Genomic DNA, 1,153,433 nt, shown 5'->3' with positions numbered 1-1,153,433 from the left:
TAAAACTAAATCTGAATATCACACCCAAATAATTAAAGAGGCCTCCAATGCCCCCAGAGAACTCTTTAAGGTTATTAATGCACTGACTTCTCCCCCGCCTCTGTTAGAGTTGGAGAATTCACAGGAATTTTGTAATAAAGTGGCCTTACATTTTGAAAGTAACATTTTACAAATTTATGCTAGTTTTAATCATCCTGAGGAGAGGGATGGCTGCCCTTATGTAGTCAATATTGAATCAAATACTAACTACCCCACACTAACTAATTTTCAACCCGTATTTCCTGAAAGAATAAAAAAAGTTTATTTCAGAAATCAAATCAGGCTCCCCCTCCGATCCTTGCCCTTCTTTTATTCTTCAATTAGCCCTTGATCCTATTTCGACAGCCTTAGCTCCAATTTTTCGTGAGGTCCTCACTTCTGGAGTCTATCCTACTTCTTGGAAGGATGTTACAGTAATTCCTTTTAAAAAGAAACGAGATGGAATCAGTCATGACCTGAATAATCTGCGACCCATTTCCTTACTTCCTTTTCTGGCCAAGATCTTGGAGAAGCATATTAATATGGAATTAGCCAATTTTTTTATGGGTTCAGGAGCACAAGATGCCTCTCAACATGGTTTTAGGAAGGCACATAGCACAGAATCAGCCCACATTACCTCATCGGATTAGATCCGGAGAATGGTGGATGAAGGACAAGGGGCTATATTAGTCCTACTGGACCTATCCGCCGCATTTTACACTATTGCTCCTGAGATTATGATATACCACTTATATCAAGCAGGGATTAGAGATGAGGCTCTTAAGTTGCTGGAATCTTTTCTGAAAGATAGATGGACCACGGTGAGCTGTGGCGACATTAAGTCCCCTGCATACCTCTTACCTTGTGGTGTCCCCCAAGGATCATCACTTAGCCCCACTTTATTTAATTTGTATGTTGCTCCTCTAGCCAAACTGATTCGTTCTTTTGGCTTTAGGCCAACCTCCTATGCTGACAATACCCAATTGATCATCGCAGTCAATAAAAATTGGGAGGAAGTGGCAGATCACTTTAACGAATGTATGCGTGAAGTCAATGGATGGATGAACTCAATTTGGCTCAAATTAAATGGTGATAAAACTGAAATATTATGCTTTAGATCAGGACAGGAATTGTGGAACTCTCGCTGGTGGCCGATAAGAGCTGGGAGAGTGCCACAGTCTATTCCTGCTACAAAAAATTTGGGTGTCATTTTTTACAATTGCCTCTCCTTTAGATCGCATGACAATCACATTGTTAAAACTAGTTTTTGGACATTGAAGATGCTAAAGAAAGTTTTCCCTTTCCTACAAAGGGAATGGAGAATTACAGTGACTTTAGAATTTAGTATCCAAATTGGACTAATGCAATGCTTTGATACTTAATTTGGATAAAACATCTCTAAAGAAACTTCAGTTGATTCAAAATACTGCTGCTCGGGCTATTTTGAACCTCCCATGTTCGGCATCGGCCAGTAGCAGTTTAAAACAACTGCACTGGCTTCAAGTGGGCCAGCGTATTATTTTTAAGACCTAATGTCTGACTTACAAAGCAGTACACGGAAATGGTTCTAAATATTTGACTTCCAGGCTACGTTGGTATAAACCCGATCGACAACTCCGCTCCGTAGGGGCTTTCAGAATTCAGGTCCCCCGCACCTATAAAGCGAAATGGGGAGACAAAGCTTCTACGGTGGCTGCATCTAGATGTTGGAACTCTCTTCCCCTGGTTATCAGGAAGGAACAACATTTCTTAGCTTTAAGAGGTTGGTCAAAACATGTATTTTTCCACGCTAGTGTTCTCCTTTGAATTGCTCTTTACTCTGTTGGCTCTTCTCCTTACCTTCTTAGCGCTTCGATGCTTCGGCCGGAATGCGCTTTATAAATACAAAATACAAATACAAATTTCTGTACACATAAGATTTTGTTTCCATCATGTCTTGCTAAGAAATCAATGAAGACAGCCTTACTTGAAGAAACACATTTCACACAAGAAATAAAAGAAAATAAAGGTGGGGAGGGTGGTATACTCCGCAGGTTCAACACTCATAAATGATTCTCCCACTACAGGTTTTTGCAGTAAAACAAAGCTGGATGAAGATCTTTTTCGGTAAGGCTTTCCCCAGTCAGTTTACTACAAACACGGACATGCAGAAAAGAGGTTCAACAGAGATGTTTAAATCGCACAACAACGCCCTAGTAGTGCGATAAATTTTTGCCACTAACAGCCAAAAATCAAATGTCTTTGCATCACCGAACAGACCGTTTAAAGAATTTGGCAACTCCTAAATTATAATTAGCAAAGTCTGGAGCGCACTTAGTAATGCCATACAGGATAGGTCTGGAAAGCCTGATTGAAGAGACAAATACTAAACAACCTCATGTCTATTCACACTTTCGAGGACCTATGGAGAACTAAACACAGAGGCTGAATATATTTTTTTTTCATGTGTCCACGGATCAAGCATAAGGACAGATTTTTTTTTACTGCAATCAGGTTTTTATTCTGCCGATTCTATCAAACAGAGTGATTCAAGAGAGTACCATCTGTGATCCCTCCATAGACATGGGTCTCATGGTCATTCCAACATAGGACCTCAAGCTGCCCGATTTTGATAAGCCCCAGAAACAGTCTTGGGGTGCTTCTGTTCCCAATCGGGGGGCATGTCTGGCAGTTTGGGCTGGACTGCTGCTATAGGAGCAGAACCAAGACTAATATAGGATATGTAGCACAATAAAGACTGGACTGAATTGCAGCCCAGGGTAATTGCCAATGGCTGAAAATAAGTCAAGCAATCCATGTCACTTTTTTCCCCTCATTGCCTTCTATGGCAAGCCTGCAAGGATCTTGACAAATAAATCTAGTTCTACGCTGAGAAGCCACTCATCAGGGGTAAATGGAATTATATCTATAATATTTAACATTCCTTCTGGGGCAACTACTGGATCAAACTTCATTGATGGAAAGATGGCCAACAGCTAGGGTACCCTATGGTAGATTTATGTTGAATGTCATTCATGTCAAAATAGGTGCACAGTAAGGCTGCCCTCTGTCACTTCCCATGGTCACCCTAGAATTAGCACCTTTTGCAGAAGACATCAAGAAATCAAAACAGATGAAATCATACAATTTCCAAGCACAGGCGATCAAACTACTATAGTCTAGTAACCCTCCTAAATTCAGAAGAAGGTATTATATCTCTGATGACTGTTTTTAAATTGTCTAGAGAGGGTACAAGATAAATTGGTCGAAAAGTGAAGCCCTACCTATGTCTTTACATAATATCAAAACCTATAACACAATATCTAATAAATTTGGTTACAAAAAAAAAAAAAAACGTTTAACTACCTGGCAAAGCTAAATTCCTGACAAGGTACAAACAATTTAACCTCTATGACTGCTAAAACATTGGCAGACTTAACCAAAATGGAAACCACTGAAAACCTCCTTATGGGCAAGAGTGCAATAAGTCAGTCTGACGATCTGATTAAAAATAAAATTTTAAAAAACATTTTGCCAGAGATTACTCACAACCTTGACTACAAATGATTTTAAGTAAATAGAGATACATAATTATGTGGAATAAGATGACCACATATACAGTCAAATTGCTAACTTTTCTGGCTGTCCACAAGTTGGAGAGTGCTATTACTTCTCACACACCAAGTCAAGTCCCAATATATACTGGTAGGGGGGCCCGGCTCAACAATTGATTATATTTTATCTCTAGAAAAGTGCAATCATTAGTCTCCAACACGGATGTCCTACCAGTCAAGTCAAGTCAAATCATACTTTATTTTGACCATGGTTCATAAAAGTTTGCACATAAAACAGTAAAAAAGAAAGTGCATTCATTATAGTCGTGCTTTACAAAGCACTACACTGAATTAAAAAAGATTTTAAAATAAAAATAGCTGTTCTGAGGCCATGGTCACTGGAAGTAAAAAGTCAATCATAGGCCGTGGCCTACTATAATCCACCATTATTTCCGGTACATAACTTTAAATTTGGGTGCCAAGGTTCCTAAAACATCTGCATTACAATGTTAAAATAGTACAAGTGTTTAAAAGCCGACAAGACAAAAATTTATTGCAGATTGAAATTTTCCCGGCTAATGCCATCATCAAAGTAAATGCATATAGTCCGAACCAGGATTTAAGCACAATCTAATCATTAGGAGCACATACACAGTATGACAAAAAACATATATCATAACTTAAAACAGCTATCAAATCATGTTAAAATGACACAGATACGAAACTAGTACACAGAAGTAACATTTTACAGCTAACACTGGTAGAAAGAAATGGCAGAAACACAGAATAATTACCCATATACTGTCTAAAAGAAACCTGTTCCAGAGCCCTGTCCAGACCACAAAATTAAATAGTTATTTGCCCGTGATACAGGCTAAACATTATGACCTGGTACTGTGATAACCCTATGGCGAATGGACCAAACTGCTGACAAGTATTTAGTGACTGCATTTACTACCAGTGTGGATGGGTCGTATTTGCAAATTCTGTGGGCATTAGTACGGTCATGTAAAAACAAAGCCTTGCACATCAGAATAATCAATTTTCCCTGGGACTTCTGTATGGGGGACAGAAAAAGAGCAAATGTTCAGTTGACTCCACACATAAATTGCGCTTTTTACATTTATCAGCCTCAGAGCGCTTCTGCGACCACCAGGCAGTAAAATTATTAACTGGTAAAATACTGTATCTAAACTGCAGGAATAAAGCGCAGGCACATGCAGTTATTGGCAGGTCTAGGAATTGCTCGGGCCATGGCTCCTGTTTAACGAGCAACAATTCTGATGTTAGACGTCCCACCCAGTTACTATGAAGGATCTGCTCGTTGGCCTTCTCCTAATATCTCAGTTTGACTAGTGGGATAGCATGAGCTGGGATCCACTCGGGCCTCTCCCAAAATTGGAGGAAACTCAAGACATCCCAAGCTGATTTCATCATCTTCAGCCAACTGACCTTTTCCCAGCTACTTTGATTCCTTGTAAGGTCTTTAATTGCCTTACAAAAAGGTTCCAATTCTTCTGTCCTCCAAAGACGGATCCAATATAAGAGGGGCCTCAGATACGCTACATCTTGAATGCTGTTCATCCCGAGATCTAGTTTAAGGGGGTGGGGGGGGGGGGAAATCATCGGGATACCCTTCCCCATCATGGTTATATATCTGATAAAATTGCTCTCTTTAATTTGTAGGACATCTAGCTGTCTTTGAAAACCCCACAGCTCTGCACCATACAGTGCAGTGCCCCAGATCTGAACTTTTTAGATTTCTACAACAGGGTTTAGTGGGGGGCTAGCTACAGCTCTAGCTTTGCGTCCCAAAACCCCTCCTCTTTGGCATATACTGTGCACTCCTTTTCTTATATGTGCATCCCATCTACCTGAGTCCATCAGCCTGATCCCCAAATAATCAAATTCTTTGACCCTTTCCAATGGAATAGAATTCATTAATACACTAGCATTCACTTTCTTCTTCCGCGAACTACAGACCATGAACTTAGTTTTCCCAACATTGACCTTCAAACCGAAGTCTTAGCAAAATAAGCAGAATTGGTCAACTAGATTTTGCAATCCCAAAGGTGATTTTGCCAAGATGATAGTATCATCCACATAAAGCAACCCTGGGATTTTCTGGCCTGCCAACCTAGGTGAATCATTATTGCAGTTTGTTAAATACTTAATACAGTTATTTATATATAGAAGAAAGAGGGTGAGAGTAGGGGCAAGGACACAGCCTTGCCTTACTCCTCTCTCAGTGATAACTGGGTCTGTTAATTCGCCATCTTTGCCACTCCTAATTTGGGCAAAAGTGCCTTCATGAAGTCGGACAATAAGGTTCTGAAGGCTTTTAGGGACTCCCATGTTGGCCAGTGTCAGCCATAATTTATTTCTGGGTACCAGATCAAAGGCTGCTCGAAGATCAATGAAGGCCACATATAAATTTCCACACCCGATATCCAGTCCTCCATTTAGTTGACAAAAACCTCAGGACTTGATCTACTGTACAAACCGCAGGTCTAAAACCTGCCTGTAAATCAGAGATGGCCCCACTCTCTTTGATCCAGTCTTATAAATGAAACAAAATCTGCTTTGCAAAACGTTTTTGGAAGTTATCAAGTAAGCTTACTGTACGATAGTTAAAAGGATCACACGGACTACCCTTCTTGAAAAGGGGGACTATCTCAGCTCCCCTCCATGTACAAGGAATGGGTGCTCCCGCAGCAACTGCATTGCAAACCTTATTCAGATAAGGGGCCCAGATATCGGGATTTGATTTATATAGATCGCCAGGTATTTTAAAATCGAGGCCAGGGGCCTTTCCCCACTTGAGGGATGCTATTGCTGCCTTGGTTTCGGCTAGGGAAAACTTAAGTGGAGGAGCACCAATTTCCATAATGCTGGTCAGCTCCATAAAATTAGGTTCATTTGCCCCTGATTAAAGTGACCCAAAATGTTTTACCCACACTACTGGGAGGATCGAAGTACCAGGCACGGGCCGGGCGAGCACCACTGTTATTTGAAATCAGCTTCCAGAACTTGGAGGCATCCCTGGCTCTTGCAGCCTCTAAAAGAGCAGCCCATTGTTTCTCTTACCAACTCCTTTGTGCCTTGAAAAGTTCCCGCCTATAACTCTCTCTGGACTGTCTTATTGGCTCTCTTATCCTCCTTCTCAGGTCCATCAGTAATTTGTGCTTGGCTTCCCTACATAAATGGTTGAACCACCTCTCACTACACCCGTTTCTTGTTTTAGCAGCGGCTTCTTTAGTAAAAAGTTATTTTAAGGAGTTAAATAATTCCACATGAACAGCCAGGAGCCTGTTATCGCCCTCACGTAGATGGAGCATGTGCTCCATTTGATCTGCCAGTAGGCTATATATTGTTGAAAGGGAACCTATGGGGGAATTGACATCTTCACATGGTCCCTAGAAAAAGGGGGCCCTATTATGGGCAGCAAACCCCTAATAGATAGAATCAACAGGTCATGGTCGCTTTCTTCATGTTCTTTTACCACCATATCGACCATATGCCCCCACAAACGAATGTCTAGTAGAAGGTAATCAATATGACTCCTAAAAGTTCCACGTCTGAAAGTGGGAAAAGGATTAACGTCCGAGCAGGAGCGACCGTTACAAGCATGGAGACCATATGCAAGTGTAGTATCAACAATTTGATAATCAGTTCTGCTATTCTGGGACTTTTGTTCATTACTAATTGCGGGATACCCCAGAGAATGTTCTCCTCTTGGTAAACCTCTTGGGCCAAAGAATACGGCTCAGAAGTGACATTGAAATCCCCTGCAATTAAAATGTAATTAGTAGTGGATTTACTGGATAAGATTTTATCAAGAACAGTTAAAGCATCAGACTCACAATTACTGCCCACGCTTCTGCTATATATATTCACCAAAAAGTAGGGGTTTTCCTCTTTGAGTAAATAATATTAAACCTTGTAGGTCGGCACAACCCATGTCCACTTCCTTAGCCTGACACTTGAGGGAACTTCTAACCCATATAAGTAGACCACCCGAGGGTCTTCCAGAAGTCACATTATGTGCTGGAACAAAAAAAGCCAAATCTATGCTTGGACTCCAGTGCCCATGTCTCTTGGAACAGGCAGATCTTGTGCTCATCTATAAAAAGGCCCCAATCTGGAATTCACATTTTGGACTCAAGCCCAGCTATATTCCAACTAAGAACAGTGGCCGGCGCTTCATCCTGGGCTTGTGGTACTATCCGTGTGGGGCTCACAGAGTTCGGATGGCCCATTAAATCTACCACTAAACTACCCGCTCTAGGTCCCCCAACTTCTTTATCTCCAATACTATTGCACGCCCGATAGATTCAAAACCGGGTATGGTCCGACCAAGAACAATGGCCAGTGTATCATTCTGAGCTGGTGGCCCAATGTGTGTAAGACTCGCAGAATTCACATTTACAATCCATTCTTCTTTTAAGCTGCTTGCTCTGAATTTCCCCAATTCCTTATCTCTAAAAGTGTTGCACTCCTCAGAGGTTAATCTCAGCCCTCTTGCCCCAGAGATTCCCTGTGTTACTTTGACTTTATGTCAATCTGCATCTAATAGGGAGGATGGAGGTTGCCTGCATTCAGACTGTAACACATGCTGCACATGGGAACAAGGGGGACCTCTGGAACCAAGTGTCAAACCACTTAGGGCGAGTTTGGATACTAGGGGATAGAAAGTTGAGAGCTTACACAAGGAGACCCCTCCTACTAAGGGGCTAACTCGAAGTTTAAGAAAATCTGTTGGACCAAGGCAGGTGAGTCAAAGTTTATGACAATGCAATCTCCCGCTCCAAACTTATTCAGCGGGCCCACCCATCCTACCCTCCTCACCATTAATATTGAAGGTACCATAAAAAAAAGCAAATTTAGCATTGGCATGTAACCAATGAATTACCTTATGTTTCAACTCTATATAAAAGTCTCCACAGTATTTGCTCGGAGCCTAGGAACATTTGTAATTACAAGCACTTATGGGCAAGATTCCGGGGGTAGATTAAAACTTCTAACTGAGCTCCATGGTTAACAGGTCTAGCTCTACTAGACTCTAAGTCCGTCACTAAATGACTTGCTAGTTGATACTCATGGACACTGGAAACTTTAGGCATCTTAGAAACAAAATTGATTGTCAGAGCAACACCACAAACTCCCCTATTAGTAGTAACTACATCATTAGAACAGCCTTCCACTGGATTACGGCCCGGCATTCAGGCCCACCTCAAACTGACAAGAGTGAGTACAACAACCCTTAGGTGGTGTTGGGCCCTCGACAGGGTGTGAGGGAACCTTTCCACCAATGCCAGAGGATTGTTCCAAAATTGAGGACTGACAGTAGGGTTGTAAATTAGCTCGAGGGATAGTGTCAGGCACACAGAGCTGAGTAAACCCCCCTAATTTCTCTTCTATAGCTTTTAGACGGAGTTCAATGGGACACAACCTCTTGGTAAGCTCCTACATTATGTACTCAAGAGCCAGTGGACCAGTAGTACTCTACTGTGGTTTTACGAACCCATCATTGCCGGTTTCATGTCCAGAGCTAATGATTCCAATAGTGCATGCACGTTTATTTCTTAGGTTAATGTCACCACGCTTTCTTTTTCCTTTTGGCTCTGGGACTGGCACACCAGCCAAGGGGCCCGGTGATGGTGATGCAAGTTCAATTGCAGTAACCTCATCCAAAGCCACAGAGGAGATCTCCTGGTGTTGTCTAACTGGTTAGCTGGTGAAAAAGCCAGATTTAACTGTGTGTACTGGGGCGGCAGAGGCTGTAAAAGCTATAGGGATAATTGTGGAGGGGGTGGAGATAAAGAGATATGAGTCCGTGATACTGGGGTAGATAGACAACGCTCAGCCATCTCAATCTCTTTATCTAAGGCTCCAACAGCCTTTTGTACAAAGCCGTCAAGAGTTTTGTTAATTTTTTTATTGTCTTGGGGGCCCCCCCTTCTGTCTACCCATCTTTCACCCCCTTACACTCTCCCCTTTGTGCTCTCTGAACCCTACCTCCTCCTCCCGCAAAGGGTGCAGCACTTGTTTTTACCTCCAACTGTCCACTCACTCATGAAAATATTGAGTGTTTAAGTTGCAGGGCTCCGGGAGACCAACAGGTTGCAACCTGAGACACAGGGGGCACAAAAGGCACAGGAGGCGCAGGGAGCGCAAGAAACGCTGCATAGGCCAGTGGAGCACTCGGCTTATCAAATCTAGCTACAACCCCCACAACAACAACGCATGAACTCTTGCCGGACACAGGGCAGACAGGACGTAGGACGCTTGAACCAATGCAGGGGGCAGAAGGACAAAGAAACAGTGGGACGATGCTCCCAGAGTTACTGCTGCACTCTCCAGCTTCACCCTTCCTGCCAGTTGCAAAACAGGACAGGTTGCCGCTTGCAGTCTGTCGCAGTGGCAGTCACGATCTATTACCATTTGCCACTGCTTACCACTGGTTACCGTCGTTTTCTGCCATCTCTGTGCTGGGGACACTAGTACGGGTTTTGCCAGCTTTCACCGTAACCAGCTCCCAGGCCTGTTGCCACTGTAGCAGCCACCACGCAGCTTCTTCTGTTACTCTTCTCTGCAGCTCCATGCTGCCGCTTCCCCACTGGCACCAGCACCTTACACCTTACTCCTGGGTGCCAGGTCGCACTCAGGGACAAGAAGCAAGAAAAGCCTTCGAGCTTCAAGCACCTGAGCGCTTTTGGAGCCTTCAAACCACCATGCTCCAAAGTGAGTCCTCCGTGACCTCCTCTGGCCTCACCGTCTGGTTGCCGGATCCACTCAAGAGCAGGGAGCACAAGAAAGCCTCTGGACCGCTGCACTCTGAACCGCGATCTCTAAGCAGCCATGCTCCAAAACACTTCCTCACCCACTGCCTCCCGCGGGGACTTGGGAGGCAGGAGCACAGGCCGTATGCACAGGGAACCAGGGAGGCCACTCTTCAAGCCTCCACCCTCCACTACCTTCGCCTCCTGCCTGTCATATATAGTGATCACAATCCTATTATGCTTGCATTGAACATTCCTGTAACAGAGTTGCAGGAAAAAACTGGATAAAAGCAGCTTATCTCAACAAAAGATGCAGGATGTAGATTAATATGGCATTCTGCAAACCTGATGAGGATTATGTGTAAATTTGTTGAGGGATGTGGGGGGACTGAAAAATCTCTGCTTAGCTGAGGATGCAGGTCCCAAGGTAAAGTTGGTCAGCTTTCCAGAATTAAATTCTTATATACTGGAGCTGCTCATGAATCCCATAGGAAATAAAAAGGAACTGTAACAAGTCCAGGTTTGAAAAGGCATGTAGAGAAGCCAACAATCGGCTGAGAAAGGAACTGGAAAATACCCCCAGGGACCAGGAGGCAATACATGCTTGTAGGAAGGCTTATACACAGGCACTTAGGAAGAGAAAGGCAGACATGAAGGTGGAGAAATGGGAAGCCCTGGTGCATGCCTGCCAAGTGAGAGATTTGCTGGTTTTTTTGGAAGGCCGTACGTGCTGGCATCTCCCCAGGCTCTGCTTTAAACAAAGGTATTAATCATATCGACCCTATGCATAAAAGTGGTCCTGATGTTTGTAGGTTTCCTTTGAACATTCAATTTTCTCATGAGGACATGTTCGATGCCATTGTTAACAGTCCCTCTAAACAAACATTCTTTCTCAAACCCACTATGGCTTTAAAAAAAGGTCTGGGAACTATTGAACAAAGTTTAAATCTACACCTTCAAGTACCTAAGTACAAGTATGCTAAATCTAGTCCCCTATATTTGGCATTCATGGATCTCTCATGCACATTTAACTGCGTTAACAGATTCAAGCTCTGGAATACTTTAAGTACCCTGGGCTTGGAGAAGGATCTAGCGACCTTTTTGCAGTGCCTTCACATGGATCTGGTTGCATCCCTGAAGTGCGGGGATGGAGGTAAGTGCTCAGCCTCTTTTTCAGTAAAACGTGGGGTTTGCCAGGGATGTGTGATGGCCCTCATTTTGTTTTTACTTTATATTAACAGGTTGGAAGCCGCTTTAAAGAACACTGAGGCTGATGTTCCACTGGTTAACAAAAAATGTGTTCCAGCGCTCTTAGACGCAGATGAAGCTGTCTTGATTGCCAGGAAGGTGAACAGTCTAAAGATTTTTATTTCTTCCTTTGTACTGTTTATAAAGCATTTAGAGCTAGGAACCAATTTAACAGAAAGCCTTTATTATGGTATGTGGCCCTAAAAACGCTAAATCTTGCCGCATACGTATTGGGAGATGGTTACTGAGAAATTGACCCAGTTCCCATATCTAGGTATATTGTTCGATAGTGGGTTCACTGGAGCCCGTTTGTCAACAATAGGAAAAATAGTTTTTTGAACACGGTTGGTACAATGTACTGCCTCATCTCTAATTGGCAACAAGCTCATTCTTCCTTTGCTCATAGTCTACAGGAGACAACGTCTGCCCATTTTGACCTATGGTGCAGGAGTAGTGGGTTATAGGGAGTAGAGTAGTGTCGATCATGAGGAGCACAGGGTCTGTCGCTGTCTCCTGGGGGTCCCTTTTTCATCATCCCATTTTGCTATCCATCTGGAACTAGGTCTGGAGTATGGGGACCAGGTCAACCTTGCCCCCTGTTGTTGTGGTGTTCAATTTGGCACAAGGATCAAGCAAGTCTGAACAGGGAAATCATCTAGGACTTCCTCACATGTGATGGGAACAAGAAACCTTGGCTTAAATATATTCGGGTGACAACTCTGGCCCTTAGCTGTCTACCAATTTATGAGAACCTTCAGACATTTCCAAAAGTGATAGAGGGGGATTAGGGAGTGTTTTCTCTCCAACATAAGGGTCCAGAGAGAGGGAAGAGAACAAAGCCCTCAGTGAGGGATTACTGCCTTATATAAACTATGTTAGGGTTGGTGCCCTACTTGTGCCTGGTACGGGATTCTGGGGAGCATATGTTACTATCCAGTTTTATGCTAGGCTCACTTAGGTGGCTACACTGTTTCCCACAAGGCCAATTTGCCCCCTTTGATATTTGCACATACCCTTGTGATGAGTTGTCACCTCAGGTCCTGTAGCACTTTCTTTTTTGTAGGTTTTACCTTCCTTTGGCTGTATGTTACTTATTGCCTGTTTTAAGGAAGCACCATTTAAATAAGAGTAAAGTAGTGTTGCTATATTTGTTGCAACTGTACTGTACTGATGTTTGTTCTGCACTAGGCTCTTTCTTGAAAATGCACTTTGCCTGCAAAACTCTATGATGTTTCAATGTCATTTTTTTTTAAGCTCTGCCAGTTTATTTTTTCATGTTTTTATTTTTCTATGGGGCCCCTTTTACCTTGTGTTTTTCTAACTATTTATAAATGTTTGTATGTATTTTGTGTCTTAAGATTTACTTTGCAAGTGACCGAATAAAGAATGAATTGAACTCAACAATTCATGATTATTTTCAAACAGGAGTATTCTGCTATATTCATGAAAACAATCTAGGAATGTCATTCCAAATCAAATGAAAAAGGCGTTAGTCGGGCACGGCAAAAAAAGACTACAAAAGACTGCAAAAAAGACTACAAAAAACTCTCTCGCTCTCCCTCACTTCCTCTCTCTCCCTTTCTCTCCCTTTCCCTCCCTTTCCCTCCCTCTCCCCCTCTCTCCCTCCCACAGAAGATGATTTGTCAAAAATGTTATCACTTCATGACTGCAAGCTGAGAGAACTCAGTCTAAAACGTAATGTCTTCAGTGATCCAAGGCTAGCACTGGTCATCACAACATTTATACAAGGCGGGTCTAAGCCTAAGCACCTCCTGCAAGAGATGTCAGTTAGGCACTGTACATACCTTGTGATCTTGTACAGCCCTTAATGTATACAGGAGTAACACCTTTTGATATCCTCACATGATCTTCACTGCACAATTTAGTGTCAAATATTTTCAAGGCTCAGATCATGCACAGACTCCTTGCTCAGTTCTGGTTCAACAGTCGTCGTTATTTTGTGGCTCACCTCTAATGCTAGCAATACTTGGGTGTAGTTCTGCACATACAGTTACGACTGTCACAAACCTATATGGCACCATATTTAACAATAATATCTCTGAATTTACCAAAAATGTCTCCGTCTAAATTGCACCAAAATCAATCATGATTGATTTTCTACTGACAAATATTTAAAGGGCAGTGATTACATGCAAATCTAGCACAACGCTCACAACAGCTAACTTTACAGGATCCTGAGGGGTATTATAATCACAGGTCTCAATGTCACAGTAGATGGATCTCTGACAAAAGGTTAGACTGGTCCTATAAATATTCTTGCTATACCACAAAAACTGCCTCAATTCCGACCATGACCATGTCACACACTCATCATACCTTTACAATGTGGTTGACATCAGGCTCCATGAATAGCCTGAATTGTCTCCGATGATGCGTACCCACACAGATGGGTGGATATTGGGCCTGCATTCATGCAAACACAAATTCAGTTTTTATTGTACATGGACATAGTCACTGGCAGAAAACGGAATGTGCGATTCAATACACTATGCACCAAGTATACTACCTTAAGGTGACTTTCTAAATCAGAGAGATTAGACAATTTTGAATCGAAGACTCAGAAAAACAATACAATTTGGAGTCTATCACTCAGAAAAAATTGGCACCATAATTAAAAAGTGCAGAATTCGGAAAGTAATTGTAGGGAATCCATCATTTATACATGATCCCCTGGATTTTTCACCTTTTTCTGGACCCTATGTTTTTGCTGGCTTTAGAACTCTGTGCACTTGATATCCAGTAGGAAAGTGCCTTTCCCTCCATCTTTTAGCATGGTCTATTTGGTATACTTCTAATTGGTATATTTAACTTGACTTTAAATCCTTAGTATAAAGTTAAAAAAAAGTGTATCCAGGGCAGGTACAAAGTGTACCCACGAAAGTTAAATGCCACTAATTGACTTAAGCACCTACTTGCCATTCAATACATTGGCACTGCAAACATGGCTTCTGGCCTGCCCTTGTAGCCTGACTGTAGTAGTGTAAAAACTGCAATTCGACCTGTCAAAATAAAGACAGATCAAAACCTTACTTTTAAATATTAAAAGGTCACCCCTATATAGGCCTTGTGACCCACAAGGGAGTGTGTATGGGATTTAAAAGTAGGCAAGAAGAAATGTAATCGTAACATGTCCTTACAGTAACTAGCACCCAAAATCTATTTTCTCTATGGCAAGCCTAGCTGTCCTGTGTAGAAAACCAGAGCAGAGATTAAAATACTAATACTGTATCTTTGGAAATGGGCCAGCTAGAAAAATAACTAAACAACAATTTTTAATAGTTATAACAAATCCAATTCAATAGTGAAGTTGGATTTTTAATACATTTTAAGGAAAAGTTATTTTTAGAAAGTTACTTTTTCCTGCCTCATGTTGCGGGTGTCTAATTTGCACTGGCGCTTCAGGATCTCCCAGTCAGTAATCAGCCTGCAATAGATGTGAAAGTCCTGTCAAGAGCAAACAAAAGGCTAACCTAAATGAGCACGGGTTACTACTCTGAACTCTCCAGGATATATACAGGATGGGTCTCTGTGTGTTCTTTTTGACACTACGGTATCAAATCCTCCATAAGTGTCAAATACTACTTGATAGGTCCGCTGGATTTACATATAGTCCTAGGAGCACACTTTAAAAGAAAGAACAATATGCCAAGGCAATTCTTGAGGAGTTGATGTCTAGTTGTTGAAGATGCCTGTGCTTGTCCTTCTGCCTCTGGGTTTATAGTGGGTACAGTGGCTGCTTCAAAGTGAATTTTTGTGTTAGATGTGGTGGGACCTAGGATTACCATTGTGCACTCGCTACACACAGATACACCCTGTCGTCGGAGCCCAAGTTTAACGTTGCTTAAGACTTTCGCAATCTTGAAAATGCCCCAAGGAGATAGGATCGCCCTCAGGATCTTTTGCCCCCTAGGTAAGGGTGTGCCCAGGAGCGTGCATAAATGTGGCACCTCCAAGAACTCACTTAAGAACGCTTGATGGAAAATCAGAAGAGGACTAGACGTGCGTCAGTTGCCTAACAGGAGTCCTAAGGACGGAGAAAGAAGTGGATTCTGAGGGTCATTAGGCTGACCTCACGTTCAAGGTACAGGGATACAACAAGCTACAAGAGGCCTTTTCCAGGAAGAAAAGAGTTAGCCAGTGGCAACTGGATCTGAATTGGACCCTGATGTTGTTTTTTTCCAAACATCCTGCAAGTCTGAGTGCCCATTCTGATGCTTTGGGATCTTTAGAAAAGTACTACAGTGGTAGACTGGACTTAAAGGTAAAATATTTGATGAGGACAACCCCGGTTGGTGTATCTGCTGTGCACTCCATCAGGGTTAGCCTCAGACTATGCCTAGGTCCCGGTCTAAAGCAATCAATTACTATTATTGGCGCTATTTTCCCTTAAATCTGTAAAACCTCATATTTGCAGCTCCCCTTAATGGATTTTGGTCAATTTGGTGTAATATTATTAAATGTTACTCTATTTTTGGTAATTTGGTTTGACATTTTTATTGTTCATCCAAACCTGCACCTTTTAGCTCTAATCACACATATTAAGCTCTACAATAGAGCATCTTATTTTCTTTAATGCTAACATGACACACATGGGGTTTGCCTGATCACTTCATCTACACCCTACATTGGGAATTCTGCCACAGATATATCCCTCTGCAAACCATTACCCTTAAATGGATTGGATAACTGAAGCAAATGAAGATCTTGAGAAGCATAGATTTGTTAAATGAACGCAAAAGACCATAAACATGGACCAAGCCAGCTAAATATTTACTTATTTTCATTTTTCAGTGAATCCATGCAATAATTGATCATAACATTTACATACTGCAAATTCCCAAGCTACATGTAATACATTAAAACAATACAAAACTCCACATGGTACAAAATTGTAAAAAGACGTTCCCATCGTTATACACATTTGTTTATAACATGCATCCCTTCTACACATCCTTGGTAATAAATTACTGTCTAAATAATTAGTACACCTCAGTAGGCCTACAGTTAAACTACGTATCTTTCCAAAATGACAGAATATCTTTCCAAAATGACAGAGAGCGAATTCAAGAATTTATTATGGCTAGCGTCCTCTACATCAATTGTTGGTAAAGCGCAGTATTTCTAGCCAGGAGGCACCCAATAACAACTAGCAGCAAAGTTACATTTGGATCAATACTTTATCTCCTGAGCAGAAAAGAGCTATATGAATATAGCCTCTTCTAAAATGATAAAGGATATTACCTTATTGTGCAAAAATTGTAAGGGGTAAAAACAGCCACTAATTGGTATCGTAAACTGTGCAAAGAGCAAATAAAGTGTTAATTATGCTAATTATATAGAGCAACTCTAATCTTGGTGATTTAAAAAATATCAATCCATCGCTATGATTTTATCTGTACAAATAGCTACTAAAGTTTTTCCATCTAAGGCAAGGCCTAGGATAAAATATGCCTATACCAAAAATGAACCTTTACTGCCATTGGGCAGTTATAAATGTTGGTCAACCACTCACTTGTACAACTAAAACCTATGCAGACTTAAATAATCACACTACAACCTAAGTCTGTGCTATTGCAAGCTGAAGTGCAAATTAGACAATTAGCAGCCATGGTTCAAGACATGCATTGATATGGTTCCAAAATAAGAAAGAAATTCCAGCCTTAAAGTTGACTGTCGTCCAACACACGGATTCTGCCAGAACCAGTGAAAAGCTAAGGAAAGCAACTGGCAATTAAATTAACATGTCAGAAAGGACAGCATCATTCCTTAGCCATGACGTTTCAGACCCTCACTCTCAAAAACACCAAAGCAATTTTACAGTCGAACGAACCTCCCTGCCCATTTTTAGGACTGAGTTTGGATGGCCAGCTGTCAATATGCCATATTACTAACAATAAACAAAGTGTGCTTGGGCCCCCCTTTTAACCAATGACTTTCTTCACCCATACTCTTTAAGCCATTGGTTTGAGACTCTGGCAATAGCAGCTCAGCCAGTGGAGTAGTCATCTTTTGCCTCAAGCTACTTGATGTATGCCCCAGCCTCCAATTGAGTGCTGCACTGAACTGCATCAGGGTCTAATCTGCGACTATTTCCCTTCGTTTTCTTGAGCTGGTGTCCTCGTGTGGTTCTCGCTCGGATGTGCTAATGCTGCATGTGTTAGCAGAATCAACTCAGATCTACTGGCTTTAGCAATGCTTGCTTTATATTGTATTCAATATCTCGGTACGAACGGCCTAAGTACAATAACTCAAGAGTAAACAAAACAGTAAACATAGCTTTAACCGGATAGTCGTGAAACACAGCTCCTAAACAGTGAAAACACAGCAAAAACGAAAATACTTGTTCAGATTCAAGCTGCTCGCGATAAAATGAAGTAATGCGGCATTTTAGACTGGCAGGGATCCTCCTGCCACCACGATCATAACGTGCAAATTCGATCTAATTGCTCCATTTACCAACCGTTGTCCAATAAGTGTGCCACCTCAAAATCGGTTCCCCAGCCATCAAAAACATCTCCCCTAATAGAAATGTTAAGAAGTGTGTTTAATATGAATGCTGTGAAGGAGGGGTGCTAAGTGAGACACTACCAATACTTCCTGAGCCACATGGTACCTTCTCTCTATTCCAGTTATTGTTTTGTTGTTGGTGATTGCCTATATTCCCCTTCCTTCTAACTTTCGTTTCTAGTAGCTGTGTATCTTTACTCACACTGGCATGCTCAAAAGCAGAACTGCTGCAGGGTTGTACGACTCAGGTGAGGGCCTCAAGGAAAAAGCACGGAAGGATACGGTGAAAAAATGCCAATTATGGGTCTGACAGAGCCTACCTCCCGTTGCATTCGAGTATGTTAATTTACACCTATAGCTGAGTGCAGCTTCCCGCCTGTGTTTGAACCCACAAAATAGCAGCCAAGTCCGACCCTGAAGTTGTGAAGAGTGTACTTCATTGGCAGCGCTAGAGTAACAATTTTTTACTCGCGTACACAGTCCTCACGCATTTAACTTAATAGGCCTGGGTCTGAAATGCTGAGTGCAATGCCACGCAGACGCAGATACCTACGCCCTTATAAACCAAAACAAAAAGGAAGACACATACTTGCACACATATGTTGTTGGGACGAATGGCCCGAAATAAGGAAAGAGGGATGCATGGTTTCATGTCCACTTGATCTTTATACCCTTTACTGACAAAATAAAATCTGAGGTATTTATTTCCCTTGGGTTCACTTCAGAGCTGGGCTAAAGGCTTCTCTAATCCAGCTGCAGCAGATTTAGTCTCCTTGCGCGCGGTTTCTGTCAGAGTGGCGATAATGTGCCACTTACCAAACACAACTTATATGCACGGAAGGGATGGAACCCACGTGCGTAGCTAGGTATAAGCAAACTGTAAACCCTACAATACAAACAACTATGCATGGCCTCTTATTCTCGCAAGACAGCTCAGAATAGCTCAAATAGCCAGTACTCCACCAAGAGTAGATGATATTCTTCATATTGTGAACCAAGAAAACCTTTATTCCAAACCACTGGTCAACTATCAATGCCTGACGCCTACACTAAACCTAACGTAATGATATGATTACTTTTATAACTGGCGCACTTAGTGAAGTTTAAGTTTAATCACTGACAATTCAAGTAAAGTTATCCTCAGTGTGCTGAGCAGGTATTCTAGTGTCGTTCGGTTTAATATCAGTAAACAAAGAACTTGAGTATGCACTGGTAATCATTAGTAAATATTAGTGTTCAGCACATGAGATTCCTTTCCCAAGCATACTAAATGGACTGGCGAGAAGCAGGATTTTAGTTGCATCTAAAGGTTTTGGCGACCAAGCTGGAACATAGTCAAGAACCAGACCTGCCAGACGTGAACTACATTTAGTATCACCCACTACCGGATCACAGGGTAGAGGGAGAGAAGAAAGCGTTAGGGGTTAAAAGCGCAGCACCTTAGATAGCTCTGTCTATACATGCCAACATTTAGGAATATTCAAAATGGAAATGATGGGGCAGAGATAGGTAAACACGTATTTACCCTATAACAAACGATGCCACAGAGTTCAAGACCAAAATCGAAAACACTCTGGGCTCAAAATTCAGGACTTCATCCTACATAAGGCGAACTGACATTGTTCTGTTCTGTTTTCGAGCCACCACTGATCACCCTATGTATATGTCATATCTCCGTTTCACTGAGCAGCAGGGGACAGACGGCCGATAGACAAGTTACAAATGGTAAGATAACCGAACTTTAGTTTTTGAAAACAAACTCTTAGTGAGGTTGGACATCATCAAATATCCTAACTCAATATTGAGACCAACGAACAAAATACAACAAGTAACAGAAAGATCGCACAGTAATAAATGTTCTATAAACGTTGAGACAGAACATAAGCATGAGCCGATGCATTTATTCCAATAAGACGCGGCCACAAACCTAGAGATCCATCTTTTTTTGATCATATGGAATCGTTAGAACTATCATGGACTATTTTTTTCTATACTGAGCGTGGAAATCGGTAACTGTCAAATTGCCTATATTAATGTTTGCACTGATTAGGACTACCTATTGAGCTGAAAATGAGCATGTTGCGTATGTGATGGGGCCATGCTGCAATGAGGAATGGGTTCGTAGCTCTGAACAGAAGTGGCCTTGGGACTCTTATGATGGGGGCCATGGAACCCTTGAGGCACGGGAGTCCCAGGACATTAGGAGGGGTGGGGAAGGGTCCCAGCATTCTGCGAGACAGGTGACGATAGCGCAGAAGGAAAGTTTAGATACACTACCCTTCCCTTACACCATGACTCACAGAAAGTTCTCCATGCGGATTCTGATGATAGATCCCTCCACAAATCCCTGGGCGTGCGCGGGGTTCTTGCCCAGTACGATGGTTTCTCGACCATTGGATGTTCTCTTGCACCGGCTTTTGACACCACTAGTGCTGGGAACCAGGCCGGGAAGCGGCGCATCCTTAGTATGAGAAGCTAGTCTCTTTGCCGGGGTTGCCATTTCGCGTTGTCTGTGCCTGGTGCGGCACCAGGTGAAACCAATGTATCCGTTTACCGGGACAGGAACAGAACAGCGGAGCAGTCGCCCAGCACGAGCTGCGAGGGGGCGGAACCCAGCAATAGCTTTCAGTTTCAATAGTACAGCCTCTCAAAACAGGAAGTGTACGCATTCGTAACTCCCGCCTTCGAGCAAGTGTCTGACTGCGTTGCAAACCTCGATCCAGATTCTGTAGCGAGCATTGAAAATGAGCCCTACAATGGTAGACCACACCGCTTAAATGGAAAATCGTCAGCCATATTGAGTGAGGTTACGACACGAGCTCCATATAGGGATTCTACCTTTCCCAGAGAAAAGTACCAATCTGTTCACATTTTAACGTTCTGCGAAGGTCCGTACCTTAGTCTTAATTAGAAATTTACATCACATCTTCTGTATTAATTTTGAACATGCCCTTTCTATCTTTATTTACGTTAACTATCAGCCAGGGATCATGAGTACAGCTGTAGAACACATTTTAAAGTGTTCAATATTTACTGTTTAAAGTATGTACTTATAAGGAGAAAATACCAAATTTAGGTGATTTTTCAAATTTTTGTACATGCAGGAACAGTAAAATAAAGGTCGTGCAGGTATTAAACCGGCCAGGTGGCAACCCTACCTCTGTATCATCGTCATTTTTTTAACATGAATGGCGGGTGCAAGGAAGAATGCAGTGGGAGATTACAGTAGTTCAAATGTAAGTTTAATTAATAACTAGGGAGTTCACAATCAGTGCAGACTCTTCCGTCTGATGTTCAGGCTCCTCTGGCCAAGAAGAACAATTCACCCAAACAGCAGACAGAGACTTGAACTTGAATGTGGAACCTAGGACAAGAGTAAACGATTAAGTTCAGGCAAGTGCATGTGCATTGCAAATGCGCAAGACATTACATTAATACAAATATAAATAAATAACATATAAAGTTAACAACACAATCACTTAGTATTACATGACTGCAAAGATGGGCTCCAGAGACACCTAGGTAGTTTTCAACATTTATTCGCATTATCACACCGACAACCAGAAGCGTCAGGCATCTGCAAGGTGTGTCCAGCAAGTGACTCAATATTGAAAACAACCTTGCAGATACCATTTGACTCCCGAATACAGAATGCATCTCAAACACAAACATTGTAAGTGGAGGGAGGGAGTGCAGGGAGTTGCACAAGGATGCTCAATATAACAATCATCTGACCCCTTTAACCGTCTAAGAAAAAGGGATTAATGCAAATAAAAATCCTTAAACCTCACAAGCATAGAGGGATTGTGAGTAGAGAAAGAAGAAGACATCTGTACAGCACAGCAGGAAAGGGAGAAGAAGATTGTGAACGTGTCTGACCTTATTTGGTTTCTTATCTTTAATTTATAAGGGGACGCGTTAGAGGTTCAAAAGACCTTTTGAGTGCGCTTAGAGTAAATCCCACCATAGGACTCACTTTCAATACCAATCAATAACAATATCATTCATTCATTCATTCATTAGCTTTATTTCGGTAAGTAAAAATACCATAAAAGCACATCACATTTAAAAAAAAAAAAAAGCAACAAGCTACATAAAAGACAATTTTAGTTATAGAAAGTTAAAAAAAGAATAGAAAGGGTAAAAGAGGTGTTTGGACATAAACATTTCCCTACTATAAAATCACACCTTATTATAGATTTACGTAAAAGCGCATAGTGCGTATATAAAAAAAAAAAAAAAAAATCGGATACACACCTGTCAAAACATATCAGATAAAAAAGGCAATTCTATTTAAAAGTATAAAAATATCTAAACAAAGCAGAATAAAACCAGCGGAGAGGAGATACGTCTAGGCCAGTTAAAATAGTAAGTGCATGCAAAGATAGATTCATCAGTGACTGCTCCCCACATTTATTGTTGGTTTTCACTCTATTTTTTTGAGCGTGTTCAGTCTAATATGCCAGATTGAATCTAAATATTTTGCTAAACAGCAAACCACTAAAACAGATGAGTCAGATTAAAAAATTCTCAGAGCTAGCGAACAATTTTTAAAACCCATTGTCCTGCATAGAGGAATGATCCAACGGGCTCTTTGTTTGTGGTATGCGGGGCATTGAAAGAGGATGTGAGTTATAGATTCTTCTCTGGCACAGCCCATCGGACACATCTTAGAAGAGCAACTAGAATTAGACCATTTATATGTGAGGGTGCGCAAAGGAAGAGAGCCCACCCTAAATCTAGTATATAATGCACGAGCGAACGGAGAAGAGACCATGTCCATATATTGTGCAAATTCGTAATGGCATTTGAAATGTAGAAAATTGCCCATCATGGATAATGGCGAGACAGCAGACAGTTGTGAAAGTTGGACATGGAGCCAAAATGCATCCTTTAACAATATCAATCAATAGAATCAATAATCTGGGAGTCAGTAATCTCCACGCACCATGACCCCTTTGGCCATGAATAACCACACCTTTATGTAAAAGTTAGAATGTTTATTTCTCTATATTAACAATGCTAATATCACATAACTTAATCTCAGAATCAAATGATACACATACGCAAACAACACTGGTTGATCAAATCTCCTAAAGAATCTCAATTTAATCAAAGCATGTATGGTAGTGCATTCCAGAAATTAAAGTACAACTCACTAGAAAGAATAACTGCACAATGGAAATAACATACATTTAGATTCAGCAAAGAGAGGACATCAACTGTTGTTAATAATTAGCAAACATCTTCTGTGAGTCTCCTAGCTAACCTTCTGATTAGAATAGCATGTTTGGGCTTCATGCAAAACAATTTAGTAAATTTTGATAGAGCTATGGCTCTATCAAAATTAGCGGTTGGTACTTGGAGGCAAAATACAAATTACATCAATCAATATAAGTGGCTAGTACCTCTCCTCAATATGGATCAGCAATCTGCAACAATCTTCGTCAATTGGACATCTGTTTGGTCAGCATCAGCATCGGACCATGGAAGGGAATGGTTCAGAACGGGGGACTCTAAGCTACCTAAACCATTTGTAAAGTATAGTCTATACATCAGCATTCAGCATCAAAAGTCTAAGCAATAAAGTTCAAGATAGAATTAAAAGTTCTCAGGAACTGTTTAGCTCCTCAGACAGAATAAACAAGCTCCTTTAGGAGGATGTCAAAATGGGAAAAAGCCTCTCTCTTCTCAGTGCAGTCGGGCTAAGTTAAAACCATCCAGAACTCTTTCCATATTGCCATTGGTCAAAGAATCATATGTTTACATTTAGTCCAATGAAAGTAGAACTTCAAATCTAGGATATAACTAAACTGTCTTTCACATGTCGATGATTGGCTCCTCTTCTCCTGTTCCCATCATTGGGCTCATCAGGTAACAATTTCGTATCTCTCTGTCCTTCAGTTAGTACATCCATTGTTAGCTCCTCGGAACATTGCTTTCACACACACTAAACTCTACAATATATCTATAGCTCATACAGCATATTCTAGCAAGCAGTTCTCATGGGAAAGAAAATCATTTACTAGTGTTTGGTCAACACAGTGGTAAAATACCAGTCCATTTCTCTACACAGCCATTTTTATGTGAATTATCTAAGCAGTGAAACTTAACATGAGGCTGTGCAACTAGGCCCAAGACCTCGCTAACTTAATACCTACAATTACTAAAGCAAATACATAATACATAATCATCAATATAACACACTACTACATTAATCTAAACATGAGCACATCATTTTATATTAATAAGCAATTAATAAGAACACTTTGTGATTACTGATGGGCACTCAAGTAGGCACATATTCCAAGTCGTATATTATTTTCTATATTAATTCATTTTCTATGCAGATTCATAATTCGGAATACATGAATATTTATTAGTAAAAATTTAGCGTGAACAAGATTTCTGTACAGGTGGAGAACCAAGCGTCACATGTGGAAGTGTATAAACTAGGAAGCACCAAAGAAGTATCATTGGATGCAAGCAAACTTGACACAGAGGCTGAAGAAGAAGGGGTATATTTACTAAGATTTTGCACTGTGTAGGCAGCAAAAAATGACAAATTAACGGAAAATCTTTTTTTTTTTTCAATTTACTTTCCAGCTGGAAATTCACCTGAAAGTAACACAAAGCAGCGCAGAACACTGGTTTCCATTACTTAGCACCAAGAGGACGTTGAATGGGTGGTACGTGGGTGTTCCCATGCAATGTCTCATGGTTTTTGATGCAAAACCCTATCTACAAAAAAAAAGTAGGTAGGGATTTGCAACAAATAACACCATTTCAAATAGGTGCTATCAAGGAGAAATGCTTTAATTTCTCCTTTCAATTCTTACTTTGCATGTGTGCTGCACTGCACAGCAGACATATAAAGCGGGAAACAATTTAAAGTTAGTCTAGGCACAGTATTTTGTTCTAGAAGTGTATCCTTCCGTTGTAAAACTAGGAGTGGGTGGAATATTCCGTTCTGCCCATGAAATTGGTGGGATTGTGGTGACTCTGCATTACTCTAGTAATGCAGAATTTCAGCCAAATTCCGCTAATCATCGCGTGGCAGAATTTTTTCTTGTGGGCGACTCCAGAAAAGTAAGTTGGTTAGAGCAAAATAGATATGGCATCCCCTAGTGCGATTTCCAGTCTCCAGATTTTTCTAACGCCAGCGATCACAACTGTTTGCGGTCTCAGAGCCGTATGAAAGGTAACATCTCAAATGGGCCAGCAAAGTCTAGAACAACTTTCACACAAGCATCATTGGGCAAGGGAACCATATGTAGGGGTTTATCATGTTTATCAAGTTTTCCAATGCTTATCCAACAAGACACACATTGCATAAAAAAATCTATTTAGAAACCTGCAGTTCCAAAGGTGGCCACCAATAGTATTGCTTAATGCTCTTACATGTGGCATTCACCCCAAGATGCCCTTCATGTGCTAGCTCGCTCAATTGATCCCTAATGGAATCAGTAGATCACAAAGATCATGTCTCAACAAGACACACATTACTACTGATAAAACATTAGAAAATAGAGCAAATGGCCCAATGCAGCTTCCAAATTCCTTTCTTTGAACCACCTAAACTTGACAAAGTTCAAAATGTTTTGTAAAATAGCATCATCATTTGAAGCATCAGGCTATTGCTGAGACAAAATCACTCCTTTAGTTTCCAAAATATCTTCCAACTGTTTTACCACACACTCCACATCCTTATCCTCTCAAACCAATACATCAGCAACATGCATCCTAGATCAACAATCCTCTTTCAAAACTTTGCTTCCAGGTATACATTTCAAAAGAAATTGTATTATTCAAGAATTGATAACAAGATGATAAGTTTGCTGCACTTCTTCCCTGAACCACTGCCATTGAGCATGTAAACTAAAGGTTTTTGTTCTGTGTACAAATCAAAATGCGAGAACCACAAAAAAGTTAGAAACTTTTCAACAGTCAGTGCTTCTCTTTAAATTGTACTGTAATTGTTTTCTAAGATGCTTAACTGTAAGAAAGACCTCTTCGACAACATCAGTCCAGACAAACCTTTCACCTTTCTTAAGTAAGTTCCACATAGGTTGCAATATAAAGGCATAGCTCTGCATATAATGTAAATAGTATTCACTTAGACCCAAGAAAGAGCAAAGTGGATCCTTGTCGCTGGGAGCAGGAGCATTGTGAATTGCTTTTATTAGAGAAAATATTGACTTAATACCCAGGGACTAATTATTGGATTCCTGTATTTTTCAGAGCCTTGAAACTGGTCCTTGATGATTAATGTACCCTACTTTACTGAGTTGTCCTACCTGATCAGGGTATTCCATTGAAGAATTTCTTACTGAAAATGCTGTAAAGCCCTTAGAACTGTCATCAGCGCTCGCCAATTTGATGGTGTTTATCTCTCTTTTACATATATTTGGCCTGGACTATGGGGGAATGCAATGTAGCTTCCTATCCTAGATAATTGGTATTTGTTGTTGTCACCTTTTAGGTATCCGGGTGCATCACTATTCCTCTGTAAAAAAATCATCATCTCCACCCCCCCTTGCAGCTGCTATGCTATCGCTATAAGTACTGTACTCAGCAACTCAATGGACTGAGAAGCTAGGGACTGATCCTTGTGCAGGTGTTGGTGACGAGGATGGAGTACCACCCATTGTACCATTAAGACCCACAGCACCATGTGTCCTTGAACTGTCATGCAATTCCCTGCTGTTGCTTTGTTAAGTGATAGAAGAGAAAGCAGAGACCAACATAGAGAAATTTGACTTCACTCATGTAAAAACACTTTCCCCACATCTGTCATTCACATGACTGCAAAAAAGATTGCGCCTTTTGATGGAATGAGCTGGCATTTTGGAACATTCATCAGAAAGCCACCATTATTCAGAAAATATTTGTTAATTTGAGGGACTAAAGAACCTAGCATTACTCCTTGCAATTGGTATGTGAAGAAACACATCCATTGTCTATTGTCATCAATTTAGGATCCATTGAAATTATGGCAATGATCCTTTGAAGAACTTCTGTTTTGAAATGAACATTCATTACATATTCAGTCACTTTTTTGAGGACTATTACTACACAAAAAGTTCCTGACAGTTTTGGAACTAGAAATACAACATAGACAGCATTTTTGGCACTGGTATGATCACTTATTTCAATAAAGCAGGCACACTCACCTCCATTGTTTCGTTGTGGATGGACGTTAAAGCCAAGGCCTAGGTATGGGCCCAGAGTCCTGGGGAATGAATGTTCAATACCCACTCATCTGAAGTAGATGTCTGCCATTTGCCCTTGAATTGATGAATTTCACCAACAACCCAAAAGGTTCAGTCATTTTTTACAGAAAATTAGCTTTGCTAGGAACGCAGCTCAGTTGTGTAATCCTGCTTCGGTTTCACAGACACCTAAGAAATTAAAGTCTTCCCTTAAAACCTATAATCTTGATTCAAAGATAGCTGTATTCTCCAAAGCTGCCTGAAAGTAGATGCCTGTCTATAAGAGCCTAAAAGTTTATTTTGCTGTTTCTTGGAATAAATAAAAATGTGTCCCCTCCTTGGGGAGGCAGTTCAATTTGTCTTTTAACTTTTATCCAAATAGTTTGGTGCCAACAAAATGCACCCAAATGGCTGTGGATCTTTGAGCAGCATCAGTGTTCCAGTCTTTTAAAAATACGCCCCTTCGTACTGCAATAGAAGAACTGCTGAATGAGCTGAGGTGTGCACCACACCAAAGGAAATATTGGATACAAACTCTACTTCGCACTCCATCCTTCCAAATGCTCTGAACACCCATGCCCTTCTTGTACTGCTTTTTAACTTTAACAAAGCCTTCAAGTCTGAAATTAGTGACTCCAACCAGAAGCGTAACGAAACATTAGCCCCACCTGCAAAGTACATATATGCCCCTCCCCTCCAGACTCACTCATGAGCTCTCAGGCCAGAATACTGTGCTGATGGGGACCCTGTCCCCCCACTGCAGGGGGCTGCAGGGGCCTTTGTTACACCACTGATTGTGGCATGTGTCCTCCATAAATCCAAGCATGTAATGCTAAGTGGGTACTCCAGCATACACTTTCTTCAGGGATAGGTTCACTTTCATTTCTAATGGATCCTTCAGAATATTTTTCTCTGCCATAGATGGTCTTCCTATCAGAATGGCAACCACCAAATCCACATGGATCATAACAGGTAGTTTACTCCTAATTTCTTGTAACAAATATGGTTCCTTTAACCTAGATAAATTAAGCCTACCCTAGTCCTTCCATTCATCCAAATCATACACATACACACTGATGGACAGTAAGTCTTGGGCTAGTAGTCTTTTTAAATTGTCACAAAAGATAGGTTCAGGGGCTTTCAGAAGAACGAAAACACATGTATTCCTGACACAGGATAACAGCTCAGAGTATATGTACTTTGTAAAGTATTTTCCGTTTTGGTCCACTGAAGGTACTGCTTTCTCGGTGGTTGTAGAGTCCAACATATCTGACTAAACAACCTCCTGTTCTGGGGATGCTTTTGTGGCTGCACCTACGTTCTTATTATGAGGGGCAACCAACATCTAAATCACATTTCTTTTTATACTTTCCCATCGTCTTCCCCTCTACACATTCTAGAACGTTTGGGTGAAGGGGAGTTGGTGGATCCAGGTCAAAAAAGTATCCATATGTTTCCTCATGGTTATGTTTTTCCCAATCTGAATTCCAATAGTAATGAGTTAGACTGATCCACTGAAAGCACAAAGATATTGCTCCAAATGGTATACATATGTTCCTTCGAACTCACAACAAATTACAGAAAATGCTAGGCGAAATCGAAAACCCATGCATGCAAGGAATTCCGAACGACAGCATAAGCAACCAAGATGTTGCCAAGAAGTCATGTTAAGCAAATTCAGCACATTTATCAGGAACTGTTTACCACTCTCCCCAGTGCCGTGGGCTGGGGATGAATTTCAAAATTCCTATTGCCAGCTGATTCCTTTTTGGATTCCACGGACACCCTAGCAGAGCAGGGGAAGAAAGCATGGAATCAACATTGGAAATCTGAGCCATGCAGTGTCCTTCTCACTCCCTAAACCTTGTCCCAACAAAACAGGAAACAAACAGGAATCTTGAAATGCCAGCCCTATTACAGTGCCAAGCTAAAGGGGGGAGAGGCTTGCATTTAGGACTCCTGTTTGACCCTATCTTGAGAAGTGAGGCTTATCTCATAAAGTAATGACTGGGACCAGGTTGAGGCACATGGTGGTACTGCAATGGAAGAACAGAGGATTCTAAATTAAAAAAAATACTTTGCACCTCTTAAATACTCATGAGGAGATCTTGGGTATGGGTTGGAAACATAAAGCTGCATTTACAATACATCAAATATATTACCAGGAGTCAATAAGTAGAGTTTTCATTATAGTTCAGGAGCTTTATTGGTCATAAGTATAAAATCTCTTCATTAGTCAAATAAGGTTTACAGAACACTGCATAAAGTGTGCCCTGACATCTGTCCCTAGTCTAGTATTCTAAATCAGTAAATCATTTTAGTCAGAAAATATCAAAATGAACAATATTTAAAGAAGCAGTCTAGTCAGTGAAGCTACCAGTACTCAAAATAATACTGTAACAGACCCTGAAAGAGAGTAGTCTTGGCAAAGAGTAAAGTCTGTCAGTGTCTTGCAGAGAGAATACATCTGAATCTGAGAGCAAGCAATCTATCTTTCTGTGTCTGCGTGCCCTTCTAATAGAGTCACTCCTGTGTTTCTGTGAGACACTTTTTATATTATTAACACAAATAATACTTTTTAGCAAACCTGTTTCAGCCAAGATATTAGACAGCCAATCAGGAGCTAGTAATTCTATGGGAGTGGAGCAGTTTCTGTCAAGATGGTAGATTCTAACAAAGAGTAGTCTAAACACGTAATACATTTTATTCCATTTAACATTAGTCTGGTAACATTGGGATATTTCCCCATGTGCTTTGCTCTCTGGAAAAGAAAACACTTGCATACATTTTATGCTAATTCCCATTCCTTCATTTCCACTCTCACACAACTTCCCACTAGTAGACTCTTCCTAAAGAAGTAAGTCTCAGATTAGTTTAGCAGGTTTTGAGATTCCAGTACATTGCAAGCAGTTATAAAGATTAAAATAATATAGCTTTTTGTAAGCATTTGAAGTTTGTGTCATGCAAAGGTTATGATAGTGTTCTGCTTTCCCACTTATCTCCTATCGGAGCTTACAGAACCTCTCTGGAATGCACTTCTGAGTTTAAAGAAGACCTCTATTGTTGTTAATTCTCCCCCACCCACAAGTTCCCGAGAGATTAAATTAGTAGATTGGAAGCACACGTTTAAAAGTAGTCGCAGCAATGAAAGCAAAATATATCACAGTACTTCTCAGTTGCAATGTACACAGCAAATATATAACATAACTGCAAAGCAAAGCATAAAAGTCAAATTCATCACCGTATGGGCAAGGCGGTAGGGCCTAAACTAAGCTTCATCTTTCTGGGGTCTGCAAGTTGATGACTCCGGTCAACTGCGAGAAAGAGATTCTCTACCCAAACGGGAGACTGGCAACTGACGTCTAGCTCCAGCCTGAAGTCAAGCAGATTCAAATCTAACTCTCTGTAACCCAGAGTCATCCTTAAAAGCAAACTCAGTGTGAGAGCCGAATAACCTTGGACAGGGGCCAGTTCTCCTGAGCAAATTCGATCTCAGACTGGATTGCGAGGTAAACACAAAATCTACGTGCTCTTATCAGCTAAGGTCTGGTGTGAAGAAAACAGCTTGGTCCATCTTGTGGAAAAACACAGCTTGGAGAAACACAGCTCCTCTGTAATGTCTCAACTGCAATGTCTAACTCCACGTTAAAGCCAATAGGCAGCTAACCTAAATATCAAATGTAATGTCTAATGTCATGTCATAGCCAATAGGCAGCTAAGCTGAATACAGAATGTAATGGCTAATGCCATGTCAAAGCCAATAGGCAGCTAAACTGAGTATCAAAAGTAATGTCTAATGTCATGTCAAAGCCAATAGGCAGCTAAACTGAATACAGAATGTAATGGCTAATGCCATGTCAAAACCAATAGGCAGCTGAACTGAATACAAAATATAATGGCTAATGCCATGTCAAAGCCAATAGGCGGCTAAACTGAACAAAACATATAGGGGGTCATTACAAACCTGGCGGACGGTGTTAAAGCTGCGGTAATACCGCAAACAGTCCGGCTGACAAAAAAACGGAATTATGACCCTGGCGGAAACCGCCAACAAAGACAGCCACTTTAACACACCGACCGCCACGGCGGTGCAAACAAGCAGCGCGGCGGTCACCGCCAACAGACAGGCAGAAGACAATGTACCGCCACAGTATTACAACCCGCCACTCCGCCACCTTTTCCGGGGCAGATTCACCGTGGATAAAAACACGGCGGAAACAGCTTTTGCTATGGGAAAACGCTCACCTGAACACATCCCACGAGGAACGACGACTCCATGGAGCCAGAACTCCAAATACTCCCTGCCCTTGGGTTTCTGCTCCTCTACGAGCAACAGCTACGTAGACGCCAAAGACAACGGTGAGTACTGCACCTACGACACAGGGAGGCAAAAGTTAGGGGGACACCCACCAAACACCCCCACCCTCGCATATTACAACATACACAACAATGCATTCACAAAAATCACAGTAACAACCCACAATCCCCCCGGAAGAATGAAAAGACAATGCGGAATTCGGTCAAACCTTGTAATGTGGCAATATACATGTCATACAAAAATATTCAGATATATCTTTGAAAATCAGTCATAAATATATACAATACGAGAAGTGGTGCAGATATGTAAATCTCAATGTCCGTGCACCAACAGTCCAAAAATGCATGGGCGAGGCCCACAAAGGATACCTGACCAAAATCGGAGAGAACACTGCCGGGGCATCAGATTGAAATACTACAGGCACCTCAGGGGGAAGGGAAGGGGCGGCACCTCAGCCGGATGACTGCAAAGCCAGATCCACAACGGGGCTCCATGCCCATTGATGTATCCTGGGGAGTGCAAAGCTACAGTCTCACAAGTCTCTACAGTGGGTGGCTTGCCCACTGTGCCATCCTGGGGAGTGCAAAGCCACAGTCTCACAAGTCTCTACAGTGGGTGGCTTGCCCACTGTGCCATCCTGGGGAGTGCAAAGCCACAGTCTCACAAGTCTCTACAGTGGGTGGCTTGCCCACTGTGCCATCCTGGGGAGTGCAAAGCCACAGTTTCACAAGTCTCTACAGTGGGTGGCTTGCCCACTGTGCCATCCTGGGGAGTGCAAAGCCACAGTCTCACAAGTCTCTACAGTGGGTGGCTTGCCCACTGTTCAATCCTGGGGAGTGCAAAGCCACAGTCTCTCAAGTAGATGCAGGTCTCTACTGGTACTGGGGGGGACTGGTGCCCAGACTGGATGAGTCTCCCCGTGAAAGTTCCTGTCCTGTCACTGTCCCAGCTGCACATGGGATAAGGATGCCTGATGTGGCGGGCCATTCATTCCTACCCGGTGCTTGCCCTGTTCAGCGGTGCCTTGCCATGGCGGTCTTTGCCCTGTTCAGCGGTGCCTTGACATGGCGGCTCTGGACTGTTCAGCGGTGCCTTGCCATGGCGGTCTTTGCCCTGTTCAGCGGTGCTTTGCCATGGCGGTCTTTGCCCTGTTCAGCGGTGCATTACCATGGTGGTCTTTGCCCTGTTCAGCGGTGCTTTGCCATGGCGGTCTTTGCCCTGTTCAGCGGTGCTTTGACATGGCGGTTCTGATACGGACATTGGTGTGTGGCATGACGTTCTCTACGCTGGGCATTGGTGTGTGGCATGACGTTCTCTACACTGAGCATTGGTGTGTGGCATAACGTTCCATCATTGCCCAGCGGGGCTGTGGCAGCCAGGGCCCCCCAAGGCACTGACTCCGGCGGTGGCGGTGGTCTCCTGACCAGTGACGATACTTGGGCCCTCCTGCGCTGTGACTCCGGCGGTGGTCTCCTGACCAGTGACGATACTTGGGCCCTCCTGGGCTGTGACTCCGGTGGTGGTCTCTGGACCAGTGACGAGACTTGGGCCCTCCTGGGCTGTGACTCCGGTGGTGGTCTCCTGACCAGTGACGATACTCGGGCCCTCCTGGGCTGTGACTCCGGCGGTGGCGGTGGTCTCCTGTCCATTGACGATACTTGGGCCCTCCTGGGCTGTGACTCCGGCGGTGGTCTCTGGACCAGTGACGATACTTGGGCCCTCCTGGGCTGTGACTCCGGCGGTGGTCTCCTGACCAGTGACGATACTCAGGCCCTCCTGGGCTGTGACTCCGGCGGTGGTCTCCTGACCAGTGACGATACTTGGGTCCTCCTGGGCTGTGACTCCGGCGGTGGTCTCCTGACCAGTGACGATACTTGGGCCCTACTGGGCACTGACTCCGACGGTGGTCTCCTGACCAGTGACGATACTCGGGCCCTCCTGGGCTGTGACTCTGGCGGTGGTCTCTGGACCAGTGACGACGGTGCTGGCGGTTGTGTGTCGACCGCCGGAAATGATGGCGCACTTCTCCGCAGTGACACTCACAACAGGCTGGGCAGACTTCCTCAGGCCCTTCCCCACCTTTGGTGGAGTCACAGCTGACTCTCCAATCCCCTTGGAACCCATGTCAGTTGTTTTCCCACCAGGAGTCTTAACACGGTCCCGTCGCCACTCTCCAATTTCAGAGCCTTTACATGGGGTGGGCTGCCAGTGCCTTGGCTCCGGGTCCTACTGCCTGCCCTGGTGTCCGGTGCACTCTACAAACCTTGAACAGGCACCACTGGTATTGGAGGCTTTTTGGCTGAGGCGCTACGACGGGACTGATGAATTGGAGGGGGTGGGGTGGGGGCAAAAAGGTCAACGTTACAGAGGGACAGTTTCTGACGAACACTGGAATGGGTAGCTGGAGGGGGTCTGGGAGTGGAGGAAGAGGAGGTGGTTGTAGGAGGTGTCACTTTAGGTGTTTTGGGTGTAGGTGCAGGTACTTGAGGCTGTCGTGAGGTGGATGGATGTTGGGTGAGTGATTGCCAGCGTTTGTGTACTTTGGGAGGGGGCGTCACAGACACACTGGGAGAGGACACAGCGGACGTGTACATGGCAGTGGGGGTGGTGAGTGCAGGTGAGCAGCGTGTGGTGCTGGGTGTCCTTGTGCGATTCATGGTGCCTGTAGATGTGGTGCATGCAGGTGTGTGTGTAGACGAGACTGGGAGGGAGGAGAGAGAAGAGGAGGAGGGGGACACAGTGGAGGCAGTGGATGTTGCTGTGTCTGTACGTGGGTGAGGCTTGCGTGAGTGCCTGTGGTGTGTGTGGTGCCTATGTTTGCTTGAGCTACTTGGGTGTGTTGACTTGTGTGCATGCTGGTCTGTAGCTGTGCTTGGGATGGGCTGGGGTACAGGAGATTGGGTCTAGGTGGAGGAAGTTGGAGGGGGGAGGCTAGACACAGGGACAATGGCTGCCATCAGTGCTGAGGCCAGAGATTGCAGGGTTCGCTGAAGGACAGCCTGACCAGAATGAATGCCCTCCAGGAATGCATTACCGTGTTACAACTCTCCTTCTACACCCTGGATGGCATTCACAATGGTAGACTGCCCAACAGTGAGTGACCTGAGGAGGTAAATGGCTTCCTCACTGAGGGCAGCAGGGGTGACTGGGGCAGGGCCTGAGGTGCCTGGGGCGAAGGTGATGCCCACCCTCCTGGGTGAGCAGGCACGGGGCGAACGCTGAGGGGCTGCTGGGAGGGAGGTGCTGGTAGGGGAAGTGGCGGCTGTACCTGTAGAGGTGGGGGGCACAGATGGTGCGCCACCACAAGGAAGCTCCCATCGGCGGACGAGTCCGTGTCGCTGCTTGGTGATCCGGTGGCCGACGTGAAGCGCCCCTCGCCCTCCGTCCCACTGGTGCATTCAGAGTCCGTGGTGTGGCCCTCCATGGCCATGTGGGATGCAGCTCCCTCGTGCTCCGGTGCCACTGTACCTCCGCCTGTTGATGCTGATGTACAAAAGGACAGGGAGAGCAGAAAAAGGGGGGGAGACAGAAGAAAGAGAGTTTTAGTGCATGGATTACCGCTACCATTGGCGGACAAGACAGACGCAGCAGCCCCCTGCATTACGCCGTGCTCCTGCCCTCTGCACATGCAATTTCTGGGATATGGCCTACATGGCAATGGTGGACATCTGCGCACATGTATGCCACAGGGACAACTGTACCTCGACTTGGCACTCTGCTGAGGTGGGGTAGAGTGCCACATGGCCTACATTACGGAGGGGCCTTGCCTACCTAACTCGCCCTGGCCTAGGGACACCCACAGCCCACCTCCCCCACCCAGACACCTCCACTGCACGCAAAGTCAGCAGAATGATGTTGTACTCACCCCCTTGTGTCTGCTGTGATGTCCTCAAGCGCCCATCCAACTCCGGGTAGGCCACCGCCAGGATCCGGAACATCAGGGGGGTCATGGTGCGACGGGCACCCCTCCCACGTTAGGAGGCCATCCCCAGCTGAGCCTCTGCCGTCTTCTTGCTGCAGCGGCGAATGTCCTCCATCTCTTACGGCAGTGGGTGCCCCGTCTCTGGTGGGCCCCCAGGGTCCGGACCTCCTTGGCGATGGCACACCATATGTCCCTCTTCTGGTGGGCGCTGACCTACATGACATGCACAAGGGAAGAGGAACAGTCATTACCAACTGCACCGTCGTTGTGAGTGGCCCCCTCCCTACTCTGGCCATGTGGCCCTTTCATTCCCATGCATTGTTGTTCTATGAACTCTGCCCCCTTCCCTCTTACAACCAGCCCTCTCCACCCAGGCCTAGCCCATACAACGTGCTCCCTGTGTACTAACCTGTTGGTCTGGAGGACCGTAGAGTAGCGTGTACTGGGGGAGGACCCAGTCTACCAGTTTCTCCAACTCCTGTGCAGTGAAGGCAGGGGCCCTTTCCCCAGACGCAGCAGCCATCGTTGTTTCCAGACCGAGGTCACAGCAGCACTAGCAGTATAGGTCCTCTCCTGTCGAAGGTCAGGTATCTAGTGAATGAACAGATAGAAAATGGCAGTCACGTCCGCGGCGGTGACGTCCGCGGCGGTGCTCATCATCACCGCCAGCGCACCTGTTCATTGGCTCCTTGGACCCATAGGGTCCAATGTTAACCAATGCAGAATTGCGCCGCGGTCTACGACCGCCTACCGCGACGGTGTGCAACGCCAGCGCAGTTACCCCACAATCCCATTGTCCCAGAGGTCAGGCAGCTGCCATTTCAGGGGCCCACATGGCTTCAGTTACCTCTGCGTCACACATAGCTAGGCCTACACTCAACACACATACAGGAAGGGTTTTGTGAGTAGTGTAGTCTTGTGTGTAACTGTGGGTACATACCTGGAGGAATTATGACTGGTTCTTCGCTGTTGTCCTTCGTAGACACCGTCAGCTGGGACATATGAGAAGATGGCGGAATCCTCCGGTGTACCGACCGCTGGTGGACCTGTTGACAATGGAAGAGAGACATGTCATCGTCACCTACCGGTTTGACCGTGCCACAATCCAGGTACTATGTACCCAGTTGGAGCCTGACCTGATGTCACCAATCCGCCATCCGACTGGAATCCCCCCTGACGTGCAGGTGCTGTCAGTGCTCCATTTCCTTGCAAGTGGGTCTTTTCAGACAACAGTGGCCATGGCATCAGGGATGTCCCAGCCTATGTTTCCCAACGTGTTGTCCAGAGTGTTGTCTGCCCTGCTGAAACACGTAAGGAGATACATCATTTTCCCGGAGGTGGAGGATTTGCCTACAGTGAAAGGTGACTTCTATGCCCTTGGACATATCTCCAACGTCATAGGTACCATTGATGGGACCCATGTAGCTCTGGTCCCCCCCCACAGGAGTGAACAGGTGTACAGGAACAGGAAGAGTTATCATTCAATGAATGCCCAGATGGTCTGTTTGGCAGACCAGTACATCTCGCAGGTAACTGCTATGTTCCCTGGCTCAGTGCATGACGCCTACATCCTGCGGAATAGCAGCATCCCTGATATGATGGGTCAACTCCATAGGCACCGTGTATGGCTATTGGGGGACTCTGGTTACCCCAACCTTTCCTGGCTATTGACCCCAGTGAGGAATCCCACAATGAGGCCCATGGGCGGACTAGGAGGGTGATTGAACGCACCTTCGGCCTCCTGAAGGCCAGGTTCAGGTGCCTCCATATGACAGGTGGATCCCTATTCTACTCACCGAAGAAGGTGTGCGAGATCATCATCGCCTGCTCCATGCTCCATAATTTGGCTTTGCAACGCCAGGTGCCTTTTCTGCAGGAGGATGATCCAGATGACGGTGTTGTAGCAGCTGTGGAGTATGTGGAGCCTGTGGACAGTGATGAGGATGAAGCTGAGGAAGAAGACAATGACAACAGGGAGTCAGTCATACAGCAATATTTCCAGAGACACAGGTGAGAAAATTTAAATTTTTAGCATTACCTTAACTTTCACACGTCTACCTCTGTCCAGTTTCTCGATTTAAATCACTATTTGGTAACTGAGTTGTACCCTTCCATTACGGTTTCACAGGTGTGGTTACCTACGTGTCAACTGCTTGCATCCTTCAAGGGCTTGTGATGTGTGACATAGGTATGTTAGCCTTACAATGGTAAACCCATTATGACACTGTCATTGATAATACATATTTTCTAAATCACAGACTGACTCCAGATTGTTTTGTTTTTCAAGGGTGTTTATTGAAGTGCTCTGAAATGTGAGGGGTTTGTAAAATGGTGAGGGGTGATGGCGGAGGAATGTCCATGGCAGAGTCCAGTCTATTAGTCTCACAGGTGCACTGCCCATCTGGGCATAGGAAGTGGAGCTGGGGCAGTTTAAGTATGGACAGGGTAACAAAGTGGGACAGTGGGATGACAATCAGGGTGGTCTCATTTCCTGGCGGGGGTCTTGCCATCTTGCTCTGTCCTGTTCCTGGATCTCAGGGACCGCTTGCGTGGTGGTTGTCCGTCTGCAGGGGGTGGGGTGCTGGTGTGTTGGTCCTGTGGCGGGGCGTCCTGTCCACTAGCGCCGGCGGAGGTGGTGGGCATTTCATCGTCCATGCTAGTGTCAGGGGCCCCTTGGAGTGCCACGGTGTCCCTCAAGGTCTGCTGTATGTCCTTCAGCACCCCTACGATGGTGCCCAGGGTGGAGCTGATGGTCCTGAGCTCCTCCCTGAACCCCAAATACAGTTCTTCCTGTAGGCGCAGGGTCTCCTGCAACTTGTCCAGGACCGTGGCCATCGTCTCCTGGGAGTGGTGGTATGCTCCTATGATGGAGGATAGGGCCTCGTGGAGAGTGGGTTCCCTTGGCCTGTCCGCCCCCTGTCGCACAGCAGCCCTCCCAGTTCCCCTGTGTTCCTGTGCCTCCGTCTCCTGGACCGTGTGCCCATTACCACTGCCCCAGGTCCCTGTTGTTGTTGGGGTGGCGGGTTAGCCTGGGTTCCCTGTAGTGGTGGACACACCGCTGATTGACCTGTCCTGGGTAGGGAGGTTTGGGCCCGCTGGGTGGGTGCTGTGCTGGTGTTACCAGAGGGTGGAAGGTCGGTGTTGGGCTGTGCCTGTGCAAGGGAAACCGACAGTCCCGAGGCCCACGATGGTCTGGGCTGGTCATCAGGATCCAGTAGGGCAGAGCTGCTCTCGTCACTGTGGGCCTCTTCTGGGGGTGGAGTGCTGTTGTCTGGTCCCTCTGGTGTGGTGACGGTCCTTTGTGTTCCTGCAGGGGCATAAGAGCATGATTATTGCAGGTGTGTGTGTAATGGTGTGCAATGGGTAGGTGTTTGTGTACCCCAGTGCAAGCATTCCTGTGTGTGGGTTTGTGTGATGATGGTTGGGGGGGTGTTCTGGGTATGTGCAGTGGGCATGCTTTAGTGAGGGGTGTCCATGCTTAGTTGTGTCATGCAAGGGTTGGTGTGTGGATGTGTGGTTTGTGTTATGGGTAGATTAGTGAGGATTTGGAGTGATAGGGGAGGGTGTGAGGGTGGGGGTGTGTGATAGCATGCAGGTAGGGTGGGGGATATGACAGTTATGATGTGACTTACCAGTGTCCCATCCTCCACTGACTCCTCCGAGGCCCTCTGGATGCATGATGGTCAAGACTTGCTCCTCCCATGTTGTTAGTTGTGGGGGAGGAGGTGGGGGTCCGCCGCCAGTCCGCTGTACCGCGATGTTGTGCCTGGAGACCGTTGAACGCACCTTCCCCCGTAGGTCGTTCCACCTCTTCCTGATGTCCTCCCTATTTCTTGGGTGCTGTCCGACAGCGTTGACCCTGTCCACTATTCTGCGCCATAGCTCCATCTTCCTGGCTATTGATGTGTGCTGTACCTGTGAGCCAAATAGCTGTGGCTCTACCCATACGATTTCCTCCACCATGACCCTGAGCTCCTCCTCGGAGAAGCGGGGGTGTCTTTGGCGTGCCATGGGGTGGTGTAGGTGATGTGTGGGGTGGTATATGTGGTGATGAGTGTGGTGAGTGTAGTGGAGTGTGGTGTTTTGTGCGTGGATGTTGTGTGGGTGATGGTGTTGTGTGCCTCTGTGTGATGGAGTTGTCTATTCTGTGCTCTCTCTCTGGCCTTCTTTCTGAATTTGTTGTCGTAGGGGTTTGTGGGTGATGTAGGTGTGTGTTTTATATTGTGTTAGGTGTGTGGGAGTGGTGTTTGTATGTGTATCAGGTGTGTGTATTTGGAATTGTCCAATGTGGCGGTGTTTTGTAGATGTGTGTGTATTTTGAGCGCGGCGGTGTGTACCGCCAATGGAATACCACGGTTGAAAGACCGCTGCGTGGATTCGTGTGTCATAATAGCATGGGTGTGTTTCTGTTGGCCTGGAGGTGGAGGATTTGTTTTCGCCAGTTTATCACTGACCTCTGGTGTGGCGGTGTTGTGTGGGTGTCTGAATTTCGGCGGATTCCAAGATGTGGGTCACAATAGCTGTGGCGGAATACCGCGGCGGCGGCGGTGTATTGGCGGTCTTCTGCACGGCGGTAAGCGCCTTTTACCGCCAATGTTGTAATGACCCCCATAATGTGCTACTGGTGAACATTGAGCAAATAATATGTGAAGTGGTGAAACACAAAGTCATTGGTCAAACACAATTAATAGCATCACATTCCACCCTATGACCAATGAATTTTTGTTTCAAATACCTCTTATTTCAAACAAAAAAACAAAAAACATCAACACAAAAAACGTTATCAGCAAATCAGATTTGAATGATCAAAGCAATCACTGTAAAGCAATGAAAGTGGATTAACATATTGATCTCATAACCTTTCCCATCAGATACATCTACACAGAACAGTGTCTCTAAAATAGCAATTTGATGTAGCATGAGTTCTACTCATGTAAAGGTGCACGGTCCACCTGAAAGGTTTGCTGGCGAAAGTCAGAGTTCCACACGAAAAAACACAGACAGTTAACTGTTAAGGTTGCTTAGTTCCAGTGGAAGAATGTAATCAAACAAGTTGAACTTGAACTGAAGGCACCATTTGCGCAAGATGGATCCATGGTGCTTGTACTTTACTCAGTCAGGTTCAGGTTGGGGGTTCGGTAGCTCCCCCGACCCCACACACACACACACCCGAAGGGAGACGACACAGCACACTCAGGGTCAGTGGCGAAACATGGTAGGATCTGCAAAAGAAAAAAGTATGACTTTTCTTGCAAATAACATTTGTCATCTGAAATGTGCCCTTCCTCTTCCTTTCCCTGTTTTATAATCAGCAGGACGTTTTTGGGGCCCTTTGTTGTGATTTCTGCAGGTTCTGGAGGGTCACTTGGGGCTTCAACCCACACCTCAGCACTGAGGTTTTTATCTGCTGCACCACAGCTTCCATTTCTTTGCACTGTCAGAAGGGCTGGGGCAGACTCCTTCTTTACCAAACCTCCATTCACTGCATTTTTTACAAGTTGGGCCATTCTGTCTCCAATTTGTATGAATGAATCAGATTATTTTCTAGTTATCAGCATAATTTTGGTTTCTCCTTGGTAATCTGCAGCAATCACTCCCCCTAAAACCTGATCAATTTGCCATATCTGTCCTATTAACTTTCCTCTCCCCAACTGCTCTGTGACTGCTTGTGGGACAAATTGCTCTTGTGCGTGCTGCACAGTTTTTATCAAATCTAGGGGAATGTGAATCCCTCTCATCTCTGCCCACCTTTAAGTGGCTTTTTCTCCCAGCTGTCCACATTTCTGGTTCACCCACTTAGCTATCCCCACTAAGTCAGAATTCTGGGTGGACACTTCAGAGTCTGAATTTTTCTCTTTAACATCTGCAAGGGAATTGAACCAGTTATGTACAAGCCATGTGGAAAACCAAACGGCTAAACCATTGGCAGTGAACCAAGAATCAGTGTAAAAATGACACATCTCAAGCAGCTCTTGCTTTAAAGTCTGACACACATTGTACAACGCTGTTCCTTCTCCTGTGCTAGAAAACAACTTTTCAGTCAATGAATCATTAGTCAAACAAACATGCTTTTTATCCCCAGGGGACACGAATTCAAATGGTGCACTCAATTTCACTGGTGACTCTTTTACCTGTGGTACTCCCTGCACCCTTTCCACATCCTGAAAAGGGGATTGTGGCACCTGTTCATGTAGGGCTGCAGTGACTCTAGCCCTGTCTTGCAGGGGCACTCTTTTCTTCCCCTGTTCCTGATTTACATGTAAATCAGTGTTTCCCTCTTGCACTGCGCAGACACCTAAAGTCTGAATTATTTCATTTGCCAAATCACAAGCGCGCAGCTGCTTAAATTTTTTCCTAGCGACTTTATACCAAAGTGTTAGGATTTCACTCAGATGAGGGCTATACTGTTTCCAAAAATCAAACAAGCTAATGAAACTCGGTGTCTCTTGCTTAGTGCAAACAGTAAGAAACTCTAAAATCTTTTGTTTTACTTGTGCATCTGCCATGTAATAAAAATTGTTTTGCAGAAGCGGTCCGTAAATTACATTCTGAGCTCTGTCAATAACATTCTGAGCTCTGTTCTCGGTGTTATCAGTTAAGGAATGCACTTCAACTGCCAAAAAGCCCGGCACACACGGAGGCTCAGACTGGCTCACAGCTGTCTTAACCCCCTCATTACTGGAATGGGAAAAGCCAGATTCTTCTAAAACAGCAGTTTTATAGATTTCAGCATTATCTTGCATTAATGTGTTCTGGCTAATTTGCTCACGTAAATTCTTATTTTCATGTTCTAACTGCCTACATCTGTCCTGCATTTTTCTGTAAGCAGATAAAAGTATCCAAACCCTTCTGTCAAGAACAAAAGGAACATCATTGCTTTCAAAAGGCACATTTTCTAAATATGCTTTATCACAGCAAGAAAACATGTTTCTCACAGCACCATCAGGCATTTTCAAACATGGTCTGCCGTGCTTCTGTAATTCTCTAAACAACAAAAAACAATTACACTTTTAAATTGTGCACTAAGAAATCTATAATTTGACTCCCAAAACTGACGACTAAGCCATAATGTTCTGCTTTCCCACTTATCTCCTATCAGAGCTTACAGAACCTCTCTGGAATGCACTTCTGAGTTTAAAGAAGACCTTTATTGTTGTTAATTCTCCCCCACCCACAAGTTCCTGAGAGACAAAATTAGTAGATTGGAAGCACACGTTTAAAAGTAGTCACAGCAATGAAAGCAAAAAATATCACAGTACTTCTCAGTTGCAATGTACACAGCAAATATATAACATAACTGCAAAGCAAAACATAAAAGTTGAATTCATCACCGTATGGGCAAGGCGGTAGGGCCTAAACTCAGCTTCATCTTTCTGGGGTCTGCAAGTTGATGACTCCGGTCAACTGTGAGAAAGAGATTCTTTACCCAAACGGGAGACTGGCAACTGACGTCTAGCTCCAGCCTGAAGTTAAGTAGATTCAAATCTAACTCTCTGTTGCCCAGTGTCATCCTTAAAAGCATACTCAGTGTGAGAGCCGAATAACTTTGGAGAGGGGCCAGTTCTCCTGAGCAAATTTGCTCTCAGACTGGATTGCGAGGTAAACACAAAATCTACGTGCTCTTATCAGCTAAGGTCTGGTGTGAAGAAAACAGCTTGGTCCATCTTGTAGAAAATCACAGCTTGGAAAAACACAGCTCCTCTGTAATGTCTCAACTGCAATGTCTGACTCCACGTTAAAGCCAATAGGCAGCTAACCTAAATATCAAATGTAATGTCTAATGTCATATCAAATCCAATAGGCAGCTAAGCTGAATACAGAATGTAATGGCTAATGCCATGTCAAAGCCAATAGGCAGCTAAACTGAAAATCAAAAGTAATGTCTAATGTCATGTCAAAGCCAATAGGCAGCTAAACTAAATACAGAATGTAATGGCTAATGCCATGTCAAAGCCAATAGGCAGCTGAACTGAATACAAAATATAATGGCTAATGCCATGTCAAAGCCAATAGGTGGATAAACTGAACAAAACATATAGGCCCTCATTCCAACCCTGGCGGTCTCTGACCGCCAGGGCAGAGGGCAGCGGAAGCACCGCCAACAGGCTGGCGGTGCTTCCAGGGCTATTCTGACCGCGGCGGTAAAGCCACGGTCAGAAAAGGGGAACCGGCGGTTTCCCCGACGGTTTTCCCCTGGCCCAGGGAATCCTCCAGCGCCGCCATGGGGATTCCGACCCCCTTCCCGCCAGCCTGTTTCTGGCGTTTTTCACCGCCAGAACCAGGATGGCGGGAACGGGTGTCGTGGGGCCCCTGGGGGCCCCTGCACTGCCCATGCCACTGGCATGGGCAGTGCAGGGGCCCCCTAACAGGGCCCCATACAGATTTTCACTGTCTGCTTTGCAGACAGTGAAAATCGTGACGGGTGCCACTGCACCCGTCGCACCCCTGCAACTCCGCCGGCTCCATTTGGAGCCGGCTTCCTCGTTGCAGGGGCTTTCCCGCTGGGCCGGCGGGCGGCCTTTTGGTGGTCGCCCGCCGGCCCAGCGGGAAAGCCAGAATGGCATCCGCGGTCTTCTGACCGCGGAGCGGCCATTCGGCGGTGACCGCTTGGCGGGCGGCGACCGCCGCCCGCCGCGGTCAGAATGACCGCCATAATGTGCTACTGGTGAACATTGAGCAAATAATATGCGCAGTGGTGAAACACAAAGTCATTGGTCAAACACAATTAATAGCATCACAGATAGAGACATTTATTCTGATTTAAAGCTGGTTTGTAATTTGTTAAAGTTTGCAATCAAGCAAGTCAGGCAAACAAGGGTCATGCAAAGTTTAGAAAGGAAAGTGTACGTTTAAAATTCAACTTTTGGTTAGGCCTAGTTTTCACTCAAATGGGTCATTAATTAATGAATTTTATTTTAATAAGATCTCTAACAACTTCCCCCATCTGATGGTTTGTAAGCATCACAACTTTATTTGTCACAGTTCTCTTTTATCTTCATCTTGAGTCTCATGTCTTTTCCTTTTAAGACTTTTTGTTTCTTTCTTTCAATTTCTCATATTCTTCATTCACTCTTTCACTTAGTTCCAAATCTTTCTTAGTTCTTTTATTCATGTCTCTAGTTTTTTTCTTTACCAACATCATTTTATTGCCTTAAATATTCCTAATGTAATAAGGAAGCAAGCTACTACTATTAACACAAGAACTAAATATTGTTTTAGGATTCCTTCTCCTATTGTCTTAAGCCAGCTAGCTACTGCAGTGAATCCTTTAGTAAAACGTTGAACTATACTAGTAGTTGCTACAGCTTCAAGATCAAGTTTTAGGTAAGAAACATTCTTTGCACACTCTATCTTTGTACTCTCGTCTGGCCCATGAGTACAACAATTATCAATTTTTAGCATCTTGCAGATGCCGCCTGTCTCAGCTAAGATATCTAATGCATAGCGGTTCTCCAAAACCATAGACCTAATTGCTACAAGCTCAGTGTTTTCTACCAATAAAGCTCCAGAGGTACTAGTTGCTAATCTATCAAACACTGTTGAACGTTTTCTAATTTTCTCATCATTCAGGACCACTCCTAAAGCAAGTATAATTGCTCCAAATATATCTGCAACTAACTGGTTCCTTCATTCACACTGCATGTATACCTTTTCTGTTCTGGTGTCACTGTTAATGCATCTAAGCTCTGTATATGTACATTTTTGGAAAGGTAACCCTAAATATCAAATACTCCCCCCCCAATAAGAAGGCAATCTAAAGTATGCATTCCCTCCACATATAAAGTATACTCCCGGTATCGTAGTATCATCCTCTTGCAGAATTTGCCATGTTCCTCCTGACAACTCAAACATATGCTTAAAATTGCTATTTCCCACTACTGTATTTTTTCCAGTAATTCTCCTTTTAAACACACACACTTTCCCTTTATGTCTTTTATCTAGTTTTAGTTTAGGAACAGACATTTTTCTTCTAAATTCATCTTCTTCTTTTCTCCACACATTCTTCTGAACATCCTCTTTCTTAAAAGCGCTCCTTGCAAGTTGCTCATTTCTGTCTCCTAATGTTAGAATAAAGGATTTTTCTTGTGAGTTCCTTGAGCATGTCCGGTTATTTTCCTGTGCCTTAAAAGTGTTCACAGGAAGAACCGGCCTAAAGTAATGCAATGCAGTCTCCAACTCTGAAACTTGTGGGTGTAAATTCATGCTTTTCATTAATGGAACTTTCAAAATAATTATGTCAAAGGTTTAGTAATAATATTCAAAGTGTTATTGTCCATACACTAAACTAAGAACTATACTACATGAGATAGCATAGGAAAGTGGAATATGATTATAGGAAACTTGCTATTCTGCAGAGAAAGGCATGTGTGTACAAACCTAACAATTCTCAACAGCTTTTATATATTCTTGAATTAGTCTAGTGTAAACATTCATTGAGTAATCTTCATTCATGCAATCTACAAATGATGCTTTCAATTCATCTACATCTATTGTTGGCCTAGATGTTGCACTTACGAATTTTACTACAGATGTCTCTATATCAGGTGTGAAGTGTATAACGTGGACTATTGCTACCCCTACCAAAAATATGAGTTTAAATAAAGTCTCTAAAATATCTTACATCCAGCTCTATAAATGCTACACATGTGTCTACAATCAGACCTACTACCAATACATTGTATGCGACAGTAAATATTTGTATTGTTTTAATGAAAGTATAAGAACAATATTATCTTTTTTATGTTAGTTTCTTCTTGAGATAGTCTTTTCTTTGTTTGTCTTCTTTTCATTTTAGTCTTTCAGTCTTTGTTATTGATAATATCTTCATATAGACAATCCTTAATCCTACTCCATGTTTTTCTTGAATGTTATCCCTGTTCTTCAGCTGCTCCCTCAGGCCTCAGTACTCTTCTTTTCTTCTTAAAAAATGATTAGTCCTTTTCTGTCATATCATTTATTGGTTTTATTTTTCAGTTTTTGAATTTGCAAATCAATAGTTCTTTATAATCAATGATTTTCAAGGAGTTTGTCGCAGTGTTTTGCTCCAGTCAAGCTAGTCAGAAATTGGAACATTCAAAACTTGGATTAAATAATATATCCATTCAGGTGATAAATATCTTCGACAAGGTACTCTAGATCTTTTTAATCTTCTTAGTGTGTTTGGTTCTAATTCGGTGTCATTTATACACTTCATTCAGCTTCTTTTATTGTCGGTGGTATTGATTCAGCTGGCACTGACACCTTCATTCCTAATTTCTTTTAATTGTAAGCTTTTGGCCATCTTTCATTATGTGGATCACTTCTTATTTTTATTCCAGAACTCATTCCTTCTCCTGGATCATCAGGTTTCTCAGTTTGTTCTGAAACTGTTTCAGAAGTCACTTCATCAGATTATATTAGCAGTTCTTCTCCAGTGCCACTCTGTGAGATGTCTGGCAGTTGGACTTCTTCACCTGTCAGAGATTCTTCACTCCTTACTCCTTCTTCCTGTCTCTGATCACAGCCTTTTCTCTCTTGAATCTGCTCTCATACAAAGTGTGGTGGCATGTACACCAGTGCTCTTGGTTCCGGCTCATAGAAAAATATTTCTTCATAAGAATCTCTTGGTCTCTGGGTATGCCAATTTGGAATTCTAGCACATTTGACTGCTCTATTCGTGATCAGTTAGACTAGATAGGGGCCTTTCCAATTTGGCTCTAGACAGGACTTTTTCACATGTTTCTTGACAAAGACCCAATCACCAGGACTAAGGTTGTGACACTGCTCCTGGTTTTGATTTGCTGTAACTGCTTCAACCTGCAGAGAGACAGAATGCACCACATCAGCCAATCCCTTACAGTAATCAAGTACCATGTCATCTGTAATATTTACCAGTGCATTTGCTGGAACTGCAGGTGATCTCATTGCTTTGCCCATAATGATGTCAGGGGGTGAAAAACAGTCTTCCTGTCAGGTGTACGTCGAAGACTCATAAACACTAAGGGGGTGATTCTCACCCTGGCGGGCGGCGAAGGCCGCCCGCCAGAGTTACCCCCTCCAGAATACCGCACCGCGGTCATTAGACCGCTGCGGGTATTCTGGGTTTTACACTGGGCTGGCGGGCGACCGCCAAAAGGCCGCCCGCCAGCCCAGTGTAAAACAACCTTCCCACGAGAACGCCGGCTCTGAATGGAGCCGGCGGAGTGGGAAGGTGCGACGGGTGCAGTGGCACCCGTCGCGAATTTCACTGTCTGCAATGCAGACAGTGAAATTCATTGTGGGGCCCTCTTACGGGGGCCCCTGCAGTGCCCATGCCATTGGCATGGGCACTGCAGGGGCCCCCAGGGGCCCCACGACACCCCATACCGCCATCCTGTTCCTGGCGGGCGAACCGCCAGGAACAGGATGGCGGTATGGGGTGTCTGAATCCCCATGGCGGCGCAGCGAGCTGCGCCGCCATGGAGGATTCAGAAGGGTAGCGGAAAACCGGCGGGAGACCGCCGGTTTTCCACTTCTGACCGCGGCCGAACCGCTGCGGTCAGAATGCCCTCGGGGCACCGCCAGCCTGTTGGCGGTGCCCCCGTCATTTTAGCCCTGGCGGTCGACGACCGCCAGGGTTAGAATGACCCCCTAAATGTAAAGCATCAGGTCATTTGAGAGTCATGGGAGCACAGACTTTCACCAATCTTGATTTAATTGTTTCATATAGCTGTTCTGCAATGCCGGAAACCTCCGGACAATAGCTGTAATGGAGCTTCTGTTCAACTTGCAATGCTGCACACAACATCTTAATAATCTCACTGTTAAAGTGAGTACCTCAATCTGACTCTAGAGTGACAGGCATGCCATACCTAGGTACTAACTCCCTCAATAGTAATTTCGCTACAGTGAGACTATCATTTCTCCTGGTTGGATAAGCTTCCACCCATTGGGAGAAGATTCAGACAATCACCAGGACATATTGTAACCCATTGCACATGGGCATTTAGATGATCACAAATCGAGATCACAATTGGCCATAATCATGGACAACACCAAATCCATATTGACTGTGTGTAAATATAGTCACCCTCATTTGTGCTGTCAAGCTGCAAGCTCTCGTAAGGGCAATTAGTTCTGCAACTTGCAACAAAGAAATTCCTTGAAGCCATTAAGCTTCTATTATTTCTTGAATCATGCAGACTGCATAAGCTGCTCTCAAAGAACCTTCATTTGTTCTCAAGCATGAGCCATACACAAATATGACATAATTTGGACATATTGGCCCTCATTGTGACCCTGGCGGTGAGTGATAAAGTGGCAGTAATACTGCCAACAGGCTGGTGGTAAGTATTGCCAGATTATGGCCATGGCGGTGATAACTCCCATAGACAGCCAATGTACCACACAAACCGCCAGGGTGGATAAAACACTCACCACGGCGGTAGCCCACAACAGCCAGGCGGAAGACAAAGTACTGCCCACCATATGAAGACACATCACTCCGCCACCTTTTCCGGGGTGGTATCAACGCCATCAAAAGTCTGGCAGAAATGCATCACTTGAGAGAAAGGACTCACCATCGGAGACACAGGGAAGAACAACACCGCCATAGAACCTGAACTGCAAGTCTTCCCGATGATCTTCTATGTTATGCTCCACCTGGAACACCAGCGCCGATGAAGACGACGACCGTGAGTACAGCTGCCTAGCACACAAGGGAGGGTGGGAGGAAAACGAGAGTGACACACACGCACTCACAACACACACACACCATACAGACAACCAGCTGCACACGAAAAACAATTTGTCCCCGAAAAACGGCAGAATAGTGCAAAGACAACAGAAATGGACAAACATTATTGTAATCAGATCAAAATCAAAATTAATAATTTGATTTGTCAATGAAACAGATATGTATACATGTACAGAAAGGGACACTGCCCAGTCCAATGTTCAAAGGGCCCACATGCCCACAGGGCACAGTCTAAGGCCCAACTTGAATCCTGACCACATTCGGATAGTACACTGCAGGGGCATCAGTTTGCAAATAGGCAGGCACCTCAGGGGGTGGGGCTCCTCAGCCGAATGGGGGAATAAGCCAACTGGTTCTGGAGGGGGCAACATGCCCATTTCTCTGTGCTGGGGAGTGCAAGGCCACAGTCTCTGGAGTGGGTGACTTTCCCACTGGTTCTGGAGAGGGCAATATGCCCATTTCTCTGTGCTGGGGAGTGCAAGACCACAGTCTCTGGAGTGGGTGAACTGCCCACTTGTTCTGGAGGGGGCAACATGCCTATTGCTCTGTCCTGGTGAGTGCAAGGCCACAGTCTCTGGAGTGGGTGACTTTCCTACTGGTTGTGGAGGGGGCAATATGCCCATTGCTCTGTCCTGGGGAGTGCAAGGACACATTCTCTCAGGTGGGTGACTTTCCTACTGGTTCTGGAGGGGGCAACTCACAAAGCAGCCCTTGGAGTGTGACCTACATGGCATCCACTGGCGGTGATAGCTGCACTGTGGTGGTGGATGGAGGAGCCTCGTGGGCCACCTCTGCACTTTCTACTGGCTGCAGTGTGGTGGTGGATGGAGGAGCCTCCTGGGCCGCCTCTTCACTTTCTGATGGCTGCAGTGTGGTGGTGGATGGAGGAGCCTCCTGGGCAGCCTCTGCACTTTCTGATGGCTACAATTCATCAGCTGGCGGTGGGGGCCCGGTGGTGGTGGTGGAGGTGTCACCCTGACAGCCTCCGCAGGAGTAGAGGGCTTTATCTCCTCCAGTAAATGGGGCGTGGATCCCCAACCATTCCAAGCAGGGGTGGATGGGCTCTTCCCCTTCCTGCCTGGTGGTGCAGGCTCCTTCCCGTTCCTGCCTGATGGTGCAGGCTCCTTCCCCTTTTTGCCTGGTGGTGCAGGCTGCTTCCTCTTCTTGCCTGGTGGTGCAGGCTCCTTCCCCTTCTTCGATGGAGGTGTGGTATCCTTACCACCACGAGTAGGTGGTGCTACCACTGTCCCCGTGGACTGTTTGGCTGAGGTGCTAGGTTGTGTCCTTTGTACCCTGCTCATACGTTCAGGACGAGGGGGGAAAGGGGGATGGAAGAGGTCAAGTTGGTAAAGCAAAAGCTTTTTAGGGACGTTGGGGCGGAGGAGTAATGGGAGTGGAGGTTGAGGGAGTGGTTGTTGGAGGTTTATGTCTGCTGGATTTGGGTGCAGGTGCATGGGCTGTATGCTGATGTGAGGTGGATGGCTGTTGGGTGTGTGAGTGCTTGTATATGTGTCCTTTAGGAGGGGGGAACAGACAGGGTGGAAGAGGACAGAGGGGAAGCGTGCATGGGCTGTTGTGAAGGTGTCTGCCAGTGAGGTGTGTGTTCTACTTGGTATGGTGATGCTGGTAGTGGATGTTGATGTAGTGCATGCAGGTGTGAGTGTGGACGTGACTGGGAGGGAGGTGGAGGAGGAGAAGGAGGAGGGGGAGACAGTGAAGGCAGTGGATGTTTTTGTGTCTGCAACTGTATGGTGTTTGCGTGAGTGCTTGTGGGATGAAGTGTGGGGACTGGGAATTGGGAGCTGTAGGGGGACGGTAGAAACAGGGACAATGGCTGCCATCAGAGACGAGGCCAGAGGCTGAATCAATCTCAGTTGGGCTGCAAATCCACTGTGAATGCCCTCCAGGAATGCATTGCATTGCTGCATCTGGGAGGCCAGCCCCTGGATTGTATTCACAATGGTTGACTGCGCTACAGAGATGGATCTCAGGAGGTCAATAGCCTCCTCACTCAGGGCAGCAGGGCTCACTTAGGCAGGGCCTGAGGTTCCTGGAGCGAAGGAGATGCACACCCTCCTGGGTGAGCGGACAAGGGAAACGTGCTAAGGGGCTGCTGGGATGGCGGTGCTGGTATAGGCGGTGGCGGCTGTACCTGCAGCTGGGGTGGTCACAGAGGTATCCGCCACCACCAGGGAGCTCCCATTGGAGGAAGTATCTGAGTCTGTGTTGTCTCCTCCAGTCCCCGCCGTGGTGCGCCCCTTGCCCTCCGTCCCACTTGTTCCCTCAGCGTTGGTGGTTTCTGCCTCCTGGGTCATGTGGGATGCAGCTCCCTCTGTCACGGGTGCCTCTGCTCCTCCGCCAGATGATGCTAATGCACACTAGGACAGGATGACAAAACAAGAAAGGGGGAGAGAGAGAGACAAAGGATACACTAGGTCAATGACTGCATCAACACCACATTTGGCATACACGTCACCATCACACACAGGGAACAGGTCTAAGCACTATGCATTGCACTACCAGGGATATGTCTAGTCACTAAGGCAAGACGAGGAACACACCCCGCCAACTGCAGCACTCCTGGGACCCACGATGCCCTGCCTGAAATGGACTGCTCACAAGCTAGGTCACCTGTATTTGCCATACACTCATTACCCTTCAGATGACCCATGCTGCAATGTCTGGCCTGGCCTTAGGGCAGTGGTCTCCAAACTCTTTAATGCCGCGCACCCCCCAGTTGAAAAATAAAAATCATTGGGCCCCCCTCAGAATTTTCACAATTATTTTTTAAAGCTGGCAATGTTTAAATATGTCTAGACTTATTTAAACATTGAAGTTAAATACTGTTACCTTTTTAAAAATGCAATAACATGTTTCTGCTAAAAACAAAGCCCTGTTATCTCTATAATACTTCTTTAGGTCAGAGCCTGGTGCCCCCACAGGGATCACCTGAGGCCCAGGGGGGCCTGACCCCCAGTTTGAAGACCCCTGCCTTAGGGGCATCCACTAACACACATCCACCACCCGGATACCACCCCCCCAGCCAAAATATGTATTAATACCCACTGTACTAACCCCCTTGTGGCTGCTGTGATGCCCTCAATTGCCCATCCGGCTCAGGGTAGGCCACCGCCAGTATGCGGCCATCAGGGGGGTCAGGGTCCGACAGACACCCCTTCCTCATTGGGAGGCCATCCCCAGCTGGGCCTCCGCTGTCTTCCGTGCCCAGCGTCTCAGATCCTCCCACCGTTTCCAACAGTGGGTGCTCCACCTGCCATAGATGCCCAGGGTCCACACGTCCTTGGTGATGGCATTCCATAATCCCTTCTTTTGATGGGTGCTGACCCGCAGAGGCAATACAGACGGGAGAACACCATTAAACAAACAGTCCAGCCTGTCACACAAATGGCCCACCATACCCGTTTCCATCACCATTGGCACACACATAGCACAGTGCACAACATATACACCGCCAACAGACAATCCCCCCACCCCCCACCCACCACCCACCCTTACATGATGCTTGCACACACATCTCCATGCATCCTTGACACATGCATTGTGGCCAAAGTGTACTCACCTGTTGGTCTGGAGGCCCATACAGCTGTCCATACTGGGACCCCATCCACCAGTCGCTCCAACTTCTCTGATGTGAAGGCAGGGGCCCTTTCCCCGGTCACACTGGCCATGGTAGGTTCCAGACACAGATCACAGCAGCACACAAAGTGTAGGTGTTCTCCTGTTGAAGGTCAGGAAACAAGTGGGGATTGAGATAGCAAATGACGGTCATGTCCACTGCGGTGATCTCATCTATTTGTCATCCAACCGGGATCCCCCCTCTTGTGCAAGTGCTATCAGTGCTCCATTTCCTTGCGACAGGTTCTTTCCAAGTGACAGTGGGCTTGGCAGCAGGAATGTCACAGCCAATGTTCTCATTCGTGCTGGCAAGAGTGTTGTCTGCCCTGGTAAAACACATGTTCAGCTACATAGCTTTCCCCCAGGTGGAAGTTTTGGCCACTGTGAAGGCCTGATTCTATGCAATGGGACATATCCCCAAAATTAATGGGCCGATTGATGGGACACATATTGCGTTTGTCCCCCTCGCCAGAATGAACAGGTGTACAGGAATCGTAAGAGTTTCGACTTACTGAACTTGCACATGGTGTGCCTGGCAGACCAGTACATCTTCCATGTCAATGCCAAGTATCCTGGGTCGGTGCATGATGCCTTTGTCCTGAGGAGTAGCAGCATCCTAAATGTGATGGGCCAACTACAGAGGCAATAGGTGAGCCTTGGTCCCCACCCAGTGTATGTTAGTGTATGCCTCTGGTGTTAACCTCAAAGGATAGTGTGTCTAAATGTTGTCCTTCAATACCTGCAGATGACTCTGGCCACCCAAACCTATCGTGGCTGATGACCCCTGTGAGGAATGCCAGGACAAGGGTTGAAGAACGTTATAATGAGGCACATGGGCGAGCCAGATGGATCATCGAAAGAACCTTTGGCCTCCTAAAGGCCAGGTTCGGGTGCCTCCATCTGACAGGAGGATCCCTGTGCTACTCATCCAAGAAGGTCTGCAAGATATTCATGGCATGCTGCATGTTGCACAACCTGGCCCTCATTTTCTGCAGGAGGAGAAGGAGACTGGAGATGCCCCTGTGGCTGCAGTAGACCCCGATGACAGTGAGGATGAAGAGGCTGAAGATGAGGATAAGGACAACAGAACATCAGTTATCTGTCAGTACTTCCAATGACACACAGGTGAGACAGTGCACCTTAACATTTCTATGACTATTGATGTATTCTGAATGGCTGTGGCATGATGGCATTAACTACCTTTTACCTCTACTTACTGTCACCTATGGTTTATCATTTTACAGATGTTGGTGCTATGACAACTGTGTACTGATGTGCTGACTACAGCCAGCTACAGGTCATTATTTCTATGCTCTCACAATGTACAGTTCATTTGCAATGGACGTATCTGTTTCCATAAATACACTTTTTCAACACATGACATACAAGTATTCGAGTTGGGTTCAAGGGTGTTTATTTTAGTGATAACAAATTGAGGGAAATGTGCAATGGAATGGGGTGATGATGAAGGAAAGTCCAGGGTATTGTTCCAGTCTGTTTGTAGCACAGGTGCAGTGTCTAAGTGGCCATAGGAAGGGGAGCAACAGCAGTTCAAGGTGGACAAGGTGAATGAGTGGGACACAAGGGGGACAATCAGGAGAGTCTCATTTCCTGGCGGTGGTCTTGGCAAGTGTCTCTGGCTTTTGTCTGGGTCGCAGGGAACGTTTGCGGGGTGGTTCACCTTCTGCAGGGGGAAGGATGCTGGTGGCCTGTGGGTCCTGTGGCAGGGCCTCCTGCCCACTAGCGGCAGCGAAAGTTGAGGACTGGTCAATGGACTGGCTAGTGGTATGGGCCCACTGGTGTGCTGTGTGCTCCCTCATGATGTTGACCATGTCTACCAGCACCCCTGTTATGGAGATCAGGGTGGTGTTAATGGCCTGCAAGTCCTCCCTGATACTGTCCCTTCTGCAGCCGCCTGTTCTCCTGTACGTTGTCAAGGATCTGGTCCATCGTGTCCTGGGAATGTTGGTAGGCTCTCAGGATCTCGGAGAGTGCCTCCTGGAGAGTTGGTTCCCTGGTCCTGTCCTCTTCCTGGCACACAGCAGTTCTCTCTGTGCCCTTTTTGGCATGTGCCTCTGTCCCCTGAATGGTGTGCCCACTGCCACTGACCCCAGGTCCCTGATTGTCTTGGGGGAGGGGTGTGGCCTGGGGTCCCTGTACAGTTGGGCACCCTGCTGATTGATGTGTCCTGGGGACAGAGGTGTGGGTACGCTGGGTGGGTGCTGTGGTGGGTGTGCTCCTGATGGGGGAGGCTCTGTGGTGGTCTGTGAGTGGGCTTGGGTAACCAGCTGCCCAGTGGTCCCTGATGGGCCAGGTAGGTCATCCAAATCCAGAAGTCTAGAGTTACTGTCATCACTGGGGACATCTTCTGTTGGGGGACTGGATAGTCATGGCACTTCCCCTCCACTGACATTGGCTAGGGTACCTGTAGGGATGTAAGTGATGTATTATGCTTCATGTGTATGACATTTGTACATCCCTGGCTTTCCCTCTTTCATTGGTGTTGCCCTGCCACCTTTTGCTTGTGTATGGTGATGTATTGTGGGAATGTTAATTTCCCTATGCTGTGCATGCTTTACTGATGGGTGTCCATGCAGGACTGGGAGGGGTGTCCATGCATTGGTATAGCATGCAGGACTTGGCATTGTGGTTAGTCATATGTGTAGGTGCAGTGTGTGGGACGGAGTGGAGTGATGGTGTGAGGGTGAGGGTGTGAGATGGCATGAGGTATGGAGGATGAGAAGTAGAACATATTGACTTGCCAGTGTCCAGTCCTCCGGCTACTCCAGTGAGTCCCTCAGGATGCAGTGTTGCCAAGACATGCTCCTCCCATGCTGTGAGCTGTGGGGGAGGAGGTAGGGGTCCACCGCCAGTCCTCTGTATGGCGAGCTGGTGCCTTGCTGCAATGGAACATACCTTCCCCCGTAGGTCGTTCCACCTCTTCCTGATGCCGTCCCTTGTTCTTGGGTGCTGTCCCACGGCGTTCACCCTGCCCACGATTCTCCGCCATAGCTCCATCTTCCTTGCAATGGATATCTGCTGTACCTGTGCTCCAGACATTGTGGCTCTACCCTGACAATGTCCTCCACCATGACCCTTAACTCCTCCTCAGCGAAACGGGGGTGCCTGTGTGGTGCCATGGGTGTTGTGTGATGTGTGTTTGTGAGAGTGTGTCAAGTAATGTGGTGGGGTGTGTAATGTGGGGTGGGTGAGGGATGTATTGGTGTAAGTGGTGTGTTTAGTTGTCTAAGTGGCCTTGGTGTCAGTCTGGTGGCTATGATTTGTAATCGTAAAGAGTTATGGGTAATGTGGGTGGGTGTTTTATAGTGCTGTGGGTGGGTGGGTGTGGTGTGTGTATGGGTGTCAGGTGTGTGTTTTTGGTATTGGCCAATGTGGTGTTGTTTTATATATGGGTGTCCATTCTGAGCGCAGCGGTATGTACCGCCAATGGTTTGCCGCTGTTGAATGTCCGCCGTGGTGATTCGTGGGTCATAATGTGGTGAGCATTGTTTTGTTGGCGTAATGATATAGGTTTTGGGACCACCACTTTATCACTGACCTTTGGTCTGGCAGATTTATGTATGTGGCTGTATTCTTCGGATTGGTGTGTGAGTGTGTCATAATATGGTGAACGGATATTCGCCACCACGATGATATGTTGGTGGCCGTCAGCGTGGCGGTAGGTGGCCAATGTCATAATGAGAGCCATTATCTCTTATGTCTGGTCTAGTTTTGGTGCATAAGTCCGTGACATCAATCCAATCATGTTCAATCTGATCAGATCTATTTCCCTCAAAGATGTGTAACAATGTGCTAGAATTCACTACTGGACATCTTCTCAGCACAAAACTTACACCAAAATGTGTTGTTCATATCGAGTTAGTCTTGAATTAGTAAGATGCTGTGTTTTAGTACTTGTGAGTAATACCTCAGTTGAGTGAGGGACCATGACTATTAACCCCTTCTACACGTCAGATGGCCGATGCCATCCGACGCTCCAGTGCTCATGTGCCTCAGACAGCCAGCCCGTCCGCGCACTTGGCACTGGAAATCCCTATGGTGCAGGCTCCAGAGGGATTCCCTTTCTGCCAAAACAGCCTCGGGAGCTGGGAAATAGTTTCTCTAGCTCCAGAGGCTGTTTTGGGTTTTCAGTGAAATGATCGATCACCGCACGCGGCGCGGACGTAATTTTACTGAAAACAAAAGTAAAATGAACCTATCGGCTCATTACATTTTCACTGTCTCAGTGCTCAGGCGGCTATCTCAGCCCCGCAAGCACTGAGACATATAGAAGAGGTATCATTGGAAAAGGGGACAATACCCCCTTTCCTATGGTTTCGGTCGCTAGGGGATTGCCGCAGGAGGGCTATCCCCAAGCAGTGATCCACTCACTAGACACCCGAGGGGGAGTGTGGCCCCCTGGGCAAGGGCTTTTGCTTCCCCTTAATAATTTGGCCCATATTTCAGTCTTTCTGCCCCCAATGAGGGGCAGATTGGGGCAGTAGCCCCAAATCTGCCCCCCGGTGGAGCAAAAAGCCCGCTAAAAACCATGGGCTGATCTCAAATGTACATCTAGGAGTGGGGGTTGCCCTGAATGGGCCATTGTAATGCTCCTACCCCTCCCAAAAATCGGCATAGTCTTTCTGCCCCACTGGGGGAGCAGAAAGATCACTAGGCACTGTAATGCCCTCTCCCCTCCCAAAAATCAGCATAGTGTTTCTGCCTTCCCCGGTGGGGGTCAGAGGAGGAGAAGATGGAGGCAAAAGCACCCGAGCTGCCCCGGGGGGCATAAAGACCACTAGGAACCTGGGATTTTTTTATTCATCTAGGGGTGGGGACTGCCCATAATGGGCATTGCAATACCCACCCCCTTCCGTCCCCAAAAAGCAGCACAGTCTTTCTGCCCCTCTACGGGGGTGCAAATGAGACAATAGGCACCAGAGATTTTTTTTATTCATCTAGGGGTGAGAACTGACCAGAATGGGTATCACAATACCCCCACCACTCCCCAGTAAAAACTCTGTAGTCTTTTCTGCCCCCTGGGAGTAGATGGGGGGCAACAATCCCCAATCTGCACCCTGAGGGGGGAGAAAGCCCCAGGGATTTGTTTTTTGGTTGTGTAGGGGTAAGACCTGCCCAGGATGGGCGTGGCAATGACCCCACCCCCTCCAAAATAAATGGGCACAGTCTTTCTACCCCAGGATTATAAATGGGGATTAGTACCCACTATCTGCCCCCCCCCCCCACAGTGGTCAGAAAGCCACTAGCCACCAAGGAAGCATTTTTTTTTAGAGGGGTGGGGGCTGCTCACCACCATTGCCATGGTTATGCTCCCACCCCAAATGATGGGGGAAACAGTCTTTCTGCCCCTTTGTGGACTAAAGAATCTCATCCCAATTGCAAGCAAGAGGACATTTGACTCTTGTGGGGTTTCATTTTAAATATAGGCTGAGAAAGCCTGGCTAACTCCCAATATCATCCCACTTGCAATGGTGAGCAGCTGTAATTTTTGAACCCGGGTACACTGCCACCTAGAAGAACCTACCAGACCCAGACATTTCTGAAAACAAAACATCTTGGGGAGTCCAGAGTGGTTTGCTTCACATGCACCCCACACCATTTTCTTACCCATAATGCCCTGCAAACCTCCAACTTTGCCTGAAATCACACATTCCTTACATTTCTGTGATGGAATCTTCAGGAATCCACAAAATTGGCCCTTCTACACAGAGAAAAACTCCCAAAGCAGTGTCAGCCTAAAAACATATGAAAAAAAATGCTCTTTCGGACCTGCTTTGGTTCCCCCTTAATTTCTACACATTTTTGGACCTTACCTGTAACAGGCCCTTAGCCCACATACTCAAGTGGTATCATTGTTATCGGAAGATCAAGGGGAGCGCTGGGTGGTAGGAAACCTGTGCGGGTGTGGTGATCCCACAGAGAAATGTGAGGAAAGTGAGATTTTTCTTTAGCTAAATTTGAGGTTTGCAAGGGATTCCAGGTAAGAAAACTTTGGGAGATCCATGCATGCCACACCTCCCTGGACTCCTGCGTGTATCTAGTTTTCTGAAATGTCTGGGTTTGGTGGATTTCCCCAGATGGCTGCCGAGCACGGGACCAAACACTCAGGGGCCTCCCTTGCAAAAATAGGTTGTTTTATGATAGATAATTTTGATGTGTCCACAATAAGCTTTGGGCTCTTCCCTGTTGTGGGAACTCGGTCCACCCACACAAGTGAAGTAGCATTTCTATAGGAAGACCTGGGGAAGCATTGGGTAGTAGAACATTTCTGGATCTCTTCAGACCCCAGAACTTTCTATTACAGAGATGTGAGGTAAATGTGTTTCTTTAGACAATTTTTTTAGATTTGCACAAGATTCTCGGTAACGGAACCTGGTAAAAAATGCTTTGCAATGGTTTGCTAGGTTTGCCTAGATCCCAGCTGAAGTAGGGCCCAAAAACCACAACTACCCACTTTGCAAAAATGGGTCAGTTTTGCGTGGAAAAATTAGATGTATCCATGTCGGGTTTTGGCCCATTTCCTGTTGTAGGCACTAAGCCTACCTTCACAGGTTAGATACCATTTTCATCAGAAGACTTAGGAGAATGCTAGGTGGAAAGAAGCTTGGGGCTCCTCTGGGCAGATTCCAGAACTTTCCATCACAGAAATGTGAGGAGAATGTGTATTTTTAGTCACAGTTTAAGGTTTGCAAGGGATTCTGTGTAAAACAACCTGGTGAGAGTCACTCAAGTACCCCAATGTGGATTCGCAGGCGTCTAGTTTTAAAAAATGTATAGGTTTGCTAGGTTTCCCTATGTGCCAGCTGAGGTAGGGCCCAAAAACCACAGTACGTTTTGTGTGGAAAAATTTGATGTATCCATGTTGCGTTTTGGGCCAATTCCTGTCACAGACACAAGCACTAGGTCTACCCACACAAGTGAGGTGCCATTTTTATTGAGAGACGTCGGGGAACACAGAATAGTAGAATAATTGTTATTACAATTGTCTTTCTCCGCATTTGTGCCTTTCAAATGTAAAACAGTGTGTAAGAAAGAGGTTATTTTGAGAAATGCCCTCTAATTCACATGGTAGTATGGGTCACCCTAAATTCAGAGATGTGCAAATAGCCACTGCTTCTAAACTCCAAATCTTGTGCCCATTTTGAAAATACATTTTTCTGGCTTTGGGCCAGATGCATCAAACATTTTTGCGATCACAAAAATGCATTTTGGTATGTAACAAGTCCAATTTGCGATTTGATAACTTGTTACCGAATCGCAAATTGGATTTGCAACTACATACCGATTCAGTATTAGGAAGGGGCATGTCAAGGGTGTCTCTTCCCAATACCAAATCTCAGACGAATGTATGATTGATTGTTTTGTGACCGTGAATGCGGTCGCAAAACAATCGCAGTTACCACCAATTGCAAATTGGTGGTAACCCATTCGCAAAGGGGAAGGGATCTCCAAGGGACCCCTTCTCTTTTGTGAATGCATGCGAAAACATTTTTTAAGAACAGGCAGTGGTCCCACGGACCACTGCTTGCTCTTAAAAAACTGAAAGGAAAACGTTTCATTTTTAAAAAATACGCATCCAGTTTTCCTTTAAAGAAAACTGGCTGCATTTAAAAAAAAAAAGATTGCTTAATTTAAAAGCAATCACAGACATGGTGGTCTGCTGAGCCCAGCAGTCCACCATCCCTGTGATTGTAGCCATTTGCAATGGGTCGCAATTGCAGCAGCGGTGGGGAGCAATCGCAGGAAAAAAAAAAAAGAGTGGAAAAAACAAAAAGGCCAAAAAAGAGGAGAAGAATAAAGAAAGGCAGAAGAAAATCAGGAAAAAGCAGAGAGAGGCATACAGGCAGCAGAGACAGACAGTTGGCCACCACTGGCCACCTAAGATGAGGCGCAAGCGAGTGCCTGCAGGTGGAGAAGGGCTTTGAACTAGGAGCCAAACAAGTTCACTCTTGCAGGGCATCAGCAGCAACAGGTGCTGCTGCACGGGGGGCACAAATGCTGACCAAGGTCAGACTTGTTATCTGACTCTGTATAATCTTGTCTAAAGTTACCTTTGACCTATATTTTCAAAGTCACGTCTCTATTGACAAGGAGAATGAAATACGTACTTGTGATCATAAACTCTTCAAGGATTGTTAAAAATGTTTTCCCATCTAACAGAAACTTGCTGAGTTTATATTCTGCTTTCTGGTGAACTCTCATCTACTTTGTGTCCTTGCAGCTCTGGCCTGTACTGCTGTTTAACTACGTATAGTTCTGCAACGCTCTTTCCTGATGTTTGTGGTGGTAAGATTTCCTCTCATTTTATTCTTTCCTTAACCTCCCCCCTCTAGTTGATATATCAACTACTTGCTTTAATAGTGGATATGCACTTGGTATCAAATGATATGTATTACCCTGATCATCTACTACTTGTGTAAGTCGCCTGACTGTGAACATCCCTCCCACCTTTACACTCATCCTTTTACAGCTATAGCTAATTGAATAACACAACATATGAAAAACAATAGCACTATAAGCGGTAATAAATGTTTAAACAGTCCCGACATCCAGAATGGTAACCAGTCGATCCAACCCTTAAACCTTTCATCTGGGGCACCTACTTCATCCACCATTTTATTTTGTAAGTTGTGCCAAGCCTATATGGCCTCTGACAATGTTCCATTGTCCGCATTGTTTGCAGAGATGTAAGTATAAAAAGCAGATCCTATCATGACACATACTCCTTCTTTCATGACCGTCTTAAGATCAAGTACGTAACGGTGCTACATGATCATCATTCTCATGGCATGCCGCTCTTCCTTTAAGGCATTGAATTCATTATTTGTGGCATTGATCACATTCATTAGTACCCATCTTGTTATTTGCAACCACTGAGCAGTCGCTTTTGTCTGAATGAACAGTAAAAGACAGGTGGGCGTCATTGAAAAACCTGTGCTGTTGGGAACATCTTTCAAGGTAGCAATGCCATAATATTCTGCAGCTCTTCTCCTCCAGTGATGGTGCAACAAGGTGGTTGGACAGCTCATGGGGTGGTCATGTACAAATGAAACATATATTCCCAAAATGACCAAGACTGTTGTGTGCAAAGTAATCAAAGAAAAGAGACTGCTCCAGTTGGGTGGCAACTGTGTGTATAGCAGTTCTTGGCACTGGCAATAATAGTCCATGAGGCTGAAGGTGCCCCCCCCTGCATGTCAGTGTTACCTATTGTGATATTGCAGTTCATATATCCCTATATTAAGCTCATGACTGTCAGGGGCATCCAAGTATATTGCTCATTATTATTGTTCGGTATACACGCACACTTTCCTAGTGCATCCTGATTATTATCAGTGCCATTCCAAAGGGGCATGGCCCTACAGGAAATCTCAATATTGGAATGCCATTGGTCATGAGGATGAACTTATCCAGTTACTTTGAGTCCTGGCCTATGGATACAATCCAGAGGTAAAGGGTTTACTAAGTAATTATTAGATCCAGAGGGTGGGTGTGCCACCTCTAAAAAATCTAAGTCTAGAACCATTTCTATCCATTCTGTAGTCTTGTGATGACCTATTTACTGCATTCATGCTATTTTGTCCTTAATACCCTGGCTATCTGTGAGGGTATGTAATATTCTTATTAAGGAGTTGTGTTTTCTGGCATTAACTATAAACTATGCTACCCTGACATGTGTTGTCTGCATTTGGTTTTTAATCCTACAAAACTAGATGTGTAAAAGGCATAAAGCTGCTCCCGGGAGTACTTCTTTAGTTGAGTGTAATCTATGTAATCCTGTGGCATAGGGTATCAATGAGCAACCAAAGCATGAGTCATTGGTGCTTTCTAATCCTATTTCTGAAATGTAGTGATGCCACATGTTATCTAACAAGTAACATGAATATTATGAGACACATTGGTATATAAAGACATTTCTCTTTGCAGGTGTGTGACAAAGTGGTTAGAGCTTTGTCCTGAGATAGAGGAAAAGGACTTACCAAATTGCTTCTCTGGGACCAACAACAACACAACCTGCACCCTTCTTTTACTGCAGGCCATGACCCCCAGAAGAAGAGCAAACAGGAAGTCAGGCATCATGAAGCAGGACTGGAGTAATAACAGAGCAGCACCTGAAAGGAAGAGGAGGAGCCCACAGATGGGGAAGAAAAAGACCTGAAGGAGTATGAGTGGCTGCTCGTTTTGCCTGAAGACTACGAGAAAGCTGACAGCCTCCAGCTATCTGAAAAGTGGAGATGTGCAGCTGGCAGCCCACAGCAACCCGAGGAGCTGAGATGTGCAGTCAAGGGCCTCCAGCACCCCGAGGAGTGCAGACGTGCAGCTGAGAGCCTCCATCAGTCCAAAGGACACCGGCAAGATACTTCTTCCCTTCGCACTCCTGGAGCAGCATGTCTGCGTCAGGTATGTGACCGTCTCCTAAACCAGGCGGAAAAGTGGGTGTCAGGTTCTCACTTGGATGTTTTCGCTGGAGTTAACGGGACCACACCGAGAGTTCCTAATTTCCTTGAAGGCCAAGGGGACCCAACACAGTCAAAGTCTAAATTGGCCTACCGGAAGGAGAGGACGAAGTTGCTGATGTCATCACTGAGGTGCTAGCAGTTCATGCCCCCAAACATTTACATAAATCAAGAATTACAGTACATGGTTCTTGCTTTAAGGTTCAAATAAGCATTCAATTTAAACAAGCCTTTCGTCTTTCAGGTCTCAACACATGCCATATGGTTCAGAAAATGGAGTCAAAAGAAAGAAAATCAGGTAAGTAATATTGCAGATTGTTTAGCAGTTTATATTAGCGCAACTAGCACGTTACCACACAATTTCCAGAGTCTGTCTTAATGTGTGTCTTTATCCTTTTTTCGTTGAAGGTTGTCAAGGGGAAGAAGGCCGGAAGTGCGCGATGAGTCTCCGACGAACAACATGACCTGACACCAGCAATGGACAAACACGGAGAGATATAGGAGTCTATGACATTGAGAAACAGGAAATCAGGTAAGGAACTGCAACAGGAAGAGCTAACGATGAGCTGCTTCCTGTGATGTGGCACACAGATTTAAAGGCTATGTACACTTAAATGAAACCGCACGCCCACAGTCTCAAGTCGAGCAATCCTGACAGTGGGAGGGTGTACCAGAGAGGGAGACAATTAGGAGGAAAGCTTAAGAAAGGGGCTTTTGAGGTCTATACCTTAGAGGGTAAAAACAAGAGTTCCTACACAAGCTGGAGAGAGATTACTATGCCAGCAGTGTTTAGAGTTGAATGTATTATTTTTCATTTGAGTCTGTTTTTTTTCTCTTATATTTTCTTTTTTCTTTTGGGATGACTTCTTTCAGATGGGATTTCCTGCCTTCTTAAAAATCCCCATAACTTGAAGAGACAAACCCTGGTATACTGTTTTTCTATGGATCGATTCACCTCTTTTTCTTTTCATAACAACATTAAAACACCTCTAGCATAAGTGGAACCATATGCCTCATCATACTGACCTCACAAAAAGAGTGACAGATTGTTGTACTTCAGAAAGCTTATCTAAACTCTCCTTTCTGTTGAGGGTGCAGGTGGACAGGAACTCCAGAGGAACTAAAGAAGGGGGAAGAAGGAGACATTTTGAGACTATCTGTGATAAACCACTTATACAGTTTATACTAAATAGAAACATTTCACTAAAAGCATTGGCTATAGTGTCTAAATCCCCATTCCAAGCGACACGCTTAAGCGTACGTCACTATAGAAATGCAACAACAGAAATAGCAACATAAAAAGACAAAAAATAAAAAATAAAACAAAAATGCTAAACTTTCCTTATGTTACTGAGAAGGGGTCATGGAACTTGGGATCCTTCCATTTCTGGACAAAGTTATTTATGAACACTCAGGCCCTCATTTTGACAATGGCAGTAAAAACCACCTACTGCCGCGTCGAAGGCCGTCAAAAGACCATTGCCACAGCTACCATCCATCCGCCATGTTATGACCACAGCCGGATTACCGCCACAAGAAGGGCGGAAATCCGTCTGTGGCCATACTGGCGGATGGTGGTAAGGTGGCACTGCTACCACCAGCAGCGCCATGCCAGTAGACCGCCACCAGTCGTATTATGTCAAATAATACGTCCTGGCGATGTTCTGCAGGCGGGCACTGCTGGCGGTAGCAGCGCCCCGTCCCATCCCCTGCCGGAAGACCCCTTGGATTCAGGTAAGTTGGGTTTCCGATAGGGGAGGGGTTGGGGGGTGTTGTGTGTGTGTGGGGGTATGTGCATGTATGTGTGAGTGTATGCATGAATGCGAGTGTGTGTGTAGTATTGTTTGCATGTGTCTATGAATGTGTGTAAGTGCATGTATGAATGTGTGTGAGTGCGTGTATGTATAGATATGTGAATGCGTGTCTGCGTGTATGTTTTGATGTGTGTGCGGATGTGTGCGTGAATGGATGAATGCATGCATGTTTGTATGTGTGGATGAGTGTGTGTCTGCGTGTTTGTGTGTGTGAAGGGAGTGTGGATGTAGGGAGGAGTTGGGGTGTTTGAAGAGGTTTGGGGTGGGAGGGGGCCTGCTTTCAGTGACAGGGAAATGATTCCCTACCGGCATGGTTTTCATGAAAACCATGGAGGTAGGCAGGGTCATAACACCCCCAGTGGCACAATGCGGCCGCCGGGCTGGAGATTCTTTTGTCCAGCCCGGCGGCTGCTATCGCCATGGCGGTTGGAGTGGTACATTGGTGGGTTGGCTTCAGCCAACCCGCCAATGTCATAATGTGGCGGTAAGTACCGCCAGCCTGTTGGCGGTAATACCGCCACATTAACTCTGACTACTGGGGTCATAATGACCCCCTCAGTCTCCTATTTGCACTGCTGGAAGGTTGTCCCCACAGTGGCACACTTCTCCTTTCCTCTGGTTGCCTGTTTTGAAATAAACTTCGCAGCCTTTGTTAATTCAGAGAGATACACACGCCTGCACCTTACATCTAGCGGCAGATATTTGCATGTTCATAAGCCTTTCTGTCACTATCTGATGGAGAATCAATTGGTGGTTGGAATTGAGTGTGTTCCTAAGAGAAAATAGTGCTAGTGGTAAAAATACAACAATTGTTTGTGCAATGTGGTGCATAATTTGCTTACCTTACTTTTTTAGCAAGCCACTAAACCGCTCAACTGTACTATTACTTTGGGAGTGCTGAACAGAAGATAGTTTATGTCTTATCCCCAGCATTGTTGAGAGATGTGTGAAAATGGAATTGACAAAGTGTATGCCGTTATCGGATTTTGACCCTTTGGGAACTCCCCAGTGGGGAACCACCTCACGAATTAGAAAAGTAGCTGCTGACTTTGCATCACAGTGGACACAGGGTTCTTGCATCAACCCACCAGAAAAAAGGACAAACCACAACTATGAGGTAGTGATAGTTGTCACATCGATCAATCATATCAATAAAATCAATATGAAGAACCTTAATGGGATCTTGTGATATGGTGGAATTTATTACCTTGGATATGGGGTTTGGAGAGAATTTTTGGCAAATGGAACAATTATGAATAGTAAGCATATGATGCAAGTTGGGAAGAAACCAATCTTGTTGTATCTGCATAGACAAGTGATCTCTCGAGATGTGAGCTGGTAAGTGCAATTGATCAAGGGCTAATATGAGTAAGGCCTGTTGCTTCACTGGTTTACCTGTGGATATATGACTGGGAGCACCCTCTAGCCTCTGATTATTGTTTCTCATGCAGTGGAGCAGATTCCTGTAGTTCTCGAAGATTTCAAAGTACTGTCTCAGCATAATGAGGTGTAATAATATCTGTGGTAGTGTTTGACTTGGGCTCATGCGGCAAGGCGGCCTGGGCTACTAAGACTGGGTTGTATTGTGAACCTGATGGTATGGACGAGGTGTGCACCTAGCTGCATCTTTAGCTGCCGAATCTGTTAATACATTCCTCTGTGACACAAAGTCCTGTCCATTTGTGTGAGCTGCACACCTCATAACTCCCACTGCTTGTGTTAGGGCAAGTGCCTCTATTAAGGCCTCTAAGAGATTCCTGTGCATGACAGGGCTCCCATGTGACTTAGGGAAGTTACTTCTGTTCCATCTGATGATGCTTGAATGTACTGTAGTAGTTACAGAAACCGAATCTGACTAGCTTGTGATAACAGTTCCTATTCCTTGCTTAAGGGCCACTATCAGGGCTATCAATTCTGTTGCTTGTGCAAAGTAATGTGCTGTCAGTGTTAGTTGCTCAACTATGTGAAGTGTGTCTTACTCCTATGTCCTGGTTGATAGTGGAGAATCCATTAAAAAAATATACAATACTGCCAGGAACCGGATCCTCAGTTGCTTGGCTGGATTACTTAGGAGCATCCCTTGTACAACCGTATGCATCATCCTCAGAGTCCAATATAGGGTGAGCAAAAAATGTTGTGGGGTTCACCGTATGGCATATTACAACTTTCAAGGATGGGAGTGACAGTATTACCTTACAACCTGATACTCTCTGTATAGTTAGGGTAATCTTAGCCTTTTGAATGATGGTAAACACTGCATGTTCCACATAGATCATCAGTGTTGCCCCCATGACAAATGAGGGTGCTTTTCTATCCGCAAAGCTGCAGTGGTGAGAGCTTGTTTATAGGGGTAATGATCTTTTATTACTGAGTCCAACCGACCACTGAAGTATGCAATGGGTTTGTGTCCTAAAGGACATTTTTGTGTGACAACATCCATCATCATTTGACCATTGCAGTGGCAGAAGAGGTAAAACTCTTTGGTGTTCCCAGGGGTCCCCAAAAATAGGGTGCTTGTCATCTCGGTTTTCGATCTTTGGAAATTTTCCCACATTTCTTTTGTCCATGTTACTGTATCTGTCTTTTGCTTGCTAAATAGAGGTCAGAGAGGGGTGCTATTGAAGTGCTGTAGTCAAAGACCCACTGCCTCGAATAGTTGCAGAGGCCAAGGAACTTCTGCATTCCCTTAACAGTCTCTAGTTCAGTCCTTTGGAGAAAAGATGTTGCCCTCTCAGGGTTCACTCACCGGCCAGAAGCTGACAGTAGTTGCCCTAGATAGTGGACCTCCTCCTAACAGTACTGAACTTTGTCTTTCTCTACTTTATATCCTCTCTGTGCGAGAGTAAACAGAAGGGACATGGTATATTTTCTACACTGTTGCTCTGTGAGGCAGCAGACTAATATAGCATCAACATATTGCAACAGTGTACTGTCACACTGAAAGTTTGACAGATCATTTTTCACCACCCTGTTGAAAATACTTGGGGAATCACAATACACTTGAGGCAAATAAAAATACAAATACTGAGTCCCATGATAGGAGAACACTGTCAAATAATGTCTGCCTGGATGAAGAGGGATGCTAAAGAAGGCGTTCTTTTGATCTATGACAGAGAAAAATTTGCCATCCTGAGAGATGTTTGTCAAAATAAGGGAAGGGTCAGGGACAATTGAGAATTCTGGTACCACTACATCATTCAGGGGGCACAAGTCTTGACTATACGCCAAGTAATTACCCTTAGATTTCTTAACTGGGTACATTGGAGTATTAGAAGTAGACACTCCAGGGTATATTACTCCTTGCTCTAGTAATGCCTGTATGGTAGGGGTGATGCCCTCATCTGCTTCTTTGGTTTGGAGGGGGGATGCTGCTTTACCATAGGTAGGAGAGCCCCTTCCTTTAATGTTATTCTGAATGGGGTGAAGGTGTGGATAAGGCCTACATCATTTGGTCCCTTGGACCACGGAGTATCTGGTACTTGGGAAAAATCTGCATCCGTGACAGAATCAAAGGCTCTACCTGGTGTGGGTGTCCTTACTTCCAATACTTTCCTTAGCGGTATGTCATCCTAAAAACTATAATAATTTTTAGGCTCATCATCAAATAGCTGGTCATCCAATATTTCCTTTACCTTTTTACCTAGATCAATAAATATAATGAATGCCCATAGGGCATGGTTATGATCAGAGACTATCAGAGGGCCATAGGTCAGTGTTGTTTGTAAGGTCTCTATTTGTAATGCCAATTTACTGTCAGGTATCCAGGAATCCTGCCATTGAAAAAGTAATTCTTTGGGTAGCTGAACCTCCCTTCCCAATAGCTCTAGCATTTCTGCTTCTATTGTGAATATCACTGTGGTAAATTCCTCTATATCAGTGGGTCATGTTCTGATTTGGTGTCTAGTGGAAGAATCTACTATTACAGCCATGATCCTAGAAAAAGGGACTCCAAGGGTATAACAAATCACAGTACCGTCAGGCTCAAAATGGATAGTCATGTTTAGTTTAGCCATAAGAGCTCTCGCCAATAAATTGGCTCGGTTGGCCAGAGACAATAGTAAGCGGCCATCAACATACATCCCTCCTGTCTCCATCTCTACCTGCTTAGTGAATGGAACCCTTATTACCGCCCCAGAGAGCCCTTGTATGTCCATTGATCTTTTAGAAATTGGGAAATCTCCCTTTCGAATACAAGATTGGGTTACTCCCATATTTATGAGGAATACATACCTCCTGTTATTGATAGCTACCATCAAAATGGGTTCCCTTTTTGGCTTATACGTCACTGATAATACTGGACACATTAGACTACTCTATAGGCACCTTTATTGCATATACCCTCCCATGTAATTTGTTTGGAAGGAGTTTCCTCCTCTCACAATAACACATACTTGCCCACCTTGGGGTTGAGTGGCCATTGGGGATGCTTGGCACTTTACTGGGGTGGCATTTGTTGCATCTGAGGCATTACTGGGTGCTGTGTATTTTGTTGTGGTGGCTGCGGTACAAATATTATTTGCGGGGTTGCTTGTGGTTGCATTTTTGCATTCCCCGACTGGTTATAAACCCCTATCCTTCCACCTTGTTCATCTGGTATCCTCATCCTGCATTCTTTAATATAGCCTTAGAACCCGCTGTAGCGGGCTCTACCGGCTATTAAAGGCCCGCTCTCCGCGTTAAATGCCCGAGCCGAAGGCGAGGGCATTTAACAAGGGAGAGGGACTTTAATAGCCGGTAGAGCCCGCTACGGCAGGTTCTAAGGCTATTAGAACATTCTGCCACTCAGGGCAGAATGTTCTATTAAAAAAAAAAAATGTTCACGGAGCCCGAGGGGATTAAAATCCCCTCTGGCTCCGTGAGGCTTTGTTCACAGCTGCTGCTGTGAACAAAGCCAACATTGGAATGTTGGCGCTGCGGGCTTTTACCGGCCAGTAAAAGCCCGCAGCACTCCATTGTTTTCAATGGAGCCCCCAGCATTCCATTGTTCTAATAAAATGTCCACATCTGCAATAATAATGATAGGTCTGATCCATCCTCTGGGGGGCCTATTCTGCCCCTTTCTACACCTCCTTGTCCACCTGCTACTTCCTTGTGCCCTTGCATTATTTTGCTCTTGCGGGTGTTGTTGTTGGGCAGTATCTGGACCCAGTCCCACAGACATTGCAATCTTCTGAGTGGTGGCTGCTATTACAGCCCCTTCCGTTGCTCCCTTCTTTGCCATTTTTTGCAGCACTAACTTTGTGCTGCTTTCTCCTTTACCTCCTGCTTGTTCCTCTCTCTCTTGTTTCTTTTTCCAAAAGTGTAATGTGTGTGCCTTTATCTCCATCCAGGGTTTGCCCTCTCATGCCACTATATTGTCAAGATTATCCTGCAAATTGCAGGGTAAACCCTTCTTTACTACATTATAGAACGACACAGGATTTCTCAATGTTATTTCCCACCCTGGCCTACTTCTTGAATCCACTTCTCGTGCATCCTGCTGATGAATTGGACGGGTTCCTCATTGGGCTGCTTTGATTCAGTCATGAGAGATCCAATGTCTGTTCTATTGGGATACATTTTCCTCAGCTGGTCCCACACTACTGTCCAAACCAAGTTAAATGGGAATCCATCATACCCGGTTTCAGTTAGGGTGAAATTTCTCACTCCAGCCTTATGGAAGACAGTGTCTGTCTCATCTTTAACCCCTTCGCTGCCAGGCCTTTTCCCCCTCCTGTGCCGAGCCTTTTTTTAGCTATTTGGGGCAGTTTGCGCTTAGGCCCTCATAACTTTTTGTTCAAATAAGCTACCTACGCCAAATTTGCATCCTTTTTTTTTCCAACATCCTAGGGATTCTAGAGGTACCCAGACTTTGTGGGTTCCCCTGAAGGAGACCAAGAAATTTGCCAAAATACAGTGACATTTTTTGTTTTTTTCAAAAAAATGGGAAAAAAGGGCTGCAGAAGGCAGCTCGTGGATTTTTACCTGAAAATGTCATCAATAAAGGGTTTGCGGTGACAAGATCACCATCTTCCCAGCTTTCAGGAACAGGCAGACCTGAATTGGAAAACCCAATTTTTCAATACAATTTTGACATTTTACTGGGACATACCCCATTTTTACTATTTTTACTATTTTTTGTGCTTTCAGCCTCCTTCCAGTTAGTGACCAAAATGGGTGAGAAACCAATGCTGGATCGCAGAACGCTAAACATTTCTGAAAAGTAGACAAAAATTCTGAATTCAGCAAGGGGTCATTTGTATACATCCTACAAGTGTTTCCTACAGAAAATAACAGCTGAAATAAAAAAATATTGAAATTGAGGTGAAAAAAACAGCCATTTTTCACCATGTTTTACTCTGTAACTTTTTCCTGCGATGTCAGATTTTTAAGAGCAATATACTGTTACATCAGCTGGACTCTTCCGGTTGCAGGGATATATATGGCCTGTAGGTTCATCAAGAACTCTAGGTACCCAGAGCCAATAAATGAGCTGCACCTTGCAATGGGTTTGTACTCTATACCGGGTATTTGCTGAAATATAAAAAGTGAAAAATAGGTATCAAGAAAACCTTTGTATTTCCAAAATGGCCACAAGATAAGGTGTTGAGAAGCAGTGCACATCTCTGAATTCTGGGGTGCCCATACTAGCATGTGAATTACTGGGCATTTCTAAAATAGACGTCTTTTTTACACACTGCCTTACATTTGGAAGGAAAAAATGTAGAGAAAGACAAGGGGCAATAACACTTGTTTTGCTATTCTGTGTTTCCCCTAAGTCTCCCGATAAAAATGCTACCTCACCTGTGTGGGTAGGCCTAGCGCCCACAAAAGGAAATGGCCCAAAACACAACGTGGACACATCACATTTTTTCACAGAAAACAGAGGTGTTTTTTGCAAAGTGCCTACCTGTGGATTTTGGCCTCTAGCTCAGCCTGCCCCGGGGGGGGGCAGAAATGGACAAAAATAAATTTGCCTTCCCCCCCCCGGGGAGCGACCCTTGCCTATGGGGTCGTTCCCCTTGCGTGACGTTGGCGCAAAAAAAAAAGATCCCCGGTGCCTAGTGGTTTCTGCCCCCCCCCTTGGGGGCAGATTGACCTAAAATCGGCAGAAATGGCCTAAATACAATTTGCCCCTCCAGGGGAGCGACCCTTGCCTAAGGGGTCGCTCCCATCTGTAAAACAACAACAAAAACAAAAGTCCCCGGTGCCTAATGGTTCGGCCTAATTAAAATAGGCTGATAACCCTTGCCTAAGGAGTCGCGCCCCTTGCGTGAAATTCGCGGAAAAAAAAACTCCCTGGTGTCTAGTGGTTTCTCTCCCCCTTGGGGGCAGATTGGCCTCATAAAAATAGGCCAATCTTCCCCCAAGGGGGGCAGAAATGGCCTAAATATAATTTACCCCCTAGGGGAGCGACCCTTGCCTAAGGCCTTTTTGCCTACAAAAAAAAAAAAAAAAGCTCCCTGGTGCCTAGAGGTTTCTGCCCCACCCTGGGGCAGATCGGCCTAATTATAGGCCGGCAGAAAAGGCCTTTAAAAAAAATGCCACCCCTGGGAGCGAGCCTTGCCCAAGGGGTCGCTCCCTCATGCCAATTTCATTAAAAAAAAAAACCCTGGTGTCTAGTGGGCGTTTTAGCAGCCGGATTGCTTGCACTCCGGCTGCTAAAACGCTGAGAGAGACTTCAAAGGGAAGGAAATAACTTTCCTTCCCTTTGAAGTCTCTTGGCCTCCTCCACGTGATCGGAAGAGAAATGCTTTTGCATTTCTCAGCTTCCAGCGCGATGGGAGGAGGCCTTGTGACAATCAGCGCGCAATCGCGCGCTGACGTCACAGGGAGGGTCGAGGGGGTTGGGGGGGTCGGGGGTGGAAGGGGAAGGGCTTCCCCTTCCATCCCTGCCTTGGAGGGCTGGGGGGGAACCCCCTCAGAGGGAGCGCTAGCGCTCCCTCTGGGCTCTGTGCCCAGGACGTAATGGTTACGTCCTGGGCAAACGAGCACTGTGCCTCAGGACGAAACCATTATGTCCTCGGCACCGAAGGGGATAAGTGAGCTAAGTAAAGTCTTTGTGTTCCCCATTGTCAGAGTGACACCTGCAGTTCGTTTTTCAAAGGTCATGATCCATTTACTTGTTCCATCTGTAAGTGGTGGTAACAACTTTTTGAGATTTTCCTTATCCATTTGTGGCCAGGGAACATAATGAGGTTCCCCAGGTCTCTTAAGTATCAGGGGCATCTGGTGTATGGGGGTGAAGCGATGTTGGAGATTATACTGCCTGGCATACTTTTGCCACAAATAAAGACTCTTCCACATATAGGGACAGTCCCAATCTGGATCCCCCTCATCGGGGAGGATACAGTCCTCAGTGTTTGCAATGTCATGTGGATCGAAAGACCCTTCTCTTTGCTATGGGCTCATCTGCGGGGCTAAACCTTCAGTCCACTCTGCTAAATTGTCTGTTGAGGGTATGACGTTATACAAACTGTTTTCCTCTTGTGCGACTATCTCATTGAGGGTGAAATCATTGCCACATGGAGCCGATTGACCACACTTCTGTTGCTTCAGTGTATCATGTAGTGTTAATTCCCTGGTAACCTCATAAGGTCCCCTTCTGGGATATGGCTGACCATGTGTTCCCTGGAACCAAAACTGCTCAAGCTCTGTCACTTGGGACCCCCTAGTATTAGAGAAAGTGCCCTGCGATCCTTATTTGGTGTTTTTTATAAACATATTAGTGATCCATCCATATGGTCACGGTCGATTAGGGGCCTCTCTCGAGTACTATTTTTGTAAGTAGGGCGTCTAGCCTCCTGAGATTGGAGTATTTGGCCCATGTCATCTACGTGCCTATGTGTTGATTCTATTCTGTCTGCCATCCTCCCGAAACTTCCCTGAATTAATTGTGATATATTTTTGCGATGTCCTTCTCTCCCTGCATCCCTCACATCTCTTCTGTCTTCACTTTGTGACAGCCATTGCTGAATACTTTCTGGTGGAACTATAATGCTTCCCTTCTTGTTCTGCCAAGGTGGCAAGTTATCTTCAATCTTTTTAGGGTCCTCATTTTTTCCTCAAGGTGCTGGCCATTAGACCATACTAACAGCCTTATTTCCATAATCATTCCACTTTGCATCATCTGCATCTCTCCATTGTGGATGGGGGAACTTGTTCCTTGACTACCCTCCCTGTTTTGTCTCTCTTTTGTAACAGGTGCAACATTGCTGATGAGAGATGAGATAAGTGACTGGTCTTCATTGTCCTCAGAACCTTGCCCTTCATCTTTACCCTCTTGGGGAGAGACCCGATCTAAATGTAACGTAAACTGTGCTTCCAATTTTTCTGAAAGCAGAGAATCACCCACCCTTGTTTGTTGTTTGGGAGTGCTTGTGTGTTTTGGATTTGGTATTTGTAGGGCAACACTAGAGGATCCCTTCAGAGATAGTAGAAGGGTCTCAACCATGGGATTCTCAAATCCCACTGCTGCTTCCTGTAACTGCACTAGTGGATAAATGTTGGATTACTTGGGAGAGATACTTGCAGGGTCGTATGGTGGTGGGAGAGCAGATGAGATACAAGATGTGTCAATATTTGAAGAATCTTTAGATTTCTCACAAAAGACTCACCAAAGGGCTAAGGAGGCCTCTCGCTTCTGCAACCTAGCTTCTTTATCTTTGCTTTTGAGGTACGTGGCAGTATGGGCTAATATAGGAGCATCAAATGTCCCTTCATGTGACGAGGGTTATGTGTGTCTCGGGGTAGCATTAAACCATTTTTTACAGTGTTTCTGTAACCTTTGCTGATCACTAGGAAAGGCTTTCTGCATGCGTTGTAGGAGAGTCTCCATAATCTCCTGTGTTTCTGATAACTTTTGTAATTTGGCTTTTTATCTGTTCATTCAATGTTTGACCTATTTAAAACTTCATTTCCTGAATGTTTACACTATCCCTCACAAGATAAGGAACCCATCAATTTGTTTCCTAGTTATATGTTGTGTATCATAAAATGACATCATGTGGACATATTTCTGTTACATTGTGCCTACATATATTTATGGCCAGTATGTTTTTCACTTAAATATAAATGCTTCTCTAACTATTTTAAATCTGTTGCAATCCCTTGCTCTAAACAACACACTAGGTTGGTAGTTTTTGGTCACTTCCCTCTGTACTCAGGAAGGGATAACTTCATTCCATGGACCTCATAGTCCAAAGAATGACTTCCAGATGTAAGATCCATGGTCAGTTGATTTAAGTGTTCTGTTCTTACTCGAGGTAAAGTTTAATGACATTGACCTTTCAGCCGACCATTGTGTCAACATATCACAATTCACATTGAATCGCCTATACTGTCTTGACCACTTCCAAAGTTGTGTTGGATTAACTGTCTACCAATTATACCTTGCACTTAACTAATATTGTGCAATATTACATACACAATCTTGTTTGCGATTACACATTACATTTCATCCACGTTTACTATTGCAAAAGAGAAAAGGCATATAATATACAAACATGGAATGGAGTCTACATAGGCCTCACCTCAAAGACAGCAACTCTGGGTCCTCCCACACCTGTGGCAGCAGTCGGTTGAGGACAAATGGGACTCCTGGCTGACTCACCAAATGTTGGTGGAAAACTAGAACAAGGTAAAAGTAGGTTTAATCAGAACGTCCGGGAGAACAGACACCTCTGTAGAGCTGAAAAGCTGGTCTCAAATGACTGCTTGCAAGCGGCTTTTTATATTGTCATAAAAATGCTGACTTAATATGTATTATCTTAAAATCCAATAACAAGTCACAGAATAAAAAAATAATATATTTTCACCTAAACACCATATCGCCTCTGTTCATAAACTTGTGAACTCTTCTCTAGGTTCTCCTTATCGTAATCCTAACAGAGCTCTGATAAAACATTAACCTTCCTTCCCCAAGTGTGTAAATGTTTATTGCTCTGTTCCCAAGACTTCGTATCTGACTCTGTATACTCTTGACTTAAGTTACCTTTGACCAATATTTTCTAAGTCACTCCTCTACTGACAATGAGAATGAAATACATACTTGTGCTCTGTGATCATAAACTCTTCAAGGCTTGTTAAACATGTTTTCCCATTTAACTGAAACTTGATGATTTTATGTTGTGCTTCCTGGTGAACTCTCACTTACTTTGTATCCTTGCAGCTGGGGCCTGTACTGCTCTTTAATTACATATAGTTCTATAACACTCTCTACTGATATCTGTAGTGGTGAGATTTCCTCACTTTCTATTCTTTCTTTAACAAAACATTTCTTCTGAGTTAAAGCTGGTTTGAAAATTAACACTAGCAATCAAGTCAGGCAAACACGGGCCATGCAAAGTTTAGAGAGGAAAGTGCACATTTAAAATGCAGCTTTGGCTAGGCCTAGTTTTCACTCATACCGGTCTTTAGTTAACTGATTTTATTTTTAATAAGATCTTTAACAGCAGCTTACTTTACTATAATACTTGAATATTGGCAGCAAGCAACTACTATTCCACTGGTTCTACGAGGAAAAAACTAAAAATATGCTTTGAATGAACAGTTGCCATAGCCCACAAGACACACTTTTGCAGCAATCAATGTAAAAAGATTTTAATCCATCCAAAACAAGAACAGTGTCACCAGATCCAGGATGAAAAGGGATTAATGGAAATTCCAAAGGTGGCTTTAAATGCTAGATCAAAAACATTGTTATTGACCTAAACAATGTGGGGATTTTATTTGTGAGCATGGGGGCTTATTTTTTTACTAATACATATATGACAACATTTAGAGACCACAAAGAGGGAGAGTCACAGAAAAAATGTCCTCATTAACTTGTGTTGGACTAGGCTTTCCCCCACCCCCGCCCCAGTGTTGCTTCCCCTATCTGTATTTCTTCCTTCAACCTGCTAATGCTGTTTTTTTTATTTTTGTTTTATGATTCAACTCAGAGCATTAAGGAAAAAAAATGATTGCATCATTTTGTAGGAGCGTGTCTGCTTGGTGCGTGTCCTTACAAAATGACACGTCTATCTTTTTTTTTAAACCATGCTGCACAGCAGCGGGTTGTTGTATAGCATGGCTGAAACCATTGGCAAAACCAATAGGTTCCATAGAAGAAACTATTGGCTTTGACAATGCTTGTTTTATTAATGTTGACCATTGTGCTTTATGTTATGGTTGCTATCCTAATACAATAAATTAGTTTGACAATTGCCCATGTACGTTACATGGCTGCGATCTTCATCTTTAGGTTAGGAAATCCTTTAAGAAAAAAAAGAGCTAAATAGTACTTAACAATTTCCACCCAAGTTGCACGCAACAAAGATAAGAGGTGATCGGTTTCCTCGCTGTTAGTACCGGGAGATGATGAGTGCTTCAAAATAACATACTGCGGTCTAGTCAGAATGCGCTATTACTGTAATTAACCTCAAGATGGCAGCATCATCTCAGAGAAAGAGAGACTTGCAGCTTAGCTGCCTCAGACTTCTGAGAATGTTGATCTTATTAAACCGTCCTAAACCACGAACACTGCATTTGTTTCACAGTGTTGAGGTTTCGTTAATCTCCTGAGAAAATGAATTACGATGATTCTATAACATCACATCATGGTTTACTTTGCTGGTGGCGCAACACATGTACTTATTTTTTCAGTGTGGGACATTCTAGGTTCTTGTCGCATTGCTTATATTCAGAGACGTGGAAGTAATCAAATCATGGCCTGTACTTTTAGTGTAATGCTTCTGCTGTCCAAAACTGTATGGCATTTGTAGCCACAGCAACAACACTTCCCTATGAGCCAGTAAAATCTATCTGTAAACTACAGATCACGAGCTCCTCGTCGGTTTTTGACCGCCATCTCTACTTCTCTTTCCTCCTTGTTACTGTGTTCTCGCAATCCATTCGCCTTCACTTCCTCCTCCCCTTGTCTCCTGTCTCCTCTCCTAGTTCTTGCTCCTTCCACCATTCTCCTAACCTGTCCCTTCATACCGCTTTCCTTCTCTTCTCCCCCGTCCTCTCATCCCTTCCATTCTTCCCCCTCCACACCCCAGTTCCTCCTTTCCGTGCCTTCCTTGCCCTTGCTTCTTTTTGACCTTCTTCCAGTCTCTCCTTTGTTTGCCACACTCTAGCTCTCCTCCCCAGCAGTCTTCTCACCGCTCCCTCCATTTGTTCTAAACCTGTTAAATAAATGGTGGCTTAAAGCAGAGGGTGAGGTGGTGATGCCAAGAGTCAGTTCAGTATTAGATGCTGATTTTAATGTTTGGGTGTAACTAGGATTTTGTTACCTTCCAATCAGGATGCCTGTATTTTATTTGCATTTGCCTTCTACCAATCATTCAATAATCATTTGACTCATGTCGTCACCATCATGTCTCGGTAAAAGGAGCTAATACAAAGTTAGATACATTCTGAACCTTCGAAGAAAGACCATCCATTTGAAGAAATAGTAAAGTGTGCGAGTTACAGGTTCTTGCAAACCTAGTAAATGGAAAAGAGATGGTGATATAAATCCAGAATAGACATTACTCCTTAACTAATTGAAAACGTAACCAATTCTCGACTTGTTCTCTGTTGGCCAGGTTCATGCAGACAGGTATAAACAGGAATGTGTTTGTGATATGATTGTTGGCAGTACTGTCAGCTGGCATGGATAAATAGCCTCCCACGTGTTCGGAAATTTCCTGACTGTATTACACAAACCTACAGGCTTTCTTGTCTGGGATATTGTTACCAAGAGATAGGAAATACGTTTATTAACATTACGTTTTATATTTAGTGGACTAACTAGGTACACATTTTTTTATCTACCAATACATCTTCAAATGCAGTGTCTTGGTAACTTAGAGTGCAGAAAATAAAATAATTAAAAAAGTATTGTAGAAGTTTACACATCCTTTGAACAGTCTGCTGTTCCTAAGGCAGGAGGAACACATGCCAGCATTTTGAGAAAGGCATCTTACCAATGAATTGGTGGTATATAACTCTCATGATAGAATAACAATCAAATCAAACACTATAGCATGCCTGAGAAAACTGAAAAGTTCACAATTCAGTGCACAGTATGTAATACATATGTGAGACTATGACCTCCTTTGTGTTAATTACCAAGCTTTAATGCTTCGCTCTGTGAGGAGCATTTGAATCCTGACAGCATGTTAAATATAGAAACAGGCGAGTGAACCATGGACACTTAAATTAGTGCGCCTAGCCTCTTTGTTAAGAGTACAACAAAACTAGGACATGTACACATTTTGAGACAAAGTGCAGGGAGTTTAACTTTAGAACGAAACAGAGTGCTATAAGCAGACTGTGGTGTTCTCCCTCCGTGTAGTACATGCCGTTCGATGTGGTATTTCATATCCTGAAACATGTTATTGCTTCCTCCAGCCACTGAACCCACTGCTTCACTCCCTTCCGCCACTTTATATGAAAGAGCCTGGTCCCTAAACTGATGGGACTTCACTTTCTCTCCTCTTGCAATTCGCACCATTCTATAGCAAACACTGACAAAGACAACAGGTTTCACCTTCGTTTTTTCTTTTTATCTAACTGGTTCCAAAATATTAGACAAATGCTATAATAATGTTAAGTTTAATATTGATAAACAGTTAATAGTTGTTCATAGTATGAACAACTATTAACTGTTTATCAAACTTAAATCAAAATTTATGATAACATTTTTCTAATATTTTGTAATCCAGTTAGAAAGAAAAAAGAAAGGCGAAGCTATTGGCATGACGTCATGTGGTGAAGAAGAATGAAGACGGCAGTGAAGAAAGAAGACAGAAGACAGCATGCAGTGAAGAAGAAAGAAGACAACAGTGAAGAAAGAGGACAGAGAGGACAGCATGCAGTGAGGAAGAAAGAAGACAACAGTGAAGAAAGAAGACAGAGAAGACAGCATGCAGCAAAGAAGAAGGAAGACATCAGTGAAGAAGAGAGAAGACCGCATGCAGTGAAAAAGAAAGAAGAGGGCATGCTGTGAAGAAGAAAGATGACAGAGAAGAAAGAAGACAAGACGGGATGCGGTGAAGTGGACAGAAGATGGCATGCGATGAAGAAGAAAGAAGCCGGCATGCATTGAAGAAGAAAGAAGATGGCATGCAGCGAAGAAGAAAGGAGACAGCAGTGAAGAAAGAATACAGAAGACGGCATGAGGTGAAGAAGACAGCATGTGGTGAAGAAGAAAGAAGATGGCAGTGAAGAAAGAAGACAAAAATGTGCATGCAGTGGAAAAAGAAAGAAGACGTCATGTAGTGAAAAAGAAAGAAGACAGCAGGGAAGAAAGAAGATATAAGACGGCATGCGGTGGAGGAGAAAGAATATGGCATTGAAGAAAGAAGACAAAAGACAGAGGCGGTCATTCTGACCGCGGCGGTCGCCGCCCGCCAAGCGGTTCCCGCCGAAAGACCGCTCCGCGGTCAAAAGACCGTGGCGGCCATTCCGGCTTTCCCGCTGGGCTGGCGGGCGACCGCCAGAAGACCGCTGGCCGGCCCAGCGGGAAAGCCCCTTCAACAATGAAGCCGGCTCGGAATGGAGCCGGCGGAGTTGCAGGGGTGCGACGGGTGCAGTGGCACCCGTCGCGATTTTCACTGTCTGCACAGCAGACAGTGAAAATCCTGCTGGGGCCCTGTTAGGGGGCCCCTGCACTGCCCATGCCAGTGGCATGGGCAGTGCAGGGGCCCCCAGGGGCCCCACGGCTCCCTTTCCCGCCATCCTGGTTCTGGCAGTGGACACCGCCAGAAACAGGCTGGCGGGAAGGCGGTCGGAATCCCCATGGCGGTGCTGCAAGCAGCGCCGCCATGGCGGATTCCCTGGGCCAGCGGGAAACCGGCGGGAAACCGCCGGGTCCCCTTTTCTGACTGCGGCTTTACCGCCGCGGTCAGAATCGCCCAGGAAGCACCGCCAGCCTGTTGGCGGTGCTTCCGCCGCCCTCCGCCATGGCGGTCATGGACCGCCAGGGTCAGAATGACCCCCAGAGTGTGGTGAAGAAGAAAGAAGATGGCAGTGAAGAAAGAAGAGAGCATGTGGTGAAGAAGAATGATGACGGCATGTGGTGAAGAAGAAAGAAGACAGTGAAGAAAGAAGACAGAAGACAGCATGCATCGAGGAAGAAAGAAGACAGCAGCAAAGAAATAAGACAGAAGATGGCATGTGGTGAAGAAGAAATAAGACTGCATGGAAGAAAGAAGACAGAGAAGACGGCATGCAGTGAAGAAGAAAGAAGACGGCAGCAAAGAAAGAAGATGTAATCAAAGGCTATTTAAGCGGAAAGGAAAAAGACCCCTTTTCCAAAACTTTCGGTGATTCCCTCCTCACAACATCTCAATACTCTGCTGACACATTTATCCCACCTCTTGTGCCATTTCACGCTATTTCTCTTCATCCTTAGCGCTGTCCTCCGTTCTTAGCTGATCTGGTCTGTGCAGTCTCATTAGGCCACACAGCTCTTTTACACCTATCATCCACCCAGGGCTTTAAGTGGGGTAGGTCCTAAAATTGACTTTGAAATTGGTCTCTATTAGGCCCTAATGTCACGTTCTGAGCTTTAAAGGCAAACGCTTTGAGCAATTTCTCACCATTGAGTATAAAAACCCTACAGTCATCCATATCCTCAAAGAAGTCCATGCTTACACTTCAAATGTGTTGCTTCATAATTTATTCCCTAAGAGTACTTGCTTTTTTCCGGATGTTGTGATTATGTAGTTTTATTTTCATGCAGTGACAGCATATGACTATTATACAGTACAGATATGTCACCTGATTCACCTCAAGATGTCCGAGTGAGTTCAGTTTTTGGGTGGCTGGGGATGGGCCACGATTGAGAGTCCAGAAGCTGATGGCAGGACAAGCTTCTCACAGCACGAGCTGGTTGTTATTAAGGTGTTCAGACTGCACGCGTAGAGTGATGACTATTGTTATGTCAACTGAAGATTAAAGCAGCACAATACATGCTGGACCACAGCCAGTTTTGAAAGTCTATCTGGGCGAGGTGAGGCCAGGACTGCAGGGCCATTTTTCTTCAGACATCTCTTATAAATTCTCCATCTGCACATTACATATCATCCCTTTCCACTTTAGCACCAGCTTTCCAATCTGTCCTTCTGTAGTTCTTTACTTTCATCAGTGCAGGGAATGAGGGATATCTAGCCAGATTCTGGGTTCTGCAGCTATTGTTGAGACGGATGTGGCTATCGGGGCCAGCATCAGTGAAGTACGCTGACTTTACCCTGAAGTAAGTTGCTGGCGCTAGGATTCATTTAGCAGTGTCCACTCGTCTTCTGCTTTCCTTTCAGTACAGCAACCTGAAAGGAATGAGGGGGAGATTCATATTCTCACTTTCAGCAAGGCCACACTAGAAGTGCCACCAGGTCTTCTTTTGCTGGAGTCTTGATCTGCCTGAGAGCAACATGGAGCCTAACACTCAGATGCCAATGTAATTAAAGGAAACAAAGACACTCAGCTTGTTCTCCTATATCAAGAGCGTAAGAGAAATATTGATTCCTAGTCAGGTTTTAGACTTTGTCCAAACCCTGTTTTTAATAGATATGCATGCACTGTAAGGATGTCAGATGTATCTGTCTGTATGAGTAATTACACTAATAATTATTTCAATAGCACAAACTAATTTATTTTTAATTCGGTTTCTTTGATAGTACTACTCATTCGTGTTTCAATGTAGAGTGTCAAAGTGATTTACAACACACTGATATTATACAGAGACAATGAATCATACAAAAGTGTGTTACAATCTCCAGGGAATGTTACTTAAAACAATGAAGATTATAAGTTGTAGGATTCACATATCATCCATACTGGTAGGCATAATATGTTAGCCTGCTAGTCTGGAGAATCACAAAGTCATTTTTTAAATCATAAAACAGTGGTTGGGGTTGTGTATACCAGTAACTACTACCCAAAGGAACCCTATTGTGCAACTATAGAACAACAGAAGTGTGGGAAAACATTATAAGGTTCAAAATATGATATGTGCCTCGCAGGTTGCTTGCAGCTCCTTGATGCCAGTTCATAGCTCACTGTGCTGTACTAGGATTGTAACTAATTAACTATAGGTAACAATAGGATCTCTGTGATAAAAGCAGTAACCCACAGAGTAAGTTACATAAAAATACAAATGTTTGATCTGCAGGTTATTTGTTGTGCTTTTCAGCAGGCAAATTAACTCTATTTACTACTTTATAATGAGTCAAAACTATAACTAGAGAAAACACAGATATCCCCAGCAAGAGTATTAACCACCAGAGTTATTTTATCACTATTATTATCCCATGACAATTGCTGGCCATGAGCAGACTCATGCCCAACAGCAGGAGTTTGGATGTATGAATTGGCTAAGCTTAACTCTACCCCTCCCAAAGATAGCTGAGGACAAGACGGTGAGTGCTTCTCTAGTCACAGAAAATAAAAATATTGGTGGAAGGTCAGCTTCTCTTTTCCTCAATGGTCAAGTCACTCTGGGGGCAAGACAGCCACATGCCCAGGGGCCTGCCTGAATATACTGTAAGTGGTGGGTGGCACTCCATCTACAAATGTCATGCACAAGGGCCCAAATAAATCCCAAATTACATATTTTCAACTTGCCAGAAGAGTTTTTTTTGCAGGAATGGGAAAAGTAGCACCCATTTATGGCCCAATCTTACTGGTTAGGCTAGAAACGGCCTATATCTAAAACCACTGAGCATTCTCACCCTTTCATGTTCTAGCCCTTACCCATGCTCTGATTTTCTTAAACCAACTGTAGTCCCTCACAGAGGATTTGTAACTGCCATTGACTTCCATCTCATTTAAACACTATGGCCCTCATTACGACCCTGGCGGTGGGTGATAAAGTGGCTGTAATACCGCCAACAGGCTCGCAATAAGTACCGCCAAATTATGAACATGGCGGTGATATTTCTGATAGACAGCCAACATACCACACCAACCGCCAGGGCGGAAACAATAGCCACCATGGCGGTAGCCGCATACAGCCAGGAGGAAGTCAAAGTTCTGCCCACCATATTAAGACCCTGCAAACCACCACCTTTTCTGGGGCGGTACCAACACCAACAAAAGCCTGGCGGAAACAGAGCACAAAAGTCAAAGGACTCACCATTGGAGATGCAGGGAAGAACTACACCGCCATGGAACCCGAACTGCAAGTTTTCCAGATGATAGTCTACGTTATACTCCACCTGGAACACCAACACCGACGAAGACAACAATGGTGAGTACAGCTGCTTACCACACAAGGGATGGTGGGAGGAAAAAAGAGAGTGACACACATATGCATAACACACACCATTCATACACACACCACACACAACCAGCTCAATACAAAAACAATTTCACCCCGAAAATCAGCAGAATAGTGCAAGGACAACAGGAATTGATGAAAGTGATTGTAATCATTTCAATATCAAAATTAATAATCTGATTTGGCCATGAAACAGATATGTACAATTGTATAAAAAGGGACACTGTCCAGTCCAAAGTTCAAAGGACCCACATGGACACAGGGCACAGTCCGAGGGCCAACTCAACACCTGAGCACATCTGGATAGAACACTGCAGGGGCATCAGTTGGCAAATAGGCAGACACCTTGGGGGGGAGGGGCACCTCAGTCGGATGCAGGAACAAGCCCACTGGTTCTGGAGGGGGCAACATGCCCATTGCTTTGTCCTGGGGAGTGCAAGGCCACAGTCTCTCAGGTGGGTGAATACCCCACTGGTTCTGGAGGGGGCAGCCCTCACAGTAGCCCCTGGAGGGTTGACTACATGGCGTTCGCCGGTGGTGATGGCTGCATGCTGGTGGTGGTTGGGGGAGGCTCCTGGGCAGCCCCTGCACTCTGTGATGGCTGCATGCTGGTGGTGTTTGGGGGAGGCTCCTTGGCAGCCCCTACACTCTGTAATGGCTGCATGCTGGTGGTGGTTGGGGGAGGCTCCTGGGCAGCCCCTGCACTCTGTGATGGCTGCATGCTGGTGGTGGTTGGGGGAGGCTCCTGGGCAGCCCCTGCACTCTGTGATGGCTGCATGCCGGTGGTGGTTAAGGGAGGCTCCTGGGCAGCCCCTGCACTCTCTGATGCCAGCACATCCACAGCTGGCGGTGGGGGCCCTGTGACAGCTGGTGGTGGTGGCTGCGTTTGCCTGACACCTTCTGCTGGCGTACAGTGCCTCTTCTCCTCCTGGTCATGGGTTGGTGATCGCTCACCCATCCTGGCGGGGTTGGATGGGCACTTCACCTCTCTGCCTGGTGGTGCAGGCTCTTTCCCCTTCTTCCCAGCTGGTACAGGCTCCTTTCCCTTCTCCCCATCTGGTGCAGGCTCCTTTCCCTTCTTCCCAGCTGGTGCAGGCTCCTTCCCTTTCTTCACAGCTGGTGCAGGCTCCTTCCCCTTCTTCCCATCTGGTGCAGGCTCCTTCCCCTTCTTCCCATCTGGTGCAGGCTCCTTCCCCTTCTTCTTCTCACCTGGTGCAGGCTCCTTCCCCTTCTTGACAGCTGGTGCCGGACTCTTCCCTTTCATCCCAGGTGGTGCTGCCTCCTTCCCCTTCAGTGTTGTTGTTCTGGTATCCCTACCACCATGAGTAAGTGGTGCTACCACTGTCCCCGTGGACTGTTTGGCTGAGGTGCTGGGCTGTGTCCTTGCTACCCTGCCCATACATGAAGGACGGAGGGGGAGGGGTAGGGAAGAGGTCAATCTGGGAAAAGAAAAGCTTTTTAGGGACGTTGGGGCGGGAGGAGGGAGGAGTAATGGGAGTGGAGGATGATGGAGTGGCCGTCAAAGGTGTATGTCAGCTGGATTTGGGTGCAGGTGCATGGGCTGTATGCTGTTGTGAGGTGGATGGCTGTTGGGTGTCTGAGTGCTTGCGTTTGTGTCCTTTAGGAGGGGGTGGACAGACACGGTGGGAGAGGCCACAGGGGACGCATGCATGGATGTTGTGGAGGTGTCTGCCGGTGAGGTGTGTGTTCTGCTTGGTGTGGTGAGGATGCTGGTAGTGGATATTGATGTAGTGCATGCAGGTGTGAGTGTGGACGTAACTTTGTGAGAGGTTGAGGAGGAGGAGGGGGAGACAGTGGAGACAGTGGATGTTGTCGTGTCTGTAACTGAATGGTGTTTGTGTGATTGCCTGTGGGATGAAGTGTTGTGCTTTTGTTTGCCCGTGCCACTCTTTTCTGTTGTCTTGTGTGCATGCTCGTCTGTCTGTGTGCTTGGGATGGGTTGGTGTTGAGGAGACTGGGACTGGGAAGTGGAAGTTGGAGGGCGGACGGTAGAAACAGGGACAATGGCTGCCATCAGAGAGAAAGCCAGAGGCTGAATCGATCTCTGTTTCCCCAATCCACTGTGAATGCCCTCCAGGAATGCATTTGATTGCTGCATCTGGGCTGCCAGCCCCTGAATGGCATTCACAATGGTTGATTGCCCTACAGAGATGGATCTCAGGAGGTCAATAGCCACCCCACTCAGGGCAGCAGGGCTCACTGGGGCAGGGCCTGAGGTGTCTGGAGCGAAGGAGATGCCCACCATCCTGGGTGAGCGGGCACGGGCAACTTGCTGAGGGGCTACTGGGAGGGCGGTGCTGGTACGGGGGTTGCGGCTGTACCTGCAGCTGGGGTGGTCACAGAGGTGTCTGCCACCACCAGGATGCTCCCATCGGAGGAGGTATGTGTTGTCCCCTCCAGTCTCCGCCATGGTGCTCCTCTCGCCCTCCATCCCACTGGTTCCCTCAGTGTCGGTGGACTCCGCCTCCAGGGTCCTGTGGGATGCAGCTCCCTCTGTGGCTGGTGCCTCTGCTCCTCCGCCAGATGATGCTAATGCACATAAGGACAGAATGACAAAACAAGAAAGGGGGGGAGAGAGACAAAGAATACACTGGGTCAATGACTGCACCAACACCACAGTTGGCGTACACAGTTTCCTCACACACAGAGAACAGGCCTACGCACTATGGATTGCACTACCAGTGAAATGGCTCGTCACCAGGGCATGAGGAGGGGCACACACCGCCAACTGAAGCACACCTAGGACCCATGCAGCCCTGCCCAGAAGTGAATACTAACAAGCTAGGTAAGCAGTATTTTCCATTCAAACCCTTAGCCTCCAGAGGACCTACGCTGCTATATCTGACCTGGCCTGACACACAACCACCATCCGGATACCACCCCACCAGCCGTAAGTTGTAAAGATAGCCACTGTACTCACCCCCTTGTGGCTGCTGTGATGCCCTCAAGCGCCCATCCTGCTCAGGGTAGGCCACTGCCAGCATGCAGGCCATCAGGGAGGTCAAGGTCCGACGGGCAATCCCCCCCTTGTTGGGAGGCCATCCCCAGCTGGGCCTCTGCATTCTTTCATGCCCAGCGCCTCAGGTCCTCCCACTGTTTCTGACAGTGGGTGCTCCACCTGCCATAAACCCCCAGGGTCCGCAACTCCTTGGCAATGGCACACCATATTCCTTTTTTTGGGGGGGCGCTGACCTGCAGAGGCAATACAGACAGGAGAACAGCATTAGACAAACAGTCCAGCCTGTCACACAAATAGCCCACCATACCTGTTTGCATCTCCATTGGCACACACATAGCCCAGCGCACAACATGTACACCGCCAAGCGGACATCCACCCTCCCCCCTTACACGATGCCTTCACACACAACTCCATGCTTTCATGCCACATGCATGGTGCCCACAGTGTACTCACCTGTTGGTCTGGAGGCCCATACAGCAGTCCGTACTGGGGTTGGATCCAATCCACCAGTCGCTCCAACTCTTTAGAAGTGAAGGCTGGGGCCCCTTCCCCAGTCACACAGGCCATGGTAGGTTTCAGACACAGGTCACAGCAGCACATGCAGTGTATGTCCTCTTCTATGGAAGGTCAGGAAACAAGAGAAGAATGTGAAATAAAATGGCGGTCACGACCACGGTGGTGCATACTGTCACCGCTGGCATAGATCCCAATTGGCCACGGTACCCCATAGGGCCCAATATGAACCAATGAGGAATTGCACAGCGGTTCACGACCACCTACTGCCACGACGCCCAACATCAGCGGCATTACCTCACTCACCTGTCCCTCCACAAAGGACAGGCGGATTTCAGGGGGAGTGAACAGGCCTATCGATAATTGCTGCGCCGCAGGATAAATAGACACATACTTTTAAATTACACTGTCCCAAAACATGATTGCACGATGTGGACTGCTGTTGTGGAATAGTTGTTAAATTTGTGACAGCCTCCTCACTCTTGTGTCCCTTAGCTACCTACCACTGCGGATGCAAAGGAGATGGAGACATACCCCTCTGTACAGACCCCTGGTGGACTTGACTACACTGGAGGACAGACACAGTATACTCACCTATAGACTGGACAGGGCCATAATCACAGAGCTGTGTGCCCAGTTGGAACCTGACCTGATCTCAGCTATCCGTCATCCCACTAGGATCCCCCCTCTTGTGCAGGCTCTATCCGTGCCCCATTTCCTGGCTACTGCTTTTTTCCAAGTGACAGTGGGCTTGGCAGCAGGAATGTCACAGTCAATGTTCTCAATAGTGCTGCAAGAGTCTTGTCTGCCCTGATAAAACACATGTGCAGCTACATTGCTTTCCCCCAGGTGTAGTATTTGGCCACTGTCAAGGCTGGGTTTTATGCAATGGGACATATCACCAATATAATTGGAGCGATTGATGGAATACATATTGCATTTGTCCTCCCCCCGGCAAAATGAACAGGTGTTCAGGAATCGTAAGAGTTTCCACACCATGAATGTGCAGATGGTGTGCCTGGCGGACCAGTACATCTCCCATGTCAATGCTAAGTATCCTAGGTCGGTGCATGATGCCTTTGTACTAAGGAATAGCAGCATCCCACATGTGATGTCCCACCCACCGAGGCACAGGGTGTGGCTAATAGGTGAGCCCTGGTTCCCACCAAGTATATGTTGGTGTATGCCTATGCTGTTGGCCATATAGGATAGGGTGTGGCTAAATGTTGTCCCTCAATATTTGCAAGTGACTCTGGTTACCCAAACCTATCATGGCTGCTGACCCCTGTGACGAATGCCAGGACAAGGGCAGAAGAACGTCATAATGAGGCACATGGACGAACCAGAAGGATCATTGAGAGGACCTTTGGCCTCCTGAAGGCCAGGTTCAGGTGCCTCCATCTGACAGGTGGATCCCAGTGCTACTCATCTAAGAAGGTCTGCCAGATAGTAGAGGCATGCTGCATGTTGCACAACATGGCCCTCAGATGGCATGTACCTTTTCTGCAGGAGGAGGAGGAGACTGGAGATGCCCCTGTGGCAGCAGTGGACCCTGAGGACAGTGAGGATGAGGAGGCAGAGGATGAGGATGTGGACAACAGAACATTGATGATACGTCAGTACTTTCAATGACACACAAGTGAGACAGTGCTACTTCACATTTCTATGACTATTGTATTCTGTGTGGCATTGGCATGCTCGCATTACCCACTTCTTTCCCCTACTTACTGTTACCTATGGATATTAATTCTACAGATGTTGGTGATATGACAACATTCTCCTGATGTGATCACAACCACCAGCCACAGGTCATTAATGATATGCTCATATTATTTACAGTTAATTTGCAATGGTTTTAGCTGTTTCAATCAATACAAATTTGCAATACATGAAATACTAGTAGTCGGGTTTTATCTAAGGGTGTTTATTGTAGTGCTAAAATATACAAGGGAAAGTGCAATGGAATGGGGTGATGATGGAGGAAAGTCCAGGGTATTGTTCCAGTCTGTTTGTAGCACAGGTGCATTGTCCATGGGGACATAGGAAGGGGAGCAATGGCAGTTCAAGGTGGACAAGGTGACTGAGTGGGACACAAGGGGGACAATCAGGTGAGTCTCGTTCCTGGCGGTGGTCTTGGCAGGTGTCTCTGGCTTCTGTCTGGGTCGCAGGGAACATTTGCGGGGTGGTTCACCTTCTGCACGGGGAGGGGTGCTGGTGACCTGTTGGTCCTTTGGCGGGGCCTACTGGCCACTAGCGCCAGTGGAAGAGGAGGGCTGTTCAGATGACTGGCTAGTGGCAGGGGCCCTTTGGTGTGCTGTTTCCTCCCTAATGATGTTGGCCATGTTTGCCAGCACCCCTGCTATGGAGATCAGGGTGTTGTTAATGGCCTGCAAGTCCTCCCTGATCCCATGATACTGTCCCTCCTGTAGCCGCCTGTTCTCCTGCACGTGGTATAGGATCTGGCCCATCATGTCCTGGGAATGTTGGTAGGCTCCCAGGATCTCAGAGACTGCCTCCTGGAGAGTCGGTTCCTTGCTCCTGTCCTCTCCCTGGTGCACAGCAGTCCTCCCAGCGTCCCTGTTGTCCTGTGCCTCTGTCCTCTGAACGGTGTGCCCACTGCCAATGACCCCAGGTCCCTGATTGTCTTGTGGGCTAGGTGTGGCCTGGGGTCCCTGTACAGGTGGGCGCAGTGCTGATTGACGTGTCCTGGGGACAGATGTGTGGGTACGCTGGGTGGGTGCTGTGGTGTTGGTTCCTGATGGGGGAGGCTCTGTGGTGGTCTGTGAGTGGGTTTGGGTGACCGGCTTTCCAGTGGTCCCTCATGGGCCAGGTAGGTCATCCAGATCCAGAAGTCCAGAGTTACTGTCATCACTGTGGGCCTCTTCTGTTGGGGTACTGGATAGTGGTGGCACCACCTCTCCAGTGACATTGGCTGGAGTACCTGTGGGGATGTAAATGATGTATTATGCTTCAATTGTATGACATTTGTACTTCTGTAGCTTCCCCTCGATGGTTGTTGTTCCCCTGCCAACTTTTGCTTGTGTATGTTGGTGTATTGTGGGATTGTTAGTTTCCCTATGCTGTGCATGCTTTAGTGATGAGTGTCCATGCAGGGCTGGGAGGGGTGTCCATGCATTGGAACAGCATGCAGGGCCTGGCATTGGGATTAGTGAGATGTGTTGGTGGACTGTGTGGGATGTGGTGGAGTGATGGGAGTGATGATGTGTGATGGCATGCAGGTATGGGGGTGTGATTGCTGTTAAAAGTTGACTTACCAGTGTCCAGTCATCTGCCAAATCCTGCGAGACCCTCAGGATGCAGTATTGCCAATACCTGCTCCTCCCATGCTGTGAGTTGTGGGGGAGGAGGTGTCTTGCTGCATTGGAACATACCTTCCCCCGTAGGTCGTTCCACCTCTTCCTGATGTCATCCCTTGTTCTTGGGTGCTGTCCCATGGTGTTTACTCTGTCCACAATTTTCTGCCATAGCTCCATCTTCCTTGCTATAGATATTTGCTGCACCTGTGCTCCAAAGAGCTGTGGCTCTACCCTGACTATTTCCTCCTCAGTGAAACAGGGGTGCCTTTCTGGTGCCATGGGTGTTGTGTGATGTGAGTTGGTGAGGGTGGGTTAGGTAATGCGGTGGGGTGTGTGATGTGGAGTGCGTGAGGGGTGTATGGGTGTATGGTGTGTGTGTGTCTAGGTGTCTCTGTGCTCTTCTTCTCAGTCTCCTGGTGGCAATAGTTGTTTGTAAAGGGTTGTGGGTAATGTGGGTGTGTGTTTTATAGTGGTGTGGGTGTGGTGTGTGTATGGTTGTCAGGTGTGTGTTTTTGATATAGGCCAATGTAGTGTTGTTTGGTATATGGGTGTCCATTCTGAGTGTGGCGGTATGTACAGCCAATGGTTTACCGCTGTTGAATGTCTGCTGTGGTGATTCGTGGGTCATAATGTGATGGGTGTTTTTTTGTTGGCGTAACGGTGTGGGTTTTGGGACCGGCATTTTATCACTGACCTTTGGTCTGGCGGATTTGTGCATGTGGCTGTATTCTGTCAGATTGGTGTGTGTGTCATAATATGGTGAACGGATATTCGCCAGCACAGCGGTAAGGTGGCACCCGTAAGTGCGGCGGTAAGTGGGATTTACCGCCAATGCCATAATGAGGGCCTATTTCTGTGAACAAAATTACGATCCCTGCTAGGTGGACCCAGAAACCAGAAATTTAGCGGGTGATATTCCACTCATCAAATTTAGAGATGCCAATATGGTTGTCTGCAACGTGCAAAAGGTTTGGTGGATTGCTGCTGTCAGTCTTGATGACTGTCTCATGACCGCCATACTTTGGGAGTTTCGTCCCAGTGTGTGGGGAGTCACTATAGTTTTTTTTCTCCCTCATCACCAAGTTTTTCTGGCGATGATAGAGAAAAAAGGACACTAAGGCCCTTTATAGCTGGGCAGTGTAATCATCTTCCTCCAACAGCCCCTTCTCCATCAGAGGAAATTTTAAGTTGACAGAGCTAATGGGGACCCATTAAGCTGGCAGTCCACAGCCTCTAAATGATGTGGTTGAACTGAGGCCTTGGCCATTTTTAAGCAACCACTTTACAAAGTATATCGTTTTCACTCTGGAGAGACAGAGGGCTTGATTTACAGTTTGGCAGGCATAGTACTGCATCACAAATGCCATGGTGTATTCTGCTTCCCAAGGCAATTCTTTATACCCAAGAGTTGTGACATTGTTTGTACATACGTTTGCAGTTTAATCAAAAGTGGGTCACTGTGCTCTTGGATTCAGGGTGCAGACAATCTGTAGTCCAAGGGGAACTTATTCAACCCTCCAAAATCCTTCCAGGTTGAGCTGTAAGCATCAGGTGTGTCCACAGGGATGTCAAGACCTATCCTGTAGCATGCCTCGCAGTGACAACTCTTAAGGGAAAAGTACTGGATGTGGAAGTTGACATCCTACATAACCTCCCTAAGGATCCATTCCTAGGCTCAAACATTCTGGAATTTTTAGATATGTTCTTGGCAATGTAGAGAAATGGAGGCAAGATGAATAACCCCCTTTACCTTAGGGTTGCTACCCATACCTTATACCATACCAGCTGAACAAAGATTTAATTACTAAATAAATACCCTTCAACCTTTTGCATCCCTATTTTCAGATACCCCAGGAAAACACAGTTGACGGAGCATACGATTCCCAACCAAGAGGGAGTAGTCATTAAACAGAAACCATATAGAATCCCAGCAGTAGAAAGAGAGGCCATCCAAAAAGAAGTAGAGCTCATGTTACAGAAGGGGATAATAGAACTGTCCCAGAGCAATTGGTCTTTTCTCATTGTATTGGTTCCAAAACCCGATGGTGCCATATATACGCACTTAATCCAGCGTGCTCGACTGCACCAGAACGCTGGGGGTGATGAGCATGACGCGCGCCACCGCGTCTCAAATCCTCACTTGCCTTCGATTATCCAAGAAGGTAAAAGGCACTCCAAGAGCACTGTGAAATACTTTTATGATTATTAATGGCGCATAGCGGGACACATTTCGGCGTTAGACTGCCTTTGTCAACCTCACGGTCGCCATATTGACTTTTACATTTATACCTCAAATGTGATCACGTGATTTCAAAATTATAATCTACACTTGATACAAACTTGATCCAATATAACAATCTTATCAATATAGTTGCTAACCAACATATAATGATGGAAAATTACGAAAATGCTTCTCATTCATCATTTAGCCACTTATAAATAAACAAATGCTAAAATAAACACCAAATATAGAACGATGCTCGACGATTACACAATCAAAAATACTAATGTTAAATCACTTCTCAATTCACAAATGTGTAACATGGAATCGAATAGAGCAGTAAATCACAAAAATTAATTATAATAGCTTAATAGCCTCACACACAATTGTAACACGTACTTCAATGGCCTAATATCACCTCTACTGTATATGTACTGCTAATTCTTCATGTATGTACAATCCATTAGGTTCCTTAGCATCTAATTTAATTATGTATTAGGATTCCAACATTCACAATTTTAATTCTCTATTTCCTCCTCTAATATCATTAGGAATGCCATCAATGATACTAAATTTAATATTGTTAATGTTGTCTGTATGACATAAATGCATATGTCGTGCGATAGGATATGTTTCATCATTATTTTGTATAGCTCTTAGATGCTGTAAAATTCGTTTATACGCCTGCAACTTGGTACTACCCACATACATTTTTGAGCAACTACATCTCAAAATATATATAACATATTCACTTTTACATGTATAATGTCCCTTGATGGTATGTAGAATTTTCTTTCCTTGCTTTATGAATTTCATATTATCCCCATTTTTACACACTTTACATTTGAAACATTTAAAAAATCCATCTTGTTGTTTCAACCAACTTTGTTGCATATGATCAGTCCTAATATCACATTTGACTAAAATGTTACGCATGGACCTGCTTCTCTTATACATTATCAGCGGAGTATTAGATAACATTTTGCCTATGACTGGATCACTCTGTAATTTATGCCAGTGCTTGCGTAGTGAATTTATAATCTGATAATGTGCTGTTTTACATGTGGTGATAAATCTAACCACACTAGACCTTGTTTCTTTCTTTTTTGTCATTTTTTCACTAGAGCTAAACAGAAGTGAATCTCTAGAAATGCCATAAATTTTCTTTGTGGCGCCTGTAAGTGTTCTATCTGTATACCCTCGTTCTTTCAATCTTGTTTTTTTCTCACTGTGAGTATTATCAAAAAACTCTTGAGTACTGCAAATTCTTTTGGCTTGTAAAAATTCACCAAATTAAATGCTTTCCTTCAGCGGAATGGGATGGGAACTAGTCGCATGTAATTTGCTGTTACCTGCGGTTGGTTTGCGATACATGGTTGTTTGTAACTTATCATTAAGGATATCAATCTTGACATCCAAAAATTCAATTTCACGTGTGTGAATATTCCCAACAAAATGCAGATTTAGATCATTGGTATTGATCTGTTGAATAAATGATCTAGCACCGTCCTCGTTGCCTTGCCATATAACAAAAATGTTGTCTATATAAGGCAACCACAGGGCAATATGTTGATTCCATCGATCTAAAGGAGGATTGTTCAGTACATGTTCTTCCCACCAACCCATGTAAAGATTCGCATAACTTGGAGCGAAGCATTGTTGCTCAAAAATCTCATTATTAAAAAAGAAAATGTTATGATTCAAGCACCAAATAATCATTTCAATCAACATCTTACTATGCTTGTAGAATTTAACAGGTCTTGCTCTTAGAGAGTATTCAACTGATCTAACTCCCTCGTTATGAGGGATACTGGTATAGAGGGCAAAGACGTCCAAAGTCATGAGGAGCATATTGGGTTCCCAGCTTACATCAAATATCCTTTGTAAAAATTCCGTAGTATCTTTGAGATACGAAGGTAAATTTGTCACAAGGGGTTGTAAAAATACTTCAATATATTGAGAAACAAACTCAAACAGGCTACCTTGTATAGCTACAATTGGTCTTCCTGGAGGTTTTTGGGCATTCTTGTGAATTTTGGGAATCAAATAAAAGACATGGAGTCTAGGAAGCATTTTTGTAATTTTCCATCATAATATGTAGGTTAGTAACTATATTGATAAGATCGTTAAATTGGATCAAGTTTGTATCAAGTTATAATTTTGAAAACACATGATTACATTCGATGTATAAATGTAAAATTCAATATGGCGACTGCGAGGTTGACAAAGGCGATCTAACGCCGAAACGCATCCAGCTATGCGCCATTAATAATAATAATAAATATTTCATAGTGCTCTTGGAGTGGCTTTTTACCTTCTTGGATAATCAAAGGCAAGTAAGGATATATATATATATATATCCAAAACAAACAATTGCCAAGCAATTGACTTGTTGCATTCCAGGAGGGTACTACATACGACACCACCAACGCGTTTCGACCTCTCGGTCTTGTTCACATAAACTGTCCTGGAGTGCAACGAGTCAATTGCTTGGCAATTGTTTGTTTTGGAGATTGCAGAGGAATGGTCCTTTCCTCACGTGTGCACCCATGAATTTGCGGTCCACAAGGTGGACTGTTTGCTGGTTTATATATATATATATATATATATCAAAAACAAAGTTGTCCTCATGTGAAAGCGCACTCCCAACAGGTTATATAAACGGGAAGAAAAAGCAAAGCCAGCAACTCACAGTGAATTCTTTAAGCAGTTTCATTATTCCAGGCCTTAAGTTATAAAATCATCTCTGGACACGTGTTTCTAGGTCAATCCTTTCTTCAGCAGAGAAAAATATAAAAGTGTTTCACCCTCATAGGTGCAGCCAGTGCTGGAATTGTTCCAGGCATTTCTTTCTTACTGAAAAGACCGGCATGGCTTCAGCTTGTCTAATTACAGGCACCTGATTAGTCTCTTTAATTACCAGTCCACCCCAGTGGGCCTCTCAAGTGAGCAGTGCATGCTGGTTGTGGTGGTCCTGCAATATTTTCATTTTGCCCCAAGTGGGTTGCTGGAGCCAAACGAAATAATGAACCAAAGTGCAAAACCTTTGTAGGCGAATCCAAAGTAAAATTGTCAGATTTGCTGTGAACATCCCAACCTGACTGCTCTTATGTGACAATCCATTTTTAGTCACACAGACCTGCTACGATGTGCAGTGGTGCTGCTTTCCCAACTGGACAGGCCGGTTAAATATCAAAAACGAAGTTGTCCTCATGTGAAAGCGCACTCCAAACAGGTTATATAAACGGGAAGAAAAAGCAAAGCCAGCAACTCACAGTGAATTCTTTAAGCAGTTTCATTATTCCAGGCCTTAAGTTATAAAATCATCTCTGGACACGTGTTTCTAGGTCAATCCTTTCTTCAGCAGAGAAAAATATAAAAGTGTTTCACCCTCATAGGTGCAGCCAGTGCTGGAAGTGTTCCAGGCATTTCTTTCTTACTGAAAAGACCAGCATGGCTTCAGCTTGTCTAATTACAGGCACCTGATTAGTCTCTTTAATTACCAGTCCACCCCAGTGGGCCTCTCAAGTGAGCAGTGCGTGCTGGTTGTGGTGGTCCTGCAATTTTTTCATTTTGCCCCAAGTGGGTTGCTGGAGCCAAACGAAATAATGAACCAAAGTGCAAAACCTTTGTAGGCGAATCCAAAGTAAAATTGTCAGATTTGCTGTGAATATCCCAACCTGACTGCTCTTATGTGACAATCCATTTTTAGTCACACAGACCTGCTACGATGGGCAGTGATGCTGCTTTCCCGACTGGACAGGCCGGTTAAATATAAAAAACGAAGTTGTCCTCATGTGAAAGCGCACTCCCAACAGGTTATATAAACGGGAAGAAAAAGCAAAGCCAGCAACTCACAGTGAATTCTTTAAGCAGTTTCATTATTCCAGGCCTTAAGTTAGAAAATCATCTCTGGACACGTGTTTCTAGGTCAATCCTTTCTTATATATATATATATATATTCACATATACCTTTTCTATGTCACGGTGTACCAGAAATTTCTGAAGAGGGCCGCCTTGTAGCAAAAAGTACATGTGGGGGAGTATGGTGTGACACAAATAGAAGCTCCTTGACTGCTTGGAAGAAATTTGACAATGACAGCAGTGAATTTAAATTCTACATAACAAACTAACAAAATAACAAAATGTGAATCATCCTTTTTGACATGTGAGTCCTCCTTGTATGTGAAGGTCATTTTTTAATGAAGCAACAAGCTATCTCATCAGCTAGTAGATACCCTTTCCTGTCGACTGTGTGGGTATAGTAAAGAGTCATATTTTTTGTGTGTGCCCAGCCTTGCAAAACCACAGGACATTTTATCTGCAAAACATTTGTAAGACACTGAACTTACGCTCATGTAGACCGGCCATTATTAGCTGGCTTAGCGGACTTTCAATCCCGTTTTCTTGTTTAGGAACCAAATTCATGGTACAGGCCCAGAAAGAATTAGTGAACAAACTTGAAGCCGAGTGTGCAAGGGCCATCATTTTATGATTAGTAAAGCTCCGAAAGCTTTGTTCCAGCCAGGAAACAGCCCTAGGCACTATTTAAGATGCTCGCTCAGCTTCACTCATCTACTATTATAGTGTTCGCAAGGGAGCAAGAAAGTCCTAAAGTTAAGTTTAAGACCAAGTTTTGGAATCAGTGGAGAACATTTTAGTTATGCACAACTCTTTATCATGCCATTTTTAGTTTTAAGCTTTTATGTTTTTACGGGTCTCCATTAACATAATGAGAAGGCAAAGTTTTATGTCATGTATTTTGGAATTGGGATGGTTTTAATTAACCGTGTCAATAAAAAATAAACTTTCAAACTTTCCTGTTATTTAGGGCCCGTGATGACTCATGCTAACTATATTTCTGGTTTTTACTTTCTGACACATTTCAGTTTTCACCTACATTGTTTATTTTAGGCATTCTCTTTGAAAGGTCTGAGATTGTGCTTTCTTCGATTATGATACGATCTAATTAAAAGGCATTACAGGGTAGAAAAAAAATCTTTATCTTGACAGGCTGTGTGTGGATTGAAGACCAAGAGCAGGACATAAATCTCCAGCAGTGGAAGCCACATTTCTAGCTGTAAATGAAAGAAATACGCATTGCTGTGAATTGTTACTGAAAAAACACATGGGAAATAAGAGTGCAATTTAGATCCTTGAGTGTGTTTTTGAAAGAGGTCAAGCCTTACAAATTTTTACACTACTTGGCTGGTAGCATGACATTTTATATATTTATGTGTATGCAAGTATAATGTTCCAAAAACAATATATATATTAGCTTTATTTTTCTAACTTGTTATAGGAACAAGTTTAGAGTATTACAAATGCCAAATGCTATTTTCATTTTCAACTACCACTTCAGAAATCTTTTCATTAAGTAGAGAATTATCTTTTCATTTGTGCTTGGTGACAAATATCTTCTTGCATGTAAATGGCACAGCCTTAGTGAGAGCTTTTAATACAAACGTTTTTAGACATTACTCTTCAGAATACTTTAGTTTCAGCTGAGCTGCCTTTTGTTATTAGCAGCTAGTGTTCCCTCTAATTCTTTCTATTATTTCACCAAGCTGTCTTCTGCGTGGACAAAACAAGTGGATTAAAATTAATTAACACTACTTGTTCTTCTCAGTCTACTGGAATCTTGTCCTGAAACCATTGAAGAACCTCATACTATTAAGCAAAATGTAAATGTCTTATCATTGTTACCAAAATTGACTCCAGCAGTAAACTCTTCCAGCTCCTTTATACCAAAAGTGTCTCTAAACCCTAGGAGCTATACATATAAATGTACTAAAAATAACCCTCCTTTATCCAGACAAAACACCTTCATCCAAATCACTGGAATTAATTTTAGAAGAATTCAGAGAGATGTAACTGTGTATTGATGGAACTAATCAGAGATTACATACACTAAATAATAAATGGATTCACTTGGAAATTAGAATGGTTGATGTTGAACAAAGGGTGAGTGACCTAGAAGACTCTAATGTAAAGATTAAAACATCCAGTCACAAATAACTCTTCTTAAAAAACAAGGGGAAGATTTGGAAAATCACAACAGGAGGAATAATCTTAGGGCCTGATCACGATCTCTGCAACATTGACGCTGAGACTCCTAATAGGCGGTGGTGAGGCGGCCATCTAGCCTGCAACCTCACCACTGTTGTATTATGATATTTCCACCAGGCTGACCAGTGGAAACCATCGCATTATGACGTTTCTGCCGGTCAGCCCGGTGGAAACAGTGTGGCGGCATGGGCCTCGGCTCCCTTAGGGAAGCACAGCAGAAAGTGCGCATTCCAAGGGTGCTGGCAAGGGGGCCCCTGCACTGCCCAGGACTTGGTTGTGGGCAGTGCAGGGACCCCCCTGTGGCCTCCAGCACTGCCTTTCCACCAACCTTTTCATGGGGGGACCCAACCATGGAAAGGCTGTTGAAAGAGAAGTAGTGATCAGCACAGTCGTACTGACCACGACTTTGACCGTGGGCAACCCATTGGGATCTGTGATCCCAGCAGAGGAGGTGGTCTTCTGGTAGTCCGACTGCCAGGATCGTAATCTGGCAGTCAAATCGCCAGGATTGTGGCGGTCCGTGGACCGCTAGACTTGCAATCAGACCCTCAGACTTTATGCCATCTCAGAAGCTTATGGATCTTATTCAGTCTTTATTCCTAACATGCTAGACTTGCCGTTATCAGTTTCTTTAAATATTCAAAGAACACATAGGATGGGACACAAACCAATTTTGCTCCTTCATTTAACAGACCCAGAGATGATATCCTTTTTATTGAATATACTGATTTACTCATGATGGCCGCATTGGCGAAGAAACAAGTTTCCTGGTCTAGCCATAACTTATTTTTCTCTCAAGATATTGCAAACACTACTGCCAATAGATGCAACTCAGAGCTCTTAATGTTGTCTTTTTTAGCCATGCCTTTCCAAAGTTATAAAAGATTGAGGAGCTCTATGGATGACTATAAAATGGAAAGTAGATATATTTCTAAAGTTTTTCATTGACTGGAAGCTATTTATTGATAGTTGTATGACTTCTGGTCACATACATGCTGATGCAATTATTTATTTTCACCTTTCTTCTTGGACGTTTTTCAAATCTAACCTAATTGCACTTCTCTGATGCATTTTTGTGTCTATGTTTTTTTATGTCATTTCTTTGAGGTGTAGCCTTGTAGGTTTCAACTTATTTTTTCTGCATAGTAGTTAGAGTATTTCATGATATGTGGACGAAGTAAGCTCTCCACTTAAAAAATAAATATGTTTAGCTCATCTTGTCAATCCAAGAGCAACCGTTGCATAACAGGCAGTACATCTGATTGAAAAATACATATTTACGTTTAAAAAGTGCTGGACAGGTTGTGTTTTTCCCTGTTCAGTTTGGGGAAAAAGAAACCGTGAGATCATTTTATATGATAAAGATCTTAATATTCAACTTGTCTATCAAGAGAATTATGATGGGGGCTGGTAAGTTATTCATTAAGAATGTTGCTTTAATTATTTTTACATATATGGTCTGGCCCAAATTGACAATTCTTTTTGGTGTAAGATTTCTCTATTCTGATGCCAGTTTATTACTTGGTGGAGACTATAACCAGGTTACTGTTCTTTCTTGGACAGACATTCTAAATATATGTTTCTCCAAAATAAAATGCATAAGTAACTTCTTAGTGCAATAAGTCAGAGGTCACTTATTGATGCATTGCAACTGTGTAATCCTACTTTAAGGGAGTGCACATTTTTCTATCCAGGCTATCATTCCCACTCCAGAATTGTTCATATATTTTGTATCTGAGCATATATCACAAACTTTAAACAATGCTGAGATTGCCACAATTCTAATATTTGATCATGGCCCTATCACCATTGACCTTGATTTTTAGGTAGTCCAAATGCAAATAAATTATGGGGATTTAACAATGCTCTTTTAATGGATGAAGCCTTGACTTGTGCTTTTAAGGAATTTGCTCTTGAGTTCTCCAGTCTTAACAGAAACATCATTGGCAAACGGTTTAGGACTCCTTCAAGGTGGCAGCTAAGAATTTCATTATTGCACACTTAAAGAAAGAATGATCAGAGAACTACATACTATTATGCAGCATATTAAAAAATTAGGACATCAATATTCTTTTTTAAAAGTTTGCTTATTGCATTTATACATGACAAGACAACTATGCATCAACTTTGTGCGTCTTCAAACCTCATGTCCCTCAATCCTTCCCCCTGAACACACTCGCCCATCTATCAATGAATCCGTTGTATTACAGAGACATAAACATATGTACATCCCGGCTATGTTCTTATCAGCCACTCCACAGTTAATTCTCACAAACAGTTGGGCCAAATCTGGTGGCGCTATCTGAACCATTCACAGAGATCCCTGGCCCCAGTTGCCCAGATTTTGTCAAATTTCTGTTGCTAACCTTGGGCCAGATGTACAAAGGATTTTGTCCATTCTGTGTCTATGGGAAAATGTGTTCATACATATGACCCCTTGTCCCTTATATACCTCCCATTCAACAAGCATTCAATGGTCCATGCCTGCATTCCAATTCCGGTGCATGAGGGGACTCCCGCTACCCCACTTCCGAGCAATGTCCCTCTTCACCACCAAGCAGCCTAGATTTACTAGAAGCTTCTGGTACCATGACATATCTGTCGGCCCCCATATGCTCAGGATCACCAGTTTGGGTTGTAAATCCAAGGGCAAAACTATGGCTTCCTCCTACGAACTCCATGTCCTATGCCAAAAGGCCCTCAGACGTGGACAGTTCCACAATGTGTGTAGCAGTGTGCCATCCATACCACATCCCCTAAGACAGTTTGCACTCCCTGCCCTACCAATTTTGTGCAGTAAGGATCTTGTGTAAATGTGAGGTGTAGGAGTTTGAGCTGGATCAGACGGTAGCTTGCCTTTATTGCCACCTCTGTGGGTCCTGTTCCCACCTTTCTTGCAGTTTTAGGAAGGGGACTTGTGTATTCCGCATTATTGTGCCACATGTCCACAAAATACGTTTTCTGTCCACTTTTCCATCTAATAGCGTCCCTTCCAGTGGGGAGTCCTCCTGGCTCTCCTCTAGGGACACGCAGGTACTGAGGGCATGTTGCAGCTGGCATAAGATAGCCATTGTGACTCTGGCATCTGGTGTTCCTTCCTCAAATATTCAAATGGTACCATCCTATTGGCATCCCAGAAATCTGCCCATGTGGAGAACCCGATGCTGTCCCATACCCAGAAGACCATCAGTGGCACTAACGACCTCAATCTGGTTCCCTCCCACAGAGGCATTTTTAGGGTTATTCTGGTGCCCCAGCCAATTTCCTTCATCATCCTTTCCCATATTTCTTTTACTGTATTAGTTGCAGGGCCCACCCTGGGAGCCACTTCTCCCCTGAGCAGTTTGTGCAGTTAGCTCCATCTGCCGATTCCTATTCTATCCAAACAATATTCGGGGTCCTTCTGGTCCAGTTAGCTCCAATCGTTGACCACTCCTACCTGTGCTGCCTCATAATATTTTCGGATGCATGGTAGGGCAATGCCTCCATCGCAATTGGACCTCTGAAGAACTTTTAAGGCAATACGGGGTTGTCCTCCTGCCCAGAGGAGTGTTCTTCCTAGTTTATCTATTTTCACAAACAGCATGTCCGGGAGCTTATTTGGACTCTTTTGGAGAGTATACAGGATTCTAAGAAGAGCCACCATCTTGAACTTCAATGCATTCTGGCTTTGTAAAGGCAGTTTTATCCCTCATAATACAGAATATTTCTTAATATTTAAGCAAGTCCAATATTCATAGGTTTTTTTAGCAGCTGGTGCACTTGATGCTGAAAAGGCTTTTGTTTATAAGAATTGGCATTTTAGTTTTCAAGTCTTGAATTGGTTTGGCTTTGATCCCACAATAATCAGTTTAATATCTCTTTTTGTTCTCCTGTCCACAAGCTTCTATGTCTGTTAATGGTGTATTATCCCCACCTCTTAAGTTAAACAGACCAGTTATACAAATGTATCCTTTACCTTATATATTATTTATATTGGCCCTTGAACTTTTCTTTATCTAAAATAAGGCAAAATTGTATACAAGATTTAATTTAGGGTTAAAATCAAATAAAATTATCTGTGTATAAAGATTGCATTCAGGAAAACCACTTATATTTTTTACTTAAGGTAAAGGAGGATAAACAGTACAGTGAGTTCATTTTCCAGATTTTCAAATTTATCAGAATACCTTTTGTTTAAAACAATCTACTTTTTAGTTATTAGATAAGACCAATGATGGTTGCCCTCTGTGGGCTCAGGTAAAATAAATACAAAATATTCTCATTTTTTGTTTAAAGAATATTTGTTGTTTTCCCAGCTACCCTCATTTATGGTGTTAACCATCCTTAAAAACACATGCAAATTAATGTACTGTGCGCTATTTCTGAATGTCAGTAATAGAGATAATTTCCTAAATTGATCTATCTGGCATAATAAACTTAATACAATTAAAAACAGATGGATTTGGGCACCACTGGAGAGAGAGAGAGGGTTAATATGAGCTTGTCAACTATTTAAGGACAATACAATATTATCTTTCTCTGATGCACAATATTGTTAAATTTTCAAATTCACTTACGTACAAATTTAACACTTTAGCACAAATAATATCTGCTATATATGATGGAATTCCAACCAATATTGTAGTCAGAGAATCAGCTTTTAGAAACTCTTGTTTCATCATCAGCCTCCACTCTTTATACAATTATTACATATTCTGATACTGAGAGACAAAAATGACAGCTGGAACTGAAGTGGGAATAGGATCTTAATCTTAAATGAACTGTTACTTTTTGGAATAGTATTTGTCTCAGGATTCAAAAATCCTCAGGAGCAGCAAATGCACCCCAATACTTGTTTTTCATATATAATAAACTTCTCATAACTCCACAACTTTTGTCTAAGATAACTCCTAAAACACTCACCATATACTGGTAATGTAAAAAATGTAACACAGGCTACAAGCATCTAATATTCATGTGTCACGATAATCAACCGTTTTAGATCAAGGTTTGGGAACATATAAATTGTGTGTTTGAATCAAATGTTTATTTTTCATACGACAGTTTGTTCCTAGGCAGCTTATCAGAGGGCTGGAATGATTGAATATTAAATGTTAAAATAATTGCACTTAGGTTAGCAGTTGGATTGCAACTAATTATGAAAGTGTTGAAAAAAACAATTCTTACAAACTTGGTGGTATAAAATAAGTTACAACCCTAGACTTGATGGAGCTTATATTGTATGCTTCTCATTTCCCATGAAAAGGGAAGTGCTATAGTCGTCTGCTACCATTCATCTAAACAATACTGCTGTTCTAAATGGTGCATGTGAGCCTTTCGTTGAAGATGTTCCTAAAACATTCAATACTTTAGCATATTTATCTGCTCTCTCTGTGTGTGTCTCTCTCTCTCTCTCTCTCTCTCTCTCTCTCTCTATATATATATATATATATATATTTCGTACACAAGTCCCGGAATGCAGGTGCACAACACAGCGGTCCCGGGTGGGCTCCGAGAGGCCCTAATATAACGTTCAACACTCCCTCCAATACCAGGAGAACCAGGACACCTCCATTGTGAAAATTCTGTTTATTTCAGCACAAAAATCCAACGCGTTTCGGCAACAGCCTTACTCATGGATACAACATTACTAAAGTGCTCCACATAAATAACCCAAGTAAATCATAGACATAAACAACAGACAAGGCCTAATTCATTCAACATAGGCACATATTGTAGCGGCCATCTTTAAAGTGCACATTCAATTGCAGTACATAGTAATTAGCAACTTGTTGGTCCCAAAGTTCGTTAAAAATCTCCCGTAAAAATTCTTTATATCAAAATTTAGTCAAAAGGATTAATCTTGATGTTACTGTCCACCAGATAAAAGCTTATTACAAAATTCTAAAGTTGTAAAATTATTAAATTATAAATTATTCATTGTGACATTGGGATAAAATATCTGTATATATTATCAAGTTAAAATCCAATATACTTAATATAAACATTAATAATTACACCCACGTCAAAATTACTACCATTAGGTGTTATAACACCCGAAGGGCAAACATACTCGTAAATGGCTTCTCTGGAGGAAATCCTATCATGTTAATGGTATCATTTCAGAATTTATTGACAACTCACTATATCCTACTTGTTTACTGAGACTTCTTTACCCAAGTGGGTAGACGTACCAACTCCGTTGTTATAAACAAACTACTACTGAAAGCCCACCCCTAATACCTTCACAAATGAATATCCCAGTAAATCCAAGGCTAAACCATGTTTGTTGTACTAAACAATCGCCACATTCCAAAGTATTTTAAAATATGTCAGTTACCCTAGATGGATACTTAACTCTTCACTCGAGTTCAGCCCTAATGGTTCCAATGACTCAAACTCTATTATATATTTGGATTCCAAGATGCGCAGCAACCTCTCTCTGTTGCCACCCCTTTTGTTGATCCTAACTTGGTCAATCACTACAAACTTCAACAAATTTTAATTGCCAAAATGTTGAATAAAGAAATGTCTAGCTACCGGGTAGTTTTTATCATAATTCTTAATAGCTCGTCTATGTTCCAGAACTCTTTTCTTCGCACTGTGTATCGTGCTCCCAACGTATAGTTTGTCACATGGGCAAATCAGACAGTAAACACAATAAGTTGTGTTACAATCGTAATTACCTCTAATTACAAAACTATCTATTCTTCCTGGAACATTCAATGTCTTACAATTATTGCTAGTTCTACAGGCTTTGCATTTCATGCAGCAGGCAAAACCCCCTACTCTGGTACTCATGACTTGTCCCTTCAATGTTACATCATTGCGACATAGATTATCCTTGAGGGATCTATTCCTCCTAAAAGTTATTTGGGGATTGTCACCAATCCAATTATTCAGAATAGGGTCGGTCTGTAAAATATGCCATCTCTTGCTGAGAATGGAACGTATTTTGTAAGACTGATTGCTGAACGTTGTAATGAATCTGATCGAGTCATTGTCCTCCCTTTGACTCTTATTCGTCCCATATAGGACATCATCTCTTTTCAAAGTCTCAACTTTCCGTTTGGCTTGATCAATAACCTTAACCCCATACCCTCTACTCCTGAACCTATTGCACATTACTTCACACTCCTGTTGAAAGTCAGATGTTTCACTACAGTTTCTCCGGGCTCTTAACAGCTCACCAAACGGGATGCTTCGAATTAAAGCCCCCGGGTGTGCACTATGGGCGCAAAGCAGGCTGTTGCCGGCCGTCGCTTTCCTAAACAATTTGGACACCAATCTATTGCCCCTAACAGAAATTTCTACATCAAGGATATGCTACATACAGCAATGGACCTTTGTGAGGGGGTGGATGCTCATGATGACCCTATTTTGAACTTCTTGGAATCCAAATATATAATAGAGTTTGAGTCATTGGAACCATTAGGGCTGAACTCGAGTGAAGAGTTAAGTATCCATCTAGGGTAACTGACATATTTTAAAATACTTTGGAATGTGGTGATTGTTTAGTACAACAAACATGGTTTAGCATTGGATTTACTGGGATATTCATTTGTGAAGGTATTAGGGGTGGGCTTTCAGTAGTAGTTTGTTTATAACAACGGAGTTGATTCCGTCTACCCACTTGGGTAAAGAAGTCTCAGTAAACAAGTAGGATATAGTGAGTTGTCAATAAATTCTGAAATGATACCATTAACATGATAGGATTTCCTCCAGAGAAGCCATTTACGAGTATGTTTGCCCTTCGGGTGTTATAACACCTAATGGTAGTAATTTTTACGTGGGTATAATTATTAATGTTTATATTAAATATATTGGATTTTAACTTGATAATATATACAGATATTTTATCCCAATGTCACAATGAATAATTTATAATTTCATAATTTTACAACTTTAGAATTTTGTAATAAGCTTTTATCTGGTGGACAGTAACATCAAGATTAATCCTTTTGACTAAATTTTGATATAAAGAATTTTACGTGAGATTTTTAACGAACTTTGGGACCAACAAGTTGCTAATTACTATGTACTGTAATTGAATGTGCACTTTAAAGATGGCCGCTACAATATGTGCCTATGTTGAATGAATTAGGCCTTGTCTGTTGTTTATGTCTATGATTTACTTGGGTTATTTATGTGGAGCACTTTAGTAATGTTGTATCCATGAGTAAGGCTGTTGCCGAAACGCGTTGGATTTTTGTGCTGAAATAAACTGAATTTTCACAATGGAGGTGTCCTGGTTCTCCTGGTATTGAAGGGAGTGTTGAACGTTATATACTGTATATATATATATATATATATATATATATATATATTTCAAACATGAAGATTCAAACATATCTTTATATACCACATGATGTTTTTAACTGAATTATCAGAATTATATGTAGGTAATGCTCCATATTCACTATTGTTAGACCTGTCGGCTCTTGGTGTGGTGTGGTTTGCCCTGTACTTTTCACTTCTGATCTCCTGTTTTTGATCCTGTGCTGAATTTCGTTTTTTGCTGGTTTTAGAATTTTGGGCACTTTACTACTGCTGACCAGAGCTAAAGCGCAAGGGCACCCTGTGTAAATTGTATTGGTTTCTCCATGATTGGCACATCTGGGCCCATATTTATACTTTTTTAGTGCCGCATTTGCGTCATTTTTTGACGCAAAAGCATCGCAGACTTACAAAATACGATTGTATTTTGTAAGTTTGCGCCGCTTTTGTGTCAAAAAGCAGCGCAAATGCGGCGCTAAAAAAGTATAAATATGGGCCTGATTTATTAGTAAGTCCCTAGTAAAGTGCACTCTGTATGCCCAGGACATGTAAATCAAATGCTACTAGTAGGCCTGCAGCACTGATTGTGCCACCCACACGAGTAGCCCTGTAAACATGTCTCAGACCTTCCACTGCAGTGTCAGTGTGTGCAGTTTTGACTGCCAGTTCGACCTGGAAAGTACACCCGCTTGCCAAGCCCAAAACCTTCCCTTTTACTACATGTAAGTCACCCCTAAGGTAGCTCCAAAGCAGCCCCCTTGGCCAGGTGCAGTGTATTTAAAAGGTAGGACACTTACTGGTTACATGTCATGATAGTGAAATGCTGCTAAATTCGGTTTTCACTATTACAAGGCCTGTCTCTCCCATAGGTTAACATGGGATTGCCTTGTAATTTCCCATTGGGAGCAGATAGAGATATGGAGTTTGGGGTGTCTGGACTCACAATTTAAAAGCACATCTGCTAGTAAAGTTGGTTTTTAGATTGTAAGTTTGAAAATGCCACTTTTAGAAAGTGCAAAAACAACAGATGATAGACGGAATGCAGAACAACTCAAACATTCACCCCAGTCACAGATCTGGGTTTCATCCATCAATTTTGTTGCTTGCCATGCTATTCCAGTTTGGATACAGCCACATGCAAATCCATCTGGACCCTGTTCCACATGTGAACAGTCCAGCCCGAACTGCCAGGCCAGGCCCTCTCTAGACCAGAAACAAGCATCCTGGGACCGGTTTCAGGGTATTACCCTTCATCAGCCAGGCTAGCTTGAATCTGGTGGAATAGCAAGCACAGGACCCACGTCTGGGAATACCCTTCCCACTTGGGGCGACAAATGCAAATACAACAGATGATGGACAGAATGCAGAGCAAATCAAATATTCACCCCCAGCCACAGATCAGGGTTTAATCCATCAGTTATTTTGCTTGCCATGACATTCCAGTTTGGACCCAGCCATATGCAAATCAGTCTTGACCCCAGCCCGAACTGCCAGGCCAGGTCCTCCCTGGGCCAGAAACAAGCATCCTGGGACCGGTTTCAGGGTATCACACTTCATCAGCCAGGCTAGCTTGAATCTAGTGGCATAGCAAGCACAGGACCCACATCTGGGCATACCCTTCCCACTTGGGGCGACAAATACAAAAACAACAGGTGATGGACATTTTCTTTCTCAACCATTCTGTGCCTCTGCCTGGCTGCTGAATACACATTTGGGTCAGACTGACAGTTGGGCTGGTTGTGAATTCACTCTACAAAGTCACAGAAAGGGAGCTGAGGTGTGTCCAGCATATCCTGATGGGTTTTCCTAGGCTAAAATGGTGGGAGCAGCTGACACCTGCACCTGAGTAGGGCTATGTCTGTCCTCACACAATACAGTCTCCAACCCCCTAGAGTGTGTCTGGGGCCAGGACAGAAAGAGGCAAGGTCTTGTGCACTACAAAGCTTTTCCTCTGAAGTTTGCCTACTTCAAAGGCAGAAATTAATATAAGTATTGGACTGCTGACCCCACAATTTCAGAACACTTCTAGACTGAGGACATTCTGCCAGGGAGAGGAGCTGGATGCTTGAGAAGGACCTGCCACTCTGCCTGTTGATTTGCTGTGCTGGCCTGATGTTGCTACTTCTGCCCTGTGAGTGAAAGGAATGGACTTTGTTTTCTGCCTTCTGCTTTCCAAGGTTTTCTAAGGGCTTGAAATAAGCTTGCCTCCTGTTGTGAAGTCTTAGGGAAATTAAAGACTTCATCTACCAGTGCCTGGGCTCCTCTGCTGAAAGTCCTGTCTTGCCAGGTGGTGCCAAATCCAATTCCTGGGCCCCTGGAAGTGGAATCTGGTAACCCTGAAGAAATATCCATGCACCAGGCCATTGCAGCAGAAAAGTTGACGCAGCGCCTGCACCACAGCTGAAAAATTGGCACAGTTCCTATTAAATTGATGCCTCACTTCAGCATAGATCCATTGTTGCCATGTGTCTGGATTTTTCATGCGTCATTCCTGTGTGTCAAATCTGCAACATCACAGTGAGTAACCGAGGCATCATTCTCCTGCAGGAAAAAGAATCAAGTCATATTTATATTTTGATGCTAGACCAGTCTAGCGTCAAAATATTGGAGTTAGCGTCATGTTGAGGATGCGGCAAACCACCTTGCGCTAATGAGATGCAAGGTAGGCATTTCTGTCCTCAACATGATGCCAACCCCATAGTGCCATATCTATCCTCAGGCACAGAAACGACGCATGTGTAGGAGGCGGACCCAAATAATGGTGCTAAGCCTGCTTAGTGCCATTATTTAATGTCAGACCAGGCATTAGGGAACCTGTAGGGCCATTTCCATGGCCAAACGCCCTGGAATGGGCCCACAGATGCCCACCCCAAGCCCCAGCAACACCACCACCCACACTACAGGAACACTACAGGATGGGGCACCCCATCCTGGGTAGGTATTTTAAATTGTTTTGTTCTATGTCATTGTGGGCCTCTGACGTGGGCCCCCCTGCCTGGCACTGGGTATTATGGCCTTGCCCAGGGGACACTGGTCCCCTGTGGTGGGCACTGGGGTGTAGGGCATGACACCTGTCTACACCTCGACAGGAGTCATTGTTTGAGTGCTTGTGCGTCAGGAAATGACGCTAGGGTGGTCAGGGGCATATTTGTTGCCGCTACCCAGCCTAGCGATATGTCTGACCCACTAGCACATTTTTCCCTTACGTCATCCCCCCCCAGGCTAGCGTCTTTTTTTTTTTACGCTAGCCCTTCCTTAACGCCATTGTGTGTCATTCCATAGATATGAGGCATGGCTGGCGCTATGGAATGGCATTAGCTTGCGCCAAAATAAATGACGCACAACTGCTTTAGCACATTTGTGTGTTATTTACTATAAATATGGGCCTTAATTCTCAGTATTCCAATGTTTAATTCGGTTTATTATAGCAATGATCAATAAAGTCTTTGTAAAATTTAAAGGAAAGTACTTGATGCATTTTAGACTTTAAATCTTGTGGATTGAGAAGTTTGCGTTATATTCTCTATATATTTAAAGCTTGTATAAAGATTAAAGATGTTTTTTACAGTAAATATATATAAACAAGCCTTCTGAGATAATAAGCAATGCAATGAATTCATGAAGTTTATTTAACTGTTGGACACTGTCTCTAGTGGAGTATATTTGATTGTGAATACTAAGGGAATTATTGGGAATTTAAGTACAATATGGTGCCCCTACTGTAGCACAAGCACCATCTTTTGCTGCTAGACTACATCCAAAGCCATTCTAGTTTGCAAATTGACAGTTCGTTGAGACTCGGATTGACCAGAAAGTAATCTCAATGCAACAGCTTATGCATTTGCTACTTGTTCCATTCCCTGGGTGATCACCTTGAATTCACGGATTGCCTGTCCAACCCATGAATTGGGAAGAGAATAGAGAAGAAGAATAAATGATTCACTGAAAAAATAGCATGGGGTAGCCTTATTAATAGGGACATCTGTTAGAGGTTTGTCAAATTGTAGGAACTGCATGTGCAATGTAACAGGTGCTTCTCCAGTCTCTAGGAAGCCAGAGGTATGCTTTCTTGTCATACACAAACTATATACCACATTTGGCATCTGGACCATAGTGGATCTGAAGAACGTGGTCGGTAGTCTAAAACCGAGTGGGGGAACACAATCAGGTATCACATTGAGGATGAGGTCACACTCACTTTACCCAGCAGAGATGTTGCCATTGTATTTTACAGGAAACAGTCCATGGACAGAGTAAATAAGGGCTATGGCCAAGAGACGCTCATCAGGATTGCAGAAGCACAGCGTTGCCTGTAAATATGCTTGGGCACTCCTCTATGTGGTACCCATGAAAATGCAAATCTAAGCAAGTTTCTTATTTTCTAAAGGGTACAGGATTTATTACTAGTCCCCTTGTGAGTGGGTTGATAAATGAGTAAAAATTCAGCAAGAATAGAGGTTCAAAATGCTGCATGTAATCTTCCAACAGGTGTAGGCAGGCGTTCTTCTGGTACATGAAATGGCAGATTCTGGGGTGGACAATGGGCATTGGGCAGTATTCCACACCAATACCACTCTCAGCTTCAAGGATGTACCACAGAGAGATCCAAAGCAGGAGGGTTGCAGTAAACATGGATGGCCCAGTACACAGTTAGAGCTGGTAGCAAGTGGGCAATCAATCACCTTGGACAGAGGTTGCAGTGATGAGAAGTGGTGACTTCATTCTGCAGTTGAACATTTACAGGGGGTAAACTTATTACTTAGGACACTGGAGGTTTTGTGGGTGATCTAGGCTAGCAGGTTCTGAGCCAGGCAATGTCTGGTAGAGGGGATATACAGGCCAAACCTGATGGCTGCATGCTTGCAGTGACTAGTGTAGATCCGGTCTGAAAGCCCTCTGCACTTCTCTGCATCGTTTGTGATCAGTAGGACCTAAAAGGAACTTTTGTCGAGAGACCTATTGCAGAGTTTGCCTAGTGGACTTTTATATACACGCTGCAACCCAGATTTAGGTTGTAGCAGACATCTGTTGGACACTTAGGCAGGACACTTGTGACATGAGAACAGAAACTATAGAGCCAAAGAATCAATTGTTTGAAATATTCTAGAACCATATTGTCATACATTTGCAGACTCAAAGAGGCAGATGACACAGGTGAGTTAAAAGCAGCATCATGGTTCTTCCCATGACTGTTTTAAAGGATCTAATTTGTGTGCTCTGGGAAGGAAAGGCTCAGATGGGCAGTAGAACCAGGGGCAGGACATCAGGCCAGTTTAATTTTGGAGCAAACTTTGACTCCCCAGTTTCTATGCTCTTTCTTTCTTGTTGACTTGGGGTGATACAAATAATGGAAATGTTGCTGTATCCTTGAAGACTTGCATATTTCATGAACTACAGAAGAAACAAACTGGGTATTGTGGTCTCTGTAAAGGCAGAGGTGTACTCTGAAGCTGAGAGTACACAGGAATATGAACAACACCTGGGCGTCTCGATAAAGCCTATTTGTAGATAGATGAATGGGGCCCCAAGTAGGAGATAGGCTGCCGGGGTGGTCTTGATCCCTTACCCAATGTTGTGAGATTGGCAGTTCAGACAGAATTGGCAGCAATTCTGGTCACCTGAAGGAAAGAAGGGAAGTGGGTTGCTGTCATGGGCCACAAATGTTTGAGAGCGACCACTGTTCTAGCTCTGTCCCTCCACACTTCATCAGGGTCCCTTATACATTTCTGTTAGATCCATGCTTGTTTCTCCATATCGATGCTCACTTCTAGAATACAGACAGATCTTTGAGAGTAGGTACAGGAATACATCAGTTTACAATATGTACAAAGCACCTTCACTGATGGGGGACAATGCAGCCTTTTTCGCTATCTGGTCTGCCACCACATTTCATTGCGACCCTTCATCTGAGGTAGATTGACGAGCAACACCTTTTACAATAGTGGTTTTCAAAGGAAGCGTGAGATCATTTAATTAACTGTGTATATGCTACCCTTTCTACAGAGGGGGTCCCTGCTGAGGTGCAGAACATCCTCTACTTTCACAGAAGCCCAAAATCATGACCAATTCCAAAAGCACAGATGGAGTATGTGAATATAGTTACAATTGGTTTAGTAATCAAAAGCATGCAAAAGTCAGAGCAACAAGTTTGGTGATCTGGACTGAATGCATTTGAGACTAATGACAGCTTTCATCAATTTCATGTGAAGGTAATTTCTGAGGAATGAATAACCCACAAAATAAAGAAGATCAATGATGGACATTGGTGCATTGGATATTTTGATCTAGGGCTTTGTTAGATGTTATGTAACCAGACAGCAGTCAAGGTACTCGTCTTCTTCAGAGGTGGGCATTTGCAAGGCTGGATTCAGGGTGGGACAGTGAAATAAGTTAATATGAAATGCAGAAAGAAAGAAGATTTCATAACAGGACAGTCTTGCGGTGGAGAGATGCTGTGTTTTTGTGGTGAGCAAAAGAGTGCCAACTGAAAGAGGGATAGCCATATCCAGGGCGAACTCAAGCAAAATATTTTCTGATGTCTCTATGAGGTGCACAGCTGCTACATCAGCATGCAGACACGGAGGACGGCCGGTAGCTATGTGATCAAGAGCAGAGGAGTAATATTATGAGCTTTTCCTGATCCCCATAGTGTTGCACCAATCTCCAAATGCATTGTGTTCGTGACAAAACAGGGTAAAGGGTTTGTCATATATGGGAAGCCCTAATACAGGTGCAGAGGTTAATGCCTGCTTCACTTGCAAGTACGCTTGCTCCACCTCTGCAGTCCACTGCAAGGGGCCAGGGGTGTCCTTAACATAAACTTGAAGCTTTAATATCTCTTTGGTAGCTTTGTGTGCTGCCTTAGCTAATTACATGGGTAGCTATAGAGACTCTACCTTGCATTGGTCTGAAGTGGCAGAGGCAACTATAAGGTACGCAACATACTGAACCAACATAGGTTTTTCAGGGAAGAATGAGATGTCCATATCTCATTTCATGGTTTGCAAAAGTTTGGAATTGGACTCGGGTGTAGCTTCAGGAGGGGTGTTTGGGGTGTTACACCCCATAAAAAATTAATTCTGTAGTAAATAGTTGAGTATAGATGCTTTTAGTCGGAAACGGTGTAGGATCTTTTGGATTTCACCCTGGATTTTTACACGGCCACACTGACAAGAACACACACACAAACACACACACACAGACACACAGACACACACACATGCTTTCTCTCGTCTCTGCTTTAAAACTTGGTTAGTTTGAAAACTAATGTATTTTAAGTACCCTTAACACTCTGTACTCCTCTCTCTTTCCACTGCCTCCTAAACCTCCCTCATGCCCTGCTTCTAACATAATATATTTTAATATGATATGCCAGCATGATTGTTAGGAAATCTGAATCTTGCACCCAACAATCTTGCTGACTAAGCTATGCCCCTGAGGGGACTCTGTAAACACCTGAGGGTGTCTTCACCAAGTTTACTGGCTCCTCCAAATCGAAAGGTGAAGAGGTACTGACTTTTTTAATTTATGGGGATAGAAAACAAGGCAGAACACAGATCCACTACTGTGTACGAATGGGCAGCTTGAATGCTGGATAGGATGGTTGCAGAGCTAGGCACTGCTGGAAATCTGGGGATAACATGCTCTTATGTAGGGGTCCTGCACAACATACTGCAATTTGGCCTTTCCCGTATTTTCATGGGTAGAAATACTGAAAGTAGGCACTAAAACACCTTGTTTTTATTAAATCAGCAATTACAAGTATAATCCCCTCAAAGGCCTCCGGACATAAAGGATACTGTGGGATGCACAGCAACATTTTCATTGGATTTACTTTAACCCTAACTGGGTCTATGGATGAAATTCGAACAATGTTGTTAGGGTGGGTAGACCACAAAACAAAGAGAACTTCTTCACGTAATCCCATTAAATCTTCAGACATTTTAGAATTACATAATACAAACTACAGTCTTGTGATGGGGGTGCAGCATATTCACACATTAAAGAATACACAGGGGGGGTGTGGTTGTCATCAGACCATTCAAAGATAAATCAGATTGACCATGTCTGCATTATCAAGAAGTTCCGAAGATCCCTGTAGAATGTGAGTAATGAGAGGAATGAATGTGGTGTTAGACTATCATCTTGTCATAGCCAGGCTGAAGCTAAAGCTGAAGAAAGCATGGATGGAACTGACAAACTAATGCCAGCAATATTAAACCATCCTCCTCAAGGATGCACAGAAATGCCACCCTCAGCAACAAGTTTTAAATACTGCAAGAACTAGAGTACGACAAAGACCCAGTAGAAAGTCAGTGGGAAAAGATCAAAGAAACAGTGACATCAACCTGCTAGAAGGTACTGGGTCCCAAGAAACACCAGCATAAAGAAAGGAGCTCCACTGAGACTCTTCATAAAATCCAAGAGAGAAAGGAAAAGAAAGCAGCAGTTAACACCAGCGAAACAAGAGCAGAAAAAGTGAAAGCCTCCAAACCTACCAGCAGATGCAAGATCAGACTGACAATGTGGCATTCACATCGGCACAACTAGGCCTCAACATCCACGGGGAACAAAACAAGATCCTGAAGGCTAACATTGCCAATGCAGCTGCAGTCATTCTTGCAGGAGATGCACTGGAAGAGGTTAAGGCCTTCATCTACCTAAGCAATATTATATACAAGCAGGTTGGCACAGACGCCTATGCCAAGGCAAAACAAGGGCTGCCTTCTTCCATTTAATGAAGATGTGGAGCGCCAACGATCTCAAGCTGCAAACCAAGGTCAGGCTTTTAAACACCAATCTAAATTTAGTCCTTTTGCATGGAGCAGGAACTTTGAGGACAACAGTGACCTCCACCAATAAAGCCCAGACCTTCATAAACACCTGTCTGAGGAAAATTCTCAGATCTGTTGGCCAAACACCATCAGCAACAACAACCTAACGCAGCAGACTTCCCAACTTGTTGCCCATGAAAAAATCAAGAAAAGATGCTGGGGCTGGAGAGGTCACATCCTCCAAAAGCCTGTGTCAAATACCACCATGCAAGCCCTGGCCTGGAAACCTCAAGGAAAAAGGAAAAGAGGAAGGTTAAGAAACAACTGTTGCAGAGGCCTGAAGGCTTTCTGCTAGGAGATGGGATAGATCTGGATTCAGATGAGAGAAAGGCCCAAGACAGAGATGGCTGGAGTGTCCTGATTGAACACCTATCCCCTGGGAAGGGTAGTAGGCATAAGTAAGTATGTAATTAACGTTAACCATGACTGGATCTATGGATGAAATGCAACCAGTGTCATTAGGGGGGGTAGACCACAAAACAGAGGGGACGTCTTAAAGTAATCCCATTAAATCTTCAGATATTTGAGAATCACACAATACATTTTGATGATTTGGCTCACAAAGTACAGATATCACCTCATTCTCGTGGTATTGTGGAACATTCATTAAGACTTTGTTGTCAATGTAGAAAACTGTACAGTTGAGCTTGCAGAGGACGTCTCTTCCTAGCAAGTTTACTGATGAAGTAGGACTCAACAAGACAGGATGCTTATCAGTAACAAGACCCAAAGTAACAGAAATAGGACCAGTAATGGTATCAGGAACTCTTTGGTTAGATATGTTGGTAGTATCTATGGACAAGCGTGAGGGAGCTAATGAGGGATATTCCGAGGTCCTGAGGGCAGATTGGCTTGTGCTGGTAACAATCAAACATGTGGTGGTTTTACCATTTATCAAACACTTAACACAAGGACTGTTTTGAACTACTGGAATGAGGGTGTTTACAATGCAGTCAGCATCTCTCAGACTCTCCTAGTAGTCAGGATACTGGTTGTGGACAAATTAAGTAAATTCAGAAGGTTAAAGTGTGAGTTGATAGCTGAAGTTAGATTAAGGTCATCCATCTTCCAGTGTTTCAACTGACCACAACTGACGCACAACCTTTCAGAAGGATTTTACTCATTTCTCCCCCTTTCATTTTGTTGACCTGTCTGCCCCCCTCCTGTCCCTGGTCCTCTCTCTCCTCCCCTTACCTTTCCATTTATCATTTGATGGACATATTACATTTGTTAAGACTTTAATTTCGATTAATTCGATTATTTTCTTATTTGTTACTTGGCCACTCTGTGGTTAGCTACTGTGACCTGCTAAACCAAAACCTTAGTTTGTCATTTAACTAAAAGAGTGCATAATTGGTTATGAACATTTCGTAACACCCCCTGTATGAAAGCCCCACCCTTCCACAACCTACTGGGCAGAGTCGGTACATTGCCTGGTTCTGGACCTGTTAGTCTGGATCAGCCCTCCCCACCAGTGTCCTATGTGGCGAATTTCCCTCCGTACCTGTTCAACTGCAAGAGGAAGTCACTCCTTCTCATCACTGCCACTTCTGTGAGAGATGATCTGAGCTTCATTCAAATACCTCTTTAAACCTGTTAAAAGAACATGCCAGCAATTCTCCCTTATTTTGGTTTGCAATTGGTGACGTTTTCTATTCTGTCTCGACCGAACAGACGTCTCTCCCAGCATTTAACAACCTTTTCCTTCACTGCTGCTAAAACACCTGTAGGAAAGTACCATCTTGCCTGGCATGTTACCCCAATATTTCACTGTATATATGTTGTTTTAGTCTATGTGTCACTGGGACCCTGCCAGGCAGGGCCCCAGTGCTCATAAGTATGTGCCCTGTATGTGTTCCCTATGTGATGCCTAACTGTCTCACTGAGGCTCTGCTAACCAGAACCTCAGTGGTTATGCTCTCTCTGCTTTCCAAATTTGTCACTAACAGGCTAGTGACTAAATTTACCAATTCACATTGGCATACTGGTGCACCCATATAATTCCCCAGTATATGGTACTGAGATACCCAGGGTATTGGGGTTCCAGGAGATCCTTATGGGCTGCAGCATTTCTTTTGCCACCCATAGGGAGCTCTGACAATTCTTACACAGGCCTGCCAGTGCATCCTGAGTGAAATAACGTCCATGTTATTTCACAGCCATTTACCACTGTACTTAAGTAACTTATAAGTCACCTATATGTCTAACCTTCACCTGGTGAAGGTTGGGTGCAAAGTTACTTGGTGTGTGTGCACCCTGGCACTAGCCAAGGTGCCCCCACATAGTTCAGGGCAAAGTCCCCGGACTTTGTGAGTGCGGGGACACCATTACACGCATGCACTATACATAGGTCACTACCTATGTATAGCGTCACAATGGTAACTCCGAACATGGCCATGTAACATGTCTAAGATCATGGAATTGTCACCCCAATACCATCCTGGTATTGGGGGGACAATTCCAAGATCCCCAGGGTCTCTAGCACAGTACCCGGGTACTGCCAAACTGCCTTTCCGGGGTCTCCACTGCAGCTGCTGCTGCCAACCCCTCAGAGAGGTTTCTGCCCTCCTGGGGTCCAGGCAGCCTTGGCCCAGGAAGGCAGAACAGGATTTCCGTTGAGAGAGGGTGTTACACCCTCTCCCTTTGGAAATAGGTGTGAAGGCTGGGGAGGAGTAGCCTCCCCCAGCCTCTGGAAATGCTTTGATGGGCACAGATGGTGCCCATCTCTGCATAAGCCAGTCTACAGCCCTGCTCTGGCGCAAAACTGGACAAAGGAAAGGGGAGTGAGAACTTCCCTGACCTGCACCTCCCAGGAGAGGTGCCCAGAGCTCCTCCAGTGTGTCCCAGACCTCTGCCATCTTGGATTTAGAGGTGCTGGGGGCACACTGGACTGCTCTGAGTGGCCAGTGCCAGCAGGTGACGTCAGAGACTCCTTCTGATAGGCTCTTACCTGTCTTGGTAGCCAATCCTCCTTTGTTGGTAGCCAAACCTCCTTTTCTGGCTATTTAGGGTCTCTGCTTTGGGGAATTCTTCAGATAACGAATGCAAGAGCTCATCAGAGTTCCTCTGCATCTCCCTCTTCACCTTCTACCAAAGGATCGACCGCTGACTGCTCAGGACGCCTGCAAAACCGCAACAAAGTAGCAAGACGACTACTAGCAACATTGTAGCGCCTCATCCTGCCGGCTTTCTCGACTGTTTCCAGGTGGTGCATGCTCTGGGGGTAGCCTGCCTTCACCCTGCACCAGAAGCTCTGAAGAAATCTCCTGTGGGTCGACGGAATCTTCCCCCTGCTAACGCAGGCACCAAAAGACTGCAACACTGGTCCTCTGGGTCCCCTCTCATCCTGACAAGCGTGGGCCCTGGAACTCAGCAAGTCTGTCCAAGTGACTCCCACAGTCCAGTGACTCTTCAGTCCACGTTTGGTGGAGGTAAGTCCTTGCCTCCCCACACTAGACTGCATTGCTGGGTATCGCGTGATTTGCAGCTGCTCCGGCTCCTGTGCACTCTTCCACGATTTCCTTTGTGCACAACCAAGCCTGGGTCCCCGGCACTCCTTCTTGCAGTGCACAACCTTCTGAGTTTTCCTCCGGCGTCGTGGGACTCCCTTTTGTGACTTCGGGTGGACTCCGGTTCACTTTCCTTCCAAGTGCCTCTTCAGGTACTTTTGCGTGTGCTGCCTGCTTCTGTGAGGGATCCCTGAGTTGCTGGGGGCCCCCTTTGTCTCCTCCTCTAAGTAGCGACATTCTGGTCCCCCCTGGGCCACAGCAGCACCCAAAAACCTCTACCACAACCCTTGCAGCTAGCAAGGCTTGTTTGCAGTCTTTCTGCGTGGGAACACTTCTACAAGCTTCATCGTGACGTGGGACATCCGTCTTCCAAAGGAGAATTCCCTAGCTCTCTTCTTTCTTGCAGAACTCTAAGCTTCTTCCATCCAGTGGCAGCTTCCTTGCACCCTCAGCTGGCATTTCCTGGGCTCCTGCCCACTCTCAACACTGTCGCGACTATTGGACTTGGTCCCCTTGTCTTACAGGTATTTAGGCCCGGAAATACACTGTTGTTGCATTGCTGGTGTTTTTTCTTCCTGCAGAATCCCCCTATCATGACTTCTGTGCTCTCTGGGGGTAGTAGGTGCACTTTACACCTACCTTTCAGGGTCTTGGGGTGGGCTATTTTTCTAACCCTCACTGGTTTCTTACAGTCCCAGCGACCCTCTACAAGCTCACATAGGTTTGGGGTCCATTCGTGGTTCGCATTCCACTTTTGGAGTATATGGTTTGTGTTGCCCCTATACCTATGTGCTCCTATTGCAATCTATTCTAATTCTACGCTGTTTGTATTACTTTTCTTGCTATTCATTACCTAATTTTAGTTTGTGTATATATATCTTGTGTATATAACTTATCCTCTTACTGAGGGTACTCACTCAGATACATTTGGCATATTGTCATAAAAATAAAGTACCTTTATTTTTAGTAACTCTGTGTATTGTGTTTTCTTATGATATTGTGCATGACACCAGTGGTATAGTAGCTTTACATGTCTCCTAGTTCAGCCTAAACTGCTTTGCCACAGCTAGCTTCTATCAGTCTAAGCTGCTAGAAACACCTCTTCTACACTAATAATGGATAACTGGACCTGACACAAGGTGTAAGTACCTCTGTTACCCACTACACGCCAGGCCAGCCTCCTACAACACCATCTTCCACTAGACCCGTGTGAGGGCAATGCTTTTATCCACCAACTGATCTCTCCCATCACTCAGCACCACCAATCTCAACAACTGATTCACATCAGAGTAATCCAACTTTCGCAACAACAACAAAAAACACACTTGCAGCTTTTCACAGAACTTTGCAGAGCTCCAGGAATATTGGGAACGGTTTCCTGATGATGTTTATTAAGTCAGCAGGGGACCAAAAACATGTACAGTGAGTATTCCTGTCGAGCCAGGACAGTTTCTTAAGGGAAGAAAAGGAAGAAAACGAGGGAGTTGTTTCTCATCCTCAGTGTCGCTAGAAGGTGGGGTGTGCCAATTATCTCGGTAGTTTTGATTTCTATCCCTAGCCCTATGATCTGCAGTTTGTCTCAAAATCTCCCAGGCAATAATGGGGCTACTGTCACAGTCTGCCTGCCACCTCTCAAGGACGGAAAAAACACAGGGCCGCGAGGGAGGATGATGAGCTGGGGACTCAGCATCTTGTGGCTTGGGCAGCACTGCTTCCTCTAACACTTTACTGCTGATTACTGCTGATTACGGGCCTCGTTCTGCTCACTGCACTAGCCAGAGCGTTGACGTCTTATACCGTCAGGGTCACAAACACTGCCTCATTTCCGGATGCTGGCGCAGGTGCCCCCACGTCTCCTCTATTTCTTCTGATGTTTTGTCTCATGCTTCAGTAATTTGGGAACATAAGTAGGACGGAGGTGGCACAGGGCGTCCTAACCCTGTCCATGATATGATTGATATGATATTGGAGTTTCTTCTGAGTCTGCGTCATCAGGTGGATTTGCAATTTATTCTAGGGCTTATTCGCTTCCTCATCCCAATTAAGAAACAATTGTTCTACATCTATCTTATTTTTTAGTGTCCTTCTGTTGCTTTCAAAAAATTAGCTAAGTGTTCTACATCAAAGGTAACTCCTTCTGGAAAGCTCATCTTTCCATACTCATTAGTGTCACCCACTTTGTAAATATTTGCAAGTGCTTTCTCTATATTGGTCCTGCGTAAATAGCATGTCAAGGAGTACGTTTTGCCAGGGGCTCTTCTTTGACCTTAGATTCCTTACCCCCACTATTATTGCATATTTACTCACAGGGATATAAGGAGGTGTCTGCCAGCCTTGTGCTGCAGCTCATCATGTGGCGGGAGGGATGGAAATGGGAAGACAGGGGGTGTAGGGAACTTTCAATTATTTCTTTAAGTGACTTCCTGGAGACAGGAAGGAAGATATCCTTTGCTCAAGCACACAGGCACCCTTGCATTTGGCTGAACTCCTGTTGATTGGACAAGGCTAGCAGAAGAGTAAGCTGGATCAGGGAATTTCTTTTACACATACATTCACCCTTTTTGTGCTTGGGTCTTAGTACTCCTGCTTGTCTTCTGCTTTCTGCACCTTTTTTGAGCCCGCTTGTGTTATCCTATGGAATAAACTCACACACTGACGTTTCTATCATTCTACTTACCCAACAATCTTAAGTCTGTTGCCTCCTACCTGGACTACTGTGCAGCTTTTAAAATTGACAATTTTACGCGAATTTAGCAACAAACAAATAAGCATGTTTAGACTTCACCTTGTAATTCGCTTGTGTTGACAGTGTCCAACCTTGTAAGTGTGTTAAGCTCTGGGCTGCTTTCGAACCCGTTCCTCGGGAGAAAGTTCTCCCTTATCTTTGGTGCCATGAGTAGTTGTGTGGAGTCCAGTCCAGCTCTTTTCCCTCCTTAGGCAGAGAGCAGGCAGTTCTCCGCCCACGACACCATTTTCTGTGGAACACCATCTTAATGCCCACTTGAAGTCTAAAACACATTTGTTAAATCAAAAATATAGAAATAAGCACTCAGTTAGACAATGCTTCACCTCCCAAGATAATGAGCAGCACTGCTGACTCATCCACAATACAGCAATGTGTATGCATTCTTACCTCATAGACAGTAATAGAAGGGGTACACGTGACAGACATAAAATCTCTGACTGTGGAAGTCTCGGCAGGTGTCGGACTTTCTCATGAGAAGGAACAAAAGGACCTTGAAAAGATAAAATACAAATCTTAGACACTGAGCTAGTGGTTTGTGAATTCTTGTTTACAAGTGCCAATGAGAAAGAGAGGCTGATTACGTCAGAAAAGCAGGTATAGTACGTGCCTAAGCGTAGCATGGGTGTACACAATGGCTACAACCAGATAACATGTTTTTTTGGGTGAAAAGCAATATAAATCCGGAAAACCAGCAAAAAGGATGAAGCGAGTTCACAAGGGGAAGACAAAGGGGAAAATAAAGAACATTACTTTAAAAGCAGCAAAAAATAAACTCTGATGTTTTGGGTTGTGGAGATGTCACATGGAAGGTGCCTAGTTCTAGCTGTAATCTGCAGTTCATGGGTAGCATTCCTTGTGAACAGTTCAGTTGGTAAATAACTGACTGCAAAGATATAGGGGCTTATTTACAAGCCCCTTGTGCCACCGTTGTGAAATGTTTTTTTAAGCAGCGGTGGCGCTAAGCAGCCCCCTACAGTGTGCCAAATTAACAAACTGGTGCAATAGGACCATTGTGCTAGTTTGTAAAGCCTTGCGCCTTGTTGTTCCCATCCAAAAAGTCAGGTAGAACTGAGGCAGTGAAATTTACATTTCACTGCATTGTTCTGCACCTTCACTGCGTCAGACTTTTAACACCTGCTCAGAGCAGGCGTTAAACTGCCGCAGGTCTTTTTAACATGGGAGCCTTCCTTGCATTGCTAGAGTAGCATTGTTTTTTACGCTAGTCCAGCAATGCGTGCCTTTAGCGCCACAGATGCATCAGAATGTCTGACACATCTGTGAAAACATGCACCATAGAGCTCTGTATTGTAAATACAGTGCAGCCACGGCATTGTTAGTGGGGGCGCAGGGCAGCACAAAAAATCTGACGCATCGGAGCTGATGTATCAGATCCTTGTAAATGAGGCACATAGTTTTAAACTGCAGGTCAATGACTCATATGAGGAACTGTGGACCAATTCAGAGATCTATCTGCACACCTGCAGGTTACATATTCTAATCCCAGTAAGAAAGCTATATGGGTTAATGCAACCAATGAAGAGATTGTGTGCAGTTTATTGGTCACAGGTTCCAATCATTGTTTTAAGTAAATGAGCTAATGAACCTGCTGTACAGATATGCATGTGATATCGGATGTATTTCATAGGTTTCTAGTCTAGCCCCACCCCAGTAGTGAACTGACAGTAAGATGTCTATGTCAGCACACTCCTAATATATTTAATGAGGAAAATAACAAAAAACTAATTGAAACATTTACTTTCAAAATGCACAAATGTTGCCCTCAAGAACACTTAAATCTCCCCATTCAATGGGCACGTATTTGTAGTAAAAAATAAAATATGCCTTAGTTTAGTGCAGTTGCAAAGCATTCATTGTGTTAGGTAATTTCAACAATATTAAAAAAATGTTTTATCTGTTCCTGTCATCTGTTTGATTTAGTCATTTGCAGGGACAAATGTTTTTTTTTTTTATTGCGCAAGTAGATTTCCATAGCATTTTGCCCCTTGGATAAGTAGACTGTAAAACATATTTCACACTCACGGTTAACTGCTCAATCTAGTGCTTCCGAGTATTTGCTATAATCCAAAACCAAGGGGGTCATTCCGACCCTGGCGGTAAAATCCGCCAGGGCCAACGACCGCGGGAGCACCGCCAACAGGCTGGCGGTGCTCCCATGGGCATTCTGACCGCGGCGGTACAGCCGCGGTCAGAATCGGAAAACCGGCGGTGTACCGCCGGTTTCCCGCTGCCCTGGGGAATCCTCCATGGCGGCGCAGCTTGCTGCGCCGCCATTGGGATTCCAACCCCCATACCGCCATCCTGTTCCTGGCGGTTTTGGCCGCTAGGAACAGGATGGCGGTATGGGGTGTCGTGGGGCCCCTGCAGTGCCCATGCCAAAGGCATGGGCACTGCAGGGGCCCCCTTAACAGGGCCCCACAAAGATTTTCAGTGTCTGCCATGCAGACACTGAAAATCGCGACGGGTGCAACTGCACCTGTCGCACCCCTTCCACTCCGCCGGCTCCATTCGGAGCCAGCATCCTCATGGAAGGGTGTTTCCCGCTGGGCTGGCAGGTGGCCTTCTGGCGGTCGCCCGCCAGCCCAGCGGGAAACCCAGAATACCCGCGGCGGTCTTCTGACCACGCAGCGGTATTCTGGCGGTCCCAGCCAGGCCGGCGGCTTCCGCCGCCGGCCGGGGTCAGAATGACCTCCCGAGTCTCTTGGATATGGGGGCATAAAGGAAGGAACTGTCAATGCACCCCACTGTCAAATAACTTAGGTCACTAGAATCGCTTTCTATCGGCCTGGAGCTTTTTTTTAAATAAACGGCTATAAAGTAATTTTCACTGATTTTGTACCATCTATCTCATTTAATTGAAGGTACACCTAGAAACTGAAAAAGTGCTTGGCAAATTTACAAAAACAACAAGGGCTGGTTAAGTAGATTACACCGAGATTAAAACTTCTTGGATAAAATACACACAAATATGAATGAGATCAAGAAAAAATAACTTACCACATTTTCAATAAAACTATGTCACTCAAATGGTACTTGATGGTGTCTACTTTTGGTTGACTTTGCACCACACAGTTTGGTGCACCAGTAGACACACTGATACAGACACATTGATCGTCTGCTGCAATGGTTTTCGAACTGTGGGCTGTTTACCACTGGGGGGCTCTAATTACCCCCGTTGGGGATGTTAGATCCAAAATAGAAAACCCAAAATATGCATGTTGGAAGAACCGCCTTTTGTTGTGACAGTTGCAACAAAACAGGGGTTAAAGGATACTCAGTTATTACGTTCATTCCTGTCTACATCTAAATTCAGCTGTTCTTCAGGAAAACCAAGTATGACAACATACCACAATCAGACTAGATTGGTTTTAGTACTTCATGAAGGTAATACCCATCTCAATCACATTCACTTTATCACTCTTCTAAGTAAAAGTGAAGTCTGATTTTCCATTTAGTGCTGTGCAGAATACAAATTAATACTGATACAAACAGAAAGACTGCTGTAACAATTTGCAAGCAAAAACTCTGTGTACTGAGTGATATATGTGTGTGTGTGTTTAAAATCTTTTTGTTAGATACTTATAAACTCACAGTTACAGCATGTCTAGTAGTCTGCGAGTAACACAATCATTTAGCAACACCAACATAAAGTACATTCCCATGAAGCACAGACCATGTGATACAGTGGTGCGTAGTGTAGTAGCTAGCAGAGGTGTGTAGACTACAAAGGTCGATTGTAGAGAGTCTGAGATTGCCAGAGTAATAAAAAGATAGAAGACAATTCAAACTCAAATTGAATGAGGTAGCTCATCCCTACACCAGACACAGGGACAATGGATACAATACTAGAGTACGGATACATCCCTTATGTGAGATAGAAGGGCAAGTTATGTCACTCAAAAAGCAGAGGTGCCATTCGTGGGATTTGAGAACCATAGTTGGGTAGGAGATGCAGTGTAGTCAGGGAAGGAGTTTGTCATCACTCAGGAAAGCCCGTAGCTCAGACAGCAGGGTGTCCCAACCGGCTGGGATAGGGTATTTATGCAAGCCCCTGCAGAAGTGTTCTCACTAACTAAAACTTAACATAATTAACCTCTATGATATGTAATGTAGGCCTCAACCAAACACTACCTTCCGACACAGCTGTGCCCATTGAGTTTTCATGGAAATGTGTATTTAGCTTAAAACAAATGCATTTTTGTCTTCCTTTACTTTCTTTTTTGTTTTGCTCTGACCTCTGTCATGGTTTTGTCAGTAGAAGAGTATGAGAACGTGAGTGATCTCACAGAGTATTGTGCTGTACTTACCCTGACTTGCCTTGTTTTGTTTCATAGAAAGAAACAATGGGACAATGACCTGAATTTAAAATCGTGTTACAAAATGTAGTTAGTTGTATCTTATGTTTAGGATGTTCTTTGCTAGGCTTGCTAAATGGATGAAAGCTGTCCTGTTCTTGTGAAAACATTACTTTCCTATTGGTCCAGACAACTGGTTATCACCACAAGTTGCCACAAATTGTTGAATTTTGCTGATACATACTGCTGTATAAATGTGTATTCTCAGACTGGAGAGAGAAATCTTCTTCCTAGACTTGCTTGAGAGTCCCTTTTTCAGACTTCCTTGAGAGCCCTTCTACTCAGCTACATTCTGACTCAGACTCTTTGCTGATGCATCTCAAATTTATTCTGTGAGATACTTTTCATTCTCTACTTGAATTAATGCTGCTTTGAGACTCTACCGAGTTTCTTGAACCTCTCTTTATAGGAATTTCTGCTAAAGACTTTATGCGTTCACCTCTTGAATATAGAGCTCTTTCTGGGTTCTGTTGATGCTTCTCTCCATTCTCCTTAACTTAGAATTGAGATAAACTTTATGGAATGCATTTCATGCTTTGTTCTGTATTTGTCTTAATATACATATTGAAAATGTAATGGTATGCCAATAAAGTATTCAATTACTAAAAGACATTACATTTAAGAAAACTTTGGCACAAACAAAATCTCATTATTGAATAAAATGTAATGATAACTTGTTGATTTGCATTTCTTTATGAATCACACTTACCCCAAAGATCATGCCTCTTGGGCCCAGTAGAGGGCATGTACTTAATTTCCCCTATCGAGAGAAAGTTTGAATACTAACGATTGAGGTTCCCATTAGAATCCAGTGTTTCTTCGCAAAAAGTTGGTAGCAGAGGTCGGTTTCTCGTAATCCGAAAAAGAGACTGCAAAACTAATAGCAATTAACCAGTTATTGCGCAATGTGAAAAAGGAGCTGTTAAAATTTAAAAGTGCCCTCAGATAGATAAATGCCCATGTCCCAATGCCCAAAGCTTGGAACATGGAAACAGGAGTGTGTTTTTTTCTGAGGCAGTTAAAGATCTGGAGGTGCGAGTATCAATAGGGTTATGCACCGATTATTGATCATTATGGCTTTCCTCAAAGGAGCTGTATTATGAGGTATGCTTATTGAATGTATTCAATCAATCATAGCAATTGTAAAGTGCAGCACTATCACCCCAAAGGGTATCTGGGCGCTGATGGTGCCATGTCTCTGTCAAAAGGCCATGTCTTGAGCCTCCTTCTGAAGTCCGCCAGAGAGGGAGCTGTTTGGAGGTGGATGGGCTTTGCTGCTGTGCAGGAGAAGGAGCGGCCTTCACTGTTGCTCGATGGATGCAGGATGTGTGTGCAAAGTTTAGCGAGGCAGAGCATAGTTGTCTTGCTGGGAAGTACAAGCTTAGTTGATGGTTGATGTAGGATGGCCCTTGGTTGTGGAGAGCCTTGTATGCAAGTGAGGATTTTGAATAGGCATCTCTTCTGGACGGGGAGCCAGTGGAGATTGCAGGGGTGTGGGGTGATGCTTGAGCGCTTGGGGAGGTTGAGGATGAGTCTGGCTGCTACACTCCGTAGTGTCTGGAATATTTTAAGTAGCTGGGAGGACACTCTGGTGCAGAAAGCATTGCCACAGTCGAGGCGGCTGGTGACCAGGGCATGCATGACTTTCTTCCAGGTGCCGGTAGGGATCCATTTGAAGATTCGGCAGAGCATACAGAGGATGTAGAAAAGGAGGAGGCAACTGAGTCTACTTGTTGATTCATGGATATTTGCTAGTCAAGGATGATGCAGAGGTTTGGTCTGAAGGAGAGAGCGTTGGTCCAAGTTCTGCTGGCCACCAACTGTGGTCCCATATGGAGTTGTTCTTCCTGAAGATCTGGACTTCCGTTTTGCCAGTGCTTAGTTTGAGGCAGCTGTTTTTCATCCATGTTGCTAAGTTGGTCATGGCGTTGTGGAGGTTGGCTTTGGCGTTGCGGGGTCTTCGGTGAGTGAGAGGATTAGTTGAGTGACATCAACGTAGGAGACTATGTTGAGTCCATAGGATCTGACAATGTCTGTGAGGGGAGGTCATGTAGATGTTGAACAGGTTTGAACTGAGGGAGGATCCTTGGGGTACACTACAGGTGATGTTCTTGGGTGTAGAAGTGAAGGGAGGAATCCGGATGCTCTTCGTGTGGCCTTAAAGGAAAGAAGCAACCCACTTAAGGGCATTTTTTTGAATGCCTATGTTGTGGAGTCTGTTGAGGAGAGGGTGGTGGGAGACTGTATCAAACGCTGCTGAGAGTTCCAGGAGGATCAGAACTGCCAACTCTCATCTCTCGAGGAGGGTCCTGATGTCATCCGTGGCGGCGATCAGTGCAGTCTCTGTGCTGTGGTCGGCCCAGAATCCTGACTGTGAGGTGCTGAGAAGGTAGTTTCATCCGAGGTAATCAGTGAGCTGTTGGTTGATGTATTTCTCTCACACTTTGGCCAGGAAGGGGAGCAGAGAGATTGGTCTGCAGTTTTTGAGGTCGCTGGTGTCAGCAAAGGGTTTCTTTAGGAGTGGTCTGTCCTCTGTGTGCTTCCAATCGTCCGGGAAGGTTGCTGTGGAGATGGAGGTGTTGAGGATGAGGGTTAGTTCTGTGATAATAGTGTTGGCTCCAAGGTTGAAAGGCCAGTGGGGGAGGGGTCAGTGGGTGCTCTGGAATGGATGGATGACATGATGACTGTTGTGGTCTGTGTGGTATGATATGATGTTATTGGGTGACTAATGTTCACTGCTTGAGAGATGTTGTCTAGGCTGGAGGTGGAGGGTTGGGGGTTGAAATTGTTGTATATGGTGGTGATCTTGCTGTGGAAATAATCTGAGAGGGTGTCCCAGAGTTGCTAGGATGGGTGGATGGTGGTCTCTGTGGCTTTCGGGTTAGAGAATTCCTTGATGATTCTGAAGAGTTTTTTCATGTGGTTGGCTGCAATGCCGAAGCGGGCAGTAATTGTTGCTCTTTTTGCTGCCTTGATGTGGAAGTGGTAGTTGTGAAGGGCAGCCTCGTAGACGGCTCTGTCGAAGGGGTCCTTGGTTACACGCCATTGTTTCTCAAGTCAGTGGTTGTCGCGTTTGGAGTTTCTGAACTTCGGAGTGTACCAGCTCACTGGCTTGTAGGTATTGTTCATTGCTGCGGGCGACTCTGTCCGCGGATTTGGTGATCCAGGTGGTGAAGGTTTGAATGTCCTGGTTGAAGTATGCTGCAGGGTCAGGTTGTGCTCTGCCTAAGACATGTACCCATAGGGCCTCGGTTACCGTGCCCTGCTTCGGGGGGTATGCTGAGGTGCTTGGAGGTGGTGTGCTGGGAAGTGGAGATGGTAAAGTGGACAGTGACGTGGTTGGTCCAGGTGAATTCAGCCACGTGGGTAAAACTGATTCTGTCGCTAAAAGTGGAGATGGCGTCCAGTGTGTGTCTAGCTTTGTGTGTGGGTTTGGTGACCATTTGGGTGAGGCCGATGTTGCTGAGGTTCTCAAAGAGGAAAGTGGAGTTGGTGTCGTTGGGGTTGTTAAGATGGAAATTGAGATTGCCGAGTAGGACATAGTAGAAAGAGTCGATGGTGAGGAGGGAGAGGAGGTTGGCAATGGTGTCTCAGAAGGCTGGGTGTGGTCCCCGGGGTCTGTATGCGAGGGTGCCTCGCATCATGGTGGTCTGGAGTCAGAAGTTGAAGTGCTCCATGAGGGGTGTTGGGTGGTCATCGGTGATGGGGCATTGGATGGTTTCCTTGAAGATGATGGGGATGTCCCCACTATGTTTGTTGGTACGGTCTTGGTGTATCATCTTGTAGCCATTAGGGGTGGTGGTGGCGATGTTAGGGTTTGAGGAGGGTGTTAACCATGTTTCAGTGATGAATGTAACATCCAGGTCGTGGGTGGTGATGGTGTCCCAGATTTCCGTCGCATGTTTGCATAAGAAGAAGGCGTTTAGCAGGATGCACTGGAGTGGTACTTGTTTGTTCATAATCTTCTGTGTGGGAGCAGTGTAGGTGTCAGTGTGCGCAGGTGGGCCTGTGTTGCAGGAGAAACGGCAGTGTAGGCAGGTGAAGGGTTCTTTGGTTGAGTGTGGGGAGGCCGCTAAGAAGCTGCTGATGGGGTGTCCGACGTTCGGGGCCAGGAGCTCCTTGGTGTTGTAGCAGTGGAGGGGGAGGACCAGGGGTCCTGGCGCTGGGCACTGACCAGCTTGCCTTTTGTGTGAGTTAGGATTGCCAATGGCACGCCTGCTGTGTACATTTGCTGTGCACCCATGCTCTGACCTCCATTATGTGTCCTGGGAGGTAATAGGGCCAGGGTGGGAGGCAGGAAAGCAGTAGGGCAGGAGTGGCAGTGATACGAAGGAGGTGTCGGCAGAGGCGTCAGCAGGTGCAATCAGGCTCAATAATGTGGGCTGAGCTGTCGCAATCAGGCTCAGGAATGCCGGCGGAGCTGTGGCAGTCAGGCTTAGGAATGTGGGTGGAGCCGTCACAATCAGACTCAGGAATGCTGGCGGAGCTGTCGCAATCAGGCCCAGGAATGTTGACGAAGCTGTCAGCGGCAGGTAAGAGGGCTGTGGAGCAGCTGGGGAGCTGTGACTGGCCCAATGGGTCATCATTGGGAGTATTATTAAAGCTCATAACATTTTGTTTAAGATCGCGGATACTTGTGCACTTTTGCCAAAAAAGATAAAAAGGTTATCGGACTAAGAAGTAGTCCAAGATCCCAAGATAGATAATAAGTGTTAATTTATAGGATTCTTGTCTGCCAATGATTTGTTGTGTAGGTCGTGAGAAGCCATTGACAGCACTTTTGAGATAGGGCAGTAACAAATTGTTGTGACTGTTCTAATATTTGTCAATGTTGTGAAACCTGATGTTCAAAGGTGACACTTCATTGAGTAGATGATTTCCTGCTGGTTGTGATTTCAATGGTATACTTCAACTTCTTTTCGATTGAAAGGTCAAAGGGTATAAGAACCTGTAAATTCCCGTAGCTGAGTAACTCTTTCTTTAGAAAAGGCAGACAAAGATTGTTATTTCATGCTGCTTAGTTTATTAGAATTTATGCTTATGTTAATACACAGAAATTGTAAAGGAGTGTGAGTCGCCGCAGGAACAGGTTGTTGCATCATATTGTGCTGCACTGGCATTGGTCGGTTAGTGTGAAACAGCACACTAAGATTGGTTGGGCTGTATGGAGAGTTGGGCAACACAAAAGGATGATGGACAGAGTGCTGAACAATGCAAACACTCACCCCCAGGCACAGATCTGGATTTAATCCATTGTTCTTTTGCTCATCATGCCACCCCAGTTTGGAGAGTTGCCCAGTGATTAGTTGTTGATACACTGAGTTGTGCTGAGACTGGAAGACTGCGTTACTGAAATCTGACATATAGGTAACAGAAACAAAACATTTAAGACTCGTATATCATGTGTTTACCTTTGTTAAATTGAGTTAAAAATCATGAAACTTTTTAAAGCTATTAGGAGTTTGAGGAGGGGTGATGTTACTATTTCTGTTCGAAAAGGTGAGGAGGAAGCTCCTGAGGGTACACCAACTTACCATATGATGACTGAAGAAGGGTTACACACATGTTTATTGCTTCATCTTTGATGCAAGATCACTGAGAAAGAGGGTCCACTAAGCTTCCTACATGGGGTACATTTAACTTGAGAATGTTTGACAAATTACGAGAAACACTTTATGAAATGAGACCAACTCAACTTGAAGCACTTAGTGCATGGGAGAAGATGGCTTGTAATAGGGAGGTAGAGACATATTAAAGATGAACAAAAACAACAATGAGAAACTATGCAGATCCCATTTGGGATAATTAAGAGTAGAGATGTTCTGTAGGGAGTTAGACTGTACCCTGCAATTACAACTTAGAAAAATAAGCAATCTGAAAAGCAATAAAAACCTAAATAGAAAAAGATTAACAGAAAAAAAGAAACAAAAGTCTAAACAAAATCAGAATCTGACATTGATTCTGGAGATGATATTTTAGATGAGTTAGTAGCTACACATCCACCACCTTATGTGGGTTCTGGAACAGATGTTGCTAGGCAAGCACTGATGGGATGACAGCTGATAATGTGACCGTGGGTACAGCTCCTGTCGATCCAAATGCATATCAAATTGAGACACCACCACCAACCACCCAGTCTATTGTAACACAGCCTGTTGTAACTGAACCTACTGTAGCACAGCCTGTAATAGCACAGTCTTTTATGACATAACCTGCTGCTCAACCTGTTGTACCAAATAATGTGCCTGTTCTAGTTGAAACTGTACAAGCAGTGATGCCTGCTAATATGACTGCCTCTATTGTGACTCTACCAACACCTGTTGCTAGGGTTGTAGCCGGTAGAGGTGTGAGCTTCTATTGTCCCAAATGCAGTAATTCAAGAACTCACGCAGCCTCTGAAGAGCGACAGCGGACGGATTTGTTCCAACTTCACAAAATTCTCAGGCCCATATTTATACTTTTTTTGCGCCACATTTGCATCATTTTTTGACGCAAAGGCAGCGCAAACTTACAAAATACAATTGTATTTTGTAAGTTTGTGCCGATTTTGCTTCAAAAGACGACGCAAATGCGGCGCTAAAAAAGTATAAATATGGGCCTCAGATTGTTGAATGGACACCACCACAAACTATTCAGGTGCTCAGGGAAGGAGGGAGAATTGTCTTTATGAAAAAGACAATGGCAGGTGAGACAAACTTAATCGAAGGTGGGATTGTATCACCAGAACTTGACGAAACTGCCAGAGGAAATGCCAAGATTGAAAGCAAAGAGAGTCCAGGTACTAGTCAGAATACAGAAAAGGAGAAACTCCTAAATATTACAAAACTAAAAATGGAATTGGAAGAAATAATTAGAGGGTGTTTGGATTTGGATCATGTGAATCAGTATCAAGAAAAATAATGTATTTGTGCAAAGAAATTACAAGGTGAACTGCATCTATCCATGATAGATTGACTGTATTGGCAAAACAAATATGATGTTGACATTTCAAGAAGCATCCCATTGCAGAAACGTTTCAGGACACAGGTAGATGATGAATCAATGAAAATGATGTGTACTCCAGATAAGCGATTACACACTATTGAATTGGTAAAATGTGTTGCAGGTGGAGTGATTTTGAAAAATTAGAAAGCGAATGGGAAAAGAAACATGAAAAGAAAAAGAAATCAGAAGAGGTGGCTGAATCAAAGAAAAAGCTACCTTTAGTGACCCTAGGTGATCAACAAGCTTTGGCTTCTCAATTGAGGGAAATATCAGATGGAGGGTGTGTTCATGTGCCTTGAAGCAGGAGAGATCTTGCATCATTTACAAACAATTTCCTAAACTGTGCAAAAATCCTATGCAGTGGTACACCCAAGTCTAAACGTTTGTTAAGATTTCAAAGATGTTGTGGATTGATTTAAGTGCATTCTTTGACATTGTGGTTCCAAATGATTTGTGCTCTGATTAAAGAATTGCTGTTTATTGGCCAGATACAGAACCACCAAGAACTTCTCACACTGGTGCACCCTCACCAGCTGTAATGGAGAAATACAATGAGGTGATTACAATGAGATGATTACTTTCTTGAAAGACAGAGTTCCTCCCAATGATTTGGATTATGGATTATGTTAGGCTGAACAGGATCCAGCAAGAGGTGAAAGAACCTGTGCTTGAATATTATGAGAAGAGCTTGAAAGCATTTCAGCAGCCTACAGGTCAAACACATCTTGAGCCAAATTATATCGGAATTTTCATTTTGCAGTTTTTTCTTGGTTTGAGACCTGAGATTAGTCAGCATAAACAGCAGAATGTGATTTGTTGGCAAACAAAGTTGTTGGATGAGATTTCGAAATACGTCAAGTATTGTAGTGATAAACAGGAGAGGAAGCAGAAAAGGTTCAAGAAAAAGTTTATGCAGGCGCAGAAAAAGATGGCTCAGAGACAGTTTCAGAAGCAGTTGTTTGCAGGAAATGGTGGTGCAGTGCACAGTGTTGGTTTTCAAAATGCTATGCAAGGTGTTCAAGGAGGCATAATTACCTCATAGGGTTCAGGTTGAGGAGTTTGGATTGATTTGAGTAAATGTGTTGATGTTGCAATGTTGAAGAAAATGACTCCCTGTCATCTGTGCAACAAGGTGGGCCATTGAAAATAGAGTGTAGGCTTAATCCGGACAGGATATAAAAACATACCCAGATCAAGGCAGGAAATCAAATCCAAGTGCAAAACGTACCTGTACAACAGATGCAGGTTAAAACCAAGTTCAAATAAAGCCAGCCACACAAGTCCCTATGGTTCAACAGAATGAGGGTAATCTTAAATGAAACCAGAATCAGAAGTCCCAAGTAAATAAAAATGCAATGCAGGTTCAGAATCAAAATGTGATTTAATAGTTTTCTTTTTTGATAACAAGAGCTTGGACTCAGACATGTCACAATGACAGTGCCTGAGAGGGGAGGCGGATTGCGTGCTTGGCTCAGTTTTAGAGGTAAACCAGAATGGACCTTCTGTAGAAGATGAGGTAAAAGGCCACCAAATGTAATTTCTTATTGACACCAGTGCTACCCGTTCCACTGTTTGAAAAGCGGAATTCCCAATTCTCCCCCTCTACAGTAAGATGATCTAAGTTGTAGGTGTTTCTAATAAACAGATTACAAATCCAGTTTCAAAAGAAGCACCCATAAAAATAAGTTCCTTTGAAGAAAATCACCTGTTTTTTATGTGACTTGAGTCCTGTAAATCTTTTAGGATGCGACCTATTGTGCAAATTAAATAACACAATTTATTGGGCCCCTAATGGAGTAGAATTTCAAACCCATGATGAAGATGTTGAGTTCAAGTTAGCTAAACAAGATGCAGTAGGGCATTACCCAATGAGAACACTAGAGGAATTATCCATAGATTTAAAAGAGATTGTCAACCCAGAAGTATGAGACTTCAAAAAAAAGAATATCAGACTAATAAAAGGTGGCAAATCAGTCCAAATCACAGTTAAACCTAACACAATTTTTCCATGAACACCACCTCATCACATGACCCCAGAGATAATAGCAGGAATAACACCAACAATTGAAGATATGTTACAAAAAGGCAATTCTGAGAGAAATAATCAGGAGTCCATGCAACTCACTGATTATGGGATTGCACAAAGATTGCAAAAGATTTACGAAAGGTAAATGATATTGTAATCCTATGTTTTCCTGTGGTCCCGAATCCAGCCACCATTCTGCATCAAATTCCGTACACAGCAGAATGGTTCACTGTTGTGGATTTTGAGAAAAGGTCTTAGCATGATGTTGAATCTCACAAAGGTATACTCAGAGTCATGTGATCTTCAATCAGATCTTGAAGACAAATCTGGAGACATTTACCATGCCTTGTAATTCAGTCCTTGTGCAGTACATTGATGACCTAATTGTAGCATCAAGCACAAGAGAATCCTGTAAACAAGACTCAATTTGAATTCTAATAAATCATTTGGCTGAGAATGGACATTAACTATCCCCAAGCATGTTGCAGTACTGTCAAAATATTTACTGTCCAATATTTGGGACATATCCTTGAAAATAGAACAAGAAAAGTGTCACGAGAAAAGGTTGAGGCCATTCTACGAATGTGTCCTCTGAAAACGCAAAGAAGTCAGAATGTTTGGTTGGCTACTGTAAATTGTGGATACCCAACTTTTCCTTGGTGGCAAAGCCTTTCACTGAGGCTGGCACACAAAGATTTGCCTGATCTGATTCCATGGGACAATAAATGCTTTCCTAAAGCTGAAAGAAAGTCTCTGTTATGCCCCAGCTATGGGAATACATGATTATACCATATAAATTATTTTACAGTGCGAGTGAGGGCTGCACTCTCTCACTGCTTACCCAGTTACACTGAGATACAAGAAGGCCTCTAGCCTACTTTTCAATTACCCTAAATCCTGTTGCCACCGGGCTGCCTGGTTGTCTAAAATCGGTAGCTGCGGTCAGTGTGAGTTTTGAGAGATGTTAAAGTGTAGTGATAGGACACCCTTTAACTGTTACGGTCCCTCACTCAGTTGAGGTTGTACTTACCAAAACCATAACCCAGTATATGACAAATTTACAGCTTACTAAGTATGAGCAGCAAATATTGCTGTCTGACAACGTGACACTCAAAAGGTGCCAAGTTCTGAATCCCAGTACCTAACTCCCATTACCTGAAAGTGATGTATCAGTTAGATTTGAACATTAGACTTGACTGTCTTGATGTTATGGATTTATGCACCAAGACCTGATATAAAGGATAAGTCGTTGATAAGTCCTGATGATGTCCTTTTTGTGGATGGCTTATGCTTAAGAACCAAGGATGGTTACCTGAGAGCAGCTTATGCTGTTTGTACAATGTAAGGAATTGTTGAAGCTTCATGGCTTCAAGGAGTTTCCTCAGCACAAGTTGCAGAATTAATTGCTCTTACTAGTGCATGCAGCTTGACAGCCCAGATGAGAGTGACTATTTTTAAATATAGCCAAATTGCCTTGGTGTGGTCCATGACTTCGGTCAGTTATGTTTACAAAGAGGATTCATGGCCACGTCTGGCGCTCCAAGTTGAAATGGTAAGCATGTGAGAAAATTGTTAGAGACTTTGCAACTCCAGACTGAAATTGCTGTTGTAAAATGTTCAGCCCACACGAGCGACAGTGGTTTTGTCACAGTCAACAATAGATATGCAGACTAAGTGGCACACTATTGGGCAATTGTGGTCTGTACGTTTAATGATATTCAAGATGACTCTCAAAAGTACACTGTCTTTTGAATGTTGATGTTTATACTGACACATGGGAAGAACTAAAAGCTTTGCAGGAAAAAGTTATAGAAGTAGAACAGCAGAGTTGGTTCAGAGCAGGATGTGGAAAGGATACTAATGACATTTGTGGCCACAAACATTTTCATGACCTTACACATTTAGGTAGAGTCTCAATGGTCAGGTCATTTAGCCAGAATTGGTTCAATTCCAAATTTAAGGCTCAGGCAGAATAATTGTGTCACTGTTGTGTCATATGTCAGCATAAGAATGTAGGAAAACTAACACCAGTCACATTGAGCAATGTAGGGAGATCAGGTGGTACCTTCAACAAAATGCAGATGGATTTTACTGAGATGCCTGTTTGTAAAAGATTGAGATATGTCCTTCTCTCTTGCTGGGTGGACGCATACTCAACAAGGAGAAATGACAGTTTCACTGTAGCTAGCTAGGGAACTAGTGCTGAGGTACCGCATACCTGTAGTCAGACCGAGGAAGTCACTTTAACAGTGAAATCATGTAGATGTTGTGTGCAGCAATACAAGTGGCGCAGAAGTCACATTGTAGCTACTGACCTGACACTTCTGGCGTTGTGGAGCAAATCAATAGCACAAGAAAGTCCTGATTGGCAAAAGTCTGTGCATAAACTTCATTGAAATAGCCTGATGCTTTGCCCTTGGTAATAATGAGTCTTCGAAGTACACCTGACAGGAAGACAGGTTTAACAGTATACTCCTTTAAAAAATCTGCCATAGATAGAAGAATTTACAGATGAAAAAGTAGACACAAATGGCTGTTTTTTCAACTCAATTTCAATATGTTTTTATTTCAACTATTACTTTCCGTAGGAAAAGGAAGGATCTACACAAATTACCTCTTGCTGAATTCAGAATAGTATCTACTTTTCAGAAATATATAGCTTTCTGGGATCCACCATTTGTTTCATACCCACTTTTACTGCTAACTAGAAGGAGGTTGAAAGCACAAAAAAAAGGAAAAAGTGGGCTATGTCCCAGTAAAATGACAACACTATTTGCAGGGAAAAAAACAGATGCTTTCTTCTGCAGCACTTTTTCCCATTTTTCCCCAAAAACCCAAAAGGTGGCTGTATTTTGGCAAATTTCTCGGTCCCCTCCAAAGGAATCCTCAAATCCTGGGTACCTTCACAATCCCCAGGACATTGCATTGATAGCTTATGTGGACAAAAAAATATGGGGGCCTAAGTGCAAAGTACCCCAAATAACCCAAAAAAAGACTTAGCGCAGGAGGGGGAAATGGCTGTTCTTTCTCTAGCCCTCCCCTCCTTTGAGAGACATTGTGCCAGTGAATAAAGTAAAAATTAAGTATGACTCCTGTCCTGTTCAAGGACTTAGCTGCACCCCATGGTTTCTTTCTGCACCCCATGGTTTCTTTCTCCCTAGTTAGTGCAGTGGGATGGCCCATCCAAATGACTAGTTATGTCGAATGGGACCATCAGCTGAACCATAGTGCACATGTTGAGTTGGACAGGTCTCTGACTGTGGCCAACCTGACATGTAAACTTCAGGATTTGACCTAGCCCTCTGTTAGGGAGCCAGGGGGAACACAGCACAGTCCCCCTGGTCTTCTATAGAACGCTGGCTTGACCTGTCCTCACCAATCCTTGCTTTGCTCTCATGTAACTTTAATTATAAAAAGCATGAGAGAAACTCTTGGGTTGGTTTTGGCCAGGGTAGCCTGTCCTTGCACCAGCCCATGCATCCAAGGCAGTACAGGGGAGGGCTTTACTTAAAAGCCACACAGTGATTGGCCATGTGAAAAGATGGGCACGCTTCTGCCCCTCATGCACAGCGCCTGTGACACCATTGTGCTCGAGGAGAATGGAGAAAGCAGTCACCTTCTAGAGTTACACGTCTAGGCCGGGAGGCCAAAAAGAGCACATGGTTGACAGAGTCTGGTTTGGCCAGGCCTCAGACAGGTACATTAATGCTTATTTTTGTACTTATCTAGTGCTTGGTAGCCTCCTTTTGGACTGTATGTCCACATTTTGAGTGATACACCCACCTTAAACAGCTTTCTCAAATGTGACTCTAAACAGTTTAGGCTTTTTTATTTTAAGAGTACGACCACAATTCTCTAGCCAGCCCAGTAATTCAGACAGGTTGCGGGCAAAACATTTTAACTCTTGTATTGCAAGCTGGAACAAGGGCTGATGTTTCTAATATTTTACTACAAATGTCTGCATGTCCGCAGTTGATACTGGCCAGGCTGCGCCTGGATGAGCAGGATGGCTTTGGTGAGTGCAACGTCTTCTTCAAGGAGCTGAGCCCACCGGGAGGCTTCGCTGATCCCTCCTTGTCAAAATCGGCCAGAAATGTAATGAGAAATTACGCTTTGCCACACTGTACAGCACCGAGCACAAGATACCTTATTTTGCTCCCTCTCGTAGTCATGTGTAGGTGTTAGTAATACTTTGTTAAATATTATTTTATTTGTTGACCACAGAGGGATTTAAGTTTGAGTCAACATCATCTGAGTTTCAACAAGTAACAAACGTGCTTCATAAATGTTTGTAGCATGTGTATTTGTAAGAACTCCAATTCACCAGTGGTAAGGTAATAAGATACATGTAGTTTTATTCCGGATAAACACGAATGCCTTCCTCTTCCTTTGGTCTCCAATACCAGAATGCCCCGTCACCAGAATCCACCCCACATTCTTAGGCCCACGACATTCCATCACAACGTTTTGGTCCAATAATATTACCTAGTTTTAACACTTTTCCCTTCCTAAAACAGCACAAAATAAAATGAGAGGAAAACAATAATTAAAATTGCATAAGTCGCAAATGTACAGGAAATCAAATAATGTAAACAACAAAAACAAATAAAAGAAGAATAGAGTATACAAAACAATTTCTATACAACATTAAAACTAAATTTCCAATTAAACAAAATCTCTAAGTTTGAATGGTGGACAACGTTTCCTTGCATTGAATTTCATTCTTGAAGCAACAGAATCCCTGTTCATGACATTGTCACCATAATTCCTTCGATTCCCAGCCACCCCTACTTCCTCAGAGGTTTCTTCAGAGGCTTCAACAGGGACAGACTGCCCATAATCCCTATCGCTTCCCACACACTCAACAGGCCGTGCAATTTCCTCACCAAAACCACTCCAACCTGCAACCAGGTGATCAACACACTCCCCTTCATTAAAGTCATCACGGTTACCACAGCACTTCGTCACTCTTCTCCACGCTTCCACACTTTGCCATCCTGCGTAACCACACTATTCCTTAACACCTTGACCACATTGAGAGCCCTTCCAAATTTGCTTTCAGTCGTTCTTACGAACCCAGGCTTACGTATCTTAACCCAATCACCAACTGCAAAGTTAGGTGCCTTCACATTCCACTTTCTGTCATAGATTTCCTTAATCTTCATCTGTTTGCCCTTGGCCCTTTCCCTGACTTCTTCCAGAGACACATTTTCCCATTCTTTGCCATGCTTCCTCTTGAACCACCACAGACATAATTTCGACACAGGATGCCTTCCCCTCAACAATCTGAAAGGACTTACACCTGTCGTGGATTGTGGAGTAATATGATAAAGCCATAATCTTTCTCTTAACTTTTCCTTCCACAATCCTCCAAATCCACGTGCCCAAATAATGCTATCTTTAAGAACACAGTTAAATCTTTCCACCTGTCTGCTGCCTTGTGGTTCATACAACGGAGTAGTAACATGTTTAGGGGCATATTTATACTCCGTTTGCGCCGGATTTGCGTCATTTTTTTTAACGCAAATTCGACGCAAAACTAACTCCATATTTATATTCTAGCGTTAGACGCGTCTAGCGCCAAAGTCCATGGAGTTTGCATCACTTTTTAGCGTGGACACCTACTTTGCGTTAATGATATGCAAGGTAGGCGTTCCCGTCTAAAAAATTGACTCCGAGGCATGTGCGCCGTATTTACACTCCCGGGCAAAAATCACGCCCGGGAGTGGGCGGGTCCAAATAAATGACGTCCAGCCGCTTTTACGTCGTTTTTTAGTGCCTGGTCAGGGCAGGCGTTAAGGGACCCCGCCTGTCACCCTTGCCCACCCCAGGAGGACGCCTAAGGATGGAGGGACCCATCCCAGGGAACATAAGGTAAGTTCAGGTAAGTAATTTAAAAAATTTTTTATTGTGGCATAGGGGGGCCTGATTTGTGCCCCCCTACATGCCACTATGCCCAATGACCATGGACAGAAGTCCCCTGGGCATGGCCATTGGGCAAGGGGGCATGACTCCTGTCTTTGCTAAGACAGGAGTCATTTCAATGGGGGTTGGGAGTTAAAAAAAATGGCGCAAATCGGGTTGAGGCGAAAATTTTGCCTCAGCCTGACTTGCCCCATTTTTTTGCACCCAAGCTCCATATTCCCCTACCCCGGCGCTGCCTGGTGTACGTCATTTTTTTTCACGCACACCAGGCAGCTCCGCCGGCTAACGCCGGCTAACGTCATTGAATAAATACGGCGCCCGCATGGCGCTTCAGAATGGCGTTAGCCGGCGTTAGATTTTTTGACGCACAACTGCGTTGGCGCAGTTGTGCGTCGAAAAGTATAAATATGGCCCTTAATGTTGCTGTACTTAAAAAACTCTGTGTTTCACCAGCACTCAATTGGACCCCATTATCAGAAATCAAAACTTCTGGATAACCTTCCCTAGCAAAAATTTCCTTGAAAAATTCTATGATAACACCCGCTGATACACACGGAACCATTTTTACCTCTGGCCACTTGGAGTAGTCGATAAGCACTAAAGCGTAACGCGCATCAGCTGGAAGAGAATGGAATGGACCGGTAATTTCAAATCCCAATTTCTGCCAGGGAGAGGTCGGCCAGGAGACAGGTACCAGAGGTGCAGGCACAGTTCTTAACATTTTTTCTGCATTCACACAAACATCACACTCTCTGACCACTCTGTCTATCATTTTATCTAATCCCAGCCACCAGAAACACGTGCGTACCAAACGTTTCATAGATGACATACCCGGGTGCCCCTCATAGGCTATACTCAAAATGGTCTGTATCAAGCCTCTGGGAGGAATGCACTTCCCTTTCTTGAACAACATCTCGTTTTCCACCTCCAGTTCATCCCTAACCTTAGCAAACGGTTCTAATTCTGCCGCAACCTTACCTCTAACAGGCCAACCATCTCTCACATACCTTTTTACCTCTTGTAATACACAATCATTTTTCTCACAATCCATCCATTCTTCTTCTTTGATGCCCCCAAACTTTACAGTCATGTATCCTGACACAGTGGAAATTACTTCATTCTCCAGCAGCTCACGGAATGCATTATCCTTCTTTGTCTCATTCTGTGGAAGTCTCGACAGATAATCTGCCACTGCATTACTCCTCCCCGGCACATATTCAACCTTGAAACAACACTCTTAGAATCTTGACACAAGTCTGGCAATACGAGCTGTGGCATTCTAACCCCCCGCCTGGAGAAAGAATACCCACTAAGGGTTTATGATCAATTTGAAGGATGAAATTCGCACCCCAAATATAATTCCTAAAATGTTCAACAGCCCAGGTACATGCTAACAACTCCTTCTCAATCACAGCGTATTTTCTCTCTGTGTCATTGAGCGTACGTGAGGCAAACGAGGCATTCCACCTATCCTTACCACATCTTTGAGATAACTTGCCTCCAATTCCATACATGCTCGCATCCACCGTCACCACACATTGCGCACCCACACTGAAGGGTCTCAAAGTTGGAGCCCCCACAATTTCCCTTTTAATTCTCCCAAAGGCTTCACTTTGTCTTTCCGACCACCTGTACTGGACTCCTTTCTGTATGAGTTCCCTCAAAGGCTCCATTTTTGTGGCAAAGTTTTTTATAAACTTACTATAGTACTCACATAATCCAGTAAATGGCAGTAGTTTTTCCAGATTATCAGGAGCAGGAGCATTTACAATAGCATCCACCAAAGACTGTTTTGGAACTACACCATCACCAGATGTGGTATGACCCAAATATTCAACAGATTCGGCAAAAAACTTGCACTTTTTTTCCTTTAGAGTCAACCCATTCTCCCTCAAAACATTACAAACATTTACCACATCTTCCTTGTGACCTTTTTCATCCCTGGAAAATATTAAGATGTCATCTTGGAAGCATTTGACATATCTGTCCATGTCCTTGAACAAGTGAAACATTGCTCTTTGAAAAACTGATGCCGCAGAGGCTAAACCAAAAGGCATCTTCTTGAATTGGAATAAGCCCCGTGGGGGATAAAAGCAGTAAGATGTCCTGAGTCCTCTGTCAACTCTATTTGATGATACACTGATCTTAAGTCCAAGGTGGTGAAAATGTTCGCCCCTTCTAGCAGACTAATCACATCGTTGATTTTAGACAGTGGGTGACAATTCACAATAATGTTCGCATTCACCGCCCTCAAATCCACGAATAACCTCAAAGATTTGTCAGGTTTACGGGCCAAAACAATTGGAGATACCCATTCAGAGGATTCAATTTCTTCTATGACATTGTCTTCTATCATCTCTGTCAAGATGTGTTTTCATTCTTCTCTACTTATGGGCACATTCCGGAGTTTTTGCACAACAGGTTTAACATTAGCCTTAACCTTTATCTTGTGGCTGTAATTCTCCAATTTACCTAACTTATTGGTGAAGACTCTCACATCACCCTTCCGTCCATCCTCTTCACATTTCCTAATATTCACACACGCCATTTTTCCTCTCGACATGCTACTATTTTTTTAAAAATCTCTGCATACTCTAGCAAAATGCCCCACTCTACCACATTTCTTACACTCCTTTCCAATAGCAGGACACTGAGATGACGACGACGCTAAGTGATTCATCTACCACACCGAAAACAAGCACATTTATCCAACTTGTCGTACCTTTCTTTTCTCCCTACAACACTGTTACTGGCACCTAAATTACAATTAGGATTCCCTCTCACAGCACCCACAACATCCAATTCCATATTACCAGCCTTATCAGACTCTCATATTGTATTGCAAAAATCGCTCTTTGCGACGTGCAAAAAGCTTGGTACATCTGGCCTTAAGGGCCTAACTTGGATATCGCTGGACGGGTTCTTCAGTCACAACAGTGATAGATATCCTGTTTGCCAAAATATAAATCTCATTATTTCCTTTAGGATTTATATTTCGGCAATGGGATATCCATCACCTTTGTGATGGAGTAACCCATCTGCCAAAATCTAAATCAGGCCCTTAGTTACTAGAAGAAAAAAACTTAAACAAAATCTTAATATTGACTCCTATATAATGCAATGATGTTTGAAATTATGAATTGTTGATTTGCAGTTCTTTATTAATTGCACTTACCCCACAATCTTGCCTCTGTATCCCAGTGGAGTTGAGGGGGAGTAGGCGATTCTCATCTAGAAGTAATCAGACTCTTATCTAACAAAAGAGCCACCCTGTTACTTTGTTCTTTTTGTCAGTCTCAGTGGCCATGCAATCATGTCTAACTCTGATGTATGTGTGTTAGTGCGCTCACACTCATATGTATACTTTCTTTCTACATGCACTTTGTTAGCACAGTCTCCTAATTTGTTAGCAACATAAGTATGTTTTCTTCATAGTGAAATGGGCCTAACACTTTCCTGAAGGCAGACTTTAAAGTCCAGGCTTTCTTGAAGGAAAGGTGACATAGTATCCTAGTATCGGTAGTTTAGTTAAGACAAGGTTATTGTCAGACTCAAAGTGAGAGACTGAGGGCTAGCACAGGGCCTCTCAGGTTCTTCGAGGTCAGGGGAGAGGGCCAGCGAGTGACCTATAGTGATCTACTGGCTGTGTGATATGTTCTAAGAGTCAGCAGACGTGTTTTCTGGACTATGAAGACTGACAGACTGTGGTTAAGGATTTGTGAGGGCTAGTTGAGGGTCTGTGAGGGCCACATCAAGGAATGTGAGGACTTGCTGTGTCTTCTGAGAGTTAGGCAAGTCAACATGAGACTGTCTGAGGGTTTCCTGGGTCGTCTGAGGTCAGGCTGAGGCTCAGTAGAAGGCGATTATAGACAGGCTGTAAGGCATAGTGGGTCTGATTGCTGTGTCAGGACTAATTGAAAGTATTGAGAGACAGTGGAGGACCTGAGTGCTGACTAACTGAAAGTAACCAAGGGACAGTGGAGGACCTGAGTGAAGACTAATAGTTTCTGAAGGTCGAATTGTGTAGCCCCAAGACATAATGGAGCAACAGCTGAAGATTTGTCCGGACTGGACTTTGGAGATGCAGAAGGGCAAGCTTTTGTTTACCTGGAACATAACTTGAGAGCTCTTAGAGTTGAAAGGGAGTCAGCTGATGATCTGTGATGGTAGGCAATGGGACCTCTTTCCAACTAGCATGCAGTCCTCAAGCAGACCTGTGCCATCTTCAGTATTCCCTATCCCGTGTTTGCCTTCCTGCGGCCCCTGTTATTTTAGATCTGTATTTGAGGACTGGCTTGCACATCATCTGCAATGCCGTACCTGACTTGTATGAGTTAAGGAAGCCTGCACCGCTTCTGACTGCCTTTTCCCTCTGTTTGAAGCCCGCTTGCGCTGCCTTGACTATATATACTGTTGGGAAAATTTTACCTTTAATGCTCAGAGAGCAGGTTTACGTTCTTTCACCAGAGAACCTTATGTGTATTCTCCTTTCTTTGAGTTTACCTCCAACTATCCCTTATCATTTAACATACGATGTCTGTAGTAATAAATGTTCACACTAAACATTACTGCGCTGGACTTATTCAGTTACACTTGGGCCTGCTTTGATGGGTTTTTCGTTCCGTTTCTACATGTTTGTTAAATTTTTGGTTAATATTTTGGCTATTAAAATCTGTGTATGTAAAATATACAAAAATACAGTTATAGAAACCAGTCTATCAGAACCTGAATGATCAGGACCCATTCAGTGGAAAATAAATCAGTAGAAATATAGTTTGGTAAAACAAAAACTAAGAAAATACTGTAAGAACAGTTCTAAAACAATACATACAAAAAATCTGCTTTAAAATTAAAAATAGTTGTCGACCCAATAGCAGACCACTGCTATGGAAGGTAGCTTTATTATTATCAAAACATAGGCGCATACTTCTACATTTCCTGAACAAAATAGAAAATGTGCAGATTTTTTTTATTTCTTTTTTTTTAAAGAGAAGTTATATAAAGGCATAAAATGCGTAGGGTCACGTTAGCCTTTTTTTCTATTTCCTACTGTGGCTTTGAACAGAAAGAAGGGTGGAAGAAAATGTGAATAAGGAAGAGGAGGAGCCAGAAAGAAGTTTAGGAGGCAAGGATAGAGGGAGGCAGCGTGAGAATGTAATAAAAGGAAGGGTGAAGATATGGTAGGGGCTTACACGAAATGTACAAAGAGGAGCACAAGGCAGGGAAAAAAAGAAACAATGTAAAAATCAGTGAAGATCAAGGTGTGGGGGGTATCCTCCTGAAGGAAAAGTAAACAATAATGAGGGGTGTGTTGAAGGAGGAGGAGATGAGAAGGAACAAAAGTGAAAAAACTTGTGAACAAACTGTAGAGGATCAGGAGATAGCTTCCACACCATCAATTTAAACAAAACTTGAAACAGCACACAGTAATAGCATGTGGAGCAGGAAGGAGTTTAATGGGAAATTGGAGTGATGCAATCCTTGTAAAAAAACAACATAAAGAACCAATTTTTGGGACTAATATCATTCACACCTTAAAAAACGTCTTTAACAGACAAGTTTGAAAAAAATATTTATATACATTGATTTCTATCAAATGGTGTGTGTATGAATTTGTATACTTATTTGACCATATACAGCCATGGAAGTTAACTATGTCCTGAAGTGCGTAGGATTGGAAACCTGACATGGCACAGGGGCTTATTTACAAACTGCTTGCACTGCTGGTGCGTCACTTTTTGTGATGCACCAGTGGTGCAGGCCCATATCCACAAGGCCACGCAAAGCCACTTTGCCTGGCTTTTCATGTTATTGAAGATATGGAGTAAGGCAAGACAGTGGAAGTCTCTGCGTTGCTATACTTCTATTATAAAAGTTGCCTTTACTTAGAAATGTTATGAAGTTGCTATTTAGATGAGTACTTTGTAAGTGTTTTCATATCTTGCCTACGGGCAACTTTTAGCTGTCTGCAGACAAATGTATTTAGTTGACCATACCACAGTGGACTTACCCATTGTTTACCGTGAGTTGGCTTTCTTGTCACTAATAATTGCTTGTTGACTGGCTGATTGGCTAGTTGATTGTCTGATTTGCATCCTTCCACTAATCCCATTCAAGGAACTTCTTTTTTCTTTTACCACTGTATGAGAGTGCATGTGTTTTCTAGCTCTCTTCCTCGTGAGCTGCTTCTGCCCACAAACACTGCTCCCTCCCCACCCCTGCTCCTAGTTTCTCCCTTATTCCTCTCCCCAAGCTCGTCAATTGCTCTCTGGACTTTATTTATTTAAAGACTTCTAAGGGCTAAGCCTCAAGCTGTTGTTTATCCCCTATCCCCTGCCCACTCCCAGCTGTTTCCCCTCCCTCGTTACACCTATACAGTCCTATGTTGCTTCCCCTTGTTGTCTGCGTTGCTTTTATACATTTCAGGCCTGATTTAGAGTTTGGCACAAACCATTCCTCGCTCTAATGGCGATGGAGTACCCTCTCTGCCTTACTCACGATCCATCCACCTGATAAGGAGGATATCAGATTGCCAGGTTTCACTGATAGAATAAAATTTACTTCTGCAGAGTAAACCTTCCTTCAATGGCCAGAGGGAGTAAAAGCCATTGGAGGTAAGCCATCCCGTAGTGGATCCTGTTTACTTTTAATGGGTCTCAGGAGTTTAGCTTAGCCTTCTGGCTTGCAGGCCTGTGCCCCCGTCACCTAGTGACTTTCAACCTACTTAGCTGCTCTGTCTTAGCCTATTTATTTTATTATTTATTTTAAGATGGCTGCCTCTGTTTAGAGCTAGAGCAATGTTTTGACTTACTTTATCAGTGCCACTCTGTAAAGACATCACTATCAGCATCAAAATTTTGATGCACGTAGGCATTCACATTATATCCCTTTCCCACTTACATGTGACAGGAACATAATGTACTTTTGGTGGAAATTGTTTGCCTCAAGTCTGCCCCCCTATCTATTGTTTGAGAACATACCTGCGTCAGGGGTTCTCCAAGATCTGTATAAATACATCTCACATAGACAAGGTGATCAGAGGGATTCCTACCAGATGCTATCAACGCCATCTATGCTGCACGTCGCCTTGATGCAGACCTAGCCTTCGTGTCACCACGGAGTCTGATCTAGACCTCATTCCAAGGTAACGAGGGTTGGGGGTGCCTCTCATGGACATGGTACTAGCAGATTAGGTTTATCAAACCTAGCTCTCGTTAGGTCAGGGGTTAGGTTCTCCAGGCTAGGGATTTTACATTTTATGTTTATTGCAAAATGGTGGAGATCTTTGTATTCATGACTCTCACCTTTACAATCATGCTTCTTTTATTATGCATTATCCTAATTATTGCAACTCATGCATTTTATTGTAGATTGCATCATTTAAAAAAAATATATTGAAAACTCCCCCGCATCTCCTTTATTGCCTATCTGTGACTGAGACGTATTGCTAACATGAAAAAAGGATAACTTCAGTTTCATTACGAGTCCCCTGAGACGTCACACTCTAGAGCCCATGCATAAGATTGCCAGAAATCACCTTTTACTATTTGGGTTTTTGGTGAGGTACTGCTTAGGAGCCGGGAGGGTTGGGTCGACAGTTTCGACATGTTGTAGGAATGGCCTAGTCACCAACAAATAAAAGTGCTGTCATCCCTAAACCAGCAGTCTCGACTAGGAGCGAGAGTCCAACTACCACAATCCCACCACCCACCCTATTTTGAATGGGTATTTGTGTGGCTGGTTTTACTATCCATCACCACCTGATACACCCTGGCAATAAGGGAAGTAAAAATGACCCCACAGCGTGGGAGAAAATTACCATGGTGTGGGGAGTCATTAACTGTTTATTTTTCACAACAAACTCCTGCATTGTGAGTTTGTTCTTGAAGAATAAAAAACTTTGGAAAAGTGTGATGCCCAGGGTCATGTTTGAAGGAGACATCCATCACACTTTTCCTGCATTGACACAAACTGCCATGACAGTAGTTCCTGTCAATGTTTAGAGATGGTTCTTCTGACATCTCTAAATTTGGTAGGTGGAGTAAAGACGAGATGGCAAATTTAAAGTGCTCCACAGCCCTATATCTCTTCACCCCATCTGCCTAACCGTACATCAGGTCCCATATTTTTCTTTTTCTTTTGGAGGGCCAGGGCTGTCATTGGATGCAGGGCCGCCCTGAAGTGCTAAAAGCAGTTTTTCACCACTAAATAAACATTATTTTAATTTACCAATCCAAGTGGCACATGCCATCTTTGATCCGTAAATAAGAAAATAGCGCGCTTTCCCTAGAGGTCATTGCCGAAGCACACACATATGTGTAGTGATGCAAGAGCATGCGTACATCCTCAAGCATGCGAGCATCTTGGGAATTACAAAGCTGCCATATCCGCATGCATTATTCTTCATTTTTTTGTTGATTATACAAAGTGTAGTTAAAAAGCAGTTTATCTGACTATGGTTCTATGACTTTGATTTCATTACTGCTTAAGGTAATAGAACCATGTTTGTCACCACCTCTTCATGCTTTTAGTGTGAAAAGTGGAGTAGCACAATTAAGACTCCATCCTTTACACGTCACAAATGCACAATCAAATACTCATATCTGACATTATACTCACTGTGTGCCTTAAACATATTAACATGTGTAAAGCATTTAAACATATTAATCAAATGGAATCACTGCAGAAACTTAAATGTTATATACGTGCGCACTAATGTTCAGTTGTAAATATTTACTTGCATTTATTGTTCACGTTTTACATTCACACTTCAAGTTATATTTACCTATGTAAATATGTACTCTTTTTTTCACTTTTGGCATTATTTTGAAAGTTACACACGTGCTTGTATACTCGTATTTGAAATGCATATTAAATGCGTAGTTAAAGTTAGCCTGACTAGAGGCCTAGATTGAAACACAATTTTTCGCTATCAGCAAGTACTTTTGTTGCAGGAGCGTCCTCATGATTTTGTATTAGACTGTTGATAGTGAGGCTTGAGAAGGAAAAACCCTTCAAGGAGCGTGGAAACTTAATGGGCAGATGAAGCCTTCTATTCATCATGTTCCAGGAACGGAAGATGTTCGAGGTTGCAGTAACTGTCTAAGGGCCTGATTTAAATGTTGGCATTAACGTCCATCCTTCAACTTTTTGACTGCAAACCTTCCCACTGCCGCGATGGTCTGCCTGCCGTATTTAGGACTGCATTTGAACTGCCGTCTCTGCCTAAAAACACTGACCACGTCAATGGTGAAAAGGGAAAAGGGGATGCCGGCGGGACCCAAGCCTGCCTTCCCGCTGTGCAGATTTAGTTGTGCCATACCGCACAAGAAGTGGCGGTCTGACCTCCACTCTATAGTTGCCGGTTTGGGGGAGTACCGCTCCCCCCGTCTTCGACTGGACATGACTGGACAACACCAGCCATTGTTGCTGCCACCAACTCATGGAGAAAATATGACCCCCCCTCCCCATTGATGGAGTGCAAGGTAGGGATGGCGCATTTCCAGAGTACTTGGGTGGGCACAGCACTGGAGACATATACATGTCACAGTAATTTTTTTTATCACTGTGACATGCATATGTCGGAGACACTAGTGGGTCAGACACATATAGAGGAACACTGATACACAACATATATTGCACACATACATAACTGTCATTATGGTGCCAGTATTCATTGCCAAATTAATGCTGGCACCATAATGACAATGATGGTACGTTCACACCTGTCAACTGTGTCCATGAGGGCACATGCCAGGGAACCTGTACCTGCCATGTTGTGGAGCGAGTTGTGTGTGTGAGCCAGTAGGTGCATGTGTATGCGATGTGATTGGCTGGATAAGGTGCAGGTGTGTGTGAGTGTTTGTGTAGCTGAGTGTGTCGTTGTGTTGTTTGTTGTGGTTCTGTGGTGTGTCGGTGCAGTTTAAATGGTGTGTGTATGTTGTGTAATGGATGTGTGTCAATGTGTGTTTTTGGGATTTACGGGTTGTGGTGTGTTGAACTGGTAATGGGTAATTGTGTGTATGTGTTGTTTTGTGTAGTGTGGGGTCAATGTATGGCTAAGGGACAGTGTGTGTGTCACTTACTTCCCTTACATAGAGGCTGCCATTGTATGAAGTCTATTGAGTCCCGGTCTCCCGCCATCAGTGAACCACTGCCGGTACACTGCCTGCAGGACTGTTGCATCTAAATATGGTGGGTGGAACACTGTCAACTTGACAGTCTTCTCAGGCTTGCCTCCGACGCAGATTTTCAGTAACACCACTAAGATCTAAATCTGGCCCTAAGTTTGGAAGCATGGGAAACCTAAGTGATGTTTCAAATGCACATCACGAGAAATTAATTGATTGGTTCTCTGTGGTGTGTGAGGAGATAGGAATGTTGCTGAAGCATTTTTTTGCCTTTAACTGATGTTCACACAGTCAGTAGATAGGACAGATTCCCGTAGGCTTAGAGGGGCTCAGAGCGTTCTGCTTCCCTTTACAGTATTCTTGCAAGTGTGAGGCATCATGCAAAACATGTATTCCTTTTCTTAGAGACTTCTACAGAAGCCTCTGCTTTGCTGACACCTTCCTAAATTTTCAAAACTTTCCCAAATTTACCTGATTCTTTAATTAGTGCCCTGATGAGATGATTCTATAAGTATCCTGTGTTGAGGAGAGAGAAGAGAAGGTTCTTTATAGGACGCCTATCACCTAATCTTAGTTTCTGTATTACAGTGGCAGTTATGATTCTGTATCTTATTTTGCTATGGCTGAACCTATTGAGATATTTCTGCTTGCCAGCAGTAGTACTGTATCTTTCTAATATATGTCTGCCATGTTCGTGTACTGGATTCATCAATAATAATGAAATAAATCTTTGTTTATGACAGTCACTGGTTCCTGGTTCTTATTGTGGAGTCACTTTGGCTTTAAAAGAATTGAAATGTATTATTGATGTCAACTCCTTTTCGATGCTTCATGTCAACTAATAAAGGTCCATACGACCAATGGGGAAAGATATTTGAAGACTTTACTAAGAGATTGCAGTTTACTTCCCTGTACACTCTCAACAGGATACTGTAAAGCGTTGATGACGCTGTCAGTGCTGTACCTTTATGACATCGGTAAAGCAAGATATGCTGCAAATTAAAAAGAATTATGTTTAGAAATGTTCTGATAGAATGTACAGTTGTTTTCATTATTGCTTTCTGTGTTTAGTGCTCCTCTATTGTTTGTTCTGGAACTAAATTTCCAGTGCTAGTTTGAGAAGAATGTTTGGGGGATCATAGAAGTCAGAAAGGTTTGGGAGTCAGAGAGAGGTGGGATGGTACAGAGGTTTAAAGGAGGATTTTATATAAAAAATGAAATTACTTTATGCATACACGCATGACACTTGGTAAGTTTATATTGGCTGGAAAAAGACCCTTCTATATAAATACTGTGATGTGCATAGAAGTATTCTTAATTAGATAGTCTGCTGTGCACATTTATTTTGTGGTGAAATCTTCCCTTTCAAATCCATTTCCATCATTCTGTCCCCACTCTACACTCTTCTAAACACACAAAAAATCAAGAGCACAAACCTAACACAATTAAGGCACAATGAAAAGAAAAAAATGACTAATCAACTAACTAATAACCTCTAATTTGGGGTTCTGGAGTAGCGTGCTACTCGTCGCAAAGTACTCCAATGCCTTGTCAAGCGCTACATGAATACAATTTATAATTACATTTATTATGTGTCATGTGGGGAAGGGCTGACATTTTGTTTTTTTAAAGACTGGCCCACGCCCTTACGCTTGCTAACATGAGTTTTTATAGAAGAGAAGGTGTTGGATAGATAGTAGGTTTGCTGAAGCCCTTTATGTTATTGTTATTTACCCACAGCCACTTCTGATTTGTGTGGAGCACCTTGTAGACATTTCCTCATTATAGGAAGGACCATAGACACTTCTGGATTTTTAATGAATATGTGCCGAATTTGCACCACTGTACATCTGTATATTCATGGGAGAATTAGAAAATACATTGGCATTGGGGTGCCAAGTTTTCATAATTTACACCACATATAGACTAGTGGGATTATTTTTGATGATGACATCCTATTTATACAGCAAAGACAGTAATCTCTGTTAGATAGATAACCTAAGAATATTACAAATCAAAAGAGGATTCCACCTTGCATGCCAGTAGCTGCCATTTGTCACACACTATTAGAAACATCATATTTGTATACAAATGTACTTCATATGTAGAGGTGCCACAAGATTAATTTCACACTATTTTTTATTTGAGAGGTACATAAAATAAAAGTTAGTAAATTAATACTTGTAAATGGTTTGATATGGTATATGGGCCCTCATTCTGACCCTGGCGGTCGGCGGAGAGGCGGCGGTCGGACCGCGAACAGACCGGCGGTCAGAAAAATGGCATTCTGACCGCGGCGGTCACCGCCGCGATCGCCCGCCACTTCCCCACTCCGACCGCCACGGCGGTCATGACCGCCGGGCTGGAGTTTGCGCACTCCGGCCCGGCGGTCGTCCCAAGACCGCCAACGGTATCATGACCCTGCCTACCGCCGCGGTTTCTTGCGGTCGGGAACCGCCATGCGAACCATGGCGGTAAGCACTATCGGGGCCAGGGAATTCCTTCCCTGGCACTGATAGGGGTCTCCCCCACCCCCCACTACCCACCCGAGTCCTCCCCCCACACCCTCCACCCCCCTGGCACCCCCCAGAGGTGGTACGAACCCCCTCCCCACCCCCACCCCGACATGCACATACATGCACCCCGACATGCACACACCCCCAACATGCACATATACACACCCCCTACACACACATACACAACGGGGACACATACCCGCACACATACATGCAGACATGCGCACCTGCCGAACAGCACACATTACCCATAGACACAGCAGCACCCCCCGCCCGCATACACGCACTCACACACCCCCTCTACACACTCACACGCACACCCCCATGCACGCCCACATCACACAACACCCCCCCTCCCCCTCCCCTCACGGACGGTCAACTTACCTTGTGCGTTGGTCCTCCGGGAGGCGACGGGAGCCATGGGGAGGTGACCGCCAACAGAACACCGCCAACAGAAGACCGCCACACAGATATGTGGGTCGTAATTCTGTGGGCGGTGTTCTGCTGGCGTGGCGGTGGAGGTTGACCAGTCTCCACTTTTCCGCCGACCGCCAGTGTGGCTGCTGGCGGTTTCCCGGCGGAACGCTCCCAGCGGTCGGAATGCGCACAGCGGCATACCGCCGCGGTCGGCGGTCTTCACCGCGGCGGTAACTCGGCGGTCTCGCGAAAAGACCGCCAAGGTCAGAATGAGGGCCATGGTTCCTAGTCATACAATAAGACTGCGTATTTAGGACGGCAGAACTTCAGAATGTTGGCGACCGAGTCTGTCCACACCATCAGTAGCTGTAGGCTCAACTCCTGGCTAGCTCACAGTGCCTCACCCAAACCCCCAAACCTACCAGGGTGTAAGGTGACTATGGCAACCTGAACATGACACTATGGCCCTCATTCTGACCTTGGCGGTCTTTTCGCGAGACCGCCGAGTTACCGCTGCGGTGAAGACCGCCGACCGCGGCGGTATGCCGCTGTGCGCATTCCGACCGCTGGGAGCGTTCCGCCGGGAAACCGCCAGCAGCCACACTGGCGGTCGGCGGAAAAGTGGAGACTGGTCAACCTCCACCGCCATGCCAGCAGAACACCGCCCACAGAATTACGACCCACATATCTGTGTGGCGGTCTTCTGTTGGCGGTGTTCTGTTGGCGGTCACCTCCCCATGGCTCCCGTCGCCTCCCGGAGGACCAACGCACAAGGTAAGTTGACCGTCCGTGAGGGGAGGGGGAGGGGGGGTGTTGTGTGATGTGGGCGTGCATGGGGGTGTGCGTGTGAGTGTGTAGAGGGGGTGTGTGAGTGCGTGTATGCGGGCGGGGGGTGCTGCTGTGTCTATGGGTAATGTGTGCTGTTCGGCAGGTGCGCATGTCTGCATGTATGTGTGCGGGTATGTGTCCCCGTTGTGTATGTGTGTGTAGGGGGTGTGTATATGTGCATGTTGGGGGTGTGTGCATGTCGGGGTGCATGTATGTGCATGTCGGGGTGGGGGTGGGGAGGGGGTTCGTACCACCTCTGGGGGGTGCCAGGGGGGTGGAGGGTGTGGGGGGAGGACTCGGGTGGGTAGTGGGGGGTGGGGGAGACCCCTATCAGTGCCAGGGAAGGAATTCCCTGGCCCCGATAGTGCTTACCGCCATGGTTCGCATGGCGGTTCCCGCCCGCAAGAAACCGCGGCGGTAGGCAGGGTCATGATACCGTTGGCGGTCTTGGGACGACCGCCGGGCCGGAGTGTGCAAACTCCAGCCCGGCGGTCATGACCGCCGTGGCGGTCGGAGTGGGGAAGTGGCGGGCGGAGTGGGGAAGTGGCGGGCGATCGCCGCGGTGACCGCCGCGGTCAGAATGCCATTTTTCTGACCGCCGGTCTGTTCGCGGTCCGACCGCCGCCTCTCCGCCGACCGCCAGGGTCAGAATGAGGGCATATGACTCCCCAGGGAAGTCGTGCAAAAAGATCTTACCATTTCATGGTATTACCCATGCACTCCAAGGCAGAACACAAAGAGATGCAAGATAAGTTTTCAATACATTTATAGCAGCAATCACAATCTGGCATAAACAGAATGAGCTGCAATAATTAGGCAGATGAAACAAAGCATTACAAACATGTTAAAGAAGATAAAGAATCCAACCATGATGAATGTGGTTCTAGATGTTCTAGGGGTTCTGGAGGTTCCTACCAAACCCTAAGACTACGCTGAGAACATAGTAGGTGTACCCTTCTGCCTGTCAAATATAAGGGGTTAGCCCCAACCCCATACCTGAAGATAGTGTCAGGAGTCGATCTGTGGTGTAGATGGCAATCTTCTTAGGAGGCTGGTAGATTTGCGCAAACAAAACTCGAACACAGCATTCAACCCAGGATGATGGTGGCTGGAATGCCCTCTGTCATTTCTGGGCCAGTGCACTGTTTGTATAATAAATCCATATTGTTTTGGAAGCACAGCTCTGATGAAATTATGTGTCTAGATGTTAGAAGCAATCTCCTGAATGGGCAACATAAGAATTAGGATATTGTGAACAGTGTACGTAGCCTTGAATAGAAAGTACTGATTACATGTAGTGCAAAGGTCATTGCTAAAAGTAGTCTTGCTGAAACGAATAAAATATGAAATATAGAATGAAGCTAAAAACAGGGAGAGTTGACTCGGGTCCAAGATGTCCATACGACAGATGCTGATGTCAGACTGAGTAATTTTCAACTTTGTATCAAGGAGAGTTTGATTTCTTTAATGAAAGTGCTTATATTTTAATTATAAGTAATATAGGCTTGGCAGTTGTAGTGTGATAAATGTATTCTCATCTTGAACATAGTCCTACCTTTATATTACTTTATATTTACCTGTTATACCATGTTTTCATTTGTAATCCATTCTAAATTCCAGTCTTCTTTCTCGCTGAGTTCCTTCTTTCTCACTGGGTTCCAACTCAAATAAGATATCAGTTGCAGTTGGAGCTCGGAGGAGGAGGCGCTGCTTGATGTAGGCTCCTACTTTGTGAAGAAAATTGGCTCATAACTTACCTGTCTTTAGAGTGATACCTTCTCTTGACAGTGGTATACATGTCTTGTCCTGATGACGTTCTTTTGGATGGATGACGTGTAGAGGCCTTTGCCCAGTAAATTTATGTGTGAATTATGAAAGTCTTAGTTAATTCTGTATACTCTCCATGTTGATTGTACAATCTTTTTCTGTGTTTCTGTGTTTCTTTTTTTGTGTAACTTTTGTCCTATTGTGAGATTTAACTCTTTCCTCATTTTTATATTGATAATAATGTCTAATGAGTAACTTTTAGCTATTTCTTGTATTTAACTAAAATATAATACATTTGTGTGAGTTCTGTTTTCTCAGATTCCTATTTTTATTTATTAAACTTCAAGTAGTTGTATGGTACTTTATTTTAAATACATTCAATCTATTTGTTAAAGCAATAATTACAGAGGTCGGGTTACTGTTTGGGTCTGTCCCTTGCTCAAATTACTCCTCTGGTTTTCTCTTCCGTTTTGCTTTAGGGAGATTTTCAGGCATGGTACTTTTGAATTGAAAACGTTTAGGGTGGCAAAATATACTTGGTAAATATTAGTAAACCAATGATGGACAAGGTGGTTATACAGTTTTAACATTCACTAACTTTGAGCAAAATACATTCGTCCAGCATGCTCATTTATATAATGGTAAATAATTAATGAACCATTTTGTCAACCAAATTTTCATGAAGCAGAGTCAGAGTTCAAAATCTTTGACAGGTAACCCTAAATGTTTCTTGGTAGGAGTCTTCTAAGAATCAATGGCGCAGGTAATTATAATTCCATATGAGTTCTCAGCTCATTTGTTTAATGGCGCGTCATCTTTGGTCTTGCTTTGACCAGATTGCCATGGCGTTTAAGGATCCTTAAAACATCTAAAGCACTTGTGTGTCAGTGATTCAAGTATTGATGAAAACTTCATGCTTAGGGACTTCTCTCTTGAAGGGTGCCTGCAAGGTCAAGGAGGTACTCCATTTATTCCTGGTTTTAGCCATATTGATATTGCACAAACATGGTGATTTACACTGAATATTAAGAGATGTTTGACTTGTGTTTTTTGACACTATCCCAGCCAATGGAAATCTTTGTAACCTTAATACTTAGGGGGTCATTCTGAACACGGAAGTCCAGACCGCGATGCCGGCGGTGGCGGAAATCACCGCCACTGCCATGGCGGTCTGGACCGGCATATTATGAACACAGGGGGGACCGCCACAGGTGGCCCTCCGCCACCGCCACCTGACAGCCTGAGGATGGCGGAGTACTCTATCGGACAGTACAGTGCTCTCTGGATAAAGAACCTGTGTTCCTCCAGCCTTTCCCAGGGGGTTTTCCCCACCAGGGAAAGGCTGACAGAAGGGGTGCTCCGGGGTCCCTCTGGGACATGGGCAGTGCAAGGGCCCCCGTGCACAGCCCCGTCTCGCAGGTCACTGCATATGCGCGACATGTGCTGCTGCACCCGCTGCACTGTGGCATTGACGACGGCTTCATGTGAAGCCGTCAGCAATGCCCAGGCCCAGCATTCCGCTGGGCCAGCTGGTGGAAACATTGTTTTCACCTGCCGGCCCAGCGGAATGTTGGTAATACGGCTGGTGGGGTCTTCAACGGGCTAGCGGTCTGTGTTCAGACCGCCATCATGAACACGGTGTGTTCATAATGACCACCTTAATCTCCCTTTCTGTTAGGGCTGGGCCCACAGGCACTTAGCCTGGGTAAGATCATTGAGGCCTTAGGATTCTTTCCTACTATGTACACTACCTCTATGCTGCAACAATCCCTGTGAATCTCAGCTTCTTTGGATTCCTGCCACATGTTGGTGATAGGGAAACCTAGGAGGCAGGGTGCCCTTATTTGGGGGACTAAGGGCCATATTTATAGTTTTTTACGCTGCATTTGCGTAATTTTTTTTACGCAAATGTGATACAAAATGAACTCCATATTTATATTTGGACGTTAGACACGTCTAACGTCAAAATATTGTAGTTTGCACCATTTTTTAGATGTGTGAACCTACCTTGCGCCAATGAGATGCTAGGTAGGTGTTCCCATCTAAAAAATGATCCTATCCCCATAGCCCCATATTTATTCCCCATGCTAAAAGGACGCACGGGTGGGAGAATGGGCCAAATAATGGGTCAGAACAGGCGTTAGGGGACCTGTGGACCCATTTCCATGGTCAGACACCATGGAATGGGTCCACAGGTGCCCCTCCCCCAAGCCCCAGCAACACCCCACCCCCACAGAAGGACACTGGAGGATGGGGACCCCATCCCAGGTAAGTAGGGTAAGTAGAGCTAAGTATTTTTGAAACTTTTTTGAAGTGCCATTGGGGGGCCCTGAAATGGGTACCCCTACATGGCACTGGGTGCAAAGGACATGCCCAGGGGGACCCTTGTCCCCTGTGCTGGCCATTGGGGTGGTGGGCATGACTCCTGTCTTTTATAAGACAGGAGTTATGTGTTATGGATCGTTTTGCATCAGAAAGATATGCTAGACTGGTTAAAGGCATTTTTTTTTTTTGCCTTTTTTTGGTGCAAAACCCCCTTCTCCCGTACCTCCACCCCCACCCGGCTAACATATATATTTTTTCACACTAGCCCACCCTTTGCGCCGACTTGAGGGATTCCATAAATTTGGCGCCCGGCTGGCGCTCTGAAATGACGCAAGCTGGCGCTATACTTTTTGACGCAAAACTACGTTTGTGCAGTTTTGCGTCAAAAGTATAAATATGGGCCTAAGGGTGTGCAAAAGCAAAGGCTATGCCCTCCCACAACATTACTTAGCTCCTTGCCAGTTTAACTGGATTAAGTACAGATTCCTACTTTTTTTATGGCAGGGTTTGCTCAATCCATTGGTACACAGAGGTTCAATCACTCTATCCTTTGGAAAAGCATGACCTTTCAGAGTATGTGTGCACTTATTGAATGAATGATGTACTTAAAGCTTATGTTAACTGATGTGCAATTTGGTGTTTGGACTAGATTAGTAGAGCTGAGTGTAAAATTACAGGATGGAACCAGTGCTTAATTTGTAAATAAAAAGGTGCTGGTGCTCTAAGCCCTCCTCTTAAACCCGCGCCCGCTGCAATTAAATGTGTGAACACGGAATACTGAGGCAGCGTAATCCTGAAGCCATCTCGGGTCTCTTTAATCCATATAAAGCCACTCCCCGCCCCTTCAGCTCACTCTTGCAGCGTTCTACTTTCTCCCTTTTTGACGCTTTTTCGTTTTCCCCTTCCTCCATCTTTCCCATATGTGTCTTCTGCTCGCAGCAAATGCTTGAGGCAGAAGAGCAAGCCCCGGCCCTCAGAAATGCCGGTGCTGAGCACCGGACACAACAAGCACAAATTAAGCACTGGATGGAACTAATAAAAATGATAGGTTTTCAGAGCTTTTTGGGTTGCAATATTGTTTATGATGCAGCAGAGGTATGTTGGCAAGCATTTCTACAATTTAGGAGACAACTGAAAAAGCTCTGTTTTATAGACGGACTTCCCTAAAATGAGGGACTACTACTCTAAAGTGGAAGGCTGAGCAAAATGAACATAAAGGCAAGAACTATGGCATTTGGGCTTGGATACCAGGAGCACTAGTTGTATGTGGGGCCCAGTGTGGCAAGACTTTTCTCTGCCCCCCTAACAGCCAGCTTAACTTGCGGTGGGCCTGAGTCAGATGAACAAACCTAGGCAGCCCAATGACCAGTCTTGCAGCTACATTCTGAAGAAGTTGTAGTTTGGCCGTGGTGTAGCAGAGGGCCCCAGATGGAATAGTGAAATCTAGATAGGATGATGGCACCCACCACAATGGTTCTCAATCTCTGAGGAATGACAGGGAGCATCTTTTGCACAGGTTTTAAATTGAATAAACACAGACAACTGAATTGACTTGATTTTTAAAAAGGAAAGCCTTGTTGAACTGGAAGCCCATGTTCTTGTTCATATTGATGACACATGCAGGAACAACCATATGACTTGTCCATAACCTTGCAGTCCACAGGCTATCTGGGCCACAAATTAACATCCCAGGTGTGTCTGCATTCAATGTTAGTAGGCTAATGCTCACCCACATTTGGATTACTAACAAGCAGGACTGAAAAGTGTCCTTGACCTCTCCTAGAGGGCGATCAAGCCTAAAAATGAGCTGTTAGTTGTCAACAGAGGAAGTATAGGATATAGGGCCAGATGTAGCAAAGGGTTTTACTGTGTCTATGGGAAAATTTGTTGGTACATATGGCCCATACAGTCCAGGACAGGCAGGGTTATTAACGACACATGTTGCAAAGAGAAATAACCTCAAGTGCCATGGGTTTCTGGACATGTCTTCTGTTTACCACTCTGCCATAGCCACATCACAGGAAACCTCTCCCTGCTGTCATTAGACAAGTTATCAAGCCTAGACGTGACTCCACACCCAATCCAGAGGCTGGAACTACAGCCAAAGATGGCGTTCTCAGACTTTGTTTTTGTTTTTATTTAAAGCAATATGGCAATCTGACTCTAGATTGCCAAACACTGTATCTACTTGAATCCTCTTTTTTCTGGGCCCTCAGTTAGGTATAGAGCTCTGCCGTACCTGAGGTCTAAAGTGGTCCCCTGCAGTGGTGTAACAAAGGCCCCGACAGACCCCATGGTGCAGAAAGGCCAGAGCTCCAGTGGACACCCTCAGCATGGTACCCTGGCCTAAGAGCTCCTGAGTAAGCCTGGAGAGGGGCTCTTCCACGTACTGTGTAGGGAGGTCTCCTCAAGTTTCGTTAATCCACTGGTTCTCTGCCTTCTTGTGATATCACCCTTTCGACCAGTGTACTTGAGTTTAGGACAAGGCAGTTTCACCACTCACCAGGTGCTGCAGCCTCTCCTGCAGCCAACCTTCTGTTCTGCTTGCCACAGGGAACAAATGTTATAGGCCTGCATGCCACCAAGACCATCCATCCAGCATTTCGTACTTCGGTCTACTCACACCACGTTTACTCCCTACCATACCCAATCTCTAGTGACCTCCTGCTGCAAGACTGAGTTGAGAACTATATTTGTGCTTGCTGACTGCACAGCACTGTGTGTAGTTGTTTGTTGACTAACCTATTTGTCTAGATACAGGGAAGAAATGTGTCCTCTAGTAATTTTCTGTGATTGTTTATTACAACTGAATACTACATAATCTACTGGTGTACTGCTTGAAAGCAAGGCACAATACTCCACAGCACAGTCCCAGATCCGTTTATCTACCTTCACTGCTTCTTCTAAGCATCGAGGATCTGGAACAAAATCCCAGTGTCCATCAGGACGACTCAACACTATTCTAATTTAGGAAAGGTTTGAAAACTAACCTCTTTTGAGAACAGTACATCACAATGCATTGACAGTCCACAACCCAGCTTCCTCTCCAATTACTGTTAGACTTTATGATTGTCTTTGACCATGTATAGTGCTCCCCTGCCTCTTGGCTACGTTCACACTATAGAAATGCCATATACATACATAATACGTACTGCTCAGGTTCTTTTTTTCTCCCAGTTTGGCCAACTTGATTTTATTTATTCACACATGGGGGTGCAGGGCTCACTTTACATTTGACACCTTCATCTCATCCAAACAGAGGACACCTGGTCCTTCTTTGGGACAGTGAAACAAAAAAGAGGGCACAAAAATGTACAACATACAGTAGATATTAATTTAGGGCCAGATTTATCAAGGTTTTTGTGTCGCTCTTGTGTCATGCATGGGGGCTAAGGGCAATGTAAAACCTAAGTGAGATTTATCTAGCCACTCAAGGCAACCTTGCGTGGCCCTGCATGGCTTGATAAATGTAGAATAACACAAGGAACGCAAATTGCTAACTTGCGTTACTCTGTGGCAGGAAGGCATTCCATGGGTGAAGCGTGGCTATTCCCATGCATCCACCCATGGATTTTGGTGCATTCCCAGATTTACCTTTAGTGGTAGACCTGGAAACGCGTCAAAATGCTACGCCTCCCCAGGTGAGAGGTAACAGGGACAAATATCTTTATTTCTTGGTTTTATCTCTTTCTGCAGCACACATAGAAAGAGTAGATCCCTCTCAGGGTTGTTTTTGTGCAGGAAGCTCTGCCTTCCTGCACAAAAACAATCCTACCTACAACGTAGGCACCCTTGCAACATAACGCAAGTGTGCCTGAGTTGGTGCTAGGTGGCCAAAAGTACAGCCGATCAAGGAAAGGACAGGAACGCGCTGTATAATGTTAAGTATGGTGTATTCCTGCTCTTTCCTTTTCATGCAGCACAGCAAGGAGGCCAGCTATGTTGCATTGCATGAAAACTTGATAAATATGGGCCTTAGGATCACTGTATCCACAGAGAGTGGCTAAAGTGGTGATGAAGGGGTAGGCAGTCATGAATTTGAGCAAGTGATGTTCACAGAGGAAGGGTATTTCTGCTGATTTTGGCAGAGAATCACACATAAGATATTGACATATATTTAGATCAAAGGATCGGAGTAATATCAGGAGCTAAGGGAGTTAGGAAATACGCCCACTTGGTTATTAGGATGGCTTGAATGCAGGCAGAATGATTGCAGTTTGGAAGAAAACAAAAATTTGGTTACAATAATTTCTGAATTCTATAGTCAGGCAAAAGAGAAATGGACCCCTGCCCACCCCATGCTACTAATGTAAACTAGTGGTTTTAACTGTGGACCCAGTAATTAGCAGGCGTTTTACCATCAGACTGATAAAAAGTACGTCTTGCCCCTTTTAAAGGAAATGAATGCTGATCTGGCTAATTTTAAACCGATTTAACTGCTTCCGTCATTAGGCGAAATGATGGAAAAATTGGTAAATATACAGCTCTCAGACTTTACTGAAAATAATAACATCAGTGCTTAATTTGAGCTGGTGGTTGCCGGTGGGGGGGGGGCACATGCACTTATTTTGCAGGGCCGGTACTAGGGTGACCATCTGGCATCAAGGCAAATTCTAGACAGGACTGTAAAAAATCAGGACTTACGATCAACAATTAGGCCAAAATTTCAGGACGAGGGGTCAAAATTGAGGACAAAAATTCAAGAATAAACATCAGTTTTACAGACTCACTCAAGAGAGGCCATACCCCATTACATTGTCAATGCATTTATTTACTCTTTTTTAACATAGCACTATTTATTCACTGTGATCTTTTTGTGATTGCCTCCTGGTATGCTACATTCAGGTGTCATATTACGTCCTTGTCCAGTAGTAACTGAATGCCCTACAGCACTGTATCAAGGCAGTCACCCCTACTCAAATCTACCCAATCTTTCTTGGAAAGAAAATAACAGCACATTTTTTATCATGTTTTCTAACAGTTTGGGAAACATTAAAGTACGTAACCTTATGCTAGTATAGGTTCACCTCAACCTCCAATGGACTTTCAACCCAAAAAAAATTAAAGAGACAGAGCAGATGGTGTGGGCGACAATCTCACACCTAATGTCAGGATGTGAGGTACCCACAACCTGTCTGTAGTCTCACAACACTAGAGTGTATGTCCGGGACTCTACATTTATCTCAGAAGTGGGAGCCTGGACTACCAATCAAAGATAATAAAAGAGATCAAATGGGAGATCCACGGCAACTGATTCAAAGGGTTGTTGCTAAGAACTGGATAAATAAGGAAGAGAAGAACAAGGTGGGACAATTTCTAAAATCAGACAAGGTGGGTTCACCCAAACTATCGGAAGGTATTGCGTACCTGAGGAGTTGTCTCTGCAGACAGGAGAAACAGAAGATGTACTGTCAAGTAGTTGAATAAGCAGCACCAACCCACCCTGGCAAGCTCTTCTGGTGCAATGGTCCACTGTTCGTGCTTGTGAAGGATGAGCAGGGACCAGACCCCTTGCTAGGTTGTGCAAGGCAATTGCCCACTCTGTCCGTGTCTTAAAATGGTTTTGCATTTGAGCAAAAGCCAAACCAGTGACCTGGGTTATCCCTAAGTGTCAAGTACACGGGGCGGAGCTAGCCTGCCGGCAAGATGGCCTTCACAGAGTGAGGCTCTACCGGACTTAGGGCTATTTTGACCAATTATCCTGATGGAGCGGCGTTAGTAGCGCTCCCCCCGGCCAGGAGACTTACAGATTGGGACAGTGACTTTTCCCACCCCGAAATTACAGCTGCCTGCGGGCTCGTGGCCGGCGACGCGGAGGAGAGCTCGGCCGGTGCCTTGCTTGCTGGAGGAGGTGCGCTCGGCTCAGGAGGGCTGAGGTGCGAGGTGAGTGCTGCTGGGGGGCCTACGGCGGTCTGATCGGGCCGCAGCCCCGTGTCTTATAGCCCCGTCCAGCCCTGGGGGTGGCGGAGTCAGCGGCGGTGTTGCACCGGCTTGGTGGCGGCCGGCGGGGGCCCTCTGGGCGGCGGTGCCGTCGGAGTGTGGGGGCCTCCGGGATTTGGTGGCTGGCAGGCCCTCCTGCGTGGCGGGGGTGCCGGCCTTGGGTCCTGTGGTCGGGCAGACTCGCCCTGGGCCTCCTAGCATTGGGCCCCTGCTGGGGGGGCCTGATGGTATTAGTCGCCGGCCGGGTCGGGCCTGGGGGAGCCTTTTGAGACTTTTGGGCCTTTTGGAGAAACTAGGCCCTTTTTTGGACCGCCACCATAGCTAGCTGGTCTGCTGGTGGTGACAGAAGGCGTCTTGGTGGTGGTGGAGGACTGAGGGAGATTCTGGTTTGCATTTGGGGTCTCCTGGGAGAAGACTGACTGGCCTTGAGGATATCCAGTACTTACCTCTGGGAGAGTGCGGCTGGTGGATCTCGCCCAGCTGCTGGGAGTTCCTTTGCAGGTCGCTGCCTGGGCCCAATACTATCTGGGTGGTCCGCCTGCCTTTTGGTGATTGGAGGTGCATCCACGGCTGGGCTCATAGTGGAGGACGCTACTGGCAAGGCAGAGCAGCGCGAGGCCAAGCTTGTCTTCGATGGTGGCAAGCGGGGGGGGGTACCCCCGCGCCGCAGCCTAGAGAGGTGCAGATGGACGATGAGCCATCACATGCCTCCGTTGAGTCCATGTTTTTGGATCTCAAGAGCAGCTTGGCGATGCCAAGCTGGACCATTTGACGGAGCAGATGGAACGCATCAGGGCCCGGGTGGATGAGCATGATGCTCGCTTTGAGCAACTTGAGTCGTGCACCTCGGAAATGGAGGACCAGCGGCATGGTGAGAGAGAACGTTTGTTGCAGATGGAGTGGGTGCTGGAGGTAATAAGGAATAAAACTGAAGATTTGGAGGCGCAGTCCCGGCGCAACAACGTCAGGATGATTGGTCTTCCCAAGTCCACGGACATGGGCAGGATGGAAGACTTCATGGAGAAAATGCTTGCCGACCTGTTTCCTGGTGAGCTTTCTCGAATGGTTGTGGTGGAGAGGGCTCATCAATCATTGGGCCCTAGGCCCTCTCCCGGGACTCCGCCGCGACCTGTTATTTTTCGCCTCTTGAATTATCGTGACCGCGACGCGGTGCTGCGGCTGGCTAGAGAACAACATCCGGTGATCTATAGAAACACAGAGCTGCATTTTTTTCCAGATTATACTCCGAGTGTGCAGGCGGCGCGCAAGGCATTCCTGCTGATCAAGCGCTCTTTAAACCTGACTGCAGCTTGTTTTTCTCTTATCTATCCGGCAAAACTTCGGATACAGCATGGCGGCACACTACATTTCTTTACGGATCCAAAGCTGGCGGCCAAGTTTGTCAAGATGCTTCTTCGGCGCTCTGCGGCTGAGGAATCGGGAGATCCTGGCTCAGAGCAGGCAAACCTTGGTGACACTGATTGACTGTCTTTGGAGCCGAGTCGCTGTTGGGCCCTGATTCCTGTTGGGCGTTATTGTTGTGATGCCTTTGATTCCCTCTTTAAGAGTTGCTGTGTCGATATACCTGTTTCTCTAGCCCTTTGTCCTTTCCAGCCTGTCTGCACTGCGGATGGGCTGGATGGCTAGGCTTACGACCCCTGGATGAGTCCTTTTACTATGCTGTGGGTTCCTGATCTCCTTTGTTGGGGGATGGGGGGAGCTCTCTGCTTTGACCCGATTGGGGGGTCTGCGTGGGTGGGGGTGGGTCTGTGTTCTGGTTCGTTGTTTCGGTGCTGCTGGATTTCTTGCTACTGTCTATTTGTGACAAATGGGTCTGGTAGGCGGTGACAAGTGGCTCTGTGGCGGGACGAATGGAAGTGCTGCTGTGACGAGGCTGGGGACGATGTCGGCGGTTAGCTGCCTTACCTGGAATGTGCGTGGCTTGAATGATCAGCGTAAGGTGTGGCTCATGTCTGCTTATATCCAGCGCCATCACATAGATGTGTGTATGCTCCAGGAGACTCATTTGGAGGCTTCCACGTTGAATCGGCTGAAGGCTGGGTGGATTTGTGAGTGTCATGGAGCGGTGTACTCGTGATACGCTAGAGGGGTGGCGATTTTGTTGCATAAGGGGCTGCAATGGCGAATGCACCGTGCGATAGTGGATCCGAATGGGCGCTACGTTTTGTTGAGTGGGACCCTGCTAGACAGGCCCTGTCGGCTGGTGTCGGTTTATGGCCCTAATGTCGATCACCCTGGATTTTTTTGTGAGGTGTGGCGCCTGGTTGACTCAATGGAGGGTGGGGCTGTGATTTGGGGGGAAGACTTCAACGAGGTTTGAGATCCGGAGAGGGATCGAGAGAGTACGACTAGGCCTCAACATTCTGCGCTGCTGCTGCCTTAATGACTGTAATGAGCGATGGCGCCTTAATTGACCTATGGAGGACAAAGCATGGAGATCAGAGAGAGGGCACGTGTGTCAACTATGTGCATAAGAGCTGGTCTCGCACAGACCGATGGCTGGGAACTAGGGATGTGGAGATGTGGACGCAATCGGTGGAGCATCTGGCCCGGACCCTCTAGGACCACTCCCCAGTTAAGCTGCAGCTGTCAATACCTGGGATCCGGAGTGCTGCGTTTGCTTGGCGCTTGCCGCAGGGGGCTGTTCGGGATGCGGTGTTTCGCGAGGAGATTCTTGAGGCCATCTTGCATTTCTTCGCTGAAAATTGTGGGTCGGTTGGCTCGGCCGGAACCCTTGGGGAGGTCTTCAAGGTGGTTATTCGAGGAGTGTGCCTCTCTAAACAGCATGGTGTGCTTCGCGCTTTGCGTCTAGAGTTAGCCAAGCTGGAATCGCAGATATCGGAGCAGTAGGCGAAATTGGTGGTGGACTGGGCTGGTGAGACGCTGGCGGCTTCACAGGATGCGGTCTCTCGATATGAGGAGGCCTCCCAGTGGTAAGTCTGTTTTTTGGGGAAATATGCCAGGGCCCGGCGCTAGGGGGAGGGAGACAGAGCAGGTCGAACACTGGTGAACATGTTGTGCAAACCTTGGGCAAGTGGCTATGTCACTGAAATAGACGGGAAGGGGGGTGAGCGGGTGGCGGGTATGGAGGGTGTCATGAAGGTCTTTACGTGATATTTTGAAGATCTATACTCGGCCCCTGCCGAGCAGAATCTTGATGTGGCGCAGGTTTATTTTTCAGACATTAGGCTGCTTTGGTTCGATAATGCACATAGAGCTTACTTTGATGAGCCCTTCTCGGTGGAAGAGATCAAGGCAGTAATTAGCAGACTGCCCGGTGACAAGTCCCCAGGATTGGACGGCTTAACCCCTGCTTTTTACAAAGAGTACTTTGATATTTTGGCTCTTTATCTGCTGGAGGTTTATGCCGAGGCGCTGGAGACTGGGTCTCTCCCTGCTTCCCTGCGGGAGGCGTTGATCGTTATGATACTTAAGTCAGGAAAGGATCCCTGTAGCTGTGATTCATACTGCCCGCTCTCCATGTTCAATGTAGACAATAAAATTCTGGCTAAGCTGATAGTGCTATGTCTGCAGCCATTGATGTCGTGACTGGTGCTCCCAGGCCAGTCTGGTTTCGTGCCAGAGCAGTCAACGAACATAATTTGCGCGCGTTCTTTGCGGTGCTGGGTGGCCTTACGGCGGAAGATGCGGCTGCTGCAGTGTTTTTAGACGCAACAAAGGCATTTGATTCTTTGGCCTGGCCATACCTATTAGAGCTGCTGGGCAGGGTGGGCATGAGTGCCCGATTTATAAAGCTGAATCATTTGCTGTATACGGATCCGGTTGCGAGGCTGCGGCTGAATGGCTGCGTCTCGGGCCCCTTTCTGGTGGCCCGGGGGACTCGTCAGGGGTGCCTTTTATCCACGCTGCCTTTTGCTATTGCGATGGAACCACTGGCTGCCCATTTGCGGCAACCTCATAATCACAGAGGACTGCAGTTCAGGCAACGTCCGATTTTAATTTCGATGTATGCGGGTGATATCGCGCTGTATGTGCGGGAGCCAGGTAGGAACCTTGATGTTTTGCTCACTGTGGTTGTCCGTTTCGGTGCCTTTTCTGGCCTAATGATGAACTGGTGTAAATCGGTTGTGCTTCCCCTCACTTGTGGCACTGCGCACTTCTCGTTGCATTATCCTATTGAATGGGCGGATGGCCCGGTTCGCTATCTGGGAGTTTGGCTGAGTTGCGATGCAGATTCCCTTTGGCTTGCCAATTATGGCAAGTTAGTAGCTTGGTTGGAAGACAGGCTCAAGGTGTGGCGTTCGCTGCCGCTTTCGCTTATTGGGCGCATCGGCATTGCCAAGATGGTCGTGCTGCCAAAATTTCTGTATCTTTTTGTTAACCTCCCGGTGGTGCTAACTGTAAGTTTCCTGCGGAGGCTTAGATCAGCTTTGGTGCGGCTGGTGTGGGCGGGCAGGCAGCCCAGGTTCTCCTGGGAGAAGCTGACGCTGCCATTCGAGATGGGAGGCCTTGTCGCCCCTGACCTGGAGCTTTATTATTCTTGTGCGCAGGCTCATTTTGCGTATTTGTGGATTCGCCCTATATGGTATCTACCTCATCTTGCGCATGAGAGCGATGCGGTGGGGGGGACCAGCTGACGAGGGTTCTTGGATGCATGTCCCGGAGTCGCTCCAGAGGAGTGGATACTGTTGCGTGCACTTCTGGGGCTTGGGCTGCTTTGGTGTGCCGGTCGGGGACGGGTGAACCCTTTGCCCCTGCGATGCCGGTGCTGGACGTTGCAGATGAGAGGATGTCCCACGATGCACGATTGCGAGAGTTTCTGGCTGCTTTTGAGTTGTCATCGAGTGCTTGCTTACGCCGGAGGAGGCACTGAGGGCTGGAGCTGATAATGTGCTACACAGGCTATATTTGCTGCGTATATATGCGATGCTCCATGCACGATTTACTGGTCTCCTGTCAATGCCTAAGACCTGTCAGGCGCTTGATTTGCTGTGGTGTGCGCAGTCGCCGCGTAGGCTTATCACCAGATTGTACGGGTGTCTGCAGGAGCAGCGGAAGGCGGTGGTGGAGGCTGCAAAGGCTAAATGGGACATGGATGTTGGGGAGGCTATTACTGAGGCTATGTGGAGAAGCTGTTGCGCACACATGAGAACAGTGTCGCCTAATTACAGACTGCGGCTCATACACTTTAAATTCTTACAACGCTTATATTATACTCCTCGCGGTTTGTGTGATATGGGGCTGTGTGATGATGCACGCTGCGAACAATGCCATGCGCCGGACGCAGATTTTTTGCATGTGGCGTCGAATTGTGGAGAGGTGCATGCCTTTTGGGGAGAGGTGATGCATGCAATAGCTGGAATGACTGGCTTGGATCTGCCTTTCTCCCATGTGCTGGCGTCGCTTGGGCTGCTAGATGGGGTGCCGTTGGAGTGGAGGCATCTGGTAGGTATGCTGCTTTTGCTGGCAAAGAGAAGAGTGGCGATGTGCTAGGGGCGGGGCAGGGCTCCGCGGAGGTCTGATTGGCTATGTGATGCTGCGTTCTGCCAGGAGCAGCTGTCAATCATTTGGGACCTGGCCCCTGCGTGTTCTTGCAATAGAGACATCTGGGCACCCTTCCGCTCCTTTTTGGAGTCTCATGGCTGAATTGAGATGGCCTTGGCTACATGTGAATGGTCATGCACATGGTTGACTGGATTGGACGTTGTTCCCCGCAAGCGTAGTACGTGCTGTTTGGTGGACAATCCTGTTACATGAGTCTGCTCTGCCGCCTTCATTCTTATGTTGTTGTGGCTGTTGTTGAGTTTTGTACCCTGGAGAGCTCTAGCATTCAGATTATCTCCTGGCGATGTGCTTCATGCTGTTGCTCTTGTTAGGCATATGGTATGCTGCTTGAATTTGTTGATCTGGACATGCTGGGAACCTTGTTTCATTGTACTATACTTTTGGTTGTCCCTAGCGATACTATGTGCACACTGATGGACTCCTTATGTTGTATTCACCAGCTCCTGGGGCTATTGTTGCTGTTTTTATTGTAAATTTGTATAAATAAATAAATAAATAAAAAAGTGTCAAGTACACATAGAATCTTCAAAATATTTGGGATGTAAATTGCACAAACAAAATGTAAGAACATGAGAAAGATTTTAAAATATAATTGCTGTTTCTTTAACATACAGTACTGTTTTCACCTCTATATACAATTAGACCTCAGACTGAACTGGAAACCAGTTACCTTTCATTACCTAGTGATTAATATCTACCATTTCCCCACTGATTTTCAGGATGGAAATCTCAGTACAGCGTTATGGTCCCTCTTAGCCCAGTTTGCTTTTTGGTCTTCTCTTCTGATTTCTGTAGTGGGCCACGTGGCACTAGTGAAGATGGTGTGCTACCCTGATGATAGTATTATTCTGCAAACCTTCCCCTGCTCATCCTTCATTCCTTTTTCAAACACGCCACACATCTGATTTGGTCGCTGGGGCGCCGTCGTGTAGCAATTTCCACTCTAAAGCTACCCGTGACTGCGGGTGGATTAGGCCTTTTGGACCTAGAACGCCATTATTTAGCTGCACAGGACCAATGGGTGTCTCACTGGCTGTCTGCCTGCCCCCTGCATGAGGTGGGGTTTATCTGTAAAGACGTTTAAGGAGGGCTTACTGCACTGCTCGTTGTTTCCTACTGACCGTTCTACAGAACACCATCTGGGGTCATTATGCACAGCTTTCACTTGCCTTGCCAGAACCTGTAAACTCACTGACACGAAGAAACCCTGTAACCAGCACTACCTTAGATAGGCATTCCAACTCGCACAGGACAGCTGTGCTCAGAGCAACTCCGTCAGTGGCATGCTGCAGGTGTCATAAAATTGGGGGTTTGTTTCTGGATGGTGAGCGACTAAATTTACAAACCCTTATGGCAGGCTACCATCTTCACCCCGGTCGACTCCTTACTTACAACCATATTAGCCAATCATTAAATGCCCTATTTCATTTCCGCCACCTAGCACCTAACCGTAGATGAGGTGTGCCAGAAGCTCTACACCATAGGGACTGGCAGCAAATTGGTAAGATGGGTGTGCAGATCTTTCCTGCAACATGGAGACCACTCCAGGTCTTCTCATCGTACTACCTGTGTGATTGATGTGGCCAAAACTCAGCATGAAACGGACTGGACTAAAATACTGGATTTTCCCCACAAAGTATCCCAGGGCTATCACTTTAAGTACATTCATAGAGCTTCCTTGGGAATGCATTCCACCGTTGCTTACCATTGGCTTTGTGGTTTGTAACTCACATTTCGTTGCTTTCAATTTGCTGGCTTTATTTGTTTTAGGCTATCTAGCTTGAGTTTGTCCCTTCCCTTGCCCAAACTTTATTTACAGTATCTTTCCGAGTTCACCCTTTCGGTTAACATCTGCTGTGCATTTAAAGAACATGGTCAAATGTCAGGCTCTGTCTTCTGTGGGAACTTAGTATTTACTTTTCTTTCTCTAGGAAGGAATGGACAGAGTTTTTTCTATACCATGACAACATTTAAATAAAATATGCAAGGATTTCAGAATATATCAGAATTAGAAGTACAAATGAAGCACATTTGTGTTAATTCTGAACTGTGCTGGAACCAAATACCTTTATATGATTAAAAAAAATCATTACATTAGTTCATGCAATTTCCAAACATCATTGTCTGTACACTGTATAGTTTTATTTGAAAAACTGTATGTCTGTGCAAATGTAATGGTCATTTCAATCAAAAACGTGTTGTTACCACACCATGCATACTCCACTCTGCTCTACCTTGCACCACTCCACACCACTGCACCCCATTCTGCACCACTCCACTTTAGACCACTCCATGCCACTGCACTCTTCTCCACTCTGAACCACTCCACTCTATGCCACTGCATTCTATGCTGCTTCACACTATGCCTCTCTACTCTACTCTGTACCACCCTACTCTATGCCAATGCACTTTACGCCTCTCTACAACATTGCGCTCTGCACCTCTGCACGCTATACCAGCCTAGGCAACACTATCTGCTCTGCACAACTCTGCTTTACCCCACTCTGCAACACTGCACTCTATGCCACTGCACTCTATGCCAATACACTCTATGCTAGTGCACTTCACTCTGTACCACTCAACTTTAAGCCGCTGTACTCTACATCAATACATGGGATGGCCACTTCTCCATTTAAACAGCGTCTAGCCCTATATAATAAAAGAACCAGATTTATATAATATGAAAAAATATGAAAGAAAATGTGTAAATTATCCCCTATATTTGGAAAAAACAACCATTTCATTAGAATTAGTATTTCAAGGTAACTCAAGAGTAACTAATCAGAAGGCTAAAGTCATAATTTGTAGCCAAACGCACGTCTGCGTCATGATTCCCACCCCACAATTCAGGATGTGATGGTGACATAGTCCATTTAGCTAGGCAATAGAGATAATATATATAAAATTTGAAAAATGGACATGTTGGGAATAATACCTTATACATACACAAATAAAGAACAAAAGTAATGATTACCACAAGAGTTTCAATACAGAAAAGAGTTCACAAATAATACGACAAATACAATTACAAAGTATAACGGATGGAATGAAATCACCATCAAGGTGAAGGTCTCAACATCAGTAATTATTATTTATACAACTAAACAACCATATATCATTGATATGTATCAAGAATAATATTAGAAAAAAACAGCATAAAGAGTATATTATTACATACTGCACACTAGTTCACTACCTATTACAAAAGGTTTATTCCTAATCAAAAATTAAATTCTAATGATACAACACAAAAAACATTACACTGGATACCTTAGTCCAAAAAATATTCCATTTCGTAATTGGAGTTGAGTCCTGTTTCTACAGCTCTAAGTTTAAGAATCCATAGGCACTCCTTCTTTCTTAATTGTAACTCTCTATTTCCACCACGTGGGTTTGCATGGACCAAATCGAAACCAAAGAATTCGAAATTACATCCATTAGTCTGTCTAACACAATGACTCATGTGTGTGACAATGGGATAACGTTCATCACGATGTTTCAAAGCCCTATAATGCTCATTGATTCTAGCTTTGAGAGATCTAATTGTACTACCAATATAGTATAGACCACATTTGCATATGATCATATAGATCACATAGCAGCTATCGCATGTGATGTGGGCATTGATGTAAAATTTGTCACCTGTCAAACTTTCAAAAGACGAAATCCCCGATCTGCTCCACTTGCACATCCCACATCGACCACACTTGAAAAACCCCTTGTTATGGGTAGTAAGCCAGTTATCCTTTTGCAATTTTATAGGATAGCTAGGACACAAAATATTTTTACGAGTTCTACCCCTTCGGTAAGTAAACATTGGTGATTCAGATAATAAACCCTTCAGAGAGGTATCTGCCTGTAATATATGCCAATATTTCTTCATACTTTTGAGAAGAGCTGTTGAAGCCGGAGTATAGTCAACTACACACCTAATATTATTGTCGGATACTTTATCCCTATGTCTCAAAGTGTCGGCCCGAGACAAACAACCAACTCTAATACGTGCTTTCGTCACAGTATTCATAGGGTAACCCCGAAACTCAAATCTAGAGGACATATCCTGAATATTATTAAGAAAATCGGTATCCATACTGCAATTCCTTCTAGCACGTACCATTTCACCATAGGGAATGGAGTAAATTTGGTGTTTCGGATGTGCACTGCTAGCGTGCAGAATGGAATTGCAGGCTGTACTCTTTCTATATAGACGACTTTCGATCTTGTTTTTGCAGATAAAAAGTTCAACATCCAAAAAGGATATACACGTCTCACTATGATCCCAGGTGAACCTTATATTAAAATGATTTGAGTTTAGAAAGTTAACAAACTCATTTAGTTGCCTGAGGTCCCCTGTCCATATCATGAGACAGTCGTCGATATATCGACCCCAGAAAAGTATATTAGAATTCCAGGTTTTAGCATCAGGCCCCCATATCCATTTGTGTTTGAGGTAACCCATGAAAAGATTCGCATACGATGGTGAAAAACGAGATCCCATTGCGACACCCCTTTTTTGTCGAAACCATTTACTCTTGAAGAGAAAGAAATTGTTGTCCAGAATTAACCTTATCATATCTAGAATCATCGTGGTATGTCCATAAAGGCTAGCTGATTGGTTGTATAAAAAATAACGTAAAGCTGTCATGCCCAAATCGTGATCAATACTAGTATATAATGAGGTCACATCCAGAGTTACTAGCTTCATACCCTGTTCCCAATTAATATCACTGAGTATACCAAGAATATGTTTGGTATCCTTTATATAAGAGGGAAGATTGGTAACAAAAGGCTGTAAAAAAATATCTACATACTCAGATAATTTTTCGGTAGGGCCACCTATTCCAGATACAATGGGTCTACCCGGCGGTGAACGAGAGTCCTTATGGATTTTGGGCAAAGTGTAAAGACAAGGATATCTGGGTCTAAACACCCGCAAGTACATATACTCATCATCCTTGAGCAAACGTTGATCAAGACAAAGTTTCAAATATTTATTAATTTTGTTGGAAAGACCAGGTATGGGATTAGTTTCAATCCGCTCATAGCATTCAAAGTCACTGAGCTGTCTGATAATTTCTGATTCATAGTCCGAACTATTCATGACTACAATATTACCGCCCTTGTCGGCCTCTCTAATTATAATATCCTTGTTAGAGCGTAAACTTTTAAGACACTCAAGTTCACCAACCGACAAATTGTCATACCGATGATGATAATAAGACTTGTTCCTTTTCTCAGCTATTAACAAATCCTGCCAAACTAGTTTGAAAAAAGTGTCCACGCAATTCCCACCACTAAGGACAGGCGTCCATCTAGATTTTAGTTTCAAACCACTTGCCATAGTATCGGGCATTACATCCAAATCCTCCAAAATGTTAAGAATTGTCGAGGGATCCTGTTCAAAATCTGTAATAGAAAGCAGTACCGATGTATCTTGTATATCCCGTATGGAGAGAGGGTGATAATCTTTAGTGCAAGAGGAAAGAATATCCCTTTTAGAAGTGCTAGTAGACGTACCAAAATATTTCTTAAGTTTAAGTCTCCTCACACACTTGAAAAAATCTATTTTGGTTTTTTGAAAATCTTACTCTCCTTATTTTCCGGGGTCTTCTGTACGTCTGTTTACCTCCCTCTGTCCTTGTCTGATTCTTTGTACTTTGGCTAAAAAAGAAACTGTACCCTGTTTAATTGGTGCATTCTGATCTGAAACATTAGACACGTCACTCGAATCGCTGCTAGTAGCTGAGATATTACTAAGTGATGACTGAGCACTTATTTGTAGAGACTGCTTACCCTGTGTGTCCTGTATTAAGTGATCATATCTCCGAGAAAATGTAAAGACTCTCCCTCTACTATAGTCAAGCTCATCGCGCTTCAGTTTACGAGACTTTCTCCTAGTAACTTCCAACTGGTGTTGACTCACGATTTCATTTAGAATCGCATAGTTTTTAGAGGTTGCCTCTTCCATATTCATAGCCTTAATCTCAGTTTCTAGACATTCAATATCTTTCTGTAATTGATTCACTTTCCTCTCAGAGTTCTCAATTAAAATGTTCATAAGTCTCATAGAACTGGAGATCAATTCTTGTTCCCAACAGTCCAAAAGGTCAGAGTCCAAATCATCAAATGTGGGAAATAAATGAGACCTCAAACCCCTAGGTATTCTATTCAGTTTGATATAATGTTTGAGCGTAGCTCCATCCCACCACTTGGAAACCTCCTGCTTTTTTAATCTCTCTAATTTGATAAATCTTTCCCTTAGTCCAACTTTTTTGGTTACACTGCTAGCAGAGTTAGACGTGTGCGTATTAATAGTAGCATGGCATAGAGTACAGTGGAGTAGAGTGCCATACAATAGATTGGCAGAGAGTACAGTAGTGTAGAGTGGTGCAGTGAAACAGAGTGCAGAGTAGACTCGAGTGGCATAGAGTGCAGTGGTGAAGAGTGGTGCAGAGTGGAGTAGTGTAGAGTGGTGCAGTACAGAGTAGAGTATAGTGCTGTAGACGTCAGTGGCATAGAGTGCAGTGATGCAGAGTAAAGTGGCATAGAGTGCAGTGGTATAGAGTGTATTGTTGTAGAATGCAGTATTAAAGATTAGAGTGGTGTAGAGTATAGTGGTGGAGAGTGCAATGTTGCAGCATAGAGTGTCAGTGAGGTGGTGTGAAGTAGAGTGGCATAGAGAGCAGTGCTAGAGATTACAGTGGTGCAGAGTAGAGTGCAGTGGTGTACAGTGCAGTTGTTTAGAGTGTATTGGTGTAGAGAGCAGTGGTTTAGAGTGCAGTGGCATAGAGTGCCATGGGGCAGAGTAGAGAAGCATAGAGTGCAGTGGAGTAGAGTGGCATACAATAAAGTGGCAGAGAGTGCAGGAGTGCAGAGTGGTGCAGTGGCATAGACTGCAAAGTAGACTTGAGTGGCATAGAGTGGTGCAGAGTGGAGTAGTGTAGAGTGCTGCAGTGCAGAGCAGAGTATAGTCCTGTAAAGTGCAATGGCGTAGAGTGGAGCTATGCAGAGTAGAGTGGTATAAAGTGCAGTAGCATGGAATGTATTGGTTAGAATGCAGTAGTACAGAGTACAGTGGTGTAGAGCATAGTGGCAATGAGTGCAGTGTTACAGAGTAGAGTGTCAGAGTGTGGTGGTGTATAGTGCAGTAGAGTGGCATAGAGAGCAGTGACATAGAGTACAGTGGTGCAAAGTAGAGTGCAGTGGCGTATAGTGCACTTGTTTAGAGTGCACTGGCATAGAATGCATTGAAGTAGAGTGTAGTGGTTTAGAGTGCAGTAGGGCAAAGTGGCATAGAGTGCAGTAGCATAGAGTAGATGGTTTCAGAGTAGAGTGCAGTGGTATAGAGTGGAGGGGTGCAGTGTAGAGTGCAATGGCATAAAATGCAGTGGTGCAGAGTGCAGTGACTTAAAGTAGATCGTTTCACAGTAGAGTGAAGTGCCGTGGAGTGGAGAGGTGCAGGGTACTATGGTGTTGGAAGAGTGGCATAGAGTGTGATGGCATAGAGTAAAGTAGTGTAGAGTGCAGTGGCATAGAGTGCAGTGTTGCAGAGTAGATGGGAGTGACGTCCCGTGTATTGATGTAGAGTACAGCGGCATAGAGTTGAGTGGTACAGAGTGAAGTGCACTAGCATAGAGTGTATTGGCATAGAGTGCAGTGGCATAGAGTGCAGTGTTGCAGAGTGGGGTAAAGCAGAGTTGGGCAGAGCAGATAGTGTTGCCTAGGCTGGTACTCTATGCCATGCTACTCTGCCCCACACCACTCCATGCCACTGTACTCTAAACCACTGCACTCTAAACAACTGCACTGTACCCTACTGAACTCTGCTCTGCACCACTGCACTCTACACCACTGCTCCTATGCCACTCTACTTCACTCTACACCACTGCACTGACACTCTACTCTGCAACATTGTACTCTCCGCCACTGTACTCTAAACCACTCTACTCTGTACTACAGCATTCTATGCCAATACTCTCTACAGCACTATACTCTACTCTGCACTGCACTACTCTACGCTATTCTACTGTGCACCACTCTACACTACTGCACTCTATGCCACTTGAGCCTATGCTGCACTCTACGCTACTGCACTATACACCATGCTACACTACTGCACACTCTGCCACTCTATTGTACGCGACTCTACGCTACGCCGCTGCACTGTATGCCACTCTGCTCTGCACCACCCCACTCTGCACCCCTACACTCCACTGGGCACCACTCAAATCTATGCCTCTGCATTCTATGACACTACCTTGTACGCCACTGAATTCTATGTTGCTGCATTCAATGCCTCTTCACTCTAAACCACTATATTCTGCAACACTCTACACAAATGCAATCTATATCAGTCAACTCCAATGCATACCACCCCACTATATGCCACTCTGCGCGACTCCACAGTATGGCACTCCTGAAAACGACACTCTCTGCCACTCTACAACACTCTACTCCACTATTTGCCATTCCACTCTGTGGCACTTTGCAACACTCTCCTTTATGCCACTAACTTTTAGCCATGCTGAACAGCAGCCACTGTGGTGTATAACATGGCTAAAACACATTGGCAAAGTCAATAACTCTTGCGTAGACACAACCTATTGAGTTTGCCAATGTTTGTTAGTACTATGAGGTGCTGAGGTCCCTGAAAGCACTGTGAATTTGTAAGTCCTTATTTTAAACATGCATTACACACATCATAACATAGGGCCAGATGTATAAAACTTTTTTGCACTCGCAAACGGTGCGAATCGAAAAATCGGCCGTTTGCGAGTGCAAAAAGTGGTCTGCGATGCATGAAAGGCATTCGCAGACCAAAAATAAGAAATCGGAAAAATTGCGATTTTTTGCGTTGCGACCTGGTTTTGCGAATCGCAATTTGCGATTCGCAAAATCCAAATCGCAAGGAGATGCAGCAAAAAATCACAAATTGCGATTTTATGCAGAATGGCATTTTGCACATGCAAAATACCATTAAAAGAAACCAGGTGGTAACCAGGTGCAAAATTTAAAAATGCATTTAAAATGCATTTTTAAATTGTACATGTGAAGCACATGTCCGCCAAACATTTTTTGGGGTACAGCAGAGGGGGCCTTAGGCCCCCAGCACCCTGGGGTTTTGCTTTTCCAAAATTGCGATTTCTGGTTCAGAAATCACAATTTTGGAAATGCAAAAACTTCGCACATATGGGCCAACAGGACCATAGCTGCGAATGGGGCCGGTATCGCAATTTGCGATTCGGTAATAGCATTTGCGATTTTTAAGAAATCGCTATTACCGAATCGCAAATGTGATACATGGCACTTTGCGAGTCGGAAATAGCGATTTCTTCAAAATCGCTATTTCCGAATCGCAAAGGGCCGTGATGATACATCTGGCCCATAGTCTGCTACAAAATGTGCAAATACATTTAGGATAAAAAAATAATTCCTTCTAAAATATAAATTTCATATACCTAGGGCAAACTTTTTTATAACGATCCATTAAAAGCACACACTCCACAGCTCACCTTGGACCACTCTTACAGTACCTCTCTAAAAGAAAATATCTTTGACATCAGAAAGCTACAAGAGGCCTTGTCAGGGTGAGTAAGTTAAAGTGACTCCTTTCATAAAAGTCAATGCAGGTTTCCAAGCCCCTTTGTATTTGCAGATTTACCAGTTGTGCACATTTGCATTTCTTTAGGGAAAGAGACCCCCTGGGAAGAAGGCCCAGTTCTGATGTGTCTGCCGGTCCCTCCCTCAGAGCACAGGAGACTCCTTGCCTTTAAGTCCAGCTGGGGAAACTGATCTATCCTAATGACATTTTGTCCTTTAGGAGAAAGACTAAAAATAGGGACAAATGCTGCCCGTTAAGCCTTTCATCACAGACTACGGATGGAAGGGTTAAATTATGGGCAGTTCATGAAAATTACGACAGGTGGTCTCCCTAGCCGACACTTATTGTTTTGTATCAGGCATTTACTGCGAGCAAAAGACACATTTGGGAAACATAGAAAAAGAGAAAGATGGAAAGGCGTCACTAAGGGAGAAAGCAAAAAGCTGCAAGGATAAGATGAAGGAGCAGGGAGTGGCTGTGAATGGATTAAAGAGGACAGAGATGGCTTTAGGATTGCGCTGCCTAAAATATTCGGTGCTCGCACATTTAAATGCTGTAGCCGAATGTTTCAGAGGAGAGCTTTGAGCACCGGCACATTATTTACAAATTTACCAATTAATAACATTCTGCACACCGCTCAATCGGGCTTTTGCCCTAGATACAGTACAGAGACAGCCCTATTGGAGGTTTTAGAGATTATCAAAGTTAACTTCGATCAAGGGAAGGAAGCTGTTGTGTTACTTTTAGATCTCTCTTCGGTTTTTGACAGTGTTTACCATTACATCTTGCTAGTAGGACTTGAGTCAGCAGGTATATCTGGCAAAGCCAATCAGTGGCTTCAATCCTCCTTCCCCTTTTTAATTCAAGTTACAAACCACTGAACATTGGGTACCTCAAAGCTCAGCTCTTAACCCAACACTATTTAATCTCTACTTGAGCTCGTTGGCCAAAGTATTTGAGCACAACGGTTTTAACTTAGTGCCTTATGCATATAACACTAAATTAATGCTTTCCTTTGAGCAGATTGAAGTGGACCTGGCTGACAAGTTTTATTCAGGTCTGCATTTCTGATGTGGCAAACTGGATAAAAGATACTTGTGTAAAGCTTAACTCCAGTAAAACAGACGTTTTTTTGTTGTGGGTTTACGAACTTTTTGACCTTTTGTGATGGTGGCCAACGGAACTTGGTGAAACGTCTACACTATCCAAAGTGGTAAGAAATCTAGTTGTAAAGTTCGAACAAGAGCTATCTCTCAATCCACACATTAGAGCTGTGACAGGGGCCTGTTTTGGCATATTAAAATCTTTAAAAAAGATTCTGAACGTTTTACTCGTCCAGACCCGGAAGCCAATTAGTCTAGCTCTAGTTACTTCTCGACTAGATTATCCCCACTCCCTTTCTCTAACAGCTCCCTCGGATTTAATCAAGAAACTAAAGCTGTTCCAAAGTGGAGCAGCAAGGTCAATTCTCAGCTGCCCTGAGACACCAAATTTAAAATTACTTCATTGGCTATTAATGAATGAAAATCAAATATAAAGCTTTGTTAATTATGTTCAATTAATAAGAAAGCAAGTAGAATGGAGATCTGTTCTTATAGGTTCTGCTTAATCGGCACCCAATGTAGTGCCAAGTGTAGAAGGACCGCTGTTGTCGGTTATGGTGAAACTGCAACTATTGCATGCTAATTTGCATTTTCCCACTACAAAGCTTAATTCAGTCAGGTTACCTAAAATATCTTTGCCTGATTTATTAAAAGAGAGAAGGTCCTCTTATGGGGTGACATCTCAAGAGCAGCTGAGAGGCTGCCCGACCAGGGGTTCTGGCGCTGGGTGCTGTCCCGGCACAGGCAGGATTGCCTTTGGTGTGTCTTCCGCTGCATGTGTCAGCTCTCAGGCTGCTTAAAAAGCTCCCCATCCAAGAGGCGTGGCTGGTCATGTGACTAAGTCTGAGTACGGGTCAGCGTGTTCACAATAAAAGCAAGTGGAGGAAGTAAAATCGCAAACTGGAGTCCAGCGACTCCTACATCTCACACTGGCTCCCCAATGAGACAGAGTATACTGGAACCTATAATAAAAATAAAATAAATGTGAAAAACTTAAACTCCTAAACTAAAAATAACAGGGATTCCATCCTTTCAATATGGTGCCCAAGATTGAAGTAGGAGCCAGTCACCTCCTAAAAAGTGACATCAAGGTGTCTTCAAGGAAAGTAGCATGCACTGGGTGGTTAGTGTCATCCGATTTAAAGCTAAGCGGATGCGCTCTCAGGCTCTAAGGGGCATGACTGGGGTCATGAGTGAGTCCGACCACAGCTCACGAGTCAGCAATAAAAACAAGTAGAGAAAATAAAAACACAAACTGGAGTCCAGTGACTCCTACTAAGCACAAAGGCTCCCCGGTAAGACAGAGTATAATGGAACCTAAAATAAAATGTAAATAAACATGAGAAAATCAAACCCATTAACTAAAAATAACAGAGATTCCACCCTTGAAAGATGGCACCTGAGTTTGAAATAGGAAACAGGCACCTCCTAAGAAATTACACCAAGGTGTCTACAAGGAAAGTGACATGCGCTGGGTGGTTGGTGTCCATCCAATTTCGAACGCTCAGGCTGTTTAAAAAACCTGCCATCCAGGGGCATGGCTGGGGGCATGACTGAGTCTGAGTGCGGCTCAACTAGTCTGCAATAAAAGCAAATGGAGAAAGTAAAAACACGAACTGGAATCAAGTGATTCCTACTGCTCACACCGGCTCCCTTATGAGACAGACTATAATGAAACCTAAAATAAAAATAAAATCAAGAGAAAATGAAACCCACAAACCATAAAAATAACAGGGATTCCACCCTTAAATTATCCCACACGAGGTCGAAGTAGGCGGAAGCAGGCACCTCGTAAAAAATGACAGTAAGGTGAAGGAAGGAAAGTACAAGGAAAGTAACATGCGCCGGGTTGGTCAGTGTCCATTCGATTTAGAGATGAGAGAGTAGAGTGCCATATCTCTGTACATATTGTACTTTCCTCCTCTTTCCTTGTCACGCAGCGCAGCAGCTCTGGGTGCTGTCCTGCATTGTTTGACAGGGTTTCAAATTTGGTCCGCCATGTTGGGTTTGATCGGGCATTTAAAATCAGAGATTATGGGCAAGATGTACCAAGATTGGATTCTTAAAAATCATTGTAAATTGTGCCTGGGCTTTTTGTGAATACAGTCTTATTTTGCTAACCAACATATGAACTTTTAGGTTAGTTTGAAAATAGGGAATCACAGGGGGTCACAGAACGTACTGTCAAATTAATATTCGTTAATCAGGCACAGTGAGTACCCTGTGATCGGCTACAATGACAGAGATAGTGGCCTGCAATGGACAAATGACTTCTCTCCCTGAGACTGCATTTCAAAATGGAAAGTTTCAGTAAGAGATGGCAGCAGTTCCTTGGACCACTGCGTACCCCCATCCCTGAACTTTCCTTTCAGCTTCCCTAAAAGGAAAAGGGAAGGTGTCCAAAAGGCAATCGATTACCACACAAGCTTAGGGTAAATGATCGATGTTTTGCGGCTGGAATTTCTGTTGCAAATTATTGATACATATGTTAGGGACTTAGGGCCAGATGTAGCAAAACGCCAATTTGCGACTTGCAAATTGCGAGTCCCTGCGACTCGCAATTTGCAACTCGCAAATTGGTATGCAGTACGGTGTCTCAGACACCGACTGCGACTCGCTATGGGGTCGCAATGACCCACCTCATTAATATTCATGAGGTGGGTCGCTAATTGCGGCCCCATAGCGAGTCTAGGCACTCGCAAACATGGAGGCCTGCTGTCGTCAGCAGACCTCCATGTTCGTGACTGCTTTAAATAAAGCAGTTTTTTTTTTTTAAGTGTAGCCCGTTTTCCTTAAAGGAAAACGAGCTGCACTTAAAAAAAAAAACGAAACCTTTAGTTTCGGTATTTTTTCAGGGCAGGGAGTGATCCCTTGGACCACTCCCTGCCCTGAAAAAATATTTGTGGGTCCATTCACAAAGTGGAAGGGGTCCTATGGGGACCCCTTCCAATTTGCGAGTGGGTTACCATCCACTTCAAGTGGATGGTAACTGCGACTCCATTTGCGACCGCATATGCGGTCGCAAATGGAATTGCATTCCACTCCGAATCGCAAATAGGAAGGGAACACCCCTTCCTATTTGCGATTCTGAAATGCATATTGCGAGTCGGTCCCGACTCGCAATATGCATTTCTGAATAGCAAAGAGTCTTTTGCGCCTCGCAAACAGCGATTTTCGCCGTTTGCGAGGCGCAAACCCTTTGCTACATCTGGCCCTTATTTTTCTAAATGAAAGCCCCTAAATTGGGGAGTAGTTTAAGGGTTATTGCTATTGCCTTTATTATTCAACCTCCAGATGGCACTCTTGTTCCAGCTTCTATAATTTAGTGGACTCCTTGTCCTCATGTATGCAGATGATATCCAGATCCTTTTTGTGGTGGATGGTGAGTCAGGAAGGAAGCTGCGGTTCTGGAGAACTGCTTCGCCAAGGTTCATCAATGGATGGGACAAAATCATATAACGCTTATTGGTTAAAAACCAGAGATCTATGCTGCCTTTTGCCATTCTATTGCTTGGAGCCAGGTTTCCTAGTCTTCTACTTTGGGCCAAAAAACAATCTTCGTCGATTGTGTAAAAAAATCTAGGGGTCAAAATGGATGCTGCATTTACATTGACTGAACAAACAGACTAAATTACCTAAAAGTGTTTTTTTCCACAGAGGCATTTAGAAGATAATCTCTCATATGTTTTCAGTTCAACAAATGGGGTCTAATTGTCAGTGCATTTATTTCTTCAAGATAGGACTATTAGGACTTCCAACCAAAGCTGTTAAGATTTACAAAATGCATCTGCCAGACTGTTATTAAATATTAGAAAATTGAATTCCATCTAAGGAGTACAACCTAAGCTCCAATGGCTGTAAATTAAGCAGTTAGCAGAATTAGTTCTGAATGCCCTTTACGGAGCAAAACAGAGCCTTCTAACAAGGCAGTTATCTTTTCACTCCCCGAAACGCAATCTGAGATCAAAACAGGCGTTTCTGTAAATGTACCTAGATTTCGAAGCTCAACTGTGGGGGGCAGATCTTTCTCAGTAGTTGCTGTAAACCGATGTAACACCATTCCATTTCAAATGATGACCAAAATGTCATTATTGAAATTTAGAAAACTGATCCGGACTTGGCTGTTCGTTGAATAGGATTTGGCTTATTTGTGCATTTTCAGCTGTTAAATTCACATCTGTGGATTTCTCCAGCTCTAAGGGACCTGCAGGTGTTTAATAAAGCTTCTCGAAAACCATAAATAAATGCTGCCTATTCGCAATTTGGAAGGAAGGCTTAAAACATGTCCCTTCCAATTGATAATTGTTATTTTGAAAACCATTTTGCAACTCAAAAAAGCTTTTCCGAACCGCAAAATGGATCTAGTAAATAGGTAAAAGAGATTTAGCAGTTGCAAACCCTGAAATGCAGCCATCAAAGGATTTGCGACTGCTAAATCATTCAAGAACACTGGAATGCTCAGAGCTCCATTGAAGAAAATGGAGCAGCGGTGGCCTATGTAAACTGTTATAGACCCGCTGCTCTCAACATCTTGGTGTTCTAATCCACAGACTCTGCCTTTCTCTTTCCCCTGCCTCTGCAAATATGTGGAGTGGTCAAGGGAAAGCAAAAGGCGAAGGCTGTGCTGTAAACCACATCAGGGCCTCCCCCCTCCTCCTATATCTCACAGAATCACCTGAGGCTTGGAAGGAAGGAGGGGAATGCTGCTCGGCTCCTAGATCTCCCTAGCTAAGCTGAGCCGGGGGGGACCGGGGGCTGACTTCAGCCTTGTTTCACAGCTCTTGCTGTGTATGTCCAACAGCTAACAGCCCTGGCCCTGCACGTGGCTGTTAGCAGTTCAACAATCACAGCAACAGCTGTGAATCAAAGTCTTTGGAGTCTCGGGGATTTCAACCCCTTCGAGCTCCGAGGGACCCATGTTTTTATAATTAGGACATTCTGCGCTCAATGGGCGGAATGTTCTAATAGTCATATAGCCCACCGTAGCAGGCTACACTGGCCACTAAATGGCTGCTCCTTTGTTAAAGGCCCTCGGCTCGGGCCTCTAATGCTGGAGAGGGCATTTACTGGCCAGTATAGCCCACTACAGAGGGCTATAAGCTATATAGTACACCTGGGCAAGATGTCTAAATGAATTTCTTCCCAATTTTACCCGTAAAATGGCCACTCCCTTGCTGCTTTGACATTCTATGTTGTGCCATTACACTTTACCACAGAGCAGAAATTGAACAATTCGGTAAAGCTTGTCTAAAGAAATGTTTTTGCTGGTGGTGGCAGAGCCCTTCTATATATATTATGAACATCTGAGCTATAAGAATCAATGGTTGTTGATAAAGAACAAATGAATGTGGAAAAGAGGAATGAGGTGCCAGAAGATGAGGCAAACAAGTCCTCTAAATCATTATAGGTTTTACACAACCGAGTGGTGTGTCGGAGGCATACTAAATCTGTCAATCCCATCCCATATAGTGTTTTTGGGAGAAAAAAAATCAATTTCTAAAGGATAATTTACTCATTTTTAACGACCTTGCTTACTTTGTGGCTAGAACGTTCATTTCCAATTACCTTAGTTGCTTTGTCCTAGAGTGCAGAAATACATATCTAACAATATAGATTGAACAGATCAAGAAAAAAATGTTTATCCAGAATACAACTAATCTTGGTACATGTTGATCTGAAAATGTCCCGGACGGGACTTACTAATGTTATGTTATGAGGACTTATAGAGCGCATGGCTACCCAAATGCCTCCCAGCGCTAATGGCACTGGCATGATAAATTAACACAATATTTGTATCTAACAGAAGTTCCATACATCCCACAAGAAAATCATCAACCTTGATAATTCCTCCTGAATGTCAGATTAACACATATATGTTAAGATATGGAATTAAATAGCTAAAACTCAATGTTGTGTTCTACAGAAAACTCACTCTGATCAAGAGAATTAAAATCACATTTAGAAGTTTCATGTTACAATGATGAAATATTCACAGAAACGAGGTTTTCATAATGATGAATTTAGAAATGGTGAAAATGTGAAAAAATGAGATGTGTTTGCACCACTAACTCCATTCCATTTATTCTAAAAACTGTTTCTCCCTTTTCAATTTTTTTAATAATTTGATATCATGACTTTTATCATGAAAGTTCACAGTAGAAGTGTAGTTGCACTTGCATACTTGCTGAACACATGGGATTAATATTAATTTTAATACTACACAACACATTACCCCAACACAAAACATTAATTGAATGCAGTATGAGCTAAAAATCAACCCTAAAGCAATTTTTCAGTTCCTATTGTTTGACCTTATTGATCAGGAATTTTAAAATAAAACAATTCATCATATTTAAAAAATCTATTTTATTTTAATACAAGATCTTTCAAAATGGTGTTTACATATAGCAACCAATACCATATGTATCATAAAATCATATCACTGAAACCTAAAAAAGCCCTGAGTTAGTAATCTTGTAGCCAAGTCGACGAACGAGAGTGCTCTGAGTTTTTCCTATGAAGCTGTGAAATACTTAAAACAGTTCAGTACTATATACAAACATTGTTTGTGCAGCGCTGGATGTAAGGAACATCTTTGCTGCTTCGTTGAATTCAGAATATATTGTTCAATATTCAATTTCATTGAAGTCCTCTGAATATCCCGATGAAATGTACGTCACAGATTCTCTCATTTCTGTGAAAGAAAGATGAAACAATAGAGGACAAATAGTTTATTGCTCAAGAAATAAACGTGTTGCAAATAATCCGTTCTGGAAAGCTCATTAAGCATTTCTCATCAATAGTGATATAGCTACATATACGTTAATAGCCCACCTTCCCAAATACATAGTGTTGCATGTAAACATGCACCTACCTTCACAGGGGCCATTTCGAAACACGACGTCATCTATAGCAATATCACTTCTTATTGACACTCCCCGAATAGCTTCAAAAATAATCTGCAAAACGAGGTTCATATCTATTAGTAGGATTTACAGAGAGTTGTGTTAAGGCAAACTAGAAAGCAAATGGTTGAAAGAAATAAAACATACTGGCAGCTGTAGAAATAACGCAATAGTAAAACAAGAGATACATCGTTGGCGCGTGAATGTCCCCTGTATGGTGTGCCCTGAGTGCCCAACTGTGAGTATCTGATATTCTGTTTTTTTATTTTTGTCCGTAGCCTCATGCTAACTTAATGTGTACACAGAGGCCTAGGACTGTCCCTTGACTTGGATGAGGTCGTGGGTCTGTCCTGTAAGTTGGATGGATGCCCCAAGTGTGCCTTCATTACATTGCCAGTGGTCATTCTCTGTCATGTAGAGCTGTGGTGGCAGAATACTGTGTTTTATGAATCCATAGTTGTAGCCAGAATGTTTTGTCTATGTCACCAGAGTGGACGTTTACTGTCTCAGTCATATAAAATTCAGCTCCTATGCCCTAACCCAGACCCTGGTGCTAACATCCCAAACCTATGTTGTGCATGTTTGTTTATGTGGCCTGTATGGTGGCTGCATAGTGTGTATGAGTAACACAGAGCAAAGAGGGGCATATGGGATCTATTTTAGATGTCCCTGGCCTGGTCTTCTGCACAAGATGATGGTGAGCTTGTTTTCAAAGACAGTGGAAGTGTATTCTGACACTCCTGAAGCTGGATGAAGGAGACGTAGACAATTACGTGAGAAGAGAGGCCCCTCTAATAAATAAATGTAGCATTTGCTGAGAGAAGCTGCTGTCTTTCCCCTGACTAATTTTCAGTATGGTTGAACCAGTTGAAGAAAGATCACGATGCTTGCTTCTAATATGGGTGCCTAAGGATGGAGACTACCCTGCTGTAAGAAGCATTACTATATAAGAGGGCTGAATCAGGAGAGCAGGCTGGAAAGAACACTTGAAAGGAAAACCATCATAATAGTGCAGGGAGTGGATCAACACATCCTGCCTGCTTTGACTATATCATGTGGGACCCACTAACCCACTTGTTCCTGTTCCAAGTCGTCTGTGATCAACAAAATAAGTGCTCCACAGAGTATTCACAGGATGTTTGTGCAACCAGAGATGGTGTCTGCCTGACAGCCAACTTCCCAGGGGTGAGGGGCATCATCTGAAGTCTTGCCTTGCTGGATGTAGTTGCAAATCTGAGGAGGGGAAATCTAAGGGGGGAAGGTAGGGTCACATACTGAGGCATAATAGCCCCAGCATCACTTCCATGGACTGCACTCATTTGATATTGTGAGTGTTGTGCTTAGTTTGCAATAAAGAGCTTTTTTTTTATAAAGTAAAGCACCATTGTTCCGCTGTTGACTTCTGAGCTTGAGCTCTCCCATGCTTCCTCACTGAGAAGCCTGTGGCTGCTTGCCATCGCTAACACTGAGACTCAAGTGCTTTAGGGTTATACTTTGCACAGTTTACAGAGCCATACAGGGATAAAAGCCAGGACATCAGAGGTAAATTACCCCAGCCCCATGGAGGAAGTCCAGCAGAAACTGCCTGCTCTGTGGCTCACTGAATAGGGCATGACATACATTCCTTACATAAGAGGATTTTTGTGATATTTGTGCTTAGGTACTGTAAGCCTAGTAGCGATGGATGCATACTGAGAGGTAGTGGTTGTTATCCAGTATTAGGAATGTTGCCCTGTGAGCTAAAGGGACAATTACTTTCTAGTATTTGCTATGATGCGAAAGAAGATTATTGCCTCTTGTCCTTGTACCTAGATCGGGATATGCATGCTGATCTTGAGTTGTTTGATTTACAAAACTTCAAGAACTTCAACCATGGTGTGAACCATGGTATCTTTCAAAAAAGGATTAACAGCAGCAAGAGGCAACTGTTAATGTTCCTCACGGTTCTTCACTTAGGTGTCTTGTGTCAAACAAATGCACATTTCCTAATGTTACTACTTATGTGGATCAAAATAAGAATATAGGGCCAGATGTAGGAAAGGAATTGCAACTCGCAAACGGCAAAAACTGCAGTTTGCGAGTTGCAAATCACATTTTCCTATGCAGAAATGCATTCTGCGAGTCGGACCGACTCGCAAAATGCATTTCAGAATCGCAAATAGGAAGGGGTGTTCCCTTCCTATTTGCGATTCCTAGTGGTATGCAATACCATTTGCGACCGCATATGCGGTCGCAAATGGTGTTGCAGTTACCATCCACTTCAAGTGGATGGTAACCCACTCGCAAATTGGAAGGGGTCCCCATGGGACCCCTTCCAGTTTGTGACTGGACCCAAAAACATTTTTTCAGGGCAGGGAGTGGTCCAAGAGACCACTCCCTGCCCTGAAAAAATACCGAAACTAAAGGTTTCGGTTTTCTTTTTAAGTGCAGCTCGTTTTCCTTTAAGGAAAACGGGCTACACTTAAAAAAAAAAAAACTGCTTTATTTAAAGCAGTCACGAACACGGAGGTCTGCTGACTACAGCAGGCCTCCATGTTTGCGAGTGCCCATAGTCGGTATGGGGCCGCAATTTGCGACCCACCTCATGAATATTCATGAGGTGGGTCATTGCGACCCCATACCGACTTGCAGACGGTGTCTGAGACACCGTTCTGCATAACATTTTGCGACTTGCAAACAGCGAGTCGCAATGACTCGCTATTTGCAAGTCGCAAAATGTTATTTTGCTACATCTGGCCCATAATCTTGGAGGATGGTTGGCATGGCAGGCCATTCTTCAAAGACTATTGCTACAATAAATATCCCTTAAATTCCTCCCTGTGGATCCATCTGTAGATTTTCACTGTTTGAGTAGAATGCTGAACTATTCCACAGAAAAAGAGTTAAGAGATGAGCCCACATACTGCTGGTCAAAGAGATATTATTACATGGTCTTTATTTAATGGATGTCAGCATGTCTAAACAGAATGTATTAAACATGAACCTTTATAACATTACATTTCTCAAATATGGTTTTTGTCAGTAAATTTCTGTTTTAGTAGCCATGTCCATATCACCCTTAAGTCTTACTACCAATTCATTATGCTCAATCAAATTTAAGAAATAGAAGTTGTGGAGCCAGGCATCCGTTCTGTCCCTTCTTTTTGACTGACATTAGCTAATTACTTCCCATAGCTTTCACACAATAAGTCTATGATGCTCTTTTTCAGCAAGTACATTTGGATATTGTAAACATATCGACACACATGTCTGTTGCATAATATCAGCCAATGTGATAAACGGTCCTTCCATTGACTCCTTTAAGTTTCCGCTATTCAAGGCGGTCACTATCCCCATAACATCCTTCATCTGTGCTGTTTCTACCGTTTACCCAAGAAATGCCTCACCACCTTTCCCAATGATCTTCTTGCCCTACCCAGCACATACTTTGTATCTCAAAACATGCCTTATTAGAAGGGGATGTGAACAATTGGACCAATGATTGCTCTGACATTTATAGCCAAAGAATAATTAAAAAAATGGATAACCTTGACTTTTCCCAATTGGTTAATGGTCAAACATATTCTGGTAGTCATTGTCTTGATCTGCTCTTCTCTACTTTCCCTAAGCTGCTCATGTGGGAAGGGCACTCCAGATCTCCTGTTCTAGCTATAGCTTAATCAGGTTTTCATGGAAAACAAGTTCTTCAGTTAACAAAACAGAACTGTTGTCTGGGTATCCGTGACCTCGTGGAGGATCCTGAACAATACGTGATCTTCCAATTTCTCTCAATAGCTTCTGAACATCTGAGATCCCCACTCAGATTCAACCAATGCGTCCTATCCCACCTACAGAAGAAGGAACCCCCCACCCCCATTTCCAAATGACAGAGCAGCAAATGGTTCACTAAGAACCTGAGCCATCAGCAATGCTGGTGCAGTGCACAAGAGAGATGTTGGAACAAATCAAGACTGACTTCTGATTGTACTGCATGCAGAGTACATTCCAGAGGCTACAAAATAACCTTGTCTGAAAGTATTTCCAGGTCTACATCTCAGATGCCGACAAATTGACTAAAGTACCTTTCTGTGTTTTCAGAGAACTGGTGACCCCTTAACCATAGCTCAAGCCCTCATGAGCCCTTAAAAACCGTGTGACCTTCTTCAATGGCAATATCAAATATCATTAGGGGTGCATTTCTTCTTCCTTGCTGCAGCCTGAGGATTCATTCCCTTCAGAACCTTCCTGTCCCACCCCTATTCTTGTAGAGTTCAACCAAACCAGCAAAAATGAAGTTTGAATGCTGGTTAAAATCGTTAAGAAATCATTCCCATTCTAAGTTGCTTGTAACAGTAACAGCAAAAAAGTCAACATGGACCCCTGTGAATTGCTTCCACGAATCACCAAGCCAATGTATACCTCCCATACCAGTGGACACTTTCCTCAGACCCTTATCTTCTCTCCAGCTATAGGTCTATCTACAACCAACCCTGTATTGTCAAGGCCCTTCAAACTGTGGTTCTCTCATCTGAAAGCACAGAACCTCAGTGAGTTTTAGTCAGTCTTCATATCTCAGAAACTATCCTACTAAATGTCATTTAAGAACAACTCAACTCCTGGGACCTAGGTGTACCCTCTGTATTAATTCTTGTGAACCTTTCTGAGACATTCAATACCATTATCCACCATATACTCATTGATGGGTTTATCTGACAGCTGGCATCAATAGAAATGAATATATCTTGGGTCCCCCATCCTTCGAAACTATTCTCATAGGGTTAAATTGAGCCTATTCTATTCCAGATTCACAGAAATTACTTGGGCAGTCCCACGAGGCTCAGCACTATCTTCATGCTATTTAACTTCTATGTCGCCCCTCTCACTATGATCCTTAACTCCTGTGACCCAGGATGTCATACATACGCTGATGATACCCAGCTTCATATTGAGCTTGATGACAACTCTGGCAACTCTCTGAAGTTTTGCACTGCTTATCGCAGGCTCTAAAATGGATGCAGAAAATACTGGTTATGGCTGAATGTTGAGAAAATCAAAATACTGCCACTCGGTCTGTTACAACGACCCATCTGCCATTTCTTGGCATAGGTGCTTGGGAATTGTCTCCAAGCTAGTGGAAAATGCCCACAGCTTGTGTGTTTTGTTTGACAGCAGATTTAACTTCCTACCTCTAGTAAATGCTGTCTCAAAATCTGCCTTCTACTATCCACTCCTACACATCACCTAGAAAATCTCCATCATGCAGTGGAGATCACCTTTCTGATTATCAACTTCTTCTACACTGGCCACTCGACAAATCTATTTCTAAGCTGTAATGGGTCCAAAGACTCACTAGCCATATTTTGGTTGGTCTGAATCGCTACTATTGCATCTCACCTGAGAGAGATCCTCCACTGCTCCCATTGAAGGAATTAACTCATTTCAAGTCCCTGTGGTTCGTCCAGAAAGCAGGATGCAGCTGACCTAAGCTGTTCCTCCTTTTTCTTCCTTCCAGAAACCTAAGAACTGCCAACAACAAATTACTGTCCATTTGATCGTACTGATACAAGATGTTTGGCAGTAGGAACCTTCATGTGCATGGAACATCCCTATGTAATTTTATCCCAATGCGTTAAAGATTGGGTCCTGACATCATCAGATTCGGAAGACTGAAAAAACCCTATTATTCAGGAATTTGTATGATTAGTCTTCTGTATTGCCTCTTTCTGTACCAGACATGGACTGTTTAGATAACTAAAACCAGACATCGCCACCTTCTATGGTCACCTTTCTGACTTTTATATGCCTATAAGCCTTTACCATCTATTATCATTAGTTTTCAATTTATTTGGTTTAGGATTATTGGCAGCCATCACGTTGGCACACTCAGTTTCTAACCGCTGTACCTAAAGCAAAGCGCTATGTGCTACCTTCGGTGGGCAGCAGCACTTAACTAAAACCTGAAATATATAAATACATAAATAAAATCATCGATATTTTTTTTTTTTAAAGAAGATTCAGGTTCTGTTTTACGTACAAGGTAAAAATTAAGTCTGAGGTCCACTTCAATCTTCAAGAAACTCTGCCCACAATCTCACATCAGTAGCTACTTTAAAAAGTGGATAGGCTGTTTAACATCACGGTGACACACCTTTGGCAAAAAGGATTGGGCCATTTTCTGTCTGCTTTCTTTTCTGATATTTGCCTCTACACCTCCTTTTTGCCAAGGAACGTCCAGCTTCTATAATATCTATACAATAGCCCTTGCTCTAGTAGTTACTGTGTCCTATTGGAGCACTCAAAAGGGACTACAGAGAATTGAAAGCATTTTGACGTTCTTCACCCCTCACCAGCCTCATCATGAACTTGTGTAACCTCGATGTAGGTACACATTTTTATCTCTGTGCCTATGTCCAGATCTGTCACAGTCTGTAATATTAATCACCCCATGTGCCTTGGCACTGCCTTAATCCAGCCCTCAGTTATTTTCTCCCACTTATACAAAGAGGTAAAAGTGGAGTTTGTCTTCAGTAACTGTTTTTCTGAGATTGCACGTAAAGGATGTAGTCACTGTGATTAGCATGTGTTGCTTATGAACAACTGCTTTACCTGAGGAACAACAAAATAGTTCTGAAGTGTGAATGCATAACAGAGACCGAAGCAAGTGCCTAGTCATAGGACCAGAAAAGTACAATTTACCCTATGACCCTTGACCTTTCAAAGCGTATTCTTGGACAAGAGCTGGCTGAAGGTCAACGGATGTTCACCGAGTGTGTTCACAAATCCCGAAAGTAACTCAAGGTGCACACTAGGACCATGGTGTGAGGCGTAAGTGGCTGCCTTTACCTGGTGATGCTTATCACACTCGTACTCTATAAGTCCTCGCAGCCACGTAATGCTCTGCTCTCCTCTCCGTCGCCACAGCAGGGTCTCCTTATTATCTCCACCCTCCTTTCTCAAATACACGTTCAGCAGTCCGGTCCCAGTTCCATACATGTGGTAGAAAAATGACAAGCACTGCTTGCCAGTGATGGCGCGGAGGGATTTTGAAACGAGGCGTGACTTGTGTCCATACACCATGTTTGAGGCCTCTATGTACATGTAGTACCCTGAGGGAAACAGATGAAATGAAAAGTATTTAAAATAAGTATACCTTGGTTTTCAAAAATTAAAAACCATAATGGGTGAACGATACAAAATGACTGAAACCATTGCTAATTATACTGCTCAGTGCACACATAGGACAATTTTTGACTTATTGGAGCATGTATAGAGCAGCTTCCCATCAAATGCAGTTGTAGGGTGGTCAACAGCACCGAAAAGTAGCTGAAAAAACCGATATACAAGAACTGCGCTTCAAAAATAACTACAATTTGAGTAAAAAGATATTACCATGCACATCGAATTTGCGTTTGCACACTTTATTTTACATTTTTCCAAGAGGGCTCAGGTTTTACTTTAAAAAATGAATGCTCTTCACCACTGCATGTCCCCGAAATGATACGATACAGTTGCTACAAATGTGCCCATTTTAATCTCAATACATTAAATAACGGAAGTGCTGAAAAACATTGGACATTCTTCTAAAAAAAAGTTGGACCCGTGGGTTTATATCTTTATTCGGAAATAACAGAAGATACCAGCACTACTCACACGAGGCAAAGACACAAGAAGTTTCCCAGCAGTAGTTCAGTAATTATTCTGTGAATACTAAGGCCCTCATTCTGACCTTGGCGGTCGGCGGAGAGGCGGCGGTCGGACCGCGAACAGACCGGCGGTATTAAAAATGGCATTCTGACCCTGGCGGGAACCGCCAACACAGCCCGCCAACTTAACACTCCGACCGCCACAGCGGTACAAACAAACAGCGCGGCGGTTCCCGCCAACAGCCCGGCGGCAGACAAAGTACCGCCCACCCTATTACGACCCACCAATCTGCCACCTTTTCCGGGGCGGGAGCACCGCCGATAAGAACACGGCGGAAACAGACTACGAACGGGAAAACGCTCACCTCTACGCACTCCACGCGAGATTCCGGCAGTATGGAGCCAGAGTTGCAGGTCATCCCCGCACTCCTATTCCTGCTCATATACCAGGAGCACGCCCGGCGGCGCGGAAGACATCGGTGAGTACTGCACCTACGACACAGGGGAGGGAAAAGATTACCGGCACACACCCACCCACCCACACCCACTACAACACACACATCAATGCATTCCCACAGATCACTGTCACAACCCACAAACCACCCCCCTCCGAAATAATGCAAAGACCAAAAGAAGAGATCATAAACGGGCAGATATATTGAAATATGGACACCAGTAATCAAAATAAATTAATAAACTATGTACAAAATATATACAGCTACTAAATGTAGTCCAACCACTGTCCGTGGATCACAGGGGTCCTGTGCAAAGGGGCAAGGCCCAGTCCCACGACAAGAACTCCACGGAGAGAACACTGCAGGGGCATCAGAAAGAAAATAGGACAGGCACCTCAGGGGGAAGGGAAGGGGGGGCACCTCAGCCACTTGAGTACACGACGCCAGATCCACCAGGGGACTCCATGACCACTGGCCCATCCTGGGGAGTGCAAAGCCACAGTCCATACAGTCCATACAGTGGGTGGCCTGCCCACTGGGCCATCCTGGGGAGAGCAAAGCCACAGTCCATACAGTCCATACAGTGGGTGGCCTGCCCACTGGGCCATCCTGGGGAGAGCAAAGCCACAGTCCATACAGTCCATACAGTGGGTGGCCTGCCCACTGGGCCATCCTGGGGAGAGCAAAGCCACAGTCCATACAGTCCATACAGTGGGTGGCCTGCCCACTGGGCCATCCTGGGGAGAGCAAAGCCACAGTCCATACAGTCCATACAGTGGGTGGCCTGCCCACTGGGCCATCCTGGGGAGAGCAAAGCCACAGTCCATACAGTCCATACAGTGGGTGGCCTGCCCACTGGGCCATCCTGGGGAGAGCAAAGCCACAGTCCATACAGTCCATACAGTGGGTGGCCTGCCCACTGGGCCATCCTGGGGAGAGCAAAGCCACAGTCCATACAGTCCATACAGTGGGTGGCCTGCCCACTGGGCCATCCTGGGGAGAGCAAAGCCACAGTCCATACAGTCCATAACAGACCCCACTGCCACTGGAGGGGGCAAGTTGGCCAGAGGACATCCTGCAGCCCTGCCCGAGATAGATCCTGCCCTGCCACGTCTGCCAAAGGGCCAGCGGTTCTTGCCCTGAAGGGCCCAGTTCAGCGGTTCTGGAGACAGCGGGGCCCAGTTCAGCGGTTCTTGCCTTGAAGGGCCCAGTTCAGCGGTTCTTGAGACGGCGGGGCCCAGTTCAGCCGTTCTTGAGACGGCGGGGCCCAGTTCAGCGGTTCTTGCCTTGAAGGGCCCAGTTCAGCGGTTCTTGAGACGGCGGGGCCCAGTTCAGCGGTTCTTGCCTTGAAGGGCCCAGTTCAGCGGTTCTTGAGACGGCGGGGCCCAGTTCAGCGATCCTTGCCCTGAAGGGCCCAGTTCAGCGGTTCTTGAGACGGCGGGGCCCAGTTCAGCCGTTCTTGAGACGGCGGGGCCCAGTTCAGCGGTTCTTGCCTTGAAGGGCCCAGTTCAGCGGTTCTTGAGACGGCGGGGCCCAGTTCAGCGGTTCTTGCCTTGAAGGGCCCAGTTCAGCGGTTCTTGAGACGGCGGGGCCCAGTTCAGCGGTTCTTGAGACGGCGGGGCCCAGTTCAGCGGTTCTTGCCTTGAAGGGCCCAGTTCAGCGGTTCTTGAGACGGCGGGGCCCAGTTCAGCGGTTCTTGAGACGGCGGGGCCCAGTTCAGCGGTTCTTGAGACGGCGGGGCCCAGTTCAGCGGTTCTTGAGACGGCGGGGCCCAGTTCAGCGGTTCTTGAGACGGCGGGGCCCAGTTCAGCGGTTCTTGCCTTGAAGGGCCCAGTTCAGCGGTTCTTGAGACGGCGGGGCCCAGTTCAGCGGTTCTTGCCTTGAAGGGCCCAGTTCAGCGGTTCTTGAGACGGCGGGGCCCAGTTCAGCGGTTCTTGCCTTGAAGGGCCCAGTTCAGCGGGTCTTGAGACGGCGGACGGTCTATGGCCAACTGCTAATTGCCTGGTGGTGCCCTCCTGGGCAGCGGGGATGGTGCTCCTTCACTGCCCACCTGGGCTGTGGGTGGTGGGGCCCTCCTGGCCAGCTGGGCTGGGTCCTCCCTGGGCAGCGGCTATGGGGGTTGTGGGCTCCTCCTGGGCAGCAGGCCTGCTGCCTGACCTCTCCAACTTGCTGCCCTTGCCCTCCTTAGTCGTCGGCCTGTGGCCCTTGCCTCCCTTTGGAGCTGTGGCTGGTGACTGTCTCTGGGTGGTGTCCGGGGGGGATGTAGAAGGCGGGCTCCTGCGGCGCCCCTTCCGCCTTCTGCTCCTCTTCCCAGGGGGTGGGCTGGCTGTCCCCTTGCTGCTGGGCGAAGACCCAGACATGCGGGCTGGCGGGCTCCAATACCCCTGCACCCTTGTCAAGGGGGCTGCAGGGCTGGTGGTGGCTGAGGTGCTCTTCTTACCCCGACGAGAAGGAGGGGGGGGCTCAGGGTCAGGAAAGAAGTTAGTAGTGGCGAGGAAGAGCTTCTTGGGACAATGGAGAGTGGTAGGTACAGTGGGAATGGGAGTGGAGGGAGAGGATGTGGTTGTAGGTGAGTCACGTTTGCTGTCTTTGGGTGCAGGTGCAGGAGGGATAGGCTGTCGTGAGGTGGATGGCTGTTGGGTGGGTGGGTGGCTGCGTTTGTGTGGTGTGGAAGAGGGGGTGACAGACACAGTGGGAGAGGACACAGGGGACGTGTAAATGGCAGTGGGGGTGGTGACTGCACGTGTGCGGACTGGAGTGGAGGGTGTGCTGGTGATGGAAACACTGGCTGATGGTGAGGTGAATGGAGGTGTGAGTGTAGACGTCACAGGGAGGGAGGAGGGAGACGAGGAGGTGGGGGTCACAGAGGTGGTAGTGACTGTTGGCATGTCTGCATCGGAATGTTGCGTGTGTGAATGTCTGCGTGATCTGTGGTGCTTATGTTTGGATGAGCTTCTCTTGGGTGTTGAGGTGTGTGCAGGCTGGTCTGATGGTGTGGGTGGGACAGGCAGAGGAACAGGAGACTGGGAGGAGGGAGTTAGTAGAGGCAGGCAGGAGACAGGGACAATGGCTGCCGTCAGTGCTGAGGCCAGAGCCTGGAACGATCGCTGATGGGCAGCCTGACCCGAATGAATGCCCTCCAGGTACGCATTGCTGCGATGAACCTCCCTCTCCACCCCCTGGATGGCATTCAAAAGGGTAGTCTGCCCAACAATGAGCGTTCGGAGGAGGTCAATGACCTCCTCACTGAGGGCAGCGGGGGTAACAGGGGCAGGGCCTGAGGTGCCTGGGGCGAAGGAGATGCCCGGCTTCCTGGCAGAGCGGGCACGGGGCGAACGCGGAGGGGCTGCTGGGAGGGCGGAGATGGTGCGCTGGGTGGCGGCTGTACCTGTAATGGCGGGGGGCACGGATGGTGCCACCCCCGCAAGGGAGCCCCCTTCCGAGGACGTGTCCGTGTCGCTGCAGGCTCCAGTCGTCCCCGTCGTGGAGCTCCCCTCGCCCTCCGTCTCACTGGTCCAGTCTGACTCTGTGGCATGGCCCTCCTGGGCCATGTGAGATGCAGCTCCCTCCTGCCCCGATGCCACTTCTCCTCCGCCTGATGATGCTGATGCACACAAGCACAGAAAGACAAACAAAAAGGGGGGGGGAGAGAGAAATAAAGGGATATTGAGTACATGGATCTCCGGTACAGTTAGCGGACATGACAGACACAGATGCCCCCTGCACTAAGTTGCGCACTTGGGGTACGCTACGCATTCCGTGGAACATGCCCTACATGCCTAGAGTTGACAACTGCACCCATGGATGACACGGCCCAGGGATGGCTGTACTGACAAACTACTGAGGGTGGTGGCTGGGGACACAGGGGCTTACGGGGGTGCCCAGCCTACAGATATCGCCCTGGCCTAGGGGGACCCCCAGCCCTCCTCCCCCACCCAGACACCTCCACTGCGCGACAACAGAGTAGATAATGCTTGTACTCACCCCCTTGTGTCTGCTGTGCTGCCCTCACGCGCCCATCCAAATCAGGGTAGGCCACCGCCAGGATCCGGAACATCAGGGGGCTCAGTTGACGGCAGGCACCCCGCCTACGTTGGGAGGCCATCCCCAGCAGAGACTCGGCGGTCTTCTTGGTCCCGCGGCGGATGTCCTCCCACCTCTTGCGGCAGTGGGTGCCCCGTCGATGGTGGACCCCCAGGCCCCGGACTTCCTTGGCGATGGCACGCCAAATCCCGATCTTCTCATGGGCGCGGACCTATGTGACACGTACAGGGAGGGAGAAATACCACGTTCAAGTTTGTCAGCATTTTCCTTTCCAGTGGCCCAATGCCCCCCATCCCCGCCAGGCCCCCCGCCAGCCCCAACATGCCCCCCATCCCCGCCAGGCCCCCCGCCATGCCCAACATGCCCCCCATCCCCGCCAGGCCCCCCGCCAGGCCCCCCGCCAGCCCCAACATGCCCCCCATCCCCGCAAGGCCCCCCGCCAGGCCCCCCGCCATGCCCAACATGCCCCCCATCCCCGCCAGGCCCCCCGCCAGGCCCCCCGCCAGCCCCAACATGCCCCCCATCCCCGCCAGGCCCCCCAGCCAGCCAGTGGCCCCAAATCCAGATAGAATTAAACTCACTTGTTGGTCTGGAGGACCGTAGAGTAGCGCATACTGGGGGAGGACCCCATCCACAAGTTTCTCCAACTCCTCTCCAGTGAAGGCAGGGGCCCTTTCCCCAGTCGCAGCAGCCATTGTCCCTTCCAGACCGAGGTCACAGCAACACTTGCAGTATAGGTCCTCTCCTGTGAAAGTTCAAGTCGCAAGTGGATAAGTAGATAGAAAATGGCGGTCACGTCCGCGGCGGTGCGTACCGCGGCGGTGCGTCCCGCCACCGCCGGCGCCCTTCGCCATTGGCTCCTGAAACCCATAGGCTTCAATGTTAACCAATGCGGCTTCGCGCCGCGGTCTTCGCCCGCCGCCCGCCGCGGTGTGCCACGCCAGCGCATTGACCTCACATCCCATTGTCACACTTCACAGGTCAGGCAGCCGCCATTTCCAGGGCCCACATGGCTCAATTTCAACTGCGTCACACAGGCCTAGGCCTTGCATAGCCACTCAGACACGCCATTCACTGCATAGAGAATCGTATACTGTGCTAGCTGTGAGTACGTACCTGTGGGTTGCCTGACTGTGTGCTCCATGTTGTCCTTCCTAGGCACCGTCCGCTGGGTTTGGCGAGGAGACGGATGAATCCTCCCGTGTACCGACCGCTGGTGGACCTGTCGACAATGGAAGAACGCCACATTATCCTGACCTACCGTCTTAACCGTGCCACTATCCATGAACTGTGTGCCCGGCTGGAGCCCGACCTGATGTCCCCCATCCGCCAACCCACAGGGATTCCCCCTCTGGTGCAGGTCATGTCAGTACTCCATTTCTTGGCAAGTGGGTCATTTCAGACAACCGTGGGAATTGCTTCTGGGATGTCTCAGCCCATGTTTTCAAAGGTGTTATCCAGAGTGTTGTCTGCCCTGATGAAATCCGTGAGGAACTATATCTTTTTCCCTGAGGTGGGCGAACTGGCTACAGTGAAGGGTGATTTCTACGCCCTTGGACATATTCCCAACGTAATTGGTGCCATTGATGGGACCCATGTGGCTTTGGTTCCCCCAAGAGACAGGGAGCAGGTGTACAGGAACAGAAAAAGTTACCATTCAATGAACATCCAGGTGGTGTGTTTGGCTGACCAGTACATCTCGCATGTAAATGCCAAATTCCCAGGGTCAGTGCATGACGCCTACATCCTCAGGAATAGCAGCATCCCTTACGTGATGGAACAGCTACAGAGACACCGTGTATGGCTAGTGGGGGACGCTGGGTACCCCAACCTGTCGTGGCTACTGACCCCAGTAAGGAATCCCCGGACCAGGGCAGAGGAACGGTACAATGAGGCCCATGGGCGTACTAGGAGGGTGATCGAACGCACCTTTGGCCTCCTAAAGGCCAGGTTTCGCTGCCTGCATATGACCGGTGGATCCCTAATGTACTCACCTAAGAAGGTGTGTCACATCATCGTGGCCTGCTGCATGCTTCACAACCTGGCTTTGCGCCGCCAGGTGCCTTTCCTGCAGGAGGATGGTCGAGACGGTGGTGTTGTGGCAGCGGTGGAACCTGAGGAGAGTGACGAGGAGGAAGACGACGGGGCTGAAACAGACAACAGGGACAGAATCATTGAACAGTACTTCCAATAGGACACAGGTAACATTTCAAAGATAATTTAGTAAAAGTTAACTACTCTGCAGCATCTCTGCTGCCTGTCTATTTGCCCCAGTGTATGATGACTGAGTTGTGGCTTTTCCCTCCCTATTTCAGATCTGGGGTCCCCACTACGAGTCCTGTGCTTCGTTTCCCCATGGACTACAGCTTTGTGGCAGCTGTTTGTTGACTTCACCATGTACAAGGACATATTTGCACTGTCATGTCAATTACAATCTATTGAAATCACAGCCAGACTCCTGATATTTTGGTGCAAAATAGGTGTTTATTGAAGTGCTCAAAATGGGATGGGTGGTTTCAAGTGGGTGGGGGCTATGGTGAAGGAATGTCCATGGCAGAGTCCAGAGTAACAGTCACACAGGTGCATTGTCCAGAGGCCTGTGGAGAGATGGAGCATGGGCAGTTCGAGGATGGACAGGGTGACAATGTGGGACAGTGGGATGACATCAGGTGGTATCCATTGCTGGCGGGGGTCTTGACATCCTACTCTGTCTTGCGAGATCTCAGGGCCCTCTTGCGGGGTGGTTCTTCTCCTGCAGGAGGTGGGGGTCTGGTGGGCTGCTGCTGTGCGGGGGCCTCCTGTCCACTAGCGCCGGCGGAGGTGGATGGCTGTTCTTGGTCCCGGCTAGTGGCAGGGGCCCTTGGGTGTTGTTCAGTGTCCGCCCTGCTGTTTACGAGGTCCTGCAGCAGCCCTACCATGGTAACCAGGGTGGTGTTGATGGCTCGGATGTCCTCCCTGTACCCCCGATAGTGTTCCTCCTGCAGTGCCTGGATCTCCTGGAACCGGGCCAGTACCGTCGCCATCGTCTCCTGGGAGCGGTTGTATGCTCCCATGATGGTGGTGAGGACCTCGTGGAGAGTGGGTTCCCTGGGCCTCTCCTCCCCCCCCTGTCGCACAGCTGCCCGCCGAGTTGCCCTGTTTCCCTGGGCCTCTGCCCCCTGGCCGGTGTGCCCACTACCACTGCCCCCAGGTTCCTGTTGTTGTTGGGGTGGTGGGTTATCCTGGGTGCCCTGTAGTGGTAGACACACCGCAGATTGACGCGCCCTGGAGACAGAGGCATGGGCCCGCTGGGTGGGAGCTGTGCTGGTGTTCCCAGAGGGGTTAGGGTCTATAGTGGCCTGTGCCTGTGTGAGGGGAACCGACTGTCCAGAGGTCCCCGATGGTCCGGGCTGGTCATCGGTGTCCAGATCGACAGAGCTGCTGTCATCGCTGACGGCCTCTTGGGTGGGGGTGTGGATAATTCTGGCCCCTCCGCCGCGGTGTGTTGACGGTCGGGTCCTGCAGGGGTATAGAGGTATGGTTATAGTTTCAATGTGTGGCATATGGGTGTATCTGTGGGTTCCCGTGTCCCCAAGTGCTGGCATTCGTGTGTGGGGGCTTTGGTGAGGGTGGCTTGTGGGGGGGATGTGTATATGCATTGGGCATGCTTTGGTGATGGGTGTCCATGCTTAGTGGACGCATGCAGGCCTAGGTTTTGGGATGTGTGGGTTGTGATGGTGAGACATTGGCGGGGAATAGGTGTGCTGGGGGTGGAGGTGAGGATGGTGGTGGGGGTGAGGATGGTGGTGGGGGTGAGGGTGGGGGTGAGGATGGTGGTGGGGGTGAGGGTGGGGGTGAGGGTGGGGGTGAGGATGGTGGTGGGGGTGAGGGTGGGGGTGAGGGTGGGGGTGAGGATGGGGGTGGGGGTGAGGGTGGGGTTCGAGGATGGGGGTGAGGGTTGGGGTCTGATTTGGCATGCAGGTGGGGGGGAAGCAGTATTGAAGCTTCAACTTACCAGTATCCATTCCTCCGCCGACTCCTGCGAGGCCGTCAGGATGCAGGATGTTCAAGACTTCCTCCTCCCATGATGTGAATTGTGGGGGTTGAGGTGGGGGTCCTCCGCCAGTCTTCTGCACGGCGATGTTGTGCCTGGATACCATGGAACGCACCTTCCCCCGTAGGTCGTTCCATCGCTTCCTGATGTCTTCCCGATTTCTGGGGTGCTGTCCCACTGCGTTCACCCTGTCGACAATCCTCTGCCATAGCTCCGTCCTCCGGGCAATGCTGGTGTATTGGACCTGTGTGCCGAACAGCTGGGGCTCTACACGAACGATTTCCTCCACCATAACCCTGAGTTCTTCGTCTGTGAAGCGGGGTTGTCTTTGGGGTGCCATGGGGTGGTGTGTATGATGTGTGGGGTGGAGTATGTGTATTTAAGTGAGTTGAGTGTGGTGGTGTGTGTTGTTTTGTGTGTGGATAGTGTGTGGGTGATGGTGTTGAGTGGCTGTGGCTGTTATGTTTTGGATGCTGGTGTCTCGCTCTTGCCTTCTTTACGATTTTGTAAGCGTAGGGGTTTGTGGGTGATGTGGGTGGGTGTTTTATATTGTATTGTGTGTGTGGGAGTGGTGTGTGTATGTGTATCAGGTGTGTGGGATTCAAATCGTCCAATGTGGGTGAGTTTTGTTCGTTGGTGGGTATTCTGACCGCGCCGGTGTGTCCCGCCAATGGAATACCGCGTTTGAATGACCGCCGCGTGGATTCGTGGGTCGTAATGGGATGGGCGTATTTCTGTTGGCGTGGCGGTGGAGGTTTTGTCACCTCCACCTTTCCGCCGACCGCTGGTCTGGCGGTCTGTTGTGGCGGTCGGATTTTCGGAGGTTTGCCTTCTGCGGGTCAGAATGACCGTGGCGGGTTTCCGCGACCGCGGCGGGATTATGGAGGATTTCTGACCGGCGGTAGGCGCCTTTTACCGCCGAGGTCAGAATGACCACCTAAGTCTTCGAACATACTATTTGTTCAAGCAAAGAGACTTTGTACTTTTCTCCAAGACTCCCACCAGTTTTGGGTGGTTTCTCTGCTTGCTCCCACCTTTGAAACGGATTTACTTCTCCCCTTGACAGGAGTAAATCTCTAACCAGAGCCAAGTAGGGAATGTTCTATTACTTACCGGTAATTTTCATTACTCCCGTTGTCCTTGTCCCATTCACCACTAATTGGAGATAACTACCTCCACAACAGAAAAAAAGAACATGAGGAGTGCTGGGATATCCCGTCCCCATCCTCTCCCTTTGGTAGTACATAAGATGTACATACCCAGTATCCCACCTGCTCTACCAAGCCCCAACAGAAGGCTGGGGGCACAGGAGGATGGGAGGAGCGTGATGAATGGGACAAGGACAACAGGACCAGGAGTAATGAAGATTACCAGTAAGTAATAGAACATTACCCTCAGGTCCCTCTAGACCTCGTCCCATTCATCACTGATTGGAGAATACCAAAGCCGGCAAAAGCCGGCTTTCTGAGAATCGTACAGACCCAACAAAATAACCGCAAGAATGGATACTAACAAACAACATAGTACCCCAAACAAGTAGAGAGGGAGAAACAAAAACACAAACAGACCCAACTGCGACGACCCAGGCGAATCCAAGGCAGAGCGCAAACCAGAATGGAAGCAACAGTGCCAGACTATAGGAGCAGAGAAAGCCCCGCCAGCAGTGCAGCAAAGCACAAGAAAGGGAACAGACAACACAAATCCCAGAAGAAAATACAACAAAAGCCAATGAACAGACAACGAGATAGACTGGCCCAAAATAGGAACACCCATGAATGAAACCCCTCCGGGGCACGGTCCAACCACGCAAAAGACCCAGGCACAGCCTGAAAAGAAGAGGCCAACCTGAGACCCCCAGAACATGAGGACCTAAGGCAAGGAAAAGTGCTGTGCCCCCAATGAAACCAAAAAGAATCCACAGGAACAAGGAAGAGCTGAAAAACAAAAAACATGCCCTAGGCCAAAAAAGACCAGAAGGGCACCCCAGCCCTACAGGCGTGCAGGACCCCGAGATGCCCAACCAAAGAGAGGGCCAACCAAGAGATGACCGAATAGTAGAAAAGTGGAACAGCAGCTGTTGGTTTCACACAGGAGCTAAAACCAACGGCACGCAGACCAAAACTCCGCACAGGCACCGCCAGAAACCAGGGAACCCCCCCACATTGCAGCCCATCCCATTCAAGTACCAGTCAGAAAGCTGCCACAGAACCAGAGTAGAAAGAAAAGGGAAGCAACCAAGGCAGCACCACAGGCAACCCGTAGGGAAGGCGAAACCACGACAACAGGAGTGAACCGGAACAAGCAGGCACCAACAGTAGCTCGACCCAGAAGTAAAGCAGAAACAGGGCAACAATGGCACTGTAGGCAAGAAGCACAACAGATACCAGGGCCAGGGGACCGACAGGGCCATCACACCCAAAGAACCACCATGTACAACCGGCACAAGAGGGGAAGCAGACCCTGGAAACAGGAAACAACAGCAACCTCCCCTCCGCTCCAATGAACAGAGGAAAAGAACAGGTGAGGGACCAGGAAATGAACAGCTCCAGGATTACCAAAAAAAGCACCGATATCCGGTAGGCCGAGTGCACTACCAAGGCCGCACTACCCAAGGGAACCCACCACAGCGGGACAAAACCTGCCCGATGCCATGAGCAGCGGCACAAACAGCATCCAAGAGAAGGAAAAAGCCCTGCATTATACCTCTCAAGACAAAGGAAGAGGCAACTGTAGCGAGAAACAAGCAAACCCCTGCAACAGAAAAAGCCCAAAGAGACACAACAAGACCTGCAAAGTCGCCGGACACACCAGGAACAACAATGCAAAAGGCCCTAAGCTGAGACAACCGAAGAACCCACAAGGGGCGAGGAGAAAACTTGCCAACAGCTGAAAAAAACTGTGACAGGAACAGGGCCCTGGCCAAGAAACTCCCGAGCTAGAGCCCAAAAAAGAAGCACAAACCCTGTGTGGGGAACCATGGGACCGACGGGCCCAACCAAAGGCAGAGCCGGAAACAGAGACCAACAGGCACCAGGCCAAGGGGCCACATCTAGAAAGGAACCAAGGGACCAAAGAAAGATTCAAAAGACACTCCAGAAAAGGCAGGGCACCACCAGTGGAGCCACCACCCCCAAAAACAAATGTGGCAGAGACCCGACTGACACAGTGATATCCAATAAAATGCATTCTGCCAATCCGCTGCACCTGGAAGAGCCCCACAGCACCCAGAGAAGAACAAGTGGAAGACACCCATCCCGAAATGGAGACAGCCAAAAAACAAGCCCAAAGCCGTTAAACTGCACATCAGGCAAAATAAAACAGAATGGCCAAGCCACCAGAAGAACGAAGCTGAACACCACACCCCAAACCAAAGCTGGTAACACCCATACAGCAGGAGACCACTGAACGGACGTATACCACACGAAGGGGCCAGCAAATGACCCCTGAAGGACAGGCAAGGAATATGATGCACCCTAGATGCGGTGGAAGGCCACAGGACCCCCACAACCAAAAAAGAACATGGCCATGCTGGGGAATCACCCAGGACAACCCCCCCCCCACGCATGCATCCCAACATCAGTTTAGGACCCCGTACCGGGGGTGGACACTCGAGCGACAAAAACCCCACCCCAGAGAACAGGACACAGACCCAGAGCACACCTCCAGTGCCACATGGGAAGCAGAGAGAGGGCAGAGACACCAAAGACAATGGGCGGCACCCCCAGAAGACTCAGAAGAATGCCACACCAGACTGGCTACAACAGAGCAGGCCAGAAAAGGAAATACAAGTGGGAGCACACCATACCCATCTAGCCCACTGCGCCAGGAGAAGAGATGGGCAAAAGAAAGAAACAGAGCAATGACCCAAAAAAGACAAATGCCCAAAGATACACCTGGGGAGAACCCACAACACACAGCAGAAAAGGCTGGGACAGTGACCAGCAGGCAACAGGAACATCCCTAAAAATCGTCGTAGAAACCAACTGCCCAAGGCAAGCACAGGAGGCGACCCAAGCCCGCACAATCCAGGCATGACCCTCGCAATTCGCTCAGCACAAACAGCACCCAGAGCTGCCTGGGAGGCCCAGCTGAAGGTGCCAGCAAGAGCCCCTGCACCATTTAAAAGCACCAAAAAAGGAGGGAGACTAAGAGACTGAACTGGAACTAGGGTCAGAAACGGAGACTGCCACATCTGGAGGAGACCCCACCCCCATGCATGAGAGGCAGAGACCATGACCACGTATCGACACCCAGAAAATAATTTTCACCACAACGAGCAAGGAGCAGTGGCCCCGAGCATGACGCCACAGGGAACCCCCAAAGACCCAAGGAAACAAAAAGGAGACAAAGACGTGCAGAGACTGGCTGAACAGAACCCCCCTCAGCACTGTGAGGGACCAAGAAAACACAACTATAACCTGAAGAAAACAGCACTGGGGACTGTAGATACAGGCAATGCCACACATGCCCGAAAGGGAAAGGCAGTGGCCTGCAAAGCACAAGAGGGGAACAGCCACATACAAACATGGAACCAAACCCATTTACAGCAGCAGGAGGGCCTGAAAATGTGACCACACGAGGTTCACCACCCCAAATTACAAGGAAGCAAAACCCTGACACACCAGCATCTGACAACCGGGCACAGAAAAGAGAAACAGTGCCTGAACAACCGGAGGGAAAGGAGAGCACACACACACTGAGACACCTGGACCCTCTACAGAGTGCCGTGCAGCAAAATGGGAGGAACAGGTACCACGACCAACAAAAAGGAGGGGAGCAACCCCAGTAACCATCGCAGGAATGTGAAAGGGACAAGAGCACGCAGCGCAGACCAACATGACCACCCTACCTGCAAAAGCACCCGAACAGTCATACACAAAGCGAAATCCCGGTGCGTCACGGAGCGCGACCCTGAAAGAAAGAAAAGGTAGGACATTACAACAGCCACCCCCCACTGAGAACCTCTGCCACCCAGCCCAAAAGCCTGGGACCGGAGCCACACACCATGGAGAAGGCAGCCTGAAGCAGTACCCAGGAGTCAAGGAAAACGATCAGGGAAAGAGGGTCTGCCACCACTCGGGGACAAAAGAGGGGGAACAGAAGCAGACACACCTGGAACAGACCCTGACTCTGCAGCGTGAGGGACAGGGATCAGGACCCATATGCCACCGGGTACGCCATCAGTGAAACAAGCCGAGCCCATGACCCGACGTCACCAGACACCAGGCCGTGACTACCAACCAAGCTGCAGCACGGCTCCAGGACTTTTGTTTTTGTATTACTATTTTTATTTTTCTTGTTTTTTTGTATACAGGAAAAAAAACCAGAAAAAAACACAGAGCGACACTTACCCCAGGAACAGCCAGCCAGGAAGCGGGAAAGCGCACCTCTCATGCATGCTCGGCAACCATAGCAACTAAAGGAGGAAGTCAGGCAAGCCCCTTGCTTCCTGCTCCATCCGCATGGCTCCTGGCTGTCCAACTGTTCTGGAGACGGAAAACACCAAACTGCTACCGGTGACCGCTGAAACTGAACCAGCAGCCACCAAGGGAGAGCCCATTAACAGGACTATGCCGGCCCGGGGACTTCTGCCCTGTAAAGGAGCCCCACGCCACAGCAGGAGGAACTCGGACCGCACCAGGGAGCCACAAGGGAACACCATACCTGCCAACAAAGGCCCGCCCTGTGGCCACTGTGAGACAAACTGCGCCCCTACCCCAGTAAGCCGAGCAGACTGGAGGGTAGCGCACCAGGACCAACCATCGCCCAAGCCCAACAGGGGTGACATCCTCACGTCCACACTCCGTCGGAAGACCGAAAAAAGAACAGGCGGAATGCTGGATAAGTACAGCTTAAATACTACCAAACGGAAGGGGTGAGGAGAGGATATCCCGGCATTACTCATGTTATTTTTTCTGTCATGGAGATAGTTATCGACAATTAGTGATGAATGGGACGAGGACTAGAGGGATCTAGGGATAACGTGCTTTAGAAAACGTTTGGATGTACCTAAAAATACATACTTTTTTGGATGTTTACCTACTTTGCAACACATTCCTGTTCAGTATCCCCACACCCCACCCTGTGAACATATTTTCTCGTGTGTAATATAAACCATTCATCTTTTATGACAGCAAAAATTTGAATTTACAAGAGTAAAGACAAGATTCTTATCCAACTAAATCCAACTTTTATGCATGGATGTTGATTCACCAAAATGCCAGGGGTGCAGCTGTCATCACACACCCTTTGGTTTAATCCATCAAAGGAAGTTTCAAACTATGACATTTAACCTTGAATCTTCCTAGTAAGTGATATTACATGACCTTTACTTTGATGAAAGCACAATAACTGACATCACTGAAGTTTCACAATAATGTTCAATACAACAGAGGCAAATGTCTGTTTTAGATAACATCCATATTAGGGTACCTACATAATATGCCAGGCTCAAGGTTATACAGAGTCAAAAAACACACAGACAACATCAGAAATCTAATTTAGTTATACCATCTGTCACAATTTAATTATTCTCCTAGTGTATACCACAGCAAGAAATATTCCAATAATCCATAGAGAGAGGAAGAATGTGATTTTTTAAAAACACATAATAGTTGTTACGTCCACATGATAAAAATGATATAGACCATGATGTGTATAAGCATGATGTGTCTTCCACCAATGGGAGTGCAGTTTCACTCCATGAGGGTATGCCAACGTACAATCTCCTTTCCCCAAAGACCTTGGTGGTTGATGATGAGTGGTGTTGAGCCACCTCCTACATCAATGTGCTGTTTAGTTCTGCTGCAGAAGGCTAACATTCATTTTGTTTTGTATTCTTAGTATTGTAGACTTATGGAACTGCCTGCTTATGAGACAGTCTCCAGTTGTTTTAGTGCATGCATCCAACAGGAGGCTGGTCTTTTTGCACTAGATAAATGTGATTCTGTTGCCCAAGGGAATATGTATCCAACTGTTCCAGCCACTTAGAGACCCAGGAAGGCTTTTATTTGTCTCATATTCAATATTGCCATCAGTTCTGTCAGAGCAGATCCGGTAGGCTAACATTGCCATCTTACTTCCTGTCTTTTCTTTTCAATAACTTTAGATGTAAATTAGTTTGGCTCCTAACGTGACTCTCTACATCCTTTCATCACCCGTGCCTGAACACTTCAAATGACAGCATTTGTTAAATTGTACTGTATTCCACCCTTCAGGCTATTTTTTTCTGCAGTGGGAGTGATATTGACACCTATGACACTGTAAGAAGTTATGTCATTTTGGAATGCTGATTCCCATTTTCTCATAATAGAAACATTTATAATTATATTTTATGTATGCATCTAGATATGTGTATTTCTTTGTACACATGTGCATAATAAATATGGTTTTAAACTATATATTCTTTAGATCTGCTCAGCAAATGTATATATTACTTATTTTTAAATATATATATATATATATTTGTGTATATATATATATATATATATATATATATATATATATATATATATATATATATATATAGTGTTATCTATGCTTAGCATGTATATAGGTTTTTGCATAATTTTTATATCCCTCCTTGGGTCATCCCAAACCTCATTTTACTTCTATGATTTTCCAAACAACACTTTCTAAAATGTTCCCACATGTATTCCTCCTTTGACTCATAACAATCTTTATTTTACTACTATGATCTCCCTAGTCCATTTACCCAGACACTTCCCTCCTCCACCTTTCCTTTTACTCATCCTAAACCTCATCTTACTTCTATGACCTCTCAAATAAACCTTTCTAGACTCTTCCCTCTTCCATCCCTCAATCAATCGCTCCATTATGCTATTAAATATAACTAACAGACTCTTGTGTGCACCGCTCAAATTTACTCCTATTTCCCTATAGTAATCCACCACTAATTCTTTTTGGGTTCTGGAGTAGCATGCTACTCACCAAAAAGCGATTCGACAACTTGTCAGGGGTAGTAAGCACCATATAAATACAATTAGATTTGGAATGTGATGAATATGAACTATGTTACTGGCTTATATTATTCCTTATTGGTAATACATTTTGATTTCTGATCATTTTCAACACTGAGATGAGGGTTTTATTCAAACACATATTTTGCATGTATCCACAATAATTTAACTTGTCAACATCTTGTTTAAAATGTTTGTTATGTAGTTTTTTTATTTAATAAGAACAATGTGCATTGTTCTGGTGAATTTTCTTATTTTACACAATCTGAAGCAGTAATATCCAGATCTCGGTGGAAGCTGCAGAAAGTAAAGTGTTCCCTGAGACCTTCTTTAACTTCTGTTCTTGAAGATGTGACTGGTTATCACTGAAAATGGTGTAACATAATACATCCTGTGATTGTAGCTAAACCTCTTCTAAGGAGGATTCAAGGATGTTTTTTTCCACATTTTGTTCTTTTTTAATAAATAGAGTCAAGCAGTGCATTTTAAATCACAATGTTCACATAAATGTGCTACAGCCATAGGCTCTGAAAGTGCCACACAATAGGGCAACCCAATAATCTCACAAGGGGGTGAGTACAATTACTTGTAAAAACAAAGTGCCCCCTGAAGCAGAAAAAGGTTTTTGTAGAATATGGACTGCGACGGACTGCGATGTGGTGTGGGTATTTGTGGCAATTCTGATCCATGCAGAAGCGGCAATGCATCAGTTCTGCTTGGGTTTGAGCCACACAGCAAAGGAGATGCATCGGTTTCACTGGATCCACTGGCTGGCAGAGCACGTTAAGCGCATTTCCAAATGTCCAGTACTGAGGTGGCACCACTTGACAGGATAGACTCACAGCTGGCAGAGTCTAGGTCCAAGAGCAAGGTTGTTAGAGGCCTGAGGGTTCAGATCAATGGGCCAGTCAACTAGCACTTGGAGTCACTCTGGGGATCTGGGTCCAGTCTTTGTAGGAGGCTGGCCCTCTATGTAGTGTGCAAAGCTGCGCACACCATGCAAGGGGTCCAGGCAACCACACGTTGGTTTACAAAGGTAAAAACTAGATTACCTAATGCTCTAATTTTTATGGCAGCTTGGTCGAGCAGTTAGGTCAATCTTGGAGAGGTGCAAAGCGTTTGTTGTACTCATAGTATCAATCATGCAACTCACACATTCGAAAAAATACATTGAGACTAATTTAATAAAATACTTCAATTTTTTATATAAATTTTAAGACCAAGATTATCAAAATTGGTTAAGTACTTTTGGAGAAATTATTTTTTTAAAGTTTAAAGAAGATAGTCTTTCTGTGCGTAATTACACATCATAGGAATCAATGGAAAGTCACCTTTTAAAATACATATAAAATCGTACAGTTGAGTTACAAGTTCTCATTTTTCAGGTTGGTTGAGGTTGTTGGTGGCACACTGTGCCAGCTAGAGACGTTTAGGTGGCCCTGGTTCCGACAGGAGCACCTGGATAAAGTCTCTAGAGCTGGTGCAGGGCCACTACGGGGGAACACTTACAAAAGCACTGCACAGGTAAGTTTAGAGGTGGTTCCTTGGGGTCCCCTTGGAGTGTCGAGGTTGCAAGGGGTGAAGGAACCCTTAGGGCACAGCAGGGCACAGGGGGGCCGGGTGCAGAGCAAATTGGTGATCCAGGTGCTGTGTGCAAAGATGCCCTTTGGATCTGGGGTTAAGTCTATCTAGGGGGTGCTTGCAGGACAACAGGAGCACTCTGGTGGGTGGTCCAGGGTGTTCCTGAAGTCCTTTGACTGGTGCTTCCTCCTGGTCCTTTTTCAGCTTCAGGTGAGCTGGTTTTCCTGGTGTCTGATGTCAGCTTATCAATACCTGAGGGTTTTGGTACGGTACAGCCACCGGAGAGCGCAGTACCACCAAACTTGGCGCACTTACAGGGTTTGTCCTTGTGGTCATTGATGTGTTGTCAGGTCCAGCTGTGACTTCCAGTTTGGGGTTTTGCCGGGGTTTTTTCGGGTCCTGGGTGCAGCAAGAAGGGTTTGTCGCCTTTTCTTTGTGCAGCAGGTCCATAGTTCTCTTGCCTTGGATCTTCTTTGTGCTGGTCGTCCTTGTGACCTTCAAATCTATCTTCTTGGTCCAGGGATACCCACTAAATACTGAATTTAGTGGGCGTTTTAGGGGTACCTGGTAGTATCCAATGAGGCACTTACCTTTGGTTGGCTACATCCACTATAGTGACCACTTCCTGTGGGAAGAGTCACTTCCCTAAACCTGATTGGCTATTTTCCTTCCATGTAAGATGGAGGAAAATTAAATGGAGTGTCTGCCTTGCAGACAACACCTTAGGAGTGGTGCATGCCAGGTGGGGCCACTCCTCCTATCCTTGTGTAGTATCCCGCCTTTGCTCCTGCCAAAAGTGGGGGTTTGCAAAGCGGCGGACCATCTGCTGCTAGCAGCATGCCTGGGGGTTGAGTTTCAAAGGCGTTAAGCCCTTTGAAGCTCACCACCAGGGCAGTGCACATTCCTGAGGGAGGAGGTGTTAGCTCCTCCACCCAGGAAGGACATTGTTTTACAAACCGGAGATACAGGGCTCTCCCCCAAGGTTTGTATATTGGGTGTCTGGAGGTGGCAGGCTAGATAAAACCATCCAGCAACCATGCCAGGGTAGTTAGCTTTTGCAGGGGGCACCTCTAAGGTGACCCTTGGGTACATTTAGGGATAAATCCATTACCAGTTTGGATTTATCATTCTGAGTTGTTTGATACCAAACAACCCAGGGTTCAGAGTGGCCATCATGTAGCCGGGAAACTCGTGTTGGCCAGTGTCTAGCACATATTAAAACGGCTGCTCTGTTCACTCACTATGTCCCAGGTTTGGTAAGGATACACTGGGGGCATATTGTTCATGCAGCTATGCCCTGAAATATAATATGGAGCACCCTGCTTTAGGGCTGTAATGCCTGCCAGAGGGATGTCTTACCCATTGTAAATGCAGTGTATGGTGGACAGGGCAGTGTGCCATGTTGGGTTTGTGTTTTAGGTTTGCACCAGAACACTCAGCCTGCAATGGCACTGCTGGGGGCATCTAGATGCATGGTCCTAAAGGGTGGCACAATCAGTGCTGCTGCCCTCAGGAGCCTACCCATAGTACCCCAGGCCCTGAGTACCTAGGTACCCATTTACTAGGGACTTATAGTGGTAGTTAAGGGTGTATCCAATTATGCCAATGCATCACACCAGTTTTAGAGAAAGAGCCCTGGCCCAGGGAACCTGGTTATCAAGGGCCATGGGCACTACAACTACTAGGCTACATCAAACATCAGGCAAAAAGTGGGGGCTAACATGTCAAGAAGAGGCCTATTCTCACAGTCTTCACCCAGGCAAAATGGCAGCAGGTCAGCACTGCAGGGCAGTAATCCTTCTGAGCAGCCATCCAGCAGAGTGGCAGTCCTTTCAGTAGCACAGTGGTCCTTCTTTCAGGCAGAGTATACACAGATCCAGAAGTGTATTGAGGAGTTGGTGTCTGAGGGCCAATATTTATTCCCAGTTCAGTGGGGGAGAAGCTTCTAGAAGCTTTCCTTTGAAGTGCACAGGTGCCCTGCCTCCCATGCCCTGGCTTTAGACTAACTACATGAGGTATGCAGCCCGTTGTGTGGAGTCAAGACAGAGTCTATTCAAGGGAAAGTAGAGCTGTGCCCTGCACCTCCCTCCCATCCTGCCAGTGGTGGCCCATCCAGGCACTCCTAAGCTCTCTGTGTATTCCTCCTGGACAGCCGCATACAATAAAGCTCAACTGTCAACTATATCCACTCATGTGACCCAGAGACAAGCTACAGGCACTAAATGGCTAAGGCAGGAAAATACTAACTTTCTAAAAGTGGCATTTTCAAACTCGTAATTAAAAATATGACTTCACCATAAATTAGGATTTCTCGTTACAATTCCAAAGACACCAAACATGTACTGATTACCTGTTCTCATTTGGAAATTACACTTATGAAATGTGATAACTTAACTCCAATGTTATCCTTTAGGAGAGGTAGGTCTTGCAGTAGTGAAAAACAAATCTAAGAATTTTTCAATATCAGGACATGAAGGCACCTGTCCTGTCTTTTAAGTACAAGTGCGCCCTGCCCTCTGGGATCTTCAGGGCCTACCCTAGGGGTAACTTACATGTATTAAACAAGGACGTTTGGGCCTGGCAATAGGTTTAATTAAGTTTGAAACTGCACATACACAGGCTGCAATGGCAGGCTTAAGATATGTTTCAAGTGCTAATTAAGTGGATGGCATAATCAGTGCTGCAGGTCCACTAGCAGCATTTAATTTACAAGCTCTGGACACATGGAGTGCACCTGTACTAGGGACTTACAAGGAAATTAAATTTGCCAACTGGGGACAAGCCAATGATGCCATGTTTTAAGGAATGAGCACATGCACTTTAGCACTGGTTACCAGTGGTAAGATGCCCAGAGTCTTAAGGCCAACAAAAGAGCCTAAGGATTGATTCTGGATATATATATATATATATATATATATATATATTTATATATATATATATATATATATATATATATATATATATATATATATATATATATATATATATATATATAACAGTTTTTCCAAGGTATGTGTTTCTTCTTGTGACCAGCCACCCCAGGTGTCTCTCCACATTAACCATAGGATTGAGTTCCTTTATTTTTCACAAACACCATCATGGCGCATTTCAGCAAACACCTTTAATCGTGCCAACTTGTTTCCATTACACATTGCATCTTATACAGAGTTTCTTTCATTGCAAATTCACTTTAAGTCAATCATTAAACTACTAACCTATTTGTGTATATGTCGCAGAATATCCACCATGACACCCCTCATAGCCTTATAATTAATGGTCTATCAAAATCATTATATTCAATATGCACAATGACTCCTACTGCATAAAGCTTAATAGATTTCTTCTGTATACTCCTTCTTTCTTCTTTCTTGTAATGTGCACTTATTTAATATACAGGATTATTTTACAGAGAGTTTCTTCTTCATTGGTAAGGTCATTTCTACACATTCAACATATAAAGTATCTAAGTGCAGTAAGGTCTACGTCACTATTTATAATATGTAAGCCAAGATGAAATGATATAAAACTTATATCACTCTTTTCACAGCATAACACATAAAATGCTGTATTCGCAAAACTCATGACAAAGCTTTAATCCAGACATCCAACTATCTCAAGAAGATAAAGTACATGTAATTCAGCATCCAAATTGTGGCCCGAGGCCTTTCTGTGCCTAATGCAAAATCAGGCTTGCTTTCTTTTTATCTAATGTATTGTGGATTACCTCTAACTCCATTGGTTAAGGCTTTTTTTTACACTAAAATTGCTCCTAGTATATTGCATGGGCTGTATGACCTTGTCGTAGAAGACGAATTTGATTAAAAAAAAAGTGAGTTTAGACTATCAGCGAATAAGCAAAAGATTTGCGATCCAAATCAACAAGAATAATCTAATAATCAAACGTATTTGGCTACTATTAGGTCGTACACGGAGGATAAATCCTCCATAGTATTACAAAGATATTGACCTTTTTTATTATTTATTTTAAAAAAAACTCACTGTGAAAAGCTGATTATCTAGTATTTGATCTCAGTTCAAAACTTCTGACCCACCTGTCAAGGCTTTGCCTAGGAGTTTATCAGAGCTGCTACAATGCAAGATTTTCGAGAAGAATTTTCCCTTGCTAGTGTGAAATACGCCGCTCACACAGTTTAGCTCATTTGTTGGACCTTTGCTCATTTGTCCTTCGGAAGAACTATCTTAAACGGATACTGTACGAAGCAGGAATGAGAACTGTTCAAGGGGCGTTGGAATATGTGTTAGATCTGTGTTCAGAAGAATTGTACTTGTAGTAGCTTTATTTCCTTAATACAATAAAAAAATGGACAGTGATTTTAACAGTGGGCATATTATTGTCCAGATTGCTCGTGTTTTAATTTGTCCGTGTTTTCACTGTCTCTGCTTTAACAATAATTTTTTATGGACAAGAAACCTAATAAATAATATATATATATACGTTTAGTAATACTTTCATAGGAGGTGTGATTCCTGACTTTTTAGCTTTGATGTTGACCCAAAGTCACGTTTTTCCTAAGTCAAAGTCTTGATGCAGCCCATGTTTAACAGACTCAGCGGTCGACCAGGTTAAACAAGAACACATCACTTGCAGATGTTTTTGAAGCAGCAGGCATCTTTAAAACATTTGCTGCTCCTCTGCACAGCGTGCCCCTTGGCGACCCCTTGACCATCTGGTGATCTTGCAGGTCAAAACTAGGTCAACACTTTGTATATTTATAACATATATAAGGCAAGTTACAAATATACATACCCACACAAGACATTCACATATGGAGTGTTACATATATCTACACATGTTATTTTCTATGAATCCCGCACACATACACTTTTCACATTTTTTCATGTCCATGTAAATGCTTTAAACGTGTGATTCCAAATAGATAATGCGCTTAAACTATAACTGATTCAAATTATGCTATAGTTAGACTTGATTTGTTAGTACCAGAGATGGTCTTTCTTTGATATTTTTACAATAGAATTTTAATATTCAGAGGAAGATACCCCTCTCTTTAGAGCAATAGGTTAATGGAGTGGACCAAAAAAGCAAAACAGAAAAACTATTAAGTTTCCAGCTGCCAGCAGTACATAAGTAGCTTTACCTTGAATGTCAATGTTTTTAGGAGAAATTTACAGGATGAATAAGAGGATAATGAGAGAGGGGAAATCTGTCGACACATCTTAAAGAGCAATGTCTTAATATTTCTTGCTGTATTTATTGTGTGATATGTATTGACAGTTTCTACTCACCTCTGAAAGTCTGCAGGGCCAAAAGCACATTTTCCATTCATTGTCAATACAGCTGGCCAGTTACAACCTTGTATAGATTTGAGGGGTGACAGAGAAGTCTCCAATCTCTGAAGAAAGTGCTAGATCTGATCAGGAATCCTGCTGCAGAATTTCTTGAAAGAGTGCAAATGGATTCTCCACAAGATGATGCAACAGAAACCCAAATCTCATACTGCCACATGTTTTGCTGTCCATGTTTCACACAATCTGTACAAAGTCTTCTTAGATACATTCCTATCGATTTGACATATTTTATGTACTATTTGCATTGATAAACACAGAGTGCTCTCCAGCTAGGTTCACTCTGTACAAGCACCTAACATAAAGTTATCACTTGGTGGTACTTAAAACTTTAGAGGGAAATTCACATTGGGCCCAATTCACTAAAGTATTTATGTATATGGGAAGTTGTATTAGGAGTACTCTTTTTACCTATTCTTATGTCCCTTTGTGAATTGGCATGGAGACGCCAAACTCCCTGTTACTAAAAGTGAAAAGAGAGCACAGTTGTTTATTTTGTACTAAATGTATAAGAATATTCTTATTTTATTCCAATTTTTTTCATTTCAGTTTTCTTTGCTCTAGTTCTCAAAGGCAAGCATGAGTATGGAAAAGAGCACTACAGGAGTACTCTTTTATGTACTCTTACATCCTTTTGTGAACCAGTCCCACTGTGCACTCCAGTGAAAGTTGAGTGCTTCCCGGCTACCTTTGAGGACCCGCTATTTAAGACTAAAATGGGCCAAAATCTTGTAGTGATAATGCAGGTATACTTGCTCTGATTTTGGCAGGGCAGAATAAACTTTAACACCCGCTCTTGGCTGAAGGTAATCAAACAGTTAAAATGGAGCAACATGTCCATTTCAAAATTAAATTAATAGTGTAAATTTGTTACTAGTAACTTTTCAGTAGGCAGTGCTTATTTGTTAAAGAAGAAGTGCTGGGCCTAAACTTTTGTTCAGAAGTCAGTGGCTGGAGCTATTGAAGGTTTTGTTGTGGCTGTGTAGTTTTTAATCCACCTCATGCTTCTTCAGTCCACCAGTAGACACTCTCTGCCTCTTCATTTTGTTCTTTCAAGTCCTTTTTCACCCCTGCTTTTTCCTTTTGCTACTGTTTTTCCTTTTTTTTCTTCCACCTTTCTTCACCCTTTTTATTTTGTTCTCTCTCTTGCTCTGGATCAAATTTTGCTGTGGTCACCTAAAATGAATGCCGGTGGACCCCACCTGCAAACACAGGCTCAAATTAAGCATGTAGACAAAGGTTCGCACTGCCACTGTAAAAATATCCCTATGGTAAAGTACAGGGAGGATGTAAAAATGCTAATGAACTTAAAAAAAAATAGTACAAATATTTTTAGGCTCGATATTAATTTAAATCATTTTTAAATATCTATTTTAAATGTAGAACAACATAAAAAGTGCTGCTGGACTATTAACCTAATTTTGAATTGAATATTTAATTAATTCATGTATATTAAATTGAAATATATTTTTTAAGATATATTTAAAAAATTCCACCTAAAGTAAAATGTTTACATTTATTTATTATGCATTAATATTTACAAGACGATCTGTATACAATTACTTTAAATTATATTTTTAAATATACTTACATTTATTTTAAAATTATTTAAAAAAGGTTATTAAATTAAAATATGTTATCATTAAATGGATATTTATATGTATTTTTTTATATTAAATTAACGTTTTATATTCTATTTAAAAGTCAGTTATTTCAACCTTATTTCCTATGGAGTGCTATTTTTTTAATTACTTTATGTATGTAATTTTAGCATTAAACAAGTGCAGAAAAACAACACAACACAATACAACAACCGTACACTCACCAATGCCCCTTCATGTGTAATAGTTATATCCACCCTAAAATTCCAAATTAATATCATACATTTTGATATCTTACATAGCATTCTACCCGGTGTGTGAAATTGTCTTCAACTATGGCCCTTCTGAGATTGTAAGGAGGTACGTTGTTAAAGGACTCCAAATGTCTTTAGGCCGCGAAGCCTTGGGTAGCTGTTAGAGTTCTACAGTGTGCCATATCCAGTAGTCAGTTCTTTGTGGTTGGACTTATACGGCCACCCCAATGGAGCTCTATTCTTCTTATAGCCAGGACCAGTGAGACAAATTTTCGATTGGTAGGTTGTAGATTGTTTACCCATCCCAATAGACACACTTTACAATGACAATCCACTCGGTCGAGCACCATGTCAGTTACTGTGTCGTGATTTGGATCCAGTATCGTCTAACAGAGTCACATTGCCAGGCTAAATGGAAAAAGTCTGTCTATTGTACCCCGCATCGTATGCACCTTGCATCTGTCCTCAGCCCAAATTTATGTAATTTAGCAGGTATCTTCCTTGGAAAACAATATTGCAGGATGTTAGTGCAAGAGACGCGCCAATGCTTATAGGGGGTGTTTTCCTGGCTGGGTCACTTAGTGTGCACCAGGTTGTTGTTGTGGAATATACTGTGTTAATTTCAGAGCTTGCCATATCCTCTCTCCTGTAGGACGGTAGGACCCAAGGTGGAGTGGGATATGCATCATCATGTTCCACTGCGGCATGGAGCATATGTTCAGGTGGTGCTTACCAATAATGCTCAAAGTGTGCTTGCACGCATAGGTAATAAAGGTGTAAATCAGGTGCATTAAATCTGCTGTACTCATATGGCATTGTGAGAATTCCCAACTTATTTTTGGCTGTTTCCCGGCCCATAACAGCTTCAACAAGTGTGTCTTGAGTGTCTTGAAGAAGTATAGCTACAACATTATGGGTATACTGATAAATAGATACAAAAGTTTAAGCAAAACCACAATTTTTAGAATTGTGATCCTATCTGCCAGTAATAGTGGCATCTTCATCGACCTTCTGACCTGTACTTCTAGTGTTGTGCCCTGTCGTAAGTGTACCGGACCACCTGCTTAGGCTCCCTGTGAATCCATATGCCAAAGTATTTGACTGGGTCTGCACTCCACACTAACAGCAACTCCAGAGGGCTCTCCCAGTTCAAGGTGTTAAAGGAAATATGACTGATTTAGGTCAGTTTATACTCAGGTCAGAGAAGCGCTCAAATTGCATGTGCTCCTGAATTACAGTTCTGTGCAGCTGGATCTCTGATATATAATACCATATGAACCGCTCATAATGATATGCCAAGGGGTCGCAATTTGAAGGTTAATGCTGCTGCAGCATGTCTTTGACTTACAACCTGGCCAAGGGCTCCGCCATGAGGGCAAATAAGAGAGGTGACAGCAGGCACAGAAAGCCCTCTGGAAACCCCATCCTTTCCATGACCGAAACATGTACCCCATTCAATGGAGTTGAATGCCTTTGCGGTGTCTAATAAAACTGCTGTTGCGGGAGGGGACGGGCTCACTTCGTGTAGTAAAGCAAATAAGGTGTGCAGGTTATTTCCAGTCAATCTGGATGGGATGAACCCTGACTGGTCGGGCAAAACCAGGTTAGGTATCGGAGGCTGGAGCCTGGTCACTATTATCTTGGCCAAAATCTTTGTATCTATATTAATGAGGGAAAGCAGTCTATATGACTCGCAGTGTTCTATTTTTTTGTCTGGTTTTAACAGGGTTACTACCATTGCAGTGCACATCGAGGGGGGTATGTCTCTTCATATACAGCGTGTAGCTGAGGGGCCAGAAATTCTGCATTCTCTTTATAGAACTCCCCAGGTAGGGCATCCATACCCAGAGCTTGCGTATCATGTCTTTGATTTCTTCAACCATTGTGGGCTGCAATAAATATACTCGCTGCCCATTGGATAGCTATGCTAGAGCTATATCGTCTAGATAAGACATAGGGCCAGATGTAGAATTAATTTCAATAGCGATTACCAAATTGCGTTGTTTTGTGAATCGCAATTAAGTAAACGCTATTGGAATGCATGAAACTCCAAGAGTTTCTTGTAGCAATTTACAAGGGCTCGCACATGGACCTACCTCATTAATATTCATGAGGTAGGTCGCAATTTGCAAGCCATTGCTGGGCAAAGCAGACCACCATGTCTGTGATTGCTTTTAAATAAAACAATCTATTTTTTAAAAATGCAGCCCGTTTTCCTTAACCCCTTGGCCACCATAGATGAAATGGTTACATCCTGTGGCGCGGCAATGAGGCGCCACGCACGTAACCATTACGTCCTGGGACTGGGCCTCGGGGGAAGCGCTAGTGCTCCTAACGAGGGACTCCCACTCATCCCCCCCAGGGCAGGGCTGGAAGGGGAATCGCTGTTCCTTCCACACTCAACCCACCTTCTAATGACATCAATGTGTGATCGCAAGCTGACATCATCAGAGGGCGCCAGATGCTCTGGAAGCCATTTGCTTCCAGCGCATCGACAGAGGAGGAGGTAAGTTTCTCCTCTGGCCGGGGGGGGGGGATTGCAGAGAAAGAGGCATCGGGGGGAAAGGCTTTTCCTTTGCCTCAATGTCTCTTTTAGCATTCCTGCGATTGGGCAGGCGGAATGCCCACTAGGCACCAGGGATTTTATTTTTGTGTGTGTGTGTTTATGTGTCGGGGAGCGGCCCCTTGGGCAAGTGTCGCTCCCCTAAGGTGGCATAATATTTTTCACTGTTTCTGCCTCTTATTATTAGGCTGATCTGCCCCCAGAAACCAGGGATTTTTTTTGTGTGGTAGCAGCCCCTTGGGCAAGGGTCGCCCCCCAAAGGGGACAAAGCACTATTTTGCAGTTTTGCCTCACTTGGGGGCATATCAGCCTATTTTATTTAGGCCCATCTGCCACAAGGGGGCCAGAAGCCACTTAGTGCCAGGGATCTTAGTGCCTGGGATCGTGTGTCTGTGTGTGTGTGGGGGGTGCTTTGTGTGTGTGGGAGGGTGCCCTTGGGCAAGGGTCGCTCCCCAAGGGGGGGCAATATTATTTGCACCACTTCTACCCCCAAGATCGGCCTATTATTTACAGGTCCATCTGCCCTGAGGGGCAGAAGTCACTAAGGCGCCAGGGAAAATTTCTAAATGTTTGGTGGTGGGGTGTTTGTCAACTGGTGAAGTGTTTGCATTTGTGATTATAACAGTTTATATCTCCTTTTTGTTCTAGTTCAAAGCTTTTGCTTCCTTTGCTGTGACTCGTTGCGGTTTTGGCAGTGGTTAACCGGTGGTTTGCGTAGTTGCATGTTTTAGGTAAGTAAAAACAATTTACTCCAAATAACTATTGTTGCCATGAATGAATGACATTTTGTAAGTGGTGTAAATGCAGGCTTGTGTGTGAAATTGTCATTAGATTAGTGCACAATGGTATTTGTGTTGTTTTATGTTTATTTTTTATTTTTTTGTGGGATATCATTGGTGATTGCTGTGGCTGTGCAGAGTAGTTGCTGGTGAGTCTAGCTTTTTCAGGCAATTGAGTGGTATAGTTTTTGCGTTTATAACTCTTAGTGATAAAGCCACACTTTGTTTATTAATTATCTTACACAGTGCTGGTTGTTGGTGGTGCATTTGTCCAGTTACTTTTCATAGGAAGGACCATGGCTGGCCGTAGGGTGGCCGCTTGTTAGGTTGTTGGTGTGCTTTTTAAGTTATCTTCTGACCATGATTATGAAACTGACTCTGCGTCTGAGGCAGAGGAGGAAGTGCAAGATTCTGGAAGTTAATTTTCTGTCAGAGAGGAATTGTCAGATGATGAAGCCACTCTCAGTGATGATGAAGTGTCTGTTTTAGAGGAGGACACTGATGTGCCAATGGTACAGCAGCCAGCGGCTGAAAGGTTTCCCATTGGAAAACCTGAACTGTGGATTGCCCCAAACATGGAGCAGCCACAGTTGCCTGCCTTCACTGGTCTCCCAGGGTGTAGAGTGAATACAGAAAACATTTTGCCTGTCAATTTCTTTCAGTTGTTGATGGATGATGTATTTGTGGAAGTGATTGAGCAGACTAATTTGCATGCAGAGCAGTATCTGAGTGACAACACTGCCAGACTTAGGCCACACTCTAGAGCTAACCGGTGGATTCCCACAAATCTGGAAGAGTTGAAAAAGTTCTTGGGTTTAATTTTTTGATGGGGCTGATAAGGAAGCCATCACTGTCTTCATATTGGTCTACTAGTCCCTTGATGGCAACTTCTATATTTCTTGCAACCATGAGTCATAACTGGTATGAGTTTCTTCTTCGGATGCTGCATTTTGTTGATAATGCTTTAGCCTTGCTACGAGATCACCCTAATTCTGACCATCTTTTTAAAATTAGACCTGTCCTTGATCATTTTGTAGATCAGTTTTCAGAGGTCTATGTTCCAGGCAAAGAAATATCTGCAGATGAGTCTTTGGTCCTGTTCAAGGGTTGTTTGGTTTTTAGGTAGTACATTCCTAGCACGAGGGCATGGTATGGAATTAAATTGTATATGCTGTATGAAAATAGTACAGGATATGTTTATAATTTTCGGGTAGGAATTCCAGTATTGACCCACCTGGTTGTCCACCCACTTTTGGAGGTAGCAAGAAAATTGTGTTGGAACTTGGTAGATGACTGTTTAACAAAGGGCCCCATTTGTATGTAGATAATTTCTACACTGGAGTGCAGTTGTTCAAGGAATTGTTCAGAGTGGACGCTGTTGCTTGTGGCACAATCCGCTCTAACCGGAAAGGCTATCCAAGAGGGCTTGTCTGTAAAAAACTTGAGAAGGGACAGTGCAGTGCCTTGCAGAATGATGAGCTGCTAGCTCTGAAATTTGCAGACAGGAGAGCTGTCTACATGCTAACTACCATCCATGATGAGAGTACTTCACCTGTGGCTGTTTGGGGTCAAATTGCTGGAGTGCGCAAACCTGTGTGCATTTTAGACTACAATAAGCACATTGGTAGTGTTGATAGAGTAGATCAGAGGTTGGAACCTTACACTGCTGCTCGTAAGGCTTATGTTTATTTTAAGAAATTAGTGGTTCACCTGTTCCACTTGGCAACTTTTAATGCTTTTGTTGTGTTCATGAATAGCTCTCCAGAGTCAAGGATGATATTTGTGAAATTTCAGGAGTCTGTCATAGCGAGCATTGTGCTGCAACAGGCAAGAGTTCCTAGAGACGCAGTGGTGGAGGATGTGGCTAGATTGAAAGATTGGCACTTTGCTGAGCACATTCCTCCAACGGCCAAAAAAGACTTTCCTGCTAAGAGATGTAGAGTCTGTGCTCGAAAAGTTATCCAGAAGGAGATTAGGATGTACTGCCCTGATTGTCCTTCAAAGCCTGGGCTGTGTGTGGATGGAAGTTTCATTAGTTACTACACTCAAAAATATTATTGGGAACTACCGTGAGCGTAAACTGCCTTTTTTATATTTTCACATGTTCAGTTTCACGGTTGGCACTACTGTCATGTATTTAGTTAGAGCTTTTGTGTTTGTAGTTTTATACTTATTTCTAATTAGTTAATGGTTTCTTTGTTGTTTAAAAAAAAGTGATGCAGTGTGCATGGAGTGGTGCTTGGCTGGTGGCGTGCGTGGAGTGGCGCTTGGCTGGTGGTGTAAATAGTGACTTGCTGTTGGCCACTGCAACACACTGCTAACCAAACCCAAGTCCACACACTCTCATCTGCTGGTGTGATTGCTGTGTCAGGCATGTGGGCACATAAAAGTGATGGGCCCTTGAATGGCGCTGTCTGTTGATGCAAGTGTTGTAATGTGCTGGGCCCGTGGCTGGTGGCATGAATGGTCTTGTGCATGTCATGTATGAAAGGTGTGTGAATGGACAGTAAAGCGGTTGGTGCCTTGTCGCGGCTTTACAGCTCACGAGCTGTGAGTCATTGGTTCAGTTTTTTTGCCTTTCAGTTATTAACAGTGCATTTAATTTTTTTGAAATCTCTTGTTAATAAAATTTGATCTACTGAACCATTGCTCACCCTCGTGCCAAATCCAACCAGTATGTGTGGTAAAAATGAAAAAACCTGCTCCGCTGTAATCAGGTGAAGCAGCACACCTGTGACATGCTAGGTGTCTCGGGTGGGACCCCAATGATGAAGCATGCTCCCAACTCAACTTGGTTGGTGGGTGGGTCTTTGTAACATAACCTTAGTGTGTTTCTTTTCACAATTTTAGTGTATGGAACATCACAGAAGGACGTGGACAAATCAAAATGATCTATTACAAAACTACCTGTGTTTCTGGGAGGGGGGAGGCTGCGTTTTTGTCACGGGTGTGGCCTTCATCTAGGAAAACCTACCAAACCCACACATTTTTGAAAACTAGGCACCCGGAGGAGTCCCGGGAGGTGTGGCTTAAGTGGATCCCTCAACATGTTCTTAATCAGAATCCTCTGCAAACCTCAAAATTTGTTTAAAAAAGCATTTTTTCCACACTTTTCTTTGCAGGCTCACCAGGCAGCCACACATTTCCTACCACCCAGCATTCCCCCCAGTCTCCCGAGTAAAATGGTACCTCACTTGTGTGGATCCCCAAAGCAGAGTCGGCCTAAAAATGTCTAAAACAAAAGATTGTGCTTATCAACTCGCTGTGCTATCCCATCAATCTCTACACCTTTTTGGCCTTTTCCTGTTGCAGGCACCTGTGCCACCCTCACAAGTGAGGTACCATTTTTACCGAGAGACTTGGAGGAACGCTGGGTTAAAAGAAATTTGTGGCTCCTCTCAGATTCCAGAACCTTCTGTCACCAAAATGTGGGGAAAAGTGGTTTGTTTGCCAATTTTTGAGGTTTGCAAAGGATTCTGGGTAACAGAACCTGGTGAGAGCCCAACAAGTCACCCCATCCTGGGTTCCCCTAGGTGTCTAGTTTTTAAAAATGCACAAGTTTGGTAGGTTTTCCTAGGTGCTGGCTGAGCTAGAGGCCAAAATCCACAGCTAGGCACTTTGCAAAAAACAGGTCTATTTTCTTTGGGAAAATGTGATGTGTCCATGTTGTGTTTTGGGGCATTTCTTGTTGCGGGCACTAGGCCTACCCACACAAGTGAGGTACCATTTGTATCGGGAGTATTGGGGGAACGCTGGGTGGAAGGACATTTGTGGCTCTTCTCAGATTCCAGAACTTTCTGTGATTGAAATGTGAGGAAAAAGTGTTTTTTTTGCCAAATTTTGAGGTTTGCAATGATTCTGGGTAACAGAACCTGGTGAGAGCCCCACAAGTCACCCCATCTTGTAAGCCCCTAGTCTATTTGAGAAATGGCCTGTAATTCACATGCTAGTATGGGGACTCCGGAATTCAGATGATGTGCAAATCCCATTTTGGAAATACGGAGGTATCCTTGATACTTTTTTTTACTCTTTATATTTCATGTCTTTTAGATAAATAGTGTACTTCTTTTGCTGCTAGATCATGAAATTCAGTGAGGCAAACTCTGATGTGGGCCAGAGTGGCATGTCTAGGCGTGAACTCATACTCCCTCTTGAATTCCCTCTTGGTGTCTTCGACTTTTGTCAATCGTGTGCAAATGCACTTTAGGACCCAAGCCTGCATGTTAATGCATATTCCCCTAACAGTTACTTTAAATGTTTCCCACTTTGCCCCCTTCTATCTTCTGACCCCGTGTTAGTCGCAATATAGTCTAATATGGCCGGCTTAATCTTTTCTTTGGATACTGTGTCAAGCAGGGCTGATGCATGGAGTCTCCATGTGGATGAGGCACTACTTATCGTTGGGAGCAATAGCCGAAGCATTACTGTTGCATGGCCTGAGAGTGTCTTAGGCATGTGCGTGATCTCCTCCCACATGTACAGATGTCCCGGGATAGCAGTCAATAACCAAGTTTAGACCACGATCTGTTCACCGATGAGGTGACTGTGCTCTCATGCAAATGGGTGGCATAGCTTCCAAATATCCTTTATCCCATATTCCACCAGTCCCACCCTCACAATGCCTGCTGCTTGTTTACCATGCCATCTTGTTGCAGCCGATCTATCCAATTCAGGGTCTCGGTAAGTTTTGAGGTATCCTTCCCATTCAATATTTATGGGTGACAGTGTATGTATCTGGAGACAAACGTTTGTGAAGAACTCTGGGCCATCCATGATAGGGACAAGGGTAGGTGATTAGGGTCAAGGGGATACCCAGATGCTACCCTGCACTATCGCTAGTCGGCCCTGGTCGTCTTCTACGGAATGAGTTATTGTGAACGGCACTCCTCTCTTCACTAGTATTAGCACCCCTCTGGAGTACGACGAGTAAGAGGATGCCAGTCTGTTAATGGCTCAACTCTGACATATGGCGCATTCTGACAGGTGTGTCTCCTGCAGGAGAGAGATCTGGATTTTGTGACTATCTAAGTATGAGGGTACCAATCGGGTATTTTGTGGGATGAAGTGTCCCCTAACATACCACTACACTAATGTTATTTGTCACTCTTGTCTGGCCATAGCATCATCATCTAATAATCTATACTAGCATGTAACCTGGGAGTTGTCACATAGGATTGAGTACTAAGGATATGCGAGTCAATACACTGGTGACATTGAAAACAAGTCATGTTAAGCGCTCCCTCACCCACTTCAGCATCCCAATCATGCTAAAGACACATCCCCTAATAAACAATTGCAACATAAACAAACAACAACACAACATAATACTGCTGCGAGCATCATACTTATCAAAGTAATTTGGGCTGCAACCTCTGGAGGGCCATCAGGTTCCCAGTTCCCCTCCGATAGTATGGCCCTGCAGTCCGGTCTCCTCCATCCAGCTACAATTATATCGACAGTTGGATAAAGCATTTGCTGCTGCAGTTGCACTCGGCTATAACCCTCTGTGCTTTGTGGTGCAAGTCCACTTATTGTTTAAGGAGGCTTTATTCCAGCGTAGTTTTACATGTCCTCTTCTGCACTGTCCAATGCCAGTTGGTCTCGCTTCTGTGATTTGAGGTTTTCAGGTATTCTTTAGTGGTCTTCCGGTTTGCACAAATATTTTGTCCTCCGCCGTAGTCGATGGGGAGGCGTACTGAATAAAGCATGGCGCTCAAGATGCCCACTTTTTGTAATTGACTCTTGATTGGTAGGTATTCTCTCTGTGCTGCTTGTACTGAGCCCGTGAAGTCCGGGTAGAACGCGATGTAGTTACCTTGTTAGTTTAGGCTCTTCTTTCCCAGCACCAGTCTAAGTACAGCATCTCAGTCTCGACAGTTGAGAAGTTTTGTGATGATTGGTCTTGGGGTTGCCAAGGGCGACGGACGTGCCATCTGGATCTGTGGGCTCTCTCCACCACTAGCATGCCAGAAACATTCTCCCGGCCAAACAAGGTGGTGATCATCTGTTCTACAAAGTCCTCCATTTTCCCCGTATTGGTTGATTCTAGAATGCCAGAGGTATGCAAATTGTTTCGCCTTGAGTGGGCCTCCAAATCTTCATATTTTGCTTGGGTCTCCGCAAGTATTTCCTCCACGTCCAAACGTTTTGCCCTCACTGTATGGATGTTATCCTCTGCTGTAGATATCCGCTGTCCAGCCTCCATGAGTCACGACAACTGCTTGTCTAATTTGTCAGACTTGTGGTCCATTCGTATAAATAAAGAGTCAATCTTCTCATATATCCCATGTCTGCAATCTTGCGGTTGGCTTCTCCACATTTAGGCACTGCGTAATTTAGATTTGGGCTCCTCCCAGTTCATAATGGGCAAGGCCTACCTCATGGGGCCTGGTGGTGATGGCTAGGATAGCCTTTTGTTCTCCCTTGTCTAATGTGTAGGTGCCCATCCAGCACAGCACAACCCCTTTGAGAACCTAATGCGTGAACAGGCAGTCAGCACACCTCTGCAGCATCCTCCTGTTGCAGTTATCTGCACAGTGTACCTTGTGCGCCCACTAGTCACTCTTCCCTAAGCCGTGGCATCCAACAGCAGGGCAGGGGAGGGGGAAGCGCTACACTCAAGCCTAGCATCTTGGGCAATCGGACTACTTAATAATGCCTATCCTCTGTCGAGCCCAGGCCTAGAGTGTGCATTCCAATGAGCACCTGCTCCCGCACCTAGTTTAATAGTGTCTTCCAACTGGTGTCCATACTCTGTAGCGGAGATCAGTTATGCCTAGCTGTGGGACTCCACGGGCTGCCGGGCCTGGTTCACCAGGATTGCAATGGTCATCCCACCCTCTACACGCCTGTCCTCTGTAGGCCACTCACTCTCTGTTTAGTTCACCACAGTGCTCACTTCCAAGGGGCCTGGCTGCACCCGAATCCATCGTCTTGCCTCCATGCATGTTTTTTTTGGCCTGCTGCCCTTCACCAGTTACTTAGAGGTGCATATTGTTTGTAGGCCTCATAGCCTATTTCTGTGCAGCTGGGTTGCCTTCTCAGAGCGCGCTGCGCCCTTGCTCTCTGCAACTGCAGGGGGCTTCCCTGCCTCACCAGCTTGAAGTCAGGCGGCACGGTTGCTGTGTCGCCTCAACGCTCACTGGTCAATCCTCCTGGAGCACCACTGGGGTCTCCGACGCACTGACTTCTTCTCAGTCTCCCCACTCTTATCTACTATGTGGTGCAGCCTGTTCACTCCTCTCCCCGTATGGCCTGAATGCTCAACAGATGCAAGTCGTTGTTGATGTACCTATAGGCTTATGCCTTCTGTCAAAACAGGGGTATACACGTTGTCCTCACTGCCTTAGCTCATTCGGCGGCACTGCACAACTTACAGGATGGCAGATGGCAGGAATAAAGATGGATTATTATGCCTGGCTGTCAGAGCTACACTAAAGTGCAGGCTTCGTGCCATGGGCTCTCTGGTGCCCCCATAGACTTCTATTTTAAGTTCCTGCATCCTTTTTTCTGTGGAAGGGTGTTTCCATACCAGTGGTTGGCCATGTGTGGTGCTGGACGTACTCCAGGACTGAGCTGGAGTTCATTTATTACTATTTTGGTTCTTTTTTGGCTGTAGAAACTTTATTAAAGCATTTTGTGAATAGTAATGGGCTTACTCTATAGTAGGTAGATGTCTGTTCCTTCCTAAAACCCTCCTTAGCTCTCCCTAAACCCTCCTATTTAATAGGAAGTATTCCCCATGTTTTCTTAGCCTTCCCTAAACACTCCCATTTAGTAGTACGCATTCCCCATTTTCTATCCACTACCCCTGGTTCCTTCCAAATCTACTACTAAGTAGTAAACTTACATATGTGAAGATCTCTCTATAGAAAAGATAGGAGATGTGGAGGGGGTGATTCCAACTTGTAGGTTTGTGAATTGCATTTTGTAGTAAGTAAGTAGGTCTACTGTAGTACTACTTTACATACTACAAAATGCAGTTTGTGAATCAGTCTCATAGTGCTTTGGTTATATTCAGAAATGCATGTCCCACTACGTTTGGACATTGTGGCAAAGGTGAACTTTAGAACATTCTAGTGAATGCCTTTCATTTGCATAATGCCAGACAGTTTGCCGCAGTACTCATTCTCCGAATATTTTCGGTCTGGTGACAGTGACAAGTCCTCCATAATCTGTGGAATGACATTTTATGAGAATATAGACTAAATACCAGCAATAGTTCAGACGATCAGCTACATACTTGCTACATATCAGAATTATAGGTTACATTTTTGTTAGAAAGTATTGCAGATGAGCATAAATAAATTATAGTAGAACAACATATACCAATGGAATAGTACAAACCTAATGGAAAGAAGTGTGCAAAGCACACCTGTGAGACAACTACTTATTGGTGCTAGCTATCCCCTTATCTTCAGAGCTTATCACAAGGACTAGCAATGGAGTGTAAGGTCATTATGGGACAAAACAGATTTTCACTGTCTCCTAAATTTGTAAGAAGGTCGTTAGCAAAATGTTGTTGTAGAGGCACAGCGCTTAAACTTCTTTCTACCACAGAACAGATCTTAACAATTAGACATTGGTGGCCAAGAAGGCTGGAAGTGAGGAAAAGTTCAGAATGCTTCTATTACCCCCAGCAGGAGCAATTTGATATGCTTCGGTTGGGTTTCTGATACCTATGTGACATCCAGGTTCTTAAAGAATGCATTTAGATTTTCACATATCAAGGCTCATCTGAGAAGCCAGAGAGGCAAATTTCCATCTTTATATTAAAGTAAAAATTGCTTTCTAGGATTTAAGAGGGCAACAACCCACTGACCCTGCATGACATCCACCAAGACAGTAACTATCTTATGAATATATATGAATGTACAAAGGTAGCATAGAAGGGGGACAGTATTTTGCAATAGTTGACTAAGCAATTATACAGAATGCCTTTTTTTAAATAAACCAATTGTTGAGAATACATTAATTTGGAAAAAGTTGTTTGTAATTTAATCTATATGAGAGCTATCTATAGTTCACGTGAGACCTGAAAGTATATAAAATATTTGCTTCAATATCAAAAACAGCAACAGAAGACTTGAATAAAAATGTCCGTAGGAAATAACTGATTAAAAAGTTAGCAAGTGCTGAATCAACTTCAGGGTAACCTCGATCCATTACATTTCTCTTTTTCTGGTATATGTCAGCCTGCCAAATTACAGGGATCAAGGATACTCTGAATTATACTCTGAAGTATTCAGCTATTGTAAGAAGGCATTCTGCTTTCTTTAGCACCCCTGTTGTATCTGCATATCCCATTTGTGTAAGATCAGCATAAAGGGGTATTGCACAGTGTTAGAAATTAGGTCTCTAATCTGCAGAGGTATGTAGCATGTCCAAACAGGAGCCACAATCATAGTCAGGGTAAATCATAACACAACCTAAATTATCCTGTGCTCACACTCTGGTAGCTTGGCACACAGCAGGCAGCCTTAACTTAGAAGACAATGTTAACCTATTTGTGCAAACTCATACAGTAACGTAGTGAAAACACCACAAAAAGTACTCCACACCAGGAAAACAAATATCATTTATCTAAATAAAATAAGACCAAAACAACAAAAATCGAACATGCCAAGTCAAGATATCACTTTTTAGAGGTTTAAGTAGTCTTAATCCATAGGAATTAATGGATGTATCTCTTTAGCACAAAGTACCTGGGATGAGTCCAAAATAACGATGCTATGGGGCCGCAGAGGGAGTGAGGCATCGGAAAATAAAGTGATGCATCAATTTTTCTGGTGCGGCGGAGATGATTAGTAGATTATTTCCTTGCAGGAAGGGTGATGCATCGATTTCCAGTCACGCAGCCTTGGTTCCTTACTACAGTGCGGGGTTTGATGACAAACTGAAGCCCAGGAACGATGTGTGGAAAGGCGCTATATGTCAATTCTGTAGACACTGCAGCGAGTTTTCAGCCGGGAGACAGGTGCTGTGTCGATTCTGCAGGCGTTGCATACATTTTTCCAGCGCAGTGGATTTTCTCCCCTAGGTGAAGTCTTTAATGACCCTCAGACTTCTTAACAGGAGGCAAGCTGACAAGCCCTTGGACATCACTTGTTGGGGGGGAAGGCAAAGTCCTTCTAGCAGAGTCAGGGAGCAGCAGACATTAGGGCAACAAGCGGGAGTGCAGTCCTTCCAGAAAAGCAGTCCAAATGAGTCCCTTGGTCAGCACTGCAGTCCTTCTGACAGAGTCCTGTTGTAGGTCCAGAAGTGTCTGATTTTTGGGTGCCACAGACCCAATATATATATATATATATATATATATATATATATATATATATATATATATATATATGTGTGTGTGTGTGTATAAATATATATATATACATATATATATATATATACAAATGTGCCTTTGAAGGCAATGAGACTTCAAAGAGTGGTTTTGAAGTGCAGCTGTCCCCTTTCAACCCAGTCCTTTCTGCCTGTCTGCCATGAGATCTGTGGGAGGTTAGCAGTCTTTTGTGTGGGGTCAGGTCACTAGCCTTTCAAGTGTAAGTAAGAACCCCATTCACCCTTCCTGCCATGGAAGATCCATCAGTATGCAAATGCTGCTGGGTGTCCTGTGTTATGGCTTTCTGGGTGGAATGCACAAGGGGAGCTATCAACCAGCACAGACCAGACGTGGGTTGGAAACAAGCTGTGAGGCACAGAGAGCAGTAAGTGCAGTGAAATTCCTACTTTCTAAAAGTGCCATTTCTAATATAGTAATGTTAAATCCAACTTCGCCAGTGTGAGAAACTAGGGCTGATTGCAGAGGCCCCATAACTTTTTGCCCCCATTTTCCACTTTATGCTGGTGTTTTCCTGACTCTGATGGTGCCCTGGGTACTGCTAACCAGTCCCAGGGCCTGTGCTCTGTGTAAAATGGATATGCAAATTAGGCTAATTATAATTGCCTAAGTTAACCTACCTATAAGTCCCTAGTATGTGGTAGGGCATGTAGGTTTAGGGACCACAGCATAGGTGGTGCACACCTAGGTGCATTGCTGAGGTGCCCAGTGTCATTTTAAAAGCAAGCCTGCCTTGCTGGCTGCTTTTAAATTAAAGTTATATGCAAATTTGACTTTGGAATTAAAGGTACTTCCAAAATCTTAAACTACCTTATTTTTACATATAAGTCACCCCTAAGGTGTGCCCTATGTGCCCCTAGGGCTGGGTGCCATGTAACTATAAGCAGGGACTTTATAAAAATAGATTTATAAGCCCTGGTGAGGTAAAAACAGCCAAATTCGTTTTTCCCTCATTGAAGTAAATGGCCTTCATAGGCTAGAATGGGCAGACTTTATTTTAAATTTTAAAGTCTCCTTAAATGTTACATACCAAGAATTTGGTATCAAATTGATTGTTGTAATAAATCCCACAACTTCCAGTTGTGGGATTTAATATAACTTGTCCAGGTAAAAAGTTTAGACTTTACCTAAAAAGTTGCCAATTTCAGCTCTGCATTGTTTTTGCTGCTGTGCTCTGATTGGCCAGCCTGCAGCAGCTTCTGCCAGGCTGCCTTGATGAGGTGTGAAGTGGCCAGACTTCACACAAAGGAATGTGCTTGGGGGAGAGAATCTCCCCTCAGCAGATGGTGAGGCAGGAAGGGGGAGGGCTGCCAAACTGGTCTTCAAAGGCAGAGAAGGACATTTGCAGCACCCAGCAACACCCCCACATCCTGCAACCCCAGACAACTAGGTGCCCCCTTGATTAGATTAGGAGAGGGCAGGAGAGGGGTGTGTTTATGATTTTTAGCCACACCAGTGGGTGGGCTCAGCCAGATGTAACCTCCAAAAATCAGATTCAGCCATGTTGGATTTTTGGAGACTGTTGCCTTTTGGGATGGATTTTTGCCACACTTCCCAGGAAGTGGTCATCACAGGGGGACGACCCTGTACCTGATTGGAGGACCAGGACCCCCCTGCTTTTCACCCAGGAGCAAGGATAAAACTGGCAGACCTGCACCCACGCCTCAGATCCCCTCCAGAATTCAACAAGAAAGGAACTAAAGAAGAAGAAGGACTGCCCTGCTGGACCCCTGGCCTGCACCTGGACCCTGCACTCAGAAGGACTGCACCAGCTGCACACTTGGGCTTCACCACAAGAAGGACTTTGCCTGGCTTCAACTGGTTCAAGGAGGGACTCCCTGTTTGCTACAGGTGAAAAATTGCTAAACCAGAGTCCCCTGCACCAACTCCTGAAGAAAGCGACCAGCTGACCACTGTCCAGTGGCCAAAAAGGAGTTTGCGCCAGGTGCATTCTGGGAGTTGAAGTCCGCACCCCCCAAGGACCATCACAGAACTTCTGGACCCTTGGGGTGAGCTGTGGACCCCAAAAGAACCTTAAAAGAACATCTGGGTGAAGCCCCAGAAGTTTGGAAAAGATTTGAGAATTTTTTGAAAAAAGCTCCAGAGAGGGACCGACCCGCCGCGGAAATTCTAGCCGGCTTGCCTCAACCGCGACCCGGCCTGACTTCGTGGTTCGTCCCGGTAAAGAAAAACATCCAAAAAAGAGACTAAGTCCGAACGTAAAAAGTTGACCGGGACCTCCCAGCCATCGTATCCGAGAAGGGCTACATGGACGTCGGATCAAGATCCAGGTTTACCCCGGTCGAAGGATTTTCATCTCGAAAAAATGACTAAGTCCGAAGGTAAAAGTCTCCACCGAGGAAACCCACATCGCGTATCCGGACAAGGGCTCCAGGAGGTCGGATTCAACTGGCAGGTTCGTCCCGGTGAAGAAAAACTTCAAAATAAAGACTAAGTCAGAAGGTAACTTTTTAACCGAGGCCTCCCGCGACTTGTAGCCGAGCAGGGCTCCATCGCGGTCGGCCTGAAAGTTGGACTTTGCCCCGGTCCTGGTGCAACCAGATGACCCGATTGGCGCTTTTTGTTTCTAAGCGCTAGAAAATAATAATACTTTCAAAATTCATATCTCCGGTTCCCCTGAACCGATTTTAATCGTTTTTGGGTCATTTTAAAGATAAAAATATAAGCTATTTTTATAAATTGGTTTTGGATTTTTAAACTGTTTCCTGTGTTTTATTTAATTACTGTTTTGTGATATTTGAATGCTTTACACTTTGTCTCCTAAGTTAAGCCTTAACGCTCGTTGCCAAGCTACCAAGGGTTGAGCTGGGATTAATTTACTGAGACCTAACTGTACCTATGTGGAGGTTAGTGGCTTGTTGCTAGGTGTAGGTACCTACCTGCCCTACCAATAACCCATTTTCCAACAGCCAGTAAGCAGGATTTCTCACTACTATTTCAATCATACCAAACATGACAATGGCACGCATTTTAGATCATGCAACACAAAAAGACGATGGACGGAATGCTGAACATTGTCAAACATTTACCCCCATTCACAGATCTGGGTTTAATCCATTGTTATTTTGCTCACCGCGCCAATCCAGTTTGGACCCAGCCATATGCAAATCAACCTTGACCCTGCTCCCCATTGAAACAGTCCAGCCCGACCAGGACCGGAAAACAAGCATCCTGGGACCGGTTTTGGGGTATCACCTTCAGCAGCCAGGCAGCTTGAAACCGGAGGCAAAGCAAGCACAGGACCCACGTCTGGGCATACCCTTCCCACTGTGGGCAAAACTGCAACACAAAAAGATGACGGACAGAATGCTGAACAAATTCAAACATTCACCCCCAGTCACAGATCTGGGTTTCATCCATCAGTATTTGGCTTGCCACAACATTCCTTTCAGATCAGACATTACCACATAAAAGTATATAAGGGAATTTTCAATGCTGGCATATGAGAGGAGCAGGCTTCATAATAATGAGAAATGACTTTGGGTGTTTTTCACTACCAGGACATATAATGCTTACAAACCTACAAGTACATGTGCTGCCTTTTACTTACATAGCACCCTGCCCTATGGGCTACCTAGTGCCCACCTTAGGGGAGACCTATACGTAATAAAAGGGGACTTTAAGGCTTGGCAAGTCATTTTAAATGACTGTAATGACCCACAAAGTTAAAAGGCGTCCTTATTTCCCTCAAAGCCTGAGAGCAATCCACTGCTCCATTGATACTGGAAGGAGGTAAAGCAATAATAGTTTTTCACAAGAATTATGCCACGTTCTGTCCTTGAGGATAGAGGTGTTATTAGTATATTAACGGAGGGGACTAAAAGATCTGCATTTTCTTTCATAGCAATTATCCAGGGAGAATTACAAGACAGAGAAACTGAAAGAGTAGGGACTTGGTATATGCTATTAACTAAGACAAAAAGCCCATGCCTTAGTTTTGCAATTTTTCTATTATTTTAATTTTTTCAACAAAGAAAATTGTCAGAACGTTTTTCAGTAGCAGATCTTTCATAAAGCAAGCAGGTTTGTTCAATACACCCTGCAAGAAACATAGCTTTTAGCAATGTGAAGACATTTAGAGATTGGATTACCCTAAAAAGTCTATTTAGCCTTGACTGACGGGCCATCTAAGGGCCCGATGTAAGGTTAGCAAACGGATAGTCTGTCGCACACGAATTATTACAAGTGCGTTAGGGCAGAATAATTCGTGTACTAAGGCAGATGGGATATTCGTTGTGTTTGTGAAAGAGTAACCATCCGCCAAACTCTAAACCAAGGCCTAAGTACAGTATATATTGTGCTCCACTGTACTGTTGTCTCCATACCTGGGTGAATATACTCTGCAGTAAAAAGGTGTACTTAAAGCAGGCATTTGATGGAACGATTATAAAGTGGCAGACCATTCCAAGTGAAAGCTGCCTGAGTCGAGGATTGTTCTTGACTTAAAAAGACAGCTTATGAACGATGACCAAGTGATTACCAGAACTCCTCAGTGAAGGGATTGGGCTATTCTACTGAGTATAGCGGTTATCTTCTGACAGGGCTGGCTCTCCGACATACCAGTGGTTTGACGGCCTGTCCAGAATAGCCAGAATGACCCGGTTGATGACACAATTATATTCAGCAGAAAATACGAGGGGGAAGTCTAAGAGATGTAGAAAATATGCTTTTACTTACACTTTGTATCTTTTGAAAAAGTACAATAAACATTCTAAAAATAGCTGCATCACAGGCCACCTAGAGTTTAATCGGGAGAAGGTAGGTATCTCTCCAGATGCACTCTGGATGCAGGAAACGCGAAAACAACAGAGGTGAGTTCAGATCATAGCGCGGACTTCAGCCCCTTTACAAAGATATCTTCCCAAAAGGTCAACGTGTGCCTATGATTCTTACACGGGCAAAATACTGTCTTCTAGCATTCTGCCAAACACATCCTGGCCACATGAAAAAGGGTAATTTAGGGAAGATCAGACACGCGGTGGAGCAAAGACACGCAAGTCCTAGCACAAGGATGCTCCTCCTTTAGCCCATGTAGTTGAAAGAGGATGGGTTCAAGTCGTCTCTCCCTTGCATAGCAAAACAATGTTTCTACATTATTGATTTCATGCTTTGCTGTGCGGATGTTTGGCTAAAACCTTGTATCAGTGTGTTAAAATATCAGTGCTTAATCCAGCTCCTCCTCTGGTTTCCTTAGCACATTTTATGAACAGTTCTGTTTGCTCTGCCATATCAGACAGCTGATATGGCAAAAAGATGAATTTACAACAGGTGTGAAAAATCCTTTCGGATTAGGGTGCTTAATCCTTGTCGCTTCTGCCTTGTGTTGTGGTTTGCAGATGTTAGTTTATATAATGGGCAGCTGGGGCCAAGTACTGATCTAGACGAACTCAGATTATGCACGTGTTTTGAACTTTAAATAAGTTATTTTTTCGGTAAGCAGAGAAAATAAATTCCTGGGGTAAACCTTTCTATATTGTATGTAACTGCAATATAGGTTGGAACACAGCCATTTGTGCTACACAGTCCTGTGCATGGGGTGGAGGGAGTTGAAAAGTTGAAATAATTTTCCGGCAAATTCTGCAAGATAATATTATTACGATATATAGTAAAAACATAGATGCAAAAATAAAATCTAGTACCGGCAGACGACAGTAACTGCCCTTCTAGCGGTTTGAAACCATTGTTCGAACCCTTGCAGTGCATCACCCAGTATGGACAAAGGGGAATAATGTTGCAGTGAGTCTCTTTTGAGTTGTTTTGAATCATCATCACCTTGCAGCCTATGAGTGCAAAGAGGAGGGGCGGGATGTGGTAGGTGGTGCATTCACATACTGTTCTCAGGGGAGTAGCTTTATCAGTGAGATTCGGAGGATGACGGGGGAGGGGGTCCAGCGTGAACCTCAAATTTCTAACTAAAAAAGCTGCAGCCTGCAGGGTTGAGGGGTAAGATGACTAAGTTTGGGATAGGCTATTTCCAAGAAGAATAGGGTAAGTAATGATTTTATTAGGTGGGCCTCCATCTAGAGTGGCACAGTGGGTGAAAAGCGATGGGATAGAATGCTACCCCAACAGTTGCCAGTGGTTAGACTAGTTGCAAACATTCATCTCATCACCTTTTGGATGTTTAATTGACAGCAGTATTCCTGGAAACCTGAGATCAGTGCAGCTTTCCAAGCCTACTACTGTTTGTGTTTGTGAATCCCAAAAAGAAGTGCATTTACACCAAATCATGGATTACTTTTGTGAATGCCGATGTACTACTTTTTTGGTAAACTGGTCACTATATATATATTTTGGTTCCTGGTCCAAATAGTGACCAAGTTCAAAATTCTAAATCAAATGAGAATGGTGAAAAAAACCAACACAGGCGTAGCAGATCCAACTCAGGGTCCTCGGACTCAACTACCAAGCCATAAATGCATTTATTTGAAGGTTGACACATCCCAAGCACCCCCTACTGAAGCTACACCCTTGGATGTCCAATGCTTCAAAAATGCTTTTCTTCAGTTTTTGGTACATGGGGTGGGGTTGTCCTTGTGTCCCCATCATGGGCAAAAAGCATTTTCTATGGATGGGGCAGATCATAGCAGTTTCTGCTACAAGTGTAAGTGTGGGACCTATGAAAGTTCCATACTTTTACATGAGTTTTGCTTGACCTTGGGTGTTGCCAAGCCCATTGAAAGACCCATTGAAAAGGCAGGAGATAGCACAGCAGTGTGTGTAGACTTAAGTAGCGTTGGATATCCTTTGCTTCTGTTCAATGCTCAACTAAAATACTGGGAAACAGCTTTACCCACACAGAGAATTGCTACGCTGCTTTTCACACACAGCACAGCACCTACAATAAGGACTCAAGTCTGACAGAATTCTGGGAGTACTGAAGGCGTAAACCAGGGACAGTTCATGGAATAATGGGTGTGCGTTTTAGAAGTAATCATGTGACAAGTTTGGGATCTCTGTGTGTGGTATCGACACACATCACTGAGAGGAACCACTAACATCGCCTTTCATAAGGTAGGATTAAGGAACCCTTATAACCCCATGTCTTCATAAATTCATCTCTGTCCTGGACTCCTGTTCTGCCAAGAGTCTGGTTGCATGGGTTCCTGTTAGGCTGTAGTGTCTTGTCCATCTGGACGAGAGAGTTCATTTAGTGGTGTGCAACTTTAAATGGACATCTCCCTGGCACTGTACAAGTTGAGGGCTCCTGGAAGATAAATTGAGGGCCTCTAACTGCAGGGAAAAGGACCTAGGGGCAATATTAAATGTCAGAGAATACCCTTAAGATTGCTGTTACAGGGCAGTGCTATTGCACGGGTTAGAGGCAGCCTACAGTTAGCTGTGTCTCAGTGGTGAACCTTTGGGATATGTGATGACAAGGTACAGGTTGAAGAAGTATCAATGGAGCAGTGGATTGCTCTCAGGCTTTGAGGGAAATAAGGACGCCTTTTAACTTTGTGGGTCATTACAGGTTCTTCCCCCACAGCCTGCACAGTGAAGGTGGGAGAGCCTCAAAGGGGCCAAATCCTGAAGCACTGGGTGCTCTGCTTAAGCATATTGATATGTAAATGTCCTCAGCGCAAACCCAGAAAAAATGTCACATTGAAAGCCCTGTCAGAGGTCAGCAGAACTGAGTCTATGTGCTTTCTAAAACCAGATATTACAGGCCAGGCCATCCATTGAACAACTGTTGAAACAGTTCCTGATACCACCACAGATCAGTCAAGTGTAAGGTTTATGAAGGGTCCCATTTGGTATTAGGTGCTAGTAGTTATGCTACATGCATGGCACAGAGGTCTCAGACTTCGAAGACCTAGTAAATATAGTGCAAGACTACTAAGAATATTGCATGCTGCATAAAGGCGTGGAAAGACAGTATGAGTTCCTGTCCAAGCTTATATTCAACAGCATCTGGGAATCTGCATTGGCAACAAAAGTAGCAGCAGAACATCATTCTCCAGTGTATGAGTGAAATACTGATGAAGATTAGAGGAGAGAATATACATACCTTCTCTGGCCTGAAACTATTTGGTGACCAGAAGAGTAAATTCCCATGCTCTTTAAAGAGAAGGAACATACAAGAGCTTTTGAGGGGAAGTCAAGAGCATCAGCTTCATGTGCCACAGCCACTGAACTAAAGCAGTTTTTTAAAATCACCCTGCCTTGACAAGACCGAACTGGCCAGTTTACGGGCCAAGCAAAGTCATTAAAAGAATCACAGTGGTTTTGACAAAACAAATGCGGGGTGTAGGGGTGGTTGTTGACTGGTTGGAGGTTGCCTACAAATCTTCAAACCAACATGATAAAAGGACACTTGTCTCATTTCCTCTAAAATTGGGGGCACAACCCACTTATTGACTGTAGGGCAAAGAGGGAAGTACTCATAGAAGGGGTTATACGTTTTCCAGATAAGAGTGCCACCATTTGGTTCCACCAAACGAACGAGGCCATGGGGCCTCCACAATTATGATTGCAGTATTAAAGTTTACAAGGGATGTAGGTAGTTCAATTGTCATATTCAAACCATCCCTTTCAAGATCGCGGTTTCCAGTGCAAACTAAACATTCAATTTGGTGAAGCAGATATCTGACAATATATTGAACGCATATTTTAATTGGATGAAAGAGCATATACACATACCCTGACACACACCTGGGTATGAGGATGAGCAATAATAACCTTTTCTAATGCCAACTTGTGGCACTGGTGTATTTATTTCTTCTGTTTGTGATGTTCCTCATAGCACCACAGGGCTAAGGCATTCTCTAGCAAGGGGGTCAAAATCAGAAATCTGTCAACTCCCCTCCTCAACCTAACTACCCAGTAAAGCTATGCAATTTTTTGGGAACATAGGGGAAGGAGGTAGCCTGAGATAGAAAGGGTAGAATCACTGGGTGAACTGACTCCTGTTCTACCATGGATTGAGCTATGATCAAAGTCAACTTATCTTTAAATGCTGTTGCTGCAGACATCCACAAGAGACCTTTGGCCACCGTGAACTATAAAATTTCAGAAGCAAAAATTGACAGTAGGCTAGTTTTTGCTGTTGGGCACACTGCTCACCTCATTCATATCCACATGCTTCCAAGTTGAAAAACAAAACAGACACCTGCCCCCACCCAACAGAACTGAGCCAGACTATGTCTGTCTTCTTTCCATTGTGTACACTATCTAAGGGCATGCCTGGGATGTGCTCAACGCATTTATAAGAAAGTCAATAATACAATTAGTCCATAGAAGGAAAAATAGGAAGAAAGCTATTGAATAAGAACAACTGCAGAAATTGGGGAGGCTTAAAATTCTGCATGCCACATTAGGGAAGTAATCCACATAAGAGTAGAAGGATTTCTTCTGCCATATGCTAGCCTTTACAGCACAAATAGGCAGTGAGATATGAGAGAGAGACTGCATGTGCCTATATGCTGCAAAAGAGAAGGGGTTAGAGCATGGCAAATCAGTTGCTTGGTTGCTTGGAGATTATATCAAATGTAGAGCCTCTAAAATTATAGCAATAAAAAATTATACAAGTGGGTTAATAAAAGATCTAAAGAGTCTCCTGGCTCAGTTTAAGAGTTTCTACAAGAAACTTCATACTGGAGATACCAACTGCAAAGATTATAAAATGAATAAATATATTGGGAACATTACTCTGTCTAGGTTAGATGCAAGCCAGGTGGCAGTCTTAGATGTAGAGAATTCATTAGATGAGATTCTTACAGTCAACAGCTCCTGCAATCAGGTAAAGTGGCTGGAGTAGATTGCATGCATATAGAATTTTATACAACTTCTGCATACATTCTTGCTCCCTTATTAGCTATTATCTCGGGGGGCTATAGACAGGGGTGCCTACTTCATGGACTGTGGTCAGTATTAGAGCCTTTTTTTAAAACAAAACAAGCCTACAGAAGAATATAGACCATACCTACCTATATCCTTAATCAACGCAGATGCTACGATTTATCCCACAGCCCTAAGATTATTATGTATCATAACAAAAGTGTACCAGTAATGAGCAAAATGGCTTTGTTCCCAGCAAGGAAACTACAATATACACTAATACAGCCTTTGCAATGCTTGATGCCACTAATGTTTGGAATGTAAGACAATATGATCCTATTGGACTCTAAGAAGGTATTTGATTGTGTTTTATGGAAATTTCTGTTTGCCGTTGTGGACAAAATGATGTTTTCTAAGAAATGCATGGGAAAATATATTCCCTCTGAACTAGTTCTAGAGCTAGAATTGTATCTATGGAGGTGTCATCCAATAGTATAAAAATTACTTGTGTGTACTCGGCAAAGGTGTCACATCTTTCCTTTACTATTTGTAATTTATTTAGAACCCTATCTTCGTCAATTGATTCAACACCGTATTATGGAACCCTTTGAATTTAATAATACATTGCTCAGGGTTTCAGCATTTGTTAATGACTTGCAGTTTACACCTCTAAAATTAATCAAACTCTTACCAAAATAGATGAAGAGGCTGGCAAAGGCGTCTGGCAACAAACTCAATGTAGACAAAAATCAAATACTTACTAATGATGCTATTTCCAGGCCAGGAGCTCACGTTGTCTAAGAGGCAACTTGTATTATATTATATTATATTATATTATATTATATTACATTATATTATATTATATTATATTATATTATATTAGCAGCTAAGTTGGCCAAATAGTTAGACCTAATTACAAACCTCTAGTAAAGACATGCATCTGCCTGTGCAAGTGGCACTGATCACTCATTTACTTAGTAGGATGATGCAATACATTGAAAATGAATATACTCACAATGGTCCTTCATTTATTTACATTGCTTTCCTTGTACATTCCCCCCTTGTACATTCATCATTTATGTTTTAAAGATAAGAGTCAGCATTTGGAAATACTTTGTGGAGCTGTCAAAGAGCATAAAAAGCTATTCGCATTCGTAAACTTCCAGGGCCAGATTCACAATGGTAAACGTATACTTTTGTGTAAGTTTACATTTTTTTGATATTTACAAACTCCGAGTTAATAGTAAGTTTATGACTGCAGAGACTCCACAGTCAAGGAAGGCAGAGAACTACGCACATAAAAATGTAGGACAGACCTATCTTTTTATGTGTGGAGCAGTCTCCACAGTCATCAACTTAATATTAAATCGGAGTTTGTCAGTAGTAAAAAAAATAGTAAACTTACACAAAAGTTCATCAGGCCCCAAGTGTTGAAAGGTGGGTGTGTTGTACCGGACTTTAAGCTCTATTATTGGTCAACAATGTCTCAAAGACAACGGTCAACAATACTATGGGATCCTGTTTGTCGATTCGTTAAGATGTATCAGCCGTGTTTGGAGTCTCATACTGGTGGAGGTCTCTAGACATATTTTGACTCCAGCTATTTTAAAAGGGTCAGGTTCAAGCTCATTCAGGCAGCTCACAGAATATGACAGGTTTGGTATCATAATTTCATTATTTTACCTGTTAACACACACTTCATTGTGAGGGAAATATTATTTTCCTAAGGTTTTTCAACAACAGCCTCAGCTGTTCTCCTTTTTAAAAAACTGGTCTTAAAAGTAGTTTTTTTGGTGGAAGTACGTTTTCCCAGACACATAGCATTTAAGATAGACATTATGTGGCACTTTTAACTAATCAGCAGGTGTGTTCCATTTTCGCTAGATAGTCTGCCATAGCAGTAGTCCCTAAGGGGAATCAGCCTAAATCTTGATCATATTAGCTCTCTAGACAGTAGGGGGTCCAGATCTTTTCCTATTTCTGATGTCTCTTAAGATTTTGACACCATTCATATGTGGTCTTTCTTTCCAAAAATCAACCATATCTCTGACTGCAGACAACAGTTTCAGTTTTTTTTTTTTACCATCATGGGTGGTTGTTTTCTGGGAGTCTCTTTTCCTGTGTTTCCATATGGTGTAGGTCACCAGTGCTTTTTCGGGGGTCTGGGGTGAGGGCACACCTCAGTTTCAATCACTAGGCCGTATATTGGAATTAGTTGATTATTGTGACCGTTACCATTGAGATGTTAATTGTGCTCGGATGTAGCTGGCTACATGTAGTACAGTGGTACAATCTAAGTTTCTGTTATATGTTCAGGGTATATCTATTTAGTGGGTGAATGGCTATTTTTTGACAAAAGTTGATTTGTATTTATAAGAGAATATTCTATGTAGTAGGTGTTCTTATTTCACATTTCTTTCTTTTGGAGCCATGTGATGGTTCTATTATTTGTTTGAAGCCTTTTGAATAGCATGGTGGTTTTGGAAGGCACTCATCTGCAGTTTTGTTGGTATTTACTTGTGCTGATGTACTTTCTGATACCATGGCTATCACAGCAATGTTTAATAAAGCCAAAGGCTGTGAACACTCACTGGGTAGTTGTTAGCTGTGCTTATCATATATCCTGCCCTTCAACGTAAACACATTCATTGGTTAATTTCTTGAGAAAGGTAGCACAATAGGTGGATTATACCTGATAGTCATTCTGTTCTGAAACTGCAATGATAGAGACAACAACATTCTATGACTGGAAATCAGGCACTGTTTTACAGTGGCTTTGCGGAGCTCATCCTCCTTTTAATATTTTCTGCATCCATCCATAATTGTACAATGATGAACGTACAGTAACAGACTGCTTGATCACAGCACTCATCTCCTCGGACAGTGATTCATAGACCCAACCACCAAGCAGGAATGTCAGAGCCATGGAGATGTGGAATCATGTTGTAGTTCTGTATCCAAGATTGATCTAGTGGCTGGACAGTTTCCTACTTAAAGCCATAAAAGAATAATGCCCTCCAGCATGCAGCAGGCTCTGAAGGGACGCTTTCCAGCAATAGTAGGTTCCTACTCAGAATTGTGGTGGTCTTCAGGAAGTTGATGGTTGGTGAAGAAGTGATCCATGATTTAAGCTTGTCACCAGAAGGTGAAAAATGTTTTCTGTCAAAGGGCCTTTCGGATGTATCCTAATGAATCACCGGCAAAAGAATATTCAGTGACATAATTGGAGGTAAATATGTTGTTATAGGGAGCTTGCAGCATTTGTAAGGGTGCTGAAAAGATGGGACAGGCTTGCCAGTCAGTCTGTGACCCCAAGCCAATGAACCTTCATATAAGTTCCCGCTCATTAGGGAGCTGGTGATGGTTGTCTGAGCCAGAGGTAACTCACTGCATGAACTAAAGCAGCACACCACGTTCCTCCCTACATAGAGACTGACCCCTTCTTATGAGTATCAAAAGTATGGAACATGCATGTGTCAAGGGATCTACAGCACCTGATTTGAAAGAGGCAAACATGCCTTTGGTGAGTGAACGGACTGATTTCACTACACTTACCACGATGTGTCTTGGAGGACAGGGAGTGGCTTGACAGGTAGTATGCCACCCCAATCCCCACAGACATTAGATACAAATATTGGTTGAACACTCACTAGGTAAGGACTTGCTTCACACACCAATGTTTTTTATTCCAAAAACACACTTATCAACCAACAAGACGGAGGAATGTGAGGGGCAATTACATTGACCAGAAAAAGTCGACGACTGCTTCCTCCCAAAATAAACACAGTCATAAAATAAAAACATATTGAAAAAAATGGACGGAAATGTGGCACGGCCTGAGTTTATAAGAGCGAAGACTATAGGGAGGAAATGTTAATTGTCTTTAATGTCAGGTAAGGCTAGTAATACTTCTTGAAAAAGAATATCGATGATTAAATATCTACAGCACTTATTTCTCTATGCATTGGTAAATATTAGCACAAATGGGAACAAGATGTTCTAGTGACTTTGAATGCACATTTATATTGTGCTAAATTAACACCTTTGCTGGAATTAAATCCTCCTGCGCAAAGGCTGTTGGGGAATTCGGAAGAGAACTTAAACTAAAACTGCACTGAATAAAACCTTTTCCATTGATTTTATCCATTCCTCTTCATGTTTACGATTATGAGCTGGACGTCCAGATGAGATTAAATCCTGTCAGTTTGAAGGCCCGCTTCCATCCAAAGTTTATAGAGGGCTCACTGGGACTCGACTCCGCCGTGCAGGAAAAGTGTGAGCTCATTGCCTTGGCACCACATTGTCAGATCACTGTCTAAGTGAGCGCGCGAGCCCAAAAAAGGAAGCGCCCTGAGTGCCTTCGCTTGAAGTTGAGCTGTTCAGGATTGAAGAGTCTATTCTGCAGCACGCACGTGCCGTGGATCACTGTGGGGTGCAATAAACAATGTGCCTGTTCCCGTTCTGAGTCGATTCAGAACTGAGCATTAAACGATGGAAAATGAAAATATTTGAGATTTTACCAAATATTAGGAAAATGAGGGGCAAATTTAAGAGCCCTTGTGACACTTTAATGCCGCCTTAGCGCCATTTTTTTGACACTAAGGTGGCGCTAAGTTGACCTTTTCCCCACGCCATAATTACAAAGTAGTGCAATGCACTTTGTAACCCCGAGTGCCACGTTGTGCCTGCGCCAGGCATAATGTATGTAAGGGGGTCGTTCTCCCGTTACGAAGCCTGAAAAAATTACACAGTGAAATTTAAAAGACTTCACTGCAACATTTTTACTGTCACCTTAAACGCCTGCTCTGAGTAAGCATTAAAATGACGGACCCATTCAAATCAATATGCTGTCTTGCACTTTGCTACACTAACGTCAACATTTTTTACGCTAGTGGAGGTTTTTGATAGGTATAGTTGTAAGGGAAATGTAAGGATAAAAGTTTTAAAGATTTTCAAAAGCTTAATTGATGTAAGGTTATAACTGTAACAGTTCTTTACTGCACTGCCTTCTTGCAAGCGGGCGCGCACTCAGAATTCATACAATGCAGCTTACGCCTAGTTTGTAGCAGCTCGGTGAGGTGCAGCACGCGAACTGAGACGACAGGTTGGAGCATGCTGCGCTCTTGCAGCAGCGGCAGTATAGACCATGCGGTACGCTTGTTCAGTGTGTGCGGGCACGTACAAACAATAGAGTGTTTGAGTCTATTTTCATAGGGAAATAGAGCTCATTTCATCGATGGGTGACGCTAGCGGGTCACATTGTGTTCGTTGCTCAGCAGCGTCCTGGAAGCATATTGGAAAGGATGTTGGGAGGAACGAACATGTTTAATTTTGACCAAAAAAAAGTGGACAATAGGGAATTTTGAAAGAGAATAGGAGTAAAGGAAATAGGATAATTTATAAGTTTTTGGTAAAGGAATTTAAATTTGAAAATGACTTAAGAAATTGATGTATCAGACAAGGATACTCAGGAGGAGCAGATAAGGAAATTAATTGCAGAGGAAGTTTGGGAGACAGTTAAAACAACATTAAAACAGTTTTTGAAGGAATGTAATAAGAAAGGTACGACAGTTGAGGAGGATCAATACTGGTCTCTTTCAGATGAGGAAGAAAAAGAGAAGAGAGGGACAGGCGGTAAATATTTAATTGAGGGAAAGCATTTATGAGAAGAGGAATATGAAGGGGAATGTCCGGAATTGACATAGAAGTTGGTTTCAGCTGTCCTAAGCGGAACAATGGAAAGGCAGGACAACCCTGCAAAGGAAATGGCTGGTAAATCAGGCTGGGATGATAAGGATTATTCAGATGAGTTGGATGAATACATTCTGGATATGAGTAATGATAATGAAATGGATGAGTTTAATATACTAGATAAAACTGAGACAGAACAGAGAAAGGAGGTGAAGGATCCTTTGGGTCATGCTCTATTTGAGCCATCTGATGTGAAGCATCCGGGTTGTGCGGAATGTTGCAGAGTACATAAGGCGAAAAATAATGAAACCTTTGAAGAGGAATGAGAGAAATGTTATGAGGGCTGAATGTTCACGCCTAGTAATTGGGGAAAATTATTCTATGACTCCAAACTTGGATCCGGATTTGATTGCATACTTGTTTAAACTCAGCCGAGATCCAAGGAAGGGTTTAGAAAGATCATTAAAGCAGTGTGAGGATAGACTCTTTGATGTATGGGGGCCGTTAGCCAGAATTTTTGATATAATAGAGGAGTCTTATGTGAAAGGAACAGATCTAGATATTAATTTATTGAGGGGATGGAGCCAAAGAGCAATTTGTTTTTTGGGAAATGCTATTGCAGAGCTCATTGTTGAGAGAAGATGGGCTATATTGTTAAGGATAAGCCCCAAATTGGGATAATTAGCAAGGAAAGAAACATCTGAGGAGACAAAAGGTCTTATTTTTGGAGAAGGAATGATAAAGGCTTTAAGGAAGTATGTACATACTTTTACAGCCGTGGATAAGGCACATTCATCAATGGGTAAAGTGTTTGAAGATAGAAATTTATATGGTTCAGTCAGAAGAAGGGGCTGAGAGGATTTGGAAGAGGTTCCTATCGGGGAAGTTTTACATCAAATTCATTCTACCCATAAAAAGGAAGAGGGGGTAGAGGCATAACAGGTCATGGACTCAGCCAAATTTCCAGCTCAGGATCACAACCAGGACAGGGTGAGTATGAAGATTGGAATTGGTTCTTTCCTGGGAGGAGTTGCAGGAAGATTAAAAAGTGTTTGTAGACAATTGGAGGAAAATAACACAGGATGGTTGGGTTCTAGAGACAGTGAAAGGATACATAATAGAGTTTCAGGAGACTCCGCATCAGGATTTAGAACCCAGAGAAATATGTTTTCAAAAGGAGGTAAGAGGGGTTGTGAGAAAGGAAATTTATAGTATGTTGGAAAAAAGTGCAATGGTAAAAATTGGAGAAAAGGAAAGAGTGTTTTCAGGAACAAGATTGGTTAGTGAAAATACATCTGAAGGATGCATATTTTATGATTCCCATGAGAAGACAGAGTCAGAAGTTTTTACAGTTCAGGTGGGAAGGTCAGCTGTTCCAATTCACTTGTCTTCCTTTTGGTTGTCTTCGGCACCTTGGTGTTTTACAAAGGTGATGAGATCAGTAGTAGGTTTTTTGAGAGAAAGGGTAGTGAGATTGATTATCTATTTGGACGACATTTTAATTATGAGTCAGGAGAGTTCTTTACCATTGGATCATTTGAGGATGATCTTGAGTATTCTAAATGAGTTAGGTTTTATAATAAATCCGGAGAAGTCAGTTCTAACACTGTCTCAAAAGATGGAATTTTGGGGGTTTGTGATAGATACAGAGAAAGATCAATTACAGTTGCCAGAGAGAAAGATTTCTCTAATAAAAAGGGAGATAAGGAATGTTTTGAGGAACAAGAAGATTACTTTGAGGGAATTGGCAAGGACGATTGGTTTACTTTCATCTTCAGTTCAGGCAATTTTCCCAGGGCCATTGAATTACATAGCACTCCAAAGAGTCAAGCATCTTGCATTAGGGCAAGGTTTATGGTATGGGGATATAATACAGGCTTCAGAGGATGCAGTGAGAGAATTGGAATGGTGGATAGAAAATCTGCAAGCATGCAATGGGAGAGCGGTATTTGGTTCAATGCCAGATTTTGTTCTGGAAACAGATGCAAGTACATTAGGTTGGGGTGCGGTAAAGGGAGGCCATTTGACGGGAGGAAAATGGAACATCGAAGAGAGGGAGGATCACATAAATTGTTTGGAACTGAAAGCTGGAGAGTTGGCAATTCGCAGTTTCAGGGATCAACTGAGAGGATGTTCAATCCTTCTGAAAATGGACAATATTTCAGCGGTAACCTACATAAACAAGTTAGGTGGCAGCGGGTCACAGAGACTGTCGGAAATGGTGAAAGATTTTGGGGAGTTTTGCATGGAACAAAAAATACAGGTAACAGCACAATATTTACCAGGGAAAGTGAATACAAGAGCAGACTGGGGTTCCCGCTATATATAGGATTACAGCGAATGGAAGATCAAGCCTCAAGTTTTTCAAGAGATAGAGAGGATCTGGGGGCCACTAGAGATAGATCTCTTTGCTTCTTGGTTAACAAATCAGTTAGAGAATTATGAGTTGGCGTCCAGATCTGGGGCTCAAGTAGTGGATGCATTCAGTCTGGATTGGATCAAGTTTCTAGGTTATGCTATTCCACCTTTCTGTATGATTCAGAGAGTAGCTATGCTGGTCAGGAGACAGAAGTGTCAGTTAGTGTTAGTGACTCCATTTTGGAAAAGTCAGGTGTGGTTTCCTTCGGTTATGGAACTGGCAGTAGAGGATCCAATTTTAATAGAAGCATACGAGGGTCTTTTGAAGGACGTCAACAATTAAGAACATCCTTTGGTAGAATCAGGGCTGCTCAACCTCTATTTTGGAAGATTTCAGGAGAGATGAACATTTCAGAGAACTATCTGGAGAGGCTTCAGAGTTATTATATGAGTCATGGGCTCCAGGAACAAGGAGGAGGTATAGGAGTGAATGGAAGGTATGGGTGTGTTGGTGCGCTGAGAGGAGTTTGGATCCCATGGAAGCGGATGAAGTTATGGTAGCTAATTTCTTAGCGAAATTGTTCAAGAAGAGTTTAGGTTATAGAACAATAAATTGTTGCAGATCAGCAATTGCTTCAGGACATTGTTTGGTTGATGGTTCTTCTATAGGGAGGAAAACATTGATTTGTAGAATTATGAAAGGGATGAGATTGAAAAGACCTCAGAAGAATAAATATACTACTTTATGGCATGGTAGGCTGATATTTGATTTGTTTAGAAAATGGCCATTGCATTAATAATTGAATAAACAGTTGACATGGAAAGTTGCAACTTTATTGTGTATGATTTCTTTTAGGAGGGTTTCTGATGTAAAAGCTCTAGAGTTAACAAGTAGATTTTATCAGGGAGTTTTATTTGAGGTGTGAAATAGAACAAAAACAATGTCAGAAGAAATATTTAATCCAAGGTTTGATGAACATCCAGATTTGTGCGTAGTAAGGTGTATAAAAGAGTATGAGAATAGTATGAGTAAGTTTAGATCGGAAGGAACAAATCAGCTTTTGTTTTTGTATGTAAGACCATACCGAGCGGAACCTACAAGTACAATTGCTAGATGGGTGAAGAATGTGATGTATGAGGCTGGTATTAATTTGAAAATGTTTACAGCTCATTCTGTAAGGGAAGCTATGGCTTTGAAAGCCTTCTTGAGAGGTGGAAGGATAGAAGAATTTATGAAGGCAGCTGATTGGTCCAGAGAGATGTTTAGGAAGTTCTATTTCAAGCAAATAGAACATGTAGCAGTTTTAGCAGTTTAAGCTTTAAACATGCATAATGCTAGCCTCCTGTCCTGACGTAAAATGGCGATTCTCAGAGGTTTACTGTTTAGAGAATCAGGATTTTATTAAGGACAAGGAGGATACCATTATCCCTCTGCTACCACCCTTGGGAGATTTTAAGGATTCACTAGTATTGGAATATTAGAGAATTGTAAAATAATATGGGAAGTGTCCGGGTTAGCACTTTTATGTTGAGTTCGTATATATATTGTTTTTATTTTCTTCTAGGAACGTAGGAACAAGGCTTTGGTTCTTTGCATTACAATGGGCTCAATTTGTATCAGATCACATTTTTACACATACATCTGAAAACCTTGCTCAGACCTACTCTATTCTCACAAGATGGCCCAAAGCAAATAGTGTCACTAGCAGGAGTTGAGAAACTGATCATCAAAAAGGCAGTGATCCTGCCTCATCAACAGAGGGAGGGTTTCTATTTGATGCTCTTCTTAGTCATATAGGCAGACGGATCCTTCCAACCAGTATTGGACATGAAATCCCGAAAACACAATTGTCAAAGTGGAAACTTTCTGGATGGTTGGACTCCAGATGATAATTCCATTAATAAAAAAAAATTACTTCCTAGCCACACTGTACTTAGAAGACTCCTATTTTCATGTCCTAAATTATCACAAAAGCCAGCAGTTTCTAAGGTTTTTTTCTAGAATGAAAGCATTACCAGTTTCAAGCACTACTGTTCTGCTTATCAACGTCACTGAGAACTTTCACTAAGGTTCTGGCACCACTTGTTACTGTTTTGCAGCTTAGAGGTTTCTCTTTTATTCCATACTTGGATGATTGGCTAATTTGTGCCTCTTCTCTTCTTAAGGTGCACTGTGGCATCCAATCTCCTACTACATATAGGTTTCAAACTGAATCTTCAAATGTCCAATTTGGAACCACCCAAAGAGAGGCAATTAATTGGAGCTCTTCGACACACTAGCCCCCTCAGAAAACACATCGCCACCCGCAACATCAAGAATGCCCCATGGTTCACCCCCGAACTCCAAGACTCCAAGCGCAAATGCCGCCAAGCGGAGAAAATATGGCAACAAGAACCCTCTACAAACAACTTCTCCACCCTCAAAGCCACCATTCGCACCCATCACCAACTTATTCGCACCACCAAAAGAGATCACTAAAAGACACGCCTTGACAACAGCTCTCAAAACAGCAAAGAACTCTTCACCATAATTAATAAACTAGCCAAACCCAAAGCCAGCAACATACACCCCTCACACACACAGCCCCTATGTGATGCCCTCTCCAACCACTTCCACCACAAAATCCTGGACATCGACAACAGCTTCATACCACACACACCCACCACACACACCCCTCACCCACCCAACTCAACCCCCTCTCATGACGCCCCCCACCACACTCACCACCAGGGCCCCCACCACACACAAAGAAACCGAAAAAAACATGAACTCCATCCACTCCAGATCCCCCTCCGACCCCTGCCCACATCGCATCTACAACAAAGCCAGCCCAACCATCGCCCGCATATTCCGTGACATAATCAACTCGTCTTTTGACTCTGCAACCTACCCAGACCCCTGGAAGCACGCGGAAATCACCGCTCTCCTAAAAAAAAACAAAGCTGACCAAGAGACCCTCTCAAACTATCGCCCCATCTCCCTCCTCCCTTTCCCCGCCAAGGTTGCCGAGAAACTAGTCAACGCCCGCCTATCCCACTTCCTCGACGAAAACAACACTCTTGACCCCTCGCAATCCGGGTTCCGCAAGAACCACAGCACGGAAACCGCCCTCATCGCATGCACTGACGACATCAGGACCAAAGGCGACAAAGGCGAGACCGTCGCACTCATCCTCCTAGACCTCTCCGCAGCCTTTGACACTGTCTGCCACCGCACACTCCACACACGCCTCCACAACATAGGAATTCGCCACAAAGCCTTAGACTGGCTAACCTCCTTCCTCACCGACCGGACCCAGAGAGTCCGCCTTCCACCTTTCCACTCCACCGCTACCAAGATCATCTGCGGAGTCCCCCAAGGGTCCTCCCTCAGCCCCACACTCTTCAACATTTACATGATCCCCCTAGCCAACATCCTCCGATCACACAGAATCACTATCCTCTCCTACGCAGATGACACCCAACTCATCCTCTCCCTCACCCGCAACCCCACCCCGCCAAAACCAACCTACACGCTGCTCTCCTCGACACCGCCAACTGGATAACAACTAACCACCTCAAGCTTAACTTCAACAAAACCGAGATAATCATCTTCGGCCTCAATAAAACCATATGGGATGACTCCTGGTGGCCCACCGCCCTAGGCCCCGCACCCACCCCCGCAAACCACGCACGCAACCTCAGCATCATCCTGGACCCCTGCCTCTCCATGACACAGAAAATCAATGCTCTAACCTCCTCCTTCCACACACTCCGCACTCTAAAAAAATCCTTCAAATGGATTCCCCCAGAGACCAGGAAGACAGTCACCCATGCACTCATCAGCAGCAGACTAGACTACGGTAACGCCCTCTACGCCGGCACCACACTCAAACTCAAAAGCAAACTCCAGAGAATCCAGAACACAGCCTCACGCCTCGTCCTTGGCCTCCCCCACCACGAACGAATCTCACCACACCTCAAATACCTTCATTGCCTCCCCATAGACAAGAGAATCACATTCAAGATCCTCATCCACGCACACAAATCCCTCCACAACACCGGCCCAACCTACCTCAACGACAGAGGGAAGTTCCACAATCCCACCCGCAACCTCTGATCAGCCGACCTCGCCCTAGCCACAGACCCCCGCATCCAACACACCACCACAGGAGGCAGGTCCTTCTCCTACCTCGCCCCCAAAACCTGGAACTCCCTCCCCATCAACCTCTGCAAAACCAAAGACCTTCTGCTCTTCAGAAAGAACCTCAAGACATGGTTGTTTGAACAGTGACCATCCTTGCCCTCCGCAACCCCCCCCCCCAAGCGCCTTGAGACCCTCACGGGTGAGTAGCGCGCTCTATAATTTTTTTTTGATTGATTGATTGATTGATTCGATGCAAAGAGGGGTCGAGTGTTCCTCCCTCAGACCCGAGTAGATATGCTACAGTTCAATATATAATACCCTTGTTCTCTCAACTCAGCAATTACCAGGTTTTGTTTAAAGATTTAAGGACTAATGTCTGCAATGACAAAAGCAGTCCCCTGGGCACAATTTCACCTCAAAGCTGTGGTGAATCACATCTTGCACCATTGGAACTCATCCTTGGGTAGTTCGAATCCCAGATTCCACATTAACTGGGGATAATCCAAGATCTGAGTTGATGGCTTCACAGACCAAATCTAGCAAAGTGGATCCCCTTTTAACTTCTTTCTCCTACATTTAACACCAGATATCAGTCTTTGGGGTTGGGAGCAGTCGTGGGAGACTTGGAATGCAAGGATCATAGGTATCAGGAGGAAAAGGAACATTCCTCAAATTGGAAAGAAATGACATCGGTAAAGAATGAACTTTCATGGTTCCAACCTCACCCACAGGACACAAACCTGTTAGTGTGAACAGAGAATCAGGTGGTGAGATGCTATCTGAATCGTCAATGGAGAACAAAAAGTTCTCAGTTAAATCTGTTGACAGTTCAGATTTGTAACTGGGCAGAGAATCATCTCATATCCTATAGGGTGGGTACAGAAAGAGGGACCACAATTACGGAGCAGGCAGTTTGGGACGCAACCTTCCTTCATCAGTTCTTTATCATCTAGCCCATTTAGTGTTCAAACAGATATGTAAGCTGTTCGGAATCCCGTGGATTGAAATGTTTGTGTCCCCATAGAATGCAAGGAGTCCAACGTTTTGCTAGAAACTGAAATGTCGGGAAGTTTAGGCAGTCAGTGCCCTGTCGATCCCATTGCCTAAGAGTCTACTGTATGCTCCTCTCTAATTCCTCTCTTCCTGAGGGAGCTTCAAAAGTGTATCAGTAATCCTAGTAACCCGGTTCTTGCCAAGATGTCCTTGGTTTCCCAGGTTGATGAGTCTATCCAGGGTAACTTTTCAGACTCCATCTGATTCATTCACCTCTCTAGTTTCCAATATTGCCAATTAATAAAATTCAAACTGTCCACCTAATGGCTTGGAACTTTAAAGGTTAGACTTGCAATATCTAGGCTGTTCCAGTAAAGTGACTAATGGTATTCAGTTACCCAGGAAAATATCAACTTTGTTCTCTTATAAAAATAAATGGGCATCCATTTCCACTGGGTGTTCTTTCAAAGGTTTAAATCCAATAACTTAGGATCCATTCCAAATCCTAGAGTTCCTTAGAGACGGTTTTATGAAAACTCTACCTCCTTTATCCTTGGTGGCACAATGGGTTGCGATTAAAGCCTTTAAAGGGGCAAATGGAGAATAATCCACTCTTGTCCTTTAGTGGCTGAGTTACTTAAACGTTTTAATCTAAGAAAGCTAGTAGCCTAATTAGCGGTTCCTACTTGGAACCTAGCTACAGTGTTAGGAGGCCTGCAGGAACACCCATTCGAGACAGCAGTGATGAATTGGTTATCAGCCATCTGCTAGGTGGTTTAGTGAGTTAGGGTCACTGGTTTTTGCATATCCTTATTTGAAAATTCTACTAGATAAAGTGATTTTTAAACCAGAGCCTAAGTTCATTCCTAACGTTCACACAAAATTCCATTTACAACAGGAAATAGCTCTTCCAGTCTTTTAGGAGGATTGTTACCAGGGAATTCCTTCATCCCTGGATGTTAAAAGAACCTTACTAGCGTACTACATGCACAATTTAGTCCAGATAGTTAAACTCATTGTTTGCTTCTTTTGGGACAGTGAAAAGGGCAAGAAAGTCACTTCTCCCACAATAAGCTAGTGGTTTCGCCAGGCGATTTGTCAATCATATAAGTCAGTGAATGAGGTTCCTCCAACAAGTGTTCAAGGTCAATCAACCAGATGAGTCTCTCCATCTTGAGCAGAGATAGGGAGAATCTCTATACCACAGATATGTAGGGCAGCCACATGGACTTCACACCATATGTTTGTTAACCACTATAAACTGGATACAATGGACTCCAGTAACATGTGGTTCTATTGCAGCCAGAACAAGCAATGAAGAAATTGTTGTCTATAATAAACATAATTTAAAGCCTAAAAATGGTGCAAAACCTCTTGAATTGCTGCTTGTGAGTTCCTCAATGATACAATGAATGGGATGAGGAGGTCCTGATGGGGTAATGAAACTATTACTTACCAGTAAAATTCATTACGCCGAATAAGGTCCTCCTGGTTCTAGTTAATGAAGGTTAATAGTAAGTAAGGGTTTAATTTTGCTGCACTTGACCATTGCGCCTCATTTGGCGATCCGGATAGAAAAAAAAACTCAGTGGCAGAAACCCACCATTTTCTTTAAATGTTTTTTTTACAACTTTATTTTGATTTTGCAAAGTAAAAGGACATGTGTGGAAATACAAGCCAACTTAAAAAAGACTGCAAGATTAAACATTTTCATCAACTTTACTGACAATGCAGCGTAGTCAACACACCTTTTCACACACAAAGCCTGCAAGTCTTCTATGAAGCATACACAGTGTGTTTAACTTTGTGATAATGTCAACGCTCTAGCAATTTAATGTTCTACACATGCATTAGTCATAGCATTAGTATATGTTTGTTGATGGCTATTGCATTGATAGTACAGAGAGGAGAAGATCAATTTCAATCACATTGGTTTCCCCATTTATATCAGGAGTTAATTCTCACTTTTTTGCTATTTCACGTATTGTCTAAGCAGTTCCCATATATCTTAGGTTCTGGCCTGTGCTGTTTGGAGTCAGACGCCATAAACTCGCTGCAGCAGCATCTTTCAACTAGTCCTGAGTTTTAGGTGCTGGATCCCTCGTCCACGTCCACAGCAATCTGTGTGTTGCCAACAAAATCAAAATTGAAGACAGCCTTCTAGCCGTCTGTGGGATATGATTATGGTGTCCCAAGAGCATTCAATGTGGGGTTCTTCCTACAGGGCTCTCTACTATCTCTTCAATAATCCCTGCCATATCCCTCCAGTATAGTGCAATTGGGGGGCTAGATGGAAGATATCTGTCGGGTCGTATTCACACCTATAGCAATTAGCAGGTTGTTCTGGGTTGATTTTGTATAGGAAATTGGGAGAACAATATAGTCTCTTGAGAAATTTGAAGTGTATTAATTTACACATATAGTTAATAGACACAATCTTAGTTCAGAAGCCTCACATTTTCCACATCTCCGATTCTATCAGTCCTCCTATTGTTGCTTCCCACTGCTCTAGTGTTCCGTTCATGGGTATAATAATGTTATCAGTGTATAAAATTCAGCTATTAATCCATCTGAACCAGATGATTTATCCCCTTTCAGTCCCTCAATAGCAAGGATTATTTATTGTGCGTCGATCAGCTCTAGGAGAAAGGTTCTGGATCCTCCCTCAAAGCAAACCAGAGTTATTTTGTCTGAGTATTCTTCTATTTTTTCAGGGTCAGCCCTCAATCTATTAATATAGAGTTGTTCATAATAAGTGCAAAAATTGGCCAATATACTCTCTCTTCTCTCCACCATTTCCTTAGAGGACTGGCTAATGGAATTATTTTCATTATGTGGTTGGACCGTTTTTTTTTTAAATCATGAGAACATCTTGCTGGCTCCCAATATGCCATCAAGGCCTTATTGCTATCTGCCAGGGTTACAGGACAGTGGTCAGCTTTGTATTTTGCTTCCAGACTCAAAAGAGCCTTTTCAGTCATCTCCAAGTGAGTACGGATGTAAAGGAGCACTCCAGCCTATCTGCTCATCGTGAATCCCTGAATGTACACCTTAAAGCCTTCCACACTTGGAGAAGGTATTGATCAATCCTATGTCAAAGAACTATATGATGGCTTTTTGTAAATCACTTCAGAGTGCACTGTCGTACAGGGCCTTGGATGGAAAGCGCCAGGTACACTGTCGAAAAGGGGTATCTGGGATCTCTAATTTTAACAGTCCTGGGGAGTGGTCAGAGAGTGTATGCAGGGGATAGTAAGCAAACGTAACCCACAACAGTATTTCTATCGAGGTTAACCAATAGTCAGTTCTGGAGTGGGTGTTGTGGACAGAGGAGTGGTAAGAAACACACTATCCTCCTCTCGTATCTCTCTCCAAACATCACACAATCTGCCTATCTCCAGCATCTTTTTAACTTTGTTTCTGACATGTGGGTCATCAATTCCAGTTGGGTTATTACTATCAAAGTTTGGGCGCAGGGTCAGGTTAAAGTCATCACCCCAAATAATATTTCTTGCCAAAGGTTGCATGCACAGTGCCATGATTTCCTAAAAAATAAAGGGTCAACATTTGGAGTGTATATATTCACAAAGGTAACCAGGGAATCAATTAGAACAGTGGTTCCCAACCTGTGGGCCGGGGACCCCTGGGGGTCCGCGAAGACTCCTCAGGGGGTCCGTGACTGCTCAGAAAATGTAATAATATTAGGTTCCAACTATCAGTAATGACTCAGTGGGGGTCCCCTGATTCCAATAATGATCCAGTGGGGGTCCTCGGGCTCCAGTATTGATAAAATGGGGGTCCACAGAAGTCAAAAGGTTGGGAACCACTGAATTAGAACATCCATCACAAGGAGGAAGTGGCCATGGGAATCGGTGTGTATGCTTATAGAGTTTAAGCATCAGCACTGTCCTGAGTAGGTGCTATATAAGTCAAAATAACGACAATGTCCACAGCCAAATGCAAACGAACTAACCTGGCCGGGTCCAAGTGTGTCTCCTGCAGCATTGCCACCTCTACACTATGTCTCTCCAAGTATGCCATTATCAGCTGTTGTTTCTTAGGGTTGCCTAGGCCCCATATAATCCATGTAAGTGTTTTATTGCTCTTATGTTGAAAGGAGTAGAGTGTATTCAACTAGAACTGCAAGCGGGTCAATGGTTGATGTTGTGTGTGGCATTACTTTAAAATGGCTTACCATATTACAGCTGTTCTTGGTCCTGTACTTGAAACAATTAAAAAGTAATCTGGCCTCCTCCCACCCACACTAATGCACATTGCATAGGACGGGGCCATCCAAATCCATCCCCTCGCTCCGTGCCCAGTGATTGATAAAGTTCACCTTGACAAACAATGATTGAAAAGATTGTATTACTCATTCCTGAAACTTGTGACCATAATCTATGCATATCATTATACGCAATGTATACAGTGTGGTCCAATAGAGATGCTTAGCCATTGATCTACACCCCTGTGCGGTTTCATATGACCCCATAGTCTTGTATGAGTTAAAAGTATCAAAGTATACAGTCTTTTCAGATCAATCACAGTACTTTAGTTTCTTCTTTAGTTTCTTTCATCCAGTGGTTCTTGTTGATCGTCCATTTGAGAGCATTTCTTTTCCTTCGTGTTCTTCGCAGTTACTTTGGAAAATTTAAGGGCCCACTTGGGACTCACAAAGACGCACGCGCTGTCATGATGCTGGATCCCTAGTCTGGCAGGATATAACTTGGCATTTTAATGTTTTGCTCCCCGAGGATGTTTTTAGTTTCAGCAAATCGTCTTCTGGCATTCTGCAGAGTGACAGGAATAGGGGTATGCTGTTTCCTTTGCAGCAAAGGGCTCATTTTCTTGTGCAAGTTGAAGTGCTGCATCCAGTTGTCAGTAGGATAAAGACTTGGCAACAAGGAGGGGTGGTGGAGCATGGAGAGGCAGTCTGGAGCCAAATGATTTCTGCACACGTTCCACTACCATCACTTCCGATAAACTGGATCAGCAGAGTAATTCCGTCAGCTGCGTTTTTACACAGGTTTCAGGTCTACAACAATGGTCGCCTCGGGAAGGTGTTATGTCGTCGTCTCTGCTTCACGAGGTTTCTATTCGAGAGTCTTGGTGAAGGAGAAACGACAGCTAGGAGCGGAGCTCATCCCGGGCGCCTGGAGAAATCTTACCGGCACACTTCTGAATAAACACAAGGAAATCTTCTTCTGCCTCCGCATATTCTTCACTGGCCAGGCGGATGGGATAGTGAAGAATACGCGGAGTCAGAAGGAGATTTCCTTGTGTTTATTCAGAAATGTGCTGGGAAGATGTCCTAACTGTCATTTCTCCTTCACCAAGACTCTCGAATAGAATCCTCGTGAAGCAGAGACGACAAAAACATCTTCTCCCATGCAGAAATACAGAGCAATAACAAATAGGAATTAGCATTTCATACTGTAATATTTAATGAATGTCAGTAAAAACAATTAAAATGTAATAATAAGCATAGAGACTTGTACAAACAGCCCTTCTCCTAAACTTCAAATTACACAACTTTTACATAATGAACAGCCAATTCATAACATAATCCCAATATCTGATAGGTATTTTAGCGTCTCTGGATTCACGTAACAAGTTATCTTTGTTGTCTTTCCTTCTGCACTTTCTTGTGCGTCTACATTTGTTAATCCTTCTCTCTTCTTCATGCAAACTGATGATTTCACAGCTTTACTTTTGTTCCACACATTTCCATAATTTAACAATAGGAATGTTTGTTTACATTCCTCACCGCCAAAGGTTCCGAACATTTTGACTCACACTTGGTTACTCTCTGTCCTTTCAAAACTCTTACCCACTCCATAATTTGATATTAATAATTTTTCTTTCCACTTCCTTGAGCACCATGTTTTTTCTCTCCACATCCTTTATATAATAAGGATCTGGTGCTATGACCTCACATCAGCTCAAACGGAGTTTTATGAGTCACACTGTGTGGAGTTGTACTGTATGACCGAAACAAATTATGCACCACTGTGCGCCATTCCGACCCACTTGCAAGGGCTAATTGCAAATCCTCCTTAAGTGTTCTATTCGACCCATTTACCTAACAACTGTTCTGGGGATAATACACACCGGAACGCATATGCTCAAAGTCAAACTTTTCCAAAAATATGTTCATGGTTTCAGACAAAAAATTGCACACCATTGTTGGTCACAATGATGTCTGGCACTCCTTCCCTTTCCCATAACTCATTTAAAAATTCCACCAACACCTCTGCCATTATACAGTCAGTGAATTTAACTTCTGGCCAACGAGAATAATAGTCTACCACCACTATGGCAAACCTGGGGCGAGAACCTAATGAACTCAGTGGACCATTACAGTATATAGCTACTTTCTTCCACAGCTCATCAGACTTGTCAGACATCACTGGAGAACATTTTTCTAGTTTTTGTGACTTGTCTCTCCCAGCACATGGAACACAGTCTCTAATGAAATGTTCTACATCCCGGTCAAGACCAGGCCACCAGTATTCCTCTCGAATGCGCCTGTTGGTGGCACTCATTCCGATATGCCCTTCTTGTGCTAAATTTAAGATTTTATTCTTAAGTGTTGCTGGTGCCACCAAACTGATTTCCTTGGACTAATATCCCATTTATCACAGAAAGTTCACTGCTTACTTGATGAAAACCCTCCGCACCCCAAGACTTTTTTTTTCCACTGGCCAACCCTCCACCATGTATGTCATCACTTCAAACAACACTTCATCTTCCTCCACACTTTTTGGACCATTCTTCATGCTAAATCCTCCCATCTGTAATCTTCATGACTACAGCAACCATGTCGTCATCATCTTGTTCAACTTTGTGTATTCTTCAGAAGGCCCATAAGATGTATGTAGTTTCTACGAGACCACACTTCAAGAGTTTCACTTTTAGCAGCAACTCCACTTAGTTCTTTTTCCATTTGCTGCAGAGAAGTCTGTATATTTGGAGCCTCATCCACCATTTAAGAGATCCTTCATTACTCTTTGTCCAAACAAAGCAGTCACGGTGTTTGTTCAGCCTGCATTTCCTTAAATATATTCCTGCTACTAGATGATCAAATTTAGCATCTATTGCACGTACACTAGAATTCATGTCAGGGGCATTGCGCCCCCCGCTTTAGTAGCTAAAGCGGCACTGGAGTTCTTGATTGGCCTCTTCTGTCTGCAGTTCAGTAGAAAAAAGGCTCTAATTAACATGAAAGGGTAGGTGGTTGGTTGGTTGAGAGAGTGAAAGGACTGATGGATAGGGGTGTGAGAGAAAGGGTGGAGAGTGAGTGAAAGGCTGGATGGTTGAATGGATGGATGAATGAATGAGTGAAAAGATGGATGTAAGGATGGATGATTGAAAGAATGAATGGAAGAGTGAAAGGGGAAATGGATGGACAAAAGTATGGTTTGATGGATGAGTGAGAGAACAGATGAATGAAAGAAAGGGAGGGTGGATGGATGAAAGGGTGAATGGATGGATGGGGTAAAAGGGTGGATGGAACGTGAAAGGACGGATGCATTAATGGATGGGCTGAGTGAAAGGGAGGATGGACAGATGGATGGAGTGAAAGCGTGGATGGATTAGCAAGATGATGGATGAGTCAAAGAATGGATGGATGAGAGAATGGATGAACACATGAAAGAATGGATGGATGAGTGAAAGAATGGATGGATGAGAGAAAGGATAAATGGATGAAAGAATGGATGGATGAGTGAAAGAGATGGTAGATGGAAGGATGAAAGGACAGTGGATGGATGAGTTAAAGAATGGATGAGTGAAAGAGAGGGTGGATAGATGGAAGGGTAGATGAATGGATGAGTGAAAGAAAGTGATGGATGAACGAAAGGGAGAGTATATGGATGAATGAGTGAAAGCATGAATGGGGGAGTGAGTGGCTGAATGGATGGATGAGTGAAAGGATAAATGGATGTAAGGGTGGATGTATGAATGGATTAGTAGTGGGGTGGAAGGATGAGTGAAAGGATGGATTCATGGATGGCTGAGTGAAAGGCAAGATGGATGAATGATTCTCTGAAGGTCTCGTCCTCTTTGTTGGGAAAAATTGGGAATATTGAAGGCATTAGCTTCAAACTAAGCCCCACACTTTCCTTCTCTGGCCTGCTAATCTATAGGTCCCTGGATTGTATTAATAGATGTCTTCGGCTGCTGTGTGACACCATTGCCCAATTATCACTACAGTACTCCAATTTCACCATTTTTGGAGACTTTAACATCCATGCGGATGTCCCTAACTGCTCCCAGGCTTCTCAGCTGATTCAGACCTTGGCTGGTATTAACCTGCTTCAACATGTTACCGACCCCACCTACAAGGCTGGTCATATATTGGACTTATATTTTTCCAATGTGACTGGTCTTCAAACGAGGGCCCCTATTTTCCTTGTGTAGTCTGATTGTTTCTTCGTCCCATTTATCTTGTATGGTCCTTGAAATCAGGTGGAGACTGGGACTTTGCTCGAAATGAAGAGAAACTGGTGGAAGGTGTTGAAAGAGTCAATTGAGTCCTTTTTTAATCCTCGGACAGAATATAAAGGTAAACTTGTGGATATCAGCAGGTGGATGGGAGGATGAATGGATAAATGCTTGAGTAGAAGAGACAAGAGAACTCTTTTGGAGAGGGTTGAGATTACTTGTTTGGTTTGCTTGCTGCCATAAGAGCTTTAGTTTGAAGTGGGAGGTACTTTAGTTTTCTGGCTACTCCCTAGCTTCATGATCGTTCTGATGTCAGCATATGATTGCTTTGATGCGCTGATATTTTCTAGAAAACTGGGAGGACAGCCCTGACAAGAGAGGCTGCTCATTGACCTCTTGTGAACAAACATAAGTTTGCTCTATTTGAAAATTGTTTTTCCCATTGCGTCGAATTCCCGAGGGGCTTCACAGTTATAGCAGTCCAATAGTTACTGTTGCACATCCATCCATAGGACTTTCCTTGAAGCTTGGACTGCCTTGTGCCTCAGTCATGCATAATCAATGATGCTCTCAAATAAATGCACAGTGTGGAACCTTGGTAAGATACTATGGTTGCTTTCAAACACCACATCGGTGCTTGCAAATGGTTTCAGCTCAAACCATACCACTGATTTTCAGAAGGGCACCTGTTCCTATGCAGAAAGCAAGCCAACAAGCATTGGTAAAGACAGTACCTACAAAGTGCCTAGAAGTAGGGCCCAGTGGTGAATATCATGCTAATCAGGAATGGGCCTCAAGCATTGGAAACAAAATCAAGTGTGATGTTGAGGTCCCCCCACAGCCTCAACATCAATGTTGACACGGCACGGTCACTTTCAGTGAGGCCGGGCAGGAACAGACAGGACATGAAGAGTTTTCAGCAGTGAGGTAGCAAGCCCTATACTGGGCAGATGCAGGTCTCTGCAGCAACAGGGAGAGAGTTCATGCTGGTAATGGTGCATCCCTCATATCCACCACTTTGGTTCTGCCCTTATACGGCTGCCTGCAGGGAGGTCAGCACAGGAGGGCTAGGGCTACAATAGTGGTGTCGTTGCTGACATGATGTACCTCTCAACTCTGCACAGCCCAAGTTGCACATTCATGGCAGTGCCACTTCATGCAGCGAGGCTGCAGTTGTGAGCTTTGCAGGGGATCCAGGGCCACCTCGGGCCCTCCCACTCACCTCGCACCCTCTGCAGGCTCAGCCTGTATGGAACTTTGTGGTCTCCTCTACCTCTTGTGCTGGCTGCCTTTTGAGCTGAACAGCTTCATCTCTCCATGTCAGTGCATGGAGAGTGTCTAGAAGGCAGGATGTCAGCCAAAGAGCAGTAATCAGGACCTGAGAAACGAGGGCTCCGCAAGCAAGAGGTCATCTTGAATGGTGGCTAGTCACGCCCCCCAAAAACCCCAACATTAATGGGACTGACTTTCGGATGATGGAGTAGTTCAGGCTCCACTGTTAGAAACAGTGGTTCCCCTACCTTAAAATGACCGTAAGACTGTGGATTAAGTAGGAGGGAGGCCCACTGATCGGGGATCCCCATCAGCCAAACTCTTATTGTATTCTAACATTGTTCAGTAGGGAATAATTCTTATTTTCTATTTTCTTGCATGGGAATGGGAAGAATTAGAGCTGTCTTACACGATCTACATAAAAACCTGCAAGTTCAATGTTTGTATAGGAGTTAAGTCTGACATTTTCATACTGATGACAAATGCCTAAAACAATTACACAGCTGTTGGAAGGTAGGTGTCTTCTTAGAAAGAATAGCATCTTGTCTCCACCGTCGCCCTTGATAGGGAAATAGAAAGGAACCACTCTGCTTACCTGCAAAAATTGTCACCTCATTATCCTTTCCAACTCCCAGCCGGACCTCTTTGATCAACATCAATAAATTGTATCAACCAAAGATTTTTCAAGATCATTGGGCGCAGAAGTTCCTAGGCCAGTGGTTCCCAACCTGTGGTCCGGGAACCCCTGGGGGTCCGCGAAGCCTCCTCAGGGGGTCCGTGACTGCTTAGAAAATGTAATAACATTAACAGATTAGGTCCCCAGCTTTCAGTAATGACTCATTAGGGGGTCCACAGATTACAATAATGATTCAGTGGTGTTCCCCGGGTTCCAGTACTGATAAAAAGTGGGGGTCCACAGAAGTCAAAAGGTTGGGAGCCACTCTCCTAGACTTTCAAAAACCTTCAACTGGAAACTGAGACTGGAACCCAAGTGCACGCAGTTCAGAAAACGTTTGAACATGGAACTATTCAGACATGCCTTTAAACTGAACTCAATTCAGCCCTGCTGGACTCTGACCTTCCCACCACCCATTTGATAAATTTCTTCTCCTCCCTCAGTCAGGGTGCTAAAATAATGCTACAGAGGCACATAGTGCTTTAGAAAACGTTTTAATAGATGAAAGATAAATTGATGTAGACCAACACTTGTACACGTAGGAAGTTTTCCTGGATAAATCTCGGACAGGGAGTATGCCGTGCCCGGCATGAGGAAAAGTCTCTGCATTTCATATGTTGGAATATATGAATAATTATGAAGGTTTGATTATAAGTAACAAGTGTGCTAAATATTTTCTACAGACAATAAATCTTAAGCATCTGATGGAAAAAACCTACATATGAGCCATAGATTTCAGTATATGAACACAGCTCCATGCATTTCATTGATATGTTTCACTACACCCAAACATCTGAGGGATCTTTTAAAATAATTATTTTGGATTTCAGTGCAACAAAGGGATACAACTGATAAATGAAGTCACAGTCACCTCCTCTCATATTACAGCTTTTAAAGCATTACAGTTAGCTATATATTCATCTTGATTTTATCATCGCCTCCCCCTTAGTTTTACGTACAATGTGAGCCCAAGCCCCATGAAGGGGGATGAAAGCGGCCTCCGTAACACCATCACTCCCAGACTTCAATCCCTACATTTCATTCCCAGGCTGTGACATTTGTGGAGTGCGTGAAGTGTGAGTTCTGTGGCTTCCATAAACACTTTCATGTGTCTGCCCATATCACCAGGTCGTCTACGACCTTCGCATCCTTCCTGGGTGTTCTGACATGTGCCTCCTTACCCTTGCTATTCTTGCAACTACGTCTAGATGCGGGATGGTTGAATCCAAAGGATGAGAGCTAGCAGGTAGCAAGATTGTCAAAATTTATAAGAATCCAAATCAGTTTGGGGCCCTACCACCTCAAAGGGAAAGAGGAGCCAAGCTGTGGTCAAGGATACTCTTAAGCAGAAAATATCACCAGTGGCAAGAGAAGGCTGCCATGAGCGTGCACAATTGCACTGTGGTTAGTAGACGTCTTAATAACAGTACTCATGTGGTGACCCTACTTGGATGGCAGGTAAAACTACGAATGTAATCATCAGGCTCCAGTCATTTATTAAATCAATTCCATGTAATTGTTAATATCAGAAAATGCCACCTAGAAAACCCCAATGTATAAAAATCCTTCATAGGCACAGTAATGAAATGCCTTGACATGACAAATGTGACATTATTAATGCAATGCAGGAAGTAAAACAGTTTCTAGATACAAAGCAATGCTTTTATAACAGCCTACTTAAATCATGGCAGTGAAAAGCAAGAAAAACGTGACCTCTTCACTGCATGCCCCAGCAGCACAAACACAATGATTGCTGTGTTCCTAAACAATTATAGTAGCCAGTAAGTAATTAATTTAAAGAACATGGCAAGCCTCTGATTGACCAACTTTGCGCCAAGAGCCCCAGTTACACTTTCTAACTGACTCTTCAACTGTCTTCTTTAACTTTTGTTTTTACTTACTAACAGTCCATAGTAAATATAAAGTAGCTTAAATACACTTCTGTGAATGAACTACAATTTGACATGCAATACAACAGCCTTCTACCATAACACAAGGGTATCCCAAATCAGAAAACACTTCCGCCTGTCTCTGTCCCAGTGCTGTTTGGTGCGTATACAATGGAAAGAACTGATTACTGGGCAGGGCTGTTTTTAGGGTCGAGCCTGCGTCGCATGCGCTCGCGCATGCGTATCGCAGCAAGACTCTTTAGTTATGAGAAAAGGGCTCGGAGCCCCGTCCACGTCACGTCAGTGTCTGTCATTGGTTCGTGGGCTTGCCTATTCAAATCTGTTTGCTTTCATTAGTGGAAGGCATGCACACAATGCCTTTTCCGGTGGCTAGCCCTCCTCGAGCGCATAGACCAAGTACAGAAAACATGCGACGCTCGCTGTTTTCTGTCCGGCTCGTGGACTACTTTTTCTCTATTTTTCCTAGCGCGATTTCGCTTGGCAGAAGTCGAGCGCTTCACACAGTAAATTGCACTTTTTATCTATTGTTTGCAGCGCGATCTCGCTTGGTATCTGTGGTTCGCAGCGCGATCTCGCTTGTTTTAAATAAGTCACCATGATAAAATAAGCCATTAGCATTCATGTGTGTGGGGGCATGGCTCAATCAGAAATTCTTATCTTATCAACATCATTTCGGGGATAGATGCTTCTGTTTTCTTTGCTATCACTGTCTCCCTGAATAAACAATTGTCCTCGGCTGTCACTGTAACCCCTATCGTTAAGTGCTTCCTGTTAATACATATCCCGCATGTATTACTGCCTAAATGCGACTTTGGACTGAGCAGTAGTTCCCAAAAATGAGTTCACATGACTATAAAAGTTTAACAAAGAATCATGGTTGCGACGAGAGTGTGGTCTAGATCAGTGCTTTAAATGGGCCGGTACTCTCCGGTACTGAGTACCGGCACTTTTTTATTTTGAGAGGGAGAGTACCGGCATATCTCAAGATAAACGTAATACTTTTAATTGGAGAGTACCGGCACTTCTCGGAAACAAGCAGGTACTCTATCACAGAGTACCTGCACTTCTATTTTTCCATTTAAAGCACTGGTCTAGATGAAGAGAGACAACGCCTTTCCCATTCCCACTTCACGAAAGTGACAATTCAGTGTAAACGCCTGGGAGTGCATCGTTTAACATTTTTCCAGAATAAATATTAAGCCCAGAGAGGCTTTGATATGAAAATCATTTACTGCAAATTGCCTTATTCTGATTCACAGCCGGGCTCAGTCTAGTGTGCGGCGCTGCCGCTAATTGGTGGCTGCAGGACTGAAGCAAAGGACACGTAAACGTTTCACGGAAGAGATTAGTGTCTTGCCTTAGATCACGGCCACTTTGCGGGGATCAATGGGCAACCTACATGCTGCAGGCCCCGCCCCCAGCGCGAGGCTCCTGACGGCCAGATGGCCCGCTACCTGCACCCATGTTGCGGTGCATTATCCAGCTGCCGGTCTCCGCCACGCAGTTCTGTGTGTTCTCCATGTGACGGCACAGTGGCAGGCCCTGGTGAGGAGCCCAGAGAGTCCAGCCAGCTTTACGTTCTCTATTGCGTGCGCACATGCTGTTTGTCGTGAAGGCTGTAGGTTCTGAACCGCGTTACTTTGTTTTTCTTTGTTTGGGACATGTGGAATGGTGTCTGAGCTGCATGATTGCCTTTTCAATCACAGCTGCACAAGACAAAGTCATGCCCTGCCAGTCAAAGATTTTTTTTAACTCGCACGCCATGTTTATAGAATACAAAGTGAATCTAACTGGCCACCTGGTTTCACCTGCCTTTATTTCACAGAATGCTGGCACTTTGTTTTATTATTTCTAAAATGACGTTTCTCAAAACGTTTCCTTTGTCAATTCCAGCTACCATTATTCGTAATTGTGAACAGGTATCCAGCAACGTTACATCTTCACACCTGTTGCTTTGAATGAATATACCAGGTGTATACATAATTTATGATGGAAATAAATTCTGATGGGGATCCTCTGTTACTTCTTAATAAATGGTTTGGGTGAAAGTGTCCGTAATTGCATTCAGTTAAAATACAGAGCTGCTCACTTCAACTCATAGCTATTGTGCTATGTGCCCAATTTAAACCTGCACTGCACAGCTGCCAAGGTCTGAGAGCTGCAAGGACAGAGGAACCTCCTTCCTTCAGTAGAAGCCACTTCCATTTATAAGGGTCAAGCCCGCAAAGCCCTTTGTCCCTGTTGTAATCTCTCTATGGGCTTTTAACCACGACCATGTCATGCCCATCAGTTTAGTTGGTTCATGGGCTTGCCTTTTAAAATTTGCTTGATTTCATTAGTGAAAGGCATGCATACATCATGCCTTTTCCGGCGATTAGCCCTCCTTGAGAGCACCGGCCAACTACTGAAAACATAAGAGGCGCCATGCTTTCTGTATGGTTTCTAAACTACTTTTTCTCTTTATTTCGTAGGCAGTGCGATCTCGCAGGGCAGTAGTCGAACACTTTGCATGACATGGACCCTGTTAAATGTATAATTGCACTTTTGCCGGGTCGATGGATAATTGCACTTTTGCCGGTTACATGGTTAATTTCACTTTTGCCGATAAGTTTCCCTGGGAGCGAACTTCTTTTTCCCTTTGTGTGTCTGCTTTGCCCTCATGGCGGCCGTTGGCTCGCTTACGTGAAACTGGTTTACTTTTCATTTTCCATTTATGTGGCAAGAAAAGTCCGGTTAGGAGTTTACAATGCTAATAGCTCTAACTCGAGCAAACGCGAGACCCATTGCATTGCAAATGCTTGTTTAAATATTGTTTATGTTTTTCATTCCCCACAATTGCAGTGCCGCTGCCACTCAGCGCAAGATTCAGGAGTAAAAAATAGTCATAGTAGGGACAGATAGAGATTGGTTTCGCAGAAGGGCACGAACAATCTGTGCATACTTGCGTATGCTTGTGTTTGCATGAATTAGCATATTGAAGCATTAAGTCTGCCTAAAATAAACATTGTGTGGCAATATGACCTGACATCTTTAATGAGGCAAAACCAACTTCAATCTATTTACAAATGTAAAACACTGTGGCGGTCTTTTTAAAGAGACTTGTAATGTTATCTATTTCAGTGTTTGTGACTAGTTTCTGAACACCAAGGAAGCAGCAGCCTGTGGACTGGTTTATGTTTTCAGACAAAGCCTTGTCTTTCTGTTTTTGTGTGTTTGTTATCTTAGTACAGCTATCAAAACCCAAATCTTGAGGCAAAGTTAAACTCAGCAATTGAGAGCAAATGCACAGCTAGTCTCAAAACAGATAACCAGTATCTAACCCACATTGGCAAAGACTATAGGTCTCGCCTTTGAAACATATTGGATTTGTCAGAGTAAGAAGGAAAAAACAATGATACCGCTAGCCGGCGTCATTTTGTAGGTGCGCCCACCAAACATGCATACAATATGCCAGAATAATAGGCCACTTTTTTAGGGTGGAGCACGCAAGCGCTGTAGCCTGCTGTAATCTCTCTGTGGGCTTTTAACCACTCCCACTGCATGCCCATCAGTTTCGTTGGTTCGTGGGCTTGCCATTTAAAAATTGCTTGCTTTCATTTGTGAAAGGCATGCATACCTCATGCCAGGGAGGCAGTTGACTGAGCTGCGGGTGGTACTGCGATCCGCGGCATGACAAAAGTGGGTGGGTTAAATGCATAGGATGAGGAGAAGTACACAGACAAGATAGAGGAATACAGAGAGAGGCGGGCAGCTTGAGAAGCACACAAGAGGGAGAGGGCAATGTGGGTGTAAGTCAGGGAGAAGGGAGTGCATGGGCAAGAGTATATGGAGTCCAGTAACACAAGTGGGGTGCAAAGAAGCATACCATGCTTGACAGCGACACAGAGTGAAGGGGGAGAGAATCCTTCAAGGGTGACCTCTGAAAAACACACAAACTTACTCATGGAATGTTTCAGGAAAAGTAAAAGAGCTCTGGAAAAGCGAGCACACGTGGATGAAGAGAAGGAGCCAATCAGAGAGGTGGTAAACAGGCAATATTTCTTGGGAGGGACAAAGACATGCTGGACATGCTAAAACAAATAAAGCCAGTGAACAGAATGCAAGCAAATGTGAGTGACAAAACAGAAAGCCAATGGTAAGAAATGGGCAGAATGCATTCCTAAGTAAGCCTTCAGCATGTCCCCCATTGGTTTTTGAAACCATACAGCTCAGCTGTCATGTAGATTTCGACATAAAAGTGGTAGCAATGAGTAACTGCAAACATAGTAGAATGTAATAATGGTAAAAATTACAATGTCTTTATTTTATTAGTATTGTTCTGTATTTAGCAACTAGAAATTCACACAAAGCTCCGTGGAATCATGGGTTTAAAAAGAGAGACGATTTAAACCCAACATCTTAGCAGTTCCGATAGGCGTATGGACCAGAAAGAAGACAAGGCAAAAACAGAGTCTGCCAGTGCTGGTGATCATGTAAGGTGAGGTAAGAAGTAAGGCAGCAGCATTGGGATTTCACCTAGTGTTGGCACAACATTCGTTCAAAAGGCCTGGAAATTGTGCTTAGGAACAAATGCAGCTGGTGCATTTCTCTTCGTGCACCGTTTCTGGACCGCAGCACAGACATGCAAGTGCAATGTCTTTTTACATACACGTTCTGCTGTGCTCCTCATCATGAAGACAAACTATCTTGTGGAAGGTTGCAGACAAAAATGTAAATGTGAAACAGCACTCTAAAAGATGTATGCTAAAAAGTATTTGCATTGTAGTAAAAAGAAAATGACAGTTTATCTTTCCGAAAGAGGAAACAAAAACATGTTTCTATAGGACTCTTTTTGTTTAATGTAGGGGTTGATTTAATTCCGGGGAAGGTCCTCAACATCTTGGACTGTGGAAGGAATCATACAAGATAGGAAGAGTAGATCACTACACTTGGATGTCTGCGTAAGCTGCATGTCTGCCACAACTTAGAACGTTCTCACAAAGCCGGAACTTGCTTGCTTCATCGCAGAAAAGGCTGTTTGAGCCCAGGTAGGCCAAAGTTCATTAAACATCATGAAAAATAGCCAAAAATATGAAACGGGGATGAGAAACACAGACTACAACAGCTAAAATGAACAATGGCAACGAAATGGATGAAATATTCAAATCTGCATTTCCCTATTTAAATATTAATAAAGCACGCTATCACAAGGCTGTAGTTGGCGCTACTGAGCTATTGAAATGAGGTAGTTTAATACAGGTAGAGCTATGTCTTTAAGGTATGCTAACATTTTAGATAATCTGGGAGGTTACCAGGGTGTCTATTCAAAAGAGAAGCTGCTCGAATTGAAAAGCTTTTGTACACAGAGATTTTTTTGAGTTTTAGTATGTATAAGAAATGGGGATGGTGGAGCGGTGGGTATGGACAGAATAATATAGTGAAATCAAAAATCTGCAAAGGCTTCTACGGCCTGGTAGAGGGGCCTATCCATTAAGACTAATCCTTTATGGGTAATGTTCTTGGGGATAAAAAGCCACTGGGCTGGGATGAGGTTACTGAAGGAATTATGTTGTCACATTCATTCAGGTCAAGTAGATTGCAAACAGTAGCACTGTGAATATCCAAAGTTATGGGTTTTGGGGAAGCTGACTTTATTTACAATGGCAGCAGTGGAAACTGTTAACTGCACACCTCCAAAAAAATTGCAGTCACATTTGCATCAACAAGGGTGTAATGGAAAACAATACTTGTACCCATGGGTTCTGTATCAGACTGTACTTGGCTACCAAGGGGAGTCACTGCTTCGCACTGACACTACAGACATATGATCCCTCTATTCCTTCCACCATCCTCCAATTATGTTCACGGCCTTCAAATCTCCAATTTGACTCCAATTTTGTTAATTTATGCTTATTGCCACATAATTTCTCCACAGCCTTGAAAACATCCCTGTGACAAAACACGTGTCGGCTGCTGTTGATGCCTCTTTACTTGTCTTGAACAAATAACTGGAAACTATTCATACCCTCGTTATTTTTGATGCAACCAATACCATTGATCATACATCTATGTCTTGATTGACCACATTCTAATTAAGAGACTGTATCACTATGTTGTATTTGAATATTTGCTTCAATGAAAATAACAGTACTTTCTGTTGCATCATTCAACATTTTCTGACAAATGCTAAAATTCAACTTCATACACAATGTTAATGTTTGCCGTGCTCCTGAAGAACGTTATTTTAGGGAAACTAATATATACAACATTACAGTAATCTAACCAAGAAGATATGTAAATGTATACAACAGTGACTTTAGACGAGAAGGTAAAGAATATAATATATGCCAAGTAATATACACCTGGAAAAGCAAGATTGTGAAACAAAGTGTGTCTGAGTCTTCAAAGAAATTTTTATTTTGAATTTGAATCCTAGAATCTAGTCCCTCGAAGGTTGTGGTGTCCAAACTTGAGGCACCGTGGAAACATTAGATTGTATGTAAGCAGAATCTCTGTTTTTCAATGCCTGGTTGTCATTATTGTATACGAAATAGCCTAAAGATTCAAACAAGGGAGACAGAGATGTCACACAGCTATTCAAAGAAATCAGTAGTAAAGCTGATCTATTGAGAACCACATAAGACAGAAGTTTGTTAGATAAATCAGAAGGCATTTGGCATCACAAAATTAGGTAGTATCCCTAATCCTAGAGAGGCTCATTCTAGCAAAAAGCTATTCATAGATGATTCTGTTGAATACAGGAGATAGACTGAATAGTACAGACAAATTACACTTCTACCACCAAAGTGCAATCTGTAGATGTCGAAGGCAGTGACTACCAATGACTCACTTCGTTTCGTGGTTGAAACCCAACTTGGATCTATATACAGTTTTGTTGTCTTTGACAAAGATCTACCATTGCCCCATCACCAAGAATTCCAGGAACTTTGAAACAAATGCCAGCTATAAAATTATGTGATAATTTGGTAGTAAAGATGCACACAAGAATGATTTGAAGAGGGGACTAAGAGCCACCCCCTTTTCAGCTTTTTGGGACGGATCATGAATCAAGTTAAACAGTGTAAGAGCCAGACGATGGACACATTTTGACTGTAGAGCCAGAACGTCGATAAAACATTTTGGGAAAGCCCCCTGCTTTGAGTGAGGTACAATTACTTAACATCAGGAATGTAGAAGTTGGTCTGGGGCAGGTTTGTGTGAAGGAAGAAAGTATTGTTCATAAGTTGTCACTGAGGCACAAAGAGGCTCGAACCTGAAATGAGAACAAGGACTAATGATTTACATACTCCTCAGATGGTATAATATCCCTGATGCACTGGTCGGTTGGTGCTCAGCAGTAGATGTCAAATAAAAACTGGAAAAATACCTGTTGAGGCTGAGTTTAGGTGTGGGTTTAAATGAACGGAAATTAGATTTTTTCGAACTGACTGGATTTTAGGATGAATTTAGTGCTAACAACCTCACCAACCCTTTTTGTGGATTGGGTTTATGGTGGTTTGACCACAAAATCTGCCTTTCCAACTATGCATAAAACAACCATTTCAAATTCCACTTTGAGGAGGCATATTTACCATCCTTAAGTCACTTGGTTTGTCGGAATTGCAAATCCCTCTAATCTCACTGAGACACATTAGGCTCTCGTTTTGAAGCTAAAAAAACACTGCAGAGTCATATAATAATGTTAACAGTTTTAATGTGGGGATGTATGGACTCCTGTGCTAAACATTTCATTTTTCCCAAAGCTATCTAAATCTTGAAACCAGCATCGGAGGGGCTAACTGATCTTTCCTTTAAAAAGGTCCTAAGGGAAAGGCTCTACACATAAAGGCCTTAGTTTTGTACTTAGGCTATGTAATCAGGCTATGTAACCAGGGGTTAGTGACTCAGACCAATTTTAAGTGTACCTTAAAAGTCAAATATTTTAGCCATGGAAAATTGTTTGGTCAAAGGTTGTCTGTGTTTGACCATTGTTGTACAATGAATCAGAAAGGTCCTTGTTATGAGTGGCTACTTAAATTCTGGGATGTGTGTTAACTCCTGTTACTGTGTATACCGGAGTAGTGAGTTTTGCAGCTATCACCACACTCCTGCAGTTTTTACTCAGGTAAATTTCAGGTGGTCAAACATACTGAAATGTACTGGGGGTGAAAACGCCTGATAAATACCAGAACATGCAGATTTTGGTGCAATAGGCACTGAAATTTGTATGTTAGTCTCCAAAAATTTGGAACAGGGGCTACTTATCAGACTCAGTAAATTCCGACCAGTCACTAAGACAGATTTTATTGGGTGCCATACGTGTTACACTTAACACCAGGCCACAAAGAGGACCTTAGTGCTTGAAGGTGAAAATTACTTCTTCATATGTTTCTCATATGATCTCGCTTACTTACCTCTGGGGTTGAAAAGGACATTGAATGACCAAAGCATAATTTGTAAACAAACAACATCATCAAAACTAAGAAAAATAAACAAAGCAGATAATGTCATGATTACGCCACTCAAGCTCAGACAATTGAAAGAAAATCTAGTTCAAAGTATTGTGAAGCTCAACTCACCTACCCCAGTGGTGTGGTCCCCTTTCGGTCCAGTGTATGAAGTTGGTGTGTCACCCCTTCTCCGATGCCAGCTGGTTTTACTTATCTTTTCTTGGCTGAATTCACATTCATTTCTGTCAAAATCACACTCTCCAGGAGGAGAGGATAACCAGCCTGTAAACACAATAATATTGGGTTCTATGTGAGCCTAATTAGCTCCAATACATGTATGGTTAATTTGCTTGCTCTTTAGTGCAACACGAGCACCCTCTTCATTTTCATGTTCCACCACACTCGTGTGTATTTGATCTTTTATTTCTATGACCCCTCTCTTTCAAATAGGTTGGGATTGCTTGAGATGTGTATTCCCTCTTTTAAAACCAACTGAATTCATAGCATGGCCCCTTGCTTCATCGTGTGCGCTTTTTCTGCTTCTGTTTTATTTATATAAATATTGTGAAGCACAATACAAAAATGCTGGAATATTTAATGCTGAAAATGCTGAAAATTGATTCCTTCAAGATACATGCTCTGAGGGACTATACAGATGAAGGGTGAGGGAGACGGGGATTTGAAGCAAGAGAGGGCCATGAATGGAGAAGAAAGATTAAGTGAACATAATTTTATTGCTTAGGTCCTCATAGGTTAATCAGAAATCACAGCATTTTCAGAAGTACACCTTCTAGAGATTCTCCCTCCATCTTCCTCCATTCTTAATAGCCTGATACATCTTAAGTGGAAGAGAGGCACATGCTACTTTGTAACTTAATGCTTAAGGCATCCTCATAAAGCTCCAAATGTGCCAGAGAGTCATGACGCCTGCACCCACCCTCCTCAAGTGTATTTGTTGTCTGATCAGTCTCACTCTCTGCTGACTCAGCTCACCAGGCACCAATACTTTGCTTTTACTTTCACTCATTACCTTTGGTCCCCGCCAGCGCTGCTCCACTGACCGCCACACATTGCTGCAAACACCTGACCAAGCTCTCTAAACCTGAAGGGCTTCTTTCCCCCTGCCCAGCTGTGTTCCGGCAGCCGCTGGCTTTAATGTAAGCCCAGTTTTTAAGGGGTAGGCCCAAGGAGGCATCAAATGGACACTGACTTTTCAGAAATAACAGACCTCAAGTGATCCCTCTTTCACAGATTGGATGATTCTTTGGTTGACTTTATCTATCAGCTACCCAGGGCAGTCAAGTACGAAGGATTCCATGGGCCCTGGTGAAAGCAAGGAAAATAGCTCCTTTGCCTGCTGTTGGGGTATTAAGATTGAACAATTATCAGGGTTCGATGGGGCCCTCATGGCCCTGGGCACTGGTGCCACTGCACCTACTGCACCAACGCAACATTGAAAGGGAAAACCCTGCTTTCTAGCTTTTGCACATTCCCTATGGACAGCTTCTGAAATACCAACACAGAACCAATTTAAAAATATGGCCTCCTTTTTGTGACCTTCTGATGCAAATACTAAAAAGAACAAAGATCCTGCGTAAATTACACAATACTTGTCCGTATTATTCACATGTAAACTAGATAGTTTCACGTTTCTATACACAGAATGTAGACATTTCTATTTTTTTAATAGGATACAAGTTAGCAATTAATAACTTTTTTAGAGACGTAGGCCTCACTTATGTTAGGATATAGGTGTGTGATTCGACCACATATAGTGAGGGCCAATGGAATTATGTGATTCTGCATCTGCAGTGTTGCCTGCTCAATTTTGACTTTGACACATTTGCCACATTATCCAAAAATTGCTGCATAACCTGAAGATTTTAACAAAAAAGTATTTCTAGCCTAAACAGATCAAAAGTTACTAAAATGCAGTAACCTGTTGCCATGCAGTAAAAAGCCCTTTGCTAACGTTATGTGGTCACCTTTCAGTAGCTTATTGCTGTATTTGAGAGTTAAATTGGCAGTAATGAGGCAAAATCTTTAGCAGACACTGGTAACATGGGTACAAATCTCAAAATATTGAAGCAAAACTACAAAAAAGTGCAGCATTATGCTGCATAATTTACTTTTCTTGTGGCATAATTTAGTCAACCGCAATGCATAAATTGGTCTTCCTTATAAGCTAGTGGACCTGCACATAATTCATCACACATGTCCCTTTCAGTGCAATTGATCTTAATCAAAAATGCATATTTTATCTGGATGTTACATTTGTTGCATGCATTGTCATGTACAAATTTGGTTTAACAGTAGGTAATAGAAACTATGTTAAATTAAAGATTTTACATACTCAAAAAACTTACCAACAACGTGGCAGTCTCCAAGTCTGACGGTAACATCATCTAGTGCTACGAGTCCACAATCCCACAGGCTTTTACACATGCTCACAAATACAACCTACAATGTATCGAGTAAAATATTTGGTAAGGAGGCCTTAAAAAGTGATTTGATATTTTAACAGTGCGCAAGCATTCTGAAAGTTATTTGCCATAAAAAGATTATTTGTCATTTTCACACACACATTCAAGGCACTACATAAGTTAGGCCCCATCTGCCTGAACAATCACATCTCCTTCCACCAATCATCCAGGCGCATCCGGCCAGCAGGGCTCCTACTCGCAAAATGACATTGCAGTCCACAGCAGAGCCTCTTCCTCTCATGAATTCTGCAAAAAGCTGAAGAAATGACTTTTCAATTAATTAACCTACTCTAGCCAGGCTAGTCAAACGCATTTGCTCAGAGCCAGGATACCCTCGCGAGTGAAAGTGCTCTTTACATTATCCACATTACATGTTCGCGATAGTTAAAAAGATTTTCATTTTTTTGTCCCAATCTAAACGTGGTCTCATGAAAAATCACATTTCCTATTGACTGAACAAATATAGAGTGTGCTTGTGAACATAGACATCACAGGTAGGGTGACCACCGGTCCGTAAATTTCACGGACTGCCCGTAATTTTGCCCTGCCGTCCGTTAATTAGGGGCAGCTTAGTTTCCCCAGCCGAAGTGGAAGGCAGGAAGTGTCCTGTGCTCAGAGGGATTGAGAGGTAGACAGATAAGAAAAGGCCTTCTTACCAGGGTGTCTCCTTCCCTAAAGAAATGCAAATGTGCACAACTGGTAAATCTGCAAATGCAAAGGGGCTTGAAAACCTGCATCCACTTTAACCAAAGGAGTCACTTGAAGCTTTCTGATGGCAACGATATTTTCTTTTAGAGAGGTACTGAGGTGTTCCAAGGTGAGCTGTGGAGTGTGTGGTTTTAATGGAGTGTTATAAAAAATGTTAGTACTAGGTATAAAATGTAGATTGTTCAAATCTGTATTTGAGAAGCACTTTTTTTTATTTAACAAAAATGTGTTTGCGCATTTTGTAGCAGCCTATATATGATGTAATTGTATTTATATAGCGCTTACTATCCCTGACGAGGCATCGAATGCATGTGTAAAATAGGGACTTACACATTCTCAGTTCTTTCAGGGGACTCAGTGCTTCATAGTACTAACAAACATTGCAAAGCCAATGTGTTTTAGCCATGTTAAACAACAGAGTGGCTGCTGCTCATGGCTAAAGGTTAGTGGCATAGTGGTGTGGGGTGGAGTAGAGGGGCACAGGAGCAGTGGCGTAGAGCCCAGTGGTGCAGGGTACAGTGCAGTTGTTTATGGTGCACTGGCATAGAGTGCAGTGGTTTAGATTGCAGTGGCAGCGAGAGGCGTGGGGCAGAGTAGAGTGGCATAGAGTGCAATGGACTAGAGTGGCATGCAATAGAGTGGCAGAGAGTGCAGTAGTGTAGAGTGGTGCAGTGGCATAGAGTGCAGAGCAGACTCGTGTGGCAGGGTGCAGTGGCGTAGTGTAGAGTGGTGCAGTGCAGAGTAGAGTATAGTGCTGTAGAGTGCAGTTATGTAGTGTGGAGTGCTGCAGAGTAGAGTGGCATTGAGTGCAGTGGCATAGAGTGTAGTGGCATAGAATGCAGTAGTACATAGTAGATTAGTGTACAGTCAGTGGCGGAGAGTGCAATGTTGCAGAGTAGAGTGTCAGTGCAGTGATGTAGAGTGGAGTAGAGTGGCACAGAGAGCAGTGGCGTAGAGTACAGTGGTGCAGAGTAGAGGGCAGTGGCGTACAATGCAGTTGGTTAGAGTGCATTGGCGCAGAGTGCAGTGGCATAGAGTGGCATGGGGAAGAGTAGCATATAGTGCAGTGGAGTAGAGTGGCATACAATAGAGTAGCAGAGAGTGCAGTAATGCAGAGCGGTGCAGTGTCATAGAGTGCAGAATAGACTTGTGAGATACATGTAGAGTCCCAGACATACACTCTAGTACTGTGAGACTAAAGACAAGTTGTGGGTACCTCACATCCTGACATTAGGTGTGAGATTTTCACCCACTCCATCTGCCCTGCCTCTTTATTTTATTTTTAGGTTGAAATTCCATGGGCGGTTGCGGTAAGCCAGATGTTTTTGTTCAATATGTTTAAACTAGCAATAGGATAATTACCTTACTGTTTCCCAAACTGTTTGCCAGGGGTTTTAAAATGTTCAGAAACATAATAAAACATTTGCTGTTACTTTCTCTTCAAGAAAGATTGGGTAGATTTGGGTAGGGGTGATGGTCTTGCTGCAGTACTGAAGAGCATTAATTTACTACTGAACAAGGACGTAATGTGACACCTGAATGTAGCATACCAGGAGGCAATCACAAAAGACCACAGTGAATAAATGGTGCTACGTTAAAAAAGAGTAAATAAATGCACTGACAACATAGTGAGACATGGCCTCTCTTGCGTGTGTCTGTAAAACTGACGTTTGTTCTTGAATTTTTGTCCTGAATTTTGACCCTTTGTCTTGAATTTTTGTCCTGAATGTTGACCCTTTGTCCTGAATTGTTTAAAGTCCTGTCCAGAATTTGCATCAATGCCAGGTTGTCACCCTAATCACAGGTCTGATGGTAGGCAGTACTGTGCCATTTCATATGACCTGTCATTTTTTATTTTTTTTATTTTATAGTCCAAGAGTGTGCACCCCTGCCACTCCCAGGGTAAGGCAGAAAGGTACCACCTACCTGCCCAGAGATGACATTTTCTTTATCTCTCAGACTTTCAGCCATGTACAAAACAGCACCAGGCATTTTGCCGTCTTCACTGCAACATTGCTTTACACAAGCAGATGTTGGAGGGGAGGAGCAGCAGAGCAGGAATATCATCGCAGTGGCGTTACAAACACAGATTGGTGATTCCTTTGGTGAAAATTTCTACAACCATTTTCTAAGTCATATTTATTGTATGCATGGTTTAGTCAAGCGAGGGCCACAGACAGGCTGCCACAGTGCCATGATCACGCTCCTGCAGCCTTATCAGGCATGGAACTGAAATGCAGGTCAGCTCAGTTCACTGCTTCATTTGAGCCCATGGTTGCAGGTTGGTCCACCAGCACCTATGTTGGGGGACCAGCACTTATTATTCCTTATTAGTCTTTCACCCAGAGGAAAAGAGAGAAAAGCACACAAGAAAAGAAAGAAGAAGGAAAGGAATTAAGAAAAACAGAGATAAGGGGAAAAAACATGGATTAAAAGGAACCTGACAGAGTGAGATAAAGATCGAAGCAGTGCCCGGTGGTGGATTTAAGAGGAAGGCGGGAGTAATCAAGACGATGCAACCTTGGCATTTGGCACCCCGGCCTTATATAGCACAGGCCATGGGGCTTCTAAGAAAGGTTTGCTCACCGGAAATTATTATATTACAAATTAAGCAGTGACTGGGTTGCAGTGCACGTAACTACAACCAAGACATACAGCTAGACGGGGAAAACAGCAAAATAAAAGTCTTAGAGGCAGAGCAGTGGCTTTGAATACTCGAGCAACATTCAGGGTGATTATTGAATCATGTATAATTCTGTAGGAGCAGCCCCTCTTGTTGTAGTTTCAGTCAGTTATTCCTCTACAGGATGTAATAGAAGCACATTCAGTTCTGAGAATGCCTCATAGCTAGAAAGGGGCAGAGAGGGGCATGTCAAAACAGAATTATTGAAATGGCGAGGAAACAACATGGAGCAGTTGTGACACGAGGTGAAGGTAGCACCTTAACTCTGCATTTCATGAGTTTTTTGTGTTTTCATAACAAAACCATGGTTAATAGAGAATTCCATCTTAACTCTCCTTCACCTTTAGTGGTTAGGGCATTTTTAAAAATCCTTTTGTATATTTGCATATGATAATATGTTGTTTGGGCATATGATGTGGGTATCCTGTGTGGATCCACCCACAGGGGATCCATGGATCCTGGACAAAAATGAAGGCCTTGATTGGTGGTCCACAACCTGAAAGAAAAGCTGTGGCTGCCATATTCTTTCTTGCTTTGACCAAGGGATGGAAGAAAACAGAGGAAAACATATAAGAGATGAGCATAGACGTATCTTGACCTGACTGGACACATGGACCCCTCGTGGGCAAAAAATTACCCAATTTATTTGGGCCGAACTGCTGATCCACTGTGGGACTCAGTGTAAATCCGTGATGCATCCGCAGATCCAAAGCAGATTAAAAAAAAATACATCCATTTACACACACAAAACCCCTGCCGTGCAGTGCAGAGCACGGCATTGGGTGCATGCTGAGGGGTTGGACGTAGGCTTGTGTGGCGGTGGTTGTATTGCCGTACTGTATGTATGGATTACTTACATTAAGAAAGCATAGAAATTCACTGACAAAACCATAGGCTACAGGGTCGTTATAGTGAGGTTGATGTTTTGTTCATACAAAACCATATAGGAATTCAGCAGTTACAACTATACTTATAGCTATACTTATCTGAAGAAACTATAAATTGTGCTGTGAAGTAATTTTAGGCCGCAAGTTATGATTTCTTAATATAAGTATACCTATAAGTATAACTATAACTGCTGAATTTCTATGGTTTTGTATGGGTAAACCATCAACCTAACTATTACGTCCCTGTAACCTTTGGTTTTCTGAGTGAATATACATATATAAAACCTACTGGCTGTCGCCAGTAGGTAGCTATAGTTAGCATCTAGTTTTAACTTAGGCGCCACTTGATGAATCTTCATAACATTTTCAAAACTAATACGACCATCTTGAAAGTTTCAGGGTGATCTGTCAAGTGGGGGCTGAAAAAAAGGGGGTCTCAAAACACATTTTCCCCATTCATTTTTCTATACGGTCTTAAGATCTAAATTGCTGAAAGGAATTCCACCAAATTTGGGAGGAAGCTAGATTATGGTGCACAGATTGTGCCTTTTTTAAAATTTGGTGTAAATCCATTCTGTAGTTTTGGAGATATTAAACGCTAAAAAATATAGCTATATAGGAACACAGATCCTCTGCCGAGCCACACCCGGTGCATCAGTGCAAGAATCTCATTGGCTGGCTGCAACCTGACAGGGAAATTGCGATGGCCATTTTCTTTTATTGGGAAATGGTCCCTGGGGCCCAAAAGGTGGCTGCAATTTAGATGAAGGGGTCAGGGTAGAGGCTCCCTGCCCCCTTGGGGTTGATATAAATGGAGTAAAAGCATAAATTATGATGTTAAAATGCGCGAAAATAATTTTTTTGATGGTTTTCGAGGTCCATGGATCCTCTCACACCCACTCTCACATCCAGAGAGACACTTTCACACCTACTCGCACACCCAGGCACACACACTCAGAGACACTCACATCCATTAACACACCCAGCGAGACACTCTTACATCCACTCTCACACCCAGGCCCACCCTTTCATACCCACTCTCACACCCGGACATACACTCTCACATCTTTTCTCACACTCATCCTTACAGCCACTCTCAGATCTAGGCACACCTTCTCACACTCACTTTCACACCTAGACAGACACTCTTACAGTCACTCTCACATCCAGACAGACGCTGTTACACCCACTGTGACACCCATACAAACCATTTCACATCCACTCTCATACCCAGACAGACACTCTCACACATACTGTCACACCCAGACACACGCTCTCACACCCAGAGGCACAGGGGGTCATTATGATCAGGGTGGTCACCAGAGTGCCAGGGTCACGGTGGCGGTCGGACCGCCGCGGTCGTAGCAGTCCGACCACCTCATTATGACACTGCCAGGCTGCCGCCAGCCTGCAGCCTGGTAGTCCCGGCAGTTGTAATCCGCCAGCCTTTCCATGACTGTTTACACCGCCATGGAAAGGCTGTTGGAATGGTGGATTTGGGGGTGCCCCCCATGCACAGCCCCATCACGCATTCCACTGCTCGAATTACGAAGAGTGGAATGCGCGACGGGTGCTGCTGCACCCACTTCACTGCCACATTGCCACCGGCTCCACTAGGAGCCGGCTGCAATGTTAAGGCCCTGTTCCCCACTGGGGGCCCAGTGGGGAACTCAAATTAGGTCCGGCGGGGTTCAGGCCACCTGTGTGGCCTTATGGTAGGATGACTTTGGCGTGCGGCAGAGGCCACCTGCCAAAATCATAATGGGGGCCACAGTCTCACAGACACTCTCACACCCAGAGAGACACCCTCACACCTCCTCTCACAGCCAGAGACACACTCTTACATCAGCTCTCATACCCAGACCCACCCTCTCACACCCACTCTCGTACCCAAACGCTCTCACATCTTCTCTCGCCCAGAGACACAAGGTGAGGGAAAATGCCACTGTTGGCATGGTCACCCCACACTTTGTGCCTAGTGTTGATGCCAGCTTTGATTGGAAGTGTGGTGGGGCCCTGCTAACCAGGCCCCAGCACCAGTGTTCTTTCCCTAAAACTGTACTTTTGTTTTCACAATTGGAACAGCCCTGGCACACAGTTAAGTCCCTTGTAAAAGGTACCCCAGGTACCAAGAGTCCTGTGGCCAGAGAAGGTCCCTAAGGGCTGCAGCATGTCTTATGCCACCTTCAGGGACCCCTCACTCAGTACATGCACACTGCCATGCAGCTTGTGTGTGCTAGTGGGGAGAAAAGACAAAGTCGACATGGCACTCCCCTCAGAGTGCCATGCCCACAAACCACTGCCTGTGGCATAGGTAAGTCACCCCTCTAGCAGGCCTTACATCACTAAGGCAGGGTGCACTATACCACAGGTGAGGGCATAGATGCATGAGCATTATGCCCCTACAATGTCTAACTCAATTCTTAGACATTGTAAGTGCAGGGTAGCCATCCTTAGTATATGGTCTGGGAGTCTGTCATTACAAACTCCACAGAACCAAAATGGCTACACTAAATAGTGGGAAGTTTGGTATCAAACTTCTCAGCTCAATAAACCCACACTGATGCCAGTGTGGGATTTATTGAAAAATAACCCCCTGTATGTTAGCCCAACTGCTAGTGCAAGGCTGACCGTTCTGTGCTAGCCTACCACTTCCTGGTGAGTTTCTGACCACATGGTGTGAGTGCCTCTGTGCACTCTTTGGTCAGAAACAAAGCCTGTCTTGGGTGGAGGTGCCTCACACCTCCCCCTGCAGGAACTGTAACACCTGGCGGTGAGTCTCAAAGGCTCAAGCATGGTGTTACCGTGCCCCGAGGCACTCCAGCTAGTGGAGATGCCCGCCCCCCGGACGAGCCCCCACTGTAGGCGGCAAGTCCAGAAGGATAATGAGAAAAACAAGGAGGAGTCACCCCCTCAGGCAGGTCCACCCCTAAGGTGACCAGAGATGAAGTGACCCCCTCCAAGTGAAATCCTCCATCTTTCTTTAGAGGATTAGGACCAATAGGGATAGAGATGTGCCCCCTCCCCAGAGGGATTGGGCACAAGGAGTGTGTAGCCACCCCCGGGGTCAGTAGCCATTGGCTACTACACTCTGACTCTAACACACCCCTAAATTTAGTATTTAGGTGCAACCCTGAACCCAGCTCTTCAGATTCCTGATGATCTCAAGAAAAAAGAAGGACTGCTGAGCTGAAAACCCTGCAGAGAAGAGAAGGAGACACCAACTGACTGGGCCCCAGCCCTACCGACCCGTCTCCTGCTTCAAAAAGCTGCAAGAAAAGAAACAAGCATTCTGCAGGACCAGCGACCCCTGAAAAGCCTCCAGGGGACTGTCTGCATCACTGAGGACCAAGAAACGCCCGTGGACAGAGGATCTGCCCAAAGAAAAGACCAAGAAACCAACTTTAAAGGGACTCTCACCTCACTCCACAAGCATGAGTCCAACTACTCTGCACCCAACGCCCCCGGCTCGTGTACAGAGAAACCAGCTATCCAAAGAGGACCCCCAGGCGACTCCGATGACATGTCCACCCTGGGATGACCCCCCTGTGCCCCCATGACGACGCCTGCTGAGGGAATCCCGAGGACACCCCTGACCGCGACTGCCTGCCTGGGACGAAGATATCGGAAGCCTGGAGAGGCACTCAACCCGCAGCCCCCAGGCCCGTGAGAAACCGACCACCAGTGCAGCAACGACCAGCAGGCGGCCCTCACCCTTGCCCAGTCGGTGGCTTGCCCGAGAGGCCCGCCTATGCCCTCCCTGCAGCGCCTAAGTGACCTCCGGGTCCCTCCATAGAGTTCTATTGAGAACCCAACACCCTGTTTGCACACTGCACCTGGCCGCCCTGTGCTACTGAGGGTGTGTTTTTTTGTGTCTACTTGGGGCCCCTCCAGTTCTCCTCCAAACCCCCCTGGTCTGCCCTCCGACTACGCGGGTACTTACCTGCAAGCAGACTGGAACCAGAGTACCCCCTGTCTCCATAGGCACCCATGTAATTTTGGCTCCTGTTTGACCTCTGTACCTGACCGGTCCTGTGTTGCTGGTGCTGGGTGTTTGGGGTTGCCTTGAACCCCCAACGGTGGGCTACCTATGTCCCGGAGACTGAACACGTAAGTGTGGTACTTACCTCAAAAACTGTACTTTACTTACCTCCCCAGGAACTTTTGAAAATTGCAGTGACCACTTTTAAAATAGCTTTTTGCCATTTTAAAGAAAATTGTGTAAAATATTGAATCTATTCAAAGTCCTAAGTATTGCTATGCAAAGTAACTTTCATTTGATGTACTTACCTACTAAATAAATCTTGTGGTTCTAAAAATAAATTAACAAAATAATATTTTTCTATATGAAAACCTATTGGCCTGGAGTTAAGCCACTGAGTGTGTGTTTTCACTTATTGCTTGTGTGTGCACAACAAATGCTTAACACCACACTCTGATAAGCCTAACTGCTCGACCACACCATCACAAATAGAGCATTCGTATTATCTACTATTGCCGCTATCAAGCCTCTCGGGGAACCCCTGGACTCTGTACACACTATGGTCCTCATTACAACATCAGAAGTATTGACCGCCTACCGCCACGGCGATGGCTGCCAACATACCGTTGCGGTGGCTTCCAGCCGCCCACCCGCATTATGACTGTCGAAAGAATTCCGCCAGAATGCTGGTGGAATTCCGTCAACGGTCATGGCGGCGGACGGCGGTAAGGTTGCGCTGCTGCCAGCAGCAGCACTACAACAGCAAAACACCGCCTACCGTATCATATTCCATGATACGGCCTGGCAGTGTTCTGCTGGTGGACGCTGCTGCTGGTAGCAGTACTGCGTCCCGTCTCCTGCTGGAGGATTCCCTGTAAGCAGGTAAGTCGGGTTCTTCAACAGGAGAGTGGTGTGGGGGTGGTGTGTGCGTGTGTGGGGGTGTTGTGTGTGTGTGGGGGGCTGTGTGTCTGTTATTGTATGCGTGCATGTGGGTGTACGTGTATGTTGTGTGTTGTGAATGCGTGTGTGCGACAATGTATGTTAGTGTTGCGGTGTGTGGGTATGTATATGTGTATGCGTGGGTGTGTGCATGCGTGGATTGTGTGCAAATGACCTACCAATTAATTTGTAACCTTAGTAATATGCTGTCTACATCATTTTTCAATGGTTACTTGGGGGCGTACCAAGTGGAGTAGGACAATCTATGCTACCCTTGGCCTAGCTGATTTGTCCACTCAGTTGAGGATTAGGTATTGCATCACTTATGTGTTCATGAAGTAATAGTCTTGTTGTACCACTATTTCGAAACAGGTATTTGTTGTAATGGAAAATGTGTTTAATGCACTGGCAGTCGTGCAGGTCCATGCGTTAATCATATTTATATTTCATTTCCGTTTGACATTTGTGTAGTCTGGATTTAGGTATGGTGTCAGTGATGTTGGTTTACTCATGTTGTCAAGTCCTGGAACTGTAACAGCATGTCAGGTGGAATGGTAGGTGGCCTATGATGTCAATAGTGGCTGCCTCTAGTGTAGTTGTTGTGACACTGCACTCAGTGATTGCCTGTGGGTGTGTAATGGGTGCTATGTAGGCTATTATAGCTGCACATGCAATAATGAAGTGATGGGGTGTATCTGTGTTTAGTGTGTGCAGATTTTCCTCTGTGATTGTGTGACTGTCAAACATATATTCTACACATCAGTTGTCACCTGTATGGGAGTGCCACTTGTTTTGGCTTCATCAGTTCAGGTACCCATGTTAGCATATATGTATAGGGGGTCAGACAGCAATGTGATATGTATGCCACATACTGTGTGGTCTATGAATTGGGTAGTCTACACTTTCAAGGGACATTAGTAATTGAGATGGACTGGTCAGGTGTTGTTTGAGGACATGTATGATGTGTTGTGATCACTCACCTGCTCTTCCAATAGGTGACAGGAGTATGGAGAGATATGATCCGGAATATGCATGATATATCTACTTCTGCCAGGGCATGAGTAGCAGGCTGGCATGACTTTACAGGTGTCCAGGTGGATTACTCCAGCCATGCAAACTTACTCAGAATGTGATGTGGGTGTGAGGGATGACATGAAAGGGTGGATAGTAGTAACGTGGTGTGACATGATGTAGGAAATGTGTAATGCCAATGGAGATAGCCTTGCCTGGACATGTTTACTTGCAATTGTGCAAGTAAACATGTGTGTATGTAAGGAATGTGACATTCCTTTCGCTCCCTCTCCCTCTCTGTCTCTCACTCCCTCTCTCTCTATTTATGTGCATCAGCATCGTCAGGTGACGGTGATGAGCACAGGCGAGAGGGGATGTTGCCGGCTACGGGACCAGGAGTGCTGCGACCACTAACAGCGAGAGACCCATTAGCCCAGAGGGTGAGGGGAGTGCCACAGGGGAGATCGGATCTTCAGTTTCATCATCTTCAGAATTCTCCTTCAGTGGACACTCTCTGGCAGTGGCGGACCCATCTGGAACTACCCCAGCACTATCTTTGTCTTCCACCCCCCTTACTACCACCACCCACCCTGTAGCTCCCCACCCAGTTGTCTGTGCCCCCTCACCCAGGAGGGTGGGCATTTTTTTCACAGCAGGCACCTCTGCCCTTGCCCCAGTCAGCCCTGCTGCCCTCAGTGAGGAGGCTATTGACCTCCTGAGGTCAACCTAACCTCTTTGGGTCAGTGGACCATCGTGAATGCCATCCAGGGACTTGCATCTCAAGTCCAACAGAACAATGTGTTCCTGGAGGGCATTCACAGTGCACTGGCTGGCCTACAGAGATCCTTTCAAGCTCTGGTCTCTGCACCAATGGCAGCCAGTCACCCTTTGTCTTCCTTCCACCCTCCATTGTCCTCTACCCAATCCCACAACCCTGTCCCCGTCCCAGACAGAGCACTCAGACAGACAAGCACGCAGCCACCTCAACAGTCAAGGGTACCTGAGTCAAACACAAGCACCACAAGGCCCACCACCAGCATACACACAGACAACACCCACCTGCAGACACACCAACACCCACTACCTGTACAGACTCCCCCACCACCCTCACTTTCACAGACACTACACCTGACACACCAGCAGACACAACACCAACATTCACTGATCCAGTCACAACTCCAATCCTACCCACAGTCAACACAATAGCAGAACTGCAGACATCCACCCCAGTCACCACATTTGCAGCCACCACAACCAAAGGCACACCCACATGCAGCACATCCACCATACCTGCAGTCACCACCCCAACAGACACTCACACATCCAGCACTGCATCTCCCAGCTACTCCCCCCTCCTCCCAAGACACATAAACGCCCACACTCACCCACCAAACAGACACCTAGCACACACAAGCCTTCCTCACACACACCTGCACCCAAAACATCCACCAGGACACCTCCTACAATCACTCCCTCTCCCTCCGCTCTCAAACCTGTTTACCAAGTCAAACCAAGATCAGTTTCCATCCTAAAGTCTAGCACTGCCACCTCCAAGTCCTCCACTGCCCCCCCTGCAAGTACCCATGCCCCTACCCGCCACAAAGTCGACCCCTCCAAAGTGATCCCAGCCCTCCCCTAAGCCACGTTCGAAGACCCCATTTCCCAAGCCCAAAGACCCCCTTCCCAGACCTAGGCCCAAACCTCCACCTCTGCTCCTCCCCCCTAATCTGTGAGGTGCCTGCCTGCCCCCTTTGTGCCCCTACCCGTGGAGGTAATTTAGCAGTCAGGAGTCAAGTAGGGGCAGTCGGATATGCTAGCTGTGCATGTTGCACTTTTGGTTTTGGGACTTGCCTAAGGCCTTTTATTATTATGAATACTGATATCTAATCCGTTCTTTGAATTATTTTTTGACATACATCTGGGCCAACCAGTTGTTGGTTCCAGCGTTACATCTTTGTCCTGCCTTTCATTCCTCATGGCTGTTATGGTCTTGCCTGCTTTATATTGTGTGTGAGTGTGTTATGTGTATATTGTGGTTGTGCTACCTGTTGTGTTTGAGCTGCTTGTGTGGGTGTGTGCTTTGCATTTCTCCCGCAGTGATGGCTGGGTATGGTGTGTTGGGCATGTATGTGTGAGGGACATATATTTAGGTTGATATTGTGTGCATTTATTGTGTTGGCTTTTTTTATTTGGAGTGTGGTGTGCCCATGTGTGGTTGTACTGTGTGCGTGTATGGTGATTGGCATGTCTGAAACGCTGTGTGGTGTGTTTGCGTGGTGTGACTTATGCCTCTTATGGCTGTGTGATTGTATGTCTTGGTACAATAATGTTGTTACATTGCGTTGTATATATGTATTGTCAAGAGAGGGTCTGTGTTGTGGAGTCTTAGCAGTGCGTTTGAGGTGTTGCAGTTGTGTAGTTGTTTACTCTGCTGGTATTGTGTGTTGTTGTGTTTGACAGTGCAGGAGCTGTGTGTCTGCGGCACGGTTTTGGTAGTGTGTATGGGCAGTTTTGTGTGTCCTGAGTCTGTGCATGTGTGTATATTGCTGTCTGTGAATGTGTGTATCAGTGTAGGAGTACATGTATGAGTCGACCTCACCACCCCTTCCGGATGTGTTTGTTGTATGTGAGTCGCGACCTTGGCATTATGCAACAGTGACAGATAAGTGTGTGTACTCACGGTTGCTGCCGTCGTTGTTGGTTCCGGAGTCGTTGGGAGAGCAGGAGCAGCGGGAAGACATGTAGTTCAGGTTCCATGGCAGCACCAGACAGGTATGACTTCCTGAAGGTGGGTTTCTCCTTTTATAAAGTTGGTTTCCACCAGGGTTTCTGTGGTGGTGCGACCGCAGCAGAAACCTTGGCGGTGTGCAACTTCGTAATCTGTCCGGCGGTAACATGGTCTCCGCCGGCCTGAAGGTGCCTTCCGCTATCTGTGGCAGTCTGACCGCACTGGCAGTGTCATTGGTGGATTGGCTGTATTCTGTTGTGAATACCGCCATGGTCATAACTTGGTGCTCTTCTCCACTAGCCTATTGGCGGTATGACCACCACCGCCAACATGGCGGTCATGGAACCACCAACATCGTGCTGACCCCCACAGTCTTACATCCACACTTACACCCAGAGACACCCTCTCACACCCAGTCTCACACCCAGGCAGACACTCTCACACTCACTTTCATACACAGACACTCACTCGTACACCCACGGATCCATGTGCCACAGGAAGAATCTTATAGGCACGAGCTTGAGTGGTTATAGGAGGTAGGCCTCCAGCCAGGCCCTGTGGCCAATTCCTGTCACCCATGGCCAAAGGCTGTGCGAGAGGTGGGGTTAGGCGGTTATAGGGGGTTGGCCACAAGCCCTGCAGCCAACTCCCTCCATACACGGCCAAGGGCCGTGCGCGGCGGTGTTTGAATTAACATATAGGAATTAAAATTACTTCACGTTACAAAAACCATAGATATTTACTTAAAAAAACAAAGCCTACAGGGACGTTATAGTTAAGCTCACATCTTAAACGTAGACAACCATAGAAATTCACCAGTTATAGTTAGAGTAATCTCAAGTAACTATAACTCGTGCCCTAAGGTAATTATACTTTGCGCCCTCACTATGCATTGCTAATTACCCCACAAATTACAGCACACATGACATCTTTAATAACATTATTGATAATATCAATCTAATATTTGCAGTTACATTTCTGACAAAAAAACTGTGCATGGTGGGGCCACGAGCTATAATTACATGCAGGCCCCTCCCCAGGTTGATTTTGGCATCAGGCACCCCATTCACTTGGAGCCCTAGCATCTTATTCAAGAGGGAGAGGGCATGCAGCCCTCGCTCCCCAGTCTATTTTTGGCCCTGCAGACCCATCCCTTGGGGCACAACACCATTTTTATAGGTAGAGGTCACAGCCTTCATTTCAGGGGCGATTTCTGCCCGAGGACCCCATCTCCTGGGGCCCAGCACTTTTTCCCTGAGGTTGGGCTCCTCAGGACCTTCAGAGACTCAGGGAGAGAGGGCGGCAAGCCCCCCCTCTGCATAAAAATCTATTTTGGACCAAGGGATGTACTCCCTGGGTCCTCCAATCGCTCAGGGAGGCGGACCACGTATCACCCCAAGACCCCCCCAAAAATTTTTGACCAGAAGGGGTGTGCTTAAAAGGCCATCTAATGGATCGGTGAGGGGGCCACACACCCCTCTCCCCTTCATATTCAATGCCCCAAAGGTGGGCTTCCAATGGGCAGTATACCTTAAATGCAGCCCAGCTGCCATTTTTTTAATCCCAAAAGAGTCTCATGGAATCGCGGCATTTTTTGCCTTATTTTTCTTTTTTAGCCCCAGGATATCTCTACTTTGCCCCATATATCTTTTTTTTTAGAACTCCAGGACACTCGTTTTGATGGTCAGCCCGCCGCAACTTTGGCGGTTCAACCACCCAATTACAACCCTGACAGACTGATCCGCCAGGGGACCGCCATCCCCGCCAGGAACCTGGTTCCCAGTGTCATGACAGCAGTTGGGCTTGTAACCAGCCAGGATGGTGCTGAACTCAGCACCGCCTGGCTGATTACAAACCCTTCTTCCACCAGCCTTCACATGGCGGGGACCCCTGCCATGAAAAGGTTGGTGGAAAGCCAGGACTAGAGGACGCAGGGGGGTCCTGCACTGCCCATACCGATGGCATGGGCAGTGCTGGGTCCCCCTGCGCAGCACAGTCGGAATGCGCATTTTGAGGGTTGCTGGGGTGTTAGAATATTGCCCCGGCTCCCTCAAAGTAGCCCAGACCAATATCCTAACACTGTTCCCACTGGTCAGAACGGCAGGAACATTTATTATAATGTTCCCGCCTGTCAGCCCGGTAGGAACATTTCAATATGCTCGGGGGGACGTCACTGCTATGGTGGTGGCCTCCTCCCTGTGAGTTTGGCGGTCCCATAGTGGGACCGCCAACTCATAATGAGGCCCTAAATTCTCTAATAGCTGCCAGCAACATTTTTCTCATGTTGCTGGCAGCCATTCAGAGAGCTTGCTCTCGCTGGAGTCTGACTTCCATGGGAGCAAGATGGCTTAAAGGATAAAGCTCCCTGGGCCAATCAGAACGCTCTATTTGTTAATTGGCACTCCCAAAAGAGTCTCTGAGACTCTCCAGAGCTCAACTACCAAAATATTGAATTATTTTTTACCCTTAATTTCTAGAAAACTACTGAACGGATTTACACCAAATCCCAAAAGGCACAATCTGCGGACCAAGCTCTAGCTTCCTGTCAAATTTGGTGCCGAATTTATTGTAATTCTATTCAGTGGTTTTTGCTGTAGACCGCCCTAATGAAGTCTATGAAAGAGGCATGGGGATTTTGTGTTTTGGGACCCCCTTTTTATTTTGGGGCAGGTGCCCGCTTGAAGGGTCTCCCCGAAACTTGATATGTGCAAACTTGGCAAAAAGTAGCACCTTCTTGGAAAGCTTTGTGGAGATTCTTTAAACAGTGCCAAAGTTATTAGCAGCAGACTAAATGCTTTTGATATAGAAAAGCAGGCCTAACTATAAGTACCTAGTCTAATATAATTAGTAAACATATTAATTGTACATAATTTTAATATTTATTATTTTACATTACTACAAATATACATACAGATATATTTTCATATTAGTGCATATAAAGTATTAAAATGTTAATATAATAATGTGAAATAAATATTTGTTTTATGTTACACTATAGAGAGATATAAAATATTTGTGTGTTCATATAAGTATATATATATATATATATATATATATAGTATTAAATATTAGTGAAATATATTCACTGTACATTATATTAAATTTATTTATTAAAATATTTAACATTTACTACTTTAAACTCTATATTTAAAAATGTATATTTGTGTCTATTTTTAGACAGTATTAGTGTCAATTATATTTTTTACTTACCATTATAAGCATACGAGCAGAATATTGTAGTGAACAATATTTTTGACACAATATTTTTGTCAACTATATTGTTTACCACGATATAGTGCCAGAGATCACACAGTTTTAGCTACTGGCTTTTTCTGAAACCTTAGAGCTTTGCTAGTTTTTATTGGCGGTGCTCCTGAGAGATTTTTAGGAAGAGATTACTGCTCGAAGTATTAGATGGAGGAAATATTATGAAGGAGAAACATGCAGGCTCAATACTTAGAATTACCCCAAAAATAGAAAAGGTCCCTCGAACATTCCAATTTGTGATTTTACAAACTTAAGAGAAGCAAGTTCTGCTGAAAGAAAACTTCTCTACGATATTTCAAGACATTTTCAGTGATTTATTTCGAAATGAGAAAAGCCCCATCCTCCATAAGTCAAAAGTACTGAGCTGTTGAAGTAAACAGGCTAGAAATAAATGCATAGCCCTTACCCCCTTTGAAATTCATGAACTTAGTTATGACTTTTTAATATTCAGATAGTCAATAGTAGTTTTGTTTCAGTAGCCTTCTGCAGCTCAAGTATGTTGTTGCAGCAACCCACCAAATCGTTATTAGCGGCGTTCAGATCGAACTCTGTTATGGTAAATTTACTTTGAAGTGCTTTACAGGGAGTCCCTCATGGTAAATGTACTTTGAAGTGCTTTACAGGCTAGATCCTTGCTATTAACGCCCTGTTTGAGGTCCTGTCCTATTAAATAAAGACAAGTGTATTGAAGTGTTTTTTATAGTACGTTCAGTCTGGACTTCTGCAGGTATTTGTTTGTATTAGCTCTTTGAACTCCCTGCTCCAATGAAGAAAGCTACCACCAAAACATGATGCAGTATTTATTTGGGATACCACCACAGTCGCTTCAGTAAAACTGATTTGAGGTCTTGTCTGGCGAAGAATCTCATGAAATATTTTTTCCTTAAAGAAATTTACACTGGCACTAACATTACTTTTTATAGAATTCTCTCTGGAAGAACATACATGTCTGTCTTTCTTAAAATGTAAACTGTTTTGCATGTTTTGTAATCCATTTTTTGCAGTCGGTAACAAGTCAATGTTGTGTCACCAGAAGCAAACAGCTTCTAGAGCTTGGTGTGAAGCGCATGTTATGCTACATAGTGCAGCTAATAGGTAAAGCATAATAGATACAGTGAAAGAATGAATTCATGAATGAATAAGATTTTGTATTTTGTAAGATTCGAAAACCACATATAATACATTAAACAAAATCAGTATATAAAACAAGTGACAAATACGGAGCTATATGATGGAGCATTGTTTTTGTAACAATACATTCAATTTTTTTTACTTTCCCACTACATGGAGCCAACTGAAAGTATCTCTAACATGAGTGACATGTTTTGAAGTGGCACCCTTAAAGCAAAAGAGAGTTCCCTCGGATATTGTTCTTATCCTTTCAGTCTTCAAAATAGTTTTTGGGTATTTGCTGCGATACTCGAGTAGCTCTGGACATAAACAGAGGATATGTTCCAAACATTCTACACAAAGTTTCAAATTTGACATACATTTGTAGTATTGCTAGGGGTTCTCGTGGTCCACCAAACTGTCTAAAAGGTAAATATAGTAGTCTAAAATGTAGGTACGATTTTTTATTTCAGCATTCATATTGGTGAAATGGATGTCGTTGCATAGTAAACCTATCTATGGTACTTTCAATTTTTTTTATAATGGATTGGCATTGCTGTGTCAGCTAATCAGCAGGATATTTATATTTTGTTTTTTAGTAACCACGTTCATGCAGCTCTTGTCATTTTTACTAGTTTTTTTTATTGCGGGCAGCTTATACTTAATCATGAGATCTCTTATGTGGCATCCTGTTAGCGATGCCTTTAAATGTTGATATGTCACGTTTCTTAAAACGTTTTGTCCGCCAAATGACAGTCAATAAAGTAACTCATTGGGTCATAATGCCCAAAGTTTCAAAAGACATTAGACCTAATCATATTCTTAATCAGGGTTGTGGTATCAGGGTTGCGGCATAGAGTTCCTTAAATTAAGTAATTTCCTGATGCAAGTCAAGAATATTGGTACCAACCGAGTGCAACACACAACAGGGCTGCTGCTAATGTAGCTTGAGCTACCTTCAGGGTAAGGCCAATGGCACTGTAGAAGTATTTCACTGCAAATGATGCAATCATTTCTTCCTGCAATATTCAATGCTTTGCAGTGCAGTTATTCTAAAGGTCGGCTCCACTTCAGGATGTTGTTGATTATGTCCCCTAGATCAGCATATTTTAATATGTAATCAATTTTCTTCTAGCCAGTGTGCCAGGCAAATTTTTGCAGCATCCAAAAGACATGAACTTAGTTTTATTGATGTTAAACTCCTAGTTGTGATTGATGATGAACTCGTTCACTCTGGTAAGCAGACGCTGGAGCCCGATTTGGGATGTAAACAGAATGACAAGATCATCCACATATGCCAAATATCTCACGTCAGTGCATCACCCATGATCTGCTGCAGGGCCTCTTAAAGGACTGAAATATACTGATTGAAGAATAGTGGGGCCATACTTTATTTTGATATTTTCTTCTCAGATCTTGCTCACCATTTCAGATTCTATAAATGTGGTACACCACAACGTATACATGTATGTAACCATATAAATATTTATAAAGACATATAGCGCCATGGTCAAAACCAGGATGTACCATTCCTGTAGTCATACATTAGTCAGAAGATGGTGTGCCTCTTACATCTAATCAAGTCCTCTGTATCCTGGTGCTACATATTGTCCCAGAATAGGGAACAAAACAAGACAGTTATCACAGCCTTATGTCTCATTTTTTTCATGGAGTGCATGCAACAGAGAGGCAGGGAATCGATAGGTCCTGAAGAAGACGGTGGATCCTTTGGGCTTGTACATTCAGTTGAAAAATGTTGGTGAATGGACTGATGAACCATTATACCTCATCTTGAATCCTTTTGTAACTTTCTTTAAACCATATCAGGGGTACTCTCTAAAAAAAGGAATCCTTGAGTTTGCTCTTAGATATTTTTGTGACTGAATCCCTGCTTATGTCCAGAACAATAAATATATAAGAACTCCAAGCTTGGTTGAGTCCTCCTAGGTGGTATTTACCTACTCTGGTGCGGTGAGGATGCTGATGATGAAGCATGCCATAATAAGTAGTGGGTGAGGTGTCTTCTCCAATATCATTTGGTTACCTCCATTTGATAATACATATTAAATAGATTTGTTTAGATCTAGCCCCACAGATTCAAGCCTCTATTATGAAATTATGTTTAGTATAGCAGGCTGTGCTTGAAGCCAAATCCTCTTCCTCTCCTTTTCTGAATATATACTGTTTCATGAATCAGCATGAAATTTGGAAGACACTTAGAGTTTCAATAAGAGTTTGGCAGTCCCACCACGGTACCGCCAAACTCACGGGGAGGACGCTACCACCATGAAGGTGATGTTCCCCCCAAGCGTATTACACTGTTCCCGCTGGGTTGCCTGGTGGGAACATTGCAATACGCATTCCCACTGGGCTGCCGGCTGGAACAGTGTTAGGTTATTGGCATCAGCTTCCTTAAGTGACTGCTAAAATTGTAATGAGGCCCATAGTAAAGTAAGCCTAGTGCAATGTGTAGAACGCTCTGCGAGCAACTTTTGTTGCACACAGCTAAAAGGAATTGGGTACAGAGCCTGGTAAAATGCCATGCACAGCACAGAACGGGGCTATGGCAAGTGAATACAGTACATGGTTAAAAAAACATAAAATCCACTGAAAAACACAGTTAAAAGTTAGCTATGGTTCAGTGAACACAAGACCGAAAAAGCACTGAAATTTGCTGATTATGGTGTACAATGCACAATCTACAAAACATTTCAGCCTCCCCAAAATCCCCCACCCCCACACCCCGCCATGCTCTGTATATGTGTAACTGATGGCATGGTTTTAACCTTTTTAACAGCGCTTTTTTCTTAAACATAAAATTATTTCATAATGCACTGTAGCGATCTGAAACTTTGAGATCATGCGCATCGATTTGTATTTCTTAGGTTACATTTGTTTCATGCTGTGCAATGCATTTTGTGTGTTTGTGTCTATACGTGCCATGCACAGTACTTGGTAAACCACTTGTGCAACAAACCACCATTTTTTTTATCCTCTCCACCCTTATTGCACACAAATAAACAAACTACACTGACAGTGCGCACCTAGTCATATCAGTAGTTGATCCATGCAACGCTCTAGTACATAAGCTGCTCTGGGCACCGAATATTGGCTGTTACCTGGCATGGCATTGGTTTCTGTATGGTGACTTCAGCTTGAATCCAGACCCCCTGTGGGGAGTTAAGGACGGACCAGACTTTCTCCTGAACGACGTGATTCTCTTCAAAGACATAAACAGCGAGAGAGTCGCTCATTTGTGAAAATCCATATAAGGCATAATAAAACCGCAGACAATACTGCATGTTTCCTGGCAAAGACGGGCCATATAGACGACCAAAGTAGCCTGGCTGTGATGAAAATCTAGTGTTAGCCAGCATGAAGTAGCCTGAAAAAGACAGAAAGATAATTCACAAATGTAGAAAAACCCATAAGTAAATATTTGCATGTTGAAAGTCAGACCTACTCCAACGTTTCTAGCAGTCAGCCAACAAATTAATTCCCACCAGCGTTTATGAGAGTACTATTTTTAGAGCTCTCAGTTTAAGCCTGTTAAGAGAAGCAAGCTGTAGTATGGAAAAATAGAGTAAAGTGATGGCTGCAGGGCTGCAGCTACAAATAATTTCCCCCACCTATTTAGCATGAGGGCATGGTCTAGCATGGTCTATATCAGAGCAGAATTAGTTTTGCAGTTCGCCAGTTTGGCAAGGGCAAGACAGAAAAAAACATGAAAAGTCAATAGAAGCAAACATTTCCGGTTATCAATTTGTGTTAAGTTGGTGTTTATACTTTTGACCAGTAACACACTCATCGACTTGGAAAGCCATGATTATATTATGAGTTGCTCCCTCCACAATAGTCACAATCTTGTAACCATCAAGGTCTTCTTTACAGTACATTTACTAACTGGGGAGGGGGGTGGTAAATGTTTGCATGTGTTGGGAAGTCCGGGATGGAGAAGGATGCCTTATATACCTCTCTGCCTTTTCAGTCAGCCACAACGTTAAGAATACAATTTTATCACCTATCCGACCACACTGAGTGGAAATGTGCCTGCCGAACTGACGATCGGGGTTCCTGAAGGAACTCCCTGAACATCCTGTAATAGTGTTCACAATATGACCCACAAGAGGCTATACTTATTCTGGACAATTAAATCCCTCCCTCCACTGGCACAGGAATACAGAAAGACAAGAAAAAGAAAAAAAGATGGACAGGAGGCATGTTTTAAGGTAAATAATACCAAGGAAAAGTAAAACTCCAACCAGAAATCACCGTTCGCGTTTGGCTGGAACCTAGTTGCAATTTCAGACTCATCTCTAAGGAGCAAAGGTTGGATAAAGAAAGTTAAGTTGTCCCAGTCAAAGTATTTACGTTTTGACTTAGGGCCTCATTATGAGTGTGGCGGTCTGACCACTTCACTCCAGGCGGTCTGACTGCCACATTACAACCCTGGCAGGCAGGCCTGCCTAAAGGCGGCCGTGCCCTCCAGGAACATGGTTCCCAAAATGGTGACAGTGGCCTGAGTTGTACTCAGCCAGGGCGGCGCTGAACTCAGGGCTGCCTGGCTGATTACAACTCAGCTGACCCCGCCATGGTAAGGCTAGCAGAAAGCCAGTGCCATGGACCACTGGGGGGCCCGCCCTGCCCATGCCAATGGCATGGGCAGTGCAGGGCCCCTCCCACACAGCACCCTTGGAATGCGCACTGTCTGCTTTGCAGACAGTGCGCATTCCAAGGGTGCTGGAGCGCTACAATATTGGCCTCAGCTCCCTTAAAGGAGCTGAGACCAATAGCGTAGCACTGTTCCTGCTGGGCAACTGGGCAGGAACTGTGTACTACAATGTTGCTGCAGGTTAGACCGGTGGGAACATTGGAATACGCTCGGGAGAGATGTCACTGTCATGGCAGTGGCGCCCTCCCCACGAGTTTGGCAGTCCCACAGTAGGACCGCCAAACTAATAATGAGGCCATTAGTTTGCTTCATGGAAGTCAAAATACTTCAGAGGGCAAATGTTGAAGGCTGTACCTGATGAAGTCTACATGAATTCGGATAGCCATTGGATGAGGTCCCTCGGAAGTTGCTGGTTTTGGCAGGAAAAGCTCAGCCTGGGAAAAATAAAATTTTGCAATCGCTGAAGTCCTATTGTTGGGCAGATACTTTCACTCTTTCACCCACTCAAGATTTCTACCTATGGACTTAGTTTTTTCTTTTTAGGAACTCAAAATCTTCCAGTGGGGCAAGCCTGAAGCTGTATTCTACAAAGTCCCAACAAAATCAGATGCCTTTGCCACCAGGTCCTCATGAGCTCTAGACCAAACATTGTCTAAGTCCCAATTTTCAGACTTTTTGGGTCAGTTTTTCTTTTACTCTTCTAAGGCTCCGTGGGCCCCATATACCCTACTCCAGCAGAGGCCTCAGCAAGGTCCAGTCTAGTTCCAGTTGTATGTGATCAACTCACACTCCAAGAAAAAGGCCTTTTTCAGCTTTTGATGTCCCTATAGCAACGTCCGCCCATCTTGGAGCCCACGTACCATTGGGTACAAATGGAAGCAGGTCCAACCCATCACGTCTCTACACAGATTACAGACAGCAAGCCAGTCCTTTTCTTTTCTCACGAAGGTCCATAAAGTGTACTTAGGGTAGGCTGCGGCTTTTCTTCAATTCACGAACCAGGGAGTTGGGGTGGCACCTGGACTCTCCCTGACTGTTAGCAAAAAGTTCCTAAGGGCAAACCTTTCCACATTTGCAGCACATCATGTTTGTCGCACTACAAACTCTTCCTCAGTGCACCTTTCTCAGTACAAAATCCAACTTGGCAAAATGTTTTCCCCTTGGAGGGAGTTTGTGGCACACTAAGTGGGTATTTAAAATGATAAGCAGTCCCCTCTACTCAACCACTGAAAACTGGTGCTGAAGCCAGTTCCCACCTCCAATCAGACTAAAGGCATGGGACTGAGGTATAGTTAGGATAAAGAACCTAGGGCCAGATGTATGAAACATTTTTGCACTCGCAAACGGTGCGAGTGCAAAAACGTGGTCTGCGATGCATGAAAGGCATCCGCAGACCAAAATTAAGAAATCGCAAAAATAGCAATTTTTTGCGTTGCGACCTGATTTTGCGAGTCGCAGTTTACGATTCGGTATTTACAGTAGGAAATTGCGAGGCGCAAATTGCAATTCGCAAAATCCAAGTCGCAAATCGATGCATCAAAAAATCGCAAATTGCGATTTTTCGCTGAATGGCATTTTGCACATGCAAAATACCACTAAGTGAAACCAGGTGGTAACCAGGTGCAACCTATATAAAGAGGCCCAGAATGCCTCAGACTCTTTTCCACAATGGCTGCACTCTACGTCATGGTGAGGAGGATGAGGATCTTGGCAGGTTTGAGGAGAGGGAGGAGGAGACAGGAGCACATTTTCAGAGTGCGCATTACACTTTTTAGCCTGACAGAGGAGGAAATATATGAGAGGTATAGGTTGAACTCAGCCATGATACTTGATCTAATAGCTGAGCTACAACCCATACTGCAGCGCAGAAGACTAAGGACTCACAGCATACCCACCCATGTGCAGGTATTATGCTCCCTCCACCTACTCGTCTCAGGGAGCTATCAAGGGGTCATAGCAGCAGCTGGAGGGGTATCACAGAGTACCCTCTCCAGATTTTTCAATGCATTTATCAACGCCATGCTGAGCCAACTACACCAGTACATCAGATTCCCCCACGCCCCACAGGAAATACAGCAGACAAAAATTTAATTTTACCAGATAGCACAGTTCTCCCATTCTCCCACGTCCTAGATGCCATAGATGGGACACATGTGGCAATCTGAAACCATCAGCCACAGAGTATGTGTACCGCAACCGGAAATACCAACATTCAATGAATATACAGGTGACATGCAATGCTTCCTACATCGTAACTGATCTCGTGGCCAGGTACCCAGGGAGCACACATGATTCGTACATCTTTCGCCATAGCGGCATACACTCAAGACTGCTAGCCGGGGAGTTTGGAGAAGGATATCTACTAGGTATTGTCCCTCTATACAATGGCGCATTGATGGCGTGCTGATGTCAGATGGCTCACTTACTCATCATACCCTCTGTCCCTTCCAGGAGACAGTGCCTACGTAGTGCACACCTACATAATGACGCCCTACCTCAATCCTGCAACACCTGCTGAATGGAAATACAATGCAGCACACAGGGCGACCCGCAATGTGGTGGAGCGCACATTTGGACTGCTGAAGAGTCGCTTCCGGTGCCTACACAAAAGTGGAGGGGCACTACAGTACAGTCCAGAGACCACATGTAGAATAGTGGCTATTTGTGCAATCTTGCACAATATAGCTACCACCAAGGGCATACCTGCAGAAATATGCGAATTTGAATCTGATGAGGATGATGATCCCATACCACCCCTACAGCCAGCAGACAGGACCAGTGCAGCAGAGTGAAGGCAAAGGCGTGCTGACATCACACACAACCATTTCAGACGTAAGTATGAATAACAAAAATCCACTGACAACTGTACCTGTCGTGAAATAAATGTATTACCTTAAGTCAGGGAATGTTTGTTCGACGAATTGCAAATAAATATTAAGTGATAAACTAGAAACAATGAAGGACCTGAGTAATGCACTATTACGTGATAGTGAAAATATAACTCCACTGGCAGCTACAGTCATTTTTTGCGGCCACGCACACCACTCGGGTGCCCAGTTACGACACTGGCACCTCTATTGTCCGCCTCAGTGGCAGTGCTGTGCCTGGCACTGCGCCGTCTGGTGTCCAATGCTGGTACAGCTACACTGCTGAGGCTGGAACTGTCCTCTGTGTCCCCCAGTGCAAGCTCACTAGGTGTGGCTGACCTCTGTCCCATTATGTGATCGATAACATTGGTGATCTGTACCAGTCCGTTCGCAACATCCCTGCTGCTGTGTGCTGCCCCCACTTGTGCAGCCTCTGCACGACGTGCAATCAGTGACGTTGCATTTGCCACCCTGTTCACAGAACGACAGAAGACGCCAAACATGTTCATAAATCTGCGCTCCTGTCTGCGGTGGCTCACCCTCTCATGGCGCAGCTCCTGGCATAGTTCACGCACAGCACATGTTAGCTCTCTGGTGTCCTGTGATGCCTGCACCTGTCCCTCATGCAGCAGTTCTATGTTAGAATTGAGGGACTCAAGCTGGCGATGCAGGCCCCCCATGTTGGTGTTGTGTTGAAGCAAATTATTTTGTAATCCTAGGATCCTTTTATTTTGTAGGTGCTGCTGCTGCAACATAGCAGCTTCCAGCCCACCAAAGAAGGAGGGAGCCTCACCTGCCTCATGCTGCTGTGCACCAGAATTTGTCGCCATCCTGCGGGATGCTGTGTTCTGCTGACAACTGGCCTCCTGCATCTGGCTGCGCCTGCCTGTTGGTGATGGGGAAATTGGCCCTTCCTGCTGCTCATCTGAGTCTTGGCTGAGGTCTGGCAGTGGCAGTGCCCTGGGCCTGCGTCGGGCAGGTGCAATGGTGAGAGACCCGCTGGTGTTGGAATCAGAGGCTGGATGGGTGTCAGTCTCGCCTACACTTGCTGATGCTGTGGCTGCTGGGCCTGGCCCACCTGCAACGACAATATGCAGCATGTCAGTTATGTTTGTTACAATTACGGTCACACAGTGGTAATAAAGGTACAGGTACTTCTCTTCACTGTGTTGTGGGTGTTGTGTTCCTCTGGGTGTCGCTCTACTTAAATACATTGTATGTGCTACTTTCAGCTATGGGTTGTGGACTGCCACTCCCATAATGCATTGTTGTGCTGCTTCTAATATGGGGACTGGACTATTTCTCACAATGTTTAACATTACTTGCTAATTCCTAAGGGGCTTTTGGGCATACACATATTGGGTTACAATTCAATAATGCACTTACCTTGGCTGGTACTTGGTGTGCCGGAGGTGTCTATCTCTGTGAGCCCTGTCACAGCTTCAGGGAGGAGTGTGGACTCCACTAGGTCCTCTAATGGGGTGGATGGTGCCTCTGTGGGTGGACCGCCTCCTGTGCCCCTGGCCTCCTGCAGTCTTCTGGCCACCCTCTCCTTCGCACAGGACCGCAGGTCATACCACCTCTTCTTAATTTCTTCTACGGAGAGCTGTGCCACTCCAACTGCGCAGATCTTTGTTTGTATGTCTGCCCAGAGTCTCCTTTTCTCACTCTCAGACACCTGGAGTGAGCTTTTGCCAAAAAGACGGTCATGGCTCCTGACCACCTCCTCTGTCAGCACCTCAAGCTCTTGCTCGCTGAATTTGAGCTTCCTCTTTCTCTCTCCCTTCTCCTTTCCTTGGACTGAGGTGTCCATCCTTGCCCAGGTGTGCTGCCTCTTTCAGAGTGCTGCTCTGTGTGGCTGGGCTGCTCTCTCTCAGGATGCTGGTTTGGGTGTGGCACCTGAAACTGCCTGGGATGACTCACTTGCTGCTTGTGATGTCATCAGGTTCTTCCAGGTGTGCTTTCTCGAAATTTCTCGCAATTTGCGATTTTTTACCGAATCGATAAAAATTTGCAATTTGCGAAAATGCAAATTGCGATTTGGTAAATGGGCCTCGCAAACCATAATTTGCAATTTGTAAGAAATCACTAATTCCGAATCGCAATTTTGTTACATGGCCAGTTGCGACTCGGAAATAGCGATTTCTTAAAAATCCCTATTTGCGATTGGCAAGGCCATGTTTTCATACATATGGTCCCTAATTCCACTAATTTCACTTATCACTAAACCCTAGAAGTACAGGTCTCCACCTGTCTCTTTTAACTAAGTTTTTGGACACTCCTAAATTGCTCTACTAGGGTTAAACAGGGTCATATTTCTCCTCATGCCAACCTGCCAGACTGCCAGACTCAGGCCATTGTTTCTGTGCTGAGAGAAGCATTTCACACCTGTTCAAAGCAGGACCAAAAAGCCAGAAGGCAGGCTAAAGCTAATTATACGAGGGGCTTCAGGCAAGAAATAATTTTTAATGTTTCCTTTTTGTATATTAAAAAAGATCCGGCTTTTCCATTGAATTAGATTTCCATCAATATTAAAGAAGTGGTTGAACCATATCAGTAGCTTATTCCACCCCAAAGATTCAGAATTAACACATTAATCATACTTTACCTTTTCTTCATAGAACCAGCTACAGCTCTTTCACTGAGGATAGCTTTGGGGGACTTTATCCTGGAGCAACACTTGAAACATTAAATTCTTATGTAGTCCACATTAAAACATCAGACACCCTATCTTGTGCAGTCCTAAACCACATCCAAGATCTAAAGGAAAAACTGTGTTTTCATTGTGTTTTAATAGAACATTAAGGGCCAGATGTACAAACCGGTTTGCATGGTGCAAACTGCGAAATTCGCAGTTTGTGCCATGCGAAACGGCCATCGCGATGCACATTCCCATTTTGCGAGTCGGTACCGACTCGGAAAATGGGAATGCGACTCGCAAATAGGAAGGGGTGTTCCCTTCCTATTTGCGATGCGCACCGCGATACAGAATTGCTTTGTGACCGCGAACGCGGTCGCAAAGCAATTTGCAGTTTGCACCCATGTCAAGTGGGTGCTAACTCATTCGCAAAAGGGAAGGGGTCCCCATGGAACCCCTTCCCCTTTGTGAATGTTGCGCTAAATATTTTTTCCGGACAGGCAGTGGACCACTGCCTACTCTGAAAAAACGAAACCAAAAGGAAAACGGGCTGCATTAAAAAAAAAAAAACTGCTTTATTGAAAAAGCAGTCACAGACATGGAGGTCTGCTGTCTCCAGCAGGCCACCATCCCTGTGAGTGCAGGGAATCGCAAGGGGGTCGCAAATTGCGACCCACCTCATTAATATTATTGAGGTGGGTCTTTGCGACCCCCTTGCGATTCGCAGAAGGTGTCTGAGACACCATTCTGCATATGCTTTTGCGACTCGGAAGTTGCGAGTCGAACCGACTCGCAATTTCCGAGTTGCAAAAGAATATCTTGCTACATCTGGCCTTAAGTTCTAATCACTGGCCTCCGATGTACACCTTACCAAAAAGTAAACAGTCTAGGGCCTTCCCATAAAGTTTGGTATATCCTTCTATTCAGTCCACATTGTCTCAGAAACTTTCGGTCAGGGATCCTCCCTATGGTGTGCAGATGTGAGCGGGTATAGTAAACTCTGCCCAATATTTTGAGCTGTATTAATTTGTTTGTTTGCCCAGTCCGCTTCCTTTATTTCACCCATGCCTTCTTGCCATTGATGCCTCAGTGTAGCTAGTTCCGTCTTAGTATTTCTCATTAGTGTCTGGTATGTTTGCTAAATCAGTTTTGCAGTTTCGCTGTGATGGGGGTGTCCAATAGTCTATATTCCAGTGGAGTGGACTCCATAATGTCCTTGTCCTCTGCTATTTGTGCCTGCAATGTGTGTCAAAGTTGTAGATACCTATAGAGTTGTGACGCATGCATATTATACTCCATTTGGAGATGGGAAAATGGAGCCATGCCATTGGCATCCCCCAATTCAACTAGTGTGCTAATGCCTATGAGGTCCCAATGATGAAATCCCACCTGTGTTACCACTTCTGGAAGTCTTGTGCGTACTCACAGGGGAGTTTCCGGCATCAGTCTACCCTTCCATACTATACTTCTGTACAGTTTTTGCCACATTTCCATTGGTAGCCTTGTGGCTGGAGGGGTGTCCTTTCTCATTTTCCCTTAGTAGAGCACGTGCAGATATCCCTTTGTCCCTATTACCTCATTATCCACCCTGAGAACCAGTTGTTTCAGCAAACGCCCATTCATTAATTATGGATAGGTGTGCAGCCTCATAGTATATACACACGTTGGGCAGGGCTATTCCTCCCTCATACACTGATTGTTAGAGGTGTGAAAGTGCTATTCTCTGTGCCCCTCTCTGCCACGCATCTATGTTCTTGAAGAGTCTGTTGGGCAAATTATATGGCGCGTTCTGCAATATATAAAGAAATTGTGGGAGTGCAACCATCTTGAAGACCACCGCCTTCCCTATTAGGGATAGAGGTAATTTCTCCCATTGTTTAATGTCCTCTCTCAATCTACGCACCAGCAGCGTAGGTGCTTGTCAGGCGACTGTGATATCCTGAGGCCCAAGTATTTAAAGTGTGTCCTCTCAATTGTAAGTGGCATAAGGAGGGGTTGCTCCTTCTTCCAATTTCCCACTGGGTATAGAAGGATTTGTCCCAGTTAATTGTAAGTCTGGTGTGCTCCCCATAGATCTCAAATATTTCCTGTACCCTGGAGAGGAAGGTATCTGGGTCTGTTAAAGAAATCTGAATATCATCAACATATGCGGTCTTCTTGTGACGTGCCCCACCTACAGCCCACTAACTGTGCGTTTTTCCGTATCCATTCAGCTAAAGGTTCAACATCTAGGGCAAAGAGTAGCAGCAAGATGGGGCAACCCTGTCGCGTCCCCCTTCCTATTGAGAAGGTCTGCGACAATACCCTATTTACCTTCATCCTCACCAATGGCTTGGTGTATAATAACCAGATCCACTTTAGGAATTTTGGGCCAAAACCCATTTTTTCCAGGGCAGTGAAAATATATGGCCATTCCACCGAGTCGAATGCCTTGTGGGCCTCCAAGGAGACCACCGCCAACAGCATCTGTAGCCAGGATGCCATCGCTAGTTTATTGAAGAGGCTCCAAAGGTTGAAGCTTGTGGATCGATGTGGAAGAAAAAGCCAATTTTCTCTGGATGTAATAAGTCTGTTCTCACTCAATGAAAATAATTTGTCAGGAGCTTAGCAGGTACCTTCGCCTCCATGTTAAGCATTGACAGCGGCATGTAGGAGTCCCAGGTATCTGCCTGTTTCCCAGGCTTCAGAACCAGTATTACTGTTGCTGTCCATACGCCCTCTGGGAATTCTCCATCTCTAAACACTGATAGATTTTATGTAGGGGGGATGACTTTTTCTGCCATACAGCGGAAGACTTCTGCCAGGAGCCTTTGGGACCCAGCGTTTTCCCAGTTTGCAGCTGCACCAGTGCCAGGCCTATCCCCCCCTTTGATACCTCTTCCTCCAGTGTCATGGCCACCTTCTTATCTAGTTTCCTATGGGGACAGTCTCTTACAAATTCCTGAATGTTCTTTTAGTTGCCTTCTCTCCCTCTACATAGTTCTCTCAGATAGTGAGCCATTGTTTCTGCTATGTTAGTACTGGTATATTGCTTAACTCCCTGAGGGTCAACCATTTAAGCAATGCAGGTCCTGGCATTCTCCCTACATGTGAGCCATGCCATTAGTTTCCCAGCTTTGTCTCCACTGTCATGTAACCAACGTTGTTGGGCCTGATATGTCAATTTCACCACATTGGTGATCGCATCCCTGTCTGCCGCTCTAGCTGTCTCTAACCATCTGCCCGTATTCGCTTGTGGCGATTGCGCATATTACATCTCTAAGGCAATTATTCGTCTTTCTAATTCACTACATTCTCGATCCCTCTTTCTCTTGTCTGCTACCTCACCCGCTATGATTTCTCCCCTTAACGTCACTTTATATGCTTCCCACAGTGTTATCTCCTCCACTTCCTCTGCCCTGTTTTCTATGAAATAGTTATCTGTGACTTGGGTCAGTCTTTCTATTTCCTGTGGGGAAGTACAGTATGTCTCCAAGTTGCAGTTCACCAGGTGTTCATTCGCACTTAGTGTGTATCTGTATTGTGAGTTCTAATGGGAGTGGTCTGATATTCCACGTGCCCAGTACTGTGCATCTGCACATCTATGTAATGGTGTTACCGGGGTGACTAGGTAGTCTACTCAGGTTTGTATATTATGTTGTGCCAAATAGTGTGAGTATGCTTTTTTTGCAGGTGGAGTGCTCTCCATATGTAAACCACACTCATTGCTCAGGCAAACCTGATATGTTTCTCTTCATGTGGTACTCGCACATGTTTTGTTGTAGGTCCTATCTATGGTAAGGTCAATAAGCATGTTGAAGTCCCCTTTAATGATTGTCAGCACTTGTTGGATCTCTGTTACTACTTTACTGATTGCTTGTAGCATGCCGGCCTGGAGGTACAAAGACACTGATAAGCTGCAGTAACTCTCCCTCCCATCTGCCCACCACAGCTACGTATCTAACCATGAGATCTCTCCAGATTTTGGTGACTTCTAAGGGGACGAATTTCCGCACTAGTATTGCTACCCCAGAGAAGCCTGTAGTATAACCTGCGAGGCCCAGTAATTTATATCTTCCTCTAGTTAGTGCTGACGCACTTGACCCACACATGAAAGACTCTTGCAGGAATATCAAATCGGTCACATATCGCGCCAGTGGCTTGTACACAAGTCCCCTCTTGATCTTATGTCCCATTCCGTTGATGTTCCACATCAATACAGTTGTATTATTCATTTGTATATCTATCTGTGTTGCCCTCGATACTTCGTCTGATGGATTCCTCCAATGTTTCTCAGAGTACATTCCACCTGGTGGCGCCCAGTGTTTCTCTTTGCCGCTGCACTGCCTTCACAACCTCTGCTGGTTCCACTGCCTTTTGTTCTCTGGTAGGTTTCTGTAACACCGGGGAAGCCTGTCTCTGCCATCTGTGCTTCCATTTTGTTTCATGCCAACCATCCTCAGGATCAGGTTTTCGCCTGTACTGTGGCGTGGGGAATCTCCGTCTTTCCAATTAGCTCCAGACCTCTTTTGGGCTGTTAAAGAAATGTGTCTCGCCATCCACTATGAGTCGAAGTCTCGCTGGGTAGAATAGTGTATATTGTATTTCTAGAGTTCTGAGGTGGAGCTTAACTGTCTGGTAGGTAGCTCTCTGTTTTTGTACCACTCTGGTAAAGTCTGGATATATGGCTATGCTTGCCCTTTTCACTTGCCAAGGACTATGGGCTCTTGTTGCCTTCAATACCGGGCCTCTGTCTATGTAATTTAGGAGCCTCATGATGGCTACTCTGCGGGGGAGCCCGGGGCCAGCCCCCTCATGAGCACCCTATGAGCTCTCAACACTGCAAATAATTTGGACTGTTTCCCTTCCATCACAGTAATTGCCAGCCACTCTTCCATATATGACTCCATTGAGCTTCCCTCGATTTTCTCTGGGAGTCCCACCACTCACACATTGTTCCTCCTAGAGCGTGCCTCCACATCCTCCATATGCTTCGGGAGTACTTTGACCTCTTTCTCTAGGTTGGTTAGTTTATCATCGTGAGATAAAACCGTGGGCCTAGTTTGTGCAATGGTAGATTCCACCTCAGCAACTCTATTGGCCAGTTTATGATCTCAGAGGAGATTGACGTCAATTGCCATTGTTTAAATTTTCCATTCTAAAGGTCCCTTAGTGTCTCTGATGGTTGCTAAGATTGTCGCTCTATGCAGGTAGAGTGCCCTATCGTCTTTACGTGGGAGGGTCTGGAGGGTCAGTGTTGCTTCTGGGTGGCTCTCTCCAAGCTTGCTGTGCAAATTTGGGTCCCCCCATGTCTTGCACAGTTTTCTGATGGTGCTTGGTGCCTGGGTTCTCTTGTGGTACACCTCTGCTGCACAGGAAGTTCTGCTGTCGGTTTGTGCCCTTCGTCGTGAGATTCGTGACTGTATTAAGTTGTCAGCGTTTCTCCTCAGCCACTATCTCACAGCTGCTTGTCTTCTTGTGTCTTAGGCCTCTCTTTCCCCCCTCAAGCATGACAGCGCTGCTCCTCTACCAGCGCTCTCCAGAGGAGTAGCACTCGCTTAGTGGGGGCCCAAAGTTTCTCGCGCTGTGAGACCAGGTCGCTGTGTGGTTCGTTACCACTTTTCTACTTGCGTTCCGAGCCGGGCACTGATCTTTTCCCTCACGTCTGTTCACATCGGCATCTTTTCTGCAAGAGCAGAGGTATCGCTACCGGTTTCTGTCTAGTGCCCTCCTGGGTTTGAAGGTGCTCCGTAGTGCCCATCCGGGGTTGCGCTACATTCTCCCACAGTCTGGGTCGGGAATGCTGCACCCCTTCTCAGGCTATCTGCATTCCCAGCAGGAGGCTAGCGTGGAGCTTCACCGCTCTGCTGTCACCGCCATGCTCGGCAAGCCACACACCCCCATCCCGGGTTACTATTTTTAATCAAGGGATCAGCAGTAGCTCTTTCAAGCTGGAGTTGTGATTTTCAGGCCATGTTGAAACAAGAGGTTCTTTGGTAACATAAGTGTAGGCGATCACAAATGTACATGCCTTGGACACCATCTGTAGAAAAAATCCTACTTCACTCTCCTCCATGGATGACAGATGACACAGGAGAACATTTGCAACTATTCTGACAACAGAATGCAGTTTCTGAAGGCTACCCTCTTCCAAAACAGGATTAGCTACATGAGCTAACCTCGTTCCTATTATTCCTTGTGCAAAAGTATCTCAGTGTTCTCACACATCAAGTGTTGTCGCCTCTGGAGCAGCTTTCAACAGTAGTAACTCTCAGGCATAGCCATAGCTCTCAGACACAGTGGGTATGTGATGTTCCATAAACAAATTCTGATTCACCAAAACATCCAGAGTGTTGACATTTGGATCATGAAAATCTGGCACCACATTCAAAGGAGACACAGTAAAGAAGAGGAATCAATATTTCTTATTGCTATTAAAGGCTGTCCAGTTGGAATGCACCTTATGCAATGCTATTTATGGTTGCAATGTTTTTTGTATAATCTCAGACAACCAAAAATGCAAGTTGGTGATGTCACAGCATATGATCATGTAGATATTTGCATGAACATTTAAAAAAGTTAGCAGAGCAAAGGGCAACCTTAAGGCACCATAACATTAAAAGTCAGAGGGCAGCTTTAAAAGAATTCACCCAAATGGTGTTAAGATCTGATAATGTCATTTGATACTCTTGCCACAGGTTTCAGTCTTTCCAATAAAACAACATACACAAAATCAAAATTCTCCTGACATTTTGAGTATCACAACTAGTGATATACCCCAGGCAGCTTCAAATATCAGCTGTTTCTCACACCAGTGCTATTCCAATGCCCTGCACAGGCAGAATCCCAATTTATATTCTATCATTTAAAGTTAATTTCCCATTTCAAGCTCTGACTGTGTAGTCACTACTTTGTCAATAACAGTCTGAGAAACAAATTTGGCTTTTGGGTGGTAGTTAGCAGAAAGGGATGGTTCCAAAGATATTCCAAATTTGTTGCAATGACTTCTGTAATTTCCTTGGACAAAGGACCCATTACTGATTTTCAGAATTCTAGGAGCAAGCAGCTTAGTGTTTTCATATGCTTTCCTTGTCATAGTCCCTGTACATCCTTATAGAGTAAGGACTGTGATAAGGGAATCTCGGACAGAGAGGAATTAATATTTCCGGTATGAAACAAGGCAATTATAACTTGGTGGCTTAAATTCGCTAGGAAACATGGCTGTATTCTTCATGGATATAAGCAGGAAATCAAGACCTGCTGGATTGAAGGAGCTGCTTTAGACGCAACTACTTTCAACACAATTGACCAACTGAGGCTCATAGAAAGACTCTCATGGGATTCGTTGGCACAGCTGTACGCTTGTTCATTCCCTAGCCCCGCAACTGCAAACAGCTGTGGAAAATGGGAAATACCTGCCATTACCCAGCCAGTCATGTGTGGAATCCCCCAAGATCCATACTGATCTTTTTAACTTGTATATCGACCAGCTGCAAATCTTGATGGAGAAGTCAGATCTTTTCATATACCCAAATGTCAATTTTTCACAAATTTATATGAAATCACCTCATTTACTGACATCACCATGCCATAACTGCAAAAAACATCCTAAATCGGATGCTAGCATGCTTTCTCAAATTAAATCCAGAAAATACATTATCTATTAATCTACCTGAGAACACCAGACTAAATTCAACATGGGTCGAGACTGGGAAACTAAAATTAGAAGGTCTTTTTTCCAAAACGAGTCCAAGAAGTTAAATTCTGTGACTACTGGAAACAATCAAACCTTACACTCAGAATGCACATTGAGCCCACAGTGAAATCAGCCAGAGCACTACAGTTCTCAGTAAAAAGACAAAGGGCCTCATTACAAGGCTGGCGGTCCTAGGACTACCAGTCTCGCAGTGATGGTTGGACCGCAGCAACTGTGGTGGTCTGACTGCCACGTTACAACCATGGCGGGTGGACCCACCAGGGGAGCACCATCCCAGTCGGGAGCATGGTTCCCAACGTGGTGACTGCAGTTGGAGTTGTAACCAGCCAGGACGGCAGTGAACTCAGTCCCATCTGGCTGACTACAACCCCACTTTCCTCCAGCCTTTTCGTGGAGGGGCCCTTCTATGAAAAGGCTGGCGTAAAGCCAGTGCCAGAAGCCACAGAGAGATCCCTGAACTGCCCATAGCCATGGCAGGTTGGTCCACAATGCAGCATTAGCTACATACTACACTCCTATCGCTCTCTTGCTGAATGCATCTTCTACATGTGTTCTTTGTGTGACTCTTGGAGTTTTCACAATCCCCATGACCTCAGTGATGTAACATTGAAGGTAACACCCTCACTCTGAAAACTGATTCAGCACCACTGATCTCTGCTCTTAATGAACCATTTCAGGAGAGACCAAAAGTCCCTTCGTTCAAATCAAAAGCTCAAAACCACCTCAGCCATGTCACAATATGTCCTCTGGAGCTGCCCCGACTTTGTGGAACTTACTCCCCAAATACCTGAGATGCTAGGAAAAACTGTTCCATTTCTAAAAATAATTACAAAACTAGTTTTTGTTCTTTAATTGGCTGTTTAACAACACTCTGGTCACTCTAACACTATGAACAGATGAAACATCTTTCCATCTACCATCTAATAATTGGCATCTTTCCATCTATTAATTAACTCTCTCCTTTTATTGCCTACTCCCTGTTTTGTCTCTGAGTGCTCTCAGTTACTCCTTATCACTGATCACCTTTTCACCCCCTAGACACTAGAAAAGCTCTTTGATATATAAAACTTACATCTTGCATTCAAGTGGCGTAGTACTTTTTTATATTGAGTATTTCTGTCAATAGGCACCTCTTATATCCCTCTGCAGGATGTTAATAAGGTAGTCATTAGTTTTTAACCATTGTTAGCTAGCTGGTAATAATGGCTTTTAAGATAAGACAATCCGTTGTAAATAGTTTTTTTTTCATTTTTCATGGTGTAAATACCTTGCTCTCATTTTCTCACGAAGTGGGGAGTTGAGATTTTTATAATGTTTTCTTTTCACTATTAAAGTAACATAAGGGTGCCAAAACATCAATGGTTTCTGATAACTGCTTATTAGTGAAAAGTAGCCAAACAGGGTGTAAAATTGCATTTGAGATTAACACAAGTCAGAGCAGGAGAGTTAATGATTACGGAGAAAGTAAGAGCCTCATAGCGAGTTTGGCAGTCAGACAGGCAGACTGCCGCGGTGGAGGCCACTAAAGACCAATATGTTGGCGGTCATACAGACCACCATATTATGGGTTACACAGCCAGGCCTGCCAGAAGACAGCCACAATCCCAACACCGCTAGGACTCAGGAGGATGGGAAAGAGTCGATCTGACCACCGGCACCACCAGCCCGTCAACCAACCACCGAACCTATTACAAGTCAAAAATTGCCATAGCAGCCATGGTGGTCTTCCAATGATGGTGGGAACCTCGGTGGTCCCCACACCAATACACTACACCACATTGGCTGCATTTGAAAACAACACAGCTGACACACATTCACACACTCAATACACCTACCAACCACACTATAAAACACATGCCTACATTCCCCACAATCCTTTGCATCTCCCACACCAAACACAGAAGCCAGAGCAACTACAGAGCAAACCAAACCATAGATTAGGCACCTCACCATCTCTCACAAAGCATATATATCACATCCTCACAACATCCCCAACACACAGATTTATACCCTATCACACTAGTTGCTCCCCGTCACCCCACATCACACAGCACCTACAAAATATTCATTTGCATCACTTCTTTACCACCATCATTTCACCACAAAAACATACCCGTTACACAGACGACAAATTAAGGCCCTCATTCTGACCAAAATCAGGCCGCCGAAAGACCGCTCCGCGGTCAAAAGCCCGCAGCGGCCATTCTGGCTTTCCCGCTGGGCCGGCGGGCGCCCGCCAAAGGAGCGCCTGCCGGCCCAGCGGGAAAGGCCCTGCAACAATGAAGCCGGCTCCGAATGGAGCCGGCGGAGTTGCAGGGGTGCGACGGGTGCAGTTGCACCCGTCGCGATTTTCACTGTCTGCAATGCAGACAGTGAAAATCTTTATGGGGCCCCTGCACTGCCCATGCCAGTGGCATGGGCAGTGCAGGGGCCCCCAGGGGCCCCACAACACCCGTTCCCGCCATCCTGTTCCTGGCGGTAAAAACCGCCAGAAACAGGGTGGCGGGAAGGGGGTCGGAATCTCCATGGCGGCGCTGCTTACAGCGCCGCCATGGAGATTCAGCCCATGCAGGGGAAATCTGGCGGGAAACCGCCGGATTCCTTTTTCTGACCGCGGCTTTACCGCCGCGGTCAGAATGGGCTGGGAAGCACCGCCAGCCTGTTGGCGGTGCTTCCGTGGTCCCCGGCCCTGGCGGTCTTGGACCGCCAGGGTCGGAATGACCCCCTAAGTGTCATAGTGGATGAAATCCTGAGAGTAGAGCCACATCTATTTAGAGCCTAAGTCCAGCAGACTACTATTGCAAGAAAAATGGAAACTTGAGAAAGAATAGTTGACAGAGTGAATTCTGAAGGCAGCTACCCGCGCACAAGGGACAACATCAGGAAGAGGTGGAATGACCTCAGAGGGAAGGTAAGTTCCATGGCATCCCGGCACCAGCTGGCGGTCCACAAGTCTGGCAGTCATCCCCCACCTCCTCACAGTCCACATCATGGGAAGAGAAGGTCTTGGCCTTCTTTCATCCTGAGGGCCTGACAGGAATGCCTGGGGGAGTCGAGTCGGGTAAGCCACAGCAACAAATTTAGCTCACAAAAATGTATTGGCATGCATGCTCACTGAGCACCCTTTCCCACCTACAATGTCACCCCACTCAGCTGTCCAGTGCCCACCTGTCCATAAACCCCTGTCTGGCCTCCAAATTGCCAATCAAACACACGAGGGGGAACAACAACTCTGTATTTTGGGTGTAGCACAAGGATTGACAGCAGTACACATCCCAGCAGGCACTGTCCTACAATCACCAATACCAGAACTGTGTAGGCCAATCCAAATTACCTCCTTTGTCAACCCTACGTTAGAGTGTACCCACCTGAGGGGATTTAAACTGCACAGTGTGTGGGCGGGACAGGCAAAGACAGCAATGCCAAGGTCAGCAGGCTCTGGGAATGTCACTACAAACAGCCAATACTATGTCCGTTGCTACTAGGACCATTCTCCCTCTACTCAGCTTTTGCCATGTACTCACCTATGGGGATATCAACTGTATTGTGTGTGGGTGGGACAGGCAAAGACAGCAATGTTAAGGTCTGCAGGCACTGACTACTCAAAGCAAAACACCTGCATACGGTGCATCTGTCCTAACATCCTTGTACATCAACTCTCTATGAAAGTCTACTCAGTTAACAGGATGACTTATGTATGCTGTGTGTAGTACTTGCTATAACATCACTATAACTCCCTGGAGGAACTTTCCCTCCAAATCCAGTGACCAGGACACTGGCCACACTTGGATTGTGATGCTGTCTGTTATATTACAAATGCAGGTCACCTTTCTGAGAGGGATCAACATACAGGTCATAGTACACTCTATGATGTGCCTCATCAACTGGCTCCATCTTGAGCAGATAAGCCAAGACGAAAGTAATGTTGACAGGAAGGACGGCTCAACCTATGTGTCCAATGAATGAAGGACAGCTCAAAGGTACCAAGATGCTTCAGCTAAATGCTTGTGGCAGAACACATATAGACAGTGCACTTACCACATGATGGCAGCTAACATATACAATAACAAAGATTTGTGTCTGCCCGCATAACAGTCTACTAGGTCTTAAGATGACCTAAGCCACAGCATACCCAGCCACTGTTTGGAAAGCACTGCTGGAAAGATAGGAGTCTATGAACAGACATCCAAGATTCTCAGACAGCCTGTAGCAAGCTGGTTTGAAATGGAATTGGTCTGTTCTCCAAATGTCAGGTCTATATAGTAGTTAGCAGGTATGCCTCTCACATAAGTGAAAAAATGCAAAGCCAATGTGTACATGGCCTTCATCAAATGTCACTGTAAACTGTTGGAGGTAAATGTCACAATTCAACCTGTAACATTCTGTCTCTCACTTCAACAGGTCTACTAGCCACTGGGTACACAGACACCAATCAAGAGACTGCCACTCCCCCCTTAGATGAAGCCCTCAGTGAGGATATCACTCCTGGAAGTGTGGACATTGAGGATGGCACTGGCCCATCTAGGGAACCTGATCAGATGTCACATGTCAGCCTTACCCTGACCACATTGATTCCTCCCAGCCCTGTTGCATCAACATCTCTGGCAACCAGTTACCCCAAACCTGTGTCCCAAGGACAGATTCAACAAACGTGTGCCCCCCAGTCCAGGTACCTGAGTCACATCTAGACACCTCTGAAAATGATGGACCTGGACCCAGTGGTTGGGGCCAAACTGTGCCAAGGGTACAGCCACATGGGGGAAGGGTACGTGGGAGGGATGGTGTAGGCCAGCGGCATGAGGCTGCTGGGGATGGGTCTGGCCAGGACAGCATCACCCAAGTCTTGGGAGCCTACTAACAATCCCAAGGCGTGATAGGCCAGGTACTCATTGAACTCAGGGAGATCAAGCAGCTGCAAAGGGATTGTCACCATTAAATATTGCAACAGTGGGAGGCCCACAATGCCGAGGGACATCAACACCACCCTCAGCAGGGATGGAGAACAACACCAGACCACTTCTATTGGCCTTGTAACATCAATCCCTTCTACCTCTGTGTCAGCCAGTGGAAAGGGAGGTCCTGCCAGGGGAAGGGCCTACCTCAGACACCCCTGGCTCTGTAGCCGAAGAATGACGCCCACCCCACTGCAAGCAGGGACATCCACCCAAACTTCCAGGAGGTGCCAATGCCAAGACCTCAACCACTGCTAGGAAGTGACCTCTTCAAGATGGAGCCCCTTTGTGTGCCACAAATTCAAACACTAACCATTTCCACGATAGTAGGACACTGGACTTTTGACTTCGAATGTTGTGGCAGCTACTCTAATGATTACATCCACCATGACTGATCCCCTCACTGTTTGACTTCTCTTTTTGACTTAACTTCCACCTTTATGTTCTGAGCACATGTGAATGAACACAACTAGCACACAATCAATGCCTAATTTTGATTACTCATCACTGGGGGATGTACAATGTGAAAATCATGTGATGTAAATAAGGTACTGCTAAGACGGTAATGTAAGGGTGGATAGGTCACAGGCAGTGTCAGGCTGAGGATTACTAGCAACACAACATATGTGGTCACTTACAATAACATTTTTATTTACAGTGTGCAGCTCATAGGCAGCAACAATGACTGGACTGTCATTGCCAAGAATGAGAAAACATTGGCTCAGATTTTTTTTAAAGTGTCGCTTCATTGCGCACCCCCTAACGCCACCATGTGTGCTCTGTAATAATGTTATATGGCGCACCATGGCACACGTTAGGATCAATAGCGGCAATATTGGTGCTAATCCTGCAAAGTACATTGACGCACATTATAAACAAAGGTGTGCCTCAATTTCACACCTGCACTGAGCAGGCGTTAAAAATGACGAGAAAAATGGTGCAGTGAAATCTCGTAGATTTCACGCTACCATTTATCTGGGCCTCCTAACGGAGGAATACCCGGCTTGCATACATTATGCCTGGCACAAGGCATAATGTAGCAAAAGGGTTTACTAAGTTGCGCAATGCGTGCATTGCACCACTTTGTAAATTTGGCACCGTGTTTTTGCCAACCTAATGCCACATTAGCATAAAAAAAGACACTAATGTGGCACCAGGTGGCGCTAAGCCCTTCTTAAATTTTGGCTATTGACGCTTATGGCTAGATATCCCAAAGTACCATCACCGTGGCCACAGGAGAAAGGGCTAAGGCAGACCCTGTTCCATAGTATAGGCAAACAGATTGGTGTATGTTGTCACCAGCTTGACCTTTAGCACATACAAAAACCAGGTCCATCCAGGTTTACATACCCCATGACACAGACTAAGTACAGTACAAAAGTCCCTAGACAGAGGCCCATCCTATCACAATGGTTAGGCATCTAGAGCCATGTTACACACCTATGTCAGAGTTGTGGCACAGGCACTATGGCCTGCAATGAGGAAACACATTGACAGCTACAAATAGGGCATACAGGATCATTATCAACACAATGTGAAGGGAGAATGGATGGATTGCACAGGATGACATGTTGCAAAGCCACATGATCACGCACATGAAACCATTGGACCAACATACCTGGGCAAACAGCTCTAACCTGTAGCTCAGATTACTGCCCTCCCACTGTCCAGGCAGCCTGGGCATTGACCTCACGCAACCACATTTGTGACAAACAGTAAGTACCTGGATCAATTCCATGTCTCCTTCACATGTCAGACCAGCTACATCAACCTGCCAATGACAAAACTCTGAAATGCCCACATGAGGATGGGATGGTGTAAAGACCTGGAAGGAAAAAGTGACGTACAAGGAAATTAGGCAGGCAAAGGCATACATGAGACACTAAACTCACTTTAAACTTCTGTTGTTTCTCTGACAGTGCAATGTGAGTGCCCCAGACAAAGGAAATCCTCAAGAGACTCACATCTTCAAGACCGATGTAGCCAGCAAACCTTGGCTGTATGATGTATCGAATGAGAATCCCTGTCTCATGGTGATCGTGATACCCTTCTCCACATATACTGGCCTCTACAGTACCCCATGCAGTGACAGTAATCACAGAACATCACATACTTAGACTCAAGTGAAATACTGATTGATGAGATCTGCCCGCAGGTCTCAACCTTCATCTTCATCACTGTCATCCTCACTTGGCATTTCAGGAGGCTTACCCGTTGGCACTGCCAGCTCCCTCTTATCAGGAATGTATGGGATGTTTCTCCTTGAAAGAATGTGGAGCATGCCGCAGGCCACAAAGATCTTACTCACTTCTGTGGGTGAATAGAGGTGGGCTCTATCTGATTTGTCTATGCTCTGGAATCTTGCTTACAGGAGCCTAAAAGCCCGCTCAACATCACAGGATGTTCTTCCATGTGACTCGTTGAAGCGGACTTTCCCTGGTGTAGCTGGGTTCCTCACTGGTGTCAACAACAAGGGATGATTTGAGTAGGCAGAATCCTCTGTAAGGAAAAGTAACATGTGTGCAACCATCAGTCCAGAGCAATGTCTCACTAGCAACAGACATGGCATACAAACACACATGACATATGTGACTTACCAAACAGCAGGCCCTCTCTGGGTACATTTGTTTTATCAACTGGGGAATAACGCTGTTCCGCATGATGAAGGCATCATGGGCTGAACCCAGATATCAAGCACAAACCTGGGAAATGTAGAGATGCGCCAAACACCCTATTTGGGCATTGATGGAATGGAAATTCTTTCTGTTCTGATAGACATGTTTATTGCCATGGGGAGGAACCACAGAACTCTGCTTTCACATGGGCAAAATCATCATGTTGAGGAAAACTAATGTAGCTGTCCGGGTGTTTCAACAGTGCTGAGAGAACATCCTTCAAAACCAAACTGAACATAGGCTGGGACGTCCCAGCAGCCAGGGCCACTGCGTTTTGGAAGGACCCTGTGGCCAGGAAGTGCAAAACTGACATAACTTATACTATGGGTGGTATGCTATTTGGATGATGTGTAGCTGGCATCAGATCTGGCTCCAGCTGACAACATAGATCCATGATTGTCTGCCTATCCAAGTGGTAGATCTGAATGACATGTTGGTTCTCCATGCCCTGCAAGTCTGAAATTGGACAGTACACCGGAGGGGGTCTCATCTATCTCCTCCCAGGATAACTACGTGGCCCAAAACAAAGGCAGTCACTCAACGTGTCCCAAGCAATTTACATTCTACATATCAATTATGATATGTGGCATATCATGTGAGTTACTGGTAACATGATACACAACACACACCAGGGCTAACACATGCACATTTGTGAAAGGTTAGTGCATTGATTATTTACATATGTGTACAAAACCTCTATTTAGACAGCAAGCTCATGTCCAGTTAACTCCACATACTGCATGTGAATCAATGGCCTAAATCCTGATTAGACGTGGGGGGAAAGGGTAGTGGCTGTATCCCTAGTAATGTTGTCACATCTGTGTGGAATGCAGGCCATTGGGGGGGTCATGGTCCGGCAGGCACCCCATCCTTATTAGGAGGACATCCCCAACTGGGCCTCTGCGGTCTTCAGAACCCAGCATCTCAGGTCCTCCCACCTCTTCTAATAGTGGCTGACAGTGGGTCCTCTGCCAGCTGTGGACCCCAAGTGTGCACACCTTTGTGGCAATAGCTCTCCAAATCCCCTTCTTCTGATGTGCTTTCACCTGCATGGATGAAAATGACAAGACAGATTGTTATGTCCACAAGTCCCATGCAAAATGGCTGAGTCACATACATGTCAATTCACCTAGCTAATGACATCCTGTCTTGACCATCCTATCCACCTGTGGCACAAAGGATACATTGGACAGAGGGACATGACTGCAAACACTCCCCATTAGGGTGCACTACACACCCCCTAGCTCAGGCCCTGCACAGACCAGGTAGAAAAGCAGTAACTTTGGTGGGACATCAGCCAATCCAATGACATTGACCAGGAACATGATGGCACACATCTCACAAAGTGGCAGGTGACAGGTAAAGCACACCGCATACAATGGACAGAAACAGCCAACCACCTCTAAATGCAACCCACTTTATACAGTCCTGACATGTCACAGCAAGCCCACATACAGACCCATTGTGCTTGAACCACATTGAAGGGAGTGACATGTTGAGCACACAAAGAGGCAAGCCTGTCCATGTGTGGACAAGTGCAGATACAGATTCCGATACCTGCTACATCTGGTGGTGGTGGTCTGTGTGTCACATCAACATTAAGGTACACATATTCACACATGTGTTCACTAAACCTGTAGTACTGAAAGAGAAACCTGGCCATGCATTGTACACCTTCAGCTTCATAACTATAAGCACTGAGATCAAACCCATGGCACATCACTCAATAGCACACTGCCTGCAGATGAGCAATGTCAAAATTAAAAGGCACCTGCACTGGAAACATCAGAGCTGGATGGTGTTCCAAGGTTGGGCCTACCCAACCTTGGATGGGCATTTAAAGTCAGCACAGCAGCCACAAGGGGATAAGTACATGGCAAAATCATGATTGAACCTTGAGCAGGTGATTGAGAGGGGGCAGGAATACTCCTCCTGACAATGTGGCATGTGTCATCTCTCACATATCTTCTGGGATCAAATTAGTATGGACAGGCCATGTGTTTCCAACTGGTGTGCTTATCCATTTGGAGGTGAGACTTAGGACTAAACTAAGGTCACTCCTGACAAATGTTACACTCCAAAGGTAAGTAGGATGTGGGCACTGTCCTCTATCATGTCTCTGTGGATACATGTAGGTTGATGTCTGCAAACCAGGTGCACATTTTCTCCAGTTTTCTCCATTGTGTTGTAGGTGCTGGTGCCTCGCAGCAGTCTGTGGTGCATGGGTGTCCATCATACATGTGACATGACTTACATGGATAAATCGTGGCAGCTGTAGCATACTACTTTCCCTTGTTAAGTGGGAAATGTGCATTGTCATGGGTGATGTGTCATCAGAGTAGCAAACATACCTTGTGCCAACTTGTCTGCATGTGGTCCATTTCCACTAGGATATGTATCTATGCAGTAGATGTAGACCTGTGCTAGCCATGCAGATGGGATGATGTGGAGAAGCTCTTACATATATGGTCATATGGTCCTGTTGTTGTCATGATACATCTGCAATGGTTGTCCAGTTACTGTGATGACCCAGACAGGACTGTGTCACCATCATATGTAGTCAGACAGAAATATTCATGTCCCATAGTATGTCATTAGTCATGTGTAACTGCAGTAGCTATGATGAAAATGACAGGTAGGAACAGGGTATTGATCCACTTGATGGTGATTTGTACCCTTGATGTGGTATGATGGTTGTAGGTCTACAGCACCTGTGTGTTGTTTGGGAATGGTGCCCTGACTGCATGGATGCATCATGGATTGACTTGCAGTGATGGTTGCATCACAGGTGTTTGGGGTCAGGGATTCATCTATAGACAGATGCCATGCTTGTCATGTCTGAAATGTGGGTAGAGATGTTGTTTTTTACTGTGCCGCAATTTGGTATCCTCCTGATAGTTATAGCAAGGTCAGTGTTCCTCCTTCCTGCATGGTGCAGCTGTCTACTACAACCACACTCACAAGTAAACATGGAAATGGGTGTGAGACATTGGTGGGGGATATACTGGGCCTAATAGGACCATTCATGTGTGTAATCTGGATACATCTCTCCAAGAGCTTTGGGACCTGACTTCATTGTAGTTCCATGCATAACCACATGTGGTGCACATCTGGGTAACCGTGCTACTACCTCCTTGATTCATTTTGGAAATGTGTGACTTGCGGACCTGTACATTGTTGTGAGGTGTCCATAGTGACATGGATGTTTCCATGTCACCTAATCTAGGTATGGCATGTTTGAACCAGTGTTGTCTGCCTTTCCTTACCAACATCACTTGTTTTTGAGACATTATATTGGTGCAAGTTAGATGTGTGGCTGGGCTTGTGTCAGTGTAATTGGTAGGGTACCTTACAAACAGATCCAATTGTTTGGTATTCGTTTACTTGGGCTTGCTGTATGTGGCACAGTTTTGGGGTGGAGAGGTCACCTAGTTGTGTTCTGCTTAGTGTGACTTCATCCATGCTATTGAAGTTATCTGAGGGCAAGATTTGCTCATGTATTACCTTTGTGATTCCAGGTGGCATGCATTGTTTTGGGTTGGCACATGATGGTGCCACTTTGCTGACAGCTCATGCAGTGGGCCACTTGACATGTTGGTAAGAGTTGTGATTAATGTATCATCATGTACATGTTATGACCTTACTCCCCTTTCTTTTCGCAGCATCAGCACTGGCAGGTGAAGAAAATGGGCTGAGCCAAGTGACGAAGCATCTGTCCATTGTACCTCAGGTCATAAGACCACCGACAGCGAGGGACTCAGAGGGTGAGGGGAGTGCCACGGGTGATACCGGATCTGGCTCTACATCATCGGATTCCTCCTCCAGTGGCCACTCCTTAGTGGTGGCGGACCCATTGGGGACCCCCCAGTACCATCTTTGTCTGCCACCCCCCATTCCATTCCAGGGATTGACAACCCAAGTTCGGCAAAGCAATGCGTTCCTAGAGGGCATTCACGATGGAATCTCTGGCCTACAGAGATCAATTCGGGCTCTGGCCTCCCCACTGATGGCAGCCAGTCACCCCTTGTCTTCCGTCCCTCCTCCATCTTCCTCTTCCCAGTCCAAATCCACACTTCCCCGACCAACCCAAAGCACTCAGACAGACTTGCATGCATCCACCTCAACAGAAAAGGCTAGCGCACACAAACATAGTCACCACAAGACACACCACTGGCAAGCACACAAACAACATCCACCTGCAGACACAAAAACAGTCACAACTTCCCCTGACACCTCCCCCACTAGCATCACACACATGACATCTGGCACATCTACAGACACCGCATCAACAGTCACTGATCCAGCCACCACACCCATCTTTCCCATAGAAACCACCGCAGCACACCATCAGACATCCACTCCAGTAACCACACCCACAGACAACACAACCACAGACACACCTACATGCAGCACATCCACCATACCTTCAGTCACACCCCAACAGACACCCACCCACACACCACAGCATCACCCCGCAGCTTCATCCCCAGCCCAAAACAGATAAACGCCCTCATTCACCCACCCAGCAGACACCCACCACACACAAGCACACCTCCCACAAATACGCACCCAAGATATCCTCACCTACATGGCATACAACCACTACTTCAACCTCCAAATCTCGACCCCCCTTCTGATGACCGTCCCTGTGTGTCAAAAAAAGTTTTCCTTTGGGCCCTTGACCTTACCCCTGTTCTCTAGACCCCCATGCCACCCCCAAAAGGATCAGTTTCCCTTCCTAGGGCCATCCTTTCCACCTCTAAGGCCTCCCCTGCACCCCTTGCAAGCACCCATGCCCCTCCCCCACCAAGAAGCTGATCTCTCCTAAGAAGGTCCCCCTGCCCAAAACCCCCCTTCCAAGCCCTCACCTCCTCCCCTACCCCCATTTCATCCCTGAGGTGCCTGCCTGTCCCCTTGATGCCCCTATCTGTGGAAGTTACTTGGCAGTCAGGAGTTACGTTTGGAGCCCTGGACTGTGCCTTTAGGCCCTTGGATTGTAAGGACTGACCTATAGCCTTGGGCTTTGCATTTCTGCACATGTTGTGTAGATTTATTAAAACCCAACCTGTTTTTGGTATTTTGGATACACCTTTGTCCTGCATTTCCTTCCCTAGGTTTCTGTTCTTCCTGGCAGTATGTGAGTTTGTGTGCAGTGCGGGTGTGCCCAAAGGGTAGGGTGAGTGTTGTGTGATGGGTATGTGTATATAGATTGAATGTTGGTGTCTTTGTGTTGTGTTTGTAATGGCATGTGTTTCTTTTTCTGTGGTGTGATGTGGGCATGTACGGTGTTTGACTTGTCCCCTGATATTTCTATTGGCTACATGTGGTGTGTGTTTTCTTGAGTTTTGTCAGTGCAGACCTGAAGTGTGGTGAATTGTGGTAGTTTACTTAGCATTTGAGTGCCCATGTGTCCATTTAGGTGAGTGTCCCTAACAGCTGGTTGAAAGGGTTATGTCCCCTGGAGTGTGAGTTGTGTGTGCTTGGTTGCCTTGCCCTTCCCCCCTTGTATGCCTGTGCATGACAATTGATATTGGTAATCATTGCCCCTGACGATCAATTGTGGTCAACTGCTTTGGGCATGTTGTTTAGGGCACAGTTCAACATGATATGTGTCCTAATGCAGTCTCCTTCCAAGTATGGTCCAGCTGCGTCCATCACAACTGTGCAAGTGTTGTTGTAGTGGTGTGCTTTGTGTCTTTTGTCTCTGTGTGCATTGGCATGGCATTGTTGGTCCATTGTGCTGTGACTGTGTGTGATGTGTGTTGACTGCAGTGTTGTTTGTTGGTGGTGGTGTGTGTGTGGCAGGCAGATGAACATATTTGTGTGTTGTATGTGTGGGCAGTCCCTGGCCAATGTTGGATGTGAGATTGTGGAATGTATTTGTATATGTGCAGTAGTTATGTTGTTGTTGCTGTGGTATGTATGTTGTGTGGCCATCAGTGTCCCTGATCCTGTGTTGTGTAGCCGGGCGCATATGCCCGTGTATGACCGCAGTAGTCTGTGCTGCCTGGCGGCGGCAGTGGACTGCTGGCGGTCTTCTATTTCCTCACCTGCCAAACTCATAATGCGGCGGTCTGCTCCATCAAACTGTTGGCGGTCGGACCACCACTGCCAACATGGAGGTCATAGGACCACCAAACTCATAATCAGCCCCTAAGTGTATGCACAGATAATGAATATTCATTAGTAAGCTGCTGGTACACAAGTGAGGTGCTCTGTAAGCCCAACCCAAAAAGGCACAGGGTGCTGGTGCAAAACAGGGATATGTGCATTGAGTGGTTTGCAACAACATTGGGTTTTCATGGTATGAAATAATAGAGAGTAGGTCCAAGTGGTGTCTTGGAAGGCACGTTTCTAGTGATTCTGATAAGAATGTACAAACTAAATCTCAATACTTGGACACGATTCAAGTAAGGAGTTCCTTAATCAGAACACTTTAACTAAGCGTCTCCATCCTTGGAAAACGGCAAATTACACTAGTGTCACTCTTTGACTACAAATCCTTGGTCTAAATACCTAGCAGAGAAAATAGTTGTTTTATAATTTACAGCTTCTGATTTTTGGAGTTACTCCATTCTTGCCACTACCGACTATCTAGAGCCCAAGGATGGAAACGTACAACATCATCTCATGTACACCAGTGCATGAAAATCAAAGATTTCCATGCAAATGTCTAACCCTAGTCTAGTGGATTTTCTTCTTGGTGAAGAAGGTGTATTTACGCTGAACGTGAAGGAACAAATCATTTAACTTTTTTAACCTATTTTCTAGAGAGAAAAGCCTCTACTATGCCCCTAGATAAAGTCGGAGTATTTGGGCGTTTTTCTAAAAGCACCTGGAAACTAAATCACGGTGTCATCACTGGGTGTTCAACCTATGGAGATGTTTGTGAATATCACAGAGTTAGGACTGCGTGGTTGTTCACTACCTTCCGAATGGCTACCTGTCCACCATTTCCTTACTTTCAACTCATGACTGCAGCTATCATATTCTTCGCAGATTTCCTTGATCATACATCTCACCTGAGAGCATAACTGTAAATCCTGAATCTGTGACTCAGGATCTGACATTTTGAAATCCTTTGTGGACAACTCAGTACTTGGAAAGACTTTTGTGTCAGACCCTTACTCCTGATTGGTTGGCTTTCTTGTCTATTTCACTTCAGTCCTCCTAAATTGTTGTACCTCTGCAACGGCCATCTTTGAATTGATATTCTTCATGCATAAGAAAATCCATTCACAGATGGAAGCTGGCGAGACAGGAGTATCTGTATTGGCCATTTTTGCAAATTCATTCAGAGATGCATGCACATTCGCGGCAGTCATTTTTTAATGTAATTTTGTGAAGCCTAAGAAAATGCATTCAAATATGCACGCACATTTGTGGCAGCCTTATTTAAATGTTTTTTCTTAAAGGGTAATAAAATGAATTCACAGATGGCCACAGCACATGCTCATGCATAGAAGTCATATGGGACAAATAACAAGCATTAGAAAAATACAATGAGTTGTGCTTGGCGAGACGTAGTGGCTAGATAATGCTTTTTAAGAACGTAAGAACACACTAAGTGCACAGAAACCTTTCAGAGTAGATTCTGATAGAAAATACAGTGCACATTATACTGTCAAAGGGTATAATATGAGGCAACTCGAAAAGCAAACACATATGGGTGTACCTAATCCAGTGGTGTGATCCCCTGTCCTGTATGCATTAGGTTTTACTTTTACTCGACTCCAGCCAGAGCCAGCCCTACGGTCCTGGTGAAATTTACACATATCCTCTTCAAAATCGCAACTTTCCTCTTCAGCATCGAAAGCAAAACCTGAAAGAATAGACAGTTGACCAGTTACCCTCAACAGTGCATCATTCACACATGTGATAAACAAGTACAGCTAGGCACAAACAGATGTTACAATTTTAATCGTAGTGGATAAAACTGAATGACTGTAAAGTATAACATCCAAGGTCCATGACACTGTAAAAGCAGCAAGCACAGGCAGAAGGGTGTTTGGGTAAAATATCAGTCTAAAAATATTGTTGGTTACTGTAAGGAAATGCATCTTTTTGCATGATCATCCCCAAAGTTTTGGATTGATGCTGTTGGCTTTTTTGACTCTGAGAGTACTCTGAGGCCTGCAGTTCACATCTCTGTGCCAGTTATCTGATTCTTAAAAGTGTAATGTTTGAATGGCTTAAATCCAATTGACCTAACTTTACTTACCAATAATTCCTTAGTAAGTGATACCAGGGGTGCCCCTAAGCCTGTAAGCTAAATTGGCCTTCATGGCTACAGCACTTATTGTGCTACAATGGGAGTGAAATGTCTCCCAGCCTTCCAAGGCAGACTGGTAGAGCAGTTTTGAACTGCTAAATCGGTTTTGCCATTTAAAGTAATGGCAAAGCTCAGACCTCCCTTTTTAATATATATAAGTCACTCCTACAGCAGTCCTATTGAGTTCTAAGGCAAAGTGCTGTATATTAAAAAGCAAGGCATATACTTTTATATGTTTTAACAGTAAAAATCTCAAATTGTCTCTCCATAGCACAGAGGGTGTGGGAGGGAACCGGTATAGGCATCAGTTATTGTTTCTGAGACTCACAGTAGCTAATAGAGATATTGCCAAAATGTGGACTGCAGATTCTCCTCCTCTGTTGTGGTCTAGAAGAAGGAAATGGGTCATTGTATGGGCCTGGAAGTTGCAGTGTTTAAGCCAGAGGCTGCCCTCAAAAGCACTAAAATCCAACAGCTCTGGGCTGACTATAGGACTATGGTCCTGGCTCCGGTCCACACCCCTACCTCTCTGCTAGATGCTAAGGTACAGAGTTATGGACACACAGCGCGGGTGATTGCAATACGCTGACAACTAAGATGTGCTTGCTACTGAAAGAGACTACAAACTTGATACTTCAAGGTATCAAAATAATCCTTACATTAAACTAAATGTCGAAGTCAAATTTAATGTCACTTCCAAGAACATGCAATTCGCAGATACTGGCCACAAGACAGTCTTCTCCTCTTCTGGGGAGAAGTGTGAATGACTGCCAGGAAAGGAAATAATAGAGGCTTGCTACTGAGAGAGGTGTTACCTCTCCCTGGCAGGAAGCCACGCAGGGTGTGAGCCCAAAATGCGAGCTTCTAAGCGGAAATTCCCATTGAAGGGTAAATGGAGGGCACACATGAGAGGGGATGATGGGTTTTCATTTGGGACAGAGAGGGGGAACCAGTTGCCAAACTGGTTGTCCTCTGGGTGGCTTGCCTTCAGGTATCCACATCTCTATGGTGGCTACCAAGCTTCACACACAGGGAGAGGAGTCCTGCGGTTGTCGTGGGTCAATTGTAGTTAGTCGCTTGGGCACAGTGGTACCTTAGCCTAGGCCTGCGGCCTGTGGGCTTTTACCCAGTTATTATGCTCTTTTGTTTTTATTCATTTTATTTTCTTTGAACTTTTAGTGGTATTGTTTTAATTCCAATATCAGCTGTTTTCTTTTGCAAAAGTGCAAATTTCTATGCTATGGATGACATACTTTGCATCATGTTCTTTCCCTCGGAATCACAAGAACTGAATGCGAGGCATACAGAATAATATTTTGTATTGCCCGCCCCAAGCCTGCGTAAACAGTCCAGCACTTAGGTACATACCTGCATCAGGTTTCTGTGCATGAACATAAAGATGTCTCCTATAAAAACATCTTGTAGCACAAAAGGCATTAGAGGTGGTTCCAGCCAGAATTTCCATCTACGCTGCATGCTGGTTTTCTGGCCAACCTCAGCCTTTGTGTCTCCACAGATCCTGATTTGGAGACTGGCCACCTGACCATGTACCAAGGTAATGGGGGTGGGGTGTGCTTCTCATTGACACTGTATGGACAGATTTGGCTTACATCGCCATGCTCTCGCTTAGGGGCTATAGATTAGGCTTGCAGGTAGGAATTGTATATTCATGTTGTGACAATGTGTTGGGGTTGTTCATATTCACATCTATAATTTTCACAATCCTGATTTTGTTATTCCACATTATCCTGATTATTGCAGCTCATGCGTTTTATCATACATTGTAGTCTTTTCAGTAAACGTAATAAAAACTGTCCTGTATCTCTTTTTCTTGTCTATGTGTGTGTAAGAGACTTGTATGTGGAGAAAAAAGGGTAAGACTTGTTTCCACCATGATCTTCCTGTGGGATTTTCAGAGTCCATGCAAGGCTGCCACACCTTAACCGGTTAGGTTTTGGTGAGTTGCTGTTAGTGAGCCGGGAGGGTTGACCCGACAGCTGCCAACTGGTGTGGGAGTGACTCAGTGGCATACAATGCAGAGGTGCTGCTGCCCCAAATCCAGCAGACTTGTTACTGTACGAGAGCCCTTATGACACCGTCTTGGAAGTAGACAGAAGGTTTCACTTTGGTATAGCTATATGCCACACATTGCAGGATTTCATCATCAGGTGCAAAAGGATCTGGCAACCCATTAGCAAGTAACCGCTAAATCCCTGAAGGCACATTCTGGGTATAAATATGGTACCCCGGGCCCCCAGACCTAAGATCACTTCTGGACAGGAGAGAGAAACAACGAAGGACTGCCCGGCTGTTCCCTGAACCTAACAAGAGAGGCTGCATCTACCTCTGGATTGCACTGCTGATCCTTGTGTTAAAAAAGAAAGGACTGTGCCTGTGGTGCCAAGCTAGATGAAGAGTCACTCTGGAGCATGCTTTAGTGAAAAAGTAACTGTCTCACAACTCCTTACTGGTCCAACCGACCCACACTATGCTAGAGTTGGTCTCCTAAAGTGGGACAGCGTGCGCAAACACAAATCTTGCAAAGTTTTACAAAGTTTTGTCTAACCACGGTAGTTACCAATGCCTGTTTGCATTTTCAGTGGTAAGCTGTGATTTATGTTTTACTTAAAAGTCGGTATCTCTGAAATCCTCTAGCCGATTTAATTCATATTGGTATCTGAAAATGAATAAAAATAAGACCTATTTAAGTAAATCAGTGTCAGAATTCTTTCATGTTGTGTGACTTTCTTATTTCATTGTTTGGGTACTTTTAAATGCTTTACACCTGTTCCTTTGTTTAAGTTTGACTGCTTGAATCCACAGCTGCCCAGGGTTGAGTTAAGGTTTAATAAATGAACCTGACTGGACCTACGTCAGTATTATGGGTGTGTTGTGAGTGGTGCCACAACCACACCATACATAATATCACTTTCCTCACAGTCACAAGTATTGTGGCAAAAAAATGTGATCTGAAAAATATTATGAGATTCAATATCAAAGTTAAGCATGTTGTTTTCTTTTTTATAGGTATTTAATATAGTTTATTTAATTGTAGCTGTCTATAGTATTGCTTTATTCCACATAGTTGTAAAAATAACATTTTTTAATTCGTTTGATAAATAGTTTTTCAGTGTTGTCAGATATTAGTATTGTGATAATATTTGTGTTTAACACTTTATACGTTTTTTAATGAAATGCCATTTTTGTATTTTAATTAGAAATTATCAATTAAGTAGATGTTTGCTGGGTTTGTAGGGGATTAAGGTGGGGAGATTTTTAAAATGTCTTGTTTTTTTAATTTATAATTGATTTTTGTGTAATGTAATTTTTTAATTGATAAATAATTTTGTACAGTAATTGATTTGTTGAATTATTTATTGCTTATTAGTAAATTGTTAATTGATTGACCAGTTAAATTATTAAAATGTGTTATTTAATTTTATGATTATTAATTGTGCTAACATTCATTATTTTATTTAAAAATGCTAATTTTTGCATTTGTATTAACTTATTTATTTTAAATTAATTTGAATTGCTTGCTGGTATTTCTTTTTATCATATTAGAGATGGAAGTGTTTTAATTTAAAATATCTTTAATACTTTCATTTGTTTTTAAATTTGTCATATCATTTTTGTTTTTTAATATATCTGTTTTGGACTTATTGAATAAATGAATTCTGCTCAATATGATTTAAATTTGGATTTGTTGGTATACAACTTCATGTTTTAACACATAGAAGAGGGAATAAAAAATCTGACCCCTCTAAGGTCCAACAGTTCCTCTAATATTTTTTTAGAGGAAATAGTAAATGTGACCCTCTCCCAAGTCCAACACTTTTCAAAAGTTTGCTAGTAATGGAGTGAGAATAATAAAGCTTCCAAATCCAACACTTTCCCCGCTGTTGCTCAGACTGGAGTGGGAATAGTAAATCTTGACCTATCCAATGCCCAACACTTTCTCTACTGTTGCTTAACTTGAAGTGGTAATAGTAAATATGTCCCATCCAAAGTCCAACACTTTCACAATTTTGCTAATTTTAAAGTAGGACAAGTAAATTGAATTCCTCCAAAGTCCAACACTTTCCCTACCGTTGCTTAGAATGGGGAGGAAATAATAACTCCGGCCCTCCAAAGTACAACATTTCCCTCCATTTTTTACAGTTGGTGCGATTTGAAAAGCCAACCCTTCCAAAGTCCAACACTTTCTCTACAGTTGCTTATGTTTAAGTACAAATAGAATATTTGACCTATCCAAAGTGCAATTTGTTTACGTTGCAGTTGGAATAGTAAACCTCACACCTCCAAAGAAAAACACTTTCAATACTCCTGCTTAGTTTGAATTGATAATATTGATTTAATACTATGTTTTAAATTACATATAAAATTAAATACTATGTAATTGATTAGTTTAGATTTGCATGTTTTGAAATATGTCATTTAAATTTAATTTGCTATACATTTTTGCTATATGTATGTTCACTATTATTATCTTGCTATTAATATGTAAAATATTTAATATAACTGTGGGACTTTTCTCTTTATGCAGGGTCATCCCCAGTCTTTTTGCCTCCTGCCTCTTATTTTTTTCTGACCTGTCGCTGTTGGCTCTAGGACTCTTAGCACTTTATCACTGCTGAACAGTGCTAAAGTGCAGGTGTTCTCCCATCTAAAGTTGGTATGATTGGCTTATACCTAATTAACATGTTTAATTTACCTGTAAGTCCCTTATACAGTGGTAACTCTATACCCAGGGCCTGTAAATTAAATACTACTAGTGGGCCTGCAGCGCTGCTTGCGCCACCCACTGAAGTAGACTTTCAAACCTGTCTCAGGCCTGCAAGCGCAGTGCCTGTGTGAGCAGTTTTCTGCCACAGGGACCTGGCATCTAAACTTACTTGCCAGGCCCAGAACTCCCCTTTTACTACATGTATGTCACCCCTAAGGTACGCCCTAGCTAGCCCTATGGGCAGGGTGCCATGTATGTGGAAGGCAGGAAATGTGCCAGGTTGCGTGGCCTGTCCTGGTAGTGAGAAACAGCCTAACTTGGTGTCTCACTGCTTTGAGTGCTGCCTTCTCATAGGATTGCATTAGAAATGTCCCACCTTATGTGTAAGGGGTATTGTCTGATTTATGAGGGGTAGCGTAGGCGTGTTTGGTATGGTTGTGATGGTGATGATAAATGCTGCTTACTGGTGTAGGTGTATTTTTTATTACTATGACAGAAATACCACTTCTAGAAAGTGCACATTTCTCTGTACTTATGACTGGTGTTTTGCAGCTTGACTCCAATCCACGTCTGGGCAGAGGGACAGTTGGGGCTTTGTGCATACTTTTCAGACAGCCTGTACACAGGGAGGGTGGAGGCGTCACTTGCATCTGCATACTGAATAGTCTTCCTGGGCTGAGAGAAGGGAGAGGCAGGGCACACCTACATTTGTAAAGGCTGTGCACTGGCCTCACACAATAGGGTCGTTTACCCCCCACTGGTGTTTGGAGCCTGTGCTGAAGGAGAGAGGGGGCACTCCCAGAACCAGTTGTAACTGGCTGGAACCTCCTCTCCCTACCATTGCAAAACATTGTAAGGACTGAGTATAAGTACAGGGAAATTTTCCCCACAATTGGGAGATACTTTGAATCATCTTGGAACTGGACACAGAAATGCTAGAAGGACTCACAAGGAACCGCCATGGACTGCTGCTACTGTGCTGACCTGTGACCTGCATGGTCACTGTAAAGGACTTGCCACTTGCTGCATCCTCTTTGTGCAGGCCCGTTGCTGGGCCCCTCCACCTGTGAGCCCTTTTCCTGGAATGTTGTCCCCCAGGGGCAGGGTGCTGTGGCCCCTGACCCCTGCATCCACTTTGAAGCACGAGGGGTGCTTCACCTTTTTGCTGAAATTAAGCACTCAGGAAAGTGCTTGCTGGGGGATTTCTTTAGCGCTTGAAAGCGCTTCCCCTTTCTGGTGCTTAGCGCCTTAAAAAGCGCTTATTCATTTTGGCCTAAAGAAATCACCGCCGCAGTCCGGGCTGCGTGGTCTTCAGCGCCTGAGTCGCGCTGTCCTTCGTGCCCCCAGGGCACCAGAAGATCCATCTAAGAGCAAAATTGGAGTAAGGGCGCTCCTGTCATGCCCCTAGGGTGAAGCACGCTCCGTGGAGCACCCCCGGGGCACAGGCAGGCACCTACATTGGTGCCTGCCCTTTCCGATGGCCAGACGGGCCGCTGAGTGCTGCAGGAGCCGCTGGGAAGAGAAGCAAGCCTCATCGGAGACTCCATTGCACCACCAGGCCCCTTTTGGATTCTTCTGCCAGGCAGGGGAAAGGGAAACCTCACCAGATGCTCCCCCTGCTCCCCCGACACTCCGGACTTGTGTGTGGAGGCCGTCGGTGGGGCAGGAACCCCACTGGAGGTCCCCCCGCGCAGCCGGCTTCCTCGTGTGGCCCTGTGCGGGCCAGTCTCAGTTTTTGTGGTCTCCCCCACAACGGAGGGCCAGTGCAGGCGGGGGGGACCCCAGGAGATCGTGGGCCCCAGGAGGGGCCTGTTACCAGTAGCGCCCCCTCCCCCTACGTTATCCAGAGGACAGTGGCCCCCCTCGTGAAAAACGGTTGAGGCCTGGGGGAGCCCCCAGTGTTCACGGGTCCCCAGAGGGGCCTGTTCACAGTAGAGAGGAGGTGCGTGCCGCACTCCTCCAGCCAAAGGATAAGAGAGGCCCCCGTTTTGCACAGAGGAGCGCCGGGGGCCCCATATTCCATCTTTCAGGCACTAGAGGTGCCTTCACCATTAAAGCCAGGTATTTCCAAAAGGAATATTAGATATACTAAAAGTTCTTTCTACAGACTTGAATATATCTATTGCCTACCTGTGTTTGATGTATTGATATATGTATGAGCATGTTTCTGTCATGGATATAACATACTAATAGGTTTTGATAACTTGCCATGTGCTTTCTAATGTTCCTACTATGGGCGTTCATGATATTCTTATGACAAGAGCTTTGGTGTAATAACCTGCTTCCTGACTACTGCTTATGTTGCAGAATACTGAGTAACCTGTGTGTTATATGTGACTACTGCTAGTTTGCAAAGTAACTAATGTGTAACGTTCTTACTACTGCTAAGGTAGCAGGATACTACTGATATGTGATGTTTGGTCTAATAATGGTGTTGGGTACAATACAGTATATTTTCATTTAATCTGGTGTTGTGTTTCCTTTGTGGTGGGGATATTGCGTCACGTGTATTGTGTGTGTTTTGCAAACGCTTTACACATTGCCTCTGATATAGGCCTGACTGCTCGTGCCAAGGTACCAAGGGGGTGAGCAGGGGTTATCTTGTACGTGTAACTCCCTTGCCCTGACTAGATTAGGTGGGTTCTGCCTGGCTGAGGCGCATACCCTAGCCAACCAGAAACCCCATTTCTAACATTGGTCGTCAGCGGCGAGGATAGGACATGCGCTTGCACAATACCATTGTGACTCATTATTTCACTACAAAGTTTGCGTTTAGATCATCACATGTTTTGCTTCTCTTAACTTTCTATCTAAGTCATTTTTCCTGTTTTCAGTTCTCACGCTTGGGTATTTTGGTGGTCACTCTTGTTTTTTTGTACCTTTTTAAGATGTGGCTGACCTCCAGATGCTCACAGAACTGGCAGCAGGTTGAACAGAATGAATGAGAATAAAAACGTTGGTGACTGTTTTCTCTTACAGATAGAAGAGTTACTACCAGAGTATATGAACCAGAAGAATAATATTCAGTCCCATTCATGCCTAAGGGAAACATTGTGCATTCAAAAGGATAAGGTGCAATCAGTAAGAGGCTATCATCCATAGAATGGTCTCTCATTTGTTCTCATGAATGCTGATAGAAAATACAGTTTGATTATAGTTTATATTAACACATCTGAAGTGACTCCTAATCGAATACTTTTTCACAGCTTTCCTTATAGAAGGTAGATTACATAAATTTCAGAAATGAAATTATAAACCTGGTCAAGGATACTATTTTACTTAAAAACTGACCAAATCATCGAGGTGTTAATGAACCAAGTTCTATCAGGGGACTGATTTGCTTGTACTAAGCTGGAGAAATGTTTCATATCAAAAGGTGTTGTGTATGATCTTCTCTACAAATCTAAAGTGCAGTTTCTCCTGAAATAATGTTGTCTCTTGGGGTGGCGGTTGGAATTGTGGTTCTGAGCTGTATCAGCCAGAAGGAGGCAGTTTTCATTAGGTTACACATGTGAGGTACCATTTATATTTTCGTCAATGATGCATCCTAACAATTTGGCTTTGTATAGGAAGCCAGTGACTTTCTATCCTGATAGAAGTGATGTGTTCTAATTTCTTAATTGCCTTGACAATGTGTTCTGATTCTTGGTGAATGACTTTGTGAGGTGCTGATGCATTTTTGAGGAGGCATTGTCACTGTCTATGTGTGAGAGAACTAGGTTATCACAGAGGTTCTGATGTCTCATGGAGAAACAGTAAGCTTGAGTTCTTTAAGTTAGAGCAATTTGAAGGAGGCACTTTTTGTTATGTTGGAAAAATGGGGTAATAGTGATATTGTGGTAAATCTCAGAAACTTGCAAAGGAGGACTCAACTGTGAGAGATGCCTGTATCTGAAAGTTGTTCTAGCCAGTTTTGAACTAAAGTTGGGAATTCTCTGTCAGGTATTCTCTGACGTATATGTGAAAATATTCTGTTTCTGCTGGATTCCGGTACAGGGAACATTATTCCATCCAGCATTTAGGTTTTTAAGATTTGTTATGTCGGATAGACTTGCAACTCCTATGTAAAAGTGGCTACTGTAGCTAGTGTATCTTAGGAGAATATGGACTTGTTTCTTTGTGTTGACATTGAAATGATGAGGAGAGAGATATCACTAAGATTTGCGGTACTCCACATTTTAGAGGGAGGGCAGGCAGTCTGACTTGATAACATTTCATGAATTATAACCTTGACAGCGGGACGGATGAGCACCATTTCATGGCTCATTTTACTATCCCCAACCTACTGCAAAGGATGGTGCTTTGAGTATCATGGTTGATTGCTTAAAATGATTAGCTAAGCAAAAAATGGCATAAGTCACCCTAATCTAGTATTTGTAGAATGTAATTCAGTGGTTGGAAAGTTGCTGCTTCCGTGCTACATTTCGGATGAAATCCAGATAGGGAAGTGTTCAGGCACTCATAGTTGGACATCTGGGATAGAAGCTGCACTGAAACTGCATATGTTATTATTTTTCAGAGAAAGCTTACCCTAGAGCTCATTGGTAAATTTCACAGAATAATAAAGATTTACTAGAAAAGTACTTGAGAGGTCTGCACAGATGTGATTTACAGCCTTACTCAGTTCCTAGGAGATAATATTGTGAGGCCTCTAAGAAACGGAAGGTGACTTGTTTTCCTAGGAAGTGTATGTAGGATCCATCAAAGAAGTGAACCTATATTTCATTGAGACTCTCCTGGAAACAGAATTAAATATCTACACAATTTATATGCAATCCAATAGGTGTGATGTTAAGAGAAATTCATTATGATAGTAATAATCATCTCATTCACTGCTTGTCCATCACTAGCATTGATAGTATGGTTCTTCAATGGTTTTGATCTATTCTCTCTACCTCATTATAGATTTTCTCACTCCGTCCTTTTTGCTTCAAGCCCTGCCACATCACTTGTGGTGTTCCCCAAAATCACCTCTTTCTGCAATTTCGTTCAACATCTATATCTCCTTCTATTGGCTCACCTTATTCACTGCCTTAGTTTCAAATTATATTTCTTTGCAGATAATACTCAAATCCATTCTGCCTCCACTATGACGTAGCTTGATTAGGCGATATTCTGCCACCTGCAAGTTCTTTAATGCTTGACAATATTCTCAAACTCAATGCAGAAAAGGTTGGGATCTTGTTGGCGGGAGGTGGTGAGAAGCTCTATGATTCTATGGCAGGTTAGTAAAACTTGACAAGCATTCCAATCTCGTCTAAATAGTTAAAAACCTCGAAGTTCGATTTGACCATAATCATGCATGACATTCTCAAATCAACTCAGTAGTCTCAACTTAGTTTTTTCATCTTCAGTTTATGAAATGTTATGTTGTCTACATCTTGTCTAAGCCCCAATGAACATATTTGTGTTTTTAGTGCTTTTCAGCCTCTCTTTCACCCCATGTCACTCTCTTCATTCATAGTGTGGCAGAAAGCACATTCTGTGTAGTTCTCTAGATGAATGAAAGTAATTTTTCAATAACAAATAAACACCCTCAGTGTTTGTGATCTTATTTATGTGTTTTCTATATTTACTAAGAATTGTCATGCTTTCCTTTCTTGTTCTGGGTAACAAGTAAGTGATGTATAATACGATCAGAGAGATACATTTCTTTGGCAGTTAGAGGCCCATCACACTCTTCAACGTTACTTTGACTGTCACCAATAATTTCATACTAAGAACACACACGAAAAGTGTGAAAAAAGGAAATGAAATACTGATAAAATAACATACCTGTGTTCGTGTGACAGTATTCAGGAGAAAAAGAGATGTCATCAATTGCAATATACCCTGCTTGAGCACCATTAAAGGCAACTTCAAAAACGACCTAAAAATCAATCAAATGAAATCAAACTAGATTGTCTAATTTTCATTTTATTTATCATATCGTAGATAAATCAATACAATTCTGAAAGATGACTGAAATATTTCATATAATAATGCAACTACACTCCTGTTACATTGTAAATCTTGAAATATTAAGATTTAGGGCCTGATTTAGAGTTTGACAGATGCATTACTCCACCCATGCTGCCGTATTATGATCTCCGTAGGCTATCATGGGAGCTTAATACGGGGGATGGGATATCTGTCACTCTTGCGATGGAGTAACCCCCTCCGCTGAACCCTAAATCAGGTGCTTAATTTTTAAAGTAATTTAGGGGCCAAACTGTCAGTGTAGTATTATAACGTTCGAATTTTAATATTTCAAAAACCTGTATAAGTGTATGGGGGTGTTCTGTTCCTAAACCTTTCAGGGAAGCTCTGTCCTGTAATCCTGATTCCCCATCCGTTAAGTGGGATTTACATTTGTTCAATGTTACAGCATCATGGAGCGATATCATGCACGGGCGAAAGTATTTATAGCTGCAGAGTCGCCTTTTCTGAATTCAATGCATTAGTAAATCAAGACTGTTAGACAGCTCAACTCTCGTCATGGTTTCCTTTGTCTTTTTTTGGCTTCCGACCTCCTGTTTTGATCCTGTGCTGATCTTTTTTTTCCTGGCTTTAGGACTCTGCGCACTTAACCACTACTGACCAGTGCTAAAGTGCAAGTGCTCTCTGTCTAAATTGGATTGGTAATTGGTTTATCCATGATTGGCATATTAGAATTTACTAGTAAGTCCCTAGTAAAGTGCACTAGAGGTGCCAAGGGTCTGTAAAATGTTGCTACTGGGCATGCACCACTGATTGCGCCACCCACTTGAGTAGCAATGTAAACATATCTCATACCTGCCACCACAGTGTCTGTGTGTGTAGTTTGGAGCTGCCAGTTCTACCTGGCAAGTGTACCCACTTGCCAGGCCCACAATTTTCCCTTTTACTACATGTAAGGCACCCCTAAGGTAGACCTAGGCAATTACATGGGCAGGGAGCAGTGTATTTAAAAGGTAGGAGATTTTACATGTCCTGATATTGAAATACTGCTGATACAGAGATTGGGATCTCTGAACTCACAATTTAAAAATACATCTTTTGGTGAGGGTGGTATTTAAATTGTAAGTTTGAAAATGCCACTTTTAGAAAGGGGGCATTTTCTTGCTTAACCATTCTGTGCCTCTGCCTGGCTGTGAAATATACATCTGAGCCAGGATGACAGTTAGGCTGTTTGTGAATTCACTATAGACAGTCAAACAAAGGGAGCTGAAGTGTGTCCTGCATATCCTAATGGGTCTTCCTTAGTTAGAGTGGAGGGAGGAGCAGGCACTTGCACCTGAATAGGGCTATGCCTGTCCTTACACAAAGCAGTCTATAACCCCCTGGAGTGTGTCTGGGACCAGGGCAAGAAAGGCAGGGTCTTGTGCACTACAAAGACTTTCCTTTGAAGTTTGCCTACTCCAAAGGCCGAACTGATTATAAGTATTGGGCTTCTGAGACCACAACTTCAGAACTCTTCTAGACTGAGGACATTCTGCCAGGAAGAAGAGCTAGATGTTGTAGGAGGGACTGCCACTCTCCCTGTTGCTTTGCTGTATTGGCCTGCTGATTGTGTCATAGGAGTGAAAGGACTGGACTTTGCTTTCTACACCCTGCTTTCCAAGGTACTGCAATGGCTTGAACTGAGCTTGCCTTCTGTTAGAAATAACATAGACATCAAAGACTTCATCTGCCAGACCCTGGGCTCTCTTGCTGAGAGTGGTGACTCGCCAAGTGGTGGCAAATTCAGACGTCCCTTTGAATTTTGCCTACTTCAAAGGCAGAAATGAGTATAAGTATTGGGCCTCTGAGACCACAACTTCAGAACACTTCTGGACTGAGGACATTCTGCTAGAAAGAAGAGCTAAGTGTTGTAGGAGTGACTGCCACTCTGCCTGTTGTTTTGCTGTGCTGGCCTGCTGCTTGCTGCTTCTGTCCTCAGGCCTTGGGACTGAGTTCTGGTGTAACTAAGAAGAAACCAAGTGCCTCCACTCCAGAGCCACTTTGGAAATGACGCAGCTGTCTGACTCCATGCCGCAGCCTGCACCAGGAGCCATGGTCCCCTCTGAATAAAAGGACAGCAACAGATGCTGCAAGCCTGATGCCATTGCAGCACCTCCTAAGTTCCTTCACAGTGTGAGTCCTGAGTGCTGTGTCCCTGATGTCCAGGACACCTAACTCTGGCACCGCTGCAGCACTTGTGGCCCTATGCTGTGATCGTGACAAAGCAAATTCGACGCCTCGCGTTTTGATCTGCTGGATTCATCGACCTCACCGCATCATAAGGAACCAACGCCTCCTCACTGATGCCGCATCACCTCAACTGCTTCTGTAAGAAACCAATGCCTCACCTCCCCTGCCTGGCAGTAAGGAATCGGTGCCTCACCTCCCCGGTAGCAGTAAGGAACTGACGCGCACCGATTCCAGCGACGCCTCACCTCCCTGACTTAGTTCAACGTCTTTGTTTCATCATTCACGTACTGTGCCTGGGGTCTGTGCGACTCCATGACCAGCCCGCACTCCACTGCAAGTAGTGCTGGACTGTTGGGAACGACTGGGTCAATGATGTTGTGATAGCCCCAGTAGGAGCTTTTGTGTTTCTAAGCGCTTTATTGACATTTAACTTTTAATGTGTATCTTTGCTTGTGTATGTTGGATTTTTGTTGTTTTGGTCTTGTTTCATTCAGATGAATATTGATTGTTTTTCCAAACTGGCGTGGAATCCTTTTGTACTGTTTTCACTGTGTTACAGTGTGTGTGTGTGTGTGTGTGTGTGTTTGTGTATGCTGTATGTGTGCGCACACAAATACTTTACACATTGCCTCTGGGATAATCCTGAATGCTCGTGCCAAGCTACTAAGGGTGTAAGCAGGGATTATTTTAGCTGTGTGACTCACCTACCTAGTGAGGGTCCCTATTTGGACAGGGTGCAAACCACTGGCAACTAGAGACCCCATTTCTAACAAAGACATTTGCATGTTCACCTCTGACTTACACACACACAAGACTCTGGTTGTGGCAAGTTATGCATTGTATGTAAATAGTGTGGGGAAGATCACATTTCAGGTGCTAAGTATGAAAATTTGCAGTTATAAGGAAATCGTGTATTTCCAAAGATCTTTCAAGACACAAAATATTGGAAACATTGAACATCTAGAAATGTTCAAAGAAAATGGGACATTGTTGGCCTAAGTGGATGCTAGAACATTATTACTATACATTACTTTGTTTCACTATTTTCAAGTGTCTCACTATGAGGCTCTTTAGGATTCAAGTTGTCAGAACTTAAAAAAGATTCACCACATTTGTGATTTTAAACTTTGAGTGCGTTCCTGAATATCTGAGAACAAAGCTTGTGTTACAGTGTTTTCATAGTTTATATTTTCTGCGATAAATAATATTGAGTATAGATGATTTCAATGTTGGATCCCATATTGCCGGAAAGTGATATATTATTAGTGATAAGGAGGGACCTACCACTAGTGATAAGGCCACGATCACAATGTAAAATTAAGTCAGGGTATCAATAAATTAATCCCTTGCTCAACCTCTGGTAGCTGGCAACAATCAAGCAGGATTAACTTAGGAGACAGGTGTGTAAAGCATTTAAAAACACCAATACATGAAATAAGACACAACACATATTAAAAATAGAATACCAATTTATATAAATAAAAAATATTTTTATCTTTAAAATGACACCTAAATGAAGAAGATCCAATGTAGGGATCTGGAGATATGAATTTTTATAGAATAAATAAAAAAAATTGCTTTCTAGTGCTTAAAAACCATTAGTGCCAACCAGGGACATCTCGTCGCCCTTGACCAGAACCAAGTCACCATTTAAGGCCAACTGCGATGGAGCCCTGCTCAGATATGCTGAGTGGGAGGTTCCGGTCATAATTTAACCTTCAGACTTAGTCGTTTCTCTAGAGTTTTTCTCTCTTTGTCGGGCGAGGCTCCTTGCCAGGCTGGGCTTCGATGCAACGTCGGCTTGGCTCAGAGTGAGCTCCCGCTCAACTCCTGAAAGTCTCGTCAATGGGAAAAGGCTCCAGAGCTTCAGCACGATGAACCTTAAATTCAGGCCGGGCCAGGGCTGGACGCCCGCTGCTTGACTCTTGGTGACAGGTCCGTCACCTCATGGGGCTTATTTCCAAAAGTTCTCAAATCTTCTCCAAACTTCTGGATCTCTTTCCAGAAGTCCTCCTTTGGGTCTCCAGTGGTCCACAATACCAATACAAAGGTCTAGAAGCTCTGAGATGGTCCTTGAAATGTTGGGACTATGTTTCCCAGAATGCACTTGGTAAATCCTCAAAAAGTCCAGCTTGGTCTTCCTTCGAAGGAATGTTGCAGGTGAAGCTCTTTTAACCTGTTGCTGTCAGGGAGTCAACCCCTTCCCTCTCTTGAAGCCAGGCAAAATCCTTAGAGCTGTAGTTCCTCAGTGTGCAGCTGGAGCAGTCATGCAGAGTGCAGTCCTTTGGGGTGCAGACCAGGATTCCAGCAGGGCAGACATTCAGCTCCTTGTAGTTCAGACAGTGTTGTGAATTGCTGGGCAACTCTCCCACATTTCTTCAGTGTTCCTCAGCTGGCAAGCAGGGGGCACACCTGACCAATGGAGTGCAGGGTACCACCCTCTATGGTGACCGCTTCCTGCAAAGTTTAGCAAATATCAATCCCAGTAAGCACTATTCTTCCAAAATCCAAGATGGAAGAAATTTCTCCTTGAGGTCAGGAATTGGCTAAGCCATCCCACTGGTGTGGCTTATTTCCCTAAACACTCCCCTTCCATTCCTTCTGCTAGTTTCATAACTAGGGCTCCTATCTGCTGCTCTGTTGCTCTACAGCTTGCAGATCTTCAACCACCAGATGTCCCATTGTCTCAATACAGGCCACTTCACACCTCATTAAAGCAGCTTCGCACAACCTGGCAGAGGCTTGCCAATTAGAGAAGAGCAGCTGGAGAGCTTACAGAAAATAAAGTTCTATTGCTTCTTTTCCGTGATAGTTATAACAAATCTAACAGTGGCAAATTGTTGTATTTATTCCAACTATCATTTTGAGTCCATGAATGAAAATTGCAGCCCATTTCTAGCCAAAGTTATACTTTAATAGAGTTTCCCAAAGCCTATGGAGCTACTATCCTACAATGGGGAAAATTAAATTGGCGGGTTTTTCCCTCACAAGGGCATAGTACTTTCAATTCCAAAGTCGAATTTGCATATAATGTACTTTTAAAAGCAGCCTGCAGAGCAGGGCTGCCTTTGAAATGACAGCAGGCACTACAGCAGCGCACACTGAAGTGAATTAGATCCACTGAGCCTCTTATCCTCCTTGCCCTATCATATTTGGACTTAAAGGTAGGATGTCAAAGCCGATTATAATTATGCCTAATTTGTATATTCCTTTTAAAGAGAGCACTGAGCCTAGGTCTGGTTAGCAGAGCTCAGGGCACAGACAGAGTCAGAAATCACCAGTATTAGTCCCAAAATGGGGGTGACCATGGCAAAAGGATGACTTTCTGACATGTATGCAAATAAATAGTATGTATGGAGTTAAAACAAGTTTATTATGAGGTATGAAAGAGTGTTTATTAACATGATTTATTTATGCTACATTTTGGTGAAAACACCATGTTGGATAAAATGTATGCTGCTTCTGTCTCTGTTTTTCATTCCTGTTTCATCCCTCCCATCATGTTCCTCTGTGCATTTTCTTTCCCCACAGGATCTGCAAAAGCGAAGACAGCTGAAGAAATGTTTTTCTAACACTTATGAATACAAATGCTTATTAGTAAAACTTTTAGTGTATTAGATAGGATGCAGCATTCAAGGTTTCTTTTGCTGTGTTTCTGTAGCTTAGTTCAGTTATGCACGTTCATGAATTGCCTCTGTTAAATGTTGCATTTTTCGTTCAAAACATCTCTGGACTAAAGACCGCCACACTCGTGGTGACGGTCCGACCTCCACATTTTCGTCACGGTCGGACCGCCGGCATCACCACTTTTAGGCCGGCCGACGGCCTGGCGGTGCCGACAGCCTTAATCCTCCAGGACAGCACTGCTAGCAGCACTGCCCTTGGGCTTACGACCCCTGTGTCCACCAGCTTTTGCATGGTTATTCCACTGCCATGCAAAGGATGGTGGACACGTGGTGCCGGGGGCGTGGGCAGTGCAGGGGCCCCCTTGGACAGCCCCGTCCACTCCAGTGAAAAGCGCGACGGGTGCTGTCACACCAGACGTAGCGCAACATTGCCACCGGCTTAATTATGAGCCGTCTCAATGTTGTGGTGAGTTTCCTGCTGGGCCAGCGGGTGAAAAACAGGAGTGGCGGTCTTCCGGTCTCCACCGCCCGCCAAACTCATAATGAGGCCCACAATGTTGATGAATGGAGATATTTAAAGAAGCAGCCGGATGTGAAAATGAGGCACATGAGACATTTGAAGACCTAGCTGATGAATGTGAAGTGGGCATCAGTAAAATGAAAAATGTGAAACAAAATTATAAAATTAATTTGACTCAAAATGAAATTAAAGAAATGGGTTTGATTACTTTGAGATCTTATAATAAAGATTTGATTGTGGAAACAAGGGACTGGAGTGACTTGAAGAAATACAGAGTAGGATGAAGGAAAGGGACAGTGGTAAAAAGAAAATGAATGGAGCACAGGGTAGAGTAAGGGGAATGGAAAGTGATTCGGAAGAGGGGACAGGGATTGTTTTGGGGTTTCCTTTGAGGGAAGTACATGGAGGGAATCTTGGGTATGTGCCATGGATAAAACTGATCTTTATGCTTTCATTACAAATTTCCCTAAATTGCAAGATGAACCTGAGAGACAGTATCAAGAGGTGCATACGTTGACACACACATCACAGGTGCTGTGGACTGATTTGCATTTGTTATTTGAAAACGTGATTCCAAGTGACTTGTGGGCAGAATGTAAGTCAGCGGTTGCCTGGCTAATTGGAAAACCATCTAGGGTTGCTCCTAATAATGCTCCTTATGAGGAGATGGCTAATAAATACAGGCAGGTGACTGAGTACTAGTAGAACAGAGTACCAGAAAACAATGCCAATTGAGAAAAGATTTTGAGAACCTCACAGTAGCCGAAAGAATTAGCACATGTCATTTATGAAAGGCTCATGCACATCTTTATGAAACAGTGGAGTCGATGACCCTGAGAAGTTGATGTTAGTGGTTTCATTTCTGCTTTTGTAATGGGTTTGCAACCAGAGCTTAGTAATCATATATGGGCAAGTGAACTGTGCTGGCAGACATTGAATATTGATTTTGAAACTGGCTAAGCACAGTAATGATTATCTTGATGCAAAGCAGAAGATGATCAAGGAAAAGCTGATAATTGTTCAGAAAAAACAATTTGAAAACAGATCTCTAAACCAATTGGGTTCTAATGTGAACTTTTTTCAGTCTGTAATGAATGGGATGAATCAAATGAATCAAATGAAGGGTGGAGCAGTGGGAAATGGAATGATGCAAATGTGAGGTGGTAGCAGAGGATTGGTGAGCAATGATGGAATTAATGTACATGTTAAATGGTGAAAAGAAACACTGCTTATCACTTTTATGAGACAATTGGACACTGGAAACGCAAGTGTCTTCAGAATCCAAACCGAACTCATGGTGATAGTGTGTCCCAGATGCAGATGCAGAAAAACATGATGGTCCCATCTGTGTCACATTCTGAGCAGCTTATGCAGAATCAGAAATCATTTTAAATGCTGATACCTTCAGCTCCAGTGATGCACCAAAACATCAGAAACAAATTTCCATATAGTGCAAGGTACCAACAGAATCCATTGATTGTGAATGAGGTTTCCACAGAAAGCCGCTCAGAATGATGGTGTCTGACGGGGAGGTGGATTGCTTACTTGGAGCAATCCTAGAGGTAGACCAAAGTGGCCCGTATGTTGACAGAGAAGTCAATGGCATATCAAGCCAATGGCCACCCCATTCCATGTTTTTATGGATATAGGGGCAACTCTGTTGAAGTCCCAAACCTACTATTCTCGGGAAAAGAAGTCCAAGTTGTAAGGATTACTAATAAACATATTGTTAATCTGGTTACAGCAGATGTCCCAGTTAGAATTGGTCAAATGGAAAATAAACAGCAGTTAATTTTGTGTGGCTCAAGTCCTGTGAATTGTTGAGTAGAGACTTGTGCAAAATAAATTGTGTGATTTATTGCACATTGGATGGTGTTTCAATCGAAACACAAGATTCGGGGCTTGATTTGGAGTTTGGCCAATGGACTATTTGCAGCCCTATATCACTAATATGGACAATAACTTGGCTCTATTGTCCCGGTTGAACGCTGAAGACCAATCCATAAATCCTGCATATAGCCACTCCTTTTTTGGCCACAGTATATTTACACACTAACAGATGCAAGTTCAGGACTTGATCAAGGGCCCTTCCCCTGCCTAAACCCCTACTGAAAGCAGAAAACCTCATTCTTTTGCTCTAACTACTGTTAGACTGGCCAAGATCACCCTACCCAAGACCTTAACTGACAAATCAATGAGTGAAATCAGTCTAAAACATCCAGGATAGCACCTTGCCCCCTTTTTAAAGATAGGGATAATAAATGACAATCGCCAAGAAGGGAGAGGGCTCTTTCTCCAAGCTGTGTTAAATAACTGGGTTAGAATCTTAGATCAAAACCGAGTGTCAAAGAGAAATAAGTTGGCAAGTACCCCATCAGGCCCAGGTGCCTTATTCTTAGAAGAACAAAAACTAAAGTGGCCTCCATCTCCTCCTCTGTAAACCAAGTGGCCTCTACTTTCCCTATACCCTCACCATCTGCTGGGGTTAAGCACTCCAATGAGTTACCATAAATTCCTGAGAAGTGTGTTACCCACTCCTCTGCTGGAATAGTACACTCTGTGGCCTTGTTTATCATTCCTGTAAAATATGGTTTGGCAGGTCTGCCCAAGCTTGTTCCCTGATTTCTTTCTTGTGGGCTTTGACAGATAACTTATACTCCTTTTGCCTTCTAGCAATTTGTGCAGTCATTGGCTCTGTTCTTTAATACTGATTTCAAGTTATGAAGGGCTTTGATACAATTGGAATCAAACCAGCTCTCTCCAAAGGATTGACACTGTTTTCTCCTAATCCTAAAATTACAATTAACCTTGTTACAAATGTTACTAAAGGCTTCCAGAAGCCGGCCATCATTCTCTGGGGGGGTTCAAACACTGATCAAAATCTTGTTCACAACCCTTATGCAGAGCCTATAAAAATGAGTCACGAACGACAGAGCTTCATTTTAATTTTCGACCCTGATCACATAGCTTAATCTCTAAATTAGAAGGGCCCCTCTCTGCTACTTTAACATTACAGTGTCCCCAATCCAGATAAAGGTCCAACAGGTTATGTTCACTAAAAGCAGACCACTGTACCTCAAACCCACAAACTGCTCCAAAAAAGCCAAGACAAATACATAGTCAATAGTAGTATTTGCCCCTTGACCTTTAAAAGTAGGTACTATAGGCCCTTCAGGGTTCGCCCTGGTATGTAGCAAATTAAAATCTGGCACGATATTATCCAGAGCTCTACCTTCAGCGCTCAAAATGAAAGCCCTGAACAGTGTCAGCACCCGACTGACTATCAAGGCCAAAACAGTTCAAAGGGTAAAAATGTAAATTAAAATCTCCCAGCAGAATAATAAAGTAAGTACCATCTGATATTCCTTCCTGGGTCTAGAAAACAAAATGTAGGATGCTTAAATGCTCAGAAGGGAAGTCCTGCTCAAACTAATTATAAACATTTACCAAAACAATACTTGAAAGACCCTCAAATTCTAATCTAACCACTAATAAGGGCCTAACATCAAGCACTATCTGAGACAGTTTACATTTTAAACTAAGGGATATCAATAAAAGCAGATATCCCCCAGCTCTACCTGTGTCTGCACTGCCCCTACTGCAAAGGCAGTAATACAGTTGAAACAAAAGTGAGATTCCACTTCCCAGGTTTCGAGCAAACCCACGATATCAAACTCTTTCAATTCCCCTAGCCACGCTGGTTCTCATATTTATTGCTCATCCCAGCCACATTCCAGCTACAAATGTTCATGTGGGGAGTATTCCCGTTTTGGGCCACAGTTTTGTAATTAACCCCGCAACCCTGACGACCTGTGCCAGCCACCCTCTGTCAATCAATACTTTCCAGGTCCCCCAGAGGCTGGAACCCATTCCTGAGTTCCAGCAGCACTACACATCCCCTACTCACCTGAAACTCTCCTTCCTCAGAGTGGCATTAAAGGTACTTGTGAGGCCTTAACGTATGCCCCAGGGTAGGAGGATAGAAAAAACCTAAAGGAATCACTTTAATGTCTGATCCCTTCACCCATTCCGCTGGCAAGCGCGAAAACAAGGACATCACTGTTATCTGAAATTCATGACTATACCGTTCCTGTCCAACAGTTTTTCCCCTCAAACCTACCCAGCCCATTATCCTTGCCATAATGATATCATCAGAGTCATAAGCAGACATACCCTCCTTTCTACAACACCAATTTCTAGCTTTCCCGATCAAAGCAGAAGTAGTCTCTACCACCCCTAGACTCAAGGGAGGTGCGTTTGCCAAAATAGCCACTAATGAGGTGGAGGCCAGGGGGAGATGCAATCTAAACTGTAATGCCAAACAAGGCCAATTAAGGGCATTTGCAAGGGATCCATTCCTAAAACCACCAAGACCAAAAGGCTTAACTGAGGAGGCTGCTACTCGAGGTTAGTGCTCTCGCTGGGTGCTAACACAATGGCTATCACCCTGCTTGGGCCATCCTGTCTTTTATCTACTACCCGCTTTAGCCCCTTCCACCTGAGCAGGATTCATATACCCAGTCAACTGAGAACGGCCCTCACTCAATTGAGATCTTGTTAATGAGGACAAGAACACATCATTTGACAAACAGCAGACCAACTCATTATGAGCAATTCATTCTTGCATCTGAGAATATTTCAATCAGAAGGTGAAATTCACTGAACCCAGCAACACTGCTTCCTATTTCAGAAAGGCACTGGGAAGACAAGTAGGGTGATGAAATTGATGGTGAACCTGAGCATGATTGTATTGCAGTTACTGATCTATGTACCACACCAAGACCAGACATCAAAGAAACTCCCTCTGAAATGGTGGATCTGACATTACTTTTTGATGGTTCTTGTTTAAGAGATCAATATGGAACACTAAGAGCTGCCTATACAGTATGTTTCAGTACTGAGACCCTGGAAGCATATTATCTGTGGAATATAACCTCAGCACAGATGGAAGAGTTGGTGGCATTGACAAGTTCTTGCTGCTTGTCTGAAGATTTGAAAGTGGCAATCTATATAGAAAGCCAATATGGGTTTGGAGTGGTGCATTACTTTGGTCAACTGTGGTCGCAGAGGGGCTTTATGACATGGAAAATAGTGCTTACATATTGGATTTGTTGAAAACAATAAAACAACCAGAAGAAACTGTGGTGGCCAAGTGTACTGTCCATTAGGCTAGCAAAGATTTAGTTACACTTGACAACAGGTATGCAAACCAGGTGGCATTATACTGTGCATTATAAGAGGAGACAGTGGTACAAGAACATGAAGATGATGAATTAAGAATAACTAATTTTGTTTTCTGATATTGCCTTATGCGCCCTAAGTGGCTATGGTATGCCCAGACGTTGGTCCCTTGCTTGCTGCGCCACTGGATTCAAGCTAGCCTGGCTGATAAATGGTGAGACCCTGAAACCGGTCCCAGGATGCTTGAATCCTGTCCAGGGAGGACCTGGCTTGGCAGTTCGGGATGGACTGGTCCCATAGGGAGCAGGGTCAACTCTAATTTGCATATAGCTGGGTCTGAACTGGGGTGACATGGCAAGCAAAATAAAGATGGATTAAACCCAGATCTGTCACTGGGGATGAGTGTTTAAAAAGTTTCAACACTCCGTCCATCATTTTATTTTGTGATATTGCCTTGTGCGGCCTAAGTGGCTAGGGTATTCCCAGAGCTGGATCCCTTGCTTGCTGCACCACTGGATACAAGCTAGCCTGGCTGATGAAGGGTGATACCCTGAAACCAGTCCCAGGATGCTTGAATCCTGTACAGGGAGGACCTGGCTTGGCAGTTCGGCTGGACTGCTCCCACAGGGAGCAGGATCAAGTCTGATTTGCATATAGCTGGGTCTGAACTGGGGTGATGTGGCAAGCAAAATAACAATGGATTAAATCCAGATCTGTGGCTGGGAGTGAGTGTTTGAAAGGTTTCAACACTCCATTCATCATTTTATTTTGTGATATTGCCTTGTGCGCCCTAAGTGGCTAAAGTACGCCCAGACGTGGGTCACTTGCTTGCTGAGCCACTGGATTCAAGCTAGCCTGGCTGATGAAGGGTAATACCCTGAAACCGGTCTCAGGATGCTTGAATCCTGACCAGGGAGGACCTGGCTTGGCAGTTCGGGCTGGACTGTTCCCATAAGGAGCAGGGTCAAGACCGATTTGCATTTAGCTGGGTCTGAACTGGGGTGACGTGGCAAGCAAAATAACAATGGATTAAACCTAGATCTGTGATTGGGGATGAGTGTTTGAAAAGTTTCAACACTCTGTCCATCATTTTATTTTGTGATATTGTCAAGAATAACTATCACACAAAATGCCGAATATGTGAATGGTTTCTTCATTAATTCAATTAAGATGTCTTAGATTGAGCTCAGGGATTTGGAGGAGGGTGTTTCAGAAGAGGAGAAAAGCAAATGGGAAAAATGGGTTAAAAGACAAATTGCCAGATCTGTGTGTGAATCCCCCTGAATAAAATATTGTATTCAATGGGTAAATGTTTGCATAATCAAAGCCATGCAGGGATGGATAGTATGTTGCATACAGTTAGAAAATGGAAAAACACATGGGGTATATTTATTCTCATATAATATATGTTTTGCGCAGAATATGCGTCATTTTTTTAACGCAAATTCGGTGCAAAACTAACTCCATATATTATACTTTGGCGCTAGACCCTCCCACCCACCCCCACCCACACTCACACCAGAGGGACAGCGGAGAATGGGAGACCCTATCCCAGGTAAGTATAGGTAAGTACAGGTAAGTATTTTGTAAATGGGCCCACCTGTATGACACTGGGTGCAATTGCCATGCCCTGGGGACACTGGTCCCCTGTGCTGGCCTTTTTATGGGGGTGGGCATGACTCCTGTCTTTTTTAACACAGGAGTCATGTGGTATGGATGGTTTTGCATCAGAAAATGACGCTAAGCTGGTCAGAGCCTCTAACCTGCCTAACATAATATTTTGGTGCAAAACCCCCTTCTTCTATACCGCCAGCCCCACCCGGCTAACATCATTTTTTTTACGTTAGCCTAACCTTTGCAAGCGGGTGCTAAACTTTTTGGTGCAAAACTGCGTTAGTGCAGTTTTTAACCAAAACGTATAAATCAGGGCCTATATTCAGAAGTGCAGCTGAGGACACATGCACTCAGGTTTAGTGTGCCAGTGTAATAATCAGGGAAGAAAACCCCTATCAGTGATGAATCATATTGGCAAATCAGAAAACCATTTACCAGCCTCCAGGCAGACTTTGAGGAGATGTCACAATATGTTGGTTTAGAGTACATCTTAGTCATTGTCTGCTTGTGATCAAAATGGGTGGAAGTTTATCCAACTCGGAGATCAGATACCCTTACAGTTGCCAAACTTTTGTTGTCGAAGTTAATACGCAGAAATGGCCTTCCAACTTCTATTGAGACAGATCATTGTACTCATTTTAAGAATGACGTTTTTTTTATCATTCCTACCGCATTTCAGGTAAAGCTAAATTTCCATTATAGTTAAAGACCTCTCTCTTCAGGAGCAGTTGAGAGGGCTAACGGTACTCTAAAAAAAAAAAATTAGCACAAGTGTGTACTTCAACTGCTTTGAATTGTCCTGATGCACTTCTGATGTTCTGATGAGCATGAGATGTACTCCTGATGAAAAGACTGGTTTATCGCCACATGAGACGATCATGGACAGGGTAATAAGCTTGCATACGCTCCTTCAGCTGCACTAGGTTCAATAATTGATGATATAGTACCAGATCATTTTAAAGGTATGGCTGATATGGTGAAATATGTTTCTCACCATGTGAATGTGGCAACAGAGGAAACAAAAGACATTATTTGTTATATCCTCAGCTCCGGAGATTAGATAGTGGTCCATAAACACGCCAGGAAGAATTGTCTGGACGAAAGGTGGAGCGGGTCCTTCCAGGTGATACTGATGACCAGTACTGTGGTGAAATGTGTAGGAGTGCTGCAGTGGATTTGGGCTTCACATGCAATGAGAGTAAGGCAGCAGAAGAAGTAGCAGAGACAACCACTGAATCAGTTCAGGTTTGTAGTGTAGATCCAGAGGAGAGTGAAAACTCTGGAATTGGTAAAGAAAGAAACGAAGAGAGACCTGGAATCATAAAGTCTCAGGTCCATAAAAGTGCTGAGGAAGAACTTGACCAGCCTAAAGTCCCGTTTCCAAACAGTGATCATAGTGAAATGCTATTGCCATGCAAAAGCCAAAAGCATGAGTGGCAGCACAAAGAAGTTATCTCTGATCCAAAACATGAGAAATTGCAGTTGAAAATCCAAGTCACTCAAACCCCCAGAAGAAGTATGCAGTAAATTTGACCTAACACGACTGAACAAAGTCCAAGTTCAAGCTCAAGCTCAGGTTCTACAGAGAGAAAAGGAACTCTAACAAAGACTGTTGGTGAACAAAATAAAGCTGAAGACATCCCAAGTGAGAGCACCTGCAAAAGGAAGCATTGTGAACCAGAAAGATTTGCAAGACCAATTGATGCAGATGCTAGTCGGAGTGAATCACCTGTTGCCAAAAGATCAACTAGGAACATGGTCCCAAAACAGAAAATATGCTTCATTTGAGTGGATATATCTAGCTACTGTCTCAGAAAAAGAAAAAGATGAAACAGAGTTGGAAAATTACCAAACAGTGAACTAATGCCAGTACAAGTTTGAGCGTGAATCGGAGAGTGAAATTGAAACAGATGAGGAACCACTTTGAACTAGTGAAAAGAGACTGTTACATTAGAAAAAGTCCCAAGACAGATGTTGAACAAAGAATAAAAGGATGAAACCCAGAATTGGAAGAACTTTTGAAAAATAACCTGAGATTCTTTTGATTTTTTTCTTGTATTTTTCCCCTTTATTATTTTAAATAAATAAGGAGAAAAAAAGAAGAACTCTAGTATTGTACTAAAGAAAACCTTTTGTTGCCTTTAAATGTTTTGAAGTGTTACATTTTGTTCTCAGCTAGACAATGGAGTACAGCAAATGCTGTAACACTGTATGGTTAGTGATAATATTAACAATGTTAATTGTCTTAGTAGGACTGTTTTTGTGTTTTCTTACCTGGTGGGATACGATTCTAGTCATATTGAATTTACGTTTGTTAGAAATTAATTAAAACATAATGTACCAGTGAATAAGGAGTGAGTGGCTTCCAGGATAATATTTATAGTTCATTATTCATGATAAAAAGTTATAGGAAGATTAGGGGATGTTTCATTTGTGCTTTCCTTCCAGTTCTTCTGGGGAGGGCACAACATATGTACAACTTCAGATTTTGTATGTTCTTTCTTGTAATGTCTATGTTGCTGTATTTAACAAAGATACATATCTTTCTCCCTACCTGACTGCTTTAGTGTGTCTCTAGAGGATTTATCTACACAAGAAGATAACAAGGCTATTAACCCCTTCGCTGCCAGGCCTTTTCCCCCTCCTGTGCCAGGCCTTTTTTTGCCTATTTGGGGCAGTTCGCGCTTAGGCCCTCATAACTTTTTGTTCACATAAGCTAACCAAGCCAAATTTGCGTCCTTTTTTTCCAACATCCTAGGGATTCTAGAGGTACCCAGACTTTGTGGGTTCCCTTGAAGGAGGCCAAGAAATTGGCCAAAATACAGTGAAAATTTCGTTTTTTTAAAAAAAAATGGAAAAAGTGGCTGCAGAAGAAGGCTTGTGGATTTCCCCCCGAAAATGGCATCAACAAAGGGTTTGTAGTGCTAAACTCAGCAGCTTCCTAGCTTTCAGGAACAGGCAGACTTGAATCAGAAAACCCAATTTTTCAACACAATTTTGGCATTTTACTGGGGCATACCCCATTTTTGCAATTTTTTGTGCTTTTAGCCTCCTTCCAGTCAGTGACAGGAATGGGCATGAAACCAATGCTGGATCCCAGAAACCTAACCATTTCTGAAAAGTAGACAAAATTCTGAATTCAGCGAGGGGTCATTTGTGTAGATCCTACAAGGGTTTCCTACAGAAAATAACAGCTGAAAAAGAAAAATATTGAAATTGAGGTAAAAAAACATCAATTTTTCTCTATGTTTTACTCTGTAACTTTTCCCTGCAATGTCAGATTATGGAAAGCAATATACCGTTACGTCTGCTGGACTCCTCTGGTTGCAGGGATATATAGGGCTTGTAGGTTCATCAAGAACCCGAGGAACCCAGAGCCAATAAATGAGCTGCACCCTGCAGTGCGTTTTCATTCTATACCGGGTACACAGCAATTCATTTGCTGAAATATAAAGAGTAAAAAATTGCTATCAAGAAAACCTTTGCATTTCCAAAAAGGGCACAAGATAAGGTGCTGAGGAGCAGTGGTTATTTGCACATCTCTGAATTCCGGGGTGACCATACAAGCATGTGAATTATAGGGAATTTCTCAAATAGATGTCTTTTTTACACACTCTCCTATATTTGGAAGGAAAAAATGTAGAGAAAGACAAGGGGCAATAGCACTTGTTTTGCTAATCTATGTTCCCCCAAGTCTCCCGATAAAAATGATACCTCACTTGCGTGGGTAGGCCTAGCGCCCGCGACAGGAAATACCCCAAAGCGCAACGTGGACACATCGACAATTTTGGGAGAAAACAGAGGTGTTTTTTGCGAAGTGCCTACCTGTAGATTTTGGCCTCTAGCTCAGCCGGCACCTAGGGAAACCTACCAAACCTGTGCATTTCTGAAAACTAGAGACCCAGGGGAATCCAAGGAGGGGTGACTTGCGGGGCTCGGACAAGGTTCTGTTACCCAGAATCCTTTGCAAACCTCAACATTTGGCTAAAAAAACACATGTCCCTCACATTTCTGTGGCAGAAAGTTCTGGAATCTGAGAGGAGCTACAAATTTCCTTCCACCCAGCGTTCCCCCAAGTCTCCCGATAAAAATGATACCTCACTTGCGTGGGTAGGCCTAGCGCCGGCGACAGGAAACACCCCAAAGCGCAACGTGGACACATCCTAAATTTTGGAAAAAAACAGAGGTGTTTTTTGCGAAGTGCCTACCTGTAGATTTTGGCCTCTAGCTCAGCCGGCACCTAGGGAAACCTACCAAACCTGTGCATTTCTGAAAACTAGAGACCTAGGGGAATCCAAGGAGGGGTGACTTGCGGGGCTCGGACCAGGTTCTGTTACCCAGAATCCTTTGCAAACCTCAAAATTTGGCTAAAAAAACACATGTCCCTCACATTTCTGTGGCAGAAAGTTATGGAATCTGAGAGGAGCTACAAATTTCCTTCCACCCAGCGTTCCCCCAAGTCTCCCGATAAAAATGATACCTCACTTGTGTGGGTAGGACTAGCGCCCACGAAAGGAAAGGGCCCAAAACACAACATGGACACATCACATTTTTTTATAAAAAGCAGTGCCTACCTGTAGATTTTGGCCTGTAGCTCAGCCGACACCTGAGGAAACCTAGCAAACCAGTGCATTTTTGAAAACTAGAAACCCAGGGGAATCCAAGATGGGGTGACTTGCGGGGCTCTGACCAGGTTATGTTACCCAGAATCCTTTGCAAACATCAAAATTTTGCCCAAAAAACACTTTTTCCTCTCATTTCGGTGACAGAAAGTTCTGGAATCTGAGAGGAGCCACAAATTTCCTTCCACCCAGCGTTCCCCTAAGTCTCTCTATAAAAATGGTACATCACTTCTGTGGGTAGGCCTAGCGCCCACAAAAGGAAATGGCCCAAAACACAACGTGGACACAACATATTTTTTCACAGAAAACAGAGGTGTTTTTTGCAAGGTGCCTACCTGTGGTGTTTGGCCTGTAGCTCAGCCGGCCCCAGGGGGGGGGGGCAGAAATGCCCTAAAATAAATTTGCCCCCCCAACCCCCACCCTCCCCCGCCGGGAGCGACCCTTGCCTACGGGGTCGCTCCCCCTGCGTGACATTGGCACCAAAAAACAAATCCCCGGTGCCAAGTGGTTTCTGCCCCCTTGGGGGCAGGTTGACCTAAACTCAGCAGAAATGGCCTAAATACAATTTGTCCCCCAGGGGAGCGACTTTTGCCTGATGGGTCGCTCCCCATCTCTAAAAAAAAAAACAAAGAAAAAAAAGAAAAATTCCCCTGGCGCCTAGAGGTTTCTGCCCCCCCCCCGGGGGCAGATCGGCCTAATAATAGGCCGATCTGCCCCCCAGGGGGGCAGAAATGGCCTAAAATAAATTTGCCCCCACAACCCCCCCCCCACACCCCCCCCCCGGGAGCGACCCTTGCCTACGGGGTCGCTCCCCCTGCGTGACATTGGCGCCAAAAAACAAATCCCCGGTGCCTAGTGGTTTCTGCCCCCTTGGGGGCAGATTGACCTAAAATTGGCCAATCTGCCCCCAGGGGGGCAGAAATGGTCTAAATACAATTTGCCCCCCCCAGGGGAGCGACCCTTGCCTGATGGGTCGCTCCCCATCTCTAAAAAAAGAAACAACAAAAAAAAAAAACACAAAAAAAAAATTGCCCTGGCGCCTAGAGTGTTCTGCCCCCCCCGGGGGCAGTTCGGCCTAATAATAGGCCGATCTGTCCCCCGGGGGGGCAGAAATGGCCTAAAATAAATTTGCCCCCCCAACCCCCCCCCCCCCCCGGGAGCGACCCTTGCCTACGGGGTCGCTCCCCCTGCGTGACATTGGCGCCAAAAAACAAATCCCCGGTGCCTAGTGGTTTCTGCCCCCTTGGGGGCAGATTGACCTAAAATTGGCCAATCTGCCCCCAGGGGGGCAGAAATGGTCTAAATACAATTTGCCCCCCCAGGGGAGCGACCCTTGCCTGATGGGTCGCTCCCCATCTCTAAAAAAAGAAACAACAACAAAAAAAAACACGAAAAAAAAATTGACCTGGCGCCTAGAGTGTTCTGCCCCCCCCCCCCCCCGGGGGCAGTTCGGCCTAATAATAGGCCGATCTGTCCCCCGGGGGGGCAGAAATGGCCTAAAATAAATTTGCCCCCCCAACCCCCCCCGCCCCGGGAGCGACCCTTGCCTACGGGGTCGCTCCCCCTGCGTGACATTGGCGCCAAAAAACAAATCCCCGGTGCATAGTGGTTTCTGCCCCCTTGGGGGCAGATTGACCTAAAATTGGCCAATCTGCCCCCAGGGGGGCAGAAATGGTCTAAATACAATTTGCCCCCCCAGGGGAGCGACCCTTGCCTGATGGGTCGCTCCCCATCTCTAAAAAAAGAAACAAAAAAAAAAAAAAACACAAAAAAAAAAAATTGCCCTGGCGCCTTGAGTGTTCTGCCCCCCCCAGGGGGCAGTTCGGCCTAATAATAGGCCGATCTGTCCCCCGGGGGGGCAGAAATGGCCTAAAATAAATTTGCCCCCCCAACCCCCACCCCGGGAGCGACCCTTGCCTACGGGGTCGCTCCCCCTGCGTGACATTGGCGCCAAAAAACAAATCCCCCGTGCCTAGTGGTTTCTGCCCCCTTGGGGGCAGATTGACCTAAAATTGGCCAATCTGCCCCCAGGGGGGCAGAAATGGTCTAAATACAATTTGCCCCCCCCAGGGGAGCGACCCTTGCCTGATGGGTCGCTCCCCATCTCTAAAAAAAGAAACAAAAAAAAAAAAAAAAACACAAAAAAAAAATTGCCCTGGTGCCTTGAGTGTTCTGCCCCCCCCCCCGGGGGCAGTTCGGCCTAATAATAGGCCGATCTGTCCCCCGGGGGGGCAGAAATGGCCTAAAATAAATTTGCCCCCCCAACCCCCACCCCCCCCCCCGGGAGCGACCCTTGCCTACGGGGTCGCTCCCCCTGCGTGACATTGGCGCCAAAAAACAAATCCCCCGTGCCTAGTGGTTTCTGCCCCCTTGGGGGCAGATTGACCTAAAATTGGCCAATCTGCCCCCAGGGGGGCAGAAATGGTCTAAATACAATTTGCCCCCCCAGGGGAGCGACCCTTGCCTGATGGGTCGCTCCCCATCTCTAAAAAAAGAAACAACAAAAAAAAAACACAACAAAAAAATTTGCCCTGGCGCCTAGAGGTTTCTTCCCCCCCTGGGGGCAGAAATGGCCTAAAATAAATTGCCCTTCCCCCCAGGGAGCGACCCTTGCCTAAGGGGTCGCTCCCTTTGCGTGAAATTCACGCAAAGAAAAAACTCCCTGGTGTCTAGTGGTTTCTACCCCCCTTGGGGGCAGATTGGCCTAATCAAAATAGGCCAATCTGCCCCCAAGGGGGACAGAAATGGGCAAAATATAATTTTCCCCCAAGGGGAGCGACCCTTGCCTAAGGGGTCGCTCCCCACCAAAAAAAAAAAAAATGAAACATAAAAAAAAGAACAAAAAAAAAAAAGTCCCTGGTGCCTAGAGGTTTCTGCCCCCCGTGGGGGCAGATCGGCCTAATAGTAGGCCGATCTGCCCCCAGGGGGGGCAGAAAAGGCCTTTTCAAAAAAATGCCCCCCCTGGGAGCGACCCTTGCCCAAGGGGTCGCTCCCTTTTGTCAATTTCAATGAAAAAAAAAAAAATCCCTGGTGTCTAGTGGGGTTTCAAAAGCCGGATTGCAAGCAATCCGGCTTTTGAAACCCTCGGAGGGACTTCAAAGGGAAGGAAATACTTTTCCTTCCCTTTGAAGCCCCTCCGGGCCTCCCAAGTGATTGAAAAAGAAATGCTTTTGCATTTCTTTTTCAATCGCGCTGGAAGCAGAGCTTCCAGCGCGACGAGGGAGGCCCCTGTGACACATCAGCGCGCGCGCGCGCGCTGACATCACAGGGGGGGTGGGGGGGGTCGGGGGTGGAAGGGGAATGTCTTCCCCTTCCATCCCCGACTTGGGGGGGGAGGGGGGTGCACGGGGGGCGCGCTAGCGCGCCCCCAAGTTCCCCTGTGCCATGGACGAGATGATCTCGTCCAAGGCACAGGGGAACTGTAGCCTTGGATGAGATCATCTCGTCCAAGGCACAGAAGCGGTTAAATATAACACATTTCTAAGGGTGATTGAACAAAACAAGTATGAAACTAAATTTACTAATCAGGGTCATGTATGTATTTTAAGTTGTGAAAGGCATAATTTTATTAGAGAATACAATGAGATAGGAGTAATGATTTTGAAGAATTTAGAAGAAGGAAAGGCTGTGGTAGGGCAAAGGAATAGCAAGAATTTAGATTGTCAAATTTGCATCCTGGGTTAAGGGTGGAGTAGGAATGAAAGAGTTAGTTATGTATGGTAAGGCATAGTCCTTTAAAGGGAAGAAAGTCTTAGGGGCATATTTATACTTTTTGGTGCAAAACTGTATTAACGCAGTTTTGCCTCAAAAAGTTTTGCACTGGCTTGCACCATTCCTGACCGGCAGCTGGGCACCATATTTATGGAATGGTGCAAGCCGGTGCAAAGGGTAGGCTAGCGTAATTTTGCCTAAGGGGTCGCTCCCCACCAAAAAAAAAAAAATGAAGAAAAAAAAAAAAAAAAGGTCCCTGGTGCCTAGAGGTTTCTGCCCCCCCTTGGGGCAGATCGGCCTAATAGTAGGCCGATCTGCCCCCATGGGGGGCAGAAAAGGCCTTCCCGAAAATATGCCCCCCCTGGGAGCGACCCTTGCCCAAGGGGTCGCTCCCTTTTGTCAATAACAATAAAAAATAAAAAAAATCCCTGGTGTCTAGTGGTTTCTACCCCCCTTGGGGGCAGATTGGCCTCATCAAAATAGGCCAATCTGCCCCCAAGGGGGGCAGAAATGGCCAAAATATAATTTTCCCCCAAGGGGAGCGACCCTTGCCTAAGGGGTCGCTCCCCACCTCAATAAAAAAAAATGAAACAAAAAAAACAATGGTCCCTGGTGCCTAGAGGTTTCTGCCCCCAGGGGGGGCAGAAAAGGCCTTTTCAAAAAAATGCCCCCCCTGGGAGCGACCCTTGCCCAAGGGGTCGCTCCCTTTTGTCAATTTCAATGAAAAAAAAAAAATCCCTGGTGTCTAGTGGGGTTTCAAAAGCCGGATTGCAAGCAATCCGGCTTTTGAAACCCTCGGAGGGACTTCAAAGGGAAGGAAATACTTTTCCTTCCCTTTGAAGCCCCTCCGGGCCTCCCAAGTGATTGAAAAAGAAATGCTTTTGCATTTCTTTTTCAATCGCGCTGGAAGCAGAGCTTCCAGCGCGACGAGGGAGGCCCCTGTGACACATCAGCGCGCGCGCGCGCGCTGACGTCACAGGGGAGGGTGGGGGGGGGGTCGGGGGTGGAAGGGGAATGTCTTCCGCTTCCATCCCCGACTTGGGGGGGGAGGGGGGTGCACGGGGGGCGCGCTAGCGCGCCACCAAGTTCCCCTGTGCCATGGACGAGATGATCTCGTCCAAGGCACAGGGGAACTGTAGCCTTGGACGAGATCATCTCATCCAAGGCACAGAAGCGGTTAAATATAACACATTTCTAAGGGTGATTGAAAAAAACAAGTATGAAACTAAATTTACTAATCAGGGTCATGTATGTATTTTAAGTTGTGAAAGGCATAATTTTATTAGAGAATACAATGAGATAGGAGTAATGATTTTGAAGAATTTAGAAGAAGGAAAGGCTGTGGTAGGGCAAAGGAATAGCAAGAATTTAGATTGTCAAATTTGCATCCTGGGTTAAGGGTGGAGTAGGAATGAAAGAGTTAGTTATGTATGGTAAGGCATAGTCCTTTAAAGGGAAGAAAGTCTTAGGGGCATATTTATACTTTTTGGTGCAAAACTGTATTAACGCAGTTTTGCCTCAAAAGGTTTTGCACTGGCTTGCACCATTCCTGACCGGCAGCTGGGCACCATATTTATGGAATGGTGCAAGCCGGTGCAAAGGGTAGGCTAGCGTAATTTTTTTTTACGTTAGCCGGGTGGGGGGTGGCGGTATGGGAGAAGGGGTTTTGCACCAAAAAATGACGTTAGGCAGGTTAGAGTAAAAAAAAATGACTGTAACCAGCCTAGTGCCATTTTCTGACGCAAAACCATCCATACCACATGACTCCTGTCTTATGAAAGACAGGAGTCATGTCCACCACCCCAATGGCCAGCACAGGGGACCAGTGTCCCCTGGGCATGGCCATTGCACCCAGTGCCATGTAGGAGGGCCCATTTCAGGGCCCTAAATGGCACTTTAAAAAATCAAATAAAATACTTACCTGTACTTACCTATACTTACCTGGGATGGGGTCTCCCAGAGGTGGGGTGGGTGGGGGTGTCCCTGGGGCCTGAGGAGGGCCCCTATGGCACTTATTCCACGGTGTTCCACCATGGAAATAGGCCCACAGGTCCCCTAGCGGCTGCCCTGAGCCAGGCGTTAAATAATGGTGCAAAGCAAGTTTTGACCCCTCCTCCCCCGGTGCGTGATTTTAGCAAGGGGGAGATAAATATGGCGCTAAGGCCAAAGAGTCATTTTTTGCACAGGAACGCCTACCTTGCATCTCTTTGACACAAGGTAGGTTTCCATGTCCAAAAAATGACTTTAACTCCATAACGTTGGCGCTGGACGGGTATAGCGCCAAAGTATAATAAATATGGAGTTAGTTTTGCACCGAATTGGCGTTAAAATAAATTATTCAAATTTGGCGCAAAACAAGTATAAATATGCCCCTATGTACTATGTGGAGTGGCAATTCTATGACAAAGTTACTATGTTTATAGGCAGACTGCTCAATTCAATTTTAGTTGGGTCTTATTATTTAGCTTTAATGTTTTAATGTTTCACTTAACCATATGAGTGAAATTGATAGTGAAATTGGTATGAGAAGGGTAAAACAAAACTTTGGACAACTAGTTTAGATACATTAAGTGCTATAATTCCTTCTGTGTACGTAGCAATTAATGATGTGAAGATTAGACATTGTAAAAAAACCTTGTAAAAAAACTGGCAGCAAATACAGCAGGATCATTAAAGTAAGTGAATGTAGAGATAATGGCTATTAGAGCCATTGTAATGCAGAATCGTTTAGCATAAAATATCCTCCTGACAAAAGAGGGCGGTGTGGGTAAGGTAATAAAGTCCAAGAGGTGTTGCATGTACATACCTGATAATAGTAGGGTTATTGATTCTTTTTACTAATCTAACTAAACGTTTGCATGAAGTTCAATCATTTAAAGAGCATGGGTTATGGGAAACTCTAGGCTCCTCATTTAGTGGGTTGGGAAGGGGTTTTAATAAAATTAGTGAATGGATAGATAGTGTGGGAAGAAGTACTTGATGACTAATCCTAATCCTTGTAGTATTTATAGTGATTTCTGCAATTGTCCTGTTTCTTTTCCTAAAATGTTGCATTTTTAAAAAGTGTGAAAAGAAAGGGAGTCATTTGAAGAAGAGGAGACTGAAGAAGCAAGAGATGGAGAACCTCAAAGATTATGGGGGTCATTCTGACCCTGGCGGTCACCGACCGCCAGGGCCAACGACCGCGGAAGCACCACCAACAGGCTGGCGGTGCTTCCTGGGCCATTCTGACCGCGGCGGTAAAGCCGCGGTCAGAAAAGGGGAACCGGCTGTTTCCCGCCGGTTTTCCCCTGGCCCAGGGAATCCTCCAGCGCCGCCATGGGGATTCCGACCCCCTTCCCGCCACCCTGTTCCTGGTGGTTGTTACCGCCAGGAACAGGATGGCGGGAACGGGTGTCGTGGGGCCCTAACAGGGCCCCATAATGATTTTCAGTGTCTGCTTTGCAGACACTGAAAATCGCGACGGGTGCCACTGCACCCGTCGCACACCAGCAACTCCGCCGGCTCCATTCGCAGCCGGCTTCATCGTTGCTGGGTCTTTCCCGCTGGGACGGCGGTCGGCCTTTTGGCGGTCGCCCGCCGGCCCAGCGGGAAAGCCAGAATGGCCGCTGCGGTCTTTTGAATGCCCGCCAATGTCTACAACCAGTTAAAGATATTGAAGGCGGGTTCCATAATGAAGCAAAGAGTAATGCAATATTAGTGACTGATAGATTTCCTGAATAATAAATGTATTAATGGGTTTTAGTGATCATAACATAACCAGAGTGGGACCATGCTTTGTGCAGCAAATAATACTGAGGATTATTGATTTCTACATTGGGTTCAATACACAATTATCAAATTAGTATGCATGCAGTAAAAATGTGTTTAATATGGGGTTTAAAAGTGTTCTTGTTAATGTAATTTAGTTATGCCACATTTTGGTGAAAACACAATATTGGAGAAAATGGATGTTGTTTCTGTCTCTGTTTTCTACTCCTATATTGACCCCCTCATTCCTCTGTGAATTATCGCTCCCAACAATCTCTGCGAAAGCAGTGACTTTTGATGTAATGTTTTTATAACAGTTATTAATACAAAGGCTTATTAATGAAACTTTAGTGTACTAAATAAGTTGCAAAATTCAAGGTTTCTTCCGCTGTGTAGCTCAGGTCAGTTTTGCACATTCATGGATCTCCTTTGTTAAATATTGCACATTTTGTTCAAAACACCTCTGGATGTCGGTAACATGGGAAAGCAGGATGCTTTCTTAGAAATGGGATATTTCTAACAAATAATACCATTTATGTGAATTATTCTGACCCGCCAAATAAATGTTACATGTGATCATGCCATGGTGAATCTGTGCTTGACAAGCCTTGGCCTCTATAACCACAGACGTTCCAACCAGCTCCATTACCACACCATGTTTTTCTGGGGATCCCAATAAGTTGAAAGAATTCCTTGATTCCTTGACTGTCTTCTTTTTGCATTTTGTCCATCTCAATTTACTCAGGATAAGACCATGGTGGGATCCCTGATCAGCGCCTTGTCTGGTCCAGCTCTGGCTTGGGCGATTCCTTTGGCAGCAACGGATGATCCCAGGTTGTCAAAACTTTGTTGCTGCCTTCAAAAAATGTTTGAGCGACCCGGACTGGATTCCTTTGCAGAAGAGGTGTTGTGCGACATCCAGCAAGGCAACCAAGACATCTTATAATATATAACATGGTTCAGACAACTGGAATCAGAAACCACTTGGCTAGAACGCACCCTCATCACTCTTTTTTGTAGAGGGTTGTAAGAAGAAGTAAAAGATGAATTCTCCTCGAGTAGATGACATGAAGGGTCTTATTGACTTAGCGTTATCCATAGAATATTGTTTTTGTGAGCATCGATTGGAGAAGCGTAAAGGCATGGGTTCAATCACATATGGGGACTTCACGTACATTTGTTCGTCATCAAGAGGAAACCCGATCTGATGATCCAACCACCTCTAGAGATGAACCTATGCAAATACATATGACCCGTGGACCATTATCTGAGACCGAACGTGAATACAGACGAAAAAAACGGACTGTCTCTCTATTGTGGCAATTCAGGTCATCTGATTCATGCATGTCCTACTCATCCTAATAAGTTGGAGGGAAACGCCAAACACCTTCCTCTAAAACAGTGGTCTTCAAACTTTTTAATTCCGCGCCCCCCCCAGTTGAAAAATAAAAATCATTGGGCCCCCCCCTCAGAATTTTTCACAAGTATTTTAGAAAGATGGCAATGTTTAAATAGGTCTAAACCTATTTAATCATTGCAGTTAAGTACTGTTACCTTTTTAAAACTGCAATAACATGCTTCTGCTTAAAAGAAAGGCATATTATCTGTATATTATTTCTTTTGCCCAGAGTTTGGCGCCCCCCCCGGGATCACTTGAGGCCCCCCAAGGGGGGCCCGCCCTCCCAGTTTGAAGACCTCTGCTCTAAAAGAAGGAAGGGGACTGGACAATCTGAAATTCCTTCTATATGTTCTTCCAAAGAAAACACATTGTCTCTTTTCCTTTGCCCATGTTGTTACAATTAACTGACGGAAGAGAAGAAAAAGTATTTGCCTTCTTAGATTGTGGTGGAAGTGGAATATATGTTGACGAAGAATGGGCGAAGGAAAAAAAGATACCTTGAATACAGAAGGAAACATCAGAATAAATCCATACAGTAGATGGTACTCCTCTTGTTTCAGGACCTGTTACAAACACAACACCATCCTAGTATTTGAAATTTGGGAAACATCAAGAAAATATCTCCTTTGATCTGATTGCTTCACCTAGTCACATGATAATATTGGGTATACCCTGGCTGACACAGCATAATCCCTATATTAATTGGGAAACCATAACCATCTATTTGTCCTCACACTTTTGTCAACATATTTACTACCCTTCAGAAACGTATTGGTCACCTAGAAGTATACCCCTTGTGGATAAGGAAGTGAGTTGTTCCATCAGCGCTGTTCAAGGGGTACTAAGTCATTACTTAGAGTATGCAATATTTTCAAAAAACCAAAACGACCAATCTTGCCACTGCATAGAGAATATGGCTGTGCCATTCCTCTGGAGCCCGGAGCTGTAGTTCCCTTTGGGAGAATGTATTCTCTTACTGAACCAGAAAAGGCGACGCTTAGAGAGTATCTAGAAGAAGACTCATGAAGTGGGCTAGTTACACACTCCTCCTCACCTGCCGTGGCTCCTCTTTTCTTCGAACCAAAGAAAACTAAGGATTTACATCCTTCCATAGACTTTCGTGGGTTGAATGAGATCACTATAAAGGACAGGTATACTTTACTTCACATCAAAGATCTTTTGGAATCAGTTAGAGGAGCACAGATGTTCACTGAGTTGGATCTGAGGGGAGCCTTTCACCTCCTATGAATCAAGGAGGGGGGTGAATGGAAAACTGCTTTTCGGACTCCTTTACATCATTTTGAATACCGGGTAATGCCCTTTGGCCTAACAAATGCTCTATTTATTTTTCAAAGATTCATGGACTACGTGTTTTCGGATCTCCTAACTGAAACTGTTGTAATATACTTAGATGGTATCCTGGTGTGCTCTACTCATCCGGATCAACACACAACACATGTTGCTCAAGTTCTGGAAAGACTTCAACAACACTTATTGTTTTGTATGCCAGAAAAATTAGAATTTCCCAAGACCGAGGTGGAATATCTTGGCTACTGTATTAACAAGACCAGTATTGCTATGGATCCCGAGAAAGTCCAAGCTATTCTGGATTGGCCATCTCCTACAACTATAAAAGAGACTCAATGTTTCTCAGGCTTGGCCAATTTTTATTGGCAGTTCACAGAGAACTTTTCTCAGCAGATAAGTTATATCACTTAGATCCTAAAGAAAGAAAGTCTTTGCGGTGGATTCTGCTGGACAAAGATCGGCGAGACAGCCTTCCAAAACCTTAAACAAGCTTTCACACAAGCACCTATCCTACGGCATCCAGACACCACAAGAAAGTTTAAAGTAGAAACTGATGCTTCAGATAGAGCAATAGGAGCTGTTCTTCTTCAAAGAATGTCGGAACAGTCAACAAGTCCGATGGGCCTTCTTCTTTAGTCAATTTGACTTCATCATTGCATATATACCGGAATCGCAGAATATCATGGCGGATGTCATTATCCAGAAGGTGTTGTTCTTCCTTCACAGCATATCATAGAACCACATTGGATCACTGGCAAAGTATAATCCTTCCTTGACAGAGTATTTTCGGACTATGTCTCCCTTACTACAGAAGAATGGAATACATTAAACCCTCAACTACAAAAGACCAAGGGATACTACTATCATGGAAATGTGTTATTCTTTCCTACCAAGCAAGTCCAAATAGAAGCATTACAGATGTGTCATGATTAATCCATTTCTGGTCATTGTGGAGTCAAGGCAACTCAAGAATTAATTCTCCGTTCTTTATGGTGGCCCACTATCAAAGACCACATACTAAACTGGTAGGGCTACCTCAACCCTTACCCATTCCCCCAGCCCTGTGCCACACTGTGTCTACCGATTTCCATCTGAAGAGGAGTTACAGGTTAGAATTCGAGCCTAAGGATTTTGATCACATGAGATCTACTGGGATAAAGGCACACCTTAAAGAAATACTGCAGAGTGCACAGGTTTGGGGAGCATTAGAGAAGTGGGAAGGCAGATGGGCAAAGAAAAGAGATAAAAGGAAAAGTGACTGCTCGGAACAGCAGCAGGCGAAAGCCGTGCCAGACACGGGTACAATAAAGATGTTGCCAAGGAGAGAGACAGCTGGAGGGGTTCTAGTCCATGTACCGTGGTCTAGGGGTGATATTTTGTCTTTCACAAATGACTTCCCCAGGCTGAGGGAGAAGCCGATAGAGTGGTATCAGCAGACAGATAGGTTTGTGAAGCTTGCGAAGTGTCTTTGGGCAGACTTGAACACGCTGTTTGAGATCATAGTTCCAGCTGACTTGTGGCTTGAATGCAAAAGAAGTGTGGATTGGCCGACAGCACAACCGGCAAGGGACAGAGTCACCGGCACACCGTCTCCTGATGTATTGAGGTATTACTATAAGGTGATTGAGTTTTTGAAGCAGAAAGTGTTGCCGCAAAATATTGATTGGCAAAAGATTGATCAAACGGCACAGGAGGCCAAAGAGTTGATACATGCCTACTATGAGAGGTTGTTTAAGGCGTTCAAACACTACAGTGGTACAGAGATTATAGAGCCGAAGGACATGAATCACCTAGTGTTCAGGTTTGTTGAGGGGCTTAGACCTGAGATTAGTCAGATGATTAAGAATCATTTGATCTGTTGGCAAACGAAGCCGATTGATGAGGTGTCGCAGTATGCGAAATACTGTAGTGACGACATTGAGTTCAAGCAGAGAAAGTTGAAGGAGAAAGTGACGGTTATGCAAATTAAGACAGCACAAGCAGGGAGGCAGGGAAATGGTTTGCAGCAGATAGTGCAACAGCCACAGGGAAACGGGATGGTTCAGGCACAAGTGAGAGGCCGAGGTTGAGGAGGTTTTGTGAACCGTGGTCCAGATTTGAATACAGTACTGGTTCAAAATGATGTGCAGGGGATGAAGAAGGTGTTACCATGTCATGCTTGCAGGGACGTTAGACACTGGAAGCGGGAATGTCCGATGATGGTGCAGGAAGGTGTTGTTCAACAAAGCAATGATGTTAGTACATTCCAAAATGTTAAAGGACCAAGAATGAGGGGTCGAATCCGAACTTTCAGAATAACATGGTTCAGATGCAGGGTCTTCAACCCATGCAAAAAGTGCAGATGCCACGTGTACAACCAGTGCAGATGCAACAAGTGCAACAGCAGATTTCTGTGGTACCTAGACAGCAAATGCAGTTGCCCTTAGCACCAATGGGACAGCAACAGGTGATGCTTCCTCAACAGGTCACAGGTCAAGGAATGAGTCAAAATAGTGCAGTACAACAGTTCCCATTGCATGGTGAGAATGGAATAAATGATGAATGGTTGGATGAGAGCTCAGACAGTGAGGAGTGCAGGCTTGCAGCGTCCCTAGAAGTAGATCAGAGGGGACCTTACTTGCAAGGGAAAGTGATGGGTCACAAAGTCTCATTCTTGGTTGACACAGGAGCTACTCGCTCTACAGTCAGAAGTGCAGAGGTTCCGAAGTTGCCTCTTTCGGGGCGTACAATAAAGGTAGTAGAGGTGACAAACCGGCTCCTGACTAACCCGATCACAGATCCAGTTCAGGTTGAGATTGGTACTTTTCAAGGATTGCACAGGTTTGTAGTTTGCGATTCAAATCCTGTGTCCCTACTGGGAAGAGACTTACTGTGCAAGACGAGGTGTTCAATCACCTGTTCTAATGAAGGCATTGCGGTGCAGACAAACAGTGATGATGAAGGGGATGACGGTCAGATCTCAGAGCCAGAAATGGAGAACCCCTTGATAAGATTCTTCCCGATGTTCACAGTGACTGATCTGCCAGCAGATTTGCAGGGGACGGCCAAGGAGAAAGTGTGGGACTTGACAGGGAAGGAAGTGGGTCTGATAAAAGAGTAGATCCAGTCAAAGTCAGTGTGAAGCCTAATGCTGTGTTTCCCCAGGTACCACAGTACCATATGACACAGGATGTTCTTATTCAGGTAACACAGATAATTGCTGACTTCGTGAAGCAAGGGGTCCTGAAGGAAGTGATGAGCAGTCCATGTAATTCACCAATAATGGGACTGAGAAAGCCTTGTGGGAAAGTTTGAATTGTCCAAGACTTGAGAAAGATTAATGACATAGTGGTGAAATGTTGTCCAGTGGTGCCAAATCCAGCTGTGATTATGTTCCAGGTCCCATGTGATGCAGAGTGGTTCACAGTTGTAGACTTGTCCCAAGCATTCTTTTCTGTGCCTCTTCATGAGGACAGCCAATTTCTTTTCAGTTTAAAATTCCTGGACAAAGTTTACAGTTGGTGTCGAATTCCTCAAGGGTTTTTGGAATCACCTTCCATCTTTAATCAGATATTGAAGAAAGATTTGGAGTCATTTGAACTGCCTTTTAATTCGACTCTCATACAGTACATTGACTATTTGTTAATTGCATCTAAAACGAGAGATGACTGCAAGTATGATACTATTGCTTAACTAGACCACTTGGGAAAGAGTGGGCATAAAGTGTCCCCAAAGAAGCTGCAATACTGTCAGTAAGAGGTAAAATATCTAGGCCATCTAATTGAGAAAGGGTTGAGGAAAATATCCAAGGAAAGAGTGACTGCCATATTGCAGATGAATCCCCCGACATCTAGGAGAGACGTTAGGATGTTTCTGGGAATGGTGGGCTACTGTCGTCAGTGGATCCCAAATTTCTCAGTCATCTCCCAGCCATTGGTGAGACTGACTGTCAAGGAGGTTAAAGATGGGCCAGATGTTCTAACTTTGTCCGAGAAAGAAATGAAAGTATTCAATGAGCTGAGAGAATGTATGTGCAGGGCTCCAGCCTTACGTACGCCTGATTACACTAAGGGGGTCATTACAACATTGGCGGTAAAAGTCGCTTACCGCTGTGCAGAAGACCGCCAATACACCGCCGCGGCAGACCGCCACAACTATTATGACACACATCTCGGAATCCGCCGAAATTCAGACACCCACACAACACCGCCACACCAAAGGTCAGTGATAAACATGCGGAAACAAATCCTCCACCTCCACGCCAACAGAAACATGCCCATGCTATTACGACCCACGAATCCACGCGGCGGTCTTTCAACCGCGGTATTCCATTGGCGGTACACACCGCCGCGCTCAAAATACACACACATCTACAAAACACCGCCACATTGGACAATTTGAAATATACATACCTGATACACATACAAACAACACTCCCACACACCCAATACTATATAAAACACACACCCACATCACCCACAAACCCCTACGACCACAAATTCTGAAAGAAGGCCAGAGAGACAGCACAGCAATTGACAACCCCATCACACAGAGGCACACAACACCATCACCCACACAACTTCCACGCACAAAACACCACACACCACTAAACTCACCACACTCATCAACACATACACCACCCCACACATCACACAGACCACCCCATGGCACGCCAAAGACACCCCCGCTTCTCCGAGGAGGAGGTCAGGGTCATGGTGGAGGAAATCGTACGGGTAGAGCCACAGCTATTTGGCTCACAAGTACAGCACACATCAATAGCCAGGAAGATGGAGTTATAGCGCAGAATAGTTGACAGGGTCAACGCTGTGGGACAGCACCCAAGAAATAGGGAGGACATCAGGAAGAGGTGGAACGACCTACGGGGGAAGGTGCGTTCCACGGTCTCCAGGCACAACATCGCGGTACAGCGGACTGGCGGCGGACCCCCACCTCCTCCCCCACAACTAACAACATGGGAGGAGCAAGTCTTGACCATCCTGCATCCTGAGGGCCTCGGAGGAGTCGGTGGAGGATGGGACACTGGTAAGTCAAATCTCAACTATCAGATCCCCCACCCTACCTGCATGCTATCACACACCCCCACCCTCACCCCCTCCCCTATCACTACAACTCATCACTAATGTACCCATAACACAAACCACACATCCCAACACCAAGCCCTGCATGACACAACTAAGCATGGTCACCCCTCACCAAAGCGTGCTCACTGCACATACCCAGAACACCCCCCCAACCATCATCACACAAGCCCCCACACAGGAATGCTTGCACTGGGGTTCACGCACAGCCACCCATTGCACACCATTACACACACACATGCAATAATCATGCTCTTATGCCCCTGCAGGAACCAGAAGGACCGTCACCACACCAGAGGGTCCAGACAACACCACTCCACCCCCAGAAGAGGCCCACAGTGACGAGAGCAGCTCTGCCCTACTGGATCTTGATGACCAGCCTGGACCATCGTGGGCCTCAGGACAGTCGGTTCCCCTTGCACAGGCACAGCCCAACACCGACCTTCCACCCTCTGGTAGCACCAGCACAGCACCCACCCAGCGGGCCCAAACCTCCCTACCCAGGACAGGTCAATCAGCGGTGTGTCCACCACTACAGGGCACCCAGGGTAACCCACCCTCCCAACAACAACAGGGACCTGGGGGCAGTGGTAGTGGGCACATGGTCCAGGGGACGGAGGCACAGGAACATAGGGGAACTGGGAGGGCTGCTGTGCGACAGAGGGAGGACAGGCCAAGGGAACCCACTCTCCACAAGGCTCTCTCCTCCATCATGGGTGCGTACCACCACTCACAGGAGACGATGGCGACGGTCCTGGACAAGTTGCAGGAGACCCTGCGGCTGCAGGAGGAGCAGTATTTGGGGTTCAGGGAGGAGCTCAGAACCATCAGCTCCGCCCTGGGCACCATCGTAGGGGTGCTGAAGGACATACAGCAGACCTTGAGGGACACCGTGGCACTCCAAGGGGCCCCTGACACTAGCCAGGACGATGTACTGCCCACCACCTCCGCTGGCGCTAGTGGACAGGACGCCCCGCCACAGGACCACCACACCAGCACCCCACCCCCTGCAGACGGACAACCACCACGCAAGCGGTCCCTGAGATCCAGGAACAGGACAGAGCAAGATGGCAAGACCCCTGCCAGGAAATGAGACCACCCTGATTGTCCTCCCACTGTCCCACTTTGTTACCATGTCCATATTCGAACTGCCCCAGCTCCACTTCCTATGCCCAGATGGGCAGTGCACCTGTGAGACTAATAGACTGGACTCTGCCATGGACATTCCTCCACCATCACCCCTCTCCATTTTACCACCCCCTCCAATAATTAGCACTTAAATAAACACCCTTGAAACACAAAACAATCTGCAGTCAGTCTATGATTTTGTACTTTGTATTATCAATGACAGTGTCATAATGGCTGTACCATTGTAAGGCTAACATACCTATGTCACACATCACAAGCCCTTGAAGGATGCAAGCAGTTGACACGTAGGTTACCACACCTGTGAAACCGTAATGGAAGGTTACAACTCAGTTAACAAATTGTGATTGAAATAGACAAACAGGATAGAGGTAGACGTGTGACAGTGAATGTAATGTAAAGTCTGAAAATGTTCTCACCTGTGTGTCACTGGAAATATTGCTGTATGACTGACTCCCTGTTGTCGTTTTCTTCTTCCTCAGCTTCATCCTCATCACTGTCCACAGGCTCCACAGACTCCACAGCTGATACAACACCGTCATCTGGATCATCCTCCTGCAGAAAAGGCACCTGGCGTCGCAAAGCCAAATTATGGAGCATGGAGCAGGCGATGATGATGTCGCACACCTTCTTCGGTGAGTAGAATAGGGATCCACCTGTCATATGGAGGCACCTGAACCTGGCCTCCAGGAGTCCGAAGGTGCGTTCGATCACCCTCCTAGTCCGCCCATGGGCATCATTGTACCGTTCCTCTGCCCTGGTCCTGGGATTCCTCACTGGGGTCAATAGCCACGAAAGGTTGGGGTAACCAGAGTCCCCCAATAGCCATACCCGGTGCCTCTGGAGTTGACCCATCATATCAGGGATGCTACTATTCAGCAGGATGTAGGCATCATGCACTGAGCCAGGGAACATAGCATTTACCTGCGAGATGTACTGGTCTGCCAAACAGAGCATCTGGACATTTATGGAATGATAACTCTTCCTGTTCCTGTACACCTGTTCACTCCTGTGGGGGGGGACCAGAGCTACATGGGTCCCATCAAAGGCACCTATGACGTTGGGGATATGTCCAAGGGCATAGAAGTCACCCTTCACTGTAGGCAAATCCTCCACCTGAGGGAAAATGATGTATCTCCTTACGTGTTTCAGCAGGGCAGACAACACTCTGGACAGCACGTTGGAAAACATAGGCTGGGACATCCCTGATGACATGGCCACTGTTGTCTGAAAAGACCCACTTGCAAGGAAATGGAGCACTGACAGCACCTGCACGTCAGCGGGGATTCCAGTCGGATGGCGGATCGGTGACATCAGGTCTGGCTCCAACTGGGTACATAGTTCCTGGATAGTGGCACGGTCAAACCGGTAGGTGACGATGATATGTCTTTCTTCCATTGTCAACAGGTCCACCAGCGGTCGGTACACCAGAGGATTCCGCCATCTTCTCATATGTCCCAGCTGACGGTGCCTACGAAGGACAACAGCGAAGAACCAGTCACTATTCCTCCAGGTATGTACCCACAGTTACACACAAGACTACACCACTCACAAAACCCTTCCTGTATGTGTGTTGAGTGTAGGCCTAGCTATGTGTGACGCAGTAGTAAATGAAGGCATGTGGGCCCCTGAAATGGCGGCTGCCTGACCTCTAAACTGGGACAATGGGATTGTGGGGTAACTGCGCTGGCGTTGCACACCGTTGAGGTAGGCGGTCGTAGACCGCGGCACAATGCTGCATTGGTTAACAGTGGACCCTATGGGTCCCAGGAGCCAATGAACAGGTGCGCCGGCGGTGATGATGCGCACCGCCGCGGACGTCACCGCCGCGGACGTCACCGCCATTTTCTATCTGTTCAATCACTAGATACTTGACCTTCGACAGGAGAGGACCTACATTGCTAGTGCTGCTGTGACCTCGGTCTGGAAGCGACGATGGCTGCTGCGTCTGGGGAAAGGGCCCCTGCCTTCACTGCACAGGAGTTGGAGAAACTTGTGGATGGGGTCCTCCCCCAGTACACGCTACTCTACGGTCCTCCAGACCAACAGGTTAGAACACAGGGAGCACGTTGTATGGGCTAGGCCTGGGTGGAGAGGGCTGGGTGGAAGAGGGAAGTGGGCAGAGTTGATTGAACATTAATGCATGCAAATGAATGGGCAACATGGCCAGAGTAGGGAGGGGGCCACTCACAACGAAGGAGCAGTTGGTAATGACTGTTCCTCTTCCCTTGTGCATGTCATGTAGGTCAGCGCCCACCAGAAGAGGGACATCTGGTGTGCCATCGCCAAGGAGGTCTGGACCCTGGGGGCCCACCACAGACGGGGCACCCACTGCGGGAAGAGATGGGAGGACATTCGCCGCCGCAGCAAGAAGACAGCGGAAGCTCAGCTGGGGATGGCCTCCCAACGTGGGAGGGGTGCCCGTCGCACCATGACCCCCCTGATGTTCCGGATCCTGGCGGTGGCCTACCCGGAGTTGGATGGGCGCTTGAGGACATCACAGCAGACACAAGGGGGTGAGTACAACCTCATTCTGCGGACTTTGCGTGCAGTGGAGGTGTCTGGGTGGGGGAGGTGGGCTGTAGGTGTCCCTAGGCCAGGGCGAGTTAGGTAGGCACGGCCCCTCCGTAATGTAGGCCATGTGGCACTCAACCCCACCTCAGCAGAGTGCCAAGTCGAGGTATATATGCCCCTGTGGCATCCATGTGCGCAGATGTCCACCATTGCCATGTAGGCCATAACCCAGAAATTGCGTGTGCAGAGTGCAGGAGCACGGCGTAATGCAGGGAGCTGCTGCGTCTGTCTTGTCCGCCAACGGTTGCGGAATACCATGCACTAAAACTCTTGTTCTTCTGTCTCCCCCCCTTTTCCTGCTCTCCCTGTCCTTTTGTACATCAGCATCAACAGGCGGAGGTACAGTGGCACCGGAGCACAAGGGAGCTGCATCCTACATGGCCATGGAGGGCCACACCACGGACTCTGAATGCACCAGTGGGACGGAGGGCGAGGGGAGCTTCACGTCGGCCACCGGATCACCAACCAGCGACACGGACTCGTCCGCCGATGGGAGCTCCCCTGTGGTGGCGGCGCCATCTGTGCGCACCACTTCTACAGGTACAGCCGCCACCTCCCCTACCAGCACCACCCTCCCAGCAGCCCCTCAGCGTTCGGCCCGTGCCCGCTCACCCAGGAGGGTGGGCATCACCTTCGCCCCAGGCACCTCAGGCCCTGCCCCAGTCACCCCTGCTGCCCTCAGTGAGGAGGCCATTGACCTCCTCAGGTCACTCACTGTTGGGCAGTCTACCATTGTGAATGCCATCCAGGGTGTAGAACGAGAGTTACAACACGGTAATGCATTCCTGGAGGGCATTCATTCTGGTCAGGTTGTCCTTCAGCGAACCCTGCAATCTCTGGCCTCAGCACTGATGGCAGCCATTGTCCCTGTGTCGAGCCTCCCCCTCCAACTTCCTCCACCCAGACCCAATCCCCTGTACCCCAGCCCATCTCAAGCACACCTACAGACCAGCATGCACACAAGTCAACACCCAAAAGTAGCTCAAGCAAACATAGGCACCACACATCCCACAGGCACTCACACAAGCATCACACCCATACAGACACAGCAACATCCACTGTCTCCACTGTGTCCCCCTCCTCCTCTTCTCCCTCCTCCCTCCCAGTCTCGTCTACACACACACCTGCATGCACCACATCTACAGGCACCAGGAATCGCACCAGGACACCCAGCACCACAAGCCACTCACCTGCACTCACCACCTCCACTGCCATTTACACGTCCCCTGTGTCCTCTCCCAGTGTGTCTGTGACGCCCCCTCCCAAAGTACACAAACGCCGGCAATCACTCACCCAACATCCATCCACCTCACGACAGCCTCCTGTACCTGCACCTGCACCCAAAACAGCTAAAGTAACACCTCCTACAACCACCTCCTCTTCCTCCACTCCCAGACCCCCTCCAGCTACCCATCCCAGTGTTCGTCAGAAACTGTCCCTGTGTAAAATTGACCTTTTTTCCCCCACCCCCCTCCAATTCATCAGTCCCGTCGTAGCCCCTCAGCCAAAAAGCCTCCAATACCAGTGGTGCATGTTCAGGGATTGTGGAGTGCACCGGCCACTAGGGCAGGCAGTAGGACCCGGAGCCAAGGCACTGGCAGCCTACCGCCTGTAAAGGCTCTAAAATTGGAGAGTGGACGACGGGACCGTGTTAAGACTCCTGGTGGGACAACAACCTACCTGGGTTCGAAGGGGATTGGAGAGTCAGGTGTGACTCCACCAAAGGTGGGGAAGGTCCAGAGGAAGTCTTGCCAGCCTGTTGTGAGTGTCACGGCGGAGAAGTGCGCCATCATTTCCGGCGGTCCAGACACAACCGCCAGCACCGTCTTCACTGGTCCAGAGTCACAGCCTGGAGGGCCCAAGTATCGTCACTGGTCCAGAGACCACCTCCAGAGTCACAGCCCAGGAGGGCCCAAGTATCGTCACTGGTCCAGAGACCACCGCCGGAGTCACAGCCCAGGAGGGCCCAAGTATCGTCACTGGTCCAAAGTCCACCGCCGGAGTCACAGCCCAGGAGGGCCCAAGTATCGTAACTGGTCCTGAGTCCACCGCCAGAGTCACAGCCCAGGAGGGCCCAAGTATCGTCACTGGTCCAGAGACCACCGCCGGAGTCACAGCCCAGGAGGGCCCAAGTATCGTCACTGGTCCAGAGTCCACCGCCAGAGTCACAGCCCAGGAGGGCCCAAGTATCGTCACTGGTCCAGGGACCACCGCCAGAGTCACAGCCCAGGAGGGCCCAAGTATGGTCACTGGTCCAGAGACCACCTCCAGAGTCACAGCCCAGGAGGGCCCAAGTATCGTCACTGGTCCAGAGACCACCGCCGGAGTCACAGCCCAGGAGGGCCCAAGTATCGTCACTGGTCCTGAGTCCACCGCCGGAGTCACAGCCCAGGAGGGCCCAAGTATCGTCACTGGTCCAGAGTCCACCGCCAGAGTCACAGCCCAGGAGGGCCCAAGTATCATCACTGGTCCTGAGTCCACCGCCAGAGTCACAGCCCAGGAGGGCCCCGGCTGCCACAGCCCCGCTGGGCAATGATGGAACGTCATGCCACACACCAATGCCCAGTGTAGAGATCGTCATGCCACACACCAATGCCCAGTGTAGGGAAAGTCATGCCACACACCAATGTCCGTACCAGAACCGCCATGGCAAAGCACCGCTGAACAGGGCAAAGACCGCCATGGTGAAGACCGCTGAACAGGGCAAAGACCGCCATGGCAAAGCACCGCTGAACAGGGCAAAGACCGCCATGGCAAAGCACCGCTGAACAGGGCCAAGACCGCCATGGTGAAGACCGCTGAACAGGGCAAAGACCGCCATGGCAAAGCACCGCTGAACAGGGCAAAGACCGCCATGGCAAAGCACCGCTGAACAGGGCAAAGACCGCCATGGTGAAGACCGCTGAACAGGGCAAAGACCGCCATGGCAAAGCACCGCTGAACAGGGCAAAGACCGCCATGGCAAAGCACCACTGGACAGGGCAAAGACCGCCATGGCAAAGCACCGCTGAACAGGGCAGGCACCGTGTAGGAATGAATGGACCACCACATCAGGCATCCTTATCCCATGTACAGCTGGGACAGTGACAGGACAGGAACTTTCACATGGAGACTCATCCAGGATGGGCACCAGTCCCGCCCAGTACCAGTAGAGAACTGCATCTACTTGAGAGACTGTAGCTTTGCACTCCCCAGGATGGCACAGTGGGCAAGCCACCCACTGTATAGACTTGAGAGACTGTGGCTTTGCACTCCCCAGGATGGCACAGTGGGCAAACCACCCACTGTAGAGACTTGAGAGACTGTGGCTTTGCACTCCCCAGGATACATCAATGGGCTTGGTTCCCAGTCGTGGATCTGGCTTCGCATTCATCTGGCTGAGGTGCCCCCCCTTCCCTTCCCCCTGAGGTGCCTGTAGTATTTCTACCTGATGCCCCGGCAGTGTTCTCTCCGATTGTGGTCAGGTGTTGTTTGTGGGCCTCGCCCATGCATTTTTGGACTGTTGGTGCACGGACATTGTTGTGTACATATCTGCACTACTTCTCGTATTGTATATAATTATGAGTGATTTTCTAATATATATCAGTATATTTTTGTATGACATGTATATTGGCACATTATAATGTTTGACCGAATTTCGCATTGTGTTTTCATTCTTCCGGGGGGATTGTGGGTTGTTCTTGTGATTTTTGTGAATGCATTGGTGTGTATGTTGTGATATGCAAGGGTGGGGGTGTTTGGTGGGTGTCCCCCTAACTTTTGCCTCCCCGTGTCGTAGGTGCAGTACTCACCGGTGTCTTCTGCGCCTACGTAGCTGTTGTTCGTAGAGGAGCAGAAAGAAAAGGGCAGGGAGTATTTGTAATTCCTGGTCCATGGAGTCGTTGTTCCTCGTGGGATGTGTTCAGGTGAGCGTTTTCCCATAGCAAAAGCTGTTTCCGCCGTGTTTTTATCCACAGTGAATCCGCCCCGGAAAAGGTGTCGGATTAGCGGGTTGTAATAGTGTGGGCGGGACATTGTCTCCCGCCTGTCTGTTGGTGGTAACCGCCGCGCTGTTTGTCTGTACCACCGTGGCGGTCGGAGTGTTAAAGTGGCTGTCTTTGTTGGCGGTTTCCGCCAGGGTCATAATTCCCTTCTTTTGTCCGCCGGCCTGTTTGTGGTATTTCCGCAGCTTTAACACCGTCCGTCAGGGTTGTAATGACCCCCTAAGTCTTTTGTTCTGTTTTGTCATGACCGTGATGCTTGTTCCTTGTCTGTCCTGGCGGAGGTTCATGGAGGTGCAAACCGACCAGTAGCATATTTTTCAGCTACTTTGGATCCTGTTGCAGCAGCCTTACCGGGTTGTCTGCGTGCAGTAGCAGCAGTTGGTCAAAGCCTTACACAGTGTGAAGGCATAGTGATGGGACATCCTTTAACAGTAATGGTCCCACATTCAGTAGAAATTTTGTTAACCCGCACCAAGACACAGCATATGACAAATGCAAGATTGACGAAATATGAAACTATTATATTGGGGTGACCTAATGTAATTTTAAAAAGATGTACAGTGCTGAACCCGGCAACTTTGCTTCAAAATTAGAATACAGAGGTTGATGATGCTGAGGAGGTAGAACATGATTGTCTTGAGGTAACAGAACTGTGCACCAAACCAAGACCTGATATTAAAGATACCCAATTGAAAGAAAATGACTACATTATCTTTGTTGATTGTTCATGCCTGAGAGACTCAGTAGGAGTATTGAGAGCCGTATACGCGGTGTGTACAATCACTGGTATCTTAGAAGCATCTTGGCTTGAAAGAGTATACTCTGCTCAAGTGGCTGAATTGGTTGCTCTTACTAGGGCATGCCATGCCGCTGACAAACTGAAGGTAACTATACTGACAGCAGGTACGGATTTGGAATTGTCCATGATTTTGGCCAGCTATGGTCCCAGAGGGGTTTCCTGACTTCTTCTGGTTCTCCAGTGAAAAATGGTGAAAGAATTAAGGAGTTGTTGCACACGATTCAATTACCTCATGAAATTGCCGTGGTGAAATGCAGCGCCCATGTGAAATCACAAGACTTTGTTTCAATGGGAAATGGATATGCGGATCAAGTCGCAAGGTTTTGCGCATTGAAATGTATACCATTCAAGGATCAGTGGGAATTGTTACCTGAAACAGAAAATGAGACAGGCACAGGTTACGCTTTGAGGGTGGTTGACACATTGGAAGAATTGAAATTGTTGCAGGGACGTGCCAGAAGGGATGAGAAGCGTTCTTGGGTTAAGATGCAATGTGTACAAAGACCAGATGATTTGTGGGTTTCAGACGAGGGGAAAATGGTTTTGCCGAACAGTCTTTTGTCCCAGTTTGCAAGGTTGTATCATGGTCAAGCACATATTGGGAGAGATGCCGTGATTAGGTTGTTCAAAATTGACTGGTTTAACCCGAAATTCAGACAAGCTGCAGAAGTGATTTGTCACAGGTGCATCATCTTTCAACAGATGAATGTGGGGAAAGGGACAGTGGTAAATTTGAGCCACATTGGGAGAGCAGGAGGTCCATTTTGCAGAATGCAATTGGATTTTATCGAGATGCCTGTGTGTGGAGGTCTGAGATACGTGTTGGTGATTGTGTGTATCTTTAGTCACTGGATTGAAGCTTACCCTACACGTAGAAATGACAGTCTCACAGTAGCGAAGGTGCTGCTTAGGGAATTGATACCACGTTTCGGGTTTCCGATCTCTTTAGAATCAGATAGAGGAAGTCACTTCAACAATGAGGTGGTTAAGCTATTGCGCGCAGCATTGAACATTGAACAGAAGCTGCATTGTAGTTACTCTGAAGCCTCTGGATTAGTGGAGCGAATGAATGGTACCTTGAAGTCGAGAATGGCAAAGATGTGTGCAGCTACAAATTTGAAATGGCCTGATGCATTGCCTTTGGTGCTAATGTCAATGAGAAATACGCCCAACAACAAGACAGGACTGTCTCCTCATGAAATTATCATGGGCTGAGCTATGAGATTGCCCGCAGTGCCTGCAAATGCTCTTGTGAATATCACGGATGATATGGTGTTGGACTACTGCAAGGGTCTGGCTGACGTGGTCCGCTCTTTCTCTCACCAGGTGGAAGCAACCACACTGACACCGATAAATGATCCAGGTCACAACCTGAAAGCTGGTGACTGGGTTGTTGTCAAGAAACATGTGAGGAAGTCGTGTTTGGAGCCACGTTGGAAGAGGCCATATCAAGTAATACTGACGACTACCACTGCTGTGAATTGTGCGGGAATTCCAAACTGGATCCATGCCAGTCACACAAAGAAGGTGACGTGTCCAACTGATGAGGAAATTGAATTGTCAAAAATAACATCTGCAGAAAAGGAAGTCTCAGAGTAATCAAAGGGGAACTGAGACAGAAGGAGAGCCTGTTGAGGGCAGCTTGGTCACTCAAACAATAAACAAGACCCAGAGGGGTGACGGGGAGCCTATCTCAACTGAGACACCAGGAGGTCCGAATCAGAGAGAGGTCCTCCCAGAAGCAGACAGATGCGGTATTGAAGTTGAGCCCCTGACAGACCCAGAAGGTGAAGGAGTTGAGGCGGAAGAGAGTCAGAGTGTCCAGACTCCTCCTGAGCCAAGTACAGGTCCATCAAGAGAGAACACCATAGAGTCAGAGGAGGGCAACGAGTTGCCACAAGGAAGATCAAAGGCCAGAGAGACACTGAAAGGAGATAAATGGCCAGAATCGCAAGTGACAAAAGGGAAGGTGGTTGTTGATGATACAATAGAGGAAGAGGTCGATATAACAAGGAAATAAGACCTGAGCGAAGGAGAACTGCAAGGTGATCGCAAGTGGAAACGAAAGAGAGTAGCAAACAGACGGTACGCAGGTCCCGAATGGGCATATGCAACGTCAGCTGAGTGGCAACAAGAGTTCTTGGCGTTCTGTTTTGATCGAGAAGTTCCAGGTCAGTACTTTGGAACCTGAGTCCGACTGGAGGAAGAGACTGCGTTAATGCGAATATTGATTTAAAGAAAATTGTGAAAGGAGACTGATAAATTACACTGTTAACCTGAAGTGACTTTTGAGAACTGATTTTGACAGAGCTGCTAACCTGAATTGACAAGGATCCTGGGAGTGAATGAGGAAGCTGTAAATATTTGTTAGAGAGACTTTGCTTAGCTTTGCTGAAGAGAAAAAAGAAATAAAAAAAAGGAGGAAAAGAAAAAGCTTTAACCATCCTCAGTTGGTTGTTGTTTACACTTATAGCACTCTACTTTCTGATTCTTTACAGATTATAGCTAACACTAGAAATGATAATAAGGGGAGTAGACGTTGCAAATGTTTGGGGGTTGCGTTGGTTGTCGTGTGTGTGGTATTCATTGTAGTTTTGATTGTGTGAATGCCTTTGGTGGATAAGAATGATACTAACAATGCTACATTTTCTGAGACCACTGCTACACTAGCAGCTTGGGAGAGGTTTGAGCAAGATACAAAATACTTGCATGAGGGAACTACCACAAAAGGGGAACTATCTACTAATGTTTTCTACCGCTTTCTGAGTGAGTATGTTGATACTATGGATGCAAAGGCTTATTATGTGTGTATGCAAATTCCTGTTTCGGTACAAGCGGGGGTTACCTATCATAGTCTGTCCCTAACTTATGGGATAAGCTGTAGTCTGTTACTAACGCGTTTCTATAACCAGGAAGAGGTTCAGTATTTCTATTCTAACCACGATCTTGTGTTTTCTTATGTACCTATCATAGAGGATTTGAATAGTGTAGCTAAGTACTATAGCATAAAACTAGTTAAGGGGTTCTTTTAAGCAACACTAACAATTAGTACATCATATGCACACCGCAATAGCTTGACATGTTGGCTTACACCTGTCGAAAAAAACTTTCTAGATCACACGGAAGATAGAAGAAGGGCTTTGAAGGGGAAATTGGAGAAAGGCTTGCAACAACGATCTTTTATTAGTACTGAGAGTTATAGTGCAGTTAGAGAGTAGGGGAAATTAGCTTTAGACGCATTACACGTAGGTAAGCTTTGCATAACGCGACCAAAGTCATATTATGACAATGTGCTTGTGGGAACGAGTGAATAGAAGCATGTGCTTTTGTTTCAGAGTAAGTGGACGTTCATGTTAAATGGACAGGATCCAACGATCCCTGGGATCTATTATATATGTGGACTTAATGCTTATTACCGTCGTCCAAAGGGATGGTATGGGACGTGTTATTTGGGGATAGTTTTCCCAAAGATATATCAGTTAGAGGACTTGAAGAAGTTTCCGAAACTGTCTGAATTACATCGTACTAGACAAAGGAGAGAGAGTGCTGCTGGGGTAGTAGGAGACTTATTTGGAGCGATAATTCCTTCAGTGGGAGTTATCTTAAATTCGATAAAGATTCAAAAGTTGTCTACTATTGTGGATAACATGCTGACAAATTTTACGGGAGCTACACTCCTGATGGATACTGAACTTGCTGTGGAGAGGGCTATGGCTCTTCAAAACAGGCCTGCTTTAGACATTCTTTTAGCGAAAAATGGCAGGGTCTGTAAGATGCTTAATGAGCGACATTGTTGTGCCTATATTCCGGACAATAATAATGAGATTGAAGTATGCTTACTAACCTAACAAGAGATAGTCCACATTTGAAGGAACTGAAAGAATCAGGTGTTTGGGAAAGGGTTGGAAAGGGAATTGCTAAAGTGGGAGGTTGGTTTAGTAATATTTGGCATGGAATATTGGGAAAAATATTATAGGGAATTTTGACTGTTTTTGGCTTGTTTATTTGGATTGTGGTTGGCATGCAAAATTAGCAAAAGAATCAAATTGAAAAGGGCGAGAAATAATCAGAGGAGGGAAGAAAAGAAAAGGGAGAAATTGTTTAGAGAAAAATTTGATGTGACCAAAATGGGGGAAGAGATAGAGATGAAAGAATTCAGAAGGTGAATGAACTATGAAGAAAAGATTTGTGTGATGACAAGAGTCATCAGAGGAGGGATTGTTGCAGTGTAACTTTTATAATCAATATTAACATGAAAAGCTTGCAAAATAATGTATAATGAAGCTGCATAGAAAACATGATAGAATAATATTAATGCGCAGGTTTGAAATGTGCCTATGGGGAGTGGCCACCACTGTATACGATGATTAATGAAATTGACTAATAATGAATTAATAATGTACTAATGTATGGTTTTATAGTAACATTAAGTGTTATGTGTTAAGGTTTTGCTAAATTAATCACTAGGCCTTAGTTAGCAAGGGTCTGGGCCTAGCTGCCTGGTCTCATATTAAAGGTGTTTTTCTAACGTGCAATGCGCTGTCTTCCTGAAGGACATGAAGCTGTACTTTTCCAGAAGCTAAAGATGTGTGTGTAACCGTACTAAATTCTTTCTCATGAGATCCGACTTGCTCAAGGAGACATTCTTGCTGAATGCAACAGTGTAATTCGCAACAGGTGCAAGGTCGCCTGTACTGGGAGAAGACAATAGAACTACTGACTGGAGCGACAAGTGTAACTTTTCTTACCTGACATTCTACCCGATGAAGACGTCAATCACAGGAGCCAATAAACTGCGTGGGAACTGTCTTAGGTGAAAATTCTAGTAAGGTGTGTGATGGATCATTGGACAGAGATAACAATGCACCAAATATTTCCCAATTGGGAATTAGAGGCTTGTTCGACAAGATTTAATATAACGACGTGACACAAGGAGAAATCAGCCATTATAGGGATACTCTTGCTGGTACTCTGATATTCTGCCTTAAGACTTTGCTGTTCTGATACTTCAAACCATCCTCTTTGCCTGACAATTTCTTCTCCTCCTTATGAGGGAAGAGTTCCTTCTTACTCTGCCCTGCTGAGACTTTGCTGCTTATCCTGGCTGATGGCGAATCGACTGATGTCCTGAGGACGAAGTCTGACACTGTATGCCGCCCCATTTGGATGGGTAAATATATGATAATACATTGTAAACTGTCTGTTTGCCTTTTCTTTCTAGGTACCAACTGCTCTTTTGATAGCGGCCATAGTTAGATGTTTTCCAAATTTGTGTTGGTAAATTGTTTTTGCATGAAGCCCAACATGCTGATGCTAATTAGAGGTTAGTTAAGGAGGTCACTAATACTGGGTGCAAATAGACAAATGACTTAGGCCCTCATTCTGACCTTGGCGGGCGGCGGAGGCCGCCCGCCAAAGTCCCGCCGTCAAGTTACCGTTCCGCGGTCGAAAGACCGCGGTGGTAATTCTGACTTTCCCGCTGGGCTGGCGGGCGGTCGCCTTCAGACCGCCAGCCAGCCCAGCGGGAAAGAGGCTTCCACGATGAAGCCGGCTCGGAATCGAGCCGGCGGAGTGGAAGCTGTGCGACGGGTGCAGTTGCACCCGTCGCGTATTTCACTGTCTGCGCAGCAGACAGTGAAATACATGTAGGGGCCCTCTTACGGGGGCCCCTGCAATGCCCATGCCAGTGGCATGGGCACTGCAGGGGCCCCCAGGGGCCCCGCGACCCCCCCTACCGCCATCCGGATCTCGGCGGTCCGACCGCCGGGATCTGGATGGCGGTAGGGGGGGTCGGAATCCCCGCGGCGGTGCAGCAAGCTGCGCCGCCGCGGAGGATTCAATGGGGCCGCGGTACACTGGCGGGACCCCGCCAGTGGTGCCGGTCCGACCGCGGCTTTACCGCCGCGGTCGGAATCCCCATTGGAGCACCGCCGGCCTGTCGGCGGTGCTCCCGCGGTCCTCCGCCCTGGCGGTCAAAGACCGCCAGGGTCAGAATGACCCCCTTAATCTTTGCTTTATTGAATAACGTGCTAATGATACTCTGCTAAAAATTCATTCATGTTGACGTCGTGCTTTGTTCTAATGTTCATGATCTTTGCTTTGATAAAGTCCTATTCAAGTTGCCATATTGTAGTGTTGTTGATGGGGCCCGTGGAAAAATCATTGTACCTTTTGGTGAATCCTGTAAATACTGTAAATACTGAGGGTCAGGCTGCGTGTGCTGAAACTGCTCCGACTGCACCAACCTCTTCAATGAGGACAGAGAGGTCGGCCAATATGTTTAGCTGCAGTAGGCAGCCTGATACGAATTCTGTGGCAGCTGGGGGGGGTGGCCAACTGCTGTCTGGAAATGACAATCTGAACCAACCAATGGCCAGGCCTTCCCCGGCTTGTTTGGATCTCCCCCCTGCGTGTGCCCCTTATGTGGTAGTACTGACGAATGTGCCTGCTCTTGTTTATGGGGCAACTGAGTCTACAAATCAACTCATAAATAAGGTTGGACATTGGCTGAGCAACAATTGTGATTTTTCATGTAAGGACCTCAAGGATATCCTGTTTGCCAGAAGAATTGGGTGGGTCGGCCATAAAAATAAGATGGGTAAGGACGACTGTATTATTATAAATGTCAGATATCCCGCCCTGACTAAAAGGCTTCTCTCTACCCATCGCTCTCCTGTCCCTAGTGCAGGTTCTATGGCTATGGGTATGGTCCCCTTGGGCTATTTTTATGATCACATGCGAGTGTGTACTGGGGGCTCTTCTGGATCTGGTAGGAATCTCCCCATGGGACAATTCAGCCTACAGACATATAGTCGAAGATCCAATAGCAACCTATACCTGGAAGGGGTGGATTGACAATGCGCTAAGGCACTGGCTATACAAGAAGAGGTGCCCCCACAGTGTAATCTTATCTCGTGGAATATTGCGGGCTATGACGCTAAGCTATCTGATCAAGCATGGGTTGGGTGTGTGGCTAACTATGATGTTATCATGCTTCAGGAAACTTGGTCGGCGGGACTGGCTGTGTGGGATGGGTATGACAGATATGCAATTTCAGCTGTACAGTCTCTTGGGGGTCGCTCGAAAGGTGGCCTGGTTACTCTAATTCGCCTCTCTAAGATAGTGGGTGCTTTCCAAATTAACTGTAACCATCAAGGTATATTGCTGGTATGGGTACTCTTCTCCAATCATTTTAAAGTATTATTGGTCAACTTTTATAATGCTGTGTGGAGTTTGGGGTGCCAAATTGGGGCCCTGTTCTCCATTCTTAAGATTATGAAAGATAGAATGGAGAAGGTGGGATTGGAATTTCGTGCCATCATCGCCGGGGACTTTAATGCCAAGTTGGGCCGGTCCAGTACTGTGGTTAATCCCTTCATCCGGGACGGCGAGGTCTTTTCAGCGCAGGGTCCGCAGGACTCCAGAGGTAGAGATCTACTAAAGGAACTCGGGGAGATGGGCCTCCTGAATTTCTATGATATTGAAGCAGTAGGCACTCACCATCTTCCAACTTATGTTGGAAGAGGGTCTGGATCCACCATTGACTATATTTTTGTGTCCCCTCCTATGAGAAACTTGGTGATTGGGGGTAAAGTGTTATTCGAGTGCTTTAGCGATCATAATCCCCTTATATTGTTCTTTAAACTCCCTGGGGCCTTACGCTTACTAGGACGAGGTAGGCCTGCAATGGTGGTGACAAAGGATCAGGGTAGGCGGCTTGGGTGGAAGCAAGTAGACCCCCAAAAAGTTGTGGGAAGGGGTGTGGGGGATAACCTACATCTATTTATGGAAATACTCCTGACAGAAGCACCAAATCCCACGACTGTTATAGATGCGATAACAGTAGTATATGCAGCAGTCAGAGACTGTCTCTTTGTAGTAGGCAACCACCCTAATAAACGTAAATGTGGTTGGTACGACAAAGCCTGCTATGATGCAAGGGCAAATTTTAAGATGGCTACCAAGACTCACCCTAGAGATTGGGTTCTTGTAAAAGAAGCCAGAATAAGGTATAAAAGGACCCTGAGGGATAGTAAGCTAAAATATAAAGATAAAGCCTGGGAAGAGTTAGAGTGTGCTACAGCTTTGAAAGACCCCGGCCTGTTTTGGAAGGTGGTGAATAGAGGTTCCTTTGAAACAGAAACCTCTGAGGGCCTTGGATGTAACATAGCCCCGGAGGCCTGGGTAACTCATTTCTGTAGTATATTTGAGGGTACCCCCCTAAGAAATATGCGGGAGAGTGTGTCTGATGAGGCTCCTAACCTAGCAATCAGATTCTCACTACAGGAGGTTATTGATGCGATACAGAGTTGTGCGCATAATAAAGCTCCGGGCCCGGACTCAATCCCGATGGATCTGTATAAAGCTAACCCTCAGTTATGGGCACCCATTCTCCTAAATGTTCTTAATGCAGCCGTTACTGTGGGCATTCCTGCCTCTTGGAGATTGGCATGTATAGTCCCAGTGTTTAAAAAGGGTGATCAAAATGATCCTAAGTCTTATCGCCCTATTTCACTGCTGGATTCCTCTGTGAAGATTCTGGGACGGATTATCCTAGGTCGTCTGGAGGCCTGGATGATAGGAAATGTTATTTTAAGTCGGGAACAGTATGGCTTCAGGGAAGGCCTCGGCACGCAAGAACAGTGTCTTAATCTACTGATGATAATCAAAAAAATACACGAAGGCCAGGAAAGGTACCCTTTATCTTGCTTTTATGGACCTTAGCTGTGCTTTTGATAAAGTAAACCAGTCTTTATTATGGGAGAGGCTAATTCAGTCAGGGTTGGACCCTAATATTGTAGAGCTTCTCCGATATCTCCATTCAGGGACAGTTGCAAACGTGAGGGTGGGCCCAAATGGGGAATGCTCGGAGGCTTTCAAGCTTTCTAGGGGTGTGCGCCAGGGGTGTGTCTTGGCCCCTACCTTGTTCCTTCTATACACAATTGGACTGTCAGATTTTCTGATGGAACACTGCAGGGATGTCCCGAAGGTGAAGGGTATTGATATCCCTGTCCTGACGTATGCGGATGACGCGGTCCTTATGGCCCGCACGATGAATGGTCTCCGAGAATTAGTTAGAGCTTATGTTGTCTTTATGTCAGCTTTGGGAATGGAGGTCAATTTTAAGAAGTCGCACTTTATGGTTTGTGGTAAACCAATGAGTAGGGTGGGGGAGCTAAGGGTGGAGGATCAAGCTATTAGCAGAGTCCATGAGTTCCCATAATTAGGGGTCATTTTTGATGAGAAAGGATCTTGGAAACCCTGTATTGCTAGAAGGATTGTGCTTTTTCATGCAACAGTTGGTGCAACCTTTGACTTTGCGTCTAGGGTAGGTAGCAAACCTATCAAACCCCTGCTTGAAATCTTTAGGCGGAAATGCCTACCTGTCCTTCTGTATGGTTCAGCACTGTGGGGTTTTAGGGATACCCGAGCCCTTATGGTGGAAGAAAATCGTTTCTGTAGAAGGCTTCTGGGTGTTGGTCAAAATATTCCTGGATTTTGCCTTCACCTGGAACTGGACCTTGAGTATGTACAGGACACTACCCAACTGGCTCCCCTTTTGTTATGGATTTCAGTTTGGAGTAACGAACATGCCTCTCTTAACAGGGATATACTAAGGGATTGTTTGGCCTGCGACAATGTAAAGCATATTCCCTGGGTGTCGCACATAAGGAAGATGGCACATGACCTGGGGCGGCCTGAATTGTTTGATTATCCCGAGGACCTGACTAGCTATGATAAGAAATGGGTTAAGGATAACTTTCAGAGAATCCAGGAGAACAAGAGGGAGGGGGAGGCTCTAAGGAAAAAATGGATCAGGGAATTTACTATGCTAAAGATGTGGGTGGGTCCTGAGCGATATCTTTCAGAAATCAAGGATGTGAGGAAAAGGTCTCTCATAACTCGATTTCGCTTGGGGATCATTAGAAGTAATTTGTGCTTCCCCCTAGGTCAGTATGGGGAGAAAGGTATTAGACCCTGCCCCTGTGATGGGGTGTCCCATCAGACCTTGATCCATTTTACACTGTTTTGTGCCTTTTATGCACCATTTAGAACCCGATTTCTACTACCGCTCCTTAGGCCCAAGGGTTTTGTGCAATACCGTCCTGCTTTCATGTGGCTGCAAATGGCCTCAGATGTACTGGTATGGAAGGGCCTGGGATCATTCCTGAAGGGAGCTACTACTTGGCGCAAAAATGTAGAATTTTTTGAATTATTTTATTTATTTGTTTTCAGTTTTTATGAATGAGGTTTTTATCTTTGTCTGTTTTTTATTTTTATATATATATGTCTATATATATATTTATATGTACATGTTTTTATGATGGGTGCTTTTATTATACATGGTTTTTATTGGTATTTTTATAATGTTTTGGTGATTATGTGTTGTAATGGATGAATTTTTTCATACCGAATAAAGCTTCTTCTTCTGATGTGTTTACTGGTATTGAGACTAATAATCTTGCTAGTAGAGTGTAACAAATAGGGAATAAACATCCTAAACCTTACTAGACTTGTGTGGTTATTCATGGGTGAAAGGTTGTGATGTGTTTCAATCTTGTTAAATGTTATTAACTAATTAGATTAATTTGTTATTGTGAATATTGATGAGGTTATTGATCGATTGATTGAAATGCTGAATAGATATCTCGTCCTAAGGAGTCTCCAATCAGGATCAAAAGGTTCATTTGCCTAAAACGAGTCCCTGTGTAAGTTAAATTATTAAAGGTGGGACGAGTTAACATTGTCTACCCCTAAACAGGTTCAAGCCCCATTTTTATGGTCTTTTTACAATCACGCAAGTGATGAATGCAGCATCCCTTTGCCTACAATTATCTCAGGCATAGAAAATACATCTAGTATTTCATGTATCCAAGTTGAAACCTTATGTTTCTGATTCTTTCTGGAGAAGTTTTTCTTGTCCCCTTCCCTTTTGGGTAGTGAACCTGAATATGAGGTACAAGAAATATGTGATTCCCGGTTCTTTCAGAACTGCCTCCAGTTCCTCATCAACTGGAAAGGTTATCCTTCTAGTGAATGTTGGGAAAATGCTTCTTCTGTTCATGCTCTCATTCATGTCCTGCGGTTTTTCCACCTTTTTATGGACAAGCCTGGGGCTTCAATGGGGGGGGGGGCTACTGTCACGCAGCCGGCAGTTTCCAGACCTGCAGCATTACATGTCCGGCTTGTGCTGACATCCACGGTCCGCTTCTCGGGCTGTCGGACCCACTGTGGACCGCTCACTCAGCTGTGGTGTCTCCCTTTTAGCCTGTGGCAAGGTCGGGGGACCCTGAATCGGGCTGCAGATCTTGCCGCAATCAACACACAGCATAATGTTGCGCTGTGGGTGCCCCCCGCAACGCTCATTTAAATACTTCCCTGCCATCTAGAGTCCTTGGGGCCCTGTTCTTGTTTTCTTTTTCTTCTTTTTTCTTTTTCTTCTTCATGGGCATTGGGACCATATTCCGTCTTCCCACTGTACCATTTACCTCTCAGCATGCATTGGTATCTTTTATTTTTCCTTTCCAAAGAGGTTGTCCTTTCCAGTTTTCTCTATGGTATGATCTCCCAATACAAGACGGCGTTTTTCCTTTTTTCTGTTTGTCACTACCTGGTATCAGTATGTAAGGAACCTGCGTTCTTTTCTCCCTTGCGTTGCAACACTTCCTGTTTGGTGCTGGATCTTGCTCCTGCTAGCTATCCCTGTGGAGTACCTTTTGTTGTTTCTTCTATGGTTTCCAGTGGTTCCATTCCTTGAAGTCCTGGGATCCTAACACACTATCTATCCTGCTTCTTTGAGTTCCTGAGCAAGAAGTTTTTTTCACGTGGGTTTTTTCATTGGGACTCGTTCTGGAGGGCACGGACTGCCTTGACATCTACCTTGTCAGCAGCACTGTGGCTACCGGAAAGGGGCACCCCTATCTCGGCCAGACCAGAACCTGCAAGATTCGAAGTCACACTCCAGCTCCATCCGACAACGGCGGTAAGAGAAGAGCATTACGTGACAGTGCTTTAGCTAATTTTCTATGCAATAATTGTGTATACGAACCCCTAACCCTTTTAGGGATGTGGTCCATCCTGTTCTTGATTGTGCTGCTCATTTGGGAGTGCGAGCATGTCTGATCTTATTGGTTTCTTTATGACAATTGATAAGGGGACGCGTTCATGGGTTGATTGACCTTTTAACTCGCTCAAGATGTTCACACCCTAAGTCCATACATATAAAAATCATTAAACAAAAACAATATAAATCTTTGTAGTCAGTAAATTTCACACTATGGCCCATTAGGACATGAGGAACCACACCTTTAGTATCAGTTAGAACATTTATTTCCCTAGATTAACAATGCTAGTATCACGTAAATTAGTCTCAAATGCAGATGATATATGTATAAAAACAACACTGGTTGACCGAATCTGCTAAAGAATCTCAACTTAACTAAAGCTTTATTAACTAATCCTTCTAAAGCCAAAGCACAAATCTACAATAAAAGTAATTACGCAATGGAAAAAAATACATTTGAATTCAGCAATTGAGTAACATCAAAAAGAAATTTAGTTGCGTGGGGGAGATCTCTCTAACATCAGATTAGCATCAGCATGTTTGGGCTTCATGCAAAAAGATTTAGTCAACATAAATTTGGAAAACATCTAACTATGGCTCTACTAAAAAAAAAAAAGCAGCGGTTGGCACCTAGGAACAAAAGACAAAAACAACAATAAAGACATTAGCAATTTAATATACCTTTCCTTATGGATCAGCAAGCTGTGATAATCTACGTCAGGTGGACATCAGTTCAAGCAGCATCAGCAACGGAACTTGAAAGGGGTAATAGTTCAGAATCGGGGACTCTAACCTCTCGGAACCATTTGAAAGAAATATCTAGAGTAGGCAGCAAATGTGCTACAAGCTCTGAGCATTGAGCGCAAAAGTAAGCACCAGCATTTACGCATGGGGCACGAGAAAACTGAGGTAAAGTGTGGAGTGGATCTCTGCTGAGTGACAACAAGAGCTCTTAGTGCAGTGCGGTTAAGTTAAAATTGTCTCACATTGTCACTGGTCAAAGCATCATCTGATAGCCATTACATAAACACTCTTTCACACGTTGATGATTGGCTCTTTTTCTTCTGCGCACATCGTTCTACTCGTCACGAAGCAACTTTAACATCCTTCCATCAGTACATCCATTGTGAGTTCCTGGGAACATCGCTTTCTCACATGTTTCAAGTTAACTTTTGTAACAGTTTTACAACATTCAGGTTTCTACACACATTTCCTCATGAGAAAAACATTTTGCTACTACTATGACTTGGTCAACTTTCAGTTAGCACAATACATCTTTATCATTCAGTAAGCATGTGATCAGATTTTATTCTGACATGGCATTTTTTAAATGAGGCAGTGCATTACTAAGGCCTAGACCTCGCTAACTTCAGGCCTACAGTTAATTTAAGCAAATACATAGCATTTAATCGTAAGTATAACATACTATTTCAGATTTCACATTCATATAAGTTCTGAAATACATTAATACGCTCTTAATAAAACATTTCATAGTAGTTAGCGGCCATTGAAGTGGGCACATTTTCGAGTTGCACGTTATTTTCTATTTTAAATCGTTTTCTACGCAAATTCAAAATACAGAATACATGAAATATTTATTAGTAATAATTTCAGTGCTCACAGGAATTAGAATGATTTCAGATTTTTGACTACTCCTTGTGAACTTTGCACTTTGAGCCTTCGTGGCATTTATCCTGTACTACATGATTATGCGATTTCTTTAACTTTAGCTCTGATCTACAACTCACTTATTGAGTAGCCCTAGTTACTTATTTTGACACCCTGCTAAATTGTTGTTGGGTGGGGTGCCTTTTTACACATGCATTACCAGTGGAAGAACTGTAGGAAGACAAATTTCAGGATTTCTACTTTTTGGGGAGTCCTAAACTATTGGGGTACAGTTTTATTCCCACACCTGAGATATAAACATGAATTTACATGAATAGTAAAATAAAGCACATATTACTAATGAAAGAAACATTTTCCTACTCAAACCTGTTTTAATTATATTTAAGTATTTCAGTATTGTTTTCCAGCTAAACTGTCACCAAGAACGTGAATGCAACCATCAACTGCTGAATGGCATCTAGTTTTCTTTAGTTAAATATCTAGCGTAGCACTGCACCCTGTATTTGTCTTTTTATGGACTGTCAGCAGAAAAGTTTTTTTATATAAAAATTTTCAAATTTTGCAATAGTTGGTAGAATAAGTGGCAGGGATCTTTATATCCGATATGAAACTACTATTGTTTCAACTGGAAAACCCTTGCTAATTTGGATGTATGTGACAAAGTGTCCATTTGCGGGTATGTAATTTATGGTTGCTCTTACCTCAAGTGGATAAAGCGCAGTGATGTCAACCTCGGCTAAATTCCAGTTATTAGTCATTCCATGCTCCATTTTCCAGATCTCTTCATAGAAGCCGTTAGTATCTCTGGTGTACAGTGAGAATACATGACCGTCCATCCGCTCTGGTTGGTAGTAGAAAGACAAGCAGCCAGACATGGGGGTATTTGTCAGGGGTGAGACCAGCTGAGCTACTTCTTGAAAGTGTTTAACATATACAGAGTCCACATACATGTAGTGTCCTACAAAACAGAAAAAGATATTCAGACATAAAAGAAATGCTGGAGTTACCAGTCACGTTTGTATTTGTTGGAAACAGGGAGCTAATACTAGAAAAATAGGAATATATTTAAAATATGTCAAATAAAACTTGATTTGAAAGAATTTTCTTACATATTATTTAGCATTTTAATGAAAACAGTGTGTCAACAGTACAATCATTTCAGAAGGTTGTATTGTGGAGTTGAATCCCATTCTGTGTTATAAAAAGCATGATTTCAATTCAATTCAATTCATTTGTTTTTATACAGCGCATTGCTACCCGACAGGGCCTTCTAGGGCTAGTTGCAACAACCTCTCCAGAATACCTGAATGAACCATTTGGCTAAAGCCTACACTTCAGAAAAGTTGAGTTTTGAGACATTGTCTGAAGCAGACTTCTGGGTGCTGACTTCTGAGGGAGGCGGGAAGGGTATTCCAAAGCTTGTGAACAAGATAAGCAAAGGAGCGGCCACTGCTTCTTGCTCTTTTGATCCTGGGAACCGCAGGGAGTGTTTGACTGCTTGATCGAAGAGGCCTCCCCATAAGAGGGAAGTAGGTTCTGGATGATGAGTGGGCCTGTCCCATGGATGTCAGTAAAGGGATACCTGGGCTGAATTAGCTGATTGGTGCTTAGGTATTTTGTGAAGGACTTTAGCTGCAGGATTCTGGATCACTAGGAGCCTTTTTACCATACATGTTGGACTCTCCAAGTAGAGAGAGTAATCATAGTCTAGACCAGTGGTCCTAAAACGTTTTAATTCTGTGCCCCCCATCCCTGTGGAAAAAGAAATCATTTGGGCCCCTTACCAAACCTTTCACAATTCCATTAAATTGCCAAAGTTTAAATACACCTACACATATTTAAGGATTACAGTTAAGTTCTGATACTGTTTTAAAAACCCAATCAAATACACAATGACATACATATTATTCTGGTCAGGCAAGCCTTACTATCGTGGAAAGGTATCCACAGTGTGATTATTAGAAGTGGGGTGGGGGTTTTGGAGTCCCTTCCCTTTTGACACATACTTCCATCTTGGATATAAATGACAAAACATGTTAGTGATGGCCCACTTCAGAGTGGTTTTATGCTGCTCATTATTTCAACTTAAAACAAAGCCCTTTTATTAGCATAATGCTTTTTTGGCCAGAGCCTGCCGCCCCTCTGGGATCACTTGAGGCCCCCCAGTTTGAAGACCCTTGGTCTAGACATGAGTTTATTAGACCCTTTACCACTATCCTCATAGTGGATTGTGGTGACATATATAAGAACTTTCTGAGGGATCTCAGGATCTCAAAATAGGATGCCACCAGTTTTCAGGCCCGTGTTTCCATTGTAAGTTTGTCACCTATCCAGAAACCCAGATTTTTACTGCTGGTCAGGCTCAAGTGATTCTTCTAGTTGTTCTGGCCATGGCAGTTCCAGCCATCTTGACCTCTTTTTCGGGCCACAAGTACCTCCGTTTTGTCGCCGTTGAGTTTCAGACTGCTTGCAGACATTCGGTTTGTGACTTCCTTAAGGCATGAATTAAGTTGAGTGCAGGTTTGGCTGACATCGGGTGTAGGGGCCTTGATGATTTGTGTGTCATCTGCATGGGACACTAAGGCAAGACCGTGTGACCGTACAATTTCTGCTAGGGGAAGTACGTACAGATTAAAAAGTGTGTGGCTCATTGAGGAGCCCTCAGGGATTCCACAATGCAGAGGATGAACGACTGAGCAAAGTGAACCTGTGAAGTTGACTGATAAAGGCACTGAAGCAGTTGCTGTGGTTAACATGGTTCAGAACCCTGTAACTAGATACCACAGAACCTTCACACACCTGGAAGTTCTTGTTTCACAGGAAGGCTTTCAGCCACTTAATGGCATCCCCAGTGGTTCTGACTTTCTTCGTAGACATATCTTGTCTACTTTAATCTCTGAACTAGCTCTCCCACCTGCATTTTATTCTTATGTTGAAAGAGAAAAAGAACTCTATGATTCTATTGCTTTCTATCCTTTCATTTTCTTGTGCAATGTTTTACTTGTAACCACAGTTAAAAGAGTAGCAGTGTGGGACACAACTTGCCTCATCCTATGGACGCATTCTATTGAATCTCTAGGACAGCCCCTGTCTCCGGCCGGTAAAGTACCACAGAGAAATGGAGGTGAGCCTCATTGCTGGTGGGGTTTGGAACCAAAATGTTGCCTCCTAATTATCATGCTATGAAAATTGTAGCAAAAATATAGACCACAGAAGTATCATTAATGCAGGTATATACAGGTAAGAACGCATTCACTCTACTTACTATATATCATCAAGGGACACAAATATGGAGTTAAGAACAATAAATCTGTATTTATCAATATATCTGTGTTTACCCTGACAATATTAGAAATATATTATCAAGGTACATAGATATGGATTCAAGAATAGTAAGTGTACAATTACCTATACATGCTTACCTTCACTATATTTTGGCAGTTAATATTTTATCTACAATAGTTTTGCACAACAATATTTTTGCACTAAATACTCTGGCATACAAGCACTGGTGGGTGTATGGTGAGAGCAGCAGTGTATGAAGCTGGGATCCTACAAACTGCCAAACCACGTTGGAGACCCACAGCTTTCCTGAGATTCGGGCATTCACCATCTGTAAGATGGTGATGACTGCTTGATGGGCATTATGGGCCTCAATACAACCCTGGCGGTCAAAGACAGCCAGGGTCGTTTTGGCGATTGTACCGCCAACAGGCTGGAGGTATAATTTGCCGTATTATGACTGCGGCGGTAGCGCCGCAGTCGCACCACCGGGACCGGCGGTTTCCCGCCATCGTTGTCTCGGCGGTTATAATCTGCCAGGGCAGCGCTTCTTGCAGCGCTGCCCTGGGGATTATGACTCCCCTTCCCTCCAGCCTGTCCATGGCGGTAGAGACCACCATGGAAATGCTGGCGGGAAGGGGAGTTGCGGGCCCCTAGGGGCCCCTGCACTGCCCATGCACTTGGCATGGGCAGTGCAGGGGCCCCCAGGCACAGCCCACCATGCTTTTCACTGTCTGCACAGCAGACAGTGAAAAGCGCGGCGGGTGCAGCTGCACCCATTGCACAGCTGCAACACCACCGGCTCCATTAGGAGCTGGCTCCAATGTTACAGTCGACATCCCCGCCGGCCCAGCGGGGATGTTGTAATGCGACCGGTGGGATTGCGGCCGCATAGGCGGGCGCTCGGCAGTCCAACCTTGGCAGGCGGCCTCTGCCGCCTGCCAAGGTTGTAATGAGGGCCTATATACCTAAAACAGAATTTCAGTTTCTCTTGAGCTTTCCTTTTCTGTTCCTCTTTCCCTTCAAAGAAATGTATCTATGCCAACTCTTTGTGTTTGGTCTAACTGGTCTAATTCTTAGGAGCTCCCTGATGTAGCCCTTAATATCTTGACCCTCCACTCATTTGGCAGACCTCTGTTTTAAATGCTGTTGTACTTTTTATATATGTTTATTCTATCAAATGTTGCGTCAGGGTGTGCCTTCTAAGATCTCTTGTTTTAGCTGCAATTCCAAATTCTGTTTCTGCAGGTTTTGTTTAATTAACTATAATTTATATATTTGATGTTGTCCTTTGGACTTTTTATCCATCATCTTTTCCAGATTGTCTAATCATGATTCATTTGTTTTTATGTCATTTATGATTTCCTGGAAGCATGATTTATATCTGCCCTAATCGTACTCACCTACATTTTCACATCCTTGAGGAACTGTTGCATAACGTCTGGGGTGAAGTCCACTGTTTTGCTGTCTCCAATTGCTTTCCCAGTTAGGGCTTTGATGCTGTTGCTTTTTGAGGTTCTCTTTCCTTCTTCACCTCTTTCCTTGCAAGTAGGTCTTTCACAAATGGTTCTCACGTGCTGGTGCCAGTTGGCATGTTACTGCACGGCAGATCTCAGCCTGCTTACATCCAGTGGAAGATCACCTGGGATTTCCAAAATTGCTCTTTCATGCAGTGAGGTAATAAATGCCTCTTGCAGGAATCACAGACTTTACTTTCGAAGTTAGCAAGCCAGCCAGGGCTATTTGTCCACATGGAAATGCAAACATTCTAGCTACATTAGGGCAGTCAAACTACAAGATCGGTTGATGTCTCTAGCAATTCCTTTGTTTTATATTTATGTTTCTCACCTACCTATGCTGACGCATTTCGCGCCATGCATGTGCATGTGCCTTGACAGCCCACAGGCCAGTGTCAGCAAGCACTGGCAAATACAATACCTTGGCCTTTAGAAACCAAGAAGTACTGGCTATGCCAATGTTTTTTTTATAGGTATGACATTGCTATCATCTGGGGCAAGCAGACTTTAATTTGTTGTTAAATTATACTCTTTAATGGGTCCATATATATGTTTGTTTATGTTTTGTCCCGTGAAAATTCTAGGGTTCTGGAAGTCACTACAGGTAAGTGACACTGTTACCCAAGCAGTCACCACAGAACACTGACTAGTTTATAAGTATCTAGTAATCTAGTCGAAAAGCGACTTTTTCTTTTAATGAAAATGTAGAATGTCCAAAAACACTGAAACATGTTGACTTTACTTAACGTGGTATGCTAATTTTTCTGTTATATTAGTCATAGTGAGACATACTGAATAAATGATATGAGGGTAGTCATTGACATATTTTTTAGCACAGTCTAGATATTGTTCTAGTACCCCATGCGCTAATGAGCTACCTGATACTATCCCCTTGATAGGGAAAATTCTGTTATGATTGACAGTATTGAGGTGATGGATCACTGAAATTCGAAAGGGAGGCACAGCAATAGGGGATAAAAAGAATAGATATTATGGCCCTCATTATGACATTGGCGGTAAATCTCACAGCAATGGTGACTGCCGCAAACATACCGCCACGGATATCCGTTCACCATATTGTGACACACACACACCAATCCGTCACTATTCAGCCACAGACACAAGTCCGCCACACCAAAGGTCAGTGATAAACTGGCGGTATCAAAACCCACACCGTTATGCCAACAAAACTACGCCCACCACATTATGACCCACAAACCACCACAGTGGACATTCAATGGCGGTAAACCATTGGCGGTACATACTGCTGTGCTCAAAATACATACACACAAACAAAACAACACTACATTGGACAATTTAAATAACACACACCTGACATCCATACACACACCACACCCATACACCCACAGTACCCAAAACTCTTTACGAATACAAACCATTGGCACGAGACAGACACCACGACTACAGACAAAACCAGAGCCACACACCACCTCCACCTATACACCACCAACGCATCCCACATCACACACCCCAACACATCACTCTAAACACCCACACCTAAACCACTCACACAACACCCATGGCACCACAAAGACACCCCAGATTCTCAGAGGAGGAGCTAAGGGTCATGGTGGAGGAAATCATCTGGGTAGAGCCTAAGCTATTTGGAGCACAGGTGCAGCAGATATCCATTGCTAGGAAGATGGAGCTATGGCAGAGGATCGTGGACAGGGTCAATGCCGTGGGACAGCACCCAAGAACAAGGGATGACATCAGGAAGAGGTGGAACGACCTACAGGGGAAGGTGCGTTCCATTGCAGCAAGACACCAACTTGCTGTACAGAGGACTGGCGGTGGACATCAACCTCCTCCCCCACAACTAACAACAAGGGAGGAGCAAGCCTTGGGAATCATGCATCCTGAGGGCCTGGCCTGAGTAGCAGGACGACTGGACTCTGGTAAGTAAACTCTTTATTACTATAACCCCACTATCTGCATGCCATCACATACTCCCACCCTCGCCCTCACTCCCATCACTCCATCACCTCCCATACCCCCCACCATCACATCTCACTCATCCCAATGCCAAGCCCTGCATGCCATAACAATGCATGGACACCACTCACAGCCCTGTATGGACACCCATCACTAAAGCATGCACACTAGAGAGAACTAATCATCCCACCATACACCAACTTACAGAAGTGAAAGCTGCCAGGGCAAATATAAACAAAGAGGGCAACACACCAATGCACAATATGTCACACAAAGAAACAATAACACTGTATTTACATCCCCACAGGTATCCCAGCCAATGTCAGTGGCGAAGAGGTGCCAGCAATATCCAGTCCCACAACTGAAGAGGCCCACAGTGATGACAGCAACTCTGGTCACCTGGATCTGGATGACCAACCTGGCCCATCAGGGACCTCTGGACAGTCGGTTACCCAGGCACAGTCCCAGACAACCACAAAGCCTCCCCCATCTGGAAACACCACAACAGCACCCACCCAGCGTACCCATGCCTCTGTCCCCAGGACACGTCAATTAGCAGTGTGTCCACCACTTCAGGAATCCCAGGGCACAACTCATTCCCAAGACAATCAGGGACCTGGGGTCAGTGGGCACACGGTTCAGGGCACAGAGGCACAGGACAACAGGGAAACTGGGTGAATTGCTGTACGCCAGGGGGAGGACAGGCCCAGGGAACCGACTCTCCAGGAGGCACTTGCAGAGATCCTGGGAGCATACCAACATTCCCACGATAGACTGGGCCAGATCCTGGACAACGTGCAGTAGAACAGGCAGCTGCAGGAGGAACAGTACCAGGGGATCAGGGAGGACTTGCAGGCCATCAACACCACCCTGGTCTCCACAGCAGGGGTGCTGGCAGACATGGCCAACAATATGAGGGAGGCAGTCTCACAACAGCGGGCCCCTGCCACTATCCAGACATCTGAACTGCCTTCCACCTCTGCTGACGCTAGTGGACAGGAGGCACCGCCATAGGACCAACAGGCCACCAGCACCCCTCCCCCTGCAGAAGGAGAACCACCCGCAAGCGTTCACTGAGATCCAGGCATGAGCCAGAGACTATTGCCAAGACCCCCTCCAGGAAATGAGACTCTCCTGATTGTTACTCTTGTGTCCCACAAAGCCACCCTGTCCACCTTGAACTATTGCTCCCCTTCCTATGTCCCCATGGACAATGCACCTGTGCTACAAATAGACTGGAACTATACCCTGGACTTCCCTCCATCATCACCCCATCCCAATGCACTTGCCCCTTTACTTCTTAGCACTTAAATAAACACCCTTTGAAAAAATACAAGTATGGAGTATGTCAAACTTATTTTAGTATGTATTTGTTTAACCAGGTTCAAACATTGCAATTCAAATGTACAGTAATGTTCAAATAGGACCTGTAGTTGGCTGCAGTGATCACACCAGGAGTGATAGGGGAGCACCAACATCTGTAAAATGAGATGCCAAACGGTACAGTGAGTGGGCTTAGAAGTGGGAAATAACAGCATGCCAGTGCCAAAGATAATCTAAATAATGACAATGAAATGTGAAGTAACACTGTCTTACCTGTGTGTCATTGGAAGTACTGTTGAATCACTGCTGTTCTGTTGTCCTCATCCTCATCCTCTGCCTCCTCATATTCACTGTTCACAGGGTCCACTGCTGCCACATGATCATCTCCAGTCTCCTCCTCCTGCAGAAAAGGCACATAGCGCCTCAAGGCAAGGATGTGCAACATGTAGCATGCCATGATTATCTGGCAGGCCTTCTTGGGTGAGTAGCACAGGGATCACCCAGTTAGATGGAGGCACCTCAACCTGGCCTTCAAGAAGCCAAAGGTCCGTTCGATTATCCTTCTTGTTCACCCATGTGCCTCATTGTAATGTTCTTCTGCCCTTGTCCTGGCATTCCTCACAGGGGTCAGTAGCCATGATAGGTTGGGGTAACATGAGTCACCAGAAAATATCGATGGACAACATTTAGCCACACACTATCCTATATGGCCCACACCATACCCATACACCAACATCTAGTGGGTGGGAACCAGGGCTCACCTATTAGCCACACACGGTGCCTCTGTAGTTAGGCCATCACATTTCGGATGCTGCTATTCCTCAGGATAAAGGCATCATGCACTGACCCAGTATACTTAGCATTGACATGGGAGATGTACTGGTCTGCCAAGCACATCATCTGTACATTCATGGAGTAGAAACTCTTCCGATTTCTGTACACCTGTTCATTTTGCTGGGGGGGACAAATGCAATATGTGTTCCATCAATTGCCCCAGTTATGTTGGGGATATGTCCCATTGCATAGAAGTGAGCCCTTACTGTGGCCAAATCCTCCACCTGGGGGAATACAATGTAGCTGCACATGTGTTTAATCAGGGCAGACAACACTCTTGTTAGCACTCTTGAGAACATTGGCTGTGACATTCCTGCTGCCAAGCCCACTGTCACTTGGAAAGAACCAGTTGCCAAAAAATGGAGCACAGATAGGACTTGCACAAGAGGGGAGATCCCAGTGGGGTGACGGATAGCAGATATCAGGTCAGGCTCCAGTTGGGCACACAGCTCTGTGATTGTGGCCTGTCCAGTCTATAGGTGAGGATAATGTGCCTGTCCTCCATTGTTGCCAAGTCCACCAGGGGTCTGAACACGGAGGTATGTCTCCATCTCCTATTCATCCACAGCGGTTGCAGTCTAAGGGACAAAAGAGTGAGGAGCTGGTCACAAACTGAACATCAGAGCCACAACAGTACAATGGATGATGTTAATTTGTAATGGGTAAGTGGTATTTGTCTTGTATGTCCAATTTTTAACTGTGACGCAATTATTATCGAGGGCCTGCCCCCCCCTGAAATGGCATCCGCCTGTCCTGTGTGGAGGGACAGGTGGAAGTGAGGTAATTTCGCTGGCGTTGTGCGCCGTTGCGGGAGGCGGTCGGGAACTCCTCATTGGTTAACATTGGGCCCTATTGGGTACAGTGGCCAATGGAGATGTACGCCGGCGGTGACGGTATGCACCACCATAGACGTGACCGCCATTTTGTATCTGATCACTCACTTGCTACCTGACCTTCCATAGGAGAGGACCTACACTGCATGTGCTGCTGTGACCTGTGTCTGGAACCTACCATAACTCGTGTGACTGGGGAAAGGGCCCACACCCCTACACGAGGCCTTCACCTCAGTAGAGTTGGAGCGACTGGTGGATGGGGTCCTACCCCAGTACGGACTGCTGTATGGGCCTCCAGACCAACAGGTGAGTACACTGTGAGCACGATGCATGTGGCATGAATGCATGGAGTGGTGTGTATGAAGGCCTCGTGTAGGGGGGTGGGTGGATGTCCCCTGGGCGGCGTACAGCTTGTGTGCTGGGCCATGTGTGTGTAAATGGCGATGTGAAGGGGTATGGTGGGTCATAAGTGTAACAGGCAGGACAGTCTGACTGATACCATTTCCTGTGTGTATTTCTCTGGAGGTCAGCGCCCAACAAAAGAAGGGTATATGGCGTGCCATCTCCAAGGATGTGCGGACCCTGGGTCCTAAGGCAGGCGGAGCACCCACTGTTGGAAACGGTGGGAGCCCCTGAGACGCTGGCACGGAAGACGGCAGAGGCCCAGCTGGGGATGGCCTCCCAACGAGGAAGGTGTACCCGTCGAACCCGGAACCCCATGATGGCCCACATACCGGTGGCCTATCCGGAGCTGGATGGGCGCTTGTGGGCATCACAGCAGCCGCAAGGGGGTGAGTACAGTGCCCATTCTTACAACTTACGTATGGTAGGGTGGTATCCGGATGAGGGATGTTTTGTCAGTGGTTGCCGCCAGGCCTGACATTGCAGAGTAATGCAGGGCAGGGTTCTGAAGTGATAATCCTGCTACCTAGCTCGTAGGCATCCACAACTGGGCAGGGCTGTGTGGGTCCCAGGTGTGCTGCATTTGGCGGTATGTGCCCCTCCCCAAGCCTTGGTAGCTAGCATTATAACTGGTAGTGCAATGCATAGTGCGTAGGGCTGTTCCCTGTGTGTGACGGTGGTGTGCACGCCAATGGTGGTGTTGGTGCAGCCATTGACCAAGTGTATCTTTTGTCTCTTCCCCCTCCTTTTTGTTTTGTCACCCTGCCCTTATGTGTATTAGCATTATCTGGCAGAGGAGCATAGGCACCGGCGACGGAGGGAGCAGCATCCCACAGGACCCAGGAGATAGAGTCCACCGACGCTGAGGGCACCAGTGGGACAGAGGGTGAGGTTAGCACCACGGCAGAGACAGGAGGGGACTGTTCGGACACAGATTCCTCCTCCGATGGAAGCTCCCTGGTGGTGGCGGACACCTCTGTGGCCACCCCAGCTACAGGTACATCTGCCACCCCTATACCAGCACTGCCCTCCCAACAGCCCCTCAGCGAGTTGCCCGTGCCCGCTCACCCAGGAGGGTGGGCATCTCATTCGCCCCAGGCACTTCAGGCCCTGCCCCATTGAGCCCTGCTGCCCTGAGTGAGGAGGCTATTGACCTCCTGAGATCCATCTCTTTTGCGCAGTCAACCATTGTGAATGCCATCCAGCGGCTGGCAGCCCAAATGCAACAGACTAATGCATTCCTGGAGGGCATTCACACTGGCTTGGCGGCCCAACAGAGATCAATCCAGGCTCTGGCCTCCTCTCTGATAGCAGCCATTGTCCCTGTTTCCACCCTCCCCGTCCAACTTTCTTTTCCCAATCCCATTCCCCTCAACCCCAACCTATCCCAAGCACACAGGCAGATGAGCATACACACAAGACAACACACAAGAGTGGCACAGGCAAACACAAGTACCACACATCATCCCACAGGCACTCACACAAATACCATCCAGATGCAGACATACAAACATCCACAATTTCCACTGTCTCCCCTCCTCCACCTCCCTCCCATTTCCGTCTACACTCACACCTGCGTGCACTACATCCTCATCCACTACCAGCATCACCACCACACCTAGCAGAACACGCACCTCACTGGCTTGTTTGAAATGGAGACAACACTTAGCAGACAAACACAACACTTTAGCACCAGACTGCCACAGTTTCCCAATATGAAGGTAGGGCTTGTCCGGCCCTTAGCAAGATTGAAGCATAGTTCAAATGGGGGAAAACGATAGGTACACTTTGTTGTCCTGGAATGTTAATGGCCTGGTCAGCAAAATTAAGAGGAGGCTAGTAATTACATATATTAAAAAGTGTAGACCTGACGTAGTTCTTCTTCAGGAGACTCACCTCATGGGGCCCCATTGTCATTTCCTAGGTAGAGGTCTACTCACCGTCACTACACACGCAGGATTCACCAGAGGGTCTAGAGGGGTAGCAATCCTATTTAAGAAGTCCCCACCATTCTGAACCACTAAAATCTGGAGAGACCCCACAGGCACATTTGTGGCAGCACAGGGATACTGGGGTACACGAGATGATGCTGGTGAGCGTCTATGCCCCACCCAGATTCCAACAAACAACATATGCAAAACTTGCTGAAGTCCTATTTGAGTCAAGCTCAGCACTTCATCTAATAGGAGGGACATTAACAACTTCATTTGTCCTAGTATGGATAGGTCGCAACATGCAACATCTCCTTCATGGGGAACTCCTCTGGCTGATATGGTATCCTCTCTGGGCCTGACCAACCTCTGGCCTCGTCAGCATCCAGGGGCCAAGCGCTTTTCCTACTTTTTGGGGGCCCATAGAGTTTTTCCCAGATTAGACTATATTCTGGCACTGGCAGGAGAGATGGCGGTGGTGGGAGAGGCATAATATCTAGCAAGAGGGCTGTTGGATCATTCTCCCCTTTGGCTCACAATTGGGACCCAGGTCTCGAAAAGCAGGAACTGCTGTGGGCTGAATGCAGGGGACCAAAAGGATGCAGAAATAGCACAGGAATTGAGAGTAGAGACCGAACTGTACTTCAAGGAAAACAAGGGCTCCATGATGTCAGTGATCAAACTTTGGGAAGCCTATAAACCGGTCCTCCGGGATTGAGCTCAAAACATTATTGCCCAGAAACATAGAAGGGAACGGGAGGACCTAGACTCAACAGAGAGCCGATTGCTGGAATTAGGGTGAGACCCCTGTGCTGTGACCGATCCCCACACTCAGCACAAACTGTTGATCTTGCAAAAGAAATACAAGGCACTTGCGCAGCATGAGGCGAGAAACCTAGATCTAGCCCTACAACACCGCATATATGAAGCAGGGGATAGGGCAGGCAAATGCTGTGCCTGGCTAGGGTGCAGAGAGAGAGAAGCAAGATGGGTACATTCCATAGTGGGGGACAATGGGACTGTACATAGCACTGAATCAGAGATTGCTAATGCATTCGTACAATACTATCAGCACCTTTACCTCAAGCACACAAATGTGAGCCCTTCCCGCATTGGGAACTACCAGGTGCAGATCCCCCTGCGGTGCCTGACCACAGAGGATATAGAACCCGAAGAAATCAAAACAGCTATTGCTGTGATGTCCTCAAGGAAGACCCCCGGCCCAACGGCCTCCCGATAGATCTCTTCAAGGGAAACTCCGACATTCTCACCCCCTATCTCCTGCAGTTATTTTGTGAAGCCTAAGAGGTGGACGAGCTCCCACAAGACTTGCGGAGGGCCACAACAGTGGTGATTCCCAAGGAGGGGAAACCTCCAGACGAGTCCAATTCCTACCGACCTATTTCACTCCTGAATATAGAAGTGAAAATCATTGTTAAGATACTGCCCACACGGCTTGCTACAGTCATACACTCATTGATCCACTCGGACCAAACAGGCTTTATGCCCAAGAGGTCCACGGGATTCAATCTGTGTCGTATCCACTCTTGGATTGACGCTATTAAGGATCGTGAGGATCCACACTTTCTGTTAAGACTCGACATCCAGAAAGCATTTGATACAGTCCACTAGCTGTTTATGACACTGGTATTGGAGAAGTTTAGGTTTGGCCCAAGATTCTGGGAGTGGGTTAAGCTACTGTAGACCAACCCAACGGCAGTTGTCTGGGTCAATAATTGGGGATCTACATCACGACAGACTGCACCAAAAGAAGAGCGCAAAATCTAAGAGCAGTTATCGCAGAGCTCCACAAGGACATGGAGCACTGGGGGAAACTCCCCTTAACAGTGCTTAGGAGGACAGCCCTGTTTGAAATAATCTCTCAACCCAAATTACTGGATGCCTTCCAAAACACCTATGTGAAACTGTTGGATGACACCTTAGCCAAAGTAGATGAAGTGGTTTGTACATGCCTTTGGGGCGGGAAACACCCCAGGATCTCACTGCAGACACTCAAGCGAAACTCATACAATGGTGGGATAGCTCGATCGGACCTCAGGGCATACTACTGGGCAGCACACTTGACAGCAATAAATGACTGGGGACCCTCACCAGGGGACCACCCTACATATCTGCTTGAGAGAAGTCAATTCACACAAATCTCACTTACACTACTTATACGGGGGAAAGGGTACGCAAGCCCTTCTGTTACCCACACAACTTACAATAGAGGCTTGGCATAAGGCTGGATGCAAGATAGGGTGGCACGCAACACTCACTAGGGAAAGCTCCGTTATGGGAGGGCTCCTATTTGTGGGAACTAGGGAGCCTGCAGGACTTTCGGCGATGGGCCACCATCTGTATTTCTAAATTGGGCCACCTTATAAAGGAGGGTGCACTGAAGACGTTCTCTGACCTAAAAGAGAAATACCTTCTTTCCTGATCTCAATACTATCATTATATTCAATTAGCACATGTTTGGCGAGCTGAAAACGTAGATGTATTGGACCTCCCAGATTACGCCCCGTTAGAGGGCCGTCTCCTCCTGGGTCAACTGGAAGAGATAGTGATCTCCTGGATATACAAAACCTTAATCAATAATATGCCAGACACTCAGATGGCTCAGGGAGACCTTGGGCCAATAGATGATACTGACTGGGAGACTGCCCTAATGCACCCCCGCACAGTGGCCATACAAATCCGACTAAGACTCATTCAGTTTAAAATCCAGCACAGGATTTATTAAGATAGGGTGAGACTGCACACAATGGGAAGGACCCCAGCTCCGACCTGCCTCTGCTGTGGGTCCTCATATTCTGTGGACATGTCCGAGTAAACAGAAATATTGGTCAAATATTATAAGCGAATTGGGGCAGGTGCTCGAAGCACAGATACCAGCCGAACTCCGCTACACACTACTTGGCATCCACACAGATGTAGATCTGCCACACGCCAAATTCCTCTTTAGAGACCTGAGACTAGCAGTACCAGAGAGAGGCATTGCCAAGTAGAAAATTAGTTACTTACCTGTAACTGTAGTTCTCCAGTATTGGAATCTTTCATAGATTCACATGCTTGAATCATTCCCCGTCGTCGAGATGGGAGCCTCCGGTACAATTACACAAGTAATGATGAAACATATCAACACAAGGGCCTTAGGCCTCTTTCATTTAATAGTCTATCACAGTCATTTTAAGAAAAGGACCAAACTTGAGCATCCACCAATCAGACGACACCACCCTCTAGAAGCCTCCTGAGAGAAGCTCCAGCACCTCAGATTTTCCAAGCAGAAGTGCATCAAGGATAGGAACAGGAAGAGAGAGATAGAGAGAGAGAAGTGAAAGTGAGCTTCTCCGGGGAGGCGGGTGGGTCGCATGTGAATCTATGAAAGATTAAAATACTGGAGAACTACAGTTACACGTACGTAACTAATTTTCTTACTCCAGTATTGGAACTTTCATAGATTCACATGCTTGAATCAGAGTAATGAGCAGTTCTTATGCACATTGGAATATTGCAGCTGTGTACGTCACAAAACATCTGCATATATAATACATACATATATATATAGATCTATATATAAAGCAATACTCTAAAAAACATATCCCCATCTTTACTTCTGTCCCTTTATTCTTCTTTTCCTTTTTTTTTTTTTTTTTTAAATGCATAGCATCCGTATTTAAAAGTAACAGGATATAAACAATGTGCATACCTTATCTAGGATAGAGGGATGAAAGAGATGGCTCACCTGCCCCTGAAGAGGTTCCTGAGGACTGCTTGACCCACTGCTACCTCTCCTTGCGATTGCTTCCAGGCAGTAATGTTGTGTAAATGTATGGCAGATTTTCCATCTCGCTGCACTACAGATGTCTTGCAGAGGAACCCTCGCAAACAGTGCTGCTGCGGAAGAAACTGCCCTTGTAGAGTGAGCACGGACTGATGAATGCAGTGGTTTGCCCGCTGCTTGATGGCAGAAACAAATGGCTGAGGATATCCATCTGGCTATACTCTGTTTGGAGAGTGGTTGACCTCGCGTGGGTGCACTGTAAGCTACGAACAATTGATTGGAGCGGCGGAAGGACTTAGTGCTATCCAGGTAGAATTTGACACATCTCTTAATGTCTAAGGAGTGTAACGCTCTTTCCGCAGGAGTAGATGGATGTGGAAAAAAAGTTTTACTAAGGGCTCGTTCATGTGAAAATCCGAAGGGACCTTCGGCATGAAATGCGGGTTTGTGCGAAGTAGTCGTTTGTCTTGTGTGATCTGCAAAAACGGCTCCTGTATGGAGAGGGCCTGAATCTCACTGACCCGTCTGGCTGATGTGAAAGCCTCCAGTAAAGCAACTTTCCAAGAAAGGTATTTGATCGAAGCACGATGGATTGGTTCGAATGGATGCTTCATTAACTGTGCTAGAACAATATTCAGGTTCCACGAGGGGGGGGGAGGTCTGAATGGAGGAAAAACCCTGAAAAGTCCTTTTAAAAACCGTTTGATTAGTCTAGACGAATACAGTGAAGGTGAAGAGTCTGAACGTCTATATCAAGCTATTGCTGCCATATGCATCTTTATGGATGAATGTGCCAGGCCTGATTGCGCTAAATGTAATAAGTAAGCAATAATTGTTCCGGTGGTGAGGACAGTGGATCAATTTGTCGCTGGTGGCACCAGAAACAAAACCTTCGCCACTTGCAAGAATAAGCCTTATTAGTGCTATCTGCTCTAGCTCTGGACAAAATGTCCCTACATTCCTGTGGGATATTCAGATGTGCAAACTCTCTGTGTTCAGGAGCCATGCTGACAATCGCATCGACTGAGGATCTGGATGCGATATTTGCCCTTTGTTCATTGTTAGCAAGTGTAGAGACGGTTTGAGCGGAATGTGAGGTTTCATTGATAGAAGAAGAAGCTCTGTGAACCAGTGTTGGCGAGGCCAGTACGGAGAAATCAATATTAGGGTGAACGGCTCTGTTTTCATTTTCGTGAGGACTCTTGGGATAAGTCGAATTGGAGGAAAGGTGTAAGCAAAGATGCCTGACCAAGCTATGGAAAACGCATCCCCTCAAGATCCCTTTTGGAGATGCCAGCTTGAGAAGTACCGGCATTTGGCGTTCCATTTGCTGGCGAGCAGGTCGTTTTTGGGCGTTCCCCACTGGTAAAAGATGTAATCCACTGCGGACTGGTCTAGCTCCCATTCGTGGCAGCTCTATCTTTGTCTGCTGAGTGAGTCCGCTATTTTGTTCTCTATCCCCGGCAGATGCACCGCTGTGAGTCTGATGCCTTGCTGCGAGGCCCAATTCCAAATCTTTTGGGCTTCCCTGGAAAGGGTGAGAGACCTAGTGCCTCCTTGTTTGTTGAGGTAAATGCATCGTAGTGGTGTTGTCTGTTCTTATAACTACGTCTGACCCCGCTATCTTCGGAAGAAAAGCCTGCAAAGCGAGATAGACTGCTCTGAGCTCTAGCAGGTTGATGTGCATCACCCTCAACTCTAATGGCCACTTGCCACTTATTTGAAGATCTTGCAAAACAGCTCCCCAGCCCTCCAGAGAGGCGTCGGTCATGATAGTCCACGGAGCTGGACGATGTAGGAAGGAAAGGCCCACAGACAGATGATGCTTTTGAGACCACCATGTAAGAGCTTTGACCATTGCTGAGGTTATGTTTATCCGATCTTTGAAGCTTCCCGAAACCTGGAGCCATTCAAGATTGAGTTGCTCCTGTAGCGGTCGCATTTTCAGTCTGCAGAAGGGAACCAGAGGTATGCATGATGACATCATGCCCAACAGGGATTTGAAAAGGAGAACTGAAACAGAGTTTTTTCCCTGTTTTGACTTTGCTAGCGTCAGTAACTTCTGTTGTCTCTCTACTGTGGGGCACGCCATGGTGGATTTAGTGTCCAGGTTTGCCCCTAAAAAGGTGATACTGCGTGATGGTAGAGGTTTGGACTTCTCCCAGTTGATGGTGAGGCCTAGACTGTTGAGTAGGGAAACGCACCTTTTTTTTGATCTGCGCGCTCCTGCGTAGGTGTTTGCTTTTATCAGCCAATCATCGAGGTATGGAAATATCTGGTGTTTTCTCCTCCGGAGGAAAGCTGCGATTGGTGCTAGACATTTGGTAAATATCCTGGGAGCTGACTTTAGGCCAAAATGAAGGACACGAAATTGAAAATGGCTTCCGACTACCATGAATCTCAGGTACTGTCTGTGGGCAGGGTGGATGAGAATGTGGAAATATGCGTCTTTTAGGTCTAGTGTAGACATGAAATCTCCCTGGTTCAGTCGCAGAAGGACATCCTGTAGGCTTATCATGCGGAACAACTGCTTTTTTAAGTAGATGTTTAATTCCCTTAGGTTGACGATCGGCCTCCAATCTTTCCACTTCTTGCGAATGGGGAAGAACCTGGAATAAAAACCCCTTCCTCGCTATGACAGAGGTACTTTCTCTATAGCTCCTTTGAGGAGCATCTTGCCGATCTCCCTCTTGACTTGTTCTGGATACCTTGATGGAAGCCTGTGAGGAGGATTGGAGGGAGGTATTTGGATAAACTCCAGAGTGTGGCCCTGTTTCACTAATTGGAGGACCCACTTGTCTGAGGTGATGACTTGCCATTACTACAGAAACAGGGATATCTTTCCGCCTAGAACCAGTGGAGGAGGTTTGGATGTAGCTGGCGCCTTGGATGTATCAGGCTCTACGAGCCGAGTCTTTAGCAGGGCGAGTTCAGCGTCCCCTATTGCCAGATCTACCATAAGCTGCTTGTGGTGGTTGCCTTTGTGGGTAGTATTGACGAAACTGCTGGGAGGAAGAAGGATAGGTTGAATATCTATATTGCTGATAGCCTCCTCTATATGACGCCAGTCCACTTCCTCTAGCCCGAAAGGATGGCTTCCGAATCTGGAGAGCTCCTAGCGATCTTGCAGTATCCGTGTCGGATTTGATAGATTGTAAGGACTCATCAACATGTTTACCAAATAATGCTTGGCCATCAAAAGGTAGGTCTAAAATCTTATTCTGTACCTCAGGCCAGAATGATGTAGCCTTTAGCCAGCCTTGCCTCCTAAGTACAGCCCCACCTGCGAGCTGGCGAAATGCAGTTGTGGCTATGTCCATTGCACAGTCTATGAGCTCAGCTGAGGTGCGCTGACCTTCCTGTAATGTCTTCCTTGCCTCTGATCATCCATACTTTGGCAACTGGACAATATGCGGGGTGATGTCTGCCCATAGCGGTCTGTCATACCTAGCTAACACCGCTATCGAGTTAGCAGCTCTTATAACTAAGCTAGCCATCGAGGAGAACCTCTTTCCAATATTGTCCAGCCGTCTACCCTCTCTGTCTGTAGGTTCAGAAATAGGAGCAGACTGATTCTTGGACTTTCTCTATGCCACCTGGGCCACCACCGAGTCCGGATGAGGATGACCAATTAGACATGCTGGGGCATCGTCTGGTGCCTTGTATTTTTTATCTAGCCGTGGTAGTACTGCTGTGACAGTAGCAGGGTTATGCATCACTTTTAGCCCTTCTTCCCATAAGTAGCTGACCATTGGAAAAGAGCACACAGATTTCTGGAACGGCTCTTTAAAATAATGTAGGAAGCAATCTGTTTGCTTGGACGGCATTGGCAAGGCGAAACGTTTAGCTGCTCTCTCCAGGAGACTATGAAATCCCCTGATGTCGTCTGGCGGGGATTCTACCTTTGACTGTGAAGGAGGAGGAGCAGGAATAATGTATTCATCCCACTCGGAATGAGTGTCAAGGAGCTCTCCTTCTTCCTGATCCCCTTCCGACATATCAGTGTCCTGAGGTAAGGTCACATCTGGCGTGGCAACATTTGTCAGTGGTAATGAGGTCAGTCTCTGACGTGGAGTAGTAACCCCAGAGACTGGCGACGGCGAAGGTTGCTCCCCTTGAGGAGGAAAACGTCTGCTATAATCAGCCAACATCGCCCGGAGGTCAGAGAGCAAAGAGGTTGGAATGTATGCTCCTTCCTGATATTGCTGATCTCCTCCATAGTACTGAGGGTCATAAGTTTCCTCAAATTCGTCTTCGTCCTGATATTTGATGTTTAATTGAGAGTGGCTATGGGCTGGTCCAAATGGACCCTCATCATCAGACTCTTCATCCCCCTCTAACAAGTGAACCGGTATGAGGGGTGTCACCTTACTAGGTGAGGTGTGCTTTGGAGTAAGTCTTTCTTGTTTTTTAGATTGTTTTTCCCTCGTCGACGGTGTTGTCGACGGCGCGGATATAGTCTTCGTCGTTGGTGGAACGCATGGAGATCTTGATCGTAGACAGCCTTACTGAGGAGTCTACCGTCGACGATGGTAAAGCAGACACCGTCGTTGATGATGATGAAGTGTAGATCTTCTTCGACAATGACGTCGTCGACGCTGCTCTCGTCGACGGTGGGGCGCTCGTCGACGATGATGTCGTCGTCATAACCGTCGTCGATGGTGGAACAGTGAAAGTAGTCGTCGACTGTGAGGAACCACTCACCGACGGTCTTGTCGACACTGAGTTCGTCGTCGAACGGCACATTCTTAGCTGCCGAAGTAGATGAAGGCCTTTTAAACGGCAAAGATGGTGGTACAAAGGATAATTTCTTATGTCTCTCAGAACTGCTGGCATGACCTCTCTCCCCTTTCCTGGAAGATTTATGAGGTGAAGTAGATGGGCTGTGGCCCTTGTAAGACCCTGTGGTAGTCTTTTTGTTGGCTTTTCTTGGTTGTTGGGAAGGAGATCTTGTTTCTGATCTCGCCCTTTTTGATGACTTTTTGGATGTTGAAGAGTCATCACTATCCGAATCAGAGACTGGATTATCTCTGTACTTAAGCTTCTGCAGCCAAATTAATAATCTGCCTTCTCTATCCTTAAGAGTCTTAGAGGAAAAGGTACGACAAACCTTACAGTCCTTGGCTGAGTGGTCTGGATACAGCAAGTATATGCAATCCTGATGAGGGTCTTCAGAATGTAGTTTTTTCTTACCACAAGTTTTACAATTTCTGAATAAACCCTTCTTCTCCTTGTCAGACATGTTGTAGGTGTTAACCCCAATCAGTCAAAACAAGGTTTAGTAGAGAAGAATGGCTTCAAGGCAATCCAAAGGTGTGAAGAAAGAGCAGAGCTCTGAGGAGACTCCCTAGCACGACGTGCGGTAGAAAATCTGAGGTGCTGAAGCTTCTCTCAGGAGGATTCTAGAGGGTGGTGTTGTCTGATTGGTGGATGCTCAAGTTTGGTCCTTTTCTTAAAATGACTGCGATAGACTATTAAATTAAAGAGGCCTAAGGCCCTTGTGTTGATATGTTTCATCATTACTTATGTAATTGTACCGGAGGCTCCCATCTCGACGACGGGGAATGATTCAAGCATGTGAATCTATGAAAGTTCCAATACTGGAGTAACTGGGGCTCCACCGAGTCCCCCACAATTATAGAGTGGAGGCGAGGGATGGATCAGTATATGATGGCTGAGAGGGTGACTTACCAAACCTGTGGATGCCCCCAAAAATGTAATAAGGTGTGGGGTGCATGGAAGTCTTACCATGACCTGCAGGACACGCTAGCCCACTCGCAAGTTCAACACTACACCTGAACGTAGACACACAGCCTTATTGATGTTCATCATTGAAAGAATATCAGAAGCCCTTCTTTGCGCAAACAGATGGGGTTAACTGTATTGGTAGATCTGGTACCAATCCTAATGTATTTTGTTAATGTGATTATTGTCTTTTTGCTTATTTGGAAGTAATGTGTTCTGGTCAACTTAAAATGTCAATAAAAATAGTTTAAAAGAAATAATGTATTTCGAGAGCAAATTCATCAAATTGCTAAACAATTGTCAACGTTCTCTTACAGTTGTAATGCCACTCTTACCCAGCTTGCTGTTCAGAGTGTGATCTCTCGGGAGTACTGACTGGGAGTTTCGGATGTTGCCTCCACCTACAAACCAGTTAACATTAGGGTTCCAGCGGTTCATGTAGCCACACAGATGGTTCTCTTCAAAGTCACACTCTGTAATGAGACGTTCATAGGGTGTCATGGAGTGCATCACTGTTCCACACAAAATAAAAGGGAGCACTACCCTGCAGACCCCAAGAAAGAAAACAAGTCCACAAAGTTAGAAATTGGTGAAGACCTAGAAAACAAACCCCTGTGGACTAATAAGAATAGCATTAACCATCAACACAAGAGAAAGTTTATATTTAGAGATATAGGATATGATTCCAAATGCAACAAAGTATGTCCCAGATTTTTGCATGCTATGTTTTATGAAGTTCAGAAAAAGTATGCTAAGTACCTGCTGAAATGTAATTGCCTCCCTTACACCTGATCGAATGTCCATTTGATAAATTCATAGCATGAAACTGACTACAAAAGTGGAGAGTTTAGGCCAGATCAAACCTAGAATAGTGTCCCCTGGACACCGAGTCTTTCAAGTTCTTTAGAACTACCACAGTTGGACTCTCACCTCAGTGTACCAGAGGAGTATTCCATGGCTTAATAAATTCAGCTTTCAAAAACCTGGTTGTAAAATGCTCATGCTGGAAAGGGTTTAAGAATTTGACTTGAGGTGATCAGATACATGATGATGGCAGAAGATGTTCCACCAGTAAAAAGGACTTTTACCCATCAGTGCTTTAAGTAGAGTGCTTAGCCCTTCGTGTTGATCTCTATCACAAGAAACAGAAGAAGCATATTGTAGAACAAGACAGATACAGCCTGCCATTACCACACATTAAGGATACTGTAGCTCAAAGCAGGACTGTTGAACATTCATTCAAGCTAGAAATGTGCAACTTTAACCACTTCAGCAAGTTGTTTGTTCTTGGGAAGAGCTTGATCTCTCAAAACTCCACATCTCTTTGCTGCTAACGAGGATGTACAATCAAGACAGATATATTCTGCCCAGGCAATTGACATCCGGTGAGAACAACACTATGACCACTAGTGTGTCTCTTCTTTGCCCTGTTTAATGACAACATACTTTTGCAGCATTTAAACTTGGCCTCATGACAGAGTAGCACTATCAATGGTAAATTACAGCTCTGAGAAGATGTTGTCAATTACATGGCAATATCTGTTGTAATATGTATGATTTATAACCAAAGGTAAAGACACCTGGTAGTAATTATCACAGGTGGCAATTACAGAGTTTACAGAATAACCAAAGACATGAAAGAATGCAGATTTCAGAAGCACAGAAGAGGATTCTGCTTCACCAAATGTATCTGAGTGTGTGGTTCCCTCATTTAACATTTGTTTCAAGAAACGGTAGTTATCATAATTTTGGCTCCATTTAAAGGTGGAAAGCTTTTTACTTGTGATAGCCACCATTTTCAGATGATATTTCTCTGTAACAACAATACCACATTAATGCTATTACTTTCAGTGATTATGAATTTACCATCTGTGATATATTTACCACCACTAAAAATCCAGAGCAGTGGTGATAATTGCCTCTTCTTTATTATGTGGTATTTTTCCAGCAGATGTAAATTTAACTCATCAATGACAGAATTGATAATGCCATTTCCATAGCAGCACCAACAGTTAATGCTGAACTTAATGCTCCTGGTGAAAACTAACATTGTTATGCAAGTCTCTAGCAATAATCAGTGTTTACCTCCATCGAACACTACATTTTACAATGCCTCTCTCTATACCACATATTCCTTACATCTGCTGTAACATGCAAAGGTTTCTCTGACTCCACTGATTTAATAGAGATGAATTTTATAGTAATTTTCAATGTTCAAACTTATTTATTAAACATACAGGTGTCGTGATCCTCAGTTATTTGTCATACTATTTTTTAAATATCTGCTCTACCTTTGAAATGTAACGTGAGGTAAAAGTAAGTCAAGTCAAGAAAAATTAACATTTAAACAGGTGAGGTGTAAACACTTGTCCAAAATACAGAGGCCAAATAAAAGGTGTGAGCGTGTCACTCCCTAATTTCCTGGCAGTCCTTCCTGTTCTGGTACATGTTGAACAGGATTGTGTCAGATAGCACATTGAGGCCCTTATTAAGAGTTTGGTGGACGGCGGAGGCCGCCCGCCAAACTCTTTTGGTCGGAAAACTGCCACTACGGTTTTCTGCCCACTGGCCGTATTATACGTTTTCCGCTGGCCCAGGGGGAAACTCACCACAACATTGATGCCGACTCTTTGCACTTTTCACTGCCCATAATTCGGGCATTGAAAAGCAAGACGGTGCTGCCCATGGGGGCCCCTGCACTGCCCATGTCAACTGCATCCCCATCTCTGCCAGCCTTTGCATGGCGGTGAGACCGCCATGAAAAAGCTGGCGAAGAGGAGACTCGTAATCCCTAGGGCAGCGCTGCTTGCAAGACAGATCAAGACAGCCGGCACCACCAGGCTGTCCACAGGCAGCAACCTGGCAGTGTCAGCTGTCGGACCATGGCGGCTCTGCCAGGGTCATAATGTGGAGGCAGGACCGCTGCTTTGGTGGCCTCCAGGACCCCCAGAAATGTAATGTGGGGCTTCGGGCCATATGTACGAAAGCTTTTTCCCATAGACACAGAATGGGTAAAATCCTTTGGTACATCTGGCCCTTAATGTCTTAAAGGCAATTCTAAAAGGCAATCTTGGACTAGTTTGTAATCATTAGTGTGGTGCAGCTTGAGTTCAACGGCACAATAAGCATTGTACTCAGGTCTGCGCACATAAGGTATCTTAGATAGACAAACAAACAACAATTTGCAGAATGCTTGAATTAATCTCAGACATTAGTGATTACTTGGTTGCAGAAAAGTCCTTTGTTTGCACACTGTTCAACTCCAGACAGAGGCCAGCCACATGCAAATCAGACCTAGTCCTACTCCAATAGGAACAGTCCAGTGCAAACTGCTTGGCCAGGTCCATTTCAGATGAGCAACACACTGAACCCCAGAGCATTTTAGCCATACTTGGGCATTTTCTTTGAAGAGCAGCTTTAGTCCAATGAAAAAGTGGATGCGTGGTGAGAACATAGGGGATATCCAATTTAAACACTTCAAACTCTGTTCTCACATGTGGTCATGCCTTATAGCAAACATGCAAGAGTGCAACATTTGTCCGGCACAGAAAACAAATTCGCCACACCTAAGATTAAACTTGGATGGTCTCAAACTTCTAAAAAGTGTATGCAATTTTATCATCTAAGCTAAAAATGTAGGGCCTGATTTAGATATTGGGGATGGGTTAATTTGTCACAGCAATGATAAATATCCCTTCTGCTGATATCTAAATCCCATTTTTACCTATGGGGTTTAGATTTCAGCAGCTGGTATAGCTGTCACCTTTGTGACAGAGTAACCCTTCTGCCAGTATCTAAATCAGCCGCTTAGTTTTCTCTCTCAGCCGTGTCAACAACCATATTTTGAACACTACAATTGCAAAGTTACACCATCCGGTGTTCAGGACATCAGTACTTCTAAACTTTGCAAAAACACTGGTATTGAGTATGTGGAATTTGAGTGTACTCATCTATGTAAACATGCACTAAAATTGCAATCATACAACACCCATCTCCGGTTTGTTTAAAAAAAAACTAAAATATACTTTTCCCACTAGCAAAAATGTATCAAATGTAATTCCAATGACTCCTCACCCAATCTGATAAAATAAATAAAATTCACATGAGAAGCAAATTTACATGCTCGAAAAGTAACACTAGTACTATGAAAAATGATCTTGACACCAATTTGAAAATTCCTTTTTTACCAAAGCTCTAGCTACAGACACAGAGACTGATCTCCGACAAACCTACGCTGATATTACTGTTTTCTGCTGATTAGGAAAAGGTTAAGCAAGAGATCTAACAAAGTCATAAAATTAGTACATACGTTTTAAAATACATTAAAAAAAAACGTTGAAGAACATTTCACAAATTTAGGGAAAAGTTGAAAGAGCTAAATGACTGTTTAGGAGCTGTGGGACGGCCTGAGCAATTTCCTTTCAGTCCAAATACAGAAGAATTATACTATCTGAGAAGAAAACATGAGCTGAAGTTTCCCCAAACCAGTTAAACACATTCCAGCTCAGACCAATCCAGCCCATTCTAGTGACATTTATTAAAGTACTTAGGAACCAAAGGCATCTAAGCACTAGGAAACAGGCCATAGGGGGTTCATTTCCCTAAAAAAGGAAAAGCTTAACTTGTCTGAAGAAGATAATATAGTCCTTGATTTTTTTTGTTTGAGTATAGGTTGTTTTGGAAGCAACTGATCACATGATTGGGCAATGTGAACAAAAAGGCTTGATAGAGATTGAATTTTACTAATACATTAGTGACATAGAAGTTAGCATATGGTGACTTACAAACCTTCATTTAAAAGCCTAACAGGGAAATTAACCTGGAAATGTAACATGTACACGTTTAAATTATAGTGGACAGTGTGGCCTCCATTCGTATTTGACATCACGTTTTAAACATGAACGATATTGTGCACTTATATTTGAGTGGATTATTGATAAGAACTAACATTGAAAGTATTATCTTTAAGAGAAACAGTTGAAATGAAGTATGAATATCAAATGTTCGTGAAATAATTTTACTTATATTGAATTAAATGAATTTATTAACGTGAGTTACATGTGTACAAAAAATAAATGCACCTTTAAAATTGTGTTAAAAAACTTAAATAATCTTTATGGTAAAATAATTTGCTTTGCATAAAGGATTTCGATTGTAACGTGAGCAATAGGATTTATGCCTATTAATTGTATTAATGTGCATTTAGGCTTTCTTAGCTGGACATTCCTGAAGATTCATTTTGGCAGCAGTAAAGGAAAATTACTTACTTATTCTGTTCCCTCTGACCTGAAATCTTTCCCTAGGTTGCTGACGTGATGTTGAATGTACTATTGTATTGAAGACGAAGAACATGTTTCAATGTTAACTAAGTGGCAATATTTGTTCTAGCTGTCCAACAAGACAGGAAATCTTATTGAGTTTTCTGTGAGAATTGTTTAGCTCATCCCATGTACGGTGAGAAAGGATCCCGAAGTAACAAACAACAAGAAAATTTAATATTTTGTCAGAACTGTATGAATTCATAGAGGCAATTAAATGTATTTTCTCTGAGAGGATCTGGAATAGTTGCAAACTTGATGGTGTCAGCAGCTACCATTGGATGCTGAATCTTGTACGCAAGATGAGCCCACCTGAATGACCAATCGAAAGGAGCATGGACATTTCCAATTAGTGAGAGACTTTTGAAAGTAGTCAGTCTATTTCCTGCTTTGTGGCTCCTGCTGTCTGCCGAACCCAGAAAGTTTTTCTTGGGTGTTTATGCTGTCACCGCTTGTCCCTTCTTAAGTCTTCTGCCATATTTAATCTTTATGTTATGAGTTTCCTTTTAGTCCTAATTGCCCTATTTGCTTATGCAGTTCAGCATTTATATGCCCAACTAATTATGAACTGCTGGCCCGTCCAATGTGCAGCCCTTGTTCTGCACTGTCCTGATGTTGCTGTCTACTGATGTCGCAAGAAGGTGAACACTCTTATGATGAAACTCTCCTGTCTCCTGTCCCATGAGGAGAGGTATAACTAAATGCAGTTTCTTGTTTCCTTTTCAGCTTAGATAATTACACCAGCATATTTTTTTATAATGAGTTACCCTAGTTAGATGATTTTTCCAAATTAGTTTTGTCTTTTCCTCTTTGCTTTTGCTCACATGTGTTAGTCCGTTCCCACAAATGCAAGTCCAAATTTGTGTTACAAATAAGGATGGCCCAACCCTGAAACTGATTATTAAAAATAGTATTTTGATGATTTACTGATGTCAACATCATCTGCTTTGAAATATGAAATTAATGTACATATTGTGATTTTGCTGATTTATGTTATTCTTTTGGAGTGCTAATATTATTGATGTTTGGTAGGCTTAATCTCTTTAGACTTTTTGTATGCTTAAAACTTAGTTTTGCACACAATATACATTGATTTTGAGATTGTAATAAAGCTTTGAAACTTTATTCAATTTGGAGTTTGATTTAGTGTTTAAATTGCTCATGGTGTTTAGAATTGTTTATGGTTCTTATGTTATTCATCTGTGTTGAATGAGTCTGACTACTATAATTCTCAATGAGTCCAAAGATCCAGTCGACGTCTAGCGCTGGGATAAGGTATGGTGTCTCACCAGAGCGCTTGTGGTTTCTGAACCCGAGGCGGGAAGAAGACCTTCATGCGCCCATCAGGGGGCTACAACCTCTAGATATAGCTCTATACAACCTAGTGCATAGATCTTTAACTTAGATCTTAAGGAAGCAAAGGGAGAATTATAAGCACTACAGTGATTAATAGACAATATTTCGATGTTGATACCATGCTTATTAGTACTAATGCAACACATTCAGGATCATCCCTCCTGCAAAAAAAAAAAAAACACATCAAGGACACATCACTGTCACACACGTCACCAGGAAGGACCACTCCATCTGAATATATTTTTACAAATAACAGAAAAAAAACCTCACACCCCACCCTTTTGCCTAAAATACTGGTAAACAGTTTGAACGAAAGAAGCAAAGTGGAGAGAAAAGAATCTGTAGAGCAATAGATTTCAATACAGGCCCTACTCCTGATGAAATACAAGGCTGGGTGCTAGGGATGTTAAACAAAAGTTCAAGTCTGGGTTCAAGGCAGCGCAAGTAAAAAAAAAACCACATCTTGGCATTTTAATTTGATGTACAGGTATTGTTCGGCTCTGAGGGTTTAATATAGGAAAATCTTTTGCAGTCACACAGCCCAATAATAACAAAATTACAGGCTTTGGGCAAAAGAGGATGTTGCAGTGTTCAAAAGTCACTTTGATTTGCAAGTGGGAGCATGTGTGAATGGGGCCTCACCCTCATTCTCACTCATAATTGTGATTCAGAGTGCAATCTATCAATGTTTTTTTACCACAGTTGTAGTAACAAGCCATTAACCAGTTATAAACATCCAACTTGGTGTCGTAACTAATTACTGACTTGAAAATAATTGTGGCTTCAGGAAAAAAGTGGCATTGGTACAAGGAATGCTGCATGCTCTTCTTAGTCATTTCCTAGAAGGCAACTTTTTGAGTCTTACAAGCTGTTGAGAGAGAGTAGTTTGGCTGTGCCACTGTGTTTCTTAAACATTAAGGCCCTCATTACAACCCTGGCGGTTTAAGACCGCCAAGATTGAAGTGGCGATCGTACCGCCAACAGGCTGTCAGTACAATTCACCATATTTTGACCGCAGAGGTAGCGCCGCGGTCACACCGCCGGGACCGGCGGTTTTTCCGCCATGGTTGTCCCGGCGGTTTGAATCCACCCAGGGGATTTTGACTCCCCTTCCTGCCAGCCTGTCCATGGTGGTTGAGACCGCCATGGACAGGCTGGCAGGAAGGAGAGTTGCGGGGCCCTGGGGGCCCCTGCACTGCCCATGCACTTATGTGAGAAAGTAGCCTCTTTCTAGCCTTGTTACCCCCACTTTTGGCCTGTTTTGTGAGTGTATGCCAGGGTGTTTTCACTGTCTCACTGGGATCCTGCTAGCCAGGGCCCAGTGCTCATAGTGAAAACCCTATGTTTTCAGTATGTTTGTTATGTGTCACTGGGACCCTGCTAGTCAGGACCCCAGTGCTCATAAGTTTGTGGCCTATATGTGTGTGTTCCCTGTGTAGTGCCTAACTGTCTCACTGAGGCTCTGCTAACCAGAACCTCAGTGGTTATGCTCTCTCATTTCTTTCCAAATTGTCACTAACAGGCTAGTGACCATTTTACCAATTTACATTGGCTTACTGGAACACCCTTATAATTCCCTAGTATATGGTACTGAGGTACCCAGGGTATTGGGGTTCCAGGAGATCCCTATGGGCTGCAGCATTTCTTTTGCCACCCATAGGGAGCTCTGACAATTCTTACACAGGCCTGCCACTGCAGCCTGAGTGAAATAACGTCCACGTTATTTCACAGCCATTTTACACTGCACTTAAGTAACTTATAAGTCACCTATATGTCTAACCTTTACCTGGTAACGGTTAGGTGCAAAGTTACTTAGTGTGAGGGCACCCTGGCACTAGCCAAGGTGCCCCCACATTGTTCAGAGCCAATTCCCTGAACTTTGTGAGTGCGGGGACACCATTACACGCGTGCACTACATATAGGTCACTACATATATGTAGCTTCACAATGGTAACTCCGAATATGGCCATGTAACATGTCTAAGATCATGGAATTGCCCCCTCTATGCCATCCTGGCATTGTTGGCACAATTCCATGATCCCAGTGGTCTGTAGCACAGACACTGGTACTGCCAAACTGCCCTTCCTGGGGTTTCACTGCAGCTGCTGCTGCTGCCAACCCCTCAGACAGGCATCTGCCCTCCTGGGGTCCAGCCAGGCCTGGCCCAGGATGGCAGAACAAAGAACTTCCTCTGAGAGAGGGTGTGACACCCTCTCCCTTTGGAAAATGGTGTGAAGGCAGGGGAGGAGTAGCCTCCCCCAGCCTCTGGAAATGCTTTCTGCATAAGCCAGTCTACACCGGTTCAGGGGACCCCTTAGCCCTGCTCTGGCGCGAAACTGGACAAAGGAAAGGGGAGTGACCACTCCCCTGACCTGCACCTCCCCTGGGAGGTGTCCAGAGCTCCTCCAGTGTGCTCCAGACCTCTGCCATCTTGGAAACAGAGGTGCTGCTGGCACACTGGACTGCTCTGAGTGGCCAGTGCCACCAGGTGACGTCAGAGACTCCTGCTGATAGGCTCCTTCAGGTGTTAGTAGCCTATCCTCTCTCCTAGGTAGCCAAACCCTCTTTTCTGGCTATTTAGGGTCTCTGTCTCTGGGGAAACTTTAGATAACGAATGCAAGAGCTCATCAGAGTTCCTCTGCATCTCTCTCTTCACCTTCTGCCAAGGAATCGACTGCTGACCGCGCTGGAAGCCTGCAAAACTGCAACATAGTAGCTAAGACGACTACTGCAACTCTGTAACGCTGATCCTGCCGCCTTCTCGACTGTTTTCCTGCTTGTGCATGCTGTGGGGGTAGTCTGCCTCCTCTCTGCACCAGAAGCTCCGAAGAAATCTACCGTGGGTCGACGGAATCTTCCCCCTGCAACCGCAGGCACCAAAAAGCTGCATTACCGGTCCCTTGGGTCTCCTCTCAGCACGACGAGCGAGGTCCCTCGAATCCGGCAACTCTGTCCAAGTGACTCCCACAGTCCAGTGACTCTTCAGTCCAAGTTTGGTGGAGGTAAGTCCTTGCCTCACCTCGCTAGACTGCATTGCTGGGAACTGCGACTTTTGCAACTACTCCGGCCCCTGTGCACTTCCGGCGGAAATCCTTCGTGCACAGCCAAGCCTGGGTCCACGGCACTCTAACCTGCATTGCACGACTTTCTAAGTTGGTCTCCGGCGACGTGGGACTCCTTTGTGCAACTTTGGCGAGCACCGTTTCACACATCCTTGTAGTGCCTGTTTCTGGCACTTCTCCGGGTGCTACCTGCTTCAGAGAGGGCTCCTTGTCTTGCTCGACGTCCCCTCTCTCTCCAGGTCCAATTTGCGACCTCCTGGTCCCTCCTGGGCCTCAGCAGCGTCCAAAAACGCTAACCGCACGATTTGCAGCTAGCAAGGCTTGTTGGCGTCCTTTCGGCGGGAAAACACTTCTGCACGACTCTCCAAGGCGAGAGGGATCCGTCCACCAAAGGGGAAGTCTCTAGCCCTTTTTGTTCCTGCAGAAACCTTTGCTTCTTCTGTCCAGTCGAAGCTTCTTTGCACCCGCAGCTGGCATTTCCTGGGCATTTGCCCATCTCCGACTTGCTTGTGACTTTTGGACTTGGTCCCCTTGTTCCACAGGTACCCTAGATTGGAAATCCACAGTTGTTGCATTGCTGGTTTGTGTCTTTCCTGCATTATTCCTCTAACACGACTTCTTTGACCTTAGGGGAACTTTAGTGCACTTTGCACTCACTTTTCAGGGTCTTGGGGAGGGTTATTTTTCTAACTCTCACTATTTTCTAATAGTCCCAGCGACCCTCTACAAGGTCACATAGGTTTGGGGTCCATTCGTGGTTCGCATTCCACTTTTGGAGTATATGGTTTGTGTTGCCCCTATCCCTATGTTTCCCCATTGCATCCTATTGTAACTATACATTGTTTGCACTGTTTTCTAAGACTATACTGCATATTTTTGCTATTGTGTATATATATCTTGTGTATATTTCCTATCCTCTCACTGAGGGTACACTCTAAGATACTTTGGCATATTGTCATAAAAATAAAGTACCTTTATTTTTAGTATAACTGTGTATTGTGTTTTCTTATGATATTGTGCATATGACACTAAGTGGTACTGTAGTAGCTTCACACGTCTCCTAGTTCAGCCTAAGCTGCTCTGCTAAGCTACCATTATCTATCAGCCTAAGCTGCTAGACACCCTATACACTAATAAGGGATAACTGGGCCTGGTGCAAGGTGCAAGTACCCCTTGGTACTCACTACAAGCCAGTCCAGCCTCCTACATTGGTTGTGCAGCGGTGGGATAAGTGCTTTGAGACTACTTACCACTCTTGTCATTGTACTTTTCATAAGAGAAAAATATACAAAACAAGGTCAGTGTATATACACATAGCCAAAAAGTTTTGCATTTCCTCTTTTCACTCTTTTCTAAGTGCTGAAAAGTACTTCTAACTTTCTAAAAAGTTCTAAAAAGTTTTAAAAGTTTTTTTCTCTGTCTTTCTAAAAGCTCTGACAAACTTTTTATCTTTTACTATCACTTTAACTCTCTCTAAAAAATGTCTGGCACAGGCCAAAATGTTGATCTGTCCAAACTTGCATATGATCACCTTAGCTGGAAAGGAGCAAGGAATCTCTGCATAGAGAGAGGTTTGAGTGTAGGGAAGAATCCTTCCTTAGAACTGTTAATTAACATGCTTAGAGTACAGGATAAGGCCATAAGTGCCCCATCTGTTGAAAAAGTAGCTAATGGTTCTCAATCTGATCCAGGGACTCCCCCAGGAAAAGATTCAGGAAAGAAACTTCCTAGCCTGCCCATTACTAGACAGTCTAGCATAGTTGGTAATGATGATGAGCCACACCATATAAATAGTGTTGTCTCACATCATAGCAAAAGCATTTATTCTCACCATACTGGTAGTGATGTTTCTGTTAGCCAAGCTGTTAGGGTGGCTTCTGTAAGGGACAGGTCTCCTTCTGTCCATTCTCACCATACTTCTGTTTCAAGGCATGTCCCTCCCACCCACCCTGATGACAGATTGTTAGAAAGGGAGCTCAATAGATTGAGAGTGGAACAAACCAGACTGAAGCTCAAGAAGCAACAGCTGGATTTGGATAGACAGACTTTAGAAGTAGAGAAGGAGAGACAGAAACTGGGTTTAGAAACCCATGGTGGCAGCACCAGTATTCCCCATAGTCATCCTGCAAAAGAGCATGATTCCAGGAATCTGCACAAGATAGTTCCCCCTTACAAGGAGGGGGATGACATTAACAAGTGGTTTGCTGCACTTGAGAGGGCCTGTGTTGTACAGGATGTCCCTCAAAGGCAGTGGGCTGCTATCCTATGGCTATCATTTAGTGGAAAGGGTAGGGATAGACTCCTTACTGTGAAAGAAAGTGATGCCAATAATTTTACAGTTCTTAAGAATGCACTCCTGGATGGTTATGGCTTAACCACTGAACAGTACAGGATAAAGTTCAGAGAGACCAAAAAGGAGTCTTCACAAGACTGGGTTGATTTCATTGACCATTCAGTGAAGGCCTTGGAGGGGTGGTTACATGGCAGTAAAGTTACTGATTATGAAAGCCTGTATAACACAATCCTGAGAGAGCATATACTTAATAATTGTGTGTCTGATTTGTTGCACCAGTACCTGGTAGACTCTGATCTGACCTCTCCCCAAGAATTGGGAAAGAAGGCAGACAAATGGGTCAGAACAAGGGTGAACAGAAAAGTTCATACAGGGGGTGACAAAGATGGCAATAAGAAGAAAGATGGTGAAAAATCTCAAGATAAGCATGGGGACAAGGGTAAAACCAAAGATCCCACTTCAAATCTTAAACACTCTTCAGAGGGTGGGGATAAAACAAATTCTTCCTCTTCTTCCCAACCTGCACACATTAAAAAGCCTTGGTGCTTTGTGTGTAAAAACAGAGGCCATAGGCCAGGGGATAAGTCCTGTCCAGGTAAACCCCCTGAGCCTACCACCACTAATACATCAAGCTCTAGTGCCCCTAGCAGTAGTGGTACTAGTGGTGGGACTGCTGGCAACAGTCAAGCAAAGGGTGTAGTTGGGTTCACTTATGGGTCCATCATAGAAACTGGGGTAGTCAGTCCCAAGACAGTTTCTGTCACACCTAGTGGCATTGGCCTTGCCACACTGGCTGCTTGTCCCCTTACAATGGATAAGTACAGGCAGACAGTTTCAATAAATGGTGTTGAGGCCTTGGCCTACAGGGACACAGGTGCCAGTATCACTTTGGTGACTGAAAACCTAGTGCACCCTGATCAACACATCATTGGACAACAGTATAAGATTATTGATGTCCATAACTCCACTAAGTTTCTTCCCTTAGCTATAATTCAGTTTAGTTGGGGTGGAGTTACTGGCCCTAAGCAGGTGGTGGTATCACCTAGCTTACCTGTAGACTGTCTCTTAGGTAATGACCTAGAGGCCTCAGGTTGGGCTGATGTAGAGTTTTATGCCCATGCAGCCATGCTGGGCATCCCTGAGGAATTGTTCCCTCTCATTTCTACTGAAATGAAAAAGCAAAGGAGAGAAGGCCTAAAAACTCAGGATCCCTCTCCATCAACAGGTAAAAAGGGTATCACAGTATCCCCTAACCACCCTGCCATTCAGGATAGCATTCCTGTGGTGGGAGAAACCTCTCCTGGGGTGGCACCTGTTCCAAGGGAATCATCAGCTGGCAAAGCTGTACTCCCTGAGGTAGAAGTACCTCTCTGTGGGATAACTAACATTGGTGAGAAAAAGAGCACCATTTTAGTTAACATGGAGCATCCCTCCAACCCTCCCAGAGAAACTTTAGTGCAGAAACCATGCACTGCCTCACAACACTTAGGACAGCATCCCTGCCCTAGTGTGGAGCTCATAGGACAGCATCCCTGCCCTGCTCCAACTCAAGAGAAACAGCATCCCTGTTCTCTCTTCCAGCCATATGGACAAAGTTTTTGCCCAGCTATGGCTTTTCTGAGACAGCATCCCTGTCTGGCATTTCCATCACTACAAATAGGTTCAGTGGACAATTCCCACTGCTCTAAACTAAAACATATTGATAGAAACTCTGAAAATACATCTTCACATTGTTGCTTAGCTAAAAAACTTCAAACAGGGTGGTTTACATCCCCACAGGGAAGTAACCATATAGTGGATGATAAAGGGAGTAACCAGTCTATTGCAGAGCTACTCTCTACTTATCACCACTTAGACAATAAAGTCTCAACTGGCCAAGGTTAGCCTTATTGTCCTTCGTTTGGGGGGGGGTTGTGTGAGAAAGTAGCCTCTTTCTAGCCTTGTTACCCCCACTTTTGGCCTGTTTTGTGAGTGTATGCCAGGGTGTTTTCACTGTCTCACTGGAATCCTGCTAGCCAGGGCCCAGTGCTCATAGTGAAAACCCTATGTTTTCAGTATGTTTGTTATGTGTCACTGGGACCCTGCTAGTCAGGACCCCAGTGCTCATAAGTTTGTGGCCTATATGTGTGTGTTCCCTGTGTAGTGCCTAACTGTCTCACTGAGGCTCTGCTAACCAGAACCTCAGTGGTTATGCTCTCTCATTTCTTTCCAAATTGTCACTAACAGGCTAGTGACCATTTTACCAATTTACATTGGCTTACTGGAACACCCTTATAATTCCCTAGTATATGGTACTGAGGTACCCAGGGTATTGGGGTTCCAGGAGATCCCTATGGGCTGCAGCATTTCTTTTGCCACCCATAGGGAGCTCTGATAATTCTTACAGAGGCCTGCCACTGCAGCCTGAGTGAAATAACGTCCACGTTATTTCACAGCCATTTTACACTGCACTTAAGTAACTTATAAGTCACCTATATGTCTAACCTTTACCTGGTAAAGGTTAGGTGCAAAGTTACTTAGTGTGAGGGCACCCTGGCACTAGCCAAGGTGCCCCCACATTGTTCAGAGCCAATTCCCTGAACTTTGTGAGTGCGGGGACACCATTACACGCGTGCACTACATATAGGTCACTACCTATATGTAGCTTCACAATGGTAACTCCGAATATGGCCATGTAACATGTCTAAGATCATGGAATTGCCCCCTCTATGCCATCCTGGCATTGTTGGCACAATTCCATGATCCCAGTGGTCTGTAGCACAGACACTGGTACTGCCAAACTGCCCTTCCTGGGGTTTCACTGCAGCTGCTGCTGCTGCCAACCCCTCAGACAGGCATCTGCCCTCCTGGGGTCCAGCCAGGCCTGGCCCAGGATGGCAGAACAAAGAACTTCCTCTGAGAGAGGGTGTGACACCCTCTCCCTTTGGAAAATGGTGTGAAGGCAGGGGAGGAGTAGCCTCCCCCAGCCTCTGGAAATGCTTTGTTGGGCACAGATGTGCCCAATTCTGCATAAGCCAGTCTACACCGGTTCAGGGGACCCCTTAGCCCTGCTCTGGCGCGAAACTGGACAAAGGAAAGGGGAGTGACCACTCCCCTGACCTGCACCTCCCCTGGGAGGTGTCCAGAGCTCCTCCAGTGTGCTCCAGACCTCTGCCATCTTGGAAACAGAGGTGCTGCTGGCACACTGGACTGCTCTGAGTGGCCAGTGCCACCAGGTGACGTCAGAGACTCCTGCTGATAGGCTCCTTCAGGTGTTAGTAGCCTATCCTCTCTCCTAGGTAGCCAAACCCTCTTTTCTGGCTATTTAGGGTCTCTGTCTCTGGGGAAACTTTAGATAACGAATGCAAGAGCTCATCAGAGTTCCTCTGCATCTCTCTCTTCACCTTCTGCCAAGGAATCGACTGCTGACCGCGCTGGAAGCCTGCAAAACTGCAACATAGTAGCTAAGACGACTACTGCAACTCTGTAACGCTGATCCTGCCGCCTTCTCAACTGTTTTCCTGCTTGTGCATGCTGTGGGGGTAGTCTGCCTCCTCTCTGCACCAGAAGCTCCGAAGAAATCTCCCGTGGGTCGACGGAATCTTCCCCCTGCAACCGCAGGCACCAAAAAGCTGCATTACCGGTCCCTTGGGTCTCCTCTCAGCACGACGAGCGAGGTCCCTCGAATCCGGCAACTCTGTCCAAGTGACTCCCACAGTCCAGTGACTCTTCAGTCCAAGTTTGGTGGAGGTAAGTCCTTGCCTCACCTCGCTAGACTGCATTGCTGGGAACCGCGACTTTTGCAACTACTCCGGCCCCTGTGCACTTCCGGCGGAAATCCTTCGTGCACAGCCAAGCCTGGGTCCACGGCACTCTAACCTGCATTGCACGACTTTCTAAGTTGGTCTCCGGCGACGTGGGACTCCTTTGTGCAACTTTGGCGAGCACCGTTTCACGCATCCTTGTAGTGCCTGTTTCTGGCACTTCTCCGGGTGCTACCTGCTTCAGAGAGGGCTCCTTGTCTTGCTCGACGTCCCCTCTCTCTCCAGGTCCAATTTGCGACCTCCTGGTCCCTCCTGGGCCTCAGCAGCGTCCAAAAACGCTAACCGCACGATTTGCAGCTAGCAAGGCTTGTTGGCGTCCTTTCGGCGGGAAAACACTTCTGCACGACTCTCCAAGGCGAGAGGGATCCGTCTACCAAAGGGGAAGTCTCTAGCCCTTTTCGTTCCTGCAGAAACCTTTGCTTCTTCTGTCCAGTCAAAGCTTCTTTGCACCCGCAGCTGGCATTTCCTGGGCATTTGCCCATCTCCGACTGGCTTGTGACTTTTGGACTTGGTCCCCTTGTTCCACAGGTACCCTAGATTGGAAATCCACAGTTGTTGCATTGCTGGTTTGTGTCTTTCCTGCATTATTCCTCTAACACGACTTCTTTGTCCTTAGGGGAACTTTAGTGCACTTTGCACTCACTTTTCAGGGTCTTGGGGAGGGTTATTTTTCTAACTCTCACTATTTTCTAATAGTCCCAGCGACCCTCTACAAGGTCACATAGGTTTGGGGTCCATTCGTGGTTCGCATTCCACTTTTGGAGTATATGGTTTGTGTGGCCCCTATCCCTATGTTTCCCCATTGCATCCTATTGTAACTATACATTGTTTGCACTGTTTTCTAAGACTATACTGCATATTTTTGCTATTGTGTATATATATCTTGTGTATATTTCCTATCCTCTCACTGAGGGTACACTCTAAGATACTTTGGCATATTGTCATAAAAATAAAGTACCTTTATTTTTAGTATAACTGTGTATTGTGTTTTCTTATGATATTGTGCATATGACACTAAGTGGTACTGTAGTAGCTTCACACGTCTCCTAGTTCAGCCTAAGCTGCTCTGCTAAGCTACCATTATCTATCAGCCTAAGCTGCTAGACACCCTATACACTAATAAGGGATAACTGGGCCTGGTGCAAGGTGCAAGTACCCCTTGGTACTCACTACAAGCCAGTCCAGCCTCCTACAACTTAGCCTGGGCAGTGCAGGGGCCCCCAGGCACAGCCCCATCAAGATTTTCACTCTCTGCCTGTCTGACAGTGAAAAGCGTGACGGGTGCTGCTGCACCTGCCGGACCGCCACATTGCCGCCGGCTCCATTTGGAGCCGGCTGCAATGTTACAGCCGACATCACTGCTGGGCCGGCAGGCGGAAACTCTGTTTCTGCCCGCCGGCCCAGCGGTGATGTCCAAATGCGGCCAGTGGGTTTCCGGCCGCATGGGCGGCCATCTGTAGGTACAACCTTGGCAGTCGGCCTCGACCGACCGTCAAGGTTGTAATGAGGGCCTAAATATGAAAGGGTGGTCGCTTTTCTGGCAGTTACTTTTCTGCATAATGTGAAAAGATGGTTTCCTTTGAATGTGCACTGCAATACATATGAATAAAGTGCACAGTGGATGTAATGTTTTAAGTAAGCTACATATAATCATCATCTTGAAAGCATGTTATGTTATAGTGTTTTAGAAGTATTAGCCTATGTAGTTATTTTGAGTTTCACCATAAACAACAGAATTCATTTAACTGAAAGTATATTTGTGTTTTCATTAACTTAGCTGGTGTGAAGTCACAATTATTTTTCTTTGCCTAACCTTCAACGTGAAGTTTCTTTTGCTCAAGAGATAAGAAGATTTGCGGAAGGCCTCACAAGCAACAAAGGAGTAACCTGGAATGATGGCTGTAACTTTTCTGAAGTTCCTTAGAAAGGACAATGCAGAATGCTTCAGAAGTTAAATTGTCAATTAATTTAGATTTAGAAGACTTGTTTTTCAGTGAGGATGTTTTTACAATGCCGTAAGCCTTTTGAAGGACTGGGAGTTAAAGTGTGGTTTAGCTAGTGAAAGAGCCAGATTTCCTTTGACTTTTGCTGCTCGAGGACCATGCTGAGCCATATCCCTTAGACTTAAATTCTCATGTGGCTTCTTGCTGCTGCACCTATCTTAACTGAAACTTCGACAGACGTTCTGTTCATTGACCTTTTTCTCTGAAATCTTTAGTATTAGAATAGTTAATAACTTAGATTCCATGGTCAGGCAGAAGAATTTAATTTTAGAATTTAAACATCAGTCCTTGTTTATGATCTTCTGCATTATTGCTATTGAGATGCTTGTCTTTCATACGCTTGTGAAGTTTAACATTGTGTGACATTTAACTCTCCTTTGGTGATTGTGTACATCTTTACTATGGTATTGAGACTCATTTATGTAAGTTTGACTTTGAGTCTGTAATAAAAGCTCTTTGAAACTTAAAGATGGTCTCTGAGATTTAGGCCCTCATTATGGGTTTGGCGGGCGGAAAAGGCCACCCGCCAAACTCCTGCGGGCAGGTCACCACCTGTGTGGTGACCTTCCAGCTGCCCCTATTATGAGTTTCCTGCTGGGTCAGCGGGCGGAAACAGAGAGGGATACAGCCCACAACATTGACGCCGGCTCGTAATCAAGCCGGCGGCAATGTTACAGTGCGTATGGTGCAACAGCAGCAGTTGCGCTTTTCACTGACTGCAAAGCAGACAGTGAAAAGCGCGATGGGGCTGTCCTTGGGGTTGCTGCAATGTCCATGCCAAGTGCATGGGCAGTGCAGGGGGCCCTATTCGTCTCTGCCAGCTTTTACATGGCAGTGCTACCGCCATGCAAAAGTTGGCTGAGAGGGGACTCATAATCACCAGTGCAGCGCTGCATGCAGTGCTGCCCTGGCAGATTAGGACCCCTGGCACCACCATCCCCTACTGTGGAGGGAAAATGGTGGTGTCGACGGGCCGACCGTGGCGCTTTCACCATGGTCATAATGTGGTAGTCTGGCCACCGCCAAGGCAGTCGGACCACCGCTTTGGCGACGGTCAGACCACCACCACGAGTCTGGCAGTCTTGGACCAACAGACTCATAATGAGGGCCTTAGTTTGCGGCTCACTGAGTTACACTGTAATAGCGCGGAATAATTTGATGCAGGTTCTCGTCATCCCTTGGAACTGAGAAGAAAAGATTAATCTGACCCTGATTTAAAGATAGGGCCTATTAGAAATGGGGTCTTTGGGTGGCAGTCAAGTTACCCCCTGTCCAAGCAAGGACCCTCACTCTAATCAGGGTAAGTAACACACAATTCAAATTATCCTGTGCCCACCCTCTGGTAGCTTGGCACTGAGCAGTCAGACTTAACTTAGAAGGCAAGGTGTAAAGTATTTGTGCAATAAATCATGCAATAACACAGTAGAACACCACAAAAGTACACCACACAGTGTTTAGAAAAATATATAATATTTATGTGATAAGATGCAGGTCAAAACGATTAAAATGCAATAAGTATACATTGCGATATCACTGTAAAAGTGATATAAAGTGTCTTAAGTCTTTTAAAGGCAATAAATGTCTCTTTCGAGCACAAAGTACCTGGTTTGTGTGCAAAATGTCCGCAAAGAACCACAGAGGAGGAGATGCGTGGAAACAAAGGGGTTTGCGTGATTTCTTGGGTCCACACGGGGATGCGTCATTTAGTTTTCACTCAGGGACGGCTGTGCATCGATTTCCGGCGCTCAGTCGTGGATCCTCTTCGGGTTGCAGGGTTTTCAGATGCCCCGGGGATGATGCATGGATTTCCTGCACTGGCAGGACGAAGTCACAGGAGGTGCATCGATTCGATGGGCGTTGTGTCTAAATTTCTACTGCATGGCAGGCGCTGCATTGAATCCTCTCTGGAAGTCGGGATGCATCGTTACGGCTCGGCTGTGCATCAATCCAGTGGGCCATGCGTCGAACTTCCGGTCGCTACGCTGGCCCTGCGTCGATCTTCTTGATTCGAAGTCGGGCTGTGTCGTTCTGGTTCGCCACGCGATTCATTTTTCAACGCGGCGCAGGCTGTGCTACATTTCTGGCAGGCTGTGCGTCGAATTTTGTGGCACAAGGAGTCCTTCTTGCTGAGATAAAGTCTTTTCGATCCTGAGACTTCAGGGAACGGGAGGCAAGCTCTATCCAAGCCCTTGGAGAACACTTCTTCAACACACATAGAGAGCAGCAAGGCAGCAAGGCAACAGCAAGGCAGCAGTCCTTCACAGAAAGCAGTCAGGTGAGTCCTTTGGGCAGCCAGGCAGTTCTTCTTGGCAGGATGCAGGTTCTGGTTCAGGTTTCTTCTCCAGGAAGTGTCTGAGTTGGTAGGGGCAGAGGCCCTGTTTAAATACCCAAATGTGCCTTTGAAGTGGGGGAGACTTCAAAGAGTGGCTCAGAAGTGCACAAGGTCACCTTTCAGTTCAATCCGGTCTGCCAGAGTCCCAGCAGGAGGTGTGGCAGTCCTTTGTGTGAGGGCAGGCTACTGTCCTTTGACATGCAAGTGTCAGGCCCTCCACCCTCCCAGCCCAGGAAGACCCATTCAAAATGCAGATGTCTGCAAGTGAGGCTGAGTATCCTATGTTTGGGGTGTGTATGAGTGAATGCACAAGGGAGCTGTAAACTAAACCGAGCCAGACGTGGATTGTAAGACACAGAAGGATTTAAGGGCCAGATGTACGAACCATTTTGCATGGCGCAAACTGCGAAAATCGCAGTTTGTGCCATGCAAAACGGCCTTTGCGATGCACATTCCCATTTTGCGAGTTGGTACTGACTCGCAAAATGGGAATGCGACTCGCAAATAGGAAGGGGTGTTCCCTTCCTATTTGCAACTCGCACTGCGATGCAGAATTGCTTTGCGACCGCAAAAGCGGTCGCAAAGCAATTCGCAGTTAGCACCCACTTGAAGTGGGTGCTAAATCATTCGCAAAAGGAATGGGACCCCTTCCCCTTTCTGAATGTAGCACAAAATGTTTTTTCAGAGCAGGCATTGGTCCAATGGACCACTGCCTACTCTGAAAAAACGAAACCAAATGGTTTCATTTTTTATTTTGTATTGCAACTCGTTTTCCTTTAAGGAAAACGGGCTGCAATACAAAAAAACTGCTTTATTGAAAAAGCAATCACAGACATGGAGGTCTGCTGTTTCCAGCAGGCCACCATCCCTCTGAGTGCAGGGAATCGCAAGGGGGTGGCAAATTGCGAACCACCTCATTAATATTAATGAAGTGGGTCTTTGCGACCCCCTTGCGATTCGCAGAAGGTGTCTGAGACACCATTCTGCATACGAATTTGCGAATCGGAAATTGCGAGTCACACCGGCTCGCAATTTCCGATTCGCAAATTCGATTCTTGCTACATCTGGCCCTTAGTGCAGAGAAATGCTCACTTTCTAAAAGTGGCATTTCTAAAATAGTAATATTAAATCCAACTTCACCAGTCAGCAGGATTTTGTATCACCATTCTGGCCATACTAAATATGACCGTCCTACTCCTTTCAGATCAGCAGCTACCACTCAAACAATATATGAGGGCAGCCCGAATGTTAGCCTATGAAGGGAGCAGGCCTCACAGCAGTGTAAAAACGAATTTAGGAGTTTTACACTACCAGGACATGTAAACTACACAGGTACATGTCCTGCCTTTTGTCTACACAGCACCCTGCCGTATGGGTTACCTAGGGCATACTTTAGGGGTGACTTATATGTAGAAAAAGTGGACTTTTAGGCATGGCAAGTACTTTTAAATGCCAAGTCGAATTGGCAGTGAAACTGCACACACATGCCTTGCAATGGCAGGCCTGGGACAAGGTTAAGGAGCTACTTAAGTGGGTGGCTCAATCACTGCTGCAGGCCGACTAGTATCATTTAATCTACAAGCCCTGGGCACATATAGTGCACTTTACTAGGGACTCACAGCCATTTGGAGGAGATCTAAAATGCCTTTTGTCACATTAGTATGAATGAGACAAAATGTTTTGTGATCTGCAAATATACATATTATGGTGCAACCGATAAGTACATTAAGCAAAATTAAGCCCCTTTTCCATTCAGTCGGCGTACAATTAGCATGTACTCTTTTGCGAAGTGGACTTAGTACAGCAGGTCTTTAGATCTATTCATATCACTCAGAAAGCCCCAAGAAGGTTCCTCTTAAGTAAACACATGCATCTTTCCCTCATGTTTCATATTGAGTTGTGTGGGGTGGCTCCCTATTGGAGACATCAACAACTTCTGCAGCTGTTCCCTAATCCCTGCAGGGCATGCTTCTTCCACAAAGTTGCAAGTCAAATGAGAATAAGTAAACCCAATGATCAGCAAATATCTGGTCTTTTGGCTTTTCTGTCCACCTTTGAAGTCTGTAGCTGTCCCCAGAATATTTTAAAATCAGTATGTTGGTGCCAACACCTTTCGATTTACTCACTAGGGTGTTTGTGGACAGTCTGAAAATTTGATCAGTGTTACTACAGAATGTCACTAGAATTTTAATAACCATGTTGGACGCCATATCACAGACACTTTCAGGGGGAGAACAAATAATTGCTCCTTTGACCGTCTTTGGGATATTTAAAGTTTTACAATTGCAGTCACAGTTAACCAGGACATCTTCTGCACATTATTCCATATCTGACATCCCTCTCAAAAAGGACTCCATCATGGTGTGTGAGCACCCCAGATCATTCGCTCACTTTTCTACCTTACAGACATTCTGCTCCACCAACCCTGCTGGTTATTATCTCCACTTTTGACTCCATTGTCTTAATCTGTAAGCTGATTTAGCTGGGTATAGAGTGAAGGTCAGTTTGGAACTAGTTAATTGAGCACAAAACTGACCGCTCACCCTTGGTTAGCTCTTGCTTGTCTGCAGAATCTCCATACATTGGGCTTTGAGCCTGATTGGCTGTGGGAGATCTAGGGTTGTATATGGGCTGAGATTCTACTGCTGACAGTCCTTGGCCTCCTTTCTTCAACATTATGTCTGTGCCTTGCTGGAATAAGTTGCAACCTTCCATGGTCCTGGTGTGCCACAATCTCCATCAGCCGACACAGTGCTCCTCCCCCCTTTTCAGTGCCACCTTGAGATCTGCATCACTCAGTGTATTAAATGTGCTGGTCGGATCACGCCAAACCACTGTTGGCATTGTGGTATCTCCATGGTGTCAGAGGAGAAAGGGGAGGTAATGGAGGTCCCATTAGGAATGTGCAATGGGCTACACCACCCTGTCAGAATAGTAATAACTGGTCTGCAAAGGTGCCACCATCTAAGGTCCTGTTCCCCCGCCTTCCGAATCTCCCACACGGCCAGACACCACAATGGAGGAGTCATCTCACAAAGCCAACATGAGTGTGGTCCTCTTTGAGCCCCATAAAAAAGCTTCTTAGAGTTTTCAGCCGAGACAGGTAACTAATGCAGATTGGTTTCAGTACTGTATATCCTGACCCTGTGTGCTGGTCCTAAGTGATCCCCTGATGTGGGGCCCCCTGCCCCCTTGCCTGCCCCACCTTTCCTTCCTCCTTAACTAGTGGTCTCCCTCTCACCGTTTCCCACTCTGTGTCCGCCCATCTCCCAACAAGAACACTCCTTTCTAGATCTCCCTTCTTTCCCTCCCTGTCGCAATCTGTGGGGCTTCTCTACCCCAGTTCGAGCCTCTTACCCTTGATTTTCCTCCTGTCAACCCCCCCCAGATCCTTGGCCCCCTTCCTGATCCCTCCCACCTTATCCCCCTCTCCCCTTTCCACCCTATCTTGAGTCCCTTTTAACCCCCCTACGAGCAACAGCCTCATCTCGTCCACTTGATGTTGTTCCCCACAGGATACACCTCCTCACCCATTTCCCCCTTCCTTAAACCCCATGGGCCCAACTCCTTCTCCATTTCTCCCCCTAATCACCTGTCCCCCTCTGCGCTGAAAAACTTCAAACGCAAACTTACCAGGCAACATCCGGAGCTACTTCTTGTGGACACTTACTTCAATGCCCATTAAGCCCCGAAAAAGACTGATCTCATCTTCTTCACTAAACGCCCGGCTAAATGGAACGCCCTCCTCACTACCCACCTCCACCCCTCCAAGACTACTAATTTCCCTCACGGTTGCAAACTCTCTATCTCCAGAGTTCCCCGGCTTTCCAGGGAAATGTCATCATCTCCATCTTCAGAAATGGAACCATCATGATTCAAGCTAAAGACTCCAACCTCCGTGCCTTTGAATCCTTATTCCCCTCCCTTAAGTCTGCACTCCCTCCCCCCCTATCCACCCACAGCCCATTGACACCCCACCCCCATTATCCCCCCCATCACCACCCCCTGCCCCCCTGGTTCCCAGTGTTGACAACCCCATCCTGTCTGACCCACTCATCCCCATTTTCCCCTCTCACCCTAACCATGCCCCTTACTTCCTTAACCTCAATACCCCCTGTCACTACTCCTACTCTGTCTCCTCTTCCCAAACTCCCTTGATCTTCCCCCATAACACCTCTCCTTTCTCCGAACCCCCCTTCGACTCCCCCTCCTCCATCGCCCCTCACACCCCCCTTCTCCCCGGCTCTCCTCTAGACCTAACTTGTTGACCTGTAGAGATACTCATATCAAGCCTGCCCCCCCTTTCACCCCTAACCCTTAATCTGACTCTAACCCCTCCCACCCCTCGACAGCCTCCTTTAACCTTTTGCCCAGTGATCCTATATCCCATCTGAATCAACCACCCCAGCCCCTACCTGAGAAGAACTTTATCTCCCACTCCTTCACCCCTAATTCCTCTCCCTCCACAAATATCAATGAACGGCTCTCCAACCTTGAATCCCAACTAGAACTCATCATTCAAGGCATCAACAATTTAGCGAGAAGCCTCGACTCACTGTTTCTCCCAGTGCCGACCCAGACACTCACGCTTCCGTCGGTGAACAACTCTTCACAGAGTATCCACTGGCCCTCTAGACCCTTTCTTCGTAACACCTCGAGACCAAGAAGAACAATCCCTCCTTTATCCCACAAGGAAGCCACCATACTCGCTCTCTCCTATAACCCGTCCCTCCCCACCCCAACCCCCCCTTCGAACATACAAGTCATCACTGGCTTCAGGAGACAACATATACAACCTCCCTCTCCCAGACCCTGCCCACCTCGTTAATATCCCCCCTCTCCCTCCCAAACCTGAACCTAAGATCCATCCTCGCACCAACTGCATGCTCATAAACTGTAGATCAGCAGTCAAACACGCTACGGATCTTGCTGACGCTATCCTCAACCATAACACTGACATTGCCTTCATCACAGAGACCTCGCTAACCGAACTCTCGCAACCAATCTTGGACACCCTTGTCCCTCCCGGCTACTCTATCCACAACAAAGAGAGAAAGAACTGACCGGGGGGAGGTATTGCCATCATCCACAAAAATACCATAGAAATAGATTTCAAAGAAGCTCTCATTTTCAATTCCTGTGAACACTTGAACGCCTCCTATAAGACCAGCGACAACTCTAAGGTGACCTTCCACCTTCTCTACCACCCCCTGGTAGTACCCAACCTTTTGCGGATCACCTAGCTGACCTAATAACTCACTGCTCCCTCTCTGACCCCAACTTTATCATCTTGGGCGATCTCAACCTTCACTGGAATGATGAGAACAATGCACTCATCCAATCCCTAAATGACCTCCTTCACAGCAACAACCTTTCCCAACACTGCAAGGGCCAAACCCACAGCAAAGGCGCTACACTAGATGCGATTATAGCGCATAAAGAGTCCCTCAAGGTCGAAGATATCCTTCCTGTCGACTGGTCAGATCATCATATCATCCTCTTCCATCTCAACTATATCCCCCAACTCACTCCCCATCCCCAAAAATCCTTTAGTTGGAAAAGAAATGTCAGCCAAATCCTCCTATCTACCCTTGAAGAAAAAATCACCTCTCTTCTTCCCCCCCCCTTCGACCATCCTCTCCACGACGGATTTAACCACCCACTACAACTCGACTATAACTACCATACTTGATCAGCTTGCCCCTCTAAAACTGAAAAGGCTGCGAAACATCCCATCTAGAGCTTGGTTCAACAATGACCTCAACTCAGAGAGAAGACAACTCAGAGCCACTGAAAGACTTTGGAGATCTGACCCCTCCTCTACCCACTTAGATCAGCTCAGAAGTGCACGAAGAAGTTACAAAAACACATATATAATGAAAAAAGATCCTTCTTCCAGAATACCCTTGACAGAGCCATAAACTGCCCGAAAGAGCTCTTTAACATCATTAAACAACAAACGACCAAACCTGCTCCCAACCCCTTACCCACTACCGAGGCCACCTGCGTTAACTTTGCCAATTTCTTCAACGATAAAATCACTGAGATTGAACGTTCCTTAGCAAGGGACTCCCCCCCCAACATTGTGCCCCGCCTCCCATCCACTATCAATCTTATCCCTGCTCTATACCTCTCCGACAACCCGTCCCCCTTAACTGAAATCACTCTCCCCATCCGGACCCAGCTGCCGGCCCCCGCTAACTGGAGTTCTTTCCAACCCCTCCTGGTATCGGACATCTCCAAACTCATGTCCTCCTCCAAAACCTCCTCCCACCTAGCTGACACCCTCCCTTCCTCCTTGGCAAAAAAACTCCACCAGTCCCTCTCCCCTACTTGGACAATGATCATCAATAGCTCCCTCCAGACGGGCGTATTCCCAGACTGCCTAAAACTAGGCCAAATCACGCCAATTTTAAAGAAACCAGGAGCAGACCCGAACAACCTCCACAACTACAGACCTGTCGCCAACCTTCCCTTCCTGGCCAAAGTTCTTGAAAAATGTGCTCTCCAACAATTAACCCAACATATTGATTCCAACAGCCTCCTAAACCCTCTTCAATCTGGCTTCCGGAAAGGCTGCAGCACTGAATCAGCCATCCTTAACATTGTAGATGACCTCCTCATCTCTCTTGACTCTGACAGACCCTGCCTACTCATTCTCCTTGATCTTACAGCAGCCTTTGACACTGTCGACCACAAACTCCTTCTCGACTCCCTCCAAAAGAGAGTAGGCATTGAAGGTACTGTCCTCCGCTGGTTTTCCTCCCTCTTACAAAACCGAACACAACAAGTAAAACTTCTTAACTCGACCTCACCCACCTCCCTTATCACCAGAGGGGTCCCCCAGGGTTCTGTCCTCTCTCCAACTCTCTTCAACATTTACATGGACCCTCTTACCACTATCCTCACTCGAGCCAATATCCCCTTCCACCTCTATGCTGATGACACGCAACTCTATATTGAACTATCTACCTTAGACGACATCCACCATCTGAACAATACCCTTAAAGAAGCCCTATGCTGGCTCTCACATAACCACCTCAAACGTAATCACGACAAGACGGAAATACTCCTACTCTCGAAATCTAACCAGCTTCCTCAACTGCAAGAATGGCTAAAATCTATTGACGCCCTCAAATGCACTCTCTCCCCGTCTACCACGGTCAAATCCCTGGGAATCTCTCTGGACTCCAACCTGACCATGCAGGACCACATCAAGTCAAACGCTAATAATGCCTTCCTCAGCCTTAAACTTCTTCACAAAATCAAATCCTTCATTCCCCAAGATGACCTCAAACAGGCCACTCAAGCACTGGCACTCTCAAGACAAGACTATGGGATCTCTATCCTCACTGGCACAGCCAAATCCCAACTCGCCCCTATGAGGTCCACTCTTCATGCAGCTGCTAGACTAGTGACGGGAACTAAAAAATTTGACCACATCTCCCCAGCCTTGAGGAGTCTGAAATGGCTCTCGATTGAGGCCCTTTACCTGTTCCGCACTGCATGCCTGACACACAAAGCCCTTCACACTGGGAAACCTGAATACCTCGCTAACAAGCTAGTGAAAGCTGGTCAAACCAGATCTTTGAGAAGCACAAACTCTCTCCTCCTCCTCCTACCGAAACCTAACAAGCAAAAAACTCGATCATGCTCCTTCTCAAAGAACACTCCGAGAATATGGAACTCCTTACCCATTCACATCAGATCTAACCCCTCCCACATGACCTTCAAGAAACTACTGAAAGAATTCCTCCTAAACCAACCCTCACATCAATAAGGGTCTCTCTTTCACCACCCCTCCTTCCTCGAATTGCCACCCTTCTTTTCATGACAACCCCTATGTATCCTCATTCTACAAAGTGACTCTTGACTCGTGTGTTTCTTATGTTTATTTTCTGTTCTGTTGTAAAGCGCTCTGTTACCCTCTCGGTCTTGCTAGCGCTATAGAAAACTCTTAAAATAAATAAATAAATAAAAATATGAATCATAAATAAGGATGTTTCTAAACACATACTTGTATTTACATTTTCTTTTGATGTAAACTATTTTTGAAGAGTAGTCTTCGCTTCCAAGAGGACATTACTGGAGAACTTTTCCATGCTTTCTGCACCACTTACGCCTGGAACATTCACGTGCAACTATAAAAGTGCAGGTGCGTGTCAGAAATACATTGTAGGTGTGTGCAAATCACCATCTTGTTATGAACTCATGAGTGTTCTGTGTTTGCATTGTATTTCCCTGACATCTACTTTGACACTCTCCTTGAAATGTCCAACTTACCCATGGTAAATTTGAAGACAAGTTCTTATGAAAATGAAGCATAACTTTGGCACATAACCCTTGCATGCTGCACTAAGACATTTCTGGCTTTATGAATCTCATACTGACATATGGAAAAAACTTTGGTTGTGCAAGAGACACAACGATGTATACATATTTGACTAATAACGTATGACAAACCTTTCCTATATAGAGGGAGAAGGGTTTCACTGCTCCAGTACCATCAAACCATCATGTCACACACCTGATCAAGGTAAATTTAGGCAGATGGAAAAATTGGAAAATAGGTGGCATTATGCAAAGAGGTGTAGGTAAGAATAACCCTAAAGCAAACAAAGAATACGAGCCCCTCTTTGCTGGAGTAGGGTAGCAAAAGACAACCTTAATTGGGATGCAATTGGCCCCGTCCACCACTGAGCGCAAGGTCTACTGAGCCTGCCGCTTTGTTGACAGTTATGCCCCTCCAAGAAAGCTTGAAGAAGCCTGGTAGGAAGAATGCTCACAGGCAGCTGTTTTAAACAATGCCAAGCAGGAGAGGGTGACAATTGTGGGGCTCTTCCAACCAGATGAAATGGTGAAAGATGACATAATGTGCTGCACTGCTTGAACACTTTTCACTGTGTTAACATGTCAGGCCCCCAGTGCAAATTCCAGAGCAAACATGCCACAAGCAACATTGCAAATGTATATAATTTAGCCCATGGATATATATGGATCACAGTGGTTTTAATGTGCCGAAGATACGTTTTTATTGACCCACATAATATATTTCAATCAAGTTTTATCTCAAAAACCTAGCCTGGTAACAATTTGTATTCACTGGAGACCACTATTAAAGAATTATTTGGTCCTCTTTAAAAAGTGAAAATAGGTTATACTCACGTATGCAATATCCAGTAGTTAGCTTTATTTCAAAAATTGCAATGCTAGCAATCGAGCCATCACCAAGAACACCTTCCAAAAGAATCTGCAAAAATAAATAAAACAATGAAGGTAAATTATTCTTGGTAACTGCAGGAAAGCACAAGAATGAAGGACTCTGCGGAGACCAACAGGCACAGCCTAGTCCCTCCACTGGACTCTGCGTGATGTGGAAGAGCGTCGGAGGGGCAGGATAGGTGAGGGGGAAGGTAGGGGAGGGTCTATGGTGGGAGTATCATTCATTCATTCATTAGTTTATTTCGGTAAATATAAATACCATAAAAGCGCATCACACAAAAAAGGAACGGCAAGCTACATGATAAACAATTTAAGTCATAAAAGATTGAAAAGGAAAAAAAAGAAAAGAGAAATATTTACACATAAGCAGTTCCCTCATGGAAAATCGCACCTTATAGTTATGTAAAAACGCATTATAGGTAAAAGAATAAGATACAAGCCTGGCAAACCATATCAGATAAAAAGAACATTTCGATTTAAAAAATATCTAAGAAAAATAAAAACAGCGGGTAGGGGATGCATCTGAAGCAATAGAAGTGATATGTGCATGCAATGATAAATCCATCAATTGTTGTTTACCACATTCATTGTTAAATTTCCCTCTGCTTTTTTAAGCGTGTTCAATCTGATACGCCAGATTGAGTCTAAATATTTTGACAAACAACAAACCACTAAAACCGATGAATCAGATTTAAAAATTCTCAAAGCTAGCAAGCAGTTTTTAAAACCCTTACTTCTGCACAGAGGAATGATCCAACGGGCTCTTTGTTTGGAGTATGCGGGGCATTGGAAGAGGATATGGGTTACTGATTCTTCTCTAGCACAGCCCATCGGACACATCTTAGAAGAACAACTAAAATTAGGCCATTTATAAGTGAGGGAACGCAAAGGAAGAGAGCCCACCCTGAATCTAATGTATAATGAACGAGCAAACGGGGAAGATACTATATCCATATATTGTGCAAATTCATAATGACATTTAAAATATAAAAAGTTTCCCGTCATGGATGATGACGAGACAGCGGACAGTTGGGAAAGTTGAACATGGAGCCAGAAAGCATCCTTTAGAGTCTGGGTTGCGTTCTTAGGGATAGATAATGGTTCCTTCCAATAGGACCCCAAACCAAGAAGCGAGAGGGTCCTTTCTACATATGCACACCACTTGATTTTGGAGCTAGTGTTGTTGGCCATCAAGTTAGCTAGCGCACATCTATAATGGACAAGAGAATCTGATGACCATAGGCGAATCCAGTACAACAGGGGCTTGAGTGCAACAATCTGGCTGATAGAAGGGAGATTTAGGTCCATGCGTATTGGGAGCATTGGGGTACTGGAAGGAACTCTTAGCAATGACCTTAAGAAAGAGTTCTCCACTTTTATCAAATCATCCAGGCAACAGTGGCCCCACAGTTCAGCTCCATAGATTGCTCCCCCTCTTGCTTGTAGTTTGTAAATTTCTACTGCGGGCGTCATGGCAAAGCTAGGAGATCTAGCTGCAAATCTTGCAATGCCACTCGCTCGCTGTTGCAATCGTAAAGTTGCCTTCTGGATGTGGCGCTGCCACTTGTGCGAGTCTTCAAGTTTCAGGCCTAAATAATCAAAATCGCTGACTCTTTCCAGCGCGGCACCCTCTAAATAGATAGGTCGTCTCATTCTGCCTTTCCTATCGCCAAACACCATGCACTTGGTTTTTAATCGGTTGATTTCGAGCCCATAATCATTGCAATAGTCAATGAATCTTGAAAGCAGGGTTGATAGGCCTGTGGCTGTTTGAGAAACCAGCAGGGTGTCATCGGCAAAAAGAAGGCAGGGGATCTTCTGCCCTCCTATTTTAGGCGAGTCGTTAGAGCACTCCATAAGATAAGGGATGCATGCGTTTATGAAGAGAAGGAATAAGGTAGGGGCAAGAACACAACCTTGTCTTACACCTCGGGCAGTAAGGAATTTTTCTGTTAATTCACCTTGTGGGCCCCATCTAATTCTGCCATAGTTGCCAGTGTAAAGATCCCTGATAATATTTAAAATAGAACACGGGACTCCTATTTTAGACAGAACTTCCCACAGTTTGTGACGGGGTACTAGATCAAAGGCCGATTTTAGATCTACAAATGCTACATATAGATGGCCTAAGTCAACATCGACAACTTTCCATTTAATAGAAGTAAAACGAAATATCTGATCTAATGTGCTAGTTTTTTCTCTGAAGCCCGCTTGTAGATGATTTAAGATTTGATTTTCAACTAGCCACTTGTTCAGCCTGCTCAACAACTGATAACAGAAAATTTTTTGAAGGTTGTCGAGGAGGCTAATGGGTCTATAATTACCCGGGTTGTTCCTCTCTCCTTTCTTATGGATGGGCACTATAATCGCCTCTTTCCATGAGTCAGGATAAATTCTGCTAGTCAAGATGGCATTAGAAAGTCTGTTAATATATGGGCCCCAGGTGTTCTGGTCCACTTTAAACATATCAGAGGGGATCCCGTCCATCCCAGGGGCTTTTGCTGCTTTCTGGGCTGCAATGGCCGACACAGTTTCGTTCAGTGTAAAAGGGGGCAAGAAAGCCAAAGGCTCGTCAAAAGTTGTTGGCTCCTCCGAAATTATGTCAGAAGTATGACTTGCCGACAATGGTCCATACAATTCCTTAAAGTAGGAAAGCCAGATGTCAGGAGAAATATAAGACTCCAGGTGAGATGCGCGGTTCTGATCACCACAGGAAACTAGGAGCCAGAACCGTTTTGAATCATGGACGGTAGCTGCCTCGAGTAAATTGCTCCATAGCCCCTCTTCGTACTCGAATTTACTTTTGTTGCAAATGGAAGCATAATGACGTCTAGCAGTGATGATGCCTGATCTGTCTTTGGTCTTTAGCGCGATGGCCAAAGTATTTTTGGCCTCCCTACACCTCTTGTTGAACCATTTAGTATGTGGTCGAATACAGGAAATAGTCAGTGGCCTTGGACGTTTAGTAAACAGCTCTTTCAGAGTAGAAAAAAGGTCCAAATGAAGAGGCAATATTTCTAATGGAGCCAAAATAAAGTTGGTATCAAATAACTGGTGAGAAGAGGTTAGGGCACGCAATTTTCCTTGAAGCTTGTTTGATTGCACAAAGGAGTCCCACCTTACTGTACGCTTATTACTGGACAGCTCCATAGCAGTAGAGGAGACAGGGGGAAGTGCGACCCCTACTAGGAGAGAACTCTTGTATGTGATCTGGAGGGGAGCATGATCACTAGTATGGGGAAGACCCACCTCTAAGTCTAGAATATGGTGCCATAGTCTTAAATCAAAAAGGATATAATCCAATTTGTTGCTATATGAGCCCCTGAAGAAGGTTGGTCTGGCCGGAGTGTCCGCTGGAAAGCGGCCATTACCCAAACGAAGGCCATGGGATATCATGAGGTCCACTATCTGTGAGGCCCTAGCGCTTGGTTTATATAAATTTTGCTGGGTAGAATGAAAAGTCACAGGAGGAGGGATATTCCATACACTATCTTCAGACTGCATGACCTCTATGTGATCTGCATTAAGTTCAAGTAGAACGTTAAAGTCACCAGCTATTATGATATGATATTTGAGGCGAAGGTCTGGGATTAAAATATTCAATAGCTCGACAATGGGAGATCGGTGATTTGAGGGTCCCGGTCTGCTATAAATATTTAGACAAAGGACAGGAGTGCCTGAGGCTGGGTAGATAGCAACGGCCAAAATATCATGAGAATCCACATATAACTCCTTTGCACCACTCCCCTCTATAGATTTTACCCATGTGATTAAACCCCCTGCCGCCCTGCCAGCTAAAGATGGCTTAGCAGGCTTGAAAAAGGAACTATACCCTTGTTTGTATGTACAATGCGTTGCCCATGTTTCCTGGAACATGCAGACGTTAAAATTTCCAACGAGTGCTCCCCACTCAGTGTCAACAAGTTTGCTGTTAATACCAGCCACATTCCAGGATAAAAGTTTTGAGTATCAATAGGGAAAGTGAGGTGGGGTTGACCTCTTCTTCGCTGCTTGCTTCTCACTCTGCGGGAAGTTTGGCCACCCAGCCACCCTACATTGCCTTGTGGGATTGATGTGTGGATGAAGAGTTGGGGGGTTTGCTGTGTGCCAGCTTAGGGCACATTTGCGCAAGAGGTGGCATTAGCTGGGGGGAGTGGAGAGTCAGATGCGGGCCTGTCCACCCCTTCTCAGAATAGAGAAGCAGCAAGCTAAACATTAAATTTGTTTAGATGTTAACGCACATCCATTCACAACACTCATCAAATATTCAAACATACATGCACGCACCAGGCATTCATTTAAAAAACACACACACACACACACTTACCTTCAGCTCGGAGGTCCTAGAAGGGTTGGGACTGGTACCTTCCCTCTCTGGCTGACCAGAGAGCGAAGGCAGCAGTCCCAGCCTCGTCTCAGAGTGGGATGGGGTCAGTGAGAATGCTGACCCCTTCCCACACTGTGACGAGGTGTCACTGATTGACACTCGCCCTGGGCGCTTCAGGGCTTAAACCTGAAGCGCCCAGGTCGAAGTTAATGGGTGACGCTTCCCCTCATCCCCAAAGGGAAGGACCTTGAGGCACCTTAGTTTAGCTGAGGAGGTCACGCGCATAGGCGCTGTGCCCTCTTCAGCCCAGCAAAGTTCAGCTCAGGCAGCTAGGAGTCTGTGTAAATTGCACATGTCTAACTCCTGGCTGCCTGATCTGAAAATGAAGAGTGTCTGTCAGGCTGACCTTTGCTCAGCCTGACAGGCACTCTTCAGGAGGGGCAAAAGGTGGGGGGGGCGTGGCCCTTTCGCCCTAAAGGAAAGTGTCAGCTGTTGCAATCCTGTCTTAATCAATGGCTTTTTACACTGTATTGGACTGCAGTGATGATTGTGTCACGATGCAGCCCTTTCCCGCTTTGAAACTCTTCGCGGAGCACTACGGTTGCGTGAGAAATGTTTTGAATGGCAGTCTCTGTCTACCATTAATGAAAGCCTGCACTGTTCAGACGGCGCTCGCCTTTGCAGCCCATGTATATATGAGGCCGGACGTTGGCTCGACTAATGCATATTTGTATTTCTTAAAGTCGTGGTTTTATCGCTGAAGTAAGACAGCTGGCGAAGTGCCAATGTACATTAACAACAGAGGCGACCCGACACTTTGTTAGATGAAAATCCATTCATCAAATGCATCCTCCAGACCATTGACACCATTTCTATGACTGATTTCTTGAGTCCGCTGCTCATGTTTAACCATCACAAAACAGGCACCTTGTTAAATGTGCGTGGCTCGTGCCAGTATTTAGAGAAGCAGCAGGCCATAGCAACAGCTACACATTGAAAAGTCTCCAGTTTGCAAAATAAATGTTCCAAATAATTCGCTTTAGTAATAGTGTTAGTACACGGAGTCTAGTGGGGGAGGAAGGCTAGCCACTGAATATAAAAATGACCTCCAGTGTATTGAGTATAAATGTGTCTTTTGCAGGTATCCTGAAATGAGTTACGATTGAATCCTTTAACTACGTTGGTCACCCCTGTCTTTAGCATGGTAAACTTTAATGACAATAACACCCTAGCAATTTTCACCATCAGAAACTAATAAACTGCTAACCACGCCACCCGCCGACCTCTCCACGTTCCCCTTTTTTTAGCGCAGATTTCAATTAAGCGGGCATTAATCGACTCAAGTAAATATTTGAAAACTCTTTTGGGAAGAAAGCCTGAGTGGTGCAGCCATACTGCTTGCTGCTTTGGGGAATGGAGAAATCTGGGCGACTGGGTTGAATAGGGAAACTGGGTAAATTTCAGAGGAAGGTCACAATGTACGGTGTAGGTGATGCCTTCAATAGAACTCTCCTCTGCACTCAGTGTGAAATATATAAATGGTGTGGAGGTCAATGACAGAAAAGTCAAGCAATACAGACTACAAAACAGATACATTCAAAACATTATTTTTTTTTAAATAGCAAACTATCTTCACAAGAACGACCTGGTAGCCAGCAATATGAACTGGGGGAAACCTAACACAGGTAGGTTGCCCCCAGTTCACACTGACACATTTTTAAAGCAACGTTATGGAAACAAGACATAGTTAAGAGTTAGTATTTAAAAAAAACATAAAGAAATAACAATAATTACTTAGACCAATATCAGAATGATGCAAACGAACGTTGAGAGTTACATACTATCTAGCCTTTCAATACATGAGCATAATCTTGCAGATGCCTTCCTTGATGAAATGAATATTCTTCTTTTGTCCATTTTGAAGGACAGCCAAGTCATATTTCTTTACCTCACCTTCCCACCTGATACCTTTGTCCATTCTGCAGATCTAGAACATTCTGTAGATCCAGAACATTACTGAAGAAATTCTGTTCAGATTCCAAATCTTTCTGTCTTCCAAACTGACCTCACTGTGAAGCAGTTTGACAACATTCAAAGCGTTGGTAAACGTACAGCATGCAAAAGTATCTGTAGCACTGTCACTTTGACTAAATCACGTACTTTAACATCCACTTAGAGGTAGCCATGTTCAAGACAAAGCCATCTTCAAGACAAATTAGTTCTTTCTCTTCTGCTGTTCATCACACACTCACCCAGATGGTTTCAATGTCACATGGCAACACCCAGCCTCATACCAACTCATCCAGCCCTGACCAACTTGTTGCCTGATTTTCTCCCTCAAAATAGCTCAAACCAAGGTAACCTGACTTCCTACCAGTAAGAGAAGGCAATTACTTTTTCACTTGGCAACTCGTAAATTGTAAAACCACGGGGGGCCCTTTTGATCAGAAGGGGCTATAACTGTTTGATCAGATGAAAAAGATTATGATATACACTATGCGCATGAGATATCTACAACTCTGTCACTGGTCACACATCCAGTGATCGGGAAACATATAGCACAGCCTCACACTGCCTTTGAGAAGTGGCTCATTCCCAGAGCCGATCATAAACATCTAGTTTCTGACATAAGTTTTTCCTGAAGGTGATTCCCTTGCCCCGTATGTCAGCACACAAACAATGGGAACAGGAGTTTGGTCACACACTAGGGAGTAAGGAGAGATTTTCCAGTGCACACATCCAACGACAACCAATGCAGCTGGTAGAGTCACAATGACCAAAATCACATATTACTGGTAGTACACACCCGCCAGAGTCCACTTGTGGGCTCCGACTAGATTCCCTGACTGCTGGAGGGGCTGCGGTTATCAGGGTACCCTGGTGCATCTATTGTGGCACTGTTCCAAACTGAAACCCTATTGGGAAAGACTACTGACAGATTTGAACAAAATGTTTTTCACATTCCCACTGTGTACACACCAGGGAAGAGCAATAGCTTAGGCTTTATGTGCAGCCAAACAAGCCATACTAGCGCTCTGGGGTACGGAGGTGCTTCCGGATAATGACATGTGACTGCATTGCCTATGGACTCTGATGGGGATGGAATAAATCTCACTTGAGGCAATGGAAGTAACCTTTGAGAAAACCTGCCCGCAAAAGACTAGAGATATATGCCTGACACCCTGTATGGTAGTGGATCTGTATAATATCCATGAATCATTGTATGGACTCCCTCTGAAGTGGGTGTGGACGGCTGAGATGAGTATGGTTGTGTATGGATGATGTGGGTGAGTTTCCCAGGGGAAGGGCAGTGACATTTAGTTGGGAGATGGGGTTGTTTTTCCTGCATTTTGTTCCTGTTCATAATTTCCTACATTACGACTATTAGCCTATGGGTGTAGGTGGTTTATTTTGTAATCAATAAACAGATTTAAACATACATAACTCAAAATGAGCTTTTGAGCCAACTATGCCACCACTCTATTCATCACTTCCTTCCTCAAGTCCAAACTTTTCACTTTCACCAACTGAATATGTTCGTGTAAGGTTTTATCGAAACACTCCACTTCCCCAGTTGTTTTTAGATGAGGCAAAGCACACTTTTTGAGATAGCTGACCATCTCAAGTAAAGTTCTACTAAATACCAGCACATATAGAGAATGCACCTGTACTCTCAAAATATCCCATTACATTAACAGCCACTTCCTTGCAGGTTCACTCAAGTAACTTGCACAAACCCATGGCTAATGCACACTTTTTCAAGAGTTTACAGCTTTCACAATACCTCCAGCACTGTCAGATCGTTCTTTCGACCTCCATATCCAGGCATGGCCACCAAAAATCCATTCACCAAAACTCTTTTTTTCTTTCTTCACCACTCCATGGTTCCTTCGTTGTTCCAAATCGATTAATCTCTGGCTCAGAGATGCCAGAGGAACCAACATAGAACATGTGAACAGCAAATTATCTTTTATTGCTAATTTGTTTTGCACTTGTCAAAACGGTTTGAGTCTACCTGCTGACTGACTTCAACTGGGCCATCTTCCTCATACCAATTTACAACACTCAACGGAGCATCTCGTCCTTCTTTACCTCCATTCTCCACGTCACTCCACGTCTCCACGTGCATTTCTGATTGCATACAGCAGTTCCTTTTTCGGATAGTGCCTCCAGCACCAATCATGTGTTCTAAGGATGTTACCTCTTGTCTCCCAAAAATGCATTTCCCCACCTTCAGTGTCCAAGACCAACCTCTTCAAACTTCTCCAGATCGATCCTCACTCTCCTGTTTATGTTCCTTCTATGTTACTCTGTTAGACCTGACATCCTTGTTGTGGTTTTTGCCTCTGTTTCCTGTGTTTTGACTGTGTGCTGGACCTCGTTTTTGCTGGTTTTGGTTCTCTGGGCTCTTTACCACTGCTCACCGGTGCTAAAGTGCAAGTGCTCTCTCTGTAAACTGTATTTGTAATTGGCTTTTCCATGACTTGCATATTGATATACTAATAAGTCCCTAGTAAAGTGCACTAGAGGTGCCCAGGGCCTGTAAATCAAATTCTACTAGTGGGCCTAAAGCACTGATTGTGCCTTTACATGACTAGCCCTGTAACCATGTCTCAGACCTGCCACTGCAGTGTCTGTGTGTGTGTGCAGCCCACTTGCCAGACTCAAACCTTCCCTTTTACAACATGTGAGGCATCCCTAATGTAGGCCCTACGTAGCCCCATGGGCATGGTGCAGTGTATTTAAAAGGTATGTACTGGTGTATTTTACATGTCCTGATAGTGTAATACTACTAAATTCGTTTTTAACTATTGCAAGGCCTATCTCTCCCATAGGTTAACATGGGGACTGCAGTTAACTATCTTTTATGTGCAGTTTCCCATTGGGAACAGATAGAGGTATGGAGTTTTGGGTCTCTGAACTCACAATTCAAAAATACATCTTTTGGTAAAGTTGTTTTTAGATTGTCAGTTTGAAAATGCCACTTTTAGAAAGTGGGCATTTTCTTGCTTAACCATTCTGTGCCTCTGCCTGCCTGTGGAATCCACATCTGGGTCTGACTGACAGTTGAGCTGTTTGTGAATTCCCTTTAGACAGTGACACAAAGGAACCTGAGGAGTGTCCTGCATATCCTGATGAGTCTCCTGGGCTAGAAAGGGGAGGGAGGAGCTGACACTTACACCTGGAAGGGCTGTGCCTGTCCTCACACAATGCAGTCTCCAACCACCTGGTGTGTGTCTGTGGCCAAGCCTGGGCAAGGCAGGCTCTTGTAAACAACAGAGACTTTCCTTTGAAGTTTGCCTACTTCAAAGGCAGAAATGGGTATAAGTAGTGGACCAAAAACCCCAGACCTTTAGATTACTTCTGGATCAAGAGGAACCTCAGCCAAGGAGAAGAGCTGGAGGAGGAGTACTGCCCCTTCGCGTGTGAGTGTGCTTAGCTGGGTTTCCCTGCAGTTAATGCTTCTACTTTAGAAAGGACAAACGCTGGACTTTGCTTGTGAAGTGTCTCCAAGGGCTTGGACTGAGCTTGCCCCTTATTCTGTAGGGCCATCAAAGACTTCCTCTGCCAGCACCTGGACTCTCTTGCTGAAACTCCTACCCTGCCAAGTGGTGCCCCATAAAGTCCCAGAGCATTTGAAAGGAGAAGCTGGTGAACCAAGTCTGGGATCCACGCACCAGAGCCGCGCAGGAGAAAAATTGACGCAGTACCTCCATTGCGGCTGAAAAATTGACTCACCACCTGCATCCCGGCTGGAAAATCGACCCAACACCCACTTGCGGCTGCTGAAATCGATGCTCTTTGCCATTGTACATCATGCTGGGCGTCAAAACTACAGTGAACCTGCACGGGCATGAGGCTGCTCGTCTAGAAATCGACACATCGCTTTTCTGTGGGAGAGAAAAACGATGCATCGCCTACCCGACCGGAGGAGAATCTACGCAAGGCCTCACTTGCGAGTCAGAAATCAACGCATCGCTTACTTTTCCGACGCACGCTTGCCCGTGCGGCTTTATTTTTTATGCTGACCAGGTACTCTGTGTATAAACAATGCATCCATTGATTGCTATGGATAAAGACTCTTTTTAATTTAAAAAAATCTTATCTTGGCTTGTGTATGTTAGATGTTTGTTGTTTTGGTCTTATTTTAATCAGATAACTATTGGCTATTTGTCTAAACTGCTGTTGAGTTCTTTTGTGGTGTTTTCACTGTGTTACTGTGTGTGATTGTACAAATACTTTACACATTGCCTCTGAGATAAACCTGACTGCTTGTGCCAAGCTACTTGAGGGGGTGAGCAGGGGCTATCCTAGGTGTGAATCTTCCTTACCTTGACTAGAGTAAGGGTCTCTGCTTGGACAGAGTGCAAACTGACTGCCAACCAGAGACCCCATTTCAAACATATTCCATATATCAATACTGCCAACAGAGCACTGAGAACAGAAGACTGTAGAAAGCATATGGATAGAAATGCTCTCATACATTTGCAGAGTTTCCATCCAATCTTCCTTAGGGAGAACTTCTGGTAGGACAATTTCTCTCCCCAAGGGGGAACTGATCAGGCCTTCAGACATTTGAAACTCATTCATAAGAACCAACTAAAAACACAGAGGTTATCCCTCCAAAATCAAAGCAAGAAAACAAGCAAAAATCAACTGCTCTGCCCTATTAGAAGACAGAACGAAACAACAGTCCAATCAGATTGCATACATCTGCACATATGATGGTTTATCCAACTACATAAAACAGCCAAATAACAGAAACTGGCACATTCTCAATACAGGCAGTCTAACTTTACAAAAACCTCTTTTTGCTTTCACAGGAAACCGCAATACTATACACACAAGACCTAGATTTATGAGACCATAGGATGACCCATCCCAGATGTCTTTTTGGCTAGGTTCAATTTCATAAGACTCCACCCTGGGGGATGTGTAATGTGCGCCCTTTTACTGAAAAGAGAACCCACCTTGATGTCGGCCTCTGTATTGCTGGACACCACGCAATTTTATTCAATGTACTGGCACATGAGTCACTTACCTCATTAAATACATAGGTATGACCACTTATAAGACTAAGGGGGTAATTCTGACCCTGGCGGTCGATCACGACCACGGAAGCACCGCCAACAGGCTGGCGGTGCTTCCTTTTGTATTCCGACCGTGGCTGTGAAGCCGCGCTCGCCCAGCCGGGTCCGGCGGTTTCCCACCAGATTACCCCCGGCTGGGAGAATCCTCCATGGCGGCGCTGCTTGGAGCGCTGCCATGGGGATTCCGACCCCCTTCCCGCCAGCCTGTTTCTGGTGGTTTTCACCGCCAGAACCAGGATGGCGTGAACGGGTGTCGTGGGGCCCCTGGGGGCCCCTGCACTGCCCATGCCACTGGCATGGGCAGTGCAGGGGCCCCCTAACAGGGCCCCAGAAAGATTTTCACTGTCTGCATTGCAGACAGTGAAAATCGCGATGGGTGCAACTGCACCCGTCGCACCCCTGCAACTCCGTCGGCTCCATTCGGAGCCGGCTTCATTGTTGCAGGGCCTTTCCCGCTGGGCCGGCGAGCGCTCCTTTGGCGGGTGCCCGCCGGCCCAGCGGGAAAGCCAGAATGGCCTCTGCGGTCTTTTGACCGCGGAGCGGCCAAGTGGCAGTTCCCGTTTGGCTGCCGGCTACCGCCGCCAGCCAAACTCGGAATGAGGGCCTAAGACTCACATCTTGGAACATCACAGCAATATTAGATGCAAGTGGTCCACAACCTAACTTCATTTCCACCTCCTGATAGCTGGTCACCATGAAAATTACATTAAATGGACAATTATTGAGAAACCTTTGATAAACAAGAACCCAACAGCACATAATATATTAAAAAAGGAAAACAATGTTTTTTCTAAAATAAAAACCAACACTGTGAGCCTGGCTGATGACATACTTTGCGTGCTGTTAAAACAATAATTTGATTTTAGGCTATTGTCACACCCTCAAAGTAAATTTGTATTTGAATCAGCACCTGCACATACCAAGAACTGGAGCTTCATACCTACATGACAATGTACAATGCCAGTATATATCCCAGTATCACATCACCCCCTGAGAACTAATATCATGATGTTACATCTATTTTAAATTGACTGATACACATTTACGTGACAATGTGATTCTAAATAAGAGGATGCCACAGAATTATTGTGATCCCTCAGTTCATAACACTTTATCTCTGGATTTGCCAGTGCAGCTGATGCTGCTAATTACCATGATTCACACAACATTTACCCTATCGTTATTTTATCAATCAAATGCATCATTTAGTCATAAATACATAAATATATACATATTTATCTGACCACTATTTTCTAAGCAAGAGAATATCCTCAGGTCAAGGTGATCCCTAATTGTCTAATACTTTTAGTATACATGCCCCATCATCTGTAAAACCAAGCACTCCTTTGAGCCGAGGTCAACAATTCCCACAAACAATATGATTTACCCCTTTCCTATGTAACTCACTGAGGGTTGATATTGAAATATGCTATGCTGTTCCCAATCAATAAGATAGCTTTGAATAAAGGTGATCCCTAAACTCTTTCAAATGTAGTCTAACATGTCCTATAATACTGGACCCATGATGCATGCCCTCCAGCTTTCAATTCCTGTGAGTGCAGAGGCAATGGCATTTAAGGTACAGTTTTCCCTTCCTCAAACCCTATCAACCGCTGATGGTCTCTGGTTTTCCAACTCACCTGTATTACATACATACGACTCTATTGTGTATTGAGGTTCAATTTTCACAATTCTGTACTGAAGCTTTATTAATACCTTTATCTTTTCACAAATTGTTCCCATGTGACATAGATACCTCAGTCTCTCAACTCATTCTGAATCAGTGCCTCAGTTTTATGTGTTAACGCCCTACTAAAGAAACCATGGTCAGACCCCAGCAAACTTAACAACTACTGACCGATCTCCCTGCTCCCGTTCCAGGACAAAGTATTAGAGAACGCCATCAGTCAACAAACCTCCTCACATCTGGAACGGAACCTCCTACTCTACTCTTCCCAATCCGGATTCTGCAGCAACCACAGCACCAAGACAACCCTCATCGCAGCTACTGATGTAATCTAAGCCCTACTCGACTGAGGAGAGACTGCTGCTTTTATCCTCCTGGACCTTTGGCAGCCTTTGATACGATTTCCCATCATGCACTCATCACAAGGCTGCAAAACTTAGGCATCCAAGGAGCCTCTCTCAGATAGATCGCCTCTTTCCTTACCGGAAATATGCAAAAAGTCTGCATTGCCCACCTTCACCTCCCAACTCAAGAAAATCTGTGGAGTAACCCAAGGATCCTCACACATCCCCACCCTCTTCAACACTTATATGACATCTCTGCCCAGCATCGTGAATGGCTACCCCAAAGCTCAAGACCCACCATCACCCAGATCTCCAGCTGACTGGACTATGGTAGCGTTCTCTATGCAGGGATCGCAGCTCACCTCCTCCGACAACTACCGACCATACAGAACACATCAGCTGGACTCGTCCTGGATCTCGCTAGACAAACCCACATCACCCCCTCCCCCAGGGAACTCTAATGGCTCCCTGTGCTGAAAAGATGCCACTTCAAGCTCCTGACCAGTGCATACAAGGCTGCCTACTTGAACCACCCCCTTAAGTTCCATCAGCCCATCAGACACCTCTGTTCCGCTTCTCTCTCTCTAACTCACACCCCCACATTCGACGTAGCAGATGTGGAGGTCACTCCTTCTCCTACCGAGCAGCAAAGACATGGAAGAGCTAACCTTTCGTCTCCGGACATCCCCATCTCTTCCAGAGTTCTTAAAGTCCCTGATGACCGGGCTATATGGCTAATCAACTGGACCCAGCCAGTGCCTGGATACCCTCACCGGTGATAAGAAGCGCTCTACAAATCTACTGATTGAGTGATTGATGTGTGTAAGTCCCGATTTACAACACATGCCACAGAGCTCCATTTCAGTGGGGTGAGAAAACAACACATGTTTCTCTCAGTTAACAGTGAGTTCAAGCACGAATCAAACATCATTAGTTTCATACCTGATTCAAGACCACTCAGTCTGAAGGATTCCTTTCATCTTTCTCTCCGAGTTGCAGCACTATCTATTAACTCAGGGCCTTCACATCTTGTTTCTTCTTGAATGACTTTGCATTATGACAGCCCTTTATGATCTGATTTTTTTGCATTTACTGCAAGTAGCCTTGCGTACAGTACACTCGCTGCACTAGCTATGTACTACACCAATCCACTTCTATAGTTCTGGTCTTTGAATCCTGAATTCTTACCAGCAGACATTTCTTGCTCGAAAACCGTAACAGCACATTCAACTTCCAGCTTTTCACCATCTTTTTTTATTTGACTGACACATCTTGTCAAATGCTCTATCCTCTTTGTAACCATAGCTTCATTCTCACTGTCTCACTACTGCAGTGAGGTAAAAACTGACCCCTTGTTCTTTCTTCTGTAATATTGCCAATTTTGCAAGTAGCAGCTAACATTCTCAAAGAAGTCTCAATCTTTTGTAATTCCCACCTTCTCAGTTTGCATCTTCCAAAATGGAGTCTTTCTTGGGAGATGGTGTTGATCCAACTTTTCACGCATATGTCATACTCATTCAACAGTCAAGCAACATCTTTGTCCAGGTCTGGCATATTATCGTCCCTCCACACATATTCAGTCCACACACACTTGCATAGGTTTCATATACCTTTCTCCATTTGTTCCACCACATATGTGACTCCCCAGGGTGGTTTAAGAAAAAAGAAGGCAGAGTGATGATCTATAGTACACAAAGTCACCTTTTAAAGTGATCCGACACATGAGGATCAAGAAGTTCAAAAAGCTAAACCAACACTGACCAACAGAGGACCAAAAAGCATGGTATTGCATTTAACTTACATATAGGTAATCTTTTTGTTTCCGCATTTAACTTAGATATAGGTAATCTTTTTGTTTCCTAATTGAGCAAAATGTGATTTATATATATATATATATATATATATATATATATATATATATATATATATATATATATATATATATATATATTAAAAAAACAGAGACACTCATCCCCCAATGTCTGCGCGATGTTTCCACCCTTGAGACACACTGTTTGGCAGTTGGCACACACACACACACACACACACACATTTCTTACATCTCTACTATGATGCACTTTCACTGTGTCTGTCACCGACAAGAACTGCTTGATTATCTGTACAGTGGTGTGTCGTCACTGACAAAGAACAAATGATCTCTTAGCTGCTTACGTGTGTATATGTTTACTGCAAGCACGTAGGATTTCTTTCGGTTGAGAAATCAGTCGACGGTGATTTTTCAAGGTGCATGCAATGCATCCAGCTGCCTCTGATGCTCAGATAGGCATATCAGAAAAAGAGCACTATTGACTCTCCATGAATGTCTGTGCTCCGGCATCCATATAGTTCCTTGTCACTGCTTGATACCTGTGATATCGACATGCTGTTCCTAGAACACAATGCATGGACTCACTCCTGCGTATGTTTGTATGCGACATAATCTTGACATCAGCGAAATATGAACATCTCTGTAACACAGCTCGAAAGGTAGCTTTAGGCAAATAAAGTGGTTACTGTGTTTATCACACATATTCCAACATTATGTGCCAGCGTGATTGTTGGGAAATCTGAAGCTCACACCCCCCAATCTTACAGACTAAGCTGCGCCCCTCCTTCTAGTGGCCCATTCACCAATGAACCCCCATGGAGCCAAGTCTTCACTGTTACACAAGCCAGGTTCAGTCATCACCATTTTGAAATCCAAAGCTGGTGGCATGCAACCCTCATGAGATGAGGCCTTCAAAAGAATACCCAGTAGTCATTCTTGGACATAATGAAGTTAGGTTTATTCATGGCACCTCAGCCATGGTCACTAACTGTTGCCCCAGAACTGTCCCTTAGTTCATATTGAACACTCCAGAATGGAACCCTGATGGTTCAGTGCAGTAGACACCACGCCTGACTTACTGTTTGCACGACTGAAGTTGTTAATCATTTGACTCAAATGAGAGTCAAGAGGGCTTCTTCGGTTCAGGACTGTCTTCATGTAACTATGCCTGCTGGAATTCAGCCCCATACCAGCTGTTTATCACAAAACTATCGATAGGTTCCTCTCTAATGCAGGCCAGGGCTGAGTGGGTTTGGAAGGGTGACATTACTTACTTCCATCTTGAATCCTTTGGGGCAGATTTGAGGAAAGGGGTGCTGCACCCAGCGCAGTGCAAATTTCCTTGCGCCCCTTAGCGCCCCCCTACCGCCACCCAGTGTGTGCCGTATATAAAACACCATGGCGCAGGGTAGGGGGCAATAGCATCATTTTTTTAATGCTATTGATGTACTCTGCAGGAGTAGTGCCAACATTTTGATGCTACTACTGCGGAGTACATAGGGGCCCATTATAAATACTGGTATGCCCCCTTTCAACACCTGCTCTTAGCAGACGCGAAAAGTGCTGAAAAAAATGGCGCAAGGAAATCTTGTGCCAATTTTTTCAGCCCCCCTAATGGGGGGAACGGCCCCTTTGCATACATTATATCTGGCGCAGACATAATGTGGTGCAAGGGTTTACAAAGTGGCAGAATGCATGCATTGCGCCACTTTGTAAATATGGTGCGGGGATTTTGGCCTTCTAACGCCATATTAGAGTGCACAGAAGGAAACCAAATACCAACAGGAGGCTCAGTTACAGAGCAGAACCGACGTTGATGTTCTTAGCCACTTAGCTTAACTAAAATTTAATATTTGCTCTGGATATTGGTCTAAAATGTATTCCTAATATATAGAACTTTCGTTCTAAGTGATTATGTTCCACAGTAAAGCGCAATAATATTCCCGAAATTGAAACAAAAAATAATGTATGCTGTTTGGGATGCCACATATGTTTTTAGCATCCCTGACATTTTAATGTGCTGTAAACCACATGTGTAAGGACTATCTTTGAACCTTACAATAGAGCATGTAAAAATAATTTACTCACCATGCGAGAGGAGCATGGAAATCCACTTTATGATTTGACTACAAACACTAAAATTGCTAAATAAAAGATAGGATAAAGTTACGCTTGTCACGGTGTGCTGTTGGCATCCATAATATTGAAAACCACATCAACAGGTCTAAAACAGGCCAACTGAGTGAACTGGTGAGTCCGGTGTCTTGTCCCCTCTTTGGAGGCAGGAGTAGGTGTTAATGCTGTAGCTAAAATGTCTGTCAAAAACCTAGCTTTGTATAGAGTAAATGAATATCACAATTTTTCATTCGTAGAGAGAGATCTGCTTGCATTAATTCCTCTAACCATCGTGGTCGTGTGCATGTTACTGGCAAGAATTCTGAAAGCTTCTTATGGATAGTAGCTTCTAACTGCAGGTAGGGATATTTAGTTGTTCGTACTAGGGATAAAGCAGGGCATCATAATACTGGTACATAGCTTCAGCAGAGATGCAAGCATGCTGCTTCAGGCAGGTGTATTCAAGTATCAGTACTCCAACGAGAGGAGCTGTTGAGACAGTGATGAGGAGGGGTCAGATGTCATCCAGTGCTAGAATGAGAGACCAACGATGCCTGGCCTTTTTCACCAGCGGCATCCCCTCTCCTGCTTAGGTGTATTGCAAAGAGTGAGAATGAATTGAAGAACATAATCCTAAAGTTGCATAGATCAAACCACAGAGGGATGACAATAAAATCTTGTGTGTTTACATAGTACTTCCTGCAGTAGTTAATGACGTTTCTAGTGTTAGCATGTCTGACCTTAATAAATAAACTTACAAGGGGACGCGAATAGGTCGATGAACATTTTGACTCGCATTTAAGATGCTCCCATCACACCATAACTCCGGTACACGTAGATCAATAATCAATAATCAATCAATAACAATAATAATCTATGATATTCAATAACACTAGTAATCAATGGGAGTCAGTAATTGTTGCACACCATGACTTTTCAATCATGAATAACCACACCTTTAGTAAAGTTACAATATTTATTTACCTATATTAACAAAGCTGATATCATGAAGATAATCTCAACTCAAATAATACACATACGGAAACATCACTAGCTGTCCAAAGCAGCGAAAGAAGCGTAATTTAATCAAAGCTTGAGCCACTTTACATTCTAAAGTTACAGTGCAATTTGATTAACAAGAACTATGCGCAAACAATATCACATACATTTATATTCAGCAAAGAAAAGACATCAAAAGTTACTCCATATAGTGAACTTCATTAGTGAGGAATCCTTATCTAACACCAGATTAGCATCAGCATGTTGGGCTACATTCAAAACAATTTAGTAAATACAAATTTGGAAAACACCTAACTATGGCTCAATCAAAATAGTGCGTTGGCACCTAGAAAGAAAAAGCAAATAGTCTTAAGAAACACATCAGCAGTAATATACTTCTCAAATGGATCGGCAAGCTAAGATAGTCTTCGTCATCTGGACATCATTTCGGTCAGCAAGGCATCAGGATTCAGCATTAAAGTTCAGAAAACACAAAGGCCCTCATTACAACCCTGGCGGTAAATGCAGCCTACCGCCGTGCTGACGGCCGCCAACATACCGTGACCGCGGCGGTAATCCGCCACGGGCATTATGACCCACACATAGAATTCCGCCACAATACAGACACCCACACAAGTCCGTCAGACCAAAGGTCAGTGATAAACTGGTGATAGCAAAACCCACACCGTTACGCCCACAGTATCACGACCCACGAATCAGCGAGGTGGTCTTTTAACCATGGTAAACCATTGGTGGTACACACTGCCGTGCTCGAAATACCCACACACTTACAAAACACCACCACGTTGGACAATTCAAAATACACACACATACACACACCACACCCACAAACCCAAACCAATATAAAACACACCCCCACAATACCCACAACCCCTTACAACGAAAAAAAAGATAACTAACTGAGAGACACAAGCCAGGAGCACCCACTCTATCAGAGCCTCAAAACACCATCACCCATACACCATTCACGCCCATCACAGCATACCTAAAAACACATCACCCCACACATCACTCCACACATCCTCACACATATCACTCACACCACATCCATGGCACCCCAAAGACACCATAGGTTTTCTGAGGAGGAGCTAAGGGTCATGGTGGAGGAAATCATCCGGGTAGAGCCACAGCTATTCGGATCACAAGTGCAGCAGACGTCCATTGCAAGGAAGATGGAGCTATGGCGGAGAATCGTGGCCAGGATCAATGCCGTGGGACAGCACCCAAGAACCAGGGATGACATCAGGAAGAGGTGGAACGACCTACGGGGGAAGGTGCGCTCCGTGGTATCAAGACACCAGATTGCTGTACAGAGGACTGGCGGTGGACCCCCACCTCCTCCCCCACAACTAACAACATGGAAGGAGCAAGTCTTGGCGATCATGCATCCTGAGGGCCTCGCAGGAGTAGCAGGAGGACTGGATTCTGGTAAGTGAAATCTTAACTACTTTATCCCGCCAACCCTACCTGCATGCCATCACAAACTCCTACCCCTACCCTCACCCCATCACTCCACCACCTCACATATACCCCACAAACACAACCCACCCATCCCAATACCAAGCCCTGCATGCAACAACAATGCATGGACACCCATCACAGACGTCCATGGACACCCATCACCACAGCATGCCCAATAGAGAGACTCACCAAGCCCACAAAATCACCACTCACACAAGGCCAAGCCGACAGGGAAATCGAAATCATAGAGGAAAACGCACCCATGCACAAGGTGGCACACACAGATACATTAACAATGCATATGCATCCCAACAGGACCCCTACCCAACGTCACCGGAGAGGAGGTGCCAGCTACATCCAGTGCCCCCCCAGAACAGGCCTACAGTGATGACAGCAGCTCTGCACGCCTCGATCAGGATGACCAACCTGGCCCATCAGGGACCTCTGGACAGTTGGTTACCCTGCCACAGTCCCAACCCACCACAGAGCCTCCCTCCTCAGAAAACACCAGCACAGCACCCACCCAGCGGGCCAATGCCACTGTCCCCAGGACACGTCAATCAGCAGTGTGTCCACCACTAAAGGGACCCCAGGCAACCCCACAAACCCAGGACGATCAGGGACCTGGGGTTAGTGGCAGTGGGCACACAGTTCAGGGGGCAGAGGCACAGGACAAGGAAGCTGGGAGAACTGCTGTGCGACAGGGGCAGGACAGGCCCAGGGAACCCACTGTCCACGAGGCACTTGCAGGGATCCTGGGAGCATGCCACCATTCCCAGGAGACTATGGCCCAGGTACTGGCCAAGTTGCAGGAGACCCAGTGGCTGCAGGAGGGACAGTACCAGGGGATAAGGGAGGACCTAACAAAAATATACACCATCCTGGTCACCATTGCAGGGGTGCTGGCTGACATGGGCAAGACCATGAGGGAGGCAGTGGCACAACAAAGGGCGTGTGACACTAGCCAAACCGAGGAACAGCCTTCCACCTCTCCTGGCGCTAGTGGACAGGAGGCCAGCCACAGGAACAACAGGCCACCAGCACCTCACCCCCTGCAGAAGGAGAACATCCCGCAAACGGTCCCTGCGATCCAGGCAAAAGACAGAGAACACTGTCAAGACCCCTGCCAGGAAATAGGACTCTCCTGATTGTCACCCTTCTGTCCCACTCTGTTACCCAGTCCACCTTGAACTGCTATTGCTCCCCTTCCTATGCCCCATTGGACAAGGCACCTGTGATACCAAGAGACTGGACTCTAACTGGACAGTCCCTCACCATCACCCCAGCCCCTTGCACATACCCCTATACTTATTGGCACCAAAATAAACACCATTGAAAAAAATTACCATACTGGAGTCAGTGTAATGAATCTCAAATGTATTAGTACAACATTATCAAAGCATTGCAATGTATATGTTCGGTGATATATACTACAGGGTGGCCTTTGGTGGGCAGCAGTACATATAGCAGGAGCCAGAATGGGGCACACAGATCTGAAAATAGAGAATCCAAAGGGAACAGTAAGTGGACATAGACATAGGGTAAGAGGCTGCCATGTACAATGTCCAAAAGATTACAGAAATGTCAATTAAAGTTACAGTCTCTTACCTGTGTGTCACTGGAAGTACTGCTGTATAATGTTTGTTCTGTTGTCAACATCTTCTTCCACTGCCTTCTCTTCCTCACTGTCCACAGGCTCCATTGCTGCCACAAGACCATCTCCAGGCTCATTCTCCTGCAGAAAAGGCACTGACGTCTCAAGGCCAGGTTGTGCAACATACAGCATGCCACGATGATCTGGCACACCTTCTAGGGTGAGTAGTAGAGGGATCCACCAGTCAGAGGGAGGCACCTGAACCCGGCCTTTAGGAAGCCAAAGTTTCTCTCAATTATCCTCCTTGTACGCCCATGTGCTTCATTGTAACGTTCCTCTTCCCTTGTCATGGCATTCCTCACTGGGGTCAGTAGCCATGAGAGGTTGGGGTAACCAGAGTCACCTGTAAATATTGAGGGACAACTGTTAGACACACACTAACCCTTGGGGACAACCCCATACCCAGACACCTACTTATACTGGGTGGGGACCTTGGGCTCACCTATTAGCCACACCCGGTGCCTCTGGAGTTGGCCCATCACATATGGGATGCTGCTATTCCTCAAGATATATGCGTCATGCACTGAGCCAGGATATTTGGCATTCATATGGGAGATGTACTGGTCCGCCAAACACACCAGCTGCACATTCATCGAGTGATAGCTTTTTCTATTCCTGTAAACCTGTTCATTTCTCCGGGGGTGAGGGTCAAATGCCACATGTGTACCATCAATGGCACCAATGATGTTGGGGATATGTCCCAGGGCATAAAAGTCAGCTTTCACTGTGGCCAATTCATTCACCTGGGGGAACACGATGTAGCTGCGCATGTGTTTCAGCAGGGCAGACAACACTCTGGCCAACACGTTAGAGAACATTGGCTGAGACATCCCTGATGCCATGGCCACTGTAGTTTGAAAGGAACCACTTGCTAGGAAATGGAGCACTGACAGGACCTGCAGTAGAAGGGGGATTCCTGTGGCTGGCGGATAGCTGACATCAGGTCTGGCTCCAATTGGGCACACAGTTCTTGGATTGTGGCACGATCAAGTCTGTATGTGATGATAATGTGTCTGTCCTCCATTGTCGACAGGTCCACCAGGGGTCTGTACACCGGAGGATGCCGCCATCTCATAATCTGCCTCAGCGGTTGTAGCCTATGGAGGAGAACAGTGAGCAGAGGGTCATATTTCCACATAGATTGCATCACCGTTGCTGAATGTATGTCACAGAAGCAGTGTAGTCGAGAGTCAGTTGATGTGCCAATGTCTGCTGTGCCCCCCTGAAATGGCGGCTGCCTGACCTGTGAGGAGAGACAAGTGGAAATGAGGTAAGTGCGCTGGCGTTGTGCGCCGTTGCCGTAGGCGGACGATGACCGCTGTGCAACTTCGCATTGGTTGACATTGGGCCCTATGGGTTCCAGGAGCTAATGGCGATGTACATCACCACCATTTTCGAACTAGTCACACACTTGCTACCTGACTGTCAACAGGAGAGGACCTACACTGCAAGTGCTGCTATGACCTGAGTCTGGAAGCGAGGATGACTAGAGTGCCTGGGGAAAGGGCCCCTGCCTTCACTGCGGAGGAATTGGAGAAACTGGTGGATGGGGTCCTACCCCAGTACTTATTACTCTATGGTCCTCCAGACAAACAGGCGAGTACACTGTGAGCATGATGTGTGGGCAATGCATGTTTGGAGTGGTGTGGATGTCAGCCACATGTTGGGGGGTGCTGAGGCATCCTGGCCTGAGTGCTGCATGAGAGGTGGTCAGTGTATGTGCGTCAGGTTATGAGTGGGAACTGGTGGGCAATGAGTATGCCAGTCTGGACGTGTGAGTGATTTCCTTTTCTGCTGACCTTTCCCTCCTGGCCAGCGCCCATCAGAAAAAGGGTATTTGGCGTGCCATCACCAAGGAGGTGCGGACCCTGGGAGTCTATCACAGGCGGAGCACCCACTGCCGCAAGAGATGGGAGGACCTGTGCCGCTGGACCACGGAAACAGAAGAGGCCCAGCTGGGGCTGGCCCCCCAACGTGGAAGGGGTGCCCGTCGCATCATGACCGCCCTGATGTTCTGCATCCTGGCGGTGACCTATCTGGAGTTGGATGGGCGCTTGAGGGCATCACAGCAGCCACAAGGGGATGAGTACAGGTTCAGAAAGCTGACTTTGCGTGCTTTAGGAGGTTGCTGGGTGGGGGATGTGGGCTGTGGGTGCCCCTAGGCCAGAGCGATCATGGCAGGAAAGGTCCCTTGTGTGTAGGCACTGGTGCACTCCTAACTCAATGGTGCAAGTGGCCATCTACTACTGGGCAGGGTCTTGTGGGTGTCAGGTGTGCGGATGCTGGCGTTAGGCATTGTACCCCATGGGCTGGTGACTATCTTAGTGACTGGTTGGGCATGGCCTAGTGATAGGGCAACTCAATGTGTGTTGTGTACTCCAACGGTAGTGTTGTTGCTGGCATTGACCAAATGTATCCTCTGTCTCTCCCCCCCCCTTTTTGTTTTATCGCCCTGTCCTTGTGTGCATTAGCATTATCTGGTGGAGGAGCAGAGGCACTGGCGACGGTGGGAGCTGCATCCCACATGGGCCTGGAGGCTGAATCCACTGAGGGTGAAGGCACCAGTGGGACAGAGGGCGAGGGGAGCACCACGATGGGGATAGGAGGGGAGACCACAGACAGCGACTCCTCCTCCGATGGAAGCTCCCTGTGGGACAGCCGCCACCCCCCCTACCAGCACCGCCCTCCCAGCAGCCCCTCAGCGTGTTTCCCGTGCCCACTCTCCCAGGAGGGTGGGCATCTCCTTCGCCCCAGGCAGCTCAGGCCCTGCCCCAGTCAGCCCTGCTGCCCTCAGTGAGGAGGCTATTGACCTCCTGAGATCCTTCTCTGTTGGGCAGTGAACCATACTGAATGCCATCCAGGGTGTCGAGAGGCATTTGCAACAAACAAATGCATACCTGGAGGGCATTCACTCTGGCGTGGTGGCCCAAAAGAGAGCATTTCAGGCTCTGGCCTCAGCACTGATGGCAGCCATTGTCCCTGTGTCCAGCCTCCCCCCTCCAACTTCCACTACCCAAACCCGATCCCCTCTACTTCAGCCTATCCCAAGCACACCTTCAGGCCAGCATGCTCCCAAATCACCACACAAGAGTGGCTCAGGCAAGCATAAGCACCACACTTCATCTCACAGGCTCTCACACAAGCACCATGCCCATGCAAACACACCAACATCCACTGCCTCCACCATGTCCCCCTCCTACTCCTCCTCCACCTCCCTCCCAGTAGTGTCTACACTCACACCTGCATGCACTACATCTTCATCCACTACCACCATCACCAGCACGCCCATCAATACATGCCCCTCACTGGCAGTCACCACCCCCACAACCATGCACACATCCCCTGTGTCCTCTCCCAGTGTGTCTGTGACCCCTCCTCTCAAAGTACACAAACGCTAGCACCCACCCAACAGCCATCCACCTCACAACAGCATCCAGCCCATGAACCTTCACCCAAACTCAGCAGACAAACACCTCCTACAACCACTGCCTCTACTCCCAAACCCTGTCCATAGTCCCGTCCCAGTGTCTCTAAAAAATGTTTCCTGGCAAACATTGACCTCTTCCCTACGCCTCCTGCACCCGTCAGGGCAGCCAGTGTGCCACTGACCCCTGCAAAGGACCAACCCATTCCGCCAACTGCCAAGGTGAAGAAGTGGCCAACATGCAGCACAGCCAAGAAGCACGACCCACCCAGCAAGGCCTCCTCCACAACTCAAGCTGCCAGTGCCAAGGTCCCAGCAGCGTCTGCCAAGGTGGGGAAGGGGAAGAAAACCCAAGGCAAGGTACTACAGGCCTCAGAGGCTCCAGGTGAGGGACTGGTGCCCACCATTGGTACCGACGGCCCCGTAACCTGTACCGCGGAAAGCACTGTGGCAGGCACCGCCACCTGCACCACCATCTGCCCCGCCACCTGCATTGCCACCTGCACCGCCCCTGCAACAACAACTGTCAGCAGCATCATCCCCAGTGGGCAGCCGTCCAAGGCTGCAGGAGATGGCTTGGTGTCTCCATCCACCACTACCAGCACCTGCACCATGGCCATCACCGGCAGCATCCCCGCCGCAGACACCGCCGCAAGCACCGCCACCTGCACCGCCATCTGCACCGCCACATGCTCAGCAACTATCAGCGGCAGCATCCCCAGTGGGCAGCCGTCCTGGGCTGCAGGAGACGGCCTGGAGCCTCCCACCAGCACTTGAAGCACCCCCACCAGCCCCAGCACTACCACCAGTTTGCAGCCTTGGCTGCCGCAGGCTGGAATCTAGTCCTGCCTCCATGGACTATCATGCAACCTGGTCCCTGCAAATCTCGTGCCTCAGGCACCCTAGGTGAGGGAATGTGAACTGCCACACCCCTAGTGCAGCATCACTGGGCACAAAGCCCCTTCCAGAACCAGTGGAGAAATGCATCCACTATCACTATCCTTGGCAGGATGAAGCAAACTGGGCACAATGCCCCCTCCAGAACCAGAGGAGAAATGCATCCACTATCACTATCCTTGGCAAGATGAAGCAGATCCACCAGAGAGAATGTGGCTTTGCACTTCCCAGGACCTAGCAGTGGGCAAACCACCCACTTGAGAGACTGTGGCTTTGCACTCCCCAGGACATCGCTGTGGGCATGTTGCCCCCTCAAGATACACCAGCATGGGGAACACCTGCAGCTCTGGCTACATGGCGTCCTGGTTCTTCGTTGAGTGTCGAGAGGTCAGTGGTTTCCCTACTGTGTTCTGTTTCCGCTGCGCTTTTGATGGCATTGGTACTGCCCCGGAAAAGCTGGCGGATTGGCGGGTTATAATGGGGTGGGCAGCACATTGTCTTCTGCCTGTCTGTTGGCGGTGACCGCCGCAGTGTTTGTTGCTACTGCCATGGCGGTTGGAGTGTTAAAGTGGTTGTCTATGTTGGCGGTTTCCACCGTGGTCGTGATCCCATTTTTTTACCACCGGCCTGTTGGCAGTATTACTGCCACTTTAACACCGACCGCCAGGGTTGTAATGAGGGCCAAAGTCTTTAAGCAATTCGGAAGAATAGAGGTAAACCCTCAAGAAGAATGGGGAGAAATGGCGCAACTCCTCTTGGTCCAGTCCGGCTAAGTTAGATTTCCTAAAACTACTTCCCAATTCCCTTTTGGTCAAGTGATCGCATGTTCACACTTTCTCCAATAAAACTAAAACAATAAATCTATACTTTCTACTAGTACTTGGTTCACATGTCGCTAATTGGTTTCTCTTGTAATGTCCTCCTTATCCAGCTCGTCAGGTAACAATATTGTTGCAGCTTATACTCCAGTCAGTGTCTCCATTGTTCTCCTCCTGAGAAAGTCAGTCTTACACACATTACACTCATATTATCACATTTAGCAAGAAAAGCATCTTCTAGCAATCGGTTCTCATGAGAAAAGACTTTTAGCTGTTGGCACATTTAGTCAGTACAGTGGAAAATCACAATTGAATTCCCTAAGCAGAAATTTTATTAATCGGTTTAGAAATACAGCTTGACACGAGGCCATGCAACTAGGTCAAGACCTCCGCTAAGTTAAAGCCTACAATTAATAATGCTTAACCCTCAATATGATGCATTACTACTTTGATCAAACATAAGCTCCATATTTCATATTAATAAGCTGTTAATAGGTGTACTTCGTGAACATTTGCGGCCACTCATGTGGACACATTTTTAAATTCGTGCATTTTCTCTATATTATTACATTTTCTACGCAAATCCATTACTCAGAATACGTGAATATTCATTAATATTTTTATTAAAACACCTGCTTTAGCACTAGCACAGCATGTGACAGGGGCTATTATAACCCACATTAGCACTACTCAATTTAACAGTCGAGAACTGTTTGAAGCAGGGCTTTTATAGTGTAAGGTGGAGACTGGGGCTGTTTGTCCCATTCCTCTTTTCAGGCCTCACGCTTTCACTGTTAAATCAAAGTATAACACAAAAGAAGGCTTTGTCTTCCTAAAAGCACTAGTTTAAGCACTCCAAGGCCTGTCTCTAGAAAACCAAAACTGACGCTATTATGAGATGACATATAAGCAGCCAACTCATGAATATTGATTCATCAAAATGCTGGGGGTGGTGGAAGTTACATCATGCATCCTTTAACGTCAGTGACATCCCAGGAAGTGACAACACTGAAGTGATACCATATGACCTTGATCCTCACGACATCACACTCATTGATGCCACTGAATTCTAGTGTATAACTCTAACCAAAACGTATTGATGAACCACAGGGAGATTCACAAAAAAGAGATTAAACAAAACAGCAGTGATCATACCAGCTGCTATTAATCCATATGGACCATATATTGAATATGGACTGTTATTGGTTTGATTTACTGCTTATCATTGGTAACACATTTTGATTTATGATCAACTCTAAGAAACTATCACACTTTCAAAGCATAGAGATGAGGCAAAGCATTAGGTATTGCCAACAGACATCTTTAGCTGTTCCACCAAATATATGTATGTTAGACCTGGCATCTTTTGGCGCAGTTTCCCCTGACTTTTTGCTTTCTGACCTCCTGTTTTGAGTGTGTGCTGAACTTTGTTTCTGGTGACTTTGGGACTCTGTGCACTCTACCACTGTTAGCCAGTGCTAAAGTACAAGTGCTCTGTGTCTAAAACATGGTAACATTGGCTTCTTCATGATTGGCATATTAGATTTACTAGTAAGTCCCAAGTAAAGTGCACTATGTGGGTCCAGGGCCGGTAAGTCAAATACTACTATTAGTGGGCATGCAGCACTGGTTGTGCCACCTAGTATGGTAGCCTTTCAAACATGTCTCAGGCCTGCCATTGCAGACCCTGTGTGTGCAGTTAAACTGAAATTTTGACCTGGCAAGTGTATCCACTTGCCAGGGCCAAACCTTCCTTTTTATTACATGCAAGGCACACCTAAGGTATGAGCAAGGTGCAGTGTATTTAAGAAGTTGTACATGTACTTTTAAGTTTAACATGTCAAGGTAGTGAAAAACCCTTAAATTCGTGTTTACCTCTTTCAAGGACTATCTCTCCCATGACTAATGTTACGGTTATGTTGGAACATCTTCTAAGTGTAATTTCCGATTGGGAAAAGGTAGATATAAGGAGTTTGGTATCTCTGGTCTCGCAATTTAAAAATACATTTTTTGGTAAAGTTGTTTTTTAAATAGCAGATCTGAAAATGCCACTTTTAGAAAGATGGCACTTTCTTGCTTTAACCATTCTATGCCTTATCCTGTCTCTGAATTCACATCTGGGTTTAGGTGGCAGCTACATTTGTGCATTCTCTCCAGCAGCCACAAACAGGAAGGGGTGGGTGTGACATGAGATACAGCTGCATTCATATTCATAGTGATAGTCGTCGTGGGCAGGGAGAGGCATTTAACACTTATATCTGAATAGGCTGTGTCCTGCACTCACACAAAGGGCTGATTACTCCATAATGGTAGTCTGGAGCCAAGGCTGGGTTGAAAGGGAACCTTGTGCACTTCAGAAAATTACTTTGAAGTTACCCCTGTATCAAAGTTCATTTTGGGTACACAGACTGGGCCTCTGACATCATATACTCAGAACACTTCTGGATTGAGGACATTCTACCAGGAAGTAGGGCTGCTGTGCTGTCAGGAGGGACTGCTAATTTGCTTTTTGCTCTGCTGTGTTGACCTGATGCCTGCTACTTCTTGCCTGGGAGTGAGAGGACTGGCTCTAACTCTCTACATCCTGCAATCTAACGTTTTTCCAAGGGCATGACTGAGCCTGCCTCATGTTTCCGAAGTTACAGAGATATCAAAGACTTCAACTGCATCCTGATGTGCATCTTGCTACCAGCACCTCGGCTTCTCTGCTGTGAGTCCTGCTCTGGCAAGTGGTGCCAAATCAAGACACTTGCCCTGACTAGGATTGTGGTCCCTACTTGGTGGTCCCTTCCTGGACGGAGTGTAAACCTCTGCCAACTAGCGAACCTATTTCTAACAAAGTAATAGAAAAAAAACATAAATTAAAAATCCATAAATGTGTACATACGTAGAGGGACTTTGGATCAGGCTTCTTTAGTCATTGGTCTGTTTAACAGCCATTCACATTTGTTTCCGCCCACTGCATAGTACAGTATGGATCAATAGGTCAACCTACTTCATCCAATGGCTTCCTTGCTCTGAGTGTATTTCAGTGCCAGGGACAGTGGGGGTGTTTTTTGTTTCTATTCTTATGTTTCTTTTTTTCAAATTTTTAATCATCCTTGTGTGTTTAATCTATGTCTTCTGGTTACAGTAATTCAGAGCCAATAGCAAGAATCATATTTTCCTGTGATGTGCATTGAAATAAAAAGGGTTTGTACACTTCCCTGCTTGGAGGAACCCACCTGTTCTATTCAAACTACATGCAACTGTTATGTTTAAAAACAAAATACAATTTTTATTGCAACTGAGTGGTGTCACTTCTAGGTGGCATGTTTTAGATCTTTTTATTTTCGGGACAAATCCTTGCAATAGTAAAATGTAACCATCTCACCAGTTTGCCACAGCCAGTACCATTGGCTTTGCCAATACATGCTCACAATAATGAAGCATTGCACCAATTAAAAAAATATATATATATTTTCTAATTTGTTTTATTTTCTGGTGTTTTCTAGAGAATGATTGTGCTGAAGGCATTTATTGTACACAACAAGTGATATCCCAGTGTGAGCTGTAGAAAGCAAACAGTGCTTGTCAGGGCACTGTTCACCTTCTGTTCTTGATACAGCTTTTGCCACTTCTGAGACAGGTGCTCACAAAGGCAGCATTGGGGCACGCCAGGAGCCACAACTGCATCCTACAGTCCTAGGGAACCTTTTTTGATAGAGAAGAATTTTGCTTCTCTGCCTGGCTTAAGTTCAGTGGCAGCTTCCTCTTATTCTTTCTGTACAATTTTCAATTTTTATCTCTTACAAAATGTGACATTAATGAATGCCTATGCCTTTTCAGCAGCCTATTGCTGCTTTGATTTCAGTACCCTTACTATTCTCTAAGACGTGCATGCCTACTATCAGTAAAGCTGAACTATTTGTCTCATTCTGGCACTCAATCAGGCTCCCATAGTGATGCCTGCATGCCCGTCTTTGAGTGTTAACATCTGTGCCAAGATGAGAACAGAGAGCTTACCAGAGAATACATGCATTCAGGAGAGAAGGGACATTACTTGTGCTATAAAGCAGAATTTAGTAAGACGCCGCACTAAGCACATGGTTGAGCATCCTCACCACCTAGATGATTCTGGAATCTTCACTTGGAATGTTGTTCTGCATGGGCAGTAACAACAGTGTGGGATTCAGCATTGGGTGAAGACTATCAAACTTGGCTTCTTCTTTGTTTGCCAAATGAGCACCAGTAGTTTCATAAAAGGGTGGTGGACAAGCCTGCTAAACAGCCCTTTGTCACAGAGTTGGTATTGGGAGCATGATGGTGTCTAAGTTGATCCCTCTTTCGCCCCATAAAGATTGACTTATCCCCTTTTTTTTAAGTCAAGGATGGTAGCGAGCACCAAGGCTAGGAGTAAAACAGGGTGAGGGACTGGAGAGGTAGAGACACTCATACAGGTTGGTAGTTGGAAAATCCAGACTAAATTACTAGACACAGCGTCTTGAGTAAGACTTATCAAGGGTAGGTTTCCACCCATGGGTAAGAGAACAAAACAAACAGGAAGTCTACACATACTGTATAAGGGAAGCATGCAGTATAAATATGACAAACTGGAGATTACCCAGTTCAATCAGATGATACGCTAGTATGGTGCATTATGAAACCAGATCAAGAGGTCAAGATGAAGACCACTACAGCAGCGAGAAAGAGGGTGGCTAGATGAGAAGTACTAACTCGACAAAAGGTTCAGAAGGAGAATAACAAGGCTCAACAGATGAAGAAAGAAGGGAAATGAGGTACTGAATAGGTGAAAAAAACAAAGGGAAGAAACAAGTCAAGCCGGTGCAAACAAATGTGAGTAGCAAAGAGTCACCACAGCGTGTGTTGGGAGACAAGTGAGCTCAGTGTGAGTGAGGCCAAAATAATTGAACTGCCACTATTGACCTGAAAGTGCATTGGCATGTGCTGGTCCTCTAGGGGCTGGGGTTGCAACTCTGACTGAAGTGTAGTTTCAGATGTCAAACAGTGTAATTTCCATTTTCCTGTGTGCAGTCTCTTCAATTTTTGCCTATTGTTATACCTCACTATGTCCTAAGAGCTGACACCCTTTAAAAACTTATGGTCTGTTTATAGCATGCTTCTGAGCTTCCCAATAAAAGATGAAATAAAGTATTTTTTCTTTGATATCAGTTCCTGTTTGAATTAATCATGTATAAGGGTGCATTTCCAAATGATTGATTTGACACAAAGATTTTGCTCCCTTATTTTGTGTTGTTATCGTCTCCCTACTTTTTTGTCCATAATTTTTGCATCAATCAGTTGGGACATCTATTAGATTCTAATTCTGGATATTCTTAATTGGTTGTTTTGTTTACCTTAATGTCAGTTTAGTATTTTGCAAATCACTTCTGTATTAATCTTTATCATCAATCAAGATTAGCAAGGAGTTTGCATGCTCTTTATGATACTTTCTTTATAACCTGGGCCCTTCTAATGAGACATTTGGCACCTTTCACACCTACTATTCTTTTCAGGGTGGCATTATAGCTACTGGGAGGAGTCTTCGTTTTCTCAAGCAGCCAAGAGGAGGGCTCAGTCTTTGGCATGTTGCAGTTATTGGCTCTTGCAGTGAGTCGTGTATTTTCGTTTGTGACTTTCTCCAAGCTAAAAAGTGTATTGGTTATCCTGTTGTTCAAACAATACAATCACATGTACTAGATTAATGCAGCTATTCTCCCATCACTTTGTTCTTGACGATTGCTACATTTCCTAACACTATTTGGAAACCATGGATTGTCTTGACTAATAGCTGGTGGGCTTCCTTCCTGGGAGAAATATTGACACTTCTATTTGAAATTGGTAATAACTGCAATTGTTTTGTGACCACATTCACAGTCATAAAACAATCATATATCGCACTGTGACTCACAATTAGGAAGGGAAAGCCCTTTCCTAATTGAGACTTGCAAACCTATTTTGCAATTCGATAAATAGATTACCGAATCTCAAAATAGGGTTTGTACATACCAAAATGCTTTTTTCTTGTTGCAAATGGCCCGATTCTGCTTATCTGGCCATTTGCGACCAGAAAAAAGCTACTTACATCTGGCCCTAAGTTCTAAAAGCTCAAGTTAAGCAACACACAAGGCACTATGAACTCATCATTTTTAGGTTGAGCGTAAGCGTTCAACCTCATGTATACTTTTAGTATACTTCTTATGGCTTAAAGCGATTTAATTTGCTGGTTGCAGTGTCCTTTAAAAATTCTTGCTCGCTAGTGGTCAGTTCTGCCTTTTTCTCCCTCCTTTTCTGTTTCAGAGCAGTAACCAACTATTGTATTATTCCACTTTGGTTTCTTTATCTGTTGCTGTGACTGGTTATTTTTGTTATTTCTTTGGTGCTCCCCTTTCATTGTGGGTATTTTAGGCTGGTAGCTGCCTGCGTCTTATTGCAGCATTCCGTTCCTCCCATCTCCTCCGAAGTAGCTGACATTTATTTTGGCTTTATTCCAGTGCTGTCCTCATTTACCTTTGGCTCCTTAAACAGGCTTATTTTACAAAAGAAACACCCGGTTGTTTAGCTCACTGATCACAAAAGCCACAATATGCCCTTTCTGGTAGAATGTAGCTAAACCTAGAAGCAATGATGTGAAACTTTCTTAGACTCGCATCGCATCTCGAGTCTCTCTCTCTTCAGAGCCCCTCCCTCCTAGCACTCATGACATCACACATAGGGCATTGCTTATCTCCTTTCCTGGGGCCATAAATCTTCTCAGGCTGCTCTGCTCCTTAAAATGTGAGGCAAGAATGCTTGCAAGACTTTTCATTCTGTTAAAATAAAAATAAAATACTTTTCCAGACTTATTTTCCAATTTCTGTTCAGACGTTTACACGACAGGAGGTAGTGCAGTCATCTTCTCATTTCTCCTCTAGGGATTGTGATTTCTGATGTCAGGAGCTGCCAGTGACCACCAAAACATGGCAGGAAAAGACTATATTATGAGACAGGATTGACCAATTTATGTGGCAAGAAAAGTCCAATTCTGAATAGCTCTAACTCAAGAAAATGCTTGTTACTAATGTGGACAAGTCTGCCTCACAAAAATTCTTCATTCTCTTTACCAGTCCAGCATGTTCTCTTTAGTGCAGGTTCTAGAACCAAGAAGCCTCATGTTACTGGTATGTATTAGAAACTCCTTCATTTGTTTACTAATGTAGTAATTCACATGACAATTCTATTCCAAATTTCAGTGACAGGCATGATCTCTTGCAGATTGACCCATATTGTGGCAAATATTGTTTGTAGTTTGGTGGCAGCCCAAACTATTTTACTGAACAGCTTGGCATTTTCCATGGAACAATGAAACTTTTTTTGTCATACATTTCTAGCCACATTTTGTTGGCACAGTGTCATATATTTCAAAAGCACTGTACAATCTTTGTGTGCTTGCTCCAAACTCCAGGGGGAAGTAACTGAGATTTAAGAAGTCAGTGGGACATCCACCATGTGGGACTTGTTCAGTTTACCCATTCACCAAAACCATTGGTTTGGCCTTAATGAGGAAATAGAGTTCCAAATTTAGGCCTTCTAATAAAGAACATACCACTACAGTGGAACTACAATGTAGCAAACAGAATCAATTATGTTTTCCTAAGTTGTTTTTAAATATGCAGCACAAAGATACATAGTGCACCAACGAGATCATGCTGGTTTGAAATATATGCCAATATTTTTTTTGAAATGGACACATCTGTAAAATGATCCTACTTGCAAATAAATATTTGATGCCAACACGCACTGGGTAACTGCATGTATACAATCTTTTCCTTCTTTCACATGTAACATATTTCAAGAGCAATAATTCATCAGTAGAATAAAAATCGACCTTTCAGTTGACTGCTAAAAGAATGGATGAAAGGAAGAAGAGACCATTCCCAGACACGGCTATCTTTACCTTTATGTTTTCTTCGTGATACTGGGAAGAGGTAAAGTAAAGAAAGTAATGGAAAAGAAAAAACGACATATGTCAGGACTGAACTTGGACGTGAATAATTATTAGGGAATTGAAATTAATAATGATATGAAGGGAAGGATTATGTTACAGGTCATGCTGGCGACAATTGTCAGAGAAATAACCATATTTCTCCGCTTGCCCAAGCATCTATCACCAGCATCAGACCTTAGGAGAGAGGTTTGGGATAACATCGGATTCCAGTGCTACAAACCTGTGACTGACAGAACCTAACTAAAATATTATTTCCTTAAAGTGAAGGGGTGTGAAAAAAGTAGTGGCATACAAATGAAGCCAACAAATCAATTGTCTACTTGTGCACAGACATATATTTGACAGCTGAAGCCCACACTTTATAGCAACAATAGAAGTAGTGAAACAAATGCAATTAGTTCCTATACCTTAACATAATTTGCGAAAATGTAAAAGGCTCAATTGATTTTGAATAGTGCATACTACAGGACGTGAATAGGTGTGCACAGGCACAATGGTTTTCAGCATCAATGTGATTTTCTAAATGTTGTGTGTACGTGGGAGCTTTAATCAATCAATCAGGATTTATGGAGCACTGCTATTCGCCTGAGAAGGTATCCAGACGCTTGCAGGTCCCCTAGGCTTATTTGAACAGCCAGGTCTTGAGGGCTACTTGGAATGCTAGAAGTGAGGTGATACTCCGGGGATGTGTGGGGAGGCTGTTCCAGGTTTTTGCTGCAATTTGAGAGAAAGAGCATCCTCCCCTTCTGCTTCAGTAGATGAGGGGAGTATGGGCAAGTGAAAGGGAGACAGAGCGTAGTTTTCTAGATGGCTGGTTGAAGTTCAGGTGGTAGTTAATGTACGGGGGTCATTGGTTGGGTAGAGCCTTGCGAGCGAGGGTCAGCAACTTGAATTGGCATCTTGTCTGTACAGGGAGCCAGTGGAGTTGCCTGAGGTGGGGGTGTGATGTGGGTTTGTCGGGAAAGACCAAGGATGAGTCTGGCTGTGGCGTTCTGTGTGGTCTGAAGTCTCTGTAGGAGGTGTGCAGCGATTCCTACGTAGAGGGCTTTACCATAGTCCAGTCCGCTGGTGATGAGGGCCTGTGTCATGGTGCATCCCGTATCGAGGGGTAGCCACTTGAAGATCCTACGTAGCATGCACAAAGTGAGGAAGCAGGAGGAGGAGACGGTGTTTATATGTGATATCATGGTGAGCTTGTTGTCAAAGATGATTTTGAGCTTTCTGGCGTGGTTGGAGTGAGTCGGTGCGGGTCCTCGGTCTGATGGCCACCAGGAAGTCATTCCATGTGTTGCAGCTATTGTCAAAGATCTGTACTTCCATCTTGTCTGTGCTCAGCTGCAGGCAGTTGTTCTTCATCCAGTCAGCGACACTTGTCATGCATCTGTGGAAGTTGGTTTTGCTGGTGGAGGGGTCATTGGTGAGTGAGAGAATGAGTTGGGTGTTGTCTGCATAGGAACTTATGTTGAGACTGTGGGATCCGATGATGTTGGACAGCGGGGTCACATATGCGTTGAAGGGTTTGGGGCAGGTGGATGAGCCCTGGTGGGACACCTCAGGTGATCTCCTTGGGTTCAGAGTTGAAAGGTGGGAGGTGGATCCTCTGGGTTCTTCCAGTGAGGAAGGAGGTGATCCATCTGGGTGAGTCCCGTTGGATGCCGATGTGGTGGAGTCTTTCGATCAGCATGTGATACGGATTCAAAGACTGCTGATAGGTTTAGGAGGATCAAAGCTTCTGTTTCTCCTCAGTCGAGAAGGGTTTGGATGTCGTAAGTGGCTGCGATCAGGGCAGTTACAGTGTTGTGATTGCTGCAGAAGCCAGGTTGGGGGGCATTGAGTAGCTGGTTCTGTTCTAGGTGTGTCATGAGTTGCTTGTTGAGGATCTTTTCCAGTACCTTTGCTGGAAAAGGGAGCAGGGAGATTGGCTAGGTTTGCTGGGGTCAGCAGAGGGTTTTTTGAGTAGTGGTTTGACTTTGGCGTGTTTTCAGGCAACAGGAAATGTTGCGGTGGTGGTAGAGGTATGGTGAGTTCCTGGCCGATCTTTTGGTTTCCAAGTTTGAAGATGTGGTGCAGATGGATGTCATGGTGGAGAGGATTTTTCCAGTTGGTCAGTGGGTGGTTCGTGTCAGTTACGGTGGTGGCGTATCTGTTGAGGATGTCCGTAGGTATGGGTTGGGGTTCAAAGCTTCTGTATTGTTGTGATCTTGTCATGGTAGAAGTGGCCAAAGTTGTCACACAGCTCCTGTGAGGGTGTGATATTGTTTTCGATGTCAGCCGGGTTGGAGAATTCCTTAACGATGTTGAAAAGTTCCTTGGTGTTGTTGGTGCTGGCTTCAATGTGTGCAGCAAGGGCTGTCTTCTTTGTTGCCCTCAGCAGGTGGTGGTACAGGCTGAGGGAGGTTTTGAAGGCTGCTCTGTCAGAGGTGCCCTTGCTGGCGCACCATCTCCTCTACAGCTGTTTGCTGTCTTGTTTTACTGTTCAGAATTCTTGGGTGTACCAGCTGGCCTTTTTGGAGGATTTTGGTCTTGATGGAGATGATGCTGTTGCGGTATTGGTGATCCAGGCATTGAAGTTGTTCATTCCCTGTTCCAGCTTGGTGGAGGTAGCGGGGTTGGAGGTGAAAAAGCTTATCATGCTTAGCATGAAGAAGTGATTTATGACCACCAGTGTTAGAAATGGGGTTTCTGGTTGGCAGAGGTATGTACCGTGTCCAAGCAGGAATCACAGTCCTAATCAGGCTAAGTCACAAACACACCCTTAGTTAACCTGAGCTCAACCCCTGGTAGCTTGGCACAGAGCAGGAAGGCTTAACATAAGAGGCAATGTGTAAAGTATGTGTGAAAAACTTCAAACAGTAAAATAGTGAAAATACCACAAAAAGATACCACATCTGCTTATAAATACAGAGGGAAATTTAATAAATAAAACAAGACCTAAATGACAAAAATCCAATAAGTAGAACTTGAGTTATGAAATTTTAAAGAATAAACTGTAGAAAAGTGCTTCGCAGCAAAAAGCAACAACCGGGGCTATAAGGTTGTGCCCGATCGGAAAAAGTCAAACGTTCAGGTTGACTGTGATGGAACACAGGCCGGCTCCAGGGACCCAGTTTAGCCCGCAGAACCAAAGTACCTTAAAATCCTAGTGATGGAGTGTTGCAGTGGTTCCAAACCACCCCATCAAGGAGGTGCGCTGAATTTCTCCACAGTGGTAGCGATGCATCAGAGCTTGATGCGATGGAGTTTGAGTGCGGGAGCCAGCAGCATCAGCATCAAAGCAATGGGCTGACTCCCGAGGGCACAGGGGCGATTTGGAGTTCAGCATCGTCATTGAGGTTGCCATTGACGGGGAAGCAGGAGCCTTGCATCAAAGGAAATGCATCAGTTCTGGTTCCGAAAGAGATGTACTGTATTATCCACGTGAAGGCAGAGATGCTTAGGTTCTGTCCACGTAACTGTGGGGATGCTGTGATACTACTTGAGCAGCACCTAAAGATTTACCTCCAAGGGTCCTGGACTGGCACCACTTGCCAGGTTAGACTCCTGTCTGGCAGAGTCCAGTTGGGTTTGTTTGCAAGTCTTTTATGTCCTGAAAAAGTCAGAAAACAGGAGACCAGTCAGCTGGCCCTTGGAATCACTCTGGGTGTTGGGTTCAAGTAATGTGGGTCCAGTCCTTATCACACAGGCAAGGATTGCAGCAGGTGGCAGGTCAGCCCTGCAAGAAAGCAGTTCTTCCAGAGTAGCAGTCCGGCAGAGTGGTAGTCCATCTGCAGCACAGCAGTCCTTTTTCCTGGCAGAGAATCCACAGGTCCAGAAATGTACTGAACTGGGAGGGTCTAAAGTGGGGGGAGACTTCAAAGGAGTCTTTCAAAGTGCACAGGAGACCTCCCTTCCAGTCCTGGCTCTGGACACACTACACGGGAGTATACAGGTCTTTGTGTAGGGACAGGACACAGCCTATTCTGGTGTAAGTGTGAGGCTGTGGTCAGCACATCCCACCCATCCTGTCCTAATGGCCCATCATCATGTCGCACCTAAAATCCCATTGCGTGTGGCTGTCTGGAGGGAGTCCACAAAGCCCAGCTGTCATCCACCCCAGACAAGTGATCAGAGAAAGGTTGCAGGCACACAGGGCTGAGAGCAGGAAAATGCCAACTTTTTTCAAAAGTGGCATTCTCAAAATTGTAACAGTAAATCTGATTTTACCATTAAAGAGGATTTATCATTACAATTCCATAGGTACTAAACATGACAGGTTCACCTCTTCTTGATCAGGAACTACTGCTTATTAAATGTAATAGGGAATCCTCAATGTTATCCTACGAGAGGGGTAGGTCTCACAGTAGTGAAAAACAAATTTGGGATTTTTTTTACCTCAGGGACATGTAAAACATTAAAGTACATGCCCTACCTCTTAATTACACAACACTCTTCTGTATGGGCTACCTTAAGGGAAACTTACATGCAAAACAAAGGGGAGTTTAAGGCTTGGCAAGTGGTTTTAAATGGCAAGTTAGAATTGCATTAAGGCTGTACTGGCAGGACTGGAACATGACTAAAGGGCACCTTAAAGAGTGTCACAATCAGTGCTGCAGGCCCACTAATAGCATTTAATTTACAGACCCTGGGCACATGAAGGGCACTCTATATACCACTATATACACTGTATATACCAATCAAACCATGTTTAGGGGAGTGAGCACATGCACCTTAGTGCTGGTTAGCTGTGGTAAAGTACACTGAGTCCTAAGGCCAACAAAAACAAATTCAGCAAAATTGGAGGCAAGCAGGTAAAAAGTTTGGAGGAAGACCTCCCTAAAGCAGACAGGTCTAACGGCTAGAAACCACAGCTCCTTAGGAATTGCTATCATGTACAGATCCAAATGAATGCCTGAAAGGCAAAGCATTTTTAAAACATGCAGGGCACGTAATGTCCGTTTTCACCGGAAGAGTGTGCTGAGTGATATGAGTAAAGATGAAATAAAAAATCAATATTTTGCTTTTGACTTTTTTCCTGACGCTATGCTTTAGTTTCCACTGTGTCTATTGTCGCTGCGGACATTCCCTAGGAGATCTTTTTTAACACATAGGCCCTCATTACAACCTTGGCGGGCAGCGGAGGCCGCCCACCAAGGTTGAACCGCCAAGCGGCCGCCTATGCGGCCGCAAACCCGCCACCCGCATTTCAACATCCCCGCTGGGCCGGCAGGCGGAAACAGAGTTTCCGCCTGCCGGCCCAGCGGATGTCTGCCGTAACATTGCAGCTGGCTCCTAATGGAGTCGGCGGTGTTGCGGCCGTGCGACGGGTGCAGCTGCACCTGTCGCGCTTTTCACTGTCTGTTGTGCATACAGTGAAAAGCAGGGTGGGGCTGTGCCTGGGGGCCCCTGCACTGCCCATGCTAAGTGCATGGTCAGTGCAGGTGCCCCCAGGGGCCCCACGACTCCCCTTCCCGCCAGCCTTTCCATGGCGGTCTCTACCACCATGGACAGGCTGGCGGGAAGGGGAGTCATAATCCCCAGGGAAGCGCTGCAAGCAGCGCAGCCCTGGCGGATTATAACTGCCGGGACAACAATGACGGAAAGCCGCCGGTCCCGGGGTGGTCAAAATATGGCAAATTGTACCGCCAGCCTGCTGGCGGTACGATCGTCAATACAACCCTGGCGGTCTTTGACCGCCAGGGTTGTAATGAGGGCCATAGTTTGCATAGGGCCTTTCACTATGCGGTAATACAAGGCACCTCAGTTTTACTAACTTTTGATCTGTTTGAGCTAGAACAATTTTTTTAAACCTGCCATTTATGCTACAAATTAGGAATTATTTTCCAAATGTGTCAAATCTATATGTATGTGGCAAATCTGTAGTTGCAGTATCACATAATCAGAATGCCCCTAAATATTAGGCAGCAGGATAACCTGCTATCCATGTACGAAGCTATAATAGTGCATTTTCTTCTGCGTACGCAAAATTGTACATGATTTACCAGCACAGGTGATCCCATTTCCTATATGAAGATTCTTGGAGCATAAGGAAAATAATACTCAAAATGGCGCCAGACAGCAGGTTAGTCTCAGGGCAGATGATGTACCCCCAGAAAGTTGATTTAAGGAGTTTGTGTTCAAACTAATTATTCCTAGAAAACCTTTGCTTTTGACAATACTGTTTAAGTAGATAGGCAGTTAAATTGGCAGGTCAACAATTTGTAAAAATCGAGGTAAACTTCTTCCCTTATTGAATCACGGTACTCCGTTTCCCTCGTTTCAAGAGCCCGCTAGAAATCACACAAACACAATCCAATGTGCCACTCATTGTAAAACATTCAGAGTTCTCTAAACTGAAAACTACATGATTTTGCATTTAACGGTCGGTGGAAAGCAGTAACCTCGCTTCAAGTAGTCACTTGAATTGGTGAATTAAAATGATAGGGTAGCCTTGCCTTTCTATATCCCTGGTAAATCACAAAAGTTATAAAGACCTACCCAGACCAAAACATGAAGGGGCTTATTTATATGGAATTGGCGTAGGGCAGCGCCGCATGTCTTCTTGCTGCTCAGCTCCTAGGCCAACGTGAAAGGGCAGGAATGCACAGTATTTATGCAATATGGTGCATTCCTGTCCTTTCCCCCTGCGCTGGCGCACAATTGGCTGACTAGAGCCAACACACACTCTTTCACCCTGGTGCAAGGGTGCCTGCGGTGCATGCAAGATTGGTTTTGTGCAGGATGGCATACCTTCCTGCACAAAAACAAACCAGAGAGGCATTTACCTCCTTCCATGTGTGCTGCAGAATGCAGAATATATGGAAAGAGGAAAAAAACAAGGAGAAATACAAATATTTTGCCTCGTTAGGTTTTGGCGCTGCCCCAGGTTTAAGTGATTAAGTAAATCTGGGGCAGCATCAAAATCTATGAGTGGTGCATGGGAACACCCACCGTAATGCCCATGGACGCCTTCCTGGTGCAGAGTAAAGAAATGCAGCGACTTGCGCTCCTTTGTCTTACTCCATATCTATGAGGTCATTCAAAACCACGCAAAGTGGCTATGCGTGGCCTCATAGATATGGTTGAGAGGTTTGTCCCGCCAAAGCATCTGCAAAAGTGATGGTCCGGCAGTGCAAGCCTCTCATAAATAAGCTGCAAAGTTTTTAGATCCCAAAGCAGAGGTCACATCTCAAATTACCTCAAGCGTGATGCCATATTGTATGCAGTGAGCACATTGCTGCACCACTCAAACCCGTAATATGCTTGGTAGTTATGTATATGATGTTAGGATGTGTACATTAAAGGCATGAGTCACACAAAAACAACCCCAAAATTCTACCCCCATTAATTTACTTCAACGTTTGGAGTAGATTAATATTTTTTTAAGATTCACAAATGTTTCCAATAATACTGCTGCACAGCTGGACTGTGACATTTATCCCAGGTGTATTTAAATCCTATTTCCATCAAGTTCTCAGCTGTTGAAAAGCATGGCTTTAGACATGTATGGCACAATAGAGTGCATGTTTCTTCCATTCAGTGATGGCACAGCTTTTGAACAGCTGAGAACTTGATGGAAATACTCCAGTAGTATGTACTTACTGGGGTGACACACAAGGATGTTTCATGATGTCTAGTCAAACTATGCATGCATTTTACTATTCAGTGTAATGTTGGTTTTCAATGAAAAAAACAAAGGTTAAAGCTTAGTTTTAGTTAGGAAAACTATTTCCCTGTACAAACCAAGCTTAAGCTATACAAACTTAAAAAATTCTAAAATATAGTTATAGCTTTAACTTACACTGTATCCACCACCTTAAAATAAAATATTGTAAGTAGCACACCTGGTTACACACTCCTTTCAGCCCACTAAGCAGACAACACTAACTATAACTCGCCGCTCTACCATGCACTATGTTCTCACAAATTATGATACTGCACTGTACAAAAGTACACTATACAAGATGTCCACAACTCTACTGCACTAAACTCTACAACACTCAGCTACACTCTATGCTACTCTACAACACTCTACTCTATCGATTTTTTAAAGTTTGTGTAGCTTAAGCTTGGTTTGCATAGTAGGATGGCGGGAACGGGTGTCGTGGGGCCCCTGGGGGCCCCTGCACTGCCCATGCCACTGGCATGGGCAGTGCAGGGGCCCCCTAACAGGGCCCCATAATGATTTTCAGTGTCTGCTTTGCAGACACTGAAAATCGCGACGGGTGCCACTGCACCCATCGCACACCAGCAACTCCGCCGGCTCCATTCGGAGCCGGCTTCATCGTTGCTGGGTCTTTCCCGCTGGGCCGGCGGGCGGCCTTTTGGCGGTCGCCCGCCGGCCCAGCGGGAAAGCCAGAATGGCCGTTGCGGTCTTTTGACCGCGGTGCGGTCATTCGGCGGTTCCCGCCGCGGTTGGAATGACTGCCATAGTGAAGTAGCAAACAGTGGAGTGGCATACAGTAAAGTGGTGTAGACTGGAGTGTTGTATTGTGTGGTGGGGTAGGATGTAATAGCATACAGTGGAGTGGAGTACAGTGGAATGGGGTAGAGTGGGGTGGCATACCATGGAATAGCGTAGAGTGAAGTACAGTGAAGTGGCATAGAGTAGAGTAGCATAGAGTGGAATAGCGTAGAGTGGAGTGGTGTACAGTAGAGTGGTGTGCACTCGAGTGGCATACAGTGGAGTGGGGTAGAGTGGAATAGCTAACAGTGGAGTGGAGTAGAGTGCAGTGGCGTCCAATGGACTAGCGTAGAATGGAGTGGTGTAAACTGGAGTGGCATAGAGTGGAGTAGCATATAGTGGAGTGGCATAGAGTGGAATAGCGTAGAGTCGAGTGGTGCACAGTGGAGTGGCATAGAGTGGAACAGTGTAAAGTGGAGCATTGTACAGTGCAGTGGGGTCCAGTGAAGTTGTGTAGGCTGGAGTGGCATACACTGGAGTGGAGTAGAGTGTAATAGCATACAGTGGAGTGGCGTACAGTGGGGTGTCATCCAATGGAATAGCATAGAATGGAGCAGTATACAGTGGAATGGTGTACACTGAAGTGGCATAGAGTGGAGTTGCATATAGTATAATAGCATAGAGTGTACTGGTGTAGGGTAAGGTGGTGTACAGTGCAATAGTGTAGAGTGGAGTGCTGAACAGTGGAGTGGTGTAGAGTGTAATAGTGTATAATGGAGTAGAATACAGTGGAGCGGTGTAAAGTGTGATAGCATACAGTGAAGTGGTGCAGATGCAAGTGTTGTCCAATGGAATAGCATAGAATTAAGTGGTGTAAAATGGAGTGTTATACACTGGGATGGTGTAGAGTGGAGTAGCTTACAGTGGAGTAGCATACAGTGGAATAGAATACAGTGGAGTGTTGCAGAGTGGGGTGGCTTAGAGCGGAATAACATATAATATGTAGACTTGAGTTGCTTTTAGTGGATGTGCATAAAGTGTAAGAGTGTAGAGTGTAGGGATGTACAGTGGAGTTACACACAGTGTAATAGCATAAAGTAGAGTGGAACAGTGTTTATAGGGTGTGACATACAGTGGCGTATGGATGTGTGTGAAATTTAGCAGCAGTGTAGATTATGTTGTGCTGAGTAAGGCAAAACAGAGAATTACGCTACATTGCCTTTCTCCAGATTTACATAGTCTAATGTACATTGCTGTAAAATGTCATTACAATCCATTTAGCCGCTTTGCCCCTACATGAAATACAAAAGCCTATGTAAAATGCATTTGACTGGAAGTGCATTTTGGGACACTCTTTTTCCTTGCACCCCCTTGACCATGCACTGCCAAACTTTTGACCCTTTACCAATGTAACAGGTGCAATAGGGCTGCAAAGTTTGTGAAAATTAATCAAATGGGTACAACGTTATAAAGGGACAAAAAATCTAAGGAATTCCTATCTCTGGCAACCCTAACTGGAACTACAGAGTGACTATGGCCTCTCGGTAATCTATCTATCTATCTATCTATCTATCTATCTATCTATCTATCTATCTATCTATCTATCTATCTATCTATCTATCTATCTATCTATCTATCTATCTATCTATCTATCTATCTATCTATATATGGTGTTACTTTTTTTAGCTTAAAAAGGCCCTAGAAATTCACAGAAAAACCAAATGTTAAAGTGACGTTATAGTTAGGTTTTGAAATAACACAAAAGCACATGTTTTTAAAAAACTAAAAAACACTGAAATTCACCAGCTATAGTTTACTAAGTTAACTATAACGTTTGTTGCCGCCATACAGTGCTTCTGACCTCCTTTTTACATGACTCATAACATGTTAAATTATAAAATTGAGGACATCAATCATTACATTATCCCACTGCCGCCATTGGATGTGCATGGTGAGGAGTTGGCCAGCAAGCTCCCTCAGGGAGGACAATTCCATGCTGCAGAGCCTGGCCTCTGGCCTGACCCTGCTCCCAACCCCCAAGGGTGGACAACACTCCACCATGCACAGGCTTCAACCATGTATGGCATGGGACTGGCCTAAGGCCCGGCCGTGGGCCCAACACCTATGTTTGGCAATTCACCTACTGCACATGCTCTTTATTTCAGGACATGGAGACCAGGTCAATGTGTCCTGAAGAAAAAACTCTCTTGGCAAATCAGAGTTCTTATTTTTTAAATATATGATACTGCAGGACTCCGTCACCTGGGCCAACAGTTCCGATAATAGCATATTTTTATCCCCGGAAAACCAAAAGGTCAATTGCAAGTACCAGTGGCTCTCTGCCCACCTATCAGTAGCTTGCTCAAAATAACTAGTTTGAAAATATACATCTGCCCCTCTGCTAAAGCATTGGTTTGAAACATTGTGCATATAATTCTTTGAGGCCTAGGAAGCTCACAGTGCAGTGTACTTTCTTCTAAAAACGTTCTTTATTTCTCTTTCTTTCTTTCTTTCTCTCCTTCCTTCTTGAATCTTTCTCGTTCTTCTCTTTATTTTTCTTTCTAGTCTTTTTTCTATCTTGATTAATTGTTTCCTTCCACCTTTCTTGCTTTCTCTCCTCTCTTTATCTTTCATTACTACTTTTGTGCAGCCATGCTTTTCTCCTTTTTTCTGTTTCTTCCTTTCTCAATGTTGTTTTTCTTTCTTTACCTTTTCTTTCTTCTCCTTTAGTCATGTACAGTTTCTATTTCACTTTCTTTGTTCCGTGTTTGTTTCTTTATGATTTTTTTTATGTTACTTTTCCTACATTTTTGCGTATTCATTCTTTCTATATTTTTTCTTCTTAATTTTCTTTTTTCTCTGTCTCCTTTTATCCACTCCAATTTGTGTTTTTCTTCTTTTTTCAATTCTTACTTTTCTTTCTCTTTTTCCTGCTGCATTATTTCTTTTTACCTCTTTATTCCCTTTTTCTGCCTTTCTCCTTTTCCTTTAATTTCGTTTTTACTTTTTTTTCCCCTACCGGTTTTAATGCTCTTTCTTCATTACCTTACATTTCGTTTTCTTTATTTTATGTGCTTCATTCCTTTTCTTCCTTTCTTTTTTGCTCCTGTCTCCTCTTATTCCTTTCTCTCCTTGTTCCTTCGTTTAATTCCATCTTCTCCTTTCTGTTCCTACCTGCCTTTCCCTCCTTTTTCTTCCTCACTCTTCATTCTTCATCCCTTTCCTGTTGACTTTCTTCCTTTTCACCCCTTCCTAACTTTAGGTGCAGTTGGCTTTTATAGACCCCACAGGTAGCCCTTTTGTGATATGGCTATTTTGACAATGCTGCATGTTGATTGGGGTACTTGAGTTGCAGAGCTTAAGTTCAATACCCTTTCAATGACCAGAAGTACCTCTAATTTTCGGCAAAGATGGAGATCTCTATTGTAACCCTTTCAAGATCACCCTAAGCACCTCTTTAATTGTGAATTTCTCAAAAATGGCTGAAAAAATATAGACCAAATAACAGAAAGCACATGTTCCAACTGTCTGCCAAATTTGATGTAATTTTGTTCACCCATTTCTTTCACATCGCTTTCTAAAATTTCCTATAACATGGGAAAACATTTGTGACACCTGTTTTTCTTGGCCCTGTTTGACAGATCACCCCAAAACATTCCAGGAAAGAGATGAAACATTAAGTGCAGATTCTTTGTATGACACCTAAGTTATTAATGAATCACAAATTGTTCTTCCTATGGAAACTCTGAACTAACTATAACTACGTTGTGGCATCCACCACTGCGTATTTTTACAGCATCTTATTTGTTACCCGCCCAAGTGCCTTAACCCTCAAAGGGTGGTGGGTCTCTGTGACCAGCTCCCCGCGTAGATTCAAAACATGGTTTCTGTCCCTGTCAGTAGAACTATGAAGTAGTAACGTTCAATGTTCACTGGTGCCAGGCATTTAATACCAAAGGATTGCGGCAAACAACAGTGCACCAGCAACCAGCAAACCAAGAGTGCCTCTACTCTATGGTCCTGCTGATGAGGCAGAAATGTTGTTTTGTATATATGTATATTGTATATATTTACAAGTATAACTTTTTTTATGTTTTTTTTTTTTTTATAACGAATTTTTATTGATTTTGCAATAAAATAAAGTAATACAAAACAAACAATACAATTATATACTAAAAATAAAGTAACAAGGCGCCAATGGGCACCAAACAGTGGTCAGCTCCAAAGCCCCAGACAGCACCTTGAGTAGATAGACGGTACATGTCAATACCAAGGTGCCACGTATGTGTCTCATTTCCCTCCAAAGGAGTTGGTGGAGTGTGTAAGGGTTCTTCTTTCCACTGTGTCGGTCCGCATCCCAGGGGGTTACAATGTCATTCCGTCCCACTTCCCCCAGATCTTGTTATACTTACTCGGACACCCTCTAACCTCATATACGAGCTTTTCACATTGGGCACACCAGTCCATTCCCCTCCTCCATTTGGTCAGGGCCGGAGCCATAGTGGCTTTCCAGTCCGCCACGATGTCTCTTTTGGCCACTAGGCATGCCACCCCCAGCCAGGTACGTTCTGCTCTACGTAGTCCCGATTCTCCCATAACCCCTAATAGGGATGTCAATGGTGTCAGCGCCACGTCAACTTGCAGAATCAACAAGACCTCACGCGAGATCATCTTCCAATATGTACTGATAACCGAGCATGACCACACCATATGGAAAAAATCAGCTTTAGGGCTCATACAGCGGTGACAATCAGCCGTAGGCCGGAGTCCTGCTCTGTGCAATCTGGAGGGTGCAAGGTAAGCAGTATGAAGATAATATGTCTGTACTAGTCGGAGACGTGTCGTCATAGTCAGGGAGTGGGGAGCTGCCAAAGCTTCAGTCCAGTCCTCCTCTTCAAGAGGGCCCACCCATCCCTCCCATTTCTGACGAAGTTCCTCCAGGGAGCAGGCCGTAGTAGAGATTAATGTGCGATACACCTGGGAGACACCTCCCCTGCCCAGATTCCCCATCAGAGCCCTCCTCTCCATAGGACTGCTTACGGGTATGCTATTCCCTGGCTGGACCTGCGTCAGAAGGGCATGTCGTACTTGGAGGTACTTGTGGAACTGTGTCTTATTTAGTGCAAAGATTTCTTGGAGATCCTTAAAGGAACGCATGCTCGTGCCCTCCCATACATCACCCAGAGTAGAGATGCCTATAATATCCCATTTCTGGAATCCCTCAAGACCCACAACTTCGCCCAAGCAGGTCCCCTGCCACAGTGGGGTCTGCTGAGTAAGGCGTCCCCACCATCCCGAGATCCTTTGAGCCGTCCGCCATACCTGCAGCACCACCCCTGTCACCCCAGGGGTCTCACGAGTGATCTTACCACCATATAGGGCGTCAAAGATCTTGGGGTAGGTCAATGTCTGGAGTTCCAGACGGTACGCCGGATCTGTCCAACCCCCCCCCAACCAGTCGTTGATCACTAGTAGTTGCGTCGCCAGGTGGTAGTAATGGACATTAGACATTCCCAAGCCCCCTTCATTAACATCTCTCTGACAGGTTTTAAGCGCTAGCCGGGGACGGGTACCACTCCATAGAAATTGGCGTGCTAGCGAGTCCATGTCTCTAAACCATTTCATGGGGATAGGGTTAAGATAGTTTTGAAGGAGGTAGAGAAGTCTGGGAAGGGCCATCATCTTATAGAGTGCGATTCTTCCCAGCAAATTAAGAGGAAGGTCCTTCCAACGTTGAAGATCGTCTTTGATTCTTCTGGTTAAAGGTGTGACATTGAGCTCCCATGCTAATTCAGGGAGCATTGCGACATGCACCCCCAGGTATTTGAAGCTATTTCTTTGCACTGGAATACTTTGCTGCCAGTCCATACAATCTCTAGATTGATGGAGCGGAACCAACAGGGATTTTTGGGGGTTTAGGGCGAGACCCGAAGCCTCCGAGAAGACATCCAGAATTTGCATGATACGGGGACCGCTCCTGGCCGGATTGGCTATGTATAATAGGACATCGTCCGCATAAAGTGCCACACGGTCTTCTGGACACACTGGCCAAGACCAGCCTTCCATCAGAGGATCCTCTCGAAATAACTTCGCCAGGGGTTCTATTATTAATGCAAAGAGTAAGGGGGATAGTGGACATCCTTGTCTGGTACCACGCCCGATCGGGAACACCCCTGAGACCACTCCGTTTACTTGGACCTGAGCCGTCGGATTAGAGTAGAGCAGTCCCACAAGACCTCGGAACTTGGGTCCAAGGCCGTTTTTAATAAGTACTTGTTCAAGATAGGACCAATCCACTGTATCAAAGGCCTTCTCGAAATCAAGTAGGAGCAGCGCTAGAGGGGTGTGTAACAGGATTTTACGGTGTGCTAAGGCTAAATGTAGACGCCTAATACAGTGCCTGGTGCTCCGCGTAGGCATGAAGCCGCATTGGTCAGGGTGCACCAAGACGGGCATTGCCTCTTTTAATCTATTGGCAAGGATCAAGGCTAGCACCTTGATCTCAGTGTTGAGGAGGGAGATAGGCCGATAAGCCGAGCAATTTGGCGATGGGGGCTGGGTCTTCGGGATTACTACTATTGTAGCAAGGTCAATCCCTGAGGGGAAGTGACCTTTCTGCTCGGCTTCTCTATACATCTCAAGTAAGTGTGGGGCCAGAATGTCACTACATTTCTTGTACAGTTCCGCAGGAAACCCATCCGGACCTGGTGTCTTGCTTGAAGCCAGACTGGCAATCGCACTCGTTACTTCCGCTAGGTCAAGTGCTTCGTCCAGCCTGTCCCTAGTCGCCTGAGACACTCTGGCGAGTGTTATGACGTTCAGGAGGGGGGAAGCTTTTTCAACCGTAGGCCGGGGGTGTTCTGCGTATAGGCATGCATAATAGGAAGCAAAACTCTGTGCAATCTCGATGGGTGTCTTGTGAAGGGTACCTGTGTTATCTCTAATTTCGGGAATGATTCTGTTAGCTAAGGGTCGAGTGGCCAACCAGTGTAAGAGCTTCCCATTTTTGTCCCCCCAGCCATAAATTCGGGCGGACGATGCCCTCCACATATGCTTCGCTGACTCAAGTGTTAGGTGTTTAATTTCCTCTCGGACCCTGGTGAGCTGCCTCAATGTGGGGATTTCGGATAAGACTGCTTGCTGGCGTTCCAGTTTTAACGCTACCGCTTCTAACTCGGACACACGTGACTCACGAATGCGCTCACGTGCTCGCAAGAGGCACTTAGCCTGCCCTCTCAAGGTAGCCTTGTAGGCAGCCCATAGCGTGCCTGACGACTGGACTGTTCCCACATTCAGTTCAAAGTACTGCGTGAGACGATCTCTAATCTCGAGGACACAATCTTCATCTTGCAAGAGCCAAGCATTTAGGCGCCATACCGGGCGCCTGGTGAGGTCTACTCCGCCCAGTCGGACTCGCACCGGTGCGTGATCCGACACCCCACGGGACAGTATCTCTGCTCCCGTGACACCGGAGAAGTCCATGGCCGGCATAAATATTAGATCAATTCTAGAGTGTGTCTGATGGGCAGCAGACGTGTGCGTATATTGACGCTCCATAGGGTGCCAAGTTCTCCACACTTCACATAGGCCTAGGCTGTCTGCCCAACTCTTAAGGCCTGTGGCTCGGGCCGACCTGCCCGCTGTGACATCTCCTGACACATCTAATCTAGGGTCTAGAACCGCATTAAAGTCTCCTCCTACTATTGTGATTCCTTGGGGGAGTCCCGCCACCACATGTCGAAGTGAACATAAGAAGGTGTCAAATCCCGCTGGGGGGGCATATACGCATACAAGATTCAATGTCACGCCACGAAGTAGTCCTGAGACTACTATGAATCTGCCTTGTGGATCGGATCTCGTAGATGTTACCACCATGGGCAGTGAGCGATGAAGCAGGATACCTACCCCTCTTGATCCCCTAGAGAAGCCTGCGTGATAGACCCTATCAAATCCCCCTCGGGCCAACATAGGGCATTTAGTTCCCATGAGGTGTGTTTCCTGCAATAGGGCTACCAATGGGGAATATCTACGGAGAGTGTTAATTACTGCAGATCTCTTGATCTTATCTAGCAGCCCATTCACATTCCAAGAAATGATTTGTGTCAATGTGGACCAGACGTGGGTTGCGTAGGAGTCTTACAGCTTTGGATGCCAGTCAGTGGGCTAAGGAATGACCAATTAAAACTTAATAACGCAATACTCAAAATACATCTATCTAACCCTAACTTAACCTTCCTCCCCCAAAACCGCCCCCCACCCCATACTCCCACCCAGGAAGCATCTGTCGCCCTAACCGTCAACCAAAACAAGACAGCCATAAGGACTGCCATAGGAGTGGAGTGATGGACCCCTCCATTAAGACGGATCATTTACAATTATTCACTAGAAGTCAAGCCATATTTTACAGTACTTGAGGGGAGCCTGTATCCCCGCTGTAGCCCATCACGGGTTTCTTCAAGGTGGACCAGACTCTCCAAACTTCCCCATGCGCTCCATTCGGGGCTCCATGGAACACGTCAGCCAAGCGCCGGGGATTGACTCAGACGGCCCTCCTCCTCGGCCTGCGCCTGAATCTGTCCCGTCGGAGACTCAACGGGCAACCCTCCCATTTGTGGGCCAGCCTCTCCCACCGCCTCTCCGTTCACAGAAGTGTCCAAATGTCCTCGTCTTCCTCTTCGAGACCTAGTACGTTTACGACCCCGCCAGGGCCCACCAGCGGGGGGGGGATCCCCCCGGAAGGGCTCCCCTCTTCGCGCCGCCGGGCCCCTCCGAGCCCCGACGCCCTCCTCAGTCAGCCAGTCCCATGCCTCTTCCGGGGAATCGAAGAAGTACGCCTTGTCTGCCATAATAACTTTGAGTCTCGCAGGAAAAAGGAGCATGTACGAAAGCTGCATCGCCCTAAGTTTTTGTTTCACTTGCTCATATGAGCGGCGGCGGACCTGGACCTCCCGGGTATAGTCTGGAAATACTAAGATTTTGTAGTTGTCCCACTGAAGATTTTCAGAGCGCCTCGCCTCTTTGAGGATATTGTCACGATCTCTAAAGTTGAGGATTCGGGCAATCATCGGCCGTTTTGGACCGCCCGGAGGGGGGCGAGGACCAAGGGCCCTGTGCGCACGTTCCACTGCAAACCAAGGTGAAAGAGATTGGTCTGGCATCCAGCTTTTGATCCATTGCTCTAAAAATTCTGTGGCTTTATCCTCTTCCGCGCCTTCCGGGAATCCTACAAAACGTAGGTTGTTTCGTCTCGATCGATTTTCCGCATCTTCTGCCCGGCTATGTAATTCTGCTGTTCGAATTTGTAACTGGGCCACCTTGGTTCTAAGGTCAGCTAGTTCGTCTTCGTTGCAAGAGACTCTGCCCTCCACGTTAGTGATCCGATTTGCCGCATTTCTGAGGTCCTGCCTGATAAGGCCCATCTCCTCACGCACCTCTCCGATTTTAGTCTCTACAGCTGATTGCGAAGACTGGATTGCCAGGAGGATGGCATTCACTCCGTCTGGTGTTGGGTCCCCCGCGGCTGTCTCTCCGCCCCCTCTCGGACCTGTTGGCGTTGCAAATTGATCAATCTTTGGTTGAGAGGGTGGAGGGTGTTTACTTGCTCTGTCTTTCCCCATGTTATCTCGGAGGGAGGGGATGGAGAACCCAGATCGAATTATGCAGCTCTTCCGTCCAAATTCAGCACCCTAAGCGCATCTACAGGGAAGACACAGCGGTCGGGCCCCAACAGGGTGTGCCAGCGAAATATGTCAAGGACCTTTGAATTTGTTGGCTTCCACTCAGTCATGTGTAGCTGGATTACCCCGTGGCCGGTTTCTTCTCCTATCAGACAGTTTTGGAAAGACGGGAAGTCGTGGGCTCGATGACCATCCGCGAGCCCCAGCGCGTCGCAATTAAATTCCCCTCTCCGAGGTTATTGGCGTGCTTTATCAAAATTGCGGCTGTGGAATAGGGGCAAGCCTTTGGGGAGTCTCTTTAAAATTAGGGATTGTGAATCGCAGGGCACAGCCTTAATGTTCAGGCCCGCTGCGCCCTACTGAGTTCCCATTACGCTGCTTACTTATGGGCAGGGGGGGCCCCGATCTCTCTTCTCCCCTCCTCCTCTCCTCTCTGGCGTGAGGGGCAACTGCGCTCCTGCGCGGGCAGACCAGGGGGGGCCGCGGGCGTCCACTTCACCCCGGTCGCCCAGGATCAGCGGCCGTGCCGCACAGTCACGTCCCCGTAGCCGCACAGCTCACCTCCTCCACGTCGTCCTCGCTACTCTCCCCTCGCATAGGCAGGGTATCACAAGCCGGCCCGTGGGCTCCGGACTGCAGAATCCGGTCCAGACGCCCTCCGTAGGACACTCCGCGCGGTCTTCTTAGCGGGCAAGCCCCTGTCCAGGGGCCCGACCACGTCCACTCGAGTCAGGCATGGGAGCCCCTCTCCCGGGGCTCACTCTCTCCGGGCCTCTCGCCGGGCCCACGGGTCCAGCACCTCATAGTCCGGCCCTCCGAGGACCAACGGAGAACGCCGGCTTCGTCGCTCTCCCGTCCCCCGGGGGCACCAGGTTTCAGCTCGCCCCAGGCACTCCAGCCCCGCACACGGCACCGGCGCCGGAGGAGGCCCCGTCAGCGGGCGGGCTCCAACGCCGAGGCGCATCCCGGCGCCGTCAGCCCGGCCGCCATCTTAGGAGACCCACCGACCCGGTCGCATCCAGCCTTCACAGCTCTCACGGCTCGGACTGAGCCAGCGCTAGCGCCGGAGGCCTCCCCGAGGTCCAGGAGCTCACAGGGGCGGCCAGGGCAGCATGGTAGACCTCTCGATGGCGGCTTCTGAGGGCGGATGACGGAGGGGTCCAGAGCACTCTCAGAGTGCGACCGCCATCTTGACGCCCGAAGCCACACCCCTCCCCTTTTTATGTTTTAATATGTAATTATACATTCTTTTTTATTGAATTCACTTTTAATTCAATGAAATTCCTTTCATACACTTAACTACCTATCTTTTTATCGTTAAAAACCCAATATTAGCCCTATTCACTAGCCATCCCTTAAACATAAAAACATCCTTAGTAGCCTTATAAACTTCCCATCACTGGGCCCTAAATAAACCTTTACTACACCCATATACGACGCATCCCTGAGCCTTATAAACTTCTTATTAATGCTATATAAATTAAAACATTTAAAACCATATAATATAATACTAAATTGTGTTTTTTTTTTAATATATGTGTTGTTTATTAAGTACTGTCCATTGAACTAGTTAGAATTTAATTATTTTAACTTGAACTCTTAACTATCCTACATAAAAATAAAAACAATAAAATTAAAAAACATATACACATATACTAAACAATAGTTTAAAATGTAATTGCTATTTATCACTATACATTTTATTATGTCAAATTATTGTTTTATTTAATATTTAAATTTAATTTAAATTAATTTTTGTGTTTTTTACAATCTTAACTGTAACTCTATAGATATTTAGCTATTGCAATATTTTACAATATAATTGTGTGTGGATACATGTATAGATATATAAATCCACATATTAATGTTTAAGATAAAGTCACATAAAACAAATTAGAACTAACCTGCAAAGTAAAGTCCTATCAAGTAAAGTAACAAAAACGTATCCTTGATATGATGTAATGAGTATCAATGCAAAATCTGTGATGTAGAATTAGCATACCACAGTGCTTTCCAAGCTTTTTAGAATCACAACCCAGTTTCTAGAATGACAAACTCTAGAGGCCCACCTTTCTTTAATGGACATGAAGCAGGGCGATTGTTGAACGTAACTAAAGCATCATATGGTAGTACATTTTGATTTACTAACATTTCCAATGTAAGGGGCACTAAATTTGCCTGGACCTATAGTTTTACTCGTCAAATTACATATCATACAATTGATAATGTGTGGAAATTCGGCTTCTGTAAATATTTATCATTTGTCCATCACCAAGCAAACTGTCATAATTTGTTTTAATCCTGTTAATCTAGCACACTTTAGGAGTACACAAATAGTGCTTCACTTCTGCTTTCCTAACTGCTGAATGCATACAGTTCATTTACCGGTATTTACATTTTGTTGTGTGTTGCAAACACAAATCCCACATACTACAAACTTACTTTTCATACTCTCTGTATTCTAGCAATGTTGTCACATAATTCATTTTGAAAACTCCTCTCACTTTGCAGTCAGAGAAAGAAAAGTGAACACCAATCCCCATGTTAAAATAACAAGCAGCAATTTGTCATGCAGCCTGACATTTGATCTCTGTCTTTTAAGCATCAGCAAATGTAACAAGATTAACAAAGAATTTAGAGGCATCTTTATTTATTGCTCAGACTTTCCCTAGCCACCAAAAATCACATCACAACTCAACAGAGGGTCACGACCAACAGTTTGGGAGAATCACGCACCCCATTTGAGAATTTCATTTCTGCATGAGCAACGAACATGCAAATATTTGCTCATACAAAAATCTTGATTACCTTTAAATGCAGTTGCTAACTTTTAGTTTTATTCTTCTCTACAGTAATTCCCTCCCCTGTGGTGCCCCTTTGCCTAAACCTGAATCAAATTTCGGAGGCTTGAGCCCTGCTTGTTCTTAATCATGGAAGAAAATTGCATTTGAGATTGATAGCAATTTATCTCTGACTGCATGAACAGAACGAGTCAAGAAAAATTAGTGGACAACCTGAAATAAGTAAGTTTGTGGGTGCCCACACACACACACATTCATGTCGTGCCGCCAAAGTAGTTCTACTCAAGTGAATGTGAATGTCAACATGACTTGTAAGGAAAGTTATTTTCACATGTAAACTAAATTTGCACATGCAAATAGCTATCTGAATCTGCCCTTAACATGTGTATTGACATGGTTCTTTGAAACTCATCTACAGAGCAATATATTATACACAAATGTAAAATGCAATGTTAATAAAAAATTGGAACCTAAAATAATTTGTAGTAGGACACGATTAACTGTAAACAACACAAATTAATACATGAAAAATAGCACATTGCTATACAATAAAGAAACATTGTTTCAGATTATTTTACTACCTTATATTTCTGTGTGGAGTTTCTTAAATCTATGCTAGCTATAAGCCAGCTATCTGAATATTCATTGGATGACCACAGCAAATGATCAAAGCTCACTCCTTGAGGTCTGATGTAGAGGTTTAGCCTGCTGGGATCTAAGGAAGTGTCAGAACCAGCAATCTGATAGACCATTCTGACACAGGCCCATTCTTCTGGCTCCAAGTCTGGGCTAAATAGGATGGCTCTCTCACCCTGGTCTCCAACTGATGTATCCACGAATATGTAATGAGCTGTAAATGAAATGGAAAGACTATATTAATATCAATTGAAATTAACAAGATCATACCTAAGGCAAACTTACAATCAGTAATTATAAGTCAATTGAAAACCTCTTCATATTGTGGAAACAGTACATCTTTGACCTGCAGTAATTTATTTGTTGAAGTAGATGGCATGTGAGCTTTGCATTGTGAAACAATTAGATCTCATCATAAAGCTATTTATTAAACAACAAAATCATTTTGCAATCCTCTATTGTTAGGATAGTATCACTGTGAATTAGGAGATGGAATCGTTAAAGATATGCACAAAAACTCTTTGTCTGTGCTCTTTTAGTGCACTAAAAAGCACTGCTGGCATTCACGCAAAAGACAAGTTGCATCATCATAAGTTAGTATTTTGAAATTCTACCAAGTAACCACTATCAGAATTATTGAATGGTCCAGTTTTCAGAACAATTTGCTCATTGTGTAAGACAAGAACATACTTACAGCACTCTAACATAACAAAGTTGTTTCTAGGCCCAGCCACCGATACCATTGCCTGGGAGGAGCAGAATTAGAACAAGTGGGTTTTAAGTTTGATCTTGAACTTATAAAGTTAATTGAATGTCAGAGCCTCTCTGGCAAAACATCCCATCACTAACCCCCTACACTTCATTATATTTAACATCCAGCAGTTGAGAGTTTAAAATACCTTTTAAAAGGCAAACTTCTTTCTTGAAAATATAAGGGGTTAATCTCTGTTTCATTTCAAAAGTAAACCCAAACATTTAAATTGAAATACTTCTAATCAAATGAAAACAACTTTATTGCATGTTATCAAAGGCCACTGTAATACATAAATCAACAAGCTGAATTAAAAACCTCACACAATCCATGCACAGAAATGATAAAAGATGTTTATAATGGTGTTACGGATATCCCAATACATCTGACAGTTGCAATACAATTAGTCTGTAGCTAAAATGATGTAAATTCTAAAATCATAGCAAATCAAATAATCCCAATAAACCCAACAACATTAACATTTAGTAAGTTAAATATCACTTCTTGTGGAATAATCAATTTCATTTTTAGCCACACAAACAACAGAAAAAATTACTTCTCAGGCATGTCATCTTCAGTTCTGCTATGCAAAGGAACTGAAATCTAAAGCACATGTAATCCTCTTGATCACATTGTCTGAGAGGCAGCTCAAGATAATTTTATTCTTCTGGCAGCATATAGGTTTGGTGAATAAAAGCCTCTTGTGATAGCTATCAAATAGCTCAAATACGCACATCTTTTAACTGTTTATAGGGGCTATTTGTTACCAGATAACAGAAAAGGATCAATATGCGTCATGAAGCAATAGAGAGAGTCCTCCGTTATACAGATTGTACATTTCTCCCCAGGTAAATCTTTTAGAGACCCAGCTGGAGCACTCTTTAAACCCTAAAAATATTTGATATGTAATTAGACCACTTTCAAAGCAAAGCTGTAGCAAGGCACACAATTCTCATGTTTATTCAATTGTCGATTTTGTTTAAAAAACCTTGGGCACCATATAAAAGCAATGGGCTGAATTTACTTTACTCAATAGACAAACAAGTATCACACTTGAGGAAGGCTTGCTGTTCAAGGTTTCCTTATGGCAAATATAAGTGCAGAACACTTGGGCATTAAACTGTTTATATGAGCCTTACAGTGGGCCCTAAATTTTAAATAAGCCCCCAAATAATCATATGACTCAAAATGTGTTTACTTTTTGCCCTTCCATTCACTAAGCAATAGATGAGATGGCGTTTTTTTATTCTCAACAATTACATTCTTTGTTTTCTTAATGTTTAATTTCAGATTATTTAATATGCTATTACAATGTCTTCAGAATACTGTAGCAAGGATGAGAGCTACTTCATACACTAAGTGGGAAAACATTTATGTAAAAAAAACATACCCACTGTATGCAAATCAAATACAATTGGTGCTTTTATTCTTGGTTATTATGTACCGTTTCTACTATTTTTCTAATCATGTCTAGCCATCTTTTCAAATGTATGCTTAGCAATTCAAATTGCCTTTTTTAAATTTCCTTTTTAATCTTTTCAGTTCTGTCAATTTTAATAAATCGCCTCATCCCAAGATCACTTGTCTTTGATCGCTGGTAAGTTTTTTTTCCCTTTTCTCTTAGCTGCTGCATAAACCACTTGCAGTTATCACATCTTTGTTATACATTCCCCTCCAGTTTTTTTCCCCTAACTGGTTCTCACTCCACGACTACTTTTATAATATTTGTAAATTATATGGTCCAAAGATTAGAGACTGATGATGCGGAAACTCAATGTTCCTTCTTCAGACATTATGCAGGTTTAGAGTCAATTTCTTTTAGCTTCTTTCAGTAACTGTTTAAAAGTTATACCTCTTTCCTTAAACATCAAATATCACAGCAGGAAGATATGAATCTTTGTTCTTTACTGTCAGATCTTGTTTCCGAACACAGAATAAAAGAAACATTTCCAGACATCATCCTATCTGTGTTCTTTCCTTTCTCCCTAATGTAGCTATTTAGTGTTTCCTTACATTTTACATTCAATTATTAAGGGCCAAATGTGAAAAACTTTTTAGCTGTCACAAATAATCCAATTTGCAGATTGTGAGATGCAAATTACTTTGCAACTCACAGTGTACACATCGTGATTCATTGTGAAGTGCTCGAGAAAGAGGCTGTAAGGAGGCGTCCTTTTCTCCACTGCTTGTAACTTGACAGGATCCTTGTTACTTGGCAGGAACTGTAGCATTGGTTTGTGGCCGTTTCTGAAGCGCCAACCAATTGAACGATTACTGACTGCTGGAACCCATCTGCAAGGTGGTCCAAAGGGTCGCCGCATAGTCCCCTTTATGTCCTTTTCACACTGTGCTACACTGTTATGTTGTTGCAGTCCCTGGCTGCAATACAAACTTCATCCCCTAGCAGTGCACATCAGAGGCTGGCACCCATTCGCACAGCATGGATGCAGCAGGACTTTTGCACCTGTGAACGAATGTGCGTGCTTTGCACTCGTTTCCAACGCACTAATTACATATGTATTTTTTCCTTTTGTAGGAGAGTACCTCATACTAATGTTGACAGCAGCTAGAGCATGTAGGTCAGTCTCAAACGCGTTATTCATGTACAGGATTCTTGACATTGTTTACTTAATTTTCATGCGATAGGCACTTTTCCAAGCCACCGGAGCACTACTACACTCTCTTCTAACTCATACGTAAATGCATGAGTTAACATTACCATTTCATTCCAACATTACAGATACCTTTACACAGATGCTTTGCTACGGTGACAGTCTTGTGATATTGGACTAAAGGATCAGCCTGAACAACAATTAAACATCGGCAAGTTGCATTGCAATGCTCAATACCTCAAAGTTAATTTCGAAAAGAATCAAAGGTGTTTTATTTTTGCAAACGAAAACGATTCCTTTCAAGTGGACCTATGAGGACAGAGGCATTGATGCATGTCATGCATGAACATAAATATCTGGGTGTCATTTTCTCCGTGTACATGAGGAATTACTTTTATAGGCATGGTGAACAATGGTCTGCCTAGTGGTAATGGTATATATGTCAACAGTTGCATATAACTAAGAAAGAAAGTTACTCTGAACCTAAAAAATTACAGTATAATCTATCCTTTTCTATTTGTTGGACATAAATGTATGTCCTTGTCCAACCATTCAGAGTTTGAAAAAACAGAAGGCACATATCTGAAAAGACTATGGATGGAGAATAAGTCAGGGAGCTCCACCCCAGTCCTGCAATTTAAAACTGGTAATGGTGGCATGGATCCAAGTCTACAGCCACAGTGCCTAAGCCTGACATTTGCTTATAAATGTTCAGAACAAATCAATACAATCTACTGCAAGTAAAGATTTAATTTTGCGATCGAATATAAATCTGACATAAAGTACTTTCATAATGACTCTAAGACTGGCAGAGCATCAATACTCTATTACCAAATGCGGCTGTATTGTTAGCTGTCTGCTAGCATATCCTACTCTCGATATGTGGTTCAATAATAAAAATACATTTGTCTTGCTGTCTTCTGTTTCATCAGACTCTGTCCATACTTACTCATATTGTCACCAAATCTGTCAGTGGCATCATAGTTTGTGGAGTATCTAATTCAAAGGCTTCCTCATGCATAGCCCAAAAACATTCAAAACAAGTTTCCTTGTTTGTAGAACTCACAGCTTCTCTACTCCTCGCCTTAATGCGTGTTCTTTCCCAATGAAGGATGACTGTATCTTATTTTAATTGTAATGTTAATTGTAATAGCATTTATACTGCACTTCTGACAAAGTGCGAAAGTACATTAACAGATGGGTATCATGTTATACTGGTAAGGAATGCTTGGGGGGAATGGTGTTGTATTGCAGGAGGTCTAAAGAAAGCATTTTGATGTTGTGTCTGAGTGACCAGAGTGGAGCTCTTTCTGCGTGTAAGGTTACAACTCATATTATAAATGATGGGATGAAAAGTGAGCAACAGGCCTTACACTGTTAATGTTGATCAGCTGCTGTGAGCTACTCATAGGTCCTTGTAGAATTAATAGATGACAACCAAAGCCACCAACGCACATACTATTCTGGATACAGCAAGCAAGACAAAAGCTTAGTATATTCTTGGAGGAACTGATGGGGAAGAGGAGAGACATCAACAGGGATGGATTGTAGAAAAAAACCTTTTTTTATGAGAGAGCTTACAATCGTGTAAAGGGTCCAATTGACAGACTGGTGAAGCAAAGGAGCGGGACCTGTACGGATGGGCTATCTTAAAGTCACCCATGATCTGCGCCGTTATTACAGAGAAAGAGTTCAAATGCTTTAAAGTATCCAATCGTAGTTGTGGGTGGCAGATTTTTTCAGTTCGTTCTGTTTTTTTTTCCTAATTGTGAATTATAATGTAATGAATGGTGCACACCTCGTTGCAGAAGGATAAACGTTTTTCAGGATAATGAGAAGCATGAGGATAGTCCATGGAATGCACTGCTTTACAGTCAGATATAGTAGCACACAACTGCAGTTATTCTTGTGTCTCATCTTGAAGCTATCCTTGTTCCTGTGCCTTTCTTGGAGCATGCTTTTATACTTTATTCCTACACCTTCCACACATTTTGGCTCAAAACTTACAGCAATAACAGGTTTGTGATAATGTGCCTTGACTTGTTAGTAGTACTAGTCCCGGTAGGGGAGTGAACAATCATTAGACAAAATAAGCATTGCCAGCAGAACAGATGTACAACAACAAACACAGGTTCCCATTTTTTATTCACTGTTGACTCGCTGGCTTTCCTCAGTCTATTAACTTGTTTATCATTAACATCTGGTAAGGTTTTGCCTTCCCAATAGTGATTTTCAAATATATGTACACGTCCCATCAAAATCAACATCAGTTTTTCTGCATTTATAAGAACCGCCAGAACCTATGAATTGACTGCAAGAATGTAAGTTGTGTGTTGTAAGTGCATAATATTTGTTTGCGAAGTAAGTACTCATGTCAGAACATTAGGAAAACCTCTGGACACGCTTTGACGTTCTATTGCTACATTTTGGCAGCTTGGAGTGCACATATTGTTATGTTTAAGAGTCCTCGTGGGTTACGAGTAGAGCCAAAACACTGCAAAATAACTACTTCTTTTGTCACGTTTTACTAGGAGCGACATGTGGTGTTTGTCTGAGCCCTCTTGCCAATTACTGGTGTTGTCTTCTTCATTTAAATCAGACAGCATTAGGGGGCTGACAAATTATGTTCCTGTGTCAGTGTCTGCTGATGCAAAGTAACGCTTTGATGCAATTTCTTGGAGAGTAATCTAGTAATATAATCAGCTAAATCTGAGGAGGCATGTTAGATGCAAGGAAGTGTCAAAGCCATATTTTCAGGATAACCTCTGGCTATGTAAGTGGTTCACACTTGGATGAAACGGCCCGGTTTATAAAAAATATTTGCGGGTGTAATTTTGGCTAAACGCAAAATAGTATTTTTATGAGTGCAAAACCATTTTCGAATACAGAAAAGTTAGTTCCACACAAAAGAAGGAGTTTAAACTGCTCACTGAAGCATGAAGTTTGTATTTCAGAGCTGCAAAGTCCAGTGAGTTTGCTCACCTTAACAGGCTTACATGTCGATAGATATTTACAAAATCATTTCTAGCAGTTTCTTCCCTGAAAAGTGTGGAATTTACTCCTGGAAAGGACAGAAGTGATTTTTCCAGGAGTGGAAAGGAAAGGGAACAGCCCCAAATATTTATTGGTGTACAGGGGAAGAGGTTTCACCACAGGGAAAAATATTTTATTGTGAAGAAAACAGAAAAAAGTGCATGATAAACAATACACTAGTACACTTTTCAATGGAGAAATACAATTTACAAAGATTTTCCAGGAGTACACCTGTAAATATATGCCTGTGGCAGGTTTCCATATATATCCTGCCAAACGTTTGTGAATTCTAACATAAGTATGAATAAACCTATTTGAAGTTTGAACCTTTCAGTGCATATTTACTCATTTCTTTGGGAATCGAATCCATTTGATGTGCAAATATATCTCATCTGTATATTGACTAAGGGCCTAATTCAAAACGCAGACTTCCACTTTTGTGTAAGGTCACAATATTTAGGTAGTCACATAAGTATAGCTTACGTGTAGTATGTTTACGACTGCAGAGTTTCTGCCACATGCAGTAGATTGTTCGGATTTCCTAAAATGTATGAGTTTGTGGGTTCTCAGTTTGTTAAGTATAGTATATGATGCGTGTATAAGGGTACATGATGTTAAAATGTGGTGGTATTGATAATACTTTGTTGCTATTTTAAATTGAGATGGACCATTTTTTTTATAACCCACCCACTGATCTGGCCCAAGCATGACTGGTGATAGCTCTCTCAGTAGGTGTCCTTCTTAGTCCTGGCCCCTTGATATATCTCCGTAACTAAATTGTTGACCAGAGATTTTCATTTTTGATTTGTGTTTTTGTATCATTAGAGAAGTAATTTAGCTTGGGTAATCATTGAAAATCCGGCCGATTTTTTCTGGACGACATTTAAAAAAATGGTGGATGTGTTGCAGTGATGATGTAATATTTCAGGAACCATGTGACCTATACCCTTCATTTTGGTGTAAAGTACTCTTATAGAGACAGAAAATAACTCCTCAGAGCAACCTTTCCACCATTTTCCAAAATGGCAGCTCTGTAATGATGTGTTTTTAGCCATCACATTGGTTATTTATTTTAATATTGTTTTTGTTTCAGGTTTTCCATTGATTAAAATTCGTAAACATTAGCGAAGCAGGTAGTAGCAGAGTATCTTTACCTCCTGACAGAGTGTTGCTAACTACAAAATCTGAAGACAAAGTTCACAAAAGATTGAAACTGAAGAGTGAAGGAGGATCAAATGTTTTATCACTGTAACAACAAGTGCTACAAGTCGTATACAATGGAAAAAAGGCTGACAAAATATTGTTAAAAAGTAGCCGAAACCAGTGAATCACAATAAGAATAACAATTCTCCAAATGAAATGCCTACCTCCACTATAGGTGCCTCCAGGGGATCCCAATCCTCTTCCAAGCACCAATATACTCAAGACTTCCAGATTCCTCTGGATCTGCGGTGGGTACCTGGGGCACATGATTCGTCCAGTAGTATCTCAGCTCTTCCCAAAAGGCCAGACATTTCTCTAGATCTCCTGATACTCTCCAGGCAAGAAGGTTCAAAGACCTATTCAGAACCCTAGGGTGTTCTTTTCCATCTGTGTTTAGTAATAGACCTTGCACTGCAGGCATTAAGAAAGGAATGCCGCAAGCTAGTTCGAGACATATTGGGAACCATGCCTTTAAGACCCAAAGAAGAGTTATCAGAAAAAGTGAGCACCACTCCTGTCTGACCTTCTGTAGAACTCTCGGATTCATAGTGAATGTAGGAAACGCATTTGCGTTGGTTCCGCTCCATGTCTGCAGGAATGCGATCATTACTAGAGCACCCGGGTCTGGCATGCAGCTGAAGTATCTCTCCAGTTGAAATGGCAGTCTGCTTTCAAGCAGGTCTAAATGCAGGGCCCCCAATTCTGGGATATCCTTCTGAAACAATCTATGTTCAGCTTCCAATCGCTGAAATCTAGTAAAAACCTTGAATTCCAATCTGCACTGCCATTCGCCTTCCCAGGAACGTATTCTGCCTTCAGGCTGATCTTGTGTTCCAAATAAAATAATCAAAGCTTCTTTGCTAATGTTGACAGGTCTGAAGATCCTGTTCCATCTAACTGACTTATTAATGCTACTACTGAAATATTGCCCTTCTTTAGCAGTATCGTTTTGCGCTGCAAAAACTTTTGAAACTCATAAGGGCATAAAGACCTGCTGTCAACACTAAATAATTTATATGATGTAACCTCTTTATGTGTGACCTGAATATGTAGGCGTGCACCCCAACCAACTGAGCTCACATCCGACTCCAAGATGGAGTCTGGAGAACATCCAAAAATCACCCTGCCATTCCATATGTCCAACTTCTCCAACCACCAAGATAGCTCTGCTCTGCCCTCCCCATCCAGGTCTACCTTGTGCCCATACCACAGTCCTCTCCAAAGGGCCTTTGCTTTTATCCTCTGCAAAGCTGGACAGTGTGACAAACCTGGAAAGATTGCCTGAATAGATGAACATAAAAGACTTAGAAGTCTGGCTTGTTCTCTCAATGTTATAGAGTCTAGTTTAAGAGCAAATCCTGTCTGTTTTCGTATTTTGTTGATCTTCTTTAAAGGTAACAAAATAACTACATTCACAGTATCTATTGTGAAGCCCAAAAACTCCAGAGACCTGATAAGGGTTAGGGCAGATTTCTCTCTGTTTACAATAAAGTCTAAATTCTCCAGGACAGAGAAATGACCATATTTAGGTCCTTCAAAATCTGCGTACGTCATTGGGACATAATGAGGATATCATCCAAATAAATAATCATCTGTGTACCTCTCTCACTGAGGTAGGATGCTACTGCCATCAATACTTTGGTGAAACACCAAGGTGCCGGCGAGAGGCCCAAAGGGAGTGCGCAGAATTGATAAAGATGACCCTGCCAGGTGAATCTAAGATGATGTTGATGTTCCATAGCCATTGGGTTTATAAAATATGCATCTTGTAGATCTAATTTCAAGAGCCAATCCTCCTTTAACAACAAATCTCTTCGAAGATTGATTCCAACCATCTTGAAGTGCCTGTAGACTAGGAGTTTGTTCAGATCTTTCAGGAAGCAGGCTCTGTATTTATTATATCAAAATGAGATATAGGGGGTCATTACAACCCTGGCGGATGGCGGAGAACCGGCGGTAAGACCGCCAACAGGCTGGCGGTCTTACCTTGGTGTATTATGACCATGGCGGTTACCGCCATGGTCATCCGCCGGTTCTCCGTCCCGCCCGCCAGGGCGGAGACGACGGCCGGGCTGGAGACCTGGGTCTCCAGCCCTGCGGCCGTCAGTATACCGCCGGCGGTATTTGGACCCAGCTTACCGCCGTGGATTTCCAGCGGTTTGAACTGCCATGAAATCCATGGCGGGAAGCACCATCAGTGCCAGGGAATTCCTTCCCTGGCACTGATAGGGGTCTCCCCCACCCCCCACCTGACTCCCTACCCTACACCCCCCACCACCCCTGCCACCCCCCAAAGGTGGCAGGGCCCCCCTCCCCACCCCGACCCCCAACATAACATTACACACACACACCCGACACGCATGCAGGCACCACCAACACACACACTCACACACCCTGACATACATGCCTACATCCACACACACAAGCACACCCACATTCAAACATACACGCACACATCCATACAGACATACCCACAGCCATACACGCACTCAATCCCATACACACAACACCCCCGCAAGCATTCACGCACTCACACACCCCCTCTACATACACACACGCACACCCCCATGCACGCACACAACACACAACACCCCCCCACCCCCTCCCCTAACGGACGATCGACTTACCTGGTCCGTCGATCCTCCGGGAGGGGACGGGAGCCATGGGGGCAGCTCCGCCGACACCACACCGCCAACAGAACACCGCCACGGCGAATCACGGGACGTGATTCGCTGGGCAGTGTTCTGTTGGCGTGGCGTGGAGGTGGAGCAACCTCCACTTCCCCGCCGCCCGCAAGTATGGCTGTTGGCGGCTCTCCGTCGGAATAACGACGGGAGCAGCCAACAGTCATAATACGCCGAGCGGCAAACCGCCTGCGGTCTACTGCACGGCGGTCCCTCAGCGGTCTTGCAAAAAGACCGCCAAGGTCGTAATGACCCCCATAGTGTGGTCAGAGTCCAGGGTTTCCCCAGAGGCTTAACAGAGGCTAAAGTAGATAATACTAATGCTCTTTTTTGTGGTAGTGTGGTCGAGCAGTTAGGTTTATCTGAGGGTAGTGCAAAGCATTTGTTGCACATACACAGGTAATAAAGGAAGCTCACACTCAATGACTAACTCCAGGCCAACGGTTTATAGATAGCAAAATATATTTTGTTACTTTATTTCTAGAACCACGAGATTCTGATTGCAGGTAAGTACATTTGCAAGTAAGCAGCAAGCATATGTATCAACACCACGCTGTTACAATTTGTCAAATTAAATGGTTTTCAAATAAATAGCAATAATCTGTTTTAAAAGTTGACACTGTGCAATTTTGAAACACAGTTCTGGGGGAAGAAAAGTTAGTACAGTTTCGAGGTAAGTACAAGACTTACAGTTTCAGTCTCTGGGGGTTACGATGTCCATAGGTTGGAATTCGAGTTAACCACAAACCCCCACCACCAGCAACAAGGGGCCAGCAGGGTGCAGAGGTCAAAGTTGCTGCAAGATTTAAAATGGGCTATTATGGAGACTGGGGGCACTCGGAATTGGATCTACTAGTAGGTAAGTACCTGTGTCTTCAGAGGGCAGACCTGGGGGATTTAGGCAAGCGCTGGGGGGGGTCACAGGTCAGCACCAAAAACACACCCTCAGTGGCACAGAGGTGGCAGGGTGCAAACTCAGCATCGGGCTCCCAATGCCTTAGAAGATGGGGACCCCTAGGGTCAAAAGTAGGCTGCAGGCTGGGTCCAGGAGGTCGGTTCAGGGAAACCACAGGTTGGACAGAGACGAGAGCTGCCTGCTGCATGTTGCTGTACCGGAGATCGGGTTCCCCAAGGCCAGGAGCTGCGGGTGCAGGTTACATTTTTGCGTCAGGTATCTTCATCCGGATCCTTCACGGGCAGGGGGGCCCTCTGGATTTCGTCTGTAGGTGTTGTTGTGTTGATCAGGAGGGGCCAACCCACTGTGGACACTAGGTCAGAATCGCCTGGGGTACTGCTGTAGACTGGTGTGCCACCTGGACACGGGCCGTAGGCGTCAGGTGAAGAATGGACAGGGCTTGTGCATCCGGGGTGGCTCTGGAGTCCTTTGTTGGAGTTTCTTTATGGACAGGGCCGCTGTCCTCTGGAGATCTTGGTCCTCTGGTGGGCAGGCAATCCTCTTGGGGTTTTGAAGAGGTCTCTAGTCCTGCAGGATGCATCGCCTTTCTGTAGCAGGGGCTTCAGAAGCTATAGACAGGCCGGTAGTGCCAGGGCCAAGTCAGTGGGTGTCTGCAGTCTTCTCTGCTTGGGGTCACCTTAGCAGTCCTTCTTCTTTCTTCTTGTTGTCTTTTTGAGGTGGCCAGGAATCTGGTATCTGGTGAGCTGGGTTCAAGGGTACCCGTAAACCTGGAGTTAGGGGCATTACGGGGTGAGGGGGCAGTTCAGGTGTCCACTCCCTTTGGGAAGGGGGACCCAGAACTAACCCTATTGGTCTCTGTCCTCCAAACCAAGATGGAGGATTCTGCAGGGAGGGGGGTCACTTCAGCTTTGGACACCTTATGGGTGGTCCTAGCAGAAGTGATCATTTCTCGTTGTTTTCCCTAATTTTCCCACCGGACTTGCTGCCAAAAGTGGGGCTTTGTCTGGTGGGTGGGTATCTTCACTAGCTGGAGGGCCCTGGATCACTGTAACAGGAGGCCTATGCCTTTAAGGCTAACCACCAGGTGCTACAGTTCCTGCAGGGGGAAGGTGTGAAGCACCTCCACCCAGTGCAGGTTTTGCTTCTGGCCTCAGATAGCACAAAGGCTCTCACCCCATGAGGTCAGAAATGTGTCTGGAAGTGGCAGGCCGGCACAGACTGATTCGTCCTGCACTAGAAGTTTGTCTAAAATACTTTGGGCATCTCTAAGATGCACTCTGGCTGCATTTTGTTTAATAAATCCAACACTGGCATCATTGTGTTTTTTTTGTGCTGAGCAGTTTGATACCAAACTTCCCAGACTTCACTGAAGCCATCATGGAGCTGTGGAGTGCATAATGACAAACTCCCAGCACAAGTATTCAATATGGTCACACTGCACTTACAATGTCTAAGAATTGACTTAGACACTTTAGGGGCATATTGCTCATTCAGTTATGTCCTCACCAGTAGTATAGTGCACCCTGCCTTAGGGTTGTAAGGCCTGCTAGGGGTGACTTGCCTATGCCACAGGCAGTGGTTTGTGGGCATGGCACCCTGAGGGGGGTGCAATGTCGATTTTGTCTTTTTCTCCCCACCAGCACATACAAGCTGCAATGGCAGTGTGCACATGTTTGGTGAGCGGTCCCCTAGGGTGGCATTGTTTGGTGAACGGTCCCCTAGAGTGGCATAATGCATGCTGCAGCCCTTGGGGACCTTGACTGATCACAGAGCCCTTGGTACTATGAGTACCTTTTACAAGAGACTTAGCTGTGTGCCAGGGATGTGCCAATTGTGGAAACAATGGTACAGTTTTGGGAAAGAACACTGGTGCTGGGGCCTGGTTGGCAGGATCAGTCAAGTCAACATCAATATCAAGAAAATTGTGTGTGTGGGAGGGTAACAATGCCAAAAGGGGCCCTTTCCTACAGATCTGTTAGATTTATCAAGGGGCTCCACCCCTTGTACTTGTTCTCCACTAACAACTGACTACTTACAAACAACCTGTTTTCTAAAGGCACCTGTAGGATGGCTCCCTTTTGCAACAAGGTTATTATCTCTTCCTCTACAATGAGCTCTTGTGTAGGGGTTACGTTCAGTTCTCTTGGAGAAACTTGATTGGAAAGGTTCTTCCCAGAAATCTATTTTGTACCCATGGATGCTTTCAAAAACTCATGGTTTTTGTTTAATTGTTTGCCAGATATGGCAAAAGAATTTGTGTTGTCCTGCCATCCTTCTCAGGGAAGAAGGTTAAATTGTGGTATTCACCCTGATATCCTTACAAGGAATGTCCATGTGCTTTTCTGCCTCTCCCACCAAAGGTTCGCCCACTCTGGGAAGAGAAAGTTCTGCCTTGATAGACTCTGCCAAAGCCTGTTGATTGTCTGTAGTTCGTGAAGGGGGACCTTTATGAGCCCTGGCTGACAGAAGTCCCTTCTGGGAGCCAGTCCAAAAGCACTCGGGCTGAAGACTTTGCGCATATTGAACTGTGCCTTGTCAAGGGCAGTAAAGGTTGCAACATACTCAACTTTTTAATCATATCCTCTCTGAAGAGAAGGCCTTTGGAGTTTTCAGAAGGTTCTTGCTCACCAAGATCCCCGAGTTTGGGACTAATTTTCAATAGTACAACTCTACGCCTCTCAGTATTGGGCCCAGCATTAGAGTTTCTGAGCAGGACCATAGCCCTTTGGCTCCATTCCCAGAGCACATTTATATCCAATGGAATTTAATTGATGTGAGCCTTCTCCACCATGGCAATAATCCTTGTCAGAGGCCAAACCACATCAAGGAGGCAGTCAGGGCATGATTTGAATGATCTCTCAAGCCCTTTCCTCGGGTCTGTACCCAGTTTGAAAAAGAAGGTTATCAGTTCTGGATCTAGGTTATGGGTAAGGGAAATCTTATCATGTATGACAGGTCGAGCGCATTCAGCCTTTAAGGTGTTCCTGGCTCTCTCACAAATCCACTTTTTAATGAATTTAGCAACATGTTCCTATGGACACTATTCTGCACTTCTCGGGTGCTTGATATTTTTGGGGGAAAACATTTCTTCTCCTAAGGGATCTCTGATTACATCCTTTGAGGAAGCTGAGAGGTCTTCCTCCATAAAGAATTTGTTCTGATCAAACACTCCATTTTCTAGATCTAAGACATATTAGTCTAGAGAGTTTTCATTAAGAGATTCCTCATCATGCGCACCAGAAATTTGGATGTCGCTTGGAACATCTGAATTCAATGTGCAACAAGGGACTCTATTCCATTTTGTGCCGTGCAGGGCACCCATACTCTGCAAGGTGCTTGGACCTCCAATTCTCTTTGAGGTGCTTAGAAACTCCATTCTGCTTGATGTGCTCTGACCTCCCATTTTTTTATAGGTTATATCCTCTCTTTCAATATCACCAGTATGTTTTGATTTCTTTTCCTCTTACCCCTTTTGTTGCTCTGAGTCATTTCTTCTGGTAAAATGGGATCATGAACCCCTTCATTTTCATCAGAACCTCTCATAAACATGACTTGGTCTAGCGTCTCTTTAACACAAAAACACATCTCATGATGGACCAATTTTTTGATCAGTTTTTCATTAATTTTACCCGGAAACAATTTAATTTCAGTGGTCTGTCCTTCTTTATCGGTCATGTTAGAAAAGTTTTTAAATGTTTAATTATGGATTACCTAAATGCAGGCAGTATTAATCAAATTTTAAATTAAAGGGGGGTGTTTTTCTTATGAATTCCTCAAATCAGTGCAGGAAAGTAGAATTAAGTATGATAAAAGATTTGTCTGTTTTTCTAAAATACACTGTTACTACTGCCGATAGCTGGCAATGTGGAGTCTGTAACTGTATGATCAGCTGGAGATGCGGAGATGTTATGATATCCCTGTACGGCTGCATGAATTAAATCTTAAACAATAGGCCAAAGCCCAGAGAAAAATAGTGCTCCAACTCATGCGTTGGGTCGAATAACCGTTGCCCTAAAGCATTCCTCTAGTATGACAGAGGCAGCCCAAGTCCTATGGCGATTCACAAGTGAAAAAATGGGAGATGCTTTTCAGGCCATCAGACCTACAAGACTCTACGCTCCCCCTGGGATCAAGGCGCAGGTAAGCATGTGCTAATCAGTACCCTGCTTTGGTTGGACGGCCTCTGGCGGCCTGCGGGCATCGGGCAGCCCAGTGTGGATTACTGATCCGTATCGTGCTTTGGTAGAGGGCCCAGCAGAGCTCTCAATACAAAAGAGAAAAGAGCCAATAATGCCATAGAACACAAATTGGGTTAAATAAATTGGAAACCGTAAGGCAAACAAAAACCAACACAAAATAAATATTGCAAGCGTACAAAGGTACTTATCTGTGGGGAGCAGCATTTAAAAGAGGTAGATTATCGTCTGCACAGACTTGTTAAATGTATTGAGCACTCTTTTCAACCAAACCCAATGCCCATCCACTTAGATCGATGGCTACCCCTCACTCACCTCCAACAACTGATCAGAAAGCAGAGGATCTTCAATGTGTTATCTGTGGTTTAGCCAGAGCAAGGGCCAAAGGGATTTATGAAAGAACAAAATATAGAGTATGTGAGTCTCAAGGGGGAAACGTGTTTTTTTCTACTGCTAGTTTATTCCAAGGTGAAGTTTTCAGCTGGGTAGCTGATCTAAACAGTGAGTTGATTGTATTTGCAGCGGATTTATATGCCCACCCAAACTGTATGCGTGCATACATTCGAAAATATTAATGTACAATGAGCTCCCATCAACAACATACCTGCCAGGCTTCAGTTATGTTTGCACTCTTTGAAAAAGCAAATTAAGTTTTAAAGCGACTCTTGAGTGCTGGCTACGGGTTCACACTCAGAAAGATCAGAGGAATAATGGTCAATATTGATGAAACTATTGATCCATAGTAATGAAATTAAGAGTTTTCTGGTGCGATTGCATAATTAAACAATTTGTTTTTGTTAGCCTAACAAAAAATAATGAGTCACTTATGGTGTTCTCAGCTGATGTGACTCCTGAAGTTGTTGCTGCAAAAATAAGATCCCAGGATGCAATAAAATCAGCAGGAATCATTTTAATAAAAGTCCTGAAAGATTTAGATTTTGGACTTAATTACAAATTTTGTGATGTCCCAGAGCTCCACAAATCATGGAAGTCAACAAGAATGCCTGATATTGTCCTAACATTGTTTACATCATTGTTTAACATCATCAAAGCAAAACTGTTACTAACTAAAGTTCTTGAGTTCGGAACAGAAGCCGACAGCATTGATGATAGCTTTGAAGATGTAAGCGAAGACGTCGAAGACAATCCCATGAACCGGCAGGCTTATGCTGTGCAAATGAACTGTCATTTCTAAATCTTATTTTATGAATTACCGCAGAGCAAAAAGAAAATTCAGCTACACATAATGCCTGCCCACCAAATCTGTCACAAGTGCAAAAGTAGAGAGCTAATCACTTAAATGAATAGGATTGGTGTATCAACAAGTTATAATGACATAGTACGAAGTAGGAACTTGTTAACAGCTCATGCTGTAAAATCTTGTGACTCCGGCAGCACAACACTTCAAAGACACTTTACCAGGAAAGGATTAACAATTGCAGCTCTTAATAATTTTGGTTTTGAAGACATCTCTTCTTTGTCTGGAATATCCAGCACATGTTACTGCCATGGTGCTTTTTCAAGACGGTACCAGTGAAGTAGCTGCTGGGAAATAAGCTGTGTCAGTTGTAGGCATAAACAGACAATGCTCAACAATTATAACCTAACTGCCTTCTCAACTTGTGCAAAATCACTACAAGTCATCAACACGTCCCAGTAACCAGAAAATTTCAAAGTTGAGGACATGAATCTTCTTCTACCTGATCCTGCCATCTGCACAGCTGATTTAACTGAATTTATCATATTACTTATTTGGTGCGGACCGAAGGATAAACAAAAACCAGTTCCTCTGTGGCTGGAATTCCTGCTCTGATCTCCCAGATAACTGTACCATTGAAAAAGGTTGGGTTATTACCAGTAATACCATCTTCAGTCAAAAACTACGCAAAAGTATACACAGCTCTAAAAAATGTCCAAAATGTGTGTGCTCAGCTTGAAGACCATCCTATCCTGGCAATTTTCTGAGATGAAGGTTTTTTCCGTATTGTAGCTGACACTTTTATAAGCAATCAAGTATAATTTGATGATCTTTATCCAATGATGGGTGTTTAACACATGGCAAAAGTTGTGTTGCAGTGTGCAGGAAGTTATCTCAGTGGATGTGTTATAAACGATGCACTTATTGAGGATGAAATCTTTGGAAGCAAAACTGTCCAGTCAGTATTGAGCAAAACTCATTATTTTTGTTTGTTACAAAGTAGGCTCATCATATCTGAGGCTTTAGAAATATTGCGTTGAAATGCTTTCTGAACAAGAATGTCAAATTAGGTTTTGCATACCTTATCTCAGAATTGAACAAGGCACAGGGTGCACGTCATTCAAAAGATATCAAGCAAAGTCAGGCAATGTTCAATACATTTAGTCAAAATCAGAAAACCCGAAAACCACGTTTGTAGAGTTTGTGAAGAATGTAAAGAGAAATCAGAACTTTGCAAGTACTGGGGATATGTTTTACACAATAGCTCTAATGAAACCTTGTTACATGCTGATCGGTAATGTGATTGGGAGCTACACGTGAAGACTGTGGAGTCACTGATTACTGTGTTTTGTGAATTGGATTGCATAAACTACCTGAGATATGGGCCCTGGTATTTGGAAAAAGTGAAGAAACTAGAGATAGAAAAAACATACCTCTACAGAAAATTCATCCAAAGAAATGCTGTGGTGAAAGACAGAGAGGGAAGGTATAATGCTGATATGAAACTGGAACAGACAATCTAGAGACCACAGAAAAGCTCCACGGGAACTGTTGGTCAGACCTTCAAAAGTGAATATGTTGATCAATGGCAGCTGGTTTATCATGAAGTCCTTTCTATTTGCAATGTTTTCAGAGAAATGACAAATTTGAAATTAACAGACCATCATGAAACTTTCCCTCATCACAAACTTTTGGGAAAGAGAGGAAAACGTCTCAATAAACATGTTGATAGCCTTCTTCATTTGATTCAGCAGCAAGGAAACCCCTTTAAAATGACTTAGCCTGTGCGACTACACAACTTTGTGTCCAAACAATATCTGGATAATGTTATAAAGACACATCTGCTAGGTGTCCTGGAGCATGGAACGAAACTATACACAGAACTGAAGCAGGAGAGATTTGTATTGAAAGAGAAAAAGCTGTTTGACATAATCAATAAAGATAAACTTCCACACTTTAATTGCCATAGTAAGAGTTTCGTCCAACAAGTCACTACAAAACAGGTTACAAAAAAACATCTTTCACAAGCACTTAGAGAGATGGATATAGCAAATGAAAGGGGCAGATTTATTGAAATAAACACATTATTTGATGGAGATACTGCAACCAAACCAGTAAAGCACAAATTTGTACAAGAGCTTGAACAAACCTTTCTCGTGAAGAATTTCAATATGGAAAGGTGTCCTCATTGAAAACTACTGTTGTTGTGGACTATACGTCACAATTGCGAATGGTCAAGATTTCATCCATGCAAAACCTCAGAGAGGTGTTCAGACTGTTCTACAGATATCAAAGTCAGTGTGCACCTTGCATAAACTTCACGTTGTCTTTGACAGTTATCTTGAACTATCTGTCAAAGAATGTGAGAGAATCAGACAAATGTTTACAAGTGAAACAATTGATCTTGCCTGCATCAAAACTTTGACACCTACACCTGTGCAACGTAATTAATTCTGGTCATCAACATCGAACAAAATGAACTTGGGGATGTTAACTCACAGAAACATTGCTGATGCTTCAGTGAACACTGAATTTCTAATTATTGCAAGTTGAATGATTGTCAATTAGAAATTGGTGCCTGAAGAAATATATTCAAAAGACATGAACCATATTGTTTAAGAACTGAACAGCAAATTGGAAAAAGCTGACCTTTGTGTTGTGCCACATGTTGAGTGGGCTGTTCGAAATGGTTTTAATCAAATCATTGCAAGGTCAAATGACACAGATTATATTATTGTGCTTCTTTGATTTGTTGCAATGTTCAAAGTTAAGAATTGTCAGAGTTATGGATACGATATGGAACAGACAAGAAAATACACTTAATTCTGCTTCATATTCTGTACAAGAAACCTGACCCAGAAATGCCCAGTGTTCTTATCAAGGCAGATATTCTTACCGGTGATGACACTATGAGCAAAACTGGAACTAAGCTTGGAGCTTTAATTGCTGAAATTGTGAAGTTTTTAAAAGGATTTGCTGAGACAGAAAAAGAAGAATGTGACTTTAAAGACGTCCAAGAAATACCTTGTGCATGGGTGGAAAACAAGTTCTAACTATCACACATCTCACGATCTTCAGTACGCGAGTTCAAGAGATCAGTCCTGCTAAGCGACCTTCCACAGACGTAATATTCTGTGTGTGAATGCATAATAAAAGCATTCTACTTGATCAGAAGATGAGTAAACGTTTTGGATCACGCATAGATAGAGAAAGATCTGTGTGAATTGGGTTGGAAGATATTGATGGGGTGCTAAAAAATATGACATTTCTAAAGCCTCTGCCCACAGACCTTACACGTACATGGACTTGCAAAACCTGAGCTATTCTACTCTTCTCAAATGTTCAACATTAAGCAAATGTACCAACAGTGATTGCCGAAACAAATAAGTGATAAACATTATCTTTTTTCATATTCAGATCATAAACATTGATTGGTGTATACATTCATTATTTGTTTCATTTCTATATATATATCTTCTAACTCTATTAAAGCTGCCATTTCAGAAAATGGCGGAAGGATTGCTCTGAGGAGTTATTTTCTGCCTCTATAAGAATATCTGACCCCCAAAACCTATGTTTTGCCACCAAATTGAAGTATATAGGTATCATGGTTCCTGAAATATTACATCATCACTGCAAAACATCTGCCATTTTTAAAACTGTCATCCAGAAAAATTTGGCCTGGATCAGCAATGTCTGCCCAAGCTAAATTACTTATGATCCAATATCTATAGAGAGTAATAGGCCTGAGCAATACAGGTTTTTGAGCAAAGCACTAATGAGTGACAATTGCCACAGACATGATGAGTGGTCTTGCCACTAGAGCAGAACAGACTTCAGAAAATTATCAGTAGTGTTCAAGGTAGGACTGGGACAGAATTAGATAGCTAAAGGTGGTCCACATTTCCAAATCGGGGCAGTTTTGAACTTTTGAAGATACACTGTAAAGGTATTTTGCAAGGTATGGAAGACTACGTGAATTTGTACTTGCTGCAGGCAGTGTCTGTGGTAAAATAAGGAGAAATAAAAGTAGAAACTGTCCAACCAGCAATAAAACAGGCCCACAAACTGAGCTGTCAGACCAGCCATTCTGGCACTACCGGATTGCCCTAGTGGCATGTCTGACCCTGATATTTTTACTGTGAGATTAGATAATATGAGCAGCACTGGAACAAATCAGTACGAACAGTTATTGCCAAATACTCCCTTTTTAATTTGGCCCAGTCTGTGTATGTACACTGCATATGAAGTGCTGTTCCTAGACTGTACACACAGGATGAACCCATTTGTATATAAAGTGTGTTTCTAGACTGCACATGCATTATATTCCATATACATTACATGCAATTTCATCCCCTATTTGATCATGCCTTATTGGTCCCACAATGATACACGTTTCGTTAACTTCAGATTAAATACACTGTCTTGAACAGAATCTACCTGCAGTATTGTCCTCTGAGATTATGTACATTATTACCCCCAAAAGCATATGCATTCTTGGCCACTGACTGTATATGCATTACTGCCCTAATCTGTTACATGCAATATTGGTCAGAGAAGGTGCACGCGTTATTGCACACACACTGTGCAAGCAACATTAGCCCAGGATTGTCTGTACAGCATTATCATCAAATTATAGTTCCGCATGACTATGCATGCAGCATCATACTAAGACCATAAGGGCTGTATTGCCCTCAGACTCTACATGAAGTACTCTCCCAGATAATATGCATTCATTTTATTATCCGGATTTTTCCTGTTTAATAAAGACTGGGGAACATTGTTTGCTAATATGATATTCTTCATTATCCCTTGTTCACACTCTGAAGCCAGTGTGTAATTGACTTGTATCGGGTGACTGGAATTAGGCAGAGCCACGCCTACCAACCCAGACAAACCTAACTATATATGAAGCCAGCGGACATTGCTTGGCCTGTAAATGACCACGCAGAACTCAGATGTCACTGACCACTCATCAGCTGCAATGCTGTTGGCTGGTCTGGCCACAGTCATAGGTCCAATCTACACTCACAGAGGAAAGAGATGCATTGCAGTGAGAGACTGAAGAGAGTGATTCAGTTCCATAGATAGTTGATGACACCCCTGTTGTTGGGCTTGGTCAAGTATCTAGGAACAGTATGAACAGGCAACAGGGATATACATCCTTCTCTTCTACTAGGAGATTGAAAATAGAGCTTCAGTTCTGGAACGAGCTCTGCCAATCAAATGCAGCCAACGGCTTCACTACGATTAATTGACTTCTTGATACTCAGAGAAGAGAGGGTGTTGGGGAGCATCTCCATTAAATAGATAACTGGCCAAGCTGAGTGTGACAATTTTACATAGGAATTTATACATTTCTGGGACCCAGAAAGAGCAGAGAGTTAATGAAATCAGTCACAAAACAAAAACATGAATTGAATAAGACAAAGTAAAGAGGTAGGGGGCCTCAGCAGTATTGCTAAATTGGACAGGTCTTCAGAAGGTTAAAGTTGGTTATCTAAGGTTTTAGCAGAATACAGTGGTAGGAAAATACTGTAAGTGACTCAGTTAGCCCAAAATGTGTAATTGCGCAAGTAACCAGAATATTATAAAAGGTTCTTCCACCACTATGTTTGCAGTGAGGCTCCATTCTTTGCTTGCCCATTTATTGTACGTGAAGATTGATCCTAGGTATTATGATCTTTGGATATAGCTACTGCCACTGTTTGTTCTGTTATTGGTTTGCTGTGAACAAAACAATGATGATAATGTAAATAAGAGTAGCATGGATGACTCTAGAACTTTGAGGTTAACTGTCTCTGTTGATTGTGAATGACTAGTGTGTAGAGAGCTTGTGACTTTAAATAATTTTGTCATAAAACAAGCTTGTGTATGGGGATGTCCTGGTTACAAATACATTACAGAATGTGCACACTTACTACAAGAATGGAAATAGCTAAAAACATACAGAATGGTCTGAAAAGGAATTGCAATACTTTGTCTTTATAATGACTATTTCCAATATTAGTGGCTTAAAAACCCTAATGAAATCAGAATTTAGATGGACCTACCTAGTTAAATAAGAATGTCGGTGTAAATTGCCTCCTGCTTCCCAAAATCCAAAAAAGTGTTGCAACCTTAAATCAGTCAATCAGGATTTGTAAAGGGTGGCTAATAACCCAACAGGGTATCCAGATGCATGCAGGTCCTGGAGAAAGCAGTGAAAATGAAGGAAAAGCAAGGAAAGACACACAAGAAACGGGGGGAAAGCAAAGAGAAAGCAGTGAAAATTAGGGAAAAGCAAGTAGAAAGCAGTGAAATTGAGGGAAAAACAAGAAGAAGGCACTCGAAAAACAGGGGAGAAAGCATGGAAAGATCAGTGAGAACAATGGAAAAGCAAGGAGAATGCATACAAAAAACAGGAGAAAGGAGTGAGAATAAGGTAAAAGTGGGAAGAAGGCGCACAAAAAACAGGGGAAAATCAAAAAGAAAGCAGTGAAAATGAGGGAAAAGCAAGGAGAAGGCATACAAAAAACAGGAGGAAATGCACAAAATGGGGAAAAGGCAAAGAAAGACAGGAGCAAGAGCGATACAGCAGCGCAGGACAGCTGGGACTGGGGCCTGCTCCTTAGGTGAATTCAAGTATTTCTCCAGCTTACAAGTACTGGTAGCGCGTCCAGTCTTTATAAATTACTTGCACTTGGACACGCTGGAGGTCGGTGAACCTTTTAACCGAGTTGGGTTCTCCTCATCCAAGAATAGTCGAATCACTCAAATCAATCATCGATAGCTAATTATAATCAATAACCAACAATCAATTAATAATCAATCAACAATTTAGTAAAACAGAGATTCAGTGATTAGACACACCATGACCTTTCAGTCATGAATAACCACACCAGATTATTAAAAGTTAATGTGTTTATTTCCCTATATTAACAAAGCTAATACAATGTATATAAGTCTCAAAACCAAATGATATATGTATACGAACATTACTAGCTGTCCATAGCGACGGAAGAAACGCAATCTACGCAATATCTGGATTATAATGCATTCAGTTATAGCAATGCAAATCACTAGTATAAGCAATTGAATTTGACTAATTTCATACATCCGTCAGCATAACAAGATTTCAATTTAGCATGGTGCATCAGATGAACACCTCGACTAGCCTCTAATTAGCATTGGCATGTGGGGCTTCATGCAAAACGAATTTAATCAACACAAATTTAGAAAAATTCTAGCTTGGGCCCTATCAAAATAAGCAGTTGGTACCTAGGAAGGACAACACAATGCATAATACAATTATCCTTTCATATTTACCAAATACAATCAGCATTCAAGGAATAGCCTTCGTCCTTCAGGTACCGGTTCGGTCAGCATGGGGCAGATTTCAAAGGGGCAGAGTTAAGGCAAGTCTCCTTGCGGCAGCAAGGAGAATGGGGCAAACGTTACTGCATGGGCAGTACTGCATGGTGTCTTTCTCCTAGTACTCATTTATGCATAAGGTGTCCTTGGGGCCTTGGAACATGAGTTGCAACAAAGTTTGCCAATTATTTTGGTATCAGTGCTTTTATTGTCCGCACCTGCAGAAACTGACCTTGCTTTAAAAGGGATGAAACTAGCCTAGCACGAAACCTTGAGATAAATGTATTAGTCATCTCTACTGGAAAAATACAACCTTAAAGTAAAATAACATGTCTTTGTTAATACAAGGGAAAACCAAGCAGTTAAATTTGAGACCAGGCAACTAGGCCAAAGCCTCTGCTAAATTTAAGCTAAGCATAAAACAGTTTCAACAAGAAAATCATAGGATTCATTTGCAATTATGACGGATTACTACATTTGTCAATTCTTCATGATTTATTAAGCTCGTTTATAATAATGGCAAACTACCCCTTGGGCACAATTTCCCACGTACATTATTTTTCTTTGCTAAAATCACACTACCTTATACGATTTTGATTATATGATATATGAATATTTGTTAGTCCTTCTTTTCTGCGTCATCAGTACCTTTTGCGCAGACTTAAGGATGCATCCCATTTCTTGAAAAATCATAAAAAACAACATCATAATAGGAAGTAGTAACACACAAGACTTGTATTTCAAAAAGACTCTGAGCTGGTCTTTGGGGAAGTGTGAATTCTGCTTGGGAGGTTGTGTGTGCTACCAAGGAACATCATTCTGATAAGGTGGCCATTCTGAGAGAACCACATAAGCAAAAAGATATGTGTCCATATTCCTCGTGAAGAAGAAGCAATTGCAAAGGTGTGCGGTCACTAAAAAGAATTTAGTTTGTAAACACAATTTCAGAAAAATATGTCCAACTTATAACAAACATATAAACGTTTCTCAGTCAAAACAAATCTAGATTTTTTCTATGGCTTTGAGTCTTACAGAGACATAGGAAGGCGCACTGCAGATTAATGACCCTGACAGCTGCTGTGGCAACCAGCAACAACATCTGTTCAAGAGCAGAATAAACATAAACCACAGGAAATTATCCTTAAAGTTGTATTGAAATTGTTTGTGAGTACTGCACTATGGATGTTGTTAAATTAATAACCATATTTTGATGTGAAATCATTTGTGTCTACCAATGGCAATTTGTACACAATTGAGAGAAACAAACTTGAACCGTAAAGACCGTTTCCATAGTGGAGTCACCATCAGATTAGATGCTTGCAAAGGAAAAATATCTGCTGACAATAATCAAGGAGACTACATACCACAATAGCAAAATGTATTTAAATCCTTACTATAATATGGTGTAAACCATACATAGAAATAAAATGCTTCAGTTCAATACACATTCAATGAGATCATAATGGTATAATTTCACCCTGTGAACAACTAGAGATTTCCCCTTCATCAGCAATAAATTTTGCTATGCATTTGCATGCCACTTCCTCAACTGACCCCATCTTTTTTGCAGAAAGATGATAACTTCCTTGTGCTACGCTCTGTAATCTGCAGTGGCTATGTCAAGCAGCTTCCCATATGTTGCAGTCACACTGACCCAGTGGAGCCGGAAAACACAGTGCTTGTACACTGTTGTCATTTTAGATAATGCGAAATATTTACTCTTTTTTTGACCCATGAGGTTGACTGTTTTTGGGGATCTCTATCATTGTGTACCACTGAATACATGTAGAGTGCTGTACAACAAAGTAGCTATTATATACAAAGCAGATGTAATGTATTTTCGTATTTCCCCTCCTATTTTGGAAGTTTTTCAAAAGAGTTATATGATTCAAAGGCACCCACAAAACTGCAGATTGCAAACTTTCTAGCTCAGACATCCTGTGCGAAATCAGACATCTTTACGTCCCAGTAATTGACAACATATTTGTCATGTTATTCTCTTTTCATTTTTTCTACGAAGCTGCAAAAAAACACCAAGTTAAAGCATAAGCATGTTTTCATAAATGAGATACATAGTGCGTTTGATTATACAACTGAAAGACTTTCTCACGATTTACAACTTTATGTATAGTAGAAGAGACATAAGGTCTTCAAATCGGCTCTGAAGGATGACTAACCACAACTGTAAGCCAGAAAAAGTTAAACTGAAGAGGCTATGAGCCATAAAATACCACCACACCAGCTTTAAAACCAATACTGCCACCTATTTCTAGCTCTAAAATGATGCAAGCGTAAAGCACCGTTAACAAGCAAAATGAAAAGACGATCACAGGATGTATTCAAAATAATTATGAGATTGTTGTATTAGACGATGACACTTCTAATTGTTTTGCATCTTTCAATGAGCATTCAATACTTTTTGCTATATATATAGCTTTATCTAGTGAAGGATCTTTACATGTTAACAACTTCTCTTGAATTCTTTTAGAATGACATCTAGCAACCAGTTGATCTCTGATAAGTTGAGATATGAAGTTCTCAAATTCACATTTAGCTGCCAGAACTTTCAGTGATGTTATAAACGTATCAGTGCTTTCACTGGGACTTTGTGACCTAGTGAAGAATTTATATCTGTGTACTACAATATACTTTGTTTTGATAAAAAAAATTGTAATTGGGCAATTGCCATATCAAATTCATCTAACTCTTCTTCTTCACCCATTTCATAACTGGTAGGTGATCAAAGATGTCCTGACCTTCAACTCCCAAATAGTAATACATCAAACTTTTCTTCATTTCAGGTCTGAACTTATGTCTGTCAATGGCTCCTAAATATGCTTTAAAAGATCATAGCCATAGTTTCCATTCAAGAGGGAGAACCCCAGGATCTTGTAGAAAAGGTGCTGGAAGTAATACGTTCTGCATTGTAAGAAGTGAAGAGAAAAATATTAATTGATTTTTTTTTTTTACACCAAAAGTCACAGAACCTGTAAAGAAAAGGGGATTAAAGCTTCTTTCATTCCTTGGACAATACACACCAGTTACTGTAGTGATTGTGTGTTAGTGTTTGAGGCAAAGGGAAATTTCTGCTTTTAAGTGCTGGAGACCTGTATCGGTGAGGCTTTGAAATCCGGCCTAAAGAAACAACCACCATGTCACAAAAGGGATAATGTAAAGCTGACGAGAGACAATGAGCAAGTCCACACTGTCTGTGCTTTCTTAGATTAGGGGAGCAGTAACAGTCACAGACTGTGCTGCTAGGGAATATCCTTTAGAAGGGGCCACCATTTGTTGCTTTTTTAAGAGACACTCCAGTTTTTCGCATAAATAACTCGAGGAAAAATTGAAAAGTGAGTTTTTTATGTCATTGCATCACTGACCCTATCTAAGATGGCCGAACTTTACAAGTTAAAATTGAAAAGTCCAAAGTCCGTTTTCTATGTTGTTGCTCTACTTCCGTTAAGAATATGAAATGAAGACCAACGTGAACACTGGAAGCCACCACCTCGGTAAGCGAAGAGGTTATACCCTTCGCTTTCTTCTTCTTTTAAATACAAACGACTTGCATACGCGCTCTATGTGAGTTTGAAGTCCTGTATGATGATGCGCCCTGTGTACGCTATGCTTCGCATGTACACAGACCGCAATGGAACAGCTTGAAAGCTCACACAGCGCGCAAAGGAAACGGCAAACAGCTTGATAAAAGGTGCGCGTTTGAAGCATATAAGTGAAATACTGTCACTGAAGAAAGCGCTCATATGGTAACTCTGTGCCCCGTAATAAACAAATTAATTGTCACACACTGTTCGTCGATAGGGAAAGCCAAGAACTCACGATCACTGTTCTGCAACATTAAAGTCCGCTGAGCTGGTTTCCAGAGTAAGGAAAGTTCACCCAGCTTCCATTTCTCCTTATTCTCTTTTAATCCTCGTTATCACTTTTCAAAAGACAATCACAAAATGTATTCAAAATAATTATTTAATGAGGTGCAAAGATAACAGCTTCCATAGTAAAAGGGGCACAGAGCATAACTGACACAGATGAGACATGGAACACCATGACATCATAAACACACGATGTCATGATGTTCCATGCAACTCCCAGCAATATCAACTAGTAATATCACCACACAAATGCATCAAATCATTGGTCATGCTGCTGCTTGCACATGCTATTTTAGTGACAATATAAGAGATAGCTTGTAAGATGTTTAGTGAACCATTCATCTGCTACTGACCACTGTGCAACTTAGAGTGAAAGGTCTGAATCTTGTAAAGACCTACAGCTCATTGTATCACAAGCCAATGCCTACATTTGCTACAGAATGAGGAGATATGCAAGTCCAGTGCCATAGGGTAGCTACATCTGGAATGGATGATAGCTCTAGAATGAGGCAATGCATTGCTTCTGTTGTGTTGCTAAGGCAGAGATATGTAACTGGAACCAATTACTCTGCAAAGTGATGTGTTTGTGGTCTCTTCGATGTTAACATGCATGGTTCTGGGAAATGCTAATATTACAGTTAGTTAAAATGTTCTTTATTGTTTCCTACGTTTTACGTTAGATCCATTTATGGTTAGTTGAGTGAAGATTCCTGTGTCACCCCGTGTTACGTGCTTCCAAGACATGCAATTGCTCTGTTTTTGTGCTGAATATCCCCACTCTTTACATTTTTCAGCAATATCTTTGCTAATGCCATTGTTAGACCTGGTATCCTTGGCACAGTTGTCCTCTAATTTCTTTGCCTTCAATCCTCCTGCTCTGCTGACTTCATTTTGGTTAGCCTTTAGGACTGTGCACACATTACCACTGCTAATGTCCCTGCACTCTGTCCTTTAAACATGTTAGAATTGGCTTACATCCAATTGGCATTTTCAATTTACTTGTAAGACCCTAGTAAAGTTGTACTACAAGTGCCCACGGCCTGTAAATTAAATGCTCCAGTGGGGTGAAGCACTGATTGTGCCACTGACTTAAAGCCTGCCATTGAAGCCTGTGTGTGCAGTTTTAAACTGCCATTTGATCCTGGCAAAATAAACCTTTTGCTACGCCTAAACTTTCCTTTTTTAATACGTAACAGTCATCCCTATAGTACACCCTGAAGACCCCAATGGGCAAGATGCAGTGTATTTAATATGTCCTAGTAGTGAAAAACTCAAAAAATCATTTTTCACTACTGCAAGGCCTATCGCTCCCATAGGATAACATTGGAGTTACCTTGCTACCTTTAATAAGCTGTAACATCCGTTTGGGAACAGGTAGACAGATAAAGTTTGGTGTCTAATGAATTGTAATTAAAAGCTTTCTTTAATGGTAAATTCAGATTTGCAATCACAATTCTCAAAATTACACTTTTAGAAAGTTGACATTTTCTTGTCCTAGCCATTTTGTTACTGTAGCCTGATCCTGGGTCATATGTTTTGGTGTAACTGGCAGTTGTGTATTGCTCCCAGACAGTGAGACAACACTAAGATGGGTGTTGGCAGGTTGGTCACTGAGTTAACAAAGGGGTGGAGTTGATACCTACCACACTTGCACATCACAACGGCTATGCCTGAGCACTCTCACAACGGGTTGCTACTAGTTTATTGTGACCCCAGACAAGCTGGGGCCAGGACAGACAGGATGGGGATGCCAGGCACCTTAGGGGAGTGGAAACATCTAGAGGCTTTTTCCAGTTCAAAGTGAGTACCAGGTATAAATGGGTCTGAGACCCCAACGCTTCAGAACAGTTATGTACCTGTGGGCTCTACCAGGAAGAAGGACTGTTGTGGTGCGGAAAGGACTTCTACTCTGTTGGACTGTTGCTCTGAAGGACTTCTGCCCTGCTGATCTGCTGTCAGCTGCACCCTTGCCTGGGTGACGAGGGTTGAGAGTTGATCAGGACTCCAAAATGACCCTAAGGGCTAGTTGCTAGCCTTGTGACTAGAGCCTCAAGGACAGAAGGCTCTAACAACCCTGAACCCAGCCCCTGGGCTCTGCCATCTCTGAGTCCTGCCAAGTGGTGCCACCCTAGTCTTGGACCCTTGAAAGTCAGCCCATGTGTGGATTCAGCAGAACTGCTGCATCTCCTCTGCTGTGCAGACCAAATCTGAGCAGAACAAACGCATTGCCTCTGCTGCGTGGACTTTCTAGGTGAAAGGACTTCACAACACAGCCCACATTGGAACTGCTGCTGCTCAATGCATTCTTAACATAGGCCGTTGTGCAAGCCTCTTGTCGACAGCAGTCTCAACAACAATGCAGGACCTTGTATTGCAAGCCCTGCAACTTGTTCAGACCCAGCTGGTACTGCTGCTGCTCAGCGCATCCTCAACACAGAGCTTCACATCAGAAGCCCTCCTAGTTGATGACATCCTGAACGATGATGCATGACCTCACATCACACCCTTGCAACTCCTCAGTACTGACACTCCCTGACGCATCTTCAACCCAGATCTCACATCCCCTAAGCTGTGTGATGCATCCTCGATGCAGGACACTACAACTCTCCCCATTCAGGATTTACAGTACTCTTGCTCAGTATGCTCTGGTAGGTCCTTGTAGCTCTCCATCATGGTCGGCATGAACTTGTGACTTTGTTCTGGTCTAGCACAACCAGATATCCATGGATGGTGCTTTATCTGTTTTGGGGTCATATTCACTGAGATCTTTAAAATTACATATCTCTGATTCTATTAATTGGATTTTTGTCATTTTGGTCTTGATTTATTTATAAAATGTTATTCTGTTTTTCTGAATTGATGTGGGATTTTTCTTGCACTGTGTTTTCAGTCTTTTACTGTTTGAAGTGCTGCATAAACACTTGTGCCTCACCCTGACAAAGATTGTGATTCCTGCTAAAAAAAGAAATAAAGTGTTCCTTTGATAACATGTAAAATCTCATTCCCTGACGAGAAATGTTTTGGCATGTGTAATACCTGGCCACTCATGGAAACAGTCCTTACTGATGGCAATTCTTCTCAATTTTAGGAATTCGTGGCTACTGGCTGGCATCATGTGACTAGGGGGCCCGACATGAATTGGTCAAGAGGTTAGGTCGGCTCATTTGACAGATCTTTATGCTGCCCCTCACCATCAAGAGTGTGTAATTATGAATTCCAACCAGATCAGATTTTTCCTAGTTAAATCATAAGACCCAATTTGATTGTGATTATAAAATGATTAAAGGTAGTTAGGTCCGATTCAATGGATCTCCAATCTGATGGTTAAAAAGGCCCAAAGTACTAGGCATCTCTACATATCCCCACTTTTCTCCTCATAGCAGCAACTGGTGGATGGTTGTTATGACTTTTGTGTTTTCTAATAATGCCAAAGGGTGATAGAAATTAGCTAGCTGCATGTTGGTTAATTACTGTGATAGACACATCTAAAGATTTTTCAAAACGTGTGCTTACATATTTGGAGGAAGTTGTTGAGCAGTTGAACCTTATTCCAAGAGAGATTGGTTATTGGTTTTTACTCCTTTTTTATGTAATTTGCTGCTAATTAGAACAGACAGGTATAGGGAAGTCATTAATAAATCTGATTCATATTGCTCTCCTCTGCAAGGGTACAAGGGAAGTGTCATGGCTCCAATATTGTTTACTTTGCTCCTTGTCACTCTCCCGCTAGCGTTTCACTTTTTTATTGCTTACCACCCACGATTTAGCCCAATCACTTGAACGTTCTATTATAGCCTTATAGCCTACCTTAGTGGGCTATACCAGCCATTAGAGGCCCCCTCCAGCGTTAAAGGCCTGAGCTGAAGGCTTTAGCAAAGGAGCGGGACTTTAAATCCGGTATAATCCAGCTACGAGGGCTATATGGCTATTAGAACATTTGGCCAGTAGAGGGCAGAATGTCCAAATAAATAAAACAAAGGCCTCAGGGAGCCCAAGGGGATTAAAATCCCCTTGGGCTCCCTGAGGCCATTGTTCACAGCAACAGCTGTGACCAACATTGGACTGTTGGGCTCCGTGCTTCTACCAGCCATTTGAAGCCTGGAGCACTCCATTGTTTGTAATGGAGCTCCCTACATTCCATTTTTCTAATATAGCCTTAGAACCCGCCGTAACAGGCTCTACTGGCCATTAAAGGCCCGCTCCCATATTAAACAAGGGAGAAGGCCTTTAATGGCCGGCATAGCCCGCTATGACGAGTTATAAGGCTATTAGAACATTCTGCCACTAGAGGGCAGAATGTTCTATTAAATAAAACAAATTCCTCACGAAGCCCAAGGGGATTAAAATCCCCTCAGGCTCATTGAGCTTTGTTCACAGCTGGTGCTGGTGCTGTGAACAAAGAACATTGAAATGTTGAAGCTCCGGGCTTTTACCAGCGAGTAAAAGCCCGGAGCACTCCATTGTCTGCAATGGAGCCCCCAACATTCCAATGTACTAAAATAGCCTTAGAACCCGCCGTAGCGGGCTCTACCGGCTATTAAAGGCCCGCTCCCATGTTAAAGGCCCGAGCCGAAGGCGAGGGCCTTTAACAAGGGAGAGGGCCTTTAATAGCCGATAGAGCCCGCTACGGCGGGTTCTAAGGCTATTAGAACATTCTGCCATTAGAGGGCAGAATGTTCTCATAAATAAAACAAAGGCTTCATTGAACCGGAGGGGATTAAAGTCCCCTCAGGCTCCGTGAGGCTTTGTTCACAGCTGCTGCTGTGAACAAAGAAGATTGGAATGTTGGCGCTGCGGGCTTTTACCGGCCAGTAAAATCCCGGAGCACTCCATTGTTTTCAATGGAGCTGCCAACATTCCAATGTTCTAATACATGCTGATGGCTTGATCCAGATGGTTTGGAATTCGATGTCAATTGGATTTTTAATTGATTTCTTTAAGACTAACTTGATTACCATACATTCTTCATTACATACCATATTTGATTACCATACATATAAGAAGACTCAGGTAATGGTATTTGGGAATAATGAAAGGTCCTTTTATTGGAGTAGTTGCTTCACATAGCTTAAGACTGATTAACCATATAAATATCTTGGTGTACTCTTTCAGCATACCCTAAATTAGAAAAATACATCTTAGCTTGCAATTGGAGATATGAACAATGTCCAGCTTTTTAATGACATGTTTGGTGGTTATTTGAGTAAGCTACTTCTAAAGACATTATCATTATTTGTAAAAAAGTGTTTCCAAGTGTTCTGTGGAGAAACCCTCCTCTTGATGGAAAATCCAGGAAACTGTCCCTTGACCTTCCATCATACATGGTAATCAAGGCTGCCAGACTTGACCTGAGGGGGATTAATTCCTGAGCTATTGGGCTAAACGTTTTTCTATCAATTAAATAATGAGCAAAAGTCGTCAATCGCTTTAAGTAATTGATTCTTGGCCATCTTGAAGCAGAGAGAGCTAACAAAGCTAGAACAGAAGTTTGACACAAGCCCATTTGCAAATGTATTTAGTGCTCCTGATCTGACAATGGTGGTTGATGAACTGAATCTTAAAGCGGAATCCCAGACTAGCTTGCTTGTGTGTAATACTGACTATGTATACATTAAATACTCTTGAAAGGCTGTATCAGAGTAAGAGAGATTTAAAGTTACTTAGTAACTATCCCTGATAGGCACTTGTAGTATATACTGTTAAAAATCAGACTTGGCTTTTAACCAGGTGGCACTCTGGCAATGAAGCCAGTGCGTATTTAGAAGCCTATGGATATGTTAAAGGCTGAGATGCGTTATACTGTCTGTCTAGGAAGGTTCATCAGAAAAATGTGGTGCCACTGTTTTAAGTGCATTAAGAAGCTCTAAGGCTACTAAATTGTAATTGTTATTCATATGCATTTGGCATATATTCGACAATAATATTCTAGTTTACAATATCTTAATGCCTTTTCAATGTTTTGAAGTTATTGATGGTAGGCGTTAATACTCTTCACCATGACTTAATTTTATATTCTGTCACAACGCCAACATTGCACCAGTGATACCACCAGGTATAATCGGTTTTATTGTACTGTAATGCTTTTTAACTAAACCAAATAATAAAACCGAGCTGAATGTATATCATGTTTGGATTCAGGGACAGAAGGCACATATGCCGTCACCTATGCAAGACAAATGTGTTGATATAACAATTGCATGAGCTTGTGGTGATAAAATGATACATGCTGTTCGGTTGAGCTGTGATCTCTGTGTTCTTTTGCCTACAACATGCCAAGTTTTTTTCTCTGAAAATATGGGAGTTAATGATAACAAATGCATTAAATTACCAGTTGGTTCACACAATTCTAATCTTATACACTTCCTAGAAGGCTTGTGGATGTACAAGTTCATTGCACACGTACGTGGGAGCGTCTGTGGCACCCTCTTCACAATAGAAACCTGTGGTTTTCCAAGACATTCTTATGTCTCACATAGTCCTACTTTGTGGCAACTTTAAGTGCTTCTTGGTTCCCAGTAATTTATCTGCCAACAGCTGGGTCGGATCTTTGCATAAAGCTGTCTCAGAAATTCTGCAGCTATTGCCATAGAGTCTTAGAGAGAGCCTGGCCAGTGCTTAATTCGAGCTGGTCATTGCGGAAGGGGCACCTGCACACATGTTTGGGTACGGGTACTGATTTTTCCTGATCAGACCCAGAGCAAGACAGAGAAAAACACAAAAGGGTAAAAGAGAAAGATGGAAAAGCAGTGACTACGAGATAAAGGAGGGATGAAAAAGAACCGGAAAGGGTGGGATAAAGGGACAGGGAGTGTCTGGTGGAAGATGAAAGAGGCATAAGGTGGAATTAAGTTTTTGTGGACTTGGGGTTTGCCACCCCAATCTTTGATAGCACTAGACATAGGTTTCTGGGAAAACATTTGTCCACTGGCACTTATACTTAAGAAGTTCTGAAGTGTTCGTTAGTATACGGGCTTTTCTCTACGCTCTGATGCAACTAGTAGTTACTTGGCATTATCTGTCTTTGCACAGTCTGAGAGAATAGCTAGGACCTGCAGTCACAACTTACTCCACGAGGTGGTAGAAGGCTTGGAACTGAGATACTTTTGACTCAGTAATGTGGAGTTATACATGTAAAGTCCAATCCGATCTATATCTTTAAAAAAATCCTTATGTTTTTTCATTTGCATGTTTAGGATGTAGGGAGGTTAAAATGAACAAAAAGCAAACCAAAATGCTCTAATACTTTCCGGTCCAAACACATGACTGGAACAGCACCACTGATTTTACCTAGTTTATAGAGGATGTTATTGAACATATTTAAGACTATTCAGTGAAAGAAAACAAATTTAGTGATCGTAATTTCTTTTTGATTTGGTCAAAGTGGGGTGGCCATCCTACCGTTATAGCACTCATTCCAATTTCTCTGATGGCTGGTAAAAGAAAGGAACTGTAATGAAACAGGACCAATTTGATAAAACTGCATTTTTAGCTAATCTTGTTTCAAATAACGGTGACTCTATTACAAGGGCGGCTCCTCTGCAATGGGGGTGGAGCGTTGCCCTATTGGCTAACAACCAGCAGAAATATAAAATGATACTTGAATATCATTTTATTTTTCTGCTGCTGGCTCAGCCAGCGTGTGAAAGGGGAGGCGGGACTAGGCCATGGGTGGTGGGAGGGGGGATGAGGAATTGTGTGCACTTAGCTTTCTCCAGCCCAGCTGTGAACACCTTCATACTGGAGAAACTCACAGGTCCCAGGGTTGTGTCAGAGCTGCAATCCAAGCTGCTCAGACCAATCCTGACACTGCTTTCATGCTACCTTGAGCATGAAAGCAGCGCCAGGATTGCTGGGGAGCCTGTTCTGTTGTCCCAGCAAATGCTGAGACAGAAGAACAGGAAATGAGGACGAGCGAGGGGGCAGGAGAGGTCAGCAGCGGTGACAAATGGTAAGTCTTTTTTTTTAAATCCCCCCCGTTATCCGCCCTGCCTCTGATATTTGCGGCAGTCGCCACTGCTCTATAATGTCCTGTATAGATTGTCACATCACACCACAGCGCATCATCAGTGCCTTTGCTGCCTTATGTGGGGCAATAAAAACCTGTTCTGGGAACGGCAAAAATGCAGATTTTACAGCAGAAGATGGGGCCAAACCAGTAAAAGAAATGCTAACTACATGTAGGTACAAACGTGTTCTGATGGCTTCTTAATGAGCAGGTTTCTGGAGGTACACTGATCGACTATGTATGCAGAAAAGGGGGAATGCATCTCTCAAGAGGTTTTTGACGATCCTTTCTAGCACCTTGAAATTTATATGCCATGCCGCATTGGGTATCAATCTAGACCAAACCTGAAAGAAGACAATGCAGCTAAGGTCCCTTGGCAAATTATATTAAAAGACAATGCATAACCAGAGCCTTTCTGATTTGTGCAATAATCCTGGACGTTTGGCCAAATCTTGTAAGCTTTTTGTTAATGCCCACTTTCTTGGTAAATGTCTTTTCTGGGAAGGAGTCTCTCAAAATTGACATGGCTTATTTTACTATTATGACTAACCCAGCCACAGGCCCCAATTTAATTTGGGATACAAAGATTCTTCCTTGCTCAGTTCAGCCTCAATACTGTACATTTACTAGCTGCCAGCCCTGCGCCAGATTCCGAAAATGCACTTAGGCCCATATTTATACTTTTTGACGCAAACTAGCGCCAGCGCAGGTGTGCGTCAAAAGTTTACCGCCGGCTAGTGCCATTCCAACGAGCCAGCTAGGCGCCTTATTTATGGAATGACGTTAGCCGGCGCTGCAGCCTGGTTTGTGTCAAAATAAATGACTCAAACCGGGCAGCGCAGGAATAGGGAAGAATGGGGGTTGTGCGTCAAAGAATGGTGTAAGTCAGGTTAGAGTAAAAAATCTTGGCTCTAACCTGACGCACAACCCCCATTGTAATGACTCCTGTCTTAGCAAAGACAGGAGTCATGCCCCCCTGCCCAATGGCCTTGCCCAGGGAACTTCTGTCCCCTGGGCCTGGCCATTGGGCACAGTGGCATGTAGGGGGGCCCAAGTTAGGCCCCCTTATGCCACTAAAAAAAAAATATATATATGCTTACCTCTACTTACCTGTACTTACCTGGGATGGGTCCCCCCATCCATGGGTGTCCTCCAGTGGTGGGAAAAGGTGGCAGGGGGTGTCCCTGGGTGCAGGGAAGGGCACCCGTGGACTGCTTCCATGGTCGGAGACCACGGTAATGAGCCCACAGGTCCCTTAACGCCTGCCCTGACCCAGGCGTTAACAAACAGTGCACATCAGGCTAGGCGCCATTTTTTAAGGTCCACCCCCTCCTGTGCGTCAAAATGATGCGGGAGGATAAATAAGGCGCAGATGCCTTAAAGTCATTTTTTGCACGGGAACGCCTACCTTGCATATCATTAGCGCAAGGTAGGTTTTCACATCCCAAAAATGACGAAAACTCCATAACTTTGGCGCTGGACAGGTCCAAAAGCCAAAGTATAAATATGGAGTTAAGTTTGAGCCGAATTTGCATCAAACAAAAATTACGCAAATCCGGCACAAACAGAGTATAAATATGCCCCTTATTGTTTTTGTGTCTTTTACAGTGCACTTAGAAAACGTTTTTTCTTGATCTTGAGTTCTGCCTATTTTAGGCGATTGAGGCACTCGCTATAATATTTGTTAATGCTTTGCTCCTCGTATGTTTGTTAAGGTGTAGCAAATAACATCCACAAATCTGTTAAACTCAGAAGCACTTGTGACTGGTTTTGGGAGATTTTTGGTGTAGTCTCTTAATTTGCTGTGATTTGATACATTTCTAGTGTCTGCGTTAAACTGATTTATTCTGTACGAAACGTATTTGTACTGACTAAGCTCATCTCGTTGTTATGCTCTAGTGTACATTTGTTTATAGTTGTCTTCATTTTTACATTATAAATTTTATAAGTTGCATTGTAAACGTTTATGGTTATTGTACAGAAATAAAATATTTGGGTGATGACTAAAGCAGTTTTATAGCAGAGAAAAGCAGTATAATGCAAATCACTTTTTTGGGTTTATTAGAATTTGTTAAAACTGCGAGTAGCAAAGCAACTCAAAGAACATTGCCATAAACGTTTCCCATGACGATTACCATCATGACAGCAGAGCATACAATGCAATATTGCCACAAAACCGTGCCGAGTAGAGATTGTTGTTGACATTCCAAGAGAGCAACCACTTGAAATAACGAAGAGTTACTATTTCCCTATACATAGTGGCCTCATACCCCATCTAACTGTCCATCCATACACTGGCCCCACTCTCTAGCTTGTGCTTGGGTACCACTGGCATTAAACAGAAGAGCCCGTTCAGCAGTCTGGAAGTCCATCTGAGAAGTGCGTGTCCATTAGAAGGAGAAAATAACACGGGGGATACCAAATGGCTTACAGTCTGCTCGTAGGAATTACAATGTAATACGTGTCCATCTGCTCCTGGCGATATGACAAGTCATCGAACCATTGTGCCACCAGTGGCAAGCCAGCTATCTCTAAGTCAGTAATAGGGCAATGGATACATAGCGGCGCTCCTCCTGTGGAATGTGTAAAGTGCACCCCAAGAGTGCCAGTTTAAGCAGTTTAAGCGAGGACAAGAGTATCTTAACAACCATTTCAGATAAAGCTTTAAAAATTAGGTACCAATTGATAGCTATGGGGGCATAGCCAAGCACAGCGGATGAAGTCTGACAAGACAATGCCACAGTGGCCACATCTAGTGTCACAGCGTATTCCCCCACACATGTAGCTGGAGGTGGTGGGGGGGAGAGGTAGACCCAGTGTAAAAACTTTAAAAGGCCAATTCTTTGGGGGTATTTGTGTCTCTCGAGTTGCTGTCCCATGCCTTCCTGATCGCCGGGGGGAGTGAGTGGGCCTGTAGCCTGTAGAGTGTGATACAATCGAGTGACAAGGTGTCGAGATGATCCTGCTGTTAGCAGGACTGTCAAAGCATGACATTCAGGGGGAGCGAGCGGAATGCCTGAGTAAGGCTCTTTACATTTCCCACCAATCTGGAGGTAAAGGAAATAACCCACAATAGTTGCACTCTCTCGGTCCAACGCGTTCGACACCGCCAAAAATACACCATTAGGGAACTGATCTGCCATGGTTTCACGCCCCACTATGCTAACCTGGCAAGTGTGTTTGAACTAAATGTGCTGAGCAATAGGGAGCTATATGTGTGAGAGTCTGATAGGATGAGTTTACCCTTCTACCGTTCTCACCTAATTTCACTTGTGTATGCTCTCCCATGCTAGTTGCAAATGTCTCACAGTATGAATTTCATCCAGTTTATGCCTGTAATGGTGCTTAGGGTACTTAGCAGGCTGGGAATTATACACCATGCTCAATAGCTCAGTGCATCATGAATGGTGGAGGCTTTAGCAAGTAATATACATATTGCCTCTGAGCACACAGATAGTATAGCTCGAAATCGGGCGCTGCCAGGCCACCCTTTTCATACGGCAAAGTAATAATGTTTCATGTGACCCGAGGCTCTTTGGCATCCCAGGCAAGCTTGATCATGAGGGATTTAAGAGTGGTGACGAAGTGTCTTGTTAGGGGGATTGGTATGCTATTGAATAAGTACAGGAGTTTCGGGAGGAGAATCATTTTCATTAGGGTGATTCGCCCATGCAGGATCAGGAGGAGACTAACCCAGCTCTCCACCTGTTCCTCCAATTTGGATATGGTAGTGTCGTAATTTTCAGTAATTATGGTCTCCCACTCACAGCTCACCCAAATACCGAGGTACCTGAGGGAGGAGGTCCACAAGGGACTAGGATAATCAAGCTGCCACGCTTTTGTGCTGTTGTTAGGGGGAAGTTTGCTGATTTATTCCAATTGATCGCAATACCAGAAAATATGCAGAAGTGGGTGAATTCTTGAACTACATGTGGGAGGTTTTGGCCAGGGTTGCAAAGATAAAGAGTAATGTAGTCTGCATATAGGGATATAATTAAATTGTGTGGTGCAAAGGCAATTCCGCTGTGCCCATGCAGCTGTCTAATAGAACAGTTCAAGGGCTCCATCGGCAAGGGGAAGAACAGAGGAGACAAGGGGCATCCATGCCGAGTGCCTCTCCCAATCACAAACGGGCAGCGGTCAAGCCATTCCACAGCACTCTAGCTCTAGCAGGTACTACAGAGTAATTTAATTAAGCATGTGAAATGTGCAGGAAACCCCATACGGCTCAGTACAGCGTAGAGGTATTCCCATTGAACTAAATCAAATGCTCTGGTGGCACTGTTGGCTGCATCCTGAAGAGGGTCGATTTGATGTAGCAGTGCGAATAAGGTACGGATGTTATGGAAAGTGGACCTCCCAGGGACAAATCCTGCCTGATCAGGAAGGATTAGATTGGGGAGCAGGATTCTATTAGCGAGGATTTTGGCAAACATCTTTCAGTCAGTGTTGATATGAGACAGTGGGCAATAAGATTCTGACTATTGTGGAATCTTGCCTGGTTTCAGCAAGGTAATGATGAGAGCCTCCTGAAAGGAAAGAGGAAAGTGGGCCACTCTCCTAGGTCTCTGCATGCACACGTTGGAACCTGGGTGCCAACATGGTAGCATAAATTTTGTCAACACTCACTTAAATCCATCCCCTCCTGGTGATCTGCCCATACATAATCCAGATTTAGCCTTGGTAATTTCATCAAGGGTTATGGGTTCTTCTAGGAAAAGTCGTCCGGGCCCTTCCAGCCAAGCCAGGGCCACTCTATCAAAGTAAGAAACGTGGTCCTTTGCAGCTGGATATGATGTGACACATTTAATGTGGAGTAGTACTCCACAAACTCCTTTAGGATAGCTTCTGAGTCCCCTTTCATCACGCCTTCCTCACCTCCCTGAACCACAATAGGGGATCCCCTATTCTGCCGCTCTAATCTAACTAGGGTCCTACTCAACTGATTGGCCTTGCCATATGCCTATGCAGTGGCAAAGCAATGCTGGTGCGGGATCTCCCTGTCTGCCTCGACTATAAAATTCAGCAAGTTTGTCTCTGATATCTGCCAGCAGAGTGGTTGAGGGGCTGTGACTGTATTGGTATTCTAGGGCGTGGAGCTCCCCCTTCAGTGAGTTTAAGCAGTTGTGGATGGCTTTCTGCACTCCATGTTGTTTGGCAATACATATCCCTCTAACGTAGGCCTTAAATGCATTCCATAACAACCCAGGTGAAGTGACTGAGCCCTCATTGGGAGACACAAAAGCTATGATCTCCTCTCTACTCTCCTCCACAAACTTAGTGTCAGTAAGCACCAGAGGAGAGAGGCACCAGAAGACTCGATACCTGGAGTCTGGTATTGTGATAGTGAGTAGAACAGGTGATGATCAGAATACATATGTAGGAGATGTTCATGTGACACAGCCCCTGATGTCATGTGTGACCAGCCAATAATCTAATCGAGCCTGAGTGTCATGCGCCATCAAAATATATGTGCCCTCCCATGTGCCAGGGTGCAGTTCACGTCAAAGGTCGATGATGTCATGGGTATCCATAACGTCCTGAAGTGCTCTAGCTGCAGCATGGCGAGAGCGGATTAGAGGGTGGGAGCAGTCCAACACTAAATTTACCCCACCCCAACCCCAAAGCTATGCCTTGGGAGACAGTGAGTCACACTTATCCCACATCTGTCAAACAAAACCGGGATCATCAGTATTTGGTTCATATGTGTTTACAATTGTGATGTAACATGTAGCTAGGTATGCCTTTATAATGTTGTATCTCCTTTGTGGGTATAATACAAATCACATTGATGCCTAAGCATAATGGTTTTGTTTTGGGGCAGCAGTTGTGGATTGTAGTTTCAGAAAACTTGGTATATCAGTTATTTTAACTTGCAGTGTTTTCCAGTGGTCAATATTGCCAGGCAGAACACTGCCAGGATGTTTATTGTACTTAGTTTCAAATAGTTTTTTTCCTTCTTGAAGTTGTTCTCCAACCTTCTTGTCCCTTTTCTTTTGGGGTCAATGACAGAAGGGCCTGTGTTTAATTGCACTAATATTGGAGGAGTTAACATTTTTCACCCTGAGTTTATTAAACAGAATCATATCCAACAGACTAGATACTCCTTGTATGAAACTGAGTAAAAATCAAAAGTAAAATTTTCTCTGTTGGGATCAAAAACACCGACCTCTGGCTGCACAAAAAAATCTCTTCACCAACTAAACACTTTTATTGCAAAGATCCACAGGGAAGGTACACAAGTCCTGATGCACTAAAAGCGAGATTGAGTCACATGTTCCAGTCAGGATGGAGTCACAAGTTCCAATCTTTGTCATTTCGAAGAAAAAAGGACTGAAGGAGCGGTATGCAGTGGATTTAAAGAGGAAGAGCCAGCAACAAGCAACACAATACAATTTGCTTTTGTAGGTTGTCTGACTGTACCTCCCAGGAAGTACAAGCCCCGTTTCTGGACATCTCACTAGTCATCAGCCTATGTTTTGGAACAGCCCACCTTGATCTGATAATACTGATTCACCAACAGACAGTCCACCAGCATCATCAGAAGAAATAACCATTTGCAATGCAATGGGTCTCGCTTTTGCTTGAGTTACAGCTATTGGTGTTGTAAATTCGTAACTGGATTTTTCTTGCCACATAAATTAGTCAACCCTTCCTCATAATTTGATCTTTTCCTTCCACATAATTCCAGTGACAAAGCATATAAGTAAAGCACTTCCATTTACCTTCTTCCTCTATCTGCAGCCAAAAATGAAAATGTCACCATTTAGCATCCTAATATATATCTGCCATGCTAATTCCAATAGAATACTTCTTTCACCAGCCCACCATCAGAGTTATCGATGGCTAACACAAAAGCAAAACAAAGAGGTCACGGAGGAGTAACAACAGAAACAAACTAGAAGGGGCACCAAAACATATCAAGAGTGTTCAAACAGTCATAGTGTATTAAGGATGTTAACCGCTTGGGTGCCTTGGACGAGGTGATCTCTTCCAAGGCACCGGTTCCCGGGTGACTTGGACGAGATCACCTATTCCTGCTCCCGGGAACCGGGGGGAGCACTAGTGCTCCCCCCATGGGACCCCCACCCACACCCCCCGGTCGTGGATGGAAGGGGAATCCCTTCCCCTTCCACCCCCGAACCCCCCAACCCGCCCATGTGACGTCAGCGCGCGATCGCGCGCTGACAATCACAAGGCCTCCTCCCATCGCGCTGGAAGCTCAGCTTCCAGTGCAATCGGAAGAGAAATGCAAAGCATTTCTCTTCCGATCACGTGGAGGAGGCCGGAGAGGATTCAAAGGGAAGGAAATGAATTTCCTTCCCTTTGAAGTCTCTCTGAGCGTTTTAGCAGCCGGATTTCTGGGGGCAGAAACCTCTAGGCACCAGGGATCATTTTTTTTTTTTTTTTTTTTTTAGAGGTGGGGAGCGACCCCTTAGGCAAGGGTCACTCCCCTAGGGGACAAATTATATTTAGGCCATTTCTGCCCCCCCTTGGGGGCAGATTGGCCTATTTTTATGAGGCCAACCTGCCCCCAAGGGGGACAGAAACCACTAGACACCAGGGAGTTTTTTTTTCTTCGTGAATTTCACGCAAGGGGAGTGTCCCCTTAGGCAAGGGTCGTTCCCCTGGGGGGCAAATTTATTTTAGGCCATTTCTGCCCCCCTGGGGGGCAGATCAGCCTATTTTAATTAGACCGATCTGAAATCACTAGGCACCGGGGATTTTTTGTTGTTGTTGTTGTTTTACAGATGGTGAGTGACCCCTTAGGCAAGGGTCGCTCCCCTCGAGGGGCAAATTGTATTTAGACCATTTCTGCCGATTTTAGGTCAATCTGCCCCCAAAGGGGGCAGAAACCCCTAGCCACCGGGGATCTTTTTTTTTTTCGCCAATGTCACGCAAGGGGAGCGACCCCGTAGGCAAGGGTCGCTCCCCGGGGGGGTGAGGGAGGTGGTGGGGCAAATTTATTTTCGGCAATTTCTGCCCCCCCCTGGGGGCAGATCGGGGGCAGAAACCTCTAGGCGCCAGGGCAAATTTTTCTTTTGTGTTTTTTTTTTGTTTCTTTGTTTTTTTAGAAATGGGGAGCGACCCATTAGGCAAGGATTGCCCCTTGGGGGCAGATCGGCCGATTTTAGGTCAATCTGCCCCCAAGGGGGGCAGAAATAACTAGGCACCGGGGATTTTTTTTTGCGCCAATGTCACGCAAGGGGAGCGACCCCGTAGGCAAGGGTCGCTCCCGGTGGGGGTTAGGGGGGCAAATTTATTTTAGGCCATTTCTGCCCCCCCTGGGGGCAGATTGGCCTATTGTTATTAGGCCGATCTGCCCCAAGGGGGGGCAGAAACCTCTAGGCGCCAGGGCAATTTTTTTTGTGTGTGTTTTCTTTTTTGTTTTTTTAGAGATGGGGAGCGACCCATTAGGCAAGGGTCGCTCCACTGGGAGGCAAATTGTATTTAGACCATTTCTGCCCCCCTTGGGGGCAGATCGGCCAATTTTTGTTAGGCCAATCTGCCCCCATGGGGCCAGAAACCACTTAGGCACCAGGGATTGGTGTGTGTGTATGCATGTGTTTTCTTTAGGGAGGCAGCCCCTTGGGTAAGGGTCGCTCCCCATGGGAGCACATTACTGTTGGCCATATCTGCCCCCCAGATGGCTCTATTTTTGGAAGGCCCATCTGTCCCAAGGGGGGGGGGGGGGCAGAAAGCCCACCAGAGGCCAGGGAAGTTTTTTTTCCAAAAATAAGAGGGTGGGGTTATGGCCATACCCCCACCCCAAATAAATGGGGCCAAAGTTGTTCTGCCCACTATTGGGAAGATGGGGCAATTACCCCTGATCCACACCCCGGGGGGGCAGAAAGTCTACTAGATGCCAGGGAATAAAAAAAAAATTAAAAAAAATTGGGGTGGTGGCTACCAACCAGTATGGGCCTGGTTACGCCCCCACCTCAGCTGAAGGGGGTAACAGTCTTTCAGCTCTCTCCCGCACTCTAAAACATCTTATCCCACAGCAAGCAAGAAGACATTTGATTATTTTGGGTTTTAGTTTTACATTTGGGCCATGAGAACTTGGCTTACTCTCAAAATCGTCCCACTTGGAATGGTGAGGGCTGCACTTTATGGACTTTGGGACGCTGCCATGTAGAAAAATCCACAAGACCTAGACACATCTGAAAACTAAACATCTGGGTGATTCCAGGGTGGTGTGTTTCACATGCATCCCGTACCATTTTTGTACCCACAATCCCCTGCAAACCTCCAACTTTGCTGGAAATCACACATTTTTCCCACGTTTTTGTGATGGAACCTTCCAAAATCTGAATGGAAGCCACAAAATTCCTACCACCCAGCATTGTCTCATCTATACCGATAAAAATTCTGCTGCACTTGTCAGCCTAAAAATGTTTTTTTGCAAACTGCCCTTTTGGACCCTCTTTGTCCCCCCTCAATATCGACATGTTTTTGTCTCTTCCCTTTCACAAGCACTTGGCCGACCTACACAAATGAAGTATCATTTTTACCAGGAGACTGAGGGGAGTATTGGGTGGTATGAAATGTATACCAGTGCAGTGATCCCACACAGAAATGTGGTAAAAATTAGATTTTTTAGCTAAATTTGAGGTTTGCTAAGGATTCTGGGTAAGAAGACTTTGGGGGATCCACACAAGTCACACCTCACTGGACTCCCTCTGGTGTCTAGTTTTCAGAAATGTCTGGGTTTGGTAGGTTTCCCTAGAAGGCTGCTGAGCCCAGGACCAAAAACGCAGGTGCCCCCCTGCAAAAACAGGTAGTTTTGTATTTGATAATTTTGATGTGTCCATGTTGTGTTTTGAGCCATTTCCATTCGTGGGCGCTAGGCCTACCCACACAAGTGAGGTACCATTTTTATTGGGAGACTTCTGGGAACGCTGGGTGGAAGGAAATTTGTGGCTCCTCTCAGATTCCAGAACTTTCTGTCACCAAAATGAGTGGAAAGGGTTTTTTTTTGGCCAAATTTTTAGGTTTGCAAAGGATTCTGGGTAACAGAACCTGGTCAGAGCCCCACAAGTCACCCCATCTTGGATTCCCCTAGGTGTCTAGTTTTCAAAAATGCGCTGGTTTGCTAGGATTCCCCAGGTACCGACTGAGCTAGAGGCCAAAATCCACAGGTAGGCACTTTGCAAAAAACACCTCTGTTTTCTGTGAAAAAATGTGATGTGTCCACGTTGTGTTTTGAGCCATTTCCTTTCGTGGGCGCTAGGCCTACCCACATAAGTGAGGTACCATTTTTATCAGGAGACTTGGGAGAACACAGAATAGCAAAACAAGTGTTATTGCCCCTTGTCTTTCTCTACATTTTTTCTTTCCAAATGTAAGGCAGTGTGTAAAATAGACGTCTATTTGAGAAATGCCCTGTAATTCACATGCTAGTATGGGCACCCCGGAATTCAGAGATGTGCAAATAACCACTGCTTCTCAACACCTTATCTTGTGGCCATTTTGGAAATACAAAGGTTTTCTTGATACCTATTTTTCACTTTTTATATTTCAGCAAATGAATTGCTGTATACCCGGTATAGAATAAAAACCCATTGCAAGGTGCAGCTCATTTATTGGCTCTAGGTACCTAGAGTTCTTGATGAACCTACAAGCCCTATATATCCCCGCAACCAGAGGAGTCCAGCAGACGTAAAGGTATATTGCTTTTAAAAATCTGACATCGCAGGAAAAAGTTACAGAGTAAAACGTGGAGAAAAATTGCAGTTTTTTTCACCTCAATTTCAATATTTTTTTATTTCAGCTGTTATTTTCTGTAGGAAACACTTGTAGGATCTACACAAATGACCCCTTGCTGAATTCAGAATGTTGTCTACTTTTCAGAAATGTTTAGCTTTCTGGGATCTAGCACTGGTTTCTCACCCATTTTGGTCACTAACTGGAAAATAGTAAAAATGGGTTATGTCCCAGTAAAATGTCAAAATTGTACTGAAAAATTGGGTTTTTCAATTCAAGTCTGCCTGTTCCTGAAAGCTGGGAAGATGGTGATTTTGCCACCGCAAACCCTTTGTTGATGCCATTTTCAGGGAAAAAACCACAAGCTGCCTTCTGCAGCCCTTTTTTCCCATTAAAAAATAAAATAAAATCACTGTATTTTGGCTAATTTCTTGGTTTCCTTCAGGGGAACCCACAAAGTCTGGGTACCTCTAGAATCCCTAGGATGTTGGAAAAAAAAGGACGCAAATTTGGCGTGGGTAGCTTATGTGAACAAAAAGTTATGAGGGCCTAAGCGCGAACTGCCCCAAATAGCCAAAAAAGGCTCGGCACAGGAGGGGGAAAAGGCCTGGCAGCGAAGGGGTTAAGTTGGCCTGAATCATGGTCATAGTTGCAATATGGAGAAATTAATAAAACATATACAATTATCATGTAAAGTCAATAAAAATCTTTATCAGAAATGAATGTTTGGCATTAGACTGTAATTCTCAGAACAGCCCCTAGAGGACACCACAATGAAAACAGCATTTGTATGAAACATGGTCATGTTACAATACAGTTAGCCCCCTAGAGGGCATAACCACATGAAAAGAAAATGACTGAAAGCATTACAATATAACCATATATTTGGCCTCTAGAGGGCATAGTGCATTTTCAGGGCTAGCAGGCCTACTGCTATGATATTACAAACAAGACCCTTAAAACACAAACTACTCTCATGAGAGAGGTTAAAAAGGCAGTGAATGGAGGGAGGGGTTATTATTTTGGGCTCCCCGCTAACCTAGTGTGGGGACCCAGAGATGATCTAGACAGAAAAAACAGGTTCTGGATGCCCTGCAAAGCATTATGGGACGACCAATTGCAGCAAATATTGCAGTATGTTGACTGTACTGCTCAGAACAGCCTCTAGATGACACCACAATAAAAATATATTTTTTGAGAAACATGGTCACGTAACCATACAATTAGCCCCTATACGGCATAACCGCATGAAAATATTATGGCACAAAGTAATGTAGAGGAACCATATATTTAGCCCCTGAAAGGCGTAGTGCCTTACATATTTTCAGGCATAGCAGGCCTACTGCAACACTAAGGCCCATGGAACACAAACTACTCCAAACTGTAAAACAAAAGTTTCAGCCATAAGAGAGCTTATAAAGCTACTGGATGGTGGGAGGGTTTATAATTTTGGGGTCCCCATTAACCTAGTGTGGGGACCCAGAGATGGCCTAAACAGAAAGGCTGTGTCATGCTAAACGTTTTAGTGGTGGCCTCATTGTCCTAAGACCACCACAGTTATGGGCAAAACTGTTGAAAAACAATGCTTGCAAAGTATTATGGGGTGACTTTTCCCGACTGCAGTGAATATTGTAGTATCGGCTTTCCCGGTGTGCCGGAAGATCCGTTGTGGATTTCTGTATTTTTAGTAAGGCATTTATCAATTATTAGTTTATGGGAAAGCTATTGAGTGTGAAGGGGAGAGCCAAAAGAAATGACTCTGATTAGGAAACAGTGTGAACAATATGACCAGCGCACCAATACTGCAGATGGAGTTCGCGCTTTTGGTGCTGTGAATGCCATGGCTGCCATGGAGCACAAAGGAGAGAGACAAAAGAAAAAATGTTTACCCACACCGAAGTATATCGGCAATCGTGCAATTATCCATGTAACAGGGTCAGCCTGCAAGGCTGTAACAAAACTGCCCCAAGGTGGGACAAACGTAAAGCAATGACATCAAAGGATTTTTTAAAGGCAATCCCATGAATGAGTGAAAGTGATGGGTGTGAGGTGGTTAAAAGTCCACAATACTTACAAAAGGTCAAAGCGCTTGCACGCTTGACTTAAAAAGACTAGTCTGTCAGTCTGTTTTTTTTTTAACCAGGAGGGTGCTTTTATAATTCATGCTTCAGAAACAAAATATCTCCACCAGAGACCTGAGCATGCCAAAGCAATATGTGAAGGTTAATTGAAATACTCTTTTTAAGTAAAATACACGCAATCTTCCATTGACCTTAATTTGATAAACTCATATTTATTGCTGGCATTGTTTAATACCAACTTAACTCCTCCCTAGGGCTATGGGATCTGTGGATGGGACCTACTGGACTTTAAAGCTAGAAACCAAGGGCCTCATTTACATGAAATTAATGCACCGGCTTCGATGCGCCAGATTACAATAAAATCATAAATAATAAAACTTTCTTGTAAAACCAATTCATCTGTTTAGTACACAGACTGAAATTTATCGTGATCATAAGACTGAAATATATAAATTCCATCACAACAATTTACCTTGTACAATTTGGTTAAGATAACAATATGCATGATCTAAAAATTTCATAGGTTTATTAGTAAAAGAGTTAGTTTGCGGACTAACAAGATTTTAAGGCCCACTAATCGTCCTTATTTTGGCTTAGCTAACTGCTGGCTGTAGATATATCTAATGTAAGTCTGATTATGACCATTTTCTTTATGGGCAATGATGTCAAAGCTTCTGCATAGGTGGAACTTAGAACAATGTATACATTTGTTGTTAATTACTGATTTAGCATTACCTGCTACAAATGAAGGTTTGACTGGTATATTTTTTCAGATCTTCCATTTAGTGACCTGAACCAAAGTTCATACAGTCACTTTATGGTTTGCTTATTGATTTTCATAAGTTTTCTATGATTGTTCGGATTTATCAGGGATCGAACGTTAAACATTACATATGGGAGTCCTCCGATGATACATTGATTTCTGGTTTGTGTTGTAAATACTGACTAAAATCACCAGTCAAGATTATGAAACAAAAAATGTATGAATTTGTTGAGAATTTCTTCAAGAGTGTTGAGCAATGGCTCATACCAATCTTTATTTGAAGGTACCAGAGGACAAAAATATAAATGTCAGATTTTGAGTGTGTTTTTAGCAATATCTTTCAGTTGAACTATTAAAATGCTTCAGAGTTGGATTGGAGGCTCTTAGGTTTCATTTGGAGATTATTGTTCACTAGTGTGGTTAGATCACCACTAAGCCTTCCTGAACTGCTTTTCGTTGCCAGGTTTTCAAATATAGAAAAATTGGGTAAATAAATGAAGACGTTTGAAAAATAATTTGATATTTTATTATCTTTGTCGTTCAATGCTAGTAATATTCTAAGGGCATAATAAAAATAATTGCAGGATAGTATGGAAGAATTGCTAGAAATGATGTAAAGGGGCTAGGGTGCTCTTTTCATTCTCTTTGGAACTGGGCGCATAATTATTCTGTGATGCTTTGTGAAAGATCTGTTGATAGCGACCCTTAAGTTCTTTAAATGGTTTGGGTTGTCAGAGCCCTTGAAATAGGTGTATTTGCTGTTGTCTCTATTTTGTACCTTGGAATCTTAGTATGTACTGCTATTTTGATTTGTTTACCTTAAGAACATTTATGTCCCAGGCTTCTAGATCTGCCTGTCTGGTTCAGAGTTTGGAAACAAAACTTTCAGCAGCCTAGGTTGTTCATGTAACATTACAGTATGTTTTATTTGACAATATAAAGTGCACTCTCGCTAGGACAGTAGGGTTCATATCTTTAAAATCCAGAAAATCACCAAGTTATTTTACTAGGTTTTGTTGTTTTAGGACATCCTATTTTTCCTCTGATTTATATATTGGGTAAAAATACAGTTTAGTAAGTTCACAGTTATCCCACTGAATTTAATGTAAGTGATCTTGCAATTATCTCCTTTTCACAGTGCTTGCATATAAGCTGCCCAATCCTCATCTGATATTTTAGGCATATGCAAATTCAACTTGTAGAAAATGGTATTAGGATCAGGCTCCTTAGAATCCCCTAGTGGCTCTACGCCATTATTCGTTGGTGGTAACTAATGATTACAATATGGAATATTATGTGATTTTTACTAAATGTGCCAGGCTTTCTGCAATAGTCTTTACTATGTCGGATGTTTCAGTAGATGATCCTTCAGTATTGTTTGTTTATGTGCTTGATCCAAACCATGACTGTTGGAGCTTGTAAACTTTTAATAACAATTTGATTATTATCAATATAGTTCTCCGCAGGCTAACACCTCAAACCCAAGGGTAAACAATGGAGTTATGCATGCTAGCACTTCCAATGACTTACATTGAAGGAGTCCTGGTGCCTAAGTCTTCTCAACAAGGTACATTAAAATCTTCAACAGCAGCAGATACGAATATTCATGATCTTCTTGAGATCATAGATGATACTCCAACAGAATTATTTATGCTGTATATTAGCAAAAGATGTCTGGAAAAGTTGTGAAAGTAATGTAAACTGGGGAAAAATGAAGAGGCCAACTAAGTAACCTTGCAAGACTCAACTACAAATAAGAATGTTTTTGGAAAACGGAAATGATAATCTATTGGCTGAGTATTAATTTAGCAGGGTATTAAACAAATTAGATTGATTACATCCTCTAAGCAAACCAGATTTGGACATCTGGACTCATAATTGTTTAATATTAGCTCGAAGTGCGCCATAGCCTTCGAATTCTTCAAATAAATTTGAGATCATCATCTATGCTTTTTAATAAAGATGCCTGTTCCGAAATACCGGAGAGTGATTAATTAGGGTATGCAACATCTGCAGTAGTGTGGTGCAGATAGTTCCATTAGCAGCTTATACTGGATATACTAATGGAGTTATTTCCTCTGACGAATGAATGGAGGTTTTGTAAGAAACATCTATATGTGGTTGTGGAAAGAGACAACAAGCGTCTGTAATAATGGGGACAAGTTGCATTCTCGAGTGGGGAGAAAGTTTGCTCCACAAGGATCATCAAGTTTTCTTCCTAAAACTGATTCATTTAATGTACTTGCAAATTGTCGTGATGTTGCACTCAATATTTTGTTGGTTCCTTAAGTTACTTCAGGCTCTCTTTCCTCGCTCGAATAGATGGATTCTCTGAGGGAGTCTTAAATGGGTAAAGTGTGATTATTTGGGATGTTGTTTATCTTGACACGGAGAGATGGTTAGAAGAGTTGGAAAGAGTTTATAACACATATTATCACAGTTGATGATGTTAACAATGTTGTGAAGATCACCCTTACGCGGCTGAGCTCCTGATATGAAGCAGCCATGAGTTAAAGGTTGCTTAGTTTGTGATTTTATTGGTTGTTTGTTATCTAGTTTAAGATTGTTTGCTGATTGAGACACATTTATTAGTTGGTGATAAAAGTAATTGGCGGATACCCAACTTGACATGATTTATCTTGTTGTTGCATGATTATATCCCACCAGGAACATCACAGTTTTCATGCCTTGTTTTGGGTTGCAGTGGTTGAGATTATTCTCATCCCCTGTAGTAATGCCTGGATTGGAGGTATATCGATTCCAGTGCCCCTTACTGTAGGTAACTTTTTTGTAACCTTTCTGAGCAGGTCTTTACTTCATTTTCCCGATGTATTTACTCGTTCAAATAAGCCGGTGAGGTGGTAGTGTATTCCATTAGGCATGGGATTTCCAAATGTTAAAATGGACTGCTGTATGCTTGTAGGGCTGTCAGGGCAATAGGTGCTGATATCCTGATAGTGACTGCTTAATACCCCAATATGATACACACTTAACTATCCACACAGCCTTTTACTATTAACTGACAGTTGATAATATTATTAATGGCAACAATCTCCTCTACAAGTAAGCACCAAATACTTGCTAAGTTGCTAAATTTACAAAGTCCTGGTAAATTAAAGGAAACGTTGGCGTTCCACCACCTAGTGCCTCCTTGCTGACAGACTGAAAATAAAGACAGAATTAAACATGATATACCGGCCCCTCCTCCTTGATCGCTGGCACTAGCCTCAATTTCAAGCCCCATCCCCCCGCCCTGTCAAATCTTGCTGGTCAGCCAAACAACTCAACTCACCTCAGTGGTTCTCACCTACCTACCTGCTACTCAGGAGATAAGAGGAAGCCTGGTCTGGTCTGCTTGACAGAGGACATTCCTGGCCTGAGGAGCCTTCCACAACCCCCAGAAATCCAGGACCCCAAGCGTAGACTGTCAAGGCTGTCACGGCTGCAACAGCACCCAGTTGGGCGCTACCGGGCAGATTGCTGGGCGAGCTGGTGGTCAGCAGTTGAGGACAAAAATCAGAAGTGGAAGAGAGCTCCAGCCGCTGGATGCCAAGAGCAGTGGGCGAGGCATGCAGGAAGCGGGGACAAGCGTCCACAGTAGAGGTATGTGATCAACCCTGACTGCATGCTGTTCCTTGCCTTTTTTAAATAATAAAATGTTATTTTTTTCTCACCTACAAATATATTTGTTTGAGTGACACTATCTCAAAGTCGATAATATCAACCCAAGATAATATTGCATCTACTACATCACCTACCGTTATATCGTTAAGTATATATTATCATTTTTATCTCTGCATTGCCTACCTAATTCTAATAACTATTTTATTCCCCTGTTATACTTATGCTTTCGTGGTTAGGTCAATTAAGTGAACATTAGTACTGTGTGATATAATGCTCACAGTGTTGTGGAGCTATATCTTGCATTTAATTCATTGCCATAGTATTGCTTGTTTTACTACCCAATTAAAATGAGGCTCTCCAAACATGTCAACATGTAAGGAGCATTGAGTATTTAAATTAAATCTATGTTATCAAGTTTCCCTTTAGTAATATAGGAAATGGAAGTAGTGAATTTTAAACGTTAATTTTGAAGCATGCAGCACACTAATATTAACCTACCTCGTTGTAATACCATCATCCTGTTTGGTAGTAACATAGTTCAATACTAAATGAATGTCATGCTACAGATCCCCTGGAATCAACTTTATTACTAGTGAACTATACATTTCACAGTGATTCAGGGTCTAAGTATTTAATCAATTATTGTGCACCCATGACGGGCATAGTTAGAAGTATTCATTGCAGATTGGGTTTCTGTTGTACTTCTTCAAGTAAAGGCTAAATCACAAAAACAGATATGATGTAGTTGCCAGTTTGGATAAAGTCCTAATAATCCCTCTATTCAACTATCAAAAGCAATCTACATATTTGACAAGCATGGTATGAGATGGGAATTACACCATCTCTGCCAATACTAATGCAGATCAATTACCGCCATTCCCAAAGCATTTGTATAGTCATGGTGAACAAATAAAAGGACGATGCATACTACTGACAACAAAAGAATGGATCAAAATGCACTGACAGCTGAATAACACAACCACATTGTCACATGGTAAAACCAAAAATTCTCTAAAATCACATTTGACACAGCCACTCACGAAAAAGTAACCTACAATGTGGTTTACGAAAAGCAGCATACAGGCATACACACGGACACTCACCATGCCCCGCCAGCACAAGGGGCACAGTGGAGCTTCTATTAAGACAAAAACAAGCACAGTAAACAAAGAAGCATAAATCGAAAATTCAACGACACTCTAAACAAGTGAGGGCATAAATCAATAGAACGCATGTCTGCAATGTACAGACGTCCAGACCCTCTCACTCTTTGCACCTGTAGACACATGAAAACAAAGATCATATGGACAAAGTTATTGGTAGCAAAACTCCACTTTCAATATACAAACCTATTTGCACACTAAGGACAAAGGTGATAGAAGAGTTCTGCGATAAGATCTCAATCTCGCACCCATGTAGTAACTCCTGGTGCTCCTTCTTGCTAGGTATTACAGGTAGAGAAGTAGAGGACAGTCGAGAAGACAACTTGGAACTACATGGACAAACCTTCTCACTCAAAAAGAACACCAGCAAAAACCTGCTATTCTTTACCGAACTCCACTTCATACCCACAAAATACACCTCATACCATGTGAGCAGAGAGATTTTTGTTTGCACTGCCTCTACAATATTCAAGCACCAGTGTGAAAAAACTTTGTCTTACTACATGAGTCGCACACGTAGCCAAACACTTCAAAATACCTCTATATGATTCTTCAGTCATTTCTTTTTCCCTTCTATCCTTCATGGGATAATCCCTGAAAATGCGCAATGACACAAAACCCACGGCCTAGCACCAATTAAAAAGGAGGTATAACAGGAATCTTGTCCCAACCCATTAAACCAGTGAACATGATATTGACAGTAGCTTGAATAACAATGCGCCTGAATCTGACCTACATAGAAGATGAATAGAGCTGCTGAAGCCTGGGCAGCTCTGTGTATCCGCCTGGCTGGGACCAGAAATATTAAGTTTGGCCTGCCTATTTCACACTGCAAGAAAAACGGGAATGCCTGCCAAATAGTTTTCGAAAAATTAAAAATACCTATCCGTCAAATGAGCTAATGAAATACCAAATCACACAAGGCGTTTTGCATATAGAAGAAAATGACCACAACTGAAATCCTGGCTCCAGATGTTTTGCAGAGATACCTGCTGCTTTAATGGACCAAAATATCAAATGCTCTAGAATTTACTTGAGACATTCCCAGACCTTCAACCCTCTTGACACCTAACCCAATCCAGACTTCTATATTTTTAAACTGGAAGGAAGTGATTAAACGCATTACCATGGCAAAAAATTCAACCATCAGGCAAACCAATTAAATCATCACCTCCAACTTGCATGAAGCAATTAGTGTTTATGACTGCAAATGCACTACCATCTCAAGAAATTATCTTTGACCTATCCATGAAACAAGCTTTTATTCTGATCATCTAGAAGAAACCATTGATTAACCCAAACTACCTACCTTACTTCTACCCACTTTCCAAACTGTCCTGCTGATTAACAACATGGAGAAAGATGTGATCAGTAAATTGCAGGAATATGAGAAGTAAAGCCTCTTGTACACACCCTGTAATCAGGTTTCAGGTCTGTTGTGTAGCCAATTTAGTCATAACTCCATGCTCGTTATTTTAGCACACTAGGCCTGCCGCTGTGCATGTTAACCTAGATATATTTTATTCGGCATTATTTTATTATTGTTATAATAGCCATTTTTACGGTCTTGTTTTATTTCTCTCTATCTGTTTTTGCCTAGGCCAGCGCTATGATCTCAAACAAGACATTCTTGTTCACTCTGTGCTTCTTTCAAGGCTGCAGTAAGATAGGTTGCCGATGAACGTGGTACAAGTTTTGTCTCAGACATTCATAGAAAAACACACATCCTTATGTAGGGACATTTTTGTCAGAACATCAGCTGTTTTATTATAAATACACTTCTTATGCAGACCTCAGGCCATTTCTCAGGTATTGGGGATGATGTCTTCCCAGGGGAACCTGAAAGGCAGAATTAGAGCTTAACACGATGTGCTCTATTATAGCCTAGGCAGGAATTAGTCTATTGACTCTAGTGACAATATGGTAGCGTTATTTCTATGCTTTACTCTCCTTGTCACTATTTTAGTCTTGACATGCTGTATCGTCCTGGTTATTGCAGCTCATGCTTTGCTTTCTAAGATACAGTTGCTTCATTAAAATCTTATTGAAACATATACTGCCTCTGTCATTGTGTATGTGAGACTAATGTAACTGAGAGAAACGGATGAGACCTGAGTGACCACCGTTTCCCTGAGAAATCAATTATGTCATGCGCTCGGCTGCCCAATCATCCCGCCTTTGGGTGGAGATGAGGCACTGCTAGTTAGCCGGAGCAAAACCCGGATTGGAGCGACAGGTGTCACCTGTAGTTGGTCAGATTCAGTCACCCACACTGCAGGCGATTCTGCCGCTCAAAATCTAGTAGTCTCATTAGAATAATGAGAGCCTACACAACAGTCTATGAGGGAAACCAGGGCCTGCAAATGTAAACATCAATAAAGTCCACATAATCACCAGAGGCCAGATGTATCAAAGTGTTTTGCATTTGCAAATGGTGCGAATCGCAAAATTCCACAGTTTGCAAATGCAAAACACCCTTTTCGAATGTAAGAAAGGCATTTGCAGTGCATTTTTGAGGAATCGCAAAAATAGCGCTTCCTTAAAATTGTGACTCCATTTTGCGAATCACAAATTGTGATTCCCAATTAGGTAATCGCAAAATGAATGTATGAACTATTCACATATTGCCAATGGTTGCAAAACGGGGATTTTGCATGTGCAATTTACCACCAACTCAAATCAGGTGGTAATCAGGTGCACCCTATATAAAGAGGCCTATAGTGCATCAGCCCTTTTTGACAATGGCTGCACTCTACGTCATGGCGAGGAGGATGAGAACCCAGGCAGGTCTGAAGAGAGGGAGGAGGAGACAGGAGCGCATTTTCAGAGTGCGCATTACTTTGTTTGACCAAACAGAGGAAGAGATTTATGAGCAGTACGGATTGAGTTCTGCCATGATATTAGACCTAATAGATTTACAACCTCAACTGCTGCCACACACACACACACACAGGATCAATACCATATCCACTCAAGTGCAGGTGTTATGCTCCCTGTACCTCTTAGCCTCAGGAAGCTACTAGGAAGTAAAAGCAGCAGCTGAAGATGTGTCCCAAAATGAGCTATCACACTTTTTCCATGCATTCCTGAATACAATGTTGAAAATCAATGAGCACATCAAATTCCCAAATACCCCCACAGGACTTGAGCACACAAAATTAAAATATTATCAGGTAGCCCAATTCCCACATACCTTTGGCTGCATTGAGGGGACACATGTCACAATCTGTCCACCATTTGACAATGAGTGCATTTACAGAAATAGGAAAAATAGCCATTCCATGAACATACAGATCATCTGAAATGCCTCACACATCATCACAGATTTAGTGGCCAGATTCTCTGATAACACACATGACTCCTACATCTTCAGGCATAGTGGAACATACACACGGCTACTTGGTGGAGAGTTTGGAGAAGAATACCTACTTGTTAATGAACAATGTAGCATAGTGTGCAGGTGATATCTGGGGATTATGTTTACTACTGATAGATTATTCACACCCCAAATAATGCCACAGTCATGGGTGTCAATCTGTGAGACTTTATAACAAGTAAAATCATCCAACTCCTTCAAAGCGACCATGGTGTGGAGATGATGAGTGGCTCTTTGACAATGCAGCCTTGAGGACCCTAGCACTGTCTACACAATCTCCCAAAATATTCTGGCATGAGGACATCCCTTTCTGAGTGGCAGCACAAGTTTAATTTGTTATTTGACTGCTGGAGTTTTACCTTTTGTACTACGCAGTTTAGTTGATTTTATAGCTAATCTCTTACAATGTGACTAGTATAAGGGCACATGCCTCTGCAGTTGTTTATTCTTTTAAATGTTTCATGTAAAAATGTGTTATGGTGCAAATCTTAAATGTAGCTAAAGACGTTAATATATGAATAATATGTCTCTAGCAGTAAGAATGTTATTAACAACAACAACAATAGTACTGATATTGTTATTAGTTTTGTATTAGCTAATTTCAGAATGCGCTACCTTTCGAGTCAGGAGTCGGGCCGTTCATCTCATTCGCACTCTCAAGGTTATGAGATACAGCACGAATGGCGCCAGAGAAGCGCTTTGCCACAATTATTCTTGATTATTAACGACTGCTCGGAGTTTAACAGAACCGCGTCACATCTCATAAACAACCTAATCTGAAAGAACGTCTTATTCATGATATTCAATAAACGGGAGCTGCCATTGTAACCATTGGGCTGACAACTAGATTTAAAAAGTTCTATTTTTAGAGAGCAATCTAAACACAGGGTGCATGTGAAGGATTTTGTGTTTCCATTTGTAGCTTTGAATTCGGTGGTGGCCTACAGCTCATGTAAGACACCTTCCCACAAAAAGTTTAAGAGAACGCTGCATTCCAAAACACAGAGTGCCTGATTACCAGCTAAAGCGTTAGTTATTGCCCCTGATAAATAGCGATACCACAGGGTAGGGTAAAATAAATAAGACCTATAATGAGTTCATGGGGATAACATGCTGATTTTGGTGTTTACAGCACCAAAATCTGCATGATACAGTAACAACTTGATGTGTCCCCCTGTAAAATTTTGACAGGTTTGACACCTGACCAGGAACCCATAATCAGGCCCAGAGACAGATGCCAAGTGTGTACAACAATGACGTAACCATTTAACACAGGTGAAACTCATCATGATGCAGAAGCTCTTGAAAACATTTACATTTTTTATTGATCACTAAAAACAACACACAAAAAGACTGATTACCAGTGCTGGAATTTAAAACTTACATATTGATTTAAATAAAATTATTTCTCCTCGATACACCAGCCTCAACTAGGCACATAATTTTGGTGCAAATCCATGTTTACAATTCTTTATAAATATTGGGTTGTGTCAAAATACATGGGTGAATTCACTGGAATGTTCATGCTCCGTCCATGTAACATCTACCTGATGCATATATGTAGCCTTGCATTACATTTTTTTCACTAAGCCATGCAAATCTTGTTTTGTGTGATTTTGTAATTCCACAATAGATTTCGCATCAGGCCGAGCTAAAAACGTGATGCAGACCCAAAGGAAAACCTTGGTATATCTGGGCCTGAGTCTAAACAGAGCTGCTTACTTAATCAGTGAGCATGACAATTCATCCCAGGTTAGCACATATCAGGAGGACACCTGCTTTTCACCTCTAGGCTTTTATTTACTGCATCAGTCCCTTCTCAGACTTGTATTCAAGGTTTACCTCAGTTCAACTCCTTATCTATCTTATCTGGAAACAATGATTTGTAAAAGGAGATGACTCGAAAACTTGTGATCATATTATAAGTCATACACTGTGGACATTGGTCCTATGTTTGATCAAATGTTTCATGGTGAGACGCAAGGTTGTTTATTTACCTTATCTGCTGAAGGGTTGATACTGTATGCAATGTATACTTTTTCCACTATGCGCTAGAATAGCAAACATAAGAAGCTCATATGCTTGGCTGAGAAGTAGTTACAAAGCATGCCCACATGCTTGTCCTTACGCATGAGTGACCCCATTCACAGCAAACCCGAAGCCATCTCAGAGCTTTACAAATGCCACTGGCAAGGATTGGTAAAGTAATGTTAATTGGTTTCACTGGCAAGGATTAATTCCTGGATGCAAAACTGACTATGAGTCATGTACTGCATGCTAAAATGGAAACTTCATGGAACTAAACATAAGCTAGATTTAAGAAGCAGCTATCAGGAAAAACTCGATCAAATAAAAGGTTCAAAGTAGGATCTAAAGTTATGTACGTTAAAGATCAAGTACGTATATATGGTGCTAAAGAATCCATGTATTAATGCCTTTGTAATCTGTTGACATTTGCTTATTTAAAATAATGTGTGTACAGTGCAACGAAGGTCTGGCAACAACCTTGCACTGGAAACTAAATAAAAGTACCAAAGTATACATTAGAAGAAATATGAAAAAAAATAGCAAGCAATCAACCAGTCGAGAGACAGCTCTCCAAAATGAACCCACATTGCCAAAACATGTATGGCTGGATTTAATGTGCCATCACATGCAAACAAAGAAATCCATAAATGCTTTTTACGTGCATTTTATGCAGAAATGCTGTCAATCACATTAAAGCCTGCCATGTTCGCTTTACCAATTCTGGAAAGAAGTAGAAAAAAAAGTATAGCTTTCTGTACAGAATGCGCATAGGATATACATAATCGAATATGACCAACAGTGTGATGATTCATGCATTCCAATTGAAACTCTTTCTGAAAGAGGAAATGGCATCACATGAGTATTACTCTCTCTCTCTCTCTCTCTCTCTCGATCTCTTTCTTTCTCTGTTTCTCTCTCTCTCTATATATATATATATCATATATAAATATTTTGAAGAATTAATTGGTAACAGCATGTCAGCTTCACTGTCGAACTATACCTGAAAAAGGAACCAAAGACTAAGGTGAGATAAATGAGGGCAGACAAATGTTAATTTGAATCCTAAAAATATTTAGCTATTGGGTTATAATTAGCCATAGATTAGAGAAAATAAACTTTCCAGCCTCAGACCACACATCCATGTGCATATGTTACTTAAATTTACAAGGGCAAATAGCATTTTCACAAGTGTAAAGCAATGTTTGTAATTCACAAAATGTGGCTTTATACTTGAAAGAAGGTTTAGCCATAACTACTTGTTCATGTCAGTGCATCTTTTCCTGAGGAGCTGAGTTAGTAGTACAAGGCCTTGTCTAGTGCTTGTTTGTGGGATTTCAGAAATATCTTTGAGCCACTTCCCTCCTAGAAAACTGGTCAGAGATTTACTTCTGGCAAGAGGAGGAATAATAACATTTCCAGAGCAGAAAGGTATAGGAAACACTCAGTGCTTAAGTTGCACCAATAGTTCCATGTGGTGGACAGTATAATTCATTTTTGGATCCTGGGACTTATTTTACATCATCAAGCTTTGATCCAGAACTGAAAAGATAAAGACATCAACTAAAGAAAGGACAAAGGCAATGCTGTTCCTGGAGGGATGGATTAGAGGGACACTTCTGGCCCGTGCCTGTCACAGCTGTTTGTAGTGGAGCTGTCCCAAAGGCCATTGGTCACGCTGCTGTCATCAGGGGTCATCTTGAGGGCCATCATAGTGAAGATCAGCAATTACAAAGATCCGGATGCCATCTTACAGGAGGTGCGTCAGAAGGGTGACCTCTCTTTCGAGAACCATGTTCTATATATCTTCCCAGACTATACCTAAACTGTCCATCAACCAAAGCAGTCATTTAGCAGTGTTAAGAAAAAGTTGAAAGCAATGGGACTTACTTACATGTTGCTTTATCCAGATAAATTGAAAGTGATACATGAGGGCCTCTCACACTTCTTCACAAAGCCAGAAAATGTCTGTGACTGGCTAGAAATTTAGGGTGACAGCCGAATCCCAACTCCGGCCCTAGAGGGAAGGGCCTTGGGGGGAGGGAGCTCCCATGAATGGGCCAGCGGGAATGAGGACCAGGTCCACAGCGAGGAAGAGAAATAGATGAAGACAGTGATCCACGTCTGGCACAAAGGTGGTGGTGCACCGAGATGGCAAATTGAACTTGGAACAGCAGGAAAGGGAGGAACCAGCGCACTGGTGGAGTCCGTCATCTCCACTGCATCTGCTGAGAGTGGTTTGGACGGAGGACATGCAGGTTCCTGAGATGGAGCAAGACTTGTTGTAACCAAAAGTACACATCGATGTCCTCTGCCTACAGCTACACAGCTACCAGGAGGCACCTATGAGGGAGGTGCCTGCTGGTAGCCTACAGCCCTCAATGAGCATTTCTTCTCCCAGTTGGGGCCATCATCACACCACAGTGCGGCATACAGGAGGAGTCAGGTAGATAGTATAACTGGAGGTCTGGCAGCCCCAATACGCCATCATCTAGATCCAGTTTGAGGACTTCTAGTCTGACCCTGCTACGTTTTCCAGCCAACACTAAGGACACCAACAGCTAATTGAGCTGCCAAAATAAGGAGGTCAGTAGGATACAAAATGTTTTTTGCTTAATATAGAAACACCTGGGCAGCAACACCATCATACTAAGTGCCACTCTGGTCTTGGACTACTAACTCAGCTCCTCAGGAAAAGATGTACTGATATGAATAAGTAGTTATGGCTAAACCTTCTTTCAAGTATAAAGCCACATTTTGTGAATTACAAACATTGCTTTACACTTGTGAAAATGCTATTTGCATTTCTAAATTTAAGTAACATATGCACATGGATGTGTGGTCTGAGGCTGGAAAGTTTATTTTTTCTAATCTATGGCTAATTATAACCCAATAGCTAAATATTTTTAGGATTCAAATTAACATTTGTCTGCCCTCATTTATCTCACCTTAGTCTTTGGTTCCTTTTTCAGGTATAGTTCGACAGTGAAGCTGACATGCTGTTACCAATTAATTCTTCAAAATATTTATATATGATATATATATATAGAGAGAGAGAAACGGAGAAAGAAAGAAATCAAGAGAGAGAGAGAGAGAGAGAGTAATACTCACGTGATGCCATTTCCTCTTTCAGAAAGTTTCAATTGGAATGCATGAATCATCACACTGTTGGTCACATGTGTGGGACTAATGTAACTGAGAGAAAAGGATGAGATCCGATACACCACGATTTCCCTGAGAAGTCATCTTGTCATGCACCCGGTTGCCACAAATCATCCTTGCCTTTGAGCAGAGATTAGGCGCTCCTAGTTTGCTGGAAATGGATTAGACTGACAGTTGTCACATGGTGTGGGACTAGACTCAGTTCCCCACAATTCAGGTGATGCTGCCGGCAAAATCCAGCAGCCTCATTAGGACAATGAAAGCCCATGCGACAGACCCAGGGAGTTTTGAATTGTACTGTTTACATATTGAAAAATGCTAAAAAAGAAATGTTGGGGGAAAAAACTGAAGAAAGGATGAAAAGACGATGGGTAGACTGTGAGAAAAGGAGAAAACATGGATGAAAAATCCTACAAGAGTGAGATAAAGTGACAGAAAGCGTAGGGTTATGGGAAAAAGGTATGAGGTGGTATCAAAACTAGGCAGCCTTGGTATGGGGCCACCCAAGCATTTGGAAGCTTCAACAGTAGGCTCCTAAGGACATCCCCTGGACTTTATATTTTTAAACATATTACAGACTTGAAACAGTCCCAATATTGGTGAGGAGTAGGACGGAAAGAGGCCTCAATAGGGAAAAATGTACAAATTGCAATTTCTTTGTATGTGAGTGCATAGGAATTCATACGTTTGCCCAGAAATGTAATTTAAGTGTAGAAAGAAACCTACAAGAAGAAACTTCATATTTTTAAATCAAATCTGAATGTTTTTCAGAAGCAAATGTGAGAGAAATTACATTTAACATACTGCCAGGCTAATAATGCACTCTCGTACATTTTCACGAATGGAAAGAACAGCATGCATGTAACTACAATACCGTACAAAGCAACTCCAGCAAAACTTGGGAAATTCAAGAGCAATGGAGAATTACTGTACTCGACTCTCTTTTTTTCCAGAGATCTCACTGAGTGCTTGAAAATGTCCCATTTCTGGGTGTTTGTAGGTTTTAGATATTTCGCTTTGGGTGGCTCTAAGAGTGCTGATTTAACAGATACAGCACAGTGTGCAGAACTGATGGGTTTCCATTTCAAAGGGCTTCCTTGGATGATGAAGAGGTAATTGAACACAGAGGCTACTAAAGAAGAGAATTTCTAAATTAATTAAGCGCCTTTAGATAAAATAGTTTTATTACATTTAGTAAAGTACGAGTAATCCAGGCAGCAGCTGTTTTATATTAAGGTGATAGCTAGAAGAGGACACATACAGACAGGAATAGCTTGGGCTCTGGAGCCGAGGAAGATGGTACTTGGTGACATAATTGACATTGCGAATGTACGCACCAGAGCCCTTTTTAATGGCATACAACAAACTGTTGGCGTCCCAGTTTTTCAATACAGATCTTCGCCTTCAAGGAATCTTTCAGCAGCACAACAGACGCAGTCTCCGATTATGGGATTTCGAAAGCATCATAAAACAAGGGCGGAGCCGCTGTCACTCACCAGAGAAGAACTCAAAATTCCTTTTTCTAGTTTTTCACTGCACACGAATGTCTGCCTAAAAAGATGCGAATTAAGTCAGCAAGAGTAGATTATCAGATTCTTGTTTTTGAAATTTACCATTGCAAAACAGATTCACTGTGATGGACACACTTTGCAGTCCTGGAAAACAGCCTTGGAAAATATTGTCTGAAGTCGGACTAGGCCCATCATTAAGCAAGTTAAAGTAAAATTCGAGCAGTGTTTCTGAGCAGGGAAAGGAACTAAAAAAACAAGTATCAAGTATCATCTTGTGGCTAGAGTTCAGTTTAGTAGAAGCTAGGTTGGTTTCTTCGCACCCCTAGTACGGGTGCCCTGAAGGGAGGTGAGATATTTACTTTACGAGTCAATACCAACACCGCTGGACGAGGTGTTTACTGTGTCTGGTAATTTCTTGCTGTTCCGATTTTTAAATTGAAATGAGACACAGCAGGTGGAACTCTTTGCCCACCTGCATCAAATATGGTATTCCTTCGAATTAGCAGGCATTTTAATCCTGGTAAATGTAGGAGGTCTATATTTAGGGCAGATTTAAGAAGCCCCTAGCTCCACCTTGCCATTAGCATCATTTTTTTGACGCTACGGTGGTGATAGGTTAGCAAAAACGACACGCCATATTTTCAATGTGGCGCAATGCACGCGCTGCTCCACTTTGTAAACCCTTGTGCCACATTATGCCTGTGCCAGGCATAATGTGTGCAAGGGGGGGCGTTCCGGCTTTAGGAGGCCCAGAAAAATGGCGCAGTGGAATCTCAGAGATTCTACTGCGCCATTTTTAGCATAATTTTTAATGCCTACCTAAGGCGGGTGTTAAAAATTATGCTCCTGTTGTTTTCAATGGACCTCCTTTCACTTTGAAGGATTAGCATCAACAGGTTTGGTGCTAATCCTGCAAAACTCCAAACTAGCATCAATATTTATTACTCTAGTTCCCTAACGTGCGCCATGGTGTGCCTTATCATAAATACAGGACACACATGGTGGCAGTAGGGGTGCGCAGTGGGATGTAAGAAAAGTGGTGCATCATGACATGATGAGCCACTTTTTATAAATATGTCCCTTTGTTTCACAGAAATCTGAGACAATGGAGTTGTGTGTTTATTCCAAATCATATTTTGAAGGATCACTACTACAGCCTTCCTTAGCACTGACAGCTGCATGACAGCACTCTGAGTCTCACTGTTGGTGAGGATAGTTTGTTTTTTCTCTTTTCAGGTTTCACGTTATGGCTGAGGATGTGGCTGAAATAACACCCACTTTACTGCCATTTACACATACAGTGCTGACACCTAATGCCTGTAAGTCATATTTACTTTCTCTTGAACCCAGTTCCAAAATCTCCACTCTCCCAAATAGCATCTGTCATTTTAGAACATCCAGCTTCTCCTACCTTACTATTTGCCACCAAGCCAAGAACACCAGTTACTTTATGCACGGAATTCTAATCCACGTTCATTGTTGAAAAATGTATCTCCTATAGAAATGCAACCTTGAATTCATGGATGCAGTCATTTATATATAGAGGAAAGATTTTCCCAAACTCAAAAATGTGACAGTCTTAAATAATTAATCAGCAGCTATGAGTTACACAGTTGACCCAGTCAGTGATTAAGTAAGAGGATGAAAGCAACATGTATCTGGGAACCCGAAATTAACAAGGATTTGAAGTGAAACTAATTGTGCACTAATCGACAAATGTATAGTCTGTAGTATCTGTGGTATTATCACCAAATGGATTGGTCCCGGTGAAAGTCTGGAAGTCACAAAGTTGAAAACGTTTTTAAGTACCACTTAAGAAAAGGGCTTTGTCACTTTTTTGTGAAGGAGTATGTGTAAGGCCCAATGCAGAATGGGACTTTGTCATTTTTTGGCAGGCCAGGGCTGAAACTGTAGCCCCTGTTGTGGAATTGAAGACCAGATACCTGAAGCAGGTTGGTTGCGCTGGAGCTTTAAAGATTTCTCTGTGAAAATTCAGAATGGGACTTTGACATTTTTTGGGAGATAGGAGATCCCCATGGTGGAGAAAGAAGTAACTCAATCTGATGCTGTTGAACTCCTGATTGATTACCTTTCCTGATGGGTCCTGCTGAAGCTCGGGAAGAAACACTTTCAAAAGTTTCCTAGGACCTCAGGGGAGACACTTAGAGACTCTCAGTGTATCAGATAGACGCCATAAGCAGTGCCAAATACAGGTTCAGTTGCTACTGGTAAGCAGGCAGTTTATAGACTGGGCCTCTTGCACCTTGTTGTTTCGCTCTGGCCTCTTCTTTGTCCTGGGTACAAGTGGGGGCGGGTCCTCGTCTTCCCATTCTTCACAGGTCTCAAACAGCGGGTGTAGTCCTTGTTCTGTTCTTCCATAGGTCTAGACACTGTTCCAAGGAAGCACCTTAAGGTGCCACATTTGTGCCAGGCACCAGCTAGTGGATGGAGGTGCATACTGAAGAGCACTAACCAACAGGCAAAAGTTCCAAGGAGAAACCCCAACCAGTTGTTTAGTAGTTCCTGTTTGTCTACTGCATAAAGGCCCAACACACCATGTAACAGGGCAATGCCAAGATGACCAAAATCTTCGGCTACACTAATATTGGGCTCTGAGAGCTGTGGATGTGTCTGGGAAGTAGGGTTCGGACCCACAACAAAACAGTAGACAGAATTCTGGTAGGACAAAAGCAGGGTCCTTCAGCAAACAGTCAAGGGATACATAAAAATGTGTAATGGTATGATCCCTTTCAAGGGCACAAGGATTTGACATGTGCTTCAGACCAACATGTTGGGAAGGATTTGATACCTGTGAGCCAAAAGGCAGGCCAGTAAACCCCATCCTGAACATATAGCTGAGCTCAATGGAGTCATCCATTCTCATTCAAGTGGCCCTGCCTATCAAAGTGGTCTGTTGTGTAGCTCCAGTGAGTAATTGCATACCTCATTAAGGTCAACTATGTGATTGACAGGTGCTGGAGAACTAATGTAGATTAGCATCTAAGAGCTTCAGGCAGGGAAAAGGTAACTTTCTAAAAGCTACTCTTCCTAACATTTTATTGAAAATAATTGGGCTTTTAATAAATATTAAAAAGAGTGATTACATCATTTTTCTTGCTGGTCCCAAACTTTATATAGCAGAATTAATATTTGAATCAGTATTTTAATTTTCTCATGGGAAAGCCAGTGCCTTCCATAATGAAAATCACTTTTGGGCTAATGTCACTGTAGGGGCATGGTAACATTGATTTTCTGCATGTTCCATTTAACAAGCTATGCCCCCTACCTTGTGGGCTACAAGGCCTACATCGGAGGGATGTTAATATTTAAAAGGAAGGTTTTTCCCTGTTAAAAGACTACTTCATGATATTGTTCTGCAGATTTGAAATGCAGCAGGCAAGCTACACTGGTAGACCTGTAGTCAAGTTTCCATGTCACATTAACAGATGGCACAATAAGTGCTAAAGTCTACAGGTGATGTTTAATTTTCTTTGCCACCGATGTATTTTCAGCACAATATACTTTGGCTTTATAAGAAAGCTTAAGGATCCATTCAGGGATAAGCCAACTGTTACATATTTTAGGTGTCAATGCACATACACTGGCCACTGAACAACAGTGACCCAGAGTGCAGGGTCTAAAAACCAGCAGCAGCCTTAAAAAAAAAATGGTGGTGATCATGTGAAAAGGGGCATTTTCTCAAAATGCGCATTTCAAATGAATTTAAAATCCTTATTGTAACTTAGAACTAATAAAACAAAACATTACGGAGCATTTAGTCATTGAATTAAATGTGTACTACATAATTAATTTAAATATATTAATTTGATTCCCTTTTAAAACACATGCGCTTGGCTCATGCAGACAGGCAGTGATTGAATGTTTACAGGTGGCGCAACTACAGTTGACTGTGCAGTTTGTAAAGTTCCTGGGATAGTAAAAAGTAAAATGTTGGAGGTCTGTACAACTTATGGAGTATGAACATAAAATAGAGTTTGGGCCTTATTACCCGCTCACAGAACTGTTGATCCTAGCAAACCCTTATGAATAAGATGGAACATTCAAGCTATAGTATGCACTGTATAATTCCGATAGTTTTAATTTACTAGACAATTCCAGCTGCTAATACTATATTTTATATATTCCCATGAAAGTGGGGTTCACCCTTATCTCGTATTTAAGGAATTTTATCTTTATACACTCTCTATTTATTAGTGGAATTATCTTATGTGGCATTTCAATAAACGTTCTTCTGGATGATTGTCAATTGATACTAAACAAATATGGATTATTTCATATATGGTTTTAAGTAGCTGTCCCATTATGTAAATACATTTATTGTCTGAATTGATATTGATTTAATTTGTGAATAATTTCCAAACAATGATTTAAAAATCCCACCCTAACTAACATATTTCGTTTTATTTAATATGTAGCACATTTTAATTGAAGACTGTGTTGAATTACTTGAAATTATTTTAATTTTAGGAAAAGTGTAAATGTTTGATTTAGTATTTTGAAAATGTTACATTTACTATTAAATTAAATAATAGTTTGATAATTATATCTAATATTATAGCACACAAATATGTTTCTAATTTATTACATTTAATTAATTGAGCATTAGGTTCAATGGGCTGCTATTTTATTTTCCTCGCTGTGTTGTTTTCTATGGAAGTTGGTTGTACTACCTGTGAATAACCATGTGTGGTGCTTGACTTACTCTAAGGCTGAGCTAGAGTACAATTGAGTCCGCCTGGACAGCTTCATGGGTGAAATAAGTTTAGAAGTGCAGGTTTTAATAGCAATGGTCTTACTCTTTTATGGGTGTGTGTTTGTATTATCATGTTCCTCACAAAACTCCACCTTAAATTTCCATAAACCACTCCCATTTAGTAGTAAGCATTCCTCATTTTCCAGCTTCCTTCTTGCCCCTCCCACATTCACTAAAACCAATCTATATCCCCAGGTGTGGAAATCTCTCTCATCTTGGAAGAGATCTTCAGCAGAGGTTTCCACATAGAAAAGATAGGGAAGGACGAGACAGAGGTCTGAGACCTAAGGTTTGTGAATAACATTTTGTATTATGGTAGTATTGGTACTGTAGTGTTACTTTAAACACTACTAAATGCAGTCTGTGAATCACACGATCAGTCTTTCAGATTGAGGGACTATTTTCTCAGGGTCATCCTACATTACACAACAGAGTACAAACAAGGTCATTTGGTAAAGGGTCAACAGGAATTTCAACCAAATGTGCACTGGAACAATAAAGGCAAGTGAACAGAGGGCTCGTTGGCTGTGAAAAAGGACAGGTTAGGCACTATCCCTAAGTTACACGCTTAAACATCAGTGCTGGATGGGTGCTGGACTGAGAATTCTCTGAGAGTAACACTTTTCCCTGGACACATTAATAATCCCAATATAGTCAATTCACACTCTAAATAAGATGGGTGAAGAATGGATCCTATTTGAATTTGTATATTTTTCTGTTTGTTTATTTTTAATATTTAACTTTAAGATGCAACAGCTGATGTGTGTTTTGCTTAGGCAGATAAGGCAAAAAACGTTTTCAATGCTTAAATGCAGCTACAAACACACATATATATATATATAGATATATATATTACCTACTGGCAATCGCCAGTAGGTAGTTATAGTTAGGACCATGTTTCCATAGACATTTTTTTTTTTTACTTGCCTATATCTTTGACACTGTTTGACGAATCTTCACAAAATGTTCCCAAAAAGTGGCCCAGTGATTCCTTGTTGTGCACAGGAAGTTTCTGGGTGATCCGTCAAGCGGGGGCTGACAAAAAGGGGGCTCAAAAAACGTGATGTCTCCCATGTTAATTCCTATAGGACCTGTCAACACGACTACAGCCTGAACCACTGGACAGAATTACAGAAAATGTGTAAGAAAGCTAGCTGCCAGTACGCAGATTGTGCTATTTGTTATTTGGTGTAAATCCATTCAGTAGATTAGGAGATATTTAAGGGCAAATACATTTATATATCTCTGATCTAGACTAATTGCGAAATTCTCAAATTTTCACAAATATGCGTGCAAAAGGAAGAGTTGCAATTGACTGACCGCAACCTGACTAGAAAGTTGTGACGGCCACTTTATTTAATGAGACACGGTCCATGGGGGCGAAAAGTGAAATTGCAAGTGGCATAAGGGGTCAGGGTGAAGGTACCCTGACCCCAGGACTGTGATAAGGCTGTGTTTTAGAGGCAAATTATAGGTTTAATATATTTTTGCATCATGGTGCGTGATATTTGTGAAAATTCACAAATTTTTACAATTTGCTGTAATTTATTTGTAAACTATTCACGATTATGGAAACATTTGACTCATTCATACACTAATTATTTCACTCATACATGCACTCAGATGTACAAGCGCCCACTCACACACCCATTCAGACTCATGCACTCACTCAGACCCACTCGTAGACTCACGCACTCACTTTCAGACCCACTCAGACACTCACACACCCACTCTCACATCCACTGACAGAGACAGGTCCTGTGGCCAATCTGCACTGCGCACAGCTAAAGGCCATGCATGGCGTGGGGTTGGGTGGTTATAAGGGCTTGGCTGCAAGACCTGGCTCCAAAGTGAGGCCTTGTGACCAACTCATGCTGCACATGGCCAAAGGAGTGGGTTGGAATAACGTATAGTAATTAAAATGACTTAACATTAAAAAAACAAAGAAATTCACTGAAAAAAAACAAATGTCACAGGGACGTTATAGTTAGGCTGTGAATTTACTCGTACACAACCATAGAGATTCAGCAGTTATAGTTAGAGATCTTACAAGTATCCATAACTCATGCCCTGATGTAACTATAGCTCGCGCCTTAGCCATGTACAGTTAATGACTCCACCTATTATGTAATTGATGAGATCTTGTATGGCATCTTTAATATCAATGCAATGTTATTGATAAGACAACTGTGCATGGCAAGGGTGCGAGTTATAGTTATCTTAGGACATGAGTTATAGTTACTTGAAAGAACTATAACTATGCTGAATTTCTATGGTTTTGTACGAGTAAATTCAGAAGCGAACTATAACGCCCCTGTAACCTTTGTTTTTTTCAGTGAATATATATATATATATATATATATATATATATCTATATATGTATTTTTTTCACTGAAAAATTCAAAAGTTACAGGGATGTTATAGTTAGGCTCACATTTTAAACGTACAAACCTTAAAAATTCGCCACTTATAGAGTTATCTCAACTAACTATAACTCGCGCCCTCGCCATGCACTGGTAATAACCCACAGATTGTGGCACTTATGACATCTTTGATTACATCATTGATAATATCACTGTACTATTTGCAGTAAAACTTTTGATGAAAAAACTGTGCATGGCGGGGGCACGAGTTATAGTTACCTTAGGGCACGAGTTCTAGTTAGTTGAGTTAACACACACTATAACTGGCAAACTTCAAGGGTTTTTTACGTTTAAAATGTGACCATAACTATAGCGTCCTGGTAATCTTTGATTTTTTCAGTGAAATCCTATGTTTTTTTTAAGGTATAGTCATTTTAATTTGGCCGTGCGCATCGGCGGTTGGCTGCAGGTGCCAACCCCCTTATAACCACTCAACTTTACACCGTGCACGGCCTTCACCTGCAGCAAAGGTTGCCCGCAAGACCTGGCCTGCAGCCAGACCCTGCGACCAACCTGCCTAACCACCCAACCCCCATCCTACTCATTGCCCTTTTGCCATGTGTGGCGGGAGTTGTTTGGGGCCTTGCTGGGTGTGAAAATAGGTGTGATAGGGCGTGTACGGAGGTGAGAGTGGTTGTCAGATTGTCTGTCTGGGTGTGAGAGTGGTACGTCAGTGTTTTAGTGGGTGCGTCAGTGTGTGCGCAGGTCTTTTGGTGCATGAGAGTGCCAGTGGGTCTATGAGTGGGTGTGCGACAGTCTGAGTGGGTGTGTGAGTGGGTGCGTAACTATCTGAGTGGATCTGAGTAGGTGCATGGGGGTCTGACTAGGGTTCTGAGTGAGTGCATGAGGTCTGAGTGGGTCATGGGTGGGTGAGTGAGTGCCTGAGTGGGTTTGTGAGTGGGTGCGTGAGTGTCTGAGTGGGTCCATGAATGACTGCGTAAGTGTCGCAGTGGGTGTGTGAGTGGGAGAATTGATTGAAAGAGAGACAAAGAGAGAGAAAGAAAGTGAGAAGAAGAGAGATAGAGTTTTTTAGGCCTTGATGTCTTATATACTTAGAATGAGTAATTTCTATCCAATTTAAAAAAACAAATGTATATATTTAAAAAATATATAATATATATATATATTTTAAAAGGATAATGAGCCCAACTGGTCTCAATCCCCCAAAGCTCAGCGTGAAGGTCTGCGACCTTCACACTGAGCTACAGGATTTCGCTTTTTAGGCCTTTCTGGGCTTTCTGAGACAGCGAGGTAGCCCTCATGGGTTCCCCCGTGGTCCCTACATATTTTTGTATTTATTTATTTATTTAAATTGCTATTTATAACAAAATGCCTTTTATGACCTACCTCACACTGCAGGGGAAGCATTAAGGCTTGACATTGCACTGCCATTGGTTCAGCAAGCACAGAGTTGCTTTGACAGCAGCCAAGCCACAGCAAACAACTATGTCCCGGGCTGGGCACCTTGGGACACAGCAGGAGCAAGCCCTCAAGGGTGGTGGTTCCCAGGGCCATCAGTGGCTCCAAGAGGAAGGCCGCCGGCCCCCCTCCAATAAGGACTTAGCACCGTGACCCCCTTTCTTTTTTTAATCATTTGCCCCAGGGGTTACTGGTCCCCAGGGCAGCAGGGCCACGCAGCCCCCGCAAATAAATTGCTTTTTGCCCCAAATTAAAACAACGCAGGGCATTTGGGAAAATACTGCCTAAAGCAATAAATAACATAAACACGGCAAGCACAACATGGGCAAACCAAAACCACCCAAGACCCACCCCAATACAGAGACTGAGACAGCCCCCTTAGAGGGAGAAATGGACAATCAAACAGATGCATTGCGAAAGATGACTGAAACCCTGGCAGCACATTCTGCACAATTCACCAAAGTACTACAGGCGGTACTAGACACGAAGACCTCATTAGAGGGAAAAATAGACTCAGTGGTACTGGAAGTCAACCTACTCTGCACAGATCAATGGAAACTAGCGGAAAGAGTCGCTACTACTGAGACGGCACTAGAAACGACCCAACCAGCAATAACTGAGTTGAAAGCTCAGATCCAACGAATGGAAAACAACATAATATCATTACAACGCAGAGCAGAGGACGCTGAAAGCCGTTCACAAAGAAATAATGTAAGGTTTATGGGGGTCCCGGAGCGACTAGAGCTTCCGAATGCTGAACAATATCTAGAACAATGGCTTAAAGACACAGTACTACCACAAATCGCCACACAAACATTAATGATAGAGCGTGCACACAGAATTCCAGGCGGACCGCCCCGCCCGGGCGCCCCGCCCCGACCGCTGATAGCAAGGTTCTTAAACTTCAGGGACAGAGATCAAGTACTGCAAAGCTTCCGTAATAAAAACCCGATAAGAATGGAGAACGCCGAAATAACAGCGTACCCCGACTATACAATGGAGGTTCAACGCAAACGTGGCACCTTCACCAGAGTGAAACAAACCCTCTGCGACAAAAATATAGCTTACTCTCTCCTTTTTCCGGCAAGACTGAGAGTAATAGACGGTGACAGGACTCTATTCTTCCCAACAGCAGAAGACACGTGGACATGGCTCCACGCTAAGGGACTGGTGGATCCAATAACGGAACCGGACGGAAGTAACGACTGGCTGGTACAACGTCCCAGAAGGAAAAGAAAAACCACTAACAGGAGTCAAACCAGACCAACAAGATCGCAAGCAGCAGACGCACAAGCACAAGTCCTTAAGGTGGCAACCACGCTCACATCGGCACAACCAACATCCAGAACTGGGAATAGAGACTCGGATTCAAACTCCTCACGAGACTGCCCAAGCCCCCCTCCTTCACCACTCATGCCATGTCCTACACTAACCCCACGCACAGCAGATGATATATGAAGCCGCACAAATAAGCAAGACAAACCAGGGCATGAACTAGACAAGCTACATACCAAATAATGGCAAGTATAAGCATCTTGGAATAGACCAGAAATACTATATAAACCAATGTGCATAGGTCAGAGCATATGCATCGGCAAACGCGCACAGAAGTTGAATATGGAGAAAAGATGACAAGCACAAATTAACTTCAAGCGCAAGGAAAAACCAGAAAGCTGAACGCCCTGACGAACAGGGACACATAACCATACACATGGGCCAAGGACGACTACAGGCCTGGGACCCTCTCGTTGACCACGTCTCCACACCCACCAGGGTTACCGAATGGACCTGAAAAACAGAAATGTTAAACAAGGCACCAGTTGTGCCACACAGTTTGGTATGGTTAAAGTTTTGGTTTTTGTTAATGATAATATGCCAGCATTTATAGTCCAAATGTGTCCACAGGAGATAAACACAAGGGAGAGGGGACCCAAGATAAAGACACTAAATTTTAAAAGACTTACAAATATTGCGATGCAAATACATAATGACATAACACTAATATGATGGCAACATACAATGTATTAATTTGGAACGTCAGGGGGATGGCTAACATAAATAAATGCAATAGAATATATAACTACCTCAAACGTCATAAGACCCACATAGCAACATTGCAAGAGACACACCTAGCAAATGAAGATTTAAATAAGTTGGCCAGGAAATGGACAGGAAAAATATATGGCACTAACACGTCGACATACATGAAAGGAGTATTGATATGGATAGCCCCTGATGTCCCTTACGCAGTGGAACACACACAGATAGATAAAGATGGTAGATTTGTCCACTTGAGAGGGAAACTAGACGGCAAACCACTAAACATCACAGGTATATACGCACCCAATACTAAACAGATAGACTTCTTACAGTCTACCTACACAGCTCTAGCAGGGGACCCATTGACTCCTAATATATTGGGAGGAGGCTTTAACTGCATACCAGACATCAGCATGGATAGATCACACCCCACTAGTGAGCGCCCCAAGCAGAAGACTCTCACAAGCACTGCAGAACTGGATGTCAGATAGAAGATTACATGACGTATGGCGGAACCTACACCCCGTAGACAGAGAGAATTCATATTTCTCCCCAGTACACCAACTACACACTCGCATAGACTTGCAATTATACACACACGAGCTTACAGCACTACTAGTCAAGGCAACCTACCTGGCTAAAACGTTATCAGACCATTGCCCCTTAGTGTCTACGATACGCTGGGGTAGGACACATACGAATGCGCCTACCTGGCGACTGCAGCTACCTCTATTACGTGCCCCCCCCTTCCAAGAGGAACTAGAAGAGAGTATAAACTCATACTTTAGAACGAACACAAAAACTACATCGTCACGAGCCACAGAATGGGACAGCCGCAAGGTGCTGATAAGGGGCATATGTATGTCCACATCAGGGGGAGTCCGCAAGACACTACATAAAGAATTATGTGAAATAGAAAGGAATATGAGGGAGGCAGAAAATACAATAGAGCAAAACAGGGAGGGAACAGATAACATGATTGAACTAAAAAAACAATGGGTCGAAACGGACGAGCGGTTACGGAAATACGATTACCGCCACTATACAGCACGCATGCACGCCGAAGGCGATCGATCTAGTAGACTGTTGTCGTGGCTACTAAAAGGCAAACAACAGCATTCTACTATAAATGCCATTCGCACAGAGGAGGGCAATATAGTCAACACACAGATAGAAATCAATGAGACCTTTAAAAAGTACTATGCAACACTATACAAAGCAAACCCTCCCCCGACCGAGCACCAAGCATGTGAATTTTATCGGACGCTCCAACTAACTAAATTGACAACAGAACAACTGATAGAGCTGGAAAAACCCATTGATTTAAATGAGATTCATCAGGCGCTAAAACAAATGGCACATAATAAAACACCAGGAGGGGATTTGCTCCCAGCAGAATACTACCAGACCTTCGCAAAACAAACAATGGCACCATATCTAGAAATGTTAAAAGAGGCATTTGATAGGGGGCACCTCCCAGAATCACAGCGCGAAGCAACTATAGTGGTCCTTCTCAAGAAAGGGCGCGAACCACTAGATGTCCGGTCATATAGGCCGTTATCACTGCTAAATTCTGACCATAAACTGCTCGGGAAAGTACTGGCAAACCGATTACTCCCATTAATGACCACCTTGATCCACCCGGATCAATCTGGGTTTATACCAGGACGTAGCACACACACAAACATCAGATGCCTGTTGCGACTAATAGCCGAAACACCAGAGCTAGATTACTCAAAGACGGCAGTATCACTGGATATAGAAAAGGCATTTGACACACTAAGTTGGCCACACCTGTTGAGTTCCCTAAAAAACATGGGCTTTGGTAACACATTTATGAAATGGATAACAATACTGTATACAGACCCGAAAGCGAGAGTTAAAACAGGTAAAACTATATCGGAAAAATTAGAAATAGGCAGAGGCACCAGACAAGGATGCCCAATGTCACCTTTACTGTTTGCAATAGCAATAGAACCATTAGCAGCGCGCCTACGACAAGAGGCCCCAAGATGGGGCATACCGGATAGGGGGGACTACAAGATCATCTCACTATATGCAGACGATTGACTGATATACCTGTGTAATAGCACGGAATCCCTAGCAGATATACTACTCCTGTTAGATACATTCGGGGACATATCGGGATTGTGAGTAAACTGGGCAAAGTCATGCCTGTTTCCGATGCAATCAATACCGGACCTACACAGGGAAACATTCCCAACACATAAACTGCAATGGTGCCACACCACCTTCAAGTACTTAGGGGTACACATTTACCACAGTGAACAAGACCTAAGAGAAGGTAACCTAGATCGAATGATCAAGGCGACAAGAAACTCAATGCCCTTCTGGTGTTCGCTCCCACTTTCACCCATGGGGAGAGTAGCCATAGCCAAAATTATTATACTACCACGTATCCTATATTTTTTTACAGCACTTCCACTTAAACTCCCCAAGAGCTACTTCGTGCCTCTAACGAACTTATTAACAGACTTGATAAGGGGTACAGGCCGCCGCTGCATAGCCCTAGCTAAGGCATACTTTCCATTAGAAAAAGGAGGGATGGGAGCACCCCAATTTGAACTGTACTATGCAGCAGCACAAATACACTGGATTATGGATTGGACATATAATCCAAATGGCCCAGAAAGCCAGATGGTAAACACACTAACAGGACACACAGATATAATGCATTGGCTCATTAACCATGACAAACTGACGAAGGCTGATAATTTATTATTGGAGATAGCAGAATGAATATGGCAACAATATGTAATGACAACAGGACGTAAGCCACCATATTCACCCAAAATCCCGCTACTAGCAACCCCGGGACTGAATAACATAATACGACGATTTAAATTAACCAAATGGGTAGAAAAAGGGATTAACACACTAGGCAACATATTCGAAGAAGGTAATTTCTTGACATATGAAGAATTAACGAACAGACACAACCTGGGTAAAGGTGAACTTCTAACATATAAGACACTGCAACATGTGGTGAGCAATACATGGGGAAATGGCAGCAGTGAACCTATTACAGCTCCAATTTTACACAAAGTATTAACAGGGCTAGGCACACAAGCGGACGTATCCTGGATATACAGCACCCTACAGGGTCAACCGGAAGTGCCCCAAACACAAGCAAAACATAAATGGGAGACAGCATTAAACATACCCATACAAACAAAACAATGGAACATGGCACTATTAGCTACAAAAGACATATCACGCAATGCCCACTTCCGATACACACAACTCAACTACCTACACCAGACCTACCTTACCCCAGCAAGAATCAAACGCATGTTTCCACAAACCAACCCGGAGTGCCCAAGATGTGGGACACCGGAAGCGGATTTTTTACACATGACATGGATCTGCTCACCGTTGCAACAAATATGGAAAGAAGTAACAACACAAACAGCTACATGGTCGAGACTACCCCTTATCCCCACTCCAGAGTCTTGCCTGTTGGGAATACACACACGAATAGGAACAGATAAACAAAAACATCGAAGTGCAGACCTCGCGTTTATTCTATATAAGCGCCTAATTGCAATACAATGGAAATCACCTAGTACACCTAGCATACATCGCTGGACCCAAGAGATGCTACACTGGTCCAAAGCGGAAAAGGAAGTGCTACAGACACTACGTGAATATGGGGTGGAAATCAAAGGCACAGATATATGGGATACTGTAATAGAACAGTTGGAACAAAAAAACGGCATCCGACCTCCCTGAACTGAATAAATGACAAGCCCAGAAATAAAAATGCTTACACATCACCTACCAGTGGAGGCTAATCAACACGCAAATAATAGCCTCAGAATATAGCTACTTTGGACTATACACCTACTCCTTCCCTCTCTAAACACCACTCCTCCCCTCCCCCCTCCCAGAAAGACTGCTCCCACAAGTAACATGGCACACAAACAGGTAACAAACACAAACATAACAATTAATATAAGGCATCACCGGCTACTAAGTTTTTTTAGTGGGTCTCATTTGCTAGTTTAATTTCTTTTTGTTTTCTTAGTCTTTAATATTCTTTAAATGCTGCTACCTCATTTGGTAGCGACAGGTATACTGAACGCTATGTAGACATGATATGTAAATGACAATGAACCGTTAAATGTAAAGATAAAATGTCGAAAAAACCGGAGACATATCCAGCAAAATGTAAATGTTGTTAAACTAATAAACAGATTTTTTTTTTAAAAATTGCTTTTTGCCCCGGGGTTGGTAGTTCTCGGGGGCCGCTCGAAATAAAGTATAGCCCAGGGGAAGTGGTCCCTGGGGCTGTGGGTGAGACCATCAGGCCTCACCCACTTACTTGAAGTAGGGCCATGGCCCCCCTGCTCTCATTTGGACATTCCCCCCGGGGAGGTGGCGGTCCCCGGGGCCTATTAAAGCCCAAGAGGGGGCCCCATGCACCCCCTCTTCTATGATGCCCCCGGGACCTGACCCACCTGGGGGCAAATAGAAAAGAGGCGTGGGAAACTGTGTTTTTTTTTAAACAACAAAAAAATCTGCGGACGGATCAGTGGATTTTCCAATGTTTAGTTTTTTTAAACAATGCATTTTAGCCCTGGTGGGGTCCCTCAGAGACCCCAGCTCCAAGGCTAAGGGGTCAGGGTGACTCTATCCTAGCTCCTTTTCTTTTTTTGTCTTTTTTTCTGGGTCTCGGCTGAAGCCGAGTCCCAAGATGGCTACCAACACTTACTTTCTGAAGTGTTCTGAGCCAATCAGATATTGGCACGGGACAGCTGGATCTGCAGAGGATCCGTGTCCATATATATCTATATTTTTTGGCCTTAAATTTCTTTAAAACTACTGAACCGATTTGCACCAAATCACAAAAAGCCTGATCTGCAGAACAGAATCTAGCTTCGGGATTTGGTGTAATTCTGTTCAGTGGTTAGGTCTATCTAAATGTCCTATGGAAAAATTAATGGGAAAATTTGTTTTGGGAACCCCCCTTTTTTCGGCCCCGCTTGACAAGTCACCCTGAAACTTTTAAGACAGAAGTTGAACTTAGCAAAGTATAAGTTCTGAAAAGTTTGTGAAGATTCGCCAAGCAACGCCAAAGTTATAGGCAAAACAAAAAACCCTCTTTCTCTAGAAACTAGGTCCCAACTATAACTACCTACTGGCATCCGCTAGTAGGTGATTAGGTGATATATATATATATATATATATATATATATATATATATATGTATACATATACACACAAAGTCAATTATAACAAAAAACTTGAAATCGTGGAGCATAACCATCACCCCAACTCTACAGGAAAAGGAGAGCATCTGTCAAACACCACACCCCTATGCAAATGAAGAAACACCTCCTTGGGATCGCTCCGACAAAGATTTAGTGCCAGCACATTTCAAATTCCAGAAGGAGCCATCCAAGCTGTCCTTCTGAAATCCCAAAGTTCCCCTGGGGGGGGGGGGGGGGGGGACAGGCACAAATGCTGATTGTGCCAGAAGGGAACTATGTATTAAATAGCCCGTTGGGTTCATATAACTCACTACACAATTTCAGCATTATGTATTACCCATCTATCTCATTCGAGGGAGTGCTACAGTTCATAAATCAGGGATGGGTCACTAATGCTTCATGAAAATCTCTTGAACCGGAAGGACTGTTAAGTTGAACAGACTTTTTCTGGTATTCAGTATACTCATAACCCTTAATGCGTATGGCAGACATTTTTTTCACGTTTAATGTGTACCGTATTCCAACATCACCAACTTAAGGCACTTTTTCAAACAAAAGTGAGTTTATGTATGGCTTTGTGCAGATCATTGTCAACCATTTGTGAAAATGCGAAGCTAATGCTTACTTTGTGCTTGTGGTTAGAAGTGGTTGGCACAGACGCATTTATAGGGCAGCAACTTATTTTTCATCATGCACCTTTGCTCAAGAGCAAGAGACAGAAAGAAGGAGGATGATAAAGAAAGGAAAACTATGACAAAAAGAGGAAGAAAGGATGAAAAATAACCTCCAAAAGAAAGATAAAGAGACATAAAACGGGCAGCCCTGGTACTCAGCTACCCCGGCATACGACAGCACTGGAGTTGTGCTTCTAAGAAAGTTTTTGGGACCAAATGGATTATCTATTAAAGCACTGCTTGAAACACCTACGTGTCCAAAAGGCATAAGAAACAAGCATATGCAATGCAACGGGTCTCGCGTTTGCTCATGTTAGAGCTGATCGCGTTGTAAACTCCTGAACCGACTTTTCATCTATCGGCAAAAGTGCTTTTATGTACGTAACCCGAAAAAGTTAAATTAACTGTGTAAAGCGCTCGACTTCTGCCAAGCGAAATCGCGCTAAGAAAACAGAGAAAAAGTAGCCCACGATCCGACAGAAAACAGCGAGCCTCGCATGTTTTGTGTACTTGGTCGCTGCACTCGAGGAGGGCTAACCACCGGAAAAGGCATGACGTGTGCATGCCTTCCACTAATGAAAGCAAGCAGATTTTACTAGGCAAGCCCACGAACCAATCAAACACACTGACGTGACGTCGACAGGGCTCCGAGCCCTTTTCTAATAACTAAAGCGTCTCGCTGCGACCCTAAAAAAGCAAACCCTGGACCTCCATCGGGCCTCACACAATGCTGCTGAGTGACACACAGTTTCTTCGTTCCTCACATGGTAACTTATGTGAAGAGCCAAGGGTGTAGGAAGTGTGGGAGGTGTGGGGGATATGTCCCCCCAGATTTTGGAGTGAAGGGGACATGGGGAACAAGGTGGGGGAGGGCTGAGGGTAATAATAAAAAATTCCAGGGAACCTCCACCGTTAACAGAGACACTTGCTCAGTCCCTCACCTATCACCACAAGGACATGTGCTAATTGATTTAAAGTAGTTTTAAAGACTCCCCTGCTGTGCTGTTGTGTCTCAGTTGAAGCAGCGCAACAGGACATAAAGAGGCAAATCAGCATCTGAGAAGACCCTCAGCTGACGCCCGAATTCCTTAGATTTCCTCTTAGTTTACAAATATTCTTGGGAAAGGGGAGGGGCTAGACAATGAAAAAACGTTTGCACTGTTTTCATTTAAAGTGTAACAAAATTGGAAAACCTTTGATGTTATATCAAGTTTTTTTAAACAAAGCAGTGTATGTTTGCTTTTTTGGTTCCAGGCTGTAGAAATGGCAGTTTGTCTTATAGATTCTTGTGGCTCTCTTCACTACCTTCCCTTCTGTCTTGTAGGTACATATAATACATAATTTTTCTTTCAGGATATTGCAGTTCTGTTTTTACTGTTCTAGAGGCAAAACTACAAGTACCAGAATTCAACCCAAGTGAATGTCATGGTGGACAAGCCACTAACAGCTTGAGCCAGGCTTCAGCGAGATGCCTGATTGTGAAGCAGCTCGAGGTCCACTTGGAACCTCGAGCTCAGAATGAGCCAAGCTTTCACATAAGATGAAATGACCTCATTGTTACAGCTGCTGACCATGTAACATGTTTAAATATTGGCCTCAGCTCTGCATCCTGTGAACGCTGGCAAATATTTCTGTGCTGAAAAAACATAAAACATGTTTCACTGTCTGTCTCTTGTGAAGAACGTTTCTGTCCTTGGGCAAGGTTTGCACTATCTCCAAAATAAAATATGGAGTCTGTCTGCCACCTGCTCTTTAATCGCATCCTCTAGGAATTACTGACAAAGCATTACCCTTTGATGTCAGAAAGAGATACCTATGGCAAACAGATATGCATCTAGTTTCTGAATTGCTCAGTGTAAAATTAGAAAACCCAGCTTCTATAAATTGTGTGATCCTAGGCAACTACTTTAGTTCACCAAATCTCCTTTTTGTCCATGGCGCCCATTAGTCAATGCACAATTATATTCCTACTTCTATGTTTGTCAAATGTCTTGGGTCTGGTTTTTCAAAATGTGGTCACTTATACCTATAATGACCCTGCTTTGGACGGTCTGGCCAGGTCCTAGTAATGTGACAGACTGTCATGAAGATCACTCTAGCCTTAATGCCTCTGCCTTTTTTATTTAAACTCCAAGGCTTTGCCCATTCTTTGTGTGCCTGGTCACCCACTGATTCAAACTGTCCTGTGCCACTGAGGACAAAAGAGGAGGAAGCTGTTTGCTGTCTACTCTTTACTGCATGCAGCCTGCCAGGGACAAGAACTAGGACCCCTCATACCACCCACTTGCTGACAGAACCATGCTCTGTGTCATCTAGTGCCTCAGGCACACCTCAGAAACAGCCCCACCACGTTTTCAACATGCATGTGTTATAAGCTGCTCCAGTCTAGATTTTTTTCTTTGAATTCTGGGACTTGTAGTCTTGTTTCATGATTTATAAAACTAACACTACAACTCACAGAGTTCAAAGAAAAAATGCTGAATGGAGCAACTCATTATGCATTCACCTGGGAAAGTTGGCAGCTATGTAGCCTTAAACTGCATGATGCTTTGAAGCCAAGTTTCATGCTGAAAAAGAGGACTATCATTGTGTTGCCCAGCCCAATGCCTGTAGACTACCACTGCCAAGTAAGAGACAGCAATGCAGTCCTGTTTAAATTTTTGTTTTTCAGTGAATAAAAGCAAGGGAACTGTGATCCTGACTACAACAGAGATGGGGATAGAGATGAGGGAAAAAATCATATTATGTAATCATTTTGCTGGTGTTTGACCTATAGATAATTTGTGAATACAGTTTTATTCATAGACCCAGCCCCCATACCCATACCCGATACCCCAATGTCAATGTTCTATTGTTTTCTTTTGTGTAAAATATTTATTAAATATATTCTGATTTAAAAATTGAGAAATCTAAACCAAAAAAAAACACATTTTAAATCCTTAAATGAATCATGTTTAGTTGCGACTTAAATTCTATTTCTATTCCTATTTAGGATTTTATAAAGCGCATGGCTGCCAAAGGCTTCACAGCGCTAAATTCGCCTTTTCTCTTTTCAAGGAGCAGCCACCTAACCTAGATCCTTGATCTCTTTAGTACTCAATCACATGCCATGAGGGCAGAGCAGGAGGTTGAAGTGCTTCTGTAAATTCTTTCACTTCCTGAAACACATGTTTCAATGGCTGGTAATAGGATCTTCAAGGCTACTGTGTTGAAGTTTTACCAATTTGTTACCTTTCACCAACCATTTTAACTCCATTTTCTTACGTTCTTTGTTCAAAATTGTCATTTACTGCTTTTATAATTCACAATGGGTCACTTGATGGTGAATGCATTTCACATCAAACTGAGCGCAGCCAGTCTGGACAAGTAGTATCATACTGTGCTGAGCTAATCTTTTGTAACGTGTGTGTGGACCAGCGTGTGACTTTTATTAATACCCTGTCGAACAGTGCACCATGAGCAGGGCCAATGTATTAATGCAATTCTGCGTCTGCTACATTTTCTGCATAATTATGGACTTGCTGCATTTGTAGCATAATCTGTCTTTTGCCCCATAACCTTCTGAGTTTAACAAAAAATTGTTTCTAGCTCAAACAGATTAAAAGTTACTAAAATAAAAGCCACAGAAATAGCTGGGCAATGGAGAGCCATTCACAAGATGAACTGTCGACCTTCCAGTTCATTATTCCCGTATTGAGCTGTTAAACTGGAACTAATGATGTGAAACCTTTGTTAAGATTTGTAAAAATGTCAAAACAATGAAGTAATACCATTACAAAATGTGCAGCATAATGTCTCATAGTTTGCTGTTTATTGCTGCTAGATTGAGAACCATGCCACAAAATGTTGTCTTCTCCACTACATACCAGCGGTTCTGACTGTGGGTGATTACTGCATCTAAAATATAATGCAGACACCCGGCGTGAAAAATAATTGCAAGACAAACTTATATGTAGAAAATGTATTGTCCTGGTAGGAAAGCTTAGTTGTTTAACACAATGACTTCAGATATATGTGTGCATAACTGGTTGGTGCAGTGGGAAATAGGGACTTGTGTGTACATAGACCTATGAGGTCCTAGCCTGATAGAGAAAGTATTGTGAATATGTAGGTCAGTTAAAAAAAAATATGATAGGCTGTACATGCTGCCACAAAATGTGCAAAAAGCCATAGGGGGAATTATACTAACACTTTTCACTAGGTTTGCATCACAAAATAACGCAAACCCATACACAATGTTTTGTTGTGATTTATTTTCCTACACAAATTCTGATTTGCATTTGAAAATTGCCTATCGTAATGCAAAGTAGAGCTACGTGCTACTTTGCGACGGGGGGTGTTCCATGGGTTGTAGATGGGCTTTTCCATGCTACCACCCATGGTTTTTGATGCAAAGCAGTATCTATTAAAAAAGTGGACAGGACTTTGTGCCAAAATTTCTGCTTTCTTGAGGCAGTTATACAGTTTGAGAAAGGTTTTCTTTTCTTTCTACTTTTAGAACTTTGCATACGTACTGCACTTTGTAGCATATACACAAAGTGGTAAAGGGTACCCTTCCACTCCAATATCTATGCCGGACATCACTTGACCTCCCTTGCATTATTGTACGTTTATCAGCACTTGAGGCATCGCAGACCACAGGCACTTTGTATAGGAGTGTCACTAGGCCGGTCCCTGTCCCCTCTAGAAATGTAGTTACTCCTACCCTAAAAAAACTGTGTGGGCGTGCGGCACACTGAGCTGTGTTATACTCTCATTAAAACAGAAAATGTTCTATGTGACTTTCAGTACAAAAGTACATTAACAGCGCGGCCATTATGTTCGTTCATGCACCGAACTTAACCGAATCCGAAATTCCAAGTTATCTCCTTCTATTCATAAAAAGCTCCCTGTCACGGAACGCAGCACAGTATCAGCAACATTGAGTGACAGTTTAGTCTATTTATGCCAAAAAGTGCTACATTGAAATTTTCTGTTTGCAGAGAGAAAAAGAAATGAATGAAGCAGGACTTATAGAGCGCACGAATACCCACGGGTGTCTTGGCGCTAAAGATCTGGACTAGTTATTTCTGTATCACCTATCTTTAACTGAAAAAGGCATACATATTTATTAAAGTATCACAGTATAAATTATTGTCAATATGCTTCCCTTATTGAAAATAGATACTAAGAGCGAGTTGTTAAGCCATACTTTGAGCCTGACATGAAGTGACTAGTGCTGTGGTTTTCTTATATAATAACGTTGTTTTCTATAGAGATTCGAGCCATACTCCGCTGTTTCTAAGCACCTTAAATAAAAGGTGTCACTATTCTAATGAATTGGCACTCAATTTATCCTCCTCAGAGAGCCCTACAAGGATTCAATTTGCTTTCAGAAGCAATCGTTTAATCTACTGAACCATCCTGGTGGCTTATATCCACATTATGCATTGACTCTCAACAACGTTATATGAGAGCAAGGAGCGAATAGATAACATTTTCTTAATTCTGTGTTTAGATTCTAAAATGAGTACAAACTAGTGGGTCATTGTGGAAGTTAGGCAAATTATGTTTGCGTTCATATTTGTAAAATCATTAGCACATATACCCGTGCATGCATTTGAAAAAATTTACAAACTCTAACATAGAGCTACATACACAATCACTGCATACACAGGACATTTACTCAGTAATTAGAAATCTCGACAGGAATGGCATACATTTAGGATTTGAAAGGATTTCCAATTGTTCTGGAATTCAAAATGCCTTCAAGTTTACTTTACGGAAATCTATGTTTTTCATAGATTTCTAGGGAAATGTGTAATTTGCCAACCCACAAAGCCCATGGAACAAACAGAAGGTGGTGCACATAAAATTGCCACATCACAATGCAGTAACCATACACTTCTGCTCCCAGAAGTCAGTTACGTCTTCCATCACTCACTGACTGTATCCTTGCCTTTGACTCTGTACAGTGCTCCGCTGCCTTTTGGCCGGGCTCACAATATTCAAATACCATTTATATGCATACAAAGGATTAGTAGAAATGTGTAGTTGCACAATTTACCTTTCACACATTTTCACTCCATAAAAACTCCCTGTAAAGAAATCTCTTTCCCAGTTCAGAAAGAAATTGAGGTAACTGTGCCATTGTTTCATGCTAACTTAGCCTCTTACAACAACTTTTATATTGTAGTGCATATTTGGAGCATTTGTCCAGTGCTTCACACCACTAGTCAGACGAAGGACACCTCCGATTCTTCAGTGGTTTCTTGGTACCCTTTTCGAGGTGTGTGGAAGTAAAGGTATTGTAAATAGTATGTCTTGCATGGAAAATGTAGGTTGACGTGTATGAGGTTTGAAGCCGTGCTCCAAACACGGTACAGCATGTGCTACAGTGCATAAACATGACATGCTGTGGAGAATAAGCACAGCTGCATTAAGTGAGAGAATAGGTACAGCCGGGCATACCTCCTTAACAGCTTGTGAAGATCATAGCCTGAATCTGAGTTTATAATGATGTGAAGGCACATGTCTTTAATCCTTTCCAGAACTGGAGGTTCTTTTCAATGCTTCCTATCTGAACAGGCACTCAGTTCCAAAGCCTGGGTGTCTTGACAGAGGAGGAGGAAGTTCCACCTGTTCAAGACTTAATGAGTGAACATAGAGTCAATAGTGGAGCAATTCTTGCGTTCTGAAATCAAGTTTTGTGATACTTCCTGAGTTTTTGTTAAGAGTTTAGAAGTGCAGTCAGGGTGTGGATATGTTTGAAAGTATCTACAAAGTGACAGTATTTTGGGTGTCTTTTCAGGAAAAGAAAACATAAAACAGTGGTAAAGACAGTAAACGTGCAGTTGGAAAGCAAAAAAATAAAGAAACGGCATTTGCGGAAGCTTGCTTATAGAGAGAAAAGAAAAGGGATGAATGCATATTAAATTATACATTCAATAAAACTAAACAAACTCCTTTTAAGTGGATCTCAAATTAAGCTTGAAAATCCAGAAGTCCTGTCTTATCCTCACTTACCTATGGCATCTTGGACCAAAGGCATTCTTCCTCAGGCTTCCCTTACACCCCTGTTGACTATTTCTTAAAAGACTTAGAAAACGTTCAAACCAAAAACACGTGAGAGGGTCTTGAAACCACCCAGACTCTGTGAGGAAACAACCCTCTGCCCAAATTCTGACAATCGTTAGCCTAGCTATGGCAATGCTGAGCAACACAAACATACTGCGTGTAGTATTCTGGTTACGATCAATTTCAAATACTAAGATAGCAGAGGTACCCCAATTTTAGAGACATAATTCCAGTATATCTGTATAAATATGCATGCAGTTTGCATTAACCTCCTCCTCCGAGCATTTTCAACAGTGAGTCTTATCTGTAATCCTCCACTTACTTAATTTCTCTACGCTTAGATCCAATGGGACTATGTGAAAATGCTGCAGTTGTGGGTTATAACAAGATCTCTCGCTAATAACATTCTAGGGGAGGAGCCTGATAGGTACCGATGGGATAAGCACACATCCCCAGGGTGCCCGGAGAGTCTTCATGCTTATATGGGGTGATTACGGTTTCCCTGCACGTATATAACTGACTGCACGGATCTCTTACACAAGGATATACTCCTACCGCTGCCACCTGGATACGCAATGTATTATCGGACCATGGATGTATCTTGCGACAACTCCCTTAATAGGCGTTGACAGAATTATGCAGAGTAACACAGTGGTATTAGAATTTAAACAACCAACTAAACCTGACATTCATTTAAGATACCTACATGAATTTTTATGGTCACCTACAGCCTGAATATGAATTGTACCTACGATAGAGACATAAGATATCAACTATGATTAGCAACCTGTAATCACAATAGAGGTGAGTTTAATACTATAACCTTTCCCTCTGTATTTAGTGTGTGACTACAAGGGGCATCGCCCTGCTCACAGACATGAGGTCTGAGATCCTTTAATTATGGGGAAGCGACTGTCCAGTGTGCCTTCACTTGTCCCACTATGCCATGAATGTAATGGTATTCGACTGATTACCCACACTCAGTAATATTACATAGCGGTGTATGATGAACATGCTCATAAGACTTTTAGGATGCATGTTAGGCTGTGAACACTTGTTTATTAAAAAGGGTTTGCGGGGGTCTAAAGAACACGCTTTCGCACTGCATGTTCACTATATGGTTCATAAAATAATTGTTGACTCAAGGAATGGTTGAACTTGAAATCTCTCTCTTTTTGTTTTATCCCATCTAGGTCCTTTATAATTGACAGATCTTCAGGTAGGCCCTGCGTGATTACACTATATCATATACTACACACTTTTTAATATTGGGTTTTACAAGGATCCACAGCCCTGATGAATGCCCTTGACCTGCATAGGCTTAAAAATGGGCAGAAACAGGTTGGCTTATCCATAGATGAGCGGAGTTATTATACTCAAGCTAATGCCATCTTTTTGGGTTTTTAATCATACCAGCGAATACCAAAGTAAAGGTTAAATACCGGTAATCGTTTTGGTATTTTTAAGCATCTGGATCCCTTTACTGTCCAGCAAACTTCAATTGAGCTCCCTCTTTTGGTCTGAACCAGATGGCCTTGTGACATTGTTCTACAAGGGTGAGTAGGGGTGGTCTATGATGAAGCATGACACTACTAAGGTGGTCTTCATGACCTTGGCGGTCAGGTGACTGCCACGCCAGCGATGGCGGCAGTACCGTCGCCAGGCCAGTGGTAATGACCGCCAAATAATGACCATAGCGGTGATCCCTCCCATAGACAGCCAATGTACCACACCAACCGCCAGCACGGTACAACCACTGAACACGGCGGTAGCCACCTACAGGCAGGTGGAAGACGAGGATCCGCCCACCATATTATGACATAGCACACCACCAGGATTTCTGGGGTGGTGGAAACGCCACCAAAAGCCTGGCAGAAACACATCATATAAAAGGAGACACAGAGGAGTCCGCGGCCGCCATGGAACCTGAACTGCAAGTCTTCCCAATACTGAACCATGCCATGGCCGTCCTGGAGCACCAATTCCGATGAAGACAACGACGTTGAGTACAGCCACCTAGCACACAAAGGAGAGAGGGAGGGGAGAGTGACACACACATGCACAACACACACCACACACCCAGAATCAGCTGCAGAGTAAATCGACGGTAACAGTACCCAGGAGCAAAGAAACCCAGGACACATACCTCTGTTCCAACCAATGTAATCATGTTGGATGAAAATCCCAAATCCAAAAACATACACTACTGCATATTTACATTCCAGTCCAAAGGCCAGTTCGAAGTCTCTAATGCCCACAGGGCAAAGTCCAAGCCCCAACTTTTGTGTGTCTTTGGAAGTGGGGGGCAGACAGGGTGGGGGAGGTCAAACAGGACGTGTGGATGGATGTTGTGGTGGTGCCTGCAAGTGAGGTGGGTGTGCTGGATGAAGTGGTGGTGGTTGTGCTGGTGACTGCGCATGTGGTGTTTGGGGTGCATGTCTGTGAGACTGCTGTTGTGGTGACTGTGGGCAAGGCTGTGCAGGTGGCAGGTTCAGGGACTGTTGATGCAGTGCATGCAGGTAAGAGTGTGGATGTGACTGTGAGGGAGGAAGAGGGGGAGACAGTGAAGGCAGTGGATGGTGCTGTGTGTGCATCTGTGTGTTGGCTGTGTGAGTGCTTGTGGACTAAAGTGTGCTGCCTGTGTTTATCTGTGCGAGTCTTGTGTGACGTTTTGTGTGCGAGAGTGACACACACATGCACAACACACACCACACACCCAGAATCAGCTGCAGAGTAAATTGACGGTAACAGTACCCAGGAGCAAAGAAAGCCAGGACACATACCTCTGTTCCAACCAATGTAATCATGTTGGATGAAAATCCCAAATCCAAAAACATACACAACTGCATATTTACATTCCAGTCCAAAGGCCAGTTCAAAGTCTCTAATGTCCACAGGGCAAAGCCCAAGCCCCAACTTTTGTGGTTCTTTGGAAGGGGGGCAGACAGGGTGGGGGAGGTCAAACAGGACTCGTGGACGGATGTTGTGGTGGTGCCTGCAAGTGAGGTGGGCGTGCTGCATGAGGTGGTGGTGGTGACTGCGCATGTGGTGTTTGGGGTGCATGTCTGCGGGTCTGCTGTTGTGGTGACAGTGGGCAAGGCTGTGCAGGTGGCAGGTTCAGGAACTGTTGGTGCAGTGCAAGCAGGTATGAGTGTGGCTGTGACTGTGAGGGAGGTAGAGGGGGATACAGTGAAGGCAGTGGATGATGTTGTGAGTGCATCTGTGTGTTGGCTGTGTGAGTGCTTGCGGACTGAAGTGTGCTGCCTGTGTTTATCTGTGCGAGTCTTGTGTGGTGTTTTGTGTGCATGCCTGTCTGAATGTGTGCGTGGAATGGGTTAGGGGTGAGGAGACTGGGACTGGGAAGTGGTAGTTGGAGGGGGGGCGGAAGAAACAGGGACACTGGCTGCCGTCAATGAAGAGGCCAGAGCCTGAAACGATCTCTGTAGGGCCACCAAGCCACTGTGAATGCCCTCCAGGAAGGCAGTGCATTTCTGCCTCTGGGATGCCAGCCTCTGGATGGCATTCACTATGGTTGATTGCCCTACAGAGATGGATCTCAGGAGGTCAATAGCCTCCTCACTGAGGACAGCAGGGCTGACTGGGTCAGGGCCTGAGGTGCCTGGGGCGAAGGAGATGTCCATCCTCCTGGGTGAGCGGGCACGGGCAACTCAGTGGGGGGCTACTGGGAGGGCGATGCTGGTACGGGGTGGTGGTAGAACCTGTACCTGGGGTAGTTCCAGAGGGGTCCGCCTCAACCAGGGAGCTCCCATCGGAGGAGGAATCAGAGTCAGTGGTATTACCTCCTGTCCCTGCCGTGGTACTCCCCTCGCCCTCCATCCCACTTGTCCCCTCGGTGTCGGTGGACTCTGCCTCCTGGGTCCCGTGGGCTTCAGCTCCCTCACTTGCCGGTGCCCCTGCTCCTTCACCAGATGATGTGAATGCACACATGGACAGGATGACAAAATGATAGGGGTGGGAGAAAGAAAGGGAGCAGAGGGTTAATCACAGCACCAACAGCACAGATGGCATACACATCACTGTCACACACTGATGCAGAGAATGGGCAGTATGGATCACACTGGCATACCATTGGCTAAGTACCACAGAAGGAAGGAGCCAAACACTGCCATCTGCACACCAACTGGGACCAACTAAGCCCTGTCTACGATGGAAAGCCAGCTACTGAGTTATCCAAAACATGCATTTCACCCAATTAACCTAAGCTGGACCACACAGCAATGTATAAACAGGCAGATTGGGGCATCCACAGACTAGTACCCTGCACCCAAATCCCATGCCAGGCAACAGAGATGGTTTTCAAATACACTGTACTCACCCCTTTGTGGCTGCTGTGATGCCCTCAAGTACCCATCCAGCTCTGGGTAGGCCACTGCCACTATGTGGGCCACCAGGGGGGTCAGGTTCCAACGGGCACTCCTCCCTCATTGGGAGGCCGTCCCCAGCTGGGCCTCCCAGTCTTCCAGGCCCAGCGTCTCAGGTTCTCCCACCGTTTCCTGCAGTGGGTGCTCCGCCTGCTATAGACCCCCAGGGTCCACATGTTCTTGGCGATTGCATGCCACAACCCCTTCTTCTGATTGGTGCTGACCTGCAGAGGAAACACAAACAGTGGGACATCATGAACCAGACAATCCAGCCTGTCACACATATGGCCTGCAAACTGCATTTACCTCTCATCAGGCACACACATGACCCATACCTCTGCATTAACACTGACACCAGCCATACCCCCCCAAATGACACACTGCCAACACACATACATCTCCATGCAGCCATGTCGCATACAACGTACCCATGGTGTACTCACCTGTTGGTCTGGAGGCCCTTACAACTGCCCATACAGGGGTAGGACTCCATCCACAAGCCTCTCCAACTCCTCTGACGTGAAGGCTGGGGCCCTTTCCCCTGTTGCACGTGCCATGGCAGGTTCCAGACACAGGTCACAGCAGAACACGCAGTGGAGATGTTGTGAATCAAATGAAGTGGTAGAAATAAAATGGCGGTCACATCCGTGGCGGTGAACACCATCACGGCCGGCGTTGATCATCATTGGTTCCAATACTCCATAGAGGGCCATGTTAGCCAATGAAGAATTGCACGGCGGTGCAGACCGCCTCCCGCCATGACGTGAACGCCAGTGGAGTGAGGCCACTTTCACCTGTCCCTGCATACAGGCGGTTGCCATTTTCTAATGCTAGTACACATGTACAGAATAATAAGTGCGTCATTGTAGTCGAATGTACACACCTAGACAATTCCAGTGCCCAACATACAAGCATGCTCTGTGTACACTGCTGTAGTGTGTTTATGGTTCCTGTAATCACTCCCTTCTTACTATTGGGTCTCTGAGGTACCAACCACTGCGGAGGAATAGAAGGAGGAGGCAAGCGCCCGTGTACAGACCCCTTGTGGACTTGGCTACACTGGAGGACAGGCGCATCATACTCACCTATTGTCTGGACAGGGCCACAATCACAGAGCTGTGTGCACAATTGGAGCTTGATCTGCTACCTGATATCCGTTGCACCACAGTAATACCCCCTCTTGTGCAGGTACTCCCAGTGCTCCTTTTCCTGGCAACTAGCTCTTTCCAGGTGACAGTGGGTTTGACTGCAGGAATGTCACAGCCAATGTTCTCTATTGTTTTGGTAGCCTTGCTCAAACACATGTGCAGCTACATCGATTTACCCACAGTGAAGACTGGATTCTATGCAATGGGGCACATACCACATGTTATTGGGGCCATTGACAGGACCCTATTGCCTCAGTCCCCCCATAGGGCCAATGAACAGGAGTACAGGAATAGGAAGAGTTTCCACTCACTCAATGTCCAGATGGTGTGTCTTGCTGACCAGTACATCTCCCACGTCACTGCCAAGTATCCTGGGTTGGTGCATGATGCCTTTGTCCTGAGGAATAGCAGTGTCCCACAGCTGATGGCACAGCTACAGAGGCACAGAGTGTGGCTTATAGGTGAGCCTGAGTCCCCACCCAAAGCATGTCAGTGTATGCCTTCAGGAGTCATACCCCATGCCATTGTGCAGAGCTAATGTGTGTCCCTCACTTCTTGAAGGTGATTCTGGCTACCCAAACCTGTCCTGGCTCCTGACCCCTGTTAGGAATTAGAGAACAGGGGCTGGGAATAGATACAATGATGCTCATGGGCGTACCAGGAGGATTGTTGAAAGGACCTTCAGTCTCCTGAAGGCCAGGTTCAGGTCACTCCATCTGACAGGTGGAACCCTATGCTACTTCCCTGAGAAGGTCTGCAGGATTGTGTGCTACATGCTGCACAATGTGGCCATCAGACGCCATGTGCCCTATCTGCAGGAGGAGGTGGTGACAATGCATCTGTGGACACTGAGGACAGTGAGAAGGAAGAAGAGGAGGAGGATGTGGACAACAGGACACATATGATACAGCAGTACTTCCAATGACACTCAGGTAAGACTGTTGAATTAAACATTTCTCCATTTCAGTGTTGTGCTATATGGCTGTAGCATAATGCCAGTCGTTACCCTTTCATCCCACCTGACTGTCACCTATGCCTTCTGATAAAGCACTATTACTCAAGTTGTGTCAAGGGTGTTTACTGAAAATGTGTATACAATGCAAAGTGAAATATAGTGGGGTGATGGTTGGGAATAGTCCAGTGTAGTGGGCCAGTCTGTTTGTAGCACAGTTCACGTGTCCAGTGTCCAAGGGGCCATAGGAAGGGGGGGCAATGACAGTTCAATGTGGACATGGTGACACAGTGTGACACAAGGGGAACATTCAGGAGGGGCTCATTTCCTGGTGGTGGTCTTGGTCTTGGCAGCTGTCTCTGGTGTCTGTCTGGGTCGCAGGGAACGTTTGCGGAGTGGTTCACCTTCCGCAGGGGCAGGGGTGCTGGTGGCCTGTGGGTCCTGTGGCAGGGCCTCCTGTCCACCAGCTGCAGCAGATGTGGAGGGCTGGTCAGTACACTGGCTAGTGGAAGGGGCCCACTGGTGTGGTGTGTAGTCCCTCATGATGTTGGTCATGTCACCCAGCACCCCTGCAATGGAGACCATGGTGGTGTTCAGAGCCTGCAATTCTTGCTTAGTGTCCTGGTGGTGTTCCCCCTGCAGCCGCTGGTTCTCCTGCATGATGTTTATCACCTGACCCATCTGGTCCTGGGATCCTTGGTAAGCCCCCAAGATATTAGTGAGTGCCTCCTGGCCAGTCGGTTCCCTGGGCCTGACCTCCCCATGGTGCACAGCTGTCCTCCAACCATCCCTGGCCCCCTGTGCCTGTGTCCCCTGAATGGTGTGCCCACTCCCACTGACCCCAGGAGCCTCATTGCTTGCCTGTGAGGTGTGGACTGAGGTCCTTGCACAGGTCAATACACTACTGATTGACGTGTCCTGGGAACAGAGGTCTGGGGACGTTGATTGGCTGCTGTGGTGTTGGATTCTGAGGGGGGTGGCTCTGTAGTGGACTGGGTGTGGGCTGGGGTAGCCGACTGACCAGTGGTCCCTGAAGGGCCAGGGTGCTCATCCAGATCCAGAGCTCCAGAGATGCTGTCATCACTGGGGGCATCATCTGGTGGGGGACTGGATAGCAGTGGCACCTCCTCGCTATTGAGATTGTCTGGGGCACCTGTGGGGATGTAAGTGGTGTATTGTGCTACTTGTCTGTGACATATTATGCATCACTAGCTTCCCCTATATTATTGCTGTTGCCCTGCCACCTTTGTTTGTGTATGGTGATGGATTGTGGAATTGTGAGTTCTCCATGCTGTGCATGTATTGGTGGTGGGTGTACATGCAGGGCTGGAAGGGATGTGCATGCAGTGGGTATAGCATGCAGGGCTTGAGATTTAATTTTGGTAATTCTTAGGCAACTCTTCTCCGCTCTCACTGCCAACCAACCCACCCTCACCACCGACCCCAACGACGCAGCTCTCAACCTCACAAACTGGATCTCCAACTGCGCTGACAACCTTGCTCCCCTCAAACGCACGCATCGACAGACCAACACCAAAAAACCTCTCTGGTTCTCTGACACCCTCAAAGAATCAAAGAAAACTTGTCGTGCCCTTGAGAAGGCCTGGCGCAAGGACCACACCGCTGACAACATGACCGCCCTCAAGAACGCTACACGCGAACACCACCACCTGATCCGCACTGCCAAAAGGAACTTTTTCACCGACAGACTAGACAAAAACAGCCACAACAGCAGAGAACTCTTCAGCATCGTCAAAGAGTTCTCCAACCCCAGCGCCAGCGCCAACGCCGTCACGCCCTCACAGGATTTGTGCGAATCCCTCGCCACTTTCTTCCATCGCAAGATCAGCGACCTCCACGACAGCTTCGGACACCAGACCCAACCATACACCACTGAACCCGCTTCCCCGGACATCACCCTCAACAACTGGACCCACATCAACACGGAAGAAACCAAATCCATCATGAACTCTATCCACTCCGGCGCCCCTTCGGACCCCTGCCCGCACTTCATCTTTAACAAAGCCGACGACATCATCGCCCCGCACCTCCAGACCGTCATCAACTCTTCTTTTTCTTCTGCTACCTTCCCCGAATGCTGGAAGCACGCTGAAGTCAACGCCCTACTAAAGAAACCTACGGATGACCCAAGCGACCTGAAAAACTTCCGCCCCATCTCTCTTCTACCTTTCCCAGCCAAGGTAATAGAAAAGACCGTCAACAAACAGCTGACCACCTTCCTGGAAGACAACAACCTGCTCGACCCTTCACAAACCGGATTCCGAACCAACCACAGCACGGAAACCGCCCTCATCTCAGTCACAGACGACATCAGAACCCTGATGGACAACGGTGAAACAGTCGCCCTCATTCTCCTCGACCTCTCGGCTGCCTTTGACACCGTCTGTCACCGCACCCTAATCACCCGCCTACGCTCCACCGGGATCCAAGGCCAGGCCCTGGACTGGATCGCCTCCTTCCTCGCTAACCGCTCCCAAAGAGTTTACCTCCCTCCGTTTCGCTCAGAACCCACCAAGATCATCTGCGGCGTACCTCAAGGCTCATCGCTCAGCCCGACACTCTTCAATGTCTACATGAGCCCCCTCGCCGACATCGTACGCAAGCACGACATCATCATCACCTCCTACGCCGACGACACCCAACTTGTACTCTCCCTCACCAAGGACCCCGCCAGCGCCAAGACCAACCTACAAGAGGGTATGAAGGACGTCGCAGATTGGATGAGGCTCAGCCGCCTAAAGCTGAACTCTGAAAAAACGGAAGTCCTCATCCTCGGCAACACCCCGTCCGCCTGGGACGACTCCTGGTGGCCCACGGCCCTCGGCACCGCACCGACCCCCGCAGACCACGCCCGCAACCTCGGCTTCATCTTGGACCCTCTTCTCACCATGACCAAGCAAGTCAACGCCGTGTCCTCCGCCTGCTTCCTCACTCTCCGCATGCTCCGCAAGATCTTCCGCTGGATCCCCGCCGACACCAGAAAAACCGTGACCCACGCCCTTGTCACGAGTCGCCTGGACTACGGCAACACCCTCTACGCCGGGACCACCGCCAAACTCCAAAACCGCCTGCAACGCATCCAAAACGCCTCGGCCCGCCTCATCCTCGACGTACCCCGCAACAGCCACATCTCCGCACACCTGAGACACCTGCATTGGCTCCCAGTCAGCAAAAGGATCACCTTCCGTCTTCTCACCCACGCACACAAAGCCCTCCACAACAAGGGACCGGAATACCTCAACAGACGCCTCAGCTTCTACGTCCCCACCCGCCCCCTCCGCTCCGCTGGCCTCGCACTTGCTGCCGTCCCTCGCACCCGCCGCTCCACGGCGGGTGGGAGATCTTTCTCCTTCCTGGCGGCCAAGACCTGGAACTCCCTCCCCACCAGCCTCAGGACCACCCAGGACCACTCCGCTTTCCGGAGACTCCTAAAGACTTGGCTGTTCGAGCAGCGATAACCCCCCCTTTCCCCCCTAGCGCCTTGAGACCCGCACGGGTGAGTAGCGCGCTTTATAAATGTTAATGATTTGATTTGATTTAATTGTGGTGGTGCACTCTGTGGGATGGAGTGGTGGGGTGATGGGTGTCAGGGTGAGGGGTTGTGGTGGAATGCAGGAATGGGGGGGTGATAGGTAGTAAATGTTGACTCACCAGTGTCCAGTACTCTGGCTACTCCAGTGAGTTCCTCAGGATTGCCAAGACTTACTCCTCCCATGCTGTCAGCTGTGGGGGAGGAGGTGGGGGTACACCGCCAGTCCTCTGGATGGCAAGCTGGTACCTTGCAGCAATGGAACACACCTTCCCCCGTAGGTCATTCCACCTCTTCCTTATGTCGTCCATTGTGCATGGATGTAGTCCCACTGTGTTCACCCTGTTCACGATCCTCCGTCATAGCTCCATCTTCCTGGCAGTGGATATCTGCTAGACCTGTGATCCGATCAGCTGTGGCACTACCCTGACTATTTCCTCAACCATGACCCGCAACTCCTTATCAGTGAAACGGGGGTGCCTTTGTGGGGACATGGGTGTTGTGTAGTGTGTCTACATTTCGCAGAGGGTGTTGTGTGGTGGGGTGTGTGGTGTGTGGTGCGTGTCGGATGAATTGGTAATTGTGATATGTGTGTGCAGTTCTCTTTGGATTAGCATTGCAAAGTGTAGCTGTCTTCTTGTGTTAGCAAAGGACTGAGGGTGCTGTGGGTGTGTGTTTTATAGTGCTGTTGGTGGGTGTGTGGGGTGTGTGTATTTGTGTCAGGTGTGGGTTTTTTGTTCTGGCCAATGTTGTCTTGTTTTGTATTTGGGTGGCTATGTCTGCTGCAGCGGTATTCACCGCCAATGGTTTACCTCTGTTGAATGTCTGCTGTGGTGATTTGTGGGTCATTACTTGGAGGGCGTAGTATTGGTGGCGTAACGGTAAGGGTGGTAGTACCGACAGTTTATCATGTACCTTGGGTCTGGCGGATTTGTGTTTGTGGCTGTTTTCTGTCGGTTTTGTATGTATGTGTCATATTGTAGCGGACAGATGTCCGCCTCTACCGCTGTTTGCTGGCGGCAGTCAGCGCACCGGTATTCAGTATTTACTGCCAATATCATAATAAGGGCCTAAGTGTGTGAGACCACTGCTTCCATTAAGGAAACTTTCCCTTGTCTTTCCCATGCACATAGGGATTTCATAAAGAATCAGTGAGTTCTCCTCAGTAGGGGGGGCTTTTTTGAAAACTTGTTTTCAACCTTTGATAGTAGGAGCTCTGACCCTCATTTGTAGTGTATCAAATTGAGAATACTTAACTGAACTACTTTTTCTGGTTTTGTCCCCCCTCCCCCTTTTTGTGTACATAGCTTATACATAAGTGTCAAATAAACTCTACATTTCTTTTACAGTCAACGATAATAATCCTTCCCTTGCAAAATCTTTGGTAAATAGGAATTTGTCCACTCATTGCCTTTGTGCTTCAGTCTGAAGCCCTAGGTGTTATAAGTGTTATATTATGTCCAAATGTGTGTTGTACCCTCTCTGTGTGATAGGCTGCAAGCAGAACCTCACTAATGAGACTCAACTAGGCCAAACCCCATCTGGGGTTGCTCAGAGGGGAACTGGCTTTGAAGTTCAGATTGGATTGCCCCTTTTGGAACAGGACTAAGTTTGATTTGTGCACGTAATTGCATATAGCTGGTCCCTGTCTGGAGTAACATAGTGGAAAAAAATGATGGGCTGGAATGTGGCTCAGAACAATTTTGAGTGGCTAAAACGTTTGCAAGCAGCATATGCATCAACTTCATTATCCAGTGTGCTGCCAAGAAGGACTTATGCATCCCTTTACCTTGCTGATCAAGTCCAACAAAGCTAAAACTGTCTGGGCTTGCTTGTGTTCACGTTTAGAGGGGACCTTGCCTGGCAATTCTGGCTGGATTATTCTAATTAGAACAGCACTATGTCTGATTTGCATACAGTTGGTCTCTATCTGGAGTGGCACAGTGGACAAAAATTATAATGCAATTGAATGAGGCACGAGTAATTGATTTTGGACGAACCTTTTAAAAGCATTTCTTCTGTAAACTTTGTGCTTACGTTGGCCATTCGTGTAGCGGGCCTAAGGTAATGTTTTTAAGTACATTGCAAGAGAACGTTTTTCTGAAGTGAACAAAAGAATGGTTTGAAGCTAAAGGTGTATTTCTGTAATTCCCAATAGCTTGAGAATCCAATATGTGTGGTAGACTAGTACGGTACACTCGAATACCTGACCTGGCGATTCACAAGACAAGCAGATCTATCCCTGCATTTGACTTACATACATGTTTTGTTTGGAACATGCTTTGGTTAAAGCTACTAATTCATAAGCCTAACTCTTCAATCTATCATTACACATGTCGTCAAAGTCTCTAAATAGTAGAAAATGTGACAAATAAAAGCAGAATGCAAAAGATCAGCACATTTGATGCCTAAATAAGGAGTGACATTTTCCACGCCTGCTCCTCATTCTATATGGCAGACCATCACTACTGTTTTTTAAAGTTTGCCTATCAATAATCCATGTCTTTAATAGGAACATTATTATTATATTGTTGTATTAACCATATTGCTTATCTGTAGGGACTGACTAAAAGAGTCTACATTCTTAATCCATGTGGTTATCTAAGAATCCTCACTGCTCTTCCAAAAGAGTATGAAAAACAATATTGTGCAGAAGAGAGTGTCAGCTGCTCTCAAACAAGTAAGGTGTACGATGTGGTGAACACTCCCTGTAACCAGTATATTAAAGGTAAAACATAAGAAACGTAGGGGTATTGCCAAGAACTACCACAACAATGATAAATGCACAGTACGTCTGGGCTGAGATCCAAAACCTGAAGCACATGACGTCAGTCATAAAATAGTTCCATGTGGACAACTTCAGGAAGTAAGGGGATTTGTATGCCATATAAAAAAAATCACATTTTAAACATACAATGGGAGCTCTGCTATGTGATGCTTTCACTGATTAAGCATGACCAGGCAATTTACTACAGTTCCCTAAGGGGCACAGTGAACGGCAACACGGGCCTTGCACATCCTGACAAAATTGTCCAGATTCAATAAGACCTCAAATACTAATTTGAAGGTATTGATTCTACAGTTGCCCACTACCTATATTTTAGTGACTCTAGCAATGAAAACGCATATGGGAATTAAGTAAACAGTACATTCATTGCTCGTCTTGTACATTCGCAACCTTTCCTAGAAAACAATAAGATCCACTTTTTTGGCCTTGGCACATATTACTTGGCTGATCACTTTTTCACAACCCACCCTTAGCAGATAGATTATATTTCCTGAACACTGAGTCTGTATAAAGCATTTAGGTACTATCTTGCAACTCACTGAACTCATATGTCCTCACACCCTGAAGCACTCTGAGACCACTGGTTAGTGGTTATCTGCACTTTACAAAAATTGTAGAAACAAATAAATAGACTGAGAAAACAAAGGATCTATTTTCAATGCATCCTCTTCGCAAAATATACAACCTTTTGCAATAACACCCAACTCTTGGTCTTATCATCCTCCTCTTGCTCACTCCAAATCCAAAGATAGAACTATCCATCTCGACGGTTTCTCACAGCCTAATTTTAACCCTAAAAAAGACAAAAGTTTATCCATGTTCCTATGTCAAAAGTCCCAGAACCGCCCCATCCCCACCTCCCTTATCAGCCCACAACAATATATGGGTTCACACTGATAGTGAGCTAAGACTCTACCTTGAAAATGTCACAACAGCCATTTGTTTTTAGGGTCAAGCACACAAGCTCTCCGTCCCTGTTATAATCTCTCTTTGGGCTTTTAGCCACACCTATGTCAAGTCTGTCACTTTCATTGGTTCGTGGACTTACCTTTTAAAATCTGCTTGATTTGTTTAATGAAAGGCATGCATATGTCATGCCTTTTCCAGTGTTTAGCCCTCCTCGAGCGCACTGGTTAACTACTGAAAACATACAAGGCTAAATGTTTTCAGCCAGGTTTCTGCACTACTTTACCTTTTTATTTTCCACACAGCGCGATCGCGCTGGGTTTTACATTGCACGATTGCACTCTTTTTTTTATATTTCAATTTTAGTGCAATCGTGCTGGGTTTTACATAGTACGGTCACGCTCATTTTTTTTTTTTAAAGTTATGTGGCAAGAAAAGTCTGGTTAAGAGTTTACAACGCTAACAGCTCTAACTCGAGCAAATGTGAGACCCATTGCATTGCAAATGCTTGTTGATACCACTTACTTAACAACATGTAGACTGGATCTCTGTCACCTTCCTCAAAATGTAAGCCATCATAACTACCCACACAATGCGAAAGTGGCTACTTCTACAGATTCCTCTGAGGTCTTCGGCTTCCTGGCCCCTTGATAAAATCATAAACCCTGCATACTCCAATACATTTTTCAGGCTTCACTGCCACGTACCCCAATTGTCCAAAGCCAGCTAGGTCATTATCAATCACACATTACTGCATAAGTTGCTCAAATTCATCAAAGGACTTCCCCCATACTTATCTCAAATTGCCCTAGTTTAAAACCCCACACTCCAGCTCATATCTCAAATCCTTACAGTCTCTGCCTCCCTACCCATAAACTGCCCTGCACCACATCCTGAATGCGGTCCTTGCCTGTCTTGGCTACTCTCCATTAGAACACGTTTTCTCTGGTCTGAGGATCAGCTCCATCACCACCCTCAATTTCCTCTAAAGATCCTAAAACCACACCTCATCCAACATGAGCACCATAACACATTGAATCTGACTCCTACATTTTAGACTCTATACTGTCATCATGTTTTGACACACCGCCATTCACACTCTACACTGTAAGAAAACTGCTGTATACCAAACATAGAAAGCCAAGCTTTATTGCAAGAAACCCTGACTCCGATGGGAGAGTGCGAGGTACAACACACACGCTGACACACATTCCCTGCTCTGCCACAGCTTTCCATATTCAATCCTTTTATCCACGTTCTGTGATGCTATCAGAGTCTGATTATACACAGTCTTTCCTATCTGGGTCACAACATAAAAACGAACAACTTTGGGGCCCAATACACTTTTTTCAATTAAATTAAGCGCCGTATAGCCACATACTCCTGTTTAGCAAAAAGTTCAGAAGTCATTGTGAGAAATGCTTTCCGAAACAAATGTCATTTTCTAAATGATCCTATAGACAAAGTATTCTTTTGCTTTGCACTCCCGCTGGACACATGTTCTGCATGCTGTTTGATCGCACTTTATAACCAATCACCTTGCAGACAGTTTATGGTGGGTGCGCAGTATAAAGCTATAAATGTATGAAAACAAGGACTACTCCTACGTGGGTTAACAAAAGGAACGTAATGTCAGCCTTCGCCGGGTTTATAGATTGTGTGAATCGCTATAATTTCTGGTTTAAATCTGTCTGGCAACAAAAGCCCGAGTTTTCAAAATTGAAAGCATATTGTGAGCATTCCCATGAGTCCTCCCTCACAATTGCCAGATGTTTCCTTGTGCAACAGATTATTCCATCTGTCTCGGTGGCATCCTTTCATCCAGATTCATCAATGATTGCGCGCTGCCTTCTGTCTTTCACGTGGGAAGGCTTGAAAACTGAGCCGAACTCAGTCAGACGTCAAAGCGTTGCTCCGCTCAGAGTAAGAGTTCACGCTCGCGTCGTAGCTCACGTGATCTTGTCTGTGGAGGTATGATGTGTGCTAGGCGCTTGCATGAAATGGAGCCCCTTCAGTTCTGCTCAGCTTAGACCACTGGGTTTATATGCTTATTCTGCTCAACCATAGCTGATAAAACGTGATAGTCTAGTCTTGATACAGTTTCTTTAACAACAAAGACACATTTTTTAATAGTTTAAACCTGATGTACATTTATTGTGTGGTGTTTTTCAAACACGTAACGTTAAACGACAATAGCACTCGCAGAGAGTTGTATTTTTAAACGATGCTGAATATTTAATTTTACAGTTTTATTTAGCGCGAAGTCGGCCCAAGGGCGTATGGCGGCTTTACATGAGAATCACACATTTTACGAGCGAGCCAGGCGTCACAAGTTTTATTTTTGGCAAAGGAGGGTTAAGTTATTTGTACAACATCACAAGGTGGTGAGCCAGGGCCAGTGTTCGAGCCTGTTGCCCAGTTCCAAAGTCGGAAGCTGTAGCTGTAGCCAAAATCTCCTTTCTTTGGCCTTTCTGAGTAGTACAGTGTAGCATTTCTACTTGAGCACTGCAAACTGAAATAAACGATCAGTTAAGCCCCTTCTCAATGTTGGAAATGCGTGCGGCTCAATGGATTTCATTGTGCCTCAGCTTTCCAAGGATTTTCTGGTATTAAATAACGGCAACTGCCGGGCGGGTCGTCTGCACCAGGTAGGAGCAGGCAGTTGAACCTAGAAAAGTAATTTTCACAGTCACACCATATTTTACGGAGACACTATCAGATAGACTGCTGGTAGCGGAACAAACCCTTAAACATAGGTTTTCATAAACATGAAGGAATGGATAGTGACTTGGCCGTATTAACTGAATTTTCTTCAGAATAATGTTATGTTATGATCGTCAGTGTTCTGATATTTTGTGATATGTTAGGAAATAAGGAAGTTAGAGACGGGTTTTTATACAGGGAATGCAGGCTCCCATATATTACAATATGACACTATGTTGTGTTACATTATCAGGACCTATCTCCCACTCATACTTGCACACAAGCGTGTGTCCTTCTGGGCACCATTTTTTAATAGTTCCGGGATTTTCATCACTTGATTATCTGTGGATAACAGAGATTCCTGAACTGTCCAGAGTATTGAGCCTTATTTTTATTTAGACTGATTGGCAGTCATAGTCCATCCTGCAAATATGGATGTTTTTTACTGTGGTCAAAAATGTGTGAATGACCATCATAATCCTTGCCTACTTGCTTTAGAGATAAGCCCACTAGAAGATTGAAGGTGTGGGATACACAGACGGTAGATAGTTAGTGGGTCTTACACTGTGGAAAGCCGAAGTTCCGTGCTCGGAAGCCTATGACAGAGTTGATGAAAAGTGTTTATCCAGATGCTTATGAAGCAAATCAGCAATACCTTCTGCCTAAGTTAGCTAGAAAGCAGATGTTTCTCTGGTATCCACCTGGCTCATTTATCACTGATGGCAGGCATCAACACTTGGAGTCTGACAATACCGTGAAATCAACTATGCGTAGTTCACACAGAAGAAACCAAGAACAGACAGAGCAGAGGCTGATGATAGGTTGAAGAAAGTAATGTTTTAGGTGTAGTATCATTATTTCAACAAATCTGAGATGCTAAATTGACATTGTGCACCTTTCCGACATGCTTTAACTGTGTCCTGCTTAGGTATTCAGTAACTATTGTCACTGACACACAATGAGGGCACAGGCAGCCCATTTATTGAATAAGCATTGGTGGGTTTTACTTGCCGATTCAAACGTGAGATGGTCCGAGTGCTCACGGCGATCAGTTGAATTAAGAGTCTGATGGGGGCAGAGGGACTCAATTTTCCGCTTCATGTGGCAAGTATTTATGACACCCTAATTTTTGCAATGATATCCGATTTTTATGCAGTCTCAGTTTAGGATTGAACTTGTGATCTTTATACTGTCACACACCTCCAAAGGGCAAGAAAACTGGACAAAAGCCTCCTAACAACTGCAGCACACGCAGTTGGAAAGACTTCCGTAAAAGGACGAGTCCCATTTAAGCAAAAATATTGCAATCACCCTCATTTGAACATCCCCTTGTGCAGGGTGGGTGTTTTATCCTTAGTGGGACTGTGTATATCACTATTAATTATTCTGCATAAGGGGAGTGATACATTTGTGGAAATTTATCAGTGTTGACTTGAATTTTGTATTTTATACTTTTATCAACATATCATTCCTTTGATATTGGTTCCATATGAAAAAGCGTGCTTAACATGTCTTAAGAACAATGAATAGAAACGGAGGATGCATCTATGTCTCAGGATATTGCCAGAGAATAAACAGGAAAGGAACACGGAAGGTCTGTACATAGTGTTTTGACATGGCAATGAACATTCCAGCTAGTTTGTAATGTTGTGACGTCTTTTGTTCCATAATTTAATAGTAGCATGAAAATGGAGAAACATACAGAACTATATTGTACACTCAATCACGGCAAGAAGAACGCTGTCATTGCAGTGAACAATACATAGTATAGCATTTGTTATTATTATTTCTAAAGACCACCTATGTGTAAACATGTTTATGTTATACGTTGCAAATTGCTTCACCAATGTCCAAACCTTGTCAACAAAGTATGCATTTTGTGTCTCTGTTTTTGAAACCAGTACTTCCATGACTAGCCACTATCAGTTCCTCATTCTTCCTCAAACACACACTTTGGAGATCAAGATCTAGGTCAAAACGAAGTGGGGAGAAAAAACACCCCTGAATATTCACCATTTAAAGAGCCAAGCTATCTGAAATTACACCCGGTGTCAGAACTCTGGCCTTAGCATGCGAATACAGTTAAGCAATCGGTACAACGAATAATTCCAGAAAGGGAAATTCCTCTGGAGTCGTGTAAAGAAAATACAACCTCATCCTATTAAAAGCCTTCACATCCACCACTGGCACATTAAAAACTTCATTCAGTTTAAGTAGTGCATGTGTTATATGTCAAAAACTCCCCCTCATAGAGATTAATAAATAACTTTAGGATAACTTTACGGATATGGCACTCTTGCTGGTATACAGGAAAAGGCAAACACCACAACATTCCATTGATTTCCTTACTCATACATAAATAAAGAGTGGTTAATTTTACAAATTAAGGTACAAATATCTCAATATGTGTATGTCAACAGCACGGAAAGAACAATACAGGCACTTAAGTAAAGGGTGGCGATGGCCAGCAGCCTCACTCCAAAAGTGGTTTTAGCACCACTGCTGGATTAGTTTGCCCACTTAAGCAGTCTATCTCTACAGCTATTGCTATGAATGTTTCTGGAAGGAGGTGGCTTCCCCTTGTTATTGTTGACAGAGGCTGGATTGACTGATCAGAGTTTATGTCTTGAAGGCAACTTACATGACTTCCAGCTTCACACTGCTTACCAGATGAGTAAATTTAAGGTTACTTGAGTTTGTAACTGTTTATTAACCAAAGGTATTTAAATTAGCTTTGAGATGGAGTATGCAACTACTTTCCAGTGAAGCTAGGATTTTCAGAACGCTCATCTCTTTTGCTTTTGTAAATAAATCTGACACATACAAGAAGTGGCTGGTTTAATGATACTTCGTATGATCGTTTGTCTTTATTTCCTCATCACTTTACTTCTTCAGTCAGTGTGTATTATGGTTGGGGTGAATCGTCCCACACTTGTGCTATAAAGCTCTGCCTTGCAGCTGGCAGTGATCCACCCACGAGGGAAAAGCCAAAAAAAGAGGATGGTTTCTATTTTACAAGTTCAAAAGGGGGCGTGATCTAATTCAACCACCTCTACCAGTGAGTGTTGCCCATTTCTCTAACTGCCCTGCCCTCTAATGGAGTATTTCGCTCTTTCTATCTCACCTGTCCACTTCCGCTGATTCTGCCCCCAGAGGATGTTGCAAAGCACACATTTGAATGAATACAGAAATAAAAAAACAATTTCTATTTTTAGGTATTTTTAACCACACATACATAAATAGATCACTCTGCAAAACACAATCAACTGAATGCACCCGAGCTTTAAGTGTCACAAATATACTGCTAAACACAATAAAATATTACACGATCACTGAGTGCAAATAAAAACCGACGATGTGTTACTTAATTACTCCTAATTAAATTGGACACATGGATTATTAATAGGCCTAATCTAGAAATAATGGATACCTCAATTATATCACCAACGTGATAAACTGTTATTTACATTGCAACAACAAAACATCACAATGCAAAGGTAATAAACATGGAAGTGGCACTATTAAATGTTCAATACAAGGAAACTAGTGTCCATGGAGTTGCAGTGTGAGAGACCTAGAAAAATCACACGATTAATTATGTGGATTGAATTGCAATGCACTTCAGAGAATGTGTAATTGGTGTAAACTGAAATATCTCTGCCTAAATTATGTTTAAATGAGACGGAACATTTTTCTGGGGATTAAGCCAAACATCGTGTGTGCAATTTGTTTCTTACACATCAAAATGAAATTAACTAATGTGATTCAGCTGTTCCAACCTATTGTGGTGCCAGCAAAATACAGTAACAATTCTCATGAAGGGCTTTTAGGCATATCATGGACACCGCTTCAATACCGCTAGATTTGATGAAGGAATCGAGTTGATTTGTGTAATTTCGTTAGGAAACATCCACCTTTATCGATAAGGAGAAGTCATGATGGTTCACTACCATCACCTCCTAAATATCACATTCAATCGGTAAATAATAAATAGAGAAACAAAAATAAGATCTCGTCCTGTGTCAACAGGACCTACGATCCAATCAACTGCTGCAAAGACTAGAGCTCATTCAGTTACATATCTCGATTTGCCTCGCCTTGCTTTCATTTTGAGTGGTAAGTTCAAAGCGATTCTTCAGCACCGTTTTGTCATGTAATATATAAATATCAGAATCTACAGATCACCTTTTTGAGAGCAGTGTGTGCCGTTCTATCCAGGGATCACCAATACTTACAGTTATATCACTCTTCCCCTTAAATCTCTCATGTTGGGATTGGCCATTCAAATTTAGTATTCCCCACTTGATTGATGGTCATGTTACCGCAACCGTTGTGGCATAACTAAATACCAAATACTATTCTGACCCAGGCATGAGAATAGGATGAAAAGTATCACAAGGTGGCAGCTTGTAGTTAGGTTTCAGCTTTCACAATAAGCCCTACCAAAGTGAAGGGAGTATGTAACACTTATTTGATACATAGAGCCACATAATTTTAATATTCCAAGGCGTTTAAATTGCCATATTACTGGACTCTCCTCTGGCTGGTGGTACTCCAAATCCTTTATCTACCAAGCTAGCATTGCTGTAGAACATTCAGAAGGTGTCTGCATCCAAATGCAAGGCTTCTTCATTCTCACTCACAGTAATTATGATTTACAGCAATCTATCGTAACAGTTATTTAGTCATCTATTGACCTAACACAGGCCTGCAAGTCATTTAGGACTAGATTTTCGGGAAGTTAACTGAATCTGTTAAACTGACCCTTACACATCGTGAAATCACTGCAATTGCCATCTTATAATCAACTAACAAATATTCAAGAGACAATATCCATAATTCCATCTGATATAGGGAAGTTAGTGATAGATAAGGCGTCCTTGGAGTGTTAACTTTCACAATCCCTGCTTGGCCACACTCTTAGATTATGATAGTTCCTCTTTGCTTTGCAGAAATGCACCACAGAATATGAACTTGCAACCGGGCAGAATTTGTTTCCAGGCTAAATGGAAAAACCGTATCTATTCCAACATGCACCGGAAATCTTCAATTACCAGCTGTTCTAAAACTGGCACTTGCATGTTTGGAGTGAATTTCTTACTTGTATAGTATTCACAAAGAATCCCAGCAATAGCAGGGAATCTTTGGCAGTCTAATAGTTCAAGGAAGAGTTTATTTTGTAAAATATACTAGGAGTAAAGCATGCAACATTGTTTGTTTTGGCTCACACTAAAAATTCTACTATCACCCAAACTCTACATTTTCAGTGGGGGAAAATATTCTATACTGGCATATTGTCTATCACTGTAAATGAATGATACAGTACCATTTTACAAATCTCGATTCTGTGATGTTAAGTTTATGATTATACATTGTTACCTTGGTACACTAAAAGCAAAGTTTGCCATTAAGGCCCACTTAGAAACGCTACTAAAATATGTTTGTCCTTTTTTCAACCAATGTAATAACATAGCGGGAATTCTAGAACCGTACTTGTTAAAACCCTTCAATAAATTACCTTCTCTCTCTAACTAGTATGTTTCAGTGCACAGAAACAATGTGCAGCCAAACTTACTAATAGTGGCATCTTTTTCAGCTGGGGTACTCACAGCTGACTACGTAACACACTGAGCTTGGTCTTATTGGTCTTACACATCTTTATTGTTCTGCATGTATATTACAGTTCTACAGAGTCCATCAGGAACCAAAATGGTCCTGTCATCGCTAACTCACGAAACTCTATATCCCCCTTACTAAATCAAAAATACAAATCTTGTAAAAAAATATATTGAAACCCCAATATAAGTTGCCATTGAGCCCTGACCAAATGGCTAGATTGTGTCCTCTGAGGATGTAAAGAGAGAAGAGAAGCCTCCATGTCTGGCACTCTAGATATAGGGACAGATGCCGTTATGGGTCTCTCTACAGCCTCAATCAAACCAGTCTTATCTCTGACATCAGGAACAGGCAAAGGATGAGGCCGATCCCTGAAGTACAAAGAATCTCACGTAATGTACTTTCCAGGACAGTGAGTACTCATCATGTGTACCTTTCTCGTTTCAACTTGGAAAGGCTCAGCATCAGGTTTGCATTTTCTCTGCCGTCGCACCAATACTCAGTCTCCATCACTGAAACCAATGTTCTTGGCACATCAACGCTAGTCGGTATATACCTTCATCTTTTGTTTATGACACAAGTCTGTTTGATGACGTTCACCATCTGTTGTAGATCTTCTGCTGGTCCATTGTGGTGACTTGATCATCATGGCTCTCCCGAACATCAGGGTGGCAGGACTTTCACCTGTTGTTGAATGAGGAGGCGACAGATAAGCTCAAAGAGTATGATGGAGAGCTGACTTCAGATCAAGCTTCTCCAATTTTGCGTGTTCTCATTAAGTGTTTGACAACGCCATTTGCTCGTGGCCAAAGAGGTGTGCTATTCTGATGCTTCACTTTGAGACGCTGAAGAAAGTCTCTGAATTCTTGACTGTTGAAATGCGGGCCATTGTCAGACTTCAGAAATGAAGCAACACTCCATATTGCAAAAATGACATCTAAACTCTCAATGACTCTTTCTTGGGTAATGGATGAGAGTTTTTCTACTAGTGGAAAATGGGAGTATTCATCGATAATCACCATCAGGTGATGTGCATTATCAAGACGGCCAAAGAAATCAACAGTGATTCTCTCCTACATATGTTTTGGTAAATCTGACATGTTCAAGGTATGCTGAGTCATTTTGGGAGATAAGAAATTGCACAAATTACATGCCTTCAACTCTCTTTCAACTCTCTCATCAAGATGAGAAGAACAAACTCGGTCTCAGAGAGCTTGCTTAGTGTCAACAATTCCACAATGTTCTTCAGGGGCCACTTCAATAACTTTTTGTTGCAGACTCTCTAGTATGGCAATTCTCAAACCCTGTAAGTCAATACCTTCTTCAGTAATGGATAGTTCATCTCTCACTTTTTTGACCTTCTGATATTCACTGTCATGTATGAGAAGTTAAGTTTACAGTTTCCAGGATTGATGAGCAATGTCTTTTAGCATCAGTAGGCATATTCCTGTAGTAGCAAACCTCAATGTTCAATTCTAGGAGGCATCTTGGCTATTGGATTGCCAGAGATGGTAGGAAATGTTTGATGTTAGGTTAAAAGAGTGAAAGGTTTTCCATATAAGAATACAAGGAAATGTTCAGAAGCCTATACCACTGCTAAACTTTTTTTCTCAAGTTGTGAATAGACAGGTTCAGTTTGTGACAAACTTCTGCTTGCATATGCCACAATATGCCTTTGAGTATTTGGGTGTCCATTGTGTTGGGCAAGGATTATGCCCAACCCAACAGGACGTGCATCAAGAACAACTTCTGTATCAAGCTTTAGATAAAAGTAGGCCACTTTAGTGGCATTCACAATTTCATGCTTGATTGTCATGCTTGATTTTCCTAAAACTTTGTTCACATTCACGTGACCAGAAAAATGCAGCATTTCTTTCTGTTATGTCTCTTAAGGGAGCACTTACTGTGGCAAAGTCACATATGTATCTGAAGAATTAACTGGTCATGCCAAGGAATGAATGTAACCTGGTAACATCTTGTGTGGATTTGTGACTGACAAAACTTGTACTTTAGCTGGATCTGGCGTCATACCCCCATCAGAAAAGATATGGCCAAAGATTTTGAGTTTTGCTTTGTGAAATCTCAGCATTTAGAGTTAGACCTGCATCAGCAAGTAAACCACACACTTTTGTAAGAGCTTTATCATGTTCCTTTTGGCTAGCTCAGAAAAACCAATATGTCATCCCTGTAATTGAAAGAATTCATGACAGGTTGTATGATACGTTGATTGACATCCTGAAAAAGTTCTGCAGCTGATGACTCACCAAAACGTAAGTGTTTATATCTGAACAAACCAGTAAGGGTAAAAAAAGGTGGAAATGCACCTGCAAATTTCCTGGAGTTCCAATTGATGATATCCTTTGTTCAGAGCAAGGCAAAAGAAGACTTTGGCACCATTTAGCTGTGTGATGATGTTGGCAATGTGAGGACCGGGGTGTCCTTCTCTTTCAATTGCCTAGTTAGCTTGATGCATATCACCATAGATGCTTACAGCATGAAACCCAGCTTCTTGTAGATTAAATGCAATTTGTCTATGTCTTTGAGAAACAAGTCGAACGTCCTCATTGATATACAGTTTCACTTTCATGGTCTTAAGTTTTCCCAGTCAATGAAAAAACAATGGGAACTGACTATTTTCTGATGAGCCTTCATGTTGTAGTTTACAGATAACAGTCCAATATCGGAAGCAGTACTGAAACTGAGCAAACAGCACTTGAAGCAATACCTTGAAGTATGTGAATGGACTTTTGTCTTTTTGTGTCTCATGGTTGCTACGAATGAACCTTGACTCTTTAATGATGCTGATGCAGGTTTTGCATACACTTTAGTCTTCGATGGTGTGAGACGGGGAAAGTGAGACTGTTCAAAGTATTTCTCTTCAGACACAATATTTATCAATACATCACTGCTAACAATAAAAGGTATGGAGCAACCATTTACCTTTAGTGTAATCTTTGGTCAATTTTTGAATGACTTTTATGATTTCATTTGACAGTTTTTCTCGAACTCTACTTTGCATGAGGCCAGTCTGACATGCATACATTTTCTGAGGTAAACATTGACATGGCACATCCATCTTCCTCATTGTCACTTAACATTAAACTGAAGAACTCTTAGATGAAAATTTAGATGGGGATCTACTCCATTTAATGTTGATTTACCTCAGCTGATTTTGCCACTTGGCCTTATGAGCATGCGTAAAACGTCGCTTTTGGAACATTCGGGCATCCATTTTGCTTTCTTGTCATGATGCGCTTCACTTTTTCTTTGCCATGCAAACCATTACAAAATGGTTCTCCTTCCCACAGCCTTTGCATACTTGTCCAATGGCGGGGTATTTACTTTCATGTGGAAACAAAAATCCACACCTAAAGCACAGTTTCTTTTTCTTTAGAGAGATCACTTTGTTTCCTTCAGCTATGTTTTTCTGCTTAATTTTCATGTTCATGACTGATTCTTGCTAGGCACGTCAGCCTCTATGTCAGCAGCCTGTCAATCAGCATGATCCTCAGTTCTGGCAGCCATGAGAACTCACTTCAGACTAAGGGCTTCTCTCACTTCTCTCAGCATTCATCGTCTGATTGAATCTGACAAACATCTGTCAATAATTCAGAGACATAAGGCTTCTTCATCATTGAATTCATTGAACTTACAGTGTTTGACGAGCATATCAAGTCTCTCAACAAATTTGTCGATTGGTTCACTAACTTTCAGTCATTCCTGACTGAAAATATATCTTTAGTAATCAACATTCAGCATTGTATTGAACTTATGATTTAATACTTTTTTTTGATTTGATGGTATGTGACTTCTTCACAACAGTTTCTTTATTACCTCTTTTACTCCTTCACTAGCAAGATTTTTGAGGTTTTTGATCATTTTTTGTTGTCTGTTTTTTCCAGTACATTGATTAAATCATCATAACCCATAGAACTTTCTGCTGTCGAGAGCAGAGTTTGCTCCGGCAGCGCCTGTTATCCGCTTGTACTGGCACCTTCATCAAGCACTAGCTAAGTGCTACCACCTGGGTCGTCACGCCCACTCTCTGTCTGAAGTGCTCTCTTCTTCTGTAGAGGTGAGTAGCAACTTTGTTTCTTGCACAGTTTCTTCATCTTTCTCACCTCTCTGCATTGAATTTGTTTCCTTCTGCCATTAGCATTGTCGTACTGTATGATTTATAGCTCAGTGTCACATAGTGGCGCAGTACCTCTTTCATGGACTACCTAGCAAGTTTCTGGCCAACAATGCGTAAACATCTCAATGAGGATTTCATTATCTTCAAACGCATCACACTGGCTGGAGGGGCGTTTTGACTCCATATAAGCCAAACGTCGATCTTCACTTCAGCTGAGGAATGTGTGGCACGCACAAGTGGTTTGCTGGACCACAGCAAACTCTCTGGAAGAGCACTGTCGATCTGTGTGTTACGTATCCCATCCTCGTCACTAGCTGTAGTGTCCTCCCCTAGCCAAGGTAGTCGTAAATTACTACACCACACATGGAGTTTGGTCTTGCAAACCTTCATGGCTCTGCATGACACTTACGTCACAGTCCCATGGAGACCAGGAGGAACAAAAAGGTCCCGTCATTACTAACTCACAAGACACTACATCAATCACTTTTGGACATGTATTAACCAGTGTTTAATTTGAGCTGAAGGTTGCTGGTGGGGCCATCAACACTAATTTTTGAAGACTGGAGCTTATTTTTCTGCGAGATAGAGAAAAATAAAAAAACAGAAAGACAGAGGAAAAAGAAGACAGAAAAACTGTCAGATGACAAAGCAGGAACCTGCAGGAGTGGGGTAAACGGACAGGTGTCTTGTAGTGGATTAATGAGGTACTAAGTGCATTTAGGACTACACAGCCTTGGTATTTAACGCACTCATGTATAATTGTGGTGGCTGCGGGCTTCTGAGTGACTGTCATTCTTTTACAATTTGAGCACTAGTCATATCCCATACCACAGTATTTGATGTGCATGGTTCTAAAAATATTTTTAGCATAATCTTTGACATAACATACAAGTAATATTGGCTTTCTTTTCCTGTAAGAAAAAAAGACCCGATGCACAGCATTCGCAACTCAACAAACACAAATCAATTAACGATTACTAATTTAATACATTTTAAATGACTGCCTGTGCAGGAACTGATCTGGGAAAGGATGATTGCCCCACCTGCTTCTTTGTTGTTGAAGTACTCAATTTTAGTGCTATGAGAGTGAGGGCCAAGGCAGAATATAACAAGAAGAAGAGAATGACATTTCATTAATCCTTCACAGATTATTTCACAGAAACAGTGCAGTTGTCGTGCCTCAAAAATACTAGCTGATAACAATCGTTAATGGAAGGATGAGTAGTGTGACTTGCAGAAAATGGTCTAAGATTCAAGGGACAGGGTTTGGGCACTCCAACAATTAATAGTGCATAAAACCAATTGCTGCTTATGTTGACGGACTTCTGATTATACTGTAAATATTGAATGGACAGAGGAACATGTTAGAAGCACAGCCATTCTATAAACCTGGGTGAAATTTGGTGTACACTAGCTGAACTCACAAAATTTTCAGCATTTCACACTTCAAATGCAGTCGTGGCTCACTGATCGGTAAAGAGGGGGTGAAGGGGGGAGAAACAAAAACATTTAATTAAAAAATTTTTTAAAAAATTAAAACTTACCTGCTCCGCCGCCGCGCTTCTCCTCTTTCCTGGTCACTGCCGGCAGGCACAGTCTCCCAGCCTGCTCTGCGGCCGATCCTGACGCTGCTCAGAGCAGTGTTAGGATTGGTTGGAGCGCCCAGCCAGGTGACTCCCAGACACACTGGGAACCTGTGCCTGCTCCCTCAAGCCCGGCAACACAGTGCCGGTTTGGAGAGAGCACAGTGCGCATGGGTGTTTCGGCGGCCCGAGACGGCTGGCCAAACACACGTGCGCATTGAGAGGAGTGCACGCCCCCCCCCATCCTCCTCATGCCCCATGGCCCGGCCCCTTTAACAACGAAACAACAATAAACGCAGTTTATTATTGTTTCATTGTTAAAGGATTGCAGCTGCTGCTGCTGCTCGTGTGGGGGCGCCGCTCTTCCGCCCTAGCGGAGGAGCCGCTGTTGTATAAATGGTATGCAAAATGCCCAAGATTATGCCATTATGCCACATCTCGTACATGAGATTTCATTTAATCTGTCTCAGGAGCTCAGGGAACAATGCAACCAATCCAAACACAAATGTATTTTCTTTGCAGCACGTGTGATTCATTATTTGTAGTCTAGTTTCTTGCACAAATAGCATTTAGAAGGAAAACACATTTACTGTATTTTGTACTGTAAATTGAAAAAATAGGTTTATACTTTTAATATTAATGACTTTAACACATCTTACAAATAAGCATATGTTATCTGCAATTAGGTCTATTGAGTTTGCAGTACAATTCCATTCAATCATTCATTCGATAATCACTTTAAATTAACTATAATGTCCATATTGCTCTGCCATCTACTCTTTAAAGGGAAAGGATCGGTCAGTTTCCTGAAAGTCAGACTAGGCAACATCTCCGCTCATTAAATTCTTTTATGGCTTTATGGCTTGGATAGCAGCACTATGTTCTAACTGCATGAAAATTATTAAGCATCCACATTCCTTTCTGGAACAGGAGGTCTTTTTATGGCAATGAGAGGCAGTTCTTCTCAGTGAAAATAATGTATGCTGCGTGCCATTCAGCACTTTAGGTATGCCAAGGGCATATAATTTGTTGACCTCAAATACACACGATGTTTCATCAGTCAATATTTCCTTTTAATTTATACAACCTTTTAACTATTTTTGACCAAAAATCATTTGTAATGTTTTCTTAATTCACTGAAAGACTCTTAACAAAAATGATACTTTTGTACTTTTTTGCCCGCAGAACATGTCTAAGACAACCCACATACACATACACTGTCACATTTCTTGCATGTTATTCTGTTGTGGATTGATGGAAAGCGGTAGAGAAGGCATGGGCATGGGTTAGGAGGAATAAAACTTCATACAGTGACCCTTTAACTGCACAGTGCTCAGGCCCACTGAGGATCTAGACTAGAGCCTCCTATTGGACAGAATATACTATGAATGGCTTCCTGCTATTGAATCACATTTGTAATGCCTAGGGACCAGAATGGCCTCTCGTTAAAACTGGACACTACTTCAGTTTCAAAAGAGATCTAATTGGCACATCCGGGAGGAGACAAGAGCTCTGTTTGTTTTTATTTGTCTATGTCTGTAAGAAGACGATAGTGCATCACTCTTACAAAGGAATTAAGGTGGAAGAGCTGATATTAGAGTTGAGCAGTCGCGGCTTGTCGGGATTACAGGGGCCGGGGCATTTAAAAAACTTACCTCTGCTCCGCTGCTCCTCTGTCTCCTCAGCAGGCAGGCAGAGGCTCCCAGCCTGCCCTGTGGCCAATCCTGAAGCTGCAAACCCAGTGCGCTCCCAGGCAGCCTGGGAGCCTGTGCCTGCTCTCTCCAGCCCGGCAACACAGTGCCAGGCTGGAGAGAGCACAGTGCACATGTGTGTTTGGCCTGCCTGAGACAGCCGGCAAAACATAGCTGCTCTCCACCTAAACTTGAGAACTATATATACCTAATAGTTCCCAAGTTTATGTGGAGGGCAACTACACTATAGCTTACCCTGCAACACCAGCGGCACTCTAAATTTGCTCACCTCAAAGGTCTTTTCTAGCAACGTTTTTAAGCATAAGATTAGTACAGTGCCATCCAGACAGAGCTAGAAAGGGACAACATAATTTGCCATTTATACAGCAAAGTCTTTAAGCATAGGATTAGCACAGTGCCATCCTTATATATAAATATTATTATTATGAATATATATATATCTATATATTCATATGCACTGGAAAAACAAAGGTTAAATAGCTGTTATAATTAGGAAATAGGATAACAAAAAAACATAGAAATTCACTTAATAAAACCAAAGGTTACAGGGATGTTCTAATTAGATTCATATTTTAATCACACAAACCCATAGAAATCCAGTAGTTATAGTTTTTCTTTTAACTTTATTGAATTTTCTGCATATTGTATATTCATAACATCACTGGTTGTAGCATACAAAGAGCATTGTGTCCCAAAAGAAAGCATGCATCATTAAACATCAACCAGAGAGTGGATAAAATCATCACAATAATGCGCAGAGAAAGACAGGTCATTAGAGTGAGTCTGGGATGACTTCTGCATACACCCCACAGAATATATGACAGAGTTTTAACATCATGGAGCATTTTCCATGTCCATTCTTAGGCACAGGGCATTAGGATCAACACTCGGGATAGTCTGTGGCTATAGACATGTTACTAAACAAATCCAAAACCTAACATATAACTTTCACCCCCTCTTTGGTTAGTGTATATAATGGCCATCAGATTCTCTTTGTTCCGGAGGACCCGTGGAAAGAAAGGATATCCACTGTCTGGCTACTACAGGTAAAATAAGAGTTGTGTACCCCATTGGAGTTTCCTCTCATAGTTCTCACACAGTCATGCATCTTCGTCCCTGGAAGCAGGGGGATCTCATGATTTCTGTAATTCAGATATCATAGCCGACCAAGCTCGCAGATCATCTTCTAAGCACTCGCCTTTGCAAACATGGCACATTCGTACATCCTCAGCACTCACCTATGCAACTACATCTTTTATCCTGGCAGTGTGGGTAGGGGCTCCAATCGCAGCGATGCCATGGCTATGCGTCTTTTTGCTAGAACAAGTCCAATAAGGACAAACGTCCTACTCAGATGCTTCTTGGCAGGTGACGGCCCAACACTATTGGTCAATTTTCTAGTTCTGTCTCCCACCCCAAGGCCTTATTAATAGTATGTACCACGGTGTTCCAGTATGAGGATAAGGAGGGTCAGGACCATAACACATGAAGGAAATCTGCTATCGGTGCTCTACATCGGGGACAACCAGCTGACCGATTGGGATAAATCGCTTGGAGTGTTTGTGGGGTGAGATATGTCTGGTGAATGATATTATATTGTAGGAGTATCGAGCAGGCATGGGAGCTAAGTCTACGTACTTTCTTATGTATCTTTTCCCAGTCTCTGGCTCACAGTGGTTCCCCAATTATCATTTCCCATTTGGTCTGTATAGGAAGCACCATCAGAGGGAGATCAGTATGTAGTGCCCAATGTAAGTGGGAGAATAGCTTGGGCCCCCTGCCAAGTTTAGCGTGACTGACAAACCATTGAAACTAGTCAGTTCATCAGGGAAGAAGGGCTACACCTTGCACGCTGTGCTTCAGATTTTCATATATTGAAGGTACCGCCCTCCTCCTAAGGAGAACAAGGCCACAGCCTCTTCTCTAGTGATGAAGCGTTGTTCTGTGTAAAGATCCCCCATAGTTTCTCATCCTCCATCTTCCCATCTCTGCACCGACATGGAGTCTGCTATTTTCAGAAATGGTTGTACCACCCAGAGTGGCATCTCCGGGGCATATGGAGTGCAATTGAGAATCCACCCAACTACTCCCTTCCACACCCCTGCCACCAGACGAATAATGTGGGGGATCACAGGGGGGACCCGACGCCACATCATCAGCAGCATCAATTCTTCTCAGTGTGTACCATGCAATAGTCTCTTCTCCCAGGTGTCCTCCGAGCCAAGCCAGTGAACCTCATGCTGTAGTTGGAATGTCATGGTATAAAGTTCCAGATGGAGAACCTCAAGCGTATCCCCCCTGCTCTCACGTTCTTTTTAAGGTAACCAGTCTGATGCGTTTACGCCAGGGACCCCAGAGCAGGTTTACTACCAGACAGACAAGAGTCCGAAAAAAGTATCGCGTGATCTCATATAGTGTGCTCTGCAGAGCATAGAGACAACAAGGAAGTATTATCATTTTTACTATGGCATTTTTACCCATTAGAGATAGTGGTAAGGCACTCCAGAAGTGAGTGGAGTTTCGTATCACTTCAACCACCCGGCCAATGTTTTGGTCATAGGCTGAAGCTGTGTGTGTCAATTGAACCCAGAGGTAGCATATCCCATGGGAGATCCTCAGAAGTAACTCCTGCTAGTCTGCCCAGTGGGGAAAATCTAGATTTTTGGGGGCTTACTCTCAGTCCAAAGATCTTTCCAAATTTGTGCAGATGTTAAGTAGTATAGGTGCGGAGTATGTCGGCTGCCTTAGGTATACTAGAACATTATCTGCATAGAGGGAAGCCATGTAGGTGGTCTTCCCCCAACAAAATGCCCCATGAGTCCTGTGCTTGTCTTAGGGTCACCACTCACGGCACCATGGCTAGGGCAAAAAGGAGCGGCAAGAGAGGGCAACCCTGCCTGGTGTCCCTGCTCAGTTGAAAAACTACGGAGACCACTTTCCCTGAACGTATCCGGGCATTCGGGTGCTAATAAAATAAGTAGACCCATCCGATTAATCCAGGTCCTAGACTGATCTCCTGAAACACGTGCCACAGGTATGCCCAATTCAGGGAATCAAATGCCTGCTCAATATCTAGGAGCACCAGGACACCGTCACCAGTTAGTAGTTGCGGGGGATGGTAGACATGAGCCAACCGTCTCGGATTATGCAATATACTCTGTCTCGAGATAAACCTGACTGGTCTGGTTGTATCAGAGTGGGCATCCAGGGGAGCAGACAAGCCGTCAAGGCACTACTAAGTACATATTTAGAATCATGACCACCACAGCCTCACAGATGGAGGACGGTAAAGTGCCGAGTTGTAGTGCTTCTTTATAGATGCCCAGTAGCTTTTTCACCATGATGTCTACATATTTGTGACAGAACTCCATGGGGAAGTCATCACTGCCTGTTTTTTTTGCTGTGTTTTGGCATATAATCGATGCCATGATCTCCTCCATTCAGCAGTTATAGTTACGGTTAACTCAAATAACTATAACTCGCGCCCTCACCATTCACAGTTTTCTCTGCAATAAATTTGACTGCAAATGTTACAGTGATATTATCAATGATGTCATAGAAATTGTCATCAGTGATGTAATATTTGGGGTGATTAGCAGTGAATGGCGAGGGCATGAGATGTAGTTATCCTATGGCGTGAGTTATAGGTATTTGAGATAACCATAACAATAAATGTAGAGTTTGTATGGTTACATGCGAGTAACATGTGAACCTAACTATAATGTCCCTGTAACCTTTGGTGGTCCCCAGGGCCCGAAGTTCCATGTGACCCTCCTACCCAATTTTAAATTTAGACCCATGTAGGTGGTGGTCCCAGAGGCATGTTAAAGCCCCAGGAGGGGGGTCCTTGTGGCCCCTTTCATTTTTAATATAAAGCCCGGGGAGGTGGTGGCTCATAAGCGCCCAATGAAGGGGGGGACGCGGCCTCCCCATCAAATTTTTTAAGAAAGCCCCTGGGAGGCGGTGGTTTCTGGGGCTCCAAAGAGCCCTAGGAGGGGGTCCGTGCACCCTCCCTGACCTGGCCACTCAGGGGCTATACTGAACAAGCATGGGAGACTGTGCTTTTTTTGCCAGATTCGTGGATCCTCCTCAAATTTTGCCGAAAATGGTTTAAAAAAAGCTTTTTTGCACTGGCAGGGTCCAAGGGAGAACCCAGGACCAAGGCACGGGGGCCAGGATATTCCTACCCTGCCCCTTTTTTTAACATTTTCTCCTGGTTGAAGTGTTAGCAACCAATTAGATTTCACTATGAGATCTCTGGGATCTCTGGAGCCTCTGTGTATATTTTTTAACCTTTAATAACTCCTGAACAGATTTACACCAAATAACAAAAAGCACAATCTACACACCAAGATCTATCTTCCTGCCAAATTAGGTGTAATTCCCTTCAGCAGATCGGGCTGTAGCCGTGTCTAAAGACCCTATGAGAAAATGCATGGGGGAAATGCGTTTTTTGGACCACTCCCTTTTTCTTTGCCCTTGCTAGATGAATCACCTCGAAACTTTCAAGACAGAAGCTAAAATGAGTGGTGTATGAATTTTGAAACTCTTGTGAACATTCGGCAAATTGTGCCAAATTTATTGGAAAAACAAAAACACTTTTCCTATTGAAACTAGGTCCCAACTATACCTACCTACTGGTGACCGTCAGTATATATATATATATATATATATATATATATATATATATATATATATATATATATATATATACACTGTCTACCAGTATATATATTGTCTACCAGAATGTTACTATTTTAAAATTAGGGAGCTGTTAATCGACTGAGAAGAAAGGTAAGCTGTGAAAACAGACACAAATACTGTACTTATGCATCTGTCTCACTTTTTAGTCCCTGTAAAATACATTATGCTTCAAATTACTAAAATTCCATACCTCTCCTCACATTTCAACCCCCCGGTTCCATGTCTGCATTAATATCTCAATGCTCAATTACTTCAGCCTGTTCCTCAGGAAAAACGTTAAATTCAACAGCATCTATTCCAACAAAATGACGTTCTAGAGTTCCACACTTTTGACTTGAACACACAATGTTAGCATTCTAGCTGTTAATTAGAACTCTGTGGTGACTCCGCAGTTAATTACTAAGGAACTATGACCTTGAATACTGTAATCACTGCCACATCATATTGTTCATGTTGTGGCCAGTCAAACAAACGGGCCCCCTTCTGACTCCACCACATGCCCCGGGTGTCAGGGCATGCTCCCTTGCCCCCTCTGCTTTCTTGTTAATCCATTTTCAGGACTCAGGGGAAACGGCACTGAGACCTGTAATGACTACCGCAACATATTGTTCATATTGTGGTAAACCAATCAGGTTTGACTAGTTCCCCTAAAATTGGCTAATCAGAGCACAGCATATCTAGGCATTGGCAGTTCAGATATACCTAAATTTTTTGTAGATATCTTTTTACTCCATTTCTTAATAGCTTGTACAATTTGAAACAGAAAACAAGAACAATATTGCACATTCATGTTCTCCTTGTCGTAGCTCTGTCTTAGCTTCCTCTCCCAGTTAAATCTCAGCAGAGATGAGCCCATTAGTACAAGTTATCTACTCCTCTTATGCTCTCACCTGTGAACATATCTGACATATTAATACAGCCTCCAGCCCTCCATTTTTCAAGTCTCAAGGGTAAAAGCTGGATTGAAATGTATTGGGGAGTATGGTGAGGGTAATATTGCCAGTTTGTATTTTTTCACCCTCCTTGCCCATGTGTTCAATGTCATGGCCACTGAAGTGATTGCATGGTCGGTATGGATCCATCATTTTTCTGACTTCTCTTGGATCAGTCTCTAATAATTCTGAGCAGAAAGACCGCCTAATATGAACATAGATTTAGCAGCACTAGTCCCCTCTGTGATCTTAACCTTTTGACTAATTTTGGCCTACCCCCTAAAATACAAATCTAACAAAATGGGATTGTAGCTAATCCAGAACAGCTCCCTCCATAGGCAGAGCCTGAAACCAATCCAAGATCCAAGAAAAATTAATTTTGTTAATGTTTATTCGGCTTATTAAGCTTATCAACAACAAACAAATTGATGGGACCAATTATTTGAACTTCTTTAAGTGAGTTGGCCAATGGGAGATAATTCATCTTGAATAGATCTTTAAAATTAAAATGTAGTGCCTACCCCCACAAATATTTGAGGCTTTCCTGTTTCAATCTGAATGGACAATTCCGTTTTATTTTTACCCCTTATGTCGCAGTGAAGGGGGGAATTCAATTTTTCGGATTTGTCTAGATTGATTCTGTATGCTGACAGTGCTTCATAGCTTTTTAACTCTTCCACAACTGCCCGCAAGGAATTCTCCACGGGGCCCTCATTTTCAGAAGGACATCATTGGTATATTGCATTACTTTATGCTCATCGTTCCCAAACCCAATGTCTTTTATTTGTTGTGCCGCATGGATCTTGCATACAAGGGCTCTGTGCTCTTTGCAAAACATAGCAAAGACAGAGTGTCACTGTTCCCAACTTTGGCTGTTGTGATAGTCCACCATTACAGGAGAGCTGGACTTGCCAGTGCTGTTAATTAGCCATTACCATTTTGATAAATGAATGTTACAATCATTCCTCATAAATCATCATCAACTCTCTATGATAGGACCAATTCATCAGTGCTTTATCCGTGTCTAATACAAATATTAAAGTTGGCTCTTTCTCCAAAAGCCTCTATTCAACCAGGTAGACAGTGGTTCACAAATTGTCATGTGTTTGATAAATGCCCACAAAACTGCTTTGGTTCAGCTGTATTAGACTTGGAAGGACCTGCTCCAACCTCATTGCCAATACTTTAATAGATACTTCCCAATTTCTTCTTCCATTGAGGGGGATATTTTGCCCACTTCTCTGCCATTATAGAATAAGTTAGTTGATTTTGGAGTGAGTTTGTTAGTGTAACATTTACAGAATTTGCCACTGAACCCATCCTGTTGTTATGCTTAAGTGGTTTGATGGGCTTTCCTTCTTCTTCTTCATTCCCAGCTCTTTCTTTTAGGGGCTTGAAAGATGTGGGAGGTCGGTTGACTCAAGTTATATATTAACGTTTCAGAGTGCCCCATTTTCTTTTCACAGACTGTGGTATACAAATGAACAGGTGTCTTATAATTTCTCAGACTCAGACCTAACTTCCACTCCCTGCAGTGTTTTAATTGCGAGCACATAGGGCCAGATGTAGGTAGGAAAAAATTAGCGAGTCCCCTCCTGATGCACCAGTGGCCATACTGGAGAGTGAGCCAGCACCCGGTCCCAGCCACAGGGCCGGTGTACAGGACACGGAACCTCCACTGCGTCGCAGGCGACGTCTCAATGTCCCTCCAGTGCCACAGGGTGAGGCAGGGGACGCCTCCATGTCCACCGCCGAGGCTGCACTCCTACGTGGTCAGCGCCTGCAGACACGAGAGATAAGAAACATATCAGGGGCCATGCGGCGCATGGAACGGAACCAGAACACAGGGCTGCAACTGGTACACACTGAGCTGCAACAGCTAAATACCCATGTTGGTGACCTTGCGCTCTCAATGAGACAACTGGTGTCAGAACTAATCACTGAGAGAGAGGGTGCAAGGCGCCGTGACCGGCAGCTCATCCACCGGCTGGACCGCATGTCTGCCTCCATCATCCGGCTGGCGGTTAACACCACTGGGCTGTTACGGCGCACAGTCAGCCTCCAGGTGGACATGGGCCACTTTGCCAGTGATGTAGCACGTGGGCTGGGACGTATCAGCCACGCAGTAGATCTTATGGAGGCACAACAGGTGGCTAGGTGCGCGGCAGACACGCCGCAGGACAGTGAGGAGGGCTCCACCGTTAGCAGTGTCTCAGCCACAGACACCAGGGTGTTGCGCAGTGGTAGTGCAAGGCAGGGCACTGCAGACGCACCAGGAACCAGCCATGCTGGGCAAGCACGGCGTAGAGTGTGAGCTACGCACTGTCCTTGACTGGAGGCACATGAGGTTAATGTGTCCTCATGCCAGGTGGACTTTTACAGCCTCTAAACTGTAGTTTATGTAAATAGTTTTTTGGTGCACATTATTAAATTCCTTGTTTGTTCCACTTCACACCTGGACTCTTTGTGTGTGACATTAGTGAGTGTGGTGTCATTTGCCACGTACATTCCAATGTATTGGTTTGCCATGTGGTCCCATCTCTGTCTGCCTTGATTTGCAATGCTTCTATCCCCATGATGGCGATGTGGTAGCTCTTGCTCGTCATCCTCCGAATCTGGGTCTTCTGGGGTGAGAGGTAGCCCACGTCTGGTGGCAATGTTGTGCAGTATAGCGCATGCGCCAACGATCTTGAAAGCTGTTATTGGGGCATACTGGAGGGCACCTCCACTTCTGTGGAGGCATCTGAATCTTGCCTTCAGCATTCCAAAGGTCCTTTCTATAATATTTTGGGTCCTCCTATGTGCGCTGTTGTATCGCCTCTCTGTCTCATTGATGGGTGTTAAGTACGGGGTAAGTATTTATGGTCGTAGTGCATATGCACTGTCACCTGTTTGGCACAAAATGTACAATGTTAGCTTGGCATAGATGGGTTCCACATTGACCTGTGTGTATGTCTTCAAGGTGTATTCAGCTATACCTAGGAGGTATCCGTCTCCAAACTCCCCACGTTCTAGGCGTTGGTGTATCCCACTGTGCCTGAAAATGTAGGAGTCATGTGTACTCCCTGGAAATTTGGCAACCATGTCAGTGATAACAGAATGGGCGTCACATACCACCTGGATGTTCAGTGAGTGGGTACACTTCCGGTTGCGGAACAGATATTCCAGATTTGCAGGAGGGCATATTTGTATATGTGTCCCGTCTACACACCCTATTACATGGGGGAAGTTGGCAATCCTGTAGAATTCCAACTTGGTGCTGTTGATTTCTGCCTCATTCCTGGGTAGGTATATGTATCTGGACATGTGTGTGAGTATGGCATCTAGGAATGCTCTGAAGAACCGTGAGAGTGCACTTTGGGATACCCCACCTGCCACGGCAATGACCCCCTGATAGCTACCCAAGGCCAAGAGGTGCAGTGAGCATAGCACTTGCACATGTGTGGGGATGGCGCAGCCAAGCACAATCTGGCGTTTGATCTGCGGATTGAGTAGATCTATTAAATCTAGGATTGCTGCACTGCTAAGTCTGTATTTATCATATATCTCCTCCTCAGTTTGTTGGAAAAGTGCCTGCCTGGTTCTGTGTATCTTCTCCTGTCTCTGGCTCCTCCTCCTCATCTGCTGTGCGGCGTGGGCTCTCCTCCTCCTTGCTATCACATATATCTCCGCCATCTTGAGTAACCCAGGTGCCTTCTGGGTCTCCTTTTATACTTTGGTTCTGGTTGCCACCTGCTCTGAGTTAGTGGTAAATTGGAAGTGCAAAATGGCCTTTTTGCGACTAGTCGCAATTTGCAAGTGGCTATTGCATATGGTTTGCGACTCGCAAATAGCAACTTCCTATTTGCGGGTCGCAAAATGGGGTCGCTATTTTTGCGAGTCTGTAATGGCTCGCGTCGCATTTCGCGAGTCCGAAATGGGATTTTTGCATTCCATTTCCGATTTTGCGGGGTCGCAAATTGCGATTCGGGCCATTTGCGACTCGCAAAAGTTTGCTACATCTGGCCCATAGTCTTTATCCTGTTCCTACCTTAGAACTCTTGCTGGAGGCATTGCAGTCATATCACTTGAAATAAAGGCTTGTTGCTACAGCCGCAAAAGGGTAGTTTCTACTTTATTAGTATATTCTGCTGTCAACTGCCTTCTAATTGTGAGCATTTTCCTGCATGTGGATATGATCTAAGTCTCTGAATCTTTCAGCTTTCCCTCTAGTTTTTGAATTTCTATTGCCTTAAGTTTTTTCTGGTAGGTGTAAAAAGCAATGCACTTCTCACGTATCAAGGCTTTAAAAGCAATTCATCCTCCCCATTTCCGACCCTCTCCATCATCATAGTCTTTAAAGCAATTCTCTATGTACTGTCCCAGTTCCTCCTGAAATAAGGGATCCCTCACAATGGAGGGGTGCACCTTCCACAGTCCCCTCCTTCACAATTGTCCTATAGAGATATCAACCTAGATGGGAGCATGGTCTGAAGTCAAGATTGTTCCTATGTGCCCTAGCAATACCATTGGTGCTAGAAGGTTGCTCAACAGTATGCAATCAATGTGTGACCTAGTGTGATGTACAAGGGAGTAGTATGTGTACTCTTCATCATCTATGTGCCATTTTTCTCCCTACATCTCAGATACTCAGGTTCTGGATGCTCTTCTTGAAGCCTTTGGAAAAGCAGCCCATGTGTCTTACTTCTTTGGTTCAATTTATCCTTTTCTGGACCCCGTAGTGCATTGAAATCCTTAGTGAAAATTAGATATTCCCATGCAAACTCAGCCAGTCTGTCTTTCAATTCCTTTAGGACTGCATCCTGTTACATATTTGGCACACAGAGCGTTGCAATAGTAACTTTTCTACTGCCTAATATCCCCCTAAGTGTTAGGAGATAATTGTCCTTAACCACCTATTGTATTTCAAGCCAGAAATGCTTCCTAATGAATATGGCATCCACCATCATGTTCTGAGCCTTCCACCACCTCCTTTGGGCCCTGAATGCAAACATTTTCTGATCTATCTTTATTCTCCAGTTCTTACCCTCTCATCAGAGCCGTGTCCAGTGTAATCTTCATCTTTTGCATTTTGTCAGTTTGGTACCCCTTTTCCACCTTCAACTACCTTTAACTTTGATTCCTCCTTCACCGTTCAACTCCCAACGGCATTGATATCTTGTTTCAATTTTCCAAACTTCTCCCAGGTTTTGCTTAGTGACTGGGGGCTTTTTCCATGTAATTTTAAAGTTATTTTCTCAGTTCTTTATTTGAAGATGTGCAGGAAGTGCAAGAGGTCTGACTATGTGAGTGTCATGATTGAAGCAGCAGTGTTCTGATTGCCTAAATCAAGCTGATGAGTTTAAGTGGTTTCTTCACTTTGTTTGCTTGTCTAGACTTGGAGGAATAGCAGCAGGCACTTTTCTTTAGTGTTTTTGCTTCTGGTGGCATACACACTCAGTAATGTAGTGTATGTGGTAGCCAACTTTTGGCAGCCTTGTTTCCTACAGCCTATCAAGGACTGTTGCCCCCCCTTTCAGGAGTGGGGTTACATGGGCAACGCTCAGAGTAGGAGGTGCCGATGGTTCATGTGGCTGCGGCCTTGAAGAAGAAGTGCTTTTTGGGGTGCACTTGCCCCCCCAGTTGGATTACAAGTTTTCCTCTTGTTGCTGCCCTCTCAGTTGGCCATTTTGACTCTATCAGCACTTTCGGAAACTCCATATATCCATTGCACACCTTTGATTTTCAAGTATTCTCCCTTTGTCTAATGCTGGAGGTATGTTAGATATGCATGAGTTGTGGGGCTGAAAGAATCACAACTCGGTCTTTTGGCTCGATTTCAGAGTTTTTCTATTTTATTATTCAAGGTTCTTCTTCTTATTAATATGACACTCTCCGTCTTCTAAGATTTTCCGCATGTTGGGCTTAAACAGTCATCCACTCTTTCTCTCTCTTTTTCTACAGGTAAGCCTAGTCTAGACCTGAGTCCCTCAAAGGAATGAAACCAATTTAGAGGTCAGAGAACTATTTTTAATCCTCTTGGTTTCTCGCTATACGTGTTCCTTTCTATTCAGGCGGAAATTTAAATTTACATTCCTTCTCTGCTTACTTTCTCTTTATTCACTATTCTTCTTCTCTGTTTTACTCAAACTGCATTTCTTACTGTTTTCCTATTGGTACTTTAAAAAAATATATATATTATTCTCATTTTCAACTGTCTGTTTTTCTCTTTCCCTTATTTCGCTACTATGCCTCCCTCTCTCACTTCTGGGTGATTCCTTCTGAGTGTTTTGCTTAGTTACATTTCAAGGTTATTATGAAAAACAAAAGGAAAATACTTAAAGGAATATAATTGTCGAGGGAATTAAAGGAATTTTTTGCTACCCATGTGTGCTCTGTCATTTTCTTCTTTCCTCACAGGAAACAAATTTCCTCCTTTATTTACTTTTAAAAACACTCAAAGCTCTGTTACAGTCGTTTTCCCTCCTCCACCATTCCTGCAACCTCCAGATGCACAAACAAGCACACACCTGGTCAGCCACACCCCTCTGGGAATGTGGCAGGAGCATGCCCTCTCTGGACAACAGTAGGATGGGACTGCGGCTGTGAGAAGGGCCTCCACTTGCTTGAGGGAACTTCCTTCTCCCTCTTCTGGTTTTCAGGATCCCTCTCTTACAGGGATTGGGTCCACTTCTTCAGGCTCTTGGCTACCCAGCACAGCACAATCTCAGATGATTCTGCCTCCTCTACACTCTTGTCTATCTCCTCTTCCTGGTTTATACCCGGAGGAGGAAAATAAGTCTTCTTTTTGCCTCTATCTTCTTTTCCCTTCCCCTCGAGTTGTGTTCTTTTTCAATCTCACTGCATTTTATCTTTTCAGGTTGACTTTTGGAAGGAATTGCAACATAGCAGCCATGTAAGCTTCTTTGCTCTTGTATCTTGTTACAGGGGGAAAGCGAGGATCCCCATACTGGAGTTGGATTTTGGCCATGCGTTCCAGCCTAATTAATAAAATTTATGGGCATTCTCACCGCCCATCGTGGCCACCAGTCAGGGGTTCCCTACCTGCAAGACCCAGATCAGGAAGGTTCCACCGCTCAGCAACCTCTAGGCTCGCTGGCAGTTGTTCTCTTTGCCTGGTGTCATGCACGCCTCTATACGGAGACTCTCCTATTAGCTTCAGCTTTCCTAATCTCGTTTCCTTTCCATCAGCCCATGGAGTGGCAACCATCTTGTTGCTTGGCTAATTTATTTGATATTAATTCACAACTCTGCTAGCACTTTTCCTATTGTTACTGGCTCCAAACAAAATGTCCCTTGAGTTCACTACTTTTATTGTATCACTTTCAGACAGACAGACTGCTCCAGGCGGGTCTGATGGCTAAGGATTAATGCAGCGAGGTAGGAAGCTGTGAAGAGTCATGTTTCTTTCACCATGGTGCTGGCTTTGGCTCTATATCTAACTTTTGAACCCCATCATGCCCAACCCAAGCCCCTATTTATAAGCTAATTTCTCAACAAATTGCTGAATTGATTTAGACTAAGTCACAAATAGTGAACAGTTTGAGTAAAGTTCTAAATTTTTGGTGTAATTCGGTTTGGTCATATTTTCTGTATCAGAGCGCAAACGTTACTATGGAAATTATTGCGGCTAATTGCACTTTTGAGATACTTCCCCCCTTTTTTTGGTGTAGGACAGGACACCTGCAGGGGTATTGGACTCACCGTCCCCCCACTGCGAATTTTCTTAGCGGTGCTTGACTACCTGCGGCATGGTTGAGTTATAGAGGCATTTTTTTGTTAGGTGCATGAATATCAGTAAAAACAGGATAACATCACCAACTGTGGGTGACTTGACAGATACGCTATGAGTCCAGCATATGGTCCAAGGTTTTGTCCTTTATCACTTCATTGACGATAGAAAATTGAAGACAGGCATAGCTTGTTGAATTACCTTAAAGTTCACAAAGCCTATTGGACGCTTTCACAGTGACTGGAAGATGTCTCATTTGAGACACAATCTCTTCTGGGCTCCAGCAAACCTCTCGAATGAACCTCATGGTGCTTACTTTCAGGTTGCCTTATTCATTTTTGTGTGACTTCACATGCATATTAATGATAAGAGCTGAAAGGAATGCTGTGAGTCTGACACAATGTAGTAATCTACACTAATATTACATAATTAACTGTACTGACTGCATTCCCTAGGAAAACCCACAGGTATTTGGTATTGCTGGACTCCAGACATTGAAGGCAACACTTTCTTTGCTAACGTTCCAGGATGTATGTGTGTCTATTTGAGAAGCACGAAGACTATTAAGTACATTTGTTAAAAAAATGAAATCATCTCCACATTTTTCATTCTTTATTCTGGCTGCAATTAGTTATTGGTGCAGCGTATGCACCAACGTATAGCCCTGAATATGCTGAAAAAATGTAGTTTGTGTAGGTGCAAAAGGAGATCAAAGAGGCACGTGTTTTATACATTCTATTACCATTTTCTAAGCAAAATAAATTCTCTTGCCCAGATACGTGCAAACTAGGTGTCAAAGAGGTAGCATTTCTGATGGATACAACTACCTGTGGATTCCTCACCTATTGAATACTCCCCTTGCGCCAGCATCCAACGGAAATCTTCTTCCTAGCTTCTGCACGTCGACAAGGATGTCACAATTGCCCACGCGACGCCGTCTGACGTCATACAGACAATAAGATGTCCTCGCCGACGTCAGTTCCCTTTTTTCCGTGCCATTCGAACGACGGTTATTCTTCGAGGGAGCTACTGTTACTACTCGACGTAGTTACAGTTATTTTTGCTGTTTTCTCTTTGAGACAAGATAAAATGTTGCAAAGAAAATCTGGATTCAAGCCCTGCAATGAGTGCGGTGGCAAAATGTCGGTTACGGACCCACATTCTGACTGTTTGTGGTGTCTTAGCTCCGACCACGACGTTGACAAATGTGACTCTTGTCAACGAATGAATCCCAAGGCCTTAAAGGAACGTGAGGCAAAGCTCTTTTTGGGAAAGTCGAAGAAAAAGGAGAAAAGACATCATCGCAAGTCATCTTCTCCGAAGTCGCATCGGCATCATCGTGACTCCCGGCGCCGTCGAGAATCTCGACGCCGGTCGAGTAGGGAGAGATCGCGATCGAGGTCGCCTTCAACTCGACGCCGGAAGACATGTGAAGTGAGTCCCACCATCTATCCCCAACCACAGACGTCGTTGGCATCTCCGACATCTCCGACTTCGCCGACGTCGCCTGTGAATCCTCCTTCTGTATTCGAGGTTCCTCGGCGTCAGGAGTTTTCTCCAGCTTTGCAGACGTCAGGACCGGCGTCGATGTCGCCTCCAACCCAGGCTCCTCAGTACCCGGCTTTCCCGGCCCCTGGAGCTGACAGTTCCGCATTCTTGAATACGATGTTCTCGTTTTTCAGCAGATGGCTCCAGGTGGTAGACCGGCTGGTCCTTCGGGCCCTTTGACCTTCAATATGGGTGCTCCGGCTCCGTTACGACCGGCACCTTTTATGCCCTTCCTTCCCATGGGAAATGTGGGCTCGGTGCCAGTGTCGGCACCTATGGCGTCAACATCTCAGCCGGTGACGCCGAGTAGACCTGTGGTTCCGGCGCCGGAACAGTCTTCTGTCCGCCCTTCTCCTCGTTCGGTGCTGAGGAGCGGCGTCAAGCTTCGACGTCTGCTGAAGCCATGTCGATGCCGAGGATTGAGGAAAGATTACATTCGAGGAGGCTTGCTCTTCGTCTCCTTGAGGAACAAGAATATCGGAGACAGGCATTAGAGGAAGGAGAGATTGAGGAATCTCGAGAAGATCTCCATGGGTTAGACACGGCTAGTGGTCTGGACACCTCTCCAAAATGGGACTTGTCATCACATGGAGAGTATACGGAGGAGGCTGCAACATTTCATTCAGTCATAAAGAAAGCAGCTGACTTTTTAGACCTCCCTTTGCCGGTGTCTGAGCCGAAGCCGGACATTTTAACGGAAGTGTTGCATCCTGCCTCAACTACTGCAGAGCCACTTCTGCCTTTTAATGAGGCTCTGTTGGATCCAATCATGGAAATTTGGAAGAAGCCGGTGTCATCTTCAGCAGTGAACAGATCTGTGGCTCGAAGATATCGAGTGGCTCCTGCTGACCCAGGCTTCCTCTCCAGACACCCAACTCCTGAAAGCCTAGTGGTTCAGGCTTCATGTTCAGCCCGGTCTGCCCCAGGATCATTTCCAGCTGTGCCCTCGGACAGAGACTCTAAGAAAATGGACATTTCATCAAAAAAGGCTTTTTTCGTCATGTTGCATGGCTTTAAAATCCACTAATGCTACCTGTATTTTAGGGAGATACATTTACGCTCTGATGGACAAAATAAAGTCATCTCATACTGAGGTGCCCCAAGAGGTTATGAGCCTAGTTTCTGATGCTCAAGCAGCGGCAACCGAAGTTATTCAATCTGGACTAGATACGACTGGCTCTGTAGCCAGGGCTATGGGTACTGCTGTTGCTACAAGGAGGCAAGCCTGACTTCGTAGCTCTGGTTTTTCGTCTGATGTACAGTCAACCCTCTTGGACCTTCCCTTCGAAGGCAAAAAACTTTTTGGCTCCAAAGCGGACTCTGCACTAGAGAGGTTTAAAGAGAGTAGGGCCACGGCGAAGTCCTTAGGCTTGCAGGCCTCCTCTTCTGTTTCCTCCAGACTTTTTAGGAGGTTTCGAGGATTTGGTCATGGTTCCTCCTCCTCCTTTCGAGGGAGATTCCAGCAACAACCCACCTCTGCTCTCTCCTATAGATCTTACAGGGGGAGGGGGAGGGTCCGAACCAGGGGAGCCGCCCAGCAGCACTCTGCCTCTTCCTCTTCCTCTGGAGGGGTGCAGCATGGGAAGCAGCCTTAGCCTTCCACCAATTCCTTCTCACACCACTCCTGTAGGGTGGGAGGTTATTGAACTTTCTCCACAAGTGGGAGGTTATAACATCAGACTCCTGGGTCACCAGCATTGTGGGGAAAGGCTATGCCCTTCCCTTTCGGGAGTTTCCTCCCCCCATCCCGCCCCACCCATCCTACTGTTCAGAAGAGCATCTCCTGTTACTAGAACAGGAGGTTCAAGTCCTCCTTTCAAAAGGTGAGGTGGAGTTGGTTCCAGAGCAGGAGAGGGGTCAGGGTTGTTACTCAAGATACTTCCTGATCCCCAAGAAGGATGGTCGGTTGAGGCCAATCCTGGACCTGAGGATCTTGAATTGGTTCCTCAAACAGGAGAAGTTCAAGATGCTGACCCTAGCTCAGGTGCTTTTGGCGCTGAACGATGGAGATTGGATGGTGTCTGTCGACTTACAGGATGCTTATCTTCATATCCCGATACTCAAGTCACACAGGAAGTATCTCCGGTTTGTGGTGGGGTCGCAGCACTATCAGTTTGCGGTCCTTCCGTTTGGTCTTACTTCAGCACCCCGAGTCTTCACAAAGGTGATGTCGGTGGTTGCGGCAGAGCTCTGAAGGAAGGGGATAGCAGTATTTTCTTACCTAGACGACTGGTTGATCAAAGCCAAGTCTCCGGAGCTGGTGTTGCATCACCTTCAGTCGACAACCCAGTTGTTGTTCGACCTGGGTTTTTCAGTGAATGTGCCCAAATCTCACCTAGAGCCCTCTCAGCGCCTCCTGTTCATAGGGGCAGTATTGGATACAACACTGAATCGCGCCTTTCCTCCGCCTCAGCGGATTCAGGACATTCAGGCGTTGGTTCCAATGTTTCAAAGTGGAGCGGTCGTTCCAGTCGTCAAGGTCCTACGTCTGCTCGGTCTGTTTGCTTCTTGCATTCTGCTGGTCACTCACGCTCGCTGGCACATGAGGGCTCCTCAGTGGTGCCTCCGGAAGCAGTGGTCTCAACACAAAGGGGATCTCGAGGGTTCGGTGAAGATCTCCAGAGATGCTGCTGCGGATTTAAAATGGTGGATTGCGGACGGCAATCTTTCCAGAGGAAGGCCGTTCTCGCAAACTCCGCCGGTGGCCACAGTAATAACAGATGCTTCCACTCTAGGGTGGGGAGCTCTTCTGGGGGACCTGGAGATCAAAGGTCTTTGGTCTCCAGTGGAACAGATGTTTCATATAAATCTGTTGGAGTTGCGGGCTATACGTCTTGCACTCAAGGCCTTCCTCCCATCCCTTCGCGGTCAGTCGGTTCAGGTCCTGACGGACAATACTACCGCATTGTGGTATATAAACAAACACGGAGGAGTAGGGTTGTACCTTCTCTGCAGAGAAGCTCTAGGGCTTTGGTCCTGGGCAAGGGTCCATCAGATTTGCTTGGTAGCAAATCATCTGGCCGGAGTCTTGAACGTGCGTGCGGACAGTCTCAGTCGGCATTTCTCGACCGATCACGAGTGGCGTCTCCATCCGGATCAAGTCCGTCAAATCTTCCAGATGTGGGGGATCCCTCGGATAGATCTGTTTGCCACTTGGGAGAACTCGCACTGCCCGTTATTCTGCAGCCTCCAGTATCCGGTGCAAGGAGCGTTGGGGGACGCGTTTCAGATGTCCTGGTGCGGCCAGTTGCTTTACGCGTTTCTCTCCATACCTTTGATTCCTCGAGTTTTGAGGAAAATTCGCCAAGACCGGGCTCAAGTCATCTTAATAGCTCCGGATTGGCCAAGGAGGGTATGGTATTCGGATCTTCTTCAACTCTCTCTGTGCCCCCCGCTCCGACTCCCTCTCAGGGCAGACCTCCTCTCGCAGTCGCAGGGGCAGGTTTCACACCCCCACCTCCAGAGCCTGCACCTTCATGCCCGGAGATTGAACGGGGCAACCTGAGTTCCTTTTCTCTCCCGCCTGACGTAGTGGAAGTTATTTTATTGGCCAGGCAACACTCCACTTAATCTATCTACGCTAATAGGTGGGCTAAATTCGTGAATTGGTGTGGAGAGAAGCAAATTGACCCCCTACGTGCCCACTTATCGGATATCTTGTCTTTTGCATTGTCCCTGGCACAGAGGGGTTGTGCAGTGGCTACAGTCAAGGGATATTTATCTGCCCTGTCAGCCTTTCTATGTCTTCCGGACCAGCCTTCTCTATTTAAATCCCCTATAGTGCTATGGTTTTTATAAAGTCTCATTAACAAATGTCCTCCCACTCCTTTCATTATGCCTCAGTGGGATCTAAACCTAGTCTTGACTTTCCTTATGGGTTCACCGTTTGAGCCTATGCATTCTTGCCCTTTAAGGTTATTGGTTCTAAAGACTGTTTTCCTTGTTGCAATTACTTCCACAAGAAGAGTGAGTGAGCTGCAGGCTCTATCTGTTAAACCCCCTTTCACATCTTTTTATGGGGATAAGGTGGTGTTGAGGACCAAGGCTGCTTTCCTACCGAAGGTTGTTTCACCCTTTCATATGGCCCAAACAATTACTCTTTCCTCGTTTTATCCTCTGCCTCATCCTTCGAAGGAAGAAGAAAGACTACATCGCTTAGTCCCGAGGAGAGCGCTGAGCTTCTATGTGAACAGAACGAAGGATTTCAGGTTGGAGGATCAACTCTTCATTGGGTACGTGGGAAAGAGGAGAGGAAGGGCAGTCCACATGAGAACACTCTCCAGGTGGGTCATTCTTTGCATTAAACTGTGTTACTCTCTAGCAAAGAAGGAACCCCCTGATGGAATAAGAGCTCATTCCACCAGAGCTAAGTCGGCCTCTTCGGCCTTGGCTAGGGGTGTTCCTGTGGTCGACATCTGCAAGGCCGCAACTTGGTCATCCCTCCACACTTTTGCGAAGCATTATTGCTTGGATTCTGAGGTTAGGAGGGATGGCCATTTTGCACGGTCACTGCTGCAGGATTTCTTGGTTTGCCCATTTGGGCACCCTCCACCGAGTGCGGTACTGCTTTGGGACTCTATTCAATAGGCGAGGAATCCACAGGTAGTTGTATCCATCAGAAGAACGAGTTACTTACCTTCGGTAACGACTTTTCTGGTGGATACATTAGCTACATGTGGATTCCTCACGGTCCCACCTGCCTCCCCGTTGCCCGTCTAGTCTAACCAAGTTATTCTTGGTTGTGCGCCTCTTGGTATTTGAGGGCTTGTACATATATACTGTATATATTTATTATTATTTTTTTTTTTTTTAAATCTTGAGTTTTTGGAATGATGTTTTTATCTTGAATGTTATTAAATGTTGTTATTTGATTGATTGTCTCAATGGCCTATTAGTCTCAGGCATGTAAAAAATGTTGGTACTGACGTCGGCGAGGACCTCTTATTGCCTGTATGACGTCAGACGGCGTCGCATGGGCAATTGTGACGTCCTCGTCGACGTGCAGAAGCTAGGAAGAAGATTTCCGTCGGATGCTGGCGCAAGGGGAGTATTCAGTAGGTGAGGAATCCACAGGTAGCTAATGTATCCACCAGAAAAGTATTTACCGAAGGTAAGTAACTCGTTCTTTTAGCAAAGTCCTTGTCCACTTTGATATTATGGTTGAATTAACAGGGATGGCCCAAACATAAGTTCTTATTTATCTTTTGCATAGGTAAGTGTTTTAAGCATTTACATGGAACTGGATGCTAAGTCCAAGTTCAAGAGTAAACATCTTCTACCCATCTACCCTTCTGCAAAACTCTTATCCACCTTCCCATCTAAGAAAGCAAACATGGAGAGACAGTCCAATCATGCTCCCGCCACCCCAGTGGTGTAATGCAAAATTAGGGTGTCCCCTTCGCAATGTGACGAGGGTCCTCCATGTCTCAGATATTCATTGACCTTGGTGTAATCGTGCCCCGTTGAAGGGGCTGGGGCCTCCTGGAGGGTTAAAAGTCACCATGCGCCTCAGGAGCCTGTGTTACACCATTTAGGCTGCTCTCAGCACGTAGTACATGCCAATAATATGTCACATTCAAATATATCCATTACATTAGTGTAAGGAAACATGCATGCATGTTATATTGTGTCAGTCTGTTAAAATAGCTTTTCAAGAGAACAGGCCTCCTAACACACCTCTGTTTCACTTCTTGTTTCTACGCTCTTCCTTGTCATTGCGATGATGTTTGACTCTATCCGCTGCTCTGTGTCTCTCTGTATTGTCTCTCCACTACCTTGCAGTTGTTCGATCTGTCATTGCACTCGTTTCCTCCACTCTTTTTCTTCAGCTCTCCTGCCCGATTTCACATATAGTCCTTTCTGCCCGTCTTTTCCAATTAAGTTTGTTTCCGGTTACCAGTCCCTCTCTTTCCCTCTTTATTTCTTTTTTTCTGTCGTTCGCTCTCACCCTTTCTTTCCTTATCGCCCTGTATCTCCTTTTTCTCTTTTTAGCTCTCACAGCCGGGGCTTGGCCATCAGTGTAGATTGTTCAACAACACCGCTCACACTTCTCTCAAAAAGGCTCTGAAAGGAAGGCCGTCTGTCCTGCTCATAAACTAAATTATCGTTAGAAGCCTGTTTGGTCCAACTATGAGGTGCAGAAACTTGTGTCACACAGCACTGGGGATAGGTGGGAGGTCCAGTTCATAAAGGGTTCTGACCATGGTGAGTGAACTGGGGAGGGCATGAGGGAGGGGTGTTTGCTCTAAATACTAGAGTTGCACTTCTTATGAGCAACTTTATTACTATTGATGAGGTTCTTTTAGCTATTAACAACAGCGCTGCAGGTAAGGCCTCGGGACACAACGGGGTGCTCATTGATATTTTTAAACCTTCTAATGAGTTCTGGGGGCCTCTAGTAACCAATGTACCATGGGTGGCTATTAGGTGGCCATTGCTGGAATCTTTGAAAAAGGCAATTATTGTCCCAATTTTTAAAAAGAAAGAAAAACGGCAGCCTTCTTGTTATTATTCCATTTCATTACTTGACTCAACATCAAAGGTTTTGGGGCGAGTTTTATTGTCAAGGTTGAGGCCTGGGCCAAGGAAAACAGTAACCTATCAGAAGTTTCATTTGTTTTTTACTGTGGTGTGGGAAGGCAGAGCATTGTCTCAACCTTTCCCTCATTATAGGGAAGTATACACCAGGAGAGGTGCAATCAATACTGCTTTTTTGGACCTCCCCTGTGCCTTTCATGCAGTCAATACCATAAAAATGTGGCGCATGCTGAGGAGTTTGGGGGTTGGGCAAGCCTTCGTAGATCATCTTTGTCGCTTTCTTTGGGATACCTTTGTTAAAATCCAATTCAGCCAAGATAGGGGATTGTACCTCCCATACTAATTCGTCAAGGAGTGTTTGTCGGGTGTATTTTGGGCCCTTTTCCTTTGTTGACTTTACATCAATGGTTTAGAGTCCTTTTTAGCTTTTTAGCCCTTAATGGAAAAGATATGCTGCAAATTCCAGTTCTCTTGTACGCGTACAATGCTGTACTCAGTGCAAGAACAGCTAATGGTATACAAACCCTATTGGACACCTTTGTGCTTTTTATGAATGATCTGGCCATGAATGTTAGTAGGTTCTAATCTTTTACCATGATATCCAGTCCTTCAAACATTAAGGTTAAAACACAGAAGATTTTGCCTCTATTCCCCAGGTTGTTGATGTGTGCTGGACTCTGATGTTACTGTTTTTGTTACTCTGGGGACTTTACCACTGCTAACCAGTGCTAAAGTGCAAGTGCTTCTTTACAAAATGTGTATGTGATTGGTTTATCCATGATTGGCATATTTGATTTATTAGTAAGTCCCTAGTACAGTGCACTAGAGGTGCCCAGGGCCTGTAAATCAAGTTCTACTAGTGGGCCTGCAGCACTGGTTGTGCCACCCACAAAAGTAGCTCTGTAATCATGTCTCAGACCTGCCACTGCAGTGTCTGTGTGTGTATTTTTACACTGTAAATTCGACTTGGCAAGTGTACCCACTTGCCAGGCCTAAACCTTCCCTTTTCTTACATGTAAGGCACCCCTAAGGTAGGCCCTAGGTAGCCCCAAAGGCAGGGTGCAGTGTATGGATAAGGTAGGACATATAGTAATGTGGTTTATACAGGGAGTGCAGAATTATTAGGCAAATGAGTATTTTGACCACATCATCCTCTTTATGCATGTTGTCTTACTCCAAGCTGTATAGGCTCGAAAGCCTACTACCAATTAAGCATATTAGGTGATGTGCATCTCTGTAATGAGAAGGGGTGTGGTCTAATGACATCAACACCCTATATCAGGTGTGCATAATTATTAGGCAACTTCCTTTCCTTTGGCAAAATGGGTCAAAAGAAGGACTTGACAGGCTCAGAAAAGTCAAAAATAGTGAGATATCTTGCAGAGGGATGCAGCACTCTTAAAATTGCAAAGCTTCTGAAGCGTGATCATCGAACAATCAAGCGTTTCATTCAAAATAGTCAACAGGGTCGCAAGAAGCGTGTGGAAAAACCAAGGCGCAAAATAACTGCCCATGAACTGAGAAAAGTCAAGCGTGCAGCTGCCACGATGCCACTTGCCACCAGTTTGGCCATATTTCAGAGCTGCAACATCACTGGAGTGCCCAAAAGCACAAGGTGTGCAATACTCAGAGACATGGCCAAGGTAAGAAAGGCTGAAAGACGACCACCACTGAACAAGACACACAAGCTGAAACGTCAAGACTGGGCCAAGAAATATCTCAAGACTGATTTTTCTAAGGTTTTATGGACTGATGAAATGAGAGTGAGTCTTGATGGGCCAGATGGATGGGCCCGTGGCTGGATTGGTAAAGGGCAGAGAGCTCCAGTCCGACTCAGACGCCAGCAAGGTGGAGGTGGAGTACTGGTTTGGGCTGGTATCATCAAAGATGAGCTTGTGGGGCCTTTTCGGGTTGAGGATGGAGTCAAGCTCAACTCCCAGTCCTACTGCCAGTTCCTGGAAGACACCTTCTTCAAGCAGTGGTACAGGAAGAAGTCTGCATCCTTCAAGAAAAACATGATTCTCATGCAGGACAATGCTTCATCACACGCGTCCAAGTACTCCACAGCGTGGCTGGCAAGAAAGGGTATAAAAGAAGGAAATCTAATGACATGGCCTCCTTGTTCACCTGATCTGAACCCCATTGAGAACCTGTGGTCCATCATCAAATGTGAGATTTACAAGGAGGGAAAACAGTACACCTCTCTGAACAGTGTCTGGGAGGCTGTGGTTGCTGCTGCACGCAATGTTGATGGTGAACAGATCAAAACACTGACAGAATCCATGGATGGCAGGCTTTTGAGTGTCCTTGCAAAGAAAGGTGGCTATATTGGTCACTGATTTGTTTTTGTTTTGTTTTTGAATGTCAGAAATGTATATTTGTGAATGTTGAGATGTTATATTGGTTTCACTGGTAATAATAAATAATTGAAATGGGTATATATTTTTTTTTGTTAAGTTGCCTAATAATTATGCACAGTAATAGTCACCTGCACACACAGATATCCCCCTAACATAGCTAAAACTAAAAACAAACTAAAAACTACTTCCAAAAATATTCAGCTTTGATATTAATGAGTTTTTTGGGTTCATTGAGAACATGGTTGTTGTTCAATAATAAAATTAATCCTCAAAAATACAACTTGCCTAATAATTCTGCACTCCCTGTATGTCCTGACAGTGAAATACTGCCAATTTCGTTTTCCACTGTTGCAAGGCCTGTCTCTCTCATAGGATAATACGGGGGCTACCTTTAAATATGATTAAAGTGTAGATTCCCCTAGAGAGTAGATGGAGATGTGGAGTTTGGGGTCCCTGAACTCACAATTTAAAAATACATCTTTTAGTAAAGTTGGTTTTGAGATTGTGTGTTTGAAAATGACACTTTTAGAAAGTGAGCATTTTCTTGCTTAAACCATTCTGTGTCTCTGCCTTGTTTGTGGATTCCCTGTCTGGGTCAGTTTGACAGTGGGGTTGTTTTTCACCTCACACTAGTCAGTGACACAAAGGGAGCTGGGGTGTAGCCTGCATTTCCTAATTAGTCATCTCTGCTAGGAGGGAGGGGTGGAGTGGTCACTCTCATCTGAAAACACTGTGCCTGCCTCTGACAATGCAGACTCCAACCCCCTGGTGTGTGTCTGTGGCCTTGCCTGGGCAAGGCAGGATTTCACAAGTAGGTGTGAGTCCCCTTTGAAGAAAGGTGACTTCAAAGACTAAAATGGGTATAAGAAGGGCACCCAAATCTACAGACTTGAGAAACACTTCTGGAACCAAGAGGAACCTCTGCCTGGAGAAGAGCTGAATAGCCGAGGAAGAAGAGCTGCCCTGCCTGTGACTGTGCTTTGTGGAGCTATCCTGCAGTTGCTGCTTCTTCCAGAGTAAGAGGGCAAAGACTGGACTTTGTGTGCCTTCCATCTTGAGAAGAAATCTCCAAGGGCTTGATCTAGAGCTTGCCTCCTGTTGTTTGAAGTCTCAGGGACAGCAAAGACTTCTCTCTGCCAGCACCTGAGGTCTCTGGAGAGACTCCTACTCTGCCCTGTGGTGCCCATCAAGTTCCTGGGACCCTGAAAGGAGAAGCTGGCAGCCTAAAGACAAGAAAATCGACGCACAGAGCGCCGTGCGGGGAAAAGATTGACGCGAATCCGATCTGCGGCTGAAAAAACGACGCTCGCAGGAAACGCGACTGAAAAATCGACGCACGGAGCAGGAGAAACGATGCGCAGCATCGCTGATGGAGGCTGGGAGATCACAACCTGCGCTGCGGGATTTTCGGATCATCGTGCGGCTGCATTTTTGACTCAAGTACCGCCGTGCGGAGTTATTTTTGACGCACACCAGGTACATTTTCACTCTAGCAGCGCGAGTGTGTTTTTAAAACTACTTAAAGACTCTTTTTGATTTTTAATTGATAACTTGACTTGTGTATGGTGTATGGTTTGTCATTTTGGTCTTGTTTTGTTTAGATAAATATTTCCTATTTTTCTAAACTGGTGTTGTGTCATTTTGTAGTGTTTTCATTAAGTTACTGTGTGTGTTGGTACAAATACCTTACACCTAGCACTCTGAAGTTAAGCCTACTGCTCTGCCAAGCTACCAAGGGGGTAAGCAGGGGTTAGCTGAGGGTGATTCACTTTTACCCTGACTAGAGTGAGGGTCCTTGCTTGAACAGGGGGTAACCTGAATGTCAACCAAAGACCCCATTTCTAACAATATTGAACACACAGCCAAGGTTTTAACTTACCCACTTTAGATAATATACCTTGCACTTTTTGCTAACTTTTCCATCCCAGAGTACCTGGTTTCTTCAACTTTCTACCTGCCCTTGTGACCAGCTGCAGTAATAAAGTGCTTGCACTTTATGCTCTTTTGCACTCTTCACTGATTTCCCTGTAAGTGTCTTCTAGTTCCCAGGTTACGAGGCGCTAAGATTAGACCTTACCACCCTGTTCTCCTTTTTTACAACAATTTGCAACCTCTGAAGTATACTATTAAATAATGAGTATTTGAAAGTGCATTTTTTAGCCATAAGATTGTTCTTTTCGTGCTTATGGATAAATAACAGATGTTTCTTGTTACTCAAACCAAAAGGAATCTTTTTATCTACCTCGGAAGGATGGAAAGCTGAGTAGAACTGCAAGGATTCAAACCTGTAACTATGGGGTGAAATTCAGATTGCTGATGTGAATGTGTTAGTCCACTGAGGCACCAGAGCAAGTATTCAAGCACTTATTTTACCATCTCTTACTCTGCGTGATTTGACGACAATTGTTCCAGGACTCTAGGATTGCTGAAGACAAAACACTTTTCCTCTAACGGTGATTTTCACCTTGAATGTGCTTACAAAACCAAATCTGATGTTCAAGAATTTTTTTTCACAGCACCAAAAGGACTTTCACAAATCTGACGTTCTCTTTCTCAAAGTTCTGCAGTATGTTCCTCCACCAGGTTTGGCAACTTCCTCACCACATGTAACATCTGAACAGCATGTTGGAAGCCCCACAGTCTGGAGATCATTGCTTTGTGGTATTTCTTGCTCTACGTCTTGAGTCAGAATTCTGTGTACTCTTACTGTGGCAGATCCTCCGCTGAATTCAATTTTTCAGCACATGTGGTATCCATGCCTCTGCGTGTTGCCATTGTCTTTGCTTTCTTCAGGACCAGTAATTCCGCCATCTATATTTGTTGCCAAGCCAGTAAAATCCAGTTCCAGTGCAGAACCTTGTCATCGTTCTTGCAGTATGTATCATCTGTGAAGTATTAAATCTTCTAGTTTACTGATCCTGGATTCGGTTTTCAGTTAACGGACAGTTTGTGAATCTTGCAAGAGACACTAACCAATTCCGTGTGCATCATACCAGTGTTTGTTCTCTTTATCACAGCAAATTATTTCGCCAGTAATGTATACTGACACCAGATTATGCACTTTGTTTGACTGGTGGGGCATGACAGTGATGGGCTCACCTTTATTCTCTTGGCTCTTGCTCATCCATTATCTTTTTGAGAAGACCCCAACAGCTCCACCAGTACTGCAGCCATGGTACAGAGAGAGTAACAGAGAGCATGAATTCAGTGATGGCCAGGTGCTATAAAAAGACTGTCAACCTGTTAGTTCTATATAAATCATCCGAATACAAAGGCTGACACCTATATGTATCTCATATAAATCTGTCAGACGTTCATCCATGTTTGCATGGTATGCCTTGTTTCAAGAGGTATTAATACTCTCAAAGAGATCCGACTGATATTTAGTGGTTAACATATCCCCAAATTATATCACTTCCAGTCATTCGATTAGCAAAGATATCAGCACGTTTTACGATTTGCATGGTAGGTATCTGTGCCCGTTATTGTTTTGTTAATTTTAGTATCTGCAAGCCCGCTGGTCACCTTCATGCACCAGAGAACTCAAACACCAATTTAGAGGTCACTTAGGCCCAGGTTTACAAATACGTTTTGAAACAGAGCTGCAGAAAGTGAAGTTGTTGCACCGCGTTGCATGTACTGGAGAGAGCAGAACTGCGCCTAGTCTACATAGAAGATTCAAAATTCGTCTCTTTCCCTGCGCTGTCTTATTTTCAGCCACCATGTGTCAAAGCAAGCACTCTTTCACCAAAGTACAATGATGTCTGTGTTGTGGCCAGGATAGTTTCGGTGCAGGAAATAATCCATTCTGAAAATAAAATTATGCTTTAAGGCAATTTTCCCTCTGAATGTGCACTGCACAATGCATCGCACATGCAAAGAGGAAAAAACGAAGAGAATTAAAAATATTTCTCTTTGTTATACCAGCCTCCGGGAGGTGCAGGGTTTGCCATACTTCTTTGTAGATATAGATTTGTATCAAAATCCATGGGTAGATGCACAGAATTGCCCAGGCACCATCCATGGAACACCCCCTTAATTCTAAGTAACGTAAGGCAGAGTGGGTTCCTTTTGTACAGCAGGTAGTGCTGTTACCAATATGTAGTGTTCTTAGCAATCAGTTTACTTCTTTCACTTACACTGCACTAATTTACCAATGACCGACAGCTTCTGAGGGCTTGGGCTAGAAAGGTACAGTTTGGCAAAGGACGGTGAACATGAAAAGTGAGACCATATGAATTAGTAAACTTTAAAACACGCTTATAACTGTGAAAGGAAGGCAGACCTGGATACAGATAGTGGCACAATCATAAAAGTGGTGATGACGAAACATTCAAGCCTCCCTCCACGTGCACTTCAATATCTGCATTTCTAATGATGTAATGTTTTATACAATAAAAGCCAAGCCCCTTAGTGCATACTCCGATCAGTATATGATAAATGACTTCTGCAATACCAGAGTCATCATACCTACTCCAAACATGCACCTTGAGGTCTGTGTATCCAATGATGTAGTGTTGTATACCACTGTAACCACATGTACACCACTACAGACAAACCTTCCACCACAGGTAATCTGAGGTCTAAATACCAAACGTACTACCAAACTAGGACCACGGTAACCAGTTGGACTATAGCAGGCAGGCATGTAATCCCTCTGACAGCATCATCTTGCTTGCCTCAGTTTGCGTTAATGCATAATTTCAATTGACAAGAATTTACAAACCTCAAATTGCTCTTGAGGTATTCAGTCAAGGTCCCGCTCTAACTCTGGCTACTCTTCCTATTCACGTTTCATAGAGAGCGGGTAAAAGGAAATCTATGGAGGCCCTCATTTCAGGTGGACTTTAACTGTGACTCCAACCCATTCTGAATCTGCACCTTTAAAGCAGACTTCATCCCACTAAGTTCATTGAAGCCACTGGGAAATAAAGCTTTCCATTTATTTCTTCAAAATATTTCATTATTTGTTTGAGCTTTTGGTATAGTAATACAATATTGACTTCTAACTGTTTCTATGCTCTTTAGGGCACTATAAGCATCTACTGACGCAAAAAGGCAATAATGGAATTCTAGAAAATGTACATTAGCAGTATGTAGAGTGTTCATAGCAATCTGTGAAGACTGTTTTTTTCCTGCCTCACCTAGCAGTGCATGGCACTCGAAGCTGATATTTAGTGTGCTATGTTAACCAGTTATTGTTGTAATGTGTAATTGCCATTGTTATGGCACCATGGTACTTTGAGTTGGTTCATCGTTGTCTCATACATCGACAAGGGTTACAACAGGATGAATCCTGAGTATGGTTACACATAGAAATTAGTCTTTAAACAACTTTGAAAAAGGAACTGCTTGCCTTTGTAATATCGAACAATGGCCACCCGTTCTTTGCTCCTGCCTGGGGGTACCCACCCACCCACTTCTTAATGGACAACTTTGCACAATAGAGTCTTCATCACTTCCTGATATGAATGTATAATATACATTCAGTTCCAAGGGTAGTCATAAGTCAGATCATTTAGAAAAGTGTCCAGTCGAGTTGGCCATTTAAGCCCTGAAGAAGCACATAGCACTATATGACGAGCAAAACATGAAGGGGCTGAAGTTTCTACTTATGAAATAAAAACACTCATCTCCGATATGATTTCTAATCTTAAAATACGTTCAATAAAGACATGCAGATATCAAGAGTTGATTTTTCTCATCTTATAAGCATTTTAAGAGCCCATTTCTATCAAAATCGGTAGCACACCACAGCTAAAAATGCCTAAAGGGAAACACGCTTTTTCACACGACCCATCTCCTTGAGTGTCTTCCCTAACTATCTCTTACAACAAAATGAAAATTCAAAACACAAATTCATTCATAGTTTTGGACATCAACAATATAAGATACTACTTCATCAAGACAACAATCAAACTACTACCCGTCATGCTTACTTCATTCTTCAACAGGATATCTGCTTACCTTGCCCTGCACCAAAAGTTCTGCAGTGGGTTATAAACAGGGCCACTGTAATAATGTGGAAGGGCCGACCAAATTATGTGGCAGAATTCACTACATTATGTGGTAAGAAATACCAAATTAGGAGGCATAATGGGGCACATTTTGTAATGGTACTACGTCCTTACTTTCGTCATTTGTACACAAGTTAACACTGTATGGACAACGATTTCCCCTCATTAGCAACAGTTTAATACCTAAATAAAGAAATAAACAATCCGTAGATTATTCAGTATATGATAGATGATGTGGCAAATGCGGCAAGTCCATAACTATGCAGAAAATACCACTGTTACAATGTTTCATACTTCCAGCAGTCAAGGTTATAACTAGCTGTTTTGAAGGTTGATCTGGAACAACCTTTTACCTAAACTGTGCGTTAAAAAAGGGACTTTATTTTATGATTTGCCTAAAACACTTTTAGAACCATTCTGTTGGTGGCATGTCATAATTTCTATTTTATTAGTCGATTTTTGTGTACCTTAAATTCGGAATTAAGTTTACATGAAATATAAAAATTAGGCTATGTAGGCACGACAAATACTGTAAGCCTCCCCGAGCCCTTTAGAGCCTCAACCCTGTTATTACTTCAAGGTTATGGCAGAATCTGAGAAGACACAAGAGAGGAAGAGACTTATTAGTGGAGTACATCTTTTAATTAATTAATACACTAAGAAATGACTTTAAAATAAAACGCAGGCCTAATAAAAATGACCCAGTCTTCGTGTTTAAATAAGACTTTAAAAAGTTGTCATTAAAAGGACCTTTAATCCCATACTAACTGAGCCTTTCAGTACAGTAGGTGAATTGCAAACATATAAGTTTATCACGGAGAATGTTTCCTAAATTGCTAGACAGTACGTCGCAGTGAATTGCTTCTTTCAGCTCTGCGGCTGGTTCTATCACAGACATTCTACAGCTGAAATGATTCTGCACTTTTTGGTGGCACCATAAAGAAAATGTACTACGGTACACAAACAAAGCTTCCCATTGTTATGCCACTTAATGAACGTTGTAGCCATCTGACTCCCAGGACCTTTTGTTAATACAAAAAGGGAGGAAGAGGACTTTGACTATTTCACTCTCAGGCCTACAGAATGTTCACTCTTTCGCACGTGCCACTTCATGATTTATTGTATACCCTGAGGGTACAAAGGAGTGCAGTGCCTGGCGAGCAGGCAATAAAGGAGACAGTAATAAGCAATGGCATTCCTGTGAGATAGCAGCCTCTATAAAACTCTACACGGAACCGTTAGCGCAAGTTCTAATCTTGCTGGATCTGCTTAGATTTTCCTTTTTCCAAGGTCAATAAAATGAATGCTGGTGAGTTGAGTAATAATACGCATATCTGCAATCAGCACCAAGAAGCTGCGTTGAGGTATAGGAGCTTTCTGTGGAAGTGTTTTTTATGTTGGTGTCAGTGCGGTGCGGCCTAGCGAACTCTACCTAAACTCGAAGCTTGGCCATGAAGTAATATTACGAGTGCTGTGACTGTCATTAATTGAATGACAGCCAGGTCTTGGTGGTTGAAATGGAATTTGTTGCAGCTACTGAAAGAGAATGTGGCTAGCATTTGAGCCCCCCAGCTGCCAGTGCTTACACCATAAGACCACTATATGTTTATCCAATGAAATTAATGTATGGTTCAGGTACAATTATATTAGCTCCTGTGGGTAAACCTTGTGTTCCCTAAGGGCTTTCTGCAAGTGTGTTGTTGATACAACCTCTGTTCGAAGACAAAATCACTCCTCATTCCTAATACATTTCCCTCATTTGGTATCTGCCATTCCACATCAGTCACTCGTCATTTGTCACTCTTTATCCCTCTTTCCTTACTATTGACTGAGGAAGAGGCGTGAAGGTTGTGGAATGATAAATGAGTAATGAGGGATGGAAACTGAGGGATCTGAACTCAGTGATGAGAACTTTAGGTATGAGAAACAAGGGACGAAAAGTGAAGAATGACAAATGAGGGCCGGGTAGAAGGACTGAGGGATGGGAACTGAGGAGTGAGAAATGATAAGTCAAAGAATAGGAGCAACAAATGTAGTATAGGAACAAGGGATGAGAAGTGATGTGTAAGGATTGAAGAAAGAGGGATAAAACGTGAGAAATTATGCGTGGCAGAAGCCCCATTGGGACGCATGGGCATTGCCACCCGTGTGATTTTTACCCTGTTACTGCAGTGGCAGCTCACCCACTTGGGTATTCAGGCAGTGCCCATCTGTGCACACTTACCCATATCACTAACCGGAAACGGTGCATCACAGCTTCAGACTATCAGAATTTCATTGAAAAAGGAAACACAAACTGTTCATAACAGCCTGAATGAGATGTCCTTATTGGCGAAGACATGCACAGTTTGTGTATGCTTTTCCCCTGCTTTAAAGAATCCAGGGTTTAAACGAAGCACGAATACTTATTTGCAAAACACTATAGGGAATTTGAAGAAAATTGATGAAGGTAAAATGGAGATAAATAGCTTTACCCCTTTAACTGAAAGTCATTGGAAGCACAAATTAAAATGGAAATTTTGCACACATGTGAGAAATGATTACGAAGCCAGAAAAATATCTAAGTGCCACTAGCGTTCTTTTTCAAGGACCAGAGCAAAGATGAGTTCAAGCATTCAACTAGGGCTTCAGGTTAGCACCAACCAGCAATTATCTCCATATCGAGATATTTTTACAGAGCTAATTTCTAACAGTGGTTAGAACTCCACAGCATCAGTTGGACAAAGTGAAAGCATGTAATAGAGAGAGACTTCACTAAAACGAAAGGGATCTGATTGTGGTAAAGTGCTTGAAAAAGCAGGGAGATCATATATTGTCCAGACAGGTGATGTAGCTTTATCATGGCCCTTTAGTGGGTTTCACAAAGTGCTTGGGTAGTGTTGGGTGGTCTTATGGTATCACTTACATGAATCATGCAAACAATGATTTACCTTTTTGGAGGATAAAGTCACAAAAATACGTGTAAAAGAGAGTTTGGACATTTCTCTCCCGCTTTAATGTAAGTTAACACTTTTTAGGAAGTTACACTTAGAAAAGTATTTGCATTTCTCTAGTGTAGATTTGTGTACACAATACAATTCCACAGCGTAGAAATACAGTGTTTCTGTGCAACAACACTTTATTTTCTTTTTTCCCATGGAAAAAAAAAAAAAATCCTCCGTAGAGGACACATGCCCTAAAACTGTCGTGAGGTTTAGGGCTGTTCTGTTGCCATTACCACCCTAGAAACGGACTCCAGACCTTCAATGGCGCTAATTTCTGGGAGTGAAACGACCAAAGAGTAGCTATTTAGCATTTGTGAATGGTCACTCCTAGTGTTTGTGGGCATTCCCAAAATTCCAAGGCATACCACACCTTGAGAGACACACTCCCCGCTCATTGCGTGGTCGTGTGGAATTACCTCATGTGTAATATTACAGTCATGTAGAGTAATATCACAGGAGACAATATGGATTTATGACTGCAAAGTCACATATAGTGACTACCTAAAAGTCATAAGCCCATCTGTTCTCAAATGGAAAAGTACTTTTATGACAAAAAATATCTTTGTGAGTCGGACAAAAACAGATCTTGCAAGACTCATCTGGCTTGTCAGGGTATGCCCAGTCGCAGAGCACCACCGATCTGGTAGGTACCAATGTCTTGCTCACTCCTCCTGTGTTCAATCATACACTTAGCTAAGATTAGGCATTCTTAGTTTTGAGAACTGTCTCTGCAGTTCTCTGGGTCATCTCCGGATCATCTGTTCTGCCTGTACTGCATAGCTAATAGCACATAAGGTGTCTTAATATTCGAGATTCCGCCTCGTACAGCATGTACAGCTATAAATGGACGGAGTCCTGCACTTCGCATGCGAGTAGAGGATAAAACTGATCAACCCAGCTCCTGTGGACACGTTCAGTCTAGCAGAAACCTGGCGCAAAGGAGAACACACCTTCTGTACTTTTTGATTATTGGAATTCGGAAATCCATTTTGAAGCAAAACCGCTAAGAGGATCAGGTGGCCCAACTTGGGAGATCCTATTGGCACAGTTTTCGAGGTACCATGGCGGAAGGTCTGCCTTTCTTCTAGCTGGCCAATATCCACCTTTACTGTGCTTGTTCTTTACTGAAACAACAGCGCAGCACCAACTCCAAAGAGCTTTGGTTTGGGACAGCCCGGCTCAAACGTCATACCAATACCAAGATGGCACAGGTTCTGCTTCGTGTCAAGACTTTTCTCTACTCCATGTCCTTCCTTTTTAGGTTTGGAGCCAACAGTGTGTTCTGTTTGTTGTGAGAACGAGTGCCCGATCAGTTATTCGAATAACTAACGTGATGTGCTTTCCAGTATGTAACCACTATAACAGGACGATTCCGGGTAAGCTGATAAAATGCAAACATCTCTAATTAGCACCGCGCTTTGTGGATACGAAATATGGTTGCCTAGTTCACCACGTGTTCCCTGATTAAAACCTTGGTGCTAATTCCCTTTCCAGTGCAAATTCCCAAGTCGTGCAGTATTTGCTTGTGTTCTACTTGCACAAGGGTTTTCTGCCCATGTGCAAATTGCCCTGTCTAGCTGTTTGTCTAAAGGTTTTTTGGAGGTAAAACCGGTTGGGAATCTTATTGGAAAATAGTGCAAAATTGGAATTTGCCACTCGTGGATAAGTCCTGGCACCCCATGGTGCACAAATCAGAACACCCATGTGTTGCACAAATTGGAAGTTCACACTATTTGTCAAAAGATTCTTCAAAAAGTCTGCAGGTATATATCATGGGATAGGCAATTTGCATATGTGCAAAGAGTGCATGTGCAATTAGCACATGGCAAACACCACCCAACGTGGGAGTTTGCAAATGAAATGGAATTAGCAATATGGCTAATTAAATATTTCTGAAACTGAAGAAGTAACAATAGTAAAGATGCACTGAGTCTCTGCTGGAGAGGTACAAAGAGTTTGGCATATGTTGCAAAGGACAAAGTCTTCCACCAATCAAACAATGACACACAAATCCCAGAAAGGACATGTATTAACCACTATGAAAACGTCTGTTTAGATCCATCCAATTCAGGCTTTGACTCTTCCATTAACAGTGCATCTCCTTAGTGCTCACTAGTACCAATTAAGGAAGTGATCTAAAAGTAAAGACAACTAAATTGAGACTGATGAATAGTAAAACTACAAGCCCATATATGTTCCTATCAGAGCTCTACAAACTTCACCTGCACTGATGAGGAACAGGATTGCTGCCTTGCTTCAAAAACTTTCCATTTGACAGAATCATGGAAAACTAGTACGATGGTGCCACTCTACAAAAAAGAATCCAGCTCGGATCCATAGACAGAGAGACCCGATAGCAATGGCAGAATTTGTATGATACTGCTCCATGAGTGATTGCAGCAGTGGGTTGAAACCTCAAAACACCTTTCTTTCTACCCAGGAAGAATACAGTGAAAGCTATCCTTCATCGACCAGCTCCTTGTAGGTGAAGTCACCTATGAAGGTGTTTGGGATTTTTTTAATCGTTTTTTGACCAGGTTGATGGAGGAAAGCTGTTTAAGAAATTGAGCAGAGCGTCTACTGACCAAGTATTCTATGCACATCATGATTCTTCATGGAAGCTTCACTCTACAAGTACAAGGGAGCTCTCAGTATCAATTACCTTGGATCAATATGTCCACTAAAGATGTGTTCCCATTCCAGCCAACATTATTTGACTTATATAAAATGGCTTGTCTGATGTCATTGTGCCATATATCTAGCGGGCCAAAGTTCCCCTACCCAGAATAAGTAGTGATTCGTTTTTGCTGGCAGCAACAGGAAACGGCATTAAGAAAATTAACTTGATTATCCCAATATCTCAAAGAATACAATCTCAAGATAAATAATAAAAAAATAACATGTCATCTGTGGTGGTTAAAAAGTCAAACACAAACGTCAATATTCATTTTCAAGGGTGGTCAAGAGACAGAAGAAATTAGCAAATATCTTGGCAATCGCATCCTACAGAGCCTGAAATGTGAAGCCCATCGTGAGGCAAATTTACAAAATCAGATCCTGCAGCAACCACAATCATAAGATTTTCCCCGCCCCCTAATCAGAGAAAATAATCTGAGCTAAATGGGCGTCCTTGCCTGTTACTGTGAGGAAGCCAGACAAATTCGGATCAAATCACGAAGATGGGTGCCATGCAAAAGTAATTCTGAATACACATTCTTCGTCTTCCCAATTGCACAGCATCCTCACTCTTACAGACTGTTAAAGCCAAAAGGCAAGACATTAACAAAAAAGGCATGACAATCAGCAATCTTATATGGATAGAAAACATGAAAACCAATAACAAAGAAGCATAGACATCTGCTGGCAAAATATGATGACGATTCCAAAAAGACCAACATTCCTATCATCTAAATCTCATTGAGCAAACTCTCAATAAAATTCAAGGGTTTTCAGTTCTATAACGTTTTACATGAGAAAAGCATGGAGTCAACTGGATAGGAAATCAATACAGTTATAAAGAGTAAAAAAGCACTTAAGTAAAATTTCCAAACTCTAAGATTAAACCCCTGGCCTGGTTTATTTGAGGTGTCTTTTAATCTCCAGCTTGATGTACAAATGCCTACCAACAGGGATAGCAGACATCTCTTTTAATGCAAGTAAAAATGAATTCCCTGTCCCTACAAGACAATCTCAAAAGGAAAAAGTGTGTTTGTGTTGAGTCATTGACACACCCCTTTGACCCAAAACAAAGCGAAACAGTTCTCGATTTTCAGTCCAGTACTTTCTCTGTGGGCAAATAAAGAGTACCTTAAACACAACATTTGCTATATTTCTAATCAAACAGCCCAAAAATATAGCTACTGTCCTTCTTTCTGACCAAGACCACAGAGTAATGAAAATTACAGGAGCTTATGTTCAACTTTCTTTATATTGCTAGGAAAGAGCAACCATAAATAACCATGAGCAGAATAATATATGTGAACAGTGATATGAGTCTTCTTTAAACGGTCACTACTAGGAAGAAAAACCCACATGGGGAAATAACTCCTTTGGAAATCAGTGTTGAGCTTCAGTGATGATGTAGATGGTGTTCGTGATAATCAGCAAGGCACCAAACTACCCCTAAAAGCTGGATGGAGGAAAGAACCCTGCAGGATACCAGGTCCACAGTCAGATGAGGTGATCCACAAGGATGTTGATCCAAAATTGCTTTGAAGAAAATAAGAACAAAACTACAAAAGCTACATCAGGAAACAAAACAGAAACTTCTCAAGGAATTATCCAAATCTGCTGAAAAAGGACAAAAATGTATAGCACAGCCATTTCAAATGCATCCACCATTTCCAGGTGCTGCCTTTATATGTAAACAACAGGAACTGACCTCAGAGGAAGAGCCTCTGCAAAATCTTGGACTAAGTAGTTCATGCGACTTCCACCGAAGAGACCACCATCTTCCATTAGACACATTAGGCTGTCATTATGACCATGGTGGTCTAGAGACTGCCAGGGTCGCGGTGGTGGTCGGACCAACGCCAATGCAGTGGTCCGGCCTCCACATTACGATCGTAGCAAAAGCACCACGGTCGGACCGCCGGCACCGCCACTTCTTCGCCGGCAAACAGCCTGTCGGTGCTGGCGGTCGTAATCCACTAGGGCAGCGCTGCAAGCAGAGCTGCCCTTGGGATTACAAGTCTCCTCTCCTCCAGCTTTTACATGGCAGTTGCGCCACCATGTATAAGCTGGCAGAGACGGGGTGCCGGAGGCCCCATGGGGGCCACTGCACTGCCCATGCACTTGGTATGGGCAGTACAGAGGCCACAATGGGCAGCCCCATCGTGCTGGCAGACAGTGAAAAGCGTGATGGGTGCTACTGCACCCAACACACTGCAACATTGCCGCTGGCTCGATTACGAGCTGGCGTTAATGTTGTGGCTTATTTCCCAATGGGCCGGTGGGCGGAAACTCTGTTTTTGCCCGCCGACCCAGCGGGAAACTTGTAATGACCCTTGCGGTCAGAACACTGCACTGGCGGTTTTCTGACCACATGGCTGCGGCGGAAGGGCACTCCGGCCGCCGAAGTCATAATGAGCGCCTAAGTGTTGGAGCTTTGCCTTCTATCAGGAATAATGGCATCCATGACCCCATAAAGAAGAAGAAGCCTCTGTTTGACATTCTGCATACAATGAAGTAATCTAGATGTCATACCCGCTGCCCACACTATTTGCTATCAGCTACCCACAAAGAACCCCCGCTGGCTTCCATAGGTAGAGAGGGTCCAAAGCAACTCTGGCAAACACAAGGCTCCCCCCTAAACATGGCACTGCAAACAGCAACATGCAAAACAGGAGCTTTTCCAAGACTTCTTCTCCGAAAGCTGCACAAACTTGAGTACGTTCCAGCTCTTATTTAACTCGGGGTTGCATGTGACAACAATGTATCCTCTGTCTAGCAATGGCCATGGGGATTAAAATATAAAATGCATTTACACATAGCGAATTGTGCAGATTGACCTCCATAATTTTCTTCTTTATTTAATGTACTGTCTGCCATGGCATGCAACAGGCTCGCCCCCTCTATCTAGAGGAAGGGTTGGAAGCATGCACCTTCCTAACAATAGTGAGGGGCATGGTATCAATAACAACTATCACATCTTCTCTTGGGCATCCTAGTATGCAATGGAGGCTCTAAAATAGCCTTATTTTAGGAACTTTCTTTGTTGAAATATATCATTTGCTGTTAAATTTGTACTTCACATTTTTTCTGAATCTTTCTCTGTTCGAGCAAAGCACACTGCCCTCGTAATTACTCTAGCTCTTTGATAGTGGCACGTTTCTGTGAAATTTGAAATGCTACTTGTGTTTCCCACAAACTATTATCAACCGCCTTCTACTAACTGGGGTAAAAAACACTTTCTCAGGCTCCCAATTTCCTCCTCAGTCCATCTTCCCCTGGTTACTTTTTGTACACCCATCCTTCCTGATAATTACATTCTAAGACTCACAACTTCTCTCCAATTGCTTCAAATATAAAATGAGAGTGTTGTGTGAACTGAATGCCTTGTTATTATTAAATTCATATACCATGTCTTGCATATGTACTTAAGGTCTATAGCTAGAATGTACTCTAATTAACATGAATTTGACTTGAGTTTTACATGCATAAGTATATTACAATGAAGCCCTCCATTAAAAACATGGTATAACAAAAAGTATAGCACTATTTGTAAAACAAACAAGAACGTGAAACTCGCCAAAGTTTCGTCTGTTCCAGGGTCAAATGGTCTGTAGGGCAATCAAGAAGTGCCCCATTGGCTGGTCTGACTGGTCAATGTATGGGCCAGTTTTTTGGCTGCTTGCCGTTCTGTTTTATGGTCTAAATCAAGAAACAAAAGAGCCCGTCTGTTGTTACATAGACTAACCCTCCACACGACCAAGAAAGTACTTAGGGCCCTATTACCAGTTTAGCGGAACGAGGACCGCTAAACCCGTGGTGGAGGTCTAGCCACCACACACCTGGCGGTCTGACCATAAGATTACAACCTGGCGGCTGGACCTGCACCACCACCACCAGGATCATGGATCCTAGCAGGGTGGCGGTGGTCAGGCTTGTAGCCAGCCATGGTGGCGCTGAACTCAGCGCCGCCTGGCTGATTACAACCGCCATTTTCTGCTAGCATTTCCATGGCGGAGACCCCGTCATGAAAAGGCTTGCGAGAAGCCAGTGCCGGGGGCCACGGTGAAGGTCCCTGCATTGCCCATGGCATGGAGAGTGCACGGGCACCCCTCCCCAGCACCGTCTGAATGCCCAGTGTCTGCTTTGCAGAGAGTGCACATTCTGAGGGTGCTGGGTGGTTCCCCTTTGCGACAGCATTGGAGTCCAATGCTGTTGCACAATTTCCACTGGGCTGACGGGTCAGCCCAGAGGAAAACTTGTAATAGCTCTGGTGGGGAGTCCGCCAGCTCCATAGCAGTCTCCTCACCGTGAGACTGGCGGTCGGGTTTTCCGACTGCCAGACTCATAATCGGGCCCTTAGTTTTCTTGTATAACCCTTACCAACCAGGGTTGCCCCTTCAAGCCATGTCTCAATGTCTTTTGTGTCCTCTGGGCAGTGCTTGTAGTTCCCTGCCCCAGTGCCCATGTGTGTTTCTCTCTGTCCCAATGGTTGTTTATCCTTGCCATGTAGTAGATGAGCATCTCTGTCCCAAGGAATGTATATTCCTTTCACTGTATCTATCCCTTCTTGGCCGTGTCAGGCAGTGTCATGAGGTAGTTGTGCCAGGGTGTAACACAAGTGGGTGCAGCTTTCAGAGCAGAACTGGTGAAGGAGCTAGAGCATATATCAGGCTATTTGCCAATCTGTAAGACTCGGAGAGGGTAAAACGTTCTGGCTCTTGTCCTTTTTTGGGTAATACGCCCTCTGTTATTTATAATTCCTCACGCCACTGATTAGGTTCTTGAAATAATATACTGTGAGATTATGGTGCAATGTGTGAAGGCAAAAGTAAACATCAGCACAGGTGAGACACTGACTCTCATTCAAGCGTGATGCACTGAATTCAGCGATCAGAGTTTAAAGGAGGAAGCCTCTGACGAATCTGGCAAGACTATTCCTAGCGGAACAGAAGGACTTATGGTATGCCATGTGCTACTAATCTTGAGAAGGCTCATTCACTTTGCCATTCATTGTGGAAGTGTGAGGTGCTTACGCGAGACAGAAGAGTGGTTGGCCCATCAACTCCATCCAAACTTGTGAACCATTTGGTTTTGGGAATTATGAAAACATCCTCTCCTTCTCAAAGCCTTGTATGCCATATGTGGTGAAGTTTGGATGACTTTATGGTTAGCACCAGACAACAAAGCGCAATCTGTTCAAGGAGGTCAACAGGGACAAAATGTGGGCTGCCTGCCCAATCCCACTTCCAGACATTCTCCTAAGTCCCTGTGCTTTGAACTATGTGCAGTGCTATAGATTTCAGGGAGTGTATTGGCTGCAGACCCTTCTCTGGCATGCAAAAAGGGAAGATGTTTGTTGTGTATGACAGGCCATTTTTGGCAAAGCGTGGGCCTCAAGAAGAAAGTGCTTGGTGGAGCATCGGCCAACAGTGAAGTCCAGTGCCAGGTTGGAGAGGTGCAGAAGGAAAGGAGATGTTGCGCAGCCTTAAACAGTGAAAGGGTGGTGAAAGGGAAGTAGTGTAAAAAGCATGAACCCACGCACCACGGACGAAAATGTGACATTTTGTATTGCACGTACATTTTGTGTAGAAAAGATTAATGGTGTTTGGTTAGGATTTGGTTTCTGAGATATGGCGCTTGTTTTTGTGCAAAAATGAGATGTTAGAAGAATTAGTTTGGAGCCGTCTATTTTGTACCTTGAATGATTACTGAGTGGTATTTTTTAGTCCTTGACTCTTCAACGTATAAAATGGCCAAATGGTCGTTGCATAAGGACGTAGTAGCTTATATTATTATATTTATTTTAATTAACATCAGTAAAAAAAAGCTCTAATTATTTTATTTGGGCAAGCAGGACACCAGATATGTGAAGTTACCTGGGGCACGAAAGATTAAGGGTTGTGTGAAGCATGACGTCAGAGATTTCTTTTGGGAGACCCTGGTGATTTTGGAGCATTTCCAAACATATCCCCAAGGGGGACAGCACGTGACATAAATGATTCAGTAAAGTGGGAAAGCATACAACCAAGATGTGGCGGACATATATTTATGACGGATGGTGTACCCCTTTAAATTAGGCTATAACATGCCACTGTATAGCTACATTGCCCAATGAAGGCAATAAATGACCCTGTAAATCCTTTTTAGCTTGGAGTGTTTAACTTTTAGTAAAAGGGTGACTCGTGTTTGTCAATGACTGGTCTGCAACCTGAACCAGCATACACACGTAAAAAGGCACGAGCACATGTATGCTCTTGTTGCCATCACTACAGTACCATTACCTGGCGTTTACTGGTCGCTCTCTGGATGTGTCTGACACAGACATCAGTCGAATTAGCAGTGACGTGAGCCTGTTAGCTGAGGGAGCTGGGTCTAGAAAATGCATATCGGCAAATATGACAAGTCTGACACAGCAGGAAACATGTGGGCAGCGGTTACTCTGCAAACACTCAGAGGTCGTCTGGGCCGCCCCCGAGAGCCCATGAATCATGTGATAACCCCCTGTCTCCGCGGAACATTCGTCATCCTAATTAAGATACCTCTGCGAGCTGCGAGTCTGCACGAGCGAAACAATGCTTTGTCCAGGGTTGAAAACACGTGCTCAGACTTCATGAACCAGTAAACCGGGAAAGTAAGCGCCTGTACATACATGTAAAATAAACACACAGGCATAGGTGGGAGTGCACCCTGCATTCGAACGTTCAATGGGGCGTTGTTCGTGCGAACAAAGCGCGTTTCAAGTATTCTGCTTGTGAGATAAAGCAAGGAAAACAACTGAAGGCACCTTCAAAGTGAAAATCCGACTTCAGTCAAGTTAGGCGGGAAATCCCCTGCTAATTAATGATGGTGCCAACTAGCAGGCATAAGGTAGAGAACGTGGTACTTTCTTCTGAGGTAATTGCTAACTGAAATAAATTATTTACATCTAGAGGGCATGTGTTTATGTGCATGTGTCCTGGCGCTGTTATCAGAACACATTGGCAGCGTTCGTCAACTGCAGGGAACCCTGGCACTTCGGTCTGGACTGTTCCTATTGGAGCAGTGTCAAGACGGATTTACATATATCTGGGTCTAAAATGAGGTGGCATGGTGTGCATATAACAATGGACTGGGATGCTGCTCTGAGTAATTAGTTCCCAGCTGCTGAGATTAATTCACGCATTCCACCTATCACTTTTTGTATGAAGCATAAAAATTAGTTAATCAGTGGCAGCTCCTTGGCTATGGCGGAGGAGCATCGCCCTTACCCCCTCTCATTCCCCCCCCCCACCCCCACAGCAGCAACTGTTGCAAATCCTTTAACAATGAAAGGATAATAAACTATGTTTATTATCCTTTTGTTGTTAAAGGGGTGGGGCACTGGGGATGACGAGCACTTCCCCTCAGTGTGCGTGTGTGTTTGGTCGGCTGTCTCAGGCTGGCCAAACACACATGTGCTCTCTCCATCCCAGCACTGTGTTGCACGGCTGGAGAGAGCAGACTCAGGCTCCCAGTCTGCCTGGGAGCGCCCTGGCTGGGCAATCCCAGCCAATCCTAATGCTGCTCTGAGCAGTGTCAGGATTGGCTGCAGGGCAGGATGGGAGCCTGTGCCTGCCTGCTGCTGAAACAAGGAAGGAGCAGAGGTGCGGCGTCCAGGCAGGATTTTTTTATTTTTTCATTTTATTGATATTCCCACCCCCACGTGTGGCGCCCCCATAACCACCGCAAGCTGCGACTGGATTTAACTGTAAGCTTAGGGGGTCATTGAAGTCCTCATGAAAGACAAGTGAGTGTATAAGGCATGTCTACTCTGAGTAACGGGTCTTCTTTCCATTTGTGAGGTAATTCATGAGGTAATAGTGGAAATGAAGGCTCTTCCATACTTAGCTTTTGGATCTAAGGTTTGCCTATACTGCCTGGTGACACAGCCAGCATGTTTTCTGCATTTTTTCTGTCCAACTACTTCAGTGAATTATGGCAAAATGTTTTACCACATCACTTAAGTGTCACACGTAAGTCCCTATTCTGTGCTAGGTAGTCATAGTCATAATGGGTGCCGAAACACTATTATACAAATAACCTTAGCAACTGTGATCAAATTTGTTTTTGCACCTCATTGTTACTTGTCAGCTGAACAAAGAGGAATATGTTCAGTTTTGCTTTTTGTGTCTGATTTTGCATATGTTGTTACACCTTGTGCATCTTTATTACATGATGTGCAGCAACCAAAGTTCGACTCATGAAGCACTGGTTGACATTCAATGTTTCCGATCTGTGCTGTATGCAGCTTGTGCACTAACTCACAGTGTTAAATACTTAGTGCATGTGTGCCAGACAGCATAGCCACTAATTTGGTTACTGCACTTGCTACACTAACTTGTGCAAAGCTCATTGAAAATAAGTGCAAGATGCAATTCTATACCTGGGCCACAGGCCTCACGCTGACCTCGCAGATCACTTGAACTTTTCCTACTGAAGCATGACAAAGGCTGATGTGCATTTGGCTGGTCTCTGTCTAAAGTGGAATGGTAGGTGAAAATAATATGTGGGATGTGGCCCCGAGCCATCAACAGTGGCTGAGATTAACTCAAGCATGCCTTTCATTACTTTGGGGGAAGTGGTCATCGTAAGAGACCTAGGTGTAACTGCTGCATAAACCACAGGAATGAGCGACATTTGAGCCCTTCTTTTAATAAATCAAGCTCTAATTGTGCATTTTACCATCACCTTAGTGTAGCAGTAGTTCACTCAAGTTTGAATACGTACAAACGTGAAATAAGTGCAGTAGTCTTTCACTGTTAATCCAAGTCACCCTAGTGGTTTAGTAAATCCGTAGGACACTACATTTTAACAGTGAGCTGACTTAAAAAAAAAAAGAACAAATGACCACTGTACACTTGAAGCGGGTAACTCCTCCCTCATCAACTGTTAAATATAGCATCCAAATTCCTCACTTACTATTAGCTACAACCAATTGGAAGGAGAAGAGCTCTAAAGGCAAGCAGTAATACATGAGACTGGCAACAACTGTGCGACGCACGACCCAGACTGACCTTCTTCATTTAGCATCCAGGGCAGGGAGGAGAAGTCCGGGGTGTAGGCGCATGTGTCGTCTTCAAAGGCGCAGGAGCCAGGCGCGAGGTCAGCTGCACCAGCGAACTGCAGAGCTGTGGGCGTGAGGGGGCGAATGAACACATTTCATTCCAAACCAATAAGACGTCTGACACCCATAGCTCATGTTGTCCCCTTTCAAACGCTGGCCAGTGTAACTGTCTCAGTGCATTGTACCCTGCAGACGCACCAGCAGGCGATACACACTTTCGGCGGCTGCAAGCAGTAGAACAAGAGGTGCATGCGCGCGAGCCCATTCTTCCTCCGAATTCAGGGTCAATCGCACAGCACTCCATTGACTGTCCTTGCACGCGCGCGCTGCAAATGCTGGACGGCTTGTGCAAAGCATGCATGCCTGCTTTCACCTTTTGTCCATAAGTAGGCACGTCCTCACACGCACCCACAGGAAAACTGTGCGCTCTTCCAAACCCTTATTTCGGTAGTGCACGCATTTTGCGCTTGCTGCTGATGGCGCACAAACTAATTTTCACCGGAAGGTAAAGGTGTGCACACCTATTTCCCGCATAACATACACATGAGGCGAAGAAGTGCCAGATTTATAACCTTTTCCCGTGTTTGCAAAAGTTTAACAAAGGGGTGCCTAACCTGCGATCACGTGCACTAACAGTGAGGTGAAGATGCGGGACAAAGCCTTTCCCTCAGCACCAGACAAATCATGGCACGAGCCCTAACCTGTGACATGCAAACTCCAAACAGCATCCATGCAGCCCGGCGCCCGCAGCCCCTACCTTGCTGCAGTAGGAGAAGACATGGCAGCAGCATAATCCCGCCTGCCTGGAAGGCTGCACAGTGTGAGGAGCTCTGCGGAGAGTTACCCGCCGAGGGCCCTTCAGCCGGAGAAGGCTGGGAGAGGGTAGCAAGCCCGGGCGGGGAGTCTCCGGCGAGAAGACCCTGCCAGGACTGGGGAAGTTGCTGCTGCTGCTGACAGATCTGCGCTGGCTGTGTGCGCTTGGCGGCCTGGCCGGGTGCCTGGCCTCCTTTCTCCACTCTGTCAGGGATGGAGAGCCGGGGTTGGCTGGGATAGGCTGAGGCAGAGAAGCCGTGTCTCCAAGCATGGGAGGAGGGAGGAAAAGGAGGAGGACGATGGAGAGTGCTGGAGGGATGGGATGAGTGGGGTGGGAGGCTAGGGGGTGAGGGGGTGCCCCCTGCTTCTTTGACACACTGCAGATACGCGGAAAGAAACTTCACACAGCATCCTTTTAACTCCCATCGCTAATGCCCCGTACCATCCACAAGCGTATGGGGGTCACACAATTACTTCACGAAGTGAAGCCAAAATCTGGAGTCGTGCATGCCTGAAGACCCTATACTACCGATCCTCTTCTTTGGTTAGTATGCCTGGAGGCTGGACTACCCCCGAGACCTGTTTTTCTAACTCTAATAGTTGTAATTAATCAATCAATCAATCAGTGAATTTATAGAGCGTGCTATGTACCCGACAGGGTTTCGAGGCGCTGGGGGCGGGGGGGGGGGGGGGGGGAGGGGGTGCTGCTAGCGTTCGAAGAGCCATGTCTTGAGGAGTCTCCTGAAGGTGAGGAGGTCCTGGGACTGGCGTAGTGAGGTGGGGAGAGTTCCAGGTCTTGGCGGCGAGGAAGGAGAAGGATCTGCCGCCAGAGGTCTTGCGCTGGATTCGGGGGACGATAGCGAGGGCGAGGTTGGCAGAGCGGAGTTGACGTGTGGGGACGTAGAAGTTGAGTCTGGTGTTCAGGTAGGTGGGTCTGGTGTTGTGTAATGCCTTGTGTGCGTGGGTGAGGAGTTTGAAGGTGATCCTTTTATCCACAGGGAGCCAGTGGGGGTCCTTCAGGTGGGGGGAGATGTGACATCGGCGGGGTATGTCGAGGATCAGGCGGGCGGATGCGTTCTGTATGCGTTGGAGTCGTTTGATGTCTTTCGTTGGGATGCCTGTGTAGAGTGCGTTGCCGTAGTCAAGTCTGCTACTGACGAGGGCTTGAGTCACCGTCTTCCTGGTTCCTGTAGGAATCCACTTGAAGATCCTGCGGAGCATGCGGAGGGTGTTGAAACAAGAAGAGGAGACGGCGTTGACCTGTTTGGACATGGTGAGAGCAGAGTCGAGGACGAAGCCGAGGTTTCGTGCGTGGCTAGCTGGGGTGGGTGGTGGTCCGAGGGCGGTGGGCCACCAGGAGTTGTTCCAGGCCGAGGGGGTGCGTCCGAGGATGAGGACTTCCGTTTTGTCGGAGTTGAGCTTCAGGCGGCTGTTGTTCATCCACTCGGCGATGGATTTTAGTCCCTCGTGGAGGTTGGTTTTGGCGGTGAGCGGATCTTTGGTCAGGGAGAGGACGAGCTGGGTGTCGTCGGCGTAGGAGATGATGCTGAGGTTGTGATGACGGGCCAGTTGTGCGAGGGGGGCCATGTAGATGTTGAACAACGTTGGGCTAAGAGAGGAGCCTTGGGGGACACCGCAGATGAGGTTGGTGGCTTTGGAGCGGAAGGGTGAGAGTCGGACTCTCTGGGTTCTGTCGGAGAGGAAGGATGCGATCCAGTTGAGGGCTTTGTCTTGGATGCCGGCTTCGTGGAGACGGGTTAACAGGGTGCGGTGACAGACTGTGTCGAAGGTGGCTGATAGGTTGAGGAGGATGAGGGCTGAGGTTTCGCCGTTGTCCATTTGTTGTCTGATGTCATCTGTGGCGGCGAGGAGTGCGGTCTCAGTGCTGTGGTTTCGTCTGAATCCAGATTGTGAGGGGTCTAGGATGGAGTTGTCTTCTAGGAAGTGGGCGAGCTGTGCGTTGACGATCTTCTCGATGACCTTCGCTGGAAAAGGGAGGAGAGAGATCGGTCGGAAGTTTTTGAGATCGTTGGGGTCAGCCTTGGGTTTCTTGAGGAGGGGTTGGATTTCTGCGTGCTTCCAGCTGTCCGGGAAGGTGGCGGTGTTGAAGGAGAGGTTGATGATCTTGCGGAGTTTGGGGGCGATGGTGGCGTCGGCTTTGTTGAATACGTGATGTGGGCACGGGTCCGTGGGAGAGCCTGAGTGGATGGAATTCATGGTTGTTAGGGTTTCGGCGTCGTCAACTTGGGTCCAGGTGGTGAGGCGGCAGGCGTGGGAGGAGTCGCCGGGGGTGGGGTCTGGCGGAGGTGCGGTGTTGAAGCTGTTGCGGATGGCTGCGATTTTCTGGTGGAAGAAGGTGGAGAGATCGTCGCAGAGTTTCTGGGAGGGAGGGACGTCATTGACGTTGGCGTTGGGGTTGGAGAGTTCCTTCACGATGCAGAAGAGTTCTTTGCAGTCGTGGGCGTTGTTGTTGAGGCGTTCTGTGAAGTGGGCGCGCTTGGCGAGTCGGATCCGTTGGTGGTGTTCACGGTTGGCGTCCTTGAGGGTAGCAAGGTTGTCGGGTGTGCGCTCGAGGATCCTTTTCTTCTTGAGTTTCTGGCAGGTGCGTTTGGAGGTGGTCAGTTCGTCTGTGAACCAGGCTGTTATTTTCTTTTCTTGGTTGGCGGTGGGTTTCTTGAGTGGTGCTAAGGTGTTGGCGCAGTTGAGGATCCATTGATGGAGGTTGATGGCGGCGGTGTTCGGGTCGGTGGGTTCGGGTGGTGGGTATTTGGCGAGTGTGCTGGTCAGTTGGTCTTCGGTGACTTTTCCCCAGCGGCGGTGAGGGGGTAGAGGGATGCGGTGGTGTTCGGTGTTTTTCTTGAAGGTGAAGTGGACGCAGTGATGGTCGGTCCAGTGGAGTTCGGAGATGTGGCTGAAAGAGATGTGGTTGCTTGAGGTGAAGAGTGGGTCAAGTGTGTGTCCGGCGATGTGGGTGGGGGTGTTGACCAGTTGACGGAGTCCGAGGTTGAGGAGGTTGGTGGTCAGTGATGCGGTGTTGGCGTCGTTGTTGTTTTCCAGGTGGAAGTTAAGATCTCCCAGGAGGATGTAGTCTGGAGAGGCGAGGGCGTGGGTGCTTGCGAGGTCGGAGACGGTGTCGCTGAAGGGGGCTCTTGGTCCTGGAGGGCGGTATATGAGGGTTCCTCTGAGGGTAGTGTTGGGGTCCGTGTGAATCTGGAAGTGGAGGTGTTCGGCTGTCTTGACGGTGTCGTCCGTGTGGGTGTGGATCTTGAGGGTAGATTTGTGGGCGATGGCTATCCCTCTGCCGATTCCGTTGGTGCGATCTCTTCTGGTGATCTTGTATCCGTCAGGTATGGCGATGGCGATGTCAGGGGCCGAAGAGTCGTTCCACCAGGTTTCGGTCAGGAAGGCCACTTGTTGCTGGCTTCGTTGTTCTGTTGCAGGAGAAGTTGCAGGTGCGGCAGGAAAAAGGTCCTTTGGGGTGCTTCGGGGTGGCCAGGAAGCACTCTGTGGAGGGTCCAGGGTTGAGGGCGAGGAGTTCGCGGGCCGAGTACCGGAGGCAGGAGTTGCGGGGGACGTGAGGACCAGGGGGGTGGCGCTGGGCGCGGTCCAGACGCGGACGGGCACAGACGGGCGAGGCGCGCCAGCGGCGCGGATGCGCAGCGCCAGCCATTAAGAAGGGAGGGGGGAGCAGCTGGGAGGCGGGAGGCGGGAGGGAGCGGCGAATGGGGGCACGAGGGGGGCGGGGCCGCAGGGAGGCAGCGGCAGGGAGCGGAGAGCAAGGGGGAGCACACAAGGGGCGAAAACACAAAAAACAAGGCAGAAAAAGTCGGGCACAATTTTAAAAACAGTTACAATTTGAAAAACAGTCACAGAAATACACTAATGGCACAGTATACAATCGGGGAGACAGCAATCAGAGGGGCACAACGGGGGCAGATGCGCAGAAGGCGAGGCGCTTGAAAACAGTAAAAACGCACTTACAGGACGGCGCAAAGTGGCACAATCAGAAGGGGCACGGCGGGGGCAGAAGCGCAAGAGGCAAGGCGCTGAAAGTAGAAAACCACTTACAGGACGGCGGAAAAACAGCACACGGGTCAAGTGAAGCCTCGAACACACTAGCAGCAGCGTGGGCGGGGGCCAGAGGTAGGAGACAGCAGGTTGGTGCTGCGGACGTGGGGGGCGAGCTCAGGACCTAAAACAGGTCAGAGGTCGCTCACTCGCGACGCGCAGCGCCAGCCATTAAGAAGGGAGGGGGGAGGGAGGAGCAGCTGGGAGGCGGGAGGGAGCGGCGAATGGGGGCGCGAGGGGGGCGGGCCGCAGGGAGGCAGCGGCAGGGAGCGGAGAGCAAGGGGGAGCGCACAAGGGGCGAAAGCACAAAAAACAAGGCAGAAAAAGTCGGGCACAATTTTAAAAACAGTTACAATTTGAAAAACAGTCACAGAAATACACTAATGGCACAGTATACAATCGGGGAGACAGCAATCAGAGGGGCACAACGGGGGCAGATGCGCAGAAGGTGAGGCGCTTGAAAACAGTAAAAACGCACTTACAGGACGGCGCAAAGTGGCACAATCAGAAGGGGCACGGCGGGGGCAGAAGCGCAAGAGGCAAGGCGCTGAAAATAGAAAACCACTTACAGGACGGCGGAAAAACGGCACACGGGTCAAGTGAAGCCTCGAACACGCTAGCAGCAGCGTGGGCGGGGGTCAGAGGCAGGAGACAGCAGGTTGGTGCTGCGGACGTGGGGGGCGAGCTCAGGACCTAAAACAGGTCAGAGGTCGCTCACTCGCGACGCGCAGCGCCAGCCATTAAGAAGGGAGGGGGGAGGGAGGAGCAGCTGGGAGGCGCGAGGCGGGAGGGAGCGGCGAATGGGGGCGCGAGGGGGGCGGGGCCGCAGGGAGGCAGCGGCAGGGAGCGGAGAGCAAGGGGGAGCGCACAAGGGGCGAAAACACAAAAAACAAGGCAGAAAAAGTCGGGCACAATTTTAAAAACAGTTACAATTTGAAAAACAGTCACAGAAATACACTAATGGCACAGTATACAATCGGGGAGACAGCAATCAGAGGGGCACAACGGGGGCAGATGCGCAGAAGGCGAGGCGCTTGAAAACAGTAAAAACGCACTTACAGGACGGCGCAAAGTGGCACAATCAGAAGGGGCACGGCGGGGGCAGAAGCGCAAGAGGCAAGGCGCTGAAAATAGAAAACCACTTACAGGACGGCGGAAAAACGGCACACGGGTCAAGTGAAGCCTCGAACACGCTAGCAGCAGCGTGGGCGGGGTCAGAGGCAGGAGACAGCAGGTTGGTGCTGCAGACGTGGGGGGCGAGCTCAGGACCTAAAACAGGTCAGAGGTCGCTCACTCGCGACGCGCAGCGCCAGCCATTAAGAAGGGAGGGGGGAGGGAGGAGCAGCTGGGAGGCGGGAGGCGGGAGGGAGGTGCGAATGGGGGCGCGAGGGGGGCGGAGCCGCAGGGAGGCAGCAGCAGGGAGCGGAGAGCAAGGGGGAGCGCACAAGGGGCGAAAACACAAAAAACAAGGCAGAAAAAGTCGGGCACAATTTTTAAAACAGTTACAATTTGAAAAACAGTCACAGAAATACACTAATGGCACAGTATACAATCGGGGAGACAGCAATCAGAGGGGCACAACGGGGGCAGATGCGCAGAAGGCGAGGCGCTTGAAAACAGTAAAAACGCACTTACAGGACTGCGCAAAGTGGCACAATCAGAAGGGGCACGGCGGGGGCAGAAGCGCAAGAGGCAAGGCGCTGAAAATACAAAAACACTTACAGAACGGCGGAAAAACGGCACACGGGTCAAGTGAAGCCTCAAACACGCTAGCAGCAGCGTGGGCGGGGGTCAGAGGCAGGAGACAGCAGGTTGGTGCTGCGGACGTGGGGGGCGAGCTCAGGACCTAAAACAGGTCAGAGGTCGCTCCATTACATTTATATAGCGCTTACTACACCTAAGGAGAGCGTGAAGCGATTTATCGTGGGTAGCACCCTACTCCAAAACCCAAAGTTAGTAGTTAATCCTGTGATTATTTATTATTGATGTAAATTCATTGTTTATTGGGTTAGTTTTGTGCTCTAAGGAAACAGAAGCATGTCCTCTGGTTTCTAGTGTTGAATTAAATTAATAGAAGTTGGATTAAGAGTGGGCGGAGCTCGTGGAGTTTTACTCCATGGAATATGTGGAGTGTCAGAAAAACTCCACAAGATTCTGTGGAATTCTGCCAACAGGCTGAAAATATGCAGCTTGTGCTTCAATTTAGCGCCAGTAGTGCGAGCAGTGCTGGAAATCAGCGTGAACGGCATTGTGCGTTGCACAAGAGCGCAGGGCCATTCAAATTGATTTTACTGCTTCTCAGGCAGAAAATCTACTCGAACAGGAGCAAATCTGCTCAAATGGCAGCCCTCTCTGACCGCACCTGCTCACATCCACTGGTCTCATAAAATGGCACCAAAACGCTACATGGTGCCTGGAAATCGCGCTAGGGACATATAAATCTCAATCACAAGTGGCAACGTGGATCCTTACGTTGTTGCTGTGAACATCGCGAGGCTTCAATGGCAGAATAATTCCACCATGTGCCGATTCGTGGAATTTGGCAGGAACTCTACGTTACAAATGTAATTCAGTTATCCCATTTTGACAATTCCACAAGTGGAATTATTATTCCACCCAGGCCTAAATTAGATATAAATATTAGAGTGAGTTCATGCAAGTGAAAAAAAAAAGGGATACGTTAATAGGGTGAAGGAGTTTCTATATTGACAGATAGCATAGAGCGGTTACATGAAAGAGAAAGTGTGGTATAAGTGGGTAGGTTAGAAAATAGGCATTGCAGGGAAGGCTACTCAGCAGGAGAGGTTATGATTTGTAAGGAAGGCTATGGTTAGTTTACTGAGCTGTACTAACAAGGCAGCAGGCATGTGATAGAGTAGAGTGTGCTCAGAGTTACTAAGGCAGGCAGATGGAGAAGTGTAAGGAGATTATCATTCAAATAGAGTGGTAGGAGAGTGAATGATCCCTAGCAATAAATTAGATACAATTTCATGCAGGTCTTTTTGGACTTTTGAGATATGTTGCAATCTGGGGATGAATAAAGAGTAGAAAAGAAAGGATGAAAGCTGATCACCTCTGGGCAGGAGATATAAATTCTTGCGTCTTAGATTGTTCAATTTTGTTGTTGATATAGTCTGTTTTTACATAGATGTTGAACATTATTGAAATTGTTTGACTTTGTACCCTTTGTTTAAATATAGGGTATTGAGTGATGTGGTATTTCTAAATAATGGGCCATTTAGCTTATCTGATGAGATTTTGAAACATGAACAATCCTTGGAGTTACACTGATCATTCCTTTATGCCCCTGTTCCAGTGCCACAGTTATTTTGGGAACCAACAGTTATTTTTCTGCATCACATATTTACAGAGAGCAAGAGAGGGAAAACACACAAATCAGAAAAACTGAGGAACAAAAAGACGTAAAAACCACCACAAAAGGAAAAAGCAGGAGCCTGCGAGATAGAAAAAGGGGGCAGGAAGTGTCTGATAGCAAATTAGAGAGGCATGAGGTGGTTTAAGTCTACCAGCCTTGGTATTCGGCGCACTTGTGCCAGCAGTGGATTCTGAGCAGAGCTTGGGGCAACAGCACTCTTTTATTTTCTAAATTAGGCACTGGCTTGTTTGAGACAGATGCATGGGTGGAAGGTTCCTTCAGGGATGCGGTTCACCCTAATATTAAGGTAGTTTGTAAAGGGTTTTTGCTGATTTAGAATTTCCTTGGTTGTGGAGAGTCCTGGAAGGGATCTGTCTGGAGGCAGAAAATGAAAATTTGTGGATTCTTAGTTAAATTGTGTTGGGAATACTCAGGGGGTTATCACAACTTTGGAGGAGGTGTTAATCCGTCCCAAAAGTGACGGTAAAGTGACGGATATACCACCAGCCGTATTACGAGTCCATTATATCCTATGGCACTCGTAATACGGCTGGTGGTATATCCGTCACATTTGGGACGGATTAACACCTCCTCCAAAGTTGTAATAACCCCCTCAGTCCTTAACCATCCTTCTGAACTCTAAATTATTTTCTGTAGCTCTGATCTTGCAGGTAGGGAATTCCATAAGCTTGCCATTTGGACAGAGAAAATCAGGCCACCAATTGTTTTCAGACTATAAGAAGCAATCATTAAGCTTGGTGTCAGTCTGGAACCTATTTCCTGATTTGTAAGTAGGTAGTGATTTTTGCTTGAATGAATGTTGGTCTTTTGCTGTTATTACCTCTGAGTGTGATGCAAAGTAGTCCGAAAGACAAACTTGTTATTGGGAGCCCCTGCAGAGCTATCAAGACTAAAGAAATGTGGGTTTTCGTTTGCTCTGTCCTTTAGTGGGTGGTTGTAATGCTTTCAGGAGATGCACAACTTTATTAGTAGTAAAATGTCACACTCTTTCATTACATTTTCAATGTACATTCACGACAGACTGCATGAAAAGCCTGACACGTTTCCACACCATCTTTTCATGTGAGGGCTCATGGTTAGCTTCCCATACGAAATGCCAAGCACGGACCTTCTAGCTGTCCTCCACGAGGGATCAGCTCAAAATAATTGTGGGTGATTCAGTTCTCTTGAGTTTCTTTTCAGCAATCGTTCAAACCTTCATTCAGAAATATGAAGCAATTTCTTTGGCATGCTTCAATTTATTATTCTTGCTATGAACGGTTACATGCATTTGTGTCCCTACTCCTGATTCTGATATAACCATAGGTCAAAGTGAGTAGGATCTGTGTAGAATTACGTTTTCATACTTTTTTAATTGTACAAAAATAGTTCCCATGCTTTTTTCTGATAATCACATTTTTATTATTTTGAATAAACAGCAATAATAATGTGTCACATTTGCATAGTTGCGGAAGTCAGACATAAGATGCCTATACCCAGTACATCCATTTGAGCCCAGACTTACAGCCTACAACTTCAAGACAGTCAATAAAGCTGAGATTAAATTGTCCACTGTATTGTTTGGCACCCTCTACGGTTACGGCAAGTCTAGACCAGCCTGGATATTCCCCAGCCATCGGGCCCAAACTTTAGCATCTTTCTGTGGGCGTCCACAAGCCCTATATACTGAGTGTTCCATTTGGGCGCATCAGTCCACTGCTTGTCTCCACCTTAAGAGTGGGGCTGTGCCCAGTAAGGTTCTCTCTGCCTGCGATCTCCCAAATCCTTCCATGACCTCCTGGATAACCACTAAGGGGGAAGGTTCGATTGTGTGACCCAGCACAGTGGAAAGCTCATTCAACACCTGCCTCCAGTATCGTGCACATACTGGGCAACTCACACCACATGGAAATATCACCAGGGGAGTATGTACAGCGGTTACATCAAGGGGATGACTGATGTCCAGCACAATGCAGTCGTTCAGGTGTGAGGTAAGCACAATGTAGTTGAACTAGTTGCAACCTGGAGAAGATGGTAACCTCACGAGGCTCCATAAGGGCGTTCCTCCAGTCCGTATCTTCCAATGATCCGAGCCATGACTCCCAACAGGATCTCAGGAGTTGAAGGGGGCCAGCGAAATTCAGTATCAAGGACTTATGTATCTGGGACCCCCCCCTCACCAGCTTTCCCATAAGCACTTTTACTTCCATTGGGCTAAACTCAGGCACCAAGGTGTCCCGGGGTATCTGCCTGCCCAGTGCATGTTGTAATTGTAGGAATTTATTAAAATTGTGTATTTCTTAGGGCATTGGTTTGTTGCAGTGTCTGGAAGGACATCATATGGGAGCCCGACCAGATATCTTTCACTGGTGTTATACCAATGGCGTCCCATTGCGAAAAGCCTTACAGGATTGTCACCTCTCGCAACCACTTCCCCAGCCACATAGGGGTGTGCAGCGCAATTTTCCCCCACCATCCCGTGTGGTGCTGTGCTGCACTCCACCCCACTAACATCTTCTTGGTGATCTCCAGAATATTGTTGGAGATAGGGCAGCTGTAGAGTAGGTCCACTACTGGTGGAAACCCCATCAATGTTAATTCTAAGCGATAGGCCGGATCATCCCAGCCACCTGTAAGCTATTCATTGATTATCAGAATTTGAGACGACAAGTAATAAAAATAGAGATTGGACCCCTATAGGGACAGTGTTGGCACATATCCCAATTAAGGCGCTGTGTTTTGCCCTACCATAAGAATGTGTTAGCTGCCACATCCATTTCCCTGAACCACTGACTGTGCTGGGAAGATTCTGGAAGAGATATAAAAATCTAGGTAACACCAGCATTTTGTATAGTGAGACTCGGCCCATAACATTCAGAGGAAGGGAGTGCCACTTCTTGAGATCTGCCCCTATCCTGCGGACAATCAGGGTAATATTGAAGGCCCAAGTTATAGATGGGTCTACTGCCACCCTAAGGCCTAGATATGTGAAGCTAAGGTGTTGGATGGGAATAGCCAGCTGCCAATCAATGAAGTCCAGAGACCTCGACAGAGGTATGAGAAGGGATTCTTTTACATTCATTTTGAGGCCTGAAGCTTTAGCAAACAAACCTAGGAGGTAGAGGCAATGGGGACCGCTTTCAGCTGGGTTTGACATATGTACTAATACGTCATCGGCAAAAAGGGCAATGCGGTCTTCGTCACCCGTAGGCCATCTCCAGTCGAAGTATAGCGGGTCGCTGTGTAGCAGCTGCACAACGGTCTCTATGGCCAAGGCAAAGAGGAGTGGAGACAGGACACAGCCCTGTCTCGTTCCTCTATGGATTTTAAAGGCCTCTGACAGTGTCCCATCAACAAGGACACGAGTGGTTGGTCGTGCATATAGTAATTGGACCATGCACTGGAATTTGCCACCAAAGCCGGTCTTACTGAGTACTTGGCCCAAGTAATCCAAGTCCACAGTATCAAAGGCCTTTTCAAAGTCTGTCAGGAGTAAGGCCAATGATTTGCAGAGTCCATGGCAATGAGCCAACTCGTCATGCAAATGCCATAGACAGTGCCTGGTGCTACGGGTTGGCATAAAGCCACACTGATCCGACTGAATCAGGGAGCCCAAAACCGTCCAGAGCCAGTTCATCAGGACACTTGATTAAACTTTTATTTCCCCACTGAGTAGAGAAATCAGGTGATAGTCCTTGCAGAAGGTTGAAGGGGGCTGAGTTTTTGGCAGATCCACTACTGTGGCTTGAGCGAGATTATGGAGGAAGGAGCCTAGCAAAACCATCTCTTCATATAACCTCGTGTAGATGGACAGCTAGGACATCTGTAAATTTCGAGTAAAACTCAGCGGGGAAGCCGTCCAGAGCAGGCGTCTTTCAAGTCTTGAGGGACGAGATGGCGTCACCATTCTCCTCCACAGAGGTGGGTTGTTCTAATGTTAAAAGCTAGGTGTTGGAGAGGCAAGGCATGGCGATCTCTGTGAGAAGTGGTGTTTCCAATTTTGATGCCGCTTTATACAAAGTGGCATAATGGTGCACAAACATAGCCGCTATATTATCGGATGAACTCTGGGGAGATCCTGTAGAGTCGTTGACTTCAGGTTTGATTCGGTTCACCAAAAACCCATTGGCGAGCCAATAGAGTAGTTTACTATTATTATCTCTCCATTCATATATCTACGCCTGGGAGGCATTCCAGATCTGCCTTGCTGCCTCCAGCGAGTGGGCACAAATATCCTCCCTGACCAGTGTAAGCACGCAATCAACATCTTCACTCTCCTCATTCACAAGGAGGGTTTCCAGCTGCAGTGAAAGGACCTGCCATTGAAGAAGGGCTTTTGTATGGCTGCAGATGGTGGCCTTACATGCGGCCCACAGCGTTGCGGCCGATTGGACCATGCCATCATTAACCGCAAAGTAAGAATTGAGTTCAGCACAAATCTTATCAAGAAAGTGGCCGTCTTGTAACAGCAATGCATTGAAGAGTCACATGGGATGTCGGGCTGAGTCCCCCACACGAATACCATGGAGAAGCGGGCATGATCAGTGATGCCACGAGCCGTCACACGGACCAGGGATACAGATGATAGGTCCGTGGCCGGCATAAAGACCATACCTATATGGGCGTGGGTATGGTGCGCAGCAGATATATGTGCGTATTGTCCGGTCTTAGGATGCTAGGTGCACCATACATTGCAGAGATTAAGACGCTAGCCAATTATATAGAGACTTGGAGAGACTTCATCACACTTCAGATGAGGGCCCGTAGCATCCAGGGCAGGGTCCAGAACCGAGTTCATATTGCCGCCTATGATGGTGTGGCCAGGTGGCATCTGGGCCACTATGTCTGTAAGTGCGCCTAAGAACGGCTCAAGTGCCGTGGGTGGAATATAGGTATATGCCAAGTTGAGTGGATGACCATCTAACATTCCCGCCTGAGCAACATATCGGCCCTCGGAATCCATCCACGACCGCAGCACCAACATCAATAAGCCAAGGCGCAGAAGAATCACCACCCACGATCCCCGTGCAAAGCCCACGTGATACACTTAATCAATCCCATATTGTGCGAGGAATGGGCAGGCAACCACCATCAGATGCATTTCCTGCAAGAAAAGAATGGAAGCACGGAACTGTAATGCGGAACGCAGCACTGTCACTCTTTTAATTCAGTCTAGGAGCCTGTTCACATTCCATGAAAGTGCTGAATATGAAGCCATGAAACAGGCATCACAACACAGTGGGCCGGTTCAGAGTGTGAATTGGTAATAAGAGGAAGCCAGCTCCCCCGGCAAGGCACAAAATATGTAAAAATGGTACTTGAGTGGATAAAGGTATAGAAAACTTCTTCAAAGCAACTCAACTCCCTCTCCACCCCACACTCTCCCCAACTGAAGAAGCATCTGTCACTCCCACTCAATCCCAACATAAGTGAGACTGAAAACTTTCATTATGATGTGGAGTGGTGGGCCCATCCAAGTTATAGGATAAAAGTAATAACCTGCCCACCATTTCAGACCCATCACCCTACTCCCCTAGGGGGTAGTAAATCATAGCATAGGTATTCAACTTAACTGGTCCCCAGTTCATTTCAAAAGTTGTCCCCCCGCCTCTGCACCCGGGGAGGGTTCCCTCTGATGCGGGGACTGCAGCTGCGATGGCTCCGAGCTCAACGACAACGAGGCCCTCCGGTTTCTTTCAAATCTTCTATGGAATCCATGTCGGGAGCATCTGGATCATCTGGGTTTCTTCCTGTTCAGTTGGGTGGGACCAAATTGGGCCCAGGTGTGAGGAGGACAGCAATCCAGCATCGCCCCAGAGGTGCTACTCCTCAGTTAGCCATTCGCACGCCACTTCGGGCGTATTGAAGACATTTTTTTTTCGTCAAAGATAACTTTAAGGCAAGCCTGGAACAGTAGCAATTATGTTATTTGCATTGATCTTAATTTCTGCTTCACCTGCTCATAAGAACGGCAACATGTTTGGACCTCTTGTGAGTAGTCTGGAACTATTAGGATTTTTAAGTTCTGAAATTGGAGGTCACCCTGTCCGTGTGCTTCTTTCAGGATCGAATATCGGTCTTGAACATTAAAAAAGCAAGCGATCACCACCATAGGCGAGGCCCCGGGGAGAGGCTTAGCTGTGAGAGCTCTGTGGGCCTGCTCAATAGCAAACCGTGGGGTCAGCATGCTTGATGGCATCCATGATTTCAACCAGGTCTCAAGAAATTCAGCATTCCGAGATCCCTCTTCTCCCTCTGGAAAGCCCACAAACCGTAAGTTGTTTCGCCTCAATCTTTTCTCTGCAGCTTCCGCTCTTTGCTGGAGCTCATGAGTGCGCATGATCAGGTGGTTCACCTTAGTTTTCAATCCACCGACCAGTCATCCACTGAGGAAATGCGTGTTTCTTCCTCTGAGATCTGGTTTGTGGCATTCTTGAGATCCTGTCTGAGGGCCATATCCACCCTTAACTCCCTAATTTTATTCTCCACTGCTGCCTCCGAGATCTGGATCACTGGGAGAATTTTGTTCATGTCGCAACCTGCCGGGGTAGGATCAGGCATACTGTCTCCTCTTTGGGTTGCACTTGGAGTCGTAAATTTGTCTATTTGTGCCTGTGGAGGATGGAGGTCTCAGCTGTTTGTCTTTACCCATCCTGGGTTATCTGTTGATGAATGTGATTAGAGTATTGCAAGGTTCAGCTTCCACTGATGATTATATTACTGGGGATGACCAGGTACAAGTGCAGATGGCATGAGGCCAACTGCACCACTGAGGTCACCCACCCCATTTGCTCCCATCAGGGCTCTGGCCCTCCTCTCAACAACGATCACCCCCAAGACTTGTGGACAATATGTCAAGTCAAATTTGGCGGCATGCCAGGGCCGACCACTGTGGTCAGCTGTCACGGGGTGCTGCAAAGCCAATAAACCAGATTGTATGCTACTAAGGACAAAGTACCGAAGATCCCGCACACAGATCTGGATGAACCCTCCACCAAGCACCTTTGTCTAGCAGCAAGCCATTGTGGAGAGTACAGAGCTAATCTGCAGAGAAGGCCAGGATGCAGCAGGTGATGTTGATTTTTCCAGCTGACCTCCTCCCTCTAGCATTGGGGGCCCAGCTTTCAGTCTGCCCCGGCAATGAGGAGGGGGCTCCTCAAGGTGGCAGCACAAGCCTAAGGGTCTGTTTTACTAACTCCCCGTGGTGGAGCACTTTGATGGGTTCACCTGCTCCTCCACGCAGTGACCACCACTTCACATCCAGGGACCCCAGTTGGGAATAGGCCCCCCTCCTTCAGCACCACCCACCAGGTGGCCAAGCCATTCCGGCCACACATATCAGGGCGCTCACCTCCGGCTCCAAAAGTTCAGGCCAGTCAGGCCCCAGGGGCCCGGGACCCTCCAGACCGGACCCCCGGCACTGCCACCTGTCCAGGCCGCAGAGAAAACCTCACCCCAGCTGGGGAATCCACTGACCTGGCAGGCGCGCAGCACCACAGCTCAGGGCCCAGGTCAGGGAGCAGTTGGTTGCGCAGGTTGTAGCTCGGGGCACCCAGGAAAGCCAATGGGTCCCCTTCACAGATTTAGCCTGGGCGCATCTGTGCTTCTCATTGCTACGCAAGCTGGGGGCCAGGCAGTGGAAGCCGCTCCAGGGGTAGCAGAGGTACACCACACCCAGCCCCACTAAGTTCAGGCCCAGACACACAGAGCACAGCTTTACGGGACCCTCAGGGCCTCCGGCGGCAGCAGCCGACCGCTGCTGCCATTTTCTCAGCGCACTGTGTCACCACGGGCTACGGCCTGTCAATCCCACCTCACTGACTCGTCGTGGAGGGGTAATCACCCCGGGACAGCGGCAGCCACAATCCTCAAGCTGGTACGGATGGCCCCCCAAGCACCATCACGTCCCTTCTCAAGGTCGGCACTCAGCGGCCCGCGCAGCCATTTTGAGGAGGCACCACAGCTTCTGTATTCAGTTGGCTCCTTCCATCCTAATCAATCAATCCATCAATCAGTCAGTCAATGCTTATAATGCGCGGCTACTCACCCGTGAGGGTCTCACGGCGCTTGGGTGTGTGGGGGAGTGGACCTCAACTAAAGCCACCAGGGTTTCTGGTGCTGGGTGCCATCCAGGTGTGGAAGGGTGCAGGCGGGCTTGCATTTTGCATGCCTTCTGCGTGCCAGCGGTGTGGCCACCATTAAGAAGGGCAGGGGGAGCAGTCAGCTGGGAGGCGGGAGGGCGGTAAAGGTGCTTTGCGGAGAGAGGGGGGCAGAGGAAGAGGGGAGAAAGGAAAAAGCACTAGGGAAAAATGAGGGGTGATAGAAGAAAATGGCAGAAAATGCAAAAGTGAAAGATTGACAGGGAGAAGAAAAGAAAAGGCAAATGATAGAAGAGAAAGGCAGAAGGCAGCAGCAGCCAGAGGAGCTGGGGAGGGCAGCAGACACCGACCAGGCCGACCAAAAGCCGCTTTGGGGCTCCGATCAGCAGGGTTTTATTTTAGCAGAGGAAAGATGGGGAGAAATTGGTATCCTGCATGGCTAGGCATTGGCTAGGATGGCGGCGGATGACAGAGGGGTGTGGAGCACTCTTTGAGTGCGACTGCCATCTTGATGCCCCAGACCACCTTTTTCAGTTCCCATGTTTTTTTTAATATGAAAAAAAACCATTCCTGGACGGTTTCTGGTGACTCAAACTGAAAGTAATTGGAGTGGGGGATGGGGTGTGTTCTCTTGTAATGTGAAGCTGAGAGAGGGAGTGGGAGAGGGAGAGGCAGAGCGAGAGAGAGAGAGAGAGAGAGAGAGAGAGAGAGAGACTATTTTATTATCATAGTGTGTGAGCAGAATTAGATATGATATAATCAGACTGCAAGAAATTGGGCTGTTACTAAATATGACAAGGGGTACCCCTGCCAACTCAATAAAGAAATCTAGTTACCTCACAACACAGTTCAATTAAATCTTTTTTTCACCCCCATATTGCACAAGGAGCAGACATTTCTTCCAGGAAAGCAAGCAATACCAAGCAAAAGTGATCTGAAAAACACACAAAAAAAAAAATCTCAATCTAGAAAAATTAAGGAATGTTTAATGAGCAAAAAGGCTGTTAAATAGTTATCTCAAAGCCAGATATTTTAGGTGGGATTGAAGTTTCTTTGCATTCCTGGCCTGGTTTTTAGGCTTTGAGAAGAAGATACTTTTGAAAATGCTCAGATGGCCGACTAACAGAGCTCCACACGTCAGGCAGTACAATCCCTCATTATCCTGTTATAAACGGGTCATCGGCTACTCTCACTTACCCGAAAGAAGAGAAGGAATGGCCTAAGGCTGGAAGTAGGCAGAAAAAGGACATTTCTGATCAAAGGGATGGCTGGAGATAGTCGGCCCGCCCTTTCGAGGCAGCAGCACAGCTGACAGGAACCTGCCGACTGCCACAACGTCACATCAGCACCCAGCGCAAAGTAGAGAATGGCCCCCGGGCCTGACCGTTAGCACCGCTATTCTGCTTAGCTTCAAACTAAGAGGAAAAGAAGCCAAAGAATGCAGCACTCTTAGTCTGAGTAATGAATTTATTAATGCACTCAAACGAAAGCCCACAAAATATGAACAGGAACATTTAACTGGAAAACATGTGCAGATACCAAAATAATCACAGCAGTTGAATGATGATAGGCAGAACAAGTGCATTACATCAACAATGAATATGTGCAGGGTATCTGTATATATAGATAGGCCCTCATCATGAACATGGCGGTCCAAACCGCCATGCCAGCGGCAGCAGAAATTACCACCAACGGTATGGCGGTCTGGACTGCCATATACTGAACAAGGGAGGTCCGCCACAGGCCCTCCGCCACCACCAGGCTACCGCCGACAGGGAGCCTGACGATGGTGGATATCATTATCCGACAGGGCAGCGCGGCAAGCAGCGCTGCCCTCCGAATAATGAATGCAAAAAGAACAAATGATGGAAGGAATGCTGAACAATGTCAAACATTCACCCCCAGTACAGGGAACAGTCCAGCCCGAACTGCCAAGCCAGGTCCTCCCTGGACTGGAAACAAGCATCCTAGGACCAGTTTCAGGGTATCACCCTTCGTCAGCCAGGCTAGCTTGACTCCAGTGGCATGGGGAGCAAGGGACCCGTGTCTGGGCATACCCTTCCCACTTGGGGCAACAAATGCAAAAAGAACAAGTGATGGACGGAATGCTAAACAATGCCAAACATTCACCCCAAGTCCAGAGATCTGGGCCTGAATCCATCAGTTTTTTGCCACCCATGCCATTCCAGTTTGGACCCAGCCATATGGAAATCAGTCTTGACCCTGTTCCCCATGGGAACAGTCTAGCGCGAACTACCAAGCCAGATCATCCCTGGACTGGAAACAAGCATCCTAGGACCAGTTTCAGGGCATCACCCTTCATCAGCCAGGCTAGCTTGACTACAGTGGCATGGGGGGAGCAAGGGATCCACGTCAAGAACAAGTGATGGACGGAATGGTGAACAATGTCAAACATTCACACCCAGGACAGAGATCTGGGCCTGAATCCATCATTTTTTTGCCACCCATGGCATTTCAGTTTGGACCCAGCCATATGCAAATCAGTCTTGACCCTGTTCCCCATGGGAACAGTCTAGCCCGAACTGTCAAGCCAGGTCCCCCTGAACTGGAAACAAGCATCCTAGGACCGGTTTCAGGGTATCACCCTTCATTAGCCAGGCTAGCTTGACTACAGTGGCATGGGGAGCAAGGGACCCACATCTGGGCATAGCCTTCCCACTTGGGGCAACAAATGCAAAAAGAACAAGTGATGGACGGAATGCTGAACAATGTCAAACATTCACCCCCAATACAGAGAGCTGGGCCTGAATCCATCATTTTTTTGCCACCCATGCCATTCCAGTTTGGACCCAGCCATATGCAAATCAGTCTTGACATTGTTCCCTATGGGAACAGTCCAGCCCGAACTGTCAAGCCATGTCCTCGCTGAACTGGAAACAAGCATCCGAGGACCGGTTTCAGGGTATCACCCTTCATCAGCCAGGCTAGCTTGACTCCAGTGGCATGGGGAGCAAGGGACCCACGTCTAGGCAAACCCTTCCCACTTGGGGCAACAAATGCAAAAAGAACAAGTGATGGACGGAATGCTGAACAATGTCAAACATTCACTCCCCCAGTACAGAGATCTGGGCCTGAATCCATCATTTTTTTGCCACCCATGCCATTCCAGTTTGGACCCAGCCATATGCAAATCAGTCTTGACCCTGTTCCCTATGGGAACAATCCAGCCCAAACTGTCAAGCCATGTCCCCCCTGGACTGGAAACAAGCATCCTAAGACCGGTTGCATGGTACCACCCTTCCTCAGCCAGGCTAGCTTGACTCCAGTAGCATGGGGGGAGCAAGGGACCTATGTCCGGGCATACCCTTCCCACTTGGGGCAACAAATGCAAAAATAACAAGTGATGGACGGAATGCTGAACAATGTCAAACATTCACCACCAGTACAGAGATCTGGGGCTGAATCCATCATTTTTTTGCCACCCATGCCTTTCCAGTTTGGACCCAGCCATATGCAAATCAGTCTTGACCATGTTCCCTATGGGAACAGTCCAGCCCTAACTGTCAAGCCAGGTCCTCCCGGGACTGGAAACAAGCATCCTAGGACCGGTTTCAGGGTATCACCCTCCGTCAGGCAGGCTAGCTTGACTCCAGTGGCATGGGGAGCAAAGGACCCACATCTGGGTATACCCTTCCCACTTGGGTCAACAAATGCAAAAAGAACAAGTGATGGATGGAATGCTGAACAATGTCAAACATTCACCCCCAGTACAGAGATCTGGGGCTGAATCCATCATTTTTTTGCCACGCATACCATTCCAGTTTGGACCCAGCAATATGCAAATCTGTCTTGACCCTGTTCCCTATGGGAACAGTCGAGCCCGAACTGTCAAGCCAGGTCCTCCCTGGACTGGAAACAAGCATCCTAGGACCGGTTTCAGGGTATCACCCTCCGTCAGGCAGGCTAGCTTGACTCCAGTGGCATGGGGAGCAAAGGACCCACGCCTGGGCATACCCTTCCCACTTAGGGCAACAAATGCAAAAAGAACAAGTGATGGACGGAATCCTAAACAATGTCAAACATTCACCCCCAGTACAGAGATCTGGGCCTGAATCCATTGTTTTTTTGCCACCCATGACATTCCAGTTTGGACCCAGCCATATGCAAATCAGTCTTGACCCTGTTCCCTATGGGAACAGTCCAGCCCTAACTGTCAAGCCAGGTCCTCCCAGGACTGGAAACAAGCATCCTAGGACCGGTTTCATGGTACCACCCTTCATCAGCCAGACTAGCTTGACTCCAGTAGCATGGGGGGGAGCAAGGGACCCACGTCTGGGCATACCCTTCCCACTTGGGGCAACAAATGCAAAAAGAACAAGTGATGGACGGAATGCTGAACAATGTCAAACATTCACCCCCAGTACAGAGATCTGGGGCTGAATCCATTCTTTTTTTTTTGCCACCCATGCCATTCCAGTTTGGACCCAGCAATATGCAAATCAGTCTTGACCCTGTTCCCTATGGGAACAGTCGAGCCCGAACTGTCAAGCCAGGTCCTCCCTGGACTGGAAACAAGCATCCTAGGACCGGTTTCAGGGTATCACCCTCCGTCAGGCAGGCTAGCTTGACTCCAGTGGCATGGGGGGGGGGGGAGCAAAGGACCCACGTCTGGGCATACCCTTCCCACTTGGGGCAACAAATGCAAAAAGAACAAGTGATGGACGGAATGCTAAAAAATGTCAAACATTCACCCACGGTACAGAGATCTGGGGCTGAATCCATCATTTTTTTGCCACCCATGCCATTCCAGTTTGGACCCAGCCATATGCAAATCAGTCTTGACTCGGTTTCCCATTGGAACAGTCCAGCTCGAACTGCCAAGGTGGCATGGTGAGCAGAAGAACGATGGATTAAACCCAGATCTGTGACTGGGGGTGAGTGTTTGCATTGTTCAGCACTTCGTCCATCATCCTTTTGTGTTGCTCCGGATAATTAACCCTTGTTCCGCCAGCCTTTCCCTGGTGGGTTCCCCTGCAAGACAAAGACTGGTGGAAGGGGTGCTCCAGGGCCCCCCTGGGGGCACCTGTACTGCCCATGCACTTGGCATGGGCAGTGTAGGGGCCCCCGTGCATTGCCCCCTTGCCCAGGTCAGCCCAACGGGTGCTGCTGCACCTGCCGCACAGCAGCATTGACGGCGCCCCCATGTGGAGCCGTCGGCAATGTCATGGCCCTGCATTCTGCTGGGCCAGTGGGCAGAAACACTGTTTCCGCCTGCTGGCCCAGCAGAATGTACATTATACGGCTGGCGGGGTCTCAAGGGGGCTGGCGGTCAATGAAAAGACCGCCAGCATGAACACGGTGGGGTGTCCCGCCGCGTTCATAATGACCCCCATAGTAAAGATAGATAATTAGGAATTAAAATGCATCACCACAGGGGTTTATTTCTTCATCCTTGCCAACAACAAGCCGAGGAGCCCTGAACGGTTGAGGCAGTAGGAGATTCTTCGAACATGGGATATTTTAACCTGAACCATGCATCCACGTTCAGGAGAACTCCTTCTAACTCAGTGCCAAGCCTCCCTAAGTTATATACCTCAAACAAACCCAAGAGGAAGGTTCTGGCAACCTCCCCTTTCCTTTGCGCAAGTTATCAGATTCAAGTGCCGGCTGTGCTCGGTCTGCGTCAAAAACACGCAAGGGAACGGGCTGTGCCCCAATGCGCATTTCAGAGACAGAGAAGCTGTACTTTTCCTTGATGGAAACATTCCCAGGCAGAAACCTTCTCTTATCATGTACCTTCCACATCCCCCGTGTTTTGTTCGAACACAGTGTGACCTTGTGCTAGGAAGAAGAGCATGAACACGTTCTGTGTACAAAACAAGCTGTGAGTAGAAAAACCCTGCACCACCGATGTGACAGCAGGCACCTGAAGCTAAGCTAAGCACAAAATGGGACTAAGCAACACAATCCTTCCAGTGAGGCCTTGCGATCGGTCAACTGACCCACCCATCACACCTACCTTCATAGAGGGCAGGCCCTGCTGTCCTACCTACACAGCATGCTGTGGCCCTCACTGGCATGCAGTCGACATGCAGGCCCTGCATTAACGAGGGCCTCCTTCAGGTTTTTGACATGCCCCGTGAGATCCACGCATTGCCTACAACAGACATGCTCCAATAGGGAGCCCTGAGGACCCGACAGTGCCCACTAAATTGCTCCCATCACTAAGGGATGACAAAAGGCCAGCACTATTGCTTATGGCACAACATGGAGGGGCAACTCACAACAGCCTGCACAGGCCACCAGCAGTTCCAGCTAAGAGAGGCCCGCCACCCAGACCACCTTGAGCAGCCCTGCTGACAGGCCACTGATACAAGCAAGGGGTCTGCAGTGGAACACCATTAAATACACAGCGGCTCCTGCCCAAGCCACATAAGAAACTATTGTAATGAGTAGAGAGCACTTACCCCCACTCTCTATCCCCAGGGTTTCACTTCCCTCACCTGACCTGCCACCACCACAGTAAGCATGCTGAAAGGCAGAAGAACAGTTGAAGGAAGACCCTGAGTGATCTGCGGTAAACACACAAGGACACCCCCAGACAGGAAGGCACTGCGCCCTGAGATACAGGATCTACAGCTCCTGGATACCCATGGGACCCACCCTGACCAGTGGCTGATGATCCTTATAATGACATACCATAAAGAAGGCAAACTCCCACCTGCTGAACTGCTCTTCCCCTGCTATATATCCAGGTTACTGGTTGTAACAAATTTTCCCTAAAATCCCTTCTGTGCACGGCCTGACGAGATGAGTGGCACTCAGCACGTGGTCTATACAGCGGCGGCGGAGGACCCACAATGCCGACTACCATGGGCAGACATAAGGTGGCCAAAAACCATTCCCAGCCGCCCTCACCAGCACCCCACTTCCCCACCCGTTGCGAGGAGAGGGGCACTCCACCCGCACAACTTTAGGACTCCACCTCCAAGCTAAATGCAATACTACAAGCTATCAAAATGTCTCACAGATCTGTTGAGTTCCAAATAGAAGAGATTCAGGTGTAATTTGGCCTCCTGCAGAAAAATCTGAAGAAACTGGCCTCCAGAGTCATGGGAGCTGATTGCAACTTCACAGACATCCAATCACAACTGGTAGACCAGGCGAGAACTACCTGGGACCTCCTTGAAAGGGTACAACCTCTGGAACACCACATGGGGCATCCCCCTTGATGGGACCTCAAACGCTGTGTCACTCTATGCAGATGATGTCCTTCCATACTTCGCAATGCGTCAGAGGAAGTGGCCTCCATCAGGATTTCACAGAGGTTGCAGGCCTCCTTGTGAACTGGGGGAAATCATGCATTTTTTCGTTTTGCCGCAATGCACCGCCACAGCATATACATCTCGGCAGATCTCCACTCAGGTAGACGGCGGCTGCGGACTCCTATCTGGGAATCAGGCTCAACCACTCACGGGATCTGTTTGAAAGCAATCTGCAACAGGCTTTTAAGTCCCAAATGCAATTTTGGCAGTGGCTGCCTCTTGTCCTTTTCAAAATGATAGTCCTTCCCAGATTATCAAATTACTTCACCAATACCCCGCTCTTTCCTGGCTCACATTTTTTTTCAGGACCTGGACCAGATGCTGGGAGACTCATCATGGGAGGATGGGAAGAGTTGAGTAGCCCTCAATAAACTCCACCTGCCGATGGGGATGGGGAGGCCTTGGAGCGCCATCCTTTGAAACTTACTACCTGGCGGCACAACTCCGGTGGAGTCCTGATGTCTGGGGGGCAAGAATCTACAGGAGACGAGCACAGAGGATGGCTCTTTTTCACCAACACACACTATGCCAGCTTTTCCATCTCAATATCAATGCCGATCCTGGTCTCTCCATGTATGTGTATGAGGCTTGCGCTAAATTTTTAAGGCTTTGGAAAATGTGTCTGTTCTGTGCATAATTACGCACCTTAGGAATCAATGGGAGAAATACTTTAAAAATGCATAAAAAATCAGGCATTGCATTTAACAATGTCTTCTTTTTCAGGTATGTCGGGGTCATCAGTGGGCACTACGGACCAGCTACAGAAGGTCAGACGGCTCCTGCTTTTGGCAGGAGCAGCTGCTGAAAACTATTGGAGCTAGTGCCAGGCCACTGTAAGGACCACTTGGAAAACCACTGCACAGTTGTACTTAAATGTATGTTGGGTGGGTCCCCTTGGAGTGTCAAGATTGCATGGGATGGGGGCCCTTAGGGCACAGCTGGTTCTTTGATGCAGGGCACGGGGCGGCAGGTTGCAGAGTGAATGGTGAGCCAGGAGCTGTGCGCACAGATGCCCTTGGAAGCAGGAGGTAGGTCTCATTGAGGATCGCTTGCTGGTCAGCAGGGTCACTTTGGTGGGAGGTCCTGGTGTTTTCTGAGGTCCATTGACTGAGGCTTCCTCGTGGTCCTTTTACAGTCAGGAATGGACTGTCCTTCCAGGTGTCCAATGGGAAGTGGCCACTAGAGGTTGCAGTGCCACCAAACCTGGTACACTTGCAGGGTTTGTCCTCAGGGTTGGTCAGGTAGAGTTTGGTCTGGCTGTGGCATCCGGTTCCTTGGTCAGCAGCTGGTCAGTAGATTAGCCTTCACTGTGTCTGTGGTCTTTATTGCAGGAGAGTGGTGCCTTCACTCTTGGAGGGAGATTTTCAGAAATTTTCAAAGTTTGGAGGTCCTCTGGGGGATTGTAGAGTCCATCCAGTGTCCAAGAAACACCTCAGCGGCGATTGTCGAATCCTGGGTACAGCAGGCAGTGTTTGGCGCCTTTTATTGGTACAACAGGACTTCAGTTCTTGAGCCTTGAGTGTTATTTGTTGATGGTCTTCTTTTGCCCTTGGAATCTTATTTTCTTGGTCTAGGCATGCCCACTAAGTACTATATTTAGTGGGCATTCAGGGGAGTACCTAGTAGTGACCAATATGTCATCTACCTTATGGTGGTTACACCTACTAAGTGACCACTTCCGGTGGGCAGAGTTCACTTCCATAAACCTGATTGGCTAGTTTCCTTCCATGCACGATGGAGGAAAATGAAATAGAGGGATCACCTTGTATGCAACAGCTTATGGGTGGTGCAAGCTCGGGCTGACCACTTTTCGTGTCTTTTGTGTGCTTTCCTGTCATTGTACCCACCAATAGTGGGGGTTTACAATGGGGGCAGCCATCACAGCAGTCTTGGGGGTGAGTTTTAAGGGTGGTAGGCCCTTTGAAGCTCACTAGCTGGGCAGTTCACATTCCTGAGAGAGGGGGTGTTTGCACCTTCACCAACTAAGGGCTTTGTTCTGGGACTCAGAGAGCAGGATCTCTCACCCCAGCGTTCCAGAACCTTTTGTTGGCTGCAGGCTGGTTGTGACCATCCAGCAACCATGCCAGGGTAGTTAGCTTTTTCATGCAGTACCTCCAATATGACCCCGGGGTACATTTTGTAATAAATCCAATACTGGTATCAGTTTGGATTAATCATTCTGAGTTGTTTGATTCCAAACAACTCAGGGTTCAGATAGGCCATTGTGTAGCTGTGAAACTCGAACTGACCAGTGCCCACCACATGCATTAAAATAACTGCTCTATTCACTTGCTATGTCCCAGGTTTGGCAAGGACACAGTAGGGGCATATTGTGCATGCATCTATACGTACACATATAGTATAGTGCACCCAGCCTTAGTGCTGGAAGGACCGCCAGGGGGTGATTTAACTATATTTTTGAGCGGACACGACACACAGGCTTTGTGTCATGCCGAGTTTGCATTTTTGAATTGCACCAGAACTCTCAGCCTGCAATGGCAGTGCTGGGGGCTTCTGGATGCATGGCCCTAGACGGTGGCACAATCGGTGCTGCTGTTCTCAAGGGTCTACCCTTAGTACCCCATGCCCTGGGTACCTAAATACCATTTACTAGGGACTTATAGTGGCAGCTGAAGGTGTTGCCAATTGTGCCAATGCATCACAACAGTTTTAGGGATAGAGATCTGGCCCAGCGTACCTGGTTAGCAGGGGCCCTGGGCACTAACAACTTTGAGACCACATCAAATACCAAGGAAAAAGTGGGGGCTAAACATGACAAAAGAGGCCTTTTCTCACAGTATGGGTCCGGAAGAAGCGCCTGGCCTGGATCTCCCAATTAACAACACACATACCCGTGATTCCCCCTTCATGGCCTTCCTGGGCCCTTAGGGCCTTTACTGATGATCAAGTGACAGACTGGCATGGCCACTCCCTGGATAAGTTGGGTAGTCTTTTCCAAAATGCCCAACTTCTCACATTCAACCAATTACATCAAGACTATGACATTCCCCCAGGACAGTTCCTCCTACATAGACAGCTACTTGCAACGCTTTGGTCACCATGGGGCCTGATAGATGATGAACCACCTACTCACATTGTGACACACACATTATACATCACAGGGAGGGCACCATTTAATAACATGGCTCTACAAAGCCATAAGGGAACATGCCACACCCACACTAATATACTTTAGACTGGGACCTTACATGACAAGGAATGATCCAAGACCTTAGAGTCCCCCCAGTCCATTTCCAGATGTGCTAGCTTCAGAAACATTCAACACATGGTACTACACAGGGCATATCTTATGCCTTCCTCACTGAAGCAGATGTTTTCAGAGGCCAACCTCACATGCCCTAGATGTCGGACCCAGACACCTAACTAAAAACATATGCTCTGGTTCTGTCCCGCCATAGCTAACTACTGGCAAGCCATCCACAACACACTAGCCACTCTCTCTAAACTAACAACATTAAACACCTGGGAGGAGGCGGCTCTGTGCATCTTTCCCAGGGGGAAAAAATCCCAAAACCCGAACACGCTTCACTAACTTCAGTCTTCTACTGGCTAAATGCCTGTTGACCCTAACCTGGTGAGCATAGCATTCCCTAACCCTGCCCCAGTGGCACAATGTGATGCTCCATTAAGGAGAGGCAGAAAGTTCTGCACTACATTGGGAAGAGGCCTGCTATTCACTAAGGCCCCATCTGAACCACCTGGGACACCCTGCTCACACAGTTCATTAGCGGATTTCTGACATAGATCCAATGGCATCCCAGAGGTCTATTTATGAGACAGTTTTTTTTCTTTCTCCACACATTCCCTGAGAGGCAATGCAAAAGATGAAGCGCACTGATGACCACCCCTACATCCTGCCCACGCCCCCTTCATGCACTCCTATGCTCATCTCAGTTCCATCATCTGGACATGCTCCTGCCTGTGCTATGTACCCTTCCCCTGCTATTCTCTTACCCCAAACTTTTCCCTAGTTTGTTGTTCTTCCCTACAATCTACAGGAGGTTCACTTCTTCCCCTTCTCATAGATTTATTCAGCCTTAGCAGGACCCTTGAACCAATCATACTCAATTGGGACATTTGTTGAGGATGCACAACAATATTTTCACTCTAATCCAGCTCGAATTAAGCCACAGCAGCTTCCGTTTGTATATGAATGCTGTATTTTTGACTAGCTGCACAGTCTGTGATTTCTCTGATCCTTAATTGAACCTTAATGTTTCACACATGTGGGAAAAAACATCTGCCAAGAGACTGTTAATTGATGTTTGCTTATTTTTCAATAACTTTGTACATGCAAAGGGATATAAAGCATAAAATCTTAATTAAAATTATTGGAAAAAAAATGGAAATGCTCAGGTCATCTGGCCAGACGCACTTCATAAACATGGCAACATCAAGCTCTGTTAACAATGATTTCCCTTAACCGCATTGGTGCCACACGCACACCCTCCCTTGTATGGGCCACAACCAGTGCCCAACACTAGGGAGGTGTTCGTACAAGAGGATTAATTTTTTTATTTAATACCTCTTGGGAGACACGGAAGAGCTTCCATGTCACCCCCACTCCCCCACCCACTCATCTGTGATGTCAGCGCTCCGCGAGGCACGCTGACATCACAGTTTGTTTTTCCCTTTCTCTCCTTTCAAACGAGGCCTTCCTGAAAGCGTTTCCTGGGCATGGATCTTAGCCGTGCTGCGATCCATGCCAAGAAACCCCCACTAGAGACCAGGGATGTCATCTGGGGGGTTGTCGGTCCCATGGAAAATGGGTGGACCCCCCCAAAAAACATATATATACAAATATATTTACAAATATATTTTTTAATTTATGTTAACTAAGTTGCTTTATTGGTTCAACAGATATAACATTCTACATTTTATTAATTTATAAAACAGTTTTCAAATAACATATTGAATTAAAGTAATGTAACAATAAATGTAGTTAAATATATTTACTTTTTTTTTTTTACTCATCTGTTTTATTATTTTTCTGCACATCAAACAATAACATCTACAATTGTCATGATATCAAATATACCATATATCTTAATTAAATAGCAATAACTATAACAACTCAGGTCTTATCTCCATCTACTTTGCACATTTTACATCTTGCAGTTAAATCACTCGCTCTCTTCAGTATCAATTCTTAGCAGGTGACATATTATCTTATTTTCCCATGTGTTATTTAGTTGCATCGGGGGGGGCCTGGGCCAGGGGACATCTATTGATTTTGTTTGTGCATGTTCCACTTATATATATTATGGCCATGTGGAGAGTTTTCTTTCATGTGTGATTATATATAATTGATGTCCTATATGTTTTTCTAAATCTCTATCAATTTTCATGGTGGACGCTCACCGTTTTTTACCTCCAGTTTGGCCACAAATGTTTCCCAAGCTTCGGACCCAGTGGGTTTCTGGCCTTCGTCTAGCATTTTCCGTAGAACCTGATGCTCTGTGCGTGCCCAGCGTAATGTCAAGACTCGCCATGTTTTTAAATCTGGTGGTTTAGAGGCTTTCCAGTTCATAGCGATTAACCTTTTATACATTACAAACGCTAGATCTGCAAACCTATGTATGTGTTTATGCTTCTTATCTCTTTTCCTAATTCCAAGCAGACAGGAGCTAGGATCCAGTGTAAATACAAGGTCTGTAATTGCTGATATATCAGTCACTACTACTTGCCATGTTGAATCCAGAGAGCCACACTCCCAGACCATATGATAACAATTAGCTGAGGGGGAATTGCATCGGGGGCACTGGGAGTCCGCACCGGGGAACAGAAACCTCAGCTGTGCAGGTGCAAGATATGTTTGATGTATGTAATTAAATTGAGTGTATCGAAACCGAGGGTTTCTTGACACATTGCGAGTATGACTTACTGCTTGAGCCCAAAGTCTGCCGTCAATTGGTCCGGTAGTACTGCATTCCATCTAGTTTTAGCATTTTCTAATCTGTTTACGGGGAGTGTATGCAGGGCTTTATACGTGCTTGTTATGATTTTGTTCTGATTGTCGTATGTTAGCATGTGGTGCAGTAAAGGGGATGTATTAGGTTCCTGATCCCCTGCCGACCATGCCGTTTTAAATAAAAGGCAAATAGAATAATATGCCATAAATTGGCCCACTCCTATTGAGGTAAGTTCTCTCATGGCTCCGAATGTCATTAGCTTCCCGTCCTCAAAACAGTCTCCCACTGTTAATATACCTGCCTCTGACCAAATCTCAGTGGAGTACAAGCCCACTATGTTCCCCTTCCCTGGGATATACCTTAAAGGGATAAGAGGGGAGTACGGGGTTCCTTTTTGGCCCTTTTGTACGTATTTTGTCCAGCATTCATGTGCGGTTATCATTAATAGATTATCGGTTGCCCTATTGGCATGGACATTAAACAACCACTCCAGCAACGGTTTGCCATGTAGCTGCTTCAGGATCCATGTGGTTTCAGCAGATTCAGGTCTATGTATCCAGTTCAGGATCCACTGTAGCTGTGCCGAGGCAAAGTACAGTTCAGAGTTTGGGGCTCCCAGTCCCCCCTCACTTAACGGCCGTTGTAATGTGGTGAGGGCCACTCGTGTTCTGCCACTCCCCCATATGAGTCTCGACAAAGCTGCATTTAATTCTCAAAAACATCTTTAGGGTACTAACACGGGTAATGCCGCAAAGAAGTATAAGAGTCGGGGAAGTAGCAGCATATTTGCTATTGCCACTCTACCCAATGGCGATAGTGGTAATGCGCACCAGAACCGCAGAAACCCCTTAATGGAATTCAGTGCGCGTCCCAGGTTCCCATCTCTCAAGTCCTCAGGTTTATGGTATATACGAACTCCCAGGTACTTGAAAGTATCAAAGCACCATCTCAAGCGCCCCTCTTGTATTGAATCCCTATTCTCAGTAGGCCAGACAGTCAGCGGGAACACACATGATTTATCCCAGTTTACCTTTAGACCCGATATTACGCTAAATTCCTCTAATAGGGATATCACTAGCGGTATAGTTTCATTACATTCTCTTACATATATCAGGCCATCATCTGCATATAACGAAATTGTATGGCATGTCCCTGCAGTAATCACTCCCCATCGTTCCCCTTCCATGCGTAATCTGGTCGCCAGTGGTTCCATCGTTATGGCGAACAATAAAAGAGATAGTGGGCACCCCTGCCTGGTGCCCCTTTCGATAGGGAAACTGTCCGAGATAATGTCTCCTGTCTTTACTCTGGCCCTGGGTTGTGGGTATAATGTCTGCACCCAGCCTATTTAGATAGGTCCAAACCCCATATTTTGCATCGTTTCGAACAGATAATTGCATCCCAGTGTGTTGAATGCTTTCTCAATGTCTAGTGACATTGCCACATTATCATGTACCTCTGGTAAAGTATCTCCTAATATGCTTAGCAGTCTGCGAATGTTTAAGAATGTGTTGCGTTTTGGGATAAACCCATTCTGATCCTCGTGTATCAGGGTGTGTATTATGGGGGCTAACCTGTTTGCTAGGATTTTTCCTAGTATCTTACAATCTAGGTTTAGTAGTGAAAGTGGTCTGTAAGACCTAACATCTGTGGGCTCGCGGCCTTGTTTAGGCAGGACCACTATTAATGCTTCTCGCTGTGAGCATGGGAGTAATTTGTGTGTCCATGCTTCTTCAAACACCCCCAGTAAGTGTGTTTTCAACTGTGTGGAGTACATACTATAATATTCTATTGGTAAGCCATATATACCAGGTGCTTTGTTCCTAGATATTTGTGCTATGGCTGCCTCTAGTTCCGCAATCGCCAATGGGGTTTCTAGTGCCTCAATATCCGATTGTGACAATTGTGACAAAAGTGCATGATCCCCGTCCCTTGTATAGGCTTGTATAATAATTTTCGAACACTTTATTAATTGCTTCTTGACTAGTAGCCATAGTTCCATCTGCCTGTCTTATAGCCCCTATCGGAGCTTGCTGGCGGTCCTCACAGAGTAACCACGCCAATAATCTCCCCGATTTATCCCCTTCCATCTGCAGGCGCATTAAATAATAGTTATAGTCGTGTCGACGGAGTCTCAGATCCGCCTCTTTATACTTTAATCGGGTGTTCCCTAATTCTTCCTGTGTTGCTTCATTTTGTGCCCCTGCGACTTCTAACCTTCACAATTCTTTCTCCAATGTAGAGACTTCGATGGGTAGTGAGCGCCTGACCCCCCAAGTGGCAGACAGACAGTGTCCCCGAACAATAACTTTGTGAGCATCCCACTCCGTCGCTCTTGTGTCTGTGGTGCCCCTATTAATTTCCCAATAGTTCTTTATAGTTGTGTATAGTTCTTCTCTGAAAGCCTGGTCTAGAAGAGCCTCTCTTTGCAGACGCCACGTAAGTATCATGGATCTTCTCTTTCCCCATCGCAATGTTAGTAGCAAAGGTGAGTGATCAGATAGCGTTTTGGCCAGGTATTCCACATCTTTGACTAATGAACATATTTCATGAGTGCCCCATATAATATCTATCCTGGCATGTACTTTGTGGGGTATGGAATAAAACGAATATTCCCGTTGTACTGGGTGGCTTTTGCGCCAGATATCATATAATCTCAAATCACTAGCCCATACCGCCAGTGGCCCCATGCATTTCTATGTGTCATTCCACTCTGAGGTGGGTTGGAACGGTCGAGTATCTTATCTGGTATGCTATTAAAATCCCCACCCCACACCGCTGGTGCCTCGGTATTAACTAATAGGGCCGGCGTGAGGGTGCGTAAAAATTCAGGCAGTGCACTGTTAGGGGCATATATCCCCACCAGTGTAAGTTGTTTACCATCTAATTGCCCCTCCAGCACAACGTATCTGCCCCCTTGATCTATTTTGTGTGAGTGTTGCACATATGGTACTCCCTGGGCTATCCATATAAGTACCCCACTGGTGTAGGCCGAATATGATGTGCCTATTATCTGTCCTCCCCAGCGCCCCCGTAATCCCTTCAGGTCAACCTCTAGTAAGTGTGACTCCTGAAGTATGGCAATGTGTACCCGCTGGCGCTTAAGACAGGCGTGCACACAATATCTTTTGCCCTGAGATGCCATTCCTCGCACATTCCATGTGATTATGTTGTATTCATGCATGATTCAATTTGTAATTTGTCTTGTATACTTCTAAAGCATTTTTACCAGTGTTTCCCGGCCCGTGCCCCCAGCCCATCCGCCCTCATTGCCACCCGCTTTGCATTAACAACATCAGCTGCTAGTTGTATCAAATTATTTTGCTGATTAGAAAGACCTGTGAAACATAACTCCCTACCAACCCTTTTCCCCACCCCCCTAACTAAGTCTCCACCACAATACTTAACTTCAATATGCAACGCATGCATGACACTTCTAGTAACAAAAAAACGTATCCATATTGATACTTTCTGGGGAGGCATAATAGCAATTGGAGATGACCCTTATATGGGGTCTCCACCTTTGGTCAAGATATGCATGTCTAGTAAAAAAAAAAAAAATTACGAGCGTCGGCCCCTCCTGTGCACGCCGGCCCCAGTAGCGAGCCAGAGCAATAAATCCTCCCCTCCGAGCCCGCCCCCCAGGCCTGTGGCTCCCCATACCTACTACGTACAAGCCATATTCCATTTGTCCTGTCTTGAGCTTCCGCTACAATTTTCCTTGAGAGTCCCATTGTATCCGATTAATGGTGATATCTCTTTAACCCTTTCTTTTGCCGCCATCACAGTGCATCTGCTGATCTGGGAGTAACCTTTGGGCTTCTTAATGCCTCTAGTAACGTCGAGTCGGAACTTACTGAGTCGGAGTCTGTGTGGTCGCTTACATTGGACCGCAGTGCGCTGAAAGAGTTTTGTGTGTGCAAGGATGTCTCTTGCACTACCTTTGCCCTCTCAGCCGCCGCTTGTTTCACAGAGGGTTGTGATTTAGAGCGTTTCCTGATTTTCCTTTGGTCCGATGGTGTGATCCATTCTTCATCCTTCCCCGTACCTTCTAGGGGTTGTGCCAGCACTTTGGCATGTAGGCATGTCCATGCATCTTCTGGGGAGTGAAAGATATGCGTTTTGTCCTCTGATATCACTCGCAATTTAGCAGGGAACATTAGAGCATATTTAATGTTATGTTCTCTAAGCCGTTGTTTGATCCTCAAATAAGAGTTACGTTGCTTCTGCACTTCTTGGGTAAAGTCCGGATAGGCAGTGATAGATGACCCTTCATATTGGATGGGGCCCTTATTACGGAAGTGTTGCAGTATAGCGTCTTGGTCTCTGTAATTCAGAAATCTGGCTATTAGAGGCCTGGGCTGCGTTCCTGGTACCGATTGTCTCCCGGGCACCCTGTGTGCTCTCTCCACCGAGAAAAACTTTGACGGGTTGCCCAGCATAACTTCCTTTATTAACCATTGTTCCAGAAATAGTTCTGAGTTTTGGCTCTCTGATCTTTCGGGAAACCCCAAGAAGCAGACATTATTGCGCCAAGATCTGCCTTCTGCCTCTTCCGCCCTGCGCCATAGGAAATTCACTTCAGATTCCAATTGAAGAATCTGTTTTTGATTTCCTTGTACTAGTGGGGTCAGTCCGCTCAGTGTGTCTTCCACTGTTTACACTCTTTCCGCCAGATTGCGATGATCTACTCTTAGTAAGTTGAGGTCTTGGGACACTGTGTCAATTCTATTTTCTAGTGAAGATTTGGTGTCCAATATTGCCTGCAGAATTTTCTCAAATTGAGTTGAGTGGGCTTGTAATGTGGATTCTAAAGAGGACAGGCTGGGCATTGTTTGCTGGTCAGCTAGTATAGGGCCCAGGGTGGATCTCTCTTGGGCTTTGGCAGCTTTCGATTTCCCTGACATAGTCACTGTTTTGCGGTGCTCCTCTATGTTTAATTAAATATATAACTGTGGTCGTGGGTTTTATTTCACTGGGTTGGCTCGGAGATGCTCTCTCTACAGACTTGTTAGGTGGCCAGCGGCTAAAGTCTCTTTGGGTTCTAGGAAAATCCTGTAGCTGCAGCACTTTCTTTGACCTTTGCTGCCTTTACCTATTCACTCCAGGTAGTATCGGCTGCCAGAGTAGAAGTCCACCGCCCTAATAAATTGTGCAATGGCATAGCCAATTGTAACATTCGTTAATGTTCCGATCACAGTCCAGTCTAGGTCTGCGCACCGTACTTATTCCTGCGTCCTACGGTCGACTCCGCCTGGGGTACATTAGCTGATTCTCATTATTTCACTGTTTTGTCTCGCTGTCCTCTGGGCCTCAGGAAATAACAGGGGGGGAGGGTGGAAGAGGGGGGCCTTTACATCTCCAGCCTGGGCATTCTTTGTTTGGCATGGGTCAAATAGGAAAAAAATAAAAAAATAGTTCACTGGTCCATCAATATGAGTTTTTATGTAGTTGTTTGCACTGGGAGGCCTTCCTGCCCTCCGTAGCCAACCCAAGCGCCACAAACGGTTCTTCTTTGGCCTCCCAGGTGGATTTTGGTTCTTTCCTTACTCTCTCCTCTTATTTCTTTTCCCCTTCTCCTCTCTCGTCCCCCGTTTGGGGAGGCGCGCGGCTCTTTCTGAAGCCGCGTGTCTTTTATATTGCTGATGAGGGGGGGGAGAGGAGGGAACGAGCGATCCCCTGGCGGGGGGCCGGTAGAATATTAACGGCCTCCCGCAGGTCCCCTCTCCCACTCACCTCTCCCCTTGTCCAGTCCGCAAAAGGCCCGACAGCCCGGTCGCCGGCGGGTGGGTGGGCCTCACCCGGCAACGCAACGGCCGAGGATCCCTCGGTGCGGAGGCCTTGCACGGTCCGCGAGCCTCCGGGAGCCGTCTCTCCCACTCCGAAGTTCCTCCGATGCACCACCGCGTGGGGCTTTTATATTGCTGATAAGAGGGGGGGGGAGAGGAGGGAACGAGCGATCTACTGGCGGGGGGCTGGTAGAATGTTAACGGCCCCCCGCAGGTCCCCTCTCCTACTCACTGCTCCCCGTGTCCAGGCCGCAAAAGGCCCAACAGCCCGGATGCCGGCGGGTGAGCGGGCCTCCCCCAGCAACGTGGCGGACGAGGATCCCTCGGTGTGGAGGCCGCGCACGGTCCGTGAGCCTCTGGGAGCCGTCTCTCCCACTCCGACCTTCCTCCGATGCGCCGCCGGGGCCACACCGCCCAGAGAGGCAGCGTCCTCCGCCCCACGGCGTCCCCGGAGGCTCCGCTCAGGATATTTAAGTGGGACCAAGACGGAGCCTACGTATCAGGCATCCGTCACGGTCGCCATCTTGGCCACTCCCCATATATATATACATATATATATATATATATATATATATATATATATATATATATATATATATATATATATATATTTTTTTTTTTAAAAGGATATTGATTGGGGTGTCAGCCCTTTAGAAAATGGGCCATCCAACCCTAAAAACCAGGGCCAATTAAAAAAAAAAAGTAATGCGTGTTTACCCCGGGTGGGGCAATCACGTCCCACAGGGGTTAAACAATAAAAATGAAATTATAAAAAAAAAAAATTAAACTGACAGGGGGTCACCAATGGGCAGGGCTGATCCCCTGGTTGTTGGGGGGGGGGCAGTTTTTGTTTTTATAGATTGGTGGTTTCCCTGGGGGTCAAGAGGTAGCAAAAAAAAATAATTCTTGTAAATATGTTCCTGCTAGAGAACGAGATTGGACTTTTGTTTGGTGGCAGTTTTGACACCATAAAGTAGACCAGAAGGTTTATATGCCTGCTGCAAAGAACAGATCTGTAGTTTATTTATGTGAATTGCTGGGTGGATTAGTATAGCCAGCCGTTAACCTGCACTTTAAAACAAATTAAATATATGTACAAGGAGGGCTATAGAGAGATGAAGGGCAGTTTTGCTGGGTGGTAGTGAGGGAATCCAAGGAGGAGGTCATGGGAGGGGGAGCGGCAAAAATGCTTGTCGCACTGGGCACCACCAGCAATAAAGGCTGTGATAATGGATATGTGGGAAGGTGAAGTAATAGCGTGCCTTTTTTTTTTTTTTTTTCCTTGTCTTCCGAGAACCTGCTGATGGAGAGAAGAAGTGAGGGTAAGGTGGCTGAAATGTACTGTTCCACACATCACACACACACCGCTACCAATTTTGTCACCATATCTGCCGCCTACGTAGGCTAGTGTTTTAGAGGGACAGTATAGCCAGTAGCAGAGGTTGCATCTCTGCTGAAGCCATATCTTGGGTGATGGCTGACATCTCTGAGGCAGGATCAGAGATTGAGACAGAAGATACTGAGACAGCATCTGAGCGGAGGACAATGGCGCAGGATTTAGGAGTGATTTTTTAATTTGCAGAGTCCCATCCGACGACACCTCTTCCAGTTATTGAGAGGGAGACGATCAGGACAGTCGTGCTGTCCCTTCGCAAGCACAGTCTGTGCATCGGGACAACAGCGGGTTAGCCAAAACCAGAAAGATGGTGCGTGCAGTGGCAAGCACAGACAGAATGCTCTCTTGGCAGCCCCACAATTTAGTTCAGCCCCAAATTTGACCTTTCACTGGTGACGCTGGATGTAAAATAGATACAGCCTACTTTCTGCTAATTGACTATGTCCATCTCTTTTTGGATGTTGACTTCCTTTAGCAAATTGTGCTGCAAACAAATTTGCGTTCAGAACAATGTCTGAGGGAGCACGGAGGCACTTTAGGGCCCCGTTGTAGGGCAAGCCAGTGGACTCCTACTTTGCTGGTGGAGTTGAAGATAGTTTTGGGCCTTACACTCAAAATGGGGTTAGTGCAGAAACCCACCTTGCAGTCCTGCTGGACGACTCGCACGGTTTGGGTAATCCTCATAGTCGCACTGGGCTGTTACAACAAGGAGGCCAAATCATATTGTGGAGACATCAAAATTATCTATCACAAAACAATCTAGTTTTATAAGGTGGGCACCTGCATTTTGGTCCTGGGCACAGCTGCCATATAGGGATACCAAACCCAGACATTGCTGAAAACAAGTTCACCCGGGGAAGCCAACGGAGGTCTGGCTTGTGTGAATTCCCCTAAGTTTTCTTACACAGAATATCCTGCAAAGGTGAAACATTGAATAAAATCTCTATTTCTCCGCACATTTCTGTCATGCAAACTACAGGAATATGCAGGGATCCACAAAATTCCTACCACCCTGCGTTTCCCCATTTGTCCTGATACAAATGCTACCTCACTTGTGTGTCTCTGCCTAGTGCCTGCGTCAGGAGTGGACCACCCCAGGGTCAACAGTAACCCACCTGCAACTACTAGCTCAAATTAAGCACTGCAGGGGGGAGGGTTCTGCACCTCGTGTTTGTAGGAACTGGAACAAGGATATTATCATAGAATGTAAGAGACATTAAATGGATACATCTGGCGTAAGATAGTATATTTCTATATAAAAAGATTTAACATAGAGATAGCATGCCCCCAGGAAACGCCCCACACACAGTGACAGAATTGCAAGATGGTGTAAAAATGGAAAAGACAATACTACTATTCTGTATATTCATCATACTCAAGAGGAGTGGCGACATGGTTACCCCCAGAGGAACATTTCATTATAAATCAGTCAAGAAAGATACAAGGGTGGTATGTGCTGTTACTGGAGACTCTCTATGATCCAGCCATGCAGAATTGTTAACCTGTATGGACCCAATGTGGAAGGCTTGGAATTCTATCTGCAGTGGTGTAACAAAATGTGAACCACCCCCCAAGATAGGACGAAGCCCCCTCCCCCCAAACTCACATCAATAGGGGCTGAGGGAGACACCTCCAGTATGGGTAGGCCTGGGTGCTTCCCTGCACCACGGGGGCTGCAGCGGGGCTCTGTTATGCCCCTGCCTACCTGCTCATGATCATTATGTATTGTTCACAACTGGACAGAGAACTGATAAGGAAGGAAGATTTTCATTATATTTCATAACGTATACGTCTTATAAACACCGCATAACTCGGAGTATAGACTGAGATTGACAGGTACACTGAAAAGGACAAGGAGGGAACTAATAGACGTGCAATGTATATGGCACGCAAATGAACAAGTTTTCTTGTTACATGTCAGTACATAATACACAATCCAGCCTACACTATGTTTTTGTGAACTGGGAATTGGCTTGGTCCATTTTGTACATACGCTATCAGATAGAACAATATTGGGGTGTTCTCTTGTTCAGATGACTTACCATTGTTAGGCAGCTCGTGCAGGATTCCCACATGGAGACTAGCGGCAGAGGGCTTGAAAAACGTTATATTCTATGAAGCAGTTGCACAGGAGATGAGGCTTTACTGCAAGGAAAACAAAGGAACATGCAACTATAAACACACAACAGGTTAAATGATGTTTTTCGAGAATATTTGACTATACAGTATAAGTAATCCCCAGAACTGACATACTCTGATAGGGATGACAAGAACATGGTATAATGTTGAAGACATTGGCAACATTCTATTCAGAGTATAAAAATGTCCTCTGCGATTACTAACTAACTGTAATTACAGAAGGTTGTGTGGAGCGTAGTCCTCCTTCTACAATCAGGGAAGCCATACTCAAGGAAAGCAATGAAGAGCCAACATTGGTCGACACTTTAGATGCATAAATAACGTCTGACACAGTTTCTTCACATTTTTTATTTAGACAGGATGAATTTTGAACAGAATTTCTTTAGAATAGGACAAATTTATATACCCTAGACCAATGCAAGATTGAAGACCAGTTCTCTGGTTTCAGAGCAGTCGAAGTTTGAGAGGGGACCTGACAGCGATGTCCTCTGTCACCACTACTTTTTGCCTTAGCTATTGAGTCAGTGGTGATGCAACCTGGCAAGGTATTTTTCAAAAAAGTCAGAAACATTGCAATACCCAACACAATGGCATCATTATATGCGGATGGCATGCTAATATACACTCACGACCTGGCATATCTCTGGGCATATTGATGGCAGCATTGATGCCGTTCAGGTAAATGTCAGGTCTCTGGATTAACCCTGAGTAAAATCAGTGCTATACCCACTGGGTTCTTTAGCTGTTCGGCTGGACACTATCAAGATTGTATATTGCTTGTGCTGTTGATACTACAGCTAAAAACACGTTCCGAGTTACCACAGATACAAGAAATACCACACAGGTTGATGGAGATGATAAACATATAGCTACCAAAAGAAGAGATCACTAGCGATAGTGCGGTGGTGGCCAATACTTGAAAGCAGATACTGGCATTGAAATATAAATGGAAAATAGACAGTGAAACCAAAGTATTGGGTCAGAACTGGAATAAACCCTATCACATATACCTCAATAACATACACCATACATATGTTACCACAGCGATGTTATACAGGATTGACCAGAGACCACGTGCTGTTTAATTTGGCTACTCATATTTATGACCTTCATCCTTGCTTTCCTTGCCTTGCATCCCCAGTTTTATCAAAACCATCCTAATTTTCTGTTGTTCGATCTGCATACAAATCCATTCCACGCCACGCAATTCCACGCCACACAATCCACATCTCACAATTCCATGCCACAAAATTTCCACTCCATGCCACACAATTCCACTTCACAACACATCATTCTACTGCATGCCACATAATTACACTCCATGACACATCATTCAACTCCACATAAATCCACTCCACACAACATAATTCCGCTGAGCACCACATAATACCATTACACTCTATGCTACATAATTTCACTCCACTCCACATAATTCCACTCCATGCCATGCCACATAATTCCATACCACACCACACACATTATTCCATACCACATCACATAATTCCACTCCATACTACATCATTCTACTAGACATAATTGAACTCCATATCACACAATTGCATTTCATGTCATGCAAGTACACTCCATCCCTCAGAATTCTACTCCTCCACACATAATTCCACCCCACTCACAAGAGCAGTACAGGAGGTCGTTAGTTATTATACATCACACCAAAAACATGGAACGGCCTCCCACAACACATTGGAGCCGCCTCCTCACTTCTTGGGTTCCACAAAAAGCTGATGACCTGGCTCTTCAAATTACTCTGAGAGGACGCTCACCTATGCACCTGCTCAAGCACTTGGATACCCTCACGGGTGATTAGTACCCTATACATATCAACACATCATAACGTAATATAACATGGGTGAATGCCCCAAACATGGATCACAAGAAGGTACGTTTCTCCATAAGATATGGCCACGTCTAAAGATGTAATATTCTCAAATGGGGTGTAGATTTTTCTACTATTTACTGCAATGGGGCAATATTTTTGTAACCAACATTCGGGATGAAATATTTATATGAATTGAAATTTTGACAGTTATACTCTGGTACTACACCTCAGTGTCCCTGACATCAGAGGTGACCAGAATCAATAACAGTTGCTGATATATAAATTCTGAGCCACATCTCTTTAGTTTTCAGCTGAAGGATCTTGCCACGTGCCTCCCTAAATTTGTGTGCTTTATTTGTCTGCAGGAGCTATGGCCTAGAGCAGAGGTTCTTAACCTGTGGTCCGAGGACCCCTAGGGGTCAGCAAGGCCTACTCAGTGTGTCAGTGACTGTGTTACCAAATTAAATACTAGAAGTGATACATTACTATTATTAAAGTATAAAAAAATAAAGGAGTGATAATGAAAATGATAAAACTTGTTCTATATTCAATTGTGAATTAAACACTCTGGGCCTCATTATGAAGACCGCCACATTATGAGTGTGGCGGGTTGGCCTCTGCCAACCTGCCACATCTCCAATCATACCGCCTGGGCAGTCGGAGCCGCTTGGCCGGAAATGAGCATCTCCAACCTGGCAGTCCACAGAAGACTGACAGTGATATTATGAGCTGCCATTCCACCAGGGTTCCCGCAGCGGTAGCACCACCACAAAAACCCTAGCGGAAATGGTAACGGTGACAGGGAATTTCTTCCCTGTCACCGGTAGATGACTCCCCCACCCCCTCTCAAGCATCCCCCCAAGTAGAGTGACCCCTTCAACTCACACACACCACGCATACATTCATTCACCTACTTACATACACGCATTCACTCACACCCATCCATACTCGCATTCACCTCAGCATTCATACACTCATTCAACCATGCATGCACACACCCATCCAAATACTAATACTCACACCCATTCATACACGCATACACCCACCCATTTGTACATGCATTCACACACACAAACACGTATTCACCACAACACTCATACGCATATACACACGTACATGCACTCACTTCCACATTCAGACACGCATACAACCACGCATTCTCACATTCATGCACACACGTAGACAACACACTCACACGCACACACAACGCCCCCATCCCCTCCCCCTCCCCTGTCAGACGATCAACTTACCTGGTCCAGGGAGGAGGTTGTCGGGCAGGGAACGGGAAAGGGCGCTTTCACCACCGGCAGTGCCCCGCCATCAGGAGACTGCCAGGCCATATTATTGCTCATAATACGGCTGGTGGAGTCCTTTTGGCGGGGCCGGTGGTGGAACTGCCCATGCACCTCCACACGCCAGCTCGACTACTGCTGGATTTCCACCAAACGTGTGGTGGAAATCCAAGGTTCTCGTAATATGGCGGGTGAAAGACCGCCTGCACTGGTGGTCTTCTGGCGCCTGCGGCTTTGGCGGTCTTGGAAAAAGACCGCCAAAGTCATAATGAGGGACACTATTTCTATATTTGAACATGTTTGTTATATACTTGTCTTTGTATTTTTGTGCATTGTTTTGAAGTTCAAATAATAAAAATTGCTTAGGTCTCCAGCTTCCAACAGCGATGCAGTGCGGGGTGGGGGGCCCAAGCCCAGTAATGATTCACCGTGGGACCACAGAAGTCAAAAGGTTAAGAACCACTGCCCTAGAGGCGTTATCGATGTTTTCGAAATATGTGCACTCACTGGGGCTATCTGCTGATGCATCTCCTCTCGAGTAGGATTGGCATGACATGTAACAGTACACTGTAAGATTTCATAATGCATTAACAGATGACAAGGGGGCATAGAGTGTCACTTGATCTGCCATTGACTCTTGCAAGACAATATTAACCTATCTGAAACTCCCCTTGAACTGATTTCATACCAAAATTGTTTCATCAATGCACGATCCTTAAACACAGAATGCATTTCCTGCTCACTCACAAAACTGTCTCTTAAGTTTCATCATTCATCACTGACCGTTTGGTGTATGGTTAGCCTATTCAAATCATTGCTATTCCACGATACTAATCAAATATTTCACCTTCGTTATTATCTCCGGCATCATTTATGCATAAAGTGGAATTAATTTTTTGCTCCTTATCCAGTTCTTTCTGCAACTCCCATAATTCTATTACCCCTTTATTTCCATATAAACCCACTCTCTTCCTCACAGAGAAAAATATCCTTACTTTGACTGTCGAAAGGCAGCACGTAGAGAGCCTGCAGAGAGCCCAGCATCCAAATACGACCACAACGTCGTGCATTCCACGTCTTTCCAGGATTGAGCAATGAACATATAAAAGTTGATCTGGATCAATATGATATCCTGATTCCCTTAATTATGACCCCAGAAGGACTCCACATCAGATTTATTATTATTCCCCTAATTACAATGCAGAGTCCTGGAAACCAGTAGTTCCTGAGATTATTTTTATCTCTGATGTGCAGAAAAATGTTCGTACACCTTGCATACTCTTTAGCATACCAGCTTCTTGCAGGCATGCCCGGGCACCAGTGCCATAATCATAGTTGAGTTAAGGACATAATATAATGTAGGTGTTTTCCCTTGACATGGCAAACCTGTGATAAAGACCCAAATCAGTGCACATGGTAATATCAAACAGCTTTCTGGCATGAAAGTGTTGTTGTGCCAGAAGTTGATGCGAGTGCAGCTCCAATAAGTATTTGCAATGCAATAGGTCTTGCATTCACGAGAGTTAGAGCTTTTGGTGTTGTATATACCTAACTGGACTTTTCTTGACACATAAATTGGTCATGACGCCATGTGCTTGACTGGGATGGCCAAGTAAAGTATGGAATACAGACCTTGATTCTGGCACTTAAAGAGAGCCCTAGCATCACCACTGCCCATCAACAAACACAATTTATGGTGAAAAAGAAATGAGACGGATCACAAAATAAAAGCACCGCTTAGCAGTCTCAGCGTGGATCGCCATCGCACACACTTTAGCTAAGCAAAAGGAAAGTTCAGGTCTACACAGCTATACAAAACAAGCAATGGCGAAGGAAAAGAGATAGTCTCATCATGACGTTAGTGACGTCATTGCGCATGACATGCGGCCGCCATCTTAAATTGGGCCAATATACATAAAACATTGTAATGGTAGTGATTTTCTCTATTCATCTGCAGTGCGTAAGGAAATCAATGTAAACATAGTTGTGGGCACGGTTGTCTTTGCGCAGCGGCAGCAGGGGGCGGAAACAGACACCCTCAAAAAACAGCCTCTAACATTTGACCTCGGTCTTTGAATTTACAGCACATGCAACAAGAGAATAACATAATTTACAGTCCTGTTTACAAAAATGGACTGGAGCCACTGAAAACACCCAGCACTCTAGTTAAATGCTCTAAGAAAAAAGAAGTCAGTAAGCAGATGTTACAGTGGCACAAGTGGAAGGGTACAAGTACTGGGACCATACTCCAGGGGAGTGTACAACTGCGGAAAAATAGGGAAAATGAGAGGAAAGGAAGGACAAAGAGGAAGGAGTGACAACTAGCAAGAAAGTATTTTATGAGGACACTGAAACACTCAAATGAAAAAGCAGAGAGCCCACAAAGAAGTTTATACTAAAGTATATACAAGATGTCTTGAATACTCGACCTAAAAATGTTTCGCCTTGTGGGGAAACAACCCCGTGATTATGGACAATAAGCCCTTGGATTTGACACCAACTTTACATCACATACGCTATTTGAAACCAGATGGAAACAAAGCTTAGGTGGAATATTACATGCTATTACCGGGCATAAAATGTAATTTCATTGAAATTCCAATCTTTACAAGGCCTACACTTTGCCACTTGCTATCATGTTGAATGTTTGGCTGCATAGCGGGTACACATTTCATGCTAGGCTACACATTCTTGCACTGTAACACAATGTTTAAAATTGCACTGTGCAGACTAAACATTTTTTTTTTAATCCACACAATGGTGTGAAGGTGCTCCCTACAAGCATGCACCTTTTGCCTATAAAGTAGTTTTAGACTTTAAATCACTCTAATGAAGAGCGAAAGTCAAGGTAAAAATTTCACAAAGTAATTTTAGGTCTGGGTTTGACAGTACAGCTGTTTTATCAGACCTGTTGCTTTCAGTATTAATTGAACGGGCTTTGGGGACACGAGTTTCCTCCACTGACACCATCAGTCATATTTTGGCTCATACCAGAAGAGTATCCCTCTCTCTCACCCAATGCTAGTCGTTGTTTGGACGTAACCTTCTACCTCCAAAGGAATATCTATCAAAACTGTCACCCAAAGCACATTTATTCAATTCTATTTGTTATCTAATACATGTAGAAAGAAAGCAATCAGTTTGCTTGTTTACTGTAGCGGGCACCACCACCCACATCACACCATCATTGATAGCGCTAATGCCACCACAACTACCATCACCATTGCAAACATATAATGCCAACAACACCATTAATACCAACATAATGCCACCACCACTACCAATACCACAAAACAGCTAATGTCAACAGTAGCACTACCACTAATACCATCACTGCCAATATTACCAATACCACCACCAACACCACTGCCAACCATTAGTCAATAGATCTCACTGTAGTGTGCTATTAAATAAAAATAAATACTTTGTACGTGCTTGTGCTTGTATGTGTTGTCACATAAAACCCAAACCTTTTGACTTCGTCAATGTTTGTTATTTTTCCTGTGGCATCAAAAAAGAAGTTGTTACAACTTAACCTTGAGCACTTAAACATTCTGATTGCACGATTAAAACATATGCATTTGGGAATCTGGATTTGGAGACATAAGCACACTATTTGGTAACTAAAAACCACCACCACCACCAACGGCCTAGCTATTGCTGGAACAATCTAATAAGGACATTTAGCTGTGGATCAGACTCGTTTAAGATAAACTACATCAATCTTCTCTTGTTTTAAGGAAACTTCTTCTAATGATGCCCAAGTACTTTTTCTATGATGTCATTAAAAGTTCTCAAGGTTTAAGCTGTATGAGGGAAGCAACTCTATGACAACTCCTTATAACGAAAGAAGCAAAAGGGCTTCAGATTTCGGATTGTGGGACTATATCATTGTGCAGCAGTTAAGAGTTATTATGGATCCCTTGTGGGATGGAGTAGTTAGTTGTAGTAAGCAAGGCGGATTTGGTTTGATCGCCAAGGTGTTACTGTTTTAGAATCACTTGGGCGTATCTGTCACTAAACAGATTATAGCACCTGGACCAGAAATAGAAGTGATTATAGCTCAAACAGGAATTGGGCATTTGATTCCCGGAGAAGCAGACCACTACCATCAGAGGTAAAACATTTACATAGATTTGAAAAATGGTTAGAAGTGGGAATACCAGAACATGAAACTACTTTCAGGAAGTTTCTACCCAATGTTGTGTTGAGGGTGAAGGCAGCAATGAATGTTCTTAATTGAAATAGAGAAATGGTTGCAGACATGCATGAAATAGGTACAAATTTAACTCGTTTTGTTCCTATTCGGTATAGCTACATTGTACTTGTGTCAAAGGAGCAAAACTCTGAGAGATAGATTTCCTTACTTCTCACCTTCCGAAGTGGAATAAAAGCTAAGCCAAGAAACACACCGTTCCAGGCAACTGCCAGAAATTTTCAACCCTCTCCTAATAAAAAGTATGTATGGCAACAGAAAATGTTATTATAATGTTCAAGTAATCAGTGGCTACCTGCTAAATTATATGTCAAACCTAACTTGGTTCATTGTTATTACGATGTAGGAGTTCCCACTATCTGCTTTGTAACATGTCTTATGTGAACTCTACACATCCCTTTTTACATGTTTCTCCTGTTTATGAAGCGCTTTGGCACCCTTGTGTAGGGATAACAATGTGCTATGTAAATGTAGATACTGCGGGCCCAATTCACAAAGAGTCTCTGCAGTCGTTTTGGAGGCTCGTAGTCATGGTGCAATCTTCACACGGCACCCTATATGCAGTGCGCCATGCGAAGATACTGCCATGAGTGCAGAAATGCCACCCATGGGTTTTAATGCAAATCACAATCTATGAATCAACCTACAAAATCCCACTCGACCTGAATTTCTTCACATGTGGCTTGAAAACAACTCAAAAGGTCTGACCATAAGCAGTACTTTACTACATTTATATTAATTTATTTTTTATCATTGTTTCACTTTGATATAATTCACATAATTTATTTCATAATACTGTGCATTTTATACAATTATTGATTCTGTACTTTACATCCCTTCTTGTTTTCTAAAAACAAGTTAAAAAGATCACTCTTAACATATTTTCTTAAAACTAAACATGTATGATTCATTACATATATCTGCTTTTACCAGCCCCTCAATATCACACTCCCACTCAATCCTGCATTTGTACTCAAGCATTCATATACTCGCGTGTACCATACATCTCCACCTCAGCTACTCATCACATACACTGCATAGAGCAACTGAATTTCATCCATTGTTGTGTTGTGGGCTAGGATGTTCACTCAAAATCAGTCAATGCACATTTCGGTGGAATAAAAGAAATGTCTGCCCACCTTCTTCAGGACCATATTTAGAGGGATTTCAGTACTGGTGGATCAATGAGGGGTATTCTGCAAGCAACATATGCAGATAAGCAACTAGTCAGACTGCAACATCTGGGTAATGCATAATACTTTGCTACAACATTGAGTGTAATCCACTGTTTTAGCCATGCACCTAGAAATGTGCACCACCACCTAGATGTCAAAGGTGATACAACACTGTGGTCTGTTCAATACCTGCTTATTTATAACCTGTGAGGTAAAATCTACTATTCACTGAACCCAAATTCTCAAGTGATTGAATCGCATGCTGCAAAATGGACGGCCATATGCAAATTTGCATGTGGCTAATACCTGGTCTATTCTCACAGTGCTTCGCCAGATCAGGATTCTATGGAGCGCAAAACCAGGGTAAAGCAATCTGCTGCTATGAGGCCCCAGGTCCAAATGTCTGTGTGGAACACAATGAACAAAAAGGACATCAAACCTTGTTTTAGCGATCTTTATTACCCTGAGGCTAGTACTAAGACTGCATTAATAGATTAACAAAAGGGCAGTACCTTTAAAAGGTTGTCATTAGGTTCTGTCTTGCTGTGTTCTCCCTGAAGTTGTATGGGAATAAAAACTATGGGCCTTGTTTGTATCCTTAAGGCATGCCACATAACTTCATAGTGTCCTCCTGTAGATGCAAAATGACATACCCTGTAAGGCTGACATCTCAGAAGTGTTGAATAAACAGGGATAGGAGTTTTATTTCATTGTTAAAAAGTTATATATGTTGCCTATTGCATATACGCTGACACCATAACTTCTTAGGCGTAGGCCCCAGGGACTAAGATGGAAAACAGGCTAGGCACGATACAAGGCCATGCTGGGCTATTTTGCTGAGCTATTTATGAAGTCTATACCAAACGGTGCACATGCATGCCTCTTCCAAAGGATTTACTTAATGGGTTTGTAACTCCTCTTTCTGTGCCTCTGTCGGGGTGTTCGGTGAGAAATCAAAAAGGATCAATCCGATGCTGGAACATTATACAGAGCATTATAAAGGACCTCTCAGAATGGCACTATTGTTGTGATGCTCTAATTTGAGCGCCCGTAGGGCCTCGGAGGTTGCCAGTTGTGAGTGGTCATAGAGTCACATAGGAATACAAGTCACTAGGCAATTACCTGAATATGGGAAGTCACTGTATAACTAAAAATTGTTTATTAGCCCATATGTATATGCTATAGAAGGGAGTTCGGTGAATATTCATAAAGGATCATTCCATCACTGGATCGCACAGTGCGTTATACAGGGCAACCCAGAACAGCATCATTCTCACGATGCTCACTATGAGTGCACGTCAGATCTCGCTGAAGGCGCCATCTTTGAGTGTTCAAAGACCGACCCAGGAATACAATAACCTGAATATGACAAGTCAAAACTCCCATCTATTACTAAAAATAATTACCTAGTCCATATATTTAAGCTATAGAAGGGAAATTAGTACATTCCCATGTACATGTAATCAGACCTGGGAAGCAAAGACAACTCGAACTCTAAAAAATATATTTACGTAGGTGCCATTTTGAAATGGCAATACTATGTCTGAAAAGACCTCAATGTGAGGCCTCATGCCCAGGAGAACAACACTTATGCTACATTTGCGGGTGGCGTGGCAAGAATTGCAGTGAAACAAAATGAAGGGTAAAAGAAACCGACCTATGTTTGCAAGGCTAATTACAACAATTTGCATACAAGAATGGTACTTGACTTGCATCCCAGGAAGAGTGCGCTGTCTATGTATGCCTCATGGACATGTATTGGATAGGTTGAAGGGGAATACATTATGTTACTTACCAAGTTGTTTCTTCGTTCAAACTCTCCTTCACAGTATTGAGGCAAAATATCTCATAGGACTCTCTCTTCTTACGTACTTGCTTGATCTTCTCTAATATAAGCCATTTTAAATAACCTTCTATATGACCCTTCTCCAGGCAATGTTGGGCTATCAGTACCTGTAGTTTTTTAGTCCTGATTGCTGATTTGTGCTCTCTCCGCCTGTTTCTGCAGTATAGCCCAACCCACAGGAGTAGACGATTAAATATACCACATTGCAAATCCTGCAATTGGTCATATCCTTGAGGGTGCCACAATGGCCCCTATACTTCCATTGCTTGGTATCCCATGCTGTATTGCAGATGTGGCAAGTACAACACCTATGATTGCCCTTGATTGGGGTAGTGCCATCAATCGTTTCCTGGTAGGCTCCTCTTCCTGTCTTCAACCTAGTATGGAAAAGCTTGTCCCTTAAGTTAGAGTTCCATCTGTATGCAAACATAGTTCTTTCCAATTTGCTTTCCTCTTCATTAATGTTCAGGATTTTCAATTTTTTTGTGAAAATCCTCTTACCTTATAGTTAGGTTAGAGTGATTGATGATGCATACCACTTTGTCATCTTATTTTCGGTGCTGTCCTTGCAGTAGGGCATCTTGATTGCAGTACTTGGCACTTTTGAACACATGCCTAACTAGGTGCTCGGGGTACCTTTGTTGAAGAAGTCTACCTTTAAGTTATTCTCCATATTGTGTGTATTCATCCATCGTAGAGCAGTTTCTCCTAATTCTTGGAAATTCCCAAAATGGAATTGAATCTTTCTGACAATTTGGGTGGAAGGTCGAATGTTGTAATGTGGTGTTTCTTACTGTTGGTTTCTTATAGAAGCTGACCTGTAAATGCCCTTGTATACCTGAGATCCAAATGTCCAAAAATGTCACTGTTTCTTTATTGTAATTGGCAGTGAATTTCAGATTCTTGCCACTGGACTTCAACCATAGAATAAACGCTTGGAGATCTTCTTCTTCCCCTTTCTACACAAAGAAAATATCATCTATAAAATGGTCCTAGTGCTTGACATTCTCAATGAAAGGTGCTGTTTCATTATGGAAATGTTTAGGTTCATGGTCACCTATATAGATGTTTGCTATGCTAGGGGCGCAAGATGCCCCTATACTGATATCCTTAATCTGCTGGTAGAAATTCCCATTAAATTCAAAATAGAGCAGGTATAACCAGAATGAGTTTGACAAAGATTTCATATTCCTTCTTGCATAGATGTCCATCTCTTAGGGCTTTTGTTGCAAGTTTTCAACCTGTGTTTTCAGCTTTTCAAATGCTATCAGGCTCACTTTTTTGTAGTATTTCAGTACTGCTAGCACAGTTTGCATTTTTTCAATGTGGTTCTTGGTAGTCATTACCACTATGCCCCAACCCTTATTGATGGGTTTGATGGTAAGCCTAGAATTTGCTTGTACGTTTTTCAAGGCTAGTGTTTCACCCTTTGTTACATTCGGTGTAACTGGGGGAATGTACTTAGTGATATTAGTGAGGTCTTTAAATACTGCTTTTTCAAATATGGAGACTTCTGGACCCACCATGTCCAAAGTAGAGGTGAATTTGGACCTGGGTGTGCACCCTACAATATTGTTTTCTTGGTCATCTGAAATATTAGGCATACAGAATTTTTAAACCTGCTCTTCCTGAAAAAGTAGAAGATATCTTGATTCAACTTGAATTCATTGTTCTTAGTTGTAGGTACAAACAAGAGTTCTTTAGTTAGCAAAGTGCATTCTTGCTGGGTCAGTTTTTCAAAGTATACATTAAAAATGGGAATTATTCTATCCACTTCAACCTTGCTGATCCTTAGGATCTCCAATATTGTTGATTCCTGGTCCTCAGATAATGATGTTGAGGGTCATGATTGTAGAACCTGCCCCTGTCCTATCTCTGATATCTGTTCCTTCCCCTATTCTGGCCTCTGAGTAAAAAAGGAGATAGATGCAGAACAGTGCCTGCAGCTCTCGTCTTACTTTGCTGTAGTTGGTATTGGAATTTCAGTTTGGGCTATCCGATGTTTCAGATCTGCCTTCTGAGTCGGTGGAAAATGTTTCTGAGAAGGTGACCAGGGCCCTTCTATGTTTTTTTAAGCCTGGTCGTGATGTCCTGTCGCCTGGTTCGATTCCTGGTAGTAATTTGTCATTAAATATGGATATGCTTTTTCCTGTGTATATCATCTTATGTCTTTTTTCAATTTATCTGATTGTTTCTTTATCAAGTACTCTTCAAAGTCATGTAACTCACCATTGATTTCTTCTAAATTGCTTTTGGCTTCTTCTAATGCATTCATGCTCTTTTTCTGGGTCCAGAATTTCCTGGCTGAGGATAACTACCACCTCCCTGCCTGTCTCCACAATCAGGATCATCCAGTCCCTAGCACACCTATTCTCTATGTATGACCATTTTTCCAGGAACTTTCATATCTCTATGTGACGGGGTCAGGGATTTAGGTAACTCTATCTAGGACTTTAATATAGGACAAACTCAGGTAAGTCTTGGTTTTTTAAAAGTGTATTTGTAGTTGTCTTATTCTCAGCTTTGTGTCTATGTCGTAGAGTTATGTTATTTGGGAATGAGTTAGTTCAAAAGTCAAAACTTCCTCTGTTTGTCTCTTTCTCTTTCTCTCCTATCTTTTAGGTTTACCATTCAAGTTCCCTCAGGGTGCCATCTTATCGGGGTTGCTTTGGAGCAAGAGAGAAAAAACAGGACCGCAGTTAAGTCTTTTATATAGAGACTGACTACTACAGGAAAAGTGTGGGAGTGTTAAAGGAAAGGACTAAGGGAGTGCTTTAACACGCATGCTACTATCACCATGTTTAGATTGAGTGTCAGTTCCCCTATAGCCCAGGCCCCTCGTGACGTCAAACCGCCTTCTTTACTTAGGGACTTCTCCTTTGTTCATTCCGCTCACCCCCTCCAACCCCAACCACAATGCCCATGTAGGCGAGCCCTTACCTTCTCAAGCCATGTTCCTCCAGGAACGTGGCTGGGCATCTGGGTCCCTTGGTGACCTCCAGGCATACAGGCATCTCAGGACTTGCTTCTTTCCTTTGGTTCCTCCAGGTTGCTCAGTCCAGCATCTCCCTACTCTCCAGCTCTTCACACGCTGTCCTCCTGTTCTACTCCGATTGCCTCCTCGACATCTGGGCTAAGCCACCTCATCTTCCATTCTTTCTTCCTATGAGTGGATGTTCCTTCGCTGATAGGCATGGCCTGAGTGCTAGTTCACTCATCTCCAAATCCTTCTGACGTGCCCCCGGGGCACTTTCTTGTAGGTTGTCCATCCCTCCTGCCGTCTCTCTGTTACAGAGCCTCCCCCAACCAGGCATGGTCAATTGAGCCATGTAAACAGGGGTACATGCTGAAGGAAATCCACTGCGGTCGTACACCGTGGAAAGATATGAACAACCTGGAATGCTAAGAACCAGCGCAACACTCTGGCATTAGTGCCTTTATGTCTAACCAGCCATGTGAGGGGGGCATGACCAGTGAGCAAAGTAAAGGGCCGTCCCAAAAGATAATACTGCAGGATTTCAATGGGCCACTTGATGGACAGGCATTCTTAGCGGACACCCAGGGGTCCCCGGACCGCAGGTTGGGAACCACTGACATAGAGCACTCTTAAGCCAGTTTAAACTGGCCTGCTGATGGGAAGTCCAGCTGGTTATTTTTTTAGGTTGAGTATTTTTTAGTAGATCTGTCAAGGGAGCAGCCCGTTCTGAGAAATTTTATATAAATCATTGATAGTAGGCCACCAATCACAAGAAGGCTCTGATCCCCTCACTGTTGGTGGGATATGGCAGATCTCTAATGGCCAGCACTTTGTCTACCTGGGGGCTTATTCCCCCTTCTTGGATGTGGTATCCTAGATACTTGATAGAGGTCTTGGCCAGGTTACATTTTTCAGGGTTTGATGTGAGACCAGCTGCTCTAAGGGTTGAGAGAACTGCTCTTAAGTGTTCTAGATACTGGTCTCAAGTCAATGAGAATGTTCTCTAACTATGCAGCTGCGTGTTGCTGGTGTGGTCTCAGCAGGGTGTCCATCAACCTTTGAAAGGTCTCAGGTGCTCCGTGGAGGCCGAATGGCAATACCTTGAACTGATAAAGACCAAAGGGAGACGAAAAAGTGTTTTCTCCTTTGCCAATGGGGACAAAGGTATTTGCCAATATCCTCTCGTAAGATCTAAGGTGGATAGATATTTGGCCATTCCCAGTCTTTGAATGAGTTCGTCTACACACGGCATGGGGTAGGTATCGAATTTAGAGATATTATTCAATTGAGACCAGCTTCTCTAAGGGTCGAGAGAACTGCTCTTAAGTGTTCTAGATGCTGGTCTCAAGTCGGGCTATCAATGAGAATGTCGTCTAAGTAAGTAGCTGCGTGTTGCTGGTGTGGTCTCAGCAGGTTGTCCATCAACTTTTGAAAGGTCTCAGGTGCATCATGGAGGCTGAATGGCAATACCTTGAACTGATAAAGACCAGAGGGAGACGAAAAAGTGGTTTTTCCCTTGCCAATGGGGATAGAGGTACTTGCCAATATCGTCTCGTAAGATCTAAGGTGGATAGATATTTGGCCATTCCCAATCGTTCAATGAGTTAGTCTACACAAGGCATGGGGTAGGTATCAAATTTGGAGATATTGTTCAATTGACAAAAGTCTATGCAAAAGCCCAGTTCCATTGGGCTTTGGCACCAGCACTATGGGAGAAAACCAGGAGCTATTCGAGGGTTTGATACTGTTTCCCTCTAACATTTTGGTTACTTCCTCCTTTACCGCTTGTCGCCTGGCCTCCGGTATTCTGTGCGGATGGAGGCATACTATATTACCTGTCTCTGTTTAGACATTTGTTCAGCTACTGGTGCCCTCCCAGGTTTTTGTGAAAAAACATCTTGGCTATGATTGATTAGGTCTAAGATTTGTTCTCTCTACCAGTCCATTAGTAACTGTTCTATCACCATTTCTGTACCCTGTGCCCTTCCCTCAAGGATAGGAAAGGTGATGTCAATCAATTGGGTCTCAGTTGTGAATAGTGACTGGTGGGTGGGATACCATTCCCCTTCTTCTTCCTCCTCCCACTTCTTTAAGATATTGATGTGATATATCTGACCCTTCTCTGGAGCATGGCTAAATGGCTAAATGATAGGTAACCTGGGTAACATATGTTGTTATGGAAAAGGGTCCCTGCCATTGTACAAACAGTTTGACAACTGGAGTAATGCCAGGGCCTTGTCTCCAACCTGCAGCTTCATTAGTTTGCTGTTTTGGTTGTATCCTGACTTTTGCTTTTCCTGAGCTTTTTCCATGTGAACCCCAATGTCCTCCCATAGGATATGCATTTGATCTTTGAGGGTACGGGTATACTCCAATAGCCACCTTACTTCATCCTCCTCTTCCTCCCACTGGTCATCTGCCATGTCCAGGAGAGTATGTGACTGTTTTCCAAACACCAGCTCAAAAGGATTGTGTCCTGTGGTTGACTGAGTATGAGAGCGGATGGAGTACAATACCAGGGGCAATTTCCTGCTCTAATTCCGACCTGATTTAAAGATTAATTTTTTCAAAATTGTCTTGATAGTTTTGTTATACCTTTCTACAAGGATATCCATCTGGGGATTGTATACAGAGGTACTGATCTGTTTTACCCACAACAGTTGACATATTTGGGCCATGAGGCATTGCATAATGGGATTGCCCTTGTCTGTAAGGAGTTCCTTAAGGAATCCTACCCTAGATAACAATTTGATCATGGAATGTATGACTGTTTTTGTTGTCATACTGGTCAGGGAGATTGCTTTGAGGTATCTTGTGTCATAATCGGCCAGGACTAATACATATTGGTAACCTTGAGCTGATGCCATTAGGGGTCCCACCAGATCCATTCCCCCTCTAGAAAAGGAAACTTCTATAATAGGCAATGGTCTCAAAGGAGCGTTAACTGTGTGAGAGGGGGGTTAACCCATTAGCAACGCTGGCAGACAGCACAGAACTTGCTTATTTCAGAGAATACCCCTAGCCAATAAAATCTCCATAACAAGTATTCTTGAGTTTTCTCTCTCCCATAGTGACCTCCTCCAGCCTGACTATGTGCCAAATGGAGGACCTGTTGTCTAAATGAAAGTGGTACTGCAAGTTGTGTGTGTATCCTCTCATTTTGTCACATTTCTATACCTTTTTATACTGAAGAATATTACTTTCTGTCCTTTTCCATCAGTTATGACATTGGCCCATCCCTTTTGCAGAGTGGGGTCCTCTCTTTGGGTGGCCCAAAAACTGCCGGCTGCTGGGTCTTTGTCAGCAGCTGGAGAAGAAACCAGAGTTGAGCTAGTCGTGCCTGCTTGAACGTATTTCCTGTTATGCTCACATTATTCTCTAAGAGTCAGTGGCCTCTTTTCCTTACGCCTTTTAGGGATTTCTGGTAGAAAGGTGCTTTTTTAAGACAGGGTGCCTCTTTAGGTGGCTGTCCATGGGGACTAGCTTTATCCAAAAGCTGAGGGAACTGGGCATAATCTGTGCCAATTATCATCTCTTCCACCAAGTTTGGAATAACCCCTACTCTCAGGTTTTCGTTCTGCCTTTACCAATTGATTTCTACCTCTGCTATTGGGTACATTTTGTTATCTCTGTGGACGTAGGAGAGTGTTTGCACCCTGAATCAACTAAAGTGGAAGTAACACGTGTGTTGACATTCTTGGTTTTCATATAGCGGTGTTTGCCATCTCCTGCACACAAAAACCTCCCTCTGGAATAACCCACCTCCATGGGTTCTGAAGCCTGAATTTTCTGGGGACAATTTCTCGCAATGTGACCCCAATCTGCACAATGAAAACATGACTATACTCAAGTCCCAGAGGTCGGGGCATTGGGTGCATACCTGGTTCTGTTTTGTGGTAGGTTTGGGAACGGGTCCATTTCTCCATCCAGGAGTCATAAGTGAGGATCTTCGGGGATGTGTCAACTAAAGTTGGGGATCTATGAAAGACGCAGGGTAAGTCAATGGCTAATGATACAGTGACATCGGGGTGATGTCTGATTCAATCCTGAGTGGGACCAGGCAAGTAAAGTTTTGGAGGTTTTTTAGCCATAGGTATATTCCTTAATTTTTGAGGTTCCTTTCACAACATATTTCCATTGTTTGAACCATCGCACCAGCCAGGAGGTTTGCCTAAAAATTATTACATGCACACTAGAGAACACAAGGGTTCACCAAGATATTGTAATTGTGCAAGGTTGCATCTAATCACTAAATTAAGGAGATAATTATGGAGGCCCTCAAGACGTTCAGGTTTTCAGATGAAGAAATCAGTACACTTATAGGACATGCCCCAAACACAAGTAAAAGAGTGGTGATGGCTAATGTAGATAACAGTGAATGGACACAACTATTGAATTAAAAAAAAGGCAAAAAGAATGGAGTCTCATGCACAGTACATGTTGGTGTACCTGAGAGCAGGGGGGATTCCTTCAGGGCTAAGAGTGAGGAATGTTCTAGCATTATTTGCAGAGATATGAAAGCTCCTGGAAAAATGGTCACACATAGTGAATAGGTGTGTCAGGTACTGGATGACCCTGTGGAGACTGGGAGGGAGGTGGAAGTTATCCTCAACCGGGAAATTTTGGACCTAGAGGAAAAATTAAAGAGCATGAATTCCTTAGAAGAAACCAAAAGCAAATTGAAAGAGATGAATAGTGAGTTACATGACTTTGAAGAGTACTTGATAAAGAAAATATCAGATAATTTGAAAAAGGACATAAGATGGTATACACAGAAAAAGCGTATTCATATTTAATGACAAATTACTATCAGGAATGGAACCAAGAAGACAGGACATCGTGACCAGGATCAAAGGAACAGAAGGAAACTGGCCATCTTCTCAGACACATTTTACACAGACTCAGAAGGTGGCAGCTCTGAAACATCGGACAGTCTGAACTCAAATCCAATACCAACTAGAGCAAGGCAAGGCGAGAGCTACAGGCACCATTCTGCATCTCCTTTTTTACTCAGAGGCCAGAAGAGGGAAAGGAACAGATGTCAGAGACATGACAGGGGCAGGTTCTACAGTCACAAACCTCAACATCATTATCTGACGACCAGGAATCAACAATATTGGAGACCATAAGGACCAGCAAGGTTGAAATAGATGGCATCATTCCCATTTTTAATTTATCCTTTGAAGAACTGACCCAGGAAGAATGCACTTTGCTAACTAGAGGACTCTCATTTGTACCCACAAGTAAGAACAATATCTTCAAGTTTTATCAATATATATTCTAATTTTTCAGGAAGATCAGGTTAAACAAAATCTTTACGCAGAATATTCTAGATGAGCAAGAAAACAATCTTTCAGGGTGAACACCCAAGTCCAAATTTACACCGACGTTGGACATGGTGGGTCCAGAAGTCTCCATATTTCAAAAAGCAGAACTTAAACACCTCACTAATATTACTAAATACATTCCCCCCGTTACATTGAATCTGACAGAGGGTGAAACAGCTGCCTTGAGGAAACTACAAGCAAATTCTAGACTTACCGTTAAACTTAGCGATAAGGTTAAGGGCATAGTGGTAATGAATACCAAGAACTATATTGAACAAATTTAAACTATGTTAGCAGTACTGGAAAACAAAAAAAAAGTGAGCCCAACAGCATTTAAAAAGCTGAAAACACAAGATGACAAATTTGCAACAAAAGCCCTACAAGATGGACATCCATGCAAGAAGGAATATTAATTCTTGGCCAAAGTCAATCTGGTGATACCTGCTCTATATGGAGTTCCCAAAATACACAAAAATACCGAAGACCCACCATTGCGACTGATCATTTCCTCCATAGTCTCTGTTACAGAACCTCTGTCCAAATATGTGAATGCCTATTTTTGCCCCCTGATGAAGACCTATAAGTCCTATATTACCGACACTGGAGACATGATCATCAAAATTGAAGATGTGCTTCTCAATTCAAACAGAGGGGGTTATTCTAACTTTGGAGGAGTGTTAATCCGTCCCAAAAGTGACGGTAAAGTGACGGATATACCACCAGCCGTATTACGAGTTCCATAGGATATAATGGACTCGTAATACGGCTGGTGGTAAATCCGTCACTTTTCCGTCACTTTTGGGACGGATTAACACCTCCTCCAAAGTTAGAATAACCCCCAGAGTGTCTAGTCATGCTGGATATATAGGTGCTACATACGAACATCCCTCAGAAATAAGCTATAGAAGCAGTTGTAGCCCATCTAGAAAGAACACAAGGGAACCGACCGGAGGAATTCATATTGGATTGCTTGAAAATAGTGCTCTTTAATAACTATTTTGAATTTAACAGGAATACACACCAGCAGATTAAGGGCTTCTGTATGGGGGCATATTGTGCCCCTAGCATAGCAAACATCTATATGGGTTAATATGAACGTAAACATATCCATAATGAAACTACACCTTTATTCGAGAATGTCAAGCACTGGCACCGTTTTATAGATATTTTGTTTGGGTGGGAATGGGAAGAAGAAGATCTCCAAGAGTTCATTCTATGGTTGAATTCCAGTGATAAGAATCTGAAATTCACTGCTAATTACAATAAAGAAAAAGTGGAATTTGTGGACATTTGGACCTCAGGTAAACAAGGGTATTTACAGGTCAGCATCCATAGGAAACCAACAGCAATAAACACTGTATTACAACATGTGAGCTTCTACCCTAATTGCCAGAAAGATTCAATTCCATTCTGGGAATTTCTAAGAATTAGGAGAAACTGCTCTACTATGGATGAATACACGCAACATGGAGTAGAACTTAAAGGTAGACTCCTCCAACGAGGGTACCCCAAGCACCTAGTTAGGCATGCGTTCAAAAGAGCCAAGTACCACAATCAAGATGCCCTTTTGTAGGGACAGCACTGAAAACAAGATGACAACCTGGTATGCAGTATCTATCACACTAACCTTAACTATAAGGTTGAGAGAATTTTCAAAAACAATTGGAGAGTCTTGAAAGTCAATGAATGGGAAACCAAATTCGAAAGACCAATTTTTCCATAAGAGGGAGCTTTAACTTAAGTGACAAGCTTATCCATATTAAATTGAAGACAGCAAGAGGAGCCTACCAAGTAACGATTGATGACACTACCCCAATCAAGGGCAATCATGAATGTGGGACTTCCATGCCTGCAATACAGTATGGGATAGCAAACAATGGGAGTATAGGGGCCATTGTGGCATCCTCAAGGATATGACCAAATGCAGGAGTCCCAACGTGGTGTATCTCATCATCTGCCCCTGTGGTCTTGGCTATATTGGAGAAACAGGCAGAGAGTTTAGGACCTGGTATGTAGAGCACAAATCAGCAATCAGGACTAAAAAAACTACAGGTGCCGATGGTCTAACATTGCCAGGAGAAGGGACATACGGAAAATGATTTAAAATGGCTCTTATTAGAGAAGATCAAGCAATGACAGGGCCATACCATGACAGGCGTATGTAAGGAGAGAGAGTCCTATTTGATATTTTGCCTCTATACTGTGAATGAGGGTCTGAATGAAGAAATAACTTGACAAGTAACATAATTCATTCCCATTCAACCTATACAACACATGTCCATGAGGCATAGATAGACAGTGTACGCTTCCTGGGATGCAAGTCAACTACCATTCTTGTATGCAAATTGTTGTAATTAGCACTGCAAACATAGGCCCTCATTATGAACACGGCGGTGAACACCGTTGATCGCCGTGGCGACTGCAAACAGAAGACCGCCATTGGCGGTGAACAGAAACCCGCCATATCATGACGCAAAAATCAGAAACCGACAAAAATCTCCCTGGCACCAGTCACCACCAGGACCTTGATCGGCGGAAATGCTGGACCTCCCACCCCGCCACCGCCGAGCACAAAAACTCCTGCCCTCCAAATAATAATGCACAAATCACCACGGTGGTCAGTGGAAGCCGAACGACCATTGGCGGTACAGACCGCCACCTCCGGCAAGTGTACCCAACAGTAAGAAATGCACAAATTGGCAAGTTCGAAACCCACACACCTGACACACATCCACAACACTATAAAACACCCACAGACACACCCCACAATCCTTTGCAACAAAATTAGGACAACTGATACAGAGAACCCCAGAAACGGACACTGAACGCCACAATACACGATACATACACCCAACCACACAAGAGCACCCTGACCTAGATCCACACAAGACACCATTCACAACACACACCATGGCACCCCCCCAAACACCCACGCTTCACAGAAAGGGAGCTAAGGACCATGGTGGATGAGATACTGAAGGTCGAGCCACAATTATTCGGGGCACAGTTCCAGCACACACCCATTGCCAGGAAGATGGAGCTACAGCAGACAAAAGTGAACAAGGTCAATGCAGTGGGACACCATCCACGCACGAGGGACGACATCCGCAAGAGATGGAATGACCTGCATGTGAAGGTGAGGTCCATGGCATCCCGGCACAACATTGCAGTCCAGAAGACTGGGAGAGGACCTCTACCAACACCACCCGACTACACTGATTGGGAGGAAAAGGTATTGGCCATCCTGCACCCTGAGGGACTCACTGGAGGAATGGACTCGGGTAAGTCATCTACAATTATCCCATATCACACCTGTAATGCATGCACCACCCCACCCCTCAGGACCGCTACCCCACCCAGCCCACATTCGCAACACCTAGTCACCCTGCATGCCCACAAACCCACTAACAGGCCCACATCCCTCCCCCTGTGCACAGCCACCTACCCCTGCAAGGAATCACAAAGGCACTACACCACCCACAATGCACCTCCACATCCTAAGAAAAATGCAATGCAAACCTCACAAAGGCACCCTGCATGGCCCACAAAGTGTAAAAACCTGCACAAAACAGCCCAGACCTGTGCACCCCATCCAATCATGCAATTATAACAGACATATCCATTCCCCCCAACAGGCACCACCACCCATGCCACCCTGATGGACAGGACAAGGAGTGGCAGTGACCAACAGGGAGACAGAGACACCACTCAGGACACTGGAGAGGGAACCCTGGACATTAATGAGCACCCTGGCCCCTCACACAGTTCTGGACTGTCACCATCCAGCAGCCCCACCCAGGACACCACTGACATCCCTACCACCCAGCCAACAACACCAGCCCAGGGCAACCGTCCCCACACCTGTGTATCCTGGCCACAGACTGGTCGAATACATGGACAGAGGCCACAGTCACACCCTACCAACAGGCAGGAAGACGATGGCCCCAGCACAAGTGGTACCCAGGGGACACAGGCACAGGGGGTTGGGCCCAGTGGGAGGGCAGCAGTGGCCCATGGGGGAGGCCACAGGATGGATGCTGCAGCCCAGGACTTGATCTCTTAGGTCCTGGGAGCATACCACCATACCAGGACAGATTGGCCCAGATAGTGTCCACCCTGGAGCAGAGTCAAAAGATGCAGGTAGCACACCACCAAGAGGCCATGGAGCAGTGGAAACAACACAATGCCACAATGCCCTCCATAGCAGGTGTGCTGCTGCACCTTGTCCCAACACAGCCTGAGGCCCCCACAGACTAGGAAGCCCATACTACAGGCCACAATACAGACCAGGCAACAACATCAGCAGCAGCAACTGGACTTGTTCCACCATCTCAGGACACACAGGAGACCTGCATCTCAACCCATACAGGACAACACCAGGCACCCAAACGGTCCCTCAGGCCAAGGTATGGGACAGGAACATCTGCCAAGACCAAAGCCACCTCAAAGAAGTGACTCTGGCAAGAACTGTCCTCCAAGTGTCCCGCTGAACCACCGACCAAACCGTGTAAAAACAACACCAAACACTGGAAATGATAGATGGACATACCGCTACTGCCAACAAATGCTGCGACTATGTTGCCATATTGTACAACCACCAGTAGCCAACTCCCATCACTGTAAACTGCACAATGTAATCCCTGCACCAAATAAAACACCAGTTCACCAATTACAATGTCCCCTGTCATTATGTCGAAACAAATTGAAGTATGGATGCAATTGTCTTAGAAATCATTTATTCTTATCTGAGTAGCAGGAATTGCACGCCACGCATAATATGTGGTTGTGCCAACAGAATTGTCAAACAATTTTAGCATAATGTTACATGACCTATGCAGACCTGGTCACAGTGACAATGTATATTGACCCAACAGCCCCCTAGATGAAAAGGCACACTGACAGTATGCTGCATTGACAGCAATCTCATCGATTAGTCCCAAATAGTTACTGGAAGTAGAGTTGTATCAGTTGGTTCCTGGAATGTACATCTTCCCCCTCCTCATCATCACCATCATTCTCATCCCCTCTCTGAGGAAGCAGGTCTGGATATACAGCAACCTCATCCTCCAAGAGGGGGATAGAATTCCTCACAGCCACTTTGTGCAGCATGCAGCAGGCCACCACTATTCTACACACCTTTCCAGCCTCATAGGCCAGGGATCTGCCAGAAACATGTAGGCAACGAAATCTAGCCTTCAGGAGACCTATTGTGTGTTGTAATTCCTCTCTGCATCTGTCCTAGGATTCCTCACTGGAGTCAGGAGCCAACGCATGTTGGGGTAGCCAGAATCACCTAAAAAAGTGGGGCAAAACAGGACTGCCAATGACAACCCTCAGTGGCACACAGCCTGGCTGTCTGCTATGGGGCAATAAGTGGCAGACACACCTACCTATGATCCATCATCCATCTGTCCCCTTGTAGTTGTTCCATCCTGTGTGGCACACTACTGTTCCTTAGCACAAAGGAATCATGGACTGATCCAGGGAACATGGCATTCACATGTGAGATGTACTGGTCTGCAGTACACACCAATTGAATGTTCATAGAACGAAAGTTCTGCCTGTTTCTGTACACCGGTTCACTGACTCTTGGGGGGATGAGAGCAATGTGGGTTCCATTAATGGCACCTATCAAATGGGGTATGTTGGCAAAGGCATAGAAGTCTGACTTGATGACAAGGAGGTCAGCACTTTGGGGAAACCTCACATAGGACTGCAGGTGTCGTACAAATGCATTCAGGAATCTGAATCTGACAGTATAATGCTAAACATTGGCTGTGAAAAACCTGCACCCATGCTCACTGTCACTTGAAATGAGTCTGTGGACAGGAAATGGAGTGCAGAGAGCACCTGTACTTTAGTAGGGTTGGCATGCTGATTACAATTAGCCAGTCTAAGTGCTAGATCCAGTAATGCACAAAGTTCATGAACAGTAGCATGAGTGAGTCTGTAATTGATAATGATATGACGCTCCTGCATGGTCTGCAAATCAACAAGTGGTATGTACACTGATGGGGCCCTTTCTCGCCACAAGGGTCTGTACCTAGGAGGAGTATAGAACACATGAGAGGAACACACATACATCTGCCCACAATGTTGCCTATTCAGCACTGCTGACATGATTGTCGGCAACACATATGCAGAATATTTGTGACACTGTAGCAACATGTCCACAATGATACATCAGGACTGGTCAGGTGAGCAAATGTATATTGGTTCATGCCTATGGGTGTTTGGGGACAATAGGGCCTGCATGGGGCAGATGAGGATTTAACAACTGCATAGCTAAGGCCAAAATGTCTGCCCCCTGTAATCCAGAAGTGTTGTGGTGGAAGTGACCTCATACCGCTAGCAGTTGACGTAATAGCATAAGGTGGTGTTTACCACAGTGCGCAAATTCATTGGTTAACATGGTTGTCAATGGGGATTATTAGCATATCATAATCGCCTCCGGCGGTGATGGTGCACACCGCCGCGGTGCATACGCTAACTCGTCACCCCAACTTCACTTGACTCCCGGATCTCGTGCATGCAGGTACTCCACTGAGTGTGCTGCTGTGTCCTGCCTCTGGTCATGGAAATGGCACGTGTGGCAGGGGAAAGGGCCCTGGCCTTCACTAGCGAGGAATTGGAGAAGTTTGTGGACGGGGTCCTGCCCCTGTACGCCAAGCTCTACGGTCGGTCAGAGGTACAGGTGAGTAGGAGGATTGGGGGGCATGGATGTGTGTAATGGTGGTAGATGGCTGTAAACATGTGTGCATGTGTGACACTGTATAGTCCAGGGTTCCTGACATGCTGCGTGTGACTGTGCTGTTATGCTGTTATAAATGTCCGTCCCATAGTGAACGTACAGCCAGCTGTATGTAATGGCCATTGTCTGACCTCTGTGTTCCTTTTTCTGTGTGTCCCATATAGGTCAGCGCCCATCAGAAGAGGGGACTTTGGAAGGCTAACGTCAGGGAGGTGCGGACCCTGGGGGTCTACAACCGGCAGAGCACCCTTTGCAGGAAGTGGCGCTGGGCGAGGAAGATCTGCGAGGCCCAGCTGGGGAAGTCCTTCCAACGAGGAAGGGGTGCCTGTCGGGCACTGACCCTCCTGATGCGACACATTCTGGCGGTGGCGTACCCGGACCTCAATGGGCACTTGAAGGCTTATAAGCAGCCACAAGGGGGTGAGTACAAAAACCTTACTTTGGTTCCTTGATGGGTGTATATGTGCGGTTGTATGTATGCTGTCTAGTGGCAGGGACTCTGACTGATGTCCATCTACATAATGGCCCCCGTGGGGAGTAGGGTTATACGGGTCAGGTCTGCAGGACTTCAGGCCCTTCAGTGCTGGATGGCTGTAGAGCAGGGTTGTGGCCACTAGTAAGGGGCATAGCCAGGGGTATAGTGGCAGGTGCTGCATGGTCTGAAAGTTGCAGGGTGGGTATTTGTGTGAACCACTTATGTACCTCCATTGAGCTATTTACAATTGTCTCTCCTGTTTTGTCTCCCCATCCCTGTTCTCTTGTGTTGTCTACGTACATCAGGATCATCTGGCGAGGGAGCCGAGGCACCGGCGAGTGGGGATGCAGCAGCCCACGGTTCCACGGAGGCAGAGTCATCCGACGCCAAGGGGACCAGTAGGTTGGAGGGCGAGGGGAGTACCATGGGGGAGGCAGTTACCACTGGAGGTAGTGACTCTGATTCCTCCTCCGATGGGAGCTCCCTAGCGATGGCGGACCCTAGTGGGCCCACCCATTCTGTGTCATCTTCTGCCATCCCCCATACCATCACCGCCGTCCCATTTGCTCCTCACCGAGTTGCCCATGCCCTCTCACCCAGAAAGGTGGGCTTCTCCTTCGCCCCAGGCACTTCATCCCCTGCCCCAGTCAGCCCTGCTGCCCTCATGGAGGAGGCTATTGACCTCCTGAGAACCATCTCTGTAGGGCAGACAACCATCGTCAATGCCATCCAGGGGCTAGCATCAGAGGTGCAGCAGACTAATGTCTATCTGGATGGCATTCACGGTGCCGTGTCTGGCCTACAGAGATCTTTTCAGGCTCTTGCCTCCTCTTTGACGGCAGCCAGTGTCTCTGGTAATTCCGTCCCCCTCCATCAACCTCTACCCCTTCCAGCACCCCACTCCCTTCACTCATCCAAAACACACATTCTGACATGCAGGCACACACCTCAACACACAAGAAGCACCCTTCAAAACACAAGCACCACATCTCCCACCACAGGCATACACACAGCCAACATACACAGGCACACACACCAACATCCACTTCCCCAAGTGTGTCTGCATCTTCTGCCTCCCTGTCTGTCCCCTCTACATGCACACCCACAGGCACTGCACCCTCATTCTATGTTGCTGACCCTATTCTTGCAGTCACCACAATATCAGACATCCATTCATGCACCCCAGACACCACACCTGCACTCACCACAACGAATTTAGTTGACATATGCAGCACACTCACCAGACTTCCAGACACCCAGACAACATACATTTACACTGCCAGCCTGTCTTGTTCCACGGGGTCCACCCCCTTCCTCCCAAGACACTCAAACGCACCAAAACACCCACCCATCACACATCCACCACACCTCAGCATACTGTCCAGTCACCTGCACCCACGTCACGCACACCTACACCTGTCACAACCACTCCCTCTACCTCCACTCCCACGCCTTCCTCCAGGTCCACCCCAATTGCCCCTAAGAAACTTTTCCTATCCCGTGTAGACCTATTCAAACCCACTGGCCCACCCCGTCTCGTCCGTAAACGTGACCACCTCCTTGCCCTGTCCACTCCTCCCACATCGCAGCCCACCCCTGTCCACCATTCCCATTCTTGTGCTACCTCCCTTGTGAGCAAGAGACCCCATGCTGGCCCTGGAACATCTGCTGCACCCCAGGCCAAGTCCGCTCCACCTGCCTCAAGGTCAAGATCCAAGCCCCTCCACCATCCAAACGTAAGAAAAGCCCCCCCTCCCAGTCGTTAGTCCCCACCCCACAACCCTCTCCCCTGTTCCCTGAGGTGCCTGGATGCCCCATTGTTGCTCCTATGAGGTGGAGTACCTTTTCACTTGTGGGAGTCAAGTTGGGGCCAATTTGGCTCATCGGACTTCGTACACTGGACTGGCCATTGGCCTTATGTTGCACTTATATTGCTCATTGAGCTGAATAAAAATTCAAGTGTGGCCAGTGTTGTTTATGGCACACTCAGGATCTGTGGTTCATCGTTTCTTTGGTTGGGGGTGTTGGGCACATGTGTGTACTTTTGGGCAGGTTGGATTTGCCTTGTGTCGGGTAAGTACCTCTTGCTGTGGGGTGTATGGCTTGTGCTGTTGTGAAGGGTTGTGGGTGCGTTGCGTGGTGGGTGGGTATGTAACTGTGCCCTTTCTTCCCTTGTTTAGTAGGTTGTGGTACTTACCGTCGTGGTCTTCGTCAGCGGGCTTGGTCGTGGAGGTTTATGGCAAGGAGCAGGGCTGGCATGATCTGCAACTCTCTATCCATTTCTGCTTCGGCGTGTTGTGTGTGCCTCCGGTGAGTGTTTCCTTTTATTTGGTTTCTTTCCACCTGGCTCTACGTGGCGGTGGTTCCCGCCCCGGAACATGCAAATTACAAATTTTCCTTCTATATCTTAAACATATGGGCTAGGTAATTATTGTTAGTAATAGTTGTGCTTTCTCATATTTTGTTTTGACTTCTCATATTCACGTTATTGTATCTCTGTGTGGGTCCTTGACCACTCAAGATGGCTCCTCTAGAGAGGCCTGACGTATGCTCATAGTGAGCATCGCAAGAGTGTTGCTATTCTGGGATGCCCTTTACAATGTGTTGCGCGGTACAGCATCGGACTGATCCTTTTTGAATATTCACCAAACTCCCTTCTATAACATACACATATGGGCTAGGAAATAATTTTTGGTTATGGGTGGGAGGTGTTCTGACTTCCCATATTCAGGTAATCACCTAGTGACTTGTATTCCTGGGTGGCTACTTGACCACTCAAAGATGGTGCCTCCAGCAATGCCCTACGTGCGCTCAAATTAGAGTATTGCGAGAATAGTGCCATTCTGGGAGGTCCTTTATAACGTGCTGTGTGTTCCAGTGGAGGCATGGCAGAGGACTTACAAACTCGGTAAGTGAATCCTTAGGAAGAGGCATGCATGTGCATAGTTTGGTAGAGATAAATAGCCCATTGCGGCTCATATTGCTCATAGCATGTTTTCTATCCTAGTCCCCGGGGCCTACAAAGTTGTGGTGTCAGCATATATGCACTAGGCAATATATAAAAGGCCAACATATATAACTTTTTAAGAACAAAATAAAACCCCTATTCATGTTTACTTGATACTTTTGAGATGTCATCCTTATAGGGTATTGCATCTTGCATCTACAGGAGGACACCATGAAGTTATGTGGCATGTCTTGAACATCCAAACATGGCTCATAGTTTTTCCCTCCCATACAATTTTGGGGAGTACACAGCAAGACAGAACCTAATGACAACATTTTAAAGGTACCGCCCGTATGCTAGTCTATTGGTGCAGCCTTAGTACTAGTAGTAGGGTAATAGAGATTGCTAAAACTAGGTTTGTTTTCCTTTTGTGCATCGTGTTTTGCACAGACATTAGGACCTGGTGTCCCATAGCAGCAGATTGCTTTGCCCTGGTTTTGCGCTCTATCGAATCCTGGTCTGGTGAAGTCCTGTGAGATACCACCAGGTATTAGCCACATGCATATTTGCATATGACCTCCTATTTAGCAGCATGCGATTCGATCATTTGATCATTTGGGTTTAATGAATAGTTGATTTTGCCTCACTGGTTATAAGTAAGCAGGCATTGAACAGACCACAGTGTTGTATCACTTTTGACATCTAGGTGGTGGTGCACATTTCCAGGTGCGTCGCTCAAACAGTGGACTGTACCTAATTTTGTAGCAAAGTATTATGCATTTACTAGATGTTTCGGTCTGACTAGTTGCTTATTTCCATATGTTTCTTTGCAGAATGCACCCCATAGCTCCACCAGTAGTGAAAGTTCTCTAAGGGTAGTCCTGAAGAAGATGGACAGACATTTCTTTTATTCCACTGAAACATGCGCTGACTGATTTTGAGTGACCATCCTAGCCCGCAACACAACAAGGGCTGAAATGGGAGACCTGTTTTCCTGTTGCACTATGCAGTGTATGTGACAAGTGGCTGGGGTGGGGATTTATGGTGCATGCAAATATACGAATGCTTGCATACAAATGCAGGAGTTAGTGGGAGTGTGATATCGAGGGGGTGGTAAAAGCAGATATATGTAATGGAATCATACATGTTTAGTTGTAAGAAAATCTGTTCACAGTGATCATTTGGCTTATTAATGTGTGTTTTAGAAAAAAGAAGGAATGTAGGCCCTCATTACAACCCTGGCGGTCGGTGATAAAGCAGCGGTAATACCGCCAACAGACCGGCGGTAAGAAAAATGGAATTATGACCACGGCGGAAACCGCCAACACATACAGCCACTTTAACACTCTGACCGCCATGGCGGTAGCAACAAACACCGCGGCGGTAACCGCCAACACCCAGGCGCAAGACAATGTACCGCCCACTGTATTATGACACACCAATCTGGGGCGGTACCAACACCATCAAAATCACGGCGAAAACAGTCCACAGAAGGGAAACGTCTCAACACTCAAGGAAGAGCCACAACGCCATGAAGCCCGAACTGCACATATTTCCAATGCTGGTCTACCTCCTCCTACACCAGGAACACGAATGGAGGCGAAGACGACCACAGTGAGTACTGCACCTAGCACACAAGGGAGGGGGGAGGAAAAAAGAGAGTGACACACACACGCAACATGCAACACCCCCCACCCCCAACACCATACACACAAACAGATGCAACAACATCACATATACACCTCGTAACCCTCAGGAATAACGCAAGGACAAAAGGAATTGATTAAAGTGAGTGTAATATTACAAATTTAGATAAATATGTCCTGAAGGCACTAAACAGTATGTACAATATATACAAATGGAGGGACAATTCCCACTCCAAAATGTCCGTGGGCCACAGGGCCATAACACATAGGCCAAGGCCACACTTGACTCCTGCCTCAATACGGAAAGGACACTGCAGTGGCATCAGGTCGAAAACACACAGGCACCTCAGGGGGACGGAAAATGGGGGGGCACCTCAGCCGGAAGATGGTACAACGCCACTGCTCCTGGAGGGGGCTACATGCCCTCTGTGATGTCCTGGGAAGTGCAGGGCCACAGTCTCTCAAGTGGGTGGTTTGCCCACTGCTTGGTCCTGGGGAGTACAAAGCCACAGTCTCTCAAGTGGGTGGTTTGCCCACTGCTTGGTCCTGGGGAGTGCAAGGCCACAGTCTCTCAAGTGGGTGGTTTATCCACTGCTTGGTCCTGGGGAGTGCAAGGCCACAGTCTCTCAAGTGGGTGGTCTGACTACACACTGCTCGCCGGCAGTGACGGCTGCTCAGTGGAGGGCAGTTTCGGGGCTGGCGGCGGTGTTGTCAATGGTGGGGGGAGGCTCCAGCCCTTCCCCTGCAGCCTCGGAGGGCTGCCCACTGTGGCTGCTGCTGCTGGCAATGGTGCTGTTGGCGGTGTAGGTGGCGGTGCTGGCAGCGGTGCAGGTGGTGGTGCTGTCAGTGGTGGGGGGAGGCTCCAGCCCTTCCCCTGCAGCCTCGGACGGCTGTCAACTGAGGCTGCTGCTGCTGGAAGTGGTGCTGCTGGCTGTGCAGGTGGCGGTGCTGGCGTCGGTGCAGGTGGCGGTGCTGTCAGTGGTGGGAGGAGGCTCCAGCCCTTCCCCTGCAGCCTTGGATGGCTGAAGTGCCATGGTTGGTGTTGTTTGCCCAGATGCTGCTCCTGCCCCAGGCACCAGATCCATTCTGCCTGCGGCATCTGTTCCTGTTACATTGGCCTTTGCAGCTGTTTTCCCCTTCCTGCCGTTGGCAGATGGTGGTGCCTCCTAGCTTCTGCCAGCTGGTGTTCCCTTCCTGCCCTTGCTGGCTGGTGTTCCCTCCTTCCCCTTGCCTGCTGGTGGTGCCTCCTTCCCCTTGCTGGCTGGTGGTGCCTCCTTTCCCTTGCTGGCTTGTGGTGCCTCCTTCCCCTTGCTGGCTGGTGGTGCCTCTTTCCCCTTGCTGGCTGGTGGTGCCTTCTTCCCCTTGCTGGCTGGTGTCCCCTTCCTGCCCTTGCTAGCTGGTGGCCCCTTCTTGCCCTTGGCAGGTGGTGCAGGCACACTGGCTGTGCTGACGGGTGCCTCCTTGGAGCCTCTCACACCTGCAGTAGCTGCCGAAACTACAACGGCTGTGGACTGGGTGGCTGAGGTGCTGGGCTGGGTTCTGCCCACCCTCGCCTCAAGGGAAGGATGGGGTGGAGGGGCGGGGAATAGGTCAAGGGTGGAGAGGAAAAGCTTTTTAGGGACACTAGGGCTGGAAGAGGGTGAAGGTTTGGGAGTGGAGGAAGAGGGAGTGGTTGTAGGAGATGTCTGTCTGCTGTGTTTGGGTGCAGGTGCATGGGATGGAGGCTGCTGTGAGGCGGATGGTTGTTGGGTGTCTGAGTGCTTGTGTTTGTGTACTCTGGGAGGAGGGGGCACAGACACAGTGGGAGAGGACACAGGGGATGTGTGCATGGATGTGGGGGTGGTGACTGCCAGTGAGGGGTGTGTTGTGATAGGTAATGGATCAGGATGTAGTGCATGCAGGTGTGAGTGGAGACGTAACTGGGAAGGAGGTGGACGACGAGGAGGGGGACACAGTGGAGGCAGTGGATGTTGTTGTGTCTGCATCTGGATGGTGCTTGTGTGAGTGCCTGTGGGATGAAGTGTGGTACTTGTGTTTGCCTGAGCTACGTCTGTGTGTTGATTTGGGTGCATGCAGGTTTGAAGGTGTGCTTGGAGTAGGCTGGGGTTGAGGGGAATGGGACTGGGTAGAGGAAGTTCGAGTGGGAGGCTAGAGACAGGGACAAAGGGACAATGGCTGCCATCAGTGAGTTGGCTAGAGCCTTGAATGCTCTCTGTTGGGCCGCCACGCCAGTGTGAATGCCCTCCAGGTATGCATTTGTTTGTTGCAAATGCCCTGCTAGACCCTGGATGGCATTCCGTATGGTTGACTGCCCAACAGAGAGGGATCTCAGGAGGTCAATAGCCTCCTCGCTGAGGGCAGCAGGGCTGACTGAGGCAGGGCCTAAGGTGCCTGGGGGGAAGGAGGTGCCCACCCTCCTGGGTGAGCAGGCACGGGAACATGCTGAGGGACTGCTAGGAGGGCGGTGCTGGTACGGGGTGGCGGCTGTACCTGTAGTTGGGGTGGGAACAGAGGTGTCCGCCACAGCCAGGGAGCTTCCAACGGAGGAGGTGTCGCTTTCAGAACTGTCCCCTCCTGTCTCTGTTGTGGTGCTCCCTTCGCCCTCCGTGCCACTGGTGCCATCACCGTCGGTAGATTCGGCCTCCAGGCCCATGTGGGACGCAGCTCCCTCCATCGCCGGTGCCTCTGCTCCTCCGCCAGATGATGCTAATGCACACAAGGACAGGGTGACATAACAAAAAGGGGGGGAGAGACAGAGGATACACTTGGTCAATGCCAGCAACAACACTACCGTTGACGTACACAACTCACAGGGAACAGCCCTATGCACTAGGCCATGCACTACCAGTTACAATGCTAGTCACCAGGCCACGGGGTACAATGCCTAACGCCATTTGCTGCACACCTGAACCCCACAGGACCCTACCCAGTAGTAGATGCTCACTAGCATTATTGGGGTTGGAGTGCATCTGAGCTTGCCCATCATGGAACCTACCCTGCCATGTTCGCCCTGGCCTAGGGGCACCTACAGACCCACATCCTCCACCCAGGTACCACCTTAACCCACGCAAATGCATTATTCTGAATCTGTACTCACCCCCTTGTGGCTGCTGTGATGCCTTCAAGCGCCCATCCAACTCTGGATAGGCCACCTCCAGAATGCGGGACATCAGGGGGGTCAGGGTACGACGGGCACCCCTTCCTCGTTGGGAGGCCAGCCCCAGATGGGCCTCCGCCGTCATCCTTGCCCAGCGGGGCAGGTCCTCCCACCTTTTGCGACAGTGGGTGCTCTTCCTGTCAAAGGCCCCCTGGGTCCACACCTCCTTGGCGATGGCACGCCAAATACCCTTTTTCTGATGAGTGGTGACCTGCTGAAAGAGATACACAGTAAAAGGTATTAGTCATACTGTCTGGCCTTTACACTCATGGTCTACCATATCCCTCCCATCCCCTTACGCACAGACATTGCCCACCAAACATGCAGCACTCTACCTAGGACCCGCAAACCCCCCTTTACATGAGGCTTACACACCCAGCACTTCATACATTCATGCCCTATGAATCGTGCTCACAGTGTACTCACCTGTTTGTCTGGAGGACCATAAAGTAAAGGGTACTGGGGTAGGACCCCATCCACTAGTCTCTTCAACTCCTCAGAAGTGAAGGCAGGGGGCCCTTCCCCAGACACTCGAGCCATGGTCGCTTCCAGACACAGGTCACAGCAGCACTTGCAGTGTAGGTCCTCTCCTGTTGAAGGTCAGGTAGCAAGTGAGTGCACAGATAGAAAATGGCAGTCACGTCTGTGGCGGTGCGTACCGTCACCGCCGGCGTACATCACCATTGGCTCCTTGAACCCTTAGGCCCCAATGATAACCAATGATGTGTTGCATGGCAGTCGTCAACCGCCTCCCGCAACGGCACACACCGTCAGCGGCATTACCTAATTTCCACTTGTCCCTCCTCACAGGTCAGGCGGCCTGCCATTTCAGGGGGGCACAGGCCATGGCACCTAACTGCGTCACAGCAGACATAGGCATATCAACGGACCTTCACGTTCACATTAAGTTTCTGTAATAAATGCAAGGCATGCTAATCTGAGTATATGTTTGAATATGACCATCTGCTCACTGTTTTTCACCCTAGAGTTTAAGCGCTGAGGATGAATAAGAGATGGAGACATACCCCCGTGAACAGACCCCCGGTGGACCTGGCGAAAATGGAGGAGAGGCACATTATCCGAACCTACAGACCTGATAGGGCCACAGTCCAAGAGCTGTGTGCCCAATTGGAGCCAGGCCTGATTTCAGCTATCCGCCACCCCACAGGTATCCCCCCTCTAGGACAGGTCCTGTCAGTGCTCCATTTCTTGGCAAGTGGTTTCTTCCAAGCGACAGTGGACATGGCATCATGGATGTCACAGCCTATGTTCTCAAACCTGCTGACCAGAGTGTTGTCTTCCCTGATGAAACACATGTGCTGCTACATCGTATTCCCCCAGGTGGAGGATTTGGCCACAGTGAAGGCTGACTTCTATGCACTGGGACATATCCCCAACATCATTGGTGCTACTGATGGTACACATATTGCATTTGTCCCACCCCGGAGAAATGAACAGGTGTTCAGAAATCAAAAGAGCTTTCACTCTCTGAATGTGCAGATAGTGTGCCTGGTGGACCAGTACATCTCCCATGTCAATGCAAAGTATCCTGGCTCTGTGCATGATGCTTTATCTTGAGGAATAGCAGCATCCTTATGTGATGGCTTAACTCCAGAGGCACATAGTGTGGCTAATAGGTGAGCCCATGGTCCTCACCTAGTGTATGTTGGTATAAGGGGTGGGGTTGGCCCGAAGGGTGAGTGTCTGGCTAACAGGTTTCCCTCGATATTTACAGGTGACTCTGGTTACCCCAACCTCTCATGGCTACTGACCCCAGTGAGGAATGCCAGGACAAGGGCAGAGGAACGTTAGAATGAGGCACATGGGCGAACAAGGAGGATCATCTAGTGCACCTTTGGCCTCCTGAAGGCCAGATTCAGGTGCCTTCATCTGACAGGTTGATCCCTGTGCTACTCACCCAAGAAGGTGTGCCAGATCATCATTGCATGTTGCATGTTGCACAACCTGGCCTTGAGACGCCAGGTGCCTTTTCTGCAGGAGGATGAGGCTGGAGATGGTCGGTTGAGCCTGTGGACAGAGACAAAGAGGAGCCAGAGGAAGAGGATGTGGACAACAGAACTACTATAATTCAACAGTACTTCCAGTGACACACAGGTAAGACACTGTAACTTCACTTTCCATTGCAGTTTTGTGTTGGACATTTTACATGGCAGCCTGATTTTCCCAAATCTATGGCCACTTACTGTACCCTTTGGCATCTCTATTTTCAGATATCTGTGCCCCACTCTGGCTCCTGGTGTGTTTACTGCTGCCCACTACAGGTCATACCTATGTGTATATACCTGTAAATTTGAATTGCAATGGTTACAGCTTGTTAAACTAATACATTTTTCAATCAATTGACAGACTCCATACTTGTATTAGTTCCAAGGGTGTTTATTTCTGTGATAATAAGTGTAGGGTGTATTGCAATGAGCTGGGTTGATGATGGAGGAATGTCCAGGATAGGGTCCAGTCTATTGGTATCACAGATGCATTGTCCAATGGGGCATAGAGAGTGGAGCAATGGCAGTTCACGGTGGACAGGGTGACAAAATGGGACACAAGGGTGACATTCAGGAGAGTCTTATTTCCTGGTGGGTGTTTTGGCAATGTTCTCTGGCTTCTGCCTGGATCGCAGGGACCTTTTGCGTGGTGGTTCTCCTTCTGCAGGGAGAGGTGTGCTGGTGGCCTGTTGTTCCTGTGGCGGGGCTTCCTGCCCACTAACGTCGGCGGAGGTGGAGGGCTGTTCATCGGTGTGGCTAGCATCAGGGGCCCGTTGGTGTGTCACTGCCTCCCTCATGGTGTTGGCCATGTCTGCCAGCACCACTGGAGTGGTGACCAGGGTGGTGTGGATGCCCCTCAGTTCCTCCCTGATCCCCAGGTATTGTCCCTCCTGCAGCTGCTGGGTCTCCTGCAACTTGGCCAGTATCTGGCCCATGGTCTCCTGGGAATGGTGGTATGCTCCCAGGATGTTGGTGAGTGCCTCATGGAGAGTCGGTTCCCTGGGCCTGTCCTCCCCTTGTCGTACAGCAGTCCTCCCAGCTTCAATGTTGTCCTGTGCCTCTGTCCCCTGATCCGTGTGCCCAATGCCACTGACCCCAAGTCCCTGATTGTCCTGTGTTTGTGGAGTTGCCTGGGGTCCCTGTAGTGGTGGACACACTGCTGATTGACGTGTCCTGGGGACAGAGGGATGGGCCTGCTGTATGGGTGCTGTGGTGGTGTTTCCTGAGGGGGGAGGGTCTGTGGTGGTTTGGGACTGTGCCTGGGTAATCAACTGTCCAGAGATCCCTGATGGGCCAGGTTAGTCATCCTGATCCAGGCGTGCAGAGCTGCTGCCATCACTGTGGGCCTCTTCTGTGGGGGGACTGGATGTTGCTGGCACCTCCTCTCCGGTGACGTTGTGTGGGGGTCCTGTGGGGATGTAAATGCAGTGTTATTGTTTCTTTGTGTGACATCTTGTGCATGGGAATGTTTCCCTCTATGGTTGTAATTACCAAGGCAGCTTTGGCTTGTGTGAGTTGTGATTTGGTTGGCTAAGTGATTGTCACTAGTGTGCATGCTGTGGTGAGGGGGGTCCATGCATTGGTGACGCATGCAGGAATTGGTATTGTGATGGGTGGGTTGTGATGGTGGGGTATATGTGAGGTGGTAGAGTGATGGGGATGAGGGTAGGGGTAGGAGTTTGTGATGGCATGCAGGTGGGGGGGATGAAAGTAGTAAAGATTTGACTTACCAGATTCCAGTCCTCCTGCTACTCCTGCCAGGCCCTCAGGATGCATGATCCACAAGACTTGCTCCTCCCATGTTGTTAGTTGTGGGGGGGTAGGTGGGTGTCCACCGCCAGTCCTCTGTACAGCTATCTGGGGTCTTGCAACCACAGGACGCACCTTCCTCCGTAGGTCGTTCCCCCTCTTCCTGATGTCATCCCTTGTTCTGGGGTGCTGTCCCATGGCGTTGACCCTGTCCACGACTCTCCGCCATAGCTCCATCTTCCTAGCAATGGACGTCTGCTGCACCTGTGATCCGAATAGCTGTGGCTCTACCCGGATAATATCCTCCACCATGACCCTTAGCTCCTCCTCTGAGAACCAGGGGTGTCTTTGTGGTGCCATGTGTGTAGTGTGTGTGGTGTGTGTAAGGGGGCGTGGGGTGATGTGTTGGGGTGTGTGCTGTGAGGTACGTGGATGGTGCATGGGTGATGGTGTTCTGTGGCAGTGACTCAGTGGGTGCTCCTGGCGTGTCTCTCTCTCAGTTGTAAATTGTAGTGGTAAAGGATTGTGGGTAGTGTGGGTGTGTGTTTTATTGTGTTGTGGGTGTGTGGGTGTGGTGTGTGTATGTGTGTCAGGGGTTGTAGTTTGAATTGTCCAATGTGGTGTTGTTTTGTTAGTGTGTGTGCATTTTGAGCACGGCGGTATGTACCGCCAATGGTTTACCGCAGTTAGAATGTTCGCCGTGGTGATTCGTGGGTCATGATGCTGTTGGCGTATTTCTGTTGCCGTGACGGTGTGGATTTTGGTACGCCCATTTTATCACTGACCTTTGGGCTGGTGGACTTGTGTGTGTGTGTGTGTAGTGGTGGATTTCTATGTCTGGGTCATAATACGCGTAGCGGAATACCGCCGCGGTCGCGGTATGTTGGCAGCAGTCAGCATGGTGGTAAGCAGCACTTACCGCCAATCTCATAATGAGGGCCACAGTGTATAGAATCAATAATTGTATAAAGCTGCACAGCGTTATGAAATAAATGATGTGGATTATAATAAAGTGAATTAAATGATAAAAAATAAATACATTCATATAAATATACAATGTAGCATGAGTACTGCTTCTGGGCAGACCGTTTTGAGCTGTTTTCAAGCCAAACGTGAAGAAATTCAGATGGGATTTTGTATGTTGATTCTTTGTTTATTTCTCCCTTATCCTAGACCTTACATTGTATACATAGGGAGTACCTTCTTTTCAACCAATCCGAATCTACGCACAATTGTAGCCAGGGATTGACACCAAAATCATATGCCTCCTCTAAGCATTTGTTGTAAGAGAAACAATTTTATTTCTTCCTGCTTTTTACCACCTTTCATGTGTACCGCATTGCATACCACACGGAGAAACTGGGAAATACCTTAAATCATAGGTTTTGTACTCAGAATGTCCCTTCCAGCACAAAATATATGCTCCTCACAACACAGACACCCTTGCACTATGGCGCAAGGGTCCTGGCACTGTCGCATGGCAGACAAAAGTGCACCAGTGCGGGGAGAGAGATCAGAATAGTGCTACATCCTAGCAGATAAGTCGCTATTCTGCTCTCTCCCTTTCTTGCAACACGACTCAACACCTTTACTTGCTGCACTGCTCTGAGATAGTTATATGTAAATCTGGGCCTTTGTGTCTGCATAAAGAAATGAGGTAAAAGGTTGAGGTACTTTAAAAGGCCACAGAATACCAAGGTAATGTGAAATCTCCTTTTAATGTAAAGGAAGGGGGATTTTATGTTTAATATGCATGGAGAATCACTCCACCTTCCCCTAATGCCTGTGTCTGGCCCCGCTGGTGATTAAAGGTAATAAATAATGAATATGGAATCGGTACTGTAAAAATAAAAACAATATGCAGCTTGTAATTCATTGGAAACATATTTTATGCAAACTGTTGCAAGCCTATTGTACGCCAATTGTACTGAACTGCAAATACAATAAATAAAATAGTTTCTATAAATATATCCAGTTGACACAGTGTTTCTTAGGGACTCCTATACGAAACACCTTTTTTGGTGCAAACTTTGTAATTCACAATATCAGAGGGTCTGTGTCTTTGAATGTATGTTTTTTGTGTTCTAAATTTCCTTTTGTCAGTTGGAAAAGATTTTCTGATTCACAAAAAGCGTTCTGATACTCATTACAAATTACAATTAAGAGTTGGTGTGAAAGGGCAATCTAAAACTATTGATTCAATAGCACCACCTAAGTTGGGATAGTAACTGGTTCACAAGAGGGAAGCTGTACTTATGGGTCAGCTCCCACTTTGTGAAGTGTGTTGACAGGTCTCGAGGCCTCAGACGCCCCAAATTGAAAACAAGTATATTATCAAAGTAGCACCTCTCCTTTTAAAGTTTAGGTTCAGGAATGGAAATACTAGGATGGAGGTCTGCTGTCCCTTCCAGGCTACAGTCCCTGTGTTCACAGCCATTCACAGGGGCAAGAAACAGTGGCCTGGAAGACGGATAGCCCGGGGGAACATGGCGGCCAGTTAGAGAGCTGGTCCGCGAGCTCACCATCGGACGCGAGGCGTTGTGACGTTATGCTGCGGCGCCAGCGTCAGAGTTAGAGCCTGGATCGAGGAAACGGAGCTTGTGAGCCGCAAGGAGTTTTCAAGCCGCGTTTGTTTTCGGCCACGGACGGGTCGTTAAAAAAAAAACGAGAATACGGCGGGTAAGAAAGACGCGCCATGGGAGACGCGCGCTCCAGCGAAGGGTGACGAGGAGCGGTGCTGGAAGCGCACGTCGGACTCCAGCATATGGGCAGAGGCTGCGAGGGGTGTGAGCCGTGGGAGACGCTATACCTCTCGCTGCTCTCTTCGTGGAACATTACCAGAAACTCCTGGGCTTTCTCTCAGGAAAAACCTTGGTGGAAGTTGGAGGAGAGGAGTTGGGGACTGCACAAGAGCGTCACAGTGTATGTCGCCGGTCAAGCGTCACCCCAGGGGCGCCCGGGCAGAGGTCGGTGAGTTGGAGAGTGTAAAGAAAGGTAAGCCTGGCCCCCTGGGGGCGAGTATTACTCCCCATTTACCAGTAACGGCTATAAACAAAAACAGAGGTGAAAGTGGATTTAAGACTTGCAGCAAAAGTGGTGAGAGGAGGGGGGTTGAACATAAAGAACTACCCCTGGAGGTTTCACAATTTTTCTCAAAGGAGGGTCGGGCTGATCCTGCGGGGAAAAGTGAGTTTTTTATTACTAGATACTTTTGGAATAACACCCTTCCCCCGCAGGGCACGGCTGACGTTCGATTTTCTTTAGGTGGTCTGGGGTCAACACAACAATTTGCGGGCTCTGATAGTAATATGCTAGACCAGCCAGCTGAGGACCCAGTAGGACAAATGGAGGCCTCTTCTGCCACACCAATTTTGGCAGAGGCAGAAATTACTCCCTCAGCCGCTTCAGCGACTAATAGCTCAGACGTGCAGGAATTGCTAATTTCTCTCACTAAAGAGATTAGGGAGAAGTTTGAGATCTCAGAAAATAATCAAGTCAAAATTCAGGAAGCCTGTGAAGTCTTGGAGAGCAAATTTAATTTGTTAACTGATAGGCTGGGTAAGCTGGAAGCTGTGGTGGTGGCCCAGGAGGAGCAGTTGTTGGTACATACTAAGGATATCTCACAGCTAAAACGTGGAGAAAAGATGTTGCAGGATAAGTTGGAGTCGTTGGAGAACAGTATGAGAAAAAACAATATTAGGCTGCTGGGAGTTCCTGAGGGCTTAGAAGGGGAGGATATTAAAGGGTATGTGATTTCACTGATCAAGGAGGCTATTTTGAGCTTAGCTTCTTTGAATTTAGAGGAGGATATCCAAAGAGTTCATCGGGATCCGTTTAGAAAGAACCCCGGAAGGAAAAACCCCAAGAGGATTTTGATAAACTTTGCTACATATACAATCAAGGAGAAAATCCTGTCCGAAGCCCTTAAAATCGGAACTTTCTCTAAACGAGATTGGTCTTTTCGTGTGAGATCAGATGTGTCTAGAGCAACGTTGGATAGGCAGTGGGAATTGGGGAACTTCATGCAAGAGCTTCGATCTCTTGGGGCCCCGGTACAGTTAAGGTTTCCGGCTGCTTTACGCATTATGTGGAGAAACAAAATGCACAATATGAGAGATCCGGGGGAGGTCAAGGCTTTTATAGAGCAGATTAAGGCGTCTCCGTAGGAAATGGGAAATGATGTCCGGCAGATAGCTCAAATAAGGGTAGCATGATGGTTATCCTAAAAGAAGTAGGGAGGGTTCCCCTGGGGTGGGGTTTTGGTTGGGTGGTGGTTTGGTGGGTGGAGGGGTGGCTTTGCACTGGGTGTAGGGGCATGTGGGCACAAAAAGATAAGAATAATAGAGTCCTCATAATCTGCTTAGATAGGAGGGGGGAGGATAGTGTTCATATTTCTTTTTTTTAAAATGACTAAGTACGGAAGATCACAGTTAAAGATTCTCTCATGGAATGTTAATGGTTTAAGGGTGATGCATAGAAGGAGGAAGATTTTTGAATATCTAAGACTGGCCGAGGAAGAGATAATTATACTGCAGGAAACTCATTTACAACGAGAAGAGTGGGAAAATTGGCTTAAACAAATGAAATGGGTGTTATATAGTGCATGCTCTACTCAATCTTGTGTAGTCAAAGGTGTGGCAATTTTGTTTAAAAAGTCTATAAGGTTTAAGGTAAGTAATGTGCAAGTAGATCCCAGGGGTAGATAGGTAGTGGTTGAAGTGTGTGTATATGGATACTGGGTCACAGTGGCAGGTTATCATGGCCCAAATGTAGACGATCCAACACAATTTCAAGAATTATATAATATTCTACTTTTAGCTAGGTATCCGGTGGTGTTAGGAGGTGATTTCAATATACTGTTGGATCCTGCTCTAGATAAGTCCACCCCTCGGGGTACGGTTAACTCACCTAAAACTAGGTCACAGGTGAAGCAGGCCATGCTGGATTTAGGATTGATAGATATCTGGCATTGGAAAGGGGGTGAAGGATCTAGATATACATTCTATAATAAAAAATATGGCCATAAATATAGAATAGATTTCTTCTTAACACATAAGAGCTTGTGTACAGATGTGATAAAAGTAGCTCACATCCCAGCACACTTTTCGGATCACTCAGCTTTAAAGTTACATCTGAGTATTAAGGTGGAGAGTCCGGGTCCTAGGTGCACAATAAATCGCTCTTTATTTTTAGATGATTCAATAGTGGAGGTGCTAAAGAAAGATACGAGAGAGTATTTTGATATGAATCGTGGAAAAGCAAGTTTATGGTGTGTATGGGATGCTTATAAGGCATATATTAGAGGGAGACTTATTATTTTGGCGGCCTATAGGCGTCGAGAAGAGAAAGAGAAGTTGGGAAGTATTGAAACATCTATAAATGCCTTACAGGTATTAATGCACAATGCACGAAGAGAAGGGAAGGAAGGGCAACTAGTGGAATTGGTGCGTCAAGAGGAAAAAGCAAGGATGGAGTTAGATTTCTTTCTGGAGAATCGTAATAGATTAAAGTGGGAAAATAGTCGGTACGCGCATTATGAATATGGGGAAGGGTGCAGCAAACTGTTAGCTTGGAAGGTCAAGTCAGATTACTCAAATAGGTATATTTCATCGATTAAATTGGATACTGCAAGTCAGCCTTGTGTGGAGCAGTCAGAAATAGAGAGAGAGCCTTTTTGTCATTTTTTCAAGAAATATATACGGAGAATCTTGAAAATTCAGAGGAGATGATCAGAGCATTTTTTAAAGAAGCCCATCCCCCTGTTTTGGATGAATCGGCAAGGCAGTTACTTGGTAGTGAGATAAGCGGGGGAGAGCTTGTTGAAGTTATAAAAGCTTTGAAGAAAGGGAAGGCAGTTGGGCCTGATAGTCTACCAAATGAGTTATATAAGGTACTGGGGGAGGAACTTATACCAATTTTACTGGAATTAGTTAATTATATGCTTCTAGAGGGGGCACAGGTACCTAAATCATGGAATGAAGCTATAATTTGTTTATTGTTAAAACCAGGCAAGGATTCAATGTTATGTTCATCGAATAGACCTATCTCATTACTAAATTCAGATTACAAGTTGTATACAGGGATCCTTTCCAGAAGATTAGGGAAAGTTATAGGTAACTTGATTCACCCAGATCAGAAGGGTTTTATGAAAGGCAGACAGCTTTATGAGTTAACCCATGATTTACTTGCCGCAGTAGATTTGGCGTTACAGGAAAAGGCTCCCTTGGCGGTTTTGACTTTCGACTCAGCCAAAGCTTTCGATCGTGTTAATTGGCTCTTCTTGCAGGTTGTGATGGAATCAGGTGGACTGGGAATTTCTTTTATTAGGGCTATTAGGGAACTTTAGGGGAAAGGGGAAATTTGGTGCGTGTAAGACAGGCGGTGTGGCCCAGTGGTACTGTGGGCCTCGCCCTTGGATGCATACATCAAAGGCCTTTTGGCTCTTTCTTTTCTCTCTCTACCAAAGCGAGGGTGGTGGAATGAGGACAAAAAAAAATAAATGAAACAGTGGCCTGCATAATTAATATTCATTAAGCAGTTCGTTTTGTGACCTCTTATGAGCAGACAATTTTTATATTAATTTTTGTACATAGGCGGCATCGGAAATTGCATACCTGTTTGCTAACTAGGGGCCAGATGTATGAACACGGCCCATTGCGATTCGCTAATAGCGATTTTTAAGAAATCGCTATTACCGTCTCGCAAAGGGCCATGTATCACATTTGCGAATCGGTAATAGCGATTTCTTAAAAATCGCAAATGCTATTACCGAATCGCAAATTGCGATACTGGCCCCATTCGCAGCTATGGGCCTGTTGGCCCATAGCTGCAAATTTTTTGTATTTCCAAAATTGCGATTTCTGAACCAGAAATCGCAATTTTGGAAATGCAAAAGGCCAGGCTGCTGGGGGCCTAAGGCCCCCTCTCCTGCACCCCAATTTTTTTTTTTAACTTGTAAGGTACACACATGCCAAAAGGGCATGTGTGCTTTACATGTTAAATTTAAAAATGCAGTTTTACAGCATTTTTAAATTTTGCACCAGGTTACCACTTGGTTGCAGATCATGGTATTTTGCATGTGCAAAATACCATTCTGCGAAAAATCGCAATTTGCGATTTTTTGCAGCATTGCCTTGCGACCTGGATTTTGCAAATCACAAATTGTGATTCGCAAAATCCAGGTCGCAACTCAAAAAATCTCAATTTCTGCGATTTCTACTTTGTGGTCTGCGAATGCCTTTCATGCATTGCAGACCACTATTTTGCACTCGCAAACGGCCGATTTTACCGTTTGCGAGTGCAAAATATTTTCATACATCTGGCCCTAGATCACTGTGCAAATCGCACATGTTGTGACAACAGATATTAGTTCCTCAGGCACTTATGTTTAGGGGGGAAAACAAAGCGAGCTGAAAAGCTACTTCTGCTTTCCATTGGTTAAGTGGCAGTTGTGGTTCATGTGCTGCTAAGTAATCTGTTTTCCACGCTGTCTTGGTTATGTTAATATCGCAACTCACTGCAATCACTTCTCACTGTGGAGTAGCCATGATATATTGGTATGGCAGATACTCTTGTGATAAGAAGTTTAAAGACATGTTTTTACACGGAATTTCAGACTTCCGTGTATTATACAAAAAGAAGATTGATAAATAACCTTGTGATGTAACATTGTAACTTAGTGAACGCCGTGCAAATGGTAAGAGAAGAAGGCTTTTGTTAAGATAATGGTTGTAGTTTATACCAAAGGCTAGTTTATTTAGTTTATTTTGCTGCTTTCCCTGATATTTGTATTTGCCAGGCTGACTGGAAAGAAGAGTTTCGCAGGCGCTATTACAGGAGATTATTCAAGTAAAAGTGCCCTGGTTAAAGAGGGTTGCTTTATAAGAACATGTATCCACACAACCAATAGCAACGGATATCAATCTGGTACTCTGGGGTCATGAGGGGATTTTGGAGAGGTAAAGATAAAGGAAATGACCTCCCTAGAGTAAGGCTCTTCACAAAAGGTACCCTATATAATTAATCATTAACCCAGTAATGACTCTGGGATGGAGAACACATCCAAAGTGAAGCCAGACCTTCATTCAATTGAACAAATCTTTTATGCTGTCAGGTAGACCCTCACACACCCTATTGGTGTTGTGCTTTATCATCGGGTCTCGTTCTTGTCCCTAAAAACCAGGATGGGCTTGACCATGTTCCAGGGAGCACTTAGGATATTATCCTGCCGGGGTCTAAAGATAAAAACACCTTGAAACACCAAGTTATCCCTTTATTAGTCATGTTCCTGGAAGGAATGAAATACTACTACAAGGGGTGTCTCTAGAGGTTAAAGTGCTACACCTTATGTATTAGAATAAGAGCTTCAGAACCAGGAATCTGAATAAGGAATCCTGTTGCAATAAATCAGACATTGAAAGGCTTCAAAATGGGTTGTGAACTGGAAACAAACGCATTGCAAGTTATTCATCTCATGGTGAAGTATCCTTAAATGTGGTACAGGCAGGAAATGGCATTGCTGAAACATCCATCTTGGATTAGGAACTTTAGACAACGTAGGAATGGGAATAGAAAACCTATTTCAGGAGAATGGCATCTTCCAGGCACAAAAAGAAGAAGAACCACTTGTTTGACATCTTTCCTATTTTTCATGCTCTGCCCAATTCCTTCCGGGGCTGGGCATTCAGCATTGTCAGCAGAATAGCCCTCTGACTAGCAACAGCCCCAAAGACAGTGAGAGAGCAGCATGGGAGAAAATACCACACATTATGCTGCTTGCAAATACCAAGACACATTAGGAAAATAATGATAGCCTTCCTCTTCAACCAATCCGTACTCAAATGCAACCATAATCCAGCTCTCCTATCTACGACCCTCTCTCTAATATGCTAAAAACTTTCCCAAACTAATTTCTCAATCATCAAACATATACCCTGGCCCCTATACACGGCCCACACCTTATCTCCTACTTTTCTATGTCCCTGTAATTTGTGATATTGTAAATATCTTGGATCCTCACCATCACCTTTAACTCTGTAATTTTAAGCTTATCCCATTGCTATGTACAACGCTTGGCTGTTTTTGGAGCTAAGGATCCGATGTACAAACAAACAGGTTGCAAATAGTGGAGGCAAATTGCGTACATACTTTTAGCAACCTGTCTGTAATTTTGTGATGCAACCTATCCACAAATAGATTGTGTTACAAAATCTCTGTTTGCGCCTCCTTTTAACTGGGCGCACAGGCAGGGATGGTAGCCGGCAATGGACAGATGACCACCATCCCTGTTTTCACATTCTCCAACTGGAACCTTTTTTTAAAACATCCCATTTTCTTTAATGGAGCTGATGCTTCTTTAAAAGCATGTTTAGAAAACACTGGGGGTGGGGTAGGCAGTGATTCCCTGGACCCTTCAGCCTGATTTGAAAAGGTAAACTTACATTCTTGTGTAAGTTTACTCTTTGCCGCTATTCACAAAAATATGATTTAATAGTACATTTATGACTGTGGGGACTCCACATTCAGGGAGGTGAACTCTGCACATAAAAAGATTTGCAAAATATGTTTAGTACATGGCAAATAACCATTTTGCAGCTGCAAAGCCTGTGGTTTTGCAAATTGCCTGGTTTTCAAATGCAAAACGGTTACATATATCTGACTGCGGTCCGCTCTATATAATGACTGTCAACAAAGTAAAAGTAAATATTTTTACGGAAAACTGAATACAAATATTTTTGAAAAATGAAAACTGAGATCAGGGAGCTTGGAACTCCTTTGATGTAGTGAACTTGAACCTTCCCAACAGCTGTTGGCATTTTAGTTCTATTGCATTTGAGAGCCTGTTCAACACATTACTTCCTCAGCTATACCTGACACTTTCCTGCACAAACTGTGTTTTTGTCCAGTTTCACCACTAATTGTGGAGTTAGGAACCAGTTTGGCCCAACATTGCACCATGCAATTTCAGTCTCAAACAGAAACTGAAACAAGCATTGGCAACGCCAATAGCTCTCACCTATACAACAGCTATTGGCTTTGGCAATGTGTTTTGACTTATTGTACACCAGTATGGTTGCTGTAGATTAGGAGGAGTAGAGTTTCATAGAGTGGAGTTCATTGGTAGAGAGTGTTGTGGAGTGGAGCGAGGTGGAATAGGGTGGAGTGGGTGGGAGTGGATTGAGGTAGTGGGGTGAATTAGATTTGAATAGAGTGGGGTGGATGGGGTTGGGGCAGAGTGGGGAGGCTTGAGTGGGGTAGATTTGAGTGGGTGGATTGAAGTGGGGCGGATTTAATTGGCATGGAGGGGGAGGATTGGATTGGAGTAGGGTGGATTGGGGTGGGGTAGATTGAACTAGAGTGGGGTGGATTGGACTAGAATGAGTGGAGTGGACTGGAGAGGGGTGGATTGAACTGGAGTAGAGTAGATTGGAATTGAGTGGGGTGAATTGGACTGGAGTGGGGTGAATTGGTTTGAAATGGGGCGGGTTAGATTGGAGTAGGGGTGGAATGGGTGGATTGGATTGTGTGTTGATGCACTCATGGACAGTGTGATGATGTGGCACAGGTGGGCAGTGTGAGAAGCTAGCACTGGTAGATGGTGTGAGAAACCAAAACTGGTAGGAAGAGTGAGAATCTGGCATGTAGTTTGAGAAGTAAGCATTAGTAGGTAATTTGAGATGTTTACATTGGAGTGCAGTTTGACACACTCACGCTGGTGGGCAGCGTAAGAAGAGAAATTTACACTCAACAGTGTATGAAGTTTGCACTTGTGGGCAGTAGGAGTAGTCTGTGGCAGACACTTACACTGGTTACAAGTGTGAGTATATGGGACCACTGCACAATATTAGAAGCGTTTACTCTTGAGTAGTGTCAGATTTTTGCACTCTTCCACAGTATGACAAACATACACTGAAGGGCACTGTGAGAAGCTTGCACTAGGGTGCTGTGTGTCACTCTTGCTCAGTGAACAGTGTGAGAAGCTCACACTGATCAGCAGAGTGAGAGGCATATTAGGTAAACCTCCAGCAGCATGAGAAGCTTGCACTTGTGGGCAGTGTAAGAGGCTTGTAGGGGGGCACTGTGTGTCACTCTCCCTCAGCAAACAATGTGAGAAGCTCATGCTGATGAGCAAAGCGATAAGCAGTATTAGATACAGTGTGACAAGTCAGCACTGGTGAGTTGCGTGAGACGCTTGCACTAGTGTGCAGTGTGAGAAGCTTGCAACAGTGTGAGAAACTTACTTTGATGAGCAGCGTGAGGAGTTTGCTCTGATGAGCAGTGTGAGAAACTTAAATTGGTGAGCAGTGTGAGAAGCTTGCACAGGGGCGCTGTGTGTCACACTTGCTCAGCGATCAATTTGAGAAGCTCATGCAGATTGGCAGAGTGTGAGGTAGTATTAGATGCTCACAACTAAAAGAAGCATGAAGCATGAGCAGGTAGCACTGGGGAGCAGAGTGAGAAGCTTGCACTGGTGAGCAGTGTGAAAAGCACTTCGAGGTCATTCAGTAGATTGTGTGCACTACATAAGAATACTCACTATCTTTTGACATTATGTATATATTCCAGATGATTAAGGAACAGACTGTGCTTCTCTCTAGCAGTGGCCAATCCAGAAGCCCAGGCTTCATGGCTGACACCCTGGAAGAAAGGAAGCCAAAGACCCAGGCAGCTCAGGGCCTTCAAAGGTGCAGACAGCTCATCTTTGTCCTTTAATGTTTCCACTCATGTGCTCTGGTGGTGCTTCTCGGAGAGTGAGCCTGGGGATCTGTCAGACTACTCTGAAGGAAAAATTAGGAAAGAGCAAAGTATGCATGTTCGTGCAAAAAATGCTTGTACAATCAAATGTAAAAAAAAAAAAAAAAAACACCACCAGATTTATGCAGTTATGCCACGCCACACTGTGAAGCTGTCTTCTGTTCCTTGGGAAGGCATCATCCAGGACATGTTTATTTACACTGCTGCTGAAGAGAAACAAGCCACAAGTTGGAAATGGATGCTGGAGCCAGGGAGGGCGAGATTAACACCTGGGCCTTTGAGGGGGACTCCACACAGGACCATGCTCGATCCATGAACCACAAGCCAGGAAAACTAAATGTTCGCCCCATCTTCATGAGACTGCGTGATATGCTCAGTGGCTACAAGTGAATCACAATTTTATCGGGATAGCTACAGATTCCTGGCTCCCGTTCAGGGCCTCCGATCCTGACTCCAGGTTTGGGCTTAAAGTCCGAACTCCAGATTTCTGGCTCCAGGTCCCAATCTCAGGTCCGGCCCGAAGGAGCACCATGGTTCCTGGACAGCTTTCAGGCATATGACTCATGTTGGGTGCTTGAACTTTTCCAGTGACTGAGACAAATACTATTAAGCAGTATCTAAGGGGGACAGGTTGGCATGAACATCAATCATTCTAATGTGTAAAAAACATAAATTAACAAACAAAAATAATTCTGATGCTCCCAGCGTGCATCCTAATCCTTTCTCTGCCCTTAGTTCAAAGAGCCATAAATCTGGATCCCCTTCGAAGGACTGGGGCACTGTGAACGCACACCCAAGATGCCATCAGAAAAGGCTATAAAACCTGGCTATGCAGAAGCAACCAAAACAAGCAGTGACAGACGGGGGTGGCGCAATCACAGAGCAATGACAACACTGAAAATAACAAGCAGCAACAAGCGGAGGTGACGCAATCACAGAACAATGACAACACTGAAAATAACAAGCAGCAACAAGCGGAGGTGGCGCGACCACAGATCAATGGCAACACAGAAAATAACAAATAGCAAGGGACAGGAGGTGGAGCAATCACAGAAAAATGGAAACACTGAAAATAACAAGCAGCAATTTTGGGGTATAGCAAGGCACAGGGAGAGTAAGTGAAATGGGAGTGGCAACATGCTCTGAAGCTGAACACACACCGAAGAGACGAACAGGAAACAAATTTTAAAAAATCTCACAAACAAACAGATAAACAACCAAAGTATAAAGATACAGTACTTAGTCCCTGTTCTGTGGAAGGAAACAAAAGACAAAAAGGAGGAACAAAGAGAAAGGACTGACCACTATCAAGCCAGCATTTTTAAAGGACATTGAAACAACACAAATGAAAAGCAGTGGGTGGGCTCTAAGCCCACAAAGAAGTATATACTAAAGTATATACAACAGATCTCAACCTAAAAATGATGGAATACTAATATAACCAACCTACTCTTACATTCTTAGGGCACTGAGGTCTGGTATGGAGTCCTGTCTGACAACCTATATGTTACCAAACCTCTAAAATCTCATATTGCAACAACATAACCTATTAGCATCTAGCACACAAAAGGCAGAGGTTAAATTCTCTATTTACAACATTGATAAAATTATGAATGAAACATCAGACTCTCATCTATGCCTTTTTGACTCACACTTCCAAATGTTGATGAACATAAAAAATAACTTGAACACTGAACTCTTAACACCACAGCCAGATTCACACAAGACCAAATCCTAAAGGATTTTCAAATCCCAAACTGCCAAAAACAACGTAAAACAGCTATTTGAAATTGTAGAAATGGAACTGAAGATTTTTTTTGTCCTCATTCACCTCAGACTCAAAGCCATCTCCACGTCTTCACCATTCACACGCTCTCTTATGCAGAGGTGGCTGGTGCCAGGGAGGCAGAGTCTCTCTCATTTAGTCCCCTTGGATGGGGGGTGCTAGACAGCCGCCACTGCTGGAGAGAGAAAGGTGCGTAATCATTAGACTGCAAGTAATGCTCGAAACTTTACTAATGGCGCCCTAGGTGTCCCCTCCACTCCACCAATGGTGACCACAATTTTCATTTTTCTTTTCAGAAACTCCCACCCACATGTCCATTTTTGAAGTGTGGAAAAGAGTATTATGCCAATCAGTGTACAGTGGGGGCATCTCTGCCACCCATTTCTGGCAAATTCCCCTTCTAGCCAGCAGTATGGAGTATAACAGTAGGTTCTTCACATCTCTGCTTCGCTCTATACATTCTTCATGTAGCCCAAAAATGATCAATGGAAGGTTTACCCTAACATCTCGTCTCAGTGTATCTGAAACTGTTTCACACATTTCTTCTCAGAACGGAAAGACTGCTGGACACTCCCTGAGCATATGAATGTCTGTTGCACTCTGCGTCCTACATTTAGCACACTTAACCACTCCCCCTTTCATCATTTTTGAAAGTTTGTATGGGGATATATAAGCTCTATGTATAGTATAGAGATGATTTCTCCTTAATGAGGTAGGTTTCACTGTGTCAAATAAGGAACGCATTGATACTTGCCACCATTCTTGTAGCTGCTCCCAAGACATGCTTTCTCCCCAGAGAACTTCTGCTAACTTGAAATCCCCCCCGTCAAGTGCTTCTAAAATTTCCCAATACCTGGCTGATACCTTCTTAGAGCTGGAGGGTGCTCTTAGTAATTTATCTTTGAGATGATTGATTGATCCCAACTTTGCACAAACACCCTGTGACCAACCTTCCAGCTGGTTGTACTTCAGTCTGGATTGATTCCCCCTGTTACTTCTGTTAGCTGTTCCCAAGAAAGTAGGGATCCATCCCTAAAAGATCCCCCCAATACTCTGTGCCTGCCTTCCTAATCAGTGCACCTAATACATCATCCTACCTGCGGATTCCCAAATGGGGGCGCATTGACTGTAATAATCTCCCTTCACTGCCTGTCTTAACTTATACCAAACCTTTGCCAAATCTTGCAGTACTTTCAGACTAAGCTTTTTTTTTTTTTTGGATCTCCAAATTTGTATAAAAAAATACTTTCCTGTCCCTTTTACAGTACCTACCATAGCCTGAAACATACCTTCAATCGATGACAAGTCTGGGGAGGTAAACAGCATCCTAGAATTTTTAAATTGGAATACCCATGCAAAACATTGTAGATACGGAAGGGCCAGGCCCCCCTTTCTCTCTGTCTGCACAGCTTTTTCCATGAAATCCTGGGCCCTTTATATGCTCATACAAAATAATTTATGGCTTGTTGGAGCTTATCTAGGTACACTTTATTCATTTGCAATGGGATTGAATTATATATAAAATTCAGCTTTGGCAGGATTACCATTTTTACCAGACTAACTCTTCCCAATTTTGTCAGGGGAAGGTGTACTCATCCTTGCATTAACTTGCCACATTCTCCCAGAAGTTTCTTAAAATTCACCATAGAAATCTGTTCTATATCCTGCACAATTGGTATACCTAAATATCACATTTCACTTTTTCCCTGCCAGTAATCCCTCATCTGATTCCATATCATTATCTCTGTTTTCCCAACATTCATATAATATCCAGAAATTTTACCAAATTTCTCTTCAATATCCAATACTGAGTGGAGAGCTGTTGATGAATCAGAGGTGTACACCCGGAGATCGTCGCATAAAGAGCAACCTTTGTCTCCCATCCCTTACAGCAAAAAGGGGATATTACAGAATTCTGCCTGATCTTTCCGTCAAAAGTTTCAATATACAAATTGAATAATAAAGGAGATAAGGTACAGCCCTGCCTGGTACCTCTGGTTATCCTAAAGGGTGTGGTAAGATTCCCATTCACCAAAACACTAGCTGAAGGAACCTGATAAATCCGACCAATAGTCCTGCGGAATTTCTCACCCAAATTATTCCGCTTAAGAATTGTAATTAAATACTCCCAATTGATCCTGTCGAAAACCTTCTTTGCGTCCAAAGCTATAACAGCTAAAGAGGTATCAAAAGTTGTGGCCAAATCTATTGCACTGATCAAGTTGAAAGTTAATTCATGTAGAAATCTACCTCTGATAAACCCTTTCTGGTCTAGATGTATCAAACCATTCACCATTCCACTTAACCTGTCTGCCAATATTTTAGCAAACAGCTTATAATCGCTATTTAGCAATGATTTTGGCCTATATGATTTACACCGAGTCGGACTCTTTCCAGGCTTCAAAATTAGTGAAATAGTTGCCTCATTCCAGGAAGATGGTAAAGGCTCTCCTTCCTCAAAGATCTCTGAGAACAGTTCTGAGAGGACATGTACTATAGAGTCCCCTAGAACTTTATAAAGTTCCCAGGGATACCGTCTGGTCCTGCGGCTTTCCCTCCCCTGCTTTCTTTCAGAGCTGCTCTTATCTCACCCTGAGTAATAGGTTTATTCAAAGAGATCAGCTCCTCCTGTGTAAGACTGGGAAGAGTATTCATCTCCAGCCAGGCTCCTACTTCTCCCTCCCCCACTTTCAACTCCTCAGTGTAAAGTTGGGTAAAGAACCTCTGAAAAAGCTTCCTTTATACCCTCACCACTAGTGACCCTTTCTCCTGATTGATCAGACACAATTTCTTTAATGTGATTCCGCACTTGGTCCCTCTTAGTCCTCCAGGCTAGCAATTTACCTGCACTCTCCCCGTACTCCAAATGAGCTACTCTGCTCACTTCCCACCACTTTGCGACTCTAGCCTGTAATATTTCTTCAGGCTGCTGTCTAACCTGGCTTACCCTATCCTCCGAACCGTACTTGTCCTCCCCCTCTATTTTCCTCATTGATTGGCTCTCACATTTTAGCAGTTCTTGTTCTAAAATGCTTATTTCAATCCTATACTGTCTGTTCCTATGGCTGGAGATACTCACAATATTCCCCCTGCTAGTAGCCTTAAAAGTGTCCCATACCACAGTCTTAGGGACAAACCCCAGGTTAACCTTGAAGAACTCTTCTGTCTCTATAAGAAGTTGAGAGATAACTGTGCTGTCCAACAATAACAAGTGATCTAGAGTCTATCTCCTAATTCCTGCTTCCTGCAAAAGGCCGATTCTTAGTACTACCGCCGCATGGTCCGATAGGTGATCTTCCGAATAAGTTATATCTTCAATCCGATAGGTGATCTTCCGAATAAGTTATATCTTCAATTAAATCACACATCACCCGATCGACTAGATAATAGTCAATCCGGGAGGCATGCCCATATTTTCTGTTACTATAGGAGAAACTCTGTTTCACACCGGCTCTCTGCCTCCACAGAATACACAGCCTGAGTTCCCTCATCATCCCCTTCAGACATTGCTGTGATTTCGGTGTACCTATCTACATTTTGTTGACCTATCTAATTTATTATCCAAAACAACATTAAAGTCACCAGCCATAATGAGTGGGTCAGGAAAATCCAATAGATGAGAAAAAAACGTTCTAAGTGGCTCTATATCATCACAATTTGGGCCACAAAATCCTACCAGCGTGAATCTCCTACCACATAGCTGTAGTCTTTTCTATAATCCACCTTCCTAATTTATTTGACACTACTTGCAGCACCATGGCATTAACCTGTTGTTTCATTAGCATCGCAACCCCTTTCGTATTAACGTTATGTTCCATGCAAACAAAACATTGAACACATTTATGACTTTTAAACAATTCTGTACGTTCCGCCTTAGCCAAATGAGTTTCTAGCAAGATTAGTATATGAGTGGGAGAGTCCCTCAAAAACTGCAAAATCTTATCCCTTCTCCTTTCAGTTTGCAGACCATTGACATGCCACGACATAATGTGGATTACTCTATTCCTGTTTCCGTTGCATCCACCGCTATTATCCATTTGTTGCATATAACAAAGAATTAACTGAGGTGTCTGAGGTTTTTTTTCTTGATTTTTCCCACATGCTCCCCACCCAGTGTCCCCCTCCTCCCCACAACCTTGCCCCCACAATCCTTGGAGAACCCCCCCCCTTCATTGTGGACTGATGTTAGTCCAATTATAGTGGATTTCCCGAACATCTGTTTTCACATAAACTAGCCCATCATTGACCGACACCCCCACTCCTAATAACCTCCAGCAACTCATCCGCTGCTCTCTGGTCTCTAACGCTATACATCTTGTTGTTATACATAACTCAAAGGGAGGCAGGAAATTTAAATTGGGTCAACGGACCAAATTTTTTAAATTCTTCCAAACATCTCCCCAACTCCCATTGTTTATTTATGGGTACCCTGGACAGATCTGACCTCATTTAAAAAAAGAGAAGTCTTCTCCTCTAGGTGTTTTCATTTTTAGCACCTTCATCAAGATCTTCTCTTTTAAAACATATGTTTGGAAACGAAGCAACATTTTTCAGGGCTTTTTACAATTAGGATTTCTCCTAAGCGGGTCTCTGTGAACCCTCTGGATATCTTTTGCGATCTCTCCCTTACTCTCCTCCAACGAGAGTGCTGTCATGATGAGAGAGACTATATATGTTTTCAGATCTTCCCCTTCCACCCCCTCAGGTACATTTAAAACACTCAGGTTGTTCCTTCTGGAGCTATTTTCCAATTGTTCCAATTTATTCTGCAGGTCCTGCTCACTCCCTTTTAGTAAATTAATTTCATCTTTATTCTTCCTTAATTCCTCTCTCAGAGTAACAACTGACTCTTCAAGAGCCTGAGTTCTAAATCGTCAAGAGGTCGAATTTCTATTCCAAAACCTCTCAAGCCTCCCTTGTCTCCCCTTGATTTGCTTCAGAGACTGCAAATCCCTTTTTAATGTCATCCGAGAGAGGGAAAATCATAGTCTCCAAAGGATTCCTTAAAACAGGAGTCTGGTCCGGCATGCTGTTTGTCGGTTCTGTGCCTTGATAGGGTTCAGAGAACACTAGAGCAGGTCCTGTAGGGGGAACTACCACATCACTGCTCGACTGAACGGGAGCATTCACTCTACTGCCCCCAGTCAATACCTCGGGATTACCTCCCGGACTCTCCGAGGCCATACACAAGCCCTCCCTTGCTTCGCTCCCCCCTATGTCCTTATCGCCCTCCATACTTTGTGAATTAGTGGCCTTCTCACCTGATTCTTGCTCCATTACACTGGAGGCGCAAACATCCATCACCGTCGGTAATGCTTTAAAGTATGCCCTCAACGAGGGGGTAATTTTAGGTTTAGCCACAGTATTGTATTTTTTACTTATTTTGCTAATTTTACTATCAAACACCACTTCACTTGTAGCCAACGATTGCCTCATGTGTCGTATTTGCACCTTATCGCTTCTCATGGTGAGTTCCCTCATTAAACCAATCCTCTCCACCACCTCAAAGTTAGTTCGATAGCCTACCTTTTCTCGACATCTCCCTTCCTCTGCTCTGGTAGCCATAGCTATCTTTCCAGCCTCTTGATGTCTGACTCCTCCTCCTGTAGCCTCCACAGCTTCCCCAACTCCTCCAACCTCTCCAAGCAGCGTCTTCTGGCTTGTTCTGACTCTTCCTCCACTCCCCTGGAGGTGAACATGTGCTGCCGCTCTGTGGCTTTGCCGCAACTCCAGGGGGGCTCGGCTCTAGCCTGTGGCCCTGTAGGAGCCGCCAGTGCCGTTAATGCCTCCTGGAAGGACTGCCGAAAGGATGGCTGTACCCCTCAACGAGTGCCAGCACATCGACACAGCACCCAGTGTGGGCCAGAGCGTGTTGTTACAACGTCGGCCTGGAAGCCCAGGTACCACGCTCTAGCACGTTGCTACGTCGCAACCCACAATGTTCTTCTCTCCTTTCCCCGAACTGAAGAATTTTTGAATTTTCTTTATTAAGAAGGTAACAAATATCAAACTCACTTGTATGCAAACAATGAATGAAAGAAACTACAACACCTTACCAAAGAAATCTGAAGCATCCTGGTGTCACACTGCAACAAGCATGGAATTTGACACTAACCTGCAAGTTTTCTTGAGTCCAAGATTGCAGAAACGTCCTGTACACTGACATGAATAAGAGAAAATGTGTGCGTCAAGGTGTTCCCTTCTATTTTTCTCAGATAATGGCATTCCTGAAAGACATAATTAACAGATGTTACTGACACTACAGTAGTCTACAGTAAAGTTTACCTAAGGGTCAAAACTCCAGTATTCCTTCCATTGTCTTTTAGTTGACTGGTATGCCAATATGTGGGTCTGCATCCTGTGTCCACTGTGCCATAGGACTCAAGCCATACCTCATTGACAAGACCTAAATAGGGCAAAACCAGTCTGGGTTTGCTTGTAGTTCCATCTTGAGGGGATCTGGCCTGGCAGTTCGGGCTGGACCGTTCCTATTGGAGCAAGACCAAGACTGATTTGCATAAGGTGGGTTTATGTCTAGAATGGCACATTAGTGAAAAACAATTGTCTGGAATGCGGCAAGATTGAACATAAGTGTCTGAAAATAATTCAAGCATGCCTTCTACCACATTGTTCCTGTAAAACGTGTGTCCCAAAGCTCACACTGACCTACTATATGGTGTTTCTCATCTTTTTTGAAGATTGTAATGTGATTTATATGGACACACACTCAAAAAATGGAGTACAAACAACGCGATCTGACTGCAATTTGATCCACACAGTGCTGAAGAGAACGTATTAACTGACCAAATACAACAGGAACTTCTAAAGTTACACAACTAGTGGGGCTGTTCCAAAAGATTTCCTAATAACATACAGTCCTTTCACAAGCCACATACTAAAAAATATGCCTCACAACAGAAAGGAAGAAGATTTCCAACAACTTCTCTGTGCAATATTTTCCTAACTGATTTCCTCACACAGAATAGCAAAAACAGAGTATTCTTCCAGAAGTGAATCACAACTCTGCAGAAAACCCTCACAAGGATTTAACCAACAGCAGACAGATATCAACTGAAGCTTCTTCAGTTTCACCTCTCCGACCAGAGAGCTTTAAACATCACAGTACATGGGCTCATTGAGTGACGCTCCAGATCAATTACAAAAGTTGCCAGTATTCGAACCAAATTATTTTGTCAAACCCTTTCCACATATCTAGAAAATACGCGGGCAGTGAAGATTGGAGACACCGGTGAAGGGCACCTCACCAGGAGGCCTGCGCAATGAAATTCCCAAAATTGCTGGTTACAAGCGAATCAGACTGGAACAAAAGCAGAACACTCGTTAGAAAGAAAACCTTACAGCACTCCACAAAAACAGTGTAAACGCTACAAAGGCAAACATTACACCTGCCTCCCTCAAGCTATTTATATACATCCAACAGAGAAGCCAGTAGGTACATGAGTGGTGATGTCACAAGTGAACCCGGAAGTTTTTGCCTCAAAAGTGAAGTAATTGACTTCAAAGGCTCACAAGAAACACAGCTGTATTTCATGAATCTCTGAGAGTTGTGGAAACGCTTGACACCTGGGTGGATTTTTAGGGAAATCACCCAAACTACTCAGTACCATTACCAAGACTAGTTCCTGATAAGAGAACCTCACCACTAGAAGATAGATTGTTATCAGAACCATTACTAAAAAATGCTATATGGTTGACTTATCAGAAAATTATAAATAACTCACTGATTGCGAATCAAATGTGGGTGAACTGGAGGAAGGAGCGTGAGAGGAGGCTTTAGAGTTCCTTTTCACAAATTGCAATCCGCACAGGATTTAGATTAGTACAACTGTGCATAATGCATAAATCATACTATACTAGAGTGACAATGTTTACAGTGGGACAAGCGACCTCTGCCACCTTTATGAGAGGTTGTGCTTAGAGGGATACTTTTCTGCACATAATCTGGGATTTTCCTAGGCTCTGGTGATACCGGAGCAGAGTGCAGAGAAGTCTGAGTCAGGCTACAGGAACACCAATGAGTGCAGCACTTAAGATAGTTTTTCTCAATATTTGTGGTACATGATGCCAAAAATATACCTAAAATCGTTATCACTCAGGGATTTATCATTGCCTGTAAGTGAGGTGTGCCGAGCCTGGAGACCTGGAAGATAGATGTAAGCTGGTGTATGATGGCCGAGAGATAAATCTGAGATAGTAGAAGTTGTCCCACAAAATGGACAAAAATATGGCAGAGCTGACGGTGCTATAGACGGCTGGGGAGGGAATGATGATGTATCCATCTCTCCTCCACCCTTTGAACTGAGGTGGGCAGGAATCTAGCACAACAGTATGGGGAAATGCTGTGTCACTGATTAAATGTTTGTGTGGTAGGTGCAATTGTGAACCTTGAGAGAGTGACTGTGGCATCCTACAAGCTTGTTAAAGTAGTTTATCTAATGGGATTACCAAAACTCAATAACATGTTTTATAAAAGAAAAGACTAGTCCCTCATCTTATTTCTCTGTATCAACCCATCCTCAATCATCAAAGAGACAAGTTTGTCAGTGATTCCATATTGGCTGCCGCTTATAAACACAACACTAGATGCGGGAACGGTTGCAGGCTACCTAAATGTAGGACAAGTCACTGTTCTAAAAACAGGAAGGTATAGTGGAGGACAGTCATCAACCTACCTTTTCTTCAAGGGTGCTAATGAGCTGTGAGGGATCCCAGCTGAAACTTCTCATAAAGGAACATGACCTTCTAGATGAGGTATGGTTATGCTTCAAAGAAGGATGTAGTTCTGAAATCACAGGACTAAAGTTTGTTTACATGTTGAGTGTCTGGATAAGGGACAGTCTTACCTCCTCGTCCTCTTGGATTTTTTCAGCATCTTTCACCATGGTGAACCACTACTCACTCCGATCCACACTCAAAGAAAGAATGGGACAGAATAGTGCTCAAGTGATTCACATTATTCCTAAAAAACGATGGTCACTTCCAATCAGGCACGTTTTCACCATTGGTCCTGTATGGCTCAAAATATCCGTGGAATCCCTGGCACCCATTTTAAATCAGTCAATCTTACCTAAACACTTGTATACTGATGACGCCCAACTATACCTTAAAGTCACCTCCCTGAAAGATATTGAAGCACTGTTTCAGTCCCTTGGAAGGACCTAGACCTGGATGCCAAACCTCCTTGGGAAACTGAACCCACTAACACAGTATTCTTTTATTAGCATCTACCAACTGCTCTAGTCTGATACAAAATTGGCTTGAAGAGAATACACTGTTGCACACCGATCCAACCATTGTAAACTGCATCTGGGTGTTACCTTAGACCAACCTTTGATTATGCAAACACACATTAACGCTACAGTCAAATGGGCCTGAATCCAAATCAGACTGCATGAGGCATCAAACAATTCATACCAAATTTGAAGTTGAAATAAGTAGCTCATTCTTTGGTATGCTCTAGGATGGATTATGGAAACTCCCTTCTAGTTGGAATCCCCATAATCCACCCTGTCCCTACTACAGCTGCATTACATACTGCAGCCACATTTGTACCAGGTTCTAGATGATGATGATGATGAAAAATGTCTTTATTCGGCATAAAAGCCACAAAACCATAAAACATAGACTACGTAATAATATAACACTACCTAAAACGTATCTATCATATAATTTACAACCTCATCATTAATCTTAATTCATAACAATTCACGATTACAGTAACCTCTTGAGAAGAGTCATCTTGTCTATCATACCCCTATGCACCTTAAATTTTATAGATTTTATTATAGACTTGCATAAGGCAAACCCAGCCTAACCCCAAAAATTCTTAAGAATATCTTAACATTAAGTAGGACAGGCTGGTCTAGAAAAGAGACGCATGCTTTACATTAAGACTTCTTTTAAAAATTTAATAATAGCTAATTTCCCACCCTCTCGAATGGAACAGCAACTTTCACACATATAAAAATACAATCCAACAGCAATTAAATGGAGACGATAACTTAAAAACCTAAATCTAGGTTTGCGATTTCATTAATACTTAAAATACACTTATAATCAAATGTTAAATAATAATTTGCCCTTATAAGGGACCTTTACATTGTTAGGTCTCGCCTACTACACTCTTGCACTTTACAACCCCCCAGAAAGACCTATCAAGGTTCTATAAAATGTTCCCACATATCACAAATTCTGATTTCTTGAAGTGGCTCTCCTCAGAGGCAAAACATATCTTCAAACTATCATCACACACAAAGCACTGCCCACAAGCACCCCCTTATGTCCCACAGAAAATACAAATATCAGCAGTTCAATCCTTTAAAATCATTAATTGAAAACCTTACTTTTCAGTAGACATTTCTACTTGAAAAATAGTCACAGTACTTCAAGAGCTGTTCCCTCCTCCATACAGTTGCAGAAGGAGACACCGTTACAGAGTGATAAACACTTTATTTGTTCTTTGGACACTGTTTCAGAGACTCTGTGAATTCTCTTACATTTGAGAAGGATAATAGTGTCTTTTTATGCTCTCTTATTAACTGAGAATTTCTACATTTTCTTGGCTTTATGCAGAGTGTATCATATGGAAAAATGGCTAAATATGTACTCAATGCCCTGTTTTATCGATAGAAGCTGTAATGAATTCACCCTCCTAATGTTGCACATAGTCATTGACTATATGAAGCGCTCTGTCACCCTTGGGTCTTTTACACGTTACACGAAGACTACCAAATAAATAAACAAATGATGCAGATAGTATTTGTACCTATGGCACCTGGAAATCCCGGGGGACCCAGAACTTTCCCTTAAGGTCCGTACATGCCAGTGGTGTTCCTTACATGATGTGGTTGTAAAGCAGAGATAATTTAAGGAGAGTAAAAATTGGGCTCAAGTTCAGGACCCCAACTTTTCAGGGCCCCCCTAGTAGAGCCAGTTCTGTTATGCAGAGGGTCTTCTTAAACTGACTGTCTGAAATACTGTTTTAGTTTAATTTATTTTAATGTGATTGATGTGTAAGAGTCGGTTTCAGAAATTTTGCTGAGAAATGTTATGCTTATGTATCATGCAACATCCATTAAAAAAAGTTCCTTTTTGATCAAAACAGGACCTCACATATGTCAAATGGGAGGGTGTCATAGAGAATATATGCACTAATATTAATGAGCTGCTGCTGATTTACACTATTGAAAACACGGCACTGTCTATGAATATTAGATGTAATCAAATTTTGAATTTGGACGAGTGCGCATGTGGACTCATCAGCGACCTTGCCAAAGAGGACATGAAAGAGCTGAAATTTGATCATAAGTTCAAAACTGTTCTGAACACTGGCCCCCAAAATAAATTTGGCCCAGGGCCCTAAAAAAATCCTTAAGATGTCCCTGGTGTGAAGCCAAGAGTCCAAACGTATCAGCAGCATCACATCAATACAACAGCATGGGTTGGACAACCAATAGATATTAGAGCAGGACATGCATACATTTGCTGCCCTAATCCTCATAGGGCTTCCACAAATCTTTGAGTGCAGCGCCTGCACTCGCAGCCTTTTTCTCCCCAAACCCACAGGTCCTGTTTGTGAACTGTGACCTGTCGTCTGTGCACTTGGAAGGGGTGGGGGCTAGGAAGATCCCAGCCCCACATAAGTCGTTTTATTTTAACTCCAGATCGCTGAAACCAATGATAGTGACTGATAGTGACTACATTTATAGAGCGCACAGCTACTCAAGAGTGTTCTGGCACTTAGGGCCTAACAAGTAAATGCAGTTACAGAGCAAAAAGCCAGGTCTTAGGCTTTTTCTTAAAGATAGTCTCTATCTTCATTTAATGCAAGTCAAAGTATAAAGTGTCCAGCTACGCAGGCCAAGAAAAGAAACACAACGACTGCCAGCAGTATTCAGATGTATCCGAGGCATCTTAGCTAAATAGTTAGTAGCAGATGGTAAGGCTCTCCCAGGTTCATCGAAAGAGATTCCAGCTGACAAATAAGCAGGAAGAGATCAATAGAGGGCTCTGTGCATTAAAACAGACAATTTAAGTAAAATCATTTTTTCAATAGAAAGCCAATGCAAGTTATGCAGATGGGAAGAAATATGCTCTCTTCTAGATAGACCCAGAACCATCCCTGCAGCAGCGTTCTGAACAATCTGAAGTCTATTGAGCAGATACTTAGGCAACCCGGCATATAGTGCATTTGCATGGTTCAATCTAAACATCACCAAAGCCAATATAACAGTGAGACCAAAGTTTGCTTCCTGAAGATGGAATAGCAAACCTAGAAACAGGAAATGTTTAAAGAAAATAAGAATCTAATTTAAAATGTGGAATTTATACGCATAACACACAAATACTAGTGGGGTATTTTAATCACTGGTCCTTTTGCCTCGCACAAGCAAAGGGAACAGAGCACATTAAGGTAAAAATGATGAAAAAATAAAAAAAGAAGAATGCGTGTCCTCTATCGTATGGTTTATTAAACAATTCCAGAGGAAGACTAATGGCTTGTTCAAATCAAAAACACGTGCCTACCCTAGCTAAGTGTATATTAGCAACAACAGCCAAACATTGTAGCACTTGGAAAAAACACAACATCATTCCGATGAGCAGCTCGAAAGGCAAAGGGCACATGAGGCTTCAAAAACTCCTATCACATTTCTCCGGGTTTTATTGACCGTAATTTATTGCTATTTTTGCTTTCTTTGAAAAACATTGTAAAGTCAAAGGGTTAGTGCTGAAGAATGACTACAAATGAGTGAATGCTTCGGTGTTTCAGAAATATTAAATAGCACAAACACTCAAACGGTAAACTTTGTACCATTGCGCTGCACAACAAATAGTTTGTATTGTAAACGCTTCACTGCTGCACAGTACTAAAAATGCCCCTTCAGGTTACATTAGTGCTGTTTGGCAGTTCAGCACCTCCCCTCTCACTGTTTGTGGTGGAGGGTGCATTGGTCTAGGAGGCAAAGGATGCTTATGGTTGTCGAGTGAAAAAAAGAACAGATGATGGACGGAATGCAGACCAAATCAAACATTCACCCCCCCAGTCACAAAGATCTGGGTTTAATCCATCGTTTTTTTGGTCACCACGCCACCCCAGTTTGGACCCAGACATATGCAAATCAGTCTTGACCTTGTTCCTCATGGGAACAGTCCAGCCCGAACTGCCAAGCCTGGTCCTCCCTGGACTGGAAACAAGCATCCTAGGTCCGGTTTCAGGGTAGCACCCTTCATCAGCTAGGCTAGCTTGAATCCAGTGGCGTAGTGAGCACTGGACCACCGTCTGGGCATACCCTTCCCACTTGGGGCGACAAATGCAAAAAAGAACAGATGATGGACGGAATGCAGAGCAAATCAAACATTCACCCCCAGTCACAAAGATCTGGGTTTAATCCATTGTTTTTTTGCTCACCACGCCACCCCAGTTTGGACCCAGCCATATACAAATCAGTCTTGACCCTGTTCCTCATGGGAACAGTCCAGCCCAAACTGCCAAGCCTGGTCCTCCCTGGACTGGAAACAAGCATCCTAGGTCCGGTTTCAGGGTAGCATCCTTCATCAGCTAGGCTAGCTTGAATCCAGTGGCGTAGTGAGCACTGGACCAACGTCTCGGCATACCCTTCCCACTTGTGGCGACAAATGCAAAAAAGAACAGATGATGGACAGAATACAGAGCAAATCAAACATTCACCCCCAGTCACAAAGATATTGGTTTAATCCATCGTTTTTTTGCTCACCACGCCACCCCAGTTTGGACCCAGCCATATACAAATCAGTCTTGACCTTGTTCCTAATGGAACAGTCCAGCCCGAACTGCCAAGCCAGGTCCTCCCTGGACCGGAAACAAGCATCCTAGGACCGGTTTCAGAGTAGCACCCTTCATCAGCTAGGCTAGCTTGAATCCAGTGGCGTAGTGAGCACGGGACCCAAGTCTGGGCATACCCTTCCCACTTGGGGCGACAAATGCAAAAAAGAACAGATGATGGACGGAATGCAAAGCAAATCAAACATTCACCCCCAGTCACAAAGATCTGGGTTTAATCCATCCTTTTTTTGCTCACCACGCCACCCCAGTTTGGACCCAGCCACATGCAAATCAGTCTTGACCCTGTTCCTCATGGGAACAGTCCAGCCCGAACTGCCAAACCAGGTCCTCCCTGGACCGGAAACAAGCATCCTAGGACCGGTCTCAGGGTATCACCCTTCATCAGGTAGGCTAGCTTGAATCCAGTGGCGTAGTGAGCAGGGGACCAACGTCTGGGCATACCCTTCCCACTTGGTGTGACAAATGCAAAAAAGAGCAGATGATGGACGGAATGCAGAGCAAATCAAACATTCACCCCCAGTCACAAAGATCTGGGTTTAATCCATTGTTTTTTTGCTCACCACGCCAACCCAGTTTGGACCCAGCCAAATGCAAATCAGTCCTGACCCTGTTCCTCATGGGAACAGTCCAGCCCGAACTGCCAAGTCAGGTCCTCCCTGGACCGGAAACAAGCATCCTAGGTCCGGTGTCAGGGTAGCACCCTTCATCAGCTAGGCTAGCTTGAATCCAGTGGCGTAGTGAGCACGGGACCAACGTCTGGGCATACCCTTCCCACTTGTGGCGACAAATGCAAAAAAGAACAGATGATGGACAGAATGCAGAGCAAATCAAACATTCACCCCCAGTCACAAAGATCTGGGTTTAATCCATCGTTTTTTTGCTCACCACGCCACCCCAGTTTGGACCCAGCCATATGCAAATCAGTCTTGACCCTGTTCCTCATGGGAACAGTCCAGCCCGAACTGCCAAGCCAGGTCCTCCCTGGACTGGAAACAAGCATCCTAGGACCGGTTTCAGGGTATCACCCTTCATCAGCTAGGCTAGCTTGAATCCAGTGGCGTAGTGAGCAGGGGACCCACATCTGGGCATACCCTTCCCACCGGGGGTGACAAATGCAAAAAAGAGCAGATGATGGACGGAATGCATAGCAAATCAAACATTCACCCCCAGTCACAAAGATCTGGGTTTAATCCATCGTTTTTTTGCTCACCACGCCACCCCAGTTTGGACCCAGCCATATACAAATCAGTCTTGACCCTGTTCCTCATGGGAACAGTCCAGCCCGAACTGCCAAGCCAGGTCCTCCCTGGACTGGAAACAAGCATTCTAGGACCGGTTTCAGGGTAGCACCCTTCATCAGCTAGGCTAGCTTGAATCCAGTGGCGTAGTGAGCACGGGACCCACGTCTGGGCATACCCTTCCCACTTGGGGCGACAAATGCAAAAAAAACAGATGATGGACGGAATGCAGAGCAAATCAAACATTCACCCCCAGTCACAAAGATCTGTTTTTAATCCATAGTTTTTTTGCTCACTACGCCACCCCAGTTTGGACCCAGCCATACACAAATCAGTCTTGACCCTGTTCTTCATGGGAACAGTCAAGCCCTAACTGCCAAGCCAGGTCCTCCCTGGACCGGAAACAAGCATCCTAGGACCGGTTTCAGGGTATCACCCTTCATCAGCTAGGCTAGCTTGAATCCAGTGGCGTAGTGAGCACGGGACCCACGTTTGGGCATACCCTTCCCACTTCGGGCGACAAATGCAAAAAAGAACAGATCATGGACGGAATGCAGAGCAAATCAAACATTCACCCCCAGTCACAAAGATCTGGGTTTAATCCATTGTTTTTTTGCTCACCACGCCACCCCAGTTTGGACCCAGCCATATACAAATCAGTCTTGACCCTGTTCCTCATGGGAACAGTCCAGCCCGAACTGCCAAGCCTGGTCCTCCCTGGACTGGAAACAAGCATCCTAGGTCCGGTTTCATGGTAGCACCCTTCCTCAGCTAGGCTAGCTTGAATCCAGTGGCGTAGTGAGCACTGGACCAACGTCTCGGCATACCCTTCCCACTTGTGGCGACAAATGCAAAAAAGAACAGATGATGGACAGAATGCAGAGCAAATCAAACATTCACCCCCAGTCACAAAGATCTGGGTTTAATCCATCGTTTTTTTGCTCACCAATCAGTCTTGACCTTGTTCCTCATGGGAACAGTCCAGCCCGAACTGCCAAGCCAGGTCCTCCCTGGACCGGAAACAAGCATCCTAGGACCGGTTTCAGGGTAGCACCCTTCATCAGCTAGGCTAGCTTGAATCCAGTGGCGTAGTGAGCACGGGACCCACGTCTGGGCATACCCTTCCCACTTGGGGCGACAAATGCAAAAAAGAACAGATGATGGACGGAATGCAAAGCAAATCAAACATTCACCCCCAGTCACAAAGATCTGGGTTTAATCCATCCTTTTTTTAATCACCACGCCACCCCAGTTTGGACCCAGCCACATGCAAATCAGTCTTGACCCTGCTCCTCATGGGAACAGTCCAGCCCGAACTGCCAAACGAGGTCCTCCCTGGACCGGAAACAAGCATCCTAGGACCGGTCTCAGGGTATCACCCTTCATCAGGTAGGCTAGCTTGAATCCAGTGGCGTAGTGAGCAGGGGACCAACGTCTGGGCATACCCTTCCCACTTGGTGTGACAAATGCAAAAAAGAGCAGATGATGGACGGAATGCAGAGCAAATCAACCATTCACCCCCAGTCACAAAGATCTGGGTTTAATCCATTGTTTTTTTGCTCACCACGCCACCCCAGTTTGGACCCAGCCATATGCAAATCAGTCTTGACCCTGTTCCTCATGGGAACAGTCCAGCCCAAACTGCCAAGCCAGGTCCTCCCTGGACTGGAAACAAGCATCCTAGGTCCGGTATCAGGGTAGCACCCTTCATCAGCTAGGCTAGTTTGAATCCAGTGGCGTAGTGAGCACGGGACCAACGTCTGGGCATACCCTTCCCACTTGTGGCGACAAATGGAAAAAAGAACAGATGATGGACAGAATGCAGAGCAAATCAAACATTCACCCCCAGTCACAAAGATCTGGGTTTAATCCATTGTTTTTTTTCTCACCACGCCACCCCAGTTTGGACCCAGCCATATGCAAATCAGTCTTGACCCTGTTCCTCATGGGAACAGTCCAGCCCGAACTGCCAAGCCAGGTCCTCCCTGGACCGGAAACAAGCATCCTAGGACCGGTTTCAGGGTATCACCCTTCATGAGCTAGGCTAGCTTGAATCCAGTGGCGTAGTGAGCACGGGACCCACATCTGGGCATACCCTTCCCACCTGGGGTGACAAATGCAAAAAAGAGCAGATGATGGATGGAATGCAGAGCAAATCAAACATTCACCCCACTCACAAAGATCTGGGTTTAATCCATTGTTTTTTTGCTCACCACGCCACCCCAGTTTGGACCCAGCCATATACAAATCAGTCTTGACCCTGTTCCTCATGGGAACAGTCCAGCCCGAACTGCCAAGCCAGGTCCTCCGTGGACTGGAAACAAGCATTCTAGGACCGGTTTCAGGGTAGCACCCTTCATCAGCTAGGCTAGCTTAAATCCAGTGGCGTAGTGAGCACGGGACCTACGTCTGGGCATACCCTTCCCACTTGGGGCGACAAATGCAAAAAAGAACAGATGATGGACGGAATGCAGAGCAAATCAAACATTCACCCCCAGTCACAAAGATCTGGGTTTAATCCATCCTTTTTTTGCTCACCACGCCACCCCAGTTTGGACCCAGCCACATGCAAATCAGTCTTGACCCTGTTCCTCATGGGAACAGTCCAGCCCGAATTGCCAAACCAGGTCCTCCCTGGACCGGAAACAAGCATCCTAGGACCGGTTTCAGGGTATCACCCTTCATCAGCTAGGCTAGCTTGAATCCAGTGGCGTAGTGAGCAGGGGACCCACGTCTGGGCATACCCTTCCCACTTGGGGCGACAAATGCAAAAAAAGAACCGATGATGGACGGAATGCAGAGCAAATCAAACATTACCCCCAGTCACAAAGATCTGGGTTTAATCCATTTTTTTTTGCTCACCACACCACCCCAGTGGGCAACAAAAAAAACGATGGATTTAGGCCCAGATCTCTGTACTGGGGGTGAAGGTTTGACATTGTTTAGCATTCTGTCCATCACTTGTTCTTTTTACATTTGTCGCCCTAAGTGGGAAGGGTATGCCCAGACGTGGGTCCCGTGCTTCCCATCCACTGGATTGAAGATAGCCTGGCTGAGGAAGGGTGAAACTCCGAAACCGGTCCCAGGATGCTTGTTTCCAGTCCAGGGAAGACCTGGCCTGGCAGGCCGGACTGTTCCCATGGGGAACAGGGTCAAGACTGATTTGCATATGGCTGGGTCCAAACTGGAATGGCATGGGCATCAAAAAAACTATGGATTTAGGCCCAGATCTCTGTACTGGGGGTGAATGTTTGACATTGTTCTGCATTCCGTCCATCACTTGTTCTTTTTGCACATGGTTGTCGAGTGGGCTGTCGGTGTGCCACGTTTCTCCCCAATCACCGCAAGGACCACTAGACATACTCAATAATCCGTGAAGTCAACAGGGCTCCTGACAGCCACCACACGGTCACCAGCCTACTCAGGAAGCTCCTTAGATTAAACATTCACTACTGAGAAACACTGCTTAATTGATTAAAAAACATAATCCCAAAGTTTTCCCTAGTAGCCTGTGACTTGTGCTATCGATGGCTGCCTAGCCTTGAGTCTGCATAGCCTCAAGCCTATTTCCTCCACCAACCTACACTTCCTATCCCAATCTAACAGGTTCTTTTTCATCCGTTTCATCCCTTTGTCACTGCTTTGGTACCTTTCTTCATCTTTCTCACTTTTATGCCTTTCTCTTGTTTGTCGTAGGTCAACGTCTAATGATGAAAAATAATTTCCGGTCCATAAGGAGCAATGGCAAATCAAATGGGTCTCACTTTACTAAAGCTTGTTCACCACCACTCTTGGCTTTGCCAATGCTTGTAGAATTGCAACACAAGCATTGGCAAAGCTAATAGCAGTGGGTGTCCAACTTGGATTGTAATTTTGTATTCTTTGAAGATGGCAATCACACTTCCAAGATGTCATACATAGGCAACGTGACAGTTATCTTCGAATACTACCATAGTAGCTTAGGATACAAAATAATATAGGAGTTAAGGCTGAGTAGGGGAAAAGTCCAAATGATGGGGTAGGAAGTAAGAAGGCAAGGATCAGATTTCAGGTTTCATAAAAGGTGAGTGTTAGATCTGGCATCCTTGGCGTGGTTCTCGCCCTAACTTTTGGCCTCCAGACCTCGTGTTTTTACTAACTTCATTTTTGCTGGCCTTAGGATTCTGCACACTTTACCACTGCTAAACAGTATTTGTAATTTATCCCTAAAACCTGTTAGACTGGCTTACACCCAATTGGCATCTTTAATTTACTTGTGGCAGTACTTGTGCCCACGGCTTGTAAATTAAATCGCTACTAGTGGCCCTGCAGCACTGATTGTGCCCCCTACTTAAGTAGTACTCTTAACATATCTCAGGTCTGCCATTGCAGCCTGTGGGCGTGCAGTTTAAACTGCCATTTCAACTGCCAGTAAACCTTTTGCCAAGCCCACACCTTTCTTTTTAATACAACAAGTCACTCAAAGGATAGGCCCTGACAGCCCAAAGGGCAGGGTGCAGTGTATTTAAAGAGTGGGACATCCACTTTTAAGTTTTACATTTCCCGAGAGTGAACAACTCAACATTTTTTTCACTACTGCAAGGCCTGCCTCTCTCATAGGTAAGATTGGAGTCATCATATTACATTTTATGTGTCATATTACATATTGCAATTTAAAAATGGGAACAGGTTACCAGCTCATGTTTTCTGTCTCTGGAATTGGGATAAAAAATCCTTACATGTGGTGAAGTTGGATTTTAAACCACAATATTAAAATGCCACTTTTAGAGGAGGGAGAAGATGTGTTTATCCCCACTTGACCTTGAAAAGCTTGTGTCCTGCCACCACACGAAGGGCTGAATAAACCCTGTAGTTAGTCTGGAGCCAGGGCCAGTAGGGAAGTTCAAAGTCATGCCCCTAGAAGCATCTCCTCACCACAAAGGCACAATTTGGTATAAATACTAAACTCAGACACCAATTCTTCAGTACTCTTCTGGACTTGTGGATACTTGGCCATGAAGAAGGACTGCTGTGCTGCTGAAAAGACTGCCACTCTTCTGGACTGCTGCTCAGAAGGATTACTACCCAACTGTGCTGACCTGCTTCCTGCTTCCCTCTTGCCTGGCTGTGAAGGACTGGACCTGCATCTCGCAAACCTAGAACCCAGAGTGAATTCACGGGCTAGTTGGCTGGCCTCCTGATCTGAAGACTCAGAGACACAACGGGCTTTCAAAACCTTGGAAGTGAGATTGATGTGCTTTGCCAGCCACTGTGGATCCAGCAGAACCAATACATCTCCTCTGCTGTGGGGCTCAAACTTGAGCAGAATTGAGGCATCGCCGCTGCTTCGTGCAAAGACCGATGTCACTTTGGCAGACCCATTGGGGATTGCGCGATGTATCCTTGGCACAGGCCTTTACATCCCTTATTAATGTCAGCCTCAACGGGGATGCCGGGTTCCGCATCGCAGCCTCACAGCACCTTGGAAATGACGCATTGCCCCGACTGGGTGCCGCATCCTTGACGCCAGGCTTCGCATCGCAAGCCCTGTTGAGGGGATCCTTGATGAAAGCGCAGGCCCTCACATCACAGCCTCGCCGTATCTTGGAACAGATGCATCGCTTCGGCTGCATGACGCATCTTCGCCGTGGATCCTCGCAACTCACGGCAAACCAATATTTAAGGTACTTTATTCAGTGGGGCTCATGGGTCCCTGTAGCTGTCCTGTGCTCCATCACAGTCAGCCTGAACTTGTGACTTTGTGCCCGTCCGGCATGACCAGATAGCCACAGTTTGTGCTTTATACTTTTTGGTGCTATTTTCACTAAAATCTTTAAAATTGTGTATCTCCAGTTCTACTGAGTGAATTTTGTCATTTTGGTCTTCTTTTATTTATTAAAGTGAGTTCTATGTTTCTAACGGTGTGGGATCCTTTTTGTGTGGCATTTGCACTTTATTACTGTTCAAAAACTGTTTGAAGTGTTGCACACATACTTTACACATTGCCTCTGTGCCAAGCTACCAGAGAGTTAAGCACAGATTAATCTAGGGTTGGCTTGTGCCGTGCCCTGACATAGATTGTGTTTGGTGCTTGACCAGGGCTCACACCCATCCAACCAACAACCTGATTTCTCCTTGGCAATCAAAAGCTGTGCAACTAAAATTGGCAAGTGCAGAAGAAGGAGAGAAATGAGAGTAATTAAAAATGTTCCTTATATTTCATACAGAATCAGAAAGAGGAACAACACAGTGAATGAGCTGAAGTGGAAAGATAAGGTAAAGAGGCAGGGGGCTAACAAAAAAAATCAAAGTCTACGTTTCTGTAGAGTTGAAGTGCAGCGAAGGAGAAGACAGTGAAACTGATGTTGAAAAGGTAGGCAGAGGTGCAGTTGTAGAAGTATTTCAAGAAAGATGACATTAAATTAACATAAGACATTTTTATTACCTGGAGAGCTGTCTAAGCACCAATCTTGTGAAAGCATAACTGAAGAAATAATGGCAGTCAGAGGGGCAGAGTAGACAGGAACCAGAGAGGGTCAGAGCTGAACAAGAAGGAACCTGAAACACTGCTTACAAGGATTAGAGGCAGTTTTTAAATAGAAGGCATTGCCCTGAGCAAATGGGAGAGTGAAGGTTGTGAGAGCCAAAGAATGAAGCTGAGTAGAAGTTTTAGGTACTTTTCAGATTAGCAAAGTAAGATGAGCAAGTAATTGAAGAAAATACTAGAGAAAAGAAAAGACTAGAGGCCTGACTTAGAAAGTGGACGGATAACTCCGTCTGAAAAGTGACGGCTATCCCTTTCGCCATATTACAATCTCCATAGGCTGTAATGAGATCGTATCTGTCACGTTAGCGACAGAGTAACCCCCTCCGCCAAACTCTAACTCCAGCCCTTAAAATCTAAAGTCAGTTTGCATTCTCATTAGAGTTTATTTGAATTTACAAAAACAGTTTGTTTGAAAACAGGTTTATCATTTACTATTGGCAGTTGTCCTTGTCCCTGATGCACAAAAGACTGATTTGTCATTGTCGGAACAAACGACTTTACAAATTCCAAGTTTCACTTCACAGTGCACACAAGATCATTGTGATTCGTAATGGCCATTATAAATAGCAATGCAGGAATTGCAAATTGGTGCAAAGCGGCAGTTCATGGGCGTTCCTTCTCCCTTGTTCGCAATAATATGCACAACTGCTCTATGACAGTTTTTGCAGTTGAAAATGAAAGATCAGTCAGCAACTGCCAGGGACAGGTGGTACCCATTTGAAAGTTATAAGCTGGCAAAATTTGACAGGTCACACCTGGGCCCTGATTTATACTTTTTTTGCGCAGCATTTGCATCATTTTTTGACACAAAAGCGGCATAAACGTACAAAATACAAAGGCCCATATTTATACTTTTTGACACAAATCAGCGCTTGGGCAGATTTGTGTCAAAAAGTTTACCGCTGGTTAACGCCATTCCAACGCGCCAGCCAGGCGCCTTATTAATGGAATGATGTTAGCCAGCGCTGCGGCCTGGTTAGCGTCAAAATAAAGGACTCTAACCGGGCAGCGGAGGCGTAGGGAAGAATGGGAGTTGTGCGTCAAAGAATGGTGCGTCACGTTAGAGTCAAAAAAATTGTCTCTCACCTGACTTGCACCATTTTTTGACGCACAACACCCATGGAAATGACTCCTGTCTTAGCAAAGACAGGAGTCATGCCCCCCTGCCCAATGGCCATGCCCAATGGCCATTGGGCACAGTGGCATGTAGGGGGGCCCAAGTTAGCTCCCCCTATGCCACTTAAAATAAAAAAATATATATTCTTACCTGCACTTACCTGCACTCACCATGGATGGGTCCCCCCATCCATGGGTGTCCTCCAGGGGTGGGCTAGTGTGGCAGGGGGTGTCCCGGGGTGCAGGGAAGGGCACCTGTGGACTGCTTCCATGGTCTCCCACCATGGAAAGAGCCCACAGGTCCCTTAATGCCTGCCCTGACCCAGGCGTTAATTTTTGATGCAAATCGGGATTTTCGTCATTTTCTGTCTCCGTCTCCCAGCCATGCGCCATTTTTGCCTGGTTAGATAAATATGGCGCTCGGGTGTTTAAGTAATTTTTTGTACGGGAACGCCTACCTTGCATGTCATTAACGCAAGGCGGTTTCACGCATCCAGAAAATGACTCACACTGAGATATTTTGACGTTAGCGGGTCTAGCGTCAAAGTATAAATATGGTCTTAGTTGTGCGCCGAATTTGCGTAAAAGAAAATTACAGAAATCTGGCGCAAGAAGAGTATAAATATGGGCCAAAGTTTTTTAAGTTTGCGGCACTTTTGCAGATGCGGTGCAAAAAAAGTATAAATCAGGGCCTTACTGCCCAGCTTAGTTCTACAGGCTGTAGACATCAGGGTATTGCCCACTGCGTGCAATGCTCAATGTTGCATTCACAATGTGCCACTTTTGATGGCATTGTGCCCCCTGTCTTCTAATGGGCAGGGGCAGCAATACAGCTAAATTGGGAATGCTGGGGTGAAAGGCGATACTTCACCACTTTCACAGTCTGATTCCTGTCTCAATAATATTCGTAAAATGGGCGAATTGTGAGATTTTGCAGAGAGGCTGTCAGGGTGAGGCTTGGAACATTCCTCCCACCGCAAAGGGTGAAGCTGGTTACAGTGCAGAGCAAAAAACAAAACACAGAAGAACTATGCCACAGCCAACCTCTTTTGAACGTCAGTCCCTCGTACGTACTCTTTCCTAACAAGAACTCTACAGGCTTCAGGAAGCACTGGCTCAGTCCGCACAGGAAGGACGTTTCTACAGGCTTGATGTTTGCTCATTCACTCTGGAACAATGGAACGCATTTTCAGAGATGGCTAGCCCTGCGGCCACCAGAATAAAATTAGACTGCAAAGGAATATTCTCAAACCATAAACATCCCTTGGTAACGATACATCATAATATTTTAGAGCTCCCATATGGCCTCAATTCTAGTAATTATAATGTGAATAATTACAGTAGGATTCACATGACCAAATAGGTTTTTCTTTGGACCTCTGTGATAATCACATGTTTTTTAGCGGACGCGTCTTGCCACACCACTTGAATAATGCTGGGTTTCTGGTTTAGAAAGTGCATTTTAGAAATCTGTAATGATCTAGAAAGCTAACATTTTCCAAACAAATCTTTTCAAAATAGATATCAAACGTATTGTAAACACCCATAATATTTTTCAAGTGCATATTTAAAATAAGAGTATTATATAGAAACACTGACATGGATTCTCAAAACTATTTCGCACACCAGTTCAATTTAAGTGCACAAAAATATCCATCTGCAGGTGCAATTAGCAGATCTTAAGTTACAGAGTCACACTCTGGGGGCATCCTACAGTGCTGGCCTTCCATAGTAACTGAACCCCAGAATGCAGCCTCCACTAGGCACAGGGCACTTTTTATGACACTGTGCCACCCTTAACTCCCATTTCTCTGAGATCACATCTCACTTCTTTACGCTTGTCATAGGGTGAGAGCTCAGCAGTCGAATCCAGCTCATTATCAATGTGCCAGAATTAAATATTTCCAGGATCGGAGCATAAAGTCCTAAATGATAGTATTATTAAGAACAACAAACCTCAGAGTATGAAGTAAACTGCAGTTGAAATATTTCTTGATTAACAAAGACATATTAAAAAGAGCCGAAGCCTCAGTCTTACTATGTGTTAAATCCCTTTATTGATTTTCTCTCTCTCATTTCCCGTTCTTTCATATTCCACTGCACCAACTCAAGGGGAAAATAGAAATCTGACAGGACCTCATCAAGAAGTGCACCAGGGTGGGGATCATCGGGTAGGGCTAGGAGTTTAGTAATTGCTAGGACGACCTGTGCTGCTGGTCACGGCTGGAAGCTCTAATCACTCAGAGGATGTTCCCCCAAAGTTCACGAGAAAGCTCAATCCTGGCTCTCCCCCTGCAGTGATGGCCCTAATGGTGAGCTGTCCCAAACGACATGTTTAGCTAGACCAGCAGAAACAGCATAAGGCTTTATGTATCATGTTGGTCTATTGAATTTGTAACAATAATACTGCTACTGCACAGATTAGCGTTGGATATCCCATCACGACTGGCCACAAGAACTTCGCAAACATGATGACCACGTTGGAACTTTTTTATGGAAGGGTAGTTGGTTTAACCATTTGTTATTGTACTGTGAGCCACACAGCATCTCTCTCTCTCTCTCTCCGTAATTTTGTGTAGCATGTCATGTACATCAATGTGCGCAGCTATCTATTTTATTGCTACTGTTATCAACAAGTGCATTATTTTTTTCACACACAATGTAATACCATACCTAGCAACAGGTATACAATGTCACCTTAATATTATCGACACGTGCGCTAGTTTGATTGCTCGGCTGATCAGTGATTTCCATTTTTGTGTTACACATCAACACACTAGGAAAAACGCATGATACAGAACTGTGTGATGTGCTGTCTTTGTACTGTGACAGTAAAGAACCTCAATGTGATGTAATGTGTTGCGTGGTGATATATGTTTTGCATGGATTTCATTTCTTGGTTGTTCAACAGGTAATACATGTAAAAAAATGACAATTTTGTAGCATGTGATGAAAGGGTACTCAACACCTCCATGACCTTTAAAGTTACTGCACAAACAGCAAAAGCCTAATGGCACTGTCTAAGTTGTGTGACAGTATATGAGTATATGAGTCTGTGATAGTTAAAAGTTGAATTATGAACCTTGCAATCCTCAAACCTGAAATGAATGACAATAGATCTCTTCATGGTGTGGGGTAGGAAAAAGGAGGAAAGGCTACCATCTTTATGATCGCAATTCGGTCGGCCATCGAGAGGGGGGCAAATCCATCATGCCACCTGGGTGGTAAGCTTCTCTATAGCAAGGCCTTTATTTAGTCAAATTACCTTTTCCTTATCACAATGTAGGGGGATGCCTAGGTATTTAACTGGACCATCGCACCAGGTGAGTGGCAACTCACAAGTCACAGTTGTAGTGTCATCCGTAAGAGGGAGGAGTTCGGATTTAGACCAATTAAAATGAAGGCCAGAGCTGCCGCCAAATCTAACCACCTCGCGCAGGATAGGTGAAAGAATAACAGTAGATTGGCACGCGGAGAGCAAACTATCATCCGCATAAAGTAGCAGAGGGCCTGGCTTAAACTGCACACCGCGATGTAAATGGTTTTCCTGGAGATGCAGCACCAGGGGGGCCGTAGAAATTAGGAAGAGCAATGGTGAAAGGTGGCAGCCCTCTGGAGTCCCTCTGGTGACTGCGAAGGGGAAGGTGAGTGAGCCGTTGACCCGAATCCAAGCTGTGGGTTGCGAGTGTAAAAGCATGACTAGGGAGGTGAAACTGCGCAGGACACTCAGTTAGCTAAAGTAGCCTGCAAGAAAGGCCACTCTAAAGAAACAAATGCCTTTTTGGCGTCAGTAGTGCCACAACCGCGGGACCGTTGGAGATATTCTATGGGGTACAGAAAATACCATGCATAAGTTCAAGGAGGTAGAGCGTTGCAGAACGAAATCCAAAACTGGATGGGGATATGATTTGATCCAATATAAGTGTAGAGCGATTAGCAAGTACCTTGGACAATATTTTGTTATCAAAATTGAGGCGATAGGGGACTGTATCAGCTGCACTGATTCGGATCTTTACCAGGTTTAAGGAGCAGAGTGACAACTGCTTCACACTGTGTTGGTGGGAGTGCCCCCAATGCGAGTGATTCTCAGAGAGCGTAGATTCATATAACCTATAGTAGGGTAGATTATCTATATTAATGTGTGACGATGTTGCATAGAAAGTGACAATAATAGTGATTTTGCTTAAACGTGCATTTGAATAATGATTATAATGTGTGTGGCAACCAATGTATACGAAAACTAATAAATAGAATCATTAATGCTATGGTATTCAAGTTATATTAACGATTAGGCCTTAAGTTAGCGTGAGCTGCAGTTTAGCTGCTTGGCTCTCATATTAAAAGCATTTTTTCTGTTTTCCAGTGTGCTGACTCGCAAAGGGCCATGACCCTGCAAATGTTCTTTTTCTTCCAACTTGGTAGTTGCATGTATCTTTGTAATTCCATTCCCATCCGCATGCCTGCTGCTTTAGTATGAGTTTTATGCACAAGATTGAAACAAATGTAGATTAATGTAATGTACAAGGACGTTTAAACCATGGACAAAGGAACTCATGACCCGAGGAAACGTGCCAAACCGTGAAGTAACCTCCGGATGTGCCCCCTCCGAAGACATCAATTATGAAGACCAATCAAAGTGTTATGAATTATCATGGGGTGGCAATTGGGATTACCTAATGTATAATTTGATAGGTTAAAGATAGTGGGGTATAACAAATGTCCAATAGAATTTTGGGGGAAGGTATTACGAAAAGGGGATAAAACCCCATGTCACAGAAGGGTCGAGAGAACTAGGTAGGAAATGCTATTGATTTTATCCAGAAACTCTGTCACTCTGTTTCGTGACTTTGTGACTTATTAAAACCATCCTCATCCATAGACTGCCCATTCTTATTCTTCAGTTATCTGGTCCTACGGTGTCTCTCCACTGGGTCACAAGATTCATTGGCCTAAAACGAGTCCTAATGTGTAATAAATTAACATAGAAGGACACGTTATCAGTCCTGGTAGCAGAGCGATGGTTTTGGCCCTTGGGGGCCCTAGGGCGAAGAATCATTGTTTCATTTGTTTTTCTGTGATAATGCAAATTGGAGGTATGATGGGTTTCTAAGTTCACCATGACTTTCCCGGGATCTCGGAGCCTGCCTAAGTGAGTTGGGGATGTTCTCGGCGCCATAATGTGTGTGGTTTAGGGCTCTTGCGCTTGCTTAGCTTATGCCTTTTTGCAGGTGATTGTGAAATTTGTGTGTATCTAGGCCAAGTAAATGTTGATTTAGTAGGAGTGGGCGTACTCCGCAGTATGAGAGTAGGGAAGTCGGCGTACTTCACATGAGTGTGGCGCTTGGTGCTCAAAATTATCCACGTGGTTGGTTGTTTTATGTACGGACCTGTCGTGGTCTAAGACTCCGGAGTATGTTGATAAGTGTAGGAGACACTTGGATTTATGTTGTAATCTGTGCGGTTTAGTAGGTCAATCGGGCGTGATTGACAAGTCAAGTTTGAATTGAAATGTATGTGTGAAACCTTCGATGGAGATTTGGCAAGTTCTAAAGTGCACTAGGATGAGCCATTGACAAGTCAAGAGTAGAGTTTGCGGGTCGAATTCTGCTTGCGTATGCGGGGACTGAGAAGGAGAAAGTAGCGGCCAAGGCTTCAAGTGAAATCTCTGTAAAGTTCTGAAGCGAATGTGTTACCCTTCCTGTAGTAAACCGGCAGATTTGTGTTGTTGGTAAAGGTGCTCGCAGTAATTTTGCATTAGTTGTGTGAATTCAGTGAGGAGCGGACGAGCCGCAACACTTTCTCAGCTGCAGTGTGTATGAGTGTGACGTCAGTGGTGCCGCGCTGAGATAGGTCAGTTGTCGAGAGGGGTCGCGCACGGATTGGCTGCCGTCCGTGAGAGGCAATAGGTTGAGAAAGGTGGATGAAGAGTGTCCTGGGAACTAAGTCACTTCTGATTAAAATACAAATAAGAGAAAATTGCAAAATGAATGTTGTCAAGGCATTCAAAAGCGCTCTGAAAGGAGACGTATATATCGTAGCGACTGAGGGGGAGCTTACACCACCCGAGGGTACTCCAGCTCATATAGTTATGGAAGAAAAGGGTGTCACGCCTTGTTTATGGATGAAACAGTGGCGCAAGTTAACAGAAAAAGAAGGATGCCTAGCGTTCCCAGAACATGGGACATTCAATACGAGGGTCCTAGAAAATTTGAGGTGGATGTTAAGTACACAGAAACCACCTCCAAGACCAGCACAATACGAGGCTTTAGCGGTTTGGGATCTAATGACTCTTAAACAGAGGCAAGAAAAGTTTCAAAGAAGGTTGCGAAGGGCAGAAAAATCCTATGCTGAGGCTAGATGGGATAACAAGAGTAAAATGTGGGGAAGAGGAATTGTCGATGGAATAAAATTTTTCCCAGCAAAAGCACAGGGAGAAGAAACCCAGGGAAAGAAAGCCTCCTGTAAGACAGATAAAGACTCAAACAATTCTAAAGAAAATAAAAGACCTTGGGAAGAGAAAGATGATTCAGATGATGAGGAATTCATGGATAGATTATTACATGATCGCCCGCCACCTTATGCGGTGAGCGACAGTGCTCCAAGCACTAGTGTGGATCCTGGGAACCAGACGCAGGACAAGGGAGTTGCTGATACGGTACAGTCTAGTGATACGGTTTTGATACAGAATGGTGTCAGTGTACCCACTGCACCAGACATACCGATACAGTTGCAGCCTCCACCGCAGATACAGAGAATCTACCCAGACGTTCCAGTACTTGAGACTACTACAAATCTGATAGTGCCGCCAGACCCGATATATACAAAATCAAAATTAGTACAGATTGAGTCAACTCCGAAATTACTGTCTCAACCACAGCCACAACTGATACCAGGGTACAACCCAGTAGTTGGTCCGCCATTAGTGCCTGTCCCGGGTACTTTGGAACAGACCTATGGAGCTGCCGCTCCGAGAAGTCTGGGACCAGGTCAGACACCTGCCGCCATATCCTTACCGATTACTGTGGGTCCACCAGTGCCATTGTATGCCCAAGGCAAAACAGGCGTATGTGACCAGGGAATAATGACTCAAGATGCAATAAGAGGAGGGTCTAAGGGAACTCCCCAGATAATGGCCCCAGGAAAACAAGCAGTTGAAAAGCCGAGGTCTTTAATAGACCTTAGTCCAGTAGGAGCATCCATAGAAGCAATGCGTCAAGCAGGGCTAGGGGTTTTGACTCCGCAGACAATGAATACAGACACCTCACATTCACCGATGATACATGCAGGGAATATTTCACTGCAGGGTTTTACAGCGCAGCAGCTAAACGAATGGCTAGAGAGGACTTATACTTCACAGAAGGCTGCAGTGACTACAGTTGAACCAGAAAAGGAAAGGCAAGGTGAATACCTAAATTTCGTAAGGTTAGGTGCAGAAGCTGCTGAATTAGTGGAAGGTACAATGGGGGTAAATAGATTGGAGTCATACACAGAAGCAGAATTAAGATTCCTATGTCCCAAGATTACCAAAGAAGTGGGCAAGGTGCATCAGATACTAGCGAACCTGGCAGATAAATACAGTATTGATATCGGAAACACTAAGCACCTGAAAAGAAGCTACAGATTGGATTTTGACTCTAAGGATTTTGAGCATATGAGGTCTGCGGGAATGAAGGCACATTTGAAAGAATTGTTGCAAAGTGCGCAAGTTTGGGGTGCGTTGGAAAAATGGGAAGGCAGGTGGGCAAAGAAAAGAGATAAGGAGAAGGGTGATAGTCCAGGGTCAAATCAAATCAAATCATTAACATTTATAAAGCGCGCTACTCACCCGTGTGGGTCTCAAGGCGCTAGGGGGGAAAGGGGGGGTTATCGCTGCTCGAACAGCCAAGTCTTTAGGAGTCTCCGGAAAGCGGAGTGGTCCTGGGTGGTCCTGAGGCTGGTGGGGAGGGAGTTCCAGGTCTTGGCCGCCAGGAAGGAGAAAGATCTCCCACCCGCCGTGGAGCGGCGGGTGCGAGGGACGGCAGCAAGTGCGAGGCCAGCGGAGCGGAGGGGGCGGGTGGGGACGTAGAAGCTGAGGCGTCTGTTGAGGTATTCCGGTCCCTTGTTGTGGAGGGCTTTGTGTGCGTGGGTGAGAAGACGGAAGGTGATCCTTTTGCTGACTGGGAGCCAATGCAGGTGTCTCAGGTGTGCGGAGATGTGGCTGTTGCGGGGTACGTCGAGGATGAGGCGGGCCGAGGCGTTTTGGATGCGTTGCAGGCGATTTTGGAGTTTGGCGGTGGTCCCGGCGTAGAGGGTGTTGCCGTAGTCCAGGCGACTCGTGACAAGGGCGTGGGTCACGGTTTTTCTGGTGTCGGCGGGGATCCAGCGGAAAATCTTGCGGAGCATGCGGAGAGTGAGGAAGCAGGCGGAGGACACGGCGTTGACTTGCTTGGTCATGGTGAGAAGAGGGTCCAAGATGAAGCCGAGGTTGCGGGCGTGGTCTGCGGGGGTCGGTGCGGTGCCGAGGGCCGTGGGCCACCAGGAGTCGTCCCAGGCGGACGGGGTGTTGCCGAGGATGAGGACTTCCGTTTTTTCAGAGTTCAGCTTTAGGCGGCTGAGCCTCATCCAATCTGCGACGTCCTTCATACCCTCTTGTAGGTTGGTCTTGGCGCTGGCGGGGTCCTTGGTGAGGGAGAGTACAAGTTGGGTGTCGTCGGCGTAGGAGGTGATGATGATGTCGTGCTTGCGTACGATGTCGGCGAGGGGGCTCATGTAGACATTGAAGAGTGTCGGGCTGAGCGATGAGCCTTGAGGTACGCCGCAGATGATCTTGGTGGGTTCTGAGCGAAACGGAGGGAGGTAAACTCTTTGGGAGCGGTTAGCGAGGAAGGAGGCGATCCAGTCCAGGGCCTGGCCTTGGATCCCGGTGGAGCGTAGGCGGGTGATTAGGGTGCGGTGACAGACGGTGTCAAAGGCAGCCGAGAGGTCGAGGAGAATGAGGGCGACTGTTTCACCGTTGTCCATCAGGGTTCTGATGTCGTCTGTGACTGAGATGAGGGCGGTTTCCGTGCTGTGGTTGGTTCGGAATCCGGTTTGTGAAGGGTCGAGCAGGTTGTTGTCTTCCAGGAAGGTGGTCAGCTGTTTGTTGACGGTCTTTTCTATTACCTTGGCTGGGAAAGGTAGAAGAGAGATGGGGCGGAAGTTTTTCAGGTCGCTTGGGTCAGCCGTAGGTTTCTTTAGTAGGGCGTTGACTTCAGCGTGCTTCCAGCATTCGGGGAAGGTAGCAGAAGAAAAAGAAGAGTTGATGACGGTCTGGAGGTGCGGGGCGATGATGTCGTCGGCTTTGTTAAAGATGAAGTGCGGGCAGGGGTCCGAAGGGGCGCCGGAGTGGATAGAGTTCATGATGGATTTGGTTTCTTCCGTGTTGATGTGGGTCCAGTTGTTGAGGGTGATGTCCGGGGAAGCGGGTTCAGTGGTGTATGGTTGGGTCTGGTGTCCGAAGCTGTCGTGGAGGTCGCTGATCTTGCGATGGAAGAAAGTGGCGAGGGATTCGCACAAATCCTGTGAGGGCGTGACGGCGTTGGCGCTGGCGCTGGGGTTGGAGAACTCTTTGACGATGCTGAAGAGTTCTCTGCTGTTGTGGCTGTTTTTGTCTAGTCTGTCGGTGAAAAAGTTCCTTTTGGCAGTGCGGATCAGGTGGTGGTGTTCGCGTGTAGCGTTCTTGAGGGCGGTCATGTTGTCCGCGGTGTGGTCCTTGCGCCAGGCCTTCTCAAGGGCACGACAAGTTTTCTTTGATTCTTTGAGGGTGTCAGAGAACCAGAGAGGTTTTTTGGTGTTGGTCTGTCGATGCGTGCGTTTGAGGGGAGCAAGGTTGTCAGCGCAGTTGGAGATCCAGTTTGTGAGGTTGAGAGCTGCGTCGTTGGGGTCGGTGGTGAGGGTGGGTTGGTTGGCGGCGAGAGCGGAGAAGAGTTGCTCTTCAGGGATCTTGTTCCACTGTCGACGAGGGGTGGGTTGAGTGCGGAGGTGGGAGGTCTCGCGTCGGAATGTGAAGTGGACGCAGCTGTGGTCGGTCCAGTGTAGGGCAGAGGTGTGGCTGAAGAAGACGTGTTTGCTGGCGGAGAAGATAGGGTCGAGCGTGTGTCCGGCGATGTGGGTGGCGGTGTTCACCAGTTGTTTGAGGCCGAGGTTGGCGAGGTTGTCGAGCAGGGTGGTGGTGTTGGGGTCGTTGTTTTGTTCCAGATGGAAGTTGAGGTCGCCTAGGAGGATGTAGTCCGGTGAGGCGAGGGCGTGCAGGGAGATGAAGTCGGCGATGGCGTCGCTGAAAGAGGCGCGAGGTCCGGGAGGACGGTAGACGAGGGATCCTCTGAGGGTGGTCCTTGGGTCGGTGCGAATCTGAAAATGCAGGTGCTCAGCGGCGAGGGGGGGGTCTTCGGTGGAGGTGGTGACGCTGATGGAGTCTTTGAAGATGATGGCGACACCTCCTCCTACTTGGTTGGTGCGGTCTTTTCTGGAGATCTTGTAGCCTTCGGGGATGGCGGGTAGCGATGTCTGGAGCAGAGGAGGCGTTCATCCATGTCTCCGTGATGAAGGCGACGTCCGGGGCTGTGGAGTCCAGGAGGTCCCAAAGTTCAACGGCGTGCTTGTGGACGGAACGAGCGTTGATCAGGATGCACTTGAGGTGGTTGATGGCGCGTGGGCTTGTGGTCGTGGTAGTTGCGTGGTGGAAGATGCGTTTGCAGGAGTTGCAGGCGAAGGGTCCATGGGTGCGTTTGGGGTGAGCTAGGAAGCAGGTTTTGGAGCGCCCTGGGTTGAGGGCGTGGAGGGTGGTGGGGTCGTAGCGGATCAGCGGGGCTTGGGGGAGCTGGGGACCAGGGGTCGTGGCGCTGGGCGCGGGCCAGGCGCGGACGGGCGCAGACGGGCTTGCCTCTGGCGCGGCGTGCCCGCTGCGCGCGCCCGCTGCGCAGTCGCGCAGCGGCCGCCATAAGAGGTAGGAGGGGGGGGGAGGGGTCAGCTGGGGGCGAATGGGAGCTGGGGGGCGGGAGCGTGCAGGAGGTCGCGGCGGGAAAGCGCGAGGGAGGGGGGGACAGGTAGAGTGAGAGGAGCTGGGGGAGGGGGTTTAGGGTGGAGGAGGGTGAGTGTTAGGAGGTTTGGAGATTAGGGAGAGAGATAGGAGTAGGGTTGTGAAGATAGGGGAGGGGGGGTTGTAGAGGTGGGTGAGGGAGAGAGGTAGAGTGAGAGGATAGGGAGATAGGTAGTAGAGGGGGTGGCGGGAGGGGGGGAGGGATAGAGAAATAGATAGAGAAAATAGATAGAGAAGTCGATAGATAGGGAAATAGATAGATAGACAGATAGGTAGGTAGGAGGAGGTGGAGAGTGGGGGAGTTAGATAGTGAGATAGGGAGCTAGAGAGATAGGAAGATAGGAGGAGTGAGGGAGGTAGATAGCGAACGGGTTAGCTAGGGGTGAGAGAGGGGGAGGCGAGTGAGGGAGGGGGATGAGGAAGGAGCAGGAGGGCAGGCTCGGGGGAAGAAGACGGAGGAGGTAGAAGAGCCGAAGACAGGAGAACAGAAGACAGAAGAACAGAAGACAGAAGAACAGAAGACCGGAAGAGCAGAAGAACAGAAGAACAGAAGAACAGAAGATCGGAAGAGCAGAAGAACAGAGAAGAACAGAGAAGAACAGAGAAGAACAGAGAAGAAGAACACAGAAGCACCGAGAAGAACAGAGAAGAAGAACACAGAAGACCGGAAGAACACAGAAGAACAGAAGGGAAGAACAGAAGAACAGAAGAGAAGAACAGAAGAACACAGAAGAAGATTGCAGAGGGGGAGCGAGGAGGAAGAGACAGAGAGGAGGAAAAGAAGCAGGAGCAGGAGAGAAGGTGAGTGGCGCGGGGCAGGGCGAGGGGCTGGGAGGAGGGGGGTACTTACAGTTAGGTGGGTCTCAGGAACACAGGAACTCGGGAACTTGGAGGAGCTGCAGCGGCAGGGGGAGCGACCTACCCTTGGGGTCTAATCAAGCCAAAGCCTCACCCGATGTGGAATCAGTAAAAATATTACCCATGAGAGAAACAGCTGGTGGTGTCTTAGTTCATGTGCCATGGTCCAGAGGTGACATCCTATCTTTACTAATGATTATCCTAGGTTGAGGGAGAAGCCGATCGAGTGGTACCAACAGACAGACAGGTTTGTGAAACTAGCAAAGTGTCTTAGGGAAGACTTGAATACTTTGTTTGAGATCATTGATCCGCCTGATTTGTGGCTTGAGTGCAAGACAGGAGTAGACTGGCCGACGAAGGAGCCAGCAAGGGACAAGGTGACAGGGGCACCCTTTGAAGAGGTGATGAAGTACTATCATAAGGTGATTGAGTTTTTGAAACAGAAGGTGTCGCCGAAGGTGACTGATTGGCAGAAGATCGACTGGACCTCTCAAGAGGTTAAGGATTCAATACATGCTTACTATGAGAGATTGTTAAAGGCATTCAAACACTACAGTGGTACTGAGACTATTGAACCGAAAGACATGAACCACCTTGTTTTCAGATTCGTCGAAGTGTTGAGACCAGAAGTTAGCCAGATGATTAAGAATCATTTGATTTGTTGGCAAGCGAAACCGATTGATGAAGTGTTGCAGTATGCAAAATACTGTAGTGACGAAATTGAATTAAAACAGAAAAAGCTGAAAGAGAAAGTGATGGTGATGCAGATAAGGGCTGCACAGGCAGAAATACAGAGAAATGGAGTTCAACAGATGATACAGCAGCAACCGCAAATGAATGGTGCGTTTCAGACACAGCCGAGAGGCCGAGGGTTTGTAAATCGCGGTCCAGACTTGAATACCGTTGTGGTTCAAAATGACGCACAAGGGGCAAAAAGGATGTCACCATGTCACGCGTACGGGGGCGTGGGGCACTGGAAACGGGAATGCCCGAATATGGTGCAGGATGGTGTTGTTCAGCAAAGCGCTAATGTTGGTACATTGCAAAATGTAAAAGACCCAAAAATAAGACATCAAAACCCGAATTACCAAAATAATCTGGTACAGATGCAAGGGGTACAGCCCATGCAGCAGATGCAAATGCCGCGTTTCCAGCCAGCACAAATGCAACCAGTACAACAGCAGGTTCCCATGGTACCTAGACAGCAAATGCAGTTACCAATGGCTCCAATGGGACAGCAACAGGCGATGCTTCATCAACAGGTCACAGGTCAGGTAATGAGTCAAAATGGTACAGTACAACAGTTTCTATTGCGAGGTGAAAATGGCATGAATGGAGAGTGGTCAGATGATAGCTCAGACAGCGAAGAGTGCAGGCTTGCAGCATCCCTAGAGGTGGATCAAAGGGGTCCATATGTGGAGGGCAAGGTGATGGGTTACAAAGTCTTGTTTCTGGTTGACACCGGAGCTACACGCTCTACAGTCAGAAGTGCAGAGGTTCCAAAACTACCACTTTCAGGGCGTACCATAAGGGTAGTCGGAGTAGCAAACCAATATCTGACAAATCCGATTACAGATCAGGGGCAAGTTGAGATCGGAAATTTCCAGGGGCTACATAGGTTTGTGGTCTGTGATTCAAGTCCGGTATCCCTACTGGGAAGAGACTTATTGTGCAAGACAAAATGCTTGATTACCTGTTCCAATGATGGAATCGAAGTACAGACAAATAGTAACGATGAGGGAGATGAAGGTCAGTTTTTAGAAGAAGACACAGGAACAACAAATGAGGATTGCCCTTTAATAACCCTGTTCCCAATGCTTACCATGATTGATCTACCTGTCGAATTACAGGGAACGGTAACAGAGAAAGTGTGGGACCTGACAGGAAAGGAAGTGGGACTAATAAAAGGTGTAGAACCAGTTAGAGTCCAGGTAAAGCCAAATGCAGTGTTTCCCCAGGTGCCTCAATATCACATGGCACAAGATGTCCTTATCGAAGTGTCACAGATAATTGCAGATTTTCTGAGACAGGGAGTCCTGAAAGAGGTCTTGAGCAGTCCGTGTAACTCTCCCATAATGGGTTTAAAGAAGCCCTGTGGAAAGGTTCGAATTGTGCAGGATTTGAGAACACTAAACGAGATTGTGGTCAAATGTTACCCCGTAGTGCCCAATCCAGCAGTGATCATGTTTCAGGTTCCATGTGATGCTGAGTGGTTCACCGTTATAGACCTGTCACAAGCTTTCTTTTCGATACCTCTTCATGAGGACAGCCAATTTTTGTTCAGTTTCAAATTCCTGGATAAGGTGTACAGTTGGTGCAGAATTCCGCAAGGGTTTTCTGAATCACCGTCCATCTTTAACCAGATATTGAAAAAGGATTTGGAAGCCTTAGTACTGCCTTTTAACTCAACTCTAGTGCAGTACATTGCTGATTTGCTGATTGCATCCAAAACCATAGACAACTGGAAATACGATACCATTGCTTTGTTGAACCATCTGGGAAAGGACGGACATAAGGTGTCACCCAAAAAGTTGCAATACTGTCAGAAAGAGGTGAAATACCTAGGGCATCTGATTGAGAGAGGGTTCCGAAGAATATCAAAAGAAAGGGTAACAGCTATTTTGCAAATGAACCCTCCAACGACAAAAAGAGATGTCAGGGTGTTTTTGGGAATGGTGGGCTACTGTCGTCAGTGGATACCCAACTTCTCGATCATCTCGAAACCCTTAATTAGACTGACAGGAAAAGAAATCAAGGATGAGCCGTATACCATAGCTTTGTCCAAAGAGGAGCTTGAGTCATTCATGGAATTGAGAGAATGCATGTGCAGGGCACCAGCGTTAGGCATGCCTGATTATACGAAGCCTTTTCTACTGTTTTGTCATGAACGTGATGCCTGTTCGTTGTCTGTCTTAACACAGGTCCATGGAGATGCAAATCGCCCTGTTGCATATTTTTCAGCTACCTTGGACCCTGTCGCATCAGCCTTACCGGGTTGTTTGCGCGCAGTTGCAGCAGTTGGTCAGAGCCTTACGCAGTGTGAAGGCATAGTCATGGGATACCCCCTAACAGTAATGGTTCCGCATTCAGTTGAAATTTTGTTGACTCGAACTAAAACTCAGCACATGACAAATGCTCGACTCACTAAGTACGAAACAATCATACTGGGGTCACCAAATGTCTTGCTAAAGCGATGCACTGTATTGAACCCGGCAACTTTACTTCCTGTTGAAAACGCTGAAATTAACAATGAGGAAGAATTTGAACATGACTGTCTTGAGGTAACCGAATTATGTACCAAACCACGTCCAGATATTCAGGATACACAGTTAGAAGAAAATGACTGTATCATGTTTGTCGATGGGTCCTGTCTAAGAGATTCGGTTGGAACACTGAGAGCTGGATATGCCGTGTGTACCATAGCTGGTATCATTGAAGCTTCCTGGCTCGAGAAAGTGTTTTCCGCACAAGTGGCAGAATTAATTGCCCTTACCAAAGCATGCCACGCAGCTGTGAATCTGAAAGTCACTATCTATACTGACAGCAGATACGGATTTGGAATTGTACATGATTTTGGCCAACTATGGTCACAGAGGGGTTTTATGACCTCTTCTGGTTCTCCTGTGAAAAATGGTGAACAAATAAAGGATTTGTTACATGCGATTCAGTTACCTCTTGAAGTTGCCGTAGTGAAATGCAATGCCCATGTTAAGTCACAAGATTTTGTGTCCATGGTAAACGGTTATGCAGATCAAGTTGCACGGTTTTGCGCATTGAACTGTATATCGTTCAAGGAACAGTGGGAATTGTTGCCACAAACTGACAATGACACATGTTTGAACCTTGCATTAAGGGTGGTTGATACTCTAGATGAGTTAAAAACTTTACAAAGTCGTGCAAGCAAAGAGGAAAAACGTTCCTGGCAAAGAATGCAATGTGTACAAAGGGCTGATGATTTGTAGGTCTCAGAGGAAGGAAAATTAGTCCTGCAAAACGGTCTTCTATCTCAGTTTGCCAGACTATATCATGGACAGGCTCATCTCGGGAGGGATGCAATGATCAGGTCATTTAAAGTCGACTGGTTCAACCCACAATTTAGACATGCTGCTGAGGTCATTTGCCACAGATGCATCATCTGTCAGCAGATGAATGCCGGGAAAGGAACAGTGGTAACATTGAGCCACATAGGGAGAGCTGGCGGCCCATTCAGCAAAATGCAAATGGACTTCATTGAAATGCCTGTTTGTGGAGGATTGAAGTACGTGTTGGTGATTGTGTGTGTTTTCAGTCACTGGATTGAAGCTTACCCCACACGTAGAAATGACAGTCTTACAGTTGCAAAGCTGCTACTTAGGGAACTGATACCGAGGTTCGGGTTTCCGGTCTCTATAGAGTCAGATAGGGGCAGACATTTCGACAACGAGGTGATTAAACTCATGTGTGCCGCACTCGACATCGAACAGAAGCTGCATTGTAGCTACCGCCCGAAGCATCAGGGCTAGTAGAGCAAATGAATGGTACTCTGAAATCGAGAATGGCAAAAATGTGCGCAGCTACCAATATGAAATGGCCAAATGCATTGCCCTTAGTGCTGATGTCAATGAGAAACACCCCTGACAAGAAAACGGGACTGTCTCCCCATGAAATCCTCATGGGCAGAGCTATGAGATTGGCAGCAGTACCTGCAAATGCTCTAGTGAATATCACAGATGATATGGTGTTGGATTACTGCAAAGGTTTGGCTGATGTGGTTCGCTCTTTCTCTCACCAGGTGGAAGCTAACACATTACCACCGATTGGAGATCCAGGTCACACCTTGCAAGCCAGTGACTGGGTGGTTGTCAAGAAGCACGTAAGGAAATCGTGTCTGGAGCCACGCTGGAAAGGCCCGTATCAAGTAAGACTGACAACCACTACTGCCGTGAAGTGTGCCGGAGTTCCAAACTGGATACATGCCAGTCACACAAAGAAGGTAACGTGTCCTGTTGACGAGGAACTTGAAGCTTCCGGCACAACAGCTCCAGGAAGAGAAGTCTCAGAATTAGAAAGCAGTCAAGAAGGAACTGAGACTGCCGGAGAGCCCACTGAGAACGGCCTTGTCCCTCAAACAGTGAATGAGTTTGAGAGAGGTGGCAGAGAGCCTATCTCAGTAGAGGCAGCAGGAGAACTAAATCAAGGAGAGGTTCTCCCAGAAGTAGACAGATACGGGTTAGAACTTGAGCCCGGTACAGATCCAGAAGGAGAAGGAGAAGAAGAAGAAGAAGGAGAAATAATAGAAATAAATCAGAATGTGCCAGCATCTCCTGAGCCAGCTGCAGGTCCATCAAGCGAAAACACCATATCACCAGAGGAGGGTCATCGAAAGAAGACACATAAGGGTATTAACTGGCCAGAGAAACCACTCTTCAGGATAAGAGATACACCTAATGAAACAATAACAGAGTAGAACGATACATCCCGAGTGGAAGACCTAAGTGAGGGAGAACAGCAAGGTGAACGAAGGCTGAAAAGAAAGAGAGTTGCAAACAGAAGATATACAGGTCCTGAATGGGCGTATGCCACAACATTTGAGTGGCAACAAGAATTCCTGCATTCTGTTTTGACCGAGAAGTACCAGGCCAATACTACGGTACCTGAACTGATTCAAAAGAATACTTGGTTAAAAATCGAAATTGAGAACTGAGAAAAGAGACTTATAAATTACCGAATGTGAGATTAAAACCGGATTTGAGTTGAAAATCTGATTACGACAAGCTGCTAAGCTGATTTGACAAAAGGGGTCCTGGTGTGAGTGAAAACGCTGTAAATACACGCAAAAAAAAAGAAAAGAAAAAAAAAAGGAGTTCTAAGTCATCCTCTAGTTGATTGTTATTCTGCTATCTGATTCTATATAGACATGGCTCACAATAGAGGTAGTAATAAGGGAAGTAAGGTGTGTGGTTGGTTAGGTCTTATAATAGGTATTGTGTGTGCAATAATAATTGTGGGAGGGATTGTGGGAATGCCATGGAGAGAGAAAGAGACTAATAACGCTACTTCAAAACCTGAAACTACAACCCTAACACCGTGGGAAAGATTTGAACAGGATGCAAGACACTTGCATGAGGGAACTAATTCAAAAGGGGAACTTTCTACTAATGTCTTCTATCGCTTGCTGAATGAGTATGTAGAGACCATGGATGCAAAAGACTGTTATGTGTGCACTAAAATTCCTTCATCTGTGCAGGAAGGAGTTACCTACCATAGCCTTCCCCTAACCTACGGGATTAGCTGTAGCTTGCTACTAACAAGGTTCTATAATCAAGAGCATGTGCAATACTTTTATTCAAATCTGGATGTTGTGTTTTCTTTTGTGCCTGTGATTGAATTCCTGAACAAACTAGCTAAAGAACATGATATAAAAATAGTTAGAGGATTCTTCGAGCCAACGCTTACTTTTGGAACTGCTTATGCACATCGCAATAATTTGACTTGCCTGCTAGCACCTGTAGAGAAAAGCTTTTTAGATCACAGTGATGATAGACGCAAAGCATTGAAAGAAAGATTAGAAAAAGGATTAGAAAAACGCACATATGCAAATGATTATGCTTATACTGCAATCAAGACACAAGGCAAGCTAGCTATAGATGCATTACATGTAGGTAGGCTTTGTATATATAGGCCAAAATCTGAACAGGACAATTTGTTTGTGGGAACGAGTGAATGCAGACATGTGTTTTTGTTTCAGAGTAAATGGACATTTATGTTGAATGGACAGGATCCAGCGATCCCTGGGATCTATTACATCTGTGGGCTTAATGCTTATTACCGTCTCCCTAGGGGATGGTATGGGACATGTTATTTGGGAATAGTTTTCCCAAAGATTTACCAGATTGATGACTTAAAACAAATACCTAAAACGTCTGAATTACAACATGCTAGACAAAAACGAGAATCAGTGGCTGCTGTCATTGGTGACATATTTGGAGCTATAATCCCTTCAGTGGGGGTTATCTTGAATTCTATGAAGATTCAAAAGTTGTCTACTATTGTGGATAACATGCTGACAAATTTTACAGGGGCTATAGTCCTGATGGATATTGAACTTGCTGCAGAAAGAGCTATGACTCTTCAAAATCGGCTTGCTTTAGACATTCTTTTAGCAAAGAGTGGAGGTGTCTGCAAGATGCTCAATGAGCGTCATTGTTGCTCGTTCATTCCGGATAATAGTAAAAAGATTAGAGGTATGCTTACTAACCTAACTAGGGATAGTGCAGATTTGAAGGATTTGAAAGAACCTGGAGTTTGGGAGAAATTTGAAAAAGGAATTGCCAGAGTAGGAAGCTGGTTTACCAATATTTGGAATGGGGTACTTGCAAAAATATTAATGGGTCTATTAATTGTTCTGGCCTGTCTATTAGGATTATGGGGGGGGTGCAAAATAAATGATAAAATTAAGAAAAATCGGACTAAAAGATCCAGAAGAAATGAAGAAAGTGAAAGAGAGAAAATGTTCAATGAAATTTGGGAAAGTTCACACAAGGGACAAGATGTTGAAATGCGCATTATGCGCAAAGTGAAAAATTAAAAGTGAAAGGTCAAGGGAAAGATTGTGTGATGACGAGCGTCATCAGAGGAGGGACTGAGAGAGCGTAGATTCATATAACCTATAGTAGGGTAGATTATCTATATTAATGTGTGACGATGTTGCATAGAAAGTGACAATAATAGTGATTTTGCTTAAACGTGCATTTGAATAATGATTATAATGTGTGTGGCAACCAATGTATACGAAAACTAATAAATAGAATCATTAATGCTATGGTATTCAAGTTATATTAACGATTACAATATTGCACTTTTATTAAAAACCTTAGAGGCCTTAAGTTAGCGTGAGCTGCAGTTTAGCTGCTTGGCTCTCATATTAAAAGCATTTTTTCTGTTTTCCAGTGTGCTGACTCGCAAAGGGCCATGACCCTGCAAATGTTCTTTTTCTTCCAACTTGGTAGTTGCATGTATCTTTGTAATTCCGTTCCCATCCGCATGCCTGCTGCTTTAGTATGAGTTTTATGCACAAGATTGAAACAAATGTAGATTAATGTAATGTACAAGGACATTTAAACCATGGACAAAGGAACTCATGACCCGAGGAAACGTGCCAAACCGTGAAGTAACCTCCGGATGTGCCCCCTCCGAAGACATTAATTATGAAGACCAATCAAAGTGTTATGAATTATCATGGGGTGGCAATTGGGATTACCTAATGTATAATTTGATAGGTTAAAGATAGTGGGGTATAACAAATGTCCAATAGAATTTTGGGGGAAGGTATTATGAAAAGGGGATAAAAACCCATGTCACAGAAGGGTCGAGAGAACTAGGTAGGGAATGCTGTTGATTTTATCCAGAAACTCTGTCACTCTGTTTGGTGACTTTGTGACTTATTAAAACCATCCTCATCCATAGACTGCCCATTCTTATACTTCCCTCCTTATGAGGGAAGTGTCCCCTGTCCTTTAGACAAAGTTTAGATGGATGGCGTTTTGACTGATGTCCTGAAGATGAAGACTGATCCTGTGCGCTGACCCAATCCTTGGAGGGTAATTATGACAATGCAATTTGTAATTTGTCTGTTTGCTTTTCCTTTCTAGGTACCAACTGCTCATTTGTTAGAGACCATAGCTAGATGTTTTCTAAATTGGTGTTCTAAATTGTTTTGCATGAAGCCCAACATGCTGATGCTAATCTGTGGTTAGGATAGTTCACTTTGACTGACGCAAATAGACAAATGACTGAGATTACGCGATGCTGAACTGAGATGTATATGATATTTGTTGTATTCTAATCTATGTTCACGCCGTGCTAGGTTCTTATGTTTGTGATTCTGGCATTACTGAAATCTTATCACAGTTGCCATATCGTGACTATGCTTTTATGTTTCTTGGTATTGAGATTAACTCTTCTGCTCGTAGATTGTAATCAATAGGGAATAAAATTCATAAAATTCTATCATCTGAGTGGTTATTCATGGCTGAAAGGTCATGGTTGCGCCGACAATTTGATTAATGTCTTTATCCAAAGTAAAGTGCATTGTGGTGGTAAATATTGATGACATTATTGATATATTGCTTGACATATTGATTAGTTATCTCGTCCTACGGTGTCTCTCCACTGGGTCACAAGATTCATTGGCCTAAAACGAGTCCTAATGTGTAATGAATTAACATAGAAGGACGCGTTATCAATTCCATACACATAGAGAGTAAGTGAGTGGCCATGAGATGTTAAAAGGTTTTATAAAAGACCCCAGTGAGTACCTCCAAGCCACGGACCTTTGAAGCTGTCTGTCACTTGTATGATCTCCCCACAGGAAATCGGTTCATTGAGGAACTGTTGCTGGGCATTTCTAATCCATACCATAACTATTTCATTAAGATGTGAGGCTAAGCTAGAGGTATCATCTGCCAAACACAAGGTGTAAAGATGTAAAAGCTGAATAGTGTGGTTAGGATTTCCTTATTGCTGGTTACTCGTACCATCCTCCCGATACAGTTCAGAGATGTAATATACACCCCGAAAAGGGTGGAACAACCTGGCCAGAGACTGGTCTGCGCTCTCACCCTCACCATAGTGGCAGGCCCTGGCATATTTCCCCCATAAATTAACCTCCCGGTCAGCAGGGTCTCAATATTCTGTTAATAGTGGAATGCACCAGTTCAAATTTCTGCTGAGCATCTGCCTTATCCAAGTCCAACAGTTCTGCTTCAACTTGGCCAGGGGTCCGGAGTGTATCCCTGACTACCCCTGAATATTTAGAGATGCAGATATCACGTATAAAGGCCTCGATGGCCTCCGAGGGAGTAGCCTGCTTTGCGACCGATCCAACATTATGGTCAAAGTACTCCACAACGTGGAGTGAAGTTCTGATCTGAACACATCGTCAAGTAATGGCATGTTTAGAAACCGCCATTGTCGCTGCAACACCCCACCGTACGTAACGTGCGGGGTCATCTGGACAGGGGAGTTGTCAGAAAGTGTCCATGTGAGATGTAAGACAGCACCAAGCCATGGAATGAGGAGGGCAGAGATAAGCCAGTAGTCAATACGGGTCCATGTGTCATGGGGAGACGAGTAGAACGTGTATGCAGGGGCAGAGTGAGTGGAGTAAGTGAGAGGGGTCACAAAGGGTGTGCGTTTTGCGAAGGTTGCAAAGCAAGCGCAGTGAGCAGGGTTTATTTGTTGCCGTGGCCGCTATTGTGTCTAGTTGAGGATCAAGGAGTAGATTGAAGTCACTGCCCATTATAATGTGGTCAGAATCTATGCAGCCTATCTGGGAGAGGAGTGATTGAAAAAATGTCAGAATTTTCAAACCCACCATCGTACCAGCTACCAAAACATATCCACCATTCTGATTGAGGGAAATCGGAAGTGAGATGAAAAGGGAGATTTTTGCGTATTAACATACCGACTCCACGAGAGTATGTGCTGTAACCCGAAAAAAATCACTGTGGACCCCAGGAGGAAGCCAAGATGTGGGTAGACCCAGGTGGGAGGCATGTTTCCTGCAAAAAGGGAATTTGTATGTTGTGGCGGGTCAGATATTGTAACATTTGCTTTCCCTTAAGGGGTTGTTTAAGCCTCGCATATTACATGAAAAGAGCAAGTCATACACTACAGACTTCCCAGTATTAGTTGTCACTGTCATAGGTGCACAGATATTGCATATAATGGTGGTGTACTTGAATAGTCTCCTCTACATCTGGGAGATTAATGAATCAACCTTGGACCAACTCCCAATCCTCCGCCTACACAAGGCAAAAACAAGTATGGCGAATCCCACTAAGAACATTCAAATATAAGAACATAATCCCAAATTGATAAACAAAGGTGCCAGTTACCAACAGGCCAAAGCTGAGTATTTTAGGTCAAAGGGGATAGGTCAGCGCCTGCTGCCCTGTGGGTTGCTGGTGTCACCCATTCAGGAGTACTGTGCCTGGAAGGCGGGTGGTCCTTGGTATATTGTTTAGGGAAGGCAAAGGTATCATTAGGATTATCAAAAAAGTGTGGTTTGCCATTGACTTCCACCCACAGGAGAGCATTCAAAAACATAGATCAAGTTTGCTCGCCATGCCATTCCAGTTTGGACCCAGCCATATGCAAATCAGTCTTGTCCCTGCTTCCCATGGGAACAGTCCATCTGTTGTTTTTGCATTTGATATGATAAAAGGCATGAGCAAGACTCATGATGTGCCTTGTATTCCTTTTTTCAGATACTGACTGTACTACTAGGGCCTGCGAGTGGTAAATAGTGAACTGTGAGTGGCCACAAACTTATGTATATACAATGTACTTTTCTAATGTGTGACCTCTGTCAGCACGTCAATGATTGCTGCTCATTGATAAGTTCTTTTGCTCTACAACCAGGTCTGAGGTCTGGGTTGCTCCCTTGGAGGGAATGGTTCCACCCCTTCTTCCAATACGTTCTGATTGGCATAGCCAATTGTACCCCTTTGCGAAGGCAAAAGTTTTCCCATTGTGAATATTGCTGGTTCTAATGTTGGGACTAGTGGTTATTAGAGCCTGGACTGAGTATTTGGGCTTTGGGGTTTATAGTTTGTCATTGTCCCCTCATGCACCACTTGAGAGGGCTGAAATAAGTTCTTTGGGGATGGTTGAAGTAACTGGGGAAAACGTTCTTCATAACTTTGTTGTTGGCCACAATTTCAAGCACCTATAACATTTTCACCTGGAATGTGCGGGGCCTTGGGTCTCTGTATAAGACACAGGGTGTTGGTACAACTCAATAGACGCCGAGCACACATTACATTTTTACATGAGACCGACCTTTCACCCCACAAAGTCCAGAAAATGCACAGGAAATAGCAGGGACAACTGTTGCACACTTCCTACTCTGCCTTTACCAGGGGTGCAGCGATTTGGAGCCGGGATCTCATTTGCACTCCTTGACACTAGGATAGATACACAAGGGCACTATGTTTTAATGAGGGGCACGGTAGAGGGAGCTCCAATAATGTTGGGGTGCATATATGCACCTAACATGGACCAGGATGTCTTCCTCTCACATCTCTCCACCGTAGTGGTAGAGTGGGTGGCATACCCTTGGGTGCTGGGTGGAGACTTTAATGCAGTGCTTGATACCACCTTTGATAGATCACACCCTACTCTGCCCAGTACTGCACTGATATGTCAATCTAAGACTCTGAAGCAGTGGTTGAAAGGGTGGAACCTTTCAGACGTTTGGCACTGCCAGAATGTTACAGTACAAGCATAAACCTTTTATTCCTACCCCTATACACTACATTCTCGCCTTGACAGGTTCCTCTGTCCCCCTTCACTTCTTCCCAATATGATACATGTCACACAATTAGGGAAGACAATTTCTGATCACAACCCCATAGAAATAACCATCTGTTGGGGGGCGAGTGCCAACCCCGATACCTACCTGGTGTCTGCAGCAAGCTCTCCTGGAAGATGCTGCTTTTAGGGAGACACTGGCCACCACCATTGACACCTAATTTGAAGAGAATGATGGTACTGCCTCTCCTCCATTAACAGAGTGGGAGGCCTTTAAGGTCGTAGTTCATGGGTCCTCCATTTGTACAGTTGTGGGAGCTAGGCAGGAGACTTTGAGAGAGCTCATGTAATTAGAGAACAGATTAGGCTCCATAGAAACAAAGGCACACAATGGCACTGAAGTTGCTGAGGCATTACGAGAGGCTCTGATTGTTTATGCTGAGATACTGGAGTGCCCCTATCTCATAGACTATAAAGCCTTTTCTCGGAAACTACATGTTGAGGCGGATAAGTCAGGGCCATTGTTAGCTCACTTGATTTGATCCAATGTCATACCCACACACACTTTATCCATACAAGACCCAGTTCATGGCTTGCTTGAAACCCAGCAAACTATTAACGGGGCGTTCCGTGATTTCTATGCTCAACTATATACTGCCCGCTTCCCCCAAAACCTGCAGATGTTGACATACTGGGTAGTGATGACAGGCAAATCCTAAGTGCGACTATAACACAGTCAGGGGAACTTGCCAAGAATAAAACACCAGGTTCAGACGGGCTCCCAATAGAATTTTACTCCACGTACACCTCCAGAATAGTTAGACTGCCTGGAAAATTCACTTCGGACCGACCCCTCTCCCCTCTTAAACACGAAGTATAAGATCTTGAGTAACATCCTTGCCCATAGACTCCTTCCATTGCTCAAGCGGCTGTCGCATGGGAATCAAGGTGACTTTTTGCCCCTCAGTACCTTGTTAAATATCCATTGATTGTTCCACATCATGATTGCATCCCATGATCATTACACATTTGAAGGCTGTGGCTCCTTGGATCTTGGATGTTCACATTTTACAATTTGGGGTGGGGTTTTTTGCTGGCAGCATTGGCCCACTATGGAATCCCCCAGCCATACATGCAATGAGTCACACTTTTGTACATGGGCCCAATGGCCAGAGCCACAACAGGATCCTATATTTCTGCAACATATCAGATCACACGAGGCACCAGGCAGGGCTGTCCTTTGTTGTAGCTCTTGTTTGTCCTAGAGCTAGAGCCCCTAGCAAAACATATTCATAAAGAGTCTGATGAATGGGGCACATCATTGAGTCAATGATACACTCTGTTTCCTTATACACAGATGATATGATCCTTTATTTTCAAGATCTTCTTACTGGGTTACAGGGCACACTCCACTTATTGACATCCTTCGGGACACTCTCCAGTCTTCATATTAATATTGGAAAGCCTTGTGCTTTCCAATTTATTAACAATCCTAGAGGCTCGGCTTTGCACTTCAGTGAGGAAGAACTACTTGTTGCTGCTCATACCTTTCATTACCTGGGCATTCATATCTACTGAGATATGAAGGACATACTTGAGGGCAACCTTGTGAGGGTAATCAATTCACTTAAATCGCAGATTACTTTTTGGATCACTCTACCTCTATTGGTCGCAGGCCTACTGGCCCTGGCGAAAATGGTAATGTTGCAGCGCCTTCTGTATTATTTTGTGAATCTCCTGGTAAAAGTACCAGCCTGGGTGTTCTGATTATTGAATACTCTTCTGGGGCAGGAGTCACTTCAGTGTCGGTCTCACTAAATTACAGCTTCCTACAACTAAGGGTAGACTAGGAGCCCCCAACTTTCTGGCGTATTGCATAGTAGAGCAACTACAATGGTTGTCATGCTGGCTAGTGGGTCACAATCTATCAGATCTAGATTATACATTGGCCCAAATCTATCGTGGTGATCTTCACAGAGTTATATGCCCTGGTGTGACCTCCCCCCCACGGACATGTCCTTTCATACTTGAGGTTGCTCTCATGTACTGGAAGCTGGTGTTGCAATACACAGTGGTCGCCACAGCATACGCACCGAAAATTCCACACCGTAGTCTCCCTACTTCCTCAGGGACACTTATGATGCATTGCTTGGCTCTGTGGGAATGGGAGGGTGTCAACAGTGGGATTGATGTTTCAGGATAGCACACTACTATCACACGCAGATTTTGTGCACTTGCATGGCCACCCAAGACATTATTTTTAACACATGCAAGCATAGTTCGATACGTGCAGCAGCATTGGGCCCCAGACAGGAATGAACCCAGCACATATGAACTGCTCTAGGCCATACAAATAATGGGGAATGGGAGACATCTCATTTGCAGGCTCTACTGTGGGCTTCGGACACACCTGGAAGTATTGTTGATTCTTTTCAAACAGAGTTGGGAAACAGGTCTCATTCAGGAAATCCAAAAACAAAAATTTAGCATGGATATTAAAAAATCCCAAACGTGTCTTCGCCAAATTTAGATTTGAATTTATCCAGTCTTCCATTCTGCCAAAGGCATATTTAACACTACATAGGCTATCTGGAACATTCCTCACCACCTCCTCCAAATGCCCCCGTTGTAAGGCTTAGACTCTGACCTTTTACATATGCTATGGACTTGTCCCTATCTATCTGAATAATGGGCAGAAGTGGCATCGACCTTGTCATAAGTTACAGGGTTGGATCGGGGTACATCAGTGCAGTGTCAGCTTGTCCTCCATCCACGACCATGATGTTCCATGGGTATATTACAGTTTGCAGATCGAGCATTACTATTGGCAAAAAGACTTATAACACAGCAATGGAAATACCAGATAGCCAGAAGATTGACTTGGTGGAGGGACGAGGTGGCCCCACTGGGGACTTGCTGAGAGCAATGCCCTCGGCAAGAGGAATATCATAGCCTTCACAAGAAGCCCATTTCCTTAGTTTGGGAGGCCCTTTAGAAGGGTTTAAAGCCCAAGACATGGCACCCGATTAACCAGCCTTTCTGCACATACTGTAGATGATTCCTGTATAGGGACTGCTTTCTTGGTAACCCTCTTATGCCTGGTGACTATGTCATTGAAACCATGGGCACTTTGATAGATGTCTTGCATAATACTGGTTCAATTGGGGATCCTGCCTGGATAGATAAACTGCCACTTTAAGCTTCCCCACATGAACGTACATAAATACAGAAAATTGGGCTTCCTTTGAGTGAGTCGCTATGCTATCATTCATGATCTCCAGGCAACTCACTTGCATACTGACAGCATTGAGAGTCAAAAATCAGAAAGAGATTTCCTTAAATAACTTTAGCCCTCATTATGACCTTGGCGGGCTTTTGGCAAGACCGCCGCGGTGGCGACCACCAAAAGACCGCCAGTGTCGGCAGTATACCACACTACGTATTAAGAATCCACAAAGTATTCACCCAAAAACAGCCACAAATCTGACACCGCCAGGACATAGGAGGGTGGGAAAGAGGAGGTTGCACCACCTGCATCACCATGTCGACAACTTTCCACCCACCAGATTATGACCCACAAAGTAGGACAACGATCCTTCCATGGTGAAAAACCATTGGCGGTGCGAACCGCCGCACTCAGAACACACTCCTGTCAGAACACAACAACACATTGGACAGTTTGAATACCCCACACTGGACACACATCAACACACCAGGCACACCTACTCACAGCACTTTATGACACCCCCACACACAACCCACAATCCTTTGCGCAAACTAACGAATTACATAGACCCCAAGAAGCCATAATTCAAACATATAGGACATATACACCATTGTTGTGTAGCCACTTTAGTTATAGCTCCATGCACGTTAGTTTAACACACTAGGCCACTGTGCACCTTGACCTAGATATATTTTATTCAGCTTCACATTGTTATTTTTACAATAACCAGTTTTACGGTCTTGTTTTAGTTTTCTTCTATCTAACTGTTTTTGCTTAGCCCAGCAGTGTGTTCTCAAACAATACATTCTTGATTACTCTGTGCTTCAGTCAAGGCTACAGTCTGGTACATTGCCGGTATACATGGTAGAAGTTTATTCTCCAACATTCGTAGAAAATACATGTCCTTACGTAGGGACATTTTCCTAGAATATCAGCTGTGTTAATTATAAAAACGCCTTCTAGTCCCAATACACGTCAAAAGGGAGATTCCAGCCAGGGAACCACAACTGTATGCTGACTGCTTTGCTGCAGATGCTAACGCAGACTACAGGCCCTTGCTTAGGTATGAGGGTTGATGTCCTCTCGGGGGAACCTGAAAGGCAGGATTAGAGCTTATCATGCCATGCTCAAAAGATGATTAGATAGGAAATAGTCCATCGACTTTAGGGGCAATATGATAGCATTATTCTTATGCTTCGCTCTCATCGTCACCATTTTAATATTGTTATGTTGTGTCGTTCTGGTTATTGCAGTTCACGCTTTGCTATCTAAAATGCAGTTGTTTTATTAAACCAATCTTCAAAACTTATACTGCTCTTATTGTCATTTATATATGAGATCGAATTGTGAATGAGAGCACCGGATGCGACCTGAGTGACCACGACTACCATGAGAAGTATGAAATGTCATGCGCTCGGCTGCCCAATCATCTCTACCTTTCTGGAGAGATGAGGCACTGCTAGTCAGCCGGAGCAAAGCCCGGATTTGGAGCGACAGGTGTCACTCACCGTGGGTCAGACTCAGTCTCCCACACTGTGGACGATCTTGCTGCTCAAAATCCAGTAGTCTCATTAGGATAATGAGAGCCTGCGCGACATGGCGCCGCCAACGTTTGGTCAGGCTCTAATTTTCAGGTCCGGAGTATCTCTGTCTCATTATATAAAATGACACCTCAATGCCGTATGCGAAGACGTCCGTGGTACTGAGGATTTCCACCACAACTGTGTAGGTAATCCTATTGCAACTGGCAGTTGTTCAAGCTTGAACCTTAAAAAGGAAATCCCATTTTTTGGTGCGCCTTCTCTGAACTAATAGTGTTACTATCATGACGAATCCTCAACATGTACAAATAGCTGTTAACATGAGACAACCTCTCACAGCACATTTATTAGCAAATGGCCTAACGGCCCAGGGAGGTCCAGTCACATTCGTGGTGGACACCCATGCAGCTTATAGAACAGAACTATTTTATTCTTGGGTCACATTTCCAGCAGTTGATGGGAACACAAATACGTTTTACCAATATACACCTGCGAATGCGCCTGGACAATACAAGCGTACGCATATTTAGAGATACCTCTATCTTATCAAGAACATAATTATTGGCTTGATGGTGCCCTACCCCATCCAATATTACCCGTAAGGTTGGGTCCACTAAGTAATGAAGGTACTACCTGGCCTTTATTGGCTACATATACACCACATCCTGCGGTTGGGGATTTAGCAGTAGCTGAAGTTCGTCGCTTATACATTGAGTTAATAGCAATATACAGGCGAGTAGTACAATTCGTGATGCAAACATTGAATACAAACCCAGCACGTGCTGCTCCAGCACAACAACATGCAGTTACACCAGGTATAAATCCTGCGACTGTACATTCAATTATGGGTAAAGTACCCGCCAAACGAGAAGAAACTCTGTTTTGGTTAGCACAAAAAATTAATACACTGGAGGCAGTATTTCCCCATACGGGACCTCAGGATAAACATAGAATATTAACGATGTGCTTGCCCTTTGGGATGGTCCCTACAGTAGAAAACTGTAATACCTGGGTTACGGTATTTGCCGCACTCTATACAACCGCACATGGTACACCGACACTTGCCAATTTACCGGAAGTGCTGAGACAAATTCAAGATGAATATTGGGCTGCCCCTGCCCTAGTTTGGGGATGCAATTGATGGGCAATTTTGCCACAGTGTCCTCAATCATTTTCAGTAACCTTAAAGGGGAAGCAGTCGCACTTGAATTGTGCATGCGGCTTCGTGACGTTCCTCAACAAGAACGAGAGCTGCCTAAAATATTAGCGGAAACATATTCAAGTATCGGTTGAGATAGCCTAGGGGCCAGACCACAAAAACCTAAATTCCGGGGTAAATCAAATAAAGATAACTCCAAACAACAACCTGAGGGTAATAAGAAACGCTGGGATAAAAAGCAACAAATGCTTAAAAAAGAAAGTGGAGAATCTCCACGTACGGAGACCCCACAGAATAGGTATAATCTCAGAAATAGAGAAAATATTAAAACGCCTGCTAGATATCAATATACTGATACACGCCAATCTCGTTCCTTTCAGGACTCATCGGAAAAGAGAAATAAGAGAGGTGGGTGATCAGAGCAAAGAACAGAGTACGTGAAACCGAGACAGGAATCACAACGCTCTTCGGAGGTTTCTGTCAAAAAGGAAGAGAAACCTGCCCAACAAAAACAACAATTTAAAAAGAAAAAAGTGGCAGCAGTCGTAGTTCGACATGCCACACAGGAAAAGGGTCATCTTGAAGAACAAGAATTGGGCTCTAGCATTGCTAGACAGCGCAGCAGAGGTCACAATAGTTCGCCGGAATCTTCTAGAGCATCTGGAGGTGAAAGCAACTGATGACTTTATACAAGTAGAAACAGCGGACATGCGTGTCTCCAAGCCCAATAGGGTGTACAAAGTAACGCTACAGTTAGAAGGAGACATTGAACGCATAATAAACACAATCTTTTGGGATCACATAGTAAAAGTATATGATGTCCTGTTGGCCGAACAAGATTGGCCACCTGGCTTTGTCAGTACCTGCCCGTATAGAGAAGATGTCATTAAGCCTTCCTTCTCGCCCCTTGTTCCAGAGGAACTCGCTGAATCCTATTCCATTGAATGGGCTTTGGCACAAGCACCTGCATTATACAGAAATCAAGTAGGGTGGAATAAAGATTCCCCCTACCAAGTAATTCCCATTAAAAGTGAAACTCAGCCACAACTGCAGTATCCTATAAAATATGAAGCGAAAGCTCCAGTGAGAGAAATACTCACGCAACTAGAGTACCAGGGTGTGATTGAACCCTGTGTCTCGCCAATGAATAACCCCTTATACCCTGTAGCTAAACCGGAGCAATCATACAGAATAGTCTTAAACTACAGACATTTAAACAGTCATACACGGACCTATGCTATACAAAATTCACATAGCACTAATGATCAACATAGTGCGTAAAAAACACAAAACAACATTAGACATTTCCAATGAGTTTTTCTGCCAGAATATAGCGCCTGAAAGCAGGGACTTAACAAGCTTTAGTGCACTGGGCTCTCAGAAAAAAATCTGTCATTTACCTCAGGGGTATAAGAACAGTCCAGGACTGTTCGCGGCTCCTGTCACTGCCATTTTACACGAGATTGAACCTGAAGCATTGTCCTATGTAGATGATATATCTCACGGATGATGAGTTACTACAACATTTAAGATGGGTAGCCCGCATTGTTGTAGGGTTTGCCGAATTTGGCTACAAATGTAACTTTAAAAAAAACAAAAATTGCCTTCCTCAGCGTCCTGTTTCTAGGATATGAGCTGTCAAGTAAAGGGAAGAGCCTAGCGCCACAATTCTTAGAAAAGTGCGCACAGTTACAACCACCGAATATGATTAAAAAACTCCAATCATTATTGGGTTTCTTAAATTTTGGCAGAACATACATACCAGATTAAGCTACGCGCATAAAACCTTTATATGACTTAATATGTCCCGATTTTTCAAGTAAATTCTGGACAACTGAACATACACGCATCCTTAGAGAATTGCAGACAGACAAGCTTGCAGCACAACATTTACACACAAGGGACAACAAAACACATTTGGTCATCAGAATAATAGCTGGGGCCATCGGTTTCACCTATGTGACATTTAATGAAGGTGAGACAGTCCCGATTGCATACAAATCACATTTGTATTCAGCATCTGAACAACACTTTGCTCCCACTGAGAAAATTCTCACTGCTGTGCAGATGGCTGTTATTAAAGAAAGACCTCTCACCCAAGGGAAACGCATTATTGTTGTTTCTCTGATCCCAGCCATAGAGGCTGTTACAAAAGCTAGCGTTCCGAATGCGAAAGCACTACTTCCACGTTGGCTACAATGGGCCATGTCTCTAACAGCCACTGATGTAGACTACATTTTTGACCCAAAGTTACAAACTCAGGAATGCCTGCAATATGAAGTAGAATATCCAGTTCCAGCAAACACCTTGCCTATTGATCAATATCATAGAGTCATGTACACCGATGGCTCTGCACAACCTGCAATTGGAACTAAACATCAATATTCTGCTGCTTGCGCAGTCGTAAGTGGCTATATGGAAGGGGATACATTTTGTCCTCTGCATACTTTTACACAGACCTTAGCTGATTGTACAGCACAATTGGCTGAGCTAAAAGCTCTGCTGATGGCACTGGAACACATGGATCCTGCACAGCCTACGCTGATTGTTTGTGATTCATATTATTGTGTCCAGTCCTTTAATGAATACCTGCATTATTGGCGCCAGAATGGGTTCAGAGACTCCAAAGGGAACACCATTAAACACAGACTGCTGTGGGGGAAAGTAGCGGATCTGAAAGAGACGGTACCGAATGTTCATGTTGTGCATTCACTTGGACACCAGTGCGTTGGAATACACGTTGCTGCAAATACATTCGCTGATGAAGCCGCAAAGTCAGCAGTGGCAGTAGCCACTGTAGCTGCATTGACTCGCTCGAGTTCCAAACCAGGCGCAGACATTTGGGCTGCCATGAAAGCTACGGCTGATGGTACGCCCCATCCTAGAGGATTTCCTAACAAATATCATTATCATATGGGAAGTATGCTGAACGCTGAAGTTAAGATACCTGGCGTAGGCGTACGAGACATCCCTAACAAAGATATAAGACCACAATTGATTAAAGCAGCGCATGAGGGGGTGGCATCTGCACATGCTGGTGTGGCGGCTACAATTTCAATCTTATAGGCCCGTTATTGGTGGCCATGTCTCTACAAGGAGACTAAGCAGTATGTCCTTTGTTGTGACATCTCTCAACAAATCAAAGTTTCCACGGCCAAGCGCCCGCCGCAGACACCCCTCTCAATTTCAAACAAGCCGTTACAATGTGTGTACTTGGACCATTGTGGTCCCCTAACACCTGATAGTGCATACAAATACATATTAGTCACTGTTGATCCATGCTCCAGATTTGTATGGGTGTGGCCACAACACTCGGCTGACGCTCGGACTGTTATTAAAGCTTTGCGAGTCTTTATCTGTACATATGCAGTTGCGGCGTTCCATTCGGACCAGGGCCCTGCTTTTGCCTCATGGGCATTCAGGGACACCATGTCTTCGTTGGGGGTCCAACTGCAGTACTTGTCTCCATTTCATCCCGAGGGAAATAGTGTTGTGGAGTGATTAAACCGCGATTTAAAGCAATCCTTAACAGCCAGAGTCTTAGGTACGGGTCATAGTTGGCTTAATCACCTATATGGAGTACAGAGTACTAAACAACCTGCCTAGAAGGTCCCTGGGGGGTCGTACTTCATATGAGTGCCTGTTCTGAACTCGTATGTTTGTTCCGGATCTTGACGGCCCTGGCGTGGAGGCAGCAGAAACACCTTTTGACATAAATGAACGTGTCACTGTCTTACAGGAATTGCAACAGTTCCGTGACGATAATTCTTCCAAAAATGCCGCCTCCACAGGAATTAAGGATGTGCCAGTAACATCTACCGGCTGGATTCCTAGAGTTGGGGATCTTGTACGTGAAAAAGTTGCAGTGAAAAGGAATTTGGCCCTTCTTATCGAGCACCAGTCCCTGTACTAGGGATACACAGTACCAGAACTGTCATTCTACTGCCATTGGCAGGTGCCAAAGAAAATCGTTTTGTCTCCATTGATAATGTCAAACTACACCATGTGGCCTATCCTGCACAGCCGACCAAGAGGAACATCCAGTAGTTCCCGAATCCCTCTCACTACTGGAGACGAAGTTCCGATACAAGTTGTTTATACCAACACTGAAACCTCTCTGAGCTTGGGGAGGGTGGAAGATGATCTTGCATTAGTTCCACTAACATCAACTAACTTAGAAACATTTGAACAAGTCAATTCAACTACAAGCCAAATGGATAGTGCTGTCTATAGTGTGCCACCACAGGAAACACCAACTCAACCAATGACAACGGCTACGCCATTTGCACAAACTGCCTTTTGTTTATTTTGCCGACTACGATGATTTCTCAGACTCATTAGCCTCTTCGACAGCTGATTTGTCAAGTGCACGTAAGCTAACAAACTGGCTTAAAGAAACGTATTTTATTTTTCCATGGAATTATACATGGCTTTATTTGACTGTCCTAGCATTTCTAGTTTGGATTGGTTTTGTTATTACATTTTTCTTATTAATATGTGGTCATTTTCTTCCTGAAAGATCAGCAGTTGAACAGGTGAAGGAGGTTTTGAAACCACATTTTTTATCACATAAGGTCCGAAGAGACTTTTCGTTTGTGAACATTTCCGTGGTGCCAATTCCTGATGGGATTGTTTGGGACAAAGTAATGTTTGATATATATGGTCCCACAGAAATTATTCAAATACCGTATGTGCTCAAATTATCGATGAATGATATAGTAATATCAGGCATTGTATCTGATGCTTGGGATGTCAAAACAGTTGATTCTATGATGACAGAATTACAATATTATACTGTCTTTGAAAACGAAGATGTTTACCAATTCAAAGAAAATTATGGTGATATGTTTTGCTATAATTATTATGGGCACCACTTCATACATAGAGCGAGTAGTCCCAAAACGATATTTAACTACACGCAATGGGAACATTGTCCAACTCCACCGCAAGGGAGTTCTAAAACTTATACTGACAAGTTGGCATATTTTTCCGGGATCAATCAAAAGAATGCTGAGTCATATTATCTTAAAGTACCTTCTACTAAGGATATACACATGTTATTGACCAATACAAAATTTATATATTCGGAATCTTTTGTTTCCTGGTTATCAATAGAAGGCTATGAATATTGGTCCAAATCAAATGATCTGAAAAGTGTCCGGGGAACAACAAATTAGCAGATCAAGGGAAAAGAAACATTGTTTAGAGCATGTCTCATTCCTGTTCCAATGATCTTTTTAAATGAAACAGTGCAACAAACTAGTTGTCTAGGCTTAGCAACAATCAGGGAATTGAACATGCCCAGTATACCGTCCCCTGTAAAATTTAATACATGACAAAAATACACGAATGCAACTAAAGATGTGCTTGATGAGTGGGTCCAGAATGGTACGTTTAATGCTTCACTGACACATCCAGGCGGGTGGTTATTGTGGCCCATAGATACCAATGGGTGTCATCAACGTTTTGTTAACTCCTCCGGGGGTTTTAAGACGAGTAGGCCAGACCCTCGCTATATATCTCCAGAACATGCAGATATCATTACAACATATAGTGTAGGAAAATTATGCCAACAGTGGTTAAAATCCTCCTCACTAAACGCGGTTAAAGCACACCTCAATCTCTTGTCTAACACCACTAACTTACAAGATATCTTGTCAGGCCCCAGAATACCATGTAGGAAGCGTTTCTTATATGCAGTATATAATGAAATATGGAAACTTTCCCAACAAGATGCTGCTGCCTGGTTAAGGCAAATAGATCAGGAAAATATGAAAAAGGCATTAGCTGTTGTGGATAATGGGATTAACACCTTGTCCGACCGGATATATACAATTAACAACATTGTCTCATCTGCTATAGACATTATACAATCTGATATGTCCTCTCTATACCATGGACAGAGTCAGACCAGGTCCATAATGCAGTTGGCTTGGACGCTTCAAACATTGAAGGCGGGTCGCATTCCATGGCAGCACATCAATGCAAGGGAAATATTCTCTTATTTTAATCTAGCGCGACAACAACAACTAATGGCCAAAAAAGGAAGCGACTTATGTCATGCTTAATATCGAGAAATTAGAGAAGTTGCATTTTACTAAGGCCGAAATTCCACCAGCAGAGTGGTTAATACACGGGGTTATTAATCTGCCTTTTTTTAACAATACAATTCACCTCCTGTTTAAAACACATTCAAGTAGGCAGATATGAAAAGCTGGGAGATAGTTACATCCATGAGGTGTGGGAGCTTCCCTTCTCGTACAAATGCTTTAATGGCATGAAAAAGGTCTTTCTTAGTGGTAGTGAATGCGAGACTTCAGTCAGCCATTCGATGATTTGTAAACAACTGTCCTTGCATGGGGGGTGTAACGCCTCGGCTGCAAACTTGGCTTGTTATTTTAAGGGAGTTCCAGTCCCCTTGATTAGACCTACGTTCCAGGTGCTTTCAAACGGCAGCTGCGTCCTTCTCAATAGTGAAGACTGTTGTGGCATGCGACCAGGAATAGTTTACGTTGTTTTGGTCTCTAAGTTCGTTACATGCTGCAGGAACATACTGTTTCCCCCCATAAAATTTAAGGAGGTAGCTGATATCTGGCCTTACATTGCTACTTCGAACGGGAATTTTGACAAGTTAGGTATTTATTTTTTCAAAAGCATGTGGCCCTTACATCTGCACGCGAGACATACGCACTTCAAGTGGCAAAGTCATCAGCAGAAATACAGTCCCTGTTAAATACAAACTTTCTGAGACACTTTGGTGAGCTCGTGGGACGAATATTTAATGCATCCAGCACAACTGGATTAGCACATTATTTCAAAACTGTCGGTTCTGGTTTTGTTCACACCTTTTCCTCCATATTCGGTTTGATACCTTCAGCTATCCACTCAATTTTTGGTGGTATTATTGGGGGATTTCCGATAACTTTGACTTTATTAGCTGGCATCTTGCTGTTGCTGTTGTTTCTGCGCAATGGCTGTCCCGCCGCAACAAGGACAAATGACGGCGCTCCCATCAGCGCAGCTGTGTCGTGAACGTATGATGGAGCATTTTGGAGCAACACTCCTGGAACATTTGGAGTGCGACTGGTCCTTGTCATTAAGACCGTTTTTGTATTGTGTGCAGCCCGTGTTCCGGTGCCTTTGTTGCTCTTTTGAACATGCACTGGAAGTTTGTCTTTCACAGCAGCGCCCCCCGGCAATAGAAGCTGATCTGTTGATGTTCTCGCTGAGGGTTCATCACCAGACATGCGCACTGAGGCTGTGGTTGCTACGTGATGCTACTTATGAGTTACCCTTCCTGGAGCAAGTTGCCATCAACTCATCAATGGGCACTGCACGGGATGCCGCCTTGGTTGATACTGGGGCTGTGGAACACACCTGATCCTCGATCAGTTTTGGCGCTGACTTTCCGGTTTTGTCACTTGCCAAAGTGGAAGATCTCCTGCTTTCCATGACTCGTGCTTGATTTTGGAACTTTTCTAAATTTACATTTTCATTGAATTCGGTTCTAAGCCACATACTCATGCTTTAAATTACCACGTAGTATGCTTGTGTGTCCTTTTAACTTGTCAAAATTGACTTGGTGTTTATATATATCTCAGGTTGAGCTTTTAGCAATTACATTTTAGTTTTGGCTTTGAACCACTTTCACGACAAGAGGAGGGTGTTGTGTAGCCATTTTAGTTATAGCTCCATGCACGTTAGTTTAACACACTATGCCACTGTGCACCTTGACCTAGATATATTGTATACAGCTTCGCACTGTTAATTTTACAATAACCAGTTTTACGGTCTTGTTTTAGTTTTCATCTATATAACTGTTTTTGCTTAGCCCAGTACTATGTTCTCAAACAACACATTCTTGATCACTCTGTGCTTCAGTCAAGGCTACAGTCTGGTACATTGCCGGTAAACGTGGTAGAAGTTTATACTCCAACATTCGTAGAAAATACATATCCTTACATAGGGACATTTTCCTAGAACATCAGCTGTGTTAACTATAAAAACACCTTCTAGTCCCATTACACGTCAAGAGGGAAATTCCAACCAGGGAACCACAACTGTATGCTGAATGCTTTGCTGCAGATGCTAACGCAGACTACAGGTCTTTGCTCAGGTATGAGGGTTGATGTACTATTGGCAAAAAGACTTATAACACAGCAATGGAAATACCAGATAGCCAGAAGATTGACCTGGTGGAAGGATGAGGTGGCCCCACTGGGGACTTGCTGAGAGCAATGCCCTCGGCAAGAGGAATATCATAGCCTTCACAAGAAGCCCATTTCCTTAGTTTGGGAGGCCCTTTAGAAGGGTTTAAAGCACAAGACATGGCACCAGATTAACCAGCCTTTCTGCACATACTGTAGATGATTCCTGTACAGGGACTGCTTTCTTGGTAACCCTCTTATGCCTGGTGACTATGTCATTGAAACCATGGGCACTTTGATAGATGTCTTGCATAATACTGGTTCAATTGGGGATCCTGCCTGGATAGATAAACTGCCACTTTAAGCTTCCCCACATGAACGTACATAAATACAGAAAATTGGGCTTCCTTTGAGTGAGTCGCTATGCTATCATTCATGATCTCCAGGCAACTCACTTGCATACTGACAGCATTGAGAGTCTAAAATCAGAAAGAGATTTCCTTAAATAACTTTAGCCCTCATTATGACCTTGGCGGTCTTTTGGCAAGACCGCCGCAGTGGCGACCACCAAAAGACCGCCAGTGTCGGCAATATACCACACTACGTATTAAGAATCCACAAACTATTCCACCCAAAAACAGCCACAAATCTGACACCGCCAGGACATAGGAGGGTGGGAAAGAGGAGGTTGCACCACCTGCATCACCATGTCGACAACTTTCCACCCACCAGATTATGACCCACAAAGTAGGACAACGATCCTTCCATGGTGAAAAACCATTTGCGGTGCGAACCGCCACACTCAGAACACACTCCTGTCAGAACACAACAACACATTGGACAGTTTGAGTACCCCACACTGGACACACATCAACACACCAGGCACACCTACTCACAGCACTTTATGACACCCCCACAAACAACCCACAATCCTTTGTGCAAACTAACGAATTACATAGACCCCAAGAAGCCATAATTCAAACATATAGGACATATACACCATTGTTGTGTAGCCACTTTAGTTATAGCTCCATGCACGTTAGTTTAACACACTAGGCCGCTGTGCACCTTGACCTAGATATATTTTATTCAGCTTCGCATTGTTATTTTTACAATAACCAGTTTTACGGTCTTGTTTTAGTTTTCTTCTATCTAACTGTTTTTGCTTAGCCCAGCAGTGTGTTCTCAAACAATACATTCTTGATTACTCTGTGCTTCAGTCAAGGCTACAGTCTGGTACATTGCCGGTAAACGTGGTAGAAGTTTATTCTCCAACATTCGTAGAAAATACATGTCCTTACGTAGGGACATTTTCCTAGAATATCAGCTGTGTTAATTTTAAAAACGCCTTCTAGTCCCATTACACGTCAAGAGGGAGATTCCAGCCAGGGAACCACAACTGTATGCTGAATGCTTTGCTGCAGATGCTAACGCAGACTACAGGCCCTTGCTTAGGTATGAGGGTTGATGTCCTCCCGGGGGAACCTGAAAGGCAGGATTAGAGCTTATCATGCCATGCTCAAAAGATGATTAGATAGGAAATAGTCCATCGACTTTAGGGGCAATATGATAGCATTATTCTTATGCTTCACTCTCATCGTCACCATTTTAAGATTGTTATGTTGTGTCGTTCTGGTTATTGCAGCTCACGCTTTGCTATCTAAAATGCAGTTGTTTTATTAAACCAATCTTCAAAACTTATACTGCTCTTATTGTCATTTATATATGAGATCGAATTGTTAATGAGAGCACCGGATGCGACCTGAGTGACCACGACTACCATGAGAAGTATGATATGTCATGCGCTCAGCTGCCCAATCATCTCTACCTTTCGGGAGAGATGAGGCACTGCTAGTCAGCCGGAGCAAAGCCCGGATTTGGAGCGACAGGTGTCACTCACCGTGGGTCAGACTCAGTCTCCCACACTGTGGACGATCTTGCTGCTCAAAATCCAGTAGTCTCATTAGGATAATGAGAGCCTGCGCGACATGGCGCCGCCAACGTTTGGTCAGGCTCTAATTTTCGGGTCCGGAGTATCTCTGTCTCATTATATAAAATGACACCTCAATGCCGTATGGAAAGACGTCCGTGGTACTGAGGATTTCCACCACAACTGTGTAGGTAATCCTATTGCAACTGGCAGTTGTTCAAGCTTGAACCTTAAAAAGGAAATCCCATTTTTTGGTGCGCCTTCTCTGAACTAATAGTGTTACTATCATGACGAATCCTCAACATGTACAAATAGCAGTTAACATGAGACAACCTCTCACAGCACATTTATTAGCAAATGGCCTAACGGCCCAGGGAGGTCCAGTCACATTCATGGTGGACACCCATGCAGCTTATAGAACAGAACTCTTTTATTCTTGGGTCACATTTCCAGCAGTTGATGGGAACACAAATACGTTTTACCAATATACACCTGCGAATACGCCTGGACAATACAGAGCGTACTCATATTTAGAGATACCTCTATCTTATCAAGAACATAATAATTGGCTTGATGGTGCCCTACCCCATCCAATATTACCCGTAAGGTTGGGTCCACTAAGTAATGAAGGTACTACCTGGCCTTTATTGGCTACATATACACCACATCCTGCGGTTGGGGATTTAGCAGTAGCTGAGGTTCGTCGCTTATACATTGAGTTAATAGCAATATACAGGCGAGTAGTACAATTCGTGATGCAAACATGGAATACAAACCCAGCACGTGCTGCTCCAGCACAACAACATGCAGTTACACCAGGTATAAATCCTGCGACTGTACATTCAATTATGGGTAAAGTACCCGCCAAACGAGAAGAAACTCTGTTTTGATTAGCACAAAAAATTAATACACTGGAGGCAGTATTTCCCCATACGGGACCTCAGGATAAACATAGAATATTAACGATGTGCTTGCCCTTTGGGATGGTCCCTACAGTAGAAAACTGTAATATCTGGGTTACGGTATTTGCCGCAGTCTATACAACCGCACATGGTACACCGACACTTGCCAATTTACCGGAAGTGCTGAGACAAATTCAAGATAAATATTGGGCTGCCCCTGCCCTAGATTTGGGGATGCAATTGATGGGCAATTTTTCAGTGTCCTCAATCATTTTCAGTAACCTTAAAGGGGAAGCAGTCGCACTTGAATTGTGCATGCGGCTTCGTGACGTTCCTCAACAAGAACGAGAGCTGCCTAAAATATTAGCGGAAACATATTCAAGTATCGGTTGAGATAGCCTAGGGGCCAGACCACAAAAACCTAAATTCCGGGGTAAATCAAATAAAGATAACTCCAAACAACAACCTGAGGGTAATAAGAAACGCTGGGATAAAAAGCAACAAATGCCTAAAAAAGAAAGTGGAGAATCTCCACGTACGGAGACCCCACAGAATATGTATAATCTCAGAAATAGAGAAAATATTAAAACGCCTGATAGATATCAATATACTGATACACGCCAATCTCGTTCCTTTCAGGACTTATCGGAAAAGAGAAATAAGAGAGGTGGGCGATCAGAGCAAAGAACAGAGTACGTGAAACCGAGACAGGAATCACAACGCTCTTCGGAGGTTTCTGTAAAAAAGGAAGAGAAACCTGCCCAACAAAAACAACAATTTAAAAAGAAAAAAGTGGCAGCAGTCGTAATTCGACATGCCACACAGGAAAAGGGTCATCTTGAAGAACAAGAATTGGGCTCTAGCATTGCTAGACAGCGCAGCAGAGGTCACAATAGTTCGCCGGAATCTTCTAGAGCATCTGGAGGTGAAAGCAACTGATGACTTTATACAAGTAGAAACAGCGGACATGCGTGTCTCCAAGCCCGATAGGGTGTACAAAGTAACGCTACAGTTAGAAGGAGACATTGAACGCATAATAAACACAATCTTTTGGGATCACATAGTAAAAGTATATGATGTCCTGTTGGCCGAACAAGATTGGCCACCTGGCTTTGTCAGTACCTGCCCATATAGAGAAGATGTCATTAAGCCTTCCTTCTCGCCCCTTGTTCCAGAGGAACTCGCTGAATCCTATTCCATTGAATGGGCTTTGGCACAAGCACCTGCATTATACAGAAATCAAGTAGGGTGGAATAAAGATTCCCCCTACCAAGTAATTCCCATTAAAAGTGAAACTCAGCCACAACTGCAGTATCCTATAAAATCTGAAGCGAAAGCACCAGTAAGAGAAATACTCACGCAACTAGAGTACCAGGGTGTGATTGAACCCTGTGTCTCACCAATGAATAACCCCTTATACCCTGTAGCTAAACCGGAGCATTCATACAGAATAGTCTTAAACTACAGACATTTAAACAGTCATACACGGACCTATGCTATACAAAATTCACATAGCACTAATGATCAACATAGTGCGTAAAAAACACAAAACAACATTAGACATTTCCAATGAGTTTTTCTGCCAGAATATAGCGCCTGAAAGCAGGGACTTAACAAGCTTTAGTGCACTGGGCTCTCAGAAAAAAATCTGTCGTTTACCTCAGGGGTATAAGAACAGTCCAGGACTGTTCGCGGCTCCTGTCACTGCCATTTTATACGAGATTGACCCTGAAGCATTGTCCTATGTAGATGATATATCTCACGGATGATGAGTTACTACAACATTTAAGATGGGTAGCCCGCATTGTTGTAGGGTTTGCCGAATTTGGCTACAAATGTAACTTTAAAAAAAACAAAAATTGCCTTCCTCAGCGTCCTGTTTCTAGGATATGAGCTGTCAAGTAAAGGGAAGAGCCTAGCGCCACAATTCTTAGAAAAGTGCGCACAGTTACAACCACCGAATATGATTAAAAAACTCCAATCATTATTGGGTTTCTTAAATTTTGGCAGAACATACATACCAGATTAAGCTACGCGCATAAAACCTTTATATGACTTAATATGTCCCGATTTTTCAAGTAAATTCTGGACAACTGAACATACACGCATCCTTAGAGAATTGCAGACAGACAAGCTTGCAGCACAACATTTACACACAAGGGACAACAAAACACATTTGGTCATCAGAGTAATAGCTGGGGCCATCGGTTTCACCTATGTGACATTTAATGAAGGTGAGACACTCCCGATTGCATACAAATCACATTTGTATTCAGCATCTGAACAACGCTTTGCTCCCACTGAGAAAATTCTCACTGCTGTGCAGATGGCTGTTATTAAAGAAAGACCTCTCACCCAAGGGAAACGCATTATTGTTGTTTCTCTGATCCCAGCCATAGAGGCTGTTACAAAAGCTAGCGTTCCGAATGCTAAAGCACTACTTCCACGTTGGCTACAATGGGCCATGTCTCTAACAGCCACTGATGTAGACTACATTTTTGACCCAAAGTTACAAACTCAGGAATGCCTGCAATATGAAGTAGAATATCCAGTTCCAGCAAACACCTTGCCTATTGATCAATATCATAGAGTCATGTACACCGATGGCTCTGCACAACCTGCAATTGGAACTAAACATCAATATTCTGCTGCTTGCGCAGTCGTAAGTGGCTATATGGAAGGGGATACATTTTGTCCTCTGCATACTTTTACACAGACCTTAGCTGATTGTACAGCACAATTGGCTGAGCTAAAAGCTCTGCTGATGGCACTGGAACACACGGATCCGGCACAGCCTACGCTGATTGTTTGTGATTCATATTATTGTGTCCAGTCCTTTAATGAATACCTGCATTATTGGCGCCAGAATGGTTTCAGAGACTCCAAAGGCAACACCATTAAACACAGACAGCTGTGGGGGAAAGTAGCAGATCTGAAAGAGACGGTACCGAATGTTCATGTTGTGCATTCACTTGGACACCAGCGCGTTGGAATACACGTTGCTGCAAATACATTGGCTGATGAAGCCGCAAAGTCAGCAGTGGCAGTAGCCACTGTAGCTGCAGTGACTCGCTCGAGTTCCAAACCAGGCGCAGACATTTGGGCTGCCATAAAAGCTACAGCTGATGGTACGCCCCATCCTAGAGGATTTCCTAACAAATATCATTATCATATGGGAAGTATGCTGAACGCTGAAGTTAAGATACCTGGCGTAGGCGTACGAGACATCCCTAACAAAGATATAAGACCACAATTGATTAAAGCAGCGCATGAGGGGGTGGCATCTGCACATGCTGGTGTGGCGGCTACAATTTCAATCTTATAGGCCCGTTATTGGTGGCCATGTCTCTACAAGGAGACTAAGCAGTATGTCCTTTGTTGTGACATCTCTCAACAAATCAAAGTTTCCACGGCCAAGCGCCCGCCGCAGACACCCCTCTTAATTTCAAACAAGCCGTTACAATGTGTGTACTTGGACCACTGTGGTCCCCTAACACCTGATAGTGCATACAAATACATATTAGTCACTGTTGATTCATGCTCCAGATTTGTATGGGTGTGGCCACAACACTCGGCTGACGCTCGGACTGTTATTAAAGCTTTGCGAGTCTTTATCTGTACATATGCAGTTGCGGCGTTCCATTCGGACCAGGGCCCTGCTTTTGCATCAAGGGCATTCAGGGACACCATGGCTTCCTTGGGGGTCCAACTGCAGTACTTTTCTCCATTTCATCCCGAGGGAAATAGTGTTGTGGAGTGATTAAACCGTGATTTAAAGCAATCCTTAACAGCCAGAGTCTTTGGTACGGGTCATAGTTGGCTTAATCACCTATATGGAGCACAGAGAGAACTAAACAACCTGCCTAGAAGGTCCCTGGGGGGTCGTACTTCATATGAGTGCCTGTTCTGAACTCGTATGTTTGTTCCGGATCTTGACGGCCCTGGCGTGGAGGCAGCAAAAACACCTTTTGACATAAATGAACGTGTCACTGTCTTACAGGAATTGCAACAGTTCCGTGACGATAATTCTTCCAAAAATGCAGCCTCCACAGGAATTAAGGATGTGCCAGTAACATCTACCGGCTGGATTCCTAGAGTTGGGGATCTTGTACGTGAAAAAGTTGCAGTGAAAAGGAATTTGGCCCTTCTTATCGAGCACCAATCCCTGTACTAGGGATACACGGTACCAGAACTGTCATTCTACTGGCATTGGCAGGTGCCAAAGAAAATCGTTTTGTCTCCATTGATAATGTCAAACTACACCATGTGGCCTATCCTGCACAGCCGACCAAGAGGAACATCCAGTAGTTCCCGAATCCCTCTCACTACTGGTGACGAAGTTCCTATACAAGTTGTTTATACCAACACTGAAACCTCTCCGAGCTTGGGGAGGGTGGAAGATGATCTTGCATTAGTTCCACTAACATCAACTAACTTAGAAACATTTGAACAAGTCAATTCAACTACAAGCCAAATGGATAGTGCTGTCTATAGTGTGCCACCACAGGAAACACCAACTCCACCACTGACAACGGCTACGCCATTTGCACAAACTGCCTTTTGTTTATTTTGCCGACTACGATGATTTCTCAGACTCATTAGCCTCTTCGACAGCTGATTTGTCAAGTGCACGTAAGCTAACAAACTGGCTTAAAGAAACTTATTTTATTTTTCCATGGAATTATACATGGCTTTATTTGACTGTCCTAGCATTTCTAGTTTGGATTGGTTTTGTTATTACATTTTTCTTATTAATATGTGGTCATTTTCTTCCTGAAAGATCAGCAGTTGAACAGGTGAAGGAGGTTTTGAAACCACATTTTTTTATCACATAAGATCCGAAGAGACTTTTCGTTTGTGAACATTTCCGTGGTGCCAATTCCTGATGGGATTGTTTGGGACAAAGTAAAGTTTGATATATATGGTCCCACAGAAATTATTCAAATACCGTATGTGCTCAAATTATCGATGAATGATATAGTAATATCAGGCATTGTATCTGATGCTTGGGATGTGAAAACAGTTGATTCTATGATGACAGAATTACAATATTATACTGTCTTTGAAAACGAAGATGTTTACCAATTCAAAGAAAATTATGGTGATATGTTTTGCTATAATTATTATGGGCACCACTTCATACATAGAGCGAGTAGTCCCAAAACGATATTTAACTACACGCAATGGGAACATTGTCCAACTCCACCGCAAGGGAGTTCTAAAACTTATACTGACAAGTTGGCATATTTTTCCGGGCTCAATCAAAAGAATGCTGAGTCATATTATCTTAAAGTACCTTCTACTAAGGATATACACATGTTATTCACCAATACAAAATTTATATATTCGGAATCTTTTGTTTCCCGGTTATCAATAGAAGGCTATGAATATTGGTCCAAATCAATTGATCTGAAAAGTGTCCGGGGAACAACAAATTTGCAGATCAAGGGAAAAGAAACATTGTTTAGAGCATGTCTCATTCCTGTTCCAATGATCTTTTTAAATGAAACAGTGCAACAAACTAGTTGTCTAGGCTTAGCAACAATCAGGGAATTGAACATGCCCAGTATACCGTCCCCTGTAAAATTTAATACATGACAAAAATACACGAATGCAACTAAAGATGTGCTCGATGAGTGGGTCCAGAATGGTACGTTTAATGCTTCACTGACACATCCAGGCGGGTGGTTATTGTGGCCCATAGATACCAATGGGTGTCATCAACGTTTTGTTAACTCCTCCGGGGGTTTTAAGACGAGTAGGCCAGACCCTCGCTATATATCTCCAGAACATGCAGATATCATTACAACATATAGGGGTCAGGCTGGCGGTGCCCCGCAGGGCATTCTGACCGCGGCGGTTTGGCCGCGGTCAGTAGTGGAAAACCGGCGGTCTCCCGCCGGTTTTCCACTGCCCAAAAGAATCCGCCATGGCGGCGCAGCTCGCTGCGCCGCCATGGGGATTCTGACACCCCATACTGCCATCCTGTTCCTGGCGGCTCTGCCGCCAGGAACAGGATGGCGGTATGGGGTGTCGTGGGGCCCCTGGGGGCCCCTGCAGTGCCCATGCCAATGGCATGGGCACTGTAGGGTCCCCCGTAAGTGGGCCCCACAAAGAATTTCACTGTCTGCATTGCAGACAGTGAAATTCGCGACGGGTGCCACTGCACCCGTCGCACCTTCCCACTCCGCCGGCTCAATTCTGAGCCGGCGTCCTCGTGGGAAGGGTGTTTTGCACTGGGCTGGCGGGCGGCCTTTTGGCGGTCGCCCGCCAGCCCCGTGCAAAACCCAAAATACCCTCAGCGGTCTTTCGACCGCGGAGCGGTATTTTGGAGAAGGGAACTCTGGCAGGCGGCCTCCGCCGCCCGTCAGAGTCAGAATCACCCCCATAGTGTAGGAAAATTATGCCAACAGTGGTTAAAATCCTCCTCACTAAACGCGGTTAAAGCACACCTCAATCTCTTGTCTAACACCACTAACTTACAAGATATCTTGTCAGGCCCCAGAATACCATGTAGGAAGCGTTTCTTATATGCAGTATATAATGAAATGTGGAAACTTTCCCAACAAGATGCTGCTGCCTGGTTAAGGCAAATAGATCAGGAAAATATGAAAAAGGCATTAGCTGTTGTGGATAATGGGATTAACACCTTGTCCGACCGGATATATACAATTAACAACATTGTCTCATCTGCTATAGACATTATACAATCTGATATGTCCTCTCTATACCATGGACAGAGTCAGACCAGGTCCATAATGCAGTTGGCTTGGACGCTTCAAACATTGAAGGCGGGTCGCATTCCATGGCAGCACGTCAATGCAAGGGAAATATTCTCTTCTTTTAATCTAGCGCGACAACAACAACTAATGGCCAAAAAAGGAAGCGACTTATGTCATGCTTAACATCGAGAAATTAGAGAAGTTGCCTTTTACTGTGGCCGAAATACCACCGGCAGAGTGGTTAATACACGGGGTTATTAATCTGCCTTTTTTTAACAATACAATTCACCTCCTGTTTAAAACACATTCCAGTAGCAGATATGAAAAGCTGGGAGATAGTTACATCCATGAGGTGTGAGAGCTTCCCTTCTCGTACAAATGCTTTAATGGCATGAAAGAGGTCTTTCTTAGTGGTAGTGAATGCGAGACTTCATTCAGCCATTCGATGATTTGTAAACAGCTGTCCTTGCATGGGGGGTGTAACGCCTCAGCTGCAAACTTGGCTTGTTATTTTAAGGGAGTTCCAGTCCCCTTGATTAGACCTACGTTCCAGGTGCTTTCAAACGGCAGCTGCGTCCTTCTCAATAGTGAAGACTGTTGTGGCATGCGACCAGTAATAGTTTACGTTGTTTTGGTCTCTAAGTTTGTTACATGCTGCAGGAACATACTGTTTCCCCCCATTAAATTTAAGGAGGTAGCTGATATCTGGCCTTACATTGCTACTTCGAACGGGAATTTTGACAAGTTAGGTATTTATTTTTTCAAAAGCATGTGGCCCTTACATCTGCACGCAAGACCTACGCACTTCAAGTGGCAAAGTCATCAGCAGAAATACAGTCCCTGTTAAATACGAACTTTCTGAGACACTTTGGTGAGCTCGTGGGACGAATATTTAATGCATCCAGCACAACTGGATTAGCACATTATTTCAAAACTGTCGGTTCTGGTTTTGTTCACACCTTTTCCTCCATATTCGGTTTGATACCTTCAGCTATCCACTCAATTTTTGGTGGTATTATTGGGGGATTTCCGATAACTTTGACTTTATTAGCTGGCATCTTGCTGTTGCTGTTGTTTATGCACAATGGCTGTCCCGCCGCAACAAGGACAAATGACGGCGCTCCCATCAGCGCAGCTGTGTCGTGAACGTATGATGTAGCATTTTGGAGCAACACTCCTGGAACATTTGGAGTGCGACTGGTCCTTGTCATTCAGACCGGTTTTGTATTGTGTGCAGCCCGTGTTCCGGTGCCTTTGGTGCTCTTTTGAACATGCACTGGAAGTTTGTCTTTCACAGCAGCGCCCCCCGGCAATAGAAGCTGATCTGTTGATGTTCTCGCTGAGGGTTCATCACCAGACATGCGCACTGAGGCTGCGGTTGCTACGTGATGCTACTTATGAGTTACCCTTCCTGGAGCAATTTGCCATCAACTTATCAATGGGCACTGCACGGGATGCCGCCTTGGTTGATACTGGGGCTGTGGAACACACCTGATCCTCGATCAGTTTTGGCACTGACTTTCCGGTTTTGTCACTTGCCGAAGTGGAAGATCTCCTGCTTTCCATGACTCGTGCTTGATTTGGAACTTTTCTAAATTTTCATTTTCATTGAATTCGGTTCTAAGCCACATACTCATGCTTTAAATTACCACATAGTATGCTTGTGTGTCCTTTTAACTTGTCAAAATTGACTTGGTGTTTATATATATCTCAGGTTGAGCTTTTAGCAATTAAATTTTAGTTTTGGCTTTGAACCACTTTCACGACAAGGGGAGGGTGTTGTGTAGCCATTTTAGTTATAGCTCCATGCACGTTAGTTTAACACACTATGCCACTGTGCACCTTGACCTAGATATATTGTATACAGCTTCGCACTGTTAATTTTACAATAACCAGTTTTACGGTCTTGTTTTAGTTTTCATCTATCTAACTGTTTTTGCTTAGCCCAGCACTATGTTCTCAAACAACACATTCTTGATCACTCTGTGCTTCAGTCAAGGCTACAGTCTGGTACATTGCCGGTAAACGTGGTAGAAGTTTATACTCCAACATTCGTAGAAAATACATATCCTTACATAGGGACATTTTCCTAGAACATCAGCTGTGTTAACTATAAAAACGCCTTCTAGTCCCATTACACGTCAAGAGGGAAATTCCAACCAGGGAACCACAACTGAATGCTGTGCTGCAGATGCTAACGCAGACTACAGGTCTTTGCTCAGGTATGAGGGTTGATGTCCTCCCGGGGGAACCTGAAAGGCAGGATTAGAGCTTAACATGCCGTGCTCGAAAGATGATTAGATAGGAAATAGTCCATCGACTTTGTGGCAATATGATAGCATTATTCTTATGCTTCACTCTCATCGTCACCATTTTAATATTGTTATGTTGTGTCGTTCTGGTTATTGCAGCTCAAGCTTTGCTATCTAAAATGCAGTTGTTTTACTAAACCAATCTTTAAAACTTATACTGCTCTTATTTTCATTTATATGAGACCGAATTGTGAATGAGAGAACCGGATGCGACCTGAGTGACCACGACTTCCCTGAGAAGTATGATATGTCATGCGCTCAGCTGCCCAATCATCTCTACCTTTCGGGAGAGATGAGGCACTGCTGGTTAGCCGGAGCAAAGCCCGGATTTGGAGCGACAGGTGTCACCCACCGTGGGTCAGACTCAGTCTCCCACACTGTGGACGCTCTTGCTGCTCAAAATCGAGTAGTCTCATTAGGATAATGAGAGCCTACGCGACACCATAGGCCAAACACCCCCACCCCACCAAGCACCTTACACTGCACCCCCACACACAACACCCCCCCAACACAACCACCATGTCATGCCAAAAGCACCCAAGCTTCACTGATAATGAGTTGCGGGTCATGGGCAATGAAATCCTTAGGGCAGAGAGACAACTCTTTGGAGCACGGGTTCAATAGATCTCCATAGCCAGGAAAATGGAGTTATGGCAGAGGGATGTATGTTGGACCAATGCATGTGCCAACCACACATGCCTGAACAACGTGGTAGGAACAACGACCGAGTTGCTTCCACAAATGCCTTTACCACGCATTCCTTTATAACTATTTTTCGTTGTAAAGGCATGCCTAGTAAAGGCATGTGACGAACAGCATCTGTGGTTTTTGCATCCCACCCCACCCACTCTATAAACACAACTACCCAGACCCCACCACCCACCCCTAAAAATGACCTCAATACCCCCCAACCATTCCTGAGCCTTACAACCTATCCCAACCCCTCACCCACCCTAAAAACAACTGACCCCCACCCCAAAAGTAAAACTACCCTGCACCAAAAAACAAAATTACCCCAACCCCCCACCCACCCTAAAAATAAATATACCCCGACCCACCGACCCACCCACCCGCCCTAAAATCAGCTGACCCCACCCCAAAAATAAAACTACCCCACCCCGAAAAACTAAATTACCCTGACCCCCCACCCACCCTAAAAATAAAACTATTCCGACCCGCCCCAAAAACCAACCCTGATACCCACCTGAGCCCTAAAACCTACCCTAACCCCCCACCTTCCCTAAAACAACTGACACCCACCTGCCCTAAAAACAACCAACCCCACCCCCAAAAATAAAACTACCTCGCCCCTAAAAATAAAATTACCCCGACTACCCTCCCCACCCCTTAAAACCTAACCCTCCACCTGCCCTAAATACAAAATTACCCCGAACACCCCCACCCAGCCCCTAAAAACCCACCTCTCACCCCACCCATAAAAATAAAATTACCCCGGCCCCCCACCTCGCCCTAAAAACCATAGTTCCCGGACCCCCCACCCTAAAATCAAAACAGCCCAACCCCCCACACCTGCCCCGAAAAACCAGCCCCCACCCTCCCTAAATAAAAAACTACCCTGACCCCCTACACCAACCTAAAACCAACCTAAAAACCATAGTACACTAGCCCTGCACCCCTTAAAAAAAAATAACCTAACTGCTCCACCCCTAAAAACGACCCCAACCCTAAAAACTACCCCAATCCTCTCCTAGCCCCACTTACCTGATCGCGTCCTACCACGACCTCCTAAAAACAAAATTAGCCCAACCCCCACACCCCCACCCCTAAAAGCCTGACCCCAACACCCACCCTAAATACAAAATTATTCCAACCCCCACCCATGCCCCGTTATAACCTGACCCCCTCCACCTGCCCTAGATACAAAATTACCTCGAACCACTCACCCCGCCCTAAAAACAAAACTACCCTAAAAACTAACCCACTTACCTGACCGCATCCTCCCCTGATGCTGACACCCTTTTTCTTTGCCTTAACCAGCACATGCGTGATTAAGGCAGAGAAAAAGGGAGTCCCTGTTAACGCAAGTCGTGGTTCCGGCGTCGTTGTTCCGGACGTTTCCCATGGCAGAGAATAGTTGACTGGGTCAACTCAGTAGGCGGCCATCCACGCACAAGGGGGGACGTAAGAATACGGGGGATGACGTACGGGGAAGGTGCGTTCCATGGCGTTCAGGCACCAGCTGGCGGTAATGAAGAGTGGTGGTGGGCCCCCACTTCCTCCCTCCAGAGTTCACATTGTGAGAGGAGAGTGTTTTGGACATCCTGCATTGTGAGGGCCTGACTGTAATACTTGGAAGACTGGACTCTGGTGAGTAACTGACACTCCCCTGCCACTAAGTCGTCCTGTTCAACATGCTTTCTCACCACCCAATCACTTCCCAAATCACTCCATCTCCCACTACACCTCCCACCTTCTCACCTAATGCCCCTCTCCTGCAAGTCACATCGCCACCCACCCCCAATGCCCAAACACTCCCTGCCAAGTGTACGGATAGCACTTCCAATGACAATCACTATGACTCCCACAATGCACTAGCCCATTCACCACAAAACCTGTATTGTGTCCGTCACATCACAACTCTTGCATGTGTAACAATTGCACTAGCAACTGGATGCTTCGACTGAGGACCACTACATGGCAATGACAGCAATGTTATGGCCCTACACAATGGAAAACCAATCCAGGCACAGACATAGCACTGCTACCAATCCAAAGGGCCTCTAATCCAGGGACGCTACTCTGAAATGGACCAGTCCTGACCAAGAGAGTAAGGAGGTATACTCCATGCACAACAGGCACAGACAGGACAAACAACATTGCATCCACACATACCCACCTCCCATTTGTACACAAAGCTGCAATGTACAGCAACTCCCAATCACATACCTAGAAAGCCAGATTGCTTATCAGCTAACAGGCCAAACCTGTCACGTGAACCCTCACACAGGAACACAACCAACTCACTGAGCTAAAGTGACCAGGCCTGATGCAAACAAGCCCAAGCAGCATGGTACACATGTCCCAATCCACCATCCACAAACTGTGTTAGCAGTGCTGCACCTGTCAATGTCATTGATGGGAATCAAGTCAAGACACTGTATGCATCAAACTAACAGATAACCACACACACCTACAACTTGTAACTCTCTCTCACTCCATCCACAGGTACCCCTTCTACAGAAGCAACAGAGAGGTTATCAGAGACTGCAAGCCCTCCCCAGGATGAAGACCCCAGTGACGACAGCGCTGCTGGATGTCTGTCCTATCTGGGACCCCTGGTCAGTCTACCACTCCCTGCCTCACACTGCCCACACCAAACCCCTACCTTGTAGCAACAATATCTCAGCCAACCCTTTGTCCCCAAACCTGTGCCCCAAGGACTGGTCAATCAATGGTGTGCCCCACAGTACAGGGACCTGAGGCGACCCCTCACACCTAAAACAATGAAGGTCCTGGTGAAATTGGGAGTGGGCACACTGTGCCAGGGGCACAGGCACAAGGGAGGCATCTGACCAGGAAGCCATCTCCCAAGTCCTGGGAGCATATCAACTATCCCAGGACAGGATGGGCCAGATCATATCCATGATGGGGGAAAACCAGAGGCTGCAGAGAGAATACCACCAGGAGGTCATGCAGCAGTGGCAGACCCACAGTGCCACCATAGCCTCCATTGCAGGGAAGCTCAGGGAAAGTAACACCACCCCCAGTGCTTCCTCCACACACAAGCAGGCCCCTTCCACTAGCCACATCACATGAGAGCCCTCAACATCTGCGGGTGCTAGTAGAATGAAGGCCCTGCCAGAGGAGGCACAGGCCTCAGGCACCCCTCCCTCTGTAGCTGGAGAACCTCTCACCCCCACAAAAACGTTGACGTCCATCCAGACATCCGGCTGGAGCAGATGCAGAGACCAAATCCACTGCCAGGAAGTGACCCTCACCTGATGGCGCTCCCTTGTGTGCCACTAAGACATCCTGTTGACAGTTCAATGCATAAACTCCATTTTCCTATGGCCCAGGGACACTGGACCTGTGCTACCGACAGCTGTGCCACCTACTCTCAGGATTTCTTCTGCCATGACCCCTCTCATCACCTATTTGTCACTCAAGTCACAATAAACACCATTGATACAGCCACTGCACTTGTGTATTTATTTGTTCAGTAACAAAAGTATGTTTACCTATTTGCCAAAGTGAAATGGGCCACAATTCAACAGGCAGTGTAAAGGACTGCAGAGGGAGGTATCCTCTGCAGCAGACACAGTATAACAGATATGTGCCAGGGTTGATGTAAGGGAGTCCCTAGAGTTAGCACACACCAGAGTAAATCTACACATCCAACCTGCAAAAAGACCATTACAGAGATCACCATCAGGATAGTAGGCATGATGGCAGCTAAAGCACATATGTAGTCCATAGTGGACGTACCCAATGTAGCAGATAACTAAACAGGGCACAACAGATAACACCTCTACAGCACCAGTCGCAGGAAATACATCACCAAACACTGTACATGGCATCTCTCATGTGCTACAATCCACAATGTGCACAGTAACCAAAGGATACAGAACATGCATGCCTCAAGCAATAGCTATGAGTGTCAAAGATATACAGTGCACAGTCAGTAGCTGGAATGACATGAGAACAGGAGTATGCAGGACACATTGCACAATACTGGCCTTTCCATGAGAGATGTGATGCATTCAAATTGCAAATAGTACACATGTCAGAAATAATACAATACAACTCTGCACCTTACATGCAGTCAGTCACCTCCCACAACACACAAATGGGTAAATGAGCACATTACACCACCAATTATATACCAAATCAGGAGGACCGTAGATGAAAAACCTATGTTGAAATACTAGACACGCAAACACACAGACAACATACCTGTATGTTACTGGAAGTACTGATTTATGAAATCAGCCCTTGACTCAGCTCCACCTGCCTCATCTGCCTCCTCATCAATTTCCATGTCAGCATTACCAGCCGCTGGTCCAGCTGCCTCCTCCTCTTCAGCTAGTAAGGGTATCTGACGTCTCAAGGCTAGACTGTGGAGCATGCAGCAGGGTACTATAATCTGGCATACCCTTTGGCAAGTGTAGAGGAGGCCACCTGCAGAGAAGTGCAGGCACCGGAATCTGGCCTTCAGGAGGCCAAATGTCCTTACTATTACACGCCTCTTCCTGCTGTGGGCCTCATTGAAAAGGTTTTCCCCTTCAGTGGCAGGGTACCTCACTGGTGTCAACAGCCAGGGAAGGTTAGGATAGCCAGTCACCTGTGAGCACAGAAGTAGGACCTGTTACAATACGGGGACAGCCACCGGGAACATCAGAATGACAGTTGTCATAACAGGGACATGCAACCAAATGCTTACATACCTGTGAGCCACACCCTCTTCCTCTGTAGGCGTATCATCATGTGTGGGACATTGCTGTTCCTCAGAATGTAGGAGTCATGCACAGATCCAGGAAACTTGGATGTCACTTGAGAGATACATTGGTCTGCCACACACACCAAGTGCACATTGATGGAGTGGTCATTTTTAATGTTCCTATACACCTGTTCATTGGCACTGGGAGGGACCAAGGGTTTTTGGGTGCCATCTATGGCCCCTATCACATGATGGATGTGTCCCACATAATAGAAGTATGCCTTCACATGGGCCAAATGTGATTGTAAAAGGTTAGAATATGTGGGTGGTACTAGGGATAATACATGTAGCCCACAGGACTCGGATTAGGGAGCGTATTTCCATTTTTATTGTCTTGTTCTATATGTGTTGCGCCACAAGATAGGTCCTCCCCTAGTTAGAGTCTTTGACTGATGTCTCCTCTTCTTTTCCCTCCTAGTTGTAGGGTGTGGTGGATCGGTTGGTAGAGGAACCTCGAGGAAGAGAAGAGACAACAACAGAGGTGTAGCCAGGTAAGATGTTCTTATATTATTTTGGTTTCTTAAGCTGTAGGAGAGGGATGGTTGGGCCCGTCTGTGTGAGAGGGAAAAAGGCAGTGAGAACACAACACCAATCTCTTATTTCCCATGTTTCTCAGGCTGATCGAAACTTCTACAGTGCGCCTCTTTTCCCCCAGACCCACCAACCTTGATCCAGGCCTCTCCCCGTGTTATTATGTAGCCAATGCCAGCCCAGAGGCCATACCTCGCAAAGCCACGTCCCTCCTGGGATGTGGCGGGAGTTGTCACGGTGTCTCCAATCTTTAGGGTCTCCTCCTGACAGGTCCGGTGTCTCCGGGACACCTTTCCACTCCTTCCCCTCTTTTCTCTGTTTGTTTTCTTTTTCCTCTTTCCTTCTTGTCTCCTCCTGTCTCCTCTTTGGTAACACAGCATCTTCTTTTTCCTTATCCCTCTCTTGCTGCTTGAGTTCTATGCTCTTTTTCTTCCCCGTTTCTCTACGTCCATCACCGCCCTCCCCTAGCTCTTTTGACCTCTCTGCGTCAGCCAGCGGTCACAGAGTACTTCGGGGTGAAAGCTGGCTCTGTTTGGTGCCCCTGGGGCACTTCTTTGTAGCCTCGGGGACCCCTAAAGGAGGAGCGCTCTCCGTGTCTGGGTCCTCCCGTCCACACTGATGTACCTGTCCAGGTGTTTCAAAACAGCACACAGTACATCCTTCAACAGAAGACTGAACATGAGCTGTGACATCCCTGCTGTCAAGCCCACTGTCATCTGAAAGGAGCCTGTGGCAAGAAAGTGTAGCACTGAAGAACTTGAACTGTGAGAGTGGTGGCATAGGGATTACATATGGCAGGCGATAGATCTGGCTCAAACTGTGTAAACAGTTCCATGATGGTCTGACGATTCAGACAATAGGCCTGATTATGTGCCTCTCCTCCAGGGTTGAAAGATCCACTAGGACACGATACACTGGTACATTTCTCATTCTCCTCTGGACAGCGTATCTAGGATGGAGAGGAGAATTAGCACAATGTGAAATGCACACCTTTCATGTTGGCACAACACATCTAACTTGCACACCTAACAATGCCCACATGGAGCACACTGCTGGCACATACCATATTGGGCATGCTGAAGCAGCATGGACTTCTCCCTTGATGCAAATTGCTGCCCCTGATCAATAGTGTCTGACATACATCACATGTCAAGTTCTATATGTCATAGACTGACCTGTACTGCACTGTACCTGTGCGTCATACCATATACCTATACATTGACTCTGCCAATCAGCCTATGAGTATCTGGAAATGCTGGTCATCAGACACCCAACCACATAGGGTCACTGTGTCATGCATCTCACATGATGGCACCACTTAGGCCTAGCCCGCTATCAACCGTATAAGGGGTATGGCGCACTTGTTTTACTCCATAATGGCATGGTATGTGCCTAAAATGGCAGCCACCTGACCTGCAGCACTGGACAGGTGGTAGTGTCCTAATTCTGCTGACGTATGCCGTCATGGCAGTAAGCGGTGGCAACCGCCGTGCAATGTCTCATTGGCTAACATTGCTGCCTATGGGAGACTGGGGCCAATGGCGATCAGCCCCAGCGGTGACAGTCCTGTACGCGGCAGCCGTGACTGCCGTTTTCTGCAGCCTAGCTCACTTGGCTCCTGACACTCTAGCAAACAAGACCTCCATAAGCTGAGCTGCTGTGTACTGTCTCTGGGAGCCATCATGTCACGTCCTGCAGTTTATAGGGCCCCCGCCTTCACCCCAGAAGAACTAGAGAGGCTGGTGGATGAGGTCCTACCCCTGTAAAGACAGCTTTATGGGGCACCAGAGGAGCAGGTGAGCCCAATGCCATATTCATGTGTGATAGGGGTGTGTGTGAGGGTGAATGGTGTACGTGTGTCGGTCAGGGAGTAATTGCATGCAGGGGGCATGGAATTTAGGTGTGTGAACCATGAGGATGGGTATGTGTAGGCAATTGGTGGGTCTGATGTTTATAGTCCACTGCTGTTGGTATGGTGCCAGTCTATATAACTTTCATCTTCTGTCTGAGTCATCCATGCAGGTCAACACCCATCAAAAGAAGAGGATTTGGCCTGCCATCGGCAAGGAAGTGCAGACCCTGGGGGTACATATCCGGTGGGTCACCCATTATCGCAAGTGGTGGGAGGACCTGAGACGCTGGGCCTGGAAGACTACGGAGGCCCAGCTGGGGATGTCCTCCCAACGAGGGAGGGGTGCCTGTCAGACCCTGATACCCCCTAATGGCCTGCATTTTGGTGGTGGCCTACCCTGAGGTGGATGGGCATTTGAGGGCAGCACAGCAGCCACAAAGGGGTGAGTACTGACTGTATTCTGGGACGTGGCTGATCATATTTGGGATTGGGTGCCTAAGTGCTGCCAAAGTGGCATTGTAGTTAATGCTAAATGTGCATCAACATTTAGAAATGGGCAATAGGTACCCTTGCTGAGTATCTTTTGTAGTTGTGTCACCATGCTCTACTGTCAGTGGTTTTTCATCTCCCTGTGTGTAGTTTGTGTATGTAGTATGTGTGTGTATGTCAAGGTGTGTGTGTGTTCATATGGGTGTGCGGGTACATGTATGTGTGCCTCTCGCAAGGCTTCCCGCCTGTGTGTGTTGTGTGTGGGTGTGTACTAATGTCTTTCCCTCCAGTGTGTGCTAGGTGTATGTACTTAAGGTTGTTGTCTTCGTCGCTGGATCTGGAATCGTTGTACGAGCTGAAGCAGTGGGAGAACTTTGAGTTCTGGTTCCATGGCCGCACCTGTCACCTCTGTGTTCCTGAAGATGAGTGTTTCCTTTCGTAGCATTCGTTTACGCCAAGGATTTTGTTGGTGGTGCGACCGCGGCGGAAACCCCGGAGCCTCATAATATGTCTGGCGGTAACATGCTCCCTACAGGTCTGAAGGTGCCTACCACCGTCCGCCGTAGTCAGACCACACTGACAGTACTGGCGGTGTATAGACTATATTCAGTTGGGAAGACCGCCATGGTCATAGTTTGGCGGTCTTCACCACCAGGCTGTAGGCGGTATGACTGCCGCCGCAACATGGCGGTCCTGGACCGCCAAAGTCGGAATGACCGCCTCTATATCTCAACATTTGCTTGTGTCATAATGCTAATATTTTCATTTGGGTGTATTGTTTCATTGTATTTGGCATTGTACTGTGCTTAAACCAGAAAGGCATCAAACTACAGGTGCACATTTACCAGTAAAATAATTGTGGCAATACACATAAGACAACTTAATTTGTTCACAAAACTCAAAATAAATGTGAATAAATGCTGAAAAGATGGTCAAAGCATACATATGGATACATGTTAAAAAAATAAGTACCATAAAAACCAGGAGCCCTATTGATAATAAATATTTAAAATTAATTTACATTTATACCATACATTAAAATATGCTACATATTTCTAGGAATAATAAACTTTAATATTCATATGTACATTTTCCCACAGAGAGGTCTCAACAACATTGGTGGATGTCTTCACCTACATATGAAAAGTTATTAGTGGTAACTCTACATTTGTAAATTCAGTCTTAGATGTCTTTGTCCTTGAACTATGGGGAAGGTTGGGTGAGGCGTGTAAGTCTACACAGCAAATCTACATTTACAAATGATGAATCATCATGTTGACAGCAGTGAAACACCACATCACTTATAGGTATAATGGACTCTCATATATGTTGAAGTATGGAGTCAACAAAAATGTGCTGTCTAATAGATCATGAAAAGTAAATCATGGTGTATATACAGCATCGGACTGGTCCACAGGGCAATTAGACAGTGCCCAATGGGTTGGTCTAACTGGCTGGTGTTTGGGCTCTTTCTTTGGCTGTTTGTGGACCTGTTTATGGTCTGGTGGGCTGCTTTACACTGTTGATTTCCCTAATATTACCAAAAATATTGCCTACAGAAAGCAAAAATACAAGCAGTCTTCCATACCTTGCAAACCACTTGTACAGCATGTTTTCACAAGTTCAAAACAGCTATCCAATTCACTAATGGTGACCACTTTTATTTTGGTGCCCGGGCCTATTTTCTGTCCCAGTCCGACCCCGTGTATATACTGTTTCAGACGTAAGGAGCAGAACGTCAAAATGCACCCAGACATTTAGTACCCTTTGCTCTATTATATAACACCCGAATCTCGTCCTGACCCTTTAGTGGTCACTTCTCGAGTGCATGCAACATATTAAAATACCAAATAGGTTAATATTTTTAAAACACAAGCTCTCAAAATCAGTGAGCAAAATATATTAGAATAGGACCTGCATGAGAGGCTAAAGACATGGAATAGAAAAAAACACTGAAAACTAGGCCTTTACTTAAAACCTTTTATTGAAAATATAACAGTCATTCAAGGTTACTGGCAGTTCTGGCGCTTGTTTCCACAGGACACTGCAGTTTCTCTATCTTATATGCACACACTTGAGAGCAGAAAGATTTCACAATCCATATTCAAAGTCTAATTGGCCGGTGGTTGCAGGTGGGAAGCAGGCATCAGCGCTCATTTTTTGGGGACGGAGACTTATTTTTCGTCTTCAGACCATCACGCAGAGCAAAGTAGGCAGAAAAAGAACAAAGGAGGGAGACTAAGGAGGAAGACTAATATAGGAAACCACTGAGAAAGGAAAAAAGCAATGATGCCAAAGAGCGAGAAGTGTAGGGTGCAAGTTTGAACCTTGACTAGGGTGCCATGAACTCTGCAGCACCGACATTGCTCTCCAAATGTTGGCCCTTTCATTCTTTATCTGTTTATTTGACAAATTCACCCCGTTTCATATTGTGTTCTGTGTTTTGATTTATATCCATAAACGCAGCCCATTCCCACAGTTTTTCTGTTTTTCTTACTGAAACCTGATGCATGATATGCCTTAGCACAAAAGTTCTGTTCTCTCAATTGAGAAATGTAGCTGAACAGTTACACATTATTTTTCCTGGATTCACTTGCTGCATCTGGTGTTTGTGGACACTTGACATTGACAACACTGTGCCCCGTAGAAAAAGAGGGACATTTTACTTGTTAATTTAAAATTGAGATTCAAACTAAGAGAACATTTCACACTAATAAGTAGTTCCAATAAGCAACTGGAATCAATTGGAATTTTCTCCATAATGACCACAAACTTGTAGGCAAATAGAGGGTTCTGCTAGAGGACAACTGCAGCGCATCAACTCTGCTTTTCACCAGGCTTTCTGTTTTCTACGCTAATGTTTTCTTTTAAATTACCGAACAACAAGATACACTCAGAACCTGATTCACAAAGGTAAGCTTACCCTTTTGTGTAAGTTTACAATCTTTTTGGTATTCACAAACTTCAAATTTAATTTTACTAATAGTAATTTTATGACTGCAGAGACTCCCCACTCATGGCAGAGACTCCACATGTAAAAAGATAGGCCTCTTCTATCATTTTATGTGGGCAATGTTCCGTTCTGCCCCATCTGTGAAGTCTCCACTCAAAATTACTGAGTAAAATTTAAGGTCGGAGTTTGTGAATAACAAAACAATAGTAAACTTACACAAAAGTGTAAGTTTACCCTTCTGAATCAGACCATAAGTTTACTTACTTACTTACTTGAAAGACACCAAGGATGTCCTGAATCTAATAGAAACCATTAACGACTCAGGGACTGTACAAGGGATCATTACTTTGGATGTTGAGGCATTATATACTAACATTCCTCAAACAGCGACCCTACAAGTCATTGAATCAGCCCTTCAGGAAGTGTCATCATCATTATCTACTCCTGTTTCCTTTATTATACATTGTGCTAAACTCGCACTCACTGAGAACTTCTTCCTCTTCGAGGATCAATTTTATCATCAGATTCGAGGAAAATCGATAGGAAGCACTTTCGCACCAAGTCTAGCATGTTTATACATGTATGACTTTGAAAAAAAGTATATTTTGCCGTCGAACAACCCTTTTCAAAATTCTATAAAATTGTGGCGACGCTACATTGATGACATTTTGATTATATGGCAGGGACCTTTAGGAATCGCAGATCACTTCATAGCCTGGGTCAAAACCCTTGACCCCTTTTTGAAATTCACTGCCACAGTGTCGGCCACTCATTTACCCTTTTTGGATTTGATGATCACCATTAATAACGGTAAATTATCCACCAGTATTTACCATAAACCTACAGACCGGAATTCCCTTCTATTATATGACAGTCACCATCCCAAATCCTTACGGGTTAATTTACCAGTAGGCCAGTTTCTACGGCTAAGATGGAACTGTAGTTCACCCCAAGAATTTGATCATCAGGCGGATATACTGGAAGACAAACTTTTTAGATGCCACTACCCTTCAAAAATTGTGTACCAGGCACGTAAGAGAGCTAGGAATAATAACAGGGACGCTTTACTCACAACCATTGAGAAGACACCACAGACCAGACTAAGGTGTGTTTCCACCTTCACACCACTGTCTAATTCAATCAAAAGATTGATAAATAAACAATGGCCAATACTTACATGCGGGGGTAGTGAACTACCAAGACCACTCTTTGCATTTAAACGCACAGCTAACATCAAGGACATTGTAGTACACACCAGACCACGACAATCGCACACTATACCTAGTCAAAGAACGCTATGGGATCTCCCCCAGTGGAGGGACATCATCCTTGTGGCATGTGTAATGTTTGTCCTTTCACCAGACACTTAAAAGTGTTACAGCTAAACCCTATAGGCACTTGGCACCTTAACACGCGAATTGCAACACAAAAAACTGCATCTATATGATCACATGCCCTTGCAGTCTACGTTATATCGGGATGACTACTAGACCTGTCAAATTACGCATCAATGAACATAGAAGTAATATTAGGTGGAAAAGAATTGCTACCAAACTCTGTGCCCACTTCCTTGAAGCACCCCACACACCTGACGACATGTGGTGGGTAGTATTAGATGTTCCTCACCTCCGCCTCAATGACCCAGGGGGCCTCTTCAAAATTGAACAGAGATGGATATTTAAATTAGGGACCAATATTAATGGATTGAATGATGATATTCCGTGGACCTCTCTGTCCTAATATCAACAAGTATCATCTTACTCTGTATTCCATTGGATCTTCTGTACATTGGTGTGAAAAACCACAGCTGAAACCACTATTTTGACCTCTCTGTCATCCCATTATCAGTAAGTTGACCTACATTATGTAATATGGAATAGCAGTCAATATTACTATTTTTGACCATTCAGGAAGGATTTTTTCTTGATTTTTCCTTGATTTTTTTGACTAAGAAGGAAACTATTCCGTTTTGATTATCCCTTGTACTTCTATAGATAAATATAAAAAATGTTTTTTTTTAAATCCTTTTTAAACATTTTTCATGTCACTGGACTAGATGCTCCTTTGATTTGTATTTTCAACCCTGCTCCCGATCCCGAGTAAGTCCTCGGATCAAGAGCATGTACACGACAGACGTTTGTCCCTTCTCTATTTTTACTACCCTTCCTGTAAACGCACGTCCGTTTTTCCTTTCTACCTTCCTGAGACGCGCGCGAGCCGGAAGGAATTCCCTCCCCGCTCGCCGCAGCGTCTTTTTAACGACTTGGACAGTGCTCGCATAGCATGTATGAGCGACGCCGTATCGAAGGTAGGTCCACGACGTAGGACCGGTCATTGAAATGTAAGTTCGCCTCTCCCTTTTATTTGAGATAATTTTTACTCACCATTAACAACAACGAAGACACGGCAGATCCCGTGTCTCTTCGTAATTGGGCTATTTACCTGATGAATTTAAGAAGCTGCATATTACAATGACCGTTGATATATTGACCATGTAAGTGAGTGGATAGATGGGAATTTCTAATTACTTTACTACTGCAATACATTTTAATGCTTTATTGGGTCTTCTACAGTGACAACTTTTTTTCACTCAATATTGGTTTACTTTTATTAATTATTGAATATCACATATATCTTGTGGACATATTTTGTTTATTGACCATGAACAGTGACCAGTTGAGTCCACATTACGTGCATCCTAAGGAGCCTATTCTTAAATTTGGGGATGGTAAGCCTTTTTTGCCCGGGGTTTTCTCACTTTTCACGTGTGACGTGTGACCCTTCACAATTTTAAGTACACTTATTACTTTCAATTGTTGTATAGCACTATTTTTGGTTTCCTCTGGCCTATATATATGTATTTTTGTCTTTTAGGGCGACCTGACTTGACCAGGTGACTTCAATGTAAGTGACTGTTTCACCTTTAAGTTAGGGCATTTAGATATATTTAACAATAATATCAGATTTTGCATTTTGGAGAAGACGTTTACATTTTTCTTTGGTCCTGATGAAGCGTCGATGGATCCGGCTGGACCGTAAGGACGCGAAACATGTTGGCCTTGATATGTAGAGGCACTATATAATTTATAGTTCCCCTTGGCTTTTTTGTTTTGAGAGTCACTTGAGCATTGTACTCTTATGTGACACTCACCCTCTCTTTTTAACCTTGGTCTTCATCCACCCTATACTGATTAAAGTCTGATGTTTTGGTGCGATGAATAACCAATTTTAATAGTCTTTTTGTTCCTTCCATTTTGAATCTACTCCTGGTGTAAGCTATTACGCTTACTCTAGTAGAGCAGCACGGCATAAGAGCCCCCTTTGGGGAGCCCGCCAGGCGTTGCAGAGCCGGCCTGGTGAGGAGCATTTCCCGATGATGATGCTTGTCATCCATTGTGATGCATGAGGGCTCTTGCTCCTGATAGTTCAGGTCTCCTATGAAGTCAGAGTAGATTTGGAACAGTCTACCTTTATTTATAGTATCATAGTTGGGAGACTGTACACTGGACCATATAATCTCCCGGTCCCTCCAACCCCTTTTGGCCTATATTGATGTCCAATACCAAGGTCACATCATTCCGAGGCATCCTGCGGACATTCTCTACTAAACAGCATGCACCAACCAGTAGTCAGTCAACACCACTGCCATCAACATCAGCACCTGCTACTGGAATGGAGGCACAGCAGGAGGACCCACAGGACACCAGCACCCCTATCCCTGCAGCCGAGGAACCCCCTGTAAAAGAGGTCACCCATCCAGACATCCTGCAGGACCACAGGCCAAGACCAATCCCCCCACCAGAAAGTGATCCCTCTTCTGAAATGTCACCCTTGTGTGCCACTGTTACACCCTGTTGGCTGTCCAATACCAAGGTCTCATCATTCCGAGGCAAATGGACACAGGATCTATGAACCTAACAGCTGGAGCACCCACTCTGATCATCACCTAGAGCACTACCCCACTCCTCTGGACTGTGAAATTCTACACTAAATAAACACCTAGTATCACAAGTGATGGTGCATGTTTCTTTATTGTTTGTATTGCCAAATATGTTACAGAACAACAAAAGAATCACATGTCTACACAACAGAAATGTCAAAGTTACTGATGTATTGGGATACTCCAGCAGGTGTGTAAGTACATCCGTGTTGTTTTAACATCCACTGTCACCTATGCCAACAGGCAAATCAGCAAGCAGACTGCAAACAGTTATGTCACCTCAAGAGGGATAAATAAATGGAATGAGGTACAATGTTGTAAGGAATGCAATCCACAGTACATCAATAGCAGTTGAACACAAACACAGGATGAGTGTCAAAGCAGCTATGCTACACCATATGTAAGGGTCTGCATTAGCATTCACACATGTGTGGGACAGGAAAGATGAAACATAGGTAACATCCTCAATTGCACAACAGCCTGAGTATTCAGGAACAGGTACTTGACACACAGCAGATGACAATGCATGACATGCCCACACAGCAGGACAAGACTGATAAGTCCCCCTAACATACCCCCAAACAGGCAGCCTGAGGACCCTAAACCTTTAGTTCAACTAGAAGGCTGTACCGCAATGGCACCAGCATCCACAAATGAACTTAGCAGCTGTGCATTTCCACTATCTCTCATGGTGAATCAAGGTCGTTAACCAATATGTAAGGCTCTAGTCCCCACACATACCTGGATGCATGCAAATACTGGCTACAGATTGGCTTCAGCAATACATCTCCCATGCGCAGATGATATGTAATGCAGACATACCTGTACATCAAGGAAATTAGTGACGAATATGTCAGTCCTGTTGTCATGTGCCTCATCCTCGTCAGCCTCCCCCTCAGCATCAGAGTCACCGGCCACAAACACTGCTCCAGCATTAATGTCCCCCTGCTCCAAAAGTGGGATGTGCCTTCTGAGGGCCAGATTATGGAGCATGCAGCATGCAACAATGATCTTGCAGAAGTTCCCTGGATTTTACTGTAGGACACCACCAGACACATGAGGACAACAAAATCTGGCTTTCAAGAGACCGAAAGTCCGTTCAATCACACAACTTGTATGGCCATGTGCCTCATTGTACCTGTTCTCCCCTAATGTATTTGTATGTCTCACAGGTGTCAGGAGCTAAGACAGGTTGGGGTATCCGGAGTCACCTGTGTGGAAAAGGTAACATGGCCATAGGTAACATTGCTAGGCGGAGTGCTGACTGTGTCATGAGGGGTATAAACGTCTGACATGGAGAGCAGTACACATACCTATGAGCCAGGCTCTTTCTCCCTGTAGATGTGATATCATTGCAGGGACACTGCTGTTCCTCAGGATGCAGGAATCATGTACTGATCCAGGGAATTTAGCGTTCACATGTGTAAAGTTTTGGTCTGCAAGACACACCACTTGTACATTGAGTGAATATGTACTTTTCCTGTTTCTGTAGACCTGTTCATTGATCCTCGGAGGTACTGTAGTGTGGTCAATTTTATGTATCCTTTGCGCGTTAGCTTCAGGCGTTAGGCCTTTGTGCACTTTGCCCTGGATGTATTTTATTCCTTTGCTCGCAGTATAGAGCCTCTGTGCACTTTGCTCTAAATGCATTTTATTCAGCTTTGTACTGTTATTTTTCAAAAAAACAGTTCTACTGTCTTGTTTTATTTTTTATATCACACTGTTTAGCCTACTTCAGCACTGGAGTTTCAATAACACATTCTTGTTCACTCTGTGCTTCAGTCAAGGATACAGTCTGGTACATTGCCGATAGACGTGGTAGGAGTTTAGTCTTTGGATTACAGATATACATTCTTGCGTAGGGACATTTTGTGATCACACTGACATGTTAGTTATAAAAACACTTCCTTGTCCTAATACACGGAAGAGGGAGATTCCGACCAGGGAACCACAACGAGACGCTGACTGCCTTGTTGCAGATGCTGAACCAGATCACAGGCCTTTGCTCAGGTATGAGGGTTGATGGCTCCCCGGGGAATCTGAAAGGCAAGTTAGTAGCTTAACATGCTGTGCTCGAAATATAACTAACTGAGGGAGAATAGAATCCGTTAACACCATGATAGCATTGTTTTTATGTTTCACTCTCATCGTGACTATTTCAATCCTACTGTGTTGTATGGTTCTGGTTATTGCGGCTCATGCCTAATTATCTAAAATACAGTAGTTTTATTAAAAACAATATATAAAACTCAAACTGCCTTTGTCATTTGTATATGAGATCATACTGTAAATGAGAGAGCTGGTTTGGATCTGAGTGACCACGACTTCCCTGAGAAGTTCCAAAGATGTAATGCGCTCGGCTGCCTAATCATCTCTCCCCCTTGGGAGAGATGAGGCACTGCTAGTTAGCCGGAGCAAAACCGAATTTGAGGTGACAGAGGTCCTTCCAAGTGGGTAAGACTTAGTCCCCCACATAAGGAACAACCCTGCTACCTATAAATCCAATAGTCTCATTTAGAATAATGAGAGCCCATGCGACAGTACCAGGGGGGCAATGTGAGTCCCATCAATGGCCCCAATTACATGTGGAATATTTGAGATGTTGTAGAAGGCTGCTTTTACAGTGGGAAAATCTGGTGGTAGTGGGAACCTACTGTACCTGTGCATATGCTTGAGTAGGGCATTCAGCACATCCTGCAACACCTAACAGAACTTGGGCTGTGAAAACCCTGCAGCCAGTCCCACTGTGACCTGAAAAGAGCTACTCACCAGGAAATGCAGGATTGACAACACCTGGACTGTTGGAGGGATGGCATGGGGATTCCTCAAACCCGGCAGGAGGTCTGGCTTCAACTGGGCGACCAGTTTCTTGATGCACAAACGGTTTAGTTGATAGGTCATGATGATGTGGCGCTCTTCCATGGTTTCAAGATCTACGAGTGGCCGGTAAATTGGTGCATTCCTCATCACTCCATTGTGGCCAAATCTGTGCGGGGACACAAACAACAATCTTGGAATCTCTCACAATGTAGGCTATTCAGTATGACACATGACAGTCATTATGTAATAGTCATGCAAGTTGCCAGTCATGTTGAGGGAGTACACATTACTCCACCCTCCGTACCTAACTAGACAATGGCACATAATTCCTGTGGGAACTGATGTATCCAGGACATGTACACCTACACCTTCCCTGTGTTCCACTATACTGATCAAATATGCTGACAATAGTTGTGACAAGTGTGGAAATGTCACTAGACACGCACTACATGTGTCTGTCATACCTGAAGAATGTATTTGTGACGACATGCAGGTAGTTACGCTGTGTAAACTCAGGACAGTAATGTCACAGACTAAAATGGCATCCACGTGTCCGGCATGCATTGGACTGCTGGAAGTGACCTTGTTCCGCCAGCGGAAGTCGTCATGGCGGAGTGCGGTCAGAACCGCCGTGCAACTCCTCATTGGTTAACATTGATGTCAATGGGAGACTGGGACCAATGACGATCACCGCCGGCGGTGACGGTCATGGCGGCTGCAGTCGTAACCGCCATTTTGTGTGGGACAGCTCACTTGACTCCTGGCATTCGGGATAGACAGATCTCCCCTTTGTGTGCTGCTGTGTCCTGTCTCTTGCAGCAACAGAGGAGCTGGAAAAACTTGTGGAAGGGGTCTTACTCCTGGATGCGCGGTTGTAAGGAACTCCAGGCCAACAGGTCAATACAACATCCTTTGTCCCACATGTTGGGTGGTGTTTGACGATGTATGTGTGTGCACATTGACATGTCATGACTGATGAGGTGTGTAGTATGCACATGATATGTGTGGGATAGTGCCAGTGTGCATGAGCACTGAGTGTTTGTTGTGTGTCGTCAAAGCTTACTGCTGGATTGGTACCATTACATCATGTCCTCCCTTTTCTCACTGTTTCCTAATCAGGTCAGTGCCCACCAGAAGAAAGGGTTGTGGTGAGCCATTGCCAAGGAAGTGTGGACCCTGGGGGTCCACTGCCGGTGGAGCACCCACTGCAGGAAGCGGTGGGAGTACCTGCGATGTTGGGTCCGTAAGACTGCTGAGGGACAGCTGGGGACGGCCTCCCAACCAGGCAGGGGTGCACGTCGGACATTGACCCCCCTAATGGCCCGCATACTGGTGGTGACGTACCCTGAGTTGGATGGGTGCTTGAAGGCAGCACAGCAGCCACAAGGGGGTAAGTGTTAGCTGTCAGGTCACTACTGAATGGTTGTGCTCTGTCACCCTCCTTGGACTTGGAATGAACGTAGTCAGATGTGATTTAAGGAATGTACAGTCCTGGTTGCCACACCCATCAAGTAGGAGTGTGTGACGCTCGCTATGTTGAGCCATGTAGGATAAGAAGTGGTGGTACTGTGACACATGTTCAGCTGTAGGTATGGGTCTCTCAAGTCTGCTATCATGTCAATGGATGCGTCCTCCATCTCAAGTGGTCATTATGGCACTGTATATGGTGTCTTACTCTTTTAATATGAAAAAGATAGTATGGTTGCAGACATGAAGCAAAAAAGCTGAATCTGTATTGTGACAACACCAAAAAGCAAATTATAATTTGTTGCTGAAAGATATTAGGATCATTTTAATAAAAGTCACAATAAAAATGCTGTAGCTCAGACTGTGTGGAAACATGCAGAGAGATTATGGCTTTCATTTAAACCCTGGTGGTCTTTTGACCACAAGGGTTAATGTGGTGGTATCACCGCCAACAGGCTGGCGATGCATACCGCCACATTGTATAGCGGGTTAGTCGCAACTAACCTGCCACATCACCACTCATACCACACATGACCGCCAGCGGTATAATGAACCGGCCTACCACCATGGTTTTCGGAGCGGTACAGCAGCCACGAAAACCATTGCGGTAGGGCTACTGGTGACAGGGAATTCCTTCCCTATCACCGGTAGAAGGCTCCCGCACATCCCCAGCAATCGCCTAACCCTCTACCACCCCCCAGCAATCTCCCAACACCCCCACACCCAGCCCTCCCTAGAATCAGACTGCCCTCAAACGCCCATCCCCAGAATCATGCACACACGCACGAAGCATGCACCCATGCACCACAACATCCATACACGCATTCACTCACAGATGCTCACACGCATACACACTGACATGCAGACACGCACTCACCGTAACATTCATACACGCATTCACTCATATGAAGACAGCCACGCATACACCACAACACTCACAGAGGCATACACACATGCACACACCTATTCATACACACATGCAGACACCACACACTCACACACAACACTCCCAACCCTTCACTCCCCACCCCTGATGGACGCCGACTTACCCTGTTCGGTGAGGTGGTCGTCCAACATGAAACGGGAAGGGGCACTGCCCCCGCCAGCAGCGCCCCACCAGCAGGACACCGCCAGGTTGTCTTTTTGGTCAAAATATGGCTGGCAGCGTCCTACTGGTGGGCTGGTGCAGGTGGTAGCACCGCCCAGGTGCCTCAACTGCCAGCATGGCTACTGCCGGATTTCTGCCCTTATTGTGGCAGAAATCCTGCAGTAGCCATATTATGGCGGACAGTCTTTTGCCGCCCTTGGCATCAGTGGTTTCCTGAGGAAGCCGCTGATGTCATAATGAGGGCCTATGTCTTTCCTGTAGCACCTTATGCTACGAATATACATGTTCCCTTAAATATTTCCGTTCTGGTGCTCACTCTTGATTTTACAGAAACAGACATAGGGGGTCATTCTGACCTCGGCGGTAAAAGGCGCTTACCGCCGGTCAGAAGACCGCCATAACACCGCCGCGGTCGCAGTAAACCGCCACGGTCATTCTGACCCGCAACTGGCAAACCGCCAAAAACCCGACAACAACAAAAGTCCGCCACACCAAAGGTCAGCGGGAAACTGGCGATGACCAAACCTCCACCGTCACGCCAACAGAAATACGCCCAGCCCATTCCGACCCACAAATCCCCGCAGCGGTCTTTCAACCGCAGTAATCCATTGGCGGTACACACCGCCGCGCTCAAAATACACACACCTTTACAAAACACTACCACATTGGACAAATCAAAATACACACACCTGAGACACATACACACACCACTCCCACACACCCAATTAAATATAAAACACACACCCACATCACCCACAAACCCTTACGACCACAATTGCGTCTGAAGGACAGAGAGAGAGAGTACAGCATAGAGTAGACCATCACACAGAGGCAAATCACAACGTCACCCACACAATTTCCACGCACAAAACACCATACACCACCACACTCACCACACTCTACAACACATACACCACCCCACCCCTCACCTCATCCACACCACCCCATGGCACCCCAAAGACACCCCAGGTTCACTGACGCAGAACTCAGGGTCATGGTGGAGGAAATAGTTCGTGTAGAGCTCCAGCTCTTCGGGGCACAGGTGCAGCACACCACCATTGCCAGGAAGATGGAGCTATGGCAAAGAATAGTGGACAGGGTCAACGCTGTGGGACAGCATCCACGCAATCGGGACGACATCAGGAAGCGGTGGAACGACCTACGGGGGAAGGTGCGTTCCATGGTATCAAGGCACAACATCGCGGTGCAGAAGACTGGCGGCGGACCCCCACCTACTCCCCCAGAATTCACAGCATGGGAGGAGGAAGTCTTGCACATCCTGCATCCTGCATCCTGAGGGCCTCGCAGGAGTAGGCGGAGGAATGGACTCTGGTAAGTCAAATCTCCACTACTTCATTCCCCCCACCCCACCTGCATGCCAAATCATACCCCCACCCTCACCCCCACCCCCATCACACCAACTCCTTGCAAATGGCTCACCATCACATTCCACCCATCCCTAAACCTAGCCCTGCATGCGTCCCCAAAGCAAGGACACCCATCCCCAAAGCATGCCCACTGCACACACCCATCACCCCCACAAGCCACCGTCACAAAAGCCCCCACAAGGGAATGCCAGCACTGGGGGACACGGCCACCCACCCATTACACGAAATGCCACACACAGAAGCAATAACCATACTCTTATACCCCTGCAGGACCCGAACGCCACCACACCGCCACAGAGGGTCCAGAGATGTCCATCCCACCCCCAGAAGAGGCCCCCAGTGATGACAGCAGCTCTGTCTCCCTGGACCCAGATGACCAACCCGGCCCATCGGGGACCTCGGGACAGTCGGTTCCCCACAGACAGCCACAGGCTACACCAGACCCAACCCCCTCTGGGAACACCAGCACAGCTCCCACCCAGCGGGTCCATGCCTCTGTCTCCAGGACACGTCAATCAGCGGTGTGTCCACCACTACAGGGCACCCAGGTTGACCCACCACCCCAACAACAACAGGGACCTGGGGGCAGTGGTAGTGGGCACACGGTCCAGGGGACAGAGGCCCAGGGAAACAGGGGAACTGGGAGGGCTGCTGTGCGACAGGGGGGGGACAGGCCCAGGGAACCGACTCTCCAAGAGGCCCTCTCCTCCATCATGGGAGCATACCACCACTCCCAGGAGACGATGGCTACGGTACTGGCCAGGTTCCAGGAGATCCAGGTACTGCAGGAGGAACAGTACATGGGGTTCAGAGAGGAACTGAGGAACATTAGTTCCGCAATGGGGACCATCGTCGTGGCCCTTAACCAGATAGTCACCACATTGCGGGACCATGTGGCACCACAAAGGGCCCCTGTCACTAGCCTGGACCAGGAACAGCCTACCACCTCCTCCGGCGCTAGTGGACAGGAGGCCCCCACACAACGACAGGCCACCAGAACCCCACCTCCTGCAGAAGAAGAACCACCCCGCAAGCGGAACCTGAGATCTCACAAGAAGACAGAGTAGGATGCCAAGACCCCTGCCAGCAAACTATACCCCCTGATGTCATCCCACTGTCCCACATTGTCACCCTGTCCAACCTTGAACTGCCCCTGCTCCATCCTTCCACAGGCATATGGAAAATGCACCTGTGAGACTGAGAACTGGACTCTGCCATGGACATTACTCCACCATCACCCATCATCGTTTTACAATCATGTTCCTAAATGTAGCACTTCAATTAAATCACTTATTGCACTTAAAAAATCTGGAGTCTGCTTGTATTTTGAACAAATGTATTAGACATAACGGTGCAGAAATGTTCAGTTACATTGTGATGACAACATACCACTGTCACACAGCTGTAGTCCATGGGCAAACAAAGCAGAGGTCACGCAGTGGGGCCCGCCGCTCTGAAAACGGAAGGGAAAGTCACAACTCAGTTAACAGGAACTGGAGGGGAACTCAGACAGCAGAGAGGCAGGAGACTTTAAGTAAATGTAAAATGGCGGGGTTGATTCGTACCTGTGTGCTACTGAAAATACTGTTGTATCACTGTGTCCCTGTTGTCTGTGTCATCCCCGTCGTCGTCCTCCTCTTCACTCTCCACAGGCTCCACAGCTGCTACAACACCACCATCTGGACCATCCTCCTGCAGGAAAGGCACCTGGCGTCGCAAAGCCAGGTTGTGAAGCATACAGCAGGCCACGATGATATGGCACACCTTCTTTGGTGAGTACATTAGGGATCCACCTGTCATATGCAGGCACCTAAACCTGGCCTTCAGGAGGCCGAAGGTTCTTTCTATAATCCTCCTAGTTCGCCCATTGGCCTCATTGTACCGTTCCTCTGCCCTTGTCCTGGGATTCCTCACTGGGGTAAGTAGCCACGACAGGTTGGGGTAACCAGATTCACCTATTAGCCACACACGGTGTCTCTGTAGCTGTTCCATCACATAAGGGATGCTGCTATTTCGCATGATGTACGCGTCATGCACTGACCCAGGGAACTTGGCATTTACATGGGAGATGTACTGGTCAGCCAAACAGACCACCTGGACATTCATCGAATGATAACTTTTTCTGTTCCTGTACACCTGCTCTCTTCCACTGGGGGAAACCAAAGCCACATGGGTCCCATCAATGGCACCAATGATGTTGGGGATATGTCCAAGGGCATAGAAATCACCCTTCACTGTAGCCAAATCGCCCACCTCAGGGAAAACAATGTAGCTCCGCATGTATTTCATCAGGGCAGACAACACTCTGGACAAAACCTTAGAAAACATAGGCTGAGATATCCCTGATGATATGGCCACTGTTGTTTGGAATGATCCACTTGCCAAAAAATGGAGTACTGACAGAACCTGCACCAGAGGGGGAATCCCTGTGGGTTGGCGAATGGGGGACATCAGGTCTGGCTCCAGCTGGCCACACAGTTCCTGTATAGTGGCTCGGTCAAGTCTGTATGTCAGTATGACATGTCTTTCTTCCATTGTGGACAGGTCCACCAACGGTCTGTACACGGGAGGATTCCTCCATCTCCTCGCAAGTCCCAGCGGACGGTGCCTAGGAAGGACAACATGGAGCACAGAGTCAAGCAACCCACAGGTACGTAACCACAGCTTGCACAGTACACGATTCGCTATGCATTGAATGGCTTGTATGAGTGGCAATGCAAGGCCTAGGCCTGTGTGACGCAGTAGAAATTAAGCCATGTTGGCCCTTGAAATGGCGGCTGCCTGACCTGTGAAGTGTGACAATGGGATGTGAGGTCAATGCGCTGGCGTGGCACACCGTGGCGGTAGGCGGTCGAAGACCGCGGCGCAAAGCAGCATTGGTTAACATTGAACCCCATGGGTCTCAGGAGCCAATGACGATGTGCGCCTGCGGTCGCGGGACGCACCGCCGCGGTACGCACCGCCGCGGGCGTGACCGCCATTTTCTAACTGCTTAATCACTCCAGACCTGATCATCCACAGGAGAGGACCTATACTGCAAGTGCTGCTGTGACCTCGGTCTGGAAGATACAATGGCTGCTGCGACTGGGGAAAGGGCCCCTGCCTTCACATCTGAGGAATTGGAGAAACTTGTTGATGGGGTCCTCCGCCAGTATGCGCTACTCTACGGTCCTCCAGACCAACAGGTAAGTACACAGGGAGCACGTAGTATGGGCTATGCCTGTGTTGAGTGGGGTGGATGTAAGATGGTGGGGAGGGGAGCGAATGAGGAGTGCAACGCACGACAGATGAGAGCATGTACCACATGGCAAGGTTGGGGAGGGGGGGCCACTCACATCGACCATGCAGAAAAGTGATGATATTTATTTTTCCACCCTGTACATGTCACATAGGTCAGCGCCCATCAGAAGATCGACATTTGGCGTGCCATCGCCAAGGACGTCCGGGCCCTGGGGGTCCACAACAGACGGGGCACCCACTGCCGCAAGAGGTGGGAGGACATCCGCCGCGGGAGCAGAAAGACTGCCGAGTCTCTGCTGGGGATGGCCTCCCAACGTAGGAGGGGTGCCAGTCGGCAATTGGCCCCCCTGATGTCCCGGATCCTGGCGGTGGCCTACCCCGATTTGGATGGGCGCGTGAGGACATCACAGCAGACACAAGGGGGTGAGTATCAGCACATTCTGCTATATTAGCGCACAGTGGAGGTGTCTGGGTGGGGGAGGAGGGCTGTGGCTATCTCTAGGCCAGGGCGGTTTCTGTAGGCTAGGCCCCTCCGTTAGGCATGGCCCTGTGCCCCCGCCCCCCACCTCTGTAGGGTGCTAAGTACAGCTATCCATGGTCTGGGCTCACCTATGTGTGCATTTGTCGTCCATAGACTTGTCGGCCAAGTCACAATAATTGAGTAGTGTACCCCGAGTGCGCGGCGTAGTGCAGGGGGCTTCTGTGTCTGTCCTCTCCGCCAACGGTGCCGCCAATGCATGCACTCAACATGTCTTTCTTCTCCCCCCCTTTTTTTTTGGTTTTCCTGTTCATGTGTGCATTAGCATCATCAGGCGGAGGAGAAGTGGCATCGGCGCACGAGGGAGCTGCATCTCACATGGCCCCGGAGGGCCCTGCAAGCGACTCAGACTTAACCAGTGAGACGGAGGGCGATGGGAGCTCCACAACGGGGACCCGTGGAGACGTCAGCGACACCGACACGTCCTCGGAAGGGAGCTCCCTTGTGGTGGCGGCAACATCCGTGCCCACCGCAACAACAGGTACAGCCGCCACCCAGCGCACCAGCTCCGCCCTCCCAGCAGCCCCTCAGCTTTCGCCCGTGCCCGCTCGGCCAGGAAGCCGGCCATCTCCTTCGCCCCTGGCACCTCAGGTCCTGCCCCAGTTACCCCTGCTGCCCTCAGTGCGGAGATCATTGACCTCCTCCAGACGCTCATTGTTGGGCAGTCTACCCTTTTGAATGCCATCCAGGGGTTAGAAAGGGAGGTGCATCGGAGCAATGCATACCTGGAGGGCATTCATTCAGGTCAGGCTGCCCATCAGCGATCGTTCAACGCTCTGGCCTCAGCACTGACGGCAGCAATTGTCCCTGTGTCTAGCCTCCCCCTTCCAACTTCCTCAACCCAGTCCCACTCCCCTGTTCCTCTGCCTATCCCAGACACACCTACAGACCAGCCTGCACACACCTCAACACCCAAGGGCAGCTCATCCAGACATAAGCACCACAGATCTCACAAGCATTCACACAAGCAACATCCACATGCCAACAGCCACTGCCTCCTCTGTGTCCCCCTCCTCCTCGTCTCCCTCCTCCCTCCCTGTGACGTCTCCACTCACACCTGCATGCACACCACCATCAGCCAGTACGTCCATCACCACCACACCCACCAGAACAGTCCGCACACGTGCAGTCACCACCCCCACTGCCATTTACACGTCCCCTGTGTCCTCTCCCAGTGTGTCTGTCACCCCCTCTTCCAAACCACACAAACGCAGGCAGCCACCCACCCAACAGCCATCCACCTCAGGACAGCCTCCGTCACAAGCACCTGCACCTAAAGACAGCACACTTGACTCACCTACAACCACACCCTTTTCCTCCACTCCCATACCCACTACAACTACCCGTCCCTGTCTTTCTAAATTGATTTTCCTTTCCAACCTTGACCTCTTTCCAACAACTGACCCACCCTCTCCATCTCGTAAGACTCCAATCAGCACCTCAGCCACCACAAGCCCTGCACCTACTAGGACCATCGTTCAGGGCTATTGGAGTCCACCAGCTCCTAGGGCAGGAACATCGGCCAGCAGCAAGGGGACAGCCAGCCCACCCCCTGGGAAAAGAACCAAAAAAGGGAAGGGCCGGCGCGACAGGCCTGAGACGGCTGCCCCCAAGGACACCAGCCTTGCACCGTCACCTGGCCCATCCACAAAGGGAGGCAAGGGCCCCAGAGATTCTGCCAAGGAGGACAAGGGCAGCAGGGCGAAGAAGTCCGGCAGCAGGCGAGCTGCCCAGTAGGGCCCCACCAGCCCCATTTGGGGTGTGACGGAGGACACCCACGGGCCCAGGACTCCAGCACAGGAGGGCCCCGCAAGCAAAAGGTCGGATGGCGACTGAGCGGGAATTATTGGCCAGATCTGGTTCCTAGGAACACAAGACAAGCACCGCTGAACAGGGCCCCGCCGTGACAAGCACCGCTGAACAGGGCCCCGCCAAGACAAGCACCGCTGAACAGGGCCCCGCCAAGACAAGCACCGCTGAACAGGGCCCCGCCAAGACACGCACCGCTGAACAGGGCCCTACCGTGAGAAGCACCGCTGAATAGGGCCCCGCCGTGACAAGCACCGCTGAACAGGGCCCCGCCGTGAGAAGCACCGCTGAACAGGGCCCCGCCAAGACAAGCACAGCTGAACAGGGCCCCGCCAAGACAAGCACCGCTGAACAGGGCCCGCCGTGAGAAGCACCGCTGAACAGGGCCCCGCCGTGAGAAGCACTGCTGTACAGGGCCCCGCCGTGACAAGCACCGCTGAACAGGGCCCGCCGTGAGAAGCACCGCTGAACAGGGCCCCGCCAAGACAAGCACCGCTGAACAGGGCCCCTCCAAGACAAGCACCGCTGAACAGGGCCCCGCCGTGAGAAGCACCGCTGAACAGGGCCCCGCCGTGACAAGCACCGCTGAACAGGGCCCCGCCGTGAGAAGCACCGCTGAACAGGGCCCCGCCGTGACAAGCACCGCTGAACAGGGCCCCGCCAAGACAAGCACCGCTGAACAGGGCCCTTCCTGTCAAGCACCGCTCCGCTGGGCCCTTCATCTCAAGCACCGCTCCGCTGGGCCCTTCATCTCAAGCACCGCTCCGCTGGGCCCTTCCTGTCAAGCACCGCTCCGCTGGGCCCTTCCTGTCAAGCACCGCTCCGCTGGGCCCTTCATCTCAAGCACCGCTCCGCTGGGCCCTTCATCTCAAACACCGCTCCGCTGGGCCCTTCATCTCAAGCACCGCTCCGCTGGGCCCTTCATCTCAAGCACCGCTGGCCCATTGGCAGGGCCGAATCTGTGTCGGGCAGGGCTTCACGAAGCACTCTGGCCAACATGCCTCCTCCATAACCAGTGGAGTCTGTAATCCACCTGATGGACTGTGGCTTTGCACTCCCCAGGATGGTACAGTGGGCAATCCACCCACTGTAGAGACTTGAGAGACTGTGGCTTTGCACTCCCCAGGATGGTACAGTGGGTATGGAGGCCCATCGTGGATCTGGCGTCGTGGACTCATGTGGCTGAGGTGCCCCCCCTTCCCTTCCCCCTGAGGTGCCTGTGGTTTTATTATCTGATGCCCCAGCAGTGTTCTCTCCAATGGAATCGGGTCTCGTGTATGGGCTTTGCCCATGTGTTTATGCACATTGGCCCACGAACAATGGAATGTTGCCAATATGTGCCGGACTTTTGGACTATGTATATATTGTTCATGTTGTAATATATTTATTTTATAGATTTCATATTTCACTTAACTTCAAATATGCTATAATATACTTCAATTTTAATGATCTTTTTATTTTGTCTTTGCATTATTCCGGGGGGTTTGGGGGGTGTCACTCTGACTTGTTGCTCTGCATTGGTGTGTAGGGATTTGGGGGGGGGGGAAGTGGGGGGGGTCGCGTATGTGTGTGCCCGTAACCTTTTCTCCTCCCCCCTCCCCTGTGTCGTAGGTGCAGTACTCACCGTTGTCTCCTGCGGCGGCGTTCGTGCTCCTGGTAGAGCAGCAGGTAGACAATAGCTGGTAGGATATTTAATTTGGGTTCCATGCTGTCCAGATTCCTCGTGGAGTGTATAGAGGTGAGCGTTTTCCCGTTTGTGCTCTGTTTCCGCCGTGTTTTTATCGGCAGGGCTCCCGCCCCGGAAAAGGTGGCGGATTGGTGGGTCTTGATAGGGTGGGCGGTACATTGTCTGCCACCTGTCTGTTGGCGGTGACCGCCGCGCTGTTTGTTTGTCCCGCCGTGGCGGTCGGAGTGTTAAAGTGGCGGGCTGTGTTGGCGGTTCCCGCCAGGGTCAGAATTCCATTTTTTTTACGGCCTGCCTGTTGGCGGGTTGGCCGCCGCTTTAACACCGACCGCCAGGGTTGGAATGACCCCCATAGTGTTGACCAGGCCTGGTCTGTGAAGTGACCAAAAAACTGCCACACTATGTGGAGTTCAGCAAGTGGCAGAGTGCATTAGGTCACACCATTCGCACTGATTTTTAGTGCTGGATGTTTGTCCTGCGCTGAAAAATCAGTGCCAACGACACCACGCGCAGTGCAAGAGGGCACTGCTTTGCTGCAGCTCAGGTAGATTTTCTACTCCAGTGACAACTTATTCAACACGAACAGAAGATTTTTCAATGCAGGCAGTAGCGACCATCCGTGACCACCCGTGTTGAGGAATCTTGATGGGAGGTGGTGATTTTCCTTGCTTGTTAAGTTGGCGAGCGCAAATGAGGAAAAACTCTGCTCCGCTGAGTTTTTTTGGAACTCCAGGCTCTAAACGGAGTGCAGAGTGGGAAAACAGAATTCACTGCCCACCCCTAGAGATTACATCACTAATGACATCTCAAACACCCTCATTGAAAAGGCCAAGCCATGCACCCAACCCCCATGTGGACAGTCAACCCCCTGCAATGTATGGCCTTCAGCAGTCAGGCCCTGGGCCCAATCCTGTGAGTGCCCAACCCCCAACCGGGCACAGTCTTTTTATTTTGGCCCAGAGGAGGTCCCTCTGGCCTACAAGGGCCAGGCAGTCAGGGTACCCCTCCCAAGCCCCTTGTATAGTAATTATTTTCAAATTCAGGTTACGGGAGCCAAGTCCCCTAATCCTCAAATGGCTGCCACAACATTTCCTCTTGATGTTGTGGCCAGCCATTCAGGATGGTCACACAGACACAAGTAAAAACAAAAAGTCTCTTGGTCAATCAGAGTGGTTTATTGTTGAAGGCACCATGTTCTGGTTGGCTGAGGCAAGGCACTAGCCAGGCAGAACCTGCCACTCCCGTCATGGGTGGGTGATTACACATGCTGTATAACCTGCACTCACCCTTGGGCAGCTTGGCACAGAGCAGTCAGGCTTATCACAAAGGCAATGTGTAAAGGAATGGCACAGCACTTCCAAACCACAACCACGCTGAGCTGCACAAATGAAACTTCACACACTGTGTAGGTATATAAAAATTGTATTAAACACATACATTGTCAACACAGCATGAGTATCATGTAAACCTGGGCATAAATCACTTTAAGCAATAGAATTCACAATATTAGGCGCAAATGTGTATTGTTTCCTCACTTGTACATACTGTCATTGGTGAAAACACCAATGACAGTATGTACAAGTGAGAAAACAATACTTTCCCTCACCTACCGTAGAGTTTACCAACTTCAATGTAACACATAAATTCAGGGTGCACCCTGGTTCCCAACATTAGCAGCAATAAGTACATACAAAGGATGGAACACTTTCACATACTACTGCAGCCTAGGCCACACTAGTAAATCAAAATGCTAACCTGAGCAATCTACTAGCAGAAGAACATGACCAGCACCACCACAGTGCTGCCTCGCATTCACACACACTCACTCCCACACATCTGCTCTGCATGGCCGTGAAGTGCCATGGGTATCAGTCAGCTTGTGCACACACACGCACACATTCTCATATGCACTAGCTCTTGGCACACTTATGCGGTGCCCTGATATCCGGCTAATGGATGCCACTGTGTCTGCAGGCACCCTGGGTCCCAAACTGCGCTCCACCCACCAACCAGCTTCAGCTATCCCGCCGGACCACGAGTCAAAGATTGAGTCAACCTTCCCCTGGATACTAGGCTGCTCATGCCCAAAGTCACACTTCACAGGATCCTGGGGGCAAGGAGGAGGAGGAGGAGGGGTGGGGGAGTTAAAACAACAGCCGATCCAGTAACAATTGGCAAGGACATTTGAGCTCCCAGTAGGAGGCTCACTCAGTTGGAGGATCACTGGGTCCACCCACTAGCCACTGCTGCGCCCAGCCAGGCAATCCATTGTTACCAAATAGTTACCAATTCCAGCATCTCCAGATAGGAGGAACACTGTTGGGGCATGTTGACTTATGTCGCCCATTCAGGTTTCACACGAAGTGTTACTAGGTCCGCACGACGTGTACAAGGAGGCGCCGTATCTGGTGCATGAAGACTTGAGTTGCACCAGGTGGTTATGATCCCACGTGAAAAGTGCTGTACCCCCACAAAAATGAGGCACAATATCAGGGGCCCAATGACCTGGGTCACTCCCAACCATACGATCACTCAAAAGACAATTCTCAATGTGGTACTTTCTCGGAAAAAGGCACAACGACTAGTGCGTGAAGACTTTAGTTGCACCAGACTCCCAGTCACACACTTTGACGAAAGTTCAGCCATGCCATACGAAGCAGACTATAGCACAACTCCAGTGGCATCCCCACCTCTGAGGGTCGCCACCGATGAACAGGGCACAGCAGGAAATGAGCGTGCAGCCGAGACTCACATGAGAGAAATGCAACGCATTTGACAACTGCAGGCCCTGTGGGGTCCTGCACTGGGTGATCCTGTTCACACCACAAGACGTTTCGGCACGCAGTGGTCCCCACGATGAAGGGCCACTCACCTGAAGTGTAGCAGTACTTGACAAGCTCTGCATTAGGCAATTCCAGTCTACAGGCACAATACTTAGCCCACGCGCACACCGCTGCTGCCAGGTGGAGTCCAGCATACGATGTAGGCACAGGGGAGGGCATGCGCTCCAGATGATACCGGCAGACGATATAAGTCCATCGCAAGAGGTCTTTGATGTCCCTGAGACCTCTGCAGAGAACAGAGGGCAGGCCAACCGGCCCTTGGAGAGCACCCTTCGACTTACTAAACAGCAACAGCCAGTCAACCCGGGCCAGCCACAATACAGGAAGGGTGGGCGGATCACTTCTTCAGACAGTTATCCTCCTGCGCACAAGAGCCTCCCTTGGCCAAGCGCACCACGCAGTCCAGCAGTACCTGTCCCATCTTGCCATAGATGCAACTCCCCCTTGCTGACAGGTAGTTCCCCTAGTTCAGGTAGCACCTCTAGTTATACTAAAGTGTGCCTTTGAAGTTCAGGGTGGTTCAAAGGGTTCTCCTCTGAACCACAGATGTCGTCCCTGTCCGCCGCGAGGCCATGGAATGCTGATCATTATCTTTAGTGGGGCCATGCTCTGCTCTGACAGGCCAAGTGTCAGAAACCCCTCTGTCTAATCGATCTATCCCAGGCCCCAAATGGCATGGGTCTGTTGTTCTGGATGCCCAAGTTTTATAACTGTTGCTTGAGGAATGCACAAATGTGCTCTTCCCCCACAACCAGTGGAATTAAGCTGAATTTACAGGACACACAAAGTATTTTAGAACCTAGAAATGCCTACTTCATATAAGTAGCAATAATAGGGCATTAAATTAATAAAAAAACCTCTCTACCGTCAGAGGGGGTTTGTCATTCTGTATCCAATGATACTGAACATCATGAGACTGCTCCCCTGCAATCTGCTATTGCAGCCAGACCTAATAAAGTCTCTTTTTCCCATGTTACCTTATGGGCAGAACAACTTTCATGGGCAGTGCGAACACGCATAGGTATTCTGCACTTCCTGGGCACATGTGCCATGGCACACACACAAGCCTGCAGAGGCAGGCTCGACACTAAGGATAAAGGCACCATACTGGGCCAAGTGCGCCTATACTGGCCTGCGCTATCAGGCTCAGTTCCTATATTAGAATACCCGTGTGCAAGTATGTACACCCTGGCAAGCGATGCCAGATCCAATATCTATATAGGAAACCACCCATGTGCCAGTATGCACACATGGGCTAGTACCACTTCCAGGTTGAGGGAAGGAGGGTGCCGGCACTTTCATACTGTACTTACAGTGGGAAAGTGCCCAGGGCCTGTAGATCACTTGCGAGAACCAGCAAAACCTCCTAGAGAAATGCAAAAAATTTAGGGAACCACTACCTCCGCGTGTCAGAATTAACATTTATTTTTTTAAAGTGTGAGACTGCTTCAATACTGCGATATCAACCATCCAGATATCACTATTTTTTAACCTTTAATTTCCCAAAAACAGCTGAACATATTTACCTAAAATCACATAAAAGCACCCTTTCTGATTAAAGATTTCCACTCTGAATAATGCTGATTTGTGATATGCTGTACATTAGTTCAACAATTTTTACGAAATTAAAGGTTCAAAAATAGTAATATCTCGACGGTTGATACTGTGGTACTTCAGCGGAACTGCAAAGTCAAAATCTAAACCACTGTGATTGGCTGAGGGAGATTTTGTCTATTTGCCTCCATTTGACGAATCTTCACAAACTTTAAATAAAACATTTTGGGCTGATCCATTACGCAGGGCCCAGGAAAGAGGGAAAGTTCCAAAAGTGCAATTTCTCATATTAGTTGCCATTGGACCTAGGAGTCAGGTTTGGTTTATTCTGAACCCTTATGGTCTTTTTGTTATTTTTCCCAGCAAGGTGCTCAGAGTAAAGCCAAAACTTAAATTTTCGTGATGGCAAGCCAATGAGAGAAAGGTGGAATCACAAATCCGCAGCCGGACTCATGCATTCTGCAGCACCCTCGGGAGATGTTCCACAACACAGATGTTTAAATCCTGGACACTGCAATGAACGTGGCTTCTTCCTGTGAATAATTCTGGAAATCGGCGTGGGGCCAAACGTTTCTTCGACACTGAAAATAAAATAAACACCTTCTCTGATGGGATTTTTGCTGAAGTTGTACACAACAGACATTGGGCCTGATTCAGCCGCCCGCCAAGGTCCCGCCGACAAATGACCGCACCGCGGTCAAAAGACCGCGGCGGCCATTCATACATTTCTGCTGGGCCGGCGGGCGCTCTCCAAAAGAGCGCCCGCCGGCCCAGCGGAAATGCCCCTGCAACGAGGATGCCGGCTCCGAATGGAGCCGGCGGAGTTGCAGGGGTGCGACGGGTGCAGTGGCACACGTCGCGATTTTCACTGTCTGCTCAGCAGACAGTGAAAATCATGGTGGGGCCCTGTTAGGGGGCCCCTGCACTGCCCATGCCTGTGGCATGGGCAGTGCAGGGGCCCCCAGGGGCCCCAGGGGCCCCACAACACCCGTTACCGCCAGCCTATTCCTGGCGGTGAAAACCGCCAGGAACAGGCTGGCGGTAAGGGGGTCGGAATCCCGCAGCGCCGCCATGGGGATTCCCTGGGCCAGGGGAAAACCGGCGGGAAACCGCCGGTTCCCCTTTTCTGACCGCGGCGGCACCGCCAGCCTGCTGGCGGTGCTTCCTCTGCCCTCTGCCCTGGCGGTGTTACACCGCCAGGGTTAGAATGAGGGCCATTGTATGGACGCAATGGGAAAACAACATATGTAGAAAGAAAATGCAAACTACAGACACCATCATGCATTACTGCCTACTGAAAAAAACGACTAGCATGCTCCCATTGCTTACCTACCTTCTCTTTCAACTTGGTGCACTGAAACAATTCATGATCTCTAGCCTGATGAAGTGGAAGAAACAAAGCTGAATATATTAGCTAAAATGATTTTGAACATGTTATAGGCGGAATCATAAATGAACCGGAGCAACTTCTTGTGATTATTTCATGATGCTCCTTTTGGGGTGCTATTTGCTGCATATCTGAAGTATGTATCTGCAGTTCTCCAGCCTGCACCAACTGGGATCAAACGCGGAACATGCCTGAATAAAGCCCAGGGCACAAGTCCTAAAAAAAGAAGTAGGGGGACTAACCAAGTTAGACAGTATGGAAGTGACGCATGACGTCAGGACTCGTGGCATTGCACGTGAGGTGATTTCACTGGAAGTGATATCACAAGAAGTGGCATCAGATATTAAGACCTCAAACATGTTTATAAGGTACATCATGAGTACATTTAAGCACATTAGGTTCAACAAATGAGATTTTGTGTCGGAGTTGTACCAAAAAAGTGGCGCAATCCTGACACAAAATCTGGGCTTCAACTAATACATTTCTTTTAAAACCCTGCCATGAAGAAATTGGCAACAACAAGAAGCATGGTAGTAGATCTGTTCTGCTTAATTGGTTGCAAAGTCTGCATTTTAAAATATTTATGGGGATCAGGCACCTGCTGAAGAGGTGTCCAGGAAATCTCAGGGAATAGTAATAATGGTGAGATAACTCTGGAGGTTAACAGATTTGTTGGAGAGATGTGTTTTATGCAGCCCCAGATTTGAATAAAATTAGAATAGAGGGTTAATGTGTCTCCTGAAATGCACATCATGTAACATGCAGATGACAGATTTTAATTTCATGTTAATAGGTAAGTGGGTTACTGCTTTGAACACAGGGATCCTTTTGTTACTTGCAGTTCATAAATTGTAATCCTTCTAATATAGCACAGTGAGCTATGAAGGACATGTGAATCCTTGTAATCCTCAGTTTCTCATGTAACACATCTTGTACCTTGATTTACACACTTACCTGATTTATTGTCAATATATAATGTGGATGTTACGTAAAGCACTCTGACACCCTGAATTGGGATAAGTAGCACTATAAAAGAAAACAAATAGTGCTACTTAAATTGTTATTTGTGTAAATACTGGGACAGACCAGCAGATCTGACAATCATATAGTGCATGCACTTATACACAGGGACTGATGCCCTGCCTCCTCAGGGGTAGCAAGGCTGTATAAAAGCATGCCTCTCCTAAGTACCTGTGAAGCGATAGCAAGCTGTGCGCTTTTGATTTCCCTCTGTTGCATTTGCATTTAACTGAGTGGGTTGTATTGGCATTTAAGTGCGAGGTTCCAGGCCCGATCCAGTCAGGATACTCGATCAAAGGGAAGCCTGCCGGTCCCCTTAATTTTGGCTTTATCTTTCGCCTCAGTACGCACACCACACCCATACACAAACACTTGCCTGCAACTTACCTGGGATGGGCTCCCTCCTCCTCTAATGTCCCTGTGGTGTGGGTGGTGGTGTTGCTGGGAGTTGGGGGTCTTTGTGCCAATTCCATGGTGTTACCCCATGGAAATGGGCCTACCTGCGCTTTAACGCCTGGTCTGAGCAGGTATTAAATAATTGCACTAAACGGGGTTAGCGCCATTATTTAGGCTTGCCTCCCAGTTACGCGTCATTTCTGTGTCGAGGGTGATGATGCAGAAAAAGAGGGTCCAACATATATTCATACATATCACGTAATCAAAAGCATATAATGTAGTGTGATTTTAGTAAAGAAAATAATGTAAGAGGGAAATTGTGCCCTCGGGGTAGTTCGCCATCATTATAAACGAGCTTTATTAATCATGAAGAATTGAAAAATGTAGTAATCCGTCATAATTGCAAATGTATGCCATGATTTCTTATTTGAAAACTGTTTTGCTTAGCTTAAATTTAGTAGAGGCTTTGGCCTAGTTGCCTGGTCTCAAATTCTAACTGCGTGGCTTTTCCTTGAACTAATGAAACATATATTCTTGCTTGAAGTTGTATTTTTCCATTAGAGATGACTGGGAAACATCCTTTTTTACGACTTTTTTATTACGAAAGTCGTGGTTAACGAAAGCGTAACAACGCTTTTTTGAACCACGACTTCGTATTTTTGTACCTTAACTACGTATGTTCTGAACAACGAACATGCGTGGTTAAGGTACAAAGAAGGGAGTTGGCGAAGGTAAGTGGTGGGTTTAGGTTTTGGGGTGGGGCGTTTTTGGTTTTGGGGAGGGGGTGGGGGGTCAGGGGGTTTTAGGTTTTGGGGTGGGGTGGGGGGGTGGGGCGTTTTTGGTTTTGGGGAGGGGGTGGGGGGTTAGGGGGTTTTAGGTTTTGGGGTGGGGTTGGGGGGTGGGGCGTTTTTGGTTTTGGGGAGGGGGTGAGGGGTTAGGGGGTTTTAGGTTTTGGGGTGGGGTTGGGGGGGTTGGGCGTTTTTGGTTTTGGGGAGGGGGTGAGGGGTCAGGGGGTTTTAGGTTTTGGGGTGGGGTTGGGGGGTGGGGCGTTTTTGGTTTTGGGGAGTGGGTGGGGGGTCAGGGGGTTTTAGGTTTTGGGTGGGGTTGGGGGGGTGGGGCGTTTTTGGTTTTGGGGAGTGGGTAGGGGTCAGGGGGTTTTAGGTTTTAGGGTGGGGTTGGGGGGGTGGGGCGTTTTTGGTTTTGGGGAGTGGGTGGGGGTCAGGGGGTTTTAGGTTTTGGGGTGGGGTTGGGGGGGTGGGGTGAGGGATGTAGGGTGAATGGTGCCTATTGCTAATGATTTTATCAGGAATGCCTTTACAACGAAATATCGTTGTTAAGGCATTCGTGGTAAAATCATTAGTAGTAAGGACGAGGTCGGTGTTCCGAACTCGTTGTTAAGGTTAGTAGTTGTTTTTAATTCGGTGTTCCGTCATATAATCGAGATGACTAATACACTTATCTCCAAGGTTTCGTACTAGGCCGGTTTCATCCCCTTTAATACAAGGTCAGTTTCTGCAGGTGCGGACAATGAAGGTACAGATTGTAAAATAATTGGCAAACCATGTTACAACTTGTGTTCCAAAGCTCCAAGGACAATGTATGCATAAATGAGCGCCTGTAAAAAGACAGTTTTCATTGGACAATTTGAAGCCAACCTATGAACCCTCCAATGGAAGACCCTGCAGAATTCGGAATGTTTCTTACTTAAACCCACTGGACAAAGAGAAGTCAGCCATTTTCCTTGATGCCAATTTGAAGCCAGATGCCAGACTCCATTTTGACGACACCCTGATGCCCTTTTCTCTGTCTGAGAGAAAGAGACTTTAAGAATTCTCACCCTAGAGACTTTAACTTTGATTTGCCCCGTCTTGCCCATGAAGTAACTTTGCCCCATTCTTCTTGCCGCTGCAAGGAAGCTTGCCCTTAACTTTGCCCCTTTGAAACTTGCCCCATGCTGATCGAACCGGTGCCTGAAGGACGAAGACTTTTCTTGAATGTTGATTGTATTTGGTAAATATGAAAGGATAATTGTATTTTGCATTGTGTTTTTTTTCCTTTTAGGTACCAACTGCTATTTTGATAGGGCCTACGCTAGAAGTTTTCCAAATTTGTGTTGACTAAATTCGTTTTGCATGAAGCCCCACATGCCAATGCTAATTAGAGGTTAGTCGAGGTATTCATTCGATGCACCATGATAATTTGAAATCTTGTTATGCTGACCAATGTATGAAATTAGTCAAATACAGTTAGTCATATTAGTGATTTTCATTGCCATAACTGAGTGTATCATTATCCAGATTTTGCGTAGATTGCGTTTCTTCCGCCGCCATGGACAGCTAGTAATGTTCATATACATATATCATTTGGTTTTGAGACTTATATACATCGTGCTAGCTTTGTTAATATAGGGAAATAAATTCACTAACTTTTAATAAACTGGTGTGGTTATTCATGACTGAAAGGTCATGGTGCGCCGAAATATCAACTGGTATTGATTTTGATGTGCTATATTGATCCATTAATTGAATATCGATTAATGATTATAATAGTTATTGATTATTGATCTGAGTGATCCGACTATTCTGGGATGAGGAGAGCCTGACTCGGCTAAAAGATTCACCGACCTCCAATGTGTCCAGGTACAGATAATTTATAAGGGCTGGACGCGTTATCAGTAGATGGTAGCAGAGATTAATGGTTTAGCCCTTTGGGACCCCATCCGAGCAACAGACGGAGTTAAGTTAGAATTTTCTTTGGTAAAACAAGTTGAAGGGATGATGATGCCCTAAGTCCCCAATGACTTTCCCGGGATCTCGGAGCTTGCGAATGAAGGACATGGAGGTGTGAGAATGCTTTCGGCGTTTCTAGTGACGGTATGAGAGAAGTTAGGGTTTTGCGCTTGCATAGCTTATTGCCGCAGACTAATTGAGAAGTTTGTGAGGATTTTAGGGGGTTAAAAAGATATGAGAGTGTTACTCCAAAGTGTGAGAGTAGGGAAGTCGTCGAGCTTCACATGTGTGTAGCGCTTTGTGCAGAAAATTGTCCACGTGGTTGTTGATGTTGAGACGGGCCCTGCGAGTTCAAGAGACTCCGGAGTATGTTGAAAAGTGTATGAGACACTTGTTTGATGTTGTGATCTGGTCGGTTTAATAGGTTGATCGGGCGTGGTCAACAAGTTGGTATGAATTCTGAGGAATGAAAGAAAATTTCGACTTTGAGATTTGACGAATTCTAAAGTGCACTAGAATAGTTCATTGATCAGTTGAGGGTAAAGTTTGCGGGTCAAATTTTGCTTGCGAAAGCGGTAAACCGAGAAAGATGGAATAACTGCTGAGGCTAGTGAAAAATCCATAAGGTTTCTGAAGCGATTGTATTTCCCTTCCTGTAGTAAACCGACAGATTTGTTTTCTTCTTTTGGTTAGTGCTTGCGTTATATTGCAGAAATTAGTTTGTGAGTGAAGCCGAATGAAAGAGGACAAGCCGCAGGACTTTGTCAGCCGCAGTGTGTGAGTGTGACGTCACTAGGAGCCGCGCTGGGATAGGTCGGTTGGTGAGAAGGGTCGCGCACGGATTGGACACAGGCCGTGAAGCGCAATTGGTAGGGGAAAGGCAAGCGAAGAGTATTCCGGGAATTAAAGTCACTTATTGATCACACATTTTAGAAAAACAAAAGACGGAAAGATGACATTTTTCAAAGAGTTTAAGAGTGCCATGAGGGGAGACGTTTACATCAAAGCAAATGTAGGAGAAGAAACACCGCCTGAGGGTACACCAGCTTACACTGTGATTGAAGAAAAGGTGGTCGCACCATGTCTTTGGCTAAAGCAATGGTGCAAATTAACAGAGAAGCATGGAAGTGTAGCGTTCCCTATCCATGGGTCGTTTAATCTAAGGGTTTTGGAGAATCTGAGATTTGCGCCATACGACATGAAAGTAACTCCAAGACCAGCACAGTTTGAAGCACTAGCAATTTGGGAGCTAATAGCTAGAAACCAACAACAAAAGAAATTTGAGACAAGAATAAGAAAAGTAGAAAAGACACTAGCGGATGCTAGATGGAACACCACACAAAAGATTTGGAGATCAGATGTATTGCAGGGGATTAAATTGTTTCCAGCAATTACTGATGAAGCGGAGACGGAAGGAAGGAAAGCTACCTATAAGACAAACAGGAGTCAGTCCAGAGAGAGAGAGAACAACAGAAACTCGAAAAGGTCAGACGAGTCAGACGATGAGGAGTTCATTATACAATTGCTGAATGATCGCCCGCCACCATATGTGGAAAGCGAAAAAGGCTCAAGCATTAGTACTGCCCCTCCAGAACCAATACGGGGTAATGTAACACCGAATTTGAGGATATCTCAAAGGCAGAGCAGTTCCGATATGCCTTTCTCACCACAAATACCACAGGTCCAGAGAATATATCCTGACGTGCCTAAATTGAAACCTGGTGATGATTATCAGCCACAGGTTCAAAGGCACTGCTGTGATGAGCATAACATGGGAATGACCTCTGATTCAATGGCGCAGGTAGGGCAGAATTATCAAAGACCAACATTGATTCAAGCCGAATCAACACAGTTTTTGATGCCCCAAAAGCAGGCACAAGAAGTGCCGAAGTATACTTGAGTAACAGAGAGCCAGTTAGGTATGCCAGCAATGATGAACCATAATGTGGGGATTAACATGCCACAGAATTTGGGGAATGGACAGAATCCAGATGCATTATCTCTGCCTATCACTGTAGGTCCGCTAGTACCATTAAATATACAGGCAAACTCAAACGTGTGCGACCAAGGGGTAATGACACAAAGTGGAACAGGGAGAAGATGCAGAGAAACCACTCCAGAAACAACTCCGATAGCGACACTGCCAAATGGATCTGGGTTCTTGTCGAGATTAAGTCCAATTCCAATTTGAGCTCCGTCAACTGTGGTAAGGTCACATCCACCACTATTAGTACCGTTAACCTCAGAGACTGAAACATTACAGAAACCATCAGTAGCAGTTGATGTAACTGCTACACTGATGGGACTGAACGCCCAACAGTTAACACAATGGTTCAACAGCCTGAACTCCCCACAGAGTACATCCAGCGGGAAGGGAGAAGAATACCTGAATAAAATAAGATTGGATATGGAGGCAGATGAACTGGTAGAGGGAACAATGGGTCTGAACAGATTAGAGTCATACACAGAAGAAGAACTGAGATATATGTGCCCTAGGATTACAAGAGAAGTAAGCAGCATAAATAAGAAGTTACAAGAAATTGCAGACAGGAACGAGATCGATATAAGTAAGACTAAACACCTGAGCAGAAGTTACAGGCTAGATTTTGAGACAAAAGACTTTGAACACTTGAGATCCGAAGGGATGAAAACACACCTTAAAGAGATACTGCAGAGCGCACAGGTCTGGAGATGTTTAGACAAGTGGGAAAGCAGGTGGGTTAAGAAAAAGGACAAAAAGAAAGAAAATACCCCAGAGCGGTATGAGAAAGCACCACAGAATGATGATCTGATAACTATGTTACCAATGAGAGAGACAGCAGGGGGAAAACTTGTACATGTACCATGGCACAGGTGCGATATTCAATCCTTTACGGATGATTTCCCTAAATTAAGAGAGAAACCGATCGAGTGGTATCAACAAACAGATAGATTTGTGAAACTCTCAAAATGTCTCTGGGAAGACCTAAATACCTTATTTGAAATCGTGGTTCCGGCAGATTTGTGGGAAGATTGTAAAAGGGCTGTAGGTTGGCCGACGAGCGAACCAGAAAGAGATAGGGACACAGGTGCACCATCACCTACGGTAATGAGTTTATACCATAAGGTGATCGAGCACTTGAAAACCAAGGTTGCGTTGAAAAATGTGGATTGGCAGAGGATTGACAGAACAGCCAAAGAGGTTAAAGAGTCTATACATGCGTACTATGAGAGATTGTTGAAAGAGTTTAAGAATTATAGTGGCACGGAAATGATTGAGGCAAAGGACATGCTCCATTTTGTGTTCAGATTTGTGGAAGGGCTGAGACCCGAAATCAGCCAGATGATTAAAACGCATTTGATTTGTTGGCAGTCAAAGTCGATTGATGAAGTATTGAATTACGCAAAATACTGCAGTGATGAGATTGAGGCAAAGCAGAAAAGGTTGAAAGAAAAGGTGATGGTGATGCAGCTTAGAGCAGCTCAGACAGGTTTGCAAGGTTTGCAAGGTTTTCAACAGCAGATGCCGCAGCAGCAGCAGCAGGGAAATGTTATGTTTCAGCCGCAGATGAGAGGCAGAGGCCGAGGAGGTTTTGTGAATAATGGTCCTGATTTGAATACTGTTATGATTCCAAATGGTATACAGGCAATGAAGAAAGTGATGCCGTCACACATGCGGAATCGTCGGGCATTGGAAACGGGAGTGCCCAATGATGGTGCAGGAAGGTGTAGGTCAGCAAAACAATGATGTCAATGCATTTCAGACTATGAGAGGACCGAAATTGAGAGGTCCGAATCCAAAGTTTCAAAACAATATAAACCAGATGCAGGGTTTACAACCCGTACAATCGCAGCAGGTGCAAATGCCCCGTGTGCAAATGGCACAGTTGCAGCCAATACAACAGCAGTTTCCTATGGTACCTAATCAGCAAATGCAAATACCCTTAGCACCAATGAATCAGCAACAAGCAATGCTTCCTCAACAGGTCACGGGTCAAGGAATGAATCAAAGTGACACAGTACACCAATTCCCATTACACAGTGAGAATGGAATAAACGATGCATGGGAGAGTGAAAGTTCAGATGAGGAAGGAAATTGTATGCTTGCAGCATCTTTGGAAGTTGATCAAAACGGTCCGTATGTGGAGGGAAGAGTTATGGGTCACCGCGTTTCATTATTGGTTGACACAGGAGCTACACGTTCCACTGTTAGGAGCATTGAAGTACCAAATTTGCCACTTTCAGGGAGAACAGTTCAAGTAGTGGGAGTAGCAAATAGGTACCTGACGAACCCAATCACAGATCCAGTTCAAGTCAGAATTGGCAACTATCAAGGGTCACATAAATTTGTGGTATGTGACTCAAGCCCGATATCACTGTTAGGGAGAGACTTATTGTGCAAATTGGGGTGTTCGATTATGTGTTCAAACGATGGAATTAAAATTCAGACAAGCAGTGATGGGGAAGAAGAGGACAGTGTAGGAGGGGACGAAGTGGAAACTGTCGATGAAGAGTATCCTCTGATTACTCTTTATCCAATGCTCACTGAAGCAGATATTCCTGCTGAGTTACAGGAAACAGTCGGAAAGGAAGTGTGGGATATGACAGGGAAAGAGGTAGGATTGGTCAAAGGAGTAGAACCAGTGAAAGTGACTGTAAAACCCAATGTAACCTTTCCCCAGACCCCACAGTACTATATGGCGCAAGACACCCTTATGAAAGTCGCCCAACTCATTGATGAGTTTGTAAAGCAGGGAGTACTGAAATAAGTGTTAAGTAGCCCATGTAATTCACCAATCATGGGTCTAATAAAACCAAGTGGGAAGGTCCGATTTGTTCAGGATTTGAGGAAAATAAATGACATCCAGCTGTGATAATATTTCAAGTTCCCTGTGATGCTGAATGGTTCTCAGTCATCGACTTGTCACAAGCATTCTTTTCTGTGCCTCTTCATGAGGACAGCCAATTTCTCTTTTGTTTCAAATTCCTAGACAGAGTCTACAGTTGGTGTCGAATTCCTCAAGGGTTTTCGGAGTCACCATCAATTTTCAATCAGATTCTAAAGAGAGATTTGGAATCATTGGAATTACCGTTTGAGTCAACCCTGGTGCAATACATTCATGATTTGTTGATCGCATCTAAGACAGAAAGTGACTGTACAGCCGACACCATTGCCCTATTGAACCATTTGGGAAGGAACGGGCACAATCTTGGGAGGAATGCCATGATTAGACTATTTAAAACTGATTTGTTTAACCCCAAATTCCGTCAAGTTGCTGAAGCAGTTTGCCATCGTTGTGTCATTTGCCAGCAGATGAACGCACGGAAGGGAACCGTAGTAAATTTGAGCCACATTGGAAGAGCAGGGGGTCCCTTCAGCAGGATGCAAATGGACTTTATTGAGATGCCTGTGCATGGAGGCTTGAAGTATGTGTTGGTGGTTGTGTGCATTTTTAGTCACTGGATTGAAGCATACCCCACACGCAGAAATGACAGTCTCACAGTTGCAAAACTGCTCTTGAGAGAGCTAATACCACGTTTCGGATTCCCGATCTCCTTAGAATCAGATAGGGGAAGTCATTTCAATAACGAAGTAATAAAATTACTTTGTGCAGCGCTGAACATTGAGCAAATGTTGCATTGTAGCTACCGCCCTGAAGCCTCAGGTCTAGTGGAGCAAATGAATGGCACATTGAAATCAAGGATGGCGAAAATATGTGCATCATCAAACTTAAAATGGCCTGACGCATTGCCCTTGGTGCTAATGTCAATGAGAAACACCCCTGACAGAAAGACTGGACTGTCCCCGCATGAGATCCTCATGGGCAGAGCCAAGAGACTTCCAGCAGTTCCTGCAAATGCTCTTTTGAATATTACAGATGATATGGTGTTAGACTACTGCAAAGATCTAGCTGATGTGGTCCGCTCTTTCTCTCACCAGGTGGAGGCAACCACCTTGCCACCAATCCAAGGTCCAGGACACGCCCTGAAAGCAGGTGACTGGGTCGTGATAAAGAAGCACGTGAGGAAGTCGTGTTTGGAACCCCGTTGGAAAGGACCTTTCCAAGTGATTCTGACAACTACCACCGCTGTGAAGTGTGCGGGAGTTCCCAACTGGATTCACGCCAGTCACACGGAGAGGGTGACGTGCCCCACGGATGAGGAAGTTGAAGCACTGAAATCACCAGTGTCTGATAACAAAGTGACAAGCGCCGAGGCAGAGCGAAGAGGAACTACAAGCGAACAGGTAGAAATAGAAGAAGGAGAAATATTTTCTGAGGACGAAGCAACTGATTCATTTGGGGAAGACCAAGGAGGAGCTTCAGAGAGTGACGAAGGTCCTAAAGGTGACAAAGAGCCTGAAATAGCTGAAGGCGACAGAGAGCCTGAAGCAGGTAACAGTAGCAAAGAGCTCGAGACAGGTGAAGGAGCAGGAGAGCCTGATCAGAGGAGGGCTTTCCCAGAAGCAGACGATACAGGAAAGGAAAAGGAAAACCTGATTGACTTCCCAGAGGGAGAAGACAGGGCAGGAAAGAGCGAAACAGTTCAAACTCCTTCAGAAGAGGTTGCAGGTCCATCAAGTGGACACAGTGCAAAAAGAAGACAAAGCATATCGCCAGTAAAATTAAGAATCAGAGAAACGTTAAACGACAGTGAAGGGCCAACGGTGAAAGAGAAAAGAAAGGAAGCGTCTGTCGAAATAGCAGCACCAAGTGAAGAGAAAGACTTGGCCAAGGAAGAAAGTACCAGCAAGAGAGAGTCAAAGAGAGATGCAAAATTGAAAAGAAAAAGAATACCGAGCAAAAGATATTCTGGTCCGGAGTGGGCATACTTGGCCACTAACGACTGGTCAGACGAGTTCGTATCCCTCAGTCTCGAGAACGAAGAGGCAGAACTTCACTTTGGCACTTGAGGAGTAAAACTCCATGAACTTTACCGAACAAAGACATTGATAACCTGATTGACTTTTCAACCGGCTAAGACATTGCTAACTTGATTGACTTTAAACCCGATTTTGAGACAACGCTGCTAACCGATGAGAGACTAAGCTGCTAAAAGAAAACTGTGTGAACATTGAACTCGTTCAGCTTTGTATATATCTGCAAATCCGCTTTGATAAAGTGTCTTCAACTTTCTGATTCTATACGGATCATGACAGGCTACACTACACAGGGTCATAAAATGAAGTGTTGTAAATACATGTGTATAGGTCTAATAACCGCATGCGTACTAATCATTGTAGCAATAGTTCTTGGAATGCATGGAAAGAACGAGAGTGAGACGAATGATGCTTCTACTTCTAAACCTACTATTATTACTGAACTAACAGCTCTGAAGAGACTCGAACAGGACGAGAGACATTTGCATGATAAAAAGGAACTTTCGTCTAACGTTTTCTATCGCTTGTTGAGTGAGTATGTTGAAACAATGGATGCGAAAGATTGTTATGTGTGCACACAAATACCTACCTCAGTAGTGGAAGGGGTGACGTATCATAGCATGCCTCTTACGTACGGAATTACATGTAGTATAATAATGTCCAGATTTTATGGTCAGCAGTACATTCATTATTTTTACTCTAATTATGATGTTACATTTGCATATGTCCCCATAATCGAGTACCTGAGCAAAGTGGCCAGAGATTATTATTTCAAGCTAATGAGAGACTTCTTTGAGCCGTTGTCACCTTTTCACACAGCTCACGCGCATAGAGAGAACCTCACATGCTTGCTTTCACCGGTGGAGATAAACTTCTTAGACCGCACTGACGATAGGAGGAAAGAAATGAAGGAGGAATTAGAAAGGGAATTACACAAAAGGACATCTTTAGATAATTATGCTTTTGCCGCAATAAAAACACAAGGGAAAATAGCTTTAGATACATTGCACATAGGGAGATTTTGTATACATAGACATAAATCATATTATGATACAGTTTTTGTGGGAACGAGTGAATGCAAACATACGTTTTTGTTTCAACCTAAGTGGACGTTCATGCTGAATGGACAAGACCCAGTTATTCCTGGGATATATTATATCTGTGGACTTAACGCCTATTATCGTCTTCCTAAAGGATGGTATGGGAGATGTTATTTGGGAATAGTGTTCCCAAAGATTTATCAACTCGACGACTTAAAGAAATTTCCAAAGCTATCTGAATCACATCGTGTTCAGAAAAGGGAGACAGCTTCTGGTGTGGTAGGAGATATATTTGGAGCATTGATTCCTTCAGTGGGAGTCATATTGAATTCCATTAAAATACGAAAGTTGTCTACTATTGTGGATAACATGCTGACAAAATTTTCAGGAGCTATAATCCTGATGGATGCTGAACTCGCTGCAGAAAGAGCTATGACTCTTCAAAACCGGCTTGCCTTAGACATTCTTTTAGCAAAGGATGGCGGCGTTTGCAAAATGCTTGGTACACGTCACTGTTGTACATATATACCAGACAGCAGTGGAAAAATTAGAACAATGCTTACAAATTTAACTAATGAAAGTACAGATTTGAAGGAATTGAAAGAACCAGGAGTCTGGGAGAAAGTTGGAAAAGGATTTGCTTCTGTGGGAAATTGGCTCAGCAACGTTTGGAACGGATTGTTACTAAAAATTGTGAAGGGAATATTAATAATATTAATTTGTTTATTAGGCTCTTGGGGAATATGGAAAGCTATCAAAATATTGAAAACAAGACGCGAAAGGAGAAGAGAAGAAAAAGAACAAACCAAAATGGTAGAAATATATAGAGAAAAATCTAAAGGGATTAAAAGAAAAAGGGAATTGACTGACGTGCCAAATTACTATACAGAATTTTAATGGAATATCAAGGGTTAAATATGGTGCTGGGGGGCTAGTGTCATTTTTAGGAAGGGAACGCCTACCTTGTATCTCATTGATGCAAGGTGGGTTGACGCTTCCTAGAAATGGCACTAACTCCAAAACCTTTACGCTAGAAGGGTCTAGCGTCAAAGTATAAATATGGAGTTAGGTTTGCGCTGCTTTAGCGCCAAAATAAATGGCGCAAAGTTGATGCAAACGTTCCATAAATATGGGCCTAATTTTCTATCATGCTTGTGCCATTCACTGCAAAGTTAAGCGGACAATTAACAGTATGAAGCACATTGAGGAGTCTATCTCATATATCGAGGCTATTTGGGCTTTCCAAAGGAAGAAACTTAAAGCATAAAAGTAGATGAGGGTTTGCCTTAGCATGGACTACTTCATAACATTGTTATATAATCAGGTATCATGTTATTCTCAATAGTAATGAACAGAGCAAGAGAAAAACCAACCTTTTAAGTCTCTGGTCTCGAAGGACCTCATTATGACATCCCTGTTGTATGGCCCAGTATCTCCGCCACCAGAAGTGAATGAAACCGGAGGAACTGGCAATTCCAGGGGGGAGGAATTTAGGGGACTCCAAGAAGGACACTGAAGTTCCTCTTAGAAATAAGGAATTATCCAGGTGATCAGTCATTTTTGATCACGTTCTGCTGGCAATTCCCAATTTCTCTGTAGAGTTTAAGCCTTACACTTTGGTATTGCAAATGGCAGGTAAAAAATATAGGTCCTCAGAGTTACCATGCAACATGTAATTTTTACAGAGCTTATAACTTTAATTACCCTCCGTTAGAATTACTGTGAACCATGCAACAGGACCCTTAGAATGCAGCATAGCAGGGCTGTAAATCCATTACTGCCCATATGTTCTGTGTAATTACACAAAACAAAATGTGCTTCAGTTTCCTAATGCTTAAATGAATTATATCATACACCTTTGCTCTGCCCATCATTGTGGATGCAATGCTATCTCTCACCTCTTTTGTCAGGTTTTACATCCACTGCGGAAGGCACTGATGAGCTTGCCCCAAACAACTAGGCAACCTATTGGATTTTCTCATTTCTTCTCTTTCTGTGGTGGCAAAAATAAGTCACATTAAAATGTTATTTACTGGCATTGCTGGATGCATGTTGAATGTTCCTATTGCTCTTTCAAACCAAAGCAGACCAACTCGGCATTAAAGGGTCAAGAGATACCACACTCCCCACCGTTGGTGTGAGTTTATGGCATTGGGCAACTGATTAATACTTCTACTATACTGCAATTTGTCAGAATAAAAGAGTCACTCCATTCTACTCCCTGCTGCTTATTAAAAATAGTGATGGTACATAACCTGCGTCACAGCTGCGTAGAAGTTCGTAGGGTTTAAGTCTCAGCAGCACCTGCCACAGACTGTTGATGTAGGTCTCTGATCCTCAGAAGTTCCATGGGAGGAATGATGATGCGGTTGCCAACAGCACCTGGCTCGTTGTGTGTGGCGAGACTTCCACTTGAGAGTTATCTAGAATGGCACTTTTTGTGACCATAGTATGTTCACCCAGTCACCTACTTGCTTTGGATTTTATGAACGTCTGCAGATGGAGGCACGTAGTTCCTGGACACCAGAAATCTCCTTGATGTTATGTTAGGTGTACTAGTTTGGTCTCCTGTGTGGCTTCCTAAGGAGTGCCATCAACCATGAGTTTAATGCCAATATCCTTTCTCCCATTTTGATATGTGCTCTTTTGCTGTACCTATGTAGTTCCATATTTAGTGAGATGTGGCTGTCCCCCTTTCTCTCCCCTTTTAAATATTTTGGAGGATGGCGTCTTTAATTTTACATGTTTGCATATTTTTGATACAATACTTATTCTAAAAGTTCACCATCAGGCAATGAACCAGGAAGGCAATTGACTGGTGATCTCTATATTGCGATGCATGTCAGCTCTGCAGTTTTGGTGGGCAAATATCTTTGTGGGTGGCTTCTTTATGGTAATGTTGGTGTAGCCTATAGCCCTCATGCTAACCACTGTATGTAGTGGAACACAATTGTGATGGCTTATGTAGATTGTAAGTGAGAAGATGACATACTCTACCACAGTCGACCTTTATGCATGGCTGTGGTTTCTCTGAAGGCAGTGAGCAGTGCAGTCGCACAAGACACAGATGAGTTTCAATTCTACATCTACCTGAGCTGCCAGATGACATAATGAGTTTAAATGCTCACTCCTGTCAAAGACTGATCAGCAGAATAGAAGTTTAATTCTTATTGATCAGCCCACATTCATAAGTATGGCTCCCAGTTTTCCATTTTTTAACGATAAATAGTAAATAACCTATTTTCAGGTCTGTATTAATTTCTAAAAAGGGAGACATACAGTAAATAGTTTTCTTTTGGATGATTCCCAGTACTCTCAATCATGCATGCTGGGTCAAAAGCTGTGCAGACTGACAGGTAGGGAAGCTAAAAAAATAAAAATATATTTCCTAATGAAGCTTAGGTAACTTCAGCAGTACAGCTGTTTAAGCTGTTCTGCATTGTAAATAATTTCAGATAACTGACTGTATTGTACTGTAAATGAGTAAAGCTCACTGGACATTCAAACATTTGTTTAAATAAACATGGGAATATGGGAATATACCCATTGCAGCTTCATTTTATACACCGAGCACAAAATAAATATGGATCCATAAAAATAAAATGAGCAAAAATAGATATGAATAAACACAGACAGAAATGTCAAAAAATAAATACCATAAAACTGGGAACCCTACTCATAAGGCATTGGTTATTTTTTATTTTCTCAGTCACGACATCAAATTTTTCTCTTCACCATCATCAGTGATATGTTCCAGAATAGAGGCAGCTGCACTCTTGTTTTCTTTTCATGCTTGTGTTATTGATGGGTGTGTGCGATGCCAATGATGCAAGAGGGACCAGGGACCGTCACCAGATAGCACCCTGTCTACAGTAATGTCTGACTCTTAACATCCACTAGTTAGCATATTCAGTTCCCGGAGCATACTGAGAAAATTCAGCAGATACCTTTTTGTATTACTTAGAGGTACTCTAGGTGGAACTCATGCTAATGTGTCGAGTTACTCAGTGTATGCTGAGTAGACCTTAGTTTCTTGAAAATGAATGCATAGCTCTGTTCTGTACCTGTAGTAAATACAAAAGGCTCTCATTGTAGGGTTCCTGATGCACCCTGTCAAGTCAGCGTGGACAGGCACTGGGCACTTACAGCACAGCAGTTCTCCATCGCTGCAGAGAGGCTGAGTACTGCAGTATCACTCTTGTTGGATGTGCCCTAAGCGACTGGACGTTAGCCTGATCCATGGTCCGTGCTCACCTCCATATACAGGTCAGACACAGAGACACGTTACTCCAAATGTATTGGTGCTCACACACTCCACCACAGAAGAGATTACCAGTGAGTGCAGAGTGTTGGTGCCACTTGGTGTGAGGCTTTGTGCCTGCAATGCTCTCACTGAGTGGAACACTCAAGTGGAGTCAAGCAGAATGCATATCCAAGAGTGCCACAACAAGACTTGCAATGGTGGTGGCTATAAGGGGTCCATGGAGTAAGATTCTTTGGAGTAAGCGCCTTGAGTTTCAGCACGCTCATTGCTAGACAATCAAGATACTTAGGGCCTCATTCACAAAGGTACACGTTTCTGCAAATGTATGATTGTTTGCTATTGACAAAGGTATTTTATGGCCTGCATGTTTACTACTGCACATAAAAAGATAGGACAGTCCTAGCTTTTTATGTGGAGAGACTCTGCAGTCAGAAATAAACTACTCCTAAAATACCTCTATTAATAGCAAACAGTTGTAAACTTACACTACGGTCTAAATTTAACTTTGTGAACTCAGCCCATAGTTACTGAAGCACTGTCATTTGAAGGTATTGAAAACATATTGAATAATAATCGGGATTAATACTACATTTTCAGGCTTTAGACTATGTTATTTTAAATTCAAAGAATATGAACGCTAACTTTGCACCTATAATAATGAGAAAAGCCAGAAGAATCTTCAACCTGTACAGACCTTGTATATATTTTTTGAATCACATATGGTATAGATGAATTGACAGTGGTTGGGGAGTGATTCCATACTGTCTGAAGCAAAAGTACAATACAAAAGTGTACTTATTATGTTAGCGATGATGAACTTGATACGCGTGAGTCATTCAGATCACAAACAATTTATGAGTCACTGAAAGTAGCTATCTATACAGGGACATCAGTCATAGTCAGGGCCGCTGGAAATATGCAATTCTGTAAGTGCAGAGATTTCCACATGATTTCAAATTTGCCTCGTTTGCCACATAGTGCATCGTCTACTGCATAATCTCCAGATTTTAATAAAATACATTTTATTTCTAGTTCCAACAGATCAAAAGTTACTAAAAGTGCAGCAAATGTGTTGGTGTGCAGTGGAACGCTCTTCACTATCATTGACTGGTCACAATTCAGTTGCTTATTAATGTTTTTGGATATTAAACAGCTATTCATGAGGTGAAACCTTTATCTATGTAGTGTTAAAATGAGTAAAAAATTTTTTTTTTAAATAGTACTATCACAATATGAGTCGCATTATGCCACATAATTTGCCTTCTCTTTTCGCATAATATAGTCAAGCCTGCTGCATAATTTGTTCCTCCACTAGCACATAATTCAGGTGGCTATTACATGAGTTTTAGAGGTTTCGTTTGTATTTCATTCTAGAAAGTCCAGAGATACAATGACCTATAAATAGTCAGAAATACAGAGACTGTCATAAGGTAGATCATATGTCATGTTAGTAATAGTGGTCTAGGATTCAAATAATGAAATACTAAACGTTATTTATTGTTGTTTTTGTATCAATGTTTCAGTAGTGTATCTTAAGCCCGGCAGCAACAACAGGCAGAGTGTCAGTGTCTTTGTTCCCTCTCTTCTACCATTTCCTGTGCCCGAGTTCACTGCTGACCAGCACAGTATCCTTTGTATGGTTGTCAGTGGGTTCAGAAAAGTGTGGAGATTATCGTTGCTACTGCTGATTTCGAATTGTCAATTTACTGAAAACCTAACAGACACCTATCCAGAATGGGCTGTGCTCCTCTCAGTCATAGGGTGTTCATAGTAGTCTGAGTCATTGATATTCATTAGTGACCTTGGGTATTGATGCTTATTCCTACCTAAGGCCACTGATGTCCAGTACTGCTTGAGGACATTGAGGTGCATTATGGCCGGAAGTCATTGATGCTCTTTACTGCCACAGGCTATTGATGCTTTATACTTCCTGGGCCATAGATATAAATTACTGCCTGGGTCAATTGATGATCAGTAATGACTGCAGCCATTGAGGTACATTACTGTTTGGTACCACTGTTGTCTGAGAGCACTGTTGGTAAGTTTTGCCTGTGGGCAGTGATGTGCATCACCTCCAGGGTCCACTGATGCTCTTTATTGCATAGCGCCATACATGTTAACTACTGCCTAGGCTATTGATGCTCAATTATGCCTGGGACCATTAAGGTGTGTTTCTCCTTGGAGTCATTGAAATTCATTACTACGTCAGGCTACTGATGTTCATTATTGCATGAAACAATTCCGGGTAAATACTGCTTCAGGGCATCAAGATACGTACTGCTTGTTGTTATTGATGCTCATTACTCTATGGGGCCATTCATATTTATTATATTATGTTATGTTAAAAGATTTATAAAGCGCATAGCTGCCCCAACACAGGAGCATCCCAGCGCTGGCCCATAAAACTCGCACTGCAGAAACTGGCACCACAAGAAAGGGAGAGAGACTAGATGGGAAAAAGCCATGTCTTAAGAGATTTCCAGAAACGTAGAGTGCTTCTAATGGAAAGGAGTTAATTCCAGAGAGAAGGGGCCAGGGCACAGAAAGACCGGCCACCTGCTCTGGCTCTTCTCAGTCGGGGAACAGTGGCCAGATTAAGGTTGACAGAGCATAGGGGACAAGCAGGACAATACGATGAAATAAGAAGGCAGCGCAGAGAGTTTTAAAATGAATACGCTTCTCCCCAGGGAGCCAATGTAGCATGCGCCGCAGACTGGAAGCACAAGAAGATTCCAGGAGGGAGGCGGGCAGCAACATTTTGGGCAAGCTGCAGGTTCTTTATGACTGATTTATTGGCACCCAATTATAGAATATTGCAGTAGTCCCATCAGGAAAATATAACAGCTTGTATTATAGTTTGGCGGGTGTGGGGAACAAAAAAGTCCAGAATTGGTTAAAGTATCTTATGAAGCCAAAACAGGTGCCAGCAATTGTTTTGGCTTGGGTTTCGAAGGTCCAAACTCCTAGGTTTTTTATACAGAACTGGGGTTTAGGGAGTGGCACAAGGGACGACGGCCACCAGTTATCATCGCAGGAGAGGGTTTGTTTGACTTTGAGAAGAATCTTGGTCTTATTTGCATTAAAACATAAGCAGTTGTTCATCATCCATTCTGCCACCGCAAGTATACCTTTTCTAAACTTGGCTCTGCCTTGCGATGGATTGTCCAATTTTGACAGCACAAGCTGAGTGTTGTCTGCATATGAAATCAAAGTAAGCCCTACCGATTTTAAAACCTGAGCTAAAGGCTGGATGCATATGTAAAACAGTGTAGGCCTTAATGAAGAACCCTGAGGGACACCATAATGAAGCGTATGGGGTTGAGAGCTGGACAGAAGAGAAATGACCTGGAAGGAGTGCTCAGAGAGGAAGGAGGCAAACCAAGTGAGTGTGACGCCTCCTATACCAGAATTTTGCAGGCGATCAAGTAAAATTTGATGCAACACCGTATCAAACGCAGCACTTAGGTCAAGCAGGATCAAGGCAGATAACCTGCCTTCGTCCAAAGTGCTACTGAGGTGCTCAAAGGTTGCCAGAAGTGCAGATTACATGCTGTGCACAGGACAGGAGCCATTTTGAGATGTATCCAAGATACAGTGATCATCTAAAAGGGCAGCCAGAATGCCATTTATACACCACTCCATGTCCTTTGCAGGAAAGGGTAGAAGGGAGATAGAACAGATGTTTAGGGCTTGGAAGTGTCTAGGGATGATTTCTTAAGGAGCGGGATACTTTAGCATGCTTCCAATGACCAGGTATAGAGGTGGTGGACAGAGAGAGATTGACCAGCTCTAAACGAGGAGGAAGAAGCTGATCCTGAAGTTTATTAAAAATATCTGGTTTGAGTGGGTCGTTGGGAGAGCCAGATTTCAATTGGCTGCAGAGACTGCAAAAAGCAGGCAGACCTAGTAGAGGGAACGAGCTGAGCAGGGCTGTCCCCGCAATGTCTTCTGCAGGCATCACACCCTCCACCCTAGGCAAGGAGATGGCCAGGGGGAAGTGCAAGTAAATGTCCTCAATTTTATTTGAAAAGTAGCTGGCTAATTTATCACAGTGTGCATTGGAGGCTATAATCTGATCAGCTGGAAGCCCAGGTTTCATGAGGCTGTACACTAAGCTAAAGATTTCTTTAGCCGGGTTCTGACTACTATTAATTTTGCTAGCTTAATAATCAGCCCTGGATCTCATGATCAATTTGTGGTAGGATTTAATGGCTAATCTATATAAGACTTTTAGAATGGGGTCATTTGATCTCCAGGATTATACCAGAGCCTTGCAGTGCTCTTTTTCGGCGATTAGGGCCTCACTGAACCATGAGGCAGTAAGTCTCTTCTTCACAGAGAACCTCCTAACTTGGATAAAAGCGTCTAAGGCAGCGGTAAGCCAATACTCCAGCGAGGAGTTAGCATTCTCCACATTGGGGGGCAGCTGAGGGTGACTAGCGTTAATAAACTGGCCAAATATTTGAAGATTGCTGTTCTGCCACAGATGCTTAGGATATTCTGAGGACAGTATAGTTGCCTTACATGGAAGGAGAATGATCAAAGGGATTGCTGACCCGTCTGGTCCTTAATAAGTAAACTTACAAGGGGACGCGTATAGGCCTTTTTGATCACATGGAGTATCCTAATTATGTAGTGACCAGTGGCATCACTAATCAATGTAATCAATCAATAACCACTAAGAGAATCATTAGTCAATAAACAATTATAACCAACATTTCATGAATAACCAAAACTCAATACAGCGTTTAACACATTTTATTTCCCTATTAAGTACAATTTTAATGCATCCAGTTAATTCAAACTTTATTTAATCAGCCCAGAATTAGTTCATTAGCAACCACCAATAACACAAACTAATCAGAACTTGAGAAAACATATGATCAAAAGGCTTAGCGTAAGCCAACAAAATGAATATAACAACATTAATAGCAGAGTTCAGCAATCTGTTAGTGAATCATTGTCACTGTCAATATCACCCATAGAAACCTACCTAACCCAGATTAGCATCAGCATGTGGGACTTCATGCGAAAACAATTTGGAAAACATGAATTTGGAAACATCTAGCTAGAAGAAAAACTATAAAACAGCGCAGTTGGTACCTAGAAGAAAAGGCACAAAGTTAACCAGTCACATTGTCATAGCTACCTATCCACAGAATGGATCAGCAACAAAGTCAGTCTTTGTCTTCAGGTCATGAAATAGATCAACAATGCATCAGGCTCTCAAGAGTATGAGCCCAATGACAGAATCACAAACCGCGTATCCTGACATCATCAATTCTCCCCTTTTTATTAGAGTTTTTCAGTCCATCCCCCTAATTCCTATTTGGTCAGTCAATTAGCAGATATGACTCTAACCTATAATATTCATTTTACAAATCTATGAGTTCTAATATCTCTTCTTTCTCAGTTCACGGATTGGTCCACTGTACGATGTCTTCATCATCCGGCTTGTCAGGTATCGAAAATGTTGCATGTTCCTCTTCAGTCACTGCTCTCATTGTTCAAGTCCTGGGAAAGTACATTTAGCCTACTCTACACATAATTGCATCCAATTGACTTCATCATCTCCTGTCTGTTGGTACATTGCAGAAAATTCTAGCTAAGCAACACAGTTCACGTGGGTTATAGACCCCAGAAACTTCTAAAGTTCACGGTTATTAATTCTGCTTCTGTATGAGGCCTTGCAAGTAGGCCACAGCTTCAGGGAAGTCAATTCTATAAATGAATGCAAAAAATAGGTTATACATCTCAATATGACAAATTACTACATTATTTTCATTATTTTACAAATTTTTAGTTATTTTAGTACAATTTTCATATAAGTAGCTGCCATTCTCCGTGGGCACATTTTCAAACGTGCACATTATTTTCTCTACGATTAATTTCTCTACGAGCTTTTCGTTAATCGAAACACATGAACATTCATTAATAATTTCTAATTAGTATATCTGCGTCAACAGTCCCTCCTCCGATGGCTAAATATGTCATCACACCTTGCTTTCCTCATCCTTTTACAGTGACGTTTCACTTGTATTTTGTCTTCTTCTCAAATCTTCCCTATAAATTCTTTCTCTGTTCCGTTCTTCCCTCCTCTTATTATTTCTAGATCTTTTAAATTTTATCATTTGACATAATTTACATGTATCCCACAACCCTAGTATGCAAGCAATCACAATTAATATTCTCTGTATGATTTTTTAATAATACCCCATTCCAAATTTGATTAAGCCAATTTCCCACTGAAGCAAATCTTTTTCCAACCTTTTCCCAAACACCTGGTTCCTTCAATTCTTTAAAATCTTTACTTGAGTTAGTCAGGTTAGTAAGTAAGTCTCTTAACTCCCTATTATTATCTGGGATATCAGAACAACAATGCCTCGCATTAATTATCTTACAGACTCCGCCATCTTTCGCTAAAAGAATGTCTAAAGCAAGCCTATTTTGAAGCATCATAGCTCTATCTGTGGCTAATTCAATATCTAACAGGAGTATTGCCCTTGTAAAATTTGTCACCATGTTATCGACAATAGTAGACAACTTTTGTATCTTGATTGAATTTAAAATGACTCCCACTGAAGAAATCACTGCACCAAAGATATCTCCCACAATTGCAGAAGAGGTTTCCCTCCTCTGTCGCTTATGATGTAATTCAGTCAATTTCGGAAATTCCTTTAAGTCATCTATCTGGTATATTTTAAGGAAAACTACCCCTAAATAACATGTCCCATACCATCCTCTAGGAAGATGGTAATAAGCATTAAGGCGGTCATTCTGACCGCGGCGGTCGGCGGTCGCCGCCCGCCAAGCGGTTCCTGCCGAAAGACCGCTCCGCGGTCAAAAGACCGCAGCAGCCATTCCGGCTTTCCCGCTGGGCCGGCGGGCGACCGCCAGAAGACCGCCGGCCGGCCCAGCGGGAAAGCCCCTTCAACAATGAAGCCGGCTCGGAATGGAGCCGGCGGAGTTGCAGGGGTGCGACGGGTGCAGTGGCACCCGTCGTGATTTTCACTGTCTGCACAGCAGACAGTGAAAATCTTTGTGGGGCCCTGTTAGGGGGCCCCTGCACTGCCCATGCCATTGGCATGGGCAGTGCAGGGGCCCCCAGGGGCCCCACGGCACCCGTTCCCGCCATCCTGGTTCTGTCGGTGGACACCGCCAGAAACAGGCTGGCGGGAAGGCGGTCGGAATCCCCATGGCGGTGCTGCAAGCAGCGCCGCCATGGCGGATTCCCTGGGCCAGCGGGAAACCGGCGGGAAACCGGCGGGAAACCGCCCGCTCCCCTTTTCTGACCGCGGCTTTACCGCCGCGGTCAGAATCGCCCAGGAAGCACCGCCAGCCTGTTGGCGGTGCTTCCGCCGCCCTCCGCCATGGCGGTCATGGACCGCCAGGGTCAGAATGACCCCCTAAGTCTACAAATATAGTAGATTACGGGAATTGCAGGGTCCTGACCATTCAGCATAAAAGTCCATTTATTCTGAAACGAAACACATGCCTACATTTACTTGTTCCCACAAATAAAGTGTCAGTGCGTGATTTTGGCTTATATATACAAAGCTTCCCTATATGTAATTCATCTAATGCTAATTTCCCTTGTGTTTTAATAGCAGTGTAAGCATAATCATTCTTGTAAGTTCTTTTCTCTAATCCCTTTTCTAATTTTCAATGCCTTTCTCCTATCATCAGTATGCCCTATAAAGCTCTTTTCTAAAGGTGTAAGCAAGTATGTCAAGTTATTTTTGTGCGCATATGCGGTTCCAAATGTTAGTGTAGGCTCAAAGAATACTCCGACTAGTACTATATCATGCTCTTTAGCTATTTTACTTAGATATCTAGTAATAGGAACAAATGAAAACACTACGTCATAGTTTGAATAAAAATACTGTATATGCTCTTGGTTATAGAATCTTGTTCGTAGCAAACTACAGCTTATTCCATAGGTTAACGGAAGGCTATGGTACGTAAAGCCCTTCTTCTACTGATGAAGGAATTTGCGTACACACAAGGCAATTCCTCGCATCCATCATTTCAACATACTCACTCAACAAGTGTTAGAAAACATTAGAAGAAAGCTCTCCTTGAGCATTAGTATAGTCATGCAAATATTTCTCATCTAATTTAAACCTCTCTAAAGCTGTTAGTGTAGTAGTTTCAGGAGCAGAAATAATAGTAGCTGTTTTCATATCATGAACAGACATTCTCACAATAATTATTATAAACATTATTCCACACATAACTGCCAACCCAATACTCATGTATCTACAGCGCCTAATATTTGTATCTTGATTATTTAGCTCAGCCATGATCTGTAAAGAATCACAAAGCAGAAGTAACTCTTAGATAAAAGTGCAGTAGAAATAAAAAAATTAAGGAAAACTTATTTTCTCACAGTCCAGTTTCACATTCAGGAACCCTATTCCTTTGTCAAAATCGATTAGCAGCTTGTCACATCCGGTTTTCTAATGTCATATCAGGTGATCAATGTCTCTTTCAGTTTTATCTCAAACAGTCTCTTTCTTATGTTTTTCAGATTAGCTCAACAATTCAGCTTCTTAATAACCTTCAAGTTACATCAAAATGCTGACTCGGAACTTCTCTATGAAAACAAAAAGACATAAACTTCTGCTGCCATTCATTGGTAGTTGCATACGCCCATTCAGGACCTGCGTATCGTCTTGCTATTCTCTTTCTTTTCAACCTTCAATCACCACCTAATTCTCCTTCACTCAATTCTTCCTTTCTTCTAGTATCCACTTCTTCCTCTATTGTTTCATTTATAACCAGTTCCTTTTTCTTCCCAATCTGCGATTAAGGCCAATTATCTCATTTTCTTGTTCCTTCTGTCAATATTCTTCTCAGGATTGGACTCTTCTCCTTTTCTTTCTCTGTGGTGTTTTCTCTTGATGGACCTACAACGGGTTTCAGAGGAGTCAGATCATTTTGACTTTGATCCGTCTCAACTCTTTCCCTCTCTTGATCTGGCACTTGTTCTGTCTGTTTTTCAGCACCGTCTGCTTCTGGGAGAACCTCTACTGAGATAAGCTCCCTTGCTGTATCAACTGAAATTGGTTGTTGCACACCCTCCTGTAATTCTTCACTTTCGTCTCTTACCGGGGTAATGGAACCATCTTCCACAAGCTCGGGTTCAACTTCGGCTCTATTGGCTCTTTGTGTGGCTCAGGTACAGCAACCTGTTTACCTGTTGTTGGTGCTCTTAACAACACTTCTTCATGATCTGGTGGACATACCACTCTCTTTGTATGACTCGCGTGTATCCAGTTCGGGAGTCCTGCACACTTCACAGCTGTTGTATTTGTTAACACCACCTGGTAAGGACCCCTCCAACGTGGCTCCAAACAAGTCTTGCAAACATGTTTTCTGACAACTACCCAGTCTCCAGCTCTCAGATTGTGACCTGGATCGTGGATGGGTGGCAGGGTGGTTGCCTGCACCTGCTGAGAGAATGAGCAAACCACATCAGCCAGACCCTTGCAGTAGTCCAACACCATATCATCAATAATGTTTACAAGTGCATTGGCTGGAACGGCTAGTAACCTCATTGCTCTGCCCATGAGGATCTCATGGGGAGACAGCCCTGTCTTTCAGTCAGGTGTGTTTTATCATCGACATCAACACCAAAGGCAATGCATCTGGCCATTTCAGATTTGTAGTGGCACACATCTTTGCAATTCTTGATTTCAAAGTACCATTCATTTGTTCCACCAGTCCTGATGCTTCAGGGCGATGGCTACAATGCAACTTTTGCTCAATGTTTAGCCCTGCTCATAAGAGTTTAATCACCTCGTTATTGAAGTGAGTTCCCCTATCTGATTCTAAAGAGATCAGAAACCCGAAACGTGGTATCAACTCCCCAAGCAACAGCTTTGCTACTGTGAGACTGTCATTTCTTCTTGTATGGTATGCTTCAATCTAGTGACTAAAGACACATACGATCACCAACACGTACTTCAAACCTCCACATGCAAGCATTTCAATGAAATCCAGTTATATTCTGCTGAATGGGCCTCTTGCTCTTCCAATGTGGCTCAGATTCACCACTGTCCCTTTTCCCACGTCTAGTTACTGACAAACTATACAGTGATGACATACTGCCTCTGCTGCCTGCCTGAACTTAGGGTTAAACCAGTCAGTCTTAAACAATCTAACCATGGCATCTCTCCCAATATGTGCCTGTCCGTGATAATACCTGGCCATTTGGGACAGTAAACTATTTGGCAGAACCATCTTTCCCTCCTCAGAAACCCAAATCTAATCAGGTCTTTGGACACATTTATATTTTACCCAGAGTCGTTTCTCTTCCTTGTCGACATTACTCTGCAATGTTTTCAACTCTTCCAAAGTCTCGATCACCTTTAATGCAAAACTTGTACATGCATTGTCTTCTTCTGTCATCAATACCCACTTATCTTTGAACGATATACAATTCAATGCACAAAACCTTGCGACTTGATCCGCATATCCATTTCCCAATGAGATGTAATCTTGGGCCTTTTGATGTGCACTACATTTTACCACAGCAATCTCTTCAGGTAACTGTATTGCATACAACAATTCCTTTATCTTGTCGCCATTTCTTACTGGTGTACCAGTAGAGGTCAGAAAACCTCCTTGCGACCACAATTGACCGAAATCATGAACAATTCCAAATCCACATTGGCTGTCCATATAGAGTGTGACTCTCAATCTTGCAGAAACATGGCATGCTCTAGTAAGAGCTACCAATTCTGCCACTTGTGCAGAATATACACTTCGAAGCCAGGAAGCTTCCAATGTACCTGTGATAGTGCATACAGCATATCCTGCTCTCAATGTCCCTGTACTACCTCTGAGACATGAGCCATCAACAAAGACAATTTGATCATTTTCTTCTAATCGGTTATCTCTGATATCAGGCCTTGGTTTTGTACACAGTTCAGTTACCTCAAGACAATCATACCCAATGTCTTCCTCTTTTTCAATTTCACAGTATCACTTGGAAGTAATGTTGCTGGGTTCAACACCGTACATCTTTTCAATTTTACATTTGGAGCACCTAATATGCTCGTCTCATACCTTGTCAATCTTGCACCAGACAAATACTGTGTTTTTGCCCTTGTCAGTAAAATCTCAACAGAGTGTGGTACCATTACCGTCAAAGGGTATCCCATCACTACTCCCTCACATTGAGAAAGACTTTGACCAACTGGGGCAAATGCATGCAGACAACCTGTTAAAGCTGCTGCGACTGGGTCCCAGGTAGCTGAAAAATAGGCTACTGGGTGTTAAGCACCTCCATAGACCTGTGTCAAAACAGACGAAGAATAAGCATCACGCTCATGACGAAACAATGTGAATGGCTTTGTGTAATCAGGCATTCCCAACGCTGGAGCCCTGCACAAACTCTTTCTCAACTCAGTGAACGCTTTCATCTGATCCTCATCTAGTGTAATGGGGTCAGTAACTTCCTTATGTGTCAGTTGCTGCAATGGTTTGGCAATCTCAGCAAAATTTGGAATCCACTATCGACAATAACCCACCATTCCCAGAAACATTCTGACATCTCTCTGTGAAGTCGGAGGAATTCTCTGCAGGATCATTGTAATACTTTCTCTAGAGATTCTCCTTGACCCTTTCTCGATCTGGTGTCCCAAGTATTTAATGGACTTCTGACAGTACTGCAATTTCAAAGGTGACACCTTATGTCCAAATTTTCCCAAATGATTTAACAGGGCAATCAAGTCATACTTACACTCGTCCCTTGTCCTGGATGCAATCAGCAAATCATCAATGTACTGCACTAGAGTCGATTGGTACAGTAGTTCCAATGACTCCAAATTCTTTTTCAGAGTCTGATTGAACAGAGACGGCAACTCTGTATACCCTTGTGGAAGTCTGCACCAGCTGTAGACTCTGTCTATGAATTTGAAACTAAAAAGAAACTGACTATCCTCATGAAGAGGCACAGAAAAGAAAGCTTGTGACAAATCAACCACTGTGAACCGCTCTGCATCGCATGGAATCTGAAACAGTATCACTGCTTTGATTTGGCACTACAGGACAACACTTGACCACCATGTCGTTCACTTTTCACAAGTCCTGCACAATGCATACTTTCCCACACAGCTTCTTTAAGCCCATTATTGGTGAATTACATAGACTGCTCAGCACTTCTTTCAAGACCCCCTGTTTCAGGAAATCTCCAATTATTTGTGCCACTTTCATCAGGACATCTTGTGCCATGTTATACTGTGGAAGCTGCGGAAACACTACATTAGGCTTCAAAGTGATCTTAATCGGATCCACTCCCTTGATCAAACCGACTTCTTTACCTGTCAGGTCCCACACATTTTCCTGCACTGTTCCCTGCAAGTCTGCATGCAATTCTTACACAGTAAACATCGGGAAAAACTCAATCAACGGTTGTTCTTCATTAACATTTTCAGTCTCAGTTTCAGTTTCAGGAGTTTGTTCTTCTCCAACATCACTATTCATCTGAACCTCTATTCCATTAGTTGAACAACTATTCGACCATCTGGTTTTGCACAATAAGTCCCTTCCCAGTAGGGATACTGGACTTGAGTCACAGACTACAAACCTATGCAGTCCCTGAAAGTTGCCAATCTCAACCTGCACTGGATCTGTGATTGGATTTGTCAACTGTCTGTTTGCTACTCCCACAACTTGAACTGTTCTGCCTGAAAGAGGTGCACTGGATCTGTGATTGGATTTGTCAACTGTCTGTTTGCTACTCCCACAACTTGAACTGTTCTGCCTGAAAGAGGTAAATTTGGAACTTCTGCATTTCTCACTGTAGAGCGTGTAGCTCCCGTGTCCACTAGAAATGAAACTCTGTGACCCATCTCCTTTCCCTTCACAAATGGTACTCTCTGATCTACCTCTAATGATGCTGCAAGCATACATGGTTCTTCATCCAAATTCATAATCATCCATTCATCGTTTATTTCATTCTCACTATGTAATGGGAATTATTGCACTGTGTCATTACTTCTGTCTTGTCTCTGACCTGTGACTTGCTGAGAAAGCATCATCTGTTGCTGTTCCATCAGGGCTTGACGTATCTGCATTTGCTGTCTAGGTACCATGGTAACCTGCTGCTGCACTGGTTGCAACTGTGTCACTTGCGCACGTGGCACTTGCACTTGCTGCATAGGTTGGAAATGTTGCACTTGATTCTGAATGTTCGGATTAAGTCCGCTAATTCTAGGGATTTTCACAGTTTGAAATGTATTGACATCACCACCTTGCTGAACAACACCATCCTGAACCATCAGTGGACACTCCCGCTTCCAGTGTCTCACGTCTCCGCACAGATGACTTCGTAACATCTTTTTCATCCCCTGCATATCATTCTGAACCACCACAGTACTCAAATCCGGACCACGAGTCATGTTGAATCCATGACCCCTACCTCTCATCTGAGGTTGGAATCTCTCCTGTCTGAGCTGCCTTGGTTTGCATCACCATCACCATCGCCTTCTCCTTCAGCTTTTTCTGCTTCAACTCAATTTCATCACTACAGTATTTTGCATACTGCAATACCTCATCAATCGGCTTCGCTTGCCAGCAAATCAAATGACTCTTAATCATCTGCCCTATTTTAGGTCTCAATCCTTCGATGAACCTGGACACAAAGTGCAACATGTCTTTCGGCTCAATTGCTTCTTGAACACTGTACTCCTTAAACGCCTTCAACAATCTCTCATAATAGGTATGTATTGATTCTTTTGTCTCCTGCACTGTCCTTTCAATACTTTGCCAGTCAATATTTTTAGGCGAGATTCTCGTCTTCAGGAACTCAATCACCTTACAATAATGTTTCATCACTTCAGGTGATGGTGCACCTGTAACTCTATCCCTTTCCGGTTCACTCGTCGGCCAATCCACTGCCCTCTTGCACTCAACCCACAAATCGGCTGGAACTACTATTTCCAACTAAGTATTCAAGTCTTCTCATAGACATTTAGAAAGCTTTGCAAATCTATCTGTCTGCTGGTACCACTCAACTGGTTTCTCCCTTTGTTTCGGGTAATCATTTGTGAATGAAAGTATATCACTCCTGTGCCATGGAACATGAACAAACTGCCCTCCTGGAATTTCCTTCATCGGTAAAATCTTTACTGGATCCTTTTCTTTCTGAACACCTTCAGACCCTTCTTGTGAACCTCATTTCCGTTTATCTTTCTTCTTTGCCCATCTGCCTTCCGACTTCTCTAGTGCTCTCCAAATCTGAGCACTCTGTAATAACTCTTTTAGGTGTGCCTTTATCCCTGCTGACCTCATGTGTTTAAAATCCTTTGCCTCAAAATCTAACCTGTAACTTATTTTCAAATGCTTTGTTTTCTCAATTTCTATGTCATGTTTATCTGCCAGATCTGCCAATTTCTGATGTATCCTGTTCACTTCCCTTGTAATCCTCGGACACAAGTACCACAACTCTGCTTCCATGTAGGATTCCAATCTGTTCACTCCCATCGTTCCCTCAACTAATTCAGCTATTTCTGTAGCTAATCTTACACGACTTATCTGCTCTTCACTCTTAGACGTATTTCGAGGAGTGTTCAAACTATCCAACCATTCACTCAATTGCTGTGCTGTCAATCCTTGTAACGAGATGTTACTTGCATTCAGCATTGACACCTGTTGTATCACAGCACCTGGAGTCTGTGGTGTCAAAAGCTTGAAGCTTTGACTTGCACTCAGGCCATTTACAGCATCTGGAAGTTCAACAAGTGGACTAAGATCCATTAATGGTCTAGATCCATCAAAGGTCTGACCCATAGACAATACCACCTGCACATGATCACTCACTCCCCTCCTCACGAGGCTCTGTGACATTTCACACTGTTCTCCTGCATGCAATATCTTTTGCGCAAACAATGGTACAGCTGGACCAACTGTAATTGGCAACGATATGGCATCTGGTGCTGTTCTCACACCTGCATTTCGTGGTAGGGCTACTCCCATATTCTGATTCATCACTGGTGTCATATCTGACTGTTTCCCTGTCGTTGGTGTAAACTTTGGCAAAGCTTGTCTCTGTGCCTGAGGGAAAAACATTGGAGTCGGCTCAGTCTGAACTAGCATTGGTCTCAGAAGCGCTTGCTCAGTCGGCACCACTAAGTTTGAAGTTGTCTCAAGAATTGGTACATGTGGATTAATTCTCTGTATCAATGGTGGGTGCAGCTGCGCTTGAACCACCAAATTAGTCACTGCATTAGGAGTACTTTGCACTACCCCTTGTACTTGTCCATTCTCTGTCTGCACTGGTCCCACTGTCCCCGACACTTGGGCTGGAGCAGTTGGAACAGAACTAGTACTTGGGCCCCCTACATGTACCGCATATGCAGAGGTCGGTCCCTCAACAACTGTGTAATAAGTTCCTCAACATCTGAATCCTCTTCTTCTACATAGGTCCTTTTCTTCTTCTTACTCCCTGAACTCTTATCACACTTTTCAGCATCTTCTTTTTCTGACTCATCTTCCTCTGCGATACCAGGAAACAACTTAACACCCTTTAACATTTCCGTTCTCCATTTTTTTTGTTCTCAATCCCACCTTGCCTATGCCAAAGACTTTTCTACCTTTCTTAATCTCCTCTGAAACTTCATCTCTTGCTGCTGTCTGGCTTTGAGTTCCCAAACCGCTACAGCCTCAAACTGTGCTGGCCTCGGAAGTGGCTTCGTCTCATATAATGTCATTCGCAACTGACCCAAAATTCTCAAATTAAATGGTTCATGCTCTGGAAACGCTAAATCTCCCTGTTTCTCTGTCAATTTGCACCACTGCTTCAACCAAAGACATGGCAAGACACCTCGCTCCTCCATCACAATATATGCCGGAGAATTTTCCGGTGGGGTTCGCTCCCCAACTATCACCTTAATGAAAAAATCACCCTTCATCTTTGCTATCTTTTATGTATTCAATTTAGGAAGGAAATTACTTTTACTCCCAAGATTCCTTTCACCCGCTTACTCAAACAATTGCCTCTTACGGGTGGCTGCCAATCCGCTTGCGACTCTTTTCTCTAACCAACCTATCCCAGCGCGGCACACTCTGGCGTCACATTCACACACTGCGGCTGACAAAGTCTTGCTGCTCGTCCTCCTAAACTTCAACTCACATGGAACTAATGCAAAATATTGTCAGCACTAACCCAAAAAACAATAACCAAAACAAACCTGCTGGTTTACAACATGAAGGTATACAATTGCTTCAGAGAGCTTACAGATTTTCACTGATGGCACTTTTGCTCATGCAGTCATTCCCCTTTCTCAGTCTCCCACATTCGCAAGCGAAATTCGACCCGCAAATTTTACTCTCAACTGATCAATGGGTCTGTCCTGGTGCACATAGGACTCACCAAATCTCAGTCGAAAATTTCTCTTACTCACTTAACTCACAGACTGACTTATTGACCACGCCCTATCAACCTACTAAACCAGACAGATTACAACATATAACCAAGTGTCTCCTACACTTGTCAATATACACCAGAGTCTTAGACCACGCAGGGTCCGTACATCATCAACAACCACATGGACAATTTTTTAGCACAAAGCGCCACACACATATGAAGTTCGACAACTTCCCTACTCTCATACTGCGGCGTTCGCACACTCCAACTAAGCTTCAACTGGAGTACGCAAATTCCCTACTTTACCTCTCATATGTCACAATTCACCTGCGTTTTGCTTAAGCCTTTGCAAGCGCAACCTACCACTTTCATTCTATCACAAGAACGCCGAGAACATACCAAACTTTACTAGCGGGATCCAGGATCTGGGAAAGTCATTTCTGGGCTTAAGGGGACATCATCTTTGCTACAATTGCCATTACAAAAAACGAAAATGCAATCCTCATAAAATGAACAACTAACCCTAACTTAAACTACCACCATAACCAACAGTCAACACATAACTAGTTCTCCAAGGAAACCAACCATCAAGTTCTACCAAAACTGCTGACTCGCCTGGTCCTTAATAAGTAAACTTACAAGGGGATGCATATAGGCCGATTAACCTTTTGGATCACATGGAGTATCCTAATTACGTAGTGACCAGTGGCATCACTAATCAATGTAATCAATCAGTAACCACTAAGAGAATCGTTAGTCAATAAACAATTATAACTAACAGTTCTAGAATAACTACAACTCAATAAAGCATTTAACACATTTTATTTCCCTATTGAGTACAATTCTAATGCATCCGGTTAATTCAAACTTTATTTAATCAGCCCAGAATTAGTTTATTAGCAACCACCAATAACACAAACTAATCAGAACTTGAGAAAACATGTGATCAAAAGGCTTAGCGTAAGCCAACAAAATGAATATAACAACTGTTAGAAATGGGGTCTTTGGTTGACAGTCAGGTTACCCCCTGTTCAAGCAAGGACCCTCACTCTAGTCAGGGTAAAAGAGAATCACCCTCAGCTAACCCCTGCTTACCCCCTTGGTAGCTTGGCAGAGCAGTAGGCTTAACTTCAGAGCGCTAGGTGTAAAGTATTTGTACAAACACACACAGGGCGTCATTCTGACCCTGGCGGCCGGTGACCGCCAGGGTCACCGACCACGGGAGCACCGCCAACAGGCTGGCGGTGCTCCCGAGGGCATTCTGACCGCGGCGGTTCAGCCGCGGCCAGAAAGGGTAAACCGGCGGTCTCCCGCCGGTTTACCACTGCCTTTGGGGATTCTGACACCCCCTACCGCCATCCTGTTCCTGGCGGGTCTCCCGCCAGGAACAGGATGGCGGTAGGGGGTGCCGCGGGGCCCCTGGGGGCCCCTGCAGTGCCCATGCCCATGGCATGGGCACTGCAGGGGCCCCCGTAAGAGGGCCCCGCAAAGTATTTCAGTGTCTGCTAAGCAGACACTGAAATACGCGACGGGTGCAACTGCACCCGTCGCACCCCTGCAACTACGCCGGCTCAATTCTGAGCCGGCGTCCTCGTTGCAGGGGCATTTCCTCTGGGCCGGCGGGCGCTCTTTTGGAGAGCGCCCGCCGGCCCAGAGGGAATGTCTGAATGGCCGCCGAGGTCTTTTGACCGCGGTGCGGTCATTCAGCGGCGGTACCTTGGCGGACGGCCTCCGCCGTCCGCCAAGGTCAAAATGACCCCCACAGTAACTTAATGAAAACACTACAAAATGACACAACACCAGTTTAGAAAAATAGGAAATATTTATCTAAACAAAACAAGACCAAAACGACAAAAATCCAACATACACAAGTCAAGGTATGAATTTTTAAAGATTAGACTAAAAAATAGCGCTTAGAAACAAAAATGCTTCAATGAGATGTTAACACGGCGTCGTGACGGAGTCGTTCCCAACAAGCCGACACCAGCGGCACCGGACACGGAGTCGTGTAGACCCCCAAGTACAGTACCTTTGGTGAAGAGTGAAAACAAGCCGATGCGCGATTGGGGATTGCGGCGTCTGTGCGAAACGTTGAATCCACGCACTTCGAGCGGCGTCGGTCACGACGTGGTGCGGCGACTTCCACGGAGTTGCGGACTTCAGCGGGGCTGCAGCGGCGTCGGGCCTGCGAAGAGCGTCGCGTTCCAGCGAAGGTCACGGCGTCGGGTGCAGGCGGCGTCACCGGATTCAGCAGCGCCGTTGGTCCTGAGTCGTCCGAAGTCGATTTCCTTGGATTTCCACCAGCTTTCCTTCCAAGGGCCCAGGAACTGGTTAGGGCGCCACTTGTCAGAGCAGGAGTCTCTCAAGAGACTCCAGGTGCTGGCAGAGAGAAGTCTTTGCTGTCCCTGAGACTTCAAACAACAGGAGGCAAGCTCTAGATCAAGCCCTTGGAGATTTCTTCACAAGATGGAAGGCACACAAAGTCCAGTCTTTGCCCTCTTACTCTGGCAGAAGCAGTACTGCAGGAAAGCTCCACAAAGCACAGTCACAGGCAGGGCAGCACTTCTTCCTCAGCTATCAGCTCTTCTCCAGGCAGAGGTTCCTCTTGGTTCCAGAAGTGTTTCTAAAGTCTGTAGATTTGGGTGCCCTTCATATACCCATTTTAGTCTTTGAAGTCACCTTTCTTCAAAGGGGACTCACACCTACTTGTGAAATCCTGGTTAGCAGTGGTAAAGTGCTCAGAGTTCAAAACCCAACAGCAGGTCAGAAAAAAATAGGAGGCAGGAGGCAAAAAGATTGAGGATGACCCTGCATAAACAAAAAAGTCCAACACAACCACCTACCAGCCTAAAGCCAGGGGAGAACAATCAATACCTTGATGTACTTCCCTGATTGGGGCGATAGAACAAGGACCTAGGCCCTCAACAGCAGGGGCATGCTCCAGTTCTACACCTTCCTGACTCCAGTTGGATCCCTCTGTCCATACTCTCAGGGCCCACTAAGCTAACCCATGGGGAACCCTCCACATCTGCAGACACCATCTGTGCAGCACCTAACTTTACTTTGCTCACAGATGTATCCCACTGGGCAGATAGTACCACCAGGGCCAACACAGTGGTGTTGCCCACTCCACCCCCGGGGTGTGACTCTCACCCCCCCCCCCCAGGGGCAACTCTGTCCACCAGGACAGCAAGCCACAGTGGCCCTGGACAACTGTCAGGGATGAGAGCCCGACCTCAGGCCTCTCCAACCACTGTGACTGCGGAGAGTGGGGGGCGGTAGCCCCAGGTGCTGGCACCCTTTGACCACTCTCTCTTCCACCAGGTCAGGGATGACAACCTGACCCTGGTCCTCCCCTCTGGGACTCTGTACCCTCCCTGCAGAAGCGGCACCCCCAGAGTCAAAAACTGTCAGGGTGCTTGTAGAAGCAGTCCTGCACAATTCTTCCACCAGTGCAGGGCTGGTAACCTGCAACTGGTCTGCCAACCTGGGGTCTGTACCTTCAGGTTGGACCAGGGCCAGGGGTGAGGCTTCCCTCCCCCTGCCCTCCCTTCTGGGGTCCTGCACCCCCCAACTAGGAGTGGCCCCCTCAGAAGACAACATGGGATGGGCACTGTTAGTAGTAGCCCCTTCCTCCAGGTCAGGGGGACACCCTGAACCTGATCCTCCAGTCCAGGGTCTGTACCCACAGACTGGACCACCGCCTGGCAACCCAGGACTTCCTGGGGGGCATACCTACCCCCCACTGGGTCAGAGTTTACCCTCTGAACCTGGTCATCCAACCCAGAGTCACCACCCTGCGGTGGAACCACTGCCTGGCGCACCAGGACTTCCTTGGGAGCACACTTACCCCCCATCAGGTCAGAGGTTACTCCCTGAACCTGATCATTCAACCCAGAGTCACCACCCTGCGGTTGAACCTTTGCCTGGCACACCAGGACTTCCAGGGGGGCACACTTACCCCCCTCAAGGGACACACTGTCCCCAAGGGCCAGACAAGAGTCTGGTGGGCGCAGGTCCCCTGACCTCTGCCCATCTGACAGAGTCTGGATTCCCCCAACCCAGAAATGGTCTCACCAGGGTCATTCCTGGGGGCTCTGCTCTCAGAGCTGACCCCTGACCCTCCAGGTTCTCCACTGGGGTCCGCAACCCCCTCTCAACCCTCTGTCTGGACTTCTGCACCCCCTCACTGGGAGTGGTACTGCCAGACACCAGAACTGGTGGGACGCTGGCTACAGCCGCCCCCCCCAAGTTCTCCTGACACTGTGGGGTCTCCCTCAACAGATGGCCCTATGGTACAGGCTAGGCTCCCCTCCTGGTGTTCCCTCATGGAACCCTCCAGGACCTGGGACCGGATCTCGGGCACCTTGGGCCTCAACCCATCCCCATTCCCTCTCCTCTGAGACTGGACATGGGGTCCCTCACCCATCCCACTACACTGGGACCTACCTGGGACACTACAATCATTCCTGGTTCGGAACTACCTTGCCCACTCCTCTCAGGAGCACCCCCAAATGCCTCTTCAGACTCTCTGGTACTCACCCAGAAGTCTGCCTCCACTGTAAGCTCCCTGGGGTCAGAGAACTCACACTCCACCTGGTGTTGGCGTAGCTCTGGAAAATAAGGACTAGACATATGCTCTCCAGCAATTACATCACTCAACCCCTCACATGAATTAACCAAAGTACCCTTCACCCAACCATCCAGTGACTCTGCTTTGAAAAAGCACCCCACAGCACCCTCCTGAGACTGGTGAGACAGTACCTGACTGTCCCTGACACTCAACCCACACTCTTCTGGGATGTCTTCACACTCCATAACCAGGACTTCTACCTGGGGGGAACCCCTCTCCCTGTCACTCTCACCTAGAGTCAGTAGAGTGTCCCTCCCACCAGTAAGAATATGACTCCCCATGCCAGTTCCCCAATCCACCTCAGGGACCCTGTGCATCACTGGAGCTACCTCATACCCCTGAACCTCCTGGCGTGTGCTAACTCCCTCCCTCAAGTAGGGCACCACATCTCTGGGCATGTGCAATTCTTCAGCAGCACAGGATATAAAATTGTTGCTGCCACCATTCCAGCTGGATTCAGCCCTTATGACTTCCAGCTCCTTCATTTTGAGCTCATAAGCCCAAATCCTCTTTTTGATCTCTAAGTCCCTCCTCCTTTCTTCCAGCTCCTTCTCCCTTTGCATCCTCAACTCCTTGAACTTCAACCGGCGAGCCCTCTCTGCCTGTCTGTCCTGTAACTCTTCAGGAGTCAGACCCTTGGATGACACCCTGCTATCCCTCCTGGGGACCCTCCCCCCAGGCGTAACAGGTACCTCCACTACACCACTGTGTATCTTCTGCACTTCCCCACCCACATTCTCCTCCTCTGTGTGCCCTCCAGCCTCCTTGACTGTCTCCCAGGCCCTCTGTGCCTTTTGCAGCTCCCCCTCCCTGGTGGAGCTCTCAGTGGGACAGTCAAGATCTTTAGGGAACTGTTTCAATTAAGCAACTGAGTACTCCTTCAGTTTCTCTATTTCAAACACAGCTCCAGCTGTTGCATCTCCAGATTGAGACATGATGGTCACAAGTGCAAAGTTCCAAAGGCAGAAAATAAGTTCCCAATGAAGTAAAAATAATCCGTCAAGGGATCAGCAAAATCATGGAAGTAGAACAAAAAGGAGTCCTTAAGAGAAAAAGCAAAAGATCACCAAACAAGTAGTATGTGGTCACGTAGTGGTCTGAACTCAAACAGTAGTGTACACTTAATTACTGTATGTCAAGTACAAATACAAGTCCAAATCCCAACCGCTGATCACCAATGTTAGAAATGGGGTCTTTGGTTGACAGTCAGGTTACCCCCTGTTCAAGCAAGGACCCTCACTCTAGTCAGGGTAAAAGAGAATCACCCTCAGCTAACCCCTGTTTACCCCCTTGGTAGCTTGGCAGAGCAGTAGGCTTAACTTCAGAGTGCTAGGTGTAAAGTAGCACACAGTAAATTAATGAAAACACTACAAAATAACACAACACCAGTTTAGAAAAATAGGAAATATTTATCTAAACAAAACAAGACCAAAACGACAAAAATCCAACATACACTAGTCAAGGTATGAATTTTTAAAGATTAGACTCAAAAATAGCGCTTAGAAACAAAAATGCTTCAATGAGATGTCAACACGGTTTCGTGACGGAGTCGTTCCTAACAAGCCGACACCAGCGGCGCCGGACACGGAGTCGTGTAGACCCCCAAGTACAGTACCTTTGGTGAAGAGTGAAAACAAGCCGATGCGCGAAGTCGGGGATCGCGGCGTCTGTGCGAAACGTTGAATCCACGCACTTCGAGCAGCGTCGGTCACGACGTGGTGCGGCGACTTCCACGGAGTCGGGACTTCAGCGGGGCTGCAGCGGCGTCGGGCCTGCGAAGAGCGTCGCGTTCCAGCGAAGGTCACGGCGTCGGGTGCAGGCGGCGTCACCGGATTCAGCAGCGGCGTCAGTCCGGAGTCGTCCGAAGTCGATTTCCTTGGATTTCCACCAGCTTTCCTTCCAAGGGCCCAGGAACTGGATAGGGCGCCACTTGTCAGAGCAGGCGTCTCTCCAGAGACTCCAGGTGCTGGCAGAGAGAAGTCTTTGCTGTCCCTGAGACTTCAAACAACAGGAGGCATGCTCTAGATCAAGCCCTTGGAGATTTCTTCACAAGATGGAAGGCACACAAAGTCCAGTCTTTGCCCTCTTACTCTGGCAGAAGCAGTACTGCAGGAAAGCTCCACAAAGCACAGTCACAGGCAGGGCAGCACTTCTTCCTCAGCTATCAGCTCTTCTCCAGGCAGAGGTTCCTTTTGGTTCCAGAAGTGTTTCTAAAGTCTGTAGATTTGGGTGCCCTTCTTATACCCATTTTAGTCTTTGAAGTCACCTTTCTTCAAAGGGGACTCACACCTACTTGTGAAATCCTGCCTTGCCCAGGCAAAGCCTCAGACACACACCAGGGGGTTGGAGCCGGAATTGTCAGAGGCAGGCACAGTCCTTTCAGATGAGAGTGACCACTCCACCCCTCCCTCCTAGCAGAGATGGCTAATCAGGAAATGCAGGTTACACCCCAGCCCCCTTTGTGTCACTGTCTAGTGTGAGGTGAAAAACAACCCAACTGTCAAACTGACCCAGACAGGGAATCCACAAACAAGGCAGAGTCACAGAATGGTTTAAGCAAGAAAATGCTCACTTTCTAAAAGTGGCCTTTTCAAACGCACAATCTCAAAATCAACTTTACTAAAAGATGTATTTTTAAATTGTGAGTTCAGGGACCCCAAACTCCACATGTCCATCTACTCTCTAGGGGAATCTACACTTTAATCATATTTAAAGGTAGCCCCCATGTTATCCTATGAGAGAGACAGGCCTTGCATCAGTGAAAAACGAAGTTGGCAGTATTTCACTGTCAGGACATATAAACCACATTACTATGGCCCTCATTCCAACCCTGGCGGTTGGTGTTAAAGCCGCGGCCAACCCGCCAACAGGCTGGCGGTCCACAAAATGGAATTCCGACCCTGGCGGGAACCGCCAACACAGCCCGCCACTTTAACACTCCGACCGCCACGGCGGGACAAGCAAACAGCGCGGCGGTCACCGCCAACAGACAGGCGGGAGACAATGTACCGCCCACACTATCACGACCCACCAATCCGCCACCTTTTCCGGGGCGTTTGCCCCGCCGATAAAAGCACGGCGGAAACAGACTTTTCTAACGGAAAACGCTCACCTCTACACACTCCACGAGGAATCTGGACAGCATGGAACCGGAACTACACATCCTCCCAGCCATTGTCTTCCTGCTCCTCTACCAGGAGCACGAACGCCGGCGCAGACGACAACGGTGAGTACTGCGCCTACGACACAGGGGAGGCAAAAAATTACGAGGACACACATACGCCACACACCCACCCCCACCCTCACCCACTACAACACACACATCAATGCAGAGCAACAAGTCAGAGTGACACCCCCCGGAAGAATGCAAAGACAAAATAAAATGATCATTAAAAATGAAGTATATTATAGCATAATTGAAGTTTAGTGAAATATGAAATATATAAATAAAATATATTACATCATGAACAATATATACATAGGTCAAAAGTCCGGCCCATATTGGCTATCATCCATTGTTCGTGGGCCAATGGGCCTAAACACATGGGCAAAGCCCACACACGAGACCCGATTCCATTGGAGAGAACACTGCAGGGGCATCAGATAGTAAAACTACAGGCACCTCAGGGGGAAGGGAAGGAGGGGCACCTCAGCCAGTTGAGTCCACGACGCCAGATCCACGAGGGGCCTCCATGGCCACTGTACCATCCTGGGGAGTGCAAAGCCACAGTCCATCAAGTGGATTACAGACTTCACTGGTTCTGGAGGAGGCATGGTGCCCAGAGTGCTTCGTGAAGCCCTGGCCGACACAGATCCGGCCCTGCCAATGAGCCAGCGGTGCTTGAGATGAAGGGCCCAGCGGAGCGGTGCTTGAGATGAAGGGCCCCGCAGAGCGGTGCTTGTCAGGAAGGGCCGAGCGGAGCAGTTCAGAGACGGCGGTGCCCAGCGGAGCGGTGCTTGAGATGAAGGGCCCAGCGGAGCGGTGCTTGACAGGAAGGGCCCAGCGGAGCGGTGCTTGAGATGAAGGGCCCAGCGGAGCGGTGCTTGACAGGAAGGGCCCAGCGAGCAGTGCTTGAGATGAAGGGCCCAGAGGAGCGGTGCTTGAGATGAAGGGCCCAGCGGAGCGGTGCTTGAGATGAAGGGCCCCGCGGAGCGGTGCTTGTCAGGAAGGGCAGAGCGGAGCAGTTCAGAGACGGCGGTGCCCAGCGGAGCGGTGCTTGTCAGGAAGGGCCCCGCGGAGCGGTGCTTGTCAGGAAGGGCCGAGCGGAGCAGTTCAGAGACGGCGGTGCCCAGCAGAGCGGTGCTTGACAGGAAGGGCCCAGCGGAGCAGTTCAGAGACGGCGGTGCCCAGCGGAGCGGTGCTTGACAGGAAGGGCCCAGCGGAGCGGTGCTTGACAGGAAGGGCCCAGCAGAGCGGTGCTTGACAGGAAGGGCCCAGCGGAGCGGTGCTTGACAGGAAGGGCCCAGTGCTTGTCACGGCGGGGCCCTGTTCAGCGGTGCTTGTCACGGCGGGGCACTGTTCAGCGGTGCTTGTCATGGCGGGGCCTGTTCAGCGGTGCTTGTCACGGCGGGGCCCTGTTCAGCGGTGCTTGACATGTGTTCCCAGGGAACCAGATCGGGCCAATATTTACCGCTCAGTCGCCATCCGACCTTTCGCTTGCGGGGCCCTCCTGTGCTGGAGTCCTGGGCCCGTGGGTGTCCTCCTTCACACCCGAAATGGGGCTGGTGGGGCCCTCCTGGGCAGCTCGCCCGCTGCCGGACTTGTCCGCCCTGCTGCCCTTGCCCTCCTTCACCGATTCTCTGGGGCCCTTGCCTCCCTTTGTGGATGTGCCAGGTGACGGTGCCAGGGTAGTACCTTTGGGGGCTGCCGTCTCTGGCCTCTCGCGCCGGCCCTTCCCTTTTTTAGTTTTTTTCCCAGGGGGTGGGCTGGCTGTCCCCTTGCTGCTGGCCGATGTTGCTGCCCTAGAAGCTGGTGGACTCCAATAGCCCTGGACTATGGTCCTTGTAGGTGCAGGGCTTGTGGTGGCTGAGGTGCTGTTTGGACTCTTACGAGATGGAGGGGGTGGGTCAGGTGATGCAAAGAGGTTAATTTTGGAGAGGAAAAACTTTTTAGGAGCAGTGGGAAGGGTAGGTGCAGTGGGTATGGGAGTGGAGGAAGAGGATGTGGTTGTAGGAGAGTCAAGTGTGGTGTCTGTGGGTGCAGGTGCTTGTGACGGAGGCTGTCGTGAGGTGGATGGCTGTTGGGTGGGTGGCTGCCTGCGTTTGTGTGGTTTGGAAGAGGGGGTGACAGACACACTGGGAGAGGACACAGGGGACGTGTAAATGGCAGTGGGGGTGGTGACTGCACGTGTGCGGAGTGTTCGGGTGGGTGTGCTGGTGATGGACGTACTGGCTGATGGTGGTGTGCATGCAGGTGTGAGTGGAGACGTCACAGGAAGGGAGGAGGGAGACGAGGAGGAGGGGGACACAGAGGAGGCAGTGGCTGTTGGCATGTCTGCATGTGGATGTTGCATGTGTGAATGCTTGTGTGATCTGTGGTGCTTATGTCTGGATGAGCTGCCTTTGGGTGTTGATGTGTGTGCAGGCTGGTCTGTAGGTGTGGCTGGGATAGACAGAGGAACAGGGGAGTGGGACTGGGATGAGGAAATTGGAGGGGGGAGGCAGGAGACAGGGACAATGGCTGCCGTCAGTGCTGAGGCCAGAGTGTTGAACGATCGCTGATGGGCAGCCTGACCCGAATGAATGCCCTCCAGGTATGCATTGCTCCGGTGCACCTCCCTTTCTACACCCTGGATGGCATTCAAAAGGGTAGACTGCCCAACAATGAGCGTCTGGAGGAGTTCAATGATCTCCTCACTGAGGGCAGCAGGGGTAACTGGGGCAGGGCCTGAGGTGCCTGGGGCGAAGGAGATGCCCGCCTTCCTCGCCGAGCGGGCACGGGGTGAACGCTGAGGGGCAGCTTGAAGGGCGGAGCTGGTGCGCTGGGTGGCGGCTGTACCTGTTGTAGCGGTGGGCACGGATGTTGCCGCCACCACAAGGGAGCTCCCTTCCGAGGACGTGTCTGTGTCGCTGACGTCTCCACGGGTCCCCGTTGTGGAGCTCCCCTCGCCCTCCGTCTCACTGGTGAACTCGGAGTCGGTTGCATGGCCCTCCGGGGCCATGTGAGATGCAGCTCCCTCGTGCTCTGATGCCACTTCTCCTCCGCCTGATGATGCTAATGCACACATGAACAGGAAGACCAAAAAAAAGGGGGGGGGAGAAAGAATGACATGTTGAGTGCATGCATTGGCGACACCGTTGGCGGAGAGGACAGACACAGAAGCCCCCTGCACTACGCCGCGCACTCGGTGTACACTACTCAATTATTGTGACTTGGCCTACAAGCCTATGGACGACAACTGCACACATAGGTGACCCAGGGCCATGGATAGCTGTACTTAGCACCATACAGAGGTGGGGGGCGGGGGCACAGGGCCATGCCTTACGGCGGGGCCTAGCCTACAGAAATCGCCCTGGCCTAGAGATACCCACAGCCCTCCTCCCCCACCCAGACACCTCCACTGTGCGCTAATATAGCAGAATGTGCTGGTACTCACCCCCTTGTGTCTGCTGTGATGTCCTCACGCGCCCATCCAAATCGGGGTAGGACACCGCCAGGATCCGGGACATCAGGGGGGTCAATTGCCGTGTGGCACCCCTCCTACGTTGGGAGGCCATCCCCAGCAGAGCCTCCGCGGTCTTTCTGCTCCCGCGGCGGATGTCCTCCCACCTCTTTCGGCAGTGGGTGCCCCGTCTGTTGTGGACCTCCAGGGTCCGGACGTCCTTGGCGATGGCACGCCAAATGTCGATCTTCTGATGGGCGCTGACCTATGTGACATGGACAGGGTGGGAAAATAAATATCATCATTTTCTGCATGGTCGATGTGAGTGGCCCCCCCTCCCCAACCTTGCCATATGGCACATGCTCTCATCTGTCGTGCGATGCATGCCTCATTCGCTCCCCTCCCCACCATCTTTCATCCACCCCACTCAACACAGGCATTGCCCACAAAGCATGGTCCCAGTGTACTTACCTGTAGGTCTGGAGGACCGTAGAGTAGCGCATACTGGGGGAGGACCCCATCAACAAGTTTCTCCAGTTCCTCAGATGTGAAGGCAGGGGCCCTTTCCCCAGTCGCAGCAGCCATTGTATCTTCCAGACCGAGGTCACAGCAGCACTTGCAGTATAGGTCCTCTCCTGTGGATGATCAGGTCTCGAGTGATTAAGCAGATAGAAAATGGCGGTCACGCCCGCTGCGGTGCGTACCGCGACCGCCGGCGCACATCGTCATTGGCTCCTGAGACCCATAGGGTTTAATGGTAACCAATGCTGCTTTGCGCCGCGGTCTTCGACCGCCTACCGCCACGGTGTGCCACGCCAGCGCATTGACCTCACATCCCATTGTCACACTTCACAGGTCAGGCAACCGCCATTTCAAGGGCCCACATGGCTTAATTTCTACTGCGTCACACAGGCCTAGGCTTTGGCTTGCCACTCATACAAGCCATTCAATGCATAGCGAATCGTGTTCTGTGCAAGCTGTGGTTACGTACCTGTGGGTTGCTTGACTCTGTGCTCCATGTTGTCCTTCCTAGGCACCGTCCGCTGGGACTTGCGAGGAGATGGAGGAATGTTCCCGTGTACAGACCGCTGGTGGACCTGTCGACAATGGAAGAAAGACATGTCATACTGACATACAGACTTGACCGAGCCACTATACAGGAACTGTGTGCCCAGCTGGAGCCAGACCTGATGTCCCCCATTCGCCAACCCACAGGGATTCCCCCTCTGGTGCAGGTTCTGTCAGTACTCCATTTTTTGGCAAGTGGATCATTCCAAACAACAGTGGCCATATCATCAGGGATGTCTCAGCCTATGTTTTCTAAGGTTTTGTCCAGAGTGTTGTCTGCCCTGATGAAATACATGCGGAGCTACATTGTTTTCCCTGAGGTGGGCGATTTGGCTACAGTGAAGGGTGATTTCTATGCCCTTGGTCATATCCCCAACATCATTGGTGCCATTGATGGGACACATGTGGCTTTGGTACCCCCCAGAGAAAGTGAACAGGTGTACAGGAACAGAAAAAGTTATCATTCGATGAATGTCCAGGTGGTCTGTTTGGCTGACCAGTACATCTCCCATGTAAATGCCAAGTTCCCTGGGTCAGTGCATGACGCGTACATCATGCGAAATAGCAGCATCCCTTATGTGATGGAACAGCTACAGAGACACAGTGTGTGGCTAATTGGTGACTCTGGTTACCCGAACCTGTCGTGGCTACTGACCCCAGTGAGGAATCCCAGGACAAGCGCAGAGGAACGGTACAATGAGGCCCATGGGTGTACTAGGAGGGTGATCGAGCGGACTTTCGGCCTCCTGAAGGCCAGGTTTAGGTGCCTGCATATGACAGGTGGATCCCTATTGTACTCACCAAAGAAGGTGTGCCATATCATCGTGGCCTGCTGTATGCTTCACAACCTGGCTTTGCGATGCCAGGTGCCTTTCCTGCAGGAGGATGGTCCAGATGGTGGTGTTGTAGCAGCTGTGGAGCCTGTGGAGAGTGAAGAGGAGGAAGACGACGGGGATGACACAGACAACAGGGACACAGTGATACAACAGTATTTTCAGTAGCACACAGGTACGAATCAACCCCGCCATTTTACATTTACTTAAAGTCTCCTGCCTCTCTACTGTATGTGTTTCCCCCCAGTTCCTGTTAACTGAGTTGTGACTTTCCCTTCCGTTTTCAGAGATGTGGGCCCCACTGCGTGACCTCTGCTTTGTTTGCCCATGGACTACAGCTGTGTGATAGTGGTATGTTGTCATCACAATGTAACTGAACATTTTGGCACCGTTATGTCTAATACATTTGTTCAAAATACAAGCAGACTCCAGATTTTTTAAGTGCAATAAGTGATTTTATTAAAGTGCTAAATTTAGGGACATGATTGTAAAACGGTGATGGGTGATGGTGGAGTAATGTCCATGGCAGAGTCCAGTTTTCAGTCTCACAGGTGCATTGTCCATATGCCTGTGGAAGGATGGAGCAGGTGCAGTTTGAGTTTGGACAGGGTGACAATGTGGGACAGTGGGATGACATCAGGGGGTATCGTTTGCTGGCGGGGGTCTTGGCATCCTACTCTGTCTTCTTCTGAGATCTCAGGTACCGCTTGCGGGGTGGTTCTTCTTCTGCAGGAGGTGGGGTTCTGGTGGCCTGTCGTTGTGTGGGGGCCTCCTGTCCACTAGCGCCGGCGGAGGTGGTAGCCTGGTCTGGGTCCATGCTAGTGACAGGGGCCCTTTGTGGTGCCACATGGTCCCGCAATGTGGTGACTATCTGGTTAAGGGCCACGACGATGGTCCCCATTGCGGAACTAATGTTTCTCAGTTCCTCTCTGAACCCCATGTACTGTTCCTCCTGCAGTACCTGGATCTCCTGGAACCTGGCCAGTACCGTAGCCATCGTCTCCTGGGAGCGGTGGTATGCTCTCATGTTGAAGGAGAGGGCCTCTTGGAGAGTCGGTTCCCTGGGCCTGTCCCCCCCCTGTCGCACAGCAGCCCTCCCAGTTCCCCTGTTTCCCTGGGCCTCTGTCCCCTGGACCGTGTGCCCACTACCACTGCCCCCAGGTCCCTGTTGTTGTTGGGGTGGTGGGTCAACCTGGGTGCCCTGTAGTGGTGGACTCACCGCTGATTGACGTGTCCTGGAGACAGAGGCATGGGCCCGCTGGGTGGGAGCTGTGCTGGTGTTCCCAGAGGGGGTTAGGTCTGCTGTAGCCTGTGGATGTCTGTGGGGAACCGACTGTCCCGAGGTCCCCGATGGGCCGGGTTGGTCATCTGGGTCCAGGGAGACAGAGCTGCTGTCATCACTGGGGGCCTCTTCTGGGGGTGGGATGGACATCTCTGGACCCTCCGTGGCGGTGTGGTGGCGTTCTGGTCCTGCAGGGGTATAAGAGTATGGTCATTGCTTCTGTGTGTGCCATTTCGTGTAATGGGTGGGTGGCCGTGTACCCCAGTGCTGGCATTCCCTTGTGGGGGCTTTTGTGACGGTGGCTTGTGGGGGAGATGGGTATGTGCAGTGGGCATGCTTTGGTGATGGGTCTCCATGCTTTGGGGACGCATGCAGGGCTAGGTTTTGGGATGGGTGGGTTGTGATGGTGAGCCATTTGCAAGGAGTTGGTGTGATGGGGGTGGGGGTGAGGGTGGGTGTATGATTTGGCATGCAGGTGGGGTAGGGGGAATGAAGTAGTGAAGATTTGACTTACCAGAGTCCATTCCTCCGCCTACTCCTGCGAGGCCCTCAGGATGCAGGATGTGCAAGACTTCCTCCTCCCATGCTGTGAATTCTGGGGGAGTAGGTGGGGGTCTGCCGCCAGTCTTCTGCACCGCGATGTTGTGCCTTGATACCATGGAACGCACCTTCCCCCGTAGGTCTTTCCACCGCTTCCTGATGTCGTCCCGATTTCGTGGATGCTGTCCCACAGCGTTGACCCTGTCCACTATTCTTTGTTATAGCTCCATCTTCCTGGCAATGGTGGTGTGCTGCACCTGTGTCCCGAAGAGCTGGGGCTCTACCCGAACTATTTCCTCCACCATGACCCTGAGTTCTGCGTCAGAGAACCTGGGGTGTCTTTGGGGTGCCATGGGGTGGTGTGAATGAGGTGAGGGGTGGTGTATGTGTTGTAGAGTGTGGTGAGTGTGGTGGTGTATGGTGTTTTGTGCGTGGATATTGTGTGGGTGATGTTGTGATTTGCCTCTGTGTGATGGTCTACTCTATGCTGTGCTCTCTCTCTCTGTCCTTCAGTCGCAATTGTGGTCGTAAGGGTTTGTGGGTGATGTGGGTGTGTGTTTTATATTTAATTGGGTGTGTGGGAGTGGTGTGTGTATGTGTCTCAGGTGTGTGTATTTTGAATTGTCCAATGTGGCTGTGTTTTGTAGAGGTGTGTGTATTTTGAGCGCGGCGGTGTGTACCGCCAATGGAATACCGCGGTTGAAAGACCGCTGCGGGGATTTGTGGGTCGGAATGGCATGGGCGTATTTCTGTTGGCGTGACGGTGGAGGTTTGGTCATCGCCAGTTTTTCGCTGGCCGTTGGTGTGGCGGAATTTTGTTGATGTCGGGTTTTTGGCGGTTTGCCAGTTGTGGGTCAGAATGACCGTGGCGGTTTACCGCGACCGCGGCGGTGTTATGGCGGTCTTCTGACCGGCGGTAAGCGCCTTTTACCGCCGAGGTCAGAATGACCCCCTATATGTCCTATCTTATCCATACACTGCACCCTGCCCTTGGGGCTACCTAGGGCCTACCTTAGGGGTGCCTTACATGTAAGAAAAGGGAAGGTTTAGGCCTGGCAAGGGGGTACACTTGCCAAGCCGAATTTATAGTGTAAAAATACACACACAGACACTGCAGTGGCAGGTCTGAGACATGATTACAGGGTTACTTATGTGGGTGGCACAACCAGTGCTGCAGGCCCACTAGTAACATTTGATTTACAGGCCCTAGGCACCTCTAGTGCACTTTACTAGGGACTTAACAGTAAAACAAATATGCCAATCATGGATAAACCAATTACATACAATTTACACAGAGAGCATATGCACTTTAGCACTGGTTAGCAGTGGTAAAGTGCTCAGAGTTCAAAAGCCAACAGCAACAGGTCAGAAAAAAATAGGAGGCAGGAGGCAAAAAGATTGAGGATGACCCTGCATAAGCAAAAAAGTCCAACAACGACATTAATAGCAGAGTTCAGCAATCTGTCTGTCAATCATTTGTCACTGTCAAAGTCACCCACAGAAACCTACCTAACCCAGATTAGCATCAGCATATGGGACTTCATGCGAAAACTATTTTGAAAACATTAATTTAGAAACATCTAGCTAGAAGAAAAACTATAAAACAGCGCAGTTGGTACTTAGAAGAAAAGGCACAAAATCAACCAGTCACATTGTCATAGCTACCTATCAGCAGACTGGATCAGCAACAAAGTCAGTCTTCGTCTTCACGTCATCAAATAGATCAGCAATGCATCAGGATCTCAAGAGTATGAGCACAATGACAGAATCACAAACCGCGTCTCCTGACGTCATCAATTCTCCCCTCGCATCTGAAGTTTTAGCCCCTTGTCATGACTTTTTATTAGAGTTTTTCAGTCCATCCCCCTAATTCCTAATTGGTCAGTCAATCAGCAGATGTGACTCCAACTTATAATATTAATTTTACAAATCTATGAGTTCTAATATTTCTTCTTTCTCAGTTCACGGATTGGTCCACTGTACGATGTCTTCATCATCCAGCTTTCAGGTATCGAAAATGTTGCATGTTCCTCTTCAGTCACTGCTCTCATTGTTCAAGTCCTGGGAAAGTGCATTTAGCCTACTCTACACATAAGTGTATCCAATTGACTTCATCATCTCCTGTCCGTTGGTACATTGCAGAAAATTCTAGCTAAGCAACACAGTTCACGGTCGGGTTATAGACCCCAAAAACCTCTAGAGTTCACGGTTATTAATTCTGCTTCTGTATGAGGCCTGGCAATTAGGCCATGGCTTCAGCTAAGTTAATTCTATATATTAATGCAAAACATAGGTCATACATCTCAATATGACACATTACTATATTATTCTTGCACATTTTCATTATTTCACACATTTTTAGTTATTTTAGTACAAGTTTCGTATAAGTGGCTGCCATTTTCCGTGGGCACATTTTCAAACGTGCACATTACTTTCTCTACGACTAATTTCTCTACGAGCTATTTGTTAATCAAAACACATAAACATTCATTAATAATTTCTAACTAGCATATCCGCGTCAACAGGATCAAAAGTGATCAGTTCACAGCATAGGAAGGGGAGCTGCCACTGCAGGGTTTTGAGATTTTATAACTCCGGGCCAAGAAGATGGCCAGTGGAGTGTGTGGTGCCTCCACAAGTTGAATTAGCTGCATAGCAGCAAAGTCATCAATGAATTTGGAAATATCGCTATCCTGGGTGGACTCTAGATGGAAAGTGAGGTCCAGAGGATGCTGAAATTTGCCAATTTGACAACCAAAGGTGAGATAAAGTTTATTAAAGCCTCCTTGAAGACTTTAGAGGGACCAGGGTGGGCAATAGAAAAACAGGCCAGAAAAAGTGAAACTTTTAGTCAGGGAGATAGTGACGAGAGTGCTTTCACAGTCAGTAATGGTGGACTGCGACAGCTACAGGTGAACAAATCTTTAAAAGTCACAGCAATGCCACCTCTGCCACTCATTCTATTGAAATTATTTAAGTGGTAGCCCAAGGGAGATGCCAAGACAGGTTCTGTAACAGAGAACTGGGCCAACCAGGTCTCTGAGAAATAAAACATCCGGACCTTTGTCCTGAATGGAATCATAGATATCTGCATGGTGTTTAACCAGGGACCGACAGTTAATGCAATAGAACTTGTATTCCATGGGCCTGGAGTGAGGTATAGATGACTGGCGAGCTTGAAGATGTAGCTTGCTAATAGACGCAGGTCGGCAGATCTTAAAACCACAGGACCTGCAAGAGAACATTGGTTCCTTTAAGGCCCCCATATGTGAACAGCGGGGCTGCGAGGAGACTCTGAGTGGATGGAGTTCCTAAGAAGATTAAACTAGCAGTGCAGGATCCTAAAGGGGCAGAGTGCCTTGCCCCTGGCACCATACAGGTGCAGACGGGCTTGCCTTTGGTGCACCAGGGACGCATCCACTGCGGGTCCACGTCGCAGCCTTCATTAAGTAACTGGAGAGCTCTAACAGGCTCCTCTAGGCTCACCTTCTGATTGGTTCCCCCTGAGCCAATCGGTGTACCACAGGTAGCAAGCAGGAAGAGGCAGCTGGCAGCCTGAACACAGATGCTCCCACAGGCAATTAAAAAAGGTTTAACACAAACTAAAGTGCAGGCAAGCAGCAGCAAGAGTTAATGAGGCCAGTGTGTCCGTGCCACAGCCTTCTTCAAGTAACCGAGGAGCTCTAATAGGCTCCTCCCAGCTTTCCTTCCGATTGGTTCCTCCTGAGCTAATCCGTGTACTAACTAGGGCCAATATTGATGCACATTTCTGCCTAAGACCATTGAAACTTGTTGCTTCCTGGGATTCTTAATATTCATTGCTCTCTTTGATCATTAATGTTCATAAATCTCTGAGCACATTGAGGCTCATTACTGTCTTGGGTCAGTGATGTCCATTACAGCCTCAGGCCACTGATGATTTTTGCACCCTGCTACCATAGATGTTTGTAACATCTGGGGCCACTGAGGTAAATCAGTGCTTAGGAACAGAAGTGAATTAATAATGCCTTGGACCACTGAGGTTCATTACTTTCTGCATATGTGCATGATCGAATGATCTATGTCAATGTGTGTATTGATGTTGTGTATCTCTACACATGCATGCTTCATACCAAAGTGAAACCTAACAGATCTGGCAATGTGTGTTCTTCCTTGGTCCTTCTGGCAACACTTTGAAGCCTCATGTAATTCACATAACAGCAGTTTACAATTAATAGGATTAAATGTGCTGGGTGGCATTGAGGTCCATCCATTGAATAAAATGCAAGCGTACCCTACAATTTTGTCTTCTCTGCAGGCATGGTGTGATGAAACATTTTTCTCACACAGCTGGGAGAAGAAGTGATGAAATGACCTACTATAACTCCAGTTCTTTGAAAGTGATGACCACATTGCTAGAGTGCACCAACATTCCTCATGCAGACACACAAGGGCGCAGCTGGAGGGCTTGTGCTGTGGGCTCACTAGTTCTGAACACTTGACAAATGCTCAGTGGCTGCTAGGATTAAAGCCATGACAAACTGGCAGACTGTCCCATCTCTATCTTTTTGATAACAGTTTGCGGGGGCCCTGGTCCTGAATAGCCCCTGAAACTGAAAACTGGTGTTCATCAGAGTCATCCAGGTCAGCTACCTACTGTCCTACCCTTATAAACTAATGATAAGTACTTGGACAGACAAGTCTAAGGGGCCTTAAGACATGGGCGGAGCACCTTATATCACTCTGTACCCATTACCAGAAACTGAAAGAGGTTTGCAATAAGAAATTTTCAACTGCAACTGCAGTTGAGCTCAGTGATGACACTTAGTGAGCACACCTTCTGACCGCATCACCTTCTGTTATATTATTCTTCATTTGATCCTGTGGTTGTTGCAGTGGTCCAGCGCCAGGACATGGTTGTCTAGCCAGCAGGTATGATCAAAGGAGGCACTCAGAGATCTGCCTCCATAATCATCAAGTTTGGTTCTCCCTGAGTGTGCCCCTGCGTAACAAGTTAGCCTCGTTTTGTGTGACCATTACCACTGACCCTTAACCCAGCATGTAGCCTTTCCTTCCTGGAGCCCGTAAATACATTCTTTGAACTTTGAGAGACTGTCCTATTCCTTTGTAGGTTATTAAGTACATTGTAATTTCTTTGCTATCGAAGTTGTTTTGTTTTTGTCTTGCTCTAGGTGTTTGCAAGCACTAGATTTGGAACAGTGCACCTTGCCGACTTACAATGGTTGCAACTCTTGCATTTTGAAATATGCTGATCACGTTTAGCTAAAGATTACCATCAGTTTTTCTGAGTACTCTTTAACCCTTCTGCATGTTCTGGAACTGCATTGTTATGGCACTGTGACAGCATTACTCCTAGTTTTATACTTAGGGTTGGTTCAGTGAAGTTACAGTGAAGTTACATTTCACTCTTACCACATAGGCAAAAACAATCACACTCCTGACACCATCGCAGGGCAGTTGAAGACAGTATTTTCACTCCAGGAAATAGATGTGATTTCTGTTTTTTGATTCTGTTTGACAAGAGGGAATACAAGTCACTTCCAGCTTTGGCTTCTTTTTTTTAGGTTGAGCATTAGAGACCTCTTGTATATACTTTAGTATATACTTCTATACTTCTTTGTGGGGTCTCTGCCTTTTCACTGGTTTGTTTCAGTGTCCTTAAAAAATCTTTGCTTGCTAGTGGTCAATCCTTGCTCTTTACCCCACCTTTTCCACAGTTGTACACTCCCCTGGAGCATGGCCTTAGTACTTGCACCCTTCCACTTGTGCCTATGTAGCATGTGCTTAAGGATTACTTTTTTCTTAGTCTAATAGCATTTGAACAGAGCACTGGATGTTTCAGTGGCTCCAGTCTGTTTCAGTTAAGAGTGATCTAGTCTATTACTTATTTTCATCTGCAGTCATGTGTGACTTTGTTTATTCCATTACTTACTGTCCCTCGCGCATTTTCTGTTCTTGCATTGCAAATGTTTGTTCCTTTTGTCTTTCTCTGCGAGCTCACGGTCGCTTTGAGCTTATGTCAACTGTTATACTTTGTATTTTCAGTTTGTGTGGCAAGAAAACGCTTATAGCTCTAACTCGAGACCCATTGCAGTTCAAATGCTTGTTGTGCTTGCTAATCATGAATTAGGATCACAGCATGAATGTCCCCTCCACCCGGGCCTCGATTTACATCGGATTGCACTGACGCCATCATGTGTTTTTTTCACTGGGCGTTCTACCGAGTCATCAGTGGAAAAATAACATTTTCACCAATGGTCATGTACAAACGCTACTTTTTCACCTACTGAATTACAAGTGCAATCTTTCTTTTGCAAAATCAGAAAGCGCTCTTTGTTGCATTGAAAGATATGTGCAGCCCCATGTAAACTAGCCAGAAGTGTCAATAAGAGAGAACAGTGCGGATGAGTGATGAAATGTGCAAATTATTTCATTTGTTTAATTAGCACTAATAAGGCACCGGTTTTTCACTCCTTTGTTTCCACTCTGTGTATAGGCCCAAATAGGACCTTGCAGGAATGTCTATTATTAGAGATAAGTGGATCTTCGCTGGAGCTAGCGCGTGGTATCCCCTTTCACATGCTCTGAGATCAAAGACATACACGAACTAAAAAAAGAAAAATGCATTTTTTGTGATAATAAATGAAAGTTTCCATTCCTGTGAGGTCACCTAAGCCTCGTTCAGCACTGCTAAAGTGATGTAAACCAGCAAGCAGCTTGAACTCCTTGTGCTCTCGCACGAAGTCTCTCATTACCGACAGGAGCAGCCCATGGGCCGGGGGCTACGAGGACAACGAGAAAAGGCTTTCGACGTCTGCCTGTCCTTGAAAACACTTCCAAAGTGAAGCTGTCTGAAAATGGCCTCTTGTTTACCCCACAATGATTTACAACAGCAAAGTTTGATTTCAACTCCGAGTCAAGAAATAACAAGTTTGGTAAACACAAAAGGCTTTATTATTGCGTTGTTATGACACTCACAAAAGTTTGCCTTCTATAAAAAAAAAAAATCCCTTTAAAGAGATATATAAAATTTCTTGACTCTTGTCTGCTGTTGGCGCCTTCACTGTTCAGCACTAGGAGCCCACTTCAGAAGTTACATTTTGGGTGTCCGCAAGATCTGGAGGCTTTCTGAGCACCAACTAGAATCAAAATTCAGATGTTTAGCAGCAACACAGTATTACAACTGTCTGGCTTTGCTGCACGTGCTGCAATTCCATCACTGCAGAGAGGCTGGACAGTTATGCTCCAGTGCATCTCATATAACCATGTCAGAGGGCATCTCTCATTCTTATACGCATTAACCGTGACTCCGACACATCTATGGGACTTCAGCCATTTCAGAGTGAATTGTAAATCTTTTATTCAGGCTGGATTGACGTAATACATAGTTTTCATGGAGATGAAGGCTAGAATGTTTTAATAGCAAAACAATGCTATTTCCTGAAATTTAGGGAATCTTGAGTCCTGGGTGGACTGGTACAGTAAAAAGGCCTGGCATCTAAATAAAAGTGGGCCCGCTTACTAACAAATTAACTAAAAAAAGATTCATATTTCCTTATCCGGGCAGTTTTGAACTTGGAGGGTGATGACGCAGAAATGAAGGTTTTACATTTATTAGCGCATAAACGTAGTGCCGCAATAATCAAGTAAAGATTGTACGGGGACAAATGTGCCCTCAGAGTAGTTCGCCAACATTTATAAGCGTGCTTTATATAACGTGATGTATTAGAATTGTACGAATCTGACATAATCATAAACGTGTGCCATGATTTGCTTGTTAGAAATGTTTTAGCTTAGCATAACTTTAGTGGAGGCTTCGGCCTAGTTGCCTTGTCTCACGGTTTAGATGCTCGTATTTTTCCAATGTGCTAATAAACGTGTATTCTTGCTTGAAGCTGTACTTTTCCAGTGAGATCGGTTCACATGCTTATCTTTAAGGTTTCGTGCCAGCCTGGCATCTTCTTTTTTGCTACAAGGTCAATCTGCAGGTGCAGACAATGGAAGCTCTGAAAGTGAGTTAATTGGTAAAATATGTTGCAACTTACGTTCCCGACTCCAAGGATAATGTATGCCTAGGTAGAAGCTTGTGAATTTTTGTTTTTGATTGGACAATTTGAAGCCAACCTATGAACCCTCCAATGGAAGACCCTACTGGATTTGAACTGTTGTCTATTTAAACCAGGTGCACAAGAAGAAAGCAGCCATTACCCATCAGCCATTACAGACATTACGGACATGACCTATCGAACATTATTGCCCATTGCAGCTATTATGGCCCATCTTGCTGCAACGCCATTTTGAGAGACTTGGATGCTTTCTCTAATCGAGAGAAAGAGACTTTAAGTAATTCTCGCCCTAGAGACTTTAACTTCGATTTGCCCCTTTGCATGAAGTAGTAGTTTTGTCCTTTTATCTTGCTGCTGTGAGGCAATTGCCCCGTCCACCCTGCCCCTTTGCCCCCGTCCCATGCTGATCGAAACCGGTACCTGTGAGACGAAGACTTCCTTGAATGCTGATTGAATTTGGTAAATATGAAAGGAAAATGTACAATTGCATTGTGTTTCTTTTTAGGTAACCAACTGCTGATTTTTTATAAGAGCCCTAGTTAGGAGCTTTCCAAATTAATGTTGCTAAATTGTTTTTGCATGAAATCCCACATGCAGATGCTAATTTGAGGTTAGATGAGGATTCATTTGTCGCACGATGCAATTTGAGACCTTGTTATGCTGACTAATGTATGCAATTAGCCCATTACAGATTATAGTTTTAGTGGTTTGCGTTGCTATCATAGAAGGTATTGTTATTCAAATGCTGCATAGATTGCATCTTTTTCGCCGTTATGGACAGCTATTAATGTTCATTTACATATATCATTTGGTGTTGAGACACATTTATATTGTGCTAGCTTTGTTAATATAGGGAAATAAATTCATTAACTTTGAATAAACTGGTGTGGTTATTCATGACCGAAAGGTCATGGTTCGCCGAAATGTTTTCTGGATTAATTGTGAAGTGTTATGTTGATCAGGGCATTGCTTATGTTCGTTATTGATTATTGATTTGATTAAATTGATTACTCTCGGGTGAAGAGAGCCCCACTTGGTCAAAAGATTCATCGACCTAAGAGCGTCCAGATGAAGGTAATTTATTAGGTCGGAACGCTCTATCAGTAGATGGTAGCAGAGGATGGTTTCGCCCTTTGGGACCCAATTCGAGAGGTATATGGTGTTGAATTAACGGTTTCGCCCTTTGGGACCCCATTCGAGAGGTATATGGTGTTGAATTAACGGTTTCGCCCTTTGGGACCCCACTCGAGAGGTATATGGTGTTGAATTAACGGTTTCGCCCTTTTGGGACCCCGCTCGAGAAGTATATGGTGTTGAATTAGATTTTTCTTGGGTAAAACAGATTGAGAGAATGATGATGCCCTAAGTCCCCCGCGACTTTCCCGGGATCTCGGAGCTTGCGAATGGAGAGAATGGAGGTGTGAGATCGGCGTTGGCGGTACTAGTGACGGTATGAGTGAAGTTAGGATTTTGCGCTTGCACAGCTTATTGCCGCAGATTGTTTGAAAAGGTTGCGAGGATTTTAGAGAATAGCGGAGGTGCGACTCCGAGTGTGAGAGTAGGGAAGTCGTCGAACTTCATGTGCATGTGGCGCTTTGTGCAGAAAAAGGTCCACGTGGTTGTTGTTGAGACGGGCCCTGCGAGGTCAAGAGACTCCGGAGTATGTTGAAAAGTGTATGAGACACTTGTTTTATGTTGTGGTCTGGTCGGTTTAATAGGTTGACCGGGCGTGGTCAACGAGTCGGTACGTGTGTTAAGGGAGTGAAAGAAAACTTCGACTTCGGGCTTTGACAAATTCTAAGTGCACTAGAATAGATCATTGACAAGTTGAGAGCAGAATCTGCGGGTCAGATTTGCTTGCGAAAGTGGGGACCGAGAAAGATGGAATAACTGCCGAGGCTAGTGAAAAATCCCTAAGGTCCTGAAGCGATTGTGTTACCCTTCCTGTAGTAAACCGACAGATCTGTTTTATTATTATTTGGTTGCTCGCGATACATGCTAGAAGTTGTTACGAGAGGAGCTGAGTGAAGGAGGACTAGCCGCGAGGCTTTGTCAGCCGCAGTGTGTGTGAGTGTGACGTCACTAGGAGCCGCGCTGGGATAGGTTGGTTGCAGAGAAGGGTCGCGCACGGATTGGACGCAGTCCGTGGGGCTCGATTGGAAGGGGAAAGACAAAACTACACCACATTGGACAATTCAAACTACACACACCTGACACACATACACATAGCACCCCCACACCACTATAAAACACACATCCACATTACCCACAACCCTTTCAATGAAAAAAAGATTGCTAACAGAGAGAGAGAGACAAGGCAGGAGCACCCACTCAATCTGAGCCACAGACAAGCGAAGAGTATTCCGGGAATTAAAGTCACTTATTGATTACAAATTTTGTGAAATAAAAGACGAGAAAATGAAATTTTTGAAAGCATTAAAGAGTGCGATGAAGGGGGAGTCTTACATTAAAACGAGCGTAGGAGAGGAGACACCACCCGAAGGTACACCAGCTTACATTGTAATGGAGGAAAAGGGGGTAGCTCCGTGCCTATGGCTAAAGCAATGGCACAAGCTGACAGAGAAACATGGGAGCGTGGCGTTCCCGATCCATGGGACATTCAATATAAGGATCCTAGAGAATTTGAGATTTGCTATGTACGACATGAAGGTACCTCCAAGGCCAGCACAGTTTGAGGCTCTAGCGATTTGGGAACTAATGGCTAGACAGCAACAGCAAAAGAAGTTCGAGACCAGGATAAGAAAGGTAGAAAAGACACGAGCGGACGCTAGGTGGGATAATGCACAGAAGGTGTGGAGGTCAGACATATTGCAGGGGATAAAATTGTTTCCCGCAATTGCTAAGGAAGAAGAGGCGACAGGTAAGAAAGCTACCTGTAAGACAAACAGGAGGTATTCAAAAGATAGAGAGGAAGACGAGTCAGAGGATGAGGAGTTCATCACGCAACTGCTGAACGACCGTCCACCACCTTATGCAGAGAGTGGACAAGGTCCAAGTACCAGTTCTGCCCCTCCGGCACCGGTACAGAATAATGAAACTCCGAATTCAGAAACGCCATCAGGATCTAAGGACCCGAGTTTACTGTTCACCCCGCAGATACCGCAGGTTAGGAGAATATATCCTGATGTGCCTATATTGAAAACAGCAGAAAATTATCAGCCGCAGGTCCCAAGGTACTACAGCAGTGACAACGGTACAGGAATGATTCTAGATCCAACCGTAATGGGAGTACAGAATGGCGCAACCCAACATTGGCACAAGCTGAATCAATCCAGTTTTTGATGCCCCAAAAGCAGATGCAAGGGGGAACCGCACATGCTCAGATGACCGGGAGTCAGACGGGCATGCCGGCAATGATGACCCATAGTGTGGGAATGAACATGCCTCAGAACATGGGGAATGGACAGAACCCAGATGCGATATCCCTACCCATTACTGTAGGTCCACCGGTACCTTTGTACAATCAGCCTAACTCAGGTATGAGCGGTCAAGGATTAGTGGTGCAGAATGGGACGGAAAGGAGGTACATAGAAAACACTCCAGAGACAACTCCGATAGTGGCTCAGCCAACTGGATCTGGGTCCTTGATGGAGTTTAGTCCCATATGTGCGCAGTCAACAATGGTGAGGTCGAGTCCCCCACTGATGATACCGCTATCATCGAATACTGAAAAGTTGCCGCAACCATCAATGGCAGTCGATGTGAACGCTACACTGATGGGGTTGAATGCGCAACAGCTAACACAGTGGTTCAACAGTCTGAATTCCACACAAAGCTCAGCCAGTGGGAAGGGAGAAGACTACCTGAATAGGATAAGGTTGAACATGGAAGCAGAAGAATTGGTGGAAGGGACTATGGGTTTGAATAGGCTAGAGTCCTACTCAGAAGAAGAGCTGAGGTATCTATGTCCCAGGATTACGAGAGAAGTGAACAAGGTACATAGAAGGTTGCAAGAAATAGCTGACAAAAACGGGGTTGAGATAGACAAGACAAAACACTTGAGCAGGAGCTATAGATTGGATTTCGGGACCACAGACTTTGAACACATGAGGTCAGCAGGCATGAAAACGCACCTTAGAGAATTGCTGCAGAGTGCACAAGTGTGGAGGTGCTTAGACAAATGGGAAAGCAGGTGGGTAAAGAAAAAAGGAAAAGAGGAAAGACAGTGTCCCAGAGCACAAGGAGAAAAGACCACAGAGTAGTGATGCAATAGCCATGTTACCAATGAGGGAGACAGCAGGGGGAAAATTAATACATGTACCGTGGCATAGAAGCGACATTCAGTCTTTTACGGATGATTTTCCCAAACTGAGAGAGAAACCGATTGAATGGTATCAACAGACTGATAGGTTTGTGAAGCTTGCAAAATGTCTTTGGGAAGACCTGAACACCCTCTTTGAGATTGTGGTTCCGGCAGATTTGTGGGAAGACTGCAAAAGGGCTGTAGGTTGGCCGACAAGTGAACCAGAGAGAGACAGGGATACGGGTGCACCGTCACCTATGGTAATGAGCTTGTACTATAAGGTGATTGAGCATTTGAAGACGAAGGTTCCCGCGAAAAATGTGGATTGGCAGAAGATTGATCGAACCGCCCAAGAGGCTAAAGAGTCGATTCATGGTTACTATGAGAGGTTGTTGAAGGCGTTCAAGAACTACAGTGGCACGGAAACAATAGAGGCGAAGGACATGCTTCATTTTGTGTTTAGATTTGTGGAAGGGCTGAGACCAGAGATAAGTCAGATGATAAAGACGCATTTGATTTGTTGGCAGTCGAAACCTATTGATGAGGTGTTGAATTATGCGAAATACTGTAGTGACGAAATTGAAGTGAAACAGAAAAGGTTGAAAGAGGAAGTGATGGTGATGCAACTTAAAGCAGCTCAGACAGGTTTGCAAGGGTTGCAAGGGTTCCAACAGCAGATACTGCAGCCGCAGCCGCAGGGAAACATGATGTTTCAGCCACAGGCGAGAGGTAGAGGCAGAGGAGGCTTTGGGAGTAATGGTCCGGATTTGAACACTGTTGTGATTCCGAATGGTGTGCAGGCAATGAAAAGGGTGATGCCGTGTCACGCGTGCGGAATCGTCGGACATTGGAAACGCGAGTGCCCGATGGTGGTGCAGGAAGGTGCAGGTGTTGGTCAGCAAAACAACGATGTCAATGCATTCCAGACAATGAGGGGACCGAAAATGAGAGGTCCAAACCCAAATTTCCAGACCATAAATCAGCTGCAGGGATTACAGCCCATGCAGCCGCAGCAGATGCAGATGCCCCGTATGCAGATGACGCAAATGCAGCCAATGCAACAGCAGTTACCCATGGTACCTAATCAGCAAATGCAAATACCTTTGGCACCAGTGAGTCAGCAGCAAGTGATGGTTCCTCCACAGGTCTCGAGTCAGGTGATGAATACAAATGGCACAGTACAACAGTTCCCATTACACAGTGAGAATGGAATAAACAATGTATGGGAGAGTGAAAGTTCAGATGAGGAGGGAAATTGTGTGCTTGCAGCATCCTTGGAAGTTGATCAAAAGGGTCCGTATGTGGAGGGAAGAGTTATGGGTCATCGTGTTTCATTCTTGGTTGACACAGGAGCCACACGTTCAACTGTTAGGAGCATTGAAGTACCAAATTTGCCACTCTCAGGGAGAACAGTTCAAGTAGTGGGAGTAGCAAACAGGCACCTGACGAACCCAATCACAGATCCAGTACCAGTCAGAATTGGTAACTATCAAGGGTTACATAATTTTGTGGTATGTGACTCAAGCCCGATAGCACTGTTAGGGAGAGACCTATTGTGCAAATTGGGATGTTCGATTATGTGTTCGAACGATGGAATTAGAATTCAGACGAGCAGTGATGGGGAAGAAGAGGACAGTGTAGAAGGGGATGAGATGGAAACTGTCGATGAAGAATATCCTCTGATTAACCTTCTTCCGATGATAACTGAAGAAGATATTCCAGCTGAATTACGGGAAACAGTCGGAAAGGAAGTGTGGGATATGACAGGAAAAGAGGTGGGATTGGTGAAAGGAGTGGAACCAGTGAAAGTGACCGTAAAACCAAATGTAACTTTTCCCCAGACCCCACAATACCACATGGCACAAGACACCCTCATGAAAGTCGCCCAACTCATTGACGAGTTTGTAAAACAGGGAGTACTGAAAGAAGTGTTAAGCAGTCCATGTAATTCACCAATCATGGGACTAATAAAGCTGAGTGGAAAGGTCCGAATAGTGCAGGACTTGAGGAAAATAAATGACATCATAGTTAAATGCTGCCCCGTAGTACCGAATCCAGCTGTGATAATGTTTCAAATCCCTTGTGATGCCGAGTGGTTCTCAGTCATCGACTTGTCACAAGCATTCTTTTCGGTGCCTCTTCATGAGGACAGCCAATTTCTCTTTTGTTTCAAATTCTTAGACAGAGTTTACAGTTGGTGTCGAATTCCTCAAGGGTTTTCGGAGTCACCGTCAATTTTCAATCAGATTCTAAAGAAAGACTTGGAAGCGTTAGAATTGCCATTCGAGTCAACCCTAGTACAGTACATTGATGACTTACTGATTGCATCTAAGACAGAAAGTGGCTGCACAGCCGACACTATTGCTCTACTGAACCATTTGGGAAGGAATGGACACAAGGTGTCTCCTTCAAAGTTACAGTTCTGTCAGAAGAAAGTGAAATACTTGGGTCATCAAATAGAGAAAGGGTCGCGGAGAATAATGAAGGAAAGAATAACAAGTGTACTTCAAATGAGTCCACCAAAGACGAGGAGGGAGGTGAGGAAGTTTTTGGGGATGGTGGGCTACTGTCGCCAGTGGATTCCCAACTTCTCAACTCTAGCAAAGCCTTTACTGAAACTGATCCAGAAGGATGCCTTGGATGAAATTGAGCTGAAAGGAGATGAGATGGATGCTTTTATTGAATTGAAAGAATGCATGTGCAGGGCTCCAGCTTTAGGTATGCCTGATTACACAAAGCCTTTCACATTGTTTTGTCATGAACGTGATGCATGTTCTTTGTCTGTCTTGACCCAAGCCCATGGTGGCATAAACAGACCAGTAGCGTATTTTTCAGCTACTTTGGATCCGGTTGCAGCAGCACTGCCTGGGTGTTTGCGCACCGTAGCAGCAGTTGGTATCAGCCTCACTCAGAGTGAAGGAATAGTGATGGGACACCCATTAACAGTCATGGTCCCTCACTCAGTTGAGATACTTTTGACCCGCTCCCGAACGCAACACATGACTGGAGCAAGACTCACAAGGTATGAAACAATAATTCTGGGCTCACCGAATGTGCAGCTGAAAAGGTGCACTACGTTGAATCCAGCAACCTTGCTTCCCGGTGAAAATGCTGAAATTGAGAACGCTGAAGACGTCGAGCATGACTGCCTTCAGGTGACTGAATTTTGCACAAAACCCCGACCTGACATTAAGGATACTAAGCTTGATGAAAATGACCAAATTGTTTTTGTTGATAGGTCATGTTTAAGAGATGCATTGGGAATATTGAAAGCAGGATATGCTGTATGTACTGTAACAGGTGTCTTGGAAGCGTCCTGGCTTCAAGGAGTCTATTCCGCACAAGTAGCAGAGCTTGTAGCCCTTACAAGAGCATGCCAACTGTCTGCATTGATGAAGGTTACCATTTACACTGATAGTCAGTACGGGTTTGGAATTGTGCACGACTTTGGGCAACTATGGTCACAGAGAGGTTTTCTGACCTCTTCAGGGTCCCCAGTGAAAAACGGGGAGAGAATAAGGGAATTGTTACACGCCATTCAAATGCCAGCCGAAATTGCAGTGGTAAAGTGTAGTGCTCATACAAAAGGACAGGACTATGTTTCCCTGGGAAATGCATATGCGGATCAGGTCGCAAGATTTTGTGCCTTGAACTGTATATTGCTCAGGGATGAATGGAATTTGATAAGTGAGCCAGAGCTCGAACCAGCTGAAGCATTTGCCTTGAAGGTCGTGGATACAATGGATGAACTAAAAGCATTACAGAATAGCGTCAGGGAGGATGAAAGAGCTTCCTGGATTAAGTCACAATGTACAAAGAGACCAGATGAGTTATGGGTTTCAAATGAGGGAAAATTTGTTTTACCAAATTGTCTCTTATCGCAGCTAGCGCGGTTCTATCATGGGCAGGCTCACCTAGGGAGAGATGCCATGATAAGATTGTTCAAAACTGATTGGTTTAACCCCAGATTCCGTCAAGTTGCAGAAGCAGTTTGCCATCGTTGTGTCATTTGTCAGCAGATGAACCCAGGAAAGGGAACGGTTGTGAACGTGAGCCACATCGGTAGGGCAGGTGGCCCGTTCAGCAGAATGCAGATGGACTTTATTGAGATGCCTGTGCATGGAGGTCTGAAGTATGTGTTGGTGATTGTGTGCATTTTTAGTCACTGGATTGAAGCATACCCCACACGTAGAAATGACAGCCTTACAGTTGCAAAGCTATTGTTGAGGGAGTTGATACCACGTTTCGGATTCCCGATCTCTTTAGAATCAGATAGAGGAAGTCACTTCAATAACGAGGTGATAAAGTTACTTTGCGCAGCGCTGAACATTGAGCAAAAACTGCATTGTAGCTATCGCCCTGAAGCCTCAGGACTGGTGGAACAAATGAATGGTACACTGAAATCAAGAATGGCGAAAATATGTGCATCGACAAATTTGAAATGGCCTGACGCATTGCCTTTGGTGTTAATGTCAATGAGAAACACCCCTGACAGAAAGACTGGATTGTCCCCGCACGAAATTCTCATGGGCAGGGCCATGAGACTTCCTGCAGTTCCCGCAAACGCGCTTTTGAATATTACAGATGATATGGTGTTAGACTACTGCAAAGGTCTGGCTGACGTGGTTCGCTCTTTCTCTCACCAGGTGGAAGCAACCACCTTGCCACCGATCCAAGGTCCAGGACACACACTGAAAGCAGGTGACTGGGTCGTGGTAAAGAAGCACGTGAGGAAGTCGTGTCTGGAACCCCGTTGGAAAGGCCCTTTCCAAGTGATCCTGACGACCACTACCGCTGTGAAGTGTGCGGGAGTTCCCCACTGGATCCACGCCAGTCATACAAAGAAAGTGTTGTGTCCCACAGATGAGGAAGTTGAAGCGCTGAAACTGCCAGTACCTGATAACAAAGTGCCGAGCGCTGAGACAGAGCAAAACAGAACTAGAAGCGAACAGGCAGAAATAGACGAGAGAGAAATATTCTCTGAGGACGAAGCAACCGATTCACTTGGGGAAGACCAAGGAGCAACCTCAGACAGCGACGAAGCAGCTGAGGGTAACAAAGAGCCTGAAGCAGCTGAAAGTGACAAAGAGCCTGAAGAAAGTAACGGTGACAAAGGGCTCGAAAGAGGTGAAGAAGCAGGAGAGCCTGATCAGAGGAGGGCTTTCCCAGAAGCAGACGGTACAGAAAGAGAAAAGGAAAACCTGATTGACTCCCCAGAAGGAGGGGACAAGGCAGAACAGAACGAAACTGTTCAAACTTCTTCAGAAGAGATCGCAGGTCCATCAAGTGGACACAGTGCAAAGAGAAAACAAAGTATATCACCAGTAAAAGTAAGAACTAGAGAAAAGTTGAACGACAGTGAAGGGCCAAGAGTGAAAGAGAAAAGAAAGGAAGTGTCTGTCGTGGTACCAATATCCAGTGAAGAAAAAGACTTGGCCAAAGAGGAAAGTACCAGTGAGGCAGAATCAAAGAGAGATGCAAAATTGAAAAGGAAAAGGATACCAAACAGGAGATATTCTGGTCCAGAATGGGCATATGTAGTCAATGACGATTGGACTGACGAATTTGTATCTCTTAGCCTCGAGAACGAAGAAGAAGAGATACCAATAGAAAAGAAAAGTTTTATGGACAGTATTGATTGAAAAAAAAAAACTGATAAATGACATTGCTTGCTATAATCTAACGTGATACAACCAGCTGAGACATTGCTAAACCGGATGAGACATTTGCTGACTTGATAAGACTTTGATAACCTGATTGACTCTTAAACCCGATTTGAGACAACATTGCTAACTGAAGAAAAAAAAAAAAAAAAGAGAGTGAGTTATTGCCGAAAAAAAAAAAAAAAAAGGACTGAGTTATTGCCGAATTGAGACAAATGCTGCTAACCGATAAGTGACTGGGCTCCTGAAGAAAACTGTGTGAACATTGCGCTCGTTCAGCTTTGTAACTGAATTGCTAAATCGTTTCTTTTATAAGTGCTTCTAGCTCTCTGATTCTATACAGATCATGACACAAAACAGTAGAGTGAAATATTGTAAATATGTGTGTATAGGCTTGATAGCTGCATGTGTACTAATAATAATGGCAATAGTGCTTGCAACGCGTGGTAAGGGTGAGAATGAGAAAATTGATGCTTCTACTTCTGCTCTTGTTACTGTCACTGAACTAACCGCATTGAAAATACTAGAATTAGATGAGAGACACTTGCATGATAAGAAGGAACTTTCGTATAATGTTTTCTATCGCTTACTGACAGAATATGTTGAGACTATGGATGCGAAAGATTGTTATGTGTGTACACAGATACCGACATCGGTAACGGAAGGGGTGACTTATCACCATATGCCTCTTACATATGGAATTACATGTAGTATAGTAACTTCTAGATTTTATGGTCAAACCAACATACAGTATTTTTACTCAAATTATGATGTTACTTTTGCATATGTTCCTATAATCACGCAATTTAGCCAGATTGCTAAAGATTGGGATGCTAAAATAATGAGGGAATTTTTCGAGCCAATGCAACCTTTTGAAACAGCTCACGCTCATAGGGAAAACCTTACCTGCTCCCTCTCTGCAGTAGAAATAAGCTATTTAGATCGCACAGATGATAGAAGGGCACAAATGAATGCGAAATTAGAAAAAGAGCTAAGTAAGAGGACTTCAGTAGATAATTATGCTTTTGCCGCAATAAAAACACAAGGAAGAATAGCTTTAGATGCTTGGCATGTAGGGAAATTTTGTATATATCGTGGTGAGTCTTATTATGACAACATTTTTGTGGGAGCGAGTGAATGTAAACATACGTTTATCTTTAAGGCCAAATGGACATTCATGCTGAACGGACTTGACCCTGTCATACCAGGTGTATATTACATTTGCGGGCATAATGCCTATTATCGTCTTCCAAAGGGATGGTGGGGGAGATGTTATTTGGGTATAGTGTTCCCAAAGGTTTATCAACTGGATGACCTATCGGTGATTCCAAAGACGTCTGGATCTCATCGTATCCAGAAAAGAGAGACTGCAGCTGCTGTGGTAGGAGATATATTTGGAGCCATGATTCCTTCATTGGGAGTTGTGTTGAATTCCATCAAAATAAGAAAGTTGTCTACTATAGTGGATAACATGTTGACAAAGTTTTCAGGTGCTATAATCCTGATGGATGCTGAACTTGCAGCAGAAAGAGCTATGACTCTTCAAAACAGGCTTGCCCTAGACATTCTTTTAGCAAAGGATGGCGGCGTTTGCAAAATGCTTGGGGCGCGTCACTGTTGCACGTATATTCCAGACAACAGTGTGAAGATTAAAACAATGCTTGCAAATTTAACGAAAGAGAGTGCAGACTTGAAGGAATTGAAAGAACCAGGAGTTTGGGAGAAGGTTGGAAAGGGAATTGCTTCAGTGGGAAATTGGCTTGGTGGCATTTGGAATGGAATATTATTAAAAATAATACAGGGAATATTAATAGTACTGATTTGCATCTTTGGAATTTGGGGAATAAAGAGGGGAATAATAATGATCATGGAAAGAATTAAAAGAAGGAAGGAAGAGAAAATGATGAAAAGAATGGCAGAAGAATACAAGGCAAGAACAAGGGGAACTAAAAGGCAGAGAGAACTGACAGAATTTTAATGGAATAAAATTTGTGGGAATAGTTTGTGTGATGACAAGTAGTCATCAGAGGAGGGATTGATGACGCAGAAATGAAGGTTTTACATTTATTAGCGCATAAACGTAGTGCCGCAATAATCAAGTAAAGATTGTACGGGGACAAATGTGCCCTCAGAGTAGTTCGCCAACATTTATAAGCGTGCTTTATATAACGTGATGTATTAGAATTGTACGAATCTGACATAATCATAAACGTGTGCCATGATTTGCTTGTTAGAAATGTTTTAGCTTAGCATAACTTTAGTGGAGGCTTCGGCCTAGTTGCCTTGTCTCACGGTTTAGATGCTTGTATTTTTCCAATGTGCTAATAAACGTGTATTCTTGCTTGAAGCTGTACTTTTCCAGTGAGATCGGTTCACATGCTTATCTTTAAGGTTTCGTGCCAGCCTGGCATCTTCTTTTTTGCTACAAGGTCAATCTGCAGGTGCAGACAATGGAAGCTCTGAAAGTGAGTTAATTGGTAAAATATGTTGCAACTTACGTTCCCGACTCCAAGGATAATGTATGCCTAGGTAGAAGCTTGTGAATTTTTGTTTTTGATTGGACAATTTGAAGCCAACCTATGAACCCTCCAATGGAAGACCCTACTGGATTTGAACTGTTGTCTATTTAAACCAGGTGCACAAGAAGAAAGCAGCCATTACCCATCAGCCATTACAGACATTACGGACATGACCTATCGAACATTATTGCCCATTGCAGCTATTATGGCCCATCTTGCTGCGACGCCATTTTGAGAGACTTGGATGCTTTCTCTAATCGAGAGAAAGAGACTTTAAGTAATTCTCGCCCTAGAGACTTTAACTTCGATTTGCCCCTTTGCATGAAGTAGTAGTTTTGTCCTTTTATCTTGCCGCTGTGAGGCAATTGCCCCGTCCACCCTGCCCCTTTGCCCCCGTCCCATGCTGATCGAAACCGGTACCTGTGAGACGAAGACTTCCTTGAATGCTGATTGAATTTGGTAAATATGAAAGGAAAATGTACAATTGCATTGTGTTTCTTTTTAGGTAACCAACTGCTGATTTTTTATAAGAGCCCTAGTTAGGAGCTTTCCAAATTAATGTTGCTAAATTGTTTTTGCATGAAATCCCACATGCAGATGCTAATTTGAGGTTAGATGAGGATTCATTTGTCGCACGATGCAATTTGAGACCTTGTTATGCTGACTAATGTATGCAATTAGCCCATTACAGATTATAGTTTTAGTGGTTTGCGTTGCTATCATAGAAGGTATTGTTATTCAAATGCTGCATAGATTGCATCTTTTTCGCCGTTATGGACAGCTATTAATGTTCATTTACATATATCATTTGGTGTTGAGACACATTTATATTGTGCTAGCTTTGTTAATATAGGGAAATAAATTCATTAACTTTGAATAAACTGGTGTGGTTATTCATGACCGAAAGGTCATGGTTCGCCGAAATGTTTTCTGGATTAATTGTGAAGTGTTATGTTGATCAGGGCATTGCTTATGTTCGTTATTGATTATTGATTTGATTAAATTGATTACTCTCGGGTGAAGAGAGCCCCACTTGGTCAAAAGATTCATCGACCTAAGAGCGTCCAGATGAAGGTAATTTATTAGGTCGGAACGCTCTATCAAGGGGAAAGCTCTATAGCTATAGTTGTTTGAAAGGTAAGGGAAGCTCATTGCGTTTGTGCTTGCTGCCTGAAATGTTTGTCGTAATTTCAGGGAAATCAGCAGTAAAAACCGCACCACCTGGACAGAAAACAGGCCCAAAAACAGCCAAATAACCGGCCTGCACACTGTCCACTCTGACCAGCACTTCTGGCACTGTCAGATTGCCCGATAGCCAATTCCGACCCTGAAATTCACAGAAAAAGAGTGAAACGGAGATCGGTTCCTACCTCCAGCATCCTGTTGCCCTACAAATACCTTGCAAACAGTGTGACTGAAGTTGAGAGAAGGGCGGCCAAAGCCTTTTGGCAGAAAGCTGTAGCTGGAATTTGGGCCTACTTTGTTCACTATTCTTCCCACAGTCGCTTTGTGGGGGCAGAAGAGTAAACAGATAGTCTTAGCATTCCTTCTCTGATAGGCAGACAAGTAGACAGGCGCAAGTAGCCAGAGGAAATAAACTGTGAAAGGTCAAATTGGCATTTCTTTACCTCCAAAATAAGACTTACACCGAAAAAAAATGATCTCAAAAAAAATATTTCATACTTGGATATTGTCACATCGAATGAGGAATTGGGTGGCAAGAAATACACGAGCCCATCTCTTTTCATCTCAACAAGTGCAGATTTCACACATGCAATGAATTCTCCACTGTCCTCTGGCACGGCCAATGTGATCTCCCTCTCCTACTAGATCTACCCAGTCCATGATGAGAACGTGATGCATAGTCAAGAGAAGACACCATACCAAAACCCCTGAACAAGTGGAGGTGGAGAAGCGCTCACATCTGGGATGCATACGTCCTTACCATCCCCAACACCAGCTGTGCCAGCTTCACCACCCATGGGAGCAGAACCAGTCCTTACACCTACCCATACACCTAACATGACAGAACATCAAACAATGCCATGTGAGTCTGATGGTGGCACCCCAAACTAGGGAATTCAGGGAGTTGGGAATATCAATGATGTGAGTGTAGTAGAAGCAGTTAGAACCATTCAAGTGTTGGGTAGGAGGGTCGGTGATCTAAAGGCTGATGTGTCAAATGTTTTTCAGACACTCACACGTGTTGTTAATCACATGTGTGAGGCAGTTATAGCACTGTGGGGAGCAGTGCAGGCAGATTTCCAAGACAGAGAGGCGTAGACTCACTGGTACCCGCTACAGTGCTATGGGCATTCAGTGGACAGAATGACCTTTGCTATCTCCAGCTTCTCCTAAAGCACAGACATTGTACAAGTTGAAACACGGCATTACAAGGGCAATGTGGCCAGCAGCCTTGTGCAGGTTACAGCAGGACTTGGGGAGTTGCAGATAGCCAATGCTGCACTTAAGGCTGTTCTATCAGCAATGGTGAGCGGGGAGGTCTTCAGCACGAGTAGCTCACTTGACATGAAAGGTACATAGGGAGATAGGGTGATGCAGAACTTAAATACATTTACCAACATGCTATGGTTCGCTATAATGTTGAAACAGTTTCTTCTAATTCTCTAAACTACTGCCCTTATTGAGTATTTTAAGAGGTGACATGGTAATATGTTTTTCATCGCCAGTGAATAAAGAGGAACTTGATGTTTGTAAATATAAATATTGTACATATGTCCGTATATTTTGTGCACGCTGAACATCGAACCCAGATTATCGATGGGACAAAATAAAAAATATACATTGACAGGTAAGTCTATATTTTTCACACCTAACTCCACATATATGTTCCGACGTGGTCATATATGTTCAAGGCACGTATATGTGGAGTTAGAAATAGTAAATCTATACTTCTATATATGCACTTACCTTTCCATAATTCCTCGATATTCTGTCCCCACTGTTCTTGTACCATGATATTATGGGAGTTGATACACAGCAGTATTATTTTCCATAACGCATATTGCTTACAGCAGAAGGAAATGTTGGTGACATCTGTCCCATGAGCCGTGTGTTTGGCATTTGTACTGCATCTGGTCCCTGGGAAGAAGGAGTAAATGGGATCCATCCTCAGTGGAATAACCTTCATGTACTTGGTTGGTGGACCGTTCATGGTCGCAGTGTTATTCAACACTGCACTCATTGCAGTGCTTCTGCAGCATGCCTTCATGTCAAAATGTAGTGTCTCTCTGGTTTTGTGGGGCAATGGCATCACTTTTAGTATCCAAAGCACATGCTCCACTACTAACATGGCCTGTTTTGTGCTGTATTTTTATGGCATTCCCCTTAAGTCCTTGGATTCTTTTATGGTTTCATTACCATTGAGCCTATAGTATATCCACCGTCTTCTACAAGTGAGGAACAACGAGTTATTGTAGTTTTAGGCATTCCTTGGCTTTATTCCTGAGTTTACTGCTCTATTTGCCTACCTATTAACAGGCCATCTCCTAGCTCTCCTCTTGCAAGCCAGTCAATGGTGAATAATGGAACATGTAAGAGTCTTGTGTGCTCCCCGGATAACGTCCTGTAAACTCAGTGATGAAGTATTTAGCAGTGCAGACCACTTAGGTGTTCAGGGAGCGGTGGTCCTTTACTCTGAGAAAGATATAAGTGTGTACCATCGAAACAACCCAATTGAGGGAAGATGACGATCCACTAAAATTTCGCCTTTGTGTACTCTAATTTGGTGGAAAGACAACACGTGCATGAGGATGTGTATGTGTGCCTGGTGTGAGTGAGCCAACGCTTCAGCTAGGATTTTTTTTTAAATAAGTGTGCTATTGTTCTTTGTGATATGCTACCACCCACAACTATTGTAGATCATTGCCAGAAACTAATAGGTATAAGACATACTGTTGTGTAGCCATTTTAGCTATAGTTTTATACACTTTATTTTAGCAAACTAGGCATGACGCTGTGCACCTTAACCTAGATATATTTTATTCAGATTCGTTTTTATTATTTTAACAATAGCCACATTTGCAGTCTTGTTTTATTTTCTCTATCTAGCTGTTCTTTGCCTAGGCCAGCCATTCGTTCTCAAACAAGACATTTCTTTCCCTCTGTGCTTTTATCAAGGCTGTAGTAAGATAGGTTGCCAGCAAAGGTGGTACACTTTGTCTCTAATGTTCACAGACACATGCACACTCTTAAATGGGGATCCTTTCTTGGAACATCAGCTGTTTTATTATAAAAACACTACTTTGACCCATGTGCGTTAGAGGGAGATTCCAGCCAGATGACCACAACTGTATGCTGATTACTGAGTGCTTTGCTGCAGCTGCTTATGTAGAATTCAGGCCTCTTGTTCAGGTATGAGGGATGATGTCTTCCCAGGAGAACCTGAAAGGCAGAATTAGAGCTTAACACGCTGTGCTCTAACATAGCCTTGGTAGGAGCTTTCTTAGCGATCTTAGTGACAATATGGTAGAATTATTTTTATGTTTCACTCTCCTTGTCACAATTTTAATCCTGTCATGCTTCATCGTCCTAGTTATTGCAATTCATGCTTTATTATCTAAGATGCCGTTACTTCAATAAAACCTTATTGAACCATACTCTGCCTCTGATTGTCCTTGCATATGTGAGACTAATGTAATTAAGAGAAACAGATGAGATCTGAGTGACCACGATTTCCCTGAGGAGTCAATTGTGTCATGTGCTCGGTTGCCCAATCATCTCTGCTCTTGCGTGGAGATGAGGCACTGCTAGTTAGCCGGAACAAAACCCGATTAGGCTGACAGGTGTCACCTGTAGTGGGTTCAGACTCAGGCCCCCACAGTACAAGCGATTCTGCCACCCGAAACCAGTAGTCTCATTAAGATATTGAGAACCTATGCAACAATACATTACAGACACATGTGTGGGGATTGCCTGATTTCGTAGCACTTCTTTGCCTATCATTGTCTGTCCTAAGTTCTCAGAAATAGTTATTAATTTGGGGGGTGGAACCCCTATTAACAAACACAACCTGGTTAGGTCTATAGGTCACAATACAGTTGCAAGAGAATCTCTGTGCAACATTGGATAAATATGGCACAAGCAGCGGCCTATTATGCAATGAAATCTATGTTCATGCAGAGCTGCAGAATTTTAAAGTCAAGAAAACAACACAACAAAATTCACATGACATTTAGAAAATTCAAGAAAAAAAGCAAAAATACACCAACATGTTCAAAATTGGATAAGGTGAAAATGGCATATACATGTTTTACACTTTTGAGACAAAAGAGATTAGAAAATACAAAGATCCAATCAGAAGTCACAGTTTATGGCTGACTGGGCCTAGATCTGATTTTAGGTCAATCGCGATGGAGCAGAAGACAAGTAGGCAAGCGAGTCACATTGGTCAATGGGGCCTAATTATCTGGTAAATGTACATGTGCATCTAGGTATAAATCTACAATTTTGTACTACTCACAATTGTCAAGTGTAAATTTACACCTAAGTGTATACTGAGATGTCCCCAGTCCCTCAATTAAGTAGGTGGAGGTATCTAAGATTAAACGTACAAGTGTAAAGTTACTACTAGTAACTTTTCACACCTAGATGTAGAACCTCCTATGAGAAAGTATGGGAAACATTTTAAAAATGCATTACTCTTTTGAAAGAATATTAAATGTATTGTAAAATAAAATGTAAATGTAAAATAATTTAAATATTTAAAATTAACACAGAAATAATAAAATAAAATGTTACAGTGCAATAACTCATGCAATTGAATGTGTATTATTCACTTCAATCATTCTTTTAAACATATTTATTTAATTTTTTAATATTTGTTAAAAAACAATATAAAATAATTCCACCAACAGTAATATTTACATTGTTATATATAATGTATTTTTTTTTTTAGACACTGTGTGTTGAATTAATTCAATTTTTAAAAACATTTTTTAAAAAGGTTACACGTTAAATATTAATATATTCTCAAATTAAGCGTAATATTACATTTTAAATTAATTAAATAATTATTCTCAAATTTTGTATATAGGCCAAAATTGTATGTAAATATGTATGTATATATATATATATATATATATATATATATATATATATACACATATATATATATATATACATTCCAACGTCCAAACATAAAAAACACATAATAATGCGCTCTCAAGTAGGTGCCTTAATAGCCTTTATTACTTGCATAACGTTTCGCCCTTAAAACAGGCTTTTTCACATAGCAAGTTACTCATCATACTTCCCCATTTAACTCCGTGATTATAATAAACACAAATGAAGGACTAACACATCAAGGTGACACATGGCAGCCATCTTAGAGGAGTATATAGTAAAACACGATGTCCATATCACACAATGTAAACATATAAGATGAGAACAACCTCATCAAGATTAAAAGGTAAATTCACCATATATACAAAATAGTATCATTATCATATACCCAAGACTTCTTAGGTGACCCTACAATAACTTTGTTACCAATTCACCCCATTCAGTGACATAAATGACGGACTATCAGGAACTTTTCCAAATAAGAGACCTCTTTGTCACATATGGGTCATTTAAACGTCAGATATTTAAGGGAGGTGTCCTTAACACTCAATTGCCATTTCTCTAAATCGAAATATACAACTCTAATGTAACAATGCACATTATTTGTATGTACAAGGATATAGGAAAAGGGATACACTTACCAGTTTTGTCCTGTTTCTGTTTTTCCCCGCATGGTCCCGCCGACGTTGAAGGTGGACTCAGGAAGAGAGAGACAAAAACCTAAAGGAAGGAAACAAAAGGACATCAGAGACGATGGACAAGAGACACCCAAGTTACAATAAGGACTATAAAGAAATAAGGACAAAATAGATTAAGACCACTTATCTATACATACAAAACTTAAAATAAAAAAAACATTCCAAAGGGATCACAAAAATATTTGTGTGTCTTCCTTAAACACCCCAACAGAATCCCGTCACAAGGTTGTTTGCCGCAGGGCCTTGCCACGGGCCAGGCCCTCTGGCCAACACCACTGCGCACGGCCAAAAGTCGTGCACAGCAGTGGTTAGATTAATGTATATATATTCACTGAAAAAAACTAAAGGTTACAGGGACATTTTAGTTAGGAAATATAATTAAAAGTACCTCACAAATTAATTTAAAAAAACAAAGGTTACAGGAACGTTACAATTAGGTTCTGAATTTACTCACACAAAACCAGACAAATTCAGCAGTTATAGTTACAGTTATTTCAAGCAACTATAACTCGCACCCTAACCATGCACTGCTAATTATCCCATATATTAGAGCACTCATGACAATTTTCATAACAGTAATAAAAATATCAATGAAACATTACAAGTCAAATTATTGAAGAAAAACTGTGCAGTATTTGCCGTAATGGCTCATTTAATGGACTTTTCATCAGCTGTTGAGCTAGTCCTTTGCATTGTTTGTTAAACTTTCTTCTTGAATTTGTGGCTTACTTTTGGCACAGGAGTGCCCTTTCCATTTCCACAGAATGTCAGTTGTAATTTCTCTCAGATGCTGTCAGCAAAACGAACACTTCAAACTGAGAGTGGACATTCATTGTTACTGCTGGCTTCAGGGCGCAACCTGAAAATGCAGTTTAAAAGAGAATCACTGACTGAATACATAAGGGAACTTCTAAGGCACTCGCCACCTCGAATGAGGAGGGATTGCCATATCTCCTGCTCTGGGGCGGGCAGCACTGTTTACCACCAGCACCAGTAAGGGCATTAGTTAGAATTGATACTTATGGATGCAGACTGACACAATGAACAAATCACCCTCTGAGAACTGAAGTTGCAACCTGATTTTCAATGTTTTGATGTTTGAAGGGAAGTATTTAACCGGATCAGTGCAGCTCTGCATTGGTCCTCATGTGCTGAGGATGGCTCTGGGCCGCCTTTCCACTGAGGCAGGAAAATCCCTCTTTCGCAAGCACCAGAGGTCTTCCTATCATTTAAAAAAGCCTCCGGAGCCAGCTCCAAAGGCAATTTTATTTAATTCTCTGAAATGACGATCGGTGCGTGTGGCAGTTGATGTCATTTCAGAGAAAGTGAAAGAGAAATGAGCCAATTGGTTAATTTCACTTTCAGTGGTTTGGTGCTCGGGGCATATCTCAGCCCTCTGACCACCGAAGCACTCAGGAGAGGTATCGTTGGAAAGGATGGTACATTTCCCTGGTGAATACCTGCTTGTGGATCACAGTAGGAGGGCTATCCTAAAGCAGGGATCAACCCACTAGGGAGAGGGGGAGTGCACCCTTGAGCAAGGGTTGTGATGCCCTGCGAAAAATGTCATAGTACAGATGGGGCATTTACTCCCATCTAGACACTAGGGATTACTTTTGTTTTTTTAATTGTAGGGGTGCGGGTTGCCCAGAATGGGCATGGCCATGCCCCTACCCTCAATATAGGGAAAACATCTTTCTGACTCCCCCGGGGGCAGAAAGCCCACTAGATACTTGGGATTACTTTTCTTTTAATTTTAGGGGTGGGGGCTACCCAGAATGGGCATGGCCATGCCCCCACCTCCATGAAAATGGGAAAACAGTCTTTCTGAACTCCCCCTCACCCCTGGGTGCAAATGGAGCCAATTAACCCTCAGCTGCCCCCCCCCCCGGGCTAGAAAGCCCACTAGACATCAGTGATTTTTAATTGTAGGGGTGGGGGCTGCTCTGGATGGGCATGACAATGCCTCCACCCCCATAAAAATTAAGAAACAGTCTTTCTGTCCACACCCACAGGGGCAGATGGGGTAATTACTCCAAATCTGCCCCCCCCCCACCACAGAGGGGCAAAAAGCCCACTATATGGCAGCAATATATATTTTTAATAAAATAACAGGGTGGCTGTTTCCCATACTAACATCAGTCCCCACCCTCACTACTAAAGCCTCAACAGTATTTCTGCTCCCCTGCGGACTAAAGCATCCCATTCCCAAAAGCAAACAAGAGGACATTTGATTCCTTTGGGTGTTGTTTTTACAAATGGGCCAGGAGAGTTTGGCTAATTTCCCAGTATTATCCCACTTGCAATGGTAAATGGCTTCACTTTTTGAGCTTGGGTAGACTGCCACCTGGAAAAATCTACCAAACCCAGACAGTTCTGAATACTAGACTTCTGGGGGAGTCCAGGGTGGTATGCTTCACATGCATCCCACACCATTTTCTTACCCACAATGCCTTGCAAACTGCAAACTATGCCTGCAATCACACATTTTCCCTAAGTTTCTGTGGTGGAAACTTCTGTAATTCAGAGGAATCCACACAATTCCTACCACCCCGCATTGCCATCACTTGTGCCGATATAAAAGGCTGCTCCACTTGTGTGGTTGGGTCTAGTGCCAGTGACAGGAATGGATCCAACCGAGTACTGAGTTAACAGGAGTCCCCACACAGAGCTCCCATTGTCCTTAGTTTGATCCATTCCTGTCGAGCAAAGTTTGAGGTTTTCAGGGTATTATGGGAAAAAATCTCCTAGATTTCCCTAGGTGTCTAATTTTCAAAAATATTCATGTTTACTAGATTTCCCTAGGTGCCTGCTGAGCTAGGTCTCAAAATCCAAAGCTGCCCACTTTGCAAAAAATGGGTCAGTGTTCAGTGGAAAAATGTGATATATCGATGTTGGGTTTTGGGCCATTTCCTTTTGTGGGCACTAGGCCTACCCACACAAGGGAGGTACCATTTTTATCAGATGACTTAGGAGAAAGCTGGATGGAAAGAAAGTTTGTGCCTCCCTGCAGATTCCAGAACTTTCCATCACAGAAAAGTGAGGAAAATATATTTTTTGGTCAAAGTTTGAGGTTTGCAAGGGAGTCTGGGTAAAACAACCTGGTGAGCTTGTGCCCAAAGTCCACAGCTATCCACTACCCAGCTATCCACTTTGCAAAAAACAGGTCAGTTTTGAGTGGGAAATGTGATGTATCCATTTTGCATTTTGGTACTATTTTATCAGAAGACATGTGGGAGTATAAAATAGTCGGAATTTTGTTATTTCCAATTGGAGCTCACTGCATTTGTGCCTTTCAAAGGTAAGCCAGTGTGTAAGAAAGAAGACATTTTGAAAAGTGCTCTCTAAATCATATAGTTGTATGGGTACCCACTAGTTCAGAGATGTACAAATAACCATTGATACTAAACTCCATATGAATTGGTCTATACTTGGTATACAATGAAAACTATTGTACAGTGCGGGTCCATTGCTGGCTCTGGTTACCTTGGGATCTTGGAAAACATACAAGCTCTATATATCACCGCAACCAGAAGGGTCTAGTAGACGCAATGGTATAACGCTTTTGTAAATTGCCCCACTTCTGCTGATTAAAATGCTGCATGACTTGTGTGGTTGGGCCTAATGCCAGCGACCGGAATGGATCAAACTGAATCAATAGGAGTCCACCATGCAGGGACTCCCGTTGTCCTTCGTTTGATCTGTTCCTGTTAAGGGCAAAGTTTGAGGTTTGCAGGCATTTTGGGTAAACAAACTTCATGGGATCACCCCACCCTGGATTTCCATAGGTGTCTAGTTTTAGAAAATGTACGGGTTTGCTAGGTTTCATTAGATACCAGCTGTGCTAAGGCCAAAAATCCAAAGCTACCCACTTTGCAAAAAACAGGCCAGTTTTCAGTAGAAAAAGGTGATGTATCCATGTTGAGTTTTTGGCTGTTTCCTGTTGCAGGCACTAGGCCTACCACACAAATGAAGTACCATTTTTATCAAAAGACTTAGGCCCTCATTATGACATAGTCGGTAAATGCCACCTACCGGCAGGGCGACAGCCGCCACAAGACCGCCGCCGTGGCTACCTATCGTCTGCCATATTATGACAGTAACCGGAATTCTGCCGGAAGGCTGGTGGAATTCTGGCTACGGTCATAGCGGCGAACAGCGGTAAGATGCCGCTGCTGCCAGGAGCAGCGCCACGGCATTAGACCGCTGCAGACCATATCATGATCCATGATACGGCCTGGCGGTGTTCTGCTGGCGGACGCTGCTGTTGGCAGCAGCGCCGCGTCCTGTCTCCTGCCGGAGGACCCCCTGCAAGCAGGTAAGTCGGGTGCTCCGTCAGGGGAGGGGGGTGGGGGGTTTGTTGTGTGTGTGTGGGGGTGTGTGTGTATGTTTCTGTGTACGTGCATGCGGGTGTGGTGCGTTTGGAATGCGGGTGTGCATGAATGGATGTGAGTGTGCATGTATGTTGTGATGTGTGAATGCTTGTGTGTTTGTATGTATGTCAGTGTGTGTGGATGTGTGTGTGCATGGATGTATGTATGCGTGGGTGAATGTAGGTATGCGTTTGTGTATGCATGTGTATGTCTGTGCGTGTAGGTGTGAGTATGTCGGGGGAGGTCGGAAGGGGGTGGGGCAGGGTGGGGGAGGACTCTGGGGAGAGGGGCGGGGGAGACCCCTATCAGTGCCAGGGAAGGAAATCCCTGGCACTGATAGTGTCTACCGCCATGGTTTTTGTGGCGGTAAAAAAGTCACGGAAACCATGGCGGTGGGGGGGCCATATTACCGTGGGCAGCCTAGTGACGGCCGCCGGGCTGGAGACGGCGGTCATTACCAACGTGGCAGTCGGTGTGATACTTTGGCTTTTGCCAAACCGCCAATGTCATAATATGGCGGTATGTACCGCCAGCCTGTTGACGGTACTACCGCCACTATAACACCGACCGCCGGGGTCATAATGACCCCTTTAGTGTAATACTGGATGTAAGGAAGTTTGTGGTTTCCTGCAGATTCCAGAAATTTCCATTACAGAAAAGTGAGGAAAATTTGTTTTTTGTCAAAGTTTGAGGTTTGCAAGGGATTGTGTGTAAAACAACCCAGTGAGCTAGTGCCCAAAATCCACAGCTATCCACTTTGCAAAAAATGGGTCAGTTTTGAGTGGAAAAATGTGATGTATCTATGTTACATTTTGAGCCACTTTCTGTCGCTTACACTAGCTAGGCCTACCTGCACAAATGAGGTACTGTTTTTATCAGAAGACGTGGGAGCACAGAATAGTAAGATTTTTGTTATCACCAATTGGAGTTCACTGCATTTGTACCTTCCAAATGTAAGCCAGTGTGTAAGAAAGAAGACATTTTTAAAAATAGTCTCTAAATCATATGTTAGTATGGGTACCCACAAATTCAGAGATGTACAAATAACTACTGCTCCTAAACTCCATAACTTGTGCCCATTTAATAAATACATAGGTTTTTTTGATACCTATTTTCACTCAACATATTTCAAGATATGAATTGGTCTATCCTTGGTACACGTTGAAAAACCTTTCTCAGGTCAGTTGTTGGCTCTGAGCACCTTGGGTTCACAAACCCTATATATCACCACCGTTATAGGTTGCTAGCAGAAGTAATAGTGTATTGCTTTTGTAAATTGGCCATTGTGACAAAAAGGTATAGATGAAAATGTGTCACAAATGGCTGTTTTCCCTACTCATTTTCAGCACTTCTTTATTTCAACAGTTAATTTCTTTGGGAAAACCTTGAGGGATCTACACATATGACTCCTTGCGAAATTAGGGATTTTGGAGAAATCTAAAGCTTTCCCGGATCACCCATGGGTTTCACACTGGTTTCCAACACAAACTGGAAGCAGGTTGAGAGGACAAAAAAATAGGAAAAATCAGCTACCTCTTTGAAAAATGCCAAAACTGTGGTAACAAATGTTTTTTGGATTCTGCTCTGCAAAGCTAGGAAGATGGTGGTTGGGGGGTTGGGAGCACACTGCCTCATATCCCAGCACAGTTCGCCCCTTTACATCTTGGTATATGCAGTTCACAGTTAGCGCTTACTTGAAAATGATCTGTAGTTTTTCACCAAAGTTGGTGCAGACATTGCTGTATATCTCTAAACACGTGTTTCTGGGTTTAGCCCTTCATCAGTAGAAAGTAGAGAACAAAGAAAATTCATCTGGGGTTGCTGGAAATGCTGCCAAAATCCTCGCAGGTCAAGTACCACTCACAGGCACACAGGTGCATCTCCAAAGCTCGTCAGCTCACTGGCTCAAGGGAGCCTTTTAAACAGGAAGGGGGGTTGGCAGCACACTACCTCACATCCCAGCACAGCTCACCCCTGAGATGCACCTGTGAGAGGGGTCAGTATTCCACATTTCCAAAAACTACACTGCATTGCATGTTGTGACTGTAACAGTATGTTGTTGGATAGGCCCAAATGGTGCCAGTTAGGTGCCATGGCCTGCCCCCCCCCCGAAATGGCATCCGCCTGTCCTGTGTGGATGGACATGTGGAAATGAGGTAATGCCGCTGACGTTGTGCTCCGTTGCGGGAGGCGGTCGAGTACCACCGTGCAACTCCTCATTGATTTTCATTGGGCCCTATGGGTTACGGTGGCCAATGGTGATGTACGCCGGCAGTGAAAGTATGCCCCACCACGGACATGAGTGCCATTTTCTATCTGTTCACTCACTTGCTACCTGACCTTTAACAGGAGAGGACCTACACTGCAAGTGCTGCTGTGACCTGTGCCTGGAACCTACCATGGCTTGTGTCACTGGGGAAAGGGCCCCTGCCTTCACCGCTGCGGAGTTGGAGAGACTGGTGGATGGGGTCCTACCCCAGTACCGAATGCTGTATGGGCCTCCAGACCAACAGGTGAGTACACTGTGAGCACGATGCAAGGGGCATGGATACATGGAGTGCTGTGTGTAAAGGCCTTGTGTAGGGGGTGTTTGTGGAAGGGTTCTGGGCAGCGTGCTGCATGTATGGTGGGCAATGTCTGTGCGTAAGGGGATGTGAGGGCTATGGTGGGCCATGAGTGTAACAGGCCGGACGGTATGACTGATACTTTTTTCTATGTTTCTTTTTCTGCAGGTCAGCGCCCATCAGAAAAAGGGTATATGGCGTCCCATCGCCAAGGACGTGCAAACCCTGGGGGTCTACGGCAGGCGGAGCACCTACTGTCGGAAACGGTGGGAGGACCTGAGACGCTGGGCAAGGAAGACGGCAGAGGCCCAGCTGGGCATGGCCTCCCAACGAGGAAGGGGTGTCCGTCGAACCCTGAACCCCTGATGGCCTGCATACTGGCGGTGGCCTATCCGGAGCTAGATTGGTGCTTCAGGGCATCACAGCAGCCACAAGGGGATGAGTACAGTTTCCCAATATACTACTTGCGTGTGGTGGGGTGGTCTCAGAGTGGGGGATGTGGGCCTGTGGTTCCCCCTAGGCCAGGCCTGACATTGCAGGGTAGGCCCCATGTTGGGCAGGGGTTAATGAACACCACCTCCTACCAAGCTAATAGGCATCCACTACTGGAAAGGGGTCCGTGGGTGTCAGATATGCTGCTTTTGGAATTAGGTATTCCTGTCAGTGGGCTGGTGACTAGCATTGTGACTGGTAGTGTTTTGCCTAGTGCGTAGGGCTGTTCCCTGTGTGTATCGTGTACGCCAACGGTGGTGTTGTTGTTGCCATTGACCAAGTGTATCCTTTGTCTCTTCCCCCCCTTTTTGTTTTGTCACCCTGTCCTTATGTCATTAGCATCATCTGGTGGAGGAGCAGAGGCACCGGTGACGGAGGGAGCTGCATCCCACAGGGCCCAGGAGGCCGAATCCACTGACGGTGAGAGCACCAGTGGGACGGAGGGTGAGGGGAGCACCACAGCGGAGACAGGAGGGGACAGTTTGGACAGTGATACCTCCTCCGATGAAAGCTCCCTGGTGGTGGCGGACACCTCAGTGCCCACCCCAACTACAGGTACCGACGCTACCCCCCATACTAGCACCACCCTCCCAGCAGCCCCTCAGCGTGTTTCCCTTGCCCGCTCTCCCAGGAGGGTAGGCATCTCCTTCGCCCCAGGCATCTCAGGCCCTGCCCCAGTTAGCACTGCTGCCCTGAGTGAGAAGGCTATTGACCTCCTGCGATTCATCTCTGTTGGGCAGTGAACTATAGTGAATGCCATCCAGGGGCTGGCAGCCCATTTGCAACAAACAAATGCATTCCTGGAGGGCATTCACTCTGGCATGGCAGCCCAACAGAGATCAATCCAGGCTCTGGCCTCCTACCTGATGGCAGACATTGTCCCTGTCTCTAGCCTCCCCCCTCCAACTTCCTCTACCCAGTCCCATTCCCCTCAACCCCAACCTATCCCAAGCACACATTCAGACGAGCATGCACCCAAGACAACACACAGGAGTGGCCCAGGCAAACACAAGCACCACACATCATCCCGCAGGCACTCACACAAACACCATCCAGATGCAGACATACCAACATCCACTGCCTCCACTGTGTCTCCCTCCTCCTCCTCGTCCACCACCTTCCCAGTAGCATCTCCACTCACACCTGCATGCACTACATCCTCATCCACTACCCCATCACCATCACACCTATCACTACACAGCCCTCACTAGCAGTCACCACCCCCACATCCATGCACAAGTCCCCTGTGTCCTCTCCCACTGTGTCTGTGCCCCCTCCTCCCAAAGTACACAAACGCAAGCACTCAGACACCCAACAGCCATCCACCTCACAAAAGCATCCAGCCCATGCACCTGCACCCAAAAACAGCAGACACACACCTTCCACAACCACTCCCTCTTCCTCCACTCCCAAACCTTCACCCTCTTCCTGCCCCAGTGTCCTTAAGAAGCTTTTCTTCTCTGCCGTTGACCTCTTCCCTAACCCTCCTCGCCCAGGCCTTCATGTCGGGCCAGGGTGGTCAGAACCCAGGCAAACACCTCAGCCACACAGTCCACAGCCACAGTAGTGTTGGCAGGTACTGCTGGTGGGAGAGGCTCCAGGGAACCAGCCTTCAGCACTGACAGTGTACCTGTACCAGCTGCCAAAGGGAAGGGCACGGAGGCACCACCAGCTGCCAAGGGAAAGGGCACGAGGCCTACACCTGCAAGCAGGAAGGACAGGAGGCCTGGTGCTGGGACTGACTCTGAGCCCCCACCATCGGATCAGCCATCCGAGGCTGCAGGGGAAGGGCTGGAGCCTCCCCCCACCACTGCCTGCACCGCCACCACCAGCACTGCCAGCAGCAGCAGCCCCAGTGGGCAGCCATCAGCACCACTGCCAGCAGCAGCAGCCCCAGTTGGCTGCCGTCCGAGGCTGCAGGGGAAGGGCTGGATCCTCCTCCCACCACTGCCTGCACCACTGCCAGCAGCAGCAGCCCCAGTGGGCAGCCATTCAAGGCTGCAGGGGAAGGCCTGGAGCCTCCCCCCACCACTGGCATCCCTGACACCAGCACCGCCACTGCCACTACTGAGCAGCTGTCCCCACAGGCGGGCAGTGTGTAGTCCTGCCTCCAGGGGCTGTAGTGGGTCCTGGACCCTGCAAATCCTGTAGGTGTGACACCCAGGTGAGAGACTGTGACCTTGCACTCCCCAAGTGCTGCATCACAGGGCACAAGGCCCCCTCCAGAACCAGTGGAAGAAGCCATCCACTCACTGCATCTTTGCCAAGGCCCCCTCCAGAACCAGTGGAAGAAGCCATCCACTCACCCCCTCCTTGCCAGGATGAAGCACACTGGGCACAAGGCCCTCTACAGAACCAGTGGAAGAAGCCATCCACCCACCCCATCCTTGCCAGGATGAAGCACACTGGGCACAAGGCCCGCTCCATAACCAGTGGAAGAAGCCATCCACTCACCCCCTCCTTGCCAGGATGAAGCACACTGGGCAAAGGGCCCCCTTCAGAACCAGTGGGCACACCACCCACTAGAGAGACTGTGGTTTTGCACTCCCCAGGACCAAGCAGTGAGCAAATCACCCACTAGAGAGACTGTGGCTTTGCACTCCCCAGGACCAAGCAGTGGGCAAACCACCCACTAGAGGGGCTGTGGCTTTGCACTCTCCAGGACCAAGCAGTGGGCAAACCACCCACTTGAGAGACGGTGGTCTTGCACTCCCCAGGACCAAGCAGTGGGCAAACCACCTACTAGAGAGACTGTGGCTTTGCACTCCCCAGGACCAAGCTCTGGGCATGTAGCCCCCTCTAGGACCAGTGGTTTTGTACCATCTTCCGGCTGAGGTGCCCCCCGTTCCCCGTACCCCTGAGATGCCTGTGTATTTTCGACCTGATGCCCGTGCAGTGTTCTCTCCATGTTGTTGCAGGAGTCAAGTGGTGTCTTGGCCTATGTGATGTGGCCCTGTGGCCCACGGACACTGAGGACTGGGCAGTGTCCCTCCATTTGTATAAATGTATATACTGTTTTAATTTTGAAGCACAAATTTCTAGTATTTTATTTTATTACACTCACTTTAATCAATTCCTTTTGTCCTTGCATTATTCCTGAGGGGCACAGAGTAGATATGTGATGTTATTGCATCTGTTTGTGTTTATGGTGTTGGGGGTGCTGCGTGTTGCGTGTGTGTGTCACTCTCTTTTTCCTCCCCCCTCCCTTGTGTGCTAGGCGGCAGTACTCACTGTGGTCGTCTTTGCTGGCGTTGCTGTTCGCAATGCATGAAGAGGTATACAAGCATGGGGAAGATGTGCAACTCGGGCTCTATGGCGTCATGGTTCTTCCTTGAGTCTCCAGAGGTGAGTCCTTTGCCTTCTGTGTACTGTTTCCGCCGTGCTTTTGATGTCGTTGGTACCGCCCTGGGAAAGCTGGTGGATAGGCCTGTTGTAATACTGTGGGCAGTACATTGTCTTCCGCCTGGCTGTTGGCGGTTACCAACGTGGTGCTTGTTGATACCGCTGTGGCGGTCGGTGTATTAAAGTGGCTGTCTGTGTGGGCGGTTTTCGACATGGTCATAATTCAATTTTGTTTACCGCCGGCCTGTTGGGGGTATTATTCCCACTTTATCATAGACCACCAGGGTTGTAATGAGGGCCTATGTTCCCTATATATGTAATATATGTGAGGATGTATTCATTGAACAAAATTGTGTCACAAGAACCCATACTTAAGAAGAAAGCATGAAATATTTTCCATATTTTGCAGAAATGAGATCATGAGGACAGCTTCAACAGTGCATCACCTTGCTCATTGTTTAATTGGTAACTTCTTCATAAAAGATAAAGCAAAATGTTAATGATCAATATGCAATCAGAGCTAAGCATTGCAGAAAACGGTTTAGACATCTCTGAGCTTAGCTATAACTTATTGTTTAATCAGCAGTGATGGGCAGAGGGAACTCCTAATATTGTGCACCCCAAAAAGGACACCTCATCAAGACGCCCAAGGGTGGATGAATCAGGAACAATGTTAAACCTCAGTTTCATGAGGCAATGCACCCCCAAGATAAGGCACCAAATAGCATGACAAAGTACAGTTGTTAGAAATGGGATCTCTAGTTGGCAGTCAGTTTACACCCTGTCCAAGTAGGGACCCTCACTCTAGTCAGGGTAAGGGAGATACCCACTTCAGATAACCCCTACTCACCTCCTTGGTGGCGAGCGGTCAGACATATCTCAGAGGAAATGTGTAAAGAATTTGCACATAACACACAGTAATACAGTGAAAACACTACAAAAGGACACAACACCAGTGTTAGAAAAATAGCCAATATTTATCTGTGTAAAGCAAGACCAAAACAAGAAAAATCCAGCATACAGTAATAAAGATATGAATTTTGCAGGAATTACCTAAAAAATACAGTTCCTTGAAGTCAATAGCTCTGTCTGGGACTATCACGGCGTCAGGTCTAACAGTTCACGCTGACAACGGGGTCGCGGGCTAGCTACGGTGTTGGGAAGACCTGCAAAAAGTACCTTGGAATTGTAGAGCGTCAAAGATCCTCGTGATGAGATCCTGAGTATGTCAAGGCTGGCGTCGGCAGGTGTCAGTTCCAAAGGTCGGTGCAGGGTTCATCGGGCCCTTGAAGTCACACGTGATTGAACTCTGGGCAGATGATGAAATCAGAAGCGCTGGCGTTGATGGACCGGGGCTGCAATGCAGGACGGGGTGGTGCTTTGTGTACCTCACGAGTGGTGTCCTCAGGCCACGGTACAGGCAGCGGTGTCAGTGTCAGCATAGGGTGTCATCATCGGGCATACCAAGACTGCAGTGTGAGCAAGGCAATGCAGAGTGCGGTCCCACAGGTCACAGTGCAAGCAATGGCTCGGTGACGGTGTCAGGTAGTGGCATCAGTGAGACCAGGGTTGCGGTACAAAGCGGGGAACAGCTCTGTGTGGCAAAGTCAAGTCACAGTGCAGGCAGCTGTGTCGTTGACGGCATTGTGGTGGTTTTTCTTCTGTTGCAGCACAAAGCACATAGTTCTCAGTGCTCTAGGCAGGTGATCCTGAAGTCTTTGATATCCCTAAGACTTCCAACAGGAAGCAAGTTCTACTTCAAGCCCTTTGAGAAACTTCACAAGCAGTAAACATAGCATAGTCCAGTCTTTGTCCTCTTTAAGGTAGAGGCAGCAACTGCAGGCCAACCCAGCAAAGCAAACACAGCAAAGTGGCAGTACTCCTCCTCCAGCACTTCAGCTCTTCTCCTTCGCAGATGTTCCTCTTGATCCAGAAGTGTGCTAAACGTCTGGGGTTTTGGACCCACTACTTATGCTCACTTCTGCCTTTTAAGTAGGCAAACTTCACAGGAATGCCTCTGTTGTTTGCAAGATCCTGCCTTGCCCAGGCGTGGCCCCAGACACACTCCAGGGGGTTGGAAACTGCATTGTGTGAGGACAGGTACAGCCTTTTCAGGCATGTGCAGGTTTCAGCTCCTCCCTCCCTACTCTAGCCCAGGAAGGCTCATCAGGATATGCAGGACACACCTCAGCTCCCTTTGTGTCACTTTCTAGAGGGAATTCACAAACAGCCCAACTGTCAGTCTATCTCAGATGTGGATTCCACTGGCAGGCAGAGACACAAAATAGCTCAGCAAGAAAATGCCCACTTTCTAAAAGTGGAATTTTCAAACAGACAATCTAAAAATGAACTCTACTAAAATATGTGTTTTTAAATTGTGAGTTCAGAGACCCCAAACTCCAGATTTCTATCTGATACCTTGGAATTGTAGGGCATCGTAATCCTCGTGATGAGATCGGGAGTGTGGCGTCACTGGCGTTGGTGCAGGAGTCATCGGACCCTTGAACTCACATTCGTTGCAAATTGAACTCCTGCTAATGATGAAGTCAGGAGCACTGGCGTTGATGGCATTGGGGCTGCCTTGCAAAGCGGGATGATACGACGTGTGGTGCTGACAGGCTACGGTGCAGGCAGCGGCTTGGTGATGGCATACTGCGGAATCAGTAAAACCAGGGCTGCGTGTGAAGTAGGGCGGTGCGACATGCGGTGTCTCCAGGTCGTGGTGCAGGCAGCAGCATTGTCGTTGGTGAAACGCTGTCATCCGTGGTCCCAAGGTTGTGGAACGACATGGGTCGGCTTCCGTGCTGCATCTGTGGGTCGCGGTCCAGCAGAGGCGCCTGTGACGATGCTGGAGTCGATGGCGCTGGCGTTGGTGGACTGGGAGTGTGGTGTGGGATGAGACAGTGCTTTGTGTATCTCACAAGCGGTGCAGGCAGTAGTGTTGGTGTCAACATGCAGCGTCGTAGTTGGGGATTCCAAGGCTGCAGTGGGAGCAAAGCAATGCAGAGTGCGGGCCCACAGTTCACTGTACAAGCAACAGCTCTGTGACAGCATCAAGTGGCGGCGGCGGTGAGACTAGGGCTGCTGTGGGAAGCGGGCACAACTCTGTGTGTCATCATCAGGTCACACTGCAGGCAGCGGCAGCGTTGACGGTCTTGTGGTGGTTTTACTTCTGTTGCAGCACAAAACTCACTGTTCCCAGTGCTGTAGGCAGATGAACCTGAAGTCTTTGATATCCCTTACACTTCCAACAGGAAGCAAGCTCTACTTCAAGTCCTTGGAGACACTTCACAAGCAGGATACACAGCAAAGTCTAGACTTTGTCCTCTTTAAAGCTGAAGCATCATCTGCAGGCCAACCCAACAAAGCACACACAGCAAAGGGACAGTACTCCTCCTCCAGCTCTTCAGTTCTTCTCCTCGGCAGAGGTTCCTCTTGATCCAGACATGATCTGAAAGTCTGGGGTTTTGGGTCCACTACTTATACTCATTTCTTCTTTGGAAGTAGACAAATTTCAAAGTAAAGTCTCTGTTGTTCACAAGATCCTGCCTTGCCCAGGCCTGGCCCCAGACACACTCCAGTGGATTGGAGAATGCATTGTGTGAGGACAGGCACAGCCCTTTCAGGTGCAGGTGTCAGCTCCTCCCTCCCCACTCTAGCCCAGGAAGACTCATCAGGATATGCAGGACATACCTCAAACAGCCCAACTTTCAGTCAGACCCAGATGTGGATTTCAGAGGCAGGCAGATGCACCGAATGTTAAGGCAGGAAAATCCCCACTTTCTAAAAGTGGCATTTTCAAACAGACAATCTAAATACCAACTCTACCAAAAGATGTATATTAAATTGTGAGTTCAGAGACCCCAAACTCCAAAATAATATCTGCTCCCCATGGGAAACTGCACATAAAAGATATTTAAAGCCAGTCTCCATGTTAACCTATGGGAGGGGTAGGCGTTGCAATAGTGAAAACCGGATTTGGCAGTATTTCTCTATCAGGACATGTAAAACACACCAGTACATGTCCTAACTCCTAAACACGCTGCACCCTGTCCAGTGGGCTACCTAAGGCCTACCTTAGCAGTGACTTACATGTAGTAAAAAGTAAGGTTTGGGCCTGGCAAGTGGGTGCACTTTCCAGGTCGAATTCTCAGTTTACAACTGCTCACACAAACACTGCATAAACAGGTCTGAGACATGTTTACAGGCTTCTTATGTGGGTGGCACAATCGGTACTGCAGGCCCACTGGTAGCATTTGATTTACAGGCCCTAGGCACACATGGTGTACTTTATTAGGGATTTACTAGTAAATCAAATATACCAATCAGGGTTAAACTACAATCACCAACTTAATTTACGCAGGGAGCACTTGCACTTTAACACTGATCAGCAGTGGTAAAGTGTGCAGAGACAATAAACCAGCCACAACAAAATCAAGTATACCATAAAAATAGGAGGTCATAAGGCAAAAAGATAGGGGAAACATGCCAAGACATGCCAGGTCAAACATCAGTCAATTAAGTAAGGACAGACATCCAATAACTGAATTCTAGGGTTGAATTAGAACATTTAGAAGGATTTACTACAGAAATTGCAAAAATGCAATAAATAGGTTGTAAATGCAGATGCATAAAGTCATTCTCGTGAATGCTCTCAGTAAAAGGGCAATACAGCACAGTAAGCAAAAGCAGAAAAGTTCTAAGCCTCAAATGAACAGCAAAATCAGAAAGTAATCAATAGCATCCCAAGTAGCACCCAAGAGATTATGGCTCATCACCAAATTTACGGGTTTGTATATAGTTTCTCACATAGGAAAGTAATTGCTGAAAATCATCATGGTGTGAGCAAAAGAAATACAATTTCAAATCAAATTACAAATCAGAGCTCAGTATTATTAAAAGTCATACTGCCTTACCATCTGAGCACTATCCCACTACATGAATATTGATTTAGGCCATTTGATGCTAATGCCATCCGGAGATGGTAGGACAAACTAGTTACAAAATAATAGTGAACTATTATGAATGAACATAGTACATTGTGCACATGGAAGAGACCTTGAGCGGTTGCAACGTCACTGAGACCATGTTGGGAAAGTTTTCTTCAAGAACAGGCAGAACATCAACAGAAATAAACAAACATGACTTTACTTGACTGTGTGCAACAGGAATAATGAGCAGCAAATTTGTTGAGTGAGACATCCACTGTGAACAAGAAGGCATCTAGGCCTAACTGAAGTGTAGTTAGATTAAGCCATGAAAAGGCACTTTAAAATGTCATAGATAAACTTTTTCCAAAACAATATCAGATAAGTGTATACATGTAAATTCAAGTGTAGATCCATATTCTGCATATTGCTAATAATGTCAATTTTATAAATACATAAAACCCCACACAGTACATTTGTGAAAGCTAATCAAAGCCTGAGACATGAACATGCTAAATGAAACTGAGGCCCAGTGTTAGCTGAGCAATGTAGCAGAAGCATAACAAATCTCAGATTTCTATAGTCCGAATATGTTTTTAAGAAAGGAAAGCTGGTTTTAACTGAATCCCTGTATTTTTTATTCTATAATTACATATGTTGGTCTTCATTTTACTACAGGCACTCAAACAGTTTAGTCCAACTTTTCACTAGCTGTTTTCAATACATTTCCCCCATTTGAAATAAAACATTATTTTTAATGATCATTTCAATAAAATAAACATGTAATATAAAAACACACATAGCAAGTAGCTTGAATATTATGTTTTTACGTTGACATCTCTGTACTCTAATGACATAAATAAGCCACTTGGTTTTCGGCCTCATGGTTTATTCTGTCACCAGAACCCTTAGAAAGCAATACTGGGGCAAGGCCACAGTTACCCATTATTTATTCTGTCTCTCTCTCTCCCTTTCTCTCTCTCTCATTCTTTCTCTCTCTATCTCTAGATAGATAGATAGAGTTATATGGATATACATATACAAAGAAATATAGATATATCACTCTCTTTCTCTCTCAGTACATATTTTCAGATCAGCCTATGTCGTTCTTCAATGCCCTAAAATGTAAGATACCCCATTCTTAAATATTACTCACATTAGAAGGAATGAAAAGACAATGGTGCCACAAAAACAGGCACTACACATGATTCCTGTGCTGTAAAAAGTCCCTACACAACCTTGCTCTTTCTTAGGGTTTGCTCCTAAAATGTGAAAATGTAAATCAATCTTTCCCTGGAGATAAGACACCTCTTTCAAAAAATGCCCCAAAAAACCTTCTGTTGTGTCCCAGAACAAGGCTCGCTGAAGGCAGTGATGTGTTCCCTTGGCCTTGCACTTTTTATTTGGAATATTGTTTGGATCTCGCATTCTGTGAGGAGTTTTCTGCTGCACCTCTAGTAGTACCTGCGACTCTGCAGTTGTGGCTGCTCAGGAGGGAGTTCCATGTGAGATATCAAGCTCTTAGTGGAAGACGTAGCTGTGAGGACGCTTAGACAGAAATGAATGCATTGCAACACATCCATTTCCTTATTTTTTTTCTTGTTTACATTGCCATTCTGATACCTTCTTGTCCCTGAAGTTTTGCTTTTTCTTCAGCAGGGTTCTTTTTATCCTTACTTCTGAAATATATTCTTTTTATCCTTACTTCTGAAATATCTGATGCTAGGCTCTTTTTAAAACTTCTTAAAGTAGCATTTTCAAAATTGTAATCTAAAATCTGATTTTACCATTAAAAAGGATTTAAAATTACAATTTGTTGGAGTCCAAACATGATACTTCTACTTGCTCCCAATCAAAATTTAGCAATTATTAAATGCAATAAGGTAAACAAATGCTATCCTATGGAAGAGATAGGTATTAAACTACTAAAAAACAAACTTAGGAATCTTTCACTACCAGGACATGTAGAACTTAAAAACACATGCCCTACTTTTTAAATACAGTCCACCCTGCCTATGCGCTGTTTATGGCATAGTTTAGGGGTGATTTATGTGCATTAACAAGAAAGGTATAGGCCTGGCAAAAGGTTTGTTTTTCTATGTGGAATTAGCAGTTTAAAACTGCACTACATGCTGCAATGCCAGGCCTAAGACATGTTGTAAAAGGCTAGTATGGCACAATAGGTGCTTCTGCCAACTAGTAGCATTTAACATGCAGGCCCTAGGAACCCGTCCTACCACATACGAGGGATTTTTAAGTAAATTATGTGTGCCAATCAGGTGTAAGCCAATTGTGCCATGTTGTAGGTGGAGTGAACAAACAGTTTAAAGTGAGATTATAGTTAGGTGAAAATGTCACCTAAAAATACAACATTAAAATAAAAAAACACTGAAATTATAACTTGTGTCCCCACCATGCACTACGTATGACTTCACATATTACATCACACATGACATGTTTAATTACACCATTGATGACAATACTGATGACATCTCACATGACATAATTCATGACATCACTGATGACATTATCCATCTTCTACTGTTCAATATACTCTATAAATCAGTACAGTCTTTGAAATAAGTAAATGAATCCTAAATGGCACAGAATCATGTAACAAATACATTAAATAGACATATGTGTTTATATAAAATAATTAGACTATAGCCAACTACCTCTAGACGCACAAGCCCCATTAGGTGCCCGAGCCCCTGCTACACACAGCTGTCAATCAAGTGCAAAACTCTGGATGGAGAGCCCACTCCGTTCAGAAATTAAACCTATTAGGTGGCCAAGCTCCTATTATGCAGAGCCTTCGCTGAGTGCACAGGGCTGAATGGAGAGCTCACTCACTTGAGACATCCAAGCCCCATTAGGTGAGCAAGCCCTTACTGTGCACAGCCTCCACCATGTGCACAACTCTTCACAGAGAGGACACTTTCTCTAGACAGTGAAGCCCTATTAGCTCCCCAAGCTTCCCAAGCTCCCCAACTATAACTTGCACCCTCACCATGCACTGCTTATTACCCCAGATATTGCAGCACTCATGACAACTTTTATAATGTTAGTAAAAATATCAATGAAACATTAGAAGTCAAATTATTGAAGAAACAATTGTGCATGGCAGAGAGCGAGTCATAGTTACCATAGGCTGCGAGTTGTAGTTACTTGAAATAACTCTAACTGCTGAATTTATATTGTTTTGTGCGAGTAAATTCCGAACCTAACTATAACATCCCTAGTGAATATATATATATATATACACACACAAATATTTTGTATACATGAAGGTATGGTATATTTTAATATAATAAAAAAATGACAGAATTTGGTTCATTCAACCATCATATAAGCCCATGGGGTAAGGTCTGTGCTATAGAAATCAGCTATAAATAAATTCACATTCACTTACAACTGAAAAGCCATGTAATGCCTATTTTTTGACTTTCTAATACCATTGATTCAGTTTGAGGAGTTTACTCAAAAACTGCCATTTGCTTGGTTCGTCCAACCACATTTCAACCTCTCAAGGTTCATGTGGATCTCTCCAGGGCAAGAACTTATTCCAAAAAAGAAGCATTTTCCACGTTAGCTCGCATACCAAAGTTTGCTCCTTGCTACAGCAAAAACAAAAAAAACAGAGATGCACCAAATGTGACAAGAAAATAGATAATTACCCAGAAACTGTATCGTGTGTGGTATGGCATAAATCCAAACAGTAGCCCCTTGTCCTCCCCCCGAATCTGACTGAACAATGCTCCACTTTCAGCAACACCTTAACTTGCTTGTGGCTTGCTTCTGTATTTTCTAGTCGTGTGTGGCTCAGTAGCAAAGCATACAGCTTCTACAAAGCAACAAGCATTGCTAGTGGGCCACATTAAATTCACATGGAGTAAAACAACACGTTCCCATGGTAACGTAGCCATCGGCATAGAAACCTTTTGAAATTCCGGGTTTTCTAACAGTTCGGCTTTCAATATTGGTTAAAAACCTCAACTTTAAAGACACGCTGGAGAGGCATCATGCTGAACAAGCCCTGCTTTCTAACGGTACACAGCAGTGGCAAGGGATTGATACAAGCCTAGCTTTCTCACGTCACACAGAAGCAGTGCGTCGCTACCAGCCCAGCTTTCTTCCTCACATCATCATGTTAATTAAAATGCAGCTCGAGTTGATACTGCATCTGTTCTGTGTGGTGTGTGTAAGGGACGCCAAGAACGTTGACGCGTGTGTTGCAGCAGTTGCGTGAGGGAACTGCTGTTATGTGTGCTGTGACTACTCTATGCACGTGAGAGGCGCTTGCAGTGTAGCAGAACATGCTGTAGCCGGTGGTTGTGTGACGTAAGCCTGCACTGCTGCCTGCGCGGTACCTGCCCTCGCATTAATGATGCCAAAGGTGTGTCTGTGCTGTGTACCAAAGTCAGTTTAATCTTTTCAAAATAGAATAGCCAAAACAATTGACCTTGCCAGTGCTTGCTGCTAATGCACTGACACTCCTAAATCATGTGCCTGGAGCAGCGCCAACAGATTTGTTTCAGAACAGGCTGTCTCAAACCATACTCTTGCCATCTTCAGCAACATGTATAGAAACAGCTGATTCTCATTTGTGGAGACAGCTGCATCAGTACTATAGGATTCTAACGTCAGCTCAACTTCTTCCAGGATTTTCCGTGACTAATCAATAGAAACCAGAAGGGCTCCCTCTGAATATGGGCTTTACAAACAACTGCGCTAACTTGACGCCCCCAGCCACCATGACCCCAGACAGACAGACAGGTCCATACGCAAGCACAAACACACATAAAGTCACACAAGTGTACGCACACACACTGGACGGTGGAAAAACGTCAACTAATTAAAAAGCATTTGCAATGTAATGGTTCTCGTGTTTTCTCGTTAGAGCTGTTAACGTTGTAAATTCTTAACTGGACTTTTCTTGCCACTTAAATTGAAAATGAAAAGTAAAACAGTTGACATAAGCGAGCCGATTCAAAGCGCCAGGGTTGCCGTACGCATGAGCGTAAAGGAGAGACACAAAAGGAAAAAGGAGTTTGCTCGCAGTTAAACATAATGGCAAACATGCAATTATCCATGTAACCAAACTGCCCCAAGGAGGGACAAACGTAAAGTGTTTACCGTTGATAACAAAGGATTTTTGAAAGGCAAGCCCATGAACAAGTGATAGTGATGGGCATGAGGTGGGCGTAGTTAAAAGCCCAAGGATACATTACAACAGGTCAGAGCGCTTGCGCGCTCAACCTAAAAAGGCAAGATCTGTTGGTTTTGTTAATGCTTGTTGTCTGAGATGTATTTACTTTTTAATGTGCAACTCTGTTGGTGCAAAGTCTGATTTGTTTCACACCCAGGTTACTTAACACATCTTTAAAAAGAGTGGAGTGTCAAGGAAGTACACCACACTTACATTCCTGCTGCACAGTTCTCTCCATGAAGCTTTGGTTGTCACATAACATCATTTGCAGACATGCCATGGCAAAGCCAATAGGTCTGGGCTTGACAAGGTGGTGCAATGGTTCCATTTTTTTATTTCTTATTACAAGCATAAGTCACACAATTAAAACTAACAAAATATGCTGTACCTATACGTTGCAGCCATGTGATTGCAGTAAATAATTTACATTTAAAAATAGATTTACAAATGCATGTAATTTAAATAGACCAGTAGAGGTGCTTTCTAGCTGGGAGGTGTGCATAGAACAGGTAGAGAACCACTTTTAATTTTAATGTACATGCCAGGAACATGTAATTATTTTTAGTGCAAATACAATATACTATTGGCTCTGAACTATTATAGCCGAAGACACACAAAAATCACTACAAAATTGAAAAAGAGTATAAAGAATAGAATGAAAAGAAGTATTGGCAAATACAATGTTAGCCTACTAGCCTTAGCAACGAAGTGCACTTCTCTCTAGCTAGACATGCATCAGGCAAAATGCTATCATTCATAGTATAAGGGAAGTGAAGACTAATATGGGCTAACCTATTGCCCCATGTTGTAAGTTGTGGTGGGTGGAATCAAACGTGATTGACAGTTAAACAGATCAATGAATGAAGAGGACTGTCCCAAAGCCCTTTGTTTAAGCATAAGCATGTTTTTTGTTTATACATAATTGTATGTGTCTGGTAAAAATAAAACTGAAACAGACTCTGGGCCAGACCCAAAATCCTCTTCACTTTCAGTGACCCTTCTCACACATGTTGTCTTGGATGTGCTGAGACACACAATGTGCAGCTTTCTTTAATTTTCAGTCTATATTTCAAAGAACAAGGGAAACCCTGGGTAAGGTAGGGACCTGGGGAGAGTATTAGTATTATGGGAAACCAACAGGCAATAAGACATTAAGGCCTTCATTTCAACATTGGTGGTAAATGCTGTCTACCGCCGTGGTGACAGCGGCCAAAAGACTGTCGCCACTGTTAACATCCGTCCGCCAAATTATGACCACAGCCGGACTTCTGCCACAAGAATGACGGATGGTGTTATGGTGGAGCTGCTACAACCAGCAGCGCCATGCCAGTAGACTGCCGCCAGCCGTATTAATACAAATAATACGGCCTGGCAATGTTCTGCTGGCGGGCGCTTCTGGCAGTAGCAGTGCGCCGTCCTGTTCCCTGCAGGAAGACCTCTCTAGATGCAGGTAAGTTGGGCTTCCGACAGGGGAGGGGGGTGGGGGTAGTTGTGTGTTTGTGTGTGTGTGTGGGGGGGGGGTTGTGTGCATGAATGTGTAAGTGTAAGCATGAATGTGACTGTGTGTGTAGTGTTGTTTGCGTGGGTGTATGCATGTGTGAGAATGCGTGTATGAATGGAAATGTGAATGCGTGTCTGCGTGTCAGTGTGAATGTGTGTATGGATGTGTGCAAGAATGAATGGATGCATGTGTAAATGAATGCATGTATGCCTGTTTGTGTGAGTGTGTGTGTATGTGTGGTGTGTGTCTGCAAGTGTGCATGAATGGGGGGATCAAAAGGGGGGAGCATGGATGGAGGGGAGAGGGTGTCTGGGGAGTGTTTGGGGGGTGGGCGAGCCTCCTACCAGTGACAGGGAAGGAATTCCCTGTCACTGGTAGGGCCAACCGCCATGGTTTTCCTTGTGTTGTTAACGCTACGAAAACCATGGCAGTAGGCAGGGTCAAAATGCCGCCGGCGGTACAATAGCGGCTAACGGGCTGGAGATTGTTATATCCGGCCCGGTGGCTGCCACGGCCATGGCGGTAGGAATGGTATATTGGCAGGTTTGCTGCAGCCAACCCGCCAATGTCATAATGTGGTGGTATGTACCGCCAGCCTGTTGGCTGTGCTACCGCCACATTATCACCTACTGCTGAGGTCATAATGACCCCTCAAGTGTGAGGTATGGTATATAACAAATAATATTGTAAATTCTAAACACTATTTTTAATGTACAAAGATCCGTGAATAAAGTTATTATACAAAAGACTGCAGTGGATTGTGAACGTGAAGTGAAAAAGGTGCTCAGGCAAAAAATGTGATACAGATGACTTGAAGGTGCAATACTTGTATCAAAATGACATCAGCAAGAATACTGCCCATAACCCTTTAAATAAATTTATAAGAATTAGGTCTGTCAGGGAGGGGGATCACCAAGAACATCCCTGAGAAAGGAACAGGACCTGTGTGAGGTCCACAAGGAGAAGGAATCTATAGGAAACATGATTCCTATAGATAGGACTAAGCCAGTCAGAGGTCCACGTGATGCAACATGGGAGCTGTGGTGCAACGCTACATTGAGAAAGGAGATGGAGAGGAGAAGAGAGAGGAACATGGCACGACGGCACATTGTGAAGGTTTGTGAAGGAAAAGTGTGACAGACCTGTCACATAGAAGATCAGGAACAACACAGGTGCGCAAGAGAAAGGAAGAAGTGTAATAGGACTGAGGACTTGCACCAATATCACAGAGGGCATCCATCAACACAAGCCAGCCACCGCAGTGAACAGACTTCACGAGAGACAGCGCCACGGGTGGACCAACTGTAAGCTGCCAGTGAGCGTGAACCGCAATCTGGCCCCCACGCTTCTAAGGGTGACCGTCCAGCCCCCTGTCACCAGCTGCTTGACACAGATGGCATCCCTACTGGCCACTGCACATGCTGAACGAGAAATGCAAGTGGCTATGAAGTCCCTCGAGTCATCCCTTCTCCAAGCAAGACAACACCACCTGTTGATCTAACTACTAGTCGGTAAGATCATCATCCTTACCAGGTGCATCACCCGAACCATCTAAAGAGCATTGCACCACCAGAGTGGAGCCGTATGTCAGCAAAGAGACCAGAGGTTGACAAGGCATCCCTGGCACCGTGGGAGGCTGACTACCCAGAAATCTGCTGTGTGCCCCCGTGAAACAGAGACCTGCCGAAGAGAGCATACTTGACCATTAGGGCATCCATCCTTGGGGTTGCATGAGGCTTGGACGTGGCCCTGTTGGGAGTTCCACAAGGACCCCATTGGCACAGACTACGAAAGGCCCCCACAGAAGACGTGGTCCTGTGCAATCCAGGGGCAAGGGCCTCAAGGGAATTCCAGTGAGAGGGGAATCCCAACCAGAGAGACGTGTCAGAGGCAGCTCAATGACAGGCACCGGGAAGCACTGAGTTCATGGACAGAGACTGGTCACCCAAAGACTATCGGAAAAAGACCAATGCACCTGAGTCCTGATGAGCAGAGCACACAGACCCTGTGATAACCACCCTTGCGGCTCCAAGTGTGACTTGGATGTGGTCCTGTTGGCTGTTCCTCAGCGATGCCTCCGCTCGGCCTGCAATAGGCCCTACACAGACCACACGGTCCCGTGGTAGCCCAGCAAAAGGGCCTCGAGGAGATTCCTGTGCGATAAGTCCTGACACGAGAGCGAAGACTGAAGCTGCTGTACCAGTGGGCGTTGGAAAGCACCAAGACCTTTGAGGAAGACGTTCTTTTATCCATGTCATCCTTAGTCTCTGAAAGTTCGCTATCCATTGAGCCTGAATGCCTTCCAAGAGATCCTTGCAGTGCACTCCCCACCACTCCTGATGCACCTGCATTGAACTTTGTAAATAGACTTCACCAATGCTTAGGATGCGACATCCCAGTGGGTTTTGTAAACAGACTCCAACACCGTGAGCTTATGCGGGACAGGAACAACAGTGCCCAAGTTAATGGAATGTCATGGCCAGGCGTTTGAGGGTTCCGGACTTCGCCAGCACTGCCATTCGTGCCCAGAGTAGTCTGAGTAAACTACAGAGGCGTGCCATGAAGCAGAGTGCCCCAGCCACACCTGTCCACGTAGCATGTCCGGTCGACTGCCCGACGAGAACCAGCGGTGTTTATTTTAGTGTTTATTTTTCTCCAACAAGTTGGACTTGTTTGTTTCTTTTAAATAAAGTTTGGAGGCATGTAGAGTCCGGCTGGCATCATTCTAGTGTTCTGCTTCCACCAGCCACTCCTCAAGGGCTTGTTTCAACACTCACCTCACACACAGCCATCATAGATGTCACAGGGCAGACGACCCTACAAATAAAAGGGGCCATGCGCATGTGCCGGAGGCTAGTTCTTGTAAGCATAAGTATTTGTCTGTGTACTCATTTAAGTAGCATGAGGGCGTAGGGGCCCCAACACTACACATTCCACCGACAGTCGCACACTGACCCTGGGTCTATGCATTTTCCTATATTTAAGTGAGTTTAAGGCTGTTCGTGATTGCACTAGATCATCTTTAGAAAATGGCGTGTGATTTGTTACGTATGAAATAATGGAACGATGCATTCCCACTCATTTTTAAGTTCAGCCCAGAGGAGTAGTCCCTGGAATCCGAGTATATAACTCACTGCTAAGGACAGCTTTCATAAGAACAAAGAATAAATAAAACCACAAAAGACGGCAATCCGCCAGGCAGTTCAAGCATATGTCTGAGTGCACAGATGTTTGGCATTAGAGAAATGAATAGCCAGGCTTCAAATTTTCCCTTTTTCTTGTCAGTAACATCAAAAAGAGAGTGGCATATGCTTTACAATGCCCCGATGCTCAGTCATCACTGCGGAAATTATAATATTCTGGCTCCTATCAAGGAGTATTCGTAAACGAATCATTCACACTTCTTAAGCAATGGAAATTTCTGCAATGTGTTTTTTTCCCTAGGGAGGTAATGGAAATAGAAAGTATACAACTTGAAACCCTCGCCTTTCCTTATAAGGCGGAATAGAATATATGTGTTTACATACATAGGTCAGAGCGAACCGTGGACCATTTTCCCAGTTTTTAAATATAAGGTCAATAAAGCTATTAAACCGAGAATAAAAATGTCTATTCATATAAGGTTAGTCGCTCACCAGCATATAAAAATGTGTGTTCAGTCTCTACAATATGCAGGTCTTCTAATGAGAAACACAATCTGCGACTGTGTGCATTCTCACCCATCCTGCCTGTTTTCCAGATAGGCCCCACTTGACCTGTGGGAGGTGGGTTTTCTGATTTGGGTGTTTGAATATTTTTTATGCATTCTTTGTCATTTGGGCTGAAAATCTCTGAATTGTCTGACTTGCCCCCGCGGCTAGTAGGAACGAGGGTACATATCAGAGCATGGCATCAGGGATACTTAGTATCATTCGTTCTGACTTCTTTCTTCCAATGAATGGGCACCACAACCAATGTTCATGATAGAAACCTAGATGCCCGAAGGTCGAGACTTTCTGAAGTTGAAAAATTGTCCCCACCATCAAATGACATCGGCTACAGGACTACACGTTGTTTGTCCTAAAGCTCCAGAGCATGCAAATGTTACAACTGCATATAAGTTTAACCTTGGGCCTAGGAGGTGCAACCACCATCTACTTTTTGTGCTGTGTGTAGTAGTAACTGCCCTACTTGCCTGTATGCAGATAAAAGACCTATTAAATTCCAAAGAAATAGCTCCGACACCATTTTTATTGTTTTGTTTTGTAGCCATTTATAATAAAATGTGTCTAAGTTCCCCCCAGGAGTAATCCTTGAGTGTTCGTCCTCGCTAACCTAGGAGACTCAGCCAATTAACTTGGTTGTCCAACTGGGGTGTAATGGTACCCAAGGACCTAGGCAACCACCTGCGGCAAATGGGATTGCCCTCCACAGCCACTGCCCAGTCAGGACTGGCTAGCCAAGGATCCAGAAATAAGGTAAACCTCCACTCGCAATGGAAAAGGGAGCACTTTGGACTGGATATGCTCAGTGGCATTTATTTATAAATGTATTCACACCCCATGAATAAGGTATGAGAAATATCATAGGTATGCTAAATCTATGTGGTGTTTGAAGAATGTGCCACAAGAGGCACCAGGACTCTCCAGGAGCCTGGAAAGGCTGCTCCTGGGGTTCATACCTAAGAGTTCAATTGTGGATGAGTTTGAAACGTATGTCTATCCCTGTAAGAATGGTTCCATAAGAAACTTTAGCAGGCCAGGCCTGCATTTCATCTGGCAATTATGCATGCCTTGCATTTTGCTGACCGTTGGTGCACAGTGTAAGTTACTGACATTCAAGTACCGCCTAAGATGACTGCTTGCATAAGGTATACTGGTCTTTTTTAGCTTGTGCATAAAAGCACATCCTTAAGCTGATAAAGGCACACAGATGTGAATACAGAACTTAAATATCAAACTTCAGAATGCTTTGACAGTCTTTATCCTCTGCTGCCGGAGTCATTCCTTAAGGCTTGGTCAGGACACTGGGACATTAGGTGCAAGAAGATATGCCTGGCTATTTCTGTCTATGTTTGTATACATTAGCAAGTGCCTAAAGCCCTGAGTTGAGCGAGGGATATGGGGTGGATAGAAACTGATGTAAATTCCAGATAATTATTCCACTTCTCACTTTTGGTGCCACTGACTACACGCGTTCCTTAATTAATTGGTTCTTCAAGTTGGCATCCTCTCACATTTTCCAACATTTTTGTAAAGTGGCCAAGGACAATCTAAAATTACTTTGTATATTGAAGAAAAATAAACCGAAGACAGTCTTATTCTGAAAAAAACTGCACCAAAAAGTAACCTATAATGTGCAGGACAAGTGTACACCTTTTGAGGAAAAAGTCACCCATCAGAGTCTTTCAAGTTATAACTAAACTATATTACCTTTGTGAAACAAAATCACAAAAGTTATCAAATTTGGCAGCAGCCTAAACTCCACGAATGCGCAGTGCGATCTCAGACATGACATCACAAATTACCTCATCAATGACCGGATTCTATCAATTACGACATCTTGAAACGCTTGATGAAGTGTCATCTACAACACTGTACACCGATGTCACCTAGGGCCACATCATGGAGGAAAACAAAAAAAAAAGCAGATCCACTATCACAAAGTGCAAGAACCACATAATTTACTGGATGAATTAAGTCTCCCTCTGTTTCACTAATGAAAAAGGACGACTAGATTATTCTGCAGTGGTCAGATGGATGATGTTCCTGTCACATCATTAGCCCAGTCACAATCCTGGCTATAACACAAATGGAAAAGAACCCGAGCTTGATCTTTGCTACACAATGTGATGGAAAGTAATGGAAAACCAGTTGTTCAATTGTGTATGAGTTATTTGGTTATTCATGGCTCAGTTATATTATGGATGAAAGAATCACCAAAAACAAAAAGAGAAAAAAAAACTTAGGATAGTGGTATCACGGAGGTATTCCTTAAGACTTCAGTAGCTTGCTCTCCAGGGAACACCAGCAACAGCCAGAAGGTTATTCCACTCTAATAAAAACCAGTAAGTGGGTGGCAGGTTCTTGTGGCTGGATTTTAGGGTACATTGTCATGCTCGAGGCAGAAGCCCCTCTGTCTTACAACTTATAGTTCTACCCATCACCTCAAAGTATCTCCACTTACTGTGTTTTCCCTTGACCAAGGCTTCCTTGGGCTCCTTCTCCTTCTAATCTCCAGCACACCTCACTCAGGTGTTACTTCACTCTCAACCACTCTTCTCCTCCTTGTCTCCTGCATCTCTCACTCTGCTTACTCCTCTATTATCCACTCTTATTTCTACCCACTCTTCTAGATTTGTATCTTGCGTTTGTGCTCCCGAGTTTCAGAATATCCAATACCCACTCTGTCACATTGTGAAAGTGGATGCTCTGTATCCTATAAGTGTTGCCTTCAGAATGCCAGTGAGAGCAATTTGCATGGCTGCCTCTATAAACCAAGAAGCATGCCAGGCCCACAAGCAGACTTAGAAGCATAACGAAACATTCTCACTCATGCTCACTTACATTTACATATTCACATTCATACTCTCCTCCGCCACTCACCCTTGCTCACTCTTGTGCATTCACTTGCACATATTCATTTTCATCCAGTCTCGTGTACTCACTTTTACCCTTACTCACCGATTCGCACTCTCTCACTCACTCTTACTCTGACTCTTTTATACTTTCTCGCTCACAATCTCCCAAACAAACATATTTGCTCATGCATATACATGATCTCTCACAGAAAACCACTCTCACCCACATACAGAACACATTTAAAAGATATTTATTTTACTTCTTATGTTATTTACTTAAGATGTTAGTGAAGGTTCCGTTCCAGATCCTACTGCTCTACTTTTTATGAGCCTTGTAGTGAATAATAGATGATCATTCACTATTATTGTAATGAAATTAGCAAAAAACCAACTTGGTGGCTGATACTGAAAATGCGAGACACCCCTGTGTTCTTGGCACTGATTTTGCCACCTCTAAGGCCAGAAGTCGCAAAGATAGTGTTAGGAGACGCACGGGGCACGCCTGCGACCCCTGGCAACCAGTGATGTCCATGTCTGAATAAGAAAAATAAACTCAATATGTGGCATTTAGTCAGGTGATCTAAAATGTTACCTCCATAAATAACTTCTTATGTAGATAACTTTCTTACTCATGTGGTAGGAATTGGCAATTTAATTTAGCTTTTAAAAATACAATTCATATCATTGATCAAAGAGGGCTTGAAGAAACTAGCTTAATTCGTTAAGACTATCTGTCTGGCATTATCACTAGTTAGCCCAAATGATTGTGCACTGTGTTCTTTCCCAGACTGTATGCCAGGATCATGCCCTTTGATGCAGCAGTCATTAGTGCGGTATTCTGCTAGCAAATTCAGGGGTGTAGCTTCAGGTTTTTTTTGGGGGGTGTTACACCCCCCCTAATTTTTGGCAAATAATTGGGTGCAGGTGCCTTCAGTCGGGTGAGGTGTCTGTCACATTTCACCAGAAACGTTGATATTAATACAAAACAAACATCACACACACTCCCTCCCTCTCTGCTTTGAAAGTCGTCAATCATGTTTGTTATTTTATAAAGTATTGTGTTTTCCAGGGGCGGCTCCTCCATAAGGGCGGAGGAGGGTCGCCCCCTTGCCAGCAGCGGCAGCTGCAAACCTTTTACCCAAATATGATAATAAGCTTTGTTTATTATCATTTTTGGGGGAAAGGGGCGGGCCACAGGGGTAACAAGCAATGAAGGGGAGTACTGTGCATTCCCCCTCAGTGTGCATGTATGTTTCGTTGGCTGTCTCGGACTGGCCACCAAACACACATGCGTGCAGCGCTCTCTCAAGCCCAGCAACACAGTTGCTGGGCTGGAGAGATCCTGCACACTTATTCACTTATTAGCTTCCAAATGGTGGGCCACAGTGTACCTAAGCCGAACTGGAGGAACCTCATAAGACAAAAGGTAAGCAATTCAACAAAACTGTCCAAGCAGAAGGTGAGATGGCAAAGTGAACATAGGAATACAAACAAAGCTACATCAAAGTCCAGGAGCCAAAGTTAGAAAACAGGCAAAAGGTCAGAAGCACAGAGGGAAGCAAACAATAGGAAAATAACAAAGGTGAGGGACGAAACGGTGAACACACTCTGTGGCAAGCATAGCGCCATTGCAACTTACAAGGTTGCCAGGTATCATCAATTTGCCTAGCTAGTGTTTAAAAAATGCCACTGTTTGTCCTGACCTAAAAGTCCCACCCCTTGACCTTAGGCGTCAAAGCCTCCAACAGCTGGTCAGACGCAGTCTTAAGGAATTTTGCCACTATCTTCCGACTACAGGTCTCCCACTCCTCATCCCTTGCCAATTTCTGACAGTATGATACTTTTATTTAAATTTTTCCTTTACTCTGCAGCTGTCGTTCCGATCCTTTATTACAGTAACCATGACTGTGCTCTCAGTTTACAATCAGTTTGCTTGGTCCACATGAGAAGGAAAATATTGTTTATGTGACACGCCATCTCTAAGTTCTCACATACGCTACATAGCGCATAGAGAGAGTCCGTGGAAAGCCATGAATATAGAGTATCTTATGCTCTTTACTTAAGGTCTGGAGCATGTTAATGTATTGAACACCTTACGCATCAACGCTAAATTATGTGAATGCACATATTCCCTTTGGTTGAGGAGAAATACCAACTCTTCTGCTCTCACCATATATTTCCCAAAAGATCAAAAAAGGTTCTGTCACAAGAGGATTTTCAAAATGGAACTTGTATTACAGTATGGCCTGTATTTATTTGTTGAGCAAAAGAATGCCCTAGTGTGTGAATTGTTAATGACGAAGTTTAGCAATACACCTTGAATTCAGAATGGTCACATTTATTTACAGCATTTCATTTTGAGTCGAACTTATAGGATTTTTCGACAGTCTATCATGTATCAATGCCACCCAAACAGAATGAAATGCGCTACCAAAAAAAACCCTGGAATGACAATATTGTCCAATAGGCAGCCGCACATATGTTAGTGCTTAGAGTGTAAGGATACAACACTCTACCTCCCAATAGCCTTATTGCTCAAAGACCATATACCCAATACTAAAATCCATTGATAAAAGGGAGCACTAAAATAGTCCAAATAAATTTCCTTGAGTGTTAAAAAAATCCAGTAATACTACCAGCAATACTAGAACATTTCTTATAAGTCTTACTGTATAAAAATCAGTCTTTCTTAAAAACCTAATGAAGCAGGAGCCATGATATTGTGTTTCAATCCAAAATTGTTTCTTAATTCCTTTAATGATCATTCAGCATCAGCCCAATGTTCTAGGATTACCGGATTTTTTGAGCACACAGGGAAATTTCTTTGGACCACCTTAGCACTCCGTTTTATCTATGGATTTTGCTAATGGGCTACCATTTAATAGCTCACATTACTTTTAAACAAACTTTATTGAACTTACAATATACGTGGATGACATTGCCAGGTGTGATATGCACATCTGTCCCTCTTTCACATTGTTCTACAGAACACAATAACTAGTGCACGGAAAATTCTGTCCCCTCCCCTAATACTCCCCCCTCTACCCTCAGTGGCACACAAAAGTTATTCTAAATTAGGTGAAATGCTAACAGCCGTTTAGATAGATCTACTTGTCTGTAATCTAAACATATGATCATGTGGGTTTTCTGCTCTTTCTTTGTCTCCCTGAACCTCTCAGCCAGGGTACTGGTTACTCAATTAGTGGATGTTCTCTAGGGAGTGCCTAGAAGTTTCAGGTCTCTGGATGATCTCCATTAGTACTTCCCAGGTCCTGGCTATATCAAGAGATCCCCACCCACGTCTAGCCTCCCGAAGTAGCACCACTCCTTAATAGTCTTCCCATCTTTCCAACTCCTATTGCCACACCATTTATCGAGGTCCTCTCACTGTCTTCCAGTTTCTTGTAATTTCTCTCTTTGATAGTATAAAAGCTAAGTCCTGGAATCTACTGGTGACTTTCATTTTTGCTGTGTGCGGGAACTAACTCAAGGGACAGTGGGCTGGCTCGCATGGGACATCTCTGTCTATGATCTCCGCAACTGAGGCAGTGACCTCTTCCCAGTAAGTTGTATGACTCAGGCAGGGCCAGAACATATGTAAAAATGTCACTGCCACTCCTCCACATCTTGGACATTTTGCATCTACTGTATGAAAAAACCTATTTATCCTCCCAGACGTGAGACACGCCCAATGCAATATATAAATGTTTATGAGTTTAAATCAGGCGGTTTTTATATTTTGGGCATTCACCGTAGTATGGTCACCCAATCCTTCTCTGATATGGGGTTCCCTATGTCTAGCTCCTAGCGGGTGCGGTGTGCCCAAGAGTAGAACCATGTCCTCCCGGGTCACCCTGTAGAGACAGTTAACAGCTTGAAATGTCCCAGAAGATGTTATAATGTAAGGGCACCTCTTGTGGTGTGATGCTTCCACTAATCTCGCCCCCCCAGTGTTTACAGTTGACATCTGTTACTGCCCTATGGAGTAAAAAAATGGCTGGGGGTAGGTCATGCTTAGCCCAGAACTCCTCGAACATGAGGAGCGCCCCAACTCTACACAAGTCCCCCCAGTGTTGTCGCTCCTGCAGCCACCTATTCCGTAAGTCTCCTCCAGTTTCCCCCATGGTACCTTCCGAATCCCAAGCTGTATGTCAGGGATATATGGGATCCTCAACCCCGTTTTTTACAAGCACATAGCCTAGCAGCACCTCAGCACCCTAAACTCTGTGGAATAGGCCCCAGCAGGGATTTTAAGCTGTATTAACACTTTGATCAGATGCCCAAATTCAGGCACATCTGGCACCATCCCCCGTCCAGGAGTCTGTCTGCCTGCCACCGACTGTGTCAGCCACTGGAGTTGTGCAGTCAAATAATAAGATTCAAAATCAGATACAGCTAAGCCTGCTTCTCCCACTGGTCTCTGTAGCATAGTTAGCGCCATCCGCCTATGGCTCGATCCCCATATAAATGTACTGAACAATGACTCAAGTTCACTAAACAGTGCCTGTGGATTCACACCGGTAAGACTCCAAAGTAGCACAACAGTCAGAGTAGTGCAACCATTTTCAACAATGCTACTCAACTGAAACTGATAAGGGGAGTTTTCTCCAGAAGTCTGTACTCACACGAAGAGCCTGAATCGCTCAACCAATATTTCCCTCCAGTAGATCAGGAGGATCATGGAAGACCAACATCCTAAGTACTGTAGGCACTGGGGTTCCCACTGTCATGCCACCGGGTCCAGTTGCCGTTCAGCATTGGCCAACACTGGAAACAGTCTTGATTTCTGTCAGCTAACTCTTAGCCCGGGAAGCGCTCTGAACTGGTCCAGGAGCCCTCTGGCGCCTGTCAAGGCTTCAGTCTTATTTTGAAGAAACAGCAGGAGATCGTCGGCATATGAGGCTATATGAAGGGCTAGCCCCTTATCTTTTTTCGCTGGTAAGTTTGTCCAGTTCTGGTATAGCAACCAAGGGGTCCATTGTCAACGCAAATAGTAGAGGTGAGAAAAGGCACTCCAGGCGAGTTCCTCGCCCATGTTATAGCTCTTCTATATGTGTTTTCCCACTCTCACTCTGGCAATAGGAGCTGAGTATAGTAACTTGGTGAAATCCATAAATGCCCCCTTCCCAGTTGAAAGTGTTCCATGACACCATATAGGAAGGCCCATTCCAGGCTGCCAAAAGCCTTTTCTATGTCTACAGCGAACACCATTGCGTCTGTTTGATTGTAAGTGTCAGCTTCCAATATGATGAGAAGCCTTCAAATATTAATTGCTGTGTTGCGGCCAAGAATAAACCCTGCTTAGTTGCAGTTGATAAGCTTGGGCACATAGGAAAGAAGCCTGGTGGCGGATGATTTTATAATCGACATTTAAAATCAATAGAGGTCGATATGCTCTCTTGTCATGTGCTGGTTTCCAGGTGTCAAAAGTGGTACTATCAAGGATTCCCAACTCTCTTGTATCCCTGGCTGCCTTATACAGTTTTGCCAGCCTAGGAGCTATAGTTCCACCAGGAGTCCATATGAACCAGGTGCTTCCTCCCAGCCATAGCAATTATAACCACCTGTATTTCTTGCAGAGTAATCTTCCCTCCCAGCTCCTCAGCTTCCTCAGGTGATATGGTCAGGACTTTCAGGGGTGCAACAGAGGTTTGAATATTTGCCTTGCTCTCTGTAGCCATACAAATATATAGCTTGTAATAGTAACTATAAAATTTGTGATTGATGTCCTATTACCTAAAGAGTTTGGTCCCTGGTCAGTTTCAAGCTCATCAATCACAGATCCCCATTTGGTGGTGTTCACAAGCAGGCAAACAGTTGGCCTGAGCGATGCAATCCTGCATGAGATCTGATCATGTAGGCTTATTAATCAAAGCAGACAAGCCGCTCAACCTGCCCTGCAACACTTGTTTTTAGATCCAATAGTGCAGGTTGGAGATCCGGTAGACCCTGTCTGTCCAGTTTGAAGACCCTCAATGCTCCCTCTGAAGCCAGCACCTCAGTCAGTAAAGTACCTCTCAATCCCACTGATTCAGCTCAGAATGTCCCATGGAGCACCACCTTAAAGGCATCCCACTCCACCTGGGGGGAAGATGTCGTACCTGAGTTATCCTCAAAGTATTGTCTAATACTATATCCCACCGATTCTCAGAATACAGGGTCCTCTAAGGATTCCAGTTTTAGCCTCCACATGCGTCTACTGGGCAGTAATTTTCCCCATCCCAGGTTCAGCAAGATCGGGATAGGTTCTGATACGGTCCTAGAAAGAAATGCATCCAAACGCATGTGAAGATCATGGAGGGGTGAGAAGAAGGAGTAGTCCTGCTCTTGCAGGTGGTGCAGGTGCCAGGACTCCTCAAGTCCCCACTCTACCTCCCAAATGTAAAAAATGTCAGGTCGCCCTAAAAAGTTAGCCACGCAATTGTAATCCCCTCCCCTATGTAGGGGGACAGTTCTTCAATCGTTCAGCAAGAAACCCACCTTCAGCTACATTCCAGGCACATATACTAATTATGGTAACATCCCTACCATCTAGGCAACATGTGACCACCACATAGCGACCTTCTGGGTTAATGAGATCTCCAGTATATTGGAAGTGGATCTCCAGATGCACCCACACCATTGTCCCGCTTGCAAATGCTGAATAGGAGGTATAGTAAGCTTGGCCTCGCCATCTGCGATGAAGTGCCACTCCTTTAGCAATTAGGTGTTTTTCCAGAAAGCAGTGCTATCTGGACACCCCTTGTAGAAAGATATGAAAAGACTTTGTATCTTTTGGCCATAGTGGGGGCAGCCATCGCAAATCAGCATTGTAAATCCCTAGCCCCACCTGGATCTTGATCACAGCAATAAGATTCAGCATCCACCTACATCTTATAACAGTGACCATCCATTGTGCACGACATGTTTAATCCTCCCCAGCATGTGAACAGTAACCTTCCCAGGACAAGCAGGTGAGCACCCCCATCTAAGCTTACGCTTGTAACACCAACACTCATTGATAAACCCACATACAACACAATCAGAGGGGTTGAAATCAGATTGGAACGGGCCGCTCACCCTCTTCTCCCCCCAAGTATTGGCAGTCAAATCATTGGTTATGAGTGACCTGCAAACACAGGGGGTTAATGTGACATCTGTCAACTCATTGGATAGTACTGTACTGTACCCCCTCAAGCCATTGTGGGTTCCACTCTCAAACCACCCATTAACCTCTTAAAAAACCATAAACAGGTCATATTAGGTCATCAGCAATCCCAGGAGTCACCACAGGTAACTTAATGTCCAATCTTCAATTGAGTTAGATTCATGGCCCTGATCCAAAGCCTGCCAATCTTCCTCTCCTACCGAAGTAGATGGGCTCGCCCCATCGCAGCTTCAAGCTTGTGCTGCCTCTAGCGCTCTCTGTTGCTCCCACTGAACATCTTATCCTGAAGGGGCTCCCCAGGGGACGCTCTTAGGTCTGCAACTCAGCTGCTTCCATTGTGATGATCGCCCTGGAGAGCCCTGGCTAGGGCCAGCCTGTAGGTGGAGATCGATACACCCTGTACCTCCTGCGGGGTCCCAAAAAAGTGTACTCCATCTGGCATGACTACTCAAAATCGGGCTGGGAACTTTATAGCATAAGTCATGCCCATTTGTCACAGGCGACATTTCACTGCTAGGAATGTAGGGCATTGTTTCTACAATTCCTTAGTGAAGTCTAAGAAAATCATGATTTTCCTTTTGTCCACTTTAATGTCCCCTTTTGTCCTAGCTTGAGCCAGCATGCATTTGTGGTCCCTATTGTATAAAAATGTAGCCACCACTGGGTGCGGTGGTGCTCCCGGGTGCAGGGGCTGTACTGGGACCCTATGCACCCTCTCCAGGGCATAGAAGGGGATAGACACTCTGGAGCCACATCTCCGTAGACCATTTCTCCAGATAGTCCACCATGTTGTTCCCTTCCACTTTCTCCGGCACCCCAAATACTTGGATATTGTTCCTCCGCAACCTGATGTTAGCATCTTCTGCCCTAAGTTCCAGGGTCTGAACTTTTCCCTCCATGGTTGTCAGTCTTTCTCACATTGCTATGAGATCAGTGGGAAAGTCTGTTAGTGCCCTTTCCGCTGTGGGGACTCCTTCTGCTAAGCGGCAGTGGTCAGCTTTCAGGATAAGCAGCTCTGCTCCCAACGTATCAATCTTCATTTCCAAATCTTCTCTGAAAGCAGTAATTGCTAGTAGTATATCTTGTAAGGTAGGGCTCCTAGATGGTTCCCACATTAGGTCAGGTCCTACATTTGTTAAGTCAGTATCAGTGGCCCAAGACAATGCCGGGCCCCCGCAACTAGGTCCCTCTCTTTAGTCGTTTTGCCCATAGTGATAGATCAGGAACACACCTTTCAGGTTATAGGACGAAATACTTCAGCTCCCGTTCGGGGTTGACTCTAAATCAGAAACACTGTGAGGGGGAGCAGCCAAAGCGTAGTCTGCCGTCACCCCGCCCATGTGCCAGGCAACCCAAGGCGTGGTGTATGGCCCTCTCTGCAGTGAACCTGGGGTGCTCCACCGCAACGGGGGAAATGTCTTTCCTAGGGGGGGCCGTAGGTAGCACCGTTCAGTTCTGGGGCTCCCTCCAAGAATGTAGTCACGCTCTGAAATATGCCCCTAACTGTTGGCTATCTTTTAATGTTTATAACAGATAGGGCTGGTAGGAAGCCATGCAGGCCGCACTAGCCTTTGCGTTCGGTCTCTGCAGTCCCACCTCAGGGCCGGGACCTCCAACCACCAGGCAATCCAGCAGTCGCCCAACCAGCCAGAGGTAACATATCTCTGTCCTCAATAGATGGCGAATTGCATGGGGGGGTGACTCGTCCCTCACCACCGGGCAGAAGCTCCATATGTCAAAATAAGTATGTGTAGTGGCTGGGGTCCATATGTGCTTACCACTCTATGTTTAGATATAGATTCAGCTGCTGTTCACTGTTGGTCTCTCCACAACCTGTTGGGGCATCCTCCTAACCTGCAGGTGAAAGGCAGTCACTGTCAGGAACAAGGACAGGGAGCGCCCCATTCTAAGCAGCTCATTCAGCTGGCAGCAACAGGTCCTGCAACAGCCAGCAATTTCCAGGCCAGCCTGCATTCAGTGTGATGCATGATGGGGAGCCGTTCCCCTCACGGCCTCCACTGCAGCAGAGGATGCAATCGAGGCATTGCAGCCAAGATTGTGTGCAAACAAGGCCTCCAGGCACCCACTTGCCATTGAATCCGCCTTGCCAGGTCAGTCCTGTATCAAAAAAGACAATCACCCCACTGGGACATTTCCCTCCGTTTAGCTTCACCGCAGCGGGTGGTGGGGCAAGGGGTGTTCCACGCTGTCGGCAGCCAGCTCAGCACTGCGGCACAGCTCAATCTCATGCAAGAGCCGCGGTCTAAGACCCAGGTGTAGGCCCAGTCCAGGGTCGCTCGGCAGACCACGGGGGATCACAGTTAGGCGCACCTCTACATAGTGGCTGGCTAGGGGGGAGTCCTGCATGCAATTCCTATCATCCCAGGCGTGGATGCCCCGGAATAATTCAGGATTCTTTGCGGGCCTCGACGGAGCTCACTAAAAATCGTCCAACTGTGCCGCCATCTTCGCTACGCCCCCAATACCGGTTTACAGCTCCCATGTTCCATAATACTATTTGGCTATCAAATGCACAACATGACTGTATTTCACACGTGTGCTCTCCCAGCACACAAAATACATCGGCCCGTATTTATACTTTTTTTAGCGCCGCATTTGCAACGCTTTTTGACGCAAAACGGCGCAAACCTACAAAATACAATGGTATTTTGCAAGTTTGCGCCGTTTTTGCGTCAAAAAACGACGCAAATGCGGCGCTAAAAAAGTATAAATACGGGCCGATATCGTTTAAATTAAAAAGCGCACATCTTTGCGTGTTTATTCTTTAATGATATGTCTTGTGCAACTATGTGAATAAGGTCACCCTCAGGAGTTTTATTCTCGTAGGTTTGACAGTACGATATTTAAGCATTTATTATATTATTCAAACATTGCGCAGTCTTGTATGGCATTCAACGAATATGAAATGATGGCGTTGAAAAATTCACTTGCCGTGTGTCTCTAGCCGTATCTCTGCACTTGAAGATACACCATGTACCCATCTGCAGTATTGTGTAAGACATGACCGTTTGGCTCGATGCATGAGCTCTGATGGCATGTACCAGCGGTCAAGTCCATATTTCCCATACAAAATGCATTTCCCTTATAGAGTGCACATGGAGTTTTTCACAGTGTCAGCCAAAATGAGGACAATGCAAAATGTCACTTAGGCCCACAGTAACCCTCTCAACAGACATAAGGGGATACCGCTGGTGAGAGATGTGTGCTTTAATGGGCATCAAAAAACAACAAATGGAGGGGCATACGTGGGAAATTCGGAGGAAAGACTGGGCAGCCTGTTACATATGAAGAGGTCGGTGGTAATGGAGAGATGTGGATTGGATGCCTTTCCATGGTACCATTCAGCACTGAGGAGGTGCTAGAGAGGGTTCATCCAATGGAGTTGCAGATGCAGAGGATGCCTGGGCTGGGGAGAAGATGAATGAGAACATGGACACTGACAGTGATTAGACACACCATGGTAAGAGGTGACAGTACTCATAAGCATATGTCAACTACTATGGCACAGAGATAGTGCTGAGTGCAGTTGGATACAAGCAGTGCATTCTACAAGCTTGTGATGTGTTGGCGCTTGACAGAACACAGCAAGAGTGGGAAACATTGCCCTATACACACGCTACATTAAAAGGGAAAGTACCCAGACACGTAAAGCATTGAGGAATCACATGCAATTGATGGACACAGTGTGCAGTAGATGAGTCTAGCAGTTTTGTTGTAGATGTGCCTTCCTATGCATCTGCAGCAAAGTCTGGACTGTTTATCTGGCCTAAATGAGCGTTGCTACTTCTGTTAGTCAGTTGGTGTATTGTAAGTTCTGCCAAAGGAAATCTATACTCCGGTGTAATTTCCCTCTCTGCCTGAGAGTCTAGCCTGGGACCAGATGCAACAGTACAGCGGCGCGAACCTTACGAAAAAATGTGGAAGGGTAGAGAAAGAAGACCGGATCTCGTTACTGGTTCTCCGGTATGGGTAGCTGGTAAGGCATTCCTTGGGAGGAGCCCTGAATACTGGCCCCAGAACAGTGGAACACTTTCAAGTAAGGACAAATATTGCACATTTATGAATACATAATACTGCCGTCCCATCGGGAAACCCATATAAACATGTACCTGCTTCTCAAGTGTGCAAGTCCCAGGAAGGAGTCGAGGAGGACAGACTTCACACTTCCACTTCTGGACAGGTAGCACAAAATGAACATGCAGGGAAGCAAATGAGTGCCAACCGCTTCAAGCGAGAGAAGTCGACCAACCACTGTTGCCAGAAAAGTATTGTAATTCAATGGCATCTTATGGTAGTACTACTATTCTCATCAGAAATGTTCTCAGCTGTCACTGCCTTCTGTTACCCTAAAATACGGCTGTGGATGTAGAGCTGTCCCCACCCCACTGTCGCTCACCAGCTTCCAGAGGAATGGTCTCCACAGCTTTCAAAAATGAGTCTTGTACAAGCGCACCAGCCAGAGTAACTTTTTATTCCTGTTTCCAGGTCTTGTTTTTCAAGGAGATTCCTACTTTAATTGAACATTTTTTTGATGTGGGCTGTCCTCATGCGTGTGATGTCTCACATGAAGTTTCTTATCTACGAGGTGGTGCTCTTCTGGCAGTATATCAGCTATAGCGTTATTTCTAGCAGTCAGCATCCTCAATGTGTTGTTGGGATTGAGACTCGGGAGTGTGATTTATCTAGAATTCTAGATGGTGGTGCTTATGAGCATGCAGGCTTGTGCATTATCCTGCAGCGATTGCAATCACACAATTGTTTTCTTCGTACTCCATTATGGTGTGTTGTTTGCTAATGTATTTTCCCTTGAGTAGCAATTTGATTTAATATGAAAAACATGCTTTACTCTGAACATTCTGTGGTGAGTTGTTCTTTTCACTTTGAGTGCCCTTGTTTATGAAGTAAATGATGAGTTTATTAAGCACGCTGTGACTGTGATATGGGTTTTTACATTCATGCAGTCCATGTGTGATTTTGAGACTCAAGTATGACGGCAGAATGATTTTCATTGTTTGGTTCGAGTGTTTGTCTGAATGAGTGAATAAACTGGCGTGGTCATGAAAATGTGTTATCAATCAGTTTCAGAAATCAATCTGGACTTTATGGAATAGTCAGCACAGCATCTAAATACGAAGAAGTGCAGAGGGTTTCCGGCAATGATTGAAGTTGGGCCTGTGGTGGCTGGAGTGGGGGTGCACTGGGTGTTGGTCAGCCTGACATCTGGGCAAATCATCTGAAATTCCAGGTGCGTTTGGGCAGAAGGGGTTTTAATACACCACTTTGCATTTCACAGTGACTTGAAACTCTTTGTTATTGTGCTGCTCTGGGCTGTCCTACATATTGCTCACGGCTTCAGTATCCCCCTCTCTTTGTTATTTTCTCCTCGTTGGTTGACCCCAGGTCTTGGTCTTCTCACGTTGTGGGATGCCCAATAAGGGTTTGGACATTAGGTGTGTTTGGCTTGCATCGATCCCTGGATTTCTGGCAGGACCCCATCTGAACTCGGGTTGCTGTTAGATTCACAGTAGTCCTCTCTTGGAAAGTGTGCACCTTAACCTGCCTTACCTCCAGTATTTAGGGTCTGTGTATTATATTTTTTTATTCTAACCTTACTACTCTGCAAAATGAGACACAATGGATTAGTGTTCCTTGTCTCAGTCTCTTTGTCTTTCTCTCCTTCCATAATCCCTTCCCTTTAGGATTGCGTGTCTGTCGCCATTTCGCACTTGAAATCGTGTTTCAGTAGACCTTCTCTGATTACCTGAACTGCAAATGAGAAGAGTCAGACTCAAGAAGAATTAGGAGACAAATTATAATTCTCTCTCTGTTCCTAATTAGTTGATGTAAAGTCAATATCTATGAGGAGTTTGGTGGCTTCCAGGGAACTGTCATTATGTGCCTTGTGTTCAACCATTTTGAAATCTAAACTGTAAAACAACTTTTCCAAGATGAATTTTTTAAACATGTCAATCTGTGAAATTAATATCAATTTCCAATTTGTGGCGGATCAGACTATCTACTGCCATCTGAGGGGAGAAAAGGTCAGGTTACCCTGTGACGTCAAGGTCATATACCAGTTTAGGAGCTTCAGGTGAACACTTGTGCACCCCCAAGTTAACTCTTGGTCCAAGCTTCACCCGCTCACCACAGAAATTATTGTTCTTTTGTTATAAGAGCATCCCCATCTGTAGCTGATCTGCAGATGTAGAAGTCTAGAATTAATGGGTGCTTTTTACACACCCATTCAACCTGATTTCCATGTCATCTTGTTAAAAACTTAAGCCGGCTTATCCTTGAGCGAGTGTGAATAAGATTAGGGTTTCCTGGCAGAATTCAGGACAAATTGTCACTTCACAACAGCTCCGATCCCAGGGCGGGATTTGTAGCAGCTTTTGTTAAAGTCCATTCAACTCTGCCTCTTTTCTACTAATGCTCATGCCCGTGGCAATGCAGAAACACACATAACTGCCTCTTCCCAAAGGTGATAGATAACCCATGGCCTACGGAGTTTGAGTGTCCCTGTGACCCAGTGGCATAATGCAAAATCTGCATATCTGCCTGTGGGATCTCAGTGTGGTGAGCAGGTGCATCTTGATGTGTAGGTAATGTGTTGCACCTATAATAATATTTCCAATGTTGTTGAACTCTTACTTGTGCAATATTTTGTATTTTTATAGTCTGGCTTGACAGCACAGATGTTGCCAGACAATTATGTGAGAACCACCAGGAGAGGAACCTTGGCTCTGCTGAGATGTTAGGAGCCAAGAGTGCCTATTTTGATTGGGTAGAAGTTGTTTGGTTCCACAAAAAAGGGCTTGCCCTCCACATAATTGTGATCATTTTGTTTATTTATCCAGCTGCCTGAGCTTGAAATATAAGGGGAGGCACCTGACAGTTTAATGCTATTAAAGTGTATTAGAGGACTAGAACATTTATGGTGTATTTTCTGGCAGTGGCGCAGATAGGAATAGGCAGTCATTTACGTCAATTTTGTTTAGGTCTGGCCTGACATTGCATTTGTAGAGTGACCTATTGGCATTGTTGATGCTTGTTTATGGTTGGTGTGTGGAAAATGTGCAGTGCTGAACTTGCCACAAACTGACTACAAATGGAGGTCTGGCGTTGATGGAAAGCAACCCCCTTTCTTATTGAGGGCCACCTGGAGATAAATTGAGGTGTATGGCAGAACTCTAGTGTGTCACAACACAATGAACAGTTTGCTCGTGTGAGACACCAAGAAATGAATAGCTTGAAATTATATGACTTGCTAAATTTGATTGAGGCAGTAGAGCTGCTATAATGGCATCTTTAGAGATATCACAGCCCTGATCAGTCACGTATGGCAGGATCACCAAGGAACCATAAATCCTGGTTAAGGATGAACAGGTATGTAGACAGAAAGAAAACAGGGGCGAGTGTAGATCTGTCAGAGGACCTCCAGGCATTGCAAATAGCTAAAGGCGTACAAAAGTGGACAGCAGGCTTCATCATTCTTTTTCTTTTGGTACGGCCCAGCAGTTTTCTGCTTTGCAACATATCTCAGCTGCCTGCTTTCCCTTGAGATAGTCGTAAACAACCAGGAGCTATCTGTGTCAACAGCAGCAGAGGGACTCTCACACTCTCAATTATGAATCGACTTGAGTTCAGGTGGTATGGGTGTGTGTGAAAAGCACGCATTAATGCTAGATTTCTACATCACAAATGATGTTTTTCAAATTACCTCAGTTTACTCTGTATTTAATACAGAGCACCTCCTCTGCCGCTGAACTTGGCGCTAAAACAGGCGTTAGAGCTACCAATCTCCTGGAACGTGTACATCGCTTGCCAGTCCCTTAACTGACAATACCTACTGCCCACAATTTATAATTTAGGTACAACAACAATCTATTTATTTGTAAAGTGAACTATGTACATAATGACGCGATTAACATGAGATTCTCTGCGCTAGAAAGAGTCAGTGAAAACCTTCAGAGAGGATCTTTTGCTCTTCCCGTGACATCTGCTTGGCGCTTCACAACATCCCTTCAGTCTCCATGCTTGTTGAAAACGGTAATCTAATACTTCAAGTGCCATTAATGACATATTGCCGCACCGAGGCACTGCAAGTAACGCCATTTCCATGTGTTGAATAATATATTCTAAGTACTTTAAATCTGTGGCTGTTTTTGTCTGTGCAACCTTTGCAAAACCTAAGTGAAACACATACACAATTCTCCCAGACAGGACACCAAAAGCAGGCTAGTCAGGTATCTGATTTAGGTGCAAACTTAGACTAAACCGGGAAATACAATATGCTTAAATTGAAAACCCAAGCACAGTCCAGCTGCAAATCAATCTCCCTTCTGTCAATTAATTTTAGCAGATATTTTTTGACACACATGCTTTACAACCATAAAAGTTGGGCAAAATGTTAGAGGGAGGAGCTTTAAAGCTATGGGTAATTGTGCTTACTATAATGGAAAGGATAGAATTGGACGAAATAATTTATTAGTTGGATGGTAGTGTGGTGATGCGTTCATCAAAGAAGATAGAGGGTGTGCAACTGAAATGGTTATCCTGCCATGATTATAAAGTGACTATGTCAACGATAACGGTTTGCCTGAGTAGTTTTTACCCACATCCTAAATATATCTTCAAGTTTCTCTCATACCAGACGTGGTGGAAATGGAAAGTATTTAGGGTCAAACGTACTAAGGCCCATGTTTATACTTTTTTTGCGCTGCATTTGCGTCGTTTTATGACGCAAAATCGGCGCAAACTTCCAAAATACAATTGTATTGCGGCACCAAAAAAGTATAAATATGGGGCTAAGTATTAATCTGCAAAAAGTGGTCTCAAATTGCGCACACACGTTTTGCAAATCGATTCTAATTTTTCAAACCAACCTATGTACTTAAATGGTTGGTATGAAGAAATTACAATTTGGACTTGGTCACAAGTCGACCTAGCTCATTACTAATCATGACGTGGTTTGCAAATTTTGACTCACTCTAACTGGATGTTATCAATGAGATGGGGGCCTGAATGGGTCAGCAGACCAACAACCTTATTATCGCATTGAAATAGTCATTATTTTTTTTAATGCAGCATGTTTTCCTTAAAAGAAAAGGGTCTACATTTAAGAAAAAAAAAAAATATATATATATATGTTTTTTTTTTCTTTTAAAATTTGTTTAAGAGTTCGCAGTGGTCCTTCAAACCACTGCACCCCACCAAAGCAAACTTTTTTGTTTTATTAATTCCCTAAGGGGAAGGCTTCCTTTCACCTTTGTGAATAGGTTACCACCTCCTTTGAGGAGTCAAAGTTTGCAACCGAAACTACAGTCACAAATCATTGATACATAGCATTTCGAATCACTATTTGGAAAGGAAACCCTAATCATGCCGCCTCCGAATTGGGCTTCGGTATGTATTTCTAAACTTATTTTGCAACATAAGTGCTTACCAAATCACAAAATGGCTGTAGTTCTTACATACTTATCAGTAGCACTGTGATTTTGCACACTGCAGTGTTTGCAACCGCTAAGTGGATTCGTACATCGGACTCCCAGATCTTTTCGGCATGGACACATAAATGGCTCCCCGTGCTGCACACCCTCTTGTTTGCACAGAGACTGCAGAAAGTAAAGCAGCCGGCTTTGGGATCCGTTTATGTCCCTGCACATGGCCTGTCACACGAGGCTACATCTGGCCGCCATCAGCAGCCACTTATAAAACGATTTTGTGACCAGCCAACAAGAGGCAGAAACAATACATTTTGTAATTTGCCTTTGTTGAATCATGACGTGCACCCTGTCAAGTGGATAGCTCGTTTCAACCACGTGCGCTCACTGAGCAGCTGACGCCAGCAGAGCTAGCCAGGAACAGGGCTCGTGGGTAGCTGCACACCAGAAGTTTCATTTTCAGGAGTCAGAGAAACCCTAGTATGCAAGGGAATGACCGAAATTACACAGCTGTTCTGCGCTAAGTGTAACCAAACATTTCCAAGCTTATGGGGTAAAGATGTTGGCTTTCGAGACACCCACTTGAACCAGGAAAAAACTGCAACCCATCCCATCTGTGCGTTTAAAGATAGACGTCAGTAGCAGCTGTTTTCAGTCATTTGGTTCTGGTGTAAGCTGGCAGGCTTCAGTGGAATGAGATCTCTGACAGGCATCTATTCTCAGGGCCGGGCTACTGGGAAGGGTTCAGGATGTGTGGCTGTGTGGGTGACCTCAATTCTTGGGAGCAGTGTTAGTGCTAGTAGAAAGAATCCGAAGGGCGAGTCCATAGAAAGGTGCCAGAAAGGCTGACACGTGACCCACTTTCACGTAAAGCTCCACCTGTGCGCCTCAGTTCTGCTTAGTAGCACTTCCTGCTGGAAGGGGGTGCAGTAGTCCCAGTTTCAGATGTTTTTAAGCAGTGAATGTTTTGAAGCATGTTTCAGCAAAGCATGCTGGAAACCGGAACATTTATTAAAAATTAGGAGAAGCGTCAGGGACTGTCCGCGGAAATCCGGGATGTCTGATCACCCTATGCACTACAGCACCATCTCATACAACACAGACCACCGAGTCATGACACATACGACATAGAAGGAGCAGGCAATTTGTTTCTTAACTCAACCATGACCAGATTAGAGTTGCCACTTGGAGGTGAAAGGTTTAACCATAAAGATTAAATTAGGTTTGTAGGATTTTAGCAGGATTTTTAAATGTACTTAAGTGAGACATTGCCATACACTAGAAGCCAAGGAACATCAATTTACACTAGCATTGTAAAACAATCACATCTAGTCATCTAAAATGAAAGAACAGTAAAAGAAGAAGAGGAAGAGTTAAGGGAAAGGCAATACCAAAAAGTTTTGTTGTCTTCACATGACTGAAATTCCAGTGAATTTGGGTAAGTTAGGTCTTCACTAAGCCCGAGCTCTGAGTTCTTCCAACCAGTTCAATCAATAAACCTCATAAATATGCCAAGATGCTGGATTACCTTGTTGGAAGTAGTGCGAGGAATCCTAACAGTAACATGAAAACCTGGATCATGATCCAACAAGCTCATTCATCCTTCTCTTCCCTAAAGAGCTAAAAACACGCATCTTTGTGACATATCTCATCTGCGTCACAAATCACGAGGAACAACCTCTCCGCCCAAGACCCATGCTCTGCTTCTTCCACACACCATCTTACCTTCTCACTCATTGATGCGCTTTATAGCTAGACTTGGGCTTGATAATTACTCATACAAACATACATAGAAACCATAAAGGGTTTGTATCAAAACAGAAATACCCACTGACTGAGAAATGTACAAACTTTCGACATGTCACCTAGTGACCTCAGAAATCCAGCTGAAAACTTTACTCAGTGGGCCAAGGTCTACTGTTGTTTTATTTGATGTTCAGTGGGAATTGAGGTCCGTTACTGAGGTACTAAATACTGTTGGCATCCATACTTGATGTCATGAGCAATGGGAGGACACAAGATGTCCGACTACAGGTGCCAATCCTTCCGGTGAAGTGGTGAATATGCCTACTTAGTATAGCATACATCACATATTGAACCAACTCTTGATGCAGTTAAACATGCTTATTTCTTTAGAGCCATTCCAAGGTCCACGGGCTTTATACCTACATGATTTGATCAAACTAGATATCCAAATAAACCTATATCACACAAACGTTTCATTTGATTGTATTCAGGATATAGAGCTCACCCTAGATGGCCGGGAGGTGACTCACGTGTTCCTAATTCTTTCTTTTGTTATTGCTGACTCGCATTTTAGCAAATTGCTGATGTCGCCACCCTCTGCGCTCCCTTATGACCTAAGCCACGCTGAGGGAGGAAGTGCTGCCTGTGGCTTGGGCTGAAGCCACAACAGACGAAAAGCACATGTCTTCTCTGTTGCATTAACAAACTAAATCTTTTGTCTGATTTCCTCTTTCAGGTCTCCGGGATATTCTTCCAATAACAAACTAAAGTGCATTAAGCGCATATTTAAACAATTACCAAAACAGTATGTCTAAATCCACAGGAATACATGCGCCCTGGCAGCTGCACGTAGCCAGTGTGAGAGTCAGCCAGGGATAAACATCCCGAAGCACACTAGCGAGGAGAAAGAACTTACAACACCCCAAACACAACCTTTGCCCTAAAAAAACAATCTTGTATACCTCGGACACAGCAGAGAAAACTAGGGCCCATATTTATACTTTTTTGTGCTGCATTTACAAAATATGGCACTGATTTATACTTTTTGGTGCAAAACTGCACCAACTCGCTTTTGCAACAAAAAAGTTTAGCACCGATTTGCACCATTTCTGAGCACCAGCCGGGCACCATATTTATGGAATGGTGAAAGCCGGTGCAAAGGGTAGGCTAGCGTGAAAAAAAAATGACGCTAGGCAGGTTAGAGTAAAAAAAAATGAGTTTAACCCGCCTAGCGTCATTTTTTGACTCAAAACCATCCATGCCACATGACTCCTGCCTTAATTAAGACAGAAGTCAGGACCATGACCCCAGTGGCCAGCACAGGGGACCAGGGCCACCTGGCTTGCCCATTAAATCCAGTGCCATGTAGGGGGCCCACTTCAGGGCTCTCACTGTACATACCTATTCTTACCTGGGATGGGTTACCCCATCCTCTGCTGTCCCTCTGAAGTGGGTGGGGGTGTCCCTGGAGCCTGGGGAGGGCACCTGTGGACTTATTCCATAGTAATAGGCCCACAGGTCCCCTAACGCCTGCACTGATGCAGACGTTAAATAATGACCCCTCCCCCGAGCGTGATTTTAGCATGGGGGTAAATATGGCACTAAGGCCATAGAGTCATTTTTTGCACAGGAACGCCTACTTTTCATCTCATTGACGCAAAGTAGGTTTCCAAGTCCCAAAAATGACTTTAACTCAAAAAATTTGGCGCTAGACGGGTCTAGCGCCGAAGTATAAATATGTAGTTAGTTTTGCACTGAATTTGCCTAAAAAAAAAATGACGCAAATTTGGCGCAAAACAAGTATAAATATGCCCCTATATTTGGATTTTGCAAGTTTGCGCCGCTTTTGCATTCAAAAACACTTTGTTGATAGAGTTTGTGTATGCCATGCTGAATGACACTGCGACATCAATATCAAACAATGAGGTTCGGGGGGGCATTTTTTGTCAATTCACTTTAGAAATTTGTAGCCACCCAAATGTACTGAGATAGAGAGGAGGAACTTTTTGCATTGCAGATGCTTTAAGGGGAGAACAACTAGGTTTATCACACGAGCATGTACAAACTACTTTTCCACAGGTGCTGTGAAGAGTTCTGATATAAGGAGTGGGAGTGAGGCCGTGGGCTCATATGTATTTCACAGTTGCGCCCTCTCTAGGTGCAGTAGAGTTTTATAATTATATTGTATTTACCATCAGGACTGGCCTATAGGGCAATCAGGCCGTGCCCAAAGATCTGATCTTACAGGTAAGCGTGTGGGGCAGTTTTTTGGCTGGATGTGGGTCTATCTTATCGTCTGTTGGGCCAGTTCTTCTCACAAATTTTAGTGATTCTGAAACAAACATTGCTTGCAGCAAGCTCAAATCCATGTAGTCTTTCATACCTTTCAAAATACTTATAAAGTGTGCCTTTATAAGTTCAAAGCTGCCACAGTTAGCAAACATGGGCCACTTTTTAAGCTATCTAATTCACTAACGGGCCACTTTTTATTTTGGCATCTTTTCTGTCCCAGTCCAACCCTGTTTACCATCCATCCATTGCTAGCCATACCATGTTTGATGCCTAGGTATTTGCTTGCATTTGCGATGTTTAGTCTTTGTTCCAAAGATTCGGCTTGTACTCCTTGCAGTTCTTTACTTTCCCTTAGCTTCAGCCCTTCTTGTTGTTCAAGACAACTCCCTCCATTTCTGTTGCTTCTTTAGACTGGGCCACTGCTCTTGACCTCAGTTTTCATCCCAGGCCTTCCATCCATTAACACATTAAGCCTCTCCCGTTATTCCTACCTACTCATGGAGCTCTATCCTGTCACAATTGGCGACAGCTCCCCAGTCACATGTTCCCATTGTCCTTCTCAGGCAAGGTTTATTCCCAGAGCCAGTCCTCTCAGAGTATCCAGCCCAAGTGTTCTGGCTAAAGGGCAAAAGGTTAAAGGGGTAGTCCTGTGGCTTCTTCTCTGTTTGGTACCTTTGGAAAAAGCTAAAGCCTAGCGTCTAGTGCCCCTGCCATTTAGTATTCTTATTTTATCTTCATTGAACCACACCCGCCGTTCTCCCCTTTTCTTCTTCAGTAATCTAAAATAATTCCTTCCATAGGAAAGTTGATTGAGCCTTTCCTTGGAGATACACACGGACAGGTTGGACAAGCACCAGTCCTTGGTGAACCACACAGTTTTACATCATGGATTAATATATTATGCCCATGCCCTGGGGTTTCACTGCTGCCACTCCAATGTGGGCACCTCAGAGCGATAACTAGTTGTCTATGAAATGGCCATTCTTATGAGTGGCTCTCTGCTGCTTCTGATTAGTCTTCAGAACTTATACTATGCCAGGTGTATTATGGTTGCCTCTGCCACACACGGGCCACACATGGGTGTACTCCGTTTTCATTTGGCATTCAGGACATGGCCTTCTGGTTCTCCATAGTGTATACCATACAGCACTCTCTGGCTGCTTACAAAGTACCCCCAGGAATTAAACTTCCACCACTATGGGGTGGAAGCCACATAAGAAAGCAATGCAGTTTTAACGTGCATCATGGTAGATGTAGTGAAAACACCTTGATTAGAGGTTAAGTGCAACAAATGTATTTGCGGCCACAAAACAAAACTTATTAACACCAAATTAACTGAACCCTAGTCCAAACACTAATCATGAATCCAGTCTCTGACAGATATCCATGCTCATGAAAGTGGTGTGTCAGAATCTGAGGATCATGAGGAATCTCACATGCACCTTGATGAACCGATTGATATTGACAGATGGGAAACAGCACCCCAAGCTGAATATATGAGTCCCCAAATCACAGAGTATAAACAATTAGTACAATAAGTTTGTGGAAGAGGCACACAGGAACCTGTAGAGAGGCCAAGGCAATGGAGGGAACATGCAGAGCTCACGCACTCCATGTTGCCAACACACAATCCCAACAAAATCTAGAAATTGGTAATAGTGATGTAAATGTGCAAATCTTTGGAGGTTTGGCGGCATCATTGCTTAACGTTCTACACCAGCATAAAAAAAAAATCAAGCTTGTCAGTCACAAACTAACAAATATGGAGAAAAGCATTACATTTGCTTTTGAAAAAAAATGCCATTACACTTGCTGAAAACCAGACTGCAATGAAAGATAAATAAGATAGGTTGATAGATGCAATGAAGACTCTGTATTGAATTAAATCATTGATGGCTTATGTAGGTCAATTAGCATGCTGTGAGCATACAAGTTAAAATTACCCACTACAGCAGAGATGTAGCTCAAGGTCTCATTCAAATTACATATGTTGTAGACACATTGCAACCATCACAAATTGCAAGTGGCACTCAAGTAGTAGATGCTGAAAGTGAGGATAAGTCCAGTGTCAGCAGCATACACAGATAGTATGATTCTTCGTGAAACCAGGCATCGCAATGTTGTGATTTCACCCATTCCTTGGTTGGGATTCTGCAATCTCTCACAAAACACAACCAGCATTTTCCCAGGACATCGTGGAACTAGTGTTTTAGGGAGTTGTCAAGAAAGAGGCAGAGGAAGAGGCAAAAGGAAGAGTTGTCAGAATCCCCACCAAGAATGGGTGAAATCACTTCACAGAGACAAACATAAAAGTGGGACAACCAGAACTGCTACCAATTTACATAATTTGTCTAATAAGGCATTGGTCTTACATGAGTTTAATTTCTTGGAGAAACAGCGTGTCTTTTGTAACAACATCACAGACAGATTATGTAAAAGCCAAAATGGAAGTGTTTCAATCCTCCTGGAAGATGCGATTGAAGACATTTTTCTAAACAATGAAACTTTCCAAATGCATAGTTTCTCAGGATGAAAAAGAAAATTGAGTTTCTACTCACCCACTTACCAAATGCCCAATGTAATACAGACTTTTGAAAGGACTATATTAAGAGAATTAGAAAGTTTGAACAGAAAAAGAATATGGCAGGAACAGTTTCCCTAATGAGGAATACCAAGCACTCCTGTGGATAAAAGAATATGAAGAGACCATAATCAAGTGGCCGACAAAGAGGGAGCAACTGTTGTTATGGACAGTGATAAATACGAGCAAGAAATTCTGCAACAACTGCACAATGAAGAACACTGCAGAGAAGTTCCTTGAGACCCCTCTTCATCGATCCACAGTAAAATCGCAGTCTAATTGAAAGTGGCAAAAGAGGAGGGTGGTTGATCAAAAATGAAAAATCTTCTTGATCAACAGAAAAGCCAGACTACCAGTAGTATACATCCTACCCAAGATTCACAAGAATCCATTTAATCTGTCAGGATGCCCGATAACATGAGGTGTGAATTAAATATTAGAACCAGTGGCCAAGTATGTTGATGTCTTTTTAAAACCTATGATAATCGGATTCCCAGCTACTTGAAAGAAATGATGGATATAATTCATCAGTTTAAAAATACTGAATTTAATGAAGCGGAAGATGTTTTAGTCACATTAGGCAGTTTGAGCTTGCATAGAAGTATACCTCAAGAATATGTAATTGTAGCCATGGAATACTTTTTGTAAACAAGAGAAAGGCGACATGAAGTCCCCACAGAATTCATTCTGGAAATGGCTGATATCTGTTTGAAGAACAACTTTTTTTTGCTTTAATCAACAATTCTACCTGCAAATTATGGGAACAGCAATGGGCTGCTCCTTTGCACCAGAAATGATGAATATGTTCATGGCTCTGTAAGAGAAGAAATGGATTTCGAGAGAGAACCTCTTTAAAAATTGAATTATTCTATAGAAACAACGCATCAACAATCTTTTAATGATGGAAGAGCTTAAAAACGTCCTCAATTAGTTAAACCCTAGAAGTCCATATATCCAGTTTTCCATGACATACAGTAACAAAGGAATGGGCTTCTTGGATTTGACAACAAAACATGAGGAAGGAAGCATATATACGCTACCCTCTACACAAAACAAACCAATCGCAACACTTTTCTACATTACTCTAGCTTCCATCAGAGGGACCTGAAAGATAATCCACAGTACAGCCAGTTCCTATGCATCATGGGGAACTGCTGCAAAAAAGGATTATTTTAAAAACTCTAGCATTCTTACAGAGAAATTGCAAGAAAGAAAGTATCACAGGAAACTCTTGAAAAGAGCAATGGAACGTGCTTGGTACACACTGAGGGAAAGTCTCCAAGAAGGAAATGAACCATCTAGTCTGTGTCACTGCCTTTATTGGAAGGACAAATTCAAACAAAAAGATGATTAAAAAAACAACTGGAACATCATCTCCACAGACCTGCAAATTCCCACAGTGTGACACACAATATTGGCTCCCCTCACACGGTCACACGGTCACCCAGTCCGGAGCCAATATCACTTGGTGGCTGTGGAGACAAGCTGAAAACCATTGTAAATAGTGGTTTTCAGCTCTTTTTCACAGGCTTTTAACTGCTGATGTCCATTAATGGGTGTGAAAACACCTCAGGGCATCAACAGCAACCTCAGCAAGCCTTTGTTTTTTTATTTTATTTTTGGAGGGGGGTTTGAGGTCAGGTGGGCACAAAAATATCTCTTAGGTGCTTCTCGCCATGAGGCAATGCCTCCGCCAAAGCCCCGCCCCTCCTCACACTGTGAGGTTTTTGGTGAAGTTGACAGGTCTGTCTCCATGCTATCACAATTTCATGAACCACCACTTTTTGTTCTTAAAAGAAATAAGCACATCCATGATCTCCTAGTTTGATCAAATACAATAAGGAAGCCAAAAACTAGTGACATAAGAATGCTTCTGAATCTTCCCCGGTGCAAGAACACCGCAAGTGTTAAAACTGCTCCACGTGTGAGAGTATCATTGAAGGAGTTTAATTTAGATACAACAATGAAATAATTAAACATGTAGAATAGTATTACAAACTTTAATACTAAGAATGTTGTATACTGCATAACTTGCCCCTGCAGCAAAGTGTACATAGGAAAAGCCAGCCAGGAAATAAAAAAGGAGTTGCACAAATTAAATCTAGAATCTGATGTAAAATATTACATACACACATGGTACAGCAATTCATACAAATTAATCATAAAACATCTGATATAAAATGGACTGTCCTCTGTCATGACAGAGACATGAATGTGAAGAATTCTTTATTACAATTAGAAGTCCACTTGATACTTCGTCTCTGTTCTACAGAAATCATTCTAATTGAAATATAGGAAATTTGCAAAACATGTGGATAAAAACAAACTCTTTTGAATGCCTGCAACCCTGGGAAATGTACAGCTAAGCAATTGAGAAAAAAAGTCTACACTCCAGTAACTAGGTGAAATGGTGTAACTCAGTTATTTAGGCATTAATTCTTACTACACAGTGGAGAAACTACAAGTCCCATGATTCGTGGAGTCATGGGATTCAGAGGGCTACATAAAAGAAACAATTTTGAGACTAACAAATACATTATTTCGAAGTAGTTCCATTTTAAAGAAACTCGCAACTTCATACTGTAGCAAAGAAGTTGATTTGCAGTAATCTGGTGACTTGTGGAGCAAAGGACTCCCGGCAAGCAACCTTACGCAGACACAGGAAATTGAATAACTACAAACCGTATGATCCTCAGAGTCTTGTGATGACAAACAAGGCAAGGCAAATCTACCTAACTGGAAGAAGCTATGCAGGAACCGATGAGGATGGTAAATTAATCTCTGGAACAACGGAGGAGAATTGAATCCTTTAATGCTGAGTGTGTGACTTAATACTCCAAGCTTTGAGGCGACAGGTCACTTCGGAAGGAGGATCAACAGCAGATTCAAACAAGAAGGTAAGGACCACATGGATAATCACTGCAAAGGTCCCTCCCCTCAAGTTCAAAATGCTGATTATTATATACACTCACTTCATAGGCTCTAGACTAAAAGTGCCCTGAAGACCCCAAGGCGGCAACTAAGCAGATATCAATAACAAGACTAAATGAGGATAAACATATAAGTTCTGTAAGTGAGAATTAGAACCTTCTCAATAAGCGTGCTGTAAATATTAAATCACTTATGACTCCTTTCTTTGATTTCATAGGTCTGACTCCAATGGGGATTCAATCTCTTTCCTCGGACTCTTTGCTGCACAAAAACCTTTTTTGTTTGATTAAATAGACTAACGGGGTCATTACAACCCTGGCGGTTGGTGATAAAGTGGCGGTAACACCGTCAACAGGCTGGTGGTAAATGCCGCCAAATTATGACCATGGCGGAAACAGCTCAGACAGTGTAGGAAGTTGGCTCTGTATATACTATTTCAAAGTAAGGAATAGCATGCACAGAGTCCAAGGGTTCCCCTTAGAGGTAAGATAGTGGCAAAAAGAGATAATACCAATGCTCTATTTTGTGGTAGTGTGGTCGAGCAGTAGGCTTATCCAAGGAGTAGTGTTAAGCATTTGTTGTACATACACACAGGCAATAAATGAGGAACACACACTCAGAGACAAATCCAGCCAATAGGTTTTGTTATAGAAAAATATATTTTCTTAGTTTATTTTAAGAACCACAGGTTCAAATTCTACATGTAATATCTCATTTGAAAGGTATTGCAGGTAAGTACTTTAGGAACTTTGAATCATTACATTAGCATGTATACATTTTACATAAAACACAATAAGCTGTTTTAAAAGTGGACACAGTGCAATTTTCACAGTTCCTGGGGGAGGTAAGGTATTGTTAGGTTTCACAGGTAAGTAAGTCACTTACAGGTTTCAGTTCTTGGTCCAAGGTAGCCCACCGTTGGGGGTTCAGAGCAACCCCAAGGTTACCACACCAGCAGCTCAGGGCCGGTCAGGTGCAGAGGTCAAAGAGGTGCCCAAAACACATAGGCTTCAATGGAGAAAAGGGGGTGCCCCGGTTCCAGTCTGCCAGCAGGTAAGTACCCGCGTCTTCGGAGGGCAGACCAGGGGGGTTTTGTAGGGCACCGGGGGGGACACAAGTCAGCACAAAAAGTACACCCTCAGCAGCACGGGGGCAGCCGGGTGCAGTGTGCAAACACGCGTCAGGTTTTCAATAGTTTTCAATGAGAGACCAAGGGGTCTCTTCAGCGGTGCAGGCAGGCAAGGGGGGGGGCTCCTCGGAGTAGCCACCACCTGGGCAAGGGAGAGGGCCTCCTGGGGGTCACTCCTGCACAGGAGTTCCGTTCCTTTAGGTGCTGGGGGCTGCGGGTGCAGGGTCTTTTCCAGCCGTCGGGAAATGGAGTTCAGGCAGTCGCGGTCAGGGGGAGCCTCGGGATTCCCTCTGCAGGCGTCGCTGTGGGGGTTCAGGGGGGACAACTTTGGTTACTCACAGTCTTGGAGTCGCTGGAGGGTCCTCCCTGAAGTGTTGGTTCTCCACCAGCCGAGTCGGCGTCGCCGGGTGCAGTGTTGCAAGTCTCACGCTTCTTGCGGGGAGTTGCAGGGGTCTTTAAATCTGCTCCTTGAAACAAAGTTGCAGTTCTTTTGGAGCAGTGCCGCTGTCCTCGGGAGTTTCTTGTCTTTCTTGAAGCAGGGCAGTCCTCAGAGGATTCAGAGGTCGCTGGTCCCTTGGAAAGCGTAGCTGGAGCAGGTTTCTTTGGAAGGCAGGAGACAGGCCGGTAAGTCTGGGGCCAAAGCAGTTGGTGTCTTCTGTTCTTCCTCTGCAGGGGTTTTTCAGCTCAGCAGTCCTCTTCTTCTTGTAGTTTCATGAATCTAAAGTTTTAGGTTCAGGGAAGCCCTTAAATACTAAATTTAAGGGCGTGTTTAGGTCTGGGGGGTTAGTAGCCAATGGCTACTAGCCCTGAGGGTGAGTACACCCTCTTTGTGCCTCCTCCCAAGGGGAGGGGGTCACATCCCTAATCCTATTGGGGGAATCCTCCATCTGCAAGATGGAGGATTTCTAAAAGTTAGAGTCACTTCAGCTCAGGACACCTTAGGGGCTGTCCTGACTGGTCAGTGACTCCTCCTTGTTTTTCTCATTATTTTCTCCGGCCTTGCCGCCAAAAGTGGGGGCCGTGGCCGGAGGGGGCGGGCAACTCCACTAGCTGGAGTGTCCTGCTGTGCTGGCACAAAGGGGTGAGCCTTTGAGGCTCACCGCCAGGTGTGACAGCTCCTGCCTGGGGGAGGTGTTAGCATCTCCACCCAGTGCAGGCTTTGTTACTGGCCTCAGAGTGACAAAGGCACTCTCCCCATGGGGCCAGCAACATGTCTCGGTTGTGGCAGGCTGCTGGAACCAGTCAGCCTACACAGATAGTCAGTTAAGGTTTCAGGGGGCACCTCTAAGGTGCCCTCTGGGGTGTAGTTTACAATAAAATGTACACTGGCATCAGTGTGCATTTATTGTGCTGAGAAGTTTGATACCAAACTTCCCAGTTTTCAGTGTAGCCATTAGGGTGCTGTGGAGTTCGTGTAAAACAGACTCCCAGACCATATACTCTTATGGCTACCCTGCACTTAAAATGTCTAAGGTATTGCTTAGACACTGTAGGGGCACAGTGCTCATGCACTGGTGCCCTCACCTATGGTATAGTGCACCCTGCCTTAGGGCTGTAAGGCCTACTAGAGGGGTGACTTATCTATACCTGCATAGGCAGTGAGAGGCTGGCATGGCACCCTGAGGGGAGTGCCATGTCGACTTACTCGTTTTGTTCTCACCAGCACACACAAGCTGGCAAGCAGTGTGTCTGTGCTGAGTGAGGGGTCTCCAGGGTGGCATAAGACATGCTGCAGCCCTTAGAGACCTTCCTTGGCATCAGGGCCCTTGGTACCAGGGGTACCACTTACAAGGGACTTATCTGGATGCCAGGGTGTGCCAATTGTGGATACAAAAGTACAGGTTAGGGAAAGAACACTGGTGCTGGGGCCTGGTTAGCAGGCCTCAGCACACTTTCAATTCAAAACATAGCATCAGCAAAGGCAAAAAGTCAGGGGGTAACCATGCCAAGGAGGCATTTCCTTACAGACAGGCAGCCACTTTAACACACCGACTGCCCGGGCGGAATCATCAGGCACCACAGCGGTAACCGCCTACAGCCAGGCGGAAGACAATGTTCCGCAACCACTGTATTAAGACAGTCCAATCCGCCACTTTTTCGGGGGGGTATACCAACAACATCAAAAGCCTGGCAGAAACAGAGCTCAGAAGTTAAAGGACTGCAGCAACACAGAGAGTGCACTGCAGGGGCCTCAGGTCAAAAACAGGCAGACACCTCAGGGGGCCGGGTAATGGGGGGCACCTCAGGCGTAGGATGGTACAATGCCACTGGTCCTGGAGGGGGAAACATGCCCTGTGCTTGGTCCTGGGGAGTGCAAGGCCACAGTCTCTCAAGTGGGTGACTAACCCACTGGCTCTGGATGGGGCATCCTGCCCAGTGAGCTTCATCCTGGGGAGGATGGGGTGAGTGGATGTTATCTCCACTGGTTCTGGAGGGGGCATCGTGCCCTGTGATCTTCATTCTGGGGAGGATGGAGTGAGTGGATGGCATCTCCACTGGTTCTGGATGGGGCATTGTGCCCTGTGATCTTCATCCTGGGGAGGATGGGGTGAGTGGATGGCATCTCCACTGGTTCTGGAGGCGGCACTGTGCCCTGTGATGCAGATCTTGGGGAGTGCAAGGTCACAGTCTCTCAGGTGGGTATCATACCCACTGGATTTGCTGGGGGCAGGCCGCATAACAGCCCATGGACCCAGGTCTAAAGAATGTCTGCCGGCAGTGACGGCTGTCCAGTGGTGGTGCTGCTGCTGGTGGTGGTGGGGGGAGGCAGCAGCCCATCCCCTGCAGCCTCGGACGGCTGCCCACTGCTGCTGTTGGTGGTGGTGGGGGGAAGCTCCAGCCCATTCCCTGCAGCCTCTGATAGCTGCCCACTGCTGCTACTGCTACTGGTGGTGGTGGGGGGGAGGCTCCAGCCCATCCCCTGCAGCCTCGGACGGCTGCCCACTGGTGCTGGTGCGGGTGGTGCTGCTGGTGGCGGTGCTGCTGGCAGAGCTGTTGGTGGTGGTGGGGGGAGGCTCCAGCCCAGCCTCTGCAGCCTAGGACGGCTGCCCACTGCTGCTGCTGCTGGTGGTGGTGGGGGGAGGTTCCAGTCCATCCCCTGCAGCCTCGGACTGCTGCACCACCATGGCTGGTGGTGGGGTCTTCCGACTGAGACCCAGCACCAGGCCCCTTGTCCTTACTGCCTGCTGGTGCAGGTCCTTTGCCCTTCCTTCCTGCAGCTGGGGTTGGCTCCTTGCCCTTCCTTCCTGCAGCACTTGGGGCTGGCTCCTTGCCCTTTCTTCCTGCAGCACTTGGGGCGGGCACCCTTTCCGTCTGACTGGCCGGGATCCTTTCCCACCTTGAGTTGCTGGGGACAAAACTGTGCCCGTGGACTGGGAGGGTGAGGTGCTTGACTGGGTTTTGACCACCCTGGCCTGATGTGAAGGACGGAGGGATAGGGGTAGGGAAGAGCTCAATGGTAGAGATGAAAGCTTCTTAGAGACATTGGGGCGGGAAGAGGGAGAAGGTTTGGGAGTGGAGGAAAAGGGAATGGTTGCTGGGTTTGGGTGCAGGTGCATGGGCTGGATGCTGTTGTGAGGTGGATGGCTGTTGGGTGTCTGAGTGCTTGCATTTGTGTACTTTGGGAGGAGGGGGCACAGACATAGTGGGAGAGGACACAGGGGGCGTGTGCATGGATGTGGGGGTGGTGACTGCCAGTGAGGTGTGTGTTCTGATAGGTGTGCTGGTGATGGGGGTAGCGGATGAGGATGTAGTTCAAGCAGGTATAAGTGTAGACGCAACTGGGAGGGAGGTGGACGAGGAGGAGGAGGGGGCCACAGTGGAGGCAGTGGATGTTGGTATGTCTGCATCTGGATGGTGTTTGTGTGAGTGCCTGTGGGATGAAGTGTGGTGCTTGTGTCTGCCATGTCCACTCTTGTGTGTTGTCCTGTGTGCATGCTCGTCTGCCTGTGTGCTTGGGATAGGTTGGGGTTGAGGGGAATGGGATTGGGTAGAGGAAGTTGGAGGGGGAGGGTGGAAACAGGGACAATGGCTGCCATCAGAGAGGAGGCCAGAGCCTGGATTGATCTCTGTTGGGCCGCCAAGCCAGTGTGAATGCCCTCCAGAAATGCATTGAACTATTTCTTTTGGGCGGCCAGCCCCTGGAGGGCATTCACAACGGTTGACTGCCCAACAGAGATGGATCACAAGGGATGTCAATAGCCTCCTCACTCAGGGCTAACTGGGGCAGGGCCTGAGGTGCCTGTGGCGAAGGAGATGCCCACCCTCCTCCGTAAGCGGGCACAAGGAACTCGCTGAGGGGCTGTTGGGAGGGTGGTGCTGTTACAGGGTTGGCGGCTGTACCTGTAGTTGGGGTGGACAGAGAGGTGTCCGCCACCACCATGGAGCTTCCATCGGAGGAGGTATCCATGTCTGAACTGTCCCCTCCAGTCTCCACCGTGGTGCTCCTCCCTCCCTCCGTCCCACTGGTGCCCTCACCATCGGTGGGCTCGGCCTCCTGGGTCCTGTGAGATGCAGCTCCCTCCATCTCCGGTGCCTCTGCTCCTCGGCCAGGTGATGTTAATGCCCATAAGGATAGGATGACAAAACAAAAAGGGGGGGGAGAGACAAAGGATACACTTGGTCAATGGCGGCACCATCACCACCATTTTTCGTACACAACACACTCACACAAAGGGAACACCCCCACGCACTAGGCAATGCACTATCAGTTACAATGCTAGTCACCAGGCCATGGGTAGGGACACATACCGCCAACTGCAGCATACCTGAGACCCACACACCCCTTCCCAGTAGTGGATGCCAACTCGCTAGTTTGGAGGAATTTCACATCAGAACTCTGCCCAACATGGGACCTACTCTGTAATGTCAGGCCTGGCCTAGGGGCACCCACAGGCTCACAACCCCCACCAGGATACCACCCCACCAGGCATAAGTAGAAATTAGTGGCAATATATTCACCCCCTTGTTGCTGCTGTGATGCTCACAAGTGCCCATCCAGCTCCGGATAGGCCACTGCCAGTATGCAGGCCATCAGGGGGGGTCAGGGTTCGACGGGCACCCCTTCCTCATTGGGAAGCCATCCCTAGCTGGGCCTCCGCCGTCTTCCATGCCCAGCGTCTCAGGTCCTCCCACCGTTTCTGACAGTGGGTGATCAGCCTGCCGTAGACCCCCAGGGCCTGCACGTCCTTGGCAATGGCACGCCATACACCCTTATTTTGATGGGCGCTGACCTTAAGAGAAAATAAACATGGGGAAAGGTATTAGTCAGACCATCCTGCCTGTTACACTCATGGCCCACCATGCCCCTTCCCATCCCTGTTAGCACAGACATGGCCCAGCATACATGCTGCACGCTGCCCAGGGCCCATCCACCAACCCCCCCACATGAGGCCTTCACACACAGCACTCCATGCATTTATGCCCCATGCATCGTACTCACAGTGTACTCACCTGTTAGTCTGGAGGCCCATACAGCAGTCTGTACTGGGGTAGGACCCCATCTACTAATCGCTCCATCTCCGCTGAGGTGAAGGCAGGGGCCCTTTCTCCAGTCACACGCTCCACAGTAGGTTCCAGACATAGGTCACAGCAACACATGCAGTGTAGGTCCTCTCCTGTTGAAGGTAAGGTAGCAAATGAGTGAACAGATAGAAAATGGCAGTCACGTCCACGGTGGCTCCCGACCACCTCCCGCAACGGCCCACAACATCAGCGGAATTACCTCATTTCCACCTGTCCCTCCATACTGGACAGGCGGATGCTAGGTGGGGGGAGGCCATGGATCCTAACTGCTTCACAGTTCACAATTTCACATTCTGGCCATATGCCACAAAAATATTGTAACAATCACAATATGCATTGAACTGTAGTGTTTACAATGTGCACATAATGACCAGCTGCTCACTATTTTACCCCATAGATTGCAACCACTGTGGGGATGGAGACATCCCCCGTGTACAGACCCCTGGTGGACTTGGCAACAATGGAGCACATTATCCTCACCTATAGACTTGACAAGGCCACAATCACAGAGCTGTGTGCCCAATTGGAGCCTGACCTGATATCTGCTACCCGTCACCCCACTGGGATCCCCCCTCTTGTGCAAGTTCCATCAGTGCTCCATTTTCTGGCAACAGGTTCTTTCCAAGTGGCAGTGGGCTTGACAGCAGGAATGTCACAGCCATTGTTCTCAATAGTGCTGACCAGAGTGTTGGCTGCCCTGATTAAACACATGTGCAGCTACATTGTTTTCTCCCAAGTGGAAGATTTGGCCACAGTGAGGGCTGACTTCTATGCAATGGGACATATCCCCAACATCATTGGTGCGATTGATGGGACACATATTGCATTTGTCCCCCCCCTGGCAAAATGAACCAATCTTCAGAAATTGTAAAAGTTATCACTCGAATGTGCAGATGGTGTGTTTGGTGGACCAGTACATTTCCCATGTCAATGTTAAGTAGCCAGGCTCGGTGCATGATGCTTTTATCCTGAGGAATAGCAGCATCCCAAATGTGATGGCCCAACTCCAGAGGCACAGGGTGTGGCTAATAAGTGAGCCCTGGTTCCCACCTAGTGGATGTTGGTGTATGTGTATGGTGTGGGCCATATGGCACAGTGTGTGGCTAACAGTTGTCCATCGATATTTGCAGGTGACTCTGGTTACCCCAACCTATCATGGCTACTGACCCCTGTGAGGAATCCCAGGACAAGGGCAGAAAGGGTTACAATGAGGAACATGGGTGAACAAGAAGGATTATTGAACGCACATTCGGCCTCCTGAAGGCCAGGTTTCGGTGCCTCCATCTAACAGGTGGATCCCTGTGCTACTCACCCAAGAAGATCTGCCAGATCATCGTGGCATGCTGTATGTTGCACAACCTTGCCTTGAGACGCCATGTGCCTTTTCTGCAGGAGGAGGAGGCTGGAGATGGCCGTGTGGCAGCAGTGGACCTTGTGAACAGTGAAGATAAGGAGGCAGAAGATGAGGGTGAGGACAACAGAAGTGCAGTCATTTGTCAATACTTCCAATGACACACAGGCAAGACAGTGTTATTTCACATTTCATTAACAGTTTAATGTGTGACATTGTCAACTGCAGGCTGTGAATTCCTACTTCTATGGGCACTCACTGTACCCATTGGCATCTCTTTTTGCAGATGTTGGTGCGCCACTATTAATCCTGGTGTGTTCACTGCAGCCAACTACAGGTCTTTCCTATATAAACATTACTGTACAGTTGAATTGCAATTTTTGTACCTTGTTAAACGAATACATTTTGAAATCATTTTACATACTCCGTATTTTTTCTAAGTGTGTTTATTGCAGTGCTCTGTCAAAAAGGTGGAAGTGCAATGGGCTGGGGTGACGATGGAGGAAAGTCCAGTTTAGAGTCCAGTCTATTTGTAGCACAGGTGCATTGTCTAAGGGGGCATAGGCAGGGGAGCAATGGCAGTTCAAGGTGGACAGGGTGAAAGAGTGGGACACAAGGGTGGCATCAGAAGAGTCTTATTTCCTGACGGGGTCTTGGCAACAGTCTCTGGCTTCTGCCTGGATCGCAGGGAACGTTTGCACGGGTGGTTCTCCTTCTGCAGGGGGAGGGGTGCTGGTGGCCTGTTGGTCCTGTGGCAGGGCCTCCTGTCCACTAGCAGCAGCAGAGGTGGAGGGCTGTTCAGTAGTCTGGCTAGTTTCAGGGGCCCGCTGGTGTGCCACTGCCTCCCTCATACTGTTGGCCATGTCTGCCAGCACCCCTGCAATGGAGACCAGAGTGGTGTTACTGGACTTCAAGTCCTCCCTGATCCACAGGTACTGTCCCTCCTGCAACTGCATGATCTCCTGCATCTTGTCCAGGATCTGGCCTAGCGTATCCTGGGAATGTTGCTATGCTCCCAGGATCGCGATGAGTGCCTCCTGGAGCATCAGTTCCCTGGGCCTGTCCTCCACCTGGTGCACAGCAGTCCTCCCAGCCTCCATGTTGTCCTGTGCATCTGTCCCCTGAACCGTGTGCCCACTGCCACTGACCCCAGGTCTCTGATTGTCCTGGGTTTGTGGTGTGCCCTGGGGTCCCTGCAGTGGTGGACCCACTGCTGATTCTCGTGTCCTGGGACAGAGGTATGGTCTCTCTGGGTGGGTGAAGTGGTGGTGCTTCCTGAGGGGGAGGCTCTGTGGTGGTGTGAGACTGTGCCTGGGTAACTGACTGCCCGGAGGTCCCTGATGGGCTAGGTTGGACATCCATATACAGGCAACCAGAGCTGCTGTCATCACTGTGGGCCTCTTTTGCAGGGGGACTGGATGTTGCTGGCACCTCTTCTCCGGTGCCATTGGCTGGGGTACCTGTGTGGATGTAAATGCAGTGTTATTGTTTCTGTGTGTGACATATTGTTCATGGATGGGTTGCCCTCTATGGTTGTTATTGTCCTGACAGCGTTGCCTTGTGTGAGTTGTTATTTGGTGGGCTAGCTGATTGTCTCTAATGTGCATGCTGTAGTGATAGGTGTCCATGCAGGTCTGTGAGTGGTGTCCATGCATTGTTATAGCATGCAGGGCTTGGCATTGGGATGAGTGGGTTGTGATAGTGGGGTGTGTGGGAGGTGGTGGAGTGATGGGGGTGAGGGTATTTGATGGCATGCAGGTAGGGGGTGTGATAGTAGTAAAGAGTTGACTTACCAGAGTCCAGTCCTCCTGCTACTTCTGCCAGGCCCTCAGGATCCATGATTGCCAAGACTTGCTCCTCCCATGTTGTTATTTGTGGGGGAGGAGATGGGGGTCCAACGCCAGTCCTCTGCACTGTAAGCTGGTGTCTTGCTGCAATGGAACGCACCTTCCCCCATAAGTCATTCCACCTCTTCTTGATGTCATCCATTGTTCTGGGGTGCTGTCCCATGGCGTTGACCCTGTCCAAGATTCTCCACCATAGCTCCATCTTCCTGGCAATGGATATCTGCTGCATCTGTGATCCAAATAGCTGTGGCTCTACCGGGATGATTTCCTCCACCATGACCCTCAGCTCCTCCTCAGACAATCTGGCGTGTCGTTGTGGTGCCATGAGTGTAGTGTGAGTGGTGTGGGTGAGGATGTGTAGGGTGATGTGTTGGGGTGTGTGTTGTAAGGTGCGTGGATGGTGTATAGGTGATGGTGGTATGTGGCTCTGGTTGTGTGAGAGCTCTTGCTGTCTCTCTCTGCTGGCAATTATTGGTATTCGTAAAGGGTTGTGGGTAATGTGGGTCTGTGTTTTATAGTGGTGTGGGTGTGTAGGTATGGTGTGTGTATCGGTGTCAGGTGTGTGTCATTTTAATTGACCAATGTGGTGTTGTTTTGTTTGAGTGTGTGTATTTTGAGCGCAGCGGTATGTACCGCCAATGGTTTACCACCATTGAATGTCTGCTGTGGTGATTTGTGGGTCATAATGTTGTGGGAGTAGTTCTGTTGGTGTAACAGTTTGGGTTTGGATACCGCCAGTTTATCACTGACCTTTGGGCTGGCGGATTTGTGTGTGTGGCTAAATAGTGACGGATTGGTGTGTGTGTGTCATAATTTGGTTAGCGGATACCTGCTGCGGCGGCAGTATGTTGGCAGAAGTCAGCATGGAGGTAAGTGGGATTTACCACCAATGTCTTAATGAGGGCCTAAATGTTTGCTCCATGTATAAGGAGAATTTAGCCGACATATAGGGGACACATGATCCATGACTTGCCTCTAGATTACTAATAGCATTGCCAATAGGCCAGGACTGTTTCTCAGTTTATGTTTAAACACTCACAGCTGTGAGGAGCCAGTTGAGGCAGAGGGCTAGGTATGACATGGCCTGACCCTCAGGCTGTGATTCGTGATACGGCATATATGAAGAGAAGAGGTACCCACCTTGGGAATGGCTGACATGGTGGGCTGAGGTCATCTGCTGTGTGAGATAACTGGAAAGTTCAACTGGCAGGCCCATGTGAGTGCTGATTCTTGCCTGGACCGAGGGACTCTGCAGCGAGGCCGCTGGGAGAAGGCAATGGCCCCATCCGATGAGCTGACTATTGGCACCACAGAAGATAGGCCAGCGGGAACACAATGCCCTGCAAATTAAGAGAGTGAGTGCCTGACCCAAATTTCTTGGTACACCCTCAGCGTTCCTGTGAGGCCTGGATGCACCACCGTTTGATTCTGCAGCTGCTGCCCCAGATTGGGGGGATAGAAGCAAGGAGAGACCTGGAGGCTTTGCTATAAGGAAGCAACTTCCTCCACTACCGCCTCATGGGCATCACTTTGACTGAATGAGGGCCCATTGGAGAGAAACTGAGTATTCATTGGAGACCCACTGCCTGCACCACCTCATCTGGGTTCAAGCCTGCAGCAATAACAGCATAAGAGGTTGTTGCAAGAGGGAGAGGACATTAAAAGAAGAAAAACACCATCATCTGCACAAAGTGAGCCTCCCCAAGTAGAGGAAGGGCCCACTAATTGGCCTTTCTCCACGACATGGAGCAAGAAGACTAGGCTTTGTGACTCTTACAGGGAGAACCTTTGGGTTCCAATAAGTGTAAAGCATGCAGTGACACAATAGGGAAGGGCAAGAACAATCAGATGCAAAATCAAGAGAAGAAGGCCATGCACACCAGACCATCCTCATGCAGTGCATCCAGGGAACCGAGGGAGCAGGCAAATTTATCTGGGGATAAACAATCCTCCTTGGAATTTATAATCGATGAAATAAGGACACTAGGACCTCTCTAGAAACCACAATTGGTGAGCTTAGGTTCAGAAGGATGGAAAACAATCTATATCTAAAAAGCTGCTAACAGATACAAACTTTCTATTACATAGGTTTTCACCTAACAAGAGAGATTGTGGACAGGAGTAAGAAACTGTATGGCACTAACACTCTATACAAGAACAGGCAAACTATCTTGTTGGCAATATCACCAAAAGATAATCCTCCCAAATACATCATATTTTTTAATGTAATGTCTGGTACTAGCAAGAAGAGATATAGCTATAAATATGGGGAAGCAGAGACACTCCTCGGGTTTCAGTGTGGAAAACCAATGTGGGCTGGTAAGTGTTGGTCAAAAAGAGCATATGTGAAAGTAGAGGTTGTACACGGAAATATAAAATTGTATGGGAAGATTGGGTGACGTACCAGGAGATCAAATAAAAATTGATACTGCGAATTGTTGGCTTGTTATTTTCTTTTTTTCCCACACTTACCAATCGGTTTTTGGAGGGTCGCCATCATTCTCCCACTGCCCACCCTGTTCCCCCTTCCTACTATCTGTTGTCAAAGAGTTACTGAACGGTTATTTTTTATCAAGAAATGTATGCTTTTGAGCCAAAAGAGACTGAAATGTCAATGAATAAAGGTAACTTTGGCTGTTAAAGTTTGTACTACCCATGAAAATTGTTGAAACAAAAAGATTGGTGATATCAGATTGGAGGTTATGTTTGTGCACCAGGACTTATGAAATAGTGTGGCTTGTGTCACAAAGGCAGAAAGGCCACATCTCTGAACTAGAAGACTGTGGGAAGACTCTGTGTAAAACAGCCTACCATGTAACCACCACTGACCAGTCGCTGGAGGAGAAAGAGGAAGATGTAGAAGGCTACAAATGCCAAAATAACATGTGGCACGTGAGTGTGCAATAGGGCGGACATCCTGAAAAGGCTCCTCACTCCAATCCCTGCTGAATACCTCTCCCCTCACTTCATTATCGAGGGATCCTACAGGTCGGTGGTGCAGAAGCCATGAATGGGTGTCCCATTATCACTCACGTTCTCAATTACAAAGATAGGTACTCCATCCTTAAAAATAAGAGTGATGCAACTGGAGTACATGCTTTTACTCATGGACTTGTTTCATTGACACTTCAGGGGTGGCATGGAATGGGACGACAGAGTAAAATGATCTGTCAAGACCAAACAGGACTCTCGAAGGGTGTCATGCAGTAGAGAGAACCCAGGTACAATGACTGGTAGATGGCAGGACAAGCATAGAACCACATGAAGATCTGCCTGCTCTGCTACTGCTGCAGAGGAAATGAGTGATGTGGGTGTGTCCAGCCTTATTTTTCTTTTGATATTTTATTTATAAAGTGATACATATAGGGTAACCATCTATTACCCTTAGAGGTTGGTCTGAACCTTTTGACTCAGACAGGAGTGTGATAACGTCCTAACAATCAACATTAACAATATCAAATCAAGAAACATAGATTTTCAATTTTATAGTCAATAATTTATACGCACCATAACCAATGTGGCTATAAATCACCACACCAATTTAGTAAAGTTCGAACATTTATTGCCCTTTAGATTAAGAATGCTAAAATCACATAAATCACAAATGATATAAGTACAGAAACAATATAGGCTGACCAAATCATCAGAAGAATTTCAATCTAGACAGAGTATTTATCATTAAACTTTCAAGAACCACCATACAGAATAACAATAACAACAATAATAGATAAATGATGGAAACAGAATACATGTAGTTATCACAGATGAATTATTTAGAAATGAAGTTATATATAACAGTCAAATTTAGATTTTGGCATCCTTAACTGTTACTCTAATTCAATAAGCATGTTTGGGCTTCACACAAAAAGAAAAGAAAGACAAAAATTAATTTGGAAAACATCTGACTATGGTGCTAACCATAAGATAGTGGTTGGATTTTCTAAAGAGAGAAAACATAAAAATCTGCAAGAAAGACAAATGCACATTTGGTTATACGTCTCCTTAATGGATCAGCAAGCAGCAACGTCTTCATCAGTTGGGCATCTGGTCTTCACTGTACAGCATCAGTATTATAAATGGGGAAACAGTTCAGTAAAGTTTGGGCCTATTGTATCTGAACTGTCAATGACAGAAAACTAAGGATACAGCACATCATTTCACTAGCTGAGAATCAAAGAATCTTTAGGCTACTGAGAACTGAAAAGAACTGCAAGGAACTGAACTTACATCATTAAACTTTGATATTAAAATCCTAGAAAGCAACTAGCTAAGCTTCTATTGGTCAGACTATGGGTTGTTTTAGTGTTCAACCAATAAACTTCGTTTTGCACTCTAGAAGTATCTTTCTTCATTTTTTGCACCTACGATTGGCTTATCTTCTCTTGCTCCTGGTCACCAGATTCCTCTAAAAAATTACATTTAAGTAGTGTAGAAAAAGCATTACATGGGCTTCCTGCCAAGAACTTAAACTTGAGCAAGTAAAAATATTTTAACATGAAACACGACATTGAGTACTGAAGCCTACTGTTTAGTTCATACGCTATTATCTAATCTCAGGAAACAAATGCTACAAGCAAGGAAAATAAATTTTCCACAGTGTGCAAGTCACACAGATTATATGAAGAAACATTATTTTACAGAGCTAACACTCTTCAGCATCGTGCCTTTGGAAAATTACTAAAACGTGAAGCCTTTTAAAATCAATGCTAAAACATGAAGAATAAAACATTTCATTTAAACCATTAATCCTTTTAGTACATTTTAACATTCATCTATTTCAGTACATTTAATAATTACTAAGCAAAATACATTTTCAGCAGACATTATATTTCATGGTGTCCACCATATCAGCCCCACGGTTTTATTTATTCTCTAACAGATGAATTCAGTTAGGCCTTTTAATACATGTTATTTCACATTATGATTTAGTGACACCATTTTTTTACTGATGTTTGCACTTTAACATTTACACTGGGCTGGAGGACAACGACCCTCCCTTTGAGCAGACATCGAGCATGGAAGTGACCAACTGGTATTATCAACAGCAGCATTGTACCAACCAAAGGCTGTTCGATCCACAGACACAGGCCACCTCTCAGAAATGACAACCATGGCAGGGACAGTTGAGGAGAATGATCAACTAAAATTATTTTCCTTTAATGTTAACAGCCTGGGTTATAAGATAAAAAGAGCAGTGTTAAATCAATATTTAAATTACAAAGGGCCTACCAAGTTCTTCCTCCAGGAATTCTACCTGATGAGAATTGACTAACTGGCGAGCTGGGTTTCTGACTATTTCCCTCTGATGTTAGTAATATAGGCATGAAATCTAGTCATACGACTACCAGTTAGTGACAGGATGCATGGGAGATTAAAGATGGGTCGATAGCTGAAACCTTAACAAAATCAACTGATAATTACTTCTAGCAGACTAAAATAAACACATTTGTGGGGAGCAAGGTAATCACCTGTCTCAACTAGCAATCAAAATAGAAATCATGTACTCTTTTTATAACTTTATTGAAGAAAACATATATCTTCTATGGCTTGTTCTTTAAAAATAGACATTAACATTTAGTCCAATAAATAATTATTCTGTACAGCTTCTAAAAGAGTCTGTATCACAGGACATGTATGCTGTACAATAGTTTCATCACAATGCATGAGTTTTCTGTTGACATCTAACTCAAAAAATCCACCTAATCAATACAGCCACAGCAAATACGTGTTTTGCAGTGATAAACTACTTTTTCCAGGCTAGAAATTGATATGGGTGTTTCCTCTCCAGAAATATCCTCAAATGTTATAGAATTTGCCCCATTATTTATTACGCTTCTAGCTGGAAATTGAGGCATCTTTTTCAGGCCGTTGGGTTCTGGCAACCAACAAAGAGAGTTATAAGATACAGTTTGGTCAAAACCATCAGATTAGGAAACCAGACCTATTTTTGGCAAAAATGCCAACTGAAGAGGGATGCTCTCCTGAAATGGAAATTCAGCCTCATAATCCCGTAAATAGTTCTAAGTGTGCAGAAACAATTCACAGGCCTGGCTTGGGACTTCATTCCATAAATGTCTTGGTTCATAAGTAACAGGGTTTAGAGGTTGATCCTGGGCCTCAAACACTAGAACTGGAATTGTGAGGTCCTGTAGTCTTCAAAATAGAATAGCTAGATAGTTATTGGGTACTAACTAACTGATTACATGGTCCTCTGGGTGACGGGGTGCATTTTTCCATACCCAATCCATTAACATCATCAGAAATACCTGAGATTTGTGATGCAATCTAAAATAGTAGCTTCCTTTATCAATAGGTCTTATACCTGGGACCCTGCTCTGATGAAGGATAAACTTATGTAAGTCTTGTTTAAAAACTCATGTACAAGGAAATAAGAAGTGACAGCTGGGAAGAATGGCTATTAATGTCAGGGGACACCCTCATATCACCAGAATAACCCAGGACATTTAATCAGAGAGAGAGGTGCTACCTGAAGTGAGTTCATTGGGCATTCGTCTGAGCATCCAGGCTGCCACAAGGAATTACTTTCACCAATGGCGAACAAGGTAGGTCAGAAGGGTGTATTGTACCCTGCTGCATTGGAAAAGTCTGCTTTTCGAGGGATAAATGCTGAGAGGAAACTGTGTGACAATGCTGGTCCTCTGCAGGCATGGGCACAGGGCACTGGAAGAAGTGCGTGAAGCGCTGCAACACCCCCTTGATCATGTTACACATTTTAAACAGGAATATCATTATCACTTTCCTCTGAATCAGCACATGATACAGCAGCTGTGAAGGTAAAACTAGTGCTGCTGCTGCCAGCGAAAGGCCAGCCAATTTCTCTAGTGATCTGAACTGAGGAAGAAACACTAGTGGGAAGGGAACCTTCAATGTTCAGTTACTCACTGTCAGCTGACTTGCGTCAGTCCAGTAGTTGCATCATTAAACAAAACTAGCGCGTGGCACATGCAGAAGTACCTAACCCTCCCTGGTCACAATCAGTGGCCGACACCAGGAAGGGATTTTTATTTATTTAAATACCCCTTGGGAGACATGGAAAAGCTTCTGTGTCTCCCACCATCCCCACTGTGATGTCAGCGCGCCACGTGGTGCACTGGCGTCACACTTGTTTTCCCCACCGGAGCAGGAAGCAGCAGGTAAAGCAGCTTCCTGCTCCGGTGGGGAAAACGGGCCTCCCCACCATTCAGGAAGGCCTCGTTTGAAAGGAAAGATTCTCCCCTTTCAAGTGAGGCCTTCCTGAAATGGTTTCCTGGTCCTGGATCGCAGCCATGCTGTGATCTAGGGCCAGGAAACCCCATTAGACACCAGGGATTTCACTTGGAGGGGGGGTCGGCCCCTTCTTTTTTTATAAAAAATGTTTGTTTATCCCCAGCGGTAAAAAAAAAAGAAAAAATAATTTAGAAAAAAATTTACATTGACCGGAGGTCGCCCATGAGCAGGGCTGACCCCCTGTGGGGGCATTTTTTTTATAGCTGTATGGTTCCCCCCGGGAAGCCATGCAGCTATTTAACAATATAGATAGATATAGTTATATAGGCCATATAGGGAAACCTACCAAACCCAGACATTTCCAGAAACTAGACACCCGGGAGAGTCCACAGAGTTGTGGCTTGTGTGGATCCCCCAAAGTTTTCTTACCCAGAATACCCTGCAAAGATGAAATGTTGAATAAAAACTCTATTTTTTCTTGCATTTTTGTCACACAAACTACAGGAATATACAGGGATCCACAAAATTCCTACCACCCAGTGTTTCCCCACCTGTCCTGATAAAAACGCCACCCCACTTGAGTGCTTGTACCTAGTGCCTTCATCATGAATGGATCACCCAAGGGTCAACAGTTGCCCTCATGTAAGGACTAACATTGACCGTTGTGTGATCTATTCCTGACACAGGCACTAGGCCTACCCACACAAGTGATGTACTACTTTTATCAGGAGGCTTGGGGGAGTGCTGGGTAGAAGGAAATTTGTGGCCCCTCTCAGATTTCAGAACTTTCTATCACCGAAATATAAGGGAAAATAGTTTTTGGGCAAATTTTGAGGTTTGCAAAGGAGTCTGGGTAACAGAACCTGGTGAGAGCACCACAAGTTACCCCATCCTGGATTCCCCTACATGTCTAGTTTTCAGAAATGTCCAGGTTTGCTAGGATTTCCTAGGTGCCGGCTGAGCTAGAAGTCAAAATCCACTTCTAGGCACTTTGCAAAAAACAGGTCAGTTTTCTTTGGGAAAATGTGATGTGTCCATGTTGTATTTTGGGGCATTTCCTGCCGAGGGCTCTTGGCCTACCCACACAAGTGAGGTACCATTTGTATCAGGAGACTTGGGGAAATGCTGGGTGGAAGGAAATTTGTGGCTCCCCTCACATTCCAGAACTTCCCATCACAGTGAGGAAAACGTGTTGTTTGGCCAAATTTTAAGGTTTGCAAAGGATTCTGGGTAACAGAACCTGGTGAAAACCCCACAAGTCACACCATCATGGACTCCCCTTGGTATCTAGTTTTAAAAAATGCACAGGTGCCGGCTGAGTTAGAGGCCAAAATCCACAGTTATACACTTTGCAAAAAAGGTCAGTTTTCTTTGGGGAAATGTGATGTGTCCACATTGGGTTTTGGGGCATTTCCTGTCGTGGGCGCTAGGCCTACCCACACAAGTGAGGTACCATTTTTATCAGGAGACTTGGGGGAATGGTGGGTGGAAGGAAGTTTGTGGCTCCTCTCAGATTCCAGAACTTTCTACTACCGAAATCTGAGGGGAAAGTGTTTTTTTGTTAAATTCTGAGGTTTGCAAAGGATTCTGGGTAAGAGCCCTACAAATCACATCATCCTGGACTCCTCTAGGTGTCTAGTTTTGAAAAATGCACAGGTTTGGTAGGTTTACCTAGGTGCCAGCTGAGCTAGCGGCCAAAATCCACAATTGGCACTTTCCAAAAAACACGTCAGATTTCAATGTAAAAATGTGATGTGTCCATGTTGCGTTTCCTGTCGCAGGCACTAGACCTACCCACACCAGTGAAGTACAATTTTTATCGGGAGACTTGGGGAACACAGAATAGAAGAACAAGTGTTATTGCCCCTTGTCTTTCTCTACATTTTTTCCTTCCAAATGTAAGACAGTGTGTAAAAAAGAAGTCTATTTGAGAAACGTCCTGTAATTCACATGCTAGTATGGGGACTCCGGAATTCAGAGATGTACAAATAACCATTGCTTCTCAACATCTTATCTTCTGCCCATTTTGGAAATACAAATGTTTCCTTGATACCTATTTTTCACTCTTTATATTACACCAAATGAATTGCTGTATACCCGGTATGCAATGAAAACCCATTGTAAGGTGCAGCTCATTTATTGGCTCTGGGTACCTAGGGTTCTTGATGAACCTACAAACTGTATATATCCCCGCAACCAGAAGAGTCCAGCAGACGTAACGGTATTTTGCTTTAAAAAATCTGCCATAGCTGGAAAAAGTTATAGAAGAAAACGTGGCTGGAAATGGCTCTTTTTTCACCTCAATTTCAATATATTTTTATTTTAGCTGTTGCTTTCTGTAGGAAAACCTTGAAGGATCTACACAAATGACCCCTTGCTGAATTCAGAATTTTATCTACTTTTCGGAAGCCTTTAGCTGTCCAGGATCCAGTATTGGTTTCACACCCATTTCTGTCACTAACTGGAAAGAGGCTGAAAGCACAAAAAATAGTAAAAATGGGGTGTGTCCCAGTAAAATGCCAAAATTGAGTTGAAAAATTTGGTTTTCTGATTTAAGCCTACCTGTTCCTGAAAGCTGGTAAGATGGTGATTTTAGCATCGCAAACCCTTTGTTGATGACATTTTCAAGGAAAACAACACATGCTTTCTTCTGCAACCCTTTTTCCCATTTTTCTGAAACAAACTAAATTTTAGCTGTATTTTGGCTAATTTCTTGGTCTCCTCCAGGGGAAACCACAAACTCTGTCCCTAGAATGTTGGAAAAAAAGGACGCAAATTTGACGTGGATAGCTTATGTGGACAAAAAGTTATGAAACCTAAGTTCAAACTACCGGAAATAGCCAAAAAGGGCTCAGCACAGGCAGGGGGTAGAGGGAGGGGGTGGTGAGGGGGTAGTCCCAGCGGCTAAGGGGTTAATAACTTCAGGACCAAATGTCTTTTATTCATTTCTTTTGTTCATCAAAGCTCCTTCCGACCATAAGTGTCTTTCCTCGCAATGAATGGGTTAAAACAGTACTACTGGGAGCGCGCCTGAGCTGCCAGCCAAGATGGCCGCCTGATCTCAGAGCTCTGCGCATTGTCGGACACATTTTTACCGCCAGAGCCATTTTTTTCCTTTTTTCTAATGGCGCTTTGCTCACAATAGCTGTTGGATGTTTTGGTGAGCATTTTTTATGTTTTTAATGTCGCCTATCTGCTTTCCTGACTTTTCAACTATGTTTTTACATTTCTCATCATAAGAGCGGCCATTTTGAATAATTTGTGCTCACCAATACAAGGTACTTATTTGTTTTTTCTTTGAATATTTGATGGCTTTGCTTGCAGTTTTTGCGCAAGCCATGTAATTTATTTTTGCTGTCTCATCAACATATATTTGGAGTTTCTGTGTCACTCGTTTCCTTATTGAAGGCTTTTATTCTTATATGGGCAAAATAAAGACAATAAAATCTCTTTCGCATCAGTTCTCCTCACCTGACAAACTTTTGCAGTGTTTACAACTGGATACTTCTGCTGCAGTGTCTTCTTCTTCCACGTCAAAGATGTCTTCTTCATCTTCTTCTTCGCCTAAAGTTTCTCAGAATATTTCTACAACTACTCATAAGAGAGTCAAACAGGACCCACCTTCACCAGTAATCTCCCTCACCGATCTCTCATGAACTTGTACTTGACGAAATACGCGCATTGAGTCCTTTTATCAAGAAACTAATTCTCAGATACAAAATCTTGATACTAAATGGTCTCAAATGGAAGTGAGAGTTTCTGTTTTGGAGCAAAGAGTCAGTGACGTGCAGGATGAAACACATAAAATTACTAGTTTGGAGAAGGAAGTGGCAACTTTGAAGACACTTGCGCAAGATTTGGAAAACAGAAACAGACACAATAATCTTCACCTTTATGGATTACCGGAGGGTCTTGAAGGAAGTGACCCAATTTCATTTTTTGCTCCATTCTTTCCACAGTTAGTAGAGCTACCATCTTCTACAGTATTGAACATCCAAAGGGCACACCGCATTAGTCATCGTCCTCCACATTCCTCCACATCTAAACTGAGAGGCGTGATTATTTTCTTTCTTGAATTTACTGATCTATTGAGAGTTCTTAATGCTGCGAAAGCCAAAAAACAAATCTCTTGGCAGGGAAGTAAGATCTTCACCTCACAGGATGTGCTCAAAGCTGCAGCAAACAGGAGGAAATAATTTTTGGATCTTCGTCCACAGATTCGTGACTTGGGAGCTCATTTTGGATTATTCCATCTGTGTTTGTTCAAAGTGACCTATCAAAATACAACTACTTCATATACCTCCCCTGCAGCTCTTTGCGATTTTCTAAGACTACACTCTACCAACCCTATGGAAACAGCTGGTCCTTCTACACGTTGACTATATACGTTTCTTAATCTATTTTGCCCTTGTTCCTTACTATTATGATACAGTTGATGGTCCTTCATATGCAGTTTATACATTCTATTATATTGATGTGACTATAGGTCCTCTTTGTTAATGTATTATTTTCATTCCACAGGTTCCTGGTGTTCTATAATCATTATTTTTGCTTGTAACATTTGTCCGTTGATGCGTTCCGTTTCCTTGCTGTGCAGTCTTCAGTCTGTGCTGTCACCACCCTTCTCCTATTGTTCATTCATCTCAGGTATGTTTTTGCAGTCGTCTTTATTTGACACGTACTCTCTCTTCTTTTTTTCTTGAATATTTTCCATCTTTTTTCTTGCTGTTTCCCCTTTACTCTTCTCTCTGTTTTTCTTGTTTTCCTTTCCCCTAAATGTATTTTCAGTTATTTATGGTACAAGACCTTTCATGTATATATATATGGTTATGTGACGTAAACATTCAGAGTTATTTCTTGGAATGTCAGAGGATTTATTAACCCAATAAAAAGGCAGAGAATTTGATCCCATTTCGCTAAATATAATCCAGACTTGGTTCTTTTACAAGAGACCCATTTGACGGATTCTGAAGCTCTGAAACTTAAAAGAGGTTGGGTGGGCAATGTTTTTACTTCTCCTTCATCTACAAAGAAAAATGGTGTAATTGTGCTCTGCCATAAAAAACTATCAGTTAATGTTATTTCGCAAGACTCGGAGTCTGAGGGTAGATGGCTCTTTGTGAAGCTAAGATTTAATGGGATTATAATGACTATTGGTGATATTTATTGTCCTGATCACTCAGATTATCTTTTCTGGCCTAATGTTACTAAACAATGTTTGCATTATAATGATGATTTTTTTTCTGCTTGGAGGGGATTGCAATCAAATTATTGATCCTTTTATAGATAGGCAATCTGTAATTAAACTTTTTCCTCATAAAATGCATAAAAATTTAAGGCATTTCTCTCACAATGTAATTTAATTGATTCATGGAGAACCTGTAATCCTGATACTAGGAGTTTTTTGTTTTATTCTCCACCTTGGTGGGGTCGCCTTGACTCTATCAAAATGATGATTTCTCCTAACATTTTATATATCCTATCCATGATTCCGATTCCTCTACCTGTTACTTTTTTTAAACAACTGGACTCCAGATTATCTAAATTCCCCTGGAACAATAAGAAATCTAGAATTTCTCTTAGTCACCTTCGTCATTTAAACAGGAGGGGGGAGCCAATTTTCCTGATTTCAGGCTATGGGCCTGATTACAACTTTGGAGGAGGTGTTAATCCGTCCCAAATGTGACGGATACACCACCAGCCGTATTACGAGTTCCATAGGATATCATGGACTCGTAATACGGCTGGTGGTATATCCGTCACTTTACCGTCACTTTTGGGACGGATTAACACCTCCTCCAAAGTTGTAATCAGGCCCTATATCACAAATCCTTTTGTTTGCGTCAAGCTTCTAGATGGATCTCCTTGTCAGGCTCTATGTTTACTCCTTTATGGTTGGATATTGAATGTTCTTTTCTTCTACCTTTTTCTCCTCGTGAGAGGGTATCCTTTTCTAATAATATTTCACTTATCTCCTCTCTGCTTCTTAAACCTACTTGTGCTCTTAATTAATAAAAAACCTTTATTTTGGAAATCCTGGAAACAAAGAAATATAGCGTGGGTCAAAGATTTAGTTTCCAATGATACTCCACTTTCTTTTTCACAATCCCAACTTCTATTTCATTGTCCCAATTAATGTATGCCTAAATATCTTTTTTCCTTGCCTTCCCCTCCTTCTTCTTTGGAATTACCCTTTTCTTTGTCCTCCTTTCTTACCTCATTTCCTAAGGCATCAAATATTTATAAACTTTTTCATTCTCCTGTTTTGACACGACCTAAATCTAAAATGGAATCTAAATGGGAATTGGATTTGGGATGTACCTGGACTGTTTCCTTCTGGAATAAGATATGACATCGATCTTATAAAATATCTAGATCAGCTTCTACCACACAGTCACTTTTCTTTCTTTACCACAGACTTTAATTTACCCCAAAATTTTCTGTATCCTCCACTTCAAACTGTGGGTCCTGCAATAGCCCAATAGCCCAGAGGGAGAACATATGCATATCCTTTTTGAATGTCCTCCCACTGTCTCTTTTTGGAGAAAAGTGTGGGGTCAGCCTACCTCCATTTTTCATTTGCAATCCCTGTTATCTCCCTCAGTGCTTTTTCTAGGTAGCCTCTCTGCTGACATTGTTTCAGATGATGATAATTTAAAGCTGTTGGGTCTCATGTTAGCTTTAGCTTTTCAACAAATTACTCTTAATTGGCAAAGCTCATCCAACATTTCCTATAAGGGTTGGTGGTATAATGTTTGCCACTACCATAGACTAGATATTGCTTTTACCTCTTTATGATGCCCCTCTATAAATAGAGGTCTGTATTGGTTATTTTTGACTGATTATCTTAATGCTGTTGCTTGCAATTCTACTAATTTTACATTATCTGAGAATTTTAAGCTACCATGAATTGTTTATTTTCTCTGTTGTTGATTGAATTTAAATTTAAATTTAGCTCAACTTTATGCTTTATTGAATATCACTGTTTTTAGCTTTTTAATACCCACTGTATCTTTCTTATTTTAATTGGTCTTGTTCCGTTTTTATTGTTTTCCCCCCATTTTATGCTTTCAAATGTTAAACAGCTTTTACAATTCCTTTCAAAATTATATCATTATCATTGTGACAGATTTCTTGTATTGTTATTATGAGACCTATATGTATTTTGATTTTAATAAAGCTGATTTACCTTAAAAAAAAACAGTACTAATGGTTAAACCAAAAGGCCCTGTTTCCTTTTTTTTTGCAGATGATCATTTAAAATAGAAACTGGAGAGGCTGACATACATGTTGTTGAATATCAGGTTCAGAAGTGTGTTTGCTACATTCTTCGTAGAAGGCCGTTCCTTTGTTCTTGTTTTCAAATTTTGTAATAGTCTGTAGCTGGAACATGAGTAGAATTTTGTATAAAATCCCCTGAACTTGTTTTATTTTACTCAACTGTGCTACATTTCTGCTTTAACAATAATGAGAGATTTATCTGGACTATTTAGACAGCTCCAGAACATTTTCCACCTGGCTTATTGTTGCATTACAACGTTAATATGTTTAATTTTAAGGAGGAAAAAGGACCAACTTTTGCTGATCTTAACCACCTTTTTTACCGACTTAACATTAAAAACAAGTCGTGTCGCTAAAATACCAGCCCGGTGGCGCTCTAACCATAGCACATTGCTCTGGATGAACAGTGGACTCGCTTGGATAGCATCCATCCTGCCAAGACTTCCTGGTAAGCAGGTGATTTTTTACATTTTTACAGAGTGAGAAAATAGACTAAAGTGCTTTGTAACCGCACAAAACGTCTTTGGAGACATATTGGGCAGAACAACTCAGGCACAGTGTTGCATAGCAAAAAATGCTATTTCAGTATTGAAAAGTTCCATGCATTTCACACCAGTGCTCATCAATTACCCATTTTTGTCAATCAATATTACATTTGAGTCATGTTTCCAGGCTGTGTACTAAGCAACTAGGCAAAAGAAAATGTAATATAGAAATAAAATCAAGATACTTATTTTAAAACATATTTAGAAGCAATTCTTATGAAGACACAAAAACAAGTTACATTTTGTAACTACTTCATAGTGTGAGTGCATCTAGCCTTATTTGGTTTTCTATTTTTATTTATAAGGGGACGCAATAGAGGCCTGATGGAACTTTGGACTCTGTTAAGTGAGATTTACCATGGACACCAAACCCCAACATAATCACAATGGAAAACAGAACATCATCAATTCAATTAATCAATTTGGAGTCAGTAATTTAACACACCACGATCCATTTGGCGATGAATAACTACACAATTTAGAAAAAGTTCAAATGTTTATTTCCCTAAATTAACACTGCTAAAATGACGTATATTACTCTCAAAATTAGTTGATAAACATAAACAAACAACACAGGCTGACCAATGTGGCAAAAAAATCTCATCTTAACAAAAGCATTTATCATTAAACATTCCAGAGCTACAGTGCAAACTAAAAGCAATAATAACTGGACAATTGAAATGTTATACATTTAGACTCCCAAATGAATTAACTCTCTCCTTTATTAGTAGCATTAATTTGAACAGTGATACCGTCCTAACTAACCCTCTAATTCGAAAAGCTTGTTTGGGCTTCATGCAAAAGAGAAATCAGACAAAAATCTAATTTGGAAAAAATCTGACTAAGGCTCTAAGGAACATTTGCTGTTGGTACCTTAAAGAAAAAGACAAAATCTACAACAAAGACACATGCATTTGGTATACCTCTCCTAAAATGGTTTGGCAAGCAGAGTCCTCTTCGTCAGCTGGGCAACTTCCAGGTCTTCATTCGGCGGGGAATAGTGAAAAGGGAAATGGTTCACCCACGGTGGGGCATAGGCCAGCTAAACCAATCAAGCAGGGACATAGGCTAAGGACAACAGCAACGGCATCCAGTCACACACATTCTGAGCTCTTCTTTGAAATGTCAGTCTTGATATTTTAAAAGCCTAAAAGCTACTTGAGCAATTGCCATTGGTCAGTCCTAAAGGGTGATCATGTCAGAACCAATAGGTTCAAAACTCTCCATCTGTGATAACGTTCACCAGTCTTTCGCACGTTTCTGATTGGGTCTTCTTCCCTCGCTTTCCATACCAGATCCGTCCTGTGTCAAGTTTGTTGCAAGCTGTAGCTCAATTCAGTAGGCCCATTGTCATGTCCTGGGAACATCAGCTTCTCATAGTTAGAAGAAACAATTGTAACGATAGCTAGAACACAGTTCTACAGCACATGATCCTCACAGGAAGCTTGAAGAATAAATCATTGCAAATTTTGTATGTTAGGTCAGCACTGTGTGAACAATGAACAAGTTTAAAATTCTGCTGAGACAGAGAAAAAAACATTTATTGATATTTTCTAATGCCTAAAGCTTGACATGAGGCCCTCTCGAGTAGCCCCTCATTTCACAGTCAATTAGTTCTGTTAATTATGATAAATAAAACATTTCATTAATCTTTATTAATAGGAATCAAAAATACATTCAATTGTACATGTGCATGTCAATTTCTATAAACGTTTATTTTCATCAGTACATTATACACATTATGACTACCACTTATCGTGGGCACATTTTACCAACTCTCGACTTTCACTCTATGGGGGTTATTCCAACTTTGGAGGAGTGTTAATCTGTCCCAAAAGTGACGGTAAAGTGACGGATATACCACCAGCCGTATTACGAGTTCCATAGGATATAATGGACTCGTAATACGGCTGGTGGTAAATCCGTCACTTTTCCGTCACTTTTGGGACGGATTAACACCTCCTCCAAAGTTGGAATAAGCCCCTATTTGCCTACTGTATGTTAATTCTTATTTATTAAACATTGAACTATATTTTACAACATTATTTAGGCTTTCACAATAGTATTTCTTAATCATCTAATGACAAGGGATGAAGAAGATGTTTCATCATCATCATCAAAAGACTTTGGGGGTCATTCTGACCCCGGCGGTCTCAGGGTCGGCGGGAGCACCGCCGACAGGCCGGCGGTGCCCCGCAGGGCATTCTGACCGCGGCGGTTCGGCCGCGGTCAGATGCGGAAAACCGGCGGTCTCCCGCCGGTTTTCCGCTGCCCTTGTGAATCCTCCATGGCGGCGGAGCGCGCTCCGCCGCCATGGGGATTCTGACACCCCCTACCGCCATCCTGTTCCTGGCGGGTCTCCCGCCAGGAACAGGATGGCGGTAGGGGGTGCCACGGGGCCCCTGGGGGCCTCTGCAGTGCCCATGCCAATGGCATGGGCACTGCAGGGGCCCCCGTAAGAGGGCCCCACTTTGTATTTCAGTGTCTGCTATGCAGACACTGAAATACACGACGGGTGCCACTGCACCCGTCGCACCTTCCCACTCCGCCGGCTCAATTCTGAGCCGGCGTCCTCGTGGGAAGGATGATTTGCCCTGGGCTGGCGGGCGGCCTTTTGGCGGTCGTCCGCCAGCCCAGGGCAAATCCCAAAATAGCCTCAGCGGTCTTTCGACCGCGGAGCGGTATTTTGGAGGGGGAAGTCTGGCGGGCGGCCTCCGCCGCCCGCCAGACTTAGAATGACCCCCTTTATTTCGGCCACACGGGCCATAAAAGTGCATAGCAAATACAAACAATAAATAAATATATATATATATATATATATATATATATATATATATGTATATATATATATATATATATATATATGAATAAAAAATTTAAAATATATTTTATAAAGAGTAAAAAACCTGAAAACCTGACTACTCCTCGTAAGCATTCTTCAGTACATAAATATTTATACAAATGCATCATGTTAGTGTAGTTAAAATCTTTGCTCCAAGAATCCACATCAGTTCAAGAAACTTGGCAACAGCAGTAACCAATACCAAATGAGTATCTGATCCAAGGATTTGCAGAGCAACAAGGGACCTACGAACCACCAACATCCTACAGACCAGCGCAAGCCATTTCCTGCGAGGGATCATATAAGCAGGACAAGCAAATAAAACATGAGGCAGATTATCAGTAGGGGCATTACAAGCTGGACAAGTGGTCACCCCCTCAGATGACCAATGACTGGTAAATGATCTTAATGGTAAGGTTCATACACAAAACTATAAGTACAACTTCCTGTCTTTGGGAACCAGAATTGCATCCCAAAAAGCCTTGTATTTACACACATTTTTCTGAACAATAAAATTGTGTGGTAATTTGGAGTGAAGTGTTGCCCCCAGCTCCTTAGAGTCTACCACTATCCAGTAGTGTTTTTTAAGGTCAGGTTTCGATGGAAAGGGAGCAATACTTGGAGAATCCCAAAGCTCACTGAGCTCAAGCATGTATAGTGAATGTTTAGTGTATCTGGGCCAAGGAATACTAAGGGAGCGATCAGCTTCCATTATGGCCTGCAGGGCTACAGTGTAGGGGGCAAGCTCTGGTGTAGTCCAAAACCGTCTCCAGTACAAAAGAGGGTGTAAGCTGGCTTTATAACCTATGCTCTTACTGCACAGGTCCTTTAAAAAAGGGAGCAATGGAGTGCTCAAAGGAAGAGAGACAAGCTTTCTTAGGCAGGTATTCTCAACAGTTGATAATTCTTGGGCTTTGGCATGGCCCCATAATTCTGCACCATATAGAGCAGAGCTCACAGCCTTGGCTTCATAGATCTGGAGTACTGGATGAATTGGCTTAGGGGGTCATTACAACCCTGGCAGACGGTGTTAAAGCGGCGGTAATACCGCAAACAGGCCGGCGAAAAAAAAGGGAATTATGATCGTGGCGGAAACCGCAAACATAGACAGCCACTTTAACACTCCGACCGCCACAGCGGTACAGACAAGCAGCGCGGCGGTCACTGCCAACAGACAGGCGGAAGACAAAGTACCGCCCACAGTATTACAACAGGCCAATCCGCCACCTTTTCCGGGGCGGATACTCAGTGTATAAAAACACTGCAGAAACAGCTTTTGCAATGGGAAAACGCTCACCTTAACACACTCCACGAGGAAGGACTGCACCATGGAGCCGGAACTCCAAATACTCCCTGCGCTTGTCTTCCTGCTCATCTACGAACATCAGCAACGGCGGCGCCGAAGACAACGGTGAGTACTGCACCTACGACATAGGGGAGGGGGGAGGCAAAAGTCACGGACACACACACGCAACACCACCACCCCCAACCCGACCCTCACCCACTACAACACACACACCAATGCATTTCCAAACATCACAGAAACAACCCCCAACCCCCCCGGAAGAATGCAAAGACAAAACAAAATGAGTACAACCATTGTAATGTATCAAAATACGTAAGCTCATATATACATAAATATATATACACATTCCAAATATATACATCACGATTAGTAGTGCAGGTATGCACATTTCAATGTCCGTGGACCACTGGGCCCAAAATGCATGGGCGAGGCCCACACACGATACCTGTCCTGAAACGGAGAGAACACTGCAGGGACATCAGATAGAAATACAACAGGCACCTCAGGGGGAAGGGATGGGGGGGGCACCTCAGCCGGATGACAGCACCATGCCAGATCCACAACGGGGCTCCATGCCCATTGATGTATCCTGGGGAGTGCAAAGCCACAGTCTCACAAGTCTTTGCAGTGGGTGGTTTGCCTACTGTACCATCCTGGGGAGTGCAAAGCCACAGTCTCTCAAGTCTTTGCAGTGGGTGGTTTGCCCACTGTACCATCCTGGGGAGTGCAAAGCCACAGTCTCTCAAGTGGATAACAGTCTCCACTGGTTCTGGAGGGGGACTGGTGCCCAGAGTGCATCACGTTCCCCGTGACTGTCCCAGTTCCGTCACTGCCCCTGCCGCTAATGGGCAAACGATGCTTGAGTTGGCTGTGCTTGCCCTGTTCAGCGGTGCTTGCCCTGTGCAGCGGTGCTTGCCATGGCGGTCTTTGCCCTGTTCAGCGGTGCTTGCCCTGTTCAGCGGTGCTGTCCATGGCGGTCTTTGCCCTGTTCAACGATGCTAGCCCTGTTCAGCGGTGCTTGCCATGGCGGTCTTTGCCCTGTTCAGCGGTGCTTGCCCTGTTCAGCGCTGCTTGACTTTGCTGTATCTGACCTGTGCAGCGGTGTGTGCCATGGCGGTCCCTCATTGCCCAGCGGGGCTGTGGCTGCCGGGGCCCTCCTGGCCACTGACTCTGGCGGTGGTCTCCTGACCAGTGACGATAGTGCTGCCCTCCTGGGGACTGACTCTGGCGGTGGTCTCCTGACCAGTGACGATAGTGCTGCCCTCCTGGGCACTGACTCCGGCGGTGGTCTCCTGACCAGTGACGATGGGGCTGGCAGTGGCGTCTTTGGCAGCAGGGAGGATGGCGGCCTTCTCCGCCGTGCTGCTTTTCCCAGACTTCTTATGCCCCTTCCCCACCTTGGGAGGCGTCACAGCTGACTCGACACTCCCCCCGGGACCCTTGTGGGAGGCTTTGCCGGCAGGTGTCTTCCCCCTCTCCCGTCGGGCACTGTCCAACTTCTGGTGCTTCACAGGGGGTGGACTGGCAGTGCTTTGGCTCCGTGTCACACTGGCTGCCCTGGTGCCCGGTGCACTCCACATACCTCTAACAGGCACCACTGGTACCGGAATCCTTTTGGCTGAGGTGCTACCTCGGGACCTATGAATTGGAGAGGGGGGGGTGATGGGACAGAGGTCAAGGTTGCTCAGGAAAAGTTTCTGACAAACACTGTGACGGGTAGCTGGAGGGGGTCTGGGAGTGGAGGAAGAGGAGGTGGTTGTAGGAGGTGTAACTTTTGATGCTTTGGGTGCAGGTGCATGTTCTGGAGGCTGTCGTGAGGTGGATGGATGTTGGGTGTGTGTGTGCCCGCGTTTGTGTACTTTGGGAGGGGGCGTCACAGACACACTGGGAGAGGACACAGGGGACGTGTAAATGGTAGTGGGGGTGGTGAGTGCAGGTGAGCGGGGTGTGGTGCTGGGTGTTCTGGTGCGAGTCCTAGTGGCTGTAGTGGTAGTGCATGCAGGTGAGAGTGTAGACGACACTGGGAGGGAGGAGGGAGACGACGAGGAGGGGGACACAGAGGAGGCAGTGGATGTTGCTGTGTCTGTATGTGGGTGATGCTTGTGTGAGTGCCTGTGGGATGTGTGGTGCCTATGTTTGCCTGAGCTGCCCTTGTGTGTTGACGTGTGTGCAGGCTGGTCTGATGGTGTGCTTGGGATATGCTGAGGTACAGGGGATTGGGCCTGGGTGGAGGAAGCTGGAGGGGAGAGGCTAGACACAGGGACAATGGCTGCCATCAGTGATGAGGCCAGAGATTGCAGGGTTCGATGATGGGCAGCCTGACCAGAACGAATGCCCTCCAGGAATGCATTAGTGTGTTGCAACTCCCTCTCCACACCCTGGATGGCATTCACAATGGTAGACTGCCCAACAGTGAGTGACCTGAGGAGGTCAATGGCCTCCTCACTGAGGGCAGCAGGGGTGATAGGGGCAGGGGCTGAGGTGCCTGGGGCGAAGGTGATGCCCACCCTCCTGGATGAGCGGGCACGGGGCGAAGGCTGAGGGGCTGCTGGGAGGGCGGTGCTGGTAGGGGGAGTGGTGGCTGTACCTGTAGAAGTAGGGAGCACAGATGGTGCTGCCACCACAAGGGAGCTCCCATCGGAGGATGAGTCTGTGTCGCTGTTTGCTGATCCGCTGACCGCCGTGGTGCTCCCCTCCGTCCCACTGGTGTATTCCGAGTTCGTGGTGTGGCCCTCCATGGCCATGTGGGACGCAGCCCCCTCGTGCTCCGGTGCCCCTGTACCTCCGCCTGATGATGCTGACGCACAAAAGAACAGGGAGAGCACAAAAACGGGTGGGGAAACAGAAGAAAGACAGGTTGAGTGCATGGCTTACCGCTACAGTCGGCGGACAATACAGACACAGCAGCCCCCTGCACTACGCCGCGCTCTTGGGCTCTACAAATGCAGTTCCTGGGATATGGCCTACATGGCTATGGTCCACATCTGCACACATAGATGACACAGGGGCATGTATACCTGTACTTGGCACTCTACAGAGGTGGGGTGGAGTGGCACATGGCCTGCATTATGGAGGGGCCTAGCCTACGGAACTCGCCCTGGCCTAGGGAAACCCACAGCCCTCCTCCCCCACTCAGACCCCTCCACTGCGCGCAAAGTCATGAGAATGTGAGTGTACTCACCCCCTTGTGTCTGCTGTGATGCCCTCATGCGCCCATCCAACTCAGGGTAGGCCACCGCCAGGATCCGGAACATCAGGTGGGTCATGGTGCGACGGGCACCCCTCGCACGTTGAGAGGCCATCCCCAGCTGAGCTTCCGCCGTCTTCTTGCTCCAGCGGCGAATGTCCTCCCATCTTTTACGGCAGTGGGTGCTCCGTCTCTGGTGGACCCCCAGGGTCCGGACGTCCTTGGCGATGGCACGCCAAATATCCTTCTTCTGGTGGGCGCTGACCTACATGACATGTACAGGGGAAGAAGAGAAGTCATTAACAACTGCACCGTCGTAGTGAGTGGCCCACATCCCTGCCCTTGCCATGTGGCACATGCATTCACACTCCTTCATACTCGCATAACTCTGACCCCTTCCTACTTACATCCAGCCCTCTCCACCCAGGCATAGCCCATACAACTTGCACCCTATGTACTCAACTGTTGGTCTGGAGGACCGTAGAGTAACGTGTACTGGGGGAGGACCCCGTCCACAAGCTTCTCCAACTCCTGTGCAGTGAAGGCAGGGGCCCTTTCCCCAGACACACGTGCCATTGTCTCTTCCAGAACGAGGTCACAGCAGCACTTGCAGTGTAGGTCTCCTCCTGTCGAAGATCAGGTATCGAGTGATTGAACAGGTAGAAAATGGCGGTCATGTCCGCGGCGGTGACGTCCGCGGTGGTGCGTATCATCACCGCCGGCGCACTTCGTCATTGGCTCCTGGGACCCATAGGGTCCAATGTTAACCAATGCATCATTGCGCCGCGGTCTTCGACCGCCTACCGCGACGGTGTGCAACGCCAGCGCAGTTACCTCACATCCCATTGTCCCACTTTACAGCCACCATTTCAGGGGCCTATATGGCTTCATTTACAACTGCGTCACACATACCTAGGCCTGGACTCAACACACTTACAGACAACTTTTTGGATTATGAATACAAGATTGCTAGTGGGGTGAAAAATGGGGTTAAATGGGCGCTCAGGATCAACAAATAGCATCAATTATAAATCAAGTAGACATGAAAACAAAGAAAAACCTGGGTGCCTACACAAGGGAACACCCCCTTCCCCCTTATAGGTTAGAAACAACCCAACAAAAAGGATTACATAGTGTGGCACACCTAGAAAAGATATTTGGTCTGTAGAAAATTCTGCAATTTCGAGTATCAACTTTTAATACAAATTCAAAAAGTCCATTTAATGCTTTACATATTCGCTCCTCATAGGTATAAACATATCTCCAATATGGTACAATTCAAGCCGGTACAATTCAAGCCAACACGTGTTTCATCTTGGGAACACTTCAAATCGATCCCAAACGACTTCTTCAGGGCTAAAATTGTAAATGAAGTTGATTAAGTTAAAAATCAAAATCCTACAACCTAGTCCTCAGAGTTAACAAAGAAAGTGTTAGTGGACATTCTAACTTAAGTCCCAAACAAATTGGCCGAAGTATTAAACCGTATAGTATCATTATCTCTAATAGTGTCCCTTAATCAAAAGGAAAAAGGAAAAAGAGAAAAGAAAAGAAAAGAGAAAGAAAAACGATGTGAAATAAGTGCCCAGATAATCCCCAATGGATTATCAATGTGTAAGAAGTTCGAGAGGTGATTATAAATAATCTACAAAACAACATCTAACCTATATTAAACCCAAATTCCAACAATCCATGATGAAAAAACACCCCTGTGCCAATTATCGTACAGTAACCTTCAAAAAATCATACCTCTTAATTTTTCAAAAGGTTGACCCAACTTCAACCATCCTCACGCACCATCCACGAAAAATCACACAAAAAGTAAGTGATGATTATCTGAAACAAGAATATTAATGCCTATTATATTTCCTAAATCGGAAATGCTCAAATAAAATTAAGTCAACAAGGTTCGCAATACAGTTACCTCTCATCACAGGATTTCTAAAGTCCAATGTACGATTATGAACCATCTATGTTGATCATTAGTCCAAGAATCAATGAATATCCAATACAATAACCTTTATTGCGCCTCCAGATCTAGCAAACAGATAAACAAAATCCATAGAAAGTGAATAACGATTTCATGAAAATAGTCTGTATACCATGTTAACAGGGGAACGTACTTCAATCGTTCAATCTAGTGTGATCTCAGGAAGTCCCAAAAGCAATTTACTCATACCATTACGATTAACTAGGGGCACCCTCAACCATCAAAAATCAGTCAACATTGAACACACGTGGACACTATTCAAGTGCCGACAAACACCCCCACATCAGGGTCTTTTAACAAACAACAAAAACATAATCTCGCTCAAGAATCCACCCAAAACTCACCGTATTAACAATATGAGAAGGAATAAGCTCCAAAAGCTGCTACGTGCAAAACGGAAAGGCGAGTACGCTAGTCTTCGACTGAGTGATGTTGTAAAATCGACAGGAAACGCGAGTACGCGATTATTCCAGCTAGCGTCTGGAACCCGGAAGTCCAAATATACACAAAATCAGAAACATAGAAAACGGACTCCCGGCAAGATCGAAGGCATCATCATAAAACTAAACAAAAGACTCACATTAATACCAAGTGCAAAATATCTTCAAAATGCCTCAGAAGAAAACCCCAATGTTTATGATCTAGACTGCTAATTTAAACTCACTACTTGAACAAGACTGATATAAACACTAGCATCCAAATTAGATGAAAATCCAAAATGCCCCTACAAATATTGAAAGCAATCGAATCATCCTATTAAATGGATGACCTCACCAACTCTAATATATCCATTCAAGGGGCATAATTACCCAAATTGAATAATCACAGGTGTAGAATAGCGATTTTAGAGATAAGAAGATTTTTATATAAAATATGTGTGTTAATTTGGTGATGGAGCCCGATCGAATAATCCCCGTTCAATCATCAGGAAATGAATTGAACCCCTGACGACTTCATTGAAAGATTTTGATTAGTAACTGAAACAATACAAATCTGTTAGCAATAGAGAGAATAAAAAACAAAAAACACACATGTATAACATACAGCACATTCAATTGACACATAGAATAACACATGACAACAATATTGATTGAATGATCGATAACATCAATGCCTAGGTCACCCATTTCTTTGATTATTCTACAAGAAAGAATTCCAACTCCCTATCAGTATTAAGACCAAACTCCACGGCCTTTAATCTCATAATCCAGAGTGCCTCTCTTTGTCGCAGGGCTAGTTCCCTATTTCCACCCCTCGGGTCTTTGGCGATGTGTTCCAACCCAAAGAATTCAAAACTCTTGTGATTGGTCTGTGAGTCACACATCATTATGTGTGTCACCAAAGGATATCTCATATCCAAATTCTTTAGCGCTCTCATGTGTTCACCAATTCTAATTTTAAGTGCACGAATTGTGCTGCCTACATAAATTTTCTGGCATTTACAACGTATAATGTAAACCACAAAAGTGGTGTTACAGTTAATCATTGAGCAAATCTTAATTTGTGTTTTGCCATCCGAAAATTCTTTCATCTTGTGACAGGCCCAGCGGCATACTCCGCAACATCCACACCTGAAAAAACCAACCGTTTTAGTGGAAAGCCATGTCGTCTTAGGAGAATTAGCAGTAAAACTGGGACTCAATATGCTTTTTAGATTACGACCCCTCCGGAATGTTACTGATAATCTTTCAGGCAAAATATCCTTCAGTGATTCATCCTGGGATAATGACGACCAATGTTTATTCATACATTTTTGTAAAATTAATGAAACCTCATTATAGTCAGTAATAAAACGGGTTATATTTGATTGATTAGTCCTCTTAATGTTGCTAATCTTTTTTAATATGTCATCTCTCTTTAAGCTTTTAGCTCTATGATGGGCCTTCCTGACCAATTTATGCGAGTAACCTCGTGCTAAAAATCTTTCACCCATGTTATCTAACTCATGGAAAAATTCTTCATCTAAGCTACAATTACGTCTAGCCCTCACAAATTCTGAGTAAGGGATAGATGCTACTTGATGCCTAGGGTGCGCGCTGTCTGCATGAAGTATAGAATTGCAAGCTGTGGTTTTGCGAAATAGTCTGCTCTGAATTTTGCCATCAGCAATGAAAATTTCAATGTCTAGAAATTCAATGCTTGTGAAACTATATTGATGTGTAAATTTCACGTTCATGTTATTAGAGTTTAAAAATTCACCAAATTCCAAAAATTTCTCTTCACCACCCGTCCAGATCATAAAACAATCATCAATATATCTTCCCCAGAATAATATATAGGTTTGCCATTGGCTTGCATTAGGGCCCCAAATCCATTTATGCTCGAACCACCCCATAATCAAATTTGCATATGAGGGGGAGAATTTGGAGCCCATGGCCACACCTTGCTTTTGTCGAAACCAATCATTATTAAATAAGAAAAAATTATTGGTCAATATCAGGTTCATCATTTCAATTAACATGTCAGTATGCTCCCAATAACTCGCTGATCTTTTGTGTAGAAAGAAACGGACAGCTTCTTGTCCAAGTTCATGATTGATACATGTGTATAATGCAACAACATCCAATGTTACCAACATCATGTCATTGTCCCACTCCACATCATTCAGGATGCTCAGAATATGCGTGGTATCTTTAATAAAAGATGGTAGATTACATACTAGTGGTTGCAAAAAGCAATCAACATATTCCGAAAGCTTCTCCGTAGGACCTGAAATCCCTGAGACAATAGGTCTGCCTGGCGGAAAAGGCAAACCCTTATGCACCTTGGGCAGTGTATAGAGACACGGAAATCTGGGATGATCTATTCTCAAGTACAAGTATTCTTCTTTGTTTAAAAGACCCTTTTCCCGCCAGGTCATCAGTTTTTTGTTTATTGTACGAGTTAGATTGGGAATGGGATTTTCACATACCCTCTCATAACATATTGCATCGTTAAGTTGTGATAGGATTTCATTGTCATAGTCAGTTTTATTCATCAGAACCACATTCCCTCCTTTGTCTGCCTGCCTAATAATGATATCTTTACTCTGCTTCAAAATCATTAATGCAGTTGATTCCTCCAATTTAATGTTATTCGTATGTCGTTTAAATTTGATCTTATTTAAACATTTGTCAAAATCTTGACACACCAGGTCAAAAAATCTATCAAAGCAATTCAGACTACAAGACCTGGGTGTCCAACCTGATTTTTTCTTTAAGCCACTGTGAATGCTCATATCCGAATCAATGTCCAGATCTTGAAGCATCCTGGATACAATGCCAGGATCTTCATCTCTCTCTGCAAGTGATAGAATAAGTGCTGTATCATGTACTTGCTCAATAGACAGAGTACTAGGAATAGATCCACCTGAATTGGCACTGGAATCCGTTGTAGGATGCTGGTGAAAGTATTTCTTGATTTTAAGTTTACGCACAAATTTAAATAAATCAATCTTGGACCTACAAGGGTCCCCAAAAGATCTGGGGCAAAAATTGAGTCCCCTCGCCAAAAGACTCTTTGTTCCTGTAGTAAGTTGAAATTTGGAATAGTTAATCACATTGATGGAAGCCGATTCATCATCCTCTAGGATTTTTTGTTGTTCCGAGATCTTGTCGATACCCCATCCCCATCCCTTGTCTTGACTCCTCTTTCTTCTACCGCCCCTTCTTGTTTTTTTGTGCTTTTGTTTTGGATGAATTTGCTCCGTTTCATCCTCATAGGTTCTTGTAAAAAAATTGAATTACTGTCAGCACTGGCACCCCCTGGGGTAGATATACCTATAGTTCCATCTACTTCACTATCACTAGTGGCCGGAGTACTGATTGATGTTGAATCTGAAATATTTGATGTACTCGGACTCCTAGATGTCAAGTTAGTGTGAATTAAATAATCATATTTACTGGCGAAAGTAAAAACTCTCCCTGTCAAATAGTCCTTTTCATCTCTTTTTAATTTACGTGCTTTCCTCTGTGTTATTTCTTCTTGAAATTTAAGTATAATCTCATCCAGAATCTTATAGTTTTTTTCAGTTGGTTCCTTTAGATTTAAACCCTCAATTTCTTTTTCAAGAGTTAGAATCTCAGCCTGTAATTTAGATACCTTTCTCTCCGCATTAATAATCAATATTTCCATGAGTTTTGTCGAACTCGCTGTTAATTCCTTGTACCATACGGTCAATAAATCAGGGTCTAGATCATCATAAGTTGGAAATATCTGGGATCTTAACCCCCTAGGGATACGATTCAATTTAATGTATTGTTTCAAAGTGGCCCCATCCCACCATTTGGACAATTCATTTCTCTTAAGTTTCTCCAATCTAATGAATTTATTCCTCAATCCTTCATTAGGTGTATGTGCATCATTCCGCCATATATTTTGGGGTGTAACCCCCCTAGCTAAACTATCAAACAAATCCTCTGCCATTTTATCTCTATCCATAATGAAGTATTAAGCTGTATCCAAGCTCTATGTCCAAGCAACCCCCCCTAAAGTGATGAATACAAGATTGCTAGTGGGGTGAAAAATGGGGTTAAATGGGCGCTCAGGATCAACAAATAGCATCAATTATAAATCAAGTAGACATGAAAACAAAGAAAAACCTGGGTGCCTACACAAGGGAACACCCCCTTCCCCCTTATAGGTTAGAAACAACCCAACAAAAAGGATTACATAGTGTGGCACACCTAGAAAAGATATTTGGTCTGTAGAAAATTCTGCAATTTCGAGTATCAACTTTTAATACAAATTCAAAAAGTCCATTTAATGCTTTACATATTCGCTCCTCATAGGTATAAACATATCTCCAATATGGTACAATTCAAGCCGGTACAATTCAAGCCAACACGTGTTTCGTCTTGGGAACACTTCAAATCGATCCCAAACGACTTCTTCAGGATTATGTTTCGTGTACTGTGTAGCTGTGGGTACATACCTCTGAGTTGCTTGACTCTGTGATCGCTGTTGTCCTTCCTAGGCACCATCAGCTGGGACATGTGAGGAGATGGCGGAATCCTCCGGTATACCGACCGCTGGTGGACCTGTTGACAATGGAGGAGCGACATTTAATCATCACCTACAGGTTTGACCGTGCCACTATCCAGGAACTGTGTACCCAGTTGGAGCCAGACCTTATGTCACCAATCCGCCATCCCACAGGAATCCCCCCTCAAGTGCAGGTGCTATCAGTGCTCCATTTCCTAGCAAGTGGGTCATTTCAAACAACAGTGGCCATGCCATCAGGGATGTCCCAGCCTATGTTTTCCAACGTGTTGTCCAGAGTGTTGTCTGCCCTGCTGAAACACGTGAGGAGCTACATCGTTTTCCCTCAGGTGGAGGATTTGGCTACAGTTAAAGGTGACTTCTATGCCCTGGGACATATCCCTAACATCATAGGTGCCATTGATGGGACCCATGTATCTTTGGTCCCCCCACACAGGAGTGAACAGGTGTACAGGAACCGGAAGAGTTATCATTCGATGAATGTACAGATGGTATGTTTGGCAGACCAGTACATCTCGCAGGTAAATGCTATGTTCCCTGGCTCAGTGCATGACGCCTACATCCTGCGGAATAGCAGCATCCCGTATGTGATGGGTCAACTCCAGAGGCACCGTGTGTGGCTGTTAGGGGACTCTGGTTACCCCAACCTGTCATGGCTATTGACCCCAGTGAGGAATCCCAGGACCAGGGCAGAGGAATGCTACAAGGAGGCCCATGGGCGGACTAGGAGGGTGATCGAACGCACCTTTGGCCTCCTGAAGGCCAGGTTCAGGTGCCTCCATATGACAGGTGGTTCCCTATACTACTCACCAAGGAAGGTGTGCCAGATCATCATCGCCTGCTCTATGCTTCACAATCTTGCTTTGCGATGCCAGGTGCCTTTTCTGCAGGAGGATGGTCCAGATGACGGTGTTGTGCCAGCTGTGGAGCCTGTGGACAGTGATGAGGAGGAAGCAGGGGAAGAAGACATTGATAACAGGGACTCTGTCATACAGCAATATTTCCAGTGACACACAGGTGAGATAATTTTTTTTTACTATTACATTCACTTTCACACTTCTACGTCTATCCTGTCTGTCAATTTGAAGCAGTATTTGCTAACTGAGTGGTACATTTCCATTACGGATTCACAGTTGTGGTTACCAACAATTGTCATCTGCTTGCATCCTTCATGGACTTGTGATGTGTGACATAGGTATGTTGACATTACATTTTCGAACGCATTTTCCCATTGTCATAGTTAATACACATTTTCATAATCACAGACTGACTCCAGATTGTTTTGTGGTTCAAGGGTGTTTATTGAAGTGCTAATTATTGGAGGGGGTGGCAAAATGGTGATGGGTGACGGTGGAGGAATGTCCATCGCAGAGTCCAGTCTATTAGTCTCACAGGTGCACTGCCCATATGGGCATAGGAAGTGGAGCTGGAACAGTTCCAGTCTGGACAGGGTAACAAAGTGGGACAGTGGGATGACAATCAGGGTGGTCTCATTTCCTGGCGGGGGTCTTGCCATCTTGCTCTGTCCTGTTCCTGGATCTCAGGGACCGCTTGCAGGGTGGTTCTCCGTCTGCAGGGGGTGGGTTGCTGGTGTGGTGGTCCTGTGGCGGGGCATCCTGTCCACTAGCGCCGGTGGAGGTGGTAGGCAGTTCATCGTCCATGCTAGTGTCAGGGGCCCCTTGGAGTGCCACGGTGTCCCTCATGGTCTTCTGTATGTCCTTCAGCACCCCTACGATGGTGCCCAGGGCGGAGCTGATGGTTCTGAGCTCCTACCTGAACCCCAAATACAGTTCGTCCTGCATGCGCTGGATCTCCTGAAACTTGGCCAGGACCGTCTCCATCGTCTCCTGGGAGTGGTGGTATGCTCCCATGATGGAGGAGAGGGCCTCGTGGAGAGTGGGTTCCCTAAGCCTGTCCGCCCCCTGTTGCACAGCAGCCCTCCCAGTTCCCCTGTGTTCCTGGGCCTCCGTCCCCTGGACTGTGTGCCCACTACCACTGCCTCCAGGCCCCTGTTGTTGTTGGGGTGGTGGGTTATCCTGGGTTCCCTGTAGTGGTGGACACACAGCTGATTGACGTGCCCTGGGTACGGAGGTATGGGCCCGCTGGGTAGGTGCTGTGCTGGTGTTACCAGAGGGTGGAAGGTCAGTGTTGGGCTGTGCCTGTGCGTGGGGAACCGACTGTCCTGAGGCCCACGATGGTCCGGGCTGGTCATCTGGATCCAGTTGGCCAGAGCTGCTGTCATCACTGTGGGCCTCTTCTGTGGGTGGGGTAGAGATGTCTGGACCCTCCTATCTGGTGACATTAGGTAGTGGTCCTGCAAGGGTATAAAAGCATGATTATTGCATGTGTGTGTCTCATGGTGTGCAATGGGTGGGTGAGCGTGTACCCCAGTGCTAGCATTCCTGTGTGGGGGCTTGTGTGATGATGGTTAGGGGGTGTTATGGGTATGTGCAGTGGGCATGCTTTAGTGATGGGTGTCCATGCTTTGTTGTTGCATGCAGGGCTTGGTGTTGGGATGTGTGGTTTGTGTTATTAGTACATTTGTGAGGAGCTGGAGTGATAGGGGAGGGGGTGTGGGTAGGGGTGTGTGATAGCATGCAGGTAGGGTGGGGGATATGATAGTTAAGATTTGACTTACCAGTGTCCATTCCTCCACCGACTCCTCCGAGGCCCTCTGGATGCATAATGGTCAAGACTTGCTCCTCCCATGTTGTTAGTTGTGGGGGTCCGCCGCCAGTCTGCTGAACCGCGATGTTGTGCCTGGAGACCATGGAACACACCTTCCCCCGTAGGTCGTTCCACCTCTTCCTGATGTCCTCCCGATTTCTTGGGTGCTGTCCCACTGCGTTGACCCTGTCGACTATTCTTCGCCATAGCTCCATCTTCCTAGCTATAGAGGTGTGCTGCACCTGTGATCCAAATAGCTGTGGCTCTACCCGTACGATTTCCTCCACCATGACCCTGAGCTCCTCCTCCGAAAACCTGGGTGTCTTTGGCGTGCCATGGGGTGGTGTAGGTGATGTGTGGGGTGGTGTATGTGGTGATGAGTGTGGTGATGTGTAGAGGTGCGTGGTGTTTTGTGCATGGATGTTGTGTGGGTGATGGTGTTGTGTGCCTCTGTGTGGTGGGGTTGTCTATTGCTTTGCTCTCTCTGTCGCCTTCGTCTCTATTTTTTGGTCGTAGGGTTTGTGGGTGATGTGGGTGTGTGTTTTATATTGTGTTGGGTGTGTGGGAGTGGTGTTTGTATGTGTATCAGGTGTGTGTATTTTAAATTGTCCAATGTGGCGGCGTTTTGGAGATGTGTGTGTATTTTGAGCGCAGCGATGTGTACCGCCAATGGAATACCGCAGTTGAAAGACCGCCGGGTGGATTCGTGGGTCATAATAGCATGGACGTGTTTCTGTTGGCGTGACGGTGGAGGATTTGTTTTCGCCAGTTTATCACTGACCTTTGGTGTGGCCGACTTGTGTGGGTGTCTGAATTTCGGCGGATTCCGAGATGTGGGTCATAATAGCTGTGGCGGTTTTCCGTGGCGGTGTATTGGCAGTCTTCTGCAAGGCGGTAAGCAGCTTTTACCGCCAATGTTGTAATGACCCCCTTAGTGTAAGAAAGGCCAAAATCCTTAATTAATACCTCAAAAAACACCTGTTTAGCAATGTGTGGCTTCCAAGACATATCCGACCAAGATAGCTAAATGATTTCACCTTCTCAAGTGAAGTACCTCCAAGTTTATCCTTCCCTTTAAAAGATCTATAGGGATTGAATGCCATCATTTTTTTGGGGGATGTGTTGATTTCTAATTACCGAGCGGAACAGAATTCCTCAAAGCACGTAAGGAGTTTCTGTAGACCACTCGGGTCTTAGATATCAAAATGGTGTCATCTGCAAATAGCAAGACCAGAACTTTATGTGTACCTAAAATTTGTGCATCTTTCTCCACCTTGAGTAAAGAAGAAACAGTGTCATTAATATGTAAAGAGAACAGAGTTAGAGCAAGGACACACCCTTGGCGTACTCCTCTTGATACTGGAATTTTATCAGTAAGCTGCCCCAAGTCACCCCACCTAACACGTGCATAGTTGCCCTCATGGAGCCGTACTAGCAAGGAAAGGATGTGGGTGGGAATTGCCACCCGGAGAGAACTTCTGACATCTTTTTGCGAGGCACTAAGTCAAACGCAGATTTCAAATCAACAAAGGCAACATACAGACTCCCTTACCAATAAAAACCGTCTTCCAATATAGAAGCAGAACTCTAAAGGCTTGATCAACAGTGGAAGTTTTCTTGCAAAGGCAGCATGCAATGGGCTAAGGATATCACGCTCCAACATCCAGTCCTCAATCTTACCCAGAAGGCAGTGGCAGAACACTTTCTGCATACAGTCTAGTAGGCTAATTGGTCTTTAGTTGCAGGGTAGGGCTCTATCACCCTTTTTGAAAATGGGAACTACAACAGCGCCCTTACATGACTCAGTATGGTGCCCCCACCGCTATTTCATCAGATATGATAGTAATGTATCTCGCCCAGATTTCAATATATGTTAGGAACAAATCTGCTGGAACGCCATCTTTGCCAGATGCCCTGTTGTGCTTTAACCCCTTCCCCGCCAGGGACGTAATGGTTACGTCCATGGCAGCGACCGTGTGGCGCCATGGACGTAACCATTACGTCCTGGGACTGGCAGTCGGGGGAAGCGCTAGCGCTTCCCCCGAGGGCCGCCCCCCAACACCCACAGGACAGGGCTGAAAGGGGAATCCCTTCCCCTTTCACGCCCACCCCACCCCACCCCCCCCCATGACGTCAGCGCGCGATCGCGCGCTGATTTCATGGAAAGGGGGAAAGACGCACTGGAAGCCATTTGCTTCCAGTGCGTCAAGGGAGAAGGTGAGTATTTCACCTTCGTGCGGGGTGGGGGTGCTCTGAGAGAGGCATCGAGGGAAAGGAAAGGGTTTTCCTTTCCCTCGATGTCTCTTTGAGCATTCCTGCTGCCCGATCGCGATGCGATCGGGCAGCAGGAATGCCCACTAGACACCAGGGATTTCTCTGTTGAGTGCTTATTAGTGTAGGGGAGCGACCCCTTGGGCAAGGGTCGCTCCCCTTTCGGGGCAAATGTATTTTACGTCGTTTCTGCCCCCCCTGGGGGCAGATTGGCCCTACTTTTAGGCCGATCTGCCCCCAAGGGGGGCAGAAAGCCACTAGACACCAGGGATTTTATTGTTGATTTTTATTTTTTTTGTTGGGGGGCGGCCCCTTGGGCAAGGGTCGCCCCCAGGGGCCCTCATGTATTTTTGGGCAGTTCTGCCCCCCTTGGGGGCAGAGAGGCCTATTTTTTTTAGGCCTTTCTGCCCCCAAGGGGGGCAGAATCCCAATAGCGCCAGAAATAGTATGTATGTATGTGTGCTTTGTGTTGGGGGGTGGCCCCTTGGGCAAGGGTCGCTCCCCCCGGGGGCGCAATGTATTTATTGTCGTTTCTGGCCCCCTTGGGGGCAGATTGGCCCTATTTTTAGGCCGATCTGCCCCCAAGGGGGGCAGAAAGCCACTAGACACCAGGGATTTTATTGTTGATTTTTATTTTTTGTGTTGGGGGGCGGCCCCTTGGGCAAGGGTCGCCCCCAGGGGCCCTCATGTATTTTTGGGCAGTTCTGCCCCCCTTGGGGGCAGAGAGGCCTATTTTTATTAGGCCTTTCTGCCCCCAAGGGGGGCAGAATCCCAATAGCGCCAGAAAGATATGTTTGTATGTGTGCTTTGTGTTGGGGGGTGGCCCCTTGGGCAAGGGTCGCTCCCCCCGGGGGCGCAATGTATTTATCGTTGTTTCTGCCCCCCTTGGGGGCAGATTGGCCCTATTTTTACGCCGATCTGCCCCCAAGGGGGGTAGAAAGCCACTAGACACCAGGGATTTTATTGTTGGTTTTTATTTTTTGTGTTGGGGGGCGGCCCCTTGGGCAAGGGTCGTCCCCAGGGGCCCACATGTATTTTTGGGCAGTTCTGCCCCCCTTGGGGGCAGATATGCCTATTTTTTAGGCCTTTCTGTCCCCAAGGGGGGCAGAATCCCCATAGCGCCAGGGATACTATATGTGTGTGTGTGTGTGCTTTGTGTGGGGGTGTGGCCCCTTGGGCAAGGGTCGCCCCCCCCAAAGGGTGCAATGTAATCTGGGCGATTTCTGCCCCCTCCCCTTGGGGGTAGATTGGCCTATTTTTTTTTAGGCCCATCTTCCCCCAAGCAGAGAAGACTAGACACAAGGGAAAATGAAAAAATGGTTAGTGGCGGAGTGTTTGTCAACTGGCGAAGTATTTGCTTTTATGATAATAACAGTTTTTCTCCTTTTTGTTCTAGTTCAAAGCTTTTGCTGACTTTGCTGTGGCTTGTTGCAGTTTTGGCAGTAGTTGTCCTGCGGTTTGCGTAGTTGCATGTTTTAGGTAAGTAAATAAATTTACTCCAAGTGAGTATTGTTGCAATGCATGAATGACATGTTTGTAGGTGGTGTACTGAATGCAGGATTGTGTGTGAAATTGTCCTTAGAGTTATGCACAATGATTATTGTGTTGTCTTATGTCTAATTTGCTTTTTTTTTTCTCTTTTTAGTGGGATATCGTTGGTGATTGCTGTGGCTGTGCAGAGTAGTTGCTGGTGAGTCAAGCTTTTTCAGGCAAGTGAGCAGTATAGTTTTTGAGTTTATAATTCTTAGTGATAAACCTATACTTTGTTACTTATCTTACACAGTGCTGGTTGTTGGTGGTGTATTTGTCCAGTTAATTTTTGTAGGAAGGATCATGGCCAGCCGTAGGATGACCGCTCAGCAGGTTGTTAGTGTGCTTTTTGAGTCATCTTCTGACCATGAATATGAGACTGACTCTGCATCTGAGGCAGAGGAGGAAGTGCAGGATTCTGGAAGTGAATTTTCTGTCAGAGATGAATCATCTGATGATGAAGCCACTCTCAGTGCTGATGAAGGGCCTGTTTTAGAGGAGGACAGTGATGTGCCAATGGTGCAGGAGCCAGCGGCTGAAAGGCTTCCCATTGGAAGTCCTGACGCATGGGTTGCACCAAACATGGAGCAGACACAGTTGCCTGCGTTTACTGGTTTTCCAGGGTGTCGAGTTAATACGGAAAACTTTTTGCCCGTCAACTTTTTTGAGTTGTTTATGGACGATATATTTTTGGAAGAGATTGTTGAGCAGACTAATTTGTATGCAGAGCAGTTTTTGAGGGACAACGCTGCCAGACTTAGGCCACACTCTAGAGCTAGCCGGTGGATTCCCACAAATCTGGAAGAGTTGAAAAAGTTCTTGGGTTTAACTTTTTTGATGGGGCTGATAAGGAAGCCGTCGCTGTCTTCATATTGGTCTACTAGTCCCTTGATGGCAACTGCTATATTTCCTGCCATCATGAGTCGTAACCGGTATGAGCTTCTTCTTCGGATGTTGCATTTTGTAGATAATGCTTTAGCCTTGCCACGAGATCATCCTGATTCTGACCGTCTTTTTAAGATTAGACCTGTCCTTGATCATTTGGTAGATCGGTTTTCAGAGATCTATGTTCCAGGGAAAGAAATATCTGTAGATGAGTCTTTGGTCCTGTTCAAGGGTCGTTTGGTTTTTAGGCAGTACATTCCTAGCAAGAGGGCACGGTATGGAATTAAATTGTATATGCTGTCAGAAAGTAGTACAGGATATGTTTATAATTTCCGGGTCTACACTGGTAGGGATTCCAATATTGACCCCCCTGGTTGTCCTCCCACTTTTGGAGTTAGTGAGAAAATTGTGTGGGAACTTGGTAGACGACTGTTTAACAAAGGTCACCATTTATATGTAGATAACTTCTACACTGGAGTTCGGTTGTTCAAGGAGTTGTTCAGAGTGGACACTGTTGCTTGTGGCACAATCCGCTCTAATCGGAAAGGCTATCCAAAAGAGCTTGTCTGTAAAAAACTTGAGAAGGGACAGTGCAGTGCCTTGCGGAATGATGAGCTGCTAGCTCTGAAATTTGTAGACAAGAGGGATGTATACATGCTAAGCACCATCCATGATGAGAGTACTTCACCTGTGGCTGTTTGGGGTCAGGTTGCCGAAGTGCGCAAACCTGTGTGCATCTTAGACTATAATAAGCACATGGGTGGTGTTGATAGAGTAGATCAGAGGTTAGAACCTTACACTGCTGCTCGTAAGTCTTATGTGTGGTATAAGAAATTAGCGCTTCACTTGTTCCACTTGGCAACTTTTAATGCTTTTGTTGTGTTTAAGGATAGTTCTCCAGAGTCAAGGATGACATTTGTGAAATTTCAGGAGTCTATCATAGCTAGCCTTGTTCTGCTGGAACAGGCAAGAGTTCCTAGAGAAGCAGTGGTGGAGGATGTGGCTAGATTGAAAGATCGTCACTTTGCTGAGCACATTCCTCCCACGGCCAAAAAAAACTTTCCTGCTAAGAGATGTAGAGTCTGTGCTCGAAGAGGTATCAGGAAGGAGACTAGGATGGCCTGCCCTGATTGTCCTTCAAAGCCTGGGCTGTGTGTGGGTGGCTGTTTCAGGAGCTACCACACACAGAAGAATTATTGGGAAATTCCGTGAGCGTAAACTGGTGTTTTATATTTTTATATGTTCGGTTTCACGGTTGGCATTAGTCATGTATTCAGTTAGAGCTTTTGTGTTTGTAGGATTGTACTAATTTATGATTAGTGGTTTCTTTGTTGTTTAAAAACAAAAAAAAGGGGATGGCATGTGTAGAGTGGCGCTTGGCTGGCGGCGTGGGTGGGGTGGCGCTTGGCTGGCGGTGTGTGTGGGGTGGCGCTTGGCTGGCGGTGTGTGTAGGGTGGCGCTTGGCTGGCGGTGTGTGTGGGGTGGCGCTGGGCTGGCGGTGTGTGTGGGGTGGCGCTTGGCTGGTGGTGTGGGTGGGGTGGCGCTTGGCTGGCAGTGCCGGCCAAACGCCAGTCCACACACTCATCATAGTGTGATTGCTGTATCAGGCATGTGGGCGTATGAAAGTGATGGGCCCTTGACTGGCGCTGTCTGTGGATGCGAGTCTTGTAATGTGCTGGGCCCGTGGCTGGCGGCGTGAATGGTCTAGTGCATGTCATGTATGAAAGGTGTGTGAATGGACTGTAAATCGGTTGGTGCCTTGTCGTGGCTTTACAGCTCACGAGCTGTGAGTCATTGGTTCAGTTTTTTGGCCTTTCAGTTATTACCAGTGCATTTCGCTTTTGTGAAATCTCTTGTTAATAAAATTTGATCTACTGAACCATCACTCACCCTCGTGCCAAATCCAACCAGTATGTGTGGTACAAATGACAAAACCTGCTCCGCTGTAATCAGGCGTCGCAGCACACTTGAGACACGCTAGGTGCCTCGGGTGGGACCCCGATGATGAAGCATGCCACCAACTTGGTTGGTGGGTGAGGGGTCTTCTTCACATAACCTAAGTGTGTTTCTTTTCACAATTTTAGTGTTTGGCACATCACGGACGTATGTGCACACATCAAAGTGATATATTCCAAAAATACCTGTGTTTGGGGGGGAGGGCCCACCTATGTTTTTGGTCCTGGGTGCGGCCGTCATGTAGGGAAACCTACAAAACCCAGAAACTTTTTAAAACTAGGCACCCCAAGGAGTCTAGGGAGGTGTGGCTTGTGTGGCTCCCCCAACATTTTCTTACCCAGACTCCTCTGTAAACCTCAAAATTTGCATAAAAAAGCATATTTTCCTGATTTTTCTTAGTAGGATCACCGCTCCAGCACAAAATTCCTACTCCCCAGTTTTCCCCTCAGTCTCCCAAGTAAAATGACACCTCACTTATGTGGGTCCCCAAAGCAGAGTCCGTCTAAAGATGTATAAAAGAATATGCCCTTATAAACTTGCTGTGCTATCCCTTCTATCCCTTCAGGTTTTGGGCCTTATTCTGTTGCAGGCACCTGGCCCACCCACACAAGTGAGGTACCATTTTTATCGGAAGACTTGGGGGAACACTGGGTGGAAGGAAATTTGTGGCTCCTATCAGATTCCAGAACTTTCTGCCACAGAAATGTGAGGAACATGTGTTTTTTTAGCCACATTTTGAGGTTTGCAAAGGATTCTGGGTAACAGAACCTGGTCCGAGCCCCGCAAGTCACCCCTCCTTAGATTCCCCTAGGTCTCTAGTTTGCGGAAATGCACAGGTTTGGTAGGTTTCCCTAGGTGCCGTCTGAGCTACAGGCCAAAATCCACAGGTAGGCACTGTTTTCTTTCAAAAAATGGGATGTGTCCACGTTGCGCTTTGGGGTGTTTCCTGTCGCGGGCGCTAGACCTACCCACGCAAGTGAGGTATAATTTTTATCGGGAGACTTGGGGGAACGCTGGGTGGAAGGAAATTTGTGGCTCCTCTCAGATTCCAGAACTTTCTGCCACAGAAATGTGAGGAACCTGTGTTTTTTTAGCCAAATTTTGAGGTTTGCAAAGGATTCTGGGTAACAGAACCTGGTCCGAACCCCGCAAGTCACCCCTCCTTGGATTCCCCTAGGTCTCTAGTTTTCAGAAATGCACAGGTTTGGTAGGTTTCCCTAGGTGCTGGGTGAGCTACAGGCCAAAATCCACAGGTAGGCACTGTTTTCTCCCAAAATTTTGGATGTGTCCACGTTGCGCTTTGGGGTGTTTCCTGTCGCAGGCGCTAGGCCTACCCACGCAAGTGAGGTATCATTTTTATCGGGAGACTTGGGGGAACGCTGGGTGGAAGGAGATTTGTAGCTCCTCTCAGATTCCAGAACTTTCTGCCACAGAAATGTGAGGAACATGTGTTTTTTTAGCCAAATTTTGAGGTTTGCAAAGGATTCTGGGTAACAGAACCTGGTCCAAGCCCTGCAAGTCACCCCTCCTTGGATTCCCCTAGGTCTCTAGTTTTCAGAAATGCACAGGTTTGGTAGGTTTCCCTAGGTGCCGGCTGAGCTACAGGCCAAAATCTACAGGTAGGCACTTTGCAAAAAACACCTCTGTTTTTGTCAAAAATTTAGGATGTGTCCACGTTGCGCTTTGGGGTGTTTCCTGTCGCCGGCGCTAGGCCTACCAACGCAAGTGAGGTATCATTTTTATCGGGAGACTTGGGGGAACGCTGGGTGTAAGGAAATTTGTAGCTCCTCTCAGATTCCAGAACTTTCTGCCACAGAAATGTGAGGGACATGTGTTTTTTTAGCCAAATTTTGAGGTTTGCAAAGGATTCTGGGTAACAGAACCTGGTCCGAGCCCCGCAAGTCACCCCTCCTTGGATTCCCCTAGGTCTCTAGTTTTCAGAAATGCACAGGTTTGGTAGGTTTCCCTAGGTGCCGGCTGAGCTAGAGGCCAAAATCTACAGGTAGGCAGTTCGCAAAAAACACCTCCGTTTTTTTCCAAAATTTAGGATGTGTCCATGTTGCGCTTTGGGGTGTTTCCTGTCGCCGGCGCGAGGCCTACCCACGCAAGTGAGGTATAATTTTTATCGGGAGACTTGGGGGAACACTGGGTGGAAGGAAATTTGTAGCTCCTCTCAGATTCCAGAACTTTCTGCCACAGAAATGTGAGGGACATGTGTTTTTTTAGCCAAATTTTGAGGTTTGCAAAGGATTCTGGGTAACAGAACCTGGTCCGAGCCCCGCAAGTCACCCCTCCTTGGATTCCCCTAGGTCTCTAGTTTTCAGAAATGCACAGGTTTGGTAGGTTTCCCTAGGTGCCGGCTGAGCTAGAGGCCAAAATCTACAGGTAGGCACTTCGCAAAAAACACCTCCGTTTTTTTCCAAAATTTAGGATGTGTCCACGTTGCGCTTTGGGGTGTTTCCTGTCGCCGGCGCTAGGCCTACCCACGCAAGTGAGGTATCATTTTTATCGGGAGACTTGGGGGAACGCTGGGTGGAAGGAGATTTGTAGCTCCTCTCAGATTCCAGAACTTTCTGCCACAGAAATGTGAGGAACATGTGTTTTTTTAGCCAAATTTTGAGGTTTGCAAAGGATTCTGGGTAACAGAACCTGGTCCGAGCCCCGCAAGTCACCCCTCCTTGGATTCCCCTAGGTCTCTAGTTTTCAGGAATGCACAGGTTTGGTAGGTTTCCCTAGGTGCCGGCTGAGCTACAGGCCAAAATCTACAGGTAGGCACTTCGCAAAAAAACCTCTGTTTTTTTCAAAAATTTAGGATGTGTCCACGTTGCGCTTTGGGGTGTTTCCTGTCGCCGGCGCTAGGCCTACCTACGCAAGTGAGGTATCATTTTTATCGGGAGACTTGGGGGAACGCTGGGTTGAAGGAAATTTGTAGCTCCTCTCAGATTCCAGAACTTTCTGCCACAGAAATGTGAGGAACATGTGTTTTTTTAGCCAAATTTTGAGGTTTGCAAAGGATTCTGGGTAACAGAACCTGGTCCGAGCTCCGCAAGTCACCCCTCCTTGGATTTCCCTAGGTCTCTAGTTTTCAGAAATGCACAGGTTTGGTAGGTTTCCCTAGGTGCCGGTTGAGCTAGAGGCCAAAATCTACAGGTAGGCACTTCGCAAAAAACACCTCAGTTTTTTTCCAAAATTTAGGATGTGTCCACGTTGCGCTTTGGGGTGTTTCCTGTCGCCGGCGCTAGGCCTACCCATGCAAGTGAGGTATCATTTTTATCGGGAGACTTGGGGGAACGCTGGGTGGAAGGAGATTTGTAGCTCCTCTCAGATTCCAGAACTTTCTGCCACAGAAATGTGAGGAACATGTGTTTTTTTAGCCACATTTTGAGGTTTGCAAAGGATTCTGGGTAACAGAACCTGGTCCGAGCCCCGCAAGTCACCCCTCCTTGGATTCCCCTAGGTCTCTAGTTTTCAGGAATGCACAGGTTTGGTAGGTTTCCCTAGGTGCCGGCTGAGCTACAGGCCAAAATCTACAGGTAGGCACTTCGCAAAAAAAACTCTGTTTTTTTCAAAAATTTAGGATGTGTCCACGTTGCGCTTTGGGGTGTTTCCTGTCGCCGGCGCTAGGCCTACCTAGGCAAGTGAGGTATCATTTTTATCGGGAGACTTGGGGGAACGCTGGGTTGAAGGAAATTTGTAGCTCCTCTCAGATTCCAGAACTTTCTGCCACAGAAATGTGAGGAACATGTGTTTTTTTAGCCAAATTTTGAGGTTTGCAAAGGATTCTGGGTAACAGAACCTGGTCCGAGCCCCGCAAGTCACCCCTCCTTGGATTCCCCTAGGTCTCTAGTTTTCAGAAATGCACAGGTTTGGTAGGTTTCCCTAGGTGCCGGTTGAGCTAGAGGCCAAAATCTACAGGTAGGCACTTCGCAAAAAACACCTCAGTTTTTTTCAAAAATTTAGGATGTGTCCACGTTGCGCTTTGGGGTGTTTCCTGTCGCCGGCGCTAGGCCTACCCATGCAAGTGAGGTATCATTTTTATCGGGAGACTTGGGGGAACGCTGGGTGGAAGGAGATTTGTAGCTCCTCTCAGATTCCAGAACTTTCTGCCACAGAAATGTGAGGAACATGTGTTTTTTAGCCAAATTTTGAGGTTTGCAAAGGATTCTGGGTAACAGAACCTGGTCCGAGCCCCGCAAGTCACCCCTCCTTGGATTCCCCTAGGTCTCTAGTTTTCAGAAATGCACAGGTTTGGTAGGTTTCCCTAGGTGCCGGCTGAGCTAGAGGCCAAAATCTACAGGTAGGCACTTCGCAAAAAACACCTCCGTTTTTTTCCAAAATTTAGGATGTGTCCACGTTGCGCTTTGGGGTGTTTCCTGTCGTCGGCGCTAGGCCTACCCACGCAAGTGAGATATCATTTTTATCGGGAGACTTGGGGGAACGCTGGGTGGAAGGAGATTTGTAGCTCCTCTCAGATTCCAGAACTTTCTGCCACAGAAATGTGAGGAACATGTGTTTTTTTAGCCAAATTTGGAGGTTTGCAAAGGATTCTGGGTAACAGAACCTGGTCCGAGCCCCGCAAGTCACCCCTCCTTGGATTCCCCTAGGTCTCTAGTTTTCAGAAATGCACAGGTTTGGTAGGTTTCCCTAGGTGCCGGCTGAGCTAGAGGCCAAAATCTACAGGTAGGCACTTCGCAAAAAACACCTCTGTTTTTTTCAAAAATTTAGGATGTGTCCACGTTGCGCTTTGGGGTGTTTCCTGTCGCCGGCGCTAGGCCTCCCCACGCAAGTGAGGTATCATTTTTATCGGGATACTTGGGGGAACGCTGGGTGGAAGGAAATTTGTAGCTCCTCTCAGATTCCAGAACTTTCTGCCACAGAAATGTGAGGGATATGTGTTTTTTTAGCCAAATTTTGAGGTTTGCAAAGGATTCTGGGTAACAGAACCTGGCCCGAGCCCCGCAAGTCACCCCTCCTTGGATTCCCCTAGGTCTCTAGTTTTCAGAAATGCACAGGTTTGGTAGGTTTCCCTAGGTACCGGCTGAGCTAGAGGCCAAAATCTACAGGTAGGCACTTCGTAAAAAACACCTCCGTTTTTTTCCAAAATTTAGGATGTGTCCACGTTGCGCTTTGGGGTGTTTCCTGTCGCCGGCGCTAGGCCTACCCACGCAAGTGAGGTATCATTTTTATCGGGAGACTTGGGGGAACGCTGGGTGGAAGGAAATTTGCAGCTCATCACATATTCCAGAACTTTCTGCCACAGAAATGTGAGGAACATGTATTTTTTAAGCCAAATTTGGAGGTTTGCAAAGGATTCTGGGTAACAGAACCTGGTCCGAGCCCCGCAAGTCACCCCTCCTTGGATTCCCCTAGGTCTCTAGTTTTCAGAAATGCACAGGTTTGGTAGGTTTCCCTAGGTGCCGGCTGAGCTAGAGGCCAAAATCTACAGGTAGGCACTTCGCAAAAAACACCTCCGTTTTTTTCCAAAATTTAGGATGTGTCCACGTTGCGCTTTGGGGTGTTTCCTGTCGCCGGCGCTAGGCCTACCCACGCAAGTGAGGTATCATTTTTATCGGGAGACTTGGGGGAACGCTGGGTGGAAGGAGATTTGTAGCTCCTCTCAGATTCCAGAACTTTCTGCCACAGAAATGTGAGGAACATGTGTTTTTTTAGCCAAATTTGGAGGTTTGCAAAGGATTCTGGGTAACAGAACCTGGTCCGAGCCCCGCAAGTCACCCCTCCTTGGATTCCCCTAGGTCTCTAGTTTTCAGAAATGCACAGGTTTGGTAGGTTTCCCTAGGTGCCGGCTGAGCTAGAGGCCAAAATCTACAGGTAGGCACTTCGCAAAAAACACCTCTGTTTTTTTCCAAAATTTAGGATGTGTCCACGTTGCGCTTTGGGGTGTTTCCTGTCGCCGGCGCTAGGCCTACCCACGCAAGTGAGGTATCATTTTTATCGGGAGACTTGGGGGAACGCTGGGTGGAAGGAAATTTGTAGCTCCTCTCAGATTCCAGAACTTTCTGCCACAGAAATGTGACGAACATGTGTTTTTTTAGCCAAATTCTGAGGTTTGCAAAGGATTCTGGGTAACAGAACCTGGTCCGAGCCCCGCAAGTCACCCCTCCTTGGATTCCCCTAGGTCTCTAGTTTTCAGGAATGCACAGGTTTGGTAGGTTTCCCTAGGTGCCGGCTGAGCTACAGGCCAAAATCTACAGGTAGGCACTTCGCAAAAAAACCTCTGTTTTTTTCAAAAATTTAGGATGTGTCCACGTTGCGCTTTGGGGTGTTTCCTGTCGCCGGCGCTAGGCCTACCTACGCAAGTGAGGTATCATTTTTATCGGGAGACTTGGGGGAACGCTGGGTTGAAGGAAATTTGTAGCTCCTCTCAGATTCCAGAACTTTCTGCCACAGAAATGTGAGGAACATGTGTTTTTTTAGCCAAATTTTGAGGTTTGCAAAGGATTCTGGGTAACAGAACCTGGTCCGAGCTCCGCAAGTCACCCCTCCTTGGATTTCCCTAGGTCTCTAGTTTTCAGAAATGCACAGGTTTGGTAGGTTTCCCTAGGTGCCGGTTGAGCTAGAGGCCAAAATCTACAGGTAGGCACTTCGCAAAAAACACCTCAGTTTTTTTCCAAAATTTAGGATGTGTCCACGTTGCGCTTTGGGGTGTTTCCTGTCGCCGGCGCTAGGCCTACCCATGCAAGTGAGGTATCATTTTTATCGGGAGACTTGGGGGAACGCTGGGTGGAAGGAGATTTGTAGCTCCTCTCAGATTCCAGAACTTTCTGCCACAGAAATGTGAGGAACATGTGTTTTTTTAGCCAAATTTTGAGGTTTGCAAAGGATTCTGGGTAACAGAACCTGGTCCGAGCCCCGCAAGTCACCCCTCCTTGGATTCCCCTAGGTCTCTAGTTTTCAGGAATGCACAGGTTTGGTAGGTTTCCCTAGGTGCCGGCTGAGCTACAGGCCAAAATCTACAGGTAGGCACTTCGCAAAAAAAACTCTGTTTTTTTCAAAAATTTAGGATGTGTCCACGTTGCGCTTTGGGGTGTTTCCTGTCGCCGGCGCTAGGCCTACCTAGGCAAGTGAGGTATCATTTTTATCGGGAGACTTGGGGGAACGCTGGGTTGAAGGAAATTTGTAGCTCCTCTCAGATTCCAGAACTTTCTGCCACAGAAATGTGAGGAACATGTGTTTTTTTAGCCAAATTTTGAGGTTTGCAAAGGATTCTGGGTAACAGAACCTGGTCCGAGCCCCGCAAGTCACCCCTCCTTGGATTCCCCTAGGTCTCTAGTTTTCAGAAATGCACAGGTTTGGTAGGTTTCCCTAGGTGCCGGCTGAGCTAAAGGCCAAAATCTACAGGTAGGCACTTCGCAAAAAACACCTCCGTTTTTTTCCAAAATTTAGGATGTGTCCACGTTGCGCTTTGGGGTGTTTCCTGTCGCCGGCGCTAGGCCTACCCACGCAAGTGAGATATCATTTTTATCGGGAGACTTGGGGGAACGCTGGGTGGAAGGAGATTTGTAGCTCCTCTCAGATTCCAGAACTTTCTGCCACAGAAATGTGAGGAACATGTGTTTTTTTAGCCAAATTTGGAGGTTTGCAAAGGATTCTGGGTAACAGAACCTGGTCCGAGCCCCGCAAGTCACCCCTCCTTGGATTCCCCTAGGTCTCTAGTTTTCAGAAATGCACAGGTTTGGTAGGTTTCCCTAGGTGCCGGCTGAGCTAGAGGCCAAAATCTACAGGTAGGCACTTCGCAAAAAACACCTCTGTTTTTTTCAAAAATTTAGGATGTGTCCACGTTGCGCTTTGGGGTGTTTCCTGTCGCCGGCGCTAGGCCTACCCACGCAAGTGAGGTATCATTTTTATCGGGATACTTGGGGGAACGCTGGGTGGAAGGAAATTCGTAGCTCCTCTCAGATTCCAGAACTTTCTGCCACAGAAATGTGAGGGATATGTGTTTTTTTAGCCAAATTCTGAGGTTTGCAAAGGATTCTGGGTAACAGAACCTGGCCCGAGCCCCGCAAGTCACCCCTCCTTGGATTCCCCTAGGTCTCTAGTTTTCAGAAATGCACAGGTTTGGTAGGTTTCCCTAGGTACCGGCTGAGCTAGAGGCCAAAATCTACAGGTAGGCACTTCGTAAAAAACACCTCCGTTTTTTTCCAAAATTTAGGATGTGTCCACGTTGCGCTTTGGGGTGTTTCCTGTCGCCGGCGCTAGGCCTACCCAAGCAAGTGAGGTATCATTTTTATCGGGAGACTTGGGGGAACGCTGGGTGGAAGAAAATTAGCAGCTCATCACATATTCCAGAACTTTCTGCCACAGAAATGTGAGGAACATGTATTTTTTTAGCCAAATTTGGAGGTTTGCAAAGGATTCTGGGTAACAGAACCTGGTCCGAGCCCCGCAAGTCACCCCTCCTTGGATTCCCCTAGGTCTCTAGTTTTCAGAAATGCACAGGTTTGGTAGGTTTCCCTAGGTGCCGGCTGAGCTAGAGGCCAAAATCTACAGGTAGGCACTTCGCAAAAAACACCTCCGTTTTTTTCCAAAATTTAGGATGTGTCCACGTTGCGCTTTGGGGTGTTTCCTGTCGCCGGCGCTAGGCCTACCCACGCAAGTGAGGTATAATTTTTATCGGGAGACTTGGGGGAACGCTGGGTGGAAGGAGATTTGTAGCTCCTCTCAGATTCCAGAACTTTCTGCCACAGAAATGTGAGGAACATGTGTTTTTTTAGCCAAATTTGGAGGTTTGCAAAGGATTCTGGGTAACAGAACCTGGTCCGAGCCCCGCAAGTCACCCCTCCTTGGATTCCCCTAGGTCTCTAGTTTTCAGAAATGCACAGGTTTGGTAGGTTTCCCTAGGTGCCGGCTGAGCTAGAGGCCAAAATCTACAGGTAGGCACTTCGCAAAAAACACCTCTGTTTTTTTCCAAAATTTAGGATGTGTCCACGTTGCGCTTTGGGGTGTTTCCTGTCGCTGGCGCTAGGCCTACCCATGCAAGTGAGGTATCATTTTTATCGGGAGACTTGGGGGAACGCTGGGTGGAAGGAAATTTGTAGCTCCTCTCAGATTCCAGAACTTTCTGCCACAGAAATGTGACGAACATGTTTTTTTTTAGCCAAATTCTGAGGTTTGCAAAGGATTCTGGGTAACAGAACCTGGTCCGAGCCCCGCAAGTCACCCCTCCTTGGATTCCCCTAGGTCTCTAGTTTTCAGGAATGCACAGGTTTGGTAGGTTTCCCTAGGTGCCGGCTGAGCTACAGGCCAAAATCTACAGGTAGGCACTTCGCAAAAAAACCTCTGTTTTTTTCAAAAATTTAGGATGTGTCCATGTTGCGCTTTGGGGTGTTTCCTGTCGCCGGCGCTAGGCCTACCTACGCAAGTGAGGTATCATTTTTATCGGGAGACTTGGGGGAACGCTGGGTTGAAGGAAATTTGTAGCTCCTCTCAGATTCCAGAACTTTCTGCCACAGAAATGTGAGGAACATGTGTTTTTTTAGCCAAATTTTGAGGTTTGCAAAGGATTCTGGGTAACAGAACCTGGTCCGAGCTCCGCAAGTCACCCCTCCTTGGATTTCCCTAGGTCTCTAGTTTTCAGAAATGCACAGGTTTGGTAGGTTTCCCTAGGTGCCGGTTGAGCTAGAGGCCAAAATCTACAGGTAGGCACTTCGCAAAAAACACCTCAGTTTTTTTCCAAAATTTAGGATGTGTCCACGTTGCGCTTTGGGGTGTTTCCTGTCGCCGGCGCTAGGCCTACCCATGCAAGTGAGGTATCATTTTTATCGGGAGACTTGGGGGAACGCTGGGTGGAAGGAGATTTGTAGCTCCTCTCAGATTCCAGAACTTTCTGCCACAGAAATGTGAGGAACATGTGTTTTTTTAGCCAAATTTTGAGGTTTGCAAAGGATTCTGGGTAACAGAACCTGGTCCGAGCCCCGCAAGTCACCCCTCCTTGGATTCCCCTAGGTCTCTAGTTTTCAGGAATGCACAGGTTTGGTAGGTTTCCCTAGGTGCCGGCTGAGCTACAGGCCAAAATCTACAGGTAGGCACTTCGCAAAAAAAACTCTGTTTTTTTCAAAAATTTAGGATGTGTCCACGTTGCGCTTTGGGGTGTTTCCTGTCGCCGGCGCTAGGCCTACCTAGGCAAGTGAGGTATCATTTTTATCGGGAGACTTGGGGGAACGCTGGGTTGAAGGAAATTTGTAGCTCCTCTCAGATTCCAGAACTTTCTGCCACAGAAATGTGAGGAACATGTGTTTTTTTAGCCAAATTTTGAGGTTTGCAAAGGATTCTGGGTAACAGAACCTGGTCCGAGCCCCGCAAGTCACCCCTCCTTGGATTCCCCTAGGTCTCTAGTTTTCAGAAATGCACAGGTTTGGTAGGTTTCCCTAGGTGCCGGCTGAGCTAAAGGCCAAAATCTACAGGTAGGCACTTCGCAAAAAACACCTCCGTTTTTTTCCAAAATTTAGGATGTGTCCACGTTGCGCTTTGGGGTGTTTCCTGTCGCCGGCGCTAGGCCTACCCACGCAAGTGAGATATCATTTTTATCGGGAGACTTGGGGGAACGCTGGGTGGAAGGAGATTTGTAGCTCCTCTCAGATTCCAGAACTTTCTGCCACAGAAATGTGAGGAACATGTGTTTTTTTAGCCAAATTTTGAGGTTTGCAAAGGATTCTGGGTAACAGAACCTGGTCCGAGCCCCGCAAGTCACCCCTCCTTGGATTCCCCTAGGTCTCTAGTTTTCAGAAATGCACAGGTTTGGTAGGTTTCCCTAGGTGCCGGCTGAGCTAGAGGCCAAAATCTACAGGTAGGCACTTCGCAAAAAACACCTCTGTTTTTTTCAAAAATTTAGGATGTGTCCACGTTGCGCTTTGGGGTGTTTCCTGTCGCCGGCGCTAGGCCTACCCACGCAAGTGAGGTATCATTTTTATCGGGATACTTGGGGGAACGCTGGGTGGAAGGAAATTTGTAGCTCCTCTCAGATTCCAGAACTTTCTGCCACAGAAATGTGAGGGATATGTGTTTTTTTAGCCAAATTTTGAGGTTTGCAAAGGATTCTGGGTAACAGAACCTGGCCCGAGCCCCGCAAGTCACCCCTCCTTGGATTCCCCTAGGTCTCTAGTTTTCAGAAATGCACAGGTTTGGTAGGTTTCCCTAGGTACCGGCTGAGCTAGAGGCCAAAATCTACAGGTAGGCACTTCGTAAAAAACACCTCCGTTTTTTTCCAAAATTTAGGATGTGTCCACGTTGCGCTTTGGGGTGTTTCCTGTCGCCGGCGCTAGGCCTACCCACGCAAGTGAGGTATCATTTTTATCGGGAGACTTGGGGGAACGCTGGGTGGAAGGAAATTTGCAGCTCATCACATATTCCAGAACTTTCTGCCACAGAAATGTGAGGAACATGTATTTTTTAAGCCAAATTTGGAGGTTTGCAAAGGATTCTGGGTAACAGAACCTGGTCCGAGCCCCGCAAGTCACCCCTCCTTGGATTCCCCTAGGTCTCTAGTTTTCAGAAATGCACAGGTTTGGTAGGTTTCCCTAGGTGCCGGCTGAGCTAGAGGCCAAAATCTACAGGTAGGCACTTCGCAAAAAACACCTCCGTTTTTTTCCAAAATTTAGGATGTGTCCACGTTGCGCTTTGGTGTGTTTCCTGTCGCCGGCGCTAGGCCTACCCACGCAAGTGAGGTATCATTTTTATCGGGAGACTTGGGGGGAACGCTGGGTGGAAGGAGATTTGTAGCTCCTCTCAGATTCCAGAACTTTGTGCCACAGAAATGTGAGGAACATGTGTTTTTTTAGCCAAATTTGGAGGTTTGCAAAGGATTCTGGGTAACAGAACCTGGTCCGAGCCCCGCAAGTCACCCCTCCTTGGATTCCCCTAGGTCTCTAGTTTTCAGAAATGCACAGGTTTGGTAGGTTTCCCTAGGTGCCGGCTGAGCTAGAGGCCAAAATCTACAGGTAGGCACTTCGCAAAAAACACCTCTGTTTTTTTCCAAAATTTAGGATGTGTCCACGTTGCGCTTTGGGGTGTTTCCTGTCGCTGGCGCTAGGCCTACCCACGCAAGTGAGGTATCATTTTTATCGGGAGACTTGGGGGAACGCTGGGTGGAAGGAAATTTGTAGCTCCTCTCAGATTCCAGAACTTTCTGCCACAGAAATGTGACGAACATGTGTTTTTTTAGCCAAATTCTGAGGTTTGCAAAGGATTCTGGGTAACAGAACCTGGTCCGAGCCCCGCAAGTCACCCCTCCTTGGATTCCCCTAGGTCTCTAGTTTTCAGGAATGCACAGGTTTGGTAGGTTTCCCTAGGTGCCGGCTGAGCTACAGGCCAAAATCTACAGGTAGGCACTTCGCAAAAAAACCTCTGTTTTTTTCAAAAATTTAGGATGTGTCCACGTTGCGCTTTGGGGTGTTTCCTGTCGCCGGCGCTAGGCCTACCTACGCAAGTGAGGTATCATTTTTATCGGGAGACTTGGGGGAACGCTGGGTTGAAGGAAATTTGTAGCTCCTCTCAGATTCCAGAACTTTCTGCCACAGAAATGTGAGGAACATGTGTTTTTTTAGCCAAATTTTGAGGTTTGCAAAGGATTCTGGGTAACAGAACCTGGTCCGAGCTCCGCAAGTCACCCCTCCTTGGATTTCCCTAGGTCTCTAGTTTTCAGAAATGCACAGGTTTGGTAGGTTTCCCTAGGTGCCGGTTGAGCTAGAGGCCAAAATCTACAGGTAGGCACTTCGCAAAAAACACCTCAGTTTTTTTCCAAAATTTAGGATGTGTCCACGTTGCGCTTTGGGGTGTTTCCTGTCGCCGGCGCTAGGCCTACCCATGCAAGTGAGGTATCATTTTTATCGGGAGACTTGGGGGAACGCTGGGTGGAAGGAGATTTGTAGCTCCTCTCAGATTCCAGAACTTTCTGCCACAGAAATGTGAGGAACATGTGTTTTTTTAGCCAAATTTTGAGGTTTGCAAAGGATTCTGGGTAACAGAACCTGGTCCGAGCCCCGCAAGTCACCCCTCCTTGGATTCCCCTAGGTCTCTAGTTTTCAGGAATGCACAGGTTTGGTAGGTTTCCCTAGGTGCCGGCTGAGCTACAGGCCAAAATCTACAGGTAGGCACTTCGCAAAAAAAACTCTGTTTTTTTCAAAAATTTAGGATGTGTCCACGTTGCGCTTTGGGGTGTTTCCTGTCGCCGGCGCTAGGCCTACCTAGGCAAGTGAGGTATCATTTTTATCGGGAGACTTGGGGGAACGCTGGGTTGAAGGAAATTTGTAGCTCCTCTCAGATTCCAGAACTTTCTGCCACAGAAATGTGAGGAACATGTGTTTTTTTAGCCAAATTTTGAGGTTTGCAAAGGATTCTGGGTAACAGAACCTGGTCCGAGCCCCGCAAGTCACCCCTCCTTGGATTCCCCTAGGTCTCTAGTTTTCAGAAATGCACAGGTTTGGTAGGTTTCCCTAGGTGCCGGCTGAGCTAAAGGCCAAAATCTACAGGTAGGCACTTCGCAAAAAACACCTCCGTTTTTTTCCAAAATTTAGGATGTGTCCACGTTGCGCTTTGGGGTGTTTCCTGTCGCCGGCGCTAGGCCTACCCACGCAAGTGAGATATCATTTTTATCGGGAGACTTGGGGGAACGCTGGGTGGAAGGAGATTTGTAGCTCCTCTCAGATTCCAGAACTTTCTGCCACAGAAATGTGAGGAACATGTGTTTTTTTTAGCCAAATTTGGAGGTTTGCAAAGGATTCTGGGTAACAGAACCTGGTCCGAGCCCCGCAAGTCACCCCTCCTTGGATTCCCCTAGGTCTCTAGTTTTCAGAAATGCACAGGTTTGGTAGGTTTCCCTAGGTGCCGGCTGAGCTAGAGGCCAAAATCTACAGGTAGGCACTTCGCAAAAAACACCTCTGTTTTTTTCAAAAATTTAGGATGTGTCCACGTTGCGCTTTGGGGTGTTTCCTGTCGCCGGCGCTAGGCCTACCCACGCAAGTGAGGTATCATTTTTATCGGGATACTTGGGGGAACGCTGGGTGGAAGGAAATTTGTAGCTCCTCTCAGATTCCAGAACTTTCTGCCACAGAAATGTGAGGGATATGTGTTTTTTTAGCCAAATTTTGAGGTTTGCAAAGGATTCTGGGTAACAGAACCTGGCCCGAGCCCCGCAAGTCACCCCTCCTTGGATTCCCCTAGGTCTCTAGTTTTCAGAAATGCACAGGTTTGGTAGGTTTCCCTATGTACCGGCTGAGCTAGAGGCCAAAATCTACAGGTAGGCACTTCGTAAAAAACACCTCCGTTTTTTTCCAAAATTTAGGATGTGTCCACGTTGCGCTTTGGGGTGTTTCCTGTCGCCGGCGCTAGGCCTACCCACGCAAGTGAGGTATCATTTTTATCGGGAGACTTGGGGGAACGCTGGGTGGAAGAAAATTTGCAGCTCATCACATATTCCAGAACTTTCTGCCACAGAAATGTGAGGAACATGTATTTTTTTAGCCAAATTTGGAGGTTTGCAAAGGATTCTGGGTAACAGAACCTGGTCCGAGCCCCGCAAGTCACCCCTCCTTGGATTCCCCTAGGTCTCTAGTTTTCAGAAATGCACAGGTTTGGTAGGTTTCCCTAGGTGCCGGCTGAGCTAGAGGCCAAAATCTACAGGTAGGCACTTCGCAAAAAACACCTCCGTTTTTTTCCAAAATTTAGGATGTGTCCACGTTGCGCTTTGGGGTGTTTCCTGTCGCCGGCGCTAGGCCTACCCACGCAAGTGAGGTATCATTTTTATCGGGAGACTTGGGGGAACGCTGGGTGGAAGGAGATTTGTAGCTCCTCTCAGATTCCAGAACTTTCTGCCACAGAAATGTGAGGAACATGTGTTTTTTTAGCCAAATTTGGAGGTTTGCAAAGGATTCTGGGTAACAGAACCTGGTCCGAGCCCCGCAAGTCACCCCTCCTTGGATTCCCCTAGGTCTCTAGTTTTCAGAAATGCACAGGTTTGGTAGGTTTCCCTAGGTGCCGGCTGAGCTAGAGGCCAAAATCTACAGGTAGGCACTTCGCAAAAAACACCTCTGTTTTTTTCCAAAATTTAGGATGTGTCCACGTTGTGCTTTGGGGTGTTTCCTGTCGCCGGCGCTAGGCCTACCCACGCAAGTGAGGTATCATTTTTATCGGGATACTTGGGGGAACGCTGGGTGGAAGGAAATTTGTAGCTCCTCTCAGATTCCAGAACTTTCTGCCACAGAAATGTGAGGGATATGTGTTTTTTTAGCCAAATTTTGAGGTTTGCAAAGGATTCTGGGTAACAGAACCTGGCCCGAGCCCCGCAAGTCACCCCTCCTTGGATTCCCCTAGGTCTCTAGTTTTCAGAAATGCACAGGTTTGGTAGGTTTCCCTAGGTGCCGGCTGAGCTAGAGGCCAAAATCTACAGGTAGGCACTTCGCAAAAAACACCTCAGTTTTTTTCCAAAATTTAGGATGTGTCCACGTTGCGCTTTGGGGTGTTTCCTGTCGCCGGCGCTAGGCCTACCCACGCAAGTGAGGTATCATTTTTATCGGGAGACTTGGGGGAACGCTGGGTGGAAGGAAATTTGCAGCTCATCACATATTCCAGAACTTTCTGCCACAGAAATGTGAGGAACATGTATTTTTTTAGCCAAATTTGGAGGTTTGCAAAGGATTCTGGGTAACAGAACCTGGTCCGAGCCCCGCAAGTCACCCCTCCTTGGATTCCCCTAGGTCTCTAGTTTTCAGAAATGCACAGGTTTGGTAGGTTTCCCTAGGTGCCGGCTGAGCTAGAGGCCAAAATCTACAGGTAGGCACTTCGCAAAAAACACCTCCGTTTTTTTCCAAAATTTAGGATGTGTCCACGTTGCGCTTTGGGGTGTTTCCTGTCGCCGGCGCTAGGCCTACCCACGCAAGTGAGGTATCATTTTTATCGGGAGACTTGGGGGAACGCTGGGTGGAAGGAGATTTGTAGCTCCTCTCAGATTCCAGAACTTTCTGCCACAGAAATGTGAGGAACATGTGTTTTTTTAGCCAAATTTGGATGTTTGCAAAGGATTCTGGGTAACAGAACCTGGTCCGAGCCCCGCAAGTCACCCCTCCTTGGATTCCCCTAGGTCTCTAGTTTTCAGAAATGCACAGGTTTGGTAGGTTTCCCTAGGTGCCGGCTGAGCTAGAGGCCAAAATCTACAGGTAGGCACTTCGCAAAAAACACCTCTGTTTTTTTCCAAAATTTAGGATGTGTCCACGTTGCGCTTTGGGGTGTTTCCTGTCGCCGGCGCTAGGCCTACCCACCAAGTGAGGTATCATTTTTATCGGGATACTTGGGGGAACGCTGGGTGGAAGGAAATTTGTAGCTCCTCTCAGATTCCAGAACTTTCTGCCACAGAAATGTGAGGGATATGTGTTTTTTTAGCCAAATTTTGAGGTTTGCAAAGGATTCTGGGTAACAGAACCTGGCCCGAGCCCCGCAAGTCACCCCTCCTTGGATTCCCCTAGACCTCTAGTTTTCAGAAATGCACAGGTTTGGTAGGTTTCCCTAGGTGCCTGGTGAGCTACAGGCCAAAATCCACAGGTAGGCACTGTTTTCTCCCAAAATTTTGGATGTGTCCATGTTGCGCTTTGGGGTGTTTCCTGTCGCAGGCGCTAGGCCTACCCACGCAAGTGAGGTATCATTTTTATCGGGAGACTTGGGGGAACGCTGGGTGGAAGGAGATTTGTAGCTCCTCTCAGATTCCAGAACTTTCTGCCACAGAAATGTGAGGAACATGTGTTTTTTTAGCCAAATTTTGAGGTTTGCAAAGGATTCTGGGTAACAGAACCTGGTCCGAGCCCCGCAAGTCACCCCTCCTTGGATTCCCCTAGGTCTCTAGTTTTCAGAAATGCACAGGTTTGGTAGGTTTCCCTAGGTGCCGGCTGAGCTAGAGGCCAAAATCTACAGGTAGGCACTTCGCAAAAAACACCTCTGTTTTTTGCAAAAATTTAGGATGTGTCCACGTTGCGCTTTGGGGTGTTTCCTGTCGCCGGCGCTATGCCTACCCACGCAAGTGAGGTATCATTTTTATCGGGAGACTTGGGGGAACGCTGGGTGGAAGGAAATTTGTAGCTCCTCTCAGATTCCAGAACTTTCTGCCACAGAAATGTGAGGAACATGTGTTTTTTTAGCCAAATTCTGAGGTTTGCAAAGGATTCTGGGTAACAGAACCTGGTCCGAGCCCCGCAAGTCACCCCTCCTTGGATTCCCCTAGGTCTCTAGTTTTCAGAAATGCACAGGTTTGGTAGGTTTCCCTAGGTGCTGGCTGAGCTACAGGCCAAAATCTACAGGTAGGCACTTCGCAAAAAACACCTCTGTATTTTTCCAAAATTTAGGATGTGTCCACGTTGTGCTTTGGGGTGTTTCCTGTCGCCAGCGCTAGGCCTACCCACGCAAGTGAGGTATCATTTTTATCGGGAGACTTGGGGGAACGCTGGTTGGAAGGAAATTTGTAGCTCCTCTCAGATTCCAGAACTTTCTGCCACAGAAATGTGAGGGATATGTGTTTTTTTAGCCAAATTTTGAGGTTTGCAAAGCATTCTGGGTAACAGAACCTGGTCCGAGCCCCGCAAGTCACCCCTCCTTGGATTCCCCTCGGTCTCTAGTTTTCAGAAATGCACAGGTTTGGTAGATTTCCCTAGGTGCCGGCTGAGCTAGAGGCCAAAATCTACAGGTAGGCACTTCGCAAAAAACACCTCCGGTTTTTTCCAAAATTTAGGATGTGTCCACGTTGCGCTTTGGGGTGTTTCCTGTCGCCGGCGCTAGGCCTACCCACGCAAGTGAGGTATCATTTTTATCGGGTGACTTGGGGGAACGCTGGGTGGAAGGAAATTTGTAGCTCCTCTCAGATTCCAGAACTTTCTGCCACAGAAATGTGAGGAACATGTGTTTTTTTAGCCAAATATTGAGGTTTGCAAAGGATTCTGGGTAACAGAACCTGGTCCGAGCCCCGCAAGTCACCCCTCCTTGGATTCCCCTAGGTCTCTAGTTTTCAGAAATGCACAGGTTTGGTAGGTTTCCCTAGGTGCTGGCTGAGCTACAGGCCAAAATCTACAGGTAGGCACTTCGCAAAAAACACCTCTGTTTTTTTCCAAAATTTAGGATGTGTCCACGTTGCGCTTTGGGGTGTTTCCTGTCGCCGGCGCTAGGCCTACCCACCAAGTGAGGTATCATTTTTATCGGGATACTTGGGGGAACGCTGGGTGGAAGGAAATTTGTAGCTCCTCTCAGATTCCAGAACTTTCTGCCACAGAAATGTGAGGGATATGTGTTTTTTTAGCCAAATTTTGAGGTTTGCAAAGGATTCTGGGTAACAGAACCTGGCCCGAGCCCCGCAAGTCACCCCTCCTTGGATTCCCCTAGACCTCTAGTTTTCAGAAATGCACAGGTTTGGTAGGTTTCCCTAGGTGCCTGGTGAGCTACAGGCCAAAATCCACAGGTAGGCACTGTTTTCTCCCAAAATTTTGGATGTGTCCACGTTGCGCTTTGGGGTGTTTCCTGTCGCAGGCGCTAGGCCTACCCACGCAAGTGAGGTATCATTTTTATCGGGAGACTTGGGGGAACGCTGGGTGGAAGGAGATTTGTAGCTCCTCTCAGATTCCAGAACTTTCTGCCACAGAAATGTGAGGAACATGTGTTTTTTTAGCCAAATTTTGAGGTTTGCAAAGGATTCTGGGTAACAGAACCTGGTCCGAGCCCCGCAAGTCACCCCTCCTTGGATTCCCCTAGGTCTCTAGTTTTCAGAAAGGCACAGGTTTGGTAGGTTTCCCTAGGTGCCGGCTGAGCTAGAGGCCAAAATCTACAGGTAGGCACTTCGCAAAAAACACCTCTGTTTTTTTCCAAAATTTAGGATGTGTCCACGTTGCGCTTTGGGGTGTTTCCTGTCGCCGGCGCTAGGCCTACCCACGCAAGTGAGGTATCATTTTTATCGGGAGACTTGGGGGAACGCTGGGTGGAAGTAAATTTGTAGCTCCTCTCAGATTCCAGAACTTTCTGCCACAGAAATGTGAGGAACATGTGTTTTTTTAGCCAAATTCTGAGGTTTGCAAAGGATTCTGGGTAACAGAACCTGGTCCGAGCCCCGCAAGTCACCCCTCCTTGGATTCCCCTAGGTCTGTAGTTTTCAGAAATGCACAGGTTTGGTAGGTTTCCCTAGGTGCTGGCTGAGCTACAGGCCAAAATCTACAGGTAGGCACTTCGCAAAAAACACCTCTGTATTTTTCCAAAATTTAGGATGTGTCCACGTTGTGCTTTGGGGTGTTTCCTGTCGCCGGCGCTAGGCCTACCCACGCAAGTGAGGTATCATTTTTATCGGGAGACTTGGGGGAACGCTGGTTGGAAGGAAATTTGTAGCTCCTCTCAGATTCCAGAACTTTCTGCCACAGAAATGTGAGGGATATGTGTTTTTTTAGCCAAATTTTGAGGTTTGCAAACCATTCTGGGTAACAGAACCTGGTCCGAGCCCCGCAAGTCACCCCTCCTTGGATTCCCCTCGGTCTCTAGTTTTCAGAAATGCACAGGTTTGGTAGATTTCCCTAGGTGCCGGCTGAGCTAGAGGCCAAAATCTACAGGTAGGCACTTCGCAAAAAACACCTCTGTTTTTTTCCAAAATTTAGGATGTGTCACGTTGCGCTTTGGGGTGTTTCCTGTCGCCGGCGCTAGGCCTACCCACCAAGTGAGGTATCATTTTTATCGGGATACTTGGGGGAACGCTGGGTGGAAGGAAATTTGTAGCTCCTCTCAGATTCCAGAACTTTCTGCCACAGAAATGTGAGGGATATGTGTTTTTTTAGCCAAATTTTGAGGTTTGCAAAGGATTCTGGGTAACAGAACCTGGCCCGAGCCCCGCAAGTCACCCCTCCTTGGATTCCCCTAGACCTCTAGTTTTCAGAAATGCACAGGTTTGGTAGGTTTCCCTAGGTGCCTGGTGAGCTACAGGCCAAAATCCACAGGTAGGCACTGTTTTCTCCCAAAATTTTGGATGTGTCCATGTTGCGCTTTGGGGTGTTTCCTGTCGCAGGCGCAAGGCCTACCCACGCAAGTGAGGTATCATTTTTATCGGGAGACTTGGGGGAACGCTGGGTGGAAGGAGATTTGTAGCTCCTCTCAGATTCCAGAACTTTCTGCCACAGAAATGTGAGGAACATGTGTTTTTTTAGCCAAATTTTGAGGTTTGCAAAGGATTCTGGGTAACAGAACCTGGTCCGAGCCCTGCAAGTCACCCCTCCATGGATTCCCCTAGGTCTCTAGTTTTCAGAAATGCACAGGTTTGGTAGGTTTCCCTAGGTGCCGGCTGAGCTAGAGGCCAAAATCTACAGGTAGGCACTTCGCAAAAAACACCTCCGTTTTTTTCCAAAATTTAGGATGTGTCCACGTTGCGCTTTGGGGTGTTTCCTGTCGCCGGCGCTAGGCCTACCCACGCAAGTGAGGTATCATTTTTATCGGGAGACTTGGGGGAACGCTGGGTGGAAGGAAATTTGTAGCTCCTCTCAGATTCCAGAACTTTCTGCCACAGAAATGTGAGGAACATGTGTTTTTTTAGCCAAATTCTGAGGTTTGCAAAGGATTCTGGGTAACAGAACCTGGTCCGAGCCCCGCAAGTCACCCCTCCTTGGATTCCCCTAGGTCTCTAGTTTTCAGAAATGCACAGGTTTGGTAGGTTTCCCTAGGTGCTGGCTGAGCTACAGGCCAAAATCTACAGGTAGGCACTTCGCAAAAAACACCTCTGTATTTTTCCAAAATTTAGGATGTGTCCACGTTGTGCTTTGGGGTGTTTCCTGTCGCCGGCGCTAGGCCTACCCACGCAAGTGAGGTATCATTTTTATCGGGAGACTTGGGGGAACGCTGGTTGGAAGGAAATTTGTAGCTCCTCTCAGATTCCAGAACTTTCTGCCACAGAAATGTGAGGGATATGTGTTTTTTTAGCCAAATTTTGAGGTTTGCAAAGCATTCTGGGTAACAGAACCTGGTCCGAGCCCCGCAAGTCACCCCTCCTTGGATTCCCCTCGGTCTCTAGTTTTCAGAAATGCACAGGTTTGGTAGATTTCCCTAGGTGCCGGCTGAGCTAGAGGCCAAAATCTACAGGTAGGCACTTCGCAAAAAACACCTCCGGTTTTTTCCAAAATTTAGGATGTGTCCACGTTGCGCTTTGGGGTGTTTCCTGTCGCCGGCGCTAGGCCTACCCACGCAAGTGAGGTATCATTTTTATCGGGTGACTTGGGGGAACGCTGGGTGGAAGGAAATTTGTAGCTCCTCTCAGATTCCAGAACTTTCTGCCACAGAAATGTGAGGAACATGTGTTTTTTTAGCCAAATATTGAGGTTTGCAAAGGATTCTGGGTAACAGAACCTGGTCCGAGCCCCGCAAGTCACCCCTCCTTGGATTCCCCTAGGTCTCTAGTTTTCAGAAATGCACAGGTTTGGTAGGTTTCCCTAGGTGCTGGCTGAGCTACAGGCCAAAATCTACAGGTAGGCACTTCGCAAAAAACACCTCTGTTTTTTTCCAAAATTTAGGATGTGTCCACGTTGCGCTTTGGGGTGTTTCCTGTCGCCGGCGCTAGGCCTACCCACCAAGTGAGGTATCATTTTTATCGGGATACTTGGGGGAACGCTGGGTGGAAGGAAATTTGTAGCTCCTCTCAGATTCCAGAACTTTCTGCCACAGAAATGTGAGGGATATGTGTTTTTTTAGCCAAATTTTGAGGTTTGCAAAGGATTCTGGGTAACAGAACCTGGCCCGAGCCCCGCAAGTCACCCCTCCTTGGATTCCCCTAGACCTCTAGTTTTCAGAAATGCACAGGTTTGGTAGGTTTCCCTAGGTGCCTGGTGAGCTACAGGCCAAAATCCACAGGTAGGCACTGTTTTCTCCCAAAATTTTGGATGTGTCCACGTTGCGCTTTGGGGTGTTTCCTGTCGCAGGCGCTAGGCCTACCCACGCAAGTGAGGTATCATTTTTATCGGGAGACTTGGGGGAACGCTGGGTGGAAGGAGATTTGTAGCTCCTCTCAGATTCCAGAACTTTCTGCCACAGAAATGTGAGGAACATGTGTTTTTTTAGCCAAATTTTGAGGTTTGCAAAGGATTCTGGGTAACAGAACCTGGTCCGAGCCCCGCAAGTCACCCCTCCTTGGATTCCCCTAGGTCTCTAGTTTTCAGAAATGCACAGGTTTGGTAGGTTTCCCTAGGTGCCGGCTGAGCTACAGGCCAAAATCTACAGGTAGGCACTTCGCAAAAAACACCTCTGTTTTTTGCAAAAATTTAGGATGTGTCCACGTTGCGCTTTGGGGTGTTTCCTGTCGCCGGCGCTATGCCTACCCACGCAAGTGAGGTATCATTTTTATCGGGAGACTTGGGGGAACGCTGGGTGGAAGGAAATTTGTAGCTCCTCTCAGATTCCAGAACTTTCTGCCACAGAAATGTGAGGGACATGTGTTTTTTTAGCCAAATTTTGAGGTTTGCAAAGGATTCTGGGTAACAGAACCTGGTCCGAGCCCCGCAAGTCACCCCTCCTTGGATTCCCCTAGGTCTCTAGTTTTCAGAAATGCACAGGTTTGGTAGGTTTCCCTAGGTGCCGGCTGAGCTAGAGGCCAAAATCTACAGGTAGGCACTTCGCAAAAAACACCTCCGTTTTTTTCCAAAATTTAGGATGTGTCCACGTTGCGCTTTGGGGTGTTTCCTGTCGCCGGCGCTAGGCCTACCCACGCAAGTGAGGTATAATTTTTATCGGGAGACTTGGGGGAACGCTGGGTGGAAGGAGATTTGTAGCTCCTCTCAGATTCCAGAACTTTCTGCCACAGAAATGTGAGGAACATGTGTTTTTTTAGCCAAATATTGAGGTTTGCAAAGGATTCTGGGTAACAGAACCTGGTCCGAGCCCCGCAAGTCACCCCTCCTTGGATTCCCCTAGGTCTCTAGTTTTCAGAAAGGCACAGGTTTGGTAGGTTTCCCTGGGTGCCGGCTGAGCTAGAGGCCAAAATCTACAGGTAGGCACTTCGCAAAAAACACCTCTGTTTTTTTCCAAAATTTAGGATGTGTCCACGTTGCGCTTTGGGGTGTTTCCTGTCGCCGGCGCTAGGCCTACCCACGCAAGTGAGGTATCATTTTTATCGGGAGACTTGGGGGAACGCTGGGTGGAAGGAAATTTGTAGCTCCTCTCAGATTCCAGAACTTTCTGCCACAGAAATGTGAGGAACATGTGTTTTTTTAGCCAAATTCTGAGGTTTGCAAAGGATTCTGGGTAACAGAACCTGGTCCGAGCCCCGCAAGTCACCCCTCCTTGGATTCCCCTAGGTCTGTAGTTTTCCGAAATGCACAGGTTTGGTAGGTTTCCCTAGGTGCTGGCTGAGCTACAGGTCAAAATCTACAGGTAGGCACTTCGCAAAAAACACCTCTGTATTTTTCCAAAATTTAGGATGTGTCCACGTTGTGCTTTGGGGTGTTTCCTGTCGCCGGCGCTAGGCCTACCCACGCAAGTGAGGTATCATTTTTATCGGGAGACTTGGGGGAACGCTGGTTGGAAGGAAATTTGTAGCTCCTCTCAGATTCCAGAACTTTCTGCCACAGAAATGTGAGGGATATGTGTTTTTTTAGCCAAATTTTGAGGTTTGCAAAGCATTCTGGGTAACAGAACCTGGTCCGAGCCCCGCAAGTCACCCCTCCTTGGATTCCCCTCGGTCTCTAGTTTTCAGAAATGCACAGGTTTGGTAGATTTCCCTAGGTGCCGGCTGAGCTAGAGGCCAAAATCTACAGGTAGGCACTTCGCAAAAAACACCTCAGTTTTTTTCCAAAATTTAGGATGTGTCCACGTTGCGCTTTGGGGTGTTTCCTGTCGCCGGCGCTAGGCCTACCCACGCAAGTGAGGTATCATTTTTATCGGGTGACTTGGGGGAACGCTGGGTGGAAGGAAATTTGTAGCTCCTCTCAGATTCCAGAACTTTCTGCCACAGAAATGTGAGGAACATGTGTTTTTTTAGCCAAATATTGAGGTTTGCAAAGGATTCTGGGTAACAGAACCTGGTCCGAGCCCCGCAAGTCACCCCTCCTTGGATTCCCCTAGGTCTCTAGTTTTCAGAAATGCACAGGTTTGGTAGGTTTCCCTAGGTGCTGGCTGAGCTACAGGCCAAAATCTACAGGTAGGCACTTCGCAAAAAACACCTCTGTTTTTTTCAAAAATTTAGGATGTGTCCACGTTGCGCTTTGGGGTGTTTCCTCTCGCCAGCGCTAGGCCTACCCACGCAAGTGAGGTATCATTTTTATCGGGAGACTTGGGGGAACGCTGGGTGGAAGGAAATTTGTAGCTCCTCTCAGATTCCAGAACTTTCTGCCACAGAAATGTGAGGAACATGTGTTTTTTTAGCCAAATTTTGAGGTTTGCAAAGGATTCTGGGTAACAGAACCTGGTCCGAGCCCCGCACGTCACCCCTACTTGGATTCCCCTAGGTCTCTAGTTTTCAGAAATGCACAGGTTTGGTAGGTTTCCCTAGGTGCCGGCTGAGCTAGAGGCCAAAATCTACAGGTAGGCACTTCGCAAAAAACACCTCTGTATTTTTCCAAAATTTAGGATGTGTCCTCGTTGTGCTTTGGGGTGTTTCCTGTCGCCGGCGCTAGGCCTACCCACGCAAGTGAGGTATCATTTTGATCGGGAGACTTGGGGGAACGCTGGGTGGAAGGAAATTTGTAGCTCCTCTCAGATTCCAGAACTTTCTGCCACAGAAATGTGAGGGATATGTGTTTTTTTAGCCAAATTTTGAGGTTTGCAAAGCATTCTGGGTAACAGAACCTGGTCCGAGCCCCGCAAGTCACCCCTCCTTGGATTCCCCTCGGTCTCTAGTTTTCAGAAATGCACAGGTTTGGTAGATTTCCCTAGGTGTCGGCTGAGCTAGAGGCCAAAATCTACAGGTAGGCACTTCGCAAAAAACACCTCAGTTTTTTTCCAAAATTTAGGATGTGTCCACGTTGCGCTTTGGGGTGTTTCCTGTCGCCGGCGCTAGGCCTACCCACGCAAGTGAGGTATCATTTTTATCGGGAGACTTGGGGGAACGCTGGGTGGAAGGAAATTTGTAGCTCCTCTCAGATTCCAGAACTTTCTGCCACAGAAATGTGAGGAACATGTGTTTTTTTAGCCAAGTTTTGAGGTTTGCAAATGATTCTGGGTAACAGAACCTGGTCCGAGCCCCGCAAGTCACCCCTCCACGGATTCCCCTAGGTCTCTAGTTTTCAGAAATGCACAGGTTTGGTAGGTTTCCCTAGGTGCCGGCTGAGCTACAGGCCAAAATCTACTGGTAGGCACTTCGCAAAAAACACCTCTGTTTTTTTCCAAAATTTAGGATGTGTCCACGTTGCGCTTTGGGGTGTTTCCTGTCGCCGGCGCTAGGCCTACCCACGCAAGTGAGGTATAATTTTTATCGGGAGACTTGGGGGAACGCTGGGTGGAAGGAAATTTGTAGCTCCTCTCAGATTCCAGAACTTTCTGCCACAGAAATGTGAGGAACATGTGTTTTTTTAGCCAAATTTTGAGGTTTGCAAAGGATTCTGGGTAACAGAACCTGGTCCGAGCCCCGCAAGTCACCCCTCCTTGGATTCCCCTAGGTCTCTAGTTTTCAGAAATGCACAGGTTTGGTAGGTTTCCCTAGGTGCCGGCTGAGCTACAGGCCAAAATCTACAGGTAGGCACTTCGCAAAAAACACCTCTGTTTTTTGCAAAAATTTAGGATGTGTCCACGTTGCGCTTTGGGGTGTTTCCTGTCGCCGGCGCTATGCCTACCCACGCAAGTGAGGTATCATTTTTATCGGGAGACTTGGGGGAACGCTGGGTGGAAGGAAATTTGTAGCTCCTCTCAGATTCCAGAACTTTCTGCCACAGAAATGTGAGGGACATGTGTTTTTTTAGCCAAATTTTGAGGTTTGCAAAGGATTCTGGGTAACAGAACCTGGTCCGAGCCCCGCAAGTCACCCCTCCTTGGATTCCCCTAGGTCTCTAGTTTTCAGAAATGCACAGGTTTGGTAGGTTTCCCTAGGTGCCGGCTGAGCTAGAGGCCAAAATCTACAGGTAGGCACTTCGCAAAAAACACCTCCGTTTTTTTCCAAAATTTAGGATGTGTCCACGTTGCGCTTTGGGGTGTTTCCTGTCGCCGGCGCTAGGCCTACCCACGCAAGTGAGGTATCATTTTTATCGGGAGACTTGGGGGAACGCTGGGTGGAAGGAAATTTGTAGCTCCTCTCAGATTCCAGAACTTTCTGCCACAGAAATGTGAGGAACATGTGTTTTTTTAGCCAAATTCTGAGGTTTGCAAAGGATTCTGGGTAACAGAACCTGGTCCGAGCCCCGCAAGTCACCCCTCCTTGGATTCCCCTAGGTCTCTAGTTTTCAGAAATGCACAGGTTTGGTAGGTTTCCCTAGGTGCTGGCTGAGCTACAGGCCAAAATCTACAGGTAGGCACTTCGCAAAAAACACCTCTGTATTTTTCCAAAATTTAGGATGTGTCCACGTTGTGCTTTGGGGTGTTTCCTGTCGCCGGCGCTAGGCCTACCCACGCAAGTGAGGTATCATTTTTATCGGGAGACTTGGGGGAACGCTGGTTGGAAGGAAATTTGTAGCTCCTCTCAGATTCCAGAACTTTCTGCCACAGAAATGTGAGGAACATGTGTTTTTTTAGCCAAATATTGAGGTTTGCAAAGGATTCTGGGTAACAGAACCTGGTCCGAGCCCCGCAAGTCACCCCTCCTTGGATTCCCCTAGGTCTCTAGTTTTCAGAAAGGCACAGGTTTGGTAGGTTTCCCTGGGTGCCGGCTGAGCTAGAGGCCAAAATCTACAGGTAGGCACTTCGCAAAAAACACCTCTGTTTTTTTCCAAAATTTAGGATGTGTCCACGTTGCGCTTTGGGGTGTTTCCTGTCGCCGGCGCTAGGCCTACCCACGCAAGTGAGGTATCATTTTTATCGGGAGACTTGGGGGAACGCTGGGTGGAAGGAAATTTGTAGCTCCTCTCAGATTCCAGAACTTTCTGCCACAGAAATGTGAGGAACATGTGTTTTTTTAGCCAAATTCTGAGGTTTGCAAAGGATTCTGGGTAACAGAACCTGGTCCGAGCCCCGCAAGTCACCCCTCCTTGGATTCCCCTAGGTCTGTAGTTTTCCGAAATGCACAGGTTTGGTAGGTTTCCCTAGGTGCTGGCTGAGCTACAGGTCAAAATCTACAGGTAGGCACTTCGCAAAAAACACCTCTGTATTTTTCCAAAATTTAGGATGTGTCCACGTTGTGCTTTGGGGTGTTTCCTGTCGCCGGCGCTAGGCCTACCCACGCAAGTGAGGTATCATTTTTATCGGGAGACTTGGGGGAACGCTGGTTGGAAGGAAATTTGTAGCTCCTCTCAGATTCCAGAACTTTCTGCCACAGAAATGTGAGGGATATGTGTTTTTTTAGCCAAATTTTGAGGTTTGCAAAGCATTCTGGGTAACAGAACCTGGTCCGAGCCCCGCAAGTCACCCCTCCTTGGATTCCCCTCGGTCTCTAGTTTTCAGAAATGCACAGGTTTGGTAGATTTCCCTAGGTGCCGGCTGAGCTAGAGGCCAAAATCTACAGGTAGGCACTTCGCAAAAAACACCTCAGTTTTTTTCCAAAATTTAGGATGTGTCCACGTTGCGCTTTGGGGTGTTTCCTGTCGCCGGCGCTAGGCCTACCCACGCAAGTGAGGTATCATTTTTATCGGGTGACTTGGGGGAACGCTGGGTGGAAGGAAATTTGTAGCTCCTCTCAGATTCCAGAACTTTCTGCCACAGAAATGTGAGGAACATGTGTTTTTTTAGCCAAATATTGAGGTTTGCAAAGGATTCTGGGTAACAGAACCTGGTCCGAGCCCCGCAAGTCACCCCTCCTTGGATTCCCCTAGGTCTCTAGTTTTCAGAAATGCACAGGTTTGGTAGGTTTCCCTAGGTGCTGGCTGAGCTACAGGCCAAAATCTACAGGTAGGCACTTCGCAAAAAACACCTCTGTTTTTTTCAAAAATTTAGGATGTGTCCACGTTGCGCTTTGGGGTGTTTCCTCTCGCCAGCGCTAGGCCTACCCACGCAAGTGAGGTATCATTTTTATCGGGAGACTTGGGGGAACGCTGGGTGGAAGGAAATTTGTAGCTCCTCTCAGATTCCAGAACTTTCTGCCACAGAAATGTGAGGAACATGTGTTTTTTTAGCCAAATTTTGAGGTTTGCAAAGGATTCTGGGTAACAGAACCTGGTCCGAGCCCCGCACGTCACCCCTACTTGGATTCCCCTAGGTCTCTAGTTTTCAGAAATGCACAGGTTTGGTAGGTTTCCCTAGGTGCCGGCTGAGCTAGAGGCCAAAATCTACAGGTAGGCACTTCGCAAAAAACACCTCTGTATTTTTCCAAAATTTAGGATGTGTCCTCGTTGTGCTTTGGGGTGTTTCCTGTCGCCGGCGCTAGGCCTACCCACGCAAGTGAGGTATCATTTTGATCGGGAGACTTGGGGGAACGCTGGGTGGAAGGAAATTTGTAGCTCCTCTCAGATTCCAGAACTTTCTGCCACAGAAATGTGAGGGATATGTGTTTTTTTAGCCAAATTTTGAGGTTTGCAAAGCATTCTGGGTAACAGAACCTGGTCCGAGCCCCGCAAGTCACCCCTCCTTGGATTCCCCTCGGTCTCTAGTTTTCAGAAATGCACAGGTTTGGTAGATTTCCCTAGGTGTCGGCTGAGCTAGAGGCCAAAATCTACAGGTAGGCACTTCGCAAAAAACACCTCAGTTTTTTTCCAAAATTTAGGATGTGTCCACGTTGCGCTTTGGGGTGTTTCCTGTCGCCGGCGCTAGGCCTACCCACGCAAGTGAGGTATCATTTTTATCGGGAGACTTGGGGGAACGCTGGGTGGAAGGAAATTTGTAGCTCCTCTCAGATTCCAGAACTTTCTGCCACAGAAATGTGAGGAACATGTGTTTTTTTAGCCAAGTTTTGAGGTTTGCAAATGATTCTGGGTAACAGAACCTGGTCCGAGCCCCGCAAGTCACCCCTCCACGGATTCCCCTAGGTCTCTAGTTTTCAGAAATGCACAGGTTTGGTAGGTTTCCCTAGGTGCCGGCTGAGCTACAGGCCAAAATCTACTGGTAGGCACTTCGCAAAAAACACCTCTGTTTTTTTCCAAAATTTAGGATGTGTCCACGTTGCGCTTTGGGGTGTTTCCTGTCGCCGGCGCTAGGCCTACCCACGCAAGTGAGGTATAATTTTTATCGGGAGACTTGGGGGAACGCTGGGTGGAAGGAAATTTGTAGCTCCTCTCAGATTCCAGAACTTTCTGCCACAGAAATGTGAGGAACATGTGTTTTTTTAGCCAAATTTTGAGGTTTGCAAAGGATTCTGGGTAACAGAACCTGGTCCGAGCCCCGCAAGTCACCCCTCCTTGGATTCCCCTAGGTCTCTAGTTTTCAGAAATGCACAGGTTTGGTAGGTTTCCCTAGGTGCCGGCTGAGCTACAGGCCAAAATCTACAGGTAGGCACTTCGCAAAAAACACCTCTGTTTTTTGCAAAAATTTAGGATGTGTCCACGTTGCGCTTTGGGGTGTTTCCTGTCGCCGGCGCTATGCCTACCCACGCAAGTGAGGTATCATTTTTATCGGGAGACTTGGGGGAACGCTGGGTGGAAGGAAATTTGTAGCTCCTCTCAGATTCCAGAACTTTCTGCCACAGAAATGTGAGGGACATGTGTTTTTTTAGCCAAATTTTGAGGTTTGCAAAGGATTCTGGGTAACAGAACCTGGTCCGAGCCCCGCAAGTCACCCCTCCTTGGATTCCCCTAGGTCTCTAGTTTTCAGAAATGCACAGGTTTGGTAGGTTTCCCTAGGTGCCGGCTGAGCTAGAGGCCAAAATCTACAGGTAGGCACTTCGCAAAAAACACCTCCGTTTTTTTCCAAAATTTAGGATGTGTCCACGTTGCGCTTTGGGGTGTTTCCTGTCGCCGGCGCTAGGCCTACCCACGCAAGTGAGGTATCATTTTTATCGGGAGACTTGGGGGAACGCTGGGTGGAAGGAAATTTGTAGCTCCTCTCAGATTCCAGAACTTTCTGCCACAGAAATGTGAGGAACATGTGTTTTTTTAGCCAAATTCTGAGGTTTGCAAAGGATTCTGGGTAACAGAACCTGGTCCGAGCCCCGCAAGTCACCCCTCCTTGGATTCCCCTAGGTCTCTAGTTTTCAGAAATGCACAGGTTTGGTAGGTTTCCCTAGGTGCTGGCTGAGCTACAGGCCAAAATCTACAGGTAGGCACTTCGCAAAAAACACCTCTGTATTTTTCCAAAATTTAGGATGTGTCCACGTTGTGCTTTGGGGTGTTTCCTGTCGCCGGCGCTAGGCCTACCCACGCAAGTGAGGTATCATTTTTATCGGGAGACTTGGGGGAACGCTGGTTGGAAGGAAATTTGTAGCTCCTCTCAGATTCCAGAACTTTCTGCCACAGAAATGTGAGGGATATGTGTTTTTTTAGCCAAATTTTGAGGTTTGCAAAGCATTCTGGGTAACAGAACCTGGTCCGAGCCCCGCAAGTCACCCCTCCTTGGATTCCCCTCGGTCTCTAGTTTTCAGAAATGCACAGGTTTGGTAGATTTCCCTAGGTGCCGGCTGAGCTAGAGGCCAAAATCTACAGGTAGGCACTTCGCAAAAAACACCTCCGGTTTTTTCCAAAATTTAGGATGTGTCCACGTTGCGCTTTGGGGTGTTTCCTGTCGCCGGCGCTAGGCCTACCCACGCAAGTGAGGTATCATTTTTATCGGGTGACTTGGGGGAACGCTGGGTGGAAGGAAATTTGTAGCTCCTCTCAGATTCCAGAACTTTCTGCCACAGAAATGTGAGTAACATGTGTTTTTTTAGCCAAATATTGAGGTTTGCAAAGGATTCTGGGTAACAGAACCTGGTCCGAGCCCCGCAAGTCACCCCTCCTTGGATTCCCCTAGGTCTCTAGTTTTCAGAAATGCACAGGTTTGGTAGGTTTCCCTAGGTGCTGGCTGAGCTACAGGCCAAAATCTACAGGTAGGCACTTCGCAAAAAACACCTCTGTTTTTTTCCAAAATTTAGGATGTGTCCACGTTGCGCTTTGGGGTGTTTCCTGTCGCCGGCGCTAGGCCTACCCACCAAGTGAGGTATCATTTTTATCGGGATACTTGGGGGAACGCTGGGTGGAAGGAAATTTGTAGCTCCTCTCAGATTCCAGAACTTTCTGCCACAGAAATGTGAGGGATATGTGTTTTTTTAGCCAAATTTTGAGGTTTGCAAAGGATTCTGGGTAACAGAACCTGGTCCGAGCCCCGCAAGTCACCCCTCCACGGATTCCCCTAGGTCTCTAGTTTTCAGAAATGCACAGGTTTGGTAGGTTTCCCTAGGTGCCGGCTGAGCTACAGGCCAAAATCTACTGGTAGGCACTTCGCAAAAAACACCTCTGTTTTTTTCCAAAATTTAGGATGTGTCCACGTTGCGCTTTGGGGTGTTTTCTGTCGCTGGCGCTAGGCCTACCCACGCAAGTGAGGTATAATTTTTATCGGGAGACTTGGGGGAACGCTGGGTGGAAGGAAATTTGTAGCTCCTCTCAGATTCCAGAACTTTCTGCCACAGAAATGTGAGGAACATGTGTTTTTTTAGCCAAATTTTGAGGTTTGCAAAGGATTCTGGGTAACAGAACCTGGTCCGAGCCCCGCAAGTCACCCCTCCTTGGATTCCCCTAGGTCTCTAGTTTTCAGAAATGCACAGGTTTGGTAGGTTTCCCTAGGTGCCGGCTGAGCTACAGGCCAAAATCTACAGGTAGGCACTTCGCAAAAAACACCTCTGTTTTTTGCAAAAATTTAGGATGTGTCCACGTTGCGCTTTGGGGTGTTTCCTGTCGCCGGCGCTATGCCTACCCACGCAAGTGAGGTATCATTTTTATCGGGAGACTTGGGGGAACGCTGGGTGGAAGGAAATTTGTAGCTCCTCTCAGATTCCAGAACTTTCTGCCACAGAAATGTGAGGGACATGTGTTTTTTTAGCCAAATTTTGAGGTTTGCAAAGGATTCTGGGTAACAGAACCTGGTCCGAGCCCCGCAAGTCACCCCTCCTTGGATTCCCCTAGGTCTCTAGTTTTCAGAAATGCACAGGTTTGGTAGGTTTCCCTAGGTGCCGGCTGAGCTAGAGGCCAAAATCTACAGGTAGGCACTTCGCAAAAAACACCTCCGTTTTTTTCCAAAATTTAGGATGTGTCCACGTTGCGCTTTGGGGTGTTTCCTGTCGCCGGCGCTAGGCCTACCCACGCAAGTGAGGTATCATTTTTATCGGGAGACTTGGGGGAACGCTGGGTGGAAGGAAATTTGTAGCTCCTCTCAGATTCCAGAACTTTCTGCCACAGAAATGTGAGGAACATGTGTTTTTTTAGCCAAATTCTGAGGTTTGCAAAGGATTCTGGGTAACAGAACCTGGTCCGAGCCCCGCAAGTCACCCCTCCTTGGATTCCCCTAGGTCTCTAGTTTTCAGAAATGCACAGGTTTGGTAGGTTTCCCTAGGTGCTGGCTGAGCTACAGGCCAAAATCTACAGGTAGGCACTTCGCAAAAAACACCTCTGTATTTTTCCAAAATTTAGGATGTGTCCACGTTGTGCTTTGGGGTGTTTCCTGTCGCCGGCGCTAGGCCTACCCACGCAAGTGAGGTATCATTTTTATCGGGAGACTTGGGGGAACGCTGGTTGGAAGGAAATTTGTAGCTCCTCTCAGATTCCAGAACTTTCTGCCACAGAAATGTGAGGGATATGTGTTTTTTTAGCCAAATTTTGAGGTTTGCAAAGCATTCTGGGTAACAGAACCTGGTCCGAGCCCCGCAAGTCACCCCTCCTTGGATTCCCCTCGGTCTCTAGTTTTCAGAAATGCACAGGTTTGGTAGATTTCCCTAGGTGCCGGCTGAGCTAGAGGCCAAAATCTACAGGTAGGCACTTCGCAAAAAACACCTCCGGTTTTTTCCAAAATTTAGGATGTGTCCACGTTGCGCTTTGGGGTGTTTCCTGTCGCCGGCGCTAGGCCTACCCACGCAAGTGAGGTATCATTTTTATCGGGTGACTTGGGGGAACGCTGGGTGGAAGGAAATTTGTAGCTCCTCTCAGATTCCAGAACTTTCTGCCACAGAAATGTGAGGAACATGTGTTTTTTTAGCCAAATATTGAGGTTTGCAAAGGATTCTGGGTAACAGAACCTGGTCCGAGCCCCGCAAGTCACCCCTCCTTGGATTCCCCTAGGTCTCTAGTTTTCAGAAATGCACAGGTTTGGTAGGTTTCCCTAGGTGCTGGCTGAGCTACAGGCCAAAATCTACAGGTAGGCACTTCGCAAAAAACACCTCTGTTTTTTTCCAAAATTTAGGATGTGTCCACGTTGCGCTTTGGGGTGTTTCCTGTCGCCGGCGCTAGGCCTACCCACCAAGTGAGGTATCATTTTTATCGGGATACTTGGGGGAACGCTGGGTGGAAGGAAATTTGTAGCTCCTCTCAGATTCCAGAACTTTCTGCCACAGAAATGTGAGGGATATGTGTTTTTTTAGCCAAATTTTGAGGTTTGCAAAGGATTCTGGGTAACAGAACCTGGCCCGAGCCCCGCAAGTCACCCCTCCTTGGATTCCCCTAGACCTCTAGTTTTCAGAAATGCACAGGTTTGGTAGGTTTCCCTAGGTGCCTGGTGAGCTACAGGCCAAAATCCACAGGTAGGCACTGTTTTCTCCCAAAATTTTGGATGTGTCCACGTTGCGCTTTGGGGTGTTTCCTGTCGCAGGCGCTAGGCCTACCCACGCAAGTGAGGTATCATTTTTATCGGGAGACTTGGGGGAACGCTGGGTGGAAGGAGATTTGTAGCTCCTCTCAGATTCCAGAACTTTCTGCCACAGAAATGTGAGGAACATGTGTTTTTTTAGCCAAATTTTGAGGTTTGCAAAGGATTCTGGGTAACAGAACCTGGTCCGAGCCCCGCAAGTCACCCCTCCTTGGATTCCCCTAGGTCTCTAGTTTTCAGAAATGCACAGGTTTGGTAGGTTTCCCTAGGTGCCGGCTGAGCTACAGGCCAAAATCTACAGGTAGGCACTTCGCAAAAAACACCTCTGTTTTTTGCAAAAATTTTGGATGTGTCCACGTTGCGCTTTGGGGTGTTTCCTGTCGCCGGCGCTATGCCTACCCACGCAAGTGAGGTATCATTTTTATCGGGAGACTTGGGGGAACGCTGGGTGTAAGGAAATTTGTAGCTCCTCTCAGATTCCAGAACTTTCTGCCACAGAAATGTGAGGGACATGTGTTTTTTTAGCCAAATTTTGAGGTTTGCAAAGGATTCTGGGTAACAGAACCTGGTCCGAGCCCCGCAAGTCACCCCTCCTTGGATTCCCCTAGGTCTCTAGTTTTCAGAAATGCACAGGTTTGGTAGGTTTCCCTAGGTGCCGGCTGAGCTAGAGGCCAAAATCTACAGGTAGGCACTTCGCAAAAAACACCTCCGTTTTTTTCCAAAATTTAGGATGTGTCCACGTTGCGCTTTGGGGTGTTTCCTGTCGCCGGCGCTAGGCCTACCCACGCAAGTGAGGTATAATTTTTATCGGGAGACTTGGGGGAACGCTGGGTGGAAGGAGATTTGTAGCTCCTCTCAGATTCCAGAACTTTCTGCCACAGAAATGTGAGGAACATGTGTTTTTTTAGCCAAATATTGAGGTTTGCAAAGGATTCTGGGTAACAGAACCTGGTCCGAGCCCCGCAAGTCACCCCTCCTTGGATTCCCCTAGGTCTCTAGTTTTCAGAAAGGCACAGGTTTGGTAGGTTTCCCTAGGTGCCGGCTGAGCTAGAGGCCAAAATCTACAGGTAGGCACTTTGCAAAAAACACCTCTGTTTTTTTCCAAAATTTAGGATGTGTCCACGTTGCGCTTTGGGGTGTTTCCTGTCGCCGGCGCTAGGCCTACCCACGCAAGTGAGGTATAATTTTTATCGGGAGACTTGGGGGAACGCTGGGTGGAAGGAGATTTGTAGCTCCTCTCAGATTCCAGAACTTTCTGCCACAGAAATGTGAGGAACATGTGTTTTTTTAGCCAAATATTGAGGTTTGCAAAGGATTCTGGGTAACAGAACCTGGTCCGAGCCCCGCAAGTCACCCCTCCTTGGATTCCCCTAGGTCTCTAGTTTTCAGAAAGGCACAGGTTTGGTAGGTTTCCCTAGGTGCCGGCTGAGCTAGAGGCCAAAATCTACAGGTAGGCACTTTGCAAAAAACACCTCTGTTTTTTTCCAAAATTTAGGATGTGTCCACGTTGCGCTTTGGGGTGTTTCCTGTCGCCGGCGCTAGGCCTACCCACGCAAGTGAGGTATCATTTTTATCGGGAGACTTGGGGGAACGCTGGGTGGAAGTAAATTTGTAGCTCCTCTCAGATTCCAGAACTTTCTGCCACAGAAATGTGAGGAACATGTGTTTTTTTAGCCAAATTTTGAGGTTTGCAAAGCATTCTGGGTAACAGAACCTGGTCCGAGCCCCGCAAGTCACCCCTCCTTGGATTCCCCTCGGTCTCTAGTTTTCAGAAATGCACAGGTTTGGTAGATTTCCCTAGGTGCCGGCTGAGCTAGAGGCCAAAATCTACAGGTAGGCACTTCGCAAAAAACACCTCCGTTTTTTTCCAAAATTTAGGATGTGTCCACGTTGCGCTTTGGGGTGTTTCCTGTCGCCGGCGCTAGGCCTACCCACGCAAGTGAGGTATCATTTTTATCGGGTGACTTGGGGGAACGCTGGGTGGAAGGAAATTTGTAGCTCCTCTCAGATTCCAGAACTTTCTGCCAAAGAAATGTGAGGGATATGTGTTTTTTTAGCCAAATTTTGAGGTTTGCAAAGGATTCTGGGTAACAGAACCTGGCCCGAGCCCCGCAAGTCACCCCTCCTTGGATTCCGCTAGACCTCTAGTTTTCAGAAATGCACAGGTTTGGTAGGTTTCCCTAGGTGCCTGGTGAGCTACAGGCCAAAATCCACAGGTAGGCACTGTTTTCTCCCAAAATTTTGGATGTGTCCACGTTGCGCTTTGGGGTGTTTCCTGTCGCAGGCGCTAGGCCTACCCACGCAAGTGAGGTATCATTTTTATCGGGAGACTTGGGGGAACGCTGGGTGGAAGGAGATTTGTAGCTCCTCTCAGATTCCAGAACTTTCTGCCACAGAAATGTGAGGAACATGTGTTTTTTTAGCCAAATTTTGAGGTTTGCAAAGGATTCTGGGTAACAGAACCTGGTCCAAGCCCCGCAAGTCACCCCTCCTTGGATTCCCCTAGGTCTCTAGTTTTCAGAAATGCACAGGTTTGGTAGGTTTCCCTAGGTGCCGGCTGAGCTACAGGCCAAAATCTACAGGTAGGCACTTCGCAAAAAACACCTCTGTTTTTTGCAAAAATTTAGGATGTGTCCACGTTGCGCTTTGGGGTGTTTCCTGTCGCCGGCGCTATGCCTACCCACGCAAGTAAGGTATCATTTTTATCGGGAGACTTGGGGGAACGCTGGGTGGAAGGAAATTTGTAGCTCCTCTCAGATTCCAGAACTTTCTGCCACAGAAATGTGAGGGACATGTGTTTTTTTAGCCAAATTTTGAGGTTTGCAAAGGATTCTGGGTAACAGAACCTGGTCCGAGCCCCGCAAGTCACCCCTCCTTGGATTCCCCTAGGTCTCTAGTTTTCAGAAATGCACAGGTTTGGTAGGTTTCCCTAGGTGCCGGCTGAGCTAGAGGCCAAAATCTACAGGTAGGCACTTCGCAAAAAACACCTCCGTTTTTTTCCAAAATTTAGGATGTGTCCACGTTGCGCTTTGGGGTGTTTCCTGTCGCCGGCGCTAGGCCTACCCACGCAAGTGAGGTATAATTTTTATCGGGAGACTTGGGGGAACGCTGGGTGGAAGGAGATTTGTAGCTCCTCTCAGATTCCAGAACTTTCTGCCACAGAAATGTGAGGAACATGTGTTTTTTTAGCCAAATATTGAGGTTTGCAAAGGATTCTGGGTAACAGAACCTGGTCCGAGCCCCGCAAGTCACCCCTCCTTGGATTCCCCTAGGTCTCTAGTTTTCAGAAAGGCACAGGTTTGGTAGGTTTCCCTAGGTGCCGGCTGAGCTAGAGGCCAAAATCTACAGGTAGGCACTTCGCAAAAAACACCTCTGTTTTTTTCCAAAATTTAGGATGTGTCCACGTTGCGCTTTGGGGTGTTTCCTGTCGCCGGCGCTAGGCCTACCCACGCAAGTGAGGTATCATTTTTATCGGGAGACTTGGGGGAACGCTGGGTGGAAGGAAATTTGTAGCTCCTCTCAGATTCCAGAACTTTCTGCCACAGAAATGTGAGGAACATGTGTTTTTTTAGCCAAATTCTGAGGTTTGCAAAGGATTCTGGGTAACAGAACCTGGTCCGAGCCCCGCAAGTCACCCCTCCTTGGATTCCCCTAGGTCTGTAGTTTTCCGAAATGCACAGGTTTGGTAGGTTTCCCTAGGTGCTGGCTGAGCTACAGGTCAAAATCTACAGGTAGGCACTTCGCAAAAAACACCTCTGTATTTTTCCAAAATTTAGGATGTGTCCACGTTGTGCTTTGGGGTGTTTCCTGTCGCCGGCGCTAGGCCTACCCACGCAAGTGAGGTATCATTTTTATCGGGAGACTTGGGGGAACGCTGGTTGGAAGGAAATTTGTAGCTCCTCTCAGATTCCAGAACTTTCTGCCACAGAAATGTGAGGGATATGTGTTTTTTTAGCCAAATTTTGAGGTTTGCAAAGCATTCTGGGTAACAGAACCTGGTCCGAGCCCCGCAAGTCACCCCTCCTTGGATTCCCCTCGGTCTCTAGTTTTCAGAAATGCACAGGTTTGGTAGATTTCCCTAGGTGCCGGCTGAGCTAGAGGCCAAAATCTACAGGTAGGCACTTCGCAAAAAACACCTCAGTTTTTTTCCAAAATTTAGGATGTGTACACGTTGCGCTTTGGGGTGTTTCCTGTCGCCGGCGCTAGGCCTACCCACGCAAGTGAGGTATCATTTTTATCGGGTGACTTGGGGGAACGCTGGGTGGAAGGAAATTTGTAGCTCCTCTCAGATTCCAGAACTTTCTGCCACAGAAATGTGAGGAACATGTGTTTTTTTAGCCAAATATTGAGGTTTGCAAAGGATTCTGGGTAACAGAACCTGGTCCGAGCCCCGCAAGTCACCCCTCCTTGGATTCCCCTAGGTCTCTAGTTTTCAGAAATGCACAGGTTTGGTAGGTTTCCCTAGGTGCTGGCTGAGCTACAGGCCAAAATCTACAGGTAGGCACTTCGCAAAAAACACCTCTGTTTTTTTCAAAAATTTAGGATGTGTCCACGTTGCGCTTTGGGGTGTTTCCTCTCGCCAGCGCTAGGCCTACCCACGCAAGTGAGGTATCATTTTTATCGGGATACTTGGGGGAACGCTGGGTGGAAGGAAATTTGTAGCTCCTCTCAGATTCCAGAACTTTCTGCCACAGAAATGTGAGGGATATGTGTTTTTTTAGCCAAATTTTGAGGTTTGCAAAGGATTCTGGGTAACAGAACCTGGCCCGAGCCCCGCAAGTCACCCCTCCTTGGATTCCCCTAGACCTCTAGTTTTCAGAAATGCACAGGTTTGGTAGGTTTCCCTAGGTGCCTGGTGAGCTACAGGCCAAAATCCACAGGTAGGCACTGTTTTCTCCCAAAATTTTGGATGTGTCCACGTTGCGCTTTGGGGTGTTTCCTGTCGCAGGCGCTAGGCCTACCCACGCAAGTGAGGTATCATTTTTATCGGGAGACTTGGGGGAACGCTGGGTGGAAGGAGATTTGTAGCTCCTCTCAGATTCCAGAACTTTCTGCCACAGAAATGTGAGGAACATGTGTTTTTTTAGCCAAATTTTGAGGTTTGCAAAGGATTCTGGGTAACAGAACCTGGTCCGAGCCCCGCAAGTCACCCCTCCTTGGATTCCCCTAGGTCTCTAGTTTTCAGAAATGCACAGGTTTGGTAGGTTTCCCTAGGTGCCGGCTGAGCTACAGGCCAAAATCTACAGGTAGGCACTTCGCAAAAAACACCTCTGTTTTTTGCAAAAATTTTGGATGTGTCCACGTTGCGCTTTGGGGTGTTTCCTGTCGCCGGCGCTATGCCTACCCACGCAAGTGAGGTATCATTTTTATCGGGAGACTTGGGGGAACGCTGGGTGTAAGGAAATTTGTAGCTCCTCTCAGATTCCAGAACTTTCTGCCACAGAAATGTGAGGGACATGTGTTTTTTTAGCCAAATTTTGAGGTTTGCAAAGGATTCTGGGTAACAGAACCTGGTCCGAGCCCCGCAAGTCACCCCTCCTTGGATTCCCCTAGGTCTCTAGTTTTCAGAAATGCACAGGTTTGGTAGGTTTCCCTAGGTGCCGGCTGAGCTAGAGGCCAAAATCTACAGGTAGGCACTTCGCAAAAAACACCTCCGTTTTTTTCCAAAATTTAGGATGTGTCCACGTTGCGCTTTGGGGTGTTTCCTGTCGCCGGCGCTAGGCCTACCCACGCAAGTGAGGTATAATTTTTATCGGGAGACTTGGGGGAACGCTGGGTGGAAGGAGATTTGTAGCTCCTCTCAGATTCCAGAACTTTCTGCCACAGAAATGTGAGGAACATGTGTTTTTTTAGCCAAATATTGAGGTTTGCAAAGGATTCTGGGTAACAGAACCTGGTCCGAGCCCCGCAAGTCACCCCTCCTTGGATTCCCCTAGGTCTCTAGTTTTCAGAAAGGCACAGGTTTGGTAGGTTTCCCTAGGTGCCGGCTGAGCTAGAGGCCAAAATCTACAGGTAGGCACTTCGCAAAAAACACCTCTGTTTTTTTCCAAAATTTAGGATGTGTCCACGTTGCGCTTTGGGGTGTTTCCTGTCGCCGGCGCTAGGCCTACCCACGCAAGTGAGGTATCATTTTTATCGGGAGACTTGGGGGAACGCTGGGTGGAAGTAAATTTGTAGCTCCTCTCAGATTCCAGAACTTTCTGCCACAGAAATGTGAGGAACATGTGTTTTTTTAGCCAAATTTTGAGGTTTGCAAAGCATTCTGGGTAACAGAACCTGGTCCGAGCCCCGCAAGTCACCCCTCCTTGGATTCCCCTCGGTCTCTAGTTTTCAGAAATGCACAGGTTTGGTAGATTTCCCTAGGTGCCGGCTGAGCTAGAGGCCAAAATCTACAGGTAGGCACTTCGCAAAAAACACCTCCGGTTTTTTCCAAAATTTAGGATGTGTCCACGTTGCGCTTTGGGGTGTTTCCTGTCGCCGGCGCTAGGCCTACCCACGCAAGTGAGGTATCATTTTTATCGGGTGACTTGGGGGAACGCTGGGTGGAAGGAAATTTGTAGCTCCTCTCAGATTCCAGAACTTTCTGCCACAGAAATGTGAGGAACATGTGTTTTTTTAGCCAAATATTGAGGTTTGCAAAGGATTCTGGGTAACAGAACCTGGTCCGAGCCCCGCAAGTCACCCCTCCTTGGATTCCCCTAGGTCTCTAGTTTTCAGAAATGCACAGGTTTGGTAGGTTTCCCTAGGTGCTGGCTGAGCTACAGGCCAAAATCTACAGGTAGGCACTTCGCAAAAAACACCTCTGTTTTTTTCCAAAATTTAGGATGTGTCCACGTTGCGCTTTGGGGTGTTTCCTGTCGCCGGCGCTAGGCCTACCCACCAAGTGAGGTATCATTTTTATCGGGATACTTGGGGGAACGCTGGGTGGAAGGAAATTTGTAGCTCCTCTCAGATTCCAGAACTTTCTGCCACAGAAATGTGAGGGATATGTGTTTTTTTAGCCAAATTTTGAGGTTTGCAAAGGATTCTGGGTAACAGAACCTGGCCCGAGCCCCGCAAGTCACCCCTCCTTGGATTCCGCTAGACCTCTAGTTTTCAGAAATGCACAGGTTTGGTAGGTTTCCCTAGGTGCCTGGTGAGCTACAGGCCAAAATCCACAGGTAGGCACTGTTTTCTCCCAAAATTTTGGATGTGTCCACGTTGCGCTTTGGGGTGTTTCCTGTCGCAGGCGCTAGGCCTACCCACGCAAGTGAGGTATCATTTTTATCGGGAGACTTGGGGGAACGCTGGGTGGAAGGAGATTTGTAGCTCCTCTCAGATTCCAGAACTTTCTGCCACAGAAATGTGAGGAACATGTGTTTTTTTAGCCAAATTTTGAGGTTTGCAAAGGATTCTGGGTAACAGAACCTGGTCCAAGCCCCGCAAGTCACCCCTCCTTGGATTCCCCTAGGTCTCTAGTTTTCAGAAATGCACAGGTTTGGTAGGTTTCCCTAGGTGCCGGCTGAGCTACAGGCCAAAATCTACAGGTAGGCACTTCGCAAAAAACACCTCTGTTTTTTGCAAAAATTTAGGATGTGTCCACGTTGCGCTTTGGGGTGTTTCCTGTCGCCGGCGCTATGCCTACCCACGCAAGTAAGGTATCATTTTTATCGGGAGACTTGGGGGAACGCTGGGTGGAAGGAAATTTGTAGCTCCTCTCAGATTCCAGAACTTTCTGCCACAGAAATGTGAGGGACATGTGTTTTTTTAGCCAAATTTTGAGGTTTGCAAAGGATTCTGGGTAACAGAACCTGGTCCGAGCCCCGCAAGTCACCCCTCCTTGGATTCCCCTAGGTCTCTAGTTTTCAGAAATGCACAGGTTTGGTAGGTTTCCCTAGGTGCCGGCTGAGCTAGAGGCCAAAATCTACAGGTAGGCACTTCGCAAAAAACACCTCCGTTTTTTTCCAAAATTTAGGATGTGTCCACGTTGCGCTTTGGGGTGTTTCCTGTCGCCGGCGCTAGGCCTACCCACGCAAGTGAGGTATAATTTTTATCGGGAGACTTGGGGGAACGCTGGGTGGAAGGAGATTTGTAGCTCCTCTCAGATTCCAGAACTTTCTGCCACAGAAATGTGAGGAACATGTGTTTTTTTAGCCAAATATTGAGGTTTGCAAAGGATTCTGGGTAACAGAACCTGGTCCGAGCCCCGCAAGTCACCCCTCCTTGGATTCCCCTAGGTCTCTAGTTTTCAGAAAGGCACAGGTTTGGTAGGTTTCCCTAGGTGCCGGCTGAGCTAGAGGCCAAAATCTACAGGTAGGCACTTCGCAAAAAACACCTCTGTTTTTTTCCAAAATTTAGGATGTGTCCACGTTGCGCTTTGGGGTGTTTCCTGTCGCCGGCGCTAGGCCTACCCACGCAAGTGAGGTATCATTTTTATCGGGAGACTTGGGGGAACGCTGGGTGGAAGGAAATTTGTAGCTCCTCTCAGATTCCAGAACTTTCTGCCACAGAAATGTGAGGAACATGTGTTTTTTTAGCCAAATTCTGAGGTTTGCAAAGGATTCTGGGTAACAGAACCTGGTCCGAGCCCCGCAAGTCACCCCTCCTTGGATTCCCCTAGGTCTGTAGTTTTCCGAAATGCACAGGTTTGGTAGGTTTCCCTAGGTGCTGGCTGAGCTACAGGTCAAAATCTACAGGTAGGCACTTCGCAAAAAACACCTCTGTATTTTTCCAAAATTTAGGATGTGTCCACGTTGTGCTTTGGGGTGTTTCCTGTCGCCGGCGCTAGGCCTACCCACGCAAGTGAGGTATCATTTTTATCGGGAGACTTGGGGGAACGCTGGTTGGAAGGAAATTTGTAGCTCCTCTCAGATTCCAGAACTTTCTGCCACAGAAATGTGAGGGATATGTGTTTTTTTAGCCAAATTTTGAGGTTTGCAAAGCATTCTGGGTAACAGAACCTGGTCCGAGCCCCGCAAGTCACCCCTCCTTGGATTCCCCTCGGTCTCTAGTTTTCAGAAATGCACAGGTTTGGTAGATTTCCCTAGGTGCCGGCTGAGCTAGAGGCCAAAATCTACAGGTAGGCACTTCGCAAAAAACACCTCAGTTTTTTTCCAAAATTTAGGATGTGTCCACGTTGCGCTTTGGGGTGTTTCCTGTCGCCGGCGCTAGGCCTACCCACGCAAGTGAGGTATCATTTTTATCGGGTGACTTGGGGGAACGCTGGGTGGAAGGAAATTTGTAGCTCCTCTCAGATTCCAGAACTTTCTGCCACAGAAATGTGAGGAACATGTGTTTTTTTAGCCAAATATTGAGGTTTGCAAAGGATTCTGGGTAACAGAACCTGGTCCGAGCCCCGCAAGTCACCCCTCCTTGGATTCCCCTAGGTCTCTAGTTTTCAGAAATGCACAGGTTTGGTAGGTTTCCCTAGGTGCTGGCTGAGCTACAGGCCAAAATCTACAGGTAGGCACTTCGCAAAAAACACCTCTGTTTTTTTCAAAAATTTAGGATGTGTCCACGTTGCGCTTTGGGGTGTTTCCTCTCGCCAGCGCTAGGCCTACCCACGCAAGTGAGGTATCATTTTTATCGGGAGACTTGGGGGAACGCTGGGTGGAAGGAAATTTGTAGCTCCTCTCAGATTCCAGAACTTTCTGCCACAGAAATGTGAGGAACATGTGTTTTTTTAGCCAAATTTTGAGGTTTGCAAAGGATTCTGGGTAACAGAACCTGGTCCGAGCCCCGCACGTCACCCCTACTTGGATTCCCCTAGGTCTCTAGTTTTCAGAAATGCACAGGTTTGGTAGATTTCCCTAGGTGCCGGCTGAGCTAGAGGCCAAAATCTACAGGTAGGCACTTCGCAAAAAACACCTCAGTTTTTTTCCAAAATTTAGGATGTGTCCACGTTGCGCTTTGGGGTGTTTCCTGTCGCCGGCGCTAGGCCTACCCACGCAAGTGAGGTATCATTTTTATCGGGTGACTTGGGGGAACGCTGGGTGGAAGGAAATTTGTAGCTCCTCTCAGATTCCAGAACTTTCTGCCACAGAAATGTGAGGAACATGTGTTTTTTTAGCCAAATATTGAGGTTTGCAAAGGATTCTGGGTAACAGAACCTGGTCCGAGCCCCGCAAGTCACCCCTCCTTGGATTCCCCTAGGTCTCTAGTTTTCAGAAATGCACAGGTTTGGTAGGTTTCCCTAGGTGCTGGCTGAGCTACAGGCCAAAATCTACAGGTAGGCACTTCGCAAAAAACACCTCTGTTTTTTTCAAAAATTTAGGATGTGTCCACGTTGCGCTTTGGGGTGTTTCCTCTCGCCAGCGCTAGGCCTACCCACGCAAGTGAGGTATCATTTTTATCGGGAGACTTGGGGGAACGCTGGGTGGAAGGAAATTTGTAGCTCCTCTCAGATTCCAGAACTTTCTGCCACAGAAATGTGAGGAACATGTGTTTTTTTAGCCAAATTTTGAGGTTTGCAAAGGATTCTGGGTAACAGAACCTGGTCCGAGCCCCGCACGTCACCCCTACTTGGATTCCCCTAGGTCTCTAGTTTTCAGAAATGCACAGGTTTGGTAGGTTTCCCTAGGTGCCGGCTGAGCTAGAGGCCAAAATCTACAGGTAGGCACTTCGCAAAAAACACCTCTGTATTTTTCCAAAATTTAGGATGTGTCCTCGTTGTGCTTTGGGGTGTTTCCTGTCGCCGGCGCTAGGCCTACCCACGCAAGTGAGGTATCATTTTGATCGGGAGACTTGGGGGAACGCTGGGTGGAAGGAAATTTGTAGCTCCTCTCAGATTCCAGAACTTTCTGCCACAGAAATGTGAGGGATATGTGTTTTTTTAGCCAAATTTTGAGGTTTGCAAAGCATTCTGGGTAACAGAACCTGGTCCGAGCCCCGCAAGTCACCCCTCCTTGGATTCCCCTCGGTCTCTAGTTTTCAGAAATGCACAGGTTTGGTAGATTTCCCTAGGTGTCGGCTGAGCTAGAGGCCAAAATCTACAGGTAGGCACTTCGCAAAAAACACCTCAGTTTTTTTCCAAAATTTAGGATGTGTCCACGTTGCGCTTTGGGGTGTTTCCTGTCGCCGGCGCTAGGCCTACCCACGCAAGTGAGGTATCATTTTTATCGGGAGACTTAGGGGAACGCTGGGTGGAAGGAAATTTGTAGCTCCTCTCAGATTCCAGAACTTTCTGCCACAGAAATGTGAGGAACATGTGTTTTTTTAGCCAAGTTTTGAGGTTTGCAAATGATTCTGGGTAACAGAACCTGGTCCGAGCCCCGCAAGTCACCCCTCCACGGATTCCCCTAGGTCTCTAGTTTTCAGAAATGCACAGGTTTGGTAGGTTTCCCTAGGTGCCGGCTGAGCTACAGGCCAAAATCTACTGGTAGGCACTTCGCAAAAAACACCTCTGTTTTTTTCCAAAATTTAGGATGTGTCCACGTTGCGCTTTGGGGTGTTTCCTGTCGCCGGCGCTAGGCCTACCCACGCAAGTGAGGTATAATTTTTATCGGGAGACTTGGGGGAACGCTGGGTGGAAGGAAATTTGTAGCTCCTCTCAGATTCCAGAACTTTCTGCCACAGAAATGTGAGGAACATGTGTTTTTTTAGCCAAATTTTGAGGTTTGCAAAGGATTCTGGGTAACAGAACCTGGTCCGAGCCCCGCAAGTCACCCCTCCTTGGATTCCCCTAGGTCTCTAGTTTTCAGAAATGCACAGGTTTGGTAGGTTTCCCTAGGTGCCGGCTGAGCTACAGGCCAAAATCTACAGGTAGGCACTTCGCAAAAAACACCTCTGTTTTTTGCAAAAATTTAGGATGTGTCCACGTTGCGCTTTGGGGTGTTTCCTGTCGCCGGCGCTATGCCTACCCACGCAAGTGAGGTATCATTTTTATCGGGAGACTTGGGGGAACGCTGGGTGGAAGGAAATTTGTAGCTCCTCTCAGATTCCAGAACTTTCTGCCACAGAAATGTGAGGGACATGTGTTTTTTTAGCCAAATTTTGAGGTTTGCAAAGGATTCTGGGTAACAGAACCTGGTCCGAGCCCCGCAAGTCACCCCTCCTTGGATTCCCCTAGGTCTCTAGTTTTCAGAAATGCACAGGTTTGGTAGGTTTCCCTAGGTGCCGGCTGAGCTAGAGGCCAAAATCTACAGGTAGGCACTTTGCAAAAAACACCTCCGGTTTTTTCCAAAATTTAGGATGTGTCCACGTTGCGCTTTGGGGTGTTTCCTGTCGCCGGCGCTAGGCCTACCCACGCAAGTGAGGTATCATTTTTATCGGGAGACTTGGGGGAACGCTGGGTGGAAGGAAATTTGTAGCTCCTCTCAGATTCCAGAACTTTCTGCCACAGAAATGTGAGGAACATGTGTTTTTTTAGCCAAATTCTGAGGTTTGCAAAGGATTCTGGGTAACAGAACCTGGTCCGAGCCCCGCAAGTCACCCCTCCTTGGATTCCCCTAGGTCTCTAGTTTTCAGAAATGCACAGGTTTGGTAGGTTTCCCTAGGTGCTGGCTGAGCTACAGGCCAAAATCTACAGGTAGGCACTTCGCAAAAAACACCTCTGTATTTTTCCAAAATTTAGGATGTGTCCACGTTGTGCTTTGGGGTGTTTCCTGTCGCCGGCGCTAGGCCTACCCACGCAAGTGAGGTATCATTTTTATCGGGAGACTTGGGGGAACGCTGGTTGGAAGGAAATTTGTAGCTCCTCTCAGATTCCAGAACTTTCTGCCACAGAAATGTGAGGGATATGTGTTTTTTTAGCCAAATTTTGAGGTTTGCAAAGCATTCTGGGTAACAGAACCTGGTCCGAGCCCCGCAAGTCACCCCTCCTTGGATTCCCCTCGGTCTCTAGTTTTCAGAAATGCACAGGTTTGGTAGATTTCCCTAGGTGCCGGCTGAGCTAGAGGCCAAAATCTACAGGTAGGCACTTCGCAAAAAACACCTCCGGTTTTTTCCAAAATTTAGGATGTGTCCACGTTGCGCTTTGGGGTGTTTCCTGTCGCCGGCGCTAGGCCTACCCACGCAAGTGAGGTATCATTTTTATCGGGTGACTTGGGGGAACGCTGGGTGGAAGGAAATTTGTAGCTCCTCTCAGATTCCAGAACTTTCTGCCACAGAAATGTGAGGAACATGTGTTTTTTTAGCCAAATATTGAGGTTTGCAAAGGATTCTGGGTAACAGAACCTGGTCCGAGCCCCGCAAGTCACCCCTCCTTGGATTCCCCTAGGTCTCTAGTTTTCAGAAATGCACAGGTTTGGTAGGTTTCCCTAGGTGCTGGCTGAGCTACAGGCCAAAATCTACAGGTAGGCACTTCGCAAAAAACACCTCTGTTTTTTTCCAAAATTTAGGATGTGTCCACGTTGCGCTTTGGGGTGTTTCCTGTCGCCGGCGCTAGGCCTACCCACCAAGTGAGGTATCATTTTTATCGGGATACTTGGGGGAACGCTGGGTGGAAGGAAATTTGTAGCTCCTCTCAGATTCCAGAACTTTCTGCCACAGAAATGTGAGGGATATGTGTTTTTTTAGCCAAATTTTGAGGTTTGCAAAGGATTCTGGGTAACAGAACCTGGCCCGAGCCCCGCAAGTCACCCCTCCTTGGATTCCCCTAGACCTCTAGTTTTCAGAAATGCACAGGTATGGTAGGTTTCCCTAGGTGCCTGGTGAGCTACAGGCCAAAATCCACAGGTAGGCTCTGTTTTCTCCCAAAATTTTGGATGTGTCCACGTTGCGCTTTGGGGTGTTTCCTGTCGCAGGCGCTAGGCCTACCCACGCAAGTGAGGTATCATTTTTATCGGGAGACTTGGGGGAACGCTGGGTGGAAGGAGATTTGTAGCTCCTCTCAGATTCCAGAACTTTCTGCCACAGAAATGTGAGGAACATGTGTTTTTTTAGCCAAATTTTGAGGTTTGCAAAGGATTCTGGGTAACAGAACCTGGTCCGAGCCCCGCAAGTCACCCCTCCTTGGATTCCCCTAGGTCTCTAGTTTTCAGAAATGCACAGGTTTGGTAGGTTTCCCTAGGTGCCGGCTGAGCTACAGGCCAAAATCTACAGGTAGGCACTTCGCAAAAAACACCTCTGTTTTTTGCAAAAATTTAGGATGTGTCCACGTTGCGCTTTGGGGTGTTTCCTGTCGCCGGCGCTATGCCTACCCACGCAAGTGAGGTATCATTTTTATCGGGAGACTTGGGGGAACGCTGGGTGTAAGGAAATTTGTAGCTCCTCTCAGATTCCAGAACTTTCTGCCACAGAAATGTGAGGGACATGTGTTTTTTTAGCCAAATTTTGAGGTTTGCAAAGGATTCTGGGTAACAGAACCTGGTCCGAGCCCCGCAAGTCACCCCTCCTTGGATTCCCCTAGGTCTCTAGTTTTCAGAAATGCACAGGTTTGGTAGGTTTCCCTAGGTGCCGGCTGAGCTAGAGGCCAAAATCTACAGGTAGGCACTTCGCAAAAAACACCTCCGTTTTTTTCCAAAATTTAGGATGTGTCCACGTTGCGCTTTGGGGTGTTTCCTGTCGCCGGCGCTAGGCCTACCCACGCAAGTGAGTTATAATTTTTATCGGGAGACTTGGGGGAACGCTGGGTGGAAGGAGATTTGTAGCTCCTCTCAGATTCCAGAACTTTCTGCCACAGAAATGTGAGGAACATGTGTTTTTTTAGCCAAATATTGAGGTTTGCAAAGGATTCTGGGTAACAGAACCTGGTCCGAGCCCCGCAAGTCACCCCTCCTTGGATTCCCCTAGGTCTCTAGTTTTCAGAAAGGCACAGGTTTGGTAGGTTTCCCTAGGTGCCGGCTGAGCTAGAGGCCAAAATCTACAGGTAGGCACTTCGCAAAAAACACCTCTGTTTTTTTCCAAAATTTAGGATGTGTCCACGTTGCGCTTTGGGGTGTTTCCTGTCGCCGGCGCTAGGCCTACCCACGCAAGTGAGGTATCATTTTTATCGGGAGACTTGGGGGAACGCTGGGTGGAAGTAAATTTGTAGCTCCTCTCAGATTCCAGAACTTTCTGCCACAGAAATGTGAGGAACATGTGTTTTTTTAGCCAAATTCTGAGGTTTGCAAAGGATTCTGGGTAACAGAACCTGGTCCGAGCCCCGCAAGTCACCCCTCCTTGGATTCCCCTAGGTCTGTAGTTTTCAGAAATGCACAGGTTTGGTAGGTTTCCCTAGGTGCTGGCTGAGCTACAGGCCAAAATCTACAGGTAGGCACTTCGCAAAAAACACCTCTGTATTTTTCCAAAATTTAGGATGTGTCCACGTTGTGCTTTGGGGTGTTTCCTGTCGCCGGCGCTAGGCCTACCCACGCAAGTGAGGTATCATTTTTATCGGGAGACTTGGGGGAACGCTGGTTGGAAGGAAATTTGTAGCTCCTCTCAGATTCCAGAACTTTCTGCCACAGAAATGTGAGGGATATGTGTTTTTTTAGCCAAATTTTGAGGTTTGCAAAGCATTCTGGGTAACAGAACCTGGTCCGAGCCCCGCAAGTCACCCCTCCTTGGATTCCCCTCGGTCTCTAGTTTTCAGAAATGCACAGGTTTGGTAGATTTCCCTAGGTGCCGGCTGAGCTAGAGGCCAAAATCTACAGGTAGGCACTTCGCAATAAACACCTCTGTTTTTTTCCAAAATTTAGGATGTGTCCACGTTGCGCTTTGGGGTGTTTCCTGTCGCCGGCGCTAGGCCTACCCACCAAGTGAGGTATCATTTTTATCGGGATACTTGGGGGAACGCTGGGTGGAAGGAAATTTGTAGCTCCTCTCAGATTCCAGAACTTTCTGCCACAGAAATGTGAGGGATATGTGTTTTTTTAGCCAAATTTTGAGGTTTGCAAAGGATTCTGGGTAACAGAACCTGGCCCGAGCCCCGCAAGTCACCCCTCCTTGGATTCCCCTAGACCTCTAGTTTTCAGAAATGCACAGGTTTGGTAGGTTTCCCTAGGTGCCTGGTGAGCTACAGGCCAAAATCCACAGGTAGGCACTGTTTTCTCCCAAAATTTTGGATGTGTCCATGTTGCGCTTTGGGGTGTTTCCTGTCGCAGGCGCTAGGCCTACCCACGCAAGTGAGGTATCATTTTTATCGGGAGACTTGGGGGAACGCTGGGTGGAAGGAGATTTGTAGCTCCTCTCAGATTCCAGAACTTTCTGCCACAGAAATGTGAGGAACATGTGTTTTTTTAGCCAAATTTTGAGGTTTGCAAAGGATTCTGGGTAACAGAACCTGGTCCGAGCCCCGCAAGTCACCCCTCCTTGGATTCCCCTAGGTCTCTTGTTTTCAGAAAGACACAGGTTTGGTAGGTTTCCCTAGGTGCCGGCTGAGCTAGAGGCCAAAATCTACAGGTAGGCACTTCGCAAAAAACACCTCTGTTTTTTTCCAAAATTTAGGATGTGTCCACGTTGCGCTTTGGGGTGTTTCCTGACGCCGGCGCTAGGCCTACCCACGCAAGTGAGGTATCATTGTTATCGGGAGACTTGGGGGAACGCTGGGTGGAAGGAAATTTGTAGCTCCTCTCAGATTCCAGAACTTTCTGCCACAGAAATGTGAGGAACATGTGTTTTATTAGCCAAATTTTGAGGTTTGCAAAGGATTCTGGGTAACAGAACCTGGTCCGAGCCCCGCAAGTCACCCCTCCTTGGATTCCCCTAGGTCTCTAGTTTTCAGAAATGCACAGGTTTGGTAGGTTTCCCTAGGTGCCGGCTGAGCTAGAGGCCAAAATCTACAGGTGGGCACTTGGCAAAAAACACCTCTGTTTTTTTCCAAAATTTAGGATGTGTCCACGTTGCACTTTGGGGTGTTTCCTGTCGCCGGCGCTAGGCCTACCCACGCAAGTGAGGTATCATTTTTATCGGGAGACTTGGGGGAACGCTGGGTGGAAGGAAATTTGTACCTCCTCTCAGATTCCAGAACTTTCTGCCACAGAAATGTGAGGGACATGTGTTTTTTTAGCCAAATTTTGAGGTTTGCAAAGGATTCTGGGTAACAGAACCTGGTCCGAGCCCCGCAAGTCACCCCTCCTTGGATTCCCCTAGGTCTCTAGTTTTCAGAAATGCACAGGTTTGGTAGGTTTCCCTAGGTGCCGGCTGAGCTAGAGGCCAAAATCTACAGGTAGGCACTTCGCAAAAAACACCTCCGTTTTTTTCCAAAATTTAGGATGTGTCCACGTTGCGCTTTGGGGTGTTTCCTGTCGCCGGCGCTAGGCCTACCCACGCAAGTGAGGTATCATTTTTATCGGGAGACTTGGGGGAACGCTGGGTGGAAGGAAATTTGTAGCTCCTCTCAGATTCCAGAACTTTCTGCCACAGAAATGTGAGGAACATGTGTTTTTTTAGCCAAATTCTGAGGTTTGCAAAGGATTCTGGGTAACAGAACCTGGTCCGAGCCCCGCAAGTCACCCCTCCTTGGATTCCCCTAGGTCTCTAGTTTTCAGAAATGCACAGGTTTGGTAGGTTTCCCTAGGTGCTGGCTGAGCTACAGGCCAAAATCTACAGGTAGGCACTTCGCAAAAAACACCTCTGTATTTTTCCAAAATTTAGGATGTGTCCACGTTGTGCTTTGGGGTGTTTCCTGTCGCCGGCGCTAGGCCTACCCACGCAAGTGAGGTATCATTTTTATCGGGAGACTTGGGGGAACGCTGGGTGGAAGGAAATTTGTAGCTCCTCTCAGATTCCAGAACTTTCTGCCACAGAAATGTGAGGGATATGTGTTTTTTTAGCCAAATTTTGAGGTTTGCAAAGCATTCTGGGTAACAGAACCTGGTCCGAGCCCCGCAAGTCACCCCTCCTTGGATTCCCCTCGGTCTCTAGTTTTCAGAAATGCACAGGTTTGGTAGATTTCCCTAGGTGTCGGCGGAGCTAGAGGCCAAAATCTACAGGTAGGCACTTCGCAAAAAACACCTCAGTTTTTTTCCAAAATTTAGGATGTGTCCCCGTTGCGCTTTGGGGTGTTTCCTGTCGCTGGCGCTAGGCCTACCCACGCAAGTGAGGTATCATTTTTATCGGAAGACTTGGGGGAACGCTGGGTGGAAGGAAATTTGTAGCTCCTCTCAGATTCCAGAACTTTCTGCCACAGAAATGTGAGGAAAATGTGTTTTTTTAGCCAAATTTTGAGGTTTGCAAATGATTCTGGGAAACAGAACCTGGTCCGAGCCCCGCAAGTCACCCCTCCACGGATTCCCCTAGGTCTCTAGTTTTCAGAAATGCACAGGTTTGGTAGGTTTCCCTAGGTGCCGGCTGAGCTACAGGCCAAAATCTACTGGTAGGCACTTCGCAAAAAACACCTCTGTTTTTTTCCAAAATTTAGGATGTGTCCACGTTGCGCTTTGGGGTGTTTCCTGTCGCCGGCGCTAGGCCTACCCACGCAAGTGAGGTATAATTTTTATCGGGAGACTTGGGGGAACGCTGGGTGGAAGGAAATTTGTAGCTCCTCTCAGATTCCAGAACTTTCTGCCACAGAAATGTGGGGAACATGTGTTTTTTTAGCCAAATTTTGAGGTTTGCAAAGGATTCTGGGTAACAGAACCTGGTCTGAGCCCCGCAAGTCACCCCTCCTTGGATTCCCCTAGGTCTCTAGTTTTCAGAAAGGCACAGGTTTGGTAGGTTTCCCTAGGTGCCGGCTGAGCTAGAGGCCAAAATCTACAGGTAGGCACTTCGCAAAAAACACCTCTGTTTTTTTCCAAAATTTAGGATGTGTCCACGTTGCGCTTTGGGGTGTTTCCTGACGCCGGCGCTAGGCCTACCCACGCAAGTGAGGTATCATTGTTATCGGGAGACTTGGGGGAACGCTGGGTGGAAGGAAATTTGTAGCTCCTCTCAGATTCCAGAACTTTCTGCCACAGAAATGTGAGGAACATGTGTTTTATTAGCCAAATTTTGAGGTTTGCAAAGGATTCTGGGTAACAGAACCTGGTCCGAGCCCCGCAAGTCACCCCTCCTTGGATTCCCCTAGGTCTCTAGTTTTCAGAAATGCACAGGTTTGGTAGGTTTCCCTAGGTGCCGGCTGAGCTAGAGGCCAAAATCTACAGGTGGGCACTTGGCAAAAAACACCTCTGTTTTTTTCCAAAATTTAGGATGTGTCCACGTTGCACTTTGGGGTGTTTCCTGTCGCCGGCGCTAGGCCTACCCACGCAAGTGAGGTATCATTTTTATCGGGAGACTTGGGGGAACGCTGGGTGGAAGGAGATTTGTAGCTCCTCTCAGATTCCAGAACTTTCTGCCACAGAAGTGTGAGGAACATGTGTTTTTTTAGCCAAATTTTGAGGTTTGCAAAGGATTCTGGGTAACAGAACCGGGTCCGAGCCCCGCAAGTCACCCCTCCTTGGATTCCCCTAGGTCTCTAGTTTTCAGAAATGCACAGGTTTGGTAGGTTTCCCTAGGTGCCGGCTGAGCTAGAGGCCAAAATCTACAGGTAGGCACTTCGCAAAAAACACCTCTGTTTTTTTCCAAAATTTAGGATGTGTCCACGTTGCGCTTTGGGGTGTTTCCTGTCGCCGGCGCTATGCCTACCCACGCAAGTGAGGTATCATTTTTATCGGGATACTTGGGGGAACGCTGGTTGGAAGGAAATTTGTAGCTCCTCTCAGATTCCAGAACTTTCTGCCACAGAAATGTGAGGAACATGTGTTTTTTTAGCCAAATATTGAGGTTTGCAAAGGATTCTGGGTAACAGAACCTGGTCCGAGCCCCGCAAGTCACCCCTCCTTGGATTCCCCTAGGTCTCTAGTTTTCAGAAATGCACAGGTTTGGTAGGTTTCCCTAGGTGCTGGCTGAGCTACAGGCCAAAATCTACAGGTAGGCACTTCGCAAAAAACACCTCTGTTTTTTTCAAAAATTTAGGATGTGTCCACGTTGCGCTTTGGGGTGTTTCCTCTCGCCAGCGCTAGGCCTACCCACGCAAGTGAGGTATCATTTTTATCGGGAGACTTGGGGGAACGCTGGGTGGAAGGAAATTTGTAGCTCCTCTCAGATTCCAGAACTTTCTGCCACAGAAATGTGTGGAACATGTGTTTTTTTAGCCAAATTTTGAGGTTTGCAAAGGATTCTGGGTAACAGAACCTGGTCCGAGCCCCGCACGTCACCCCTACTTGGATTCCCCTAGGTCTCTAGTTTTCAGAAATGCACAGGTTTGGTAGGTTTCCCTAGGTGCCGGCTGAGCTAGAGGCCAAAATCTACAGGTAGGCACTTCGCAAAAAACACCTCTGTATTTTTCCAAAATTTAGGATGTGTCCTCGTTGTGCTTTGGGGTGTTTCCTGTCGCCGGCGCTAGGCCTACCCACGCAAGTGAGGTATCATTTTTATCGGGAGACTTGGGGGAACGCTGGGTGGAAGGAAATTTGTAGCTCCTCTCAGATTCCAGAACTTTCTGCCACAGAAATGTGAGGGATATGTGTTTTTTTAGCCAAATTTTGAGGTTTGCAAAGCATTCTGGGTAACAGAACCTGGTCCGAGCCCCGCAAGTCACCCCTCCTTGGATTCCCCTCGGTCTCTAGTTTTCAGAAATGCACAGGTTTGGTAGATTTCCCTAGGTGTCGGCTGAGCTAGAGGCCAAAATCTACAAGTAGGCACTTCGCAAAAAACACCTCAGTTTTTTTCCAAAATTTAGGATGTGTCCACGTTGCGCTTTGGGGTGTTTCCTGTCGCCGGCGCTAGGCCTACCCACGCAAGTGAGGTATCATTTTTATCGGGAGACTTGGGGGAACGCTGGGTGGAAGGAAATTTGTAGCTCCTCTCAGATTCCAGAACTTTCTGCCACAGAAATGTGAGGAACATGTGTTTTTTTAGCCAAATTTTGAGGTTTGCAAATGATTCTGGGTAACAGAACCTGGTCCGAGCCCCGCAAGTCACCCCTCCACGGATTCCCCTAGGTCTCTAGTTTTCAGAAATGCACAGGTTTGGTAGGTTTCCCTAGGTGCCGGCTGAGCTACAGGCCAAAATCTACTGGTAGGCACTTCGCAAAAAACACCTCTGTTTTTTTCCAAAATTTAGGATGTGTCCACGTTGCGCTTTGGGGTGTTTCCTGTCGCCGGCGCTAGGCCTACCCACGCAAGTGAGGTATAATTTTTATCGGGAGACTTGGGGGAACGCTGGGTGGAAGGAAATTTGTAGCTCCTCTCAGATTCCAGAACTTTCTGCCACAGAAATGTGAGGAACATGTGTTTTTTTAGCCAAATTTTGAGGTTTGCAAAGGATTCTGGGTAACAGAACCTGGTCCGAGCCCCGCAAGTCACCCCTCCTTGGATTCCCCTAGGTCTCTAGTTTTCAGAAAGGCACAGGTTTGGTAGGTTTCCCTAGGTGCCGGCTGAGCTAGAGGCCAAAATCTACAGGTAGGCACTTCGCAAAAAACACCTCTGTTTTTTTCCAAAATTTAGGATGTGTCCACGTTGCGCTTTGGGGTGTTTCCTGACGCCGGCGCTAGGCCTACCCACGCAAGTGAGGTATCATTGTTATCGGGAGACTTGGGGGAACGCTGGGTGGAAGGAAATTTGTAGCTCCTCTCAGATTCCAGAACTTTCTGCCACAGAAATGTGAGGAACATGTGTTTTATTAGCCAAATTTTGAGGTTTGCAAAGGATTCTGGGTAACAGAACCTGGTCCGAGCCCCGCAAGTCACCCCTCCTTGGATTCCCCTAGGTCTCTAGTTTTCAGAAATGCACAGGTTTGGTAGGTTTCCCTAGGTGCCGGCTGAGCTAGAGGCCAAAATCTACAGGTAGGCACTTGGCAAAAAACACCTCTGTTTTTTTCCAAAATTTAGGATGTGTCCACGTTGCGCTTTGGGGTGTTTCCTGTCGCCGGCGCTAGGCCTACCCACGCAAGTGAGGTATCATTTTTATCGGGAGACTTGGGGGAACGCTGGGTGGAAGGAGATTTGTAGCTCCTCTCAGATTCCAGAACTTTCTGCCACAGAAATGTGAGGAACATGTGTTTTTTTAGCCAAATTTTGAGGTTTGCAAAGGATTCTGGGTAACAGAACCGGGTCCGAGCCCCGCAAGTCACCCCTCCTTGGATTCCCCTAGGTCTCTAGTTTTCAGAAATGCACAGGTTTGGTAGGTTTCCCTAGGTGCCGGCTGAGCTAGAGGCCAAAATCTACAGGTAGGCACTTCGCAAAAAACACCTCTGTTTTTTTCCAAAATTTAGGATGTGTCCACGTTGCGCTTTGGGGTGTTTCCTGTCGCCGGCGCTATGCCTACCCACGCAAGTGAGGTATCATTTTTATCGGGATACTTGGGGGAACGCTGGTTGGAAGGAAATTTGTAGCTCCTCTCAGATTCCAGAACTTTCTGCCACAGAAATGTGAGGGATATGTGTTTTTTTAGCCAAATTTTGAGGTTTGCAAAGGATTCTGGGTAACAGAACCTGGCCCGAGCCCCGCAAGTCACCCCTCCTTGGATTCCCCTAGGTCTCTAGTTTTCAGAAATGCACAGGTTTGGTAGGTTTCCCTATGTGCCGGCTAAGCTAGAGGCCAAAATCTACAGGTAGGCACTTCGCAAAAAACACCTCCGTTTTTTTCCAAAATTTAGGATGTGTCCACGTTGCGCTTTGGGGTGTTTCCTGTCGCCGGCGCTAGGCCTACCCACGCAAGTGAGGTATCATTTTTATCGGGAGACTTGGGGGAACGCTGGGTGGAAGGAAATTTGTAGCTCCTCTCAGATTCCAGAACTTTCTGCCACAAAAATGTGAGGAACATGTGTTTTTTAGCCAAATTTTGAGGTTTGCAAAGGATTCTGGGTAACAGAACCTGGTCCGAGCCCCGCAAGTCACCCCTCCTTGGATTCCCCTAGGTCTCTAGTTTTCAGAAATGCACAGGTTTGGTAGGTTTCCCTAGGTGCCGGCTGAGCTACAGGCCAAAATCTACAGGTAGGCACTTCGCAAAAAACACCTCTGTTTTTTTCAAAAATTTAGGATGTGTCCACGTTGCGCTTTGGGGTGTTTCCTGTCGCCAGCGCTAGGCCTACCCACGCAAGTGAGGTATCATTTTTATCGGGAGACTTGGGGGAACGCTGGGTGGAAGGAAATTTGTAGCTCCTCTCAGATTCCAGAACTTTCTGCCACAGAAATGTGAGGAACATTTGTTTTTTTAGCCAAATTTTGAGGTTTGCAAAGGATTCTGGGTAACAGAACCAGGTCCGAGCCCCGCAAGTCACCCCTCCTTGGATTCCCCTAGGTCTCTAGTTTTCAGAAATGCACAGGTTTGGTAGGTTTCCCTAGGTGCCGGCTGAGCTAGAGGCCAAAATCTACAGGTAGGCACTTCGCAAAAAACACCTCTGTTTTTTTCCAAAATTTAGGATGTGTCCACGTTGCGCTTTGGGGTGTTTCCTGTCGCCGGCGCTAGGCCTACCCACGCAAGTGAGGTATCATTTTTATCGGGAAACTTGGGGGAACGCTGGGTGGAAGGAAATTTGTAGCTCCTCTCAGATTCCAGAACTTTCTGCCACAGAAATGTGAGGTCCATGTGTTCTTTTAGCCAAATTTTGAGGTTTGCAAATGATTCTGGGTAACAGAACCTGGTCCGAGCCCCGCAAGTCACCCCTCCTCGGATTCCCCTAGGTCTCTAGTTTTCAGAAATGCACAGGTTTGGTAGGTTTCCCTAGGTGCCGGCTGAGCTACAGGCCAAAATCTACTGGTTGGCACTTCGCAAAAAACACCTCTGTTTTTTCCCAAAATTTAGGATGTGTCCACGTTGCGCTTTGGGGTGTTTCCTGTCGCCGGCGCTAGGCCTACCCACGCAAGTGAGGTATCATTTTTATCGGAAGACTTGGGGGAACGCTGGGTGGAAGGAAATTTGTAGCTCCTCTCAGATTCCAGAACTTTCTGCCACAGAAATGTGAGGAACATGTGTTTTTTTAGCCAAATTCTGAGGTTTGCAAAGGATTCTTAGTAACAGAACCTGGTCCGAGCCCCGCAAGTCACCCCTCCTTGGATTCCCCTAGGTCTCTAGTTTTCAGAAATGCACAGGTTTTGTAGGTTTCCCTAGGTGCCGGCTGAGCTAGAGGCCAAAATCTACAGGTAGGCACTTCGCAAAAAACACCTCTGTTTTCTTCCAAAATTTAGGATGTGTCCACGTTGCGCTTTGGGGTGTTTCCTGTCGCTGGCGCTAGGCCTACCCACGCAAGTGAGGTATCATTTTTATCGGGAGACTTGGGGGAACGCTGGGTGGAAGGAAATTTGTAGCTCCTCTCAGATTCCAGAACTTTCTGCCACAGAAATGTGAGGAACATGTGTTTTTTTAGCCAAATTTTGAGGTTTGCAAAGGATTCTGGGTAACAGAACCTGGTCCGAGCCCCGCAAGTCACCCCTCCTTGGATTCCCCTAGGTCTCTAGTTTTCAGAAATGCACAGGTTTGGTAGGTTTCCCTAGGTGCCGGCTGAGCTAGAGGCCAAAATCTACAGGTAGGCACTTCGCAAAAAACACCTCTGTTTTTTTCCAAAATTTAGGATGTGTCCACGTTGCGCTTTGGGGTGTTTCCTGTCGCCGGCGCTAGGCCTACCCACGCAAGTGAGGTATAATTTTTATCGGGAGACTTGGGGGAACGCTGGGTGGAAGGAAATTTGTAGCTCCTCTCAGATTCCAGAACTTTCTGCCACAGAAATGTGAGGAACATGTGTTTTTTTAGCCAAATTTTGAGGTTTGCAAAGGATTCTGGGTAACAGAACCTGGTCCGAGCCCCGCAAGTCACCCCTCCTTGGATTCCCCTAGGTCTCTAGTTTTCAGAAATGCACAGGTTTGGTAGGTTTCCCTAGGTGCTGGCTGAGCTAGAGGCCAAAATCTACAGGTAGGCACTTCGCAAAAAACACCTCTGTTTTTTTCCAAAATTTAGGATGTGTCCACGTTGCGCTTTGGGGTGTTTCCTGACGCCGGCGCTAGGCCTACCCACGCAAGTGAGGTATCATTGTTATCGGGAGACTTGGGGGAACGCTGGGTGGAAGGAAATTTGTAGCTCCTCTCAGATTCCAGAACTTTCTGCCACAGAAATGTGAGGAACATGTGTTTTATTAGCCAAATTTTGAGGTTTGCAAAGGATTCTGGGTAACAGAACCTGGTCCGAGCCCCGCAAGTCACCCCTCCTTGGATTCCCCTAGGTCTCTAGTTTTCAGAAATGCACAGGTTTGGTAGGTTTCCCTAGGTGCCGGCTGAGCTAGAGGCCAAAATCTACAGGTAGGCACTTGGCAAAAAACACCTCTGTTTTTTTCCAAAATTTAGGATGTGTCCACGTTGCGCTTTGGGGTGTTTCCTGTCGCCGGCGCTAGGCCTACCCACGCAAGTGAGGTATCATTTTTATCGGGAGACTTGGGGGAACGCTGGGTGGAAGGAGATTTGTAGCTCCTCTCAGATTCCAGAACTTTCTGCCACAGAAATGTGAGGAACATGTGTTTTTTTAGCCAAATTTTGAGGTTTGCAAAGGATTCTGGGTAACAGAACCGGGTCCGAGCCCCGCAAGTCACCCCTCCTTGGATTCCCCTAGGTCTCTAGTTTTCAGAAATGCACAGGTTTGGTAGGTTTCCCTAGGTGCCGGCTGAGCTAGAGGCCAAAATCTACAGGTAGGCACTTCGCAAAAAACACCTCTGTTTTTTTCCAAAATTTAGGATGTGTCCACGTTGCGCTTTGGGGTGTTTCCTGTCGCCGGCGCTATGCCTACCCACGCAAGTGAGGTATCATTTTTATCGGGATACTTGGGGGAACGCTGGTTGGAAGGAAATTTGTAGCTCCTCTCAGATTCCAGAACTTTCTGCCACAGAAATGTGAGGGATATGTGTTTTTTTAGCCAAATTTTGAGGTTTGCAAAGGATTCTGGGTAACAGAACCTGGCCCGAGCCCCGCAAGTCACCCCTCCTTGGATTCCCCTAGGTCTCTAGTTTTCAGAAATGCACAGGTTTGGTAGGTTTCCCTATGTGCCGGCTAAGCTAGAGGCCAAAATCTACAGGTAGGCACTTCGCAAAAAACACCTCCGTTTTTTTCCAAAATTTAGGATGTGTCCACGTTGCGCTTTGGGGTGTTTCCTGTCGCCGGCGCTAGGCCTACCCACGCAAGTGAGGTATCATTTTTATCGGGAGACTTGGGGGAACGCTGGGTGGAAGGAAATTTGTAGCTCCTCTCAGATTCCAGAACTTTCTGCCACAAAAATGTGAGGAACATGTGTTTTTTAGCCAAATTTTGAGGTTTGCAAAGGATTCTGGGTAACAGAACCTGGTCCGAGCCCCGCAAGTCACCCCTCCTTGGATTCCCCTAGGTCTCTAGTTTTCAGAAATGCACAGGTTTGGTAGGTTTCCCTAGGTGCCGGCTGAGCTACAGGCCAAAATCTACAGGTAGGCACTTCGCAAAAAACACCTCTGTTTTTTTCAAAAATTTAGGATGTGTCCACGTTGCGCTTTGGGGTGTTTCCTGTCGCCAGCGCTAGGCCTACCCACGCAAGTGAGGTATCATTTTTATCGGGAGACTTGGGGGAACGCTGGGTGGAAGGAAATTTGTAGCTCCTCTCAGATTCCAGAACTTTCTGCCACAGAAATGTGAGGAACATTTGTTTTTTTAGCCAAATTTTGAGGTTTGCAAAGGATTCTGGGTAACAGAACCAGGTCCGAGCCCCGCAAGTCACCCCTCCTTGGATTCCCCTAGGTCTCTAGTTTTCAGAAATGCACAGGTTTGGTAGGTTTCCCTAGGTGCCGGCTGAGCTAGAGGCCAAAATCTACAGGTAGGCACTTCGCAAAAAACACCTCTGTTTTTTTCCAAAATTTAGGATGTGTCCACGTTGCGCTTTGGGGTGTTTCCTGTCGCCGGCGCTAGGCCTACCCACGCAAGTGAGGTATCATTTTTATCGGGAAACTTAGGGGAACGCTGGGTGGAAGGAAATTTGTAGCTCCTCTCAGATTCCAGAACTTTCTGCCACAGAAATGTGAGGTCCATGTGTTCTTTTAGCCAAATTTTGAGGTTTGCAAATGATTCTGGGTAACAGAACCTGGTCCGAGCCCCGCAAGTCACCCCTCCTCGGATTCCCCTAGGTCTCTAGTTTTCAGAAATGCACAGGTTTGGTAGGTTTCCCTAGGTGCCGGCTGAGCTACAGGCCAAAATCTACTGGTTGGCACTTCGCAAAAAACACCTCTGTTTTTTCCCAAAATTTAGGATGTGTCCACGTTGCGCTTTGGGGTGTTTCCTGTCGCCGGCGCTAGGCCTACCCACGCAAGTGAGGTATCATTTTTATCGGGAGACTTGGGGGAACGCTGGGTGGAAGGAAATTTGTAGCTCCTCTCAGATTCCAGAACTTTCTGCCACAGAAATGTGAGGAACATGTGTTTTTTTAGCCAAATTCTGAGGTTTGCAAAGGATTCTTAGTAACAGAACCTGGTCCGAGCCCCGCAAGTCACCCCTCCTTGGATTCCCCTAGGTCTCTAGTTTTCAGAAATGCACAGGTTTTGTAGGTTTCCCTAGGTGCCGGCTGAGCTAGAGGCCAAAATCTACAGGTAGGCACTTCGCAAAAAACACCTCCGTTTTCTTCCAAAATTTAGGATGTGTCCACGTTGCGCTTTGGGGTGTTTCCTGTCGCTGGCGCTAGGCCTACCCACGCAAGTGAGGTATCATTTTTATCGGGAGACTTGGGGGAACGCTGGGTGGAAGGAAATTTGTAGCTCCTCTCAGATTCCAGAACTTTCTGCCACAGAAATGTGAGGAACATGTGTTTTTTTAGCCAAATTTTGAGGTTTGCAAAGGATTCTGGGTAACAGAACCTGGTCCGAGCCCCGCAAGTCACCCCTCCTTGGATTCCCCTAGGTCTCTAGTTTTCAGAAATGCACAGGTTTGGTAGGTTTCCCTAGGTGCCGGCTGAGCTAGAGGCCAAAATCTACAGGTAGGCACTTCGCAAAAAACACCTCTGTTTTTTTCCAAAATTTAGGATGTGTCCACGTTGCGCTTTGGGGTGTTTCCTGTCGCCGGCGCTAGGCCTACCCACGCAAGTGAGGTATAATTTTTATCGGGAGACTTGGGGGAACGCTGGGTGGAAGGAAATTTGTAGCTCCTCTCAGATTCCAGAACTTTCTGCCACAGAAATGTGAGGAACATGTGTTTTTTTTGCCAAATTTTGAGGTTTGCAAAGGATTCTGGGTAACAGAAACTGGTCCGAGCCCCGCAAGTCACCCCTCCTTGGATTCCCCTAGGTCTCTAGTTTTCAGAAATGCACAGGTTTGGTAGGTTTCCCTAGGTGCTGGCTGAGCTAGAGGCCAAAATCTACAGGTAGGCACTTCGCAAAAAACACCTCCGTTTTTTTCCAAAATTTAGGATGTGTCCACGTTGCGCTTTGGGGTGTTTCCTGTCACCGGCGCTAGGCCTACCCACGCAAGTGAGGTATAATTTTTATCGGGAGACTTGGGGGAACGCTGGGTGGAAGGTAATTTGTAGCTCCTCTCAGATTCCAGAACTTTCTGCCACAAAAATGTGAGGAACATGTGTTTTGTAGCCAAATTTTGAGGTTTGCAAAGGATTCTGGGTAACAGAACCTGGTCCGAGCCCCGCAAGTCACCCCTCCTTGGATTCCCCTAGGTCTCTAGTTTTCAGAAATGCACAGGTTTGGTAGGTTTCCCTAGGTGCCGGCTGAGCTAGAGGCCAAAATCTACAGGTAGGCACATCGCAAAAAACACCTCCGTTTTTTTCCAAAATTTAGGATGTGTCCACGTTGCGCTTTGGGGTGTTTCCTGTCGCCGGCGCTAGGCCTACCCACGCAAGTGAGGTATCATTTTTATCGGGAGACTTGGGGGAACGCTGGGTGGAAGGAAATTTGTAGCTCCTCTCAGATTCCAGAACTTTCTGCCACAGAAATGTGAGGAACATGTGTTTTTTTAGCCAAATTTTGAGGTTTGCAAAGGATTCTGGGTAACAGAACCTGGTCCGAGCCCCGCAAGTCACCCCTCCTTGGATTCCCCTAGGTCTCTAGTTTTCAGAAATGCACAGGTTTGGTAGGTTTCCCTAGGTGCCGGCTGAGCTAGAGGCCAAAATCTACAGGTAGGCACTTCGCAAAAAACACCTCTGTTTTTTTCCAAAATTTAGGATGTGTCCACGTTGCGCTTTGGGGTGTTTCCTGTCGCCGGCGCTAGGCCTACCCACGCAAGTGAGGTATCATTTTTATCGGGAGACTTGGGGGAACGCTGGGTGGAAGGAAATTTGTAGCTCCTCTCAGATTCCAGAACTTTCTGCCACAGAAATGAGAGGAACATGTGTTTTTTTAGCCAAATTTTGAGGTTTGCAAAGGATTCTGGGTAACAGAACCTGGTCCGAGCCCCGCAAGTCACCCCTCCTTGGATTCCCCTAGGTCTCTAGTTTTCAGAAATGCACAGGTTTGGTAGGTTTCCCTAGGTGCCGGCTGAGCTACAGGCCAAAATCTACAGGTAGGCACTTCGCAAAAAACACCTCTGTTTTTTTCAAAAATTTAGGATGTGTCCACGTTGCGCTTTGGGGTGTTTCCTGTCGCCAGCGCTAGGCCTACCCACGCAAGTGAGGTATCATTTTTATCGGGAGACTTGGGGGAACGCTGGGTGGAAGGAAATTAGTAGCTCCTCTCAGATTCCAGAACTTTCTGCCACAGAAATGTGAGGAACATGTGTTTTTTTAGCCAAATTTTGAGGTTTGCAAAGGATTCTGGGTCTCAGATCCTGGTCCGAGCCCCGCAAGTCACCCCTCTTTGGATTCCCCTAAGTCTCTAGTTTTCAGAAATGCACAGGTTTGGTAAGTTTCCCTAGGTGCCGGCTGAGCTAGAGGCCAAAATCTACAGGTAGGCACTTCGCAAAAAACACCTCCGTTTTTTTCCAAAATTTAGGATGTGTCCACGTTGCGCTTTGGGGTGTTTCCTGTCGCCGGCGCTAGGCCTACCCACGCAAGTGAGGTATCATTTTTATGGGGAGACTTGGGGGAACGCTGGGTGGAAGGAAATTAGTAGCTCCTCTCAGATTCTAGAACTTTCTGCCACAGAAATGTGAGGAACATGTGTTTTTTTAGCCAAATTTTGAGGTTTGCAAAGGATTCTGGGTAACAGAACCTGGTCCGAGCCCCGCAAGTCACCCCTCCTTGGATTCCCCTAGGTCTCTAGTTTTCAGAAATGCACAGGTTTGGTAGGTTTCCCTAGGTGCCGGCTGAGCTAGAGGCCAAAATCTACAGGTAGGCACTTCGCAAAAAACACCTCCGTTTTTTTCCAAAATTTAGGATGTGTCCACGTTGCGCTTTGGGGTGTTTCCTGTCGCCGGCGCTAGGCCTACCCACGCAAGTGAGGTATCATTTTTATCGGGAGACTTGGGGGAACGCTGGTTGGAAGGAAATTTGTAGCTCCTCTCAGATTCCAGAACTTTCTGCCACAAAAATGTGAGGAACATGTGTTTTTTAGCCAAATTTTGAGGTTTGCAAAGGATTCTGGGTAACAGAACCTGGTCCGAGCCCCGCAAGTCACCCCTCCTTGGATTCCCCTAGGTCTCTAGTTTTCAGAAATGCACAGGTTTGGTAGGTTTCCCTAGGTGCCGGCTGAGCTACAGGCCAAAATCTACAGGTAGGCACTTCGCAAAAAACACCTCTGTTTTTTTCAAAAATTTAGGATGTGTCCACGTTGCGCTTTGGGGTGTTTCCTGTCGCCAGCGCTAGGCCTACCCACGCAAGTGAGGTATCATTTTTATCGGGAAACTTGGGGGAACGCTGGGTGGAAGGAAATTTGTAGCTCCTCTCAGATTCCAGAACTTTCTGCCACAGAAATGTGAGGAACATGTGTTTTTTTAGCCAAATTTTGAGGTTTGCAAAGGATTCTGGGTAACAGAACCTGGTCCGAGCCCCGCAAGTCACCCCTCCTTGGATTCCCCTAGGTCTCTAGTTTTCAGAAATGCACAGGTTTGGTAGGTTTCCCTAGGTGCCGGCTGAGCTAGAGGCCAAAATCTACAGGTAGGCACTTCGCAAAAAACACCTCTGTTTTTTTCCAAAATTTAGGATGTGTCCACGTTGCGCTTTGGGGTGTTTCCTGTCGCCGGCGCTAGGCCTACCCACGCAAGTGAGGTATCATTTTTATCGGGAGACTTGGGGGAACGCTGGGTGGAAGGAAATTTGTAGCTCCTCTCAGATTCCAGAACTTTCTGCCACAAAAATGTGAGGGACATGTGTTTTTTTAGCCAAATTTTGAGGTTTGCAAAGGATTCTGGGTAACAGAACCTGGTCCGAGCCCCGCAAGTCACCCCTCCTTGGATTCCCCTAGGTCTCTAGTTTTCAGAAATGCACAGGTTTGGTAGGTTTCCCTAGGTGCCGGCTGAGCTAGAGGCCAAAATCTACAGGTAGGCACATCGCAAAAAACACCTCCGTTTTTTTCCAAAATTTAGGATGTGTCCACGTTGCGCTTTGGGGTGTTTCCTGTCGCCGGCGCTAGGCCTACCCACGCAAGTGAGGTATCATTTTTATCGGGAGACTTGGGGGAACGCTGGGTGGAAGGAAATTTGTAGCTCCTCTCAGATTCCAGAACTTTCTGCCACAGAAATGTGAGGAACATGTGTTTTTTTAGCCAAATTTTGAGGTTTGCAAAGGATTCTGGGTAACAGAACCTGGTCCGAGCCCCGCAAGTCACCCCTCCTTGGATTCCCCTAGGTCTCTAGTTTTCAGAAATGCACAGGTTTGGTAGGTTTCCCTAGGTGCCGGCTGAGCTAGAGGCCAAAATCTACAGGTAGGCACATCGCAAAAAACACCTCCGTTTTTTTCCAAAATTTAGGATGTGTCCACGTTGCGCTTTGGGGTGTTTCCTGTCGCCGGCGCTAGGCCTACCCACGCAAGTGAGGTATCATTTTTATCGGGAGACTTGGGGGAACGCTGGGTGGAAGGAAATTTGTAGCTCCTCTCAGATTCCAGAACTTTCTGCCACAAAAATGTGAGGAACATGTGTTTTTTAGCCAAATTTTGAGGTTTGCAAAGGATTCTGGGTAACAGAACCTGGTCCGAGCCCCGCAAGTCACCCCTACTTGGATTCCCCTAGGTCTCTAGTTTTCAGAAATGCACAGGTTTGGTAGATTTCCCTAGGTGCCGGCTGAGCTACAGGCCAAAATCTACAGGTAGGCACTTCGCAAAAAACACCTCTGTTTTTTTCAAAAATTTAGGATGTGTCCACGTTGCGCTTTGGGGTGTTTCCTGTCGCCCGCGCTAGGCCTACCCACGCAAGTGAGGTATCATTTTTATCGGGAGACTTGGGGGAACGCTGGGTGGAAGGAAATTTGTAGCTCCTCTCAGATTCCAGAACTTTCTGCCACAGAAATGTGAGGAACATGTGTTTTTTTAGCCAAATTTTGAGGTTTGCAAAGGATTCTGGGTAACAGAACCTGGTCCGAGCCCCGCAAGTCACCCCTCTTTGGATTCCCCTAGGTCTCTAGTTTTCAGAAATGCACAGGTTTGGTAGGTTTCCCTAGGTGCCGGCTGAGCTAGAGGCCAAAATCTACAGGTAGGCACTTCGCAAAAAACACCTCCGTTTTTTTCTAAAATTTAGGATGTGTCCACGTTGCGCTTTGGGGTGTTTCCTGTCGCCGGCGCTAGGCCTACCCACGCAAGTGAGGTATCATTTTTATCGGGAGACTTGGGGGAACGCTGGGTGGAAGGAAATTTGTAGCTCCTCTCAGATTCCAGAACTTTCTGCCACAGAAATGTGAGGAACATGTGTTTTTTTAGCCAAATTTTGAGGTTTGCAAAGGATTCTGGGTAACAGAACCTGGTCCGAGCCCCGCAAGTCACCCCTCCTTGGATTCCCCTAGGTCTCTAGTTTTCAGAAATGCACAGGTTTGGTAGGTTTCCCTAGGTGCCGGCTGAGCTAGAGGCCAAAATCTACAGGTAGGCACTTCGCAAAAAACACCTCTGTTTTTTTCCAAAATTTAGGATGTGTCCACGTTGCGCTTTGGGGTGTTTCCTGTCGCCGGCGCTAGGCCTACCCACGCAAGTGAGGTATCATTTTTATCGGGAGACTTGGGGGAACGCTGGGTGGAAGGAAATTTGTAGCTCCTCTCAGATTCCAGAACTTTCTGCCACAGAAATGTGAGGAACATGTGTTTTTTTAGCCAAATTTTGAGGTTTGCAAAGGATTCTGGGTAACAGAACCTGGTCCGAGCCCCGCAAGTCACCCCTCCTTGGATTCCCCTAGGTCTCTAGTTTTCAGAAATGCACAGGTTTGGTAGGTTTCCCTAGGTGCCGGCTGAGCTAGAGGCCAAAATCTACAGGTAGGCACATCGGAAAAAACACCTTCGTTTTTTTCCAAAATTTAGGATGTGTCCACGTTGCGCTTTGGGGTGTTTCCTGTCGCCGGCGCTAGGCCTACCCACGCAAGTGAGGTATCATTTTTATCGGGAGACTTGGGGGAACGCTGGGTGGAAGGAAATTTGTAGCTCCTCTCAGATTCCAGAACTTTCTGCCACAGAAATGTGAGGAACATGTGTTTTTTTAGCCAAATTTTGAGGTTTGCAAAGGATTCTGGGTAACAGAACCTGGTCCGAGCCCCGCAAGTCACCCCTCCTTGGATTCCCCTAGGTCTCTAGTTTTCAGAAATGCACAGGTTTGGTAGGTTTCCCTAGGTGCCGGCTGAGCTAGAGGCCAAAATCTACAGGTAGGCACTTCGCAAAAAACACCTCTGTTTTTTTCCAAAATTTAGGATGTGTCCACGTTGCGCTTTGGGGTGTTTCCTGTCGCCGGCGCTAGGCCTACCCACGCAAGTGAGGTATCATTTTTATCGGGAGACTTGGGGGAACGCTGGGTGGAAGGAAATTTGTAGCTCCTCTCAGATTCCAGAACTTTCTGCCACAGAAATGTGAGGAACATGTGTTTTTTTAGCCAAATTTTGAGGTTTGCAAAGGATTCTGGGTAACAGAACCTGGTCCGAGCCCCGCAAGTCACCCCTCCTTGGATTCCCCTAGGTCTCTAGTTTTCAGAAATGCACAGGTTTGGTAGGTTTCCCTAGGTGCCGGCTGAGCTAGAGGCCAAAATCTACAGGTAGGCACTTCGCAAAAAACACCTCTGTTTTTTTCCAAAATTTAGGATGTGTCCACGTTGCGCTTTGGGGTGTTTCCTGTCGCCGGCGCTAGGCCTACCCACGCAAGTGAGGTATCATTTTTATCGGGAGACTTGGGGGAACGCTGGGTGGAAGGAAATTTGTAGCTCCTCTCAGATTCCAGAACTTTCTGCCACAGAAATGTGAGGAACATGTGTTTTTTTAGCCAAATTTTGAGGTTTGCAAAGGATTCTGGGTAACAGAACCTGGTCCGAGCCCCGCAAGTCACCCCTCCTTGGATTCCCCTAGGTCTCTAGTTTTCAGAAATGCACAGGTTTGGTAGGTTTCCCTATGTGCCGGCTAAGCTAGAGGCCAAAATCTACAGGTAGGCACTTCGCAAAAAACACCTCCGTTTTTTTCCAAAATTTAGGATGTGTCCACGTTGCGCTTTGGGGTGTTTCCTGTCGCCGGCGCTAGGCCTACCCACGCAAGTGAGGTATCATTTTTATCGGGAGACTTGGGGGAACGCTGGGTGGAAGGAAATTTGTAGCTCCTCTCAGATTCCAGAACTTTCTGCCACAAAAATGTGAGGAACATGTGTTTTTTAGCCAAATTTTGAGGTTTGCAAAGGATTCTGGGTAACAGAACCTGGTCCGAGCCCCGCAAGTCACCCCTCCTTGGATTCCCCTAGGTCTCTAGTTTTCAGAAATGCACAGGTTTGGTAGGTTTCCCTAGGTGCCGGCTGAGCTACAGGCCAAAATCTACAGGTAGGCACTTCGCAAAAAACACCTCTGTTTTTTTCAAAAATTTAGGATGTGTCCACGTTGCGCTTTGGGGTGTTTCCTGTCGCCAGCGCTAGGCCTACCCACGCAAGTGAGGTATCATTTTTATCAGGAGACTTGGGGGAACGCTGGGTGGAAGGAAATTTGTAGCTCCTCTCAGATTCCAGAACTTTCTGCCACAGAAATGTGAGGAACATTTGTTTTTTTAGCCAAATTTTGATGTTTGCAAAGGATTCTGGGTAACAGAACCAGGTCCGAGCCCCGCAAGTCACCCCTCCTTGGATTCCCCTAGGTCTCTAGTTTTCAGAAATGCACAGGTTTGGTAGGTTTCCCTAGGTGCCGGCTGAGCTAGAGGCCAAAATCTACAGGTAGGCACTTCGCAAAAAACACCTCTGTTTTTTTCCAAAATTTAGGATGTGTCCACGTTGCGCTTTGGGGTGTTTCCTGACGCCGGCGCTAGGCCTACCCACGCAAGTGAGGTATCATTGTTATCGGGAGACTTGGGGGAACGCTGGGTGGAAGGAAATTTGTAGCTCCTCTCAGATTCCAGAACTTTCTGCCACAGAAATGTGAGGAACATGTGTTTTTTTAGCCAAATTTTGAGGTTTGCAAAGGATTCTGGGTAACAGAACCTGGTCCGAGCCCCGCAAGTCACCCCTCCTTGGATTCCCCTAGGTCTCTAGTTTTCAGAAATGCACAGGTTTGGTAGGTTTCCCAGGTGCCGGCTGAGCTAGAGGCCAAAATCTACAGGTAGGCACATCGCAAAAAACACCTCCGTTTTTTTCCAAAATTTAGGATGTGTCCACGTTGCGCTTTGGGGTGTTTCCTGTCGCCGGCGCTAGGCCTACCCACGCAAGTGAGGTATCATTTTTATCGGGAGACTTGGGGGAACGCTGGGTGGAAGGAAATTTGTAGCTCCTCTCAGATTCCAGAACTTTCTGCCACAGAAATGTGAGGAACATGTGTTTTTTTAGCCAAATTTTGAGGTTTGCAAAGGATTCTGGGTAACAGAACCTGGTCCGAGCCCCGCAAGTCACCCCTCCTTGGATTCCCCTAGGTCTCTAGTTTTCAGAAATGCACAGGTTTGGTAGGTTTCCCTAGGTGCCGGCTGAGCTAGAGGCCAAAATCTACAGGTAGGCACATCGCAAAAAACACCTCCGTTTTTTTCCAAAATTTAGGATGTGTCCACGTTGCGCTTTGGGGTGTTTCCTGTCGCCGGCGCTAGGCCTACCCACGCAAGTGAGGTATCATTTTTATCGGGAGACTTGGGGGAACGCTGGGTGGAAGGAAATTTGTAGCTCCTCTCAGATTCCAGAACTTTCTGCCACAAAAATGTGAGGAACATGTGTTTTTTAGCCAAATTTTGAGGTTTGCAAAGGATTCTGGGTAACAGAACCTGGTCCGAGCCCCGCAAGTCACCCCTCCTTGGATTCCCCTAGGTCTCTAGTTTTCAGAAATGCACAGGTTTGGTAGATTTCCCTAGGTGCCGGCTGAGCTACAGGCCAAAATCTACAGGTAGGCACTTCGCAAAAAACACCTCTGTTTTTTTCAAAAATTTAGGATGTGTCCACGTTGCGCTTTGGGGTGTTTCCTGTCGCCCGCGCTAGGCCTACCCACGCAAGTGAGGTATCATTTTTATCGGGAGACTTGGGGGAACGCTGGGTGGAAGGAAATTTGTAGCTCCTCTCAGATTCCAGAACTTTCTGCCACAGAAATGTGAGGAACATGTGTTTTTTTAGCCAAATTTTGAGGTTTGCAAAGGATTCTGGGTAACAGAACCTGGTCCGAGCCCCGCAAGTCACCCCTCTTTGGATTCCCCTAGGTCTCTAGTTTTCAGAAATGCACAGGTTTGGTAGGTTTCCCTAGGTGCCGGCTGAGCTAGAGGCCAAAATCTACAGGTAGGCACTTCGCAAAAAACACCTCCGTTTTTTTCTAAAATTTAGGATGTGTCCACGTTGCGCTTTGGGGTGTTTCCTGTCGCCGGCGCTAGGCCTACCCACGCAAGTGAGGTATCATTTTTATCGGGAGACTTGGGGGAACGCTGGGTGGAAGGAAATTTGTAGCTCCTCTCAGATTCCAGAACTTTCTGCCACAAAAATGTGAGGAACATGTGTTTTTAGCCAAATTTTGAGGTTTGCAAAGGATTCTGGGTAACAGAACCTGGTCCGAGCCCCGCAAGTCACCCCTCCTTGGATTCCCCTAGGTCTCTAGTTTTCAGAAATGCACAGGTTTGGTAGGTTTCCCTAGGTGCCGGCTGAGCTAGAGGCCAAAATCTACAGGTAGGCACATCGCAAAAAACCCCTCCGTTTTTTTCCAAAATTTAGGATGTGTCCACGTTGCGCTTTGGGGTGTTTCCTGTCGCCGGCGCTAGGCCTACCCACGCAAGTGAGGTATCATTTTTATCGGAAGACTTGGGGGAACGCTGGGTGGAAGGAAATTTGTAGCTCCTCTCAGATTCCAGAACTTTCTGCCACAAAAATGTGAGGAACATGTGTTTTTTTAGCCAAATTTTGAGGTTTGCAAAGGATTCTGGGTCTCAGATCCTGGTCCGAGCTCCGCAAGTCACCCCTCTTTGGATTCCCCTAAGTCTCTAGTTTTCAGAAATGCACAGGTTTGGTAAGTTTCCCTAGGTGCCGGCTGAGCTAGAGGCCAAAATCTACAGGTAGGCACTTCGCAAAAAACACCTCCGTTTTTTTCCAAAATTTAGGATGTGTCCACGTTGCGCTTTGGGGTGTTTCCTGTCGCCGGCGCTAGGCCTACCCACGCAAGTGAGGTATCATTTTTATGGGGAGACTTGGGGGAACGCTGGGTGGAAGGAAATTAGTAGCTCCTCTCAGATTCTAGAACTTTCTGCCACAGAAATGTGAGGAACATGTGTTTTTTTAGCCAAATTTTGAGGTTTGCAAAGGATTCTGGGTAACAGAACCTGGTCCGAGCCCCGCAAGTCACCCCTCCTTGGATTCCCCTAGGTCTCTAGTTTTCAGAAATGCACAGGTTTGGTAGGTTTCCCTAGGTGCCGGCTGAGCTAGAGGCCAAAATCTACAGGTAGGCACTTCGCAAAAAACACCTCCGTTTTTTTCCAAAATTTAGGATGTGTCCACGTTGCGCTTTGGGGTGTTTCCTGTCGCCGGCGCTAGGCCTACCCACGCAAGTGAGGTATCATTTTTATCGGGAGACTTGGGGGAACGCTGGTTGGAAGGAAATTTGTAGCTCCTCTCAGATTCCAGAACTTTCTGCCACAAAAATGTGAGGAACATGTGTTTTTTAGCCAAATTTTGAGGTTTGCAAAGGATTCTGGGTAACAGAACCTGGTCCGAGCCCCGCAAGTCACCCCTCCTTGGATTCCCCTAGGTCTCTAGTTTTCAGAAATGCACAGGTTTGGTAGGTTTCCCTAGGTGCCGGCTGAGCTACAGGCCAAAATCTACAGGTAGGCACTTCGCAAAAAACACCTCTGTTTTTTTCAAAAATTTAGGATGTGTCCACGTTGCGCTTTGGGGTGTTTCCTGTCGCCAGCGCTAGGCCTACCCACGCAAGTGAGGTATCATTTTTATCGGGAAACTTGGGGGAACGCTGGGTGGAAGGAAATTTGTAGCTCCTCTCAGATTCCAGAACTTTCTGCCACAGAAATGTGAGGAACATGTGTTTTTTTAGCCAAATTTTGAGGTTTGCAAAGGATTCTGGGTAACAGAACCTGGTCCGAGCCCCGCAAGTCACCCCTCCTTGGATTCCCCTAGGTCTCTAGTTTTCAGAAATGCACAGGTTTGGTAGGTTTCCCTAGGTGCCGGCTGAGCTAGAGGCCAAAATCTACAGGTAGGCACTTCGCAAAAAACACCTCTGTTTTTTTCCAAAATTTAGGATGTGTCCACGTTGCGCTTTGGGGTGTTTCCTGTCGCCGGCGCTAGGCCTACCCACGCAAGTGAGGTATCATTTTTATCGGGAGACTTGGGGGAACGCTGGGTGGAAGGAAATTTGTAGCTCCTCTCAGATTCCAGAACTTTCTGCCACAAAAATGTGAGGGACATGTGTTTTTTTAGCCAAATTTTGAGGTTTGCAAAGGATTCTGGGTAACAGAACCTGGTCCGAGCCCCGCAAGTCACCCCTCCTTGGATTCCCCTAGGTCTCTAGTTTTCAGAAATGCACAGGTTTGGTAGGTTTCCCTAGGTGCCGGCTGAGCTAGAGGCCAAAATCTACAGGTAGGCACATCGCAAAAAACACCTCCGTTTTTTTCCAAAATTTAGGATGTGTCCACGTTGCGCTTTGGGGTGTTTCCTGTCGCCGGCGCTAGGCCTACCCACGCAAGTGAGGTATCATTTTTATCGGGAGACTTGGGGGAACGCTGGGTGGAAGGAAATTTGTAGCTCCTCTCAGATTCCAGAACTTTCTGCCACAGAAATGTGAGGAACATGTGTTTTTTTAGCCAAATTTTGAGGTTTGCAAAGGATTCTGGGTAACAGAACCTGGTCCGAGCCCCGCAAGTCACCCCTCCTTGGATTCCCCTAGGTCTCTAGTTTTCAGAAATGCACAGGTTTGGTAGGTTTCCCTAGGTGCCGGCTGAGCTAGAGGCCAAAATCTACAGGTAGGCACATCGCAAAAAACACCTCCGTTTTTTTCCAAAATTTAGGATGTGTCCACGTTGCGCTTTGGGGTGTTTCCTGTCGCCGGCGCTAGGCCTACCCACGCAAGTGAGGTATCATTTTTATCGGGAGACTTGGGGGAACGCTGGGTGGAAGGAAATTTGTAGCTCCTCTCAGATTCCAGAACTTTCTGCCACAAAAATGTGAGGAACATGTGTTTTTTAGCCAAATTTTGAGGTTTGCAAAGGATTCTGGGTAACAGAACCTGGTCCGAGCCCCGCAAGTCACCCCTCCTTGGATTCCCCTAGGTCTCTAGTTTTCAGAAATGCACAGGTTTGGTAGATTTCCCTAGGTGCCGGCTGAGCTACAGGCCAAAATCTACAGGTAGGCACTTCGCAAAAAACACCTCTGTTTTTTTCAAAAATTTAGGATGTGTCCACGTTGCGCTTTGGGGTGTTTCCTGTCGCCCGCGCTAGGCCTACCCACGCAAGTGAGGTATCATTTTTATCGGGAGACTTGGGGGAACGCTGGGTGGAAGGAAATTTGTAGCTCCTCTCAGATTCCAGAACTTTCTGCCACAGAAATGTGAGGAACATGTGTTTTTTTAGCCAAATTTTGAGGTTTGCAAAGGATTCTGGGTAACAGAACCTGGTCCGAGCCCCGCAAGTCACCCCTCTTTGGATTCCCCTAGGTCTCTAGTTTTCAGAAATGCACAGGTTTGGTAGGTTTCCCTAGGTGCCGGCTGAGCTAGAGGCCAAAATCTACAGGTAGGCACTTCGCAAAAAACACCTCTGTTTTTTTCTAAAATTTAGGATGTGTCCACGTTGCGCTTTGGGGTGTTTCCTGTCGCCGGCGCTAGGCCTACCCACGCAAGTGAGGTATCATTTTTATCGGGAGACTTGGGGGAACGCTGGGTGGAAGGAAATTTGTAGCTCCTCTCAGATTCCAGAACTTTCTGCCACAAAAATGTGAGGAACATGTGTTTTTAGCCAAATTTTGAGGTTTGCAAAGGATTCTGGGTAACAGAACCTGGTCCGAGCCCCGCAAGTCACCCCTCCTTGGATTCCCCTAGGTCTCTAGTTTTCAGAAATGCACAGGTTTGGTAGGTTTCCCTAGGTGCCGGCTGAGCTAGAGGCCAAAATCTACAGGTAGGCACATCGCAAAAAACCCCTCCGTTTTTTTCCAAAATTTAGGATGTGTCCACGTTGCGCTTTGGGGTGTTTCCTGTCGCCGGCGCTAGGCCTACCCACGCAAGTGAGGTATCATTTTTATCGGAAGACTTGGGGGAACGCTGGGTGGAAGGAAATTTGTAGCTCCTCTCAGATTCCAGAACTTTCTGCCACAAAAATGTGAGGAACATGTGTTTTTTAGCCAAATTTTGAGGTTTGCAAAGGATTCTGGGTAACAGAACCTGGTCCGAGCCCCGCAAGTCACCCCTCCTTGGATTCCCCTAGGTCTCTAGTTTTCAGAAATGCACAGGTTTGGTAGGTTTCCCTAGGTGCCGGCTGAGCTAGAGGCCAAAATCTACAGGTAGGCACTTCGCAAAAAACACCTCTGTTTTTTTCAAAAATTTAGGATGTGTCCACGTTGCGCTTTGGGGTGTTTCCTGTCGCCAGCGCTAGGCCTACCCACGCAAGTGAGGTATCATTTTTATCGGGAGACTTGGGGGAACGCTGGGTGGAAGGAAATTTGTAGCTCCTCTCAGATTCCAGAACTTTCTGCCACAGAAATATGAGGAACATGTGTTTTTTTAGCCAAATTTTGAGGTTTGCAAAGGATTCTGGGTAACAGAACCTGGTCCGAGCCCCGCAAGTCACCCCTCCTTGGATTCCCCTAGGTCTCTAGTTTTCAGAAATGCACAGGTTTGGTAGGTTTCCCTAGGTGCCGGCTGAGCTAGAGGCCAAAATCTACAGGTAGGCACTTCGCAAAAAACACCTCCGTTTTTTTCCAAAATTTAGGATGTGTCCACGTTGCGCTTTGGGGTGTTTCCTGTCGCCGGCGCTAGGCCTACCCACGCAAGTGAGGTATCATTTTTATCGGGAAACTTGGGGGAACGCTGGGTGGAAGGAAATTTGTAGCTCCTCTCAGATTCCAGAACTTTCTGCCACAGAAATGTGAGGAACATGTGTTTTTTTAGCCAAATTTTGAGGTTTGCAAAGGATTCTGGGTAACAGAACCTGGTCCGAGCCCCGCAAGTCACCCCTCCTTGGATTCCCCTAGGTCTCTAGTTTTCAGAAATGCACAGGTTTGGTAGGTTTCCCTAGGTGCCGGCTGAGCTAGAGGCCAAAATCTACAGGTAGGCACTTCGCAAAAAACACCTCTGTTTTTTTCCAAAATTTAGGATGTGTCCACGTTGCGCTTTGGGGTGTTTCCTGTCGCCGGCGCTAGGCCTACCCACGCAAGTGAGGTATCATTTTTATCGGGAGACTTGGGGGAACGCTGGGTGGAAGGAAATTTGTAGCTCCTCTCAGATTCCAGAACTTTCTGCCACAGAAATGTGAGGAACATGTGTTTTTTTAGCCAAATTTTGAGGTTTGCAAAGGATTCTGGGTAACAGAACCTGGTCCGAGCCCCGCAAGTCACCCCTCCTTGGATTCCCCTAGGTCTCTAGTTTTCAGAAATGCACAGGTTTGGTAGGTTTCCCTAGGTGCCGGCTGAGCTAGAGGCCAAAATCTACAGGTAGGCACTTCGCAAAAAACACCTCTGTTTTTTTCCAAAATTTAGGATGTGTCCACGTTGCGCTTTGGGGTGTTTCCTGTCGCCGGCGCTAGGCCTACCCACGCAAGTGAGGTATCATTTTTATCGGGAGACTTGGGGGAACGCTGGGTGGAAGGAAATTTGTAGCTCCTCTCAGATTCCAGAACTTTCTGCCACAGAAATGTGAGGAACATGTGTTTTTTTAGCCAAATTTTGAGGTTTGCAAAGGATTCTGGGTAACAGAACCTGGTCCGAGCCCCGCAAGTCACCCCTCCTTGGATTCCCCTAGGTCTCTAGTTTTCAGAAATGCACAGGTTTGGTAGGTTTCCCTATGTGCCGGCTAAGCTAGAGGCCAAAATCTACAGGTAGGCACTTCGCAAAAAACACCTCCGTTTTTTTCCAAAATTTAGGATGTGTCCACGTTGCGCTTTGGGGTGTTTCCTGTCGCCGGCGCTAGGCCTACCCACGCAAGTGAGGTATCATTTTTATCGGGAGACTTGGGGGAACGCTGGGTGGAAGGAAATTTGTAGCTCCTCTCAGATTCCAGAACTTTCTGCCACAAAAATGTGAGGAACATGTGTTTTTTAGCCAAATTTTGAGGTTTGCAAAGGATTCTGGGTAACAGAACCTGGTCCGAGCCCCGCAAGTCACCCCTCCTTGGATTCCCCTAGGTCTCTAGTTTTCAGAAATGCACAGGTTTGGTAGGTTTCCCTAGGTGCCGGCTGAGCTACAGGCCAAAATCTACAGGTAGGCACTTCGCAAAAAACACCTCTGTTTTTTTCAAAAATTTAGGATGTGTCCACGTTGCGCTTTGGGGTGTTTCCTGTCGCCAGCGCTAGGCCTACCCACGCAAGTGAGGTATCATTTTTATCAGGAGACTTGGGGGAACGCTGGGTGGAAGGAAATTTGTAGCTCCTCTCAGATTCCAGAACTTTCTGCCACAGAAATGTGAGGAACATTTGTTTTTTTAGCCAAATTTTGATGTTTGCAAAGGATTCTGGGTAACAGAACCAGGTCCGAGCCCCGCAAGTCACCCCTCCTTGGATTCCCCTAGGTCTCTAGTTTTCAGAAATGCACAGGTTTGGTAGGTTTCCCTAGGTGCCGGCTGAGCTAGAGGCCAAAATCTACAGGTAGGCACTTCGCAAAAAACACCTCTGTTTTTTTCCAAAATTTAGGATGTGTCCACGTTGCGCTTTGGGGTGTTTCCTGACGCCGGCGCTAGGCCTACCCACGCAAGTGAGGTATCATTGTTATCGGGAGACTTGGGGGAACGCTGGGTGGAAGGAAATTTGTAGCTCCTCTCAGATTCCAGAACTTTCTGCCACAGAAATGTGAGGAACATGTGTTTTTTTAGCCAAATTTTGAGGTTTGCAAAGGATTCTGGGTAACAGAACCTGGTCCGAGCCCCGCAAGTCACCCCTCCTTGGATTCCCCTAGGTCTCTAGTTTTCAGAAATGCACAGGTTTGGTAGGTTTCCCAGGTGCCGGCTGAGCTAGAGGCCAAAATCTACAGGTAGGCACATCGCAAAAAACACCTCCGTTTTTTTCCAAAATTTAGGATGTGTCCACGTTGCGCTTTGGGGTGTTTCCTGTCGCCGGCGCTAGGCCTACCCACGCAAGTGAGGTATCATTTTTATCGGGAGACTTGGGGGAACGCTGGGTGGAAGGAAATTTGTAGCTCCTCTCAGATTCCAGAACTTTCTGCCACAGAAATGTGAGGAACATGTGTTTTTTTAGCCAAATTTTGAGGTTTGCAAAGGATTCTGGGTAACAGAACCTGGTCCGAGCCCCGCAAGTCACCCCTCCTTGGATTCCCCTAGGTCTCTAGTTTTCAGAAATGCACAGGTTTGGTAGGTTTCCCTAGGTGCCGGCTGAGCTAGAGGCCAAAATCTACAGGTAGGCACATCGCAAAAAACACCTCCGTTTTTTTCCAAAATTTAGGATGTGTCCACGTTGCGCTTTGGGGTGTTTCCTGTCGCCGGCGCTAGGCCTACCCACGCAAGTGAGGTATCATTTTTATCGGGAGACTTGGGGGAACGCTGGGTGGAAGGAAATTTGTAGCTCCTCTCAGATTCCAGAACTTTCTGCCACAAAAATGTGAGGAACATGTGTTTTTTAGCCAAATTTTGAGGTTTGCAAAGGATTCTGGGTAACAGAACCTGGTCCGAGCCCCGCAAGTCACCCCTCCTTGGATTCCCCTAGGTCTCTAGTTTTCAGAAATGCACAGGTTTGGTAGATTTCCCTAGGTGCCGGCTGAGCTACAGGCCAAAATCTACAGGTAGGCACTTCGCAAAAAACACCTCTGTTTTTTTCAAAAATTTAGGATGTGTCCACGTTGCGCTTTGGGGTGTTTCCTGTCGCCCGCGCTAGGCCTACCCACGCAAGTGAGGTATCATTTTTATCGGGAGACTTGGGGGAACGCTGGGTGGAAGGAAATTTGTAGCTCCTCTCAGATTCCAGAACTTTCTGCCACAGAAATGTGAGGAACATGTGTTTTTTTAGCCAAATTTTGAGGTTTGCAAAGGATTCTGGGTAACAGAACCTGGTCCGAGCCCCGCAAGTCACCCCTCTTTGGATTCCCCTAGGTCTCTAGTTTTCAGAAATGCACAGGTTTGGTAGGTTTCCCTAGGTGCCGGCTGAGCTAGAGGCCAAAATCTACAGGTAGGCACTTCGCAAAAAACACCTCCGTTTTTTTCTAAAATTTAGGATGTGTCCACGTTGCGCTTTGGGGTGTTTCCTGTCGCCGGCGCTAGGCCTACCCACGCAAGTGAGGTATCATTTTTATCGGGAGACTTGGGGGAACGCTGGGTGGAAGGAAATTTGTAGCTCCTCTCAGATTCCAGAACTTTCTGCCACAAAAATGTGAGGAACATGTGTTTTTAGCCAAATTTTGAGGTTTGCAAAGGATTCTGGGTAACAGAACCTGGTCCGAGCCCCGCAAGTCACCCCTCCTTGGATTCCCCTAGGTCTCTAGTTTTCAGAAATGCACAGGTTTGGTAGGTTTCCCTAGGTGCCGGCTGAGCTAGAGGCCAAAATCTACAGGTAGGCACATCGCAAAAAACCCCTCCGTTTTTTTCCAAAATTTAGGATGTGTCCACGTTGCGCTTTGGGGTGTTTCCTGTCGCCGGCGCTAGGCCTACCCACGCAAGTGAGGTATCATTTTTATCGGAAGACTTGGGGGAACGCTGGGTGGAAGGAAATTTGTAGCTCCTCTCAGATTCCAGAACTTTCTGCCACAAAAATGTGAGGAACATGTGTTTTTTAGCCAAATTTTGAGGTTTGCAAAGGATTCTGGGTAACAGAACCTGGTCCGAGCCCCGCAAGTCACCCCTCCTTGGATTCCCCTAGGTCTCTAGTTTTCAGAAATGCACAGGTTTGGTAGGTTTCCCTAGGTGCCGGCTGAGCTACAGGCCAAAATCTACAGGTAGGCACTTCGCAAAAAACACCTCTGTTTTTTTCAAAAATGTAGGATGTGTCCACGTTGCGCTTTGGGGTGTTTCCTGTCGCCAGCGCTAGGCCTACCCACGCAAGTGAGGTATCATTTTTATCGGGAGACTTGGGGGAACGCTGGGTGGAAGGAAATTTGTAGCTCCTCTCAGATTCCAGAACTTTCTGCCACAGAAATATGAGGAACATGTGTTTTTTTAGCCAAATTTTGAGGTTTGCAAAGGATTCTGGGTAACAGAACCTGGTCCGAGCCCCGCAAGTCACCCCTCCTTGGATTCCCCTAGGTCTCTAGTTTTCAGAAATGCACAGGTTTGGTAGGTTTCCCTAGGTGCCGGCTGAGCTAGAGGCCAAAATCTACAGGTAGGCACTTCGCAAAAAACACCTCCGTTTTTTTCCAAAATTTAGGATGTGTCCACGTTGCGCTTTGGGGTGTTTCCTGTCGCCGGCGCTAGGCCTACCCACGCAAGTGAGGTATCATTTTTATCGGGAAACTTGGGGGAACGCTGGGTGGAAGGAAATTTGTAGCTCCTCTCAGATTCCAGAACTTTCTGCCACAGAAATGTGAGGAACATGTGTTTTTTTAGCCAAATTTTGAGGTTTGCAAAGGATTCTGGGTAACAGAACCTGGTCCGAGCCCCGCAAGTCACCCCTCCTTGGATTCCCCTAGGTCTCTAGTTTTCAGAAATGCACAGGTTTGGTAGGTTTCCCTAGGTGCCGGCTGAGCTAGAGGCCAAAATCTACAGGTAGGCACTTCGCAAAAAACACCTCTGTTTTTTTCCAAAATTTAGGATGTGTCCACGTTGCGCTTTGGGGTGTTTCCTGTCGCCGGCGCTAGGCCTACCCACGCAAGTGAGGTATCATTTTTATCGGGAGACTTGGGGGAACGCTGGGTGGAAGGAAATTTGTAGCTCCTCTCAGATTCCAGAACTTTCTGCCACAGAAATGTGAGGAACATGTGTTTTTTTAGCCAAATTTTGAGGTTTGCAAAGGATTCTGGGTAACAGAACCTGGTCCGAGCCCCGCAAGTCACCCCTCCTTGGATTCCCCTAGGTCTCTAGTTTTCAGAAATGCACAGGTTTGGTAGGTTTCCCTAGGTGCCGGCTGAGATAGAGGCCAAAATCTACAGGTAGGCACTTCGCAAAAAACACCTCTGTTTTTTTCCAAAATTTAGGATGTGTCCACGTTGCGCTTTGGGGTGTTTCCTGTCGCCGGCGCTAGGCCTACCCACGCAAGTGAGGTATCATTTTTATCGGGAGACTTGGGGGAACGCTGGGTGGAAGGAAATTTGTAGCTCCTCTCAGATTCCAGAACTTTCTGCCACAGAAATGTGAGGAACATGTGTTTTTTTAGCCAAATTTTGAGGTTTGCAAAGGATTCTGGGTAACAGAACCTGGTCCGAGCCCCGCAAGTCACCCCTCCTTGGATTCCCCTAGGTCTCTAGTTTTCAGAAATGCACAGGTTTGGTAGGTTTCCCTATGTGCCGGCTAAGCTAGAGGCCAAAATCTACAGGTAGGCACTTCGCAAAAAACACCTCCGTTTTTTTCCAAAATTTAGGATGTGTCCACGTTGCGCTTTGGGGTGTTTCCTGTCGCCGGCGCTAGGCCTACCCACGCAAGTGAGGTATCATTTTTATCGGGAGACTTGGGGGAACGCTGGGTGGAAGGAAATTTGTAGCTCCTCTCAGATTCCAGAACTTTCTGCCACAAAAATGTGAGGAACATGTGTTTTTTAGCCAAATTTTGAGGTTTGCAAAGGATTCTGGGTAACAGAACCTGGTCCGAGCCCCGCAAGTCACCCCTCCTTGGATTCCCCTAGGTCTCTAGTTTTCAGAAATGCACAGGTTTGGTAGGTTTCCCTAGGTGCCGGCTGAGCTACAGGCCAAAATCTACAGGTAGGCACTTCGCAAAAAACACCTCTGTTTTTTTCAAAAATTTAGGATGTGTCCACGTTGCGCTTTGGGGTGTTTCCTGTCGCCAGCGCTAGGCCTACCCACGCAAGTGAGGTATCATTTTTATCAGGAGACTTGGGGGAACGCTGGGTGGAAGGAAATTTGTAGCTCCTCTCAGATTCCAGAACTTTCTGCCACAGAAATGTGAGGAACATTTGTTTTTTTAGCCAAATTTTGATGTTTGCAAAGGATTCTGGGTAACAGAACCAGGTCCGAGCCCCGCAAGTCACCCCTCCTTGGATTCCCCTAGGTCTCTAGTTTTCAGAAATGCACAGGTTTGGTAGGTTTCCCTAGGTGCCGGCTGAGCTAGAGGCCAAAATCTACAGGTAGGCACTTCGCAAAAAACACCTCTGTTTTTTTCCAAAATTTAGGATGTGTCCACGTTGCGCTTTGGGGTGTTTCCTGTCGCCGGCGCTAGGCCTACCCACGCAAGTGAGGTATCATTTTTATCGGGAAACTTGGGGGAACGCTGGGTGGAAGGAAATTTGTAGCTCCTCTCAGATTCCAGAACTTTCTGCCACAGAAATGTGAGGTCCATGTGTTTTTTTAGCCAAATTTTGAGGTTTGCAAATGATTCTGGGTAACAGAACCTGGTCCGAGCCCCGCAAGTCACCCCTCCTCGGATTCCCCTAGGTCTCTAGTTTTCAGAAATGCACAGGTTTGGTAGGTTTCCCTAGGTGCCGGCTGAGCTACAGGCCAAAATCTACTGGTTGGCACTTCGCAAAAAACACCTCTGTTTTTTCCCAAAATTTAGGATGTGTCCACGTTGCGCTTTGGGGTGTTTCCTGTCGCCGGCGCTAGGCCTACCCACGCAAGTGAGGTATCATTTTTATCGGGAGACTTGGGGGAACGCTGGGTGGAAGGAAATTTGTAGCTCCTCTCAGATTCCAGAACTTTCTGCCACAGAAATGTGAGGAACATGTGTTTTATTAGCCAAATTCTGAGGTTTGCAAAGGATTCTGGGTAACAGAACCTGGTCCGAGCCCCGCAAGTCACCCCTCCTTGGATTCCCCTAGGTCTCTAGTTTTCAGAAATGCACAGGTTTTGTAGGTTTCCCTAGGTGCCGGCTGAGCTAGAGGCCAAAATCTACAGGTAGGCACTTCGCAAAAAACACCTCCGTTTTCTTCCAAAATTTATGATGTGTCCACGTTGCGCTTTGGGGTGTTTCCTGTCGCCGGCGCTAGGCCTACCCACGCAAGTGAGGTATCATTTTTATCGGGAGACTTGGGGGAACGCTGGGTGGAAGGAAATTTGTAGCTCCTCTCAGATTCCAGAACTTTCTGCCACAGAAATGTGAGGAACGTGTGTTTTTTTAGCCAAATTTTGAGGTTTGCAAAGGATTCTGGGTAACAGAACCTGGTCCGAGCCCCGCAAGTCACCCCTCCTTGGATTCCCCTAGGTCTCTAGTTTTCAGAAATGCACAGGTTTGGTAGGTTTCCCTAGGTGCCGGCTGAGCTAGAGGCCAAAATCTACAGGTAGGCACTTCGCAAAAAACACCTCTGTTTTTTTCCAAAATTTAGGATGTGTCCACGTTGCGCTTTGGGGTGTTTCCTGTCGCCGGCGCTAGGCCTACCCACGCAAGTGAGGTATCATTTTTATCGGGAGACTTGGGGGAACGCTGGGTGGAAGGAAATTTGTAGCTCCTCTCAGATTCCAGAACTTTCTGCCACAAAAATGTGAGGGACATGTGTTTTTTTAGCCAAATTTTGAGGTTTGCAAAGGATTCTGGGTAACAGAACCTGGTCCGAGCCCCGCAAGTCACCCCTCCTTGGATTCCCCTAGGTCTCTAGTTTTCAGAAATGCACAGGTTTGGTAGGTTTCCCTAGGTGCCGGCTGAGCTAGAGGCCAAAATCTACAGGTAGGCACATCGCAAAAAACACCTCCGTTTTTTTCCAAAATTTAGGATGTGTCCACGTTGCGCTTTGGGGTGTTTCCTGTCGCCGGCGCTAGGCCTACCCACGCAAGTGAGGTATCATTTTTATCAGGAGACTTGGGGGAACGCTGGGTGGAAGGAAATTTGTAGCTCCTCTCAGATTCCAGAACTTTCTGCCACAGAAATGTGAGGAACATGTGTTTTTTTAGCCAAATTTTGAGGTTTGCAAAGGATTCTGGGTAACAGAACCTGGTCCGAGCCCCGCAAGTCACCCCTCCTTGGATTCCCCTAGGTCTCTAGTTTTCAGAAATGCACAGGTTTGGTAGGTTTCCCTAGGTGCTGGCTGAGCTAGAGGCCAAAATCTACAGGTAGGCACTTCGCAAAAAACACCTCCGTTTTTTTCCAAAATTTAGGATGTGTCCACGTTGCGCTTTGGGGTGTTTCCTGTCACCGGCGCTAGGCCTACCCACGCAAGTGAGGTATAATTTTTATCGGGAGACTTGGGGGAACGCTGGGTGGAAGGTAATTTGTAGCTCCTCTCAGATTCCAGAACTTTCTGCCACAAAAATGTGAGGAACATGTGTTTTGTAGCCAAATGTTGAGGTTTGCAAAGGATTCTGGGTAACAGAACCTGGTCCGAGCCCCGCAAGTCACCCCTCCTTGGATTCCCCTAGGTCTCTAGTTTTCAGAAATGCACAGGTTTGGTAGGTTTCCCTAGGTGCCGGCTGAGCTAGAGGCCAAAATCTACAGGTAGGCACATCGCAAAAAACACCTCCGTTTTTTTCCAAAATTTAGGATGTGTCCACGTTGCGCTTTGGGGTGTTTCCTGTCGCCGGCGCTAGGCCTACCCACGCAAGTGAGGTATCATTTTTATCGGGAGACTTGGGGGAACGCTGGGTGGAAGGAAATTTGTAGCTCCTCTCAGATTCCAGAACTTTCTGCCACAGAAATGTGAGGAACATGTGTTTTTTTAGCCAAATTTTGAGGTTTGCAAAGGATTCTGGGTAACAGAACCTGGTCCGAGCCCCGCAAGTCACCCCTCCTTGGATTCCCCTAGGTCTCTAGTTTTCAGAAATGCACAGGTTTGGTAGGTTTCCCTAGGTGCCGGCTGAGCTAGAGGCCAAAATCTACAGGTAGGCACTTCGCAAAAAACACCTCTGTTTTTTTCCAAAATTTAGGATGTGTCCACGTTGCGCTTTGGGGTGTTTCCTGTCGCCGGCGCTAGGCCTACCCACGCAAGTGAGGTATCATTTTTATCGGGAGACTTGGGGGAACGCTGGGTGGAAGGAAATTTGTAGCTCCTCTCAGATTCCAGAACTTTCTGCCACAGAAATGTGAGGAACATGTGTTTTTTTAGCCAAATTTTGAGGTTTGCAAAGGATTCTGGGTAACAGAACCTGGTCCGAGCCCCGCAAGTCACCCCTCCTTGGATTCCCCTAGGTCTCTAGTTTTCAGAAATGCACAGGTTTGGTAGGTTTCCCTAGGTGCCGGCTGAGCTACAGGCCAAAATCTACAGGTAGGCACTTCGCAAAAAACACCTCTGTTTTTTTCCAAAATTTAGGATGTGTCCACATTGCGCTTTGGGGTGTTTCTTGTCGCCAGCGCTAGGCCTACCCACGCAAGTGAGGTATCATTTTTATCGGGAGACTTGGGGGAACGCTGGGTGGAAGGAAATTTGTAGCTCCTCTCAGATTCCAGAACTTTCTGCCACAGAAATGTGAGGAACATGTGTTTTTTTAGCCAAATTTTGAGGTTTGCAAAGGATTCTGGGTAACAGAACCTGGTCCGAGCCCCGCAAGTCACCCCTCTTTGGATTCCCCTAGGTCTCTAGTTTTCAGAAATGCACAGATTTGGTAGGTTTCCCTAGGTGCCGGCTGAGCTAGAGGCCAAAATCTACAGGTAGGCACTTCGCAAAAAACACCTCCGTTTTTTTCCAAAATTTAGGATGTGTCCACGTTGCGCTTTGGGGTGTTTCCTGTCGCCGGCGCTAGGCCTACCCACGCAAGTGAGGTATCATTTTTATCGGGAGACTTGGGGGAACGCTGGGTGGAAGGAAATTTGTAGCTCCTCTCAGATTCCAGAACTTTCTGCCACAGAAATGTGAGGAACATGTGTTTTTTTAGCCAAATTTTGAGGTTTGCAAAGGATTCTGGGTAACAGAACCTGGTCCGAGCCCCGCAAGTCACCCCTCCTTGGATTCCCCTAGGTCTCTAATTTTCAGAAATGCACAGGTTTGGTAGGTTGCCCTAGGTGCCGGCTGAGCTAGAGGCCAAAATCTACAGGTAGGCACTTCGCAAAAAACACCTCCGTTTTTTTCCAAAATTTAGGATGTGTCCACGTTGCGCTTTGGGGTGTTTCCTGTCGCCGGCGCTAGGCCTACCCACGCAAGTGAGGTATCATTTTTATCGGGAGACTTGGGGGAACGCTGGGTGGAAGGAAATTTGTAGCTCCTCTCAGATTCCAGAACTTTCTGCCACAAAAATGTGAGGAACATGTGTTTTTTAGCCAAATTTTGAGGTTTGCAAAGGATTCTGGGTAACAGAACCTGGTCCGAGCCCCGCAAGTCACCCCTCCTTGGATTCCCCTAGGTCTCTAGTTTTCAGAAATGCACAGGTTTGGTAGGTTTCCCTAGGTGCTGGCTGAGCTAGAGGCCAAAATCTACAGGTAGGCACTTCGCAAAAAACACCTCCGTTTTTTTCCAAAATTTAGGATGTGTCCACGTTGCGCTTTGGGGTGTTTCCTGTCACCGGCGCTAGGCCTACCCACGCAAGTGAGGTATAATTTTTATCGGGAGACTTGGGGGAACGCTGGGTGGAAGGTAATTTGTAGCTCCTCTCAGATTCCAGAACTTTCTGCCACAAAAATGTGAGGAACATGTGTTTTGTAGCCAAATTTTGAGGTTTGCAAAGGATTCTGGGTAACAGAACCTGGTCCGAGCCCCGCAAGTCACCCCTCCTTGGATTCCCCTAGGTCTCTAGTTTTCAGAAATGCACAGGTTTGGTAGGTTTCCCTAGGTGCCGGCTGAGCTAGAGGCCAAAATCTACAGGTAGGCACATCGCAAAAAACACCTCCGTTTTTTTCCAAAATTTAGGATGTGTCCACGTTGCGCTTTGGGGTGTTTCCTGTCGCCGGCGCTAGGCCTACCCACGCAAGTGAGGTATCATTTTTATCGGGAGACTTGGGGGAACGCTGGGTGGAAGGAAATTTGTAGCTCCTCTCAGATTCCAGAACTTTCTGCCACAGAAATGTGAGGAACATGTGTTTTTTTAGCCAAATTTTGAGGTTTGCAAAGGATTCTGGGTAACAGAACCTGGTCCGAGCCCCGCAAGTCACCCCTCCTTGGATTCCCCTAGGTCTCTAGTTTTCAGAAATGCACAGGTTTGGTAGGTTTCCCTAGGTGCCGGCTGAGCTAGAGGCCAAAATCTACAGGTAGGCACTTCGCAAAAAACACCTCTGTTTTTTTCCAAAATTTAGGATGTGTCCACGTTGCGCTTTGGGGTGTTTCCTGTCGCCGGCGCTAGGCCTACCCACGCAAGTGAGGTATCATTTTTATCGGGAGACTTGGGGGAACGCTGGGTGGAAGGAAATTTGTAGCTCCTCTCAGATTCCAGAACTTTCTGCCACAGAAATGTGAGGAACATGTGTTTTTTTAGCCAAATTTTGAGGTTTGCAAAGGATTCTGGGTAACAGAACCTGGTCCGAGCCCCGCAAGTCACCCCTCCTTGGATTCCCCTAGGTCTCTAGTTTTCAGAAATGCACAGGTTTGGTAGGTTTCCCTAGGTGCCGGCTGAGCTACAGGCCAAAATCTACAGGTAGGCACTTCGCAAAAAACACCTCTGTTTTTTTCCAAAATTTAGGATGTGTCCACGTTGCGCTTTGGGGTGTTTCCTGTCGCCAGCGCTAGGCCTACCCACGCAAGTGAGGTATCATTTTTATCGGGAGACTTGGGGGAACGCTGGGTGGAAGGAAATTTGTAGCTCCTCTCAGATTCCAGAACTTTCTGCCACAGAAATGTGAGGAACATGTGTTTTTTTAGCCAAATTTTGAGGTTTGCAAAGGATTCTGGGTAACAGAACCTGGTCCGAGCCCCGCAAGTCACCCCTCTTTGGATTCCCCTAGGTCTCTAGTTTTCAGAAATGCACAGGTTTGGTAGGTTTCCCTAGGTGCCGGCTGAGCTAGAGGCCAAAATCTACAGGTAGGCACTTCGCAAAAAACACCTCCGTTTTTTTCCAAAATTTAGGATGTGTCCACGTTGCGCTTTGGGGTGTTTCCTGTCGCCGGCGCTAGGCCTACCCACGCAAGTGAGGTATCATTTTTATCGGGAGACTTGGGGGAACGCTGGGTGGAAGGAAATTTGTAGCTCCTCTCAGATTCCAGAACTTTCTGCCACAGAAATGTGAGGAACATGTGTTTTTTTAGCCAAATTTTGAGGTTTGCAAAGGATTCTGGGTAACAGAACCTGGTCCGAGCCCCGCAAGTCACCCCTCCTTGGATTCCCCTAGGTCTCTAGTTTTCAGAAATGCACAGGTTTGGTAGGTTGCCCTAGGTGCCGGCTGAGCTAGAGGCCAAAATCTACAGGTAGGCACTTCGCAAAAAACACCTCCGTTTTTTTCCAAAATTTAGGATGTGTCCACGTTGCGCTTTGGGGTGTTTCCTGTCGCCGGCGCTAGGCCTACCCACGCAAGTGAGGTATCATTTTTATCGGGAGACTTGGGGGAACGCTGGGTGGAAGGAAATTTGTAGCTCCTCTCAGATTCCAGAACTTTCTGCCACAAAAATGTGAGGAACATGTGTTTTTTAGCCAAATTTTGAGGTTTGCAAAGGATTCTGGGTAACAGAACCTGGTCCGAGCCCCGCAAGTCACCCCTCCTTGGATTCCCCTAGGTCTCTAGTTTTCAGAAATGCACAGGTTTGGTAGGTTTCCCTAGGTGCCGGCTGAGCTACAGGCCAAAATCTACAGGTAGGCACTTCGCAAAAAACACCTCTGTTTTTTTCAAAAATTTAGGATGTGTCCACGTTGCGCTTTGGGGTGTTTCCTGTCGCCAGCGCTAGGCCTACCCACGCAAGTGAGGTATCATTTTTATCGGGAGACTTGGGGGAACGCTGGGTGGAAGGAAATTTGTAGCTCCTCTCAGATTCCAGAACTTTCTGCCACAGAAATATGAGGAACATGTGTTTTTTTAGCCAAATTTTGAGGTTTGCAAAGGATTCTGGGTAACAGAACCTGGTCCGAGCCCCGCAAGTCACCCCTCCTTGGATTCCCCTAGGTCTCTAGTTTTCAGAAATGCACAGGTTTGGTAGGTTTCCCTAGGTGCCGGCTGAGCTAGAGGCCAAAATCTACAGGTAGGCACTTCGCAAAAAACACCTCTGTTTTTTTCCAAAATTTAGGATGTGTCCACGTTGCGCTTTGGGGTGTTTCCTGTCGCCGGCGCTAGGCCTACCCACGCAAGTGAGGTATCATTTTTATCGGGAAACTTGGGGGAACGCTGGGTGGAAGGAAATTTGTAGCTCCTCTCAGATTCCAGAACTTTCTGCCACAGAAATGTGAGGTCCATGTGTTTTTTTAGCCAAATTTTGAGGTTTGCAAATGATTCTGGGTAACAGAACCTGGTCCGAGCCCCGCAAGTCACCCCTCATCGGATTCCCCTAGGTCTCTAGTTTTCAGAAATGCACAGGTTTGGTAGGTGTCCCTAGGTGCCGGCTGAGCTACAGGCCAAAATCTACTGGTAGGCACTTCGCAAAAAACACCTCTGTTTTTTTCCAAAATTTAGGATGTGTCCAGCTTGCGCTTTGGGGTGTTTCCTGTCGCCGGCGCTAGGCCTACCCACGCAAGTGAGGTATAATTTTTATCGGGAGACTTGGGGGAACGCTGGGTGGAAGGAAATATGTAGCTCCTCTCAGATTCCAGAACTTTCTGCCACAGAAATGTGAGGAACATGTGTTTTTTTAGCCACATTTTGAGGTTTGCAAAGGATTCTGGGTAACAGAACCTGGTCCGAGCACCGCAAGTCACCCCTCCTTGGATTCCCCTAGGTCTCTAGTTTTCAGAAATGCACAGGTTTGGTAGGTTTCCCTAGGTGCCGGCTGAGCTAGAGGCCAAAATCTACAGGTAGGCACTTCGCAAAAAACACCTCCGTTTTTTTCCAAAATTTAGGATGTGTCCACGTTGCGCTTTGGGGTGTTTCCTGTCGCCGGCGCTAGGCCTACCCACGCAAGTGAGGTATCATTTTTATCGGGAGACTTGGGGGAACGCTGGGTGGAAGGAAATTTGTAGCTCCTCTCAGATTCCAGAACTTTCTGCCACAGAAATGTGAGGAACATGTGTTTTTTTAGCCAAATTTTGAGGTTTGCAAAGGATTCTGGGTAACAGAACCTGGTCCGAGCCCCGCAAGTCACCCCTCCTTGGATTCCCCTAGGTCTCTAGTTTTCAGAAATGCACAGGTTTGGTAGGTTTCCCTAGGTGCCGGCTGAGCTACAGGCCAAAATCTACAGGTAGGCACTTCGCAAAAAACACCTCTGTTTTTTTCAAAAATTTAGGATGTGTCCACGTTGCGCTTTGGGGTGTTTCCTGTCGCCGGCGCTAGGCCTACCCACGCAAGTGAGGTATAATTTTTATCGGGAGACTTGGGGGAACGCTGGGTGGAAGGAAATTTGTAGCTCCTCTCAGATTCCAGAACTTTCTGCCACAGAAATGTGAGGAACATGTGTTTTTTTAGCCAAATTTTGAGGTTTGCAAAGGATTCTGGGTAACAGAACCGGGTCCGAGCCCCGCAAGTCACCCCTCCTTGGATTCCCCTAGGTCTCTAGTTTTCAGAAATGCACAGGTTTGGTAGGTTTCCCTAGGTGCCGGCTGAGCTACAGGCCAAAATCTACAGGTAGGCACTTCGCAAAAAACACCTCTGTTTTTTTCAAAAATGTAGGATGTGTCCACGTTGCGCTTTGGGGTGTTTCCTGTCGCCGGCGCTAGGCCTACCCACGCAAGTGAGGTATAATTTTTATCGGGAGACTTGGGGGAACGCTGGGTGGAAGGAAATTTGTAGCTCCTCTCAGATTCCAGAAGTTTCTGCCACAGAAATGTGAGGAACATGTGTTTTTTTTGCCAAATTTTGAGGTTTGCAAAGGATTCTGGGTAACAGAACCTGGCCCGAGCCCCGCAAGTCACCCCTCCTTGGATTCCCCTAGGTCTCTAGTTTTCAGAAATGCACAGGTTTGGTAGGTTTCCCTATGTGCCGGCTAAGCTAGAGGCCAAAATCTACAGGTAGGCACTTCGCAAAAAACACCTCCGTTTTTTTCCAAAATTTAGGATGTGTCCACGTTGCGCTTTGGGGTGTTTCCTGTCGCCGGCGCTAGGCCTACCCACGCAAGTGAGGTATCATTTTTATCGGGAGACTTGGGGGAACGCTGGGTGGAAGGAAATTTGTAGCTCCTCTCAGATTCCAGAACTTTCTGCCACAAAAATGTGAGGAACATGTGTTTTTTAGCCAAATTTTGAGGTTTGCAAAGGATTCTGGGTAACAGAACCTGGTCCGAGCCCCGCAAGTCACCCCTCCTTGGATTCCCCTAGGTCTCTAGTTTTCAGAAATGCACAGGTTTGGTAGGTTTCCCTAGGTGCCGGCTGAGCTACAGGCCAAAATCTACAGGTAGGCACTTCGCAAAAAACACCTCTGTTTTTTTCAAAAATTTAGGATGTGTCCACGTTGCGCTTTGGGGTGTTTCCTGTCGCCGGCGCTAGGCCTACCCACGCAAGTGAGGTATCATTTTTATCGGGTGACTTGGGGGAACGCTGGGTGGAAGGAAATTTGTAGCTCCTCTCAGATTCCAGAACTTTCTGCCACAGAAATGTGAGGAACATGTGTTTTTTTAGCCAAATATTGAGGTTTGCAAAGGATTCTGGGTAACAGAACCTGGTCCGAGCCCCGCAAGTCACCCCTCCTTGGATTCCCCTAGGTCTCTAGTTTTCAGAAATGCACAGGTTTGGTAGGTTTCCCTAGGTGCTGGCTGAGCTACAGGCCAAAATCTACAGGTAGGCACTTCGCAAAAAACACCTCTGTTTTTTTCAAAAATTTAGGATGTGTCCACGTTGCGCTTTGGGGTGTTTCCTCTCGCCAGCGCTAGGCCTACCCACGCAAGTGAGGTATCATTTTTATCGGGAGACTTGGGGGAACGCTGGGTGGAAGGAAATTTGTAGCTCCTCTCAGATTCCAGAACTTTCTGCCACAGAAATGTGAGGAACATGTGTTTTTTTAGCCAAATTTTGAGGTTTGCAAAGGATTCTGGGTAACAGAACCTGGTCCGAGCCCCGCACGTCACCCCTACTTGGATTCCCCTAGGTCTCTAGTTTTCAGAAATGCACAGGTTTCGTAGGTTTCCCTAGGTGCCGGCTGAGCTAGAGGCCAAAATCTACAGGTAGGCACTTCGCAAAAAACACCTCTGTATTTTTCCAAAATTTAGGATGTGTCCTCGTTGTGCTTTGGGGTGTTTCCTGTCGCCGGCGCTAGGCCTACCCACTCAAGTGAGGTATCATTTTTATCGGGAGACTTGGGGGAACGCTGGGTGGAAGGAAATTTGTAGCTCCTCTCAGATTCCAGAACTTTCTGCCACAGAAATGTGAGGGATATGTGTTTTTTTAGCCAAATTTTGAGGTTTGCAAAGCATTCTGGGTAACAGAACCTGGTCCGAGCCCCGCAAGTCACCCCTCCTTGGATTCCCCTCGGTCTCTAGTTTTCAGAAATGCACAGGTTTGGTAGATTTCCCTAGGTGTCGGCTGAGCTAGAGGCCAAAATCTACAGGTAGGCACTTCGCAAAAAACACCTCAGTTTTTTTCCAAAATTTAGGATGTGTCCACGTTGCGCTTTGGGGTGTTTCCTGTCGCCGGCGCTAGGCCTACCCACGCAAGTGAGGTATCATTTTTATCGGAAGACTTGGGGGAACGCTGGGTGGAAGGAAATTTGTAGCTCCTCTCAGATTCCAGAACTTTCTGCCACAGAAATGTGAGGAACATGTGTTTTTTTAGCCAAATTTTGAGGTTTGCAAAGGATTCTGGGTAACAGAACCGGGTCCGAGCCCCGCAAGTCACCCCTCCTTGGATTCCCCTAGGTCTCTAGTTTTCAGAAATGCACAGGTTTGGTAGGTTTCCCTAGGTGCCGGCTGAGCTAGAGGCCAAAATCTACAGGTAGGCACATCGCAAAAAACACCTCCGTTTTTTCCCAAAATTTAGGATGTGTCCACGTTGCGCTTTGGGGTGTTTCCTGTCGCCGGCGCTAGGCCTACCCACGCAAGTGAGGTATCATTTTTATCGGGAGACTTGGGGGAACGCTGGGTGGAAGGAAATTTGTAGCTCCTCTCAGATTCCAGAACTTTCTGCCACAGAAATGTGAGGAACATGTGTTTTTTTAGCCAAATTTTGAGGTTTGCAAAGGATTCTGGGTAACAGAACCTGGTCCGAGCCCCGCAAGTCACCCCTCCTTGGATTCCCCTAGGTCTCTAGTTTTCAGAAATGCACAGGTTTGGTAGGTTTCCCTAGGTGCTGGCTGAGCTAGAGGCCAAAATCTACAGGTAGGCACTTCGCAAAAAACACCTCAGTTTTTTTCCAAAATTTAGGATGTGTCCACGTTGCGCTTTGGGGTGTTTCCTGTCACCGGCGCTAGGCCTACCCACGCAAGTGAGGTATAATTTTTATCGGGAGACTTGGGGGAACGCTGGGTGGAAGGTAATTTGTAGCTCCTCTCAGATTCCAGAACTTTCTGCCACAAAAATGTGAGGAACATGTGTTTTGTAGCCAAATTTTGAGGTTTGCAAAGGATTCTGGGTAACAGAACCTGGTCCGAGCCCCGCAAGTCACCCCTCCTTGGATTCCCCTAGGTCTCTAGTTTTCAGAAATGCACAGGTTTGGTAGGTTTCCCTAGGTGCCGGCTGAGCTAGAGGCCAAAATCTACAGGTAGGCACATCGCAAAAAACACCTCCGTTTTTTTCCAAAATTTAGGATGTGTCCACGTTGCGCTTTGGGGTGTTTCCTGTCGCCGGCGCTAGGCCTACCCACGCAAGTGAGGTATCATTTTTATCGGGAGACTTGGGGGAACGCTGGGTGGAAGGAAATTTGTAGCTCCTCTCAGATTCCAGAACTTTCTGCCACAGAAATGTGAGGGATATGTGTTTTTTTAGCCAAATTTTGAGGTTTGCAAAGCATTCTGGGTAACAGAACCTGGTCCGAGCCCCGCAAGTCACCCCTCCTTGGATTCCCCTCGGTCTCTAGTTTTCAGAAATGCACAGGTTTGGTAGATTTCCCTAGGTGTCGGCTGAGCTAGAGGCCAAAATCTACAGGTAGGCACTTCGCAAAAAACACCTCAGTTTTTTTCCAAAATTTAGGATGTGTCCACGTTGCGCTTTGGGGTGTTTCCTCTCGCCAGCGCTAGGCCTACCCACGCAAGTGAGGTATCATTTTTATCGGGAGACTTGGGGGAACGCTGGGTGGAAGGAAATTTGTAGCTCCTCTCAGATTCCAGAACTTTCTGCCACAGAAATCTGAGGAACATGTGTTTTTTTAGCCAAATTTTGAGGTTTGCAAATGATTCTGGGTAACAGAACCTGGTCCGAGCCCCGCAAGTCACCCCTCCACGGATTCCCCTAGGTCTCTAGTTTTCAGAAATGCACAGGTTTGGTAGGTTTCCCTAGGTGCCGGCTGAGCTACAGGCCAAAATCTACTGGTAGGCACTTCGCAAAAAACACCTCTGTTTTTTTCCAAAATTTAGGATGTGTCCACGTTGCGCTTTGGGGTGTTTCCTGTCGCCGGCGCTAGGCCTACCCACGCAAGTGAGGTATAATTTTTATCGGGAGACTTGGGGGAACGCTGGGTGGAAGGAAATTTGTAGCTCCTCTCAGATTCCAGAACTTTCTGCCACAGAAATGTGAGGAACATGTGTTTTTTTAGCCAAATTTTGAGGTTTGCAACGGATTCTGGGTAACAGAACCTGGTCCGAGCCCCGCAAGTCACCCCTCCTTGGATTCCCCTAGGTCTCTAGTTTTCAGAAAGGCACAGGTTTGGTAGGTTTCCCTAGGTGCCGGCTGAGCTAGAGGCCAAAATCTACAGGTAGGCACTTCGCAAAAAACACCTCTGTTTTTTTCCAAAATTTAGGATGTGTCCACGTTGCGCTTTGGGGTGTTTCCTGACGCCGGCGCTAGGCCTACCCACGCAAGTGAGGTATCATTGTTATCGGGAGACTTGGGGGAACGCTGGGTGGAAGGAAATTTGTAGCTCCTCTCAGATTCCAGAACTTTCTGCCACAGAAATGTGAGGAACATGTGTTTTATTAGCCAAATTTTGAGGTTTGCAAAGGATTCTGGGTAACAGAACCTGGTCCGAGCCCCGCAAGTCACCCCTCCTTGGATTCCCCTAGGTCTCTAGTTTTCAGAAATGCACAGGTTTGGTAGGTTTCCCTAGGTGCCGGCTGAGCTAGAGGCCAAAATCTACAGGTGGGCACTTGGCAAAAAACACCTCTGTTTTTTTCCAAAATTTAGGATGTGTCCACGTTGCGCTTTGGGGTGTTTCCTGTCGCCGGCGCTAGGCCTACCCACGCAAGTGAGGTATCATTTTTATCGGGAGACTTGGGGGAACGCTGGGAGGAAGGAGATTTGTAGCTCCTCTCAGATTCCAGAACTTTCTGCCACAGAAATGTGAGGAACATGTGTTTTTTTAGCCAAATTTTGAGGTTTGCAAAGGATTCTGGGTAACAGAACCGGGTCCGAGCCCCGCAAGTCACCCCTCCTTGGATTCCCCTAGGTCTCTAGTTTTCAGAAATGCACAGGTTTGGTAGGTTTCCCTAGGTGCCGGCTGAGCTAGAGGCCAAAATCTACAGGTAGGCACTTCGCAAAAAACACCTCTGTTTTTTTCCAAAATTTAGGATGTGTCCACGTTGCGCTTTGGGGTGTTTCCTCTCGCCGGCGCTATGCCTACCCACGCAAGTGAGGTATCATTTTTATCGGGATACTTGGGGGAACGCTGGTTGGAAGGAAATTTGTAGCTCCTCTCAGATTCCAGAACTTTCTGCCACAGAAATGTGAGGAACATGTGTTTTTTTAGCCAAATATTGAGGTTTGCAAAGGATTCTGGGTAACAGAACCTGGTCCGAGCCCCGCAAGTCACCCCTCCTTGGATTCCCCTAGGTCTCTAGTTTTCAGAAATGCACAGGTTTGGTAGGTTTCCCTAGGTGCTGGCTGAGCTACAGGCCAAAATCTACAGGTAGGCACTTCGCAAAAAACACCTCTGTTTTTTTCAAAAATTTAGGATGTGTCCACGTTGCGCTTTGGGGTGTTTCCTCTCGCCAGCGCTAGGCCTACCCACGCAAGTGAGGTATCATTTTTATCGGGAGACTTGGGGGAACGCTGGGTGGAAGGAAATTTGTAGCTCCTCTCAGATTCCAGAACTTTCTGCCACAGAAATGTGAGGAACATGTGTTTTTTTAGCCAAATTTTGAGGTTTGCAAAGGATTCTGGGTAACAGAACCTGGTCCGAGCCCCGCACGTCACCCCTACTTGGATTCCCCTAGGTCTCTAGTTTTCAGAAATGCACAGGTTTGGTAGGTTTCCCTAGGTGCCGGCTGAGCTAGAGGCCAAAATCTACAGGTAGGCACTTCGCAAAAAACACCTCTGTATTTTTCCAAAATTTAGGATGTGTCCTCGTTGTGCTTTGGGGTGTTTCCTGTCGCCGGCGCTAGGCCTACCCACGCAAGTGAGGTATCATTTTTATCGGGAGACTTGGGGGAACGCTGGGTGGAAGGAAATTTGTAGCTCCTCTCAGATTCCAGAACTTTCTGCCACAGAAATGTGAGGGATATGTGTTTTTTTAGCCAAATTTTGAGGTTTGCAAAGCATTCTGGGTAACAGAACCTGGTCCGAGCCCCGCAAGTCACCCCTCCTTGGATTCCCCTCGGTCTCTAGTTTTCAGAAATGCACAGGTTTGGTAGATTTCCCTAGGTGTCGGCTGAGCTAGAGGCCAAAATCTACAGGTAGGCACTTCGCAAAAAACACCTCAGTTTTTTCCCAAAATTTAGGATGTGTCCACGTTGCGCTTTGGGGTGTTTCCTGTCGCCGGCGCTAGGCCTACCCACGCAAGTGAGGTATCATTTTTATCGGGAGACTTGGGGGAACGCTGGGTGGAAGGAAATTTGTAGCTCCTCTCAGATTCCAGAACTTTCTGCCACAGAAATGTGAGGAACATGTGTTTTTTTAGCCAAATTTTGAGGTTTGCAAATGATTCTGGGTAACAGAACCTGGTCCGAGCCCCGCAAGTCACCCCTCCACGGATTCCCCTAGGTCTCTAGTTTTCAGAAATGCACAGGTTTGGTAGGTTTCCCTAGGTGCCGGCTGAGCTACAGGCCAAAATCTACTGGTAGGCACTTCGCAAAAAACACCTCTGTTTTTTTCCAAAATTTAGGATGTGTCCACGTTGCGCTTTGGGGTGTTTCCTGTCGTCGGCGCTAGGCCTACCCACGCAAGTGAGGTATAATTTTTATCGGGAGACTTGGGGGAACTCTGGGTGGAAGGAAATTTGTAGCTCCTCTCAGATTCCAGAACTTTCTGCCACAGAAATGTGAGGAACATGTGTTTTTTTAGCCAAATTTTGAGGTTTGCAAAGGATTCTGGGTAACAGAACCTGGTCCGAGCCCCGCAAGTCACCCCTCCTTGGATTCCCCTAGGTCTCTAGTTTTCAGAAAGGCACAGGTTTGGTAGGTTTCCCTAAGTGCCGGCTGAGCTAGAGGCCAAAATCTACAGGTAGGCACTTCGCAAAAAACACCTCTGTTTTTTTCCAAAATTTAGGATGTGTCCACGTTGCGCTTTGGGGTGTTTCCTGACGCCGGCGCTAGGCCTACCCACGCAAGTGAGGTATCATTGTTATCGGGAGACTTGGGGGAACGCTGGGTGGAAGGAAATTTGTAGCTCCTCTCAGATTCCAGAACTTTCTGCCACAGAAATGTGAGGAACATGTGTTTTATTAGCCAAATTTTGAGGTTTGCAAAGGATTCTGGGTAACAGAACCTGGTCCGAGCCCCGCAAGTCACCCCTCCTTGGATTCCCCTAGGTCTCTAGTTTTCAGAAATGCACAGGTTTGGTAGGTTTCCCTAGGTGCCGGCTGAGCTAGAGGCCAAAATCTACAGGTAGGCACTTGGCAAAAAACACCTCTGTTTTTTTCCAAAATTTAGGATGTGTCCACGTTGCGCTTTGGGGTGTTTCCTGTCGCCGGCGCTAGGCCTACCCACGCAAGTGAGGTATCATTTTTATCGGGAGACTTGGGGGAACGCTGGGTGGAAGGAGATTTGTAGCTCCTCTCAGATTCCAGAACTTTCTGCCACAGAAATGTGAGGAACATGTGTTTTATTAGCCAAATTTTGAGGTTTGAAAAGGATTCTGGGTAACAGAACCGGGTCCGAGCCCCGCAAGTCACCCCTCCTTGGATTCCCCTAGGTCTCTAGTTTTCAGAAATGCACAGGTTTGGTAGGTTTCCCTAGGTGCCGGCTGAGCTAGAGGCCAAAATCTACAGGTAGGCACTTCGCAAAAAACACCTCTGTTTTTTTCCAAAATTTAGGATGTTTCCACGTTGCGCTTTGGGGTGTTTCCTGTCACCGGCGCTATGCCTACCCACGCAAGTGAGGTATCATTTTTATCGGGATACTTGGGGGAACGCTGGTTGGAAGGAAATTTGTAGCTCCTCTCAGATTCCAGAACTTTCTGCCACAGAAATGTGAGGGATATGTGTTTTTTTAGCCAAATTTTGAGGTTTGCAAAGGATTCTGGGTAACAGAACCTGGCCCGAGCCCCGCAAGTCACCCCTCCTTGGATTCCCCTAGGTCTCTAGTTTTCAGAAATGCACAGGTTTGGTAGGTTTCCCTATGTGCCGGCTAAGCTAGAGGCCAAAAACTACAGGTAGGCACTTCGCAAAAAACACCTCCGTTTTTTTCCAAAATTTAGGATATGTCCACGTTGCGCTTTGGGGTGTTTCCTGTCGCCGGCGCTAGGCCTACCCACGCAAGTGAGGTATCATTTTTATCGGGAGACTTGGGGGAACGCTGGGTGGAAGGAAATTTGTAGCTCCTCTCAGATTCCAGAACTTTCTGCCACAAAAATGTGAGGAACATGTGTTTTTTAGCCAAATTTTGAGGTTTGCAAAGGATTCTGGGTAACAGAACCTGGTCCGAGCCCCGCAAGTCACCCCTCCTTGGATTCCCCTAGGTCTCTAGTTTTCAGAAATGCACAGGTTTGGTAGGTTTCCCTAGGTGCCGGCTGAGCTACAGGCCAAAATCTACAGGTAGGCACTTCGCAAAAAACACCTCTGTTTTTTTCAAAAATTTAGGATGTGTCCACGTTGCGCTTTGGGGTGTTTCCTGTCGCCAGCGCTAGGCCTACCCACGCAAGTGAGGTATCATTTTTATCGGGAGACTTGGGGGAACGCTGGGTGGAAGGAAATTTGTAGCTCCTCTCAGATTCCAGAACTTTCTGCCACAGAAATGTGAGGAACATTTGTTTTTTTAGCCAAATTTTGAGGTTTGCAAAGGATTCTGGGTAACAGAACCAGGTCCGAGCCCCGCAAGTCACCCCTCCTTGGATTCCCCTAGGTCTCTAGTTTTCAGAAATGCACAGGTTTGGTAGGTTTCCCTAGGTGCCGGCTGAGCTAGAGGCCAAAATCTACAGGTAGGCACTTCGCAAAAAACACCTCTGTTTGTTTCCAAAATTTAGGATGTGTCCACGTTGCGCTTTGGGGTGTTTCCTGTCGCCGGCGCTAGGCCTACCCACGCAAGTGAGGTATCATTTTTATCGGGAAACTTGGGGGAACGCTGGGTGGAAGGAAATTTGTAGCTCCTCTCAGATTCCAGAACTTTCTGCCACAGAAATGTGAGGTCCATGTGTTCTTTTAGCCAAATTTTGAGGTTTGCAAATGATTCTGGGTAACAGAACCTGGTCCGAGCCCCGCAAGTCACCCCTCCTCGGATTCCCCTAGGTCTCTAGTTTTCAGAAATGCACAGGTTTGGTAGGTTTCCCTAGGTGCCGGCTGAGCTACAGGCCAAAATCTACTGGTTGGCACTTCGCAAAAAACACCTCTGTTTTTTCCCAAAATTTAGGATGTGTCCACGTTGCGCTTTGGGGTGTTTCCTGTCGCCGGCGCTAGGCCTACCCACGCAAGTGAGGTATCATTTTTATCGGGAGACTTGGGGGAACGCTGGGTGGAAGGAAATTTGTAGCTCCTCTCAGATTCCAGAACTTTCTGCCACAGAAATGTGAGGAACATGTGTTTTTTTAGCCAAATTCTGAGGTTTGCAAAGGATTCTGGGTAACAGAACCTGGTCCGAGCCCCGCAAGTCACCCCTCCTTGGATTCCCCTAGGTCTCTAGATTTCAGAAATGCACAGGTTTTGTAGGTTTCCCTAGGTGCCGGCTGAGCTAGAGGCCAAAATCTACAGGTAGGCACTTCGCAAAAAACACCTCCGTTTTCTTCCAAAATTTAGGATGTGTCCACGTTGCGCTTTGGGGTGTTTCCTGTCGCCGGCGCTAGGCCTACCCACGCAAGTGAGGTATCATTTTTATCGGGAGACTTGGGGGAACGCTGGGTGGAAGGAAATTTGTAGCTCCTCTCAGATTCCAGAACTTTCTGCCACAGAAATGTGAGGAACATGTGTTTTTTTAGCCAAATTTTGAGGTTTGCAAAGGATTCTGGGTAACAGAACCTGGTCCGAGCCCCGCAAGTCACCCCTCCTTGGATTCCCCTAGGTCTCTAGTTTTCAGAAATGCACAGGTTTGGTAGGTTTCCCTAGGTGCCGGCTGAGCTAGAGGCCAAAATCTACAGGTAGGCACTTCGCAAAAAACACCTCTGTTTTTTTCCAAAATTTAGGATGTGTCCACGTTGCGCTTTGGGGTGTTTCCTGTCGCCGGCGCTAGGCCTACCCACGCAAGTGAGGTATCATTTTTATCGGGAGACTTGGGGGAACGCTGGGTGGAAGGAAATTTGTAGCTCCTCTCAGATTCCAGAACTTTCTGCCACAGAAATGTGAGGGATATGTGTTTTTTTAGCCAAATTTTGAGGTTTGCAAATGATTCTGGGTAACAGAACCTGGTCCGAGCCCCGCAAGTCACCCCTCCTCGGATTCCCCTAGGTCTCTAGTTTTCAGAAATGCACAGGTTTGGTAGGTTTCCCTAGGTGCCGGCTGAGCTTCAGGCCAAAATCTACTGGTTGGCACTTCGCAAAAAACACCTCTGTTTTTTCCCAAAATTTAGGATGTGTCCACGTTGCGCTTTGGGGTGTTTCCTGTCGCCGGCGCTAGGCCTACCCACGCAAGTGAGGTATCATTTTTATCGGGAGACTTGGGGGAACGCTGGGTGGAAGGAAATTTGTAGCTCCTCTCAGATTCCAGAACTTTCTGCCACAGAAATGTGAGGAACATGTGTTTTTTTAGCCAAATTCTGAGGTTTGCAAAGGATTCTGGGTAACAGAACCTGGTCCGAGCCCCGCAAGTCACCCCTCCTTGGATTCCCCTAGGTCTCTAGTTTTCAGAAATGCACAGGTTTTGTAGGTTTCCCTAGGTGCCGGCTGAGCTAGAGGCCAAAATCTACAGGTAGGCACTTCGCAAAAAACACCTCCGTTTTCTTCCAAAATTTAGGATGTGTCCACGTTGCGCTTTGGGGTGTTTCCTGTCGCCGGCGCTAGGCCTACCCACGCAAGTGAGGTATCATTTTTATCGGGAGACTTGGGGGAACGCTGGGTGGAAGGAAATTTGTAGCTCCTCTCAGATTCCAGAACTTTCTGCCACAGAAATGTGAGGAACATGTGTTTTTTTAGCCAAATTTTGAGGTTTGCAAAGGATTCTGGGTAACAGAACCTGGTCCGAGCCCCGCAAGTCACCCCTCCTTGGATTCCCCTAGGTCTCTAGTTTTCAGAAATGCACAGGTTTGGTAGGTTTCCCTAGGTGCCGGCTGAGCTAGAGGCCAAAATCTACAGGTAGGCACTTCGCAAAAAACACCTCTGTTTTTTTCCAAAATTTAGGATGTGTCCACGTTGCGCTTTGGGGTGTTTCCTGTCGCCGGCGCTAGGCCTACCCACGCAAGTGAGGTATCATTTTTATCGGGAGACTTGGGGGAACGCTGGGTGGAAGGAAATTTGTAGCTCCTCTCAGATTCCAGAACTTTCTGCCACAAAAATGTGAGGGACATGTGTTTTTTTAGCCAAATTTTGAGGTTTGCAAAGGATTCTGGGTAACAGAACCTGGTCCGAGCCCCGCAAGTCACCCCTCCTTGGATTCCCCTAGGTCTCTAGTTTTCAGAAATGCACAGGTTTGGTAAGTTTCCCTAGGTGCCGGCTGAGCTAGAGGCCAAAATCTACAGGTAGGCACATCGCAAAAAACACCTCCGTTTTTTTCCAAAATTTAGGATGTGTCCACGTTGCGCTTTGGGGTGTTTCCTGTCGCCGGCGCTAGGCCTACCCACGCAAGTGAGGTATCATTTTTATCGGGAGACTTGGGGGAACGCTGGGTGGAAGGAAATTTGTAGCTCCTCTCAGATTCCAGAACTTTCTGCCACAGAAATGTGAGGAACATGTGTTTTTTTGGCCAAATTTTGAGGTTTGCAAAGGATTCTGGGTAACAGAACCTGGTCCGAGCCCCGCAAGTCACCCCTCCTTGGATTCCCCTAGGTCTCTAGTTTTCAGAAATGCACAGGTTTGGTAGGTTTCCCTAGGTGCTGGCTGAGCTAGAGGCCAAAATCTACAGGTAGGCACTTCGCAAAAAACACCTCCGTTTTCTTCCAAAATTTAGGATGTGTCCACGTTGCGCTTTGGGGTGTTTCCTGTCGCCGGCGCTAGGCCTACCCACGCAAGTGAGGTATCATTTTTATCGGGAGACTTGGGGGAACGCTGGGTGGAAGGAAATTTGTAGCTCCTCTCAGATTCCAGAACTTTCTGCCACAGAAATGTGAGGAACATGTGTTTTTTTAGCCAAATTTTGAGGTTTGCAAAGGATTCTGGGTAACAGAACCTGGTCCGAGCCCCGCAAGTCACCCCTCCTTGGATTCCCCTAGGTCTCTAGTTTTCAGAAATGCACAGGTTTGGTAGGTTTCCCTAGGTGCCGGCTGAGCTAGAGGCCAAAATCTACAGGTAGGCACTTCGCAAAAAACACCTCTGTTTTTTTCCAAAATTTAGGATGTGTCCACGTTGCGCTTTGGGGTGTTTCCTGTCGCCGGCGCTAGGCCTACCCACGCAAGTGAGGTATCATTTTTATCGGGAGACTTGGGGGAACGCTGGGTGGAAGGAAATTTGTAGCTCCTCTCAGATTCCAGAACTTTCTGCCACAGAAATGTGAGGGATATGTGTTTTTTTAGCCAAATTTTGAGGTTTGCAAATGATTCTGGGTAACAGAACCTGGTCCGAGCCCCGCAAGTCACCCCTCCTCGGATTCCCCTAGGTCTCTAGTTTTCAGAAATGCACAGGTTTGGTAGGTTTCCCTAGGTGCCGGCTGAGCTACAGGCCAAAATCTACTGGTTGGCACTTCGCAAAAAACACCTCTGTTTTTTCCCAAAATTTAGGATGTGTCCACGTTGCGCTTTGGGGTGTTTCCTGTCGCCGGCGCTAGGCCTACCCACGCAAGTGAGGTATCATTTTTATCGGGAGACTTGGGGGAACGCTGGGTGGAAGGAAATTTGTAGCTCCTCTCAGATTCCAGAACTTTCTGCCACAGAAATGTGAGGAACATGTGTTTTTTTAGCCAAATTCTGAGGTTTGCAAAGGATTCTGGGTAACAGAACCTGGTCCGAGCCCCGCAAGTCACCCCTCCTTGGATTCCCCTAGGTCTCTAGTTTTCAGAAATGCACAGGTTTTGTAGGTTTCCCTAGGTGCCGGCTGAGCTAGAGGCCAAAATCTACAGGTAGGCACTTCGCAAAAAACACCTCCGTTTTCTTCCAAAATTTAGGATGTGTCCACGTTGCGCTTTGGGGTGTTTCCTGTCGCCGGCGCTAGGCCTACCCACGCAAGTGAGGTATCATTTTTATCGGGAGACTTGGGGGAACGCTGGGTGGAAGGAAATTTGTAGCTCCTCTCAGATTCCAGAACTTTCTGCCACAGAAATGTGAGGAACATGTGTTTTTTTAGCCAAATTTTGAGGTTTGCAAAGGATTCTGGGTAACAGAACCTGGTCCGAGCCCCGCAAGTCACCCCTCCTTGGATTCCCCTAGGTCTCTAGTTTTCAGAAATGCACAGGTTTGGTAGGTTTCCCTAGGTGCCGGCTGAGCTAGAGGCCAAAATCTACAGGTAGGCACTTCGCAAAAAACACCTCTGTTTTTTTCCAAAATTTAGGATGTGTCCACGTTGCGCTTTGGGGTGTTTCCTGTCGCCGGCGCTAGGCCTACCCACGCAAGTGAGGTATCATTTTTATCGGGAGACTTGGGGGAACGCTGGGTGGAAGGAAATTTGTAGCTCCTCTCAGATTCCAGAACTTTCTGCCACAAAAATGTGAGGGACATGTGTTTTTTTAGCCAAATTTTGAGGTTTGCAAAGGATTCTGGGTAACAGAACCTGGTCCGAGCCCCGCAAGTCACCCCTCCTTGGATTCCCCTAGGTCTCTAGTTTTCAGAAATGCACAGGTTTGGTAAGTTTCCCTAGGTGCCGGCTGAGCTAGAGGCCAAAATCTACAGGTAGGCACATCGCAAAAAACACCTCCGTTTTTTTCCAAAATTTAGGATGTGTCCACGTTGCGCTTTGGGGTGTTTCCTGTCGCCGGCGCTAGGCCTACCCACGCAAGTGAGGTATCATTTTTATCGGGAGACTTGGGGGAACGCTGGGTGGAAGGAAATTTGTAGCTCCTCTCAGATTCCAGAACTTTCTGCCACAGAAATGTGAGGAACATGTGTTTTTTTAGCCAAATTTTGAGGTTTGCAAAGGATTCTGGGTAACAGAACCTGGTCCGAGCCCCGCAAGTCACCCCTCCTTGGATTCCCCTAGGTCTCTAGTTTTCAGAAATGCACAAGTTTGGTAGGTTTCCCTAGGTGCTGGCTGAGCTAGAGGCCAAAATCTACAGGTAGGCACTTCGCAAAAAACACCTCCGTTTTCTTCCAAAATTTAGGATGTGTCCACGTTGCGCTTTGGGGTGTTTCCTGTCGCCGGCGCTAGGCCTACCCACGCAAGTGAGGTATCATTTTTATCGGGAGACTTGGGGGAACGCTGGGTGGAAGGAAATTTGTAGCTCCTCTCAGATTCCAGAACTTTCTGCCACAGAAATGTGAGGAACATGTGTTTTTTTAGCCAAATTTTGAGGTTTGCAAAGGATTCTGGGTAACAGAACCTGGTCCGAGCCCCGCAAGTCACCCCTCCTTGGATTCCCCTAGGTCTCTAGTTTTCAGAAATGCACAGGTTTGGTAGGTTTCCCTAGGTGCCGGCTGAGCTAGAGGCCAAAATCTACAGGTAGGCACTTCGCAAAAAACACCTCTGTTTTTTTCCAAAATTTAGGATGTGTCCACGTTGCGCTTTGGGGTGTTTCCTGTCGCCGGCGCTAGGCCTACCCACGCAAGTGAGGTATCATTTTTATCGGGAGACTTGGGGGAACGCTGGGTGGAAGGAAATTTGTAGCTACTCTCAGATTCCAGAACTTTCTGCCACAAAAATGTGAGGGACATGTGTTTTTTTAGCCAAATTTTGAGGTTTGCAAAGGATTCTGGGTAACAGAACCAGGTCCGAGCCCCGCAAGTCACCCCTCCTTGGATTCCCCTAGGTCTCTAGTTTTCAGAAATGCACAGGTTTGGTAAGTTTCCCTAGGTGCCGGCTGAGCTAGAGGCCAAAATCTACAGGTAGGCACATCGCAAAAAACACCTCCGTTTTTTTCCAAAATTTAGGATGTGTCCACGTTGCGCTTTGGGGTGTTTCCTGTCACCGGCGCTAGGCCTACCCACGCAAGTGAGGTATAATTTTTATCGGGAGACTTGGGGGAACGCTGGGTGGAAGGTAATTTGTAGCTCCTCTCAGATTCCAGAACTTTCTGCCACAAAAATGTGAGGAACATGTGTTTTGTAGCCAAATTTTGAGGTTTGCAAAGGATTCTGGGTAACAGAACCTGGTCCGAGCCCCGCAAGTCACCCCTCCTTGGATTCCCCTAGGTCTCTAGTTTTCAGAAATGCACAGGTTTGGTAGGTTTCCCTAGGTGCCGGCTGAGCTAGAGGCCAAAATCTACAGGTAGGCACATCGCAAAAAACACCTCCGTTTTTTTCCAAAATTTAGGATGTGTCCACGTTGCGCTTTGGGGTGTTTCCTGTCGCCGGCGCTAGGCCTACCCACGCAAGTGAGGTATCATTTTTATAGGGAGACTTGGGGGAACGCTGGGTGGAAGGAAATTTGTAGCTCCTCTCAGATTCCAGAACTTTCTGCCACAGAAATGTGAGGAACATGTGTTTTTTTAGCCAAATTTTGAGGTTTGCAAAGGATTCTGGGTAACAGAACCTGGTCCGAGCCCCGCAAGTCACCCCTCCTTGGATTCCCCTAGGTCTCTAGTTTTCAGAAATGCACAGGTTTGGTAGGTTTCCCTAGGTGCCGGCTGAGCTAGAGGCCAAAATCTACAGGTAGGCACTTCGCAAAAAACACCTCTGTTTTTTTCCAAAATTTAGGATGTGTCCACGTTGCGCTTTGGGGTGTTTCCTGTCGCCGGCGCTAGGCCTACCCACGCAAGTGAGGTATCATTTTTATCGGGAGACTTGGGGGAACGCTGGGTGGAAGGAAATTTGTAGCTCCTCTCAGATTCCAGAACTTTCTGCCACAGAAATGTGAGGAACATGTGTTTTTTTAGCCAAATTTTGAGGTTTGCAAAGGATTCTGGGTAACAGAACCTGGTCCGAGCCCCGCAAGTCACCCCTCCTTGGATTCCCCTAGGTCTCTAGTTTTCAGAAATGCACAGGTTTGGTAGGTTTCCCTAGGTGCCGGCTGAGCTACAGGCCAAAATCTACAGGTAGGCACTTCGCAAAAAACACCTCTGTTTTTTTCCAAAATTTAGGATGTGTCCACGTTGCGCTTTGGGGTGTTTCCTGTCGCCAGCGCTAGGCCTACCCACGCAAGTGAGGTATCATTTTTATCGGGAGACTTGGGGGAACGCTGGGTGGAAGGAAATTTGTAGCTCCTCTCAGATTCCAGAACTTTCTGCCACAGAAATGTGAGGAACATGTGTTTTTTTAGCCAAATTTTGAGGTTTGCAAAGGATTCTGGGTAACAGAACCTGGTCCGAGCCCCGCAAGTCACCCCTCTTTGGATTCCCCTAGGTCTCTAGTTTTCAGAAATGCACAGGTTTGGTAGGTTTCCCTAGGTGCCGGCTGAGCTAGAGGCCAAAATCTACAGGTAGGCACTTCGCAAAAAACACCTCCGTTTTTTTCCAAAATTTAGGATGTGTCCACGTTGCGCTTTGGGGTGTTTCCTGTCGCCGGCGCTAGGCCTACCCACGCAAGTGAGGTATCATTTTTATCGGGAGACTTGGGGGAACGCTGGGTGGAAGGAAATTTGTAGCTCCTCCCAGATTCCAGAACTTTCTGCCACAAAAATGTGAGGGACATGTGTTTTTTTAGCCAAATTTTGAGGTTTGCAAAGGATTCTGGGTAACAGAACCAGGTCCGAGCCCCGCAAGTCACCCCTCCTTGGATTCCCCTAGGTCTCTAGTTTTCAGAAATGCACAGGTTTGGTAAGTTTCCCTAGGTGCCGGCTGAGCTAGAGGCCAAAATCTACAGGTAGGCACATCGCAAAAAACACCTCCGTTTTTTTCCAAAATTTAGGATGTGTCCACGTTGCGCTTTGGGGTGTTTCCTGTCACCGGCGCTAGGCCTACCCACGCAAGTGAGGTATAATTTTTATCGGGAGACTTGGGGGAACGCTGGGTGGAAGGTAATTTGTAGCTCCTCTCAGATTCCAGAACTTTCTGCCACAAAAATGTGAGGAACATGTGTTTTGTAGCCAAATTTTGAGGTTTGCAAAGGATTCTGGGTAACAGAACCTGGTCCGAGCCCCGCAAGTCACCCCTCCTTGGATTCCCCTAGGTCTCTAGTTTTCAGAAATGCACAGGTTTGGTAGGTTTCCCTAGGTGCCGGCTGAGCTAGAGGCCAAAATCTACAGGTAGGCACATCGCAAAAAACACCTCCGTTTTTTTCCAAAATTTAGGATGTGTCCACGTTGCGCTTTGGGGTGTTTCCTGTCGCCGGCGCTAGGCCTACCCACGCAAGTGAGGTATCATTTTTATAGGGAGACTTGGGGGAACGCTGGGTGGAAGGAAATTTGTAGCTCCTCTCAGATTCCAGAACTTTCTGCCACAGAAATGTGAGGAACATGTGTTTTTTTAGCCAAATTTTGAGGTTTGCAAAGGATTCTGGGTAACAGAACCTGGTCCGAGCCCCGCAAGTCACCCCTCCTTGGATTCCCCTAGGTCTCTAGTTTTCAGAAATGCACAGGTTTGGTAGGTTTCCCTAGGTGCCGGCTGAGCTAGAGGCCAAAATCTACAGGTAGGCACTTCGCAAAAAACACCTCTGTTTTTTTCCAAAATTTAGGATGTGTCCACGTTGCGCTTTGGGGTGTTTCCTGTCGCCGGCGCTAGGCCTACCCACGCAAGTGAGGTATCATTTTTATCGGGAGACTTGGGGGAACGCTGGGTGGAAGGAAATTTGTAGCTCCTCTCAGATTCCAGAACTTTCTGCCACAGAAATGTGAGGAACATGTGTTTTTTTAGCCAAATTTTGAGGTTTGCAAAGGATTCTGGGTAACAGAACCTGGTCCGAGCCCCGCAAGTCACCCCTCCTTGGATTCCCCTAGGTCTCTAGTTTTCAGAAATGCACAGGTTTGGTAGGTTTCCCTAGGTGCCGGCTGAGCTACAGGCCAAAATCTACAGGTAGGCACTTCGCAAAAAACACCTCTGTTTTTTTCAAAAATTTAGGATGTGTCCACGTTGCGCTTTGGGGTGTTTCCTGTCGCCAGCGCTAGGCCTACCCACGCAAGTGAGGTATCATTTTTATCGGGAGACTTGGGGGAACGCTGGGTGGAAGGAAATTTGTAGCTCCTCTCAGATTCCAGAACTTTCTGCCACAGAAATGAGAGGAACATGTGTTTTTTTAGCCAAATTTTGAGGTTTGCAAAGGATTCTGGGTAACAGAACCTGGTCCGAGCCCCGCAAGTCACCCCTCTTTGGATTCCCCTAGGTCTCTAGTTTTCAGAAATGCACAGGTTTGGTAGGTTTCCCTAGGTGCCGGCTGAGCTAGAGGCCAAAATCTACAGGTAGGCACTTCGCAAAAAACACCTCCGTTTTTTTCCAAAATTTAGGATGTGTCCACGTTGCGCTTTGGGGTGTTTCCTGTCGCCGGCGCTAGGCCTACCCACGCAAGTGAGGTATAATTTTTATCGGGAGACTTGGGGGAACGCTGGGTGGAAGGAAATTTGTAGCTCCTCTCAGATTCCAGAACTTTCTGCCACAGAAATGTGAGGAACATGTGTTTTTTTAGCCAAATTTTGAGGTTTGCAAAGGATTCTGGGTAACAGAACCTGGTCCGAGCCCCGCAAGTCACCCCTCCTTGGATTCCCCTAGGTCTCTAGTTTTCAGAAATGCACAGGTTTGGTAGGTTTCCCTAGGTGCTGGCTGAGCTAGAGGCCAAAATCTACAGGTAGGCACTTCGCAAAAAACACCTCCGTTTTTTTCCAAAATTTAGGATGTGTCCACGTTGCGCTTTGGGGTGTTTCCTGTCACCGGCGCTAGGCCTACCCACGCAAGTGAGGTATAATTTTTATCGGGAGACTTGGGGGAACGCTGGGTGGAAGGTAATTTGTAGCTCCTCTCAGATTCCAGAACTTTCTGCCACAAAAATGTGAGGAACATGTGTTTTGTAGCCAAATGTTGAGGTTTGCAAAGGATTCTGGGTAACAGAACCTGGTCCGAGCCCCGCAAGTCACCCCTCCTTGGATTCCCCTAGGTCTCTAGTTTTCAGAAATGCACAGGTTTGGTAGGTTTCCCTAGGTGCCGGCTGAGCTAGAGGCCAAAATCTACAGGTAGGCAC

At 45.4% G+C, this 1,153,433-nt stretch overlaps 2 protein-coding genes and 1 long non-coding RNA gene across 3 annotated transcripts in view; 1 reads left to right on the top strand and 2 right to left on the bottom strand.

The window, feature by feature from the left end:
* The window catches only part of SMC5 (structural maintenance of chromosomes 5), a 647,363-nt gene extending 626,591 nt beyond the window's left edge, over nt 1-20,772 (bottom strand). Inside the window, exon 1 of the mRNA XM_069228845.1 lies at nt 20,410-20,772. Coding sequence (XP_069084946.1) covers nt 20,410-20,609 — 200 coding nt within the window. The 5' untranslated portion in view covers nt 20,610-20,772. The remainder of the gene's footprint in view (nt 1-20,409) is intronic.
* Nucleotides 20,773-188,707: 167,935 nt separating this feature from the next.
* MAMDC2 (MAM domain containing 2) lies at nt 188,708-669,085 on the bottom strand. The gene is made up of 14 exons (XM_069228830.1): nt 668,808-669,085; nt 668,001-668,114; nt 506,085-506,353; nt 449,936-450,020; nt 420,939-421,076; nt 399,695-399,951; nt 343,614-343,707; nt 332,516-332,662; nt 302,460-302,725; nt 281,909-282,002; nt 279,672-279,824; nt 196,089-196,351; nt 189,236-189,320; nt 188,708-189,055 (listed from the first exon to the last, which is right to left on the bottom strand). The coding sequence occupies exons 1-14, from the start codon at nt 668,839-668,841 to the stop codon at nt 188,988-188,990; spliced, it is 2,067 nt and encodes a 688-aa protein (XP_069084931.1). The 5' UTR covers nt 668,842-669,085; the 3' UTR covers nt 188,708-188,987.
* A 175,184-nt stretch (nt 669,086-844,269) lies between these two features.
* LOC138285046 (uncharacterized) lies at nt 844,270-938,583 on the top strand. The gene is made up of 3 exons (XR_011201507.1): nt 844,270-844,351; nt 883,653-883,754; nt 937,010-938,583. It is a non-coding gene; the product is annotated as an uncharacterized lncRNA (long non-coding RNA).
* Nucleotides 938,584-1,153,433: the final 214,850 nt, after the last annotated feature.

This window comes from Pleurodeles waltl, chromosome 1_1, assembly GCF_031143425.1.
Source record: "Pleurodeles waltl isolate 20211129_DDA chromosome 1_1, aPleWal1.hap1.20221129, whole genome shotgun sequence".
NCBI classification, from domain to species: domain Eukaryota; kingdom Metazoa; phylum Chordata; class Amphibia; order Caudata; family Salamandridae; genus Pleurodeles; species Pleurodeles waltl.
This window is presented reverse-complemented; position numbering and strand designations above follow the sequence as displayed.

Coding starts and splice junctions, on each gene's coding strand:
- MAMDC2 (XM_069228830.1), bottom strand. CDS start 668,841: ATGCTGCTGCCATGTCTTCTCCTACTGCAGCAAG. Junction 332,663..343,613: donor ATACTGTCACACGAACACAG/GTATGTTATTTT, acceptor CTATTCTTTCAG/GTTTTGCTTTCGATGCTGAA. Junction 189,056..189,235: donor TCGAAATGGCCCCTGTGAAG/GTAGGTGCATGT, acceptor TTTCTTTCACAG/AAATGAGAGAATCTGTGACG.